This window comes from Ambystoma mexicanum, chromosome 14 (assembly GCF_040938575.1).
Source record: "Ambystoma mexicanum isolate Mex_15411 chromosome 14, UKY_AmexF1_1, whole genome shotgun sequence".
Lineage (NCBI taxonomy): Eukaryota > Metazoa > Chordata > Amphibia > Caudata > Ambystomatidae > Ambystoma > Ambystoma mexicanum.
This window is the reverse complement of record NC_090940.1, coordinates 28,048,604-29,083,460: the sequence shown is the minus strand read 5'-3', so window position 1 is coordinate 29,083,460 and position 1,034,857 is coordinate 28,048,604. Positions and strand designations below refer to the sequence as shown.

General features: G+C 47.6%; 2 protein-coding genes across 4 annotated transcripts; one reads left to right on the top strand and one right to left on the bottom strand.

The window, feature by feature from the left end:
• Positions 1-58,994: 58,994 nt before the first annotated feature.
• Positions 58,995-398,824, bottom strand: LOC138527375 (uncharacterized). Of its 2 annotated transcripts, XM_069638451.1 has the most exons (8): positions 398,675-398,824; positions 374,030-374,151; positions 292,970-293,108; positions 237,063-237,184; positions 146,183-146,293; positions 131,848-131,954; positions 61,016-61,106; positions 58,995-60,454 (listed from the first exon to the last, which is right to left on the bottom strand). In XM_069638451.1, exons 1-8 carry the CDS (start codon positions 398,820-398,822, stop codon positions 60,338-60,340), a joined length of 957 nt encoding a protein of 318 aa, XP_069494552.1. In that variant the 5' UTR covers positions 398,823-398,824; the 3' UTR covers positions 58,995-60,337. The 2 variants fall into 2 exon arrangements, with proteins under 2 accessions (XP_069494552.1, XP_069494553.1); XM_069638452.1 differs by lacking the exon at positions 146,183-146,293.
• A 9,522-nt stretch (positions 398,825-408,346) lies between these two features.
• Positions 408,347-1,015,820, top strand: SRP54 (signal recognition particle 54). 2 transcript variants are annotated; one of them, XM_069638449.1, is made up of 17 exons: positions 408,426-408,552; positions 468,274-468,379; positions 556,935-557,026; positions 576,644-576,728; positions 576,864-576,968; positions 685,201-685,267; positions 685,388-685,445; positions 686,976-687,126; positions 687,907-688,055; positions 753,544-753,644; positions 755,175-755,261; positions 759,300-759,373; positions 799,383-799,491; positions 840,844-841,014; positions 846,769-846,864; positions 981,619-981,716; positions 1,015,489-1,015,820. In XM_069638449.1, exons 2-17 carry the CDS (start codon positions 468,302-468,304, stop codon positions 1,015,687-1,015,689), a joined length of 1,722 nt encoding a protein of 573 aa, XP_069494550.1. In that variant the 5' UTR covers positions 408,426-408,552; positions 468,274-468,301; the 3' UTR covers positions 1,015,690-1,015,820. The 2 variants fall into 2 exon arrangements, with proteins under 2 accessions (XP_069494549.1, XP_069494550.1); XM_069638448.1 differs by lacking the exons at positions 981,619-981,716; positions 1,015,489-1,015,820 and adding an exon at positions 849,760-851,073 and having other exon boundaries at positions 408,347-408,552.
• Positions 1,015,821-1,034,857: the final 19,037 nt, after the last annotated feature.

The window sequence follows — 1,034,857 nt, the reverse complement described above, 5'->3', positions numbered from 1 at the left end:
AGATACTCAACACGAAAGAACTACTGACTGTGAGCAAAACAGCGCATCAAAGTGGGTTGTTAGTGAGAAATAGCTGCACTCTGACCAATATATTCATGGGGGCATGTGTTGGGGGTCGTTGCTAATGTAAGGAAGGAGTGGGTCGGTTGAGCCCCCGGCCCCCATACATCATATGCAAAAGTGACATCCTGCTCTTGCACTCGTGGGGGCGCCTCCTTTGCCCTTCTGCTGCCATGGGGAAGAAGGCCATGAAATAAGCAGAGGTGGGGCTATTGCTAGACACACTTGGACTCCATTTTGTGTACCCTCGACTCCAACTTTGGACTAGGCCGCATTCTGTCATTGCAAAGTTTCCCCTTCCCTCAGCAGCGCCGCGAACAGCGAGCACTGACAGACCCCACATTTTTCCTCCTGTGCCTGTACCTGTCACGCTGCGGGGAAACTGGCGGCTTTGGAAGAAGTGGAAGCTGCGACCGCCATAGCGGATTCCATTACGTTTTTTGTTTTGAGCTTGCGGTGCAGGTCTAGTCGTCGTTGCGACGTACCTGAACCGGTATTTAATCCTTTCCACTTCCGGGTTCAGGTGCGTTGCAACGTACAGTGTTTCGTCCTGTTCCTGCGCCGCTGCTACTTTTCGAAATTAATACCTTTCCCTTCCGCTTCATTAGTTTCTTTCCCTCTTCCAGTCCTTTCGCTCCTTACCTGCTCTGGTTATTCTTCTCGCCTTCTTTCTCTCTCTCCCTTGTTCTATTCCGTTCCAATCTATTTCCTTCCCCCCTTCCGCCTTGATCTCTTCCGTCTATTCTTTCCCGTCTTTTCTAGTTTTCCTCCTGTGTTCTTTCTCCTCGCTGTTCCTCCAGTTACCCCCCTCTGGCCTCTCTGTGAATTCCCGGATTCCGACCTCTGTCTGTTTTCAAGGATTGCCTCGTCCAGCCCTTTTCTGCTAAGTCTGCTGATGATTACTGTGTACCGACCCCTGTCTGTTTTCAAGGATTGCCTCGTCCAGCCCTTTTCTGCTAAGTCTGCTGATGATTACTGTGTACCGACCTCTGTCTGCAAATTGGATTGCCTCGCCTCATCCTCTACAGTCTACTATTTAAGAACTTTCATCGTGCTGGTTCGTTCCCTGTTCCTCCTTCTACTGCTTCCTCAGGAGAGTCCATTACATCACTACGCTTGAAGATCTTTATCCTCCGGGGGTTTTTTGTGCCTTTGGCTTTTTCCCCTTTGTACAGCGACTGAGGAGGGCTGCCACAGATCACCCAAAGGGTGTCACTGTGGCGTCCTACCTTGGTCGTCCCTCTCTTCAAAAAAAACAAGGAGGGAAGGCTCGAACTAAGGTCAATCCAACGCTAACTCAACGTCGGAGAATTCAAGGTGAGGAGGAAGGGGAGGAAGGGGAGTCTCAGGAGGAAGAGGAGATTACCGACCTTCCTGACAGTTTGCAACGCCCAAATCTAGACATGGCCACTCCACAGCAAGTACAGGAACTGGTAGCAGCCGTCCAAAACTTGAGCCTAGAAGTCCAGAATTTAAAGGGCACTAATGCAGTTCTACAACAGAGGATGTCTGAGCGAGAACTACCGACAACCGATTTGCCTCCATTACCGTTAGTCTCTGGGAAGTTTGATGGGACGCCCAAAAGGCTTAAAGAGTTCTTAGATGCTTGTCACCTACATTTTTCATTTCGTCCACATGCCTTTGCTTCTGGCCATACCAAGGTTGGGTTTATGATAACCCATATGTCTGGCAATGCCTTGGCTTGGGCCACCCCTCTGGTCAATAGAACAGATCCAGTGCTTCTGGATTATGAGGCTTTCAAGACCATGATGAAACAAACTTTCCTTCGAACAGAGAGCACTTTTTTAGCCTCCGAGGATCTATTGGACATCCGACAAGGGAATGCAGACTTAATGTCGTATATCACCTCCTTTAAACAGATCGCTGCGGAGGCTGGATGGCAAGAACAAGCTCAGTACGCCATCTTTCGGAGGGGTCTGCGAGAAGAGCTAAAAGATGAACTAGCACGTATCGAACGCCCCTTAAATTTTGCCGATCTTATCACTGCAACACTTCGGATCGATTTCAGGCTGTCTGAACGGCGAGCTGAACGACGTAAGATTAAGAGTGGTCTTCCGATGCCCCCAGCTACTTCTTCTTCAGCACCCCTTCCTCCTACTCGTCTCTCGCGTGAAGAGCCTATGCAGATCGGCACTACCCGTTCTCCTCTCTCTGCAGAAGAACGAAAGAGGAGGCGTGAAGGAAACCTATGCATGTACTGCGGATCTTCTAATCACCTGCTTCGAGAATGTCCTGATGTGCCTCCTAGACGCTCGGGAAACGAGTACCCTCGGTAAATTTGGGGACATATTACCGAGGGAAGGAGTCCAGTCCCTTTGTTACCCTCTCAGTCACCTCTTTGGAATGCTCTGACGATGATCGTCTTATGGTAATGACAGTCACTCTTCTGTATGGCCAGACCTCCATCCAGACTCAGGCTCTTCTGGATTGTGGAGCCGCAGGAAATTTCATCGATACCCACTGGGCAGAGAGTCAAGGACTGACTCGAATAGCTAAGACCGAGGATCAAACGGTGGAGGGTGTTGATGGCGAACCTTTGAGCTCAGGCCTTATTACCCATTCTACGGAAGTCCTCACCATGCGTATCATGCAACATACTGAACGCCTTTCTTTTGATATCATCAGAGCTGCTCATTTCCCCTTGATTCTAGGCATTGGATGGTTGCGTCGTCATAACCCTACCATTGATTGGTCTAGGAACCTGTTGAGTTTTCATTCAACCTTCTGTAAAGCAAGCTGTTTGCCGAAACCAAACTTTTCTACGATACAGACTTCCTGTGGGATGGAATCGAAGTCCATACATTGCTTACCATCCTATTTGAGCAGTTACGCTGAAGTGGTGGCAGAGAAGATTCCATTAGAGCTTCCTCCTCACAGACCTGAGGATTGTTGCATTGATTTGCACCCCGAGGCTTTAGTCCCTTTTGGTCGCATGTATCCCTTGACTTTGCAAGAAAGACATTATTTGAGAGATTACCTAGACAAGAACTTAGCCAATGAGTTAATCAGACCTTCTAAATCTCCTGCTGGTGCCTCCCTATTCTTCATTCCCAAGAAAGACACGCAAGAACTACGACCCTGTATCGATTACAGAGGATTAAACAAGGTAACCATCAAGGACAGATATCCTATGCCTCTCATCTCTGAAATTGTTCATGCCGTCCAGTCGGCCACAGTGTTTACTAAACTAGACTTACGCAATGCATACCATTTACTTAGGATCCAAACCGGAGACGAGTGGAAGACTGCCTTTAGGACACCTTTTGGCTTATATGAGTATCAAGTGATGCCCTTTGGCCTGGTAAATGCTCCATCTATCTTCCAACGTTTCATGGACAGACTTTTTTCAGATATTCTGGGACACTCTGTCATCATTTATCTTGATGATATATTGGTCTTTTCCCACTCTCAAGTAGAGCATAATACTCATGTCAGGGAGGTATTTCACAGACTCAAAGAAAATCATCTCTCTGTCAAACTAGAAAAGTGTGTGTTTTCGGCCACGTCCATATCGTATTTGGGATACATACTCTCCTCTGAGGGTATTGCCATGGACCCTCAGAAGGTCAATGCCATCCTAGATTGGCCGTCTCCTAAGTCCGTGAAAGATATCCAAAGATTCCTGGGGTTATCGAATTTTTACCGGAAGTTTATACCCAACTTCTCTCAACAAGTACTCCCGATGACCTCACTCCTTAAAAAGTCTTCCTCTCCCTTCAGGTGGTCTTCGCATGCCGAAGAGAATTTTCAACAACTCAAGCAAGCCTTCTGTTCAGCTCCCATATTAAGACAACCTGACCAGCTCCATCCTTTTATCGTGGAAACCGATGCATCCTCTGCTGCAATCGGAGCAGTGTTACTACAAGAGCATGAAGGGAAGGAACATCCAGTGTCCTATTATTCCAAGACACTTAACCCCAGCCAACGTAACTACTCTGTGATAGAGAGAGAATTGCTGGCTATGAAATTAGCTTGCACAGAGTGGCGACACCTCCTCCAAGGTGGAGAACACCCTTTTACACTTCGAACGGATCACAAGAATTTGCAGGTATTGCGTCAAATCGAATGTTACAACACACGACAGGCAAGGTGGGCACATTTTTTTGCCCAATTTGATTTCAACATTACTTATATTCCGGGTGAGCAAAACTTAGTGGCAGATGCCCTGTCTCGACGAGGTGATTACCTGTCAGAACAAGAAACTACTACTGAATTGATGTTTGCAAGATCTCGGATAATCGGAGCGGTGTCCACATTCCTGCAACAAGTTAAGGACGATTCTGGAGGGAGGTTTGAAGCAGAAAAGGATAACGTCAAAACCGATTATGTAATCAAGGAAGGTCTATATATGGTTAAGGACAAGTTGTATCTGCCAACTACGTCTTTAAGGAAGACAGCATTATCCTGGTGCCATGATACCAAGATTGCGGGCCACCGTGGAATTCGGAATACTCAAGAACTTTTATCGAGATATTTTTTCTGGCCTCGGATGAAAGAAGAGACTAGACACTACGTTCAGTCTTGTGTTACCTGTCTTCGTAACAAATATTCCACACAAAAGCCTTTGGGCTTGTTACAATCCGACGCCATACCCACAGGTCCGTGGACCACAATCTCGACCGACTTCATTGTAGAGTTGCCAGTGTCTCAGGGTTGTACCTGTATAATGGTAGTAATCGATTCTTTCACCAAAATGGCACATTTTTCGCCTCTACCGGGTGTACCATCAGCATCTCGCATGGCAGAAGTCTTCTTGAGCGACATATTTAAGCTACATGGAATGCCTACTAAGATCATCTCAGACCGTGGCAGCCAGTACACTTCTCATTTCTGGTCTGCTTTATGCAAGCGTTTAGGCATTGAAAGGGCCTTGACCTCGGGATTTCATCCACAATCAAATGGACAAACTGAACGTCTTAATGGTACATTAGAGCAGTATCTCCGGTGTTTTGTCAACCAACAGCAGGATGATTGGGTCCAATTGCTCCCTACGGCCGAATTTTCATATAACAACACCTGCCACTCTGCCTTGGGTTCTAGCCCTTTTTTCTGTATGTACGGGTATAATCCCCGTACCTTTCTTCCCTTGGTCAACATTGAGTCCTCGGTGCCCTCTGTGGAAGCTTCCCTATCTGATATTCGAGAAGCCCAAACCAAAGCTCGACAAGGACTCTTAGAGGCAAATGAAAGGAACCGATCCCAAGCAAATAGACACAGGAGACCAGTACCGTATTGGGAAGTTGGATCTAAGGTACTTCTGTCCACTAAATTTCTACCACGTTGGGTACACCCATCTAAACTGTCCCCTAGATTTATTGGACCTTACAAGATAACACAAATGATCAACCCTGTAGCATTTCGCTTACAGCTACCTGCACAACTAGGTCGAGTACATCCGGTGTTTCATGCCTCTCAATTGAAGACCTTCATAGAAGATAAGTGGTTCCGAAGAAGGAAGAACACTCAGATCCCCTCAGACCCCACTGGAGACGTTTATGAGGTATCCCAAATTTGCGACTCTAGATTTCATAAGGGTCGTCTAGAATACCTAGTACACTGGAAAGGTTACCCTAAGTCTGAAGATACCTGGGAACCCAAAGCCCATTTAAATACACCTCTCCTGTTGCGCAAGTTCCATTCCAGACATCCCAATAAACCCGGTGGGGAGACCCTTAGGAGGGGGCATACTGTCACGCCGCGGGGAAACTGGCGGCTTTGGAAGAAGTGGAAGCTGCGACCGCCATAGCGGATTCCATTACGTTTTTTGTTTTGAGCTTGCGGTGCAGGTCTAGTCGTCGTTGCGACGTACCTGAACCGGTATTTAATCCTTTCCACTTCCGGGTTCAGGTGCGTTGCAACGTACAGTGTTTCGTCCTGTTCCTGCGCCGCTGCTACTTTTCGAAATTAATACCTTTCCCTTCCGCTTCATTAGTTTCTTTCCCTCTTCCAGTCCTTTCGCTCCTTACCTGCTCCGGTTATTCTTCTCGCCTTCTTTCTCTCTCTCCCTTGTTCTATTCCGTTCCAATCTATTTCCTTCCCCCCTTCCGCCTTGATCTCTTCCGTCTATTCTTTCCCGTCTTTTCTAGTTTTCCTCCTGTGTTCTTTCTCCTCGCTGTTCCTCCAGTTACCCCCCTCTGGCCTCTCTGTGAATTCCCGGATTCCGACCTCTGTCTGTTTTCAAGGATTGCCTCGTCCAGCCCTTTTCTGCTAAGTCTGCTGATGATTACTGTGTACCGACCCCTGTCTGTTTTCAAGGATTGCCTCGTCCAGCCCTTTTCTGCTAAGTCTGCTGATGATTACTGTGTACCGACCTCTGTCTGCAAATTGGATTGCCTCGCCTCATCCTCTACAGTCTACTATTTAAGAACTTTCATCGTGCTGGTTCGTTCCCTGTTCCTCCTTCTACTGCTTCCTCAGGAGAGTCCATTACATCACTACGCTTGAAGATCTTTATCCTCCGGGGGTTTTTTGTGCCTTTGGCTTTTTCCCCTTTGTACAGCGACTGAGGAGGGCTGCCACAGATCACCCAAAGGGTGTCACTGTGGCGTCCTACCTTGGTCGTCCCTCTCTTCAAAAAAAACAAGGAGGGAAGGCTCGAACTAAGGTCAATCCAACGCTAACTCAACGTCGGAGAATTCAAGGTGAGGAGGAAGGGGAGGAAGGGGAGTCTCAGGAGGAAGAGGAGATTACCGACCTTCCTGACAGTACCTCACAAGTCCCTTTCTCATGGATGCGCCGAGACAAGATGTTGCAAACTAAGAATGTATCTTAATTCTGAGTGAAGGTCACCAGCTTTGAATTTTTGCCTGCGAGCTGAAGAAGCCCACGCATCGCACACAGTATAAGGTTCAATTGCTTTTCGACCTTGAGAGAAAGGGACCATTCCGAAAGGAATTGAATTAAGGGATGGGTGTAATAAAGTCAGATATGATAAGGTTCACCATTCCAAAACTGGACTAAGGAACATGTAATTTCAGTTTATGAAAAATCGTTGATCTGAACGGAGTCTGCGTTACGGTCTGCGTTACGCCAAGAGAATGGAAATGCCGAATATTATGTAAGTTTAACTTTCGACGATTTTATAGACCAACGAGCCAACATATCATTAGCCGACCGTTATTGCTGGGTTACATTGTACTCGTTTGTGTGTACTGGTCTTTCTGCCGGGCACATGGGCAGTCCAGCATCGAGATGCATGTAGACCACCACTCGGTTCCCCCAGGTTTAACGCTAATATTTAATTAAAATGCCGTCTATGTTTTCCTTGAATTGTACCGTCAGCTTCTGCATCCCATTTTGAGCTGAACATGCTCCATAGCACTAACCTCCGAAGCAAATTGTAGACTACTTTCCACGTTGTTTTCTCTGTGTTCCCATTGTTTCACGTCTGTGTTCATCGTTAGTTTTAACACAGGGCCTAATTAATGGGTAAAATGATAAATTGTAATAAAGATCGGCTACCGAGACACATTTCTGTTATGTTTTCAAAACAGCTACATCCTGCCTTTCTTCGATTGTCATCGATTCCAGATACCAACTGACGGATTTTCCAACTGGCAGCTGCAGATACACGTCAATAGCTGGATATCAATGTCTCTTTTTTGGGACGATCGCCACGGCCGAAATGCCCTTACGCGGTTCCAGCGATTAGGAGCAACCTAACATCGTTTATGGTGGCCTAGCGCCAAGCTGATGCACAAGCCTTACGATTCACGGTGCGTCCAAAGCACTTCTTTAACCCAAAAGGAACACTGCGTGACTCACGATAAACATTTGCGGATCGAGACCGAAGAAAAAATTACCCATTTGATTGAATATGGCAATCGCCGGATATTCTCAGAGCGTTTATTGTGAAATAAAAGTACTTTACAAATTGTACAGTCTTGCTATTTCCTTTTAAAGAATAGTTTTATATTCCGAATTGTGATGCGCTATGTTGTGAGATGATGTGTGTTGATTTTCGGGTTCTGCGTCACGTCACGTAGGTGATGACTGGGCGCGTTTGGCTATGCTGCCCAGTAACATCATGGAGATAGGCGGAGAATATCACTAGGTTTGGTGATGTCAGACTCAGGGGCGGGGGATATGATTTAGTGCCGCCAGGGCAGTCCAGCTTGGGCAACGCGGCAACGGATAAGATTATCGAAAGATGGCCGCGCCCTGCTGCCTAATTTCGCTTGTGTACAAAAGAGGAAAACTACAGTAAGGTTCATAGGAAATGTTTGCACGATCGATCAACGTATGCTTAAAACACATGCCCGAACCCTCGGGATAATATTTCTGAACGCACTATTCCTTTAATTAAACCCGTAGCATGGTTCAGGGCAAACAGGGGAGGACAGACATGACATGTTAAGGGAAGAGTAGGGAGAGCGAAGAGCAATAAAGTCAATAAAAGGAGCATTTTATGTTAAGTAATCATTAAAGGCAATCCATTTGTTATGAAACTCAGGTAAAGTTTTTGTTGATAAGGCATACATTTTTTCAATTCTGTGAAAAAAGCAAACAGAGTTCCACCATAAATTATAAGATAATTTTCAAGCATTTTTTCAATTAGACACAATGAGACTCATTACAAGATTTGCGGTAAGCCACAAATGGAGGTGGAATGGTAATACCGACATCGACTACCGGTCCACGCCATTACAAGTCGACAACCCGGCATTACCGCCACCACCTGATCTGTGCCCCTCCGTACCTTCGTGGCAGCAATACCGGGACGCTGCTAACAGGAGGACATAACAAGTCACGCCGGCATGCACCTACCAGCATCCCGAAGGCGGTAAATAGGACCACGATGCCGGTATTACAGGCATTGCGGATCACCCGCAAATAGTAATCTGCTGTGTTCCCAACTGCCACAGGTGCACACAATCACTACAGGTGGAGGCAATGGAGTCTGTCCCATTACAAAAGGAGCACACCCACACCCCTTCCCACACCAAAATGATCCCACTTGCTGTTGCAATCTTGGGGCTGGAGGACATGCCTGCATTGCGACACCAGCAACAACAACAGGCACCACAGAGGAGACGCAGGAGGAGAAGGAGGGTGAGACAGGCCCAGCAAGTTCCACCAGTGCAGCCAGTGGTACCACGTAGGCAGCCACCAAACCCTTGCATCAGAGCCAGTCCATACAACCTAACCCCTATGCAGATCCACACCCTGTACCGCCTGGACCGGGACACCATCACCACCATTGTGGACATTATACACAATGACATTGTCAGTCTGATTGAAATCCGCACTGCCATCCCCCCTCTACTGAAGGTAGTGCCTGTGCTCCACTTCATGGCCACAGGCACCTACCAGCACCCAGTGGGGCAGCTGCATGGCATATCACAACCTTTCTTTTCACGCATGCTGAACCAAGTGCTGGATGCCCTCCTGAAGCATGCAAGCAACTACATATCCCTCCCACAGACAGCCCAGGGGCTCTTTGACACTAAAGTTGGCTTCCATGCACTGGCAGGCATGCCTAATTGCATCGGTGCCCTCGACTGCACCCATGTTGAATTGGTGGTCCCTCATTCCATGGAGGTGGTCTACCGCAATCGTAAGCTATACCACTCCATCAATGTGAAGATGGTATGTGACTCCAGCAAGATGATCACACATTGTTGTGCCCGATTTCCCGGATCTACTAATGATGCAATGGTGCTGCAGAACTCCTCGCTACCCCGCTACATGAAGCAACATGCTGGATGACGTGCCTGGCTGCTCGGTAAGTCGCCTGACAGGCCCATGGCAGTGTAATGGGGGGATGCATACTTCACCTAGGTGAGACTGGGGGGGGGATGCATACTCCACCTGGGTGAGATTGGGGGGATGCATACTCCACCTGGGTGAGAGATAGGGGGGTGCATACTCCACCTGGCTGAGATTGGTGGGGGGATGCATACTCCACCTGGGTGAGATTGGGGAGTGCATACTTCACCTGGGTGAGATAGGTGCAGGTGCATACTCTACCTGGGCAACCTAGGGTGGTGACTGGACAATGCCCATACAGCAAAACACTGTGGCCCAAAACATCCCAACCTGAACATGACACATCAATGTCATACAAAAGATCAATTCTGCACACCAATGCCAATATGCCAGACTTCCAAGCAGGCCACATCCCTTAACGCGACGAGTGCACATCATCTGAGCGTACCCTCTGCAACACAATCCAGCAGCATGCAGTGAGTCTGCGTAACGGACATGACTGCAGCAAAGCACAGCACAGAACATGCACCCATGAGTGCCCACAAATAAATTCCACCAAGGGAATACACTGATTGTCACTGGCCTTCGACCACAGTAGTGCTGAATGCCACCATGGAAAAACCAACCGATGAATGACAAATCATGATGTAACTTGTGCCAATGCTGCTAGTAGGAATACATACAGAGCACTATACATCACCTATATGAGTGCAAATACAGTTGTAGGCATCCACAGTACATCTGCAACAGCATGCAAGTGAAAACCCTGCAACATCTGGATTACGCAATCCACACCTGCAGACCATAGTTCAGTACACATTGTGACAAATTAACATGTGTGCAGACATCCAGGGACATGTGCATGTCAACACCAAATAGCTGCAGGCATGAGAGTGATAAGTACAGGTGTCATGTCAGAAATTGACTCACACATACCTCATTGTGCTCCGATGCAGGTGATGCTGGCTATCCCTTGAAGCCGTGGCTCCTTACCCCTGTTAGGAAACCCGCAGAACAGGCACGAAGAGGACTACAATCGGGCTCATACCCGTGTTGTGATCGAGCAGACCTTTGGCCTGTTGAAGGCACGGTTCCGCTGCCTCAGCAGGTCTGGTGGAGCACCCCTTTACGGGCCTGAGAAGGTGGGAAAGATCACCATGGTCTGTGCCATGCTGCACAACATGTGCATCCAGAGGAACGTACCAGTGGCACCTGACATTGACCTGCATGCACCGGGTGAGGATGAAGATGATGATGGAGGAGAAGCAGCACCCCTGCCAGGTCGTGATGCACAAGATGGCCGTGCTGTGCGCCAATCAGTGATTGACGATTTCTTCTGAAACACTGGGATGCTGATGGTTCTGTGTTAGTACTACACTGGGCACTGAGATCGTGTGCATATGGACACAGGGTGTGTGGGGAGTTGGGCACTGTGCACTGTCATGAATTGAATAAACACACACAAAATGAACAATGTCCAATCATGATATGAATTTGCACACAACGGGTGTATTGAAAATTAAACATCGTTGTGGTTGAACCCTCCACCTCACACACACCCTCCCCCTTACCCCAAACACACCCAACACCCCATACCACCTCCCCCATTAACATCCCACACATGATGTGCTATAAATGTTTTTCGTCAAAATGGAGTCAGCACATGTAGTGTGGCCCTGCTAGTGGCGGCCTCTCTTTTGTTCTGTTGGATGCATGTCTGTGTGGCGTGCACTGCGCCTGGTCAACTACACAGGGCTGGTTTGAGCCGAGCTGGCAGGTGTGCTGGATGAAGTGGATGTGCCTGCTTGTGCATCTGTCGGTGCAGGACGCTGCTGCTGCAAGTGCTCGGCAATCCAGCCCAGGACCTGGGTCACTGCTGCCAGACTCTCCTGTATCACCATCGTGTTTTTGTTCATGGCCACAATGTGCGCAGCATTTATCTAACGGATTTCGCGGCGGGTCAATTCTCCCTCTGCGACGTACTGCCTGACCAGCTCAATCATCTGATCCTGGCGGGCCTCTATCCTTGTCATGTGGGACTCCATGTCACAGATGGCTGTGGAGGTGGCCGGGGCACTTGCAGGGCGGCCCAATGCAGGGCTGTCCTCTGATGGGGACCAACGATGTGGACTCCCCAGTACTCCGGACTGGTGTTGATGGGTGCTGACTGGGGTGCCCTGTGTGGTGTGCTGGGGGGTGTGCTGGGGGCTCGGCTTATGTGCGCCATCCCCATGGAGGTTGCCATCCATGTCTGATTGGTCTTCAACGTGGCCCTCTAACTCTGCATCACTATGGGGGGCTGAGGCAGCTACCTCCCCGATTGAGCTGGTGACAGCAGACTGTGGGGGTCATTCCGAGTTTGGAGGTAGCCATGGTGCTAATAGCACCATGGCTGCCTCCAAACCCGGGTCCGGGGTCTCTGAATGGGGACTTACCGGGTCATTCCAACCTTGGAGGAACCGGTAAGTCCCCATTCAGAAAACCATTCCCCATTCCCATTTGAGCCCATATAGGGCTCAATGGGAATGGGGAAGGAGCTAATAACAGGTCCCACTAAGGACGGCTGGTCAGTACTCCGGACTGGTGTTGATGGGTGCTGACTGGGGTACCCTGTGTGGTGTGCTGGGGGCTGGGCTTATGTGCGCCATCCCCATGGAGGTTGCCATCCATGTCTGATTGGCCTTCAACGTGGCCCTCTAACTCTGCATCGCTATGTGGGGCTGATGCAGCTACCTCCCCGATTGAGCTTGTGGCAGCAGACTGTGGGGGTCATTCCGAGTTTGGAGGTAGCCATGGTGCTAATAGCACCATGGCTGCCTCCAAACCCAGGTCCGGGTCCGGTGTCTCTGAATGGGGACTTACTGGGTCATTCCAACCTTGGAGGAACCGGTAAGTCCCCATTCTGAAAACCATTCCCCATTACCATTTCAGCCCCCATAGGGCTCAATGGGAATGGGGAAGGAGCTAATAACGGGTCCCACTAAGGACGGCTGGTCAGACCAGCCGTTCCTGGTGGGACCCGCTAAGGGACCTCGGAATGTGGCAGTAGGGGGTTTACAGCACCGGCATCCTTACCGGTGCCGTTAACCCCTTACCGCCAGGGTCGGAATGACCCCCTGTGTCCAATCCGCCTCTGCTTCCACCACAGTGGACAAGTCCAGTGTAGCTGTGTCATCAGGTGGTGTCACATATGGTGGTTGCCTCTTCAGTGGCCTGCCCTGTATTGGTATTGCTCTGTGTGGCAGTCTGGGCATTGATATTGACCTAGAGGTTGATGGTCTGGTGCCTTCTTGGCTGGGCCTGGATCCCTTGGCGGGTGTCGTGGCTTGTGCGGGAGCCTCCTGGCCGTCACTGCCAGCATCCGTGCCTGTGGGGGACCAAGAGAGGCAGGGCATCAGTGATGGTGGTACGTGCATGATGCATTTATTGGTGTTGTTCAGTTGTTGTCATAAAGCAGGGGGGCACTGAAAAAACAGTATACAGGGTGATGTCCTAACAGGCAGGTGTATTATCACAAAAAGGAGGGCAACACACAACTGTGTGTGAACGTTCCCTATACCAAAAGGTCTCGGAAACACAGTGGCCTAGGAGTTACAGGGTCAGTGTCGAAGACAGGAGGATAGATCGAATAGCTCAATGTCCCTGCCTAGTCCCAAAGGGGGAGGATTCCCTAGAAAAGGGACAGGAACAGAAGATAAAGAGAAATTATTTTTGAAGAAAAATAACAATCCGAAAACTGTTATACGCCTGACTGTCCCAGGTCACTGGTATTCTAATGGGTGGATATGGGCGGAAGAGTGTTAAAAGGGTTAACACCTAAGGCAAAAATGTCAGCAAAAATGTCAGCCTTCTACTTTGAGTACATAATAATTCAATATCCCATAGTACGGCTGAATGGTCCTAGGGTAACTCGGTTAAGAACTCATGGCTCAAACCACAGAAAGGAATGCCAGGGAGGAAATGTAACTGGCACTACCTATCTGGGTGAGCTTTTTGAGCGAAGACAAATAACAACCCACAACATCCATCTAAAAAATACTTGGTACTAGACAGAGCGTGGGAAAGTTAAAAAAACAAGGGTTGTTCAGGGTGCAGGTAGGTTTGTTTTTAGCCTCCACCGTGTCACAACCACTGTCTACCGGTTTCAGTGGTTTAAACGTCAGTATGACCACTTGCTTTGGTTATCTGTGGTTTGTGGGGACACTCGCCTCCATCTGCCGATGACGGCACTCCCAACTCCACATCTCCAAATCCCTCGATTAACTCCATGCTAAAGGTGCTGCTGCAAGTCTCCTCCCACCTTGTCAGTTTTGTGGGAGAGTGGTGGTCCCCACCGCCTGTTGCCAGGCCCGCCCTGCGGTTGGCCGACATGATCTTTCGGACACAGAGACGTAGGTCGTCCACCTATTCTTCACATCCTTCACAGTGCGGGTGGTGGTGCCAACCGCAGTGGCCTTCCTCGCCACCTTCTCCCAGATTTCTTTTTGGCGCAGTTGGGCTGGCGCCTTAGGTCTGTTGCAAACACTTCATCAGCGTGGCCAACCAACGTGTTGGCCAACATGTTTAGCTCACCATCAGAAAACCTCTTCTTGCGCAGGCGGGGGGTAGATTTCTTGGTAGCTTTCGACATTCTCAGGTGATTCGGGCTGCTCTCGACTCGGTACCAGTACTGTGGTTGGAGGATTGCGATGGATTGTGTTTTTTAAGATGGCCGCTGCCCATTTCCCGTTCCGGCGCGATGACGTTTACTTCCAGGTCCCATTTTACGAACCCAGTATTAACATGATGGTATTGCTGGGTCTGTTATTTAGGGGTTGCTCCTGGGGAGAGGTGGTATCAGGGGGTTTCATGATACCGTTATTGGAGGTTTGGGGGGTCTTTAACGGCATGGCGGTGCAGCCATTACCGGCATGGAGGTACGCGTGTGCACGCGCTCTCGTAATTAGCCGCTATTTGTAGCGTCGAGGGAACACAGATGCGCTAGTACCACCATGCCGGTAATGATTGTGTTTTTACCGCGAATCTCCTAATGAGGCCCAATGATATGGAAGCCAATACATACCAGAACATTAAATAAATCAGACGAAGTAATATGTGCCATATTTATTTTTATTTTTATTTGGTTTGTTACAAACCTTTAAAAAATGTAAATTCAGATTCAATTACAATTATTATGAAATATAACATTTAAAACCTTTTGAACGATCAGACTATGGGGGTCATTACGACCTTGGCGGTAAGGGGTCAACGGCGCTGGTAATGGTGCCGGAGCCGTCAACCCCTTATCGCCCCATTACGAGTCTGCTCGCGGGACCCGCAAAGGGCGCCTGGTAAAACCAGGTGCCCTTAGCGGGTCCCGCTAGCAGACCAGGGAGCTAACAACGGGCCTGTTATTAACGGGCCTGTTGTTAGCTCCCTCCCCATTCCCATTGAGCCCTATGGGGGCTCGAATGGGAATGGGGATGTACCGGGTCCGGGTTCCTTGAATGAGGAATTACTGGGCCCTCCAAGGTTGGAATGGCCCGGTAATTCCTCATTCATGGAACCCGGATCACCCGGTACCAGGTAAGGGGGTAACCATGCCGCAAATTGCAGCATGGTTACCTCCAAGGTCGTAATGGCCCCCCATGTCTTATACCAACGAGACTCCTCAGAGCAAGCAACGGAATCCGCATGGAACAAAAACCATACTTTAAGAAAAAACTTGGGGGCTCCTCCTTCTCCCACTTAGCTGCAAAAACCTGGGACATCATCCTGAAACAAATAAACACCAAAGACCACCTACAATTAAGAAAATTACTAAAAACCTGGCTCTTCAACACCGCAGATTCAAACTGAAAAACCACAACCGAACGAGAAACACAAAGAAAAGGATGACAACATTTAGGATGACATTGACAACACCCAGAACCGACCAGAGAGACTCTTACTACATACAACAAGAGAGACAATGCTAAGTCGAATAGGACACAAGCGACACCCATGAAGACAGAAATCAGCATCCCTACCCAACTCCAGCCAACAGCCTCACCCGCTCCATAATTGTTATCAGGTATCATACTTGTATAGAGTTGTTTGAGTTCTAGCACTTGCCACACTTGAAATAAGTTGTGGACATTGGCATGGGCATTGACCGTATGGAGTTGTGAATGAAGGCAGGTGCCGCCCCTGGACGTAAGTGCAAGCGTTGGCATGTGCCACATTTTGAAGGGACTGGGAGCGATAGCCTGCATAAACAACTAAATAAGATGATGAATGCCAACCACCAGCCACATATGGATGGAGTAGCCTTGGCTAGCCGATGCCGCACACCGACTAGATTGGGAATGCTCTCTGGGCCAGGTTTGAAGGGATGCATAAACTCCTGCTTGCCCCGCATACAGACAGGTATCAGGTAGGTGGCCGAGGCCGAACTTGGGTAAGGTCATAAATATGAGTAGATGCCATGTGTGAAAGGGACTGTGAGTATCGGATGGCCCCAGATCAGGATAGAGATGCAGAGATGCTCCCGCACCCCACCTGGAGAGAACACGGATTTTGCGCCTCACGTCCGGACAGCAATGCTAATAAATCAATCCACTAACAATTTCACTCCTCTGCATATACCTCTCAAACTCTAACCAAACACAACCACAAGCCTACACCACAGCAATCCGCACAAACTTCACTACACTGCAACAACAAAACAAACCACACATAGGGCCTCATTACACGGATGGCGGTAAGGATTTACCGGTACCGGTAAAATACTGGTACCGGTAAATCCTTACCGCCTTACTACGAGGTCCCTTTGCGGGTTGGGGGATTTAACGTCTGCTTTGTGCAGGCTTGAAAAACCAACCCGCAAAGGGACCCAGGGAGCTAATTACGGTTCCACAATTTGCGGTACCGTAATTAGAGCCTTCCCCATACCCATTATGCCCTATGGGGCAAAAATGGGAATGGGGAAGGGCAATGGTGGAAGGGGGAATTACCGCCCCGCCAACCTTGGAATGGGGCGGTAATTCCCCTTTCCGCCAAGGCGGTGCCGGTATTTTACCGCCATGAACCATGGCGCTAATAGCGCCATGGTTCTCCGCCATCCGTGTAATGAGGCCCACAGACTTGCACAACAGCACACAACGACTATCGTCCGTAAAACACCCCAAACCCAGCCAATGCACCCACCAGGCTGAGGCCGCCAACAGCACATCACAGATCTCTTGCACTTTTCCAGCTTATTCCCACTAACCCCCCCTTCCCCTTTTTCAGAGCCGCCAGAGCGCCAGGGGACCATTCCGCTGGTGATAGTGTGCGGTACACATATCCTTTAACATTAACCAATGCATTACACTCAAGACCTCTAAATACAAATCAATTTTTCATGAAATCTTCTTATCATATCCTCCAAGAAGAAAGTCAGAGCAATTATCAGTCTTCTGTTTGAGTCTTTAAAGCACAAACCCCACCAATCTTCAGCACTCAACATTTGCAATCCAGATATGATATTCCCAAGCTGTTTCGTTCTTTCATCAGTTAGGGTGGTGCAAAATAGCATCAAATGTTTTAAAGTCTCCTCCTCCAAATTGCATAAATGACACTTTTTATCTTGATTCGCATTCTTGTCCCAATAGGCTAGTATTTGTTTGGTCTTAAAAGCGTTTAAGCGGAATTTCATGAATACCCTGCAATGTTTGCAGGGAAATCTTTCCAGGTATCTCTAAGTCACATTTAGTTTCTTAGCTTCTGGTGGTACGATCTGCATCCGTTTTTGTGTGCATCTCAGATCATCAGTTACAGACCAATCCTGCAACCATATTTTTTCTTTTGCTTGGTTCGGATTTGTTTGAAGCATTTCCATCGTTATGTCATAATTTTCCATTACTTTCTCGCATCGCTCTAACCACCGTGACAGTATGTTACATTTAGCCCCTCCGCCTGAGTGGTGAAATATCCTAAAGTGAGGCAGGCCAAGATACATGGTCCTATTCCGATAGAGGGACAACATATTCCAGCAAACTCTGGCGTTGATAGAAAGCAAGTTTAGTTTGTATCTTATGCATACGGTTAGAATGCCCTTGGGGAACCACAGCACCTTGGTCAAGAAGATGTTTTCCAGTGTGTTCCAAAATGTATCAGGCCATCCCAAGGCACAACCTGCACCATGGCTTAGGGACGGCACTGCCTTTTGCTTGTAAAACCTTATAGCTGGTAGCAACAAGAATTTTCCAAATTTCTTCTGTAGGACCGCTGCCTGTATTGCTAATTGATGGCATTTAGCTTTAATATTTGCAACCCATGGTGTGTCGTTGTTAGGCCACCTACCTGGGGGGGGAGACGCTCCCGGTCCTGGAGGATCTATCCGAGGTTTCGGTTAGCAGGGAGAGGAGTCTCCCGGCACCCGATTCCTCGGATAGTATCCGTTGTACGCATGCGCCACGGCCCGCGGAGTCCAACGGCTTGCGCTTCAAGCCTCGTTGTCACTCCGGGGTTTACGGGCTGCGCATGCGCAAGGCGGCCTGCGTTCCACGCCTCGGCTTCATGCCGAGGGATGTAAATAGCGGCTGTGTCAGGTAACGAATCGCGTCTTAACGCGGTTTGTTCCTGACCAGCCGTAGCAGCGCCTACCTTCTGTTTTGCCTCCAGCCTGAGTTCCTGTTCTTGGTCCTTTTGCCTGCTCTCCTTCCTGGGTCCGGTCCACGTTGGCTCTCCCGAACCCTGCCCTCCTGGGGTTATCTGGGAGCCTTTTCTTGCTGCCTACCAGGAATCAGTCTCTCTTGCCTTTTGGACTCACCCTGCATTCTCACCCTGCATTCATTCTCTCCTTGGTTACTAAGACTTTCCTGTTACCATTGGCAAGCCAATCCCTATACCCTGGTCTCCTGCCTACTGGGATTCCGCTGGCTCTCTGTGGTACCTTGCCCCTTGAAGTTATCCCACCTATTGGTGGTCACCGCTCCAGAAGAATCGGTGCACTTACCTGGTACCTTAGCCAGTGATTAGTCCCTCAGCCTGGCCTCTCCAGTACAGACGTCATCCAAGAGTCCCGCCTCGACAGGTGCTGTCCGCCCTAGGGACACACACCTTAACAGATTAAGACGCCTACCAATCTGTACTGTTCCAGGGATGGATGACATTGAGGAATTAAGAACTGAGATCCGAGCCTTACGAGCCGAGATGACGGTACTCCACCAAGAGAACGTGGCCTTACGGCAGATGGTTGCTCAAGGATCCGGAGCAAATATAACGCCAGAGTCTGTGATGGCACAGACCAGCCCGGTGAAATTTGATGGAGATCCCAGACGAGTAGCAGAGTTCTGCAACCATTGCCGGATTCATTTCTTGTGTCGCCCAACCCATTTCAGTCTGGACAAAGCCAAGATTGGATATATATTGGGTAACCTGGTTGGGAATGCGTTGGCTTGGGCTACGCCCCTGGTTGTAGCCAAGAGCCCGATTCTGGAGGATTTTTTAGCCTTCGAGAAGGCCTTTTTGGACGTCTTCCAGTCGCCAAACCTAGCAGCAACAGCACAGAACCAGTTAATTGACTTAAAACAAGGCACCAGTGATATCATTGCCTACATCAGTCGTTTCCGTCAGTTAGCCACAGATTCCCAGTGGCCAGAAGTCACCCAGAAAACCCTCTTTCGTAGAGGATTAAGGGAAGAGTTCAAAGACGAATTATTACATATCCCAGAACCTGAGACCTTACAGGCACTACAAGAACAAGTCCTGCGTATTGATCATAGATTGACGGAGAGGCGAAATGAGCGACGCAGATCTGACAAACCACTTCCTAGAATCCTGCCAGACATTCCCAAAGTCCAAGGCTCACAAGAACCAGCATCCGAACCCATGCAATTGGGAGCTCTGAGAGGACCCCTGTCAGAAGCTGAAAAGAAAAGAAGAAGAGATCTCCGGTTGTGCCTGTACTGTGGGGCCTCAGGGCATTACCTTTCCACGTGCCCACAACGTCCTCTCCGTAGGTCGGAAAACTAAACGGCCTGTCGTATGTAAGGAAGGCGACGACAGGCCCCTCTTCTTTGCTATCAGTCCTTCCAGAGAACGACCGGGAGAAACAACCCATGCAGCCAGTAGTCCTCATGGCCTTGAGGATCAATGTTACCTGGGCGAGAAATGACCCTGTAGAAGTCCTCGGGCTGCTGGATTGTGGGGCTTCCGGGAATTATATTGATGCTGACTTCGCTGCCAAGACCGGGATTGCCTTGTTACAGAAACGTTGCGCCTCCATGGTGGAGGTCATTGATGGCACTCCTCTGTCTTCTGGACCGGTCCATCAGCATACTGGGACACTACAACTTCAAATCGAGGAGCACCGGGAAACGATTTCTCTTGACGTCATCAAAACTCCTTTGTATCCAATCATCCTGGGTTTGCCTTGGTTGTTACATCACAACCCCAGTATTAACTGGGAGACCAGGACACTGGAATTCTGTTCAGTCCGTTGCAAGCAGGAATGCTTTGACCACTATCATCCGGCTCTGAAGGCCTCGTCTTCTACTCAGACCGAAGTAGGTAACAGGACTGGTCTCTACTCGGTCACTACGATACCAACTGAATACAGGGAATTCCACAAGGTATTCTCTGAACCCAAAGAGATTCCATTGCCTCCGCATGGGAGCTTCGATTGTTCGATAGAGCTCCTTCCTAACACCACGATACCACATGGCAAGGTCTACTCCTTAACTGTGCAAGAAAAGGAAGCTCTCCAGGAATATCTACAAGAATGCCTTCAAAAGGGATACATTATACCCTCCACATCTCCTGCGGGATTTCCTTTGTTCTTTGTTAAGAAGAAGGAGGGCACTCTTCGGCCATGCATTGACTATCGTCAATTAAACGACATCACTAAGAAAGACCGGTACCCGCTCCCCTTGAATCGTACCATGATGGAGTCGTTACATGAAGCCCGGGTGTTCACGAAGCTGGACCTCAGAGGGGCCTATCATCTTGTGCGGATTCGAACCGGTGATGAGTGGAAAACCGCATTTAAGACCCCGATGGGTCATTACGAGTATCGCGTGATGCCATTTGGGTTGTGCAATGCCCCCTCCATATTTCAACGCTTCATGGATAACGTCTTTGCTGATTTGATCGGAGTATCAGTCTGGGTATATCTGGATGATATCCTTGTGTATTCCAAAGACCGCAAGGAACACTTAGTCCAAGTCCAAGAGGTTCTCAAGAGGCTACAGCTGAACCATCTGTACGTCAAGCCTGAAAAGTGTCTTTTTCATCAAGCTCAAGTGGAGTTCCTGGGCTATGTTATCAGTGCTACGGGAATACATATGGACCCTGCAAAAGTCCGTGCCATCCTAGAATGGAAACCTCCCAGAGACCGACGATCCTTGCAACGCTTCCTTGGGTTTATAAACTTTTATCGGAGATTCATCCCTTCATTTTCCAAATGGGCAGCCCCGCTCTCTAACTTGACCAGCAGTAAGAGATCCTTTTTGTGGGAACCGGAGGCCGCTGCTTCCTTTCTGCGGTTAAAAGAAGCCTTTAGCACCTCCCCCATTCTTCAACATCCACGGGAGGATAGACCCTACATTGTTGAAGCAGATGCATCGGATTATGCTGTGGGAGCAGTTTTATTGCAATTGGATCCAGACGAAGAGATGGAGCTTCCCTTAGCTTACTATTCCAGAAAACTCACCGCCAGTGAGCGTAATTATCCCATCATCGAGAAGGAGCTCCTTGCCATCAAGACTGCTTTCGAAGAGTGGCGCCACCATCTATTGGGAGGACGTTTCCCTGTAGAAGTGCGTACCGACCACCGCAACCTACAGTTCCTACGTTCATTACAATGTAGAACATCACGTCAGGCTCGATGGGCCTTCTTCTTTTCGCAATTTGATTTCCACATCACATACATACCCCACAACAAGAACGTCAGGGCTGACGCATTATCCCGCTCACTGGAGGATGACGTAGCACAAGAAAACAAGGGAGAGCTTGTGCTAGCCCCGAAACACTTTCTTCTGGCTCTTACACCCTATCTACAGAAAGTCGCTCAGGAGACTGCTGCGGACCCAAGACGTACATCTTTATTGATGAACCCGGAAGTGTGCGAAAAGGACGGCTTCCTGCTCTTCCGAAATAGATTGTACGTACCCTCTGAAGAACTCCGTAGGGCCATATTACAAGGACTACATGATTCAAAAGTTGCAGGACATCGTGGGGTACGCGCTACACAGGAGAAGATAGCTCGTCAATTCTGGTGGCCTGGCTGGGCTAAACAAATCAAGCAATATGTGGAGACCTGTCCAGTGTGTGCCCAGGTCAAGACACCTAGACAGAAACCTGTAGGCCTATTGCAACCCACTGAAATTCCTCCTCACCCCTGGCACACACTTGCCACAGACTTCATCGTGGACCTGCCAAGCTCCGAGGGTCAGACTTGCATCATGGTAGTGGTGGATTGCTTCACCAAGATGGCACATTTCGTTCCCTTTCCGAAAATACCCACAGCTACTCAGATGGCCCAGTCTTTCTTACAGAACATCTATCGTCTACATGGCTTGCCAGAGAAGATTATATCTGACCGGGGCTCTCAATTTGTTTCCGCCTTCTGGGGTCAACTCTGTCGCCATTTGAGTATACACAGGGCTCTCAGCTCTGGCCACCACCCACAGACCAACGGGCAGACGGAAAGAACCAATCAGACTCTGGAACAATACCTACGTTGTTTCACCAATGCTTCCCAATCCAATTGGGTGTCTAATCTAGCTTTGGCAGAGGTCGCTTATAACAACTCCATGCACTCAGCTACTGGGTTTAGCCCTTTCTATTGTTCTTCCGGCCTACACCCCAAACTCCTACCACTCTCACCCGTACAACCCAGTTCAGTTCCCTCAGCTGATCAGCTGATAGCCAATATACAAGGTTGTCATAGCCAGGTTTTGAGTGCCTTGCATGTGGCTAAGGCGAGTATGAAAAAGGCCGCTGACAAGCATCGCAAACTTGGTCCGGTTTTTCATGTAGGAGACCTAGTATGGCTATCATCCAGAAATCTCCCGGCCCGAAACCTTCCGTTGAAATTGGCCCCTAGGTTCCATGGTCCTTTTCGTATCACTAAGCAAGTGTCACCGGTAGCTTTTAGACTGGCTTTACCAGCTTCATGGCGTGTTCACCCGGTCTTTCATGTGTCCCTGTTAAAACCCTATCGTCCCGATTCCTTTGGTCGTTCCCACTCTCGGCCAGCAGCCGTCAATGTTCAGGGTACGCCAGAGTTTGAGGTCCAGGAGATATGTGACTCCCGTTTCTATAGGGGTAAATTGCAATTTCTGGTGGACTGGAAGGGCTATCCCCCCTGTGACCGCACCTGGGAACCGGTCATCAATGTTCATGCCCCTCGTCTTGTTCGGGAATTCTATCTCTCTCATCCTTGGAAACCCGGTTCTCCTGCCCTTTCTGTGGGGGGTTATGGTGTTAGGCCACCTACCTGGGGGGGGAGACGCTCCCGGTCCTGGAGGATCTATCCGAGGTTTCGGTTAGCAGGGAGAGGAGTCTCCCGGCACCCGATTCCTCGGATAGTATCCGTTGTGCGCATGCGCCACGGCCCGCGGAGTCCAACGGCTTGCGCTTCAAGCCTCGTTGTCACTCCGGGGTTTACGGGCTGCGCATGCGCAAGGCGGCCTGCGTTCCACGCCTCGGCTTCATGCCGAGGGATGTAAATAGCGGCTGTGTCAGGTAACGAATCGCGTCTTAACGCGGTTTGTTCCTGACCAGCCGTAGCAGCGCCTACCTTCTGTTTTGCCTCCAGCCTGAGTTCCTGTTCTTGGTCCTTTTGCCTGCTCTCCTTCCTGGGTCCGGTCCACGTTGGCTCTCCCGAACCCTGCCCTCCTGGGGTTATCTGGGAGCCTTTTCTTGCTGCCTACCAGGAATCAGTCTCTCTTGCCTTTTGGACTCACCCTGCATTCTCACCCTGCATTCATTCTCTCCTTGGTTACTAAGACTTTCCTGTTACCATTGGCAAGCCAATCCCTATACCCTGGTCTCCTGCCTACTGGGATTCCGCTGGCTCTCTGTGGTACCTTGCCCCTTGAAGTTATCCCACCTATTGGTGGTCACCGCTCCAGAAGAATCGGTGCACTTACCTGGTACCTTAGCCAGTGATTAGTCCCTCAGCCTGGCCTCTCCAGTACAGACGTCATCCAAGAGTCCCGCCTCGACAGGTGCTGTCCGCCCTAGGGACACACACCTTAACAGTCGTTTATACTGGAATTAATTGTATACCCATGTATCTGGTACTTTGGACGCTCTTCACCAACTCGTTACCTAGATACCATTTGAATTTTTTAGCCCTAGATTTATTTTTGCTTTGATCTTGAAGGATCATGATTTCCGACTTGCTAGGATTAATGCATAGCCCATAGTCAGTTACATACTACTCAATTGCATGTATCTTACGTTGAAGCCCTATTGGAGTAGAGTCCAACAGGACTAAATTGTTGGCATATACAATCCAGCTGATTTCTTTGTCTTCTATTTTTGGATGGAATCCAGGGATGTTCTCAATGGCATCTCCTACGTCAGATATAAATAGGTTAAATACAATGGCTGCCAACGGACAGCCTTGTTTTACCCCACAAAACGTTTTGATTGAATTTGACAATGTACCACGGCGATCTAACCAAATTTTTATGTTGGTATTCGTATGCAGTTCTTTAATTGCCAACAGAAGACTAGTTGGACAATTCAATTTTTCATCTTCTCCCATAAGATCTTGCGATTAATGCTATCAAAAGCATGCGAGAGGTCAATGAATGCAAGGTAAACACGCTTTCCAGCTCTTATCGCTTCCATCTTCATGATGCTTAATATTAAGAGGTTTAACCCGCAACCCTCACCTTTCACAAACCTAGTTTGTCTTGGGTCAAATCGCTGCATAGACTTAATCCAGAGAGTACGTTTCTGTTGGAGTAGCGTAGCATACACCTTCCCCAGGACATCCAAAAGTGCAATAGGCCTATAATCTTTAGGATTCACACGACTTCCTTTTTTATAAATCGGGATAACAATTGTACTTTTCCATGATTTTAGTGTTGCACGTTGCTTAATAATTCTGGCGAACATCAGCATACATATTTCGGCCCATTTTTCAGGATGTTTCTTAAGGGTGAAATTCGTCAGGCCATCGGGTCCCTGGGCTCTGGAAGAGCTAGAACTTTTGATGATATCTACAATGTCTCTTTCATCAAAGACAAGGTCCCATTCCTCCACAGATGGGAGTGTGCTTTCTTTGTTTGTGCCCTTCTTTGTGTACAGATCCGAGTAGTACCGTGCCCATTCTGTTTCATCAACCATGTTGACTTGTACTGCAGAGTCGGGACTGGCTTCCTCGTTTATAATCCTCCAGAATTCATGTGCGTCTTTATCTTCCAATCGTCTCAGCATACTCTCTGCATCTAGTTGTTCAAGTGATGCCCTATGCGCGAATATGTGACATATAGGGATTTGCTACAGCTCCAATCATGACATTACATAATGTGAGAGGTTCCTGAAACAAAAACATTTTTTGTAAGCATTTCCATATATGAGTCCAAAATGTAAAAACAAAATTACAGGTAAAGAATGAATGAATGAAATCTGCAGGAGAAGATTGGCAGGACCAGCATACACTTTGACTGGAGTTAGACATTTTGGCAACCCTTTGTGGCATACAATAGGCTCTATGTAATATTAAGTAGTGCGATTGAGTGAGATTTGCTTCAACAGAGGTAATAAAGCATTGTAGCCATATCTTAGTCCACATTTCTTGAGTGATTTGTAAGTTCCAATCAGATTCCCACATGTTACAGAGTTTAATTCAATTTTTCAACACATTAGTTACAGAAAGTCATAATTTTTTTATTTTTTTTATTTTTATGTTTTAGTTTGGTTTCAAACTTTTCCATCAAACTTTTCCATCATTTTGATTCGTGCAAAGAGAAAGAAAGAATAAATGGCCAATGAGCTGCAGATATAGACATCAGTGTCGAGAGGCAGCGGAGCTGCGGAGTTCCGCTGAGTTTTGAGATTTCTTTTTCATGAGATCAAGGATATTTTGAAGGTAGAGCGATACTGTATATATATATTTATTATTCTTTCCGCTAAGAATTGCCGCCCATCTTTTATCTGTAGTCATTTGTTGGGATCCCATGTCAAAATATCCCCGAAATTGATTTCGTTGGATGGCCAGAGAGGGGCATTCCATCACAAGATGAAATATGGTTTCTGGTATCGTCTTGCATTTACAGAAACGGCAGTGATTTTGGTCTTTTGGAATTCGTTTTGTTGCAGCTAAATAATCATTCGTTGGTAGGATATTTAGCCGAAGTCGTAGAAAGGTTGCTCTGACATTTGGGTCAGGAAATTTCGACAAATATTGCTGCGGTTCATGAAGTTTTCTATTGTCTACGTTGCAGTGCAGCGTCCGTTTGTAGTTGTTTTTCTGATCAATGGTTTGAATCCAATCATTCTGGCGAAGTTTGAATTTGGCATATTGCGGCCGTTTGATTAAAAGTTCTTCGGAGATCTCTTCTTTCTCCATTTCTTTGTTGATTGATTTTTTCCAGGTTTCTAAGATTGTGTTATTTAAAGCCTTAGGATCGGTTTTCAGGATTTGAATTGCAGGAGTAATATCATCCGCTATTATTTTCCGATAGATGTCCATTCTTTTCCATCGTACCATGGAAAGTCATAATTATATTAAAGACACAGAGCCGAAGGATTATGCTTCTCTTTCCATTTTACTACATCAGGAGCAAATATACAACCAATAAATCATGAATGACAAACTCATAAAAACAACAATAACCATTGTTTTTGAGTCTTTGGTAGTTCTGTTCTTATTGGTCCTCAAACTGACCACATGATAACTTTAACCAATCAGCATAGTCCTTGTTCTTAAAACACACTGTCCCTCTACTTCAGTTCCTCTTTCTTTGCTGCTCGGCAGCGACTTAATTGCCCTTTTCATTATTCTTATTATGAAAGTGTGTTGAGACTGTGGATAGAAAGGCAAACTTGCACGCATACGCGCGCACAATTTAGGAACCTTGGCGGAGCATATCCGCAGCTGATTGTGAGTGTGTGAAGTTGCGGTCACAACGGGGCTGGTGCTACGATGACCGCAACCTCAGAAGGGAACCACAGAGATCAAGGAGGATGAGGACAGTAGGAGAGTTGGAATCAAGGGATGCAAGCAGTTCTTCACGGGTGTTCAGAAGAGCAGTTTCCGGGGGGCGTGGCTTGGAGCCATGGCATTCAGAGCGGCTCTGTCAGAGCTTCATGCTGGCGCCACGCTGCCATCCATGATACCCGGTGAATATTGAGTTTAGATAATCATAAAAGGCATGAAATGAAGCGCAATGGAAGCGGCACGTTTTAAGATGCCCCCGGTCCGTCTGAGGTACCGAGAACAATATTTTCCTCCGATTTGAAACTGAAGGGCGCTCAACGCAGGAACAGACAAAATGGCGGACTTCGTCCTGGCCTAAAAACACCTCCCGGGAGATCAGTCCGAGCGGACCCACAGATGGGCACAACTCAGCAGTGCAGACCTGCAAGCTCCGACTCCCTCTGTAAGGGGACCATCATCCCGGCTGATCTGCGCGAGGGGGATTCAGTGGACAGTGCTTTCCGTCCTCCCGCGTATTGCCACCTCTTCCCGCCTTGACACCCTGACGGCGGCAGCTTCAGAAGCGCACCATACTACAGCTATCCTACAAGCAGCAGAGCTGGCCATCCTGCGGGCTTACCCAGAGCGCTAACTTCCCGCAACAGTGAAGCAAAGCCTCCTTGGCCGCATTCTTCCCTCCCCAGACGGGGACTCTGCCCCACAACAGACATTGCCTCCACAGGACCCTGTTCTGCCTCCCATCATGGGCATACGGGGGCCTCCCTCCGACCCGCCCCGGCGACCAGACTGCAGTGGCCAGACTGACGAGGGTTACTTGTGTGCGTCGGCTTGGTGGGGTGGTGCCCTGTAGCCCACGTGAACCTCGTAACCACCACTAATCAGCAGTCTAGGGTGCTGATCCACGGCAGGTGGTGACCTCAACAGCCGCTGAAAATCACCTGACCCCTCTGCCGCATCTACCACAGCGCCCGGGCGGTGGCTCTGCGGGGCTGCGGAGCGCCGGGCTCCCCACCGTTCTGGTGCTACCCTGGCCCAGAGACTGAGGGCCAGTGCATGAACCATATCTAAGCACGGGACTCCAACAATCGAGATCCCCCCAGCTAGTGTCACGAACCTCCTGCACCTGCCTACCCGACAACGGAGGAACGGAGGAACCAACGGAGGAATCCACCCCCAGAGTCTGAACAGACAAATGCACCAGTTGTGGCTGGGGGAATGTGACGGGCACCCAGCACCCAGTGACACATCAGGAGAGGGTCCCGAATGGGCTTCTGTTTTGCCGGACGACCGAGCCGAGGAGCTGCTCCCCATCTCCCTCAGACATCCGAAGGTGCTCTAGACCCCCCACAGCTACGTTCATCTCTCGGTGCGGGCTGGGCCCTCAGGAAGGTAAGGCAGCACCTGCCGCAACACCCGACTGCCCTACAATATACTGGCCTCCGCACCTTCGGCTTCCTGGGATCCCGAGACTGTCCTGAGTTTAAAATGACTATATGCAATAAGCAAGTGCCCAGGGCCTGGAATCCCACTCCAAACCTCCTCATGTGAGTCCTCGCGACGAACTCAAAGCTAGGGGCTCAGTAAAGCCAAGCTGAGCTGCGGCACACCATGGCTCCACCAGGCACTGCTAAAGCCCGCAGAGCTTGGAGGGACCTGCACAGACTCTAAGGCCCATGTCTCCGGTCCCTACCACCACACGAACCACTGGGCAACCCTAGACGCTTTCACCACGAGCTCCGGGAGGGGACCCAGCCGGAGCGTTCCACACTGCTAGGGCTGCACCCACCAACCACGCAAACTCAGGATCAACAACAAGAACCTGGGAAGGACACCGAGGGAGACAGAGCGGCTTCACCACAAAGGGCATCCCCGCCTCATCACCCTGCCTCTGACAAGCACTGATCCGCAATGGCCAACGGCTCCAGGATCCCACTAATCAGTGGTTAACCAGCATCCTGTGGAGTCCACCTGGCCCCTATCCTATTTCAACGAGCAGCTCTGCACTACACGGGCAGCAGTGAGAGGACCACTAGCACGATCCCTCTCCCACCTGGGTTCTGAACAGGCTCGACCTCGACAATATGGCCAAGGCCCTAAAAGCAACTAACCCAACTGATATAACAACATTATTAGCAACTCCAATGGGAGAAAAAGCCAAGAGAAGTGAGCGCAACGAGCCCGGGTCAGCAAGTAACCAGCCGGAGAATCCCTCAGTCATGGCGTTGTAATCTGTCACAAAATCAGACTTATAAGACCTATCAGCCCTTAGTAAGGAAATTCAGAAAGGAACCGAAGAGGTGAAGAGCAAGATCGCTACGCTTGACAAGCGCGTGGGACAAGTCGAAGCGCGAACGGAAGAAATCGAGACCACACTGTACAAACAAAACTTTAAGATCGGAGAGGGGGCAGATAGAATCAACGCCCTTGAAGCTAGGTGTATAGTGCTAGAAGCCAAGCAAGAGGACGCAGAAAATCGATCCAGGCACAACAACATTCGTCTGCGGGGAATCCCAATGTCGGTCTCAGATAAAGACCTCAGAGCCTATGTAACCGACATATTGCGATTTATTATAACTCTCCCAGACAACTCTCCATTAGAACTTGATCGAGTGCACAGGGCAAGATCCAGGCTATGTTCCGCCGCCATTGCAGACGTGCTTGCGAGAGTCCATTTCTACAAGCTTGAAGAGATAATGCGTGAAGCTAGAATCACTGAGCGGTTACACTTCCGAGATGCAACAATCTCCCTCTTCCAGGATCTAGCCGTATCCACACTTGCTAAAAGAAAGGCCCTCAGGCCCATGACTGACTGGCTCAGAGAACGCAAAGTCATCTATCGATGGAATTTCCCTACAGTCCTCGCCTTCACATGGGATGAGAAACCTCGGCAGATCCTCACTCCAAAAGAAGCCGAAACCTTTATGAATCCTGAGTCTGAAGACAACAACACTGACAAGCCAACCCTTAACTCAGTGGGGACGGAGAGGGAGCCCCTAGCCGCCTGGTCCAGGTTGGAGGGTTGCCGCAGAGTCCGTGGACCACGGCCTAAAGGGAAAAAGCAGAACAATTGCTGATGCCTACCTCAGAGTAAGCCGGCCCCGTACCGAGTGCCACAATGACAGAACCTGGCAACCTAGGGCCTCTTACCCGGGAGCTTTCAGTATCCTAGGTGATCCTACAATCGACCTCACGACAATGCCAAGTGGCCCATAAATAATGAGCTCTCCGGGAAACCCCAGGGGTTCAGCCACATACACCAAATTCGGCCATCAATGGAACCAGCGAAACACAAGCCTTAATCTCAACAAACTCACTGTTCCAGCAAGAGTTCCCATGACCTCTTATCGAACTGGCAGCATTGGCCCAGACGGTTGCCCCGTTGGTACAAGGCTGGTCCGAAATACCTGTTTTAGTTCTTGTCCTTTTTCTTTTCTAGTTGTTGTGGGGGGGTTGGGAGAGTGGGGCATTTCGCAGTAAAGGGCAACCCTCGAGGTAAGATAATCTCTAGCACAGAAACTCCTCCATTGGAGAAGGGGGAGTCCAAGGACCTGCAATCCTACAGGGGAGTGGCTAACTCAAGATTCAATCTAGACAAAAACGGCCCCGCCGAATAACGAACTTTCTGTGACCACCTGGAATGTGCAGGGCCTCAACGCCCCACGTAAGAGGAGATCTGTGCAGCATAGTGTAATAAATATGTTTTCCGAACAGTGACATAAATAACTGAATGGTTACCCTAAAGGACTCTCCGATAGTTTACTTCCTTTCCTTTCTTCCTCTTTGCCCAGGGAATGTGTCCAACAGGGGGCGAATGCAAAGGCCTCCCTAAGTCCCTTCCTCTGCCTCTTGGTCAAGATTAGAGGAGGGGAAAGGCTTCAGGGAAACCCTCTAGGGGAGAAAACCCTGTGTCGGCGGCTGCTGGAGTGATGTTGTCTAGACGGCAAGGATTCAGGAACCCGCAGTTTGAGAACCGTCTAATGGAAAAGGCAGAAGAGGATGGTGAGTAAAGGGTAGATAAGTATGGGATAGGGAATTCACGGTAGAGAGTAAGGAATTACCTGTAAAAGGGAGTGGTGAACCTATCAGGCAGGACGGAAAGACATCCAGTAAGAATCTAATGTGTAAAGTAAATGGTTAGCTCAGAACAGAATCTTGCATTCTTCTTAAGAAGTACCGTCATCGGAAGGATTTCCTCAGAATAATGGTGGATGAAGCGCCTATAAAAATGTGCGAATCCCAAGAACCTCTGCAGATCCTTTACGCACAATGGAACCGGCCATTCCATGATAGCCGAGACCTTCCTGGGATCCATGGCAATTCCCTCGGCTGATAGAATGTACCCAAATAAGCCACTCTATCTTTATGGAATTCACATTTGCTCAACTTGCAAAAAAGATGATTTTCCGACAGTCTCTGCAGGACTTCCTTTACGTGCTGAATGTGATCAGTCGCTGATGCTGAAAAGACCAATATGTCGTCCAAATAGACGATGACTGTGTGCAGAAGAATATCAGAAAATATATTGTCCCTAAAACGCTGGAAAACACCCCGGGCATTGGAAAGACCGAATGGCATCACTCTATATTCGTAATGGCCCAAGGGAGTACGAAAGGCTGTTTTCCACTCGTCACCTGTGTGGATACGGATAAGATGGTATGCTCCACAGAGGTCTAGTTTAGTAAAGATCTTAGCTCCCTTAACAGCCTCAAGAATATCAGGTATTAAGGGCATCGGGTATCGATCAGGGGTTGTGATCTTGTTCAACCCCCGATAATCGATACACGGTCGAAGTTCCTTCGAATCCTTCTTGGGGATGAGGAACAAAGAAGCTCCGGCTGGCGATGTGGATTCCTGAATAAGGCCATTGCGTAAGTTCTTTTGGAGGTAGTCTTTTAGGACTTCTCGTTCATGTGTAGACAGTATATACATGCGACCAAAGGGAATTGGAGCATCAGGAACGAGTTCCAAGGCGCAATCATCTCTACGATGTGGAGGTAACTCTGCGTATTCGGAGTCGGAAAACACTGTCTGGAATTCTCGGTAATCTGAGGGGATTTCTTGGATGTTATTTAACACTGATGAAGTATACTTGTTTTCTTGCACGGAGATTGTAGAACGGAAACCAAGAGCTCCATTCGAAAGGCAATGGGTCAGACAATGTTCTGACCCTAGAAATATTGTGCCGGTTTTCCAATTGATATATGGATTATGGGCTCGAAGCCAAGGTAACCCTAATATCAAGGGGTAATGTGCCGTGCGGATTACATCGAATACGATGGTCTCTTGATGGGAAGCGATCTTCATCTGGATAGGTCTTGTCTGTTCTTTGATGGGTCCAGATACCAGTGGACTCCCGTCTACTGATTCCATTGGGATTGCTATAGATTTGGTGGAGCATGGTAGTCTATGTTTATCCTTCCAGTGGGTATCAACAAAGTTTCCGGCTGCTCCACAATCAATCAAGGCGGGAACTAAAATGGAGTCCGAGGCATCCCATTCTAGCATGACCTGTAGGACAATCCTAGAGAGATCGGGTATATCAGTGACTTGAGATGATAGCGATGCCATTGAGGAACCTGTTACTGACTCCCTAGCCGCGGTTCCCCGTGCGGTTGGGAAGAAGCGTTTCCCTGTCTCTTGGTAGGGGTGATAGGGCAGTCTTGGACTGCATGGTCCTTGGATCCGCAATACATACAAAACCCTTTAACTTTACGCCAGATTCCTATCTGCATAGGTTAGTCAGTCTGAGCCTTCATTGAACTGGGAGTATGCGTAGTCAAGGGCCTCATGGGACGATTCTGACGCCGTTCTCTGAGTCTTTCCTGTAGACGATAATCCATCTGCATCACTATCGTAATCATTTCCGCTAGATTTGGAGGTCGAGAGACTCTGGACACCTCGTCCTTCAGCTCCTCATTCAATCCTCTACACAATAGCGTTATCAGCACATCATCAGCCCAAGAGGTCCCAGCTGCTAGCTGTTTAAAGGTGGTGATGTAGGACAGATCTTGTGATCCTTGTTTGAAGTCCAGCAATTGTTCCTGGGCTGAGACTGTGATCTCCTGTCTACTAAACATAGATCTAAGGCTGTTCAAGAAGGCGGGATAAGAATCTAGCAGAGCGTTGTTTGTGATAACTAATGGCGTCGCCCAGGCTAACGCTGGCCCAGTTAAGTGTGCTATCATGTGTCCTACCTTGTCTCGGTCATTGTGAAAAAATGCCGTCTTAAATGAAAATTGGACTGTGCAGGCCTCGATAAAGGCCTTAGGTTTGTGGGGATTCCCATCATATAAACCCCCCGGAATCAGGCCTGGAGGCAATTCGGAACAGCTAGGAACTCTTCCTACCTGTTGACTCAAGAAAGCATTTTCCTGTCTTAATGCCTACACTTCCGCAGACAAAGATTGTACTGCCGTAACTAACTGTTGTTGTTGGGCTGGGTCCATAGTTCCCTAGAAGATAGCTACCGTAACCTTGAGATGACCGTTCAGTATCTGGGTTATCCCAGTTTATCAAATTGGCTTTGCTAACTGAAATAAATATGTTTTCCGAACAGTGATATAAATAACTGAATGGTTACCTCAAGGACTCTCCGATAGTTTACTTCCTTTCCTTTCTTCCTCTTTGCCCAGGGAATGTGTCCAACAGGGGGGCGAATGCAAAGGCCTCCCTAAATCCCTTCCTCCGCCTCTTGGTCAAGATTAGAGGAGGGGAAAGGCTTCAGGGAAACCCTCTGGGGGAGAAAACCCTGTGTCGGTGGCTGCTGGAGTGATGTCGTCTATACGGCGAAGATTCAGGAACCCGCAGTTTGAGAGCCGTCTAATGGAAAAGGCAGAAGAGGATGGTGAGTAAAGGGTAGGTAAGTATGAGACAGGGAATTTACGGTAGAGAGAAAGGAATTACCCGTAAAAGGGAGTGGTAAACCTATCAGGCAGGAAGGGAAGTCATCCAGTAAGAATCTAATGTGTAAAGTAAATGGTTAGCTCAGAACTGAGTTCAGAATAAACAGAAGGAGAATAGTTTGGGAATATTACCTGATGGGATCAAAAACGGGGACGTATAATGAAGTACGGCAAGAACAAGCACCAAGAGGGTGGGTTGGCCCACCGGACTCAAGGCTCCTAAATATTGTTAACGGATAGAAAGAGTCAATTTGAATTCCCTATCGGAACCTAAGAATCTCTGATTAATCTATCCTACGTACCAAACACTAGGGGGTTAAACTCCCTGGCGGATTGATCTGCGGTTTCTGGATCGTAGCTGGTGAGTGTAAAAGCGAGGGCTCGAGTCCCCTGCTTCGGGAAGGAGCCGGGAGAGAGGGTCGAGTCTGAATGAAGGAAGGACAGGATTAGCAAGGAAAGAATATAGAACACAGAATGGTTTGGTAACAAACTTCCTAGAAACAAACTCACGTAGCGTTGTCAATGAAGAGTAGCAACGCGTCCGCGCGTTGTTGACAGGAACAGATGAACTGAATCTCGAGCAGGGGGGCGGTCCTTCCTCGGCGCTGGATCGTTCAACGTCTAGACCCACACCTTCTGTAGCGGCGGCCATCTTGGTAGTAAAAATGGCCAAAATCCGCCTATGGGACCAACGATGCCACAGTGACCACGGTCTCTGAAGAGGCGTGACACATAGGCTCTCCCAGCTTGCAGCAGACGTGGTCTTCCTGCAGGAGACTCACCTCCTGGCGTCAGTTGAAAAGCACATCTCCTTTCAACGCTATCCAAGACGCTACTTCGCCTCTGCAGGACAAAAGAAAAGAGGCGTGGCCATACTACTAAACCGAGATCTACCATTAACACAAATCACAATCAAAAGAGATGATGCCTACCCCCCGACATCAGGACCAAGGCCCTCAGCTCCGGGAGCAGGCATCCAGACATTTATTTAAACCTCAGCAGCCCCGGCTAGGGGCTGTCTAGGTTCAGTCCTGGCGCCTTAGGCGCCAGGCTCATCATAGAAATCAGTCCTGGTGCCATAGGCGCCAGGCTCATAGACTTTACTTACCTGATGCAGACCATGCTGCAAAAGAGTCCAAGCCTACATGAGGCCTGGATGGGACTATTTTGTTACAGGGACTATTTTTTACTCGGGCGTGGCTCTAGGGAACTTCTTACCTGGAACTACTTTGGAGGCTATTTAAACCACACCCAAACAGCAGCACATGCTTCGCGTTATTCTGCATCCAGCAGCGTGACGCTCACCGTGCCTGCAGCCAGCATACAGTCTTCTGCCACGCCTGCCTCGAATCCAGAGCTCCTAGAATAAAGAAGAATAAAAGGACAAGGTTAGAAAACAAACTTATTTCAAATTCCTCACCTAATTCCGGAAGCATTTCATCTCCGGACCTGGAAAGTACATCAGTTCTGCACGCGTCGCTTCGCCAGCTCCAGCACGGCGCCATACTCACCAGTTCTCACAGCATCTTTCGATCCGGCACTGTCTCCATCATTTCTTCGCCGTAATCCCGCACCTAGGGGACACAAGAAAAAAACAAGGTGAGCCAAGGGAATCAACAAATACAACCTCTTACCACCATAGACTTACCACCGGCGGTATTATTCCATAACTCTCCACATTTTCATATGCCACATCTGTAAAGAGGGAGAAAAACAACACGTTAACGCATGCAATAGTTACCGGACGGCGTTGGGTAACAGAGACTCTTACCTGAACGCCAGCAGCAGCTACGAGACCTTCTTCTCACGAACTCAGTTGCAACTTAAGGAAGGAAGGGAACAAGAGTGAACATCGGGCACATTGAACTGTTTGAACTTGATACTTACCAATCCCGCCAGGGACCTCAGAGTCAATACTTACTGGAACTCTCCCAACGCCTTCAAACCAGTGAAGTAACTGGTATCTACGCGCCCCTGCAAGACACGCAGGATGGAGAGCTCATCTTTTACGAACATAAGGTGAGGTTACTAAGGGGATATAGGTGGTGATTAGTGGGGGAGAGCGAGAACAGTTGGGAGGCCATCACTAAAACCCACAGGTGGGTAATCCCCGTCTCCACTTGCAGGAAAATACTTCTTCGGGTCCAGCAGACAAGACTAGGCGGGCCAGTCCAGACAGTCATCTCTGCACTACGCATCACGTTGAAGGAGACCGCAGCTGTCCGGGTCCGATCGACACCCCTGCTATATACTCCGGTCGAGATGCCCATCACTTTGGCAGCAATTTATTGCCTGAACACCACACAAGCCCTCTTCCTCCGCAACCTTCTCCCGATAATCACCACCTTCACTGAGGGCCATCTCATTACGGGAGGGGACTTCAATCTAACCCCAGATCCGAACCTAGACAAAACTCTCCCTCCAACAAAAGAGGACTTCGGCAAAGCGCTCGCTATGGCTGAATTCCTGAGGGAGACTGAAACCACAGATGTATGGAGACTATCGAACATAGGGGTGAAGGACTTTACACACTTCTCACATGCCCACCTCGGTCACTCAAGGACTGATCTACTGCTCCTCTCCAGTGTCCTCTTTCCCTGTGTCGAAAGCATCCAAATGGGTCATAGAGCCCTGTCAGACCATACTCCAGTCACAATGAATCTGAGCGTGCACGGCCTTCAGGAACCAGCTCAACGCTTTTGGAGGCTACAAGACCAAATCCTGGCTGACCTGGCCATCAGAACCGAAATGGCAGAAGTCCCCAAGAATTACTTCAGGGAGAACACCACCTGGGACACTCCGATAGTGACTACCTGGGACGCAATGAAACCAGTCATCAGAGGAGTAGCATTTGACTGCACAGCACGGCTCAGATGGCTCAACAAACTTCAACAGCTGGAACTGGAGGCGAGGGTTGCCGAGGCAGAGAGTAACCTCAAAAGAGGCCAAACGAAGAATGCGAGCCGGGAACTCAAGAAAGCAAAAAGAACTCTGGAAATGCACCTGGCGGACAGAGCAGCCAGAGCATTCACCTACACTAAACAATTTTACTACGTAAACAGTAACAAAGCAAACCGACTACTGGTTCACAAACTTAAGAAGCTGCAGTCGAGAAATTACATCCAATGTCTAACTGACAACCAGGGTACCTCGCGCTACACAAACGCAGAGAAATTGGAAATCATGACAGAGCACCACAGGAGCATCATGTCAGGGCCTCCAACCGCGAAAGCTGCACAGCTCCGATATCTAGCAGGTGTCCAACGGGGCCCTCTGAACCCTCAATTTACAGCCCTAGAAGATCCAATTTCCACTGAAGAGGTGAATGACATCATCCTAACTCTGAAAAACACAACCCCAGGCCCAGATGGACTGTCGGCCCAATTCTACCAGAAATGTTCCTACATCCTCGCGCCTTAGCTGGCATCCCTGTTCAACTCGTTCCTCTCCTCCGGAACCACCACTCCTTCCATGGAGGAATCGCTAACAGTCCTCATTCTAAAGCCCGGGAGGGACCGCAACCAATGCGCCTCGTACAGACCTGATAGTTGGCTGGGCAGGAAGGGTCTGCTGATTTTTTTTTTTTTAGGAGGGGGCGCACAGAGGATTGCTTGAGGATGGATGGAAAAGAACCAGTAGCAAATGAATGGTTAGAAAGATCAGCAAGAGCAGGGGCAAGAGAAGAAATGTTGTCCTTTATGGTTCTGGTTGAGCAAGGGACAACCTGTTTGGAAGAGACCTTCATGGAGTTGACAGCTCTGGTGACTTCTTCCGGAGAGACAGAGGTGAAGGAGGAAAAGGAGGAAAGAGGAGAGTGAGTGGTCAGAGGAGGCAAGGGGGGACGGATGGATTGGAAGAGTGCGTGACAAGGTTGTTCAGTATGTCCTGGGTTTTGGATGTGAAGTGAGTGGCGAGTGCGTTGCAAAGGGCATGGGAAGGAGTTAGGGCAGATGATACTCGTGCCTGAATGTGGGCCCTTTTTTGGCACACATAGAGAGTCTGTAATGCCTTTGGAGCAGGCGGCAGGCCAGTTTGTCAGAGGGTAGTCCAGTTTGCAGCTATGAGTCTTAGGGTTGTGAGGGTTGGAATTGGCTAGTCTTTCACATTTCCTTATGGTCAAACTGAGGCCGGGGAGGATGGCCTAAGTCTATAAGAGCCCTGGTGGCCAATTTGGAACTCTGCGCATGGAGAGGCTGGACAAGCTGTTTGAGTTTTTTTTTAAAACCTTTATTTATTACTAACAGGTGCAACACATATCCATGACAATACAACAACATAATATATACGTTTAGGAACCCTCTGTAGGAGGTCAGGTATACATGATCGGTATAACATAGCATTGATGTCAGGTTCTTATGGCGATTCCGTAGTGTCCGATTTCTGGGTATCTCTAAGATAGGCACGTAATGGAGCCCAGATATCTTTAGGTCTACATACAGCTGTAACACTATTGACATAGCTTTCCTCGCTTTCTTGTACGTATACAAGTCCCGTAGCCAGAGCTGTAGGATGGGAGCCGCTTTGGACTTCCAGGCCTTAAGTATGTTTCTTTTGGCTACTGCTCCGGCAATGGCAAAGAATCAGCGGGTTTTGAAAGAATCGGCGGGTCTTGATGGAGGCCTTACCTATGTCCCCCAGCAGATACTTCTGCGGAGTGGCTGAAATGTTCACCCCAAGCATGTCGCTAGTCAATCTGGCCACTTCTTCCCAATAGTTCCTAACGGGGGGACAGTCCCAGGACATGTGTATGGAATTTGCTAAGTGCGTGTGACATTTGGGGCATGGTGTTAGTTTGGTGGGGTCAAATTTGGAAATTTTATTTGGGGTAATATGTAGGTGGTTCAGCATTTTAAATTGAATCAATCTGAAGTTGGAGTTGATCGAAACGGATTTAGTGTATTGGCAGTACTTGGCCCATTGGAGGTCTGTTATAGAAATACCAAGATCGCGTTCCCACTTCTGTCTCATAGTGTTCTTGGGCTGAGTGTGTGACTGAACAGCTCTGTACAAACTGGAGATGTTACCTGTAAAGTCTTCCTGGGACATGACCTCTGACAAGAACTGGTGTGTGGGGGGGCCTCTGGGAATGTGGGCCATTTGCGTTTGCAAGCCGCTTTTAGTCGATGATATTGCAGTACCGTTGTGAGACCAGCTCCCACTTTATTCTGCACGTCTGTCAAGGACGCAAATTTGCCCTCTGGGTACAGATCGCCCAGTAGTATTTCTCTATTAGGGTCCCATCTGCATTGTAATGTCGTGTCAAAAGTAGGCTCTAGATCGGGGTAATGCCACAGGGAGTTAAATGGCCCATAGGGGTTGTCACATCCCACCCTGTTAAATAACCTAGTCCAGGCACGCACCGTTGAGTTAACGGGTCAATCTCTCCCTGATCACTTTTAGCTTTAGCATAAGGCATCGCTTGTATTTTCATGGGAGCGGCAGCAAATTTCTCTGCACGTACATGTGCGTGTTTCTCTGCCGTATCTGACCAGTACTTCGCGAAGTGTGCCTGTGCAGTGTCAAAACATAGTACAAAGTCTGGGGCCGCTATCCCCCCCCATATCGTACCTCTCAAACATCTTGGGCCACTGGCATCTCACTGTCTTTCCACCCCAGACAAAATTGGGGGCCATTTTCTGCAGCTTCTGGAAAAAATCTCTGCCAGACCACATGGTATTGCCACAGAACAGGTACAGTAGTTTTGGTACCACAACCATTTTGAGCAGCGCCACCCGTCCATACAGGGATATCGGGAGCATGTCCCAGACTTTAAATTTATGCTCTAGGAGCATAAATTTAGGTCATAGTTGTTATTATATATTGTGGTTTTGTCGATGGCCATTTTAATACCCAGGTATCGAGCCGAGGTGGGTGACCACTTAAAACCAGAAATATCTTGTGTCTGTATAGCGGCTGGTGTTAGTGGGATGAATTCCGACTTGGTCTGGTTAATTTTATATCCGGAGTACCTTGAGACGTTATTTATTTCCTGCATTATCAGAGGTAAGTGGGTTCCTGGATCTCTAACATATATCATCGTGTCATCGGCATACAATGATAGGAGTTGGGGAGGCCCCCTGATACGAATACCCCTGCATTTGTGTTCGTGTCTTATTTTGCCCGCCATTCCCTCAATTGTAAGTGCAAATATAAGAGGGGACAAGGGGCATCCTTGGCGGGTGCCCCTGCCTAGTTTGAAGGAGGGTGACAATGTTTTGTTCGTTCTGATTGCTGCCGTCGGGTTCTTATATAATAAACGGATATAACATATGAACACTGGACCAAACCCCATTTTTCCCAGAATGGAAAACTTATAGTTCCAAGACACAGAGTTAAATGCTTTTTCAGCGTTTAAAGTGATTGCAGCCGCTTTAGCATTTGGGACCAGCTACAAGGAGATGGCGAAAAATCGACAAAGATTCAATGCCGTGGAACGGTTGGGAATAAAGCCTGATTGATCTGTGTGGACTAATTTGGTCGTGTGTGGGAGTAGACGGTTGGCAATGACCTTAGCATATATTTTAGCGTCTGTGTTGATTAGTGATAGTGGGCGGTATGAGGTGGGATACTGGGGGGGTTTATGAGGCTTAAGTAGGACAGTTATTATCGCCTCCTTCATAGTGTCTGGTAATTCTCCTCTCTCGAGTGCCTCCTCCCACACCTCCAGTAACTCAGGAGCCATCTCTGTCTTGAAGACTTTGTAGAATTCAGATGGGATGCCATCCGATCCTGGAGTCTTGCCTGTTCGTAGGTCCGATATGGCCTGTTCTATTTCGTCCAATGTTAAGAGACACTCTAATAGTGTCTTGTCTGTTTCGTTTAGCTTGGGCAATGGGAATGAGTCCATGTATTCCTGAAGCTCCTCCGTAGTCACAGTGTCTGCATTGGCGTATAGACTGGCATAGAATTGTTGGAACACTTTGTTAATTGGAGCTGGTTCAGTCTGTACCACATCGGATGGGTCCACAATGCTTGATATCTGTCTCATCCCCAACTCTGATCTAACTAGATTCGCCATTGTCCTGCTCGCCTTATTTCCTTCCCCATATTTCCTAGCTTTAGTCAGTTGCATTATATAATACAGTTCTCGTACGCCAGATTCTTAAATTTTTCCAGCCGCTCCTGTATCTCTTGCAGCCCATCCTCCCCATCTGACATGGAGTATTGATTCTCTAGGTTTCGTAGGTCTTGTTCCACCTGATCCATCTCCCTTCTAATTTCTCTTAGCGCCCCGAATTACCTTGCCATCAGTAGGCCCCTCAACCACACCTTAAAAGTTTCCCATACCAATCGGCTAGTGGGTACAGAGTTTGTGTTCCGTTGGAAAAAGTCTTCTATCTCGATCCGGAGAGGTTCTATGTTGGATTCGTCCTTCAACAAGTCCGGGGGCATCCGCCAGTTCCGAGTTGTATGTTCCGTGTCTCTCGGTACCAGCTCCAGGAGGACCGGAGAATGGTCCGACATTGTGCGCGGAAAAATTATACATTGCCTCGCTGTTGTGACTATCTCTGGGGAGCAAAGCCAGTAGTCGATACGGGAACTGGATCCATGGACCCCAGAGTAGAATGTGTATTCTCTTTCCTGAGGATGTAGCTCTCTCCATGTGTCTACAAGTGGCAGCATTGCCATAGTCTGAAGCACCGTCATCGCTGCTCTGGACTGTTGTCTACGACCTGTCGTCGACCGGTCTACATTTAGGTTCAGTATCAGGCTGAAATCGCCTCCCCAGATCACTTCCGCCGAGCCCATTGGTGTGAGCAATTCCATTATCTGCAAGTAAAACACGGATGAGTCCATGTTTGGGCCATAAGTGTTAACAATAATTACCTTGTTGTGTAGTTGCCCCCAAACTATTACATATCGCCCTTTGCCGTCGATCGCATATTTCGACATCTGGAGGTTTATCCGTTTGTGCACCACCGTGAGGACTCCCCTTGCATGTGTAGAGTAATTTGTGGCGATTTTCACGGGGCCCCAGTTGCGTGCAATTGTATCTGTTATTTTCTTATTAGCATGTGTCTCCTGTAAAAGGAGAACGTCGACTTTGTGCCGGTTCGCATATGCAATTAGTTTCTTCGCCTTCAATGGCTGTGCCAGGCCTCTAACTTTCCATGTGAGGAGTTTAACCCCCTGCTTCCTCTGACTCGGTGATGCTGTCATCAGGAATCTGCTTTGATTCTCATGTCAATTCGTATGTTTCTGCGGACTGTGCGTAGCTCCGGTTAGTTTTTCCAATATTCCTCTCCAGCCCCCATTCCAGCGTAGTAGCCATGTCAGTGGGCCTCATTACGACTGCAGCGGTAGCCATGCCGCTATTGGCGGCATGGCTGCCGCCGAAATCGGGTCCGGGTTTCCAGAATGGGGAATTACCGGGCCATTCTGAGTTCGGAGGGCCCGGTAATTCCTCCCTCCAGGAACCCGGGCCAGGACCGTCCCCATTCCCATCTGAGCCCCCATAGGGCTCAATGGGAATGGGAGAGGGTGCAAACAACAGGCCGATTACTTTCCACCACTGCCAAAGTTATATTTGGTCTAAGCATTTGACATTTCATATTTAAGACTGTAGAAATTTGTGCATGATCACGCATCTCTTCTATCTGGCCAATTTCTAATGGGGCCACATGCATGAGAAGATTATGGGAAACATAAATAAAATCTATTGTTGAATTCTTCGTACCTTGTTCCCACGTTACATTAGATTTGATGTCATTTGTAACTATCAAATCTAAATCCCAATCAGTTAGAAGTTATCTAAACTTAACTCCTTTACTGCGTGATAAAGCTGAGGACTTATGTATGTGACTCTCAGCCATGTTTCTACAGTCGCAGTTAAAGTCCCCACCTACAATAATTTCACACGCCTGATAATTACAAGATATGTATACTAAACACATATCCAGTTCATCCAGCATTTCATCGATTGTTGTGTAAGCAGGATTCCAATATAAGGAGATTGTCATTAGTGAGGAGTATATAATTGATGGTATAGAGAGATGAATCCCCAATAGGCTTGCAGATTCCCAAATCAACTTCGATTGAGCCTTCAAAGATATGTTGACTGCAACCGCCAAGCCCCCAGATGGACGCCCTTGAGAGGATTTCTTTGCAGGCAGGTAAGGAGAAGGTTGAGTAGCTAGGGATCAGAAGTGGTTCAGTTTTCATGGATTCTTGTACTATTATTATCGTAGGTCGATCATTAAAAGTTAATGCTGAATACCATTTCATTAAATTCACATATCCACAAGAATTCCATGAAACGATTTTTATACCTATCTTATTAGATGGCTATGAGACAGGGAAAGATGTTTTAGGGCACAGAATAGCCAAGAGCATTGGTTCCAACCAAGGCAAGCCCTTTGTACTGGCTACTGATTTCAATAACTCCAACATTTCACCTTCCAGACCTAATTCAGATCGCATATGAACTTCTTCAAGAGGCTTTTCAGCACCCTTGCTTAGGGGTTCTAAAAATTCTCTAGCATCCACCACCGAATTAAAAGTAAACAGCGCCAATCCTTCACTTTTTATTTCCTCACGGCTAAACCAAATGATTTCATAATGGCCTCAGAGCTGAGATAACAGACAGCCCTAAAATGATTTACTCTTGCCAAGGAGACCCTTATGATATCATCAGGTTTTACCATTCTCAATTGAGGTATTCTTGAGAACAAGGAAAATATAAATGATCGATTGATGCGATTAACCGCCAAATCATTTGCATCACCCTCAAATCCAATAATGTACTGTCTTTCATGTTCAACTTGTGAGGACTTAGTTCAATTTATATTTGTTAATGTATTTTTAAGAGAAACTGCTTTCGAAGGAGCACTAACAACAGTATGAGGGGATTGTGTTGGCGGGATTCTGCTAAATCTGCTTACCTTTTGATTACCCTCAAATGAGAATTTACTCATAATATCAGATAATTCATCATTCATGTGCATATGACCGCTGTTAATCTTAATTTCGGGTAATGACCTGCTTAATGAAGGGCCATGAATTGATATACGATTAGGGATATACGGAATATCCATAAAGTCAGCATTATTGATTTTATTAATTGTGGGTTCCCAATTGTAACCTTAATAGGTACCCCAGCCACTTCTGTTTGTTTACCCCTACCATTTACCACAACAAGAGACTTGCCTTTATTCAGTACACTTACACCGGTCACCAATATTTCTGACCGTGTGATCTTCATTTTGTTACCCGTACTGTTTCCCACATTGTCAGGAATAAGGGCAAGCATGTGTACACTGGGCTCAGAGGGCTAAAACACTGAAAAGTCCAACAAAACTACAATTCCCAGCAGTACTTGGGAGGCTGGGTAGTTTACTGCCGTGCGTGCGTGGGGCCAGCTGATCATGATTGCTAACGGTTTATGAGCGGCCCACGCCGCGCGGCAGGTGTGGCTTATTTTGTTTGGAGGTCGAAGCTGCGTCGGTCGGAGCAGCATTCGGAGAAGTCAGGAGCCGCCCGCTATGAAATTGGTAGGAACACGGAGACGGCGGGCGTGAGCACTTTGCAGCGGGGAGAGGAGTGATCTTCACGGCTGCTACGGGCGACAGCATTCAACGTCCGGGAAGGCTCAGGAGCTTCCCGGACACAAGATAAGTGCGGAAAGGGTTTATTGGTCATTAATGAAATGCACATGTGATTACGAGCATGCTCATAGAAGTACTCGGCGTTGAGAGACTGTGCACATTTTTCTGTTCTGCTGCAAGGAAGCATTCGACAAATCTTTATGTTCTACACGTTTAATTATTGTCGTGCTTGTTGTACTTGTTAGTTGCTATAAGTGCTGCATATACCAGCCCAAGGGGCCATGTGTCATGTCTTCATCTTGGGAGTATTCCCATCGTATGTTTCATCTGCTAATCATGCTTTGTTGTTTCATGTCAATGACATGCAGTGAGTGAGATACATGTATTAAGATGTTCTCAAGGTATGAGTTATCAGGTAACAGGCAGTAATACCACATATGAAATCAAGTAATCAGAGTATTGCAGAGTATGATGTTATAAGTATTACTAAGTGTAGGCTTTTGCCCTGTACTTCCCTCAGTCCTATCCAAACTAGGTTTTCCGGTGTTCCTAAAACCCCTCACCCTGTCCACAACCTCTCCCTAACCCTCTTCCCCCCACTGGCTGCCACGTGGTGTCCTGTCTATATATAAATATCAGGTACCTGTGCCAACCACGGTGGGAGGGTCGACTTCATTCAGCTTCTGTGGTTCGGGGGAGAGTGTCGACCTCTCCTCCTATTGTGTATTGTGACACACATCCAAAGACTTGTCTTTGCTCAGGATGCCTTCATTGATTACAGATGTTCCTAAATCCACATCGTTCATGCATACCTCACTATAAGACTTCCTTGAGGGTATGTTAAAAGGGGGACTGCCACAAGAATCAAAATTTGTCTTGTCCCTTTTTGTCGTACAACATCTCCCTACAGTCGGGAAGTAACTGCTTAAAGTAGATTTTGCAATAGCTTTAGTTGTCGATTCGGTCACAATCATATCACTTTCTTTTTCATGCATTACATGGACCTGTGGGGTCGGCATAACTATGTTCTTCACTAATTTCATATTACTAGGTTTTAGTGCATCTTGACTTTCTTTAGTTCTAAGTCAATATGCTCCTCATCTGTTATTTCTATGATTGAGGTTGATTTAGAATCATTTACCTTCTTATGTAGTAAGGCTTCTTTCCTTTGCTTAGCATATCTCTTAACAGCACGCAAATGCATCCTTTTAGCCCGACGGGACATAAAGGTGGGTATTTCCTCAATAATCGAATTGTCATTCTCCACCTTTTTTTGATGTTCAATTTCTTCCACCAAAACGGATGGACTATCAGGCATAACTAATGAAGGAACCATTGTCATTAAGTGCGAAGCAATTGTGATATTCAGTGCCTCAATTGAGGTTTTGATCTCTTTCAAATCATTATCACAATTGCACTTCACAGACTCCAATGGTGCTCTGGTTGACTGTATAATCAAGTCCTCCTCATGGCAACCAGGTTGCACATATTGTGTGCTTTTATTCGTGTTCACAGCTCGAGCCTCTTTTGTTCCTTGCCCACTTATTTCATGATGCATGGACCTCAAGGTATCAACAGCCGTTATAAATCCCTCAATTCTGTCCATTTTAGAGCATAAGTAATGCAAGATCACCTTTATTTCCTTTGATTCCAAGTGAGTTCATTCATGGCCCTTATCAAGAAGATCCAATATTTTGGTAATAACCGGAAGAGGACTAGGGGATTGATGTTCAATTTCGCATGCATCAAGCGTACCCCCCATGAGATCATCATGCAACAGCCTACTTTGATCTTCAGTTTGATCAGGAGAGTACGATAGAGCATGCAAAAGTACTTCAGAAATTCCATTACCTGTTACCTCATTATGAGCCTTAGTAGTGCAGTCCCTACTACTTATTTTCAAGTTGGTCATCTTAGATGGTCTATATACAAGTTGGGTCATCATACAAATAGACTGATTGACCTGCTCATCTAATGCAGCCATCTTCCTCATAGTAATTTTAAACTGATCTTCATTGGGAATACATAGCGCTGATGGAATCATACATTCACTCAAATTCTCCTTTATACACTCTCTTTCCTCTTCTGTTGGAAGAGCATTCAAACCAGCAGGAGAGACAGCTGAAACCTGAGCTAAATGGGTAGCATATGTGGCAATATTTATACAACTCGAAGGTTCAGTTTTAGTTACAACTTCTGGAGTATCCGAAGTTGATAATTCATTGTATGAGGTACACCCTTTACACATAAGAGAATCAATGTTAGATGCTGTAATGGGTTTCATTATTGCCTCAGTGCAACGCCCACTCCGTAGGCCACTGGCCATGGTGATATAGCTACAGTGAAGCTAATAAGATGGTTACAAAATATTCAATATTCCGAGTCTAGCAATCAACTTCTGAATGCAATAACTGCCCGATTCGAAAACCAACTTGTTACACACTACCGGCGTAATGAAGACTTATCAGACAGCACTGTTAGGTTAAGCAACCAAAGGGGATCAAAGAGGGAATCTTCCGCAGTCTCCCATCCAGTCATCGCAACACCAGCGCCTAACAGCCACACAACAGCCAGTGGGCTTGACTCCAAAAGGCTTAACGCTGCAAGGGTGGCACGGGCCTCAATAAGTGCATGAAGAAATAACACGTGATCAGTCACGTGATGCACCAGAGTCCCGCCTCCTCCAGGAAGCAGGAAACGACCCAGCAAGAGCACACAGCTTGCAGTGCTGGGAGCAGGCACGTTAGTTCAGGTAAACAGTTTGCAGAAATTTCAAGTCCTTCACTTGGCAACAACAAACGCCTCTCGGGCGGCACGGGCCTCAATAAGTGCACGAAGAAATATCACGTGATCAGTCACGTGATGCACCAGAGTCCCGCCTCCTCCAGGAAGCAGTAAACGACCCAGCAAGAGCACACAGCTCGCAGTACTGGGAGCAGGCACGTTAGTTCAGGTAAACAGTTTGCAGCAATTTCGAGTCCTTCACTTGGCAACAATGATGGTTCTTCAAAGAACCTTCATGCCTTCTTTGATTCATGTTTGGTGCATTTCACCTTCAAGCCCTACTACTTTTACACCCCAAGAGCAAAGGTGGGGTTTATGATCTCACACCTCACTGGCAACGCCTTGACCTTGGCAAGGTCCCTAGTCAATTCGGGCGACGAGCTCCTGGATGATTATGATGGGTTCGTGGAAGCCCTTAAAACCATGTTTGATCGTCCAGAGCAGGTTTACAGTGCTCAAGAACGGCTACTTGAATTTCAACAAGGATCCCAGGATATGCTTACCTATGTGACCCGCTTTAAACAACTTGTGAAGGAGGCTGATTGGTCCCAAGAAGCCAGCCTCACCCTCTTTCGAAGAGGCCTGAATGAAGAAATAAAGGACGAGTTAGCCAGGGTAGCTCGCCCAAGCTTCTTCCAGGCCCTCATGGACCTTTCTCTACAAATCGACTTTCGAATCCAGGAAAGAAAGGCGGAGAAAAAGAAGTCTAAGTCAACATTCCAAAAGGCTGCTACAGACCATCCATACAGACCAGAGCCCGCAGCCTCTACAACCTCGGATCCAGAACCCATGCAACTGGGGGCCTTCCGTGGACCCATTACCCCACAAGAAAGGATGCACCAGATTCACACTGGTCTGTGCATGTACTGCGCATCCGATAAACACCTCGTGAGAGAGTGCCCTATCGCTCCTCCACGGCATTCGGGAAACGCCAGCTCCTGATCCTAGATGGGGCACAGTTTCGGGAGAAAGGTGTCTGCTCCACTTCAATTCCTTCCTTGAACTCTCCTGGACAACATAATCTTGTGATTCGACAGGCATTCCTATTGCCTTCCAAGAAAGAAACTTACCCCATCCTGGCATTAGTGGATTGCGGAGCCATGGGCATATTCATAGATCATGATTGGGTTACTACTCACAACATTCCACACGAAACACGAGAGACTATGCAACCTGTAGAAGCTATTGATGGGACACCCCTGTCTTCAGGACCCATAACCATTCAAACCAAAGAGATTCTTCTTTCTATAAATCACCACCAAGAGAGGATTAAATTTGATATCATAAGATCTGCCCACTATCCAATGGTTCTAGGCATGTCCTGGTTACAGAAGCATAACCCCTACATCAACTGGGCAGCAGGCTCTTTGTTTCTTGGTTCAGAACATTGTATGTCCCTAGACACCTTACCAAGTTCCTCTGAAGACTCTCAAAAAAATCAGCAAATTCCAGTCACCGTCTCTAACATCATCCGGATTCCCAGGCCCTACCAGGCTTACACAGATGTATTCTCAACAGCCATTGTTCAAGCTCTACTACCCCACAGACCTGCGGACTGTGCCATCGACACTGAACCTTCAGCCGTAATTCCTTTCGGAAGAATGTTTATTTTGTCAGAACCTGAAAATAGGCCCTCCGGGAATACCTGGATACCAACTTGGAAAATTGAACTATTTGACCATCCAAGTTCCCGGCGGGCGCTTCCCTTTTCTTCGTTCCCAAGAAGGATTCCAAGGAGCTCAGGCCATGTCTGGATTACCGTGGCCTTAACCAATGGACTCTCAAGGACTATTACCCATTGCCTCTCATCTCGGACATTCTGGAAGCAGTCAGAGGTGAGGTCATCTTCACAAAACTAGATCTCAGGGGTGCCTACCATCTTATTCGTATAAAAGAAGGTGACGAATGGAAAACAGCCATTAGAACACCCATCGGCCATTTTGAATACTTGGTCATGCCCTTTGGACTTGCTAATGCCCCAGCAATCTTCCAACGTTTTATGGATCGAGTGTTTTCTGATATGCTGTTCCTCTTCGTCATTGCATATCTAGACGACATACTGATCTACTCCAAGGACCATTTGAAACACGAAGAGCATGTAAGGGCAGTCTTACAACGTCTACGTGAACATAAGCTCCTGGCCAAACCCGAGAAGTGTCTTTTCCATGTATCTACTGTTCACTATCTTGGATTCGTTCTTAGCCCAAAGGGGATTGGAATGGACTCTTCCAAGGTTGACTCCATTCTGTCTTGGCCTGTTCCAACCAATGTAAAGCAAATTGAATCCTTCCTGGGGCTTGCTAATTTCTATAGGAAATTTATACCAGCATTTTCTGAGATTGTGCACCCTATTGTCACATTATTGACGAAAGACACCCCCTTTCAGTGGACCTCAGCCCAAGATTCGGCGTTTCAACGGTTGAAGTCGGAGTTCACACAAGCTCCCATCCTAGCTCAACCCGACATTGATCGACCTTTCCTTGTTGAAACTGATGCCTCCAACTACGCCATTGGGGCAGTCCTGAAACAGGAACTGGGTGACAAGTTAGAACACCCCATCGCCTATCTCTCCCGTACCTTGACTCCCAGTGAAACTCATTATTCCGTCCTTGAGAAGGAATTGGTAGCCATTCGTCAAGCCTTCACTGATTGGTGTCATCTCCTTCTGGGAGCCAAACACCCGGTGCAAGTCCGCACGGACCATCGGAATCTTCAAGTCCTACAATCCCTAGGATGTAGAAACAGTCACCAAGCCCGTTGGGCCTTCTTTTTTGCCCAATACCAATTTCAAATCCATCATTTCCCTGGAACACATAACATTATAGCCGATGCCTTATCCAGACGTCCTGATTATGAACCCCTTGAGGATCGGACCTTTCCTAAGATGTTTCCCAGCACAATATTTGTTGCTCAAGCAATTACTCTCCTGGAGGATATTCAAATCCAAACTCAGTCCTCCGACCCTTGGAAGGAGTTTAAGAGAAACAATCAATGGAATCTCAAAACAAAAGACGGATATCTATTCAAGGAGAATCGGTTGGTCATCCCTACTCCTGGACTGAGACAAAAGATCACAAGCTTATGTCACGATACTTTCCATTCAGGACACCATGGCATCACCAACACCCTCCATCTAATACAAAGACAGTTTTGGTGGCCAAGGATGAAGGATGATATCAAGATCCATGTCCAGACTTGTGCAGTCTGCAATCAGAACAAACATGACAATAAAAGACCAGCAGGTCTCCTGCTTCAACCAGCACTACCAACAAGACCCTGGGAAATCATTGCCACGGATTTTATCGTGTAACTACCTTCTTCCAGGGGCTACACAACTATAATGGTTGCCAGTGATTTGTTCACACATATGGCTCATTTTACGCCTCTACACAAACTACCATCCTCATCTGAACTTGCTGGTATTTTCCTAGAACACATATTCCGGCTTCATGGGCTACGATCCAAAATAATTTCTGACCGAGGACCCCAGTATATATCCCAGTTCTGGAAACAGCTATGTCGTATACTGGGAATCCAACGTGCATTATCTTCGGGTTATCATCCACAGACCAATGGAGCTACCGAACGAGTAAACCAAACCCTGGAACAATATCTTCGTTGCTAAGCCACCAAAGTCCAGAATGATTGGTCACTCTTAATACCTGTGGCCGAATTTGCATACAACAATTCGGATCATTCTGCTATCAAGACCAGTCCCTTCTTCTGTAGTCAAGCAGTCCTACCGTCCATTCTTCCACATCCTACCCCAGTTCCTGCGGTTGATTCCTGGATTGAAACACTAATCAATGTGCACAAAGAAGCAAAGGAACACCTAGAAAAGGCCCGAAGAGATGTTAAACATTATGCTGACTCCAAAAGAAGGCCTGGGCCTTCCTATTCAATAGGCGATAAGGTCTGGTTATCCTCGAAACTCCTTCCTCGTCACCTACGACCAAACAAATTGGCTCCCAGGTATTACGGGCCCTTTTCTATAAAAGAAATCGTCAATCCAGTGGCCTTTCGACTCCGACTACCAGAGTCATGGAAAAGGATTCATCCAGTCTTCCACACTTCTTTGTTAAAACCATATGTTCAGCCCTCTTGAACTGCTCCAAGATCTACCCCAGTGATTGTCCATGACCAACTCGAATACGAGGTCTCGAGAATTTGTGGCTCTAGGTACCGACGTGGTCAACTACAGTATTTGGTCGAGTGGAAAGGGTATCCTCCCAGTGAGCGCACCTGGGAACCCGTGTCAAACATGAATGCCCCCAGGCTGATTCGAAGATACCATCTCATCCATCCAGGCAAACCCGGAGGAGCTGGGCTTCAGAGGAGGCATACTGTCATGAACCGTCACCTGCGTCCATTCTGGACTTCATAGTCCCTGACCCATAGAGGACTGAATGCCGTGATCCTCCCAACATGGCCGCTTGATACGGAACGCAGCTCGCAAGCCTTTGCGCGCCACGCTCAACTTTCTACTAAACAGACACGCCCCCGTGGCTCTGCGCGTCTCAACGCTACCGCTCGCTGTAGTTGGATGTGTGTTGCCAGAGTTCCCTCGGGGCTTTCTTCCGAATCCTAATTCCCGGTTCCTTGAATCCTCCCTTCCCTTCCTTTCCTCGAACTTACCTTCGAGCTTCTTCCTGGATTTTCACCTGCACTCGGCTCATGGCGTTCCGTGCCTCCGAGCTTGGACATTGTTCTTTCCTGGTTCCCGTCCTGGACATCTGAACGTCCCCTTGAGTTGGATTGCTATCCTCACGCTGGAACCCGAAGACCAACACACGTGTTTATATAAATTCCGGACCGTGCGAAAGAAATCATCAAAGAAGGTCGCAAGCAAACAGGAAAAACAGGTGAGAATGGGAGAGACTTGTGACACCGCCTCCTTTAGCGGAGCCTGTAAACCCATTCCGCATCACTCGTAATGAGGCCCAGTGTCTTTGGAATTGGTCCTTATCTCGTTACCTGGTGTTTACCCAATAAAAGGTAGGCAACTGGCCTGTACTCTTCCCTACCCCCCCACCCTCACAATCCCCCCAACTCGACAGTGTAGATCCCCTCCAATTGTTCAACTTTTGAAAACGTGGGCGGCACTGTGTGATCGATCTCATGTTTTCTACCGATCAGACCGCACTGATAGCCGCCGCGCCCTTGTAACACGGATCTAGATATACTTATGTGACCCCATGTCATCTGTCTACAGTCATCCTCACGTGGTCGGCTTGGATATTGAGCTTTGGTCTCTCGGGGACTGCGGGATGTTGCGTTCGATGTAGCCCATGGCTTCCTCAGGTGACTCAAAGAAATACGCCTTCACAGCATGCTGTAATCGGAGTTTGGCAGGGAATAGCATTGCATAAGGAATCGATCTAGCTCTAAGGACTTTCTTGACCTGATCGAAGGTACGGCGAACTGATTGTACTGCATTTGAGACGTCGTGGTATATATGGATTCTGGCTGAGTCGTATGTCAAAGATCCTTTCTCCCTGGACAACTTAAGGATCAAATTCCTACCGCGATAATTTAGGAGGCAGGTAATAACCGTGCGCGGCGGCGCCCCCGGTTTTGGAGCCAGCATTAAGGCCCGGTGGGCCCTCTCAATCAGGAATTGTTGTGAGAATTGTGCCTCCGGAAGGGTGGTGCGAACCACTTCCTCCAGGTAGACGTCCATTGGTACATTGTGATTTCTCCGCCAGTCCGACCACTCTTACGTTGTTTCGACACGATCTCGACTCTAGATCACCGCACTTCATCTGCACCAATTTTAGTTTTTTTAAAATATCTTGTATGTCTTTGCCTTGAGTGTTTGCTACGTCCTCCACAGTACTGATCCTATTTTCTGCCTCCGCTACCCGTACATTGACCTGTTGGAGGTAAGTTTTGTTGGACGATATGGTGCTTCCAATGTCATCAAGTCTGGAATTCACAGCGGCAAAGCCAGTTTGCAGTGCTACCATATAGGGGTCCGGCATCATATTGGGTGAGTGTTGAGCTGCGACAGGGGGCGGGGAGGTGTCACCCCTGTCTTCCATATGAGCGTTCGTAAAGGCATCCATCGGTCCTTTTTTGTTTCCTTTATTACCTCTGGGCATATCCGAGTGTGGGCAGTAGTGTGACGAGAGCACAGAGGTGGAGTGCTAAGTTAGCAAAATGCTTGATCTATTGTTTCAAGGGGATAAGGGCCACAGTCTTCACAGGTGTTGTATTTGGGTTATAGTTAGTAGTATGCTCTGGCTGGTGCAGCTCCTGCCTCACTCTCCCTGCTTCCGCACATGTGTTTTGTCTTGCCCCACAGGATGTGTCTTTGATGTGGGGGGGTTTCCTCCTCCCCACTGTATGTGCACCCATCTCCGTGGATAGGGCAGTCACTGAGTATTAGGCCCTGGTTGGGGGAACCAGCTGCTCCGGGCAAGTGGGGCCGTTTCTATCAGGCAGCCCCTCGTGCCGTCGCCGCCTATTGCGTAGTCACTCTCGGGCTGCAGGGAGCTCTTCACCACAGGGCGCTGCACTTGCAGGCGTTCACCCGCGACGGCAGTAGTGTTCCCCACAGGGGGGCCGAAATCGGAGTGTGCAGGTAGCGGTATGTTGTCCCGCCCCCTCTACTGCCCAATCTACTTACAAGTGTCCAATGGAAAGCGTGGGGGGCAAGCTGTTTGAGTTGAGGGTATTCTGCTACACAAATGTGCTAGGGAAGCTGTAGGGGTGTTTAGGTTTCCCTTATGGTCTTCCTGTCCGAATGTCATTTTTCTGATCCCTTCTGGGTTTTCCAGTTGCAAAAGAAAGGCATTTTGGGGGATGTAGTCCATCTGAGGTTTGTTTTCCTGTGTCATGTTGGTGGCTGGGCTCTGAGACAAGTTTCCCCTTGCTCAAGTGACTTGAATGTTTTTTTTGCAAGGGTTACTTCCTTCCCGGTCCCTAACTCCGCTTCCTGGATCCAATCCGAGTTTTGTTTCTGTTCATGAGCGGCATTATGCAAAATGTATTTTCTGCTAACTAGCCTGGCTAGGTAACTGGCATGTCCAGTTGCCCGGCTGACGGTCACAGTATATGGCTGCTGCATCCTTTAGAGCTATATATAACATTGTTAAATTTTTAAAAACAACTTTTATTAGTTTGAGTCAAGATTTCTTTTTCAATTCTTTGTTTTTTAAATTAAGGTCTCAAGGACTGTGTTCAATTTCATATGTGTGCCCGTCTGTGTTGACACATGTATCGGCCATCAAGGCTCTTCTCAAAGCTGAGCTTAATTTTTACAGAACAATACGTCTCCTTCCCAATACATCACATTCTGTAACAATTAGATTCATTTTGCATATGTAACACTGTTGTGTAACCAGACAGAAAGTTAGGGTTGGTATTGGGTCCGTTTGGTAGGGAGTGAGAAAACACTGCTGTAGAACATTACACATTTCATTGCAAAGTCTCTTGTGCATTTTAGTCATTTATTTAGTTGGCAATTAACAAATGTGCCTCCCTCAGTGGTTATTTGTGGCTATGAACTTAGCTTAGCCTTGCATTCCTTAAAGAGCTAGTGATTTCTTTTCCTCATTTAGTGACTTGCATGCATTTATATGGTGAGCTACGTTAGTGGGTATCAATGTCTTGCTACTCACCCACAGAGTATACTCTAAGCCTAGTATTCTTCCTTTCTGAGGATTCCTCCAAGTTGTATATAAGGGTTACATCCCTAGGTCCTGCAAGAAAAATCCATACAGATCTACCCATTACTGGGTGGGACGTTTCCATTTGTCCTTGCTTCAAATATACGTCAGTTCAATATATTCAAAATGTAATCACTTTGTAGGTTTATATTTACACAACCTGTTTCCTTCCAATAGCAACAAAGTTTCATATAGACCTACCCATTGCTGGCTCAAGCGTTTCCATTTGCCTTTGCTTCATATGTAGGTTAGTTGGCTATATTCAGACTACAATAACTTTGAAAGTTTGTATTAAAGAAACCTAGTCCCTTCCAATAGCAGGTCAGATAGCACAGCGAGTAGAGCGCTCGCTTTGACATCTGTGCAGAGCCTGCCGATGCAGGTTCGAACACCAGCAGGGCCAAACTCAGCCTTTTATCCTTCCGAGGTCGATAAATGTGAACCCACTACACACTGTGGGTAATAAAAGCAGCGCTCAGATGCCTGAGGGTTTGTAGCATTATATAAATGCTAAATTATTATTATTATTATTAGTAACTCAATAGTAAGAGACCCCCTTGAAAATACAGTTACTTACTACTAGGCCCCTGCCCTCATCGTCGCTTACCTTCTTAAGTGTCCAGAAGGATTCCTACAGCGTACCGCGTGCTGATTATTCTCGCTGCAGATGCCATTTGAGATTTCTTTTATCCTAGAAAACATTGGATGATGCTGCATGTTAAACGTGTGCTCTCATCGCGTTGCAGCGGCCATATTTTGGGATCTCAGAGCACATTCGCATATTGGGCACCAATTTATAATGGTGGCAAACCAATTTACCCAATTCTATCAATTTAAATTGTAGTTCAACCTATGATTGTTATAACTGCTACATCAGCAACTTTGAAAAACTATATACGCATTTTAATGTTCCATAATTATATAATTGTACAAAAAGAACGTGCTCATCAGGTCACATGCTGTATGGATGTGTACAATGCGTGATATTTTTAACTATTGACTACAAACCATTTTGTCCCACTATGTCAAATTGAGCTTTAATTCAACCTTTGATTTTTGTTAACTGCTCCTTTGAAAAACTATGCAGCCATGTTGATGTTCCATGATTTACACTATATAATTGTACATAAAGGCGTGTTAATCAGGTCATGTACTGTATAGTTGTGTAACATGCGTGATATTTTTACCTACACATATTGCAATCCTAACTCAGTCGATGTTGTGTTCATCTTTAGTCTGTTGCACCCAAAACGGAAAAGCAAAATGTTAAGCTTGTCATCTACAAGTTCAAGAAATACAAGTGGTAATCTATTATATTTCACTTATGCATTTACAATTGTCTCATTTTAAGAGCTGTAAATCAAACACCTTTCACCAGAAGCACTGGATTCACTGACATGCCCAGATAGTGCATTGTCACACCCTGGGAGTATCTCACAACTCCTTCCTGACCACGGAAGCCAAATGGTAGTTGACCCTCTCACCTTGGTTGGCACAAGTTCGTCCCACCCCCCTAAACGCTTTAGAGTAAGGTGTGCGAATTTGAATGATGGACCAGGGGGTATGGGCGACAGTGGTATGATCCCACCCCAATATAATCGACCCACATAGCATAGCTCAAGGCGAGAGCAAGACTGCCATTTTGTGTAGTTTATAGTAACCATAGTTTGTAGACCAAGGCCTGCACTGCAAATGCAGCATTTCATGCACTACGCCCTAATTGTGAGACAAGGGAAATCTCCAGTCATGGCCGAGTTCCCGTGAGGACAACCCACACCCCCAACCGCCATAAAGTTCACAAATTGTTCCAACAATGTTGCAAAGATGTTTTTTTAATCCGCAAGGAACGTGCCCTACAAGGCCACAATCATAGACTGGCGCCTGGTGTGCATGTTATCTCACACTGGCCAACGTATGCCCCAGCCCATCCCCAGGCAACCACGAGTAATAACCCATATAACTGACTAAACCTCAAGATCCTTGAATTCCATGGCACAAGGTGCCCTCTGACCACCAACCCTAAACTAACAAGTCCTGAAATGTTCAAAAAGGATGGACAGCGCACATCTTTGAGCGACAATTGTGTGATTTGTATTGCGAGGTGCTGGGAGGGGTAAATTATAGTTCAAAATGATGGTGGAGACCTTGGAGCCGGATGGCGCAGAAGGGAGTGAGTGAAATGTGTGTGATGGTTAGAGTACCCCAGAACCTCCTTTGGGCCAGTCTTAAGGCCTGCCAGGTGCACAGTATAGTGATAAAGTAGCATTGTGTTAGGAGTGTAGTTAATTTGTTCTTTGACCTTCGTCAGTGAGATGAAAAACATCTTTGGGGCACCCACGTGATGGAAGATGGACGGACTGGGCTGGAACCAATGACCTGGCATCTCTTATGGAGCAGGCGGATCATTTATAGGCGCAAAACAACCAGCCGCGCAGGTTTCTACTGTATATGTTACGTCATCAATGATGATGTTTTTCTTTATACGATTCTGCCTGTACTACTTTTTGGCAGAACGTTCTTAGCAACAGAGTTCTTCGCTGTTGCTCGCATCTGCGTGTGACATTAAAACGTGTTATCCTTATAAGATCGACTTGGGCCTTTCTTCCCTAGCGAGTTGTATTCTCTCTGGTGTGAGCGTTCAGGGGCACGCCTTCACTGGTTCCCAAAAACAGGTAAACACGAAGCAGCCAATGGGGTGAAGAGTTGTGGATAGGGAAGTGGTGAGAAGGAAAACCAGGTAGAGGGTTAGGGTAACTTGTGTTGGATAGGTATTGGGTTTTTTAGCAAACAAACATACACAAACACCTTGTGGACCCAAGCTAAAACAACCACTCCCTTTTCCTTTACTTAACTGGGCCCTTCATAATTAAGGACATCACACACCTGTAATCATTCTCCTACCCCCTAGTTCACACTCCTTCTCATTTAAGAGTCGATTAAGCAACTACAGGAACCTTGGTATGACATGGAACAACTGGACGTGTGTGCCTTTTAAGGTGGTCTGAGGTCCTTGTACTCTCCCCTCCAAATAAGGCAACGTAATGTAGTTTGTGCATCAAGTAAGTTCAGTTGGCAAATAGCGTTGTGCAACAATTAAGTTCAACGGACAATATCGACTGACAAGCGTAAGCGTAGCAACCAACACGTGCTTCCATTCAGCGTTTTCCGTTAGCCTTTCGTCGACCCATGCTACACTCACACTCTCTTGTTCAAGCAGTATAAATCACTTAACTGAGGCCTGGGGGGTCCGGATGGCACCTTCCCAGGCAGAATAAGGCAGGCATTGCAAGTGTGCGCAACCGTAATCTCGCGACTACCTGCCTGCCTGCGGAACGCTGCAGCAGGCCGCCAGAAAGGAATTATGTGGTTGTGCCGCTTGCCCCTTTCCGCCACGCTCCGTTAGGGCCCCATCACAAGCAACTGCACCAATCTCCTGTGGTCCGTGCCTGCATCAATCAAAATCACCGGCAAGCCGCACGGGCTGGGAAGGAGCTTATAAGGGCTCAGTCTAGGGTACATGCACACATTCCCCACACACTGCTCCAGACACCACGCGGCTCCAGGCCCAAAGCAGCATGGGAAATATAGTTCAATGCAGTCCCGGGTACCAACACACCACACCACCAGGGTTTGCCTGTATGTGTGGCTAGGTCCGCAAAACTCCCCATGCCTCACACCAGCTCCCCATTTCCTCACATGTATACATATATAAAATAGTTTTGCATAACAATACAATGAAACGACTCTGACATGAGCAAAAACACAAGCATTTCTTTTAAAGCTGCTACCCATAGTGCTTTGCTCTGCAGCTTCCAGGGATGGCTCCAGGACGGTGCTGTAACATGTGCAGCTGGTTAAATGAAATTGCCTATTTAACACTATTTTTATCATTATCATTGCCTCGCCTTCTCCACCAGAAGACAGAGCTGCCACTGACACAATGCAGCGCCCCCTGCTGACACTCTACAGATGGATCAATGATTTTGAAAACATGTCATCTATACTCCTCGCTCACCTACTTGGGCACATCTGATGCACATTGGTGACCAATGCGAAAAGCTTACACTTCCAGGAAGGAGTTGCTTTCATCGCATCGAATCAATCTCAGTGCACCGTTGTTGAATTCATATGATGATCTCACCAAAGTGCCTAGAAAAAAGGTTAACTTTGCAGTGTGGCATTTCCAGGAGACATCTCGTTTATTTTGTTTTCATAAGGCGTCAACTGCAAACAGTTGTTTCGTAGCAACCTCCAAAGCAAAGGGAAGGGATACAGACATATGTTCTTTTACAGGCTTTGGGAACATTTAGATCTGTTGAATGCCAAGGCGAAGGGGCACATGGTGAAGTTCATTGAATTGAGGAGGCAAAGGGTTAATCAGAAAGAGGGATGGAAACAAGAGGTAAGTGCAATTGATAAGGTTACAGGGCTGACAAAGGTCCAGAGGCAGGAATTGCAAAGGGAGTCTGTAACAGAACCACACAGGTTAAGTGCAAGGACAAAAAAGTCTAATCAGGCAGAGGGAAGGGGTAAACGGAGAGAAAACAAGATAAGTGCCAGTAAGGCTAATCGATGGCCTATTGAAGGCCATGACTTCAGCTAACAAGGATGTCCAGGGAAGTCCATGTTGATTGGTGGACTCTAGGGACCAAGCTTCCTGCGCAGTCTAGATGCCAGACAGGACAGTCCATGATGGCAGCAAGTGTTACGTCAAAACCAAAGGACCTCCTGAGGTTTTTAGGGAATCGGAGATGGTACTTGACTGACTTCATGGCAGCTGGAAGCTCGTTCCAGCGGATGGGACCAGCCACATCAAGAGTTCTTCAACCTAGCTGTTTTATGTTGCATTGAGTCCACACCAAAGACCTGGGTCCAGCAGGCGACAAGGGCCTGGATGGGATGTATTGCTTCACCTTTTGCATGAGATAGACTGGGTCAGTACTCGAGAAGACTCTTGCATGCAGGCGCCGCCAGGAAGACATTGTAAGGAGAGCAACCCTGGCATTATGTGCTTAATCTAGGAAGGGAGGGTCTGCTGCTCCTCCTGTGCAAGGCTGTATAGCAATTAATCAATCTGATTTCTGCTCACATTTTGTAGTCTAGCAATTTGAAACACCTGAACTGTTGAAAGTGCTCTCTGATGTGTTGCTTACTGTCAATTCTCTGTAGATCGCCAGCGCAGCCGAGAGTAGAAGTCACCTGGACGCCCCATACAGAGCCGGCAGACATATTTAAACAAAACACCAAAGCATGCTGTGAATCCAAATTTAAAGTCCATGCTCTGTCCGATCGTTGGTTCTTTATAGCAGCCAGGGAGGCCACCCGCAGAGGACACCAGCCAGGAATGCCCTACTTCAGACCTGCCAAGGCCCATTGCTGTCCGACAGTTCATGCATGGGGCAATATTTTCTTAGCATGGATGTCAGTGTGTCCCGAAGTCCAGCAGCTCCAGCTGCAGCGGCAATCCATTCTCAGTTCCGGCAGTCCTTCAGCAGTATTGAGTTTCTTTTACTGACGGAGCGGCTACCGCACCCGATATAGATGAATGTTCTGAAGGGCTTCGCTATCGGTGTCGGCTCCAAGGTACACGTTGTAGTCCAGCTGAACCTCTTCCACCCAATGGTTGAGATCAATGCCGGTCTGAAACATAAATAAAACAGCATCTTTAGACATGAAGTAAGAAACCAAAACAGCGGCTTTCTGTAGCAAGTAAACAATAAAGGCAGATCCACTGAAGGATGGCAAGGGTCCCACGCAGCTTCAATGGAACCAAAGATCCTTTTTCTGCTCTCTTGGAAATGGTGGGGCTGAAACGGGTGCTTTGACGAATCTCGCTGAGGACGGCACACTCGGCACACCAGTGCAGCGGGGTCATAGATGTCGGCTGGCACGAATTAAGGCCCAGGAGGCATCAATACGACATCACAGCAGGCGTATAACCTGGTGGATCCCTAGCATATCGCAATGCCCCAGCTCTTGGTACGATAAAGCTGAAGACACTAGCAGAAAGGTGACACCTAATGCTATGAGCTAATGCAGCCACCTTGGACCGTTGCTCCGGGAACCTCTTAAACACACATCTGAATGAGGCAGTCACATGGCCAAGATCTGTCTCAAGCACAACTTTTAAAATCAACTCTGTGAGTACTTGCATTATACTGGGTTTAGCTGTACCACCTGGGCAGACCAAAGCATCCTCACCTGGAGCTTGCCAAGGGACTCTTCCAAGGCCGGCACTGTCACCAAGAGGGCACCCATCTTGCATACACAGCTGTTGATGAACGTCCAGGCACTAAAACCCAAATTAAACACATGAGTTTTATCATCTGACAATTCTTGCAAAAAGAGTGAGAGTGGAGAATATTGTGTGTCACTGCTTACACCTGTAAAGACCTGCATCATCACATGCTGAGGCAGTTCTCCAGAGGCAACTGTTCTGATCGATCAACTGGCAGGGGCAGCCCTCATCAATAAATACACTGATAAGACAGTTGGGTTGAGGGCTCCTCAGCAAACTAGTGGAGGTAGTCAAGACTCACCAATACACCAGCAAAGACACTTATGTGATATCCACACGTCATTATTGAGTCAAGTCTAATTAATACGGCAACAGAGATAGATAGGCTGATCTTGTTAAAACAGGGGCCTAGCCAGTCCAGAATTGCCAATAAACGGGAGGCGACAACCAAGCCACACCAATGGATAAGCTGAGACACCCATACCCTATGAATGATCTACAATGCTTTCATATACACAATATTTATGCTATACAGTTGAGTTGGGTTAAATTGATAGCCCTAGGATATTCAATATGTAGATAGATAATGTGCAGGGAAAGGGGTAATGATGGGCAACCACCCCCATTAACAAAAGGGCAGAACAATTAGAAAGCCACACAGAATGTGCCACAACCAAATTGTAGAGTTATGAATACAATAAACGAGACAGTTCTCATTAGTCGCAGCGGGGTGGACGTTTCTGCCATAACCTCAGATCAAGGCTGAGTCCACGTACTTGAGCTGAGCGTGGAACGAGATGCAAATACCAGCACTGTTCCCCACCTCCCTATAATTCAGACTCAGCTGCACTCTAGAGCCGCAGATCTCTTCTGTCACTGTTAGAGCAGGAAACATCTTGCAGAAAGCCATGTTCTCCCATAGGCTACTGCTGTAGAGAGTGCTGCGCCAGTATGGTTGTAACGTACTTTCCTGATTATCGCTACTTAGGAATCTTTTATAAATTTTGAGCTGTGTGTCCAAAGCCTCTGACCTCAGAGGGGGGGGGGAGCTGAAAAACGTAAGGTGATAAGGGACTGAACAAAAAAGTCCAACAACCAGTAGCTCGCCTCCCATCAATGGGAGCGCCACAGACTTGAAAGGAACAAGGCTGAGCCACCAGGGGGCGCTGAGAAGTGCTGAAGTGTCTCAGCCGGTCTCCTCCCCGGCGTGCCTTATATGTGGAATTGAGCCCCCCCAGCCCTGTGGGAGGTGAATCCTGACCCCCCCTGAGGTAGGCTGAACCATTGAAGAGGCGGCAGAGCGCGATCCCGGAGTCCGTGGGTGCCGGGAGATCGGTGATCGATCGCACCCCAGCTGGAGACGTGAGCTGAGAGACGGCCTTCCCCGCCGAGGAACTGCGCTGTGGCTGGCGGTGGGGGAGGGGCAGTGGCTTGCTCTGCGGGCTTGCTGCCCCTAGAGTTCTGGTAGTGGGGCGCCCGTGGTCCGGACTGTGGGACTCGGGCGGGGGCATTTGGTGACAGACTCTGCCTCTTAGGAGAACCAGCACGGCGAGCCCCAGTGTCGGGTGGCTGGCCGGCGGGAGAGCCCCGGCGCGGTCGGCGACCTCCCACAGGCTGATTGAAGGTGGGTCGACTCCGTAGAGAGGTCCACGCCGCCCTGCGGTCCCTGAGGGGGGCCGGTTGAAAGGGGCGTGGGTGTGCAGCCTGGGAGGCACCCCTTGCCCCTGTTCTGGACTGTGGCGTTCCTGCAGTGAGGAGGAGGGGAGAAGCGAAGGAGACTGTACCCTGGCCTTTTTTTGATGGTAGATGTGTCGCAGGGGGGCGGCCTGCCCCCCTCACCCTCGTTGGAAAAGAGAGCAGAGAGGAGTCCCCTGCAGGAGAGGTCTCTGTTGGCTGGGGAAGGTCATTCATTGATTTCTTGTTTGGCCCCATTATTAGCCTGAAATGCGGTTGCCCAGCGCCTGCTCAGTGGGTCAGTTGGCCGCCGCTCACTGAAGGTCTGGGAGTGGGTGAGTGGTGGAGGTGGACTGAGGTCGGGTTCCCAGCCCCAGGGTGCCCATCGGACTTGGCTAGCAGGGTGGCCGACCCCCCGAGCCCTACTTGCCCCTCAGACAGCGCTCCAACCTGAGATCTCGCAGGACGGGTAGTCTATCGGTGGGGCGCCACCCACTCTAGAAAGTGCTCATCAGTGGGCTTTAAGTTTTGGAGTTGCCTGGCCACTTGCTACTGTACACCTGGTGGGGGCAGTCAGCGTTCCACAATCCCCCGTTCCAGGGACAGAGGGAGGGGGCAAAGTGACGTTGAGTGGCCGGCCTGGGGTGTGGGTCCCAGTCTTGGAGCTTCAAGGGAGTGTTGGGAGGCGTGAGCGACGTGGAGTGGTCCGCCCGGCTGGCCTGAGGGTCCGAGTCCAGCTGGCCCCCCGGGTCTCCTGTTCCTCTGTTGCGAGGGTCCAACTAATCCTCCTTTGATGGACTGGGTGTAGGCCCTACAAAAGTTCCGGCGTATCCCAGAAAAGTCAGGGGAAAGGGGCATCATGGAGATCACTGGCCAACCGGAGACGATGGAGGACCAATAGATGATATGGCAGCCCTGTCAGAGGAGATCCGAGGCTTCAGGGCGGATATCAGTAGAAGGCTTGACTCCCTTGACAAGAAGGTGGACGCAGTCGAGGACCGAGTCCAGGTCCTAGAGGCCAATCGAACCTCAGCTGACCTCTTCAAAACGCAGTTTGACATTAGGCTGGCTGAGCTGGAGAGGCGGGAGAAGAAGGTCACCCTTAAACTGGATGACCTAGAAAACAGGGAGCGGCGCTCCAACATGAGATTTCTCGGCATCCCGGAACAGGAAGGGGAGACAGAGACAGACATTGCGAGAGGGGTCAAGGCAATTCTAAGTAAACTGTTTGATGGCAAAAACACCAGCGAACCTACAATTGATAGAGCCCATAGAGCAGGGGAGCGCAACAGTGGGCCTGGATCCGTTCTTGTGAAATTCCACTATTATGCTGAGAAAACCAAGATTCTGGAGTTGGTGCGTAAGAAAGGCCCCATTGACTGGAAGGGCGCTAAAATAATGATTTACCAAGACCTCTCAGCACTCACCCTTTCACACCGGAGAATCTGCGGGCCCTTGACGAGGTGGCTACAGTCCAAGGGAGTGCGATATAGGTGGGGTCATCCATTTTCATTCTCCTTTGAGGTGGACGGTTATAAGTATTCCCTTGTCTCGGAGTCCGATATTCAGCGAGTGACTAGTGAACTATTGGGGGACGACTCCTCGAAGCATGTGAAAGATGGTGGGAATGGGGAAGACGGAGGCCACCGTGAATCCTCAGAATTTTTAGGAAGGCATCGCATCCGAGGGCATAGGAAGTTCAGAAAGGTGGAACCGCCATCCCTAAGGCAGCCGACGCCTTAACTCGGATGAAGGTGGCTTTTGCGCTAATTGTTTGCATTGGAATGGAGGGGCTAAATGTCTGGTCTTGTAATGTTTGTGTCTGTCTCCTATGTCTAAACTTTCAGGGTTGCCTTTTGAGTAGAAGGGGGGGTGAAACAGTTTGATGTGATTGGGCATGTTTCCAAAGTGGGGGGCTCAGAATGCTGTGATCTTTTTTGGTGGAAGGCGACCAGGTGGAGGCGATCCTTGGTGGCCTGGTTGTGCGGCAGTTGGATGTCGCAGTCTTTCCATGTGCTCTGGGGCAGGGAGGGTGGGGGGAGAGGGTGTTTGTATTGTTGGGGATGAAATGGGTGGCGAGGTGGACGAAGAGGTTGCTCCTCACAGGTGTTGGGGTCGGTTGTTTATGGCTGCTGGGGCTTCCGGGGAATAGGGGTTTCACAGGGCTTTGCCTGGTTTACTCATGTGCACAGAGGCCGGGGGTTGGGACAGCCACATAAGGCTCCCTAGAGGAGCCGGAGTTTCTTTTTGGCTCTCCCGATGGGTGACTCCCCCTAGATGTTGTCGGTGGGGTCCCTGAATGTGCGGGGATTAAATTCTCCTACTAAGAGATCGTTGGTGACGAGGGAATTTTCTAAGCTTAAACTGCACTTCCTTTTTGTACAGGAATCCCACGGGGCAAGGGGAAGGAACCGTCTCTCAGATCCAGAGCTATCCAGCACGTGTTTCAGTCCCCCTATTCTGCGAAAAAGCGAGGGGTGGCCATTTTGATTTCCCCTAATGCTCACTTCGCCCCCAAGGCTCATAGATCTGACCCGGAAGGGCGTTATATCATGGTTAAGGGATCAGTGAGAGGCAGGTTGTTTACTTTGGTGGGGGTTTATGCCCCGAACGAAGCGCAAGATTTGTTTGGGAAGGGATGGGGGAGAAAATCAGAGGATTCGTGAAGGGCGCACTATTAGTAGGTGGTGACTTTAATATGGTTCTCTGTTTGGTTAAGTTTAGGAAATCCCTTACCCCCTGCCCTGACCTACGGGCCCAAATGAAGTTGGCAGACTCGTTCCGTCGGATTAATGGGGAATTGGACTTGGTGGATGCGGACCCCGTTGAGCACGATCATGAATCACTCTTCACTTTTTTCTCTAAGGTACATCGTGCGTTCTCAAGAATAGATTATGTTTTGGTAGACTCTTCGATCTGGGACTGCATTTTGGATTTTGGGGTAGAAACTATTCCGTGGTATGATCGGTATGATCACGATTTGGTCAGAGTCAATTTGGGGGTCCCCCCCCGTGCCCCGCCCAGGGCTCGGTGGATCTGCAACGACTCCTTACTACTAGATAGGGAGTTGAGAAAGTCCCTTCTAGGTTAAATCAAGGAATACGTCCTTCTTAACGACACCGGGGATGTGGAGGTTATGGGAGTTTGGGACGCATTCAAGGCCATGATCAGAGGCTTCCTGATGGAAATGGGTGCAAGGAAGAAGAGGGAGAGAGATCGTGAGGAGTTAAAGCTGAGAAAGCAAATAGCCGCCATTCAACCGAGAGGGAAGCTGAAATTGCAGATGCGCCCGGACAAGTGGGAGGAGCTTCAGAATCTCAAGGCTAAACTGTCCGCCCTCCTTGTGGGACAGACGGAGAGAAAGCTAGCCTTTTTGAAACAGCAGTACATGGAGAAGGGGGAAAAGGCAGACAGAATCCTAGCTTGGCGGTTGAGGGAGCTTCGTAATAGTAGAAGGCTGAACTCCATCTCAGGTCGGGTGGGGGAAAGAATTCTACAGGATGGCCAGATAGCTGCAGAGTTTAGGCAATATTACGAAGGTCTTTACACATCATAGTATTCAGGAGATGGGGCCGATGTGGACCGGTTCTTAGAATCCCTCCCCATCCCTCGTCTCGCTTCGGAGAACTCAGACTCTTTAGAGCTCCCAATTTCACCCCAGGAAATAATCAACACCATCTCTTCTTTGAGGAGAGGCACAGCGCCAGGGGACGATGGATTCTCTGTCCACTTCTATAAGACTTACCGCTCCACGCTAGCCCTTTTCTTAGCTAAGGTGTTCAACTCTGCCCTAGACACAGGCTCCCTTCCTCGTACCATGATGTTGGCACTTATCGTGCTACTTAAGAAAGAAGGGAAAGATCCCTCGCATTGTCAGTCCTATAGGTCCATCTCCCTTCTTAATATAGATGTTAAAATTCTAGCCAAACTCTTGGCAAATAGATTGTCGAAATGCCTTCCCTCCTTGGTTCACAGAGACCAAGTCGGTTTTATTCCTGGTCGCCAAGGGTCTGACAATGTGAGGAAAACTCTGGGTCTTATGCATGAGGTGTCGAGGCGGAAGGTGGAGGCCTACCTCCTCTCCTTGGACTCAGAAAAGGCCTTTGACAATGTCGAATGACCTTACATGGGAAGGGTGCTCCGAAAGATGGGCTTTGGGGACAAATTCTGTGGGTAGGTCTCGGCCCTGTATAATGATCCCTCAGCTAAGGTACTGGTTAACAGTTGTACTTTGGCGGGTTTTACACTTTCTCGAGGTACCAGTCAGGGGTGGCCCCTTTTTCCCCTTTTGTATGCGCTGGCGATGGAGCCCTTTGCCATTGCGGTCAGGGCTGATAAGGGAATTTCTGGGGTGCATTGTGGGGACTGCAAATTCAAACTATCTTTGTTTGCGGACGATATTTTGGCGTTCCTGACCAACCTTCATGAATCCCTCCTGCACTTGCTGGGCTTAATTCGTCGCTTTGGGTCTTTTTCTGGGCTAAAGGTCAATGTATCCAAATCGTGCATAATGCCGAAAGGGGGGGTTGGATCACGAAATCAGAGGCAGAGCAGAAGTGCTGGGTATGCAAGTGGAGCGGGAATTTTCCAGGTATTTAGGCACCAATATTCCCAGAGACTTAGGTAAAGTGTTTGAGTTAAACTTCCTCCCTCTTCAGTTAAAGATCCAAGGTGATTTGCTAAGATGGGCTCCCCTTACTCTCTCATGGTTTGGGCGAATGGTTACGGTTAAAATGAACATACTTCCGCAGATTCTCTACTCTTTTCGTCCCTTTCCTGTATAGTTCCGGACTCCTTTTTCGAAGTATTGCTATCTCGTCTCCTTCACTTCATTTGGAATGGCAAGAGGGCTAGAGTGAAATATTCCACCCTGACCCTTCCAAAGTCTTGTGGGGGTTTTGGCCTCCCTGATTTTAGACTGTATTATAAAGCAGCCCAGTTACGAGTGATGTTAGAACATCTGAGAGACGATCTAAGGACATATTGGACTTTTGTGGAAGAAGTTCAGGTCCACCCGAGAAAAGTCAGGGACCTCCTATGGGCTCCCCCAAGATCCCTCCCAGGGTAAATTAGATTGCATCCAATCCTGGCTGTCTTGTGGGCGTCCTGGAAGCCTGATAACGATAATAAGCTCCTCTCTTCCTGGCCACCCCCCCCTTTATTCTCTATGGGGACCCCCGATTAATCTCAGAGCTAGAGAGTTCCGATAGATGCAGTCATGGTCCGATCAGGGGTTGGAAAGGGCTGCCCAACTCTTTCACCAGGGTGTCTTTGTTGAATATGGCCAGTTGTCAGAGATGCTGAGGGATAGGCCGCTCTCTGTCTTTGAGTACCTGCGGCTTAAGGGAATCCTCACTCAGGCCGGTTGGCTGGCTGACCTGTCGCGTCCCCTGACTCCCTTTGAAAGGATTTTTGTGGAAGCCAAGACCAGAAAGGGGTCCTTTTCCAAGATTTATAACGTGCTGGTCACAGCTAATCTAGCACGCAGACAGTCGTTCAAGCGTACCTGGGAGGAACGGCTAAGCCTCACCCTTGATGATCAGGCATGGAAGTTAGTCTTCCAAGTCAATTTTTTCGGGGAGGTTGTATACAGCAGCCATGGAACATAACTAAGATTCTTCATTCCTAGCATCTTCCCCCTGTCACTCTATCCAAAATGTTTGCTAAGGTGTCTCCAATGTGTCCTAGGTTGTGTTCGAGCCGTGGTACCTGATTTCATATGTGGTGGGAGTGTCCGGTCATCCAGGTATGCTGGTCGGAACTGCTCACCTGGATCAAGGACATACTCGGAATGAGCCCCTCCCTTCACCCCTTTGAGGTCCTCTTGGGCACGCCCTTGACTGATAATGAGTCGTCTTCTTTTTCAGGGGTGACAGGGGCTATGTTGAGAGTGGGGAGATTAGCTCTGACCCAAAAATGGAAGGGTTCCTCAGCCCCCACCAAAGCAGAGTGGCTTAATAAGTTAATAGCCATTTTCCCGTATGAGAAATTGCCAGCCATCCCCAATGATACTATGTCATCTTTTCTGCAGGATTGGACTGTGGTTCTCTTAAGTGTGGACTTTAAAGCCTTGAAGCTGTGAACTGCCTGGGGGTCTAACGATCTTTGAAGTCTGGGGAGGGCTGCTGGTAGCCTGCCCTGTTGCCACGTCTTGAAATGCCATCTGGGACCTCACTACCAGTGAAGCCCAACTGTAAAGATGTAATGCGTGTCTAGTTCTTACTCTTTGTCTCTTCCACCTTTTCTTCTTGGAACCCTGGTATGCCTGTGGTTGGGGTAGGGGGTGGTGGGGGGAAAATGGGTGTGTTCTGCCTTCTGATGTGTTTAATTGCTGGTTATCGCCAGATGTTGGCTGGCGGAATTGGTATTTGTTGAAAAGCTTAATAAAAACAAAGTGGAAAGAAAGGAACAAGGCGCATTAGACATGCCTACTTTCAGCGGCTTTTACATCTACGTAACACCTGCAATGGATAAAACTGAATCCCCACCAACTCATGCATGACATGCTGAGGAAACAGAGTAGAAAGCTGGCCAAGACAACAAACCCATGCTTTGTAATCAACAGGCCATGTGTCCGTAAAGAGGGCAAGGTGTGACCGGTCCCTCCCTCCAATGGCCATTTAAAAAACAGTGGATCCCAAGTGGCTATTTACACTGAAAAATACAGAAATAACACCTTTGGAGAACAAAAAAAGATGTTCTCCCCAGGTGGAATTAAGAGGAAATGTTTAGGAAACACCCCTCCTAGTTTTCCCCACCACAGTTGACAAGAAAAGAACGTTTCAGTCTCTGTTCATGTGGAGAGTATTGCCTGACATTAGGGGCAAATGAAATCAGATTATCTGATTCCAGCAACCATATGGACGGGAGATTAGTCGTTCTTTAAGGATCTTTCAGGTTTGAACTGCAGGTGACAAAAAAGGGCATTGGGCTCATGCCTCTGCTAATTCTGCATCTGACACGAAAGATGCAACATTTTACCATCTTAATGTACTGCACTCACAATCCTACAGCCTGTGTTTTCATGAATAGTTTTCTGTGTGCAATTTGGTGTGGAATAGCCAGTGGATTTACTGTTGCAGAGGTTCTTTTCCATTTTTTTTTTGGAAACTTCTTTTTATTAATTTTTGAACAAGAAAGTCACAGAAACCATTTCCCCAAACTCCCCCCCCGCCTCCCCAAGGCAGCTTCAGTTTATCATTGTCAAAGAAAGATCCAGTTCAAATAGTCCACGACGCCTCGCATAGGCAGCCCCCCCATTCCACACACCCCTCCTATCCCGTCCTCTCCTTCCACCCCTCCCCTCCACTTTGCGCCACGTCCATGACCCTCTACAACCGCCTTCCCACCAACAGAGCTCACCCCAGGTCCAGTAATCGCAGACGCTGAGGCCGCCAGCCAATTCGAAAGTCATCTTGTAAAAAGCACAGGGTGTCCTCCCACTCTCCTGCGAAGGATTGCAGCTTATTATCTTTTGCGTACGTGGCCCATTCAAGAGACACTATGTCCCAGATTTTACGTAGCCAATCCTGGAGAAGAGGGACCTCTCCACTCCTCCATCTTTGAGCTATCACTGTCATAGCGGCCAGGACAAAGATCACTCTCGCTTTCTCCCGAGATTTGGGCTCCCCCCCATTACTCCTCCCCACTCTCAGTATAATCTCCTCAGGGGACCTACTACTTCCCGGCCCCCATACCTGCTCCTGGGCCCTCTGCACCTCTACCCAGAAGGGTGTAATACGTGGGCACTTCCACCAGATATGCTGTGCCGTACCCTCCAATCCACACCCTCTCCAACACTTCCCCAAAGCCGCAGGAAACATCTCTTTAAGCCTGGCCGGGGTGTAGTGCCAGCCAAGTAAGATTTTGTACCACATTTCCTGGAGTTGCGAGGCTCTCGCTAGATAGGGGATAACCCGCCACAGACGTTCCCATTCCTCCCGCTCAACTGTTCTGCCTATTATCTGGTCCCATCTCCGCATATACTGCCATGGGGCTCCATCTGGAGTTTCGTCTAATACCTTGTAGAGATTGGATATAAGGCCCCTAGACCCATCATTCGAGTGCAGAAACTTCTCAAACCTCGTCCTCCCCCTGGTGGCCGCCAGCTTATTTAGGGGGTGCATTACCCAGATGCGCAATTGCGCATACCGGAGCCTCTCCCCCTCCCCCACCCCGTATTCCTTTTTACAATCCTCAAACAAGAGTATCTTCCCCCCTCGGAATATGTCCCCCAGCCATCTACAGCCTCCTTCCTCCCATTGTCGGAAAGCCCTTCTTCCATTCCCGGGGTAAACTCTCTATTACGAAACAGGGGCATGTAGGGAGTGGGAAACGTCGTAATCCCATTGCATTTGACTAAATGGTCCCAATTCCGAACCATCAAACTAGTAATGGTACTCTCGTATATGTGACCCAGGCGGAGCCCCTTCGGCAGCCATAGAACCTCCGCAAGACTGCGATGCGCAACAGCCCTATCCATCGCCACCCACTGCTTATTTAGTGAGGGCTCCCCCTCACGTAGCCATTCCCTAACCACCCTTAGTTGGGTCGCCTCATAGTACCGTTGGAAATTCGGAAGCGCTAGGCCTCTCTCCCGCCTAGGAGCCTGCAATATGTGCTTGCTAATCCGCAGCTTCTTCCCCGCCCACAGGAAATTCCTGGTGAGCAGGTTCAACTTCTTAAAGAATCCCCGGGGGACCCCCTGAGGAATTGCCTGGAACAGATACAGAAGGCGGGGGAGCGTTACCATTTTAACCTTTGCCAGCCTATCCAGCCACATTATCGGTAGAGTCCTCCAACTGCGAAAGTCCCCTTCAATGCTTTTAAGAAGTGGGGGATAGTTTGCCCCATACCAGCCCTCCAACCTCAACGTGATTTTCACCCCAAGATACCTAGTGCCGTGTGGACTCCCTCAGGGCAATCTGCTCGTCGCCCTTTAGCGTCAGGTTCAATAATTCGGATTTGGCATAATTGATCTTAAGACCCGAAGTTGCACCGAATGATTCGAACAAGCTTCTACTTAGTTGTATAGATTTGTGTGGGGCCGTGAGAGCTAGCAGAAGGTCATCCGCGAATGCCGCCACCTTCTGTTCAGTCCCCCAAAAGGAATAGCCCTTATCCCCTCCACAGCTCTAATCGCCTGCAAAAGGGGCTCAGGATAAATCGCGTAAAGCATGGTGGTCAAAGGGCAGCCTTGCTTGGTCCCCCTGGTCAACCCAAAAAGCCTAGACATCGCTCCATTCACCGCTATTCTCAGCTTGGGTGTCTGATAATTGGCCTGCACCATGCGCAAGAGCATCCAGCGAAAGGAGGACCGCGGGAGTGTCCGTTCTATGAGATTTTTCCACCAGATGCGCAATCCTTCGTATATTGTCTGCAGTCTGCCGACCCATTACAAACCCCGCTTGGTCCGGGTGAACCATGCCAGGAAGGGAACCCTCCAGCCTCCTCGCGAAGACCTTCGTGAAGATGTTAGCGTCAATATTGATCAGCGCTATAGGCCTATAAGATGTCCGTTCCTCCGGGTTCTTAGGCGCCTTCAGATTCTTTTCCATTTTAAGAGGAGGTGGTTGTTTTATCTCTGCTGTGCTTGTGACGAGGTAGATCAATCCCAAGCATGCTTGACTCTTGGTTCCTTGGGTATCACTATTGCAACGAGGGATATCACTCCTGAGGAATGCCTGACTCTTGGTTCTTTGGGTCTGTGAGAAACCGGAAGGGGATCTGTCCTCCAGGTGGCGAGGACATGCCCATCGCTATTGGATCCAGTTCTTGGGGGTGGACCAGTGAGGGAGGATTACCTGGATGGGGTGTCCTTGGGGAGTGGGACACTGATGGTTGAGACGTGGTATCTCCCTTCTTTCAACTCCTTTTCCCCATCCTACCACGTAGAATCCAAAACACGCCCCCCCTCTTTTTCAGACATTAACACCTTTGCACAACACGAATGACAACGGGCTAGCGCCAGAGCCGTTTACCTGACATGTGCGAGTACAAGGGTGAGGCAAAGGCAGGCAATTGACCAGAATCACACACAGCTGACGGCCCTTTCACTTCCCCACAGGGATAAAAGATGGAGCACGAGAGCACAGGACGAGCCAGGCAGACTAAACGATGTAAAAGCCAACTCAGCACAGCAGTTCAAAAGGAGGCAAAAGATGATGCTTACAGAGGGGGTGACAAGGAGACAAGCAGCCTTGCCCTTTCCAACCAAGGCCTGTGAAACCTCTTCAGATGGAAACCTAAGGCTGAGAACAATAGCCAGCGTGTATTGCAACAGATGTCTACGGTACACAATACCCTCCTCTGCTGATAACCAAGCCGGGGAAAGACGTTGGTCTCCCTGGTACCAACCCTGACTCAAAGGAGAAGTAAGCCAAGCAGTTCATCACATCCGGTGAGTCGAGGAGAGAGTCGATAAGAAACTGAACTGTGATGAACAAAAATTAGAAAGCAGCTAAATTTGAACTTTGAAAGGTTAAAAGGAACCTTTGAGAAAGAGAGGGAAAACCCACAAACAGAGGTGTCCGACACCACGTGGGTACTCACGCAGGAAACTCCGGGCGATTACCAGATAAGAGATTACCGTAACCAGAAGGCTTTGGGAAGAGGCGAAGAGAGGTGACAGTGGGTATACAGGCATCTTATAAAATCCTCTGTACCATCGAAAGTCTTTGACCGACAGATGATTGGGAAAGAAAGGGAAATGAATACCGCTTGGTGAATTGAGCGCTTGAACAGAGTGTTGCAAAAGTTGTTGGGAGAGAACCCGGCAGAGGGAAGCCGACAATCGGGGGCAAAGCCTGAAGGACTGACATTAAGACTTGTGAAAGGAAGAAGCATTGGAAGACCAGGGGAATTGAATGGTCCCCCTTGTCAAGTGGTTCTGAGCACGGTCGCGGGAGATCAGGGGTGAAAAGTTCTCACCCAAAGTCCATCGAGAAAGGAACTTTTTGTCTGTTTGTTTGTAGTTGAATACATCAGGCCCTCGAAGGCAAGAGAAAGTTTTGGAAAAGAGACTTAACCATCGAAGAACCTGATAGCTGGGACGGAACTGTGGGCTCGAGCTTAGAAAGCCTGAGTGTGTGCTGTGCCCCAAGGTCCCACTGTGTCCCGTGCTGAAAACGTGGGGAAGGGAGACCCCTGGCAATCACAGCCTGGCTTATTATTTGTGAACACTTCTTGCTTTATTGAACCCTTATCCTACACTTTTTTTGTAATTAGTTGTAAGGAATTGGCAATAGGTTTTTCTTAGTATAGGCCCTTTGGCCCTTTTATTTTGACACAACGCCACTAGGACGATCTTATTTTTTTTGTTTGATGGTCAAAACTTGCTCCCATCTTAGTTTTACGTTAGACGTTTTTCTACCCTGCATTTACAATAAACACCCTTGAACTGTGATCACTTGTGTTTGTCTTTACTGTTGCCACCATGAGTTCCTTATAGTACTCTCACATCTACTCCCCAGGGATCTTCTGTTCAGGGGGCCAGGGAAGCGAGGGAGGATTACCTGAATAGTGGAGAGAGGGTGCCTGGGGCCGAGACATGGTATTCCCCCTTTGCTGATATTGACCTTCCCTCACCTCCCTTAGCCTTTATGGGCTATTGTCAATCTCATCCCATCCTCCCCTGTAGTTCTCCTTTAAGTACTGAAAAGAAGAAGCAACAACTGGGAGTAGTACAGAGTTCCTATTATAAACACCACTCTGCTATTGGACGAAGAAGAGTGGTTTCGAAGCATGTAGTAATAAAGATCAGGCATGTCACACTAATAGGCTTAAACAGTGTCAGGCAATTGAGTATACCTCGTTTCACCTGCACCCTGTAAGTAGTAGAGAACAGTATAAAAGGTGGAAATCAGAAGCACAAGAGTCATAGTCGTAGAAGGAACAGAGCACTGAGGAGTTGCTGTGCTAAACCACCGAAATGCAGACACACCGATGGAGATCCCGAGAGTCTTGCCGAGGTGACTGTGCAGGACTGGGAGCCCTAGTGAGGGAAGGCCTACAACAATCGCAGCCAGGGAGCAGAGGCAGAGCCAAGCACGAAGGCCAGCATATGCGTAATGAGGCACCTGGGAAACAGGCAAGTTAGTTTTTCAGCTTGGGGAGAAGCCACCGAACGCAGCTGCAGAGACCCTGTAAGTGTCGGGAGGCACTAGGAACACCGGAGCGGTCCATGGGACCATGGAAATGGTAACGGTCCACGGAAGAAATGCAGATTAACACTTGTTGAATACCAAACTAAATTAAAGGTGTTATTTGCAACACGCACAACTTAAAACTGCATTTACTGTGCCGAACTGTATAAAAGGTGCTAATCAAGCCTGCACAACTTAAAACTACATTTACTGACTATCAAACTGAAAACTGAATTGAATGAAAGGTGTTATCCTGACAAATACAACACACCATTACATTTACTGAATATTGGGCAACAGGAAAGTCGTAGTTGAAGTGAAACCAAGTGAATGCTGCAATTTTTAAGAATTGAATGAAAAGAAAGTTGTAGTGGATCAGACTATGAAATACTAAAGACTGCATAAATATTCTGGGACAATCAAGTGTATCAAGTAAGCCACTGCCAGAAGAAAACCTTAAGAATAAAGAGCCAGACATATAAGGACATTGAAGAGTTGTCTTCAATATTACTGAACAATGGCCTTTGGGGAAACTTATGGTTGCGTGACCTGCGATAGCTGGACCATGTGGTCTGACAACTGCGCCTAGAACAGGTAGTTTCCAAAACACTGGCATTGCCATTATCAAGAGTCAAATTACAAACAAGGCATGTGGTTGCTGTTTGAGTGACTTGTAGCGGGTGGACAGTGTGGTCTGACAACTGCGCCTAGACCAGAAGCCACAAAATATTTGAAAAGCGCTGTTAAGGTGTACGTCCCTAGGATGTTGCGTACTTAAGCTTCCAGGAGATGCACGTTGAGGTGATGCCAGTCTGTCGGTCGATTGGTAGTACGAAGAAAGATGACGCCAAAAGTCAGCCCCACTCCCACCCTAATGGCACAGGGCTGAAGGGGAGCCAACTTCTGACGCCACAATTTATGCGCTTCCCTGGATCTTAATGTGGCGCCAGAACAGTGCAAGCACTGACAGGGAAGGCCGTTCCAGCGTAGTACTGGGCTAGTTGATGTCAGGTCCGGATGAAGTAACAAGGTGTTGAAGATGCTGGTATCACACTTGAACAATAGCCCCAGCCGGGGGCGAACGGTAGACAGGATCAGGCAGTGGAAGGACAATTGAGTGGGAAACCACCAAGGCAAGGGGAAGGCCAGGCACCAAGGGCTAACTGGGAACAGGGAATCAAGACAGGGAGGAAGGGACAAGGACCTGGACAGAAGGGTAAGGGGGGAAAGGACCAGAGAGAGGCTGAACCCCAGGGCAAGAGCAGACAGGACAGGGATCCAACCCCCAAACCAGGCAGGGAGAGGGCGAGGAACAGAGACCCTACCTAACAGGGCAGGAGAGCAAAACAGGAACAACAGAGCAGGGCAGGAATTTACAGGAGCGATGCGGAGGGTCAGGAACCAAGCCGCGTTGAGACGCGACTAGTTCCTGACCCGACCGCACTATAAGGAAGTTCCCGTGAGAACGCGGCCAGGAATGCAATGCCTCCTCCTCGCGCGAGCCCCTGGCGCAAAAGCAAGGCTTGCAACGCAACCTTTGTACTGCCGCCCAACTGCGCATGCACGAGGCGGCGGTGTTCCAGGCAACCGTGGACCCCACCAACGATAACGGGGTAGAGCCTCCAGGGTCGGGCATGACCAGGGGAACCCCTCAGGAGCTGCTTACAGGTAGGTGGTGTCCTAACAAGCGCAATTAAGTGTATGCCCCTGGTGAAGCTAACCAAAGGACGAATTAAGCAGACTCTGTATTCTCTTGTAAACTTGTAAACAGAGGGAGCAAGTCAACTGTTCACTATAAATCTTGGAAAAGGGAACCCTGAGAACCAAAGAGCGGGAGAGTGGTTATCTTGGGGAAGGGAGTCCCAAGATCACAGTGTTGTATGAACTTAGTTACATTTGAACTTGGGGGAAGGGAAACCCAAGACCCTGTTTTTGATGCGAACTGTGATACCTGTGAATCTATGGAAGGTAACTTCAGGACGTGATCAAACCTCCTTGAAAAGAAGTTACATTGTAACTGTATTGAGCTTGAACACTTATATTTGGTTGAGAACATGTACACATTATATTTTGTTGTAGTTGTGAGGACAAGCATAGGTTTTGGCGCAGACAGACTTTTGATTTGGACTGTGGACACATACTTTCCTTAAATTTCTTTAGGCAGGGAAAATCCCACCATCGTATAGGGTTAGTTAGGCGTTACACCATCCTGATCATTAATACAGTTTTGTTTAGAAATATATATCTGTTGTCTGTGTCATCTCTCTTGATGCCATGCCTGTCTCACAGGGTACCACTAATGTGACAAGGAAGATCACTCTTGAAGAATACTTGACTCTTTGGTCTCCCTGGCCCACACCCAGCTTTCCCGCTATTCCCGTTACTTGTATCTTCACTGGGGAGCGCTACTGGTTCTTCCTGGGGTCTTAGTTCACTGTTGGTTCCGCACGCATTCAGCTGGTATTCATGCTTTCCTTCTCCTTGGTCGGTGCGGCTCCACAAAGCCGTTAAAGCAGCGGTCTTGACGTAGGTAGTGGGCCAGATGATCCACCTCAGAGAGGCCACGCCACCACGGAATTCTTCCTGCTTCTGTAGCGAGTCAGGGTTACTCCGATTTGCATGATTTTCCCCAATTTCTTCAGAGAACGAGGGCCTAATTACGTGTCCGGCGGAAGCTGTGCCAGTAAAAACGGCAGGCTGCCGCCAGACTGGTACTTTTTTCCGGCACCTGGCTCCACGGAAACACAAGGTATTACGACCCTGGTGTTCCTGGAAGTCAGGCGCTGAAAACATTTTAATCCCCATTCCCATGTGAGTCCCATAGGACTCAATGGGAATGGGGATGACTGAAGCACTGGCACCGTTGATAACGGTGCTGGTGCTTCCCGGAAATTCTGCTGGCGGGTGCCGTCCTGCCCACCAGGTCAGGCCTGGCGGGCGGGATGGCAGCCACCCGCAGACCAGGAGTGTGCCGGTCCGGTAACAAGGATGCCGGCAGGCTTACTGGCACCATTGTTACCAGACCGGCACACTCGTAATGAGGCCACGATTGTCTCTCGACTTTTCGGGCAGCGCAGGTTTGAATTTCCCTGGCCCTACAGGACGCTCGTCAGCTTCCCTGGCTGCTCTCTCTGCTCCTGAACACCTCGAGTCCTTCTTTGGTCTTTATATTGATGGGACCACCCCCACGTAGCGTCAATCTTTGTTGTCAATGCCTTTGAAGTTATCTTCATGCCTCCTGGTAGTCACCTCATCACAGTAATTTGGTAATCTTTTCTACTGTTGTTCTGTATGTTTATTTGGTTCTTCTTCGTATCAGTCCTATCTGGTTTTACAGATGAGACAGTAAAGACTTCACAATAACACACAGTAGTAGTTTCAGATTTGGAGGGGGAATGAGTCAATGGAAGAAACATGTTACTTACCTGTAACAGTTGTTCTCCAGCATGGGTCTGGCATGGATTCACATGCTCATGAATATTCCCCGTCGTCAGGCTGGGAATCCTCGGTAAAGAAAAAAATCAGTATCAGTTTTGTTTCTGATCTGTCTTTCTTAGTAGTACCCAATCACTGTGCTCTGGGTCATACTGTCCCCAGCCAATGACTGCCCTCTCGGTAAACCCCACCCTGGCAGCCATCCTCAGATTTGGTAGTACGTAAAGTGGCAGTATGACCAAGTGAAGAGCCGCAGAGGGGAAGGAGGGAGGGTTCGCATGTGAATCCATGCGAGACCCATGCTGGAGAACAACAGTTACAGGTAAGTAACTTGTTCCTTCTCCAGCATGGGGTCTGGCATGTATTCACATGCTCATGAATATAAGAATACATAGCAGTACACACATGCACAACCACAGGAGGTGGCAAGGCTCAATATTAAGCATTACATAAAACTCAACATTAAGCATCTCTTACCTCCTCACCAGGCTCACCTTAAGCGAACAGGTTGCGCAGCACTTCCTGCCCGACTCTGGACTTCTCCCTGGAATCCCGGTCGACGCGGTAGAATCTCGTGAAGGTGTGCGTCAACCTCCACGTAGCAGCCCTGCAGATGTCCAGCAGGGGCACACCAGACAAGAACGCCGTGGTAGCAGCGATCGCTCTGGTTGAATGGGCTCTCGGACGGCCGAGCAATGGTCGGTTTGCCAACCGATGACAGTGCATGATGCAGCCGGAGAGCCATCTGGAAATGGAAGCCTTCGAGAGAGCCTTCCCTTGGTTCACAGGTCCAAAGTTCACAAACAGCTGTGATGTCTTCCGAAAACTCTTCGTTCGGTCCCCGTAGAACTTCAGCGCTCTAGCTACATCCAGCAAGTGCAAGGTCCTCTCGGCCGGCGACAAAGGCGACGGGAAAAGACTGGTAATACCAAGGGCTCGTTGAGATGGAAGTCCGACGGCACCTTGGGCATGAAGGAGGGGTGCGTCCTCAGCACTACCCTCGTCTCGTGGAAAGTCAAGTATGGAGGCTTGCAGGATAGGGCCTGAATCTCTCCCACGCATCGTGCAGAGGTGATGGCCACAAGGAACGCTGTCTTCCACGACAGGAACTTCAACGGAGCCGAATGCAAGGGCTCGAATGGCGGGCCCATGAGCCTGGTCAGCACCACTTTCAGCTCCCACGCCGGGGCTGGAGCCTTCACCGGCGGGAACGATCGAAACAGTCCTTTCATAAATTCCTTCACCGGGCGATGAAACCACAGGGACGACCGTCCTGCAGTTCTGGTGTATCGGGAAATCGCTGCCAGATGTATCTTGATGGAAGCATGAGCTAGTCCAGCTTTGGCCAGGGACAGTAAGTATGGTAGCACCTGAGGGGCTGTAATCCGTAGAGGGTTAATCTTCTGTGCACGGCACCAGACAGAGAACCTCTTCCACTTGTGTCCGTAGCACTTGAGAGTTGAGGACGCCCTGGTCTTTGCAAGAACCTCTCTGCAGTCAGCCGGGATATCGTACCCTCCAAACTCTATTGATGCAGGAGCCAGGCCTGCAAGTGCAGCGACTCTGGGTCGTGATGAAGAATGCACCTCCTTCTCTGGAGAGAAGATCTGCGTCCGTCAGCAGTTTGACTGGTGGGGACGCTGACAAGTCTAGAAGGTCCGGGAACCATATTTGTCTCGGCCACCTCGATGCGACGAGGATAATCCTGCACCAGGACCTCTTGAGTTGGTTGATGAGCCTGAGCAGCAACAGTGTTGAGACTTGAATGTCGTGTAGGCAGAAGAGTCCTCTGTCCCCAAATGCCACACAGAGAGAACTCAAAGTCACTCCCTGTGCGACCGTTGAGGCCACAGGTGGAGATAGAACTCCGGAACCGCGAACCTCAGGGACCCCAATCCGCTGCAAGAAAATACTGATTAAGTACCAATAAAATGACAGTAAATGACAGTGCCAAAGTAACGTGAAAAAGGTCTTACCAGACAGGTCAGGAGAAAGGCAACGAACCTATGAGGTAAGGGTCCGGGACTCACGTGGGCAGGTAGACTGTAGTCCCAATAATGGTGTGAGAAACACCTGATGACAAGAACATGGTTTGGTAGCAGTGGAGCTTGAAAGCAAGAAGTTCCAATGACAACCAGATGCAAAAGGGAAATCCGTGTTGCAGTCCAAAGAGCAGTCCGAGTTCAAAGCACAAGCAAATCCAATGTAACAAAGCCAGTAAGGTTATCCAAGCGAAGTCCAAGTAAGCAAACCGAGGTCAAAAATCCAAAAAGAGTCAAGAAATCCAAAGGAACACGTAGCGCCAAACAGGTTGCAAAGAACAGCCGTGAAGCAGCGAGTACAGGAAGAGCCGTGTTTAAATACTTGCGCTACTGGCATTACTTCCCGTCACATGACGTACTGCCGCATCACGTGAGTGGATCCTCGGGTCACGTGAGCACACAGCGCTGGTCACGCGACGCGGAAGCATAGTAGCGTTCCGCCGATAACCTAGACGCCAAGGAAGCTGCCAATGCAAAAAAGGACGCAACCTGGAGAGTGTTCTGTTGCGGGTGAAGCGTGCATGTGCACGCGAGTCATCAGGAGGCCCACGTGAGTGCCGGAGTGTGAAAGGGGAATAAGATGAGACAGAGGGAGTGGGGCGAGCTATAGTACTTCCAGAGTTCTGGGCAATGACAGGAGTGGCAGTATTAACAGGTGTGTGTACAAGGGAGGGTGTGACAAACGGCAACGGAGGGAACGCATACAGGAACAGGCCTTCCCAGGGGAACGAGAAAGCATCGGCCATGCTCCTCGGCTGGGGAAACCTGCTGGCGAACCTATGGCACTTGGAGTTTGCCGCCGTCGCGAACAGGTCGATTTGGGGTTTGCCCCATCGCCGGATGAGTTGATCCACTTGATCCTGGCGTAGTTCCCACTCGTGGCACGAGCGCAGCTCCCTGCTGAGTGAGTTGGCGATGGTGCATCTTATCCCTGCTAGATGAAAAGGTATCAGAAACATCCCCTGGGCAACGGCCCAGTGCCACAGATCCTGGGCTTCCTTGGACAGGGCTGGGGATCTGGTTCCTTCCTGTTTCCGGATGTAGAACATTGTGGTGGTGTTGTCGGTGAAGATCCTCACCACCTTGCCCTTGAGGGACGGGAGGAATGACTTGAGGGCCCAGAACACTGCTCGGAGCTCAAGTATGTTGATGTGGAGCGGCCTCTCCTACGGGAGCCACAGGCCTCTCACGTGAAGATCTCCGGTGTGCGCTCCCCACCCCTCCAGGGAGGCATCCGTCATCACCGTCACCTGGTATGCTGGGGTCTGAAAGTCTGTGCCCACCACAAGATGCGCGCAGGTGCCCCACCATCGAATTGCTGGCGGAATACTTCGTTGAGCGAGATCCTGTCCTCGAAGCTGCCCGTCGCTTGAATCCAACGGCGTCGAGGAACTCCTGCAGAGGGCGCATCCGAAGCCTGCACAGGCGCACCAGATAGATGCAAGAGGACATCATCCCGAGAAGGGACTTGATGGACCTCATTCTGGCCACGTCTGTGGCCAGCAGACGCTGTACCTTGCCCAGGATGGCCTGCGTTCTTTTCCTCCGACGGCGAGGCCAGTCGCGCCACTGTATCGAGCTTGGCTCCCAGAAACAGCGCGACCTGCGACGGAACCAGGTGGGATTTGGAGAAGTTGATGGCGAATCTCAGGTCCGTGAGCAGCCGGACGGTCTTTGCTGTGTGTTCGACGGCGAGTTCCCTTGTCCCTGCTCGGAAGAGTCAGTCGTCCAGGTAGGGGTAGACGTGGATCCCCTGCAGGTGCAGCCGCGCCACCACTGGTGCCAGGCACTTGGTGAACACCCTGGGTGCCGAATGGGAGGGTCTTGAACTGGTAGTGCCGCCCTTGGACTACGAACCTATGAAACTTTCGGTGTCCTTTTAGGATGGGGATGTGAAAGTATGCATCTTCCAAATCCAACAACGATAGGAAGTCGCCTTCCTCCAGCTGGCCCAGCACGTGCTGGAGGGTGACCATCCAGAACTTCTGTGCCTTGATGTATTTGTTTAGCCGACGCAAGTCCAGGAAGGGACGCCAACCTCCTGTCTTCTTCCTGACGAGGAAGTATCTTGAGTATACTCCGGAGCCCCGGAGCCTCTTTGGGACGAGCTCGATGGCCCCTTTCTTAAGCATCGCCCTTAGCTCTAACAGCAGTTGAGGAACGTGGTTTTCCTTCCTGGCCACTGGAGGAATTCGGGGGCACTTCTTTAGAAATTCCAGAGTGTGCCCGTGGGCCAGGGCATCCAGCACCCAACGGTCAGTGGAGATGGACTACCACACGCTGTTGAGCTTCGCCAGCCGGCCTCCCACCGGGGTGCTTCGGTGGGGGCCCGACGCAACGGCCGGTTCAGTCTTGCTTGGAAGCAGCCTTGCCTCCCTGGCGACGACGGCGAGATCCACCTGACTTGCCTCGTCCCCTGTAGGCTTCTTGCGACGAGGAGCAGGATGCCGAACGCTTTGGAGGCACCTTGCTTGCCTCCGGAGTTCCGAAAGGGTGGCCGCCGTTGCTGCAGAACTCCCAAGGCCCGAGCAGTCTCCGTGTTGGTCTTGATGGCCTGCAGCGACTCATCCACTGTCTTTCCAAATAGATTGTTCCCGTCGAAGGGCATGTCCAAAACCTTGGCTTGCATGTCCTGGCGGAAATCCGACGCCTTGAGCCACCCCTGCCGTCGAAGGCAAACGCTGTTGCTCAACTGGCGGAAACCGGTGTCGGCAATGTCCGTTGCCACAGTTATGGCGTGGTCCGACGCCACCTCACCCTCCTGTAGTATCGCCAGGGCCTCTGCCCTCTTGTCGTCCAGGAGGAAGTCCAACATAAGTGCGATCTTGTACCACAATTCCCTGTCGTAGCGGGCCACAATCGCTAGTGCGTTGGCCGCCTTAATCGTTGTCGCCGCCGACGAGATGACTCGTCGTCCCACGGCATCCAGCTTCTTTTCCTCGCCGTCCGGTGGGGAAGTTGAAGATGAAGCCGATGCCCCTCCGCTTTCTTCTTGGCCGCTGCTGAGACGACCGAATCTGGTGTTGGCTGTGCCCTAAGGCACAACGGGGCGGCGTCGGGGACCCGGTACTTCTTCTCGTACCGGTCCCTCTTGGCAGGTGTCGTGGACGGGTTCTTGAGGAGTGCAAGTTCCTCGTCCCAGATGTCATCCAGCAATGGCACCGCGAGGACCGTCTTCCTCTTGGCCTTGCGCCGTTGGTAGAGGAAGCCTTCCTCTTCTTCTCTTCGGGGCAGAGCTGAAAAAGCTCGGATGCCCTGGCAATCATGGCGTGGAAGGAGCCAATCTCGTCAGGCGGGGACGCCCGAGGAATCTGAGAGGCCTGTCCCGTCATCACCGCCGCCGTCGTCATCCGTCCCGTCGTGGCCGTGTCTGTTCCCGTGTCGTCCCTCGGGACCGGGGAAGGTGACAAAGGCTGAGAAGGCCGTGAGGGCTGAAGGGGCACTGGATGAATTCTCCTCCTCTTGTTTCGAGGGCTTCCCGACGGACCCGGTTCAGCTGGGTCATCCGTCGGGGGTAGGGGCAGTTTCGTCCTTATCTCCGTGCATAAGGCTTGGATTGCCGTCAAAATGGCCGCCGAGTTGTCCTGCGGCTCGGATTGCAATGGGCGTGCTGAGAGCGATTGCTGTTCTTCCACGGGAACCTCGTCGTCGTTGCCACCCTTTCTCTCGTCATCCCCCTCGGGATTCCTCCCGTGGGACCGGGCCTTTGCCAAATTCTCGGTCAGTTCCTCCTCGGAGGTTGTGTCCGTGTCCGTAACGGCCACTGCCCCCCCTCTTTTTCCACCGGGGTCTTCACGGGGGTCTTCTCAATGGGCTTAAAAGAGGATTCCCTCCATGGAGGCAGGGAAACTCTGGGCCCTGAGGTCACCGCCACTGGGATAGCCTCCACAGGCTTCGCCAGGGCCGCAGCGACTCACTCGATAGAGGCCTTAGCCGGGTGAATCAAGGCCTTCACCACCTTGGGCGCACTTGAGGCCTTCACCTTAGGGGGAGGGTCAAGGCCTCGCTCCCCCTCGGCCTGTTCCTTCGAGATCAACCGGGGCTTCTCCAGAAGCTTAGCCGGGTTCTCAGATTTTCTCTTCCCTGAGCCAGAGCGTTGGCTCGTGGTTGATGGCGTCGGTGAAGGTGCGCCCTGCCTGGCAGCCGAGGAGCCCGACCATTCGGCGCTCCCAGTGCCCACGGACTTGCAGTGCTTTGCCTTCTGTTGGGCCCCCGTCGCCGGGGCGCCCTCCCAGGACTTAGAAGACCGCTCGGACGACTTCTTCTCACCTGCTGGGCTCTTGCCTTCCAGCCAGTTGGAGAGACGGGTCTGACGATCCCTCATAGTCCGACCCGACATGTTCATGCAAAACGTACAGTCCTTCTCCACGTGCGTTTTGTCCTCGTGGAGGCAGTAAAGGCATTTCGAATGCTCGTCATCCTTGAACACATTTTGTAGGTTGCATCCAGGGCAGATCCTGAACAGTTTGCCGGGAGTCGAGCTTCCATTCTCCTGGGCCATGTTCTTCTCGTCCACGAGGTAGGCCTCAGAAACTTCTGGAATCCTCCTTGAAGCGTAACTCGATGAAAACTTCACCCTTGAGGGGCGTGGATAAATCTGAAATGGGTCCCGTTCATCGGAAGTAGAAAAGGTGGAGTTGAGGCTCGATTAAACAGAAAAATTAGATAAATCTCTTTGAAAAAGCGCAAAACGCAGTAAAAGCTCGAGAGCTATAGCACGAGGACTCCCAACACTTGAACGTGCGGTAAAAATCTGAGGATGGCTGCCAGGGGCGGGACTTAGGGAGAGGGCAGTCATTGGCTGGGGACAGTATGACCCAGAGCACAGCGATTGGTTACTAAGAAAGACAGATCAGAAACGAAACAGATACTGATTTTCTTCTTTACCGAGGATTCCCAGCCTGACGACGGGGAATATTCATGAGCATGTGAATCCATGCCAGACCCCATGCTGGAGAACCATGGCTTCTGGGCACAAGGGGTTAGAGTGGTCTTTCACGCGACAGGAGTCCTTATCCTCATGAGGGGAGTCTCTCCCTATAAGGTCCTCCCGGTTTCTACCACCCCTAAGGGGGACTATTAGGTAGCACCCTCACCTCCCTAGCCTCATTAGGAAGGGCTTCCCTCTGGGGAGAAGTGACGAGAACCTGTGAATCATCACAGTAGAAACCGCCAAAAGTATCAAGGGTGAGATACATTCTTTTGAGATGCCAGAGAAGGGCTCAGGGTTGAGAACAAGACCGTTGATAGGCAAGCTGCCAAAGATAGAAAGGCAGAGATGTGGCAATGCTCCTGATCACCTTGAGTCCTTCTTCTGTCTTTATATTGCTGGGACCACCCCCACATAGCGTCAATCTTCGTTGTCAATGCCTTTGAAGTTATCTTCATGCCTCCTGGTAGTCACCTTGTCACAGTAATTTGGTAATCTTTTCTGAGATACATTCTTTTGAGATGCCAGAGAAGGGCTCAGGGTTGAGAACAAGACCGTTGACAGGCAAGCTGCCAAAGGGAGAAAGGCAGAGATGTGGCAATGCACTCGGGTGACAAGGATCTCTGATCTTGAAGTGTTCCAACTGAGCGGCGTATGACCTGACAAGGTCGCCAAGGAGTTAAAAACTAGGAACCTGCAGAGGCTAAAGGAGAGGCAAGACATGATTTGGCAGAGACCTTGGATAACTGAAGCCGTGACATGGCAGGGTGCCTGAAAAGGAGACCCTTGATCTTGGGGGTTTCTGCCATGTTTATGTGTGGCTATGAGCTGTCAGGAACTCCTCTCCATCTGCTTTAGGCAGCCTATCAGGACAATTCCAGAGCCATACCTATCTCAGAGGTGCTGAGAGGGAGTTAAGGGGGACCCCCATGCCTGGGTCCCAGGTATGTGTGGAGTCATGTCTGTGCATTGAGTACAAAAAAGAAGGTGGGTGAGGCGCGCACTCTCGGTCCTGGTCAATTGAACCTGTTGTAAAAAATATAAGTAGCTGGGTCAAATCCCAAAATGGACAAAAATTCACAGGGTTAGATCCATTCTGCTGCAAATCATGTACTTAGTAATAACAGGGTTAGATCCCTTGCTGCAAATCAGGTACTCAGTAATAACAGGGTTAGATCCCTCGGCTGCATTTCTGTGGTCTGTGGTCTGTAGTTGTTCTCCTCCTAGCGCTTTCCTATCTCTTTACCTGTCCTAGCCCCTATCAGCCTCTACCCTCATCAGGCTTCGTTCTATAATATTTCAGATAGTGCCCCAGAGGCAGTGGAAGCCGCGCTGCCTGCTATACAAACGCAAGACAGGGACTATTGTTACCAGAATTCATCCCACGCCTCATATCACTGGAATAGCTAGTGGACCCCAATGAGCAGTACCAGAATCCAACAACACGGACTACAAGCATCACAATGCACAGGGGTCCAACTGCCAAAAAATCTGGCAGGGACCAGAAATAGAGACAGGGTTGCCCTAATGAGAACATACTTTCCATACCCATGCAAGAGCTGAATGGGAGACCTAACACATGAAACAGGGACCTGAGACTTGCTACAAGGGAACAGTGGAGAAGCAGAGCTCTAGCCAGCTGGGAGCAGCACAGCAGTAGGGGTGACCTATGGACAGTGATGTACTTGATACAGGAGTGGAGCAGAGAACACACTTTCCCAGAGACCTCATTGCTGGCTGGAAGCAAATAGAGGCTTGTGTGACGAATCCCACAATGTTGTTACGGCTTCAGAACGAAGAGCCCCTTCCCATGAGGCCAGGAAGGTGAGGCCGCTACCCGATAGTCCGCGCCTGGGGGTGGGTCTCAGCGAGTGGCTCTCATGGGAGGGGAAACCCCCTTTGGGACCAGTGACAACCACATCGGGAGAATGTGATATTTCCACCAATCACATGACCCTGGACCCTCTTCCCACAGCTACCCCACTTTTCCTATACCTCATTCCTCTTCGCTCCCATCCTCATAACCTATGTACTTTTCTAAAGCAGTCCATGTGGAGAGTACTGAGACAAGGACGAAGCGTGAAGCAATACCGAATAACTATTGGAACCCGTTTTACCGGTCTAGTGGTTCGCAAACATTGATTGGAAGAAACATGATAAAAACCAAAGAAGGACTTGACAGATCATCAAGCCCTCCCCGGAGGAACCGTGAGAGCCAGGAGGATCTCGAGGTGGATGCAGGTACTGACCGGGATGCCAAGAAGAGGGGGAGAGAGTCCAAAGCAGGTCCAGGATGCTAGGACGGCACAGCCTGTAGGCAGACTAAGATTCTGGGCGCCCCAGAGACCCAGGAAGCGTGAGAGTCTGAGACCACGCTGTCCCAGAAGGAGGGAAGACTGCAGAGCCACCGCAGAACAATGGAATCTCCAGGAAGGTACCATAGCCCACGCAAACTAGCCCAGCTACCTCAAGGGAGCCAACAACCATGCAGACCACACCACAAGATATGCAGGTAGTCGAGAAGGTGTTGAACGCTCAAGGAGGTTGTGGCAAGAGTCGGAAGGCTGGGAAAGGAGGGTCTGGAAGCATAATGCAGTCGGAGAAAAGCAAATAAGTACACAGAGTTGAATTAAGGCTTGGCAGGAGAGTGAACCAAGCTGTCATGCAGCGCCCCTGGAAGCAGTGGCAAAGGTGGAGATTCCACCCGTGTGTGCGTAGTGCCTTCGGTTAGAGGACTCGGTCTAGTCCTCACCTAACATGGCCGCCTTCTGTATATCTACACACCGTTCCCTAGGAACTGCGCGTTGAATCCGTCACTTCCTCCTGGACTTCGCTCTCGTGTGATTTTGCAGTTTACTTCTTTCTTTCTATCCGGTCCGGTCATCTCTTGCTACTTCTTCTGCGCTCTCGACTGTCCGCTCCGCCTGTTCCTACACTCTCTCCATTGTGCTTTCTTTTTTCTGAGCCTTTCGGTTCTATCCCTTTTTCCGCTCCACCGCGGATACTCTACTGTTTTCTGCCTCTTCTGCTTGCACCTTTCTATTCCTCTCGTATTCACTTTCACCCAGACATTTTACTGTGGGGTTCGTACTTTCCTTATCTGATCTGTCTTCCTCTATCCCCTATTCCACGAACCTCTCTCTCCCTCTTACCTGGCTGTAAACTATCCCTTAGCTCCGACTGTTCTGTACTCTGTGTTCCGGCCTCTCCTTTCCGTCTGAACAGCTTTCTCTTTCTGTCCTGTTCCTTTGTATTTGTATTTTATTTATTTGTATAGCGTGCCGAGCCCGGGGGCATCTGGGTGCATTTCTTACGAAAGTTTACAGTTACATATATTTACACAATGTTGAAGGGCATAGTATTTGCATATATTACACAATATTGCAAAGTTATTTACATATTGCAAGAGCATTACAAATTACAAAGTCAGTTAAATACAGATAATATTTACAGTAGCATTACCCTAGTGCACCGCACAGGTTAGTTACGCATGTGTGTGGTGGTCCTGGCCTACCAGCCAGGTTTTGGCTTTCCTTCTGAAGGAATGGAAGGAGGGTTCAGTTCTGAGTGGGCTAGGCAGAGAATTCCAGAGCCTTGCAGCAAGCACCAGGAAACTTAAGTCTCCGCCTTCCAGAAGCTTGAATCTCGGTAACAAAAGGCAGTGTGCTTGGGCCACTCTATGGGGTCGATCAGAAGTGTTACGTGTGAATAGGTAAAACAGATATTTTGGTGCCTGCTTGGTGAGGCATTTGTCCATGAATGACAATGATATAAATGCTATTCTTTGGGACACAGAAAGCCAGTGTAGGTTGCGTCTGGTATCTGAGATGTGGTGGTTTCTGGGGGTGTTCAGAGCTGCACTAATGGTGTTATTTTGTGTTACTTGTATAAATTCCATTGGCTGGTCCCTAGATAAAGCGCATTGCAGTAGTCAGGTTTCAACAATACAAGGGTTCTAGCTAAGGTAGTGAAATTGGCGGTGGATAGGAATGGTCGACAGGCGGTTATGAGTTTGCAGGTGTAGGCACTGGAGGAGATAATGGCGTTAGTTTGTCTAGTTAGAGACAGCGTAGAATCTAGGTATATACCAAGAGTTATGGTGTCGCTGGATACCTTAATGGTGTTGCCATCGATGATGAATGAGTCAAAAACAGAGTCTAACTTATTGAGTCTGGGTTGAGACTCAAGGAGTAGTAGCTCTGTTTTATTGTCGTTCAGACAGAGCCATGTTGGGCCATCCAGGCCTGGATGACCAGATAGATATCATTCAAGGCTTTGGAGTCTGCTTTGTAGTCTCCAGTGATGTGGATAAGTATTTGGGTGTCATCTGCATATTTTATGTAGGTGACACCTAAATAGTCAGGAATATCGAAGAGGGGCTTTGTAAACACATTGTAAAGTGTAGGTGATACACAAGATCCTTGGGGGACTCCGCACAGAACTAGTGACGGTGCAGCTGAAGCCGACGGGGAAAAGACCCTCATTGATCTATTCTCCAGGAAGGAGCTAATCCAGGAGGTGGCTTTGTCCGAGAAGTGAGCTGCGGATTAAAAATGGTTGCAGAGTATTTGGTGGTTGACCAAATCAAATGCTGCCGATAAGTTGACTAGTTAGAGGAGGGCCAATTTGCCTTTATCTTTTAGAAATTCAATTTGCGTTTTCAGATCTATCAGGGCTGCTTCAGTTCCATACCTCGGTCTGAAGCCCGATTGTCTCAGGCCGAGGAGGTTATTCGATTCTAAGTAATCCTGGATCTGCAGGTAAGATGCTGTGTCCAGGATTTTGAGCAGGAATGGGACGGTAGTAATAGTCCTGTAGTTAGAAGGTGTACTCGGGTCTAATGATGGTTTTGGGCAAGTGTCTCCCTGACAGTTGGATGGTTTGAGTTTGATGACAATACTTTCCACCTCTTTGATGGAGAGTGGTGAGAAATTAAAAGGCTTGTGAGCGTACTGAACGGGGTCTGAGATGCTGACTGGTATGCTATGCTGCGAGTCCAGTGACAGATTACTTTTTTTGGTTTTGATTTTGTTTTGGAGCATAGTAATTTTATCTAGTAGAGCTTTTTGGATGTTAGCGCACCAGGTACTATCTTTAAGATAAGTATCGGTGGGCGCTGCTGGCGACTTCTTTCGTACTCTATTTCACTTGAGAGATCCTATTGTTGTAAGTATCTTTTTTGGCTTGGAAGATTGCCTCTTTATAGGTGAGGGATACTAATATAAGGCTGTTCTTGATAGCTGCCGTCGGACGACTTTTCCAATGGGTCTCTGCATATCTTTTTTCCTTACGTAACGTTCTGAGATGTGGAGTAAACCAAGAATTAAGATGAGACCGTGGTTTGGATTTCCATAGTTTGAGAGGGGCAATGGAATTAATGGCCTTAAGAATAGTTTGATTGTATATATCGACTAACACCGTAGGGTCTTGGTGGCATTGTTTAGGATAGGTAATATCAGAGGAAGCAACTTCTCACTGCTTATGTCCTTTTTATTTCTGGTGCGGGTAGGTGGGGCGATATCCTGTTTGGAGCAGTGCTTGTCAGATTTAATAGTGAAAGTGATCAGATGGTGATCTGACCAGGCACACAGATTATTGGACGTGATGTTGATGCTGCAATTGAGATCTGTGAGCCAATCAAGGGTCCTCCCTTTGATGTGGGTGGGTTCCTTGATGCGGTGGGTAAAATCAAGTTCTGTGATGGTGTTAGAGATGTCAAGGGCTTTATGATCTTTGGCATCTTGGAAACCTAGATCAAGGTCACCCAGTAGGATGATTTGTGAGTTTGGCTTGGTGTTGGCGGATAGCAGGGTGGTAATGTCTTCTGCAAATGTGGAGACTGGACCAGATGGTTTGTAGATGAGGTGCATGGTAGTAGTTTGGGTAGTTGAGATAGGGATTTTAACAGACAAAAGCTCATCTGAAGGTAAATACTGACTAGGTATTGGTCTGAGGCCTAATGAGCTTTTAGAAATGAATGCGACACCTCCGCCTTTAGATTGGTTAGAGTTTCTGTCACATCTGGTAATGGTATAGTCATTAGGGATGGCGAGTGAAAGGGTTGGTCCTGCTGCAGCATGTAGCCAGGTCTCAGTAATAGCTAAGAAGCCGAGGTCTTGAGTTGTGATAAGGTCTGCAATATCCATTGCATGTGCTGGGAGTGACCTTGCATTAATTAAGGCACCCTTAATGTTGGAAGCTTTGTTGGTGGTGGTTTTAGGAACGTTGGCTGATTTGACAGCCATGTTGAGTTTGTGGCGGAGGTGGTGGAATTGGGTACTGGCAGGGCTGCAGGTAGGAATCTAGAACCTAGTCTGTAGTTCCTAAGATTCAAAGTGCAGGGTAGATTAGGTGTGGGTTTAGTAGCAAAATGTTCTAGCCATAGAGCTGGTGAGTTCAAGTAGGGGTTGTGCAGGCGCATTGCGGATACGGGTGTGGTATTAGTGATGGGTTGTAGGCATGATGGCAAGAAGGTCGTGGGTGGAATGCTGCTTGCTGGGGGGAGCCAATTGCTTGTGGTAAGCGTAGTGTATGTCGTTTTGGACACGTTATTCGCTAGTAGGATGGGCGGGTGGGATGGTGTGACGCTGGTGTTGGGAGAGGTCATGATTGATGTTAGTATAAAGCTTATTATGGAAAACATGTGCATAATGAGGTAAAGTCTGAGTGATCTGACAATCAGGAGTCGAGCTTAGACTGATGGATGCGCAGGGAGTGGATGGGCAGTAGGCGTGTAAGGCAATGGGGCGCAGTTCAAATCCGGCTGGCACGCGTGAAGCGCAGTGGGGCGCAATTCAAATCAATAAGGCAAGCATAAAATACATCGGGCACTATTTAGATCAATGGGGCACAATAGAATGCATTGAGGCGCAGTTCAAATCAGTAAGGCACACATAGAATACAACGGGGCGCTATTCAGATCAGTGGGGCATGCCTAGAATGCATTGCAGCACAATTCAAATCAGTCATCAATCAAATCAGAAAGGCACATGTAGAATACAGTGGGGTGCTATTCAGATCAGTAGGGCACACCAGAATGCATTAGGGCACAATTCCGATCAGTAGGGTGCACATAGGGTGCATTGGGGCGAAGTTCAAATACGCCGATTAGAGAAGGTTGAGGTATGGCATCTTGGTGGTTAAGGAAGCAATTGCATAAACAAGGTGACGCTGCAGACGAGTATTGAGCAGTAACAGTGCAAGTGCACATGCAAGCAGCAGCAGGTCAAGTAGTTTAATGGAAAGGAGCATACGCAGTACAAGTAAATAGAGCACCAACGAGAGAAAAAAGAACGTAGGGGCTTGTTAGCACTGCAATAAAGTGTAATGAGGCAAGCAGGTTGGTATTGACATAGGGCACCATATGAGTGTATAAAGCGATGAAATAGGGATTACATTACCCAATGCTGCCTTTGGATAAGACAACGGTTGAGCTTAAAAGCAGATATAGGCAGATGAAGCAATATGCTACTCATGTATGGCACGTTTATGCTAAATATGCACTGAATATGCATAACTTTATCTAGTTACTCCTTTCTGATGAACTATACTTTTCCTGTGGCCTAATTTGTTAGGGGACCTACTACGTATACCTTTTGCTCAGATTGTTTGGAACTCCTCCAAGTACCTACCCTTTGGAACTTTGCAACCTGCATATATACCCGATACGTTGTGGGTGATTCTATCCAGTGGCAGACCTGAACAGCTTCCTTCTGCCAGCGAACCTGTGTGTGCCTTCTGTGTTCCGGACTTTAGTCAGAGACACTCTTGTGACTTTACCACAAACTATAGTTTGGAAAGTCAATTTCCAGACCTTAGGAGCGTATTCCGAGAGTTCATATGAGTTCCACAAGACTAGACTGCTTCATCTTCTGGAGGAACCTTGGAGCAAGTACAGTAACATCTGCCAGGGTTTTCTGGTGCCCACTGGCTTTTTCCCTGGATTAAGGGCTGGTTCCTTGGGGTTCCCCTTGACTTGGAGTTTACACCAGTCATGGTGGCCTCCGAGAGAGCTCGACCCTACTTGCACGATAAGAAGGAGAAAAAACCCAAGGAGAAGACGACCAAGGAATCCAGGCGGACAAGAAAGAAGAAACAGTCTAGAGGTCCAAAAACAGCTCATCTGACGCCCAAGGTGAGGAGGAAGCTCGGGAGGGTTCACCGGTGTATGACACAAGCCCACAGAAAGGAAAATTGAGGTTGGAATTGCGAGTCTGGGACTCGCACCCAAATAAAGAGAACCGGAACTTGATGAACAGTCCATACAGTGCTTGGCAGGTTAGTGAACCAAAACCTGCATCAACTACTGCAGCCTGGGGAGTGCATCCAAGCTATTCCACTTCGTCACAGTACTTGGTGAGTCAGGGACCCACTACAGCTTGGGAAGCATCCAGGTTATTATTCTTCGTCGCAGTACCCGGTGAGGGGGATTCAGGTCTGGCCACCAGGGTCAGGGACCCACTAAAGCTTGGGGAGTGCATCTATGCTGTTCTTCTTCAGTACAGTAAAAGGCAAGAGGAAGCCAGAGCTGCCAACCAGGGTCTGGGACCCCAAGGAGCTACTTTGTAAGCATGAGAAAGGATAGGGGAAGGGAGACATTCCCCCCAACAGCCAAGGAGTGGCTGAAACCACACTGGAAAATCCTACTAAGACAAGAACTGCCTTTTGGGCATGGGAAGGGGGTCACTCCTCTGGACCAAGAAGACTTCATTTCAATCTGGTTAGCTTAGTCTGTAGAGGATTGTTAGAACAGTTGTTCTGAAGTCCAACTAAGGGCTTAGTAAAACCATTCAACTGAGGCAATACAAGACTCCACTCTTAGTATAAGGCTGTACCACCTGAGTACATGGTAGCGCAGACAGAGCAGCCAGGCTTATTTTAGGCTGTAGACTCAGTACACATGAAATTGTAATACAAATGGTCCAAAACAAACACTGACACATTGTGTATGTAAAAATAAATGATTTATTTAAATACAAGTAGGCCCAGATAAATCTAGGGGTATAAGTAAGCACTAACACATTATATGAAATCACAATTATAAAAACACCACACTATACTTGAAGGTACACAGACCAAAGTATAAACCTTTATTTGGAACCCCTGACAGTAGTTATAGGGAAGTCAAAACCTTTTCATACACATTCAGTATAGGTCACACCTATTCTTGCGGAGTCAAAACCAATGGTTACTTTTCATAATTATATTCAGTAATGTAAGGGCAGTAGACCCTTCAAGTTGTACAGTGACTCTCAGTTCAAATCACATAATCAGTCAACTGGACAATATACTTCTGGTGAATAGTAGAACACTTATTCTAGGTACAGTAAAAACCTATAACTACTTTTGTGATAACACACAGTTATACTAGGCGATTAATCTGAGGATGTACTATTCAATTATAGGTGCTTTGGAGATCAGTGAAACACAGATAGAGATAAACAGTAACTCTTGTAACTTATTTTTGGGAAGGCACACAGCTAACTCAAGGTTAATAAAACCCATATACTTTTATATCTCACAAGCAGTCCAGGTTAGATCTTTCCGAGCTAGAAGGATAACAAGTATGACTTATCAGGGACAGTTTGAACCACATACTCTAGGTTTGATAGCACAAGTAAAGTAAAACCCAATGTTACACTTTACTGAATAACTCTAGGTAAGCAACAACCTAATACAGACCTATTCTGGACAGGCGAACAGCAAGTCAGGGGAAGCAAGACCCAGTTGGGGGAACTCATACAATTATCCCCAAAGGACTAATCTGGTGATACAAACAGTTGGAGGACACTCATACAATTACCCTGCAGGAATAATCTGGTGAAACCAACACTTTACTTTTGGGAAGAGGCACCACCTAATCACAGGTGAGAAAAATACCTTCACATCTACTTTCTATTAGACTGGCAAAACAGTTGCTAAGGAGGAAAAGATGTTAACCATACTTTTAAGAATAGTGCATCACACATCCAAGGTAAGAACTTTTATAACTGTTCACTCTTAGCGTTACAGTTACCAACCAACTCTTTACAAGTAAGTTATTTTTAAACACTTATTTTCTTTTCTAGGTAAATGTCCCAATCCCTTAAAAGTCTTTCTTTTATTCTTGGAGCGTGAGTGTTCTCAGTGGCAGAAGGTGGGTCACTAGGACTAGTGACCAACAGGCAGTGTCAGGGTAGGTTCTTTAGTAGCAAAAGTCAGAGTTCTTTAGGAAAACTGGGCAAACAGGTGAGTACTTTACTTCTAAATTAGAAGAGGGTCCAGGGACTTCACAGAAGACATGCTAGCAGGATTCTAGCAGTGGGACTGTGTCCACTGGATGAGAGGCCTCCCCATCACAGAAAACAAACCACATCTACACAGAAATCCTAACAGGCTTAAGGTAAGTACATAACCAAGCCAACACAGTACCTCAGCATTGAAGAAGATTTTGCAGCAGGAGGACTTCAGGGTCTGCAACCAAATACCCAGTCAGTGGATTCTTTGTCGTGGTGACTGAAAACTTGGAAGAAACTTTGCAGCACGGATCGATGAAGAAGGCTCTAGGCAAGGTTTCCCTCATGGCTAAATACGGTTCTGCGGATTTGGCACCTTTTCAAGGAGCACAGAAGAAGACAGAAAATCGCGATTGAATTCTCATTGTTACAAAGGTCCAGCACTCTGTTGAGGGGACTTTTCAGACTCCATTCGTGTCTCAGAATATCCACCAGGATGCCCAACAAGGTTCAGCAAGATTCTGAATTCGGAAGACTGTGCACCGCGCAGTGGGCCTCATCACGACTTTGGCGGTAATGCGGCGGATTATCCGCCGAATGTAAATAGCGCTTACGCCAAGGACCCCAGCGGATAATCCGCCAGATCACGAGTTATCGTGCACGCGCCCCGGTCCATGGCGGTATCGCGAATAGCGCGAACCTTTAAATCCGGCGCACCGTGCACTACCGCCATATCGCGCTCATAGCGCACGGGAAACGCGTCACCGCCGGAACGGGAAATAAAGCGGCGGCCATCTTGGAAATCACAATCTGTCAGCTATCACAGCCCCTGGAAGCCATCCACGCCATCCAACCCCAAAACATGTCTCAGGAGCGCACTAGGGGCAAGCCCGCCCTGGACAGGGTGCGAAAGCCCAAATTCAGTGACCAGGAGCTAACTGTACTGGTCGAGGAGGCCAAGATACACCACGAGGAGCTGCAGCAGCGCAAAACAAGTGGCCAGCGCAGAGCACAAATTTGGCGATCAATCAGCCAAAGGGTCAGTGCTGTGGGGCGCGTGCCCCGGGATGGGGAGGATTGCCGCAAGCGCCTGAACAACCTGCGCGTGCGAGTCCGTGGCATCCTGTCACAGCACCGGAGTGCAAGTAGGGCCACTGGAGGAGGCCCACCCCCACCCGAACTCACACCTTGGGAGGAGAAAATGACAGCCCTGATAGATGTTGTCACCATCGAGGGCATTGGTGGAGCGGAGGCAGGCACTGGCATCGACCCAACTGCAGGTGAGTCCCACCCCCGAATGCATGCAGCTGAAAGAACCACACATGCAGACCCTGAGTGAATGAATGCGAAGAAATGTGTGTGAGGTACTGCATACACCCATAAGTGAGGCCTACATCCATTGAACCGTAGTGCTGCCTAGATGACCCTGCACGTGCAGTGCATGAATGACAGGGGCAGGGGATAGACATCCGTCGCCATAGGACAGCTACGTAGAGTTTGAGTGTGCATGAATACACCCCCAAAACCCAGAGCGCAGTTCACCCCAACCACGCATGCAATCTTGTCACTCCAACATTCCCATGCAGTATACCTCTATACACACTCAAAAAAAGCACAACATGGCGACTGAACAGAATGCAAGTTGAATGCGTGATTGATACTGTCCTCAATCACACTTGTTGGCATGAACTGCATCACACAAATATATGTAGCATTGAACTCAAACCACACCCTTTGTACCCCACAGGCACACGTCGATCCCAACGGGACGAAGATGATGGGGAGGAGGCCACACCAACACTGCGCCCACTGCAGTGCGCCTCCACCAGCACCACCACCCCACAAAGAGGCCGTACGGAAGGGAGACGACCCGGGCCAACACCCACTTCACCCCAACGCAGCCCCACCAGACAGCAGCAGCAGCCACATGGCCGCAGGGAGGCCACCGCCAGCTCGCCCCAAGCCACCAGTCACAGCCCCGATACTGAGGGACAGAGGTCTGGATCTGAGCCCGACGTGGGAGCAACACCTCCACGTGGCCATCATGCCGGAGGACAGCACTCTCCCGGAAGCAGTGAGGCCGAAGGGATGGTCACACCCCAGGAAGCCCAAGCCCAGGCACACACCATGCACTAAGTCGACATGTGCCTGTGCGTCGTGTCTGCACACCACAGCCGGTCGTGGTCACGCCATCATATGGCAGCCCAGAAGACCGGCACTCTGAGCCAGGCAGCCCAGTCCAAGCTGGCGCCATGTCGCCATGCAGCCCCCCCCCCCGCGACAGCACACAAGTCGCAGGCCAACACAAGACACACCAGGGGAGCCCTTCGTCACTGGGGCAGCAGTGATGGGCCGACTCAACATTATTGAGGCAAAACAGGCCAGGGTGGAATCAATGGCCAAGGTGCAGAGCAGGCACATCAAGGCTGTCAGTGCATCTATACGACATGGGTGCAAATACATAGCGCGGGACAATGCGCGCACACGCAGAGTCGTTGAACAATGTACCGCTGCCCTGACAGGCTTCGGGCAACGAGTGAGGGAGTTGACGGAGGCAGTCTCAGCACTTGCTGAGCAAACAAGGGAGGGAAACAACCTCATGCGACAGCACATGATGGCCGCCCCTTCAGTCCCTTCGACATCAACCACACCCACGGAGGGATCCCTCGAGCCATCTCCTAGGCGCCGGTCCATGCGCCACCTAAGAGCACGCACACAAGAGGGGCCCGGAAAAGGAAAGCGCCCACGACCATCCTAGTGGTGCATGGCATCGTTGTTGGTGCCCTGAAAAGACACATGTGCCTATCTGCACAGTTGGGGGTAGTTCACTAGGAGGAGGGGGGATTGTGTGCTGGGTGTTTACTGGGAGGAGGGGGGATTGTGTGGTGGGTTTTCACTGGGGGAGGGAGGATTGTGTGCTGGGTGTTCACGGGGGGGTGGGGGATTGTGTGCTGGGTGTTTAGTGGGGTGAGGGGGGTTTGTTGGACGGAAAATAATCACGTTAGAAAAATCACAATGCATGGACAGTAGTGATTGTTACTAATGCAATTTAATGTTGAAGTGACATATTTCCAATTTACCCATTACCCATTTCTAAAAGAATCCATCTATCAATCCCTGTCTTGCCAACCTCCCCTCCCACAGCCCAATCCTTTGTGCATGTTCAACACCTTCTGGCACTTCATCGCCCTCACTACCATCCTCAGGTGGCTGCACATGAGCATCAGGGGGCAGTGGCACATTTCTGCGACAGGAGATGTTGCGCAGCATGGCACATGTCAGTATAATTTTGCCAACTTTTTCTGGTGCATACATCATTGCCCCTCCCGTACGGTCGAGGCACCGGAAGCGTGCCTTTAGCAGTCCAAATGCTCTCTCCACGCAGATCCATGTACAGGCATGGCCAAGGTTGTATGCCCGCTCCGCCGCCGTGTGTGGGTGACGCACAGGGGTCATGAGCCACATGTACTGGGGATATCCAGAATCACCTGCAGGGGAGAGAAAGCCGGTATGGGGACAAGGTAAGTCCAGTGGGTGTACAGTGCTCTGTCATCAGTGTTATTTTGCCATATTTGTCATTTGGCCTATGACATTGTGGAGTGTGCTGTCCTACGGGCACGATTGAATCAATGGGGTACTCTCCACTTGGGACGCCTATGTTTCTGTATGTAACAGTACTCATTCACTTGTTGTAGGATAAGGGGGCCCTTCCATCGACTTCTGCATGACAGAAGTGGCTGCCTCATGTGTCATTGCAAATCCATTTGGCTACAGTTGCATTTGCTGGTCGTCACTATTCTGTACTGTTCTCCATGCATTTCCATGGCCATTTTGGGGACAGTGTTTGTGGGATGTGCATTGTCATTACTCGGCCTACTTATGTGTGGAGCATTCGTGGATGTGCCAGGTGATGGTTTGGAATTTCATTACTGTCGGATGGCCAGGGTGGGATTTCTGTACTGTCTCAGTGTTGGGAGCCATGGTACTACTCACACAGGAGGCTTTATTGTGGTGGGGCTTCCATATGTCACTGTGCCGCAACATGTCTTACATCCTGCATGGGTGTGTTCTGCTGTGTTGGACATGTCCAAGGTTTATCGTGCAAGGTGCTTGAATGTGAATGCTGCAGTAATGCTACTGCCTAGTGGGAATAATGGATTCTGTGACAGGCACCATCAGTTGTGGATTGACATGCTTTATGGTATACATTTGTACTCACCCAGTAGCCATGTGTTTTGGCCACGGTGCCTTTCCATGTATGCCGGCAGAGTACTGTTGCGCAGGACCACAGAGTCGTGGGTGGATCCTGGGTAGCGGGCACAGCAGTGGCTGAAGGTGAGGTCAGGACCACATGTCATCTGCACGTTGAGGGAATGGTACTGTTTACGGTTTCTGTAGGCAACCTCATGTGCCTGGGGTGGTACGAGTGCCACATGTGTGCAGTCCAGGGCTGCTATTACATTCGGGACTTAGGCAATGGCATAGAATTGACCCTTCAGCTGGTGCACCTGTGCCTGTGTGGCTGGCAATGCAATGTGTTCGTTCACATGATTCAACAGTGCATCGAGCACCTGTCCCAGCATGGCACTGAATGTGGACTGGGCCATTCCATGCATCATGGCAAGGGTATGTTGGTAGCTGCCAGTCCCAAGAAATTGAAGCACATACACACGCTTCACTAGGGGAGGTACTGCCGTGCTGGTGGCTATGCGGCTGCCAATGTCACCCTGGATTGTGTCCAGCAAATGGGTGATGGTTGCCCTGTCCAGCCGATATTCTGTCACCAACTGACCATCAGTCAGGGCCAGGGTGTTGGCCTGACCCTGGGGATGCCTGGCCGCCTTGCTGGTGCTGCTCACCTCCTCCTTCTCCTCATCCCCACTGCCCCCTGCACTCCCAGGGCCCTGGCCTGGTTTGCTGGCCTCTGTAGCTCCAGGCGCAGCAGGTAGAAGTCGACATCAAGGCTCCCGGCTCCAAATGGCAGCATGGTGTTGGGGAGGGTGTGTTGTGCATGGGTGGCTCCTTTGTAGGCCTCTGATTTGCATTGGTTCCACCTGGGCCCTGATTGCTGTCTCCTCCCTGCTCCTGCTGGTGTAAAGGTGTTGGGGAGGGTGTGTTGTGCATGGGTGGCTCCTTTGTAGGCCTCTGATTTGCATTGGTTCCACCTGGGCCCTGATTGCTGTCTCCTCCCTGCTCCTGCTGGTGTAATGGTGTTGGGGAGGGTGTGTTGTGCATCGGTGGCTCCTTTGTAGGCCTCTGATTTGCATTGGTTTCACTTGGGCCTTTATTGCTGTGGCCTGTGTTCTGTTACCTTCAGCTTTTTGCTGAAGGTATTTTTGGCGGATTATCCGCTGCTTTTCTGGCACTAATAGCGCCTACGCCGGACTCGTGATTGCTGATGCTTTAGCGCAAATGGTTCCTGGCGCTGTTATGGCCGGCGCTTGTACAGCCGGCTGTACTTGCGCCGGCTGTACTTGCGCCGGCGGTATTTTGACTGGTGATCCGACGGACCCTTAAAATCGGCGCTAATAGCGTTACCGCCGATTTTAAGGGTTACCGCCAAAGTCGTGATGAGGCCCAGTGGCTCGAGTTCCCATGGTATTGGGGTATTGCAACAACACATGGTCGCAGCAACGCATGGATTGGCTCAAAATGCAGATCTGAGTCTAGTGGGCCTCACCAGGCTCTGGGTCGGGGTCGTCGTTTTCGGAGTCCCCAGGTCGATTGGAAGGAAGGGCTACAGCAGGCTCCGGTTACAAAGCTGGCTCTCTGGTCGCTGGAAATCGTTTCAGCTGCTTTTTCTACACATCCTATTCCGTTTCGGTTCCAGTGGTCAACTTCTCTTAAGCTTCCAGGTTCGCAGTATTTATCAGGTACTACAGCACAACCTCTGCATTCTCTCCCTGCATTTTACAAGAAGGGGCGGTCTGGTTGTCCAATCAGGGCAGCCAACCCTCCACTGGGATTTGTCCCCATTCAGGCAAGGCGTAAGACAAAGGGCTGTGGAGGTTTGGACTCCCCCTCGCTTCCTGCCCTCACAGACAGACTGGAGCCTCGGCAGGGATTCCAGGGAACTCCCGCCAAAGATAAAAATCACACAAAGGAATTTCCCGCCCTGGATGTCAGGGGAAGGAACAAGAAACGACAAGAAACACTAAAATGGGCCATTTTGGTAAAATGAGCACCCTTAGGTGCCTCTACTGCAGTTGTGAACACAGCCCGCGGTAAAGGTGCACTAAATGAATACAAGGTATCACTGCCACCAGCCATTAAAGGTAAGCTTGTCCCTGTAACAGAATTGTTACAGTTTAAATGTGAAAGGGGATACATTGTATCTCCCCAGCACTCCACATAAGGTGGGGTGTGCTGGCTTCACAGAATAAAATGTAAAAGGGATCCAAAGATCCTTTTTACCCTTGGGAACTGTAGTTCACTCAAGGTTAGCAAAATAAAGTTAAAAGGGGAGCCCCTAGGGCAACCCAGCAACAACAGGCACTTATTGCCAATAAGTTGTTAAAGAGGATAACTTTAAAAAGACACTATGGAGAGTCAATAAAATTACACCCATAAAAAGAGTAAAAGATTCTGTGAGTGTGGTAAAAGGTTCCCACTCACTGAGGTGTTAATGAAAAATATCCCACTAGTAAAGCAAAATGTTCTGGGGTTGACCCGGGTCAGGAAGATTTACCAGCTATGTGGAAATCTTACCTAACAGGGATAGAGGTAGGATTTTGACATTGGGGCTTTGGACATTCTGACACTAGTTATTTCAGTTGAGGCAGGGAAACCCCTCTTAGAGTTAGGGCGAGATAGGGTTTTCTTTTCCTTTTCATCTTTGAATAAATGTTTATAGCAAACACTATGACCCCTCAGTGATAAGGGTCTTATTTCTGCACCCTTACACTTGTTAGGAAATATTTATCTTTTAGGAAACTTTCCCTCATTCTGTGGAGCCCCGAACGTTTTGCTTTTGTTTTTGTATTTTGAATTTTCACAGGGAAGCGGAGCCTTCAGCTTCATTCCCCTGGCCTTGTGCTCATTTGTCATGGGGAAAATGATCAGTCCTTCAGTACGGTAAACAATGTCCTTTTAACTGTTTGGGTAACTTTTTAACAGTGGAATGTGAAAAACCAGAGGGCATCTTCACACCTACTCCCCTTGGATCCTCTTCTCAGGTGGAAAGGGAAAGGCCATCGCTTTTGGATCCTGATCCTGGAGTTGGAGATGCGAGGGAGGATCACCTGGGTGGAGGGTCCTTGAGGAGTGGGGAGAGGATGTCTTTGGGTGAGACATGGTATCCCCCTTTCCCTTGTAAGAATAAATCCTCCCCTTCCCCTACCGTCATAGGTTGTTGCCAGTCATTTCCTCTTCTTTCCCCTCAGTCACACCACTCTAGTACTGGGACGAGGAAGAGGCAACTAGGAGTTGTACACACTAACATTCAGTTACACCACTCTGGTACTGAGATGGAGAAGAGGCCTGGAAACTATTGTGAGGGTCAGGCATGTCCAAAGAACATAAGTGATTGTGGTCAGGCAATTGGACTCAAGGGCCTGCACCTGTAATTGCTAACAGGTCACAGGTGCATAAAAGGTGGATCTACCAGCAAGGAAGGGGGAAAGCAGCAGGAGGGAAGCTGGGCTGGGAGAGAGAGGCCTGAGAGGGGAGAATTCCTGCCCAGAAAGGGACTGCTGAGGAGGGTCCTGCCTGGAGGCCAGGACACGGTTACTGCTAAGGAGAGACTGTGATGCTGGTGCCCAAGCGGGCCGTTAAGAGGGTCAAAGCTGCTCTGCCTGGTGCCCACAGCTGGAGCTGTTGGGCACGGAAGATTCCCCAGTGCTGCAGGCCACCTGTAGCGTCCGCGAGTAAAGAGCAGAGCTACCGGCAACCCACAGCGAGATTAGCAGAAGGCGAGCGCAGCTCACAGAACTGCAGATAAGTGTGCATGGAGCCGAGAACGAAGAGAAAGGACGCCCGGAGAAGCCGCCACCGACCAGTGAGTGAATCAGAGGGAACACTTGCACCGAAGCACTCCTGGGGCTACCACTGGGCATATTGTGATGCCGGATTAACTGAAATATGTGTGCAATTGGTGATGAACCCAAAGTGAGGAGATTTTGAACATTACAAGCAAACACTAAACTAGAAGTAAAGGAATCTGAATATGCAGCAAGCAAGCATTATTGAATACCGAACTAAAGGAAAGCTTTGATAAGCCTTAGCTTGATAAGCTAAGGTGCGATTTCTTTACCTAAAGAAACTAAGGATAGTGTGAGTCAGAGAGTTCAACTTAAAAGTCTGTCAAAGCCAAGAGGCTGGCAAGGAGAACCCAAAGTGAATGCAAACCAGAGCACAGGTGCAGTGAGGAAGAAACCTGTGTGGGCAAGAAAACCTAGGCTTATGGGTTGCATGACCTGTGATGGGTGCACCTAGACCGAGGATACCCTCTCTGGAAAAGCCAAGGAAAGTAAAGATAAAGAATCTTCACTTGTGAATTAGATTGCTGAAGTGAATGCGAAAGAGAGCAATCTGTATAAACCTTTTGAAGAGCCTGAAGGGTTATAAAGTTGACCTGAAACTGGCTTTGAGAATTGAGGTAATGCTCGCTCGCTTGTCACCTCCCCCCCAGGTTCAGGATCCAAAAGCAATGACCTTTCCCTGGCCACCTGAGTATGGGATCCCCGAGGCTAGGTTGTGAAACACCCTCTGGTTTTTCACAGGGTGCAGAAGTAAGACTCTGACTCGGAAGGGTCATGGTGGTTACTAGAAACTTTTATTCCAAGGTAAAAAGGAAAAGAAAACCCTATCTCGCTCTAACTCTATGAGGGTTGACCTGCCTCAACTGAAATAACTGGTGTCAGAATGTCCAAAGCAAACGTCGCAATGTCCAATGTCAGAATCCTAACTCTGTCCTTCACATCTAAGTTTAAAGAAAAGTAAAAGTTCGGTCTTTCCAGCTCAAAGGGAGTGGGTACCCTTCCCCTTGACAAAAGACCATTCTGGAATCTTCAGACCTTGAAGAATTGGGGAGTATCTTTTAAAAAAAAAATGTTAATGTGGTACGTTACAAACCTTTAAAAAAAAGAGATATATATACAACAATTATTTCACACTTATTTCAGCTAAAACAACAACCACAAGTGATCTAAAAAAAAAAACAATCTGAGGCTCTACTTTTACATAGCATTGAGATTTCTTAGATGACAATTGATTTTTCATTAAATCTCTTAACAATAAATGCTAAGAAAGATGTTAATGCGCTCGTTAATTTTCTTTTTGAGTCTTCAAAACATAGAGCCCAAAAGTCGTCGGCACTCAATGTGGGGAATATCTCCATTCCTTGTTCCGGCTCCACGTAAAGTTCAACAACTGTTGGGGGAAATCGCGTCCCCTGGTTGGCCCTTCTCAGGCTTCTTTGCTGTCCCTGGGTCCCTGACCCTGATTGGTAGACCTAGTCCCTTTTCACCAGGCACAATTGCATACAGAAAAAATAGCTTGGATGCTTTTCCAAACTAGAGTAGGTCCTTGAGCCTGGTTGGCAGACCTAGTTTCCTCCCACCAGGTACTGCGAACAAGGAAAACAACCTGGATGCAATCCCCAAGCTGTGGTGGATCCCTGACCCTGGGTGGCAGACCTAGTTTCCTCCCACCAGATATTTCGACGAAGAAAAACAACCTGGATGCACTCCCCAAGCTGTGGTGGGTCTCTGGCCCTGGGTTAGCAGATCTGGTTTCGTCAAACCATGCACTGCGACGAAGAAGAGGAGTTTGGATGCTTCTCCAAACTCTGGTGAATCCTTGACCATCGTTGGCAGAGGGGCGGGAGGAGGTGAAGGGGAGGTGGGCTATGGTAGGGAAGGGGTCTAGGGTCAGGTGATTGGCAGGGATACCGTGTTCTCCCGATATGGTCGGCACTGGTCCCAAAGGGGGTCTCCCCTCCCAAGAGATCCACCCACTAAGTACCAACCCCGGGGAACTATTGCGTAGCGGCCTCACCACCCTGGCCTCATGGGAAGGGGCTCTGCCTTCAGAAGCAGTGATGACATACTGGGATTCGTCATACTACCTACGGATTCTATATTGAACTGAACTTGGGGGGGGGGGCGGAAACCCACCTTACAGGAGAAGGGAGTCCGTCTCCTGTGCTTTAGTTCTAATAGTGGCAGTATCAGGATAGGTTAGTTTTGCACAACGGACTGAATCAAATCCCATTGACGACTGACGAGCACCTTAGTTCGTTTGTTAGTTAGGTAGGAAACACCTCTAGTTTAGGAAAAGTTAGGAGTTTTCACCTTTCATTTAATAAACCACTATAGCAATATGGACAATCAGTGTCCATGTTGTTCTTCTGACCCGTAATGCACCCTAGTGTTTTACATTGGGAGTTTTTGGTTACTTTTATATGTGCCTAAAGACATGGTGGTGGCCGCAATAACATTTTTACCAATTTTGCAGTATTTTTAGTGTGCACATTTGCGTTTAGCGTATCCACAAGCTATACTGCTTGTTCTTTTGCCATATTGTTTCTTGTCCTTTCTCCTGCCTTGTCAGGTCAGGAAATCCCTTATATGGTCATGCATTTGTCCAGGAAAGCTGCTGCTAGTTTTGTGTGGACCCCGGAAGATGATGGGACTGTTTGGTCCCATTCCAGTTCCATGGTACCAGAAAGTCTAGGGTGCGTGCATGAGTGAACCCCACAGAAGCCTCTGATTGGACCAATGCTGTTTATTTAAAAACTTCTCATTATTGATTTTACAACATATGTGACATTCCCCCCCCCTCTACATTCCCTCCATCCCTCCTCGGCAGCATGGAGGTCACTTTTACTCGTTACCTTAGTTTCTCTTTTCCAATTAGTTCAAGTCCAGCAGTTTTAGTCTTTGGGGGCACCATTGTTCTCTAAAGTCTCCCCTCAGAAAAGTAAATGTGTCCCCCCAGATAGATGTAAATTTCTGAAGGTCGCCATTCATAGCGTATGAATGAGGCCCATTCCAGGGAGATCAGCTCCCATATTTTCCGGAGCCATTCTTGTTCGGTAGGGACCACCAGGCTTTTCCACTTCTGGGCTATGAGGGTCATTGCCGCCAGGGTTAGGAAGGTTCTTGTCTTTCCTTCCCCCATGCTTCCGTCTCGGTCTCTGTTGCCTTCCGCCCTAATAAGGCATGTTTGGGGTCTCCCCCCTGAAGGCTTGTGTCGGTGCCTGGAGGAGCTCCTCCCAGAAGGGCTTAATCTTTGGGCAGTCCCACTGAATGTGCGCCGCTGTGCCCTCTTCCCTGCATCCCCTCCAGCAGTCCTTCGGAACCTCAGGGCATATGCCATGTAGATGTACCGGAGTATAATGCAAACCATAGAGGTATTTATACCACGCCTCCTGAAGTTGTGCTGCCTTAGCCTTTTTTGGTATTTTCCTCCAGAGCCTTTCCCAAACCTCATTTGTAATCTCTGTCCCCATCATCTTCTCCCAGCGCCCCATGTAAGGCCATTTCTGTTGGGCGGTTGACTCCCCCAGTTGTCTATAAAGCCCCGAAATAAGACCTTTAGAGCCGTTGTTTGTTATTAAGTACTTCTCAAAGGCCGTTAGTTGACGGGTAGCTGCCTGCCTGACTATCCCGTTCATAACCCAGTGCCTAATCTGAAAGTACCTGTGCCTCGCCCGCTCGCCCACCCCGAAGTCCTGTTTACATTCTTGGAAATATGGCACTATCTCCTACAAACATGTCCCTAATTTTACAGCAGCCACCCCTCGAAAGCACCCTTTTCTAGTGCCAGTGAAAAATCACTATTGTTGAGAATCAGTGTGAATGGGGACGGGAAGATTGTGATCCCCCTCTTCTTCACTAGTTCATCCCACGTAGCCACTAGTGTCCTGGTGATAGCACTTTTATATATGTGTTTTGGCCTACTCTGTTTTGGGAGCCATAGGACCTCCACCAGGTCAGGTTGCGCCACTGCCCCATCCATTTGCCTCCACTGCTTCGCTTCCCTGTGGGAGAACCATTCCTGTATGACACGCAATTGCACCGCCTCATAGTATAGCTGAAAGTCAGGGAACCCCAGCACCCCCTTCCCTTCGATGACATCAGGAGAAGACAGCTTATCCTTGCTCTCTTCCCCTCCCAAATGAAGTCCTTAGTTGCCTTCCCTAGCTCCCTAAAAGATTCCTGGGGCATCTGCAGGGGAAATCGCTTGAAAGAGATAAAGTAGCTTTGTCAAAGTGACCATTTTCACTGTCGCCATCCTGCCTAGCCAGGAATCCCTGCGGCCCTTCCAGTGCGTATAGTCTTACTTAATTGCTTTGAGCGTGGGATGATAGTTGGCTGCATACCACTCTGATAGGTTGGGGGTGATTCTGACCCCCAGGTATTTGATCCCTGCCGGACTCCACAGATATGGGGTTGTCGATTTCAATTCCCCGGCCTCTTTCTTCCCTACCGTTAGGTTCATCAGTTCTGACTTACTTTGGTTGATTTTCAGTCCTGAGACTTCCCCGAACCTTGTCAGTAGCCTCTTACATGCTTCCAGCAAGACCTTGGGATTTGTGAGTGCTAGCAGACTGTCGTCCGCAAAAGCTGTGGCTTTATGCTGCCTCCCCCCGAATGGGAATCCCTGAATTTCCCTCTCCTCCCTTATTGCCTGTAGTAACGGCTCGAGATAGATCGCATATAGGAGAGGGGAGAATGGGCATCCCTGTTTGCTGCCCCTGCCTAGGTCAACAAGCCGTGACATAGTTCCATTTACCATCAATCGCACCTTTGGATGTCTATAGTTTGCTTGTACCATCTTGAGGAAGTCACCCCCTAGGCCCATCCTCTCCATTACTTTAAACAGAAATGTCCACTCCATCCGGTCGAACGCCTTCTCGGCATCTAAGGCTATTATTGCCGCTGGTGTGGACGTTTTCTGTGCCTTCTCTACCAAGTGCGCCACTCGCCTAAAGTTGTCTGCTGTTTGCCTGCCTAGAACAGATCCCGCCTGGTCTGGGTGAATCAAGGAGGGCAGTAATGTTTCTAATCTCTCCACTAGGACCTTTGTGTACATTTTGGCATCGATGTTAATGAGCCGAATAGGCCTGTATGAGGAGCATTCTAGGGGATCTTTTTGGGGCTTCGGAATAAGAGCAATTTTGGGCTCCTCCTTTGTGGCACTAATGGTTCCTGATGTTTTGAATGAGTTATATAAGTGTTCTAGATGACGGCTTAATATGTGGCCGTACGTTTTGTAGAAAGAGGCTGTGTAGCCATCGGGCCCTGGGGCCTTGTTCCGCAGGCGGTCCAGGATCGTCACCCTCACTTCTTCTATCATGATGTCCTGCCCTAGTCACTCCTGTTCTGCCCGTGGGGCGACCGGAAGTTGTACCCTCTCTAGGAATTCCATTTGCTTCCGGGGCTGAGGGTTCTGCGAAGTATACAGCGGAGCGTAGTATCTAGCCAGGCACTCCTTTATTTCCCCTGTGTTGGTATGTGACTGCCCCCCTCCGTTTCTCACCGCCACTATGGTGTGATGCCCTTGTGTTTCCCAAAGTAATCTGGGCAAGACGGTGTCCGCCTTATTTGCCTTTGCATAGTATTTCTATCTCAATAATAGCATGGCCACCTCTGCCTTTTTGGATCTCAAGAGCTCCAGTTGCCCTATTGACCCTCTATATTCCTTTAGTGTACTCCTATTTGGGGTGTCCACTACTTTCTTGCGTGCCTCCTCCACCTCCTCTATGAGTTGTAATTCCAGGGTTCTTCTCTGCTATCCCTTCGGGCTTTATGTGCAATGAATTCCCCTCTTATGGTGGCCCTGAATGCGTCCCATTTTATATTGGCGCTCGTGTCTGCGCTATCATTGACCTCAAAATATTCCCTCATCTTGTCCCCTATTTCCTCCCTGCCCACTGTGTCCCTAAGAATTTCCCCCCGGGAACTTCCATTTCCAGATGCATGATTCATATTTCGGGGCATTGAGGTTCATAGATAGCACCTTGTGGTCTGCAATACCCGGCGGTCCCAATTCTACTCCCCCTTTACTCCCTATTAGGCGTGCCGAAGCTCGGATGTAATCTATTTGGGATTGTGTCCCATGTACCCTTGATAGAAAGTTGTCTCCCTCTATCTCGGAGGCCCAGATTCTCAGATATGGTTCTCAGCTGTGGTGACACCACTGCCCCCCCCACCCTTCCCTTGCCATTCGGTCTGCTCTCCTATCTCAGGCCATGTTCAGATCCCCCATCAGGATAATATCCCCTTTGGCCGAGTCCTCCACCTTTCGGAGGAGGTCTACCAAGAATTGTTCCTGTCCTGTATTTGGGGCATAAGCTGATACAAATGTTTAGTCCTTTCCTCTGATGTCCCCTTTGATGATTATATATCTCCCTCCAACCTCCCTTATGATCTCTCACACCCTGAAGTCGAAATCATTCCGAAAGGCTAATGCGACCCCTCGTGTTTTAGTCGGGCCTGAAGCTAGGTACACTTGTGTGTAGCCTCTCAGCTTGAGTCGCCCCTGGTCGTGTTTTAGTAGATGTGTTTTCTGTAGGGCTAGAACCCCTGGGCTCCATTCCTTCGTGAATCGCCATAGTTGTTGTCTGAGAGGGGAATTAAGCCTGCTCACATTATGGGTCATGCATCTAAAACCGTTAGGTCACTCCCGGTGCCCACCTGCCTCCCTTTGGTGCTTCCCTTATCACACATGTAGTCTCTCTCCCCCATCAACCCTAGTTGCCCGGGCTTCCTCCCCTATTTTGTCATCTTAGACGTGAGCTTTCTCTCCACCTCTCCCGATCCCTGCTGCCGACTCCCCCCATCCCCTCCTCCAACTACGGTATGAACCCATCTTTCTCATTCCCCCCCTCCCCTTACCCTTAGGTGCTCTCAACGTAACTGGTTCCAACTTGGTTTACACTCCCTGCTCCCAGCTTAGTGCCTACCCAACTGCCCACCACCCCCTTCTTATTTTGTCCTACCGGTTCTCCGGGTGCCCCCTCTATCCCTCGTTGATCCTCGGCGTTCCCGCTTCTCCTCTTGGACCTGGGCCCCTAAGAATTCCCGCTGTCTGCGGCACTCCACCCCCCCTCCCCCCGCTAGGGACCATTCCCAGGGCCGGATTTATTTTTATTCTCCTTCTGTGGGGGTTCTTCTCTTGGGGGATCATCCCCCAATTCCACTTGAAGTATGTCTGCTGCTTCCTGGGGAGAGGTTACCCATTTCTGCAATCCCTCCAGTTCAAATATGAATCCAAATGGGAAAGTCCACCTGTATTTAATGTTCCTTTTAGTTAGAACCCTCAGGATGGGGCCCATAAGTCTCCACTTTGTCAGGGTACTATTCTCCAGGTCTTAGAACTGCACAATCTCTTGGCCTTTATAGAGTACTGGTTCTTGTTGCCTTGTCGTCCTAAGTACCGCTTCTTTTTGCCCGTATCTGGCAAAAGCCGCTAAGACGTCTCTCGCTCTGGCGTTGGGGCCCCTGTTAGGACACCCTATTCTGTGCACTCGGTCTAGCTTCCCCAGAAGGTCTCCGAATATTTTTTGTGTCTCTCCTTTTAAATCTTTGTCCAGGACTGTTTCTGGCAATCGTTCTATCCTTATGTTGATTCTTCTCAACCTGTTTTCGACGTCCTTCAGTTGCAGATCCATATTTAGCGTTGTTGTGTTTTTGCGCTCTATCACCTCACTATTATATCCTTGTGGTACTCCACTGGTCGAATCTCTCGGGCTAGATTTGAATTGGTTTCATCCATACGGATTCCGTTCTGTTTGTTAGGAAAGATTTGATCCATAGTAAGGCGGTGTCTGTTATTCCTAGTCCTTCTAATCTCGTTATGAGGGTGTTGTGGTTAACTGTGTCGAATGCTGCTGATAGGTCTAGGAGTATCACAGCAGTGCTGTTGTCTGAGTCGGCGTTTATTTTTAGGTCGTCTCATATTGAGAGTAGAGCTGATTCCGTTCCTCTCATTGGTCTGAAGCCAACTTGTGCTTGGTCTAGTAGGCAGTGCTCTTCTATGAAGTCTTGGGTCATTTTTCATATATATGTTTCGAGCTGTTTGGCTGTGTATGGGATTTTGGAGATCGGTCTGTAGTTGGAGAGGTCCTCTATGCTTCTGGCTGTATCTTTGAGTAGTTGCCTGATGTATGCAGTTTTGAAGGCTTGTGACACTTTCCCAGTTGCGATGGAAAGGTTGAGGACATTCCTGGGATATTCCAGGGGCGTTCCTTGTTTAAGAAACGATTTGTATATATCTGGTGGGCAGGGGTCTTCGGGAGACCCCGAGTTATTGCTTTCATTCACCAGTTTGACGAATGTCTCCACTGATATTTCTGGAAAGCCTCATAGTTTGTTTGGGTGCTCCTCCTGCGTGTAGGTGGGGATTGTGGTCAGATCAGGCAGTCTGTTTTGTATGGTTTGTTGGATGCTGGTGATTTAGTTTTTGAAGTGGTCAGCAGGGTCATTGCATAGTTTCGTGGACGTAGTTGGTGTGTTGTTACACCCCAGAGGGTTTTTGATTTAGTTTATGATTTAAAGAGTTCTTTTTTGGTGTTTGGTGCTTTGAAGATTCGGTTGTCGTAGTGTTTCCTCTTTGCTTTTTGTATTTCCTTTTTGTATGTGTAGTTGTGTTGTAGGAATTTCAGTTTTTTTCGCACCGTCACTTTGTTTTCTCCAATCAAGTTCTAGTCTTCGGTTTTTCCTTTTCGTGGTGCTAATTAGTGGGATGAACCATTTCACCATTGCACGTTTATGAGAAGGGTTGAAGGGTTTTTCTTTGGCGATGTTGTCTATAGTAGTTATAATCCAGGAATGCAGCAGGGCTACTTTTTTGTCCAGGTCATCTTCCATGAATGTTTGGTGTGGTTTGCTAAGCTCGAGGAGCTCAATTCATCAACATCACAAAACATAAACCACATGTACCACAATGCACCACTCTGTATTGACAATCCATGAAATGAACCCAGCAAAGCAATTCACAAGTCATGATGCTCAGAGAAAAGCATCTGCTGCACTCCAAAAAATACTCACTGCACTCAGTCTACGGGTCACCTCAAGGGACATCTTCAAATTGAATGGGTCAAGGATGAAAATGAAGCAAACCACAATTATTGACTACCACCAGTATTTGATTGAGAGGTGCAGGACTCATCCAATGTAGCTTCATTCCATCATGCTAACACCCACAGAGCCGTATTCTTGTAACATAGCCCCGCACCCGTGACACATACTACCAATGGATATCTGACCTAGTCATATGGGAGAAGGTGTCAATGTATATGCACATATAGACCTGTATGTGTTGAATGCATGCCGGGGATACCACTGTATTACAAAAAGCTAATTAGGAAAATGTGTGAGTTGCCACTGTACATGCACAGTCCATTTCCATTGCTAACACAATAATGCCAATTGAGTGCATTGTGGTCTGTTGTGGTTGAATTGTGAGAGTGCAGGTTCACATTGATTGTGCCATGTGACAGCAACTGCACCCATTCCCCCCTCCCCACCCATGGATCAGCCCTAAATTCACTTACCGGGTTCATAGACAACGACACATGCCATGTACAGTTATGATTTCCTGTGCCTAGTTGTATTTTCCAATGTACACTGTGCAGCCAGTGTTAACATGGAATTACCAAATTAATCACAGGTACCCTTTCTCTGAGTCCCATGCAGGTGATGCTGGGTATCCTGATGGGCTGGCTCATGACCCCCATCAGGCCACCACACAAGAGACATAAAGAGGCCTACAACCGTGCACATGTACACACACGCGTCACCATTGAGCAGGCATTTGGCCTGTTGATGTCATGGCCACAGGCCCCAGAATACAAAAACCACACCATCTAGTGATGGGGGCAATGGGTTAGTTGACTCACTTATGTCCCTTTGGGACCTATAAACACAAGGGCCCTGGCTGGACTCAGTCCTGGCGCCTTTGGCACCAGGCTCATATAGAGATGTGAGCAGGAACACTTTATTTCAGTGCAGGAGTGCTTTTATTTTACAAGAACTTTCCAGGTGCTGAAAGCCTTTATTCCAGAGAACATCCTCATGTGCTGACTCTTCGGGTGTGGCTCCCTAGGCCTGGTCTTCATGTGCTGACTCATCAGGTGTGGCAGGCAGGCTGAACCTGGTGGGCGTCGCTTCAGAATCTCAGCTATATAAGCTGCTCCATCCTTAAGGCCGGTGCTTCGCGTTACTGTGCACTTGCGTGCAACGTGACACTCACCACCGCTTGGGCCAGTTTACTTACCTTTGGAAACCAGGCATTCTCCTGCATACTCACCTCCATGAAACTGGTGCTTCATTTCCCGACATAAAGTGATCTTGATCCCACAGCACCGCACTCCGCATCCACAAACTCAGACCCTGTGAAAAAGAAGAAAGACAAGGTTAGAACATCCGTCCTACGGCCGCGCCGCATTTGAACCCTGCCCACCCCCTAGTTAACAACTTACCAGCTATTGTACTGCTGCAGCTTCGTTCCTCATTCCCTCCGGCTGTCACCTCTAGCTCTGCAGCTTCTGCCGGGCCGGCAACATCACCTGCAAGGAAACAAAGCAAAAGAGCAAACATCAAAAGTGGAACAGACAGCAATACAAGACAACAAACTTTACAATACAACAAAAACAGACGAGGAAAGGCAAACAGGAACACTTACCTGAAGTATAGTGGCTTAGTCGCAGCAGGACTGGACTACCACTTGCAAGGGACCAGTGAAGGAACTCGGTCCAGATCATACAAGCGCCCCTGCCAGAAGCAGCAGGACGGAGTGCTCGCCAAAACTAATCAACAGGTGAGCTTTCCAGGGACAGCGCAACCCACGGGTACCACGGTTTGGGAGAAGGGGTCTGGAAGGGGGATCAGGCGCACAAGCTGACATACTCACGCCCCCTATTCTCCATGCAGGAGCAGTCCCGAACAGCATCACCTATTACCACCAGTCACCACATAAGCGCAGAGGGCGAAGTCGGACCCGAGCAACCTCACCCCCGGGAGGGCTGCAACCCAATGCCTCTACAGAGACCAGGTGAGCGTAACAGTTGAAGGACTGGTTCCTCTGCCTGAGCAGGTCGGGAGGAGCCCTCATTTATGGCCCAGAGAAGGTTGGCAAAATCGTGCTGGTATGTCCCATGCTACACAAACATGTGCATCCAGCGCAACGTCCCCCTCTGCCCTGACATGGACATGATGCCACCAAAGGATGAGGATGACGATGAAGAAGATGGGGGAAATCCTCCGCGCCACAATGGCAATGATGGACGTGCAACACGACAAGAATTAATTGACCACTACTTTAGATGGACTGCTAAAGACACGGGACTGGGCATGGGTCGCACCGGCAATGGACACAGTACATGATTAAATAGACTCACACTGACTAAGCAATGTCCAGTCATGTTTGTTTGGAACACCAGGTGTATTGCAAAAAGATTAACTATGTACAGATGTGCTTTATATTGCCTAAGACTACCATCCTGTTTTATTTACCACACACATCCTCCCCCACTACCCCCTACACCTCTACTCCCTCTCCCACCCCCCAGACCCAACAATCCCACACCCATACCCACTACCCCCTCCCCAACCGCCCCCACACCCAACAACCCCACACCCACACTCACTAGCCCTCCCCATTATCCCCACAACCCCTTCCCAACTACTCCCTCCCCACATGCACTAGTAACATGCCCTATTTATGCCCCCCTTTTTGGAGTATGGGGGTGAGCCTCTGGCGGGCGATTGAGTCGCTGTGACCGACTGTGAGGATGTGCCTCGGCCGGAGCCGTGGCATACATCCAACATGCCTCGGCTGGAGCCGCGGCGTGCATTCAACACGCCTCGGATGGAGCCGTGGCGTGCATCAGACGCGCCTCAGCTGGAGCCGCGGCGAGGACTGTGCGCACCCGCGCCTCGGCTGGAGTCGCGGCGAGGACTGTGCGCACCCGATCCCGGGTACACCGGGATCCCTAGTGACGGGTCCAGCCCGTTAACGTGGTTGCGGTAGCGGAAGGGGGAGCCGCGAACAACAGTTGCGGCGACACCGCAACTGATTTACCTGCTGCACGAGCCGGCCCGGAAGGGGGTGTGCGGTGCCCTCCAGAGCCCGTAGAGATAGGAGAGGGGGAACCAACCCGTCGTCACCATGCTCCTCATGGCATGCCCGGAGCCACCCATAGCGGGAGGAAGGCTCCCAGGCCCTGCCCATACTATGCACGGCCATGGACACGTGACCGGTGCGGATGCCGTGTATTCCAGCAAGAACGGGAATGGCAGCACGCAGGGACAGCGCCCTTTCAAGGAGGCGGGCTAATATCTCAAGAGCCAATGGGAAGGGGGCTGGGTTGGACGCTCAATGATTGGTGGGGATCTGAACCCAGCTGTGCTGATAAAAGCGCGCCAAGCCATTCTAAGAGGTTGTTCTCTTTCCACAGGATACGGAGAAGAGAGAGGAGGGAGAATCGGAGTGGTGGCCTATCCGGATACCAAGAGATAGAACCAAGTTACACTCTGGGAAGCCAAGACTCCGGGGAAGTGAACCGGAAGGACTTTTTCATTTTATTTGCCATTAAGAAGTTACCTTACCTAAGAAAATAAATATTCTTTCAGCATTTACCTGACTCCCGAGCGTAATTCCTCACACCGACGCACAGGGCTACTCGGAATGGAACTGGTCAGTGTTGTGCTGGAGGATGGGCCAAGTGGGGTGTTGATGTGCCGTTGTTCGGCTATAGCCTTCACCAACATGTTAATTGACTCAGCCATAGCAGACATCACTCCATTTCCCTCCCGCACACGCCTCATCAGATGGTAGACACTCTCCGTGGCTCTGCCGAGCATCCGTGCCATGTTACGTGAGGTGTCCTGCATAGTCTGCCCTGTCAATTGTGCCTCAGTGAGGTACTGGGTGACCAAGCCGTGCATTGCCTGCTGCCGCTCTTCCATTCTAGTGAGGTGCCCCTCAATGTCTTGTATGTGCCGCAGTCCAGGTAGTGGCAAGGGAGGTGGGCTCTGAGGGCCTGGGGGAGTAAACACAGCTTCATCCTCATGGCCACCGTCACTCTGTGTGTCAAGCCCACTGGCCTCAACAGTGCTGTGTGCTCCAGGGCCTACTGTTTGTGTTGCAGGTTTGGGTGCCTGGCTGGGTGGCAGGGATTCAGGCTCTTCCTGCAGCGTGTGGTCTGGGGATTCTGCCTCTTCCTGCAACGTGTGGTCTGGGGATTCAGGCTCTTCCTGCAGAATCTGATCTGTGGATTCAGGCTCTTCCTGCAGAATCTGATCTGGGGATTCAAGCTCTTCCTGCTGACGGGCCTGCTTGGCCGCAGATGTTGTTGCCTGCCGGGGCTGCTTGGCCACAGGTGTTGGTGGCTGCTGGGGCTGATTGCCAGCAGGTGTTGGTGGCTGCTGGGGCTGATGGGCAGCAGATGTTTCCTGGTGGCAGGGGGCTGGGCGGAAGATGTTGCAGCACGCTCAGATCTTGCTGTGGAGGTGCTTTGCTCCTGGCTAGGGGCGGTGGATTTGCTGCGTCGGCAACGTGCTGCAGTGGATCTGGGTGTGGTGGCATGTTCACCTACTCTGTCAGATGATGTGCCTGTGGAGGACAGTGAGGCAGGGCATCAGTAATGGCTGTGAATCTGACACACATCAATGCTAGTACATTCAGTCATGTGCATTGTCATGGACATGGTGGAGGGCATGGCATGGTGCACACATGAATGTGTGGGGGATGCAGTGTAGGAGCATCTTAGTGGTGCGGCCATGGAGTGCACAGTGTCTGCTGGCTGGGGTACTGGTCTCTAGTGGGTTGGGTGTTGTGGCCATGCCACAGGGGCTGTGTGACATGCAGAGTTTGATTGTGAAACGGATGTGTTACACTTGTGGACGTTGCTGCGTTGATGTTGACTGTGCGGGAAGGGGCATGTGAGGTGTATCAGTGGGGTTTGTTTCTTGTCCTCCTGCCAGGTACACTGTACTGTGTGGAAAGAGGTTGTCAGTGAGTGGAGTGGCAGCAGGGTTCTTGTGCCACTTACTTGACATTTGGACTTGACCATTGGCATTGGGGATACAAGGTGTGTGATGCGACTTTGGGATGACTGTTACGGTCACTCACCGGCATCATCAGAAGTCCCTGCTCCCGTCTCTGCATCTCTAACTCCCTCTATGCTCTCCAAATGGAGGACAGTGTAGGTCTCCTCCCATGCCTGCAGTTTGATGGGGGATGGCGCACCACCTCCTGTGGCCAGCCCCTGGCTGCGCTCTGTGACGAGGAGGATGCGGACACGGAGGTCGTCCCACCTCTTCCTACAATCTCGGACCGTCCGGGGTGTTGTCCCCACCGCTAAGACTTTGCGGGCCACATCCTCCCAAATGGCCTTTTTTGTTAGTTATGCTGGGCACCACTGATCAGCACAGAATACCACATCAGCATGCTCCACAAGTTTGTCTGCCAGCATGTTAAGTTCCTGTTTGCTGAAGTGTGGTTTGCGGCGACAGTCGGCTGCTTGCTTAGCTGACATGTGCCTCAGTGTCGGTATGTATTTGGTTTTCGAGTGAAACTCCTGTACAATGAGAATTGCAATGGATTGTGTTTTAATGCTGGCCGCCAGAGCATTTCCCGTTCCGGCGCGATGACGTTGCTTCCGGTGCCGGTAATACCTGTACCAGTAATTACGACGTCATCTGTGCCGGAGACAGTGTCTGCGGCATCGAGGATGCAGGTATTGGTGGTTTAGGGGCCGCTACAGGCATGCCAGTGCTACTGTTTCCGGCATGCGCGTGCACACTGACTCAGAATCTACCGTAGATTCCGGCAGCAGTGCTACACGGAAATGGTAGTACCGGCATACCGGTAATTTTATTTTTTTACAGGCAAACTCGTAATGAGGCCCAGAGCCTTTTTCCACCAGACGACTCCCTTAGAGAGATTCAGTCCACTGCCAAGTGCTTCACAGGTTAGTGTTGTTTCCAGTTTCTGTGTATGTGCACTACTATTGGAACGTTACCAATAAAACGACTTTCTTTGAATTTACAGCCTGGCGTTTGTACTCATGTGAATAATGAACACCCCTGTATTGGTCAACGAGGGGCTTGTGCTTCATAGGAAAGGACATCCCTCATAGAGGAGACCCCTTCTTGGGGTTGTTCCAGAACGGAAGCAGACAGACAGCTGGGACTATCCATAAGAAGCACAAAGTGAGGTGTAGCCTGCCGAATCAATGGCGGCTTTGGTGCAGCTGGTTACGGATTTGCGTGCCGACATGTCTGCTGCCCAGGCCTCCATCCATCACCGGATAGATGCTTTACGAAGCATGGCCCACCCGCTACCTCAAGATGAGGAGTTCAGAGGAGGCGTGGCAGCAGCCCCAGCCCCTTCCGCTCCTATACAAAACCCAGTACCAGTGCTGATGTCAACCCAATTTCCGTTAGCTCCACTAGAGAGGTTCCATGGTGATCCAAAAACCTACCAAACCATTATCAACCAGTGCAAGTTGCATTTTCTTTGTCGCCCTGCGTCCTTCCCGGATACCACTACAAAAGCGGCATTTGTACTCTCATACTTAGGGGGGACTGCAGCAGCTTGGGCAAATCCATTATTGAAGGCGAACAGTCATTTTGTATATGACTTTGATGCCCTTATCACAGCAATGAATGGTGTTGTTGGCACTCGATATAAAACACAGGCCACTGATCTGGAATTTCTTGACTTAAAACAAGGTAGCACTCCTTTGCTTACTTATCTGGCTAAGTTCAATCAAGATAAAAAAGCAGCTGTTTTCAACAAGGGTTTGTCCGAGGAATTGAAAGACACCCTTGCCACGGTTCCCGTTGTCCCAGTAACATTCCCTGAATTATTAGATCTTGCCCTACAGATCGATGCCCGTAGGGCCGAAAGAAAAGGCGAAAAAAGGTATCCCCAACCTATTCATACTCTGTGTCATAGGCTGAACCAATGCAGATTGGGGCCGTTTGTGTTCCACTGTCCAGCTCAGAAAGAGAACACAGATGCAAAGCAAACTTGTGTATGTATTGTGGTTCTGCAAAGCATTTTGTGTGTAATTGCCTGAAAAGACTGATAACGAAACAGGGAAACTCCCAAACCTGACCGTAGATGGGAGTTCCTCTGTGGTGTGGTTGTCCTCTGGACTCCCAGTCTCAGTCATTGTTGCGTCCCATGTATTTGCCTTTTTCCCTTCTTTTTCACAGCGACATTCTGTTGCAGGCTCGAGCCGTGATTGACTCAGGGACTACCGGGAACTATCTGGATATTCAATATGCTAGACAAGTAGGGATTCCTATAATCCCAAAAGATCAACCCAAAGTTGTCAACGCAGATGGTACTGCCCTCATATCCGGATTAGTGACAGAACAAACTCAACCACTAAGGAGGTCCACGGACACCGGACGTCAGAAGTAAGTTTGCTTTGATTTATTCGCTGCTCTCCAATACTAAGTGATTTTAGGTTTACCCTGGTTGCAGACGCACAACCGACAGATTGATTGGGAAAGGCATATTGTCTCAGTCTCCTTTCCATCAGATTACTGTGGCACTCCAAGGCATAAATTAGTTTTCAGGAATTGATTAGCAGAGTTTGCTAATCAAGAACATTTTAAGTACCAAACAACCCTATTTGATTAGCAATGTCGTACTCCTATTTTTGTCACCAAAATGTATTTGTACCTAAGTCATAAAATGAGCAATAATATAGCAGTTGTGTACTAAACCTTGACAATGACCAACACAATGTTCTCACCTTGCCCTATCTCCGCAAGAAAAAATACTCTGTGCCAGACTACCCTGCCTTTAGGAGCCACGTATTAGTAATTCTATGAATCTCTGCCCTCAGTCCAATAAAAATACCCTCAAGATCAAATAGCTCCAAAGACTAAACAATGAGGCTACGTCCAACACCCAGAATCTTACAACAAAAAATCACTTAAAGACTAAAACAAGTCCACCTAAACCTACAAACTCCCAGGATCCTAAAAACTTCACTCATATTACTGGCGCACTAATTAATGCCAGATCTCTAGTGGCCCATGCCATGAAAATAGCAGACTTGATTTCTTTGGGCGACCTTGGCATTTTAGCCATCACAGAGTCATGGCTACATGCCGCAGCTGGTCCAGCACTCGCCATAGCAGTCCCTGAAAATTACCAAATTCTTAGAGCAGACAGAACTGACGCCAGCGGAGGCGGTTTAGCTCTCATCGCTAAATCAAACCTTGCAATGAAACTAGTCCCTTCACCCTCAATTAAATCATGTGAAATTCTTACTGCTAAAGTACCCATCTCCAACTCTCGCACCTTAACTATCTACCTAGTATATAGACCTCTGGGACCTATCGGCATCTTTGAGGAGGATATCTCTAGCACTCTTGTAAACAATACTAAAGACTCATCACAAATACTACTATTGGGAGACTTTCATCTTGGATTCAATGATCCTGCTGACAAACATGCTCAGGCATCAGCTAACATTCACTCAGAACAGGGACTCCCCCAAAGAGTCACTCAGCCGACCCACGTCAAAGGGGGACGTTAGACTGGCTAGCTAACATGAATTGCAAAACATCTATCACTTCTTGGACAGAACACCTCCTCGTTGCCTTCACCCTAGCAATAAATAGACAAATGTCCAAAGACAAAGTTATAGCACCACCTCTCCCTACCAGGGAGAAAAGAAATATTACGGCGGATAGCATACTACCTTATATCCTCCCCTCCTTAAACTCAATCCCGAGTGCCTCTGACCCCAACCTTCTAGTCGAGGCTTACAATAGTACTATGTATAAAGCTCTAGACATCCTCGCTCCTATCAAAATGCGTAAAAGTAAACAGAGAGCACATTTGAATGCCTGGATTACACCACAACTAAAAGCCCTTGGATTAGAACAAAGAAAACTGGAAACCACATGGCGACGCACCCCATCTGAAGAAAACAAGACTAACCTGACTAACTTCGCTGACAAGTATAAAAAAGAAATAATCCATACTAAAAAAAGATTTATACAGAATTACTAAAGCAAGTTCCAATACTAAGGAATTAATTGTGATTCTTCGAGAAATGGAAGCTCCCATTCCTCCCGTAGACAATGTTGCTAAGGACACATTCTGGTGCACAAACATACAGAATGCCCTAGGAAACAAAATAGTATCACTTCCAAATAAGATTGCTGATAAGAGAGCCACCTTGCCTAGCCATGATACGCAATCTACAAGTCCCAATGAATCGTCCAACACACCAGAACAATTCAGATTTTCTAAAGTCCCCATTCTTGAAGTTGAAAAAATTATCTCTACCTTGAAACTGTCAAGATGGAAGGGCGACAACTGCCCTGCCCAGATAATTAAAGATGGAGCCAGAGACCTAGCGCCATTTATATCTAAACTAATTAGCGCCTCCTTCTCGACAAATATTGTCCCAAGCAACCTAAAAGAGTCATGGGTCTTATCGTTGCTAAAAAAGCAAACTTTGGACCCTATCATTCCAACTAATTATAGGCCAAATAAAACAGTGCCTTTCCTGCTTAAAATACTTGACAAAGTAGCTTATCTTCAAATACAGAAGTACATCGAAACGAACCATGTTTTAGGTGTCCGCCAATCAGGCTTCAGGTCACAACATGGCACTGAACTGGCACAAATCGATTTAAAAACTCAAATTGATGAGTTTAATGTTTGTAAGTTTATACCGTGGACTTGGATTTTGTATTACTATGCAGTTCTATTTTGTGTATGGTTTATGGATAATTTGCTTCTGAATAAACTTAATATGAATGATGAGCTTAAGGACAAAGGAAAAACAGCCTTGCTACTCCTCCTTGACCTGTCAGCCGCCTTTGACTTGGTGGACCACAAAGTTATGTGCAAACGTCTTGCCTCGGCGGCTCACTTCTCTAATATATAGCATGGTTCCAATCCTTTTAAAATAACAGGACTATGAGAGTCTTCTCGCCGTCAGTGTCAGCTGACCCTATCCAGACAACTTGCGGCGTACCACAAGGCTCCTGTGTCTCGCCAACTATTTACAATATATTTACAAAGCCTTTGTTCGACTAATTGGACAGTCTGGGTGTCACCTACACTAATTATGCAGATGATACCCAGATCTTCATACCCCTTTCGGGCGATTACCTTAAGGACATAGCTCTTGTGATCAAAATGTACCTCCTCATTCAGGCATGGATGGCAGCCCATGGCCTTTGCCGACGACAAAACTGAGCTTCTGATTCTTGGAACTGCTAGTAACTCGAAAAAACTGAACACTAACTATTCCGCCTTCAACATTGACGGAAATACAATCAAGGTTGTAAAGGAAGTAAAAACCTTAGGTTTCTATCTTGACTCTACACTAACCTTGAGTCAACAAGTAAACACTATGGCATCGTCTCCAGCCTATATGTGTAAGTTAATTAGGGCCTGCATGCCATTCCTATCCAAATCAAGTTGCATCATCCTAGCTAACGCCCTTATACTCTCGAAATTGGATTACTGCAATGCCCTCTACCTGGGTGCAAGTAAGTACATTCTAGATAAAATTCAATCTTACAGAATAATGCTCTCAGAACTGCTCTAAATATTCCAAATAGAGAGCATATATCCGAACTAAGGAGAGAAAATCATTAGTTGAAGATCAATGACAGAATTTTGCTTAAAACAGCCTCCCTTACTTTTAAGTGTCTCAACAAAGCTGCACCTCTTTATCTAACAGACAGAATAGTCAGAATAGAAATCCTCCACCTGCCCTTCCAGAACTGCCAACTCCTTCTGCCTTAACATACTTAGATTTAAGCTAAAAAAAAATCTGGATGTAGTAGCTTTCCTGTCAAAGCTGCACACACGTGGAACGTAGGCCCACTCTCTCTTAGAGTGGATAAACCCTGCCTCAGCTTTAGATGCAATACCTTGAATTGGTTGAGAACTAATGACATCTGACATTGCTGTATTCCACTGTTGTATATAGTATTATGCTACAGAACTAATATCTGCCGATAACCACTTCTGATTACATACCTGTATTCACCACTCTTGTATGTATCTTTCCCCTTGCCACTTGTATGTATCATTCTCTATGCTACGTTATATTCTTGCTTGTATAATACTATGCACTCTGTAACTTAAGCCTAAAGTAAACTAGTACTCATTTGAGCCAGTTACCTTTGGGTTTGGTGCGCTTTACAAATAAAACAAACAAACAAACAAACAATATGTAACTGAAGTTACATATTAGGGAGGAGCCAGGCCTGGCACATTCTTTACTCCACTAGACCTGCAAGTCAAGTAATTTAGTTTACCAACTCGATCTCAGAGAAATGCACTTGAACCATGGCAACATGTAACAACAAATGTAAACTTGTTTTCTGTAAAATGCTGCAAGTCAATACAAGCCCACTTTGTTTGGTCCACTGCTGCTAACGAGAGGCCAGCCATGCACAGTTAAACTTTTATTTGAGATTTACTGTAAACCAAGTAAATGTTAAAAGTTTCAAACAGCCCCTACAAATGGTACTCCCTACACAAAATCTACTCGACTCTGCAAGTGGGCGAAAAGACTGAGCCCTGGTTCAGTGTCTATAAAATGTAAAAGGCTAGCTGCATGAATTGACACAAATAGATATGATATAAAGACTCTGAAAACAGTTTGGCTACCTCTAATATGTTATGTAATCATGATCATATAGCAAAACAAGCTCTAAAGGCTAACTACTGTGTATGATAGTGCATTAGGCATGTAGACGTACAAACTGGATGGAAATATTGATCACTTCTTTGCATAAACATCCAGTTAGCTTTCTGTATTCAATATTTAAGAGGAAAGAGTATATGACTAAGCAGAGTGGATGGCATAGCAGGCAGAGAACAGGGAAAATTAGGGGGGGAGGCTTGTAGTTTGCTCCCATCTCACTTTCAGAGTAGCTGGTATGAAGCAAAAGGATGATAAAATAGATTGTCAAGGATTATAGGGCGAGCTCATGGGTTGAGCACCAGTTGCTGTAACCAACAAATTACATAACTAGGTTTGCCATCAAAAGCTTTTGGTTGTATGATCATGTACATTTTCAAAAGCCTTCACCTGTCAATATGATGCACCTTAGTTGGAAAACACACAACGCCAATCAAAGAAATTCGCAGATGCTCATCATACTCCCATGCGGTGTACCAACCGATACAAGGGTTTGGCTTTACACGAAAAACCTAAGGATGCCAGGCAAGCTCAAGCTTTCGCCACGTTATGTGGTCACTGCAATATCATCTGTGTATTGAACCATGCTGTGGTTCGCTTGGATCTTTCCTCACATTGCCGTATACATCCGGTGTTCCATGTGTCCTTGTTGAAGCCATGTGTCCCTACTACCAGATTGCCGACATGCCGGGTTCCGATCTCAGTGGAGGCTGTTGAGGAGTATGAGGTTGAGGCGATACTGGATGTTAAAGAACGCAATGGCAAAAGGTTCTACTATATTGAATTATGGCCCTGAGGATAGGACCTGGGAACCTGCAGAAAACATGCATGCTCCAATACTCCTGGCCCGCTTTCAAACTTCAAGGAAGGTGTCTAGGTCTATTGGGGGGAGGATACTGCCATGCTTCACAGGGGCAGCAGCCTGCCGCTATGTAAACTCTGTGCACCTCCCAGTTCCATTCTTGCCATTGATGGTGATTGCCATTGCGCTTACTCCAACGCGAGGAGCATTTGCAACATACTCCTCCGGTGGTGCTCTCACGTCAGGCAGTGTCTCACAATTCCATGGAGACCCGACATACGGTGGTACACCGGCGTGTCACTGCTCGGCTCTGCAGTGTTTAAATCTCTACAGTACCACGGAGCTGGTGATTCTGAATAAAGTGAGTCCTTAGCGTTTTGGTCTGCATGCCTTCTCTTGTGCTCTCACTGACCCGGTGGTTTGGGTTTTTTTACTTCCCGATTGGATTACGGTTTTGTGCTTTTGCTATGTAACTACTGGCTCCTGAACCCTCTGCATGTCCTTCAGACTGCCTCTTGGATTCCTCTTTGCTTTGTTGACCAGATTTCTTCCTTGACTTCCTGTTTGCCTGACCCTCCTTTGTGGACCTGTGGTGAAATTGACCCTGCCTTTGGGAATTAGCAGTGCACTGGACTTTGGACGCTATGCGATTTATGGTGCATTTTTGCCATTGTTAGAGGGTCCTTGATTCACCCAAGGGTAGGTCCCCCGGGTGAAACCTTACTAACATCCCTTACTTACCTTACTAACATCCCTTCCCTTTCATGCCTAGGGTATCCCATTCTTCTTCACCACTCTTCTCCACACTATCCTTCAATTCGGATTCGTACATCTAAAATACCAGCTAGGCTCTTTACCACAGAGTAGATAGTGTATCCTTGTCCCTTCAATTTCTACAATTCTCCTTTATTCTGCACTTCACATAACAAGACAGAGGGCCACATTACAAGTCTGGCGGTAACCCTGTCAGTGCTACCGGCGGGTTGCCGCCGGACTTGCAATATTTACCGGCGCCTGGCTTGCCAATAACACCGGGGGATTACAACCCCGGCATTCCGGGAAGTCAGGCGCCGGTAAATTGTAAATCCCCATTCCCCTTTGGGTCTCAACGGACTCAATGGGAATGGGGACCACGGAATCACTGACACTGTTAATAACCGCGCTGGTGCTTCCGTGAACCTTTGCGGCGGGTGCAGTTCTGCCCGCCAGGTCTGACCCTGGCGGGTAGGACGGCACCCGCCCACAGTCTCGTACTGTTCCGGTCCAGACCGGCACAGTTGTAATGAGGCCCAGAACCTTTTTCCACCAGACGACTCGCTTAGAAAGTTTCAGTCCACTGCCAAGTGCTTCACAGGTTAGTGTCGTTTTCAGTTTCTGTGCATATACACCGTTATTGGGACCTTACCAGTAAAGCGACTTTCTTTGCATTTACAGCCTGGAGTTTTTACCTGGTGGAATGTTTGATCTTTCATGTGAATACCGAACCCTCCTGTATTGGTCAAGGGAAGGGCAATTGTGCTTCATAGGAAAGGTCGCCCTCAAGGAGGAGACCCATTCTTGGGATTGTTCCAGAATGGAAGCAGACAGGCTGCTGGGACTATCCGTAAGGTACTGACAGGTGACAAAAGCGCCAACGGACACTCGCTTCATAGGTCAAATGACAGAGAATGAGGCTAGAAGTGCGGGCAAGGGCTAAGCCGTGGGTCCCAAGAGTTCCAGGTGAGAGGGAAGGAGAGCATGACCAGACCAGGAGAGAGGAGTAATGAGATGGTTGGAGACGGGGGTGTCTGAAGAGATCAGAGCATCCATCCAAGGTGTGTCTGGCTGAGTGCGTCGAACCAGAGGGAAGAATGGAGAGGGAAAGAGAGTCAGAGAGTTTTTGGAAGTGCCCAGAGGCCATACCAAGGGAGTCGAGGTGAATATTGAAGTCCACTTGGCGGAAGAGGCAAGGAGAGAAGAGGTGAGGTCAGCCCATTCAGAGAGGATGTGGGCGACCTGGCCAGGGGGCCTGAAGATGATGGCCAGAGTCAGAGAGAGGCCAGGAGAGACACCAGGCCTACAGACAAGGCTTTTGAAAGAGGAGTAGGCCTGGGTGAGTATGGTAGTAGCAGGGACCCACTCAGGGAACATCAGAGCAACTTTGCCCCTAGGCCAATTAGGCCTGGGCTTAGAGAGGATCTTGTAGCCCTCAGGGAGGCGAGTGTCAAAATTCGTGACAGAGCTGGCAGTGAACCACGTCTCAGTGAGAGCGAGGACATCTAGATCAAGAACTTCAAGGAGGTAGCAAATGTCAAGAGTGTTTACGGCAGAGCGAGACTTGAGGGTTGCTAAGTAGAGCAGGTTGCCAGTTTTAAAGGTTTTACGAGGCGGGGTACAGGAGTGTGGTACACCGGTCTGAGGTGTCAGAGAGGCCATAGGGGTGGCAGGAGCGGGGAGGTAGTTGATTAGAGACAGAAGACGCCTATCAAGAAGGAGGCGGTTGGGCTGAGAGCCCTGGACCACGACAGTGCCATTTTGGAAGACATTAATGATGACCGTAGTGCATAGGAAGGATGCCATGAGTTAATGGGAGAGGAAGAGAAAGGGGAGAGCACAGAGACCCTATGGGGAGTCCATTGGTTTCGGCAAAGGAACAACAAAGAGGATGTCGGTGTTGGTGAGAGTCTGCCTAGAAGAAGCATTGAAATAGGTGTCAGCAAGGGTAGGCCTGGATTGGAGACCAGGAGATCCTTTTCGAACTTTTTCCTTCCAGTCTTCATCAGAGAGATGGGATAGGTGACAGAATAGCAGTTAGAGAAGATAGGGGAGATAGAGAGCACCATTTAGGGAGAGTGCAAAGAGGAGGCAGGAGAGGGGAAGGAAGAAGTGCAGAGCACAACACCAACTGTAACCATTAGCAATGACACAACTAGAGTCAAGTGTCAATGAAGGGAGAAAGCCTAGGTAACATCATAAAGCAGAAGCACGGCACCAAGAAACGAGTATCATCAGAGAGAGAAAAAGAGCACAGAAAGAGGCAGAGAGCTAAAAAGCCTAGTTTTTAAATGCTGCAGCAATACAAGAACACACAGATTCAACTAGAAAAAAGGGGGCAAACCCAGAGGCTAATTTCGGCAATTCACCAATGCTGGATAAGAATAAAAAACAACTGCCAAGTGCCGCAGACTGCAGAATAAGCTAATAGGGGTAAAGGGAGAGGAGAGGCAGTTCAATAGAGAGCAGCAATGGCTGCTCCCCTAGCCTACAACCTTCTTACCTTGTCAGTCTTTGCTGGTTGACGGCTGTGTTGCATGGTCCCATGGCGAAAACCAGCTAACACCCTGTGGAGCTGCAGCTGTCAGGGCTGACCTTTGCCTCGTGGCCCTTAGCCGCATGGGCTGCGACGGGCATGAGGCAACCTTGTAAGCTATAAATGAACAGGGCCTAGTAGCCAATGGGTGTCAGTGGAGGGACAAAGGGAGAGAGCAACGCACGACGAGGAAATAGTGGGAAATCTAAGCACAATGCTAACGAAAAACGATGGAATCCATAGCACAAAGAGACACAATCTTTAAGCCCACAAGGATTTTATCAAATTATCAAAATGCAAGCCTCACTTCAGCACCCAGGTGGAAGTGGCAGCAGTGGGGGGAACGAGCGCAGGCCTAAGTCCTCACTCACAACAGAATGCACAAAGCCAGTGGGGGTCAGGGGAGCAACAAAGCGAGGGAGCAACACACAACGAAGAAACAGTGGGAATTCAAAGCACAAAGCTAACAAAGGAAACCACAGCACAAAGAAACACAATATTTAAGCCAAGAAGGATATTATCATAATGCAAGCCTCACCTCAGCGCCCAGCTGGAAGTCCATGCATCTAGCCCTTCATTACGCCAGCCTCCGAGGCTTATGTTCTTCTCTCCTGCCTCACGCTTATCCCTGCTTCTGATGTCTCCACTCTGGCCTTCTGCCTTCAGCTCCTTCTGTTCACCTCTCCAGTAAGCTCTTAATTCCCACAGCCTTCTGGCACATGCCCAGCCTTTTAGAGGGGTTTGACCCCACCTACCACCCCGTCTGGTGAAAAAGTGACTCGGGTTTGTGAACTGAGATGGGAACTGGATGTCGAGCTCTGCCTATGGGGATGGCTTACAGCCCTGATGTGGGAGGACTTGGAATTAGCCTGTCCCTCCCCTTGGGCTGTCATCTCTCTGCTTGCCACACCCTGGCCCTGCCTTCGATACTCTCTCTGGGTAAGGGAATTTAGACGCGTCTCCTCAGGCAGCCAGTGGATGGCTCGGCTGGTGGGCCACACCCCTCTGGATGGCTTGCATTTTTTTTATATGAGCTAAGGGCTGGATACTGCCATCTTGAAGTGGTCCTCTTGAAACCCTTCCTCTGCACTCCCTTAGCCTATCTGTTCTTAAGTGTACGAGAGTCAAGGCCCTAAGCGATGGAAGGCTGGCTGGTGAGTTTCTTGAGTTCTATTAAGGTCCCTCTCTTTCCCGCTGTAGACTTATCCGTGCAAGGGGGACTGATTGTGCATGTGCTGCCAGTTATATAGACCATTGTTCTTCAATTCCCTTAAAGAGGCAGGTGGCATACATCACTATTCTTCATGGAACAAGTGGAAACTTCATAAATAAACCTTGCCCCCATTCCAACATGACATCCAATGGGTCTGCATTTTACATGCACCTTCCACAATCTAGTTTTATTAATCATAGCCGCCGTTATTCTACCCATTAATTCCTTTAAAGGTACTCAGAGGTTTTCATCCTGTGCGTTGCTACAATCTTCACTCTGTGCTACGCTGCCTGAAATTCCTACTAAGTAAATGCATTCTTCCTTTTCTTTCTTCCCGACTCACCTTTCCCACTTTCTCTGTGCCTTTCCCACTCTGCCTTCTACGTTCTCTTCGCCGTCATGGCATAGTCGCTCCGCGACCGTTCTGTCGTGGCAAACGTGAGTACATGTTTCTTCAACCCATATAAAGTTAACGTTGTATCACTTCAGACCTTGTTACAGACATATACTACTGCCTCTGCCGCCTAGTAAAACTTTCTACCCGCATCCGAATTGAGCGCTACGCGTTCCTCATTGTCTCCTGCTGAAAGCAATAATCTAGCTACCCGTTCATTGTACTTTCTGAATCGGAACGTTTACAGCAAAGTACTCGGCAGAGTTTTTTCCTCCTCTTTCAGAACACGAGCTGTTATTGCATTACCTATGCAACACATGCATCATATTCAACTCATGCAACTCGTGCATCAATATCAACCTACATAACACGTGCATCAAGCTTCTAATTTAAACACAGTGAAAAGTTACATCTGAAGAGTTACTTCACTGCTTTTCAAGGCTATCCAGTTTACCATAGATTTACTCATTTATTCTCGACTCTTCTATTCTTCTTCTCTCTACTTAGGTCTCCCCGCTTCCCATCTTGCCCCCCTCAAATTCCCTTACCACACCGCCATCCGTACCCTCTGTCTTCTCTCCCAACACGACTCAATTTCCAACTCCCTTTCTCACTTAGGTTGGCTTCCTTTCCACTCCCAACTTAAATTGCACTTCCTTTGTCTTGTCTTTAAATCTCTTCACGACCTTGCTCCTCCTTATCTCTCCTCTCTTCTCTCATTCTACACCCCCTCTCGCTCTCTTCGTTCTGCTGATCTCTTCTTACTCTCGGTCCCCCAAACCCCTTGTGCCTCCTCTCATTTCTGCTCTTTTCAGCTCCTTGCCCACTTACACTGGAACTCCCTACCTTTTTCTATCCGCTCCTCCCTCACCTATTCCTCCTTCCGCTCCTCATTGAAATCACTCCTTCATTCCCCTCCCTGACATCCTTCCCTCTCTCACCCTTCTCTCCCTCCCTCTACTACCCTTCTTTTTGTTCTCTTTATCTTTCCCCTTCTCTTCTAAATTCTCCTTCCTCCTACTATTCACTTTACTCACTACTTTCTCTCCCTCTTCTCTCCTTCCCCACCCCCTTCCTCTCCTTTCCCCTTTTCTCATGCAAATTGTTCTAAATGCTGATTTTCTGGTTTGATTCATGTTTACTGTTATTGCTTCTACTGTTCAATGTTTAATGTGTTCTTGTTGTTAACTGTAAAGCGCCTTGGATTAAGGTGCTATATAAAACAATAAATACATTGATTCTACTGCTGCATCTTTCTTCATCCGTTCACGGGACCCAGTCCCCTACCTTCACAGTTTGTCTTCCCCAGGAGGGTTTCCCTGGCCTTAACCCTGCCCCTGTCTCACCACATGAGGGCCAGGAGTGAGGTCAGGAAAGCTCCCCTTATTTCTGAAAGCATCTTCTTTCCAGCAGGTAAGGGTTCCATGAACTGACATCAGTTTAAATGTTGTTCCAATAGTAGATTACTCTTAAACGTCTTAACAGCAGAAGTGACTGTGGTGGCAATGTGACGAGAACCTGCCATCCGCATGTGACATGGTTGCAGCAGCCAGGACATCCTCTGTATGCCGCTCCTAGGCCCAGCATCCCATGGCTTGTGGCGGCATCTAGCCCCTTCGGCAACCCCACAATCCACCAAAGACGTTAGGCAGATGACTTTGTCACAGTTCCCACTCCATGAGACTTTATAAAAACATTTCAAGTTCTGCAGACTTTGCAGTTCTTGCCCCTTAAACGTAAACACAATCCTTCAATGGCTTGGTTGCATACTAACATATGCAGCTCATGCTGTGAATTAAAATAACCTCATTGAATAAGTTGTCCACCCACTCCTTGCATCACCTCACTTTTGGCAACTGAGATGTCATCATGAAAATGTAAGATCACCTTTCGGCCAATTATATGACTGGCTTGCGTTCTTCCATCACTATTTAAATTGACAATTGTTAAACTGACAAATGAACAAGGCGTTACGAAGAGTTCAAGACTTTCTTGGATTTACCTGATCTGTGCATCCTCATCCAGAAAGTACTCAAAGACATTGTTGAGAACAATGACGTCAGCGTCCTGAAGAAGGGATGCCTGTGTGCAGATGTCTGCATGAAGTACCTGAAAAAGGAGAGAGCAAGATGAAAGATCAAATAAGGGGAGTGGTTGATAGAGGCAAATACTAAATATAGAACCTTACTGGGCCTCATTGAGAGGTTGGCGGTAAGCCGCCGGTGCTAGGTTGCCGCCAAATCCTGTAACTGTTACCGCCGCCTGGCATCCCGGTGCTACTGGGATATCACAAATGGCGGCGGCAGGTAAGTCCCCATTCCCGTGGAGGTCCATAGGACTCCATGGGACGGGGCACACTGAAGCACCAGCACTGTTAACGGTGTTGGTGCTTCCATGAAAAACATGCCGGTAGGGGCCTGAAATCCCGGCAGGTCAGGACTGCCGGTAGTTTAGTGCCCTGTGAGAAACCTGAGGGCGGTTTCACATATAGACCCTAGGGACTCTTTGTTCAGGTGGCCAGGGCACGGCTATCGCCTTTGGAACCAGACCCTGGGGGTGGGCCAGTGCAGGAGGATCACCTGGACACAGGGTCCTTGGGGACTGTTGGAGGAATGCCCTCAGGTGAGATGCTGTATTCCCCCCTTTTGTCCAACACACCCCTACCGATATCCCCTCTGTCTATAGAGGATATTGTCATCAGAATCCTGTCGCACCCCAACTCTTTAACTTATAAAAGGGAAAGAGAAAACACCATGGGAAATCAAACCATCTTTTTTTAAAAAACATGTTTTTATTAGGGTTTTCTTTACCATACATATAATAATGACATTGAAATCTCCAACATCCAGTCTCCCTCCCAAACCTCCCGCCCCCTCCGGAAGGTGTCTCTGTGTCTATCAGGAGGCCTCGGCCGTCGTCCCTGTAGCCTCTAATTAAACATGTCTAGAATCCTTATTTTATGTGGGCACCATTGTTCCATGTAATCTCCTTGTAGGTAGTTAAGGGTTGTGCCCCAGTCTATCCGAAATTTCGGCCGTTCCCCTTGGATGTTGTAGGTGATTCGTTTCATTGCGATATGTGTCCACACTCTCTGTAGCCATTCGTAAACTGTCGGTGGGGAAATCTGTTTCCATTTTTGGGCTATCGCCAGCCATGCCGCTATCAGTAGTCCCATGAAATTCCGTCTCTGCGTCTTTGACATTACCTTCTCTTGGGGGTCCCAGAGCCCACACATCCACACTTCTTCCCCCGGTCCCGCCGACGGCCGCAGTCATCTCCTGCATTTGAGTTTTGACTTCACCCCAAAATTGCTGGATTGCCAGGCAGTTCCACCGAATGCGTCTCCAAGCCCCCACCCATCCACATTCTCTCCAGCATTTATTCAATGTTGTTCTGCACATAGTGTGGAACCTCTCTGGGGTATAGTGCCATTGGACTAAGATCTTTGTCCACATTTCCCTGGTCTGTATTGCTCTCGTGACTTTGGGAATCGCCTCCCATGTGTGTTCCCAGTGCTCTTTTGAATAGGTACCCCCTAGGGTTTTTTCCCCCATCTTTGCATGTATGACCATTTAACTTCTTCTGTCTGGACATTTAGGAATTTATAAGTGGCAGAGACAAACTTCTTAGTGCCTGTGTGTGTCGTGATGTATGTTTCGAATGGGGTCAATTCCCTTGTCGCTGCTTGTATGATCCGTGGGGATTGTAGCCAATGGTGTAGCTGTTCATATTTATATCCATCTTTGGGGGATAGTCCCAGCTGTGTTACGCATTCTTCAAATGTCCTTATTTCCTGGGCATAGTACACGTCTTCTATCTCATTGTAGCCAGCCTCTTCCCATTTCTGGTATGTACCCTTTTCCATGCCTGGGGGGAATTCCGGATTCCTACACATTGGCATAAATGAGGCCGGGTCTTTCGTTAGTGACTCTTCTTTCATGGTCTTGTCCCATATATCTAGTGCTGCTTTCATTACCGCGCTGATTTGTAGATTCGGGTGTCTGTGTTGTTTCCCGCACCAAAGGAGATGGCGAAGCTGGGTTGTTGCTACCGCCTTGTCGTGGGAGCCCCACATTTTCTGGGATCCTTCTGGGATCCACTCTTTCAGCACCCAGAGTTGAGATGCTTTGTAATATTTACGGAAATGTGGGAGTGCACAGCCACCGTTCTGTCTCTGTGCTGTGAGGAATGTTCTGGGTGTCTTTTTCTTCCAGATATAACCCATCATTATTTTGGTCAGGGCTTTGAAATAAGAGGAAGGGACTTTGAATGCCTGGAACAGGTACATGAGCCAGGGTAGGATGGTCATTTTGACCACTGTAATGCGGTTCCACCATGGGGTTCCATCTCTCTGCATCCCTTTTGATCTTATTTAGCAGCTGGGGGTAGTTTTCTCCATATAGTTTATCAATCCCTCAGGTTAATGTAACTCCCAGGTATTTGACCCCTTTGTCTGCCACCTTCAGCTGTAGTGCTGTGGCCTGATGCGGAATCGGGTCTCTATTAGCCGCCAATATAAGTATTTCTGATTTTTGTCTACTAATTTTCAGTCCCGGGATAGCTCCAAATGTCTCAATCTCATGTAGTAGGAGTGGTAGGGTCTTTTCTGGGTCCCCCAGTACCACTAGCATGTCGTCCGCATATGCTGCTATTTTGTGGGAATTACCTGCCATGTCTATGCCTATTACAGCTGGGGTTTCCCTTATTCGCACGAATAGGGGCTCCAGGAAGCTTGCATAAAGAAGTGGGGAAAAGGGGCACTCCTGTTTGGTTCCTCTCTCTATTCGGACCATGTCTGATATCTCTCCAGTCACCGCTATACTAATGCTTGGAGTGTTATAGTTGGCCCAGATCATGTCGATGAAGGCTTACCCCATGCCCATTTTTCTCAGTATACAGAAGAGAAGGGTCCACACGACACGGTCAAACGCTTTTTTCTGCATCGAGGGATAATAATATTGCTGGTGATTGTGTGATCCCTGTCTTTTCTACCAGGTGGATTATTCTCCTTATATTGCCATGGATCTGTCTGTTGGGGATAAATCCCAACTGGTCCTGGTGGATCAGTTTCGGGAGGACTTGTGACAGTCTATTCACTAGAATTTTCATCAACAATTTGGCATCTAGGTTGATTAGCGCTATCGGGTCATATGAACTGGGTAACGCTGGGTTCTTACTCTGTTTATGGAAGACTAGTAATTTAGCCCCGTTAACGGATTGGGTTATGTTGCCTTGTTCTTTAAAAGTGTTGAATAGCTCTGCAAGGACTGGGGACAATATGACATGCATTACTTACCGTAATAGTACTTCTGATGATTGTATCTGCTTAGATTCACATGCTGTGCATATGGTCCGACATCCAGTGGTAACCGCTGAGTATTGCATCTTGTCTTTCGGGGACCGAAAGGGGACGTCAGCATAGGCGTGTCTGTAACACTATCCCTATGGTGATATGTAGTGTACCCAAAATCCCTCACGCGCAGAGGTCGCTCCGACTGTTTTTTTTCTGCCATGAGGTAGCTCAAGGCTATTGTGAGTGAGTACATGAAGAGAGAAAGTAGTAAGACGTCTATGTTCCTTCCATCCCGAGCGGGGAGGTAGGGAGGGCGCATGTGAATCTAAGCAGATACAATCATCAGAAATGCCATTCCAGTGAGTAATGCATGTATTCTGATGCTTGTTAATCTGCTTAGAATCACATGCTGTGCATAGGCTAGCGAGCAGTTCCCGGAGTTGGAGGTCGGTTGTGAGAAGGAACAGTAGAGAAAAGATGTCTTTGTACTGCTTGTCCCACCTGAGAATCAGACCTAGAATGAGTGTCTAGGCAACAGTGTTTTGTAAAGGTGTGTACAGAACTCCAGGTTGCCGCTTTGCAAATGGACTCTAGGGGAACATTTGCAATGAATGCTATGGATGCCCCAGTGCCCCGAGTAGAGTGCGCTCTAGGCTTGAAGGGCAGTTCTCTCCTAGCAAGAGCGTAACATAGTGGGATGCATTTGACAATCCACCTTGAGATAGCTGATTTAGAGACAGGATCCCTTTCTCTACCAGCTGCCACTGAAACGAAAAATTGGTTTGTTTTCCTCAGTGGTTTAGTTCTTTCCAGGTAGAACATGACTGCCCTGTGCACATCTAGTGTGTGTAGGCTTCTTTCGGGCATGCTAGTGAGATTCTGGAAAAAGGTAGGTAGTTCGATCGATTGGTTCACATGGAACTTCAAGATGAATTTATGCGCAAATCTGGCATGATTGCACAGAACTACCTTATCCCTGTGGACCGTAACAAAAGGGTCTAGAACCGAAAGGGGCTGTAGTTCACTAACCCTTCTAATAGAAGGGATAGCCACTAAGAAAGCCATCTTGTAAGTAAGGTCTTTTAGACTTGCTTTATGCATTGGCTCAAAGGGAGATCCCATGAGTCTGGTTAAAACCACATTTAGATCCCATCGAGGAGCTGGGTGAACTGGTAACGTTCTTTCGACTGGATGTTTCTCCAACGCATTCCACATCTTTGACATGTAATGTCCACAGCTGTGCACTTCGGAAACTTTTTCGGCAGAGGGCGTCCTGCATCAATGGCGTCGGGTCCATGTCCCTCGAAGGCCTCCGTCTTGAAGTTTGTTCAAGCAACGCAAGTCCATGATGGGTTTCAATCCCCCGTCTTTCTTTGGGATCAAAAAATAAGGGGAATACCATCCCTTGTTCCCCTCTGCTACATGCACCAGTTCTATAGCGCCTTTCTCCAGCAGGGTCAAGATTTCCTGCGCAAGGAGCGGATCCGGAATCTTCAAAGAGAGTTTCCCCGGTGGATTGTCGTGAGGCCGCTGAAGGAAGGGAAGGCAGTAGCCGTGGGCCATGGTATCCAGAACCCACGCATCTGAAGTAATGGCCAGCCATTCTTTGAGATGCTGAGACAGTCTGCCCCCAACCGGCGAACCATAGGACATGGCCTCATGACTGTTTGGAAGCGGCTGCGGCAGTGCCTGAAGGCAAAGAGGCAGCTGCCTGAGCGGCTTTGGCACCACGATTTCCCAGACCACCACGGGTACTTTTTCGCTGGCCCCTTTGACTGGCGCCCCTTTCGTTCTACCAAAGGAGGAGTAGTAACGAAAGGAACCTCCCCTCCACTGCTGTCCCCTAGGACGAAAAGGCGGAGGTGGACGCACCACAGCGTTTAAAGATTTTGCCGCAGCCTTTGAGGTCTGCAACCTGTCAAGGCTCTCGTCAGCCTTGCTGCCAAATAAATGTGTGCCATCAAAGGGCATGTTCAGAAGAAGGCTTTGCACATCTGGAGCAAACCCCACCTTCTGCAACCACGCAAATCTGCGTATAACTGTGCTCGCAGCCATGGACCGGCTCACACTGTCAGCCGTATCCAAACCCGACTGAAAGGCCTCACACATGGCATCCTTGCCATCCTGCACGATAGCAAGGAAACCATCCCTTTCTTCCCCCTCGGGAATACGCTCAGCCGCAAAAGATCCACAATTCCACAGAGTGTGGGTAAACTTTGCCAAGGCACACATGGAGTTGGCCGATTTCAAGGCCATGCTCCCAGCAGAAAACACCTTCCGTGCCCAACCGTCAAATCGCTTGTGGTCCCTATCCGGAGAGATGGAAGGGTACACCGCCTGCCTCGAAGTGGCCGTAGCCGCCTGAACCACCAAACTCTCAGGAGTGGGGTGAGTAGATAAATAGCTGGGGTTGCTAATGGAAGGGCAGTATTTCTTGGTCAAGGACTAATTACCAGCCGGAAGATTATCCAGGACTGCCAAGCGCTGCCACCCTTTTCTGCAAGGATGGATGAAAAAGCAAAACTCGGTCAGAGGACGCGCCCTGATCTAAAATGTCCATCAGATCGTCCTGCACAAAGTCTTCAGGAGGACTGGACCAGCCCAGATACTCCGAGACCCGTGACATGAACCTTCTGTACGACGACTCCGCATGAGCCCCAGGCTCAGGTCTACCAAGGTCCACTTCCCGGGAAGTGTCCAACCCACTGGCATCATGAAGGGACTGTCTCAACTCCTCCAACTGTGTCACCAGAAAATTGTGGAGCCTCATCCAGTTCACCAGGGCCCTCAAACTCAGACCTCTCCTCCTCTTCGTAAATATCAGCCTTAGGGAGGTGAAACCCAGGTCTGGTGAAAGAAGAGGGCCTGGAGGCCACAACTGGCCACATCGACTTTGACATAGTCTTCCTCATCTTCGGAGGATCCATGATGTCCGGGAACTCCAAAGGCACACTCTGAGAAAAAATCCCCGAAAGAGTTGAAGGCTTCGACGTCGAAAGCGTCGACAACCTCGACGTCGCGAGCGCCGAAGGCTTTGGCGTCGACAGAGGTGCTGACGGCGCCGTGGGCTGGTATGACGGCAAAGCGTTGACGTCCGAGTCGGACGGACACAGCGCTGACCGAGTCAATGCCGGCATCGAGCCCTCCATAGGTAGCTACGGTTTCGCTGGGGACGAGGACCGAGACCTAGAGACACGTCTCTTGCGACCTTTCGTTTCCTTGTCCGTACGGGACCTCGACGGCTCCCAATGTATGTCGCGTCGTGAACCCGAGTCCGAAGGCGTGCGAGCCACGGAACAAGACCGATCCTGGCCGGCTTCGTCATAAGGCGCGACCGGACCCGTGTCCTGCGATTGAAAAATCGCCATCATGGATTTCTGAAATGCCGCCCATTCCTCTGGAGTCAAGGACTTCGTAGGGCATGTAACCTTCCTCGAGGCACCATCCTCCGAGGAGGACGGGGAAGGTGACCAGTGACGTGTTTCCTCGAGTGCCGGGATGAGGAAGACAAGTGGTGGGACCCACTCCGGGACCGAGATCCCCAGGAATCCTTCAGACGCGGAGAGTCGCCCCTCGAGTCGTCAGTGGAAACCCCCTTGGACTTGGACTTAGACTTCGAGCCCCTACCTACCTGGAGCTTCCCCTTCCGCTCCCACAAGACCTTGGCAGTCAGCGACTGGCATTTCGAGCAGTCATTGGTGTCGTGCGACTCGCCCAGGCACCACAAACAAATGCAGTGGGGGTTGGTGAGCGACATCTTCGACTTGCAGTCCCGGCAGGTCTTAAAGCCAGACCGCGGAGTCGGAGGGGTTGAAGAGAAAGACATCTTCTACGACGAAAACACACGAGGCGCGCCGAGTCTCACGAAGTTAACTGGAAAAAACGGTACTGAGGCTATGGGCGCCGTGCGTCCTATTTATAACATCCTTTGACGTCACCCTCGATGGAGGCCTTCAAGGGACATGGACCTGACGCCATTGACGCAGGACGCCCTCTGCCGAAAAAGTTTCGAAGTGCACAGCTGTGGACATTACAGCTTTAATCACTGGTATTTTCCACCACGACACCTTTTGTTGTGACGTGGTGTATGCTGAAAGAGCAGCCAGATTAACTTTTAGGGAATTGAAGACCAACCCTGTGTCTAACAAATGGGTTATGTACAGCACAATGTGTGTGGGTGAGCAATCGATGGGATTGGCGCCCTTGGTATTACACCAGATGACAAACTGTTTCCATTTGCTGGAATAGCAATAGCGGGTGTTAGGTTAGCCTCCCTGAGAATATCCAAGCATCTCTGAGGGAGCCGACGGTGTCCAAACTCTATGACCTCAGGAGCCAGGCCGCTAAATTCAGAGTTTGTGGGCATGGGTGTAGGGACTCCCCCCTGTCTTGAGACAACATGTTGTACGGACAGGATAGTTTTATTGGTGGGGAGAGGGACATTTTCATTAGATGAGCGAACCAGGGTTGGCGGGCCCACATGGTGGCTACCAATATCATGGTGATTGGTTCCTGGTGCATCTTGTGCACTATCTTGTTGAGTAGGGGAGTCGGGGGGGGAAAAGCGTAAACAAATTTCCCTGACCATGTTATCCAGAGACCGCTCCCCTTGGATCGGTTCTGGGGGTACCTGGAGGCGTAGTCTTGGCATTGGCCGTTCTCCTGAGTTGCGAACAGGTCTTTCTCTTAGAAGCCCCATTCTGCGAAGACGCGGGGAAGGCTGTTGATCTACCCGTTCAGAGGAATCCGCCGAAATTTTCGATGGCCCTGTTGGCGCCTTCACCTTTTTCGACGGAACTGTCGAAATTGGTGGTGGGGTTGTGTGTTTAGTGTGTTGCGGCTTTTGTACGCCCGTGTCGCTGGATGTTATCCCTAAAGCGTGACTTGTCAGGCCTTGTCAGGCCTTGAAAGGTCGGGGATGGGCGTGGCGGACCTAGAAGTGTCCGCCTCAAGGTCTATAACATCCGATACGGTTGTTTGGTCATCGGAGGTGTCCCTGTCACTTTTGGCAGGTGTGACGGTGGGGGAGGAGGGTTCAGCCCGTGACATACCGTACGTGGCCCACCGCTTTACACATCACTCCTTAACGGTCTTAGGCCAAAGGAGCTTGCAAGCCGCACACCGCTTCTCGTCGTGATCTAAGGGGAGAAAAGAATTACACGTTCTGTGCTCGTCTTTCACCCACGCACTTCACGCTAACAAACGGAGAGAGCGAGAGTGCCTTCAAGGTAGAAAGACCCCCTGGGAAAGGAGGAGACGATAACCACAGGCCGCCCCGCAACCGTAGACTCCGACCCAAGATTACAGAGCAACGCATGCCCAATCAGGGAGTGTGAGAGGCTCCGGTGGTGCCCACCAGCATAGAAAAGAGGCCCCCAGAGTTGCAGAACCCGCTCAGGAGACGGGACCAACGACATATTAAGGGGAGGCAGACCACACCAGCTGAAGGCCCAAGAAGAACTGGGGCCCGCAGAGGATCACCCCCACAAGCTAACAGAATCAACGAGGTTGGCACACATGTCAAAATCCAGGGAAAGACAACAACAACCCATCCGGCAGACTCCACAAATAAGGCAGGAACCAAATCTAGTACAACTCTGGGGAGTGGACCCCGCGACACAAGCAAAAGGGAAAGCACACCGAGACCAAAGCGCAATGACAGACCCAGCCACCGCCCCGGCAGAGATGGCCACAAAGGAAGATATGAAGGCATTGTTTGGAGAGCTCCAAACACAGTTCATGGCCTCGATGCACACCCAATTTGAATCTATGAAAAGCGAAATAAAAACAGCGGTACAAGAACTAAAAACAGAGGTGGTGAACCTGGAGGAAAGAATGGACACCCTGGAGAATATAGCGCAAAACATAGAGGAGGAGACACAACAAAGCGCAGGAACACCTGGTCCGCCTGACTCACAACCTCAAACTTCAATGTGAGGACTTGGAAAACCGCTCCCGGAGATCGAATATCAGGATAAAAAATATGGTGGAATCGGTAGAGGACGGCAGCAGACTTCAGAAATAAGAGGCCGGGACATAACAATAGAGAACTGCCAATCTGTTTTGTTCTTCTCTCCTCACCACGCTTAGCATCTCCTCTCCTCTAACCCTCACTCCTTCACCACCCCCCGCCCCCTTTTTCATGCACTCTCACATACAGTCCCTCACTCACAGCCTCACTCTCACTATCTGGTACTGTTCTCTCTCCCTACCAATATGTGACCTGTAACAATCTTCTGCACCTCCACAAGATCCTCTGCTTCACTTTCTGCCCTCCACTTCCCCCCCTTCTGACCGCACCTAAACATCTTGTATACCTATAACTTTCTGTCTCTTTCATTCCCTCCACCTCCCATTGGTCTGGCTGCTCACCTGATTCTATGGGCCAGTTCCTCTCACCCCAGGGTTGGGTAAAGGCTTTCTAACCCCATGTTAGCTCAACCCCCTTTTCATAGGCTCTCTTTGAATCTGTCACTTGTTTCCCATTAGAGTGTTCATCCAGCATGCAGCCTCTGTGAAGCCGAGGTAAGTTTAGCTTGATTAGCTGTGTTGGCATTGGAGCTTCTCTTGCACCCACTTGAAGATAGTGACTTCCCTCTGTGCTGTGCCGCCTCCCTAAGCACTCGCCTGGCTTTCTGGAACTTGCAGTCCCATAACAAACAACAGAGAAAGAAATCTGGCAGCATGGAGGTCTTTCGGTAGTGAGTGACAGATAGCAGTGCCATATTCATACAGCAGGGGGCACAGACTGGGGCCCTCCAAACTCCCACTTCCCAGCTCTAGGGCAGGACTGACTCTGGCTTCCACCCTGGTAGACCCTCTGACCCAGATCGGGAGGGGACTCTGTCCCTCCTTGACTGGGTCCAGTCTTGGACTCCATCACACAGAATAAATATGTCCTGCATATTCAGATAGCGCTTATCTTCACTAATTCAATATTGAGCATGGTATCTGCGGACACCATCCTTCTGCCATCAGAAGGGATTTGTTTATCTCTGGACCTAGCGAGCACGGCCCAGTCGCATGTATTCAAGGATGTCCTTGTTTGCACCAGACATGAAGAGGTTGGAGTACTGGCAACCAACAAAGAAAGAGGGCTGTAGCTGCAACCCGAGAGGCATATCAAGTGTCACGGATGGCACAAGAATTCCTCCAAGCCTCTGAGATGGTTCAGGGGGTTTCATTGGAATTGTAAAAGGCCCTATGGCCAACCCGCTCTGTCTCTCATCTAAAAATGCACCTCCTCCCTTACCCAGGTGTGCCTAACCCCAGGTTAGTAGATACTGAATGTTGACCCCTATGTCTAAACTCTGCCTTACACTGAATATGATGACCAAAAGGCAGAATTCTTTTCCTAACTAGACTCCCTCAGGACTCCCCAAGACCCTCCCTACTCTATTCAGAGTTCAGAGTTGAGTGTTATATAAGGGAGGGGGATTGCGCCTCACAAACACCCTACTTGATTCAGTCTTCTGTCTATCATGCTCAAGTTCTCCTTTTCGTCTCTTTGCCTCTCATTAATCTCCTCTTCCAAGTCCTTCCACCATTAATGTATTCCCTCTTCTGTCTTGCTTGTGTTCAAACCCTTTCCAGGCCCCACCTCCACCCTACGATGTTACTCCATCTTCTTCGACACTTCCACCCTCCTCCACACTAATATTTTGCTTGTCCACACTACTACTCCCTCCTCCCTATTACTACTCCCTCTTCCCCATTACTACTCCATCCTCCCCACTACCACTCCCTTTTCCCACCTTCTGCTCAGTCATCATCCTTTCACTCAGCCCCACACACTTCACATTCACTCCTTACACTAACTTGCCTGACCACACTTGCCACTGCAGTACCACTGAGCAATACACTATCTTCTCCAGAAATCGCCTCCACAGTCCAGCACTCCATCGTTGCCCATGCTGATCTCTTGGTGCACCACCTCCACCTCCTCTGATCTCACCGTAACAACCCACAACTTCATGCTTCGTGTCCTCCTTTTTATGTTTCCCTTCTTCCTGCTTTAGTTGGTTTTCCCCTTCCATGCTATTCCTATCTTTCCCACCTAGGTTTTGGGTATTAGGTCATGGTCTTTCTAAATCGAACTGTCAGCCCCTGCGACACACACGATTGTGCGCAAGGGCTGACAGGCACGCCAGGACCCGGAAGCGCCGTTTGGGGAGAACAGGCGTTTGTGTGTTGCATGTTTGTGTGTTTGTTGCGTGTTCGTGTTGCGTGTTTGTGTGCATTTTGGTGCGGGGGAGTCTTGGGTGGGGAGGGAGACTGCGGGAATGGCATTCGGGGGGAAGCCCCTCGATTTGGAAGAAATCCTGCCAGAGAGGGTTGGGAGGCGAAGGAATGTCATTTTTTCGATTGTTGTAGGCCGCCTAAAATCAGCTTTAAAAAAATAGGTCTTTTTGCAAGGCGACTTACAAAAATCGAAAAAAAAGAACCAGGTTTTGATATAATCAGCAGAGCTAAGCCCCACCCTTATTCTCCTGTAGGCCTGCAGCAGAGGAATGATGACGGCCCAAGGCACTCAGTGTTCCTGTTTGTATTAGGGAGATGGTTCCTGGACTCTGAGAAACCTGAAGGTGTCTCACCCTCTGGTTCCGGGAGATCTGTCATGGCCACTGCTATTGGATCCAGTTCCTGGGGATGTATCAGTGGGGGAGGATCACCTGGATGATGGGTCTTCGGGAAGTGGAAGGGGGGCACCAAGAGTTGAGACACGGTACCCCCTTTCCCATTAACACCTGTTCCCCATCCTACCCAGTAGGATATGTAGAAGCTCTACCCCCCTTTTCCAACACAAACACTTTCCTATACCGTGACAGACAACGGACTAACATCCGAGCCATTTACTTGACATCTCCCAACACCAGATTCAGGCAATTTATAATAACGGCCCTTTTCCTTCCCCACAGGGATAAGAGGCGGAGCACGAAAGCACACTTCGAGCAGGGGCAAACGCATGAGGAAGCAGTAATTCAGAGTCAGCAGAGGAGAAGAAAGACAGAGAGACCTGAGAAGACGAGGAGGGACGTGCGCTGCCCTTTTCAACCCAAACCCGCAAAGCCTACATGAAAAGAATCATAAGACTGGGATTTACAGCTGGCACGTGGTGTAACAGATGTCAACGGTGCATGGGGGCCTCCCGTATTGATAACCCAGGCGGGGAGGCACGCTTGCTACCATGGTACCGACCTTGGCTCCAGAGGCAAGACAAACCAACGTGTTCAGCACAGCCGGTGAGTCAGAGAGAGCTGATAGCAAACCGGACTGTGTTGAGCCCAAGGTTGCGAACAGCAAACATTTTATGAACTTGTGAACAAGGAACTTGTGTGTGTTTAAGAACGAAAGAAAGTCCACTGAAGGACCAGCTGCAGAATGGATAGGCACCACCTAGGCGCTCATTCGAATGACTCTGGCTGGTCCACTTTTGTTGAAACTACAAGTACCAGGAGGCCTTAGGAGAGGCCGGCGTGAGGAGTCAGAGGGGTCATACAAGGGTTGAGTCAAACCCCTTGTACAATCGAAAAGTCTCTGACATGTTGACAAGAGGGATGCCAAAAGAAAGCTAGGGGAAGGGAACCCCGCTTTCTGATGAGAATGGGCAAATCATATGTTAGAATGGCTATGTGAACCCAACTGAGGGATGCCAAGGGGAAGGCTAAGGAGAATGAATCCTGCATATTGATAAAGCAAAGTGAACTGTGTGTTTGGCAAACGTGAACTCGACTGAGGGATGCCTGCATATCAAGGTGAAAAGGCATACACCCATGAACAATGTGAACGAAAGGCCGTAGTGAACCCGACAGAGCGAGACCCAGGTTGCACGAAGTATTGGAGCCCGGCAGAGGGAGATCATAAGGCGAAGAGTAATCGCCCTGTGAAGGGTCATTGAAGGAACTTTCTGTTTTGTGGATTGTAACACAACAGGTCCTCTGAGGCAAGAGACTGTATGAAAGAGACTTGGCTACAGAAGGCCCTGATATTTTGGAACTGAACTGTAACCTCATGCTGGCGAGGCCCAGGAGTGTGCTGTGCTCAGGAGCCCCGCCTTGGCCAGTGCTAAAAGCGCGGGGAAGGGAGACCCCAGCCATACCATCCTTATTATTTTGAAAACACTTTTTTCTTTTCTGGTGAATATAATCCCACACTCTTTTGTAATTTAGCTGTAAGGATTGGCAATAGGTTTTTCTTAGTATAGGCCCTTTTCATTGGACAAGACGCCACTAGGACTGCCTTATTATTATTTGATGGTCGTAGCTTGCTCCCATTTTAGATTTAGGTTTAGATTTGGTGCTTTTCTCACCCATTTATACAGTTTAATAAACACACTTGAACTGTGATCACTTGTGTCTATCTTCACTGTTGCCATCATGAGTTCCTTACAGCTCCCCTTGGGTCAGAATAATCTGTGTGGACCCCGTTGCCCTTTATTGCTAAATCCTTGGTGGTCTAGGGCATGAAACTCTGGCTGCGGTGAGTCACTGATGGAGCTGGAGAGCAAGGTGCGGCTTTGCTCATAGCCACCGCTGAACAATGTTGTGAGGCTGTAAGAGGTGCAGCAAAGGTTTTGTTCCTGCAAATACAACTCCTAAATTACTCCTGATCTAGAAAATGTAAAACATGGCGCACAAAGCTCTCAGTTGAAGTTTAACTTCACAGTTGACGCCAACAAGTAGGATAATAATACAGGAATGCCCCTAGAGGCCATGTGAACCTACCTGACCTACTTACATGTGACCTGCATCAATACCTTACTTACCCTTTACAAGATATAAAGTAGGTTTCCATAATATCTATGTAAAGATTCATGCAAGTTTAAAATGATTATGGGAAATCTTATTTTCGGTTGGAAGTGACATCTTCCTACTATAAGCAGTAATCATACCTGAAGAATGTATTTCTGAAGGGCGACACTCATTGAACTTTGGCTCTTTTGAGTCCAGTGTCCAGGATAATGCACCCCAACCTAGAGAGCCCTACATCCTCATGTAGTCGTATTAAACAACTGATTAGTGAAGCAGCAAACGTTCAACATCACCTGGATTCTGTCGTTAAAGTGATACTTATTAATGATCTTCCCCTGGAGCTCGCAGAACTCTGCGTTCATCTCTACACCGATGAGCTGGGCAGCAGAGCTATACAGGAAACCCTACGGTAGAGAAAAAGACTGTCAGACATTCGTAAAGCACTTAGGGAACACAGGGGTTCAGTATACAGCGATATAAAAAGCCCCAAGGTAGCGAGAAAAACAGCCAGTCAGATACCCCAGAAGCAGCTAGGGAACACAGGGGATTCGGTGAAGAGAGCTATATGAAACCCTAAGGTAGCGAGAAAAGCAGCCAGTCAGATAACCCAGAAGCAGCTAGGGAACACGGGGGACTCAGTATACAGTGCTCTAAAAAACCCTAAGGTAGCGAGAAAAACAGCCAGTCAGATACCCCAGAAGCAGCTAGGGAACATGGGGGATTCAGTGAAGAGACCTATAGGAAACCCTAAACTAGCGAAAAAAGCAGCCAGTCAGATACCTTAGAAGCAGCTAGGGAACACAGGGGATTCAGTGAAGAGCGCTATAGGAAACCCTAAGCTAGCAAGAAAAGAATCCAGTCAGGTACCCCAGAAGCCGCTAGGGAACACAGGGGATTCAGTGAAGAGACCTATAGGAAACCCTAAACTAGCGAAAAAAGCAGCCAGTCAGATACCTTAGAAGCAGCTAGGGAACACAGGGGATTCAGTGAAGAGCGCTATAGGAAACCCTAAGCTAGCGAGAAAAGCAGCCAGCCAGGTACCCCAGAAGCAGCTAGGGAACACAGGGGGATTCAGGGAGAGCGCTATAGGATACCCTAAACTACCATGAAAAGCAGCCAGTCGGATACCCCAAAACCAGCTAGGGAACACTGGGGATTCAGGGAAGAGCGCTATAAGATACCCTAAGCAAAAGCAGCCAGTCAGATACCCCAAAAGCAGCTAGGGAACACAGGGGATTCAGTGAAGAGAGCTATAGGATACCCTAAGCTAGCGAGAAACGCAGCCAGTCAGATACCCCATAAGCAGCTAGGGAACACAGGGGAATCAGTGAAGAGAGCTATAGGATCCCCTAAGCTAGCGAAAAACGCAGCCATTCAGATATCTCAGAAGCAGCCAGGGAACACAGGGGGTTCCGTGAAGAGCGCTATAAGAAACTATAGGTAGCGAGACAAGCATCCAGTCACATACCCCAGAAGCAGCTAGGGAACACAGGGGACTCAGTATACAGCGCTATAGGATACCCTAAGCTAGCGAGAAACGCAGCCAGTCACTGTTACACATTGCGGTAGATGGACTCTGTGGTCCCGTGCCCGCTTGTGCGGTATCGTGCGGAAGTGCAGTTCCAAGATGGATGCCTGTCGGATTTCTCCAGCCGACAGCTACGGTCTAGTCTCTTCACGTCCCTCCGAGAGACTACGGACCGCTCACGTGATACTATATCCAGACTCCAAGCCAAGGTTTCATCGCGTCGCTTCTGTTACAGACGCTCCGTGAGTTCGTTGTTTGAATCCTGTATTTACGTGTCTATTAGTCCTTGATTACTCTTTAAACTGTCCAAATCTTGTCTTTATCTATCTCTCAGAGATTATCTCCATTCAACCTTTCCAATCTCTGCTACCTTCGTCTTCAGTCCAACCCGGCGAACCCTGCTCAACTTAGCCGTCTATAACACCTCCTTCTCGGCATTATCTTCTGCTTTGAACCCCATTTGGGTAAGCTTCTTATTCCCTGAGTCTTCTCTTCTAGCCCCGATTAGAATCACTTACCTGTCTGTTCTTGCAGACCTCCTGCCTCTCTTCCGTTGTTCTTCCGAAGCCCAGCTCCGAAGTTTCAGTCCCAATCCTTCCCTCCAAGGGTGAGAACTTTTCCCTTCCGCCTTCTCTTTTGGCTGTCTTCCCTTTTTACCTTTCACTGATACTATCTATTCCTCTCGTTTACTCAGAAAGGATATCCTGTGCAACTTCCGTTTGAAACCACCTCTCAAGGATTCTCCTGCTACTACTACTTCCCGATCGACGAGCTTCCAGACTCGACCAGGGTTTTCTTCCCATTAGAGGGTTTCCCTGGCGATCCTATTCCGGGTCGGAGGGGCCAAGATTGTTTCAGGGGAGCTTTCACTGCTGCATTTGACTCTTCCACATTGGATTTCCGTATTGTCAAGGTGAGCGGTTTTGTTGAGGTGTATTACCGCTTTAAACTGTTTGCAGTAATCTATAACAATAAGCGACGCCCAATATTGACATTCGGAATCCTTATGGAGCAGCAAATGCAACAATTAATGGCAGCTATGCAAGCCATGTCCTTAGAGATGCAATCTTTAAAACAAGGTAATGCTCAGCTGCGACAGCAAGTCACTAGGGCATTTTCAGACACTCCCCCTTCTTCCTTACATGCCCTAATGTACGACGGAGATCCATATAAGCTCAAAGAATTTCTAGATAGTTGTACGGTCCAATTTACTTTCAAATCTCGGTTTTTTCCTACAGACAAGGACAAAGTGGGGTTTGTGATTTCCCATCTTTCTGGCCCTGCATTGGCTTGGGCCACGCCTCTAGTCACTTCTAATGATGGGATCCTAGATTCTTACCCCGCCTTCTCCAATAGCCTTAAGTCTATGTTCGGCAGAAAGGAAATATCAGTTTCCACACAAGAAAGACTTCTTGATTTGAAACAGGGAAGTAAGGATTTGCTAGGATACATAACACAATTCAAACAATTGTCTTCAGAAGTAGGGTGGCCAGATGAAGGGCTTCTTACCCTTTTTCGTAGAGGCTTAACGGAAGACCTTAAAGATGAGGTTTCTAAGGTACCTCGTCCGGCTAATTTGGCTGACATGATTACTCTAACTATGCAGATAGATTATCGAATGCAAGAACGGTCTCATGAAAGAAAGAAGATCAAAGGATCTCGACCTTCAATTGATCATTCCTATGTTGGGAATAGGACTCTTCCCCATACTGAAGAGCCTATGCAGATAGGGACCGTTAGAGGACCGTTATCTGCAACCGAAAAGGAAAGAAGAAAGAATCTTGGACTATGCATGTACTGTGGGTCCTCTTCTCATGAACTGAAAGATTGTCATCTTGTTCCTCCTCGTCGCTTTACTACTCCGAAGTCGGGAAACTCCAGAGCTCTACCGAGAGGGGAAGAACGGTAGAGTTACAGAATTCTGTTTCCCCCTGTAAGTCGAGTCTGACAGTAGACAATGCCTCAACCAATCAGACCATGGTAGTAGTTTCCTTGTCCATGATACTTTCAGAACACATTCTACCTGGTATTCCCGCCTTGATTGACTGCGGAGCGGCTGGGAATTTTTTGGATTATGAATGGGCTAAGAAACACGGGATTACACTCGTATCCAAGAACATGGTTACTCCTATTCAGGGTGTGGACGGTAGTCCCTTAAGTTCAGGACCGGTAAAAGAACAGACCGATCCTATCACTTGCATGATCACCGGCCATAAAGAAACTCTGGTTTTTGATCTGATCAGAACTGCCCATTTTCCTATCATTTTGGGCCTTCCCTGGTTAAGACTCCATAACCCATATATCAACTGGTCAGCAGGTACTCTGTTCTTGGGATCAGAATATTATACTCACCATTGCCTTTCTCAGGAGTCAGCAGGCATACGTCTCCCCACTATTGAAGACCATCATCCTGCTGTTTCCTCTATTAACCACTTGGAAATGATCCCTAAATGTCATTGGGAATTCCGATCTATATTTGCAAATCCCGAATTTCCTACCTTACCGCCTCATAGAAGGGATGATTGTCATATAGATATACACCCCGAACAGCCCATTCCTTTCGGCCGTATGTATGTGCTTTCACAACGGGAGAAGACTGTTTTGAAAGATTATCTTCAAACCAATTTACGCAATGGGCTAATAACCGAATCTGTGTCTCCAGCCGGAGCTTCTCTCTTCTTTATCCCTAAGAAAGACTCGGATGAACTTCGCCCTTGCATTGATTATCGAGGATTAAACAAGATAACCATTGCTGACAAGTATCCTATGCCTCTCATCACAGACATCCTTGAAGCGGTTCGAGGGGCTACTGTTTACACTAAGCTGGATCTCTGAGGTGCTTACCATCTCATACGAATAGCTGCAGGAGATGAATGGAAAACTGCCTTTCGCACCCCTTTCGGGCACTATGAGTACCACGTCATGCCATTTGGCCTGGTCAACGCACCGGCAATATTTCAGCGGTTCATGGACCATCTCTTTGCCGACATTCTGTTTCATTTCGTCATCATCTATTTAGATGATATCTTGGTTTATTCCAAGAACCCAGAGGAACATATCCGACATGTCAACACAGTGTTGGAACGTCTTCAAAACAATCATCTGTACTGTAAGTCCACCAAATGTGAGTTCCACCAGGAGCAAGTCAATTACCTCGGATTTGTGCTATCTTCTCAGGGCATCTCTATGGATCCAAAGAAGGTGTCAGCTGTGTTGGATTGGCCAATTCCCTCTGGCATAAAAGACATTCAACGATTTCTTGGCTTTGCCAACTTCTACCGGAAATTCATTCCGGGTTTTTCGGAAATCATTTTACCCATCACCAGGCTTCTTAAGAAAGGGGTCCCGTTCGTCTGGAACCATACGGCTCAGAACGCCTTCCAAACGCTAAAGGAGATATTCACTTCTGCTTCAGTTCTTATAAACCCTGATCAAACTAAACAATTCATTGTGGAGACAGACGCTTCGCAATTTGCGTTGGGTGCCGTACTATTACAATTATCAGAACAGGGAGAAGAAAGACCTGTGGCTTATCTGTCCAAAACTTTCAATGCGGCAGAACAAAATTATTCAGTACTTGAGAAAGAGCTTCTGGCTATCAAACAATCTTTCAAAGAATGGAGACACCTACTCCTGGGATCTACCCATCCTATCAAGGTTCGCACTGATCATCAGAATCTACGAGCCCTTCAGAATGCCTACACAACCAACAGCAGGCAGGCCCGCTGGGCTTATTTTTTTCTTCCCTTTCGAATTGAGTTCACCTTTTTGCCGGGAAAACATAATCAGAAGGGTGATGCTCTGTCTCGTAAGGACTCTCCTACATCGACATTCTGTTCCGAGAAGATGTTTCCCAACGCTCGTTTTATTGCTGTCTTAACTAACTTTCTCCAAGAAGTACGAACAGCCACTGATCAAAATAAATCGTTCTGTGAAGACATTGCATCCACCCACCATCTCTCTAAAGATAAGGAATATTTCTTTCACGGCACTCAGCTGTTGATTCCCATTCCCTCTTTACAACTCGAAGTGTTACAAATGTGTCATGACTCTAAGGCTGCAGGTCATAGAGGGTTTCTATCAACATTGGAACTCGTACAACGACACTTCTGGTGGCCAAATATGCGATCTGATGTCCAGGATTATGTTGCGGCTTGTAGTATCTGTGCGCACGCAAAGACTCCTCGTACTCCTCCTTTGGGGTTATTAACGAGGATGCCAATTCCAGATCGGCCTTGGCAAATCATCTCTACAGATTTTGTTTCTGATCTACCTCCTTCGGAGAACAAGACAGCCATTATGGTGACAATTGACTATTTCACCAAATTGGCACATTTTACCCCTTTAGAGAAGCTACCGGGGGCAACTTTGATGGCTAAAATCTTTTTATCTGAAATCTTCTCCCGTCATGGCCTCCCAGACACCATCATCTCAGACCGAGGTCCTCAGTATACTTCACTTTTCTGGCAAAAGACGTGTCACGTCTTAGGGATAAAACAAGCCCTCTCGTCAGGATATCATCCCCAGACCAATGGGCAAACGGAGCGTTTGAATCAAACACTTGAAGGATATCTACGTTGCTTCGTTTCAGCGGCCCAGGATGATTGGGCAGGTTTACTCCCTTTTGCTGAATTTGCCTACAATAATTCCCGTCACTCTGCCCTCCGGACCAGCCCCTTTCATTGTTCTTATGGCTTCCATCCCTCCTTTGTTCCTATGGTGTCGTCTCCTTCTTCCTGTTGCCCAGGAGTGGATGAATTTATTGCGGACATTCAGGATGGTCAGAGACTGGCTAAGCGATCTCTTGTGGAGGCTCAAGACCGTGCTAAGCGGAACGCCGATCTTCATCGCTGCATTGCCCCGAAACTTACCATCGGTGACTCGGTTTGGTTGGCTTCCCGTTTTCTTCCTCGTCATCTTGTTCCGTCTAAACTATCGCTGAGATACTTTGGACCCTTTAAAGTGTTAGCCATGGTGGGCGAAGCTGCGGTCAAACTGGCTTTACCAGCCTCTTGGTCTCGGATACACCCTGTATTTCATCTGTCTCAAATTAAATTGGTGGTACCGGATCGTTTTCTTTGGACGGGAAGGGTTCCTCCTTCTCCTGTCCTTACTGATGAGGGTCCTGAATTTGAGGTGGCCGGTGTGTGTGACTCTCGCGTTCGGAGAGGTAGATTGCAGTTTCTGATTGACTGGAAGGGTTATTCTCCTGCTGAAAGGACCTGGGAACCTGCCTCTGGGGTTCATGCTCCCCGATTGGTGCAGCGTTTTTTCCGGCTCCATCCAGGTAAACCCGGGGCGCCCCCCAGGAGGAGGGGGTATACTGTTACACATTGCGGTAGATGGACTCTGTGGTCCCGTGCCCGCTTGTGCGGTATCGTGCGAAAGTGCAGTTCCAAGATGGATGCCTGTCGGATTTCTCCAGCCGACAGCTACGGTCTAGTCTCTTCACGTCCCTCCGAGAGACTACGGACCGCTCACGTGATACTATATCCAGACTCCAAGCCAAGGTTTCATCGCGTCGCTTCTGTTACAGACGCTCCGTGAGTTCGTTATTTGAATCCTGTATTTACGTGTCTATTAGTCCTTGATTACTCTTTAAACTGTCCAAATCTTGTCTTTATCTATCTCTCAGAGATTATCTCCATTCAACCTTTCCAATCTCTGCTACCTTCGTCTTCAGTCCAACCCGGCGAACCCTGCTCAACTTAGCCGTCTATAACACATCCTCCACGGCATTATCTTCTGCTTTGAACCCCATTTGGGTAAGCTTCTTATTCCCTGAGTCTTCTCTTCTAGCCCCGATTAGAATCACTTACCTGTCTGTTCTTGCAGACCTCCTGCCTCTCTTCCGTTGTTCTTCCGAAGCCCAGCTCCGAAGTTTCAGTCCCAATCCTTCCCTCCAAGGGTGAGAACTTTTCCCTTCCGCCTTCTCTTTTCGCTGTCTTCCCTTTTTACCTTTCACTGATACTATCTATTCCTCTCGTTTACTCAGAAAGGATATCCTGTGCAACTTCCGTTTGAAACCACCTCTCAAGGATTCTCCTGCTACTACTACTTCCCGATCGACGAGCTTCCAGACTCGACCAGGGTTTTCTTCCCATTAGAGGGTTTCCCTGGCGATCCTATCCTCTCCCCCGGTTTTCACTTCTTTCCGGGTCGGAGGGGCCAAGATTGTTTCAGGGGAGCTTTCACTGCTGCATTTGACTCTTCCACATTGGATTTCCGTATTGTCAAGGTGAGCGGTTTTGTTGAGGTGTATTACCGCTTTAAACTGTTTGCAGTAATCTATAACAGTCACATACCCCATAAGCAGCTAGGGAACACAGGGGATTCAGTGAAGAGAGCTATATGATCCCCTAAACTAGCGAAAAACGCAGCCAGTCAGATATCTCAGAAGCAGCCAGGGAACACAGGGGGTTCCGTGAAGAGCGCTATAAGAAACTATAGGTAGCGAGACAAGCATCCAGTCACATACCCCAGAAGCAGCTAGGGAACACAGGGGGCTCTGTATACAGCACTATAGGAAGCCATAAGGTAGCGATAAAAGCAGCCAGTCAGATACCCCAGAAGCAGCTAGGGAACACAGGGGATTCAGGGCAGAGCCCTATAGGATACCCTAAGCAAAAGCAGCCAGTCAGATACCCCAAAAGCAGCTAGGGAACACGGGGGATACAGGGAAGAGCGCTATAAGAAACTATAGGTAGCGAGAAAAGCATCCAGTCACATACACCAGAAGCAGCTAGGGAACACAGGGGGTTTAGTGAAGCGCGCTATAGGATACCCTAAACTACCAAGAAAAGCAGCCAGTCAGGTACCCCAGAAGCAGATCGAGAACACAGGGGATTCAGGGAAGAGCGTTATAGGAAACCATAAGGTAATGAGAAAAGCAGCCAGTCAGATACCCCAGAAGCAGCTAGGGAATACAGGGGGTTCAGTATACAGCGCAATAAAAAAAAATCATACGGTGCTATTGCAGTACCACTTCGATTCACAATTACTCGTTCTCTTCTTGAGAAAACCTTTTTCTCACTTACCCTTTAAGAGAGGTGTCAGTTTGTAGCACACATTCTTTAAAAAACTCTACTACCAGGATCGGGTTCTGGCACAGGGTTTGTTTTAAGCTGCTGTATAACATACACCGTCCTCGTCAGTCCAATGAATCTTCTGGTGTTCGGCGTTCTTTAATTTGTCTATCAACGTAGCTGTTCTGTCCAAGAAATTAGGGATAAACCTACGGTAATAACCGATTAATCCTAAGAATGCTCTGAGGTCTCTCTTGGTGTTAGGCATGGGGGTATCTAGGACAGCTTTCACTTTTTCTCATTGAGGCTGGACACTGCCATTCCCTACAAAGAAGCCAGGGTATTTCACGGCGGATTGAGCCAGCCTACATTTGGATGGATTGGCAGTTAAGCCGGCTTCTCTGAGGGCTTTCATAATAGTAAAGAGATAAAGATGGCCTTCCCAAGTCTAACTATTAATGACTATGTCATCAATATAAGCCCCACAGAAATCGGAGTAGGGCTGTAATATCCTGTCCATCAGCCGTTGGAAAGTGGCAGGGGCCCTGTGTAGGCCAAAAGGGAGGACTTTAAACTGGAATAGTCCCAGGGGCATCGACAAAGCAGTTATTTCCCTATCAGGTCCATGTACTGGGACCTGCCAGTAGCCCTTGGTTAAATCTAGGGTTGATAGGAAGGTAGCATTTCCAAGTTTATCAATCAATTCGTCGTTGCGGGCGTAGGATAATCATCAAAGTCGGATATGGCATTGATATGTCGGAAGTCTATGCAAAACCTCCTGGAATTATCAGGTTTTGTGACCAACACAATAGGGGAGGACCATGGGCTTGAAGAGAGTTCGATAATATTTGCCCTTAGCATTTTGTTCACTTTCTCAACAACTAACTGTCTACAGGCTTCTGGAAGTCTATATGGTTTCAAATGGACCACTTTTCCCTTTGTAGTTCTGATATAATAAGTGCCATGCACTCTCCCTGGTTTGTCGCAGAATACTTCGAGGAATGTCATGACTAAGGGCCTCATCACGAGTTGGGCGGTAACGCCGGCGGTATTACCCCTGGCGCTTTTAGCGCCGGATCACGGGTTTGGTGGAACGGTTAGTGCCCATTCCCCATTGGGCCCATTCAGGAATTCCTCATTCCCCATTGGGCCCAATGGGGAAAATTTGCGCTATTACCACCGGTGGATTTTCCGCTGGTGGTAATAGGCTGAAAATCGGCAATTTTGCCGCAAATTTCACCCCAGCTCGGAGCTGGGGTGAAATCCGACAAGGCCATGATCTGGCGGACCCTTAAATGCAGCGGTAATAGCGTTACTGCAGCATTTAAGGGTTACCGCCAAACTCGTGATGAGGCCCAAAATCTTTAAAGTCTTCTTGTTGTTGATTAGATAGCTCTTTGGGAATGAATTCAAAATTATATATTTCCTCCGGTACCAAACAAGACGGTATCAGGCAGTGGCTGGAGAAGGATTTTCTTTCCACTCTTTTAAGAGATTTATGTGGTAGAGTTGTGTCTTTTGTTTCCAGTCAGGTTGGGCTATTTTATAGGTGCAGGTCCCTATCTGCTCTAGTACTTCATCTGGTCCATGCCACTTTGAGACAAGTTTGTTTTCAGAGGTAGGTAAGAGGACTAATACCTTTTGTCCTATTGTAAAAGATCTTAAGTTTACATTATTGTCATAGGTGGACTTCCTTGGGCTTTTTCCATGTGAGTATAGACTAGATTTTGAAAAACTTTCATATGCTCTTGCAATCGGGTAGCTGCTTGTGAGAGGGCAATAGGTGCCTCTTCTCTTTCTTCCCAGGTCTCCTGCAGCAGGTCTAGGACATGTCTTGGCTCTCTACCATACAGTAGTTCCAAAGGAGAGAATCCGGTGGACGGCTGAGGGGTGGTCTTTCTTACTGCAAATAGGACCGATGGAATCATGCGATCCCAGTCTTTCCCGTCCTTGTCTACCAACTTTCTTAGGATCATCTTGAGTGTTTTGTTTAATCTTTCTACCAATTCGTCCATTTGGGGTGGTAAACTGAGGTTCTTAAGGAGGAAATATGGAGCAATTCTTTGACTTCACCCATGAGTTTGCTCATAAAATTGGATCCCTGATCCGTTAGAATTTCCTTGGGGAAACCAACCCAGGAAAAATATGGCAATTGATGTTTGAAAATGTGTTGGGTTGTGTTGTCCCGCATGGGGAACGCCTCCGGGTATCGGGGCGCGTAATCAATGATTACGAGGACATATTTATTACCCAGTCTAGAGGTTTTCAATGGTCCAATGATATCCATCCCAATTCGGGAGAAAGGGACTTCTGTTATTGGTAAAGGGTTCAGAGGGGCAGGCAAGGGAATATGCATAATGGTATTCTGACATTTCATACGTCTGAATGAAGTTCTTTATATGAGCATGGATACCTGGCCAGTAAAACTTCCCACTGATGTGCGCCTGGGTGTTAGATTGTCCTAAGTGTCCCCCTTGTCAGATGAGAATGTACAATCTCTAGCACGATCTACCGATGGGTTTTGGGGTCTACTGAGTTTTACTTAGGCTTTCGGTGGAGGTTTCCTTCTTATACAGTAATCCTTGCCTTAGGAAGAAAAAGGGACTTCCCTTCTCTAATCCTTCCCCTTCAGGAATCACCTGCAAGAAAGCCTCTGCGAGTGCTGGATCGTTTGGCTGGGCAAATGCTAGATCAGGAAGGATGGTAGGTTCTTCTTCCCTCTTTTCCTCAGTGGTAGATGGTTCACTCAGTGGTAGATGGCTCATCAGTTTCCCCAAACCCTAAGGTACATCCCTCAGTTCAATTTCTTCTGGTTCACTCTCTATAAAACAGGGAAATAGAGCCCTTTCAAGAATTCCCTATGCAATTGTGTCCCCACAATGTACTTCAAATGGAATTTTGCCATGGTTCTGTAGGAGAACCTTTATGTCTCCCCAGAAGTCGGGATCTATGACGCCTGCTAGGACATCCAGACCGAACTTTCAGGTCAGGTCAGATTTTATAGCCAATTTTATATCACACCCAATAGGGGGTATTAGGACTAAGTCTTTGGGAATCATCCTTTTCCCTGGAGGGATAGTAGCTTCTCTGCTGCTACAGATATCAAAGCCTATGGATTCTTTCATGGTGATAGAGGGATCTCAGGCTCTATGATTAAGCTTCTGGAATGTTAGGGTTCCCCAATTTGTCTCAATTGAGTCGTACCACACTCCTGACACCATGTGTAAGGAAGGCATGGTATCAAACAGTAAGAAAGACACAAGTGATCACAGTTCAAGGATGTATATTGAACTTCAATTGGGTTTGAAAAACGCCTATCTAGTCGCAAATCTAAACATGAGAGCAAGCTACGACCATCAAATAATAATAAATCAGTCCGGGGCAACATTTGAACCTATCGACAAAGTGACTACATGATCCAATGGTGCCCCCACAACATACGAATATTAGACAGTGTGGGGAAACAATGCTATGTAAAAGAAAAGTATTCAAGAAATGATATATATCAGTATCCCTTCCCCACGTTTTCAGAACGGGACACGGGACAAGGCAGCACACTCAAGCTTAGCACACTCTCTGGCTTCTCTAGCACGAGGATGCAGTTCAAAACCTCAACATCAGGGCCTTCTGTGGCAAAGTCTCTTTGCCATTCACAGTCTCTTATTTCAGAAGGCCTGATGCAACATGACAAATCTTCTTTCTTCTTAGGATTTCACATATACAACTTCTCAGGTGATTTAGTGTTCACCCCGGGTACCCCTCTGCCGGGCTCAGACCCACTTTAACTCAAAACCTTCAATTGGTCTCCCTCTGCCGGACTGGGACTAAATGTATCTATCTTCCCAAACTTTCTCTACTTCATCAAAATCAAAGACCTTCGATTGTGTGCAGGATTTTGCTCGACTGGTCGCAGGACCTCTTTGATTCACAATTACTTGTGCTCTTCTTGATATAACATTTTCCTCACTTTCACTTTTGCCACTTCTCAGCTGGGTACCTTACAGAGACCTTCAATTGAGCACCCATGCAGTGCCGGACCACTCTGTCAAAGGTTTTGTATCTTGCTATAAGAGTTCATTCACTCATCAGCAGTTCAACTTTACTTGCGTCGCTTATCACACGTGTTTAAACAATGTTCGTTCCAGCGCTAGCCATACAAAGTTGCTGCTTGCAACCTTGGCTTCAACACAGACCGTTCTTGTATTGCTCTCCCCAACTCACCAACTGTGTTGATTTCACTGACGCTGCTTTGTTCTTGGAGCCTAGGATGGAATCACCTCCGTTGGCGCTTCTGCCCGCCTTCATTATTGATGCGGGAGGGCCCCGGGTATCTGCGGCACACAATGCAGGATTCTTCAACCTGGTTTCCCGGTCTTACGCTTTCTATTCTCTCGTTTTCTGAGACATAACGGTTCCTTGCCAAAAAGGTCAAGGGAACTTCCCTCCTTACGATCACCTGCTGTTTTTCCATCTTTCTTCTCTCGTTCGGCTGCTGTCTCGATACTGCTGTTTCCTCGTGTGCTTTGATTCGCTCCGAGTGTGCTCTCGTGCTCCGCCTTTTATCCATGTGGGGAAGATTAATGGAAGTCAGGTGTGTTTGATGGTCAGTAAGTTCCTGACCTCACCTGACTATTGTATTGGGACACGTCAGGTATACTGCTCTGGTGTTAGTCTGTTTTCTCTCATAGCAGGCTGTCCGTGTGAAAGTGTTCATGTTGGAAAAGGGGTTTGCAGGGGTAGAGTTCCTAAATATCCAACCTGGTAGGATGGGGTAAAGGTGTTACAGAGAAGGGGATACTGCGTCTCACCATCCGGTGTCCCACTCCCGAAGACCCCTCACCCAGGGGATCCTCCCGCACTGGTCCACCCTCAGGAACTTGGAAGCGATGGCCGTGTCCTGGCCACCTGGATGGCATATCCCCGGGGACTAGTGGGTGAGACACCTTCTGGTTTCTCACAGTATGCAATCATTATATGCATTACATAGATGATCCCACAGGTGCCTACCCGCCACGGCCCGTCGGCTAAAATGGATCGAGGGTCAGGCTCAATCAGAGGGGCAACACATGGACTGTAGCACTGTTCCAAGGGAGGCACACACTGTCAAAACATGCTGGCGGGTCGCTCGTTGCTCCACAACATTCTGTCATGACCCTTGCCCGTGGCCCTCACTGGCAAGTCAGCCTTCCAGTTAGGGCCAGGTCAAAGGCCTTAAAACCTCATCCAAGACTCTCTTGGAGTCAGTCCTGGCGCCTTTGGCGCCAGGCTCATAACCATCATAAAGATCAACATTAGAATGGGACTATTTACTGTGGACTATTTACCTTGGGGGTGTTCAGCCAACATGGAGGTACACACATAGCACACACATAGCTCAGTTACAAGGAACTGAGCTACGCAGTCTAGTCTTTTGGGTGTGGCAGGCCTGGGACTACTTTGCCTGGACTACTTTACCTGAGACTATTTAAACCACACCCAAACAGCAGAACATGCTTTGCATTATTCTGCTGTGGGCAGCGTAACGCACCTCGTGTCCAGTTCTTTGATGCCAGTTTACCTGAAACCAAGGACCTGCAGAGAGAGAAAGAACACTACAAAACTTACCTGGAACAGTATCCTGTCTTCAATCCATCGCTGACTTCATTTCCACTCACCTGAAGGTACGAACTCCATAATCCGGCACCGCATGCATCCTGGAATACCATAACCTGGAAAGAGGAGAAAGAAAGACAGCATTAGTAAGCGTTTACTCACGTTTCCTCCCGAATGAAGAAAGCCACACAATTCTTACCTGGGTAGTCATGTCCTGGTCAGTATCATTGCTGGAACATTACGGCGCTCGGCAAGGAACATCGCAACCTGCAAGGAGAGAAAAGACACAGGTTAGCAATATAAAAGGCGAAACAGCACCACGCATCGCGCATTACTCACCGGACAGCATCGCGCACACCGTGCTTTCGCCTACCGGCCCATACTCATCCTCAAACTGCATGACAACACCAAAATACCTTTCCATACCTAAAAGGAAAGAAGCAAGACATTATTATTCGAACTAAGAGGAACATAAGAACTGCATATAAAGGCCCTCATTACGACCCTTGCGGAAATCGACTGACCGGAGCGCCACAGCGTAAATAGCGTTTCCGCCATTGCACGAAGGAGCAAAGTGCGGCCCATTCCGACCCATCGGGCACGAGCACCACGCCACGGCGGAAGTGCAAAGTCCGCGATGGCTGAAATGACCCCAAAACGGCCCACACCGCCGCCGTACGGCGCCCTAGGTGCAATACCGCCACCCCTCTCAGCGGTCACCGGAGTGTGCGCCTACCGGAAAGTACGGTGACCGGAAATATACGGAAACGGAAGTTAAAACATGGGCCCGGAACGGGAAACATCCCGGCGTACACCTATAAAACCACTAAAACCACACAACCACTAAAATCACCACCCTGAAACACACCTCAACCCGTCAACCACCCTAGCGAAACCAAGAAAAATGGGAAAAGTAGCGAAGAAAGCGTGCGACCGCAAGCGGCAGGTCCACTTCTCCCGTGAGGAACTCACCGTGCTAACAGAGACCCTCCAGGAGAATGCTGCCGTCGTCTTCAGCACGCAAATGACCAGGACGGCACTTGCAAACAAGAAGGCCATATGGGCTCTGGTGGCACAGCGGGTAAGTGCGGTGGGGACCGCACCCCGCACCCCACAGCAATGCCGCAAGCGATGGGACGACCTGCGGATACGCGTCCGCAGCATACTCTCTGCCAACCGCAACATTGCCACAGCCACCGGGGGAGGTCCTGAATCACCCATCAAGTTGACCCCCTGGGAAGAAATCTGTGCCTCCACCATCGGAATGGAGAGCATAGAGGGAGTCGGAGGGATGGAGAAAGGAGTGCAGACATCCGAAGATTCAGGTAGGTGGGCCAGATAAAACAATGCCAAATCCACACAGTCCATCCATGTGAAGTACCATGCGTCCACATAGTGCAACAGAAATACATGTCCAGGAGAACGTCCACACACATCGGCCTGATAGCGCACGTTAAAACCCACAATAAATACATAAATAATTAAAAACCCCTAAAACACGCACTACACGTGCAGCAGGCACACCCTAACTGCAGGCTGCCAAACAACTGCACCCTCACTCCACACACAAATCAAAGCACCTCCAAGGCCCCGACCCAAATCACCCTCAGGTACCACCCCAATGCATGTGATACAATGCCATTCCAATTCCCACAGACCCATCAATAACCCTCGCCCTCCTTTACTCCACCACAGGGTCCGATCCAAACGACGAGCCACAGGACACCCCTACCAGCACACCTGCAAAGAGGGCCAAGACCAACGGCCAGAGACCCTCCACCTCAGCTGCACGCATCAAGACACGGCAGCAGCACAAATCAGGTGCCAGCACAGAGGAGGGAACATCAACAGGCACCCCAGCAGCCAGCATGCCCACAACACCACCACCACAGGTCCCCCCAATGGATGCCACAGAAGGCACTGCCTCAGGTGGCAGCAGCACCATATGCGACACCCCATTGATGGCAGCATGCTCCGACACAGAAAACGGGGATGCCGAAGTCAGATCCATCCATGACCTGTCCCAATCCCCCTGTCTGTCCCATCCCGTACAACATGAGGATACCACGCAGGGGCACCCACAAGACGACGACTGGCCATCCCCCCCAAGCCCTGTGGCAAGGCAACATGAGGTCAACAGCCCCTCTGCGACACCCCCGCAAATGGCCATGGCCCAGCAGAGGCAACAGTCCCTCGACCAGTTGATCGAACAACAGCAGCAACTGGCCACACTCCTCAAGGACCATGCCGATGAATGTGGGGGCACCAAGGCAGACATAGAAACATCAACTGAGATACTTAGGGCAGAAATGGAGAGAGGCACAGAGACGCTAAGGGCACAAATTGAGAGAAGCACCGAGAGCCTGAGGGGGGAACTGCATGCGACGTCCAAAGACGTATGTGCCGAACTTGCCGCAGTGCGCCGTGTGCTCACTGAGCTCTCGCAAACCCTTAGGGACATGCATGGACGTGAGCAGGCAGACACATCATCCGTTGCAAGTTCCGTCCAGGGCAGCCCCCAACGTAGATCTGGAAGGAACCTGCGCTCCACAGGCAGGGGTGCCCCTGATACCCGCAGAGGGGGCTTGCAATAGCGACAGCCCACTGACAATGAGCATCTTTGGACACTGGTGTTCGGGGGGGAGGTAGGAGGGTGGAGGGGGTGTGTTGGGCTCACTTGGGTGGCGGGTCGATAGGGTGTTCAACATGAAATCACATATGCCATAAACAGTGCACGATCAACCAATGAGATGTGTGGACATTGATCTTTGTGTACTAGGCCATCATAGGCGTACAGTCCATATTGTGCATGTCCCAGACACACACAGTGCCACGAGTCCCGTGTCCATGTACCAGCCACCAGGCGTGAGTGCTAGAAGCACACATCAATGAGATGCTGACGAATGTCACGGGCCTCCGGTGCCTCGCAGACTCCATGAGGTGCTGCCACATCCCCACCCTCATCATGACCATCATCAGGTGCTTGCAGTTCTGCGTCAGGGGGCATGGGCACATTTCTACGTACGCACATGTTGTGGAGCATGACACATGCCATCACCATCTTTGCAACCTTCTCATGGCGGTACAGGAGTGCCCTGCCAGACCTGCTGAGGCAGCGGAAACGGCCCTTCAGTAGGCCGAATGCCTGCTCAATGACTACACGGGTACGTGAGTGGGCATGGTTGTAGTCCTCCTCATGCTGGTCCCGTGGGTTCCGGACTGGTGTGAGGAGCCATCTCTTCAGTGGATATCCAGCATCACCTGTATGTGGACGAGAAACGTAGGATGTGGAATGCCATTGATACGTACGCACACCCCCCCCCCTTCCTGCCAGTACATTGCCAAATCACATACCCCACATCATCATGCATGTAATGAGACTCACCGAGTAGCCAGGATCTGTTCCCTGCGTGTCGCTCCATGTAGCGTGGTATTGTAGAGTTCCTCAAGACCATGGAATCATGGGTTGATCCAGGGAATCGGGCACAACAATGCGTAAAGATCCTGTTGGAGTCACACACCATTTGTACATTCAGGGAATGAAATTGTTTTCGGTTGCGGTACTGGGCCTCCATGGCATGTGGGACGACCAATTCAACATGGGTGCAGTCGATGGCACCAATGCAACCCGGTATGCCGGCAAGTGCATGGAATCCCACTTTTGTGTTGGTTATTTCCTGCTCCGAGCGTGGTAGAGAGATGTAGTCGTCTGCGTGCTGCAGGAGGGCATCGAGCACTTGGAATAGTGTCCGTGAGAACAGTGGCTGAGAAATGCCATGCAACTGTCCGACTGTGTGCTGGTAGGTGCCTGTGGCCAGGAAGTGGAGTACAGACACCACCTTCAGTAGGGGTGGGATGGCGGTTGGGCTATCTATCATGCTGACTAGGTCAGCCTGTGTCATGTCCACAATGGCGGCTATGGTGTCCCGGTCCAGACGGTAGAGGGTGTGGATCTGCTCATCAGTGAGGTTGAACGGATGTGCTCGGAGGCGTGGGATTGCGGGCTGCCTGCGTGGTGGTAGTGGCTGTGCTGCTGGGCCTTGCTGGCCCTGCCTTGGCCTCCTCCTCCTCCTGCGTCTCCTCCGTGCGGCTGGTTGTAGTTGTTGTTCGTCTTCTTCTTGGAGTCGGAGCACTTGCAGTGCTATCAGGTCCCCCAGGGCCAACATCGCGAGTCCTGCCGGTAGCATTTCGCTGTGGTTGTGGGAGGAGACTGGGTGTGCAATTTATGTGTTTCCAGGCTGTATGGCCTCCACCTGTGGTGATTGATTCCACCTGTGCAAACTGCTCTCCCCTTTGGCCGAGCACGTCCCGCGCACAACGCTGCAGATCGGGTAATGGTATCTTGCTATTGCAATCATGTATTTGTACCCGATGGGCGTGTAAGATTGGTTGATATGTTCATTCTGCTGTGGTCCCATTGTTTCCCATACTATCTGTGCAGTCGCGAACGGACTTGTGAAGGGTCAGTGGAACGTAGTACTCGAGTAACGGTGGGCCCTCATGCATCACTGTACCGAGTTGCAACGACGGGCGTGGCTTCCCATTTGTGGGTGAAGGCAGTTGCCATTTTCACACACAGCCGCACTCGATGGAATAATTAGTGATCTCAAACGGCCACAGATGCCTTCTCGACGTGATGTTGCAAATGAGGAATTCGAAGGGCGGCGCTTTCGGTTTCCAGCTAGCGGCGAGGAGATGCCCACAGGTCTGACTGCAAATATAACGTTCTATTGTTCTATGTCCTTGAGACAGGGCCCATGGCGAGGGAGCAATGATTGATATGAATAGTTTGTGATGCGCAATGGCTACGTGGGCGATGAGGCCGGCCATTCCCAAATACATGTTACTTCACAACACTGGATTTACGGGCTGGGGCACTGTGGATTTAGCAGGCTGCATTACGCACAGACTCAATGGATGTTTCTAATGTCATGTGAGTAATTATTCAGGCGTTTTGATCCCGGGATGAGGGAATGATGAATGGATGCATGGGCAGGTGATTTGATACAGAGTTTGCCATGTACAGGGCTTCTTGGGATCTATCCGCCTCCCCTACGCTATGTGATGCAGGGCTGTCATAGTGGGACCATCGTCTATCTGGCCTTGTTGAGCCCTCCCTGTCTCGACGCGCCCTCAGACACTTGTGTCCATGCACGTTAACATTCCCATCTGATGGATTCTGTTTTGGCAGACGCATGCACAGGTACACTCGTTCGTGATGGTGTTTACACCTAGGTATAGATGGTTATGAGTCGCAAGTGGCTTTGGGGTGGTGATGATCCTTTGGAGTGGGCTAGCATGCATATGGCTGTGGATTACGTGTGATCATTGAAGTGAGTTGTTCGAATGCAGTTCTGATGGCCATTCTGTTCTTGTTCTTTTCTTTTGGTTGACAGGTATCTCCTCCCCTTTTGCCACTGCCATCTGTATGCCACTCCTGCAGATGGATTTTACTCCCGACACCTGCTGCTTCGTGTTAATCGGTGGAGCAGCATTACGATCTTATGGGACGATCGCCAGTGGCCCACATGCCCTTACGCAGTACTGGTGGCTCGGAGCAACATTTCGGCCTTTCAGCTGGACTAGTGCCTCCCCATTGGGTCGGCCATGCGGTTCTGTGCGCTTCCATGTTGCCTTTTCGTACGTGAATGTGGCTCTGTGTACCATGGGGGAACAGGGCGACACTCAGGTAGTGGCTGGTCATTTCTTGCGGATGCAGCCCACAATGGTGATTTGTGTTTTGTAGTTCATGGCCTGATGGCTGTATGGGCTTGGTGACTTTGATGTGCATTAAATTCAATTCTGATTTGGCCCGTGTAGCTTTTTTCTTTGCAAGTGATGTGGCATATGCCTATTTGTGGGGCGATGTATTGTGAGGAGATCTGCATTGGGTTCCAGCTTCGGGGTTTAGTTGCGTGGTACTGTGCTGGGCGCGTTTGCCTACGTAGCACAGTGAGGTCAGGGATGGGGGCTGCCAATATGACTGTTTGAATGTTGTCATGCTCAGGGGCGGGGGATTGGGTTTTGGGTGACAGATGCCGGTCAGCCAGGTGTACTGGTGGAATGATGTGTTTTTCGGAATATTGCTGGTCACAGGTGTCTGTGTTTGCGTGCGTTTCTTGGTGGGGGACTGTGGTCATGTCCATTGGGATGGCTTCTGTATTCGTGCCATCTGTGCCCTGCAGCTCCCATTGGCCCCTCTTGTGTTTCTTTTGTTCGTTGCCATGCAGGGGTGACTTGTGCATTTCAATGGTTGCATTGTGACTTCATTGCACCTACGGGGAGTTGTACTTTGTGGGCAGGGAGCGGTGTACAGGCACTCAGTGGGGCCGTTTACGGTTGATTCGCGATGCCGTACTTCTCGCCATGGCGGAATGGTACATTACGCCATGCCTGATGGCGTTAGGTACATGTCCGCTAGGGTCGGAATTGGCGTACCCTTGCGCCATGGTGGTGTTTGCGGTTTGGCATGGCGCGCGCGCGCGTGCTTGGTGCAGTTAGCGTTGGCGTTCACTACGGTGTCGCTAATGGCTTCGTACTTTCCGGTGACGGGTCATAGTCGCAACGAGCGCTATTCGATGGCGGAATTGCATTTCCGCCATCGTTTTCACCTTTCCGCCAGGGTCGTAATGAGGGCCAAAGACTGTAAAGCAGCAAAACTACGGAGTTGCAGCAGCCCTGGATTCCCACAGGGGGGCTTGCACCAGTGAAGTAACATGGTCGCTGATCGCCCCCCACATCTACGCGTCCCTGCCACGAGGAGCAGGACGGAGAATCCACCTTTTACAATATTAAGGTGAGGAGAAGGCCCAAGGGGGGGAAGGGGTTGAGGCCAAGGGAGGTAGGAAAACATAAAGACAATCTGGTATTGAATCCAGCTCTCCTTTATTGCAGGCCCATCTTTAACCAGAGGCCTTACCAAGGGACCAGGAGAGGGTTCGAGAGTGCAAATCATCCAACCAGGGCTGGGTAGCGTCCCCGTAGATACCAGGTTAGAGTAACACATTCAGGAGGATAGAGGAGGACTCACCAGGCATTGAAAAGTAAAAGCTTCAGGTGCACACAAACCCACGTTCGTTACAAAAACAAGGAGAGAGAGGTTACCAGGCATACACACAGAGACAGCATGCAGAGCCACTCACCACTGAGGGAACATCTGCCTGACTTGATGATGGCAGACTGAGGATTTAAATCCTTGGTCCGGCAGATAATTGGGCAGTGGAGGAGGACAAGGGGAAAGAAAACCTTGCACACCTGTTGGCCCATCAGGGTGAGGCAAGGCCAATTTAAAAGAATCCCATCCAATCAAGTAGCACCGCCCCTATAGGAAGATTATCTCGCCAATCTCCCTGCATTACTGGGCACTTAGAAGAGTGAGCAGGAATATAAAGGGAGTGGCGGGGGGCACACCTTCAGGACTTTAGTAAATTGAACCGGAGGAAGGGTGATGCAGTAGGAGAACGACTGAGGAAGAGAACAAGAATCCCCAGCTTTCTGAGAGCTATAGATCACTCCATGAAACCACCCAGACAGTGAGGAGAGCATTCTAGGAGTGTTAGCCCAGATCCAGATAAGGGCCAGAAACTACAAAGGAGGTAAGATGTACTGCTAGCCGTCTGGGGGCTATCTACCAAACCCCAGTTATCAGAATCTTCAAGAAACACAACATTAGATGCTACAACTACGCAGATGATACTCAAATCATCTACAAAATCAAAGACACCCAAGACGATCATTCAAACGTAACTGACTGTCTAAAAGAAGTCTTCAACTGGATGAATGCCAACAACCTGAAAATCAACCCAGGAAAAACAGAAATCATGATCATATCCAAAGACCAAGAGAACAAAACTGCCATCCCGTGGCCAACGGAAATGGAAACCGCACCATCACCGTCTAAGGTAGTAAAAAATCTGGGGGGCCTGATGGACAACACCCTAACCTTAGAACCGCAAATAAATGCAACAGTCAAGAAATGCTTCTTCCTCCTCCACATGGCAAGAAGAATCCTACCTTTCCTCTACTTCACGCACAACACACTCACTGTCGTCGCCCTCATCATGTCAAGAATCGACTATGCAAACAGCCTCTACCTCGGAATACCTCCTGAAGAAACTACAACGGATCCAAAATACAGCAGCCAGACTACTCCTCAAAGTGTCCAGAAGAGACCACATCACCCCTGCCCTTAAAACACTACACTGGCTCCCAGTAAAACATTGCATCACCTTCAAAACAGTGTGTATAACGCACAGGGCAATCTGTGGACAAGGAGCAGAATTTCTACAAAAGATGATAACAATCTACAAGCCAACGAGACTCCTCAGGTCAAGCAACGAAATCCGCCTGGAACAAAAACCGTACCTTAAGAAAAAACTTGGAGGCACCTCCTTCTACCACTTAGCCGCAAAAACCTGGAACAACATCCCAAAAGAAACAAGAAACACCAAAGATCACCTATAATTCAGAAAATTGCTAGAAACCTGGCTCTTCAATACCACAGACTAAAACCAAAACAACAAAGGAAAAAAGAATGACTAAACCGGAAAAGGACACTGACTAGCTCCCAGAACCGACTGGAAAGCACAACGGCACCTTGACGGGTGACGCCGGGCAGGGTGAACACAGACGACACCCATGGAGATGGAATCAACAACCCCAGTCAACCCTAACCGACATCTTTAACCGCCCCCTAGCTGCCACTAGGTACCACTGGGTTGTGGAACTGTCAAGATACTACCAACTACCACACTAACTGAGATGTGGACACTGTTAGGTGCACTGGCCATATAAGTGGGAGTGAGGAACACGTGGGATTGTTGGGGAGGCTGGTGGAGTGGCAGCGAGATGTGAAAGGGACCTTGAATTCAGAACGGGCCAGACCTAACCAGAGGCACAGGGTGCACACACACCACATCTGTGAGAGATTACACAAGCCCAGCGCCTCAATTCAGGATAAAGATGCCAACTAACCAATTCCACTAACAATTTCCTCCTCTGCATACACCTCTCAAACTCCAAACCAAACACAACCACAAACCTACAGCACAACAAACCGCACAAACTTCACTACACTGAAACAACAAAACAAAAAACACACACAAACTCGCACAACAGTAAACAACGACTACCGACCGCAAACACCCCAGGCCCAGCCAATGGACCCACCGGGTTGAGGTCGCCAACAGCAAATCACTGCACTCTTGCCTTTTTACATCCTCCTCCCACTAACTCACCCTCCCACCCTCTTTCCGAGCCGCCAGAGCGCCAGGGAACCACTCCGGTGGTGATAGTGCACGGTACAAATGTCCTTTAAGATTAACATTAACATACAGTCTTCATCCTGCAGAACCATGTAACTGCCAGAGAGAGAAAGACTGGGAGAGAGATAGAGAAAGGCTGGGAGAGAGAGAGAGAGAGAAAGGCTGGGAGAGCGAGAGAGAGAGAGAGAGAGAGAGAGCAAGAGAGAGAGAGAGCGAGAGCGAGAGCGAGAGAGACAGACAACTGCAGGCTCAAACTCAGGAGGGTTGTACTTGGCTGGTGGGTTAGAATACGTTCAGCCTGATAAGAAGCGAGGCAGATGGGGATGGTGGGGGAGAATCCTGCAGGCAACAGCTGTGGATATTCCTGTAAGGGAAAGGGGAATAATAAGTACTTGCTGGTAAGTATATATTGCAGCTAACTTCAAGAGCCTGCAATGGTGACCCATGATCAGAGGGCGACAATACCTAGATCAAGAAGAAACTAGGAAGCAGCCACTGGAGAGACCCGGATGCTCCATTACAAGAACTGTGCAAGACTAGGGAGTGTGAAATGTGCACCCTAATTAAGACCAGACAATTTGGCGCCTGACATTCAGGCCTGTTTAAGAAAATGTAAAGAACAAGTTGTGTGCTCATGCTACTGATGCAGCATAATAGTTCATTTTTATATGCTTGGCAAAACAACCATTTATATTCAAAGTAGAACATTGAGCGAAAAGCAAACAGGAGGATGTAGATTTTCTTTCCTGGTATCTCCAGTCAAGAAGCAGACAGAGTGAGGAAGAGGAGTGTGAGAAGGCTAGTATCGTCGTCAAGGGGGGATGGGAAACCCTCTCAACCAGGGATGGGGGGACCACGAGAGAGAAATCCAGAGCCTGAGGATGACAGTGGCAGTTGAGAGGGTCCCAGGTCCTATCCCCCACATTATGACAGCAAGCTGTTATGCAGTACCCATTTGTCTCACACCATGCCTCATGAACAAAATGATCACCAGACTCGTTCTGATTTATCTAGAGTCAGCGCACATGATCAGAGCCAAAGTAAGCACCACTAAAGAGAAAGCAGCCTTCCAGCACCACAAGCTGTCTGTATCATGTCAGCAGAGGTCAGGACACAAAAACTGAAAGCCTCCCTCTAGCATTCCCCGCAGTCAGCGTTTTGCCTAGAACCCAGCTAAAAAAGAACGAGCATTTTAGCAGCTAGGTGTCTGTGAGAGAAGGCGTACAACGCTCCCCAGCGCCCGCGACAACTAAACAAAGCCGATGCTCTGCTGCCTAGACCACCAGAGACAAAACACGAAAATCAAAACCCCAAAAAGACTGTACTCATCAGGGGGAAGCCCAGAACCAAAACCAAACCTCTAGCACAAACATGGACACCAAACACATCATGGACACCATAATTATTCTGCAGCGGGCCAGAGAAAAGAAAGGGGGCGGGGTTTAGCCCACTTTTTAAATGTGTTGATGATGTGTCAACCCCATGTGAGAAAGATAGGGCCAGATTGCAGAGGCCTAGTAACGCAACTGCAGGAGGAGGGGGAGCAAAAAAGAGGTATAGGAAGCACAAATGATTTGGTTAGTTTGAATGAGGTCAGAGGAGGTGGTGGACCAAAAGTCCAGCAGGAGGAAGGAAGGAGATGTGGACTGTGGAAGCAGTTTCTTGAGAAGGTGAGCTATTGGTTAGTAAGTGAAAATGGTATTGCATTGTGAGTGTGCGTGAAAGAGTGGCAGATGTGGTTAGGTGAGGTACTATAAGCAGTGAATGTGAAGGTTTTGGGACTGACTGAAAGGAGGGTTTTTCACTAGGAGGTAGTGGATTTGTAGTAGTTATAAGAGGAAGAAGAGGTGCAGAGGAGGGAGAAGCAGTGTGGAAGAGGGCGTAGTAGTGCGGAGGAGGGAGTAGTCAGGTAGAGGAGGAAGTAGAAGTGTGGAGGAGGGCATAATAGTGCGGAGGAGGGCATAATAGTGCAGAGGAGGGAGGAGTAACATCAAGGGGTCGAGGTGAGGCCTAGAAGGAATGAGAGACATTGGGGGGACAGAAGAGAAGAGGGAAGAGAGTACAGGTGAGTGGAGCTCGAGATGGAACGTAGTGACAGATAAGGAGAGGGAGAGGAGAAAGTGAGTGTGGTAGAAGAAAGGCTGAATCACGCAGGGTGTCTGCAAGGCGCAATCCCCTACCCTGTAGAACACTAACCACTGGAAATAGTAGGGACAGTTTTATTAAGTCCCAGAGGGAGTTCTCTTTAGAGAAGCCATCCTGCCTTATGTCCTCATATCATGTGCAAGACAAATCCTAAACCAGAATGGGTCAATATTCACTAGTTACTAACAGAAAAACAATACAGCAAGACTCTTCCCGATTCACAGGCGTCCTTGGAAGGACAACACAAGCGCATTGCTGCAGTGCAGCGCAAGGTCGGCAAAGAATTGCTTTCAGGGTCGGCGGGGGGGGGGGGGGGGCAGATATCAGAAAGATGGCGGAGGGTGGACAAAGACATGAAGGGTTAGCAGCCAGAGTGGGTGGGAGGAGAGGATGCAGGGTTTGGGGCCTACAAGGCGACACAACTAGTTCGTGTGTAGAGAAAGTGGTGGCATAGTAAGCGGGAATGAGGAAATGGTGGTCAGTGGCAGGGAGGTGGGTACTGTGGGGTCACTCCCATACAAAGACAGCACCCTGAGATAGTGCAGGTCCAAGTAGCGAATGCACAATGGATTAATTATAGAAAGATGGAATAATATAGCACAGAAAAACTGACGAATGAAATGTGTACTTTAAAATCGCCGTCAGTGAATCCACACAGTACCCCTCACGCTGTGGAGTCTGCATAGCAGATAAGCAAAATGCCTCTAAAGCAGGACTTCAATATTTCCATTCTCACTCTCTGCATATCCTGCTTTTCCCAATTGTCTTCACAGGGAAAGAACCCCGCTCTAGCCCTGGGAGCCTGTTCTTTGCGCTTTATACTTTGGGCTCTTTCGGGCTCTACATTTTAAGTCACATTTTGCCAAATGCTCATGGATTTGACGGTGTCTATAGTGGGACAAGTACCAGAAAGGTGGCACAGGAGAGCAGAGGGGGGCCTCTATCCCCTGCTCCACAGAGTGCATGAAGCATTGGGAGCCCCATTTACAGATGAGGGTAAAGATACAGGGACCACCCCTCAGCTTGTTTTTTTATTTTTATAATCAAAGTGGAAAACCTATTTGTTTTGTCACGTGACTTATTAAGAATCTTGTCAAACAAATGAAACTTTTTTTTCCACAGACTGATGTTCCTTCCGTAGTCCACACCTTGCTCATGTGTAGACTGGAGGCAGAAGCCCTCTGCCCCAGCACATCCCGATAAATCTGTTTTCAATGCGGAAGCACCTTTGAGAGTGGGAGTTCTAGAATGTGATCCTGTCACTCCTATCCTATTAGCTTCACACTGGCTCCACGTAGCACTCCAGGTTTCATATAAACCAGCCTCTAAAACTGTCATTGCTCTTACACAGGAACTGTATGTTCCTCTTGTGTGCAAGCTCCAGCTTGCCAGACCCTCTAGTAAACCCTGATGAAAGGCGGGGATCGAAAGAAAGTTCTGATGTGCGGTGTGAGGAATTTATGGTGACAACAAGTAAGACGGGCACAAGTGACAGTGGCGTCGCTGGGGGGAGACTGGGGGGGCGGGCCCCCCCCCTGTGAAACCCTGTGCCCCCTCTTGTGCCCTCCCTACCTAAGACAAGCAGTGACCATGTTCTCCCCCTACTTTTGTCTGTGCCCCCCTACTTTTGCCTTTGGCCCCCTCTGTGCCCCTCCTAAATTTGATTCCTGGCGACGCCACTGACAAGTGTTCACAGTTCAAGGGTGTTTATTGGACAATGAAAGTTGTATGCTGTTTGGAAAAACGCGTAATCTAAACCTAAATCTAAGATGGGGACAGATGTCGACCATCAAATGAATATAAGGCAGTCCTAGTGGTGTTGTGTCAAAATAAAAGGGCCTATACTAAGAAACCTATTGCCAAACCTAACAACTAATACAGAAAGGAGTGTGGGATAGTTTTCAAGAAAAGAAAGAAGTGTTCTCAAATAATATTTCAGGATGCAGTAGCCTGGGTCTCCCCTCCCCACGTTTTGGACAAGGGGTAAAATGGGAGCTTGAAGGCCAGTACAGTCTCGGGCTTCTCCAGCACGAGACAACAGTTCCAATGGCAGCCCTTAAGAGACACTCTCGGGCTTTCAGGTATCAGGGCCGTCGATGGCAAAGTCTCGTTTCACTTAGAAAGTCTTTTGCCTTCGAGGACCGGACGCATTCAAACAATAAAACAAAAGTTCCTTTAACAAATGAAAGTTCTTTTCCAATGCTTACTGGGTGATGGGTTCACCCCTGTGCCCCCCTCTTCTGGGGTGACCCTTTAAAATTGTAATTCACAATTCTGATAGGGTGATGGTTTCACCCCTGGGTCCCTCTCTTTTGTGCTGACCCTTCTCAATCGTATTCCAAAATATATCACAGTTCCTTTATCAATCAACTTTTGAGTGACAGCTTCACCCCCTGGATCTCCCTCGGTCGGCTTGGACCCCTCTTGCAGGATTTCTTTTCCCTTGAGTTCTCAATGTCCACTTTCACTGTGGGATTCTCTTCCCTGCTCCTTACAATGCTTGTAGACCAAATCCGTTCGATTGTACAGCGATTTTGCTTGACCCTCTGTATGACCACTGTGACCTATTTCACCGGCCCTCCTACGGCCTTCTGGTACCTATACTTTCTCTCATATGGGGCTCGATCAGGGTCTCTCGAGTTAGCACTGATGTGGTGCCGCTTTCCAGCTGCCGCTGGTCTCCACTTCACGCTTTCAACAGTTAATGCAAAGTTCATCTACTTTAGTTCACAACTTGCCACTTTGCGATTCTCACTCAACACAGCCTGGTTCTTCTGACTCAACACAGCCTGGTTCTTATCGGCTCTCCCCTCCACTCACCAGCTGTGATGAACCGCTTGGCTTTTGGCTTCTCAGGAGTCAATGCCGGTACCACGGGTGCGGGAGCTTCCCTTGCTTCTGCTTATCTGCATAGGCTTGCCCCGTGTACCATTGACATCTGCTGCAGGACACTTGTACTATTGTTTGCAGCCTTAGCTTTCCTCTACAAAGGTTTCACGGGCCTGGGCCGAAAAATGCAAGGTCACTTCTCTCCTCGCCACCCTCTTGATTCCTGATGCCTTTCTCCTTCGTTTAAACTGCCGCGTAGTAGCTGTCTGCTGTACTAGCATCGCTCGTACTGTGCTCTCTGGCTCCACCTTTTATCCCTGTGTGGAAGGGAAAGGGCCGTCAGGTGGGTGGGATTCTGATCAATTGCCTGACTTTCCTGACCCTTTTATTGGTACATGTCAGGTAAACGGCTCTGGTGTTAGTCCGTTGTCCTTTGGTTTGTGCAAAAGTTTTGGAAGGGGGGGGGCAGTGGTTTGGAATGTCCTCCATGAGAGGATGGGAAGGTGTAAAAGGAAGGGGAATGCTGCGTCTCACCCGTTGGTGTCCCACTCCCACAGGACCCCCCATTCAGGTGATCCTCTCTCACTGGTCCACCCCCAGGAACTGGATCCAATAGCGATGACCGTGTCCTGGCCACCTAGATGACAGATCACCGGGGACTAGCTAGGGAAACACCTTCAGGTTTCTCACAGCGGGAGCTAAAAGCAGCTCCTTGGCATCAAACATCACCCAGTGAGCAGAAGCTGCCTCTAAGGAACGAGAAGCTGGAACACAGCATGGTATAAATCTAACTTACACATGAGATGCAAAAAAACTATTTTTCATTACATGTGAGCCATTGTGCCTTAACCCTTTAAGTGCCATGATTTTGGTATGTGGCCATTCAATGGCTTGTAACCTTTTTGTTACATGAGATATCTTGGCCAAATTTGGCTCCTTTTTGTCCCACATGTAGGCGGTCGTAACGCCACCCAGGAATCCTAGGTTGCTGTAGGGGGGAGAGAGAAAATAACCAAAAAGGGGGAAAATGTTGGGTTTTTTCAAAAAATGCCAATAAAATGATGTACAAAGAAGCCTGTGTTTTTTCCTTTTAAGAGCTAGGAACAAATGGGTTGCTGTGCTGAATTCCCCAATGTCCTGGCTTTCAAGAACAGATTGAGTGGAAATGAAAAAAATTATTTTGATGTGGTTATCAACCGTTTTGTGAGAGTTAGGCGATTTTGGCTATTTTTGCCAATTGGACATGCATGGCCAGAATGGAAGAAAAGGGTAGGAAAGCCAAATTGGAGGTCAGAAAGGCATATATTTCTGAAAAGTAGACAAAATTGCAAGTTTAGGAGGAGGTGATTTGCGTAGGTCAGGCAACAACTAGGTAGGGGAAAATGCCATAGATTGGTGGAAAAGCAGGAAAATGACCAAAAAATAAGGTATGTGTTGGACATGGTTGGCTTGGTACAGCAATGACTTCTATGAATTTTGAGAAAAGCAATGCTCCGCTACATTCCCCCCGACTCTTGCAGTTAGGAAAACGCACATTATTTGTAGTGTTTTACAAAACAAGCAATACCACAAGCCAAACACTGAGCCATGGTACACAGAGGTTTTATGCCTACGTCCTGAACAGACGCACTTAGCATGTGTAAATCGGGAAAACCAATGTGGTGAGGAACGGCAAGCATACTTTTTTTGAAAGAGCACAGGCAGACATTTTCAAGGGTAGGTGACTTGTGCAGGTTTCAAAAGTGTATGGTGCCTATAGCAGCGACTAAATGTAGGGCACATTTGGGAAATGAAAGCGTTGTGTGACAAAGGGCACCAGCAAATGGGTCAAAACGTTATGAAAACCACACAAACAGAACAAATGTTATACCTTCCCGCGTTCCCACAGGTGTCCCGATGAAAACGGTACCTCACATGTGTGGGTGCACCTACCTGGGCATCAAGGGGAAAGCCTAAAACACAGGTAACCCCAAGTCTGTTTTGACACGTGAATTTCACACTTTCTGCAGACGGGCACACCATACAGATATGGGCCTCGGGTGACCAGGCCACCAAGGAAAACAGGGAACCCCATGCATTTCCGAAAAGAGGACACCCGTGGGAATCCGCAGAGGTAGGATTTGCGCAAATCGGCCCAGAATGTATTACCCAGACAACCCCGCAAAGTCTGAAATGTGGGGAAAAAACGCATTTTCCGCACATTTCACTCGGCTCACCCATCGAAACACGCCCCCAACAACACATGACCTACCATCCCGCGTTCCCACAGGTGTCCCGATGAAAACGGTAGCTCACATGTGTGGGTGCACCTACCGGGGGCGCAAAAGGAAAAGGGTAACCCACTGGTAACCCCAAGCCTTTCGGCACAGCCCATTTTGTTAATATGGGCAACCTACAGATTTGGGCCTACGGTGTCGAAGCCAGCAAGGAAAACAGGGAACCCCATGCATTTCCCATAAGAGGACACCCGTGGGAATCCACAGAGGTCTGACTTGCACAAATCGGCCCAGAATTTATTACCCAGAACCCCCAGCAAAGACCCACATGGGAGAAGGGTGCCCAAGGCCAGGGATATTACCGCCGACTTTGCTGGAGCACTTGAAGGGGCCCCTGAGGGACCCTCGAATGTGGAAACAAGGCACAGTCACCACACACAAACCGATACGCCAGACACGAGGTTGTATTCCCAAAAGCTAGGGTTTATTGCAAAGTAAATAGTCTCAGTTGGCCAACAGGTCTCACGCCCCGCGACGTGTGTCTAACAAACCTCGGGAGACGCAAGAGAGTGAGACACAAACATCAGTTACATATATACAAAACTAACATCTTACAATCAGTAGTGTCACAATAAAAACCGCCCCTTGCACATCTCCTTTGAACTGAGCACGATGATTGACAATCGTGACGAGTATGACACCTCAAACATTTGTTTTAGCAACAGTTTGCATTGTAAGGCTGCAGACATAAGTCTTTGTTGAAAAGAACAGAATGCTTCTGTTCTCGCTAGCAAGCTGTATGTGGGGGGGGAGCCACATTCCAGGCCTTCCTATCTCCTAGTTTCTATTTGGGTCCTGGGGGTCAACTCGCTCTCCAGGACTCTACAGGGCTCGAGAAGGGGGGCCGCAAAGAAGAACATAATTCAAGCAATTTAATGTTCGTTCTGAGTATTTTCACTGTGTTTTCGAGATACACTGGCACCTGTGGGCTGATTAGGATGCCTCACTGCCCTCTTTCAAGGATAGCACGCGGGAGGAGACCGGGTATTTCTATCAGGGTTGCTACGTTATGTTTCAGCATATTTCCCTTGGCCTTGCATTGCACACTGGTAAAGCAGAATATCATGACAGCGAAGCATTTAGAACAGAAAGCAATAAGCAAACGTTAGAGAAAACAAGAGGGCGATTTCTGTCACCTTACAATGGCCGCACTTCGGTCAAGCTTATGATTATGTATTACTAACACTAAGAGCAAGAGATGGTTGGTCTTCGGCCAACATAGTACATTTCCCCATGATCGAGGGGTGTCTGTTTTTCTGGATCTACAAACCCTCCTTTTGGCCGTATGCCAAACGTCTCATCCGTATATTGCATCCTCTTCCGGCCACGTATCGGTTTCAGATTCTGATTCTGAGTCAGACTCTGAATCTTGCATATTTTCAGTTTCCTCCTCATTGTCACCTATGTCAATGGACATGAATTCTTTCACTGTCTTTGTCTCTTCTCTACCAAGGATACTTGATCTACTAGTGCTCTTTTTCTCTATCATCTGTACACATCCTTCACTCATTTCGGTGCATATCACAGGTAGGCAGTGTATGCAACAACATGTCATGTATATCCCTAGTACTGCTATCAGAAGCGCAAATAGTTTCCATCCCCATGAATATAATAATTCCCAGAACCAGGAACTTATATCCCAACCCCCGTCTTGGGTATGGAGTTCAGAACTTAGTACATGTCATTTTCCTATTGCCTCGAAAATCGTGGGAGAGGAGTCGTTTACAAATACACAGCACGCTGATCCCACGATTTTGCAAACACCACCACGATCAACCAGGATTACATCAAGAGCCATTCTGTTTTGCAGTGTCATCAATCTAACCCCTTTCTCCTCCAACGTCATGTTGTATAATATATTTGTTGTTCCGTTTATTGTTTTTTCTAAGATTCTGGATAATCGTCGAATATTATAGGAGTTTATTGCTTGGGCCAAAAATGGTATAAATGATTTTGCTACATCTACTGCTATTAATCTGTCTTCATTACTTCTTCGTGGCCTAGGTCTAGATAGTTTGGCTATGTCTGTTTGTAAGAAAAACACTCCCGAGAACAGTAGTCCTAAATAGCATGTACCTCCCCAGTTTCTAGGTAACCAGGTATACGCTTTATCTCCACATATGAAATATACCGGGTCACCTACATACACTGGCTCTACTTCCCTATTAATAATCACTGTATTTATAATCTAGTGAATGTCCCTACAAAATAGGAGCCCTTCTTTTTTAAACATAAAGGAACAAAATGTGGGCTGTAGTTTACTGTGTAAGAGGGGGGCACTGCATCTTCATTTCCTTCTGATCTTATGCGAAATACAATCACAGATGACTTTTCTGGTGGAGACAGTCTATCTTGTGGCATTGGTTTGGGCGTAGCGTTTGGTGTTATCATCCGTGCTTTATGAAATATTGAGCAACCTATGGGTCTCATAATAATTTCTTCAAATTCATTCATGTTTGTGCTATCTAATCGACCCGTTTCACTTTTATTCCATTTTCCATAATACAATGTATTCAGAGATGCACTGAATGCAGAACTTAATGTGAGTGGCTGCACGTACCAACCTATTCCTTTGCCACCATGCTGTGGCAAATGAGCACACACCCAACAGTTGTTCTTTTTCAAAATTGAATGTGTCATGTTCATAATTTGCAGTAATGTATTATTTCCATAACCCTCTCTATGTCTCTCTTCCATTGGGGACAGAGTGTAAGTATTTACATAAACAGGGCTTTCGGTGGTGGAGATGTTCCTAATTGGTAAGAGAATTTCTAAAGGGTGCATCTCCTCTAAATACCACAGTACCAGTGCTGTTATTACTGGGGCTATTATGCTCATTATGCACATGGTTATCGTGAAGGTCAGCATGCAATTCTTTCGGTAACTTGTTTTATGCAATATTTCAGTTTCTATGTTTGATTCATTATCAGCATTGTCAGCAATGGTGCAGGAGGGGACAAAAGTTAGTTCTGGCATCTTCTCTCACGGTCCTTCTTCCTCAGCGATTCACGTCGTGGATATCTCTCCTCGTGGCACTCGTCCGAATGTCAATGAGTTCGATAAATGTCAACTGTCTATTCTGCCAATTCTCAGCAGCCTGGATTGCTTACACGTTGGGCAAGATCTCTTATGCGTTAGTATACTGCTTAAAGAACTTCAGAGCAGTTATCAATTGCCTTCTTTACCAATTGCTTGTCCGCTCTGGTTCAGGACACATGGATTTGATGTTAGCACCGAGGAGTCTCGCTTTTGGGCTGTCTGACTTGCAAAACCCTCACGTTGCTCTCCTGTAGGCCTCCGGTTCCTACTTAATTCGAGAATAGGAAACAGAGGCAACAAAAGATTGATGAAACGAAGATTTGATCACTCCTTTTTCCAACTTCGTAGATTGTACCGCCTTGCTCCTGGTACCGTGTGATCAACGAATAGTGCAGGTGCACTTCCGGACTCAAGCTTGGAGTCAGCCTGGGGCGCAATGACAGATGATGATGGGCGCCCAGGCGACGATGCAGGCTATGGCGCAACAGAGGATGGTGGGTATCACAGAGGTATTCGCATGTTGTCGACCAGCAGTGATGCAGAATCTGCTGGACAACGTTGGGGCATTATTTGCCCTTCCTCCTTTATGGCAATCTCATCAGGATTTGTTTCAGAATCAGGCAGTTTCTGTGGCAAAGAACTGGCAATTGTTTCTTTCATTTCTGGAACCGCTGTTTCTTTACGGTCGCCTCAATCAGTCAGTTTTTCAGATGGTGACGGCACCTTTTTTGCATGGGCGGCGTGGATCCACGCTTTACGCCCATCCACACGAGTGGCCATCTGCATTGTCAGGAGTATCAAATAGGGACCACGCCACCTGGGTGCCAACGATGTTTTTCGTTTAAAATTCTTAAGCAGCACCCAGTCACCTGGCTCCAGTGCGTGTCCCGGGCCAGTATATCTGATCGGTAGCGCCTCCTGCACCTGCTGATGAATCAAACGCAATTTTTGAATCAGGAGATTACAACAAATGCTGAGCAATGGGTATTCAACTTCGTTCAGTTTCTTCGGCTGAGGTGCACACCAAACATTCGCCGGTCTCCCCATGACTATCTCATATGGGGAGAGCCCAGTTCTCGCCTGCACAGATGTTCGCATGCATAATAGTGCTATTGGTAACGCATCTACCCAACTTAACTTGCTTCCTGCACATATCTTGCTAATCTTAGATTTCAGGATTCCGTTGTGGCGTTCAATAAGACTGGCCGACATCGGATGTCTCGAACAATGGAATCGCTTATCGATCTGGAGACCTGCACAAATCTGTAGTATTACTGCGTGTAGTGGCAGTTATCCCCACGCACAGATGATTTTCTCTAAACACACTCCCCTCTCCCTTTATGTTCCCACAGTTCCTAGTGATACTACGAGCCACGGGTGAAATTTTTCCCCACAACACTCGGCAATACAAGTCCTGAGGAAAGCTATAGGACACTACATCATCTACACGTGTTGTTGTCCGTAGCTGGAAACACATATGAGTGTCGACTGACTCGATATGTGCATGTTTCAGTAACATTGCACTTTTAGTTACTATGTATTAATTTTGTCTCACTGTTACATTATATGATGATACAATATAATGAACAAGCACTTGAAATATAGATGTATATGTGCATATGTCAAAAAAAGTATGTCATCCCCTATGTGTAAATAAACCATGTTGTACACTTGACAATAAATCTGTGTTCTATTATAAAAAATATACAGGTTTTATGTAATAGAATCTATTATATCCATAGTTCTGCCACACCTGTAATTATCTCAGAGGAAGAGGTAGCCTGAATCCACCCCTCTTTTTTGCTATATATCCTTCCTCTAGATCCAGGCCCCTCTATAAATACAAAAGAGGACCCCCCCTTTCCCCTTTTTACAATCCTTCCCGTATTACTGCACCTACAAAATGCTGACCATTATCTGACCATATGACACGGGGCAGGCCAAAACGAGAGAAATATTCCTTTAACATCACTTTCGCCGTGCTTATAGCAGTGCAGTCTTTCAATGGATATGCTTCCACCCATTTGCTGAATGCACATATAACCACTAGGACATACTTCAAGTTTTGGCATCTCTCCATTTCTATGAAATCAAAATGGATCACCTCAAATGGCATAGAGGGAGGGCCAAAACTGCCTGTTGGAGTCACCGTTCCCTTCCCCACATTGTGTTGTAGGCACGTGATACAATTCTGTACCAACCTCTCGGCATTCTTTTTTATGAGTGGATTTTCTCAAACTGTGGCTAGATGCTGAATTATTTTCTTTGCTCTGATATGAGTGGGGCTGTGAGCCATTGTGACCATTGCATTTACATAGGCATTTGGCAACATCCAACTCCCGCTCTTCTTGTCCACCCAACAACCCTCCAGATCTAATTCTGCAGAGCCCTCAGCCCACCCTTGGATTTCATCAACAGTGGCTTCCGCCTGCATCTCTTTGACAGTAGCAATTCCATTCTCTATCATGCAGGGCACCTCTTCAGACTGTACTGTAAACATCTTTGTACTCATATCATTGGCCGTTTGTTTTGCAATTCTGTCTGCAAACGCGTTTCCCTCTCCCACTTTACATGTTACATTTTTTGTGCGCCTCGCATTTCATTATTGCTAGGTGCTTTGGACACGTGAGTGCAGACAGCAATCATACAATCAAAGGGCCATGTTGGATTCTAGCCCCATGTGAGGTTAGGAAACCTATCTCAGCCGAGAGTCGGCCAAAGTTATGAACCACGCCAAAGGCGTACTGACTGTCAGTATATATATTCACGCTCAGATTCTCAGCTATCTCACAAGCTCTGGTTAATGCTATTATTTCTGCCGCTTGTGCAGAGTTGTAAGGGATTCTTTTGCTCTCCACAATACTTTCTAACGTGGTGATGGCATATGCAGCAGTTGAAGTGCCGTCAGGTAATTTAAAGCAGGAACCGTCACAAAACAGTTCTCCATCTGATCTGGTTCTTTTAGTGGGGTATCACTTAAATCAATTCTCCGTTTTGTTTTTTCCTCAGTAACCATTAAACAATCATGGGGTGGGGGGTGAATCATTTCCACCAAGGTTTTCCCTGGGCATTGGCTTTAATGCTGCTGGATTCAAAGCGCTACACCTCATAATTTGGATGTGGGGTGCAAACAACACAATTTCATATCTAGTCAATCTAGCAGAGGTGAGGTGTTGCGTCTGCGTTCTATTGAGTAGAACGTCTATGGCATGTGGCACCATCAAAATTAAGGTGTGCCCCAATACCATCCCTTCTGTTTGTTTCACTGACGCAGCAGCCGCTGCAACAGCTCGCAAACATTGTGGTAGTGCATGCGCTATAGGGTCCAGCGCAGAAAAAAAATAGCTGCATGGCCTATTTCTTCCACCTTGTTCCTGTGTTAGAACTGCCAACGCGCAGCCGTCATTCTCATGCACAAACAATTTAAAAATCTTTTCATAATTTGGTGTCCCCAAAACTGGAGCAGAACACAATGCAGTTTTTAGCAAGTCAAATGCTCTCTGACATTCTTCATTCCACTGCAAGGGCATCACAACATCTTTCTTTGTGAACTCCACCATCGGCTTCATAATTAAGGCAAAATTCACTATCCATTGCCGACAATAAGAAGCCATGCCTATTATAGCTCTGACTCCTTTTTGTGTTTTTGGAATAGGCATTCCAGAAATGCTCTCTATTCTCTCCGGCGTTAGACTTCTCCCTTCTTTCGAAAGTAAGTAACCCAAATAAGCCACTTCCTTTCGACAATACTAAAACTTTTTTAAGCTGGCTTTGTGGCCATGCGCTGCTAAGTGTGTCAATAGTAAAATGGTACTCGCTTTACAAATCTCCTCTGTGTCTACTGCGATCAACACATCGTCTATATATTGTAGCAATACACAACCTGTTGGTAGCTCTACCATATCTAGTTGTTCTTTTAATGCTTTGCTATAGATGCTAGGACTTTCTGTGTAGCCTTGAGGAATGCGCGTGAAAGTAAACGATCGCCCTCCTAGTGTGAAAGCAAACAGATATCTACTTTCTTTGTGTCCTGAAATACTGAAGAAAGCATTTTTCAAATCAATAACACTAAAATACTCTGCGGAACCTGGGATCATTGTCAAAATTGTGGCAACATCCGGGAACCAATGGGAATTGGGGATCTACTACCTTGTTTAGTGCGCGCAAATCAATTATGAAACGATATGGTACCTCATTACCTCCTTTCTTATACACCGGAAGAATGGGGCTGTTACATATGCTGCCTGTAATCTCTTCAATCACTCCCAATTTTACCAAATCACAAACAATACTTTTCAATCCTTTCTCTCCGTCTGCTGAAATTTTATACTGTGGAATACGTGGCAACGTTACTCCTTCTTTCAATGTAATCTTCACTGGCTCCATCTTCAAGCATCCCACATCATTATCATCTATTGCCCATATACAAGTTGGCACGTCACTCAATTCTCCTGGAAAAGGTTTGGACAAAAATTCTCACACCGGTACATTCTGTAGTGAAATAGTTAAAAACTCTCCATCTGGTGTACAGTGAATAACTGCACTCAATTTTTTTTCAATAAGTTTAATCCCAAAAGATTCTCCCCACAATTCTCTGTTAACAGGAATGGACAGTATTCAGTGAATGGGCCTAATGTTACGGCTACTGGTTGGGACACTGGATTAATCACTGGGGTACCTGCGAACCCTACTGAAATATTCTTATGCCCTGACAGTGGTATCTCTGGAACTAATTGATGGTCTATCAAGCACTTTTGTGCCCCTGTTTCTACGAGGAATCTATGCTCTTCATTCCCGACTTTCATTTCTAAGTAGGGTCCCTTTCTGATTCACGGGAATAGATACTTGTTCCGACCCCTGTCTTGGGCTGTCCTTTTGGAGTAACAACACATCATCTGAAGTGTAGTCACTGTTATTATTGTAGTATGCACCCATTTGAGTATCAAAAATGTTCCCGCCTCTTCCTCTATTCCCATTTTGCATACCCTGATGATTTTGATTCTGGGTAAAAGTAGCTTAATTCAGAGCCTGGCCTTGATTCTGTGCTCCATTCCCTTGACTATTCTGGTGCTGCTGCATATGGTTTCTGTTGTGGCCATTTGTTCCTGGGTGCCCTCTGTGCTGTCTTCTCTGACCGTACCCACCTCTATTTTGTAAATTTGGACATTGCGCTCGCCAGTGTCCTTCCTCTCTGCAATACGCACATTGATTTAATCCCAAGGGCCCTCCGTGCATATTCAAATTACTCCTGCTCTGTGCATTTCCCCTTCCCCTGTTGTGTCCTGATACTTGCTGGAGTAACACCCTTGTTTTCAAATGTGTTCTTTCCTTCGCTTCCTTCTCTTTCTCTGTATTCACTCGATTTACATAATATTGGGCCATGTGTAATACTTCTCCTAACGTTTTCGCTTGCCATGCACTTTTTGATGTTATTATTAAGTTTTGAATTGGGAGTATTAATCCTCTCACAGATTTGTGAACAAATAACCTTTTTCCTGCTTCCGTGCTTACATCCTGCCCACTGAAGTCTGTAAATACTTCCTCAAATCTATTAAAATAATCTGTAGCCAACTCGTACTTACCTTGAACACACGCAGTCAATTTGTCCGATTGAATTCTTTTCTCTGGGACAAATTATTTCCATTTTTGTACTATTCGTGCCGGTAACGCTGTCATATTCGGCCCGGTTTCGCACCTACTTCTCTATTTCTATCCTCCTGCATTAAATTTGCCCAAGTGGCGCCGTAGGCCGTCTCATCATCTACTTTCCTTATCAGTTTCCATATATCCGCTGGCAGGATTACTGGGAATATTAGATCTATATCACTCATAGTGAACACTGATGAATGCAATAAAGACTCTACTTCTTTATAGAAGCCCGCTGGTTTCTTTCATATATTAGAGATCGTTTGCTTTATGTTATTTACTTCCTGTCTAGAGAAAGGGACGTGCACATATTGGGCTGTGTAATGTGCTGGAGTTATCTGAGCTGGAGCGGTGCCTACCGCAGGAATCTCTACCTTTGGTACAAAGGTAGGGGGCACTTCCCTCATAGGAAATACCATGCTCACTGTTCCTCCCCCTTCTCTCATATGCAACAATATTCCAAGATCGAGGGATAAGGCTGTTTCTCCCGTCCCTCGTTCCAATGCCCTCTTATATATTGCCATTGTCTCGGGGGGGCTGGCTCTCTCCTCGCTTATATCCCTGTTTATCAGATATTCAACCATTGTCTGTAATGCTTTCCTTTTCAACGGTAGAGAATATTCATCAAATATTCCATGTATTTCCATCGCAGGAATACTAGGGTCTGCCATCCATTTTAACGCCTCTCGTATGCATACTTTTAGCCCAGCCCCAGGATGTGTTAGGAACCGTAGATGGAAGCTGTGGCATTACTGGAAGAATATCGCCACGTAGAACCTCAGTTCCCGCTCTAGTCCTCAACCATCATGGCTGCTGCCATTATAAGAGCAGGCCCCGCCCACCACCCTGCGCGTTGTATCTGTGTGTTTACTTGTCGATACTTGCGCTCCTCCGCTAACCTCGTTTAGCAGCCTTCTATTACCTTTTGCAGCTCCTGCCTTCACCCCAGTTCGCACTTGCTCCCTCTTTGTGTTCCACCTTCTGTAACCGCTTATCCTTTTCTCTCTCAGCACTCTGCCATCCCCGATTAATTCTTCCTTACTTTAACCCTCGACAGTCTCGCCATTCACTGTAGCAGCTCCTTACTCCGCCTCCCTCGCGGTTCTTCGCCTTCCTCCCTAATTCGCTCATGGTTTCTACTTTTCCTGGGTAGTGGGGGCTTTAGCCTTTATTCATTTTCTTCCTTTACTTTTTCTTTTCTTACTCACCGTACTCCATAGGACTTCCGTACTCTTTCTCCTCCCACTCTACCTACTTTCAGCATTGCGGATAGGGACATCACGTCCCCCAATTCTTCTCAGCTGTATATGGCAGCATAGGGGCTTCTCTGAGGCTCCCGGCTCACCTGAGGCTCCAGGCTTACCTGAGTCTTCCTGCTACCTGAGTCTTCCTGTTTACCTGAGTCTTCCTGTTTACCTGAGTCTTCCTGTTTACCCGAGTCTTCCTGCTACCTGAGTCTTCCTGTTTGCCCGAGTCTTCCTGTTTCACCCAAGTCTACTGTCTTACTGGAGTCACCATTCATACCTGCAGTTTGTATAAGCTTATCCTGCTTACCGGAAGATCCATCAGCCTCTTAGTTGTTTCTTCTTGTTATTGAACCAGTACCAGCATCAAGGACAGCTACAGGTTTTTTCCATGCTGCTCAGCTTTTTCCCTGTCAACTGGGGTTTGGCTCCTCGGGGCCCCCCCGAGACAGGTTTCACTTCCTGTCAAGGTGGCCTTCGAGGGAGCCAGACCTTATTTACATGATAGGAAATCCAAGGAGAAACTAACCAAAGACCTTTCTAAACCCTTACGAAAGCAGCCTTCATCCCCCAAGGACAGCGAAACGGAAGCCAAAGGTGAGGAGCAGGGGGAGGAACGGGCTCAGCCTGACAGTCTGTCCTGCTGGCGACAAGAATCGCTGCTGTCTATTGGGTACCGTTTCTTTCCTACCCCTTTCAATATCTTTCCTACTATACCCCGGTGTGGCAAGTACTTCAGAATATTCTTCATCAAGTTAATTCTTAAGTTCAAAAAGACGGTCCACATGCTCTTTTATTTCTTCATCTCTCTCTCTACAACGGGCTAATGCATTCGAATCCAACAATCGTTGTGACGGCAACTTCCCAATTAACTTTTTCCATTGTGTTGAGAAATATTCCCTCATGCATTCCAACAATATCTGTCTTTCATTGCTTCTCCTGAAATCATACATCGACTCTAGCGTGGCCGCCTCATCATTCTCGTCTATATACATTTCTGCCTGCTCTTGCAACTCTCGCTTTCTCTCCTTGCTGATCGCGCTGCGTGTCACTCTCACACATTCACTTTGTTCAGGTTCGCTAATTGGGGGAGCAGTCAGGACAGAGACACCCTCTTGGGCAGGATGTGCGGAGGGGGTAGTGTAAGCAAGAGATGTCTGTTGGGGCTGTGGTAATTGTGAAACACTTGGGGCGGGCTGACTAGTGGGCGGCGCAGTTACTGATGCAGCATGTGGCTGTGCTGGGGTTGGGAGGGGCTGAGCAGCAGCTACTGACGTAGTCTTTTTAGTTTCTATTCTCGGGCCTTGTATCGTTTCAGTTAATATTTTATTTATCAATTCATCTGATGAGTGTAACTCTCTGTGGATATATTTTCTCGATATTTAACTGGTCGCGTCTATTTGCTTTCCTCAAGCTATTACTCCACTCCTCCTCCTCCTTTTCTGATTTTGATTTATGCCTGCGTGCATGTTTCTCTCTACTTCTAAATCGGACCATCGCTTCCCTCCTCCAATCTCTAAGGATATCGAGCGCTGCAGGGTGTGTTTTTTTACTTATCAAAACCTTTTCCAGGTTATCTATTCGGTCCATCTCAAAACTCCCATTCCTCGGCCACTGAAGATCTTCCTGCTTTCTGGTTTGCTTATGCCAAATTTCACAAAACATTATCGCTCCCACTCCATATTTCACATACATATCATAAGCCAGCGTTCCCCCCCGGAGGTGCAACCTGGCCAGTTTCCAAAGATTGTCCGCCGCAGCGGAAAAACCCCGCTAGGGTGGACAATACCCAAGGCATGTTTTAACCTTACCCTTGGTTAATCAAACTTACTCTGGGTGTTTGATTTTGCAAAATCAACTCTCAACCAATATCAGGATTACTTACGAATCGGGGCACGACTCACCTGATTAGTCAATTAGTCTTTCCAAGACACAATTCGTCCGTATACTGACGCAACCAATGACATTGTGTCTGCATATCTCGGTTCTGCTTAGTTTCGGGACCCTCGCCTCCTTGTTCACTGGCCGGGCACGTCGATCATGGATCAGCTGTGTGCAGATCTTCAGAAAGGAGTCTCATCGCTTACGCAGGGGCGCCCCGAACAACTCTTGATCCCGACTCGATCGTTCCCGTCATCACCGTTCTTACCGCCTTCCTTATTTTGCAACGTACACAATGGAACAAGTGGGGGGGGGTCCCTGTTCGGGAGCCATCTTGAAGGGGCCCCTGAGGGACTCTCGAATGTGGAAACAAGGCACAGTCACCACACACGAACTGATACGCCAGACACAAGGTTGTATTCCCAAAAGCTAGGGTTTATTGCAAAATAAATAGTCTCAGTTGGCCAACTGGTCTCACGCCCCGCGACGTGTGTCTAACAGACCTCGGGAGACGCAAGAGAGCGAGACACAAAAATCAGTTACATATATACAAAACTAACATCTTACAATCAGTAGTGTCACATCAAAAACCGCCCCTTGCACATCTCCTTTGAACTGAGCACGATGATTGACAATCGTGACGAGTATGACACCTCAAACATTTGTTTTAGCAACAGTTTGCAATTTTGTAAGGCTGCAGACATAAGTCTTTGTTGAAAAGAAAAGAATGCTTCTGTTTTCGCTAGCAAGCTGCATGTGGGGGGAGAGCCACATTCCAGGCCTTCCTATCTCCTAGTTTCTATTTGGGTCCTGGGTGTCAACTCGCTCTCCAGAACTCTACAGGGCTCGAGAAGAAGAACATAATTCAAGTAATTTAATGTTCGTTCCGAGTATTTTCACTGTGTTTTCGAGACATACTGGCACCAGTAGGCGGATTAGGATGCCTCGCTGCCCTCTTTCAAGGATAGCGCGCGGGAGGAGACTGGGTAGTTCTATCAAGGTTGCTACGTTATGTTTCAACATATTTCCCTTGGCCTTGCATTGCACACTGGTAAAGCAGAATATCATGTCAGCGAAGCATTTAGAACAGAAAGCAATAAGCAAACGTTAGAGAAAACAAGATGGCGATTTCTGTCACCTTAAAATGGCTGCACTTCGGTCAAGCTTATGATTATGTATTACTAACACTAAGAGCATGAGACGGTTGGTCTTCGGCAAACATAGTACATTTCCCCATGATCGAGGGGTGTCTGTTTTTCTGGATCGACACACTGGCTGCCCTGCGTTACAGCTTCTCCCCACCAAGGAGTCTCGGCAGTGTGCCAATACCTCCCCGAAAGGAAAAGCTGTAATGCAGCCCAGCTGCAACTCCAGGACAGTTGGAGGTGATGTCCCTGGCCTTGGACATCCATGTACCATTTGGGTGTAGCGTCCCCTAAGCACAGCAGCAGCTCCAGGGAGCCCCAGCAGGATCCCCATTCCTCCCCGGAGGTGACATCTGTAACGTAGCACAGCCAGAGGTGGAGCCTGGGCTTGCAGACTGACAACCCACATGGGAGGGATCCTCTCCCAGGGAAACGCCAATTTTCTGGGGGCAATTTGTGGCCTGCCCCTGCAATTGTGTCCCAGCCCACCAACATATCTGCCCAGACAGCCCATTCCCACCCACACCACCAACAATCCAGCCCCCGTCTCACCCACCCCACTGACAGTGGGTCCTAACCATAGAATAATTAAAAAAAGTACTCCCATAACGCTGCAGCTGCTCGCGTAGAGAAAGCTGTAAACAAAACAAAAAACATGTTTTACCTACGGTCACACCCGCAAAATGTAGCCCTCCCTGGGGGCAGATAAGGGGGTGGGGCTGTCCTGCACTCCTCCCTGACCTCAGGCGTCCCTTCCTAGGAGCATACATCTGGTCCCAGGGAGGGCTGCATGACATGGAACCCACTCAATTGCGGGTGGGCGGTGTCAACGCCCCATCGCATTAGAAAATTCCCTGTCCCTTTGGGGTGCCCCACAGCCCCCCTAAAATGCGTTCCATCATTTTCCCTTTTTTCCTTTGGTAACTCAACTGCCCTTGGCGCAGAGGGGCACATTGGTGTGCCAATCTGGCCCCGGGGCGCCCAAACCTTACTGCCCCACCCACTGGGGGGGCTGTCCCACAATTGTTGGGGGCCCTCTCGCCCTTCACCCACAATGGGTGGCGGGGGCACCTCATGCAGGCCTCCCTGGGCCTCCTACAAATGGCTGCGTGAGGTACACCCCCTCCATTTGGGGTGGGGGGGGAGAGGGCCCCCATAAATCATGGGACAGGCCCCCCCGGTGGTGGGGCAGTAAGGTTTGGGCACCCAGGGGCCAGATTGGCACACCAATGTGCCCCTCTGCGCCAAGGCAAGTTTGGTAAACAAAGAAAATTATTCAAAATGGAAGCCTGCCCTTTAGCGGGGGCTGAGGGGCACCCTACACCGCTGGGGAATTTTCTAATGTGAAAGGGGGGTGCACCTCTCCACCCCCACCCCAATTGGAGGGGCGGTGCATCTCATGTAGCCCTCCCTGGGGGCAGATAGGGGGGACTGTCCTGCACTCCCCTGGGCTCAGGCATCCCTTCCTAGGAGCAGATATCCGGTCCCAGGGAGGGCTGCATGACATGGGGGTGGGAGGAAGGGGGGATCAACGCCCCATCCCATTAGAAAATTCCCCATCCCTTTGGGGTGCCCCACAGCCCCCCCTAAAATGCGTTCCACCATTTTTACTTTTTCCTTTGGTAACCCAAATCCCCTTGGTGCAGAGGGGAACATTGGTGTGCCAATCTGGCCCCGGGGTGCCCAAACCTTCTGCCCCACCCACTGGGGGGCCTGTCCCACAATGTTTGGGGGCCCTCTCCCTCCTCACCCCAAATGGGTGGCGGGGGCACCTCATGCAGGCCTCCCTGGGCCTCCTACAAACGGCTGTGTGAGGTACACCCCCCCTCCATTTGGGGTGAGGGGGATAGGGCCCCCAAAAATTGTGGGACAGGCCCTCCAGTGGGTGGGGCAGTAAGGTTTGGGCACCCCGGCACCAGATTGGCACACCAATGTGCCCCTCTGCGCCAAGGCAGGTATAGTAAACAAAGAAAATAATTCAAAATGGCAGGCTGCCCTTTAGCGGGTGGGAGGGGCCCCCTACTACACCACTGTGGAATTTTCTAATGTGAAGGGGGATGCACCTCTCCACCCCCACCCCAATCGGAGGGGCGGCCCATCTCATGTTGCCCTCCCCAGGGGCAGATAAGGGGGGGCTGTCCTGCACTCCTCCCTGGACTCAGGCGTCCGTTCCTAGGAGCAGATATCTGGTCCCAGGGAGGGCTGCATGACATGGCACCCACTCCATTGCGGGTGGGGGGGAGGGGGTCAACGCCCCAACCCATTAGAAAATTCCCCGACCCTTTGGGGTGCCCCACAGCCCCCCCTAAACAGCGTTCCACCATTTTCACTTTTTTCCTTTGGTAACCCATCTCCCCTTGGTGCAGAGGCACATTGATGTGCCAATCTGGCCCCAGGGTGCCCAAACCTTACTGCCCCACCATTTTTGGGGGCCCTCTCCCCCCTCGCCCCAAATGGGTGGCGGGAGCACCTCATGCAGGCCTCCCTGGGCCTCCTACAAACGGCTGCGTGAGGTACACCCCCCTCCATTTGGGGTGGGGGGAGAGGGCCCCCGAAATTGTGGGACAGGCCCCCCAGTGGGTGGGGCAGTAAGGTTTGGGCACCCTGGCACCAGATTGGCACACGAATGTGCCCCTCTGTGCCAAGGCAGGTATAGTAAACAAAGAAAATAATTCAAAATGGCAGGCTGTCCTTTAGCAGGCAGAGGGGCCCCCTACACCGCTGTGGAATTTTCTAATGTGTGGCGGGGTGCACCTCTCCACCCCCACCCCAATTGGAGGGGCAGCCCATCTCATGTAGCCCTCACCGGGGGAAGATAAAGAGGAGGGGCTGTCCTGCACTCCTCTCTGGGCTCAGGCATCCGTTCCTTGGAGCAGATATCTGGTCCCAGGGAGGGCTGCATGACATGGCACCCACTCCATTGTGGGCGGGGAGCCGGGGTCACCACCTCGTCCCATTAGAAAATTCCCCGTCCCTTTGGGGTGCCCCACAGCCCCCCTAAAATGCGTTCCACCATTTTCCATTTTTTCTTTGTTTACGAAACTTGCCTTGGCGCATAGGGGCACAATGCTGTGCCAATCTGGCACCAGGGTGCCCAACCCTTACTGCCCCTCCCACTGGGGGGCCTCTCCCACAATTTTTGATCGCCTCTCCCCCCTCATCCCAAATGGGTGTCGGGAGCTCCTCATGCAGGCCTCCCTGAGCCTCCTACAAACGGCTGCGCGAGGTACACCCCCTCTCCATTTGGGGTGGGAGGAGAGGGCCACCAATAATGTGTGGGACAGGCCCCAGGTGGGTGGGGCAGTAAGGTTTGGGCACCCTGGGGCCAGATTGGCACACCAATGTGCCCCTCTGCGCCAAGGCAAGTTTTGTAAACAAAGAAAAAAAAGGAAAATGGTACACTACACTTTAGGGCGGGCTGAGGGGCACCCTAAAACGCCAGGTAATTTTCTAATGTAATGGGGGGGTGACCCTCTACCCTCCCACACCAAATGCAGGGGGGGGTAACTCATTCAGCTCTCCCGGGGGGCAGATAAGAGGGGGCATCTCATGCAGCCCTCCCTGGGGTCAGATGCCCCCTCGTAGGAGCAGATATCTGCCCCCAGGGAGGGCTACAACGGGGTGCCCCCATTTCCCCTTGGGGTGAGGGGGAGAGGGCCATCCTCCTTTTCTGTAAAATATATCCCTGGTGGCTAGTGACCCCCCACTCCCACACAAAATTTCCTTTAGTAATTTAAAAAAAAAAAAAAATTTTGCCCCTTCCCTGGGGGCAGATGATCAGCCATCTGCCCCCAGGGGGGGCCCAACCTGCAGGCCCCTTCCTTTGGGGGGCCTGCACACTTATTCCTGGTGGCCCTCCCCCCCACCCCTTGGTGTGGGAGGGGGAGGGCCACCATCCTTTCAGGGGGGCAAAAAAATAAAAAGGGATCGCTCAAAACAAGGTGCCAAAAAGGACGAGCTATCTCGTCCTTGGCACTGCGTATGCAATGTCAAGGACGAGATACATCGCCCTTGGGACTTAGGGGGTTAAATACTGTGTAGATGTGTTCTATACCCAGTTTAAAAAATACAGTTCATCTCACATAGTTTGATCCATAATGGGCGAAGGGGCACAACCCACCAGTATCCTCGCCCATCATGGAGGAGCACCGCCAAGCCAGTGGAAATACCAAGCGCTCCCTCAGCTGCCTGCTGCAGCCGAGGGAGCGCCTCCTGGGCTGGCTTGAACTGTCAAAGGGAAATATGATTTCCCATTGACAGTTTAGGTCCCCAGCACGCCTGTCCAATGAAGCATGCAAGTCCAGGGGCGTTTTCCTTCCCCAGTCTTGCATGACCCATTAAGCATGCATGTTGGGGAACTGCATGTTTGAATGTGCTGGGGCATTATTGCGCCTTCTTGCACATTCAAATAATTGGGGCACTGTCAATGGAGCATTCTGGCACCTGCGCGCATGTGCAGTAACCAGGAAGCACTTGTTGCTTCCTGGTTCCTGTTTGTGCTGCGCAGGAGTCAGAGAGCTTTCATGGTGGCGGCAAAGAAGAGTCCCGACCGACACTGCATGCAGGTCAGAATTCTTTATGAATAATTATGTAATGTGTGTGGGAATGATGAGTGTATTATTTATGGGTGCGTGTGTGAATGGGTGAGTGGATGCTGTGTGTGCATGAGCAAGTGAATGTTGTGTGAATGTGTGTGCGTGTGTGTTTGTGCTAGGCGAGGGAGCTGAACAACTATGCCAATGACACTCAAATTATCCTCCCACTCACTGGCAACTATGTGTAAGACTCAAATACCCTCAATGCCGCATATTCCACTATCCAGGCCTGGATGGCGGCAAACCATCTTTGCCTAAACGGTGATAAGACAGAAATCCTGCTGACAGGGCCCCCTGCATTACTAAAACATCTCAATGACCAAAACTCAGCCTTCTATATTGACGACATCCTTGCCCCTGTCTCGTATTCAGTGATGACCTTAGGAGTTTACCTTCACGCCATCCTCTCGCTGTCCCACCAGGTGAATGCTATCGCCTCCTCTGCAGCCTACACAAACTACTAAATGCCTCCGAACCTTTTCTGTCCACATAGAGTTGCCTCACCGTCGCTCGAGTAGTCATTGGCTCCAAGCTTGACTATTGCAACGTCCTCTTCACTGGTACCTCCTCCAAAAACATTCAGAAGTTGCAAGTCATACAAAACAATGCGCTCTGAGCAGCCCTTAACATTCCCAAAAGGGAACAAAAATCTGCAGCAAGGAGAGTAGCACATCCGGAACGCATCATATTCAAAACCCTATCTATAACCAGTAAGTGCCTCTCAAACACTGCCCCCTCACCTCTCTCAGAAAGTCTCCAGAGCCCACTCATCCAGACCAACTAGAACACCATAAAGCTGCAGGCCCGAGCTTTCCTTATATCCCAGCCAAACAGTGGAACTCCCTGCCCCCGACTGAGAGCTGAACCGGCCTACTAGGTATTGCTTAGAGCCCTCAAAACCTGGTTGTTTGAATAGACTGTCCAGTATGTTTCTTTTTTTCCCTTTCTTGTTATATACCTGCACCTGAACTGCCTACATAATTGTCTCTGTTGAATGCAAGTATCTGGTCTTTGTAACAGCGCCTCGATGACTCCGGACTGTTTGCGCTTTATAAATGAAATAAATAGGGTTTCCCGTTACATTTTCATTTTTTTCTTCTTTTCTTTTTTTTTTTTTACTTCCGGGGGTGTTTTTCCATTGTTTTCCCATTCAGAATCTGTGTTTTTAAGTGTTTTCCCATTTGCCACCTTTAAAAAACACAGATAACTGTTTTTTTCCAGTGTAAATTGTGAAGAACTCATGGTGACAGACACAAGTGATCACAGTTCAAGGGTGTTTATTGAACAATGAAAGTGGTAAGCGGGTTGGAAAAACACCTAATCTAAACCTAAATCTAAGATCGGGACAGGTGTCGACCATCAAATGAAAAAAAGGCAGTCCTAGTGGTGGCAAGTCAAATAATAAGGGCCTATACTAAAAAACCTATTGCCAATTCCTTCCACTAAATACAAAGGGTGTGGGATTACGTTTCAAGACAGAAAGAAGTGTTCTCAAATGATAAGTGAGGAGGCGGTAGCCTGTGTATCCCTTCCCCACGTTTTGAGCACGGGGAAAGGTGGAGTTGGTGGAACACAGTACAGTCTCAGGCTTCCCTAGCACAACATGACAGTTCCAATGAAAGTTCTCAGGACCGTCGATGGCCAAATCTCGTTTCATTAGAAAGACTCTTGCCTTCGGGCCTGATGTGTTCAGATAATCAAAAACAAAAGTTCCTTTAACAAATGAACGTTTGTTACCAAAGTTTCATATGGGTGATGGTTTCCCCCCTGGCTCCCCCTCTTCTGGGCTGACCCTTCTTAAATGTAATCCACAGCACGGAAAGAGTGATGGCTTCAACAATGGGTCCCCCCTCAATGGATCCCTCTCTTCTGGGCTGACCCTTTTCGTATCGTTCTCCACATAGTGTTCAAGAAAGCTCCCCCCTCGGATCTCCCTCGGCCGGGCTCAGACCTCTCTTGACTGTTAATACTTGGGTGATAGTTTCATCTGTTTCTCAAGAGCATTTCTTTACATCTCTTATTCTTTTCTCATAAAGTTTTGGGTGATAGTTTAACTCCTTGGATCTCCATCGTTCGGGCTCGGACCTCTCTCGACTGCCAGGTTTGAGTTTAGCTTCACCCCGGGTCTCCCTCATCGGGCTTGGACCCTTCTCTGGCTTTTTATCTTCTCGGGTGAAGACTTCACCTCTGGATCTCCCTCGGTCGGGCTCGGACCCCTATTGACTTTAACAGGAGTCAATTCCCTTGGTTTCTCAATGTTGACTTTCGCTATGGGATTCACTTCTCTTTCTTTCACAGTGCTCGTAGATCAAAGTATTTCGATTGTACAGGGATTTTGCTTGACCCCCTGTATGACCACTGACAGATTTCGTGGGCCGTCCTACAGCCTTCTGGTACTTGTAGTTTTTTCTCATATGGGGCTCGGCCACTGTCTCTCCATTGAGCACCCACATGGTGCCACTTTCCCTCTGCAGCTGGACTCCCCTTGACACTTTTAACAGTTCAATTATAGTTCATCTTGACCCTCTGTTTCAAATGTTTCCACTTGGCGATTCCTACTCAACACAGCCCGTTGCTTATCGATTCTCTCCTCTGCTCACCGGCTGTGATGAACCGCATGGCTTTAGCTTCTTGTGGAGTCAAGGCCGGTACCACGGGTGCGGAAGTCTCCTCTGCTCTGCCTTATCAGCATAGGCTTGCCCCGTGTACCGTTGACATCTGCAGCAGGACACTTGTGCTATTGTTCGCAGTCTTTGATTCTCCTCAACGAAGGTTCCACGGGCCAGGGGCGAAAAGGGCAAGGTCACTTCTCTCCTCTTCACCCTCTCGCTTCCCGCTGTCTTTCTCCTTCTTTAGAACTGCTGCATATTAGCCGTCTCAATGTGCTGTCTGCCGTGTTCACCTTTCTCGCCTTGCTCGTACAGCACTCTCCTGCTCCACCTTTTTTGCCTGTGGAGAAAAGGAAGGGCCGTCAGGTGTGTGTGATTTGAGTCAATTGCCTGGCTCTGCCTTAGCCTTCTGTCGGGACATGTCAGGTACACAGTTCTATTACAAGACTGTAGACCAGTGTTTATGTCAGAAAAAGAAGGGGTTGGAATATTCGAAAAATCGGTTGGTAGAGTTTCCAAACATCCTACAGAGATGGAAGGGAAAGAAGTGATATATGGAATATTTGGGTTTGTGGTGTTCTAGGAAGGGTAGGTTTTGAAGGGTTTGTTAAATGGATTAAAATGACAGGGATGGAAAGCAGAAGAAAGGGGCTTGTGGGAACTGAAGTGTTCTGTCATGGTGGTTTGGTTAGCCGGAAAATGACAGAGGGACTGGTGTGGTAGGCTTTGTGGGACAAACGGGAATAGCTGTGGCCGTGAAATAAACAAGAGGGATTGTGGGAACTGTAGTATTTTACCTGAGGAGGTTGGGAGTTCAGAAGATAGCAGTCAGAGGGACGGGAAGAAGAATGACTGGGAGGTATGCTTTTTGGGTGTAACCGGGTCTGGGACCTTAGATGATTTATTTCGTACGGAGGGGTTGACGGATCTGGGCCTGAGAGATTTAACAGAAGGAAGGTTGGCAGATGTAATACAGCCCATAAAAGCCTCAATTATCTTGCCCTTCTCTCCTTCTCTGGCACAATACTGCGTCTCACCTGGGACATTCCCCCGAGCATGACCCCGGGTTCCCCTACCCAGGTGATCCTCCCCACTGGTCCACCGCCAAGAACTGGACCCAACAGGGATGGCTGTGTCCTGGCCACCTGAATAAGGGCTTCTCGAGGTCTTACGTGGAGAATACCCTCAGGTTTCTCACAAAATACACACACTTTTATTGTTTCATTGCGTGCATAAGTAGGGTAATGTCTCTCAGAGGAAGACGTTATGAACACTTTCCAGAGAATAAAGACGATGTGTTAATTCAGTAATATCTAACATTTCTACAAGTCAAAATTATTGTAGTAAATCATGTAGTACTTTCTCAGGGAATCTTTGCCCATCCTTGCCCTTTCTTCCCATGACGACTTTGATTTGTGAAAACAACCTTTCCACATTGTAGAGACTTCTAATTTTAGCAAATAAGGCATAGTGTGATAAAAGGATTTGCCCGGGTGCACTCAATTTGGTGGAGATAAGGATTATTTTGACTGTCTTGCCGGAGCACGGCAATATCATGGGATCCTATAGCAGAATGTTGCAAAGGCAACTCAGCAGGTAGGTGACTGCTGCTGAGATGTTAAATGTTTAATCATATGGCTTTTTCCCTATTCCGGCTGCAGAATATGCTGTAAAATGTGTTGTTTTGACTGGTGATGAGTACGGCTTTCTTGTTTCACTTTGTATGGGAACATGTGCCCCCACAGCGAAAATCAAAAGCTAGCACCCATGAATATACGCACAGTAAGTGAACATATCTTAAAGTGAAATATTCAAATTTAGTTCACTTGACCTTCCCCCTTAAAAGAAAGTGTACAAGACAAAAGAGCATTGGACTTTATAAAAAAAAGTAATGAACTCCAGAAATGTATCCTGAGAGAAGAAATGGCCCAATAAATAGGCTTGAAAAGTATAAAAGGTGTTCATCTTTTAAACCCAGCCAACGGTAGTGAAATATTCCCTGGAAAAAAAATCCTGATACGAGACAAGTGCTTGTTTTCTTGGGGGTAAATGTCGGCACTGGGAACATGACAACCTGGGTAAAATCCTGGTAGCCCAATACTGGTGCATGCTTGCCAACCTGAAAAAAAGTGATGTTGTCCGCCCACATGAATCCTTTACTTGTGCACTGAAAAGCAGCCACAATCAGGGAAAAATAGCTGCACCAGTCTCCAGGATTGCAACCTCTCTTGCCACATCCTGCGCAAATATTCATGACTCACTTAACCTCCTATCATTTCCCCTCCTTACCCCCATGTCAGGCTTTCAACAATGCTCTGCTTTATAAAGGTAACTTAAAAAGTACACATACCATAGTAAGGTACTCACACACATATTTAAATCCAAATAGAACTACGTTAGGGGAAAAGTGTACAATTGTGGCAGTATCCCCCCCATCTTGACTGTGAAACTACAACTACCAGAATGCAATTCAGCAAAAGGCAAAAAATGGCCTTTGGGTTTTGAAAGTCTTATAACAAAATGTAATGTGTGAAAGGGTTACCTGTTTGTGTTTTTTGCCAAATGCAGGGTTCATCTATGATGTGATGCAAATATTACATTTTACCAAAAATAAACACTTTTTTTGTTAAATATAAACATCTGAAAATAATGAAGTTATTTTAAAACTGTTCTGTGTGATATGTGCCTGGAGGACGGCATAGATTTTGGCTACCAATTTGTGCTTCTGCGTGCTTTCAGAATGCAATTCCCATTTGCATTTCTTCACACAGAAAGGTTACCAGCGTCTTGTCCAAAGCAAATGGTCCCTTAAATGAGCCATCATTTATAAATCACTCCAATATAAAAACTCTCCTTGAAGAAAGGACGTGCTAAGCAGCAATTAAGGAATGTGCAGCTTCTGATGGGCCGCTGGGTGGGGGTGCCCTAGAGAGCCACCAGAGGTTGGCCGTTGACTGTGACACACCGTGGCCTCGCGCGAGTCTCGTACATGGAAACCTCACACAGCTTTTCTTTTAAAGTGGACAGGAAGCTGACAATTTTCAGCTCTCCTCCAGATAGATACACATACACAGAGGGTCTGTGGCCACAGCGACATTGGAAAATCCATGCTAAACCATTTTTTTTGTAAATACAAATATTTGCCAGTGGTCAAGGGCTATTTTGAGGGATTTTAGCCAATTTTAAGACGTGAATCGGCAACCACAGAAATGGCTCGAATTTGTCTACAATTCCTCAAAATAGCTCTGACCACATATGAAAAATATGTAACACTGAATGTGCAGTGTTTTTTTTTTTTTTACTTGCTTTTAATCGGAAAGAAATTTAACGATTTTTGCAAGAACCCTTCTTCTTCTGCAGATGCGCCAAGGCGCTTTTCACGGTCGTTTCTATGATGACACTTCTGAGGTCGTAGTCGATTTCCGCCTTCTCTCTCGGGAATTACGCTGTTATTTAATTGTTCCTCGTATTTCGCTTACAATGGGCGATTTCACTGTCCCGGCCACCTCTGCTGTTTTCATATGGGCCTGTGTGTTGGCAATCTTTTCGAAAGCAAGGTCTATCAATTTTACTGCCGCTATGGTCCATCTCGTTGTTTCTCCTGAGATTAGTCTATTCCAGACCGCCTCTTCATCTAGCATCGTCGCCCCTTGCAGACATGATTGTAGATATCTGTCTCTATTTGTGCTGGTTTTTGGGCATTTTAGGACTAGATGTTGCAATGTTTCCACTTCTTCTTTATTTTTGCATAGGCGGCAACTGTTATCCATTTTTGATGATCTAATGGCTAGGATTTGGTGGGTCATCAGCAGGTTTAATCTTCCCTTCAAAAATGTGCTCCTCATCTTCTTGTTCGGAAACTTTTTGCAGTAATTCAGCAGCTCTTTCACCCTATTAAACGTCGGTGGAAGGTGGGTGAGTAGCTTATTTGCTCTCGCTGTGTCTACAGTGTGGATCCAATCCATGAGTTCAATTTTTATCTTTACTCGATCTGGATTTTTTTTTAGCTCTTTTTCTGTGCATGATATTTCGTTTAGTGTTTCTTGTATTGTTGTTGCCCAATTGTTGAGCGCTTTGCAGGTGCCCATTTTCAATTCTTCTGATATCACCGCACATATTGGTAATGAATCGGCCATTATGATTTTTCTATAAAGTCTCAGCTTGCTTTGCTTTACTGATGTAGCTAACGAGACCAGGCCCAATTCCCTTCTAATTGCGGGCATGGAGGTTGATTTGGGTAGGCCTAATACTGCCTTCCACACGTGACCTTCCAATTTTTGCCATATTGAGTTCGGTAAGTTGAGGGCGGCTTCCATACCATAGGTGATAGAAGGCACAACCTTTGCCTTGTAAAATTGTATTGCTGGAACAATGGAAAATTTCCCAAATTTTTTGTCAACCAGTCTAGTTTGTGCCGTGAGTCTTTTGACCTTGTCCCATAACTGATCTTGTATTGCGTTGTCGCCTGCTGATCTGTCTAAGGTTACCCCTAGGTATTTGAACTTGTCGACTACTTCCAATTTGGCGTTCTCCAAATGCCAATTTGGCTGCTTTGTATTTTTGTTTGTGATTTTTTCAAAGACCATCACTTTAGTTTTTGTTGTGTTGATTTCCAAATGATTTGTTGACATATAGTTTGCCAGATTGTTCAGTTTTTGTTGCAGCCCAATTGGTGTTTGGTCGATAATGATGGCGTCGTCTGCGTACCATAGTCTTGGTATCATTTCATTTCCAATTTTTGGTGGGAAAGCTCTTATTTTTTTTTCTTCGATCTGGTAGTCCCCCAAGAAAGCAATGAACAGGGCTGGAGCTAATGGGCAGCCCTGTTTTACACCTCGCTGGATTGCAATCTCTTCCGACAAGATGCCTTGTTTATTCAGTTTTACTCTGATTTTTGTGTTTTCATGAAGCGCTTTTATTGGGGCCATGATGGATGTTGGGCATTCCCACTTGCTCAGTTTTAGCCATAGTTTTTCTCGATCAATTTTATCAAAAGCTTTGGATAGATCTACGAATGCCAGGTAGATTTTTGGGGCACCTTCTTTTACTTTCGCTTTCAAGATCTGTATGATCAATATATTTATTGTCGTGCCTCCCTTCTTCTGAAATCCTGCCTGAAAAATGTCGAAGCAGGGTGCAGTCTTTGCCCACGTCCCAAAGTGGCTCAACAGCTGGGTTGCGTAGATTTTGCCCACAATGTCTAACAGTGCTATGGGCCTATAGCTTTCCGTGTCTTCTCTTTCGCCTTTTTTGTACACTGGCACAATTATGGCCTTTAGCCATGTTTCCGGCACCATTTTTGTCTGGGCACAGTGTGAGAAGATTTTACTTATTAGCACTGCCCAAGCGTTCGCCGATTGCTTTAGGTCGATATTTGACAACCCGTCCGGTCCGGGGGCCCTTGATGTTTTTAAGTTTTTGATGGTTTTTTCAATGTCTGTGGTGTTAGCCACGTTCACCCAAATGGCTGTCATGTCTGGTAATCCTTTAGTTGTTTGCGTTTTCGGTCGCTCAAATTGTGCCGTTAGATATGATTTCCAACTTGACTCAGGGACTTGATTTGTCAGTTCCGGTGGCTTCGAGGGATTTGTTGCTTTGATTATTCTCCAGAAATCACTTGTTTTCTTTGAGCCAAGGCTTTTCAACATTTTTTCCGCATCTTGTTGGTACAACCATAATCTATGTTGCTTTAGCCACTGATTATATTTCTTAGCCTCCCTCTGCCAGTTTTCCCAGTATTCCTGCTGGTCTCTTTTTATTGCAATTTTTCTTAACCTCCTCACCACTTTTCTTCTTTCAACCACAAGTTTGTCATATGTGTGCAATGCATTAGATGTTTTCTTCTGTTGACTCCTCGCTGGTTTTTTGTATGGTATTAGCAATGGTATGTAGTTCGGTCGAGTTTGTGGTGCTTTTTCTTGGGCTTCCTCTGGGAGTCTATATCTTGCTGTTATCGTTTTTACATCTTCTTCTGTTAGACGAATTCTAGATTGCTGGTTGTTTATTTCAAGGTTGTGTTTGTACATATGATTTTCTGTTTGTGATCCTGTCCATTTGCATGTCAGCAGATTGTGATCACTGTGTGTGGTTCTTTGAACTTTGTATTCTTCAATTCTGGGTAGGAATTCTGTCGACACAAAGATGTAATCTAAGGTAGCTTTTGCATTCACACTCTCCCAAGTTGGGATGTTCTTTTGTTTCGGAAATAGAGCTGCGATGTTATGAAAATTTCTTGGTTTGATCAGGGTCTCCCATGCGGCACCTCTCTCGCGGGTCGTGTCTTGACACTTTCCCAACTTTGTTTCTTTGTTCCCCTCCCTGCAATCGGCGTTTAGGTCACCACATATGATGATGTCCGCATTCATGTGTACTGTTTTGATTTCGTCTATCACCTCTACCATTTTTGCGCAGTACGTTTTGTTTGTCATCTTTTGGGGGTTCCAATACGTGTTTATTATGATGACTTGGTTGCCATTTCTCTTGCTATTTGATTTTCCTTCGTCGGTCCATGTCGTCAGTATTACTAGCATCTCATATGATTCATGTAATTTTATCGGTGTTGCCAGGCCTACTCCCATTTTCGTTGCTGTCAACAGACCTGAGGATGGTCGGCCTAACAAGCCCTTGCTTGCAGGTGCTATTTCCACTACGTAGCCGTCTAGGCCGGGTTTTTCTTGTAGCCAAGTTTCTTGTAGACATATGATGTCTAGTGCGCCTAGGTCCACGTCGCCTGGTCTGGTTAAATGCATGTATCCTCTTGTGTTCCATGACCCCAGGATGAAACATTTCTTGCTTTCTTTTTGGTCACCACTACTTTGTTGATCCCCCATAGGTGCCGGTGACCACGTTAATTGCTAGTTTTCTGTTTTGCCCATTAAGGCTGCTTTTAGCCATGCTAGCGGGCCCGTGTTTATTGACATCTCCTTTGTTTGTCTCGGAGGTGATTTCTTTGCTCTCTCGTTTCTACTGTGGCGGCCAGTTCTCTCTGGGCTAAAATGTCTATGAACGCGTCTTTGTTCCATTCTCCGGTGTAGGTTATGATGTACTGAGCCCGTGTCCTGGTGCTCCGTCCTTGACTGCGTGTTTTGTTGTTGTTTTTCGTCCTTATGGTATCTTCGGTTCTCTTTTCTGTCTTCCGTTCGTCCATACTCCAATTCCCAATCGATACCCCTTTCTTCTCTATGTTTTCCTAGTCTGTTAGATCGATACCGCTCTTCTGTCCGTGAAGTAAAATGGTATGGCCTTCTTTCTTTTTCATCGTACTTAGGGTCTTTCTTTTCTTTTTGTGTTTCTCTTTTTATTTCTGTCAACCCAAACCCATTTTGAACATTTCAGTAACTGCGTTTACTTCCGTTTCTTGCCGGATTGGTTCTTTCACATGGATGTATGCCTTTGCGATCTTTCCTCTATGATAAGGCTCTACTAACGTAATATCTTCTGTTTTTATCATTTTCAGCGCGTTCATTTTGCTCATTAATTTCAATAGGATCATGTATCCGCTTTTTGGGTCTAATTGCTCAAGTTTGAATATACGTTCTTGTTTTTCAGCTTTCGACATGCCAGTTTTTTTGTTATTCTCTGGACTTATTATCACCTGTTTTCGGTGTGTTGTTGACCGCTCACTTATTCTTTGCTCTTTTGAGGGCTTTCGTTCTTCTTCTCTGTTCTTTTTTTGTGTCTCCCTTTCTCTCCTCATTTGGGTCTCACTTGCCTCTCGACTTCTTTTTGGTGTTTGGGGTTTCATGTTTTGTCTAATTTCTATTTCTTTCTCTTCTTCTTTTTGCTTTTGTGTTTGCTGATCTGTGTTCACCTTCATCACCTTCATCACAGAGTTGTTGGAGGCGGTCTCCCAATGTTGGGACAAATTCATCAAATCTGTGTCGCTCATCAAATCTTCGACCGAGAAGGGGGAGCTGCTCGTTTTGTCTCTTTTCCTTTCTCTCTGACTTTTTTCTGAACTTTCCTCTCTGATTTTTTCTTTTCTTTTAGTTTTTCTGCTTCCTGCTGCTCCGCCTTCTCTGTCGTCGGATCTTTGTCAGCCTTGTCATTTTTTTTTAGTTTCAATATCACTGGAACTTTTTTCTGGGGATGATTATGGAGTCCCGATTTGATTGGGTATGTTTGTGGGGGTTTGGACCTTTCCTCCATCACTTCCTTTATCTCATGGTCTTCTTTGTGTCTATCTGTTTTACCGCATTTTTACTTTCCCGCTCTGATTTTTTTTTGGTTTTCTGGTCCTCCTCCTTTGTCCCCCTTTTTAAGCACTCAATTTGTTTCTTTAAATCCTCCAATTCTTTTTCCCACCCTTTCTTGTAGGCGTCATTTCTTTCTTCTACAGCTGTGATGTATCCTTCTATATGTGTGATTTTCGTGGACATAGAGGCCAGAATTGATGTGTTATCTTGTACTCCTTTTATTGTTTCATATAGTTTGCAATATGGCGCCAGTGCTATCGTTATTGCAGACATGATTGTTAGTAGATCCGGTTTTTTACTTGGGGACTCCTTTTGTATCGGCGTGTCTAATTCACTTATCCTTCTGTTTTTCGGCGATTTTGGTGTACTGGCTATTTTCCCTGGCGTTGCCATTTTTTCTGTGAATAGGCTATCGCTTAACCTGGTTCTGTATGATTTTTCCTCCAACCTTATACACTTAGGTTTTTCTTTCTGTGTTTCTCTTTGTTGGTTCTCTCTATGTAGTTCTCTTACTTTCTCCGGGGTACGAAGTAGCTGGTCTGAATTCGGGTGTGCTTTTGCCCCATCTGGGCAATCCACGTTTTGTCGTTGATCTTTTGGTTGGAGCACCCTCTCCCGGGCCAGGGCCTGTCTTTGGTTGTCGTCTTCAAGCGTTACGATATTTCCCCCTCCTTCAGAGGGCTCCTCCTGATGTTTTTTTAAGGTGCTTTGCTTCCGTCTTTCTTCTCTTTCTTCTATTTGTCGCCGGATTGCTTTTGCTGCATTCTTTTTTTCTTGCAGGAGCTGCGACAGACCTATAGCTGGCGGTCCTTCTAGCCCCAAGGTGACCCCGGGGGTCTGTTGGCTGTCCCCTCCGGAATTTACCTCGACCGCTTCCAGCAGTTCTGCGTCAGATAGATCGTTTTCCGGGTCTAATTTTCGTTTCTGCTGGTTAAAGAAAAATGCTTTCAATGTTCCTGACAAGGATACTGGCAATGTTCCTTTTTGCATTCCCTCATTTTTTTTTTGCGAATTCTTTTTTATATTTTCTAATGTCGTTTTCGTTTTTCCTAGCTGTTCACATCCTCTTTCTTTAGTGTTCTTTGTTGTTTTCATTTCGTTCGTCTTTTCTTGTTTTTTTCTTTGCGTTGTTGGTTTATTGGTAGTTATCCTTTTTTTCTGTTTTGCTTTTAAGGCTTTTTTCTCCTGTCCTGTTTCCGAATCTGAGTCTGACATCCCCGTTTCACTTTCACTCCAACTTTCTTCTGTGCTGCTTTCTTTCCCTTCGTTGCTGATGGATTTGTTAATTGGCACTTGCGTCCGATTGTCTTCCCTTTGTTTTGTCTCTTCTCCTATTACATTCTCACTTATGCCTAATTCCTCATCAGTGTCAACAGACCCTGGTTTCCTGTGTACACTTACTTGTACGCCTGTTTTGGGAACCTTCTCTATTGGCCAGTTTAGCCTTCTTCCTTCCTCATTTTCTTGTGGTAAACTGTCCACCTCCACACTTTCCCTTTCTTGAGTGGTGGTCAGCTTATTAGCCTGGCTCTTTGCCAATTCCGCTATCTGCGTCCCTTTAGTGTTTTCGTTTGGGCTGTCTGTTTGACCTCGAACTTTCTCACGGCGTTTCTCTAGACCACTTCTCTCCATGTTTCCCATCCGCGTGGGGCTCCTCCCAGCCCGCCCTGGGTCAGGCGAGGCAGGCAGGGCTGGCTGTCCTGCTCCGCGGTTTGTTGTCTTTTCCGATGATTTCTTCTCCCTTCGTTCCCTCCTGTCCTCTGCGTCGCAGCGCTCCTGCTGAGGGTCCGTCAGTGGCTGCCCTCCGGCTGCCATTTCCTGAAACCCACTCGCCTTAAGAGCGGTGTGCAGGGCACTGTGACCGGTGACCGGTAGGTCTTGCTTTCTTTCACCGCTTAGGTTTATTTGCGGGACTTGTGGTTCTGTTGTTACTTGTGCGTCTTTCTCCTCTGGTTCGCAGGCGCACAACGCTGTCATCGTGTCCACCTCTCTGAGCTCGTTGTTCATACTGTTGTAACGAGACCTCGGCGTATGTAGCTCTTTTTTTTCTTCGTGGGCGGTTTCTTCACTGGGAAGCGTCTTAGATTTCAGCCGCCTGGCTGGTGATTTCACGCTCCTTAGACGCCGTTTGCTGTTGTCAGTGTCTGAATCAGCTCCCACCTCGTCCGTTTTTTCATTTTTACTATTTTTTCGCCCTTGCTGTAACAGTGGTCTCTCATATTTCTGGGCTGCGTCCATATTGCGTCTGCCTCTGCCCTCGCGGGCTCCCGCGGACTCCAGCAGACTCAACTCTCCTCACCCAACTCCGCTCACCGCTCCGCTCTGGTGCAGGGTTTTTAAGCCCTCCCACACGCTGTAGTCGACAGGGGAGAGAGACTCCAGCAGACTCAACTCTCCTCACCCAACCCCGCTCACCGCTCCGCTCTGGTGCAGGGTTTTTAAGCCCTCCCACACGCTGTAGTCGACAGGGGAGAGAGACTCCAGCAGACTCAACTCTCCTCACCCAACTCCGCTCACCGCTCCGCTCTGGTGCAGGGTTTTTAAGCCCTCCCACACGCTGTAGTCGACAGGGGAGAGAGACTCCAGCAGACTCAACTCTCCTCACCCAACTCCGCTCACCGCTCCGCTCTGGTGCAGGGTTTTTAAGCCCTCCCACACGCTGTAGTCGACAGGGGAGAGAGACTCCAGCAGACTCAACTCTCCTCACCCCAGTGTTTTTGAATAAGGTAAGGGGACAGGTGGGGAAGCAATGGGAGAAAGCAAACAAGCATACATGCGGGAGCAGGGCCCTTCTCCTACTATCTGCCAAGGCCCCTCAACAGCCACCCCTTCATCCCCAAACTTCCTCCCATCCCCGCTCATGCTAAGGGACCACTGGGACAGGGGAAACAGTGTTTTTCAGTTTAAACCTATGAGGCACTTTTTCTTCCAGGGGGTGTTTTTCCGGTGTTTATGGATTTCACTGAAAACAAGAAAGCATAGAAATAAATAAAATAAATAAAGTAGCCAAACACCAAGAGCTGGGGAAATATCCCAAGGAACTGTGATAAAGAGAACCCCCTTGTTGTAAAGTGAACTATTTGAATCACGGGGAAGGGAAAACTCTTTTGCACTTAAGAGCTGGACGAAGCTCAGAACCTTTATTTGAAACACTTATTTGATGCTGACATCCATACACATTGTATTCATTTAGATGTGGGGCCAAGTATAGGTTTTGGACACAGGCCAAGAATTGTTTTGGACTTCCTGACACAGACTATCCTTAGTTTGATTTAGGCAAGGAAATGGCACCTTAGCTTAGGGCAAGTTAGGCATTTTCCCAACCCTCCATTTTACAAAATAAACGTTTGTATATTAAACTTCTATCTCGTTGTCTGCGTCTCATTCATGATGCCTTCACAGCGATGGTGGTGAGTCTGGACTAAGGGGTACCCTAGGACTTTCCTCAACCTCTACAAGGATTGCACCACCCTAGCTCAGGTGTCCCTACTCCCCACAAGGGTCCTCATGGCTTGGACTAAAACAAGGTAATCCCTACTATCTAAGCTGGACTGTTCCTAAAGGCTGTAGCCTCCTCTGTCTGTCTCCCTAGGTGTCTTTCTAAACCGGCCTTGCTCTATCAGATGTTCTGAGGGTAATGTTCTCTCACCTTCTCTCTCCCTACCAGTCTCACCCCTCACTTCTCTCTCTCCACCCCAATCCTTTCTCTCACCTTCCTCCTCTCCCTGAATCTTCTTTCTGTTTTTCTCCAGTTTGATCTTACTAGTCTTTTCTTATATCTCCTCCTGCATACCTTTCTCACTTCTCTCCCTCGCCATACTGATCTTCTCCCATCCTCTACTGTCTTCCTTCTCTGCTCTCCAACTGTCTCCAGGTCTTCTCCCCTCTCTCCCTCTATTCCCTCTCTCTCTCTCCTCCTCATACTACCACTCTCCTCCTTCCCTCTGCCCTTCTCTTCTCCTCTACTCCTGCTCTCTCTCACCACCCCTCCCTCTCAATCTCTCACACTAACCCCTGTGAGCGGTCAGCAATGAGAGGCGGACACAAGGTGCTCATGTTTCAAACAAAGATTTTTATTAAATGAAAAGTGTTTGGGTAAATGCCTTTCTAGCCGTATTCTAAAGAGGAATTTGCCTACCTATAAAGCAAAACGAATGATCTGTCTGTGTCAAGAAGTCTGTAAATAATAATCTGTCCTTGTGTCCAAAACACCCTATCCTGCCCTTCACACTGTAAACAAAACAATAAAGGCTGCAAGGAAATGTCTTTGACTTGATGATGGCAAAAGTTTTCAAAAATCAAGAATTCAATAATAACTCCAACAAAGGGTTCTCCAAGGGAAGAGATCCTTGGACTCAGGGGGTGTGTTCCCTTCCCCTAGATTCATGAAACAGGATTGCAAAAATAGTCCTTTAAATAACAGTTCCTTTAAACCTGATTTGGACTCACAAAGTTGAAATCACAAGTGGTGCAACCGTCTTTCTGTAGGACTCTCTTTACTTTTTAGATTGCCTGGTGTACTCCCCTGCCAGAAATCTTCTTTCAATGTACAAAGTTCTTGTTGAAATCACAAGTTTGGCAATGTTCGTTCTGTAGGGTTTTCTTTTACTTTTCAGAATGCCTGTGTACTTCCCTGCTAGGAATGTTCATTCCATCTAAATTACCTGGTATACTGCCTGCCAGGGTTTCCTTTATAGTTCCTTTCAGATCACCTAGTAAACCCCTCTGACAGGGGTCTTTACCTATCTTCAACTGCCTGGTGTACTCGCCTGCCATGAATTCTCTTAATTTATTTACAGTTTTTTGGATATACCAAAATGGCCTATACCGTGACGTATTTGGTCAATTGGCTTATGGTAACACTTGTTCAAACTTCTCTCTCACACTGGCATCTCATGCAACTGTATTGGTTTGGGATCTTTCTTTGTACTGTGTCTTGTCTGCACACAAACATTCTTTTCATTGGGTGTTGCAATAGTACTGTGTCTTGACTACATTCAAACATTCTTCTTATGCTTTTTCCATTATCAGCAATCTCATATTTATCAAATAAGGGCTGGCACGCTTGTCGGGATGCCCTGGGATCCCAAACTGCTTTTGATAGGCTCACCGGTCTCTTCCTGTGTTCCCAACTCTGCCCATACCTTTGTGGACCAACTGCTTCAGTCGCTTTCCACCTTGGATTCAGCTGAGATATCTCTCCAGCGTTCGGTGCGACTCCACGGTTACACGCTGGCTTCCTCTCTCGCACTAGACAGGCGGACGCTGCTTCCACGAACAGCCTGACACCCAAGAGTTTATGCACAGATTCTCGTGTTGCCACAGATTTTCCTACTCATCTGCGGCACCCTTCCTTCTGTCCCGGTAACCTTCTCGGAGTGTTGCGGCTTGCGAGCATCCGTCTGGATTTCACTGTCCTCCCCTGTGCTCTCCTGCTCTCCTTCATAGTGTGCTCTGCTGGTATGGAAAAACAACTAGTCTGGAGATGGTACTTTGATTTTCTGTCACTTTGCACAAACTCCTTACTCCTCTTCCTCGTATCAGTGCCTGAGTGATTATGGGAGTTGGTGTCCATGGATGATATTGTATTCCCAACTGTAACTTGGTTTTTCCATCGGGTTCTCATATAAAGACATATCAGAAAACGGTGTTGTGCATGTGCTGTAGGTGTTTTGAGTCAAAGGTGGGAGCCTGAGCAGAATGACAATCGGCCATAAAAAGCTCAGGTATTGGGGGTTCTTCCTCATGGGAAAGGGGGGTGAATACTGCGTCTTTTCTGATGGAGTAAAAATGTCTCCCTGGTTTTTGTCCTCTGCCATGTGATCCTCCCTCATACAACCATCCCCAAGGTCAGGATTGGGTAGCGGCTGCCATCCCCTGGCCACATGGAAGAGGGTCATCACCAGGGAATCCGTGATGACTCCAGCAGAGTCATCACACCCCTCTTTACATTGCCTAACTTCCTTCCCCCTTCCCTGTCTACTCTCTCTCTCTTTCTCTCCACCAGTCACTCCCTCTCACTTAATCCAATCTCACTTGTTACCATGCACAATACCTTACATGCACCCTTTCACAATACCGCCACAGTGTTCGCAACCCTCCAAGTCACTGTCTGCATTCCACCGCCTGGTCTCTTGGTCCACCAACATCACCTCTGACCTCACCTGAACACCTTTAGTCTCCTTCTGTCTGGCTGGGCTTTTATAGTCCAGGCCAACCCGTACTACCCCCTCCCCTAAGTACCTATTGGCCCCTGTGGTGACCTGCACTATGGGGTCAATGTAGCCCTGATCGTTTCACAGGGGTTGGCTCTTAAGGTCATAGGTTTTAAAACCCATGGTAAGCCCTGCTCCCTTTCTGGACTGCAGCTTTTCTGCACTAGACAAGTCTTTACCCTCACACGCTTCCCCTGTATCTAGTAAGTTGTTCTTTGTTGTTTCGCTGTTTTCCTCTTCGGGGATGACAAGTTGGGTCCCACAATAATCTATGGTGATTCATTGATGGCGAGTGCTACATGACTCCCCATTTGGTCTTCTGGCTCAAGTCTGCATTCTCGTTGTAATGTTCTGGAGGCTTTGGGGAGGGTAGTTTTGAAAAGGAAACAGAAAATGCCTGGCCAGTGCAGAGGCATTTTGGGTGGAACAGTGGCACCAACAGTTGTAAGAGGTCAAGCCCTCTGGATTATCAGAGTCTGAGGTCCCTGTCAACTTCCACACTCCACCTCTGGGGCATGATTGGCTCTAGTAATGCCCCGGTAGGCCGCCTACCCCAGGTTGAGAGGGGTCCATGCTCTGGTCTGACAGGGTCATGTGAGGGGCCAGAAATGCGAGACAGACAAGTAGAGTTTTCTCACAATTAGCCATTGTATTGAACAGTAAGGGTAAGACAAACGCCTAACTCTCCCTAGCCTAACAAACCCAAAAAGCTAAAGAAAACTGACCTAATGTCCAAACATCTCTGTCCCTAACACTCATACAAACAACAACATCATAAAAGGGTTATATGGCTGTTCAAACTTCACAACATAACATTTAAGTGCACATACAGAAATTATAAACATAAATCCTTGTAACCAGGGTTGAATCCCTTTCCCCTGGATCAGTTCAGAACATTTACAACTAAAAGTCAAAAGTAAGCAAGTTCTCTCAATAACTAAGTTCCATTCAAAGTATTGAACAAAGTTCTGTTCCTTCCACAGGTTCTTCACTTGGCAGCGCAATTGTTTTATTGCTCAATAGGTTTCCTCACTCTTCAAGACAATGTTCAAAGTGTCCAGAAACTGCTGGTTGATAAACTAAAAAGACTTTTTCATATTGTAGGGGAGGATTGGTCCAAAAGACACCCCCTCCCCTGCATCTTCTCCCCCGGTGAGGCCCATGGCTCGTCAGGGGTCCCCTCCCTACCGCCAGGGCACAGATGGTGGATGGGTCACTGGCCGAAGACATTGACCAAACCTGCTGAATTTAGCTAGGCCTTGGAAACCATTTTGTCTAATAAAGATGGTTTGAGCTCTGCGCACCGCAGCGAGGCCCCCCACCTTTGGAGAGTTTCAATTATCCCTGTGGCCACAGCTCTCTGGCAGATCCGCTGAGAGCCCGTTCCCACGAACAAAACGGACATGAGCTAGTGTAAGATACCAACACTGTAACATTTCACCTTCCGCAGTGTATCACTGCTCCTAGCATGACCCGGCCAGCAGGGCCTGGGTGGAAAAAGAACTATAAAATGGTCCTTTGACAAAAGCAAAGTTCCCAAATACTAATGAGAAAACTACCTGCGATGGAAGCGTTCTCTCCACAACCTCTCTGACTAAAAAACCTGTAAAATGTATAAATATGGCAGAATGTGTGCTCATATGGCATTAGGAATGAAGCACCCACATCTCTGCAGTTATGCGCAAATAGTAAAAGCGTCCCGGTTTTTTTTTTGTTATGTGTGTTATTGAAAAGATTGCACCTCACGGTCCCGCGCCATAACCAAACTAATGCTGCTAGAGTGCAAATAAAGATAAATGCAACCATATTGAGGGCTCGCGTAAAGGGTGCACGAAAATGCACCCTATGTGTGTGTGTCCAAGCCCACTATGTGCCACTGCCGTCAGTCTCAATGGCGAGTTGTTTCTATGTGCTCCACCAACCTTACTACTACCTCACTTACCGCGCATGTATAAGCATATAACAAAATGTTGTAGTTGTTAAAAACATAGTGTACAAGTGACGTGCTCGAATTGGCCATATGAATGGCACTAGCAATGTTAAAACGTGAGCTTTGGAAAGACTCAATGAGTATTGTATATTATTTGAATGTTTATACTTCTTCCACCTAAAGTCGGCAACACACGAGGAAAATACCTTTGTGAGCACATGCAAGGCCATTCCCCCTTCCTCCCAGTGAAGCCTGCCAGACGAAAAAGCAGAGGCCTGTGCAGCGCTGCTCCACCCCACCCCCCCAACTCGGCTGGAGCCACTTCAAAGATTTGTAGTCCCCACCGCAGCACCCAAGGCCACGGCCTGCCACCTGAATTATTTACAACCCAGCAGTAAACCCCGGCCTGAAAACACAGATCCAGAGGCGCCCTTTCTTAGGCTCCATGACCCACTGGCTCACCTTAGGTTAATGGCCCCTCGTAAAATTAGGACACCTAATATTATGGCAACATTACAGGAACACATCCATAATGGCTCCTAACAAGACATGATGACATGGACCGCCTGTCCCATGCCCCGAGACCCAACCCCACGACACCTGGTCAACAGGACGATGGTAACCATGTATTGATGAATCGCCAACAGACCCCACTCTAGGTGCATTCCTCCTGTGTTGCATTAACCTGTAGAATAACCTATTGGAAGATTTACCAGAAAAGATAATATTGCAAGTGGTTGAATGACTGCAGTGTGCGTGGCCCTAGGGCAGAAAGTCAGGAAAGACATTCATCTCCGACACTGGCCACAGTTGGCACAACAACACCGCCCGGATGAACCCAGCGGACCTGCCAGGCCCAGCCCAACCCACGAGGGTAACCAATGACGTCCTCCAGCCACGGCAAACCACATTGCAGCAGCACCTATAGCTAGTCGTCGCCACCCAATCCCCACGAACTTGTGCCCCCTATAGTGTGTAGGTTCTTATGACGTTTTTTGTAAATATATACGCCTGTCTTTGCTATTGTCAGACAGAGCGCTCTCGGAGTTTGCAGAGTTCTTTGCATGCCCGATTCTGATTGATAAACTCCCATTTACGCTCACCCGCACTTTGTCTTGGCCTTATTCCCGTCCTGGGAGAGTCCATTATTGTCTCTCATTGTGGGGAGGATCGTGCTGGCTGGGGACGCTTGCCTTCAGTGGTGACCCCGAAAGCGTGATTATTATTTTTCTCCTAACACATATATATATATCCCTGCCGTCCCCTTTGGCACGAAAAGGGATACGCACGGTGCGCCGGCTCCGGGAAGCTGCCCACCAACAGCGACCGGTACGCTCAGAAGTGCGCACTCAACAGAGAGAGGGTACGGGATCCCGGTTGAAAAATCCCCTTTGAGTACCGCTCGCCGGAGCCGGGGCTGACCGTTGAGCGCACGGCAACACTGCCTGGACAGACCCAGTTTCGGAGACTCTCGGTTCAAGACGGGCACGTGAGTATTAAGTGCGAGCGACCATAAAGGGAGTAGGGGAGGAAATATAGGACAGGGAACGAGGCTGGTTGAAAGGGGGGCACTTTTGGGTCTACTAAGGACCATCCTAAACTTTCTTTGCTTTTTCTTTTGCATATGGCCATTAGGATTAAGAAGTGAACAGAGATAAAGAGACGGGAACCTAGCTCCGCGAGGGGGTGGAAGGCGGCGCCGCATAGTGCTATCTTGACTAGTACTGGGAATATATGAAGAAGTGGAAAAAGAGATAAAGGTGTCTGGTAAAGGAAGACACGGAGAATACATTAGTGACCGCTATTCTTTCTATTCTTTTCTTTAGGTTTACAGGAAAATAAAGTGGGTCAGTCCAAACAAAGATATAATCTAAGTAGAAAGACAATTTTACATTAAAATTAGGAAACACGAGGCCACCAGGGGGCGCACAGGCAATGGCAGCCTGAACACGCCGCTCCCGCCGTAACTGGGACACGCAGAGGGATTGAGCCCCCCCCGCAACCCCCCCACGGGAGATCCACGGCACCCGTGAACCTCGGGTGCCCCCCGAGGCGAAAGAGCGGCATCTGGGGACCCCCGGGGGCCCGAGAACGAGCTCCGCGGCCCGAAGGGAGGAGCCCCGGAGAGCCCCAGGCAGCGTCTCAACCTTCGAGAGGGGAAGTGGCGGCCTGTATTCGGAGGCGCGCACGACCCCCTCTCCTCCCCGAACACGGAGCGCGCCGGCGCCCCGGCAGAAGACCCGCCGGCGACACCCCTGCAGCACCCTACCGAGGAGCCGTTGCGGAGGGGAAGTCCCCCGCTGAGGAGCTGGGAGAAACGCGGGCCGCGACCCGCTTAGGGAGAGGCGGCTTGCCCGCGCTCCCGAACTCGGTGCCGAGGTAGGTGGGGGGGAGTCCACCCCAGCCCCCACGCAACCCTTAAGGACCCCGGGGGACCAGCCGCGGGACGCATCGGTGGGCTCGGAGGGGCGAGTCGGCCCCGCCCCCCCCCTGTCGAGCCCCCACCCCAAAAAAACAAAAAAAAAAAAAAGAAGAAGTGAAAAAAAGTCGGGAAGACGCGGGGGGAAACGCCCCCAGCCCTGGAGGGGTCACAAATCTTTTGGAGGAGAGTATCCTCGAGCCCATCACTTTCTTAGGTGGAGGCCCTTGGGCTCTATCCCAGGGCGAGTGCCCGCCAGGGGGCTCTCGCTGGAGGAATCGCGCCTGAGAGCCCCCCAACAAACCGCTATTGGACAGCCATGGCCGCTCCCCCCCCACCCTAAGAACTGCTACCAAAGACAGAGGACACAAGGGGGGGAGGGGGTGTGAGGCCCCCACCGGAGGTCGGTGGGGCGAGTGCCCGCCCACGAGAGGCCCCCCACAGAGGGCCACACCGGAAGGAGAGAGAGCGCGTCCCCCGACCGGGCTCTGTCCCTTGCCCCCAGGGGCGCACCAGCGGAGGGGAGAAGCAGGAGGACCGAATGAGTTGGCGCCATACCCTCCAGGAGTACCGCTACCAAGACACCAGCAGGGAGAACAGCGACCCAGACCGACGGGCCGGCATGTCTCATTCCGAGACCCCACCCCTGCCCACCCTCACCATGGAAAAGGGCTTTGCCTCGGTCTTGCAGGAGATTAGGGACATGCGGGCAGACATCGCCCAAAAAATGGAAAACATGGACCGCAGAGTGGACAAAGTCGAGGATAGACTGTCACAACTAGAGTCCAACCAGTCCTCAGCAGCGACCCAGGAGCTGGACACGGCCCTGAGACTAACGGCCCTGGAAAAGAGAGATGAGGAGAGGGCAAGACAAATGGACGACTTTGAAAATAGAGAGCGGAGGAACAACCTCAGAATTTTCGGGGTGCCGGAGTCGGAGGGGGAGACGGAAAGAGACTTGACCAGGGTAGTGAGGGACATCATTACCCTCCTCTTCTCGGATGAGATGACAACCGAACCGACGTTTGATCGGATCCATAGAGCGGGGGGAAGAGCTGGGGGCCCCCGGTCAATTCTGGTCCGCTTCCACTACTACACTGAAAAAGCGAAGGTCCTAGAGGAGGCCAGGAAATCCCGGGAGATAACCTATAACAACGCTCAGGTGGCCATTTTCCAGGACCTCTCATCATACACGCTGGCCAAACGGAGGATGTGCCGCCCGCTGACCCAGATGCTGAAAACAAAGGGGGTGCGCTACAGATGGGGGTTCCCCTTCTCCCTCATGTTTGAATACGAAGGCCAACGAGTGAACCTGATTACAGAGGAAGATATAAGGGGAGCAATACAGGAATACGCAACGGACCCGACCCCGCGGAGGGAACCCTCCGGGTTCGCCGCGGATGAAGCCAGAGCGCGCCGGTCACGAGGAGAGAGGAGAAAAAAGACTGGCCCACGGAAATTTAAAAAATTGAACCCTCCGTCCCCATCAACGGACAGGAATGACACGGAACCCGGCCAGGGTGGAGCGGGACTGTCGGACCCGGGCGAGGAAGGGAGCTGAGGCATCTCACGGCAGGCGTCATCAGCCTCGGGGGAACCGTGTAAAGAATTCATCACGGGGACTCACCATCTGTTCCGGCCCGCAGACAGGCCGTGCTCCAGGACCATGGGGTCCGAACTTGTGTGGATCCTCCCGGAACAGCAAGTATGAGAGTTACATTGAGGGGGGGAGAGGGGGTAGGGGGGGCTCATGGAGGCTCTAATTTGGATATTCACCCAGCAGGAGGCGGTAGGCTGGTGGTCCGGCCAGTTACCAACAATGGTAGAACTATTTGGCTGGACGCCGAGGTGGGGGGAGGGGGGTAGGGGGTTTGTTGATGTTGTTACGTTCACAGGGGGGACCAGGGGTCAGTTGGGGAAAGGTTACAGGACCACCTGGGGGGGAGGGGGGGAAGGGAAATGGGAGATCAGAGGATAACACGAAATGAGCCGGACAAGGAAAGTGCCACGAGTCAGCTATCCAGTAGCTGGTTATTCTTAGACAATGGCTGAGGATCTGCCTACCCTGGGCGTGGGCTCCCTTAACGTGAGGGGACTGAACACCCCCACCAAAAGATCCCTGGTCTGCAGGGAATTCAGGAGGGCTAAACTAGACGTGCTTTTCCTTCAGGAGACGCACTGGGCGAAGGGGAAAGAACCAAAGCTACGGGGAGGGGGATTGGGGAAGTCCTCAGCGCCTCCCACAAGACCAAGAAAAGGGGGGTGGCCATAGTGCTAGCGAGGGACATTGGCTTTGAAGTAGAAGCCTCACTGAAAGACCCAGAGGGACGATTCCTGCTGACGAGGGGCTCCCTGCGGGGCTCCCCTTTAACACTTGCAGTTGTGTACAGCCCCAATGAAGGCCAGGCGCAATTTTGGGAGGGAGTGAAGGACAGATTGAAATTATTCGTACGCGGGCTAATGGTGGTGGGGGGGGACTTTAACATGGTCCTGGACCCGAAAGTTGATAGGAAACGCTTGGAATCCCAACCCACCAGGGCTGCAGACGAAATGATGGCCCGCTCCTTCCAAAGGGTGAACACGGAGCTGGGCCTAGTGGACACCATCCCGACCCCTAGGGCAGAACACCCCTCCTTCACGTACTATTCTGCAATCCACACATCATACTCCCGAATAGACTACATCCTGGTAGACGAGTCCCTGCGCCCATATGTCTCTGGCTATGAGGTTGACCCGGTCCCCTGGTCCGACCATGACCTGGTCCGTACCACCATTATAGGGGAATGGCGAGGTGGCAGAAAAGGGCGATGGAAGTGCAACGACTCCCTGCTGAAGGACGACGTCCTGGCGCAGGAAGTGCAGGACGCCATTATGGAATACTTCAAGCTGAACGACAATGGCGAGGTGGGTGCGCACGTGCTGTGGGACGCCTTCAAGGCGACCTTACGCGGGGTTCTTATAAGAATGGGGGCTCAGAAAAAAAGGGAAAGGGAGGCCCAAGAAAAATCCCTTAGGGAAAAGATCGCACAGCTCCAGCCGGGAGGCCCCCCGGAGGCACCCTTGGCTATGGAACAGATCACTGCCTTAGAAAATTACAAACTTCAATTGAAAGATCTCTTGTTGCATAAAACTGAGCGCAACCTCCAGCTAGTGAAACAAAAATACTATGAGAAGGGGGATAGAGCCGATAAAATCCTGGCCTGGAAACTCAGAGAGGTCCAGAGAAGCAGAATGGTGAGGGCGATCAGAAACGAACAGGGCTCACTAGACCATAGCACCCCAGTCATAGGAGCGGCCTTCCGACGCTACTATGAACAACTATATTCGTCAGAATATGCCGGGGAAGACACTCAGATTGAGGAGTTTCTGGACTCCATCCAGATCCCGTCCCTGACAGGCGAAATGGCAGAAGGTCTAGAGGGAGGGGTCACAGAGGAGGAGGTGGAGAATGCAATCGGTGGGATGAAGGCGGGAACGTCCCCGGGGGAAGATGGGTTCTCAGTACTCTTCTATAAGAGGTTCCGGTCCATTTTGGCCACACACCTGGCGAGGGTGTTCAATGCAGTACTGGAGGGGGGCACCCTGCCGGAAACGATGATGAGAGCCATCATAGTGGTACTGCCCAAGGAAGGAAAGGACCCCACTGACTGCTCCTCCTACCGCCCGATCTCCCTCTTAAATATAGATGTTAAGATCTTAGCCAAGGTGATGGGTAAACGGTTAGAGGGGATAATGCCCAAATTAGTACACGGGGATCAAGTGGGGTTCGTGAAGGGCAGGCAGGGCTCAGATAATATCAGGAAGACTATTGACCTAATCCACTATGCCCAGGAATCAGACCTAGAGGCTAGTTTGCTTTCCTTGGACTCCGAGAAGGCATTCGACAGGGTCGAGTGGAGGTACATGCAACTCCTCCTCCGTCGAATGGGCTTCGGGCCTCACGTCAGGACCTGGGTTTCCGCCCTCTATGGAGCCCCAACAGCGAGAGTGCAGGTGAACGGGGAACTCACCGACTCATTCCCCCTCACGAGGGGAACACGACAGGGGTGCCCACTCTCTCCGTTAATATACGTCCTGACGATGGAACCTCTGGCCATAGCGGTCCGGGCCCACCCCGACATCAAAGGGATCAAAAGGGGAGAAGTAGAGTTCAAGCTCTCCCTGTTTGCTGACGACATCCTAGCGTACTTGGTGGAGCCCAGCTCCTCGCTCCCCCCCCCCTATTGCGTCTGATGACAGCCTTCGGGCAGTTCTCGGGACTAAAAATAAATGCAGCAAAATCAAAGCTCCTACCCATGAGGGTCCAGGACCCGAGATTGGACCCCCGGGACAGGTGTGCGGGGATTGCGGTGGGGAAGGATTCCATCAGGTACTTGGGGGTAACCCTGACTAGAGATCTCTCGAGACTGGCCCCGGTGAACTATGGGCCTACCTTGGCGGGGGTTACGTCAGATCTGAGGAGATGGGATGGTATGATTCTGTCCTGGTATTGGCGCATGACAGCGATAAAGATGAACGTTCTGCCGAGATTACTATATTTATTCACCGCGCTCCCAACGGAGGTCCCCACCCAGTTGCTCCGCGATCTACAAAAAGCAATCCGCGAGTTTATATGGCAAGGGCGGGCCCCGAGGATAGGAAAGGCCACCCTAACACTACCCAGAGAGGAGGGCGGGTTCGGACTACCGGACTTTCTCCTTTACTACCGGGCCGCCCAGCTGCGGGTCTTGCTGGAGCACATGAAGGAGGGGATGGGCACCTACTGGTCATACCTTGAGGATATAGATGCCCACCCTCTGAAAGTGCGCGACCTCCTGTGGCTGCCGCGCAGACTCATCCCTAGCAAACTGAAAGCCCACCCAACCCTGGGAATACTTTGGACAATCTGGAAAGAGGGACCCACAACCTCATACCTCACGACATGGCCCTCTCCAATGTCTTCGCTTTGGGGCCACCCGCTCAAACTAGGTAGCAGGGGTTTCAGGAGTGCCCAGTCCTGGTCGGACGGGGGTCTGGAATGGGCGGGACAACTGTTCAAAGAGGGCGAGTTCCTCGAATACGAGGCCCTGCGAGACGCACTGGGGCGGGAGTCCCTCTCAATCTTTGAATATCTGCGCCTGAAAGGCATCCTTTGCGACCAATCATGGGGCCAGAACCTACGGAGACAGCTGACCCCCTTCGAAAAATTTCTGGACACGGCCACATCAAGGAAGGGGGCGGTCTCCAAAATGTACCGAATACTGAACACCGTTAACTTGGAGGGGAGAAGAGGGTTTCGAGGGTTTTGGGACGACCTGGCGGGAGAACCACTTACAGAGGAGGCGTGGTCCAAAGTCTTTAAGATAGCATTCCATGGGAACCTATTTACATCGGACATGGAGCACAACTTCAAGATCTTACAGGGCTGGCACAGGGACCCGTTGAAACTGTCCAAGATGTTTTCGGGAGTGTCCCCCAGGTGTCCAAGGGGCTGTGGCCAAGTGGGGTCGAGGGGGCATATGTGGTGGTCCTGCCCCAAGGTGCAGGAGTTCTGGGAGAAGGTACGGGGGTGGATGGCCGAGGTCACCGAGGAACTAATCCCACTCAACCCCCTAACAATGTTGCTGGGCCTCCCCCCGGAGGACACTGAACTGTATAGGTACCCAAGAATGTGGGAGACGATGTTACGAGCGGGTAGAGTGGCCCTTGCACAAAGGTGGAAGAGCCCAGAGACCCCATCCAAAGGAGATTGGCTTAAGAAACTCAAAAACATGTTCTTAATGGACAAATTGACGGCCATGGTAAATAATGAACTGGGCTCCTTTCAGGTTAACTGGTATGGGGTCTATGGGGCATGGGGTTGGGACCCCCACTGACAACATGAGAACACTCTGGCGAGTTGGCGGGGGGTAGGTTTGGAATGCATCAATCAAGGATGTAGGAGTAGCCCAGGACCCGGGAGACAGCGGATCTCATCCAGCCAATTTGGACGTGAGAGTATAGCATACCTCTGTGGCAACGTACAACGAGCTACGATGACGGCTCCAGCTGTCCGACTTTTGAAGTGACTATGATCTGGGGGGAGGGGAGGAGTTGGGGTGGGGGGGAGGGGGGGAGGGAACCTGGGGGTCTTATGACAATGTTAAAAGTGATGATTACAACGCTCCCAGCGTTGCCGTTTGTTTTTTCCTTCTAAAAACTACTAATAAAACCAAAGTTTCAAAAAAAAATTAGGAAACAAATATATATCAGAGTAAGACGGACAGGGACAGCTGGCAAGGGAGGAAAGGGAGGACAAACTGAGCTGTGAATAGAGTGCTGCCTATGGATGTGTAAGCATCGTATGTGTCAGAACATATTTGTTATAATGAGTGTGTAAAAGTGGTCAGAAATGCATAATTATGGTATGGTCATGGTAAGTGTGACCAGAAGAAATATCACAAAGAAGAGAGTAATGTGGTGAAGTGAGTGTTTACTTTTTTGATTTGTTGGGTAACATTGTCGAAATTACTGATGGTTTGCTCTTGTACGTGCCCCCAAAGAGGATAGGATAGAGGCTGTGCGCAGCCATTCTTATGGTGTGCAGGTGGAGAGAGAATACGCAGGTCCCCACGATTCAGTAAGACATAAATACGCGAACTCACATGGTGATACGTTTATATTGAGATATCGAGATATATAGAGATACATAAGTGTCAGGTGAGCACGAAGTATGGGGGCAGAAACACCCTTATCACATATTTGTAAGAACCTACCCGGGTACGCGGAAAGGATTAAGAAATATCATGATCAGTGGATCACAGAGTTGAAGGGGGAGGTATTACCTCAGATATGGCCCGAAGGGGGTTCATTTGACAAGAGTGTCCTAGATATGGTAGCCACATGCATTTGTTTGAAATACAAGGGGAAGCAGTTGCATAATAGGAGAGAGATATTAGACCTATGGAGACTGTTTGAAGAGATACCCCCGCCTAAGGCAAGGGAATTAGATCCTGATCTACCATCTACCACTGACAATCCACTAATGATACAAAAGGATGTTAAGGTAGTGCCAGAAGAGGAGCCACCGATAGAGGTAACTAGGTTGTACCCAATACTAAACAAGCCAGTGCCCGCAGAGGGATACAGTGACCCAACTTATGTGCCCCCACCGACAACTATCACCACCCAAGGGCCAACAGCACCCCCGCCATATGAGAGCCATAGGGAGCGAGAACAGGTGAGCACACCAAGGGTGGACATAGAAAAATTAACAGGAGATTTAGAATCAAGGCTCTCTATAGCCAAAGATGAGCTCTCGAGAATAAAAAGCATATGTGAGCGGACTGCACTCAATACAGCTAGATCAGAACCTGCATCCAGAGTGCAGAGCGAGAGTAGAACATTTGAAGAAGGGTGGAAAAAAGGAGAGATACTGTTTAGGATACAGGAAGAACCAACACGAATAATTGAACTAGAGGAAAGAGAGGGATGTACTGATAACGAAGAGAGGCCCACAGGGGGCAGAGAGGAGCTACTATGTGATATAGGGGATGATTTAGAAGAAAGTGAAAGGCTAAGTATGGCAATGGGAGGGGGAAGCGAAGGGTTGGATGGCGCATGCTCAATGAAAACAATGGATGATGTGTGGACAGGGCAGCTAAGGAACAGGTTGGGAAAAATGGCATCGTTAGGAAAATGAGGAATGAAGGTGAGTACAGATACAACGACGAAGGGAAAGTTGCAGCTCCCACTAATACACAGCGGAGGAGGGAGGCCGAATTACATACCCTGGGCTCAGATGGATAAGGCCAATTTACTAAAGTTATTGCCCCCGCTATCAGGAGGGGCGAGCAAGTGGATATATGCTTTTGAGAAACATACAGCCGGGGTACCTCTAGCAATAGGCGACGTGAGGAGTTTGTTAGTATCAGCAGTTGGGGATCAGGCTGACAGAGTATGGGTAAAAGCTGGCTTCCCGGGAGTAACGTTAGACTGCGATCGTCATGATGGCGCCTCTTTCAACACAGTACGTGCCAGGGTGTGGGACGCCTTACGGGAAACGTTTGCAGATACCCCAGATTTGCAGTCAGTAATGCAATGTACAATGAATGACGGGGAAGATGCTATGGATTACATTTTTCGGGTCCAAGAGATGTGGAGAGCAGAAACGGGCACGCCCTGGTATCAATCAACATCATTATTCTACTTCATAATAAAGAGGGGGCTCCCAAAAGAGGTGCAAAAAGCACTTGACGAAATAGCAGGTATTGAAGCAAAAGGTTGGCCCGAAATTCAGAGCATAATAGTTCACCACTGCAAACGAATAAAAGAAAGGGAAAAGGAGGTGGCGCAGAGAAGATTGGCAGACGAAGCGAAACTAGTACAAACAAAGCTGGTGAAGGTTGCCGCAGCAGTAGCCGCGCTCCCACACAGCAGGGAGGGAGATGAGGAGGAGGAGGGGCTGGTAGCAATACAAGGGAGGATGGCAACGAATTGGGCAGGAGCAGGGCAGCGGCAGTGGAACGAGCAGGAGCAGAGTGGAGGTCCGCAGTGGCAAGAATGGGCCCCTCGAGGGGGACGAGGTGGGTACAGGGGTCGAAGAGGGGGTGGACAAGGGTACGGGGGAATGGGAGGAAACTGATGGCAGGGTCCCAGAGGTGCGCAAGGAAGTTGTTGGAACTGCGGGAGGTGGGGGAACTTTTCCAGAGAGTGCAGGAGTAGACCAAACAATTGGGTTTCCAGAGGTAGAACACTATGGCCATCCTCACCCAGGAAGCCCATATGGTCTCCCAATGGGACAACAACAAAGGGACCCAGGGCAGGGGTACCCTGAGCAACGGCAGGGACACCAATACAGAACACAGAATCACCCACAGAACAATGACACTATGCACTACACCCCAGGCAACCCTTTCGTGACAACAGCAAATGGAGCCCCAGCACCAGCCCCCTATAGTGGTGTATCAGTAGTCTCAGGGAGTGTGTTCAACCAAGGAGGGGTAATGAGACACCCCGCATAGGACAGCCCACAGAGAACACTTGCGTGTCCTGTCCTATCTACCACCTACGATGCAGCAGAGGAACCATTGGTAGGGGCGCAGATAGGAGACAAGCAGTTCATATTCATGGTGGATTCGGGAGCGGAGAAATCATGCATTAGGGAGGGCCGGTTTCCGTTATCTAACCGGAAGTTAGAGACGCAGAGGTTCTCTGGGGCTGTAATTGAAGTTCCTTATACAGAAGCTTTGGATGTGACAGTGGGGGGTAAAACTGTAAAAACACCCTTACTGTATTACGAACAATCGCCAATAAACTTGCTAGGGAGGGACCTTCTTAGCAAGCTTAACATGACAATATCATTCACAGAAAGAGGAATAGTGTGTTCAACACCAGGAATATGCCCATTACGTGTAATGATGGCAGTACAGGCTCAAACAACTGCTCTGGAAATACGTGGCCTGCCAGTGGACGAAAGAATGTTCATTGAAGGTTTAAAAACAGTGGCCCGAGTAGTGCCTGAGCTAAAAAAGCTGGAATGGAGAATACCCGCGGAATTCGTCTTCCGCCCAATAGTGCGCCCAGACATAGCACCAGGATCAGTGGTATCATTAGACTTGCATGCTGTACAGGCATCAGCGAAAAGGATCGCTGTGATTGGGATGGACATAGATGGGTGTGAATGGCGCACAGTACTGTGCATCAATGCCAACATTGCACTGCGAGATTTGTCTGATGAGGATCTCTTTTCTGATTCAGAAAGTGATGGCAAAATAATAATGGAAATAGCAATGCCCTGTGACATTTTGATTCAAGCTAGACAAATTCCCGTCCAGTTGGTGGCAGTGGTGGAAACACCACCGTCATTTTTTGATGATGACATGCGACTGGTGCCAAACAATTTGTGGACAACAGGCCCCCATGATGTGGGGTTGTTGCATGGAGTGACACCAGTGGTAATAAAGCTCAAACAAGGGGCAATTCTACCCCGAGTGAAGCATTATCCATTGTCCCGCGAAGCTGAGGAAGGGATAAAAGAGACAATAACTGCATTGCTAGCACAGGGGATAATAGTGCCTTCAAACTCCCCATGTAACACATGTATCTACCCGATCAAAAAAGCAAAGGGAGGGGCTTGGAGGATGATCCAGGATTTACGCCCCCTAAATGACGTCATACAGAAAGAGTTCCCTTTGGTCCCGAACCCTGCGTCAATATTATGCAGTATCCCAAAAACGGCATCACATTTCACAGTGGTCGATTTGAAAAACGCATTCTTCTCCATCCCCTTGGCAGAAGAAAGCAGATACCTGACAGCATTTACATTAGGGGGAAAAAGATACGAACATTGTAGATTACCACAGGGATACTGTGAGAGCCCAAGCATATTCAACCGCATACTACACGAAGACTTGGGTAATTTATCAGTTGAAAGCACAATCATTCAGTACGTAGACGATTTGCTCGTTTGCGCACAGAATGAAGAAACATGCAGGAAAGACTCAGTAACACTCCTGTCGCTGCTGGCAAATAAGGGGTACAAAGTGGACAAGGAAAAGCTACAATACTGTCAGAAAGAGGTCCTGTACTTGGGACAGCTGATATCAAAAGACGGAAAAAGAATAATCCCTGATAGGGTAGAAGCAATAAGATCAGTAAGAGAACCCACAACAGTGAAGAAGATGCAGAAATTCTTGGGAATGTGTAACTATTGTAGAGCATGGATATTAGATTATGCAGCCTACACCAGACCAATACTGCAAGCACTCAAGGAGGCACAACAAGAAAACAGGATGATAGAATTGTCAGACAAGATGAGTGACTCATTCAAGTCACTAAAAGAGTTGATTTCGAGTGCTCCAGTACTCGCCAATCCTGATTATGAACGCAAATTTTACCTGTTTTCACATTGCAAGGGGACACTCATGACAGCTGTACTGACACAAAAGACTTCCCTAGGACACAAACCGTTGGCTTACTATAATGGCACATTGGATGCGGTGATGCAAGGACATTTCGCGTGTGAGCAATCACTCGCTCCCGCCGCGTTCGCAATTGAGAAAAGCGCCACAATAGTAATGGGATGCCCTGTCACATTGTTTGTGGAGCATTCATTATTTGCAATACTTGAGAGATCAAAAAGTACACTGACCACACAGCGAGCAACTGCCTATGAAATAATATTGTCCAGCGCCAATATCCATGTGGTACGATGCAGGACAGTGAATCCGGCAACATTCATTACAGAAGCATGCACACTGGAGGACATGCAGGAACACGATTGTGCGACTTACACAGGGGAAAGAGGGGAGGACACAGTGGTGTGCGAGAATGCCCTGAGCAAGGGGGAGGTGTACTTTGTAGACGGGTCAGCATCGATTGACATGGACACGGGAGAGAAACATGTGGGATTGGCAGGGGTGAGATTAGAAGAAGGTGAATATGAGACACTAGTGCAGTACCGCCTCCCATCACATTTCTCAGCACAAGCAGCAGAACTCATGGCCCTAATAGAAGCATTACATGCGGCTTAAGGTTGTGCAGTAACAATATACACAGATTCAGCATACATGACGACAACAGTACATGGAGGTCTAGCAAGATGGGGGCGGAGGGGGTTTCGGAGAGCAGATGGGACACCAGTGCAACATGCAGAGTTGCTGAAGGAATTAATTGAGGCCCTAAAAGGTCCAACAGTGGTAGCAATAGTGAGGTGCCAAGCACATACGTCCAACACAGACGTTGTGTCTTTGGGGAACGCGGCAGCGGACACTGCTGCCAAGGAAGCCTCATACTTTGAGAAACATGAAACAGGTGAGTACATGCTACAGCACAAGACAAACGAAGAGCTCCCAGAAGGATACAATGCGATGCCCCTATCACAAATACTAGAGCTGCAGGAAGGAGCAAGTGGTGATGAAAAAATGATGTGGGAAAAACGAGGGTGCAGCCAATCATCAACAGACTTGTTATGGCGGCAGAACAACTCAGGGAAGGTAGTAATGCCGGTCAAACTATTAGAAATAGCTTTCCAGCAATTACACTTTCCAGCACACAACACAAAACAACACATTGCAGCAGGGATACAAGAAGAGTGGTTTGTGCCCTGTCTCCAGGAGCACATATCAAGATTGACAATGGAGTGCACAACGTGCCAGATATACAACTCTGGGATGACATTACGTACACTAGGGGAACAATTCCAAAACCGATAGGGCCATTCGGAGAACTACACATTGACTATGCCGACATGGGGGAAAGGTGTAATGGGGCACGCTACATGATTGTGGTTGTATGCCCATTTTCGAGATGGGTGGAAGCAGGCCCATGTGCACGACCTGATGCTAAAAGCGCTGCAAAGTTCCTAGTAAGGGAAGTATTTCTGCGCTGGGGAATTTGTGACGTAATTCGCTCAGACAACGGCACTCACTTCGTGAACGAACTCTTCAAAGAAGTGACGACATTATTGGGAATAAAACATAAATTGTGCTCGATTTATCATCCTCAAAGTAATGGCGTGGTAGAAAAGATGAACGGACTGTTAAAAGGGAGATTGTCGAAATTGTGCTTCTCATTAAAGAAGAACTGGATTTACTGTTTGCCCCTTGCGCTGTTTGAGCTGAGAAATCAGCCAAGCAAGGATCACCATTTGTCCCCGCACGAAATCGTGACGGGGAGGCGAATGCACACAGCACACTCCCCACTGCACCAACACTCAGACGCACAGAGAAGCGCCGCAATATTGGGAGATGAGTTCACAGAATACTTGAAAAAGCTAACTAGGGCAGCACGCGCAATATCAAAGCAGCTCTCACCACCATTCACAAGGGAAGAAGGGAACACTACAGAGTGCCTTACGGAACATGAAACACCGGTACAGCTGATGCCGGGAGAGTTCATTTATGTCCGAAGCTTTGTGCTCCGGTGGAATGCGCCACAATTTCACAGACCATATGAAGTGGTATTTTGTACGCCTACGGCTGTAAAAGTAAGGGGACTCAAATATTGGGTACATATGACGGATGTGCGAAAGGCATATAATAGTGTGCAGGAAGAGGTGGATGAGGGGGCACAGACAACAGCAAACAATACTAATGAAAATAATGAGTGAATGTGAACATGTGTGTGGACGAAATGTACCTGACTGATAAAATTGTTAACGAGAACCATTATATTTGAGGTTAACTATAAAGATTAAAGGATTTAAAAAAAAAAAATTTAAAAAAAAGGGATTTATGTGTAAATAATAATGTTATGAAAATGTATAGTGTCTGCTCCCTTCTCTGTGCATCCCAACCCCACTCCCCTACCCAATTCCACTACCCTTCCATGATATCTTGGCACTGGTAGTGCCAACAAAATGTTTACATGCATGCACTTAATGCACATTTATATCTCAAACAGGAGCTACCATGGCAACTAACGGGCAGCCCGCAACGGATAGATTTATTAGATATAGAGACTTTTTAGCTGAGAGATGTAGATATTCGTATGAGTGTGGATTGTCTGTATGCATTACATTATTTTTTACAATTATGTTTGGCCTGGTTACGTATTGGTTCATAGCGTTCATCTCTATGGAGATGAACGAGGGGGGAGGGAGTAATGGGACTAATGTGACAAATGAAACAGCAGTTGTAAATACTAAAGAAGGTGATTTTTTGGTATGGGATGGAACTAAACTGGTATGGGGATATTACACAACACCATCCAATGTTGCTATCTCGAAAAATGAAGGTCTGCAGGGAAAAATGCAAAACAGCACAATTTCCCCGCCAAAAGTATCCAATTACAAAGCCCGCAGTCTAAATGATCGCAACCCCTCTGCTATATCCTGGCTATATAACACCCCCACCAGCCGACCCGCTCCCATAACCAAAAACACACTGCTAGATAGCATAAAGGAAGAAAATGAAGAAATGACAGCGAGATATGAAATATTGTATGATGATTGCGCAAAGGGGGGCGAGAAGGAGAAAGGGGGGCCCACATTGTCCATCGCCCATGAAACTGGGAAATCCCTTAGAAGAAGAAATAACAGACGGAAAAGGGAGGCGGAGAGGAGGAAGTATGACGAGTATTATGGGTTAGGACTAGACAAAATGGAAGACCCACGACACCCCCACCAGACAAATAAATGGTATGCGGACATGAGTGCAATGGCTAAGCAAACAACAAATGAGAGCTGTTATGTCTGCTCCCTCATTCCCCATGCTTCAGGTACACCCAAAGTATTGTTACCCAAAGAGTTGCCTATTGTCGATGCCCAGTGTCTCCTTCATCTCACGTTGTGCAGAATTAAGAACACCTTCCAGGCACATGAAGTAACTTTTAGAATGCTGCAGAACGAGAAAACCTGTTATCCAAAGACAGTAGGAGTGGTATGTTTGGAAGAGCCATTTTTTATAATACAAGGGACACTTTTTTCAGACAACAAGTGGAAGGACGAAGAAATAATGTGCAAGGCTGAAGCACTGAGGGGTGTGGCACCAGAGAAACTGCAATGGATAGAAGAAACATGCACACCAGTATGGAAGGAACACATCTCAAAACTGACTTGGGTAACGGCCATTGAAAAACCTTTCAAGCTGCAGAAGGAAAACTATGAACTGTGTTTTAAGGGAGACGGGAAAAACTCCATGGGGGCAAACAAGAACTGTAACAAGACCCTCACCATCCCAGATCTGAGAAAAGGGACAGCGGCCCTAATGGACACCTATTGGGTATGTGGAAACCAGGCATACCTACACCTCCCACAATCGTGGGGTGGCAGCTGCTCATTGGCCACCATACACTCCGCACTAATGGTAATCCCGGAAAGCCACATTGATGGGCGCAAGAAGACGCGAGGAAACACCCAACAGAGTGCGGCCCAGCCAACTGCAGAGCCACAAGTATATGTCCTGTCTTCCGGGAACAAGGAAGGGGTGCTGTCCCGAAACAAACGATCATCGAACTTTATATCAAAGGCATCATCAGAATTGCTGGCACAGATCCCGGATAGATATCGATTATTCAGCTCTGCAGAAACATTCTTCGCCTCACTCATCCCAAGTATCCAGGCGCGAGCAAATGCAAAGTGGCTCCAAATCACACGTTGGGAGCTGATCCAGCTGGCAAATGACACTGAAGAAGGGTTTAACGTAATAAAAGTGGAACTGAGAGCACTACGGCTGATGACCATGCAAAACAGGTATGTCCTGGACTTGTTGACAGCGATGGACGGAGGTGTTTGCCGAAAAATCGTAAGTGCCTGCTGCACTTTCGTACCTTCCGAAGACGCAGACAACGGCTCCCTGTCCCATGTGATCGAAGCAGTACATAACCTAGGAGAAAGAATGAGAATGGAAGGTGGAGCAGAAGAAAGCACGTGGTTCGACAATATCTTCTCCTGGGTTCCATCGTGGCTGGGAATGACTGAAACTCTTGATGCCGGCTGTAGTGTTCCTCCTTTTTATTTTTTGCCTGTGCCAGGTGGGTCTTCGATGTTGTGCTAACGCAGTGCCGAATGGTGCAATGATGATGGTGACAATGGGCAACGCCCGCGGTACAATACAAGCTATGCAGGAAGTACAGGTACAAACAGGAACGGATGACACGCCGAGATATCAGCTAGTGCCTAGGTACCACGACAGGGATATAGTAGATAAATTGTGGCATACTACCATTAAAGAGCCCCGTATACTGGAATGGTACGAGGAGGTGTGGGTGGACTTGGAAGGGGAGAGCGGATGTATATACCTGACTTGTACCCCAGATGAATATGCTAGGAGAGGTGAGAGCCTGAGAGGGGTGTGCAGAGCATGGATGCCCATAAAAGGCACACCTGCAAGGGATGACGCAATAATTGACGAGGAAGAGTGCAGGAGATTGGAGGATTTAAAGAATTTGTTACTTAAGTAACGAAAGGGGGGAAATGTAGGGGAGGATTGGTCCAAAAGACCCCCCTCCCCTGCATCTTCTCCCCCGGTGAGGCCCATGGCTCGTCAGGGGTCCCCTCCCTACCACCAGGGCCCAGGTGGTGGATGGGTCACTGGCCGAAGACATTGACCAAACCTGCTCAATTTAGCTAGGCCTTGGAAACCATTTTGTCTAATAAAGATGGTTTGAGCTCTGCGCACCGCAGCGCGGCCCCCACCTTTGGAGAGTTTCAATTATCCCTGTGGCCACAGCTCTCTGGCAGATCCGCTGAGAGCCCGTTCCCACGAACAAGACGGACATGAGCTAGTGTAAGATACCAACACTGTAACATTTCACCTTCCGCAGTGTATCACTGCTCCTAGCATGACCCGGCCAGCAGGGCCTGGGTGGAAAAAGAACTGTAAAATGGTCCTTTGACAAAAGCAAAGTTCCCAAATACTAATGAGAAAACTACCTGCGATGGAAGCGTTCTCTCCACAACCTCTCTGACTAAAAAAACCTGTAAAATGTATAAATATGGCAGAATATGTGCTCATATGGCATTAGGAATGAAGCACCCACATCTCTGCAGTTATGCGCAAATAGTAAAAGCGTCCCGTTTTTTTTTTTGTTATGTGTGTTATTGAAAAGATTGCACCTCACGGTCCCGCGCCATAACCAAACTAATGCTGCTAGAGTGCAAACAAAGATAAATGCACCCATATTGAGGGCTCGCGTAAAGGGTGCACGAAAATGCACCCTATGTGTGTGTGTGTCCAAGCCCACTATGTGCCACTGCCGTCAGTCTCAGTGGCGAGTTGTTTCTATGTGCTCCACCAACCTTACTACTACCTCACTTACCGCGCATGTATAAGCATATAACAAAATGTTGTAGTTGTTAAAAACATAGTGTACAAGTGACGTGCTCGAATTGGCCATATGAATGGCACTAGCAATGTTAAAACCTGAGCTTTGGAAAGACTCAATGAGTATTGTATATTATTTGAATGTTTATGCTTCTTCCACCTAAAGTCGGCAACACACGAGGAAAATACCTTTGTGAGCACATGCAAGGCCATTCCCCCTTCCTCCCAGTGAAGCCTGCCAGACGAAAAAGCAGAGGCCTGTGCCGCGCTGCTCCACCTCCCCCAACTCGGCTGGAGCCACTTCAAAGATTTTTAGTCCCCCCCGCAGCACCCAAGGCCACGGCCTGCCACCTGAATTATTTACAACCCAGCAGTAAACCCCGGCCTGAAAACACAGATCCAGAGGCGCCCTTTCTTAGGCTCCATGACCCACTGGCTCGCCTTAGGTTAATGGCCCCTCGTAAAATTAGGACACCTAATATTATGGCAACATTACAGGAACACATCCATAATGGCTCCTAACAAGACATGATGACATGGACCGCCTGTCCCATGCCCCGAGACCCAACCCCACGACCTACGATACCCGGTCAACAGGACGATGGTAACCATGTATTGATGAATCGCCAACAGACCCCACTCCAGGTGCATTCCTCCTGTGTTGCATTAACCTGTAGAATAACCTATTGGAAGATTTACCAGAAAAGATAATATTGCAAATGGTTGAATGACTGCAGTGTGCGTGGCCCTAGGGCAGAAAGTCAGGAAAGACATTAATCTCCGACACTGGCCACAGTTGGCACAACAACACCGCCCGGATGAACCCAGCGGACCTGCCAGGCCCAGCCCAACCCACGAGGGTAACCAATGACGTCCTTCAGCCACGGCAAACCACATTGCAGCAGCACCTATAGCTAGTCGTCGCCACCCAATCCCCACGAACTTGTGCCCCCTATAGTGTGTAGGTTCTTATGACGTTTTTTGTAAATATATACGCCTGTCTTTGCTATTGTCAGACAGAGCGCTCTCAGAGTTTGCAGAGTTCTTTGCATGCCCTATTCTGATTGATAAACTCCCATTTACGCTCACCCGCACTTTGTCTTGGCCTTATTCCCGTCCTGGGAGAGTCCATTATTGTCTCTCATTGTGGGGAGGATCTTGCTGGCTGGAGACGCTTGCCTTCAATATGCACAACACAATTTGGTCAGGATAGTTTCACAACAGTTCAACAAAGCACACCATCAGATGTACTCTTTCGTTCAGCCACCGCCTTCTACCTCACTGCAGTACTTCAACTTCTTCCTGGTCCACTCGCCTGCCAGGACTAACCACTAAGTTTCCCCTTCATGGTCTACTCGCCGGCCAGGAAAAAACTCCTACAACTATTATCAGTACTTTGTGGTGAGGCTTGCTCCAAAACTTCCGTCACTTCAATCCTCAATGGGGAAAGTTACATCAACAATTGTTTTATGCATTGGCAAATTATTTCACACTTGTTCACTTGCACCCGGCAATGCAGATTATATTTCTCTCCCCCTTGATAATCATTACAAGGAGGTATTCTGTTCTTTCAACTTGGTTTTCCTTTGCTTGCCCTTTTTTGGCTTAGGCAATACTTGGTACAATCTCTTCTGATAGTAATCTTCCATTATGTACCTCACCTTCACCTCGCTTGAATAGTGTTCCCTTTTGGCTTTGTTATTAGTGGTTACAATATTCAGTGTCACTTTGTTCAAACCAATTTTTCTATTGACTCCGGGCTTGCACAATGGTGGTTACAATGGGCCTCATTCTAAGTTTGCCGGTCCGGAAACTACAGGTTTGCCTGACAGAGCCGCTGTGGCCGACAGGTCTGACCCTACAAGGCACAACGGTCACAGCAGGCAAAGCCGTCACAGAAGCACTGGCACTGTTGTTAACGGTGCCAGTGCTTCAGTGTTCCCATTCCCATAGAGTCCTAAGGGACACTATGGGAATGGGAATTAACAAAATTGCCGGCGCCTGACTTCCCGGCCACTGTACTTGGAATAGCACGGTGGCACTGGGAAGTCAGACACCAGTAATTATTTACGAGTCCGGCGGCAACCCGCCGTTAGCACCGGCACGGTTACCGCCAGAACCATAATGAGGCCCAATGTTTGTTAAATGTTGTCCCCTCTTGGCTTGAACAATGTTGATTACAGTGCTTCTCTTCACTCTCCCTCTTAAAGTGAGAAGTGCACCCAAATCACTTTAATTTATTAACTCGGTATTCAAATTCATTCTTGTCATCAGTTTGGTATTCAAAATCATTAGGCGTTAACAAGGCCAACTCACTGGTCTGCTCACACGTCTCCTCCAGACCAGCTGACTGTTCTCCTGATTTCTGCGGGGAAACCCACCTACTTGACAGCTATGGTCAGGTTTCCTTCTATCGCGCCTTCCGCAGATGGAGCTGCTTTCGCTCCAAGTACGCTCCGGTGAACGCCACACACCGGAGCAGCACGCAAGATGGGGCGAGCGTTTCTCTCCCTCCGGGCAGCCAGTTTTTTTACCGCTTGCCGCTGCACACTGTCGGCCCTTTATAGGATTCTTCACTTTTGCCACCGCTTTACCACGGCTTCATGCTTTCACATCAGCTGTGGCCTCGTCTCCTGCACTGCATTCAAACAGCCGCTTCCTCTGCTTCTCACAACTCCTGCTTCTCCTTCTCTTCCTTCTGATGGCCTGTACCTGGAGGGGCTTTAAACATTTCAAAGCCCTGCTCAGGTGTGGGTCATCACAACCACTAGACTGCATATTATAGCTCTGCACCTCTGAGCCCCTCTTCCTCGTCCAAGTACTTATGGCATTATGGGACGTGCAGTCCCCGATGTTGTTAGTTTGTTCAGGCTCATTTATTTTACTCTGCTTTAATGTTTTATCAGCTGTATACTGAGGGGAAGGTTTTAAGGAAACTAATAGTTGTTTCTTAACTTCACAATTCAAATATAATATAGAAGTAATATTACTTGATTTCCACTTCCATGTATATCATAAGGGTTTTCACACTTTACGTTTAAAGGAAGTTTGGGAGGGGAAGTTGCACGATAAGAACAAGCCATTAAATAGTCAGGCACCAGGGAACCATTGACCCTCAGGAAATTATGAATGTAGTGGTTTCCCTGACAGAGTCTTCACATTCCCCTGATTGCTTCCTCCTCCCATGTGATCCACCTGGCTAATACCCCCTACCCCCATTCAGGGTCAGGTAGCGGCTGCTTTACCCTGGCCACAAGGGAGGAGACTCTAGGCTGGGAGTCTGTGAGGAGTCCGCAGGAATCATCACAGTCATGATGTTGACCCTCTCATATGGGTCAATCAGCGAATGCCCAGAGGGTGAGAGGTAGACTTGGGTTAGGGAGGTAGGAGACCGTAAGAGAGAGGGATATGCTTGGGGAACAAGACCTAGACCTGTAACGACACAAGTAACAATACAAAACATAACATTCCTATCTAGGTCTGAGAGAGAGTATGTGGGAATCTGTAACACTGAGGATCGGCAAAGGAACTAAGGATTTCACATGGGCAGTTCATTGGTTAGTGGCAAGTCGCAGCTCAGCTAGCTGAGCCTTTTCCCTCTGTCCCCGCCATTTTATATTTGCATTGTGAGCTACGCCACATCCGTTGTCTGCCAGCACTGTGCTCTCTCTTCTCTCCCACACTGGTAAACGGTTGCCTGCCTGATCTCCATGGTGCCACAAAACTGTAAGCAGGCAGGGCCTACGAGGGAACGCAAAAGGCATACTTGCTTCTCTCAGCAAACCGCCTTTTCTTCTCAGTTTTACCAGCTTCACAGAACGCAGAAGTCTTGGCAATATTATGTTTTGAATGTTCATGAGACCATTTTCTCGCGTCTGGCAAACAGTCATTAGGGTTAGTAGGGTAGGTGACACACATGAGTTTAAGGATGGACTGGGAAGCATGCGCGATACACTGTACACTTCCTCATGTAGAAGGTATAGGTATAGGCCTCAGGCCGCATAGTCTACTCAGACGCGTGCTCTTGCCTTGGACATGTGACTTTGTCACAATGGTAATTCACAGTGAATTAAATTCTTAATCATCATTTCACCAGCGTGAGGGAGGTCATCACAGAGCAGCTTCACCGTCCATCCTGCATCAATAATTCACAATGGCCTTCGGTTCTAAACTGTTTAAGTAGTCATCCCAACCATTTCACCCAATGGCATCCTCTTATCCCAACTCCCAGTTGCTCTTTTCCTTGCTACTCTATTCTTGTTCAGATTATATTTTTTCAATGTTTTCTTCGAAAGATATTTTTTGTTCTTATTTTTCCATTACTGTGTTTCTTATTTATTATTTTATTTTTGCAGCCCCCACAACCCTCGAGGGTAGGGTGTACATGAATACATTTCAGGGGAGGAAAAATAAGCTGGCAATTTCCAGAACAAAGCAGAATAACAAAATACGTGAGACGTGTGTCTATGTGGTTTTTTGAGGAGATGAGAAAACTAAAACATTCCATGCTATGAGCCTCTAGGACAGGGGTCTGCAACCTTTAGCTCTCCAGATGTTTTTGGACTGCAACTCCCATCAGCCCTAGTCAGACTAGTCAATGGTAAAATAAAGGGAGTTGTATTGCAAAACAGACCCCTGCTCTAGGCTGACATGGGTGCCTTCTTCCGGCAGTTTTTGGCGTGGCAAATTAGAATTAGTTAACTCAGTCTTGAACGAGTGTAAAATAATGTTATAAAAATGTTAGAGAAGACAACACTGAGGCTGAGTTGTCCGATAATGTTGAGTCCCTAGTTCTAGCTATTTCACATTAATTGACAAGCATGCAATCCCAAAAATAACGTAACATCTTCCTAAGCAGTTCAGGTTGTATTACCCCAAACAGAACAGCGCCAAGACGGGAGCCGATATCAACCAGTGTCTTGCCGCTCAGATCAGGAAGTGCGTGCTGGAAGAGAAACTTCAGCTCCACCAGTGAAAAGGAGTGCGAGATGAAACCTGGAGAGTGAAAAGAGAATACAGTGAAGCATCCGGAGAACTCCATCAGAAACCTGTACATGCATGAATGTCTGGGGACAGAAATCCGAAATAGCAACATTTTGCTTTTTCATGGCAAACCTGTTCCAGTAATTTCACATTATCTGGGATGTAATTCTATGATGTGCCCCCTGAGAGGTCCTAGGTCTCTCAGGAGAATGGTGTCTGCGGTGTCCAGTCAAAGTTTCGAAAAATTAGTTTCAACAGGTACAAATTTTGACACAAAAGTGCAGAAAACAAAAGTTTACTATTTAAAAAAAAGAAGTGTTTATTTTAATTTGGTATAGTTAAATAGGTGTTTTTTTTTTTTAAAAAGCAGGGTTTTGGGGGGGACCCCCATAAAAATATTAAAAAAAGAAAAGAAAATCAAAACTTTTTTGACACTTTTGTGTCGGAACTTTCACCAGTCGAAACTTTGACTGTCGAAACAGTCACGCACACCCCATTACAGTAACCTTGCACAGTTGACTGTGTGTGATCCAGTGGACGGCGACAAGCGATTACCTATTTGTAACTAGTGGGGAAGCACCTTGCTGTATCCTAGGGTTATTATATAAGCTACCCCAGTGTTGAAAACCAGAACCCAATGAGACTATGTGACAAGAACAGAACTGCAAATGAGAGAATGTTCTTCAACACCTTTATAAAACAAGGTCAATATAATTGGTTTTTGGACTGAACGCCTAGAATCGTTATGATATAGATTTCCCCATGAACACATCAGGGTGGCCTATCTGACTTTCTCATCCAAACTATGCATGGAACAGGGATAAACAAAATTAAAGTGAGTGCAATACAAGTCTGTGGCAACCTGAGTTCAGGGGAGTGGGCCAATAAAAACTTGGAACCCGCGTGGTGGCGTACGGACATAAGCACAGACATAAGCCTGTTAAATATTCCACATCGAGAACAGACGCCGACGTGGAACTGTAACGCAAACCGTAAAGAGAATTTTGTTCAGGCTGGCAAACGCAGAGTCACGGAAGCAAATCGGGCACTCAGGACCCCTGAAAGCACTGCCGCATCACGGGGAAGGGAAAGAACACCTTATGAGCTGCCGCTCGAATTACAGTTGGTAAAAATGAAAACGAAAACACCCGATCATAACGGAAATGAGAATAAAGGCTTACATAATTTACCCAACATTCCGGCGTCTGAAGGCACAAAACCCAGTCTTCACCTCGAGGCACACGTGTGGGTTACATCATGACGGCCGGCATCCAAAAATGAAGGAGGCATGGTTTGGGGGGATTTATCAAGCCTAAACTGGGTGGAAGGCACTGATTGGTCCAAGGGTGTCCAGTCACTATGTAAGACAAACAGAGAGAAGGGACTGACGGTGAATTCTCCTCTTACTTGCAGAATCGAATTGGAAGCGAAAAGACAGCAGCCCCATACCGTTGGGCTTACGAGGATTAACCCCAGGTTTCTGCCTTATCCTCCAAGGAAACCTAAAGACTACTTTAATCTTGGACTAAAATAAGGAGAATAGAGATCCCGATTGCTTAATCATTTTTATTTCCAGTTAAAGTCAATAAAGACTACCTTTTTGTTGACCCATACCACCTTGCCTGAGTGGTCCATCAAAAAGTCCTTCGGGGATATGCATTCAAACTTCTGAGAATCTCCCTTTCCCTGATTTGTCATCTGGCCTTAGTTTCTCATGAAATATGGGACGGGACTAACCCCAGACAGCAAGCAGGTTTTCTACTACGACTCAAGAAAAAGTTGAAAAACTGTTTTGAAGGCGTCAGGTTTGGTCAAAGAAACAAGGAAAAGCTGACTCTAAGGTACCCAGTCGCCTTATCCCAGGTCATTAATGTACCACTTACAGTGTCAGGAATAGAGCGGCCATCTTGCTTCTTGGACTATAGAGCACTGCACGCTCTGGTTTCTCTTGGGCTTCCTGTTGGCTCATGTCTTGGCCACCCTGAGCTGTGGATTGCCAACCCAGGCTCCTCTGTGTACCAAAGGCCTACAAGCAAGATCTTACTCCCACCCTCTTGCCCTGGGGAATTACCTTACCAGCACTTTCTTGGATATTAGCGTTGCTTTACCAGCAAGTATTTCTACCCACTTTCCTGGGTTGTTTTCAGGCTGAAGATATTTTCAGTCACTCTCCTCGGCTTAAGCCCACAACATGCTCCAACTCTCTCTTTCTGAGCTCAGACTCTGGCCAGGGCCTGGGATAGGAACGAACACAGAACGATAGCCGGAACCAGCCCTCCCTGCTCTATGACCTTTGACAGGGTCAGAGTCGATCCCTTCAGCAAACAGATGCTGTTCCTTCTTCCGTAAATGGTGTTGTCACAAACCAGCAATGTGGCAGCTTTTAAGAGGCTCAGAGTCCTCTTCCGGTTCTCCTGTTTCACCTTTTCCACTCTGACCTCTGTCCCAGGTGTGCCAAAACCTCCTCTTTCCCGCTCCTTTTTACAGGGATTTCTCAGACTACAATTGTCCAATACGTTGCAGGATTGGTTCTTCAATTCCCCGTTATATGGGACTTGCATGATTGGCCCTGCTCCGGTTTCCCCTTCTCTCTTAACAGTGTCATGGCTTCCCTCTATAGCTTTCGCAGGTGTGGGTTGTTCTCTCCCCCTTTATCCCTATTGGTCTGCTTATTAACTTTCCCAGCATGTACAGCAGCTTAAAGCCGCGGTCAGCCATCTTGAGATCAGAATGAAGCAACATTTCTTCTGCTACCTGGCTACACGCACCCGTGCTAGTGGAGCGCGAGGAACAGTAAGCCCCCATTTCTTTTTTAAAACAAATATATTTATTAGGTTTTCTCATAACAAACAAACTGATAACACCCGCCATTTCCCCATATGCCCCGTAATCTGGGCAGTAAACTTCTCCATGGCTAATATGTTCCAGACTTTGTGCAGCAATTGGCCTATTGATAGTGCATCTTTCTTACCCCACATTGAGGAAATCACTAGCTTTGCCGAGCCAGTATCATGCTCTTTACAAGGCATACCTGAATGTCCAGCCCGTCCCATTCACCTTCCTTGGATAGACCCAGCATAAATAAATCTGACCTAAGTGTACATCTCAGCCCATAATGTGTGCAAGTGCCCCCTCCTGTCTACACTCCCGCCAACACGAGCTCTCTGACTGCGGTTTGGATCTGTGCAACTTATCTGGGGTGTAGTACCACCTGTGTATTATTTTGTTCTGTATCTCTGTGTGGTGTGTGCAGATGGATCCTTGCCATACACTGCAGTATATGTATTCCAAACCTTTGTCCGAGATGACCCGAACCAGTACCCCCTCCCATTTTCAATTTAAAGGCCACTCCTCGTTTCCCTGAGAATCCACAATACACTTATATACCTTTCCTATCAATCACTTCTGCTTCACGCAATGCTCTTTCCAGAGCTGTTTGCAGCCTTGTCGCCCCCGTATTTATAGAGGGTCTTGTAGCCAGTGCTGCAGCTGATGATACCTCAATCTATCTCCTGCCTACAACCCAAAGTCCTGCTTGCATTGTTCAAATGACTTTATGTCACAATCCTTCACCATATCCCCTAGTTTCGTACAGGCCTCTTTTTGCCAGGCTTCAAAGCCTTTGGCCCTCATTACGAGTCTGCCAGTAACCCGCAGGCAGACTGGCCTTACCCTTTCCACCGCTTGATATCAGAGTAATACCAGGATATTACGGGCGGCAGAAAGCCGGTAAGTTTACGTTCCCATGGAGTCCCATGGGACTCCATGAGAATGGGAGCCCTGAAGCACCGGCACCGTTAGTAACGGTGCCAGGGCTTAAGTGACAAATCTGCCGGTAGGGACCAGAATTTCCGGCTCGTTAGGCCTGCCGGTCGTTCACAGCCCCTAGTGGCAGACTTGTAGTTTGACGGTCCGTTGTTACCGGCACTTTTTTCCGGAGCGGCAAATCTGCAATGAGGGCCTTCGAGGCGGAGTGAAGTCCCTGTTGCCGTGCAGTGGCATGAACAGAGATGGGAATGTTATCACTTTCCCCCTTTTAAACACAATATTACATGCCTCCAATATACCCATAGAAACTGTTAGATACAGCCCCTTGGCCCTCTGTTGCCTTTCAAGCCAGGGTTGCCTCCACAGCTGTTGTCCTGCTATGGATTGTTTGATGAGATGGATTGTCTGATGAACAGCCAGTGTTTGTCAGATTCCAGTTGTATCCACTCTGCTATGGTTCATATTTCGGAAGCCAAGTAGTAGCACAGGATGTCCGGGCAGGAGAGACCTTCCCTGTCCTGACCAGCCATCGTCCTTCTCCTACTTGTTCTAGCTCGAGTACCTCCCCAGATGAACTCAAGTATTGATTGCAGTATACCTTTTAGTTTCTCAACTGGCTTTGCTAGTGGAACATTTTGAAAAAAATATACCATCCTCGTGTGACAAAGGAATGGTATCAACAGTAGACACAGACACAAGCGATGCAAGTTTCCAAAATCTTTATTTTGGTATTGCAAAGGGTTGGGAGAATTTCTAACTGGCCCTAACGCTATAATGGGAGTAGTCTCGACCATTAAACACAGAAAAATAAGTCCAAGTCAATCTAGTAAAAATAAAAAGGCCTATACTAAAAAACGACCCATGCCCTCACTCTCAAATAACAAATGTGAAAAGGGGATATGAAAAGAAAAATAGTGTCTCAAAAGAAATGTCAGAACAGCTTCGGTACATAGGTGACAACTCCCTTCCCCACGGTCAAAGCACAAGGTTACAAAAGTTCTTCAAGGATGCTGGTTTACACAGTTCATATCGCTGGTACCATTCAACCGTCCACACCACGTCCTGAGGCTTCCCTCGTCTTACTTTCAAAGTCACAAAATTGTAACACAATCTTTCCCAAAGAACCCGTCAGGCTTCCCTCACCCAAGTCAGGGTCTCAATTGCCTTTCAACAAAACATGAGCGTATTCCTTTGCAGGGTTCCCTTCGCCAACTTTCCGGGTTATTACTTTTAATGTTCACGTCGAAGACCTTCCAAACTGCATAGATTTGGCTTGGAACTATGCATAACCTCTTCAACCAGTTTTCACAACAGTTCCTTGGCTCACAATTCTTCTTTTAGTCTTGGTACAACAATATTTCACACAAGACCCCTCAGGCTTCCCTCACCCGAGTCCGGGTCTCTCTTGTAACAAAAACTAGTAAAAGGCCTCTCAGGTTTTCCTTCCCCAAGCTTAGGCTTGCCTTGGCGTGGTTCACAAAATGGACTCAACTTTGTTGTAGGGTCTCTGCTGGCCTCCTGGGTCTGTCCCCTGCCTGCAGGCCACCCCTCAGTTTTATGTTGCTCAAGGTAGTATTCACCAACGGCACAAAAACAAAGTCTGTACCTGGGTTTTGTCAGAGACTTTCAAGAACGCTGGGTTTTCCTTCTTTCTCCCTAAGCGACCACTCTGACTAGTTGCTCCTCTGGTTTCGCTCTCCCCAGTCTTGCCTCTGCACACTTCCTGAATCTTTCTTTTATCTTCCTTTTGCATTAAATTTCCAATCTTGCCATTTTCACACTACAAGTCCCAGAATGTCAGTTTTGCTCCAACTTCACTATCTAGCTCCCTGCAGCAGCATTTTGGTGACCTTGGGAGCTTCAATCTGCTAAGTTATCCCCGTTTCAGCCACACACATGCCACTGGGCCTCCACCTCTCACTCTCAGTAGCGCAATGCTTGCAGTTTCCTTCAATGGAATCAGGCTGAGGTCAGGGTCTCACCACCTACCCCTCCTCCATCTAAGCTTCTGTGGCTCACCCAGGGGACAAGAACTGGTTTGGCCACTGCCAACACACTGCAGCTGTCCTTGTTCTGGCTCCTGGGAGACATGGCACCCTCGCCACACGGAAGCCCCCCCCCCTTTACACACAGGATCAGTGTCCTGGCACTCTGTCCTCCTCCAGACTTCTTTTTCTTCTTCTTCTTTCCCCAGCTCGCTCAACTCTCTGTGTAAAACCACACCTTTTATAGTGGAAAGGGGAGTCAAGTGGAGTCAGGTGTAAACAGTCAATGTTAAATGCCTGACTATTAGTGGGAGAGTTAATAGTAGTCTTCCCTGTTTCTTAATGTGTTTCTCAGAGGTAAGCCTCACTGCTCTCAGTTGCCTCTTCTTCTTCCCAGTGTTTGTTGGAAATAGGGAGGGGGTGTTTAGGGATTGGTAGTGTTCCCTAGGGATTGTGGGTAAATCGTGAAAATTATTGTCAGGAAAGGGGGGATAAACATGTTGCTGTATAAAACCGGGTACTGTGTTTAATTCCCCTTACTTTGTTCTGGGACGCCTCCTCTTTACCTCGGTACATGTTGCAAATGGGGGTGGGGGTAATGCGATAAGACTTATAGTAGCCCATGTCTCAATTTCGGGTTCCTCGTTCCCAATCCCGAAGACCCTCTACCCAGGTGATCCTCCCTCGATCCAACAGTGATGGCTGTCCCCTGGCCACCTGAACAGAGGATCCCCAGGGAGTAGGTAGGGAAAACTTGAATGTTTTTCACACTGGCCAACACATTAATCTTAACCACTGCTAGCCTCCATAGCCAAGTGAGATACAATTTCCTCTATCTGGCCAAGTCGCTGACAATTTCCTTCAAAAGAGTGGGATAGTTGGCTGCCTCCAGATTCGCACCCCTTTTAGTTATATTAATGACTAGATATTTTACCATCTCTTTCGCCCACATAAATGGTGCTATCTGTTGGATACCTTCAATTGTGGCCTCTGCTGTTGTGATGTTCAAGATGTCCAACTTGTGGAGGTTGACTTTGAAACCCGAGACCTCACAAAACGACGTATTTCTTCCATAAGCGCCTTTATTGACTCCAACGGGCTTGTGAGGAGGAGCACCATGTCGTTTGCAAAAAGGCTTATTTTGTACTCATCCCCTCCCACACGAATCCTCTGATTTGTTTAGAGACCCGGACCCGCTCGGCAAAGGCCTCCATTGCCAAGGGAACCCTGCCTTGTTCCCCTCCCCAATGAAACAGGGTTGGTCAGGTGCCCGTTCATGTTTATTCTAGCCTTTGGGGAGGCATAATTTGCCATAATCATATTGATGATTCTTGACCATTCCCATTTTGACCAGGGTTTTCCGCAGGTCGAAGGCTTTTTCAGCATTGAGTGTCATCAATAAGCACTGTTCCTTGCCCCTATTTGCCCCATCGATGAGTAGGATAACCTTTCTAATGGTATCCCCTGTTGATCTAATTGTTATAAAGCCTGTTTGATCCGGTCCACCCAGGTTTGCATAAATATTTCCAGCCTATTGGTTACGATTTTGGTATATATTTTAGCCTCTTGATTAAGCAAGGAGATGGGTCTCTACAATGCACATTGACGTGGGTATTTCCCCGGCTTTGGCATCAGCACAATTTGCGCTCCGTCTTCGAGGACGGCAACCCACTTCCCTCATCTCTCAATGAATTGAATAACGCCATCATAGGCTCTACGAGCAAGGGCGCCATGACCTTTTAAAACACCATGAGAGTCTGTCCGGACCCAGGCTTTTCCACTGGGCAAACCCCTTGATCTCTTTTAAGATTTCCTGTTTCTATAATCGGGCAATCAAACGATTCTCTATTTCTTTCAGGGATACTAGGCTATTTAATCAAAGACAAATAGTCCTCCTGACCCTGTTGCAATGCCCTGTCAGCCCTATACAAAGATTGGTAAAAACTCTGAAAGGCCTGTAGTTTATGCCCTTCCCCTCCCTTACCTGTGTCATCCACTATCCATTGAATGAAGGTTCTATGTTATCTTGTTCTCAGCTGATTTGCCAGGAGCCAATCAGCTTTATGCCCTTTTTCAAAGAACAGTTGTTTGGTACAGAGAATCAATCTTTCCACTTTGTCAACTCTAAGTGTGTTATCAGTTCCCCTCTTTTCCACATGAGCTTTTTATAGTCAAGCCTTGTTTGTTTCAGTCTGTACTAGTTTTCCAAATTTTCTATGTCAGCTAATAGACCTTCCTCATGCTACCTCCTGATTTTGGGGAGGGCTGCTGAAGTGGTAATTATACTGCCCCTTGCCACCACTTTTATGGTGTCACAGTGATTCTCCACCAATGTGTCTGCCGCCATGTTGTGCTTGAAGTATTCCTCAAGGGCACTTTGCAGGCTGTCCCTCGCTATGGTGTCTCTTAGCAAATGTTCATTCAGTTTTCAATTGGTCTGGATTTTTGGCCTCCCTTCCAAGTGTCTCACAAGTACCATCGCAGAACGATCCGATATGGTACTGACCCGAATATCTATCGTCTGAATGTGTTGCAAGGACGTTGCCAGCATAAAAATGTAGTCAATACGGCAGTATGACTTGTGTACAGCTGAGTAGTGAGTAACCCCTCTCCCCAGGGTGTAGGTGTCTCCATGAGTCCACCTCCTTAACTTTATTTGAGAATTCTCCGGTTTGCGAAACCTTAGATTGAGACCATCTATCCATGCCGCCCTCCATGAAAGAGTTAAAGTTCTCTGTGATGATGCGTTCTCCCTCCCTGAAACTGTCAAAGGTTGGAAGAAAATCCTGGAGAAACTGTTCCTGACCCGTATTAGGAGCGTACACTGATGCAATTGTGAGAATCCTACCCCATATTGACCCTTCACTATGACAAAGCTCCCATCCCTATCACTGGTTGTGCCATTCAGGGTGAAACTAAGCCTCCTGTGAAACAGTACTGCCACCCCCACCCTCTTGGATGAGACGCCAGATTGAATCTGTATGGGGAATTGCTTGTTTTTCAATCTGTATTGATCTTTATTCATTAGATGGGTCTCCTGAAGCAACACTACCTCAGCCCCTTTCCGCCTCTGCCCTATTATGAGCTGTACCCTCTTGTTCTGGGAATTGAGACCTCGCACACTGCTGGACCATAGTTTAAACTTATTTCCCAGCCATGTGTAAGTAGTGCCTATATCCTAATGTACAGCTTAACCTCACGCCCTGGTTGTGCCTTCCCCCCCTTGCTGGTGTGGTATGTGAGAAACCTGAGGGTATGCTCACACCTACTCCCCTTGAACACCCTTCTCAGGTGGCCAAGGAAAGGCCATAGCTTTTGGATCCTGAACCTGGGGGTGGAGATGCGAGAAAGAATAACCTGGGAGCAGGGTGCTTGGGGATTGGGGAGAGGATATCCACAGGCAAGACATGCTATCCCCACCTTTCTGGTGAGAACCAAACATACCCTCCGCCTGCCTTTATAGGCTTTTGTAAACCAGCTCCCCTCATTTTCCTTCATTCAGACCACTATAGTACTGCGACGAGGAAGAGGCGACTAAGGGTAGTGCACGATAATAAGTGATTTCACCACTATCATACTTAGATGAGGAAGACACCTGAGAAGTGTTGTGGGAGTCAGGCATGTCCCAATAATTATTGTCAGGCAATTGAAACAGAGTGTTCACACCTGCAACCTGTTAAATGGCTGCAGGTGTATAAAAGGAGTCTGAAGCAGCAGCAAAGGGAACCAGCTGGGCCGGGAAGCACAGCCATCCGAGGTGGAGCAGGCACAATATGGGTCGGTGAAAAGGACGCCGACAGTAGAGAAGCCAGGAAGAGGCGGAGGCCATTGCGAGGCCGCGATAGGATCTGTAGCTGTGGAGCACCCATTGCTTGGTGTTCCCCATTGGGAGTTGGGAACACAGAAAACGCCGCCGACTGTTGCAGGAAGAGCTGGAGAGAGAGAATGAGCACTGCTCGCTGGAGCTTCTCGGGAAAGATGTGAGACGGACATGGTAACTCAAGTAAGACAACAACACAAGGGTATAAGTTTCAACACCGTTATTGGTAGTTTCAGGGGGTTTCTGGCCCTATAACAAAGATGAGAGTAATTACTACCAACAAATAACAAGAAAATAGTCCTAGTCAGTCTGAGTCAAATTATAAATGGCCTATGTTAACCAAACCTTGCCCTCTCTTTTAGTATACAAAAAGTGTAAAGGGAGGTGTTAAAGGAAAAATCAGTGTTCAAATGATAATGTGGTTGAACCAGCTCTCCTCCCCACGTTAAACCTTGTGGGTTAAGGTCGGTCTCTGTAGGCAGGATGACACACTCTGGCTCGGCTTCCAACACACTCTAAGCAGTTCTAAACCGTGGACTGAGACTCGCCTGGCCTTCCACGTTTAAGTCTCTTTCTTGACTTTAAAAATGGTATTCCAATGTAAAGTTCACAAAGGTCCCCCTCTGCCGGGATCAGACCTCTCACTTCACAATTCAACACAAACTTGCAAGAGTCTCCATTCCCCAAGCTTTAAGCTCCCCCTCGGCCTGGGTGTTGTTGCTGGACCGCTAGGTCCACCCATAATAGGTCACACCACACGGGGCCTAGGGCTTCTGGCTGCCCTTCCTTGTTGGGTTATTTTTCTTATCAGGCTTTTATTTTCTCCTAGCCCCTCACTGATTCAAATATCACTGTTCACTCAAGGCTTTTTTTCTTCAACCTTACACAATCTGTTGCACTACAAGTCCCACACGGTCTTTTCTCTTTGGGCGGTTTATTGGACTGCAAGTTCCATGATGCTTTTCATCGGGTTAACAGTACTTCATACACTTTCACTTTCACAGTTACCTTTCACTGTGCTCGGCAATTATATATTTACTTTGTTTCTTCATTTGAATTCGACTGCATTGATTCTGTATTTCTTGGTGCCACATGCGGTTACAATTAAACAATACAAAGAGACTCTTGAAGAGTTTTGTAATCGCACCAATATCTCCCTTGGCACGTGACCACTTCAACTATTGCTCTTAATCTTTTGTTGTTCATATATACCTTGGATTCTCTGACAGTTCAACACTGGGCTCCCCTGAGCCCCGCTACTTGATATATTTATTTATTTATTTATATTTATATAGCGCGCAGACAGCCCAGGGGCATTGTGGCGCTGTTACTTGCAGGAACGTAGTTACAGGGGGTACAGGATTGGTAGCAGTCGTTGGCACATTATGATTGCTACAAACAGATTAGTCATTACAGCTCATGCATCTTTGGTTATTACCTTACAGACAGTTTATTGGCAAACATGGTGCGATAGATACAAGTTCCCATTAAACAATGCTTCTCTCCCTCGCGGTTACACTCCAGCCGGCTTTCCAGCTTTCCTGCTTACCGACCAGAGTCCAGAGATGTTCGTTATTCTCTGTGGGTCTCAGTGCGGCTTCCCAGCCGGGTAAGGGGCTCCTCCTGCCTCTAAGAGACTCCCAGGCGGCTGCCTCTTTACGGGAGAACAAACACACTGTGCAACTTGGGGGGGGGGGAGACCTCCTTTCCTTGCCATGCAGACTTAGCAGGCAGCTCCTGCTCCACACCACGGCAGCGTCTCCACCAGTCAGTCCTGGGATTCACTGGTTTCTTGGTCCTGATCTGTGCACCACGGCTCCCCTCTGTGCCTCGCCTTTTCCTCCCTGTCAGAGTGTCAGCCCTAATGGATCCCCTGCTGGTCTCAGCCACGCAGCCTCCCTGTACCTGTGCTGTGTCTTTCTCACCGCCCTCTCTGAGTTTGAGCCTCGTCCCTTTATACACCTGCATCAGGTCAACAGGCTACAGCTGTGGAATCAGAGGGAAGGTTGCCTGACCTTCAATTAACTTATCTTTGTGACATACCTGATCTTTCCTCTGAAGGGAGCTTAGTCTTAAAAGGCACAGTCCTTTGGATTGTAGGTTCCCTGTGTATGATGATGTGTTGCAGGGGAAACCCAGGGTAGTTAGATGGGAAAGGAGCATTATGGGAGATGTAGTGTCCCCTAGAAATTATGTTCGCATTGAGATTAAGGGACGTTTTTTTTCCCCCATCAGGTTTTCACCTTTTCTTTACGGGAAAGCGCTGGGGTAGGAGGGGACTTTGGTGGCAGTAGCCCATAAGAGCAGAGCGGATGACGGGTAGGGGTGTGTCGGAAAGTGGGGGATACCATGTCTCGCCCAAGAGCGTTCCTTCCCCAGTCGCCAAGGATCCTCTGCCGAGATGATCCTCCCTCGTCATCCGCCCCTCGGGGACGGGATCCAAGCGCGATGGCCCTCCTCTGGCCACCTGAACAAAGGATCCCCGGGGTCTACGAGTGAGAACACCCTCAAGTTTCTCACAGAGAGGAGCGAGCGGGAACCCAGGAGCAAAGCCAGAGCACCTGGAGGAGCGTCTGCACACCACTGAGTGACAGTGAAGGTTAACTCAGGTCGGGGGCGCTCCAGGGGCATGGTATGGGTTACAGCGAATGCTAATCAAGCAAAAACACACGAGAAAAGGGTCTGGAGACCGCAGAGTGAACTATTGAATACCAAACATATTGCCAAGCACGTAACAAGGTTTTGAATACTGATAAATGGGTCGGGAGACCAGAATATGAACTATTGAATACCAAACAAGTTGAAAAGGACGTAATACGTTTTGAATGTGGCACTAAAGAAAAAGGTATGAGAAAATCGCATGAATGAAGCAGAAAGTGATGAACATTTGTGAACAAAATTATTTTAAAGATACAGCATTCGCAAACCAAGTGAAAAGAGTGAGAAACAAAGAACTATTGGATAATGTGAAAGCAAGATGGTAATCAGGATAAATACCACGAAGGAAAGTGTGTGCAAGTCACATGGTGATAACGGCAAGAAGCCATTAAAGTCAATCAGAAGAATAGGTGGACTTTGAACACAGATGCAGAAAGGAGGCCTGTGTTATCAAGGAAGTCCTAAGAGAAAGTATAAACTGTTGTGAAGTGCCAAGGGTTATCGGTTGAGTGACCTGTGTTGGGTGGACCGTGTGGTCCGACAACTGCGCCTAGACCAAGGAACCCTTATTTAGAGAAAACCACAAGAAGTTAAGAGGTTGAGGCTGGTCAGCCTAAAGTTGGCCAATTGATACAAAAGAAAAGGCAAACTCCCTAAGTTGATTTGACAAGAATTTGAAGCCTTAGGAGCTGTGAACTTGGGGAAGGGAGCCCCAAGACCATTTTGTGGAAGTGTGCTGAACTTCGAGAAGGGAGCCCTGAGGTTGTTTTGTTGGAACTGTCTTGAACTTGGGGAAGGGACCCCGTAGAGCAAGCCTGGAGCTGGAAGAAGTTTAGAACTTTAGTCTGAACACTATTTCTGTCATGAAACTCCAATACTGCCCCCTCTGGGCGACTTGGCCTCTCCGGCGCCGTATCACGGCAACCTTCCGGACCCCTCAACATGGCGGATACTGTGTGGGAATTGTGTCTAATTCCAGGACTTTCCTTTGTTTCCTTGATAAACACCAGGCCCCCGCGGTTCGGCGCATCTCAACGCTCATTTTCCGTGCTCTGTGCATCTCGGAATCCACTAATTCTCTCTATTCCTGGACGGTCCCTTTCCGGTACCGTAATCCTTGCAGTTTCACTTCCCCTTCCTTGTCCGCCCCTCTTGGAGTACACATCGCTTGCCGTTCCATTTCCTCTTACCGCGGTTGCCTTCGGACCGCTCCTGTTTCTTCCCTGGCTTCCAGCTGCCTTCCTGGCATCATCAGTCCTTCTGATTCCTGTGCCTTCCCAGGGACTAGGAGTAACTTCCTGAATTAACTGTTCTCACCCAGGGCTTGAGCCCCGACTGACTTCTCAGCAGGGTGGCATCGGGGGAATCACGCCCTTACGTCCACGAGATCCAGAATCTTCCAGAAGAAGGGAGAAACCAGAAACCACGAAAAGAAGATCACCAAAGCCTCAGCAGGTGAGTCAAAGTTCTGAATACGACAGTTTCTTTGGTTGCTGACATCCCTACACATTGTTTAGCTTTCGTTGTGAGGGCAAGTATAGGTTTTGGACACAGGCAGACTTTTAGGTTGAATCTATTGGCTCGGACTATCCTTAGTTTATTTAGGTAAGAATTCCCACCTTAGTATAGGGCAGGTTAGGCCTTGCACCAGAGGTAGAAGTGTACCAAAGAAAGTAGTGGAGCTGTGACCCCTGCATGTGTCATGCATCAGCCCTGGAGATTTGCTTGTCGTTGGAGATACTACTAAGATGGCTGCCTGTTCCATTCTATCGGTCTAGTTTATTCCAACATGGCCAACGGAATCTATAACCAGCAGGCCATAGCAACGTTCGGCGCGTTGTATCGTTTTCGTTACGTACCCAGCCAGTCACTCTCAGCGTCTAGCTTTCCAGCATTGCCTTTTCGTTCAGGTCCTTTTCTTACCTACCTACTATCCCTTTACTAGTGGTGTTTTCAGGTTTTCAGGTAAGGCGATTAGGGTCTTAGCTTCTGTTCTTTCTTGCACGACGCGTACTACCAAGCGTTTTCCGTGTAAGTATTTTTCCCGTCTTTTTCATTCAGCCGGTGCTTCAGCGTTAGCTTTTCGCTGTGAGCGTTTTCTGCTGTTCATACTTTTCTGTCCGTTTCCTTACCTCTTTCCCTTCCGCCCAGCTTTCTTCTGTTGTTCCGTTAGTAACGCCCCTCCGGTGTTCCGACGGACCGAGACCTCCCCTCGATTGCAACTCAGCCCAGAAGACATCGAGTCCGCACAACACTGGAGGCAGTATCCTTGTCTCACCGCCTTTCTCAGGGAACGAGTTGAGCAAGGTGTGGGCGTTCCTCCTACGTGTCCGGAGCTCCGCGGCTGCAGGAATCGACATTTCCATATAACTGCAGGACATCTAGTATTCCACGGATACCTGAATACTGATGGAGTTTTTTTTGCCTGAAAGATTTTTTCCCAATTCTTTAGGACATGCTCCTCAGGTATTGCCTAGATCTGTTATTAGCCAGATCACGGAGGCCACCGATGGAGCGCGTCCTTATCTTCGACAAAAAAAAGAGAAGAAGCCAGCCGAAGGAGAACAGGTCAAGAAAAAGAAGGCTGTAATCAGGACGGAAGAAGTACAGGAGAAGACAGGTGAGGAGGAGTTGGGGAAGGCGGAGACAGACCGTGACAGTATACAACGTCAGAAGACACAATGGCGTCACCAGAACAGATTCAAGATGTGTAATGCCATTCAGAGCCTTAGAGTTGACATGCAGCCGCTGCACGCCGAGAACCTTCTTCTACGACAACTAGCAGCCTCTAGGGAAGCTGGTAGGGATGATTTACCACCAATGCCATTCACATTTGGTAAATACGATGGAAACCCTAGGTCTATCAAGGAATTCCTCGATGCTTGTGCAGTCTATTTTTCATTCCGACCTCGGGCCTTCGAGTCTGGAAGGGCCCGAGTTGGGTTCCTCATAGCCAACTTGACAGGAAGCGCCCTAGCGTGGGCCACCCCTTTGGTAACCAACCAAGACCCTCTGGTGAACAATTACACCCAGTTTATACAGGATTTCAAGAACAGGTTTGAGCGTTCCGAAGTACAGTACTCTAAGTATGATGCCTATCTTGATGACAGACAAGGAAACCAAGATCTACAGGGTTATGTTGCGCAATTCCAAGCACTGGCGGTATCCGCTGGATGGCCAGATACGGCACAACAAACCATTTTCCGGAGAGGGCTTAATGAGGAACTGAAGGACGAACTGGCTAGAGTGGTACGTCCCAACACCTTCCGAGAGCTGGTTACGCTAGTCCTACAGATCGACTACCGTCTACAGGAAAGACGGGCTGATAGGAGAAGAGGGAGAGGATCAGCGCCACGCTACAGCCCCCCTCAAGGAAGGAAGGAAAGACCCATGCCGGAGGAACCTATGCAGATAGGGGCAACCAGGGGACCGCTAACTAATACTGAAAGGAGAAGAAGGCAGGAGCTCAACCTTTGTATGTACTGTGGTTCGTCAAATCACATCCTTAAGGATTGTCCAGACATTCCCTCTAAGAAACAGAGAAATGCCAGACCCCAGGCATTTGCAAGGGAAGCCACGGGGACCACCGTGCAAACCCTTGCAACCTTACAAGACCCATTAATGAAGGAATAGAAGACAATCGTCTGATGGTATTCCAGATATCTATTTCCTACAGACTGAAACAGAACCTATCGGTCTTGGCTATGCTTGACTGCGGAGCAGCAGGAAACTTTATAGACGTAACATGGGCTCAGGAAAATCAGATCCCACTGAGGGAGGACAGACCGATACCGGTAGAGGGAGTAGATGGCCGTCCGCTCTCATGCGGACTCATTACCATGGAAATGGAACCTATAACGGTAAAGATGGATCATGTCGAGGCCCTCAAATTTGATGTTATCAGACCAGCTAATTTTCCGTTAATATTGGGTGTTTCATGGTTAAGAAGACACAACCCCAAGATTGACTGGACTAATAACAAGCTAAGCTTTGATTCCGAATACTGCCGGGAACACTGCATGAGTACTAGGGAATTCCAGAAGGAGATACATTCCAGTCTGTATACGACTCAGTGCAACCTCTCGATATCCTCCATACCTAGGCAGTATCAGGCTTTTGCTAGAGTGTTTGAAGACATTAATCCCAGACTCCTCCCACCTCACCGCCACGAGGACTGTAACATAGACCTCAAGGAAGAGACCTCCCTACCTTTCGGTCGAATGTATCCATTATCCTTATCTGAAAAGGAAGCATTGAAGGAGTACCTCACCGCAAACTTAAAGAATGGGCTCATTCGACCATCAAAGTCCTCAGGAGGGGCATCATTGTTTTTCATATCAAAGAAGGACTCCAAGGAATTACGCCCCTGTATCGATTACAGGGGCTTGAACAGCATTACCATCCAAGACAGGTATCCAATGCCGCTTATCAGAGACATTCTGGAAGCTGTCAGAGATTCAAAGGTATTCACCAAACTCGATCTCCGCGGTGCATATCATCTGTTAAGGATAAAGAACGGAGACGAATGGAAAACCGCATTCAGGACGCCGCTGGGGTTGTTCGAGTATTGTGTTATGCCATTCGGACTGGTAAACGCCCCAGTGGTATTTCACAGATTTGTGGATAAGATCTTTGCCGATATGTTATATATATCGGTAGTCGTATACCTCAATGACATACTGATTTTCTCTCCTTCCTTGGAGGAACACCGGATACATGTGTGCGAAGTACTTCGTAGGTTATTGGAAAATCAACTTTTCACCAAGCCCGAGAAGTGTCTCTTTGAGACCACAGAGGTACCTTACCTGGGATTTATATTGTCAGCGAAAGGAATCCGTATGGACCCCAAGAAGGTGTTAGCCATAGACAGATGGCCAGAACCCTCGTCAGTCAAGGAGATCCAACGTTTCCTAGGCCTGGTGAACTTTTACCGCCGGTTTATACCCAAATTCTCTGATCTGGTATTACCCATCACAGCACTTCTCAAAAAGGGTACAGTGTTCCGTTGGGGTTTGACGGCTCAAGCAGCATTCGAGGCCTTGAAGAAACGTTTCATCACTGCCCTGGGTTTGGCTCAGCCAGAGCAGAATAAACCATTTATCCTGGAGACCGATGCCTCGGGGGGTGCTTTAGGGGCCGTGTTGCTACAAGAAGGAAGCAATGGAGACAAACATCCTATTGCCTATTACTCTTGCACCCTAACTGGAAGTGAAAGAAACTACTCGGTTCTGGAGAGAGAATTATTAGCAATATGGGCAGCCTGTCAAGAATGGAGACATTTGCTACAGGGAGCCTCTCATCAATTTGTCATCCGTACTGATCATAGGAATCTTAAGGTTCTCCAACAAATGGAGTGCAGGAATTCCAGGCATGCCCGCTGGGCCTATTATTTTTCAAGTTTTGATTTCCAGATCACCTATATACCAGGATCCCAGAATAATGTGGCAGACGCATTATCCCGAAGCTGGTTGGAGGAAGATCTATCAGAGGTTAAGAAGGAGAAGATTCTACTTGAGAACCATTTTCATACGATTGCCAACCTGTTCCTCGAGACGAAGATTGTGCTCAGGAAGAGAAGCAGTCCTGCCAATTGCAGGAACGCGAAGGATTGTGGTTTCATCATTCAGCATTGTTCTTACCCACAACTGATCTTCGCAGACAGGCCATCAGCTTTTGTCATGATCTTCCCTTGGCTGGACAAAAGGGGGAGAAGGCAACATTTGAGCTGGTATCCAGGAGTTTCTGGTGGCCGTCGATGCGAAGAGACATCACCTCTTATGTGTCGACTTGTCCCATCTGTGCCATCAACAAGACCCCTCGTCACAGACCACTCGGGCTCCTACATCAAGCCAAGGCTCCTACACGCCCCTGGGAGGACCTCTCATTGGACTTCATAGTAGAACTCCCAGTTTCCCAGGAGAAAAGAGTGATTCTAGTGACAATTGATTCTTTCACCAAGTTAGCTCATTTCGTAGCTCTCGCAAGAGTTCCTTCAGCCTCAGAGACTGTCATGATCTCTGCTTCCAAAAGATCAGGACTTGCCCGACTCCCTTGGAAGCAGACCCATAACCCCGGTTCCGAATGCCAGCAAGTCCCAATTGGGACCTTTTGGACCCTGTTCTGGCGCCAGTGGCACCAGGCTCATAAAGATGCCCAGTCCCAGCGCTGGAAGCGCCGGGCTCATAATGCTTGGGTGGACTTACCTGCAGCAGACCATGCTGCTTACTTACCTGCCAGTTGAACCCCTGATCCTCTTCTGTTTGGGACTACTTTTCCTGTTGGGTGGGGCAGGAGCCACTCCCTAGGTTCAGAACACTGGAACTCTTCTGGAAAGCAGGAACTCTTTTCTTAGGCGTGGCTGTGGAAGGAGACACCTAAGCACTACAGGAGGCTATTTAAACCACACCCGATGGATGAATCTTGCTTTGCGTTATTCTGCATTCTCTGCAGCAGAACGCTCATCGTGTCTTCTGCTTCTGATCCTGGGCCTAAGGGAACAAAGGCTTACCATCCTGGAATCCAGTTTTCAGCAGCACCTGTAAAGACAAAGAAAGAACAGGTTAGCACTACGGTCTTCAGTGGCAGCGCATCTCTTACCTGGTCCATTGGCTGTCACCAACGCCTCGCGCTGCATTCTGGCATCTGAAAGACAAAGGCTTACCTACTCTTCGCATGCTCCGGAGGTCTTCGCACTGCATTCCGGCATCTGAAAGACAAAAGCTTACCAGCTCTTCGCACGCTCCGGAGGCCTTCGGCGCTGCATCCCGCATCTGAAAGACAAAAGAAGGTGCGTTTAAAGACATTGGGCAACTTTATTACTCACGTGCCATTACTCCTTCCCACGCCGAATCCAGTGGGTATTCCAGCACCCTTCAGCTTCTCTAAAGCTCCGAACTTGTACCTGCAAGATAAAAGGGACAGTTAGTGCGCATCGTGAAGCAGGCTACAAGCGCTTACTTACGTGCTTCCAGGCGCTTCTATTCCTCACGCGGGTTCGATCCTCAACTCTCATCAGCCCGCCATCCGCCATCGCCGGAACCCTGCAAAACAAGAGATATCATTACAAAAGACTTTTAAGACATTTGAAGTGCCCAGAACTTACCGTTCGTGCAGTTAACGACGGACAGCAGTCCTCTGAGGTCAAGAGGCCTGCACCCTCATCCAGTGAAGAAACTGGTTACGGCACCCTGCCCCGAGGCAGATGGAGAGCTCGGCGTTCACTTACCTAAGGTGAGGGCGTTAACCTTTGGGGTTCTACAGGAGAAGCGAAAGGGAAGAGGAGAGAGGCACCCAATAACCCCAGTTCATTAATCCCATATTTTCTATCTGCAGACATCTTACTCTTCGAGTCAGACATACAGTGCACAGAGGTCCAGCCCAAAGAGCCAACCGTGTGTTACACATCACCTTTGAAGATACGGCATTCACCCAGTCAAGACCGGCGCCTCTGCGGGAATCAGGTGAGTGTTACAGAGACCGCTACAGTCTTCCTTCGCGAGATAGTAAGGTTACACGGTTTACCATGGTCCATTATTTCGGACAGGGGAACGCAATTTACCTCTAAATATTGGGACTCGCTATGTAACCAGTTGGCTATACAGAAGGCGCTATCCTCGGGATATCACCCCCAGTCCAACGGACAGACCGAAAGACTGAACGCAAGTTTAGAAGAATACCTTCGCTGTTTTTGTAACAGGGAACAGGATAACTGGGCTACTGTCATGATCTCTGCTTCCAAAAGGTCAGGGTTTTCCCAACTCCCTTGGAAGCAGATCCATAACCCAGGTTCCGAGGGCCAACCAGTCCCAATTGGGACCTTTTGGACCCAGTCCTGGCGCCAGTGGCACCAGGCTCATAAATATGCCCAGTCCCAGCGCTGGAAGCACCGGGCTCATAATGCTTGGGTGGACTTACCTGCAGCAGACCATGCTGCTTACTTGCCTGCCAGCTGAGCCTCTGATCCTCTTCTGTTTGGAACTACTTTTCCTGTTGGGTGGGGCAGGAGCCACTCCCTAGATTCAGAACATTGGAACTCTTCTGGAAAGCAGGAACTCTTTTCTTACCAAGGCGTGGCTGTGGAAGGAGACACCTAAGCACTACAGGAGGCCTGGAAAGCAGGAACTCTTTTCTTACCAAGGCGTGGCTGTGGAAGGAGACACCTAAGCACTACAGGAGGCTATTTAAACCACACCCGGTGGATGAATCTTGCTTTGCGTTATTCTGCATCCTCTGCAGCAGAACGCTCATCGTGTCTTCTGCATCGGATCCTAGGCCTAAGGAAAAAGGCTTACCATCCAGAATCCAGTCTTCAGCAACACCTATAAAGACAAGAAAGAACAGGTTAGCATTCCGGCGTCTGAAAGACAAAGGCTTACCTACTCTTCGTGCGCTACGGAGGACTTCACACTGCATTCCGGCATCTGAAAGACAAAAGCTTACCAACTCTTTGCACGCTCCGGAGCCCTTCGGCGCTGCATCCTGCATCTGAAAGACAAAACAAGGTGCGTTTAAAGACATTGGGGAACTTTAATACTCACGTGCCATTACTCTAACCCAGTGGGTATTCCGGCACCCTGCAGCCGCTCCGAACTCGTACCTGCAAAATAAAAGACAGTTAGAGCGCATCGTGAAGCAGGTAACAAGCGCTTACTTACCTGCTTCCAGGCGCTTCTATTCATCACACGGACTCCATCTTCAACTCACTTCAGCCCGTCATCCGCCATCGCCGGAACCTGCAAAACAAGAGACATCATTACTAAAGACTTTAAAGACAATAGAATAACTCGAAACTTACCGTTCGTGCAATAAACGACGGACAGCAGTCCTCTGAAGTCAAGAGGCCTGCGCTACCGATCCAGTGAAGAAACTGGTTACAGCACCCTGCCCCGAGGCAGATGGAGAGCTTGGCATTCACTTACCTAAGGTGAGAGCGTTAACCTTTGGGGGTCTACAGGAGAGCAAAAAAGGAAAGAGATAGGGACACCCCAATAACCCCAGTTCATTAATCCCATATTTTCTATCTGCAGACATCTTACTCTTGAAGTCAGGCATACAGTGCACAGAGGTCCAGCCCAAAGAGCCAACCGGGTGCTACACATCACCTTTGAAGATACGGTAGTCGCCCAGTCAAGACCGGCGCCTCTGCGAGAATCAGGTGAGCGTTACAGCTACTCTGTTACCAATGGCAGAGTTCGCTTACAACAACACCTATCATACGGCTATCAAGATTAGTCATTTCAAGTGCACCTATGGTTATAACCCGCATCATCTAGGAGCCTTATCTTTCAGTAGCCAGACCACAACTCCCGCCTTGGAGAGGATGCTGATGGATCTCAAGCGTACACACAAGGAAGCCCTACAAACCTTAGAGGACAGCCGCAAGAAGTATAAAACCTATGCGGATACCAAACGTAATCCTGTTCCTCTTTGGAAGACCGGAGATTTGGTTTGGTTGTCTACATGATATCTACCTCGCTGGACTCATAAGGGGAAGTTCACAGCACGGTACATAGGTCCCTACCCAATCCTGTCCCAGATCAATCCTGTAGCCTTCAAACTAAGATTACCTCACTCTTTGCGGAGGGTACACCCTGTCTTTCACTCCTCATTACTCAAGACTCATCAAGAAGATCTGTACAAGAGACCTCTGAGAAGAACGGTGATCACCCCGCTCGAAGAACCTGAGGAATACGAAGTGGCCAGAATTGTAGATTCCCGCTACAGGAGAGGAACTCTTCAATATTTGGTCCATTGGAAGGGATTCCCTATTGCTGAAAGAACTTGGGAACCAAGATCGCATATGCACGCTCCCAGACTTGTAAAGCGATTCCATAGACTGTATCCAGGAAAACCTGGAGGAGGCAGGTATCGAAGGGGGAATACTGTCATGCATCAGCCCTGGAGATTTGCTTGTCGTTGGAGATACTACTAAGATGGCTGCATGTTCCATTCTATCGGTCTAGTTTATTCCAACATGGCCGACGGAATCTATAACCAGCAGGCCATGGCAACGTTCGGCGCGTTGTATCGTTTTCGTTACGTGCCCAGCCAGTCGCTCTCAGCGTCTAGCTTTCCAGCATTGCCTTTTCGTTCAGGTCCTTTTCCTACTATCCCTTCACTAGTGGTGTTTTCAGGTAAGGTGATGTCACGCCGCTGAGACCGTGGAAGCTATGGGCAAGATGGAGGCGTTATTAGGTCCTGATGGTCTGTCGGTGAGCGGTCCAGTCTTTTTGGTAATCGCGGCATTTAAGGAAGCCACGCCCTCCCTGCGAGTTGCGTTGCAACTCGCTATGCTGACTTTCGATTTCGAGCCTACGATAGCTCCTGACCTACCGAGCTCCTCTTTTGCTTTCTTGTTTGCTCTCCGCGGCCCTTCGCCTTTTCACCAGGCGAAGGCCGTTCTCTCTTGCCTTTCCATATTCCTTCGGTCTTACCATCCCTCTCTTTCACTCCTATTTCTTTCGTGTACTCTGGCATTCACTCAACCTCGCATTCACGCACTCTCATAGTCACTTGCTCTCTCTCATTCTTACTCTCTCGCATTCACTCTACCTCGCATTCGCGCACTCTCAAAGTCACTTGCTCTCTCTCATTCTTACTCTCTCGCATTCACTCTACCTCGCATTCGCGCACTCTCATAGTCACTTGTTCTCTCTCATTCATATTCTCTCGCGTTCTCTCTCTCTCACCCTCACGGACTCTGTGTTACTCTCCTTTGCTCTCGTGCCTTCTCTCTCCATATCAACTTACCTCCGTCAGCAGTCCTCGGAGCCTCTGTTTGATCCTGCGGAATCTGATAAGTCTTCCTTCGTGGCTCCTCATCCCATCGCCTCTCCCAAGGCGCCCTCATCCCTGCCAAGGAATCACAGTCCTGTTACTGTCTTATCAATTGGACATTAGTCTCAAGACTCTTACGACATCTGGATCCGCTGTTCCTCCAATCTATCCTCGCCAACAGCCTCACAGGGTTTTTTCTGCCTTACTGGCTTTTTCCCTGTTTTGGGAGGGGCGGACTCCCCAGGGTTCACCTGACGGTGTATTCTAATCACGGTCAAGGTGGCCTCCGGAGGAGACCGTCCCTATCTCTTCGAACGCAAGAGGGGTAAAGGACTCCTTAAGAAGGACACTGAGGAGGAGAAAACCCCGAAAGACCGGAGGAGAAGACTGAAAGCCACCAGTCACAGTGAAGACCAAGGTGAGGAGACTCCAGGGGAAGGAACTTTGGGAAGTAGTTTTGACAGTTTGCAACGCCCGACAAATACGATGGCCTCCTTGGAACAATACCAGGAGATGGTAACAGCGATTCAGGGTCTCCAGACGGAGGTTCAGAGCCTTCGAACAGAGAACATCAATTTACGGCAGCAGGTGGCAACTCGAGAGGATTTCCGAGGCAACCTGCCTCCCCTGACGTTTTCCTTCGGGAAGTATGATGGCAGTCCACAACTCCTGAAAGAATTTTTGGATGCCTGTATGATTTACTTTACCTTTCGACCTAAGGCCTATGAACTCGATAGGGCCAAGGTTGGGTTCTTGGTCTCCAACCTAGTAGGTAATGCTTTAGCGTGGGCTACTCCCTTGATAGCGCAAGCAAATCCTGCGATTAATGATTACGCACAGTTCCTTCTATTGATGCGGAACAGATTTGAACGACCAGAGGTCCAATATTCTTCATACGAAGCCCTTCTGGATCTCCGTCAGGGGAATCAAGGAGTACAGACATACGCCTCCGCATTTCTGAAGTTGGCGACGGAGGCAGGGTGGCCAGATTCAGCCCAGCAGACCCTCTTCCGACGAGGATTACATGATGAACTTAAAGACGAACTAGCCCGGATGGCACGTCCTGCTTCCTTCCCAGAGTTGGTCACGCTGTCCCTGCAATTGGAGTTTAGATTGCAAGAGCGAAGATTAGAAAGGAGGAAGTTCAGACCACATCAGACCTTCGGAGTACCCGCCTCAAACCCTTCTAATCGATCGCAGCCAGAGGAACCTATGCAAATAGGATCAACTAGGGGCCCATTGACTCCCGAGGAACGAAAAAGACGCAGAGAGCAGGGTCTCTGCATGTACTGCGGATCCTCTAAGCATCTGCTTCGGAGTTGTCCCGAAGTTCCCCCGAGACGGTCGGGAAACGCGTCTCCCCGGTCTTAAGCAGGGAAAGGCACCGGGTGGAATCGATTAATCCCTGCAGTTCCAGGCAACAGGATAAGTCGAAGGAGGACCATAGACTCATGGTATTTACAGTACATCTGACGTTCGGATCTCTAGCTTCATTAGAAACTTTGGCTATGCTGGATTGCGGTGCTGCTGGAAATTTTATAGACATCCAGTGGGTTCGAAAACAAGCTATTCCCCTAATCCAGAAAGTCTGTCCTTTACCGGTAGAGGGTGTAGACGGAGCTCCTCTCTCTTCTGGACCTATCATTCAAGAGACTTGTCCAGCCACTATGTCCTTGTTCCAACACCAGGAACAAATAACCTTTGATGTCATCAGAGCTGCCCATTTTCCCGTCATCCTGGGCATACCCTGGTTGCGTAAGCACAATCCCAGGATAGACTGGGCTACTAATACTGTGAGTTTTCAGTCTTCATATTGTTACACTTCGTGTCTTCCCCAGACATCTCCTTTCAGGGGAAAGGGAGCTGCTATTCCAACCTCCTCGGCAGTGGTTCAAACAATCCCTCCTTATTATCAGCAGTATGCCGAGATATTTGAGGACAAACTTCCCCGTACTTTACCTCCTCATCGTGCAGAGGATTGTGCCATCAATTTGAAACCCGAAGCATCTGTACCCTTGGGACGCATGTATCCGATGTCCCTACCAGAAAGAAGGGCATTGAAGGAGTATCTAGATGCTAATCTACAGAACGGCCTGATCCAAGAATCTCATTCCCCCGCTGGGGCTTCAATGTTCTTCATCCCAAAGAAGGGCTCTACAGAACTCAGGCCGTGCATTGATTATCGCGGATTGAACAGCTTGACTATAAGGGACAGATACCCTATGCCTCTCATAAAGGAGGTACTCGAAGCAGTAGAAGGAGCCTCCATATTCACCAAATTAGACCTTCGGGGAGCCTACCATCTGCTGAGAATAAAGAAAGGGGATGAATGGAAGACTGCCTTTCGAACTCCTCTGGGACACTTTGAATATAGAGTCATGCCCTTTGGTCTGGTGAATGCCCCGGCAGTCTTCCAGCGCTTTGTAGATAAGATTTTCTCTGACTTACTGTATGCCTCAGTGGTAGTCTATTTAGACGATATTTTGGTCTTTTCCTCCTCTCTCTCGGAACACCGAAGACATGTCTCCCTAGTCCTCCAAAGATTAAGGGAAAATCAGCTTCTGGTTAAGCCAGAAAAGTGCATTTTCGAGGCTGCCTCAGTGTCATACTTAGGTTTTATCGTCTCCAAGGAAGGGGTACAGATGGATCCTGAGAAGGTAAGGGCAGTCCTTAGGTGGTCTGTTCCGAAGAGTCCTAAGGACATACAGAGGTTTTTGGGTCTTTCCAACTTCTACAGAAGATTCATCCCAAACTTCTCTGACATAGTCTTACCCATCACTCGTCTTCTAAAGAAGGGCCAGAAGTTTGAATGGGATGAGGATGCTGACCAAGCCTTCCTGGTACTTAAGAAAGCCTTTACTACAGCCCCCATTCTAGTGCAACCTAACCAGTCTCTCCCCTTTGTGGTTGAAACAGATGCCTCTGGAGGGGCTATTGGAGCTGCCCTTCTACAAACCGGCAAAGATGGGGTGGAACATCCAGTGGCTTATTATTCTAGAACCCTTACACCTAGCGAAAGGAATTACTCGGTTTTGGAACGAGAGTTACTGGCTATCCGACAGGCCTGCATCGAATGGAGACATTTGTTACAGGGAGCTGCCCATCCCTTTCTGGTTCGTACTGACCACAGGAATCTGAAGATATTGCAGCAAATGGAGTGTCGTAATTCCAGACACGCTCGATGGGCCTATTTCTTTTCCCAATATGACTTCGAAATCACATATCTTCCCGGAAAGGAGAACGCCTTAGCAGACGCTCTCTCTCGGAGCCTGGAGTACCGAGAGGAAGAGAAACAGGGCCAGGATGGGATGTTTGCTGGCAAGAGAATCCTGGGAATGGTCAACTCTTTCCTACAAGAAGTAGAGCTTGCCACTAACCATATCGAGGTGTCTTCAGAGTATCAACCGCTTCTGGAGAAGAAGGGTGGATTGTACTTTCATCAAGGCGCTCTATTTCTACCGTCTAAGGAATTCCAAACGCAAGCCCTATATTGGTGTCACGACCTTCCGTCTGCAGGTCACAAGGGACAGAGGGCAACCCTAGGCCTGGCTTCTAGATATTTCTGGTGGCCGACAATGGTAAAGGACACTAAGACATACGTGATGAGTTGTCCAGTCTGTGCTGCCAACAAGAATACCACTCACAGACCTTTGGGCCTGCTCCAACAAGAGCCTCTACCATCCCAGCCTTGGATACATGTATCTACCGATTTTATTGTAGATCTTCCCCCCTCGGGGGGATACACAGCAATCATGGTGACTGTTGACTCCCTGAGCAAGATGGCACATTTCTCTCCCTTACATGGCTTGCCTTCCGCCCCTGTGACTGCCGAGGTGTTCCTGAGAGACGTAGTGAGACTACATGGCTTGCCTCGGACCATTGTGTCTGATAGGGGTACCCAATTTACCTCCCGTTTTTGGTCAGCATTATGCAACTCTCTGGGGATACAGAGGGCATTGTCATCTGGTTACCATCCCCAGAGTAACGGCCAGACCGAACGCCTCAATGCCACCGTTGAACAATATCTACGTTGTTTCTGCAGTCAGGAGCAGGATAAGTGGCAGTCCTATCTAGCACTGGCAGAGTTTACATATAACAACACCCAACATTCTGCTACAGGTATCAGTCCCTTCTTTTTTACCTACGGGTATCATCCGAGACACATACCTCTTTTCGAGAGTCCTTCTACTACTGTGCCCTCGGTGGATCGACATCTTCATGATCTCCGTATCATCCAAAAGGAAGCGGGACAGAAGTTGGAGGCAAGTCGGATACGTTACAAGAAGTATGCTGATAAGAAGCGATCCCCCAACCCTAACTGGGTTGTAGGAACCAAGGTGTGGTTATCAACCACATATATCCCACGTTGGGTTCACCCAGGAAAATTCTCGGCCCGCTTCATAGGTCCGTTCCCCATTGCATCCCAAGTAAATCCTGTGGCCTTTCGATTACAATTACCACCCAAGATGAAGAGGATTCATCCTGTTTTCCATACGTCTCTCCTAAAGGCTTACGTTCCCGATCCTACGAGTCATCGTAGACCCTCTTCTTTAAGGATCGAGGACCCGGACCCCGATGAGTATGAGGTGGAAAGGCTGGTGGATTCCCGTTACAGACATGGCACCGTACAATACCTGGTCCATTGGAAAGGATACTCCACAGCAGAACGATCTTGGGAGCCCAGACGTAACATCCATGCCCCACGCCTTCTCAGACTGTTCCATCGCCTTCACCCAGGGAAGCCTGGGGGAGAAGGGATAAGGAGAGGGCATACTGTCACGCCGCTGAGACCGTGGAAGCTATGGGCAAGATGGAGGCGTTATTAGGTCCTGATGGTCTGTCGGTGAGCGGTCCAGTCTTTTTGGTAGTCGCGGCATTTAAGGAAGCCACGCCCTCCCTGCGAGTTGCGTTGCAACTCGCTATGCTGACTTTCGATTTCGAGCCTACGATAGCTCCTGACCTACCGAGCTCCTCTTTTGCTTTCTTGTTTGCTCTCCGCGGCCCTTCGCCTTTTCACCAGGCGAAGGCCGTTCTCTCTTGCCTTTCCATATTCCTTCGGTCTTACCATCCCTCTCTTTCACTCCTATTTCTTTCGTGTACTCTGGCATTCACTCAACCTCGCATTCACGCACTCTCATAGTCACTTGCTCTCTCTCATTCTTACTCTCTCGCATTCACTCTACCTCGCATTCGCGCACTCTCAAAGTCACTTGCTCTCTCTCATTCTTACTCTCTCGCATTCACTCTACCTCGCATTCGCGCACTCTCATAGTCACTTGTTCTCTCTCATTCATATTCTCTCGCGTTCTCTCTCTCTCACCCTCACGGACTCTGTGTTACTCTCCTTTGCTCTCGTGCCTTCTCTCTCCATATCAACTTACCTCCGTCAGCAGTCCTCGGAGCCTCTGTTTGATCCTGCGGAATCTGATAAGTCTTCCTTCGTGGCTCCTCATCCCATCGCCTCTCCCAAGGCGCCCTCATCCCTGCCAAGGAATCACAGTCCTGTTACTGTCTTATCAATTGGACATTAGTCTCAAGACTCTTACGACATCTGGATCCGCTGTTCCTCCAATCTATCCTCGCCAACAGCCTCACAGGGTTTTTTCTGCCTTACTGGCTTTTTCCCTGTTTTGGGAGGGGCGGACTCCCCAGGGTTCACCTGACGGTGTATTCTAATCACGGTCAAGGTGGCCTCCGGAGGAGACCGTCCCTATCTCTTCGAACGCAAGAGGGGTAAAGGACTCCTTAAGAAGGACACTGAGGAGGAGAAAACCCCGAAAGACCGGAGGAGAAGACTGAAAGCCACCAGTCACAGTGAAGACCAAGGTGAGGAGACTCCAGGGGAAGGAACTTTGGGAAGTAGTTTTGACAGGTGATTAGGGTCTTAGCTTCTGTTCTTTCTTGCACGACGCGTACTACCAAGCGTTTTCCGTGTAAGTATTTTGCCCGTCTTTTTCATTCAGCTGGTGCTTCAGCGTTAGCTTTTCGCTGTGAGCGTTTTCTGCTGTTCATACTTTTCTGTCCGTTTCCTTACCTCTCTCCCTTCCGCCCAGCTTTCTTCTGTTGTTCCGTTCGTAGCGCCTCTCCGGTGTTCCGACGGACCAAGACCTCCCCTCGATTGCAACTCAGCCCAGAAGACATCGATACCGCACAACACTTGAGGCAGTTCCTTGTCTCACTGCCTTTCTCAGGGAACGAGTTGAGCAAGGTGTGGGCGTTCCTCCTACGTGTCCGGAGCTCCGCGGCTGCAGGAATCGACATCTCCATATAACTGCAGGACACCTAGTATTCCACGGATACCTGAATACTGATCGGGTTTTTTTTGCCTGAAGGCTTTTTTCCCCATTCTTTAGGACGTGCTCCTCGGGTATTCCCTAGATCTGTTATTAGCCAGATCACGGAGGCCACCGAGGGAACGCGTCCTTACCTTTGACAAAAAAAAGAGAAGCAGCCAGCCGAAGGAGAAAAGGTCAAGAAAAGGAAGGCTGTAATCAGGACAGAAGAAGTACAGGAGAAGACAGGTGAGGAGGAGTTGGGGAAGGCGGAGACAGACCGTAACAGCATGGGACAAAGTAGGCAGGAAGGGAGCAACATGCAAAATATTTTTGAAGGGTTTCAGCCATGATATTTGACAGCCAATTGGGTTGAAACAGATCTAATTTTAACTGAAACTGCTATTGGGTGTTAAAGAGGAGAAGTGAGAAAAAAGTAGTGGAACTGTTACCAGTAAATAAAAAGTAGTTGTTTGCGCTTACTTCGACCACTGGCTTACACCATCCTGACATTTGAGTAAGTAAAGCCTTTTTATTTGAACTTTGAATCTGTTGTCTGTGTCTTGCTTCATGATGCCTTCACAAGTAACAGAAACTCCCCTTAACAATTTCAACTTTAGCCCCTCCTACACCCCAGATTTAGAACCATTGGTGCTCTCCCTATCGTACCTTGCACAGAGAAATGACCCCTACCCTCATGTAGACACTGGAAATGGGTGCCCCCCAGTGTAAATGCCGGCAAGGGGTGGCCCCCAGTGTAGATGCCAGCAAGGGCTAACCCTCCCCCCAGTGTAGAGGCCGGCAAGGGGTGCCCCTCCAGTTTCTCTTAAGTAGCTAATAACTGATTCCTCCCCCATCTTTGCACTCCCTCCCACCCTGAGTGTGGGTTTGACCACTTGGATCCTCCCAAGGCAGGCAAAATCGAGAACCTTAACCTACCCAATATCAGTTTCATAACTGCGGAACAACACAAAACAATTTAGGAGAAACCCACCACCTCTTAACTATGAACCTTTCCTGGCTGGAGACCCTCAGGTTGTAGGCCTCAGCATTGCCTTCCTGTAACGCTCACCTGATTCCCACGGAGGCGCGGGTCTTGGCAGGAAGGTGTCTGTAACACGAAACGTGATGTGCAGGATTCGGTTGGCTTCTGGGGTCGACCCTCTCCGCACTGTGTGTCGAACTCGAAGGGTGAGGTTTCTGCAGGTGAAATAATATGGGGATTAAAGGTCTGGGTTGCTGAATGTCCCTATCTCTCCCTCCTCCCAGCTTGTCTGTTGAACCCCCCTCCCAGATCAACGTGCTCACCTTAGATAGGTGAATGCTGGGCTCTCCATCTGCGTCTAGTGCAGGGTGCCGTTGCCAGTTCCTTCACTGGTGAAACGCGGGCCTCTTGACTTCAGAGGATGGGTACCGTCGTTGACTGCACGACCGGTAAGTTTCTGGACACCTTGTCTTTATAGTCTTTTATGCGTGGCACTGAAGCGCCTGGAGTTGCGTAAGTATGGCAGCGCTCTTACTGTCTCTTTCTTTGTCTTTGCAGGAGACGATGCAGAATGAAGAAATCCGGAATTCGCCGCGTGCCGGTAAGTGTGACACTGCTGTTGTCTTTGCAGGTGAAGATGCGGCGTGAAGAATCCGGAATGCACTGCGTGCCAGTAAGTAGAATAATGCTGTTTATCTTTGCAGGTGCAGATGCAGCGTGAAGAATCTGGAGTGCACAGCGTGCCGGTAAGTATAATAATGCTGTTTATCTTTGCAGGTGCAGATGCAGCATGAAGAATCTGGAGTGCACAGCGTGCCGGTAAGTATAATAATGCTGTTTATCCTTGCCGGCGAAGGTGCAGCGTAAGACACGGCCGCTGCCGATGGATCAGGTAAGCAAGCACTGCGTGTGAAAGTTCGTTCTGCTAACCTGTTGTTTCTGGTCTTTTGCAGGTGCTGATGTTGCTCGGGTACAGGAATGGTAAGTATAATTCTTGCAGGTTCAGGATCCCAAGAAGAAATGCTGGAACAGACTCGGTGAGCGTTCTGCTGCAGATGCAGAATAACGCGAAGCACGTTTCAACAATCGGGTGTGGTTTAAATAGCCTTGGAGTGATGAGGTGTCTCCTTCCACGGCCCCGCCTAGGTAAGAAAAGAGTTCCTGCTTCCAGAAGAGTTCCAGTGCTGTATCCAGGGAGTGGAGCTGCCCCACCCAGGTAAGAAAGTAGTCCCAGTTCACCGAGGACTTCTAAGAGTCTGGCAAGTAAGCAGCATGGTCTGCCGCAGGTAAGTCCACCCAAGCACCTTCACACCAATGATGAGCCCGGCGCTTCCAGGGCCGGGACCGATGCTTCTGATGAGCCTGGTGCCACCGGCGCCAGGACAAGGTCCAAAAGGTCCCTGTGGGGACCGGCTGGTGCCTAGGATCAGGGTTAGGGGCCTGCTTCCAAGGACGTTGGGCTGATCCTGGCTCCTTGGAAGCAGTGATCATGACACTTCCATTCGGTCTTCACCCCCAGCTGCCTTTCATCCTTCCCCCCGAATCCAGTTCTGGTTCCTCTGACCCACCCAACCCCCTCAGAACCAAAATCAAGACTCAGGAGAGAGGCCCCATTCTCGTCAGTGAGAAGTGTGACCACCTTGCCCTCCCACTTGAATTGCCGTCTGAATGGGTATGTCCATTGATATCTCACGTCCTTCTTGGCCAGTGATTCTGTGAAAGGCTTCATTCACCACCTTTTCGCCAGTGTGAGCTGAGTGATGTCCTGGAACATCTGCACCTTGCCTCCTTTACTGTGAATTCAAGCAGCTTGGCCAGGACGTCTTGGGGTCTAAAGTCTGCACTTGTTTTATGCCCAACCTGTTGACTCTTTTGATTTTCACCGGCGTCGCTCCTGGAATGTTAAGCACTTGGTTAAAGAGATCTGTCATGCAACCCATAATATCGTTCTCCTCCACTCCTTCCTTGAGATACTTGATTCTTAGGTCAGATTATCTTTTTTCTAGATCATCACATCTATTCTGCATTATTTCATAGCTGTGCGATATTTTGATCTCTTGTCCATTATGAGAAGTTCTACTGTCCAGCGTGGTGATCGCCTCTTCGTTGTAGGACACTCTGTCCCCCAGATCACTGATCTCCTTCTTGTTTTCCGATATAGCTATAGTACGTTCAGCCTTGATTGTAGAGATTTTTGCTTTAAGCAGAGTAGAAATGTCTATCTTAAAGTCCATCAAGGTCATCATACCCTTGGTCAGTGGTTCAGCATCCATACTCCTTCCAGGACCCTACAGGCCTCTTCGTTATTATATGCTGGGTTTCTACTCTGGAGGAAAGTCTTGAGCGAGGCTGTCTTCATGTGTTTGTTAGCTTTGACCATATTGCCGCTTCATCAATACCCCTGTTCACTCTCCTCGGCACTTTCTTAGCCTGTGGTTGCTCGTTCTGCCTTCTACTTTCTGTGCTTGGTCACCCTTTTCAGGGAGACACTGTTCCGTACCTGGCTGTTCACCGCCACTGCTCTTCCTGCGGTAAATGTCATGTAGGCCTGGGAGAACTCCTTACATTAAGCCTACCGCGGCCTATGCAGCCTTGGCTGACTCCGCTTCCTCCTATTGTAGTGCTTTTCTCTAGCTCCCAAAGTTTCTCGTTGCAGAGTCCCTGCGCAGTTCAGAGCATCGCAGCATCTTCTGTTCTGTCCCTCTGGCCTCCACCAACACTCAATGATCTCGGGGGTTGGGGAGTACCTTGTTCCCACATTCTGCTCTCTGACCCCCTCTCTGACCCCCCCCCCCCCTAGCTTCACTATGATCTCGGGCCTCCCCTTGCAAGTGCCTAAGAGTGCAGGCACTGATCAGTGTGTTGCATTGTTGCTCCCTTGGCACTGCGGGCAGGGGACAGGGCTTTGAGGATCAGCTCCTCCTCAGTGCAGTGCGCCCCGGGCCACATCTCGACAGATGAGTGGCACAAGCATACATGCCAACATTCCAGCGCACCTGGGAGGGAGATTTCCACAGGGAAAATGTAGTGCTGTGTGGGACTGTATCACGTAATGGGAGGGTGCCGGAAGGCACGGGGAGCAGCGTGGGCGGAAAGGGAGGAGTTAGGAATAGGCATTCAGTATGTATCCGGAAGGCGAGCAATAAAGACAGTTAGTTGAACAACCCGTGTCCATGCCTTCATTGTGTGAAGTGTGGCGCTGCATGGATGGGCTGGAACCCTGATTATAGGCAGACTACATTGGCAACAAAGTCGTTTGTGCCCGCAAGTGTTTGCACAAGCCGGGGGGTGGGGGGATTTGTGCCACGCCCGATAGCGGTTGAGCGCTGAAGAGTTCTGGTCGGCGCTCCAGAACAGCTGTGAGGCGGCGCAAGGGCACTGACGCGCCCTTGAAGCAGGAGCCTGGCAACGCTGCACTTAATGAGGTCTGGGAAGCCTGGAGTGCCATGATTGTGCTGCATGAGCTAGTCTGTGTACGCTAGCCTCATGACAGTATCTTTAACTGGAACTGTAATAACGAAAGGACATGCCGGCCTGTATGACACCATGGGGCATTTGAAATCACGCTGGGGTGTGATGGGATAGAGAACAGTCACCCCCCACCTGGCAGCCTGAGGTTATGTGCAGGTGAGTCTGTCTGTGAAGCTGGAAGAAGGGAACAAGTGCATAAACCCTGCAATTGTACACCTATATGGTGGGGAGACCCCATTAAATCGATAGTGTGACTCCACCATCTGGTGAGATCACACAACAACAAAAGGTATCAATGTGGGGAGTGGAGGAAAGCACTGTGAGCGGCAAAGGCAATCAGATGTCCTTGTGACCAAAGGAGGTCCTGCTGAAATCACGCCATGTTCGAACAAGATCAAATAGCAGCGCCTGCAACACCACCAACTACGCCCCAGGGAGGCCTACCATCAGGGCTACAGGAACACGTGGTCATGCAGCTACCTCGCCATTTTGACATGATGAAACCAGCACCCTAGGGCCCAGGTGGAAAAGGTGGATGAGGGATTTTGATGTATAGAAACAAGCAATTGGGTCACTGGATGACGAAAAGAAGCACAGTCTCATGCATTTAGCACTAGGGCCAAATGTGAGGGATATCGTAGATGAACTTCCAGTTGACAACACAGACTCCTAAACAGGACTCAGGGATGCTCTCACTATTTCACTCCACACACTAATGTTGATTATGAATGCCACGTGTTTCACATGACCAAACATTATAAAGGGGAATCGATGGATGTATTTGTGATGCGTTTGCGTGTGAGGATGAAACACTGTGATTTCATTAACTATTCCAAGGAAGAGGCATTGAGGTCTCAAATCATTGCTGGCTATGAGTCCCCCGTATTCCGTAAATGCCTTTTACAGAAGCAACAGTCCCTCGATGATATCCTGAAGTTGGTCAGATACGACACTGCACTGGAACTTCAAGTAGAAGCCATGGGAAACGTCAAGGTATCAGTGTCGCCGTCAGAGACCATTCACAAGATGGCTGCATTCTCAGCACCACAACACAATAATGACCCTTTTTGTTACCGCTGTGGTTAGGAATTTCCACATGAGGGTGCATGTCCTACCCTGGGGCAACAGTGCACAGCGTGTGTGGGGATAACCACTTTAAAGCAGTATGCCGTATGTCCCGCAGCCAAGCCAGAGTAGAGAATATACAAGTGAGGCCACACAGGAAAAAAGATAAGTTGACAGTTCCAAAAACAGAGACACCAGCACCATATGAACCCCCACACAGACGCTACAAGGATAGAGGAGAAGAGAATCGCAGACATGATAAACATACATTAGAGTAGTGCCCTCGCCGATTCTCCACCTCTAGGTTCGAACGAAAGCGCAGAAGGTATGTGACATACCTGATACAACAATCCACTTCGGACAGCGGCTCCAGTTGTTCTTCAGCTGAAGAGGTTCGGAGAAAACAAAAGTCCCAACAAACCAGCCAGGAAGCACCCATGAGAAAAGGCTATCTGCATGCCGTGGGAAACCCCACGGCCAAAGAACACAGCCCCATATTACTACTTCAAATACAAGGGCTGTCAGCAGAATTCCTTGTAGACACGGGGGCAACCGTGAATGTCATTAGTAAAGAGATATATGGGAAAAATCCCAAAGGCCCCGAAACTCACACTAGCAGAAATAAACATATATCAGTACGGACCCAGGACGCCCTTACCGTGTAAAGGTTATCTCATTGCAGAATGCAAATACAAGGGTGAATGTAAGATGCAGCCCATACACGTGCTGGAAGCCGCAGCTGAAAGCGGGGGCATGCTCAGTTTCAGGGCTGCCTTAGACATGGGTCTAATCCACATATTGTATCGGCTCATGGCCCACAAGTACATTGATGCACCTGACAAAATAGAACATCTATTCCCCAAGTTGCTCAAGGGACTAGGCAAGTTAAAGAACAGACGGATAAGCCTACAGATCAACCCCCAAGTGCAACCCCACAGCACAACACTATAGGGGCATTCCAATAAATATTCAGAAGGCGGTAGAGGACGAACTGCATCACTTACTTGAACAAGACATCATTGAACTAGCAAATGGTCCCACCCCGTGGGTCTCGCCCATAGTCCCGGTTCCCAAGGAAAGATCAGACAACATCAGAATTTGCGTTGGTATGCACAGACCCAATGAAGCAATCCTGAGAAAGAGGCATCAAGCCCCACGAATTACAGACATGATACACTAATTAGATGGTGCGCAAATTTTTTCCACACTAGACCTCAACAAGGGGTATCATCAGTTAGAGTTAAGCGAAAAATAAAGATACATAACTATATTCATCACTCATTTGGGACTTTTCAGATATAAGCAAGTGTGAGTTTTGGGGTGTCATCGGGAGGCTGAAATATTTCCATCTAAATCTATGACGTCATCAAGCCCATACCATACCAAATTGCCTCAATTATAGTGATGAGATAAAAGGTATTCAGAAAAGACCAAGGGCAGCAGGACAACACACTGGCAAGAGTGTGCATGGTATTGGAAGCAGTGCGAGTTTCGAAAACATTTGCAATTTTTCAGACATATCTTTTCAGCACAGGGAATGATGCCGGCCCCAGAGAAGGTGACCGCGCTCACGAATACCAAGCCACCTGCAAATATATCTCACTTGTGCTCTTTTCTAGGTCTCGACAGTTACTGTGCGCGATACATACAAAACTTTGCGTCTGTGAGTGAACCTCTGCATGCTCACCAGGAGAGAAGTACCTTTTGTGTTATTGGAAGTGTACCAAGAACAACATGGCATACTTTAACAGCGCCCGTGAAACTGAACTCACAGTGGACACCAGTCCGGTGGGTTGGGAGCCATCTTGGCTGAAGTAGACCCGGGGGCACCCGACAAAAGACACATCGTGTCATATGCCAGCAGGAGTCTGTCTCCCACGGAACAGGCATATTCACAGACCGAAAAGGAGGGGATGGCAGTTGTGTGGGCCTGTGAAAATGTTCATTTGTTTTTATATGGGAAGCCGTTCACGGTGGTGACAGATCATCAAGCATTGTTATTCATATTTGGAAACCCACAGGCAAAAATGCCTCCTCGTATTGCTAGGTGGGGACTTCGACTTCAGGACTACCAATTCAGCATTATACACAGACCAGGCAAGGAAGGGAACCTGTCAGATTTCCTGTGCCGTCACCCGGTCCCATCAGCAGAGACGAATATGACCATTGCGGGTCAGCACATACACTACGTGGCCAAAGCGACCAATCCGGGAGGGGTCGACGTTATACAGATTGTGCAGGAATCAGAAAAGGACCCAGCCATTCAAATCATACTGTGCTCCCTGCGATCTGGAAGGTGGAAGCAAGCTAAACAGATGGGGGGAGCACCTGTCCGGAGACGCAAAGAGAGATTCACGGTTTATTGCTGGTGAGGGAAGAATTAACGTGGGCGGAGGAAGGCCTGCTGTTGAAAGGAACCAAAATTGTGGTACCTTAAAATCTAAGGAGGAAAATGCTAGAACTGGCTCACGAGGGCTGCAGGGGGATTGTATCCACAAAGAGACGATTACGCCAAAAGATTTGTTTTCCACACATGGATAGCCAAGTGAAGTGCTACTCAAGGACTGCCCGACATGCGCTGTCCTAAATCCTCACACCCGACCAGAACCACTATAGATGACTGAGCTGCCAGATCACGCATGTGATGTAGTGGCCATAGACTTCTTTGGGCCCATTGCAGGAGGTGAACACATACTCGTGGCCATGGATGAGTACTCCCGATATCCAGACATACAAATAGTGACATCTACAGTGGCTCATCACACCATCCCAGCCCTGGATAAAATGTTCACAGCATATGGAGTACCTCGGGTGGTCAAATCTGACAATGGTCCCCCATTCATGGGAGGTTTGGAACCATCCTGAACATTCTAGCCCAGAGAGAATGCTGGAGGTCTTCTCTGGGAGAGCGCAACGTGCAAGGAACAGGACAAAGACACTGAAGAAATGGAGAGAAGTTAACCTCATTTTTTAAAAAGGGGGAAGTTGTAGTGTTCTGTTGGATTGATTGTGTCACGTTATGGGAGGGTGCCGAAAGGCACAGGGAGGAGTTGTGTGAAGTGTGGCGCTGTGGGGATGGGCTGGAACTCCCAGTGTCATCAGTCGATGGCCCCATCCTCTACTATCCCCGGGTAGCGATCCTAGATTCGGGGAGGGTCTACACCCCGCGCCTTAGCCCACCATGAGGGTAGGGTTGTCGGAGCAGTCTGTTCAGGTGTCTGCTCCGTCGGCCATCTTGGCCACGCCCTCCAAACACCAATTTCGAAGGGATTGTGTCCTCCGACGTATTCCTTATCTTTGAAAATAGATCATCTCCCAGCTTGCTGGCCTCGTCAAAAAAAAAAATTCAGTAGAGGGCGCTGCGCGTCGATGTCTCTCGAGCCGATGTCCCTCGACGGCCTCCGTTTCGGCGCCGACGTCACCACACGTATAAATAGACCCGCGCAGCGTCCGTTGCTCAGTCCCATTTTTCCGCGCTTCGTGGGGCCTCGGAATATCGTTGCTCAGTTCTTCAGTCAAATATATCAATATATTCCTCGTGAATACCAACTCGTACTCCATGGTTTCCTCACCCGAACCGACGACTCCACGGTCCGGCTTCAAAAAATGTCAAGACTGTGGAAAGAAAATGTCGTTGACGGATCCTCACAGGATCTGTTTGTGGTGCATGGGAATCGAGCACCATTGTTCGGAGTGCGAGGACTGCATGTCCATGACGGCGAAAGCCTTGAAGGAGCGTTAAGGGGTAGCTCGAGAGAGGTAAGGCAGTTAAAACTTCTTGAAAGTTTCCTCGGCGGAGTCGAGACATTCGTCTCCTCGCCATCACAAAAGACATTCTCGTTCTAGGTCTCGAAGCAGTTCCCATCACTCTTCGAGATCTAAGCATTCAAAAAAGAGACGTCAAAGATCCCCTTCCTCATCTTCGTCCGTTTCCCCAAAAAGGGTCTCCTGCCCCACAAAACATAACTCTCAGGCTGAATGGGAGGAATTCAGGAAAATGATGCTAAGCGTCTTTGAGAAAGCGGCCTCAACCCCCTCGAAGACTGCTGAGGGTGATACCCTGGGTGAAAGACCCAAAAAATCAAAAAGCCGCGAGTCGCAGTACCCGACGAAAGAAGTCACTCGAGAGCGTCACGAACCCTCGAGTAAAGGCAAAGTTGCGTCATCGACGCCGTCGTCGAAGATCCCTTCGACACATAGATCGGCGTCGTCGACGCCGTTATCGAAGGGTTCTTCAACGCACAGGTCAGTCGAGTCGACGCCGAGAAAGGATAAACCCACGCCCACCTCACAGCCAGTGGCCATACCCAGAGCCTCGAGCACGAGAATGTCGTCGACAACCTCAAGTAGAATCCCGATACTCTCGAGTTCATTGAGGCCTCTACCACCTTTCTCGATGCCTTTTTCGATGGCTTCGATGGCTTCGAAGCCTTTAACGTCCGCGTCAACGACGTCGACGTTTTCTCAGCCAATAATGACGAATTTGGCTCCTTCTGCTCTGGAAATGGGATTTATACGTATTTATATATGGGATAAAAAGAAACCCAACTCTGAATTCTGCTAAGCCATTCAAAAAATAAGGGTGTACATGTTATAGTAACAGTAAGTAATGAAAAAATGATTTTGTTTCTTTTGCTCAATAATTATTTTACCTTAAATGGCTCACAACACTATTTCATAGGATGTCAATCCCACATGGTAGCGGCATCTCCTGTTTAGGATCACCTCCGCGATCTCTGGGGCTGTTTTTAAAGCGTCACTATTTGCGTGATGGGCCGTGACATCATTATGTCACTTTTTACATCGTGTCATGCCGTGCAGACGCATCTCAGCCATTTTAGATCCGCTAAAACAAGATGTCTATCCAACCCACTTCGCCTTGTCAGCCATGTTTAATGGTTGAGAATATCTGATTTCCATGAGACACAATGAATGAAAAAAGTCTATTCAGGCAATGAATAACATTTCCATGTTAACCTATTGCCTGTAATGATTTACAAAATTACAAAAGTTCTGACATACGCTTTCGCTAGTCACAATGTAACCATCTAAAGGTACACTTGGATTAGAATGAACAGATAAGTAAAATTAACATAATATTGGCATGGGTTATCAACCCCCGGCCTGTCATGCGTATGGAGGTGCAATCCAGTAAGTGTTAGGCATGGACCCCAAATTAGAGTTGATTTTTATTGATGCTTATCTTTATAGGTTGATACCATACTTCTGAATTGATACAAATTACAAGATTTCATGTTGGTAACTATTCAGAATATCATATGCATTATAATATTAATTTCATAATGGATCATCCTTTATGATGAGCAGAATCATATCACCAATCATAAAATAATCTCCATTTCCGTGTCCTTATTTAACCCATTTCTTGTGCACAGTAATCTGCAGATGAGTTTAGCCTCTTCCTATCTAAGAATTCGTTCACAGTCACCCAATCTGTTACTGGGATGTATATGCTGGACTCCAATGAATTTCCCTTGTTCCTTGTTATCCATCTGATGTACCAACTCCCAATGCTCTTGTAGTGGTTCTCTTTTCTCGGGCGTAATAGACATACTCAAATGTACTCTAATACGGAATTGTAATTCTCGAATTGTAGACCCAACATACAGTTTGTTGCAAATACAGATGACAATATATATGACAAATTTGCTTCTACAATTAATTAGATCATGTATTTGTATCCTCCGATTATCTCCTGTCACATATGTTTGTACATTATTTAATGCGTATTTACACATAGTGCAGTTCATGCACTTGAAAAAGCCCTTCACCAACTTCCTACTTAATGCACCCTTTTGTGTACAATCTACATTGCTACTCATGCATAAAGCTGGGACTCAGAATAGTTTTTGTGTTGGTGCCCTAGTATATACAAAATCTGGTTTGTCTCCAATATCATTTTTAAAAACATCATCTAATTACAAGATCGGACAATGTTTTTTGAAGATTTTATAAACTATTCAGTTATCCTTCAAAAACTGGGTTATCATTTTGGTCTTTTTTCTTTTTTGCCAATTCCTGCCTTAGGAGTTAGTAACAAATCTCTATATTGTCAGCCCTTTTCTTGCCATCATCAATAATATCCATGGCATAACCTCTTTGTACAATTCTCTCCTCGATAAGTAATGTCTCATTATTGTAATCACATGCTCTGCTACAGTTCCGTTTAGCACGTAAAAAAAATTCACCTTTTGGAATGTTGTCTATAACCCTTTTTGTGACAGCTGGAAGAATGTAAGATTGAATTAACTTCTGTATCGTTCCTTAACGTATGGGTGTGTAAGTTACCACCCTCGATAATAATATGTAAATCCCCAGAGGTTACATGTTTAGTGCTTTTTTCCAAGGTCAGTTCAATGCCAAACTCATCAATATTAAGATATTCATTAAATGCTCTCTAAGTTCGTCATAGGTACCTTTCCATATTAACAAAATATCTGGGACATGGCGCTGTGCTGACCTACAGTCCTACATTGATTTCCTGTTTCATCCTGATCACATGACAGATAGGCATTTGCGGTGTGGCGGTGAGTGGCAGTCTTGCACTTTACTCCCACCACCCAGTCTTTTCTCCAGTTCTATCGTTGGAGGTGTGTTTCCTGCTACACCCAACACTACAAAGCCTCACTTACTCCACGGAGCGGACGCGGAGTGGCGGTGAGTGGGAGTCTTGCAGTCATGCCAGGCAAGACAGGCTCGGCCGCCCTTTCGCCATCTACGCTACAGCTTTTGGATCCAGAAGATTCTACAGTCCGCTGTTTAAGAAGTAAAAGAAGTAATGCAATGTCGTTGTCTAAAAACACAATTACAACCCCTACACAAACTTTCAACCATCCTTCCTTTATTCCTACTGAAACAACAGATGACCGGCATATCCATCCGAGTCCAGGTCTCAATCTACCACCACACCTGGGAAAAGGACACTGCAAAGGTCACGGAGCCAACGTTCCTGTCCCCTACAAAAAAGACACTGAAAAGCTTTTCCATTTCTTCAACAACAATTACCACACCAAGGTGAAGCTGACTTACCCGTAATGTCACAGCCCCGGCTGCCCGCGGCATTGAGCTTCCTCCGACCTCCGTGCCTGTTGCAACTGCCGTTCCCCGGCAGGCCGGCCTGACACTTCCCGGAGCTCTGCCGCATCCCAAGGGGGGGGGGCGAGTTGAGTCCTCCGGCCGTGCCGACTGGCCTTCCATCGGGGCGCGTATCAGCTACTTCAGCTGCAGCCGGCACTCGGCGGCCTCCCGGAGGGGGGACCGCTTCGAGTCCCGTGCCACCTGGTGCTCTCCCGGTGCAGGACGGGTCGATCCCTGCTGCGGCCGCAGCTCAGCGGTCTCCCGGAAGTGAGGCGGCGTTGAGCGGGCAGGTGGCACCGCAGCAGGTGAGACCCGACCTAAGGACGGGTGAACTGGAGGAGGCCACCTCGGAGAGTGACACATTTGTTCTCCCTTCGGGGAAGAGAGAGGTCCTGGTGCCCGATCCCTTCGGGAGGCCCCAACGGAGAGAGAGAGCAAGGGCGCCAGAGGGGGCTGGGAGCCGTATTCGTGACTCCGGCTCCTCCAAGTGAAAGTGAAACAACAGCAGCGCCACCTGCCGCCGCAGTTACGGCAATAGCAACAACCCATGGCGAAAATCCTACCAATTTGCCACTTGACAATCCGAACCAAGATAAAAGTGTGACGACTCCATTAAGTCAACTATTGCCCCAGGAAACCAGGGCAATACTACCTGAGAATACAAAAAAAAAGAGAACTCGGCCCGTTGACTACCTTACCAAGAAAAACCCTGCTCAAGATCCAACAACTAAACAAGTGAAATCTTCGAGCTCTGCCAAATCCCTATTTAAACAGGCCAACCTCACTAAAACGCCCCGTGCGGGCCCTAAAGGCACAAGAAAGGGCTTCAAAAAACCCCAACGCCCTTTGAAATTATTATCAGACTTTTTCCACAAGCACTCTAAAGCCATTCAAGAGAAGTGCAAAGAACTGACAGACGCGGAAATCCTCGAGGCAGCAGACACAATTACACCACCCCGTAAGCACCGCAGGCTGATACAAGCCCAACGAAAATCTCCTCTTCCTCTTGCAAAAGAAGATAATAGGCTAGTTTACAACATAGACACGTCAAAATGGCACTTTTCAGGCCAAGTTACTCCAATAATTCCACAAATAATGTCGGAAGAGTCGGGGGCTCAGTACGTCTGAAACTAACATCGTAAAGGTGTCAATCTCTGCTCCTATCCGGGTTCCTCAACAAACCCCTACCATCATCGACCACGGAGCACAGAACCAACCACAGACTCACAGTCAAGAACAACTTGAGGTAGAGAGACCTACATCTCTCTCAAATAGTCCGACCTCACTGAAGCAAGTCGGCCCTGCCATAATCAGTTCTACTCAACCTCTGCCACAAGACTTGTCGCTTGACTGTGACTCAATACATCGACCAAGTGACAGTGTCAACTACAAAGAACAGGCACTTGAGCCCTTGTCACCGTCACCAGGAGAGTCTCATAGACCCAAACCACAAACCCTGGAAAAGGACCTTGGAAGCAAACATCCTGCAAAATCTAAAAACAGACTCCAGTTTGAGAAAACCTTAGACTCCTTTTACTCAAACTTAGACAACTATAATAATCAAAGAAGACCATCTGTAACTATGCCAATTACACGCCCACCATCTCCGACAAGAGGTAGACCAGCCCCGCACTGCTATACAACTTTGAACGACTCACAGCCAAAAAAGCTTGACACATGCACTCTGATGTCAGCACTATCGATAGCACTTAACCCATTTGTCAAGTTGTACGAAACAATCGGAGATACGATGAAAGACCATACATCGATTCAAACGTCAATGCTAAATAAATTCACCTTTCTGGAGGGCTACATTACGGCTCTAGAAGCAAAGATTCTTGTGGCTGAGAACAAATCAACCCAAGAACCAACTACGCTTCTACCTCAACAATTGGCTCCGCCCATGTGTCTTACTTCCCAAGACAAACCACTAACAAACTCAGAAGGTACACAAACTCTTCCATTTATTGATCTAACTGTTCCATCAACTCTTTCGACAGAAAAAATCAGGTCGCCCAAAGGAGTGAAAGAAGCTAACCTTAAACGAAAAGGAACCGCATTACTAGAACCAATTTTCCATCAACCAGAACCAGTTAGTTCTAAAACTTTAGCTGCTCAAAAAAGCTCCACAAACCCACCTAAACTGAAAGGGAAAGCAAAGGACACACGGGAGGCAAATAAGGTCGAGCGCGAGACATTTAATCAATCCCCTAGAGGGGTAGAAGCTTTCCTAAACAATGAGGACATGATGAACATTACTCAACACATCTCAGACCTAACAACAACTTCTAACCTGGAGCTGCAAGAAACCTCTGACTCCACCATAATTCTTGCACACTCACAAGGAACCTGTTACGCTCACCTGGTTCCCACGGGGGCGTCGACCGGAACTGGGTTGTTGTTATTTCCACCAGCGTGACGTGTAGCGCCGAGATGACTGACTGGACTGGCCCGCTCAGCCTAGTTTGTCTGGCTTGCAAGAATATTCTTCTGCAAAGGAGAAGAGGAATTAACCACCCGTGGAATTGAGTGTCAACCCACCTTCCCCACTCCCGTTGTCTTCCCACTGATCACTCTTGATGTCCCCTCCTTAGTCTCACCTGATGGTTTGGAAGGATGAGCTCTCCATCCTGCGTCGACCACAGGGGCGCGTTGATGACCAGTTACTTCACTGGCGTAGAGGAATTGGTGAGTTCCAGTATTGACTCTAAAGTCCTATTGTTCATAAGAGTTCAAATGTCTGCTCTTCACTCTGTCCGATTCCTTGCAGGTTGCCGATTAATCCACTAGAAGATTTCCAAATGGCACTCGGTAAGATTCAGGTAAGTCTATTGTGTTTTCCCCTTAGGGGCCGGGGTACGGCGATGAAGCAGAGTTCACTGTACCGACCCGAGATGAGGTGAGACCCCCGTGGTAAATCAGGTAAGTTTTGTGGGGGGTAACTGGTATGGCCTTAGCGAGTCCCCTTGCTCACCTTGCTGTCTTTGTCTCCTTAGGTGTCGGAGGGCAGCCGCAAGATGGAGAGAGCGTGATGGAATGCTGAAGTACCGCCAAGCAGGTGAGTTCAGCGCGGCGCCGTAGGAATGCGAAGCGATGCTTCAAAGACTTCTGTCTTTCAGTTCCGTGGCGAAATGGGCCAGGATTCAGGTAAGGATTCAAGTTAAAACTCCTGTTCTAACCTTTATCCTTTTGTCTTCTTGTTTCAGGAGTCCCAGGACTGAAGCGGGCGTGGCTGAAGACTGGAGCTGCTGAAAACACGGTGAGCGTTACGCTGCAGCAAGCAGAATAACGCAAAGCACGTGTGGCTGTCCGGGCGTGGTTTAAATAGCCTTGGAAGAAGATCCAGGTAAGTATTCTTCCTCAGCCCCACCCACGTAACAAAATACTCCCTTCAGTAAAATAGTCCCTCCTAAGCCTCATTTGGCTTGAGTCTTCATGCAGCATGGTCTACCTCAGGTGACTATGCAGCATGGTCTGCTTCAGGTAAGTTATCAATAATGAGCCTGGCGCCCATGGCGCCAGGACTGACTATCTTTATGAGCCTGGCGCCATAGGCGCCAGGACTGTACCCAAACAGCCCTTAACTGGGTTTTTTGGGCATGCTCCAAGTGGCATGATGCCTGCTTCCGGGGCTGCTGGGCCTGGTCTGGTCTTCCGGGGGCAGGCATCATGACAGAACCTCCAATAAAAAGATAGAGATCTCAGAATCCCCTTTCCTCACTCTCGAAGAACGAAGACAGCGAGTGACTACGACCAGCCACAACTTAAAAGACCACCCATCCGGAGAGTCCCCGGCAGCGCCTAGACCTAACCCTCAAAAACAAGAGAGAAAAACGCGACAATCATCCTCATTGGCAGCCATCAAGATGGGCCCACAGACCACATAGCAGCCCTCATACTTACCGGCCAAAAGCCCAGCAAAAGAAATCTCCACCAAGAGCCCTCACAAAGGAAGTCCCGAGGAGGACTTAGAAATCTAAAACTGCTAAATACCACACGAAGCCTCAAATACGATGGATACTAAAACTAGAGCAGATCCCTGGGAACCACGATGAAGTGACATTAAATAGAAGAGCAGTCATTGACTTATTCAGTTACATCCTGAAACTCCGCTCAGTGAAATCTGCCGACTTCCAGATTGTCGACCCAAGCCACCAAGGTTCTAGGGCGATCTCACACCTATATATAGCGTCACAAACAACAAACAACGTCCTAAAATCTGCCCTTGAGGAACTCCTAATAATGGGCTACGATCTCACCGAATCCTCGAGAGAAATTAAAACATGCAACCATCGAGAAAATAGAGATTCTCAGGAGCACACAAAGGTAACTGATCATCCTCGATCTTCACGGCAAAAACTTCGCTCTCCACCGAAAAAAATTAATCAATACTACCGCCCTGGACCGAAAACCGAGTACCAGCAAAGCGGCCCAGAAACAAGAAATTACTCGGTCTGCTAAAAGTTCTGATAACCTAAACCCAACGCTCAAGATAACAAAAGCTTCCGAGACGCACGCCAGCCTCAAACACCTAAAAGAAGACCTAAAGCTTCAAAGGATAGTCCAGAACGACTTCCGCCTTGCGGCAGCAACTCCGCCCCCAAGCTCGTCTCTGCACTCCCTTTGGTCATGGCTCCCGAAAGCCCTGAAGTCAAACCAACAAAAATAGCCATTCGAGAAAATGATCTACAGCAACGCATCTGACAGTCGGAACCCGAACGTGCAAGACCAAATAAAAATGTGTTCATGGAACACACGAGGTTTTCTTCACTTAACAGAACCGGGTTCCACAAACTTAACTGATTACGATATTATCTGTTTACAAGAGACATGGCTTCTTCACCCTCCAGTCCTTGATGGCTACGAGATTCATGCAGTGTTGGCCAAGAAGGGGCCTTTAGGCCGCCCAACAGCGGGTCTTCTGATTGCAATCCGCAGTGGACGAGGCCTAATCGATTCACAAAAACTAAAGGAAAACCATTTCATACTGATGGTAAAGCTAAACTGGGTAACAAGAGATGGAAAATCGAACAAAATACTGACGAAGACATTAATAGTCGTCACTATTTACTGGAACCCTGCCACCATTGAATGCGCCAAATTTATCAGCATAATTGAACAAGAGTTGGATTGGGCGCAAGTCACACATCAACCGGATCACATAGTTTTATGTGGAGACCTCAATATCACCTGCCACTCCTCTGCTAATGCAAAGGGGTCTAAATTGAAAAAACCACCAACTGACCAGAGGTCAGTCAAATGGCAAAATCTTATGAAGTCCAGATCTTTCGACAACTTGGATCAAGTTTTCTCTGACCCAAACAGACTACCAACCTGGGAAAGAGCGAAATCGAATTCCACAATTGATTATATCTTTGTATCACGCTCTTTTTTACTGCACACCAATTCTTTTAAAGTGATCAAAACAAGGGAAAGCTACCATAACCTTCTTGAAACTACTTGGTCCTCAAATCCACCGTCTAACCACACCGTGATCGCAGATATCGAAGTTACCACGCAAGGAACAAGACTCAGGATAACTGAAAAGGCAATAACCACTATAACAGCACTATACAAAGACTGCAGCAATCAATCTCCTAGGACGGACGTGGACTACACACCACTATTGACCACCTTTAGAGTCCCACAAAGAAAAAAGAAGACAACTACATCAGACCAAAAACATACTTATGACAAATTGATTGCCGAAAATGAGAGAGCTGAGAAAAACAAAAAGACAAGCTCGGAAACTCGATTTCCCACAGTCCTCAGTCATCATCAAAGCCGCTGTCAAAATCTACAAATCTTGGCTAAGGGGCCATCGCCACAAGCTTTATCAACAAGATGCGGAAGATATCCTTAAGGCTATTACTGGCAACCATGCCAGAGACTTTTGGTCCCTGCTCCATTCAACAACGCCAGGTGCCCGGCCATGTCAATTAAATGGAATTGGCCAATCGGCATGGGAAGCTCACTTCAGAACCCTCTTTAAGAGTACCACAACCGTAGCTCCTATGACGGATAACAACGACACTCCTTGGATCTGTTTGGACAACATTGAAGATATCACAGCTTTAATCAAAAAGTTAAAACCATCACGTGCTCCTGGCCCTGATGGCATCACGAACCTCGACTTGAAATCCCATCCCGAAGTCTGGTCACCTCTCCTGAGTCAAATCTTCAGACGCTGCTCCGCCACAAAATCCATCCCACCATCGTGGACATGTGCAAATGTAGTGCCTATCTACAAAAAGGGAAACAGGTTAGACCCAGTCAGCTACCGCCCCATCGCCCTCCTCGATCCAATAGGCAAGTTGTTTGGGTCTCTACTCCTAAAACACTTCACCACTTGGGCCAATGAAGCTCCGTGCCAAGACAAACTACAAACTGGCTTTAAAAAGAACTTGGGGACAAACGCCAACATCTTAATACTGAGCGCTCTCAAAAGCAAAATCTTGGAGGGACGTCCACGTCTATTCCTCGCCTTTGTCGACCTTACACAGGTGTTCAACAAAGTGGATCGCGATAGATTGTGGCAGAAACTCGACCTATGGAAGTGTCCACCTGACATACTCTACCCAATCAGAGCTCTCTACTCCAATACTTCCATGCGGGTACACCTCAACCAACAAGGAGCTCTAACAGACAAAATAACTACGGCCAGAGGTGTTAAACAGGGCTGCCCTCTGGCCCCGGCACTGTTTTGGTCTTACTTAGGCGACTTTCAAGAAACTGAAAAAGTGGTCCGAGCTTTCCCCCCTAAACTCGGAGGAGACCAGATTAGTCGTCTTCTCTATGCTGACGACCTAATCCTTTTGGATAACACCCCAATAGGCCTACAACGCCAACTCACAAACCTACAACAATACATGATGGCAAACAACTTGGAAATCAACAAATCAAAAACAAAGATGATGGTTATCGAGAAATTTTCTAAAAAGAAAGCCACATTACCTCTAAAACTAGGCTCGACTACCATCGAGAAAGTCTCCAGCTTCAAATATCTTGGAGTTATCCTAGACAGCTCGCTCAGAGAAAAAGCGATGCAAGAGGCCTTGTACGCAAAAACTACCAAACTGGCCACACAAGAAAAAGCAATTGACATCAAATTTGGCAGATTCTCAATCATCCCTGTACGAGACTTCTACAAAAAGAAAGTTATACCATCCTTGACATATGGCGTCGACGCAATGCCGAACCTCCCCCCAGAACTGTGGCCAAAACTAGAAGCTACCTTCTCGAGATCAGTCCTTGGTCTCCCAAAAACAACTCCGATAACACTAATCAGACGCAAACTTACCCTGTCATCTCTAAAATCAATTACTGACTGCAACAGTGTTTTGTTGTACCGGAAATACATACAGAAAGACACCCCATACGCTTATCGACTGATAAGCAAAGAAATTCGACTCGGTACCTGTCAAATGCTCTCTCGATGGGAAACCAAAATCTTGACCATCTTAGACTCAGTCGCCTGCAACATGGAAGAACTTATCACCAATCCAGTCAGAGTCACCAAAAAAATCAAAGAACTGGACTGGATCAATACCAACGAAACTGCTATCAAGTATACATTTACTAGCCATCTTCCTCCCTTTTCCAAGAAACTAGATTCTATTCAACCATACCTGATACTATTCCCAAACAGATTGGCGCGAAACTACTTCTTGAAAATCCGACTGAATCTTCTGGAAACCAACGAAATCCTGGCGATTAGACAGCTATCTTCGAAAAGCTGCTGCCGTTTCTGCAATCCTGCCGCAGCCAAGAAATCCATACGACACCTACTTCTGAAATGTCCTGCGACGACAGATATTCACCGCACTTATCTGAAAGACATTTTCTCAGACTTCACCCTTCAAGACGAAGAATCGTGTTGGAACAAATTGCTAGACGGTGATAAACAGACATGGCAGCTAGCTACAATAAACATCATGAAACACATTCTCAACGTGCTTCTCCCGACGCAGATCTATTGCAATGTTCCACCGGCATCCTTGAAACAATTCTTCTTCTTCATTTAGACCTTCCTTTGTCCCGCAGGCACGCAAGACAGTTTGATATGTTTTACGAACACTTTGATATTTTGTTAAAAAATCTATAAAGATTATATACAAATAAAAATGTTTTTAAAAAATTAACAAAATATCATCATTGTATCTCATCCATGTACATACTTTGTTGGTCAGGTCTGAAGATTTCATCACAAGTGTATTCAAATTCCCCCATAAACAAATTCACTAGGAAAGGTGCATAACATGCCCCCATTGCCACACCCTTAATCTGTTTATACAAAACTTGATCGAATAAAAAAAATATTATGATACAAGTAAAAGCAACAAACTCTTTCAACATTGTAACTGATTTCATGAGGGAAGCAGATTTGGTATTATAGAAGTACTCAATGGTTGACAGAGCTAATTGATGATCCATAGATGTGTACAACGCCTTGACATCCATTGTGGCCAGAATTAAATTTGCATTTCATTCAATACCTCTTAGGATCTCTGACACATGCATAGTGTCCCTTACATATGACTTCAATTTCAAAACTTCAGGTCTCAGCAAAATATCTATACATTTAGACATATTTTCAGTTATCCTACCATTTCCACTCACAATTGGTAAAACGTCAGGCAGCTCTGCGTACGTCTTGTGCACGTTTGGTAGAAAGTAAATGTTAGGGATACGTGGTGTCTCACATACTAAGAAATCCTTTTCCTGATCTGTAATCAATTGTGCTCTATACCACATATCAATGAGTTCTTTATAACCAGAGATGGTTTTGATCACAAATTCTCAATTCATTTTTTCATAGCAACCAGGTTGCTGTAGATGCTTTTCAGCCATTTTAATATAGTCACTTCTATTAAGAATGACTGTTTTGCCACCTTTATAGGCCTCCTTAATAATCAAGTCATCATAACTACATAGCTTCTTGACAGCGGCTTGTTCTTTATAGCTTAAAATTGCACCCAGATGGGATACCCCTATTGCTTTTCTTGTCTGAAAATATATGGATGTCAATGATTACTGGTTGAATGAATATCAAGCAACTGTATTGTGTTTGTGGTAAAAAAAGCGACTTGGGTTTCAGATTAGTTTCAATAAGTACAGTACCTTCAATCTGTAAGTCATCCAAGATCACTTCAGGTACTATTTCTGAATTGTCTGAAAGAGACATTGCAATTGCAGTGTTCTGAATATCTTTAATCGTGAGAGTACTTAATTGTGGATGGTAACCTTTCTTTTAGCTTTTCCATGTTGAATTGTGGGAAAACGTCTTGAGTTTCAGTTTCCTGATGTATTTATAAATATCAATCTGTATATTAGTATGATCATATTCCTTTGTCGGTGAAAGGACAAACCCTGATTCAAGACCCTAGGTTCAGTGTTACGCTTCGGCAGCGCTGCTCTCGCCAATCTCCCTCAGCATTTACACCGGCTCACACAGTCCGGGGAAAGACATCGGTGTGGCAGCGTTATCGGTTTCCATGGAGACTGTATGGACGCCGGCATCGGCCGTGTCAGCTGACACGTTCATTACGTACAACGCGTACACCGATGCTCCGCCCCTTGCCTTCTTAACCCGGTTCCTCTCGGGGCTCGGTGCTGCTAATTGTAGTCTACACGTACCCTTACGTGTTTAGCCCCCATGCTAATTTCCTTCTTCAACCTTCCAACGTGTTTTCCCCTGGTTTTCGACTTTGCCTTCCACTCGGACTGCTTACGGATTGCCCTGTTGTCTTTGGTTCTACACGCTGTTACGACTCGGAACGTTTCCTGGATTGTTGGCGGCTTCCTGTCAGAAGTCATTTTTCCTACGCTCTGTAGCCTTTTTGGTTCCTTCCGCAAGGGCTGCATCGGAGCGGTCACCCCTGGCAATTTTGGGTTAACTGCCTCCAGTAAGTTCCCTACATTTCAAACTGTGCCCATTGCTTCCTGTGATTGTTTGTTCTTGAATAAACACTGCCTACCCTCGCTGTGAAGAAAACTACACGTTACCTTGGACATTGTGCTGGATTTGTACTCTTATCTGACACGTGCAGTTCAGGATGCTTTCCAGTTACATGCACCAACCCGTATCTAGCGCGTCCCTCGTGCCGTTCGGGTGTATCCTCCCTCTGTTACACCATTTCGCCGATGGCAGATTAGGCGTCATTGGTCCCTGTGTAGAGCTAGGATTCGAGGAAACTCCGGTATAGCAAGGGAAACCTGTGCCAGCAGTCTAGTTGTTTCACGTTGCCGTCAGGAACACGTGATCAGTCATCTGATCCCTCCGGCGTGTCGCTTCGGCTGAATGTGATGCTCCGTAAGTTCGCAGAGATTCTGACCTCCCGAACTCCATCCTATCGACAACTATCTAACTCTCTTTTTCTCACTAACGTTCCTTTTGGTTGTAGAATTGTATCTCATCTCGGGCTGCTCAGTTCCTCTCCCTCGATCAGTCCAGGGGATTCTCATGTTCCTTCAAGCGTGGCCTTCCATTTGATATCCCGCTCTAGACAGCAAGTCCGCCTAGCGGAAGTAAGTCCCATTCCTACATTTGACTTATCTTTACCTTGTTTAGAATCATACTTATCATTCTTCCTTTGTCAGTTGTTCTCCTCCTCTCTGGACTACAACTCCTTCAACTGCCAGGAAAGACCCATTCGAAGGATCTAACTCCAGTCATATCTAAAGTTAGTTTTCGTACTCTCCACATCAATTTACCCTTCATTCTGCCCTTCTTACAACTCACCTGTAATTCTCTCGTCCTGTAGGTCTCTTTCCACTACACCACTTAGAGAAGGGCCATCCTATGAGAAAGCTAGTCCTGACGTCCGGAGTCTTTCCTTCAAGAAGACTGATTCAAGATCTCCAGGTTTTTTTCCCCCAGAGGGTTTCCCTGGGGTTCGCGTTTCCCCTCACCGATTCTTATATGTTCGGTGCTAGGGGGGAACAGGGATTCCGGGGTGATTCTTCTCCGCTGCAGCATCCAATCAGGTTAGTGTTTTTACTCCTAAAATATCCTTTTGGGATTTGGTTACACAATACCGAGAGGTACTAATCTCAACGGATTTATAACTGTAACACCCTCACTAACTTTCCTGTTTATTATTTTCTCCTGTCGTTGTGTCCTTTCCAGCAGGATTTCCCTTTTTGCTCCTTAACCATCTCCTTCCAGGTTAGTTGTGCATTCTCTAGGGTTCAAGGGGAGTCCTTAAGTCACTTAAGCTAGTTCCTTATTGTCTTTTGCATTGTCCTTCTAGGCTCTGTGCATACTCTGCTACTCCAACCAACTTGTTATTCAGGTATTCATGAATTGTTGATTGTCCTTCAATTGCTATTCTCATCTGTACAGCGTATAACCCTTTCTGTGGTTTCTTTTCAGCTGTTGGTCTAGCGGTGCGTGTTTACCCCGCTCTTTTATTTGATTGATACCTCTGTCTGTCTTATCAACACAGCAGAGGGATACATCATAGAAAAGACACCTCTTCTGAGGAAGCCTGATTCACTGAATTCAGGATAGCTGAGGTTAAGACTGGTTGCTCCGAGAATTCCACCACTTCTGTCTTCGAGGTCCGGTTCCAATCTTCCGATCCTTGGTGTGGTGAGTAACATTCAGTCTCATCGAGGATACGATCAGATAAGTTAAGAACCAAATTAACTTCCTCCCTTATTTCTGTGGCATCCTGTCCTTCCTGGCTTCTGACCTGGTAAGCACGCCCACCTTGTTTCCTGTTTGGCCTGTTAGATCTTCTGCCCCCCCCCCGTTTCCCCCTTCAATGGGTCCCGTTGGTATAGTATTTGTGTGTACTGGATTATGAAATCTTACATGTTTGATTGGAGTGCGATTGTCTTTGCGATAACGCCTTATTTGGTCTAAAAAACCTTTTCTGACACTAGAGTTATTCTGATTACCAACATTGTCTAAGTGCCCATCTCCATCACTTTCCCCATTCAAGCTAGTTGGTGATGAGCCTGGCATACTACTTGTGGATGAAGCCCTAGTTCATTCACAATAATTCGATTGGAAGGTGTATATCCTATCCTACTTATTGTCCCTGTCATCACGAGATACCTTCCTAGCTTTTCTTAGTTTCACTTCCTCCTGATGTTTCCTAACAATGTCATCAAGTTTCTTGAAATTCTTTTGTTTGGTAGTTTCCAAAGCCTCTATCTCCTTGATCTCCCTCTACTATTTTCATATCTCCCACAACTCTTTTATGTTCCCTATCTGCCTGTCCAATGAAAAGTTGAATCATCACTTTTGAGCTGTTATTAAGATTTGCTTCCCACTGAACAGCAAGATCAGAATCCTCTGGTTTGTTGAAGTTAGGAAATGTGAGGACTCTGAGCCCTCGCGGTATTTGATCTTTTTCTAGGTAATTTATCACGGTTGCCTTCTCATAATTCTTACTGACTTCTTTAATAGACAGTCTTTCTTGTTTGATATCCCATAAAGCTATGTGTTACTTTCTCCCTTTTAGCTTTAGATAATTATCTTTAAAAAGACTATGGATTTAGGGCAATTAAGCACCATTAGGATTGACAGAAATGAATATTGGAACACCATGAGCAATTAGAGTCTGCTATTCACTATTAGGATTGTTATAGAAAAACTGTACATGTGAATTAGGAATGTGGTTTCTGTAGAAAAATGTATTACTGTGTGTTTAATTATACAAATGAATGTAGATACTACCTAGACAAAGCCCAGGTGGGTGAAACATTGGTACGTGCCGTCTAATCAGTCATTGTAGGAAATGGACATGTAGCATATGAATAATAGGATATGGTTACCATTACTGGCTTCAGTCATGTTAATGGACTCATTATACATTCTGAACCACAGTGCATAAGTGTCTGGACTCTTCGTTTTCTAATTAAAAAGGATATGCCATTTATCTGCAGAGTGCGTTTGAGGAGGAATGTCTGTTTAACCTGGAAATTATAACCAAAATGTAGACCTTTGCTCCTACCTACATGGGAACCTATCTGGCCGAAGAGGTTTGGGGGGGAAGGAGGATTATGGGATATCCTCCTTGGACAGCCTGTGGGTGGATGTTCACAGTGCTTTTGGGCATCGCCGGCCTCCCGTAGACTCTCGATCCCCCTGGGATATCAGTCAGACAGCTAAAGGCTGTTCTAATTGAGTGAACGTGGAAAAGATATTGCCATAAATGGTCATAGCTTAGGATAAGCAGGGAACAATGTTGCAAGAAAACGCCTTTCATGATCAAAAGGGATGTAACAGGCACTCCCAGGGGGTACACAAGCAGCTTCAATTACCAATCTGCTGTCCATCAGCTATCCACCTCCTGGGAGTAGTCTAGGCATGGTCTGCTATGTAAGGAAAGGACTACATGTACCATAATACATCTGGAAAGCAATGTAAAATCATGGAAGATATTGGAGAAAGTTCAGAAAAAAGTCATGTAGATCTAGACCAAGGTTCAAACAGAGGTCTGGGGTGAAGGTTAATGAATACTTAAATGTTGAGAGTGGTTGATTCATAACCCCCCCCTTCTTAAATTGATGTTCTTTGAGCGCCTGCAAGCACTGGACGTTTAAGCGGCAAGCAGGAATCTCCTGCTTTCCCAAATGACATTAACCTCTCCAGCTCTTTAACCATAGTCTATGTCTTTTCATATTTTCACATTTTATGTTTAGGGGTACAATCCTGAATTCTGTGTCCCTGTTATGTGAGCAACCATAAAAACGACATATGTACGCAAATATAAGCATGATGTTCCCCAGAGAGAGAGTGCACATGTGGATGGTTTCTGCAGGATTGGTCTACTTTTCTTAAGTGTCAATTAGATGATCACTGTCTCAGAATACCGTGACACCTTGTTATTTTTCAATTATTCCAGGGGCTCCCCCAAAAGACTAGCCAGTATCGCTCATTCCTACCCAAGGGAGCCGTCTGCTGGGATCCACAGGACAGGCAGTAGTGCCGGCTCATTCTGCCTTCCTCGCACAGTTGATCAATCAAAGTGTCTTCATACAGGAAACTGTCCACATGGACAGTGGGCTCAAAGCTCTGCTGCATCTAAAATAAATTAAAAGAAATTCTGTTAAGTCATCTTGGGGCGTTGCCGAGCTCGTGCAGAGAAAAGCTTTGACGTGCTAGAGGGAGGCAGGTAATAGCTAAGGAGTCTTTACGCTATGCCACTCTGAGCATGAAGATAAATCTTTAAACTTGATTTTTAACGAACATAATAAGCATCACACCAGAAAATACCCATGTTATCAAAACTTTAAAGAATAAGATGAAATACTAGTATTTACAAATCTTATCTTGAGTCTCACACCTCTGCACATAACCTGCTGTTGAGAGTGTGAGAAATGTAAGGAAGGCATGGTATTGAAGAAAGACAGACAGAAGTGACCACAGTTTTACAGTGTTTATTGAACTTTTAAGGGTGTGATAAACACCTATCTAAATCTAAAATGGAAGCAAGCTACGACCATCAAATAATAATAACGCAGTCCTAGTGGAGTCTCGTCAAAAATAAAATCCAATGCCAATCCTTACCACCAATTTACACCAATTTACAAATCGTGTTGGATAATGTTCATGAAAAATAAAGAAGTGTTCACAAAGAATATGTCAGGATGTTCAGGCCGTGGGCCTCCCTTCCCCACGCTTCAGCACGGGACAAGGTGGTTCACTCGAATATAGCACACACTCTGGCTTCTTCTGCATGAGTATACAGTTCCATTACCAACATCAGGGCCTTCTGTGTTTCTTTACTCATCAGTCTCTTGATTCAGAGGGCCCGATATAGCAAAACAAAACACAAAGTTCTTTTCCTCTCACAAGTATTCAATTCAGATGATTCACTCCGTCTAGTTCACACTTGCCTTTTTGTAATCACAGTTTACAATTTTACACTCTCAATTGGATACCTAACATAGACATTCTAAGGAGCACCCACGTGGTGCTGGACCACTCTGTATGGTATCTATTCTACTTCAAAAGTTCACTCACTCCTTGGATATTCAATTATATTCTTGTCATTCATCACACACGCCTTATGCTTTGCTCGTTGCAGCTTTCTTCATACAGCATTGTCGCTTGCGACCCTGGGTCTAACACAGTCCGGTATGCTATCAGTCTACCCGACTCACTGGCTGTGCTGACTTTACTGGAGCGGCCTTGGTGCAGGAGCCAAGGACAGTACCACGGCAGCAATCTCTCCTCCCCGCTTCGTCTATCGATGCGGGAGAACCCGGTGTACCTTAGACACACAATGTACCTTTCTTCAGCATTAGTTTCTGGTCTTATGTTTCTTATCCTCAATGGCTCTTGAAAGTAATGGTTTTCTTTCGTTGACAAGGCTAAGGGCAATTCCCGTCTTGCAACCCTTTCTGGTTTTGCCATCTTTCTCCTCGTGTTAAACCGCCATCTCTGAACTGCTGCTTCCTCGTGTGGTATGCCTCGCTCAGGGTGTGCTTCAGTGCTCTGCCTTTCATCCGTGTGTGGAAGTGTGATGGAAGTCAGGTGTATGTAATATTCTGTAATTGCCTGACACCTCCTGACCCTTGTGTTGGGACATGTCAGGTATACAGCTCGGGTGTTAGTCCATTTTCTTTCATGTTGGGCTGTCTGTGAAAAAGTGTTTGTGTCAGGAAAGGGGGGTTAGGGGGTAGAGTTCCTAGTTATCCTACTTGGTAGGATGGGGAAAAGGTGTTATTAGGAAAGGAATTCCGCATCTCAACCTTCGGTATCCCATTTCCACTCCCCAAGGACCCCTCATCCAGGTGATCCTCCCGCACTGGTCTGTTAGGCAAGATTGTATGCAGTATTTGGAAGACTACACCAACCTGGTACTCCTGGGAATAGGGAACCCAACCTTTGGTATACATCTGTACTATACAGATTGGTAGAGTGGCTGAGCAGCCAGGTTTATCTCAAGAGGGGTCAATGTGAGCAGTAGGGTTTTTACACAGAGATTCACAGTGGCAAGCATTCAACTAAACTCTTACACTCACATTTTCTTGATTAAACTATTATTAATGTATATTTTTTTGAAAATCATTTTTTATTACGTTTCGCATGTGTTATAACATCACAGAGTATATGCAGAAATGGAATAACAGAAAACCAATCATAACACGTCCCTCCCCGACCCCCCCCGCATTCCTCCCCCTCCCTCCTCCAGTTCAAGTTCTCATTTGCTGCTTGCTTAACGGGTTCTTAAAGAGCATAGCGGTACTACCGTGATGTGTGACTTTAGCACACCAAAGTCATGAGCCAAGTTTCGGGAAGGTCACAGTCGAGTTAATGGGCGGCCGCTTATCACCACCGGGAGAGGGGCCCCTGGCCAGGTTGTATCACATTAGGCAGGGCGCCCGTATTTATCAAAGAAAGGCAGCCACGTCTCTTCAATGTTTGAGTTGGCCTCGTCAAGTAGATGTGTGAGAAATTCCATGTCGTAAATGGCCCGCACTTTGGTGACCCCTGCTTTTTCCCCAGGCATGCCGGGGTTTTTCCATTTCTGTGCTTGTCATGCTGCGAGGCGGGTGGCGCCTGTGGAGCCACTGGCGGCGCGGATACTATCCTGTCGCACATGCCGTCTACCCGTCACGCCCTCCTTCAGCACCGTTCTAGTGGTTGCACGCTGACGCGGCTCAGAGCTTAAAGCCTGCTGCTTCCGGGTTGCGTACACGTTGCAACGCTTCCGGTTTCGTTTCGAGAGTGCTGTCTGCTCTGTGCCTTTCTCTGCCATTTCTAGTGTCCTTTTTCCCATCGGGCCCCGATCCCTATCGGGTCCCAGTCCTCCTCTCTCTTGTTGTCTGCTTCCTCCTTTGTTTCCGTAGCCTTGCTGCTCCTCCTCAGCTCTCCCTCCGTCTTTCTAGCCTGCCCCCCTTCCCATCTTACGCTCACCCTGAGTTCCTTACCTCTTTTCTGGTTATCCTCCTTGTTCCCGACTCTTCCTCTGCTGCCTGCTGTCTTCTTGCTTGCTTCCCTGTGTACCGGACCCCGGCCTGTTTTCGGATTGAGTATTCTTACCATTTGGAAACCTTCTTCTGTTGCTTTCCCGTGTACCGGATCCTGGGTTGCATATTGGACTGCCGTCTTCTCCTTGTGTCATTACCTTGAACCTGGTTTCCCCCTGTGGAATACCTTACTCCGTATGGACTGCCTTCCTCCGGAGCACCTACAGAATTCCGCTGATCATCTCTTCTGCCCGGCCTCGTCTTCAAGAGTACCCATTACTCATATCCTGAGAGTCACTGAGGTCGCTCAGGGGTTTTTTGTGCCTTTGGGCTTTTTCCCCTTTCTGGCGTTCCCGGGTGGGGGCCCCCTGGTGCCCCTTTCGGGTGGCACGATGGCTTCCTTCCGTGGCCGTCCTGACCTACACAAAAAAAAGGAGCGACCAAGAAGAAAAGGAAAGAAGGGTACGGAAAGGAAGGACGAAGGTGAGGAGCTAGGGGAGGGTGGAGAATCAGAATCAACGTACTCTGACGAGGATATCACCGATCCCGGTGACAGTGCTAGACAGTACCTGGCCGCCACCAACATGATCTGTAGCATATGGTCCTGGGTGTCTTCCTGGCCTTCCCCAGAGTCTATTCCAAAGAGGAGAAGCCAGGGGCAGGAGGATCGTTCAACCCCATCAACCCCTTTAATCCAAGATAACACCTCCCCCCAGTACTTTTGAACCACTGGGCACCCCCACCACATGTGGATATAATCCCCCCTCACTGTCCTACATTTCCAGCAATGCGGGTCGTATCCTGGCCTCATTCTGGCAATCCTCTGTGGGGGATAGTGCCATCGATGTAAAACCTTGAGGGCTTGATGGCGATATTGGAGTGAGGTTGTGGATCTGTTGGCCCGCCTGCACATTGCCGTCCATCTTTCGTCGTCGATTTCCTCTCCCAGATCCCTTCCCCATTGCGTGCGTGCCGGTGGTGGGTCTCTTGGGGTGGAAAACAGGAGGAGCCTGTAGAGGCGGGATATTATCCCCTTAGAGCCGCTGGCAGAGAGGAGAAGTTTCTCGAAGTCTGTAAGGTCCCTTCTGAGGGTGTCCCCCCACGATGGTTCAATGAGGACTCCCTTGAGTTGAAGATAACGGAATGGGGACAGAGTACCTATTCCCAGGGCCTCCTCCAGATCTCTCAGGGGTAGGAACGTGCCCCCGGCCCAGAGGTGGCCGGTCCTGCTAAGGCCGGCTTCAAACCACTTTTGGTATGCCGCTGGCTCTGCTATTTTAGCTAAGAAGGGGGGGGCCCAGATGCAGCTCAATGGGGAGGGCCAGGTCGTGAGCCAGCGATAGTAACCTCCCTCCTTCCACAAGGACCACAGTACTTTCAGGACTGGGTGGTTCAGGACACTTCTAGGGATGTTTTTCCTAGGGACCCAGAGCCATTCCTCCACTGTGACGGGCGCGAGAACCCTATTATCCATGGCCACTCATTGTTTTTCCGTGCCTGGGGTAAAGTGGTCGGGTAGGATCCTTAGCTGGGAAGCCCTATGGTATGTTTCTAGGTCAGGGTATCCCACCCCACCCTCATCCTTCGGCCTGGTCAGTACCTCGTAAGAGATCCTGTGTTTTTTGCCCGACCAGAGGAAGTTGAGAAGGACTCGCTTCATTTCCGTGAAGAATGTTTTGGGGATCAGCACCGGGAGCATTTGGAAAAGGAATAGGAACTTGGGGAGGATAACTATTTTTATAAGATTAAGGCGTGCCATCCAGGAGAGACCCAACCCCGCCCACCTTTCCACGTCTTTTCTGATTGCTGACCAGAGGGCGGGGGAGTTGGCCGAGTAAAGGTCAGTGGGGTCGCGTGCAACCTGGACCCCCAGATACCGGAATCCCTCTTCCCATAAGGTAAAGGGGAGCCCCTTCACATAGGCTATCTCTGGGTCCGATAGGTTTCCCCCCATGAATGCCACCGACTTCTCAAGGTTAACCTTGTACCCTGACAATTCCCCGTAACGTGAGAGACCCTGTAGCATCACGGGGACCGTCTGGGACGGCTTTGTGATATAAAGCAATGCATTGTCTGCGAAAAGGCAGATTTTGCAGTGTTTGTCTCCTATCTGTACCCCCCCGATGGCCTCGTTGTTGCGGACCGAGATTGCCCATGGTTCCATTACGAGTGCGTAAATTAACAGGGACAGTGGGCACCCTTGTCGTGTACCTCGCTCGAGGGGGAACACTCTCGACTCTGTCCCATTTGTTACTACTCTGGCAGAGGGAGAGGAATAGAGTCCGGACATCCAGCCCAGCCACCTCAGGCCCATGCCCATAGTCGCGAGAACCTCCCCCATGAAAGCCCAACTGACCCTGTCGAAGGCTTTCTCCGAATCCAGGGCCAGTAGGAGTGCACCCTCGCCCCGAACCACCCTGGAGGAGAGCACGTGGAGAGTCTTCCGCATGTTATCAGAGCCCTGCCTGTTTAGGACAAATCCTGCCTGATCGGGATGTATCAGGCGAGGAAGGCAGCGCTCCAATCTGGAGGCCAGGATTCTTGCAAAAATTTTGGCGTCCAGGTTCAGGAGCGAGATAGGTCTATAGGACCCGCATTCCCTCTGGTCCTTGCTGGGTTTAGGTATCACAGTGATGAGGGCCTGTAGGAGCGTCGGTGGAATTGACTCCCGGTTCCTGATCTGGTTAAATAGTTTGGCTAATCGTTTTAGCAGGACAGATTGGGTCTGCTTGTAAAAGTCAGCCGTATAGCCGTCACCCTCGGTGCCTTTCCCGCTTTCAATCTCTTGATGGCGCCTTCCACCTCCTCCTCGGATATCTCCCCCTCCAGGGAATCTAGCTCCGCTTCGGACAGCTTAGGCAGAGGGTGCTCTGCCAAGTAGGTACGGATGTCATCTAGTGATTCACCTGCCTGCCTAGAGTAGAGTTTGCTATAGTAGTCAGCAAAACATTCCACAATTTCCTCCCGGCCTCTATGGGTCCCGCCCCCCCATCCCTGATATGAGCTACTCCTCTCTCAGCTCTACAACCTCGGGTTCTCTGTGCCAAGAGGGTACCGACCCTATCTCCCCGCTCGTAGTACCTTTGCTTAGTGTAACGCATTTTCTTGATGACTTCCCCTATAAGGACCGTGTGGAGTTCCTGTCTTTTACCTTGCATCTCCTCCAGAAGAGCCCCACGGTCCACCCCTGGGAGGCCCAGCCTGGCTCGTAACACGGCCAACTCCGCACAGATTTTTTTTTCAATTAGCCCCCTTTCCCGTTTGCGCCTTGAACCTTCTGCGATAAGGAGACCCCTAAAGATGGCCTTTGCAGCTTCCCATACCATGGACATATCGGTCTCCCCAGTGTCATTTATCTCAAAGTAGGCCAGCATTTCTTTCCTCATAAAGTCCCGAAATACTGGGTCTCTGAGGAGCGTATCGTTACATCGCCACCAGGAAGATCTTGGGGAGACGGGCAGAGACCAATGGGCTATGAGTAATTCGTGGTCAGACCATGTGATAGCTTCTACCTTAGGTTGTTCCACCACCCTGTACCCCTCTTCGGAGACAACAAGAGGTCGATTCTGGTGTAGGTGCAGTGCAGAGGCGAGAAAAAGGTGTATCCGCCCTGGCCTGGGTGTGTTTTACGCCAAACGTCCACCGAATAGTGTTCCCTCAGAAGGGTTTGCAGGGCCAGGTTATCTTTAGAAATCCCCTTGGGTGTCCCACCTCCTTCGCGGACCACCAATCTAGACGGGGATCCGATATCAGGTTAAAATCCACCCCCAGTGTCATGGTGCCCTCCGCCCATTCGTCCATGAGATTAAAGATCTGGGTAAGGAAGCATACTTGCCCCGAGTTGGGTGCGTATAAAGTGGCCAGGGTGATGCGCTCTCCCTCATAGGTTTCCTTAATACCTAGGAATCGACCCCCAAAGCCCCTCTTGGTTTCCACTCCCGTGAGGTGAAACGTCCTGCCAAGGAGAATGCCAACCCCTTCCTTTTTTGAGCTCCTATGGGAGGCCCAGTAGTTGCTACCAATCTCTTTCCCCTTTATTTTCGACTCTTTTCCTTGCCTGTAGTGTGTTTCTTGTAGGAAAGGCGTTGTTTGCGGAACAAATTACTCGTAAGGGACCTTTTGCTCTGGGAGTTGAGGCCCTTGACGTTCAGCGTGCCTATCTTTCCTTCAATCATTGTCATCTTTCATCTTGTGCTCCATAAACCCCTCCAAGTGTCCGCTACCTAGAACCCGTTGCAGGATTAGTGTCCATGACTCGAGCTGGATTTCCCCCTTCCCCTTAGCCCCGTCAAAAGCTCCCTCTCCCCTCCCACCTTCCCTCCCCTTTACCCATCTTGTGGGGCGTTGAAGCGAGCAACGAACCGCCAGGGTCGCTACCCCGGCCCCGGGAAAAATCATTTTTCAGTATGACACCTCGCGTCATGCCTTTCTCTGCTGCGTGTCAGCCCATTGGTGTTGGTGGTGGGGATCCGGAGGTGGTGCCCCCTCCCTTATTTACCCTCCAACCTTGGCATGTGATCGACAACTGTCATCCCTCTTGGAGCATGTCACAGTTCGGGGTCGCGTGCCGCCTGCAGTACTCCGAGGAGAATCGTAAAGTGTCACACTATGGAACCATAGAACAGCCTAAAAAATGGGCAACATTTCAACTCTGACCTGGGTCATTTGAACAATAAACCCCCCGTAAACCATGGAAAGAACATACTGCGCCCAACGAGGTCTTCGAGGTTGCAATAAGTGTGGAAAGACCTGAGTCGGGCCATAATACGGCGACCAAGCCTTAAGTGTCACACACGTGCTCATACGGGGTCCCCCCGTTCCGTAGAGGGGTGTCTGGTCTTCCAAAATTTGCGTGAACCTTTGACTTTCAGCTTCCCTTGAGAGAGGTCGGGGCCCCGAGGGACATGGCTGCGGTCTCTGCGGGTTCCACTCTGGTCTCCAGACGATCCCGCTTGGTCGCCCGTAAGGTCATCCGTGGCCCTCTTAATGTCTATTTCTGTGACCAGTTGGTATCTCTGGCCCTGCCACTCGAACGCCAGGTAGAATGGGTGACTCCAGCGATATCGTACTCCCTTTTCCTGTAGCCATCTGGTTATGGAACCGCATTTCTTTCTCATCTGGAGCGTGAGGTTCTTGTTCTTGCCCGCTCTAGCACCCTAGCCTTGTCTCTGTAGTAATGAAACCTTGCTAGGACCAAACGTGGGCCCCCGCCTCTGCCGCCAGCCCGGTGGACCCTATCGAGGAGAAGAGTTTCACCTGAGTCGGATCCCAGGACAATTCGGATGATGTCTTGAATTTTACTTTCCAGTCCCACCGGGGTCTCCCCTTTGGTCTCCTCGAGGCCGAAGATTCTCAAATTATTCCTCTTCTCCCAGTTTTCCATATCATCAACCTTGAGCCGGAGATCTTCCTCGCGGCGTTGCAGTTCCTTGAATTTGGTGTCCATTTGCATTTCAAGGAGATCCGTTGATACTTGGTTATTCTCGACCCCCTCCATTCGGTCCTCTAATGTGGAAACCTTGGCCATGAGATCAGCCAATTTGGCCCCCATGTCCGTCCTCATGCCTCTGATCTCCTCAAGGATCATTTGAATGTTACACTGCATGGCATTCATATCTGGGGGTTGTGTGGTAGTAGGGCCGGTTTCCATCGTGTGGTGTCCTGGGGTGAACTGGTATTTCGCAAGAGTTTCTCTCCAACTCATGGGGTGTTGTTCGCCTTGGGATGCCGGGTCCTCTCAGGATGTCTTCTAGGAGAAACCCGGGGCCCCGGGCCACCCGTCCCGTCGCTTTAGTAGCTCAAGTCTTTGTGGTCATCTTTCAGGTGGTGGTGTTCCCCTGTAATTTCGCGAGAGGCGCTGCCCTCCTCGGTGCGATTTTATGTCACTGAGATTCACTGGTTCACTATGGTGGTCCTCTCGGAAGGTCCGGGCGGGCCTTAGCCGGCGGCGGAGGTGCGAGACTGGGGGTTCCCACGTTTGGGGGAAGAGACCGGCCTGATTTGCTTCCTGTGTCCCCTAGATATGGTGGGCCCCCTGCGCTGGAGTGGTGACCACAGAAGAGTGCTGATGGGGGTGTTGATTCTCAAGGAGCCCCCTGGGAGGGGTGCGACGCTGTTCTTCACCCGAGGCAGCTCCCACGTGATGGTCTCGTGAGGTAGCGCCCGCGGGGAAGAGTGCAGCTGGTGAGCGAGGGCCCCGATGTGGCTCCGCAGCGGAATGCAGAGCTGGAACCAAGAGGCCCAGCGATCAGACCCCTCCAAGTGGGGCCCGTCCAAGCAGAAGGGCAGGCCGAGAGGTGGGGGGGGCCAGGCGCGCTCCCGCGATGGCCTGAGCCTACCCCCGGCGTTTGCGTGGGCTCCTCTGCCTGCCGTCACTGTCCCTAGGAGGTGAAGGTCGCCAGGGAAGGCCTCCGGTATCTTTATGGCGGTTATGTTGTAGTGTGGGTGGGCCAGTCACAGCGGGGCAGAGTACAGCAGGCGAGCAGGGACCCCAATATGGCTCTGCAGTGTGATGTGGGGCTGGATCCACGAGGCCAAGAGAACATGCCCCCTCAAATGAAGCACATCCAGGGAGATGGGCAGGCTGAGAGGTGGCGGGGGCCCAGGCGCGCTCCCGCGACGGCCTGAGCCTGTCCCCAGCGTTTGCGTGGGCTCCTCTGCCCGTCGTTACTATCCGCGGAAAGTTGTGTAGGGCGGGCCCCACTGTGGCGGTGACAGCGATGCTATGGGGGGGGGGGCGAGGGCCGCCGAGGCGGGCCTCCGTTCGCCTTGTGGCGGTGGTGTTGCCTGGGTAGGCGGGTCGCAGCGGTGAGGCCCGGGCGCGATTCCCGCGTCGGCCCGGGCCAAATTACGCTGACGGTACCTGGGGTGATCGGGGAGGCACGGCTCCCCGGGTGCTCCGGGTGGCAGGGCGCCGCAGTCGCTGCACCCGCCGTTCCAGTGCGGTAGGCTGCCGTGTGCCGCTTTTTGCCTGGGGTGGGGGGGGCAGGCTGCTGAAGAGCGGAGGAGATCCTGGGGGGGTCCACCCAGCCCCGCGATGTTGTGCCTGGCAGTATTCGGCCACGGGCGAACGCGGCAGAGGGGCCGGCTCCTCCTCCCTCGGCGCGGCTGGCCAGCACACGGATCTCGAGAGAGCGCTTGGGGGAGGGGGAGTGCCACAGTACGCAGTCAGCTAGTAGGAGAACGGGGGCACCTCTGGAGTCCGGGCAAACTCCCTCTTGTTCCTCAGCGATTTCTTTTCTCAGATTATGCTGGGAATCGGGGCTGGTAAAACGTTAAAGGCATGTCTTGCAACTTATTTCCCGGGGCCAAGTGGGGAGCTCGAAGTTCAGGCAGCCATCTTGCCTGCGCCCCCTGGTGGCTTCCCCATTAATGTATTTAACAGTCAGTTGAATAAGCCTTCTTCAGAAGGGAGCAATATATAACTAACACAAAAATACACTTCAAAATACACACTCTTAGTTTCTCTAAATCAGCAAGTACCCATTTGGGATGGCACACAGATGGTTCCAACGCCCTTAGGTGACTTAAATAACTAGGACACTGTGGACATTAATATATCACTGGTACATTTAGAGCAATACTGAGTTTGATGTCAAAGAAAAGGGTTTGGGAACAAAGCAAATGTTGCACAAATATTCTGAAGCAGGTAAGTACTTTTGAACCCCCAATGCAAAGTAAATGAACCCTTTCCTGGAGGAAAAGTAAAGCACAAAGTCAGAGGTAAGAAGAGTCTTTTAGGGAGCCAGGCCAGCCAATGTTCATTGAGCAAAAGTCTAGGTGAGCTGAAGCACTTCTTGCAGGTCAGTAAAAATCTTGCACAATGTTTTAGAAGTCTTTGTAGAAAAAATTCAATCACTTTAGGGCCACAAGCTGGGAGGCTTGTGAGGAGCAAAGCTGCAAGCAACTCTGCAAAGCAACCAAGAAAAGTCTCAAATGAGAACTAGCAAGGCTACACATCAAGAGGTAAATCCCCTTAGTTTTTACAGTACCTTTGGTTAGAATAAATTGGTTCCAGCTGGCTTCTGTTCCTGTGTAGGTCTGCAGATCCTGTTGTTCCTGGGCCTCAGTCGTGGGAACAAGAGGGAGGACGTCTGGGGACTCCTGCACTACGAATGGAAGGTCGGCAGCAGCAATGGGCAAACTTCAGATCAGCTGCACTTCGTGGTTCCAGCTCCTCGCAACTCTCGCAAATAGCACCACTGCAGTTCTCAGATACCCCCTCGAAACATGCCCTGACAACAACCCAGAGGCCATTCTGTCAGTTTACAACACTGCCTTGCGCCACACCTTGGATCTTCACGCCCCTCTCAAAACTAGCACTCGGGAAAAAAGACCACCACCACAGCTGGTTCAACAAAGACCTAGCAAATCTCAGCAAAACCAAGCGTTCTAAAGAACATATCTGGCAGAAAAACCCCTCCCTGAGCATCTGTGCCAACTCCTACAAACTTGCCATCATGAACACCAAAGCCAGCATCTACAATACCAGCAACTCAGAAGCCTAGTCTAACACAAAAGAGCTATTCAAAATCCTGAACGAACTGGAAACCCCAGTCCCAACCGTCTCTACCTTTCCCAAAGACAAAGCCTGGTGCATGTTGGTACAATCCAACCTAGCCAACAAAATACAGAACCTTAGAAATAAAACCATCCTCAAGAAAGCACAGATCCCTCAAGCCGAATCCTCCCACCCTACATCCTCCCCACCCACACCCTTCATCCCCCCTTACAGTTCACTCCTATCACCATGGCAGAAACCATTACCATCATCCAACACCTCAAAGCCTCCAACTGCACTGGTGACCTCTGCCCCTCACGCATCAAACTCTGTGCCGAGCCCTTGGCCCCCGCCATTACTAAATCAATGCCTCCTTCAGCACCTGCACCATACCCACTTCCATCAAAGAAGCCTGGGTCAAGCCATTACTGAAAAAAACCTTCCCTTGATCCCACTCTCTCCACCAACTACCGCCCCATCACAACAGTCCCATTCTTCTTGAAAGTCCTTGACCGCACTGCCTACCTACAAATCCAAACCTACCTCGAAACCCACTCCCTACTCCGGCTTTAGACCAAGACATAGCACGAAATCCGCCCTCTTCGATCTTAAAATACAACTTGACCTCATTTGCGACAAAGGAGGCCTCGCCATTCTCATGCTACTCGACCTTTCGGCAGCCTTCGATCTCGTAGACCACGATATCCTCTGCCACCGCCTCACCACCTCCTTCAACTTTTCACAAGAAGCAGCCAAATGGATCAAATCCTTCCTGAGCAACCAAACCTCTAGGGTCTTCACCGGCACGGAAGCAGCAGACCCCATCCCAGTTCCCTATGGTGTCCCACAGGGATCCTGCGTCTCACCCACTGTGACAGACCACTCAGACTAGGCAGGTAAGTTGAACAAAAGACAGTCTTTATTGACTTGAGAACAAAATAAAATAATAAATCAGAGTTTCCGTTGTCTTAGTTCAGCAGCTGTTCTTCTTCTTATAGGTCTTCTGAGAGGGTATGGCAGAAACCTCGGGTTAATCCTCATAAGCCCATTGATATGAGCTTGTGGCCTCCTCGCTTCCAAATCGATTCTGCAAGAAGAAAGAACTTCCCGTCAGTCCTTCTTCTCTCTTGGATTTATATAGGGGCTGGACACTGTTGAACCAATCAGGTCCCTCCTCAGCTCAGAGGCTTGAAAAACCCTGCCAAGCCCCACCCCCTACCTTCTGTGCTACCCGTCGCCATGATGCCTCTCTGCCATGTGCCGTGAGGTGAAGATCGGGTTTTATGTTTTCAGAGTTCCCCACCGTTGGTAAGGTGAAATTGCTTTTAACGTATCTCCTCTCGGCATCTTTCAGCCTTCTTTCGAGCGGCAGCTCATGTGGTCCTTTTGAACCTCTTTTCTTCATCCCCAGTCTGTGGCGTCTTGGCCCAATAACACTTCTGTATTTCGGGTTTTGCTGGGAAAGCAAGCTCTGATCCCGTTTGTCTTTGCCATCTCCCAGGATTTCAGCCCCGAACACGAAGCCGCACAGCCTCGTTCTTCTCTCCCCCGTTACTCGTTCTGGCTGAGTGTTCGCACCGCGGTGTCCGCGGCTCAGATGCAACATGCCGCCAGTGCAGGAGTTAGTCCTCCACCTTGGTATTGCAACCCGCCCTGATTTCGGGTCGCTATTACCCAAACCCAGGTAACACATATCGCGGTTGGCTCCTATGTCTGCCTCCGACCACGAGGACTGGCTTCCTACTGTGGCCCCCTCCTCCTCCTTCCGGGCCATTTCTTCAGGCTCGTGTTTTATTTCCCTGGCGTGTACCACAGTGCTTCCCGCGGACCCCTCCTCCGGGTTTATGTGTTCGATGTTTGTCTGGAGTCCCATGTTTCCTGGACTGTTCCTGGTCTTCTGGCTGTTACACCCACGTTCTACAACACATACACTAAGGACCTATTCGATCGCCTTGACAACCTCAATATCCTGTACATAAATATTGCCGATGACACCCAGATCCTCCTCAAACCATCTGGCACATATCCCTAGCTAATCGCCACCTAGCCTCCAACTATCGCCCCATCTCCCTCTTACCCGTTCTATCTAAACTTCTTGAACGCTTTGTCTATGCTCAACTCTCTTCCTTCATTTCTAACCTTTCTCTTCTCCTCCATACTCAATCTGGCTTCCGCCCTCACCACTCCACGGAAACTGTCCTCACCTCTGTTCTCAACTCTCTCCTTTCTGCCCGCTACTCTAAACACTCCTCCATACTAATCCTTCTCGACCTCTCTGCTGTCTTCGATATTGTTGATCACCCTCTACTCCTTAACTCTCTCTCATCCCATGGTTTCAAAGACTCTGTCCTCAACTGGTTCTCCTCTTATCTTTCCAACCGCACCTTCGCAGTTTCCTGAGTGGTAGCACCTCCCCTAGCTATCCGCTCAACCATGGCGTTCCCCAAGGATCCGTCCTTGGCCCCTTTCTCTTCTCACTTTACACTTTTTTCCTAGCTCCTATCATCTCCTCGTTTGATGCCTCACACCATTTCTACACTGATGCCACCCAACTCTTCCTCTCCTTCTCTTCTTTCACCTCTGACATCCATCTTAAGCTCTCTTCCTGCATTTCCATGATTAAATCTTGGATGTCCTCTCACTTTCTTACCCTAAATAAGTACAAAACAGAAGTCCTTTTCCTCCCTGCTATCACACTTCCTCCTCCACCCCTCCTCCTATTCTCTTTTCCCCTTCCAAACTCCCCATCTCTCCCCATGCCCATAATCTTGGCCTTCACATTGACTCTAATCTATCCCTGTCTCACCATATCTCTCATGGCCAGATCATGCTGCTTCCAGCTCTATATTATCCGTAAAATTCAACCCTTCCTAACCTTCCATGCTACTAAACTCCTAGTCACCTCCCTCGTCTTCTCTAGACTTTTCTACTGCTCCACTTTTCTTCGGACTCCCTTCCACTCACCTAACTCCACTTAAATCTATCTACCACTCTGCTATCCGTTCCTTCTTTCTTCTTTCGCCACATGATTCCATCTCCCCTTCTCTCTCCTCATTAGGTTGGCTCTCCTTTCACTCCCAGTTAAAATTCAATTTCCTCTGTCTCGTCTTCAAATCCCTCTATGGTCTTGCTCCACCCGACCTTTCCTCCCTCCTCTCTTTCTACACTCCTTCTCGCTCTCTCCGCTCTGCCGAACTTTTCCAACGCACTCCTCTTCCTCCACCCTGTGCCCCATCCCACTTCCGCTCCTAACTACTTGCTCCTTTCCATTGGAACCGCCTCCCTCTCCCTATCCGCTCTATCTCCTCCTACTCCTCCTTCCGCACTTCTCTTAAATCCTATCACCCTAATATCTTCTGCTGCCTAACTCATTTCGATCCTAAAGCACATCCTATCACCTTCTTGCTACTTCTCTCACTATGGTCATACACCAGTGATGTTATGACACATCACTCATGTAAATTGTTCCATATACTGTTTTCTGCTACTTGATTCACTTGTTGTTTTGTAATGCTTGTTGTATTCTCAGTGGTCCTCTTGTAAAGCACTTTGGCGTAAAGCGCTATATAAAAATGTAATAAATACAAAAGAAATACAAATACATATGACCACGACTGCGCAAACATCAATCACATCTACAACATCATACAGGCATGGATGGCAAACCACCACCTATGCCTAAATGATGATAAAACCGAGCTACTCATTGTCGGACCCCTCCATCCCCTCAAACATCTTGATCCTGCCTACTCTGCCTTCATCATCGACGGAAACAGCATCCCTGTCTCCCCTCATGTGAAAACACTAGGAGTCTACCTGGATGCTGAACTCCACCTGAACAAACACGTGAAAGCAATGACCTCTTCCGCTGTATACTCAACCAAATTCCTCAATCTCTCCAGAAAATTCCTCACCCCTAGCAACTGCCTCACTCTTGCAAGATGAACCGTCGGTAGGAAACTTGACTACTGCAATGCCATCCTAGCAGGGACCTCCAACAAGAATCTCAATAAATTACAACTCACACACAACAACGCCCTCAGAGCAGTTTGGGGCCTCAAACGCTCGGAGCACATCTCCCAAATCAGACGCGTAACCCACTGCCTTCCCATTAAAGCACACATTGACTTTAAAATACTCTCCACCACCCACTGCTGCCTCTACAACACAGCCCCCCATCTCACGCACCGCCTCTCCAAGAAACCCAATCCACAAACCTTACGCTCAACTCCCTCCATCCCACTTACTACACCTAGATTCAACAGAAAACGATCAGGGGGCTCCTGCTTCACTGTCATCGCGCCCACACTATGGAACACGCTCCCTCCCACCAGCAGGAACGCACCTTCCTACCTTGCATTTCGCAAACAAGTCAAAACCACACTTTTTAACAAATATGCATGATTACCTATGCAACTACTGTTGACTGTACTGTACTGTAACTACCTATGACTTACTGTATGTAATCTAGCGGCGTGATACCTCTGGGCCGTCGGCGCGTATAACAAAATAAATAAATTAAATGAATAAATACCACTATCGACTTTCCTTGCATCTCGGGTCCAGCATTCTGTTGAGGTGGCTCAGTCTCGGTCAGTCCTGCTTCCTGGGAGTCTGGAGGATCTTCCTGCAGCTCGGGTCTGACTTAAAGACACTCTCTCGATTCTGGTGTACCTCTCCCTGGTACTTCGGTTCCTGCCGCAGCAACGGAAGTACAGCCAGCTCCACGAGGTTTTCCAGATGAGCTCGTATTGGGGTTGATTAGTCCCACCAACCCAAGGGGAGAAGTCGTCCTTTGCAGGTCTTCTCTAGTCGAGGCGAATGCAGAACTTCAGCACTGCAGCAGGGCTTCGCTGGGCAAAGCAACGGTCCAGGAGTTGCAGAAGGAGTCTCTTCCAAGTTCTTCTTCGGATTCCTTCATCCAGTGGTCGACTCTGTCTTCCAAGCAAAAAGCCTCGACTTTTATGCAAGTTTCTCCCATTCATTTTCTGCCTAGCTGTCAATCACACAGCAGTGTGGCTGTCCTCCAAGGACAGCTCTCCAGCCAATCACCCTTGGGTGCATTCCTGTAACCAATGAGACTAAGCACAGGGCGTTTTGGTTACCTCCCTCGCTTCCTGCCCTGCTAGACATGCTTGAGCCAGAGGCGGGCTTCACTCGTGAATCCCGCCAAAGACAAAAAGAACGAACAAAGGGACCAAACCTGGTTTGACGCGCAAAGTAAATCTCAAGAAGGACCTTTCCAACAAGAAATTGCGAAACAAGAAGACCGCGTCATTTTGCAAAATGGGCACCCATAGGTGCTTTACTGCAGCTGCAATTGCAGCCCACGGTAAAAACACACAATGGTAGTAAAAAGTAAACCACTGCCAACAGCCATTCATTGTAGAAACGGTAACATAAAAATGTTACATGAGAAGCTAGACAAAAGGGATACTAAGTAACAGCTCCAGCAGCCTATGGTAACCGTGTGTGCTGGGCCTAGAAAGTTACAAAATGTAAGTAAAGTCAATTTCACTTCATTGCTCTTGGAAGCAGTAGTTTTACCAAGAGAAGGTATTTACACCTTTGAGAAGTCTAAAAGACTTCCTTTGCCACTGTACGGAAGGTGCTGTGTGTTACAATGTAAAGTTGATGCCTTTGGAGTTTTGTCAGACTCCAAAGTCAAAAGAAACAGAGTCCAAATCACAGAAAAATACATGAGAGTGGGAAAAAGGTCTCACTCTCTCCAGGTTAGAAATTAAAAGTCCTAAAGTCCAGCAAAAAGAGCTGGGAGTCTATAAGGTAGAAGGGAATTAGCACATTTCTGAGAATTCTCCCTAAAATGCTCCACCCCCAGGAACTGGATCCAAAAGCAATGGCCGTGTCCTGTCCACCTGGATGACAGACCCTGCGGACTAGCGGCTGAGACACCTTCAGGGTTCTCACAGAAACCAGAAGGTGTCTCAGCTCCGAATACGGATTACGATGCAGTGTGTTGATGGCCGGGAGATTGAATCGATCAGCCTTCCCGAAGCAGAGATACCAGCAGTGGTTTAGAGGGCCGGGCACTGCTTAGTGAGGAGGCGGCTGGAGCAGCCGCGGGGGTGCACCCTGGGTGTGTGCCGAGCACAGCGGCAGAGGAGCAGTAACACGGCTGCCGTGGTGTGACACTGAGGGAGGTACCTCCCAGGCTCAAGGCAGGGGTCAGGACCCTTGGTGCATGGCACACTTGCGGCTGCTCCGGCTGGAAATTGCCCTCCCACCCGGGTGGCCAGGGAATGTGGAGTGCTGCCTGTGAGACCACATCTGACCCGGAGCGGAATGTAGAGGAGCCCATGTGGGTCAGAGCTGTGATTATCACCAGTGCTGGGAAGCACTGAAAGTGGCCGTGTGTAGCTCTTGGCAGAAGCGCAGTGAGTAGTGAACGACTAGCACGGCGTGGGGGAGACTGTGTGTACAGTGGAGCGCTTTGGCCGTGGCACGGCTGGAGCTCTATGCCCTCCCTGGCCCTGGTATGCACGGCGGGTTAGTGCTGCGCAAGAAGAGGCCTGGCCATTCTGTGCAGTGACCTGGTAGTCCCAAGATAAACAAGTAGTGAAAGGAAAATGGCTTCAGGAAAGGGGAAGAAAAGGACTGTCAATGATGAAACAGATTTCTTTGCCCGATGTGGGGGGCAATTTTCCCTTGATAAGTCAGCTGCGTAAGATCCTGCCATGGCAGCTCTAAGCCGGATAGAGCAGTTGATGGGGCGGCTGGAGGGTAAACTGGGCAAATTGACAGAGAAAGTTGCTGAGCTTGAAACGAGGACCTCCACTCTGGAGCAGAAAATGGCTGAGCTGGATAAACAATGCGCACAAACACTTCCCATGGTGCAAAATCTTTGTCACAGAGTGGAGTCGGTCGTAAAGGGCAGTAAGATGGCCGACAATAGACTTGAAATCCTTGTGAATGAAATGCAGGCCTCACAGCTGTGTATTGTTGGACTCCCAATGGAGGCGAAGGGGGATGACCTGATAGGGTTTGTCTCAACGTGGCTCCCGGAGCTTCTCGACCTCGACGTGGAAGATCCCCCCACATATGTTGACAAGTGCTGCAGGCATAAAACACCTAGATCTATGGCGAAGCAGCAGTCAAAGGTGGGCCCCACACTGTTGGTACGACTCAGTAACTCGTGCCCGGGAATGAATCCTGAGGGTGGCAGCTGCTAAGAAAACTTTGGAATTTCAGAACTGTAAGATTCTTATGTTTCCGGATCTCTCGCCAGTCACGGATAGGGAAAGAAAGGCCCTGAATGCTCTAAAGAAAACCTTTCAAGATAGAGGGGTCAAAGCGGGCCTGCTTCACCCGGCCAAGCTCAGGGTGACCTGGAATAGGAAAGATTACCTCTTCTGGGATACTAAGGGGGCCGAAAGGTTGTTAAAGTCCATACCCGATAGGAGACTGCCTGATGGTGACAATGGATGAGGGACTATTGCGCAATTGAGTATTGTGTTTCTTAACTCCTTGAAATCAAATTGCTCAATCAAAGGTCTTTGTAAGGTATCTAGCTGAGAAGTGACAAAAGTAGATAAATTTGGTCCGAGCCCGACGGAGGGAGACTGATGGAAAGAGAACAAATAAATGTGAATCGAAGTGGTCCTGCACGGGGGGCAGCAGAATCCTGTGCACAGTCGAAAGTCTACGTTATTGATGAAGTAGAGAATGTTTGGAAAAGCACATGAATTTGATCTGAGCCCGGTCAAGGGAGACCAAATGAAGGTTTTGTGTTAAAGTCAGTCTGAGCCCGGCAGAGAGGGACCTGGAGTGAACAATAAATCATCCGAGAAGGTGTATAAGTGAAAATCCTGAGAAGAAAGGAACTTTAATGTTTGGCGTGTTGCATCAGGCTCTCTGAAATAAGAGACTTTGAATGGCAAAGAGATTTTGGCACAGAAGGCCATGATGTGTAAGTTTTCAACTGCATCCTTGTGCTGGAGAAGCCAAAGAGTGTGCTAAGCTTGAGTGTGCCGCCTTGTCCCATGCTGAAAACATGGGGAATGGAAGCCAACGGCTTGAATATCCAGTCATTCTTTCTTGAACACTTTTCTTTTGCATAACACTGTTTCCCACACAATTTGTATTCAGAAGTAAGGATTGGTAATAGGTTTATTAGTATAGGCCCTTTTATTTTGACCAGACTCTAGTAGGACTGTGTTATTATTATTTGATGGTTGCAGCTTGCTCCACATCTTTAGATTTAGGATTAGATTAGGCATTTTTCAAACCCAATTGAAGTTCAATAAACACCCTTGAACTGTGATCACCTCAGTCTGTCTTACTGTTTGATACCATGCCTTCCTTATATATGATGTCTGCGGTGGGATATGATTCAATTGACACATATTGAGAATCCAAGCTGATAATTGTTGTACCACCAGAAGGCGAAAATCGAATTGTTCATCTCCTAGATTATGATTGTGTAGCCACTCTTAAAGAGGTTGTGTTTTCCCAGCTTCAAGTCTCAACTGGTCAACAAGATTTATTTTTAAAAACTCTGCTGTTATTAGACCCTCTTGCACTTTCCCCCTATAACATCCAACAGTGGGATCAACAAATCTTAAAAATATGACCCACACATCTTCATTAGAGCTAGCACTCTGAATCCACCTCTTTCAAAACCTTTTGTTTCATACCAAATCCGCTTTGGTCCCTGGTCCATCAGGTCTAGCAATCAACCTATCCCGATCTTCCCCTCAGTCGGAATCAGACTCGGAGGAATCGGACGTCTTTGAAACCCTATCAGAGGGAGTCAAGAGTCTTGAGAGAACTAGAATGATACATTCAGCAACATGATATTCTTTCCTGCTTTCAAGTAGGCTTCCGTAAATATATGGGGACTGCTCTCAACGCCACGATCTTAGCACACATACTCGAACGGTCCAAACAAGCAAATACGGGACCCGTTTATATGGCGTCCCTGGATATGTCGGCTGCTTTTGATGTGTGATACGTGATTTGTTATGGGACAAAATGCTCAGGCTAGGGTTCCCCTTGCAGTTGATTTCTATGGTGTCCAAGATGCATGCCAATACTTGGTATAGGGTGAGGATCAGTCCATCAACACTCTTGTGGGTGTCAAGCAGGGATGCAACTGAAAGGTGTCCACCCTTTCTAATTTGTATTTTTCTGATCTAGATGAGATCTGGCAATGCAATGTTGGCTTCCCAATTAGGCTCGGCAAACTTTAATGGATGTCATTTGCCGATGTCCTTATATTCTTTGACAGGACGCCTTATGGTCTTCAAACCAAATTACAAAAGTTTGCATTATATACTCAGAAGCTGAACCTGCATTCCAAGGCCAGCAAATCCAGGATGATCATATTCACCAATAGAAAAATAAATGTGCTCATATCAATGGTCCATAGATGGAGATCGAATTGAACGCTCACTGGCACATAGATATTTGGGGTACAATCTGTATGATGTGTCTTCATTAAGTATGTGGAGACCAGCTCTAAATCAAAAAATACTCCCGCTCATATCACAGATGAAAGTCATCAACAGAAAATACTGTAGATTTTCTATGATGTCAGTACTAGACTTCTATAGTCTTAAAGTAGAAGCAATTATTCTGTATGGCTTGGATATGTGTTTGTTGAATGTTGAAACATTGCTGGATCAACTACAGGGGTGGAATTGGAAGCAGACCCTAAGATTAGAAAGCTCCCTTCCTAACACGAACTTGGTATCTCGTCACTTTCGTCTAAATACGGTTGGAGACTTTTGTCTAACTATACAAAAATGAAATGTCCCCCGCGTAATTCAATGTATGAGTATCTTGCTAACATGTTAAAAGATGATTATTCTGCACTAATGTCAAAATTTGATGGCAAAATAAAAACATTACTACAAAGAATTGACGTCAACATTGAAGATCTATGTATGCGGCCAGCTTATGTAAAATAAAATAATTGTATGAATACGATTGCTGTAATACCATTGAAGCTTTAAGCACAGACAGTAGCTATAAGGAATATACATACTTTATATCTAAAAGAACTCCTCGATCCTCATATTTACAGCTTTTTCCTTTTAACAAGGCTTGTGACTTGTTTTTGAGATTCAGATTCAATCAATTTCCGGCAAACGAGAGGATTAAACATTGGAAAGTTAACAATGAGGTTAATTTAGGGGATACCTGTTGCTGCTGTTTATGTGTCCAACAAGTGGAAACTAAAACATTTAGTCATCTATTGTCAGTATTTTGAAGAAAACAGAGTATTACTATTAGGCATGTTTGATATTGGAGTTACTAGTTTGTCTAGGGAATGGCTGTGGGTGAGATATATGTGGAGAAACAAATGAATTTTTGGATAGTGCGACCATTTAATGCCATTGCTATATTCTTAATTGCAATCTATCTCATGTGGCATTGCTTTTAGCGTATTATATCACTGTTACTTCTCTTTTATCATTGTATTTTGCTTTGTTTCATTGTTTCAATCTGCTTAAAATGAATATGCATTCCAACGTTTTTAACATTTATAATCAGCTCTTAAATAGAAGAAATTATGTTGTAAAAGTTTGTTTTACAAACTATAAACAATAAAAAGAAAAGAGGGAATCGACACCTGTCGACACCCGTTTTTTTATTTTGAAAATACAACAGAGGGAACTCTTACCTTACCTGCCAGAAGATATGACCGACCTGACAGCCATGATGGCCCAGCTGGCCGCCAATCAGATTCAGGCCGAAGCTTGCCTTCAAGAGAATTTAACTAAATTGGTTGAGTTAGAGGCAAGACCACCCACCAGCTACTTAACCTTGCCCAGTGGGCTACCTTTATATCCATAAAAGAGGGGCTAGTTAAAAGAGTAGGGCAAACCTGTAACTTCTATCAGCAAAAATGAAGGGCCATTAGACTCAACCCTGTGGAAACCCCCCCTTGAATTTGTCAAGGTGTTCCCCCCCTTCTCACCTGAGTTCGATCTTTATTGGATTTCTTGATCTATGCCTTCTTGCGGATGGATCGAGTCTTGAATAAGGCTGCACGAGTCTCTTCCGACTCCAGCGTGCGTTCAAAGTTCCGGGATGCAAAGATCCAGGAATCCGAGAAATTTACAGAGTGCGCTACTAACACACGAGTCCAGGAATCAAGAAAGGAAGGAAGGAAAGGGACTAAGAATGGGGTTGGCTGGAAAGAAGCAAAGTAAACCATACCGCAAGCTACAGAGCACAAGTCTGGTCGCTACTTCGCAATAGCATTGAGACGCGCGGAGCCGCGGGATGCGTGGTCTATTAATAGAACACGCTACGTCCAAGGTGTAGAGCGAGGAAGGTGTTTCACTGTGGACGGCCATGTTGGGAGTACAAGGGAGTGTAAGCCTCGTTGAGACAAGGACCAGGAAGTCCAAAAGGGGCGTGTTCTGTAGTTCATGACAGAATTAGGAGAACAAATAAAAAATACAGGCGCCCTCTGGATTAACAACAAAACAATGGAAGAATTGGTTGAAATAATTGCTCTAGAGCAATTCACCAATTAGTTGCCACCTTTTTTGCAAAAGGCAATACTACAACTGAATCGACTCACCCTAATCGTGGCTATTGAGACTGCCCAAAACGACTGAGATGCAATTAAACACTTCTACTCGGTACATCAAAGTGAGGAGCGGAAGGATCACAAGTTTATTCACCACTCCCAACCCCAGGTACAAGACAGAGGGGGAGGATCCTATAAATCCAAATAATGGATACTGAAAGGAAGAATGGAAGTTAAAAGAATTGACCTAAGTGGTAGAGAGGAAAGTAAAGGAGAAGAACCTAAAGGAATCAAACCCTCTCATCCTATCTGCTTTTCATGTAGAGCAACTGGCCACTTGGCTAGAAACAGCCCTAAAAATCTAAAGGAAGAACCCATGGAAATAGGCTCTCCAAAAGGGAAAGAGTGGGAAGAACACGAAGCAGATCTGGAAACCTTTCGTATATGTTTATGTCAATCTTCTGCCGACTTTACGTATGAAAAGGCCATGATAAATGGAAAACAAGTAAAAGCGTTCATCTACTTAGGTAGCAAACAGACCGTTATAAGGGCCAATTTAGTTACAACAATAGACCTTAAGAATGCAATCCCTAGTTAGAGTTACATGAGTACACGGGGATAACAAAATATACCCCAAAATACCTGTGTACATTAACATCAGGAGAAAGTCATATTTGGTATCATCAGCCATCATTCCTGGTCTCCCCGAAGAAGTCATTGTGGGAAGGGACTTCCCTGCGTTTTCCACTCTCTTGCAGGAACTTTCATCTCCCCAAAGGGGATTTATACCCCAAGACCATTGGCACTCCAACTGTTACTCCCAAACCTCTCCTCTGTGGGAATGGGTGGAGACTGAACCCCTTGAACCTACCATTTAACAAAAACCATCCATGAGATATGGAGAGCACTTGATTTCAGAGTTAACCTCTCAATGCCAGTTTATGGGATGCATTTGGGGGCTAATGGGAACACCTCACCTCTACCAGAATGGAGGAAAACAAACCTGTGGACTATGCGAGAGTCCTTGGATATATTTCCCTCTTGTTCTATCCAGGATCTTCAAATCGAAGAACCTGGGAAAGGACCAAGCATATCCACCTTGCATAGGGGGAGGGCATGTGAGAAACCAGAAGGCGTCTCACCCACTAGTCCCCAGGGATCTGTCATCCAGGTGACCAGGACACGGGCATCGCTTTTGGATCCAGTTCCTGGGGTGGACCAGTGCGGGAGGATCACCTGGGTGGGGGGGGGTTTGTGGGAGTGGGACACCGGAGGTTGAGACGTGGTATCCCCTTCCCTCTAACACCTTTACCCCATCCTACCAAGTAGGATATTTAGGAACTCTACCCCTCACCCTTTTTATAAGACAAACACTTTTTCAAGGACAGCCCGCTATGAGAACAGACTAACACCCAAGCAGCATACCAGACATGTCCCAATACAATGGTCAGGCGAGCTCAGGCAATTACTGACCATCACACAAACATCTGACTTCCATTACACTTCCCCACATGGATAAAAGGCAGAGCACGAGAGCACACTCTGAGCGAGGCAAAGCACATGAGAAAACAGCAGTTTCGAGACTACAGCTGAGCAAGAGAGGAAAGACGGCAGAACCGAAGGGGATCGCAAGGAGGGAAATTCCCTTGACCTTTTCAGCACAGAACCATTACTTTCCAGAGACCTCGAGAATAGAAAGCGTGAGACCAGGAAACCAGGCTTAAGAATCCTGCATTGTGTGTCAGAGATACCCGGGACCCTCCTGCGTCAATTAAGGTGGGGAGAATCACCAGCCGCGTGGTACCATCCTTAGCTCCAAGAAAAAAGCTGCTTCAGTGAAGTCAACGCAGCTGGTGAGTTGGGGAGACGATACAAGGCCGGTCTGTGTTGAAGCCAAGGTTGCAAGCAGCAACATTGCATGGCGAGCGCTGGAATGAACATTATTAAAATGCCTGTGATAAGAGACACAAGTGAAGTTGAACTGCTGATGAGTGATTGAACCTTAAAACAAGCTACAATACCTTTGACAGAGTGGTCCGGCACCGCGTTGGTGCTTAATCGAAGGTCTCTGTAAGGTATCTAGCTAAGAAGTGACAAAAGTAAATACATTTGGTCCAAGCCCGATGGAGGGAGACCGATTGAAAGACAACAAATAAATGAGAATCAAAGTGGTCCAGCGACGGGTCAAGCAAAATCACGCGCATAGTCGAAAGGCTTCGTTTTTTATGAAGTAGAGGGTTTGGAAAAGAACATGAATTTGGTCTGCGCCTGGCAGAGGGGGATCCAGGGTGAACAATAAATCAACCGAGAAGGTGTACAAGTGAAAATCCTGAGAAGAAAGTAACTTTATTGTTTTGGTGTATTGCATCACAGAAGGCCCTGATACAGAAGCTTTGAACTGCATCCTCATGCTAGAGAAGCAAGAGAGTGTACCAAGCTTGAGTGTGCCGCCTTGTCCTGTGCTTTAAACGTGAGAGAAGGGAAGCCAACGGCTTGAATATCCTGACATATCATTCCTTGAACACTTTTCTCTTGCATAACATTGTTTCCTACACTATTTGTATTTAGAAGTAGGAATTGGCAATAGGTTTATTAGTATAGGCCCTTTTATTTTGACAGTCTTTTCTAGAACTGAAATATTATTATTTGATGGTCGTAGCTTGCCCCCAACTTTAGATTTAGGATTAGATAGGCGTTTTTCAAACCAAAATGAAGTTCAATAAACACCCTTATTATATACGGTTGTCCTAAAACTAGAATGACCAAATGGTTTTGTATTAATGAGTATATGTTTTTTATGTTGTTTTACAGATGTAAAGAAGTGTAAGAATATTTTAGGTTTTATTATGTGTAAATGAATTGGATGTTAATGTATTAATGAGTATATGTTTTTTATGTTGTTTTACAGATGTAAAGAAGTGTAAGAATATTTTAGGTTTTATTATGTGTAAATGAATTGGATGTTAAGTAAAAAAATGTGTAATTTTGTAAAGGTTTATCATAACCAAACACAAAAAGAAACACCCTTGAACTGTGATCACTTGCCTGTCTTACTGTTTGATACCATGCCTTCCTTACAAGAATCAGATGCAACTCCCTCAAAAGTGTTTCACATTTGTTAGCATAATAATAATAGCGATTATCTATTAACAAATAATAAGCATCCAGTTTTAAAGAACAGGAGATCACAGGGGACAGCTCTGTAGCCCACTTGGTTACACAATGGAGGGGCAGAGCTATCTTTATAGGCTTTATACTGCACCATGTAGTAGTTTCAGAGTGTTGCCTCTGCTTGTCTGTAGATTGGTGCCTGTGCCCCCAACGGGGTGCTGGGGGGTTTCCACACTGTAGTCTACTGGAGGACACAAAATCGGCAAGAGAAAGAGGTTGGGAAAATGGAAAATAAATTGGTACAAAGAAGCAGAGGGTTGGGTGCAGCAGGCAGGGAGAGTGTTTTGTACTTTGCACGTCAGTCCTATTATTTGGACCATAGTTTTGCAGAAGGGAGGAGTTGGATATGTCCTTAAGTGTTGTGCTGATTGAGTTGTTGTATTTACAAGACATATTTGCATTGTTGCAAGTTAGCACAAAATGTAATGTTGGATGCACGAAGGGCTCAAGACCTTCCTTGGGCAAACCTGGAAAATGGGTGGCTTTTTTGCCAGAGCATTTGAAAACTGTGTGCCCCGGGTCAAACTCCAGAATGTTAATTCTGATAGAATTTGTAGGAAGTTGAATGTTGCTGGTGAGATAAGGTTAGAGATGGAGTGGTCAAACGAATACAGTACTATTGAAATACCTGGCACCTTGGTATCAAAATGGTTATTTTAAATAATTGGATCTGTGTCATGTCACACTAGACGTTATTATAGTTCACAGTATGGTTCCTTACTTGAGACTAGGCTATCACAGTATAAAAATACTTAACCATCTATAGAGAGAAAATGTACCCTGGTTTACCTATGTAGGCTTTGTTTATTAGACTGTGTGAGAGGTAGACGTAAATGTAAACGTAAGACAAACAAGGTAGGTAAGAAGAGATGGCCCAGATGTCTGTCCATCTGCATCCAGTGACAATTTAGCACCCTTTTTTGTGAAATGATGCAAGTAAGCCTTCCATAACATGCTGACCCCTCAAAGTCTTACTCAACTACTTCTACAAATGCCTTTGGGTGATGACTTCACCCCTGGGTCCCCCTCTTCTGGGCGTAGACCTTTCAGACCTGGTGGGTGATAACTTTTTAATTCCTGGCTCTCCCTCAGCCGGGCTCGGATCCCAAATGACAATCGGGTTTCACTCCCGTTGCCCTTTCGCATGCAGGATTCACTTCCCTTGCTTTCTCTCGATGCAGGTCTCACTTCCCTTACTTTCTCTCAATGCGGGATTCACTTGCCTTGCTTTTCTTAACTGTTTGTAGATCAAAGTCTTTCAATTGTACAGGGATTTTGTTTGACCGCCTGTATGACCACTTTGACCTATTTTGGCGGCTCTCCTACGGCCTTCTGGTACATGTAGTTTCCCTCGGGATTGAGTCAACCAGAGTCTCTCACGTTAGCACCTACTTGGTGCCGGTTCCCTCTGTAACTGGTCTTCCCTTACACATTCTCACAGTTCATTGAACTTCCTTCACATTGCCACTTTCATTCAACACAGCCCGGTTCTTATCGGTTCTCCCTTCGACTCACACTCACTGGATGTGATGAACCACTTGGCTTTTCTCTTCAGTGGAGTCAAGGCCGGTACTACGGTCGTGGGAGGCTCCCTCGCTCCTGTTTATTGGCGTAGGCTTGCTGTGTGTACTGTTGACATCTTCTGCATTACACTTGCGCTATTTTACGCAGTCTTATGCGCTCTTCATCAAAGGATCCGAAGGCCTGAGATGAAAAGGGCAAGGTTGCTTCTGTCTTTGCCTCCCTCTCGATTCACGCTGCCTTTCTCCTTCTCTTGAACTGCTGTGCCTGGTTAGCCGTTGTTAGGCAGAAACCTGCGCAGTTCCCTTAAGGACCACTGCAAAAGATTTAAGACTACAGGTGTTTGGCAGTAAACCCACTTTGTAGCAGTCTGCACCACACAGATTCACTTGGTAGCTGTGGCTGAGCAGTCAGACTTCCCTCAAGAAGAGTTAGGCAGTATATAGAGTATACACAATAGGTACAGAGACACAGTAGCACAAGCAAACACTGACCAGAGCTTTGGTGTAAAAGTATATAATTATTTAAAGACACACAAAAAAGAGGGAAGTAAATTCAGCACACAGTCACTGTCATATATATACAACCCCAATTACTTATTAGACAAGTCTTAGTGAGAAACACCACTTATTTTCAGACAGAGGTGAGCGCTTAACATAAGATGGCACTCTAATAAGTTATGAAAAAGGGAGGGAAAAAGGCAGAGTTATGGAAGCACACACGTTTCAATACTTTTACAAGAACCACAGTAAGGCAGGACAGGCAAAGTTCTACTGGAGAGCAAGGAAGTCAATTGCAAGGCCCGCTCTTGGAGAGAGCAAGCAGAAGGGGTCCAGGTTCACACAGTGGGGTTATGCCCAAAGAGTCTTGTAGATAGTTCGCACAAAAAGGATGAAATGAAAGTCAGGAAAAGTTAGCTAGGTTGTCCCAGGCCAGCCCAGGTTATAAAGTCGAGGCTTTACTGTCACCCCGAACGATCAGTCGCAAGGGAAGCCAGGCGGGACACAGTACCTTAAGTGTGAAGGCGGGGGCAGTTGTTCCTGGCAGCGGGTGCAAGTCGGTTTTTCGTCCAGAGGAAGAGGAGGTCTCGCTGTGGAGGAAAGATGAAGGTCGTTGCACTGCCAGGGAAGAAACCAGCCGTGGAGTTCTTTCGGTTAAAAGGTACTACCCTTCTCTTTGCAGTAGTGGTAAGCCGTGGTATTCCGGTTGCCGGGGTGCTTGGCACGGGCAAGGCGGCCACGAGATGCTCCAGGAAGGTGAAAAGAAGGCAAAACTGGTTATCCCCACCAGTCAAAGGAAGAAGACTCTCCGGACTGGAGATCTCCTCCGTCGTCGGGAAAAGTGGCGAGACGGTTCCGCAGGGCTCCACCGGTGGTGTCGTCGTTGCAGGTCGGCTCAGCTTCTCCCTCCTCAGATTCTTAGGTCCTGTGGCGACTTCTGAAGTTCCAGTCCCTAAAGCCCTGCTTTTATGCAGCAAACCCCCATTCATTCAGCCTAGCTGTCAATCAAACATGCTAAGTGGTGAGCCGGCGGTGCCTAAAGCCCCTCCCACACCCCCTGTGGTACCCAGACAGAGTGGCACCACTTTTGGAGGCTTCTGTGGAGAAGCCCGCCAAAAAGTGGAACAAAGGGCTCGACTTGGGTTGGAGTCACAGAAGAGAACACAAATGCCATTTTAGAATCGAGCTCTGGCAAAAAATACCAACCGGTGAATTAATATTAAATAAATAAACCGGCGGTATGTTCGAGGCTATAAGAATTAGAGTTGGTAGCCTCGAACAATGGGAAAATCCCATAGAGATATATTCGCGGTCGAATATAAAAAGTAGTATCCACTGCCACCAGCCAAAACTCGATCAGGGGGGACAGAGACGTGCCCCCTCGAACAACAGACCCCGGGGCAATCAAATTGTCCCGACCAGTACGTCCACAATATGATGGTTTGTACTGGTTTCTGTTCCTAATTTGGGACTAGTAAAGCCAATGGTGACTTTACATGCCCTGGGAGACAGTAGTCAGTCCCAGGGTATGGAGTCTATGTTGGGGGGTCGCTACGACACCCCTGGGTTACGGCACGGAGGGTGCTGTGTAACCCACATCAAAAACACATGAGACCCTATGGAGTAAAAGACCCCATAGCCCATTAAACACATGGAAAGATAAAGGAACACCTCAAATCATGTCTAAGAGTGGGAGTAAAAGAGTCTCACTCTTAGCAGGAGAAAAAAATAAACCCCAAAAATCCAGCAAAGCTGCTGGGGGACTCACTAGGTTTGGGAAATTAGCCTTTTCAGAGAATTCTCCCTAACAGCCGTCTCATTGTGCTGTCTGCCGTGCTCGTACTTGGCTCTCTTGCTCCAACTTTTATCCCTGTGGGGGGAAAGGAAGGGCTGTCAGGTGTGTGTGATTTAGGTCAATTGCCTAACTTGCGACGGGACATGTCAGGTAAACAGTTTTATTACAAGTCTGTCATTTACTACATCGGGGAAAAGTGTGGATATCGGAAAAGGGAAGAGGTTGAGTTTTTACATGTTCGGCGTGGTAGGATGGGGATAAGATGTTAGCAGAAATGATAGTCTTTGTATTGGAAGGGGAGAGATTAGAGTGTTGGAGCATCCTATGGGACGGGATAAGGAAGGTCTGTGAAATGGACGGGAATGACCGGGATGGAGAACAGAACATAGGGCATTGTGGGAACTGTAGTAGTTTATCTGAGCAGGTTAGGAGTGCAGACAATAATAATCAAAGTGATGGGAAGAAGAATGATTGAGAGTATTCGGATATGGTTTCTAAATGTTTTGTCAGGAATCGCCGGTGGAAACTATGGCATTGTTGGAAGGATTAGTTCCATTTTGGCACACTTCCTGGTCTAGTCCCCATCCAACATGGCCGACGCAGGTATATATTCTTGCCCCGCCCACTGCTCCTTGCGTTGTATTTGTCACCTGACTGCAGCGCTGCACACTCCTCTGAGTAACAGCCCTTGTGCTTTCTTTCGTGCTACCTTATTGAGTTCTTCTTAGAACTCCTCTTGTGCTGACCTCCTCTTGTTTGTTTATTCCTTTTCCTCTTACGGCTTGTCCGTACTATTCTCTATCTTGCTTACCTTTCTTTCGGCGTCTTTCGATGTTTCTCTCTTACCTGACTTGTCCCTTCAACTCGGGTTTCTCCTCACAATGCTTCCGCAATTCCGTCTTTAGAAGAGTAGAAGTCTTTCTCTGCTCTTCTTCTTACGGTGCTGCCGATTCAACTTCAGTCTTGTTTATCTATTCTTTCGGCTTCTGTGGCGGTCCTCTCTTTCCCGGTCTGCCCTTTCGTATCGGGACTCTGTTTGTGGTGACTTCCGCGATTCAGTCTTTGGAGGAGCCATGTTTCCATATATTACCGGTACCTTCTTTCCGTATTTCCTTATCCTGTTCTTTTCTTTCTAATCTTAGTTTCTGACTCTCAGTCTGTTACTACTTTGTTCTGTCCTCTTGTCTTTTATACTTGATACAATATTTCCTTCTTACCATTTATAGTACAGTTTGCCTTCCCGTTTTCCTGGATCAGCAGCCACAGACTTGACTTCAGTTGCCGGCTGTCCTGTGTTGCTGAAGAGTATCCATTCAATCACCTGCCGTCTTACTATTGCCACAGACTCCTATTATCGGCCAAGGAACTTGGACATCAGGTTTTTTTTAGCCAATTGGCTTTTTCCCTGATTGTTTGGGGTTTGGCTCCTCGGGGTTCCCCAAGGGCAGGTACCAATCCCTGCCAAGGTGGCCTCTGAGGGAGCCAGACCCTACTTACATGATCGAAAGGATCGAAGGTCTAAGGAGAAACAATCACCAGACAACCGGAAGGCCTGCAAAAAGACAACCTCGACCACCAAGGACAATTCATCTGAAGAGAAAGGTGAGGAGGAGGTTAGGGAAGGTGGGCAGAAGTCTGACAGCATACAATGCCTAATAACTCCAATGGCGTCCTTGGAGCAGTACCAGGAGCTTGTAGCAGCAATGCAGAACCTTACAGTGGAGGTACAAACTCTGAAGACCGAGAATGTGGTACTTCGTCAACAGTTGGTACTACACCGAGATGACCATGGAGATCTACCACCCATGTCTCTTTCTTATGGGAAGTACGATGGGCACCCAGGGGGGCTCAAAGACTTTTCTGGTGCCTGTCAAGTTTATTTTGCATTCAGACCTCATACATATGAAACGGCACGATACCGAGTCGGGTTCATCATCGCTAACTTGACAGGAAACGCATTATCCTGGGCTACCCCATTAGTTACCAACAATGATCCTTCCTTTAATGACTGACAGTTTTGTGGGATCATTTAAGGAACGGTTTATTCGACCCGAAGTTCTATATACCTCTTTGGAAGCAATATTAGATGTGCGTCAAGGAACTACAGATGTACAGAAGTATATCTCCCGTTTTTTGAGGTTGGCTACCAAGGCTGACTGGCCAGATTCAGCCAAACAAACCATTTACAGACGAGGACTACATGATGATATTAAGGACAAGCTGGCTCGTGTAACACGACCTGCATCATTTCAAGAGCTGATGAAATTGTCCTTACAGATCGAGTTCAGGCTGGTAGAACGCCGTCAGGAGAAGAGAAGGCCTCGCCCTAATCCTCCATCTGCTAGCCTACCTTTTCAGCCTCCCAGAGAGGTACACTGTAGATGAACCAATGCAAATTGGAGCAACACGTGGTCCCTTGACTCCAGAAGAGCGAAAGAGACGCAAAGATGCAGGTCTTTGCATGTATTGCGGTTCACCCAAACATCTCCTAAGGAAATGTCCTAAAGTCCCGCCTAGAAGGAAGGAAAACTCCAGCCCCCGGTCCTATGCAAGGGAAGTATCGGGGGAGCTGCCTACAATCCTTGCAACTACACAAGACCAATAGAAGAAAATGATGATAATCGACTTATGGTCTTTCGAGTTCTACTCTGGTTGTCTGATCCAGAACCCAAGGAAGTTCTGGCAATGTTAGATTGTGGAGCTGCAGGCAATTTTATAGATCTCAATTGGGCCAGAGAGAGTCTCGTGCCTTCTAAACCTAAGCAGAAACCCATACCAGTTGAAGGAGTGGACGGTACCCCACTGTCGTCTGGTCCCATAATTGAAGAGACGCTGCCTTTAAAGATGAAGTTGGGAGAACATCAGGAGTTTATGGTATTCGACTTGATAAGAGCAGCGCATTTCCCTCCGGTGATCAGCATTCCATGGTTAAGGAAGCAATACCCCCTTATCGACTGGGCATCCAATCGGGTGAGCTTCCACTCACTATTTTGTGAATCGAACTGCATGAACTCTCCTTGTACGGATTTGAAGGTGGGGAAGACCAGTGCCATCAGAACTATGACAATATCTTCAGTACCTCTCCATTATCAAGAATACTCCGAGGTTTTCAAGGATACCTTACCAAGACAGTTACCACCCCACAGAGCTGAAAATTGCGCTATAGATTTGATCCCGGAATCTACTGTACCATTTGGTCGCATGTACCCTCTGTCTTTACCAGAAAGGCAAGCATTAAAGGAATACCTAGACGCCAACCTACAAAATGGTCTCATTCAGGAATTCTCGGATTCAGTTTGTACAATAATGTCTGGTTCACCAACCCCCTCCTCACCTGAATCTGTATGGAAGGCGGTTGAATCGCCTGTGTCGGTTTCCAAGGAGTCATCTGATGAGATCCCCTTTCTTCCCTGTCTCCAGGTATCGCTGGGTTTCTTCTTGTATGTCCTTTCCTTCTGTTTGGAGTAATGGGTATGAGCTCCACTGCAGGCCACTTTGCCAGTAATGCTGTTTGCCTGGCAGTGGGGACCCCAGGGAGCCCACCCCAGGCCAGGGAAAAGCCTTGCTGAAAAACCCTGGCATGTAGTTTGGAGATGTTCCGGAAGAGGACTACCGATACCAGAATGCACTGCTGTGAAGGAGATGTTGCGGTGGCTCCAAGGAGGTTATCTAGGAATGGTTCCGGCAGGAAATAAGGACAGACTGGGCTGCGTAGCAGAAACTCCTTGCAGAATGAACAGAAGACTGTGGCAGTAGAACCCCAACACAGAGCGAGAGGGGCGTGGCTAGAGGAGAGGGAACGAGCACCCGAAGAGTACTGCGAGGATAAAGGTAAGTGGGAAGGAAAGGAGAAAGGAAGGAGCGGGTCAGTAAGCAGCGGGCACGAGGAGGGACAGCCGCCTGAAAGCGGGAGGAATTCAAACACACCGGAGCGTTGGTAAAACTTCCCGAAACACTGGAAGTTGCAACGCAAGCGCGTTAGCAACTTCCGGGTCTTTAAAGGATGTGAAGAATAGAACGCGCATGGCATTACCGAAGGGATTAGTCCTTTTTCCATCTTTTCCAACTTCCCCATAGCTTCCACGGCCGGCGAACCATGACAGGAATCTAAATCATTCTGTGGCGCATCATTGTTCTTTATACCCAAGAAGGACTCATCCGAGCTACGACCATGTATCGATTATCGAGGTCTCAATCAAATTAACATCCTAGATCGATACCCAATGCCGCTGATAAGAGACATTTTGGAAGCAGTTCAAGGAGCGGCCTATTTCACCAAGCTCGATCTCAGAGGGGCTTATCACCTTCTGAGGATAAAGAAGGGTGATGAATGTAAAACTGTTCTCTGGACCCCGTTGGGTCTGTTTGAGTATAGAGTAATGCCATTCGGACTGGTTAATGCCCCAGCCATTTTCCAGAGGTTTATGGACAAGGTCTTCTCAGACATGTTGTTCTCGTCAGTAGTTGTCTACCTGGATGACATTTTGATTTTTTCTCAAACCTTACAGGACCATCGCTATCAAGTCAAGAAGGTACTTCATCGTCTACACTCTCACCAACTACTAGTCAAACCAGAAAAATGTCAATTCGAGGTTACATCAGTTTCGTACTTGGGATTCATCCTTTCTAAGGAAGGCATAGAGATGGATCCCAGCAAGATCAAGGCCATACTGCAATGGAAGGAACCTCAGAACATAAAGGATGTGCAGAGATTTCTAGGATTGGCAAATTTCTATCGCCAATTTATTCCCAACTTCTCTAGAATGTTGTTACCGATAACAGCTCTCCTCAAGAAGGGGGTTAAGTTCATATTTGATGACGAACCCAGAGAAGCCTTTCAACATCTCAAGAAACTATTTACCTTAGCCCCGATTTTGGTGCAACCGGATCAAAACAGACCATTTATTTTGGAGACAGATGCTTCGATTGGAGCGGTAGGGGCCATTCTACTTCAAAGGGCTACTGATGGTCTTGAACACCCGGTGTCATATTATTTCAAGACTTTGACCAGCAGTGAGTGCAACTATTCTGTTCTTGAAAGAGAACTATTAGCTATAAAATTAGCTTGTCAAGAGTGGTGCCATCTGCTGCAAGGTGCAGCCCAGAGCTTTCAAATACGCACAGATCACCGCAACCTTCGAGTACTACAACAGACGGAATGTACCAATGCACGGCATGCCAGATGGGAATATTTTTTGGGCAATTTGACTTTCTGATTACGTACATCCCTGGTTCTAAAAACAAGATGGCTGATGCCTTGTCTCGCTGCCAAGGGAATGACTCAGGTCTCTATCAGGGTCATGACTTGGTATTCCCTGGTCTCAGGATAATAGCAGCTGTATCTACATTCCTTCAAGACCTTGTTCCCCACTATCATAAACAGATTAACACTCACGGTAGTGATGGACTCTTCTATAATGATACTGCACTCTATATTCCAGCAGAAAAGCTTCAGGAACAAGTCCTTTCCTGGTGCCATGATTTGCCCTTATCAGGACACCCAGGGATAAGGCAGACGCATGAGTTGATCAGTCGGAGATTTTGGTGGCCCACTCTCCAAAAAGACGTCTACAAATATGTACCTTCCTGCCCAATTTGTGCTTCCAGTAAGTACCAGACTGGCAAACCCATTGGGTTGTTGCAACAACCTCAGTTACCTTCTCGTCCTTGGGAACATATATCCACAGACTTCATTGTTGACGTACCCCAGTCTCATGGTATGACTACCATTATGGTAACTATTGACTCTTACAGTAAATTGGCCCTGTATCTGCTGCTGTCTTTCTTAAGAGACGTTGTTCGCCTCCATGGACTGCCCAGAACGATAGTTTCGGATAGGGGCACACAATTCACCTCAAAGTTTCGGTCTACCTTATGTCAGCTATTGTCACGACTTGCTCCCTTCGCTCCCGTTCCCACCACTTGGGGGCATGATTTGGGGTTTATTCCCTACTGGACTTTTCCTCCGAACCTTATGCTACAGTGCTGTGATGAATTGAGAGCGCTAAATCCCCATTTTCCAAGCTACTTCCCTTCCAGATCCATTCCAGGTTTTTGGCAGCCAGCATGCTTCTTTAACCAAATGACTATGCTTCCCAGAATGCCTGGCCCACTGCTTTACCTCCACCCTTGCAGGACAAGGTTGGGTGGAGGATAGGCAACACCTGTGGCTGCAGGTGCAGCAATCAGCACACCTGAGGCGTGTGCTCGTTAAGCAGCTTTAAAAGCCTCAGTCTTACTTCAGTCCAGCGCTGGTCATCGTTGCAGTGTTTCCTGTTGTGACTAGTCCCTTGTTCCTTGATCTTAGCCTTTGTACCTAGTTCCTAGTTCCTGTTTTCTTGTTCCTCCGCCCTGGATTTCGGATTCATGCACTAATTGATTTCTGCTCCCTTGATTCCCTTTTTGTCTTCCTCTGTTTGCAGGCAGCATTTCTCAGTGCTTTCCCCTTTTAGATGCAGCCCAGTTTGTCTGTGTTCTATATTTCTTTGACTCTGTCCTTTGCTGCTGTAAACCTGTATGCCTTAGCCTTCCTCTTAGATTAGCTTCCTGTCTTTTCCTTGGAGGGGTAGGGGGAAGTTTGCATTGGTTATTTCGTTTTTCCCTGCTCCTGATCCTTACTTTCCATTGGGATCCATTCCATGTTTTCCATTGCACTTCTGCATTTATTTCCCATTTGATTATTAGGTGTGGTGTGCGGTTGTAGCTAGCTCCTGTGTGAATGCTTATGTTTTCCTCACTAATTTGTAATCACTATTCCAACTTAGGTATTTAGTTTTCCTCCCATTGCTGTTATAGCCTTTCAGGGTCCCAGTTTCATCAACAGGATTCGTGGGCTAGCTGACATTCAAGAGGTTTATCTCGTCCTCGTGAGTACTGTTCTTTAGTTCCCTTATTTAATACCATCAAGAGTGTTAGTTCACAGATCCTGTCATTGCTTGCCCTCCACGTGGGTTTAGCGCGGTCAGTACCTGTAACAGCAATTGGGGGTAAGGCGCTTGCCGACTTTCCTTGCGGTCAGGTGCTTACCCCACATCCCTTTTCATATATTGGTTTTGTTGTCACACTCTATTTGCACTCCTGGGTTCTAGCATACATGAGTCGTTGTTCCTGGGTGCACGTAGTTTAATTCAAAGCTATTCACTGTGTGATTTAGTGCACATTTTCCTTGCCATATTCGCTGCCTTTGTACTCGCCTGACTAATCCTGACAGCTATTAGGTATTCAGAGGGCTCTCTCGTCGGGGTATCACCCACAAAGTAATGGCCAAACTGAGAGGCTGAATGCCAGCCTCGAACAGTATTTGAGATGCTTTTGCAGTGCAAAGCAGGAAGAATGGTTCTCCTACCTTCCCCAAGCAGAATTTGCTTATAACAACTCTGTCCACACGTCCATCCACTTAAGTCCATTCTATTACACATATGGTGTCATCCTCAGCAATAACCTTGGACCAGTCTGCCATCTACAAGTACCCCGGCTAGCCTGGCAAAGGATCTCCAAGAGGTACATGTCTTAGCTAAAAGAGCGCTTGGGTCCAGTCAACATAAGAGGTGGGCAGACAGGAATAGATTTGCCAATCCCGATTGGAAGCCTGGCCGGTCTGGCTATCCTCTAAATTCTTGCCCAAATGGATGCATACTGGCAAATTTTCCCCACACTATTTGGGTCCTTTCCCAATTATATCAAAGATTAATCCAGTAGCTTTTAAGCTAAAACTACCCAAGAATCTCCAAAGAAAACACTCAGTATTCCATACCTCTCTGCTAAAAGAATACAAGGAAGATCCTTATCACCGACAGTATCGCAGAGTGCAATCACTCATTTCTCAGGTGCCGGAAGAATACGAGGTGGACTATCTGGTAGATATCAGGTATCGCAAAGGCAGAGTTCAATACCCTTCAGAAGAGAGAACTTGGGAACCCAAGGGTAACATTCATGCCCCTAGAATGTTAAGACGATTCCATCAATTGCACCCAGGAAAACCTGGGGCCCCCTGAGGGGAAGGGGGTATACTGTCAGGAATCGCCGGTAGAAACTATGGCATTGTTGGAAGCATTATCTTAGCACACTTCCCGGTCTAGTCCTCATCCAACATGACCGACGCAGGTATATATTCTTGCCCAGCCCACTGCTCCTTGCGTTGTATCTGTTGCCTGCCGCTGCTCACTCCGCTGAGTAACAGCCCTTCTGCTTTCTTGCATGCTACCTTATTGAATTCCTCTTAGAACTCCTCTTGTGCTGACCTCCTCTTGTTTGTTTATTCCTTTTCCTCTTACGGCTTGTCCGTGCTATTCTCTATCTTGCTTACCTTTCTTTCGGCGTCTTTCGCTGCTTCTCTCTTACCTGACTTGTCCCTTCAACTCAGGTTTCTCCTCACGACGCTTCTGCGATTCTGTCTTTAGAAGAATAGAAGTCTTGCTCTGCTCTTCTTACGGCGCTGCGATTCAACTTCAGTCTTGTTTATCTATTCTTTCGGCTTCTGTGGCCGTCCTCTCTTTCCCAGTTTGCCCTTTCGTATCGGGACTCTGTTTGTGGTGACTTCCGCGATTTAGTCTTTGGAGGAGCCGTGTTTCCATATATTACCGGTACCTTCTTTCCGTATTTCCTTATCCTGTTCTTTTCTTTCTAATCTTGGTTTCTGACTCTCAGTCTGTAACTACTTTGTTCTGTCCTCTTGTCTTTTATACTTGATACAATATTTCCTTCTTACCATTTATAGCACAGTTTGCCTTCCTATTTTCCCAGATCGGCAGCCACAGACTTGACTTCAGTTGCCGGCTGTCCTGTGTTGCTGAAGAGTATCCATTCAATCACCTGCCGTCTTACTATTGCCACGGACTCCTATTATCGGCCAAGGAATTTGGACATCAGGGTTTTTTGTAGCCAATTGGCTTTTTCCCCAATTGTTTGGGGTTTGGCTACTCGGGGTTCCCCAAGGGCAGGTACCAATCCCTGCCAAGGTGGCCTCCGAGGGAGCCAGACCCTACTTACACGATCAGAAGGATTGAAGGTCTAAGGAGAAACAATCACCAGACAACCGGAAGGCCCGTAAGAAGACAACCTCGATCCACCAAGGACAATTCATCTGAAGAGACAGGTGAGGAGGAGGTTAGGGAAGGTGGGCAGAAGTCTGACATGTGACTGGGTTTGAGATCCTAGGGGATTGGTTCTGTACGGAGGGGTTATTGGGTTTATGTAGGAGAGATTTAATGGGAGAAAGGGGGTCAGATGTGGCACAGCCCATTGAGGTCTCAAAGATTTCACCCTCCTCTTCTCCTTCCTCGGTAACATACTGCGTCACCCTTTGGGCATCCTCCTGAGTATAACTCTGGGTTCCCCTACCCAGGTGATCTTTCCCTGAAAGGAACAGTCCTTTTGTGGCCACCTGAATAAGGGGTTCCCAGGATCTACTTGGGAGAACACCCTCAGGTTTCTCACACCCAGCATGAGTCAACAGTTCCACTTTCAGTTATCAGGGCCCTCGCTGGTTAAGTCTCTTTTCTACAAAATGTCTCTTGCTTCCATGGCCTGATGCATCCAAAATAATAAACAAAGAGTTCACTTTCACATGCTTGCTGGATTATGACTTCTCACCCCTGGGTCCCCATCTTCCGGGCTCAGACCCTTCTCAATATTGGCCTCCCTCCGGCAGGTTCACTACGGCTTCTCAAAACAATTTCTTTTCATGACATTCATGAACGTCAATGTCTTTTTAAACAGATCACTGTGGACATCCGTCTGCAGGGTTCACTCTTGTCAACACACTGTATATCGGGACTTTAGACTTTGCCCCCTGTTTATCGGCATCCCTCCTTGGGGTTCACTCTTGCCAAAATTTCTTTTTAAACAGTTCTTCGATGTGGGATTCACTTCCCTTAGCCTTACGATCATCTGCCGGTCAAAGACTTTCGACTGTACAGAGGATTTTACAAGACCCCTGTATGACCACTTTGACCCCTTTGCTGCGTTTCCCAATTCCTTCTGATAACAATAGTTTCAAAAATAGGTTAATTGCCCACAGTTTTTCGAGTGAGCACCCATGTGGTGCCTGACCCCTCTGCAGCGGACTTTCCCCTCTCAGATTAACAGTTCTTTGTACTTTTTTCAATGAGCTGCTTTCTACTTTTGTTCAACACAGTTCGTTTTCTTATCGACTCTCCCCTCGACTTACTGGCTGTGATGAACTGCTTGGCTTTCCTTATATCTGGAGTCAAGGACGGTACCACAGTAGCCAAGTGCCTTCTGTTCTCCTGCTTAACAGCGCAGGGGCGCTCTGTGTACCATTGACATCTGCTGCAACACACATTAGCTTTTGTTTGCGGTCTTACAATTTCTTTCACAGAGTGTAGAAAAGGGCAAGGTGGCTTCTTTCCTCGTCACCCTCTTTGTTCTCGCCGCCTCTCTCTTCCTCTTGAACTGCCGCCCTGGGATAGGTGTCTCATCGTGCTGACATCCTTGCTCGTAGTGTGCTTTCGTGCTCCACCTTTTATCTCTCTGGGGAAGGGAAAGGGCCATCGGGTGTGAGTGATTCTGGTCAACTGCCTGACTTTGCCCGACCTTCGTGTTGGGACATGTCAGGTAAAGGGCCTTAACATTACTCTGTTATCTCCTGTGGTGTGCGAAAGTGTCTGTGTTAGAAAAAGGAGGTTTGGGGGTAGAGAGGTTGAGTGTCCTATGTAGTAGGATAGGGAAGAGGGGTTTACATAAGGGGAATACCACATCTCACCCATCGGTGTTCCCGTTCCACTCCCCAAGGACCCACCATCCAGGTGATCTTCCGGCACTGGTCCACCCCCAGGAACTGGATTCAATAGCGATGGCGGTGTCCTGGCCACCTGGATGACAGATCCCCCGGGACTAGTTTGGGAGACACCTTCAGGTTTCTCACACTAGTCAGCTAGCACTAGTATAGTAAAGCTGGCATTACATCCAAAATAGAAAGGAATGTACAAAAAAATGTGCAAAACCTTCATCAATGAGCAAACAATTTAAAATCGATTACAAGATCGAAGTTAGGAAGGGTCACAGAGAAGGAGTCTGTTTGGGCATTCACCTTGCGGTGGTCAGTGGTCTGAGAGCCAGTGTCACCATTTGCTGATCATGGGCATCTGTAAGGGTGGTGGGATTGCAAGTTCTCCTATGACCAACAATGACTGTACCAGTGGTAAAGTTGTAAATTGTGAGGGGTCAGAAATGTGAGGCGGAAAACTTTGGGAAGAATTTTCAAAAGATGCCATATGGGTGCAGCAGGGTCCGGCCCTGTGCTATAAGTATAGGCAATTTCGGGAGATTGCAGATTTTGTGATTGTTGGCTCCAGCCCCATAACAGTTGGTGGGCTGAAATATTGGCCCGAGGTTAGTATAATAGTCTGGGATGTACTGGCGATACTGAAATCTGACCATTCCCACCCTTTCGCCCTGCATAGGGCGGGGCCTGGCCCTGTGCTACCAGTTGTAAGGAATGCATGGTATCGAAGCAAGACACACACAAGTAAGCACTGTTCAAGGGTGTTTATTGAACTTTTAACAAGAGTGTGATAAAAGCCTATCTAAATCTAAGATGGGAGCAAGCTACGACCATCAAAAAATATTATTGCAGTCCTAGTGGAGTCTAGTCAAAATAAAAAGGGCCTGTACTAAAAACTAAGAAACCTATTGCCAATCCTTACAGCTAATGTACAAATAGTGTGGGATAATGTTCATGAAAAATAAAGAAGTGTTCACAAAGAATAAGTTAGAATGTTCAGGCGGTGGGCCTCCTTTCCCCACGTTTTCAGCACGGGACAAGGCGATTCACTCAAGCATAGCACACACTCTGGCTTCTTCTGCACGAGTATACAGTTCCATTACCAACATCAGGGCCTTCTGTGTTTCTTTACTTATCAGTCTCTTGATTCAGAGGGCCTGATGTATCAAAACAAAACACAAAGTTCTTTTCCTCTCACAAGTATTCAATTCGGATGATTCACTCTTCACCCTGGATCCCCCCCTCTTCTGGGCCCAAATCCCCCTTTACAATTAGTTCTCGGGTGACTCAAGGTTCACCCCGGATGCCCCTGTTGGGCTCAGATCAATTACAGTTCAACTTTGCTAGCAAAGACTTTCGAATGTGCACAGGATTTGGCTTGACCCGATACAGGACCACTTCGGCTTCACAATTTACAATTACACTCCTCAGACAGCGGGGTTCCCTTCCCCTAGCTTTTTCTCGGCATCCCACCATCTGGTTCACACTTGCCTTTTTGTAATCACAGTTTACAATTTTACACTCTCAATTGGATACCTAACAGACACTCGAATGAGCACCCACGTGGTGCCGGACCACTCGGTATGGTATCTATTCTACTTCAAAAGTTCACTCACTCCTTTGATATTCAATTACATTCATATTGTCATCACACACGCCTTATACTTTGTTCCTTGCAGCTTTTTTAACACAACGTTGTCAATTACGACATTGGGTCTAACACAGTCCCGTCTGCTATCAGTCTCCCAACTCACCGGCTGTGGTGACTTTACTGGAGCGGCTTTGTTGCAGGAGCCAAGGACAGTATCACAGCGGCAATCTCTCCTCCCACCTCAGCTATCGATGCGGGAGAGCCCAGCGTACCTTCGACACACAATATACCTTTCTTCAGCGTTAGTTCGCGGTCTTATGTTTCTTATCCTTGAGGGCTCTTGAAAGTAACAGTTTCCTTTTGTTGAAAAGTCCAAGTGCAATTCCCTCCTTGCAACCCTTTCTGGTCTCACAATCTTTCTCCTTGTGTTAAACCGCCATCTCGGAACTGCTGCTTCCTAAGGTGTTTTGCCTCGCTCAGAGTGTGCTTCCATGCTCCGCCTTCTATACGCGTGGGTAAGTGTGATGGAAGTCAGGTTTGTGTAATTATCCGTAATTGCCTAACTCTGCCTGACCCTTGTGTTGGGACATGTCAGGTATACGGCTCGGGTGTTAGTCCGTTTTCTTTCATGTTGGGCTGTCAGTGAAAAAGTGTTTGGAAAAGGGAGTGGGGGTTGAGTTCCTAGGTATCCTACTTGGTAGGATGGGGAAAAGGTGTTATTAGGAAGGGGATACCGCATCTCAACCTTCAGTGTCCCACTTCCACTCCCTGTGGACCCCTCCTCCAGGTGATCCACCCGCACTGGTCCATCCCCCAAAAGCAATGGCCGTGTCGTGGCCACCTGGATGACAGATCCCCAGGGACTAGCGGGTGAGACACCTTCAGGTTTCTCACACAGTTCAGGCGATTTCGGGAGATTGATGATTTTGTGACTTTTTCGAAAATAGGAAGAAACAAGGTTGGCATACCAGTCTGGGGTTTACTGGCAACAGTGACATTTGACCATCCCCACCAATTCACGCTGCACAGGGGTGGAGAGGGGTCTGGCACCGTGCTATCAGTATAGGCGATTCCGGGAGTTTGCCGATTTTGCGATTTTTCATTAATATGAGGTTGGGACATAATATAACATACTACACAAGGCTATAGCAGACCTGCATGTGCATGTCAGCTACAGACCCGGGCAACGTGGTATAGCTGGTAAGGTAATATATGGCAATTCAAACAAGACAAATGTATCAGTTATGTTCACAATCTGATAAAATGTTTCTCCTCATAATCTGGGTGAATTCCCCTTCCCCAGATTCAAGCAGAGTTCTATTTACCAGTTCAAAAGGATAAGGAAATCCTGTCTTGTAACAAAGTTCCACTACAGTTCTTTTGGTTCCAACTTAACAATGAAATGTTCCAACTTGAATTCAACCAACAGTTCAAAATTGTTCAACAAGATGTTCCTCTTTCCACTTGTGACAAAAGAGCTCAGAACAACTTCTTCTCATCAACAAGAGGTTTCATATTTCATTAGGATCAACAAAATGTCTTTGTCCACAGTTCACCAAAACACTTGTTTTAACAATGTTCGGATGCCTCTGCCGCAGTTCACACAACATTTGCTTCAGCAACATTCATTTGTCAGGAAGATGCTTAAAGACTTTTAACCACACCACAATACTTCAGTGACTTCCACCTGGTCCACTCCCTTGCCAGGCCTACTACTACAAGGTTCTCTGCCCGGGTGTACTCTCCTACCAGGACAGAATAAACTACTTACTACAAGTACTTCTGTGGTAAAGGTTGTTTTCCAACAAGTCAGCAATGTCACTTACTTCACAACTTCCAGTTTACGTATTTCTTCTGGAAAAACAAGAACCACACTGGTGTTGTTTATCACACTTTTGTAATTGCTTCACTCCTCCAGAATAGACTTTATCAGAACAGCAGCCCTCCCGCCACTCTTGTTTGCCCCGCTTCCACATTAACAAAATGCTGACAATCGATCGCTCTCACTTTTATACTTCTTTGGCTTTGGCAATGTGGGTTTAAGCTGGTTTCTCTTTTGACCTCTTTAACATATGTACAATATGTTTCATAATGAACTGGAGTCTTATTTTCCCCTTTTGTCTTTGGCAACATGGTTCTTTTTAACTTGCCTTGATTCTCTTTTGGCTTTGGCAATAGGTGTTTGTATTGGGATATTCTAACATTGCCCTCTTTTGGTTGCTGGCCCTTATCCTGCCCCCACATGAATACAATCACATCTTTCTGGTCTGTGTATTATATTCTGATTCTGAACTTTCTCCGTTTAACATCAAGTTTCACCTGGATTATTGTTCAGCTTTACATCAATTTGGTATTCAAAATGAATTTTGTTTTGCTACTTTATACTCTTTATATTAGATCCATACGATCGGCTGTTCGCGGAGCCCTCTGCAGTCACAGTGCAACAGTGAACTTGCCGGGTCTGGCGTGCATGTCCGTTCACTCCGCTCAAATTCCCAGTACTGGAATTTGTGGGACTTGTAGTCCACAATGATAAATCAGTTTTTCTCACTGCTTTGATTTTAAAGTATGCCCTAGACGAGTAGGGTCTTTGAGGAAGTTATACAAATGGTTTTCCCCTTCTTTCCGACCTGCTTCCCCCCATGTGATCCTCCAGCAGAACACCACCCGAGGGTCAGGATCAGGAAGCGTCTGCCTTTCCCTGGCCACATGAGAGGGGTCCCAGGTTGGTGTTTCTATGCAAATCATCTCTGATTCATCACAAAGTACTCCTGTAACTATCTCTGAGGTGGTCTGGGGCTGTTTTAGAGGTCGTAAGGGTGTGAGTGGTTCTAGTACCGAACCCTTCCTTAGTGCAGGGACTGTGTTGGAGCTATCTGGGAAACCCCAGTACACCTCCTTCAGGTCCAGCATCATCTAGTTTGCGACGCCGCCCGGCCCCTTTCACCACCTCACTGTCCATACCCAAAGATTAGGCAGGGGACTTTGTCAAACAAGGGAGAATTAAAATGAAAAACATATGGGTGGAGCAGTGTTAGGTTTAGATGCAGAAAGTGAAAGTCCAACGAGGGGTTTGTGCTGTGGGGCACGAACTTAAAAGCAAGAGGAAAGTCTGGCAGCAACCCGCCGGTAGCACCGGTAGGGTTACTGCCAGACCCGTAACGAGGCCCTATTTCATCTTAAGTCCAAGGAAGGTAATTTTTAGACTTTTTTGCAGAAGTGTTTTTCACTTTGGCAAGGGAGGTGAAAGTAAACGGCGAGCTGGAAGAAGTTCAGAACTTTGTGTTAAACACTGTTTTCTTTTGGCTGATGACATCCCTACACATTGTACAGATTTAGTCGTGAGGGCAAGTATGGGGTTTGGACACAGACAGATTCTTAAGTTGAACTCTTTGACTCAGACTTTCCTTAATTTTATTTAGGTAGACAAATTCCACCTTAGTATAGGGCAAGTTAGGCCTTTTTCCATCCGGACTTTAAGTTAATAAAGTATTTGATTTGGAATTCTGAATCTGTTGTCTGTGTCTTGCTTTAAGATGCCTTCACATGTCCCAGACCCTGTTTGCACCCTCTCTGTGTTTGTTTAACTTTCACAACTTCTTGTTGGGTCCCAGACCCTCCTTGCTCTCTTCTAAGGCCTCACAACCCTTGAGGAGTATGGACTGGGCCTCTGTACCTCCCTATGTCCCAGCCGGTCCGACAGTCACCAACTGTACTTTTTACTTTATTCATTTATATCACACAACCAAGAGACCCGGGGGCATACAGGCGCTTGGAAAAGGCAACCTTATTACTAAAGATCACAAACACAAATCAATGCAGGGAGCTTACAAGCAAAACGACAAGTCCTAGATTCAAGCGTGGAGGCCTAAACTGTATCTCCGACCTATGTAAACAGGAAGGTTTTCAGTTTCTTTTTGAAAGTTCCTAGAGATTCACTGACGTTGAGTTCTGGTGGTATAGAGTTCCAGATTCTTGGAGCGGCCATGTCAAAAGCACTCTTGCTCACTTGGGATAACTTTGATCTGGGCACAAACATATTGTAATTATCCAATCTAAGATTCTTTACTTCAGTTTTCTTTATTAACCTTTCTACCAAATAACAGGGGTAAGAAGCCTCCAAGCATTTATAGGTTATTGTAAGGAGGCGGAATTAAATTCTGGCCTCTACAGGTAGCCAATGTAGGCTCTTCCTGATTTCTGAAGACATACTATTGCTTGTGACACTATTTTGTATAACATGTAGTCTTGCAAGATCTGTTTCCCAAGACCCGTCAGCAGACTACTAAAGTAATCTATTTTAGATCCCATAATTGCTCTTGCCTCCGTCTCACAGCTTTTTTGAGCGAGATATGGGTAAATGTGACCCAAAAGTCTAATGTAATAGGATGAGGTGGAGACAAGGTTATTCACCTGTGCCTTCATATTCAGACTTTGGTCCAGGATAACTCCAAAAGTTGTAATCTTATCTTTCGTAGCAATATTACAGTACGCAATGCGAAAAGTCCCATATTCAAGGCCAGGTTTTTAAAGTTTGGGGCTGGTGCCGATAACCATAAATTCAGTCTTATCGTTATGTAGCACCAGCCCACTATCCTGCTTCGAATCCTGAATGAGGCTGTAGATTTCATTAAAGACACCAGTGTCTTCCAGGTAGCTCCCGGTTAAGGGGATTCTACACTTAAGTGTCATCAGCATAGTCAGAGAAGAACATCGTCCTATCCTCTAATATCTGAAACCGTGGGGCTGTAAAGATGTTATACAGTGATGGTGACAAGCATGCACCCTGTGGAACTCCAGAAGGTAGAGGAACTGGACTGGCTTCCGCTATGCCACTATACTCCCTGAAAGATCTGTTTTCGAGGAATGAGCGTATCCAGCTACGAGTATGATCACTAAAGTTTGTCACCTCCTGCAATACTGAGGAAACTGCCTGCCAGCACTCTGCTACTCAGTGAGTTTCATAAGAGAGAGAGAGAGAAACTCAGTAGCGTGCGGGTGGCTGGACCAGGAGCAGTAGCAGCGGAAGGTACAAGCAGCACGATAATTGAGAAGCAAGGGAAAGTATGAGAAAAAAAGGTGCGCGAGTGGCATGATGTCAGAAAAAGCAGAAACAGTAAGTTGTGTAGGAAATAAAGAGAAGAGAGGGAGAGGATGCGAGCCACCCGAAAGAAAGAAGAAAGTGAGAAAGGTGCGAGCAGCACAATGCGAACAGAGAGAAAGTGTGCAAGAGGTATAAGAAGGCAAAGGAAGTATGAGAGAGGGACGACAAGACAAAGAAAGGTGTGCAAGAGGCACGGCAAGACAAAGGAAGTGTGCAAGAGGCACGGCAAGGCACATGGTGCCAAAAAGGTTTGCAAGAGGCACAATGAGGCAAAAGGTGCCAGAGCGAAAACAATCTAAAGAGAGGGGCCAAGAATCAGAGTGGTCGCGCTTGGGGAGGAGCAAAAGCCCTGCATTCTTGAAAGTCTCTGATACCGCCCCGGTGTTGACCAAAGAAGGTGTACAGTGCCAATTAATAGAAGGTGGGAAAAGGGGGAGCTACACTGGAGTGAAGTGAGAGCGAAAATCCTCCATAGTGAAGGAACTGCTGTTGCAACCTCACCAGGAAGAACTGTGGTTTGAGAGGTACATCCAAACAAGGTGAATTTTGGGTGTTTTGTGAACTTTTAAGTGAACTTTTTGAGACAAGAGGGGCCTAGGCTTGGGGAAGGGAACCCTGAGGGGCCTAAAAGTAACTGTGGCTCTTTGTTGTGGAACCAAAGGGATCAGAGTTTGGGGAGGGGACCCCCAAGGGACCCAGAGACATTGTGAACTATATTGTCCTGCTACAAGAGCCCACCTGGAAGATCCCAAGGGCACCCCTTTTTCCTTTCAACAATTTTTTTTAACTGGCAGAAATAAACGCGATTGTAAGGCTACCTGAAACCAGCTGTGGTTTATATTTCTTTTTCAACCACCATTTTTCTTTAAAAAGACCCAACATCACATTTGTTTTAAGAGTGAGTGCAAGCATAGGTTTAGACACAGACTTTGGTTTTGGACTTACGGACATCGATGGCCCTTAGAAGCATCAGTTGAGGGAATGACCCCATTAGAATAAGAGCCAATTAGGTATTACAACAACCCTACAAAGTTTTATAATAAAGGTTTTAAAGCTGTTACTTTTGAGTCGGTGTCTCTCTTGATACCATGCCTGTCTCACAGGTGGTAGGAGATCTTAGAGGGGAGTGCGTTAGTCAGGGCAAGAGAGGAGTAGGCCTTAAAAAGCAAAACATGCAGCCCTGCCCTCCTCCTATTGAACCCATGCCTGATTTCACTAGTTCACATTGAAACTGTCAATCTCTCTCTCACTCCCTCTAATGTTCTCTCTCTCCCCCATCTCTCACTCTGTCTCTTTCTCTCTGTTCCTCTCTCTAATGTTCTCTCTCTCCCCCTCTCTCTATTGTTGTTTCTCTCTCTACCTCCCCTCTCTGTTCTCTCTCTCTCCCTCCCTCTATGTAATATTCTCTCCCTCACCCCATCTAATGTTCGTGCTCTCGCTCTCTCGCTCTCCCTTTAATGTTCTCTCAACCTCCCTCTCTTTGTCTCTCTTTGTCTCTCTCCTTCTCTCTGTCTCTCTCTTTATCTCTCTAATGTTCTCTTTCCTTCTCTGTTCTCTCGCCCTCTGAAGAGAACACCACTCTGGCCGACGTCCACTACAAACTACCAGGAGGGCTAAATCGCTTCTACAACTTTGAGATTTGGAACTACAGAAATGAGATTTGGCATTAATAAGGCAGATCTTGCTATGAAATCCAACAAAAGCCAGCGGTACAGTCTGATAAGTGTCACTTTATTCTTTTCACTTACACTTAAGGGAAATCTTATACCCATCCCTTTTATCTTAGGATGCATCCTTCTCTCATATAGATTTATATATATTTATAAATATACTAGCTGGGGTACACAGGGTTGCCTGTGTCCTGATCGAGTGCTGTCTCATGTGCCCTGGAGAATGTTGCTCTTGTCCTCATGTCAGCAAGTCTTGCTTCAGTTTGCTATAATATATATATAAAATATAACAAAAAAACTTTGTTAAGGGGACGTTATGGTTAAGTTGTGCTACTAAAAACCTGTCAAATTCACACAAAAAAACTTTATAAACGTGACATGGTTTGAAGTAAAACCGAAAAACCCCTGAAATTCGCCAGTTATGGTAGGCTAAGCAACCATAACTGCCCGCACCACTGTGCACTGCTAACACGGACACCAAAGATGACATCACAAATGTCATTGATGACATCACTGATGACATCACATGTGCATTTACTTTTTAGACAAGGAGTTGTGAATATAATTTCGGCAAAAAAGTATCAGGAATTATCGGGACATGTGTAATAAACTACATACTTCATCACGCAATGTAGTGTTCTAAAGAAAATTCCATTGCAGTGTCCTTTCTAGTACAGGAACCTACTCATACAGAAATGTAGGTAGTGGCTGCAGCATACACCACAGAGGTGCTATATTTGTACTTTCCAAAGTTGTACTATAAAATGGTGAATGCTTATGGATCACACTTTTCTGGTCTGTGAAACATATACTAAGTTGCTAATAATGCATCACTTACTACATATTTCTAGTAATACACACAAAACATAAATAGACTACAATGCATACAAAGATGGGGCTTATATATGGAGAGTAAAGTAAGCATACAAGAGGCAGTATCATTAGCAACTGTGTATAACCTACATGACTGTATTCAAGCACAAAAATGTGTTCAGGCCTGCTTCTTCCCCTATATATGTACATCATTACATGCAATTACATTCTAAGGAAAGTATTGTAAGAACATGTGAGAATAGCAATATCTATAAATATAATACCTTTTGAAAGTTAACTTCCTGCCTGTCAGTAAATAAACCCACCTGGCCTAGATATGGCAGTGAACAAAAACGAAGGAGCTACACATGTGATGTCATCAGTGATGTAATCAATGTGATGTCATCTTTGATGTCCTAGGTGTTAGTGTTAGCAGTGCACAGTGGTGCGGGCAGTTATGGTTGATTAGCCTACCATAACTGGCGAATTTCAGGGGGTTTTCGGTTTTACTTCGAACCATGTCACGTTTATTACGTTTTTTTAGTGAATTTGACAGGTTTTTCGTAGCACAACTTAACCATAACGTCCCGTTAACAACGTTTTTTTTACTGAATATACACTTTCATGATGTGAATTTGGGAGATATGTACTATAATTCCCTTACTTTATATACATGTAACATAGAACATACAGAACCCCCTTGCTAATGATATTTGAAAGGCACGGACGGAGCAAGCGCCTGTCTGCGGACGGGCGCGGACGAGATCGACACTACCCAAACAGTCAGGGGGTATCTGAAATTGTACTATTGTGCCATATGAGAAATGCACAAGTTTAAAAAAGAACACAAACACATTATAAGTACTAATAAGTAACCAATTGAACCTACACGTCTCAAACATTACCCATGCATTTAATTACCATGTAGAATGAAATGGATTATACCATAACAAAAAAAGATATGCCTCCAACGTAATTACCTCACAGAAACTGTGCAGCCAGGAGCGACAGTAGACGCACACAGCACAACGAAGACAAATTACAAGAAAATAGTAAGTGAACTTCATTTTTCTTATATGTGTGTGTGTACTTTTTTGTATAAGGTGCAGAAAAAATGTATTTCTGTTGTTTTAACATGGAAATGTGCAGTACTTTGGAGTGGCTGGAGGAGAATTTTCCGCATGGGGAAATGTCGGGAGATAGCGATAATAATGGTACACCTTCTCTGCATAAGCAAATTAATACTCAGTATTTTAGGGGCATTTAACATATATATATTTATTTTTAACAGACCAGGTAAAAAAAGAAGAAAGTCCACCAAAGGACACAGAGCAAGACAGCCTGAAACGGATAGAAAAGAAAATGCACATACTAAATGAGAATTTTAACAGGATAAGGCAATTTGTGGAAGAATACGTGAGAGGAAAAATAAGATATCACTGCCCCACCTGTACCTGTCCCCCTTCTCCATTTCCTAGTGAACCATGCCCAAACCCTCAAGAAGAACATAAACGTTTTGACGAAACATCCATCCCATCATCCCCTCACAACCAGCCCGTGTTAAACCCTAATTCCCATATATTTGTTTCAGTATCTGCTTCCCCCAGTATTTCTCTTGATTGATGTATGTGTGTGTATTGACATTTTTTTATGTTAGTTGTAGTGGAATGATTTGGATCAAAATTGTTTTTTTAAATAAGAGTTAAAATGTCCGCGGACAGCGCGCCTGTTCGGGCTGGCCGTAATCAATATAATATGGATGTTCTAAGGGCAATACCCCTTCCCGTACCATTCGCAACCAAGATGGAACTAATCTTAGAACGCACCAGGTGTCCAAGTTGTCCGTAAATGAACAGAATGGGGGCATCCTAAGGACATTATGCCTCTCCGTACTGGTCACAACCAAGATAAAACATGGTCTTAGAACACAGCAGGTGTCCAGGATGTCTGTAAATGAACAAAATGGGAGTGTCCTAAGGACCACTGTACCCGTCTGTACCGTCCGCAGCCAAGACGGAACTGTCCGTAGAACAGGCGCGGTGGCCGGCATGTCCGTAGTCAAACAAAATGGAGGTGTCCTAAGGACACTGTACCTGGCCATACAGTCAGCAGAACATCTACGCACATGCGCATCACAACCATAAGTACTGCGAACATTGCGCCTGTCCGTAACTGTCCGTCTCACTTGTGTCGCCCTTTTAATTAGTTTCAGGATCCGAACACTGTCTGTAGAACACCCGCTCGCATGCGCACGTCTGTTACTCTGCATGTGGTGTCCAGCGGGCACCCATTTCCTTCGCAGATGTGTTCACGGCGTCATCATGTGACCGCACCCACGCTGAGCGTGTGGCCTAATTTGCGCAGTTTGTGTGGTTCCGCAACATTTCAAAAGAACTTATATAGACATGTGAAATTATTTTACAGTATAAAATCACCATTTCACATGTCCCATACAATGGCCCTACCTTTCAACGTATTGTTTAGAATTGTTGCAACGCTTTTGAGTGATCGATATGGTCACGAGGCGCACCCCTCCACCCCTATAAAAGGCCACACCCCCGAGCTCATCTTCATTGTACTTCTGGCTATAGTAGATTGAGTTCTGCTGCCTTTACTGCTGTAGCGAATATTAGCCGACCAATCCTAATGGCATCCATGGCTGCTGTTGCTTCATTAGCCTCAGCACCACCCCCAAACCCTCCACCGCCACCACCTCCCCAAGGGCCTGCAGAGGGAAATAGGCGTGAGGATGTAGAGAGCGAGGAAGAAGAGGAAGAAGAGAATGAGGTGGAGGAACTCCACACTACAAGCACTCTCTGGGAATCGTGGGTGTGGCGGTTATTTACCGTTTGTGGAAACGTACCAAAAGCATGTGTGAACCAGATCAGGTGTAACCAGTGCAAGTTGGTGCTGAGTTGCGGGAGACCTGGTGCGTACAGATTTGGTACGACAACCATGAAGCGACACCTAAAAGTGCGGACATTCGCAAGGTGGTACCATGTGAAGAACGTAGTAGGTTGAGTTCCTCCGCAGCATCCTCTGAGTCCGATCCTCTCACCACAAGAGACACTCCTGAGGGAGAGTGCATTCCTCCAGCTGCCTCACAGGCCATTTGCGATGCTGTTGACCCTTACCTTGCGAGGGTCATAATATTGTGTATGTACTGCGATGCAGTACTCTGCATGGGGGAGACTCTTCGAAGTGCTTTTGAGACTACGGTCATGGAGAACCAGAAAAACTGCTCCCTACCTAAGTAAAGTCCACCCTACATCTTTCTCTCTCCACCTGCTCTTTCTCATCACCGTGGTTGGTGTCCCTTCCTTACCCTCCTTCACCCTCCTTTCCTAGTGTGTGGAGTGTTAAAAAATAAAAAAAATGGAAAACAACAAAAATTACAAAAAAGGCTCTTTTCAGAGCCGCCTTTCTCAGTTTAACAATGGAACTATCAAGTGGCCGGTGTAGGCCCCCGCGCATTTTTCAAAAAGTCTGTGGACAGTCGTAGGACGCACAAAAATGGAGGGTGCAAGCGGAGCACAACCAATGCACTTTTCGCTGGGACTAAGTGGTGGCTCTGAAAAGAGCCTTTTGGTGGCGATTTGTGTGTTTCAAAAACTGTAGATTCGAAAAAACAGATTGCCAAATAGGTGACTATGAATCCATAAAAGGTTGCAATGCATTTTGAACATTTCGAAGAACAATCTGATTGCCAGCATATGTGAGATGGACTCTGCGAAAAATGAAAGTGCTGCTAAACAAAATGTTTTCATTGTGGAATGAGGACATGCCAACATCTCTTAGAAAGGCACAAACAGCCTTATTGACATTGCGCCTCGCCTTCTCCATTTGTGGACCAAATGCAGAAGAACGCAGCCACATTTGTCTTTGTGCAATACGGGAAAAAATTACTTCGCAATTTGGAAACATGTCCATGACCTTCGCAAGTCCTTCCTTCACTGCAAATTGCAAAGAAATTCCAGAGACATGCCCTAAACAGTTTCCTCCACAATGAATGATAATTATATCAGGATGACGCTCTGTCTGTAAAGTAGCATAGAGAGGTACCAAGTCCAGCCACTTCATTCCACGCACTCCATGCCAGTGCACTTCCACATGAGAAAATCCAAGATCTGCAGATATACCGCAACTTTCTGCATGCACCTTCAACCAATGTATCCATGAGTCTCTCAAAATCCAGATAATCTGTTTTCGCGCACACAGAGCCATAGCTGTCTGGTCTCCTGTCAGGAAAAAGACGTTCTGACTAAATCTCTCTGTTCGGAACACACCCACTGAACTTTACTGACCAATCCCTAGCTTCGCACATTCTCATTTGCATGCGTCTCCACCCCAGAAACCCCGTTGATAATACACGCTGTCTGCAGACTACCGCCATGTCCGCAGACACGTTGAAGATCTGAGCGCAACGACTGTACGTTTAAATAATATTCCCCTTTAAGGTGGGCTCTGAAAAGAGCTTTTTTTTTGTTTTTGGGCAGATGCCTGACGGACACCTGTTATTTAGTGTTTTTTTTATTTTTTTCTTCTTACTTTACTCCTACAATCATTACAGAACCTTCTCCAAAGCAAGCCTTACATTCCAAAAGAATGTGGCATTTCCCCAAAAACATAACGAAACACCATCTGCTTCAAAATAAGCCACATTACTGGAAACAATGTTCTCGTGGCTGAAGAAAAACATACCAGCGCATAACATGAAAGCACGCATGCTGCGATTGATGGTACACCTCCCAATGCTTTGATCAGGACAGAAAACAGAACTGTTGTCCCATTTTCTTCTAGGGAGTAAGCCAGAAAAAAATACTTTTGCAGTTGGAAATATATTAATAACTGCTTGCACCAACTGTTTCAAATCTTCCAACAAAGTAGGTGAAGTCACATAGGCCAAATGGCAAGCAACGTAGTGCAAAAGTACCACATGGGGACTGGTCATCCTACGAATATCTCTGCAAACTTGGAGAATTTCCGCAACATTACAATCAGTGGCAGCTCTCCTCATCACCTCCACTCTTCTAACATCCAAATTGTGTGCCACATGCCTACTTTCGGAATAGTGCTGTAAACCATGGACAAAAATATCACCGAGCACCAACACCCTGACTGTCTCCACCTCTACCATCTTCACTACACGCACCGTCTTTCGACACAAATGAACAATGTGAACATCTGATTGGCTGATGCCTACAGTCCCCTTTCCATGCTGGATTTGCTATAGAACCCGTATGTGCCACGCCCTAGCCGCGGACAAGCGCGGTCTACGTGCGGCACGTAACTCTTAGCCAGTCCTTCTACCCTTTCCACATCAATTGCAAATCCATTCCCTCATTGGACAGCTAAGCAGTCACACAACCATCCAGCAATCACATTCAAGATCTCTACATCTAACTCCGTCATCAGAGTTCCACACTTCAAATGTACTGTTGATCACTCTGAATGCAAGTCGCATATCATTGCAAAGCACCTACTTCAAAAAATTACTGTGCAAGTGTCGCGGATTTCTACTTGCAGCTCCATGCATACGCACATGCATGAGTACAAAGTACAGGTATGCATATTTATTTCAGTGAACATGTGCAACCCTTATGATTTCATTTAAACAAATTAATGCCACTAAATCTACATAGCCAATACATACCAACGCTGCGCCTTTAAGAGCAAGACTTAAATTGAGAAACCGCACTACTTCTTACTGTCTTCCGCATAACCTATACATACGCATTAACCCTCTCGATTTAGGTGCGAAACTCGATTTTCCATTAGAAAATGTCACAAATTTTTACTGACTACCGCCTAAATTAATGCTACTTCCAATGCGATCGTATGAGAAAAATAAACGTTCCCGATTGCTGTGGTGACATCTCCCTCTGAGGTTCTCCCAATTTTTCGCATTCGTACTTATAATATGAAAGTAGTCACATTTTTCTCCATCTACTACAATGACCTATCACTTACAAACCTAACTGCAGCACAGCTTAAAAAAAACAAGGGGATTTCATGAACTGAAAATTGTACTCATTTGCGAAGCAGGTTCAACTAACATACTGCAAATAACATATAAAGGCTGCACATAGTGAAATAAAATGCACACATGCACCGTGTTGCGATATCAAAGGAGAATACTCCAACGAAAGATGCAAAATGAACGTGTACATTAACATCACTGCTTTAAACACACAAAGTTACTAACTTTTTCCTTTTACAATTGCAGTGAAGACTACTCTCCTGAAAATCAACAGCATCTACACTGCAAACAACATATCCGAAGAAACCTGGTCATTCCGCAAAAGAAAGTAAGTACAGCACTACCTTTATATTCTTACTGTTCCTCAAAGAGACTGTGTGGGTTATTTATGTAATTTGCGCACCAAAAAAAACACCGATTTCTGAACCATTCTACCCACAAATCCCCATTTATTAAACAAAGAATAACAGGCAGAATGCCACATAAATCCCTGTATTTTTTAACACAAACAACATACAGAAGCCTTAGAATGTTAGTACTACAAAACAAATAGCTGTTTTAATTTTATACCATTACCATTAAAAAAAATCAGCTACCAGTACTGCTAACAATGCTCCTATGAATCCTGATATAGTAACAAGAACCCATAGTAAAAAAAGTATTTTAGCAAAAATGTTTCACCACTGAGTCCTTCAGAATCTAATAAGAAGAGGAGAAAAATCATCCTCAACCCTTAAAACCTACCGTAGAAAATTAATCTTACAAGCTCACGTAGACAGTGCAATCCTTCTCAAAAGGAAGTTATTTATTTTAGTGTTAAATAGGATGAAACCACGAACAGAACTAAGTGCTAAACTACAAAAGAAACTTCTCAATAAACGGAATGTCAACAAAAATAACGTCTTAAATATTTGTGGAGGTGAATGGAGTCACACAACGACCACAGAACCATATTTTAATGAAGAAGCATACAAACAAAATCAACATCCATAGCAGTGGACGAGGGTATGAAAAAAATCAATAATACCATCATGGAACAAGAAACACTGCTTGCAAAAGAATCCCCTGAAAACTCAGAATTACCTCTCCATTCAACTGAACCAGACCGTCCAGTATACAAATGGCTGTGCACGTCAATGCGTAACATTCCCAACAAATCTTTCAAATCTTTACGTCAGTTCCTCAATCAGTATGTGAAAGGTAAAGACAAAATCAAAATGAAAGTGCTGCAAAATATGGATATCTGTCCAGTGCGCAAATACACAGGACTACAAGGACATTCATTAGCCTGCATTTCAGGACCTATTTGCAAAAGCACCTTCCATGATATCAAAAGAATATCAATACATCATTCAAGTGTAAAAAATCTAGTGTACAAACTGTACTATGCTAAAAGTCCAGCTTTAGAATTGGCCAATTTAAATAACACTTTTCTACATGGTACACCCAAATACCTACAAGAAGAAATCGACCGTATCCAGAGAAAATATTTTGGAAGTGAAAGCCACTTACAAAATGCAATAGTTTTAGAACAGACTAGCAACAATTCTGCACACAGCAACCTTCTATTACACACATACAAAAAAGAAATACTAAAATTTAAAAGTACATCGGCTGAAGTACCAAACCATGTGTGTGTGTGTTGCCGTAGAAAGTTTTACAAAATGAACACAAAAACTATAGACGTAACATACAAAATAGAAGACAATGAAGATTCCAAATGGTTTGAACTCTCTACCTTTTAGCAGAAAACAAATATCAAATAAGTGAACCCCCAATATGTGTCAGAGAGCACCAAAGTATTAACTGAAAAGGATACGGTACTCAAAAGGATACAGGTGGTAGGGTCTTCCGAATCCCTGTTCACACGATTTGATAGTTGTGAAGTCAAGTTAAGACCTTCCAAATGATACAACTCTCTGACTGGTAAAACAGGCAGAGCGATGGATCACTGGAAAGGGCGTGGGTAAGGTATAGGAAGTCAGCCTAGAACAGAATAAAGTATCATAAATAACTGCCCTCAACCTGAGTATGATGGAACAGAAAATGACATGAATGCACACACTGACCTTAAGTCTAAGGCAGAAGAATCCAGCAGAGTCTCTTGAGGAAATCCAAGGTAGAACAAACGACAAGGAAGGGAAGATTAGTAAGGGAGACTTATCCCGAACGGAACGAGGCTCACACTAGATACCGGGTTGATGCACCACAGGATAGCATCCAAAGTACTGTTCACTGTCACCTTCCAATAATCCTTGAAAAGCTTTCTTCCCACGTAGAGTAAAGTATAGAAATGAATCAATCCCCCTGTTAATATCACAGGTGCAGGAGTTGGAAATAGCGCCCTTTTTATGGTATAAACAAAGTACACACGGTTCTGTACAACCGCAAAGAAAATAGCGTGTGCGTGTGGATTTACACGCGAGCAGGATTCACGCAGTCCAGGCCAGCCGTGCTTGAAGATAGCGTGCGCGTGTGGATTTACACGCGAGCAGGATTCACGCAGTCCACGCCAGCCGTGCTTGAAGATAGCGTGCCCGTGTGGATTTGCACGCGAACAGGATTCACGCAGCCCAGGCCAGCCGCGTATGAAGACAACGTGCGCGTGTGGATTTACACGCAACCAAACAGCTCCAGGAATCAGCGTGTGGCGGAAAACACGCTATAGAAGGCCCAAAAAGTAGCTGTAGTAACCTGCAAGGATGCAGATCGGAGGTCCAGCTACACAACGCCAAATGATTCAATCAGAAGCAGCGAGTTAAGTTTCCACGCTGCTTATATACGTAATGCCGTAGTTCACGTGACGAAGCAGAATACACGTGAAGTTAGCGACGTGAAAAGTGCAAACGTCGTTTTCCCGGCAACGTATCGAACAACCGCCAATTGGAATAGAACGGTCTAGCTGTTCTACGAGCGTAGGAGGTAGGACCACGTCCAGCATGCATGACAATATGTTGCAGTTACTGCACTACAAAACTGGACAATAACCAAACTCCTTCACATGCTATCACAAATAATTTGGAATTATTCCCACTACCAAAACCCCTGCAACAACTCAATTTGTCTGAGAGCATCATAATTCCAACAGTTCACCCATTTCAAGCAATACACCTTCAACCAAAAACAGCAAAATTACCTCCCTCTGAATTGGTGAAAGGCATTCGTGGCAAAGTAGTTTATTTGCCATTAGATCTGACAGAAAATGTGCACACTCTAAGCGCAACATACAATAGAGCATTCTTTAATTGTCTTAGTAAATGGTGTACCAACAAAAGACAAAATAATTTGGCAACAACTGGTGGACTTACATAAAGTTAGACAAGCCTTGCAATATCTGAAAGACAATAACGTATACTACAAAGAAATAAATATTGAAAAAAGCTTAAGGGAAACAACTGAAATAATTCAAGAGTCATCAGAAACTGGTCAATTTGAACTTCTGGATCCTGCTGCAGTATCCACTCTTTTGGACCATTACACAATTCATCCATTGCACTCGAAGGAGAGCATAGATGATGCACTAGAAATTTACCAAATGCGACAAACCAAAGGGTCACCAATGAGCATATGGGAAAAAAAAGTATAAAAGCACATGCTTTTCCACTGCTATTTCCCACTGGCAAAGGCGGAAGATACGATGATAGACCCACTCAGATTACGGCATCAGAATACCGCTCATTACAAATGTATTCTCAAGATCCCAGATTTAGACAAAATGTGGAATACATATTCCACCTACATAGGGCTACTAGCAACCGTATGTTACGGAGTTGCACACATATTGAAATCTGGAACCTACTTTCAAAATATGTCAGCTACACAATTAATACAAAAAGTGCAAGAAAAAGATGAGGTTTTACAATCAAGTATAACAAATTTGTTTGCAAATATGCATGGTACGAAAGAATACTGGTTCCGACGGCACGGAGATGTACGTTGTATGATCAGAAACCTTGGACCACCCACTTGGTTTGTTACATTAAGTAGTGCAGAGTATGCATGGGAAGATTTACACGAGTTCCTACGCATATCAAACAACAACAAAACCAACATAGATATACTAACACCTGGAGAACTTTTCTCTCTAGATCCTGTTAATGTGTCAAGATATTTCCATCATCGTTTCATTGCTATGCTAAACTTTATTTGTAATAAAACAGTTCCTCCCCTCGGAGAAGTGCAACACTTCTTTTGGAGAAAAGAATACCAATACAGAGGAGCACCACATATTCACATGCTTTTATGGATCAAAAGGTGCACTGAAATTTGGTCAGGACAGTGATGCCACTGTTTTGCCGTTTATCCAAAAATATGTCACTTGTGAAATCCCTTCACAACGGACACATAGTGACCTTCATGGACAGATTTTACAATTTCAAAGACACAAATGTGGCAAATTTTGTCGTCGCAAATACAAAAGCAAAGGGAAACACTACACCAAATGCCGCTTTCCCTAGACCAGTTACAGAAACAGGTGAAGTGAACAACTTCATGTCTTCAGTTCGACATAGTGTTAAAGGTAAATCACCTAAGAGCACGTATTACATAAAAAGAAAAGAAGAATCAAAATATATCAATGATTACAATGCAATCATTGCCCTCTTATGGATCTTATGGAATGCAAACATAGATATGCAGTACATTGCAGACAATTCCACTGCAGTTGCACAATATGTTACAGCCTACATAACAAAAGCAGAAAAAAACAGAGCTTCAAGACCTCTGGAATGACCTATCATCAGACAAAACACCATCTCAGAAATTGTACACCCTAGGCATAAAAATGGGCTCTCATAGAGAATGTGGCGCCTATGAAGCGGCAGATCATTTAACCGGTACTGCTTTGTATGGAAAATCAGAAAACATAGTATGGCTAAGTCTTGGTCCTGCTAAATCTAGAAAAAGAGTTCTGAACTCACATGAGGACATAGAAACAATTGCCAGAAATGATCCCAACAGCCAAGACATTTTAAAAAACTATTTACTGGACACATACTATCCGAACAGGAGTACCACTTTGGAAACCATGTGTCTATACCACATAGCTCAAAACTTTGCATACCAACATAATATAAAACCCGATGAAAGCAAAGGTATAGAGTGACAGATTGTGAAGGCAGCTTAGTGAAACTTACCAAATGAAGCTTAATTAATCATGTCAAATTGTCATTAAAAACTCCTCAACAGAAAGAACTATATTACATGTCCCTGATACAACTGTTTAAACCATGGAGAAAAGAAGAAGAGATACTAGATAACTATGACTGCTATGAAGATGCTTTCAAAGCAAATGAAAGCACTATCACTGATGTGAACTTTACCCAGTACAAAACAATGTTGCACAATGAACAGCAACACGAAGAAGAACTTCAGGCCCAACTAGATAAGGACAGTTCTGACAGTAGTCAACCTTCTGTAACAGGAAGTCAAGAACCACTAGGACAGCCACTAATAGTAAATGAGGCAGAATTAGCTATGACAGAAGTGGAAAACACCATGTGTCACTATGAAGAAAATGTAGAAGACTTAAGTGTACTACAAGCAAAACTTAAAGATCAGCGCACCATTTTTGAAGAAGTAACAAAAGAAATTGCACATGGTGTACAACACGAAAATAAAGAATGTACCTGCCAAAATTACAAACCTATACTGCTGTACGTCAGTGGTGAAGCTGGGTCAGGAAAAACATTCTTAATCAAAATCATCAGCAAGTTCCTTCAAGAATTGACAAACAACAAACTGTCAGCTGTTATAACTGCCACCACAGGTTTAGCTGCCTACAACATAGGCGGTGTCCCTTTACACTGATTACTACTCCTTCCAGTAGAACACCAAAACAAATTGGACTATTACAAACTTTCTGCAGAAGCTGCAATGGAACTACACAGAGTATTAAAAAATGCTACTATTAGATGAAGTGAGCATGGTCTCCAACCTAATGTTGGCTTTGATTCACCTCAAATTGCAAGAAGTACTTAAAACAAACTACGAAGAACTCTTTGCAGGGAAACACGTTATCATTTCGGAGATCTTCTACAATTGACACCAGTGAAAGGTGAACCTATTTTTAAAACCTTAGGATACAAACTCTGCCGTAAAACTGTTGGCAGCATAGGAAAGGTGAACCTTTGGCAACATTTCCAATACAGAGAATTAACAGAAAACATGCGTCAATCAACAGATCTCACTTACGCCAACATTTTAAAAAGTATTAGGGTTGGTGTACTATCTCAAGAAGCTCAAGCAATATTGAAAAACCAGCACATCCATGCACTTAATGGCGATAACGCATGTGCTACTGATGTTATGGAAAAATTAGCGCACAAAAATGTCAATTGTATAGCCTTAATGCCAACTCTTGCAAGCTGTTTCAAATTCAATGAAACAATGTTAAAAAAATAAATGCAACCAACAATGGAAATTTGCTCCACAGACAAACCAGACGTACATGGTATGACACTACCCATGTGTGAGCAAGCCACAACAAGACTAAATACCTTAGAAAATTCAATCTCCAACACAGCTGGTTTGGAAAAAATATTAAAATTATCCTTAAATTGTAGAGCAATGCTTAAACGTAACCTTGACGTGGAGCAAGGGCTAGTTAATGGGGCACTGGGTACAGTTGTTGGCTTTCAAACATACCCACGTGACAACATTCAGTTTGTCATTATTCGCTTTGACAAACTTTCAGAAGTGAAAAGGATAGGGCACTCAACTGCTCGATTCCTTCTCTTCCAAGACATGTATGTACGTAGAGAACAATTTTCTCTAACTCTTGCATATGCAGTCACCATTCATAAATCCCAAAGTCTTAGCCTATACAAAGCAGTGATAGATATAGGAAACAGTCTTTAAAGAAGGCATGAGCTACGTAGCACTATCACGCTTACGTACACTTGACAGTCTATTTCTAATTAACTTTGATGCAAGTTATTGTTATTTAGCATTTATATAGCTCCTTATATACCATTGGTATGGTCTGAAGGTGCTGGTAGGTTGAACGCCCTTGGTAACCGAAGTTCAGGTCAGTAGAGAGAGTAGAGAGAGTCAAAGGTGCGTGTGAGCACCAGGTATGTGTGCAGCTGGTGCGGTATTCGTGTAATAGCTGCATCTCAGCAGTAGGTGTGGTGGTTGAGAGATCAGGAGTATGTGTTCGGTCTGGCAGGATTTATCCAGACTGAGTGTGGCTGCGTTAGGCCTGAGAAGAACGCCTGGCTGGGGGGTGTGTAACCAGCAGTGTTTTACTTAAAGTGATGTGGAGTATGCGGCGGATGTTGGTATGAGAACAATTATACTGAATGGTGTCATAGTATCTCTGTGTTCTAGTTGAGTGGTGGTGTAGAGGGGAGAGTAAGCGTGGTGGTGTGATATGATGGGTTGTATGCTCTTTCAAAGCGTTCTCTGCATTCTAAATCATACTATATACTATATACGTCACGCAATTCAATGAGCTCCAGTCTGTTCCATGCACTCCTATCCACTCCATGCATCACAATCTGCTCCACACACTCCGGTTCACTCGAAGCACTCATGCGCTCCAGTCCGCTCCGCGCGCTCCAGCCTGCCCCACGCATGCACTATGCATTCATCTGTTTTGCGCACTCGCCCCCTCTACGCACTCAGCCCCTTCTCCGCGCTCATCCCCTTCTACGCGCCTCTTATTTTTTCATATGCACTCTTTCGCTCATATGCACTCGTCTGCTCTATGTATTTGTCGGCCCTACACACTAGTCTGTTCTATGCACCCCTCCATTCTATACGTTCTTCTGGTCAGCTCATCCATCCTGCTTTGCTCCTCAATCAGTTACCCGCACTCATCCGTTCTACGCATTCATCAGCTCTGCATGCATTCCGCACTCATCTGTTCTACATGATTATCCGTTCTGCGCACTCATCCGGTCTATGTAACTCCTCCGCTCTAGGCATTTGTCTGCTTTATCCCCTCGTATGCACCATACCTTCATCTGCTCTACGCATTCATCCACCCTACGCAGTCACATGCTCCCCGTACTCCCCCGCTCCCCGAACGCACCAGCTCTCCATGCGCATCCGCCCTCTGCACTCATCCGGTCCCCACGCATTCAACAGCAATATGCACCCATCAGCCTTATAAAGTCATTCGCTAATACGCAGTAATCCTGCTCTATCTATTAGTCTGCTATCTACACTCATCAGCTCTGTATACCCATCCGCTCTGTACACCCATCCGCTCTATGCACCCATCCGCTTTATGCACCCAACCGCTCAACCTGATCATCCATCCTATGCACTCATCCAATTTAGATATTCATTCGATTTGTACACTCATTTAAATTATATAGTCATCCGTTCTTCCACTCGTGCATTCTTTCACTCAGTTCATTCATCTGGTCCACACGCTTCATCTATTCTAACTATCTCACCCACGCCATCATTTCGTTCACTCCTTTTGCATTATGTCCATTTCAGGAGTTTAAGTCTCTTACTGTTTCCGTACAATTTATTCTTATTAACCACTGCATTGTTTTTATCTATTTTATTCGGATACTTCTGATTGTCCTTTTAGTTTATGTTAGGGGTTTACTAGCTGTCGATTTCTCGCATCAGGTAGTTTGTTGGGTTGGTGTCATTGAGATGCTGTTAGTCTGTTTGGGTTAGTCTGGTATGGGTTGGTTTTAGGGGAAGAGCCAGGTTTTCAGCAGTTTGCGGAAAGACATTAAATCCTCAGTTAGGCGGATGTGGGGTGGGAGAGAGTTCCATAGGGTGGGGGGCCAAGGCTGTGAATGATGATCCGCCTAATCTGACTGCGTTTGTCTTAGGTATGACTAGGAGCCCGGCTGAGCTTGATTTTAGGGTGCGCGGAGGGTGGTAGGGTTTTAGCTTGTCTTGAAGATATTGAGATCCGGTTTTATGCAGTGCTCGATGGGAGATGCATAAGGTTTTGAAAGTCACCCTTCGCGCTACAGGAAGCCAGTGCAGCGTCTTAAGGGCTGGGGAGCTGTGGTCTCTTGGGCCGAGGCAAGAAGCATTTTGGCTGCTGCATTTTGTGCCCTTTGGAGTTTATTCAGTTGGTAGGCGTGGATTCCGAGGTATAGGGGGTTTGCGTAGTCCAGTCTTGATATAACGATTGCTTGGACCGCGGAGAGTATGTTGGGAAAGGAGAGATATGGAAAGATGCGCCTAAGGGTTTCAAGGTGGTAGTGACAGGACTTTGAGATGTTGTTGACTTGGCGCGAGAGAGTTAGGTCAGAGTCGAGTGTGCATCCAAGATTTTTCACTGAGATAGAGGGGGTCGGTGAGTTGCCCATGGCAGGTGGCCAGGGTAGTGGGTGTGGAAGAAGATCAGATTTGCCACAAACCATGATTTCCGTTTTGGAGGGGTTTAACAAGAGGTGGCTTTGGGTCATCCAGAGGTCTATGTCAAGGAGGCAGGAGGCCAGGTCAGGTCGGGAATAGGGTTTTGAGTTCAGGAGTTTTAGAATTAGTTGAGTGTCGTCGGCATAGTTGTAACACAGGATGTTGTGGGAACGGATTATTGGTGGGGGGGTGATCAAGTAGAGATTGAACAGGAGGGCGGATAGGCATGCTCCTTGTGGGCCTCCTGTGTCGACCGGTCGGGCTTGGGAGGTATATATGGAGAGTATCGTCATTTTGTACCTGTCTTTGAGGAATTAAGCTATCCATTAAAGAGCGTTTCCATGAATTCCTAGGGAGTGGAGGCGGTCTAGGAGGATTGAGTGATTGATTGTGTCAAAGGCGGTGGATAGGTCAAGAAGGATTAGTGTGGCGCATCCCGCAGAGTCTGCTGTCATTTTAAGGTCATCCCAAATTGAGGTTAGGGTGGTTTCAGTTCCGTGACGAGCTCTGAAACCTGATTGTGCGGGGTCTAGGAGATTGTTGGCTTCGACAAAGGCATTTAGTTGGGAGTAGGCGGTTCAGTCAATGAGTTTGGCAAGGAACCTGGGGTTTGAGATGGGGCGGTAGTTTTTGGGCTTGAGAGGGTCGAGGAAAGGTTTTTTTAATCAGAGGTTTGACATGGACTGTTTTGAATGCGTCAGGAAAGATGCCAGAGGAAAGGGAGGCATTTATGATGGATCTTGCGTGTTCTCCTGCTTGGGTGGAAGCGAACATTTCTTTGAGGAGAGAGCCAGATGGTTTGCGGGCAGAGAGAAGTTTGAGAAATTGCTCTGGTGATATTGGACTAAAGGATTTGAACGTTGGTTGCGTATTGGTTGCAGCTGGTGGGCAGGTCGGTATGGGGGGGGGGCAGTATTGCCTGGTGGATGTAAGAGCGCCAGTTTGGTGGCTAGAGTATTTGTTCTTTCGAGAGCTGTGGTGTAAAAGTAGAGGGAGAGTGAGTCGCACAGTGATTGCAAGGGGGTTGGGATGGTCGTGGTGCAAGCCGGTTTGGTGCATTCAGAGATGATTTTATGGAGTTCTGATTTGCTCTGGTTTTTTCAGTTTAGGATTCGGGAGTTGTAGTGGGCTTTTTTTGCTTTCCGGATTTCGGCCTTGTACTGATAGAGGTGTCGGGCTAAGGTGGTCCTGCTCTCCTGGGTTTTGTCTTTCTGCCATTTGCGTTTTAGGTATTTATATAGTTGTTTAGTGGTCTTCAACTCTGGGGTGAACCATTTGGGGAAGAGGCCACGGCGGGTTGATGGTTTGTAAGCCGCATCAGAGATGCGTTGAGCCATGAGTCAAAGGCATCAGGGGTTAGTTGTTTACTGAGTTGGCAAGTAGGCGGTGGAGACTGGATGAGCGCGTCAGCTAGGTCAGGGACGATAATTCGTTTTTTCCAGCATTTGCGTAGATTCGGAGGTTCAGATTCGAGTACGGGGAGGGGGTCGGGTGAGCGAATGGCGAACGAGAGAATGAAGTGATCGGACCAGATGATAGGGGTGGGGGGGGGGGTTCAGGTTAATCCGGTTGTTGGAGCTAAAGATGGCATCAAGAATGTGTCCTTTATAGTGAGTCGGGCCATTTATGTGGGGTTGGAGGTTAATTGCGTCTAAACCGTCAACCAGAGAGTGTGTCATAGGGTTGGTGGGGATGTCGAGCCATATGTTGAAGTCTCCAAGAAGGGTGAGGTTGGATGGTTTAGTTGAAGGGTGGCAATGGAGTCGCAGAGGTTGTTTGCGAATTGCCTATCGTAGCCAGGGGGCCTGTAGATTATTCGGAAACTGTGTGAGAGCGAGGCGGAGAGGGATAGTTTAACGAGGAGAGATTTGCAGGAAGGAATGGAAGGTTGGTTGTCGATGATTGAGGTGTGGAAGAGAGACTTGAAGACGAATGCTACTCCACCTCCTCTGGAGGGACGGTTCAGTGGAATGAGGGAGTAGTCCGGGGGGAAGGCTTCATTAGCGATTCGGGCGAAATCATCAGAGAACCAAGTTTCGGTGATGAAGACCAGGTCTGGTTTGGGAGATGCGAGGAGGTCAAAGATGCAATGTCTGTTTTTTGCTATGGATCGGGCATTAAATAGGATGCAGTTCAGATCGGCAGGCGAGGTTGGTCTCTGAGCTGGAGCGGACGGGGGTGGTGGCGGAGAGAGTGGAGGCTGGAGAGGGAGAGGGGGAGGGTCGGTGATGATCGATGGGAATAGTGGGCAAGCAGAAGTATTGACAGGCTTCGGGCGGGATTGGGTGGCTGCATGTGTTAGGATGATCCGGTCTGGCCCGGGGAATTCAAAGGCGGGGTGTGGGCGGTTAGGAGTTTCAATTGAAGTTGATGAGAAATCGAGGGAGAGCTGTTTCAGGAAGGGTGAAGTCACGGGGGAAGGAGGTGAGTGGGGGAATGAGGTGGTGGGTCGAGACAGGGGAGGCGAAGAGTGCTCAGAGATTGTGGGGGACCAGGTAAGTTTCCTCTTTAGTTTCTTTGTTGCAATTGGAGTGTGAGAGAGGGTAGGGGGATTCAGAGGGGGTGAGGGATGTGGCTTTGGTTCTTGCTAGGGATAGGCGTGCAGTTTTTAGGGAGGGGAAAAGGTGCGGTCGGTTGGGGAAGGTGGCGGGGGTTTGAGGGCAAGGCGGCAGGTGGATGCTTGCAGGGTGGGGTGTGCTAGGTATGATAGTGAGGGGAGCAGGCATGGTTAACATTGGCTGGTCGGTGGTGGGGTTAAGGGAAGGAGTGGTCTTAGGGTGGTTGGCTCGCCATCGTGCCCCTCTGGCTTGGTGTTTGGAGAAAGGAATGGCAGGGAGTGCGAGGGTGGGTGGGGTGATATGGGAAGGGGGGCGGGAGGGATGGCAGATCGAGGCGTGGGGGCGGTCCACGGCAGTCGTTTCCGACAAACTGTGGGGTTGTGGGTGCACTCATGCTTGGTACTGGCTTTTAGGTGGATTTAGGAGGGCTTTCTGATTGTAGCTCTAAGTTCAGGCACACTTCCAAGTTCAAATTGCACAGAGATGATATTAGGCTATTAGGTACTATTAGGTACACTTCTAGGATCAAATGTACACAGAGATGATATTAGGTCTAACTTTAGATTCAACTTTGTATAGAGGGGATATTAGATTATTAGGCACAGTTCTAGATTCTAAAGGACACAGATATATAATTAGGCATACTAAAAAGGATTAATTAGGATATTTAGTCACGCTTCTTAGCCTCAATGGTGTCGTGCACACTTCTAAATTGAACTAAGCGCTGAGAGACTATTCTGGACACTAGTCAGTTCATTTAGGTATGCTAATAGGCGCACTTCTCTCAATTCAACTTTATACAGGGGGGTATTAGGCATGAATATAACAACTTTGCTCAGGTAGGCGCACTTCTCTCAATTCAAATTTGTACAGGGAGGGTATTAGGCATGTATCTAACTCAGCTTTGCCCAGAGAGGTTATTAGGAAGATTAGTCGATTCAACCCGGAAAGGTATTTCACTATGATGATATTTCACAGAGCGGCTACTGGGCACACTTCTAAACTGAGCTTTCACACAGAGGTTATTAGGCACATTTCTAAATACAACTTCTAAATTCAACTTTTCACAACGTGTCTATTGGGCACTCTTCTAAATTCAGCTTTCACACTTCTAAATTCAGCTTTTCACGGAGAGGCTATTGGGCACACTTTGAAATGCTACTTTCACAGAGAGGCTATTGGGAACACTTCTAAATTCACAGGGAGGCTATTGGGCTATTGGGCACACTTCTAAATGCAACTTTCACAGAGAGGCTATTGGGCACACTTCTAAATTCACAGGGAGGCTATTGGGCACACTTCTAAATGCAACTTTCACATAGAGGCTATTGGGAACAATTCTAAATGCAACTTTCACAGAGAGGCTATTGGGCACACTTCTAAATGCAACTTTCACAGAGTGACTATTGGGAACACTTCTAAATTCATAGAGAGGCTATTGGGCTATTGGGCACCCTTCTAAATGCAACTTTCACAGAGAGGCTATTGGGAATACTTCTAAATGCAACTCTCAAATGTATACAACAGAGTTTCTAAATGCATATATATTATAGATATAACGAGTTTACAGTGGTGATGCTTTGTTAGATGAGTGGTTGGGTGGTATGGCGTGAAGTGATTGCTTCTGGCCCTGCCGTTCCCACACTTACTTATTGTTGGCTTCTTGCTTCCCTGCTGATACCTGCAGATACGATCTGGCGCAGTCTCAATGGAGCCGTCCTTTGCCTTGAGGTCCATAGCCGCCAGAGCTGCACGGGCAGAGGGCTGCCCTGGGAGGGTTGGTAATAGCTAGGTGAAATGGTCGCTGGGCCAATCAGGGTGGGCGGGTTAGCAGGCACCAGGAAGCAACGAGGAGAGGGGCAGCGAGGGGGAGACAGGGGCTACACAGGGGGCTCGAGCCGCGCAAATTAACCAAAATGGGCCACAGAGAGGCTGGTTACTCACCGGATGGCTCCCACGAAATGAGGGCCTCGGTGGATGTGCCAGTGAGTGAGTCTACTGTACCAGGGGCGCTGGGCCAATCAGGGTGGGCGGGTTAGCAGGCACCAGGAAGCAACGAGGAGAGGGGCAGTGAGGGGGAGACAGGGGCTACACAGGGGTCTCAGGCCGCGCAAATTACACAAAATGGGCCACAGAGAGGCTGGCTACTCACCGAATGGCTCCCACGAAAGTAAACTGAACACTGATATCCCTTGCATTTTAGAATACAATAGACCGCGTCCACCGTACACCCCCCATCTGAAATCCTATCCTGTTCCAGAAAAAGGAAAACGTGGTAAAAGAAAACTAATTCAAACAGAAATGCAACAGAGTCTGACGGCAAATCCTTCAAAGAAAACAAAAGAAGCAGAAACTTCATCAATTACCACAAGCAAAGAAGAACCTATTAGGGAAAGTAAATCAGGTACTTCTTCAAAGAAGGAACAGAAACTCCGAAAAAATCACTCAGAGACAGAACTAGCTGGTCCATTCAAATTTCCAAATGAAACTGGTGCAAGTGTCACGATCCTGCTCGCCTGCCACCCAGCACCGCTACATGCGCCTCTTCCTTATTTCCTTGTTTTACCGCTGCAGTTTTGGACTAATCTAATTGCATGTTCCATTCCGGATTTTGGATTAAACCAGCAGATGCATTCTGGGACATGTAGGCTGTCCAAAAGGCAGAGGGCTGGAGGAGGCATATTAAATACATTTGTTTGCAGCAAGCTACTAAGAGCTGCAGAGGGCCTGATTGCATTCACCTGTTCCAAGCTACTGCAGGCTCGGCTGCAGAGAGCTGGAGAGCACTTGATTAGAATCCACTGCTGGTACTGCTGCAGGCTACTGAAGCCAGGGATGGACTTAATTGAACACAGCTGCTAGAGTCTGCAATCAGCTCCTCCCTGCTGGCCTGCTGGCTGGGAGGGCCTTGATAAGCTCACTTAGAACAGACTGCTTCCACTGGGAGTTTGTGCTGGTGCTCCCGTTACCAGTTTTTGACCTTTCCAGGATATCCTCTTTTGGCCTTTTGATTCCTGTTGCTGTTGATGCTTGCAGCTCTCTCTCCATTCTGCTGCAGCCTTTTGCCCTGTTCCTCTCGGCTCCCACCTGGTGGCTCTGCCACACTCTGCTGCCTTCCGCCCTGCTCCTCTGGGCTCCTACCCGACGGCTCTGCCGCACTCCGCTGCCTTCCGCCCTGCTCCTCTGGGCTCCCACCAGACGGTTCTGCCGCACTCCACCTCCTTCTGCCCTTCTCCTCTGGGCTCCCACCGGACGGCTCTGCCGCACTCCGCTGCCTTCTGCCCTTCTCCTCTGGGCTCCCACCAGACGGCTCTGCCGCACTCCACTGCCTTCTGCCCTTCTCCTCTGGGCTTCCCTCCTGACGGCTCTGCCGCCCTCCTCTGCCTTCTGCCCTGTTCCTCTGGGCTCCTTGCCTTGCTTCCTGCCTGTTCCAACTTCTGATATACTATCCTGTCCTGTACCAAGTTATTTCTTTCAACACTGCTTTCTACTTGTATACATCTTGGTCCACTGTGGTGTCTCCACTTGAATCTGTTTTACAGTGTGATCCCTGGTTGGTCTCCGTTCAGATCAGATAAGGGAAGACTTCTGTTGCCTTCACGTAATCCGTTCCAAGTCGTACCTGCCTCAGTATATGGTCTTTCAGTTTTACCCTTGCACTGAGTACAACAGTTTCCTCGGCGCGCCCAAGTCATGACGTTGCTGTATGACTGTTGTTAAGAGTAAACTGCTGGTACCTATCCCATGTGGTTTCCTTAATCCCTGGGGACCCCTTATCATATTCCAGTACACCCTTATTTCTGATCAATCTGTGTTGCCCAGTGTACTTGCTTGTTTTTGTCTTTTCTCTGTCTCTTTGTTTACAGCCTGCTCCTGCAGTTCCTGTGAATACCTGTTTCAACTAACAGCTTGGTATGTACCTTTAATCTGTTATTTGCTAGCACTGTCTCCGGAATCTCCCTTAAATCTACTTGCATACTGAAATCATTTTCAGTACTTACAAACATCCCGGACAAGGCGGGCATATGGAATACATCATTAACACCTGCCGCCTAAACAAATACAGTATTTCACCCATCTCTTACTCTCTGAACCTCCCCACGCACTCTGACACACCAAAAGTTTCCGAAACAGCATTTCGCCTCTGGTCGCCGCCGCGCTGTCGGCGGATCCAAGATGTCGGGTGCATCCAAACAATCTGACGCACATCACGCCTCACTCCACCCAATCGGCGGAGACATGGCGTGTCCGCGGCATTGACGCCAGCCCCTTAGCCATTCGTTATCTTGTCAGCGGAGCGAACAGGGAAGTGTGACCGCGGAGCGGACATAGATATCACTAATTTATTTAGACCTACTTTTTGGTCGTTTTAAAGAAAACTTCTGGACGGATTGTCGCCCAATTTACAAAAGCACGCTTTCGGGACCAAGCCCTGCCGCAAATTTGGTGAAAATCCGTCCAACGGTTTGGCCTGTAGGCGTGCGCAAATTTTTTCCCCCATTCAGTCTATGGGAAAAAAAGACGTTTTGGGACCCCCCCTATAACTTTTCCCCCCCCTGGACCAAACATCACCACACTTTGCAGAGTGACCCATATACTTTTCTTGCAAAGTTTGGTGAAGATTCGTCCAGGGGGAGGGGAGTTATAAGCCGCCCAAAAAGTGCTCTTCCTATGGAAACAGCAATTTAACCATAACTACATGGCCACTACCATGGCCGTGTAATATATATATAAAAAACGATGAGTCAATACCTTAATTAGGCTGATCAAATCTTTTATTTTGGATATTTGTGAGATTGCGTGGAATGTCCCCACTTCCTCAGGCAGAGATGAAATGAAGCATTTGAAAAACATCGCAGCATTACAGCTTATATAGCCCCTCCTGTGGATACCCCGTTATATCTGCCTGTCTGTACCTGATTTGTAGTTTTGCTCAGAGAGGCGTGTATTGGATGTTCAACTCCCCCACACATTGTAATCTTCAAGGTCTAAATGGTACACTGAATTAAGTGGGGCAACGGCCAGTGAAACTGAAGAGCAGGGAAAATAAATGAAAAACAGCCCACCCTGTTAGTGTGCTGTCAGGAAGGCAGGAGGAGTTGATTAGGTGCCAGTCATTGTATGTGTAGTCCAGATGAAGCTCTGTATGTCAGGCCAGTCCCTTTACAAGATCAGTGGTAGCATACTCACCAACATATCTGGCTTGTGTCTCTAGAAAGTCTGAAAGAGGGGATATACAGCCCATTTATGTGTTAGGCCTGTGACCCGAGGAGCTCAGTGTGGTAATTTTGTGTCAAATATCATATCGGAATTGTGTTATATCGCAATCAAGAGGAAAGGTGGGGGTCTCACTAGGCACAAGGGCACTGACACATCTCTGGGAAGCTTTCCAGCTGGGAAATTGTGAGGGCAGATGGGGCTGGGTTGGAGGGAGTCTGGCAACAATTAATTGACTTAGTGAGGCTGGTGGGGCTAGTGCAGTGCCAGTTGAATGTCTGTGAATGGCTTTGGAAAAAATGAAGTGCCAGGTCTGGATGTTATGATCCCTGTATCCCTATGAGTGGAAACAGTGAAAGTCTTGTTAGTTGGAATAGTGACTCATGAAACCGCAATGCCTCTTGAAGCCCCCTGCCAGTGTATTGAAAATGTGCATGCATTTGAATTCATAGGTCTTTCTGATTTTGTCAGTCATGAAATTATCCCGGAGTACAGCAATCTTGAGATCATCAAGGGTATGATTAGCTTCGGAAAAATGCTCAACAACTGCACTCTAGTTTGTGCATCGCTGCACACATTGTCGATGGAGGCTCATGCGTTTACGTAGAGGTTGACTAGTTTCCCCAACATAGCAGCCACGTCCAGGACATTTTTCATGCACATAATCAAGTAAACAATATTGCTGGATGCACATGTAAACCGTCCCATAATTTTATAGTCCTGCCCCGGGTGGAGTATCTTGATTGTGTCTGAAATGTTGATATGCAGGCAGGTTAGGCATATTTTGTTTCTGCAAGGTACAGTTCCATAATCTGTGCTATTTGTGTGTAGTTTGCTTCTGACCATCATTCCCTCCAGATTGGCTAGTTGTCTGAAAGTAAGGAGGGGAATCACTGGAAAAACTTCTCTCAGGCGTTCATCTTGTTGCAGGATAGGTTGGAGTTCCTTAGCAATCTTGCGGAGGGCTTGAAGCTCTGGATTGTATGCGACTACCAGTGGCAGCCGGGTTTGTGTCTCTTTCTCTCTGCATTCTAAGTGGTTGCTCCGGGGAGGCGCATTGCCCTGTGGATCTGGCTGTCCACAATTCTATGGTTGTATCCACAGTTCATGACGTCTGATCTCAAACTTTATATGTTTTGATCCCGATACCTTGTTTCTAAGCATATTCGATTGTATGTTAATGCTTGGCTGAATATTGTAGCATGTTTTGTGTGCCCTGGGTGGAAGCTGTCACTCTTCAAGTAGCTGGCACGGTCAGTTGGTTTGCGATACACTGTGGTCTGTAGCTGGCCATCTTTTATTGTTATGGTGGTGTCGAGGAAATGTTCTTTTTCAGGAGAGTAGGAAAGTTTGAGGTTGATTGTTGAGTGGAATTCATTAAATCGTCTGTGGAAGTTTAGGAGGTCCTGTTCCCCATCAGTCCAGATCAGGAGGATGTCATGGATGTAGCTCAGGTATTTCAAAGATCTGCAGACACAAGTGCCAAGGAAATCCATCTCTAATTGTGCCATGAATAAATGTGCAGGCTACGGCATCATTCAAGTGCCCATGGCTGTCCCCATCATTTGGAGATAAGTATCAATTACAAACGTGAAATAGTTGTGGGTCAGGATGAATTCTATGCACTTGCCTATAGTGTCAGCAAGTGGGTTTTGATCGCCAAGAGCATTCTTGCATGCCTCGGTGCCATCGATGTGGGGAATGTTTGTGTAGAGTGACTCCACATCCATGGTTGCTAGTAATGTGACTTCATTAGCCTCATTAAGATATCGACTCATTGTTTTCTTCTGGATCAACATTCTATTCAACCCTTGGCTAACACGGTACAAGCAAACTGAACTATATACTGTGACGAATCGGAGTAGGTCGTGCCTTCTCCACTATGGGGGGACCTTTTCCAGGGGGGCAGGGGAGAGCATCCGCAGTACAATAATCCCCCTGTGGGTGGTGTACCAGGGGATACCCTGGGAAGGGGAACCCCTTATGGGACTAGGGACGACCATCTTCAAGAGACACAGTATTACCCCGCTGAAAGTACTTCAACCCTTTCTCGGGGATTAAATTCCTTCTTCATCTGTCCTGATAGTGCTGATATGTTCTATTCTGAAACCAATCCAACTAATTCATGTATTCTGACTAAATGTGACTTTAATCTGAAACCATGTACTTAGATGAAGAAGATAACTGCAAGAATGAAGATCACTTAGGTGAACCGAAGTGAGCAGTGTAGTACTTTGACAAATCTGATTAGTTCAAAACAACTCCCGTTCCCAACGTGGGAGGTTAAACATAGCACAGCTGAGAGCCAAAGGAGAATCCCTCCTGGTAGCTGTGACCGGGGGAAGCCAGGCTGTCAACTGGAAAGCAGAGCATGGAGACGCGAGACCGACACAGTCAAGATGCCATTTGCAGAGGAAGGGGAGAGAAAAAACGTAGCCTGGGAGCTGGATATTCTGAAGCTCATTTACTGACTAGACGCTAGAGCGTCTTACCATGTCCACAGCAACGCCAAGACGAAAGCGGACTGCAAGAAGGAAGCAGAAGGCTGCGGATGAGAAACGGAAGCGAGAGCAAGACCGAGGGCTACCAGAGCCACAAGAAGGAATCCCACAGCCCAGAAAACACGCACCGGAAACAAAGGTATGTGTGGGCTGGTGGGAAGTAACAGGAGGTCCGGGGAAGCCAGGAAAAGCACAGAAAGGACCGAATAAGGATCAGAGAACATTTTGGTTTAATGCACTGAGAGAAATACAGAAATGCAAGGGTATAGATACCCAAGTCAGCAATTAATACATGACAAGTGAATGCACGACAAGCAAATGCAAGGCAAGAGGAACCTTAGCTTGGAAGGAGAGTGAAAAGGGCTATTTTGGACAACAATAGCGAGTCTGGGACCCCTCGCCCATATAAAGTAAAACATATAAGGGAGTCAGAGACTCCACACGAAAGCAAGTTTGAAAAAAAGGAATGGAGCGTTTGGCAGGAGTAAACCAAAAAAAACCGAAGTTATATTTTGCGAGTCTGGGACCCGAACCCAAAAGAGAGACCAAGGATAAAGGGGCCTGCAACCCTAAGTATAATCAGAAACAACAGGGGCTGGAAACCTGTACCATAAAGAAGGACATTACATGAGAGAACAGGGACTTGGCAAGAAAGAGCACCAAGATCCCTCAAGTATTGCAAGTTTGGGACTTGCACCCAAATCAAAGGCTGAAAACCGAAGGGTTTAGAACCCTAGGACTGAGAAGGTGTTCCACTTTTTTGGGGAGAATCCATTATGCTTCATATATGAAGGAACTTGAAAGACATTTAACTTTTTGAAGGCTAGGGGAAAGGGGAAACCCCCTAACATTGGAACATTATTTTATTCAACATTGTTTTGAATCCGTTTGGAAGCCCGACTGGCTGAGAACATTTATGTTGCCTTAACTGTTATCTTTAGAGCAAGATCACCCTTGCACCATTTTGTTAGTTTATAGACTGAGGGACAGAGATAGGTTTTGGGGACGTGACTGGGACAGACTTTTTGCTTTTGGACACCCTGACTGTTTTCAGTAGTTTCTTTGAAGCAGGGAAACCCCGCTTAGATTTAGGGTTAGAGAGGCCTTTTTGCCCAACTTTTCTTAATCAATAAAAGTCTATACCCACAAAAAGTCTTACTTCTGGTGCCTCAAAATACAGTGATGAATCTGGAGACTTCGTCCCTTCTTCCCTTGGGGAGCCACCCCCTTTAAGGCTAGGGCGGTGAGCGCCTCTGCAAAACTCTTTAGGGGTTTGGGCAAGCAGGACCCCACTGAGAGAGACTCCCTTCTAGGGGACAAGGACTCCCATTGCCATGGGGAACTCCCTAGGTCCCATGAACTATCTACCTATATGGGAGTAAGAAAAGACGACAATACAGCTATGCGTTTGGCTCAAGGTAATGCTGGACTTTGTGCCTGCTTGACAACCTGTCGTGAATAACATGCCCCTTATCTTTACAGGAACGAGAATAAAGGGCAAACAACCCTTGCATGAAGTGGGAGAATCCCAACGTTGAGACGCATCCGTGACGTAAGATCGTCAGCATGGGAGGAGCCGTGCAGAGTGCAGAGCCGGCTGCAGGCCAGAAGGAAGTAAACGCCAAAGCGAGGCATGGGACGTCCAACAAGCAAACGCGCAAAGCCAAGGAAGCAAAGGCAGCACAGAGCAGACAAGACCTGGAGGTGCGGCCATGTGCACGACGTGGTGGGCCCGGAGCATGCAAAGCATTACAGAACCCATACACGAAGGGAGGACTGGGTCCTCCACTCTCAAATGGAGAGCCGACCAGAGTGGAACGCAGAGACTCTTCTGATTCCACGGCGAGGAGCAACGAGCTGTGGACACTGCTGCCGCTTGTGAGACAGAGCCCCCCTGGAGTAAGCACTGCATCACAATAGGTCCTCGGTTTGCCCAGGTCAGAAGGAGCAGGGAAGAAGAGACACCAAGCGGGGAAGGGGGAAGGATAGCCCTAATCACATACAAGAGTCCCAGGGACCAGAGAAGCCTGGAAGAACAAGATGAGTCGTGGGGTTGCGAGAACCTGAGAAATGGAAGCAGCCTAAAACCCCACGAGGGTCACAGGGACCCAAGAACACTAAGAGAATCAGAGGTAGAGAAGGGTCCCATGGACCCTAGCAAGCTAAAGGATACATTGGGCCAGGGGAACACAAACAAGCCACAAAGGTTAAACAAACAAGAGTGATACGAATATTCCAAAGAAAACCAGAGCACCCAACAAGTGGTCGAAGTGTGGAGAGATCGACCAAGGTGGTGGAAAGGGATCCAGGAAATGTCCCTCCACATAAAGAAGATTGAAGAGTTTGTGCTTTCAGGAACTTGGGACTATTCCGAGCTTTGAGAATCTTTAAGGAACTTTCTTTTTGATAGACTGAAAAGAACTTTTTGTTCTGAGTGGAATAGTTGTTAACCCTAACAGTGGCCCAAGACCCAGGAGGGACTTTGGGAAAAGACTGAGAAAACCTGCAGGAAGACCCAAGAGTGCAGGGCACTCCTTATATTTTCTTTGCGTTTTGCCAAGTGTCACGACTGTGCCACTGGCGACCAATTGGCACCCATCGTGGATTATTTTGGACTCATTCGTCTCCATAATCCTACCTATTCATATGTTTCTCTTTACTTTTGGTTTGCAAGACTTTGGAACCTCCTTATTTAATTTCACAAACTACATGTACCACAATGAACCTTGTGGCAGTTCCCATTCCCTGGCTATTCCTATGCAGCAGTCTTAGAACTACAATCCACAGAAGCCTTAGAGGTCTGTGCTGCTTTCCCTTCACGAGTACCAGAGAGGGAGGAGGTCAATTACCTTCAGGTGTGGTGCTCCAGAAGCTGCTAATTAGCTTGCTTCAGCATAGGGAAGGTCAGTGTGTAAGCAGCTGCCTACAGGAGCATAGGTCTCTTGCATTGAGCTCGCCTCCAGCCCTTTGTTGCCTTGGATTTCTGCTGTGTCCTGTTGTTTCTAGAAAATGCTCCTGTTCCAGAGCCCTGTGCTCCCTGCCTTGCAGGCCTGCTACTCTGCTTTCACTCCACTGCATTTTATCCCGCACCTCTGTGCTTCCTGCATTGCAGCCCTGCTCCCCTGCTTGTATTCCTTTCTTCCCTGTCCACAGTCCCTTGCTCTCTAACACCAATTATCTTGTTCCTTGTTCTGTGCCCATTGCCTGTGTAACCTGGCTTTAGCTTCCTTGATTCTTCAGTCCTGCCCTTGTTTTCCCTCTTCAGAGCTACAGTTTCCTTGTTATCCGTCTTCATTGCAGCCCTTGTCATTCCAGTCCAGAGTTACTGTTCCTTATTACCAGTCTGCAGTTTCCAGTCTCCTTACCCCTGCACTTAGATTCTAGTTTTTTTGCTTTTCTTCTTTCTTCCGGCTCTCTGTCCTGAACCTTGCTCACTTTGACTTCCTTTCTTCCCTGGATATTTCTGTTACATTTCTTGTCTTCACTCTTGCCTTTTGTGTTTCCTTTGTTCAGAGTTTGGCTGCTGCGTTTCCAGCAGGCAATCTCTGCCCCTTTCCATTGTGGCGTTTCAGTATTGTACCTCGTGTCATTGTTAACGTTGTGCTAGTTCCTGTTTCAGGAGGCAGTCATTGTTCAGTTCCTGCTGGTCCCGTACAGACTTCAGTCTTGTGAGTACTGTTACCTTGGTCGTGCCTTAGGGTCCAGACACAGATACCCACTCCTGTTGCTGCTTTCCATGAGCATTCAGAGTGGGACACTTTAATAGTAACCTGCTCGGAAGGCTGGAATTTCCCTGGTTCTCTGGGAAACTCTTCCCCCATTCTGTGTACACCCCAAGAGGGAACCTTACGAGTTTGTTTTACTTGTACTCCCTGCGCCTTTCTGTTCACTGCCTGTTTTGCCTATACTTTCTTGTCTGCAGGATGCCTTGCACTCCTGCTTCATGTCTACTTTTTCCCCTTCAGCTTTGTGGGCACGTCTCCACCTGCCAGCCCCCTTGTCACAAGTGGTAGGGCCAGTTTAGTAGATAGGTTTGGCCCGAGGACTAATTTTATTTTTTAACTTTAGACAACAACCTTAGTTTAGTTTGATAGTAAGGGATATCTCTCTCTCTATCTCTCTCTCTCCCTCTCTCTCGCTCAGTGCCCTCCTCACCCAAGAGAGTTGAGGATCCCCTCACACTGCAGGCAGGGCCAGATTTCCGGATAACAAGGGGGCCCAGATCATGAGGCCTCTCTGCAGGTTCCTCCGTGAGGCCAGTTGTCCCAGGGACTTCAAGGTTCTCCACAGTTGGGCTCTTCTTAAACCGAAACCTCTGCTCAGTCTTCCTGGCTGGCTGCTACAGGTATGCTCATGCTTCCCTCCATCTGCCGCAGGGTCCTGGCCTTCCTACTGCCTGCTCCTAGAAACTGAAATCTCTTCTGCTTCTGTGTCTGCTGATTCGACTGCTGCGCTGACAACAGCCACTCTTTCCTCTCTCTTATAGGAAATCCCTGGGTTACGCTGTGGTCTGACGGGATCCTCCCTCGGTTACCTGCAACCCAACCTACCAGACGCTGTGGCATCCTCCAGCTGCCTCTCCCTTTTTCTCACCTCTGGTCTCTGCAATTGCAGACGCACTGGTGAAGTTTGTGAGTCTGTTGGCAGGAGCTTGCAATGCATAGCTGGCTCCTGCCAGAGTGCCATTTTCTGCAACCGCAGAAATTGAGAGAGCATTGCATTGGGCACTGATCATCTGAAGCGTATTTCTGGTTCTGGTTTAGTTCCCACTCTCCCCTCTCACACGAGCAGGATCTCTTCTGGGATACTCTGTTTGCACGCTTGTATGCTTCATAGCGTCCTACAATAGCAGAGTGCTGGGGTGGCTGAAACAGGGCCAGCGCGTGTGTCGCCGTTGGTATGCGTGGGTATGGACCTTATTCCATCTGTAACCTGCATATGGGTATGAATGAAGCGTCTGACTAATAATGAGATGACAGGTCTCTCTGGGTTAAACAAGAGAACACTCAAGTCAGATGATAGACTATGTGAGGCAGGGGGACTCTGCTACATCCCCCATATGCCACTGCAAGAAGCTCACAGCTCTGATTAGGAAAGCCTGAAACGACAGCAAACTTGGCTGGGAGAGACCACTCAAGATCTGGTGCCAAAGGCAGGGATCCGACTTTGTCACAGTATTAACCGCCAGCCTGCATGTCCTCAGAATACTCTACAGGAAATGGGGCATCCACGACCTTAGGCACGCGTCTTAATTAAGGCACACAGCACCATGGCAGGATTTCCTAATGCAGTTAAATAGCGGAAGAGCTAGTCCAACCCCATGGCACTGTTTCCACTCCTCAGACAGAGCTGATGACATAAACAAGTCTCTGCCGTTAAACAGGGCTGAGGTGGTGATGCAACCTCCAAAAAGTACTCCGTTCGGCTTCCCTCCACCCAGACCCACAAGTGCCACCTATAGTACCCAAAGATGCTTCTTCTGCAGAGATAGAACAAGGAGGCAGAGCTCAGGAATCCTACCTTCTGCATGGCTTGGTGCTCGGAGCTCAGCATGGCCTCTGCAGGTAGAGCCTCACGCAGCTCACCTGCGATGTTGCGCAGCACAGCATCCTCGTTGCACTGGAACAAGTCTTCAAAGGCATCTAGAAGGAGAAGAGACTGGTCAGCAGTGCATCAAGACATCCAAAACAAAAGTAAGCAGTGGATCACACCAAATAGCTTCCAACATTCATATGATATGATACGATATGGCATTTATAACGTGCCTATACACAAGTGTTCCAAGGCGTGATGAGGCCATGGGGGGGGGACAAAGGGAGGACAGACAGCGATCCTACTAGGCCAGGTGTCATTCAGATCGCGCAAGTGCATGGGAAGGGGGGAAAGGAAAAGTGCGCAGGGGGAAGGGAGCGGGGAAGTGCAGTACATGGGAAGTGGAATAAATATGACACAAACAGCCAGCTAGTGGCAAGTGCAAGGAAGTGCAGACGTAAGTGCTGGTAGGGGGACTGAAGGGATACAGAAAACGGTCCCCAAGTGCAGGGGTTGCCAGGGAGGCAGTGCAGGTTGGCAATTGACGGGGCCTGGGCCAGAGATCAGAAAGGGTGGCCAGGTAGCCAGTGCAATTTCAGTCAGGAATTCAGCAAGGGAGGGGAGGAGAGAAAGCAGAAGCAAAGAGGAAGGTTCTGAGGTGTTTCCGGAACCGGAGATGGTTCTCCTCGAGTTTCAGGGAGGCAGGAAGGCTGTTCCAGAGAGAGGCCCCTGCTGAAGAGAGTGATCTGCCACCAACTCGTTGCTTGGAGAAGCGACTGACCCTAAGGGAGCTGGAGGCAGATGAGCGAGGAGCTTGAGAAGGGAGATATTTAGGAAGAGAGAGTTGAAGGTATTTCGGTCCCAGACCCCAGAAGGCCTTGTGTACAATGCAGAGGGTTTTGAACTTAATCCTCGCAGCCACTGGGAGCCAGTGTAGAGATTTCAGTCCTGGAGAGATACGATCCCTGGGCTTAAGGCCAAGGACAAGTCTTGCAGTCCTGTTCTGGATAAGTTGCAGAGGGTGGAGAGTGGAGGCAGGCAGATTTAGATAGAGGCTGTTACAGTAGTCCAGCTTGGAGAGGACCAGGGCTCTGGAGACAGTGAGCTTCTGGGGGAAAGAGAGGAAAGGAAGAATACCTCCAAAGAGGTGCATATGGTAGTGTGACTTCTTAGAGACGTCAGAGATGTGAGGGGAGAAGGAGAGTGCAGAGTCGAAGATGACCCTGAGGTTTTTAGCCTTGCAGGTGGGAGTGGGAGGAGGGCCAAGAGAGGCCGGCCAGAGAGCTGCAGGGAAGGAGGGAGTGGGTGTGCCGATGAGTAGAATCTCAGTCTTACTGGCATTAAGGCAGAGGTTGTTGGCGGCACACCAATCCTGGATGGCAGACAAACAGTCAGAGATGAGGGAAGGAGAGGAGGAGGAGACCGAGGGTAGCATAAAAATGAGCTGGGTATCATCCGCATAGCACTGAAAGTTGGGACAGAGAGTGGCGATGCGGTGGGCAAGGAGTGCCAGGTATTGGTTGAACAGCCAGGGAGAGAGGTTTGATCCCTGGGGGACACCACAGGTAGAGCAAAAGATGTTGGAGAGGAAGGACCCAAGTTGGACCTGGGAGGGTCAGTCGGAGAGGAAAGAAGTCAGCCACGCCAGAGCCTGACCAGTGATACCCAGATTATTACGGAGACGTTGAGCAGGATTGCATGGTTAACAGTGTCAAAGGCAGAAGAGAGATCTGTCATGATTCCTGCCCCTCAAGTCCCCAGCCCTCCAAGATGTCAGGCTGGAGCCAGGCCACGATCACCTACATGGCCCTCAAGGGCCTCTCCATCCCTCCAAAGACCTACTTGGAGTCAGACTTGGCGCTTGTGGCACCAGACTCACTCACTCCCATAGGATAACATTGGGGATTGGACTTGTAGTGCTTTGATGGGGACAAAATGGATGCCCCCACATATTTTGATTCCCAGAACTGCATGTGCAGTCTAGTCTTTTGGGTGTGGTTCAGCCCAGAGACTATTTAAGCCACGCCCAGGCTGAGAAACACGCTTTGTGTTTTCTGCACCTGCAGCGTGACACTCGCTGTGTTCGGATCGGTCTCCAGTAGGCCTGCATCTTTCTTCTGCGCTCAGCTCCTGCAAGAACAAGAACACCGTTAGGAACAGCCTTACCTTGCAGCGCTTCTGCCCATCATTCATTGCTTCTTCTGTTCTGCGGGCATCTTCAGCAGTGTAATTCCCATCCCGGCACGCCGCTTCCTAAGGAAAAGGGAAAAGAACAGAAAAAAGGCATTAGTAAGCATTCAGCAAATCTTCGCTTATTTATAAAGACTGTACAAGCTTTAAAAGCTTACCTGAATCCCACCCGCTCTGGGGGAACTGTCTCTGGAGCTTCTCATCCATCTGCAAGAGGGAAAAAGACACTCCAGGTTAGCGGGTAAACATCTAGAGGCGCTGCATACCGCGCTTACTCACCGCATTTCTTCTTCATAACTGGCATCCACGCTGAAAACGTCGCAGCACCTAAAAGACACAGAAAAAGAACTCAGTTCAATACAAGGGTCGCATCGCGCTCTCACTCACCTTCAGCGCTACTCATCTCAGCAGCACACCGCCATCCCCAGACACCGGCCATCATCTAAGGAAGGAAAGGAACGAAGTTAGAGAACTGTTCAAAAGACTCATTATACTTACCTGTCGGACTCTTGCCAGTGAAGTAACTAGGCAGCAACGAGCCCGCATCAATCAAAGCGCCCCTGCGCTGAAAGCAGGTCGGAGAGCACACTTTCCAAGAAAACAAGGTGAGGTGTGGATCAAAGGGAAGGGTTGGACCCCGGGGAAGAAGGGGTTCAAGCACACAGAGACAATAGGGAGTTAAACTCTACCAATCCTGTGTTTCAGGCCCAGTCTCCAGTCGAGTAGACTCCAGGGAAGGGTTTGAGGTCGTAAGAGGTCAGAACAGGCTGAATGACGTCCCCGTGGATACCAGGTGAGCATTACAGAACAAAAAGCCTCACATCAAAATCCACCTGGGCGTCATGGAAACGTCAGAAACCGACCAGTTAGCCCACATGTTGGGGCAGCTATGTTCCGAAGTACAAGCAGCCAGGCAGGAGACCAACACACTGAGGAGAGAGCTGATAGTAGCCAAAGAACGCACTGATGATTTAAGCCGGCAACTTCTCCAGTCACAAGCAGGGCATGCACCATTGCCGGGAAGCGTGCCCTCGATGCCAGCACCATTAGCCAATCCCGTTCAGATAACCCTTCCTGGGGCAGTTCCCTTGGCCCCGCCCAAACGATTTACGGGGGATCCCAAGAGGTTTGCAACGTTCATGAACCAGTGCTGCCTGCACATCCTTTGTAGACCTGGGGCCTTTCTGAATGACCAATCACGGGTCACTTTTGTGCTATCCTACCTGAGTGGTAGCGCCGTGGACTGGTCTGTACCCTTTGTGGCCCAAGATGATCCTTTGCTGCATGACTTCAGGGGCTTTCAGCAGGAGATGGAAAAGCTGTTTGCCCGTCGTACTCATGGGCAGGCATTAGACAACGAACTTCTGTCCCTACGCCAAGGGAATCAAGACCTATTAACATACATAGCCACGTTCAATAGACTCGTAGTTGAAGCAGAATGGCCAGTGGAGAAGAGAACCATGTTATTTCATCAGGGGTTGCGGGGGGGCTCAAGGATGTTCTCGAACAAGTAGTGAACCCCCCGAAAGACTGCTCAGAATTCATTGACCTTGTTGTTCAACTGGATCATAGGTTGCAGGACCGAAGAGCAGATCGAACCAGACCGGACCCTCGCTGTATGTATGTGCGTTCAAAGGACAATATTGCCCGCACAACGGAAGGTTCAGGAGAACCAATGCAAATCGGGGGGGTCAGATCCCCCTTGACTAAAGCGGAAAGGGATAAAAGGAGACAGCAGCAGTTATGTCTGTACTGTGGAAAGTCAGGTCATTTCCTTAAAGAGTGCCCTGTGAAGCCACCGAGGAGGACGCTAGGGGCACCGGACAAGGAAGATACCATCAAGGAATCGGAAAACTCCCCAGCCCGGCAAGAGTAGGGGTCCACTTGTCGAGCGAAGAAAGTGAACTACAATCCTCGAATCGATTGGTGAGCAAAAGAATTGCCCTTTCCCGAGACTTGCGCCCACACATGTTATCGCCAAGAGAAACAACCAATAGACACCAGAACCTCCACGCTTGCGACTGTGGCAATCGGCACCTTACCAAGTGAATACCAGGACTTTCAAGATGTCTTTCAGAAAGAACAGGCTAATACCCTGCCACTGCATAAACCATACGATTGCCAAATCGACCTGATACCCGGCGCACAAATCCCTTGTGGCCGAATTTACGCACTCACAGAACCAGAAAACCAGCATCTGAAGGCCTATCTTGACCAATACCTGGCCAACAGGTTCATCTGTCCCTTGAAGTCTCCAGCAGCCAGTCCTCTATTTTTCGTACTGAAAAAGGAGGGGGACTTGAGAACGTGCATCGACTATCGCGCACCGAACCAGATTACCGTAAAAAAAACGCTACCCCCTGCCACTGATCCCTGAATTGCTTGATCAAGTCAAAGATGCCCAAATCTACACAAAACTAGACCCGAGGGGGGCATATCACCTTGTTCGCGTAAAACAGGGGGACGAATGGAAAAACGGCTTTTTGCACCAAATACAGCTTGTACGAATATCAAGTAATGCCCTTTGGCCTTTGCAACGTGCCTGCAGCATTTCAATACTTCATGAACAATGTCCTACAGGAATTGATTGAGGTCTGTGCTCTAGTGTACATCAACGATATTCTAGTATATTCCGCATCAAAGCAGGACAACCTTAAAAACGTCCGATCCTTAATGGAGAAACTCCGTCAACACCAGCTCTACGCCAAGCTCGAAAAGTGCTCATTCCACGTCTCCGAGGTGGAATTTCTGGGCTTTATTCTCAGCCTGAATGGAATCCAAATGGATGTACACAAGGTAGATGCTATCCTGAACTGGCCATCCCCAAATTAATTCAAGGGGGTTCAAAGTATGCTGGGTTTTGCAAACTTCTACTGCCGGTTCATCCCATGATTTTCGCACATTGTGCATCCCATCACGTCATTGCTAAGGAAAAGCAACAAAAAGTTCCAGTGGACAACAGAAGCCAAGGAAGCTTTCCAGGAACGCAAAGCAAGATTCACATCTGCCCCAATCTTACGTCACCCTCGCCCTGATCTCCCATACCTGGTGGAAACGGATGCCTCAAACATGGCTTTGGGAGCCGTCCTCTCACAAAAGGACCCCGAAACTGGCCAGTTACACCCTGTTGCCTTCTGGTTGTGTAAATTCACACCGCCGGAACTCAATTACGCTATCACAGACAAAGAACTCCTGGCCATTAAGTCAGCCTTTAAGGCATGGCGGCACTACCTCTTGGGCGCCAGACACACAATCACCGTAATAACTGACCACCGGAACCTCCAGTACCTAAAAACGGCAAAGGCCCAATCCTCACGACAACTACGTTGGGCTCTTTTTTTTGCTGAATATGACTACGTGATTACATTTCGACCAGGGGTGAAAAACGGGAAGGCTGATGCCCTTTCCCGTATGGGGGTGGAAGAGCAAGGGTATCAGACCCCTGACCCAATAGCAATCATCCCGAGTGACAAGCTCCTAGGAATCACAGCAACCCTAACTCAGGAAGAATTACATGAAGAAATCCAAAACCTGATGAGTCCGGAGCAATTACAAGCGTGGAGTGCACAAGGAGAACATTACATGATAAAAGATCAGTTGCCCTACTTCAGGAATCGTTTATTCTTACCTAACCAAGAACTACGAGAACAAGTCATGTCTGGTTATCATGATTCCTTGATCGGGGGCCACCCCGGAATCGCTAAAACCCTAGCCAAGGTAAAACAAAATTATTGGTGGCCCACGTGGCGTAAAGACATTATCCAATTCATCCTATCTTGTGGAGTGTGTGCTCAAAACAAGTCATCCAAGCAGAAACCAGCTGGGCTATTACAACCATTGGAAATCCCACCAGCACCCTGGCACACGTTGACCCTCGATTTTATTACTGACTTACCACCCAGTTAAGGGTTTAACAGTATTCTTGTGGTCGTGGACCTATTTTCAAAAATGGCACATTTCATTCCTCTTAAGGGGCTCCCAAATGCTTCCACTCTGGCAAAGGTATTTCTTGAAGGCATCGTACGACTCCATGGGTTTCCTTCAGTTTTAGTCTCAGTCCGACGTACTCAATTCGTATCTAACTTCTGGAGAAAATGCTGCTCTATGGCCCAGATCGACATCCGGCTATCCACCAGTCACCACCCCCAAACGGATGGTCAAACTGAGAGGACAAATCAGACGCTCGAGCAGTATCTACGTTGCATGTTACACCAAGCTGAAGGAAGCTGGTTCGACCTATTATGGATAGCTGAATATGCTTATAATAATTCCCTACACACTAGCACTGGGCAGACACCCTTTTATACCATGTATGGCAGGCACCCACATACTTCTTAGTTGGACGTTCCTACAACCCTAGAAATGCCAGCAGTCAAAACCTTGCACACGAACTTTTCTCAAACCTTTAAAAGGGCAGCTGAACACCTACTTCAAGCTAGGAATCGCCAAAAGAAGTTTGCTGATCAACACAGAGCAAAGGCCCCCCAACTACCAAGTGGGAGACAAAGTCTGGCTGGCATCTAAACACGTGTCCATTAAAGGAACCCGAACTTTCCGTCCAAGATATCTGGGTCCATTCACCGTCACCTCCGTGATAAATCCTGTGGCGGTCAGACTAGCTTTGCCGTCAAACATGCAGATTTATCCTGTGTTCCACGTCTCTCTCCTTAAACCTGTTCAACCTGGGACCCGGGTAACAACGCCACTGCAGCCAGTAGTAGTCGCCGGGGAGCCAGAATTCGAAGTCAAGGACATCCTGGATTCAAAGTACATCAGATCCAAATTATACTACCAGTAGACTGGAAGGGGTATGGTCCACAAGACAGGACATGGGAGCCTTGTGAGGTGCATGGATGTACTCACTTGTTTAGACGATTTCATCAAAACCATCCAAACAAACCAGGACCAGACAGACGAGCCACCTTGAGAGGGGCCTTGGGGGGGGGAGGGGGAAGTGCTGTCATGATTCCTGCCCCTCATGTCCCCAGCCCTCCAAGATGTCAGGCTGGAGCCGGGCCACAATCACCTACATGGCCCTCAAGGGCCTCTCCATCCCTCCAAAGACCTACTTGGAGTCAGACTTGGCGCTTGTGGCACCAGACTCACTCACTCCCATAGGATATCATTGGGGATTGGACTTGTAGTGCTTTGATGGGGACAAGATGGATGCCCCCACATATTTCCTGTCCCAGAACTGCATTTGCAGTCTAGTCTTTTGGGTGTGGTTCAGCCCAGAGACACCTGGGATACCCAGAGACTATTTAAGCCACGCCTAGGCTGAGAAACATGCTTTGCGTTTTCTGCACCTGCAGCATGACACTCACAGCGTTCAGATCGGTCTCCAGTAGGTCTGCATCTTTCTTATGCGCTCAGCTCCTGCACGAACAAGAACACAGTTAGGAACAGCCTTACCTTGCGGCGCTTCTGCCCATCATTCATCGCTTCTTCTGTTCTGCGGGCATCTTCGGCAGTGTCATTCATATCCCGGCATGCCGCTTCCTAAGGAAAAGGGCAAAGAACAGAAAAAAGGCATTAGTAAGCATTCAGAAAATCTTCGCTTATTTTTAAAGACTGTATGAGCTTTAAACGGTTACCTGAATCCCAGCCGTTCTGGGTAACTGTGTCTCCGGAATTTCTCATCCATCTGCAAGAGGGAAAAAACACTCCAGGTTAGCGTGGAAACATCTGGAGGCGCCGCAGACCGCGTTTACTCAGCGCATTTCTTCTTCATAACCGGCATCCACGCTGAAAACGTCGCAGCACCTCAAAGACACAGAAAAAGAACTCAGTTCAATACAAATACGAAAGGGTCGCATCGCGCATCGCGCTCTCACTCACCTTCAGCGCTACTCATCTCAGCAGCACCTTGCCATCCCCGGACGCCAGCCATCATCAAAGGACGGAAAGGAACGAAGTTAGAGAACTGTTCAAAAGACTCATTATACTTACCTGTCGAACTCTTGCCAGTGAAGTAACTAGGCAGCAACGAGCCTGCATCAATCAACGCGCCCCTGTGCTGAAAGCAGGATGGAGAGCACACTTTCCAAGAAAACAAGGTGAGGTGTGGATCAAAGGGAAGGGTTGGACCCTGGGGAAGAAGGGGTTCAAGCACACAGAGACAATAGGGAGTTAAACTCTACCAATCCTGTCTTTCAGGCCCAGTCTCCAGTCGAGTAGACTCCAGGGAAGGGTTTGAGGTCGTAAGAGGTCAGAACAGGCTGAGCGACGTCCCTGTGGATACCAGGTGAGCGTTACAAGATCAAGCAAGATAAGAACGCAAGGGGTGTTAGAGTTGAGGTTGGTGAGCATGTCTTCACGGATGTTCAGGAGAGCAGTTTCCATGCTTCTGGCAGCTCTGAAGCCAGACTGATGGTCATGAAGACAACCAACAGATTCAGTGTGGAGATTGAGCTGGGAGATGGCCAGTTTCTCCAGGAGCTTGCCAAGGAAGGGAGTGATGGAGATTGGGCGATAGTTAGCCGGGCAGGAGGGGTCGGCAGAGAGTTTCTTAAGAAGAGGGTGCACAAGGGAGTGCTTCAGGGGGGAAGGGAAGATTCCAGTGGCGAAGAAGTGATTGCAGAAATCTGCCAGATCCTTGATAGTTTTGGAGGAACAGGGGGTGAACCCTCGACGAAACTTTCATAGATCAGACTTGTCTAGAAATCTTGTCTGGAGAGAAAAGGGGAAAGGCAGAGAAGGAGGGAGGAGGGGTGGCTGCAGAAGGGCCAGAGGAGGAGCAGGGAATAGCGGGAGGGGGATGAGAAAGGGAGAGTGAGTACAGGATGTTCTGAGTTTTTTAAATTAAGTGAGAAGCCAGTGCCGTGCAGGGGGCCTGGGAAGGGACAGGAGAGGTAGAGACTACGGCAGGATTGGCCAGTTCCTTGCAGATTTTAAAAAGTTCAGCCGAGTTGTTAGATGCAGCAGAGACGCGGGCTTGGATAAGAGCTCTCTTCTTGGTGAGGATGAGGATGGAGAGCCGGTGTTGCCTTTGCAGCAGGCGGTATGCCAGTTTGTCAGAGGATGATCTTGAAGCACGCCATTTCCTCTCGGCAACCCTACACTTGCGTTTAAGGGTGACGAGGTCTGAGTCATACCAGGAGTTAAACTTGGCTTTGGGCTTCAGGCGGATTCTCACGACAGGGGCAAGGATATCAAGAGTATCAGATATAGAAGAGTGGAGTGTGGAGAGGGCTGTGTCAGGGTGAGAGTCAGCCGGGGGGGGAGGAAGGGGTGAGAAGGTGGCAGCGAAAGCCTCAACTGACACACGCTTCATGGGTCAGGTGACCGAGAAGGTGGGTGGCAGTGACGGAGGTGGCTTGGCCTGCGGGGTAGGGAGGGTGAGGTGGGAGGATAGGAGAAAGTGGTCACTCCAGGAGAGAGGAGTGGAAAGAGGGACAGAGAGGGGAAGGTCTGAAGAGATCAGAACATCGAGAGTGTGCCCTGCAGAATGAGTCGGGCCAGAGGGGAGAATGGTGAGTGAGAGAGAGTTGCAGAGGTCGCAAAAGAGTTCAGAGGGGGGACAGGAGGCATCCAGGTGGATGTTGAAGTCTCCAAGAAGGAGGAGTTGAGTGGTTGAGGCCAGGAGTGAGGAGGAGAGGTCCGCCCACTCAGAGAGGAAGGAAGAAACCTGACCAGGTGGCCGATAGATAATAGCCACAGTGAGGGAGTGGCTATGTGAGAGAGAGAGCCTGCAGACGAGGCATTCAAAAGAGGAGTAGGCCTGCGTAGGGATGACAGAGGTAGGAATCCACTCAGGGAAGATAAGGGCTACGCCAGCCCCAGAGCGATTGGGCCTGGGCGCAGAGAGGATCTTGTAGCCATCAGGTAGGAGCGTGTCAAAGCTGGTGACAGAGCTGGCCGTAAACCATGTCTTAGTGAGACCGAGGACATCGAGGTCAAGTTCTTCAAGAAGGCGGCAGATATCAGAGGAGTGTTTGACAGCGGAGCGGGAGTTAAGAGTGGCAATGTGGAAAAGGTTGCCCACCTTGAAGGACTTCCGGGAGGGGTACAGATCAGAGATACGCTCTGCGGAAGTGTAGAGAGTGCCCGAGAGGGGGCAGAGAGGGAGGGGGAAGACAAGGTAGCCAAGGAGAGGGAGGAGGGGACAGCGGGAGAAGAAAGGAAGTTGATGAGGCGCGGAAAGCGTCTATCAATGAGATGAAGGTTGGCCTGAGGGCCTTGGAGCAAGACTGTCCCATTAGAGTAGACATTAACGATGACCTTGGAGGATAAGAAGGAGGGCGTCCCAACGGGTACCACCATTAATGGGAGAAAGGAGAGAGAACAGACCATATGAGGGGTCCTGTCACGCCCCCAAACACACCCCATCTCCCACTTCCCCCCTCACGCCTGTCTCTCCCACCAGGCGCTTCTCGCCGTCGTATTCTCCATTCACATCAGCAGGGGAAGCACGGCAGGCGGGATACCATGTTGGGCGGACCCGCCTCTTTTCGCCCTTTTCCGCGTTGGCGGTTGCCATGGTGCCTCCTGCACAGCCAGCGACGCCAGTATACCAGGAAGTACCGGCAGCACCAATCGCTGGCCGCAATGCGCTCCACGTAACGCGTGCAAGCGATCACGTGATGCGTCACATGACACCGCTCGCCACTTCAAAAGAAGCCGGCAAACACAACACTTTGCTTCACAGCTACTTCTCCGGAGGACTGCCAGGCGTTACCTATTGCTTCCTGTTACACTCCTTACCTCGACCTTGGAACGTTTCACTTGGACCTGCTCTCGGATTACCCTTGGACTTTGGCGTGCTCTCTGATCTCCCGGACACCTGACACCTGTTTGTACTCTGGACTTGCCTTTGGATTACCCTTCTGTTTCTGCAAACCTCGGATTGCTTCAGGTTTTGCCACGGATCAAGTTCTTGTTCCACCAGGTGTTTTCAGGAGTGCCAGGTACATCATCTCAGCCTGCTGTGGGTTCCCCTGCTGTCTCTATAGGTCTCTTACCTATGCTCCACCCCTTTAGGTAAGCTGGTGTCACTGTATCTTGTTTGCTCCCTCTGCCAATTGCCTTTTGGGTGTTTCCTTGATTATAACCCTTTGCCTTACAGCACTCAGAGGTCCTCCCAGCGTTCCCGGTACTAGGCTGACGACGACACTCCACACCTGTGGCCTCAAGGATTGCTAGGGCAGTGTTTACATTCTGCTCGAGCGGTACTTGGGGACGGAGGCATTACAAAACTGCACGACCATCAAGTCGGACCCATCGAGTTAGAACAGACTGTGAAGCCTTATGGTCGTCCAGTTATGGATGTTTCAGCCGGGGACCCTGTGACTGCCTTAATGCAAGCAGTGACATCGCTTAGGGCAGATATGGCAGCTGCTACCACTGCCCTCCGCACTGACCTGGCCGCTGCCACCACTGCATTGAACCACCGCCTTGATGCCATGCAAAGCACACAACATCCCTTACCTGTTGACGCCGAGTTCGGCGATGCCGCCCCACCCCAAAACCCGATTCCTGTCACACCACCCACCCTGCCAGCCCCGTCTGTGGTGGTTCAGACCCCATTTCCTCTAGCAGCCCCTGAGAGGTATCAGGGGGATCCTAGGAAATATCGCACCTTCATAAACCAGTGCAAACTGCATTTCTTGTGCCGACCCCAGGCTTTCTCTGATTCTGTCTCTAAGGCGGCTTTTCTTCTCTCCCATTTGTTGGGTGTGGCAGCCACGTGGGCCAACCCATTGTTGGAGGGCGACCATCCTGCCCTGTACGATTTAGAGTTATTGATCCAAGAAATGGCCAAGGTTTTCGACACTAGATATAAAGCCCAATCCAGAGACATGGAACTCCTGGATCTTACTCAAGGCCGGTCCACCCTCATTGAGTATATCACCAAGTTCAACCAGCTCGCTACTGAGACCACCTGGCCAGAGAACAAAAAGGCAGTGATCTACTATCGGGGCTTGTGTGGTTCCATGAAGGATGCTTTATCTGTGGTGCCTTCTTTTCCCTCACTCTATACCGACTTAGTTGATTTGACCTTGCAAATCGACGCCAGACGGGCAGAACGTTTGGGGAAGCAGGGCTATCCCATACCTCACTTTCAACCACATCCTGCACCTCACCCGAACCCATGCAGATCGGCGGGGTACGCAGCCCCATTACTCATGCCGAACGAGAGCGCAGAAGGGCGGACAATGCTTGCTTCTACTGCGGTCTCAACCGTCGGCCAAAGAACAAAATTCCGGGTTTTCCGAAGACTCGCCCTTGAGATCAGGGGTTGGGGCGAGTCCTATACAAAATTCCTCTGATCCGGCTTTTGGTCCCGTCAGACCTGTGGTGGTACAAGCTTCCTTAAACCCTGCTGCAGGTATCTCCCATGCAGTACGAATAGTGATCGACTCTGGAGCTACAGGCTGCTTTATAGATATAGCGCTAGCCAGTTCACTGAACTTAACTCTGATCACAAAAAAACACCCCGAACTGGTTCATGCAGTAGACGGGACGTCCCTAGCCTCTGGACCAATCCTGCAACAGACAGCCCCGTTGGAATTAATCATACAGGAAGTCCATATAGAGACCATGTCATTTGATCTCATAGCCACACCTCAGTTCGGAGTCATCCTGGGCATTCCTTGGCTGAAGAGGCACAATCCTCTGATTAACTGGGGCACGGGTCAAGTCTCCTTCGAATCAGAAACGTGCCAATATTACTGCCTGCTCGAGACACCTCGGGCTTCCAGCCCCGCAGACATCCTAGGGGTATTCGCTTCTTTAGCCATAGAAGACAGGTCCGACACCCAGGACACTCACATGATAGGGGCAGTCACGAACAACATACCTCCTGAGTATCATTAGTTCCGGGCTGTGTTGGACAAAGGCTCTGCGGAAGGTCTTCCTCTGCATCGACCCTACGACTGCCCCATTGATTTAGTCCCGGACACTCCAATCCCAAAGGGCCGGATCTACTCCCTAACCCAGACGGAAGAGCGAGTCCTGCAAGAGTACATACAGCAGGCCCTGCGTCTGGGTCACATTCGCCCGTCAACATCCCAAGCTGCAAGTCCTATCTTCTTTGTGCCAAAGAAGGAAGGGAATCTCCGTCCTTGCATAAATTACAGGCGTTTGAACGCCATCACGGTAAAAAACCGCTATCCCATACCTCTTATTACCCCGTTGTTAGACAAACTCACTCATGCCAAGATTTACACCAAACTGGATTTTCGGGGGGCGTACAATCTCGTACGCATGCGTGATGGAGATGAATGGAAGACGGCCTTCTGCTCACGACAAGGGTTGTTCGAGTATACAGTTATGCCTTTTGGCCTCTGTAATGCTCCTGCTACGTTTCAGCGCTTCATGGATAACATATTCAGCGATATCCTGAACGCCTACGTGGTAGTGTACTTAGATGACATACTGGTTTTCTCTTCCTCCCTCGATGAACACATCACGCATGTTAAGGAAGTGTTGGTACGACTCCAAGCCAACGCACTATTTGCTAAACCCAAGAAGTGTCTTTTCCACACCAGTCAGGTTGAGTTCTTGGGGTTCCATTTCTCTCCCGGGGGTCTCTCTATGAATCAGTCCAAAGTCCGGGCAATCAACGAATGGCCAATTCCGACCACACTTAAGCAACTGCAGTCATTTTTGGGTTTCGCTAACTTTTACCGACGATTCATTGATGGGTGTCATAAATCACCAATGTATCAACTGAAAAGGATACAGTAACCAAAAAAGGATTCAATTTGGTAGGGCTCTTCCGGATCCTATTTTCACACGACTTGATTGTAGGCAGGTCAAATTAGACCTTCCAAATGATACAACTCTCTGACTGGATGAAATAGGCAGAGAGATGGATCACTGGAAAGGGCGTGGGAATTGTGTAGGAAGTATGCCTAGGATAGATAAAGTATCATAAGAAACTGTCCCAATCGAATTACTAAGATAACACAGTATTAGCATTAATTCAGACACTGACCTTATGGCAAAACTGAAGAAATCCACGAAGGTTTCTTGAAGAAAACCAGGAGTTGAACAAACGACAAAGGAAGGGAAGATTAGTAAGGGAGACTTATCCCGAACGACACGAGGCTCTCGCTAGATACCGGGTTGGTGCACCACAGGATAGCGTCCAAAGTACTGTGCACAATAACCTTCCAATAGTTCATGAAATACTTCCTTTCCCACGATGAACAAAAATTATAATTTCACCTGTTAACTGTTACAGGTACCAAAAGGTCAAAATAGTTCAGAAAACCACGTGCAGGATTGCACGTGATAGAAATACACGCAGTCAGGCCAGCCGCGCTTGAAAACAGCGTCCGCGTGTAGATATTTAGCACGCAAACAAGATACACGCAGCTCAGGACAGCCGCGTTTGCAGACAGCGTCCGCGTGGAGATTTGACACGCGAACAGGATTCACGCAGCTCAGGACAGCCGCGCTTGCAGACAACGTCCGCATGGAGATTTGGCACGCGGACAGGATTCACGCAGCTCAGGACAGCCGCGCTTGCAGACAGCTTCCGCGTGGAGATTTGGCACGCGGACAGGATTCACGCAGCTCAGGACAGCCGCGCTTGCAGACAGCGTCCGCGTGGAGATTTGGCACGCGGACAGGATTCACGCAGCTCAGGACTGCCGCGCTTGCAGACAGCGTCCGCGTGGAGATTTGGCACGCGAACAGGATTCACGCAGCTAAGGACAGCCGCGCTTGCAGACAGCGTCCGCGTGGAGATTTGGCACGTGAACAGGATTCACGCAGCTCAGGACAGCCGCGCTTGCAGACAGCGTCCACGTGGAGATGTGGCACGCGAACAGGATTCACGCAGCTAAGGACAGCCGCGCTTGCAGACAGCGTCCGCGTGGAGACTTGGCACGCGAACAGGATTCACGCAGCTCCGGAATTAGCGTGTGGAGGAAACACGCTCAAAATAGGCCAAAGAAGTTGCTGAAGGGAATGCGAGAACGCAGGTCCGAATTTCAGCTACCAAAACGCCAAAAATGACTTAATCAGAAGCAGCGATCGGAGTTTCCACGCTGCTTATGTACGCACTGCCGTGATACACGTGACGGACCTAAGTCATGTGAAATTTAACGACATGAAAAATGCAGACGTTGTTTTCCGGGCAATGCATCGAACAACCTCCATTTTGAGTAGAATGGTCTAGTGGTTCTATGGGCGTAACTCATTTTGTATGGAGAAGTCGTTCCTGGTCCAGAGATATGTCCAGCAGGCATGACACTGGGTTCTCCTCTATCGTAGCACCACTCACTGCGCTCACCAGCCCTTCCGTCCCCTATGTCTGGTCCGTGACACAACAAAACGCCTTTGACTCTCTGAAAACCATGTTCACCACTGCTCCGGTGTTACAACACCCTGACCCTGAACTCCCGCTTGTCCTCGAGGCAGACGCATCCTCCTATGCACTAGGCGCTGTACTGTCCCAACCATGTCCTGCCACTGGTCGTCTGCATCCGGTTGCATTTCACTCTTGAAAGTTTACGGCAAGCGAATTGCACTACACAGTTACGGAAAAAGAACTATTGGCCATTAAGGACGCTCTACAGATCTGGAGACACCACCTCTTGGGCGCAAAACACCAGACTGTGCTGTTCTCCGATCATAAGAATCTCCAGGACCTTGCCTCTCTGAAATGTACAAACAGCCGACAGGTACATTGGCATCTATTCTTTGCCGCGTTCGACTTCGTGGTCAAACATAGACCTGGTGTCGGGCATGGGAAAGCAGATGCTCTGTCTCGTTCCCCTGGGGGGGAGGTTCTCCCATCCTTCCCTGAAACCTTGTTGAGTGAGACTCATGTAGTTTGTGTCTGCACACCGTCGCCTTCTTTACAGTCCACCATACGACAGTGGGTCTCCCTCTATCCACAATCACTAACAGAATGGGATCCGGTTATGCAGGATGGGCTGCCCTTTGGACACTGGAAGCTCTTTCTTCCCACAAGCGAAACCAGGAACCTGGCATTAGACTGGTCTCATGATGCTGCCATTAATGGTCACCCCGGGCAGCATCGCACTCTAGACCTACTCAAACGCTGGTGTTGGTGGCCGACTATGAAATGCGACGTACAGAACTACGTCAATACCTACTCAGTCTGTGCCCAGGGCAAGTCACGCAGGGGCCGACCTCTGGGTCTTCTTCTCCCTCTCCCCGTTCCTCCATGACCCTGGCAAACGGTCTCAATGGACCCGATTACTGATCTGCCACGTACACAGGGTTTCGATACTATTTGTGTCGTTGTCGACTCCTATACCAAACTGGCCCGTTTCGTACCATGCAAGGGGGTACCCTCAGCCCCGGTCTTGGCCAAGCATTTCTTTAGGTCTGTGTTCTGTCTCTTTGGCCTGCCCCATGTGTTGGTGTCCGATCGAGGAACGCAGTTCACCTCCCGTTTCTGGTGGGCCCTCACCTCTCTGTTGGGTATCGATGCTCATTATTCCTCTGCTTACCATCCAGAGAGCGACAGGCAAACCGAGAGGGTCAATCAGACATTGGAGCAGTACCTACGCTGCCTAACGTTACAGTACCAGGACACTTGGCTCAACCTGTTGCATCTCGCCGAGTTCGCTTATAACAATACACTTCACTCTGCTACTGGGTTCTCGCCTTTCTTCGCCCTCTATGGCCAACACCCCCGTACTCTCCCCATTCCGGACTTCTCTTCTGATACCCCCGCCGCTTCGGCCTGTGCTCGGGATTTGGTCTCGGTCCATGCCCAAACGTTGGTCCACCTGCGCGAAGCCCAGACCTCCATGAAAACCGCTGCTGACAGGAGGAGGGCGGATGCGCCTGCTTACAAAGTGGGGGACCGGGTTTGGCTCTCTACCCGCCATTTGCACATCCCTGGCTGTTGCAAACTTCTCCCTCGCTTTGTGGGTCCATATGAGGTGGTCAAGGTCCTGAACCCGCCTCCCGCCTGGCGGATCCACCCGGTGTTTCACGTCTCCCTGCTAAAGCCATGCCCTGGCCCTACCCAGTTGGCTACCCCTCCTGCCCCGGTCTCTGTCTCGTCCCCCGATGTGTTTGAGGTGCGGGCTATTCTGGGTTCCCGTATGTACAGGGGCGGGTTGCAATATCTAGTGGACTGGCTGGGTTACGGCCCTGAGGACCGCTCCTGGGTTACCTCCCGGGATGTACACGCTCCCCGCTTGGTGGCCCGATTTCGCCGTGAACATCCATCCAGCCCACACGGTCGTGGGCCTTTGAGGGGGGGCTCTGTCACGCCCCCACACACACCCCATCTCCCACTTCCCCCCTCACACCTGTCTCTCCCACCAGGCGCTTCTCGCCGTCGTATTCTCCATTCACATCAGCAGGGGAAGCACGGCAGGCGGGATACCATGTTGGGCGGACCCGCCTCTTTTCGCCCTTTTCCGCGTTGGCGGTTGCCATGGTGCCTCCTGCACAGCCAGCAATGCCAGTATACCAGGAAGTACCGGCAGCACCAATAGCTGGCCGCGTGCGCTCTACGTAACGCGTGCGAGCGGTCACGTGATGCGTCACGTGACACCGCTCGCCGCTTCAAAAGAAGCCGGCAAACACAACACTTTGCTTCACAGCTACTTCTCCGGAGGGCTGCCAGGCGTTACCTATTGCTTCCTGTTACTCTCCTTACCTCGACCTTGGAACGTTTCACTTGGACCTGCTCTCGGATTACCCTTGGACTTTGGCGTGCTCTCTGATCTCCTGGACACCTGACACCTGTTTGTACTCTGGACTTGCCTTTGGATTACCCTTCTGTTTCTGCAAACCTCGGATTGCTTCAGGTTTTGCCACGGATCAAGTTCTTGTTCCACCAGGTGTTTTCAGGAGTGCCAAGTACATCATCTCAGCCTGCTGTGGGTTCCCCTGCTGTCTCTATAGGTCTCTTACCTATGCTCCACCCCTTTAGGTAAGCTGGTGTCACTGTATCTTGTTTGCTCCCTCTGCCAATTGCCTTTTGGGTGTTTCCTTGATTATAACCCTTTGCCTTACAGCACTCAGGGGTCCTTCCGGCGTTCCCGGTACCAGGCTGAGGACGACACTCCACACAGGTGGCCTCAAGGATTGCTAGGGCAGTGTTTACATTCTGCTCGAGCGGTACTTGGGGACGGAGGCATTACATAACTGCACGACCATCAAGTCGGACCCATCGAGTTAGAACAGGTCCATAGATCTGGTGAAGGAACGACAAAGAGGATGTCGGTGAGAGTTTCCTTGGAGGAGGCACTGATGTAGGTGTCGGCGATAGGAAGGCCTGGGTTGGAGACCAGGATGTCCTTTTTAAACTTTTTCCTACCAGACTTAGTGAGGAGAGCAGGATGGCCGATAGAGAAGCAGTTTGAAAAGATAGGGGAGACAGAGAGCACCATAGAGTAGGTGGGAGGGGAGGGGGGTTTAGGGGGTAGACAGACAAGACAACGAAAGGCAAGTGCACAGGAGAGTGGGACAAGACGATGGCACTTAGGAGGTGAGCGTAAGAAAGGCACAAGACATTCAAGACAGGAAAGAAGACATACCTAAATTTGAGAATCCTAGAGGGGGAGAAAAGGCCTAGGTTTTAACAATGCAGTTACAGTGGTGGTACCAATACAAATACTTTAGGGCCACCTAAATTTGATAAATCCTAGAGAGGGAGAAAAGGCCTAGGTTTCAACAATGCAGTTACAGTGGTGGTACCAATACAAATACTTTAGGGCCACCTAAATTTGAGAATCCTAGAGAGGGAGAAAGGGCCTAGGTTTCACAAAGCGGTAATAAAGTCAGGTGGTTTTGTGCATGAAGAACAGCAGAGGTTAACAGCTAGTGAGCGGAAGGAGGGGTGAGCAGGAGGTCGAAGGGAGGGGGCTGGGGCCTGGCGTCCCCTGCGGACACCTGCAGACACCACCAGGAGCCACCAGTCAGGGAGCCGCCCTTTGCCTAGGGGGCCCTTAGCTGAAGGGCTGCCGGGCAGAGGGCTGCCCAGGGACGGTCAGCTAAGAGCGTCAGGCAGCCAATCAGGGGGGGGGGAGGGTGTAACGCTCACCTGACTCCCACGGAGGCGCTGGTCTAGTCTGGGTTGCTTTGGCCTCTTTGAGCGTGATGCGCAGAACTCGGAACACTGACTGAACAGGACCCTCAAATCTTGCTTGTCTGGCCCGTAGGAATATCCTTCTGCAGATGAGAAAGGGGATTAACAGTCTGCAGAATAGTGTGCTTGCTCCCCCCTTCCCCCTTCGTTCTTCTCTACCTTCCTCCGAAATCCCCGGTTGAAGCTCACCTTATGGTTTGAAAGGATGAACTCTCCATCCTGCTTCTGGTGCAGGGGGGCGTGTTAGTCCAGTTACTTCACTGGTTTTCAAAATGGCGCTGGCAAAATCCACTTGACTTTTCCGAGCGGAACGCCGGAAGTATGAAGATTACAAAAGTTCAAGTGTTGAGCCTCCTTTTCTGTTGCCTTCCTAACCTGTGATCTGTCCTTTATTTCAGGTGCAGAATGAAGGCGATGCGTTGAGGGATTGAATTGCCGATGGTAAACTCAGGCGATCCCTCTTAATGTCTTTATATTCCTCCAGTAATGTATTTTGTCCTTTCCCCATAGGGGCCTGGGTGCGGTACCTGCCAACAAAGCGGCACCGACCCGAAATCAGGAATGGTCCACCTACAGAAGACTGGTAAGTGTTATGGCGGAAAATTAGGCTTTCCTCATATGTTCCTTCTGCTCACCTTTTGTCTCTTCTTCTCTCCCCTAGGCGCAGAGATGTGGCGACCGGTGCAGACAGTCACGGAGGAGCCAGAAGAACTCTCGAGGACAGGTGAGTGAAGCACGGCGCTGCAGCGAGCAACGCGATGCTTTTAAATGAAAGTCTTTTCTCGGGAACAGGAACGCTGGCGTGAAGGTTCCGGATGCAGGTAAGAAGTTTGATAAACTTCTTGGTTTTCACCTTTCTCTTCTCTTCGTTCCTTACAGGTGTTCCAGGATCGAGGCGGGCGTGGCTGGAGACCAGATGCAGAAGCAGACACGGTGAGCGTTCAGCTGCTTGGATGCAGAACAACGCGAAGCGTGAGCTACTGTCTGGGCGTGGCTTAAATAGCCCCCAAAGTAGTTCCAGGTAAGTATCCTTCCCTGGCCACGCCCGAGTGGCAAAATAGTCCCTTTCAGGTCTCAGGGACTATCGCCTGAATCTTGCAGCATGGTCTGCATCAGCTAAGTGCACAAAACACCTTCCTTTATGAGCCTAGCGCCAACGGCGCCAGGACAGAGTCCAAAGAGCCCCTATAAGGGCCGCTGGGCTTTTACCCGGGGGCATGATGCCTGCTCCCGGGGGTGCTGGGCCTGGCCTGGTGCTCCGGGGGTAGGCATCATGACAAAGGGGCTGGCATGGAGGCGGGTGGGAGGAGGGAGGGCTATGCGCTCTGAGCGCGAGTGGGGCTAATTTGACTGAATTAGGCACAGGGCAGGCGAGTCCTTCTCATGAGGCGAAGGCAGGAAAAGGACAACGGTCAGCTGCAATCTCCGCTCTGGCAGCAATGAGGCGAGCTGGGAGAGCAGCTACCCTAAGGCCCACACAGCAGCCCAAGTCAGCCAATCGGGTGGGGGGGCATTCTGACTGCCAATCCATTTGGAAGACCATCATCCCTCCACATAAGCCCTCCACCTAAGAGGCGTACCAGTCTGTTCTTCTCCATAAAAATTAAGCAAATATTCTGAACATAAAAGGAAGTCCCAGGAAGTAACAGACAGGCAGGTGCCTACCCGTTGTTGCTGCATGCACTGATGTGTTCAGAGCCAGGTTAGGAAACGGCCTGGAACAACCCCAGGCACCTCCAAGCTCTCCGCCACAGCAGGCTCTGCTTCAGCAGACTCAGCATGGACTGAATGAAGAAACAGCCAAAGCATCACATTCTGTTCAGAAGCTGTCCAAATTGGTACGTATGTCTTGCATAAGATTTACATACATGTTTTTGTTAGGGTGAGTATTAGCACCGATGAAAAGTGCAGTACTTCCATTACTCGCTCAAAAGGGATTAATGCTGAATCGCTATTAACAGACATGTTTCAAATTTAAAATTGCGGCCATTCGTATGTTCCCATAATGCTCTTTGCTTGTATGCAAATTGCCATGCTTGGGTTCCATGAAGAGATACTGTGTTGCTTGACCTAGCCTGGGGCCACACCCATTGGGTCCGCTCCCTCCACTCAAGGAAGAGAGGGTCCCCAGAGTATTTTTGTGTCCATTTCGAGCACTGATTTAAAAAAACTAAGAAAGCATGTGTTACCACAAACCTGCCTAACGTTCTTACAATTAAAAGATATGTTTTAGTGCCAAAGATATGCTTGTGGAAAAGGAGACCTGTTTTTTTGATTACCTAAAACTCCTTTCACTCCCAACTTTCAAAGGTCGGCAGTAACATATTCCTTACAATGTAATCTGGAGCTTGGTTTTCCAATACTGAGGTGAGGAGCTCGGCTGGTGAGTGAGCGTGTCTCAGAAACAGAAGCCATGTGAGTGGCTTCTGGGTCATTTCTTTGTTTGCGAGGCCTGAAATGATGCCGTGCAGACTGGATGGATTCCTGCTAATTTATTTCAGGCAGGGGAGTGCCCCACTAGCACCTCTGCATGCAGCTAGGACCGTCTCCAATGGACTCAACTGGAATCTCCCAAGTACCAATGGGCAGATGGAAGAACGACAGAGCGACGGAGTGGGCAGGAGCCCTCCTCCTCCCCCTGCATCTCCAGCGACCGCATCTCTCGAAGCAGCTAGCGCCGGATTGCAGCACTGAGAAACCTGCACATATGGTGAAAATGATGCTGAATCCAACCCATTCGATGCACACAAATTGTGCAGTGCCCATTCCCCATTATTGTTCGCCACGTTGCTGTCGGGCCTCTGCCCTTCCTAAGATGGCCGGCGCAACACAGCCTGAAACTGAGGCTGGTTACCTCCGTTTCTAGGCAACGACTGGCTTATTAGCCAATCAACGCCACCGTAAGGCCGAGTATAAGGCCCTGTTTTGCCTCCTGTTTGCCTCACTGTGCCGGCATGCCACAAGGCTTGTGCGTTTCTCCCATGCTCTACAACATCTTCACCAAACTCCTCGTCGACCGTCTTGACAACTTAAGTGTCACATACACCAACTATGCTGATGACACACAGGCTCCCATCACCCTCTCGGGGAGCTATGAAGATGATTGTAAAAGAATAAATGAGATTTACCTGGAAATCCAGGCATGGGTGCCACATCACTGACACAGCCTTTGCCTCTACGACAATAAAACTGAGCTCTTGATCGACGGATCCCAAACCCACCTGAACAAACTAGACCCCTGCTATGTCTCCATCAACATTGATGGTAACCCGATCAAAGTGGCCAAAGAGATCAAAACTCTGGGAGTCTACCTAGACTCCACACTGTCCCTCAAGAAGCAGGTGAATTGAACTGCGTCTTCTATGGCCTACACTAACAAACTAATTAATGCCTGCAAACAATTCCCCTCGCCCAGTAGCTGCATCATACTAGCCAGGGCCCTAGTGTTATCCAAGATCGACTACTGCAACACTCTCTACCTGGGCACCTCCGAAGTGAACCTCAACAAACTCCAGGTCCTTCAAAATAACACCTTAAGAGCAGTTCTAAGTATACCAAGATCCATGCACATCTCCAGTTTCAGATAGGACGCCCACTGGCTCCCGGTACGAGACAGAATCGCCCTTTGCACGCTTGTCATCATCCACAAGTGCCTATCAAACAACGCCCCCAAATACTTAGCTGTTAAATGCAACATACACCAGCCCTCCAGACCAACCAGGTCTATCTACTTGCACTGTCTAACCGTGCCAAGATTCCGACTGAAAAGAGCGGGGGGAGCTAGTTGCCAGTTCTAGCTGCCAAACAATGGAATGCCCTTCCCCTTAGCCTCAGGATGGAACCCGCATTCTGGACCATCAGAGCTAAAGTCAAAAGCTGGCTCTTCAGGAAGCTCCCCGTTTGCTCGGTCCCTGGGCCAGCCACTCCACACTATCCGATGTAACCCCCCCTGCCTGACACTGCTTCTTGTTGCTCCCCTCCTCGACCACATGCTGTAACCTCTGGTCACCCTTCACTTATCTCTGTTATTGTACTCTATGTATATCTCTGCGTCCTAAATCACCTGTATCTTCTGTACAATTACCTGTATTCACTGTGGATATCTGCGTTCATAATTTTGTAACCACTGTATAAGCTTTAAGCGCCCAGTTACCCGAGGGTTCGGTGCGCGGTGCAAATAAAGAAACTAAACTAAACGATGCATGGCCATCCTGGAATGTGAGATGCTACAGGGTGGCCATGTCGCTTTTACACATTGCTGTTGCTGTGTCTCTAGCAAGAAGGTACTAACCTTGAAAATGACCCCTCTGCTCTCCTCTCTCCACTCAACCCGGTGCGAGACACTGCTGGGGCTATTGGGAAGGCCATGGGGCAGTTTATCAGACAATGCCTGAAAGCCACAAAAATGCCTCTGTCAAGCCTTAACGTGAATTTAGTCATGTTTGATCCAACTAGGCACAGCACTGGGACAAGGTAGAACAGGACCTGGACCATTGGCCGCTGGCTCACAGAGACTCTGGCCAGAATATGTTTCAGCACCATGGAGAGGACCCCCCCTTTAAAACCAAAAATGCCACATTTCTTAGTGAAAAGAGTGCTAGAAAGTCCCCTTAGTCCCCCCAAGTGCATACGTCACAGAGCTTATGGTGCTTATTTTAGGGAGGAGGTAAGAAAGAGAGCGGGGTGGGGGAGGGGTATATGCAGAGACAGCACCCCGAGTGCTTGAGCTTACTTGCAACTATCCTCTTTTTAAACGAAGTTTCCCTCTGCCACACAAGATGCTGAACTCTCCATGTACTTTAACTTGCTCTATCCAGCTAATCTATTTTATCCTCAGACACCATCCCACCAGTAGGGAATCATGTCAGGTGTGCATGCAGCACTGCTGGATTCCTCCGGCTTCTAAGCGCTGGAATAATAGCTTCATCACAAAGCCTTTCAATGGCATCCATTCATCAACCTCGGGTAAAGATGGGCGCTTAACACTGGAGCTCGTTTGATTGTTTGTTTTATTATTTATAATGCGCGAGCATACCCTAAGGTAACTGGGCGTAGCGGTTACATGTATATGCAAAGCTTAGTTACAACAACAGAAATATATACATAAACACAGTAATAGTAAATGCGGGATTATATACATATATAGTCTATGAGGTTAGTATGTATACACTGCATGGAACATGTAACCAGCATGCTATAACATACGTGCCTACCTCCATGTCACTTGTCTGACCCGCCCCTACTCTCTCATACTGTGCCCTGCCCCCCTCACGCCTGCAGAGGTGTGACACCGTGTACCCCTGCCAGCAGGACCCCTCCTCCCCACAGCCTGTCCCTCGCTCAGAAGCTGCGGTCCCCAGGAGCCCCCACGCATGCATGCATGCACAGGACCGTTAACTGCCCCTCCTCACCCCCTCTCAGTGTGTGCAGCACCCCCGGCAGTGCCCGGGCTGACACGCCTCCCAGCAGGGAGCGCAGGGCACACAGCGCACTTTGCAGGTCCATGTGTAACTCGCGCAGAAGCCACGCGCAGGCGCACAAAGCACTGGGCAAGTGCATGTTTCGAACGTGCCGTCAGCCGCGCGCCTGCGCACAGCGAGGCCGGGCACCTCGCGCGCCGCAGATACAAAGGAAGGACAAAGACTAACAGGCACAAAAAGGACAAGAAGTAACTGCGCGTGCGCATACGGAGGCTGCGCCTCAGCGGCTCAATGAACCGGCGAAGTGCCATCTTACCTCATAGTGTACTGTGATCTGTGACCAACACATCAATGATAATCCAGGCTCTTTTAACTCGGGTGGCGCAAGTGGGCCACTGATTTATGCAGGGATGGCATGGAGTACGACGAGCGCACAAATACACACACATACATCATCCATGCTTGCCAACATTATGTGACCAAAAAGATGTAGGAATTTTAAGTTTAAAAAAAACATTCGCATAACAATAACATCACAGCACAAAACTTACATTGTTGGCACCATTGAAGCATTCTAAAATACACAACCCATGATCAAACAGCACAACATGGAAAGATATTCAAATATTAAAAATGTATAATTCTGAATGGTAAGTTAACACCAAATTCTGAATGACATGGAGACTGATGCCCCTTCAGTCTGATAGGCAGATGTATGCATAGCTCTCAACTCACCCGCTTTTGGCAGGTGTCGCCCGCCTTGCAAAGGGCTGACTCACCCGCCAAGCCTCCTGCACGCCCATTCATTCCAAAGGGCGTCTCACCCGCCAAAAACAAAATCGGGTGATTTCACCCGCCTTTGCGAGAGACAAATGGTTGAGAGCTATGTGTATGATGGTGGTACACTCTGCCACTTGCCTTCACTGGTGGTTCACCTAAGTGTTGTCCGGGTAAAAGTGCAGGACAGAGTCACGTAGCTGTCAGGCATAGCTCTCAACTCACACGCTTTTGGCGGGTGTCACACGCCTTGTAAAGGGCTGGCTCACCCGCCAAGCCTCCTGCACACGCATTCATTCCAATGGGTTTCTCACCTGCCAAAAACTAAATTGGGTGATTTCACCCACCTTTGTGACACAAATGGTTGAGAGCTATGGCTGTCAGGTCAGTAGATTGGTCTGAGCCCAATCAAAGTACTCACCTACTAGCCCACTGCACAGAAAAATTAATGTGTTGCATGCCTTGTCCTGCAGCCTGCCTTAGAGTCACATACATTACCTGCCACTGTGAAAAGCAGTAGGATCTGTCCCCCAAATCTGTAGGCGATAGGACTGCTTAAAAAGCAGTAGCCAACTGCCTAAATCTGTAGGGTTGGCAAGGATTACATGCCAACATTCGTTTCAAAAATAGTAATTAGCATAATGATGACATCACAGGAAATGATGTCACATGCACTTTGACCTTATGATATCACAGGAAAGGGCCTCAAGTGACATATGTCCTTGAAGCAATCACAGGAAAGTTCAACATAATTTGTTATCAGGAGATGGCCAGGGAGCTGAAACAGGAAATACCCATTGAAAAGCTGTAAATCTTTCTGTGTCACCAAGTGCCTGCTGTAGAGGAATCAGCATGAAAAGTCAAAGTCAATGAGGTGATAACCCTTCTATGCCCGAAGGGAAGTGACGGCCGCATGGGCTTCTGCAAATGCAGCTTGTAAGGCAATCCCTAGAACAAAAGTACTATAGAGACACATATATCGCTGTGCCCTTTAGTCCATAACCCCGATGGAGTACATATAGGGGATTATACTTTTCTTCAACATGCAGTGTGGCGTGGACGATCGGATGGAAAATATTTAACAAGGAAATGCCCTAAAACCTTTCCTTCTCCACTGTACAGCGAGCAAAGTCAACGTGCAACTTCCCAAACAGACCTAAAGCAGTTCCTGCCGAAGTGTCTCTCCTTCATGTTACTAAACACTTGCATTCCCAAAGTTGGTCTTTGACTCTGACCCACATGAGCCACACATCCCGGGCAGAAGAATTAACTGGCATGCTGAGCTGAGCATGCTGACCAACACTGGAGCCAGACAGGGCGAGCCGGTAAATATCCTGGCCCCGGGTCGTATTAATGGTACGATTCGGGTAAGCAGAGGCAGTCTGCAGGAAGTCATACTGCCCCATTATTACCTGAAGTGGCCGTAATTAATTAGAACAAGGGCACACAGCATGCACAGGCCGGCCCAGTGGCCAGAGGAACCAAAAGATGTCTAAGGTACTGTGCTCTCCAAATGGGCAGGAAAGTTGCTTTGATAGAGGACAATTCCTGTTACGTTAACCACAATATAGTATAGTGTTACCTGAGCTGGCAGCACTGCAATGCTCAAGCAGGCCCCGCATATGAGCACAGTTTTAAGTCTGTCTATCACTTGAATGGCCATGGGGGATCATATTTGGAAAAAGTACACCCTCTCAACTTGCCCACCGTGGTCCCAGGTGTTGGGTACGTCATGAACAGTCCATAAATATTAGGTGCTGAATATCCACTTGCTCTTCTTTGATGATGATTCTCAGAGTTTAAGTGGATGTGTGCCATTAATGTGTTTATTTATTTATTTCAATGATTTGCATCCAGAGATGAAAGTTCACACTTGTTACTGACCACTCACCCCTAGTTTGGATTAGCCAGCGCAAAGACTCCAACCCTCGGGTCATGTAATGGTTTCTAGACCTACAACCCTATTGTTTCACAGTGGAACACTGAAAAGGAAAAGACCAGGGAAATGTAGATTTTCTTCTCAACAAACAAATGTGGCTAAATTGTATGGAGGAAGGGTATGTGAGAAACCTGAATGTATCTCCCTAACTACTCCCTGCGGATCTGTCATCTAGGTGGCCAGGACACGAACATCGCTATTGGATCCAATTCCTGGGGGTGGACCAGTGAGGGAGGATCACCTGGATGGGGTGTCCTTGGGGGTCCTTGGGGAGTGGGACACCGATGGGTGAGATGCAGTATCCCCCTTCTTTCAACATCTTTTCCCCATCCTACAACGTAGGATATTTCAAAACACTGCCCCCCCTGTGAACAACGCAGCAGACTATCTGTTGCGTCACCCCAAAGACAGAGCACAGGGCCTGGATGCATCCAGCATTGAGAAGACCGAAGAGCATGTACAGCTTGTCGTGGAGTCCGCTACCCCAATCTCAATGCCCATCCAGGAGCTCAAAAGGGCGTCCGAGAATGACGAATGCTTCCGGATCCTTAGGAGAGCACTGCAGATGGGAGAGTGGAAATCAGTGCTGGAAGATCTGGGCAAGATGACCCAGGAAGCGCAAATAACCCTGGAGCAGTCTAGTCTTTTTTGTCTTCACGTCCGTACCAGAAGTATTTAGCCAGCCACTTCCGGGTTACGGACGCGTTGCAACTGTAGGTTTCCCTTTGTTTTTACGCTCTGAGTGTTTTTCTCTTTCGTATTCCGCCCGCTCTTCTGTCTTCAGCTGCCTTTGTACTTTTCCCGCTTTCCTCCTGTCTCATTTTCCCTTGTCCGCCATTCTGTCTCCTCCCTCTTCTGATTTTTCCTCCAGCCTTTCTTTTCTCTCTCTGCTGACCTACCCATTGTTTACCATCACGCTTCAGTTACCTACCATTCTCCCTCCTGATCCTCTATCTGGATAAAAACCTCTCCAACAAGTTGATTCAACCATCCAAATCCCCGGAAGGAGCATCCTTGTTCTTCATCCCCAAGAGGGGGACCTAGGAATTGCGACCCTGTATTGATTGGTTCTACGTGATTTCGCCGACCTATTTTTGGTCGCGGTACTTTTCATCGCCGGATTTTACATCGCCAGAAACCCTGTTGTTTTTGGGTTTTTTTTATATTCTGGGGGGGGTTCCCCCGCCCAGACCCCCCTTACTATTATAATAATACCCCAACCCCAACAAAACACCCCCCAAAATAAAAAAATAAAATAACGGGATTTCTGGCGATATAAAATCCGGCGATGAAAAGTACCACGACCAAAAATAGGTCGGCAAAATGCGTGTATACCATATTGATTATAGGGGCCTAAACAAAGTGACCATAAAGGATCGATACCCGATGCCACTTATATCCGATATCATTCAAGCCGTCCAAGTCTCCACAATATTCACTAAGTTGGATTTACGGAATGCTTACAACTTGCTCTGTGTCGCCAAAGGTGATGAATGGAAGACGGCGTTCCGTACTCCATTCGGCCTGTACGAATACCAAGTAATGCCCTTTGGGTTGGTCAATGCCCCTTCAATATTTCAACAATTTATGGATCGTCTCTTCTCAGACTTACTATGTCAAACAACATCATCTACCTGGATGATATCTTGGTTTTCTCGCAAACTCAAGAAGATCATGAGGAACATGTCAGGGAAGTCTTTCGGAAATGAGAAGCAAATCATCTCTCCGTCAAACTCAACAAATGTGTCTTTTCCGCAACATCCATTCCTTACTTTGGCTTTATCTTATCCGAAGTTGGCATCTCTATGGACCCCCGGAAGGTTTCCTCCATCTTAGAATGGCCTTCTCCCAAGTCGGTCAAGGAAGTTCAGAAGTTTCTCGGACTTGCGAATTTCTATCGAAAATTCATCCCGAACTTCTCTCAGCAGGTTTTGCCCATCACCACACTCCTGAAGAAATCCTCATCCCCCTTTTGTTGGTCTCAGGACGCAGAATCCAGCTTTTGTCATCTTAAACAGTCTTTTTGCTCTGCCCCTATTTTGCGACAACCTGATCAAAGTCTTCCGTTCATCTTGGAGACCGATGCATCCTCCGCGCTGTAGGGGAAGTTTTACTGCAGCATCATCAAAATAAGGAACATCCCATTGCATATTTCTCCAAGACACTCACCGTCAGTCAAAAGAATTATTCCGTCATTGAGCGAGAGCTTTTGGCTATGAAGCTAGCTTGTCTGGAATGGCGCCATCTACTCCAGGGGGGTTGAACATCCATTCACCATTTGTACGGATCACAAGAATCTACAGGTCCTGAGACAGTTTGAGTGTTATAACACCCGTCAGGCCAGATGGGCCCACTTCTTTGCGCAGTTCAACTTTAATATCTCCTATATACCTGGTCCTCAAAACCTCTTGGCTGACGCTCTCTCTCGACGCAGCGATTACGTATTAGACACAACCTACAAAGGAACTTATGTTTCCCCAATCGAAGAAGATCGGTGTACTCTCCACCTTCTTACAGCAAGTTAGAGAAGCTTCCGTAGGATCGTTTGAAGTCGAAAAACACCCGAAGAATATTCATTACGATGTCTCTGATGGCCTCTAGACCGTAGATGGGAAGTTGTACCTACCTACACAACTGTTGAGGAAGATTGCGTTCTTTTGTTGCCACGACTCTAAGATCGCTGGACACAGAGGACTTAAAAGTACACTGGATTTCCTCCAACAATATTTCTATTGGCCCACTATGAACAAGGATACCATCCAATACGGCAGTCGTGTACCATCTGTCTATGTAGCAAGAACCTCACACAAAGACCTTTGGGACTGTTAGAGCCTAGTTTGGTACCATCCTGCCCTTGGAATACCATCTCCACTGATTTCATTGTGGATCTACTGAAATCTCAAGGGTGTACTTGTATAATGGTGGTGGTAGACTCCTTGTCGAAACTGGCTCATTTTTCTCCTTTGCCAGGAATTCCCACCGCTGCCGAGATGGCAGAGGTATTCTTAAAGGATGTGTTCCGCCTCCACGGGATCCCTACCAAGATAGTTTCCGACAGAGGCTCCCAATATACCTCTCACTTCTGGAAAGCGTTCTGTGAGAAGTTGGGAATAGAGAGAGCCCTGTCATCCGGTTTCCACCCTCAATCTAATGGGCAAACTGAACGCCCCAACGGCACCCTTGAACACTATCTCTGCTGTTTCATCAACGCACAACATGACAACTGGGTGGCACTTCTACCTACTGCCAAAATTTCCTACAATAACACTATCCACTCAGCCCTAGGAATAAGTCCATTCTACTGTACTTATGGCTACCATCCATGCTCCATTCTACCCATTTCTGGGTTATCATTGGGAATTCCTGCAGTTGACTCTTCTTTGGCCCACATCCAGGAGGCGCAAGACAAGGCCAAAGCAAGCCTTCAGGAAACAGCCCACCGTAATAAGACCCAGGCCGACAAACACTGCAGACCCGTTCCAAGCTGGGACGTTGGATCTAAGGTCATGCTCTCCACAAAATACCTACCCAGATGGGTAAGACCCTCTAAGTTATCCCCTTGTTACCTCGGTCCCTATGAATTTCTACACAAAATAAACCCTGTGGCCTTCCGCCTAAAACTACCAGAGGGTTTACGACGGGTCCATCCTGTATTCCACTCATCCCAACTAAAACCGTTTCAGGTGGATGAATGGTCACGGACTCCCAAGAAGGTCACTATACCCTCTGGTTCCTCTGGTGATGAATACGAAGTCGCTCAAATATGCGATTCCAGATACCATCGAGGACGATTGGAATACCTTATACACTGGAGGGGTTATCCATGGTCGGAAAATTCCTGGGAACCCAAGTCACACATACACGCCCCATTGTTGGTACGCAGATTCCATCGGAGCCACCCTGGTAAACCAGGGGGGGTACGCCTTCGGAGGGGGCATTCTGTCATGCCCTGGAACAAATGGCGGCTCTGGGACCGCTGGAAAGGGGGTCGCCATTGATTGTGCCAGCACGTTTTCTCCTCCTACGTGCTTGCCGGTCTAGTCTTTTTTGTCTTTGCGTCCGTACCCGAAGTATTTAGACAGCCACTTCCAGGTTACGGACACGTTGCAACTGTAGGGTTCCCTTTGTTGTTACGCTCAGAGTGTTTTTCTCTTGCGTATTCCGCCCGATCTTCTGTCTTCAGCTGCCTTCATACTTTTCCCGCTTTCCTCCCGTCTCATTTTCCCTTGTCCACCGTTCTGTCTCCTCCCTCTTCTGATTTTTCCTCCCTCCATTCTTTTCTCTTTCCGCTGGCCTACCCATTGTTTACCATCACGCTTCAGTTACCTACTGTTCTCCCTCCTGATCCTCTTCAGTTGCTCCTGTGTGCTCCACCGTTGCCAGTACCTACCTTCCTGTATTCATCTACCTTTGGAGTCCTCGAATCTACTTGCCTTCCGGTGTGTAGATCCATCCTCTGTCAACAATCCACGTGGTTGGGTTTTTTTGTGCCTCTGGCTTTTTCCCCACTCCTGACAGTCACGGGGACTCGCCCAGAGCCCACTATCCTATTGGCACTGTGGAATCCTTCCGTGGCCGTCCTTATCTTCTTTAAAAAAAGGAGAAACCAAGCCAGAAAGGGAAGAAGAAGAGAGACCTCAAGTCGAAGGTTAAAGGTGAGGAGGAAGGGGAAGGAGGGGAGACAGAGATTTTTTCAGAAGAAGAGGACATTACCGATCCATGTGATAGCAGTTGCGGAGAGTCCGGGACGAGCTAACGTTCACTGACTCCGGGTTACTACTGCAAGGAGAAAAAATGGTGGTGCCCGCTCACAAGATACAGCAAGTGATCGAGCTAGCACACAATGGTCACCAGGGAATGGCCAAGACCAAGGTCAGGCTACGGTTTCCGGTCTTGGAGAAGAAAGTGGAGGAGTTGTGGGGGTCTGTGTCTGGTGTCGGACGGCCTCCCAGTGCAGAAGACCCCCTCATTGAGTTGATGCATCGAGGGACACAGCCATGGGAGACGGTACACGCACGCTTTGGTTCCACCGAAAGGGATGTCCACTTCCTGGTGGTGGTGGACCAGTGTTCGAGATACCCAGAGGTGGAGTTTGTTGACTCTGTGGCGTTCGACGATGTGGCAGTGACGGTCGACAAAATCTTTGCGGCCCCCATGCTCTTCCAGAGACTTTGTGCTCAGATAATGGACCGCCTTTCCAAGGTGAGAGCTTTGCCGAGTTTCTGAGGGAGTATGGCGTACACCACAGGAAAATCACCCCAGTGTGGCCCCGCACCCCTCAACAAAGTGTTTTGAATCACCCATGGGCAGGGCCAGTGCCTTCGCAGGTCTCTCTACCAGTTCCTCAGGGTATATCGAGCGACTCCCCACTGCTCAGTGGGGGTAGTAGCCCCAGCGGAAGCCATGTTCAGAAGATGCACTAGGGTGCCAGATGCTAGTGACCGGGAGCGAGCTGTAATTGACGATGCTCAGGTGGAAGAAGAGGAGGTGCTAGAATGAGAGTGAAAACATGAGAAGGGGGCTTTGGCAGCACCAGTTGGCCCCATGGGATGAAGTGGTTGTGAGGAATAGCCATCCGGAAGGAAAGGTGTCACTGACGTATGAGCCGAGCCCCATGGACGTGGTCCCGAGGAAGTGGTCAATGGTGACAGCCTCAGATGGGTTGGCAACTGTGACCATAAATGCCAGCTTTTTAAAGAAACTAGAAGGCACACGGCTGGGGTTGTCCCCGAGCCGAGACTGTGCCGGAGAACCGGACGAAGGTAGTGGGGCTGGCAGCCCTCAGGTTCCCCTGGATTGAGGGGACACAGGTAAGGAGAAGCCAAGCTGGGAAGGGGGCAGGTGGAATCCTCAGCGAACTGGGAGGGGGAGACCTGCCCGTTTGAGTGATTATGTACTGCACCCCTGACTCAAACACCCCAGAGGTGGTAGAGACTGTGTTACTAGCCTGCTGTTGTGGGGTGTTAATGTTTTTGCCACATGTTTTGAGTGGGTGGTGGTTGTTGTTAAATTGCTGTTTGTTGTAATGAAAAAGGAGGAGTGTGGTGTCCCTTTAAGTTAGCACATGCGGCAGAGTGATGTAAAAGTCCTGTGTGATTGCCAATAAATGGGGCCAGTCATGTGCGCTCGGTAGTGCATGCGTGGAGCCTGGACGAGATACAGCGTCTCCTGAATGCCGGGGGCATACATGCCAACCCTCCCGATTTAGGCAGGAGCATAGCTCTCAACTCACACGCTTTTGGCGGGTGTCACCCGCCTTGTAAAGGGCTGACTCACCTCCCAAGCATCCTGCACGCCCATTCATTCCAATGGGCGTCTCACCCGCCAAAAACAAAATCGGGTGATTTCACCCGCCTTTGCAACACAAATGGTTGAGAGCTATGCAGGAGACTCCCGATTTTCCAGTAAAAAACCTTGCCATTTTTTACTTTCTCCCACCTAAAATATTTAATTTCCCAATACAGTCCTATGGCAAAATTCCTCTCTCCCGATTTCTGTGGCAAGATCTCCCTCCCAGCTGCCCGAGAATGTTGGCATGTATGCGGGGGGCGGGGGGCTCACACCACATGCCACACACCACATGGGAGGTTCCTACTATGGGGCCCCCATACAACAAATGATAATACCTCAAGTAAATTCCGATTTTTTTTCCAGTTGCATGCTGGAACGAGTAAATTTCGCTTTTCCCATTGCCATATTGGGCCTACAAATCCCAGCATGCAGTGGGGAAAAAAACAGGACTGGCTCGAGGTGGCACACTATTCTCCCATATTACATCCTAAAGGATGACATTTCCTTCTTTTATCTGAAATGGCCGAATGAAATACACATAAACAAAAACCAGCACAGGGTATGTTTATTTTAGCCAATATGCAGCCGTCTCCAGCCACCAGCAGCAGTTTGCCTGTCATCAGTGCAGATTATTAGCAGACTAGCGATTTTAGCCTAGACACAAAGGAAGGACTATGGACAGGCGGAGCATGCGCACAGCAGGGCATCTGTCATTCTGCGAGCACTGGTTGTTTTCGACCCGGAAGCGGCTCCGGGGTTAGGGGTGAGAGGTCACCGGCTTATGGTGACGTTACTGCAGAATACACAGAGAAGTAAGAAGAGAACGGCGGAGAACGAAGGGGAGGAGCAGAGGGAGAGAGGGGTGAGTACCCATCACCGGGAAGCCCCCTGCCACCGTCTGCTGGGGAGCTCCTTTCCTGAACCCACGCCACCGGGGGTGGGAAGTTCCCCCCTGTGCCTCAGAACAGCTGTTCCATTTGCTCCTTGGGGGGAGTGTCACTTGTGTCCGCTTTCCATAATACACCGGGAGAGAGGCCTTCTCTGCCTCCCAGGGAACTGACTCCCGAGGGCTCCACATGTAAAGCAACCAAAGTGGCCCCACTCCCCCCCTCTGGGAAAGCTGCCGCCTACCTCACCTGGGGGAGCTGGTTACACCTACCTACCTTACACGGGAGAGCTGTCTACCTGTACCCACGTCACCTGTGGGGAGAGCTGTCTACCTGTACCCACGTCACCTGTGGGGAGAGCTGTCTACCTGTACCCACGTCACCTGTGGGGAGAGCTGTCTACCTGTACCCACGTCACCTGTGGGGAGAGCTGTCTACCTGTACCCACGTCACCTGTGGGGGGAGCTGTCTACCTGTACCCACGTCACCTGTGGGGGGAGCTGTCTACCTGTACCCACGTCACCTGTGGGGAGAGCTGGTTACAGGTACCTACTTCTCCTGTGGGGGGAGCTGTCTACCTGTACCTACCTCACCTGGGGAGCTGGTTACACCTACCTACCGTACATGGGGAGAGCTGTCTACCTGTACCTACTTCATCTGTGGGGGGAGCTCTCTACCTACTTCACTTGCGGGGAGATGTCTACCTGTACATACCTCACATGGGGGAGCTCGTTACACTTACCTACCTAACATGGTGGGGGGCTCTACCTGTACCTACCACACCTGGAGTGAGCTGGGTACACCTGCCTATCTTACATAGGGAGAGCTCTCTACCTGTAGCCACCTCACCTGGGGGCAGCTGGTTACACCTACCTACCTTACTTGGGGAGAGCTCTCTACCTACTTCGCTTGCGGGGAGCTGTCTACATGTACCTACCTCACCTGGGGGAGCTGGTTAAACCTACCTTACATGGTGAGTGCTCTCTACCTACTTCACTTGCGAGTAGCTGTCTACCTGTACCTACCTCACCTGGGGGCAGCTGGTTGCACCTACCTACAGTACATGGGGAGAGCTCTCTACCTCACATGGGGAGAGCTGTCTACCTGTACCTACTTCATCTGCGGGAGCTCGTTCTAACATGGTGGGGGGGGCTCTACCTGTACCTACCACACCTGGGGTGAGCTGGGTACACCTACCTAACTTACATGGGGAGAGCTCTCTACCTGTACCTACTTCACCTGTGGGGGGAGCTGCCTGCCTGTACCTACTTCTCCTGTAGGGGGAGCTTGTTAAACTTACCTACCTTACGTGGAGGGGGGTGTTCTACCTAACATGGGGGAGAGAGCTGGCCACATATACCTAGCTTACATGGGGCAGGGGCTGTCTACCTGTGTCTACTTGTACCGACTTCACCTGGGGAAATATGTTATCTTCCTGTGTCATTCCCTCCTTGGGTAGAGCAGACTGTACCTACCTCGCCAAGGGAGAGATGTCTACATGTCTCTTCCAGAAGTCTGTGGAATCCGCCAACCTGTACCTGCCTCACTTGGGTGGAAATGTCATTTTCCTTTGTCGTCCTGACTGGGATTTGTTTACCTGTACCTGCCCTTCCTCGCAGAGATGTTTACCTATACCTGCCTTGCCTCGAGGAGAGTTGTTTACCCCTACCTACCTCACCGTTGTCTAACGGTACCTGTCTCACCTCCGGAAGTGTTGTTTACCTGTACCTGCCTCGTCTCGGGGACAGTTGCTTGCGTGTACCTGCCTCGTGTCTAGCCTGAATTGCGGAGAGTTGGGAAGTGGAATTTCACCATCATGTACTTGGAGAGCATTGACGACCTGTACCCAACCTGCCCCGGGAGAGTTGTCTACCTGTACCTACCCCTTCCCCAGGAAGGCCTGTATATCTGATGTTTCCCATTCTTTGTGGTAACATACCTTATCTGCCATGCGTATGTACTGGATGTAAGTTTTAGGTGCTTATTTGGGGGTTAGATTTGAATGCATCAGTGCATCATTCTGATGCGACTGTAGTGAGCGAGAGTAAACAAGATCACATAGCAGGGAGAAATGTTGTGGCAGTAAAGTGAAAGTCATGGAGATTAATGCACTAACAGAAATATGTTATGATGCAGCAGCAAGGATGGGTAAAGACTAAATGGGAAGTAGCAGCAATGTTGAAGAATTGACAGCAAAATAAATGCTACTGATGGATCATTCTCCAAAATGCTTGCAAACCTAGCTGAATGCCCGCGCCCCGGTATGCTAGTTTCAAATATTGACAAGACGAAAACGATCGTCTTTGCTACTTCGGCTAAATCAATCCGAAAGTATACATGCAAGTTAAACCAGAAGGTCATTATTGAACCGGTCTCTGATTATAAATACTTGTGTCTGATGGTTGATATATTTGATGTATTATTGAACAATGAGCGACAATGTAATGGGATCAGTACAGGTATCATGGTCACAAATACAGCATTGTTTAGTCTATGCCTTTTATAATAGTAACTAAACTACCAACTGGGAGGTGGGATAACTACAAAAAAGAGGGAGGGGGAAAGAAACAACTTCTATACATGAACCATTTTGTAGGACATATGGTGAATTCAAGTTGTGCAGACGCTAAGTGCGTCCTATTTAAGGAACCATATGTTGGTCGAGAAGGGGGCATATTTCGTGGGTGAAGGCAGTGGGGGGGCTTCTGGGCTTCTGAGTTCACAGATAGCTGCACAGCGGTGTTGTTAGTCAGAGAGCTTACAGTGGTTTATCGTCTGATGGGTGAAATATACCATGGACAAGAGATTTCCTTGCAACAAAGGTGTCTGTGGAGTCGCCCTCGTGTCAGTGCAGCGCCATAGCCCATGCTCTTGTTTGAGCCTCGCATCAGGTTCGTAGCTGGTGTAACCATAGTTTAAATTGGGGGGCCTTTTGGGGATTTCCAGGACATGGCAATTCTTCTCTTCGCAAGTATGCATGCTATTTTAGGAAAACCAGTGCACGTTCCCACTGCTCATTACTCATGGTGGCTCCTATATCTGTTTCCCATTTCAGTTTCAGGCCGGGACTTCTAATACTAATGCTCTCAAGTAAATGACTATATATAATCTCGACACCGGTCTCCAGCCATCTTCCAGCATGTACAATAGGGCCAGAAATGTTGATTCTTTTGGTTCCTCAGGCCACACTTTCTATCTACGACTTGCCACCCTTTTTACTTTTCATGTATCTGAGAAATTGACCCTTAGGTAGGCCCGTCTGCTGTGTTATGTCTGTCCGCTCTTTAAACTTGCCTTCATTATATAAGTCTCCCCAAGTGTCTATGCCATAGTCTTCCCATCGTCGGGAGGCGCTCATATCTTCTCTGGTCCTACATGTATCAGCCACAATTGGCATGTTGAGGGAATAAGGGCAAGGTGACCCTAGTACCATAAGAGTCCTAGACTAAATACGACGTCCTATCTTGACATGCAGGGGGCGCATGTGAGCTTCTGGGAGCCACGGTACTTCTTTGAGTTTGGCTGGTGTAACTAAGTGTTGCAACAACATTGAAGAACAGTTAGCCATTTAGTTACAAAGCTCAGCTGGGTGGCCAAGTAGTACAATTCGAACCTTGGTAACTATACACCCCATCTTTATAAGGCTGGTATAACATTGCACGAGTTAGTCTATGATGGCCCAAATTCCCCCCCCCCCCCCCCACACCTCCTCCTCAAGTCTCTAATCAGTGGTTGCAACAAATGATAGAATAACTTTTCGATATAGTAATGAACATTTGTAAAATAGAGGAACCTGGGGAGGACAATCATTTTAACAATGGTTAACATTTTAACCGCGACCAAAAGGACATGGATTTCTTAAGATTCCAAACCACTTTGTGTGTTGTGTTCATGTGTGCCATCCGGTCGGTGTATGCGTGATCTGGACGCCCAAGTATTTAAAGGAAAATGTCTCCCAGGGAAGACCCAAGGTGGGCACAGCGTCCAGTACGCCCACAGGAAAGATACGATTTTGGTCTACTGAAGGAGATTCTGCAAACCTATCTAAGACATCCAGGAGCAAGGGGAGATTATGGTGCGGCTCGCACATGTAAAGTGCGTCATCCGCATAGTGATACCAAATGTCGAACCAACCATAATGCCCGCATCCAGATACTCCTGGCGCAGGAATGTTGCCAGCGGTTCCATGACCAATATGTATAGCATGGGTGAGAGGAGGCAACTTGACGGGTGCCCCAGCATATGTTCCACACCCCAGAGATTTGATGGCCTGACTTTACCCTTGCCGTTGGCGAGGTGTATAACACTGCCCATTGGATGAAGCTTTCCCCCTACCGAAGCTTGGCAGCGAAGCCAGCAACCGCTACCAGTAAACCGAATCAAATGCCTTGATGGCGTCCAAGGACACCACTATGTAGGGCTCCTCATGGGCATTTGTTTGAACTTTGATGTCCTGGAGCCTGCAGAGGTTCAGAGTGGTGTTGCGGCCTGGCACAAAGCCAGTTTGGCCCATATGTATTAGGGAGGAAATGTGCAAATGGTGGCGTGCTGCCAGTATCGTTTTAAGTATTTTGGTGTCATAGTTTAACATGATTAGGATGCGGTATGAATCGCATTTGTCCATAGGTTTCTCTGGTTTTGGAATGGGGAACACCAAGGTTTCCCGCATGCTGGTCGGTAATATGCCCTTACTGTATGCTTCTTCGAAGATTTTTAGAAGTATTGGGGCTATGTAGGGCAATATTTTTTATAAAACACTGGGGGGGGGGGGGGGGGGAGGGAGAGTCCGTCCAATCCAGGCGTTTTACCAGTCGCTAAGGAGGCAATAGCTTCCTTTATTTCATCCACAGTAATGGGTCGGTCTAATGTGTCTCACTGGTCAGGGGTACGTTTTGGAAGCCAAATTAACAAGAGAGCTTCCATTATGTCTTCCCGGGGGACTGGGTGGTCATAGTTGCTTGTAATATGTGGTAAAAGTGTCATTGATTGCTAATTGATACATCCATTGTGCCCTGCATTCGTCTAGAAGCAGTGTAGTCTGGGATGTAGTATGTTCCGTTTGCAGAGCCGTGCCAGCAGTCTCCCAGGTTTGTCTCCCTCCGCATTGGACCGGGCTGTCCATGTAGCAGTCAAACTTACCTGGACTCCCCCATGCCTCGTGGTACTTACAGCGAATTTCAAATAACTTCTCTTCTGTCGCTCAACAGTGTGGACCTTGGGCTTCTAGTGTTTTTCTTCTTCAGCAATTTCCAGTCTCTACCATAGGTTCCAGCGAATGCTGCCAGCCTTCAATATAGCCTCCCCTCTAATTCCCGCTTTCATTGTTTCCCAGATGATGCCGCAGCTATCAACGCTCCCAGTGTTGCAGTTGAAAAAGTCGGTCAGGGACTTTAACAATTTATTCCTAAAGGGCTCATCAGTCAGCGCACTTGTGGTTAGACGCCATGTCGGGGCAGAGGTGGCAAGATTCCACTCCACCATACGGGGAGAGTGGTCAGATGCTGTGCGGCCCAGGTATTCTGCATTATGGAATTCAAATAAGTGTCCAGACCCAGTGAGGAGATACCTTCTGGTGTGTATTTTGTGGGGGTGGTAGGAGTACCCTCTTGATCCTGGATGCAGCTCCTTCCGGACATCGACCAAGTCGAGGTCCTCTAAAGCAGTGTTTAAGGCAGTAGTTGCTGGGGGGCTCGGTCGCCGGGTGCAGAGGAGCGGTCTAGTGTTGCATTTTTCATAGGACGAAGCCCTCCCTCCTAGGTGCAATGAGAGTACAAAGTTTGCACACGTGAGGCGGGATTGTGTGGTTTGGGAAACATACGAATGTACAATACAAATTTCTCTGTGATTAATGTAGCTCTGTATAATCTGGTATCTTCCCTCTCCACTTCCAGCGGCTGGAAGGGCAGTGAATCACTAATCCAGATCAGCACTCCCCTAGTGAATTTTGAGTATGTGTCTCCATAGCCAGTTCCACCCCATTGATTTAGAGGCACCTCCTGATCTTCAGCCACTAAATGCGCTATGAGTAAATCATTAGAATCTTCTTGCGTTGAAGATACTTCATCCGGTTTCTGCGAAGGTAGGAATTCGGACCAAGCACATTCCAAGTCAATATTTTAACTGCAGGCCAGTGTTGTTCCATTATGAGTAGTGTCAATTGGGCCACGAGGGCGCTCTAATCAGATTTATAACTCCCAGCGACGTGGGAAATTGAAGTAGTTAGCTTGCAATGAAGAAAGCAGTGTCCCAGATAGTAGATGATCCCTGTTTTTGTCATCCATTTTACGTACTGCACTTTAATCTCTGTTGATGGTAATGTATGGAATAAACAAAAAAGTAACCCAAACAATCTAACTTTATAACACTGCCCAACAAGTCTGTGTCGTTCGGGCATTCTGGTATCTGCAAGGCTTAGAGTAGCCTTATTATACCAGCTGGTGGGACTAGCAACAGGCCAGTGTCCACTTGTGGGCAGGCAACTAAGATCAGCAGTGGGCAACTGATCCTCACCCCCACTGTTCACATAAGGACATTAATAGCAGTCAGTGGTTTTATAACTGTCAGCAATACCCGGAGGGGCCACTAGGTTGAACCAAGAAGCAAATATGTATTGTTTGGCCGACTGGGCTTCTGTGTTTACCGACGGTTTATTCATTACCCTGCTTGCAGGGGTGTAATGTTACCATGAGAGGTCACAGCTGTAGTACCGTTTTGAGAAGTGGGGTAGCGCCCCGCGGTTAGACACTCAGTCAGGGATTGGGATCGCCTTTGTCCGCAAGGTTATTTTGCTACATCCACATGTTGGCTGCCTCTAGGCTGTCCAGGAAATATGATCTGCCATTGTGTAGGATCTTCAACCTGGCGGGGTAGATAAGCATATGAGAGTTCCACTTGCCTGATCCTCGCTTTAATAGGCACAAACGTGTTTCTAACCCCCTGGACAGCAGGCGTGTCGTCCGGATAGATGGTGATTTTGGAGTTGTCAAAAAATATCTCACCCCCTTCCCTCAAATCTCAAGATCACCTCCCTATCTCGGAAGTTGAGTACTTTGGCTATCAGTGGCCTAGGGTGGGAGTCTGGAGGTGGTTTCTTCTGGAGAGAGCGATGAGCTCTTTCAATTGCAAATCCCTGTGACGGCTTACCCGGACTAACTTCTCGTAGCAAGAGTTTCTTGACATAAGAGGTCATGTCCGGTCCTAGTGCCCTACAGTACTCCCAGCACACTTATATTGTTCCTCAGCACGCAATTCCAGTGTAGCGTTTCGTCTCTCCAGGTCTTTGACTCTCACCTCCAGATCTTTAGTAGTGGCCGCGGTGGCTTGTAGTGTGGATTCAGCAACTGTGACTGGCTTGGATATCTGCCTGACATCTTGTCGGAGTAGCTGCTCATCCACTTTCACTTATCTATTATATTTTCTAGGGATGTTCGGAGAGAAGCAATTGCTGCTAGTATCTGGTTGTCTTGTGTGTGGGGTGGTGGCGTTGCCTGCCCAATATGTCTACTGAGGTATCACAGTAGGGTGGTTACGGTTAACAAACTGTTCCATAGTCTTGGCTTTTCCTTTGTGTTTTGAAGGAGACCTTAGTAGTGGGTTATTGCGGTGGCAACATGGCTCCTCATCTTGTAGTCAGGAGAAGTGGACTTAATGGCTGAGTAAGTACACGGTGCAGCGGCAGTTTCGCTCCCCCAACCCTCCAACGAAACCTAATTGTAGGGAGAGTGTCACTTAGATTGAGCGGTAATTGGGTCACCTGGTGCAGCAGTAAGGCAAAATAAAGGAGGAGGAGGGATGCGTGCAACAGGGTTGTGTTGCTGTGTCGAGCTGGTTAGTAGTGGTAGTGGAGAAGCAACGTTGTGGTTTTCAGTGTTGGTATGGTTGATTCCTGTTGGGTAACAATGAGCCTGGGGCAGTGCTTTCAAGTACCTCTGCGAGGTTGCTAGAGTCCATCCGCTATAGCACACTGTCGGGAACGAGTGTCTCGAGCAGGAGGTGCAGCTGGCCCTGCGCGGGATCCATAAACGGGACACCGAAGCACAGCTATCTTGGTGTCTGGGCAGCACTTTGCACAGATGTGGGCTGAACTGGTTCAGGCGCGCATCAGCACTCTGCAACCATCCCATGGCAAGCAGCGCTTTCAATTGGTGGAACTGCTCCGTGTCCACTTTGCGATTCGGCTCCCCGGGGGAGGGACAGGGCTCTCGCCTCCACTTGTTCCTCTGTCGCCATGTCCACTGCTTGGTGGGCCGGGCGCACAGTCCACTGGTCCCAGTGGCATTTCAGTGCTCCGTACGAGTTGTAGCCGTTCTATTCCGTTTGGCTTCCCAGCTCTGCAGCAGTCGCCATCTTGGGTTATGAGGGACACTTCATTTCGATGGTGATTTCTCTGCCTTATTTACTCCGATTTGTGTCAAACAAGAAGCAGTCAGGTGGGCGACAGCTTACCCCAACCCAAAAATGTGTGTGTGTGTGTGTGTATATATATATCAGTTCCAAGTTGTATTAGCAACCGCTTCCAGGATCGCAGTGGGAGCACCAGGCAGCTGCCTCCGCACTGCATATGCTCAGGCCACGCCCTTGTGGTTCTGATGGTTGATGATAAATTTAAATTGGCGTCCCATTGGGAATACGTCTGAACAAAGACATTATATCGGACACATGCCATAAGTAGTTTCATAGGGAGACAGGGTGGCTGCTCCATAAAAATTATACTACTGTTGTACAATGCGAAGATATTACCTTGCATCTTGTATGGGCTGGTGATTTTTCCAAGGCCTTGGATGTTTTGTCGTGCAAAATATTGACATCATTGTACAGACTTCCAAAATCACTATCAACTAGTTTTCTGAGTTTGGATTGATGAGTATAAACATGGAAGTCACTTATTAAAGGGTGATGATGCATGTGTCTCTTAATGACATGACACATACTACAATAATACATCAAACGGCACACATTAATAACCAAATGCAATCTAGGGTACACCATGTATGTTTTGGGATCAATCTCGTCCGCATATGAACGCTGGTTTCCATTGTTGGGCATATTTCCCACCCAGGTCTCATTGTTAAGTTATATGCGAGCTGTCAAAAAGACTTTAAATGTGCATCATAGGACAGTTCTTTGGGAAAATAGTCAGCTACCAGAGTTTCTCTGCTTCTCCCACGAATTTGTATTGCTAAATACTTAAAAATGTAATTTAATATAGCAACAACAGATTGTGGGTGCCTGGAATGGGATACTTCTGAATGAAAGATTTTGCAGATTATCTGGTGAAAACTGCTTGGAAGCAATGGGGCACTTATTGATAGGATGTATACATTTGAATAGGATACGGAATGTTTGTAAAGCTAAACACATATGTGGGGTCCTATTCAGGTTATTAAATTATGGGATACTTTTATGATGGGAAATTATATTAATCTTTATCCTATGGTAAAATGTAGTGATATTTAGAATTCTACATGATCTATCAGTTAGGGTATTGCAATGGATGATTTCCAATGGTATTACATGAAGTGTTGATGATTTTATGATTTATTCAGATAGGATATTGTATTGGATGATTTTTATGCATTGAGGTTTTGTATATAAAGTCGTTTTGACCCGCAGAACGATTATCACACCCAGGAAACGGAGGAAGGACTTGACCCTTACTCCAAGTGTATGCTTGCAACATAGTATAAAGGTTGACAAAGGGCTAGTGTCATGACCCACAGAACGCGCCCCTTTTGGACTTCATGGTCCTTATCACAACGGGGCTTGCACTCCTTGGTACTTCCAACATGGCCGTTTAACGTGAAACGCCTCCCTTGGTCTTCACGTCGGATGTAGCGTAATCTACAAATAGACCGCGCCCCTGCGCGTCTCAATGCTATTGCAAGTAGCGACTAGACGTGTGCTCCGTAGTTCGCTGAACTGTTATCCTGGTTCCTGGACCTTCTAATTCTATTCCCTTACCCTGCTTCCTTCTTCCTTGCTTCCTGGACCCATGTGCCATGCTTGCGCACCTTCTTCGTTTCCTGGATCCCCGGAGTATATGAATCCCGGAACTCTGAACGCACGCTGGAGCCAGAAGAGGCTCGCGCGGGCTTATACAAGACCAGGTCCATGCGTAAGAAGACACGGCCCAAGAAATCCTGCAAGGATTTCTCTCCAGTGAGAAAGGGGGGAATTCCGTGACAGACCGTTTTGTTGAACCCAGCCGAAGGAGGCATCATGCGCAAGGGATCTCCAGCATGGGAAATGCAAATCCTGTCCGGGAGCCGATGCAGAACAGTTCACGCAGGCGGGGGGACGTGAGACTTCCAGTAGGGCTTCGCAGGAGCGGAGACGCCAGATGACCACAGATGCCGCCTACAGCCCGGGGAAGCAGAGAGGCAGTCTGCAGCCCCAGGAAGCCCCGGCAAGGTATTGAGTCCTGAAGCAAGGTAACGGGCAGTGTGGGAAAGCTGGAGGGGGGCATAGGGGCAGTCGCCAGACGGGCCGAGCAGCTCTCACAGCCTAGTAGCAAGCAAGCAACTACAAGGCTCACCAGAGGAGCAGAAATGTGCCAATGTTGCACGCAAGAAATACAGAGGTTGGGGAAACGCCCAACAACAAACTAAGAATGGTCTGGTACCCTAATGGTTACAGAGGCAAACCATCTTCCTCTTGGCAGTACTTGGCAAGCCAGGAGACCAAGTGGGCTATACTGGGGAACCCTGGGTCAAGGACCATACTTGTACATGAACTGATTTATTATTATTAATTGGACAACCGTGAAATAAGTATCATCAGGGAAGGGAGTCCTTCCCACCGGATTGTTGCTGAGGTTAAATTATCTGTGAAATCAAGATACCAGGAGAATGGTGTCGATGTCCTGGCAGTGCTACATTCACAGGGAAAAGTCAAGAAGCCTGTGGAAGGGCCATTTCCCCCTGGTAGAAGAAAAGCTACAGTCAAGAAAAGGTCTGTCGTTGATAATTGAGAGAACGAAATACAGAACCTTGAGGCCAGAGGAAGGGAGTCATTTCCCGCTGGAGTGAAGAAACCATGAACTTTCTGATGCAGAGTGTTTTGGATTGGCGGCCCTTTGTTTAAATGTGCCATTCAGTCCAGGCGACGGCAGTCATTTTCCTGTACCAAGAACATTGACGTAGCCTTCTAGTTTAGTTAGAAGTGTAATGGACAGAATTAGAGATTTTGATACAGAGCGGTGGACTAGAGTTACAAGGACATTCTGACTGACCACATTAGTATTTTAGTTGAGGTAGGGAAAGTCAGGTTTTCTTGCAGTCTGAGAGTCCTGTGTCTCCAGATATTAGGAGTGGCCGAGTTTGCCCAGCGTTGTCATGTGCTTGGAAGTGCAAATGAGGGTTACAGTTTGAGTCTGCCTTCAGGCATCAATATTGGCTCCAGATTGGGGGAACAACGGAGATGGTCGAGCATTTACATGCGTTTTTGAAGCGGTAAAGTTGGTGACTAAATTAGACTCTTGCTCACAGGCATTTAGCATACATGGAGTACATTAAGGACACTCTCTGTATTTGAATAATTTCATTATACTGCTCACCAAACGGGGAGTTTGCAGTGAGAACAAATCAATTAGACATATTGGAGTTATGTGAATGAAAATGATTATTTGGAATGGAGCCCTGAAGAAGAGTTATGACTTGAAACACATGTTGGCTCAAAGAACTAATAATAAATTGCAGGAATTGAAAACTCGCACATCTTATTTGGTCTGTTTTATCAATGTTAAGTACAACCCGAGGTTGAGGGCTGCTTAGTTTATTTATTTGTATAGCGCAACCGAACCCTAGGGTAACTGGGCACATTTACTTGTAGAACAACATAGGTTACACCAATATATAATTCAAGGACAATAGTACATACCATACATAACATGTGGCACCAGGTTACGATGTGGTCCAAGTCGGAGCTATCAGAAGTAGTTACAGACGGGACTTGGTTACCCTATTGGAATTGGGCTTGGAACCTATTATCTGATTTGTTGTGCAAAGTTAGGTTTTCCCTTGGTTTTTTATTTTTCTGGGCTAAAAAGTCTATAACAATCGCAATGTCACCTGTGTCAGTATTATCCTCTGTACTCTTGCAAGCCATATACTGCAACTCAATTTGGTTCACAAAGCTAAAATCTTTTCTTCCACCCTCCAATGTAAACACTGCGGCGCAAGTATTACTATGGTCACACGTGGATGGAGGCAACCTGCTCCTCACATGTCACTGCCTGGGCCCACATGCCTCCACACAGCACTGCTATACTAATCACAGACATAAAGAAATTGTCACATCTCCTCAATTTCTCTCCAAAAGCTTCACTGTCTACTGATCTCAGCAGAACAGCCTGTATTCAAGGCTATTTCAACTTGTATTCTGATGCTAGGGTTTTCCATAGGCCAGCACTATTCCAGAAGCTGCAACAAATCGGACTGAAAAATAACACATGCTTTAAAAAAGTGACCAGGAAAAAAACCTTCTCTTGTTGCACAACAATACTGTGGAACCACATCACAGGATGCATTCTTGCAACTACTGTTAATGTTACGGAAAGGACGTAAGACCCTGCTGCGATGTGTCTCCTTTGGAGCAGCAAGGATTTTGAAGCGCCTAAACTGTGCATGCCGCTCAGAGGATGTTGCCATGTCTGGTTGTCTCTTAGAAAACCTGTACTAACCTTTTGGACAGCACTCCTGTGCTTCCTACCTGTGTTGGCACTACACAAATGGCATAACTACAAAGCTATGCTAAACGGGACTTGCTTTGCTAAACAGGTCTTGCTTTGGCAAAGGCTTTCAAATAGTTTTCCATTAAATGCAATGGCAAAGCCGATAAGGCTGGTTTTACAATTGAAATATGGCTGACCCGTTCTCAGATGGCATCTCTTTTCTTCAATGAAAACCAACACCATATTGTTGGGAAAATGTTTCAAGTGTCCTCTGTTAAGGGCTTGGAAAAACACGTTTAGCGTTCTACTGGTTTGCACAGTGCGAGTGGACCTCCACCAGGGACAGAATGGGGCACTTTTGTAGTGTCCCTAGCCTGGTAGCTATTTAGGGCACCACATAGAAATTGCAGCCTTCAGGCGGGACCTCGGTACAGTTCTCCAAATAAGTCTGGATTCCAAAGGTCAAGGGAACTAACAGTCAGCAAAAAGGAGCTAACCACGACTTTCTGACCTAACTCCTCCATTCACTGGTAGAGTAATAAAACTGTGACAAACAATGTATTCTTTACAAGCAAAAGCATGCTGTCTAAATACCAATCCGCAATACACAGATGTACGGAATGCACACTAGTACAATCCAAAACGTATATGAAAGCAAGACCACCAGAGATTCCATGGATTTACCTGAGCCAGCCAGCATTACATGAAAACACAAACGCAGCACAATTAATCACTTTTACTGTAATTGGGAGGGAGCAATAATAACGAGCATTGGTGATGCCAGTGTTATTGACTGATGCATAAGCTTTGAAAAAGGGATTTTATACAAATGTGCATTCTCGCATATTTCCATGATTTGCTAGCTATTGCCCTTACGTACCTGGTAACGTCCCATGGTGTGTCTAGTATGGGTATGATGTGTTCTGTCTCTCACATCATAGGTCGGGCATTGTGATCCTTCAACAAGCAAAAGTACCAGAACTCAACAATTGTATGGGTTTGTTATCACAATCCTAGGCCCTTACACCATTGACAAGTATTGCCATCAAACAAATGCACTATCCAATGCCCAGGTACTCTCGCCATTGCTGGTTATTGCCATCAAAACCCCAAGTTTCATCCAATGCTCAGCCACTTGTACCATTGCCAGAGTTAGCATGAAAACCCCAAGAACTTGGAGGACTAACCCTACGCCACAAAACAAAATGGCCTTTGCTAGACTGAACAGGGCATACCTGTAAGAAATCAAGGAATTCACAAAAAAAAAACTATGGAACCAGAATCTCCAAATTCAACCATCCTTTCATGGAACTCCATAGAATCATAGGGGAATTCAAGTCCCCTAGCTGTCTCGTCCCTCCTTCAAACATCATCGATAACTCCCTCTCATCTGGCATATACTCGGAGGCCGTCAAAACTTCTCATGTCAAAAAGCTACTCAAAAAACTCACCCTCGACCTCTCTCCCATCTCCAACACCCGTTCCATTGCTAAACTAATAGACTGTGCTGCATACAAGCAGCTTGGCCTCTTCGCTGAATCCAATGGATCCAATGGGCTCTTTGACCCAGCCCAATCGGGATTCCGACCCCTTTGTGGAATGGAATCCTCCCTGGTCTCATCTGGGACGGCTTAAAAAGAACTGCTGATTCAGAAGGATGTGCTGCACTCATCCTCCTCGATCTATTCGCTGCCCTTGATGTTACACAATACTCTGCAACAGGTTCCTCACACTAGGTATCAAAGATTCTGCCCTCAATTTGGGTCTCCTCTTTCATTTCCAATCGCTCGCACATCATTCTCCTTCCACCTTTCTCCTCGCCCTGTCACAAAACGGCCTGAGAAGGAGCCTTCCTGTCACCCATCCTCTTCATCTAGCTAAGCTCACTGCCACCTCTCATCTGCTCTCTCATAACCTTACCTGCTATGGTTACTCAGGCGACACCCAGATAATTTTCAAAATTCCCAATGAATCCAAAACTCGGCAGCTAGACTCCTCCTTGCTCTCTCACCCAGAGAACATATCACCCCTACCCTCAGTACTATACTGGCTCCCTATTGGCCGTCGGGCGACCTTCAAAGCCATGTGCATCACACACTGAGCTCTCCGTAATATGGGACAAAGGTACCTACAGAAATGGATCATCCACTACCAACCCTTTAGCAAACTCTGAGCTTGGCTTTGTACTCCACCTACCACTCCTCTAGAGTTGGTGTCTCGGCCTTCGCTATCCTAACTCTCACCATCTAGAACATTCTTCCTCTGCACATTCGCTGCAACAAGGATGGCTTTTCCTTCAAAACAATCCTCAAATAGTTATTTCTCACAATATACTAAACCTGTCCCTAACCTCCGAATTCAAGCATATGACAATTCACTACCAGGCGGCACCAGCCGTTACTGCGGCAGCCCCGACGGCACTGGCCGTTGTCACAGCGGCCCAGACCTCATACACTATTAAACAGCAACCATGACCTTGGTTCTGAACAGCATCACTAGTTGGACACTCCATCACATTTTATCACACCTTGAAATGTCACAAGATTGATTGATTAGCCACTGCACCTATCATGTATAAGGAAAACCAGCAAATTGCAATCAAAGTTGTTGCGATAGAACTACAGGAGCTCAAAACAAGGGCTGCTGGTTTGGAACCTATTCTGTGGAGGAAGGCTGAACATTGAAATAAGATACACTTGAATAGGTCTGGGTATGCACCCAAACACTCTCCTAATACCCTCTATGTTCACCTGTGATTGAAAAACACAACCTCACGTATTCAGTTTTGAAAAAATCTTAGTTCTTTTATAAGGTTGTAGGGATCAACATACATAAGAATACGAGAGATATAGCATCCATTGAAAACGATACACCAATATACAAGTTAGCTAGTACAATGGTTTGTGTAAAGAAAGAAGTTAGTAACCTTTACTGTCAGTGTTTGTGGTGACGGTGGTTTACACAGTACAGATAAACATTTGTGACAAAGAACAACATAATAGATAACGCAAATAATTTATTTTGAGGACAGAGATGATACACTGTAGTTTGAACAATGCATTGTTCAAACTACAGTATCATCTCTGTCCTCAAAAGAAATTATTTTGAGATCGTACTCATAGGGACCCCTACTCCTGCCGTCCCACTTTCACTATAGCCGACCACCCTTGGTCCTGCACTCTCACCCACTAGTGAGGCAAAAAATCTGGGTGGGAGTTCGTCTTCGACTCTACTCTCTCCTTCTCTTCTCACATCTCGGACATGTCCAAAAAGTCCCACTACCAGCTTCACATCCTCAGAGGTATTCTACCTTTTCTCACCTTCCCCCAGAGGCTCACTGTCTCCAGAGCCCTGGTTCTCTGTTGGATTACTGCAACAGTCTTTCTCAATCTTCCCACCTCTACTCTTCGACCTCTCCAACTTATCCAGAACAGAACTGCCAAACTTATCCTTGGCCTCAAGCCGAGGGACCGCATCTCTCCGGCGCTGAAATCCCTCCACTGGTTCCCTGTGTCTGCAAGGATCAACTTTAAGCTCCTCTGCATAGTCCACAAGGCTTTCTGGGGTAAGGGCCCATACTATCTACAAAGCGCTCTTCCTAAATACTCTCCTTCCAGAGCCCTGCACTCGGCCTCCAACTCTCTGCGGATGAGACGTTTTTCCAAATGGAGATTTTGGGTAGATCCTTATTGTCTGCAGGTGCCTCCCTGTGGAACAGCCTACCTTCCTCTCTCCGTCTTGAGCCGGACCTTCTCAAGACATTCCTCTTTCTCTCTCCCTCTCCCTTGCTAACCTCCTTTCTCTTCTCTCCGCCTCCCTCCATCGTTCTCATCCCCAACCTGCTCAGTCAGCTGACTGGTCGCCTGGTGCACCTCCAGAGCTTCACAGGTCCCAGGCTCCCCCGCCAGTCCTGCAATTGCCTTCGGGCCTCCGTACTCTGCCTTGCATTCTGCACTCTGAATATGTTCCATGAGAGTGGCACCCACTCTGCGCTTAATCCTGGACTTGGGCGCACTTGTCCCTCTACCCCTCCCTTGCACTTCTGTCTGCGGACTTGCACAACCTTCAATGTACTATGCTTAGCATGTTTTTCTGGCCTTTCCTCCTCTATCTCCCCCTCCCCAGCTGGCTGGCCTGCATGTATAGGTGCACAGATGACCAACCTTTTTTCTTGTATGCCCCCTAACCCCCACCACTCTTTGTCACACACTTAAACTAGTAGAAATGCTGTGGCCTAGTATGCTAGTTATTGCTGTTGGATCGTTCAGAATTCAGGCCTAAGAATGATGATGACATCCCCCTGTTCCATTCCCGCCTTGAAGCGCTTTGAATCACTTCACTTGTGTGTACGCGCTTTACAAATAAACAATTTAAAATTACGAACAGCAACACTTGGAATCATAGGTGCAAACAGTATCATATACATCGATACTCTGTGGCAAACACAAAACATGTACTGAGTATCCTTCACCGACACGGACGGTGATCGTCTGGGTTGCTGGACTGCTGGTGGCATGTTGGCAGTCCCACACCTTTCTCAAGAGACCCTTTATTAAACCTGGGGTAGTGGAAAATCAACCACCGAATGACACAATTGCCAGCTACTGGCACCATATAGAGCATGCCAACAATCTGCAGGAGCCCAGCTCCACAGACAGCAGGGACCGCTTTGAGCACATACATGACATGCAGGAGCCCAGCTGCACAGACATCAGGGAGCACTTTGAAAAATATATGACATGCAGGCGCACTGCATCAAAGTGCATGTTCCCTAGTCCACTTTAAGCACTCGTGGGCATGCAGGAAAGTTCCTATTTGCACAAGTATCCGTCAGGACAGTCAATACAACAGTTTAGGGGCTGGCAAAACTGCACCTAGAGGCGCCTGGGGCCACATCGGCCTAGTCAATGGATGGTGGGGCAGGTAGAGAGACGCTGGTGGCAGGGTGTCTGGGCCACATTCCTTATTCAGCTCCCCCAGGCAGGAGTACTGTTGGCATAGGAGGGGGCAAAGGCACTTGTAAGAGCAACCCTCACGTGCTGGTACCAATCTTCCTTTCCCCTTTTCCAACAACTCTGTGCGAACATTCTCCGACTTCAAGGCTTCATTATTCACCGACAATGGGCCCGGGAACGCTGCAGGGCTTTGCCTGCCTGTTGCATGTACAAGCACGGGCAGCTGCGCTACCTCCTTTCCCTTTGTTCTTTTTTTCTTTTATTCCCATTGTGCTTTTCTCACCCAAATCGTTGCCAATGTGCCCGGGATAGCCAGAAAACCATCTGCATTTTATAATTCTTGCTCTGACATGGAACCTCCGGGGGCCTGGGGTCTCACAGCAGGAGGAGCGCGGAAAGCCTCTTTATTCATTTTCTTAAAGCCCCAACATGGAGCTCTTTTAGATGTCAACGCTGGTTGGGCCCGGGATCTTTCTTTCTTGGCTCCGACACGGAGCACTGCATTATTTTCCTTTCCCACTCCGAACCGGAGCACACACAAAGTTCAGCGCCACTCGGGGAGCACCGGCAGCCGCGGGACGCCTTTCCTTTTGCATTTTCTTTTACTTTTGGGTGCTCCGCTGAATGGAGCACTGGGCTCTCACTGCAGGTTGGCCAGGAATCGCTATGGGGCTAGCCGGCAAAGTGTTGCAAACGACCCGCTGACATTGGTGCTTGCATGCGCTGGGGCACTCGCCTACTGCACTCCCTCTTGGTTGACACCAGCCAAATTAAAATGCGGTAGCGGCTTGAGGGAGCGGACCATGATGGGCACAGAAAAGTCGTGCTCTGCTCCTCCTTTCTTCCTGCAAAACCGCTCCCGCTTGGCAGGAGCAGCCGCACCATGACTTCAGCGGCTGAAGACTGCTGTGCCGCCTGCCACAAATTTCTCCCGGCGGTGGATACCGCTCCCACAGTGTGGGCAATTCGGCAACACCACCACTTTCAGCACAGGGGCCCGAAACTCCTTCATCACCATTGTGATGTCTTGACCCCCCGGGTCCAGGCACATAGTTGCTGGGGACACCCAGCCAACAATCCTATAACGGGTATCACCCGTGGTCACACAGGCGCACCATGGCCCGGGTGCACCCAGGCAACTCAACATACAGAGTTGCCACGCAGAGACTCTGTGGGGCACCATTACATGGAAGACAGAGCTGCCTCGGAGGGGCCCTTCCTCGGCACAGGAAAACTGGGATAGCGTTGCTTCGCAGGGGCACTGTCGTACTGAAGGGCTCTGCCTGAGAGCAGCATTGCAAGAAACCCATCAGGCAAGAGTCTGGTGGATCTGACTGATGAGCGGGAAACCGCTGTCTTTTATTTACTTCAGTCACATGGTCACAGACATGTGACATCAGCCCTTAGCTTGGACTTGTTTCTTTGAAGGGGCACAACACTACCTTCACCCAGAAGAGCTATACATGTATAGCCTGTGCTCTACCTGTGAAGCATAGCCTGTTGCTAAGCATTTGTCACAACTGCAAGTATCAACGGAGGATGATGCTACCTGACAGGGTGCACGTACAACAAATCTCCAGCAGAGTTGTCTAGGTACATATAAACGCACCACTCCGGTGGACACTGGCTGTAGGCACGACTATGCACACACATTGGAATACAGCAACGGTTCGGTCTTGCTGGTCACATAACTGTTCCACCATACTATGCTTCAACACCGCTCACCTGAGTATGCAGCGAAGACCTACAACAAATTCGGGCCAGCTGGACACATAGTGAGTCTCTAGCACTCATGCCATCGCCTGACCCCTCTCAGCACCCATCCACATGCCTGACCTTTTGATTTGCTTTCTACTGGAGTGTTACTCACCGACTAGGATCAATGTGAAGCCCATTGGGGGGGGGGGGGGGGGAGTGAGTTTGTATTCCCGACCTGATCAGCTTAATTGAAGAGCCTGGGTTATTCCTTAACCCATATCTCCTCACCAGAGGGAGCTCTTGATCTCGATACACCCCTCTGCTGTAGTCAAAGGAAGGTCAGACAGAGGAGCAAATCAAGTGAAAGACCGGTTAGCACACAGCGCTATGGATCTCAAGCTGCAAGACACAAGCAAATAAAATAACCCCTCAATGTGGATGCCATTTCTGAAGGTACTGTAGTGAAGGTAGTTGGAACTCTCCTTACCAGGTATTACAGGGTCAAGTCAGATCAGTGAATTGAAGAACAGGAAGAGGAGTCGGGTTCTGGGACAAAACGAAAGGTATAAACTAATAAACAGGAAGGTTAGTAGAATAAACTATCCCGGACGGAACGAGGGTCGCTCTAGATCCAGGTTGGTGCACTGAATCTTATTAGCAAGGCGTCCAGGAGTGCCTGATCTCCAAATAATCAGGAAGGTTCACTGGAGCCAGGGAGGATCCTATGAGTGTTTACAATTTCAGGAATGCGAAGCAACCCGTGGTTCGGGTTGTTTAAAGTCACAAATGCGGAGAACAACTAACAGAGGTACCTGATGGAGAGGTAAGGGGCCCATACACCTAGAATGGTGTGCAGCACAGGAGTGAAGTGCAGAGCCGCAAGACCTGCACAGGTCGCTTGGCAGAAGCGGTTCAGAGATGGGCGAGGCAACCAAGTATCCAACGTGAAGCAAGAAGCAGTCCGACAGCACGCGAGGATCAGCAACGTACGTGACCAGTCCGAGAACAAACAGTAGACAGAAGACAGTCCGGCTAGACAGGCAGTTCGGCAACATATGTGGGAATCGAGAATCAAAACGGCTGTCAGTAGATAATCCGGTAAGACAGGCAAGGTTCGTCAGGTCGGGTATCAAATCCAAGGAAACAATGTAGCGCTACTAAAGAGAACGGAGTCAATCGGAAGCACTGGGCTTCTGGCGAGAACACCACTTATACATATGTGGAGGCTGTTTCCTCAAACGCACAACAGCTGACCTGGTCATCTGAGCGCCCAACGTGGCGTGGCTTTTCGCAAGATGTAGAGTGGCGGACAATGGTTTCCAGGACAATCACCAATGCCACCAGAAAGGGGCAGCAACATTACGAGTGTGCAACAACAGAGGCACCTGGGGGGGGAAAGACCGAGGCGTTTGAGGGCGGGTGCATGGACCTGGAATCATAACACATAGCCTGGCTAGCCCTGCTAAGCCTTTCCGTGGCCAAATGCACAGACAATTCTAATCATACTCCATTATCTCAACACTCTGGACTTCGGTCCCCGAGGGTGTTCCCACTACTAGCGCATTGAGAATATAATAATGGTATAAGGCACTAAATAAATGACAAATGCCCAGGTATTCACACTATTGCCTTCAGAACCCACAAATCCCATCAAATGCCCAGGTACTTGCACCATTGCCAGGTACTGCCATCAAAACCCCAAGTTCTATCCAATGCCCTATGTAGCGGGTCAGAAGAAGGAGTTAAATACAATCTGAAGATGTTGACTTTCTTTTATTGAAATTCATAAAGAAAAGGCCTATCTCTCCCTATTGCTGGAGGGGTCTCCCTGCCTTACTAAAGTAACAGTGCTCGTCTGTTATCAGGAAGTATGTCCTCCGTCCTAACCTAACTCTACCTGACCCTGCCCCTAGTACAAACAACTAAAGTCAGACAAACCAAAGTCTTATATCTTGCTCGTTTCCCTTCATGACTTTTTGGCTGCGGCTTTCTTTTAGGGTTTTTATCTGGGCTCATTATATTGTCAATAAACAAAATATCTCTGTTTTAGAAATATGGTGCTTATGCTGATCTTCTCTGACACTCCTCTTGGAGTTACCTTCATGAGCTCTTTTTGCTCATCCCAACTGTTCATCGGTCTTTTACTCTTCTTTTTAGAGTTATGCTTATGACGATTCTCTTGAAGATCTCATTCTTTACTTTCAGGTTTCTCACATTCTTGACATCTAACCTTCTTTTTAGGTTTTGTAAGAATTTTATCTGTTAGGAATTCCCCACACCTCAATTTTCTCTACTTGTTTCTTTCTCTTGTTTTTTAATTCACTTGGCAGTTTTAAATCAAAATTCTTACTACACTTGCATTTTTGTCTTCCCCACTTTTCAACACCAAGCTCCTGTGGTTGTTTCCCCTCTTCCCAGGGTATTCGTTTCCACCTTTTTACTCTTGTTTCCCACTCAGCCTTGTTTGTCAAGCACTTTTATTTGTTCTTCGCGTATCGACTTAGTTGGGTTTAATGTTGGTGATGCCCTGAGGCCTTTCACACATTCCTCTTGTTACAATAGACTGCCCCGGTGACATCCTGCCTCTCCCGTTCACCCCTGTACCTTTGTTTGTCAAGGGTGAAGTCGTGGGGCTTGGCACTCGCTCGGGTAATCTGCTTCGTGTTCTCGCTTCACGGTCTCTGGTTTCTCCAACGTTATATTCCTCACATCTGATGGCGGCTGCGGACGATGGACGCTGGTGAATGGGAGCTGTCGGCACTCACTGCTACAATGATCTCGGCATAGTTAGACGGGTGTCTGACCCACCACGGTATGGTCGTCCTCACGCCAACCACGCCCGACAGGTTTTCTCTCCCCGTCCTCGCAACTGCTTCCCTGCAGTCTTCTTTGCCAGGCCTTCAGCGTCTTGAGCTGGCGTTCTTCGCTTTTCGACCTGTCCCAGGTTCTGCAGCTTCCTCCTGGTCTATCTCTTCAAGGCGTGATTACATCAAGAGGCTTTCCCTACGCACCGTACTCTCCCTCCTCTTGTGATCCACTCGTCCCAGTTATATACAGATTTCTTCTTAAAGAGATTGTTTATGGCAGTCAGTTCCTTGTGGGAATGGGTCCTTGTCCCCTAAGGGGGGGGAGTCGCTCCCAGTTAGGTCCCACTTGCCCTGACCCTTAGGGAGGCTCTTGCAGAGCAGGCTCACCTCTCTAGCCTCAAAAGGGGTGGCTCCTGCTGCCACCCCGCCCCACCACACAGAGAATGGACGAATACCTTTGATTCGTCACACCAGGTACTTGCACTATTGCCAGATATTGCCATCAGTTCCCCAGGTACTATCCAATGCCCAGGCATTGCCATCAAAACCCCAAGTTCTGCCCAGGTACTTGCACGATCTCCAGGCATGGCCATAAAAACCCCAGATACTATCAGCAGTGTCAAGTATTGCCATTGCACCCCCAAGTTCTACCAAATGCCCAGGTACTTGCACCATTGCCAGGTATTTCCATCAAAACCCCAAGATCTATCCACCCAATGCCCAGGTACTCAAACCATTGCCATCATAACTCTGGGCACTATCCAATGCCCAGGTAATCGCAGCATTGCTACGTATTTCCAGCAACTATCCAGTGCCCAGGTAGTAGCACCATTGCCAGGTGCTGCCCTCAGAACCAAGGTACTATCCCATGCCCAAGTACTCCCAATGCTCAGGTACTCTCTGCATTGCCAGGTTTTGCCATCTGAACCCCAGGTATGATCCAGTGCTAGGTACTCAAAACAATGTCCTTTTGCCATCAAAGCCCAGGGTACTCTTAAGGTTGCAAGGTATTGCTAGCACAGGCCTAGAACATAAGAGTTCACGTACAGGAGCTAACTCGGCTCCTGGTGGTCTGGCATCATCGAGTAGTCTGGGGCAACTGCTGGGGGAGTCAGGAGCGAGTGCACAGCGCACCGCAAATACAACTTCCATAAGAGATGGACATTAACATTTTGCCCAATGTATCATTTTGTTGTGTACTAATTGCTCTTTATTAAAATGTTCACAAAGTTAAATGCCAAATATGCATGTTTGAAATGTACCAGTTGGCCTGGGGACCTAGGGTAGCTCCTGGTTTCAAGCTAGCAGGCTGTCCTAGGTTGGAAACAGGAGCTAAATGGCTCCCAGAAGTGTCAAACCCTGCCATCAGCACGCCGGGTACTATCCAATGCCCAGGTACATGCTCCAGTGGCAGGTATTGCCATCTGAACCCCATGTAATATCCACCACCTAGTCACGCGCCCCATGCCCAGTTAGCACAGCAGTAGAAGATTTTAATAAACCCAGTTAGCAAAGCAATGGCAGATTGTACTATGCCGAGTTAACATGGAAGTGCACAGTTCCATTATGCTCCACACTAGGTTCCTCTTTACCTATTGCCAGTAGGCCGGACAGGATTATACCCGGTTAGCAAGCTAGGGCCACATTCCATTATTTAAGCTTATCACAGTTTAGGTCGGGCACCATTAAGGCCACTAATGCCTGCTGTATAATTCCTGATTCCCATATGACCAGTTAAAAATGTAAACGAAAGTTCAGTGGCCTTTCTTTACTTGAGGTCCTAGGGGCTGTATGTGGGCTGTGTGCTAGGCTGTTGGTGGTGGGCATGTGTGGGTAAGCTGTAACCGAGTCCCATTGCAATTAATGAGAAGAATCCTGGGGCGGCCACCCTCTACGTGATGCCAGCACTGGAGGAAGTACATTGTGGGAACCCCCAGGGCTATACTGCCAAATTTCGCCCATGCCCTTCCCAACCTTGATATCTAGGCCACTAATCGGCTCATACATTTGAAGTGAGAGAATCCTGGTGAGAGTAGATTTTGGATTGCCATTGCCTGAGCCAGGCTGAGATTGTGATTACGGCACCCAGCTTCAGAGCAAGAGGAAGGACACAGATAAGTCCCGTAGTTGATTTACTCTTGTTTTACATGGGAAAGGGGAACCTCCAAATGAATATTAATAGCAATCTAGGGGATGGGGAGACTTGGTACGCATGGCAGATTCTGGCGACTGTGATTCCAAGATGGCGAGCATACCTTAAACATTCGGCTTGTGGTGGTTTGGACATCTTATTAGGAAATCGACCACTAGCAGCTACACGTGGGGCTGGTGGAGCATGTAGCCAGCTAACAATTTCACAGCAAGGACCATAATCGATCCCAGGTGTCTCGGCTGCAGCCTGTGGAGCCCCAATTACCAGCTGAACACAGATCTAAAATGGGGGGAGGGCTGCGATTAAGCAAGGCTGCAGAAGTTTGGCGACAGTGTGGCTCTGTGTGGAGGACACGAGAGAGGAAGGCAGGAAATGGTCTTGGAGTCGTAAAGCTAAACCACTGTTGCCACAGCTGGGGTGCAGTCAGCATGGCAGGGCGGAGAGAGTTTACATCCTTTTGGAACTAGGCATGAAGAATGGTGGGGGGGGGCAAGCCTTAAGGAAAAATGGGAGCTAGAAGTGATGTTGCAGGCTCGCCAAGAGCCCTACGGTTGGGACCATCAAACCCTCCACGAAATTTAGCAGTGTGTGATAGTGAAGAAAACCCTAAACAAAATCGGGCAGAAGACCAACGCTGCCGGACTTGCTAGAAGCCATCACCCAGTTGCCAGTGGCCTAAGGGTGCCACAATCTACCAGCAAGCTCGGCAGTCACTGCCCAGCACGGCCACCATTTAGGAGTCTGCAGGAGTATTGGACACCCTGCACCTGTGAATGCTGCAAGGGATTCTACTGCAGTACAGAAGGAGTACATCCTGGCCACCAATTGCTACATAGGACGCCTCCCCGCTACTGATTCCACTCCCATGTTCACTCTATGTAACTATTGGCGTCAACTGCATTGGCCACCACGCACACCCTGGGTTACATAGCGCCACCTGCAAAAGGTGCCTACATGCGAACATCGGCGTCCCCTTCTCAGAGATGGGTATTACTTTTATGCATGCCGACACGCCTCTGCGCACCGAGACCCTTATCTGTTTCGACCGCACACAGCATGCATTTGCCCTTTTTTGTCTCTAATGGCACTGCACATGTAACTGTGCTTCCCTTCCGCTCACCGCAATTGCCTTGTTCTGCCATTGATGTTACTCTGCCATGTGATGACACTGACATTACTTTGCCCTGTGTTCACACTGATGTTACTCTGCCATGTGATGAAACTGCTGTTACTCTGCCCTTTGTTGTCTCTAATGGCACTGCACCTGTAACTCTGCTCGCCTTCTGCTCACTGCAATTACCTTGTCCTTGCATTGATGATGCTCTGCCCTGTGTGGACACAGATACTACTTTGCCTTGTGGTCCCACTGCTGTTACTCTGCCATGTGATCTCACCGATAGCGGCAGTACTACTATACCGCATTTGCCCTGTGCTGCCATCAATGTCACTCCTGTATCTGTACCACCCATCCAAACACTGCAACTGCGTTGCAATGTTTTGACATCACATGCTGCTAGCCTTGTCCCTCCCCTTCCTAAGCCCACTGCACCTGACCATCAGGACTCTGCCTCCCCCCGCACCACCACTGTGTTCCCCCTGGCGGATGTCCCACTAAAGTGTGCCTTGATTAACTCCCGCTCCCTACCTGCACATGCCCTAGATGTGCATGACCTTGTCAGCAGTGCTAACCTCAACCTACTTTTCCTCAGTGAGACCTGGCTAAATGAGACGTCTGGCCCTGCCCTCACCCTCGCCATTCCTAATGGCTACATCATTCATAGACAAGACCGCTCCTTGCGTAGAGGCGGTGGGGTAGCTGTCATCGCCAAGGAGAGACTCTCGATCAGGAGGATTGAAGGGGACCTTGGTCAGAGTTCTGACTACCTTGTGCTCAAACTGAAGCTCTCCCATAACTGCACCATGCTCTCCACATAGTCTGCCGCCCTCCGGGCCCCACCAATGATTTTCAGATCGCTTTAATCCACTCGCTCTCAGATAACCTAAGAAAACCGTCCATCCTACTCCTGGGCAATTTCAACCTAGGGCTCAACGACCCCCAATGATTCCCACGCCACTGCCCTTCATAAAGCGCTCTCCACCCTTGGGTTCTCCCAAGCCATCGCTAAGCCCACCCTCATTAAAGGCCGTACATTAGACTGCGTGTCCCACCATAACTGCTCCCTCCGTGTCATAGAGATCACTCCCATTCCATGATCTGACCACTGTTGCATTACATTTGATATCACCGCTAAAGGTCCCACCCCCCCCCCCCCCCCTCCCATAGCACCCCTCCCCTGCTGCGTTCTCGAGAAGCGCTCGGCAGGTCACAAAGGAGAATCTCACCCAACACCTCTTGGTGCCGGCACTATTGGATAATGATGCTGAGGGACTCGCGAATGCCTTCAAAAGGATCATCCCCCAGGCCATCGACACTGGGGCTCCACTTCCCCTTAAAAAGCCAAAAAAGTGAAGCATGCCAATGCCTGGTTCACCCAGGAGCTCCTACAGCTGTGCTCCAAAAAAAAGGGCTGCCCTCACTACGTGGAAAAACAACCCTAAGGAGACTACTAAAGCAGTCTTCAAGGCTCTGTCTGAAGGTTTTAAAACCGCCATCGTTAAGGCTAAAGCTTCATCCTTCAGCACCAGGATAGCTGATGCTAAATCGGGGACTAAATAAATCTTTACCATCTTCAGAGAGCTGGAGCCCCCTGCCTCCCTGCCTCCCACCCTCCTAAAGGATGAGGCTTGGTGCAATAAAATTCAATAAGCTGGACACCCTGCACTCCAACATCCTCTGCCAGCTGCACTGGAACCAGACATCTGTTCACTGGAGGTGAAAGACCCTCTATAGCTGCCACCCAAGCTCCCAGGAGTGGGAGTACAGAACAGAAGGACTCACTTTGTCCTGGTGCCCCTAGATTGGGTCTCCCAGAAAACGCAGAAGCGGATACAACCCTGTTTACCCACCCAGGGTTTCAAATTGCTCTGAGCTATTTTGCTCCTGCTTTTAGCCAATAAGAGACTGGCTGGCTTGACACCAACAGCTATCAGAAGCTACTTTTGACTTCAAGCTACCTGGTGCCATACAAACTATCTATGTGACATTTCATTTCTGTTTTGGGAGTGCATATCTCGAATAGATGTTTAAAGCATAAGGATTGAGTATAAAGGACAAAAAGTTAAGCTTGTATCTCCTGTGACAGTTAGATTTGTGGCACACTATGTAGTAGCTGCTGGTTCTCTAGGGTATCTTCTGCCTACTATGTGATGCCAAAATCCATAACCTAGTTTTAATTTCGACACCTACCACTTTGAGACATCGACCAGCCTTTTTGCCTTTGAGTGACCACAGGATCTGCAATGCTGTTTTGTTTACCACTCCAAACTTCCAACTGCTTGCAGAATCTCCAGCCATTGAAACGGACTGCTCGGTTCCACCCGGCCCCAATCTCAACATTGTAGGAGCAACTGACTCAAATGCCGACTTGACTGCAGAGCATCTATCTCGCTGTTGATCTAACCAATTGGAAGCCATTGTCTCACTCTCTCGAACGCAGACTTGATCCATCAGGTGCACATTCAAACTGACTTAACCGCCAATGGGAACGCATGTCTTTATGCAGGCTCTGCCATGGATAAGGAGTTTAGATGCCGAGCTTGATGCTGTGTGCCAAAGGCCTGGATAAAGGTACTGTAAAGAAGCCCTACAGTCCATGCGATATTTCCTAATGTCCAGGAATCCATTATCACTTACCAATGACTAGGGGCAAGTGCATATTTGGGGGCTTGGTTGCCCTCAGTCTCCCAAGCCCAGAGTTCTCATGGTTGTTTCCTTGGAACGTTTGTTATCGTTTTTCTTACACACACCTAATTGCCCTTAAACAATGTATGCTCCATGTGCTATAAGACCCTCCCTGGTGTGTTTCTATACCTCTGTGGGTTCTCCAGCATGGCACAAAGACAGTCTAGAAGTTAAGGGTTTAAATTGTTGAGACCACTGTCAGTCTGCGATTAGAGTACTGTCCTCATGTCTCCCTTTACTCTTGTCTCCGGAACCTGTACATCAGAGTTGCATCAGTCTGACCATTCCTGAAGCAACACTTATGCAGTCTGTCGCTTGTGAAAGTTGGTAGCCTCCAAAGCTCTGCTTTGCAAAGCCAGTGGGAGGTTGTTCCCCATGTGTGTAAAGTGCATCATTGACAAGACGGCCTACTCGGCAGGTTGCAAAAAATGGGTAGTCCATTCCTCTTGATGTCTGGAGCTAGCTTAGTCTGCCACTATGTTTGTATTTATTGGTTTATATAGCGCTTTACACCAAAGCGCTGCACAGATGAACAACTTAATACATGAAACATGTTGCAGTCCTTATCTATTTTTTCGATCGGCAAACCAGGGTTGGGCGAGACACTCCTACAGGTTTTCAAACAGACACTGCTCAGCTACTAAAATACAGTGTCTGGATGGATGATCAGTCTTGTGCCCTAGTTTAATCTGAAAGTCCCGAGTCCTCTTTCCAGCTCCATAATCGGTAAGTTACCAGACCTGCCTCTCCCCGGCAGCGTTTGTCAGCCCAGTGAGTAAGCGCTCCAGCATGCATGATTCTTGTCTGTGGCACAGGGATTTTACAGGTCATTTGCTTTTCTGAAACCTTGGTTTGAGTTTCCATCACACACCTACCGGGGTAAGACTGTAAGTTTCTGGTCCCTTGCCCTGGGTCCCACTGGATGGCTGTCTCCTATCGTGGCTAGACCTGATGACCTCTTTTCTTCTCCTAGGAAATGCCCCGTTCCCCCGTCCTTGCTTGCGTCTTTATTTTCAGGCTGCAGTAATTTATAGTCCCCCAGCCTGAGCCCACAACGGGACCTTCACCAGCTTCTGAATACATGCCAGGCCCAGTCAGGCAGCACAAAAGCTATGTTATCTGACACCCACGAGGGCCATTGCATGCTGAATCTAGTGTGCCAGTTAATCCATTGTTTGCATGTCGGATAAGTAAATATTCTGGTTAAACAATTGTGTATGCCACTTGATCAAACGCCTGTGTTAGTTAAATGTGTTGGACCCACTCAAAGAAAGTAAAATGTGCTTGCATTGTATCAAATATCAAGTTCATTTTCTTTTTCTATGCTCGGGCAAGCAGTAAGGCATGATTATTGGGGATAAAGATTTTCTTTTCAATTGTATACAGTACTTCAACGTAACTTGTACTGTAACAGGGTCATGTATTTACGCAAAGATTTTATAACCTTTTACAATAAAATGGTATGGTATTCCATAGCATGGTTTTGTAACTATTAGCTATTGTGAAAACCAAGTGGATTAACCTAGTATGTAATAAAGGATGTGACTTTAATATCAGGATACGTCTGATCAAGTTACTGTACTTTGGGCGAGGGGTGGCTACAGATCATCTTCATACTGCAGAAGAGTTGTAAATGTCTGCACTGTGTCCGAGTGATCGCTGTTTTGTGGTTCCTGTTGATAATCCTCTTTATCAGTGAATTCTGTTTTTTGTGGGTTCTCTGAATCAGTGCGATTGAGAACTTCTTGTGGCTCGTCTTGATTCTTTTTTTTTTTTTTCTTTAATATATCTTAATCGGTTTTTACAATGTAACAGTAACCAACAGGAATGCAAATAATCCTATACTTCAAGCTTGTTTTCCAATGTTCCTCCTCTTAACTGTCTCTGTATAGTTCTAACTTTTGTTCTTCATCACATTACACTTTCTTCGGCTGTATCTTTTGTGTCTTGAGTAGCGTTATCGCCCTCCTTTGGTTAAACAATGTCACCGTTGGGGCAAGCCATTGGAGAATGTCTGTTCCACATTTTTGTTCCCCAAGTGCCTTCTCCCACACTCCCATTTCTGCTGTTGTCCATTTCCTCAGGTCATCCCACCACCTGTCAGGATTGCTGTGAGTATTTTACTATCCTGGTTCAATGAAGATAGTGGCCTGTAGGAACTGCAGTCTGTCTCTATCTTGTTTGGTTTAAGGAGTGGGATTATCATAGCCTCAGGAGCGTCGGCACAGGAGCGGCGGCAACGTGTCTACATAAGCCTTATAAAACAGCCAAACGTGCCCCCCCCCCCCCTTCCGTACCTGGTGTCTTTCCTGAGTGCAATGTTCTTATAGTGGCTACCACTTCCTCTGGGGTTATGGGCTCTTCTAGCATATTCTTTTGTTGTTTGTCTAATCGTGGCAGGACAATGAGATCTAAGGCATCCTGCAGCTCATCCTCGCGCTCCATTTGTGGGTTGGTTTTTACATTCTTATTCTGAGAAAAACCTTATTAATGCCTACTTGCGTTTTTACCTCTTCCTGTTCTTTGTTTAGGATGGAGTATATTGGGGATCTGCGAGCATTCGCTCTGGTTTATCTCCTTGTCCAGGACTTCTTTCTAGATATTTTGTGTAGTTGAATTAAGCCAACACATCTGCCTCAATCAGATTTCCTCTTTAGTTTGTACCTCCCCCGCAGCCCCCTGCCTCTCCATTTCCAATAGTTTACTCTCTATCTTTTAGGTAATTAGTGATGTTTTTTTAAGCCATCCTGCTGTAGCTATCCTCTCACCTCTTATTACCACCTTGTAAGTTTCCCAAAACGTGCCTACATGATTAGGACTTCCCTCATTTGTTTGTTTTTATTTGCTTATATAGCGCGCTGAACCCAGAGGTATCTAGGCACTTAACTTGGTGGACAACAGTCGTTACAGTCCTGCCATTTAGAGTACATGAACACGCAGTGTTCTGACATATATACAGATATCGATACAGATTTTTAATTTACACGGTTGGCTGTTTAGTAAAAAAATGTTAGAAGAAAAAAACAGTCAAAAGCAGTCAGTATATGCAATATGCCTTAACCTTGTAAAAATCATTTTCTTGTGATTAAATTCAAGTAATAATAATAAAATGTGAAGAGTTTAATCATTAGGGGATCAGTGCAAAGAGCCAGGATTTAACTTTGCATCGGAAGGTCGGAAAAGGAGGCTCATCTCTTAGAGTAGAGGGCAGAGCGTTCCATGTCTTCGCTGCCAACACTGGGAAGCTGGAGTCACCTGAACCTTGCAGCTTAAACTTGGGGATGTTGAGGCAGTGAGTGGAGTTAGTTTTGGTTGGTTTAGTGGAGATTTTTTCTGGAGAATTTATCGTCCAGGTATTTGGGGGTTGTGTTGGATCATAAGTGTTCTAAAGGTAATTCTGTCTTGTATGGGGAGGCATTTGATGTTGCGTCTAGCTTGAGAGATGTGGTTGGTCTGTTATGTTTAGTGCCACTCTTGAGGGCTTTATTTTGCAGTACGTGGAGCATGTGAAGGTTTTGTTTACTGGTGCCTAAATAGAGGGTGTTGCAATAGGCCAGCTTGGAGAGTAGAAGAGCTCTAGCCAGCGTGATACAGCTGGTTATAGATAAAAAGGGTCTGCGTGAGTTTATTAATTTAGAAGTATAGGCCGTTGAAGACGCTGTTGCGTTTTACTTGTCTCGCGAGGGAGAGGGTGGAATCAAGGTAGACTGCAAGCATTTTAGCAACCTTGGACACTGCAATGTTGTTTTCATCAATATTAAATGAAGTGTATTGAGGGTCTAGCTTGTTGAGGCGTTGCCTTGAACCGATGAGTAGAAGCTCGGTTTTGTCATCATTAAGACAGACCGTGCTTGGCCATCCAATCTCGGATTTTGCTGTATATTTCGTTTAAGCGGGTGGAATCTTTCTCCTAAGATCCTGAGAGAGTGATGAATTTGCGTATCATCCGTGTAGTTTGTATAGGGGCCGTCCATGTCATCTAGGTGGTCGAACAACAACTTTGTAAAGATGTTATACAAAGTTGGGGAGACGCATGAGCCTTGAGGAACTTCACATGTAATTGGAGAGGTAGCTGCTGATGCTGTAGCTGAAAAGACCCTCATGGATCTATCGGAGAGGAACGATTATTTCCGTAAAATCAACCATGCTTTTCCTGATGGGTTCATTTAAACGCCTTATCCAGCAACGATTCACTTCTCAATCTCCCAGTAGGTATGGGCGGTCTTGGGGCAGACATCATCCATTTTATTAAGAGGGGCGTGGTCTGACAGAACCCTAGCCTGATATTCATCCTCGGTAAACTCCATCACATGTTCTTCCACTGTGAACAGATAATCAAGTCTTGTGTGGACTCTGTGGGGCTGGATAATGGGAGTATTCTCTGCTGTCCTTTTATGTAGTGTCCTCCATATATCTTTTAACTGAAAATGATTCAACAGTGTGCTTAGGACTTTGGCCGGTGGGGCCGGTCTTTTGTGCTTCGTGTCGGACCTATCTATTGTGGGATTTAGGGTGCAATTGAAATCTCTGCCCCATATCACAACTCCATTTCTGTAAGGGCCTAGCCTTGCTACGACTTTAAAAAAACGGTGGCATCGTGATTGGGTGCTTAGGTGTTCACTATGCATACTCCTCGGTTCTCTAACATGCCATGTATTATAGCCATCCTACCTTTGTCGTCAGTCCTAGTGTTGAATACTTAGAGTGGGGTAGCTGGGTTTTCCCAGATAAGGACTCCTCTTGTGTATGATGCCACCATCACCTTGCCCCATGCGCTAGCAAGCTTCTTTTGTTGCTGTGTATTCAAGTGCGTTTCCTGTAATAACGCAATCCCCAACTTTGTGCCTCCTTAAATACGTGAACACCCTTTGACGTTTGACATAGTTATTTAGACCACAGATATTCAAGGTCATAATTTTTACTCCTTCAGCCATCGTACATTAATTTTGTGGATTCTGGCGGGGCCTTTGGACTGCCCTGAGTTTTGTCAGGGATCGTGTGTAGCATATTTCCAACTATATACCAGGCTTTCACCCTCTATATGAATTCTTCCCGCCCCCTCAACTAATAAGACACACTCTAACTTAACCCGTCCAGACATGCTACGCACGCTAAGACTTTCCTGCTTCCGCTCTATTAGACCTAGTCGCTGGACTAGACTTTTGGTGCCCAACGTCGGGCACTATTCCGTACCCTTAAACTATCCAGTGTGGGGTAGTAGTGGGTCTGCATATTGCGTTCTCTCTACTGGGCTTCAGTGACTGCTGTGTCATGCTCCTGCTACCTTTCGATTAAAACAGGACCATAGTGGCGCCCATCCGAGTTAAAGTGTACATTTTGTCACCATTTCTGCTTGATATGTTCTTTACATTACTTGCTTCGTCCTGTAGATCCTCTTGGCGTCCTCCGTCTCATGTCTAAGTCTGTTGTCCATGCTCTACAGCCTCCGGGATCTGCACGCTATCCATCCAGTCCTGTGCCTCAGATGGTGTCACGAAGAAGAGCCTTACCATTATGAATGACCTTCAATTTTGCTGGGTATATTGGCATATATTTTAGACCTGCCTTTTTAAGTCTAACTTTTGTTGATATATTGGGCCCTCCTCTTTTGCACCTGAAAGGTGTAGTCTGGGAATATTGATATCTTCATTGAGACTCTTTGTATTGTCCCCCAGTTCTGGAAAAGGTGACAAAACTTTCCCTGTCCTTATAGTTTAGGACCTTGGCAATTATGGGTCTGGGCGGGGTGCATGGTAGTGGTCTTCTGGTGAGGGAACTCCCTCAATCGTGAACCCCTTTGTTAAGTCTCTGGCTCCTTTTTCCAGCAGTAGCACGTTTTCTATATATGTGGTGGGGTCTGACCCCTCCATTCCCTCAGGCAGTCCCACTATCCTGACGTTGTTCGGACATGCGCGTCCCTCCGCGTCTTCAGCTCTGTCTTCTAGCAGTTTGACTTTCTGTTCAGGATATCAATGTCTTTAGATGTTTGTACTCTTGCCGGGGTGTTTTCTCTGACTTGTTCTTCCAATTTGCCTGTGCGTTCCTCTAGGGCTCTAACATCTTGCCGTAATAGTACGACATTTATTCCTACTGCGTCAATTTTAACTTCCATTGTTGCCTGCAATGCTGCAATTGCCATCAGAATCTGTTGATTCCCTGAGTCCGTTGAGTCTTTGGGGTGCAATGTGTATTCCCCATCTTTGTCTCTGCTTCCAGTTTCAATTGGGTGTGCTTGTCCTTTTGCAAATGATTCCATCGTAGTCGGCTTATTCTTAGTTTTATTGCCTTTTGTTAACTTCGCTCTGTCTGCCGTATCCAGACCTAATCTGCCCTCTCCCAACTGATTCTCTTTTTCATCCTTTTGGCCTTCCACCGTGGGTCTCTTGCCTTGCTTAGGGGGCGGTTACACCCTAGTCTTTGTTGTGCTGATTACCACCTTAGCACTAGCCTTATTTTAGTTCTGTCAGTGTTGATCTTTTTTCTCTTAATGTGCTATATCTGAGGTCTCTAGGCGTGTTGCTCAATGTTATCCGCCTTACAATGGTACCAATAGATACGCCTTTCTCACAGCCAGCAACCTGTTATCATGGCCCAGTCTTGTGGTCCATCAACCTGTTTTTTACTTTCAACACGAATGCTGTGTTGATTGTGTGCTGTTCGCAGTATATACCAACTTCCTTTATAGTTCCTTTCTTGTGGTTGTGTCTTGCTCTATCAAGGCCTCTGTTTTGCACCAGGTGTGGGGCTCTGCCCCTGTATTGCTTAGCTATGCTGACTCCAGGTATGCTGTGTTCCTATATCGTGTGGTATGCCTTATTGCATTAATTGTGCAGTAGGAAGATAGGACATCTTAGGCCCAGTGTTGCACTTATTCTCTCATCGTTTGTTTACTCTCTGCCCAGCCCCCGGTCGGGTTTTCTACTTCTATGGATGTTATTGGCTCAGAAGCGGCTATGTTGCCCTCTGCGTGGCCCATTGCTCAGTTTGTCTTGGGCCCGAGGGCTCTCTTGAATTGCTTGCACCCTTTCGGGTTCCGTTAGAGGAGGGGGCTTTATCCCTTCAGTTAGTGTTCCTGCGGGGTCCACGCTACACCAGCGATATTCTCCCTTGCCTTATGTTCGGGCACAGGGAGCTGCACGTGGCAGGCACCCCCGGCTTTCAGTGAAGTGTGCAGCGGGTTCTCCCCGCCACCCCCTCTCATTCCCGCCTTGTGGGGGGTTCTGCTCTTTCGCCCGTTCCTGGAGTCGCGCACCTGATCCTCTGATACTTTGGGAATGCCTTCCTCCTTTTGCGACAGCTGTTGTGGATGCTTACCCAGTCTTTTGATTGCCGCGGCCGCAATACGCTCACCGGCTGCCTCGGAGCTCCAATCTGGTTGGTCTGGATCTCACTGCAAGTCTCCTTACTCCCCTGCCCCTGTGGTGGCGGATGCTGACTCTGCACCCAGCAGTTCTTTCATGCATTCTGCTGCCCCGGCTCTTCCTGGTTTCCGGGTCCTCTGGCACGTGTCTTCCTCGCTACGGCTCCTGGGCTACCAACTCCTAATGTCTCCCGCTGCTGCCCTTCTCCAGCCGTGTGGGAGATGTCGGGTACTTTTTTCTTCGTGGCTGTCCCAAGTGCATTCACTGTGTTGTTTGGCTGCGACTTGGCTCCAGTCAGCCTCCGCTCTTCCCTCCACCATTGTCTGCTCGATTTCCTCCATGCGACTTGTTCACAGCATATCTCGCCCGCTGTCTTCGCCGGGGTTCTCTGCTCACACACAGACCGCCCCCCCCCCCCCCCCGGCATTGTTCTTGTTGACGCTAGTTATTTTTTGTTAGAACATCGCTGTTTGAATCGCATCATCTAGTGGATCAGCAGGAGCTTCAAGTGGACACGTCTGCCTCATGTGGCTGCTGGCCATGCCCCCCTAATCTTGATAATTCTGTACACTTGTACAGTGAGCCCATACGGTGAGTCTGTAGTTCGTTTGCAGGACATTTAGTGTAATTTTTTGCATCTGCGATCCTCAGCTGCCATTTACCCCCCCATTTCTGCTTCCCTAACCCTGCTTGCCTCCCGCTTCCTGGTCCTTCCTCCGCCCGGGCTCCGATTGGCCTCCAAGCCATCCTACCTTGCCATACGACCCTCCCAGGGCAGCCCTCTGCCCGGGCAGCCCCATTGGCGCAGGACCCCGAGGCCAAGGACGGCTCCTACTGTGACGGCTCCAGGTCGTATCTGCAGGTATCAGCAGGAGAAGCAAGAAGCCAACAATAAGCAAGTGGGGGAACGGCAAGGCCAGAAGCAATCACTTCATGCCATACTACCCAACCACTCATCTAACAAAGCATTACCACTGTAAACTCGTTATATCTGTAATATATTTGCATTTGGAAACTCTGTTCTATACATTTGAGTGTTGCATTTAGAAGTGTTCCCAACAGCCTCTCTGTGAATTTAGAAGTGTTCCCAATAGTCACTCTGTGAAAGCTGATTTTAGAAGAGTGCCCAATATACGTGTTGTGAAAAAGTTGAATTTAGAAGTACATTTAGAAGTTGTATTTAGAAATGTGCCTAATAGCCTCTGTGTGAAATATCATAATATTTTAATACCTAGCCGGGTTGAATCGACTAATCTCCCTAACAACCTCTCTGGGCAAAGCTGAGTTAGATACATCCTTAATACCCTCCCTGTACAAAGTTGAGTTATATTCATGCCTAATACCCCCTGTATAAAGTTGAATTGAGAGAAGTGCGCCTATTAGCATACCTAATGGAACCAACTAGTGTCCAGAATAGTCTCTCTGCGCTTAGTTCAATTTTGAAGTGTGCGCGACATCATTGAGGCGATGAAGCGTGCCTAAATATCCTAATTAATCCTTTTAGTATACCCAATAGTATATCTGTGTCATGTAGAATCTAGAACTGTGCCTAATAAGCTAATATCTCCTCTATACAAAGTTGAATCTACAGTTAGACCTAATACCATCCCTGTGTACACTTGATCCGAGAAGTGTACCTAATAGTACCTAAATTCACCTAAAAGCTAGTACCAAGCATGAGTGCACCCACAATCCCACAGTTTGTCGGAAACGACCGCCGTGGACCGCCCCCACGCCTCGATCTGCCATCTCTCCCGTCCCCCCCCTTCCCATATCACCCCACCCCCCTCGCACTCCCTGCCATTCCTCTCTCCAAACACCAAGCCAGAGAGGCACGATGGCGAGCAAACTACCCTAAGACCACTCCGCCCCTGAACCCCATCACCGACCAGCCAACGTTAACCTTGCCTGCTCCCCTCACTATCGTTCCTGGCACACCCCACCCTGCAAGCTTCCACCCGCCGCCTTGACCTCAAACCCCCACCCGACCGCATCCTTTCCCTTCCCTAAAAACTGCACGCCTAGCCCTTGCAAGAACTGAAGCCACATCCCTCTCCCCCTCTCACCCCCCTACCCTCTCTCACACTCAATCGCAGCAAAGAAACTAAAGAGGAAACGTACCTGGTCCTCCACAATCTCTCGCCTCCCCTGTCTCGACCTACCACCTCATTCCCCCACTCACCTCCTTCCCCCGTGGCTTCACCCTTCCTGAAACCCCTCTTCCTTGATTTCTCATCGACTGCAACTGAAACTCCTAACCGCCCACTCCCCGCCTTCGAATTCCCCGAGCCAGACCGGATCATCCTAACACACGCAGCCACCCAATCCCACCCGAAGCCCGTCAATACTTCGACTCGCCCACTATTCCCATCGATCATAACCGACCCTCCCCCTCTCCAGCCTGTACTCTCTCAGCCACCACCCCCATCCGCTCCAGCTCAGAGACCAACCTCGCCTGCCGATGTGAACTGCATCCTATTTAATGCCCGATCCGTAGCAAAAAACAGACATTGCATCTTTGACCTCCTCGCCACTGACAAACCAGACCTGGGTTTCATCCCCGAAACTTGGTTCTCTGACGATTTCGCCCCAATCGCTAATGAAGCCTTCCCCCCTGACTACTCCCCTCATCCCACTGAACCGTCCCTCCAGAGGAGGGGGGGGGGAGTATCATTCGTCTTCAAATCTCTCTTCCACGCCTCAATCATCGACAACCAACCTTCCATTCCTTGCTGCGAATCTCTCCTTGTTAAGCTGTCACTCTCCGCCTCGCTCGCACACAGTTTTCTAATAATCTACAGGCCCCCTGGCTACGATGGGCAATTCGCAAACAACCTCTGCGACTCCATTGCCACCCTTCAACTAAACCATCCCAACCTCACCCTTCTTGGAGACTTCAACATATGGCTCGACATCCCCACCAACCCTATGCCACACTCTCTGGTTGACGGTTTAGACGCTATTAACCTCCAACCCCACATAAATGGCCCGCCTCACTATAAAGGACACACTCTTGATACCATCTTTAACCCCCCCCACCCCTATCATCTGGTCCGATCACTTAATTCTCTCGTTCACTATTCGCTCACCTGACCCCCCCCCCCACCCCTCTTACTCGAATCTGAACCTCTGAGTCTAATCAAATGCTCATCCAGTCTCCACCGCCTACTTGCCAACTCAGTAAACAACCCCTGATGCCTTTGACTCATGGCTCAACGCATCTCTGATGCGGCTCACACCCCCTTGCAAACAATCAACTCGCCGTGGCCTCTTCCCCAAATGGTTCATCCCTGAGTTGAAGACCACTAAACAACTATATAAATACCTAAAACGCAAATGGCAGAAAGACAAAACCCAGGAGAGCAGGGCCATCTTGGTCGACACCTCTATCGGTACAAGGCCAAAATCCGGAAAGCAAAAAAAGCCCACTACAACTCCCGAATCCTAAACTGCAAAAACCAGAGCAAAGAACTTCACAAAATCATCTCTGAATTCACCAAACCGCTTGCACCACAACCGCCCCAACCCCCTTGCAATCACTATGCGACTCACTCTCCCTCCTCTTTTACACACCAGCTCTCGAAAGAACAAATACTCTAACCACCAAACTGGTGCTCTTACACCCACCAGGCAATACTCCCACATCCCCATATCTCTCCTTTCCCAACAGACTCTCTGCGGTCCAAGCAATCGTTATATCAAGACTGGACTATGCAAACCCCCTATACCTCGGAATCCACGCCTACCAACTGAATAAACTCCAAAGGGCACAAAATGCAGTAGCCAAAATGCTACTTGCGCTTGGCCCAAGAGACCACAGCTCCCCAGCCCTTAAGACGCTGCACTGGCTTCCTGTAGCATGAAGGGTGACTTTCAAAACCTTATGCATCTCATCGAGCACTGCATAAAACCGGACCTCAATATCTTCAAGACAACCTAAAACCATATCACCCCCCACGCACCCTAAGATCAAGCTCAGCCGGCCTCCTAGTCATACCTAAGACAAACGCAGTCAGATTAGGCGGATCATCATTCACAGCCTTGGCCCCCCCACCCTATGGAACGCACTCCCACCCCACATCCGCCTAACTGAGGATTTAATGTCTTTCCGCAAACTGCTGAAAACCTGGCTCTTCCCCTAAAACCAACCCAAACCAGACTAACCCAAACAGACTAACAGCATCTCAATGACACAAACCCAACAAACTACCTGATGCGAGAAATTGACAGCTAGTAAACCCATAACATAAACTAAAAGGACAATCGGAAGTATCCGAATAAAATAGATCAAAACAATGAAGTGGTTAATAAGAATAAATCGTACGGAAACAGTAAAGAGACTTTTATAACTCCTGAAATAGACATAATGCATGAGGAGTGATCAAAATGAATGGCGTGGGCGAAATAGTTTGAATAGATGAAGCGTGTGGCCCAGATGAATGCACGAGTGGAAGAACAGATGACTATATAATTTAAATAAATGTACAAATTGAATGAATATCGAAATTGGATGAGTGTATAGAATGGATGATCATGTTGCGCGGTTGCGTGTGTAGAGAGGCTGGGGTGCATGGAGAGGCTGGGCTGCATGGAGAGGACGAATAGATGGAACACGATTACTGCTGTATTAGCGAATGACTATATAAGGCTGATGGGTGCATATTGCTGTTGAGTGCATATTGCTGTAGAGTGTGCAGGGGACCGGGTGTGTGCAGGGGACCGGGTGAATGCGAGGAGCATGTGACTGCGTAGAGCAGTTGAAGGTATGGTGCATACGTGGGGATAAAGCGGACAAATGCCTAGAGCAGAGGAGTTACATAGACCGGATGAGTGCGCAGTACGGATAATCATGTAGAACGGATGAGTGCGGAATGCATGCAGAGCTGATGAGTGATTAGAACGGGTGAGTATGGGGAACTGATTGATGAGCGAAGCAGGATGGATGAGCTGACCAGAAGAACATATAGAATGGAGAGCTGCATAGAACAGACTAGTGTGTAGGGCCGACAAGTACATAGAGCAGTCGAGTGCATATGAGTGAAAGAGCGCATATGAAAAAGAGGTGCGTAGAGGGGGCTGAGTGCGTAGAACAGATGAATGCATAGTGCATGCGTGGGGCAGACTAGAGCGCGAGGGGCGGACTGGAACGCATGAGTGCGTCGAGTGAACCGGAGTGTGTGGAGCAGATTGTGATGCATGGAACGGACTGGAGCACATTGAATCGCGTGACGTATATAGTAAATAGTATGGTTTAGAATGCAGAGAACTCATCATATCACACCACCACGCTTACTCTCCCCTCTACACCATCACTCAACTAGAACTCAGAGATACTATGACACTATTCGGTATAACTGTTCTCATACCGACATCCGCCGCATACTACACATCCCTCTAAGTAAAACACTGCTGGTTACACATCTCCCAGCCAGGCGTTCTCCTCAGGCCTAACGCAGCCACAACTCGGTCTGGATAAAGTCTGCCAGGCCGAACACATACTCCTGATCTCTCAACCACCACACCTACCGCTAAGAAGCAGCTATTACACGAATACCGCACCAGCTGCACACATACCCGGTGGTCACACGCACCTTGAATCTCTCTACTGACCTGAACTTCGGTTCCCAAGGGCGTTCAACCTACCAGCGCCTTCAGACCATACCAATGGTATATAAGGCGCTATATAAATGCAAAATAACAATAACATCAGTGGCGCTTCTGGTGGCTCATAAACCAGTCATGTGTGGTGCTTCTTGTGGGACCTCTGCAACAAGAGAATTGACCACATCAGTAAATGCTTTTGGTGCAGAAAGACTGGGTCTTTTGGCGCAGGCTACAGAAGCCGTTTGAAATAACTTGCGGATGTCCGCCTGCAAGATGCCTTTTATTTGAAGTCTGTTGTGAAGAATTTTAAAGCTGCATCCCTTCATGGGCAGTATAAGAAGATTGTTCAGCAAGTTTCAAGATGCTGTGCAGCAATGACCCAAGGCGCACTAGGCTCTTCAGTGTTGTCCTTTTTTTCTGAGTCTTGCTTGTGTACAGTAGACCGTGCAAGATAGAACCTGGTCTATAGTAGCAGCCGCAGTATGTGTTTGTGTAACATTGAGGTGAATGATAATCCACTCTTTTATATATCCGTGTTTCGGAGTTCAGCAAGTGGTTTTGCAGGAGTTGGCTTTTGGAGGGACATCCACAATCTAGTGTAGTGAATTTCTGTGTGGCCTCAAACTAAATTCATCAAAATCTTCAACGGCAGAGCCCTCTACATGCAGCACTGCTGAACAGTCTTCTCCAAGGCCACCTCAGTGATGTACTCTTCGCTGCAGACCTTGAGCATGCCACAATGAAAAGTACATCTTTAATGGGTTCAGTGTGACCTGAAATTCTTGAGTAGAGCCTTCATGGTTTACAAGCTTCCCCAAGAAACCCCTTCTGTAAAGGGGTTCCAGGTGTTCCTCAATCCCCTGAGCCATCTGCTGTACGTGTTTTGACACTTAAAAACTCCTTCTTTACAGTTCTGTCTCTGTCCTGCCCAGAGGAAATGGTGCCCAATGCTCCTTTTCCCCTTATCCAGCGGGGAAAGCTGAATCTGCTCTTAAGGAGGCATTTTCATGCCCCTGCAACTCCCAAGACTTGTTGTATCAGAAAACAAGCATGGCCGCCTCCTGACTAATGGTCACTAATCTTGAATCTTTGCTTTCAAGGCATCAAGTCTCGATTTGTGAGCCATCTTATCTAGAACTGAAACCTTTCCTCCAGTGACATCCCTGCTCACCTCTGCAGACTCCTGTCTAGTTGCGTTGTGAATGAAACTGTCTGGACTGTCTCTGGTGGTTCCGCTAATCCTTCTGGTTGTCTTCTTTGGACCTAAACTGTTTGCAGGTCCCTATGTGCAGACCTCCTACTTACTTCCACAGGTTAATAGTGTCCCGTCTCCTACCGATTGACTTAACATTGGAAATTTGGGGCTTGGGGGGGGGGGGTTTGGGTTAGGGGGGTGTTATTGGTTTGTACGATGTTTTTGTGCTTCTAAAAAGGTCTAGTTGGACATCTTTGACTTGTGTGATTGTTCTATGGTCCTGTGAGACCATGTTCTACATTTTATAATGATATTTTGAAACATTTTACTGTATATTTTGAAGATTACTAAATGTGCGCATGTGATTTTAACTCCTTAAAGAACATCATTTTAGATACTTTTTGTTTTTTTAATATTTATTTTTCGTTTTTCAACATAAACATACACCAGTCTGATCCCACCTGCCACTCACCCAGCAAAATCTTATGTGCATCAGTAATGCCTATGACATTGGCATAGCCCACAGTTCCACGACAGTATTAATTGTCTGTTGTAATCAAATATTGTACATAAGGATCCCAGACATCGGGTGGGCATGCAGCTGCAAAGTTCGAATAAAAGCAGTCTCCACATCATGGCAATATGCAACATCCTGCAACCACCCCTGCACACTGTGAAGGTGGCCCTTTCCCCAGACCATGGCCACCCTTCTGCGAGCTACCACAAGCAGCAGCCCTGCCAATCACCTCATCCCCCACCGCTTCAAGGTCTTGGTATATTCCAAAAGCGCCATCGCAGGTTCCAGCTCCAATCTTTCCCCAATGATCAAATAGACTTTCTCCAGTACCTCGGCCCAGAAGCCGGACACCTGCAGAAAACACCCCAGTAATCCACCAGGGTGAGTGCCTGAACTGGCAGTTGAACTTGTGCAGAAGACGAATTTTTCCTGCCAATATATCTCTCAGGAGTACAAAAGGACAAACTGAGAGATCAGTTGACCGAAAGCCTGGTTGGTCGCCCACCGGACAGCTGGCTGCAAAAGAAACGTACAAATCACCAATACAAGTAATTGAGAGCAGTTATGCCAGTGCTAACCTGTGTATAAGAGAGGGGTTCCTGTGAAAGTAAGAGTGGTACTGTATTCCGTTACCAACCAGAAGATGGTATTACCCTGAAAACAGTGACGGAAGCGGGAATATCCGAACAAAGATGTCATTTTGCTGTTGCACATAAAACATGAAGCAATCATCTGAGTAGATTCCTTACCAGTAAGGGTAGAGTATGTAGGCAGGAATATGCTCGATGTAGAGATAATTGAGTCATGTAAGGCTCCCCCTGAACCGACGGCACGAAGACGCCTACAAAGTCCAATAAGTGCTCAATGCGGAAGTCTATATTCTGAGCACTTTAGTATCAAGTTCCAAGATTGTTCGGGGTTCTGTGTCAGTGAAGAGCAAAAATGAATCCTAATAGTTGGAAGAACAAAAATCTGAGGACAGTCCGGGTCACAGTAGTTTCTGGCGTTGACAAGGGTAAGACGTTAGGCAAGTACAGGTCGAGGGATGTTCTGTATCAAGATCCAGCAATTCCAACAAGCCAAAAGGGCAAAAGCGAGTGGCAAATCTGGAAAGCAGGCATGGTCTTAATCAAAATCATATGGAGCACGTAACGCAAGATAGCCGCTGAACACAAGCAAATTCAGAAGCACTGTTCCAGTGAATGGGCGGTGCTTTTAAGGAATCGCATGATCCGTTGTTTCGCGGCCCTGCCTTAGCGGTGTACATGACAGATGAACGGGACACCGTCTCCATGGCAACCCCCAGCGCGCACGGAAAACATGCTATGCATTGGAGGACTGCCGCAACCACCCTTCGCATGCAGATGCTTCCCTTTGCCTGCTTTTACTGACAATGGGGAAGAAACAGGTTTGGGAGACTGGTATCAACGCATATGGGAACACTGAGTGCCTTATATGCAAAGACAGATGGTTTCCTGACACTTCAATTGCAATCAAATGTTGCTATTTCAAACTTGAACACATACCAGTCTTTCAGGTCGCCTGCCAACTCACCGGCTGTGTGCATCTCTTTTTTATATATTTTTTAGATGTGGGCATCGCGGCGCTGTTTCTTGTGATGAGCTTAGTTACAAGGGAATGGTTGCATGGTTACATTGTATTGGTGTAAAGCAGTGAGAGTTTTGCGATTCTCAATTCACAACCTGCTGCTCTCGTCCCTTGGTCCGTCCCTCTTTTCCAGTCGTCTTCTCTTAGTCTAGGAAGCCCTGCTTGTACTCGTGTTCCGCCTTGCTCAGAGTGTGTCTTTGGGTTCTGCCTTTTATTTGTATGAGGAGAGCTAATTGGTATCCGGTGTATGCACTAAGTGCTTGACTTTGCCGGACCCGATTAGCGGTACATGTCAGTACGATGTGTGAAAGTTAATGTTGCTACTGTCACCATCTTCCTCATCCGAGTGTTTGTGTAAAAAGGAGGGGCGGGGGGGAGTTGGGACCTCGGAGCATTCTAAAACATGCGATAGGTTGGTTAAACAAAATGGGGTGGAAATGATGCGTCTCATTGTCGGCGGCCTCACCCCCACTCTCCGAAGAGCCCTCATCCAGGTGGCCCTTCAGCACTTGTCCACCCCCAGGGTTTGGCTCCAAAGGCAATGGCGGTGCCTTGGCCACCCACTGAAGATAGACTCGCTCACCTGTTATAGCCACCACCACGGCCACCTGTTGTACCAGGAGGAGGGGCGAGTACAAAGTAGGAACATAATAACTTCCCTGCAATCTTTTTCCAAACCGCACATGTGATCGTGACAATGTTCAGGGCAATAGGGTGATATTTGGGGCACCCCAAGATTCGTTGCACGCAACAGGTCTTGGGCGGCGAGCGCTCTCTCCAGCTGTACATGCACCCGCCAAAAGTGAGTGGTGTACCAGTGCCTGAGGAAGTGTGCCTGCGCTGCCCAGTATTACCATTCCAGATGTGGTAGAGGTAACAACCCCCCTCTCCCCCCATTTGCCAATGGTTGTGTTGTGGCATAAGCCACCCTCACAGGTTTCCCCTCCCAAAGCAGATCAAGGAAGAAGCCACTAGACAAAAACAGGTGGACGTTAAGGAAAAGGTACCGGAATTTAGGGAGCACAATCATTTTCCCAATTGAAATGCGGCCCAACAGTGTGAGCTGTAGTGTCTGCCATCTCGCTACCACCTCCTGGAGATTCCCTATTACCCCCCATAACTGTCACGAAACAGGTCATCCCGACTGTGTGACGGCTCCACACCCAGGTACCGGAACCCGGAAGATTCCAACCTGAGGCTAAACTCGTCCTCGAACGTCACCTCCATAAGGGGAAACACCACAGATTTATTGTGATTGATCATCTGACCCAAGTATTCCTCCAATCTCAGCACCTCTCGCATCACTGGGCTCTGGTTGCTCACCGGGTCATCTATGAAGAGGGCCACATAGTCTGCATACAGAGAGATAATCTGCCTGTGCTGTCCCAGACTCTGCCACCTCTGAATGTGGCGCTCTCGCAGATTCTCCGCCAGTGGCTCCATCGCAAGAACCAAGAATTCTCCTCACCCTGCCCACGTCAGCTGGATGCACCGGGCTGCCTCATAGCAGTGATTTGCAGGATTAATTAGAGCCGATACGCTGGGCTCAACGAGAGACCACCATCTTGGTCAGGCTCTCTAGCACCACCCGAGCATCATTTTAGATCTGAGTTTTCTTTTCCATATTGTGTAACTATCAAAGTATTTTATTTACTTTTAAACCAGTTTGTTTTGTGTGAATTGCCTACACTACCCATGCCCTTCTACCACTTTGTGAGTGGAGTACTAAGAACCACCCTGTAAGCCAAGTATGTAGAATGAAAGATCTCCTGTAAAAGTGCTTAATCCAGTAGCCATTGACCCCAATAGAGCTAATGGGTTTCTTCAATCATTTTCTATGTAACTGTATTTTCATGAATTTTATGTGTAAAGGGTATATGACTTTAATGTGTTGTGATGAATCCCTGTATGTTGTCACTTCTCCCCTATTAGGGAGCCCCTTCCCATGAGGCCAGGGAGTTGAGGCTGCTACCCAATAGTCTCCCCGGGGTGATAGTACTCAGCGGGTGGATCTCATGGGGAGGGAATCCCCCTAAAGGATTAGTGACGACCTGGGGAGAACATGGTATCCCCATAGCTCACTTTACCTTAGGCCCCCTTCCTCACCAACACACACCAGGACCATTCCTATATTTCCTGTATGTTTTTCTTATACCTCCAGTATAGGGAGTACTGAGATGAGGAGGAGTAAGGACTACCCAAATAGTCTTCTTTTTCAATACCAAGACGAGGCAGTTGTTGACTCCTGGGAGACTGATCCATTTAGTACTGTGATATGGAAGAAGCGTGGAGTACTAAGGAGTACCCGCGGAACCATGTGAGCAGTCTAGACAATTTGAGAGTAAGAGCCAGGCCTTCCTGGAGGAACCGCAAGGGCTGGTTCTGTGTACGCGAGAGAAAAGACCAGGACGCCACTGAAGAAGCCGGAAGATCCAGAGTCGTCCCTGATGGGAATGGGGGGCAGCGGGCTGGCGGCAGATGACCGAATATCCCAGGCAGCAGAACCACTTCCTAGAAGAGCCTTAGTGCTGCCGGGCCGGCGCAGACCAAATAGAGCTCATTCGATCCCAATAGCAGACCTGCGGCAACCCGAGTGCCCGAGACAACGCAGATCGAGAGAAGAGGTACACGGGTGGTGGTGGTGGTGGGGGGGGGGGACGGGGACGAGAGGAGGTACTGGCGCTCTGTCCAAACGGTTAATAGATTGGGAAACTGAAGAATACTATTAATATAGGGTCTGGCACCCTGACAAGGTAGACTGTACATGCGAGCCTGGGACCCGTACCCAAAAAGTATCTTTGTTGTTCCCCATGGTCACAGTACCTGGTAGAAGAGTACACCAGGTGGACTTAACCTGCGAGTCTGGGACCCACACACATATAATCTCAATACATGCCATTAGATTACGTTTGTGTTTGTTTATTTTTTGTAATGCGCACCTAACCCAGGGGTAGCAGGGCGCAAGAGCAGCAAGAGGATTGTATAGCTTAGGTTACATAAGGCAAAATGGATGGATTCCAGCTATGGTTACAGACATGGACACATCCGCATCATTGAGAAAGGATACAATAAAACATATTTACAGAAAGTATAATATACAGAATTTACAAGTTGTAGCTAAGCATATAGGGTAGGTGATAAAAGCAAGTACGTTAGTTGTTGTGTTCCTTGATCCAGTGGATAAGATTGGATCTAAATTGTATGTAAGGAATGTCTTCCCTTCGGGGTGGCGGTTGAGAGTTCCAATGTTGTGCTGCTTTGACGGGAAAGCTACTCCCCACACCCCCCCCCCCCCCCCTCCTCGGTCGTAGTGCGTTTGAATCTTGGCACCAGTAGGAGGTTAGAGTTGACCTTTCTGGAGGGGCGGCAGGAAACTTGTCTGGTAAATCTCTGTCAGGTAAAGAGGGGCAGAATGGTGGAGACATTTGTGGATCAAAGCGACCGATTTAAGGAAGATCTTGTCTGTCGTGGAGAGCCAGTTGACAGATCTTCTAATATCTGAAATGTGGGCTTTCTTCGGGAGACTGAGGGCTGCTCTTAAGGCATTATTTTGCAAGATTTGAATTTTGTTTGTGATGTATTTGTTACTGCCTACGTATAGGGCATTACAATAGTCCAACTTGGACAGGATCAAAGCTCTGGCTAGGGTAATGCAATTATTGGAGGAGAGGAAAGGTTTGGCTGCTCTGAGTTTGCAAGTATAGATGTGGCTAAAGCCATAGCGTGTACTTGTTTTTTTAATGTTAGTGTGGAGTCTAGATGGAAGCCAAGGGATTTTACCTCCTTAGCCACAGCAATGATATCATTGTCAATTTCGAATGAGGAATAGTTCTGGCCAAGTTTGTTAAGGTTAGCTGTTGTGCCCAAGATGAGTTCTGTTTTATCATCATTCAGGCATCGACCATGGGAGGCCATCTGTGCCTGGATGATGAGGTACACTCTTGTTTTCAAAGGCCAAATCCTTGTCATAATCCCCCGTCAACAGGATGAGGATCTGGGTATCATCGGCATAGTTTGTGTAGGTGATACCCAGACCGTCAAGATCATCGAAGAGGGGCTCTGTAAAGATGTTGTACAAAGTGGCCAAGACGCAGGAGCCCTGTGCCACACCGCAGGTTATAGGTATTGGGTCCGCAGCTGCTAATGGGGAGAAGACTGGCATTGTTCCGATTGCCTCTTGGGAGAAATGGGCTGCCATCTCTAAATGCTTGCAGAGGATCTCATGGTCGACCAAATCAAATGCTGCTGAGAGATCAAGGAGGAGCAGCAGCAGTTCTGTCTTGCCCTCGTCTCTCAAATCGTCAATTTGTGCTTTAAGGTCTACAAGCGCGGTCTCGGTTCCATGTTGGGGTCTGAAACCTGACTGTCGGACTCCGAGGAGGTTGTTGTGTTCAACGTAGTGTTGAATTTGTAGGTATGCTATTTTATCAAGGATTTTAAGTAGGAATGGCACAGTGGTGTTAGGATGGTAGTTGGTGGGGATGGAGGGATCTAAATTTAGTTTTTTGAGGAGTGGGAGGACCCAGGATTGTTTCATGTTATTGGGTATGATACCTGAGGTGAAGGATGCATTTATAAGTTTGGTAATGAAAGGGGAGAGTTCACGAGCTGCATCTTTTATGAGTTGCGCTGGGCATAAGTCACCATGGCAGTTTGAAGGTTTAAGAGTAAGGATGACTTTTTCAACCTCTATGGTGGATACTTCGCGAAAGTTAAAGTGGGGGATGGCTTCATAGGGTGGAGTCAAGATTGGTAAAGGTGCTGTTGTATTAATGTTGCCAGATTTCGAGGTGGTAAGAAAAGTGTCTTTTTTTTGTTATTGATTTTAGTTTGTAAGGTTATAATTTTATTGGCCAGAGCATTTTGTCCTTGAGGCAGGAGTCTGGAGTTTGGATAGGGGATTCTAACTCTTTCAGAATAGCAAAAAGCTCTTTGGTATTGGACTTGGCTTGGGAGATGCGGAGGTTGCAGGAAGTTTGTTTAGCAAGGATAATTTCTTTTTTTATAGAGGGTAGCTTGTTTGCTCAAGTTGTTCTTATTGGTCTTAGATGGATCTAGTCTCCTTATTTTTTCACAACGACTTTTCTCTTGTCTAATTGCTTTTAGGTGTGGAGTGAACCAGGTATTCACGTGTTTGCGAGGTTTGCTCTTTATCATTTTTAATGGTGCTATGACATCAAGGGATGATAACATCACTTTGTTGTAAATATCTACCATAGTGAAAGGATCAGTGTGGTCTGCGATAGAGTTGAGAGTGGGTGATATCAAAGGGAAGAGGTTTTCTGGAGTAATATGTCTTGTTTCTGGTGGGGACTGCTGGTGATATACTGTTGATAAGCAATGGAGCTGATGCCTCTAGTGAGAACATAATCAGATGATGGTCAGACCAGGACTGGGGCATTATGGATTTGACCGTAATTGGGCAGTTGTGCTCGGCAATCCAGTCAAGGGTTCTGCCTTTGGTGTGGGTGGGAGCTGTGATCTTTTGGGTAAAACCTAATTCTTCTGAGGAGTTGTTGATTAAGTTTGCATTAGAATCTAGAGGGTCACTGAAGCCAAGGTTAAAATCTCCTAGTATGATGCTTTGAGAGGAGTTTTTAAGGTTGTTGGACTGGATGTTGGTTAGGTCCTCTTCGAAAGATCCTAGAGGGCTTGGAGGTCGGTATATAAGGTGGATGGATACTGACTGCGTGTTGGATATGCCTAACTTGGCCGTTAGAAATTCACAAGAGTCAGTGTTGTGGGGTGGAGAGAGTCTGTCTAAGGTTAGTTTTAGCTATTCTGGCGAGGCCTCCACCTTGTGAGGTGGTAGGATCTAGTCTTGGGAAGGTGTAGTAATCTGGGATGGCTAACATAATTGCTGGACCAGCTGCGGGGTGGAGCCAGGATTCAGTGATCGCTAGGAAGTCCATATTTTCTTTTTGTAATAGATCGGATATGTCTGTTGCATGGGCAACCATAGAGCAGGCATTTATAAGAACACCCTTAATCCCAGACTGTGCTGGTTGGGGCACAGAAGGCTGTACCTTGAGATTGCATTTCGGGGCAGAAATGGGCTCTCAGAAAAGTCTGCTGGGGTGCTGTGAATGACTAGTTTTGCAAGGGCTAGTAGTAGCAGCATTACTTGATGCTTATTTAGGTAGAGGGTTGTACAGTCTTGGGAGTCTCGCGCGTATTTTGAGGTTCCTCTGTAATAGGGTACAAGGTCTAGAGATCATGTCAATCTGCTTAGGGAGATTGTGTGCGGACGCTAGTGGAGGTGTGTAGTGTAACATAGTGAAGTCTTGCAGGGTGATTATGTGGAGGAGTGTCCTTAGTAGGACCATGTAGAATGGTGGGAGGTACATATCATGTGCGTAGGGCTGGTTGCAGGGTGGACCAGGGATAGATGTGCTGTGTGGGTAGCTATGAAGGCAAGGTTCATAAATGGGACCACAGGGCTATAATTCGGCAGCTGAGCATGTGACACAAATAATAAGTTGAACATTGTAAAGCTACTGTCTATTTACAAGCAAGGCAGCGTAGATCTAGCAGGACTAGCATAGTACATATGCAAAGGACCTATGGCTAAACAGTAGGTTGGATGCGCATATGGCGTAAATAAACTGGTATGAGGCTAGTATGCTAGGTAACACAATGGGGGGCATACAATCATAGGCATTATTACTTGAATAGTGCTGGGTTAAATACAGTATAGCGTGCTAGTAGCTGTAGAACTATTTGCAAACACAGTGCACAGTGCATTGGTTGTTCACCTAGCATTGATTGTGGTTCAGATGGCAATGCACTAACAGGCTGAATACAGCTATCAAATTACGATGTAGTGACAGGCTAAATGCAACTATCAACTGGCAGAGCACTAACTGGCTAAATGCAGCGATCAGGTGGCAATTCAGCTATCAAATGACAGTGTAAATGCAGCTAACTACTGGCAGCATTATGCATGTGCAACTGTAAGGCAATACAATAGGTATAACTGACAGAAGGTGATGCAGCAGGTGGCTGAGTATAGATAACATGTGGCATAACTTGGGAGCAATTAACAAATGGTACTACAGGTGGGGGACAAGTTGTAGTGCAGTTACAGGCAGACGGTGTAGGGGAGGATAGGTCAATGGGACCCCCCGCTCCCCCCTCCCACTACATCTCCTACCCTGGTGAACACTGATGACTCGTCGGCAGCCCACCGGCCCCTGGGCCCAGGCGGCAGGGTGGCTGCAGACCGACACGTGAGGCTGCACCACCACGTTATGTGGCAGAGCACAGACGTCATCTTGTACTAAGCCAACTCCATTTTGTTAAAAACGTTTAGATCTAACCCAGGGAGAGCTAGCGTACACACTGAAAGCTGCAGCTTGACCCCCACTCGACCGCGCTCACAGAGGCCCACACTTCCCCCCCCACTCCCCACCGCATGGCAGATCCGCTGAGGACTCGTTCTCATGAGCTACCAGACACAAACAAACAACAAAATAAAACACTGTAGCTGTTAACCTTCCGCAGTACATCATTGCCCCAGCCATGAACGGGAACATTAGGAAGTAACTGAAACCAGCCCAAAACCTGCATGCCCTGACCCTGTACCAAGCCCCCAGCGTTCGACTGTGTGGCGCCCCACACCCCTGCTTACCCCGAGAACTCTTGTAATGTGTATAAACCGTTTATGTAATATATGCTGTGTTGACTAACGTTCGCTGCTAATGTGAAGAAGAATGGGTAAAGAGTAATATGCAACAGATATTGTTTATAATGTGAAAATGTACAAAGACTGGCTAACTGATGACAATAACCTGCGTTGCCCTCTTTACACATACACCTGCCTAACACTACCTCATGTTCGTATGTCAACTATTGATGTGAAATGTTGTGCTAAAAGGTATGGTCCCCAGTTAGTATCCCTTCTAATGCAAATGTATAAAAATCATCCTAGAGAGTCCACATGTTGTTCGCCCCTCACCCAAGGGACAGGGCACTGCTTTGTGCAGGGTGCCGTGCACTGAGCTGCAAGGCCATCTCCTCCTCCCCCCGCCCAGGCCCTCCAGATATGGATGGTGTTCGAACAGCACAGCCTCGCCTCCCCTCCCGACCCTGATGGACCCATTTCAAGCATCCGCCTCCCCATGTCAGAGGCCGCAACAGCCTGACTCCATGACTTACGAGCTACCTGGTCATAAATCCCACCGTCTCTTAGGCACCAGTTACATGCTCCCCACGGGGCAGTGGTATCTCCGCCGAGCCCAAGTTAATGGCCCTCAAAAGGGGGGTGCCCATCCTTGTACTAACAGATCGTAATACCATCCCTCACTGTATCTAACGAGACAGGGTGATCGAGTAACCCCTCCCATGCTCCTGACTATGCACATGGGACTAGCCTGTTTGTACCTAAGGTATCTCTATAACTGATGTATTGGGACACTTCCTATTGCATATCAATGTTCCTGCCTGCCTATTGATCTAAGGTCAGTGCTACAAGAGTTATAAGCCAACGGAAGCATGAAGTGTAACGAATGGGTGTGAATGTGTGGCCACAAGGGCAAATGTCAGTTTAGTTACCAATCTTCACTACAAGGCATGTCTGGCCCGGCACTCCACCCTGATGAGCCCAGCTGACCTTCCAACCCCACATGGCGCTGCACCAACGTCCACCAATCCTGAAGGAGCAACTGTCCGCAATGTATACCCCCTAGACATCACCACCCAATCCCCACGATTATGTGGCCCCTATAGCTTGTGTCACCCATGACGTTGTTCTGTAAATAAGTAGGCCTGTTTTTGCTATTGTCAGACAGAGCGCGCTCAGAGTTTGCAGAGTCCTTTTGTATGCCCTATATTGATTTAGATAAAAACCCTTTTGAGCTCACCCGCCCTTGGTCTCATTCCCTCCTGAGGTGTGTCCTTCATTGCCTCTCAATAAGGAGTGTGCGTTTCTGGGGATGCTTACATTCAACAGTGTTAACATATGCAGGATTGTTTAGCTGGGTAGGCCTGGGCAGAATAAGTATGTGTAAGCAGAGTGCCTTTATGAGTTGGTTTGGGACTAGGATCAATTGCACAAGAGGGCTGAGGCAGTGTTACTGACCCCTGACAGCTGCGACACTTGGGATAGATTTAAGGTAGCCTATGCAGCGCTAAATGGTGCTTATGGGGGCTAAAGCAACATTCGGGTGGAGAGGTGGATAAGGCTAAATGATCACAACTAGCAGTACATCAGATCTAGGTAAAGCTGAGTTCAGTCATATGTAAAGGTGTATGCTACATATAGGGCTCAATGATGGTGTAATGGCAATAACGACAATCCCGTAATAACAAATATATAGGTAAGTCACGAGTAGGGGCTTATGGGCCGCCAGGTCATGAGATGACTTCACACTTTAGACAAGGTTGCAGCTGGCCATCCATAGGCTCAACAATAACAAGGGTGTGGGGCCAACACAGCTATTTAGAGTCTGGTCCGTAGGTGAAAGTTGTGCAAGCCGTGAGGCGCATGGGTTTGGGTCACAGTACCTTATGAAAGCGACATCAAGACTTGAGGGTGCAAGGTTTCTGGCAGGAGACAGGGTTAGGTAAGGGCAGGGTGGGACAGTGTTTAGCCTTAGCTCATGGCCTTCGAGAAATGGCCGGCTCGCGCCTCCCGGCAGACGATTGGCTGCCTTCTAGGCAGTATGAGCCAATAGCAGTGCTTGGTGGACCAGGGTAGGGGAGATGCATGGAATGGAGCCTATTCCGACTGGGCATCCATCTTGGATTAATTAAACACCAGATTAATTGTGCATTAAGGGAGCCTCCTTGTTTCCCATTGTCATAATACCTGGCAAGAGAGTATAACATGTGGACTATATATAAAAATGTTGAAGTGAGAGTCTGGGACCCACACCAGCTCAGTGCAGCCTTACATGATCTTCATAGTCACAGTACCTGACAGAGAGGAGGGTCAGTTTGACTGTGAGTCCAAGACCGAAAGCAAGTGGAAGGAAAGTATTACCCTCCACAGTCTCTCTGCCTTGAGAGAAGTCTAGTAAAGACCAGGGGAAGGGAGTCATTACCCCTGATGTTTGTGAACATTGCGAGCGAAGCCAACAGAAGGGAAACATTCCACTGGCAGCATGAGAGATCCAAGAGTAACCAGGGGATTGGAATCATCCCCCCTAGTGTTTGTGAACATTGTGAAGAAAAACCAAGGTAAGGAAGTCGCTCTCTTGGCACTGAGAAACCTAAGGAATGCAGAAGAAAAAAGCCCCCCCTCCTTACTCTGAAGTTACAAGACGTTATTTTCTATGTGCTTTGATGGAGAGCCATTCCAAGGAATAACTTTTAATTTATACCCTGGAAGAAGAATCCTTCCTCTTTCTTGCAAATTAGCTCAGTAGCATTAGGATTACCCCTTCGGTTCTTAGTTGATTAAGACCGTAAGTGTGTTTTTACATGACTGTGTGGGGGAGGAGGGGGGGGCTACCGGCTCTCTCTCAGTAGAGAGCCGGTAGCCCCCCTCCTCCCCGGATGAGATTGGATCCTTCCACGCCATAATCTCTAGGGCATTGGAGCTGTTTCAACTCAACCCCGAGGAAAAGGAGGGTTCCCTTTATCAGCGACGAGATGCCAAGAGGAAGACCATGCTCTCGGTCCCGCTGTTGGATGACATTTGGGACGAAGGGCTGTCCCTCCTGAAGAACCCATCCTCGACACTGGCGAAGAGAGACCGGTACGAGAAGAAATACCGGGTTCCAGACTCTGCACCGATGTGCCTCAGAGCGCAGCCGTCCCCGGACTCAGTGGTCTCTGTAGCGGCCAGGAAGAAATCTGCAGGTTCTGCGGCATCGACTTCCACTTCCCCACTGGATGGCGAGGGAAAGAAGCTAGTCGCCATGGGACGACCGGTCATCTCGTCGGCAGCGATGACCATTAAGGCGGCCAACGCTCTCGCTATCGTGGCCCACTACGATAGGGAGCTGTGGCTTAAAATCGCCCCTCTCCTGGACTTCCAGACAAGAGGGTGGAGGCCCTTGAAATCCTACAAGAAGGCAAGGTGGCTTCGGATCATGCCATCATGGTGGCCACGGACATCGCTGACACCGGGTTCCGCCAGATGAGCAACGGCGTTTGCCTTCGCCGGCGTGATTGCCTCAGGGCCAGCAGCTTCCATCAGGACGTCCATGCGAGGGTATTAGACATGCCCTTCGACGGGGACAACTTTTTCGGCAAGACGGTGGACGAGTCACTGCAGGCCATCAAGGCAGACAGAAGGCCCGTGCCTTGGGCGAACGACGGCCGTCCTTTCAGTCCTCTGGAGGCAAGTCACAGGATCCAAAGGATTCTGTGGCAGCTCTTCTTCGTACCGTCAAGCAGCCCGTTCTTTGGCTGCTTGACGGTATGCAGCAAAGCCAGAGGAAATGGTCGTCGCCGAGAGGCCCAAGGTGGTATGGCCTCGGCGAAGCAGGACAGAACCGGCCGTGACATCGGGCCCCCACCCGAGCACCCCTGGTGGGAGGCCGGCTGGCCAACTTCATCGGAATGTGGAAGTCAATCTCCACCGTTGGGTGCTGGATGCCCTGGCCCACGGACACACCCTGGAGTTCCAAAGGAAGTGTCCCCATTTTCCACATGTGGCCAGGAAAGAAAACCATGTTCCACAACTGCTTCTAGAGGTTCTAGAGGTACGAGCGATGCTGAAAAAGAGCGCGATAGAACTCGTCCCGAAGAGGCTCCGCAGTACTTCCTCGTCCGAAAGAAGACCAGCGGTTGGCGACCCATTCTAGATCTCCGCCCCCTCAACAAATAAACAAATACATAAAATCCCTGAAGTTCCAGATGGTCACCCTTCACGTGCTGGGACAGCTGGAGGAAGGAGATTTCCTGTCGTTGCTGGACTTGGAGGATGCTTATTTCCACATCCCCATACACAAGGGGCATCGCAAATTTCTGCGATTCGTGCTCCAAGGGCAGCACTATCAATTCAAGGCCCTTCCCTTCGGTTTGAAGTCGGCCCCAAGGGTCTTCACCAAGTGCCTGGCACCGGTGGCTGCACCTGCAGAGGATCCACATCTACCCCTATCTGGACGAATGGCTCATCCAAGCAAAGTCAAGGGAACTCTCTGTCGAACACACAGCGAGAACCGTCCGCCTGGTCATGGAACTGGGGTTCTCTAAACTATGCGAAGTCCTTCTTGGTGCCATCACAGGATGCTCGGTTCCTGGGAGCCAGACTCAACACGGAGGCGCGCCTGGCTTCACCGTCGGAGAACAGGATAAAAGCCATCCTGGGCAAGGTATAACGGCTGTTGACCATGGAAGTTGCCATGGTGAGGTCCAAGTCCCGGCTCGGCATGATGTCATCATGCATCTACCTCGTTCGGCTGTGGATGCGGCCGCTGCAGGAGTTCCTCGGCACCCGTTGGATGCAAGTGGCGGGAAGCTTCGAGGACAAGATCGCCCTCAACGAGACATTCTGTTGAGCGATTCGGTGGTGGGGCATCCGCGACCAGCACAGACTTTCAAACCCCAGCGCATCAGGATGGGGCGCACATAGCGGAAATCTCCACGCAAGATGCCTTTGGCTCCCAGAGAAGTCGTTGCACATCGATGTCCTGGAGCGCCGAGCCGTGTTTTGGGCACTCGAGTTTTTCCTTCCGTCTCTCAAGGGCAAGGTGGTGCGGGTCTTCACTGACAACACCACCACGATGTTCGACATTCGGAAGCGGGGGGGCACCAGATCCCCAGCCTTCTCCAAGGAAGCGCAGGACCTATGGCACTGGGCTGTCGCCCAGTGGATATTCCTGGTACCCTTTCATCTGGCTGGAGTGAAGAACACTCTCACTCAGCAGGGAGCTGCACTCTTGCCACGAGTGGGAGCTTCGGCAGGATCAGGTGCACCTACTGTTTCGACAATGGGGCAATCCCCAGAGTGCCGGAGGTTCGCCAGCAGGTTTCCCCAGCCGGGGAGCATGGGGGGGGGGGGGTGCGTTCTCCTTCCCCTTGGATGGTCGGCTACTCTATGCGTTTCCACCGTTGCGGTTGCTTCTGCGACTCATCAGTCAACTCAGACGGTCCCGGTGCAGGATGATCCTTGTCGCACCGGCGTGGCCAAGGCAGATATAGTACCCGGACCTGGACTTGTCAGCGCCCCCTCCAGTCAAGCTTCCAGCGCTCTCCTGTAAGCCTCTGTACTTGACATTCCACGGAACGAGGGTCGTGCTGAGGACGCACCCCTCCTTCATGCCCAATGTGCTTCGGATTTCCATCTCAACGAGCCCTTGGTGTTACCCGTTTTCTTCCCGTCGCCTTCGTCGCCGGCTGCGAGGACTTTGCACTCGCTGGATGTGGCTAGAGCGCTGAAGGTCTACGTGGACCACATGAAGCGTTTTCGGAAGACATCACAGCTGTTTGTGAACTTTGGCCCTGTGAACCAAGGGAAGGCCCTCTCCAAGGCTTCATTTCCAGGTGGCTCTCCGGCTGCATCACGCACTGTCATCGGTTGGCAAACCGACCGCTGCCTGGCCGTCCGAGAGCCCATTCGACCAGAGAGATCACTGCAACTACAGCGTTCCTGTCTGATGTGCCCCTGCTGGACATCTGCAGGGCTGATACATGGAGGTCGATGCACACCTTCATGAAATTCTACTGCGTCGATCGGGATTCCAGGGAGGAGTCCAGAGTCGGCCAAGCAGTGCTGTGCAACCCGTTGCTTGAAGGTGAGCCTGGTGAGGAGGTAAAAGATGCTTAATGTTGAGTTGTTGAAATGCTTAATGTTGGGCCTTGCCACCTCCCGTGGTTGCATGTGTGTACTGGTATGTATTCTTTATTCATGAGCATGTGAATCCATGCCAGACCCCAAGCTGGAGAAGGAACATGTTACTTACCTGTAACTGTTGTTCTTCAGCATGGGTGTGGAATGGATTCACATGCGAACCCTTCCGCCTACCTCTCTGCAGCTCTTCTCTTGGTCCTACTGCCACTTTACGTGCTACCAAATCTGAAGACGGCTGCCAGAGAAGGGGCTTGGGTAGAGGGCAGTTATTGGCTGGGGGCAGTATGACCCAGAGACCAGTGATTGGTTATTGGGAGAAAGACAGTTCAGAAATGAAACTGATTTTTTTTTTTTCTTTCTCCGAGGATTCCCAGCCTCATGACAGGGAATATTCATGAGCATGTGAATCCATGCCAGAGCCATGCAGGAGAACAACAGTTACAGGTAAGTAACTTGGTCTTTGGTGATCCTATCTTAAGGAGTTTTGCCATGGATTCTAGAAACATCATTCTTAACGATGTTGATAAGCCAAGGGAATATGAATCCAGGAAGGCGCTTAAAAATAAAATCTTAGCCTGGCTTAATCAAAGAGTGTGCTGTAACTGTGTTAGAACTCAAGACCCGAGAGTCCTTTGGAGGATACAGATTGATGACTGGTGCTCCCTTGATAACACAGATTGTATTGTTATTGGATGTGGGCCAAGTAGTTTTCCCTGTTCTTGAACAAAAACACAAACCTGCAGAACATGTCCTCCTTTACCAAGCTAAGAATGATTGTGAACTGATTTTTTTCATGGTTATGTATGCCTTGGTACCTTTTCTTTTCCAATGTTTTTCATATGCTTGATTATTGTATGTACTTTTTTGTTTTTGTATTTCTGCTTTCTCTGTTTTTGTCAGTGCACTGAGGCCTATGGGCGTGCTGCGCTACATAAGAAATAAACTAAACTGTGACCCATTTACTCTTGAAACGACCTCCTGACAGAATCATTGGTTTGTTTGAGGCAGGGAAACCCCTCTTAGAAATGAGGATAGGTAGGGTTTTCCTTTACTTTTCGTTTAAATAGAAGTGTATAACCATAAACAAGCCACCTGTGTCGGTCTCCTACTGCTACACCCTTACAGTGTCTAAATGTTTGAAGACCTATTTCAGAGATGCTGCAATAGTTTGAATTGATTACCAACTTTTTTGTCTGTTACACATGAAATAATCCTGTTTGCTGAGCAGTTTTAATCAGTCAGATAATTTTATCTTGCAGTGTATCTTGTGTAAGAATTGTATATTTATTTTAAAATTCAATTTGTCAAGCCATGCAGTGCTTGGAGATTCTTTTTTTATCCTTAGTAATCAAGCTGGCTGCTGTAGTTTTCTTGTTCCTCTGAATTAGTGTAACATAGCATTTATAATCCATTGATGGTTATTGTGTGTACAGAAGCTCTGAATACCATAGTAGTTGCCAGTGCTTGTATAGTTGGCATCATAGATCAAAGTAGTTTACCTGGGTGCTCTTTTGTTTTTAAACTGTGGCCAATTAGTGAATGTCTCACTTGTGAAGAATCCCACTAAATGTTTTTTCCATTTGCAGATAAACACAAGGACAGAAAGGTGCCAAGATGGTGTTGGCTGACCTCGGGAGGAAGATCACCTCCGCCCTACGTTCCTTGAGCAATGCCACCATTATCAATGAAGAGGTACGTAGAATTGGTGATGAGTGCTTTTATGTTCTGCAGTGTTTTATTAAATGCTTTGATAAGGGGCATTGCTTAGTATCTTACAACCACACTTTGTTTGAACCCCATTTTTTGGAAACTCTTGTATTGGAAAGAGCACATAATGCAGAGTACAACAAAGGCCTCAACTGCCCTCGAGTAGGCCTCCGATTTCCCTCTTGCAGTGTACTACTGAGCCCTAAAACTGCTGTTATGTGACGCTCTTCTGAGTCTTTCACTGGCCTTGTGCAGCGTACCACTATGACCTTAGACTGGCCTTGTGATGAGCAACACTAAGGGCTCAGTATGGGGAGGACTGTTAACCCACTTCAGTATGCCTTTTGGTTGGTTCATTCCCTTCTTCTTGGGCCTGGAACTGCAGTGTATTGTCTGCTTTTATACATGTTGAGTTGTGCCTGGCATAAGGGCTACATCTTGACATTGGGGCGTGGAAAATATAGTTCTGAGGATTCGAAGTCAACTTTTGGGATTTGGACAGTGGGGGGGAAAAAAACAGTAACTCAATGGTGACACACAAGTCGAATAACATTGCCTTTCATTTTCCAGTATATATTTTGAAACATTCAGGAAATAAAACCAAAGTTACCATAAACTAGACTCAACTACTGGGTTTCAGATCCATGGGAGTAAGATGCTAGTGTGGGGGGCGGGGGGGGCGAGGGGAGGGGGCAGAATGAAAGGTGCATGGACAATAGCGCTGAGCACAATGAAAAAGGTGCTTAAAATGTCAACTTGAAATCCTACCTCCCTCACCCGCATCATTATCCAAGCAGGACCTCTTGCTGCAAATGCTGCCTTCCATCTTGGATAACTAACTCATTGTTCCACAGCCTTCGCCCAACTTGCTTCCTCCAATAGTCAGGATTGTCATCATATTTTGCTTACCAAATCCTAAACTCCAACCTAAGGGAGCCAAAATGCCCACTTTGGACTGTGGCCGGTTTTGAGGCAGAGAATAGTGTTGTAACAAATACAAGACTCTGAAGAGAGTTGGATCTCTGTACTAAGTGCAAGCGACACCACTTTCTCCTAACCTCCTGCCAGGTTCACTATTGGACAGCAATATTGTTCTGGTCTACTCGCAGAGCATCTAGGGACCAATTCCAGTGACCCTTCTAGGAATTATCAAGATTACATTTATAAGTTCCCTACATAGTTTTATCAGTAAAATATAAAAAAGCATTTACACTTGTAACCTAGTGCCTTTTTTGTACTTGTAAATAGAAATGCAAAGAATGATTTTTCAAAATTTTTTCTATGTATTATTCTCTTCAAGAGATGAGCATTAAAAATAAAATAGTCCAACAAGCTGTCCACTATAGTGGCAATAATATAGCTGAATAAAGTCTTAGTATCTTTCTCTTCTCTGTTTACTTCCATAAAGCAATAGCATACTACAACACATCAAAAATGTGTATAGCCATCTAAAATCTGGCACAGTACAACTGAACACTATACTCGCTGTTGTGTTGTCAGGATTGATGAACCGGTAGAGGGTCGAGGTTCTACTAACCTCTGTACCCATTACATGGAAAGTACTAAAAACCCTCTAGCGAAAGTGATGTCTACTAAAGGAAGTTGCTTAAAAGCAATCTAAAGCTATGGATTAAAAATACTGGTAAACTATTTTAAATCTACCTGTTTTGATTCCTCTTTTCCATCCAAAATGTGCGTTTGATGGATTGTCTTCTCCCAGCTGTAGAAATCGGAGGGGAGCAAAGGTCTTGATGTGCTATGCCCAAATATAATTTCACAATGGAACTCTGTGTCTCAGGAACACAAATGACAGTTTGAAGGCCTACTTTACAAAAATACATCAAGATCTCTTGTGTGGATGTAGAGCCAGTGGAAGACAAAGGTTGTAAAAAAGGCTCGGCCTCCAAAATATAGAAGCAGGCAACAAAATTTGAATTTGCCAATTTTTCCAAGTGTCAATTTTTAGGCCTTTAAGCCGATTTTAATCTTCCATGTGGAGTGTATTAGAACAGCTGCTTGCGTTTTCTTACCCAAGTAGTCCAGGCTTGTGGTTCATATCTTACAACCTGCTCACCAGGATCCCTGGTATTCTGTGACTGCTCTGTGGTTCAGCTTGCCTCATACTCTGGAGCTAACTTTATCCAAACCCCACCCATTTCCTTGATAGGCAATCGCAACTAGTGGGTGTGGGTGTCTTCATCTCTAGTTTTAATCTTTGATCCTGCCAATAGCTTTGTTTCCCATAGACTTTGCATTAGTGCGTTTGTCACTCGTTAGTTTTTTTATGAAGTCAAGTCCAGTCTGGGACAAGATTTTAGAAAGTTCATCTTTACTGAACAGGTTTACATCCCTTAGGTTTAGCCTGAACTACCCAAAGGTTTGGTAGCAATAGCTGAGCAGCCAGGCTTCGTCTAGGAGGGAGAAGGGCTGTGAAGAGGCACACAGAACTCAGACCAACTTGTATAACTTTAGTTAATCCCTGCTTAGCCACTCCTGGGAAGTGCATCCCTATCCTAAGTGAGTCTCACAAAGTGAAGGGGGGACACTGGGGTTCCAGTGAACAAGGGCGGAGGGAGAAAAGGCAGTTAAAGGCATGGTCTAGTAAAAAATTTAAAAAAATAGGCAACATCAAAAAAATACTAGCATTCTCTTTTTTAAAACTTCCTATGTAAAATTTTGAGCTATTCAAGCTCAAAATTCGCAAAAGCAAGCACATTGTGAAATGGATGCCCTCCTGTGCTGGCTTTTGCGGCACTAATGAAGGAAAAGCCAGCCAGCTGTAGTAAACAAAAGCTACCGCTGGGTGGCTTTCCCTTCATTAGTGCTGTACGCAGAGGACGGGGACCGGAGACCAGAGCAGGAAAGCTGCAGCTGAATCTCGGTGAGTGCTATTTATTTAAAAAAAAAAAAAATAAGCACTAGCTGCGTTTTTTTTTTTTTTCCTAGGTTTTCCGGGTTGAAGCTTTAAAAACGTTGTATTTATGTTTGCGGTCGCTTTTGAAGCGACCGCAAACATAAATACAACGTTATTGTGTTGGAAAACGCTGCAGTTTTTCTTTCCAAGTTTCTCAGGCTCCTCCGGCTCGGAGGAGCCTGAGAAACTCAGAAAGAAAAACCGCAGCGTTTTCCAACACAACCGCATTGTGTTTTTGCCTGCTGTGGCTTTCACTTTGGGTCTCCGGTGCTCAACGGAGCACCGGAGACCCAAAGTGAAAGCCACAGCAGGCAGAAGCACAACGCGGTTGTGTTTACATGCCACGTAGTATTTCTACCTACAGCTGATTTCCCATTTGGGGCTCTCGGGCTCCCCGTGGGGAGCCCGAGAGCCCCAAATGGGAAAGCAGATTCAGGCAGAAACACAACGCGGTTGTGTTGGAAAACGCTGCGTTTTTTCTTTCTGAGTTTCTCAGGCTCCTCCGAGCCGGAGGAGCCTGAGAAACTTGGAAAGAAAAACCGCAGCGTTTTCCAACACAATAACGTTGTATTTATGTTTGCGGTCGCTTCAAAAGCGACCACAAACATAAATACGTTTTTAAAGCTGCGGTTTTATTTCTAAGTTTTCCGGGCCCCTCCAGCCCGGAAAACGTAGAAAAAAAAAAAACCACAGCTAGTGCTTATTTTTTTTTTAAAATAAATAGCACTTCCCGAGATTCAGCTGCAGCTTTCCTGCTCTGGTCTCCGGTCCCCGTCCTCTGCGTACAGCACTAATGAAGGGAAAGCCACCCAGCGGTAGCTTTTGTTTACTACAGCTGGCTGGCTTTTCCTTCATTAGTGCCGCAAAAGCCAGCACAGGAGGGCATCCATTTCACAAAATGGATGCGCCCATGTGCTTGCTTTTGCGAATTTTGAGCTTGAATAGCTCAAAATTTTACATAGGAAGTTTTAAAAAAGAGAAGGCTAGTATTTTTTTTTTTTTTTTGTTGCCCATCTATTTTTTAAATAACATTTTTTACTAGACCATGCCTTTAAGCAGTGGACAAGGCAGTCTATGAAGAGGTCTTCAAGTTTACAGGTGAGTGTCGGTTGGGTTTCTTTGGGTAAAGAGCACAGAGGGTTGTCCACCCAAATGTGACTCAATGTAGGCCTGGGAGGGGTTGCAAGTAACCGCTCAACTGCAACAGAAGATAACCACAAGACTTATCCTTGGCCCCAAACCCAGGGATTGCATCGCTCCAGCTTTGAAATCCCTCCACTGGCTCCCCGTGGCTTCTAGGATCAAGTTAAAGACCCTCTGCGTAGTCCACAAGGCTTTCTGGAGCCGAGGCCCGCACTAAAAAAAAGAGCATCTAAATCCAAGCGACCCGGCCAATTGCAGACCTATCACAAATGTGCCATACTTGTTGAAGCTCATAGATAAAGTTACAGGCATTCAGTATGTCTCTTTTGTAGAACAGAGGGAATCCTGGCCAAAGGCCAATCTGATTTTAGGAAAAAGCATGGAACTGAAACAGCACTGGTAGATGTTAAGTCGTATATAGCCAACATAATAAAGGTGGTATGGCCATGCTGTTACTGCTAGACCTATCTGCCACCTTTGACTTGGTGAACCATGACAGTAATGGCAGATAGGCTAGTTAAGGTAGGCAATTGTTCAGTACCAGCTGGTCTTTGCTGCCATTAAAAAGTGGATGACAGAGAACTCACTCGCACTGAACGACAGGAAGACCGAAATCCTGATTCTGGACACAGATGCAAAGCTGAAAAAGTTGGATGCCCAATACAATGTGTTCTCGATTGGAGGCGTTGCGAGACCGCCCTCCGACCACGTGTAAACTCTGGAGGTCATTTTTGACCCATATCTGAACTTCAAAAAACATGTGTCCCACCTAAGCTCCACCTGTGCCTATATAACCCATTTCCTCTGGCAGATAGGTCCATACTTGTCAGAGGGAAACGGAGCATTAATTGCAGCAGCCACTATCAACACTAGACTTAACTATTGTAACGTGCTGTTGGTCGAACTTCACAAAATAATGTAAATGGACTTCTGACCATCCAGAATGGTGCCGTCAGAGCAGTATGCGGCATGAAGCGTCAAGACCATATTACACATGCACGCAGGGAGCTGCATTGGCTCCCTGTCCGTGAGAGAATCCACTTCAAAGCATTACACCTGGTTTATAAATGCTTGGCTGGTGATGCCCCCAGTTGCCTTAGTTCATGAATCAGGAGCCTGCCTTTTCGACTCTATGCAATCCAATAAAGAGGCCTTACTGATACAGCCATGCTTCAGATTGGAAAGGTTTGGAGGCTCCAGCTTCTACTCGTGGGCTCCAAGGGTCTGGAATGCCTTACCACAGCCACTCTGACAGCTTCCATCAGTCACGCAATTTAAGAAAGCTCTGAAGACCTAGCCCTTTGATGGGGGAGGAGACTAGGAAGATTGAAGCAACCGTATCATCTTGTGCTGTCTTTGTGTTCTAGGTTTGTATTGTATTGTATTTTGTTTTTGTATAGCGCCGGTAGCCCGAGGGCATCAGGGCGCTTGTACATAAAACACCGGTACTACACGACGAACAGAACATATGAGACAGACGATGGGAACAAGTACTAACCAAGATCTCATGTAAAAAGGTGTGTCTTCAACATCTTCCTAAAAGCAAAGTGATTAACTTCGGACCTAAGGATTTCGGGGACGCTGTTCCACAGTTTAGGAGCTAGCACAAGAAAGGATCTGCCCAGCCCTGTTTTGAGCTTGAACCTGGGCACATACAGGAGGCATTTGCCGCCCGAGCGTAGGTTTCTGCTGGGGTTGTAGGGCACTATGTGTGTTTTCAAGTAAGCAGGCGCTGTGCCATAAAGGCACTTGTGTACCAGGCAGAGAGTTTTGAACTTGATACGTTCTTCTACTCTAAGCCAGTGCAGAGCACGCCTCTCTTCGGTAACATGGTCTTTTCTTTTCAAATTTTTTACTAATCTAACCGCGTTGTTCTGGATCACTTGACAACTGGATAGATCCCTAGTTGCGGCCCCCAGCAACAGGGCGTTACCATAGTCGAGCCGCGAAAGAATGATGGCTCTGGCTATCGTTGCCCTGTTTACTTCATTAAGTAGTGGTGTGATTGCTTTCATAAGCCTGAGATAGTAAGCTGAGTTTTTGTTGGAGAAAGTTAGTCTGGGCGTGAGAGTCAACAACTGAATCGACCATCATACCCAGAGTCTTCACCTTGGGAACCACCTGGATAATGGCGTTTTTTATTTGAAAAGAGCTGTACTCTGCCCCTAGATTTTCCAACTGACGACTGGAGCCAAACAACATCAATTCGGTTTTCGAGTCGTTCAGGCACATCCAATTTGCCTGCATCGTCGTCTATTAACTTGTAAACCTTGGAGAGCACTTCACTATCCGTGGCATGATCCCTACCCCCCCAACTCCAATATGAGTTGGGTGTCATCTGCATAGTTGGTAAATGACACTCCGGCTTTCACCAGAAGGCTGCACAAAGTGCGCATATAAATATTGAAAAGCATTGGGGATAAGCTGGCCCCTTGAGGCACTCCGAATATGATGTCACATGGGATGGAGAAACTGCTACCCCAATGTACTCTTGCTTGACGGTTGGAGAGCGCCTTGTATGTTCGGTGAGCGCCCCGAGGCCTGCAGGCATGTTGGCGCTATACAAAAACCCAATAGAATAGATCTACAACGCTCTCTTCCTAAATACTCTCCTTCTAGGGCCTTCTGCTCATCGTCCTCCTCCAACTTGTTGCAGTGAGCCGTTTTTCCAAGCAGAGATTTGGGGGTAGATCTTTATCTACTGCAGGTGCCTCCCTATGGAACAGCCTCCCTGCTTCTCGCCTCCTTAAGCCGGAGCTCATTAAGTTTTGGAAACTTCTCAAAACCTTCCTTTTCTCCCTCTTTCTCGCTCCCTCTCCCCTGCTAACCTCCTCTTTCTCTCCCGCATCAATCCCCTAACTCTGGTCAGCTTTTGCTGACTGGTCGCCTGGCTCACCTCCAGAGCCTCACAAGTCCCCAGGCTCCCCTGCCAGTCTTTGCACTTGCCTCCGTGCCTCTGCACTAAGCTCAGCACTACTGCACTTTCTGCATACGTTCCATGAGAGGGGCAACCTCTCTCCACTTAACCCAGGGCCCTGTTGGACTGGGCGCACTTGTTCCCCCACCCCCTCCCTTGCACTTCCGTCTGTACACTTACATGACCTGAATTTACTAGGCCTGACCTGAATTTACTAGGCCTAGTAAGTTCTGTCTTGTCCCCTCTTTGTCTCCCCTCCCTAATCTGGTTGCACCTGAAACACTTCTAATGCACTACTAAATGCAAGGTCCTTAGTTGCACATGAAACCGAAATTTCTGACATCATCCTAACAGATAACCTTGGCTTCCTGGCCATCTCAGAATCTTGGTTACACAATGCCGCAGGCCCTGCCCTTTCTCTGGCAGTCCCTGATGATTACACTATCCTGAGAGCGGACAGACGTATCTCTCGAGGAGGTGGAATAGCAATTATTATTAAAATTATCCTTTCCATGAGATTAGTTACTACACCCACTCTAAAATCCTGCGAATGCTTAACTGTCAAAATACCCATTGCCAACTCCCAAACGCTGAATATTCATCTGATCTATAGACCACCAGCTCCTATTGGAACCTTCCATGAGGACATCTCCTTGGCCTTGTCCAACAACTTAAAAAGCACTTCTCAAACCTTAGTGCTAGGTGATTTTAATTTAGGCTGCAACAATACCAAGGGCTCAATCTACTGCCATCGCCAATACTTTGAAAGAACTAGGCTTTACACAGAAAGTGAACCTACCCACTCATGACAAAGGACAAACTCTTGATTGGATGGCAGTGTACAACTGCAATGTTACTATCACGACCATTGCTTCTCAAATTTGAACTGACCATTCTCTCCTGTCAGTTACATTGGCAACTAAATCTGCCACAGCTCAGACCACCCCGCTTGCCCCACCAACTCTCACGAGGAACAAAAAAATGACCGCTGACAAACTACTTCCTCACATACTACCTAATCTTAACTCCCTACCTGATAACTTGGATCCCAACTCTCTAGTTGAATATTATAACAAAGCCATGAATACTGCCCTTGACGATATTGCATCTCTCAAACTAAGGAAGAGTAAACCTAAACACTTCAACACTTGGTTCACCTCTCACTTAAAGAATCTAAGATTACTCAAAAGAAAATGTGAAACTGCCTGGAGACTTTACCTTCAGCAGAAAATAAAATAAACCTTACCAATATCTCAACCCAATACAAGAAAGGCATCCTCCTAGCCAAACAGGAGACGTACAATAACAGAATCTCAGTCTAAATCTAGTACCAAAGAACTGTTCACTATTCTAAAAGAATTAGAAACACTGATCTCTCTGCAAGAGAACAAAAAGACAATGTGGTGCTCCAGCATTCAGCACGCACTAACTAACAAAGTTTCTAACTTACAAACCAAAATTGCCCATAAGAAAGCCTCACTAGCACCTCGAACTACTCCTAGCATAGCACCATTGCCACATTACAATCACGTTTCAGCTTCTCAAAAGTCTGTTATTGAGGTGGAGAAGGTCATACTTGGACTGAAACCATCCATCTGTAAGGGTGACCAAAGCCCTGCACAACTTATCAAGGACGCTGCTAGAGAACTCGCGCCCTTCATATCTAAACTTATTAATTCTTCATTCACATCTGGTACCGTCCCGAATAATCTGAAAGAATCTTGGGTACTACCACTCCTCAAAAGGCAAACCCTTGACCCAACCATACCCACAAATTACAGACCTATTACGACTGTGCCATTTCTCTTAAAAATTCGAGATAGTGGTTTACATTCAAGTCCAGAACTTCCTGGAATCCAACCTCTTACTAGGATCTCGCCAATCTGGTTTCCGACCCCAGCATGCTAAGGAAACGGCTCTAATTGATCTTAAGGCCCAAATAGATGAACTTGGAGACAAGGACCAATCAGCCCTACTCCTCCTCCTAGACCTCTCGGCCGCATTCGACTTGGTTGACCATAAAGTCCTATGTAGCCATCTACACTCTGGAGCACACTTCTCTAAGGAAGCCATAATATGGATCAAGTCATTCCTGAGCAATAGGACTGAGAGTTTTCTCTCCTTCTGCATCAGCAGACTCTATTCCTATAACCTGTGGTGTACCCCAGGGATCCTGTGTCACGACTCTCTATAATGTATTCACCAAACCCTTTTTGACAAAATGAACCATTTGGATATCGCCTACACAAACTATGCAGACGATACCCAAATCCTCCTACCTCTTACTGGAGGGTACTCCTCGGACCTGGCTTTGGTGAATAGAATTTTTGTAATTGTTCAGGCATGGATGGCCACCCATGTACTATGCCTCAACAATGATAAAACGGAGCTGACCATCCTAAGCTTATCATCCCATCCCATGCCATACCACAGCCGCCCCTACTACTTAGATGCCAGCCTTAGTTTTTCTGCTAACCATTTACCTGAATGTTAATACTCTTCCACTGTACATTCTTCTGTATATTGATTCGTTTACTGTGTTTTAGTCCACATTGGACACTTACTGTGCATATTACCCTACTACTTTGTATTTAGTCTCTCATGTATGCCCTGATGTATTTGATGTACTTATGTAACTAAGCTGAACGTATTCTTATGTATTGCGCCCTGATGCCCCAGGGTCTGGTACGCACTATAAATAAACAAACAAACCAACAAAAAAACACTTCATGCACTTGCACTAGTAAAAATGCTGTCAGGCCTAGTACATTAGTTACTTTTTTGTTAGATCATTCGGAAATCTCAAGGCCTAAGAATGACTACTGTATTCCCTTGCTCCCTTCCCGCCTTGAAGCACTTTGGAGCACTTCACCTGTGTATAAGCGCTGTACAAATTTACAATTACAACCCTCCGAATAACGGGAACAACAAAGCAGGACCCAGGTCAGTATTGGGGGCTGAACAGTACATTGGAAGTGAAGAAGCTGATGCAGCAGGACTGTCTCCAAGGAAAGGCGACAGCAGACCCCAGTTTAGGATTCTTGGTCTTTGCGACTGAAGACAAGAACTAGCTGTGGATCTGGTGGTTGCACTCGAGCATTTGGATGCCCAGCTGAATATGTTTGCAGTGCTGGCTCATGGGTGCCTCTTGCAATGCGCGGTTGTTGTGCGGTGGAGTTTGCACTCTTTCGTGGGGACTTTTAAGAGCGGGATCCAGTCACTGAAGGTCCAGAAGGGTGCCTACCAAGTTTTGGACGAAACCGTGCTTCAGAAGATGTTGCACTGCAAAATGACACGGGGCCTCAGGAATTCAGGAATTGCAGGCCGTGGCGGTCACAGGTCGTCCCTTGATGGCGCAAAATGGGAGGAACACCTCTTCGGAGCTTCCCTGTTGCCCAGACATTAAGGTCGGGACTGCAGCGGGCACTCGGCTTGCTCTGGAAATGGCTGCGGATGTCCATCTTCTTCGGCTCTCCGTTTCTGTTCCAGGATCCTCGCCTTTTATGTAGGAAAACTGGCGGAGCCCACCAATCACCAGACAAGCATTCATTCAAACTAAGGGGTTGGGGGGAGCTGTCCAATGGGGACAGCCAGCCTCCTAGCACAAACTGGTTCCAAGCAGGAACACTGCAGGACAAAGACTAGGGGAGTTTCAGTCACTTCCCCCACGTCTTGTCCTTTAAGGCACTTGAAGAGCCTTGGCAGGCTTTCCAAGGGCAGCCTGCCAAAGACAAAAGACCCATCAAGACCTCCCCTCCTCCTTCACCCCCACCCAGGCAGATAGAAGAAGGCTCAAGAAAGACCAAGTCATCAAGAACAGGGCATAAAAAGTACAGCCCCCCTTGTGTCCCTTACTGCAGCTGTGAAGGCAGCCTGTGACAAAAGCCCACAAAAAGTTGTGCAACAAGGTACACTGCCACCAGCCTGTCAGATGAACGTGGAACACTAACTAATAGTTAATGGAAAAGCAAGACAATGGTTCTCCTCAGCAGGCCACTTAAGGTGGGGTATGCTGATCTTGCAAACAAAATACAGGCGGGACAAAGTGTCCCCTGCCTTGGTAACGTGTTAATACAGTTCAAATAAAAAGGAAAGCTCAAGGAGATCCCCAGCAACACTGCACAGAAAGTGCTGTGTGCTGTAATAATAAAATGTAGATGCCAGAAATGATCGAGGAAAGCAGAACGCCATTTAAAAAGTATCAAAAAGAGGTAAAAAGGGTTCCCATGTTCAGAGTAAAAGAATGAGCAAGTGTGGAAAGAGTTTCCCACTCGGGAGAATCAGCCCAAATCCAATAGCCCAGCAAAAATGCTGGGGGACTCACAAAGTGGGGATAATGTCACTCAGAAAGGAAAATCTACCTAACTGTCATGATCTATAAGCTCCTCCAGAAATCTAGCCAGCCCACAGCAAAGATTAGACCTCCAATCATCAAAAGGTGAAACCACCTGGGAGCTTTGTCTCCCATAGACTTTCCAAAAATGACCCTGCATATATCAGTCATGATGATGTCGGTGGCTAATGTGAAGTGCTCTCAGTTAATTACTCCCTCAAGAATCGTAGACCGTCTGGTCTCAGTTTCATAGGATTAACATTTGTGAATAAGCCGCTTTTTTTTTTTTTTTCTTCATGGAGTTCAATTTACAAAATGGCTGCAAATAAAAGATTAACCTTTACCATGGGGAATTCTAGGTAACTTTTAACACACTTTTCATCGTTCATAGGCGTACTCCCAAGAAATATAAAACCATTTTAGATTGTATTTAATTTGAAGCCACACTATGCAGTCAATTATTTTCTATTTATAGTTCATATAAAACTATTTTGCTTTGGAAACACGGCAGCCCATGTATGGGAAGTTAATTTGTTAATGTATCCCTTACAAATAGGCATACATTTCTAAATAAAAAAATCCAAAGCTTTTCAAAAATACCTTGTGCCTCACATGTGACAACCTGGATCCAATTTTGTTTTCAATATTCTTTTTATAACTTTGAAATACATAGGACGACGTAGTGGAGTGCATATTCTTACGGGCGAACGGTGCGTAGTCACATTATTAGAACAGTAAGTGAATGACTAATCCTAAAGCATTGACACTACACCAAAAAGCTCAGCGAACCGTGTAAACTGAACTGAAGCTGCCAACAGTACATCACAGCTCCCTTGCTCCTCTCCAAACTTTGTCCCATTAACACGCCCCTAACCTACCCCCATGCTCATTCAGATCCGCCACAGCACCAGGGCACCACTCAGTGCGTGGTATAAATGTCCTGTAAGATTAACGCTGTGTGTGTGCTCTACAAAATATTTGTATAAATGCATTTTGAGACTAATGGAGCCCTCTTCATAGCGATGCACATCTGTGTTTTTATGAAACAAATATACTATTGATGTTCACTGCAGTGGCAAATATACTATAGAGGTGCAGGCTTTAACGTTTGCCTTGGTTTGTAAAGAGTTTAACATGGGTTCATGTACAATATGCAGCAATTGCGCTCTACACAGAAAGGCTCCTGCTGCCCTCGCTTGTACACACCTCTGCACCTTCCCTTTATACATCACTGTTTACTGGGCCTCTGAACCCATCCTTTATAACTCCTCTTAGAGTTAGTGTGTCTGGCCTCGCTGGAAAGGGCCACACTACTACAGCCTCTTGGAATGTCACCATGTGTGCTCACTCATGCAGAACCAGTACTCTTTCCTGTGCATGCACAGGAAAGAGTGCATGACTGTGTCCATACTCTTGTTCCCATCACCGCCTCACCAGTAGGTTGTACTGCCTACTGATCCTGATCCTTGGTCCATCTGCACTGCCACTGCTCCTAATGACTCTATTTTATTTATTCATTGCCAACTGCCTAAATTGGACTATCAGCTCTGTCCAAACAGATACAGAGGTAAGTAGAAGTAGGTCTTCAACCTTTGTGTCTATAAACACTTGTATACAGGTGCATTATGAAGGCCAGATTATATCATATATCATATTACTCGCTAAAATCCATTAGATGATCCAAGCACCTACTATCTTCTGAGATGGCCTTAACCAAGTTAGCGGGCATCACTTGAAAGTTGCACCTCATCACTCACTCGAAGTATGGGGATGTAACCATTATCTGCTTTTAAATCTTCAGTCTCTGATGGGACAGTGCCAGTGGATCTTACTGCTCAAATAATTAGTTGTTGGCCTTCACAAGCTTTATGGACAAATGTGAGCTCCTTAAACCGGCAGCCAGTTTTCTTTCTACAAATAGGGGAAATGCGGCATTCGTTCGGTGTATTGGTTATCGTTCCTGAATCTGTGCGCAGCAGGACTTGTGACCAATGTACTACTGTCTTGGGGACTTAAATATAGTGCATTGAAATAATCCGTTCTAGCCCCTATAATGGTCCCGTCGGTGCATACACAATTCTCCTGAGATTTTCTTACATTTTGTAGGGCGTTGAATAATATAGGTTGCCAAGATTTATTTATTCAAATTTGTTAAGCGCACCGCAGACCGAAGGCATCGTGGCGCTAGTTACATTGTTGCTTATACTTAGTTACATACAGTTCAGGTCCGTAAGTGTTACATTGGACGCAAATATCCTTACATGCATACCTACATTGGACAGGAAGTGGCTGGGAACGTATGGTTAGTTGAAGAGGGCAGTTTTAAGTATTTTGCGGAAGGAGGTGAGAGATGTTTCCACTCTGAGGTCAGCGGGGAGAGAGTTCCACAGTTTAGGTGCGAGGAAGGGGAAGCCTATGCCTCCTGCCTTTAGTCCTATTGATGCGAGGTATGGTGAGTTGGTTGGTGTATTGTTGTCTGGTCGGTCTAGTGGATTGAGATCTGTGTAGTGTGTCCGATAGGTATGAGGGTGCTGTGAGGTAGATACATTTATGAGTGGTAGTAAGGATTTTGAATGAGATGCAGTCCTTGACTGGGAGCCAGTGAACTGACTTCCTGGCTTGCGTGATATGGTCTCTTTTAGGTATGGTGAGGGCTGCTCTCAGGGCGTTGTTTGGAGCCTGGACAGGTTTTTTTTTTTTTTTTTGAGGTGCCGGCTAAGAGAACATTACAGTAATCTAGTTTGGCTCCTATGGTTGCTCTAGCTATGGAGAGGCAGTTGTCCTTGGTCAGGAATGATTTGATTGCATTGATGAGTTTGTTGCTCAGTGCGGAGGCCGATACTATGGTGCTAACTTGTTTGTCCATGGAAAGGGCCGCGTCTATGTGCACCCCAAGTGTTTTGATTGAGGATAATACTGGGATGATGCAGTTATCTATATTAAAGTTGAGATGGAGTGGGTCGAGGTTGGAGAGTGTGGATTTTTGCCCTAGAATGAGGATTTCGGTCTTGTCTCCGTTCAGACAGTCTGTTAGTAGCCATCCACGCTTGTATGGTGGAGTAGATTTGCTGTAGGGTGGTGGTGTCTTGATGATAATGCCCCGCAAGGGGAAGGAGAACCTGGGTGTCGTCCGCATAATTTGTGTATGTGATTCCCCAGATCGTCCAGTTTATCGAAGAGAGGCTTGGTAAAGAGGTTATAGAGCGTGGGGGCAGTACATGAGCCTTGTGGGACACGGCAGTGGATGATGGAAGGTGCAGCATGGGCTATGTTTGAGAATACTGCCCTCTAGGAAGGAGGTTACCCATGATACTGCGTCCTTAGTGAAGTGGGCTGCATGCTTGAGATGACTGTTGAGTGTGGTATGGTCTACCAAATCAAACGCTGCTGAGAGGTCGAGGAGGAGGAGGAGGAGGGCAGGCTTACTTACCCTTGTCGAGGATGTTAGTGATTTCGTTTTTTTAAGTCTAGAAGGGCGGTTTCTGTTCCTTGTCCCTTGCGGAACCCAGATTGTCTCTTTCCTAGGATTGAGTTAGATTCAAGGTAGAGTTGAATCTGTTTGTGGGCGGCCTTGTCTAGTAATTTCAGGAGGAATGGGACTGTTATGGGTCAGTAGTTATTGGGGTTGGCCGGGTCTAGCAATGTTTTTTTTTTTTTTTTTAGAAGGGGGCGCCTCTTTAAGGCTGTCTGGGACTATGCCCATTTTGAATGAAGCATTGATGAATGCTGGGAGAAGAGGTGAGAGTGGTTCAGCGCAGTCCTTAATGATATGTGGGGGACACACATCACCCTTGCATTGTGAAGGTTTGAGGTGTCTAAGGATGTCAATGACCTCGCTTTCGGGGATTTCGGTGAATGAGAATTTGGGCATGTTGCTAGTTCTAACATTGTTTCGTTTGTGGATGCGGGCTTTGCTTGGGTAGACTTTTATAGTGGTGGGATATTTTGTTTTGCAAGAGGTTTATTTTGGCCAACATGGCTGATTGTATGCCTGTGCACCATGCTTCGTCTTTAACGATTTCATCAGGGCAGGAGGGTGGTACAGTTAGTTCTTTAAAGATACTGAAGAGTTCTTTGGAGTGGGAGTTAGCAGAGGAGATGCGGATGTTGTAGGCTTCATATTTAGCGATGAAGATGGCGTCTTTATATTTTTTAGCTATGGATTTGAAATTATCTTTTGCGGTGTCACAAGGATTGCGTTGCCATTCTTTGAGCGCCTGGCGTTTGTTTTTGCGTAGTGTCTGGAGTTCCTCTGTGAACCAAGAGTTGGAATGGAAGGATTTCTTTTCTTTTTTGTTTTCTAGTGGGGCAATGGTACTGACAGCCCTAGTAATGGTGTCTTTGAATATTTCTGCAAGGATGTTCGGGTCTGAGAAGAATGGGGGTGATAGGCATGGCAGATTGAGATGTGTGATGAGGTTGTCAGCAGTGAGTTTTTTTGCACTTCTGGCTAAGGTTGCCGGAGCAGTGGTAGGTACTTTCGTGTGTGTTTGGACTGGGATGTCGAATTGGAGATAGTTGTGGTCTGTCCATGGGAGGTTAATATTAGAAGTAATGGTCGTGTTACAATTATGGTCTATGATCCAATCCAGGGTGCGTCCTTTTGCGTGTGTAGGTGAGGTGATTTTTTTGTGTGAATCCTAGGTCCTGAAGATCCTTTGCTAGGGAGATGGCAGTTTTGTCCTTGGGTTCATTGAATCCTAGGTTGAGGTCTCCTATGAAAAGTGATTTGGTGGATTTATTGATATTGCTACCTAAGAGGTGATTGACGTGGCCTATGAAATTGGCAGCGGGGCCAGGTGGTCGATTTATGATATGAATATTTATAGTACTGTTTGGCGAGAGTGCTAGTTTGACTGATAGGGTGTCCACATTTCCTTCCTCTGGGTGTGGTATGATTCTGATGGATAGTGTTTCCTTGTATATAAGGGCTACCCCCCTACCCCCCCTTCCAGGTTTGGCTATCCTATCTTGTCTAAGGATGGCGTACCCTGGCGGAAGGGCTAACATGATAGCTGGGCCTGAGGCTTCGTTAAGCCAGGTCTCAGTTATTGCGAGAATGTCTAAGTCTTGTGTGGTTATCAGATCGTTAACTTCTAAGGCGTGGGCATGAAGAGAGCGTACATTGATGAAGGCGCATTTGTAAGGCGAGGGGCACAAGTTTGTTATCTGTATGGGTGGCGTGTCTAACTTAGGTGATGCTGTATGTGATATGTAGGAATAGTTGCTGGGTGTGGCATGATGTATGTGTTTAATGTTGTAGCATTAACACAATGGGTCTTCGAGAGTCCATTGCGACTGCCAATGATATGTCCTGTATTTGAGTGGTGATGGTTGTATCCGAAATGGCAACTTGGGTCAAATGGGCTCTTCGACAATCCTTTCTGCCCTTGTTGGGAGGGGGCAGGGGAGGGGGCGGAGGTGGGAAGACCTTTCCCATGGGGCCAGGGCGGTGCATCCACATTTCAATAGTCCCCGTGGGGGTGGTGCACAGGGGGAGGGTTCATATACCTCTGTATTGTTACACCCTCTTTGCCAAAGCTAAACCCTCCTTCCAACTAGTGCCAATATCTTTTATTGTAAAGTTAGCCAACCTAATAAAATGAACGCAACTAAGGCACAAGATGATCAAACTTGCTTTCAATACATTGTAATGCTGTACTCGGAATAAGATGGCTAGGAGTATGAAGATTACTCCAGGGAACTGTTGTGAGTGGTGTAGTTTTCTGTCATATCCGATTGCACCAAAGCAACACGAAATAGAGGAGGGAAACCAGGTGGAGATCCACCCTCCTGAGAGGAACTGCTGGGTATGCTGAAGCGACTCCGTGCACTTAGGAGCGAGAAGAACCACGCGTAGTCCAGGATGTGAGGACTGTGGCTCGCTGCTTGAACAAGCCTTTGTGCGTCCTTGGATAAGGGCAGCTACCCGCACGGAGATGAGGCCTCCCGAGACAGATGCAGAAGTCAGCAAAGCCACGACTGATGAGTTGCGCCCCACCCCAGCCCCCCCCCCCCCAAAACACAAAACACTCCCGGAGCCTCGTACTGATGGCCTGCTGCTCGGGAGATGCAAACCAAGCACAAAGGTATGCGGGCAGAGAGAGGGGCTATAGGTCTGGGGAATGAGCACAAAGGGCAGAGCATAAGAGGGACTGCGACCCTGAGAGAAAAAGAAATGGTCTAAAAAGAAACATGCGTGGCAGGAGAGTACACCAAGCTGGTATAATAACATTACTGCGAGTCTGGGACCTGCACTCATATGAAATTCTAAGAATAAGCTGAAGCTCATTCAAGAAAGCACAGGGTCTGGGACCCAAGGAGATAACGGGAAGAGATCAGCAGAGACCACATTGTACTGCATACACCCTTTGTGTACTACCGTGATAATTGCCCACTGATGTAATGCCTGTAAAATGTTGGATGACGTTCTTGAGTACAATGCCAGATTATTGCCACATTTACATTTATGTACCCCCTACAAACTAGCTCCGCATTCATGGCTATATCACACTGCCAATACTGCTAGTTAACTACCATGCTAACACTACCATTTTCATTAAACAATTTGCATATATGGTAAAAATGCATACTGCACACGGGCAGACTATGGAAATGTCACTTGCTTCTACTATTACACACACATAATTGCTTACACTTAGCATTGCAGCTTATATTGTGAAATTCGAACCCAGGCACACCATAAAGTGCCTAATCTACTACTACCTTTACTACTGAAACTGCATTCAGCCACCTGCATACTGTGATTTTTACCTTATTCTGTGATAGCTGAATGTCACTGTACTTGCTTTTAGCCTGCTCCATGTTACTCACTGTGCCACAGCACTGCAACTGCCTAGCGCTACATATGCTACTACAGTGTTGTTGTGTGCCGAATTACAGCTGCAACCCAGCTGCAACCCAGCCTTAGTTATGCCACTGCCATTACACTAGCACTGCCCCCTATACCCCCGCTACTTCATTTTTTGCGGCTGCCACTGTATCAGATTGACTCTTGCCTGCCACACTGACCCACTGCATTAGCCTAACAATATCCTACCTCACGCTTTAATGTGTCTTATAACATCAGCCTAGCTGTATGCCAGTCGATGCACCCTGATGCACTAGTATTAACCAATGTGCAGCATCAGCCTACTATACTAGTTTGCCTCTCCCTTTGCTGTGCCTTACCACATCAGCCCAACCTTACGCTAGCTGACGCACCTTGAGGCACCAGTATAGGCCAAAATAACTTGCCCAACTGTGTCCCACAGTGACAATACTAGGCCACCAACTCGGATATACCTACACTAGTCTTACCCATTCTGCACCCTATCGTACCGTGTCCCGGAATTAGCTGACCAGCAGCCTCTGGGTCAACCAGGACTGCTTATTACCCTTGACAGCATGTACATTCACGGTCCAGGCAGACTCCCAACAGGTGCCTTACCCAAAATAGCTTGGTTAACTCTTCACATTGCCCTCTCTGTCCTACTAGCATCACAGATCAACAGCCTGGTCACCATAACCAGCACCACTAGGCTCTCTGGTACAACGACCCTACCTAATACTTATACTAGCCATACAATGACAGACTCACAAAAACACAAAACTGTATACAAAACTAGCCAGCAACAAGAATACTCTATCACACAGGTGCCATGTAGCACTGCTGACAAATTCAAGATTACGCGCTCGCCTATCCAAACTGTATGAACTACTGGCAAAAAAGTTCAACAACTTAACTACCTAAAAAAAGGGCCTACTGTAGAAAGCAGCTACAGAGCCGAATATAAGTATCACTAATCACAAAAGACCTATATCGAACCGTACTAAACGGACGACCAAAGACAGTTCTAGCACTACCCCCGCATCAGAAAGTCCACTACCGAACCTTAAAGGAGCACTCATAAATGCCAGGTCTCTAGTTGCGCATGCAACTGAAATATCGGACATTATACTAACGGACAACCTCGACTTCCTGGCCATCTCAGAATCTTGGTTACATGATGCTGCAGGCCCTGCCTTATCTTTGGCAGTTCCCAATAAGTTTACTATCCTGCGAGCAGACAGACCCGTTTCTCAAGGAGGAGGAATAGCAATTATAGCCGAGACTAACCTAGATATGAGAATTGTCACCACACCTACTATGAAGTCCTGCGAATGCCTCACGGCCAAAGTCGCCACCGCCAACTCCCAAACGCTGAATATCTTTCTTATCTATAGACCACCAGGTCCCATTGGAACCTTCTTGGAAGATATGTCCATGGCCCTATCCAACAATCTAAAAAACACCCCCCAAACCTTAGTGTTAGGTGATTTTAATTTAGGCTACAATGACACCAAGGACACCCATTCCACTGCCATTGCTACGACTTTGAAAGAGCTTGGCTTTTCTCAGAAAGTTAACTTACCCACGCACATCAAAGGTCGCACCCTCGACTGGATACCACAATATAACTGCAATGTCAACATCACGTCCATTGCGCCCCAGACCTGGACAGACCACCATCTCCTGGTATTCACATTGGCAACTAATCTTGCCACAGCCCAGACCCCCTCGCTTGCCCCACACACTCGTGAGGAACAAAAGACTTATGACAGCTGATAAACTGCTGCCCCACATAATACCCAAGCTTAATTCCATACTAGACAACAGGGACCCTAATGCCCTAGTTGAACATTATAACGAAATCATGAACTCAGCCCTTGATAATATCACACCTATCAAACTAAGGAAGAGCAAACCTAAAAAACACCTTAACTTTTGGTTCACCCCTCACCTAAAAAACCTTTGACTACTCAAAAGAAAGCTTGAAACTGCTTGGAGACTCTCTCCATCTGCAGAAAATAAACTAAATCTCACCAATGTCTCAACCCAATATAAGAAAGACATCATCTTGGCCAAACAGGAGACCTATGATAACAGAATATCTCGATCCAAATCTAGCACCAAAGAACTGTTCAGTATTCTAAAAGAACTGGAAACGCCCATTGTACCATAAGAGAACTGCATTAAAGATAGAAAGTGGTGCTTCAGTATCCAACACGCCTTAACCAACAAATTTGCCAACCTACAGACCACAATTGCCCATAAGAAAGCCTCTCTAACACCCCAAACCACCCAGAGCACTGCCCCACCACTACATTACAATCAAGAAACACGCTTCAGCTTCTCTAAAGTCTCTATCATTGAGGTGGAGAAGGTCATACTGGGACTTAAACCGTCCAACTGCAAGGGCGACCAATGCCTGGTGCAACTTATTAAGGATGCTGAGAGAGAACTTGCGCATTTCATAACTAAACTCATTAACTCCTCATTCACAAATGGTACTGTTCCGAACAATTTGAAATAATCTTGGGTACTGCCACTACTCAAAAAGCAAACCCTGGACCCCGCCATTCCCACAAACTTCAGGCCCATCATGACGGTGCCTTTTCTCTTAAAAATCTTAGCTAAATTGGCCTACTTTCAAATACAGAACTTCCTGGAATCTAACTCCCTACTAGGCTCTCGTCAATCCGGATTCCGCCCCCAACATGGTACGGAGACGGCTCTAATTGATCTTAAGACGCAAATAGATGAGTTTAGAGATAAAGGCCAATTAACCTTACTCCTCCTTCTAGATCTCTCGGCTGCATTTGACTTGGTTGATCATAAAGTCTTATGTAACCACTTGGACTCCGCAGCTCATTTCTCTAAAGAGGCCGTAACCTGGATCAAGTCTTTCCTGAGCAACAGGACCATGAGTCTTCTCACCATCGGCCTCAGCAGACCCCATCCCCATAACCTGCGGTGTACCAACACTCTATAATGTATTCACTAAGCCCCTCTTCGACGAAATGGACCATTTGGGTATCGCCTACATGAACTATGCAGACTATACCCAAATCCTCCTACCTCTTACCAGAGACTATGCCGTGGATCTGGCTCTGGTGGATAGAATTTATAGCATCGTTCAGGCATGGATGGCCACCCATGTACCATGCCTGAACGGTGACAAAACTGAGCTTATCTTAGGCACCTCGACCCACCTATCCAAACTCAGCCCAGACTATGCCAACCTCAGCATTGATGAAATAACATAAACGTAGCAAAGGAAATGAAGACCTTTGGCTTCTATCTAGATGCCACCCTGAACTTCACCAAACTCCCTAGCCTCTGCTACTGCATATACGTGCAAACTAATCGGAGTTATTAAACAATTCCTCTCAACTGACAGTTGCCTTACTCTTGCTAGAGCTCTCATACTCTCCAAATTAGATTACTGTAACGCGCTATACATTGGTGTGAACAAACAAGTTATCCATAAAATACAGGTCCTCCAGAACAATGCCCTGAGAGCAGCACTTAAGATCAACAAAAACGAACACATTTCTTCCACCAGAAGAAAATCCAAATGGCTATCCACCTTGGATAAAATCCAACTCAAAACCGCCTCCCTCGCATACAAGTGCCTTAATAATAGAGCACCGCCTTTCCTTACCGACAGAATCTGCAGAAAAACCTCCTTCAGACCGACCAGAACAGCCAACTCCAACTGCCTCTAAGTACCACGATTCAAACTCTCCACTATCGGAGGACATAGCTTCCCAGTTAAGGCTGCGCAACTGTGGAACTCCCGACCTCCTGGTATTAGAGAACCTCAGTCCTCGAAATTCAGACAAAATCTAACCAACTGGCTAAAAGAAAATGATAAATAGCCGTCTGATAATCATTCTCTTGGCGTCCTATACCCCCATCACGTGTTCCCTTCTGCATATTGATTCGCTCACCATTTGTTAGTCCTTGGGACGCCCTCTCTGAAGTACTCCGATCACTTTAATTAGACTTGCTCATGTACATTTACACTGTATATATGCCGATATATCTCATGTACCTATTGCTGCCCATGCATTTCATGTACATATGTAACGAAGCTGAACATCTCCTTGTATCCTGCCCCTGACACCCCAGGGTCTGGTGCACATTATAAATAAACAACTATCAGTTATCATTTCCAGGGGGTATTTTTGGCATGACAGCGCACCAGACATAAGCCCTCCATGAGCAAAGAAGAGTTCTTTACAAGAATCCTGGGAACTTTTGTAATGCATCATTGGGAAAGTTTGGAAAGTCCAGTGGAATGGAGACACATCCCCCTGGCTGAGTGGATGTTGTGTTGTAACCTTTGGAGGCCTAAAAGTAGCCAGGTTATGAAAAATACCTCCCTTGGCCTTAAGACATTTTACGCGTTGTTATTTTGCAAAGCCAAGACAACCATCCAAGGAGATGGCAAGCTCCTAACTTATGAAGTAGAACAAGAAGGAATCCAGGGGAAAGGAGCTAATCCCCTGGTCATCGGAACATCGCACTGTGGAAAAGGAACCTTTGTTTATTGACACCACGCAACCATGGGAACTTTCTGTTGGCAGAGAACTTCCATCATCATTTTAGTTGAGAATATAGCATCATTGAACATTAGATATAAGTTAAGACTTGGGGTCGGAATTGGTTTTCTTGGACACAACAGTGACTTTATTTGACATCCTGATCTTTTCCTTAGACTTCGAGGCAGAGAACCCCCTCTTAGCTTTAGGGACAGAGAAGTTGTTTTTTTTCTGGTTAATCAGTTTATGACCAAAACTATGCCACGTTTGTTTCCGCGCCTTACTTCTGCACCTTTACACAATTTACACTTGTTTAACATTGAGAAGAAGAAATTCTGGTTTAGACTCATGTGAGCGTAGCCAATTTTGTTGCATCCAGGTCCCGATCACCTCTAATGGAGCTTTAATGGAAGGATGATTCATATCTGGATTGCTACTAAGCCTGATAATCATCAGCATAGTTTGGTAAGGTAACTCCCTCTGCAGATCAACCATTTTATTTCTTTTATTTTTTACTTCTCTAGAGCGCTGTTAACCCAGAGGCATCAAGACGCTGGTTACAGGATTCGAACAGCAGGGGTGAAACTGTATACATTTTAGGTTCATAGTCAATGGTAGGTGGATCAGACTGGGGTCAAACCATGGGAGAAAAGCAGTGTCTTAAGATATTTTTGAAAGGCCTGGTAAGATTGTTCTAATCTTTGTGTCATGGGTAGTGAATTCCAATTCTTGGAGGAAATGAATCCGAAGCTGAGCCTCCCAAATCTCTTTAGTCTGAATCTTAGGGTGACAGGCCGGTAAGCCTGGGACGAGTGGGTAGTTCTGTAAGTTTGCCATTGAGTTTACAATAGACGAAGAGAAACACAATTTTCCTAGTAGTGTTACCAAAAACCGTGACCATTGAAGACATTACAATGAAGTCCTTGGAGGCCCTCAGGTGGGTGATGCCCGCCCCCATGGCTCTTTTCTTTTCCTCAATAATGATCGCATAGACCTTGTGAAGTCCATACCATGAGAATGTTCATAGGGCACGCATGATCTGTGTGTTTTCGGCTAGGTAGTGTTGAAAGTAGAAGCAGGAAAAAAAGGCTAACATGTGTATCCCCATTTTCCCCTTCCCTTCCCCTCAGAGAAGTATATTGAGCATTAAGTGTCCAAATAGTGATCTCCTAAATTACACCAAACATCTGTTTTCCTGCGATGAAGGCTCGCTATATGTAAAAGGCTGATTTTTTAAGTCCTTTCCTCCCCACCTCAGTGAGGATTATGATCCAAAGGTCTCCGGGGTCCCAAGAGAGCTGTTGTCTATTTCAGTGCTCTCCCATTCAGCCTGGGCCCACCCCTTTCATCTTCTCCTTATATGCTTTGTGGTATTCCAAGAACGGGAGCCATATGTCTGTGGGAGAAGGATTCTAGGATGGGGCTGTGATGCTTTCCATCTGATAGATCGAGTATACATTGCTTTTCCATTTAGTCACGAGGCACACTCTCGCTGCTAGCAACATGTTCCTAGGCATGTGAGCTAAGACTACGAGTCTCATCCTGGCTTGGTTCGATCCCAAACAAGACAAGTAGAGGCGAGAACGATCTGGAAATCCCATCTATCTCATGAATCAACCCCAAAACTTCTTTCCAAAAAGCTTGTGCCTTTACACATCCCCACCATTGGTGCTAGTAGTCGCTTGTCTTTCCGCACCCCCTTCAACGTAATGGCGATACCCCTGGGATTCTTTTTTTTTTTTTTTAGAGCCGGTGTGGGGTTAGGTGCCACCTCATTAACAGCCTCCCGTTATGTTGTTTGTATTGCATGGATATGGATGAGTTCCACACGGCCCTGTATATCACCGCCCATGTCTCTGGTTGGTCATGGCCCTCTAACTCCTCTTCCCATTTAGCCAGAGTAGTGGGTTGTGTAAGGTGACCTCTAGTAATCAGGGGGCTATACATTTGGGCTATTAGTCCTCTTGTGCCCCGGCACTTGTTCAGTGTGCGTGCAAATGCTGTAAGAGGTCTGTGCAGGGAATCAACCCAGCACGGGGTCATGCAGGACACTCCTCAGCTGTAAATTGGACAGCTGCGCTATTGCAGTCCCATGTTGTCCTTCCTCCAGCTCTGCTCTGGAAATATAGGTGCCCGCCCTCCACATCTTCCCCGCTCTTAACAGACCATTGTCGTATTGGGGTTGAAAACAATGGACTCCAGCCAGTTTGTCTCGAATGGGGGGGGGCACAGATACAGCTAAGGGGAGAAGGCCACGACGTGACTCCCTTCATGCTTTGGGTGGGATGCCACAGGGACCATAACGCAGACAATATTGGGTGCTCCCTAATTCTACGTGGTAAGGATTGAAAGGGGGTCCATATCCATTCTCACAGGGTGACGGGAGAGAATGGCTTCTTTTCCAGGGGTAACCCATTGTTTCTCCGGGTTTTCCCACAGGTGGTCTGCAAGGATGCAGAGTTGAGAAGCCCTAAAGTATTTGTAGAGATCGGGGTATCCAAACCCCCTCTATCTTTCGGCAGAATCAGAGTTGAGTAGGGACTCGAGGTTTCAAGTTCGCCCACAGATACGCCAGAAGAGACCGCTTAACTTCTGTGTGAAATGCCACTGGAAGAATCACGGGGAGAGACGGGAAGAGAAACAAGAAGTGAAGGAGAATGTTAATTTTAATTGAGGTATACCTTGTGGCCTAGGAGAGCGCTAGCACAGACCACCTCTCCAGGTCTGCTATGACTGCGTTGTAGAGGGCCCTATAGTTTGCATCGAATAGATTGGCTAGGTCTGTTGTGATTTCTACGCCCAGGTACCTCAGCCTGTTGTGCAATTGGAAGCCCCATTCCTCCACTAGGTTGGCAGGAAGGGTCGCATTCGGCTGTAGCGTGAGAGACACTGTTTTACTGAGATTTGCTTTGAAGCCGGACAGAGCCCCATACTGTTTAAGTTTGCATACAGAGTAGGAATCCATTTCAACGGCCGGGTGATGTAGGCCAAGGCGTCATCTGCGAAAAAAGCACCAGTGTGTACTCTTTTATTATAATTCTTTTTAAATTATTAAATTATTATTTCCCCCCCCACCCGCTCTTTATCCCATGACTGCAAGGATTGGTTCTTATTGCCTGTTCAAAGGGCTCCACTAAGAGAGCGTACAGAAGGGAGGGCAAGGGGCATCCCTGCCGTGTGCCCTGCGTCAGGCTAAAGAGGTTCTGAGGTCACTCCATTTACTAGAACTTTTGCAGATGCTTCGCGGTAGAGTGCTGCTGCGCCCAATATCCACTGACCCCTATTCCTGCCCACTTCATGACTGCACGCAGGAAGGGCCATTCGAGACTGTCGAACACCTTCTCTGCGTCGATCGACAGCGAGATAGGGCAGTCCTCACTCTCCTGGATAGTTGCCATCAAATCAAGAGTTTTGCGGACATTGTCTGCATCCTGTCTGCCTTTCATGTAACTGACCTGATCCGTATGTACCAACTGAGGCAGGACTTTGGGCTAGGCGGTTAGCTAAAATACTTGCATAAATCTTTACATCCACATTTATCAGTGAAATTGGACGGTATGATGCGCATTCTGTAGGGTCTTTACCCTCTTTGGGCAGGACTACTATTCTGGATTCGGTAAACAAAGGGGGTACTTGGCTGGTTTCCATAATTGAGTTAAAAAGTTTTGCTAAAAAGGGGATGAGGGAGTTTGAATTAGGTTTACACCAGCCTTTTACAAAGCTATCTTGCCCTGGAGCTGAGCCGGCTTTCATCTTAGAGATGGCTGATTGGATTTCAGTGGCAGCAATCGGAGCATTGAGCATGGCCTGATGTTCATAAAACAACTGTGCCTGGGGAAAGTTTGATGGGTACTGATCGGCTTCCAACTCCGCTCCCTCCCCCTCTGCAGTGTACAGTGAGGCATAGAATTTCGAGAAGCGTCCTAAAACTTCTAGGGCATACGTGAGGTTGAGTCCCTGTTCATTTTTAATCTTAGGGATCGATCTATCTGCCCTTTGCTTCCGTAGGCGATTGGGCAGCATCATGTGAGCCTTCTTGCCTTTTTCTTAACATTTTTGCTTTAGGTATTGCAGTTGCAACAGCGATTTGTTCTGCCAAATACTTGGCAATTCTTCTCGAAGTTCACTGATCTGTGGCAGGGTTTCATTTCTCCCGGCGGGGTGTGTCTGGAGGTTCCTCTCTGCGTGTTATCTCTGCTTTCAAGTATTTTTTCCCCTTTTCAACCTTAGCCTATTTTTATGTGTTCCTTCCGTGATTAGGACCCCACGAATCGTGGCTTTTGCTGCCTTGCACACCATGTTTAAGGATATTGCTCCTGTGTCGTTTTCGACAAAATTAATTTTTTTATCGCTTCAGTGAGGGTTTCCTTAAATAATGGATCTTTTATACAGCGTATCATTGCACGTCCATCTACTCTCTGTGCACGGGGCACCCATATCCAGTTCAAGGAGGCAGAGATCGTGGTCTGTCGAGGCCACTGTCAATGGAGGTTTTTAAGATGGCTTTCACTCTCTGCGCTGACCAACATGTAATCGATTCTTGAGTAGGTTAGGTGTGGGGGTGGGGGAGGTGGAGTAAAAAGTGAAGGCCCGTTCATTTGGGTGTGTTGTGCGCCAGGAGTCAATTTTGTGGTTGGCCCGTTATTGGTTGAGAAATTCTTTCCCCACGGAACAGTTAGTCTGAGCACCCTGTCTCATTTTGTCCCAGTCTAGGATCTGGCTTGCAATTATGTTGACAGGGCCGCCGCACACCAGTGTGCCCTGCCTCCAACCTTAAAAGTCAAAAAGAGACTCACTAAAATGAGTCTGGTTCTGGTTGGGAGTGTAAGCGGAGCAGAGTGGAACTGTGCGTGTGCTTATCTTCCCTTTCAGGGCGAGAAACTGTCCATCCCCACCCTGATGTATTTCTTCAATGTGAAACCCCAGTGACTTCTTGAATATCATTTCCACCCCCCCCCCCTCTTATTACCCCCGGATGCCCATAGTGTGCCCCCTACTTCCTTGCCATCAACTTTGAATTCTTTTCCCTGGGCAAATTTAGTTTCCTAGACAAATAATACATCAGACTTTGAAAGTCTGAATTCCCTTGCCAGCATAGAACGCTTTTGCAGGGAATTCAGGCCTTTAACGTTGAGGGACCTGAATTTTATGCCCTCAATGCCATGTTGGTATATTAAGTGTTGGGTGATCGCCCCACCGGGATGATTGGTCATGTGACCTGCATTAGACACTTTGGCAAGCTTCTGTGAGGTATTAGACATGTGTGGCTGAGTTTGTAAATAACTGACATTCGAGTGCGACCCCCCCCCCCGCCCCTTGCCCTCTGCATGCCCCTCTCCCCTTTTCCCCTGAAAAGCGCCATTCTTCAGTGCCCTTCGAATGCAGGGACGCCCTTGGAAAAAGAAGGGCCATACTACAGGGGCACCTCTCCAGGCTGTTCATGTAAGTCTCAATTATTCAGAAAAGAAAAAACTTCATGGCAAAAAGTTCCCATAACTTAACCAACTTCTAACCACATCATAACTTTCACAACAAATTTAACCATGTGTTCCTGTCCCCCATCATGGACTGTTTACGGGCGGATGGATGCCAGCTAATTTGAAAAGCAGCGGTTTGCAGCACAATGCGCACGTGGAATCACTCCTGGAAAGCATCTTCAGACTAGGATCTTCTCCTCCGTTAAGAACTCTCAGGGGGTATTAGTGTTTGTACTGCCTGGATCCTGATGCTCTGCCCCTCCTCGGCGATGAAGGTAAAGGTCTGTTCAGTGGGCCTGTAGGCTTTCTGGATGGGTCTTTGCCTGTGCCAAACGTGCCAGTTTGTAGGTTCTCCAAGGCACCCCTAGCTGCTTCTTCTGAGGTGATACGAATGCTCTCTTCTTCGTGCTTGAAATTGAGCGAGAAGGGGGACCCCCAGCAATACCGAATTTCGTGGTCTTGCAGCCAGGTGGTCATTTGGCGGCATCCTCTGTGTCTGTCAGTGTGGCGGCAGAGAGGTCTTGATCTTTGCGTTTGATCCTTCAAACTCTATGGGTTCCTTTTTCTCTTGCCATCTGAAGTATGTCCTGCCTCTGCCGATAATGATGACACTTAACAAGAACTCGCCTCAGGCTGTTTGGGGGGCCTCCCACTCTGTGTATCCTATCAAACTCCATGACTGGCTTCTGCAGGGTCAAAATGGGTTGCCACCAGGGCCTGTACCCTGCTGTTAAGGCTGGCTGGGGTTTCGCCTTGCTTCTTGCTAAGACACAGTATGTGAACATTCGTCCTGCGCTCCCGGTTTTCCAAATCCTCCAGTTTTAGTTGCATGTCTCTCCTCTTTCTGCTCGAAGTCTTTGAATCTCGCCTTGCAGTTCATCACCGCCAGCTCTCCCGTGAGCTGGTTACTTTCCACTGCCTCCAGCCTGTCCTAGATCTTCACCATCCTGGCCTGCAGGTCCGTGACGGTTTCCGTAAGAGTGGGATTTTATAGAGCAGAGTTCCCCAAGCAGGAGGCGAATGTCAGCTTTGGTGGCACTATCTCTGTCATTTCTGGGTATTTCTGTGGAACTCTGGACTTCATCCTGCTCCATTTCTCCTGGGGAACATCTAAAGGACCTCCGTTTTTTTGAGGGTGCTTGGGTCCAGTGCTTCGAGAGTGCTGAATTCTGTGGAGAGCAGTGCCGTGGGATTTCTGCAGTTCTTTCCAGGCGACAGGGTGTGAGGTTGGCTCCTCCCTTCCTTGTTGAGGGGTGATCTACTTCTTGAGCAGGCTGGACCCTGATTCCTGGGTCTTTCTCTCTAAGTGCCCTGGATTTGCCCTTCTTCCTTGGGCAGATATGACACTGTGTTCTTTGCTTAAAGCGTGAGCAGGGTTATTTACTGGCCCCTGCACCTCCCTTGCAGTAGGATGATTACAATGGATGCAGAGGTGCTTGCTGCTGTCTACTAGCTGGAGTAAAGTAGCGTATTGCCGCGTGTGATGTTGGCCACGGGGGATGGTGGGTGCTCCTGAGGGTCTGCCTTCCCCTTTTCTCTCTCTGTGTAGCTTGGCACAACGCTGTTGATGAGGCTGATGCTATGGGCGGCCTAGTCTAGTCCGATGGGCAATGTCTGTATTTTAATAGTAATTATTTTTGTTTTTTTTCTTTTTTTTTCTTCAAATGCCGGGGGCTCCCACCGGAGCGCAGCGCCTTACCGTGCAGGAGCGAGGTCAGTCAGGAATCGGTACTTAATCCGCTGTGATTGCAGTGGGCTGCCGTTGGCCAGAGGGATGGCCGCGGCAGAAGCAGAATGAGCGGTCTGCCTCTCTCCCCTGCGGTATGCGGCGGGCGCTGCTCACTTGTCTGGGAGGGCTCACCCTCTGCTGCTCCTCCCTGTTTTGCCCATCCGCAGTGATGCCTCCGTCGGGTGGACGTCTCTGCTTCGGTGAAGGTGCCGGGACGTCCTCCGCTGACCTTGCTGTGTCCACTGTAGTGGCAGGCGCGGCATCCTCTTTGGGACAGTATTCCCTATTCCTCGGGGCCCGCCATTTTGGAGCCGCTGTGCCAAGAGAGCTTGCGCGGAGCACTTTGCTCAGTAACTTGCAGAGTCCAGTGCGATTTTGCCCACCGCTGCCAGTTATTGAGGGACAGAAATGAGTCTCTAAAAGTCGTGTGGGAGCTGTATCAAGGGGGACTCTTCATCAGTGTTCCTCAGCCTTTAGAGGGAGACAACGGCTCAAGCAGCCATGATGCCTGCGCCCCCTGGTGGTCTCCCAAGATTGCGCTTTTTGAGAGAGGTAACTGGGGTGGAGTTCGAGGCATTTATGGGTGCTGCCTAAGGTTTTGAAGAGAATATGCTTGCGTACAGGTAGTCAATGAGCACTTCTTCTGGCAGGTCAGATGTGCCTACGCCTTGGGAAGTTTATCGTGGCCCTAACCGCATTGGTCTGAATGACCTGGAGTGTGTTGACATTTCGAGTGGGGATGCCTGCAAATGAAACCATACAATCCAGTCTGGAGCCAATGAGCGCACAGGTGATGGTGAGGCAACTGTCGGTAGGCAGGAAAGGTCTGCAGGCATTACGAGCCAACCAGAAGAAATTCGGTCTTAACATTGAGGCAGAGGAGATGGGAATGGGAGGCCATCCAGGCCTGGATAGACTGAATGCAGAGTGTTGGAGTTAGTCGTTTCTGGTGAGAGGCTGGAGGATCTGTGGCCTCAGTGTAGTTGGTGTAGGATATGTTCAGGTCATCTAAGAGGTCAAATAGGGGTTTGGTAAAAATATTGTAAAGGGTAAGGGAGATGCACAAGCCTTGGATGCCATAGGTGACCGGGTGAAGGGTGTGGGGAGTTGAGGGGGCAGAAGCATTGACTGAGAAAACTCTCATGGATCTGTCTGCCACAAGGGAGGAGATCCAAGAGATCTTCAGTAGAGAAATGAGCTGCCAAAGTGGAATTTGGTGGTCCACGAGGTCAAAGGCTGCCGACAAGTTAAGGAGGAGGGCAGAATTGCCAGCATCTTTTGATCTTGTCCAGCTGTTTTTTTAAATCCAGCAATGCAGCTTCAGTGCCGTTGCCTGGTCGTAAGCTTTATTGTTGCAGACCTAGCATGTTGTTTGGAGGTATGCCGCCCGATCACGATTTTTAGGAGGAAAGGGACCGTGGTGAATGGGCAATAGTTTGTGGGGATGGCCGAGTCTAGTGCAGGTTTTTTCAACAGAGGTGGAACCCATACTTCCTTTATTCTGAATGGCACTGAGCAGGTGGAGAACTGAGCAGGTGGAGAACGAGGCATTGATGAGTAGTAATGAAAGGTAAAAGGGCTTTGGCGCAGTCCTTGATAACCGAGACTGGCTGCACATCCCCTTGGCAACAGGAGGATTTGAGGCCTTTCATGATCTGGATGACCTTGGTTTCCGAGACTGTTGTGAAGTAAAATAGTGGTATGTTTTGTAAAGAGGCCAGAGGCCCGGTGAAGGAGAGGCCTGAAGTGACAGCAAAAGTTTCGACGGCGGTGGATTTCGGCGCCTAAGATCCGGTGGCTGAGCCATCCACATGGCCGGGTCCTCTGGCCAGCTTACACAGTAGGGAGAGTGGAGTCGGGGTGGCCATATCTTTAGTTATGTCTCTCCTCTTTCCCCTTCTTTGCCCTCTAGGTCTGGTCATCTTTTTTTTTTTTTTTATACCTCTTGCTATGGAAAGGACGCAATTTAGGTTCTGCCTTAAGTGTAGGGTCAGGTACCTGTGGAAAGATGAGCACAGAACGTGTAATTCTTGTCTAACCCTAGATCACAACGAGAAGCGATGTGCGATTTGTAAGCTCCTTCGGCCAAAGACCCTTAAGGAGCGCTGTGCCGCGGACGGTATGTAGCGGGCTGATCCCTCTTCCCCCACCGCCACACCCGCCGAAAGTGACGGGGGCACTGATGATGACCAGACATCCGTGCCGGATGTCATCGACCTTGAGGCGGACCCTTCTAGGTCCGCCGCGCCCGATCCCAACCCCGACCCCTCTAGGCCTGACGCAAATCTCACTTCAGGGACAACACCATGCAACAAGGGCGTACAGAAACCACGAAACACTAAGCATACAACCCCACCACAGATTTCGACGGTTCCGTCGGAAAAGGTCAAAGCGCCAACAGGACTACCAAAAATTTCGACGGAATCCTCTGATCCGCTAGATCAGCAGCCTTCACCGCATCCGCAGCAGCGTCTTGTGACTGGGCACTCCAAAAATAAGGGCCTTACCTCTAAATTGGGTTTACACGCTGAAGCGTGATCATCCGACGCTCTGGCGCCCCTTAAGGGCCCGGTGGGCCTGAAACCTACTCCTAGGCCTCCTAGCCTTTTCACAGGTGAAATATCTACCACTAGGTCCTCTGATGCTGCAGTAGACGGTAAATCTACCGCTGACCCGTTAACTCACGCCGATTCGGCAGAGGATAGTATTGCAAGGATTACTTCGACAGTTGGGCTGACGCCTAAGACACCGTCGAAACGCATGGAGTGTGCTGCGGACAAGTCTAAAGACACGTCATGGTGCCCCAATACTCGGGAAACCTACGAGGACGGTCAGGAGCCTCTGTCCAACAGCCTTGGGGACAAATTTCAACGCCAAAGAGCAGAGGATGATGTTTTCACCTTTGGGCCCTTCTGGTTCATCTAAGTGGACCAGGGAAAAGTTTGAAGAGTGCATGGACCGTCTCGAAAGGATTGACTCGTGTTCTGAGCATCCTTCCCCTAAGAGATCTCGTGAAGACCCTCTTTTGGGGTCAGCTTCACGTTTCCAGGAAAATCTTGACTCTCAGCCTTCGGCTTCTGTCCACCATGAAGATGTGGTTCAGATGGACACTTACCAAGACATCTACAGTGAGGAAGAAGACCCTTCCTTCTTGCAAGACTACCCTGATGACCAGGCGGATGCCACGGACAACTGGGAGGAAACCTAGCAAGTGGAGGCGGAGCCATGGACGCTCCCCACGCAAGATCAGGACACTGATGTCCTATGGCTGGATTCTACTCCAGCCAGGCCTCGCCGTAGTCTATCAAATGGCCTTCAATGCCATCTTAAGGAAGGCAGCAGAGCACTTTCAGATCACCAACCAGGAGGTGGTACCCGAACAAGACTTTGTGGAGGACATTCTCAAAGCCAAGCCATTCCCCTCCTAAATTCTGTTAAAAGAAGATTGGCCCCGACCCTGGTCACACCAGCTCAGACCCGGGCAGTGAATCCAGGAGTGGAAAAACTATTTTCGGCCAGCTCCTACGGACCCTCAATATATTAAAGGCCACACCACCCCGACTCCTTGGTAGTCACTACGACCCGGAAACGGGCAGGGGTACCCCTTGCTACGGGGAGGCACCTCCAGACAAGGAATCCAAAAGTTTGCACGGCCTAGGTAAGTGCGTTACCTCGGCAGCTGCATAACCACACGCATAGCGAATAACACTATGCTGCTTGCCAGTTATGCAGGCGCACAATGAAACCTTGTACAAGGTGGTCTCCAGGAGGTTCCTGAACCCGCTAGGTCCAGACTTCTCACCATCGTGGCCGAGGGGAGGCAGGTAAATCGGAATATAATCAAAAACACTCTGGACACTGCTGAGACGGCAGGCAGGTCTCTGGCCCAGGGCACACTACTCAGACGGCACGCTTGGCTTCGCAACTCTGGGTTCCAGCCTGAAACGCAGGCCACTCTTATTAACAAACCCATAGAGACCAATCTTTTCGGGAAAGCGGTCAACAATGCTCTGGAGATGGCCAAGAAAGAGCATGAGACTCTTAAGTCATTGCAACAGATAACTCAGAAGCCTTCCCCACCCAAACGGGAGGCGGTTCTCGTCGGTCCTTTCAAGGGCAATCCCGTGCAGGTCAAAACAACTACAAAACGGGAAACTGGAACTCTGGACAAACATCCGGAAGCCCCGCAAACTACCCACCTAGGGGCCAACGATGCAGCAAAGGCAGAGGCCCCAACCCCAGAGGAGCCGCAGCCTCTGGTCAGAAATGACCAACGGATCCAGGTCCCCTCCCATGTCACCCTGGTCGGTCCCCTCCCATGTCACCCCGGTCGGGGGGCATTCAACGTCTTTCCTTGCGGCATGGGAGTGGATAACTTCAGATCAGTGGGTCATAAAGACGGTCGCCCACCGGTACTGTGTGGAATTCGCCCGACCGCCACGTTCACAACGCCTCTTGCCGGGCCATCTGCAGATCCTGAATCAAGAGGTGGAAGTGCTTCTGGGAAAGGACGCCATAGAAGCTGTCCCTATTCTTCAGGTAAACAAGGGTATTTATTCACTGTACGTACTTGTACCCAAAAAGGACCTCACCATGTGCCCTGTTGTAGACCTGCGCCCAGCGAATAAATTTATAAAACCTCAAAAGTTTCATATGGTAATGCTACAGGAAGTGATCCCACTGTTGAAACAGGGGGAATCACATGTCAACATTGGACATGAAAGATGCATACTTTCATATTTCAATGTTGCCAGCGCACAGGAAAGGTTCATGATAGAGGACAGGCATTACCAATTCAAGGTACTCCCCTTCGGCATCGCCTCGGCGCCAAGGGTGTTTACAAAGGTCCTGGTAGTAGTGGCAGCGCAGACTATCTGTCCCGGTTTACCCTTACTTCGGCGATTGGCTCGTAACAGGGGACTCTACGACACATGCTTTTTGAACACCCAGAAGACTTAGAGAATCCCAGACTGAACAGAAGCTCTATCAATGAGAAGAAGTCCAGTCTAGTCCCAAGTCAAGTAAAACAATTTCTGGGGACTCTAATCCGGACGAAGGATGGCCCTGTCTTCCCCTAAACGAGAGGGTTCAGAACATGCTTTTTCATATCCCTCAATATGTAGCCAGTCGGGAGGTGGTGGTACGCAAGGCCATGCGGCTGCTAAGTATGATGGCGTCATGCATATACTTGGACCCCACGCACGCGTCCCATGCAAGAGTGGTTCAACAGCCAGTGGTGTCAGGCCAGCGGACAATGGGAAGATCTGGTAGTTGTCTCACCATGGTGAGTGGTGGTCGAGGGAAAACCTCTTGAAAGGGAAGTCCTTCAACACCCCTGCAGTGGAAGCCACTCTCACGACAGACGCATCTCTCATGGGGTGGGCGGGGGGTGGGGGGCTCACCTGCTTCAACATAGAGCGCATGGAGTGTGGTCCCCACAAGTAGCATCCAACCATATAAACCTGTTGGAACTGCTAGCGGTGTGTTCAATGTACTGATAGCCTTTCAGACACAGCTACAGGGGAACACAGTCCTGGTCCTGACAGACAGCACCACAGCCATGTATTACCTAAACAAACAGGGGGGGCACACTCTCCAGGGCTATCCAAGCTGTCCCAAAACATTTGGATATGGCCTCTCAAACACAAGATGTTTCTGTTGTCCCAACATGTTCCAGGGGAACTCAATCTTCTGGCAGACGTGCTCAACAGAGATTTCCCACTGCCCGAAGAATACGAATGGCGTCTGCACGAAGACATCGTCTCCAACGCCTTCTTAGTGTCTATCACTTCTATTAGAAGGGTTGGCGAACTACAGGCCCTTTCTGACCTAGACCCTTTTGTTACAGTCCACAGGGATAAGTTAGTTCTGCGCACTCATCTCAGATTTGTGCCTAAATTCATCTCAAAGTTCCATGTGAATCGATCGAACTACTCACTTTCTTCCAGAATCCCACGAGCATGACTGAAAGAAGCCTACACACACTAGATGTGCGCAGGGCAGTCATGTTTTACCTGGAAAGAAAGAAACCACTAAGGAAAACGAACCAATTTTTCGTTTCAGTGGCAGCTGTCAGAGATGGGGATCCTGTCTCTAAATCGGCTATCTCAAGGTGGATTGTCAAATGCATCACACTGTGTTATGCTCTTGCGAAGAGAGAACTGCCCTTCAAGCCTAGAGCACACTACTCGGGGCACTGGGGCTTCCATGGCATTCATTGCAAATGTTCCCTCCTGAGTCCATTTGCAAAGCGGCAACCTGGAGTTCTGTACACACCTTTACAAAACACTATTGCCTAGACACTCATTCTAGATCAGACTCTCAGGTGGGACAAGCAGTATTAAGATCTTTTCTCTACTGTTCCTTCTCGCAACCCACCTCCAATTCTGGGTACTGCTCGCTAGTCTATGCACAGCATGTGATTCTAAGCAGATTAACAAGCATCAGAAGACGTGCATTACTCAACATAATAGCATTTCTGATGATTGTATCTGCTTAGATTCACATGCGCCCTCCCTACCTCCCTGCTCGGGGTGGAAGGAACATAGACCTCTTACTACTTTCGCTCTTCATGTAATCGCTCACAATAGCCTTGGGCTCCATCATGGCAGAATAAATACAATCTGAGGGACCTCGGCGTGTGAGGGATTTTGGGTACACTACACGTCACAATAGGGCTAGTTTTACAGACACGCCTATGCCGATGTCCCCTTTCTATCCCCAAAAGACCAGATGCAATACTCTGCGGTTACCACTGGATGTCGGACCATATGCACAGCATGTGAATCTAAGCAGATACAATCATCAGAAATGCTTTACGGTGAGTAATGCATGTCATGTTTTGTAAAGAGGCCAGAGGCCCGGTGATGGAGGGGGTCTGAAGTGTCGCTACTTAGGGTATTTTCTTTTAATCGGATCTTCTTCTGGAGCGTCATTTTTATCTAGGTGTGAGAAACCTGACTGTATTCTCCCACCTACTCCCTCTGGATCTTCCATTCAGGTGGTCAGGGAAGGGCCATTGCTTTTGGATCCCGACCCTGGGGGTGGACAAGCGAGGGAGGTTCACCTGAGTAGAGGGTTATGAGTGATTGGCCGCAGGATACCCGAGGGTGCGACATCGTACTCACTCCCAGTCCCAATGACACCCCAACCTACTCAAACTCAGCCTTCATGTGGTATTCTCAATCTTACCCCATCTCCCCCTCCGTTTCCAACAAATACTGAGACGAGGAGGTGGCAATTAAGAGCAGTAAAGTTTACCCATAGGAATAACATGGGGTAAATAAGGGAAACCTTCCAGAGAAAGAACTCAAGTTGTCCCACTAATAAGCAGGGTCAGGCATTTAACAATGACCACTCACCTGACTCCACTTGACTGTTGTTGCCATTATGAAAGGTGTGGTCTTGCACAGGTGAACGAGCAAGCTGGGAGGCATATTGGACCAGAGAAGCCAAGAATCTGGGAGCTGCAGAAAGAAGGATCCGGAGGAGAACGGCATGCCGTGCTGTGACGCTGGCCCCGTGTTTGTGAGACGCTGCAGCGTGGCTAGGGAGCTGTGTCTTCAGAGAGCCGGAGCGAGGCAGCCGGTATCCTGCTGGCGGTGTCCGTGCAATGGTTTATAGTCATAATATCGAAAAAATAATTTTGAATTACAAAAATGTCGAATGCAAAAATGTCGAAAACACATACATATAATAGAAAAAGTCATTAATTCGAAAATAAAATGTCGGAAAAAAAATCGAAAAACCAATGTTAAAATAACTATGTAAAATGTCACACATACTAAAGTTTTTTATTGGGCGGGGTCCCCCCCAAGCCCCCCATCCCAAACCACTACCCCAACCCCCCCCTCCCCCCCTCCTCCCCATCCCCCCCAACATCCCCCATGGATATACCTTTAATTTTTAAAAAAAAATATTTAATTAAACATTAATTAAATAATTAATTATTAAAAAAACCCATCCCAAACCCCTACCCCAACCCCCCCTCCTCCACATCCCCCCCCACCCACCATGGATATACCTTTAACCATTTAAAAAAATTATGTTTTATAAACTATAATTAATTATTTATTTAAACATTAATTCGAAAAAAAATCGAAAAAAATTCGACATTTTTGTAATTCGACATTTTTATTTTCTATTAAATATTTTCGACATTTTGACTTTCGAAATTATTGTATTCGACATTATGACTGGACACCCCGTGCAATTGCTTGTTCCCTCGGGCCGTGTGCGGGGCGCAAGGGAGTCCTAAGTTTGTCTGAGTGGGCAGGTAGTAAGACCCTGACCTCAACCCAAAGCATCCAGGAGAAACCGCTCGCCAGCGCTACGCTACCCAGTGAGTTTTGCATGAGAGAGAGGGGGAGAGAGAGAGAGGGAGAGAGAAACATGGGAGTGTGCAGCTGGCTGGAGCGGTAAAGGGAGAAAAGCAAGATTTGTAAAGCGGAACGGAAAGCGAGAAGGACAGTTTTTAAAGCAGAAAGTAAGCAATAAGGAATTAAGTAGAGTGCGCGCTAGTGGCACAGAAGGAAGGAAAAGGCACATTAGCGGTGCAGAAGTAAAAGCAAAAGCCAAGGGTGGAAGCGACCCGAAAAGAACGAACCTAGTGTAAGTGGTGCACAGAAAAGTGAAATAAGTGTGCAAGAGGCATGATGGGAAAAGGACAGGTGCAAGTGTGCACGGCAAGAGGAGGGGAGCATGCAATAGGCACAACGGAGGGAAACACAGACAGGGCAAGTGTGCATGGCAAAGTGCAAGGAACCCAGTTGAAAGTGGTGCAGGAAGCACCAGAAGATCAAAAGTACCAAGCAAGGCAAGTGTAAGAAATCGAGAGGGGCAAAGGATCAGAGTGGTTGTGCTTGGGAAGAGCGAAGAGCCTGGTGTTTTCGAAAGCTTCTGATTCTAACTCATGAAAAGATTGTATGTGAGAGAAACGGTATATGAGGAAAATAGGTATCCAGTGATAATAGCGATTTGTACTTTTTTTTCGATGAGAAAAGTTCTATTTTGCTTTCAAAGAGCCTGTGTGCTCTTTACTTCATCTGCCAACAGTGGGGATCCATTGTCGGTGATGTTCCTCGCCCCTCAAGGGCTAGGATTCATCAAAGATTCTTGAAAGCCGTCTTGGGCCTACTTCGCTCCCTCCGACCGTGACCGAGCAGAAGAGGGAGGGAAGGTCCATCTTCAGGCCCTGCATCAAACGCGGGCTAGGGAATGTGTTTGTGGAGGACAAGCACCTACCATGCCTCTACTGCCTACACCTGTACCATAAGGAGGTAGAGTGCGAGATATGCTTTTGTTTCTACAAGAAAACAAAAAAGGACAGGCATAGTAGGCTAGCGGCATGGCTTAACACCAAGGCCTCTACCCGTGCTCCGAGCAGTGTCATGCCTCGTCCTGGACCGGCTGGTCCGAGGAATGGTCTTCTAAGTCCTTTGATGGCGCCTCATCCATGGGGGCCAAGATCCACAAGTCCAAGTCCACCGAATTTGCAGTAGAAGCGGAAATAGGCCATGATCAGCATCACCTTCCGCCTCCATTGCCAGCCGATCGAGCTCCTCTTCAAAGAGGAAGTCATCTATTTAGCTGGGCCGCCGTGCCCAAAGTGCATTGTCTGTTCTCCAAACTGCACTGATAGGCCACTCCCACACTATACAGGTGTCTCAAACTTAGCAGGGCCGCCGTGCCCAAATCTGCATTGTCGCTAAGGGAGACGGAGACTAAAGAGAGCCACTGTTAGAACCCAACTACATAACTATACAACCCTTAACTCCACCCTTACACCCCGACCAAGACAACAACTAAACTAAAACAACTCAGAATCGTACAATGCCGCGCAAACGACCCACCCAGAGGGAAAGAAGAGAAGAAAGAACAAACACCCCGAAACTTCAACTAAGAACCGCAACAACAGAACACACCCCCACAGACAGGTTCAAAGATCGGACCAACACTGAAAGAAGAGACAAATCCCTTTACCTAACTCCATACCTCACTGAGACCTACTCACCAGATCGAAACAACGCGACGCCAAAACCAACTACACTGAACAACCTACCAACATCACGAAGAATGACAAACTCCACCAGATACAACATGCGCACAACTGAAGCGATAACACCATACATCACCAAAGCAAGAAGAACCCCCAACCCACAACCATGTCCCCTGGAAGACGAACCAGATGAAAACAAAAACCCTAGGCTAAACCTAGAAGTACTACTTGAGAACGCTGACAACCCGAAACCTGCTCCTGAACAAGATCAGAAAACGACCCTAACAAAAAAAGGCAAACCAAGCTACACCCCTAAACTCCACTGCAATCTAATAAATGCAAGATCCATGTCAAAACACTCTACAGAGATCTTCGACCTACTCGACGACAACGGCATCGACATCCTCTTCATCACAGAAACTTGGCTGGACGACAACTACAAAATCACACTCCAAAGCTGCCTCCCAGCAAACTTTAAATGCCTTCAAATAAACAGGAAAAACAGAAAAGGAGGAGGCATCGCAATAGCATTTAAAGAGCAGCTAACAATAAGAACAGACGAACCACTCAACATCCCCAACTGCGAGTCCATGGTCATACACCTAACAACTAGCCCAAAAACCAACATAACATTCATCCTGGTGTACAGACTCCCAACTTATGATGCATCCTTCGTCGACAACTTCATAGAAGCCATAACCAACATAGCCATCAACCACGAACACCTAATCATACTGGGGGATTTCAACATCTGGTTCGAAGACAGTCATGCCAACTCCCAAAACTCACTGATTGAACAACTCGCCACCATGAAACTACGACAACCAGTAAAAGGGGCAACTCACTCGGCAGGACACACCTTGGACGCAATATTCGCAGAGGAAAAACTCATCACCATGGCACCGCCGATACAAATACTGTGGAGTGACCATCTCATCATCCCATTCGTAATCACTCTGCCTACTCAAGTCTACATCCAACCTCCCAAACTCACAGCCACCACAAAAAGAAACTGGAAAGACGTCAAAAAAGGCAACCTATTCGAACAACTGGAGTTAACCAAGCCCTCAACAACAGAACTAGACCTATCTGACCTAGACGGGAAAGCGGAGATACTACACAAATGGATTGCAGATACAATCGACAAGATGGCCCCAGAAAAACCATTCACACCATCAAAAAAAAGAGCAATGGCAAAATGGTTTACCCCACTACTAAGCACCATGAAAAAGGAAAACAAAAAGATGGAAACTGAATGGAGGAAAGATTACAATCCAGACAAAAAAAACAATGTTCCAGAAGCACATTCCTGCATACAAGAAGGAAATTCAAAAGGCAAAGAGAAAGCATTATGATGACAGAATCACAAATGCCACCAACACACAAAAAGAAATGTTCTGTATCATTAAAGAAATGAGAAACCCACCAGGCTGTGACAACACCCCAACCCCCTCGGAGAAACTATGCAACAACCTTGCAGACCACTTCAAAAAGATCAATGACATCCGACAAACCATCCAACAGAGACCAACCAGCAGCGACTTACAACCAAACGAACCCAAATCAGAACCGCAGCACAAACTCAATAACTACCCTCAAATATCAGCAGAGGCATTCGCAATGCTAATAAAACACAGCAAGAAAGCGGGCTCACCGATGGATCCCTGCCCCCCGGACATCTACAAATCAATCCTCGGACAAGGAACACCAGCAGAATACTTCAGAAACCTTCTAAATCTATCACTGGCAACAGGGACAGTACCAAGGATCTTCAAATCGGCTTACATCAAACCACTTCTGAAAAACACAAGCGGGGACGTAGATGACCTCTCCAACTACAGACCAATCTCCAACATCCCCTACCCAGCCAAACTCCTCGAAACCTACGTATACAAACTAACCCAAGAATACGTTGAAGAACACCACCTGCTAGACCAAGCTCAAGTCGGCTTCAGACCCACAAGAGGTACAGAAACAGCACTACTATCCATCTGGGATGACCTAAAAACAAACGCAGACTCCAACACAACATCTGCCCTTATCCTGCTCGACCTCTCAGCAGCCTTCGACACAGTTAGCCATGACACCCTAACCAAAAGACTAGAAGACATAGGCATAACAGACACAGCGCTACGCTGGACTAAATCATTCCTAGCAGACAGAACTGAAACCGTCTGGATCAAACCCTTCAAATCCACCCCACGAGTCAACGACTGTGGAGTACCACAAGGATCCTCACTATCTCCATTGTACTTCAACATCTACCAAACCCCTGTAATCAGAATCTTCAAGAAACGCAACATCAAATGCTACAACTATGCAGACGACACTCAAATCATCTACAAGATCGAAGACACCCAAGCCGATCATTCAAACCTAACCGACTGTCTAAAAGAAGTCTTCAACTGGATGAATGCCAACAACCTGAAAATCAACCCAGGAAAAACAGAAATCATGATCATATCCAAAGACCAAGAGAAGGAAACCGCCATCCCGTGGCCAACGGAAATGGGATCTATACCATCACCATCTAAGGTAGTAAAAAATCTGGGAGTCCTGATGGACAACACCCTAACCTTAGAACCGCAAATAAACGCAACAGTCAAGAAATGCTTCTTCCTCCTCCACACGGCAAGAAAAATACTACCTTTCCTCTCCTTCACACACAAAACACTCACCATCGTCGGCCTCATCATATCAAGTATCGACTATGCAAACGGCCTCTACCTCGGTATACCGGAATATCTACTGAAGAAGCTACAACAGATCCAAAACACTGCAGCCAGACTACTCCTCAAACTATCCAGAAGAGACCACATCACCCCGGCCCTAAAAACACTACACTGGCTCCCAGTAAAACGGCGTATCATCTTCAAAACAATGTGCATAACGCACAGGGCAATCAGCGGACAAGGAGCCGAATTCCTACAAAAAAAAATAACAATCTACAAGCCAACGAGACCACTCGGGTCAACCAACGAAATCCGACTGGAACAAAAACCTTACATCAAGAAGAAACTCGGAGGCACCGCTTTCTACCACTTAGCCGCGAAAACCTGGAACAACATCCCAAAATTGATAAGGAACACCAAAGACCACCTTAAATTCAGAAAATTACTAAAAACCTACCTCTTCAACACCGGAGACTAAAACCGAAACAACAATAAGACAAACGAATCATCAAAAAAGGACAGTGACAAACCGCTAGAACCGACAGAAGTACCCTGGGCACCAGCGGGGCTGACGCTGGACACGGGTCCACCCGCGAGACCCAGAGAAACGGATACAACTACTCCAGCCAACCCTTACCATCCCCCACCGCCCTCACAGCCACAACTAGGTCCCACGAGGCTGTGGAACAGACAAGATACCACCAATCACCACACAACCGGGTGTATGGACAATAGCAGCGGCGCTAGTCATGTGGAGGGGGGGAGGAGCATGCAAGGTTATTAAGGGAGCGGGCGGAGGGGACAGCTAGATCCTCAAACGGCCTCGAATGGAAAATCGGGCACATACCTCCTGAGGCTTAGGGTGTACAAGCATCCCGTCGGGTAAGATTACACGAGCCCAACCGGTTCAGTCCAGGATAGAGATGACTAACGAATACCATTAACAATTTCCTTCTCTGCATACACCTCTCAAACTCCAAACCAAACACAACCACAAACCTCTAGCGCAGCAAACCGCACGAACTTCACTACACTGCAACAACAAAACAAAAAAACACATAGACTCGCACATCAGCACACGACGACTACCGGCCGCATACACCCCAGGCCCAGCCGACAGAACCACCGGGCTGAGGCTGCCAACAGCACATCACTGCAATCTTGCACTTTTCCAGCCTCCACCCACTAACCCACCATCCCCCCCTCTTTCAGAGCCACCAGGGGACCACTCCGGTGGTGATAGTGCGCGGTACAAATGACCTTTAACATTAACATTAACATCTACCCTGGCTAAGCTACGGGAGAAATCCAAGAAGCCGCAGACAGAGAAGGCTGTGCAGATTCAGATTCAACCGGCACAGGCAAAGACCTAGTCTGTGTCTGTCGATGGCGGCGGCTACTACTACTACTACTACTACTACAGCAGCAGCAGCTAAGGGTGCTGGTGCTACAAGGATGGCTCCCACAGCGCAGTGTGTCCCTGCCCCCACGGCATGACACCACCACAGAGACTTTGGCAAAGTCTGTAGGTTCGCCAGAAGGGGTGGGGATGCCGGCACAGGTTCCGGTTCAGAACCATCAAGGAGGAAAAAAGGGGGACGGAGATGCTGAAGAGGCCCCGAAACAGCCCTCCCAGGTCGACTCACAAGCCATGAGGTCTCGTCCATGGACGACGAAGATCAGGAGTCCATGCATATGGTCCACAAGGCAATGACGAGGACAACGGGGACGATGGTGCAGGGTCTAGTTTCTGTTTTGCCTTCTCAGCCGAGGGACATTTCCTTGGATATTCTGTCGACTCTCCACACCTATGTGTCGGAGATCCAGATGAGAATGCCTCTAGCACTGGTACCTGTAGTCCCCAGGTCCCTGGTCAGACTGCGTCGAAGAAGAGGAAGCATCATCTGATGCCTCCATATGAACCTCCTCCACTGCGTCTGGACCCACTGCCCCCAGCAGACCCAGACAAGGGATACAGCGACGAATGACGACTAAGACATCGTCGCAGCGGACGGTGAGTCACATTTGGATGCCCCGCATAGGGTTTCCCCACCGGACGAGGTGGGTTTGTTCCACTCAATGATCGCCAGGGCCTCTGAACTATTCCAGCTGGTGCCTGAGAAAACCAAAAAGGAGGGCTTCTTGTATCAAAGGCGAGAGTCAAAGAGGAAGACTATCATGGCGCTGCCTTTTCTGGACGATATTTGGGAAGAGGGTGTAGCCCTTATGGAGAACCCTTGCACAGTTCCAGCCAAGTGGGATAGGCTGTAAAAGACATATAGGTTGCCGGATTCAGCACCCTAATCCCCGAGGTTGATACCATCTCCGGACTCTGTCGGCGGCCGCGAGGAAACGGTCGGCTAACCTGTCCTCATCGTAGTCTGTACCTCCGGACAGTGAGGGGGGGAAAAGGATGTACGCCATGGGAAAGAAGGTGATTTACACTGCAGCTGCCAATGCACTGGTGATCCTAGCCAGGTACGACCAGGAGCTGTGGTACAAACTGGGACCAATCCTGGAGTTCCTCCCTGACGATAAGAAGATGGAGGCCTCTTCCAGGGAGAAGTGTCATCGGACCACGCTATCACATGGCAGTGCACATCGCCCACACAGGGTTCCCGCAAATGGCGAACAGTGCCTGTCTTTGTTGGCAGGGATGGATGAATGCATGCCACTAACTTTCATCGGGAGGTCCAAGCAAAGGTGCTGGACATGCCCTTCGGTGGGGAAAACCTGTATGGGAAGGCCGTCGACGAGTCCCTCCAGGCCATCAAAGCGGATACGGCCTGCTCCCTCTGCACTCCAACAGCACTGCTTGTCTTTTCGCTCCTCCAGGGGAATATTGAGCAGGTCATCGAATGGGTTCTCCTCGTCGTACAGACAGCCGTCCCAATCCTCAACGCAAGAAGTCTACAGATGCCTCTCCCAGGCCTATGGTATCGGAGGACAGCGTCTCCATCGCCCAAGAAAGCCTGAACCAGCCAAGACCTCTGACCCCCCACTCATGCACACTTCTGGGATGCCGGCTTACAAGATCAGTCAGCGAGTGGAGAAAGATCACCACCGACAGATGGTTGCTGGATGCTCTTGCCCAGGGGCACACCTTGGAATTCCAACGCATGTGCCCTTGCATTCCGCTGGTTTCCTGGCAAGAGCATCACATCCTGCAGCGTCTGGCAATGGTACGAGCCATGCTATGAAAAGGAGCGATGGAGCTAGTTCCCTAACGGCTGCGGGGCTCTAAGAAGACTGGCTGGAGGCCCATCCTGGACCGGCAACGTCTGAAGAAATACAAAGTCCCAGAAATTCAGGATGGTCACGTTGCAGCATGTGCTCGTCCAAATGGAAAAAGGAAACTTGTTGACGTCGTCGGACCTGGACGCATATTTCCACGTCCCCATTCACAAGAAACATCGGAAATTTCTACGTTTCGTGGTGCAGTGGCAGCCCATCTATATCTACAGGGCATGCATGTATACCCGTACATAGACGACTGGCTGATTCGGGCCTACTTGCGGGAGCTGGCCAACAAGCACACGAAGGCGACTGTCCGACTATTGACGGATCTGGGATTCTCGGCCAACTATACGTAGTCCTGCTTAACGCCATCGCAAGAACGTGCTGTTCCTAGGTGCCAGACTCCAGTGTCTTGCCTGGTGTCTCCCTCGGATGAAAAGCTAGCAAACATTCAAGGGACACTGCAATGGCCATCGTTGGCGAAGACGGCCACAGTGCGGGCCATCAAGTCGTTACTGGGCATGATGTCGTCCTCCATCTACCTTGTCTGCCTCTGCAGATTGCAGATGCGACCCCTACAAGAATTCCTGGATGCCAGTTGGATTCAGGTGTCCGAAAGTTTCACAGACAAGATCCCTCTCAACAAGGAGTTCCGACGAGCGATAGAATGGTGGGGGTTCCACTCCCACATTGCCCAAGGCACAGGATTTCAAACCCCCCCCCCCCCTCCTCCTCCCTCCCCCATACCAGGACACACCACGGATACCTCCCTGGAAGGTAGGGGAGTGCACACCGGACGTCTGCACGCCGGAGGAGAAGGCTCTCCATATCAACATCCTGGAGCTAATGGGGGGCGTGTCCTGGGCCCTCAAGTCGTTCCTACTGTCTCTGAAAGGCAAGGTGGTGAAAATGTTCAGACAACGCCACCACTGTTCTTCATGAGGAAGCAAGGAGGCCCAGGACTTGTGGCACTGGGCCAGCAGACAGGGGATGTCCCTCGTCCCTCTGCACCAGGTGGGAGTCAAGAACACCATTGCAGACTCCTTCAGCAGGGAACTCCACTCCTGCCACGAGTGGGAGCTTTGTTGGTATCGGGTGGACCGCCTGTTCGCCGAATGGGGCAGATCCCAGATCGATCTGTTTGCAATGGTGGCAAACTCGAAATGCCAGTATTTCGCCAGCAGGTTCCACCAGCCGAGTAGCTTGAGGGGGTGCGTTCTTTCCGTGGGAAGGACTGTTCCTGTATGCGTTCCGCCATGTTGCCTCCTGCTACCAGTCATCTACACTCAGTGCCAATGCAAGATGATGCTCATCGCCCCGGGGTGGCCAAGGCACATTTGGTACCTGGACCTTCTCAGCCGGTCGGCAGCGCCTCCAGTCAAGTTGCCGGTGGCTTCTGGATTTTCTCACCAGAGAGGGAGGCGCAATCCTTCTTCACAACCCAGGATCGCTGAACCCGAAGGCTTGGCTCCTGCTGCCTTAGAGTTTGGAGGTTATGATTTGTCAGCAGACTGCAGGGAGGTCCTCGCCAATGCCAGGGCATTGTCGACCTTAAAGTGCTACGCCCATAAGTGGAAGCTTTTTTCTACGTGGTGACGGTCGCAGATTACCCCTAATAAGGTAATGGCTCCACAGATCCTTCCATACTTGCTCTCCTTGGCAAAGGCTGATCTGGCGCACGCCTCCATCAAGATGCATCTGGTGGCTATCTCCTGCTACACCAGATCCCCAGGGAGATCCTTGCTCTGGTCCCACAGACTTGCCAAGGAGTTTCTCAAAGGACCTTTCCGATCTTGAGGTTCCTGACCCGGCATGGGAACTCAACGTGTTTACTACTGGGCTCATGGGGGCTCCCTTTTGAGCCAATGCATCAGGCCCCACTTAAGTTTCTTTTGTGGAACACGGCTTTTCTTGTGGCCTTCACCTCTGCCAGACGTGTAGGTGAGATCCAGGCCCTATCCTGCAAGCAGCCGTACCTGACTTTCCATGAATCAAGTGTGGTACTGCATATGCACCCTTCTTTCATGCTAAAGGTTCAGTTGGAATTCAACATCAATGAGCCTTTGGCGTTACCAGTTTTCTTCCCAAAACCTTTGTCTCCAGCGGAAAGTGCCTTGCACTCGCTAGACTTTGCTCGTGCCCTGAAGTTCTACATGACCCGCACAAAGAGTTTTCGGATGACTACACAACTGTTCATGAACTTTGTTCCTGTGAACCATGGTAAGGCCTTGTCCAAGGCTTCCATTTCAAGGTTGCTCTCTGGCTGCATCACGCACTGGTCATTGGCGAACCGACCGCTGCCTGGCCGTCCGAGAGCCTACTCCACCAGAGCGATTGCTGCGACGGCAGCGTTCATGTCTGGTGTGCCCCTCCTGGACATCTGCTGGGCTGCTACATGGAGGTCCACGCACACCTTAACAAAGTTATACTGTATCGACAGGGATTCCAGGGAGGAGTCCAGAGTCGGCCTATTAGTGCTACGCAATATGTTCGCTTGAGGTGAGCCTGTTCCAGAGGTAATTGAATTGCTTCTGTTGAGCCTTGCCACCTCCCGTATTTGTATTTTGTATTTTCTTTATTTGTATAGCGCGCCTGGCCCAAGGGCATCTGGGTGCTCATCTTATAGTTACAGTAGGACATATTATAAATTAGTGCGGCAAGTGGGATAATTAAATTAAAATAATGGCATATCAGAAGAAGCAGCAAATATGTACAGAACAAAGTATACAATGTGAAAATGAGAGTAAATACTAGTAGTAGTACAAAGGAATACAGGTTGTATGTTGGAGGGTGTGAGCTGAACGGTGGCAGGAAAGAAGGATCAGACCGCAGAGGAAATGTCAGTGGCGTATAGCTAGTTTGGTTTTACTTTTGAAGGATTGGAAGGTGGGTTCTGATCTAAGATGGTTGGGCAGAGTGTTCCACAGTTTAGTGGCTAGGACCAGGAAGCTGGTCACACCAGCTTTCTGCAGTTCGAACCTAGGGAGGGCGAGGCAGTGTGTAATGTTGTACTGCTATGTATTTGTTATTCATGAGCATGTGAATCCATGCTAGACCTTATACTGGAGAAGGTTTAAGTTACTTATATGTAACTATTCTCCAGCGTGGATCGGGCATGTATTCAAATGCAAACACTCCCTCTGGTGGATTCATATGCGAACCCTCCCTCTGGCCCCTCTGCTGCTCTTCTTGGTCATACTGCCACTTTTACGTGCTTACCAAATTTGTAGATGGTTTCCAGAGGAGGGGCTTGGAGTGAGGACTGTCATTGGATGGGGCGGTATGACCCAGAGGACAGTGATTGGTTTAGAGGAGAAATGCAGTTGGTAAGTGAACTTTTTATTTTTTTTAATTTTTTTTTACTGTGATTCCCAGACTGACGACGGGGGAATATTCATGTTCATGAGCATGTGAATTGCTGCCAGACCCATGCTGGAGAACAAAAGTTATAGGTAAGTAACTTAAACCTTATTTGCCTCTTGGGTTTAGTTCCCTTTTTTGTCCACCGGGGGGTCGCTTAATGTTTTACTTTCTCAGAAGTTAAACATCGCCATTTTCTTTTTTGTCTATGCTTGACCGGACTCCAGTGAAATGGGCCCTGCATCACTCCCAGATTTTGGGATAGAACTTTTTTTTTTTTTTTTTTTTTTGTATGGATTTCTGGTTTTTTATGGCAGGATTTTTTTTCCCTTTGGATTATTTCTGGCTGGTTTTTGGTGGCTTCCTCGATCGGACTTCTGCAAAGAGGAACCTGTTTCACTCCCGCTTAATCAGATTTTTTTTCTTTCTTGACTTCTGGATTTTTATGGCTGGAATCATGCTTTTGGATTTTCTTCTTTCTCTGATGTTTTATATTGGATAATGGACTGCTTTTTCTGTAATCCCAAATGGTTTGGATATATAGGTTTTTTACTGTTTGGATTTCTCACTTAGATATATATATTCTTCAATTTTGGATGGGATTAGGTGGATACCAGGAATGGAAGTTGATTTTTGGATCACTTTCTTGATGATTTGGCCTATTTCTCTGGATTCTTCATATAAGTTTTGCATTTTTTCCTATTTCCTTAAATAGGTCTTTACTGTATTTTTAATCTACTCTTTCGAATATTTTTCACTCAATATTTTTATCTCATTTAACCTTTCATTATAAGCAATTAGCCACACTGTTTTTTACCTCTGTTTTATATTCACGATTGACTTTTTCTTCTGTTTGGTAAAATCACATGGAACCGGAAAAAGTACAACCTGACAAGCTGAACTTGTATTTATAACTAAAGGGGCCTAAGCTTGGGAAAGGGAACCCTGACGGGCCTACCAAAGTTGAATACTTACTTTGGAAACAGAGCAGCATAAGCTTGGGGAATTGCACCCTGAGAAGCCTAAAAGGAATTGTGATCTATTTTGTTTTGTTTGAAAGCTGAAAGGGGCCTGAGCTTGGAGAGGGGAAACCTGAGAGGCCCAACTAAGTTGGAGATCAGTTGTTTTTGTGGTGTTTGGAATTTGAACTAGTTGAAGTTGGAGCCCCATGCATTGAAGGTATTTGAAACCACTACAAGGGCTCTGTGTAGAAGGTCTTGCAAGCAGCCCTTTGATTGAACTCATATTTCTGACATTGACCTAACTACACCTGGTGAGAAGACCACCTGAAACCATCTTTGGTTTCCCATTTATTGTTGAACTACAATTTTTCTTTTTAAAGACCTTCCTATCACACACTTCTTTTTTATTTTGGACTATTAGACAGCGATGGCCATTGGAAACATCGGTTGAGGGAAACATCCCTTTAGAGTTGGGGCCAGTCAGGAATTACACCAGCCCATGAAACTTAGTAACTAAAGGTTTTAAACCGAACACCTTTGAGTCTGTGTCTCTTAATACCATGCCTGTCTCACAAAAGACATTTTGGATGTTGGAGCACCAGGTGCTGTTGTTGGTGCAATTGGTTGGTGGAGGAGCAGGAGATTCAAGCTTGCGCAGAATCACAAAGAGTTCACAGGAGCTTGATTTGGCATTGGAGATACTTGTATTAAAGGGGGTGCTTTTTGCTTGAAGTATAGCCTGTCTAAAGTCCATCGCTGAGGAAGCAAAGCAGGTTTTATTGGACTCTGATGGGTTGTTCCTCCATTTAGTTTCATCCTCATTTTTTTTTTTTTTTTTTGGCAGAGCGATTTGAGGTCGGTAGAAAACCAGGTATTGAAGTGCGAGGCAGGTTTAGCTTTATGTTGGGTGAGGGGATCTAAGGTGTTGACTGCCCTTGTCAGGGTCCGGTTGTAAATGACTACCAAACAGGGTCGCAGGCAAGAGACTGTAAGGGAAACGGCTTGTCTAACAATTGCAGGATTTGGTTACGTTTTGAGAACTCCAGGTTAGTGTAGGAGGTAAGGGCAGAGCCGTGGTTGGAATGGGGGTTTGATGTGGGTATGGTGAATGATGATGCGATCAGTCCTGGGGCAGGGCAGATTGGCGGTGACTAAAATGTTGCAGTTCAGGTCAGCTAGCCAGTCCAGGATGTGGCCTTTGGAATGCCTGGGGCTGAGGATACGTTGTCTAAATCCTTGTGCCTTAAGGGTACTGGCTACGGATAAGGCGTTCATGTCCGATTCATGCTTAAAACCCAGGATGAGGTTGCCCAGGAATAGGGTCTTGGATTTAGGTTTGGAGTTAAAGGAGAGGAGGTGGAGGATATCCCCTTCAAAGGGCCTGGTGTACGGTAGACCAAATGTATAGTAGTTGTGGCGTGTGCAGGTATCATGAAGTAGACGGACAACCGGTTCAAGTTTGGTTCACAAAGGTTTTATTACCTTAAAAGGCAGGATGGCGTAGGGCCTAACTTGCCCTATCCTAAGGTGGGATTTTCCTACCTAAAGAAAACCAAGGGTAGTCTGTCAGGAAGTCCATATCAAATGACTGTGTCCCAAACCTATACTTGCCCTCACAACTAACTGTATACAATGTGTAGGGAACTCATTGTGGCAACAGAAACGACAGACACAAGTTATCACAGTTCAATGGGTGTTTATTAAACTGAAAATGCAGGATGGAAAAACGCCCAATCTAAATCTAAGATGGGAGCAAGCGTCAACCATCAAACGAAAAATAAAGCAGTCCTTGTGGGATTGTCAAAATAAAAGGGCCTATGCTAAGAAAATGTATTGCCAATTCCTTACAAATAATTATACAAAGAGTATGGGATAATGGTTCATTAAAGAAAGAAGTGTTCACAAATAATAAATCGGGATGTGATTGCCACGGGTCTCCCTTCCCCACGTTTTCAGCACTCGACAAGGTGGGACTTTGGAGCACAGCACACGTTCGAGCTTCCTCAGCAGGAGCCAACAGTTCTGTATCAGCTACCAGGTTCTTCGATGGGCAAGTGTCCTTTTACAAAAGTCTCTTGCCTTCGAGGCCTAATGTTCTCGACAAACATACACAACGTTCTATTCCCCGAATACTTTGGGAGATGGCTTTACACTTGGTTCCCCCTCTTCCAGACGCAGACCCCTCAGTCATTCCTTGACAATTCTTTTAAACCGTTCTGTTCATACGGTAGTTAAAGTGATGGCTTGCCACTCCTAGGTCTCCCTCGGCCGGCCTTGGACCCCACATGACAAGGGGATACTTCACTCCACTTGCCTTACAGTATTTCCTGCTTTCACAAATCTTAATTTCTTTTCAAACAATGCATAGTGCGTCTCCCTCGACTTGGTTCACCTTGTCAACACACTGTTCATAGGGACTTCAGGCCTCGCCCCTTTTCGTTGGCATCCCTCTACTGGGGTCCGCATCCATCCACCGGGTTCACTTTTGCCAATCTTCAATGTCTTTTATACAGTTCATCAGGCTTTCCCCTTGGTTGTCGACTTCCCTCTGCCAGATTCAGTCTTGTCCACTTTACGAAACAGTTCATTACTGTTTCCAACATGCAAGATTCACTTCCTTCTTCACAATCATCTGTCGGTCACAGACCTTTGATGGTACAGAGGATTTTACAAGACTCCTGTATGACCATTTTGACCTCTTTTCGCCTCTTCCCAAGGCCTTCTGGTTGTGGTAGTCTCTGCGTTCGGATAATCGTCCAGAGTTGTCCGCATAAGGACCCACTTGGTGCCGGACTTTCCTCCCACTTTCTCAATAGTTATTTACTCAATGTTCAATTAGCCGTTTGCTACATTCGTTCAACACAGTTTGGTTTCTTTATCGGTTTTCCCCTTGAGACTCTGGCTGTGATGAATTGCTTTGCTTTCTTGTCTGTAGAGTCCAGGCTGGTACCATTGAGCCACGTGTCTCTCCACAGCTTGGCGGTCAGCGGAGGAGGCACCTGGGCATCGTTGACATCTGCTGCAACATACGCTGGCTATTGTTCGCGGTCTTACCATTCCTTCTCTTGAGGCTTCACAGGTCTGTCGATAAGGGCAAGGTCACTTCTCCCCTTGGTATCCCCTCGGCTCGTGCCGTCTTTCTCCTCTTTTTGAACTGCCGTGCTGAGTTAGCGCTCACGTCGTACATTTTGCCTTGCTCATATTGTGCTGTCGTGCTCCACCTTTTTATCTCTGTAGTGAAGGGAAAGGGCCTTTGGGTGTGTGTGATTCTTGTCATTTGCCTGACTTTGCATGACCCTTGTATTGGGACATGTCAGGTAAACGGCTCTGGTGTTTTTTCCGTTGTCTTTTGTGTGGTGCGAAAGTGTTCGTGTCAGAAAAGAGTGGGGGGCAGTGTTTTGGAATTTCCTATGTGAAAGGATGGGGAAAAGGTGTTTAAAGAAGGGGGATACGGCATCCCACCCATCAGTCTCCCACTCCCCAATGAACCCCCCTCTAGGTGATCCTCTTGCACTGGTCCACCCCCAGGGGCTGGGTCCAAAAGCGATGGCCATGTCCTGGATGACGGATCCCCGGGCACTAGACCTGGAGACACCTTCAGGTTTCTCACAGATGTTGGCATCAAAATGAGAAGTGTCAAAATAAAGTGCAAGCCAAGAGCTGGAAGAAGCTCTGAAATCGGCTTCCCCTTCCTCAAAACAGTTCACAAGGCATCGGGGTTCCCTTCCCCAAGAGTTCAAATCTTCCAGCTTTTCAACAAAAGAAAACACAGTTCCTTGAGACACTTCCCGGCTCTTTGAATGTTGGCACTTTCACTAATTCACCTAGACAATTCTGTCTGTTGACTTCAGAATCCTGTGAGGTTGTTGAAGAACACAAGCTTCTTTATGGAGACTGTCGCTTTTCCATACAGGGGCCCTCGATCTAGGCGCAGGTGTCGGACCACATGGTCCACCCATCACAGGTCACGGAACCAATACACCTTCTTGACTGCTTTCCATCAACAATGTGCCACTGCTTCTAATTGACAGTGATGCTTGCTTTATTCACCAGTGTCACACTCCTGACACTGTACAGTGGCTTTGTTGGCCACCGTGCACTTGTTACTCTTATATTCTTCTGGCTTTTGCCAATGCAGGTTGCCTCCTGACCTGGAGTTCCTTAAACTCTGTTGGCTGTTGCCAATGCTTGTTTTCTCATACAGTAGAGTTTTTGGGTTCTATTGGCTTTAGCCAATACTTGGTTTCTCGGGTAATACAGTTCGTGGTATCGGCCAAATGTACCACTTTTAACTTTATTCAATATTCACAAGTGCTCAAAACTTGCTTTCACTGTGTTTGGTATTCAAAAGTACTTGTAATTCAACTATTCATACGGGCTCAACCGCCCCCTCGCCATGCCTGGGCCCCTTCTGCAGGCGGACTCACCAGTTTCTGTGTACGGCGGTTCTGTGACTCTCTGCTTCCTGCCACAGGTCAGCTTCTCCCTGCGGCGTCTCTGTGGTGTGCTGGCGTTTGGCGGCCTTGCTTTTCCCACCAGCAGGCTGTCAGCAGGACTGAAACTTCCTCACAGGTCCTCCAGCACTCGTCTGCCTCACTCCAGCAGCCCAAACTGGACCTTCGTCTTGCTCTGTGTCGTCCTTCCGCTGCCCCAACTCTGCATTCCTTGGTACTCCTGAAAACCTCTTGGCTACACTCACGCCACAGATTGTGGCTCCAGCTCTCCCAGCTGGCTTCATGCACTGTGACTTGGTCTCCATTTCCGAAAGGCTTCTGCCTTTTAAGGTTCCCGCCAACGTGATTGGACCAAAAAGGACTAGACCACTCCCTGCTAAAGCGGTAGTCCTGCCTTATTCTTGCTGTTGTCCTCGTCTTAGTACCCAGTTGAGGTGTATCTGTGTTTACATAATTAGAATGAGGATGTGTTACTCTAGTTGGTCTCTTCCTCGTCTCAGTGGATTACTGTTGATTCTTGGGGAATGTTTTAGGGGAACGATAGGGAAAGGGCTGACAATAGCCTATGAAGGCTTGTGGGGTGGAGGGTTCATTATGAAAAGGAAATGAGTGGGGGGGGGAACCAACTATCACCTAAGGATGGTCCCTCCACCCTGGTGATCCTCCCTCACATATCAACCCCGAGGGTCAGGATCCAAAACCAGTGGCCTTTCCCAGGCTACCTGAGAGGAGGACACAAGGAGGAAAAGAAGTGAGGACGCCCTTGGTTGCCTCACATGAGGTGTGTGAGAGACTTTGATCAGTAGTTCTCCCGATGTGAAAGTTGAGTTGCAGATTCCTCGTTTAGGGAGAGAATCTCTTGCTATAAGGGCAACCATTTGTTTCATGTAGACATTAAACAAGAAGGGCGAGAGACTAGCCCTGCGGGACACCACATTCTATAGTAGTCTCAAATGACTTGTTCCCTATGCTTAAGTTTGAGGATCTGCCTCAAAGAAATAAACCAACCCTGCTTTCAGCTGCATCTGACAACTGCACAACCCCCACACCCCCAGTCTTCTGAACAGGATACAATGGTCAAAGATTCTCTTCACCCTGATATGATATGGCATGTATAACGCGCCTGTACACAAGTGTTTCTAGGTCCGACAAGGAGGAGGAAACATAAAGCAAGGACAAAAAACAACAATCTTACTAGGCCATGTGTCATTCAGATACGAATACGCAGTAGAACCAATTGCACAGGTCTGTCCCAGACTCCATGTGATCGAAGTGTTTTCTTTACATTAATCCCCAGCACTTTGACCTCCTCTTTGTGCCCTGTGATAAGCCCTAATAATGAGGCACTCGACACAAGGTTTACAATCGCAGAACGGATTAAAGTTCACCCTTACTTTCTTAAGAAAAGGTTGTGTGAGAAACTCAAAGGTGTCTCACTTACTAGTCCCCGGGGATCTGTCATCAAGGTGGCCAGGAATCGGCCATTGCTATTGAATCCAGTTCCTGGGGGTAGACTAGTGCGGGAGGATCACCTGGATGGGGGGGGGGGGAGGGGGTCCGCTGTGGAGTGGAGGTGGGACATTGATAGGTGGAACGCGGTAGTCCCCTTCTTATAACACCTTTTTCCCCCATCCTACCCCGTAGGATATTCCAACACTAACCTCCCTTTTCCATAGGATATTCAAACAATGCACCCCCTTTTCTGACACTAATATTTTCAAGCACCACGAAAGACGGACACTCACCAGAGCTGTTTACCTGACATGTCACAGAATTGCACACACCTGACGGCCCTTTCCCTTCCACACAGGGACAAAAGGTGGAGCACGAGAGCACAAGACGAGCAAGGCAGACTGCACGACGAGATAGCTAAATCAGCACGGCAGTTCAAGAGGAGAGAAGCGACCTTACCCTTTCCAATCATGGCCCGTGAAACCTTCGGAGAAGGAATCGTAAGACCGCGAACAATAGCCAGCGTACGTTGCAGCAGATGTCAACGGTACACTGGGTCCTCCCCGCTGACAACCAAGCCTGGGAGAGACGTTTGACCCTATGGCACCGGCCTGGACTCCAGAGACAAGACAAGCCAAGCCAACCCAACCGGTTCATCACAGCCGGTGAGTCGAGGGGAGTGCAGATAAGAAACCAAACTGTGTTCAACGAATGTAGTAAATGGCTGATTGAACTGCGAAAGAGTACAAAACTGTTGGATACCACAGAGGGGAAAACCAGCTGCAGAGGAGGCCGGCACCACGTGGGTGCTCACTCGAGAAACTCTGGGCGATTACCCGATTGTTGAAACTACCTCTACCAGAAGGCCTTAGGAAACGCGAGAAAGGGGTCAAAGTGGTCATACAGGGGTCTAGTAAAATCCTTTCTACAGTTGAAAATCTTTGACCGGCAGATGATTGTGAAGCTATGTGAAGTGAATCCTGTATCGTAAGAACTATATATTGACAAAGTTGGCAAGAGTGAACCCGATGGAGGGATTTCCACAGTGAACTGTTTTGAAAGACATCAAGATTTGTGAAACACAGATGAGATAGTGTTGAAAAGGCCATAGTGAACCCGACGGAGGGAAGGCAAGCATTCGAGAAGGGTCTGAGCCTGGAGGAGGGGGATCCGGTGGTGAGAAGCCATCACCCCACTGACAAGTGAATACAACAGAGAAATCCTATGAATACAGACAAGGGGGAACCCGACTGAGGCAGGCTGATATTAGAGAGGGGTCTGAGCCCAGAAGAGAGGGACCCACGGGTGACTAATCATCACCCTAAGTGCAATCCATAAGGAACTTCTTTATTTTTTCTATTTTTTTTTTTTTTGTGAACCCATCAGACCCTCGGAAGCAAGAAACTTAATTACCGAAGGTCCTGATATTGCAAAGAACTTTGTGGTGGATCTGACCCCGGAAGAGGGGGATCCGGGGGTGAAAAGGCATCACCCATCGTACAAGCAGAAAGGAACTTTTGTTTATTATTTTCGGAGTACATAAGTTCTTCGGAGGCGAGATACTTTTTGTAGAAAAGACACTTAACCACCGAAGGCTCTGATAACTGAGAGCAGAACTGTTGGCTCGTGCTGGGAAAGCTCAAGCGTGTGCTGTGGTCAGGAGTTCCGCCTTGTCTTGTGCTCAAAATGTGTGCAAGGCAGACCCTGACCTATTATTTGTGAACACTTCTTTCTTTCTTCTGAACTTTATCCCACACTCTGTATTCAGCTTAAGGATTGGCAATAGGTTTTTCTTAGTATAGGCCCATTTATTTGACAAGACGCCACTAGGACTGCCTTATTACTGTTTGATGGTTGAAGCTTGCTCCCATCTTAGTTATAGGTTTAGATTAGGCGTTTTTCGCACTTGCATATGCCATTTTAATAAACAGCCTTTAACTGTGATCACTTGTTGGTCTTTACTGTTGCCACCATGAGTTCCTTACTGTTGGACCAAACTCCTACAGGAACCAGTGTTTTTCTTTTCTAGAACCAATAAGGACTGGTGAATTTTGTCATGGATGGATTAATGAAAATTGGGGTCTCTTTGGGTTCACCACCTTAATTGGTGTTCAAAATCCTGAGACCAAAACCTAGTCTTAAGTCCTTGCCCCTTTAGGACACCATAGTTTACAAAATTGCAAAGGATATTACTAACAGAACAGTCCCAAACTAAACCTTAACAAGTATTTTAGCCTCCTGAATTCCCTAAGCTTATGAAAGGTCTAAGGTATTGCCAGCAAAAGGGTTCTCAAATCTGTAAGGGATCAAGAGTATGACTCGGACACAGTGGCATGCTTGTCCGCTGTATAGTTTTATTTCTCAAAACAATAAGGGGGTTGGGGGAAATCCAATCTATCCCTAACCTAAGGGGGGTTTCCTTGCCTCTACAAAACTAAGGAACTTCTGCATCTGGATGTTCAACAAAAGAGCATCCCCGTCCTGTGTCCAAAAATCCTAATCTGACCCTTGCACTGTAAACTTAATATAATGTGCACAAGGGGATTTCTACAGACTATGCATTGGCAGCCGCCTTTCAGAGTTCCAGAAATATAAAGTTTAAGGTGAATTAAGCTTTGCATTTGATAAAAGTTGAGTTTCTCAGCTAAATTCAATAAAAAAAAAAAAAAAAAAAAGTTTAAGGTGCATAAAAGAAAATTAGTTAAACCAGGAAAAGGGATCCTCCCTCCCCTTATGTTTCTTCTTATCCTTCTGCAGTTTCACTATTCAACAAAAGTGGGGCTTCTTCCCCGTGTTTCCCTTCCCTTTTTGAGGCTTTGCTTTAACAGTGTCAACGAGAATGATTTCTCCTTTCAGCTTCTTTCTTTTAGGCCTTTCGGCTTTTGAGGAAAAAATCCTCTTTTCCCTTTTATTCCTTCAATGCTATACTCCACATTTTCAAGGGGGGGAATTACCCTTCCCTTGAACTTCCACACAATTCCTCTTAATTGTTCCAATTCTTTGCACTCTGTATCTTCCACTTGCTTTCTGGGGTTATCGCTCTACCCTTCTCCACTGATTACTCCTCTTTATGGCCCTGTTGTATTCTCCTACCAGGGTATTTATTCCTTTCAAATGGATTCTGTCCTCCAACATATTCCTCATTTTTGATATGTAATGTCCAGCTTTGGCTGCTTTGGAAATCTTTTCGGCAGCGGGTGCCCTGCGTCGATGGCATCGAGTCGATGTCCCTCGAAGGCCTGAGTCGAGGGTGACGTCATCCGATGTTATAAGTAGTACCACGGCCCCCGTTGGCCTCATTTCTGTTTTTCCGCAAACTTGTTTGCTTTGTGAAACTCGGCACGCCTCGTACTTCTGAAGTATTACTGTTATATCTTTTTGACAATGTCTTTGTCTTCTACTCGGATGACTCCTCGTTCCGGGTTTAAGAAATGTAAGGCGTGCAGCTCCAAGATGTCGATTTACGGATCTGCATCGGGTCGGTCAGTGGTGCCTGGGCGAGGGCCACACGACGGATACCTGCTCAAAATGTCAGTCCATGACAGGGAAGGCCTTGCGGGAGCGACATGGGAAGTTAAAGGTAGGCAGGGTGGCCAAGCCCTGTAAATCATGACCGGCTGGGCTTTCGACCGAATAGTCGAGGGGGGACTCTCCTAGTCAGAAGAAAGCCAAGCGCTCATGGTCCCGTAGTGGTTCCTGCCACTTTTCCTCACCGTCGGAGCGGAGGCACCGCCGGTCGCCTTCCTCGTCATCTCTGTCAGGAAGTATCCCTGAGAGGGTGACGTGCCCGTCCAAAACGTCGACACCGGCAGAGTGGGAAGCTTTCCGTTTGGAGATGCTTAAGATTTTTGAGAAACCATGCAAGTCTCCGTCCGCGCCTTCTGTGGAAGCCGGCAAGGAGCAGTCTTGGCCTGATACTCGCGCGCCCTCTAGCCCGGGTTCACGGCGTGGTCCACATCGAGAGCCCTCGAGACAAGGTGTCGAAGGATCACTTGAGACAGAGAGAGAGATCTCGAGGTTTCTGTCGTTGTCGAGAACTTCGAAGCCCTCAACGCCGTTGTTGGTGCCCATTGGATCTTTGATGCCAGTCAAACCTTCGGTTGCGCTGTCGACGCTGAAGCTGTCAACGCCGGTGGGGCCTTGTTTACCAACTCAGTCCCCAGGTCCTGTTGACCCACCAAGGAAGGATCTGGCTAAATCTTAGTCGATAGCTTCAATGCTTTCTAAGCCTCTGGGCTCCATGCCAGAAAAACACCTTTGCCCCCCCCCTTCCTAAAAAGGATTTTTTTAGGAACGTCACTTCAACTTTTGAAGAGGAGGAACATTCGGATGCGGAGGATGCCCCCTTTTGGCTCCAGTATGGGACTCCCAAAGTGCCGGAGTGCCTAATTTCCGAGGAGAGCAGGATGCAGGATCTGTGTGACACTTTGCATAATGCAAGCGGTATTGATACCTCTCCGGAGTTTGAGTTCGGCAAGCCGGAACCTGACTCTTCATATAGGCACCTTATGTCTAATGTGGTGGAATACTTAGGCTGGTCCAGACCTCCAGCGCATTATGATCAGGATGATCTTATGGATATTTTGGACACCTTTCCATGTTGCTCTTCAGAAAAGGGTGGCCAGGAATTAGGAGACCCAGGAGACTAATCCGGCGAGTCTCTTACATGAAAATACTGCCCCTACAGTAGCGACCCCGGCCATCTGTCCCAACACCCCACTCCCAAGAGTCTGATGGTCCAAGCAGCTATGCCTACCTCGAAGCAGGCTGCATACTGTACCATCCCTCCTGATGGGGACCATAAGCGCGTAGATGGATGGGTGCTCAAGGCAGAACATTCCAGAAGGAGATGAGAGGGACGGTTTTCTGGCTATTAGACGGCAAGGAAGCCATGTGCGAGTCCCTCCAGTCTGGATTGGATTCTGCGGATAGTATCAGCAGATCCATGGCTACGAGCACCGTAATACGCAGGTTTGCGTGGTTCGGGAAGTCGGGTTTTGCACCTGATGTGCAGGCTCGTCTTCTCAACATGATATTATACGGGTCTCATCTTTTTGGCAGCAAGGCTTACGAAAGCCTTGAGAAGTTGCATACCTCGAAGGCGGCCGCCAGATCTTTAGGTGCCGCTGTTAGGCAACCACAGCCTTTTCGTTCTGGCGGAGGGGTAGATCTTTTCGCTACTACTCATTTGGAAGGGCGAGAGGAATGGCCAGGCAAAGGGGCCAGCGAATGTTCCCTCATGGTGGACGAGGTAGCGGTTCCAAGCCCGCTCCACAGCAGCCTCTTTACCATTGATCGCTGCAACACCCGCTTCAAAACCGCTCTGAAGGCTTCAGTCACAATTCTCCAGTGGGGGGCAGACTGTCTCAGCATCTCGAAGAATGGCGAGCCATTACTTCAGATGCGTGGGCTCTGGAAACAATAGCCCACGGCTACTGCCTTCCCTTTCTAAGGCAGCCTCAGACCAATCCACAGGGCAACACTCTTTGAGGATTCCGGATCCGCTCCTTCTGCAGGAGATTTTAACCCCGCTATAGAACCAGTGCCTGTGGCGGAGAGGAACAAGGGTTGGTATTCCCCCATATGTTTTTTATTTCCAAAAAGGACAGGTGACTGAGACCCATCTTGGACTTGAGATACTTGAGCAAGTTGCTCAGAAAAGACAATTTTAAGATGGTCACTCTTTCTCAGATCCTTCAGGCCCTCCAAATTCAGGATTGGTTGGTGTCATTGGACCTTCAGGATGCTTAATTTCATGTGCTGATCCATTTTAAGCACAGGAAAAACCTGAGGTTCACCGTTGGTGGCTTGCACTATCAGTGTTGAGTCCTGCCATTCGGGTTGACCGCCGCGCGAGGGTATTCACCAAACTGGTGGTGCGCCGGTGCCGCATCTCAGAGGGGGAATTCACGTCGCCCCCCTACCTGGACGATTGGCTGATCAGGGCGCGTTCTCCCGAACAAGTCTTGGATCATCTCAACGTTACCTGCCACTCCCTTCACAGACTGGGCTTCTCTCTCAATTTCAAGAAGTCCCAGATGACCCCTTCCCAACAGCTCCTGTACATTGGAGCTGTTTTAGATACTTCCTTGGAAAAGTGCTTGCTTCCCAAGAGGGTTCAAGACATTCTCCAGATGGTAACGAAATTCCGGAATTCCCAGAATCTTCCGGCCTTCGAGTTCTTGAGGTTGCTCGGCCTCATGGCAGCGTGCATTTTCCTGGTGCCAGAGGCCCACTTGCGAATGCGATCCCTTCAATGGGCTCTCCGATTTTCAATGTTCCCAGTTCTCCGGACAAATGTCGGACCGCCTTCAGATTCCGTCAAGAGTCTCCCAGGATCTTCTGTGGTGGGCCTGCGAGGGCAATGTTCTGAAGGGCGAATACTTTTGGCAACTATGGCTGGAGATCACTGTAGTGATGGATACCTCACTCACAGGGTGGGGGGCTCATGCCAACAAGTTGACAGTCAGCGGTCGTTGGTCTCAATTGGAGTCCAAGCTACACATCAATCTTTTGGAGCTGAGAGCGATCAGGCTAGCGCTGAAGGGTTTTCTGCCATCTGTACGGGGAAAGAATGTCCTGATGACGGCGGACAATAGAGTGGCCATGAACTACCTCAACAAGAGAGGAGGCGTGGGGTCACTTCCACTGTGCAGCGAGGCAATGCAGCTCTGGTATTGGGCTATTCAAGAAGGAATCTCCCTCTCTGCGGTTCACCTCGCCGGGGAGGAAAACACAGCGGCGGACGCTCTGATCAGGCAGAGCAGTCTCCCACAAGTGGGGAATTGGCTCAGGAAGTCCTTCAAGAGATCTTTGCCCTTTGGGGAACCCCTCAAGTGGACCAGTTTTCGACTAGTATCAACCTGAAGTGCAAACTGTACTGCTCAAGGGAATTTCCTCAGAGGAGCTCTAGGAGACCCGTTCGTGGAGAATTGGGAAATCCCACTGCTGTACACATTTCCTGCAGTCCCCGTCATTCCTCAAGTAGTCGGGAGGTTCGGGGACTGCATGATCCTCATTCCCCCTGATTGGGCCAGGAGAACGTTGTACCTGGACCTTCTGGACATGTCCATCTGTCCTCTGATACGTCTTCCACGAAGGGAGGAAGAGTCGGGTTTTCTATCCAGAGGTCAACACTCTCAACCTTCACGCTTGGTTTCTGAAAGGTTGAGGTACAAGGATTGGGACCTCCCGGATGATGTGATGGGGGACTTGCTTTCTGGCCAGACGGCCAGCAACAAAGTCTCTGTACCGTTGGAATACGTTTTGTGACTGGTGCAGAGACAAGAATGTTGATCCTTTTTCAGTGTACGACACCAGATGTTCTATGCTGTCTGCTCTCATTAACACACAAAGGTCTTCAGGTTGGTACCATTAAGGGTTACCTGGCAACGCTTTTGATTTTTAAGCCCTCTTCAGAGGAATGTTCCTATTTTAAGATCCCTCTGGTCACTGAGTTTCTAAAAGGGCTCACAAATGTGTTCCCGCCTTCATTTCAGGTTCCGGTGTGGGTCCTCAACCTGGTTTTAATTTCTGATGGGTGCCCCTTTTCAGCCCTTGCACTCATGGCCATTGAGGTTGTTGACCTTTAAGACTATACTGTTAGTTGCTCTTACATCTGCAAGAAGAGTGAGCGAGTTGCAAGCACTTTATTCCTTGCCACTCTTTACTATATTCCACAAGGACAGGGTTGTTTTGAGCGTGAAACCCTCCTTCTTGCCTAGGGTGGTTTCGGACTTTCACCTATGGCAGAAAGTCCGGTTGGACCCTAGGAGAGCGCTGAGCTTTTATTTTTCCAGGATGTCCAAATTGAGAGTGGACAACCAGCTCTTTGTAGGGTACACCGGACACAGACTCGGCCAGGCTGTTTCCAAACAGACCTTGTCTAGGTGGATCATCCTCACTATTTCTGAATACTACAGGCTGGCAGGCAAGGACTGTCCTGGGGGTTTGCGTGCCCATTTCACCAGGGGCATGACCACCTTGACTGCCCTGCAGAGAGGGGACCCTATTAAGAACATCTGTGATGCGGCAACATGGTCATCTATACACACGTTTACTAGGCATTACTCTCTACTTCCCACGCGCAGGATATTTTTGGTAAGGCAGTCCTTTTATTCTGCCCTCTGAAAGTTCTGCATGTCTAAATTCTTCTCCCTCCTCCTATCATAGATACTGCTTTGGGAGTGTGTCAAAGATGAGGAATACGTTGGAGGGGACAATCCATTCGAAGAACAAGTTACTTATCCCTGGTAACGGTCTTTTGACCTGATGTTCCTCCAACGCATTCCTCATCGCCCTCCCAACCTACCCCTCTGTAGAATTTCCCATGCTATTGCAGCTTTTGTTCCCACAAGGCTGAGTACTGTCCTGCCCATATTTATGGGCGCTTCTGATAAACTAGGAGGGAAAAAGAGAACTGAGGCCAACGGGCGCCGTGTGTGTGCTACTTATAATATCGGATGATGTCACCCTCGACGGAGGCCTTCGAGGGACATCGACTCAACGCCATTGACGCAGGGCGCCCTCTGCCGAAAACATCTCCGAAGCTGGACATTACATGTCAAAGATGAGTAATAGGTTGGAGGAACATCCAGTAGAAAGAACGTTAGCAGGGGTAAGTAACTTCTCACCGATTGCAAAAAGAGCTATATTTATTCCCTTTTATGCAGTTGTTTGGCTCTTTTCCCAACTTTAGGTTCACTTCCTTTCCCTGGTTTACTCTCCTGCCAGAATGTTACTGTTTTTCAAAGCTCACTTCTCCTCGGGGTTTGAGCCCCAGACACTCTTTGCCGGGTTCACTAACCTCCCAGGACTTTTCCATTCTCCAACTACTTTCTTTGATATCCACAAAACAATGTTTTGTAAACATTGGATACCAACCTTTTCTCATTACAGTTCATTTCTGCTTTCACTCCTTCATTGAGATATGGGGTTTTCGACCATTTTCCAGCCCTGTTCGCACTCGCACCAACTAATTCCTGATACACTGGGGCACCTACCCTTTTCTCATATTACTTACATCTGCATCAACTTCTTCAATGGTGTTACTTAACACGTGTGAGAAACCTGAAGGTGTCTCACCTCTAGTACCCGGAGATCTGTCATCCAGGTGGCCAGGACACGGCCATCGCTTTTGAATCCAGTTCCTGGGGGTGGACCAGTGGGGAGGGGTGGGGAGGGGAAATCGCCTGGATCAGGGGTCTTCAGGGAGTGGAAGTGGGACACCGATGGGTGAGACGCGGTACCCCCTCCCTTATAACACCTTTTCCCCATCCTACCCCGTGGGATATTTAGAAGCTCTTCCCCCCCCCCCACTTCTTTCGGACGCAAACACTATTTTACACTGTGAAGACAACGGACTAACACTAGAGCTGTTTACCTGACATGTCCCAACTCAAGGGGCAGGCAGAGTCGGGCAATTGACAATAGCTACACACACCTGATGGCGCTTCCCTTCCCCACTGGGATAAAAGGCGGAGCACGAGAGCACACTTTGAGCATTGCAAAACACACAAGGAAGCAGCTATTCCATGATGGCAGTTGAAAAGGGGAGAAAGGCGGCGAGACCTTATAGGACGACAAGGAGGGGGAAGTTCCCTTGCCCTTTTCAACCCAGACCCGCAAAGCCTCAGTGAAAGGAATAATAAGACCGGGAACCACAGCTGGCATCAAGTGTAACGGATGTCAAGGGCCCTCCCGTACTGATAACCAAGGCGGGGAGACTCGCTTGCTACCGTGGTACCGATAGTAAACCGGACTATGTTGAGTGAAGGTTGCAAACGGCAACATGATATGAATTGAAAGAACTTATGAACCAAGAACTTGGGTCTTACTGAACTTTTAAAGCCCAGGGAAAGACCAGCTGCAGAGTGGTCCGGTGCCACGTGGGAGATCATTCGCAAGACTCTGGTTGGTCCCCTTTTGTTGAAACTACAAATACCAGGATGCCCTAAGAGAGCCCAATATAAGAGGTCAAAGTGGTCATACAAGAGTTGAGTAAAACCCCTTGTACAATTGAAAGTCGTTGACATCTAGCCAAGAGGGAAGGCTAAGGGAAGTGAATCCTGCATTTGTGATAAAGCAAAGTGAACTGTGGATCTGTCTGTTGTGAACCCGACTGAGGGAGGCTAAAATTAAAGAAGGATCAGAGCCCGGTTGATGGGGATCCAGGGGTGAAGTCATCCCCCAACGAAAGATTTTATTTTAGTATAGGCCCTTTTTATTTAACAAGACGCCCCTAGGACTGCCTTATTATTTTTTGATGGTCGTAGCTTGCTCCCATCTTAGATTTAGGTTGGGGTTTTTCTCACCCATTTACACAGTTTTATAAACACCCTTGAACTGTGATCACTTGTCTGTCTTTACTGTTGCCACCATGAGTTCCTTTCACACAGCATTCACCTACACAGGCTCCGGTAACCTGTTCGCTTTCTGTGGTCTTACCGGGCGACTTTAGTGTTCATTGTGTCTTCGCTTCTCAGACTTCTCTGGTTCGCTGACTGTGTGCTTCCTGTGAGCCGGTAAGCTTTTGCTTTACCCTCCTATTCTGCACACAGCTCTCGCTGCTACGGGCCCTCAAGTGGTAAGCTTCCTTCGGTTCACCTTTCCTGCGCGCGTCGTTCGTGTCCACCTTAGCGCTGCTTCTGGCGGTCTGCTTGTCCTCTGCGTTCTGGCCGTCATCGGAACAAGTCACTGACAGAGCCAGCCTCTGCCCCTCTCTTCGTTCTGGTGGTCTCTCAGCTGTGTCAGCTTTAAACTTCCAAAGACTAGACCACAGCATTTGCTTACTGTTTCTGGTCATCTTCATTAATCCATCCCTGTTCCTCGTCTCAGTACTGAAAAGGCGGGGAAGGCACATACGGTGTTTGACTGCCGTAATGTGGGGATTTCTTCCTCTGTACCACAATGAGCCATTGTAGAGGCATATATGTCATTGGGAATTGTGACTGCAAGACTATTTTGATCTAGTATTTGTCTGTCCCTCTGCAGTTTGGGTTCCTCTACGTGGTCTTCCCACAGATAGCCACTCCCAGGGTTAGTCAGGTAGCTTCTGCCTTTCCTTTGCCACATAGGGGAAGCTTCTTCCAGAGAATCAGTGACTATATTGCTAGATTTGTCACAAATCCTATTCTCAAATTCCCATCCAGAAGTTTAATCAAAACCAACATTCCTGTGATCTCTATTTCTGGAGTTACTCAATCTGAACTTTACCTCCGGCTCACTGCTTTCACGGAGTGTTTTAGGACCTGTACTAGAGGTTTCACAGCTTGCTCTTCGGAAGAGACTACGGGATTGGTTATCCTCACTTTGAAGCATCTTCTCGATCTCTGATTTTCAGCCTTCTTGAAAGGTTGGCAAATTCTCACATTGGCTTTCTCAGGATTCACAATGCCCGCCACTCCCTATCTTGGGCTACTCGAGATTCACTAAAGGTCCCTCCTGGGCCTTTGGTTCTTTCAGGATGCTCAAGTCAATGAATATTTCTTCCCATCATATTTGAGACTTTTCAGGCAGTCAATATTATGTCCACCTTCTTTCCTCTGGGTTGCTGGTGGAAAGCATTAGAGTGGTGCACTAATCCCCCCCCCCCCACTTCGCCCCGTCCCCACCAAGATTTCAGAAGACATTTCTGTACACCTCTGGCAAACCACCATCTTGGGGACTTCCAATGACTTTGTCTCCGGTCCCTTCCTCTAGGGTTGCATTGCTTTCATCCAGGCACTGGTCTTCCTGAGGGTTCTCCATATTTCAGCCTTTTACCAGGCAGTCGTCTTTTTTTGCCATCATCACTTTTGTCTTTTCCCTCTGCATCAGGGGAGCGGTGTCCAGCACATTTGCTCTCACCAGAATAATCTTCAATGAGTTATCTTTTTTTAATTAAACATTATTTAATCATTGGGTCAGGAGTCTGGCTGGTGAGCACAGGGCAAAAGCTCTATCTCGCAGTATACAGTGTAGATTAGGGGAGATTCTTGAGGCAATGCTAGTATATAAAAGAAACCGGGTACATAACAAGCTGATCTGAGTTGAAAAAGATAGATTTGCAGGATGAGCTGGCTATAAGTAAAGCGAGAAAGCAAGGACAAGCAAATATACTGGGCAACATGGATTGATCATCTTAACTTTATTTCGGGTTGGAGCCATAAAAGTTTTCATACACAACATCCTGCAATATACAAATACAAATATCAGACCTGGGGTTTTCCCATAAATACAAAAAACAACCTAAAGCAGCATTAGGTTAGAAACATGCTGGGTTTCACTTGGTTGTAACTTAAATATCCAAGATCACACCCAAAGCCTATGTTGGGGCCAAAAGTAACTGTACAGTTTCAATGAAGCACAAACCTAAATGGTCTGGACAAGGGATCCTCGCTTGGGGAACTCTTCCCCCAGCGGGGCAGGGTTTGCTCCTGTGAGCTTAAACTAAGGGGTGCTATCACAGGGCGAGTGACTGAGTACTATTAGGGATTTTAGTAGAGGACCACAAGACTTCTTAAAATTGAATACGCCCTTGGCTAGATAGTAGTCACTATGGTCAATTCTGATAGTCCTATACATTGGCTGTCTGGCCGCGGATCCTTGTGCAACGTATAATATGCTCCTGATTAATAAATGGGCAGCCCCTCACAATCCAGATCCAGTGAAAACATTTGGTTAAGAGGTCATCTCTGGCTCGTGATGGTTTTGCGCAAACTTGGGGACCTTGTGGAGATAAAGTGATCCCCCGGCCCAAGGTGGCATTAGCCTACTGCGATTGTCTATTGTTCTTTGTAGAACATGACCCAGCCCCAAGAGCTAACTGGGAAGGCCGGAGACCCAGGTGGGATACTGACAACAAAGGGAAGAATCCCACTCGTCCCAGTAAGGAATAGTATATATATATCAAGAGTGAGAATCATTACTTGAATGCTCCTACTCGGCCCAGTGACAAACCAGTGTGTAGGAACAGTAGGAATCCTTACTGGGTTACTCATATTCGTCCTAGTGAAGAACATGTGTGGAGAGTGAAGATCGTTCCCAGGATATACATACTAGTCCCAGGGAGGAACTAGTTTGAGAAAAGAAGAATCACTACTGGGTTGCAAAAATTCATACCAGTATTGAACCGGTGTGGGAAAGAAGGGAGAATTATTATTGGACTATTCACATTCATCCCAGTAGTAGTTTATTTGTAAAGCGCCTTTATCCCATCGGTATGGCCTCCAAGTGCTTGTGGGTTGGGGGGGACAGCTTGGTGTTTGAGAAAAGTGATGATCGTTACTGGGCAGTCAACTCTTCACCCAGTAAGGAGTCCATGTAAAGAAAGAAGGAACCAATGTGAGAAAAGTGAGAATGATTACAGTGTTAATACTCATACCAGTGAAGCATTAGCGTTGAAAACACCTAAGGAGGATGAGATGGATCATTGGAACTATACTTGCTTTACTAAAACAGGAAAATATTGGACACTGAGTCAAGAGTGTCTTAAATGTGCTTAATAAAAGAGAAAGGAGAGAAAAAAGGTTTGAGCGAGAACCTTAATTAGCCCATTGATGAACTACATGATCTATAGCAGTGAACCTCGTGTAGCTCCGAAGCAATATGTTGCTCGCAGCTCCCTAAATTGTTGCTCTGGGCCATGGTGTGGAGGCCTAGAAGGAGGTGCTGAGGGGATGACACCTCAGTAGCAATATAGCCAGGACAGAGTCCCGGACAGTGCAAGAATGTTGGCCAATGAGCCTGCTGTGCTTCCAGCTGGCTTATTTGTATACATGCAAAATTTGTTGGTTGCCACCAGGCAAATTAATTTTCGTTAAATGTCTTTATTTATTATAGCAGTGTCATTGTTAAGTAAAACATGTCTGGGGATGCTTGTGGTCTCGTGCAGAAGGGATGTGACCAAGCAGTTTGTGCTGGACTGCCCCTTTTGGGGTTGGACCAAGGCTGATTTGCATATGGTCTTTTCCCTTTCGTAATGGCTCGACGGGTGAAGAGTGATGGTCGGGAGGGTTACCCAAAGCAATGGCAGAGGTTCAGATTATTTCGAAACCTTACAGCCATCGCCTCTATTGTCAAAACCCTGTCATCTTCAGATACGTTGCCCAGCTGACAAAGGTATTAAGTAAAATAATGGAAGCATGTTTTTGTCCTGGAGAAAATGGTCATATTCTGTTCCTTTATACTGCTAGTACGAGCATAATGTACAAAAAAAGTGGCATGCATACCCAACTTTCCTATATTAAATAATTTGCATGCATTATATTTATCAGAAAAATAAATGTTAGTGCCACCTATATTTATTATTCTCCAGCATGGGGTCTGGCATGGATTCACATGCTCATGAATATTCCTTGTTGGGCTGGGAATCCTCGGTAAAGAAAAAAACCTGTTTCAGTTTTGTTTCTGAACTGTCTTTCTACTAATAACCAATCACTGGTCTCTGGGTCATACTGCCCCCAGCCAATGACTGCCCTCTACCTAAGCCCCTCCTCTGGCAGCCATCTTCAGATTTTTACCGCACGTTCAAGTGTTGGGTGTCCTTGTGCTTATTTTTTCGGTCAATTCGAGCCTCAAGCTCCACCGATTCTTCTTCTGATTAACGGGGACCCGTTTCAGAATTTTCTACGCCCCTCAAGGGTGATTTTTCGTCGAGTTTCACTTCTTGGAGGATTCCGGAAGATCTTCCGGAAGATCTTTGAGGCCTACTCCGGGTGGACGTGGCCCAGGACAAAGGAGACACAACGCCTGTTGGATCCAAGCTGTTTAGGATCTGCCCAGGATGTGGACTGCAGAATGTCTTCAAGGAAGATGAGTACTCCCGGTGCCTCTACTGCCTTCACGCCGACAAGTCGCATGTGGAGGACTGCGCGTTCTGTAAGAACATGTCTGTCCGGACAATGAAGGACCTTCGTACTCGGCTCACTAACTGGCTGGATGGGAAGAGCCCAGCAGCAGGTGAGAAGAAGTCTGAGCGGTCTTCTAAGACCTTTGAGGGCGCTCCGGCGACCGGGGCCCAACAGAAGGCAAAGAACTGCGAATCTGCGGGCACCGGGAGAGCCCTCGGTTCGGGCTCCTCGGTGGCCAGGCAGGGTGCAATGTCACCGACACCGTCAACCACGAGCCAACGCTCCGGCTCGGTGAAAAGGAAGCCGGAGAACCCGGGTAAGCTTCGGGAGAAGCCCCGGCAGGTCCCAACGGAGAAAGCCAAGGGGGATCTAGGCGGTGATGCCCCACCCCACCCCACAGTGAAGGCCTCAGACGCACCCAAGGTTGTGAAGGCCCAGATAGGCCTCGATTGAGGGAGTCGACGCGGGCCTGGCGAAGCCTGGAGGAGGACGAGCTGATGGAGAGCGGCAACTCGACGAAGAACCGGACGCCTCGCCGCTTCCTGCACTCACGTCCCAACCAATGCAACCTCCGACGGACAGGCAGGATGACATTTTGCTGGCACTGCAAACTCTGCGCACCAAGATAAGGACGAGGCTACCCTTGCCTCCGGTGGACGATCCAGCAGGCCTGGTCTGTCGGAGTCCTCCAAACAAGTGGAGACGAGTCCATCCTCCCCCTCCCTTCCATCCTTCACCTCATCCCCTCCACCAAGGGATGAGACGGAGATGGCCACAACAGGGACAGACGACAGTGGTGGCGATGGGACGGATCTCCCATCACCCCCTACCCAGGCGAAATTGGCTCCTTTCACGCCATGATCGCCAGGACATCTGAGCTTTTCCAGCTAGGCCCCGAATCGCAGAAGAAGGAAGGGATCCTCTACCAACGACGGGAGGCCAAGAGGAAGACCGTCCTCTCAGTCCCGTTACTGGATGACATCTGGGACGAAGGACTGTCCCTTCTTAAGAACCCGTTCACGGCTCCTGCGAAGAGGGACCAGTACGAGAAGTAGTACCGGGTCCCAGACTCCACGCCTATGTGCCTCACGGCACAGCCATCCCCGGATTCGGTGGTCTCTGCGGCGGCCAAGAAGAAATTGGCAGGGGCGACGGCATCAACTTCCACTTCACCACTGGACGGCGAGGGGAAGAAGCTGGACGCTATGGAATGACGGGGTCATCTCGTCGGCAGCGACGGCCATCAAGGCGGCCAACGCCCTCATGTTCGTGGCACGCTACGACAGGGAGCTGTGGTTCAAGATCGCTCCCCTCCTGGACTTGCTTCCAGACAACAAGAGGGCTGAAGCCCTTGAAATCCTGCAGGAAGGCGAGGTGGCTTCGGACCACGCCATCACGGTGGCCATGGACATCGCCGACACCGGCTTTCGCCAGATGGGCAACAGCGTTTGCCTTCGCCGGCGCGGTTGGCTCAGGGCCACCGATTTCCATCAGGACGTGCAGACCAGGGTTCTGGACATGCCCTTCGACGGGAACAACATGTTCAGCAAGGCAGTGGATGAGTGACTGCAGGCCATCAAGGCGGATACCGAGACAGCCCGGGCCTTGGATTCTCTCCATCAGCGACAGCCGTCCTTTCGGACCTCCGAAGGCAAGTCTCAAGGTGCCTCAAAAGGATTCGGCGGCAGTTCCTTGTCGTACCACCAGGTGGCCCGCTCCTCGTCGCAGGAAGCCTACAGTGTTATGACTTGAGGTCCACGTAGATTATAGTGCCTCCGTCCCCAAGCACCAATCGGAGAAGTTATACCACTCGCTGATCGGTCATTGGGGCCGCAGGGGAAGGCAGGAACAGGATGCACCGGGTCCCGGATGGCTGAAAGGAAAGGCAGGGGTTAGAATGCAGATCAGGTAGTAACACAATGAACAAAGGTAATAGGATTATAAGTGGCACCTACCCCAAGGATGACCGGTGCCAACGTAGGACCTAACTGTTCCTACACAAGAGAGAGGGCATCAGGATGCAGGTAGGCAGTGAAGGTTGCTGTGATTGGAGAAACACGGGAATGCAAGATGATGTTGCCAAAACAAAACCAGAAGTCAGAAACCAAGGCAAACAAATCCAAAGGGCAATCCAGGTAGGAGTCCGGCAGAGAAGTCCAAGAGTCTAAATCAGCTCCAGAACGTTATATCCAAGGGGTAGTCCAAAAGCAAAGCAGAGTCCGAGATCCTTGAAATCCAGCAGGAGTTCCAAGATTCACCACTAGCCGCCAAGAAAACAGCTGAGAAGCGCTGGGTGGACTGACGCTGTTTTTATGCGTCCTTCCGGGTCACGTGACTGCCCACCTAGTCATGTGACTGCATCTTATTTCTTCCGGGTCATGTGACCACTAGTTGGTACACGTGACCCATTGCTGTGGAGCGGCGGCTTCCCGGGATGCCCGCGAAGCTGGAGGGCAACTCCCGCGCTCCTGCAGACTCCAAGGTAGCCTCCAGGACCGGCGGGGGCAGAAGCCCCAGGAATGCCACAAGTTGCAGGGCCTCACTGCGGACTGAGCGGAGGAGAGCTGTTGAACGCCCGGACTGCAGGAGAGGTAAGGATGCGGGGGCTTGTGAAGGCATGACATACAGAGGCCGCAGCAAGATCGGAGGACACCGTCGTCGCCAAGGAGGCCAAGGTGGCAAGGCCTCGGCAAAACAAGACTGAACCGGCCATGACGTCGGGCCCCAACCCGAGCACCCCGTTGGGAGGCCGGCTGGCGAATTTCATCAGTGTGTGGGAGTCCATCTCCAACGACCGTTGGGCGCTAGATGCCCTGGCCCACGGGCAGACTCTGGCGTTCCAAAGAAAGTGTCCCCGTTTCCCACCTGTGGCCAGGAAAGAAAACCATGTGCCACAGCTGCTTCTGGAGGTACGAGCAATGCTAAAAAAAGGGCGCGATCGAACTGGTCCCAAAGACGCTCCGGGGCTCCAGAGTATACTCTCGGTACTTCCTCCTCCGAAAGAAGACTGGCAGCCCATCCTAGACCTTCGCCGCCTCAACAAATACATCAAGTCCCAGAGTTCCGGATAGTCCCTCTTCAGCACGTGCTGGGACAACCGGAGGAAGGAGACTTCCTGTCGTCACTGGACTTGGAGGATGCCTACTTCCACATCCCCATACGCAAAGGACATCGAAAGTTCCTACGATTCGTGGTCCAAGGGCGGCACTACCAGTTCAAGGCCCTGTCTGTTAGGGAGATTTCTCTGTTTAGGCTGAATTTCCTAACCTAGTGAGTCCCCCAGCAGCTTTGCTGGATTTCTGGAGTTAGTTTTTTTCTCCTGCCAAGAGTGAGACTCTCTTTCTCCCACTCTTGGACATGATTTGTGGTGTTCCTTTGATTGTTAATGTGTTTCATGGGCTATGGGGTCTTTTACTCCATAGGGTCTCGTTTTTTTCTATGTGTGTTACACCGCACCCTCCGTGCAGTAACACCGGGGTGTCATAGTGACCCCCCACCATAGACTCCATACCCTGGGACTGACTACTGTCTCCCACGGCATGTAAAGTCGCCATTGGCTTTACTAGTCCCAAATTACTAACCGAACCAGTACTCCTCGTCGAGTTTTGGCTGGTGGCAGTGGATACTACTTTTTATATTCAACCGCGAATATATCTCTATGGGATTTTCCCATTGTTCGAGGCTAATACTTTATAACATAGCCTCTAACATACCGCCGGTTTATTTATTTAATATTAATTTAATATTAATTCACCGGTTGGTATTTTCTGCCAGAACTCGGTTTTAAAATGGCGTTTGTGTTCGCCTCTAATTCCAAAACCAAAGGTCAAGCCCTTTGTTCCACTTTTTGGCGGGCTTCTCCACAGAAGCCTCCAAAAGTGGTGCCACTCTGTCTGGGTACCACAGGGGGTGTGGGGGGGGGGGGTTTAGGCACTCAGGACTGAGTTGCCTTGGTAACTCAAGTCGCACTCTGGTGCGATTGGCCCAACCACTTAGCATGTTTGACAGCTAGGCTGAGTGAATGGGGTTGTGCTGCATAAAAGCTGGAACTTTAGAAGTCGCCACAGGACCTGAAAATCCGACGAGGGAGAAGCTGAACCGGCCTGCTACGACGACCCCACCGGTGGAGCCCTGCTGAACCGACTCACCACTTCCCAACGACAGAGGAGATCTCCCGTCTGGAGAGTCTTCTTCCCCTGACTGGTGGGCACAACCAGTTTACCTTCCTTTCTCGCATCCCAGGACGTCTTGTGGTCGAATTGCCCGTGCCAAGCACCCCGGCAACCGGATAGCCACTTACCACTGGAATTGAGAACTCCGCGGCTGGTTTCTTCCCTGGCAGTGCAACGGACTCCTGCTTTCCTCCCCAACGAGATCCTCTCTTCCTCCGGACGAAGCACCGACTTGCACCCGCTGCCAGGAACAACTGCCCCCGCTGGAGTGTTCTCACCATTTTAAGGTACCGTGTCCGCCAGACCTCCCTTTCTAAAGATTGCTACTAGGTAACAATAATCCCTTAACCTTCTGGACTGGGCTGGCCGCCTTGACCATCTAACTCGTCCCTTTCATTTTGGTCCAACTCTTTCTGAACTTATTGCGAGACTTTTGGGCGCTTTGAACCGTGTGACCTTGGACACATTTTGACCTGAGTCTCTTAAAGTGGGTCCGGCCTTGTTAACTTTGACTTTACGGTTTTCACCTGCCTTCTTCTCATACTGTGTTCTTCCGAAAGTGTTGGGATCTGTTTCTATCTTTGCTCTGCCTTTCTCTCCCTTTTTAACCAATTGATTAGAGTGCCATCTTCGTTAAGCTCTCACCGCTGTCTGAAAATAAGTCTTGCTTTACTTAAGACTTGTCTAATTGTTGAAGGGAGTGTATATCTTTTAGTGACCGTGTTTTTGAACTGCTTGATATTAGTGCCAGTGTGTTTTAACTAGATGTGTTTTTAAATAAATGATATCTCTTTTACACCAAGCTCTGGTCAGTGTTTGCTTGTTCTACTGTGTTCTTTTGACCCATTGTGAATACTCTGTATACTGCCTAACTCTTCTTGAGGGAAGTCTGACTGCTCAGCCACAGCTACCAGGTAAATCTGGGTGGTACAGACTGCTACCAATTGGGTTTACTGCCAACCACCTGTAGTCTTAAATCTTTTGCAGTGTTCCCAGAGGGAACTGCACAGGTTTCTGCCTAACACTGTCCTTTGGGTTGAAGTCAGTGCCAAGGGTCTTCACCAAGTGCCTGGCACTGGTGGTGGCGCGGCTGCGCCTGCAGGGGATCCACATATACCCCTACCTGGACGATTGGCTCATCCGAGCAAAGTCAAGAGAATTCGCCGTCGATCACACAGCGAAGACCGTCTGCCTGCTCACGGAACTGGTATTCTCGATCAACTTCGCGAAGTCCCACTTGGTACCGTCGCAGGACACCCTGTTTCTGGGAGCCAGACTCGACACAGTAGCATGGTTGACTTCACCGTCGGAGGAGAGGACGAAGGCCATCCTGGGCAAGGTACAAGGGCTGTTGACCATGGAAGTGGCCAGGGGGAGGTCCATCAAGTCTCTGCTAGGCATGATGTCATCGTGCATTTACCTCGTGCGTCTGTGCAGGTTGCGGATGTGGCCCTACAGGAGATCCTCGACGCCCGTTGGATGCAAGCGGCGGGCAGCTTCGAAGACTAGATCTCCCTCAATGAGACTTTCCGTCAAGTGATCTGGTGGTGGGGCACCTGCGCGCATCTTGCGGCGGGCATGGGCTTCCAGACCCCAGCACATCAGGAAAGGGTGACGACGGACGCCTCCCTGGAGGGATGGGGAGTGCACACCAGAGATATCCACGCAAGAGGCCTTTGGCTGCCGGAGGAGATGTCCCTGCACATCAACGTACTGGAGCTCTGGGCCGTGTTCTGGGCCTTCGGGTCTTTTCTTCCATCCCTCAAGGGCAAAGTGGTAAGGGTCTTCACCGACGACACCACCACGATGTTCTACATCCGGAAGCAGGGGGGCACCAGATCCCTGGCCCTATCCAAGTAGGCGCAGGATCTGCGGCACTGGGCCGTTGCCCAAGGGATGTTCCTGGTACCCTTCCATCTGGCAGGAATAAAGAACACCATCGCCGACTCACTCAGCAGGGAGCTGCGCTCTTGCCACGAGTGGGAGCTTCTGCAGGAATCAAGTGGATCTCCTATTCCGACGATGGGGCAAACCCCAGATCTATCTATTCACGACGGCGACAAACACCAAGTGCCAGAGGTTCGCCAGCAGGTTTCCCCATGCCGGGGAGCATGGGCAATGCATTCTCATTTCCCTGGGACGGGCTGTTCCTGTATGCGTTCCCGCCGTTGTTGTTGCTGCTGCGACTCATCAGTCAACTCGGACGGTCCCAGTGCAGGATGATCCTCGTCCCACTGGCGTGGCCGAGGCAGATTTGGTTCCCGGACCTTCTGGACATGGCAACCCCCCCCCCCCCCCCCCCCAGCCCCTCTGTCAAACTGCCGACAGACGCAGATCTTCTCGCCAGGGAAGGAGGTGCCATCCTACATCACAATCCAGGATCGTTGAACTTGCAGGCCTGGCTCCTGCAGCACTAGAGTTCGGAGGGTATGATATCCCGCCGGACTGCAAGGATGTGCTTGCAAAGGCCAGGGCGTCCTCGACTCTCGTGCTATGGACACAAATGGAAGAGGTTCTCTGTCTGGTGCCGTGCACAGATCAACCCTCTTCGGATTACGGCCCCTCAAGTGCTGCTGTACTTGCTGTCTCTGGCCAAGGCGGGGCTGGCTCATGCCTCCATCAAAATCCATCTGGCGGCGATCTCCCGCCACACCAGAACTCCGGGGCGGTGGTCGCTGTGGTCTCATCGCCTGGTGAAGGAGTTCATGAAGGGACTGTGCCGCTCATTCCCGCCGGTGAAGGCTCATTCCCGCTGGTGAAGGCTCTGACCCCGGCATGGGAGCTCAACATGGTGCTGACCAGGCTCATGGGTCCGCCATTCGAACCTCTGCATTCGGCGCCGTTGAAGTTCCTATCATAGAAGTCAGAGTTTCTTGAGGCCATCACCCTCCGCACGACGAGTGGGTGAGATCCAAGCCCTCTCCTGTAAACCTCCTTATCTGACATTCCACGAGACGAGGGTAGTGCTGAGGACGCACCCCTCCTTCATGCCCAAGGTGCCGTCGGACTTCCATCTCAAAGAGCCCTTGGTGTTACCAGTTTTCTTCCCGTCGCTGGCTGAGAGGACTTTGCAATCGCTGGATGTGGCTAGATCGCTGAAGTTCTATGTGGACCGCACAAAGGTTTCGGAAGACATCACAGCTGTTTGTGAACTTTGGCCTTGTGAATCAAGGGAAAGCACTCTCGAAGGCTTCCATTTCCAGATGGCTCTCAGGCTGCATCATGCACGGTCACTGGTTCGCAAACCAACAGTTGCCCGGCAGTCCGAGAGCCCATTCAAACAGAGCGATTGCTGCTACTACAGCGTTCCTGTCTGGTGTGCCCCTGCTGGACATCTGCAGGGCCGCTACGTGGAGGTCGACGCACACCTTCACGAGATTCTACTGCGTCGACCGGGATTCCAGGGAGGAGTCCGGAGTCGGCCAGGCAGTGCTGCGCAACCTGTTCGCTTGAAGGTGAGCCTGGTGACGAGGTAAGAGATGCTTAATGTTGAGCCTTGCCGCCTCCCGTGGTTGTGCATGTGTGTACTGCTATGTATTCTTGTATTCATGAGCATATGAATCCATGCCAGACCCCATGCTGGAGAAGGAACACGTTACTTACCTGTAACTGTTGTTCTCCAGCATGGGTCTGGCATGGATTCACATGCAAACCCTCCCTCCAACCCCTCTGCGGCTCTTCTCTTGGTCCTACTGCCACTTTACGTGCTACCAAATCTGAAGATGGCTGCCAGAGGGGGGGGGGGGTGGGGGCTTAGGTAGAGGGCAGTCATTGGCTTGGGGCAGTATGACCCAGAGACCACCAGTGATTGGTTATTAGTAGAAAGACAGTTCAGAAACAAAACTGATTTTTTTTTTTCTTTTCTTTACCGAGGATTCCCAGCCTGACGACAGGGAATATTCATGAGCATGTGAATCCATGCCAGTCCCATGCTGGAGAACAGTTACAGGTAAGTAACGTGTTCCTTACATTGGCCCTCATTACGACCCTGGCGGAAAGCGACTGACCGGACCGCCACAGCGTAAATAGCGTTTCCGCCATTGCACGAAGGAGCAAAGTGCGGCCCATTCCGACCCATCGGGCACGAGCACCACGGCATGGCGGAAGTGCAAAGTCCGCGATGGCGGAAATGACCCCAAAACGGCCCACACCGCCGCCGTACGGCGCCCCAGGTGCAATACCGCCACCCCTCTTAGCGGTCACCGCAGTGTGCGCCTACCGGAAAGTACGGTGGCCGGAAATATACGGAAACGGAAGTTAAAACATGGGCCCGGAACGGGAAACATCCCGGCGTACACCTATAAATACACTAAAACCACACAACCACTAAAATCACTACCCTGAAACACACCCCAACCCGTCAACCACCCTAGCGAAACCAAGAAAAATGGGAAAAGTAGCGAAGAAAGCGTGCGACCGCAAGCGGCAGGTCCACTTCTCCCGTGAGGAACTCACCGTGCTAACAGAGACCCTCCAGGAGAATGCTGCCGTCGTCTTCTCCACGCAAATGACCAGGACGGCACTTGCAAACAAGAAGGCCATATGGGCTCTGGTGGCACAGCGGGTAAGTGCGGTGGGGACCGCACCCCGCACCCCACAGCAATGCCGCAAGCGATGGGACGACCTGCGGATACGCGTCCGCAGCATACTCTCTGCCAACCGCAACATTGCCACAGCCACCGGGGGAGGTCCTGAATCACCCATCAAGTTGACCCCCTGGGAAGAAATCTGTGCCTCCACCATCGGAATGGAGAGCATAGAGGGAGTCGGAGGGATGGAGAAAGGAGTGCAGACATCCGAAGATTCAGGTAGGTGGGCCAGATAAAACAATGCCAAATCCACACAGTCCATCCATGTGAAGTACCATGCGTCCACATAGTGCAACAGAAACACATGTCCAGGAGAACGTCCACACACATCGGCCTGATAGCGCACGTTAAAACCCACAATGAATACATAAATAAATAAAAACCCCTAAAACACGCACTACACGTGCAGCAGGCACACCCTAACTGCAGGCTGCCAAACAACTGCACCCTCACTCCACACACAAATCAAAGCACCTCCAAGGCCCCGACCCAAATCACCCTCAGGTACCACCCCAATGCATGTGATACAATGCCATTCCAATTCCCACAGACCCATCAATAACCCTCGCCCTCCTTTACTCCACCACAGGGTCCGATCCAAACGACGAGCCACAGGACACCCCTACCAGCACACCTGCAAAGAGGGCCAAGACCAACGGCCAGAGACCCTCCACCTCAGCTGCACGCATCAAGACACGGCAGCAGCACAAATCAGGTGCCAGCACAGAGGAGGGAACATCAACAGGCACCCCAGCAGCCAGCATGCCCACAACACCACCACCACAGGTCCCCCCAATGGATGCCACAGAAGGCACTGCCTCAGGTGGCAGCAGCACCATATGCGACACCCCATTGATGGCAGCATGCTCCGACACAGAAGACGGGGATGTCGAAGTCAGATCCATCCATGACCTGTCCCAATCCCCCTGTCTGTCCCATCCCGTACAACATGAGGATACCACGCAGGGGCACCCACAAGACGACGACTGGCCATCCCCCCCAAGCCCTGTGGCAAGGCAACATGAGGTCAACAGCCCCTCTGCGACACCCCCGCAAATGGCCATGGCCCAGCAGAGGCAACAGTCCCTCGACCAGTTGATCGAACAACAGCAGCAACTGGCCACACTCCTCAAGGACCATGCCGATGAATGTGGGGGCACCAAGGCAGACATAGAAACATCAACTGAGACACTTAGGGCAGAAATGGAGAGAGGCACAGAGACGCTAAGGTCACAAATTGAGAGAAGCACCGAGAGCCTGAGGGGGGAACTGCATGCGACGTCCAAAGACGTATGTGCCGAACTTGCCGCAGTGCGCCGTGTGCTCACTGAGCTCTCGCAAACCCTTAGGGACATGCATGGACGTGAGCAGGCAGACACATCATCCGTTGCAAGTTCCGTCCAGGGCAGCCCCCAACGTAGATCTGGAAGGAACCTGCGCTCCACAGGCAGGGGTGCCCCTGATACCCGCAGAGGGGGCTTGCAATAGCGACAGCCCACTGACAATGAGCATCTTTGTACACTGGTGTTCGGGGGGGAGGTAGGAGGGTGGAGGGGGTGTGTTGGGCTCACTTGGGTGGCGGGTCGATAGGGTGTTCAACATAATATCACATATGCCATAAACAGTGCACGATCAACCAATGAGATGTGTGGACATTGATCTTTGTGTACTAGGCCATCATAGGCGTACAGTCCATATTGTGCATGTTCCAGACACACACAGTGCCACGTGTCCCGTGTCCATGTATCAGCCACCAGGCATGAGTGCTAGAAGCATACATCAATGAGATGCTGACGAATGTCACGGGCCTCCGGTGCCTCGCAGACTCCATGAGGTGCTGCCACATCCCCACCCTCATCATGACCATCATCAGGTGCTTGCAGTTCTGCGTCAGGGGGCATGGGCACATTTCTACGTACGCACATGTTGTGGAGCATGACACATGCCATCACCATCTTTGCAACCTTCTCATGGCGGTACAGGAGTGCCCCGCCAGACCTGCTGAGGCAGCGGAAACGGCCCTTCAGTAGGCCGAATGCCTGCTCAATGACTACACGGGTACGTGAGTGGGCATGGTTGTAGTCCTCCTCATGCTGGTCCCGTGGGTTCCGGACTGGTGTGAGGAGCCATCTCTTCAGTGGATATCCAGCATCACCTGTATGTGGACGAGAAACGTAGGATGTGGAATGCCATTGATACGTACGCACACCCCCCCCCCTTCCTGCCAGTACATTGCCAAATCACATACCCCACATCATCATGCATGTAATGAGACTCACCGAGTAGCCAGGATCTGTTCCCTGCGTGTCGCTCCATGTAGCGTGGTATTGTAGAGTTCCTCAAGACCATGGAATCATGGGTTGATCCAGGGAATCGGGCACAACAATGCGTAAAGATCCTGTTGGAGTCACACACCATTTGTACATTCAGGGAATGAAATTGTTTTCGGTTGCGGTACTGGGCCTCCATGGCATGTGGGACGACCAATTCCACATGGGTGCAGTCGATGGCACCAATGCAACCCGGTATGCCGGCAAGTGCATGGAATCCCACTTTTGTGTTGGTTATTTCCTGCTCCGAGCGTGGTAGAGAGATGTAGTCGTCTGCGTGCTGCAGGAGGGCATCGAGCACTTGGAATAGTGTCCGTGAGAACAGTGGCTGAGAAATGCCATGCAACTGTCCGACTGTGTGCTGGTAGGTGCCTGTGGCCAGGAAGTGGAGTACAGACACCACCTTCAGTAGGGGTGGGATGGCGGTTGGGCTATCTATCATGCTGACTAGGTCAGCCTGTGTCATGTCCACAATGGCGGCTATGGTGTCCCGGTCCAGACGGTAGAGGGTGTGGATCTGCTCATCAGTGAGGTTGAACGGATGTGCTCGGAGGCGTGGGATTGCGGGCTGCCTGCGTGGTGGTAGTGGCTGTGCTGCTGGGCCTTGCTGGCCCTGCCTTGGCCTCCTCCTCCTCCTGCGTCTCCTCCGTGCGGCTGGTTGTAGTTGTTGTTCGTCTTCTTCTTGGAGTCGGAGCACTTGCAGTGCTATCAGGTCCCCCAGGGCCAACATCGCGAGTCCTGCCGGTAGCATTTCGCTGTGGTTGTGGGAGGAGACTGGGTGTGCAATTTATGTGTTTCCAGGCTGTATGGCCTCCACCTGTGGTGATTGATTCCACCTGTGCAAACTGCTCTCCCCTTTGGCCGAGCACGTCCCGCGCACAACGCTGCAAATCGGGTAATGGTATCTTGCTATTGCAATCATGTATTTGTACCCGATGGGCGTGTAAGATTGGTTGATATGTTCATTCTGCTGTGGTCCCATTGTTTCCCATACTATCTGTGCAGTCGCGAACGGACTTGTGAAGGGTCAGTGGAACGTAGTACTCGAGTAACGGTGGGCCCTCATGCATCACTGTACCGAGTTGCAACGACGGGCGTGGCTTCCCATTTGTGGATGAAGGCAGTTGCCATTTTCACACACAGCCGCACTCGATGGAATAATTAGTGATCTCAAACGGCCACATATGCCTTCTCGACGTGATGTTGCAAATGAGGAATTCGAAGGGCGGCGCTTTCGGTTTCCAGCTAGCGGCGAGGAGATGCCCACAGGTCTGACTGCAAATATAACGTTCTATTGTTCTATGTCCTTGAGACAAGGCCCATGGCGAGGGAGCAATGATTGATATGAATAGTTTGGGATGCGCAATGGCTACGTGGGCGATGAGGCCGGCCATTCCCAAATACATGTTACTTCACATCACTGGATTTACGGGCTGGGGCACTGTGGATTTAGCAGGCTGCATTACGCACAGACTCAATGGATGTTTCTAATGTCATGTGAGTAATTATTCAGGCGTTTTGATCCCGGGATGAGGGAATGATGAATGGATGCATGGGCAGGTGATTTGATACAGAGTTTGCCATGTACAGGGCTTCTTGGGATCTATCCGCCTCCCCTACGCTATGTGATGCAGGGCTGCCATAGTGGGACCATCGTCTATCTGGCCTTGTTGAGCCCTCCCTGTCTCGACGCGCCCTCAGACACTTGTGTCCATGCACGTTAACATTCCCATCTGATGGATTCTGTTTTGGCAGACGCATGCACAGGTAGACTCGTTCGTGATGGTGTTTACACCTAGGTATAGATGGTTATGAGTCGCAAGTGGCTTTGGGGTGGTGATGATCCTTTTGAGTGGGCTAGCATGCATATGGCTGTGGATTTCGTGTGATCATTGAAGTGAGTTGTTCGAATGTAGTTCTGATGGCCATTCTGTTCTTTTTCTTTTCTTTTGGTTGACAGGTATCTCCTCCCCTTTTGCCACTGCCATCTGTATGCCACTCCTGCAGATGGATTTTACTCCCGACACCTGCTGCTTCGTGTTAATCGGTGGAGCAGCATTACGATCTTATGGGACGATCGCCAGTGGCCCACATGCCCTTACGCAGTACTGGTGGCTCGGAGCAACATTTCGGCCTTTCAGCTGGACTAGTGCCTCCCCATTGGGTCGGCCATGCGGTTCTGTGCGCTTCCATGTTGCCTTTTCGTACGTGAATGTGGCTCTGTGTACCATGGGGGAACAGGGCGACACTCAGGTAGTGGCTGGTCATTTCTTGCGGATGCAGCCCACAATGGTGATTTGTGTTTTGTAGTTCATGGCCTGATGGCTGTATGGGCTTGGTGACTTTGATGTGCATTAAATTCAATTCTGATTTGGCCCGTGTAGCTTTTTTCTTTGCAAGTGATGTGGCATGTGCCTATTTGTGGGGCGATGTATTGTGAGGAGATCTGCATTGGGTTCCAGCTTCGGGGTTTAGTTGCGTGGTACTGTACTGGGCGCGTTTGCCTACTGAGCCCGTGAGGTCAGGGATGGGGGCTGCCTATATGACAGTTTGAATGTTGTCATGCTCAGGGGCGGGGGATTGGGTTTTGTGTAACAGATGCCGGTCAGCCAGGTGGACTGGTGGAATGATGTGATTTTCGGAATGTTGCTGGGCACAGGTGCCTGTGTTTGCGTGCGTTTCTTGGTGGGGGACTGTGGTCATGTCCATTGGGATGGCTTCTGTATTCGTGCCATCTGTGACCTGCAGCTCCCATTGGCCCCTCTTGTGTTGCTTTTGTTCGTTGGCATGCATGGGTGCTTTGTACATTTCAATGGTTGCATTGTGACTTCATTGCACCTACAGGGAGTTGTACTTTGTGGGCAGGGAGCGGTGTACAGGCACTCAGTGGGGCCGTTTACGGTTGATTCGCGATGCCGTACTTCTCGCCATGGCGGAATGGTACATTCCGCCATGCCTGATGGCGTTAGGTACATGTCCGCTAGGGTCGGAACTGGCGTACCGTTGCACCATGGTGGTGTTTGCGGTTTGGCATGGCGCGCGCGCGTGCTTGGTGCAGTTAGCGTTGGCGTTCACTACGGTGTCGCTAATGGCTTCGTACTTTGCGGTGACGGGTCATAGTCGCACCGAGCGCTATTCGATGGCGGTATTGCATTTCCGCCATCGTTTTTCGATTTCCGCCAGGGTCGTAATGAGGGCCATAGTGTTGTAGTGGAAAGGTGGTAATCGTTTGATACTCTGCCCATCTGGCACGTGGATAATAGACAGATAAGGTAAATTCTTGTCACATTTTTCATTAGTTAATTTTCCCTATATTCGAGTCCAATTGCAAGCCAATTAATGAATCCAACTACCTACTCAACACCACACACCACAATGACATTGTCATCAAATGCTCAGTTTTAACCGATCTTTGCCACTAAGTTGTATTAAAAACCATTTTGTGTAGAGAGAAGAGGCCTACAATCCATCAGAAAAGTATTATTTGTATTCCCAACCACACTCCTCAATGTAACGGGCCTCGGGAGCTTTGAAATGCACTATTCGCCATTACATGCCAAAATCACTCTTTGGAGGTTAACCTCGAAAGCCCCAGTGAAGTGATCTTTATAGCCTACAAAGAAACAATCAGCATTACTCAATCAATATTAATTTAATCAGATTTCTCCCTTAAGTAAGCAACATTTAAAAACATGCATCATATTTCATAAAATCCACATAGAACAAGCTCAGAATAAAAAAGCAGCTTTAACATATTCAAACAAGTTACAAGCTATATAGAAAATCTTAATCATTACAATTAATTATATAAAACCGCTCGAACGGATGTCCATGCTTATGCAAAACAGAGAAATGACAAATTAACAGAAAATGAACCAAATCTTCATTAACTGCTATTTTGCAAGCACAGTTTGATTCCTCCTACACACCTTAATTTAATGAGGGGTAGGTAAATGTACACGTACCATTAGTATCAGCGTTCTGGGGATCTTATTTCACAGATTTCACCTTGCCATGTTGTGTGTACCTACATCTGTATACAAAGCTAAAGAGGTTAGCCTATGTATATTTTGGACATCTGCCTCTCTGCCCATCAGACAAGCTCTTGATTTAAGACCTATTTTGAGTTGACTTAATGTGACAAATTTAATTATAACCCACCCCCTATCCAAATGGACAGTGCCTTACGGCCCACCTTACCACATGTATTTTTCTTTACCATGGGAGGCTGCAATAGCACCTACACTGAAATTCACTTTATCTTTGTAATTAGCAGAAAATCCCAGCTTTGCAAGTACAAAATCTTAACTGGTCCAACAGCTACAAACTGAACATCTCCAAGTCCGCTCATAGAGACCTGCTATTTGGCACAATTTATTTTGCAACCCTTCCAGGACATAACATTTTGAATCACGCTAGATTTCACTGCCATAAAAATCATGGGACAGCCCTTTTCCTTATGTACCTCCAGGCATGTGTCCAATCCGAATGCCCTAAACTTAAAATAAAAATGTAAAAAGCCATTTAATCTTTAATGATGCCCTTTCGGCTGTCTTCTTAAAATGAGTGACCCAAGGACCTCTCTTTGAGAAGAGCAGGCTCAAATAAAAATTAGACTGCCCCCTCATCTCTACAATCATTTTAAAAACTAGCTACAAGGTTTCACCATTTTCACAAACACCATCATTTTTGTTTTTATCATATTTAATTTCAAGCTATAGTTCCCAAAAATGTTATTTGTGTTTAGGAGGCCCTGTTGGAGACCTGCTGGGGTTAATTCCAAAATAGCTGTCTTCGGCATAAAGAAGCATGCTATAAAATGTACCCTTCAGAGAGGGTGGATTAACTTTCTGAAGAGACTTACTAGAATCAACATCTGAAAGGAATTCATTGGGGCCAATTGACATTCACCTTTTATTGGTTGGGAAAAACAATGTATAATTCCCTGATATTGTATATCGGACAGACGCTGCGATGTCTGCATATCGCAGTTGGATAAAAAGTAATGAAGCTTTAGGGACTCCAATAAAATGTAAATTACGCCACACTGTTTCTATCAATGAAATCCTACAAATTTGAAAAAAAAGCCCAGAATAATCTCCATCCCTTAACCTTACTGTATCTCTGCATGATGGTGCACAGAGTGAAGCAGTGGTCCACTGCACTAAGCTCTCCCCTGAAACCTGTTTGGGAGGGCTTCAAGATATTGTTACTTTGAGTCCACTTCTCCAGTCTGAACGAACAAACATTTGGAGAATATATTACCGACAATGCCCAGTAAGGAAATTGTCCTATAACCGTGGGGGGCTGGTGGTGCAAAGACTACTTGTCCAAGAAGATGGCATAATGCCTGTCTCGACAACTGCATTAAACAATTTGGTGTCCTTTGAAAAAGCTCCCACTGTTTCTCAAGAATATTTTCTTTCTATTGTCTTTTGGCAATTTCTGTATGCCATTTAGAAACTATAAATCTGACCAATCATGTCCACACCTCTCATTAAATCATGATTCGATTTTCTTTTAGAGATTCTACATTCTGCATCGAACCATGGGGCATAGATATCCATAAACTGAACCTCCTAAACTTGGGGATGCTGTTTGCCAATAGCGCTGTCCCAGATAGTTGCAAACAAATACTCAAACAACACACACTTTCCTTTGTGGCCTCTGAACTGTTTAACAGTTTTAAGAGAATAGCTTATTTTCTTGTGATTTAGTAATTATTTCCAATGCCTCCTTGTCGAGCGTAGGCATAGCCAACCAGCCCCTCTGGCCATCAGACATCTTCTCCATGGTGCATACCCTGGCCATTGGAAAATTAACTCAAGAGGATAGTGTTCACTCTTTGTTCAATCAGAAAGGTAAAATGTCATAACATTCCTGAAGAAAAAACAATACAGTAGCCAGTGACCGTGGAACAACATTGCTGATCTCCTATGCTCATCAGTGCACTATTTGCCACGAAATATCCCAGAAAATCCCCTGGCAGAATCCCAAAGTACACCTGAAAATCAGTACTCCATTTGTGACCAATTTTACTGTACAAACATTTGCACTACATTTCTTTAAAATATTTTGCTTGAACTTGAAACCCTTGGTAATGTTTATTTTGTCCTACCATATTTTTGAACAGCTTTACTGGTCGTATATGTCTAAAAATGTACTACTGACCACTCAATTTCCTCAACATTTCCTGTAAACAACCACCTAATGTCAAATGAAGTTTGAAGGCCTTGCAAATCTACTTTACTAGAATTGCACTAGTCTAAACTATTAAGTACTGCAAATTAAAATGTTCTGTAAGCAGTTTTAAGTTTATTACATTTCTAATTTGTGTTGCAATCATTTGTCCGCCAACTAAGTGCTAATATGTTCCATTGAAAAATGTATGTTGCTCACCATTTTATTTTATGTATAGGCACGTTATAAATGCCATGTCATTTGATTTGCAAATTTTGCTCATTGCGCAGAAAAGGTTTAACCCCTGCTCTAAGGCATGTATTATGCGCACAGTTCTGATTTAAATACGGAATAATGTCATTGTATTAATTCTGATGTGTTTGTGTTTTAGAACTTTCCTAAATGTGTATTTGTCTTGCAGGTGCTGGGGGCCATGCTAAAGGAGGTCTGCACGGCCCTCCTGGAAGCGGATGTGAATATTAAGCTGGTAAAGCAGCTCAGGGAAAATGTTAAGTAAGTCTGAAAGCCATGACCTGCATGGGGCATGCAATGGGGGTGGGTGGTTGGTGCGGAGAGGGAGGTGGTGGATGCTGTGCGCCTGTGCATGCGTGTAAAGGATGGAAATGGTTCTGTGTGTAGGCTTAATTTGCGATTGAGAATGGCAGAAGCAAGGCTTGGACACAATGTTTATATATTTTGAGATATAGACATTTATTAATAATAAGGTAGGAACAATGTCTCCCTAAAGCTAAGAGGAATTTCCCTAACTCAAAGAAAACTATTGGATTTGTCAGCAAGTCTGAAACTAAAAAGTCTGTTGTGGCTCCAAAACCTACTTCTATCCCTAACACTAATAACATAAGGTAACTGCAAGGATGGTCTCTTCGCAAAGTAAGAAGTGTCAACATTGTTTTCAGCCAACAGAAAAGTTCCCGTTTTGCTGGTAGTAAAAAGTGATGCAAAATAATACTCCACAAATGCTAGGGTTGTGCTTGTTTTCCCCTAGAGTTCCTCTTATCTTAATTTTCAATATAGTTTGAGAGGGATTGTTAACTTCAGTTCTTGGATCTTATTGGCTTGGCACATTCGCTACAGAGTGTAGAACTCCTTCTCTTGCATCACATGGTCTTTAACTTCTTAAATCTCTTGTGTGAGCATGGGTCTATGACCCCCAACTTCTTTGCCCAAACTGATTTACTCTTATCAAATAATGGTTGTTGAATTGCCTCATTTCTCTCAGGGTTTCATACCCTTTTTACATACTTGGGTGCGAGCACCAGATTCACAATGTTGCGTGGTGTCCACTTGTTTCACTCTCTTGTCAAGTGTACCACTCTTTCTCTTATTTGACTGTGTCCCAGATCCTCTCTTTCATCATGGTCTCAGTCCCTCTGGACTTTGGTTGGGAGTCCCAGACTCAAACTGTTGCGTGGTTCACTGTTCTACCAAGTATGCAATTGTCTTAGTCACTTAAGGATCCCAGACCCCCTATTTAGCTAGGGTGCCAGGCCCTCTTGCTTTTGGGTGTTGTCCCCAGACTCACACGGTTGTGCTGTATCTGCTTGGTTCACTGTCTTGCCAATTATATAACTGTCTCTGATGTACTTCAGGGCCACAGACACCCTCTTGGTTAGGGTCCCAGACCCTCTGGCTTTTAGGTGTGGGACCCGGGCTTGCACAGTTCGGATGTATCTGGTTAGTTTCTCATTGCTCTCGCTCAGATTTTCAAAGGGTAGGGTCCCAGACCCTTTTGTTCTCGAGTTCACTCTGTTGTTTCCCCAGACTTCTCACAGCTCCCGTGCAACCAGTGTACCTGTCAGCCTTTACCTTGGTGGTACCGGCAGTTCCCGGGCAGCTGCGGTCTTCCTGGAGGCCCCGGTAGTGTCTGGGCATCCAGTGGGGTCTACAGCATCTCTGCAGACTGAGACCTCCCTTCGGCTGCGCAGTCCATCCCTTCCGTTGTTCGCTTTGCGTCTGGATTTTGCTCCCGCTTCTCCTCTTCGTGGGGCTGGTCTTGCTCTCTCGCATGTGAGCTTGAACTCTCATTGATCTCCTGTGTTGGCTTGTTGTATTCCATGTAGCCAATAACTGGCTGCTGGGTACTAGACTGCTTGCTTGATTCCTCACTAGTCATCCTGCTCCTCCTAATCACCATCTTAGTCACAGTAGCAGTCTTAAAGTTATAGACACTACACTTTTTATCATCTGGATTTTCATTGCTGTTATGTAACTTGGGTTGTTGTTGGATAAGATTTTAACTTTAGAGCTAATTCTACCTCACTTGTGAGAACCCCCGAACTTTTTGCTGAACTGGTAGATTATTTTTCCCTATACCTCAGTGGGTGGGAACCTTTTCCACACTCGCCGATCTTTTTACTCTTTTTGTGGGTGTCATTTTTAAGACTCTCCATAGTGCCCTTTTAATGTTATCCTGTTGGACAACTTTTGGTATATAACTTTTTATTGTTGCAGGGTTGCCCTTGGGGCTCCCCTTTTACTTTCTCTGCCTAACCTTGTGAGAACTAGTTTCCAAGGGTAGAATGGATATTTATATCAGTCTACATTTTGTTAAGTGAAACCAGCACATCCCACCTTATGTGGAGTGCTGGGGAGATGCATTGTATCCCTTTTCTCACTAGCACTGTAACCATTCTGTTATAGGGACAAGCTTACCTTAAATGGCTGGTGGCCGTGAACCTTTTTACAAATTCGGTGCACCTTTACCGCAGGCTGTTTGCACAGCTGCGGTAAAGGCGCCACCCATGGGTGCCCTCTTTACCAAAATGGCCCTTGTCTTTTTTCCCCATTTTCATACTTATTGTCCCTTCTTGTCCCTGCCCCTGCCCTCCAGGGTGGGACATTCCTTTGTGTAATTTTTATCTTTGTTGGAAGACCTCGGTCAAGCCCAGAGTGTCTGGAAGGCTGGAAGCGAAGGAGGAGTCCACAACTCTGCAGCCCTTTGTCTTCCAGCCTGCCTGCGAAAATCCAGTTCAAACTAGCAGGCTGGCTGTCCTGAACGGACTGCCAAGCCCCCCCCCTTAACCCCCCATTTGAATGTTGCACGCCTGCTTGATTTGCTGGGTTCTTGCATAAGTCAGTCTGGATCTGAATCCGAAGAGGAAGATGAAAACACAGCTGAGCCGATTCCAGCTACCGGTTAGCCTGCTGTTAACCTTCCTTCCAAGCAACCTGGGGGCTCTGAAAACGGCGATCCCGACCCAGAGCGTGGTGAGATCCACTAGACTCAAGAAGACCTGCATTTCGAGCCATCCCATGTCGTGCTGCGACCTTGGGGGCTGCAATACCCTGGGACCGCAAGAAATTGTGCGGTGGCATGGTCTTCCAAATTGAGCTGAAACTTTGGTCGCATCCTGCTGGACCTCCAGAGACCTGATTCCTGTCCTTGAAGTACCCTCACCAGAGTGCTGGACCAGATTAGCGATGCAAATCCAATCAGCGATGTTCAGTCTTCTTCTGGCTCCTGAAAAGGGCACCAAAACCATAGAGCCGCATCCACCCGTGAAGAAACTCTTGCCTCAAACCTTCCCCGTGGATCCTTCCTGCAAAATCCTTCCCAAAGTCCTGTCTTCCATCTTCATGACAAAGGAATCCATCGACCAGGTTTTTGGCTGCAGATCCTGAAGTCTTCCTGCTGCAACTCTTCTTCGTGCTGAGGTATTGTTGACTGGAGTATTTACTTCCCTTAGGCCTGTGTGATTCCTGTATATGTTTGAGGTATTTCTGTGATTGGGAGTCATCCCATCCAGTTCACCCAGGCCCACTGCTGGAATCCTCCTAGGGTGTCTTATACGAATTCCCTGGACTCTTTCAACCTCTCTAAAGTGTAACACTTTACTGCTCGAACAGTCTTCCTTTTGCTACTTCTGTGCCTTCCTGAAGTGTCTCTTAAATAGTAGAAACCTAGTGACCCCACTTCTGCCACTGAGAACACTCATGCTCCAGGAGTAAGGGAAAGACGTTCTAATGATTGGGTGTTTGGGAGAATTCTCAGAAATGTGCTAATTCCCTTCAACCTTGGAGACCCCCAGCTCTTTTACTGGACTTTAGGATTTTTAATTTTTATCCTGGAGAGAGTGAGACCTGAGATCTGACAAACTCCATAGGCATCATCCTTTTACATTGTGACACACAGCACCTTCAGTGCAGTGGCACAGGGAAGTCCTTTAGATTTCCCAAAGTTTTAAATATCTTCTCTTGGATGAACTACTGTATCCAAGAGCAGTAAAGTGAAATTGACTTTACTTACCTTGTGTAACTTTGTAATACCCAGCACACGCTATCTTCCATAGAGTGCTGGAGGGCTTACTTAGTATCCCCTTTGTCTACTTTCTCATGTAACATTTTTATGTTACCCTTTCTACAATTATTGGCTGGTGGCAGTTGTTTACTGTTTCCTACCATTGTGTTTTTACCGCAGACTGAATCCTCAGCTACAGTAAAGCACCCATGGGTGCTCATTTTGTCAAAATGGGCCTGGTCTTCTTTTTTTGCCATTTTTTGATGTAAAGGTCCTTGAGACGTACCCTGCATGCCAAACCAGGTTTGGTCCCTTAGTTCGTTTTCTGTTTGGAAGGGTTCACTGCTGAAGCCCGCCTCTGGCTCCAGCGTGTCTGGCAGGCAGGAAGCAAGGGAGGTGCCAGAAACTCCTTGTGCTTAGTCTTCGTTACAGGAATGCACCCAAAGGTGATTGGCTGACTGGCTGGCTGTACTTGCAGGACAGCCACCCTGCTGTGCGAGTGACAGCTAGGCTGCCAATGAATGGGAACAACTTGCATAAAAAGGTGGTCTTTTGCAAGGAAGGCAGAGTCGACCACTGAACGAAGGAATCCGAGGAACAACTTGGAAGAGAAGCTTGCTGCAACTCCTGGACCGTTGGTTTGTCCGGTGAAGCCCTGCTGCAGTGCTGAAGCTCCAAATTCGCCTCGACTAGCCCTGCAAAGATTGACTTCTCCCCTTGGGTTGGTGGGACCAATGGACCCGAAGACAAACCAGACTGGAAATCCTTGATCTGCTGGCTGTACTTTCATTGCTGCTGAAGGAAACTGAGTGCTAGGGGACAGGAACACCAGAATAGAGTGCATCGTTTTTAAGCTGGAACCGAGCTACAGGAAGATCCTCCGGACTAACGGCAGGAGAGCAAATTGAGGCTCTTTGAATCTTTTTCCCTGGTGTTCGTCTGACCAAGCCTAAGCCACCTCAACAGTGCTGGACCCCAGAAGCAAGGAAAGTCCACAAGGTGTCCAAGAACCGCAGTGGTGCTATTTGCGAGTAGCTGAAACTGCAAAGTGTCACTGATCTGAACTTTGCCCATTGCAGCCACCGACCTTCGAATCGTACTGCATGAGTCCCCAGACGTCCTCCATCTTGTCCCCACGACTGAGGACCAGGAACAACAAGATCTGCCATGCTACAACAGGAACAGAAGCCAGCTGGAACCATTTCTTCAGACCTAAGGTACCGTGAACTAAGGGGTACTTGCCTCTTGTTGTGTAGTTTGCTTGCTCTCAGTTGAGACTTGTATTTGCTACCTTTTGCAGAGTTGCTTGCAGCTTTGTTCTTCACAAGCTTCCCAGCTTGTGGCCCAACAGTGTTTTCATTTCGAACAAACTCTCTATAACAATGTGCATGACTTTTTAGTTGCCTGCAAGAAGTGCCTTAGCTCTCCTAGATTTTGCGCAAGTGACATTGGAGGTCCTGGCTCCCTGAAAACTCTTCTTACCCTCTGACTTTGTGCTCAACTATCCCTCCAAAACGTAATATATACCTTACTTGTATAGCTGGGAAAGGGTTCATCTACATTGCATTGGGGGGTTCAAAAGTGCTTACCTGTTTGAGAAACCTGTTGACCATTGTTTCCTTCCCTAACCTTTTCCCTTTTGCCACAACTTCAGTACTACCATTTATGTGTGAAAAGTGATGTCCAGTGTCCTTGTTGTTTGTCGCCCCAGGGTGTATGAAAATCTGTGTGCCATCCCAAAAGGATAACTACTTACTTCATTGAACTGAAGGAGTGTATTTTGAAGTGTATTTTTATTGTTGGCAATTGCGCCCTTCTAAAGAAGGCTTATTTTAAAATTGACTGTTAAATTAATAAATTATTATTTAATGAAGAAACCTTGACTATAATTGTTTGAATACTTGTCACTGCGAAACCCTATGTTGAAACACTATAGCTCAAATTGAACCCTCTTGAGATGTCTGGCTGCTCAGTCACACTACCAACTTGTGCAGTACAGGCCTATACCAAAGGTTGGGTTCCCTATTGCCAAGAGGACAAGGCTGGTGTAGTCTCCCACAGGGCTACTACATAGAACCTTGCCTAATGCTGGACCTGTTGCCTAAAAAAGAGAATACATGTTGAAAAGTTTACTTGTAAATTAGTTGGTAACTGTAACTCAGTGAGCAGCTACAAAAGTTCTTACTTACCTTGAATGTGTGTTGTGCCATTCTGAAAAGTATATGTAAGGTTATTTTACTCTCCTTTGAAATGGTTGTGCCTCTTCTCAAAAGTAATGGCGCTGTCTTCACTAAACTATTTCTTCCAGAATATTAGCGTGCAAGTTCACCAACTGGGTCTTGCTTCTCCTGACCTGCTGTATAGCCTACACCAAGTCTCTTTGGTCTTACCTACCTGGAACAACATTGAGCCATTCTTAAAATGTAACATTGGTTTTTGCTTTCACTGGTCTGTTTTGTACAGATTCTAAAACAGTCTTCGGTTTATACCCATCTTTAAGTTGCTGATGGCTCCTTTAAAAAGTATATGGGTTTTACTTGGTCTGCCTTGGGCCATCCTAGAATAAGTTAGAAAGTAAAAGCTTACCTTAGTCTGTGTCCCACTCACCTGAAAAGCAATTGTAATGGTATATTACACTGAAGGGTTTTACTCACCTAGCATAACTGTTCTCATCAATGTGGTTATAGGTTTCTACTGTTGCTTGAATGAGTGAATGAAAATTATACATGCAGGTTGGTTTACGAAGTGATTCCTTAACGGTCACTGCACAGATGCTAGGGTCTACTACCCCTGGATTACTGAAAGTATTCAGAAAGTAACATATAGTTGTATTCTCCATGAATAGTTGTGGCCTATACTAAATGTGTTTGATACGGTCTGACTTCCCTAGAAATACGGTAAGGATTCTGAACAAGATTTATGCTTTGGTCTGTGTACCTTCAAGCACTGTATTGTGTTTTTATAATGTGTTTATGATTCCATGACTTAATACCTACCCCAAGAGACTTAACTTGGCCTAATTGCATTTATAATAAACCTTTCCTTTTTTATAATACTGCTGGTTGTAAGTGTTTTTGTTGAGACATTGGTGTAATACAAGTTCTTTGTAACTTCCTACAGCCCTCTCTCCCTCCTAAAATAAGCCTGGCTGCTCTGTCTACGCTACCATATACTCTGGTGGTACAGCCTTATACTAAGAGTGGAGTCTTGTGCTGTCTCGGTTGAATGGTGAACTTTAGAAAAACTGTCCTAACAGTTGGCAACAATATATATTGGCCATCTTTTTTGTCACAGTATTGGCTTTCAGGCCACATGTGCAATACTGTATTATCTGACTTTTCAATGTTAATGTCCACATTAGCATGACTAGCCTGCTTACAACATGATAAAGGAGTTTGGCTGAATTGGCAACAGTATATTTTGAAGGGATTGTGTCCTCCGACGTATTCCTGATCTTGATAGATCATCTCCAGCTTGCTGACCTCGGAAAACATTTTTCAGTAGAGGGCACTGCGCGTCGACGTCCCTCAAGCCGATGTCCCTCGACAGCCTCCGTATCAGCGCTGACGTCATCATGCGTATAAATAGACTCGCACAGCGTCCATTGCTCAGTTCCGTTTTTCCGCGCTTCGTGGGCCTCGGAATCGCATTGCTCAGTTCGTTAGTCAGATATATTCTTCATTATTCCTCGAATACCAACTCTTACTCGATGGCTTCCTCATCCGAACCGACGACTCCACAGTCCGGCTTCAAAAAATGTCGAGACTGTGGAAAGAAAATGTCGTTGGCAGATCCTCACAGGATCTGTTTGTGGTGCCTGGGATCGGAGCACCAATGTTCAGAGGGCGAGGACTGCATGTCCATGACGGCGAAAGCCTTGAAGGAGCGTAAGGGGAAGCTTGAGAGAGGTAAGACAGTTAAAACTCATTCGAAAGTTTCCTCGGCAGAGTCGAGACATTCGTCTCCTCGCTGACACAGGAAACATTCTCGTTCTAGGTCTCGAAGCAGTTCCCACCACTCTTCGAGATTCGAGTAAGAGACTTCGAAGATCCCCTTCCTCGTCTTCGTCTGTTTCTCCAGAAAGAGTCACCTGCCCCACAAAACATTGCTCTCGGGCTGAGTGGGAGGAATTCCGTAAAAGGATGCTTAGCGTTTTCGAGAAAGCGGCCTCGACACCCCTCGAAGACAGATACCCTGGGTGAAAGACCCGAAAAATCGAAACGCCGCGAGTCATTGCACCCGGCGAAAGAAACTACTCGAGAGCGTCACAAACCCTCGAGCAAAGGCACTGTGCCATCGACGCCATCGTCAAAAGTCCCTTCGACGTATAAATCTGCGTCATCAACGCCATTATCGAAGGGCTCATCGACGCATAGGTCGATCGAATCAATGCCGAAAAAGAACAAACCCACGGCCGTCACTACCTCACAGCCAGTGGTCATACCCAGGGCCTCGAACACGACTTCGAGAATGTCGTCGACAACCTCGAGTAGGATTCCGATCCTCTCAAGCTCTTTGAGGACTCTTCCGATCTTCTCAACACTTTTTTCGGTGTTTTTGAAGCCTTTAACGTCCACGTCGACGACGTTTTCTCAACTATTATGACAAATTCGGCCCCTTCTGCTCTGGAAATAGATTTAAGCCATTTCCAAGGTCTGATCATTTCAGACCTTTGTCTTCAATTTATGAAGAAGGTGAGGATTTGGATCAAGAAAGACCGTTTGGGTTGCAGAGAACTGCAACACCTGAAACAGAGGAATTTACCTCTGAGGAAAATAGGTTAAAGGATCTTCGAGAATCCTTACATGAGGCAAGTGGGTTAGATACTTTCCCAGAAATAGAATTTGCCAAACCAGACCCAGGGGAACATGCCGAGACCCCTTACAGAATTTTAATGGCAAGGATTATAGAATTCATGGGTTGGTCTACACCTTCACCTGCATTCCAACAGGATGACCTTACAGACATTTTAGTTAAAGGATCCTGTGGTTCCATTCCATGCTGCATTACAAAGAAAAATATTGGTTAACTGGGAAACTCCTGAGGTTATCCCGGCGGTTAACAAGAAGTTATCAGCCAAATATAGGGTATCTGCTACTGACCCTGAATTGTTGTCTAAACATCCAACTCCAGAGAGTCTGGTTGTTCAAGCAGCAACTGCATCAGGCAGTAGATCGGCATACCCTACTGTTCCACAGGACAGGGATGACAAAAGATACGACTCTATGTAGCGTGGCGTTGAAATCTATTAACGCTACTTGTACGCTCGAAAGGTTCAGCCATACACTTTGGGAGTGTGCTTCATCAGCGGCTGACTGCCTCCCAGAGGGAGAAGAAAGGGAAGCGTTTCTAAACATCAAGGATGGTAAAGACGCAATGTGCGAATCCCTTCAAACTGGCATTGATTCTGCTGACAGGATCAGTAGGGCCATGGCGGCAAGTACTACAACCCGCAGATATGCGTGGTTGCGAGTCTGGGTTTGCTTCAGATGTACAAGCCAGACTTTTAAATATGCCCTTTGACGGCTCTTCTTTGTTTGGTAAGAAGGCGGATGACAGCCTAGAAAAGTTAGACATCCAAAGCGGCAGCAAAATCCCTGGGAGCTGCAATCCATCAAACGCCATATCGCCCCTCAGGAACTTCTTGGAGTGGTAAGTCCTTTCGCTTCTATTCCGCATTCGGAAACGGCAGAGGACAGTCGGTTCAAAGAGGTCAAAAAAGATTCACCCGAGGTGGATGGGGTAAAAATACAAAAGCCGCAGCAGCAGGTGCCTCTTTACCCTCGGCATCTGCATCAGCCGCCTCTAAATCACTCTGAGGACTCTCCTCACAAGACACCAGTAGGGGGGCAGGCTAACTCAACATCTGACCGAATGGCAGGCTATTACGTCAGATGCTTGGGCACTGGAGACAGTTTCCCAAGGTTACTTCCTGCCTTTTCTACGCATTCCTCAGTCATCCACCGGGGAACAGCTCTCAAAGTTCCAGATCCGCTCCTCTTGCAGGAAATTGTAGACCTGCTGGAGAAAGGTGCCATAGAACCGGTACCTGTAGCAGAGAGGAACAGGAACAAGGGCTGGTACCCCTCTCCCCATTTCCCCCCTCCACCTCCTCCCCCCCCCCCGCCCAACTCCCACCTCTACTTTCTAATACCGAAGAAGGACCTATCTTGGACTTACGAGAATTGAACAAGATCCTCAGGAAGGACAAGCTCAAGATGGTAACTCTCTCTCAGATCCTTCAGGCCCTCCAGCTCCAGGACTGGCTGGTATCTCTGGACCGTCAGGATGCTTATATCCATGTGCCAATCCGTCTCAAACACCGGAAATACCTGAGGTTCACAATTGGCGGCTCTCTTTATCAATTTCGAGTTCTGCCATTTGGGCTGACCTCCGCCCCGAGGGTCTTCACCAAGCTAATGTCGGTAGTGGTTTTAAGTCTAAGGAGGGAAGGGATTCATGTCTACTCCTACCTGGACGATTGGCTGATCAGAGCTGTATCTCCCTAACAAGCTCAGATCCAGCTATATTATGTCTGCCACTTCCTTCACAAACTGGGCTTCTCCCTCAATTTAAAGAAGTCACAGATGATACCATCACAGAGACTCAAGTTCATTGGAGTGGTCCTGGACACTTCCCTGGGAAAAGCCTCGCCACCAGAGGTGAGGGCTCAAGATATTCTGCAGATGGTCACCAAGTTTCAAAATGCCCAACGTCTCCTAGCCTTCGACTTTTTGAGGTTGCTAGGCCTCATGGCATCCTGCATCTTCCTTGTGCCAGAGGCTCGCCTGAGAATGAGATCTCTTCAGTGGGCACTAATAACTCAGTGGTCGCAATTCTCAGGGAGAATGACAGATCTCCTTCAGGTTCCGGACAAGGTGGCTCGAGACCTTCAGTGGTGGGCCTGTCAGGAGAACATTTTGAAAGGAGAACTGTTTTGGCAACATGGCCGGAGATAACAGTAGTCACAGATGCCTCACTCACGGGGTGGGGAGGGCCCATGCCAACGACTTGACCATCGCGGTCGTTGGTCTCCATCGGAGTCCAGACTACATATCAACCTGTTAGACCTGAGAGCAATCGGACTAGCACTGAAGGCTTTTCTGCCATCTGTACAGGGGAAAAATGTCCTAATAATGACGGACAACACAGTGGCCATGCACTACCTCAACAAAAGAGGAGGCGTAGGATCAATTCCTCTGTGCAGAGAGGCGATGCAGCTCTGGTTTTGGGAAATCCAAGAAGGAATCGCTCTATCGGCAGTTCACTTAGCCGGAGAGAAGAACTTGATGGCAGACGCTCTGAGCAGGCAGAGTACAGTCTCCCACGAGTGGGAACTAGCTCAGGAAGTCCTTCAACAGATCTTCACCCTTTGGGGAACCCCTCAAGAGGATCTGTTCACCACCAGCATCAACAGGAAGTGCGATCAGTTTTGTCCAAGGGAATTTCCCCCGAGAGGAGCTCTAGGGGACGCGTTCGTAGTGGACTGGGAGTTTCCACTTCTGTACGCGTTTCCTCCAGTCCTTGTCATTCCTTAAATGATCAGGAGGTTGAGAAGGTTCCGGAAAGCCATGATCCTAATTGCCCCGGACTGGGCCAGGAGAACGTGGTACCCATACCTTCTGGACATGTCCATCTGCCCTCCAATTTGTCTTCCACTCAAGGAGAATCTTCTCTCGCAGAAGGGAGGTCAGGTTCTCCATCCAGACATCAGAACCCTCAACCTTCATGCTTGGTATGTGAAAGGTTGAGATACAAGGATTGGGACCTCCCAGATGACGTCATGGAGGTGTTGCTTTCGGCAAGAAGGCCAGCAACAAAGACTTTATACCGCTGCCGTTGGAACAAATTTTGCAGCTGGTGTAGAGAGAAGAATATCGATTCCCCCCCCACCTTTTCATGTGGTACACCAACGGTGTTATCTTTCCTACTCTATTTGGCAAACTCGGGCCTTCAGGTTGGCACTATCGAGGGCTATCTCGCAGCGCTATCGATCTTCAAGCGCACTGCAGAGGAACCATCGTATTTCAAGTTACCCTTAGTAATACAATGTATGAAGGGATTAACCAATGTCTATCCTCCAAGACCATTACAAGTTCCCTTATAGGACTTGAATTTAGTCTTAAATTTCCTGATGGGTACTCCTTTTGAACCGCTCCACTCTTGTTCGCTAAGGTTTCTCACCCTTCAAACTGTCTTATTAGTGGCATTGACATCTGCTAGGAGGGTGAGCGAATTACAAGCTCTATCTTGTAAACCCCCTTATTCAATTTTTAATAAAGACAAAGTTGTCCTAGAAGTGAAGCCTAATTTCCTCCGAAAGGTGGTTTCTGAATTCCACATCACTCAGAAGATTACCTTACCTTCATTCTATCCCCCTCCCCATCCGGGGAAAGAGGAAGAAAGACTACATAGGCTGGACCCAAAGCGGGCTTTGAGCTTTTACATCAGCAGACTTGCTATGATTAGGCAAGCAGACCAACTGTTCGTAGGTTACTCAGGGCACAAATTGGGATTACCGATAACAAAACAGACCATTTCCAGATGGATTATTTTGGCCATTCTGGAAGGTTACAAATTGGCAGGGAAAGAGCCTCCTCAAAATCTTAGGGCTCATTCAACCAGGGGTATCGCAGCCTCTTCGGCCCTCCAAAGAGGGGTACCGATTCGAGACTTATGTGCGGCTGCCACATGGTCGTCTGTACATACCTTCACAAGATTTTACAACCTGGATTCCTCCTCTAGCCAAGAGACTAGATTTGGCAAAGCTATGTTGCACTTATTTCATTCTTGAAGACAAACATGACAATTTTACTCCCACCTCCAGTTACACACCACTGCTATGGGAGTCTATCAAGATCAGGAATACGTCAGAGGACCCCATCCCTTCGAAGAACAAGTTACTTCTTACCTGGTAACGTTCTTTCGATGGGATATTCCTCCGACGTATTCCTTATCGCCCCCTCCCATCCATCCCCTCAGTAAAACTTCCCTTGTGGTTACAGTTTACTCTCCTTCAGGGTGAATAACCAATTCATGGTAAAGCAACTGTTAACGTCAAAACGGAACTTAGCAACGGACGCTGCGCGAGTCTATTTATACGCATGATGACGTCGGCGCCGATACGGAGGCTGTCAAGGGACATCGGCTCGAGGGACGTCGACGCGCAGCGCCCTCTACTGAAAAAAAATTCCAAAGCCAGCAAGCTGGAGATGATCTATCAAGATAAGGAATACGTCGGAGGAACATCCCATCGTAAGAAAGTTACCAGGTAAGAAGTAACTTGTTCATTAGCTCAATCTAAGAAGGGAGTGGGATGATTTTCCGAAGGGGCTGCATATGGCAAACGATGTTGGCTAACTTGGTAGAAACATATACTTTCTATTTTTGAGAAAGAAGCAGGAACATTTATCGGAGGGGTTGAAAATGAAAAGGGGGTTTGGCTTATTTGACAAGGTATATTGGCTCTTTCCAAGGAGGGATCAGGAGTATTTATCAAAGATGGTAAAGCGGATTGACACTGAGTTCCCTGGTAATGATTTCCCTTCGTCCCACAGTGAACTCCTCTCAATGCTATTCTGTTGGCATACCACCCCCAGGGGGGTTACTGTACTGCAGAGGTACCGTTGCAGCCTCAAGTTGGTCCCCCCCCCCTTGAAAAGTGTTGAGTAAGATTTTCATTTCAGTGATGAATTGTCCTGACCTGTGTCAACCTCAGGACATTTTGCTGGGCTTTTAGTAGTCTTTTACTCTTCTGATGGGTGACTTTGTCATGTTTCCATATAGTGTGTGATTGGAGTTAGTTTCCTATAACTTTGGACTGACTGTAAAGTACTATGGCAGCACACAGCATTTTTAATGCAGTGGCTTCCTTTGAATTCTTATTTTCTTGGGTGAACTAATGTTGCCAAGAGGTGAAGTGGGATTCACATCCCCTTTACATTGATTTTAGTGAGCTAGCACACCCCACCTTATGTGGAGTGCTGGGGTGATGCAATGTATCCCCTTACTTACCTGGTAACATTTCTGTTGCAATTAAGTTTACTCCAATGGCTGGTGGCAGTGGTTTTACTTTTAGGACTTTTAGTCATTATAATTCGCAGGCTGTCAAATCAGCCTTGTTGATGCACAGGTGGGTCACCTTCCTGCTAGAATGGTTGGGCTCCTTAATTGTTCGTAATTTCTCATTTGCTTGTTGTTTACTAGGTTGTCTGCCATTCTAGGTGGTAAAGACCTTGGTTGAAGTTTTGTCTTCGGCGGGAATCCTTTGTATTCCCCAGCGAGGCTCCAGAGTGTCTGTAAAGGCAAGAAGCGAGGGAGGAGTCCAAAACTCTGCAGCCCTTTGTCTTTCACCATGCCTGAAGGGAACCAGTTCCCACTAGGGCGGGGGATGGCGGTCCTGATTGGACAGCCAGACCGCCCCTTTCTGTAAACTGCAGGGAGAGTTTGCAGAAGTTGTGCTGTAGTTCCTGATAACGGCTCTGATTATGGTAGCTGCTGAAAGTCGACCACTGGAGCTGAATCCGAAGAGGAAGATCCAGAGGTTGGTGGTAACCACCAGTCTCAAGATCATCTGCAAAATGAGCCACCCCTCGACGTGCTGTGACCTTCCTGGGCTGCAAACCACCAATACCAGGGGACCTCGAGCCTCAGCGTAGTGCATGGTCTTCCAAAGTCTGAATCCTGCTGACATTTTGGTGGACTCCTGCTGGATCTCCAGAGAAACGATTTGAATCCCTGAAGTCCCCTCACAAAAATGCAGGACCGAGAGAGTGAAGAGAATTCGACTGGCGATATTCGTTCATCTGGCTCCTGTAAAAAGGCACCAAATCCAGAGCTGCGAGAAACCGGGATGAATCCTTTTTGGAAGGTTCCTCTGACTGCTGCAAGTTCCCATCCAGTGTCCAGTTCTTTCGTCTCCAGACCAAGAACGCAGGGACCGGATCCTGTGCTGCTGCATCCTGAAGACATTCACCCAGAAGCTGTTTTTTCCTCGGGTACTGTGTTGGCTTGAATAATACTTACCTTAAGTCTTGTGTGAATCCTGTGAGGATGAGTGGGTGATTAGTGTTGTGAGTTTGCCCATACCACTTGCCCAGGCCTAACGCTGGAACGCATATAGGGAGCCTTCTGTGAAGTCCCTGAACACTTGTTTAATCAACTCTAAAGATACTTGTTGAAAGAGATCCCCTCTGGAACTCTGACTTTCCCTGATCTGAACCCTATCTTGACCTGACTACAGCTGGCTCCTAGACCACTAGGGCCCCTCTTCTGCCTCTGAGAAAACTAGTGCTTTAGACTAGGGAACAACTTTAAAAGATGAGGCTTCTGTCTTAAAAACTATAATGTGTAAAAGTACTTACCTGTAAAAGTTAGTGTTGTAACTGTATCCCTGCAAGAGAGTAAGTTATCAAGTGTTATAGAAGTTATTACTTACGTTTAAGTTGCTGGTTGTTGCGCCTTTAAAAAGTATATGGGATGTTTTACTTACTTTTAATCGTGTTCCACTCTTCTTAAATGTAATAGGGTTGGTCCTGTTTTGTTCTTAACTGAATGAGTGTAAAGGCTTACCAATAGGTTTCACCTACTGTGTGTTCTTCTTAAAGTGTACTGTTGGCTGTTGCTTTCCCTGATCTGCCTAGAGCATTTCTAAAACACTCTAGTAGTTAATACATATGAATTGCTGAAAGCCCTTCTTAAAAGTTTACTAAGAGTTCTTACTTGCCTTAGAATTGGTATACAGTGTTAATATCGAATCTTTTATATAGAATGAACATATATCGAATAGTTTATATTGACCAATTTTATAGTGAATGCATTTAGGGTGGGGTAAAGGGGTAAATATTTTTGGGAAACGGTCGGGATGGGTTTTTAGGGGTGGCAGACTGGGTTTGGGGTGGGGTACCCCCCCCCCCATTCTCCCTAAAAGTGCATTCACTATACAATTTTTCAATCTAAAATATTCAATGTGCATTCTCTATAAATTCGGTATTAAGACATGTAACCTTTTTAGAATTGTATAACACACTTCTGAAAAGTATCATTAGTTAAAATGTCTAATCTTATGCTTAAATAGTGTAATAGTTTAAACACCAATAGGTCCTAACTGTAATTTACTGTGCACAGTGCGGGCGTGAGCCGCTACTATTGAAGCAGTTGAACTGTCAGTGTGCTTGTTGCTGCCGCAAGCCACTACTAGTTAAGTTACTCCCTCTGAACTGTGTACTAAAAAGTAACATTTGTGTGTAACAGTATCCATACTTGAAAAAGGAAAGTTACATATGTGGCAAGATAAGCTTCTAGCAAGTGTTAGTCTAATTAAGGGATTCTGTAACTGAATAACACTGTATATTCTGACCAATAGGGTCTGCTGCCCTTGGAGTACTTATGGTATTCTAAAAGTCTAATTACTGTGGTTTTAATGTGAATGCCATTATAAATATTATCATTTTGACTGCCCTTGAACTGCTAATTGCTATTCTTAATAAGGATATACTTATGTTTGTAAGTGATAAGTATTGCGTTACTTTTTATAATTGTGTTTATATAATATTATAGTACTTACTTCCTCAAGATTTATCTTGGCCTACTTGTATTTAAATAGACCGTTTATTTTAACAATACATAGTGTTTCTTTGGACCATATGCATGCAACAATTTCTTTGTACGGATTCTACAGTCCTCTCTCCCTCCTAAAATAAGCCTGGCTGCTCTGTCTACGCTACCAAATGTTCCTGGTGGTACAGCCTTATACTAAAACAGTGGAGTTTTGTACTGCCTCGGAGATGGTTTTATGAAGCCCTTAGTTGGACCTTTGAAAAATTGTCCTAACAGAGAAAAGAGACGACATCTTCGGATTAATCACAGAATACAGTGTTCATGCATATGAGTGGTCCATTTGGGTGTGTTTGTGGCACACACTTATTTCATTGCCTGCCTTCCTTCCCAGCCATGAAGTGCACACTGCTACCTGGTGCAGTGCCTCTGTTTATCTAATGAGGGCTCCTCAGAGACCGCAATGGGCCATAGGGGTGATGGTAGACAATGTCACCGGTTTTGCTTGTGCAGTTCACCTCACAAATATGTGGGTGTTTGCGGGAGGGGTGCCCCGTCAGACACCAGTATGAAATTTATTACCAATAGCTGTATATTGTTTCTGGGAGAGAATTAATGGTGTATTGATGTGGTCCCCAATATGGTCTTGGCTCCTGTCCGTCATGAAGATTGCATTTGCCAGGATCATCCGTGTCGAGTTTGTGAATTGCATATGTATTGAACCCTGAATCCACACTTGAGACCACCTGGCAAGCTCACTGTAAAAGACTGGTTGGCCATCAGAATGTTTGAGTGGCTGCAACCCTGTCATTGGCACTTCGGCGCTGGCCCGCACCCCATCCCACAGTTGCCCGTGAAATGTGGCGGTGCTGCTTCAGTTATTGATAGTAGAACATGGGAATGAGTCCTGAAGCACAGAGGAAGATGTCAGCTGGCAGCTTGAAGACTGGGGAAACCCAACCCTGCCTGGGCCTGCAACCTACTTTGTTTTGGTACTGTCTGTACCTGACTTCCTGTACAAGAGTGGCGCCAGATTTGTGACTACATTATCTCACTGGACAAGATAAGTTTCAAACACTTGAGAGCCCTCTCGTTCCCTGCGTGTACACTCACAGGAAGAGGCCACAACACGGCACAGTGAACGCACCAGTTATGTCTGTGACTGCTAGAAACTAATGTGGGAAATTCAAGGAGTGCTGAACCGCAGTCGCTGCACCTGGCCTACACCTTACATTGTGACTTGACAGACGGCCTGGACGCCTTCCTGTCTGCAGAGCTCTGCTTCTTAATTGCTTAGCGCTGAGCACCGGCTGAACCACCACGTCCGACTTCCACCAGACTTCAGCACAAACTGCTTGCTGTCCAAAAGGAGTAATAAGACCATGGGGTACTGTCCACTTGGCTCGCTTTCGAAAAGGCACCCTGTGTGATCCCTAAAACAATTTCCTATTCTGTGCATTGGGGTTTGTCTGATAATGGAAAAATGCACTACACCCAGATCAGAAAATTGCTTAGGCAGTCAGATGGCAGTGTCTGTCCTTGTCGCCGCTAGGCCAGACCCACATTTGAGTAGGGACTGATCCTGCCGCACCCTGTGACATCCTACAACGAGAGTGCAAAATGTGCACTTGCCTCTAGCCATTGGATAGTGATATTTAATTCTTAGCCAGTGGGCAATGGTGTGCTGAGTTTAGGTGTAGAATTGAGATGGTAAGTGTCTTTATGGCTGGCTAGTAGCTTACCACTTGCATGTTTGCCCCTGCTACGATAACCTCTTTATTTGAAGGTCTAATCAGACTTGCTCTTTACAACACAACAGGTTAAGAAGGGGAGTTGTCGCCTCTATAATAGAGACATTCTGAACATATATTAGATATGTTTATTTAACTTACATCTCTGTTCCAGAATAACAGCATTATTTTCTATAACAAGTTCGTTCCTCTGAGGATTAGCCTGATTAGATCTACTACTACTATGCCTGGTTAGCCAAGAACCTAAGAAGCCTCCTTTGTGCCTTGATTTGAGACAACAAGGCTGGCTTCTAAGAATGGCGATCAAAAAAAAAATACTTGCCCAGTCTGCCTCGTTTCTTCATAAAGGTTTATTGAACATATCTAGCACACTAGTCTCTCTCCGAGCAGGGATTGGAAGGTAAATGGAATACTGGTCACATGAACTAGGAATAGTTGAGTGGGACATGAGATCAGTCGTCTAAAAAACCTTGTTTGCCAGTGTTTCATTTAAGTAAAAAGTAATGGATGAATAGTTTCACACCAAGCAGAAAATCCCTCTCTTCTGGGGATCACAGGGCAAAGGCCCAGAAGCACAACTGCAGGACTCTAGTGGTAGTGGATCAAGAGCCAGGAAGTCAGTCTATAATGTATGGATGAAACTGGCAGTAAATGCCTCTGCATTGTAGCCACACATTACTGATCCATGCCAGCCCATTGAATTGTGAATAGGCAATCAATGCCATTCTTCAAAGGAAACGCCCACTGGGGAAAAATGCGCCCAACGTTCATTATGCATGGTCTCTCTTCTGAAGGAAGTTTACAATACACACAGCCATGACACATTTGAATTATATTCCCTCTTGCAACACTATCGACTCAATGTGATGCCAGGGTCCATGAAGCCTACACAGTTGATCACGCTTGTACATGGAGTTTGGGTTCATGTTCATGAAGCTGGCTGAAGCACATGTGAGGGCATGTATCCCGCTCCACGTGGTTGCAGATAACTCCACCAAGAGCTAAACGTGACCCCCACCTTTATCCTGCCAATTAGTGGGGTCCAGGTCAGAAGGCAAAGCACAATGTGGCCAGGCATGCCCCATCCTCTAAGCCAGGCTCCTTTGGTTTATGTAACAGCTTCTTCAGTGTCTCTTATCCTTGGGTCTGCAATCAACCTAGCACTAACACGAGACTCGCACCATCACTGGATCTTAGTCGCAACCTCCGTCACTTGCTGCAGTTCTAGCACAGGGACCCACACCCTCTTCTGGTTTATTTCACCCCTTTCCTGCAATACCACAACTATTTCAGAGCTTCAACAAGCACTCGCGTGTACCCCTGACCATGCACCTTTATACCGACCTACCCATTCCTGCCATTGCTGAACTGGGACATCGCAATAGCTCTGCCAGTGTTCCTCAATCCAAACTTGCAGAATCCCTTGTCTTTCCTGTACTGGACATACACACAGCTCTAGTCCTATTCCAGTGGCTGGGTCACTTGAATTTGTTTTCTTTCATGTTCCGTCTGGTAAGCCCTTTGTCCCTTTGGAGGACCAGTCATCTGAGTCGTCTTTCTTTTTAGGTCTGCAATTGATCTGGAAGAGATGGCCTCGGGCCTCAACAAGCGTAAAATGATTCAGCATGCTGTCTTCAAAGAGCTTGTCAAGGTAAGTCACTCATTCCATACCCCATACTAGTCTCTCACTGCAAGGCCTTTCACCCAGACTAAATGTCCAATCACTCATTGTTTGCATCCTCCACTTGCACTTCAGTGTTTGACATATTTGTCTCTCTTTCTGCAGCTTGTTGACCCTGGGGTGAAAGCATGGACTCCTACCAAAGGAAAACAGAACATCATCATGTTTGTGGGGCTGCAGGGGAGTGGTAAGACCACAACGTGTTCTAAGGTATGTTGAGCACAGGAGGTGCAAGTGAAGCAGGTGATCGATTGAGTAGGACTGTTAAAACAGTTTTTCTGAAGTCCAGTCTTGGGGAAAATAAGTACTATCACATTATATATAACCACAATTATAGAAACGTGACACAATGCTTTAACGGACACAGACCAAAGCATAGACACCATCAGTTACTTTTAGATTACTTTACAGTAAGTCAATGGTAGTAGACCCTGTCAGTCATGCAGTGACACTCCGTTAAGGAATCACTTAGTAAACCAACCCTTTTACCAGGATACTTTTCTGAATAGTGGAACACAGATTCAAGGAACAATATAAACCTACTTGTTTGTCTTCCTTTACTTATCCAGTCCTTCCCTGTTCTATTGCATGAGTTCACTATGAGGCAGCAGAAGAGGGACCCTAGTAGTCTAGGTGCCAGCTGCAGGCAGGGTGAGATGGGGTTCAGTTGCAGAAAGTCTTCCTGTGGAAAAATTAAACAAGTAAGTAGTTCACTTATTAAAGTTAGTTAGGATCCAGGGTCTTCGGAGGATTTCAGCAGTGGTCCTTAGCGAACTGGATGAGAGGACTCCCAATCACAGAAAACACCCCACAGCTCTACAGAAACCACATAGTCTTAAGGTAAGTAAATGCCCCAGCCAACACAGTACCTTAGCAGAGAAGAAGAGGTTGCAGCAAGAAGACTTCAGGATCTGCAGCCAAAACCTGGTCGCTGAAATCCTTGTCATGAATATTGAAGACAGGACACTGGAAGGCCTTCTGCAGCAGGGATCCACGAGGAAGCCTCCAGGCAAGAGTTTCTTCGTGGCTGGATGCGACTGTGATTTTGGGGCCCTTTTCAGGAGCCAGAAGAAAACTGAGCATTGCTGATTGGATTTGCGTTGCTAATCTTGTCCATCACTCTGGTGAGTGAACTTCAAGAACTGGAATCGCGTCTCAGGAGGTCCAGCAGGATGCCTCCAACGTTTCTGCTTGATTCGGAAGACCATGCACCGCACGATGCAGGTCTTCTTTAGCCTAGTGGATCTTACCGGCTCTGTGTCGGCGCCATAGTTTTGAGTCCCCAGTTCACTTGAAAGGAAGGGTAACAGCAGGCACAGGTTACACAGCAGGCTCTCCGGTCGCTCAAAATCATCTCAGCTGTGGTTTCTTCATCTCCCTCTTCGGATTCAGGTCCAGTGGTCGACTACCTCTCCAGCTTCCAGGATCGACCTTTTATGCAGGAACCCAGCCAATCGGAGGTGCAACATTTAAGCTTTGAGGGTTGGCAGTCCTTTCAGGACAGCCATCCTCCTAGTTTAAACTGGATTCTCACAGGCAGGCTGGAAGACAAATGGGGGGGTGAGGGGGACAAAGGTTTGGACTCCTCCCTCGCTTCCTGCCTTCAGACACACTCTGGGGCCTGAATTGGCTTGACCGAGGTCTCCCGCAAAAGATAAAATTGACGCAAAGGATTTTCCCAGGGGAAGATCCAAGAAAGGGCAACAAATGCTAAAATGGCAAAAAAAGAAGACTGGGGCCATTTTGGTAAAATGGGCACCCTTGGGTGCATTTTACGCAGCTGTGAAAACAGCCCACGGTAAAGGTGCACCAAATTGGTAAAAAGGTTAACTGCCATCAGCCTTATGGTAAGCTTGTCCTTGTAACAGAATTGTTACAGTGCTAGTGAGAAAGGGGATACATTGTATCCCCCAGCACTCCACACAAGGTGGGGGTGTGTTTGTCTTCACCTAACAAAATGTAGAAGGGATAGAAATATATCCTTTCAAATGGATTGTGTCCTCCAACGTATTCCACATCTTTGACATGTAATGTCCACAGCTGTGCACTTGGGAAACTTTTTCAGCAGAGGGCGTCCTGCGTCGATGACGTTGGGTCGATGTCCTTCGAAGGTCTCTGTCGAGGGCAATGTCACCGGATGTTATAAATAGGACGCACGGCGCCCGCAGCCTCAGTTCTGTTTTTTCCGCGAACGTGTTGCTATGTCAAACTCAGCAAGCCTTGTGTGTCAACATCGTTGAGATGTCTTTTTCTTCGACCCCCTCTGACTCTGCGATCTGGCTTCAAGACCTGCCGGGACTGCAAGTCGAAAATGTCGATCACCGACCTGCATCGCATTGGTTTGTGGTGCCTGGGCGAGTCGCACAACACCTGCTCGAAATGTCTGTCGCTCACTGCCAAGGCCTTGCAGGAGCGTAAGGGGAGCTCCAGGTAGGTAGGGGCTCTAAGCCCAGTAAATCCTGAAAATCCAAGTCCAAAGGGGTGTCAACCGACGATTCGAGGAGCAACTCTCCTCCACGTCGGGTGGAGGCCCAGGGTTCTCAGTCCCGAAGTGGTTCCCGCCATTCTTCTTGTCGCGGAATTCACAGAAGCGCCGTCACCGGTCGCCTTCCCCATCGTCCTCGGAGGAGGGAGCTGCGAGGAAAGTGACATGCTCGACAAAGTTCTCGACTCCAGAGGAATGGACTGCCTTTAAGGAGCAAATGTTAGCGATATTTCAATCGTAGGGCACGGGTCCGGTCGTGCCTTCTAACGAAGCTGGCCAGGATCGGTCTTGTATCGTGGCCCGCACGCCTTCGGGCTCCCGTCCGCGAAACGACTTGCATAGGGAACCTTCGAGGTACCGCCCGGACAAGGCTTCGGAGATTCGAAAGAGACGTGCTTCTAGGTCTCGGTCCTCGTCCCCAGCGAGACCGCAGCAACCTACTAAGGGCTTGATGTTGACTTGGTCGGCGCTGTGTCCGTCCAACTCTGACGTCAACGCTTTGCCATCTTATCAGTCCACGGCGTCAGTGCCAACGTCAATGCCGAAGCCTTCGGCGCTCACGTTGTCGACGCTCTCAGCGTCTAAGTCTTCGGCGCCTTTGGGGATTTTTTCTCAATTTGCCTTTGGAGTACCCAGATGTGGTGGATCCTCCTAGGAAGGCTCCAATCCCTCTAGCAGACCTACATGAAGAGGAAGAAAGGTCTGAATTTGAAGACCCTGGTGAACTTGATGAAGCTCCGATGTTTTCTGGAGACAGTCAGTTGGAGAAGTTGAGGCAGACCCTCCATGATGCCAGTGGGTTGGACACTTCTCCGGAAGTGGAATTTGGTAGGCCTGAGCCTGGGGCTCATGCAAAGTCTTCGTACTGGAGGCTCATGGCTAGAGTATCTGAGTATCTGGGCTGGTCCATTCCTCCTAAAGACTTTGTGCAGGATGATCTAACGGACATCTTAGATCAAGGTCCGTCCTCTGACCCAGTTTTACCATTTCATCTCACCTTGCAGAAAAGGGTGGTAGTTGCTTGGCAGTCCCCGGAATTTCTTCCGGCTGTTAATAAATCTTTGACAAAGAAATACTGCCCTTCCATTAGTGACCCCAGCTATTTATCTGCTCACCCCACTCGCGAGAGTTTGGTGGTTCAGGTGGCTATGGCCACCTCGGGTAATGCGGCGTACCCTACCATCTCTCAGGATAGGGACGATAAGCGCTTTGACGGTTGGGCCCGTAAGGTATTTTCTGCTGGGAGCATAGCCTGGAAATCGGTCAACTCCACTTGTGCCTCGGCAAGGTTTTCACACAGTCTGTGGAACTGTTTCTTTAGCGGCTGAGCATACTCCCGAGGGGGATGAAAGGGATGGGTTCCTTGCTTTCGTGCAAGACTGCAAGACTGCAAGGATGCCATGGGCGATCCCTTCAGTCAGGTTTGGATACATCCAACAGTGTTAGCCAATCCATGGCTGCAAGCACTGTTATACACAGATTTGCGTGGTTGCGGAAGTCTGGTTTTGCTCCGGATGTGCAGGCCGTCTTCTCAACATGCCCTTTGATGGCGCACATTTGTTTGGCAGCAAGGCTGACGAGAGCCTTGAGAGATTGCAGACCTCGAAAGCTGCTGCTAAATCTTTAAGCGCAGCTGTGTCAACCATCGTCTTTTCGTCCTAGAGGACAGCAATGGAGGGGAGGTTCTTTTCGTTACTACTCCTCCTTTGGTAGAACGAGAGGGGCCGCCAGTCAAAGGGGACAGCGAAAAAGTACCCGTGGTGTTCGTGGAAATCGTGGTGCTAAAGCCTCTTTGCCTTCAGGCACTGCCGCAGCCAAACGGTCATGAGGCCATGTCACATGGTTCGCTGGTTGGGGGCAGACGGTCTCAGCATCTCGAAGAATGGCGAGCCATTACTTCAGATGCGTGGGTTCTGGCTACCATAGCCCACGGCTACTGCCTTCCCATCCTTCAGCGACCTCACGACAATCCACCAGGGAAACCCTTTGAAACTTCTGGATCCGCTCTTTGCGCAGGAAATCCTAAAGCTGCTGGAGAAAGGTTGCTATAGAACCGGTGCCTGTAGCGGAGAGGAACAAGGGATGGTTTACCCCTTAATTTTGGATTTCGAAGGACTGGGGATTGAGACCCATACTGGACTTGTGTTGGTTGAACAAACTTCTCAGGAAGGACAAGTTCAAGTCCTCCAGGCCCTTCAACTTCAGGATTGGTTGGTGTCTCTGGACCTACAAGATGCTTACTTTCATGTGCCAATTCATGTAAAGCACAGAAAGTACCTGAGGTTTGCGGCTGGCGACTTTCAGTTTCGGGTCCTGCCATTCGGATTGACCTCTACCCCGAGGGTCTTCACCAAGCTAATGGTGGTGGTGGCAGCGTACCTCAGGGGAGTGGGGGATTCACATCTACCCCTACCTGGACGACTGGCTGATCCGGACACGCTCTCCCAAGCAAGCTTTGGATCACCTCGGTCTCACCTGTCTCACTCTCCACAGGCTGGGCTTTTCCCTGAAGTTTTCAAGAAGTCGCATCTGGCACCTTCCCAACAGCTCCAGTACATCAGGGCTGTGTTAGACACAGCCCTGGGGAAGTGCTTGCCTCCCAAGGTGAGGGCTCATCACATTGCGCAGATGGTGCACAGGTTTCAACATGCCCAGAGTCTCCGGGCTTTTGAATTCTTAAGGTTGCTCGGCTTCATGGCATCCTGCATTTTTCTGGTGCCAGAGGCCAGGCTGCAGATGAGGTCCCTGCAATGGGTCCTCAAGATGCAGTGGTCCCAGTTCTCCGGCAAGATGTTGGATCCCGTTCAGATTCCACTCTTGGTCTCCCAGGATCTTCTGTGGTGGGCCAACGTAGGGAACCTGATGAGGGGGGAACCGTTTTGGCAACCGTGGCCAGAGGTGACTGTAGTGACGGACACTTCCCTAACAGGATGGGGCGCTCATGCCAACGACTTGACCGCCAGCGGTCGTTGGTCTACGTCAGAGTCCAGACTCCACATCAATCTGTTAGAGCTGAGGGCCATCAGGCTGGCCCTGACGACTTTTCTGCCCTCTGTACGGGGGGGGAAGAGTGTCCTAATCATGACAGACAACACAGTGGCCATGCATTACCTCAACAAAAAAGGGGGTGGGGAGTAGGGTCACTCCCGTTGTGCAGAGAGGGATGGCAGCTCTGGTTCTGGGCCATACAGCAGGAGATTTCGATATCGGCAGTTCATCTGACCGGAGACGAAAATGCGGTGGAGGACGCTCGGAGCAGGCCTAGCACGATCTCTCACGAGTAGGAGTTGGCTCAGAGTCCTTCAGGAGATCTTCGCCCTTTGGGGAGCCCCGCAAGTGGATCTCTTCGCCACCAGTGTCAACTGGAAGTGCGAGAGATTCTGCTCAAGGGAATTTCCTCCGAGGAGCCTTAGGAGACACATTTGTGGTGGATTGGTCTTTCCCACTGCTTTACGCGTTTCCTCCAGTCTCCGTCATTCCTCGTGTGTTGCGGAGGTTAGAGGTTCGGTTCCCACATGATCCTCATTGTTCCGGACTGGGCCAGGAGAGCGTGGTACCCGGACTTTCTAGAAATGTCCATCTGTCCTCCACACCGTCTTCCCTGCTGAGAGGATCTGTGCTCTCTCTCTCTCTTGGTGCAGGAGGGGAAAGGGAGAGGGAGGGGGGGTGTTCAGGTTCTCCATCCAGGGGTCAAGACTCTCAACCTTCACGCTTGGTATCTGAAAGGTTGTGGTATAAGGATTGGGACCTCCCGCTTGACGTGATGGAGGTGTTGATTTTGGCCAGGCAGCCTGCAACTAAATCTCTGTACCGTTGGCGTAAGTTCTGCTACTGGTGCAGGGGTCAAAATGTGGATCCTTTTCAGTGCTCCATTCCTATGGTTTTGTCTTTCTTACTTTCTTTGGCCCACAGGGGCCTTCAAGTGGGTACCATTAAGGGTTACCTGGCGGCGCTGTCTATCTTTAAGCGCTCGTCTGAAGAATGTTCTTACTTTAAGATTCCTTTGACTTCTCAGTTTCTTAAAGGACTGACTAATGTATTCCTGCCGTCCCCTTTCCAGGTGCCGGTTTGGGACTTGAATTTGGTTTTTACATTTCTCATGGGTGCTCCGTTTGAACCTTTGCACTCCTGTCCTTTGAGATTACTGGCCTTCAAGTATGTGTTCTTGGTTGCGGTTACTTCCGCTCGCAGAGTGAGTGAATTGCAGGCACTTTCATCTAAGCCACCCTTGACTGTGTTTCACAAGGACAGGGTTGTACTCCGGGTACATCCTCCTTTCTGCCGAAGGTAGTATCTGAATATCATTTGAGTCAAAAGGTGGTTCTTCCATCTTTCTACCCTCCTCCTCCTCCTGGTAAGGAAGAGGAGCGACTCCATCGGTTGGATCCTAGGAGAGCTCTGAGCTTTTACATTTCTAGGATGTCCAGGGTCAGAGTGGACAAACACCTCTTTGTGGGATATGCTTGACACAGATTGGGCCAGGCTGTTACCAAACAGACCTTGTCCAGGTGTATTATTCTCACCATTACAGAGTGTTACTGATTGGCGGGTAAGGACCCTCCTGAAGGGTTGCAAGCTCATTCTACTAGGGGTGTGGCTACATCCACAGCCCTCCAGCGGGGGGTTCCTATTAGGAATATCTGTGATTCCGCCACATGGGCTTCAATCCACACCTTTGTTAAACGTTGCTCTCTGGATGCAATCCATGGTCTGGATATGGCCTTTGGGAAGGCGGTTCTTTATTCCGCATTCTGATTGGGTACTCTAAATTCTTTTCCCTCCTCCATCTACTGGTACTGCTTTGGGAGTCCGTCATAGATGAGGAATACGTTGGAGGAGACAATCCATTCGAAGAACAAGTTACTTACCAACTGGTAACATTCTTTCGACTGGATGTTTGTCCAACGTATTACACATTGCCCTCCCAGCCTGCCCCTCTAGAGAATTTCCTATGCGATTGCAGCTTACGTTTCCGCAAAGCTATGAGCAGTCAAGCAGGCATGGAACTGGTGCTACACATTCTGAGGGAAACGACTTAAACTGAGGATGCGGGCGCTGTGCGTCCTATTTATAACATTCAGTGATGTCCCTCGAAGGCCTCCGTCGAGCGCGACATCGACCCGACGCAGGACGCCTTCTGCTGAAAAAGTTTCCGAAGTCGAGTGGACGCCGCTGAAAGGTCAGACGAATACTCCAAAGCCAGGGAGGCCTGAGCAGAAGCTGGAGAAAGGCAGACAGTGGCATGACCTCACGGAGGTGGGCCATTTCGTTCCTGCAACATTTCAGATACCGAAAGGCCAGACACCCTGCGGAGCCGCAGCAGCGTGTAAAGTCTCATGGCGAACGGCCGATGGGAACGAGCCAACCCAACACCCGAGGAAGGACCAGCAACGTGGTGCCAGCAAACACAAGGTAACTGGCGCTACGGTAGACCCGATAGGGGCTTGGGAGAAGGTGACGATTGTATCGGTAGGAATCTCCCTCGTCACAGTAACAGTGCCAAAGTTACCAAAAATGAGGAGACTATCAAGAATAATAGTCCTCGGAAGAATCGAAAGAAAGACCACAGCGAAAAGAACCTCTGGAGTAATCTCCCTCGTCCCGATAATCAGAAGTTATTCAGAATCAAGGAAGTTAAGAGTGGTCTCTCTAGCGATGGTGCTATTAAGGATAGTGGAAGAAACCAAGAACACTTCAGGAGTGACCTCCTTTGTTTTATTACTCGGAGAAGAGCAGGGAAACCTGGGAGTATATATTGTGTTAAAATGGAAGAAATATTGGACAGCTGATCAGACCAGGAAATGTGCCTGGGAGGAGCTACAATGACTTTTAAAGTCTGTTACTAGCGACTGTCTAAAAACAGCCTCTACAGTGAATACAGTTTAACTGGGAGAAGGGAGTCCTTTTCCCAGGTTTTCAACATTGTTGAACCGGAAGCCATGTCAAAAGATTGTCAGAAGTCAGCCCAAAGGTTGACCAGGAGAAGGGAGACATTTTCCTGGCCGCATCATTGTCACACACCTTTGCACAAGATTGTTAGAAAGCAGCCCTGAGGTTGATCCTCTTGAACCAGGAGAAGGGAGTCATTCTGTTCGTCAGAAACCTTATTGATTAGTGGTTGGGTCCAAATAGGATATAGGACGGACTCTTTACTTTGACATCCACCCAGACGACTGTTGGGTAAGATTTTCATAGCAATGATAAATCTTCCTGACCTGTGTCAACCCCAGAACTTTTTGCTTTTCTGGTGGATTATTTTTCCCCATACCTCAGTGAGTGGGAACCTTTTTTCACACTCGCAGATCCTTTTGCTCTTTTTATGAATGTCATTTCAAATACTCTAGTGTCCTTTTTAATTGTATATTCTTTGACAACTTTTGGTACATACCTTTTTATTGTGGCTGGGTTGCCCTGTGGGGCTCCCCTTTTTACTTTCTATTATGTAAGGAACTCAAAGACAGACACAAGTGATCACCGTTAAAGGGTGTTTATTGAACAATAAATGCAGGGTGGAAAAACACCTAAGCTAAACCTAAATCTGAGATGGGAGCAAGCTTCGACCATCAAATAGTAAGGCAGTCTGAGTGGCGTCTTGTCAAAATAAAAGGGCCTATACTAAAAAATGTATCACCAATCCTTACGCTAAATACAAAAAGAAAAGTGGGATAATGTTCTGAAGAAAGAAGGAAGTGTTCACAAATAAAGTCCAGATGCGGTAGTCGGGGTCTCCCTTCCCCATGTTCAGCACGGGACAAGGTAGGGTTTTAGAACACAGAACATGCTCTAGCTTTTCCAGCACAAGCCAACAGTTGCACTCTCAGCAATCAGGATCCTCGGTTTTTTTTTTTTTTAATTTATTTTTATTCAAATTTCAAAACCAAACAAAACACACATTTCAACTGTTTCAATATACAAAAAAAAACATCATTGTGCCATTCAGTTTCCATTAGAACTCCCCAAATCACCCCCCCCCTTAAACTAGAGCCAAATCTCCCATGTCTTCTACTGGAGCGTTATCGGGTAGTACAGCACTTAAATGGTCATTGCCCGAATCTTCTGTTTCGTTGTTACCCTGGCAGGAATTAACCATAGAGGTCACCAGTTGCCGCCAGGCCAGCAGGGGCCCCACTTCTTCCTCGCCCCCCCTGGTAACCGCTTCAAACCAGACTGCAGATTCAGCTTCCACCCATTTCAGGAGGTCTGCCCACCATAGCTCCACCCTGGGTCGATGGGCCGCCTTCCAGCCCATTGCAATCCTGCGCTTGGCCAGAACATAAGCCAGGTCCTTCATCTTGCTTATGTGTTTGGAGTGTCTGGGTCTGGTAAAAAGCCCTAGCATGCATGACCAAGCCGATTCCACATCCAGCACCACTCCCCCGCCAGCCAGCTTCGTTTTGACCTCATACCAAAACCTGAGCACTTCCGGGCAAGCCCAGAACATATGTAGCAGCCCTGCATCCACCTCCCCACACCTGGGGCATTGCTGCGTGGCTAGTCCCCCAAACCTTGCAATCTTCCCGGTGGTCAGGTAGGCCCTGTGAGTAACGTACAGCTGGAGTTGTTGGAATCTAGCATTTCGGGACACCTTTTTATGGTATCTCTGTGCCCACTCCCATTGCCCATCTGTCATAGGTCCTCCCACCTCCTCTTCCCAATCCTGTCTTAGTTGGAGCAACTCCTTCCCCGCCCTCACCCGTAGGAGTTCATATATCCTCGAGATTTCGTGCCCGCCCTCTGACACATCATACATAGTTTCCAGGGAGGCCTCAGGGTCCTCCGCTAGCACTGTCTTGGGCCATCTTTCTCTAGTCTTTTTAACGAGCCTAGCGTGAGTTATATATTGGCCTTCATGCACCCCTGTCTCTTCCTGCAACCTCTGGAAGTCCAGTGCCTCGCCATCCTGCCATATGTCTCCGAGGGTGGCCAGGCCTACCTGCTCCCAGTATCTCCGGACTGCTTCGAATAGCTGAGAGTCGTTCCCGCACAGAGCCACCAATGGGGCCTGCCGGGAGTACGGCTCCTGATCTCCCATCATCCTCCTAGTCCTATGCCAGAGCTCCCAGCCCAGCCTCAACAGCCGTCCCTTGCCCACCATTTTATCTCTACGCAACCACACCACTTCTTGCAGGAAGTATGGGGCTGAATCTCCATGCAGGAGCCGCACCTCCGACGAGTCTTCTGCTGAAAGCCCCCTAGCCACATACAGCAGCTGCCCCGCCAGGTAGTAGAACTCAAAATTTGGCAGGCCTATGCCCCCCTTGTCATACGGGTTCTGGAGCTTCCACAGAGCCACCCTGTTCCTGGAGTTACCCCATAGAAAGCCCCTGCACATGCCATGTAATTTTACGAATAGGCTTCTTGGTATCAAAAACGGGACGTTCACAAAAAAGTGCAAAAGTCTAGGCAAGACCACCATCTTAAGCAAAGCCGCTCTCCCTATCATGGTCAGAGGCAATCTGGCCCAGAACACCATGCTATTCTTAATCCCTTCTAACGCTCTTTCCGTATTATGTTTGTGTTCTGCTTCTATTTTGTGGTAGATATTTAATCCCAGATACCTGAATGTCTCTGTCTGCCATGGCATCGGTAGGATAGGTAACCTCTGCAACGGGACACTCCTGTATCTGCCCAGAGGAAAGAGGCTGGACTTTGAGATTCACCGATATACCAGAAAGGGCAGCATATCGTTCCATTACCTCTAACACGTACTGCAGATTTTCTTCCGGATAACGCAAGTAGAGAAGCATGTCATCTGCATATAGTGATATCAGGTGCCTACCGCTACCCGTGCTTATGCCCACCTCCCCATATTGATGACGCAGGCATATTGCCAACGGCTCTAATGCTAGTATATATAGCATGGGCGACCAGGGGCACCCCTGTCTGGTCCCTCTACTAAGTTGCCAGGTGTCTGAGATTGTGGACCCCGTTTTGACTCTCGCCAGCGGGGCGCTATAGAGCAGCTGGACCCACCTGAGGTACCCAGGTCCTATTCCATATCCCTTCAGAGCCGCCTTCAGCCAGGGCCATCTTACCGAATCAAAAGCTTTAACCGCGTCTAGTGACACTATGGCTAGATCGCCCGAATCCCCTTCAGTTTGGTCAATAACATGGTGTAGCCTCCTGTGGTTATCTGTAATGTTTCTGCCCGGGACGTAACCTGTTTGTTCTGGGTGTATCAGCTTCCCTATCACCCTCTTCAACCTGTTGGCCAGCACCGCAGTGAGTATTTTGCATGGTTGAGCATGGACAATGGTCTATAGGACCCGCACTCCTCGGCCGGCTTACCTGGTTTCAAGAGTGGGATGATCACGGCCTTGCGGAGGGACAACGGGAGTTCCCCCTGTTCGTAGGCCTCGTTGAAAGTGGCAAGCAGTGGTTGGATTAGCTCCTGCATATATGTTTTGTAGAACTCACTAGGCAGTCCGTCTGAACCAGGTGCCTTGCATGTGGGCAGGCTCTGGATCACCACCTCCAGCTCATCTGAGGTGACAGGTGCGTCTAATTCTGCGCGTTCTAGGTCATCTAGGGTGGGCAATTCGATGTCCTCCAGTGTGTCAAGTATAACTTGGCACATATCTTCCCCTGTGTCCTTGTACAGGTGTCTATAAAACTTATGGAACTGCTTGTTTATCTCCTCTTGGGTGTTGCACATGCAACCTCCCTCATCCTTGACCTCACTGATCACCGAGCGGGTGGTCTCACTCTTATACAGCCAGGCTAGCAATCTGCCCGGCTTGTCGCCCCCTGCATGTATCCTCTCTGTATATTTCCTGTAATTAAGTCTGCACAGCCTGTCCCAGAGTTCACTGCAGGTAGCCGGTAATTCTTTTAGCCTAGTTCTGTTGTCGTGGGCGGCGTTTTCATATCGCGCGAGCGCCAGCTCCCTTTCCGCTGCTTGGAGTTCCCTTTCTACACCCCCCCCCCCCCCCTGGAGCCCTTTAGCCTTAGAAATGGCCACCCCGCGCACCACCACTTTGAACGCTTCCCACAGGGTGCCCACAGAACGTACACTACCCGTGTTTATATCAAAATATTCTTTGATGGCGTCCCGTAGGCCCTCCCGGAACCCCTCGTCCTGCAACGCCTCGGTCCTGAGCCTCCATGTTGGGATCTGCGGTCTTGGGGGTTGGTGTCTCCACTCCACTACCAGGGGCGAGTGGTCAGACAATACTCGGGCCCTATATTCCGCTCCCACTATGTCTCCCGCTATCTTGGCCGTTACAAATATATAATCTAGCCTGGTGTGCAAATTATGTGGCGCTGCGTAGTGTGAATATTGCCTATCCTCTGGGTACCTCCTCCATACATCCTCTAGGCTTAGGTCTTTCAATAATGTTCCCAGCGCTCTGGCCGCCGGCGCCGTTTTTCCCGCCCTGTCCTTTGATCTGTCCATCCTGGGATTCAGAGTGCAATTAAAGTCCCCCCCCACACTACCGTACCCCCTGCCAGGGGCCCTAGTTTACTGTAAAGAGTCCTAAAGTAATCTGCCGTATCATTGTTAGGGGCATACACGTTTACAATGTGCACTTCCCTGTTTTCCAAGAGGCCCGTGACCACCACCATCCTACCCTCCGGGTCTGCCGTGGAGCCAAGCACCTGGAACGGCACATGCGGCGCCACCCACGTGATGACCCCTCTAGCATACACCGAATATGCAGCCCCTACCACAGTGCCCTTCCATTTCTTCTTAACCACCTCCTGCTTCTCCCTAGTAAGGTGTGTCTCCTGTAGCAGGGCTATATCTATGCGCATTCTCTTTAAATACAGCATTACTTTATTTCGTTTCAGGTAGCTGTTGAGGCCCCGTACATTCCAGGTCACAACTCTGAGATTACCCGACGCCATCTGTTCGGGCCGTTCCCATCCCAACCTTTCTCCCGATGCTCCCCCTACTAATCAATTTTCCGGCTCTTTCCCGACAAGTTACAAACAAAGTCCCCCTTCCCCATCCCCCATATCCACCCCACAGCACACAACTCCCTCCCTCCCCCCCTCCTTACCAACCCCCAACAGTTGCCCAGCTCCATCCCTGGATCTCAGGCCTACCCACTTCTGGACCTGTCCCATATCCGAGAACAAGGACCCCGTAGGGCGTCACCGATCTAACGGTGACCTAACTAAATGAACTATTATTGGGGTCTGAGGGCGCTTCCTAGGAGCTCTGTCATCTATGTTAGGAGAGGTGCGTCCAACGGGACCCGCCGGCAGATACCATAGCCCCCCTCCTACAAGCTCAATATCATTCTATATTCCAGTCCGTGTCATAACTATGGCACTTAGGGTGCTCTTGTGACGTGCTACTTATCTTCGGCCGCATCCGTCTGGGCATCCTGTTCTTGAGGTCGGCCCTGCAAATCCAGCCAATCCATCGCCTCAGTAGGAGTCTCGAAGAAAAGGGATTTGTTCTTGTAAAACACCTTCAACCTGGCGGGATAGAGCAACATGTAGCGGTGGCCTGCTTCTCTAAGCCTCCTCTTTACCGCTCCGAAGTTCATTCGATTCCGCTGCACTAGGAGCGTGTAGTCCGGGTACACCGTTATTTTCGCTGACCCCCTTTCTATAGTACCTCCTTTCCGGAAAAATTCAAGAATCTTTTCGCGGTCACGATAATTCAAGATCTTCGCAATCAGCGGCCGCGGGGGGGCTCCCGGGGCCGGTCTCCTGGTCAGGGCCCTGTGTGCCCTTTCTACCGCGAACCCCTAAGTCAGCTCCCCGCCAGTAATCTCCTGCAAGAGCATGGTTTCGACGTATTCTGTGGGGTTCGGTCCTTCAACCCCTTCTGGTACGCCCACTATACGGATGTTACGTCTGGCGCGCCCTTCCGCTTGCTCCGCTCTATCCTCCAGGTTGCCAACTCGCTGCACTAGAGCATGCAGCTCCTTAGCATGTGCAACACATGCCTCCGTGTTCGGGGTCATCCCCTCTTCTAGTGCCCCAGTGCGCTCTGCGATCGTTCGCACGTCCTGTCTCAGTAGGTTCACCTCTTCCTGGACCGCTCCGATCTTGAGGTCCAAGCCCTCCTGCAGCTCTTTCATGGCTAGGCCCTGCTTTGTTTCCCAGGCCACCTTCAAGTCAGCAATTGCTGCCAGCACCTCCTGGATTGTGCCCGGCGGGTCCCCCGCCGCCGCAGGGGTCTCTTTACCCTTGCCCCCCTCCGTGCTCGGGGGCAACTTGGTGTAGGCCTCCATCGTGGGTTGCTTGTTCCGGGGTCTCACCACTTTGGTGGACATCCTGTCGCGTCAGTTGGACACGGTCTCACGGTGCTGCTCCTCACTCCACTGTTGGCGTGGTCGCTGACCACCCTCCGCTGTTTTAAGCCTGCGCTCGCCTGCAGCATACGCCCCGAGTGGGCTGTGTCCTCCCACGTGCTCGCGCACCCCTGGCGTTAGGTTACTGGGTTCTGCCGTGTATGGTCTGCAAACAGCTCTCCACGGTGCCTTGTTGCTTCAAGTTCACAGTCCCAAAGTCATGCGTCTTGCGGGGTGGTCTCCACTGCGGGGCTTCTGTTCTAATATTCTGGGGGGGGCCCTCCTGGGTGCAAGGGGCTTGCAAAATGGTCCAAATCAGCCCGTTCAAGAAGCTCGTGCCACCCCCTCCACGTGCGGGCACAGTGCCAAGTCCAGTGCACACTTGACTTGGGCCCTTACTTGGGCCCTTTCTCAGCCCAGCCTCCCTTATTCCTAATGTTTTCGGGGGGGGGCCCTGCGCATCCCCCGGTGCTCGTATGCGCCCTCCTGTTAGGTGACCTAGTTCAAAGGCCCACGGGGGCACACGGAAGACCCGCAGCCCTCCGTTGGCAGTTCCCACAGTGTTCCGTTTCTCCTCGAACGGACACTGTGTTAGGCGACTCGCGGCAACAGTGCGCAGGATCCACAGCGTCTTTGTTGCCAACGAGGACCGCGTCGGCTTTCTCCTTCACGCTGCAACAATGAATCTCCACTGCCCGCAGCCCGCGAGTCCGTCTCGCCCGCGGCCCCCACAGTGCTCACTCCTAGCACTCCTGCTCCGCTCCACGATCTGTCCTCGAGCGACGAACGTAAAGTTCGTTACGGGGGTCTCACAGGTCACCAACCCAAGACCGCAGCGGCTCCCTCGCGGCTCCCGTCTTCTTCTTTGTGCTGGCCGCCATTTTGTCTGTCTTCGGTCCGGGACCCACTGCAGCTCGGCGAGGGTAACTCGAATTCCGAGCATTCCCCATGCGCCACACCTTCAGCGAACGTCACCGCAATGTTTCACAGCGTCTCTGTTACCAGCGAGGACCGCGTTGGCTTCCTCCTTCACGCGGCAACAATGTATCACAACTGCCCGCATCCCTCGAGTCAGTTTCGTCCACGGCCCCCACAGTGCACACTCCTAGCACTCCTGCTCCGCTCCTCGATTTGTCCTCGAGCGGCGAACGTAAAGTTCGTTACGGGGTTTTCACAGGTCACAAGCCCAAGACCGCAGCAGCTCCCTCGCGGCTCCCATCTTCTTCTTTGTGCTGCCGCCATTTTGTCTGTGACTTCGGTCCGAGACCCACTGCAACTCGGCGGGGGTAACTCTAACTCCGAGCATTCGCCACGCGCCAAACCTTCAGCGAATGTTGCCGCAATGTTCGTACACGTGTGTGTAATTTTGTAGCCCCGGCTGGTCCCTGCACGCGCTCCGTCTCCTCAGGATCAATATCGGATCTACAGAGCTCCGCGAAGGCACAGCCTCCTACGTGGCCATCCAAGCCACGCCCCCGGATCCTCGGTGGTTACATCTCTTTTCTGTCAAAAAGTCTCCTGCCGCCGTGTGCCTATTGTATTCAAAAGAAGGTATTTTTCGGCTTGCAGGTTGGGTGATGCCTTTCACCCTTGAATCCCGCTCTTCCAGTTGCAGATTGCTAGAAAGTTCCTTTGTGAACAGTTCACTCTCGGCCGGGTTCACTCTTGTTAGCACACTGTATATGGGGACTTAAGACTTCGCCCCCTCTTTATCGGCATCCCGCTTTCGGGTTCACTCTTGCCAATCTTGTCAATCGTGCATTCAACTCTTACAATGCGGGATTGACTTCACTTAGCTTCACAATCATCTGTCGGTCACAGACTTTCGACTGACACAACACAGGATTTTACAAGACCCCTGTATGACCACTTTGACCATTTTCTTTGCCTTTCCCAAGGCCTTCTGGTACTGGAAGTTTCAACAATCTGGTAATCGCTTTGCTGAGGGAGCACCCACGTGGTGCCTGACTCCTCTGTTGCTGGTTTTCCCCCATTTAGCATCAATAGCTCTTTATGCTTTCACAGTTGAATTAGCTGTTTGCTTCTTTTCGTTCAACACAATTCGGTTTCTTATTGACTCTCACCTCGACTCACCGGCTGTGATGAACCACTTGGCTTTCTTTCTCTTTGGAATCAAGGTTGGTACCACAGAGACAAGAGTCTCGCCCTGGCTTGGTTAGCAGCGGAGCAGGGTCTTGTGTACCGTTGACATCTGCTACGACACACGCTGGCTATTGTTCGCGGTCTTACGATTCGTTCTGCGGAGGTTTCACAGGCATTGGTCGGTAAGGGCAAGGTCGCTTCCCTCCTTGTCAATATCTTGGTTCGCGCCGTCTTTCTTCTCCTCTTGAACTGCCGTGCTGAGTTAGCTCTCTCGTCGTGCGGTCTGCCTTGCTCCTCTTGTGCTCCACCTTTTTATCCTTGTGGGAAGGGAAAGGGCCGTCGGGGGTGTGTGATATTCTGGTCGATTGCCTGACTTTGCCTGACCCTTGTGGCGGGACATGCCAGGTAACCGGCTCTGGTGTTTGTCCGTCTTTCGTGGTGCGCGAAAATGTTTGTCTCAGAAAAGGGTGGGGTGGGGGGTAGTGTTTGAATATCCTTGTCAAGTACTAAAGTAGTTGGATCCTGCAGGAGTGAAGCTGGCCCACCTAGCCCCCAAAGCCTGCCTGCTCAACAATCCTGATACTATAAAACTATTGGCCAGGCAAATGAAAGGGGAAATGGATAACAAAACAAAGACAAGAACTCCCACTGCAGGTACTTCAGACTGTCTTCGCTGGAAGGGTTTTTTGGATCAGTGGTGTTCCTAAAAGAAAACACAGCCTTAAGTAAAATATATTTAAACTCATGTTTTGACTATTCTATATTACTCTAATATGTCTCTAACTACCTGTTGCCTAAACTTGAATTGCCCTTAGGCTGCTTCAGTAAGAAATGTTGCTGCTTTTGATGCGGTATATGAAGTTTCTTCTCTTTCTTTTCTCTCTACATACAGTTTATCACTCTCTAAAACAAATAAATAGTGATACCCATTTATGTAGTTGTTACTCAGCCTTTGAATATTTCCTTTAGTGTATTTTCTAAATAAGTATATTTATTAAATATAAATACCTTGGATAACTTCCTGAAGAAATTCTAATATTCCGCTGGCCAGTACTGGATTTTCGAATATATTACAAAGTGTATTTTCTTTAAAAATTCTCCTTCGAAAAAGGCTTTAGTTCAAAACTCTTGTTCATAAAAATAACTGACTAGCCTTGAATCCGAAGCGAATTGTCCAAACGAAAGTCTTTATTTCTTTGAGTCCGTTACGAAGCGCGACACAGAGAAAAAAATGATTCATCTGAAAATGGCCGCGACGCACGCGCGACATCGTAGGGTCCTTTTCTCTAACCGCGCGCATAGGATTCCAATATACGCTCCGGCTCCATACGAATGCTCGAAACAAAATTACTAAACGTTAGAAAGGTTAAATAAGGTTAATAGAAATTAGACACGCAGCGAAAACGATCCGCACGCCTAGTTAGTATTAGTTGGTTTTAAAAATCTAAAATTAAAATTGAAAATGAAATTCTTTTTCTTGAATCTTCAACGACTCTTGTTTGACCAAATATAAATAAAAATTAATTGACTTAAAAATTACCATGAATTAACTTGTAAAGTCTTAAGTAAAAATTTCTTTTGAGCAACATCTAATAGCTTTCTACATTAAACAATTGAATTGCACTTAGCTTAGTCCTTGTTCTTAAATTGGGTTCCTCTGTTCAAACAACTGGTTCAACTGGAATATTCTTATAGTAGATTTCAGCAACTTCTTTCTTGAGTGAGATTACTAAGGTTGAAATTGAACTAAAACAAAAGATTCTACACCTAATGAAAGTACACTATAGTTTTATTTTAACTGGAGCTAAAAAATGTACGACCTACTCTGATGAATACTTTAATGAAAGGCAGTTTAGATTTGTAAGGAACATTCTAAGTGACATCACAATACTGCCTGCTGCAAACTAAACCAATCACTATTGGGATAGTGTTCCTCCATCTTGGCTTGGGGACATTTCATCTTTCTAATGAAAGTTAGTTAAGGAACAAGAAAAAATGAACTAACTAAAACAGAAAATGTTCTAGTTTCTAAACAGAATTTATGTAATATTTTAACCACCTGAAATAGTGTTTGCAATATCCTATTCTCCTAGGAACCTTGCTAATGTGAGGTACAGAATGCGAAAACCTGACAATCCTACAGGGTAGGATGGGGAAAAGCTGTTATAAGAAGGAGGATACCGCGTCCCACCCGTCGGTGTCCCACCTCCACTCCCCCGAGGAACCCCCATCCAGGTGATCCTCCTGCACTAGTCTAAACCCAGGAACTGGATCCAATAGCGGTGGCCGGTTCCTGGCCACCTGGATGACAGATCCCCGGAGACTAGTAAGTGAGACGCCTTTGGGTATCTCGCACAACCTTTACTTAAGAAAGTAAGGGTGAACTTTAATCCGTTCAGTGACTGTAAACCTTGTGTCGCGGTGTCTCATTATTAGGGCTTACCACAGGGCACAAAGAGGCAGTCACAGCTCTGGGGACGAACATAAAGAAAACACTCAAATCACATGGAGACTCGGACAGACCTGTACAATTCAACTGCGTATTCGGATCTGAATGACACCAGGCCTTGCTCGTATTGTGTTCTTGTGCTCCACCTTTTATCCCTGTGGGGAAGGGAAAGGGCTGTCCGGTGTGCGATTCTGGTCAATTGCCTGACTTTGACGGATTAACCCTTTTGTTAAGGAGAATTCTCAGAAATGTGCTAATTCCTCTATACCGTAGAGACCCCCAGCACCGTTGCTGTATTTTGAGGACTATAATTTTTTTACCTGGAGAGTTTTAAAAAAATTGTTTTTTTTTTTTGTGCCCACTCTCGTATGTATTTTTACTATGACCTGAGCACTGTTTCTTTTGGTTGTGGAGTTTGACAAACTCCATAGGCATCATCTTTTACATTGTACCACATGGCACCTTCCGTGCAGTGGCACAGGGAAGTCCTTTAGATTTCCCAAAGGTATAAATGCCTTCTCTTGGATAAACTACTGTTTCCAAGAGCAGTGAAGTGAAATTGACTTTACTTAAATTTGTAACTTTCTAGACCCAGCACACACTATCTTTACGTTGGGTGCTGGAGGGGTTACTTTGTATCCACTTTGTCTAGCTTCTCATGTAACCTTTTTATGTTACCCTTTCCTCAATGAAAGGCTGGTGGCAGTGGTTTACCTTTGACTACCGTGGTGTGCTTTTACCGCACGCTGCGTTCGCAGCTGCAGTAAAGCACCCAACGGTGCCATTTTTGTCAAAAAGGCCCAGGTCTTCTGTTGTCACCATTTCTTTGTGGAAAGGTCCTTCTTGAGATTTACTCTGCAGGCCAAACCAGGTTTGGTCCCTTTGTTCGTTTTGTCTTTGGCGGGATTCACAAGTGAAACCCACCTCTGGCTCCAGTATGTCTGGCGGGGGCAGGAAGTGAGGGAGGTGCCCGAAACTCCCTGTGCTTAATCCCTTGGTTGCAGGAATTGCAGCCAAAGGTGATTGGCCAGCTGGCTGTCCGGCAAGGACAGCCACCCTGCTGTTTGACTGGCAGCTAGGCTGGAATGAATTGGAGAAATCTGCATAAAAGGCGAGGCTTTTTGGCAGAGTCGGCCACTGGAGGAAGGAATCCAAAGAAGTACTTGAAAGAGATGCCTGCTGCAACTCCTGAACCGTTGGTTTGCCCGGTGAAGCCCTGCTGCTGTGCTGAAGCTCAGAATTTGCATCGACTAGAGAAGTCCTGCAAGGGCAACTTCTCCCCTGGGAGGGAGGTGATAAGGGGGGGGGAGGGGGAAGAGAAAAGGGGAGCAGCACACAGACCAAGAGGGAAGTGCTAGGGAGTGTGCAGCTATAATTGCCTAGGTGGAGTGGTCAGCTGCCAATAAATAAGTGCAGGCCAGTGGGTGCCAAGGCAAAGTGCTGGGAGGTGTGGAGGCTGTAGGCGATTGGGTGTGGCAGGCCAGGACCCGGGAGGACACTTAAGGGCCCTGGTCATCAATCTCAGTACAACTAAGGGCTTAGTAAAATCATTCAACTGAGGCAGTACAAGACTCCACTCTTGGTATAAGACTGTACCACCCAAGTACATGGCAGCGTAGGCAGAGCAGCCAGGCTTATCTTAAGAGGGAGAGAGAGGGCAGTAGAATCAGTACAAATGGTCCAAAGACACACTGAAACACTATGCATTGTAACAATAAATTGATTATTTAAATACAAGTAGGCCCAGATAAATCTTGGGGGGAAATGAGTACGATCACAGATCATTTAAACACATTATAGACCGACCAAAGCATATGACCTAATTTGGAACGCCTAACAGCAGTTCTAGGGAAGTCCAACCCCATAGTTACTTTTTAGATTACTTTCAGTAATATAAGGGTAGTAAACCCTATCAGTTGAACCGTGACGCTCAGCAAGAGATCACAAGGTGTCCGTTCAAAGATTCGAATCCAAAAAGATCGAATGCCATAGGATCGAGTCAATTTGACCTAAAACGAAAGGGTACATTTTTTTTTTAATATTTTTTTTTTTGCGTTTCCGTTTCTGAAAAAAAAGTGGTTTTTACCACAAAAAAAAGGATTTAGGGAAGGGGGGGGGGGTGGGAACAGCGCACAAAAAAAATGTACAAAAAAAAATCGACTTTGTTTTAGGTCCTTTTGATTCGACCCTTTTGCCATTTGATCCTTTGCGTTCGAATCTTTGGCCTATAACCAGATCACAGTTCTATCAACTGGACAATATACTTTTCTGATCTAGTGAAACACAGATGCTGGGAACAGTATAAACCTATAGCTCTGATTGCGGATAAGTTATTCTAGGGGAGTTGGACTTCGGGTTATAATATTCAGTTTGCTGCATTTCAGTTCACAGACTAAGGGAAGCAGTAACTAACTTATTTTAGGATAAGCGTTATACTCAAGGTAAATAAATCCTATACACTTTTTACTGGAGCTATAAGCAACTTGAAGGCAGGTGCAAACCCAAAGACTCTTTGTGTCTGTCTAAAACAGACCAGGGAAAGCAAATCTCAGTGTTACACGTTATGAATGACTCGAGGTTTTTTTTGGTAGGTGAAACCTAATGTAGAGCTGCTGTATCTGGCTCTTCTGTGACACTTGCTCCACCGTCTGCAGCTATTGCAGAATATGGCTGTAAGAGTGTTGCTCATATGATGATGCTGCTTCTTCGTCAGCTCCGCTGGCTTCCAGTTGAACAGCGCGTTGGGTTCAAGTCTTTGTGTTTGTTTCACAGAGCCTTCTATAAGGGCAGAATTCCTTTAAGCAAAGTTCTGCCCTTACAAGCCTTGTAGGTCACTTCGCTCCCAATCTTTTTAAAACGGTTCAACCTCCGAGGATTAGACTCTCTGGTTGGAGGCCGTGCTTTTTCAGTGGCTGCGGCAAGGGCATTGAATTATCTTCCTCTTTGTATGCCATTGAGGCAATTCTCCCTTTCGGCAGGCCTTGAAGACCTTTCTTAGCATTTGTTCTATTCGGGTGTTGGTTTACCTTCTGCGGTTATAGCGCCATGATGACTTTTGTCGAACGATGCGCTTATACAAGTATAAATAAGATAAGATTCTGACAGGCTAACAGCAAGTCAGGGGAGGCAAGACCCAATTGGGAAAACTACACACTAATTTTCTGAAAGAAATAGTTAAGTGAGACCAACCGCATTACTTTTGGCGTAGAGGCACAACAAAATCACAGGTGAGTAAACCAACCTTATATATACTCTTCAGAATGGCAGAACATTTCTAAGGTAAGTAGTAACTTTTGTAACTGTTTACTCTCAGAGTGACAGTTACCAGCCAACTCTTTTACAAGTAACTTTTAAATCTGCAGTCTCTTTTCTAGGCAAAAGGCCCAAACCTTTAAAAGTATTTCCCTTATTCTTGGAGCATGAGTGTACTCCGTGGCAGAAGGCGGGTATCTAGGGTCTAGTGTCCAACGGGCAGTGTCAGGATAGGTTCTTATGTAGCGAAAGTCAAAGTTCCTGAGGAAGACTGTTCAAAATAGGTGAGTATTTGACTTTAGGGCTAGTTGAGGGTCCAGGGCTTTCACAGAAGAAACCCTAGGAGGATTCAATCGGGGGCCTGGGTGCATTGGACGAGAGGACTCCCAATCACAGAAAACACCCCAAAACTGCACAGGAATCACAATAGACTTTAGGTAAGTAAATACCCAAGCCAGCACAGTACCTCAACACAGAAGAGGATTTTGCAGCAGGACTTCAGGATGTGCAGCCAAAAGCCCAGTCAGTGGATTCCTTGTCGTGGTGACTGAAAACAGGCCATTGGAAGGGACTTTGCAGGAGGGATTAAGTGGGAAGGCTCTAGGCAAGGTTTTCCTCACAGCTGGTTGCTTCTCTGGATTTGGCACCTTTTCAGGAGCACAGAAGAAGACTGAATATAGCCGGTCGGATTCTTGTTAAAAAGGTCAAGCACTCTGGTCAGGGGACTTTTCAGACTTTATTGGTGTCTCTGGTGATCCAGCAGGATGCCCACGAAGTTTCAACGAGATTCGGAAGACTGCGCACCACACAATGGCTCGAGGTCCCAGGGTATTGGGGTATTGCAGCCTGCAAGGTCGCAGCATGACGTGGGATAGCTCAAAATGCATGTCTTGAGTCTAGTGGGTCTCGCCAGGCTCTGGGTCGGGGGTCATCCGTTTACGGATCCCCAGGTCGATTGGAAGGACGGGCTACAGCAGGCTCCGGTTACACAGCAGTCTTCCCCGGTCGCTGGAAATAGTCTCAGCCATGTTTCCTTAATCATCCTCTTTGGTTTTGGTTCCATTGGTTGACTACTTCTTCAGCTTCCAGGATCAGACTCTTATGCAGGAACCCAGCCAATCAAACAGCCTTGCAACATTCAAACTAGGGGGTGGAGGGGTTGGCAATCCTTTCAAGACAGCCAGCCTTTCAGTTTGAGCTGGAATCTCACACGCCAGCTGGAAGACAAAGGGCTACAGGTTTGTGGACTCCTTCCTCGGTTCCTGCCTTCACAGACCATCTGGAGCCTGGGCAGGGAGTCCACAGGACTCTCGCCCAAAATAAAAATCGCACAAAGGAATTTCCCACCCTGGTCGGGGGAAGGAACAAGAAAGGACAAGGAACACTAAAATGGCGAAAAGAACAAGAATTGGGATATTTTGGTAAAATGAGTACCCATGGGTGCCATTACCGGGGCTGTGCACACAGCCCACACTAAAGGTGCACCAAACCTTTTAAAGTTATCACTTTGACCAGCCATTAATGGTAAGTTTGTCATTGTAACATTAATGTTACATTTAAAATGAGAAAAGGGGATACTCTGTATCCTCCTGCACTCCACATAACGGGGGTGCTGGTCTTGCCTAATAAAATGGATCCAAAGATCCTTTGTACCCTTGAGAACTGTAGTTGTCACAAGGTTACCCAGAGAAAGTTAAAAGGGGAGTCCTTGGGGCAACCCAGAGGGAAATTTGAAAAAGTTGTGTGATCTGCATAACACCGGAGGTTTCGGGAGAAGGTGGAAATGAGGTGTGCAAGCGGAGCAAGGCACTTGTTAGAGCAAGGGAGAAAGGTTGGAGCCCTGGAGGACACCGCAGGTGGTGATAGAGGTGGGGGGGGAACAAAGAGCCCAGAATAACCTGGGACAGTCAGTCACTGAGGAAGGGGTCAGCCTGTCCACTGCCCGCTCCGAGATACCTACCATATCATGCAGTCATTTTATGAGGATGGAGTGGTTGACGGTATCAAATGCAGAGGAGAGATCTAGTAGAATGAGAACAGCTGGAGAGTTGGAATCAAGAGATGCAACCAGTTCCTCACGGGTGTTGAGGAGCAGTTTCCGTGCCTCTGGATGCTCGAAATCCAGATTGATGGTCGTGGAGTCGTTTTGAGGATGGAGTCTATGCTTTGGTCCGAGTACCTTCAAGCATTGTGTTTTTTATAAATGTGTTAGACTCCTTGACTAGTACTTACCCCAAGACTTAACTTGGTCTACTTGTATTAATAATCTTTTATTTGTATACTACTTGTGGTGGTCAGTGTTTCTATTGAATCCTTTGTGTACTACAGGTTCAGTGTACTTTCCTACAACCCTTTCTCCCTCCTAAAATCAGGCTGCTCTGTCTACACTGCTATATACTCAAGGTGGTACAGCCTTATATTAAAAGTGGAGTCTTGTACTGTCTCATTTGAAGGATTTTACTAAGCCCTTAGTTGTACTTCAGAAATACTGTCCTAACAACGACTAGTACCCAAGTTATAATTCATTTTAGGTAGGGAAAACCCTCTAGTGATGGGTAGAGTTAAGCTCTTTATCATTTTGCTCAATACATTGAGTCAAAATGTCATCCTTTTTGTTTAGACTCCTTCTCCTGACTTAACACAACATCCAATAGATGCCCTTTCATTAACGTACACAGACATATTGACATTTATATTATGCCTGTGTCCCCAATATACACTAGCATTGTCACAAAGTCACTTTCATGAAGCTGCATACACAATCTGCCATTAGGATTGCGGCTGCTTGTTCATGAAAGTGATTCACAAACTAACCCAGTCTGGGGAACTGTAAATTACTTTGATAATCATGCAGACACAACCTATGTCAGTATGTTGACTGTAAATCACGTGCCTGAACAAGAGGGCAAAATCTGTGCCGGCATTGTGAATTCAAATCTCACATGCTCATCAATGCAAGTAACCATCTGCTACTATGCAGTTCAACTATTGCATAGGTAGCATTTTCCTTCTGAAACATGTTTTAATTAGTTAAGCTTGAAAAATGTCAGTACTGTTTGCATTGTAATTAAAAGTGATATAAAGAATCAGTTGTCTGTGATCAATTGATTTTTCTTGCATAGCAAATGCTCTTATCAGGTGATGTAATGCTCCCTCCCACATATATACTTGAAGCAAAGTTCAGAAACTGCTAGTGGCTTGGTCTATTGTAGTCTTGTCTAGTCCAAGTGCTAACTCTGGCATTTCTGTCAAAAGATCCAGCACTGCAATCACAGCCCCTTCTTCGTTGACATGGATACAAGTAACTGCCGGGTCCTTCCAACCATATGTTGTGCTGAGAATTCTTTCTTGGAGCTTAAGCCGGTCTGGGTTCTGTCCTTGAAAACGTCCAAAAGATAATTTTTCAATGCCCACTGCACTCCGAGAATACAGAGTGCGCTTTTCCTCTCCACCAGCTTGCAGACAAACCTCCCCACTTCTGCATGGTCACCAATGTCCATTATAATGTTCAGTTCACTAACCACCAATGAAATACTGTCGAAATCCAGCTGGAAAAGCAGAGCATATCTGCTGCCTGCAATCCAGCACTTGAATCGATATGTCTTTCATCCCTTTCGAGTGTGTCCTTGGTGCATTTTGTGAATCTGATGGCAATGAGTTCCTTTAAGTGGTCCAGTTCGGTTACCAAATGTGAAAGCTTGGCTTTCCGATCGGTAGTATTTTGAGACCTTGTTAGAGAGGCAGTCAGCTTCCCCATAACCAACTGAACCTGTTCATCATTGTGATGCGTGGATTCATCTCGGTTTTGGCACTACTATTTTACAAGTCCTTTTTACCTTTTTATTTTTCTTTACTTTTTTTTTTCCTTGCTGCCGAAACATCCCAGTGGCAATTTCTTTAAAAAAAAAATTCACTCACATTACACATTGCACAAGTTGTGCTGTAGTCCAAGCACATAGGTACACTAATCCTGGTCTGCATATGATAGATCTGATGTTTTTTTAAAACAATTTACTTAATTACTTTATAAGGTGTAGACAAAGTGCTTTGGCCCCTTCTACACCACAGGTAGTCTTTGGCGGAAAAGATTTACCATCTCTGAAATGAAGCCCATAAAAGACCCTTGATTATGACGAGTGGGCCTAGGGATGAAGAAACGAACATAGAGGATCGCCAGCGAGTCACAGAGCAATATCTTTGGGCCGAGAAAGCAGTTATGCAGAAAGTTCTTAGCAGTTTCCACATGCGGTTGCTTTGTACGTTGTTTGCCAATGATCTGGGGTTCCATTGATGATACATTGGTGCATAAGGATACAAAGACCCTTTGGAAGGACAGTACATGTATTCCCTGGTTGAGGGTTGGAGCCAGAATAGCTACAGGGTGGTTAGGCTGAGGCTGGCAGTAATTGGCATTGCAAGATTCCCACATTGTCCTCTTGCACATGATCTGGGGACAGCTGGGTGAGACACTGCCCCCCTAATCCCCAGGATGAAGGAATATAGAAGAAACAATTTTGTAGTCACAGGAGAGAGAAGCCAGATGGGTAAGGACTGGTGAAAGAGTTCAGCAGAGCATTTGACGGATTGGAGGCTACAGTCCCTTGGAGCTTCCCAATTGTGGGAGATGGAACCATAGGAGCTTGCCTGATATCCTGGGAAGAAGTGTCCGGTTTGTTCAGCATTGAGAGTATTCAACGTCATGGCAGTGAAGGGGCACCCATATCTGGATCCAGCGATGCAGGCACACTCAAGCTTCCGGGTGATGAGACCATTGTGCTGGCCTGTGATCCACCAGAGCTTCACCGTTGGATTCTTTGTAGTTAAAGGATGCTAGGGCAGAGTTTTGGTCCTCCCTTGAGCAGCAGGCCTTCGATGGTGCAGGTTCAGAGGTCAAGCTATAGACTGAGTGGTAAAGGCTTTTATCTCCCATGGGAGGTATCGAGTGAACACAGAACACTGTTGCACCCCAAGAAGCGTTCAAACTGAAGGATCGTAAGCCAGTGGCAATCAATCTCACAAAGCACACCATTCATTCTTGAAGGAGCTCTTACACAAATCCTCACTATTCTGGGCAGGCATGCTCATATGCCAGTAAGAACTGGTTTCAGGCAAACTACCCCCCCCCCTTCCCCGTGCTAGTTTACAGGCATCCGGTGGCCCTTCTCTCTCGCCTTTTTCTTTCTCGCTCTCGTTCCCTCTCTCGTCATGCAACTCCTCAGGTCTTCAAGACATTTGGGAAAGATTTTATTTTTGCTGCTTTCCTTCCAGTCTTCTATGGGACACCGTTTCTTTTTGCTATGGTTTGCTTGGTGACCTGACTTTTTTGAGGTTTGTGAAGCCCTCTGCTTTACTTTCCTTGCGTGTTGCTCTTATTGGGGAAACTGATCAGTCCATAGGAATATTAATGACGGGAGACCATCTCCCTTAGTGAATTTTTTGTATCTCTAAAGCTGCACACATCACCCTAAATGGATCTATGTGATCACTGCGCCACCTGCAACTGTGACGTCGAAAAAGGCGACGGCAGTTGCGGCGCAGTGATCATATGGATCACTGTGCCCCCTACAAATTCCCCCCATCCCCAACACAAACACACTTACCTTTAGGGCAGCACACTCTGCAATCCCCTGCTTTCTGTAATGGTAAGTGGGGGACACCCCCGAGCCCCATTACTGCGCCCAGGAAGAACGGGGGACACCCCTGCAACCCCTGCTCTGCTTGGGTGCAGTAAATATCACCCTCATTTTGTGTGCCTCCAAAGTCGCAGTGACTGCGAGGGCGCACAAATGAGGGCAAATTTTTTGTACGATACCCCCTAAATTGTATTGTGGTTAGGATACTTTGTATCATTTCACGCTTTCTTTTGTATGTCTGTGGTTACAAATGCAGTATGTCCAGGATGGCTGGTGGCAGCTGTTAAGATGGATTTCGAGAATCTGTCCTGGTGGACAGATTTTAGGCCACCCTAGTTCTAGTGAACAGGGGTGTACTCTGAGAGTTTAGCCAAGCTCAATTAAGCTAAGTGGGGAGAGTGGTCAAGGTTATTCTCAGGAGTGAGAGTGGGCTCAGGGGTCCACAATGAGTCAGCACAGTAAAGGACACAAGGATTCCATTATCTTAACAAATATATATATATGTGTATGTGTATCCCCTTTAGGTTTTTAGAAGTTCATTCAAGAACTTATATGCAGTAGAAAAGAAAAGAAATTCACAAGAATTAAACCTCACTTCAATCCAATCCCTATGATGTATGGTGCCTTCTGCCAAAAAGTCACAAAGGTTGTTTTTAGGACCAGTGACTCCTTTAGGAAGAGTTCCTGTGTTGGTGACAGGTTTCAGAAGATATTAAACAAAGTTACAGGTAGGGAGAATTATGTTCTAATGATCAAAAAGCGATGGCATGGAAGTTTATTCTAAGGTTTATTTTTAGGAGAACACGGGGAGGTGAATGTGTTGCCATTACTTACCCCCGGACTCCCATTTTCCCAGATTACTAGGTGGGTCAACTGGGGGTCGCTGGAGGTATGTTTTCCCACCATTGGCTACAGTGAGAGGTGCCTGGGAGCTGCAGGAGCGAATATTCTACCTGTCGATTCCAGTAGCACAGTGCAGCCCTTTGCGAAGAAGACTTGCAGAAGCCACTGTTGCAGACCTCTTCAGGGCACTTCACTAGACTGAGGAAGGCGTGATCCATCAACAGCCAGCGAACATGGGCAACAGCCGGTGTCCCTCTAGTTCTGGTTGCACAAGACCTTCCGGAGCAGGATCCTTTGAAGCTGGGAAGCTGTAAATCGTCAGGAAGGTGACTTCTAACACGAGCTGGCAATCACTGAATTCCTGTGACTAATGCGGAAACACCGATCATTCTTAGGTGGTGGCCCAGTGGACATTGGTCAGTCCACTGAGTAGACTGCTGGAACCATGGGAATGCGTCTAGACTGGTTGGTCCCAAACACAGGAAGGGATTCTGAGTCTCTCCGGGGGTTGTTTATGGATCTTCAGTTGGCTACTAGTTTATGGATACTTGGCTCCAATGCTGAGCTGAAGAACTGGCTGCAGGAGTACTCATTTCATCATAAATCCTGGCTGGAAACCAGTTCAAGCCTTCCAATGGATAAGAATCTGCACCATTCAATCGGCCAGCAGTGGTCCAATCGGGGACCACTGTGGGTTTCACTCATGCCACACACCTAGACTCTCGGGTACCATGGATGTGGAGTGGGGACCAGACAAGCACATACAAAGGCTTCACTAGATTGCGAAAGCAGAAGCTTTCTGGGGAAGTGCTTGACTGTACATGGTATTTCTTGACCTGAGAATCGGGAAGAAGGTCAAATAACAATATGGCCAGTGAACAAGCAAATAACCTTATGGCATGGCCATTTTAGGGCACTAGCCACATTTATTTATTGGGTATTTATAATGCGCCTATGTGCAATGTGTTTCAAGGTGCAACAAGACAAGGGGTGGTGGGACAGGGATGACGAAAACAAAAGCGGTCCTACTAGGCCTTGTAACATTCAGTTCGTGCAAGTGCAGTAACAAGAAGGGCAGGGGAGAGAGAGGGAGGGAAGTGCCGGTCAGAGCAGAAGGGCCTGTGGGCTAAGCGAGTGCCAAGGGAGGGCAGGTGGCCAGAGCCAGGGGATTCATATTGTGCATGGGAAAGAAGGTCCACGTGCTAAGGGTGAGGAACGCGGCTGGTAGGGCTCAAGGGGTGTAAGCCCAGCCAAGCTAGTGCAGGGGGAGGTAGCCAGGAAGGGCAAGTGCAGGTTGGGAGACCCACGGGAGGGGGTCGGGCGGGGGGACCAAGTTCAGTAGGTAGACTGATCAAAGAGGGCATGGTGCCCTGTAAGAATCTGAAGAGACCAAGCAGCCAGTCAAGAGGCAGAGGGGGACATTAGCAGGGGAGGAGGAGAGGGAAGGAGGAAGCAACAGAAGGGTCTTGAGAAGCTTCCTGAACCTCTCTGCTTGTAAAAGCATCTGACCCGCAGAGAGTTGGAGCTAGAATACCAAAGGGCTCTAGCAGGGAGGTAATTAAGGAAAGAGAGTTGGATGTAGCGCGGTCCCAGGCCCCAGAAAGCCTTTTGGATGATGCAGAGGGTCTTGAACTTGATCCTCGCAGCAACTCTGAGACAGTGGAGAGATGCAGTCCTTGTGCTTGAATCCAAGGATAAGTCTTGCAGTACTATTCCAGATTATTTGAGGGGGGCGAAGGGATGAGTTGGGTGGATTGAGGAAGAGGCTGTTGCAGTTGTCTAGCCTGGGGAGGACTGGCGCTCTGGAGACATTGAGGTTCTGGGGGAAGGTGAGGAAAGAGAATGCCTCAGAGGAAGTGCCACTGAAAGTGGTCCTTCTTTATTTTATTATGTATTTTTTTTTTTTACATTTGTAAAGCGCCTAAGCCCAAGGGCATCCAGACACTGTCCGAGACCAGTTATACTCCATTATGACACTTGAAAGGAAGTACATAACAAACATAAATAGAGTTCATACATTTTTTCACCATTCGCACACAAAGTTCATGCCATGGTGAAGCTGGGGAAATTAATGTTGAGTGTTTAGGAAAATAGCCAAGTTTCAGGGCTTTTCAGAAGGCCCAGTAAGATTCCTCTGCTCTTAGGGCAGGAGGGAGGGCATTCCATTGATTAGCTGCCACCGTTGGCAAGCTGGCTCCTCCTCCGGCTCGTTTAAATTTGGGAGGTGCAAGGCGGTGGGCGTGGGCTAACCTTGCTTGTCTAATGGTGTTGGCTCTTTTTTTTCTTTGTGCCAGGTATGCAGGAGCTACGTTAGCCAGGCATTTTTGAGTGATAGCATTTTGAAGATAATCCTTTCACGAATGGGGAGCCAGTGGACCTCCCTTCTTGCTGCTGTTATGTGATCTCTTTTAGGTATATTGAGTGCAGAGCGTAGGGCATTGTTTTGTATTACCTGCATTTTGCTGATGTTCTGTTTGGAGGTGCCTGCAAAGAGGGTGTTGCAGTATGATACGAGTCATTTTATAACGCGCCCCTACACAAGTGTTTAGAGTTTTGCACCTATGTCAGCTCAAGCAATTGTGAGGCAACTGGTTGGTGTAAGGAATTGTCTGGCAGCATCAATCGATTTGGTCGTGTAAGCGGCTGAGGATGCGATTAGTTTACTTGACACGTGAGAGTGGCATTTAGATGAACGCTGAGAGTTTGCACTGAAGCAGAGACAGAAATCGGGAAATCGTCAATAGTGAAGGCTGTGTATTGGGCGTTGAGCTTATTCAGCATTACTGATGAACCCTCCAACAAGATTGTCTTGTCATTGAGGCCTAGATGTTTGGATTCCATTTAGGCCTGGTTTACTGAGTAGGCTTTATTTATAGTGAGGGAGTTATCGTCATAGGTGCCTGACATGCGGAGGAGGATCTGGGTGTCATCTGCATAGTTTGTGTATGATATGCTGTGGCGTCCAAGAGGTCGAAGAGAGTTTTGCTGAATGTTGAAAAGGGTGGTTGAAACACATGATCCTTGAGGGACACCACAGGCCATGGGGCGGGAGGGGCACTGGATGTTTCAGAGAAAACTCTCATTGATCTTCCTTCCAGGAAAGAGCCAACCCACGTAGTAGCTTCCTGGGAGAGGTTGGCAGCTGCCGTGAGGTTGTCACACAGTATATTGTGGTCCACCAAGTCAAAGGTAGCCGAAAGATCAAGGAGGAGGAGAAGGGCAGGCTTTCCCTCGTCAGAGGTTGTCGAGCTGATTTTTCAAATCAAGCAACGCAGATTCCACGTCATGTCCTGGATGGAAGCTTAATTGACCCGTTCCTAGGATGTGGTTGGTTTCCAGGAAGTGTTCAATTTGGTTGACAGTCATATCCAGCATCCTTAGTATTTCAGAATGCTGGCTAGGACGGTCTATAACCAAATACTGGGGTAATGGGGCGGTAGTTGTTAGGTGCTTGTTAGGGAGAAATCTCAGAAATGTGCTAATTCCCTTCTACCTTACAGACCCCCAGCTCTTTTGTTTTTTTGTTTTACATATATTTAAATATAGGTTTTATTCAACTGACTGTTAAATAAATGTTTAATTGTTTAATCAAGAAACCTTGAGTGTTAATGGAAAAGGTATTTATATAGCGCACCAACAGAGTTGGTCTCCAGGTGCTCAGGCGGATATGTAACAAGAGTGTGGGAGGGGTTAAGTTAGTCGGGTGAAGAGGGAGTAGAAAAGTGAGAATAGAAAAGTGAGAAGAGTGGTCTGCTGTTGGCGACTTCACTTTGGTTTTCACTGTGCGCGGAGCTTTGGTATAAGTGTTGGATCGGAGCGAGACCTCTTGTGCTGTTGATGCAGTTTATGTGTTAGTTGTTGCGGTGTGGTGAAGTCTGTGCGGTTTGCTGGGCGAGAGATTGTTGTGTGGGTTTTCGGGTGAATTAAGTAAGCAGAGGTTTGAGGTTCGGTTAGTGGGTTTCAATGTCCTGGTACTCAACGATCTTGTTTTATTTAGGTGGCCTACCTGTGGGTACACTTGGTGGCTGGTTGGGGTTCTTGGCCATCTAACCCCACGGTGCGATACAGTGCGTTCCTGGTTGTGTTGTATGGATTTTGGGTTGGTGGGCCTGGTTATGTCTAGTTTATTTATTTGTATAGTGCTCCAGACCCGGGGGTAGAAGGGCGCTTAAAGAAGGTTACATTTTGAAGTATACAATTGCAAAATAAAACAATTTAAGAAAATCAGGATACAGCAGTTACATATTGTGATATATACAGTTGTGAAGTAAACAATTTGCAGAGCAAATTTTGCAGACATGGTTAGGTAAAGGGATCTGTGCCTTCCTAACTGGGTATTACTCTTTGTTCAGGAGCCAACTGATAACATTTTTCCTAAAAACCTGGAAGGACTCAATGGTTTTTATGTCAAGGTGTAGGGTGTTCCAGAGTTGGGTGGCAAGTACTGTGAAACTGGTTCCTCACGCTCTTTTTAATGAGAATCTGGGTACTGTTAAGCATAGGGTGTTGGATGATCTGGTGGTTGTGGCAGGTTTTAAGGTAAATTTGTTGGAGAGATAGGGGGTGGGGCTAGGTGGTTTAGAGCCTTATATGTAAGGCAGATGGTTTTCAGGTCTATTTTTTGTCGAATGGAGAGCCATTTGCATGATTTCCTAGTATTGGAAATGTGCTCATGTCTGGGAATGTTGAGTGCTACGCGAAGGGCGTTGTTTTGTAGGACCTGTGGCTTGTTAATTATGGTTTGGTTAGCACCTAGGTACAGACTATTGCAGTAGTCTAGTTTAGACTGTATGAGGGCTCTGGCAAGCGTGAGGCAGCTGTTGGTGGAAAGGAAGGGTCTACTGGACCGAATAAGCTTGCCAGTGTAGGCGGCGGCAGAGGCGATCATGTTGGTTTGTTTGTGAATGTTAGAGTTGGCATCAAGATAAAAGCCGAGGGTTTTCACATTTTTGGCGATAGGGATGGTGTGACCATCGATCGTGATATTATTATAGTTGGGGATAAGTTTGGACAGGTTGCTGGGAGAGCCGACAAGGAGGAGCTCCGTCTTCTCATCATTCAGGCAGAGGCCATGAGAGGCCATCCATGCCTGAATGATGGAGAATATTTTGTTAATCCGGGTGACGTCTGTGTGGTAGTTGCCTGTGATAGTGAGAAGTATATGGGTGTCATCTCCGTAATTCGTGTAGGTGACACCCAGGCGGTTCAGTTGATCAAAGAGTGGCTTTGTAAATATGTTGTACAAAGTGGGGGAGACACAGGAGCCTTGTGGGACCTCGCATGAGATAGGTATAGGGTCTGCTGCAGCTGTTGTAGAGAAGACTCGCATGGTTCTGTTCGCCAGAAATGATTGTATCCAAGCGATGGCGGGGGAGGAGAAGTGAGCTCCGGTGGCCAGGTGATTGCAGAGGATATTGTGGTCGACCAGGTCAAAGGCCGCTGAGAGGTCTAAGAGGAGGAGTAGTGCAGTCTTGCCTTTTGTCTTTGATTTCATCAATCTGGCTTTTAAGATCAACAAGGGCAGTTTCTGTACCATGTTGAGGTCTAAAGCCAGACTGACGTAATCCTAGCAGTTGATTGGATTCCAGGTATTCTTGAATTTGGAGGTAGGCGATTCTATCCAGTATTTTTTAAGAGGAATGGGACTGTGGTGATGGGTCGGTAGTTGGTGGGTATGGTTGGGTCTAATGATTGTTTTTTCAAGAGTGGGAGAACCCGGGATTGTTTTAGGTTGCTGGGGACCGAATTGTTAGTGAATGATAGGTTGATAAGTTTGGTGATGAAGGGGGATAGATCTCTGGCTGCATCTTTTATGAAGGGGGATAGATCTCTGGCTGCATCTTTTATGATCTGGGCGGGGCAGCTGTCCCCTTTGCAGTTAGAGGGTTTTAAGGAGGTGATGATTTTTTGAACTTCAACCGTGGTTACTTTCTTGAAAGTGAAGCTAGATATGGCTTCAGAGCGTTGGTAAGTTAGGGTTAGTAGGCTTGTTGTTGGATAGTTGTTGGCATTTGCCTTGATTTTGGTTTGGAGTCCTATGATTTTATTGCTGAGGGCGTTTTGGATGCCAGTCCGCCAAGGTTTGTCTTTCAGACATGTGTCTGTGGGTGGATTGGGGTTTTCGAGTTCTTTTAGAATTTTGAACAATTCTTTAGTGGAGGATCCTGCCTGATCGATTCTGACGTTGTAAACTTCTTTTTTGCTGTGAATAATTTAGTTTTTATAAAGAGTGATTATATTTTGTGAGGTTTAGTTTATTTTCTGCAGGGGGATTGGCTTTCCAAATGAGTGGAGCCTTAGCTTTCTTTTTTCTGAGTGCCTTAAGTTCGGGGGTGTACCATGTGTTAAGGTGCGCTCTTGGTTTATCTTTGCGCAATTTTAGGGGGGGGCAATGGTGTCATTGCTTTGGCCATGGAATTGTTGAAGGTGTCGATTTAGTAGGTTTAAATCAGCGTTAGCTGGGAGTTCGTTAAGGGTGGGCAGGACCAGGGGTAGAAGGGCCTCAGCAGTGATGTTGTGTTTGCTTCTGGTGGGGCATGCTGGTGGTATAGGGCTTTTTTCAGGTGTGGCGTTGGTGATATCAATCTCAAGAGATATGAGGTAGTGATCTGTCCACGTTAGAGGTTGGGGGTCCTTCCAGATGGTGTCACAGTTGTGGGTTGCCACCCAATCGATAGTTCGATCTTTCTGGTGGGTGGGGAGGGCAATGAGTTGTGCAAAGCCATGTTCTGTTAAGGCATTGGCTAGTGATGCAGCAGGTGCATCGCTGTAACCAAGGTTAAGGTCCCCTAGGATAATGATTTGTGCTGACGGCTTGGAGTTTTCAGCAATGAGAGAAGTGATGTCTTCTTCAAAGGCCCATGGGGGGCCTGGAGGTCTATATATGAGGTGAAAGGTGATTGTGCTTGTGGGGGAGGTTTGTAACTTGGCCGTAAGCAGCTCACAGGAAGAGAGTGCACGAGGGGGGGTTGATCTGAAGCCTAAGGAGGATTTTCAGATAATTGCTACACCTCCTCCCCTGGCGTTAGGTCTGTCGGCTCTGAGTATGGAGTATTTGCAGGGATGGCTAGTGATAGATGGGTCCAGATGCTTCGTGAAGCCAGGTTTCTGTTAGGGCTAGGAATTCGAGATCATTGGTTAGAATGTCAGCAATTTCTGTGTGATGGGCAGCAAGGGATCTGACATTGAGTAGGGCTCCTTTTAGTGGGGGTGGGGGTAGGCTTGTTTGATGCCTTCTGCTTCTTGTTGGTTTTAGAGTTGGATTTGGTAGTGGGCTTGTTGTGAGAAGGGAGCCTATTGCCTAGTCTGTAATTGCGGGCTGTGAGTTTGGGAGTGGAGGAGGGGGTCAGTCCAGGAGGCTTGGGTGGGGTGAGGGGTTTGGTGTTCAGTTCGGTGTGGATGGGCTTCGTAGATGGCGAGGAGGAGCTTGGATCGCAAGGTCCGGGGGTGTTGAGGGTTGATTCAGCGGTGGCTGGGAAGTTGTTGGTTGTAGGGGGTGTAGAAGGCAGGTAGTGGGGGGTGGGAAGGGAGGCAGGGATGGTAGGGCGTAGGGCAGGCGATAGGGTAGTGTCTCAGGCATCCATGTTTGGCTAGACCATCTTTGTGGGCTATGTAGCTATTGCTGCTGCATGGTACGTTGTCCAACGTAATGCTGAAGGGGAACATGGTAAAAACAAGCCAGGTGACCATGGTCTGGCAGCGGGGCCTGAGTAGTGCAGTTAGTTGGATGAGTGCCGCTGGCTGTGGCTGGTAGTTGCTGGTTAGAGTGGGGCCTCTAGTCTCTAGTTTCAGAGTGATATATATGGGCTGGAGAGCCGTGGGGCAGCACCTAGGTTCAAGATGGCGCAGTTGGACTAAGGTGCAGGGGCAGTACTAGATTCAAGGTCGCAAAGGCTAAAGTGCAGTATCGAAGTTCCGCATGCAGAATGTGCAGTACCTAGATTCTAAATTATGTGGGGCTACATGTGAGGCTAAGGTGCAGATAGGATGCAGTATCTAGATTCCAAATTGCACATGGGCTAAAATGCAGCTAAAAAAGCAGTGCCTAGATTCAGACTTAAATGTGTGGCTAAGAGGCTGATAAAATGCAATACCTAGATTCCAAATTACACATAGGGCTAAATGCAGCAAAAATTCAATGTCTAGATTCAAAATGACACGTTTAGGCTGGAGTGCGACATGGGCAGTACCTGGATTCCAAGTTACACGTGAGGCTAGGATGCAGCTAAGATGCAGTACATGGATTCCAAATTTACACACAGGGCTAAAATGCAGCTAAATGCAGTGCCTAGATTTGGATTTACATATGAGACTAAAACGTAGAAAAAAATGCATTAGCTAGATTCCAATTTTACATAGATGGGTAAGAGGCTGCTGAAATGCTGTGTGTAGATTCCATATTACACGTGAGGCTCGGATGCAGTAACTAGGTGACGAGATTAGGCCAAGGTGCAGGGGCAGTGCCTAGAATCCGAATGGCGCCTCAGGCTACGAGGCAATGTCTGGCGTAGCTGTTAGATGCACATTTAAACAAGATTGCAGTGGAGCGCATGCAAGTTACGAGTTTGTGCAGAGTGTAGGCATAGGTTGCATGGTACAGGTTCATTATTAGAGTGAGTGCAGGACTCGGTGATGTCGGTATGTTCAGAGTGATCGGTGAGTTTAAAGAAGCATCGGTGGTGGCTGTGGGGTACAAAGGCGAGTGGCGCTTGTGAATTGCAGGTGAGTTACCTTTGGGACAATCGTGTAGGAGGGGCCAGGGGGTCTGGCATATGGCAGACCGGCAAGAACAGGCACAGAATAGTCTTACCCTTCTGCTGTTGGTGCAATGGGTTGGACCCCTGTATTCCCTCGCTGTATATTTTGGCAGTGGTCTGCTGGGCTTGGGGCTGATTGGCAGGGGTGCTGTTGATGATCGTCTTTTGGTCTACCGTCTTGGTGTGGCTGTGTATTTGGTCCTTCGTATCGTCCTGTTATGGCTAACTCTCAGATTGTAGTTTGATACGCCTTAGATTGTCTTCGTTGGGTCTGTATGTAGTTGATCGATTGTTGGTCCGTGATCAGTGTTTACACTAAACATTGTTATCCAGTCTGTGTGTTCACGTGCGGCCGTTCAGCTAGTTATTCAGTGAAGAGCCATGATTTGAGCAGTTTCCTGAATAGTAGGTGGTTTCTTGTGTTGTGTATGTTCTTCGGTAAGTTGTTCAAAATCTTTGGTGCGAGGTGAGAGAAGGAGGATCCTCCGAGTTTTCTCTTGTTGAAGGGTTTTTGCTACAGGCGAACGTCGTTGCTTGATCTGAGCGTTGGCTGATGTAGGTGTAGTTTGCCTCTTAGGAATTTTGCGTCTTGGTTCTGGATTGCTCTGTGCCTGATGCACATTGATTTGAATTTGATTTGCTGTTTTATTGGTAGCCAGTGTAGTGTTTTTAGTGCAAGAGTGATGTGTTCTCTTCTGGATATTTTGAGTAGCAATATGGCTGCCCCATTTTGTATGCGTTGTAGTTTGTTTAGGAGTCGTTCCGGCATACCCAGTTATAGGCTGTTGGCGTAATCAACTCTGGACATGACAAGAGCGATGATAGTTAGTGTTTTGTTGGCAAATGATAGGAACGATGGGATCCTTTTTGCTGCGCGCAGTAGAAAGAAGGATTTCTTGAGTATAGCGTTTACTTGTGGCTGTAGGATGAGTTTGTTGTCCATCAGAACTCCCAAGTTTTTTACAGTCTACGATGGAGCTGGGGTTGCACCAAGTTCCCTTGGCCAGGGGGATGTAGTGGTTGTCTCCTCCGTTTTTTGTGATGCTCATTATTCTTTTTTTGCCTGGGTTTGAGTTTTGAGGTAGTTAGTTTATCCAGTTGAATACATCACAAAGGCAATTCTCAAGTGTTTTCTTCTTGAGGGTCTTGTATTTTGAATACTATTTGTGTATCGTCAGCGCAGTCGTACCAGGTGAGACTGTGCACTTTGCTGATTTTGATCAGCAGTGGAAGGTATATGTTGAATATTAGTAGGGAGAAGAATGATCCTTGTGGTACGCCGCATGTGGATTCTCTTGTGTTGGGATTTGAACGGTTTCATCCAAATTGCTTTCTTCAACGATCCCGTGCAGTGCAGGAGTCCCCCAACATCCTCCCTCTTGTCCCCAGGACTGAGGCTCAGGAACAGCGAGATCTGCAGGACCTGCCAGGAACCACGACTTCAGCAGCATTTATTTCTTCATACAAAAGTACTGTGCCAACCCGATTGAGAGGAGGCCACTCTCGCAGTGAAAGTTGGTGAAACTTTCCCAACTTGCAGGCCTAATCAGCTTGTGCCCCGACATATATGATTCTTTTTCGCCTAAACTACTTTTAAGAACTTTCGTAAAGACTGTACTGTTTGATACCAGAACTGCTCCTTCCTATCCAGAACACCAGCCCATTGACTTTGGACTGGCCTATTGACTTGAACTCTTCTGGGGAACTGAAACTGGTTGCACTGTCTAAAAAGTATATATGATCTATTTTACTTACCTTGTGCCTTTTGCTCCTTTCTAAGTAACTGAACTGCCATTTGACTCCTATTTCAGGGGAGCTCAAACTGTCTCAAAACCTTAGAATTTTGTATTGAAGTGTATTAGTTCATAATAGTAAGTTGCCTTCTTCTATTGAAATGTTTTCTAAATGATTGTGTAATAAATCACCAAGTGTGTTTACCAAGAAACCTTGAGTATAAGTGTTTACTTGAACTGCTGTGATTGAAAGTCCTCTGTGTAACTACTTGTACATTCACTCTTGAGATGCGCCTGGCTGCTCAGCTCGCTACCAAAAACTGCGCGGTACAGACTTATACCAAAGGTTGGTTTGGCTAACACCTGTAGTCCTTATTGTGTGTAGTGGTCCCAGAAGGTACTGCCTGCAATTCTGCCTAAAAATGAGATATAACGATTTCTCTCTTGCGGTGTTTGTTCTGATAGTAGCAATGTTTGGCGGGGTATTTCCTGTATTCAATGTCGCTTCTGGGAAAATAAAGGGGTAATCCTGCACATATATCCCTGATCCTTCAGGTGTAGTATTCTAATATCCACAGATTGGATCAGTCGAAGGGGATGACACTCTTTTAGTACATATTCAAATTTTTTTTTTTTTTTTTAACTTTTGTTTATTCATTCAGCTTGGCAACACAGAAACAGGTGAATTACAATAGAGCCTTGGAAGCAAAACAGGGTAATCGGCATATTACATGCAATACATATCAATGGGATACATAAATGAAAAGGTAACGACATAAGCACCTGGGGGTCCATAGAGGAACGAAATAACAGGTAAATGAAATACAGCTCAGGGGCCCCCTGAGGTTGAGTTAGGAGAGGGAGCTGGAGATACAGAATCTGAGTCGGTGTCGGTGGAGGACATGAATGAGCGAAACTTCTGCCAAATGTCTCTAGGCCTGGAGCAGGCGGGTTGTTGGGCCGCCCAGGATTCTTCAGTGTCGGAGGCCCATGTAACTGCTTTGAGCCACTGCGCGTGGGTGGGGGGGGTAGGCCGTAACCAGCAGAGTAGGATTGTGCGCACCGCTATTAGCATGCAAAGGCCGGCCAGTTTCCTGGAGTCGCGGTGGAGTTCAGGGAAATCATGAAATAGGCATTTCATTGGAGATGGAAGGAAGGGAAATTCGAGGATGGTCGATGTAGTGGAGCACACTGAGGACCAGAATTGGGCGAGACGAGGACATGCCCAGATCATGTGGATGTAATCGGCCTCCTCGTAGCCGCATCTAGGGCACCTGGGGGAGGAGTCGCTAGAGATGTGGTGTAGCCTGGTCGGGGTGTAGTGGTACCTGTGGGTCACCTTAAATTGGATCAGTTTGAACCGGGAGTTGAAGGACACCGCGTGGATCCGTGCACACATGTGGGACCAGCGTTCATCGGTTATCTCGAGGCCGAGATCTGTCTCCCAGGAGCGCCGTAGTTTGGGGAATGTGGGGGATGATCTGGTTTGGAGTAAGGTGTACAATCTGGAGATTTTGCCCCTCATTGGGTCAGGTGAGGAAAGCTCGGTGATTGCAGGTTCGTCTGGTGGCAATGTTGGGAAGCCTGTGTACTTGTGCTTGAGGGCTCTACGTAGGGATGAGTACTGAAGCCAGACGGAGGGTTTCTGTCTAAGGGGGGCCGGGAGGTCGGGCCATTCTATAAAATTACCTTGTTCGAATATATCGCGTAGCAGCTCATAACCCGCCTCGGCCCATGTGCGGACCACGGAGGGAGGAACTCGTGGGACCCCGGGGAGGAAATTCCAAATTGGGAAGTTACCGTGAAAGGGATGGGTGATGCCCAACATTTGCCAGGCTTTGGACAAGGCCAAGGATGTGCATGTCGCTGGGTCCAGTGAGTCTGGCATCGCAGGGGTTGGTATGAACACCAGAGATCGGATGTCACGATCGCTGACTGACAGCCTTTCCAGTCTAACATGGGGTGGGGGGTCTGATATGTTGAACCAGTGTGCAGTATGCTGGAGTTGAGCCGCCAGCCAGTACTTGAGGAAGTCTGGTGCCCCAAAGCCACCCGCCTCCATTGGGGTAGAGAGGGTCTTAAGCTTAAGGCGGACCGCACCGGAATGCCAGAGGAAGGAGTTAAGAGAGCGTGTCAATGTCCGGAAGAATTCAGCTCCTGGCCACAGCGGAATATTAGTAAACCTGTACAGGAGTTGGGGGAGTACCACCATCTTCAGTACCCCTATCCTGCCTGCCAGTGAGATCGGGAGTTTGTTCCAGGTCTGTATTTTAATCATAAGGTTCGTGAGGTATGACTGAAAATTATCTTCCAAGACTCGTTCAGTATGCCGTGACACCACTACGCCCAGGTAAGTGAATCTAGATTGGGCCCATGCGAATCCAAAGGTATCGGGAGGGGGGAGCGTGCTGGGTGTGAGAGGAAAAAGGGTTGATTTAGAGCAGTTCACTGTGAGACCGGAGATCCGCCCGAAGAGAGCAATGTCTGTAAGTATTGGGGTGAGGTTAGTTTCGGGGGAGCGGATATAGAGAAGAGCATCGTCGGCATATAGAGAGACTATATCTGAGGAGCCGGCCGTACGTAGACCTCTATGTGCATGGTTCTGGCGAAGCATGTCCGCAAACGGCTCCATTGCCACAGCGAAGATTAAGGGCGAGAAGGGGCATCCTTGTCTGGTGCCCCTAGCTATTTGGAATAGGGGGGAGCAGCGATCCTCAGTGCGAACTCTGGCGACAGGGTTGGAGTAAAGTAGCTTGACCCAGGATACAAAGGTGGGACCAAATTTGCATTTATCGAGCACCCGCCAAAGGTAGCTCCACGAGACAGAATCAAAAGCTTTTTGCATGTCTAGTGTCGCGGCCACCGCGTGTACGCCAGGGTTCACTCTGCTCATAATATTGAAAAGACGTCTCAGATTTAAGGAAGTGGAGCGGCCCGGGATGAACCCCGCTTGGTCAGGGTGGATGATGTGTGGCATGTAGGGGACCAGTCGTAGGGCGAGTAATTTTGCGAAAATTTTAACATCACAATTGATCAGTGAGAGCGGGCGGTAAGAGCCGCATTGAGTCGGGGGTTTGTTAGGTTTTAGTAGGACTGTTATGGTGGCTTCGCGAAGTGAAGGGGGAAACTGGCCTGCCTCAAGCGATTCCTCCCATAGAGCCACCAGGTGGGGGAGCAGGATGGATTTGAACTGTTTATAAAACTCGACGGGGATACCGTCCGAGCCTGGGGCCTTACCCGAGGATAGAGAGTCAATAGCGTCTGAGAACTCCTCAGGGGTGAATGGACTCTCGAGGGATCCGATGGTGTCGGGGGAGAGAACCGAGAGCGGGAGACCATTAAGATAAGCATCAATCTCTGCATCAGTGGCACTGTCAGAGTGTGCATATAGAGATTGGTAGAAGGAAAGGAATTCCGCATTGATATCTCCGGGGGAGGTGGCCATGGAACCATCGGGTCTCTGAATTCCGGGGATGGGCGGGGAGCCGAACTCATGGCGGAGGAGTCTGGCTAGGAGACGGCCAGGGCGTTCGCCCTCACCGTACTTCCTCGCCCGCCCGGGATTATCTAGAAACTTAAGCTCGCGGTCCGCGAGAGCGCGGAAGGTGTCCAATTCAGTACCGATTAAGGCGAGGGTTACAGGGGTTGGATCTAGGGAATACCGCGCTTCAAGCGAGGATAGCGTGGCCTCGCTCTCGGCGATCTCCCTGCGAATAGTTTTGAGGATGCCATTTTCCTTGGAGAGGGCTATGCCTCTGATGTAGACCTTAAAGGATTCCCAGAGGGTAGCCTGCGAGGACACGGAGTCGGTATTGATCTCGAAAAACTCCTCGATCGCCGATTCCATCTCAGAGCTAAACATCGAATCGAGTAAGGAATGCGGCTTCATTCTCCAGTGTCTGGATCGATCCCGGTCTGGGCCCCAGCATAGTGTAACGGTTACAGGGGAGTGATCGGATAGGGTCCTGGGGAGGATTGTCATGCCCGATACACTCCTTATCAGCCCATCAGACAACAGCCATCTGTCGATCCGAGAGAAGGAATCGTGGACCGTAGAGTAGAAGGAATAAGAGCGGGAATCAGGGTAGAGAAGCCTCCATGCGTCAAATAAGGATAAACGGGGAAGAGAGGAGAGTGTAGTGTAGGCCGCTCTGGAGAGTTGACGGGGTCTGGAGCCAGATCTGTCCAAGTCCACGTCAAATATTGTGTTGAAATCGCCTCCCCAGAGAATCGGTACCAGAGGGAAGCCATCTAAGAGAGTTATGAGATCAGAGTAAAATCCGGGATCATCAATGTTGGGACCGTATATATTCAACAGAACTACTTCCCTATTCTGTAGGATACCGTGGAGTAAAACGTACCTGCCCAGGGGGTCGATGATCGTGGCTATGGGGTTGTACCTGAGGCTTCTGTGAATAAGGGTCATAACCCCGCGGCTCTGAGTGGAATAGGTGGTGAAGTATCTTTGTGGGCCCCATGTTTTAGCAAATTTTTCGCAGTATTCTTTGCAGGCATGTGTCTCCTGAAGAAAGAGGATTTTAGTCCCATGTCTCTCGGCTTGAAGTTGTAGTAATCTCATTTTCTTATGATTACCCAATCCCCGCACGTTCCAACTCATGAATGTCAGGGTTTCCCCACTCGACCCATTAGGGACAGCCATAGAGAAATACGGGCGGGTGGAAATGTGCTCCCCATGGGCGATGCTTACTGTGGATCAATCGAAAACGCTGATGAGGCCATGATGCTTCGGGCTCTGCCCTTTCTGAGAATACCAAGCTGCTTTTAACATTTAACCCCGATCCCCCCTCCCCCACCCACATCCCCCCCCCAAACGAAGGGATGAACAACCCACACCCAAGCAACCAAAACAAACACGATGGCATCAACGCCTGGGGGGCCTGTGTACCGGCCTGGCGGCGATGCTCCGAACTTTAAGGCAATTTAAGGATAAACATAGTGCCCAATAGTATTACCCGTACCCACCCAGGGGGGTCCCATGGGTGACGGTAGGAGAAATGGGCAGCAGGTGGTGGAACAAGAGAACTGGATTGAGAAAAAAAAGTGTATAACCGATCCACTGGACCAAGGAGCGTATTAGCTTAACAGCGAGAGAGAATCCTAAGGAGAGATGAACCAGGGGGAGAAAAAGAATTTAGCGGGCCACCAAGGCCCATCAGGGAAGGGGGTGGACCGAGTAGGAGACTGCCCGGCGACCCGGACATGTAGTGAAGGGCCAGTGAATCTGGGGGTAACAATCACAGTGAGAGACCACAACAGTGAAGCCAACATTTTGTCAAAAGTGTGAATGAGGCGCTATTCAATAGACTGATCAGGTAATAGCGGGGTTACAGAAATTTAGACAAGCAGGATTAGACGGTGACAGTTCAACAGTTGGGGCGATCTGTTGCGAGCAAGTGTCAGTGGCCGCTGAGGGGACATTTCAACCAAGAAAGTGTTCATCAATGAACCTGGATACCTCCTCGGGGAGCGTGAAAAAGTATACCCGGTTTGCGTGTTCGATACGCAGTTTGGCGGGGTATAACATTGCATATTTAACATGGAGGTCACGCAGCCTCTTCTTCACTGCCAGGAAGGTTTGTCGCTCACGTTGAACTGCCACAGAAAAGTCTGGATATAGATGGATCCTGGTTGCACCCAGGAGAAGGTCCCCCCTGGCCCTCGCCGCCCTGAGGAGTGCATCGCGGTCGCGAAAGTTCAGGACCCTGGCTATGATCGGGCGCGGGGGTGCTCCAGGTTTGGGTTTTGCCATAAGTGAGCGGTGGGCCCTCTCGATCGCAAACTGCGGGGAGAGTTTAGGGGAGTCGAGTAGTTGGAGTAGCATGCCCTCCACATAGTCTTCCATGGGCTCGTGTATATTATCCTCTGGCACCCCGATTATGCGGAGGTTGTTGCGCCTCGAACGGGATTCGAGGTCTTCGTTCTTCTTCTCAACCTCCGTAACGCGGGCCGATAACGTGGAGACCTCCGCACGAAGGGAACCCAGACCGTCCTCGGCGGCGCTCACACGTGTCTCGACCTCCGTAACTCGACCATCAGTCCTCTCCATGTGTGCCTTGATGGATGAGATCGTGCCGTTCATGTCATCGAGTTTACTATGAAGTGTGGTGAACCCCTCTCGGATAAACTCCATCATTTTCTGGGAGTCGGAAGGTTCCAGTGACAGTGAGGGGGAAGGTTCCAGTGATGACGCCTCAGCTCCAGAGGTCCCCGAAGGTTTCGTGAAGATATTGATGGAGGATTGTTTCTTGCCGGTTCGTGTTGACATGTTGCCGAAGAAAGGGGGGAACCCTGAATGCAAAAGAGATGGGGTATAGCCACCAGGGGAGACACCAGGATCGTTAGGGAGACGTGTGGGCGGGATGTCCAGGCAGAGCACCAGGAGGGAGAGGACGTGGTGTCTCCGATGGGGGGTCTCGTCGGAGCACGAGGGGGTCGATGAACTTCAGGCGGACCTGAGCACCTCGCCGGAGAGACTGTAGGGTTGGTCAGGGGCCGAGTGGCGATGACCCGTAGTAGAGGCAGCCGTAGCCGGAGTCGCAGATGCTGATGTGGTGTTGAAGACCCCGACCGTACAGTGCAGCGAGGTGAGTGGTATACAGTGCTGGTCACTGAGGGCGAGTGGATGGGCCCCGGAGCATCCCCGGAGGTTAGGTCCCCCAGACGGGGGTCTCGGTGAGAACCGTTGATGATATCACTGTGCGGGTTATCACCTCCTAAGGGCCCGAGGAGGGGGCCGCTGGTCGGGGGGGAGACCACTGGAGAGGGGCGCCCCCGAAAGAATCCATAAAGCGGGTAGTGAAAGGAGGTCCAGAAGCAGTGACACCTGGGATGTTGGTGGTTGGTGGTCTCAGCGCACTCCGGCGCGGGAAGGAGAGCAGCCGAAGGGGCAGGCTCCCCAGAGTGCCTCAGAGCCGAATGGCCATGTCGACAGGGGCTGCCGCCGCAGGCCACATGTTCGGAAAGGTTGGAATGAGGTAGAACCGGGGTGCGTACGCCTCGCCTCACCCCGCGCCCGGAGATACCCGCGGTCCCCGGGATATAAGAGTCGTGGGGCCGGGGATCGGGGGTCCGGAGGGAGGGGGGACTCACCGTCTGAAGCCGGGATCCCAGAGACCAGCGGTGTGTAGCCCGCCGCCCAGGATAGGGAAGCGGACCGGAGCGCTCCGATGTCCGTAGTGGGGGAGCTCTGGTGAAGGGTCCGCCCGATGTGCAGTCTGAGCGAAAGGTATGGTTCTGGTGCTAGAAGTGGTCCGCAGGGCCCCCGGGTCCACCCCTGATGTATAGAAGTTGGGAGGTGGCCAACCCGGTCCCACAGGGAGGCCACCACCACCAGGCACCCCAGGGAGGCCAAGGAGTTCCCGGCCAAGTAGAGTCCTCCACCAAACAGTTCGAGGGCGGGCTTGGTGTGTTGCCGCCGAATGGGGGTGCAGGGTACACTGAATGTTGTTCAACACAGACCTCTTAAAGAATAGTACAAGAGGGCATGGGCCCCGGTGGCAGTCTCAAGCAGAGGAGGGTGAGTGATGCCTGGGCACTGGCAGTGATGGTATAGGGGGCTCCGGGACTCACCGCAATCGTCCAGGATAAGGCAGCCGCTCATGCAACACCCCCGGAAGAGGGGCACCCACGGCAGAGCTCCGCGGGTCTCGGGAGTCAGCAGGATGGGCGGCAAAGCAGGGCGCTCCGCAGCGTACAGGAACTCCGTGTCCAGGGAGGTCCACGACCGACGCAGGCACCGGGCGTCAGTGCGTTACCCTCAAGGTGCAGTGTGAGGCGGACGATCAGGTCAGGGAGGACCCCGGGTCCGGGCAGGCACTCGGGCTCTGCGGGTCGCGACCCCAGTTCAGTGGAGGTGGCAGGATCGGGGCGTCCAGCTATGGCGAGGCCCCCGTGGGGTCAAGGCGTCCAGGAAGCACCTCGAGGGCCCACCGCAAGATGTCTCCCCAGCGAGGGTGGAGGAGCAGGGCGCGGAGCCGCGTCAAAGACCTCCAGGTCCGCACAGGCGGCAGGCCACCCCGTACGGCCTCCGCAGGCCGCCGGTGGATGAAGTAGGAGGGCTGCAGCGCGCGACTCCTGCGCCCCTCCCCCACTGCAGGCCCCCGATCCCCGGCCTCGGAGCAGGAGCGCACTGGAGCCAAAGGCGGACCGAGCAGCGTCGGCTCCCGGGCTGGAATCAGTGCCGCGTATCTTCGTGAAGGCGTGGACCCGGGACACGGGGCTCAGGCTGCGTGCACACGGGACCAGCAGTAATACGTTGAGGTCGCTGATAGAAGGAGAAACAGTGCACCAGAGGAGAATCTTAGTCAGAATATCGCCTCTTAGGACGGAGCTCCGCGTCAGGCGGCCATTTGTAAAGAGCGCAACAGCGCCCCCTACATATTCAAATTTTATTCAATAAATTCATCACATGAAAAAAATCATCTAAATATCATAAAACTTGATGTGAAAACAATTTCATACCGACATTCATAGCCACATACAGGACTCATTCAAACATTCACACACAAAAAAACACCCATGGTATTACATTCATCATTGGGTATAGAAAATCTAATATTTCTCTTCATTTAATATGTTAAACAATGACCCAGTCCCTAATATTAGGTGTCGTGGTATATCTGAAACCGAATTTTGGGTCCGATATTTTTCACAAAAAAGCGTCGACACGTGTTTCGGTCAGAGACCTTCTTCAGGACGTAGGGCAAAGAGAGAATGCTTCGCCCTGTTCTTTACAAGTATGGGCCCGTAACCAATCCCCAGGTTCCAATTCGAGGAAAGGTGAGCGGGATAAAGGGAATTAATCTTCCACTGGAATCAGTGCAAATACTGAACAAGCACCCATGGATCAACTTGGGAGACCACCAAAGTAACGTAACAGAACGGTCATTCACAACCCGGCGTCGGAGTTGCACGCTCGGTAAACCCTTCACGATGCTCTTTAGTACACCGATAAGGTACTTCTAAAATGGCTGTGATCACTCGTTCGGCTCCAGCAGCTCCACCACAAAGTGAGCTGACTTTGAACTGGAACCGCCTCTGTAGGAGCCGCCCTTTGTCTTGTGATCCTTAGCCACAGGGGTTGCCGGGCAGAGGGCTGCCCAGGAAAGGTCAGTTAAGACTCAGCAGGTAGCCAATCGGGGACGGTGGGCGGGCTGAGAGGTGGGAGGATCTGGAGATGCGGAAGACGAGAGCGAGCTAGGGGAGGGAGGTGGGAAGAGTGCAAGCGGGCCTAGGGGGTCAGCAAATAGGCTATTCAGCCCAAGAAGCCTAGGAGGCCTCTGGTCAACGACACTCACTGGGATCAAGATGTGTTCAAATGCGGCGAGTGCGTGCAGTGCGGGTTGTGGTGAGTAGTGCCTTTTTTACTGTGACCCGCCTGGGCCTTCCATTTAACCTTGCTGCCCCCGTTTGAGCCTCCAGCCCCATGATTCCCCCGAACTCCTTGGTATCTCCTTCACCTGCCCCACCCTCCTCCCACCCTGCTCTCCTCCTGTGATTGGCTAGATGACTACATTTAACTGACCTTCCCAGGGCAGCCCTCTGCCCGGCAGCCCCTGTGCCTAAGGATCCCAAGGCAAAGGGTGGCTCCAACAATGGCGGCTCCATACAGTGTCTGCAGGGGAAGCCAGTGGCCAGCCGTCAACTGACCGCAACTAAAAAAGTAAGTTTGGCATGGGTGGGGAGTAAAGCAATCACTCTACTCCAGAAAGTCCTGCCACTCTACATTCTTACCAAAAACATAGACTGCCAGGCGAACATCACTTGCATCACTCATACCTAGATAAGAATTGTGACCATCAGCCTGCGTCTATTCGAGACAGGATTGTAAATGTTGCCTTGCGTTGCATCTAGACATATTTGTGAATGTTAGCATGTGCCACACTTGGATAAGATTGTGAACAATAGACTGCGTCACAACTAGATAGGATTGTGAATGTCAGCCATTGCCACATCTAGACTGCACTGGGAATATTACTGATGCCAGATTTAGATAGAATTGTGAATGCTAGCCTGCTTCACATATAGACAGGATTTCTTTAAGGTGGACCAGTGCCACATTTGGATATAGTTGTGAATATTGGCGTGCGTCATATCTAGAAAGGATTGTAAATATTAGCCAGTGCCGGATCTAGATAGAAATGCAGAGATATTCACGTGCCACACCTAGAAAGAACGTGGAAATTAAGCACAGCACTTCTAGACAAATATGCCAATAACCAACCTACTAACAATTTCACCCCTCTGCATACACCTCTCAAACTCTAACCAACCACAACCCTAAAGCACAACAAACTGCACAAACGTCACTACACCACAAAAACAAAACAAACCACACACAGCCTCGCACAACAGGACAAGACAACTACTGACCTGAAAGCACCCCAAGCTCAGCGAACAGTGTTAACCGAACTGAAGTTGCCAACAGCACATCACTGCTCTTGCACTTTCCTGCTCGTTCCCACTAACTCATCCTTCCCTTTTCAGATCCGCCGGGGGACCACTCCGGTGGTGATGGTGCGCAGTACAAATATCCTTCAACATTAACATATGAACCAATCGGGACGGTCGTCGGCTGGGAGGCGGGAGTATCTGGAGATGTGAAAGGGGAGAGCGAGCTGGGGGAGGGAGGATGGAAGAATGCAAGCAGGCTTGGGGGCAACCAAATAGGCTATTAAATCAGCCCAAGAAGCCTAGGAGGCCTCTGGTAAACGACACTCACCGGGATCATGATATGTTCAAATCTACGTGTGTTTATTTGAATACTTGTCACTGTGAAACTCTGTTACAATACTACAGCTCACATTGACCCCTCTTGAGATGAGCCTGGCTGCTCAGACACTCTACCAACTTGTGTAGTACAGACTTATCTTATACCAAAGGTTGGGTTAACTATTGCCAAGAGGACAAGGCTGGTGGAGTCTCCCACAGGGTATTGCATACAATCTTGCCTAACAGTGCTCATGGGCCTAGTATAGGTTTATTTTGGTAGGGGACCAGGACTATTTGAGGCTGGATGGGACCAGGTTCGAGGTAAAGGAGGCGTTAATGAACCTAGTAATGAAAGGGACTAGGGCTTCTGAGCACTCTTTGATTATCGTGGCTAGGAGGATGCCCCTTTTACATCTTAAGGGCTTTAGACTTTTGATTAGGTTGGAGGTTTCTACCTTGGCGATTTCTGGGAGTGATGTTTCTAGGTGGGGTGGGGGGGTCAAGGGATGGGGAATAGTGGTAGTTTTGATAGACGCTTGTTTCAGGGCTATTTTCTCCTGTAGGGAGTTAATTTTAGTCCGCATACCTTTTTGTGTGTTTGAGCACCACCAGTCTTCTTTGGGGATGGTGGTTGGAGGGGATGATGGTGTTTCCAGCTCTCCAAGTAGTCTGAGAATGTCTTGAGTTAAATTAGCATTTGTGATTCTGGAGTTATATGACGCAGCTTTAGCTGCAATGATGGCCTGCTTGTATTCTCTGGCTATTCTATTGAATAAAGCTTTTGTAGCGTTGGCAGGTGCCTTTTTCCAGGTGGCTTCTGATGAGCGTTTTTTGGTGCGTAATGCCTGGAGGTCAAGGGTGAACCAGGAGTTGATTTATCTAGCGGGTTTGGCCCTATGAGGCGCTAGTGGGGCTACAGTATTCACTACCCTTGTCGAGTCTTCTAGTAGATGTCTACCAGGACATTCAGGTCTGTTGAGTGGATGTATTCTGGGAGGAGTGGTGTGAGAGAAGGAGAGGTGGAGTCTTTAGTTATCTTCTGGGAGCTTCGGGCTAAAGTGGGAGGCATGGTGGGTCGGGCAGGACAGTGCTGTTTGGTTGGCGGGAAGGTAAAGGTCACAATGTGGTGATCTGACCAGGGGAATGGGGAGTTGGAGGTATTGGTGATCTGGCTATTAAGGTCAGCGATCCAATCCAGGGTTTGGCCTTTGATGTGGGTGGGGGGGACATAACGCAGTGTCTGAAGTCTGGCTGAGTTTGTTTGCCATGGATGTAGCATTGGAGTCCAAAGGGTCATTGAGACCCAAGTTCAGACCCGAGTAGGATAACTCTGCTAGTAGGCTTAATGTTATCCCTCACAGTGTGGAGGAGGTCCTCTTCGAAGGATGCAGAGGGACCAGGTGGATGGTATATAACATGGATGGCGAGGGACTCGGAAGGGCTGGTTGAGAGCTTGACCAAGAGCAGCGCTCTATTGCCCTCCATGTAGTTGTTGGCAGGTCTTATTTGGAGGGTCTCGTTAAAGATGAGCGACCCCTCCACCTCTAGAGTGAGACATGTCTCTTCTCAGGCTAGCAAAGCCGTTGTGTATAGCTATAGTGAGGGCTTGACCAGAGGCTTGTTTAAGCCAGATTCCTGTAATAGAAAGCAGGTACAAGTCTTGGGAGGTGATGAGGACATTTATGTCTAGGGCGTGAGCAGGGATGGATCTGGCGTTAATGAGGGCTCTTTTTAAAAGAGGTGAGGGCAAGGCAGCCGGCAAAGTAATTTTGTGAGCAAGGGAGGAGGGAACATGTTGCTCCATAGTGTTAGTACTAGTGTTGTAGCTACGGCTGGTAGCATAGGTGTCCTGTCTCCTATTTATCCAAAGTGGGTGCCTGGCTCCTCCTAGTGGCCTTGATGAGCTGAATGCTGCTGGGGGTGGGTGTCATTAGTCGGATGGATATTGGACTGGCTGCTACTAGGGTCACTGGAGGATTGTTCCGGGTGCTGTCTGGATTTAAGGAGCCTGTGGCCCAATGTAGGCTTGACTGGTTAGGTGGACTTTCTGTGAAGGGCACGTCCTTGCACCTAGCTTGTAGCTTGGCAAGGTACGTGATGTGAAGAGAGAAGGAGAGCGAGGAGTCGAAGATGACACCCAAGGTTTTTTGCCTCACAGGAGGGTGAGAATAGGGGGCCTATGGAGGGCACCAGAGTGCAGGAGATGGAGGGAGCTGGGGTCCCAATGAGAAGGACCTCCATCTTACTGGCATTAAGGCAGAGGTTGTTAGCAGTGCACCATGCCTGAATAGCAGACAGTCAGGATTGCGAGAGGAAGAGATGGAGGAGAGCTGTGTTGTCCACATAACACTGGATGTTAGGAGAAAAGGCGGAGATCAAATGGGTTAGAGGGGCAAGATAGATGTTGAAAAGGCAAGAGGATGGAGCCCTGAGGGACCCCACAGGTAGAGAGTGATATGGAGGAGAGAAAAGGGCCCAGTTGAACCTGGGAAAGTCGCTCAGAGGAAGGTCAACCAGTCCAGAGCCAGGTCCGTGATGCCAAGGGTATCACAGAGCTGATTTGTAAAGGTGGCATGATTGACCAGAGTAAAGCTCTTCGCCTAAACCTTTGATTGCTTGCGCTTTCTTGGCCTGCAACACACACTGGTTTTTTCTACCCTGCTTTCTTCTGCAACTATGAATTCTGTTCTATGACAAGCACCACAATGCCACACTATCGTCTCATGTGTGTACTGTATCATGTCTTGCTGCATCTCTGTAACTAAGAAATCTGTCTGTAACTAAGAAATCTGTAACAAGCGTCACGATGCCTACGGGCTGCTGCGTGCTCTAAAAATTCGAATAAATGAATAAAGGTCAAGAAGGATGAGACCAGAAGGAGAGTTGGAATCGAGAACTTCGAGAGCAAGTGTTCACGGGTGTTCAGGAGTGCAGTTTCTGTGCCTCTAGCAGCTCTGAACTGGATTGGTGGTCGTGGAGACAACCAACAGATTCAATGTGGTGGATAAACTGGGAGATGGCCTGCTTCTCCAAGAGTTTCTCAGGAAGGAGGTAATGGAGACGGGGCAGTAGTTAGCCGGACAAGAAGGGTCGGCTTTTTGAGGAGTGGGTGCACAAGGATCCAGTGGCAAAGGAGTGATTGCAGACGACTTTCATAGAGCGGACCTGTCTAGAAACCCCATCCGGTGATATGGGACTGAAAGAAGAGTAGGAGTAAAGGGGTGGCGGGGGGGGCAAGGAAGGCCTGAGAGTGGGTCAGGGGGGAAAAAGTGGTGTAGAGGAGAATGAGGTCAGGATGTCCTGAGTTTAATAATGACGTGAGAGGCCAGTGCAGAGGACCAGGGAAGGCAGAGGATAAATGTAGACTGCAGTAGGATTGGCAAGTTCCTTGCAGATTTTGAAAAGTTCTGCTGTTTTAGTGGCCCCAGAGATGCAGACTTGGATATAGGCCCCCTTCTTCGAGCAATTGGAAATTCTGTATTGCCTTTCAAGCAGGCGGCAGGCCAGTTTGTCAGAGGATGTACTCTAAGCCTGCCACTTCCACTCAGCAGCCCTGCACTTGCGTTTCAGAGATGCCAGGTTGGAGTCCTACCAGAAGTTGCGCTTGGTGGCAGGCTTCATGCAGATTCTCATGGCAAGGGCAAGGCTGTCCAGAGTGTTGGAGATGGAAAGTTGAAGGTTAGTAAGGGCTGTGTCATAGTCGGAGTCCATGGCAGGAGTTGGAGGGGGGAATGAAGGTGGCAGCAAAAGCAACCAACACTCGCTTCATAGGTCGAATGACTGAGAAGGAGACTGGCAGTGCGGGCGGGGACTTAGCAAGGGGACACAAGGAGGTCTAGGTGAGAGGACAGGAGAGCATGATCAGATCAGGAGAGAGGGGTTGTGAGAGGGATGGGGTTTTCTGCAGAGATGAGAGCTTCCAAGGTGTGTCCGGCTGAATGCATTGGACCGAAGGGAAGAATGGAAAGGGAAAGAGTCACAGATGTTGCGTAAGAGTCCAGAAGCCACATCAGGATTCAAGGTCAATATGAAGTCTCAGAGGAGGAGGAGAAACTTGGAGGTGGAGGCCAGGGGAGAAGAGATGAGGTCTGACCACTCTGAGAGGAAGAGGGAGACCGGGCCAAGGGGGGGCCTGTAGATGGTGGCCAGAGTCAGCGAGAGGATGGGAGGGACACCAAGCCTGCAGACGTGGCATTCGAAGGAGTATGACTGAGTTGGTATGATAAATAGTAATGTTTTTTATAACACGCTTCATACCCAAGAGGTTTATAAGCGCGGACCCAGGATTCAAACCTGTGTTGCTCTTCGTCGTCTTGCTTCCAAGACGAGTGCGTTGCCACTGAGCTATACCACCCATGCGTAGTAGCAGAGACCCACTAAGGGAAGATCAGGGCCACCCTACTCCTTGACTGGTTTTGCCTGGGCTTAAAGAGGATCTTGTAGCCCTCTGGGAGGAGAGTGTCAAAACTCAAGATGGAGCTGGCCATGAACCATGTCTCGGTGATAGCGAGGAAGAGGTCTTCAAGAAGTTGGCAGATGTCAGAGGAATGTTTGATAGCAGAGCGAGAGTAGAGGGTAGCGAAGTGGAGCTGGTTGCCACCTTTTGAAGGTCTTCTGAGGAGGGGCACAGGAATGTGGTAAACCCATCTGTGGCAGGAGAAGGGAGGAAGTTGATGAGAGACTGAAGACTGAAGACTGAAGACGACGACGAGGAGGAGGAGGAGGAGGAGGAGGAGGAGGATCGTTGACATAGGTGTCAGTAATGGTCAGGCTTGGATTGGAAACCAAGACATCCTTCTTTAACTTTTTCCTTCCAGACTTCGAAAGAGAAATATAGGTTATGTGATCGAATAGCAGTTAGAGAATATAGTGGAGATTGGAAACCCCATGGAGGGAGAGGGTGAAACTGCAGTGCACGACACCAAACTACAACACACATCAATCCAGTGTCCAGGATAAAGGAAAAAAGCTAAGGTTACAGCATACAGCGCTTTGAAACACTTGCCTGTGTATAGGCACAATATAAATGAACTGTACCATACAGCAGAAAGCAAGACGCCTAGAAACAAGCTTTCTGGATAGAGGGGGAAAAAGATCATGGAAAGTGGGATAGAGGGGGAAAAAGCCTAATTTTCAAACACAACAGAAAATGGAAAAACACAGATTTGATAGAGGGAAAAGGCACCAATGGCTAACTAAGACAATTCACCTTATGCAAGATATGGATAACGTACAACTGCGAGGTGCAGCAGACTGAAAACGTAGCTAATAGGAGTAATAAGCGAGGAGGGACAGTTAAATAGGGAGCAGTAATGGCTGTTCCCCATATCTTTCTTAGTCGCTGCTGATTGCCGGCTGCGCTTCATGCTCCCATGGCAAATGCAGACTGTCTGGAGCTGCTACCACATGAGCTGCTCTTTGCTGAAGGGGCAGCACGGGCAGGGGGGGCTGGCCTAATGCGGGGAGTACTGAGGAGCGTAGGGCCAATTGGGGCGTGGGGCGGGTATGCAGGCGGTCGTGGGGACACTGATCAGGAACCCAGCTGCAGGACGACTACATTGCAGTGGGAAGAAACCTGAAGGTGTCTCACTAGCTAGTCCCTGACATCGGTCATCCAGGTGGCCAGGACACGGCCATCGCTATTGGATACAGTTCCTGGGGATGGACCAGTGAGGGAGGATTGAATTGATATTTTATTTCAATAAAGAGGCTATGGCCTTCTCGAAAGAGGCCATAGCCTGGATCCAATCATTCTTGGACAATCGAACTATGAGGGTCTTCTCTACTCTAGCCTCAGCAGACCCCATCAAAATAACCTGCGGGGTACCCCAGGGCTCCTGCGTCTCCCCCACCCTCTACAACATTTTTACCAAGCCCCTATTTGACAAGTTGGACAGACTGGGTGTTTTTACACAAACTATGCAGATGACACCCAGATCCTCATACCCCTTTCGGGCAACTTCGACTCAGATACGGCCCTGGTAAACAATTTATCTCATCATTCAGGCATGGATGGCCACACACGGCTTATGCCTGAATGATGAGAAAACCGAAATCCTGCTCCTCGGATCTAACACCAATATAAAAAAACTCAGCCCCAACTATAAGGCCTTCAACATTGATGGCAATACCATCACAGTGGCCAAACAGTGAAAACGTTAGGCTGTCACCTAGACACAACCATGTCACTAAAAAAACAAGCCAACTCACTAGCATCCTCTACCGCCTACACATGCAAGCTGATCAGGACAAGCAGAGCCTTCCTCACCCAAGCTAGCTGCATCATCATCGCCAATGCCCTAATACTATCCAGACTCGACTATTGTAATGCCATGTACCTAGGCGCCAACAAATGCATAATCAACAAACTACAGACACAGACACTACAAAACAACGCACTCAGAACAGCCCTTAACCTACCATCCAAGGAACACATATCCAACAAAAGGAGAGAAAACAAATGGCTCAAAATCTCTGACCGCATCTCTCTCAAAACAGCATCACTCACTTTCAAATGTTCAAATAATGCAGCCCCCCCCCCTATCTAGCAGCCAGAATAGCAAAAAAACCTCCACCCGCCCCATCAGATGGATTAACTCCCACTGCCTGCAGGTACCCAAATTCAAACAAAAGAAAACCGGTGGCAGTAGTTTCCCTGTCTTGGCAGCCCAACACTGGAATGCCCTCCCACTCAACATTCGGACAGACCAATCCTATTACTGCTTCAGGAGAAACACCCTCACCTGGTTACGGTCCAATGATTCCCTTGACTAAGCCCGCCCACATGACTACGCCCCCAATCCAACCTGACCGCCGCATGCACAGCATCAAATATGTAAATATGTAAGCTATCTATTTTCTATATATATATATATATATATATATATATATGTACAGTCCACACAATGTAATGTTATGCCTCTTATTCATGTATGCCTTATCCTGTAACCAAGTTTTTATGTAATCTTACCTTCCTGTTCTCTGTTGCGCCCTGTTACCCCTGGGTTTTGTGCGCCATACTAAATAAATAAACAAACAAACATTTCTATCGCGCTCGTACACAAGTGTTTCAGAGCGCGACAAGGCAAGGGAGGGAAATAGGGGAGAACACAACAAATATCTTACTAGGCACAGTGACATTGAGAATGTGCAAGTGCATGGGAGAGGGGGAGGGGAAAAGTGCACGGAAGTGGGGAGAAGTGTTAAGTGCAGAGCAAAGGAGAAACAGATTAATAATAAATAGGCAACAAACAGTGGTAGTGCAGCCAGCAAGTGGCAAGTGCTGGGTTTAAGGCAGCAGACCGGGTAGGTCTGATAAGTGCAGGAAGAAAAAGGGGGGCGGCTGTAAGGGTACAGATACAGACCCGAGTGCAAGGAGTGGCCCGGAGACAGTGCAGGAGGATGGCAGGGTTAGCAGGTACCTGGGCCCGGAGGACAGAGGGTGGCCAGGTGCACGGTGCCAAGAGAATAGATCAGCAGGAGAGAGGGGGAGCGAAGGCAGAAGCAAAGAGGAAGGTTTTGAGGTGCTTCCGGAACTTTAGATGGTTCTCCTCGTTTTAGAGTGGCAGGGGGGCTGTTCCAGAGGGAGGCCCCAGCTGAAGACTGAGATCTATCCCCAACTCATTTCTTTGAAAAACGACTGACCCTGAGAGAGTTGAAGGTAGAGGAGCGAAGAGCTCAAGAGGGGAGGTATTTGCGGAGGTATAGCTGAAGGTATTTTGGACCCAGGCCCCAGAAATCCTTGTGGACAATACAGAGAGTTTTGAATTTAATCCTTGCATCCACTGGGAGACAATGAAGAGATTTCAGAGCTGCAGAGATACGATCCCAGGGCTTGAGGCCAAGGACAAGTGTCCCAGTCCTGTTCTGGATTAGTTGCAGAGGGCGGAGAGTAGAGGCAGGTAGATTTAGAAAGAGGCTGTTACAATAGTCCAACCTAGAGAGAACCAGAGCTTTGGGGACTGTGAGCTTCTGGGGGAAGGAGAGGAAAGGCAGAGTACCTCTGAGGAGGTGCAGTAGGAAGTTTGACTTTTGAGATCTCAGAGATGTGGGCGGAGAAGGGAAGTGTGGAGTCAAAGATGACCCTGAGGATCTTAGCCTCACAGGTGGGGGTGGGAGGAGGGCCAAGGGAGGCTGGACAGAGAGTGAGGGGAAAGGATGGTGACGGTGTGCCCATGAGGAAGATCTCCATCTTGCTGGCATTCAGACAAGGATCATTGGCGGCAAACCAATCTTGAATGCCATTTAGGCAATCAGATAGGAGAGGGGGGTAGCCTGAAAATGAGTTGTGTTGTCAGCGTAGCACTGGAAATTTGACCAGAAAATGGCATTGCAGTGGGCGAGAGTTGCCAGGTATTGGTTGAAAATCCAGGGCGAGAGGTTAGACACCTGTGGAACACCACAGGTAGAGAGGAGGATAGATGGGAAGGACCCAAGTTGGACCTGGGAGGGTCGATCAGAGAGAAAAGAGGTCAGCCAGGCCAGAGCCTGATCAGTGATACCCAGGTTATCACGGAGACGGTTGAGCAGGCTGGTATGGTTGACCGTGTCGAAGGCAGAAGAGAGCTTGAGTAGGATGAGGACAGAGGGAATGTTAGTCAAGGTTGGAGAGCAGATCCACTTCCACTACTCGAGGATCACCTGGGAGGGGGCGTCCTCGAGGAGTGGAAGTGTGACACCGACGGGTGAGAGATGCCATCACCCTTCTTTTAACACCTTTTTCCCCATCCTACCACGTAGGACATTCAAAACCACTGCCCCCCTCCCTTTCCGACACAAACACTTTTGCACGACACACCAAAGAACGGACTGTCTCGGGAGGATAGCTCAGCGGCAACATGCTTGCTTTGGAAGCAAGATGACACGGAGCAACACAGGTTCGATCCCTGAGTCCGCGCTTAGAAACCTCTGGGTATTATGCGTGTTAGAAATAACCTATCGTATCATATATAACACCAGAGCCGTTTACCTGACATGTCCCAATACAAGAGTCAGGCAAAGTCAGACAATTGATCAGAATCACACACACCTGACGACCCTTTCCCTTCCACACAGGGATAAAAGGGGGAGCAAGAGAGCACAGTACGAGCAAGGCAGACCACGCGACGAGACAGCTTTCCAGACCCGGCAGTACAAGAGAAGGAGAAAGGCAGCAAACATCTCGAGGCTGACAAGGAGAGACAACCTTGCCCTCTCAGACAAAACCCTGCAAACCCTCTGCTGAAGGAATCGTGCGGACAATAGCCCAAGTGTGCTGCAGCAGATGTGAACGGTACACAGAGCATGTTGACGCTGATAAGCAGGAGCGAGAGAATCTCCTGGTACCGTGGTACTGGCCTTGACTCCAGTTGCGAGGAAAGCCAAGCGGTTCATCACAGCTGGTGAGTCGAGAGGAGAGCCGATAAGAGCCAGGCTGTGGTAAATGAAAGCCACAAAGTGACTAGTTGAACTAAATTCAAAGAACTGTGAAAGTGTTGAGGGGAGACCAGCTGGAGAGGGAACCGGCACCATGTGGGTGCTAACTCGCATCTCTGATCGATTCCCGTCTGAGTAAAACTACAAACACCAGAAGGCTGTAGGAGAGCCGTCAAGATGGGTCAAAGTGGTCATACAGGAGGTCAAACAAAATCCCTGTACAGTGGAAAGCCTCTGGCCTAAGAACTGTGAGAAAGCAATGGAAGTGAATCCTGTAAACATTTGTGAATGTGAAGTTGGAAAGAATGATCCTAGAAGAGTTATGCTGACGAGAAGGGGGCAAGTCTAAAGTCCCAAGAAACAGTGTGTTGACGAGAGTCAACACGGCTGAGGGATGTCCACTGGAACTGTTTAAAAAGACTTTAAGATTTGTGAAGGATGGAAAGCCATAGTGAACCCGGTGGAGGGAGGCTGAGAGTATGTTGGGACAATTTTTCTGAAGTCCAACAAAGGGCTTACTAAAACCATTCAACTGAGGCAGTACAAGACTCCGCTCTTAGTAGAAGGCTGGACTACCTGAGTTCATGGTAGCATAGACAGAGCAGCCAGGCTTATCTTAGGTGGGAGAGAGGGCTGTAGAATCAGTACAAATGAAATTGTAATACAGATGGTTCAAAGAAACACTATGTATTGTAAACATAAATGGTTTATTTAAATACAAGTAGGGCCAGTTAAATCTTGGTGGAAATAAGAACTATCGCAGCATATGTAATCACAATTATAAAAACACAGAACTATGCTTGAAGGTACACAGACCAAAGCATAAACCTTATTTGGAACTCCTAACAGTATTTCTGGGGAACTCAAACCTTTTCATACACATTCAGTATAGGTCACACCTATTCTTGGGGAGTAAAAACCAATGGTTACTTTCACAATTACATTCAGTAATTAAAGGGTAGTAGACCCTACCAGTTGTACAGTGACTCTCAGTACAAATCAGTCAACTAGTAGTGGAACTCTTATTCCAGGCACAGTAAATACCTAGAACTACTTTTGTGATAAGTTATACTATGTGAGTAAAACCTAAGTGTTGGGGAGAATTCTCAGAAATGTGCTAATTCCCTTCTACCTTGGAGACCCCCAGCTCTCTTACTGGACTTTAGTACTTTTAATTTCTAACCTGGAGAAAGTGAGACCTTTTTCCAACTCTCATGTATTTATCTGTGATTTGGCCTATTTCTTTTGACTATGGAGTCTGACAAACTCCATAGGCATCATCTTTACGTTGTGACACACAGCACTTTCAGTGCAGTGGCACAGGGAAGTCTCTTAGATTTCCCAAAGGTTTAAATACCTTATCTTGGTAAAACTGTTTCCAAAAGCAGATGAAAGGTTTGACGTGCAAACCAAAGCATTTCAAATACATTTTTTTTTTTTAAAAAGCAGTGAAGTGAAATTGACTTTACTTACATTTTGCAACTTTCTAGACACAGCACACACTATCTTGCCATAGGGTGCTGGAGGGGTTACTTAGTATCCCCTTTGTCAAGTTTCTCATGTAACATTTTTGTTACACTTTCTTCAATTAATGGCTGGTGGCAGTGGGTTACTTTTTACCACCTTTGTGTGTTTTACTACGGGCTGCGTTCGCAGCTGCAGTAAGGCACCCAGTGGTGCCCATTGTGGCAAAATGGCCCTGATCTTCTTTTTTCGCCATTTCTTGTTGGAAAGGTCCTTCTTGAGATTTACTCTGCACGCCAAACCAGGTTTGGTCCCTTTGTTCGTTTTACCTTTGGCAGGATTCACAAGTGAAGCCCGCCTCTGGCTCCAGCATGTCTGGCAGGGGCAGGAAGTGAGGGAGGTGCCAGAAACTGCCTGTGCTTCATCCCCTTGGTTATAGGAATGCACCCAAAGGTGATTGGCCGGCTGGCTGTCCTTTGAGGACAGCCACCCTGCTGTGTGATTGACAGCTAGGCTGGAATGAAGGAGAAACCTGCATAAAATGCAAGGCTTTTTGGCTTGGAAGGCAGTCGATCACTGGACGAAATAATCCGAAAAAGAACTTGGAAGAGACGCCTGCTGCAACTCCTGGACCGTTGGTTTTCCTGGTGAAGCCCTGCTGTTGTGCTGAAGCTCTGAATTTGCCTTCACTAGAGAAGCCCTGCAAGGACGATTTTTCCCCTTGGGTTGGTGGGACCAATCAACCCCAAAGTGACCTCGTCTGGACATCCTCCCGGAGCAAGCTGTACTTTGCTGCTGCTGGAACCGAAGTGCCAGTGAGAGGAACACCAGATCGAGTGCATCGCTTTCAAGTTGGACCAGAGCGCCAGGAAGGTCCTCCGGACTTCTCTGAAGCACGACTGACCAAGCCTGAGCCACCTCAAAAAAGTTCTGGACCCCAGATGCGAGGAAAGTCTGAAGTGGTATACGAGAACTGCGGTGTTGCTATTTGCTAAAGACGCGAGGAGCTGAAACCACGAAGTGCCGCTTGACCTTTGCTGCTGCCGACCTTACAGTTGTGTTGCAGGAGACCCCAGAAGTCCTCCCTCTTGTCCCCACGACTGAGGCCCAGGAGCAGCAGGATCTGCAGAGCCACACAGGAACATAAACCAGTTGGAACCATTTATTCTAACCAAAGGTACTGTACAGTCTAAGAACATACCTCTTGTGTAGCCTTACTTGCTCTCAGTTGAGACTTGTCTTGGTTGCCATTGCAGAGTTGCTTGCAGCTTTGCCCCTCACAAGCCTCCTAGCTTGTGGCCCTTCAAGTGACTCTTATTTCTACAAACCTTTCTAAAAACATTGTGCAAGACTTTTACCTGCAAAGAAGATCTTCAGCGCCCCTAGACTTTGTTCAACTAACATTGACTGTCCTGACTCCCCGAGAGACTCTTCTACCTATGACTTGGTGCTTTTGCCTTTCCCCCAGAAAAGGGTTAATTTACATTGCATTGGAAGGTTTAAAAAGTACTTACCAGTTTATGAATTATTTGTTAACCTTTGCTTTATTTCTCTATCTAATCTTTTGTACCCCAAACTCAGCATTGCTCTAAATGTACCAGTGATAAAGCAATGTCCACAGTGTCCTAGCTATTTAAGTCGCCTGAGTGTGAATTGTCTTTGTGCCATCCCCAATGGGTATCGTCTGATTTAGAGGAACAGAGTGTGTTTTGGAGTGTATTATAATTGTTACAAGTGTTGCTCCTTTCTGAAGAAGATTTATTGAACGGACTGTTAAATTAATAATTGTTTAATCAAAAAACCTTGAGTGGAAGTATTTATTTGAATAACGGTCCCTGAAACTCTGTGTTACAACCCTACTGCTCACATTGACCCCTCTTGAGATAACCTGCCTGCTCAGCCACACTACCAACCTTTGTAATACAGACGTATACCAAAGGTTGGCTCCCTATGGCCAGGAGGTCAAGGTTGCTGTAGTCTTCCAAAGGATATTGCACACAATATTGCCTAACATTAAGCATGTCATATTCAATTGCAGGTGTTTTTGAGTACAGTGAACCACAGATGGAGATGAGCAGTAACTCTTGTAACTTATTTTTGGATGGCACACGGCTAACTCAAGATAAGTAAAGGCCATATTCTTTTTCAAGGAGCTATCAGCAACTTGGGGCAGGTATAAACCTAAGACACTTTTGTGCCCGTCTAAAACAGACCAGGGAAAGCAACACCCAATGTTACACCTAATTGAATGACTCATTTATCTAGGTAGGTAAAACCTAATGCAGACATATTCTGTACAGGCTAACAGCAAGTCGGGGGAAGCGAGACCCAGTTGGGGGGGACACTCATACAATTATCCTAACAGGAATAATAAAGTGAAACCAACAGCATTACTTTTGGGAAGAGGCAAAACCAAATCACAGGTGAGTAATATACACTTACATCTACTTTCTTTTAGAATGGCAAAACAATTTCTAAGGAAAGAAAGATGTTACATATGATTTTCAGAATAGTTCAACACACATTCAAGGTAAATGAGAACCTTTGTAACTGTTCACTCTGAGTTGGTTACCATCCAACTCTTTTACAAGTAACTAACTTTTAAACACTTATTCTCTTTTCTAGGCAAAAGGCTCAATCCCTTAAGCCTTTCCCTTATTCTTGGAGCATGAGTGTTCTCAGTTGCAGAAGGGGGGGGGTGGGGGTCCCTGGGGTCTAGTGTCAACAGGCAGTGTCAGGATAGGTTCTTAAGTAGCAAAAGTCAGAGTTCCTTAGGAAGACTGTTCAAGCAGGTGAGTATTTTACTTTAGAGTTAATTGAGGGTCCAAGGGCTTCACCGAAGACACCCTAGGAGGATTCCTGCAGTGGGCCTGGGTGAACTGGACGAGAGGCCTCCCAATCACAGAAAACACCCTACAGCTACACAGGAATCACAAGAGACTTAAGGTAAGTAAATACCCAAGCCAGCACAGTACCGATACAATATTTTATTTGCATCGTGCCCATACACAAGTGTTTCAGAACGCGAAAGAAGATGATTTTGCAGCAGGACGACTTCAGTATCTGCAGCCAAAAACAAGGTTGGTGGATTCCTTGTCGTGGTGACTGAAAACAGGACCTTGAAAGGGACTTTGCAACAGGGATCAATGAGGAAGGCTCTAGGCAAGGTTTTCCTCGCAGCTGTAGGCTGTTCTGTGGATTTGGTGCCTTTTACAGGAGCACAGAAGAAAACAGAATATCGCTGGTCGGATTCTCGTTGTTACAAAGATACAGCACTATGGTGGGGGGACTTTTCGGTCTTGCTTTGTGTCTCTAGAGATCCAGCAGGATGCCTGTGAGGTTTTAGCGGGATTCGGAAGACTGTGCACCGCACAATGGCCGAGGGTATTCGGGTATTGCAGCCACGCAAGGTTGCAGCACAGCCAGGGATGACTCAAAATACAGGTCTTTTTGAGCCTAGTGGGTCTCACCAGGCCCTGCGTCCGGGTCGTCTTATTCAGAGTACCCAGGTCGATTGGAAGGAAGGGCTTCAGCAGGCTCAGGTTACACAGCAGGCTCTCTGGTCACTGGAAATCGTCTCGGCCTCTTTTCCTTCCTCTTCGGTTTTGATTCCAGTGGTCGACTTGTCTTTAGCTTCCAGGTTCGGAGTATTTAAAGGAATGGTTCGGTCAACATTTTTTATTGCCCCTACGGGTCGGCCATGAGTTCTTAAGCCTAAATCGCTTGATTTTAGAAACATTTCCTATGGACCTTACCTGAGTTTTCGTCCATTAAACGCACGCGAAAACAGGCATCAGGGAGCTGCCATTTTGTGATGATCCTGTCGTTTTCCCCCATCGCCCTGGCTGACCTGCTTTTGCGGCACTAAATCATATCCCCTGAGCCTGACATTATCAAAACATTCATATTCCCTGCCTCTCTCCGTGACGTTTCTGTGCTGCGTAGGCAAACGCTCCCAGTCTTCTTCTACGTGACTTCACACAGAACCAGGAAACCAACACAGATCAACTCACAACACAGCGCGCCACAATTCAGAATATGAAACTGTACTTTAAAATCAAACAGCAACACGGTACATTTGGTAAAGTACATTTATTTGACATTAAATGTTTATAGAATATTCAGCAATTGCCATATGAACTTCGAATGCCATTTTTCTTTTATCTCTATCCGCAAATCCGTAAAAGTTTATCGTGAGTCACGCGCTGTTCCTTTATGGTACACAGGGTGTTGGTTTTCGTTAAAAGAAGCACTTTGGTCGCACGTAAGCACTAGGCCAGCGTAAAGGTTGATATGTTGCTTCTAGCCGCTAGTACCGCGTATGGGCCCTTGGCTATCGTCCCATAAAATCATCAGTGGTGCAGTTGTTTACAAGAAGCTGCAGCTGGCGGTTGAAAAAACCATCTGCCGGGGTCTGAAACTGGTGGCAGTAGCAGTAGGGAAGGATATACCTGTTTTGAAAACTTAAAATTTATAATTGGTCTCGCCAGCTGATTTTTATTTATTACAGCCGAGCTGAAACTATTTGCTTTCAAGGTTAGTGCAATGGAGTATGTTCAGCTCTAAAATCAATGCGAAAAGTAACTAAATAAATCGAGGTTAGCACACAATGAGAAACGACTGTTTGTCTACATGCGTGTGGAATGTGGACTTGCATGCCCATGTGCCCGCTATAAGGATGATCCCACAAACGTTTTCCTAGCTCTTTATTCATTAATTTATTCATGCATCCATTCATTAATTCTTCATTCCGGTATAAAGCGTCTAAAGAGTTACTTACATTATATTTGCAATTTCCATTGTGTTTCTGCGTAATGCAGTCCGTAAATCCCACTGTGCTCTTGACAACGACTTTTCGTATACTGAACTAACATGAAACTCGGTCTAGTTTCTGAATTTTCTGCCTTATCGTCTTACGTTATTGCACCCCCCCCCCCCCTTAAAATGAAGTTCTTTCGGTATCCCTGTCTCTCTCAAGGTCAAAAAACAATATAACCTTATACTGCCAGTGCGAGTTGTGGGCCTCTTCAGGGCGCGAGCTGAAAATCAAAGCCGCTGACCTTCACTAGAAATGAGCATACATTCTTTCTTTGCAACATCCCGTAGTAAAGCCATCTGTGAGACCTTGAAGTTTCGAATCCATCTATGTACTGCGCCTCAATGTGCAAATGCGAACTGGCTTCTCTCCCATCTGCAACGGCTTGCTTGAGGCGTTCCAAGGCCCCCAATATTGTTCTCGTTGTCTGCGAGCTTTGAACCCCCAAATAACCATAACTCTTGAGACTTTTAATTTTTTGGGTAAGGTCAGGGAAAGTATAAAGTACCCGAGGAGTTGAGTTGAAAGTGAGATTTGTTTGTTTTATTATTTGCAATACGCAAGCCTCCCCTCGGTTAACAGTGCGCAGCATTTACATGAGATTGTGAAAATTAGTTACATCAACAAAAATATATACATACACATATAGACAAGGTCAGCAATATGAGGTGAATAGAGAGAATTCAAAGATGACACCCAGGTTGTTCGCCACCCATGATGGTGAAGGTAGGGGTTAGGGTTAGCGTACTTTGTATGTACACTGTACAATAACATTTATTTACAAAAAGACAATCGTATTACAATTATTTAAACCGGGATTTGTACTTCACAACCAGCTCTCCTTTGGGTGGACATGGCATAGTGGCAATGTTGGGTGGAAATGGATCAGTGCTCTGCACAGAAACGTTCAAAATTCCATATCTGTGCTTCTCTAATACAGCAACAATAAGGCTTTTGACAAAGTCGAACTCCATTTCCTCATAGACTGGTTTGATCACCCATTGCTTACTTTTTTTTTAAAAGGCCTTAGTGTAGCGTGGCATCCTTACATTACCCGTAGTCCTAGATTGTTCACGGCTGAGATTCTCGTTATGGGCCAAGACGGCAAGTAGAGTCCTATGTCTCATGCCCTGTATGCTGAAATGCAAGCGCTTTGGCCTGTACTTTAGGCACATATTGTGGAACACCTCCAAACCTCCTGTGTGTTGGGGAGAATTTTCTCTTTAGGCTGAATTTCCTAACCTAGTGAGTCCCCCGGCAGCTTTGCTGGATTTCTGGAGTTTGTTTTTTCTCCTGCCAAGAGTGAGACTCTTTCTCCCACTCTTGGACATGATTTGTGGTGTTACTTTGAATGTTAATGTGTTTTATGGGCTATGGGGTCCTTTACTCCATAGGGCCTCATGTGTTTTTACTATGTGTTACACAGCACCCTCTGTGCAGTGACACAGGGGTGTCATAGTCATAGACTCCATACCCTGGGACTGACTACTGTCGTCCAGGGCATGTAAAGTCACGATTGGCTTTACTAGTCCGAAATTATTAACAGAAACCGGTACAAACCATCATATGTGGACGTACTTGTCGGGGCAATTCGATTGCCCCGGGGTCTGTTAGTCGAGGGGGCACGTCTCCGTCCCCCCTGATCGAGTTTTGGCTGGTGGCAGTGGATACTACTTTTTATATTCAACCGCAAATATATCCCTATGGGATTTTCCCATTGTTCGAGGCTACCAACTTTAATTACTTAATTCTCATAGCCTCGAACATACCGCGGTTTATTTAATTAATATTAATTCGCCGGTTGGTATTTTTTGCCAGGACTCGATTCTGAAATGGCGTTTGTGTTCTCTTCTGTGACTCCAACCCAAGTCGAGCCTTTTGTTCCCCTTTTTGGCGGGCTTCGCCACAGAAGCCTCCAAAAGTGGTGCCACTCTGTCTGGGTACCACAGGGGGTGTGGGAGGGGGTTTAGGCACCCTGGACTGAGTTACCTTGGTAACTCAAGTCGCACTCTTGTGTGATTGGCCCAAGTGGTGAGCTGAGTGAATGGGGGTGTGCTGCATAAAAGCAGGGCTTTGGGGACTGGAACTTCAGAAGTCGCCACAGGACCTGAGGATCCGACGAGGGAGAAGCTGAGCCGACCTACCACGACGACGCCACCGGTGGAGCCCTGCGGAACCGACTCGCCACTTCCCGACGACAGAGAAGATCTCCCGGCTGGAGAGGCTTCTTCCCCTGACTGGTGGGCACAACCAGTTTACCTTCTTTTCCTCGTATCCCAGGAGGTCTTGTGGTCGAATTGCCCGTGCCAAGCACCCCGGCAACCGGATAGCCACCTACCACTGGACCGCGAATAAAAGGACCGCTCCTTTTACCTGAGAACTCCGTGGCTGGTTTCTTCCCTGGCAGTGCAACGGACTCCTGTTTTCCTCCCCGACGAGATCCTCTCTTCCCCCGGACGAAGCACCGACTTGCATCTGCTGCCAGGAACAACTGCCCCCGCTGGAGTATTCTCACCACTTTAAGGTACCGTGTCCGCCAGGCCTCCCTTTCTAAAGATTGCTACAAGGTAATAATAATCCCTTAACCTTCTGGACTGGGCTGGCCGCCTTGTCCATCTAACTGGTCCCTTTCTTTGGTCCAACTCTTTTTTTTTTTTTTTTTTTTTAACCCTTTCAAGACTTTTGTGCACTGCAACCGTGTGACCTTGAACACATTTCATTCTGATCCTCTTAAAAGTGGATCCGCCTCCTGAACTCTAACTTCACGGTTTTACTTTGCCTTCCTCTCTTGTTGTGTTCCTGTGAAAGTGTTGGGATCTGTTTCAAATTATACTCTGCTTTTCTCTCCCTTTATAAAACGAATTATTAGAGTGCCATCTGCGTTAAGCGCTCACCGCTGTCTGAAAATAAGTGGGGCTTTACTTAAGACTTGTCTAATATTCTTTTAAGGGAGTGTATATCTTTTAGTGACCGTGTTTCTTAACTGCTTAACCTTAGTGCCTGTGTGTTTTACTAGATGTGGTTTTAAATAAATAATTATATCTATTACACCAAGCTCTGGTCAGTGTTTACTTGTTCTACTGTGATCTTTTGACCTATTGTGAATACTCTGTATACTGCCTAACTCTTCTTGAGGCAAGTCTGACTGCTCAGCCACAGCTACCAAGTGAATCTGTGATGTACAGACTGCTACCAAGTGGGTTTACTGCCAAACAGCTGTAGTCTTAAATCTTTTGCAGTGGTCCCAGAGGGAACTGCACAGGTTTCTCCCTAACACTGTGTGACAGAATTCTGTCAGTCCCCTCAAATCTCTTGCTAGAGTTTTATCGAAAACAATCTTCTCAATGGCTTTGTGTGTCGGTGAAGATGGATTCAACCACTTCTTCTTCTGTGCCTCCACTGGGGACAAAGGGCCATGTTCACATTGGTGGAAATGTAGGTTTTCTGACCAGCGGTGCACGTTGGTACAGTGGTGCATCAGTGACCGCCATTTTTCAAGTAGTATTTCCACTGACCCTTCACAAGTTTTGGAGCTCCACCAAAGATGGTTGCTGATAGACTGGGACCACTCTGAAATACTTTCCAAACCTTTTTTTCCCTGCTGCCGAGATTTTCTTATTTATTGATTTAGCAAGATGCCATACGTCAAATTGATGTTTAATATGTGGGAACTTCTCTCTCATTGTCTTGTCAATTGAAACATGTCTGTCTGTGGCTATGAGGTCGATGTGCATTCCCCTCGATTGTAGATATTCCACTGATTTTATAAATCCTAGTTTCTCCATGGCCACTGAGGATGTACATTGTGTTACCTGCACGACCACCAAACTCACAATTTTCTTACTATCCATGTCCTGAAAGTGGTAGGTGCAGTACTTGGCAGAAAATCCAGGGCTGTCGCACTGTCCATCGCCGGCTAGCCTGAATCGTTTGTACTTGCTAGACACAATTGTTCAATTTTCCAAGCATCACTAATGGCCGGAAACAGATAATCATGTTGGTATTTGTAGTACTGCGTTTTTGAAATGAAATGGAGTCCCACAAACTGAAAGAAAGACTCTAACTTTCTAAAACTGGAGCCACTAAAAAGTGATGCAGCTGCACACAGAAGATTGCCTGCTGGCAGTTTCCCCAGCATCGGTTGTGCAGACCATGAACGTATGATTTAATCTACAGGCGGCATGTATTGTGACGTTACTATCTTGTTTTTGACGAGTCACATGAATCAATGGCTTCCCACATACTTTCCCTCTGACGGAATGCCCACATTTCAGCATACTTCTATCCATCAAACAACTGTCGAATACTATGTATTTGCCCTCTTTCATTAGACTGTCATCCTGCGTCAAAGTTGTTTCGGCCTGTGACGTTGAGGACATGTCACCACATTTGAAAGAAATATCGCTGCTATCAAGTTCTGAGGCGTCGGTGAATGCTGCTGCTGGTTCATTCTGTCATTTCAACATCTGCTACCTCAACATTGATGGGAGAACACAACAATGTCGACAGCTTTTTTGGTGGCAATTTTTTGGCGGGTGTAGATTGTGTGAATTGATCTGCGACTACTTCAGAGCTATCTTCAATACAGCCAGTATCATGTTGTGGTGGTGCGGTCAAACTGTAGCAATGGTCCAATACAACTTTGCTGGATTCTCCGGACACATTAATTTCATGTTCTGGCCATTGGACATGAGCATCCCGAGTCTCAACAGGCCATGTCTGAATTAATAGTTCCTCCATAGTGTAAATGGTCTGTCAAGGAACATCTCTCATTCGCTTCACTGTCTGTGTATGTATAGTTCGTAGACCCACGGGTAACTAGAGGACAGATTGGAAAAGGGATGTTCAGTTTAAACACAAGATAAAGTATAGTACAATTGACTGGAAAAAAAACATAAAATAGTCCCCAGCACAAAAATGTTTCTAAAGTTATGAACAGTTTGTAACTAACCTTATTTTTGTTTCTTTTCTTTGCAACTTTTTTTGACTCGACCTTCAACATCTGCACGCTGTTGCTCCGATTCGTATCCGCATGTCTCCCCTTCCTCTTGCGCTGCAACGACTTATTTTCTGTATCCGCATAGACGGCAAGGAATGAGGCTCCATCGCTTCCCTGAAACATAGTATTTTCATTACTGTGTATCAAAATATTGTTAGCATAAAACACACGTGAGGACGAACACAGGTACATCTCAATAGCCAAACACAATTTAAACATTGTGTGGAACAATCAAACGACAAGTATTCGAGGTCTGATGACCTAGTTCGATGGAGCCGTCAGTATCCATACCTCTGGCTCTGCATGGACTGCCACAAATGATTGTATTGAAGAGGAGGCATCAGCAACTCCCTGAAACACAGTACTTGCGTTAGTATGGTTTTCAATATTGTAAACATAACACACACTTGGGGTCGACGGCACAGGTACATATAAAGAGCTAACCACAAATGTTGCATTGTCTAAAAGAATCAAGGAATATTTAAATATCATCAGATTTAATCGACTTATTTCCCCGATTTCTTTACATCTGGATCATCTAAATGGGATCTTGTGATTGTAGTGGAAGCTCCATCGTCTCCCCGAAACACAGTACTTGCGTTAATAGGGAAGAAAGTATAGCAAATGGAATCACTTTATATGATCATGCTCGATGGAGCTGTCAGTATCCATACTTCATGCTGCTGAAAAAATCTATGGATGTTGTAAATGTGGTGCGCACTTCCGAAAGCTGTGCGCCAATTCGTATCCGCATGGTCCTGCTTCCGCTGGAATTACTTGAAAGTCGGGCTCCGTATCAAGTGTGTGGTTTGACGCTTCAACAACTGCCTGAAGCATAGTATTTGCATTAGTAAGGATTACAATATTGAAAATGCAACACACACTTGGGGTCGACCGCACAGGACCGCAATGGCTAACCACGAATGAAACATGGTGTAGAACAATCAAACGACAAGTGTTCCAGTCCTGATGATCACGGTCGATGGAGCGGTCAGTATCCATACCTCGTGCTGCTGAAGAACATCTAGGGCTGTTGTCAATGCGGTGGACGCTTCAGCATCTCCCTGAAAGACAGTACTTGCATTAGTATGGATAACACTAATTAGAACTGAAAACAATCACATGGGGACGACAACTAAGGTGTGTATCAATTGGAAAGCACTAACCAAACAATTGGTAAAATAATCACACGATACATAAAAACTATTACTTGACATGCTTAAAACAAGTCTGTAGCGGAATAGCCAAGTATGATTACCTGATAAGCGCTAGAAGTGGTTAACTGCGGGCACGTCACGGATGTAGAATGTTCTTGCTTCAGTTTCAGTGGATAGTCAAGCAGTTGTAAAGGTAAATTATTGTTTGATGATGAAATGCAAATATTAAAAAATTGCCATGTAAACCGACAGAATACTTGTGAGTAATGCTATTGAAAATGCGCAATATAGTACAGTTCCCTGTGCCCATAAATAGATTTCCTTTGGGGGTTATAAAATCGAAAAATAATTTATTAATAAATGTCATTATTCAAAAACTATACACATCAATATCAAAAGTATTACAAGGGACACAACACCTAAAATATCAATTAATCCATTCGGCTACCTACACACTACCGCAAGGCCTGAAGCTAAATCCGGACACTTGACTCACCAGTGGCGGAATGTTGACGAATGGAGTTGGAATAGCGTTTGCGAGCAATTTTCGTGTCGTTCGCTGTTTATTCTTCTTTGTTACCTAAGATGTGGCGTACATGTTCGAGGAAAAGTGCCGGCTGCAGATGCGCTATCGATCACCCCTCTTGTCCTCTAAGACTTGTTGGACTCTACTTTCCAGCTCATCCAGTGGATATCCGCAATGTCTGACCCATTCTCTTATTCGATCAACAGTTTTCGGGAATACATGCATTGTAGTGCCTTCAGATTTAGCATGGGTCTTCAAAGGGAAACCGCTAATCGAACAGGCAGGCATTGTTGAAAATTCTGAAAAGTAAATATCAAGATTATTATAAAACCTTGATGAATAAAAAGTCAAAGTAAATGAACCATACCATGCTCAATGCAAGGTTTGTTTAGTCGACGGAACTATACCAGTTCATCATGTGCGGCTTAGTATTTGCATAAATTACAGAATTTTTTTTAAAATTATGTGACTAAACTCTGAACATGTGACTCGTCCCTTGGATGTTCTGTCTTGCACGAAAAGGAAACGTGCTTACATTATAGACTGGACCCCCGAAGGATGCAATTCGATGACAATTGACACAGATGAAAATAAATAGATCTATTGATAGCATAACAATTGAAACTCAAGTCAATAGCAATGAGACCAATGACCATAGCTCTGTTGGGTACTGTAATCGCAAATAGATAGAAATGTAAAAATGACCGAAATATGACTAGGATACATGGCCTTACCTTGACCAACAAACAGTTGGATTCAGCAGGCCGAGCAGTATGTTGCAGGAGAACCGGTAGATGGCCACAGGTAGCACACTGACGAGTTTGCTCGAAGCGGTCACAGATGGCACCACGACGAGCAGATTAGCATAGATCTCAGTGCTTCTCAGGTAGAAGGTTCTGGAATTGAATTGCAAAGCACTAAGATGTTCTCATGAGACCTATCAAGTGGTTTATAAAGTATTAGAAACAGGGGTGTGTTTGTGAATGAATGACGTGTGTATGTCGTGGTATTATGTGGATTGTAGGGGGGCGGCCTGCCTCAGGGGAGGCCTGCCTGGAGACACGGGGTCTGAGGAGGCCATGTGAGCGATGGCCCCTGGGCGTGGGATACCTTTTGAAGTGTACATGCTGTTTGGCACCTTGGCTGTTTGTGCCCGTGACAGCCCCCCATGCCAGCGCTCATCCCCGGGTGCGAACCGCCTTTGATGGAGGGGGTGGGATGGATGGGCCGATGGTCATGCAGGCAAGTGTGTGGGAGCGAGGGGCCATCAGGCCCCTCTCATCCTTTACTTCTCAGTAGAAACTCGGACTAAGTGCCTCCAGTAGTGGGTTCGCCCCTTGCCCTTATGTGATGACTTTGGTTGACATTCGCGTAGATGGCACCACTGAGCAGGACACGGGGCATCCATTTTTGTACCCCTTTCCACTCCATCTTGGTGACCAGGCCTCACTGCGCAGAGCACATGGCCCCCACCCTCGTTCCCACTCTGACTGGAAAACTCCAGAGGTATTTGCAACAGCTAATAAATGTAACACATCACTCTTCCTCTGAGATCACTGTCCTGCATGTGAACCAGCCTGAACTAAGCACATAGCTCGTTCATCTCCACAAACCTGTCCTTGCCCACGCACCCTCGCCAGTGGAAACTTACTGCCATTCTGACCCTGTGTCCCTGCAAGGTATTCTCTTCATGTGCCAGACCACTGACCACGCCATGATGCCCACCTAGCAGATCCCCCAACTAACATTAGACCCCTACTGCAGTATATCGTTGCCTATCAATAAAAAATGCCACATACTGGAGATTCTTGTGAGCACAGACCCACACTTCAGTGTATTAAAGTGGCCAAGACCCTTGACCTAGGGCCTGTATAATCCAATGTTAATTGATAGTATAGATATATGTGTGACTTTTATAGAGGCATAACCAACTGAAAGACTTTGAACAATTGTTATTTAGTGCATGCATTATTGAGTATATATTATGTTAGCTTAGATAGTGACCACCCTGCTTCACAGCGACCTGACCTTCACCCATTCGGAGCATTGATGTCTGACGTCCATTCTTGAATGGAGACCCACTTCATTCATTTAAAAAATCAAAACAACCGTTGGTAAAATATATGTGGTGTTTTATTTTGTATCTTATTTTGATGACACAAAAATACAAGACTTTAAACATTGTACAGGTCAGGTTGCAGCACAGCGAGAGAAAATCCCCTGTACTGACCGCTGTCACTCGGGAACGTTTCTCTTATGGCACGAACGGCACAGGCGGGTATTACTCTTCGAACACGGTCTCCAAGCCTCCCGTGAAGCCACCATGTAAAGGAATGATAGGCCACCAGCCTGTACCACCTGTGAAAAGGAATGAAACAAACTGTTTTTAAATGACCAAGATAGGTTTAATAAACGTTTGTTGTCAATGACAATTCTTGTAACTAATGGGATTCTGCTCGGACAAATGCTATCTAGACACTGCACACTATTGAACGACTTTCATGCGTTGCAATGATATGTGTATGTAATTTTGGATATAGTAGAAGACCATGAAATAGGAGTGGAATGACAAGCAGAGTATACTTACTCGTTACTCGGATTACGAGGACGAACAGTTGCGTGAAGTTCGTGCATAAGCACCATCATTATCCTCAACACGGACCGTGTGAGGCAGGCTTCCCTGAAGTCTGGCAGCTCGGTGATGCATTGCGGTCGTGGCTCGCCTTCCGAAATGTAGGGCACGCATCCTGAGTTTTCACAGCAGCAGCAGTTCCCGTCCTCGGTTGGCATTAGCTCGTACTGATTGCATGTGCACCATGTGGAAACACCGTCCATGCGACTAGGTCCAGGCTCTTCAGATGTTGAATCGTCCTCCCAACTGCCGTCCAAAGACCCATCATTTTCACGCGTTTCCCTTTCCAGTAGTTCCTCCTCGGTATACTCTGGCTCGTACATGTAGGGCATTATTTTAGCCATTGTGTGTTAAACAAACTAAAATAATTTATAGCGGTGGTACTGGTATCTGTTCACACGGGCTACAAGCAATGATGGTAGCTGACCAGAGCATAGAAACGAGTGACAGAATACTCAAAGTAACACAGAGAGAGGAATGGAATCGAAAATCTGCTGCTGTGTGTTGTGAAACGGTCTGTTTATACTTATTGAGGAAAGAGGCGTCCTGCCATTTCCATGGCAACACGTCATTAGCTGAAGCGCAGCGAATGTTGACACGAGACGTGCTTTGGCGTTGTGAAATGGGCGGTACGCGTCTGCTGATGACAGGCTCAGGGGCGGGGGATATGATTTAGTGCCGCAAAAGCAGGTCAGCCAGGGCGATGGGGGAAATGATAGGATTATCACAAAATGGCAGCTCCCTGATGCATGTTTTCGCGTGCGTTGAATGGACAAACTCGGGTAAGCTCCATAGGAAATTTTTCTAAAATCGAGCAACTTAGGCTTAAAAACACATGGCCGACCCGTAGGGGCAATAAAAAATGTTGACCGAACCATTCCTTTAACAGGAATTACAGCACATCTTCTGCATTCTCTCCCTGCATTTTACAAGGGGCGGTCTGGTTGTCCAATCAGTACAGCCAGCCCCCCACTGGGATTTGTCCCCATTCAGGCAAGGAGGAAGGCAAAGGGCTGTGGAGTTTTGGACTCCTCCCTCGCTTTCTGCCTTCAGACAGACTGGAGCCTGAGCAGCGAAGATAAAAATCACAAAGGAATTTCCCACCCTGGATGTCGGGCGGGGGGGGGGCGGGAGGGGAGGAAGAAGGCAAGACGAAACACTAAAATGGGGACGAAACAAGATGGGGGGGCCATTTTGCTAAAATGATCACCATTGGGTGCCTTTACTGCAGCTGTGAACACAGACCGCGGTAAAGGTGCACCAAATTAGTAAAAGGTATAACTGCCACCAGCCATTAAAGGTAAGCTTGTCCCTGTAACAGAATTGTTAGTTTTAGTGTGAAAGGGGATGCATTGTATCTTCGCAGCACTCCACAAAAGGTAGGGTGTGCTGGTTTCACCAAATAAAATGTAGAAGGGATCCAACGATCCTTTCTACCTTTGGGAACTGTAGTTCTCTCAAGGTTAGCCAGAGAAAGTTAAAAGGGGAGCCCCTAGATCAACCCAGCAACAATAGGCACGTATTGCCAATAAGTTGTCAGAGAATAACTTTAAAAAGACACCATGGAGAGTCTAAAAAATGAGACCCATAAAAAGAGAGAAAGATTCTGTGAGTGTGGGAAAAGCTTCCTACTCAGAGGTGTAAGGAAAAGGGATCCACCAGTAAAGCAAACAGTTCTGGGGTTGCCACAGGTCAGGAACATTTACCATTACTATGAAAATCTTACCTAACAGTCGGAAGGTGATATCGACGAGGAGCACAGCCAATACTGTACTCCAGAAAACCCAGACACTTTTACACTACTACAGTTGTGTACTGTGCTGTGCTCCATAGTTAGCCATTGTGCTGCACTTCATAATTGGAGATTGTACTGAATTGTGTTGCAACTAGATGTATGTTAGAGGGCAGACATGTTGGATTTAGTTTTATTTTGCGGCAAAGCAATTGTGTTGCACCCAGATGTACTTTGGGGGCAGGAAAGGTGTTGCACTTAATGTGTAGTTGGGGCAGGAAAGGTGTTACTATAGACATATTGGGAGGATTAGCCATTCGTCACATTTGGATGGTGGAAGAACTGAGTAGCGAATGTACTAACCACTCCCTCCTGCTCCCCTCCAACATACCTCCCAAGTACTATACAGGCTATATTGGCTATCCAAACTACTCACAAACACACTGTAAGGAACGCATGGTGGCCACAGTAAAGACTGACACAAATTATCACAGTTCAAGGGTGTTTATTAAACGGCAAAGGTAGGTTGGAAAACCACCTAATCTAAACCTAAATCTAAGATGGGAGCAAGCTTCGACCATCAAATAATAAGGCAAATAAAAGAAGGGCCGATACTAAGAAGAACCTATTGCCAATCCTTGCGCTAAATACAAAATTAAGTGTGGGATAATGTTCTTAAGAAAGAAAGAAGGAAGTGTTCACAAATAAGTTGGGATGCAGTACTTGAGGTCTCCCTTCCCCACGTTTTCAGCACAGGACAAGGTGGAACTTTGGAGCACAGCATACGCGCAAGCTTTCCCAGCACGAGTGAAAAGTTCTGCTCTCAGCAATCTGGGCCTTCAGTGGTTGTCTCTTTTCTACAAAAAGGCTCTTGCCCTGATGTATAATACACAAAAAGTTCTTCTCTACTTGCACGTTGGGTGATGTCTTTCACCCCTGGGTCGCCCTCTTCCGGACTATGACCCTTCTTAATTGTTAGCCTACCTCCACCGGTTTCACTATGGCTTTCAACACAATCTTCTTTGTATCATTCACAAATCTTAATGTCTTTTTAAACAGTTCACTGTGGACATCCCTAGGTCGGGTTCACTCTAGTCGCACACTGTATTTCGGGACTTTAGAATTCACCACCTTTTATCGGCATCCATCTTTCGGGTTCACCTTTGCCAGTCTTGTCTTTTCCATTCAACTCTTACGATGCAGGATTCACTCTGCTTGGCTTCGCAATCATCTATCGGTCAAAGGCTTTCGACTGTACAGAGGATTTTACAAGGCCCCTGTAAGACTGCTATGACCCCTCTTTTCACCTTTCCCAAGGCCTTCTGGTTATGGTAGTTTCAATACTTGGGTAATCGTCCAAAATTTCCTGAGTGAACACCCATGTGGTGCCAGACTCCTCTGTTGCCGATTTTACCCCCTTTATATACCAATAACTTTTCAGTTTCGATTAGATTAGACGTTTGCTACTTTTTGTTACACAGTTCGACTCTCCCCTCAACTCACCAGCTGTGATGAACCGCTTGACTTTCTTTTTCCCCGGAGTCCAGGTTGGTATCACGGAGACAAGCGTCTCTCCCCGGCTTGGTTATCAGCAGAGGGTCTTGTGTACCGTAGACATCTGCTGCAACACACTCTGGCTATTGTTTGCAGTGTTAATTTTCCTTCAGCTGAGGTCTTGCGTCCCTTGGTCGGAAAGGGCAAGTTCACTTCTCTCCTTGTCACCATCTCGGTATGCGCCGTCTTTCTCCTCCTCTTGAACTGCTGTGCTGAGTTTTCTCCCTGGACATGCAGTCTGCCTCGCTTGTATTGTGCTCTGCTTTTCCTTTTATCCCTGTGGGGAAGGGAACGGGCTGTCAGGTGTATGTGGTTTGAGTCAATTGCCTGACTTTGCTTGACGCTGGTGTTGTGACATGTTTGGGAAATAAATTGAGTGAAAAGGGGTGGGGGGGGGGGGGGGGGAAGTGTTTGTGTATCCTACATGGAAGGTTGGGGAAGATTTGCCATTAGGGGGATACCGCATCTCACCCGTCTGTGTCCCGCTTCCACTCCCCGAGGACCCCATCCAGGTGATCCTCCCTCACTGGTCCTCCCCCAGGAACTGGATCCAATGGCGATGGCTGTGTCCTGACCACCTGGATGACAGACCCCCGGGGACTAGAGAGGGAGACACCTTCAGGTTTCTCACAACACCCAACATAAGTAACACTTGCATACAACAATCACAGGCACTGAACCCCACCCTTGACATCAAGCCCGTGCACTCAATCAACCCCATCTGCAACCCAACACACACAGATGCCAGCTTCTCCTGGTTCTTGTTGGGGAGAATTTTCATTTCTGTGCTAATTTCCTTCAACCTTGGAGACCCCCAGCTCTTTTGCTGGACTTGGGGGTTGTGACATTTACCACCTGAGTGAGGGGGACCTTTTTCTCACTCCCTTGTGTGTTTTTCTGGACTAGGATTTTTGTATTTGACTGTTTTATGGAGTCTGACAAACTCCATGTGCATCTGCTTTTTGTTTAGTGACTCAAAGCACCTTGGGTGCAGTGCCACTGAGAAGTTCCTTGGACTTCTCTGAATTTTTAGATACATTTTCTTGGGTGAACTACCGTCGCCGAGAATAGTAAGCTGATCCCTGTCTTAGTGGGACCAGCACACACCACCCAATGTGGAGTGCTGGAGGGTTTCTTGGTAATTCCTTATCCCTCTTCTCATGTAAAATTTGGTGTGACACTAAGTTACTTTAAATGGCTGGTGGCAGTGGATTTATGTTTACTACCAGTGTGCATTTTTACCGCAGGTTGTACCCTCAGCTGCAGTACAGCACCCATGGGTGACAATTTTTCCATAATGGCCCCCTTCTTCTTTTTTTTTGCTGTTTTCTGTTTGTTGGTTTCTTCTTGGCTTTTACTCTGTGTCCTTTGTGGGTTTTGCCCTTGGCCGGCTTCAGCCCCGAAGCCCGCCCAGGCTCCAGTGTGTCTGGAAAGGCAGGAGATGAGGGAAGGTACCGAAACATCCCTGTCCGTTGTCCCTAGGTGTGCCTGAGTGAAACCAGTCCTGTATGGCCGACTGGTTGTCCTAAAATGACAGCCAACCCTGCTGTGTGATTGACAGCATAGGCTTTGAATGAATGGGAAATCGCATAAAAAGCAAGGTTTTTGGGACTGGAGTCAGTCGACCACTGGAGAGGAATATCCGAAGAAGATGTGACGAGTCGCCAGCAGCACCCTCTTGGACCGCAAAGTGCCCGGTGAAGCCCTGAAGCTGTGCTGAACCCGTTTTCATCTCGACTGGGAAGACCTGTACGGGACAACTTCATCCCTTGGGCTGGTGGGGCCAACCAGCCTCAAGACAATATTCCATTTGGTGCAACCCCCAACTTGCTGTGCCTCACCAGAGCTGCAGAAGCCCAATGCCAGGGGTACTGTGACCATTGAAGAGTGCATCGTCTTGCGAAGTAAGAATCTGGCCAAATCTTCGTGGGCATCCCAAGGATCCTTGAGAGACAGGAAATCTTGATCCAGAGTCCCCTCACCAGAGTCCCCTCACCAAAGTCCAGGACCGAGGGAGCAAGCTTCTTCCAACTGGAGATAGTCGTTCTTCTTTGACACCGGGGAAAAGGTGCCAAAACAGCCAAGTGCCGCTGAAACAAAGGAGATCCTTAGCTGAGGAGTCCCTCTCCCGAGTACTGCTACACGAGCCGGCCAGACGTCCTTCATTTTGTCACCAAGACCGAGGCCCAGGATCAAGGGTCTGCAAAGCTGTAGCAAGGAGGAATCCAGCTGTAACATTTCTCTTCGAATCACAGGTACTGTGGGAATTGGGGTGTTCACCTTTTAGCCATATGTTGTGCTTCCTATCTTGCGAAATGCTATTGTTCCACGTTAGAGTTGATACCAACTCCTGCACTGGCCTGAACAGCTTGTGCTTTCTACAAAGTAGCTCACTTGAGTTACTGTGATTTCTGCTGAAGTTACTAACTTTGTCAAGACTTTACCCAAGAAGAAGTGCGTCAGAACTATTGATTTTGTCCATTAACCTTGGCTGTCCTGGCTCCCTAAAGGCACCCTTCTAACCCTACTGGCTTTGGCAGTACTTGTTACCTCATAGGTTATAATTGTGGACACCTTTATTGCTGGGATAAGTTATCTGCATCCTTTTGGTAGATTGTAATTGGTTTACACTGTGGAAAGTATGTTCTAAATCTGATTCTAACCTTTCCTTCCTTTACAAACTCAATAACTGAATTGGTTTCTGAGAATAAGTGCAATACTGGCCTTAACTGAAGTCGCATCCGTGCGCTGGAAAATGTGTTGGCTTAAAGTATTTACCAACGTTTATTGTAGACTGCTTATTTAAACCTTGTGTGTATATAAATATTTATAATAACTTTGTGTGCAAGTGTAACTTGGCTACTTGTACTTACTGATTTCAATTGTACAGCTCTACAGCTCACATTATCCCTCTTAAGAGAAGCCTGACTGCTAGGTCACAGTAACTACTTGTGTAGTAGAGGCTTATATTAAAAGGTGGGTTACCTAATACCAAGCAGATAAGTATTGTGTAGTCCTCACTAGTTGGACTGCACTAATTCTTTACGAACAGTTCTGGACCTATCCTATCACACTATCCTCCCTAGCACACCCCATTCACTTTCTTGCAGAGCCACGTGAGCACCTGGAGACCGCCACTGTGGTGGTAACGGTGCGTGCTAGAAGTCAACGTAACAAAAAATATGGTTTACCATAGGACCGTTTCCTTAAAAAGGCTTGCAGCAGTAAGGGGTCCCCTGAAAGTGACAGCAGACCCACCGCCCCAATGGAATTCTGCCCCAACAATAGGCATCCCAGAACCGTACATCAGTGGTAGCTCTGAAAAACCCTAATGCACATCTTCATTCGTAGGCTACTGGAGATTGGGGCTCTATTGTGCCATCCCCTTTCCTGAGGGTGCTGCCGTACTCTGGTGTTGAGGTGTGATCCGAAGTTCTTCCCTAAGGTTGTTTCACACCTCTCAGGATCTGGTTCTCCCTGCCTTTTTTCAGGATCCGCAAACGCCATAGGAGGTGGCTTGGCATACCATTGATGTGCGGCAGGCGGTGTTGGAGTATTTGGCTAGGACTACCCTTTTCCGCCAATCTGATTGTCTGATTACTTTTGGCCCTGCTGGTGCTGGTCACAGGGTCTCAGTGGTTTACATTAGCCGGTGGATACGGTCTTCCTTTGGGGTTGGGCTTTTGTCGGTGGGGATGTGAATTTAGTTATTAAAGGTGTGTTTTTTCTGCACTGTTTTTGGCTCTCTCATTGGGACCTTTTCCCCGTTGCTGCTGTAGTATACCCCATGAGCTAACTACTGGGAGGGGGAAGAGTGGATGTGGAGGTAATGCTCTGATTACTTACTGATAATCTTCATTACTCTTAGTCCTACTCTTCCTGGTCACAGTACTGACAAACCCCCTCTCTTTTCCTGCGGGGTAGGTCCCATGCTCCGGCTTGGTTATGTAAACTAGGTGACATGGTTGGAGGGGATGAGTTAAAGAGGATCAAAGAAGGTCTTGTGTTGGAGGCAGTAGCTGCCTGAGATAAGTACTGTGACGAGGAAGAGTAGAACTAGGAGTAATGAAGATTGTCGGTAAATAATCAGAACATTCTTTAAAAAGGCAATTCGCTGTAACAATTCAAATAAACTTTAAAATTACTTTTCAGGGTCAAATAAAGCTACTGGATTGAATTGATATTTTATTTGTAAATACCACTGGGTTGTGGAACTGTCGAGACTTAGGTGTGGACACTGGAAGGTGCACTGGCCATGTAAGTGGGAGTGAGGAACATGCAGGGTTGTTTGGGAGGCTGGTAGAGGTGGCAGCGAAATGTGAATGGGCCTCGAATTCAGAACGGGCCCAGACCGAACCAGAGGCACAGGGTGCACACGCACCCCATCTGTGAGATTACGCAAGCCCAACTCTTCAATTCCAGATAGAGATGCCAACTAACCAATTCCACTAACAAATTTCCTCCTCTGCATACACCTCTCAAACTCCAAACCTACAGCACAACAAACCGCACAAACTTCACTAAACTGCAACAAAAAACACAGACTCGCACAACAGTACACGACTACCGGCTGCAAACACCCCAGGCCCAGCCAACAGACCCACCAGGCTGAGGCCGCCAGCAGCACATCACTGCACTTTTCCATCCTCCCCCCCCCCCCCCCCACTAACCCACCCTCCCTCTTTCAGAGCCGCCAGAGCGCCAGGGGACCACTCCGGTGGTGATAGTGCGCGGTACAAATGTCCTTTAACATTAACATAACAGTGAGATAATTGAAAGTGGAACCCCTTTGGATTTAACAGGAGTGGGAGGTGGTGGGTACATACTTGCATTTTGTTAAACTCTTAAAGACACAGGATGCTGTAAGGGTTCAGTCATGTGAGGCTCACAACTGTGTTTAATTTTCTCAAAGTTTGACATTTTATTTTAAACAACAGCAAATAAACCCAAACTAAACCTCCTCTACCAGGGGAATCCCTATCTAGTCTAGAATGTAAGGGAAAACAGTCTAGCATACACAAAACTAACCCTCACACGAGGCAACAAAACATTCAAAGAAAAGCAATAAAAGATTCCCAAATAACCAGCTTCTTGGATGACTTCTACTTGTCCTAGGTAGATCCTGTTCTCCCCCCCCAGGAATGTCCAAAGTCAATTTCTCCCAAGGAAAAATAAAGTCTTAAATCAGTTCTTGAAAAGTTCAAAAGAAACAAAAGTTCACCCAACCAAAATACCACTGGCAACAGTTCCTTTTATTCCTTGGTTGAAAAGCTTCTCTTTACAAGTTCCACAAAGAAAACTGCACCAATGGTAATCCTGGATAAAGTTCAAAACAAAAGGTACCACTTATGCATTGACAACAACTTCTGCAGCGTCTTGAATGCAGTTTGTCAGGATGCTTCTTTCCAAGCGGGTTGCTCTCTCCTTTGCAACTCCCTTCTGCCAATGATGCTGTGAAAGCAGGCTCCTTTACCTCAGAGTCTGCTATTACTTCAAAATAAGTGTTTTGCCAAAATGATAGACCACCACTACTGTTCTGCTTCTGCTGCAGCTTGGTATTGTCTGAATATGTTCGGCAACTCATACAAGACTCTTCGTCCTCTACAGGTTGGCAAGGCACTTTTTCCAATATTATAAGAAAGGGCACCCTCTTTGCCTCTCCTTTGTGTCTTGTAGCTGTCACAAAAATCTGTCGCAGGTTCTAGACTGCTTTTCCCTTTCAACTGCCAGTCTCAGCTTCACAGATGGTTTTATTAGTTATTTTAACAAGCACCCATCTCCCTTCCGCAGCTTCATGTAGACCTTCTTGACTCTATTGGTTACCTCAAAGCTGCCATACCACTCTCCCAGCCTTGAATAACTTTGTCACTCTTGTATCGGAGGAGTCTGGGTTTATTTTAGTTTCAACAACTTAGACAACGATGTTCACTTCTTGAGCTAGTTTCTCCTTTGGAAGGTTCTGTCTATTGACTTGGGTAATGCATGTTCTACTTTTGAATTCAACAACTTCGAAATAGATTAAGTGTTTGTTCAGAATGTTACAAGAATCAAGTTTCACTTCAAAATCAAATTTAGGCATACACGATTTCTCTTTGATGGTTAATTCCAACTTGTGTTCCCTTTAATTCAAGCAGCGTTCTACTTAAACAATGACCGGGAAACACAATATCTTGTACGCAACCTCTTTGATGTGAAATATTCTTGTAACACTTTGGGAAAGTTTGCTGCTACTTCTTAAACCATCATTGAGAATGTTCTCCCTTTATAATAGGAGACACGTGGTTATAGGTGAAAGGATCGAAAAAAGGATCGAATGCCCTTTTTTTCGAAACCAAAAGGGTTGTTTTTTCTTTTTTTTTTTATGGGGGGGGGGGGGTGCCCTCCAACCCACCAAATTTTTTTTTTTATGCATACCGAACTAAAAATATATATAAATGAATAAAAAAGCATTCAACCCTTTTTTTTTTTCAGTCCTTTGGATGTCGAAAAAAAGGCATTTGATCCTTTTGATTTAGATCCTTTGGCTGGACACCGAGACACGTGACCTCTGGTTAATGATTTTTATGTAGCCATGGTAACAGAAAGACTTTCTTCACAAGTGAGCACTTTAGCTGAGGTCGAATAAGCATGTGATACAATTCCCTATGTTCATAGAGGCTTCCATTGGCTACGAACAACTTCACTCGCTTTATCTTGTATGCAAGTGTGATTTCAGCTGGTTAGTTACTGGCAAGGAGTTGTGCTGGTTTGGAGTACAGAGCTTCATTTCCCGGCCTCAAAGTTACAGCGGTTGCGGGCTGCTTTTACTTCCCGACGACTTCTTCTGCTACTACTACTACTACTACAGACACTTTTAGGACCCACACTCCTCTGCAGCACGGGTGTCTCGGATCCCTCCTTGACCATGGAGTCTTCCTTTCTCCAGCTTCCCTCGGCTTGCTTCTGCATATGGGCCTAAATAGGTGCACCTGGAAAGAATGCTAACTTCTCCCAGTTTCTTCCAATGTAGCCACAGCCAAACAGGGCTTGTGAGCACAGGACCAACTCAGAGCCTGCCGGTGAGATCTTATCTTCCTTTGCTCTGGCGTTCCTTCTGAGGTCCCACTTCCTAGTGAACTGCCAGCCTTGTGCACTGCTGCTACTGCTGCCGATCTTCCAGCTTCTTTCTACTGCTCCTTCTTGCTGTATGCCCTTCAGGTGGGTTAATTGGCTTCAGGTGCAGGCCCTCAGTATTAATTGCGTGATCTTGCCAAAGGCTATTAGGCTTGCCTGCCTGTTCTACTCCTCAGAAATATCATACACACACAATTGAGCACAGCCTACCCTGCCCTTCCACACAAAGTGGCTGCTCTACACCTCTACATGCCTCTTCAGCCCTCTTCAGTCCCTGAAGGATTCTGTGACATGTAGTCCCTTTTAGGGAAATTCGTTTTTTCTACTTTGATGGTTTTAACAATAAGTGTGCCTCCCTTGCTGTTTTTAGAAGAGGGATTGTAGGACTTAACCTTTTTAGAGATAGATGTGTGCAATAGCACCTTGGAGCAGATCTCATGCACAGGATGGAATTACTCTAGTAAATGACCTTGGACGCAAATAACCAGACAGATGCAAAGAATATTGCAAAGTACTCCTTTGTCAGCTCATATAAAGTAGGGAAATCTGGTGACCGTACAAAATTCAGCTCACACTCTCGGTTACTTTTATCTTACACAAAGACTTTATACTTAGATGCACGTCAGCTATGACGTCATCCTAAATGGCATACAATGAAACCTATTGAGGGGAGGTATTGCTCAGGGGAATATATATACCTATAGTATGTGTAAGTGTTAATAACATGAGTGATTGCCCCTTATCTAATAGGCCCGTCTCAAAATACAAATAAGACTGATTATAAAAATAATTGCAGTTTGGCTTCTGCAACATTTGTATAGCATGTTGCTACATAGCTACTTATGATTGGTAGACATGCTCTCCCAACCGTGGACATTCTGCTTGCTAGCAGCATGTGAACAGAACGAAACCCAGGTGCAGAGAACGTCGGACCACTGCCCACATTGGTCAGTTAGCCTACCATCTCTTGCCACGATGAGCCAAGGATTCTCCTTTGTAGTTGACCTTGCTGACTGTTTTCTTCTCTGGGATTTTTAAGGGAGTCAGGATACACACACAGTTAACCATTCCATCCTCATACAAAGGCTCCACGATACACTTGGTATCTCGGAACGTGAACTGGATTGGCTGTCCTCTTTCCTCACTAACCGCTCTTCTCGAGTCATCCTGGGCCCCTTCTCCTCCTACTTCCATCACCACCTGTGGTGTCCTCAGGGCTCTATACTCTTCCCTGGCTCTTCAATATCTACCTTGCACCCCTCTTCTGCTCTTTCTCCACCAACATCCAGTGTTACGCAGACACACAGCTCTTCAGACTCCCTGCTGACTCTCTTGCACCCTCCATCATCCCTGATTGCCTATCTGCCATGCATTCCTGGTGCGCCTCCAATGATCTCTGCCTCAACACCTGCAAAACTGAGATCTGCCCCATTGGGACCCCTGCTCCCTCCTTCTTCCCCCTCTATATGGCCTTCCTCCTTGGGCTCTCCCCCTGCGCCTTCAACTGAAGCCAGAAAACTTGGAGTCATCTGGGACTCCGCTCTCTATCTCTCTCTCCTTCCTCCCTCACACTGAAAACATTGCCAAGAAGTCCAACTATCAGCTCTTCCGTCTCAAAGGAATTTGACCTTTTCTCACTTTCCCTCAGAGGCTCAATGTGACTGAAGCCCTGGTTCTCTCTGGGCTGTACTACTGTAACAGCCTCCTCCTGAATCTGCCTTCTTCCACTCTGCAACCCCTCCAGATTATCCAGAATAGGGCAGCAAGATTTATCCTTGGCCTTAAGGCCAGAGACTGCAGCTCTCTTGCACTAAAAAGTCTTCACTGGCTCCCGGTTGCTGCACAGATTAAATTCAAATCCCTCTGCATCATCCACAAGGCTGTCTGGGCCCAGGGACTGCACTATCTTCACCTTTATCTCACTAAATACTCTCCCTCTAGACCACTTCGCTCCTCTGGCACCAACTCTGTGTGTGTAAAGCATTTTGCTAAACAGAAGGCAGGGGGTTGCTCCCTTTCCTCTGTGGGCTCCCTCCTTTGGAATAGCCTACCCCCACCCACTGCATCTTGAGCAGGATCTTCTCAAATCCCGGAAGCTCCTTAAGACTTTCCTCTTTTCCTCCTTCCATCCTTCTCTCCTCTGCTAATCCCACAGTTGCTGAATCAGTGTCCGGGCCCTTACGCATCCTCAGAACCTTGACCTCCCACACCAATTCTTCCCAGCTCCTGTCTATCCACAGCACTTTGAACTGCACACCCTCCGCTCTGGAGGCTCGCACTTACACCTCCGTGGCCCAGGCCGTGTAGCACTCAACATTCGTAGCACTTCGTCTATTGCTTCACCCACGAGCTCGGACTCCCCAGCACTTACCCCATCTTCCCTCTCCTTTCTGCAATTGCATGTTCTGAATACTCACAGGGCATAGTAGGTTTGTCCCTCTTCTTCCTCTGCTCTTAAATATTGTGTTGTAATGTACCGCCCACCCTCGCTCCATCCCGGCCCTGTGGGCGCTTTGAAACAGTATTTTCTTATTGTATAAGTGCCTAACAAGCAAACAATAAATAAATACACCACTATATTAGTCTGAGCTTTAATGATTAGACCTTGTTTTCAAGTTTTGCATCACGTGTCGGTAGATGACAAATTTGTCCCTTTTTGACCTGTTATTTACTGCCATGGTGATTTAATTATGCTGGGTGATATTATGCCTCTTGGCCTCTGGAGACTTGGGTGCTCTGTCTTACTTGTGCTTTCTGTGCTCTTGATTATCTATTACTTGGCATCTGCCGATGTTTTTGCTTCTGCTTAATCTAATCGAAATGTGCCCTTCGTTCATAGCTTATCCTGGTTAACTCCCTTTGTACTTTCCAATTATGGCTTGCTGTGTCATCCTTAGTCTTATGTGAGACAGGCATGGTATCGAGAAACAGACTCAAAAGTATTTGTTTTAAAACCTTTATTTACAAAGCTTCCTAGGTTGGTGGAATCCCTGAATGGTCCTAGCTCTAAATGGATGGTTCCCTTAACTGATGTTTCTAATGGCTGTCGTAGTCTAATAGTCCCAAAAAAGTCTGTCTCTAAACCTATGCTTGCGTTAGGAATGATTGTATGCAGTACCCTGTGGGAGACGGCACCAGCCTTGACCTCTCGGCAATAGTTAATCCAACTTTGGTATAATCATGTACTACACAAGTTGGTAGAGTGACTGAGCAGCCAGGCTTACCTCAAGAGGGGTCAATGTGAGCAGTAGGGTTGTAACACAGATTCACAGTGACTAGTATCCAAATACACACTTGCACTCAGGGTTTCTTTTGAATCTAATATTTTTATTTTCCATATCCACAAATAAGAACATTAAACAGCAGTAATCAATTAAATAAACAGTTAATCATTTAAAGTCTAAACATACTTAACCGGTCTCTAACTATTTCTGAATAATGAAAACAAGGAGAAGAATAAGTGTTAAAGAAGGACGAGAAGAAGGGAAAGAAGAAAAGGAAGAGAAAGACAATATTGAAGCAAAGAACTAAAAACTAGCATTTGAAATTATTTTTAACAATCATGAAAATATCGCACAACAATTGCATAAAATATTAAGTAAGCATACACCAATACCATTTTTCAAAGCCAGAGACATACTTGTTCAAATTAAATTCCTGCTTTATCCATAAACAACAAGAATGATATGATATATGATATGATATGGTATTTGTAACGCGCCTATACACAAGTGTTTCAAGGCGCGACGAGGCAGGGACGGAGGGAAACAAGGGGAAGACAGACAAACGATCCTACTAGGCCAGGTGTCATTCAGATCGCGCAAGTGCAGAGGTAAGGGGAAAAGGAGAAAGTGCAAGGGGAGGAGGTGGGGGGGAAAGTGCAATACAAGGTAAGTAGCGTAATAAAATAATAAATAATAAATAAAAGGGCCAGCTGGTGGCAAGTGCGAGGTAAGTGCAGAGCAAGTGCTGGGAAGGGGGCTGTAGGGATACAGTGACAGTCCCACAGTGCAGGGGGAGCCAGGGAGGCAGTGCAAGTGGAGAGTGGCTGGGCCCTGGACTGAGGTCGCTAAGAGTGGCCAAGATGCAGGTTTAGTGCAGAGTTCAGTGGGGAGTTAAGCAGGTTTAGCAGGGGAGAGGGAGAGAGAAGGCAGAAGCGAAGAGGAAGGTTTTAAGGTGCTTCCGGAACCGGAGATGGTTCTCCTCAAGTTTCAGGGAGGCAGGAAGGCTGTTCCAGAGGGAGGCCCCTGCTGCAGAGAGAGATCTACCCCCAGCTCGTTGCTTCGAGAAGCGGCTGACCATGAGGGAGTTGGAGACGGATGAGCGAAGGGCTCGTGAAGGAAGATATTTAGGAAGAGAGAGTTGAAGGTATTTAGGCCCCAGGCCCCAGAAGGCCTTGTGGACAATGTAGAGGGTTTTGAACTTAATCCTCGCAGCCACTGGGAGCCAGTGAAGAGATTTCAGTCCTGGAGAGATACGGTCCCTGGGCTTGAGGCCAAGGACAAGTCTCGCAGTTCTGTTCTGGATAAGTTGCAGAGGGCGGAGAGTGGAGGCAGGCAGATTAAGATAGAGGCTGTTACAGTAGTCCAGCCTTGAGAGAACCAGGGCTCGGGAGACAGTGAGCTTCTGGGGGAAGGAGAGGAAGGGAAGAATACCTCTGAGGAGGTGCAGCTGGTAGTGTGACTTCTTAGAGACGTCAGATATATGAGGAGAGAAGGAGAGTGTGGAGTCGAAGATGACCCCGAGGTTTTTAGCCTTGCAGGTAGGGGCAGGAAGGGGGCCAAGGGAGGCCGGCCAGAGAGCTGCAGGGAAGGAGGGAGTGGGTGTGCCGATGAGTAGAATCTCAGTCTTACTGGCATTAAGGCAGAGGTCATTGGCGGCACACCATTCCTGGATAGCAGACAGACAGTCGGAGATGAGGGAAGGAGGGGAGGAGGGGAGGAGGCCGAGGGTAGCCTGAAAATGAGCTGGGTATCGTCCGCATAGCACTGGAAGTGGGGGCAGAGAGCGGCGATGCGGTGGGCAAGGAGTGCCAGATACTGGTTGAAAAGCCAGGGAGAGAGGTTGGATCCCTGGGGGACACCACAGGTGGAGAAAAAGATGTCAGAGAGGAAGGAGCCCATTTGGACCTGGGAGGGTCGACCGGAGAGGAAAGAGGTCAGCCATGCCAGAGCCTGACCAGTGATACCCAGGTTATCACGGAGACGGTTGAGCAGGATGGCATGGTTGACAGTGTCAAAGGCAGAGGAGAGATCGAGCAGAATGAGAACACAGGGAGTGTTGGAATCGAGGTTCAGGAGCAGGTCCTCACGGATGTTCAGGAGAGCAGTTTCCGTGCTTCTGGCCGCTCTGAAGCCAGATTGATGGTCATGAAGATTACCAACATATTCAGCATGGAGGTTAAGCTGGGAGATGGCCAGTTTCTCCAGGAGCTTGCCCAGGAAGGGAGTGATGGAGATTGGGCGATAGTTGGCCGGGCAGGAGGGGTCGGAAGAGGGTTTCTTGAGGAGGGGGTGCACAAGGGAGTGCTTGAGGGGGGATGGGAAGACTCCAGAGGCGAATGAGTGGTTGCAAAAGTCAGTCAGGGCAGGAGCCAGGGAGTCGATGTGGTCCTTGATGGTTTTGGAGGCGCAGGGGTGAACCTGTTTAGAAGAGGCTTTCATAGATCGGACTTGTCTGGAAACCTCATCAGCAGAAAAAGGTGGAAAAGCAGAGAAGGAGGGCGGAGGGGCGGCTGCAAGAGAGCAAGAGGAAGAGCCGAGAAGAGAGGGAGGGAGGAGAGAGGAGGAGAGCGAGGACAGGATGTCCTGAGTTTTTGAGATGAAGTGCGAGGCCAGTGCAGTGCAGAGGGCCTGGGAGGGGACAGGAGAGGTAGAGACTGCAACAGGGTTGGCCAGCTCCTTGCAGATTTTAAAGAGTTCGGCCGAGTTGTTAGATGCCTCAGAGATGCGGGCTTGGATAAGGGCTCTCTTCTTGGTGAGAACGGAGAGCCGGTATTGCCTTTGGAGCAGGCGGCAGGCCAGTTTGTCAGAGGATGAACATGAAGCACGCCATTTCCTCTCTGCCACCCTGCACTTGCGTTTTAGGGTGACGAGATCCGAGTCATACCAAGAGTTACATTTGGCTTTGGGCTTCAGGCGGATTCTCATGACGGGGGCAAGGATATCGAGAGTATCAGATATAGAGGAATAGAGCATGGAGAGGGCTGTGTCAGGGTGGGAGTCAGCCGAGGGGGGAGAAGGGGGCGAGAAGGTAGCAGCGAAAGCCTCAACTGACACGCGCTTCATAGGTCGGATGACCGAGAAGGTGGGTGGCAGTGAAGAGGGTGGCTTTGCCTGTGGGTTAGGGAGGGAGAGGTGGGAGGAAAGGAGAAAGTGATCGCTCCAGGAGAGAGGAGTGGAGAGAGGGAGGGAGAGGGGAAGGTCAGAAGAGATCAGAGCATCAAGAGTGTGCCCTGCAGAGTGAGTAGGCCCAGACGGGAGAATAGAGAGTGAGAGAGAGTTGCAGAGTTCGCGAAAGAGACCAGTGGGGGGACAGGAGGCATCGAGGTGGATGTTGAAGTCACCGAGAAAGAGGAGTTGGGTGGTTGAGGACAGGAGTGAGGAGGAGAGGTCAGCCCACTCAGAGAGGAAGGAGAAAGCTGCTACATATGTCCCAGAACTTGTCATCCTCATCTGCGTTTTTGTAAATGGCTTTCTTATATGTTGAAATAGTTCTTCCACCCAGTCATCAATTTTGAAAGAATTACTTGACTTCCAGGACCTCCATATCAACTTTTTAGCGATCGTGCATGCGCGTAGTAACAATCTTTTGTTGCCAAAGGTGATTTCATTTAACTGAGATATGTCTCCTAGAACCAACAAAGAAGCAGTTGTAGGGATCATAATGTTCAAGACCAAGCCTAGTCTCTCTCATACTCTTCCAGAACTCCATTGACTTTGGACAAAACCAACGCAAGTGACTTAGGGAGCCGCTTGATCCTTTACTTTTCCAGCAGAGATCACTGTCCAAAGGCTGTCTCCTAAATAACTTATCCGGTGTCCAGTATGCTCTAAAGAGTAATTTCGTCTGGGACGCTCTAAGGCCCCAGTCCAGACTCCTCAGACAAGTGTTTTCACAGCATCTCCGCCAACATCTTAGGTCGACATTTTCACCCATATCCGTAACCTCAGATCTCCTTCTCGACAAGCTTTCAGGATACTGTACGTTGTAGATGCAGGGTATGACGCACTCGAGCACGTCTTTAAAGCTGTCCAGGCAGCACTCTGAAGGTTCATCTGTGGCGCATCAACACAGGCAGAAACAATAACCTTCAGCTTCCTGTATTCCGCAAATGAGCAGTCTGCCATTTCATACATCTGACCTAGCTGTGTGTACGGGATCCAACTGCCTCCCTCAACCAAATCTTTAATGTATTTTATACCAGCTAGAAACCATTCCGTCCAAAAGAGGGTCCTTCCTTGGTATCTCAAAGCTGGGTTATGCCAGATGGAGGCATCTTGGTGCAAGTAGGGATCTGCATTCATACGTTTTGAGATTTCACACCAGCAATCTTGAAAGAATGTAGTAAGTGGGTTGGTCTCTTGATTTACCTTTCTTAGTTGTCAATAAGGCTTTGGGATCCATTTGGGAGACCGCACCACACTCCCATGATAAGTATTCAGGTTGTTCATTGTTTGAGTTGATGATTTTGCTCAATTGGCGAGTGGAGAATAGTAAATGGTAGTGCATGAAGTTAGGTAAATTCATTCCCCCAAGCTTTAACGGGAGCTGAAGTTTCTATATTGCGAGCCTTGGTTGTTTTCCATTCCAGATCAAATTTTGCATGATTCTATTGATCTCTTTAAAAATGTTCCTTGGTACTTTGATTGGAAGCATGGACAAGATGTCATTTATCCATGGTGCCAAGTTCATTTTTATACAGTTTATTTTCCTCCATGTAGACAATTTCAAAAGTCCCCACCTTTCCAAATCTGATTTGAGTTTTGGAAGGATTAGTGCAAAATGTATTGTCGGTAACTTCACCACATCTGCTCCGATCCAGATGCCCAGATACTTCATCCTTTCTCCACACCACCTAAACTGAAATTGTGCACATGCGTGTCGTTGACAGAGATTATTGATCCGGAGGATTTCAGATTTACTCCAATTGATCCTATAACCTGAGACCGTGGAGAAATATTGAATGTCTTGCATCAAGTGAGGAATACAAGCAGTAGGGTTCTGAAGGGCAACTAAGAGATCAGCGTACAGCCAGATCAGGTTATTTCGACCAGTTCCAATAATGGGTTGAAGGTTCACATCCGCTCGTAAGCTTATTGCCAGTGGCTCCATAGACAAAATGAATAGAAGAGGTGAGCGGGCAGCCCTGTCTCGTACCTCGAAGAGTAAACACATCAGAAATGAGGCAGTTCTTTAGCACACTTGCAGATGGGTTTTCATACAATAGTTTAACCCAGCGCTGAACTTCTTGTCCAAATTTAATTTTTTCTAGGCACGTGAACAAAAAGTCCCATTCCACACAATCAAATGCTTTTTCAGCATCTAGCGAGATCACTGCATTGGCGACAGGCTGTTTGTCCTTTCTCAATGGCCAACAATAGCTGTCTCAAGTTGTCCGCCACTGCCCTTCCAGAGACAAACCCTACTTGATTTTCATGTACCAAAGTTGAGATGACTGTTTCTAATCGAGTGGCTAGGACTTTAGACAAGATTTTACAATTTCTGTATCAGGCTGATCAGTCTATAATTTTCGCATCTGGTAGCAGATCTGTCCTTTTTTCTCAGGACCGTAATTAATGCAGGTCTCATCGTATCTGGCAGTGAGCCAGACTCAAAAGCATCATTATAAACTTTGCATGAAAGCTGCAATGCAGATTCAGGAAGAGCTTTATAGAATTAATTTGGTAGTCAATCTATGCCAGGCGACTTGCCTACAGTCCACTTTGAAATCGCCTGTTATAATCCTCTATTTCCACTCTTCCTTCAAGGCTTGACGCTTGATCTGCTGACAGACGAGGTGATTAAAGAAAGTTTTCAATCTCCACTTTCTCGCACGCCAGCTCAGACTCATAGAGCTTTTCATAGAAGCCACTGAATACATTTTTGATTTCCTTTTGCTGCGTTTCCAATGTGTTATTGAAACCCCTGAATGCAGTAATGAAGCCATTGCTTTCAGCTACCTTTTAGCCTATGCGCCAACAGCCTTCCTGCTTTCTCACCGTTCTCGAAATAGTTAATTTTCTATCTGAACCGGGCATAGTCGACCTGCCTGGAAATGAGTTTAATTCATATTTAGCTTTTCTTGGCTCAGACTTTGTTATTTCATCTTTACTTGTCGCAAACAGATTATCTAGGCGCTTTGCTTCAGAAGAGTTTTTGAATTTCTTTGGCTCTGTTTTCTCTCTTTACCAGTTTTGAAATTAACACTCCGCGGACAAAGCATTTCAGTGCTTCCTAAACTGTTGAGATTTTGATTTCATTAGTCTTATTGATCTGAATGAAACTTTCAACTTCCTGCATCACTTCATTTCTGATTTGATCATTTTTTAGGACATTAGAGTTCATTCTCCATCTTGAAGACTTTACCAGAGTGTGTTGTAATGATAGACGTAATGACAGGTGCATGATCTGACGGGGCAATGAGCCTGATGTCTGCATCATAGCAACTTCAAGTCGCTTGTCCAGAGGTCAAGAAAAAATCAATACGAGATGTATCAAGACACTGAGTGAAAACTATAATCTCTTTTCGACGGGTGTTCCAGTCTCCAAATGTCTGCCACGTTGAATTCCCTTATTAAGCTCTCCAGAGATTATTTGCTTTTTTTTTGGAGTTCTAGTGCAGGCCCCATTTGATCGGTCCAAGGCGGCTGGGTCCATCACCTGATTGAAACCACCAGCTATCACAATTGAGTCAATGTTGAAACTTTGAAGTAATTGCGCCATCTCGTGAAGGATCATCCAGAGTAGGTGCATATACATTACACAAGAGAACGTCCACATCTTGAATTTTTGCTAACATAGAAATAATCCTACCTTCTTTATCTCTTTTACTTGCAATGATTGATATAGGCAGATTTTTTTTAATAAGTATTGAAACACCTCTCTTGCTGGATGAGTGAGTTGAGAAGTAAGCTTCCCCAACCCATCCCCTTTTTAGTTTTTCAGCTTCAAGATTTTCCAAATGCCTCTCTTGGAAGAATGCAATGTTGCATGAATTTGATGGCAGCTGAGACAATATTTTGGTCCTTCTCACCACATTGAGTCCGTCGACATTCCATGAGATGATATTTAGATGGTCCACAATTTTAGTGTTACAGAACTTATTCTGGTTCATCGTAATATGAGTAATCACAATTAACAGGATTGGTAGAAAGGACAGAAAGATGAAAAGAAAAAAGATAAAGCATATGCCCCCAACCAGGCGTTGGACCACTAGGTTATACAAATATTGGTCACAAGTTGATGGCTCGCTGTACAGATGTAACAGCAAGGCATCAAGTAACTATAGAATCACAATAGATACTTAACATTTAGTAAACACCAACCCCAAGCCTCCTGTCCCCACCCTAAAATACACTTACAATGGCTTTCCCAAGTATGTAGACACTGCATTGTATTATCCACATACAATAAGGCCAACCTTTGACACCTATAAGCAAGAAGACCTGATTGGGCATGATGTAATCCTAATATTTCAAGACCAATATTCCATGCATTGGACACTTTCCACTCCTAAAACATTATCCTTGGCACTTAGGCGCAGGTACCTGAGGTAAAAACCCAACCATTAAATTTGCCCAAGCCATTACAATCACACAAGACGATAGTCACTTAATCTTGGTAGCTCATATCTGCTATCCAGAGCATGCATATGTAAACAGGGAGGTTCTTTCACACGTGTAATCAAGTGAAACTGCTGTATCTTAAAGTACCGGCTACAAGTGCATACGCTCGTCAAATTCTGATACCCCAGAGTCCGTATGCCCAATTTGTTAATACATAGCCCATTGACATATGAGCTTCAAGTCAATAGCCACCTATCCCTTGGTGAAAAGGAGTTCCAGCCATACTATACTTTGCCTATCATTGCAATTGTATTAGCACAAACTATTAGCGAATACACATTACAATAAGCAGCAGCATTCTTTAAGAACGCAAGTCTTGTAACCCATGCCTCAATGCACCCCCTACCATCCACTCCAAGCCCCTAAAAGAGCAAAGCGCCAGTCCTCTTCCTCCACCCCCCGCATCCAGACCGGCACACGACCCGACCAACATGCCGACGGAGGGGACACCCACCACGCACCGAACAGAAAGCGACCACCCCCGAGAGGAGGGCAGAGTCCACCGGGATCACCAAACCAAATCCCCTCACATCTGCACAACGAACCTCAAGAGCAACATTCACCCTGAACACGCGGCAGGCAACCCGCCAACCAGGAACCCACCACCCGAGCGACAGCCCCAAACCTGGGCAGGCACCCCCAGGGAGAAAACAGAACGCAAGAATCAGCCATCCGAAACAAAACTAATCCCCCCACCCCCCACAGATACCCACCCAGGTCCATGGCCACCACCCAAACAACACACCCCCTGCCAGGGCCACCCACCATGCGCCCAGATCAAACAAACACTGCACCCAAGGCCACAGCGCACAGACACGCAAGGACGCAGACCGACGAACAGACTCCACCCCCCCCCTCAGAGATGACCACACGACTCACAAAAGACCCCCCCCCCCCCCCACAAGCGCCATCGAAGCCGCGCTCCAGCCCAGAGCGCCATCCGCCACAGGAGCGGGGAAGAGTGCCACCCCGCTCTCCCCCGGAAACCCAGAACGGACAACGGAAAAGATCACCCCACGCCCCCACCTGAAAAGAGGGCCAAGCCGACCCCCCCCACCCCCACACAGGGGCGGTACCAAACACAACCAGCAAAGCAGAGCACAGGGACACCACCAGCCACCGCCGTGCCCCCCGCCTGCCCCCGTGAAGCACAGAATATACTGGTCCATACTCTTTCACTGTCTTTTACCTGCGCATACAAATTATTATAGAACCCCCCCCTGCTAGCGCCATTACACTTACCAGTGACCATATCAAGATACCCAACAATATTTACAACTCCGTTACAATCGTACACATAAATCATGCCGCCAACATAAGGAACGCATGCCTCAGTAATGTGTCTCCATACCTTCTTTATTCAGGAAGCCATGTAAACGCTCCTTACAAAAGTCAGCTTGTAGCATGTAACAAAACCTCGTTTGGCAGCCGACTCGATCATATCGCAATTGCCCCATTCAGAGCTACACCTATATATCAGGCAATCATACTCATTACCCCCCGCATCCAATCCATGGTACGCAGCATCGGGTCAATCACTTTCTATGTAATTATGTTTCAAAACAAGATGCGTCGGGTCCCTTCCTCTAGTACGGGCATGCATTTCATGAAACAACGTATGGAAAGAACGAAGAAAAAAAGCATCTCATCTCGCGCGCAGATGTCGTTCAACCGCTACCATTCAAATGTCAACATTAGCAAGCAAACAAAGTAAATATACTAATGAAATAATAACCATATAGTTAGAATCAATCAACAAAACATAGCAAGGCATTAACTAGAAAAAACATTTCCTTTTATGTCTGTGCAATCTGGCAAGGATCATTTTTGAGCCAGCCACAGGCTTGCTCAGGGTAGTTTGTAATCTTTATCCCATCAGGCAGGAAAAGTTTTAAAACAGCAGGCTTCAGCAAGGAAGTCTTAAGTCCACGTTCTTTAGCCATGCACTTTGCCTCCCAAAATGCCTTCCTTTTAATGACCACCTCCTTTTGGAAATCGGGGTATATATATATATATATGGATAAAGTTTCCTTCCCAAAGCAGAGATTCCTGTTGTCTTGCAATACGCATAATTTCTTCTTTCAAGGTGGTCTTTACAAACTTCACAATTATTTGCCTTGGTTTTCCAGTTTCTTGTTTCCCAGCTCTGACAGCCACATCCAAGTCCTTCAATTGCACATTACAACCCGGGAAGCTTTTTTGAAAGACATTAATAACCAAAGTGAACAGGTTAGGTTCAGGCTTTTCATGGATGCCAATCTGGTGTAAGTTGTTGCTCCTAGCTTGAATTTCCAAATTCATATTTGTTAGCTGGAGCCTTGACATCCCTTCTTGTAATTCCTGGTAGGCTATGTAGCTGCCAGAGGCTTCCCTCTCCTAACCAGATGATCTGCCCTCAACATCCATCATGCAAGTCTCCAGTCCGCTGACTTTACCTGATGATTCACTTAACGTTGTTTTCACCTCGCTCATAGCACTGGCTATTTGCTTCAGGAGTTTAAAAATGTCAGCAGTGCCTGGAATGTCTTCAGGATCCTCAGGAACCTGTTTAGGTTTCTTAGAAAGAGGGTTGTCCACTCGCTCAATGTTCTTCTTACTGGACATTTTCAGCCAGGTTTCAGATGGTTGCTAGGGTGGAGATAAGGAGCTGCTGCCTTAAGCTGCTACACCTTCAGAGGCCATTCTAGACTCCAACACTCGGGGTCTCTTGATTAAACTATTTAATAATAAGCCGCCTTCAGAAGGGAGCAATATATATGTAACACAAAAATATACTTCAAAGTACATACTCTCAGTTTCTTTAAATCAGTAAATACCCATTTGGGATGGCACACAGATTCTTCCTACACCCTGAGGTTATATCAGGTAATAATATCTATATATATATATTTGCTGTATATAATGTCGCCGGGAACAAAACAATGGTTAACAAATATTCTTAAGCAGTTATGCAAGGTTGTATGCAGTTCCCTTTGGGTGCACTACAATAACCCTGACCGCCTGGCTATAGGGACCCAACCTTTGGTAGAAGTCTGAACTACGCAGGTTGGTAGTATGGCTGAGCGGCCAGGCTAATCTTAAGAGGGGTCAATGTGAGCAGTAATGTTGTGACACAGTTTCACAGTAGCAGTTATTCAAATAAACACTTGTAATCGAGGTTTCTTGATAAAAACAATTTATGTATTTCACAGTCAGTTATAAGCCTTCTTCAGAAGGGAGCAGTATATGTAACAATTAAAATACACTTCAGAACACTCTTAGTTTCTCTAAATCAGATGATGCCACTTGGGGATGGCACACAGACACTTCCTACACCCTCAGTTGACTTAAATAGCTAGGACACTGTGGACATTGATTTACCACTGATACATTTAGAGCAATACTGAGTTTGGTGCAAAAGTTGGATAGGGGAATAAACCAAAGGCTAACAAAGGCTTAGGCATGGACCTGTAGAACCTGAAAAGACGGAGTAATAACAAAGTACGGCATTTGAATCTGATGGGACCCCAAGCTGAAAAAAAACACTATTGCCATATTTGTTGAAGATCACTTTCATATGGATGGCATTGTTTCTGCTCACATCTCAGCAATAAAACTGCATTAATTTTAACCATACTGATTAAACACAAGACTACAAACCTTTATTAAAGTAATTGGACCATAAATTATTGTATGCATCTCACAGGAATATGTTACATTCACAGTCGAAACACCTACATGTGTACAAAGAAATGCTACTTAATACAGGAATTTGATGTTTCCTTAGGAAAATGTTTTACACTAAAAAAAAAAAAGGTAAAGAGTCTCTCGGGGAGCCAGGACAGCCAATGTTATTTGCACAATGTCTAGGGGAGCTGAAGATCTTCTTTGCAGGTAGGTAAAAAGTCTTGCCCAATGTTTTTAGAAATGTTTGTAGAAAATAGAACACTTGAAGGGCCACAAGCTGGAGGCTTGTGAGGGGCAAAGCTTCAGCAACTCTGTGAGGTAACCAAGACCGGTCTCAACTGAGAACCAGCAAGGCTACACAACAAGAGAGAAGTTCTCTTAGACTTTACTGCTCCTCTGGTTGGAAGAAATGGTTCCCGCTGGCTTCTGTTCCTGTACAGCTCTGCAGATCCTGTTGTTCCTGAGCCTGTCATGGGGACAAGAGGGAGGATGTCCGGGGACTCCTGCTCTGCAATGGGAAGGTCAAAGGCAGCAATGGGCAAACTTCGATTCAGTGGTCCTTCTGTATTTCAGCTCCTCGCGTCTGACAGCAAATAGCAACACTGCGGTTCTTGGATACAACTCTGGACTTTCCTCGCATCTAGGGTCCAGCACTCTGTTGAGGTGGCTCAGGCTTGGTCATTCCTGCTTCAGGGAAGTCCGGAGGATCTTCCTGGCGCTCGGGTCTGACTTAAAAGCTACGCACACCTTCTGGTGTTCCTCTCCCTGGCACTTTCGTTCTGGCAGCAGCAGTGCAAGTACAGCCAGCTCCTAGAGGATGTCCAGACAGGCTTACTTTGGAGTTGATTGGTTCCACCAACCCAAGGGAAGAAGTCGTCCTTGCAGGGCTTCTCAAGTCAAGGTGAATTTGGAGCTTCAGCACAGCGCAGGGCTTCACGGGGCAAACCAACGGTCTAGGAGTTGCAGCAGGCGTCTTTTCCAAGTTCTTCTTCAGATTCCTTCATCCAGTGGTCGACTCTGCCTAACTAGCCAAAAAGCCTCACCTTTTATGCAGGTTTCTCCCATTCATTCCAGCTTAGCTGTCAATCACACAACAGGGTGGCTGACCACCGAGGATAGCCCTCCAGCCAATCGCCTTTGGGTGCATTCCTGTAACCAAGGAGACTAAGCAGAGAGAGTTTCGGCCACCTCCCTCGCTTCCTGTCCTGCCAGATACACTGGAGCAAGAGGCGGGCTTCACCAGTGAATCCTGCCAAAGACAAAATGGACAAAGGAACCGAATCTGGTTTGGTGCGCAGAGAATCTCAAGAAGAACCTTTCCAAAAAGAAATGGCGAGAAAAAAAGAAATACCCGGGCCGTTTTGGTAAAATGGGCACCCATGGGTGCTTTACTGCAGCTGCAACTGCAGTCCGCGGTAGAAACATACAATGGTAGGAAAAAGTAAACCACTGCCACCAGCCATTAATTGTAGAAAGGGCAACATAAGAATGTTACATGAGAAACTAGACGAAGGGGATACTAAGTAACCCCTCCAGCACCCTATTGTAAGATGGTGTGTGCTGGCTCTAGAAAGTTAGAAAATGTAAGTAAAGTCAATTTCACTTCACTGCTCTTGGAAACAGTAGTTTGACCAAGAGGCGGTATTTAAACCTTTGGGAAATCCAAGAGGCTTCCCTGTGCCACTGCACTGAAGGTGCTGTGTGTGTCACAATTTAAAGATGCTGCCTATGGCGTTTGTCAGACTCCAAAGTAAAAAGAAACACAGTCCAAATCACAGATAAATACATGAGGGAGTGGGGGAAAACGGTCTCACTCTCTCCAGGTTAGAGAATAAAAGTCCTAAGGTTGGCACATTTCTGAGAATTCTCCCGAACAGCTTGCCCTCACGCCTTATAAAAATGTGATGGGAGTCTTCTGCAAAAAGAAAAATAGTGGTTCAATAAAAAGTTGGTTTCAAGTGGTCTTCTCACCGGGTGCAACTTGGTCAATGTCACAAAGATGGGTTCACTCAACAGGGCTGTTCGCAAGACCTTCTCCACAGGGCCCTTATAGTGATTTCAAATACCTTTAGTGTCTTTGAGTTCCTTCGGGTTCCCCTCCCCAAGCTTTAACTGGTTCACTTTACTTTCCCCAATAGGCCCCTCAGGGTTCCCTCTTCCAGCTCTCAATATACCAATACCCTGCCCTCCTTCCTCGTTTCCATTCCCTGTTCCCGTCTCCCGCCCACCCCTCTACCCTATGATTGGGCCTGCTGCCCTTGATTGCATACAGTGAGGTCCGGAGACCACGCGTCCTGTGTCAGAGGCCCTATAGCTTCCGGCTCGCAGGTGAGATAGCAGCTGGTTCTCCGACCCTTTTAGTGTATCTTCTGCTGCGTTTTCCAGCCCATTAGCCCTGCATTGCGCTCTAGTGTGTGTGCTCTATCCCCTGCTGTCTTTCCTCATTTCCATTCATCAACAATCTACCTCTGGTCTAGCCCCGCGTGGGCGACCATTTTGTCATACCCAGATAAAATCTACCTAAGGGGGGTTTGGATCACTATGCCCCCCCTGCACTTCTAACTCAGGGCCTTTGTGCACTGTTACTCCTAGATTACTCCTATGAACACACTAACGTAAGACACAAAGAAAACACATGAATCGATTCAACAATAGAAACACTTTTATTCATAGATAACAATGCATAATGCAAACACTACTATAATGCAAATCTCGAATTTGCACCTTTTATGCTTTTGGTGCAAATCTACCATGCAATAACTAGAAGCCTTACAGGCTTCTAATGCAAGCAATCTAATAGCAACTTCAATCCACACCATTCCTCTCCAATCCACACCATACTTAACAAACTCTAAGGCAAACCCTGTCTGATTACCCCATCTATCATGTCAGCTAAAGCTTCTCTGTGTTGCTCTATCTCTCCTTTCCCTCTAACTCTGCAGCCAGTCAGTCAGGGCCAGGCCTCTCTCTGCCACAAAGAATGCTTTCCCTTCTGCATATCAGCCAAAGCCATTGGATTCTGCTGCTCGCAAAACCGCCTTGAAGTACATCCAATCACTCCCAGACGCCTCTCCAAGTCATCTCTCCTCTCTGAGTGTCAGTGTGCCATCTCCAACTCCAACTAGCATCTCGAACTACAAATTCCCTCTCTATCTCAGAGAGCAGCAACCCAAATCTCAGAGCCTCATCTCTCATTATACTGTTCAATGACGTATACATATCCATGGTTACATGTCTCTCTAAGCTAAAATGCCTCTGTCAGCATTTGTAAATGTGAGCAGTGCCTAAAAGTCTCTGATGCATGTCTTGTACTTTTCAATCACTACATGTTCTGGTCATCATGACATTTGTCATCATATCTATACCATATCTTCTTCTGTCTGTGGTACCATCCTACCATCTCCTCATATTTCTCCATTCACATCCCCCTCTTTGCATGTCTCTGCCTGCAAAAGCCCTCCCTCTCTGGTGCTGCCCCCACCTTTTCTCTGTCTGTGAAGCACCAGCCCAGGGCCTGATAAGGCCTCAATGCCTTCCCCACTCGGACAAGGGTTGTGTTCTCTGTCTGCCAACCAAACTGTTTACGCATACTTTGTGCACTGTAACTCATAACATCTTTCCGCACTCCGCTGTGCTTGTCTCATTCAGAATGGATTGTGAGCCAGCTACATCTGTCTAGCGTTTACTCTTTCTCTCGCAAACCCAAGCGCTATCTAAAATGCAGACTCCATGCATATTCTAAGTGCACACTCATGCGTGTCTCTATAATGCATACATAATACATAACAAAATATCTCTACATGCGTCTACAAATATAACGTGTCTATACATGGCACTTCAAATATAACAGGCCTCAATCTATAGCAGATTGCAAATGCATACAAAGTGGCAGAATAATGTGGATAGTCTAATGATGTCACTACTTCATGTCACTAATCAGAATGATTGATGGATAACTGCATCCCTAAATGGGTAATGATTTTCTAACAATGGGTAATGATTCTCTAACAAGGGGCAATGATTCTGTAATGATGGGTAATGATTCCATAATAACAAACCAGGCTTCTCCATACAATCGGGTTTCATACCCCCTACCCCGATTGTTCCTTTGCGCCCATCTTATACAATTGACCAGTGCAGCCCACTACCCATTGTGTAGCCCTTTGGTTAAGGGACCCAAGGCAAAGGGCAGCTCCTGAAGGAGCAGCTCCAGATTGTGTCTGCCTGCGAAGCTAGAAGCCTGGTTCTGTCAACCGGCACCGACTGACTAGGTAAGTGTGGCGCGAACAGGGGGGCATAGCCATCACTGCACTCCACTAAACTGCCCCACCTCTCTAATTTCTACACCAAAAAGTCTGCATGTACCCACATTCGTATGGCAAACTCATCTCTCATATACACCTACTGTGTCAACCTCTTTTCCAGGTAGTGTTACTTATCGATTATCGCAACTAGGTGAACCGTTAGCTAGCAACTTCTCACATCTTAACTGCCCAACGACTCTTATTTCTAAGATTGTAGTCTGATGCACGTAGCCCATTGTGGTATGGCGTCCATACCTGGCACTTAAACCATTACGCTAGCCATCCTGTACTACTCCTTAATTGTACTGCCTATCTCATTGCCTATTATCCCACTCCCCCAGGCACTTACCATACAAGGTAGCCATCTTGAAATTGTCCTCATTACGTGGGGTGACCACGCTTTGCATCATGCCAATTGTGTTGGTCAGCCACAGTGTGCACCTGGGTAAGTGGGAATGGGATAGAATTGTGAATGATCAGCATACGTCGTATTTAGATAGAATTATGAAGTTAATCATGGGTCACGTCTAGATAATGATGCCACTAACCAACCCTACTAAAAATCTTACCCCTCTGCATACACCTCTCTAAACAAATACAACCATTCCTCCAAGCACAACACACTGCACATACTTCTCCACACCGCAACAACAAAACAGAAAAACAAACCACACATCGTCTAGCACAACATCAGATGACGGCAACCAACCGAAAAGCACAGCTAAGCTCAGCGAATGGTGTTAACCGAACTGAAGCTGCCAACAACACATCAAAGCTCTTGCACTTTCCCACTCGATCCTACTAACCCATCCCATCCACTTCCCTTTCACAGCCGCTGGAGTGCCAGTGGACCACTTTGTTGGTGATAGTGCGTGTTATAAATATCCTTCAACACTAACAGTCAGTTTCCTCAATAGGCCTCTCGGGGTCTCTTCCCCAAGCCCAGGCCTCTTCCACCTTTCAACTCACAAAAAAATATATCCCAGTTCCTTTTTTTTTTTTGCTTCACAGGGCCCCCTTTCTCAAACTTGGGCCCCTCTAGTTCCAAACACTAATTCAGCTGGTCAGGGTGTGCCTTTTCCTTATATAGTCTTTCTTACACACCACCCTCTCATGGGGTAGAATTAAAAGCTTTTTAAAACGCCAGGCTCTTTGCTTTTCCTCAGTGCAACTATTCGGATCCTTTGCCCCTTTCTTTGTTTCTTACTCTTACTTTCCTTTGCACCCATTTATCTTCAGGTGCTTCCTGCACCACTTTCCTGTATTCCTTTCCCTTTGTCATGCACACTTGCACTCTCCTTTATTCCTTCTCTTGTTTGTGACTCTTGCACGCTTCTTTCCCTCTTTTGTGCAACCCTGCACTTCTTTATTTCGGGGTCACTCGCACTCTTTTACACTTTTCCTCTCGGGCCTCTTGCACCTTTTCCACGGGCAACTGGCCCCTTACACTCAGATCATTTAATTGTCCAACTTTATTCCATTTATTATTTCACACATGTGCGTTTCCTCAGTTTCGAGTTTACTGTTACTTGTACCTTTTCCTTTGTAGAAGTCTTCCCATTTAACTTAAATCGAACACTCGCGCACATGTGATCCTCTTTCCTATGCGTTTCTTATGTTACTTTGTATCCCGCTCGTCACAACCCAGCTCTGCAATGCTTTTAGACTCACTGGGCTGACTTCTGCGTTTCGGCTTCACAATGGCTTTGTTCTGAGGTCAGGGTCTCACAGCCTGCCCCTCGGAAACTCTTGGGCTGTCTCACCGGCCCAGAGAAACAAGCATCCAAATTCACACGTTCTGCAGGAGGTCGGCATGCCTCTCGGCTCCCATACACGGACCCTTCTTGGCTCCCTGGAGACACAGCTCCCTGGCCACGCTTCTGTTTTTGCAAACTGCAGTCTCTCCGCGTCTGTCTGGCCTTTGGTCCTGGGGAGTTCTGGTGTCTCGGCTCTCCTCCCAACTCGCTTTTCTGCTTGCTCTCCTATTCGCTCATCCATTTGTGTAAGACCGCACCTTTTTATAGTAGAAAGACCAGTCAAGTGGAACCAGGTGTGAATAGTTACTATTGAATGCCTGACCCTGCCTGTCTCCATTAGTGGGACAACTTGAGTTCTTTCTAGAGTAAGTTACCCTTATTTTCCCCATGTTATGCCTATCAGTGATCTTTACTGATCTTAGTTGCCTCTTCCTCGTCTCAGTATTTGTTCGAAATGGGGAGTGGGAGATCGGTTGACATTGGAAATACACCATGAAGGCTAAGTGAGAGTAGGTTGAGGTGGTTTTGGGACTGGGGAATACAATGTCTCGCCCTTGGGTATATTTCTCCCAATTCCTTGTGACCCTCCACTCGGGTGATCCTCCCTCTTGTCCACCCCAAGGGTCGGGATTCAAAAGCGATGGCCCTTCCCATGCCACCTGAATGGATGTTCCTGAGGGATTGGGTGGGAGAATATTGTCAGGTTTCCAACACTAAGTAAAACAGATATTCTTTGTTCTTCGCAGGAAGCTGTTTTCTGCAGTGTTTCTGATTTGCAGCCTTGGTTTCTCTCTGAGGTAGTTTTGACAAAATCTGACGTCCATCTTTACATCACAGGCGCTTTACTCATGTTAGTTTCTACTGCAGTAAGCTTCTATGTAACTCATCTACCTTGTGTTTTTTGCATACATACATTTGTTGAGCTTTCTCATTTGTCTTCTCTGCATAGATGATTTCATCATCTCTGTATACTTTATTACTTTGTTACTTGGATTACACCTTAATTCTAAGTATTCTTATATTGTTTCTGTGCGTCATTGTCTTCCCTTTATGATGTCTTTTTACTTTCATCTGTTCGCACTTACAGCTCTTCTATGTCTAATGGTGTGTGCTGACATCCTTCCGCCACTTCAATGCGAGGGTACATTTGATACGTCTGAGTGCATAGCGTCTCTCATATCTTCGGTGTGGTATTGGGACGATACCTGGTGCCATGCACAGTCTTCCTTTTTTGCTTCTAGTATGCCGGAGGCGAGGGGACGGGCACTACAAATCACGTCATCTGCGCCTCTACAGTTGGGATAGGAAAGGCCACATTGCCGTCTTTCCTTTTGGTTTATCTTTTGCATTCGGGAGGATATATGATTTTAGGGGTACCAAAGACCTGTTCTTTAGGTATGGTATTTTGTTGAATTATACTTTGGGAGTTTACTGTTCCATCTTTAGTAGGAGGTTGAGATATATCAAAAAGACACTAAGCAAATTCCTCCATTCACCCCATGGTGAGAGTATTCCCCTCCAAGGAGAAATCCTGTGTCAGCCTGCACACTCTCCCCACCGCCTTAGGCCTTGTCTCCACCCAGATGATCCTCCCACAGTGCACCACCCCCAGGATTGGGATCAGGAAGTGTCTGTGCTCTCCTGGCCACCTGGGAGGAGACTTTAGGCAGGATTTTAGTGGGGGGATCTGTAGGATTCTCCACAATGCCCAAATGGCACTTGAGTAATATTGCTATCTGCAGTTTCACCACCCCGTAAAGGAACATGCCCATGTGGTCTCTTGTGTGGAGTCCTGCTTGCTGGCTGTGGCATGGTGTTTTTTTTTTTCTCTCTTCCACTCCACCGCCCTGATTTCTTACCATGTCCCCAACCCCCTGTCGTGTGAAAACTTGTTTCTTCCTTCTTAATGTAAGGAACACTGAATCTGCCTTGACACAGACCAAGTGCTTTCCGCTCCCTTCTTGTATCGCGCTTACTCCAAAATGTCAACCACCCTGTCCCTTTTATCTCTGCTTAAAATGACAGCTCCAACGCAACATGTAAAATGAATAAAGCAAGGAGAAGACAGTGGTTTCCTGAGTCTAGTTTTCAGTAGGCCGTACTAAAACCTGAGACCATGCAGGGTCTTGATGTCATTAGTGGGCAGGAAATGGGCAGACTGGATGAGTTGTGTGGTATTCTTTGCTTGCTAATCCTACACTGGCAACTGTTTCCTCTCTCCACAGCTGGCGTACTACTACCAGAGGAAAGGATGGAAAACATGCCTCATCTGTGCCGATACTTTCAGAGCAGGTGATTCTCTTCCTGAGCAGCCTTTTACCAAATTGTCCCCATGTTTGGTGTGATGTCTATCCCCTTTTCTGTGTGTGTATGGAGCATCAGTTCAGCCATAACTGCGTTTCACTTTTTTAGGTGCCTTTGATCAGCTAAAGCAGAATGCCACGAAAGCACGAATTCCCTTCTATGGGAGGTATGTACCTCTGCACTCTGTGATGGTGGCATGTTGGCAGTAGTTAGTAAAAATGAGCATTTGTCTTATGAAGGATGTAGCTTTATTTACTGCCAAATGTAGGGATTGTTTCTGGCAAGCAAAATGATATTTCGGTATAACTACAGGTCTTGTCAACATGTTTTCACATTTAAAAGTAGTCCCAGTTCTTTGTGCTAATGAAGTGATTCTTGGTGCTGAAATTACTGGTTAATCGATGTCTTGTGAAATCAATGCCTGGTTTGGGATTTGATTCGTAAGGCATCTGGTGAAACCGTGGCTAGTTTGAAAGTGGATTAAGAAGGGCCTGATTTGGGAGTGAATTAAAAAGGCACTTCTGAAATCAGCAGCTAGGTTGAGCTCTATGTGGGACACTGGAGCATATGCTAAACACTTTACGTTTCTTTTAGGGAAATTGGGTGTTGGGGACTAGACTGGGGGCCTGCAGCCCTTTCTTTATATTGGCTGGCCGGGGGGGGGGGGGGGGGTTGGAGAGTGCCTCATGATCAGATTTCATTGCTCCAGGATGTGCATTGTTCAGGTGGATTTTCACAATCCACCCAGCCCCAGTGGCAGAAGGGTAGGATAGGGTAGTTGATTGGTAAAGCCTAGACTCAGGATGGGTGCGAATGGTTTAGGGCTACAATGAGCCACTCAGAGCAATTCGGTAATTCCAGTTAGAGAAGTACACTCTAAACATATGAAAACTTCAGGGTAGTATTGTCCCTAAGCTATTATCAAGATACATGTATACTCCCATAATGGGGGGCAGGGGGAGTTCTGAGTAGAACCTCTACACTTTACTCCAGTTAATCAACCGTTGGCATAATCATACTGAATAATTTCAGTAATTGTGGTAAAGCAAGCGCAGAGTTAGAAAGAGTTGCTACAAAACCAGTAAAACCATAAGCCCGTTAGGACATCAGTTTGGGTTTATAAAACATAACTTCAACATTGGAATGTTGGCAGTTCCTTTGCAGACAATGCAATAGGTGAGGGATATAATAGCTGGTAAAAGCCTTTCATCCAGAAAGTCTAGTGTTTCTCCTTGCGCTTTACTTGTTTTACACAGATCCTTCTACCCTCCTGCGGTAGAATGTTCTAAAGGCAATAAATCCTGCCTATTAGGGGCATAATTACATGATAATGTCCGTAGGTCCTTCTTCGTGGGCCAAGGGCTGTTAAACACTTGGTAATCTCGTTATGCTGCATTATTGCTTACTTAAGAGCTGTCCTTCAATGTGTTGGGCATTAAGGGTTTTCTGTATTTGACTTTGTGGCACCTCCTTCACTTGCGTTTGGTACGAGTGGCCCATTTGGTGGCCCCTGTTGGTGGTCTCCTATGGCCTATCTGGTATTGCCTTGCCCAGAAAGTTCCCTGGTTATCGCAGCATGTGAACAGTAACTGGTGACCTCACAGTTCCCTCGCTGTCTCAGGTATTGTCTTGGACTCTGTGATCAGGCATGTGGTCACAATTCGCATATGATTAAGAGCTATCTTTTCTCTCACAGTTACACCGAGATGGATCCTGTCATTATTGCAGCCGAAGGTGTAGAGAAGTTTAAGAACGAGAACTTTGAAATCCTCATTGTGGACACAAGCGGCCGACACAAGCAGGAGGATTCGCTCTTCGAAGAAATGCTGCAAGTGTCCAATGCAATAGTAAGAACAGAAGACCTGAGATAGCAGAGCTGTTCCTCTGGGTACACAATCATCTCAGGCACTGGGGAGCAGGGTTTTCCCTGGTAGTATGTAGATCTTTCAGACAAGTTTCTGGGGCTATCCCTCCTAGATGGACTATCTGTGCACAAGCGTCAGGTTCTGTGTTCGTCTTGTGGGAGCTGTGGTAAAGCTGTAGTCCAAATAGTACTTGGGTTTAGGGTAAAAAGTAAGGCCTTTACCTCCGATCTTAGCCTCTGACTAGGATAATCAACGTACATAGTCTTTGCAACATATCCTCTAGAAAGGACCATGCTAATCTAAGCATGGAGGGTTTGACAAGGAAACCATGCTACGTGCCAGAGTGTTTATCAGAAGTTTTGGAATATGTATGAATGCACTGCAGTATATAAAGGGCAGAAATCTGTCAAGTACTTAACTCTTTAATTAAGCGTTTGTGATGGCTAATGTTCCAGATTGATATGTTCTCCTGTAGAGGTAACTGGTGTCGTGTTGGCCACCACTCTCCTCAACTCATGGGGACATAGCCTCTTCGCTATACTGCTTGTGCTGTCCCCTCACACGCCAGGTTACCACTTTTCTAACAAATGTACAACCACCATCTTTCTCTTGCCACTCCTCCTCCCAATGATTTGCTTACAATTCCAAAGCCACCTGTCATTAAGGTGTTATGCCTGCCTCTCCTTCAAGCACCCATCCCTCTGCATTCTGCTCTGGGCGATGTGGTAACCTCTTAACTCTTTTATTTAATCCTTCTTTCAGCAACCGGACAACATTGTGTACGTGATGGACGCCTCCATTGGACAGGCTTGTGAGAGCCAGGCGAAGGCCTTCAAAGACAAAGTGGATGTAGCCTCGGTCATCGTCACAAAGTTGGACGGGCACGCGAAAGGTGGAGGAGCCCTTAGCGCGTAAGTGTGAACCATGATACGCGGAGAGTAGCAAGTGAAGAATTGGGCACATTTTTGTCGGCGCAGCTTGGCTCAACTTTCATGGAAGAAGAGCTGGAGGCCACAGTCCTTTGGGAACATGCTTCTTGGCCTGTGTCTCGCACATGGTTCTTTCTGCGTGTGTGTTTGTGTGGGAACTGGTGAACGCTCAGAATAAAGTGAAAGAAAAGATTCTCTGTTAGCGCCTATCAACCGTTTTGAACGATATTATTCACAAAAACGTGTATTGTTGTACAACCTGCATTGTTGCCAGTTGGGCCTATATTCCACCCGCTTATCATCCTAGTTGAAATGTGATGTATTATTGCCCTCTTTTGTCTTGGACTAAGGTTACCAGATGGCCCTTTGCTCTCAGTGAAACCATGGCCCTTGTACTGAGCTTTCATTTCTCTGCCAATTGCATTCTGGGAGTTGTAGTCTCGGGCCAGCTAACTTGAATGAGATAGCCTAAACTTAAGTAAAAGCAAAGGCAGCCTTGACATGGGGTCATTTGGTAACCTTAACACTACTGTTTACTTTTCAGCATTGCTTTCTTGAGGCCAAGCCCAATGGTAGAAGTATAAAGATGGCACCTACTGGAATGCCTATTGTTGGAGGCTGGGGTGATGTCCTATATGTGACTTATTGCAAACACACCCAATGTTGACGTCCGTTTAAATTTTGAGAAAAACAAACTATCTGGACCCAAGCCTAGTTTGCACTAATTATGTACAATAGGTGAATCTTAAACCAATATAGAGTTGCGGAAGAGTACGTACCCTCCAGCATATCTGCTTTTTGTTTGCATTCTGTTTTTTTGGCCCCCTTTTGCCACCCTCAGTTGCTTGCTTCTCATTTCGTTAGCGGGCACTGGTCTGTCCCTACCTGTACAGGGTATCTCTTCCCTTTTGTCCACCTTATTTTTAGTTTAGCACAAGCCACCTTAAAAAAAATGTCTATGTAACATACCAGGTGGGCACTGAACATGCTGGCGACAGTAACTATTTTTGAATCAATTTTCTCTGTATTACTGTGCTTTTTTTTTTCTTTTCTCTTTTCCAATATATCTCTTGGTACAAGATCTGTTCTTGTGCCATCTTGTGTCCTTCTCAGAGAGGAAATGGCATGCACTTTGTGGCATTCCAGCTCTTGAATGTCGGTCAGTGCCTTGTGTGGGTGAACCATCTTAGTCCCAGCCCACACTTCGGCCAGGAGTTGTCATGTTGCTGGGCAGAATGTGAGGTGCTCCTCAAACAAGCCAACCAGCAGAAAACTGTCCCAAAATGAATACAACAGTGGAGAAGCCCCAGGATGGCCCAAACCAACACAATTGGCACGGTATTGGTGTCCAAATACACTACTGGGCAATGACTGCTTCCTACACAAAGGCAGTACAATGTCCCAGAGATGGTCACAGCATGGCCGGCCCAGCACATACAAGAGTAACAGGGGAAGGAAAAAGACTGCAGAGGACGACGTTGAGCATCCAACAATCAAAACGGTGCAAATGTACAGAAACATAAGCCCAGCAGGTATAGCCAAACCTTGTCTCAAAATTGTAGCAGCAGTTTTTCAACACCAAAATCCTGCAGTAGGTTAAGTACACCTGCAGAGTTCATTTGAACTCAAGCAGAACTGACGGCAAGATTAGGGTATCCCCTAGAAAAACCTACACACTTGTGTACCGCCTACCCCAGTCCACCAGTAGCCCACTGCTAGGCAAGATTTTGGTTTTACTGCTTTCCCCTCCATAGACATCTGTGAACCCCCAACATTTTTCTTTTCTTTTTAACCTGCCTTGACCTTTGGCGGCAAGTGGAGTATTTGTATTACTTTTGCTTGCTATGCTCATCTGTTTTGGGGGCACTCGGTGCAGGAGAACTCTGATGTGAAAGTATCTGATTTTGCCCTGCACTCCTCACCTTACAGTGTTGAGTGGGAGAGTCTTTGTGTCCCTTTTTTAACCTTGTTGTTCATAACCGTTTGGTTAGTTGCGTTGTTGGGTAAGATTTTCATAAATGTGAATAATCTTCATGACCTGTGGCAACCCCAGAACGTTTTACTTGGACTTGGTAATTATGTTCCCTTTTCGCTAGTTGAGTGGGAATCTTTTTCCCCCCCTCTCACCTAGTCTTTTTTTTTTTTACTTTTTTTTTATGGGTGACATTTTTATGTCTCTCCATAGTGTGTGATTGGAGTTAGTTTCCTATAACTTTTGGGCTTAGGCTGCGTTGCCTCTTTGGGCTCCCCTGTTTCTCTTATTTGATCTTGGGTGAAAGACTGTTGCCAAGAAGTAAAGTGGGATTCTCATCCCCTTTACATTGATTGTAGTGAGCCAGCACACCCCACCTTATGTGGAGTACAGGGGGAATACAAAGTATCCGCTGCCTTACTTACCTGGTCAACTTTTTGTTACAATTAAGTTTACTTGAATGGCTGGTGGCAGTGAAACTACTTTTATGACTTTGTCATTATTACTTGGGGACGTCATTTAGGGATCACCACTGTGACCCCAGAGGTCTCCCTTGCTACCCCTAAAAAAACAAAATGTAAAAAAAAGTTTATTTTTTTTTTTTTTTTAATGCAAGCTCCTGGGCTGTGGCCAGCGCAATGTGGCTCTTTGCCTCTGGAGTGGCTGGCTTTCGTGTTCAGGGCTCTTAAAATAAAATGAACAAGGGTTGCACAAGTCTAACACTTTCAGCAGTGACCATAAATAAGAAATAATAGGAATACCAAATAATGTCTTTCTGGAATTCTATACAATGATTGCTAGACTCATTAAAGGTTTATTTCAGGCACACTACAGGGGATGAGTCACTGATTTAGTCTGTTCTTAAACACCTCAACTCAGCCTTTCATCCTTCTGAGGTCGATAAATGAGTAGCAACACAGGGTGGGTGATATTGTATGTATTTTTTCTATATAAAGCGCTTAAGTGCTACATAATAACATGTCATTTGACCGTGGACGTCTGCTTGCATTCACAGTAATTTGGTAATATGTCCTATACACACTGATCCTAACGATGCATATGGCGATCCATTCTTGTATGAAATGTATATCACATTATAGTGATGTGATATAACCATATTTTTGTACTTCGGAACAATGCTATGTGATGCCACTTCCTGTTTTGTCGAAGGGTGAAAGGTTGCATTCCATCGCTTCCCGCAATATTACTTGGGGGTGAGGTCAAATGACATCACTTCCTGTGATGCCATCAGAGGTCAAGGGTTGTGTGATGTCACTTCCGCTACCTCAGTCATTTTGGGGAAATGTCCCTGTTATTACTCGCAGGTTGTCAAATCAGCCTCAGTAATGCACAGGAGGGCCAACATTCTGCTAGAATGGTGGGTTCCTGTTTTCCACATTTTCTCGTTTGCTTGTTTCGTAGGTCGTCTTCTGCCATTCTGGGCGAGATAGGCCTCAGTTGAAGTTTTGTCTTTGGCGGGAATCCTTTGTATTCCCTGCAGAGGCTCCACAGTGTCTGAGAGGGCAGGAAGCGAGGGACGAATCCAAAACTCTGCAGCCCTTTGTCTTTCACTGTTAGGGAGAATTCTCATTTCTATTTTAATTCCCTTGAACCTTCGAGAACCCCAGCTCTTTTGCTGGACTATAGGACTTTTTAATTTTAATCCTGAAGTGAGAGACCTTTTTCTCACTCAATGTATTTTTTAAAATCTGATTTGGACTCTTTCTTTGGTTTTGGAGTCCGACATACTCCATAGGCACCACCTTTTGTATTGTGACACACTGCACCTTCAGTGCAGTGTCACATGGAAGTCCTTTGGAGTTCTCATAAGGTTTAAATACCTTCTCTTGGGTGAACTACTGTTCCCAAGAGTAGTAAAGTGAAATTGACTTTACTTACCGGTTTTTCCTATGTAGGTCCAGTACACTCCATCTTATGTGGAAGTACTGGGAGGGGTTGCTTGGTAGCCCTGTTAGGCAAGATTGTATGCAGTACCCTGTGGGAGACTGCACTAGCCTTGTCCTCTTGGCAATAGTTAACCCAACCTTTGGTATATGCATGTACTACACAAGTTGGTAGAGGCGTATCTCAAGAGGGGTCAATGTGAGCTGTAGGGTTGTAATAGAGTTTCACAGTGACCAGTATCCAAATAACACTTAAATTCAAGGTTTCTTGATTAAACAATTTATTAATTTAAGTCAGTTGAATAAGCCTTCCTTTAGAAGGGAGCAAAATATGCAACATAATATACTTCAAAAATACAGACTCTGTTTCCATAAATCAGTAGATGCCCATTTTGGATGGCACACAGATACTTCCTACACCCTGAGGTGACTTAAATAACTAGGACACTGTGGACATTAATATATCACTGGTACATTTAGAGCAATAATGAGTTTGGTGTCAAAAGGAAAAGGGTTGGGGAATAAAACTATGGTTAACAAATATTCTTAAGCAGGTAAGTACTTTTGAACCCCCAATGCAAAGTAAATTAACCCTTTCCCAGCTACACAAGTTATAGAATGTGACTTTTGTTGAAGGATAGTTAAAGCACAAAGTCTGAGGTTAGAAGAGTCTTTCAGGGAGCCAGGACAGCCAATGTCAATTGAGCAAAGTCTAGGGGAGCTGAAGCACTTCTTGAAGGTAGTAAAGTCTTGTACAATGTTTTAGAAGTCTTTGTAGAAAACGAAATCACTTTTGGGCCACAACCTAGTCTCAACTGAGAGCTGGCAAGGCTATACGACAAGCGGTAAGTACCCTTTAGTTTACAGTACCTTAGGTCTGAAGAAATTGGTTCCAGCTGGCTTCTGTTCCAGTTGTAGTATGGCAGATCCTGTTGTTCCTGGGCCTCAGTTGTGGGGACAAGAGGGAGGACGTCTGGGGACTCCTGCACAACGGTTTGAATGTCAACAGCAATGTGCAAACTTCAGATCAGCTGCACTTCGCGGTTTCAGCTTCTCGTGAATAGCAGCACTGCGTTCTCGGATACCTTTTATGGACTTTCCTCACATCTGGGGTCCAGCACTCTTTTGAGGTGGTGCAGACTCTGTTAGGCAAAGTTTGAATGCAGTACCCTCTGGGAACACTACAAACTATGACTACAGGTATAGGCAACCTAACCTTTGGTATAAGCTTGTACTACACAGTTTTGGTAGCGTGTTGAGCAGCCAGGCTTATCTCAAGAGGGAAAATGTGAGCTGTAGTGGAGTTACGTAAAGACACTCAGTTACCGGTATTCAAATAAACTCTTACACTCAAGGTTTCTTGCATGAAAAATTATTAATTTATCAGTCAGTTATAAAGCCTTATTCAGAAGGGAGAAATAGAATAGTAACACACAAATATACTTCAATACTGTACACTTTGAGTTTCTGAATCAGACAAGGCCCTTTTGGGATGGCCCACAGACACAACCTAAACCGACAGGGGACTTCAGTAACAAGGGTGATGGGGATATTAATACCTTACTGTTGGCATTCAGCATACTCGTTAAAAGTTGGTAAAAGAAGCCACCAGGAGGGCGCATAGGCAATGGCTGCCTAATTCCCGAGCTCCCGCAGGCGCCAAGTCACAACGGGGATTGAGCTCCCCCCGAAGCCCCCCCCAGGGAGAATAAAGAAGCCCGAACGGGCAGTGAACCCTCCGGGGCTCCCCCCCGTAAGAAACAGCAGAGTCCAGGGACCCCGGAAAAGAGGAGATCCAGCACCTCGGCGGAGAGAGCATCATGGGCGTCCCGAACGGCCGCGAGGCTGGGGGAGACGCGGAGGCCCACCGATCCTGGAGACTGTCACAGAGGCGGTCAGCCCCCCCTCGGAGAGAATCGCCTTGCCGCCAGGCGAGCGGACCGTGGAGCGGAGCCACCAGGCCACACGGGGTGGGCTTACGTCCTCAGAGCGAGGTGGCGGCCTTCCCGTACCTCGCCCGGGCAGACGCAGCGGCACCAGTGGCCTGCGCCCGGGGAAGAACAGAACTCAATCGTCAGCACCAGTCGCCGGACAAGAAGGGGAGGCGGCGCGGGGGCCGCAAATCCTCCCTTGGCCTCTGCTCCCGCCAAACCGGAGAAGGAGTGCGGGGCGGGCGGATGGGCTGCGCACGTACAACGATCGGGACGAGACCGCAGCCCCCCCCCAGCAGAGAGCACGAAAAACAGAGGGTCCCTGGGGACTCCCATGCCGGGTGCGAGGCCCCCGCCAGAGGGAGGCGGGGCGTGTGCCCGCCCGGTAGCAGCCCCCCCAAAGAACGAAAGACCACAGAGGTGGGTGGAGAGTGGTCACCCCCATGGAACACACGAAGGACACCACAGGACCCGGGGACTCCCCTGCCGGGTGCGAGGACCCCGCCAGAGGGAGGCGGGGTGTGTGTCCGCCCGGCAACGGCCCCCAGGAACAACGAAAGATCACAGAAGCGGGGGGAGAGCGCCCCCCCCACGGAAAGCACAAAAGACACCGCAGAACCCGGGGACTCCCACGCCGGGTGTGGGGCCCCACCAGAGGGAGACGTGGCGCGTGCCCACCCGACAGCAGCCCCCCAAGAACAGCGAAAAACGACTGATGCGAAGGGAGAGTGGTTCCTGCCTGTCCTCCCTCCCCCGAGGGGGTCCCCATCTGTGTGGCACCTGCTGGCCTGCCGGGTGATCCCGGGGCCCCCACAGCACCGAGGTACACCCACCGGAGAGGCCCGGGGGGGCACCAGATGAATCGGCAGAGGAATCTACAACAGTTCCGCTTCCAGGAGACTGGTCCCCGTGACACCGGCCCGTCCCACGACAGAGAAATAGTCCACTCGGAAGCCCCGGAGCCTTCGATGCGGGCCATGCAAAGGGGCTTCGCCTCAATCGTACAAGAGATCAGGGACATGCGCTCCGATATTGCGCAAAAGTTCGAAAAAATGGCCCAAAGGGTGGGCAAAGTTGAAGACCGACTTCAAGTGGAGACCAACCAGTCCACCTCAGCAATTCAAGAGGTAGAGACGAATATGAGGCTATCTGCCCTACAGAAGGAAGAGGAGAGGGCGAGACAAATGGATGATTTCGAAAATAGAGAACGGAGGAACAACCTTGGATTTTTCAGGCTTCCCGAGGCTGAGGGGGAAACGTAACGGGAGGTCATCCGAGTGGTGCGAGACATTATTGCCCTCCTCTTTGAAGAGGAAATGACCACAGAACTCACCTTTGACCGTGTCCACAGAGCAGGAGGACTGGCAGGAGGGCCCTGCTCTATTCTGGTCCGGTTCCACTACTACTCGGAAAAGACAAGGGTGCTGGAGGCCACCAGGAAAGCTCAGGAGATCGCATATAACAATTCCAAGGTCTCAATTTTTCAGGACCTCTCCGCATATATGTTGGCCAAGCGCATGATGTGCCGCCCCCTCACCCAGCTGCTGAAGGAAAAAGGTGTGCGCTACAGATGGGGCTACCCCTTCTCTCTAGCCTTTGAATACCTGGGCCAGCGATCGATGTTGATCACAGAGGAGGACATCAAGGAGGCTATCCGGGACTATGTGTCGGAACCAACCCCTCGAAGGGGTCCCATTGGCCCGGCTCTAGGCGGCGCAGATGGCCCGGGCCTATCGGGCGGAAGAAGAAAGAACAGGCGCAAGGAAATTTAGGAAGATGAACACACCCTCTCCAAAGGAAGGAGAGAGGAATGACTCCGAGGGATAATCTCCTGGGGGGGCAAGAAGCGTCTGGAGTGCCCGGCCCATTCCTAGATCGGTATCAGGGGGGAAAAATTGGAGGCCACACCGGAATGAGATTCCCCAGAAAGCGATGTAAAGCGGAACTTACCGAGGGTGTCTTAGTTGGGGGGGGGAGGGGCGGGGGCTCATAGTAAGAAGCTATGCAAGGATCGCCTGGCCAGGGAGGGCAGGCTGGTGGTCCGGCTGGAATACCAGAAATGGCGGAACTTAACGGCTGGATGCCGGGGAGGGGGGTGAGGGGGCTACGAACTAGTTGGGATTTGTTTGTTGGGAAAGCGGTTTGGGGGGCAGTTGGGGAAAAGTTTTACAAGTGTCCGAACAAGGAGGCAAAGGGAGACAGAAAAGAGTACCGATGCAAAGTTGTTGACCAAGAGAGGGGGAAACGTGGACTATGGCTGACGGCCGGCCGGCCCTGGGAGTGGGAACCCTGAATGTGCGGGGACTGAATTCCCCCACGAAAAGATCTTTGCTTTGCAGGGAATTTACGAGGGCGAAATTGGACCTGCTTTTCGTCCAAGAGACACATTGGGCACGAGGGAAGGAGCCCAAAATGCGAGGGGGTGGAATTGAAGAGGTCTTCCACGCATCCCATAAGGGAAAGAAGAGGGGGGTGGCCATACTGGTCGCAAGGAACGCAGGCTTTGAGAGAGAGGCCATTTTGAAGGACCCCGAGGGCTGATACTTGCTGGTACGGGGCTCCTTACAGGGCTCCCCCTAACCCTGGCGGTAGTGTATGGCCCAAATGAAGGACAAACCCTATTCTGGGAGGAAGTAAGAGACAAGCTAAAACTGTTTGTGCAGGGCCCGCTGGTGGTGGGGGGGGGGGGGGGTTATTTCAATATGGTCCTTGACACAACCGTAGATAGAAAGCAGGTGGGGTCCCAATCCCTCCGATCCGCAGATTAAGCCATGGTGCGAAACTTCCGTAAGGGTGAATGAGTGCCTGGCGGATACAATTCGGATCCCCCGAACAGATGTCCCTTCCTTCACTTCTCAACCATCCACAACTCTTTTTTTTCTAGGATAGATTACATCTTTGTGGATGAAACCCTCCGCCCATATGTGGCGGGCTACAGGATGGACCCTGTCCCCTGGTCAGACCATGATATGGTCCGTTTCACCTTGGCGGTTGACTGGTGTAGAGCGCGCAGGGGACGCTGGACATGCAACAATACCATATTGAAGGATCAGGTCCATGCCCAGGCCGTCTCGGACGCCATAGAGTTTTATGAGCTTAATGACATTGGGGAGGTGGGCACACACACACTCTCGGACGCCTTCAAGGCAACCCTACGAGGTGTCCTCATAAAAAATGGGAGCCCGAAAGAAGAGGGAGAGGGGCCCAGGAGAAAGCACTGCGAGAAAAAATAGCTCGCCTCCAGCCAGGGGGCTCCTCAGAGCAAGCCCTGGAGGGCGATCGGGTGGCCGCGCTGGAGGATTATAGACTTCAGCTAAAAGACCTATTCCTGCATAAAACGGAGAGGAGCCTCCTGATGGTAAAACTAAAATACTATGACAAAGGGGACAAAGCGGACAGGATCTTAGCGTGGAAGCTGAGAGGGGTCCAGGCTAGTAGAAGGGTGAAAGAGGTAAGGGATGCCCAGGGGAACCTTGGTTGCGACTCTCCCCATATCGGAGAGGCCTTCCGCCATTACTACAAGGCATTATACACATCGGAATACGACGGGGATGGGACCCAGATAGAGTCCTTTCTGGATTCCGTACAGATCCCGTCTCTGTCTAGGGAGATGGCGGAGGGGTTGGAGGGCCCGGTGACCGAGGATGAAGTGGAAAAGGAAGACGGGGGAAGACTGGTTTACCGTTTACTTCAACAAGAGATTTCGCTCCGCCCTGGCCCCATACCTAGTGAGAGTCTTCAATGCTGTACTGGACGGGGGCGCCCTCCCTGAATCCATGATGGGGCCATAATAGCAGCCTTGCCTAAAGAAGGGTAGGATCCCACAGAGTGTTCCTCTTACCGCCCTATATCTCTGTTGAATATCGATGTTAAGATTCTAGCCAAGGTGGTGGGGAAGCGGATGGAGGGGATAATGCAGAGTCTAGTCCACGGGGACCAGGTGGGCTTCATTAGGGGTAGGCAAGGCTCCGATAACATTCGCAAAACAATAGACCTCTTCCATTTATGCCCAGAATTCAGAGCTTTCGCATGTGTCCTCTCCCTAGACTCGGAGAAAACCTTCGACAGGGTCGAATGGAGGTATATGGAACTCCTTCTCCAACGAATGGGCTTCGGGACCCACATTATGAGTTGGTTATCGGCCCTCTACAGAGCCCCCACAGCAAGGGTACAGGTGAACGGGAAGCTGTCCGATTCATTCCCTCTCTCCCGAGGGACGAGACAGGGTTGCCCACTCTCCCCCCTGATATACGTCCTCACGATGGAAGCATTGGCCATAGCTATCAGATCCCATCCGGGCATCAGGGGTATTAGAAGGGGGGAGGTGGAATTCAAACTCTCCCTGTTTGCAGATGACATCTTGGCATATCTGGTAGACCCAGGCTCCTCACTCCCCCCCCCCCCCCCCCCTCCCTTCTTAGCCCTGGTGACTGAGTTTGGACGCTTCTCAGGTTTGAAAATTAATACCGCAAAATCTGTCCTGTTCCCGATGAGAACAAAAGACCCAGTCCAGGACCCCCTGGACAGGTTAAACAGGATTGTAGTAGGGAAAGATGCTATACGATACCTGGGCCTACTTCTCACCAGGGACCCCTCTAATCTGAGCACCACTAATTATGGCCCCATAATGTCTGAGATCTCCTCTGATCTGAGGAGGTGGGACAAAATGATCCTCTCTTGGTATGGCCGGATGACCGCAGTGAAGATGAACATACTACCACGGCTCCTGTATCTTTTCACAGCACTCCCAACCAGTGTCCAGGCACAGACCCTTGGAGATCTACAAATTGCAGTCTGAGACTGTGTGGCAGAGGAAAACCCCCAGGACTGGGAGGGCTACCCTGACCCTACCAAGGGAGGAGGGGGGGATTTGGGTTCCCGGACTTTCATTTGTACTTCTGTGCTGCCCAACTGCGCGTCCTCCTGGAGCACATGAAAGAAGGTCTGGGAACATATTGGTCGTACTTGGAAGACATGGACGCTCACCCTTTAAAGGTTCACGATCTCTTATGGGCCCCACGCAAGACGATCCCAAAACACCTGAAATCACACCCGACCCTGGGAGTTCTCTGGGACATTTCGAGAGAAGGCCCCCAGACGGCGCATCTTACCACATGGCCGTCCCCGATGACCTCTCTCTGGGGCCATCCCTTTAAGTTGGCGGGGGGGGGAGGGGTTCCGGCACTCCCAGACCTGGTCGGACTTGAGAATGGAATGTGCCGGGCAGATGTTCAGGGAGGGCGAATTCCTATCCTATGAGGACCTGAGAGACTCCCTGGGACGAGGATCCCTGTCCATATTAGAGTACCTTCGCCTTAAGGGCATCCTCTGTGATCAGCCATGGGGTCCTAACCTGAGGAGACAGTTGACCCCTTTCGAGAAGCTCCTCGACTCAGCGACATCGAGAAAGGGTGCGGTATCTAGTATGTACAAAATCTTAAATACTTACAACCTTGAGAGTAGGCGGAGCTTCCGCACGTTTTGGAATGACCTGGCAGGTGAAGAGATCTCTGAGGACGCTTGGGCTAGAATATTCAAAATTGCATTTCACGGGAACTTATTCACCTCAGATATGGAACATAACTTTAAGATACTGCAGCGGTGGCACAGAGACCCAGTAAAACTGTCGCAGATGTTCACGGGGGTCACGCCAAGGTGCCCGAGAGGATGTGGTCAGGCAGGCTCCTGGGGCCACATATGGTGGCATTGTCCAAAGGTCCAGGCCTACTGGGGGTCAGTGAGGGGCTGGATAGCGGAGGTAACAGAGGAACTCCTACCACTAAACCCCCTAACGATGTTGCTAGGTCTCCCCCCGGAGGAAACTGAACTACACCGATACCCAAGGATGTGGGGAAACGTGTTGAGGGCGGGCATAGTGGCTCTCGCTCAGAGATGGAAGAGCCTGGAAACCCCCTCCAAAGAAGATTGGCTGAAAAAAGTGAAACATATGTTTCTGATGGACAAATTAACTGCTATGGTGAACCAATGACTCTAGTTCCTTTCTCACGTACTGGGTGAGTTTGCAACAATCCTGTGGTTGTGATGTTCATTGACTCCGAAGTACAGATCTTGGCCCGGAAGGGGCAGGACTAGCTCCACGACACTTGGCAATTGACTGGGAGACCCACGCCCCGGGGGAAGGCGGCGCTTAGTCAAGAGGTGACGTGGTCACGAATCGCATCATCTCCGAGGCACAGGTCTCGGAGGGTACATTAGGAGTCTCCCTAGACGAACACTGTGAACTGGACACGGGGAGGGAGGGGGGGAGCGTTGGGAGGGGGAGGGAGGAGTTTGTTGTATTACAAAATGCCAATAAAAACCAAAGTTTAAAAAAAAGAAGTTGGTAGAAGGCAAAGGTTATTAGAACACATGAGACCACAAATATTCTTAAGCAGTGCAGTTCACTAGAAGTCATTCAATTCAATAGGCTAAGCCTAAGTCGATGGGCAAAAGTATTGGATAGGATGAATCCGTTCTGGTAAGTAATGGAAAAGTCTTTGCACAAGTTCTTAGGAGTCTTTGATGAAATGAAGAATCAAATTTAAGGCCACAAGCTGATTAGATTTGTGAGTTGTGGAAGTTACAAGCACTTCTACAGTAAGAGGTAAGTTCTTAGACTTGTTTTACAGTACCTTGGTAAAGAAGAAAAGATGCAGCTAATGACTTCTGTTCCTGTGCAGCTATGCAGATCTCATTGTTCCTGGGCCTCAGTCGTGGGGACAAGAGGGAGGGCATCGGGGGACTCCTGCACTGCCCCAGTACTGTCAAAACCGGCAATTTTGACTTTCAGTGGCTGTTTGGCGTTTCAGCTCCTTGCGGTATAGCAAATGGCATTAAGCGCAGTTCCTGGTTGTCAAGGTGGCCTGCCCTTGCTTATGGGGTCCCGCACCACTCTGCTGAGGGGGCTGAGGCTTGGTCAGGCCTGCTTCGTGGGAGTCCGGAGGATCTTCCAAAAGCTTTAGGTCAGCTTAAAAGGAACGCACACAATCTGGTGTCCCTCTCCCTGGCTATACAGTTCCTGCAGCAACTCTGAGGAAATTCAACTAGCTCCGAGATGGGTGTCCAGGTGGCTTACTTTGGAGTTGATTGGTCCCACAAACTCAAAGGGAGAAGTCGTCCTTGCAGGGGCTTCTCTGTCGATGCGAACTTGGCAAGTAGTCACTGCAACAGGGCTTCACCGGGCAAACCAACGGTCCAGGAGTTGCAGCAGGCGTCCTCTTCAAGCTCTTCTTTGGTTCCTTCGTCCAGTGGCCGACTCTGCCTTCCAAGCCAAAAGACTTGCCTTTTATTCAGTACTCTGTCATTCATTCCAGCCTAGCTGTCACTCACCCAGCAGGGTGGCTGTCCTGCAAGCCTCCCTGCAGACTCTTCTAACCCTTTGGCTTTGGTTCTAACTGTCCCTCATAAGTGCTGCATAAGTTTAACTTGTATTGCTTGGGAGATTGCAAAGTGCTCATATGCTCTGAGAATCTGTTCACCTTTTCCTTCCTTAACCTTTTCCTTTTCCACAACCTCGGCATTGCATTAAGTGTAAAAAGTGATATATTAATGCCAAACATTGTCCTAGCTATTGAAGTCACCTTAGGGTGTAAGAAGTGTGCATGAGGCATCCCAAAAGGGTATCTACTCATCTTATATCTGAGGAAATGTTATGAAGTGTATTTTTATTGTTGCATATTGCCCTTTCTAAAGAAGGTTTATTTAAAACTGACCATTAAATAAATACATTATTATTTTACTATAAAACCTTGAGTTGTTAGTGTTATTTGGATACTTGTAATTGTGAATCTCAGTGATGCATCTCTACAGCTCACATTTACCCCTCTTGAGATAAGTCTGGCTGCTCAGTCACTCTACCAACTTGTGTAGTGCAGACCTATACCAATAGGTGGGTTACCCCTTACCAAGAGGACAAGGCTGGTCACTGCATCCAATCCTGCTTAACATTCACCTTGCCTGAAAGGAACGTATTCCCAAAAGAGGAGCAGGGGAGGGCAGCCAGCCCATCCCTTTCTGTAAACTGGAGGAAGTTTGCAGTAGTTGTGCTGTAGTTCCTGATAAATAATCTGACTCTAGAAGCTGACAAGTTGACCACTGGAGCTAAATCCGAAGAGGAAGATGAAGGAAAGACGTCTAGCTCTTTCCAGCAACCGAAGAGCCTGCTGTGTAACAGGAGCCTGGTGCCACCCTTAGTTCCAATCGACCTGGGGGTACCGAATGTGACAGCTCCTGCCCAGAGGCTGGTGGGATCCACTAGTCTCTTAAGAAGACCTGCAAAACGAGCCATCCCTTGACGTGCAGCGACCTTTCATGAGCTGCAAGATGCCAAAACCAGGGGACCTCAAGCCTGTGTGCAGTGCATGGTCTTCCCAAGTCCCAGTCCATCCAAAGTATTTGACTCCTGCTGCACCTCCAGTGACACAAATTGAATTCCTGAAGTTCCCTCACTAGAGTAAAGGACCGAGAGAGAGTTAAGAGAATCCGACCAGCGGTATTCTTCGTTCATTGGGTTCCTGTAAAAAGACAACAAATCCACAGCCACGAGAATCGATGAAGAAACCTTTGCTGTAAGTCTCCTCTTGCGACTGCTGCAAGTTCCCATCCAGTGTCCAGTTCTTTTGTCTCCCAACCAGTAATCCAGGGACAGTGTCCTTTGCCGTTGCATCCTGAAGGCATCCACTCTGAAGCTCTTCTTTTCTCCTGAGGTACTGTTGGCTTGGGTAATACTTACCTTAAGACTTTTGTGAATTCTGTGAGGCTGAGTGGGTGATTTGTGTGGTTGGGAGCTTGCATATACCACTTGCTCAGGCCTAATGCTGGAACGCATATTGGAAGTCTTCTATGAAGTCTGTGAACACTTCTAACTAAAGAAGATATTCTCTGGAACCTACCCTGACCTGCCTACAGCTGGCTCCTAGACCACTGGGGATCCCTCTTCTGCCTCTGAGAAAGCTCATGCTACAGACTAGGGAAAGGCTTTATAAGAGAAGGATCCTGTCTTGAAAGCATAATAAGTGTAAACCTGCTTAATTGTAAATGAGTTAGTGTAACTGTATCTCTAGAAGAGAATACGTTACAAAGTGTTACAAAAGTTATTACTTTTGCTGCTGGTTGCTCCATTAAAAAGTTATCTTACTTTGAATGACGTTTCCCCTCCCTTCTACTTCTAAAAAAAAATAAGAGTTAGTACTCTTTTATTATTCTTAACTGAATGATTGTAAAAGCTCACCAATAGCTTTACCTGCTTTCAATAACAGTAATTCTGAAAGTGTGCTATTGGGTGTTTCTTTCCCTGATCTGTTTTCTACAGATCTGAAACAGTCTGGGTGTTCATGCTTGTTGCCCCCTCTGAAAAGTATAGTAGGTTCTATTTACCTTAGAATTGTATGGCACACTTCTGAACTAGAGTGACTTTAACTAAAGGTTACTGTGCTAATTGTTGGTGCAAGCCACTACTAGTTAAACAGTGGAACTGTCACTGTAATTTCCCTGTAGCAATTGCTGGCGCGAGCCACAACTATTTAGGTTTTACCCTGAAATGGTGTAATAGGCTAATTACTTAACTTGAAATATGTGGTCTTTATTAAACTGTAATTGGGTTTTGCTTTCCCTAAATTGCTTAGTGCTTTCTAAAATGGTTATTGAGCGTTCATACTTAGCATTGAGTAGGCCCTTCAGAAAGTAGTATACAAGTTGCATTACTAGCTCTGAACAGTGTTCTACAAAGTAATATATGTTGAAAGATAGACTTGTAACAAGTATTGGTCTAATCAGGTGATTCTCTAACTGAATAACTGTCGATTTTGACACATAGGGCGTGCTGCCCTTGAATTACCTATAACACACTTTAGCCACTGTTGGAATAGTCTCTTCTCCCAGAGGGATGTAGGTAGTCTGGTTCCCAGCAGAAAAAGTGTTACACAATTTAAAACCTATGGTGGAACCAGCACTGCCAAATCCAATAGGGTTGAGAAGTGGAGCCTTTAGGGGACTAGGATAACCAAAGTCAAGTGGATAGTTCTAGTTTTGATTCAGTTCTTCAGAGAAAAGGTTAATCACACAGTCGTGAAGAATTCTTGAAGAATTCCAGCCAGGAGCTCAGGAAGAGCATACCTGATGGTGCACAAGCTGTTGGGCCTGCGCAAGTGTGTTGAGTTCAAGTCTAGATAGGTGAGAAAAGTACTTCCCGGGCCAGGAAGCACCGGAAATGGCACAAGGAAGTTACAACCCTAGCCCCACAGTACCTTAAAGATGAATATTTTCCAGTTGGCTTCCTTCCTGATGCAGTGATGGAGACCCTGATTCCGCTCCTTGGATGTGGTGACGAAAGGGGGACCTTTGGTAGGCATCTGTAGCAGCACTCTGGAGAGGAACTCTGCAGCAATGGATTCCATACACTTCAGCGGGGTCTTTGTGTTTTTTTTTTTCTCTGCACCAAGGAGAAACGAATATCCCCGGTTGGATTTTCCTCAGTCACTCGGTCCTGAACTCTGATGGGACTTTTGATGCAGAATTCCTGCTTTTGTAGGACCCCATGGATGCCGGTGAAGTTTCAGCCGGATTTGTTCTTCCGAAGACTTATGCACTCGATGATAGTCCAGGTACAATGGGTAATGGGTATTGGGATATTACAGCCCAGGAAGGTCGCTGCAAGTTGGGGGTTGAGTCAAAATGAAGCAGGTCTCGAGGCTAGTTGGTCCAACCGGCCTAAGGGAGGAAGTCTTCCTTTGTGGATCTTCCTGTCGATGTGAAAACCGGGTCAGCACAGCCGCAAGTCTTCACTGGTGCCTTCACGGTCCTGGAAAGTGCTGCTGGCCTCGCTGCTCATCCTCTTTGCCAGATGTCTTATTCCAGTGGTCGACTGCCTGTAGTCCCAAAATCCTCGCCTTTTATGCAGAATTTCATTCAGTCATGCAGCTGTCTATCACCGGGGGGTGGCTACCCTCCAGGACAGACAACCGCCCAGTTAGACCTGGTTTCAGCCAGGCATTCCTACAGACCAAGAACAGCGAAGGTTCAGGCTCCTCCCTCACTTCCTGCCTTCCCCTACTGGAGCTTGGACAGGCTTCAGGGCAGAAGCTCGCCAAAGGCAAAACGCACAAAGGACTCAAACCAAATTTAAACAGAGTAGAAGGCCAGAAAGAACTAAAAAAGAAGAAATGGTGAAAAAAGGAGGGGGGGGGGGGCTTTTTGGAAAAATGGTCACCCATGGGTGCTGTACTGCAGCTGAGAAATCGGCCTGCTAGTACGCTGCACAAAAGGTAGTAAAAAGTAACCATGGCCACCAGCCATTTCAGTCAGGGTAACAAAAAGTTACATGAGGAGTGGGATAAGGCGTTACAATATAACCCCCAGCACCTCACATAAGGTGGTGTGTGTTGGACCCACAAAAGAAAAGGTAAGTAAAACCAAAGTCATCCTACCATTTCTCACAAGAAACTGTATTTAAACCTTAAGAGAAGTCCAAAGGACTTCTCAGTGGCACTGCACAGTGGGTGCTGTGTGTCACCAAGCAAAAAGCAAAAGCCTGTGGAGTTTACCAGACTCCATAAAACAGAATCAGAAAAATCCTAGTCAGAGAAAATACATGAGCGAGTGTTAAAACGTCCCACTGAAGCAGGAGTTAAAAAGTCTAGAGTCCAGCAATAGAGCTGGGGGTCTTTAAGGTTAAAAGGAATTAGCACAGAACTGTACATTCTCCCTAACATCTGATCAGGACATGAAATATGCACTGGTGTCCCGTCCTTACACCCCCCTCGGCTGCACACCTAGAGGGCCCATACTGGTAGCCCTTCTCATGTCAAATATCTAAGGGGATTGCCAAAAAGGGCTCAATGTTCGATTAGATGGATTGTTGGAGGTAGAAAATGTGGTGCACATAATTGGATTTTTGGAGTGGGAAATGACACACTATAGATTTTAGGGGTTGTGAAGGCATCATGAAGCAAGACGCAGGCAACTGATTCAATGTTCTAAATAAAACCCTTGTATTTACTTAAATGTCAGGATGGTGTAAGGCCCAACTTGCCCTATGCTAAGTGGGATTTCCCTACCTAAATAAACTAAGGGTATTCCGAGTCAGTAAGTTCAACTTAAGTCTGTCTCCAAAACCTGTTGCCCTCAAAACTAAAGCTAAACAATGTGTAGGGATGTCAGCAACAAAAGAAATAGTGTTCCAAATAAAGGTCGGAGCTTCTTCCAGCTCTTGGCTTACTTTCCAGCTCCTCTTCCCCAAATTCAAAACAGTTCAAAAAGGCCTCTGAGGTTCCCTTCCCCAAGACGACAAAACAGTTCACAAAGTCTCGGGTTTCCCTTCTCCATGGTGACGACTTTCAGCTTTTAAATGTACAATCAGTTCAAATACCTTAGTTTTCAAAACCAGTCCCAGGTCAACTTTATAATCCTTCAGGCTCTGTTGGGGACATTTATAATTTTTATGCTTCATCCCCTCCTTTTAGTGAGACCCCCAGCACTTTCTGCTGGACATCTGGACCTTTTTCTTAAATCCTGAATGAGTGGAGCCTTTTCCCACCCATTCATTCTTGTGGGCTCTGTCTTTTAGAACTCTATTCTTTGTATTCTACCTGTACCCTGGAGTCTGTTTTGCTCCATAACACTTAAAGGCATCTGTATTTATGGGCAGTGTTGCCGAAGACCCTTGGGGTCCTCCTTTGAGATTCTTTTCTTTATCCTAGAGTAACTATAGTTCTTCAGGATAGGGAGATACTTAATATATTTTCTAAAACTTTATAGTCTGAGAGATTGCCACACACCACCTTATGTGGAGTGCCAAAGGGATACCTAGTATTCCCACTCTCGCTGCTCCTGTGACTTTTTAGTCACATAGACAATCTCCTAGTTATGGCTGGTGGCTGTGGACATGTTCTACCAACTATTGTATAGTGTTAATACTGCAGGCTATGCCCATAGCCTGGGTAACGCACAATAGGGGCACCCAAGTACCAACTTGGGGACTCTTCTTTTTTCACCATTGTGTGTGTGTGTGTGTGTGTGTGTGTGTGTGTGTGTGTGTGACACACACACCCTTCGGTGTCCCCCACGTAGCCTCCAGAGTGTCTGGTGTTAGGCAAGAATTGTTGTAGTAGTCCTGGTGGAGACCACACAACCCTTGTACTCTTGGAATTAGGTAACCCATCTATTGGTATAGGCCTGTACTACACAAGTTGGTAGTGTGACTCAGCCAGGCCTATCTGAAGAGTGGTAAATGTGAGCTGTAGCAATGAAATCCACAAATACAAGCAGCCAAGTAACACTTACACTCAAGGTTTTTGTTATAAATAATGATTTATTTAACAGTAGTTTTTAAATAAGCATGCTTTAAAAAGGTCAGTATATACATCAATCAAATACACTTTTAAATACTTTTCCAGAATCAACACAAAGCTAGTAGATACTCTTTAGAGATGCTTCTTACGCACTTCCTACACCCTGAGGTGACTTCACTAACTAGGACAGTAGTGGCATTTATATATCACTAGTACACTTTGTAGATTCTGAGGTTTGTAGAAAGGAAAGGTTAAGGGAAGGAAAAAGGCTAAACGGATTCTCAGAGCATGTGAGCATACTTAAATCTTCCAATGAAGTCTAGACAAGACCTTTCCCATCAATAACAGTTAAAAACCAAGATATCACATATGAGGGACAGTAAGTACCGAAGTCAAATGGAATAGAAGAGTCTGCAGGAAGCCAGGACAGCCAAAGTCAATTGGAGCAAAGTCTATGGCGCTAAGGGAATTCTTGGATAGTAAACGTCTTAAACAAAGTTAGTTTTTTGAAGATAAATCACTGTAGGGTCACAAGCGTACACCTGTGAAGGGTAGAGCTGAAATCAACTCTAGCAAACCAGCTACTGCAATTCTCAACTGAGAAGACCAAGCTACAGACACTGCGGTAAGTACCCCTAGTCAGAACAGTAACTTTGGTTAGAAGAAGAGTGGTCCAGCTGGCTTCTGTCTGGTTGCAGTGATGCAGATCCTAGGTTCCTGGGCCTCAGTCGTGGGGACAAGGGGGGAGATGTCTGGGGACTCCTGCTGCAGCAATTCGGAGGTCGGCGGCAGCTAAGGGCTCTCTTCGGATCAGCAGCACTAGGCGGTTTCAGCGCTCTGTAAACAGCACCATTGCGGATCTTGGATACCAGTTGGGCTTTCGTCACTCCTTGAGTCCTGCACTCTGGTGAGGGGACTCGAGCGCTGGTCGTCCCACTTCTCGAGGGTCCTGGGGAGATGCATGGAGCTTCTGGCGGGATCACAGACGTTGCACTCTACTACGGATTTCTCGACCCCTGCCTCCCTGTTCCTGCAGCAGCAAAGAAGTACAGCCAGCCGGGGAAGGTGGTCCAGTGGAGGTCGTCTCTGGGGGTTAGTTAGACCCACTAACCCAAGGGAAGAAGTTGTCCCTTCCGGAGCTTCTCTTGTCGATTAGAAAAAGGAGTTTCAGCGCAGCAGGAGGGCTTCACCGGGCCAAGAGGATGCAGCAAGCTTCATTCACGGTTTCTTGGTCGGGTTGTTCATCGCAGTGGTTGACTGTCTTCAGCCCCAAAACCCTTGTGTTTTAAGCGGGTTTCTCTCATTCATGCACAGCCCAGCTGTCACATAAAAAGCAGAGTGGCTGTCTTCCAAGGACAGCCAGCCAGCCAGCCAATCGGGACTGGGTGCATTCAGGCATTCCTAAGGACAAAAGACATGGGAGTTTGGGAACCTCCCTCAATTCCTGCCATTTAAGACACGCTGTAGCCAAAGGCAGGTTTCAGTACGGAAGCCTGCCAAAGGCAAAATGAACAAAGGGCTCAAACCTGGTTTGGCGCGCAGAGTAAAATCCAAGATAGACCTCACAAATAGAAAATGGCGAAAAAAGGCTAGGCCATTTTGACAAAATGGTCACCCATGGGTGCTATACTGCAGCTGAGGATTCAGCCTGCGGTAGAAAATCACAATGGTAGGAAAATTAAACCATTGCTACCAGCCATCTAAAGTAGTGAGGATAACATAAAAAAGTTACATGAGTAGGTAGGCAAAGGGGGCTACTAAGTAACCCCCAACACTCCACATAAGACTGTATGTGCTGGATTTAAACCTTATGAGAAATCTAAAGGATTTCTCTGCGACACTGCACGGAAGGTGCTGTGTCACCATACAAAGTGGATGCCTATGGAGTTTGTCAAACTGCAAAAAAAAAGGAAACCCATAATCCAAATCGGGTCAAAACACATGAGCGAGTGAGAAAAAGGTCTCACGCACTCCTCGGTTGAAAATGAAAAGTCCTAAAGTCCAGCAAAAGAGCTGGGGATCTCGAAGGTTGAAGGGAATTGGCACAGAATTGAGAATTCTCTTTAACATCTGGGCAGCCATTAAGTGGGGGAGGAATTTTCCACCCCCCCTGTCCTTTGTCTGCCAGAGTGCCTGAATAAGACCAGCTCCCACTGGGTGTCCTGGCTGTCCTGATTGGACAGCAGAGTGCCCCTTTCTGTAAATTGCTGAGAGAGATTGCAGTGAAGTGCGTGCTGGAACTATCTAAAAGGTGAGTCTCCTGGAGTGAAAAGCAAGTCGACCACTGGAAGCTGAAGTAACCGAAGAAGACAACCAGAGACACCTGCACACCCTTTGCAACACTGTGAAGCGACCTCTGCTGTCCTGACCCTGTATTCTGTGCGACAGAGGAGCTCCGAGGACTACTCCTTCCCTTTGGCTGGTGGGAACAACCAGTCCCAAGGCAAACTTTGATTTGAGCCATCTCCTGAGGGCCTGTGAGTTACCAGAGCTGCGGAACCCCAATACCAGGAGACCTGCTGCCCATTTCTAGTGCATTATCGTGGAAAGGCTGAATCGGTCCAAATCTATGCTGAGCCCTCAAGGACACTCCAGAAATCGGATCCAACTTGCCAAGACTCCCTGATCAGAGTACCGGACTGCAGGAAGTGAAGAACCGGGCGTATTGCGTCCTTTGTTGGTGCTGCAGAAAAGTTGCCAAATCCGCAGAGTGAATCAAGAAGTTGCTGAAAGTCGTGACCTAGGTCCTCCTAGAGACTGCTGCTGCTGCTGAAAGAACCCGTCCAGTGTCCTGCCTTCGGTCATCAGACTAACAAATCTGCAGGTCGGGTCCAGAGCTGCAACATTGCGGAGCATCCAGCACGAACATTTTCTTCTAACTAAAGGTACTGTGGGTAAAAAGGTATTGCTTACCTGATTCCAGAAAGTTGCTCCAGAGCATTGGAGTGCATGTATAGATGTCAAGGGCAACCCTCTCTTACCTCTGACTCAAGCTGCAGCTTGTGTCCCTTTTAGCAAGTCCTTTAACAGGGCCTCCAATGTTTAAGTCTTCTTGTAACTTCTTTCCTAGAAACTAGAAAGTATCCACAGGAACTTTTGATTTCTTCTGCCTTGCAAGACTTTAAACCGATACAAACTACCTTTAAGCTAGGGTTGCGTTTTTGACTTTAAAAGACCTGCTGTGCAGGGAAACTACCTCTGGAACCTGAAGCTCTGCTAGGGTAACACTAACCAACTCTTTTCCCCTACCCAAAAGTCACTATCTTCTATGTGTATGCAGACTAAATACAATGACTATTATTTTGTGTGTATGCAGTATTACCGATGGAACTGTCAAACTCCTGTAACAATTGCATACGTTCAGCAACTACCAACTAAGGGGTGACTATTTGAAAGTATTGACAAGTATATCGGTGTGATGGTCTGTGCTGATAAGTATTTAATATGGAATCGTGTGTAAATATATTTCTGAGGCTTGTGGAATCTGCTTAGATCACTTGCTATGCATAGGCCGACATGTAGTGGAAACGGCAGCGTATTTATTTTATTTATTTTTATTTAGTTACATTTATGATGCGCACAACAGCCTTTGGGCATCGTGGCGCTGTTACAGAAGGCTTACTTGGTTACATAAGTGCTTATAGGACATAAATGGTGATGCAAGAGTCAAATAGAGTGGCACATTCGTGGAGCCTCACCCATATTGCAGGGCGGCTACTACACAGATGCAAGAGTCAATTCAGAGGGCATAAGCTGTATTACAGCGGGGTACTCGCCCTGGTGCGTCCTGGTACTGGACAGGGAGTAGATGGGGCCTTTGGTGTGGGCCTTAGGTTATACTGGCCAGCTCGCTCCCGCCTCCCGGGTGCTCTCATTGACTAATGACAGCCAAGGCAACCAATGAGAGGTGGGAGCTAGCTAAGCCAGGCAGGCAGCACAGAGCAACCATCTTGGAAGTGCAGAGGTGCAGAGACGCACCAGTTAAGGTAAACAAAGTTAAAAAAAGACCCAGCAGTGGGTAAAGTCGTGGCAGGATGGGAATCCTGCAATCCTTAATGAGTGTAAGATAAACTTGGATTTCTGTGGTCCGATGCGGCATGTCCGCAAAGTAGGCACTGAATGCGCCACAATCACACAAGCTTACCCCAGGAATTGGGATGGGTAGGCAGGCAGAAGGGCTGCAGGAGCGGGCACCCAGCTCCGTTGTTAGCAAGAAGAGTTGTTTTCAAAACCCTAAAAGGGAGACGTCGACGGTACCAGTAATACTATCCCTAGTGTGACGTCTACTGTACCCATGGACCTTCACGTGTCACTCCCTCAGATTGTTTTGTTTCTGACATGAAGTTGCATGAAGTGTAGCGGGAGTACAGGTGTAGTAAAGCAGATATGTATCGGATGAAGCCCAGGAAAAACCATCTATGCATCTTTTACGCCAAGGGGAGAAAGGGTGGGCGCATGTGAAACTAAGCAGATACAAGCATCAGAAATATGATTACGGTGAGTAATGTATCCCTTCTGGGGCTTGTGGAATCTGCTTAGATCACTTAGCGACCAGTGTTTGGAGAAGGTGGTGGGTTGTGAGAAGGTACAGTGGAAAATAGATGTTTTAGAACGGCTTGTTACACCCGAGAATCTGAGAGTGTCGATGCAGTAGTGCTGCGTGAAAGTGTGTACTGAGCTCCATGTAGCTGCTTTGCAAATGGCATCCAGTGGGATGTTTGCGATAAAAGGCAGAGTAGCTCCTGTACCCCTAGTGGATGGAGCTCTTGGTGTGAAAGGCTGTGTTTTGCTTGATAAGGAGTAGCAGAGCTGTATGCATCTGACTATACATGTGGAGATGGCATTTGTTGAAATGCGGTCTCCTTCTCTGCTTGGTGCTACGAAGACAAACAGTTGGTCTGTTTTTCTGAGCAGTCTGGTTTTGTTTACATAGTAAAGGACCGCCATCTAGTGGATGGGGTTTCTTCTCAGCTGAGCTTGTTAAGTTCCACTCTTAGTATAAGGCTGTACCTCCTGAGGATATGGTAGTGTAGACAGAGCAGCCAGGCTTTTCTTAGGAGGGAGAGAGGGCTGTAGAATTAGCACAAAGAAATTGTAATACACATATGGTCCAAAGAAACACTACGTATTGTAAAAAATAAATGGTTTATTTAAATACAAGTAGGCCCAGATAAATCTTGGGGGGAATAAGTACTATAACAGATCATATAAACACATTATAAAAAGCACAACACTATGCTTTCAAATACAGAGATCAAAGCATAGACCTTATTTAGAAAACTAACAGTAGTCTTGGTAAGTCAAACCTTTTCATAGACATTCAGTATAGGTCACACCTATTCTTGGAGTAAAAACCATTAGTTATTTTTGGATTACTTTCAGTAATGGAGGGTAGTAGACCCTAGCAGTTGTACCATGGCGATCAGCAAGAAATCACATAGTAAGTCAACTGGACCATATTCTTTTCAGAATAGTGGAACACTTATTCCAAGAACAGTATAAACCTATAACTCTGATCCAGGATAAGTTATTCTAGGGGAGTTGGACCTTATGGTGTAATAAACAAACTTACTTTTTAACTCAGTGAAACATAGTCGAAGATCAGTAAAAACTTCTTAAACTATTTCTGGATGGCTGAAGGCAGACCAAGGTTAGCTGGACCTACGAACACTTTTCAAGAATGGCACACAGCTATTCTAGGCAGGTAAAACCTAATGTTATAATATGCTATTAGTTTGCTTTTCAGATCAGTTCAAAACAGATTAAGGTAAGCAATAACTCTTTTTTTAACTTGTTTTGGGATGGCACACAGCTAACACAAAGTAACACCTATACACTTCTCAAAAGAAGCAATCAGCAACTTTTAGAGGCACATATAACCGAAGTAGACTTATTCTGGACAGGCTAACAGCAAGTCCGGGAAAGCAAGACCCAATTGGGTACACTCGGACAATAATCCTAACGGGAATAATAAAGTGAAACCAACTGCACTACTTTTGGGAAGAGGGGGACCCTATTCACAGCTGAGTAAGTTAACCTATCTACTTTCTGTTAGAATGGCGAGACAGTTTCTAAGGAAATTAAGACTGAGAATACTTAAGGCACATAGCTTTTTCTAGGGTAATGTAAGGGAGGCATGGTATCACAAGTAGGACACGGACACAATAGGTACAATTTGTACAAATCTTTATTACATTTTTTTGGGGTTTGGAAAAAAAACTCCTACTTTGCCCCAGGATAGGATGGGAGTAGTCTTGACCATCAAATAATAATCCTAGTTGAGTCCGTCAATTCAAAATGGCCTATACTAACAAAACCGAATGCCTCCCCTATCTCTTGTACAAAACGTGTGTAAAGGAGAATGTTTTTAAAGAAAAGTCAGTGTTCAAATATAAAGAATAAATGGTGCTGAGTCAGCGCTCCTCCCCACGTTAGACAGCCCGGAGAAAGGCGGTCCCCGTAGGCAGGCTGACGCACTCGGTCTCAAGTTCTTAACACAAAGGCAGTTCAAAACGTGTATCGAGGCCTGTCTGGCCTTCTACGTTAGTCTTTCTTTTCAGCTTTCAAAATACAGTTCAACAAAAAGTTCTCGCCGGTCCCCCTGTCTGGCTCGGACCTTTCAAAGCAAAAATTCCAAACTCTTGCAGGGGTTCCCTTACCAAAGCTTAAATCCTATCCTTTTTGGGGTTCCCTTCCCCTAACTTATTACACTTGCGGTCTCCCTCAGTCGTTTTCTGATGTCAGAGTTTCGAATGGGCGTGGCTTTTACTTGCAGACCTCCGCAGGACCACTTCGACCTTCCCTTCAGCTCACTCTTGTGCGATTTGCCCCAGTGCTTCTTGGAAGTTGAGTGTCGGAAGCACCAAAGTTCAACTTTCACATTTTTACTCTCCCCTTTCCTCAAGGTTAATTTTGGACCACTTTGCTTTTACAGTTCATTTACTTTATCACTGCAAATATTTAACTTTTCACAGACTTTAGAGTGGGCTACTTTCTTTTGCCAGACCACTCTGCTGGTTTCACAGCTATCATTACTTCAAAATTAATTCACAGGTAGGCCTTTCTTCATGTCTCATCCACACGTGCGCATCCTTCAATTGTGCGATATAATGTTGCAACTTCAATCTTTCCTTAACACACACCGGTCTTTCATGTCGCTTGCCAACTCACTGCTGTGTGATTCTTTCTTGCCTTTACAGTTTTTCAGTTCACAAGTCAAGTCAAGTCAAGGTTGGTACCACAAGCTTGGCCTCGCCTCCCCAACTGCCGTGCATCCTTGAAACACAATACAGCCTTCTTGTTTGGGATGTGGCCTTCTCTGCGTGTCTTTCGCAGCCTTTTGGAGGCAACAACCTCCTACAGGGAACTCCTGGGGTTCTCCACCCTCTGCTCTCGTCCCTTGGTCTGTCGCTCTGCTCCACTAGGTTCGCCTTCTCTACGAAAGTTCTGCGCTTGCTAGTGTTCCACCTTGCTCAGTGTCTCTATGTTCCGCCTTTTATCCGTGTTCGGAGAGCTAATTGGTATCAGATGTGTGCACTTACAGTCAAATGCCTGACTTTGCCTGTCCCAATTAGCAGGACATGTCCTATGTGATCTGTAAGGGTTAGCCTCTTTAGTCTGTCGCCCTCTTCCTCGGCCCAGTGTTTGTCTGAAAGGGGGGGTGGAGTTGGAACATCGTAGAATCCTATTAAATAGGATGGGTTAGGTGTACGGGAAAGGGGGATACCGTGTCTCACCATTGGTTGTTGCACCCCCAACCCCTGAAGACCCCTCACCCAGGTGGTCCTCCCGCACTGGTCCACCCCAAGATCTGGATCCAAAGGTGATGGCTGTGCCCTGGCCACCTGAGAGGGAGATCCCCGGGGACTAGCAGGTGAGACACCCTCTGGTTTCTCACAGTAATTAAATCCTATATATACTTTTCAAAATGGCAGAACATCTCTAAGGTAAGTATTCACTTTTTGTAACTCTTCACTCAGTTTAAAGTTACCAACTAACTCATTCACAAGTAAACCTTTCAACACTTGTTTGACTTTTCAAGGCAGACCCCTTAAATTATCCAGCCCTTGCCACTTCTAGTCCAATAGTTCTCTGAGGCAGAAGAGGGACCCTAATACTCTAGGAGCCAGATGTAGGCAGGGTGAGATGGGGCTCAGGTGCTGGCCAAGTTCAGAGTTCCAGAAGACTGTTCAAACAAGTATTTTACTTTTAGAGTTAGTTAAGGGTCCGGAGACTTCAGAGAAGACACCCTAGAAGTATTCCAGCAGTGGGCCTGGGTGAACTGGACGAGAGACATCCGAATCACAGTTAACACCCCAAAACTACACAGGAATCACAAGAGACTTAAGGTAAGTAAATACCTCGGCACAGATGATTATTTTGCAGCCGGAGGACTTCAGGATCTGCAGCCAAAAATCCAGTCGTTGAATTACTTCATCAAGAAGACCGGACACTGGAAGGACTTTTGCAGTGAGAATCTCAGGGAAGGCTCTAGGCAAGGTTTTCCTTGCAGCTGGATTCGGCTCTGTGGATTTGGCGCCTGTTAGGGAGAAATCTCAGAAATGTGCTAATTCCCTTCTACCTTAGAGACCCCCAGCGCTTTTGCTGTACTTTAGGACTTTTAATTTCTAACCTGGAGAGCATGAGACCTTCTTCCCCACTCATGTATTTTTTCGTTGCTTTGAACATGGTTTCTTTTGACTTTGGGGTCTGACCAACTCCATAGGCATCATCTTTTTACATTGTGTCGCACAGCACCTTCAGTGCAGTAACACAGGGAAGTCTTCCAGATTTCCCAAAGGTTTAAATACCTTCTCTTGGTTAAACTGTTTCCAAGAGCAGTGAAGTGAAATTGACTTTACTTACATTTTGTAACTTTCTAGACCCAGCACACACTATCTTACAATAGGTTGCTGGAGGGGTTACTAAGTATCCCCTTTGTCTAGTTTCTCATGTAACATTTGTGTTACCCTTTCTACAATTAATGGCTGGTGGCAGTGATTTACTTTGTCCTACCATTGGGAGTTTTTACCACGTGCTGTGTTTGCAGCTGCAGTAAAGCACCCATGGGTGCCCATTTTGTCAAAATGGCCCCAGTCGTCTTTTTTCGCAATTTCTTGTTGGAAAGGTCCTTCTTGAGATTTACTCTGCGCGCCAAACCAGGTTTGTTCTTTTTGTTCATTTTGTCTTCGGCGGGTTTCACAAGTGAAGCCCGCCACTGACTCCAGTATGTCTGGCGGGCGCAGGAAGTGAGGGAGGTGCCCAAAACTCCCTGTGCTTAATCCCCTTGGTTACAGGAATGCACCCAAAGGTGTTTGGCTAGCTGGCTGTCTTGGAGGACAGCCACCCTGCTGTGTGAGTGCTAGCTAGGCTGCGGATGAATGGGAGAAACCTGCGTAAAAAGGCGTGTCTGTTGGCTTGGAAGGCAGAGTCGACCACTGGCCGAAGGAATCCAAATAACTTCAAAGACACTTGCTGCAACTCCTGGACCGTTGGTTTGCCCGGTGAAGCCGTGCTGCATTGCTGAAGCTCCGAATTCGCCTAGACTAGAGAAGCCATGCAACAGACCACGTCTCCCCTTGGGTTGGTGAGACCAATCAACCCCAAAGCGAACTTGTCTGGACATCCTCTTGGAGCTGGCTGTACTTCCATTGCTGCTGCAGGAACCGATTGCCAGGGAGAGGAACACCAGATTGAGTGCATCGTTTTTAAGTCGGACCTGAACTCCAGGAAGATCCTCCGTACTACCATGAAGCAGGACTGACCAAGCCTGAGCCAAATCAACAGAGTGCTGGACCCCAGATGCGAGGAAAGTCCATAAAGGTATCGGAGAACCGCAGTGGTGCTGTTTGTGAGAGCTGCGAGAAGTCGAAACCGCGAAGTGCCGCTGATATGAAGTTTGCCTATTGCTTCCGCCAACCTTCAATTCCTAGTGCAGTAGTCCCCAGACGTCCTCCCTCTTGTTCCCACAACTGAGGCTCAGGAACAAAGGGTCTGCAGACCTACAACTGGAACAGAAGCCAGCTGGAACCAATTTCTTCAAACCCAAGGTACTGTAAAACTAAGGGGTTGCTTATCTCTTGTTGTGTAGCCTTGCTAGCTCTCAGTTGAGACTGGTCTTGGTTGCTTTCACAGAGTTACTTACAGCTTTGCCCCTCACAAGCCTCCCAGCTTGTGGCCCTACAGTGAATTAATTTTTCTACTAAGATTTCTAAAACATTCTGCAAGACTTTTTTCCTACCTACCTACAAGAAGTGCTTCAGCTCACCAAAACTTTTGCTCAATTGACTTTGGCTGTCCTGGCTCCCCGAAAGACTCTTCTACCTCTGACTGTGCTTTAACTATCCCTCAACAAAAGTCGCACATTAGATAACTTGTGTATCTACTGATTAATTGAAACTGAGTGTGTAGTTTTGAAGTATATTATTGTTAAATATTTTGCTCCCTTCTAAAGAAGGCTTATTCAACTGACTGTTAATTTAATAAATAATTGTTTAATCAAACCTTGAGAGTAAATGTTTATTCGGATACTTGTCCCTGTGAATCTGTGTAATAACCCTACAGCTCACATTGACCCCTCTTGAGATAAGCCTGGCTGCTCAGTCGCTCTACCAACTTGTGTAGTACATGCTTATACCAAAGGTTGGGTCACATATTGCCAAGAGGAAAAGGCTGGTGCAGTCTCCCACAGTGTACTGCATACAAACTTGCTTAACAGCGCCTTTTTCAGGAGCACAGAAGACGACAGAATATCGCTGGTCGGATTCTCGTCGTTTCCAAGGTCTACCACTTTGGTGAGGGGACTTTTCGGACTCGATTCACATCCCTGGAGGTCCAGCAGGATGACCATAAAGTTTCAGCAAGATTCGGAAGACCGTGCACCGCACAATGGCTCTAGGTCCCAGGGTATTGGAGCATTCCTCACCACAAGGTCACAGCATGGCGTGGGATGGCTCAAAATGCAGGTCTTCTTGAGTTTAGTGGGTCGCACCACGCTCTGGGTCGTTGTTTTCCGAGTCCCCAGGTTGATTGGAAGGAAAGGCAACACCAGGCTCAGGTTACACGGCAGGCTCTCCGGTTCCTGGAAATCGTCTCAGCTGCGTTTCATTCATCCTCTTAGGTTTTGGTTCCAGTGGTCGACGACATCTTCAGCTTCCAGGATTGGACTTTTATGCAGGAACCCAGCCAATCAAATAGCCTTGCAACATTCAAACTTGGTGGGGTTGGCAATCCTTTCAGGACAGCCAGCCTCCCAGTTTGAACTGGAATCTCGCACTCGGGATGGAAGACCAAGGACCGTAGAGTTTTGGACTCCTCCCTCACTTCCTGCCTTCACAGACACTCTGGAGACTGGGCGGAGAGTTCACAGGACTCCGCCAAAGATAAAAATCGCAAAGCAATTTCCCACTCTGGAGGTCAGGGGAAGGAACAAGAAAGGTCAAGGAACATTAAAATGGCAAAAGAAGACCGGGGCCATTTTGATAATATGAGCACCCATGGGTGCCTTTACCGGGGCTGTACAAACAGCCTGCAGTAAAGGTGCACCGAATTAATAAAAAGGTTCACTGCCACCAGCCATTAAAGTTAAGTTTTCCTTGTAACATAAATGTTACATTTAAAATGAGAAAGGGGATACTCAGTATCTCCCCAGCACTCCACATAAGGTGGGTGGTGCTGATCTCTCGTAATAAAATGTAAAGGGGATCCAAATATCCTTTCTACTCTTGGGAACTGTAGTTCTCACAAGGTTAGCCAGAGAAAGTTAAAAGGGGAGCCCTTAGGGCAACCCAGCAACAATAGGCACATATTGCCAAAAAATTGTCAAAGAGGATAACTTTTAAAAGACACTATGGAGAGTCTTACAATTGACACTCCTAAAAAGAGTAAACGACTCTGTGTGTGGAAAAAGGTTCCCACTCACTGAGGTATAAGGAAAAATAATCCACCAGTAAAAGCAAAAGGTTCTGGGGTTGACACAGGTCAGGAGGATTTCATTGCTATGAAAATCTTACCTCGCACAGTGCAGTCTTCGGAATCGAGCTGAACCCTTGGTGGTATCTTGCTGGACCTCCAGAGACGCGAATTGAGTCCCAAAAGTCCCCTCATCAGAGTGCTGGGCCTTGCAAGCGGCGAGAATCCGACCAGCAATATTCAGTTTTCTGGTGGCTCCTGAAAAGGCTGTCAAAACCACAGAGCTGCATCCAGCCACGAAGAACCTCTTACCTGGAGCCTTCCCCATTGATAATTGCTGAAAAATCTAAAGTCCGGTCTTCCATCTTCATGACAAAGTAATCCGTTGACCGTGTTTTTGGCTGCAGATCCAGAAGTCTTCTTGCTGCAACTCTTCTTCTGGGCTAAGGTACTGTGTTGGCTGGGATATTTACTTATCTTAAGCCTGTGTGATTTCTGTAAAGCTTTTAGGGTGCTTTCTTTGATTGGCAGTCCTCTTATCCAGTTCACCCAGGCCCACTGCTGGAATCCTCCTACAGTGTCTTCTCAGAAGTCCCTGGCCCCTAACTAACTCTAAAGTGAACTACTTACATGTTTGAACAGTCCTCCACAAGAACTCTGACTTTTTCTGCAACTGAACCCCATCTCACCCTGCCTACAGCTGGGACATAGGGTCCCTCTTCTCTCATGCAATAGAATTTTGAAGGACTGTATAGGAAAAGGATTCTGCCTTGAAAAATATGACAAGTGTTTTAAAGTGTACTTCATTGTGAAGGAGTTAGTTGGTAACTGTGACTCTGAGCGTGAACAGTTTCAAACGTTCTTACTTGCCTTGAATGTGTGTTGTGCCATTCTGAAATGTGTATATATATGGTTATTTTCCTCGCCTTTGAATTGGCTGTGCTTCGTCCTAAGAATAATGCTGTTGGCTTAACTATTTCTTCCAGAATATTAGTGTGCAAGTTCACCAACTGGGTCTTGCTTCTCCTGACCTGCTGTACAGCCTGTGTAAACTAAGTCTCCCTGGGGTTTTACCTGCCTTTGAATAACTTTGAGTCATTCATGAAGTGGAACATTTGGTTTTGCTTTCCCTGGTCTAAATGTATAAAAACAAACATTGAATTAAAGACCGTATATGGAAGGAAAGAAAGAGAAAAAGGGAAAAAAGAAAATACATGTATAATAAAACTTAAAATATTGGGAGATGAAAAGCAGTTGAAAACTGATACATAGTCAAATTCATCAGACAATAAAAATATAACTTAAATAATGCCTAAGGCAAAATCAAACTCGTCTAACAAAATCAGTGTATCTTAAATGGAACCAGATAAGTGAAAATAAAAATCGCAAATACAACAAATAAATCACACATGGTAAAACTAAATACAAATATTTGTTTCTAACCAACAAAAACAAGATCAGAAAATAAGAATATTCAAGTAGCCTGAGTTGCCAATAGTAGATCACATGACTTAGGTTCAATAATGGCAAGGAAATCAATTTCAATGTAAGTTGTAAGCTGTACCTCCCCCCATACATAGTTTCCACAATGATTCCATAGCAATGTGTGATTGCGAATTCGAAAATTCGAGCCCGGGAGACCTAAAAAAAGTACAATAAATCACCAGGTGTTTTAGGGTTTCACTTTCGACGTCTGACTCGCAAAAGCGACAGGTACCCGAGCCCATAAAAGCTGATGGCTCCTTTTTAAAAAGTATATGGGGTTTGCTTACCTTGGGCCATCCTAAAATAAGTTGACTTGCTTACCTTAGTCCGTGTTCCACTGAGCTAAAAAGCTACTTTTATTGTATATTACAACAAAAGGTCTTACTCACCTAGTGTAACTGTGTTATCCTGAATGTGGTTGTAGGAGTAGTAGTAAAGCTTTATTTCAGTCATACAACCATAAAATCAGCACATAAAACAGTACATTATTTGTTATAAAAATATAGTAAAATCATAGTAACACCATTAATGTTATATTCACACATTCATAACTATTAAGATATTTTCTGAAATACCATAAGGAGAGCATTTCGTGCAGCCTTAGTAGCTGATCCCTGCAGCCATAAAGGATATCACATACTTAATGTTAGGCAAAGTTTGAATGCAGTACCCTCTGGGACCACTACAAGCAACTATGGCTACAGGTGTAAGCAAATCAACCTTTGGTATAAATCTGTACTACACAGTTTTGGTAACGGAGCTGAGCAGCCAGGCTTATCTCAAGAGGGGAATGTGGGCAGTAATGATAAACATAGGTCTACAATCACGGGTGTTCAAATAAACTCTTACACTCAAGGTTTCTTTGATAAATACTTAATTTATGTATCCGTCAGTTATAAAACATTCATAAGGAGGCAATTATATAACACACAAATATACTTCAATACCATTCAGAATACTTTTCAAGAAGAGTAAAGGGCAAAGATTATTAGAACATGAAAGGTTACATTTATTCTTAGACAGTGTAGATATTTTGAGTTCACCAGAAGTCAATTCAATAGACTAGGCCAAAGTCAATGGGCTAAAGTCTTGGATAGGATAAAGCGGTTCTGGTAGTTCAACGGAAAAGTCGTCTCTGCACAAGTTCTCAGAAGTAGTTTGTAAAAAGAAGAATCCTATGTTGGGTCACAAGCTGATTAGGCCTACGAGTTGCAAAGGTTTCAAGCACTTTCACCGCGAGAGGTAAGTACTCTGTCTGATTTCACAGTAACTTAAAATGAAGAAAAAGATGCGGCTGATGACTTCTGTTCCTGGCAGTTCCTGCAGATCTCGCTGTTCCTGTGCCTCAGTTGTGGCGACAAGAGGGAGGACGTCGGGGGACTACTGTACTGGGACTGGTCAAAAAGCTTGCAACTGGCAACTTCATGCCGGTGGCTGTAAGTAACGCCCACAAGCTGGTGTCCATCTCCCTGGTTATACGGTTTCCTGCAGCACTCTGAGGAAAATGCAACCAGTTCCGAGATAGGCATCCAGGTGGCTTACTGTTGAGTTGTTTGGTCCCACCAACTCAAAGGGAGAAGTCGTTCTTAGCAGGGCTTTTCTGTCGAGGTGAACTTGGCGATTTGGACCTGCAGCAGGGCTTCACCGGGCAAACCAACGGTCCAGGAATTGCAGCAGCCGCTCTCTTCGAGCTAGTCTTCGGTTCTTTCGTTCCAGTGGTCGGCTCTGCCTGCCAAGCCAAGAGACTTGCCTTTTATTCAGTTCTCTCCCATTCATTCCAGCCTAGCTGTCACTCGCCCAGCAGGGTGGCTGTACTTGCCGGACAGTCAGCCAGCCAATCACCACGGAGTGCATTTGGGTCTCCTAGGAGACTAAGCACAGGGGGTTTCAGGCACATCCCTCACTTACTGCCCACCCCAGAGACTGTCTTCACTCCTGAGGCCCGCCAAAGGCGAATGAACAAAGAGACCAAACTAGGTTTGCCGCGCAGAGAAACTCTAGACGGACCTTTCCACAAAGAAATGGCAAAAAAAGACTGGGACCTGTTTTTACAGAGGGGGCTCAGACACCACCTTAAAAAACATGTCTCCCGGGATTTAACATTACCGAAAGTTACGAATAGTTTGCGCTTGTGAAAAATCATAAGTTTGTTGTAAAACCACTGCCACCAGCCATTCTGAGAGCAAAGGGTATCATTTGACTGCTACATGAGTATCTAGACACAGGGGATACTAAGTAACCCCTCCAGCACTCTATTGTAAGATAGGGTGTGCTGGGTCTAGGAATTTAAAAGACTAAGTGAAATCAATTTCACTTGACTTAATCTGGGAAACAGTAGTTTATCCCTGAGAAGGTATTTAAACCTTGGGGAAAGCCTGTGCCACTGCACTGAGAGTGCTGTGTGACACAAATGAAAAGATTATGCCTATGGAGTTGTTTAGACTCCATAACCAAAGAAAACACAAGAGTAAAACACACATCAAAATATGAGTGTGGGGAAAAAAAGGCTCACATTCTTTCCAGGTTAAAAAAATCAAGTCCTCAAAATCCAGCAAAGTTGCTGGGGGTCTCTAAGGTGAAGGGAATTAGCACATTTTTAAGAATTCTCCCTAACACTTAACAATCTCATGACTGGCGTCATCCTGTGCTGTATTTTTGATCGCTCTTTTCCTTTGTATCCACGCTCTATGTATATAGCGCGCTGTGGCAAATATAGTACATATGCTTTGGGGATTACTTAAATACAACAACGCCTCTCTAGTATGGCGGGTCCTGGACAAAATTCAAATATTTCAGGTATCTACGTCTAAATATCAAAGTACTTTGATTTTACAAAACGTGCATTACGTTCTCTATAGTGGTCTTACATCGAACACACAACAGTCTTGAGGTTTCCAATAATAAGTGACGTGTGCGACTGGCACGGTCCCTATTCTGAAGCAAAGTATACAAATCTTTCATAAGCTGGACTAATCATATCAATATATGCTATGGCATCTTCAGACAATCTGCAATTAACATGTTTGGGTCCTAAGGACAGTTTCAATGCATCACATAATAGCTAATTTCTTAGCTGGCTATTGATAGCTAGATTGATCGTCTTTTTGCTTACTGTTTTACAAGAAGATGGTACATCCCACAAGTTACTCAAATTAAGAGCAGATGAGCAATTTCTTACATGAGTAGACAATTTCGAGCTACTACCTCCAGGCTCAAAGTGGGACAATTCATCACAATAAGGTGTTGAGTATTCCTTACTCCACAGTCTCATCCAATATCTAACCAGTTCATATTTCGCCTTGGTCACCACTGGAATACCTAACTCGAGATATATTCGAGAGGACAGAGTATTTTAAGGTGGTGATAGCTTTTTTTGAAATTTTCGCTCACAAGATTTGTAGCTTAACTAGGTCTGTATGGTCCCATATTTCTGAGCCATAGAAATCTGCTCGGGCTGGCTGTTTCTGGAATAAATGAATGGCCGGGGAGACTTGCACCGCTACCATGTCACATGAAAAATAGCTGATAGCCCTGTTATATTTTTCCATACTAATGTTGGGTTTCTCCATTTGTGGCACCCAGCTTCCATGTTCCTTGAGTCCGATTCCAAGATAATATACTAAATGCACCTTTTCAAGGGGAACATCATCAACTTTGAAGCTTGTAGGGCCATACTTGGACAAACAGGGCCTCAATACCATAATCTTAGATTTCTCAGCATTAAGCTCTAATTTTAGAGCTTTACATTTTAGCCTAAATGTTGAGGGCCTTTTTTTAGTCCTGACTGGGTTGTGGATTGGATTGGTGCATCATCAGCGTAAAAAAGGGCTGGGTACTTCACTAAGCCCATTTTAGGGAAGTCCTGTCACTCCTTTAACCCTTTAAGTGCCATGGGTATTTCTCCCCAGTGCCAGGGCCTTTTTTGGTGATTTCGGTATGTGGCCATTCAATGGCTTGTAACTTTTTTGTTACATGAGATATCTCGGCCAAATTTGGCTCCTTATTTTCCCACATCTAGGTGGTCGTCCTAGGAATCCTAGGTTGCTGTAGGGGGGAGAGAGAAAATAACCAAAAAGGGGGAAAATGTTGGGTTTTATCAAAAAATGCCAATAAAATGATGTACAAAGAAGTCTGTGATTTTTTTTTCTTTTTTTTTTTTTTTTTCCTTGTAAGAGCTAGAAACAAATGGTTTGCTGTGCTGAATTCCCCAATTTCCTGGCTTTCAAGAACAGGTTGAGTGGAAACGAAAACAAATTATTTTGATGTGGTTATCAACCGTTTTGTGAGAGGTAGGCAATTTTGGCCATTTTTTTGCCAATTTGACATGCATGGACGGAATGGAAGAAAAGTGTAGGAAAGCTGAATTGGAGAACAGAAAGGTATACATTTCAGAAAAGTAGACAAAATTCCAAATTTAGGACGGGGTGATTTGCGCAGGTCGGGCGACAACTAGGTAGGGGAAAATGCTATAGATTGGGGAAAAATCAGGAAAATTACAGAAAAAGGGTATGCGGTGGACATGGTTGGCTTGGTACGGCAATGGCTTCTATGAATTTTGAGAAAAACAATGCTCATCTACATTCCCCTGACTCTTGCAGTTAGGAAAGCACACATTTTTTGTAGTGTTTCACAAAACAAGCAATGCCACAAGCCAAACACTGAGCCATGGTACACAGGAGTTTTATGCTTACGGCCTGAACAGACCTACTTAGCAAATGTGGTGAGGAACGGCAAGCATACATTTTTTGAAAGAGCACAGGCAGACCTTTTCAAGGGTAGGTGACTTGTGCAGGTTGCAAAAGTGTATGGTGCCTAAAGCAGCGACTAAATGTAGGTCACATTTGGGAAATGAAAGGGTTGTGTGACAAAGGGCACCAGCAAATGGGTCAAAACGTTATGAAAACCACACAAACGCAACACATGGCCTACTGTCCCGCGTTCCCACAGGTGTCCCAATGAAAACGGTACCTCACATGTGGGTGCACCTACCTGGGCGCCAAGGGGAAAGCCTAAAACACAAGTAACCCCAAGTCTTTTTTCAGACCAGAATTTCAGACTCTCTGCCGACCGGCACACCATACAGATATGGGCCTCGGTGTCCAAGCCACCAAGGAAAACGGGGAACCCCGTGCATTTCCGAAAAAAGACACCTGTGGGAATCCGCAGAGGTATGATTTGCGTAAATCGGCCCAGAATTTATTACCCAGATACCCCTGCGAAGTCCAAAATGTGGGGGGAAAAAAACGCATTTTATGCACATTTCGCTCGGCTCACCCATCGAAACACGCCCCCAACAACACATGGCCTACCATCCCTCGTTCCCACAGGTGTCCAGATGAAAACCGTACCTCACATGTGCGGGTGAACCTACTGGGGGCGCAAAAGGAAAAGGGTAACACACTGTTAACCCCAAGCCTTTCGCCACTGCCCATTTTGTTCATGTGGGCAACCTACAGATTTGGGCCTAGGGTGTCGAAGCCAGCAAGGGAAACTGGGGAACCCCTTGCATTTCCCAAAAGAGGACACCCGTGGGAATCCACACATGGCCAAATTGGAGGGGCGGCCCGTCTCATGTAGCACTCTCCAGGGGCAGATAATGGGGGGGTAGGGGGGGGGCTGTCCTGCACTCCTCCCTGGGCTCAGGCGTCCATTCCTAGGAGCAGATATCTGGTCCCAGGGAGGGCTGCATGACATGGCACCCACTCCATTGCGTGTGGGGGAGACGGGGTCACCACCCTGTCCCATTAGAAAATTCCCCGTCCCTTTGGGGTGCCCCACAGCCCCCCCTAAAATACGTTCCTCCATTTCTTTCTTTGTTTACAAAACTTGCCTTGGCGCAGAGGGGCACATTGGTGTGCCAATCTGGCCCCGGGGTGCCCAAACCATAGTGCCCCACCCTCTGGGGGGCCTTTCCCACCATTTTTTTGGGGGCCCCCTCTCCCCAAATGGGTGGTGGGTTCACCTCATACAGGCTTCACTGGGCCTCCTACAAACGGCTGCATGAGGTACACCCCCATTTGGGGAGGGGAGGGAGAGGGCCCCCAAAAATGGTGGGACAGGCCCCCCAGTGGGTGGGGCAGTAAGGTTTGGGCAACCCGGGGCCAGATTGGCACACCAATGTGCCCCTCTGCACCAAGGCAGGTATAGTAAACAAAGAACACAATTCAAAATGCAGGCTGCCCTTTAGCGGGGGCGGAGGGGACTCCTACACCGCTGTGGAATTTTCTAACGTGAAGGGGGGTGCACCTCTCCACCCCCACCCAATTGGAGGGGCGGCCCATCTCATGTAGCCCTCCCCAGGGGCAGATAAGTGGGGGGAGGGGGGCTGTCCTGCACTCCTCCCTGGGCTCAGGCGTCCGTTCCTAGGAGCAGATATCTGGTCCCAGGGAGGGCTGCATGACATGGCACCCACTCCATTGCGGGTGGGGGGGGTCTACGCCCCATCCCATTAGAATATTCCCCAACCCTTTGGGGTGCCCCACAGCCCCCCCCCCTCCCCCTAAGAAGCGTTCCACCATTTTCACTTTTTTCCTTTGGTAACCCAACTCCCCTTGGCACAGAGGGGCACATTGGTGTGCCAATCTGGTGCCAGGGTGCCCAAACCTTACTGCCCCACCCACTGGGGGGCCTGTCCCACCATTTTTGTGGGCCCTCTCCCCAAATGGGGCACCTCATGCATGCCTCCCTGGGCCTCCTACAAACTGCTGCGTGAGGTACACCCCCCGCCCCTCCATTTGGGGTGGGGGGGAGAGGGCCCCCAGAAATAGTGGGACAGGCCCCCCAGTGGGTGGGGCAGTAAGGTTTGGGTCCCCCGGCGCCAGATTGATACACCAATGTGACCTTCTGCGCCAAGGCAAGTTTTGTAAACAAAGACAAAAATGGAAAATGGTACACTACACTTTAGGGCGGGCTGAGGAGCACCCTAAACCGCCAGGTAATTTTCTAATGTAATGGGGGGTGACCCTCTACCTCCCCTCACCCCCACACACCAAATGCAGGGGAGGCATCTCATGCAGCCCTCCCTGGGGTCAGATGCCCCTTCCTAGGAGATATCTGCCCCCAGGGAGGGCTACAAGGGGTGCCCCCATTTCCCCTTGGGGTGAGGGGAAGAGGGCCACCCCCCATTTCTGTAAAATCTATCCCTGGTGGCCCCCCCAATCCCACACAAAATTCCCTTTTGAAATGTTCATTTTTAGTATTTTTTTTTTTTTGGTTTTGCCCCCTTCGCTGGGGCAGATGATCAGCCATCTGCCCCCAGGGGGGGCCTAACCTGCAGGCCCCATCCTTTGGGGGGGCCTGCACACTAATTCCTGGTAGCCCTCCCCCAAACCCCCCAATTGGATGGGGGGCCACCTCATGTACTCCTGCCTGGGGCCATAAATCTGCCCCCAGGGAGGGCTACAAGGGGTGGCCCCCCTTTCCACTTGGTGTGGGAGGGGGAGGGCCACCACCATTTCTTGGGGGCAAAAAAATCTGCCATCTGCCCCCAGGGTGCCCCATGCTTTACTTGAAGCAGTTCTCCCCCCCCCCCCACGTCACAAACGTTTCCATGGTGGTCCAGTGGTTGCTGGTCACGGATCGAGCGCTCTGCGCTGATCCGTGACCAGCAACGCGTCATAAGTGGTGTCCTTGGAAAGGGGAGAACCTCCCCTTTCCAGAGACACCACTTTTTCCTATATCACTGGTGGCCTAATGGGCCCCAGGGCCCCAGCCCCTCCCCTCACCTTTTTTTTTTGTTTTCATTTTTTCATTTTCACCCCTGGGGGCAGTGATCGTCTGCCCACAGGGTCTCTGGCGCTGTGGCCCCATGCTTTGGGGCCACAGGGGGAAGGGGGCCTCTTACCTAGTAAGCAGCCTCCCTCCCCCCGCGTCACAAACAGATCTGTATTGATCCGGTGACATTGCTGCCCACGGATCGCGCGCCCTGTGCCCGATCTGCGGGCAGCAATGCCACACAATGGGTATCGTTGTAAAGGGGAGAATCTCCCCTTTCCAACGAACCCGCCTCCATCTCCGGCTTGAAATACAGCCGGAGATCGAGGCGGAGAAAGGTGAACACTCGCCTTCAGTTTTCACCGCAGCAGCCTGAAATGGCTGCTGCGGTGAAAATTACTTTCACGCCGACGTGCTTTACGCACTCCGACGTGAAACTGAAGGTAATCCAGCCCCCTGTCAGTGAGGGAGGACCTCCCCCTCACATAGCCCGGGGGTTGGATTACAGTTTTGAGCGATCCGCTCAAAACAAGGTGCCAAAAAGGACAAGCTATCTCGTCCTTGGCACTGCGTATGCACTTCCAAGGACGAGATACCTCGTCCTTGGCACTCAAAGGGTTAACAAAGCGTCAATAATTCCTTGGATGTAAATATTAAAGAGCAGGACTGCCAGGACAAAGCCCTGTCTCACTCCCCTACTTAGATTAAATACTTTTGTTTGCTCACTTCCCAAACCAAACAAGACTTTTGCTTGATTTTGGGAGTATAATTAAGAAATAATTGAAATTAACTCCTGTGGTGCTTTGCGAGTTTCAAGTATACGCCAAAGTATCCCCCTCGAGACTGCATCAAAAGCTGTCTTAATACCTAAAAAGCAATGTACGGTTTCATCTTAAATGGGCAAACATATTTTTGAATGAACTAAATAAAAAGCATTAATCAATAGTGCCCCGATTTTGACAAAATCCTGCCCGGTGGATGCTTATGTGATTATCAGACCAGATCTGTAGGTGACATAAAACCGCTTTAGAAAAGATTTTCCCTGCCCCGTCTAAGAATGTGATGGGGCGATAATTACTGGGTATGTCCCTTCGACCCTTTTTGTAAAAGAGAATAATCTCTGCCTGGCACCATGAGGGGAATTAGGCCAGTTGAAAGAATAATATTAAAAATTCTGCAAAGAACTGGGACCCACACAGTTTATTCATCTTTGTAAAGGCCAACCGGAAACAAATCTGGGCCTGCTACCTTACCATTCTTCATAGATCTATCTCAAAGCTGCCCCTTCACCGTGCTCAAAGCTGTCCTGTGGTCTTACACTTCACCAATACCACATTACTCACATTCAGTTCATTTTCTGGATGAGATTAGAAAAATGAGTCTCCCACTCCTCTGCCATAATACCACATTACAAAACATGGTCTCCATTCCGCTCTTTGTCGACCACCATGTTCCAAAAGAGGATTTTCTCCCCCTCTTCAAGGGCATTCTGCATAGTAGAATATGTTTCGTTAACAAATTCCCTATTTTTTAGTGGTTCCTTGTAGCTTGCTGACAAGGATCACAATTCATCTTTGGCTCCCCCTTCTCTTTAACCATGGTTATAAAGTTTTCTTTGGTCACGCGGCATTCTCTATCATAACAATCTGGTTTTGTAAGAACCCCTCTTTTGATTATGGCTGACGATGCGGTGACGATAGGGGACAAGAGTTTATTTTATCAAAATCGGTCAACCCTAAACCCCCCCAAAATTTTCCTTGGCCTAACTTCTATTTATAATGAGCCTTTATTTTTTTTAATAATACTTCTGGTTGTCTGTGTTTCTGTTGAACTACAAGTTTTGTAATTTCCTACAGCCCCCTCTCCCTCCTAAGATAAGCCTGGATGCTCTGTCTACGCTACCATATACTGTGGTGTTACAGCCTTATGTTTAGACTGGAGTTTTGTACTGTCTCGGTTGTATGGTTTTGCTACTCCCTTAGTTGGAATTCAGAAAAACTGTTCTAACACCCACCCATCACAGGTCACACAACCGATAACCCTTCGGTCTAGGTGCAGTTGTCGGACTACATGGTCCACCCCATGACAGGTCAAGTAACAGATGACCTTTGGCACTCTGTTTATTCTTCTATAGCCTTTGGGTTTTATTTCTAACACTGGTCTCCCTTCTCTGTACCTGTGCCATGGGTTTGCATCCTTTCTGATAATCCTTGGCAGTCTTTTGTCTTTGTTAAAAAGTGTTTGCCATATTGTAATACGTTTTTCTTATTAACACAGGTTTCCTCTCTGCACCTGTGCCATGGGTGTCTGTTAGGGGAGTTTTCCCAAAGTCCCACTTGGAGGTAAGACTTTAGTAAGCTTAGGTTGTAGATCCCCAACTATTAGTATCAGTCTGTACTAGCTCAGGACCTCGGTACAGTGGCCGAGCAGTCAGGTTTATCGCAAGGAGGATGTGAGCTGTAGGTAAGTACACTGAACCTAGTTAGTAATGCATATCAAAGAAACACTTGGACATAAATTCATATTAAAATATAGATTTATTATATTTACACAAGTCCTTGTTGAATACTTGGCACAATAAACCAACACACATGGGTATACATTACAATACTTTCAAAAGGCCACTTCTTAGTTGGTAGTTGCTGAACGTGCACAATTGTTACTGGAGTTTGACAGGTCTACCGTACTATCGGTAATAACACGGGCACACACAAAGTAATACGGCAATTGCATTTGGTCAGCATGCACATATAAGATAGTGATTATTGGGAAGGAAAACGGTTGGTTAGTCTTATCCTAGCTGAGCTTTTTTAATTAAAAATGTAATGAAGTGCGAACTATGGCCCGAAGGGATCTGGGCGCTAGGCGGGGAAGGACAGTGATGCGTTTTAAGTGCTTTCCTGAAAGGAAGGTATTCAGTCTGCACTCTCAGGTGTAGCAGGAGGACATTCCACAGGCTGGGGGCAAGTACTGAAAAAGAGTAGGCCACCTAGCCGCTTACAAAAAACATAGGAATCTTCAGAAGAGCCTGTGATTCCGAGCGAAGACTTCTTGCAGGAACATACCTGGCCAGTTTCTTCAGATACTGAGGACCAGCGTTGTAAAGAGCTCAGTGCACAACACACAAAATCGTAAACTCAATCCACGCTTCAACAGGCAACCAATGTAGTCGGTGAAGAATAGCGGCGGAGGGAGTCGGTCCGGGAACTTCTGCATTCTGTAGAACCTACAGTCGCTGAATCTGGTACTTTGGCTGTCCCAGATAAATGCCATTGCAGTAATCTGCAGACCCCATTAGCGACGATGTAACCAGTATAGTACGATTTTTCAGGGGGAAGTGGAGTAAGAATTTTTTCACAAAGTTGTCAGTTTCCCATAGACTGACCCACAGATGGCGGAAATCTTGGCTTCACAGGAGCCATTGGGGAGAAGTTGAACACCCAGGCTCTTAACTGAGGCAGAGTGGGCAGGGCAAGGGCCAAGAGATTCAGGCCAATATTGCGAATTCCAGAGCTTCAGGTTTTAGAGGCGGTTTCCCTGCACAGCAAGTCTTTTAAAGTCCAAAACGCAGCCCTAGCTAAAAGGCAGTTCAGAGGCTTAAAATCTTGAAAAGCAGTAGAAGTCAAACATTCTTGTGGATACTTTCTAGTCGCTAGGAAAGGAGATGCGAGAAGACTTAGCCAATGTTGGAGATCCTGTTAAAGGACTCGCCAAGGGGACAAAATTAGCAGCTTGGGTCTGAGTTAAGAGGGGGTTGCACTGAACACCTCTATGTGCAATTTTACGCTATGAAGTGACTTCTGGAATAAGGCAAGCAATACCTTTTTCCACACAGTAACTTAGGTTTGAAGAAAGCATTTGTGGTAGATGCTCTGTGATGTTGCAGCTCTGGGTCAGACCTCCAGATTCCCTGGTCTGATGACGAAAGGCAGGACAAGGGACTGGATCTCTCAGCAGCAGTCTCGAGGGAGGACCTCTGGCACAGCTTTCATCAACTTCTTTGGCCACTCTGCAGTTTTGGCGCCTTTTCTACAGCACCAACAAAGAATGCGATTGGCCAGGTCATTCTTCTTTGGTTCCTGCGGTCTCACACTCTGAGGGGGTCTGGCCGAGTTGGATTGAGTCTCTGGAGTGTCCTTGAAGGCTCAAAGACCTGGATGGATTTTGGCCTTTTTCCACAACTATGCACTCAAAATGGACAGCAGGTCTCCTGGTATTGGGGTTCTGCAAGCTCTAGAAACTCACAGGACCTCAGGAGAGGGCTCAAATCAAAGTTAGTTTTGGGACTGGTTGTCTCCACCAGCCAAAGGGAAGGAGTCCTCTTCGGAGCTCCTCCGATGCACAGAAAACTGGGTCAGGACAGCCGTGGCCGCTTCATGGTGTTGCAAAGGGTATGCAGGCGTCACTCAGTCGTCTTCTTCGGTTACTTCAGCTTCCAGTGGTCGACTTGCTTTTTACTCCAGGAGCCTCACCTTTTATACAGTTCCAGTACTCACTCTGCAATCTTCCACAGCAGTTTAAAGAAAGGGGCGTTTGGCTGTCCAATCAGGACAGCCAGAACCCCAGTGAGAGCTGATCCCATTCAGAGACACTGGAGCGTAGGCGGGAACACCCAAGAGTTCCTGCCAAAGGCAAAACACCCACACACAAGCCGCCCCCTCCCAGAATGGTAGAAGGGCTAACAAAGAACCATGCTAGTAATGGCGAGAAAAAAGGAGGCCCCAAGTTGGTACTTGGGTGCCCCTATTGTGCACTTCTGAGGTGATGGGCATAGCCTGCAGTAGACAAATCACACAATAGTTGGTAGGACACGTCCTCCACCACCAGCTATAACTAGGAGATTGTCTGTGATTATAAAGTCAAAGGAGCAGAGAGGAGGGGTTACTAGGTCTCCCTTTGGCGCTCCACATAAGGTGGTTTGTGCAAATCTCAGACTATAAAGTTTTGGGAGAGATACTAGGTATGTCTACCCTTCAGAACTGCAGTTTCTCTGGGATAAAGAAAATAATCTCAAAGGAGGACCCCAAGGGTCCCCACCAACACTGATGATTAGGGAGAATTCTCAGACATGTGCTAATTCCCTTCTAGCTTACAGACCCCCAGCTCTCTTACTGGACTTTAGGACTTTTAATTTTAGTCCTGGAGAGAGTGACCTTTTTCCCACTCTCGTATTTTTCTTTGATTTGAACACTGTTTCTTTTGGTTTTGGAGTCTGAAACTCCATAGGCATCATCATCATCTTTACGTTGTGACACACTGCACCTTCAGTGCAGTGGCACAGGGAAGTCGCTTAGATTTCCCAAAGGTTTAAATACCTTCTGTTTACTGTTTGCAAGAGCAGTGAAATGAAATTGACTTTACTTGCATGTTGTAACTTTCTAGACCCAGCACACACTATCTTACAATAGGGTGCTGGAGGGGTTACTTAGTATCCCCTTTGTCTAGTTTCTCATGTAACGTTTTTAGGTTACCCTTTCTACAATTAATGGCTGGTGGCAGTAGTTTACTTTTTCCTACAATTGTGTTTCTACCGCGGGCAGCAATTGCAGCTGCAGTAAAGCACCCATGGGTGCCCATTTTGTCAAAATGGCCCCGGTCTTCTTTTTTTCGCCATTTCTTGTTATAAAGATCCTTCTAGAGATTGACTATGCGCGCCAAATCGGGTTTGGTCCCTGTTATGTAGTGGCTGTCTGTGTCATGCTGTCATGCTGTGAGTCTGTGATGTTACATGGAATGTTACTGTGTGGATGATGGAATGTTTATCTGTGGGTTCCATACTGAGGCAGGCAGTTAGAGCTCCCCTGCCTGGGTGATGGGGCCAGTGCTGATTCAGTCCATACTCTCGTATTTATCCTTTTGTAACTGTGTCTTAAGTTCCTGTAATAAAACCTATAAGTAACTCAAGTAAGCCTGCAAGTCACTTTGCAATATTGGGGAAGAGTTGGTCTCTAAAGAAGAGTCTGCACACATGATGAAGGAACCTGCTGCGGGGGGGTGCAGGAGAGAGGAGGACAAAGTGGTGGTCAGCACTGCCTCCAAAGATACAAGTAAGACAATACCCATCACCCAGGTTTAAGGAGGGGAGGAGTAAGAAAATCCCATTGCCATTAGCCGCCCTCAAGCTGGAGGGGGAGTTACACGTACGGGTTGAAGGAAGAAGCAAGGCCATAGAGGGAAGTTTGGAAAATGAATCTGGCGCTTAGCGTTAAGAAGAAGTCCTCAGTCGGGGTTTAATAAGACTGCAGATGTGGGGAGGAAGATTTAAGGTTTAGGTCCCAGTGCTGTCTCCCTGAAGGAGTTTACAAGGGAAGCTGTCTTGATAAGAACAGAAGTTTATGTACTAAAGCATGCAAAAGAGTACGCCCAGATCGAGATCAAGACTACAGAAAATAAGTATAGGGAGAAAGTGAGTTTATACAGAGTATCGGTGCCATAATCGGGTCTCACTGTTCAGATGACCATTGGTGAGCAGGAGCTCAGCATTGCTTCGTTGTAAGGAAGTGACTGGTGACGTCACCCAAGCTACAGTGAGTACTGGCGAAGAAAATGGATCGAGGTCTCCAACGTTCCGTGTGGGTCTTACACCAGTTTCCCAAGACTTTGAATATAGAGAGCGGATGCTACGCTGCAATGTTGCAGCGAGACAGGAAGTGATACAGGCTTGGAATAAAGTACCTGTTCAAATAAGTGCATGGCGTAATGTTGTCAAGTGACGGTATCCGGAAACAATTGGAAAAGTGAAGGAGACGTACTGGATTGTGTGGCAGTATCCGGATGTCATCAAAAGTCATCTAGTAGCAACAGGCAGTATCTGGAAGGCATGGCATGGCATCGAGTAGCAACGTGGAGTGTCCAGAAGGCATCGGATTAAATATGCTGTGCGGGAGAGAGGAAGCCGGTCCGCCTCACCCAGGGGCGTTCTGCAGTGGCCAATAAGTAAGCTAGCATTGGAGATACTAGATCCAGATGTACCGGGAAGGGGTTCACCCACCAAACTTTGCTGCAAGGAAAAACATCGGCGGGTGATGACGTTGAAAGAAAAGATATATCGGTGAACTGGTCCAGTTCGTCGCAGAAGTAGATGTGTATCCTTTGAACTAACTCAATCCATGTCATGGTGAAATATTTTTTTTTTTCTCTCCATTTGATGATATGGTGCAAGTGGTTATTAGATTGAGGTAACAAAGGAAAGGTTTGCAGCTTAAGGGTGTTCACCCATGAACTTTTGGAAAGGTAGTGTTATATCAAAATGCAGACTGAAGTATGTGCATTACAGGTGAAGTGTTTGAAGTTTGCCCGGGTTGCTATGAAAAGGTGTGTGTCTATGGATGGATGAAATAGTATAACCTTTTGAGGATTTTCAGGAGTTTGGTTGCTATTGCAACATGGACTTTTAGGAGCAAAGTTTGTCATAGGGTCAAAAGATGACCATGGACTTTTAGGGTGAATTTATAAAATGTTTTAGTATACTGCAGTTATGACATTGCTATTTTTGCTGTGTAAATGCAAATATGTTAATGTGCCTGACTATATTGAGGTTGGATGTGAATCTGTTGCACAAGGATTGGTATGAGATATGGTATGAGTCAGGTTGTCACTGCAGAGGTAGCGCCTCTGGTGTGGGGTGACACTTAGGTAGTAGTAAGAAATAGCGACTCTGGTGTGTGTGTATCACAATTGTAATTAAAAGAGGTAGCGCCTCTGGTGTGACTGTCGCTAGGTAGTGGTGAGAGGTAGCGCCTCTGGTTTGGGTTGCACTTGTGGCATTTGAGTGAGGTAGCGCCTCTCATAAGTGTAATTAGTGTATGTGAGGGAGGTAGCGCCTCCGGTTTGTGCGGCACAAATGGTACTTGAGAGAGGTAGCGCTTTTGATTGTGCATGTCACCAGGGTATTTGAGGGAGGTAGCGCCTCCGGTTATTGCGAAAAATTGTATTGGAGAGAGGTAGCGTCTCTGGTGTGCATGGACGCAAGTGTACTTGAGGGAGGTAGCGCCTCCGGTTTGTGGAACATTGTGATGTGCGAGAGGAAGCGCCTCTGCCAGTATGAAGTAGGGCTGGTATCAGAGTGGATTAGTGCCATGTTGGATTGTTTCCACAATTATTTAAAGGATGTAGCGCCTTTGTATGTGATATTTTATTTTCCTATATGTTGTTGTGCCAAAGACTGTGCTTTCTCCAGGCAGTGGGTTTGGCATGCTAGACTCTTGTAATGCTGCCATTGGGTCGACAGTGGTCAAATGCCAGGTACTCAGATGGACTTGGGATGTCTTGCCAGTGTCTCATGGTTATCTGTGGTATTTGAATGTATTGGCTAAGTTGGTTGCACCTGATTGGCTGAGTCTATTTGCCGTTTGAGTTTGTGAGTAATGCTGTATTGTTTTTGCCTTTTGTGTGTGTCTGGTAAGGGAAGGTGTTATGCAGGGGCTGTCTGTGTCATGCTGTCATGCTGCGAGTCTGTGATGTTACATGGAATGTTACTGTGTGGATGATGGAATGTTTATCTGTGGGTTCCATACTGAGGCAGGCAGTTAGAGCTCCCCTGCCTGGGTGATGGGGCCAGTGCTGATTCAGTCCATACTCATGTATTTATCCTTTTGTAACTGTCTTAAGTGGTGTGCAGTCATAAAATCGAAAAAAAATATGTCGAAAGTCAAAAAAATCAAACATAATGTTGGAAAAAAGTCGAATTATTAATTTTTTTATTTATATTTATTTTTTGGCTCTCGCATGTAAAAAAAGGTAAAAACAGAAAAATATTAAAGGGGGGTTTAGGAGGGAACCCCCCATTTCGCATAAAAAACGTAATAAAGAAATGTGGCCTTTTTTTTCGACATTTTGTTTTCGATTTTATGACTATAAACCGTCTTAAGTTCCTGTAATAAACCTTATAAGTAACTCAAGTAAGCCTGCAAGTCACTTCGCAACAGTCCCTTTGTTCGTTTTGTCTTTGGCTTGTTTCACTAGTGAAGCCTTCCTCTGGCTCCAGCGTGTCTGGCAGGGCAGGAAGCGAGGGCGGTGCCCAAAACTCCCTGTACTTGGTCTCCTTTGTTACAGGAATGCACCCAAAGGTGATTTGTCGGCTGTCTGTCTTTGAGGGACAGCCACCCTGCTGTGTGAGTGACAGCTAGGCTGCGAATGAATGGGAGAGACTTGCATAAAAGGCAAGGTCTTTTGCACGGAAGGCAGAGTAACACTGTACGAAGGAATCCAAAGAAGAACTTTGAAGCAAAGCTTGCTGCAAGTCCTAAAGCATTGGTTTGCCCGGTGAAGCCCTGATGCAGTGCCAAAGCTCCGAATTCGCCTAGAATAGAGAAGCCCTGCAAAGGACGACTTCTTCCCTTGGGTTTGTGGGACCAATCGGTCCAAAGACAAACTCTACTGGAAATCCTTTCTCTGGTGGCTGTACTTCCATTGCTGCTGCAGGTACCGAGTGCAGGGGACAGGAACACCAGAATCGAGTACATTGTTTTTAAGCCGGGACTGAGCTCCAGGAAGATCCTCCGGACTCCCTCGAAGCAGGGCTGAGCCACCTCAACAGAGTGCTGGACCCCAGAAGCAAGGAAAGTCCACAAGGTGTCCAAGAACCTCAGTGGTGCTATTTGTGAGAAGCTGAAACCATGAAGTGCTGCTGATCTGAATTTTGCCCATTGCTGCCGCGGACCTTGGAATCGTAGTGCAGGAGTCCCCAGACATCCTCCCTCTTGTCCCCACAACTGAGGCCCAGGAACAACAGGACATGCCATACTACAACAGGAACAGAAGCCAGTCAGAACAAATTTCTTCAGACCTAAGGTACTGTGAACTACGGGTTACTTGCCTCTCGTTGTGTATATTGCTTGCTCTCAGTTGAGACTTGCATTTGCTGCCTCTTGCAGAGTTGCTTGCATATTTACCCATCACAAGCCTCCCAGCTTGTTGCCCAACAGTGATTTCTTTTTCAACAAGCTCTCTAACGTTGTGGAAGACTTTTTACTTCCCTGCAAGAAGTGCCTCGGCTCCCTCAGACTTTGCTTAAGTGACATTGGAGGTCCTGGCTCCCTGAAGACTCTTATAACCTCTGACTTTATGCTCAACTATTCCTCCAAAAAATCATACATACCATACTTGTATAGCTGGGAAAGGGTTAATCTACATTGCATTATGGGGTTCATAAGTGCCTACCTGTTTGAGAAACCTGTTAACCATTGTTTCCTTCCCTAACCTTTTCCTTTTTGCCATAACTTCAGTATCATCAATTCAGTGTGAAGTGATCTATAAACGTCCAGTGTCCTAGCAATTGAAGTTACCTCCAGGTGTAGTAAATCTTTTTGCCATCCCAAAAGGGTATCAACTTACTTTATTTTAACTGAAGGAGTGTATTTTAAAGTGTATTTTTATTGTTGGCAATTGCTCCCTTCTAAAGAAAGCTTATTTTAAAACTGACTATTAAATTACTAAATAATCATTTAATCAAGAAACCTTGAGTATAAGTGTTATTTGGATACTTGTCACCGTGAAACCCTATGTTGCAACCCTACAGCTCACATTGACCCCAACCCCCCACTCCCCCCCTCCTCTGAGAGAAGCCTGGCTGCTCAGTCACACTACCAATTTGTATAGTACAGGCCTATACCAAAGATTGAGTTCCCTATTGCCAAGAGGACAAGGCTGGTGTAGTCTCCCACAGGGTTACTACACACAATCTTGCCCAACATTGTGTTAGGGAGAATTCTCAGAAATGTGCTAATTCCCTCCACCTTAGTGACCCCCAGCAACTTTGCTGGATTTTGAGGACTTGATTTTTTTTAACCTGGAGAGAGCAAGACCCTTTTTCCCACTATCTCATGTATTTTAATGTGAATTTCTAACTCTGTTTCTTTTGGTTACAGTCTGACAAAATCCATAGGCATCTTTTACATTGTGTCACACAGCACCTTGTTAGGCAAAGTTTGTATGCAGTACCCTCTACACTACTACAACACTACAAACAACTCTGACTACAGGTATAGGAAACCCAACCTTTGGTAGAAGCTTGTACTACAGTTTTGGTAGCGTGTTGAGCAGCCAGGCTTATCTCAAGAGGGGTCAATGTGAGCTGTAGTGGAGTTACACAGAGATTTACAGTTACAAGTATTCAAATAAACTCTTACATTAACAATTGTTTATTCAAGAAACCTTGAGTGTATCAGTCAGAATAAGCCTTCTTTAAAAGGGAGCAATATAACAGTAGCACTCAAATACACTTAATGAAATACACACTCTTAATATCTCTAAATCAGTAGATGCCCTTTTGGGATGGCCCACAGACACTACCTACACCTTCAGGTGACTTCAATTGCTAGGGTGCTGGGGACATTAATATATCACTGTTACATTTAGGATCCTATAGTGATAAGTCAAAGGAAAAAGATTATCTAGAACATACAAGAGACCACACATATTCTTAAGCAGCCAAATACTTTTGGATCCCTCCAGAAAGAGCCATTCAGTACAAAAGGCTAGGCCAAAGTCCATGGGCAAAATTCTTACATAGGATGAAGCACTTCTGGTAGGTAAATGGAAAAGTCTTTGAAGAAAAGAAGAATCAAATGTAGGGCCACAAGCTGATTAGACTTGCGAGTAGTAGAAGATGCAAGCAACTCTCCAGCAAGAGGTAAGTTCTCTCAGACTTTGTGCTGTACCTTTTTTAAAATGAAGAAAAGATGTAGCGGGTGACTCCTTTTCCTGTGCAGATCTCACTGTTCCTGGGCCTCAGTCGTGGGGACAAGAGGGAGGACGTCGGGGGGGACTCCTGCAATGCACTTGGACGGTCCAAACTCACAACTCGCAACTGGCAAACTTCACTTTCAGTGGCTGTTCAGTGTTTCAGCTCTTCGTGTCTACCGCAAATAGCAACACCGCGGTTCTTAGCTGTCCAGATGGATTTCCTTGCTTCTGGGGTCCCGCACTCTGTTGGGGGGGGGGGGGGCTCTGGCTCGGTCAATCCTGCTTCCTGGGCGTCCGGAGGATCTTCCTGGAGCTCTTGGCCAGCTTAAAAGCAACGCACACAATCTGGTGTTCCTCTCCCTGGTTATACAGTTTTCTCTGTCGATGCAAACTTGGCGTTTCGGGACTGCACAGGGCTTCACTGGGCAAACCAACGGTCCGGGGGTTGCAGCAGCCGTCCTCTTCAAGTTCTTCTTTGGTTCCTTCGTCCAGTGGTCGTCTCTGCCTTTCAAGCCAAATGACTTGCCTTTTATTCAGTTCTCCCATTCATTCCAGCCTAGCTCTGTCACCCAGCAGGGTGGCTGTCCTTGGACAGTCAGCCGGCCAATCACTACAGAGTGCATTTGGTTCTCCTAGGAGACTAAGGACCTGGAGTTGCGGGCACCTCCCTCACTGGGAGTGAACTGAATAAAAGGCAAGGCTTTTGGCTTGGAAGACAGAGACGAACACTGGACGAAGGAACCGAAGAAGAACTTGAAGAGGACGCCTGCTGCAACTCCTGGACCGTTGGTTTGCCTGGTAAAGCCCTGCTGTTGTGCTGAAACTCAAAATGTGTATCAACGGAGAAGCCCCTGCAAGGACAACTTCTCCCCTTAAGTTGGTGGGACCAATCGACTCCAAAGTAAGCCACCTGGACATTCTCTCGGAGCTGTTTGCGTTTCCACAGAGTTGCTGCTGGTAACTGAAACGCCAGGGAGAGGAACACCAGATTGTGTGCGTTGGTTTTAATTTGGCCAAGAACTCAAGTAAGATCCTCCGGACTCCCAGGAAGCAGGACCGACTGAGCCTGAGCCCCCTCAACAGAGTGTGGGACCCCAGAAGCAACAAAGGTCAATTTCGACAGCCAGAAATCGCTGTGTTGCTATTTGCGTTAGTCGCGAGGAGCTGAAACACAGAAGTGCCACTAGTTGGAAAGATTGCCGGTTGCGAGCGGTGACCGTACCATTGTAGAGCAGTAGTCCCCAGTAGTCCTCCCTCTTGTCCCCATGACTGAGGCCCAGGAATAGTGAAATCTGTAGGGCTGCACAGGAACAGAAGTCATCTGCTGCACATTTTCTTCAATACAAAGGTACTGTAAAGTCTGAGAGAACATACCTGTCATTGTAGAGTTGCTTGCATCTTCTGCCACTCGCAAGTCTAGTCAGCTTGTGGTCCTACATTTGATTATTCTTTTCTTCAAAGACTTCTAAAATATTGTGCAAAGACTTTTCTACTTATCCACCAGAAGTGCTTCAGCTCCTATAGACTTTTGCCCATTGACTTTAGCTTAACCTGTTATACTGAATGACTCTGATGCGGGGATCCAAAAGTGCTTGCTTAAGAATATTTGTGCTCTCTTGTTTGTTCTAATAATCTTTTCCTTTTACCAAATTCTAACTGTATTCTAAATGCAAACAGTAAGATACGAATGTCCCCAGCACCCTAGCTATTGTAGTCACCTGAGGGTGTAGTTTGTGACTGTGGGCCATCCCAAAAGGGTCTTTACTGATTTAGAAACTAAGAGTGTCCGGTTTTTAAGTGTATTTGTGTGTTGCTTTTATATTGCTCCCTTCTGAAGAAGGCTTATTCTAACTGATAAATTAATAATTGTTTATTCAAGAAACCTTGTGTGCAAGTGTTTATTTGAATACTTGTCAATGTGAAACTCTGCAACTCCCCTACAGCTCACATTGAGCCCTCTTGAGATCAGCCTGGCTGCTCAGCCACACTACCAACCTTTGCTTTCAGCACTTTGGTGTATGGTGCTTTATAAATCAATAAATACAAATAAATACAAACCTGTGTAGTACAGACTTATACCAAAGGTTGGGTTCCTATTGCCAGGAGCTAAAGGTCATTGTAGTGCACCCTAAGGGTACTGCATACAATCTTGCCTAACACAATGCCAATAAGGAGCTGCGTGCTGCAATAGTAAAATACAGATGTCTTTAAGTTTTATGGAGGAAAATAAGACTCCATAGCACAGGTAAAATACAAATGGAGTTCCAAAAGACAGAGCCCATAAGAATGAACGAGTGGAAAAAGGCTCCACTCATTCAGGATTTCAGAAAAAAGTCCAGAAGTCCAGCAAAAAGCACAGGGGGGGGGTCTCACTAGGAGAGGGGATGAAGCATACAAATGATTAATCTCCCTAACCGTGTCCATTCACTTTACTCTCCTTGCCAGTCTCCTGTCTTTGCCACATTGGGTTCTTCCCCACAGTGCACTCTGTGGTGCTCACTCTCTTCCACTACCTTGCCCTGCTTTGACAGTATTCATAAGTGTTCATCACGTTTACTTCATAAATATTAATCTCTGTTTCACACTTGGTTTCACTTTGTAGGCTCATCAGAACTTTCCTTTAATTCGGTATTTAGTAATAATTCCTTCACATTCAAGTTCATTTACTTATAATTTGCAGCTTGCTCGTTATGTCCAAAACCCCCCACTTTGGGTTCACCATCAATTGTCATACGTTTGTTTATTCGGCATTACCATATGCCCATCTCTAGCCCATCTCTAGCCCCACGAGGGTCCCGTTATTTCACTCATTTGATTTCAATTGCCTGACCACAATTACATCTATTTTCTGGACATGGTTGACCCTTGCAATACTCTTCCTCTGCAGTTCTCTTCATGGTCTGAGTATCAGAGTGGTGTAAATGAATGTTGGTGTGTACAACTCCTAGTCACCTCTTACTCATCCCAGTACTATAGTGGTGTAACTGAGCGAAAGTATGCACAACTCCCGATTGCTGCTTCCCTATTTTGGACTTATATTTCTCTGAAAAATTACTATGGGATTGATGTGTTTGCCCCCACACCCCCCCCTTTATTTTTTTCCCCTTCCGCCGAGTGTCCTTTCATGCTCCACCTTTTATCCATGTGGGGGAAGTGTGATGGAAGTCATGTGTGTGTAATTATCAGTAATTATCAGTAATTGCCTGACCCTTGTGTTGGGACATATCAGGCATACGTCTCTGATGTCAGTTTGTTGTCGCTCACAGTGAATTGTCCGAGAAAACGTGTTCATGTCGGGAAAGAGTGGGGGCGGGGGGTTGAATTCCTAGGTATCCTACCTGGTAGGATAGGGAAAAGGTGTCAATGGAAGGGGGATACCACATCTCACCTTCCAGTGTCACAATCCCAGAGGACCTCTCATCCAGGTGATCCTCCCGCACTGGTCCATCCCCAAGAACTGGATCCAAAAGAGATGGCTGTGTCCTGGCCACCTGGAGGACAGATCCCCGGGCCTGGAGGGTGCGACACCTTGAGGTTTCTTACAGACTGGAGTGAGTTGCAAGTGTTTTGGGTGTCCCCATACCTCTGGCCCAGGTTTTGGAAGGTGGGTCCTTTATGGTGTCCTTTACAGAGTCCCAGTACTTGGTGTTATCTTACTAAAACTTTTGATTCTAGTGACTACAGTAACTTTACCTGCTCTGCTGCTACATAAGACTTTGGTTCCACTCCTACACTGACTTTATCGTATAGTTGGGGATTGTACATTAAAAGCATTAGCCTTGAAAAGGGTCACTACGAAGTAAAGAAGTGTTTACAGTGTTTAAGTATACATAACCAACTATTTTCCTTTCTACAGAATTTATTTGATGTTTTGCTAAACTAATACAATTACCGTATATGTTGTACATCAATGCGAGTGTGCGGTAGTACCAATAATACGGTAGAACTGTCATTAGTTTAATTCTCTGTAACAAATACAACCGCAAGCCACTACTATTGAAGTATTCACCTTTGAAACGTATTGCTATTCATTCCTGTGTGTTGGTTAAGTGAAACAAGTATTTATCTACCTTATTTGTGTAAATAAGAATACATGTATATTTTTAATGTAACATTTACTGTGTAAGAGTTTCTTTGCACTATTGTACTTACTAGGTTTAGTTTTCTTGGCTACAGCTCACATTCTCCTCATCAGATCAGCCTGCCTGCTCTGCTATTATACCAAATCCTTTGGGTAGTGCAGACTTGTACTAGAGTTGGGGACCTGTATACCAAGGGATAGTTGTTGGGGAGATTTATCATTTGTATGCTCCATCTCCTCTCCTAGTGAGATGCCCAGCACTTTTTGCTGGACTTCTGGACCTTTTTCTTTTAATCCTGAATGAGTGGAGCCTTTTTCCACCCATTCATTCGTTCTTATGGGCTCTGTCTTTTGGAACTCGATTCTTTATATTTTACCTGTCCTATGGAGTCTATTTCCCCCCCATTACCCTTAAAGGCTTCTGTATTTTACTATTGCAGCACACAGCTCCTTCTAGGCAGGGTTGCTGGGGACCCTCCAGGTCCTCCTTTGAGATTATTTGCTTTATCCTAGAGTAACTACAGTTCTAAAAGGTAGAGAGATACTTAGTATCTCTCCAAAAACGCTATAGATTGACATACACCACCTTCTGTGGAGTGCCAAGGGGATACCTAGTATCCCCCTTCTCTCTGCTTCTGTGACTTTTTAGTCACTTGGACAATCTCCTAGTTTTGGCTGGTGGCAGTGGACCGTATCTAGCCTCTGTAGTGCACAATAGGGACACCCAATTACCAACTTGGGGCTTCCCTTTTTTTTTCACCATTACTAGCATCGTCGTTCTTTGTCAGCCCTTCTACCATTCTGGGAGGGGAGGTGTGTGATTGTGAGTGATTTGCTTTTGGCGGGAACCCCTGAGTGTCCCCGCTTAGCCTCCAGAGTGTCTGGGCAGGCAGGAAGTGGGGGAGGAGTTTTCCACCCCCCGCCCCCCTGTCCTTTGTCAGGCCGAGTGCCTGAATAGAACCAGCTCCCACTGGCGGTGTGGCTGTCCTGATTGGACAGCAGAGCGCCCCTTTCTGTAAACTGCTGAGAGATTGCACCATAGTGTGTGCTGGAACTGTATAAAAGGTGAGGCTCCTGGAGTAAAAAGCAAGTCGACCACTGAAAGCTGAAGTAACCGAAGATGACAACCAGAGACTCCTGCAGACCCTTTACAACACCATGTAGCAGCCACTGCTGTCCTGCCCCAATTTTCTGTGCGACTGAGAAACTCTGAAGAGGACTCCTTCCGTGTGACTGGTGGGAACAACCATTCCCAAGTCAAACTTTGTTTTGAGCCATCTCCCAAGGTCCTGTGAGTTTTCAGAGCTGCAGAAACCCCAATAGCAGGCGATCTACTGCCCATTTCGAGTGCATCGTTGTGAAAAGGCCGAATTCATCCACGTTTTTGCTGAGCCCTCGGATACTCCAGGGACCCAATCTTAACTCATCTAGACTCCCTCATAATGCGGGACTGCAGTTTGACCGGGTGGATTACGTCCTTTGTTGGTGCTGCAGAAAAATCGGCAAAACCGCAGAGTGACCAGAAATGTTGATGAAAGCCATGCCAGAGGTCCTTCCTTGAGACTGCTGCTGAGAGATCTCCCGGCCATTGTCCTGCCTTCAGTCATCGGACCAAGGAATCCAGAGGTCTCATCCAGTGCTGAAGCATCGCAGAGCATCGACCACAAACGTTTTCTTCCAACCTAAAGTACTGTGGGGGAAAAAGGTATTGCTTAACTTATTCCAGTAAGTCGCTGCAGAGCGTTGAGTTCACGTAGAAGTTTCCAAAGCACCCCCATCTTACCTACGACTCAAGCCGCTGCTTTTGTCCCTCTAGCAAGTCCTTTAACAAGGTCTCCAGCGTTGGTTAACCCTTCATGTATCTTTCCTAGAGACTAGAAAGTAGCCACAGAAACTTGACTTCTACTGCTTTTCAGGCGTTAAAGCCTCTCCGAACTGCCTTTTAGCTAGGGTTGTGTCTTTGACTTAAAGGACTTGCTGTGCTGCGAAACTGTCTCTGGAACCTGAAGATCTGCTAGGATTACACTAACCCGCTGTTTTTCTTCCCAAAAGTCACCATCTTATATGTGTATGCTGACTAAATGCAATTATTGTATTACTTTGTGGGTGTGTGCTATTACCGATATGGAAGACCTGTCAAACTCCTGTAACAATTGTACACGTTCAGCTTCCACCAACTAAGAAGTGGCCATTTGAAAGTATTAGGAAGTATACCCATGTGTGTTGGTTTATTGTGATAACTTTTTAACAGTGACTAGTGTGAAAATCTAATCTATATTTTAATATAAATGTATGTGCAAATGCTTCTTTGTTGTGCTCGCCTAGCTCAGATTCAGAGTACTTACCTACAGCTCACATCTTCCTCTTAAGATAAGCCTGACTTCTCTGCCACTCTACCAAGGCTCTGAGCTGGTACAGTCTGATACTTTGCTTACTAAAGACTTACCTCCAAGTGGGACCTCAGGAAAACACCCATAACCGCTGGGCAGATGTGGTTGCTAAGGCTGCCCAGGAATGGACAGTCCCTTCAAGTTTCCTTGGTGCAGATCCTTACCCTTGGTTAGCGACTCCACCTGTGTTAGGCAGATTCTTCATTTTTATGCCAAATGCCCTCTACTTGTGAGACCCCCAGCAGAAAGCCGCCCCCCCCCCCGCACCCCCCAGCACTTTCTCCTGGACTCTAGAACCTTTTTCTTTGTTCTTCTGAATGGGGGGGAGCCTCGTTTCCCCTCATTCATTCTTTTGCGCTGACTATGCAACCCTTGTTCGGTATGTTTTTATTTTTTGGGATGTCTTGCTTTCCTCCATATTTTTGAAAGGCTTCTGTCTTTGACATTTGCAGCACACAGCACCTTCTGTGCAGTGTTGAGAACCCTTTGGGCTTTCCTTTTTATATTGTTTTATTTTTATTTCAGGACATTACTTTGTTCCCCCTAATGTTATTTGGTTCTTATTTAATGCCTAATATCTATACGTCACCTGCTTGTTTGTGAGGGGTTTTGTCTCGTCATCTTCTTTGTATCCACTCGTGTTCATTCCGCTTTTGGAAGCGGGAAGATAGAGGGAACGCTGTTAGAAATTCCTTTTGTTTAATCTATATGATTGTGTTGTAATAGAATGTTATACATCGGTATGCTGTTTTTACATTACGTGGCTTCTCTAAAGTTGCTGTCTTCTAATGGACCCGGGTTCTGGAGTTGTTATAGTTCAGCCGTGGGATCTATGTCCCACTGTTATATTTTGCACTGTCTGTGTCTGCATCTGAAAAAAGGGGGGTACAAGAGAAGTGCTTAAAGAATCGTTTCTACCCTTGCCATATGTACTGTCTGCTTGCTAAAATCTCACCTGCCTACCTTTTTTCTTTTCGTTAATGTGTCGGCGAAGTATTAGTATGCAGCACTACAGCGCCACAGAGATACAACTCTAACTTTAAAAGTCCCCTGCACTTGTGCAATCTCAATGTCGCCTGGCCTAGTACGATTGTTGTCGGTCTTCCCTTTGTTCCCCCTCCTTTGCCTCTTCGCACCCAAGTACAGGCATGTTATAAATGCCATATCATATCATCCCTAAATTTCTCAGTTTTGTGAGATGGGAAAACCTTCGTTTAGGGCTTCTGGGGTCCAATGGAGCATTCCAAGGGGTAGGGGACAAGTTATTCTAGCTAATAAGTGTCCCCCAATTTCGGAATGCTTGTGGGAGCAAGCATTGGCAAAGCCAAACTATTAGAAAAGCTTCTGAATGTTTGCAAAAATGTTTAAAGGCGAGATAGTGGTTCAGGTAATTACTGTATCAACTCACCCTCCATACTCCTATTCTTCCCAGGACTTGGCAGGTCTCCTGAAGAGTGTCCAAGGTCACTTTCCCACCTTCAGCTACGGTTCTTGATGCCCAGGGGTTGCAGGTTCGAGCACTTCTACGGTTGGTGACAAATGTTTGTGTAAGGTCTTCAGGTTGGGAAATACATAAGAACTTGAGGCAGGGCCCCTCAGCACAGGATGCTGAAAAGCCGTTTTGGACGATGGGTACTGATGCACACCGTCGCTGGGGCACACACTTGCTGCGGTCTGACTGTCACAGGGGAGTGGGTACCCCTCTCAACCTGGAGTTGGTGGCCTCCCAGGGCATTCCCAGAGTCTGACCTATTTCAGAGTTTGAGAAGGACCCCAGTCCTCGATTCCCATTAGTGGTCTGGGTGGCGTGAGAGCACTGGTACCACTTTCCCTCTTCAGTACCCGGCAGCCTCTTATCTGGTCAGATTTCTTTTTTTAGGAATAAGAGTGCCTGAAGCTCTCAACCCACACTGCAGTCACATGACTGCTGGAACCCTTGAGTGCTCATTGGAAAATGTATCTAACCAGGCATCTTGAACTCCGCAAGCAGCAACGCCCGGGAAAGAAGTCCTCTTTTTTTAACCTGTGATGGGAGACCGACCTATGGAGAAAAAACTACTTCCCGCTACAAAGGAGGAGCAAATGCCAGAGAGTGAAAAGGGTGCAGAACTTATTTTGCACATACAGATTTCCCAACCCCCAAGAGTAGGTCAAGGTTGGCCCATAGAAACAGGTGACCAGGGAAGACTATGGGAGTTGGCGGGGAGGGGACAGGCAGCAGAGCAGGACAGGCTGTAATATAAAGACTCCTTTTCTAAAGAGTTGTGTGAGCGGTGTTCGAAGGTGGCGAGCGGAAGGTGGAGAGGCGTACTAATGAGGTTGTGGCACTGTTGGAGAGTGCATGTGAGGTATTGTGTCGGAGAAAGATTGGTACCGATTTTTGATAGTTTGGGCACTTACAACTTCCTCAGAGATGCATGGACATACTCAGGGAGGCAAGAAAACCAAACACCAGATATTGCTACTGCAATAAATGGAAGCCCTTTATCTGGTGCAATGCCAGTGGCGTCAATCCCATTGACTGCTCTCCTACTCGATTGTATTGTACCTAACTCATTTACTAGACTCAGGCCTGGTTTTTAATTCCCTGAAGGTTCACTTAGCTGCTCTTTCAGCCTACACTACGTCACAACAGAATGTGTCGTGGTGGAAAATACCAGTTGTTAAGGCTTTCATGGAAGGGATTAAGAGGATTCATCTCCCCATTTCTAACCCTGCTCCCGGATGGTATCTGAATGTGGTATTTACTAGGCTCATGGGATCCTCCTTTGAGCCTATGCACAAGGCAAGCCTCAAGGATCTTGCCTATAAGACATCCTTCCTAGTGGCTATCAATTCTATAAGGAGAGTTGGTGAACTACAGGCCCTTTCAGTTCTAAACCCTTTCGTTACAGTTCAGAGATAAGGTGGTTCTGTGCACTCATCCCCGTTTTGCGCCTACATTTATTTGAAAGTTTCATGTGAACCATTCGATAGAACCACCTACCTTCTTCCAGAACCCCACTAACATGGCAGAGAGAAGCCTACACACATTGGATGTGCGCAGAGCAGTCATGTTTTACCTGGAAAAGACTAAACCACTGAGAAAGACTAACCAGTTTTTCGGTTCAGTGACAGCTGGTGGAGAAGGGGATCCTGTCTCTAAATCGGCCATCTCAAGGTGGATTGTCAAATGCATCACACTGTTACACTCTTGCTTAGGGGGAACTGCCCTTCAATCCTAGAGCACATTCTACTCGAGGCATTGGGGCTTCCATAGCTTTCATTGCAAATGTTCCCCTAGAGCAGTGGCATTCAAACTGTGGGTCGCGACTCCCTAGGGGTCCGCGGGTGCATCCCAGGGGGGCCCTGAGAGCTCAGCATGAAAAAAGATTTTTTTTTTTTTTTAGATTGGAAGAAATGGGCAGGGGTGGCCCACATGGGCGGGCTGAAGCATGAAACTGTCTCAGGCAACAATGAAAAAGTGGCCCACAGTTGTAAATGGATATTCATTCCTTTAGTCACAGACTGGGCCTCATTACTACTATGGCGGACCAGTAACAACGGTGCTGGTAAGCTACCGGCACCGTTGCTACCGTTCCGCCATAGTAAGAGTTGTGCTCGTGGGTGCTTGACAGCCCCCGCCAGGTCTGACCTCAGCTCGTCGGATGCACCAGCACCGTTATTAACGGTGCCGGTGCATCCGAGCTCCCCCTTCCCATTTGAGCCATATGGGGCTCAAATGGGAATGGGGATCTACCGGCACCTTCGAAAGGGCAATTATCATGTCCGCCTAACTCGGCATGACCTAGTAATTGCCCATTCGCGGGTGCCAGACCCGGATGCAACTCCAGTGGCAGCCGTGCCGGTTTTACCGGCACAGCTACCGCCAGAGTAGTTATGAAGCCCACTGTTTCAATAGTACCCAAAGGGGTGCTTTGTGTTAAAATGTAAGTAAATTGTGATATATTCAGCAACAATGGTCAACATTACTAACTGCATAGTGGCCCCTCACCCATTATGGAGGAGCTAAGGAGCCAGCCCAGTGAAACAGTGAGCACTCCCTCAGCTGCTTTATCCAGCTAATGGAGTGCTCCTGGGCTGGCTGAACTGTCAAAGGGAAACACTGTTTCCCTTTGACAGTTCAGTTTAGTTCCCCAGCCGCACATGCTCACTGAGCCATGCAAGTGCTGGGGCATTTTGCTTCGCCAGCATTGCATAGCTCATTGGAAATGCTGGCTGGGGCACTGCATGTCTGTATGTCCGAGGGGGAGCTCCTGCGCCTCCTCGCACATATGGACAGAGCAGCTGGAGCAGCACCCACACACAGGCCAATGCAGAAGGTACGTTTATGTTCATTGTTTTTATTTAAACATGTGTATGGATGCGTTATGAGTGAGTGTATGGTGATGGATGCTCATGTGAATGATAGAGTGATTGCTGTATGAATGTGCAGCGCCTTGCATATACACATAATCATGTTCATTGTGTTAGGACCAGTGGGGCCCAGGGGACAGGGATGGTATCTTTTTACCGGACATCTATCATTCAAAACCCTCTGCCTTGTCCACAAGGCTTTCTGGGGCCTCGGTCCAAAATACCTTCAGCTATTCCTCCGCAAATACCTCCCCTCTCGAGCTCTTCACTCCTCTACCTCCAACTCCCTCAGGGTCAGTCGTTTATCAAAGAAACGAGCTGGGGGTAGATCTTCGGCTGGGGCCTCCCTCTGGAACAGCGCCCTGCCACTCTAAAACTTGAGGAGAACCATCTTTCTTCCTGCACTTATCAGACCTACCCTGTCTGCTGCCTTAAACGTAGCACTTGCAAATTGCTGGCTGCACTACCACTGTTTGTTGCCTTTATTATTTATTTATTGTTATTTATCTGTTTCTCCTCTGCTTCGCACTTTCCACTTCTCCCCCCTTCCATGCACTTTTCCCCTCACACTTGCGCGTTCTCAATGTCACTGGGCCTAGTAAGATCGCTGTTTTATTCTCCTCTGTTCCCCTCCCTTGCCTGCCCCCCTTGAGCGCGATAGAAATAAAATATCAATGCCTGCCCCCTGGACTCCCGGCAACAATTGCAAACTGTTTGGCAATTTACCCATTTTTTGTTAAAAGTATGCTCTACAATGCAACATTTTAACCTATTATTTAAAAAAAAATTCACAGGGGGAAACCCCCCCGAACCTCCCCTTAATGCCCCTCCACTTAAAAAAGATTCACCAGCCGCCACTGGCCCTCAGACTGTGTTGGGAACGGGATGGGGGAACCGAGGGACTATGGTGGGAGCACAATGGGCGGGAACCATGGGATAGTGATGGGAGCAGAGTGGGGAGAGCCCTGGGTGTGTGATGGGGTGGGGAGAGACCAGCGACTGGGTAGGAGTGGGATGAGGGAGCCCAGCGACTTTGATGAGAGCAGGTGACGGCGCGCAATATATACTGTCCATTTGGCATTTCTGGGGGGTCCCGACCTGCCCAAATTTTGCTCGGGGGGGCCCTGGCCAAAAAAGTTTGAAGACCACTGCCCTAGAGTCCATTTGCAAAGTGGCAACCTGGAGTTCTGTACACACCTTTACAAAACACTATTGCCTAGACACTCATTCTAGGTCTGATTCTCAAGTGGGACAAGCAGTACTAAGACATCTTTTCACTACTGTTCCTTCTCACAACCCACCTCCAACTCTGTGTATTGCTCGCTAGTCTGTGCACAGCATGTGATTCTAAGCAGATTAACAAGCATCAGAAGACATGCATTACTTACCGTAATAGCATTTCTGATGATTGTATTTGCTTAGATTCACATGCGCCCACCCTTCCTCCCCGCTCGGTTGGAAGGAACATAGACTTCTTAATACTTTCTCTTTTATGTACTCCCTCACGATAGTCATTAGGCTCCCTCATGGCAGAGAAAGTACAATCGGAGGGACCTCGACGCGTGAGGGATTTTGGCTACACTACACGTCACATTAGGGATAGTGTTACAGGCACGCCCATGTCGACGTCCCCTTTCGATCCTCGAAAGACAAGATGCAATACTCTGCGGTTACCACTGGATGTCGGACTATATGCACAGCATGTGAATCTAAGCAGATGCAATCATTAGAAATGCTATTACGGTGAGTAATGCATGTCATGTGCTGGCTCTAGAAAGTTACAAGTGTAAGTAAAGTCAATTTCACTTCATTGCTATTGGAAACAGTAGTTTATCCAAGAGAAGGTATTTAAACCTTGGGAAAATCTGAAAGACTTCCCTGTGCCACTGCACTGAAGGTGTCGTGTGACGCCATGTAAAAGATGATGCCTATGGAGTTTGTCAGACTCCACAACCTAAAGAGAAACAGAGTTCAAAATCACATAAAAATACATGAAAGAGTAGGAAAAAGGGTCTCACTCTCTCCAGGTTAAAAATTTAAGTCCTCAAAATCCAGCAAAGTTGCTGGGGGTCTCTAACGTAGAGAGGAATTGGCACATTTCTGAGAATTCTCAATAACAGTAGGGCTTAAGAAAAACTGTCCGAACTAGAATCTCCTGAATGCAAAGGACTGATACCATCTGTGCACAGAGACACTGTAAATTTAAAGGTGATCCTCAATGGCAGAGGTTTTTCTTTTTCTCTCGAGAGGTTTGTCTCCAATCCTGTCTTGGGGTCCGAGGTGAAAGTAAGATCAAAACGATTGACTGTTACGATCCATAGTGACTACTTTGGGGTTTGTGACTTGGGGGTGGCTGGATTCAGAGGTGGGAGGTTTAAGAGCCTCTACTCTAGGATGCAGCACAGGGCTCTCCCAGGAGAAGAAGGGTGGGTGGGGGATGGTCTGGGGGGGCTTGAGGGGTGTGAACTAGGGAAGCTCCTGGGTTACTTTGCTGAGGCCTAGCGCATCCCCCTACCCCTCTTGAGGTTTTGCGTGACCATAGCATTTATAGGGTTTGAATAGTCTAGTATAGAGCATACAATTGGAGGCTCTTGTTGATGATTAACTTGGTACCTTCCAGAGTACGGATCCACAACCATTTTGTGACTTTTGGGTGTTCTATTCAGAGAACATGTGAGCTGTTTTTCTTTTCATAATAAAAAGCTTTGCATTAAAAGAAATTATTTTTTTAAATCATGTGTTCTTCTCGTCTTACAGAGTTGCTGCTACCAAGAGTCCAATCATTTTCATTGGTACTGGGGAGCACATCGACGACTTTGAGCCCTTCAAAACGCAGCCATTCATCAGCAAGCTTCTGGGTATGTGCTTGCTTTGTAGTGCTCCAGCAGTTTCCACTAGCAGATAGGACAAACCTGCCAGGCTGAGCTGTGGAGGAAGGAACTGTGGAGGGTTCAGCTGCCTCTGCTCTGGTAGTGCGGCATTGCCTGTAACAGATCTTGCAGCGAGAGCTCTAGCTGGTGCTGAGCTCTGCTGAATGGATCACATTTTGCTGTCAAGTCTCTGATCGTTATTTCGATGACTGCTTTGAAAGGGCTCTGGTTGTTCCATTGTGTCTCTGGTTGGAAGCACTCTGATAATGACGACAATGGAATGGCTCAGATTGGTTGGCATTGATCTGGTGATGAGTGTTTCTCTAAATTGAGCCGCAAGGCCCCGACTTAGCTTTAGGTTGGTCATCGGGGCATCGCTTTCCTCGGATTCTGCTGAGGTTTGGTTGCAGCATGCATCAGCCTGCATCAGCATGCATGCATTTGAACTGATTTTGAGATACCGGTTGTGATGTGGGGGTATTGACTAGCTATGATCAGAGGGGGGGCACTCCTATGTGGTCCTTCAGACTTCATTGGTCTATAAAGGCGTGCGTTTGCTCCCATCCAGTTTGTTGCGGTGTGGATTGGATTACAACAGAAGATTTACTGTCCTTGTCGGCAGGACAGTAATTCCAACCAACAGAGAAGGCAACTGTCTCTAAAGGGTAGTAGCAACGGGAGAGCAGAGCAGCTAGAATTAACCTCGTGAGGGAAGGAAGGAAGGAAGGAAGGCTAGTAGTTAAGAAAACTCCCAACACTGTATACCGAACAATGTACACTATATTAAAGTCACATACATGGACTCTTTAAGGTGACAATCAGTACTTTAGGTACACAATACAAGATAGATCCATTGTATGTACGAAGTGCAGCAGTGGTCAGTCCGATCCAATCCTCCCCTACAACTAATGTTTAAATCCAGTAGCTGCTGATGAGCACTGCACATCTACTCTAAGAGGGGAAGGGGCAAGTAACCTTTTTAGGGCCTTTCAAACGTTTTGCTTTTTCCCACCTTTTCTTTAATTTGTTTTTTTTTTTTGGTGGCCAAAGGAATGTCTCCTGAAGGTCCCCTGCCATTAAGACATACTCCGTGCACCACCGGTGCCCTTCGAGCACTTCACTTTTACCCTAGGCTAATTATATCGCCCTAAATTAGTTTTAGGGAGTAGGCTCGTGGCAGATGTAATTTAGTTTTGGTTGCACCAGAAGTGCAAGTCTTGTTAGCACATTGGTAGCCAAATGTGCTAGCCGGTATCAGTGTGTGTTTCTTTTGTTGAAGTTCTGCTCCGAGTCATTTTGCTTATTAAGGCTTACTTTGTTCAGGACATGCAGGAGGTGCCTAAATGGCGTTCTGGCCATGCTATCTTTGTGAGCCCACATGGCAGCCTCACTTTTGGTTTTCTAATGGTTGCCTTTACTTCAGACCATTTAGGGTTTGTTTCAGTATAGCAGTTGTTCATGCTCTACAGCCCCTTGCAGCATAAAATGATACAATGAAATCTCACTGTTCTCTTTCAGGTATGGGTGATATTGAAGGGCTGATTGACAAGGTTAATGAATTAAAACTGGATGATAACGAAGCACTCATCGAGAAACTCAAGCACGGTGAGTCACAGAAAGTACCTCCTTGCAAAGTACCTTCTATTGGTGGGCGCTCCAGACTGGAGTCTTGGCTTCAGGGGCTCTAGTGCCGGTTCGCTAGAGGGGAGGCCTTGTGATGGACTTGAATGTTATTGCCGCAGTACAATTTCATAGTCAAATAATCTCCACAAAGGGCACAAGTCCATTATCTCGCTTTAACAAAGTTTTATTTTGGAGAAAACATAAAACGGGCCACAACAGTTTCAGACCAAAATGTCCTTTGGCTCGGAATTGCAAGTCTTTCCAAGGTGGTTGTCTTAAGTGTGTGCAGTCAAAAAAAGCCTCCAAACAAAGTCTCTGCTGTGTCTCCCTGGCGTCTCTCATAGTCCGGGTCTGTCCTTTGGCAGTGTTGTTCTTTCACTGGTCAACGTTCGATGAGTGGGTTTTTGGCCAGGGAAAGTCATCATGTACTCCAGCAGGTTCCAAATGGCGCAAAACTCTTCCCATTGGAAAAGCAAGCCCAGAGCGGCTACGGGCAGGACACAGGCTTCCTAACAAGCTGACTGATTCAGGGTCATTGTGCTACCTGGCCCAACCCAATAATTTTCCTCCTCCTAGCACAGCCAGACCGTCATCTGTAGGGGATCTCCAGGTGCCCGTTTTGGAACCTGACCCTGTAGTGGCTTCTTAAGAACCGACATGCTGGTACCTCCTTCCTCGTAGTCCTTCAGAAGGGGGGGTGTTCTTTTCTTCACCCTGTCCCATCCACTCCTCTCGTCTCCCAGCCTCTAATCCTCCTTTCACCAGACTCCTGTCCTCTGTTCTTCCAGCCATCTCCAAATGCGCAGTCTTTCATACAGCTCCCACACCAATGCCCTGACTGCACTCCGTAATATAGGGTCTCTTCCCCCTCCCAAATGAGCCAGCTCCCCGTGAGGATCCACATATTTTTTCATTCTCTTTGCAGGACTGATTATATTTGAATACATGTTTGTAAAGGTGGATTTCCAAACTCTACCTTGGGGCTAGATTTTGGGAAGCCAACCTATTATAGTGAACAGGAAAGACATTGAAGTCTAGCCAAACCCAATCAAGGTAGGTAGCAGAGCGGTGAAGCTTGGACTTAGGAGGGGTGTGAGTGGTCTAGGGCTACAGTGAGACACAAACTGAACACTCCAATAATTCCAGTTTGACAGAAGATGCACAAAAATATACAATTATTTATTAGGCTTTCAGAATACACTTATCAGTGAAACCGCAAGTCCAATATTGTCACGCTTACTATGAAACTGATTATACATTCACCCTTAGGAGAAGAAAGAAAGCATGTACTTAAGTAACCAGTGAAACATGGCTAAGTTCTCAGATGCATGAAGTTCAGATGAAAACACTTGGACTAATCACAAAATGATTCCCTAGCACTTAGTAAGTCCAGATCTAAGATAGTTTGGGGCCTTGTACTGTAAAGTTACTAGTTTCAAAGATACGCTTTTCAGGTAGGTTTATTATGTGATTGAATGATGTCATGTGTAGGACTCAGAGTTCAAAAAGTTCAGGAAAATGTAGGTAATTAACTCTTTCAGTCCCTCTATCCTCGGATAGGCCTAGGATAGGATCCTAGAACAGATCACCACTGATCTAAATCAGGGTGACGGGAAAGGAATTTACGCCCATATAACCCGATGGAGGACAGGGGGAAAAGAAACCGATTTGTTAACCTACCCCTCTGGCTCTGATTTATCCAGAGACCACTGCTGAGGTTCTGCAATCTGTTGGGGACAGTCGTCTGTGTTTGGTCCAGTCGAGGGAAGACTAGGGGTCATGGGTTCAGATGTCATTTTCGGACGTGGGATTTAGTTTCGATCTGTCGTGGTGCTTGAATCTTAGTTCCAGGCACCTTTCAGCTGAACACCCTTGCAAAGAAAAGATTAACTTCTGCAGAGCAGGCGACCTCATGACACCTACCAGACAATCTTCAATGGATAAACAAATGAGCAGGCCCTACACAGCTTCCGTTAATGCAAGAAGGCTGAAGATGCGAGAGCAGTCATCTTGTGGCACAAGCTGAAGATCCTCTAAGTTCCAAGGGTGCACTCAGAATGGCGACTGCTGCAACAAGGTAGCCCAGGACAAAGCCTTTTTACCGGTCGGTTGGTCCAGGGACACTAGTGGATCCTCAAGCAGGGGTCTAGACTGGTTGTTCCCACCGGTCCGAGGGTTGAAGCAACGACTAGGGCCTTCTGAGATCGGTCAGAGAAGCAGGGCTTCACTGGGACATCAATGGAGTTGCTGCATGTCAGCTTGTAGTCAGTGGGCTACACTTCGTAGGGGTCTTGGCTCCAACAATCTGTGCAATGGCTGCAGGAGTCAACCTTTTATCCAGGATTTGGGCTGGAAGCTCGCCAATGATAAGGATCTGCTCCATTCAAACTGGCAGTGGCTATCCAATCGTGCATAGCCTACATTCTGCTCAGCAATTCAGGTACCAGGATGTGAACTGGGACCAGACGGTTCCAGCCCCCACCTCAGGCCGCACACACAGACTACCCTTTACTCTGTTAAAGCAGTAGCTTTCCCCAGGAAAGGATATTCCACATAAGGCAATTCGTCCCTGAGAGGGCAGGAAGAAAGCCAAAAAACAATATGGCTAAAGGACAGGCACAATTCTTGTGGCACGACCATCTTGGCGCACTAGCCACGCTTGGTCATTCGCGATAAGTGCAAATGTGCACAGGTAAAAAGATTAAAATGGGGTAGGAAAATATATTCGATGCCACCAGTCCATCCTAGACACTTTGCATTTGTAACCTAAAAGTTACAAAAGAAACCAATATAGGATACAGATTATCCTAACACTTCAATGTAGGGGATGTGTGCAGTTGTAAAAATACAAGAAATCCATAAAGCAAGACGGTCTCTCGGCTATGGACTGATCAGTCTTCCCATAAAAATGAGCACAAAGCAGAAGGCTTTACAGCTTCACATCCCTTCAAATAGTCAGTTCAGTAGTGCAAACAAAGCAAAAAGAAATGGTGTCCCATAGAAGTCTGTAGGAGGAAAGCAGAAAAAAGTAAAGCTTTCCCATCTGTGTTTCAACTTGGGTGCTATTGATGGCACAGCGCAGGTCTCCTGAGTTCATTGGAGCAGACTTATTTCATGCAGTTCCACTATATTTTCATTCCATGTGCTGCTTCTGCCTGGGAACACCAGAGCTCTGTGCCGTTGTTCTGGCAGCGCAGCTTTTGGACCCTGCAGCAAAGCACTGCCCCATCATTATGATGCTGAGCAAATATGTTTCTCAGTCAATGTGGGCCTGTGTTACTGTTGTTCACATTGTTTGTTTTTCATTCTAGTTATTAAATTATTTAAAGGGGCCAATGATTTGTTATGATCCATGTGATGAACACCTGCCGCCCTCCAACCCCCTCTCAAGGGGACGGCTAGCTGATCCTCCCCATACCACCCAGGTCCCTACATAAGAGTGGGCGGCTGTTCCCCCATGGGTCATGCCCCTGACCCCCACCCCACACACCCTAAGGGTCAGGCAGGGGACTTGGTCACACCTCCCATACAAGAGCAGATTGTTCCAGTGGCTACAGGTGTAACATTGTGCCCCTGTGGTTACCCTAGTGCTTGCAGTAAGTGAAATGTCAATCAAAGCAGGAGCCACTCCTAATGTGTCCCTACATAAGGCATTTGTGTGATGGGAGAGAATATGGGTTGTTATTTCACCGCTCTGGACACTTGCTTAACACTGGATTATTGCAGCTCTGGGCTTTTCTAAACAGACCGCTGTAGTCTGGAGAAGCCCAATGAAGTCTTAGCTAAGGAGTGCCTAACGGTGCAGCTTTTTAACCTTTCCCTTATTCTCCAGTGATCATGTTCCTTGGTTACCTATTGACTGTGATGTGTTCTTCCACAAGACGCAACAAGCACAGCCTCAGTTCTGAGTGTTTGTCAATCTCATGTTGCCACAGTGTGCTACAACTGTCCCCAGTGCCATTTGAAATTGTTTCATAGTGTGTGTTTGTTCCCGTTTGTGATCCTGTGTTTGTATTGCAGGTCAGTTCACACTAAGAGACATGTACGAGCAATTCCAAAACATAATGAAGATGGGCCCCTTCAGTCAGATACTGGTGAGTCCTCTGACGCATGCCCTCAGAAATCCACTGACAATTATAGTAGATTCAAGCTGTTCTTTAAAGTTTTCAACAGGTCTGAGAAGACTGGGATGGTTGGAAGTAAGGGGGTCCCTACGGCTCTCTCGAACCATGTGTGAGCAGTTAACACCCTAGCCCAGGATACATTACCCCCAGAATCTACCTAATGCACTCTAAAGGAAGGTACCCCCTTCTATCAATGTCTTTCTAATCTTGACAAGGACATTTAAAGGCTTACAATGAAATACTTCTGATCTGTGCGACTGCCTGATGCCACCAGGCTTTCTCGGTATCCAGTGATAAAGTTGCCTGGGAAAAGGTCACCAGGGGGCGACATTTCCCCAAATTTGCACGCCCAAGAAAACCAGGCACTTTCAACAAATGGTCTGGGATTTCAGAATATAATAGTAAATAATACCCTTTCCTCTAATATTTGTGGGTGGAGGCTTTTAGGGGTACAGGAAAATAAATTGCCTAGCTGGAAACTTTTTCCCAGGCAACGACATCACATAGAACTTTTCTTCCAGTCTCTCAGCTTCTCATTCTCTCCCACTCCAGCTCTCCTTCTGTGATCTTCCTATTCTCCCTCTATGCATTTCCTTTTCCTCACACTTCCCCTTCTTTCCCTCCCGCTTCCTCCTCTCCCCTGCTGCCCTCACACTACCTGCACCTCTCTCTCAATCTACCCCTCTCCTCTCACCCCTCGCACTCCTCTGCTTCCTGGTCTTGCATACTTTCTCTGACTCCCCACTACCTTCCTCCTTCTCTCCACCCTCCCCATGACTGTTCATATTGCCACCTCACTTTTTCCCCCACTCTCCTGTCACCCACTCTCCATCACTGACTTTCACACCCTCTCTAACTTCTGCTGCACTTACACCACCTTTATTTCTCCAGCATGGGGTCTGGCATGGATTCACATGCTCATCAGGCTGGGAATCCTCGGTAAAGGAAAACAGTTTCACTTCCACTAACAAACTGTATTTCTCCTGTAAACCAATCACTGAGCTCTGGGGTCATACTGCCTCCAGCCAATGACTGTCCTCTACTTAAGCCCCTCATCTGGCAGCCATCTGCAGATTTTTACTGCACGTTCAAGGGTTGGGAGGCCTCGTGTTTTGCTCTGAGCTGATCTACGTTGTTCACGCTTTTTCAGTAAAAATGTCAACGCCACTGATGGGCAAGAATTGTCTAAGTTTCGACGAAGATTCCAGGACAAGACGACCGACCTACCCCAGGTGGCTGAGGTGAAGTAGTTGACGAACAAGTTGGTGGCGCCTGCCCTCTCGAAGGCCAAGGGGGCTGATCCAGTCAAGGTAGCCCCGGTAGTGCGCAGAGTACTCCTGCCCCCGAGACGGGAGGCATCGGCCAAGCCGGTTGAGAGGACACCGGAGAAGAGGATGCCATCCCTGAGCCCGAACCCGAGACTTAGGGATACAAAAAAAAGGGGGGGGGTAGAGTAAGCCTCAACCATTCTCCAGTGCATGGACATTTCTTCCTTGGATGAGGAGGACCAGGCGTCCGTTCACACGATCCAGGAGGACCTGGGAGACGCAGACTACGACTGAGGCGACGGCAGACCCGCCGATGGCACAGGGCCCAGTCAGCCTACCGCCTGACCCCACTGAGGGATGCCGTTGGACATCCTTTCGACCCTGCACACCCTGGTGTCAGAGATTCAGAAACAGATGCAGGCAGCACTGCTGGCCCCGGTCCAACCCCCGATGAAAAAGAGGAAGCGGCAACCTACGCCGCTGCCTCAACCTCCACATGTGCCCTCACCCCCAGCCCCTTAGGGACACGGGGATGGACTTGACTGTTAGGCAGAAACCTGTGCAGTTCCCTTAGGGACCACTGCAAAAGGCTTAAGACTACAGGTGTTGGCAGTAAACCCAATTGGTAGTAGTCTTCACCACTCAGAATTACCTGGTAGCTGTGGCTGAGCAGTCAGTCTTCTCTCAAGAAGAGTTAGGCATTATATAGAGTATACACATTAGGTACCAAAATACAGTAGCACAAGCAAACGCTGACCAGAGCTTTGGTATAAAAGTATATAATTTATTTAAAAACACACTTGTAAAAAATACACTAACAAGGCAAGCAAGTTCAAAACACAGTCACTATCAATATATATACATCCCTGATTACTTATTGAACAAGTCTTAGTTAAAACACCACTTATTTGCAGACAGAGGTGAGCGCTTAACCTAAGATGGCACTCCAATAAGTTAGTTAAAAAGGGAGGGAAAAGGCAGAATTAAAAAGCACACAATACCAACACTTTTAAAAGAACCACGGCAAGGCAAGAAAGGCAGAGTCTACTGTAGATCAAGAAAGTTCATAGGCCAGGCCCACTCTTGGAGAGAGCAAGGCGGAATGTGTCCAAGATCACACAGTTGGATTGTACTTTAAAAGTCTTTGCAGATAGTTCAAAAAGAGTTGAATCAGTTCAGAAAAAGTTAGTTAACAGGTCCCAGGTCACCCCAGGATAGAGAGTCAAAGATTTACAGGACACCTTGAACAGTCTGTTGCAAGGGAGACAAGGCGGGACACAGTACCTGAAATGATGAGAAAGCTCCAGCGGGGGCAGTTGTTCCTGGCAGCGGGTGCAAGTCGGTGTTTCGTCCAGGGGAAGAGAGGATCTCGATGTGGAGGAAAGCTGGAGGTCGTTGCACTGCCAGGGAAGAAACCAGCCGCAGAGTTTCCGGGTTAAAAGGTACTAGCCTTTTATTCGCAGTAGTGGTGAAGCGTGGCTATCCGGCCGCCGGGGTGCTTGGCACGGGCGATTCGACCACGAGACAATCCAGGAAGGCGAAAAAGGCGAACTGGTTGATCCCACCAGTTCAAAGGAAGAAGACTATCCGGGATGAAGATCTTCTCTGTCGTCGGGAAGTGGTGAGGCGGTTCAGCAGGGCTCCACCGGTGGTGTCGTTGCAGGTCGGCTCAGCTTCTCCCTCTTTGGATTCTTTGGTCCTGTGGCGACTTCTGAAGTTCCAGTCCCCAAAGCCCTGCTTTTATGCAGGAAACCCCCATTCATCAGTCCTAGCTGTCACTCAAACATGCTAAGTGGTGAGCCGGGCGGCTCACCACTGGGCCAATCACACAAGAGTGCGACTTGAGTTGCCGAGGCAACTCAGTCCAGGGTGCCTAAACCTCCCCTCTCACACATCCTTTAGACCCAGACAGAGTGGCACCACTTTTGGAGGCTTCTCCGCCAAAAGTGGAACAAAGGGCTCGACTTGGGTTGGAGTTAGAGGTGAACACAAACGCCATTTTAAAACTGAGTCCTGGCAAAAAGACCCAACCGGGGAATAAATATTAAATAAAAAACCCGGCGATATCTTTAACATTGCACCAAAAAAGTGGTGCGTTTAAAATGAATGGGAAAATCCCATAGGAAATATGGTTCTGTTCACAATTTAAGACTAGTAAAGTCAATGATGACTTTACATGCCCTGGGAGACGGTAGTCAGTCCCAGGGTATGGAGTCTGTTTGGGGGGCACTATGACACCCCTGTGTTACTGCACTGAGGGTGCTGTGTAACACACTTAGCAAAAACACATGAAACCCTATGGAGTAAAAGACCCCATAGCCCATAAAACACATTACAAAGTCAAAGGATATCGCAAATCATGTCTAAGAGTGGGAGAAAAAAAGTCTCACTCTTAGCAGGAGAAAAAATAAACCCCCAAAAATCCAGCAAAGCTGCTGGGGGACTCGCTAGGTTTGGGAAATTAGCCTATACAGAGAATTCTCCCTAACAATGACCACGGCGGGCGGTTTGCCGCAGCCAAGGGCCTCGCCCCCGGGTTTGTTCTATGCCATGGTCACCAGAGTGCCGGAACTCTTCCAACTGACACCAGAGGAGACCAGGAAGGAAGGTTTCCTATATAAAAGACGCAAGGCCAAGAGGAAGACCATCTTGGCGGTGCCTCTCCTTGACGACGTTTGGGAGGAAGGCCTGGCATTGATGAGAAACCCAGCCGCAGCCCCACCCAAGAGGAATCGGCTGGAGAAAAAGTACCGGGTGCCTGAGTCTGCACCAAAGTGCGTACGTTCACAGCCTTTCCCGGACTCAGTGGTCTCGGCAGCAGCAAGAAAGAACCCCTAGTCTTCATCCTCCGTCCCTCCGGATAGCGAGGGGGGGGGCAGGGGGGAGTAGGATGCCTTGGGAAGAAAAGTAATCTACTCCGCAGCGTCAACAATCAAGGCGGCTAACACCCTTGCTTTCCTGGCCAGATACGACAGGGAGCTGTGGTATAAGATAGCCCCACTGCTGGAGGTCCTGCCCGACGACAAGCGGGTCAAGGCGCTTTCCATCCTCCAGGAGGGGAAGGTGGCATCGGACCATGCCATCACGATGGCCCTAGACAGCGCAGACACAGGATTCCAACAGATGGGGAACGTTATCTGCCTCCGTCGTGGCTGGCTGAAAGCCACCAACTATCGTCAGGAAGTCCAGACGATGGTTCTGGACATGCCCTTTGAAAGGTACAACCTCTTTGGGAAGGCCGCCGATGAGTCGTTGCAGGCCATTAAGACTGACACTGAGACGGCCTGTGCTTTAGGCACTCTTCAACACCGCCTGTCCTTTCGTGGCTCCGGCGGGAAGTCTGGCAGATCGTCAAAGGGTTTCGGCAGAGGGTCCTCTTTGTACCGCCAACCCTCCCGGTCCACGACCCAGGAGGCCTACAGAGGGTGTTCCAAGGCTTTCAGTGGAGGTGGCAGTTGTCGCTTCCAAGGCAGCACACGGCCCCAGAAGCAGGATTAAACCGGCTGGGACGTCTGGGCCCCCGCCCACGCACCCTGCCGGGGAGACCAGCCGTCTGGCTTCGTCAGAGAGTGGAAGATCTCCACCAACCGATGGATTCTGAAGTGTCTCCGGATACCACCGGTGGCCCAGCAGGAGTGTTATCCCTCAGCTCCTGCAGCAGGTGCGGGATAAAAGAAAAGGGGCGATGGAGCTGGTTCAAAAGTGTCTCCGGGGATCCAGAGTCTACTCCAGATACTTCTTGGTAAAGAAGACCGGGTGCTGGAGGCCCATTCAAGACCCGCAGCGTCTCAACAAATACCTCAAGTCCCAAAAATTCAGGATGGTCACGCTGCAGCACTTGCTCGGCCAACTGGAGGAAGGAGACTTCTTGCCGTTGCTGCATCTAGAGGATGCATACTTTCCCATTCACAAGTAGCATCGGAAGTTCCTGCGCTTCGTATTACAGGGAAGGCACTACCAATTCAAGGCCCTCCTCTTTGGACTGAAGTCTGCACCCAGGGTGTTTACGATGTGCCTGGCACCAGTGGTGGCACATCTGCGTCTACAGGGGATGCATGTGTACCCGTACGTCTACGACTGGCTCATCTGGGCTAAGTCAAGGGAAGTAGCCGTCGAACACACGTAGAGGACTGTCCAGCTGCTGACAGATCTGGGGTTCTCTGTCAACTATCAAGTCCTGCTTGATACTATTGCAGAATGTGCTATTCGTCACGGTCGCCCGACTGGCGGCCCCCTCGGAAAACAGGGTAGTGGCCATGCCCGGCAAAGTCCAACGGCTGTTGGCACTGAAGACCGCCACGGTGCGGACCATCAAGTCGCTGCTCGGCATCATGTCTTTGTTCATCTACCTGATTCAGCTCTGCAGGTTGCGGATGCAACCCCTTCAAGAATTCCTGGACTCTTTGGATCCATGTGTCCAGAAGCTTCGCAGACAAGATTGCTCTCGACAAGGAGTACCGTTGCGTGATATGGTGGTGGGGAGTGCGCGCTAACATAACCGGGGGAAGAGGTTGCCAGAGCCCCCTTTACCAGGAGACGGTCACCATGGATGCTTCCCTTTAGGGCTGGGGAGCCCACACCGGACGTCTCCACGTCAGTGGCCTGTGGCTACTGGAGGAGAGGGATCTCCACATCAATGTCCTGGATCTGCAGCCAGTGTTCTGGGCCTTAAAGTCGTTTTTTCCATCCCCCAAGGGCAAAGTGGTGAGGGTCTTCCCGGACAATACCACCACAGTGTTCTATAGCAGGAAGCAGGGGGGCACCAGATCCCCAGCACTCTCCAGAGAGACGTAGGACTTGTGGCACTGGGGTGTCGCCCAAGAGATGTTCCTCATCCCTTTTCACCTGGCGGGAGTCAAGAACACCATCGCGGACTCCCTCAGCAGGGAGCTGTGCTCCTGCCACGAGTGGGAACTTTGACAGGAACAAGTGGACCGCCTCTTCCTCAAATGGAGCAGACCCCAGATCGATCTGTTTGCGATGGTGACTAATTCTAAATGCCAGAAATTCGTCTGCAGGTTCCACCAGCCGAGGAGCATGGGGGAGGCGTTATCCTTCCTGTGGGAAGGCCTGTTCCTGTATGCGTTGCCTCTTCTGCTGCGAGTCATCAATAAACTCAAAACAGTGCAGATGCAGGGTGATCCTCGTTGCCCCGGCGTGTCCGAGGCAGATTTTGTACATGGATATTCTCTGCCTGTCAACGTCATCACTGGTCAAGCTGGCAGTGGTCATGGATTTGCTTGCCAGATAAGGAAGTGCAATCCTACATCATGACCCAGGGTCGCTGAACCTGAAGGCTTGGCTCCTGCTGCCTTAAAGTTCAGAGGGTACGAGTTGCCGGGAGACTGCAGGATGGTCGTTGCCAGGTCCAGAGCGTTGTCTACTCTTAAGTGCTACGGGCACAAGTGGAAGCGTTTTGCGACGTGGTGCCGGATGCAGAAGATCAATCCTTTGAGTGTCACGGGCCCGCAGATTCTGCCATATTTGTTGTCCTTGGACAAGGCGGGGCTGGTGCACGCCTCTATCAAGGTGCATCTGGCGGCTTTCTCCTGCTACACCAGGTCTCCAGGAAGGTTCTTCTTTGGTCCCACCGTCTCGTCAAGGAGTTCTTCAAAGGACTGTTTCGATCGTTGCCGCTGGTGAAGGCTTCTGCCCCAGCGTTGGATCTCAACTTGGTACTGACGAGGCTCATGGGGAGGAGGTGTGGGGGGCCTTCAAGCCTATGCTTCGATCTCCTCTCGGGTTCCTCTCTTGTAAGACAGCTTTCCTCATGGCCATCGCCTCTGCCAGGAGGGTAGGTTAGATCCAGGCTCTATGATGCAAACAGCCTTATCTGACTTTTCACGACACAAGGGTGGTGCTGCGGACGCTCCCTCCTTCATGCCAAAGGTTCTGTCACAATTCCACCTCAACAAGCCTTTGGTGTCGGCTGTGTTCTTTCCAAAAATGTTGTGGCAGGCTGAAAGGACTTTGCACTCGCTGGATGTGGCTCGTGCTCTGAAGTTCTCTGTGGCACGCACAAAGAGTTCCCGGTGGACGTCTCAACTATTCGTGAACTTTGGTCTTGTGAACCATGGGAAGGCCTTGTCCAAGGCTTCCATCTCAAGGTAGCTTTCCGGCTGTATCGCACACTGTCATCGGTTGGCAAACCGACCGCTTCCCGGCCGTTCAGAGAGCCCATTCCACCAGAGCGATCACTGCTACAACGGCATTCCTGTCTGGTGTGCCCCTGCTGGACATCTGCAGGGCTGCTACTTGGAGGTCTGCACACTCCTTCATGAGATTCTACTGCGTCAACAGGAATTCCAGGGTTGGCCAAGCAGTGCTGTGCAACCTGTTCGCTTGAAGGTGTGCCACCTCCTGTGGTTGTGCATGTGTGTACTCCAATGTATTCTTTATGCATGAGCATGTGAATCCATGCCAGACCCAATGCTGAAGAAGGAAAAAGTTACTTACCTGGAACTATTGTTCTCCAGCATGGGTCTGGCATGGATTCACATGCAAACCCTCCCTCCTGCCCCTCTGTGGCTGCTCTTGGTCATACTGCCACTTTACGTGCTTTCCAAATCTGAAGATGGTTGCCAGAGGATGGGGCTTAGGTAGAGGGCAGTCATTGGCTGGGGGCAGTATGACCCAGAGACCAGTGATTGGTTTAGAGGAGAAATACAGTTTGTAAGTGAAACTGTTTTTTTCATTTACCGAAGATTCCCGACCTGACAACTGGGAATATTCATGAGCATGTGAATCCATGCCAGACCCATGATGGAGAACAAAAGTTACAGGTAGGTAAGCAACTTGTTCCTTCACTAACCTTTTACAGCCCTTCCCCTAGTTTATGCACATCTGTTACCGGTCTCTCCTACCCACAATAACATACCAGCACTCTTCTCAGAACACTGCCACAGTCTCATCAGCACTTCAATCCACCCCCTGCCTGGTATCTTGATCACCACTGCTCCACCTGATCAGACCCGAGCACCTTCCAATCTCCTCTCTACTGGCTGGGAGTTTTCCTAATGTTGTACTGGCAGTAAGACTTTAGTAAGCTATCCCAGTGGTTTGTAGATTTCCCCCCTCCCGCCCCCCCCAAACTCTTAGTATCAGTCTGTACTAACTCAGGACCTTGGTAGTGTGGCAGAGCAGTCGGGCTCATTTTAAGAGGAAGATGTGAGCTGTAGATAAGTACTCTGAATCTTAGCTAGACGAGCACAACAAAGAAGCACTTAAACATATATTTATATAAAAGATATATATTTATTATATTTACACCAGAATCACTTTAAATACTTCCGACCTTTACAGTAGAACACTTAAGAATACTATATAATACACTTCAAAGGGCACTTTAACTTTTGTGTTGGTTCGCGGTTACATTTGTAGCAACATTAGAAAGGGGAAAGACGAGGTTATCGTACTATCGGTAATTGCACACTCATGCGGTTTTCAACAGGTCATACGGTAATGCATTTACTCTGCAAAACACATATAGCAAAGTCACTTAAAGGGGGGAAAATAAGTGGTTAGGGCAACATGAGCTTAGTTCAAGGTTTTAGAGACGGTTTCTTTGCCTCGCAATATTTTGTCCAAAAACACAACCCTAGCTAAAGGCAGTTCGGAGAGGGCTTGAAGCCTTGACAAACGGCGAATAATGAAGAGTTCCTGCTGATTTCTTCCAGTGTCTAAAGTTATTGAAGCAGCAAATTAACAACTTACAAAGGAGACCAAAAAAGGGAATTGAGAAGGGGATACAAGCAGCAGCTTGGGTCTGAGGTAAGAGGGGTCCCTGGACACCTTTACGTGCACTCCAACGCTCTGAAGCGACTTCTTCTTGGATTCGGGTAAGCACTACCTTTTTCCCCCCCCCACAGTACCTTTTGGTTTGAAGAACGTGTTTGTATTGGTTCTCTGCGATGTGGCAACTCTGGACCTGACCCCTGGATTCCTTGGTCAGTTGACGAAAGGCAGGACAATGGACGGTGCCTCTCGGCGGCAGCCACGAGGGGGGACCTGTAGCACGACTTTCAGCAACTTCTTGTTTCACTCTGCAGTTTTGGTGCCTTTTCAGCAGCACCAGCAAAGGACACGGATCGCCCGGTCAATCTTCTTTGCTTCCTGCAGTCCCACGCTCTGAGGGCGTCTGGGCAAGTTGGATCGGATCTCTGGAGTGTCCTTACTGTTTAAGCAAAGATTTGGACGGATTCGTCCTTTCCACAATGATGCTCTTGAAATGGGAGCAGATCTCCTGGTATTAAGGTTCTGCAGCTCTGGAAGCTCCTAGGACCTCGGGAGATGGCTTGTTTCAAAGTTTGCCTTGGGACTGGTTGTTCCCACCAGCCAAAGGGAGGGAAGAGTCCTCTTCGGAGCTCCTCCGTTGCATAGAAAACTGGGTCAGGACAGCAGTGGTCTCTTCAGTCTTGCAAGCGGTCTGCTTGCCTCTCTGGTCGTCTTCTTCAGTTACTTCTGTTTCCTGTGGTCGACTTGCTTTACATCCCAGAAGCCTCACCTTTTTATATAGTTCCAGCACACACTCATCTGCAGTCTCTCTCAGCATTTTACAGAAAGGAGCATTTGACTTTCCAATCAGGACAGCCAGACCCCCTGTGGGAGCTGGAGCTATTCAGGCACTCTGGCAGACAAAGGACAGGGGGTGGAAGACTCCTCCCCCACTTCCTGCCCGCCCAGACACTCTGGAGCCTAGGCGGTATGCCTACTGGTTCCCATCAAAGGCTGCACACACACCCCAAGTTGGTGCTTGGGTGCCCCTATTGTGCACTACCGGGGCTATGGATATAGATTGCTGTATAAAAAAAATACACAATAGTTGGTCGAGCACGTCCACTGCCTCCAGCCATAACTAGGTGATTGTCTATATGACTAAAAGTCATAGGAGCAGAGAGAAGGGGGGGTACGAAGTACCCCTTTGGCACTCCATTGAAGGTGGTGTGTGCTGAGTTTTGGGAGGGACGCGAAGTATAAGAACTGTAGTTACTCAAGGATATAGAAAAATAATCTTAAACGAGGATCCTAAGGGTCCTGAGCAACACTGGCTATAAGAAGCCCGCGCGGAGTAAAGGACGCGCGCTGTTGTCTGTTGTTCGGCTGGGAGGATCTATCTGGTGCCCTGCTGGTGCTTTTGCTTGCTGTGAATTGCCGTCCACCCGCTCCGTTCGCGTAAGCATATCAGCTGGAGCTGATAGCAGTTTGATGCGAGCGGGCCGAGTGATTGCTTGGACACGTGACATTGGAGACACACCCCCAGGAAGTGACATTCAAATACAGCACAGCGTGACCCTTGTGGCGTGAAGCCCGCGAGGAGTAAAGGGCGTGCGCTGTTGTCTTCTGTTTGCGGCTGGTCGCGGCGGTAAGTACTGAGCGATACAACTAGAAACCCTTCCGGTGACCAAACCACAGGTGTGGTGTCGATCACAACAATGGAAACACAAAAACCAAGAACTAGGCTCCAAGGGAAGCTAGAGGAATCCATTGCACAAATATCCAAAAACCCGCCCCTTACATGACAACTGAGGAAAGTAATCCAAACGAGGATAACAAACTAGAAAATATACCCTCACAAGGTAACAAACACCAAAGAAAAATCCAAGCCCAATACTGTCAGAGGAAATTGTTCCCCAATCTCCGAAAGAGAAGTTGCCGAGTATAGAGAACGTAACGGAAAATCACCCAACAGATTTAATTCGACCCAAAACACACAAGATGCAAAAATTGAATGCTTTGAAACATGTGGAAACGAACACTTTGAGGGGATTGGGTCCTCGGACGTATTCCATATCTATGACAGGTAATGTCCACAGCTGTGCTGCTTCGGAAAATCTTTGGCGTCTGCGTCCTGCGTCGACGACGTCGATGCGCCGTCCCCGAGGACGACCTCCGACGGCCGACGTCACCCGATGTGATAAGTAGGACGCACGATGCCCATAGCCTCAGTTCCGTTTTTTCCGCAAACGTGTTCGCTTTGTGAATCTTGGTATGCCTCGACTCTTTGGAGTTTGCTGTTTTCAATTCTCGGTTCATTGATTTTGTGAAGACCTGTTCGTGGCGATGTCTACTTCGTCTTCAACCTCCGCGTCCGGGCTTCAAGAAATGTGGGGACTGTGGGTCCAAGATGTCGGTCACGGACTCGCACGACGCCTGCCTCTGGTGCCTCGGGGAAGCCCACGATACGGACGACTGTGTTGACTGCCAGTCACTCACGGCAAAGGCCTTACGGGAGCGCAAGAAGAAGCTGTCGGTAGGCCGGGTGTTTAAGCCCCGGAAGTCGAGGTCTGCAGGGCTTTCGACGGATGACTCGAGGGGTGACTCTCCGCGTCATCGTCGGAAGTCCAGTGGGTCTCCTTCCAGGAGTCGGTCTCGCCACTCCTCCGCCTCTTCGAGGCATTCCCGGAAGCGCCGACATCGGCCGCCTTCCCCGTCCTCTTCCGAGGACTCCGCCCGTCGGCGGGTCGCGTATCCCTCCATGCAAGCGACACTGGAGGAATGGGCTTCCTTCGGGAAGCAGATGCTTCCGTCCGCGCCTCCGAGTGGGGTCGGTCGGCACCGGTCGAGAGACACCGCTCGTACGCCTTCGGGCTCGGGTGGTTGGCACGGCTCGCAGGAGAGGTCCTGCTCGGACAAGGGTAGCCGTTCTCGCCATGCCCGTTCCAGGTCCCGGTCCTCGACGCGCTCGAGACGGCGCCAAGGTCGTCGACGATTTCTCTCGAGGCTCCGCCTCCGAGGGGGTCGTCGGCGCCTAAGTCGTCGAGACACGCTCGAGCTCCGGCTTCGAGGCCTGTGTCGACGCCACCGATGCTGGCGGCGCTGCAGCTGACTTCGACGCCTTTTCTGTCGACGCCGACTCATTCGACGCCCTCAACGCATTCCGAGGCGGTGGTGTCGGAGGGGCCCCGTGACACAGGATTAGCCCCTAGGAAGGCTCTGGCTAAGGTCAGGCACTGCTTTGGTCCCCAGGGGTCTTCCTCTCCCCGCCTGGAGTACATTTCAGAGGGTGATGAAGGCTCTGACGGCTTGGTTCCGGTTCTGGTTCCAGATGAGCTTATCTCGGGCCATAGCCAGTTTGATGACCTGAGGCAGTCGCTGCATGATGCCAATGGACTGGACACCTCTCCGGAGGTGGAGTTTTGTAGGCCGGAGCTTGGCACTAATGCCAATTCTTCATACCGGCACCTTATGTCTCGGGTCACCGAGTACTTGGGTTGGTCTGCTCCCCCAGGGGAGTTCGTTCAGGATGATCTCACGGACATCCTTGATCTTGGTCCCCCCACTGACCCGGTTTTGCAGTTTCATATGGCTCTGCAGAGAAGGATGGCGGCGGCTTGGACTGCTCCGGAGAGTCTCCCAGCAGTGGGCAAGTCTTTGTCGCGAAAATACCGTCCAGCCAGTAGCGACCCTTGCTACTTGTCTAGGCACCCCACTCCGGAGAGTTTGGTGGTGCAGGCGGCTACGGCCCCGGCAAAGCAGGCGTCGTATCCTACCATCCCTCCGGATAGGGACGACAAACGTTTTGACGGCTGGGCAAAGAAAGTGTTTTCTTCAGGGGGTATGGCGCTTCAGGCAGCCAACTCCAGATGTGCCTTGTCTCGTTTCACACACACACTGTGGAACTGTGTTGCATTAGCGGCTGAACATATTCCCGAAGGGGACGAACGGGATAGTTTCCTTGCTATGGTTCAGGATGGCAAGGATGCCATGTATGAGGCCGTTCAGTCGGGTTTGGACTTGGCAGATTGTGTCAGCCGGTCCATGGCGGCAAGTACCGTAATGCGCAGGTTTGCGTGGTTGCGGAAGTCTGGGTTCGCTCCTGATGTGCAGTCCCGGCTCCTCGACATGCCCTTTGACGGTGAACACCTTTTTGGCAGCAAGGTTGACGAGAGCCTTGAGGTTGCAGACCTCCAAAGCTGCAGAGAAGTCGTTGGGCGCTGCAGTTCGCCAACCTCCGCCTTTTTCGTCCTAGGGGACAGCAATGGAGGGGAGGTTCCTTTCGCTATTACTCGTCCTTCAGTAAAGCGAGGGGAGCTAGCAGTGAAAGAGGCCATCGTAAGAGTGCCAGAGGTGGAAACAAAGGTACTCGAGGTGCCAAGGCCGCTCGGGCAGTTGCCTCTTTGCCCTCAGGCAACTCCGCAGCCGCTACCACTCAGTCATGAGGCCAGGTCCCATGGTTCGCCTGTTGGGGGGAAGGCTGGCGCAGCATTTTGTACAGTGGCAAGCCATTACTTCGGATGTGTGGGTTCTGGAGATAATAACCCACGGCTACTGTCTTCCTTTTCGGCAGAGGCCTCACGACAATCCACCAGGGAACCTCTCTTTGAAGAGTCCGGATCCACTCCTTGCGCAGGAAATTCAAGCCCTGCTGGAGAAATGCGCCATAGAACTGGTGCCTGTAGCGGAGAGGAACAAGGGATGGTATTCCCCTTATTTTTTGATTTCGAAGAAAGACGGGGGATTGAGACCCATCATGGACTTGCGCGGTTTGAACAAACTCCTCAGGAAGGACAACTTCAAGATGGTGACTCTTTCTCAAGTCCTCCAGGCCCTTCAACTTCAGGACTGGTTGGTGTCTCTCGACCTCAAGGATGCTTACTTCCATGTGCCGATTCATCCCAGGCACAAGAAGTACCTGAGGTTCGCGGTTGGCGACTCGCACTTTCAGTTTCGGGTCCTGCCGTTCGGATTGACCTCCGCCCCGAGGGTTTTCACCAAGCTCATGGTGGTCGTGGCAGCGCATCTCTGGAAAGGGGGATTCACATCTACCCCTACCTGGACGATTGGTTGATCAGGGGGAGCTCTCCCGAGCAAGTCCTGGATCATCTGTCCGTCACCTGCCACTCCCTTCACAGGCTGGGCTTCTCCCTCAATTTAAAAAAAGTCCCATTTGACACCAACGCAGCGGCTCCAGTACATCGGAGCAGTGCTCGACACGTCCCTGGGGCAGTGTTTTCCTCCCCACGTGAGGGCTCTTCACATTCAGCAGATGGTGAACAAGTTTCAATTTGCCCAGGTTCTCCCAGCGTCCCGAGTTCTTGAAACTGCTCAGCCTCATGGCATCCTGCATTCTTCTGGTGTCAGAGGCTTGTCTGCGGTTGAGATCTTTGCAGTGGGCACTCAAGCTCCAGTGGTCTCAGTCCTCCGGCAGGCTGTCGTACCCTGTTCAGGTGCCGCCCTCGGTAGCCCAGGACCTTCTGTGGTGGGCCGTCAAAGGCAATCTGATGAAGGGGGGCCCCATTTTGGCTGCCCTGGCCAGAGGTGACGATCGTGACGGACGCATCCCTCACGGGATGGGGAGCTCATGCCAACGAGTTGACAGTCAGCGGTTGTTGGTCTCCGTCGGAGTCCAGACTCCATATCAATCTGTTGGAACTGAGGGCCGTTCAGGCTAGCCCAGAAGGCTTTTCTGCCGACTGCGTGGAAAGAGTGTCCTGATTCTAACCGACAACACGGTGGCCATGCACTACCTCAACAAAAAGGCGGGGGGGGGGGGCAGGGTCACTTCCGCTGTGCAGGAAGGCGATGCAGCTAGAGTTCTGGGCCATCCAGCAGGAAGTTTCGATCTCCGATGTTCATCTGGCCGGAGACGGCAGACGCTCTGAGCAGGCAGAGCACGATCTATCACAAGTGGGAGCTGACCCAGGAGATTCTCCTGGAGATCTTCGCCCTTTGGGGGACCCCTCATGTGGATCTCTTCACCTCCAGTGTCAGCAGGAAGTGCGAAAGGTTTTGCTCGCGGGAATTTCCTCCAAAAGGAGCCTTAGGAGACGTGTTCGTGGTGGAGTGGTCATTCCCACTGCTGTACGTGTTTCCTCCAGTCCCGGTCATCCCGCAAGTACTGCGGAGGTTACGGAGGTTCGGTTCCCGGATGATCCTCATTGCTCCGGCGTGGGCCCGGAGGACGTGGTATCTGGACCTTCTCGACTTGTCCATCTGCCCTCCACGTCGTCTTCCCTACCGAGAGGATCTGCTCTCATGGGAGGGGGGGGGTCAGGTTCTCCATCCAGAGGTCAGATCCCTCAACCTTCACGCTTGGCTTCTGAAAGGTTGAGGTGTAAGGATTGGGACCTCCCTGAAGACGTGATGGAGGTGTTGCTCTCGGCCAGGCAGCCGGCAACAAATTCTCTGTACCGTTGCCGTTGGAGAAAGTTCTGCGACTGGTTCAGAGTTAAGAATGTGGATCGTTTTGAATGTGACATTCCCATGGTTCTGTCTTTTTTGCTTTCTTTGGCCCACAGGGGCTTGCAAGTGGGGACCATTAAAGGTAACCTGGCGGCGCTGTCCATCTTTAAGCGCTCGTCTGAAGAGTGTTCCTACTTTAAAATCCCTTTAATTTCAGTTTTTGAAAGGGCTCACTAATGTGTTCCCTCCGTCACCTTTTCTGGTGCCCGGTTGGGATTTGAACCTTGTTTTTAAGTTTCTTATGGGTGCTCCGTTTGAGCCTTTACATTCTTGCCCTTTGAGGCTGTTAACTCTGAAAACTGTGTTTTTGGTTGCGGTTACTTCTGCTCGCAGAGTGAGTGAGTTACAGGCACTTTCAGTTAAGCCACCCTTCACTGTGTTTCATAAGGACAGGGTTGTCCTTAGAGTTTGTCCTTTTCTTCCGAAGGTGGTTTCGGAATTTCGTTTGAGCCAGAAGTTTGTTCTTCTGGCGTTCTATCCTCCTCCACATCCTGGTAAGGAAGAGGAGAGGCTCCATAGGCTTGATCCTAGGAGAGCGTTGAGCTTTTATATTTCGCGCATGTCCCGGGTCAGAGTGGACGATCATCTTTTCATTGGTTACGCTGGAAAGCGTTTTTGACAAGCTGTGACGAAACAGACTTTGTCTCGTTGGATTATTTAAGCTCGAGTGTTACCGCTTGGCGGGCAAGGATCCTCCGGCTGGCTTGCGGGCCCATTCTACCAGGCGAGTGGCTGCGTCTACTGCCCTGCAGAGGGGAGTTCTTATTCGTCACATCTGTGATGCAGCCACCTGGGCTTCAGTACATACATTTGTACGTCACTACTCCCTCGATTCCATCAGAGGGCAGGATCTGGCCTTTGGCAAGGCAGTCCTCTATTACGCAATTTGATTGGGCATGCTAAATTTGTGTTCTAAATTCTTTCCCACCTCCTTGCTTGGTACTGCTTTGGGAGTGTCTCATAGATATGGAATACATCGGAGGACCCAATCCCCTCGAAGAACAAGTTACTTTCTTACCTGGTAAAGTTCTTTCGATGGGATGGTCCGACGACTTATTCCATATCGCTGCCTTCCCCGCTGCAGAATTTATTTTGCGATTGCAGCTTGCGTTCCGCAAGGCCTTGTGTGTCTGACTGGCAGAAAACTGGTGGCACACGTTCTGGGAAAAAACTATAACTGAGGCGTCGTACGTCCTACTTATCACATCGGGTGCCGTCGGAGGAGGTCCTCGGGGATGGCGCATCGACGTCATCGACGCAGGACGCAGACGCTGAAGATTTTCCGAAGCAGCACAGCTGTGGACATTACCTGTCATAGATATGGAATACGTCGTTGGACCATCCCATCGAAAGAACGTTACCAGGTAAGAAAGTAACTTGTTCTTCTATGCCTCAAACAACTATTCATTGAACTCACACCTCGACGTCCCAATGAATAGTAGCCAAAGAGATACACGCGTGGCGCTAAGGAACCCATCCGACAGGATAGCACACCCAATTCAACCAAAAGATAAAGAGGACGACATAAGGTGAACAAGAATACTGTGGTACCCCATCGTGTCAAGACCGAGCTAAAGCGGCAAAATTACACTGGCAATCTAAATGCACACCAGCTCAGAGACAAAACATTGATCACAGCAAACCTGTAGCACGCAGAGTTGCTCGACTTTCTCTTGCTATCGCCGAGATTGAGGCCATAAAGGAGTCTCAGGAAAAAAGAAATGAACCTTTTGATGGGGTAAGCATGCCTAACAATATAAAAAACATCAAAACCTCAACGCCAATTGTATGAGCAAGATCTATCTCACTTGATGATAAAAAAGACATCTCTTTTGAATAAAGTGGTAGACAACCACAAGACAGAAGAACCTTAAGCCCCCCCTGTGAAGGTAGCACCGGAACACCAAGCCCAGGCATCGGAATCTCAACAAAGAATCCCAACGACCATGTTAGATCTACAAAATACGTTGGTAGCAGTCCTGTCGACTGCAATGATTCCGTTCCTAAAGATACATGAATATATGGCTGATTCTACTAAAGACCAGGCAACGCTGCTGGCAATGATAATGACTAAACAAACATATGTGGAAACATTTATGAATACTATTCAGGATCGGCTAAATCAAGAAGCCGAAACATCTAGAGTATGGCAATCACGATTAGCAGAACTCGCAAGAGTTGACCGGGTAGACAAACCGAACCTCTTGGAAACTCAACGATTACCAAAAAACTGATGGAAGAAAAAACAAAAAAACAGACGTACATGTTGGAACATAAACAATATGCAACAAATCATACGCAAACTGAAGCGAGAAACAAATTAGAAGACAAAGCAGATCAAAGTTCACAATATGAAATGCAAATCATCCCGATGTCTCCAACAAATTTGACAATATCCTCACATCCCGTCAATACTGAATCACCTGTGTGTACCCCGTTCGATATATTCGATCTCTCAAAGCGTGGAATGGTAGGACAAGACCTGTCATGATCTCTGCTTCCAAAAGGTCAGGGTTTTCCCAACTCCCTTGGAAGCAGATCCATAACCCAGGTTCCGAGTGCCAACCAGTCCCAATTGGGACCTTTTGGACCCAGTCCTGGCGCCAGTGGCACCAGGCTCATAAATATGCCCAGTCCCAGCGCTGGAAGCGCCGGGCTCATAATGCTTGGGTGGACTTACCTGCAGCAGACCATGCTGCTTACTTGCCTGCCAGTTGAGCCTCTGATCCTCTTCTGTTTGGAACTACTTTTCCTGTTGGGTGGGGGAGGAGCCACTCCCTAGATTCAGAACACTGGAACTCTTCTGGAAACCAGGAACTCTTTTCTTACCTAGGCGTGGCTGTGGAAGGAGACACCTAAGCACTACAGGAGGCTATTTAAACCACACCCGATGGATGAATCTTGCTTTGCGTTATTCTGCATCCTCTGCAGCAGAACGCTCATCGTGTCTTCTGCATCTGATCCTGGGCCTAAGGAAAAAGGCTTACCATCCTGAATCCAGTCTTCAGCAACACCTATAAAGACGAGAAAGAACAGGTTAGCATTACGGTCTTCAGTGACAGCTCTTCACTTACCTGGTCCATCGGCTGTCACCAACGCCTCGCGCTGCATTCCGGCATCTGAAAGACAAAGGCTTACCTACTCTTCGTGCGCTCCGGAGGTCTTCACACTGCATTCCGGCATCTGAAAGACAAAAGCTTACCAACTCTTTGCACGCTCCGGAGGCCTTCGGCGCTGCATCCCGCATCTGAAAGACAAAACAAGGTGCGTTTAAAGACATTGGGGAACTTTAATACTCACGTGCCATTACTCCTTTCCACATCTAACCCAGTGGGTATTCCGGCACCCTGCAGCCGCTCCAAACTTGTACCTGCAAAATAAAAAGACAGTTAGAGCGCATCGTGAAGCAGGCAACAAGCGCTTACTTACGTGCTTCCAGGCGCTTCTATTCATCACACGGGCTCCATCTTCAACTCACTTCAGCCCGTCATCCGCCATCGCCGGAACCCTGCAAAACAAGAAACATCATTACTAAAGACTTTAAAGACATTAGAATTACTCGAAACTTACCGTTCGTGCAGTAAACGACGGACAGCAGTCCTCTGAAGTCAAGAGGCCTGCTCCCCTTATCCAGTGAAGAAACTGGTTACAGCACCCTGCCCCGAGGCAGATGGCGAGCACGGCGTTCACTTACCTAAGGTGAGAGCGTTAACCTTTGGGGTTCTACAGGAGAAGAGAAAGGGAAGAAGAGAGAGACATTCAATAACCCAGTTCCTTAATCCCATATTTTCCATCTGCAGACATCTTACCCTTCGAGTCAGACATACAGTGCACAGAGGTCCAGCCCAAAGAGCCAGCCGTGTGTTACACATCACCTTTGAAGATACGGTATACGCCCAGTCAAGACCGGCGCCTCTACGGGAATCAGGTGAGCGTTACAAGACCTGATAACTAGACATAAAGGCAAAAAAACGACAAAAATCAAAATGGATCTCGCACATTTCTGAGAAAAATAAAGTTAACACAGAAAACATTAAGAGGAGGCTAATAACAACAATCAGCCTACTCTCAAACAAAAAGGTATACAACAAAAAAGCAAACAAAAAAGACGATAATGCAAAAAGATGTTATCAAGGTAGATGTGAATGCAATGAGCGAACCATTGTATGCGCTACTGGAGATAATCAACAAAAATATACCTGGCCAACTGGAAAATCCTATTCCAATAATAGGTATATCAACAGCTGACGATATGAGTGATTATAATTCCATATCAATTAACTCACAAGATGCGACTTTGATCCTCATTGATGAATATCAAGATACGGCAAACAATCAAACTGTAACCGACTCTCACGACAAAGAGACATCGGTCCTCGAGTTGGAATATTCTACTATATCCAATGATGAAGCGTGGTTAGCAAGCGAGTCGCAATCTGAAGATAGCACCCATAATAGCCTGTTACCTCAACCTAGTCCAATTTTAATTAGACCTAAATTCCAAAATCCACAGGTTACAACAGCCGCCTACAGAATAGCTTTATATCCAACGACAGCTAATACATATGAACCGGTAATAATGAATGGAGCCAACATTTTACGGCTATTTAAAGCAATCCCACAAGTGGAGAAAATAAAATTGGATGATCTAGACCTAGTACTCTTTCCAAATAAGCAAGATATGGAAGAGGGCCAAATTGATTTTTTCAGTCAAGACATAATGCAAAAGGTTCTAGCCACGAAAAATCAGTTTGAGAAACTAGGATTCGGCATAGAGGAAATATTTGTCACACAGGCAGTCGCAGAAAAAAAGCAAAAAACCTGGCTCCATTTAGGAACCACAAAGCAATTAACAATGAGGATCAGAGCAAAGTGACAAAGGCTTCTCAAAATTATAATAACTTAAGATCTAAGAGGCAGTCTGAAGACTATTCACTCCATCATCCCATCTGGCGTGATTACCGGGAGACCCCACATATGAAACCAAATTTGATGTTTAAACAAACTGGAAGGAAAACTTATTTATAACAATCAAAAAAGAATGAAGCGCAAAAGTCTAGAATAGCACTGGGATCGTGGAATACAAGAGGAAATAAACATCTCCTAGAAAAACACTCAAAAGCCCTGGTTAATTTGGATATCATATGTTTGCAAGAAACGTGGCTAACGGATGAAGTGATTTGCGATGGGTTTAGTACCCTAATGAATCCGGCGATTGTAGCACAACAGGGTAGACGAGCAGCAGGAATGCTGATATTAACAAAAATAGTCCCCACATGGACAATCATAGCAAGTAAAAATATACATCCGTAGGCACAATATGTAACTATCAAGATTGCAACAGACAACAAGGACGAGCCACCTGCTGCCGGGGATAATTATGTGATATCCATATTTAATATATATTGGAACCCAAATGCAATGTCGGAGACGAAATTTATTGATTCAATATACGAGGAAATTGACAATGTGACCATCACCAACAACGAAATGGATTTCATTATAGTAGGAGACCTTAACTTTCATTTATTTGATAAAGGTAGACGGCTAGATCCTACTTCACTGTCGAGCAGAGCAGAAAAACGGATGAGGGAAGTGAAACGGAGGAACATCTATTTAAGTGCCCAACCAACAGACTCCTAAAGTAAACCTTTACCAACTTGGGCAAGTGAAACTTCCAATTCAATTATTGACTACATATTTACTTCAGCAAGAATCAGAAGATTAACCACTTCAACAGGAAATTCATCTCAGCAGGATAGCGATCACCATTTAATCCAGATCGAATGGGCCAGTGAGCCAGGAATTGATCAACGACTAATACTACCTGACTTGGAGCTAACAAATGGGATGAATAGACTCAGGATAAAACACAACCATATGGTGGAAATAGTCGCAACCTTTGAAGATGCACCAATTCAAGATAACATAAAAGTGGACTATGGCTGGATACTAGAAAAATACCAACAGAAGGTTGAAAAGAAAAATCAACAACAAATGCATGCACATTACTTCAATATTGAAATCCAAACAAAAAAGAAACAACACTACAATGTTCTATGAAAATTGCGCAAACTTGCACCTAATTTTGAAATGGAAATAAAAAAAGAAAAGAATAAGTATTCGAATGAAATAAAAGCGATCAAAGCATTGATAAAACAGAACGATGCAGAAGCAATCTTGACAGCACTTAAACAAAAAAAATACGCGAAATCTATTGTCAATGTTGAACATATCATCGACTAATCAAAACATGATCCAAGAAGTCGACGCAAGCAGATGGGTGAAGCACTACTCAACATTATACAATAATACGGCACAATCAACTACGAAGCTTATACCAAGAGATGATGGTCCTTGGGACCTTAAATGGGAGAATGAAGACATCATTAGTACCATCAATTTACTTAAATCCTCGAGAGCTCCAGGACCTGATGGTTTAGCAAATAGCGATCTAAAAACAGATCCAGTCCAGTGGGCCAAGTTTATGAGCCATCTATTAAGATTAATTGAAAAAATGAAAAAGATACCTCAAACTTGGACGACGGTGGTCTTGATTCCAATTTTCAAAGCTGGAGATGGAAAAGATCCGGCCAATTACAGACCGATAGCCTTACTGGACCCATTGGGAAAACTATTCGCTTGTTTCCTTCAAACAAAGCTGACTCAATGGGCGCAGGATAACAACAAAAAAGCAAAAAGACAAACAGGATTTGTAAAACGAATAGGCACCAATGTCAACCTCCTACTGCTGAACATGTTGAAATATGAAGCAATGGCTAAATCACAACAACTATATGCCATCTTCATAGACCTGAGAATTGCCTTTGATTTAGTCAATAGACAACTGTTATGGGCTAAGTTAAGAGATTGGGGTTGCCCTCCAAATATCCTGAATCCGATGAAAGAACTATATTCAAATACATTGATATGTGTTCGGTTGACGAAAGAGGGAAGAGTGACCGAATTTATTCCATCGGAAAACGGACTGAAGCAAGGCTGTCCATTGGCCGCATGTCTCTATAATCTATTTACTTATGATTTTGGAGAAAAAATACAAAACAACATTGCGAATCCACCAAAAATTAACAATGAAACAATCCAAACGCTAATCTATGCAGATGATATTATTATTTTGGACAAAACATTAAAAGGATTGCAACAAACGGTGAATAAAGCACAAGAGTACATGGTGGACAATAAGTTGCAAATCAATACTGACAAGACAAGAATAATGAAACTGATTAATCTAAAAACAAAGAAACAACCTAATTTGAAGATTCAAATAGGAAACCAAATGATCTTGACAACCAAAACAATCAAATATTTAGGGGCATTAATCAATCCATCAGCAAATGAAGCAGAATGGCAACATCACATTGAAGCAAAAGCGAGCTCTTTGGCAAAACAAGGACAGTTCTTCCATGGAAAATATGGGACCTTTTCTCTAAAAGCCACAATTCTGCTGTATAAACAGAAAGTAATCCCAATTCTGACATATGCAAGTGAGACAATTGTTAATCAAAACATAATGAGATGGCCGTACTATGAAGCACTATTCTCGAGGAAAACCCTCGCCTTACCGAAAACATTTCCAATGAACAGACTAAGATTTGAACTAGCCTTACAATCTGTACAATCAATAGTACTGTGGAAACAAATTGACTTGTTAAGGAAAATCATGTCTGAAGAAGAAATACCAGCCTTGGAGATTCTAAGAGAAAAAAAGGAACCTCTTCAAATAGCAGCACTATTGAAATGGTCTAATGAAATCAAAGCGAAAATGAGAGCGGAAGACATCAGAGGAATTATTACTTAATAGACCACAATATGCAAAACGGAAATTACAAACGAACGATTGGTTAAGAACAATAGAAGCACAGAAAAAGTACAAACAACACTTGCATGCAGAAACAGAGGTGAGGGCACTTAACCAATTACCGAAATATTTGGCACAATTCCCCAGCTGCAGTATTCGTGACTTGTTTCTGCGTTTTCGTTTAAATATATTGCCGACTTGCGAATACCAAGCATTGATAGATAAAACACATAACAAATCGGATACCTGTCGCTTCTGCAAACAAATGAGACCAGAAACTTTATTCCATTTGATTATGGTATGCCCGGCATTGAAAGAGAAAAGAGACTTATACAAAGATTTCTTTAAAATTTCTGAAAAACAATTGACAACAGAGGAAAGATGGGCGGAACCCCTCGAAGGAAGTAACCAACGCCTTATATTCACCGTGATCAAATTTTGGATTGACATTACTAGAGGAAACATAGATGAGTAAATTGAAGGATATTGTCTATGTAGGGTCAAATGAAAAGTTTGTTAATTCAAACAAAACATTTTAAATAAAAAAAAAAATAAGTAGCTGTGTGCTGCAGCAGTAAAACACAGATGCCTTTAAGAGCTATGGAGCAGACAGACTAGATGGTACAGGTGGAATACAAAGAATAGATTTCCAAAAGACAGATTCCACAAGAATGAATGAGTGGGAAAAGGCTGCACTCATTCAGGATTGAAAGAAAAATGTCCAGCAAACAGTGCTGAAGGTCTCACTAGGAGAGAGGATGAAGCACAATAATAATTCTCCCTAACATCACCCCACCCCTCAATGCTCTGCCCATCTTCCTTTGGTCCCCCTGGTCAAATGCTCCCTTTGGTTCATATCTGGCTAAGCGATCACTAGAGGCTTCAAAAAGGCATTTGGCCCCACCCCCTTTTTATTCCCCTTTTGCAGGGTAGCAGCCATGTGTGCAGGCTGCTTGTTTTCCTTGTGGCTTTCTCCATGCACTGGTACGTTACACTTCTAATTTGGTTTGGCGAAGAGTTCCGTATCTCTCCTGCTCCCCTGCAGCACCTTCTCATTCTCAGTTCATTTTCTCTTAGCCCACCTTTCGCATGGACTCTGAGATTGGCAGGCCTGTGCTGGGTATAATCTGTTTTGCAGGCAACATTCCTGTCCGTTCCTGATATTGATGCCATCCCCTCCAGCAGTAAGGAATATATTAACTGATTCCTTATTGATAGTTACTCACGGTTAGATATCAGTACCTGTCCAACCAGCTTGGGCAACAGGGCCAGTGTTTCTCAGCTTGTTTGGCCAAACAGGCCCAACCAAGGTGTGTGACTTGGCGCTTACTTGGCTGCGGCGCAAATCAAGACAACTATGGCCATAAGAGGCTGACTGGCACTGTGTAATGCTCAGTGGGGCTAGCAGACCTATACAATGCACACTCGGATTGGGTTTGGGGGGGGGGGAGGCAAGGACTGCGCCTCCTTCGCCCCACTTCTGGGGTAGCATTAGCTCTGGCATGCACCCTGATAGGCCGCCGTTATACAAGGCCAGCTTGCACTGCACAAGTTCGATCTTGTGGCGGGTTGACTCAACCCGTCATCCTTGCAAAGCCGATAATGGGGTACCATTAAATTGGGTAACTCCTCTTATTACAGTCCTTAGAAGCAGGTGGGATCTGAGGTACACTGTGTTGAAATACAATCAGTGTCTCAAAAGCGTCTTTATGCAGCTGAACAGTTATTGTATCCTAAGTCCCTGTTCCGAAGCAACCCCTTCCAGAGGGATATGGGGCAGCATAAAGCAACAGTCCTGTTCGATGTCTAATGTTCCTTCTGTATGGACCAACATATCTGTCTCTAAGTGATTGTTGTGTAATACTCCGCAAAAACTATTCTCTTTAATAGAAACTTGGTGAGACATTGCTACCTGCTGGTAGTTGCCTGGATACACTGATAGTCTTTAGATTTCAATGTTAAAAGCTCCCCCATACACCTTTTTTCCTCTCCTTACCCCAGTATTTGTCCACCCCCTTCCTACCTGTTACCTGCTTTGTATCCCTTGCTACTCCCCTTTCTTGTCCCCTTACCCTCACCTTAAACTAGTCTTCGGCCAAACCCAAACTTGCACCACCCCATACCTAATGATCTCACTCCCTGCTCCAGCTCACCCCAAATTAACCCGCCTCCTTGTCCAACCGCCCCTCCCATCATAAACTAGTCCATCAGACTAACAGGTTGACCCCTTTAATCGGCAGCCAGTTTGACGAGCACATTGACCCAACTATCAACTGGGAGTCAATAATGAGGCCCAGTAACACCATAGTCCTTGTTTGCTGTTTGGTGAAACATATGTTTGTCCATTTGTGCCTGAAAACCTCAGAAGGCATTCTAGAGTCCTGCAGCGTTACACAATTAAGAGAATCCTGACTTCTTGGAGCTACGTAAAGCAGAACTTCTCTTGTCTTTTTTTTTTTGGTTGCATTTTTTTTTTAATTCAAACCGTTGTTTTTAGTTTAACAAACTTTTACAACCTTTTTTGTTTACATTTACACTTAACATTTGCAGCATATACAAACTTTTTCTTTTCATCCAATGTTAGTTTGAAATCCCCAAAAACAATGCATATTCCTTTTTTCAAATCTGAATACAAAACATAAGTGCAATGATATATACCATGATAGTGTATGCAGTCAACTGCAATATCAGTGGGAAGCTAAAACTCACAGAAATTAAAGGAGAAAAGTATCTATTTACATGGTATTATTTTAAAGCTTGTGACCATTTTTTTTTTGTAATGGGGATAAAGCAGTAGTGCGCATGTGCAAAGCTATCAAACAGAATGCAACTTATTTTCTAATTCCTGATGATTTTAAGGAAACTGGTTAGCAACAGTATTGTCTTAATACAAGTGCCCCACATAGAGGAGAGCCAAAACCGTTCCCTTTTGTATTGGCGTTGTACCCATCCTTTCAATTCCAATAAGTTGAATACAAATTTCTTCAAACTATGGACAATAGATGACTAAGTGCTTTATAGTTTCAGGCTCATTGGGTTAATGCAAAATCTACAGCCATAACTAGATTGAGATTCCTCTTGCAGGAACCAGTTCTTTGTTCTAACGAGTGTGTGCATTTGTTTCAACTTAAACTCAAGTAAATATATCTAGCTTTATGGCAAGGGAATTGAACTAAGTAAAGTTTATGAGGGAGTCTTCCCGTGCTGAACCTTGCCGCTTCTTTGTAGATTTTAAAGGCTTCTATGGCATTAAGGATTTTGCACCAATCATATTTGAACAAACAGAGTTTCACATACACCAAATGATATTCCAAATTGGCGGGAGTGAGAGCAATTTCATTGAGCATTAAGATAATTTTATCTTGGTAGTTAGCCAAGGATGGAGGATTGAGTCAAGGAGCAGAAGGCCTAAATCCTCATATAAAGAGTTTCGAGGAGGGAATAACATTTTTGCAAAATTTGCTAATAGTCGCCAGTTGTATCGAGCAGACAATGATGTGAGACCCAGCTCCTGTCTAAGTACTGGATTCGGCAAGGATTTAGCAAGACGTAGTGTCCCCTTCCAAAGCTTGCTTTGCAACTGATCAAGAAATTGACTGTCGGCGAGACACATGTCTAGGGCATACAAAATAATGGCTTCAACTTTTAAAGTATAAAATTAAATTAAGGGAATTAAGGAGAATTTGCAAAATTTGGTATAAACCATACGCATTTGGGTACCAAGAGATACTGCTTTTAAGTTCAATTCCTCCTTCCACCTCCTAATTGAATTTGTGTCTGAAATTGTGTACCCAAGATAGCGAAAAGTGGCAGCCTTTGGAATAGGGATTTTATCAATAGTCCATTTCCACTTACGGAATTCCTCCTGAGGTTCTTAAAGATAAAAATGTGTGATTTTTCCACATTGCAATGGAGATCATGCTCACTGCAATAGGTAGCAAACATTTCCAATTTAGATTGTAGGCCAAAAGGGGTGCGATCGAAGATGATAATGCCATCCGCGAAGGCGAGCCACTGGATTTTTAAGTGGCCCAGCCTCGCGGGATAAGTAATTTGCTTAGACCAAATTTCATTAATACCACAAAGGTAGAGGTTGAATAAAGTGGCTGCTATTTTGCAGCCTTGCTTTACACCAACCGCAATTGGAATGGCATCAGTTGTAGCACCCTTATTATGATTGACTCTGACAAAATATGCTGTGTTATGATGCAACTTTGCAATGAGAGAAATTAAATGGGGAGGAATTCCCATGAGAACCATTTTTCCCCACAGAAGTTCACAAATAACACAATCAAAGGCTGCTTTAAGATCTATAGCTGCCATGTACAGTGGGCCCGAATCTGGGACCTTTGTTTTAGCAAGAATATGCACCATTATGGTTGCATTGAGAGCAGTCCCCATCTGCGCCCGAAAACCAATTTGAAACTTTGGATATTATGCTGTTTTAGAAAGAGATGCAGATCGCGAAGAAGCGAGAGTGCAAAAACTTTAGCAGCTGCGTCAATAAGAGCAATAGGGCGATAGTTGGCAGGGTCAGAGGTAGGGCCCTTTTTGTACAGAGGGACAATGATTGAGAATACCCAAGAAGAGGGAATAGTTAAACTTAATAGAATGTTATCAATTTAACTCTTTAAGATTCCCACCCAAAGCATTGGATTATGCTTTAGTACGCAAGGAGGAATGCCATCTGGGCCGGCAGCTTTAGAATACTTTAAACCGTAAATTATACATTCAATATCAGTACTAGACCAAGATGGAATTGGGTCGATAGGATTGCAAACCTCTTTTAACTCAGCGTTCTTAAAAGTAAGAGGTAACCAAAATTTAGATGTAAAAAATGCCTTCCTGGTGAATGCAGATATTGTCGACACCTGGGCAGTGGGAAGACGATTATTATCCGCCCTGAGCATGGCCCACGTAGAGCGTCTGTCATTACGGCAATGGGTAGCAAGCATTTTTTGATCAGATTGTGAAGGTTATGCTTATGATTTAAGCATTTATTGCGATAGGCATTGTTGATGACCTTTTTTCACTTTACTGCCCGCACCCCCATTGTACAACGAATCTAGCGTAATTGTTTTAAGGAGATTTGCTAACACATCTTTAATAACACAACAATACAGCTTGGCCTTAAGCTCACTGGTAGAGGGAAAATTGGAAGTTTCCTCAAAGTAATGTATCCGAGCAGCAATCATGCCATTAATCCTATCGCAAAGTTTGGAGTTCCAACGAATAGATATACCAGGACGATCCCCTTCCAGAATCATTTGGAGGGGATCGATTCTCAAACTTTCGACACTTATATCAATTACCAATTTGATCATGCGGTGATCACCCAAACCCGGGTCGAGAATTGAAATCGTGCTACACTTGTCCTGCAAATTGTCAGATATGGCGTAATGATCGATGTATGAAGCAATCGTGGCCCTCCTCCATGTATAACAAGAGACCCCAGCATCAAAGGATAGAAATGATATCTCCCACGAGGCCAAATACTTTCGCCATAGTCGCCCTCTAAATGACGCTGGGGTAGAAAGGTCTGCCGGGTACGAACCAGATGGAGCCTCAGAGCAGAGGGCATTAAAATCTCCACCCAATATAATTCGACATGCTGGATACTGAGACATGACTACTTCAAACAAACTGTCAAGTTCATGAAACGCACTTTCAATTTTTAAGAGAGCTGGGTTGTGATAGAGATTATAAGGTATGGGATAGCAGGAGCATCATTTAGGGTTACCAATAAAGCCATTGCTGCAGAAAATGTGTAGACATCGCAAATATTTATGTTCAGATTTGAGTTAATAACTATGGCCAAACCGCCATATGGCTGCCCCTTAAGCCCACGTTTGGCCAAAATTTGATGTACAATAAATCCCGGCAGCATTAGCTTTTTTACACACATTGTTTCCTGGCATAAAATTGCATCACACACAAAATGTGAAGGTACATTCTTTAGCCATGTGCACAAGTTCATATACCCACAAGAATTCCACGATAAAAGCGTCAAAGAGGAGTTCTTGTTACTTGGGGGGGGGGGGGGGGGGGGGGGGTCTTGTCCATGGCGGGGTTCAAGGTGATAGCTAGGGACTGCAACCAAGACCAATCCTTACTAATGTTAGAGAGGCTGACAAGCTGAGCGATTACAGCAGTTTTGACTCCACCCTGTACATCAGGCATATTGTCCTTTTGAGAAGGCACAATGGTGACAGGGAGCAGCATTTCGTTAAAGCAAATCGCATCATCAATTGAATCGAAACGGTGGGGAGTTAAACCAATGCGTTGCAATTCACGTTGATATTGCATTACCAAATCAGTGATAATAGTCGAGTGAACCTTGCATACCATGCATTAATTGTGAATTGCTGGCAAGGTGACCTGTTCTATGTCTGAGGTGTTAAGAGTTCTTAAAGCAGGAATTTTGCTAAATGATTGAAGAAGCGCAGATCGATTTAGGCGCTTTTCGCCATTGATTTCTGCATCTGACACCCAGCCTATAATGATCGAGGAATTGCCTACATCTTTGTCTGATGGCAACACCTTTTCAATGGACAAGCTATGTGGGCGCAATGTTTGCACTCCCGACATATTGTGTGTTGAGTGCACGTCCAACAATTGCTCTAATGGCGGGGAAGAAGGAACCAATGGCCACTGGAAAGGAGAGCAGTTTCATTTCCATTGTTTGTTTGGGAGGCCAAAATGGTTGACGTAGAAGTCGTGTTAGGGACGACATCTATAGAAGACCTTGTGTCCTCCTTAACTATCAAAGCAACTTTATTTTCACTCTGCTTATAGAATGCAGGTAAATGTGTTTGCAGCGTCAAGGACCCTTTGCCCTGGGCAAGCGGTTGTGCGTTGGAGAGAGGCACAATATCCGGCTTACCCAAGTCAATAATGGGCTTGAGTATTTTCTTATTGTTAAGCAAAGATTCAAAGCCTCCCATGATGGCCTGCTGGTCCTCGAGGCTTAGATGTTGAAGCGCATTCTTACTGTCTGTCGATAGTTCGATATTGATGTCCAGCTCATCACTAATACCACATTGAGCAGGTGCATCCACATCAGATGCAACCACGACAGAAAGCTGTTTTTGAGTTTTTTGATTTATTGCTTTTATTTATTGTTACAGCTGAGCTAGACCCTGACGATTCTTTCTGTCCATCAGCTTTTTTTTTTAAGAGCCCGAAAGAAGAATCTCTTCTCCTTATGTGAAACAAAGCAGTGGCCCGCATCGGAAGGGTGCGCATCACTCTTGGTCTCTACCATGCCAGGGGCGTGAGGGAGATTCTGAGCATTTGTTTTTATCAAATTTGTTAAAGCTGTAGGATTGTCAGGATGCAACGTTTTGCACATCTCTTTTGCCTCTACCCACGGGGGAGGCACTGCTTCCTGTTCTTCAGGGTGGGCTTGGAGGAAGAACAATAACTGCTCTATTTTTTCGGAATGAATCACAGCCATTTGGCATAATTGAGCGTGAGTAAGAATTTGACATAGAGTGGCGTTGCTTAGTAGCCACTGTTTCAGCAAATGAGACGTGAGAGACGCTTTACAATCCCTAATTTCATAGCGAGTGTAGTCGTGCCCTCTGTCCAATAAATTGAGTATACGTGTCAAGACAGAGGCATGTCCTCAGAGGGCTCGAGTACATCAAAGCCTAGCAGATGAGCCGCAGCATTAAAAGCTGGTGAAAAAGGGAGGTTTAGCACTGGGATCGAAGGTGAAGGTGGAATATTTGATGTTGGGACATGACGAGGACTAGATGATGAAAAATTCGGGAGCTTTTTCTCAGAACATTTTACTAGATGAGGATTAATAGGGTCGCTATCGGGGATATCCTCCTCCTTACAATGTAAATGTACGTCGGCCCTCCGAACACTAGGTAAAGTTACAGGTGTGGAGGGACCAATAAATAGACTTACTCGTTTCTCAAGTGCTGCCAGTACCACAGGTGCCAAAATGGAATTGCCAGAAGGTGAAACATTCATTACATCAGTGGAGCATTCCTCTGTGGCACCATCTTCCACATTAAGCGGCGCATCCATACGCATGCTGAGAACTCTTGCGTGCGGAAGGAAACGAACCGCCCAACGCGATTGGGCCCTTATCAGAGAAGGGTGGTTATGTAGTAAGATTTGCTGCGGCTTGCGCACAAGCATATGCAAACGCGACATCATGACAAATCAGATCGTTGGCTACTAAAGAAGGATTCTTGTTGGAAGAGCCAGAGGCTACAGCTAATGCAGACATAGTAGAGCTATTTGAGGGAGAGGCTTGAGACAGGCTTGATTTTTTTGGCGTTTTGACAGCCCTGGTTTTGGAGGGCTGGGGGGGGACCAAGTGCGCACCCGCTACTTAAGTTCGAAACCATTTGTTTAAGCAGCGGCTGCATGAGCAGTATAGCTGTCTCATAGAACACAATACATATTGGGGCTAATGAACCTAACTTTTGAGTGGAAAATAAACATTAAACCATTAAACCCACACTCTCACCCTAACAGCCCAACAGCCACTTTGTACGCCCACTTCGAATGCGCGCGCACCTCACTATTAATAGGAAGTGGCGTCTATGGAGGCGGGCTGGGGGCAGGGTGGAAGGTGGAGCAAGGAATCTGCAAGAAGCAGAAAGAATATGGTCAGAAAAGTGAGGAAGGACAAACCAAGTTAAACCAGTGGAGCCGCGGTAACACAACAGTACAAGTAACTTTTAGTCCAATTACTTCTCCAGCATGGGGTCTGGCATGGATTCACATGCTCATGAATATTCCCCGTCGTCAGGCTGGGAATCCTCGGTAAAGAAAAAACCAGTATCAGTTTCGTTTCTGATCTGTCTTTCGTAGCAATAACCAATCACTGGTCTCTGCGTCATACTGACCACAGCCAATGACTGCCCTCTACCTAAGCACCGCCTCTGGCAGCCATCTTCAGATTTTTACCGCACGTTCATGTGTTGGGATCCTCGTGCTATTGCTCTCGAGCGTTAGTGCTATTTTTTCGCGCTTTTTTCACAAAAACTTCGATTCTTCGGTCAAAGAGCCTCAAGCTCCACCGATACTACATCCGATCTACGGGGACCCGTGTCGGATTCATCTGTGCCCCTCAAGGGTGAAGATTTCGTCGAGCTACGCTTCGGAGGACTCCAGAAGCTTCTCAGGCCCGGTCTCGGAGATGGCCCAGGAGAAGGGAAGCTCGACGCCCGGAAAGCTGTTCAGGGTCTGCCCTGGATGCCAGCTGCAGAACGTCTTTAAGGAGGACGAACACTCTTTCTGCCTTTACTGCCTTCATGAGGACAAAACGCACGTGGAGAAGGACTGTGCGTTTTGCGGCGACATGTCGGAACGGACCATGAAGGACCGTCATCAACGTCTCGCCAACTGGCTGCAGGGTAAGAGCCCGTCTGGCGAGAAGAAGAAGAAATCCGAGCGGTCTTCTAAGACCTTTGAGGGCGCCCCGGCGACGGGGGCCCAACATAAGGCCAAGCACCGCGAGTCCGCTGGCACCGGGAGCGCCGAACGGTCGGGCTCTACGGGCGCCAGGCAGGGCGCACCCTCCCCGGCACCATCAACCACGAGCCAACGCTCTGGGTCGGGTAAGAGGAAGGCCGAGCACCCGGCGAAGCTCCTGGAGAGGCCCCGGTCGAGCTCGAAGGCAGAGGAGGAGCGTGGCAGTGCCCCCTCCCTCAAGGACAAGGCGGTGAGCGCACCTAGGGTGGTGAAGGCCTTGATCCATCCGACCAAGCCCTCTATCGAAACGGTCGCGGCGGCCCTGGCCCAGCCTGTGGAGGCTACTCCAGTGGTGGCGACCTCAGGGCCCAGAATCTCCCTGCCTCCTCGGAGGGAGTCTTCTTTTATGCCCATCGATAGGACCCCCGTGAAAACCTCCGTGGAGAAGAAGGGGGGGCAGGGCGTCGTCGTAGATTCGGCCTCAACCTCAGAAGAAGAGCTGGTCGAGGTCTTAAGCCACGGCCTAGGCGTGGAACAAGACCAGCCCGTCGGAATGGGTGCCGACGCAGGCGACGACGACGACATCGTCGAGGATGCCGACGGGGCCCCTGCTCGCCCGTCGGATTCCCCTCTGCCAGCGCCGCGAGACAACTCGGCGGCCATTTTGTTGGCCATACAGTCCTTATGCACTGAGATAAGGACGAGGCTACCGTTACCGACGGAGGAACCTCTCCCGTCGGGGGATCCAGAACCGGGACCTTCTGGTGTTCCCCCTGCCAAGAAAAGAAGGATCCATCCTCCACCTCCTTTTCAACCGTCGCGCCCCGTCCAGCCCTCCTCCCCGTCCACCCGAGGGGATGATACGGGGACTGACACGGCAGCGACGGGTACGGACGACGAGGCATACGACGAGGATTTTCCGTCGTCGCCCCCCACCAGGGCTTCTCCGCCCGACGAGATCGGATCCTTCCATTCCATGATCTCCAGGGCTTCCGAGCTTTTTCAACTCTGCCCCGAGGAGAAGAAAAAGGAAGGCTTCCTTTATCAGCGGCGCGAGGCCAAGAGGAAGACGGTCCTCGCAGTGCCTCTGTTGGACGACATTTGGGATGAGGGTCTTTCCCTCCTCAAGAACCCTTCCACGACGCCAGCTAGAAGAGACCGGTACGAGAAGAAGTACCGGGTCCCGGACACGGCCCCCCTATGCCTCCGGGCGCAGCCTACCCCGGACTCCGTCGTCTCCGCGGCGGCCAGGAAGAAAGCGGGGGGGGGGTGCGGCCTCCACATCGACTTCCCCGCCGGACGGCGAGGGAAAGAAATTGGATGCTATGGGACGTAGAGTCATCTCGTCGGCAGCGACGACGATTAAAGCGGCCAACGCCTTGGCTATCGTGGCCCGCTACGACAGGGAGCTCTGGTACAAGATGGCTCCCCTGCTGGGTTTTCTGCCGGACGACAAGAGGGCTGAGGCCCTTGAGATCCTCCAGGAAGGCGAAGTGGCTTCGGACCACGCCATCACCGTGGCGACGGACATCGCCGACGCGGGGTTCCGCCAGCTAGGCAACGGCGTTTGCCTTCGACGTCGTGGATGGCTCAAAGCTACGGATTTTCGGCAGGACGTCCAGACCAGAGTCCTGGACATGCCCTTCGACGGGAACAACCTGTTTGGGAAGACGGTGGACGATTCCCTCCAGGCCATCAAGGCGGATACTGAGACGGCCCGGGCCCTGGGAGTCCTGCAGCAACGACGGACGCCCTTTCGGAGCGGCGGAGGCAAGGGCGCCTCCAAAGGTTCCGGTGGCGGTTTCGCTTCCTACCGTCAAGCGGCCCGCTCGTCGTCGCAAGAGGCCTACAGAGGACGAGGCAAGTCTAGCGGACCCCGCCGTCGTCGCCAAGGAGGTCAAGGCGGCAAGGCCGCGTCCAAGCAGGATTGAACCGGCCGTGGGGTCGGGCCCCCACCGAAGCACCCCGGTGGGAGGCCGGCTGGCGGGCTTCGTCAGCGTGTGGGAGTCCATCTCCACCGACCGTTGGGTGCTGGATGCCCTGGCCCGGGGCCACGCGCTCGAGTTTCAAAGAAGGTGCCCGCGCGTCCCCCCCGTGGCCAGGAGAGAACTTCACGTCCCTCAACTTCTCCTGGAGGTAAAGGCGATGCTCAGAAAGGGCGCCATCGAACTCGTCCCAAAGAGGCTTCGGGGCTCCGGAGTCTACTCGCGGTACTTCCTCGTGAAGAAGAAGACGGGAGGATGGCGCCCCATCCTAGACCTGCGACGGCTGAACAAGTTCATCAAGGCGCAGAAGTTCAGGATGGTCACCTTACAGCACGTCCTGGGTCAACTGGAGGAAGGAGACTTCCTGTCGTCGTTGGATTTGGAGGATGCCTACTTCCACATTCCAATCCTAAAGGGGCACCGAAAATTCCTCAGGTTCGTGGTCCAAGGGCGGCATTACCAGTTCAAAGCCCTTCCCTTCGGACTGCGGTCGGCACCCAGGGTATTCACCAAGTGCCTCGCACCGGTGGCGGCGCAGCTGCGCCGCGAGGGGATTCACGTCTACCCCTACCTGGACGACTGGCTCATCCGCGCCAAGACGAAGGAGCTCGCCGTGGTCCACACGGCAAGGACCGTCCAACTCCTCACGGACCTGGGATTCTCCGTGAACTACACCAAATCCCACCTGGTGCCCGCGCAAGTCGCACTGTTTCTGGGAGCGAGGCTCGACACAGTGTCCCTTCTGGCCTCCCCGTCGGAGGAGAGGACCAGGACCATCTTGGGCAAGGTGCAACGGATGCTGGTGGCCGACGCGGCCAAAGTGAGATCCATCAAGTCCCTCCTCGGGATGATGTCTTCCTGCATCTACCTCATTCCCATGTGCAGGCTCCGGATGCGCCCGTTGCAAGAATTCCTGGATGCGCGCTGGATCCAGACGACGGGCAGCTTCGAGGAAAGGATCAAGCTCGACGAGAGTTTCCGGCGAGCGATACGGTGGTGGGGCACCCGCGCGCATCTGACGGCGGGCATGGACTTCCAGACCCCAGCCCACCAGGAGACTGTGACCACGGATGCCTCCCTGGAAGGGTGGGGAGCGCACACCGAAAATCTGCACGCGAGGGGACTCTGGCTCCCGACGGAGAAGTCCCTGCATATCAACGTCCTGGAGCTCCGTGCAGTGTTTTGGGCCCTCAGGTCCTTCCTTCCGTCCCTGAAGGGCAAGGTGGTGAGGATCTTCACCGACAACACCACCACCATGTTTTACATCAGGAAACAGGGCGGAACCAGGTCCCCAGCGCTGTCCAAGGAGGCGCAGGACCTGTGGCATTGGGCCGTCGCCCAAGGGATTTTTCTGGTGCCGTTTCATCTGGCAGGGATAAAAAACACCATCGCCGACTCACTCAGCAGGGAGCTGCGCTCGTGCCACGAGTGGGAACTACGGCAGGATCTAGTGGATCGCCTCTTCCGACGGTGGGGCACACCCCAGATCGACCTGTTCGCGACGGCGACGAACACCAAGTGCCGGAGGTTCGCCAGCAGGTTTCCCCAGACGAGGAGCATGGGCGATGCTTTCTCGTTCCCCTGGGAGGGCCTGTTCCTCTACGCGTTCCCTCCCTTGCCTCTGCTAATCCGGCTCGTCAACCAGCTCAAGAGGTCACGGTGCAGGATGATCCTCGTCGCACCTGCGTGGCCGAGGCAGATATGGTTCCCGGACCTTCTGGACTTGTCAGCGTCCCCGCCGATCAAGCTGCCGGCGGACGCAGACCTACTCTCCAGGGAAGGAGGCGCCATCCTCCACCACGACCCGAAGTCGCTGAACTTGCAGGCCTGGCTCCTGCAGCGCTAGAGTTTGGAGGATACGACATACCGGCCGATTGCAGAGAGGTTCTTGCAAAGGCCAGGGCGTCCTCGACTCTTAAATGCTACGGACACAAATGGAAGAGGTTCTCTGTCTGGTGCCACGCACAGAAGATTAACCCTCTACGGATTACGGCTCCCCAAGTACTGCCGTACCTGCTGACGCTGGCCAAAGCTGGACTGGCACACGCGTCCATCAAGATTCATCTTGCTGCGATCTCCCGATACACCAGAACCACGGGTCGGACGTCCTTGTGGTCTCATCGTCTGGTGAAAGAGTTCATGAAGGGACTATTCAGATCGTTCCCGCCGGTGAAGGCTCCGGCCCCGGCGTGGGAGCTCAACGTGGTGCTGACCAAGCTCATGGGACCTCCGTTCGAGCCTCTGCACTCGGCCCCGTTGAAGTTTCTATCGTGGAAGACAGCTTTTCTCGTGGCCATCACCTCCGCACGACGAGTGGGTGAGATCCAGGCCCTTTCCTGCAAGGCCCCGTACTTGACTTTCCACGACACGAGGGTAGTGCTCAGGACGCACCCCTCCTTCATGCCCAAGGTACCGTCGGACTTCCATCTCAACGAACCCTTGGTGTTACCTGTGTTCTTCCCGTCGCCTTCGTCGCCGGCTGAGAGGACTTTGCACTCGCTGGATGTAGCTAGAGCGCTGAAGTTCTACGTGGATCGCACGAAGGGTTTTCGGAAGACGTCACAACTCTTTGTGAACTTTGGACCTGTCAATCAGGGGAAGGCTCTCTCGAAGGCTTCCATCTCCAGATGGCTCTCCGGCTGTATCATGTACTGTCACCGGTTGGCAAACCGACCGCTGCCTGGCCGTCCGAGAGCCCATTCCACCAGAGCGATCGCAGCTACCACGGCGTTCCTATCTGGTGTGCCCCTGCTGGACATATGCAGGGCTGCTACGTGGAGGTCGACGCACACCTTCACGAAATTCTACTGCGTCGACCGGGATTCCAGGGAGGAGTCCAGGGTCGGCCAAGCAGTGCTGCGCAACCTGTTCGCCTGAGGTGAGCCTGGTGAGGAGGTAAGATGCTTAATGTTGAGTTGATGTGATGCTTAATGTTGAGCCTTTGCCACCTCCCGTGGTTGTGCATGTGTGTACTGCTATGTATTCTTTATTCATGAGCATGTGAATCCATGCCAGACCCCATGCTGGAGAAGGAACAAGTTACTTACCTGTAACTGTTGTTCTCCAGCATGGGTCTGGCATGGATTCACATGCGAACCCTCCCGCCTACCCCTCTGCGGCTCTTCACTTGGTCATACTGCCACTTCACGTGCTTCCAAATCTGAAGATGGCTGCCAGAGGCGGTGCTTAGGTAGAGGGCAGTCATTGGCTGTGGTCAGTATGACGCAGAGACCAGTGATTGGTTATTGCTACGAAAGACAGATCAGAAACGAAACTGATACTGGTTTTTTCTTTACCGAGGATTCCCAGCCTGACGACGGGGAATATTCATGAGCATGTGAATCCATGCCAGACCCATGCTGGAGAACAACAGTTACAGGTAAGTAACTTGTTCCTTCTATGAGGCTCCAGGGAAGTCCAAAAGTGCCGCGTTACGGTAGCAACTGTGATTCCTCTCTCAGATGGCAAGGCACACTGACACTCAAAGGCAGTCCAGGACACAGGATCCAAGAGACGAAGCAGCCCAACAGCCACTTTGTATGCCCACTTCGAATGCACGCCTTGCCTTTTCGCTCATTCTTATAGCGAAACTGTTCAGTCCATAAGACGATCAGTACTGAGAGACGGTGTCCCTCTTGGTGAGTTTCTTGTGTTGTTAATTGCTCATATCACCCCAATGAGAAGTGCATTTCAGATGTTTTGGATCCTTATACATTTTTTTGTAGTAGCTTTTTTGTTACAATTACGATATGCCTAGGATGGGCTGGTGGCAGCAGCTCTTTTCTACCACGTTTTTAAACGTTTTGCTTGTGCACTTTGGCCTTTTCTGCAAATGTCTACTTAAGGTGACGAGCACCGTAAAATGGCCTTGCCACAAGGTTTTCGCCTGTCTGTTGACCATATTGTTCTTTGGCCTTCTTTCTTCCCTCTCGGAGCCAGATTTGCCTTGCATGGAATACACTTTTGCAAGGAAAGCTGCTGCTTTCGCAGGCTATGGGGCGGCATGTGTGTGTGGCCAGATGTGCTAGCTGGGACTGTCTGGTCCCAGTCTACATCCTGGTGCCTGAAGCTGGGCAGAATGTGTGGCCGGTGGATCGCCAGGATTGGCTGGCCAGTGCGATTTTGAATGGTGCAGAGGTGGACCTGGGCGAGCTTCTGCACAGACCTTTGATAAAAAGGACTCCTGCAGAGCTCATCTCCACAGATCATTGTTGGAGCCAAGACTCCTACAGAGAAAAGCAACCCACTTATGTCCCCAGGACAACCTCTGCAGCTGACCAGAAACCAACTTCAGTGAAGCTTTGCTCCTCTGCCTGATCTCAAGACCCTTGTCAGTGCTTTGACTCCTGCACCGGTGGGAACAACCAGTCTGAACCTCTGCTTGAGGATCTGCACCTTCTAAGCCTTCAGAAGTATTCCTGGACTAAATGGTGGACTGACCAGCCCTCGCCTGGGCTACCTCGCTGCAGCCTTCGCCATTCAGAGTGCAACCTTGTTCCTTGGAGGATCTTCAGCTTGTACTACACGATTCCTGCTCCTGCATGTTCAACCTTCTTGAATCAATGAAAGCCATGCATGACCGGCCACTTTGTTCAGCCATCAATGATCACTTGTCGCCACCTTACCATTGATTGATTTTGCAATCCACCATATTTGCCTCCTAGAGGTGTTCTGAGGTCGCCTGCTCCGCAGAAGTCTTCATCTTTTCTTCATTTGGGTGTTGGACTGGAAGGTGCCTGAAACCGAGATTCAAGCACCATGAACGACCGACTAAAACTAACCTATTTCTGAAAGGGACCTCTGCACCCATGACTCCTGGGCCTTCCTCGGCCATGCAATCACAGAAGACTGTGTCCCAATGGTTTTCTGGAATCTGCGTAGTGGTCTCTGTAGAAAGCCGAGTCAGGGTGGTAAGTTTACCTAACTTTTCCTGTCCTCCATCTGGCTACGTGGTGTCCTGCCCCATAATCACACTTTTCTGACTGATCAGTGGAGGTCTGATCAAGGGTCCCTTCCAAAGCCTAGGAACAGTGAAGATGGGAATCCATTTTAGATTTTGGGTCTGCGTTTATTCATAGGTCTGATCCCTTGTAGTGACTGTGCCCCATGGTGATATTAAAATTGCTTGCTGTGCCTTACTGTGTTCTGATGTAGTGTTGCCAAACCTCCTTTTTAAATAGATGATGCATGTCAATCTGAGCCCACTGTTACTTGTGCAGTTGTTACAGCTTGGATCAAGTATTTTGCACTGACCTGTATCTGTTTACAAAATGTGTGCTGATTTTTAGGGCATGATTCCTGGTTTTGGACAAGACTTCATGAGCAAAGGAAATGAACAGGAGTCCATGGCCCGGCTCAAGAAACTGATGACCATCATGGACAGCATGAACGACCAAGGTAAAATGTGTGTGTTGAGGAAGGGACACTCTAGCGTTCCGGTTTTGCATGAGTGTGTCAGTTATGCAGGGCACACGTCACGCTTTTGCCCTGCAATGCGGACATACTCTACCCATGCCTTCACTATCCAGCTTCTAGATAAGCTGCTGGCTTCACTTCTTCTACAGTGCTGTCACAGGACACACTTCAGTTAACACTGCAGTGATGCTGACACAGGATATACTTCCCTCCACATTCTAGCAGTAATGACACAGGATGCACTTTCCCAGCTGTGTTGGCACAAGAGACACTTCCTTCACACTCCAGCTGTTCTGGTACTGGAGGCACTTCCCCATCACATGCCAGTGATTCCGGTTCAGGACAGGGCGCACTTCGCTTCATGGTCCTGCAAAAGTGGCTCTGGATACGTGTCTTTTCACTTTCCAGCGATACTGCCACAAGCCACCCTCCAGTTTTCTTTGCTTCAATCTTTGCTCTGGCAACACCACCCTCTGCTGTATTGCGATACTGACCATGCAACCGCTCCGTACGTTTCTGCTCACTGAAGGGTCTTGCCCTTCATTTTGTCTGCCCTTGTTCTTGTATGGAAGCTTCTTGGTAGTGTCTTTGATGCCACCTGGGAGCCTGTAGTGTCAAACATGCACTTGCACAACAGTCTCTTCATAACGCTGCAGCATGCTCGTATGAGTTGCATCTTTCTGCTTCTGATCTGTTTTGGGGTGCTCCTCTTTCCCAGTCTGGCCAGGAGGTCAAAGGGCATAGCATGCCCTTTACAGAGACCTAATTCTACTTAAATAGGGAAGAACTATCCCAACAGGGACTAGTTTAACATTAAATAGATGCTGTTATTAGAAGTATACGCATGCTTACCATGCCACAAGCAAGGAGATGAGCATTCTCACCATGTACCGCAATTAGTGTGTCGCATAATTGACAACTGTTTATTTCTCAATTTCGATGGTCATGAAATTAGATTTTTTTTTTTTTTTTTACAATGCAACATGAGTTTAAAAGCTTTTACATATAGAATGCACACAGTGCGCATCTAAAAACATTTAATTATTTTCACATATAATCGGTATTCATCAAAGATAAAAACATGTTTCATCAAGTGTATATGCAAACTCGTGGTGTCTGGTAGGCCTTGATCTTCCAGGCTATAATACACATCAACAGAACATGATCAAGACCTCCATGTCACACAATACCCACCCAATTCTGTTCAATCACTGAATTCTGCAAAAAAAAAATAGATTTTATTAATGTATCAAACGTTAAATATTTTTACATAAATTCGTGTACATATGCGAACCAACAAACAATTAATGTACTACTCAACATACGTCAACATATGGCCAACAATAGACACAACCCTATATATTCAACAAAAATCCAAGACAGACTGTAAAAAACATATATATATTGTAAAGTGCAACAAACCCTGACACATCAGGGGACCTCTAGAATCTTAGTAGTGCTTTTTGTGACTTGCCCCTTATTTGCAGTATCTTGATTTCTTTTTGGTAGTCATGTGTTTCTGGCTTTCCAAGAGCATCAATTGGTGCTCCAACAGACATTTGTACATTCAATCCCGAAAGGGGTGGTGTAATCCTGATGCCCACTTTATGCCCGTGTACAAAAATCACCATTGGCCAGATTGTTCTGCATTTATACTACTTCCATATAATCACTCTTCGGACGTTTTTCTATTCAGTGCAGGCTCGCATCTAAGGCCCCATGGTGCCGTGTTCCCATCCACGTAAGTGAAGGGAACCGACGTCACAGAGGGGTATGGGAGACTACGGCAAGGTGTGCCGCCCACAGGTAAGTAATGGGGTGGGGGCTGGCACAAGGGGATAGTCTGAAATGTCTGGGGAGAGTAAAACCCAAATATATTTTCGGTAAAATAGCTTTAGTTTTTTTTCCCTTTGAACATTTCAGCTTCGATTTTAATCTCGATAATCCAAATGTTCAGTTTGTAAGGGGAAGTTTGCTTAGAAATGTTGTTGTCCCAATCAATCGGGCATGTATGTACTGTAATGTATCTTAAAAAGATTTCATATGCAACTTAGTTTTTCCAGCATGGGGTCTGGCATGGATTCACATGCTCATGAATATTCCCCATCATCAGGCTGGGAATCCTCGGTAAAGAAAAAATCAGTTTCACTTCTGAACTGTCTTTCTCCTAACAACCAATCACTGGTCTCTGGGTCATACTGCCCCAGCCAATGAATGCCCTCTACCCAAGGCCCTCCTCTAGCAGCCATCTTCTGATTTTTACCGCACGTTCAAGTGTTGGAAGTCCTCGTGCTATAGCTCTTTGGCTTTTACTGTGTTTTGTGATTGTTCTAAGAGTTTTGCAAATTTTTTTTGGTCAATCGAGCCTCAAGCTCCATCGATCCACCTTCCGATTAACGGGGGCCTGTTTTCGGATTCTTCAGCGCCCCTCGAGGGCGATTTTTTTTTTTTTTGACTAGTTTCTTCTTGGAGGAGTCCAGAAGCTTCAAGGCCTATGCTGCGTGGATATGGCGGATGAGAAGGACTCGGCACCTCTCTTAAAGGTTTGCCCTGACTGCAACCAACGGAATGTCTTTTCGGACGACGGACCTTCCCTGTGCCTTTACTGTCTGCACTCGGACCTGACGCATGCGGAGGATGACTGTGCAGCTTGTCGGGAGATGGTGCCACGCACGCGAACCTATCGGCGCAAGCATCTCAACAAGTGGCTGCAGGCCAAGGCCCCTGCTCTGGGTGAGTTCCCGGTAGCATGCCTCCCCTGCCCAGAAGAAGAAAGTTGAGTGGTCTTCTAAGGCCTTTGAGGGCACCCCTCCTGCGGGGGCCCAACAGAAGGCTAAGCACCGCAAGTCTACTGCCTCTGGGAGCTCCAGCGCCTTCGACCACGAGCCAACGCTCAGGATCTTCAAAGAAGAGGAATACGGACCATCCGGGCAAGCTCTTGGAGAAGACCCAGACTGGCCCTGCAGAGAAGGCCAAGGGGGAGCGGAGCCCGACTCTCCCCCTAAGGTGAAGGCCGTGGACTCGGCCAAGACCGCAAAGGCCCAGGTGCATCAGACGAAGGACCAACCTTCCATCGAAGGAGTGGCGGCGTCCTGTGCGAAGGCCACCTTGGCGGATCCACAGGGCATGGCCCCAAAGGCGAGAGTATCCCTGCCTGCCAGGAGAGAATCCTGTTTCCAGCCCATCGAAAAGACGTCGGAGACAATGATGCCCATCATTTCACCGAAACAGTCTCCCTTGGTCGCAGAGAAGGGAGGGGGCATGGTAGTCCTCCAGGGCACGAACATCTCCTCAGAGGAGCAGCTCACCAACGTCCCGATCCTCCAGGAGGGACGATGCGTCGAGAGCAGGCCCTGAACAGCAGGGCGTTGACGACTCAGAGGACCAACCTAAGCCGCGAACTCCCTTGTCTCCGTTGCCACCACCACCTCAGCAACCACCTGGGGATTTCTCGGACATTCTCACGGCTCTGCATACCCTGTGCTCGGAAATCCTGACAAGGATGCCTCTTGTGCCGGCGGCCCCACCCACGGCGCCGGGAACATCGTAGGAACCACCATCCAAGAGGAAAGTTCACCCCCCCCCTTTCCACCCTTCGCCTCCCTCTCTTCCCCCCCCCACCCCCTCTCCCGTCCCTTGCCAGATCTTCACCGCCCGACGGGATATGTTTGTTCCACGCCATGATCGCCAGGGCCTCAGAGCTATTACAGCTTGTCCCTGAGGAGAAGAAGGGTTTCCTATACCAGCGCCGAGAGGCGAAGAGGAAGACCGTGCTTTCACTCCCACTATTGGATGACATTTTGGACAAGGGGTTGTCCCTCATGAAGAACCTTTCATCGGCTCCGGCGAAGAGGGACCATTATGAGAAGAAATACAGGGTGCCGGACTCTGCGGTCAAGTGCTTACGGTCCCAGCCGTCTCCGGACTCTGTGGTTTCGGCGGCGGCCAAGAAGTCGTCTTCGGGCTCCTCAAACCCTCCCCCCCGGACGGTGAGGGGAAGTAGTTGAATGCCATGGGGCGAAGAGTTAGCATGTCGGCAGCAACGATCATCAAGGCCACTAATGCCCTCGCTATTGTGGGACGTTATGGCAGGGAACTTTGGTTCAAGATGGCCCCTTACTGGACTTCATTCCCGACGACAAAAGGGCTGAGGCATTGGAGATCCTACAGGAAGGCGAGGTAGCTTCAGACCACGCCATTACAATCGCCACATACATTGCCGACACGGGATTCTGCCAAATGGGCAACAGCGTTTGCCTTAGTCGGCGGGGCTGGCTGAGGGCCACTAATTTCTGCCAGGATGTTCAGTCAAAGGTGTTGGACATGCCCTTCGACGGGGACAATTTGTTTGGAAAGACTGTGGACGAGTCTCTTCAGGCCATCAAGGTGGACACTGAGACGGCTCGTGCCTTGGGCACGCTTCAGCAACGATGGCTGTCCTTTCGAACTTCTGGAGGAAAATCCCAAGATTCTTCTAAAGGATTCGGAGGAGGTGCTTCGTCCCACCGTCAACCCTCGCGCTCGTTGGCCCAGAAGACCTAGAGGGGCCGTGCCAAGTCTGGAGGTGGATGTCGTCGCCAAGGCCCCCAAGGCGGCGTTTCGATGTCAAAACTGGTCTGAACCAGCTGTGAAGTCGGGCTCCCACCCGTGAGGCCGGCTGGCGAACTTCATCAGTGTGTGGAAGATCATCTCCACTGACCGTTGGTTGTTGGATGTGCTCCCCCACGGACACAGCCTAGAGTTCCAACAGAAGTGTCCCCGTATACCACCAGTGGCCCGTCAGGAAAACCACGTCCCTCAGCTTCTGCTGGAGGTGCAGGCCATGCTAAAAATAGGGTGCGATGGACCTCGTCCCAAAGAGGCTCCGGAGTGTACTCTCGTTACTTCCTCGTCAAAAAGTAGACCGGCGGTTGGAAGCCCATCCTGTACCTGCGCCGTCTGAACAAGTACATCAAGTCTCAAAAGTTTCGGATGGTGACTCTTCAGCTCGTGTTAGGACAGCTGGAAGAGGGGGATTTTCTATCGTCGCTGGACTTGGAAGATGCCTATTTTCACATTCCCATACACAAGGGCCACCGCAAGTACCTACGATTCGTGGTTCAAGGACAACATTACCAGTTCAAGGCCCTTCCCTTCAGACTGAATTCAGCACCAAGAGTGTTCAAGTGCCTGGCACCGGTGGCGACGCAGCTGTGCCTATGAGGGATCCACGTTTACCCTTAACTGGACGACTGGCTCATCCGGGCAAGCTCAAAGGACATCGGTGTCGAACACACAGCGAGGACCGTCCAACTCCTGACAGATCTGGGGTTCTCGGTGAACTATGCAAAGTCCTGCTTGATTCCATCGCAGGATGCACGGTTTCTAGGATCCCGACTCAACACAGTGTCGTGCCTGGCGTCTCCGTCGGAGGGGAGGATAGCGGCCATCTTGGGCAAGGTACAACTTCTGTTGGCCCTGAAGGTCGCAAAGTGCGAGGTTCATCAAGTCCCTACTCGGAAAGATGACGTCATGCGTATACCTAATTCGGCTGTGCAGGCTACGGGTGCGTCCGCTGCAGGAGTTCCTCGACGCCCGTTGGATACAAGTGTCGGGAAGCTTCGAGGACAAGCTCACACTCGAGAGTTTCCGTCAAGCGATACAGTGGTGGGGAGTGCACGCACATCTGTCCACAGGCGCGGATTTCCCAACCCCACCTCAGGCGACGGTCACAATGGATGCCTCCCTGGAGGGATGGGGAGGGCACACCGGAAGTCTTCTTGCAAGAGGCCTGTGGCTACCGGAGGAGAAGTCATTGCACATCAATGTGTTGGAGCTGCGGGCAGTGTTTTGGGCCCTCAAGTCCTTCCTTCCGTCCCTCAAGGGCAAGGTGGTACGGGTCTTCACGGACAACACCCACAATGTTCTACATCAGGAAGTAGGGGGGCACAAGGTCCCCGACGCTCTCCAGAGGCGCGCAGGACCTTTTGGCCCTCGGCCATAGCCCAGGGGATGTTCCTCATGCCATTTCATCTGGCAGGAGTGAAGAACACTGTTGCCGACTCTCTCAACAGGGAGCTACGAGCTTGCCACGAGTGGGAACTTTGGCAGGACCAAGTGGATCACCTGTTCCGCAGATGGGGCAATCCCCAGATCAATCTGTTTGCGACAAACACCAAGTGCCGGAGGTTCGCTAGCAGGTTTCCCCAGCCGGGAAGCATGGGGGGGACGCATTCTTTCCCCTGGGACGGCCGGTTTCAGTATGCGTTCCCGCCATTGCTTCTTCGACTAGTCAATCAACTCAGATGGTCCCGGTGCAGGATGATCCTCGTTGCACCGGCGTGGCCGAGACAGATATAGTGCCTGGACCTTCTTGACATGTCAGCGTCCCCTCCAGTCAAGCTTCCGGCGGTCGCAGACCCTCTCGCCAGGGAAGGAGGCAGCTATTCTGCACCACCACCAAGGATCACTGAACCTGAAGGCCTGGCCCCTGCAGCACTAGAGTTTGGGGGCTACGATCTCCCAGTGGATTGTAATGAGGTGCTCGCCAAGGCCAGAGCTTCGTCTGCTCACAAATGCTACGGGCACAAGTGGGAGAGGTTTGCCGTTTGGTGCTGTACTCAGAAGATCGACCCTCTACGAGTCACTGCTCCGCAGGTGCTTCCGTATTTGTTGTCGTTGGCCAAGGCAGGACTGGCCTGTGCTTCCATCAAAGTTTATCTGGCGGTTATCTCCCGCTACACCAGATCATCCTTATGGTTGCATCGATTGGTCAAGGAGTTAGTCACAGGATTTTTTCACTCGTTCCCGCTGGTGAAGGCTCCGGCCCTGGCATGGGAGCTCAATGTGGTGCTTACTAGGCTCCTGGGTCCTCCGTTCGAGCCTATGCATTCGGCACCACTGACATTTTTGTCGTGGAAAACAGCTTTTCTTGTGGCCATCCCCTCCGCATGACAAGTGGGAGAGATCCAGGCCCTCTCTTGTAAACCACCTTATTTGGCATTCCACGAGACAAAGGTGGTGCTACGGACGCACCCCTCCTTCATGCCCAAGATGCCGTTGGACTTTCATCTAAACAAGCCCTTGGTGTTACCCATATTCTTCCCGACGCCTTTGTGGCCGGCTGAGAGGACTTTGCACTCGCTGGATGTGGCTAGAGCGCAGAAGTTCTATGTAGACCGCACAGAGTTTCCGGAAGATGTTGCAACGTTTTGTGAACTTTGGCCCTGTGAACCATGGGAAGGCCCTCTCCAAGGCTTCCATTTCCAGGTGGCTCTCCTGCTGCATCACCCATTGTCACTGGTTGGCAAACCGACCGTTGCCTGGCCGTCCGAGAGCCCATTCAACCAGAGTGATCGCTACAACTACAGTGTTCCTGTCTGGTGTACCCCTGCTGGACATCTGCAGGGCTGCTACGTGGAGGTCGACTCACACCTTCACAAAGTTTTACTGCGTCGACACGGATTCCATGGAGGAGTGCAGAGTCGGCCAAGCAGTGCTGCGCAACCTGTTTGCTTGAAGGTGAGCCTGGTGGGGCGGTAAGAGATGCTTAATGTTGAGATGCTCAATGTTGGGCCTTGCCACCTCCCATGGTTGTGCAGGTGTACTGCTATTTATTCTTTATTCATGAGCATGTGAATCCATGCCAGACCCATGCTGGAGAACCACAGTTACAGGTAACATGTTCCTTTCCTCACATTTACACATGTGAAAACGGGTTGGGCACCGCCATCTGTGCAAATATTTTCTGTTCATACATCGCCCCAAGTTCAAGTGCTCTTGCGCCAAGAATATAGATTGCTCACCCCTCAAACTGACATCACTAAACGCGTATGCCCCTTTTCACAACACCAATTCACGTCTCCTGTAAATGTCCTTAGTACGCAATATATTGACGTTTCTTCATGGAAATGCCAAGCTGCCTCTTTCCTCAAAGTGTCAACAAACTCTTTCTGATCACACAACATTGGAGTTTCTTCCTTTGTGTCGGTGTATTTTGTTTGGAGTCTGACTTGTTTCTGCTCTGTTGAGCTATCTTCCTAGTTAGACGCCCTGCGAACAGGTACTTTCAACTAAGTAGTTGCTTTTTATTTAATCGTTTCTTATATTATGTAAAAATGTGTTTGCCAAACCATGTTTAAATTGTACTTTTACAAGGCTTATTTTTTACATGTGTGAATGAGAAACTTCATAGTTTGTGTCTATTGTTCATGTGTTTGCACTGTGTTTTTGTAACATGGCAGTTTTGTCTCTCTTCCTTCTTTAACAGTAGTTCTTGTATACCAACATTCATATTTTTCTGACTTTTGATTTTGTATTTATTCAATAGTCAGGAACTATGGCAACAATACAGCCATACCAGTACGAGCCCGAATATTCAGAGGATGAATTAATTGAAAGAGAAAGAAGCGGAAACAATGAGGAATTGGATGACTCATGATGATCAATCACTGCAGCCTGTACCCAGTCTCATGGAAGAAGTTTCCACCTGGTGTACCTGCGATCGTTGCGAGGTTATGCCAGCTGACGTGGAGAGCTGTTGCTGCCGAAAAAGCTTGGGATGCGCGGCCTACATAGCCGAAGAAGAGACACCATCGCTATGCGTTACCGAGCTGCATGACTTCAGGATAGCCTGCCTCACAATATCTCTGTTGCGAATGATGATAGTCCTTATGTACAAACTTCGAGCAACAGTTTGCCCTTGTAATCAAAGTAATGAGTAAGTTTACTGTAGATCTGATGTATGTTTCACAACTTAGACGGCTAACATTTGATGATGTTCTCCTACATCATTGTAACTTCCTTCGATCACCGACAAAGGTTTTTTTTCCTGTCATTTTAATACTTTTCTCATGCTAATGTAAAACCAGAGTATTCATCACTAGATGTAACGTCCAAACAATAACGTCTTTCACTTTGAACTTTAAAACAATATTTCCTTGGGTCCCAAACTGCTCTTACTTCTGGGGCGTTCATTTTTCAATACTTCAAATGGCGTTTCATACTAAATAAGTACAGATATCTGGTTAATTATAGTAAAATATTTGTTTCTCTTTTACAGGTGGTACAGGCTTGTGGCCTATCGTGCGTGTACATGGTAGATTCATGGGAGGCTTGGATTCCGCGTTCGACTAGTAATACCTGCCTGTGTCGTTCGAGCCACTTGTGTGAAATTCCCTAGTGACAGCGGTACTGCAGCCACATCAATAGAATTTGTAGTTTGTTTGTGCCATCTGCATTACCAAAGTAAATAAAGAGTTAATATGAATAGTTGTTTGAATTTTTCAGTAAGTCAACAACCCGTCCAACCATCTACAAGGTTCTTAAAAGATTTGTTTTCTGTTTTGCGCTCAACTCATGCCCATCCATCCCTTTCCAGTATCAGTGGCAGTTCGCACCTATGACCGTGTACTCCTGAGGGGGCTGGGTGCATGGGGACGCTCAAGGTGCCAAACACCCTGTATACCTCAAAGGTGTCAACCGCACTTTCGACCATTGTCCACATTGCCTCCCCAAACCCGTTGTCTCCAGGCTCCCCTTTGAAGACCACGTCCCTGCAATCCGCATATGTTTGTATGCCTTGAACATTGTTCCTGGCCTATTGAGCTCGCCTCATGCCCATCCATCCCCCTCCAGTATCAATGACAGTTTGCACCCATGACCGTGCGCTCCTGAGGGGGCTGGGTGCAGGGGTATGAGGATGTCAAACATTGGCATCGAAGCTTGGTGGGTGTGTCAACAAATACGTCACACACATTCACATACACACACCTTTTTTTTTTTTTTTCCTATGCCTTTATAAACACCTTGATAGTTCCCTAGGGAACATCTCTGCATTCCACAAGGTATAACACCATCGATCTACTTGTTACCAGGCTTGCTCAATCGGCTCATCTGTGTGTCCAAGTATTTGTCAACTATTTCGTTCTGTAGTTTCATCGATCTCTGCTCGGAAAGTTAGTATTTTATACCCTATATACACCGTATTCTCTTTTTAATTAATCTCAGAGTTCATCATTATCTAACATTTTATGTATTTTTATCTCTGGAATTAGCAAATTTCATTGTAGAGCATTGTATCAGAACGTAATGTTTTGTAGTCCATGTTTTCAATGCATGTTTTCTTTTGGTGGCTCAAAGTTTATTGAATGGAATAGTAATACGTTACAATTTGCTGTATAACAATGAGGTCTAACTAATTTGATTGCTGTGATAATTGTAGAAGGTTACAGCATGTTTTGTTAATTTAAAACAGTTTACAAACAAATGTGATTGTTGCTTTGCTCAGTGATACGTTATTAATTTTAATAATTATTTATATTTCTTTAACTAATCTTATGGATATTTTAAGAATGCCTTCATGTATAATTTTTGATTGCCCTACTGTGAGCAATGTCAGAATTCCTGGCTCAGTCCTGCATGTATTCCCAAAGGATTTATATTTAATAAGATGGCTTTCAAATTGTGGATTTCCATTGTCCGAGATTGAAAGCAGAGCCAAGGATGTCTTGAAAGACGTGAGGGGCAATCGATTACGCGTCTGCAGCATGCACTTCAGACGATATGTACGACGCATCCCACGCCCTAAAAAGCGTCGCCCGAGATGCCTTTGCAAATTACTTCCCAATGCAGTTCCAACTAAATTTCAGCACACGCTGGTTCCAGTGAGTAGTGGACGAAGAATTTGTTATGCATGTTGGTATATGAAAAGAGTGCTCTCTATACATATGCCTTCTAAAGAATCTTGCAATCTAATGTATTAGTGTGGGGAAAAGGTAACCTGATGATCGTTTTGACTTTTTGGGGAATATTTTCATCAATGTTATTACACAAGTTGCACCAGCAACTCAAAGCACTGTACTTTTATTAGACTACTTTGTCTATCCCCACGTTCGCTTAATTTTTTAACATGTTTGTTAACATGTCTTTCTTTACATAGAGCTCATTGATGGAAGTACAGACTTTCACCAATTGGGGAACCAGACAAGTCGATTATCCCAATGGTGATGCCCAGCCATGTTTTTGAGCGTTGGATGTGGTCAAGTGTATAATACAAATGTACCTTTTCAATTGGACTCTTTTCTGATTATATACATAAAATAAAGGAGCCATATTCATCATTGATCACTATTCAGGAGTCAACAGCAACATCATTCACCTAACAAGTACTTATTTTAAACTAATCCTTTATATGCGAGTGAACAATACATGCGTGTGGCCTACTTTGAATTGAAACATTGAAGATTATTTGTAATAGTTATTGACAGTGTTGTGTAGGAGTGTCTCGCAATATGGACCACCTTCTGCATTTGAAGTTTTGTTTTTTATTTTGCTTTTACATCCGTATTAAAAAAATTGCTATGTTTTAGGGGGATGCTGGAACTTCGACAATCCCTTCCTCATTTGAAACTGGTCCTAGTATGAGGTATGCATAGTTAGAATTTGTTACATTGGTAGTTGGGGGTCTACTTAATTTGGTTTGACATTAACATACGTGTTTTATTGTATGAGCCAGGAGAACGTGGTGAACACAAAGAAATCCAAGTTATGGACAACTGCGTCCCCTGCACACTTTCGAAGAGGCCGAAGGCCTAAATAGATTTAATCATACAATTATGAGAGTAATGAGAAATGGGTTTAGCGTCTCTGAAAATTCAAATATGTTAAATTTCATAAGAAAATTCATAAAGATTTTTGCATAAAGAAAATTCAATAGGCCGTTTTCTTTAGAGAAATATGGTCTCCTTTTTAATGATTTTTTCTGTTCGCCCAACGCGTTTCGAGATTCATTTTCTCTTCATCAGGGGCTTAAATTTCAAAATAATTTTCACAAGCATCTATAAAGAACATATATGGATAATAGATTAAACAGATTGCCTATTTTTCAAAAGAGAAACACCTTAACATATCGTTTCAACACATCAAATTGAAGTTATAAACAAAAGTTAACAATAATCTAAGATGGTTAGCACATCACTTGTGTTATTGGCAACCTGATTATACTTATAGTCTCAATCATCAAAAAATCCAACATTAAAAGGAGATGAAGCTTATGTTAGGTGTTTATTATACGGAAAAACTCGCCCGTTTTCCATGTTGTAACAAGGAGAAAGTTGTTTTTAAGGCTAAAATGCTGATGTTGTCCCATTCCCACTATATATGTAAAAAACCTAGTCATGCCAGATAAATGTAAAGTAAAGAGAACGAAGAATGGACTCACCCATCTTCAAAAAGTCTTTATGAGAAAAACTTTAGAACTGGGTCAGAAAGTGCACCCCACGTAGCCCAGTGCTATAGCCAGAACCTGGTTTTCTTGGGGGAAGGATGATAACGGTCTCCTAAGGTAAAGTGTGAAAAATAAATATAGAGAAAGGTGGGGTTTGGGGGAGTATAAGATGGTGTAGGAGAGCTTACCCATATATCTAAACTTACTTGATCCGGGATCTGATGCAGAGACGCGGTCAGGAAGTGCAGCTTTCCGACCGCCTCGTCTGCTACTCTGTTTATATATGGTAAATGGGTCCTGTGACGTCACTCGCGCACGCAACGTAGGTGTTTCTCATAAGTGGTAAACAAGTTAAGTCCCCTATGACGTCATTCGCGCATGCGCGGATGACGTCTGTAAATGATGCTGTGGTACCGGGGCGCACCGGAATTGCGTGAGTGCTGGGAATGCCATTTGAGTAAATAAAATGCACCTGTCACTAAAAATAGCGCGAACAGCTACATGTCTTAGATAAATCTTACATGTATAGTAGTGTAGATAGTGGATCTCTAATGGGATACTCGTAGTGGCCTGTTTCTAGGCATGTTCAAAAAAAGGGGGGGGGGGGGAGTCCACAAGTATAAAGTAGTTGAAGAAAAAGATAGTGTTGTTCTGCCTAACCCAAAATGAAAAGAATGGTATTTGTGTACCTGTAGGCTACTGGGTGTACTCCCAATTCGGAGAAATAATTGGAGGAAGAAAGGATTTTTCCGTGTAGGGATAAATCTTGGTGATTGGAGGTATACCACTCTAAGCAGCGCTATTGTGTGGCGCTAATGTTAACCCTATATAGACTGTGTTTCAAAGAAAGGTAGAAAAGATGTAATGATAGCAGACCCTAGTATTGGACCCATGTTATGGTATCATAAAACAATTTTGTGAATATATAATCGAAAAAGTCTTTTTCCATAATTGTCTATCCCAAGACAGATGGGTGTACAATCTTAAAGGGACTAGAACCCTTGATGGATTTCTTACTTAATTTACAACATATATATCAGATACAAGACATTTTAGTAAAATCTGGGAATACCTTAGGTTTCATGGAATATGGATATTTGCCTATAAAAATGGTCTTAGATAATGCTATTCATTTAATCCTAGGGGAGTCATGGCATCTAGTTTGTTGATCCAAAAGAGTTCCCTCTGCGCCAAAAATTTAGGCAAGTTTCCCCCTCTGCTGAATGGACGTATGACTTCCAGAATTGCTAGTCTCATCTGGGAAACATTGTGTCTCATGTCTCTAAAATGTCTGAAGATAGGTGAACTTAAATTTTTTGTCCTGATGCATGATTTATGTTCCGTCCATCTGTCTTTGGCCCTTCTATTGGTTTTCCCAACATAATACTTCCCGCATGGGCAGCGTATCGCATAAATGACAGTTTTTGTGTCACATGTCGCAAAGTTCCTTAGAAAGATCTTTTTACCTGTTTGTGGATGACGTATATGGTCGCCTTTAATCAGATTGTGACAGTGCTGGCAATGTAAACAGGCAAAAGTGCCAACTTTGGGTTTGCTTAATGTCCTCTGTGATGTTGGTTTTATTCTTTCTGCTCTTATCAGTTGGTCTCTAAAGTTCCTTCCTCGTTTGTAGGCCATCATTGGTGGATCAGGGAATAGATTTGATGTCTCATCAGATTTGATTAGTTCCCAATTTTTGTGAATGATTCTTTTTATCTGGAAACTCTGACTTGAGTATTTGAGCGTGTGTATTAAATTTATTTTCTTCTTCAGTCTTCTGTTTATCTTGTAAGAGAGCATTTCTGTCATGAGCTTCAGTCCGTTCAATAGCTTTGTTGATGGTATCTGGAGGAAAACCTCTTTGCAGGAATCTTTTTCTCATGTTGTTGTATTCATCCTGTAGCGTGTTTGTCTCTGATGTGATCCTTTTAACTCGTAATAGCTGACTGTAGGATAAATTGTCTTTCAAGTGTTTCGGGTGATGACTCGCATGATGTAAGCAACTGTTCACATCCGTAGGTTTTCGAAAGATTTTAGTTTTACTGTTTGTGCCTGGATATTCAACTGTGACATCAAGGAAGTTCAGAGGGTTTGCCAATTTCCAACGTAAACCCTATTCTTGGGTTGCAGGTGTTCAGATGGTTCCAAAATTCAAGCAATTCTGTTTCTGTGCCATTCCAAATATGTCATCTATATACCTTAGCCAGATTTGTATTTTGTTTTTCCAGATGGGGTTGTCCAGTACATGTGTTTTCTCATAGTGATACATGAAAATGTTGGCATAGGATGGGGCCACTGAGGACCCCATCGATGTGCCAGAAATTTGAAGATAATACCGTCCATTATACCTAAAGTAGTTATTGTAAAGGATAATGTAGAGCAATTCCAAAGCGAAGACTTTTTGAATATTGACTTCTCTGTGTGACAACAGGAACCATTCCATAGCTTCAATTCCTTCTGAGTGTGGGATGGAAGTGTACAAGCTATTAACATCCATTGTGAAAAGCAATAGGTTTTCTTCTGGCAATTGTAGTGAATGTAAGGTTCTTAAGAAATGTGTGGTATCCTTGAGATATGTACTTATTGATTGAACCAATGGTTGAAGAGCAGTATCTAGGTAAATGGCAAGAGGTTGAAAGATGCTGTCCGTTCATGCAACTATTGGGCGAAATGGTGGGTCTCTGGCATTCTTATGTATTTTTGGAAGACCATAAAATACTGGGGTGACTGGATTTTTTGGATTAGGTAGTCTGCTGTTTTCTCTGAAATCCAGTTCATGGTTTCAGCTTTATCAACCGTTGTTTGAATAATAGCCATTGTTCCTAATCCTGGGTCATTGTCCAGTAGTTTATAGGTACGACTATCTTCCAGAAGTTTTCATGCATCCCTTGTCGTAGAGTGTGGTGTCCATGAGAACCAGGGCACCCCCTTTGTCCGCTTGTTTGAGCGTGAGGGTATTGTCTTCCGCCAGTTTTATGAGCTTGAGTTGATGTTTCCTGATGTTACATTTTTTGAGGGTACATACTTTATACGTTTAAGATCCTTCATCGTTTTTTGTTTAAACAAGTTTATTAAAGGATGGTTCACCTGAGGGTGAAATGTGCTCTTACTTTTCATCTCCAAGTACCTAGGTGTGTCTGTGGGTTGTAGGTTATCTTCGATGTTATGAAAAAATACTTTTAGCGCCATCTTCCTCATTAGTTTAAACAAATTGACTTCTTCAAAAAAAGTGGTGGTGTTGGTTGGTATAAAGGAGATTCCCATGTTTAATGTATCAATTTGTGCCATGGTGAGTTGCTTGGATGAAATATTAATCACCAAGTGTTTGTCTATTTCTTTTTCTGGCGTAAATTTCTTCTGTCCTCGTCTTGTTTTGCATTTCCTAAAAAAGGACGTGGTTGTGTATCTGTTGTGGGTCCCGGTCTAGAGTCTTCAAGATTTTCTGGGGTTAGGTTGTTAATAGAGGTTGATGCTACTGAGGGTTGACTTCTATCCTCAACTTCCCCACTTAGTACTTCGCTGCTGTCGGTATTGCTATCCGGTGTGTTTTGTGGTCTCTGTGGTCTCCTTGGTGTCGGCCTATTATTTGCATAAAACTCCTGCCATGAGTAAACAATGTCTCTAGCGTAATCCAATGTGTCACGGCAGAATTTTCTGATTTTGCGTTGCTCTATGTCCTGTTTGTACGAATCCAATTTATTGTTTGTGTCTTCCAAAATTTGTTTCAGTTCAGTTTCTGTCTTGAGTTTTGACAATTGTACTGTGACTTCCTCTATTTCCTGCTGTAACGTTAGTACCGATTTTGATAGTTCTTCTATGGTAAGCAGAATCAGGTCCAATGAACACTTATTGAGGATGTGCTCCCATCTGTTAACTAATTCTTTATTCTCTTTGCAGAGGGTTGGCTTGAGATAAATTCTCAAGCCACGTGGAATGCGTTTAGCACTATAGTATTGTGCAAGCGTAGTTGCATGGAGTTTCTGTGAGATCTCTCTCCTAATTAGGCGTTCTAATTTCTGTATTAGTCGTTCTGGATTATTATCTAATGAAGTGACTTTGCTTGTGTCTTTGATCAGACCTAAAATTCTTGTTGCCTCCTCCTCTGTGAAGGCTAAGGTTGTAGCTGACTTATCTGTTAATGTACTAATACTCGTAAATGACATGTTCTGTTTGTTGGGTGCTAGTGTTATATATAGATACCAAACCACCTCGGTGGGAAACTATAACTGACAAAACACCGAATTACACTTGCACACCAATTTTCAATACCATTTCAATGGTAAATTGAGGATATACATTCTTAAGGTAGGTAGTAATATTCAAGGTGCAGGGGAGAAGGACTCAGCCTTGGTACCTAGGCTGGAATACAATAGAGAACACAAAGAAATCCAAGTTATGGACAACTGTGTCCCCTGTACACTTTCGAAGAGGCCGAGAACGTGGTACCCGGACCTTCTCGACATGTCCATCTGCCCTCCACGCTGTCTTGCCTACCGAGATGATCTGCTCTCGCGGGATGGGGGTCATGTTCTCCATCCAGAGGTCAAGTCTCTCAACCTTCATGCTTGGCTTCTGAAAAGTTGAGGTATAAGGATTGGGACCTCCCTGAAGACATGATGGAGGTGTTGCTTTAGGCCAGAAGGCCGCAACAAAGTCCCTGTACTGTTGCCGTTGGAGAAAGTTCTGTGACTGGTGCAGGGTTAAGAATTTGGATCCTTTTTTCATGTGCCATTCCTGTGGTTTTGTCTTTTTTGCTTTCGTTGGCCCACAAGGGCCTGCAAGTGGGTACCATTAAAGGTTACCTAGCGGTGCTGTCAATATTTAAGCGCTCGTCTGAGGAGTGTTCTTATTTTAAGATTCCTTTTGATTTCTCAGTTTCTGAAAGGGCTCACTAATGTGTTCCCACGTCACCTTTCCAGGTGCCCGGTTGGGATTTGAACCTGGTTCTAAAATTCCTAATGGGAGCTCTGTTTGAGCCTTTACATTCTTGTCCTTTGAGACTGTTGACCTTTAAAACTGTATTTTTAGTTGCGGTTACTTCCGCCCGCAGAGTGAGTGAGTTGCAGGCACTATCCGCTAAGCCATCTTTCACAGTGTTCCATAAGGACAGGGTTGTCCTTAGGGTTCGTCCCTCTTTTCTTCCGAAAGTGGTGTTGGAATTTCATTTAAGCCAGAAGGCTCCATAGGTTGGATACTAGGAGAGCTTTAAGTTTCTACATCTCACGCATGTCCCGGGTCAGAGTGGACGATCAGCTCTTTGTAGGATACGCTGGAAGGCGTTTGGGACAGGCTGTTACTAAGCAGACTTTGTCTAGATGGATTATCTTGACAATTTCTGAATGTTACCGCCTGGCGGGTAAGGACCCTCCGGTAGGCTTACGGGCCCATTCTACCAGGGGTGTGGCTGCCTCTACTGCTCTGCAGAGGGGGTGTTCCCATTCGCAACATTTGTGAAGCAGCCACATGGGCCTCTGTCCATACTTTTGTAAAGGACAGTGTATCGACGTCATCGATGCAGGACGCAGGTGTCAAATTGTCCGAAGCAGCACAGCTGTGGGGGATTACCTGTCATAGATGTGGAATACGTCGTCGGAACATCCCATCGAAAGAACGTTACCAGGTAAGAAAGTAACTTGTTCATCTCAGGGTCTCCATCGGGAAGGAAGCCAACTAGAAAATCTTCATCTTTAAGATACTGTGGGGCTTGGGGTGTAACTACCTTGTGCCATTTCCAGTGCTTCCTGGCTCTGAAGTGCTGTTTTCACCCATCTAGACTTGACCTCGACTCACTTGCAGCTTGTACACCATCAGGGAGGCTCCTCTTGAGCTCCTGTAGTTCTTCAAGAACTACTGACTGTGTGATTAACTTTCCCTAAAGAACTGCATCAAAACTAGAACTATCCATTTGACTTTGGTTATCCTGGTTCCCTAAAGGCTCCACTTCTCAACACTATTGGCTTTGGCAGTGCTAGTTTCCCCAAAGGTTTTAAATTGTGAAACACTTTTTTCTACTGGGAGCCAGACTACCTACATCCCTCTAGGAGAAAAGACTATTGTAACAGTTGCTAAAGTGTGTTCTATCTAACTCTGAAACTTTCCCTCCCAAACTCAATGTGTAAAGGTAATAATTTATATTTTATTTCAATCGCGCTCATACACAAGTGTTTCAGAGCGTGACGAGGCAAGGAAGGGAAACCTAGGGGAACAAAACAACGATCTTGGAAGGCCCATTGACATTGAGAACGCGCAAGTGCATGGGAGAGGGAGCAGAGAAAAGTGCATCAAAGGGGGTAGAAGTGGAAAGTGCGGAGCAAAGGAGAAACAGATAATAATAAAGGCAACAAACGGTGGTAGTGCAGCCAGCATGTGGCAAGTGCTGGGTTTAAGGAAGCAGACAGGGTAGGTCTGATAAGTGCAGGAGGAAAAGGGTGGGGGTGTATGTGTACAGATACAAACCACACTGCAGGCAGAACCAAAGAGGAAGGTCTTGAGGTGCTTCTGGTACCCGAGATGTTTCTCCTCAGGTTTCTGAGTGGCAGGGAGGCTGTTCCAGAGGGAGGCCCCAGCCGGAGACAAAACTGCCCCCAGCTCGGTTCTTTGATAAACGACTGACCCTGAGGGAGTTAAAGGTAGAGGAGCAAAGAGCTTGCGAAGGGATAGCTGAAGGTATTTTGTAGGCAGGCCCCTGAAAGCCTTGTGGACAATGCAGAGGGTTTTGAATGTAATCCTTGCATCCACTGGGAGCCAATGGAGAGATTTCAGAGCTGGAGAGAGACGATCCCAGGGCTTGAGGCCAAGGACAAGTCTTGCAGTCCTGTTCTGGATTATTTGCAGAGGACGGAGAGTAGAAGCAGGTAGATTAAGAAAGAGGCTGTTACAAGAGTCCAACCTAGAGAGAACCAGAGCTTGAGAGAGTGAGTTTCTGGGGGAAGGAGAGGAAAGGTAGAGTACCTCTGAGGAGGTGCAGTAAGAAGTTTGACTTTTTAGAGACATCGGAGATGTGGGCAGAGAAGGAAAATGTGGAGTCAAAGATGACCCTGAGGTTCTTAGCCTCGCAGGTGGAGTTAGGAGGAGGGCCAAGAGAGGCCAGCCAGAGAGTGAGGGGAAAGGATAGTGAAGGTGTGCCGATGAGGAGGATCTCTGTCTTGCTGGCATTCCAACAAAGATCGTTGGCGGCACAGCAATCTTGAATGGCAGTTAGGCAATCGGAGATGAGAGAAGGAGAGGAGGTGGCAGAGGGCAACCTTAAAATGAGATGAGTTGTTGTCAGCATAGCACTGGAAATTAGGGCAGAAAACGCAATGCAGTGGGCGAGAGTTTCCAGGTGTTAGTTGAAAAGCCAAGGCGAGAGATTAGACCCCTGGGGAACACCACAGGTAGAGAGGGAGATAGATGATAGTAAGGACCCAAGTTTGACCTGGGAGGGTCGATCAGAGAGAGAAGAGGTCAGCCAGGCCAGAGCCTGATTGGTGATACCCAGGTTATCACAGAGACAGTTGAGCAGGATGGTATGGTTGACTGTGTCGAAGGCAGAAGAGCGATCGAGTAGGCTGAGGACAGAGAGAATGTTAGAGTCAAGGTTGGAGAGCGGATGTTCAGGAGAGCAGTTTCCGTGCTTCTGGCAGCTCGGAAGCCAGACTAATGGTCATGGAGAGGACCAACAGAATCAGAATGAAGGTTACGCTGAGAGATGGCCAGCTTTTCCAGGAGTTTGCCCAGAAAGGGAGTAATGGGAATTGGGCCATAGTTAGTCAGGCAAGAAGGATCAGCTGTGGGTTTCTTGAGAAGAGGATGTACAAGGGAGTGCTTCAGAGGGGAAGGATCAGAAGAAAAAGGAGAGGTTGCAGAAATGTGCAAGGGCCAGAGCAAGGATATCAATGTGGTCGTTGATGGTTTTAGAGGAACGGGGAATAACCTGTTTTGATGAGGCTTTCCTAGATCAGACTTGTCTAGCGACCTCATCGGGAGAAAAGAGGAAAGGACGAGAAAGAGGGTGACTGAAGGAGGGTCAGCATGCACAGACGGTGAGTGGGGAGGAGGGGGAGAAGAGGGTGGACAGGATGTCCTGGGTATTTGAAATGAAGTGAGTCAAGGGCATTGCAAAGAGCCTGTGAGGCAATGGGAGGGGTAGAAACTGCAGCAGGGTTTGCCAGCTCCTTGCCGATTTTAAAGAGTTCGGCCGAGGAGTTAGATGCCGCAGAGACAGCGGCTTGAATGTGGACTCTTCTTGGTGTGGACAGTCGGTATTGCCTTTGGAGCAGGCAACAGGCCAGTTTGTCAGAGGATTAACAAGAAGCCCTCAATGTCCTCTCAGACGCCCTACACCTATATTTAAGAGTAGCTAGGTGTAACGCTCACCTGTTCTTTCCCACAGGGGCGTCTCCAGACACACTCTTGAGGACTCTTCCGTATTCCTCTCTCATCCGGAACCTCTGGATAAGCGGATTCGGCTCTAGAAGACAGGAGGGGCAGCTTAGATAATTTCCTACTAGGTCGCCCACCTCCCGCGTTCCCGTGCAGGTACCCTAAGGACGGTTCTCACCTTTTTGATATTAACGATGCGCTCTCTGTCCTGCCACTCGGGGCAGGGGTGTCGATTTGGGCCCGTACTGCCGAGTTACTTCACTGGCGAGGGCCGGAGTTCAGACCGGCTGCAACTCCTTCTCCAGGTAAGTCTTAATGTAAAGTCTTTATTGATGAGAATAAGTCTTTGGCATGAGTTAACTCTTGTCTTAGTCGCAGATGGTGGAGGTCGCGAAGAAAGCTGAAGACTGTTCGAGCATGTAAGCAGAGTCGCCTTGCGGCGCTGGAAGCGTCCTAGCAAATGACTAAACTGCCAACTTATCTTGCAGACCTCGGCGACTAGAGATGATGGACTTGCCTTGGTTGCTCCGAGGTCGGAGGATGCTGCAGAACTGGTGAGTATGCCGATGGACTTGCCTTGGTGCTCCGAGGTCGGGGAATGCTGCAGAACTGGCGAGTATGGCGATGAACTTGCCTTGGTGCTCCGAGGTCGGAGGATGCTGCAGAACTGGTGAGTATGGCGATGAGCTTGCCTTGGTGCTCAGAGGTCGGAGGATGCTGCAGAGCTGGTGAGTATGGCGTTGGCCAGGCCTGGGTATGCTCTGAAGACGATGGATAAGCTGAGCAGGTAAGGATGCTGAGCAGGATGAGCGTCACGCTGCAAGGCAGAATAACGCGAAGCGCGTGCTCTTGATCGGGGCGTGGTTTATAGCTAGGTAGTGTCCCAGGTGCCCTTGGGGCCCCACCCTGAAAGCTAGACCGCAGCATACAGTTCTCTAGTATTCCACATGGGGGCGGCCATGCTTACCCATCGGCCATAGGAAGCCCGTCCCAGTGAGCGTCTCCTATGCCAGCAGCGCCAGGACTGGCTCCAGGGCATCCGAGGAGGTCCCAATAGGGTTCGCCAGGGCCCATGCCCCTTTGAGGGGGACAAGGTCATGACACTAGGTCACAGTCCTGCCAGGAATTGCACTTGGCTTTTGGACTTCAAACGGATCCTTAAGACAAGACAAGCGCAACAAGAGAGTCTTCTAGATAGAACCCTCCTAAAAAGACACTCTTGGCTTAGGGACTCTGGCTTTAAGCCAGAAACACAGGCGGCCCTTATCAGCATGCTCATTGATGAGGGTCTCCTCTTTGGTAAAGCAGTTGCGACCGGCTTTAAACCACAAAAAAGGAGCATGAGACATCACAATCCTTGGTCAAAGAACCAACAAACGCTTCATACAATAGGGAGTATTCAACACTCGCTGAAACCTCCGGGCGCAAGGATTCAGCAGATCAGGCCAAGCTAACGCAAGCAAGTCTAGTGCCTCCTTCAGTCCCCAGGGTTAGTTGTCCTACAAGTACCAGCAGCATGGGTTTCGCCGTGGGAAAAGGAGGAGGCAGAGCTGTGGCCTCCTAGGGGCACAGCAGCCCCTGCCTCCAATTGATGGGCCTATTCAACGTTCCTCCCAGGCTCCCCAGTCGGGGTTCGCATTACACTCTTCGCCCAACAATGGGAGGGAATTACGTTGGACTGCTGGGTTCTAGACACAGTGGCCAAAGGATACTCAGAGTTCCTAGAAACACCTTGAATGGAAAGAATGTCCTCCGAACACCAACATCCTGCAGCATGAAATCGAAATTCTACTCCAAAAAGGAGCAATCAAACTGGTACGATTGCTCGAACAAAATCAAGGTATTGATTCAATGCGCTTCCAAATAAATATCTAACAATGCACCCGGTGCTGGACCTGAGCCCTGCAAACACATGTCAAACCGCAAAATTCAGAATGACAACGTTGCAGGAAGTCATCCCATTGCTGAAACTAGGGGATTACATGGCAACATTGGACATGAAAGATGCATACTTTCATAGTGCAATGTTGCCAGCGCACAAAAAATACCTCTGAATCAAATTGGGAGTGCTACCATTCAGCATTGCATCAGCCTCCAGGGTATTCACAAAGGTCGTAGCAGTGGTGGCCCCCACTTGCAAAAGTAGTCCATTCCAGTGTACCCTTACATAGACTGGCTAATTACCGGGGATTTTCCCCAGAGGTGGCTTCAAAACACGCAACAGATTATCAATCTGCTGTTCCAATTGGGCTTCTCCATAAACTAAAAGAAGGCGAGTCTAGTGCCCAGCCAAGTAAAGCAATTTCTGGGAGCACTAATCCAAACAGACTAGTCTTCCCCTCCAAAGAAAGGGTCCAAAACATGTTTCAAACACCTTGGGCAATGGGCCTGCTGGGAATGATGGCATCCTGCATCTACCTAGTGCCTCATGCCAAGCTGTGCATGGGTCAATGCAAGAGTGACTAGCAAAACAATTGTCGCAGGTAAGCGGTTGTGGAAATATGTAGTGGTGGTTTCGCAACCTCTGGTTCAATCGCTACAGTGGTGGAACAAACCATCTGCTAAATGGAAAGCCTTTCCACACACCAGCGTTCAAGGCCACTCTGGCAACAGATGCATCAATGACAGGGTGGGGCGCTCACTTCCTTCACTACACTGTTCACGGCCTGTGGACACAGACACTAACCAGAAAGCACATCAACCTTCTGGAACTATCGGTTCTCAAAGCACTTCAAGTTTTCAAAACTCAGCTAGCGCACACAAAACAGGCCTATCCTCGCACAGTGCCACGGCCATGTTTATATAAACAAAAGAGGGGGGAACACTCTCCAGGGCTGTCCAAACTATCCCACAAAATCTGGCTGTGGGCACTACATCACAACATGTTCCAGGGGAACTCAATTCTCTGGCAGATGTGCTAAGCAGGAGTACAATGCTACCCTCCTAGCACAAGTGGCAACTAAACACATGTTAGACAATGTCTTCTCAAGCGTGGGTACCCAGAAATAGACTTCTTTGCAACCCTGGAAAACGCACAATGCCGTGATTACGCGTCCAGGTTTCCCCACTGGTCAGGGAAATTTGCATACGCTTTTCCCCAACACCTCTTAACAAAATAGTCCACAAGCTACACCGGGAACAAGTAACGCTAATCCTGATAGCTCCAATGTGTGCTTGACAGACATTGTCATGAACCATCGCTCTTGCTGGTCCCTATGGCAACGCTGGAGATGCTTGCCTTGTGCTTCATTTTGTCCTGGATGGTGGTACTCCAGCATGGCGACTATTACCTGTGTTAACGGTCTAGTGGTTGCCTCAGACTGTATGTCCGCGAACACGTGTACCCGGAAGTCAGAGCTGATGCTGCTGAATAAAGGATTCTATGAAATGGAGACAGACGCATCGATACGATTTTAGCAAGACGCTTGCCGGGAGTACCACCCCTAGTTGCCATGTGTTTTTGTGTTTGATGAATGACTGTCCTGTTTACTCTCCTCCTTCAAACTTGTCTGTCCTTTCATGTAGATCCTTCAGACCGCATAACCCTCCATCTCTTATCCCATGTTCGTTGTGACTACTTCTTGGGAAATAACCTGAACTGACATCTACAATCGCTTACTTGAATCAAACCATTCCGAAGCCGCGGCATCCCTGCACCTCGACTGCCGTGCTGATCCAGATCAGGGTTTTCTACCCCAGAGGGTTTCCCTGTAACCATTGAAACTCGCTGGGCAATTGTCATGTAGTTTAAAGGGTTGCAGGGGGATTTCTCTTATACTTCAAACTGGTCCATATTCTGCAATCGGGCCAGTGCATGGGGTATATTTAATTCCGGTTATAGTGCATGCTATCGCAGATGGCGACGCACAACAGATGAAAGTATAATATGGACCAATTGCAACAGCTGGTAGCAGTTGTTCAGAATCTCACCATAGAGGTGCACGCCTTTAAAAAATGTGAACACAGCCCTTAGACATAAAGTCAATACCTTCACAGGGCCCACTTCGAAGGGATTGCGTCCTCCGACGTATTCCTTATCTTGATAGATTACTTCCAGCTTGCTGGCCTCGGAAAACATTTTCAGTAGAGGGCGCTGCGCGTCGACGTCCCTCGAGTTGGTGTCCCTCGACAGCCTCCGTATCGGCGCCGACGTCATCGTGCGTATAGACAGACTCGCGCAGCGTCTGTTGCTCAGTTCTGTTTTTCCGCCCTTCGTGGGCCTCGGAATCGTGTTGCTCAGTTCTTTCTTCAAGTATTACTTATTATTCCTCGAAGATATCTTCTCCATTCGATGGCTTCCACTTCCAAACCATCGACCCCACGGTCCGGCTTCAAAAAGTGTCGAGATTGTGGGAAGAAATTGTCGTTGACGGATCCTCACAGGATCTGTTTGTTGTCCCTGGGGTGCCAGCATCACTGTTCGGAATGCGAGGACTGTATGTCAATGACGACAAAAGCCTTGAAGGAGCGTAAGGGGGAAGCTAGAAAGAGGTAAGACTCTTAAAACTTCAACTTCTTCGAAAGTTTCCTCGGCAGAGTCGAGACATTAGTCTCCTCGCTGTCACAGGAAACATTCCCGTTCAAGGTCTCGAATCGGTTCCCATCAGTCTTCGAGATCTAAACACTCGAAAAAGAGGCGGCGTAGATCTTCGTCGTCTTCCACTTCCCCAGAAAGGGTCACCTGCCCCACGAAACACAGCTCTCCAGCTAAGTGGGAGGAATTCTGTTAAAAAATGCTTAGCGTCTCCGAGAAAGCGGCCTCGACCCCCTCGTAGATGCCAAAGGTGATACCCTGGGTGAAAGACCCGAAAAATCAAAATGCTGCGAGTCGTTGCACCAGGTGAAAGAAACTGCCCGAGAGCGTCAGGAACCCTCGCGCAAAGGCACTAAGACTGTGCCGTCGTCGAAGGTTCCTTCAACTCATAAATCTACATCATCGACGCCTTTATCGAAGGGCCCGTCGACACACAAATCGGTCGAATCGACACCGTCTTTGACGCCGCTGTCGACACCGATAAAGGACAGACCTACTGCTGTTACTACATCTCAGTCAGACGTCCCGAGGGCTTCGACCATGACCTCGAGGATGTCGTCGATAACCTTGACGACTCCGAGTAGGATTCCGATCCTCTCGAGTTCTTCGAGGCGTCTTCATACTTTTTCAAACCCTTTTTCGGTTTCATCGAAGCCTTTGACTTCCGCGTCGACAACTTTGGGTTACAGAGGACCACTACACCTATACCAGAGGAAGTTATCTCTGAAGAGAACCGATTGAAGGACCTTCATGACTCTTTGCATGAGGCAAGTGGTTTAGATACTTCTCCAGAAGTTGAATTCGCTAAACCAGACCCAGGGGAACATGCTGAGACCCCTTATAGGGTCTTAATGGCCAGAATAATAGAATTCATGGGGTGGTCTACACCTTCACCTTCTTTTCAACAGGATGATCTTACGGACATTTTACTTAAAGGCCCACAGGAATATCCTGTGGATCCCTTTCATACTGCATTGCAGAGAAAAATATCTGTCAACTGGGACCCTCCTGAGGTTATACTGGCAGTTAACAAAAAACTATCTGCCAAATATAGGGCATCTGCTTCTGACCCTGAATATTTGAGCAAACATCCAACTCCAGAGAGTTTAGTTGTACAAGCAGCAACTTCATCGAACAGTAGATCTGCATACCCTACTATTCCACAAGACAGGGATGATAAAAGGTTTGACGCTATGACAAAAAAGGTCTTTTCGGCATGTAGCATGACGCTTAAATCCGTTAATGCTACTTGCATGCTCGCAAGATTCAGCCATACACTTTGGGAGTGTGCTTCATCTGCGGCTGACTGTCTCCCGGAAGGAGAGGAAAGGGAAGCATTTCTGAACATCATTTAAGATGGTAAAGAAGCAATGTGTGAGTCCCTTCAAACTGTCATTGATTCTGCTGACAGTATCAGCAGGGCCATGGTACAATCCGCAGACTTGCGTGGTTGCGAAAGTCTGGTTTTGCTCCAAATGTACAGGCTAGACTTTTGAATATGCCCTTTGACGGCACTTCTTTGTTTGGTAAAAAGTCTGATGACAGCCTAGAGACGTTAGACATCCAAGGCAGCAGCAAAATCTCTTGGAGCTGCAATCTGTCAAACTCTGTATCGCCACTCAGGAACCTCTTGGAGGGGTAGGTCCTTTCGCTTTTATTCCGCATTCGGAAAAGGCAGAGGACAGCCGGCTCAAAGCGGCCAAAAACGATTCACCCGCGGTGGGCAGGTTAAAAGTACAAAAGCCGCAGTAGGTGCCTCCTTGCCCTCGGCATCCGTGTCAGCCGCCTCTAAACCAACTCTGAGGTCTCTCCTCACAAGACACCAGTAGGGGGCAGGTTAACTCAACATCTGACGGAATGGCAGGCTATTACGTCAGATGCTTGGGCATTGGAGACAGTTGCCCAAGGTTACTCCCTGCCCTTTCTACGCACCCGTCCGAGTCCTCCACCAGGGAACAACTCTTTGAAGTTTCCAGATCCGCTCCTTTCGCAGGAGATTCTAGACCTGCTAGAGAAAAGTGCCATAGAACCGGTACCTGTAGCGGAGAGGAACAAGGGTTGGTATTCCCCCTACTTTCTAGTACCGAAGAAGGACAGAGGACTGAGACCCATCTTGGACTTACGAGAATTGAACAAATTCCTCAGGAAGGACAAGTTCAAGATGGTAACTCTCTCTCAGATTCTTCAGGCCCTCCAGCTTCAGGACTGGCTGGTATCTCTAGACCTTCAGGATGCTTATTTCCATGTGCCAATCCATCTCAAACACAGGAAATACCTGAGGTTCGCAATTGGCAACTCTCACTATCAATTTTGAGTTCTGCCATTTGGGCTGACCTCCACCCTGAGGGTCTTCACCAAGCTAATGTTGGTAGTGGCTGCAAGTCAAAGGAGGGAAGGGATCCACGTCTACCCCTACCTAGACGATTGATCAGAGCAGTATCTTCTGAACAACCTCAGATCCAACTAGATTGTCTGCCACTTCCTTCACAAACTGGACTTCTCCCTCAATTTAAAGAAGTCACAGATGATACCATCAGACTCCAGTTCATCGGCGCGTCCCTGGACACTTCCCTGGGGAAAGCCTCGCCACCAGAGGTGAGGGCTCTAGATATTCTGCAGATGGTCACCAAGTTTCAAAATGCCCAACGTCTCCCAGCCTTCGACTTTTTGAGGTTGCTAGGCCTCATGGCATCCTGCATCTTCCTTGTGCCAGAGGCTCACCTGAGAATGAGATCCCTCCAATGGGCACTAAGAACCCAGTGGTTGCAATTCTCAGGAAGAATGACAGATCTCCTTCAGGTCCCGGACAAAGTGGCTTGAGACCTTCAGTGGTGGGCCTGTCGGGAGAATATTTTGAACGGAGAACTGTTTTGGCAACCATGGCCGGAGATAACAGTAGTCACGGATGCCTCACTCACGGGGTGGGGAGCCCATGCCAACGACTAGACAATCAGCGGTCGTTGGTCTCCATCGGAGTCTAGCCTACATATCAACCTGTTGGAGCTGAGAGCTATCAGACTAGCGCTGAAGGCTTTTCTGCCATCTGTACAAGGGAAAAATGTCCTAATAATGACAGTCAACACAGTGGCCATGCACTACCTCAACAAAAGAGGCGGCGTAGGATCACTGCCACTGTGCAGAGAGGCGATGCAGCACTGGTTTTGGGCAATTGAAGAAGGAATCTCTCTATCAGCAGTTCACTTAGCCGGAGAGAATAACTTAACAGCGGACGCTCTGAGCAGGCAGAGCAGTCTCCCACGAGTGGGAGATAGCTCAGGAAGTCCTTCAAGAGATCTTCACCCTTTGGGGAACCCCTCAAGTGGATCTGTTCGCCACCAGTATCAACAGAAAGTGCGATCAGATTTGTTCAAGGGAATTTCCCCCGAGAGGAGCTCTAGGGGACGCGTTTGTAGTGGACTGGGAGTTCCCACTTCTGTACGCATTTCCTCCGGTCCCTGTCATTCCTCAGATGATCAGGAGGTTGAGAAGATTCCGGAAGACTATGCTCCTAATTGCCCCAGACTGGGCCAGGAGAACGTGGTACCCGGACCTTCTGGACATGTCCATCTGCCCTCCGATTCGTCTTCCGCACAGGGAGGATCTTCTCTCGCAAAAGGGAGGTCAGGTTCTCCATCCAGACATCAGAACCCTCAACCTTCACGCTTGGTTTCTGAAAGGTTGAGATACAAGGATTGGGACCTCCCAGATGACGTTATGGAGGTGTTGCTTTCGGCTAGAAGGCCAGCAACAAAGCCTTTATACCGCTGCCGTTGGAACAAGTTTTGCAGCTGGTGTAGAGAAAAGAATATCGAACCCTTTTCATGTGGTACACCAATGGTGTTATCTTTTTTTTGCTCTATTTGGCAAATTCAGGTCTTCAAGTTGGTACTATCAAGGGCTACCTCGCAGCGCTGTCGATCTTAAAGCGCACTGCGTAGGAGCCATCATATTTCAAATTACCCCTAGTAATCCAATTTCTGAAGGGGTTAACTAACGTCTATCCCCCAAAGCCATTCCAAGTTCCCTTGTGGGACTTAAATCTAGTCTTAAATTTCCTGATGGGTACTCCTTTTAAACCACTCCATTCTTGTTCATTAAGATTTCTCACCCTTGAAACAGTCTTACTAGTGGCTTTGACATCTGCCAGAAGAGTGAGTGAATTACAAGCTCTATCTTGCAAACCTCCTCATACAATTTTTCACAAAGACAAAGTTGTCCTACAAGTGAAGCCTAATTTCCTCCCAAAGGTAGTCTCTGAATTCCACAACACTCAGAAGATAACCTTACCTTCATTCTATCCTCCTCCCCATCCAGGGAAAGAGGAAGAGAGGTTACATAGGCTGGATCCAAGGCGAGCCTTGAGCTTTTATCAGTAGACTCGCCAGGATAAGGCAAGCAGACCAACTATTTATAGGTTATGCAGGACACAAATTAGGATTGCCAATCACAAAACAGACCATTTCAAGATGGATTATTTTAGCCATTCTAGAATGCTACAAATTGGCAGGGAAAGAGCCCCCTGAACACCTTAGGGCTCATTCAACCAGGGGTATTGCAGCCTCTTCGGCCCTCCAAAGAGGTACCGATTCGAGACATGTGTGGCTGCCGCATGCTCGTCCGCACATACCTTTACAAAATTCTGCAATCTGGATTCCTCCTCTAGCCAGAAGACAAGATTTGGCAAAGCTGTTACACTCTGTTCATTCTTAAAGGGAAATATTCCAATTTTACTCCCACCTCCTTACGCTCCTTCAAGGTCAATAACCAATTCATGCACAGCTACTTTTAAGCTTCAAAACTGAACTGAGCAACGGACGCTGCGCGAGTCTATTTATACGCATGATGACGCCGGCGCCGATACGGAGGCTGTCGAGGGACACCAACTCGAGGACGTCGACGCACAGCGCCCTCTACTGAAAACATTTCCAAGGCCAGCAAGCTGGAAGTAATCTATCAAGATAAGGAATACGTCGGAAGGAACATCCCATCGAAAGAACGTTACAAGGTAAGGAGTTACTTGTTCGTCTATCCCACCAGGCCCTTTATCATGCAGTAAATATGATGGGAATCTACGTCCGCTGAAAGAATTTTTGGGTTCTTGTCTGATACAGTTTTTGTTTAAAACAGCAGATTTTCCTACAGATAGGGGAAAAAGTAGAGTATATGATCTCTAACCTTTCTGGCAGTGCTTTAGCGTGGGCTACCCCCTTGGTCACTACCAACAATCCCATCTTGGGCTCTTATCCCGGTTTCGTAAATAGTTTAAGAGCCATGTTTGGTCGACAGGAGATTGTAGTCTCCACTCAAGAGCAGCTTTCGGATTTTAAGCAGGGGTCTAAGGACATCCTCGCGTATCTAACTGGGTTTAAGCAAATGGCTGCTGGTACTGCCTGGTGAGACGATGGCTTAATCACTGTCTTTAGGCGAGGACTAGTTGAAGAATTTAAGGACGAGTTGTCCAGAGTAGCCAGACAAATTAATCTTGCTGAAATTATTTCCTTGACCATCCAGCTAGATTATCGCTTGCAGGAAAAAATCTCCGAAAGGAAGAAAGGACGTTTTGGTCGACCTTCTGGGGGATTTGTTAAACCCTTCATCTAAACCTGTTGAAGCAGACTAGCACAGGCAATTGGGTATAACTTGCGGTGTTCTTACTACTGAAGAGCACAATAGGAGACCGGCACAAGGTCTATGTATTTATTGTGCTTCTAAAGACCATTTAGTTTGAGAATGCCCGGTGGCACCAGCTGGGACATTGGGAAACGCCATCTCCCGATTGTAGGGGGAACCACAATCTGGGAAGAACAGAGTTCCCATAAGACTATGAAACCTAGTCATGCACAGTCAATGCTAGTTGTCAAGATCACCTTACATTTTATCCAACTTGGAATTGATCAATGTAACAGCTCTCATAGACTGTGGAGCTGCAGGATTATTCATTAATGATTATTGGGCTAATAGCAAAGGTATACCCCGGGTACAGAAAGAGGTGGTTGTTCCTGTAGAAGGTGTGGACGGAACTCCCATAACAGAACATATCACTTTTGTCCATGTCCATAGCCTCTCATAAGGAAATACTCTAATTTGACTTCATCAATGCAGCTCATTATCCTGTCATATTGGGCCTCCTTGGCTTCGTGTACACAATCCCTACATAAATTGGACATCAGGGACCCTATTTTTAGGTTCTGAACATTGTTTAACTCATTGCCTCTGGAACAACTCAGTGGGGATCCGGTTTTCGACTACTATAGTTTCATAGATGCATCATCCAGTTATTAACTGTTTACAGGCTATTCCCTCAAAGTATCATTCTTTTCATGAGGTGTTTTCAGATCATCAGTATAATTCCATTTCGGACAGATGTATATCCTTTCGGAATCAGAAACACTAGTCCTTGATGACTATTTACAGGCCAATTTAAAGAATGATTTAATCGGAGTCTAAATCCCCTCTGGGAGCTTCCTTATTCTTTATCCCTAAAAAGAACACCTCAGAACTCCGTCCTTGTATTGATTATAGGGCACTTAACAAAATCACTGCTGCTGACAGATATCCAATGCTTTTTATCCCAGATATTCTTGAAACAGTTGGGAGTGCCACAATCTTTACAGAACTTGATTTAAGATGGGCGTATCATCTTATTAGAATTCAACGTGGTGATGAATGGAAGACTGCATTTCGCTCCCCTTTTGGTCATTTTGAGTAGAGGGTCATGCCCTTCGGCCTCTCGAATGCCCCTGCTGTATTCCAGCGTTTCATGGACAATTTATTCAGATTTGCTCATGCTTTCCATCATCGTTTATTTGGATGACATATTGGTATTCTCCTGTTGTGCTGCAAAGCACACGCCTCGTGTACAAGAAGTACTACAAAGACTGCAGGTTAATCACTTATATGTAAAGGCTGAGAAATGCGAGTTTCAACAGTTTACGGTACATTATTTGGGATATGTGTTCTCTTCCAACGGTGTGAGCATGGATCCAGACAAGGTACAGGCTGTACTGGATTGGCCAATTCCTGGTTCAGTACAGGAGTTGCAGTGATTACTGTGGTTCTCCAATTTTCTATATGAAGTTTATCCCTGGTTTTCCACACTTATTGTCGCCTCTTACTGCTCTACTAAATAAAAATGGTTCAGTACACCTGGAGCAATGCAGCTTAGTCGTCTTTTGCTCTGCTGAAAAGGGCTTTTGCCACTGTTCCCGTATTAAAACTCCCAGACCAGACCAAGAGGCTTCATAGTCAAAACTGACAACTCCTCTGAGACCTTAGGGGACGTCTTTAAACAGTGTGGAATACCAGGTTGCGTACATGTCTAAGACTCTTTCCTCCTTCAGAACAAAATTATACAGTCCTGGAAAAGGAATGACTGCGAATCAAGTGGGCCTTTCAAGACTGGCATCTTCTTTTTTGAGTCCCACTTCCCTATTGATTTCTGCACGGATCATCAGAATTTGAAATGTTTACAGTATGTGGAAAGCCAAAACAGCAGACAGGCCCATTGTGCTTATTTTATCTCTCTGTATAACATCACCTTTATGGTAATACCGGTAAGAATAATTGTATGGCGGATGCCCTGCCACCGAAAGTCCAGGAAAAAACCTCTTGCCCATCCTGAACTTTTATTTCATAAAGCTACATTTTTGTGTGCTGTATCATCCTTCCTGCAAGATCTGAGGACCCAACCCAAGCATGTGGACAGTATGATTCCTGTTGTACTATAACCCAATCCTTTTTGCTAACTCGGGAGGGGGGGTGGTGGTCTCTTTTTCTATGGGTCTGATATATGTTCCAATGCCAATGGTCGCCCTACAAAACACTGTCACGATTTTCCCATGGCGGGTCATTGGGGAATTTGTGCGGCTAAGGCCTTGATACTGAGACATTTCTGGTGGCCTAACCTGGGACCGGACGTACAACAGTGTGTTGCTTCCTGCACGGTGTGTATGCAGTCAAAGACTGAGGAGGCCTCCGTTGGGACAGTTAGTTCAGCCTGCCCTACCTGCCTGCCCTTGGGGTTCCATTTCCACTGATTTCATTGTTGATCTGCCTCCCCCGTTGGGCCATACAGTGATTATGGGGACTATTGACTTTTACTAAATTGGCACACTTTGATGCTCTCCCGAAGGTTCCTTCAGCGCCTCAAATGGCGCGTCTGTTTTGACAATCTATTTTTGCTCGTCACGGCTTACCTGACTCTCTATTGTCGGATTGGGGTCCGCAGTACATCTCCAGGTACTGGTCTTTTGTATGTAAGGTGCTGGGTGTTCAAAGGTATCTCACTTTGGGGCTCCTACCTTTGACAGAATTTGCATACAATAATCCTCCACAGTCTTCTTTAGTGAGTTCCTTCCATTGTACCTATGATATGATATGGTATTTGTAACGCGCCTATACACAAGTGTTTCAAGGCGCGACGAGGCAGGGAGGGGGGGAAACAAGGGGAAGACAGACAAACGATCCTACTAGGCCAGGTGTCATTCAGATCGCGCAAGTGCAGGATGGGCTCTTGTTTCCCTGCGGTGGTTCGCTCTGGCACCTCATTCACGGCAGTTGACGCTATGATCTCGGACATTCAAGAGGGGCACATGACTGCTTTGTCTGACCTTGCTTCATCGTGTCTTCGCATCAAGAAGTGGGCTGACAAAAGAAGAACCAAGGAACCCACGTTTTGTCCTGGTGATAAGGTCTGGTTGGCTTCCTGGTTTCTACTGCGTCCCTTGGCTCCTTCCAAACTATCTCTGAAGTATTTTGGTCCCTTTTCTTTATTGGCTGGCAAGGGCCCTTAACCTATAAGATACTTTTGCCTCTATTCTGGTCTCAGAAACATCCTGTCTTCCATGAGTCCCAATTGAAGCCTCATGTGGAGGACAGTTTCACGAGAGGTGTCCTTTTTATGCCTTCTCCTGTTGATGTGTCTTCTGAGCTTGAATTTGAGGTTTCTGGTATTTGCGTCTCCAGTTATGAGGGGTTGTCTTCATTATCTGGTTGATTGATAAGGTTATGGTCCCTCGGATTGCTCTTGGACACCGCTGGTTCAAGTGATATGATATGGCATTTATAACGCGTCTGTAGACCAGTGTATTCTCCATGTCTGGTGCGCCCTTTCCACCACTTGCATCCTGTTCTTCGGGGAGGGGGCATACCATCATGAACCAGCGTGCCGGAGGCGCTTGCCTTGTGCTTCACTTCATCCCGGATGGCGGTACGCCAGCATGGCAACCGTTACCGGAGTTAACGGTCTAGTGGTTGCCTCAGACAGTATGAGAGTTAACGTGTACCCGGAAGTATGAGCTGATGCTGCTGAATAAAGGATTCAGAGAAATGGAGACAGACGCGTCGCTATGATTTTAGCAAGACACTTGCTGTGAGTACCGCTCCTAGTTTCCCTGTGTTTTGGTGTTTGATTACCGGCTGTGCCCTGTTTACTCTCCCTCAAACTTGTGCGTCTGTCCTTTCATATAGATCCTTGTCACCGCCCAGCCCTACATCTAGTATCCTGCGTTTGTTGTGGCTGCTTCTTGAGAAATAACCTGCGCTGACATCTAGAATCACTTAATTGATTCAATCGATTCAGAAGCTGTGGTATCACTGAGTCTCTGCTGCCACGCTGATCAGATCAGGGTTTTCTACACCGGAGGGTTTCCATGCGACCATTCAAACTCTGTGGGCAATTGTCCTGTCACTGTTTGAAGAGTTGCAGAGGGATTTCTCCTATACTTCAAACTGGTACATATTCTGCAATCTGGTCAGTGCCTGTGGTATATTTAGTTCCCTGATATAGTGCATGCTATCCCAGACCCGATTCTCCTACCTTCAAATGATGTCCCTGTGTCTTCTGATGAAACTACCTTGTCCAGACAACCTGTTAACTCTGGATCAGGGAACAATGCTTCACTCATGCCCTCAGAAGTTGAATTTAGCAGCTTGACTCCTGAGGTCATAGAATTTGGTCACCTAGACCAAAGGTGCATGGAAATTTTCAAGGAAGCATGCAAGCCTAACGCAGGCACTGCTATTTAAAGAAATGGAAACATTGTGTGTTGTGGTGCAGATCAGTCTCTTAATCCAACTGGCTGTTCACCGTCCAATATAGTCAACTTCCTGCTCTATCTACTTTACTCCGGATTAGTCTTTAACTCAAAAACACCTAGCAGCTCTCTGCCTACACCATGTCTCAAAGTAAAATTGGGTGGTGAAAGGTGCCTGTAGTTAAGGCTTTCATGGAAGGCGTTAAAAAACTGTACCCTCCGATTTCTAATACTACGCCCGGCTGGGACCCCAATATCGTACTCGCAAGGCTCATGGGTGGGGGGGCCCCTTTCAGCCTATGCACAAAGCCAGCCTTACACATCTGACATACAAAAACTGCCTTCCGTTGCCTCAATCGGAAGGGGGAGTGAACTACAAGCCATATCAGTACAAGACCCCTTTGTAGTTGTACACAAGGACAATGATTCTGCTATGCACCGATCCTCACCAAAGTTCATATGTAAATTCCACGTAAATCAAACAATAGAACTACCTGCGTTTTTCAAAAACCCCACAAACGCAGCAGAAAAAAGCCTTCATACACTGGATGTACGGAGAGCGGTCATGGTCTACTCTCAATAGACTAAACCTATCAGGAAAAACAGACCATTTTCTTGTGTCTGTAGCTGCTGTGAGATAAGGGGACCCTATCTCTAAAGCAGCAATTTCTAAATGAATAGTCAGCTGCATCCAACTTTATTCTCTAGCTAGGAGAACGTTGCCATTTAAGCTTAGCACACACTCCACTCGAGGCACGGGAGCAACTCTAGCCTTTATAGCAAATGTACCCCTAGATGCCATTTGCAAGGCTGCCACTTGGAGTTCAGTACACACTTTCACCCAACATGAATGTCTGGACATACACTCTAGGGGTGATACACAGGTGGGACAAGCAGTGCTGAAATCTCTTTGCAGCACTACTTTCTAACAACCCACTACCTTCTACAAGTACTGCTCTCTAATCTATGCAAAGCATGTGATTCTAAGCAGATCCACAAGCCTCAGAAGGGATGCATAACTCACCGTAATCGTATTTCTGATGGTTGTATCTGCTTAGATTCACATGCACCCGCCCTTCATCCCCTCTTGGAGTAGGTGCCTGAGAAAAAAGTTTTGATCTTTCCCACCTCATAGTCTCTACCTACAATCCACGCTTACAACTTACACTCCCTCTTTTCACAAACAAATAATCTGAGGGACCTCTACACGTGAGGGATCCTGGGTACAGGGTACGTGACAGTAGGGATAGTGTTACAGTCACGCCTTGGCGACATCCCTTTTTGAACTTCGAAAAACGTCATGTGCAATACTCTGCAGCTTCCACTAGATGCCAAAGCATGTGAATCGAAGCAGATGCAAGCATCAGAAATACGATTACGGTGAGTAATGTATCCCATATACAGCCCCTGTAGCCACTGCTATACAACCACAATACCCCCACTCCAAAATACTGAAAGGAAGGGTAATGGTTAGTGTTAGGACTGATTTTTCTATACTCTGGCCTGGTGGACCTAGAATTGTGACTGGGACAACTTTGGGAGCTGTAGCCCTACCAGTTCAAGGTAGGTGGACGAGTGATGTAGGCAGGTCTCAAGAGGAGGTGAGCTTGTAAGGGGTCCACAATGAGCACACACAGTGAAACGTCAGGGTACGCACTTAGACAATCAGTTATAAAACTACTTATTTATTTATGGCCATGCAACACTGAGACAAATGACTACCAACAGGTAATATGATCACGCAACACTAATAATAGATACATATATACAATCACTGGAGTAGGGCAAGATGCATATAAAGACCTCTGTGACGGAAGGTGAGTATTAGTATAAGCACTACAGGTCCACAGGGATACAACACTAGCTTCAGAAGCCCATCCCTAAAATGTATGGTGCCTTGTGCCCAAAGGTTCACCAAAGTACCATAGAGGTAGGGTCTCTGGGGACCAATGAACAGTTCCAAGTGTTGGGGGACAAGCAGTGACAAAGCCAAACCAATACAAAAGTTATCAAAACTTTTAAAAGGGAGATAGGGGTCCAGGTAAGTATCACTACAACTCACCCCCTGTATCCAGATTCTTCGTAGGACTCGTCAGGTCTGCTGAAGAGGGTCCGGGGTCGATTTTTCCCACCATCAGCGTCATCCCCTGATCACCAGGGGCCGCAGGTTCGAGCACTTCTCCGGTTGGCGACTAATGCTTGTGAAAGGTCTTCCAGTTGAAAAATGCAAAAGAACTCTATGAAGGGCCCTGCTCAGGACAGTACTGTGCAAATCCTAAGGGCATAGATATTCCTTGGAATTTTCTTTCCAAGTTAAAACAACTTGGGTGCGGGTCCCAGACTCGCAAAACACCTGGTATACTCTCCTGCCTGGTTCTCTTGTACAATTCCTTATGGGTGCAAATCTCAGATATGCAGCTCACCTGATATACTATCCTGTCAGGACTGTATGTAGCAATCTTTCTCAATCATTTCCAGGGGGCACAGGTCTTCCCCAAGTTACTTTATGGCAAAGAACTCTGACAATGAAGATGGTGATTCCAATGAAGATTACTCTTCCCCACTCTAGGCAACCACTTCACTCTTTGTGGGTCTCTTTCACTCCTTTTCGGCATCCCATTGTTCCCTCTGGGTTTACCGATTACATATGCACTCTTTCAATCCACTATGTATTTGGGTACTCGCCTCGTTATCTCCCGGACTCGAACGGCTTTCCCCAGTCAGCGGCACAGAGCGTTCTCGCTCCTTGCAGTGGATGGAAGCCCGTCCTGGCTTCCAGTTCCCGCTTCCTTCTTAATCTGGTGATTCTACAGTCAACAGACATTGCTTCACTACGTGGCTGGTCTGGATGTTGCCTCTGCAACTCTCTTCTCAATGGCAGTGCTCTGCAGCAATGACTCTCGGTCCCTTCTGCTTCTCCATTTGCCTTATCGTCCAGCAGTGCTTGGGTCGGCTCCCTCTCTCGCCGCCTCAACTCGTCTGCCTTTGGGGTTCGCTCCCGGATTGGTACACCGTTTGCTCTGCACTGCAACCTGCATCTCATTGGTCTCCAAACCTATAATTGGAAATGAAAGCTCTCCTTTTTCTTGCAGCTGCTGATTTAAACTCCTGCTTCCAGGCTGGAAAATGTCTTGGACCAATCACATTCTTCACAACACTAGACTGGGCATTATGGTTCACACTTTATCATGGCAGTCCTCGTCTCAGTACATGTTGTTTTACTAGGTGTAAAATGGTAATAAGTTTTGTCAACTTTTGCAGGACGCTGAAGGGGATTATCGCAATATGCCATCAAGGCATCAGGCATTGAGAGCATATCCCTAAAAGTAAAGGTGGGGATAGCATGTCTCGTCAGATGCCTGACCATCCATCTGAGGGCTGCCTCCCCTCATGTAATCCTCCCTCGCATAGCCACCCCCAGGGTCACGATCAGGTAGTGGCTGCCGTCCCCTGGCCACACGAGGAGAGGCTACCTCTGGAAAAGTAGTGATGACATTGAATTCATCACAATTGTAAAGCGCTCTGTTGCATACCAAAGCTAGGTTTGTGGTCCATAAATACCCTAATAACATTCCAGAAGACCGCAGTAAATGGACCAGCATTGTTTTCATCACAGAGATCCCAGCCCATCCAATGTGGAGGACCAGTAGGAGAATGAGGACAGCCCAGGAAGGACGTCCAGCAGCAGCATGGCCAAACTTGGTCCCTAAGGTGTTACCTTGAGACCAAAGAGAGGGACCTGGATAAGTGGGGGATAATATCCAGTTAAAGCAATCTAAATGAACATGTGGAATCCCCTCCCTGAAGGGCTTCTGCAAGGTAGATATGTCGTACTCCCCTAATGATATATTTTATTTATATTGCGCTCATACATGAGTGTTTCAGAGTGCGAGGTGGTACACCAGCACCTCAGCAAGACAATTCCTCTACCAGGCAAGTGAAACCTGCATGGATCAGTTAGGGTCTCCCAAATCTAGCCCTTCAATCACACATGGGGTCCTAAACAATGATGAGCCCACACTACAATAGCGGGTGCAAGACTGCGTTTCCAGTGAGGCCATGTTTGCACAATGGCCATTTTAGGCCCGCCTCATGATCTAACTAAACAAGGGAATGGTTCAAAAAACAAATGGCCGAGGACAGGATTTAAAAAATAAATTGGCACTCCAGGGGCTACCAAACAAGTACATTGAACTACTAAATTGGCTTGTGCCCCTTTTGAAGCCGAAACTAAGTTGCAGTTGCTACTGGCTTACTCCCTAAAATCAATGTAGGATGATGAAATTATCGTAGGGCCAAAATGGGGCGGGGGGGCTTAAAAAGCACCACTGTCCCAGCAGTTATATGGGCTACTAGAGGATCATACATTAAAAGGGGGTTCCAGTGGCAAGCAGACTGCAGAAGTTCCTCTGACTACATGAATAAGCCAGATATCCTACAAACCAAAGGGGGGGGTGTCAAAAAGCTTAGGGGTCGTATAAAATGGGACCGTAAAACTCCCGAAAATGAAATTCTATTACAATACCAAGGTCCTCCTCAAAGTTTATGTCCAAATTCCATGTTAATCAGTCAGTTTAGTTTCAAGCTTTTTTCAAAAACAGTGTCCAGGTCAGAAAGATAATTACATACATGTGTGTGATGTATGTAGAGCAGTTCTGTTCTGCATGGACCACACCAAGCAATGTGGAAAAACAAACCATTTTTCTTTTGCCTCTGGTCAAGAAGGCGATCCTGTAAGTCCAGCATTGTCAAATGGATCATAGGTTCAGTACTAAGGTGCCACACTTGTGGGAAATAATTTTCCAACACCACCAAGGATAGCCTCCAAATTAGGTACAGGACCAACACTAGCGTTCCTAGGGAATGTCCCTTTGGACACAATTGCAAATCTGCAACCTGGTGTTAAGTACACACGTTTACAAAACACTATGCAGACAATGGCAGATTGACAGGTGGGTCACGCAGTTCAGCTTGATTTTTCTGGCGTGTCCTTTACACTCGGATCATAGCATGTGAATCTAAATAGATTCACAAGCCCCAGAAGACACATTACTTACAACAGTAATAGTCATTCTGGAGCTTGTATCTTTTACAAATCACATGCACCCACCCAGCCTTCCTGTGCTGAAGAATAGATGGCTCTGCCATAAACGCAGCATGATGCGCCTTAGGGTTGCACCCTGCTCTGACTTAAACATACATGGAAAACAAACTATCTGAGGGCTTGAGGCTTTGTGGATGCCTGCACACATTGGATAGGGATACTATGACAGGAATGTTCTTCTTGATACCTACATTTTATTTTTGAAGTAAGCAACTTGTAATGCTCTGAATCAACCACTAGATGGAAGAATATATAAAGCATGCAATTCTAAACAGATACATGTTCCAGAAAGACTGACTTCTTTGTTCTGTTATAGTTTAATGCCTCTGGTGTTAAAATAAGTGTATATTTACCTGTGTGTAGACAGTCTAATGCCTGTCTTTATGCACTTGCGCGTTCTCAATGTCACTGGGCCTTCTTAAGATTGTTGTTTTTGTTCTCCCTAGTTCCCCTCCCTTGCCTTGTCGCGCTCTGAAACAGTTGTGTATGAGCACAATATAAATAATCAATAATGCCTGGGAAACAGGTTTACATGTTAACTGTAATACTCGCCCAGGTCCCTTTAATCCTTCTGGCCTGGTCACTCTACCACGTGAGAGTATGGTTGGATTTTTCTGGAGGTCTGCTAAGGTTGGCTTCCCAGAATTCTATACCGGTAGTTCTGAAAAAATGTCCTAACAGGAAGCAATGTACGCTGAACATTGGTATGAGTTACAGGTATAAATTAGACTGTCGCAAGTGACCAGAATCCTTGCAGAATAGCATCTAGTACCATCATGCCATTTAGGGTAGCAGTGAATAATTATGTTAAGTTATTGGGAACATTGCTCAAAGGTGTGGGGCTTCTGTAGGGGCTGTTGTCTAGAGATACACTTCTGGGCTGTCGGGGGGGGGGGGGGGGGAATATATGGGTGTGAAGAAGGTACTCCTTGAAGAGCAGGCTTGTGCTTTATTTTCTGAAATGCAACAAAGCAACGTGTTCCAAATTGGTTTGTATAGTACTCGCTGCTTTCCAGAATGGAGGCAAATTACTGTTGAGATTGTTGCACCTTTAGAACCTTTGTAACCTTCTCATTCCTATATTCTTCCCCAGAACTTGATAACACAGATGGTGCCAAACTATTCAGCAAGCAGCCTGGCAGAATTCAGAGAGTGGCCCGTGGCTCTGGTGTCTCCACCAGGGATGTGCAGGAGCTTCTGACACAGTACACCAAGTTTGCACAGATGGTGAAAAAGATGGGTGGCATCAAAGGTCTCTTCAAAGGTGAGCACAGCAATCCTCATACCTTTTTAATATGCTGCAGAACACATATACATTCCCCCTAGCCCTTTCCCGGGATCCGCCCTTTACCCCAAGCAGTAGGTGCATTGCTCCCAGGTCTTTTGCTGAATTCTCATTTACCCCTGAAGCGTGTTAGCCCGCATCCCTTCCCCTTGCTCAATATCCCCAGTCAATGAATTGCTCAAACTCTCAATTTACCCCCTCCTCAGTGTGCATATTCCCAGCCCTTCTCATTAACGTCCTTTCTTCGTCTGCAGTGTGTGCACAGCCCCAACCCTTCTCCTAAACACTCTCTTCCCCAGCTGATTGTTCACCACCCCCGGTGTGTGCACAGACGTAGCCCTTCTCTTTAACCCCCTCTTCCCCTACGGCGAATGAACAACCCCAAATCTTGTCCTTGCCACCCTCTTCTACAGTGTGCGCATATCCCATGCTCTTCGTCATTAACCCCTCTCTTCCCCTTTGGTGTGAGTATAGGCCTAGCCCTTCTCCCTTTCCCCACCGTTTCACCTACTATGTGCATAACCCGAGCCCTCTTTCCCCTACGCTGTGTGCAAACCCAAGCCCTTCTCTGTATCCCCCTTTTCACCTCGGGGGTGTGCATTCCCCAAGCTGCTCACTTGACACTCTTCCTCAGTGTGAGGCTTTCTAAAGCACTTCTTCTTTTACTCCCTATTCCCTAGCTCTTTTCTTCAACTGTCCTCCTGTGTGTGCATTCCTCTTGCTCTCTTCTATGGATGGCACCTGAGCTAACCCCGTTTATAACCAACTTTGTTAATAAATCATTGCTGTCTGGGATTATTCCAGAAAGCTTAAAGCTTTCTATTGTCTCACCCCTGTTGAGAAAACCTTCATTGGATGCAGAGGTGCTACAAAACTATCCGCGTATCGCGGGACTCCCTTGGCCAGCAAAGATTCTCGAGAAGGTGGTCACTCATCAACTTCAGGAGTTCGTTGTACAGGAATCACTATAAGACAAATACCAGTCAGGATTCCGACCAAAATATGAAACCGAGACTGCCCTCCTAGTTGTACAAGATGAATTACTGAAGGCCGCGGACCAAGGAGAGCTCACACTCCTGGTAATGTTAGATCTGTCCGCGGCCTTTGATACAGTAAATCACGATATTCTCTTGGAACGACTACAGGAGATAGCAAGAGTCTCTGATGCAGCATTAAACTGGTTTAGGTCTTTCGTGACCAATCGCCGGCAGCGTGTGAGACTGGGAGAATTTTTGTCGGATCTTATCCATCTGAGCTGTGGAGTTCCCCAGGGATCGTCCCTGTCTCCACTGCTATTTAATTTGTATATCCGACCTCTTCTGGAAATCCTGAGACGCTATGGACTGGACTTCCATTCCTATGCTGACACGCAAACATTTGTACAAATTACACATTTTCAAGAAGCATTCAACAAATTGGAGCAATGTCTGGTAGAAGTGAGCAATTGGATGTCAAACAACTATCTTACAGCTTAATGCTGCCAAGATGGAACTTGTACTGTTCGGTCCTAAGCATTGTCTGACGACTGCCAAGAAATTGCCGGTTCCGAAATTGCTGGGGAAAAAACTTGATATATGTATCAAAGATACAAAATTTGGGATGCATGTGGCAGGAGGATCTTGGCAGTGAAGCACAGGTGGGAGCCAAGACCAAAGCCGTCCATTTTGTTCTGAGACTACTACGCCAGGCACTTCCTTACATCCCTAAAGAGAATCATGCTTCGGTAGTTGGGGCACTTACCAGTGCCCATCTTGACTACTGTAATAGTCAACTGCTAGGCATTCCTTCTAAACAGCTTCAGCGGCTCCAGGGAGCTCAGAATGCGGCTGTTAAAATGATTTTTAAACTACATAAATCAATTCATGTGTCTCCATATCGCCGGGAGCTACATTGGCTCTCAATTGCTGACCGCATCAAATTCAAGACCGCCTGTATTGTCTTTAAATGTGTAAACGACATTGCCCCTTTGTATTTAAGGGAGCTAATTCAACTATCAGCCTGCGAGACAATTGCGCTCTAGTAATAGCCACCTCCTGATCATTCCTCATTCTACTTATGTATCTCGAGGTCACAGAGGATTTGCTGTCTTCGGCCCCAGGCTGTGGAATTTGCTGCCGCTACAGTTTAGGACCATGAGTTCTCTTACAATTCCGCCGAGCACTGAAAAGTTTCCTCTTTAGGTAGATGACCCCCGTTGCTTGGGGATCCTAAATGTCATCGTACTATCTACCCAGTCCTTATCACCTGCGCCAATATATGATTAAGTTTGTTATGTGCGCTCTACAAATGCAAAAAATCAAATCACAATCATCCCTCTGGTGGGCATGTTCCCGCAGTGCTGCCCCTCATTACTCTTTTATTCCATGATTCTCCCCCTGACCGCAACACATCCCACCAGGGCGTGGATCACAATGCTTTCTTTGAATTCACTCTATCCCACAGTGTGCGTTCACTTGGTTGTTATCGAGAGCCCACCTCCACGAAGTATGTGCATTCTCCCATTACTTTTCCTGATAATGTCCTCCCTCTGCTGTGTGTTTATTCCCCCATTCCTTTTCCCGATTTCTCTTATTTCCACAGTGTATGCTTTAATTTCCTGATTTCCCGCACCCACCTTTTTCTCCACAATGTGTCTGTGTCCTTACCGCCCTTCCTTGCCCTGAACACCCCCAACCCTCTGCTCCAACCCACTTACCTAGCCCAGGCCTCCTATTCCCCCCCCCCCTTTCCCTTGTCCGGACCTACCCCTCATTCCCTTTTCTGGACTCCCACTACCACCCCTTCCCTTGTCCGAACAGTGCCACTTCCCTTGTCTACATTCAAACCTGCCGCCCCTTTCTCTTTGACTGGGCTCCCCCCACCATCCCCTTGTCCAGACCAACTTTCCCTTATACAGATGCTCGTCTATTCCTCATTCCCTTGTCAGAACCACCCCCCTCTTTTCCTTATCCCATCTCCCCAACCTTGTTTGCCCATAGTGTATCTAAATGCTCCAGCCCTTTTTCTGATCAGTCTCCCCTCTAAGGTATCACTGCCCCTTTAGTGGTCTGTCGTCTCACATTCATTTTTTTAAATCGCACACTGCTTCTGGCCTAATCATCTGTTTGTAATGCTTAAAATGTGGGTACTCCCGCATTCTTTTGATATCGGGGGGGGGGGACACTATCAAATGGGAGACTTGTATATCAAAAAGAAAAGGATATGTCAACTTCCCCTTCTTATAGTCCGAGTCTCAACAGATCAGATCCATAATCTGAATAGTTCACGGATTGTTTAGACCACCACTCTGTTATTGAAATTAGACATCGTCATTTATTTTAGTACATAATCTACAACATTAAAAAAGGCCTTCAAACAAGTTCTATACATTTTAGCCTAATGACAAATATTTCCAAGCCTGTGCAAGAGCACTTACACTCTTAGAGTTGTCAGTGCACCATACTATTGGCACCAAGTGCCACAGAGAGAAAACAATCAAGCCACATATAAAAAAGGATTATTGGAAAAACGGAAAATAGTCTGAACTACTGTTGATCTATATTGCGGATTCACCCATTCAGGGAGGACCTCGCCTCAAGGGCGATTGGTTATACCTGCATAATTAAATTCAACAATTGTCTACAGAGACAGCTGTTTCTTCTTTAATGTTTTAATACAGCCTCTCTGTATCGCTGTACCACATTATTTTGGGGTATGTCTAATGTTAACAATCCAAAAAGAACACCCTTATAATGCTTGAAGGTTAAAGGAGAGAGAAAACACAAGATGGTGGCAGTTACCTCAGATCTAGTCGACATATGTTTCGGCCATACCAACTCCTACAGGTCACCCTCACAGTGCTGTTGGTCTGGTTGATTAGGGCCGTCTTCAGGACAGAAAAATGTATTCACATGTAGTATATACTTCTCAAATTCACAATTTTTTGCAAGATACTCTTTATTTTACTCCTAGAAAAACATGGTGCCGTCTGGCTGTTCACTGGATATTCAATTCAAATGATGTGGTCATTCATCATACCTTCGGCTTTTAATCCAGAATACCTTTTGTTCTTGTTCTATTGCCGTTCCAAGAGGTACTGCGTCTTTAGGCGGACTCAATTTCCCTCGAAATTGAGTCTTCCTAAAGACGCAGTACCTCTTAAAACTGTTGCTGCTACCGACACACGATAGGAGTGGTCCAACTACTTTGAGACGGTGGGCGCAACTGCGAGCCCCTACGAACAGCCTTAGAAAATAACCACGGCTTACGACACTGTGTGGTACGGCAATAGAACAAGAACAAAAGCTATTCCGGATTAAAAGCCGAAGGTATGATGAATGACCACATCATTTGAATTGAATATCCAGAATGCAGCCAGGCAGCGCCATGTTATAAACGTCCCGAAGAAATCTGAAAAAAATTGTGACTTTGGGAAGTATATACTACATGTGAATCAATCTTTCTGTCCTGAAGACGGCCCTAATCAACCAGACCAACAGCACTGTGATGGTGATCTGTAGGAGTTGGTATGGCCGAAACATAGTTCGACTATATCTGAGGAAACTGCCACCATCTTGTGTTTTCTCTCTCCTTGAACCTACTTCAAGCATTATAAGGGTGTTCTTTTTGGATTGGTAACATTAGACACACTCCAAAATAATGTGGTACAGTGATACAGAGAGGCTGTATGAAAACATTAAAGAAGAAACAGCTGTCTCTGTAGACAATAATTGTTGAATTTAATTATGCAGGTATAACCATCGCCCTTGAGGCGAGGTCCTCCCTGAATGGGTGAATCCGCAATATAGATTAACAGTAGTTCAGACTGTTTTCCCTTTTCCCGATAATCCTTTTTTATGTGGTTTGATTGTTTTCTCTCTGTGGCACTTGGTGCCAATAGTATGGTGCACTGACACCTCTAAGAGTGTAAGTGCTCTTGCACAGGCTTAGAAATATGTCATTAGGCTAAAATGTATAGGGCTTGTTTGAAGGCCTTTTTTAATGTTGTATAATATATACTAAAATAAATGACTGTCTAATTTCAATAACAAAGTGGTGGTCTAAACAATCCGTGAACTATTCAGATTATGGATCTGATCTGTTGAGACTCAGGGGACTATAAGAAGGGGAAGTTGACCTATCCTTTTCTTTCTGATACTTATCGTCTTTTTGTACATTCCTATACATTGGCACCGGCTTCTTGTTCCTTAGCATGATTCACCTTATGCATTTGCAGCTGTTTTGATCTGATCCGTTTTATGTTTTTGTGTGCACAGTGTAACATGCCTAATGAGCTTCTTCTGTAGTGCATTGCGTTCCACCTGCAAGTGTGTATGCTCCTCCTTTCCTTAGGAGTGCCGCCTTCTGTAGATCCTCAAGTATAGCCCAGCCTAGAGCGCACTCTTACCTCCCACCAATTTTAGTCTTTGTGGGTGGGACTGCCCTGTTGTGCTAGTCCTGAAAGCTCTTTTGGGTGACTGTGTGACTACAAGGTTCTTCTTTGTACCTACTATCAGTCACCTGTTCTGTGAGGGATCTCTGAAGAAACCATTGCTACATTAAATGAACCCTGCTGGATACTTACCATTGGAACTGGTTGTGTGCAAGTATCTTTCTTCAGCGCGACCCTCGCCTTCAGCCAGAGTGCTTGAGCCACATTTCCAGCTCTACTTTGCTACTTGGCACATGAATTATTCCACATGGAGCCGGATTGTCTCCACTCGAATGCTCATATATTGTCCCTTCTCGTTCTAGGTGGCGACATGTCCAAGAATGTGAACCCCTCGCAGATGGCCAAGCTTAACCAGCAGATGGCAAAAATGATGGACCCCCGTGTTCTGCATCACATGGGTGAGTGCTGAGATCCAAGGTGTGAGGGCAATCCCTGTGTTGGACAGCAGCAGGCCATCTTCTAGGCAAATGGAGTGGTTTGCCAACAGTGGCTCTAATAGGTCTTTCTGAAACAATGGACCATCTGGTAGCTTTGTCGTTTTTACCCTCGTACACTTCCTGTTTTCCTTACAGAGCAATATGCTGCTGACACCTTTTAGAAATTGGACAATTTGAAGCTCGTGAGCCCAAGCTCCAGAATAGCCTTCCCTCTTTGAGATACCAGTCCTGGCTTTTTAGGTTTGGAATCTGGTAATTGTGAATCTACAAGTATGACCCTGCAGATTGATTGCAGTTAAAAACTCTGGGCTGGTAGACTTTCTTACAGTGGACATGGGACAGTTTGAGGTCTGTAATATGTATGAGGCAGAGAGTTGCTGGCGGGCCGCTTTTTAACCTTTTAGATAATGTGGAACCTTGAAGAATAGGGCAGGTTTCCTCATTTGGCCTCCTGTACTGGAAATGGTACCTATGGCTGTGAAGTGGCCTAATAAATAACGCAAAGGTTGTGATGGGCCTAATCCAAGAACCTCCACGGTGGCCTCTTTAGGCAGCAGGGACCTTGTCACAGAAAACGGTTGCATTTCCTACCAGCTGGCACACCCAGTAACCGAGGCCATGTTTTAATAGGCACAAAGTCTGGACTCTATTACATTGATTACTCCTCTTGCTTGGATATCGCCTGGGTCTACAGAAGGAACTCAGGTGATCAAACGCACACAGGTGAGGGAGGTGCATGGCTTTCTGCAGTGCAGAGTAAAAGTGGATCAGAGATTTGGAGATCTCTTTAAGTTATTCAGGAGGGAGGGATATCTTAGGCGGGTATGTGTTGGAAAATGTTGGAAAGTAGCATTTTGCTGGGAGGGAGATGTTTTTAAGGGAATATCTGCCACTATATCAAGGGGTGTTCCAGTGTCATGGTCTTATCTGACCACCATTATACTCTTGCCCCACCCCGGCACCTGTAGATAACTCCCAAAGTCTGTCTGTCTCTTCAAGACACTATCCTCTCTCAGCAGATCAGTCGATGGAAATGGCAAGCCAAGTTGGGCAAATGCAAGTGACCCTGCATTTAATCGAGGGCTTGATTTTGAGTTCTAGTGATGGGATGAAAGCAGTTATTTCCCCATGGTGCTGAAATATACGTCCAGCGGCTGCAGTGATTGAGCAACGGGAGGTGATTGGATACTGTTCTGTTGATCAGAGCCTGAGCCACTGATCTATTTTTGTAGAATTGCCCCCAAAACTTGACTTGTAGCCATCCTCTCCCGCTGCTCTTAGATAGTGCTGGCACCCTTCTGCCAGTGTTTAATGGTGGTGGGAGGATAGCACGGACTCTGCAAGTTTGCAGGACTAGCTCTTTCTAAATGGAGGCTCAGGGGTGTAGGGATGCTTGGAAAGACGAGGAGCTGAGTGCAAAATAACCCCATGTCCAAAGCCACAGAACCAAAGCTTTACCACCTCTTCCGCATCCCGTTTCACAGTGGGACATTTTGCCAATGTTGAACCTTCCCTGCCTTGGCAAAATGATGAAAGCTCCCCCACTCTCACACAGTGAGGGGCAGGATGTTTGTGTTTTTCTGTGGTGCAGTGTGTGAGCAAATAGTTGAATCAGTCTGCTGGGGTCCAACGCAGAATTGTCAGCCCATTGAGATGGAAAGTGAGACTAATTGTGCAAGGGTCCTCAGGGGAGTAGATAATGCTAAGTGTTTGGGAGTGTAGGCACAGTAGCAGGTTCCATCTTGGAATGGTCGTTGTGGTCAGAGTTGTGAGGGATCTGTTGGGAGTTGTCGGGTGGGCTGTTGGGACTGGTTCAGTTGGGGACTGTGTAGGAGTTTGCAACAGTTGTGTGTGTCTTTTCTAGGCCAAGAGAAGTTATTTTGGGGCGTTTACTAATTGGTTGCATATAAAGTGCTTTTGCCAGCGCAAAAGAACGTTTGTGGGCATTGGAGCAGGATGGTGCAGGACACAGAAGATGGCAACATGTTCTGTCCCTCGGTGAGGACTTGAGGCCTGATGCACCAAAGAGGCGAGGTGCAGCTCATTGCAGTGACTGTACTAAATTTTACAGCAGCAATCCCCTTCCATTTGCTAGGGCCAGTAAGGCAAAGCTGTGGCAAGGCATACACAGCTGCATGAGCAATACACCATGAGCTAGGTTTTAGGTATGTCCTACCATGTACAAAATTCCTTGCAGGCACGTTGGCCTGAATGGGACAATAGACCTCCACATGTGCGTTCAGTGTCCCACTCTCTCAAAAAGGGAGAACAATCACAACACCACAAAGAGGTGTTATTGAGGAGGGGGGTCGTTGTGGTGGAAGGGAGGGGTGGCAGTAGCAGACCCTGAAGAAGTCTGCCTTCCTAGAACCTGTTGCAGCTTGGAGGTGGTTGGTGGTAGCAAAGTAGAAGCAATGCACGATGGCTAGCGCCCATTTTGTAAAAGGTTACTTGCTGCGCTCGACAAACCAATATTTGATGCTTTCTCAATGCCTGTTCGGTTGCTTGACACTGGTACACTTTGTTGCAAGTTGCAAATAAAATGGCCCATTCTCTTTTGAATTGCACGGTGTCACAATGCATGTCTGTTATACACGGTGATGAGCTCTGCTGCTGCTACAGTTCCTACTGCTGTGACTGCACTGGCTTGCAAAGCAACTCAGTATTTCTGGCTTTAAATGGCCCTTACAACCCACCAAAGTGCACTGGGTGAACTTTGTCATCCGTATGAATACGAGTGGTCTCTCCCACACAGGTGTGGACCATAGTCACAGTAGCCCTTGGAAAGGTTGGTTTTTGGGAGGTGAAGCCTCCATGTCCTGGCTGACTTTTAACCATCTTGCCTTATCTCTGCAGGAGGCATGGCAGGACTCCAGTCGATGATGAGGCAGTTCCAGCAAGGTGCCGCCGGCAACATGAAAGGCATGATGGGATTTAACAACATGTGAGCCATCAGGCCCACTCGACAGACTGTTAGAAATATCTCCAGGGTTTCATGAAAGGCCTTCTTGCACCTGCCTCGTTGACACCAGGGCACAAAAGTGAGGTGCAGCCAGTGCCAAGCCACCAGCTACCCGGTTTCTCCACAATGGTTAAAAACTCTGCTGCTCTCCCGGGTTCACATCTAGTTTGGCTCGCAACGAGAGCCTTCCCCTTCCCCCCATCTGGGGACGTTCTCTTTAAGTTTGTAAGACAGCAAATAAAACTTCAAAAAATGACTGTGTAAAAAGGAATAGTTTAAAAGACATTCGGTTTTAATTGCTTGTATCCATTGACAAAAATGGTTGTAAATGAAAAGGATATTTGTTCTACAGTGATGCGTGGGCTCTTTGCGATAGGAATGATGTAAAATAAATGTCTAATGATTGGAAGCGGTGAACTCCATGCAGCTCATCGGGGTTCAGGGTCTCACCTCATGATTGTTGCGAGGTGCTCAGTAAAAGAGGCTACGCTGTCCTCATCCAGTGAAGTATTCTATTGGTCTGGGTCATGAAACGCTGCTCAGAATGTGGGCATTGAAAATGGTTCTTCAAGGAGGACTGACCTACGATCCACAACCATGGTGACCTTGAGGTAAATGATGATGATGATGATGATGACGATGATGCAGCATTTTCTGAATATGTATTTCTCTGATTTACAAGTAAAGGGGCACACTTTGCCATTGAGGCGGGGGAACAACCCATCTACCCCTAGTCCTGACCCATGCTTGCCAGTGTCTTTCCTCCTACTCAGCCCCCATCGCCACCACATCCTCTTCTTTTTCTCGCCCACCAGACTGTTGACCTCTGGCAGGTCACTAGAGCTGCTATTGGCTTGTGGGGAGTCTATAGGATTGTCCGCTTCTGCTTGGCTCCCAAAGTTACGATCATGCCTAGTTTTCCCAGCTGAGGCAGCTGCCAGTCGATGTAGGATAGTAGGTGAGGTATAATCTTTGGTTCTCCCAGATTTCTGTCCACTTTGTGGAAATAAAGGTGCAGTGTCTGCTTGGGGCTCCAATGCACCACTAGTTTAGTGACATTCTGATCCATTCTTCTTGGGTCATCTTCATGGAGATCACCAACAAAAAACGGATTGGAGTAAAACTTGGTTTCATTTAAAAATGTCCCTACTGTATAACCACAAATGGCGAAATTTGTTTTATTAATAAAGTTGTATTTTGGTACCAAATGATGGCTACACCCTGCACGTGTTATTATACTGCATAACATGAATTGCTCTTACCTTGGGTCTAGTGTGAGGATGAGTACTGCAAACATATATGTAAGCTACGCTCATTTAATGCACTCTTACTCCACCAGAGAACTAAGAAAGTCAGGCCTAGTGAATGCACGGGTGATCCCCGAATGCTTGCTTTTCCGGGCATAGCTTCACAGGAATCCAGCACTCACGCCCATCTTCTATACAAAATGATCCTCTACTTATAGACATAGTCTGTACTATCTTAAAGGGACCCCACGCAGAGTGTAGTTAAGAAAATGGGGCCTCTTGTGTTTTCCTGGCCAAGCTTTCTGGAGGTTTCCTCTTCCACTACTGTGGGTCCTGTAGCGCCTTTGCTGAGAACAGAGTACAGTTTCAGTGTGGAACCTGCACAGCTGCGCAAACACTCCTTCAGCCTGCACCCCTATCCCCCACCCTGTCTTCTGCATGCCTACCCTGATTACAGGCTTATCGTATGCAGTGTCCCCATAAATATAAATCAAGAATACTGTGGTAGCTGTAGAAAAAAATAAAAGCCTTTATGCAGGCCCCACCACTCCAGTGCATTTAGTAGATTCCATCTGACCATTCCTTTTGTCCACTAATACGAACTGAAAGCTTTTCTTCCCAGGACATGTTTCCTTGCTGGTTCTCGGTTTGGCAATTTATGCCTCAACAGTACAGCTTCAAATGATACTCTAGTCGCCTCAGCAGGTCTCTGTGGTGGACCCACACTATGTGTATCCTGCCTGGTTGTTGTTAACTTTGATTGTTTGTGTTTCTGGCCCTCAATAATCTGTGCTCTTGGATACACAGCCTCCGCCTCCATTGGCTGGAAAGCAATGAAAACCTGAATGACACTTTCCTCCAATTCATGATCTTTGGTGACTTGTTCCTCCAGACTTCCTGTCTGCACAGGTTATTTTGATTGCAGTGCTGGGCGGCGGTTGCTCCAGAGCTTGTGGAAAAGTGATATTTGCAGTTTTATTCCTGCTACCTGGCTGGCATTCAGAACAATGCAGGTTCTGCACTCTGGACTTTGAGTCAGTGCAGCCGTGGCTACCATTGAATCTCTGAGAAACGGAAGGACCAGGCAGGTTCCCATACGACAGCTACTGGAGGCTCTTCATCGAGTCTGAATCAGCAGTATCAAGTTCTTCTAGAGAATGACAGGCTGTACAAGCTCAATGGCACAAGAAAGCCCTTTGGGGCCACCTCCATGTCTGAAGAGATGTCCCAGTCTGGGCCGCCTAACCTGACCAAATTTCATGCGTCTTGCTTTTAGGCAAAGCTCTGCTTTCTCTTTTGGACCAGGGTCTGTTCTCCATGCAAAGTCTGGGCTGCCCCTTCTACACTGATTAACTGCCCCGCCTATTAAGTAGCAGGAATCTACCCACTGCTGGTATGACTTGCATCACAACTGCCAGGAATACAGTTGTGCTCACAGTGCTTGGACCCCGAGCCCAGCCATACAAGTAAGCAGACACTTATACTCCCTCAAAACAGACAAGTACCCCCAACAGAAAAGGGAGGAAAAATACTCCCAACGAAAAGGGCAGCATATATAGATGCCTGCCCCCTCCTTCCATGACACAGATCCATGGATACCCTATTATGGTTTATTACATCCCAAGGGGTATTGCGTATCCCTTCCCCATAACCATCCATCAAGATAATATTGAGTCTTGCATGCTGCAGTCCTTTGATGGTATGACTCTTGCCTCGCCAGCAGACCGCGTATCCAGACGAGAACCTGAAGATCACAACACAATGCCCAGAAACCTGTAGTGTCCCACCAGGCTCCATCCTCTCCCCTGACGAGTTCAAACCCTACAAAGAGCCTCTTGGATCCCTCATGGTCCAATACATCATCAAAATCCACCAGTATGCTGATGACATGCAGATATACCTGAAGGTCAACTACTCCGAAGACATTCACCAACTGAAACACTGCCTTGACACCATTCAAGCCTAGATGCCCAGTGCCTACCTGAAACTCAACTCTTGTCAAAACAGAGTTCATTCTTTTCACAGGCCCCACCATACGTTACAAACTGAAGGACAGCTGTCCCCAATGGCTTTGTCGACCTAGTGCAAAGTCCCTTTGCTTCACCTTTCATTGTGAACTCTCAAAGTACACATCGCCAAGAAGACAAAAACAAGGTATCTGCTCTCACTCCGGCACCAAATTCGAATCTTCATCCTCACCTTGGACGTGAGATCCATTGTCTAGACCCTGGTGATCCCCAACCTGGATGCTGGCAACATCCTCCTGGCATGCGTCTCAGCCCCAACTCTAGCCCCTCTGAGGGCTGTCCCGCATACCTCATGGCAGGAATGAAGAAGCTCGACCACATGTCCTCTCAGCTCACAAGGAATTATACTGGTTACCCTTCCAAGCTCGTATCGCCTTCAAGACCGCTTTTATTGCCTACAAAGCTCCAATGTCCAAGACGCCATCCTACTTACCTGAAAAGATCACCATCTTATGAGGTCATCGCAATACCAGTAGCCAAGAAATTGCCAGACTACAATGCAACAAGAGCAAGAAGAAAAATATCATAAAACAAGCATTCTCCTGCTATGCTCTCACTCTTCGGAAACAACCTTCCTGCCAACATCAGACTGGTCTCTCATGCCTGGGATTCAAGAAAGATCCAAAGACCCTGCTCTTCAAGGAACATTTCACTGACAAATGAAAGCCATAGACTGAGTTTCCAGTAACCCACTGTACAAACTGTATACCCCCATCCGTGAGAGGGGTGGTGACTCTGTAGCTAGAATGAGACAGACCTACCTAATGAAGCGAGCTTGATGGTCAATGTGCGAGTCAAACCCTTTCATGGCGGCAGAGCGGGATGGACATAGTGTGAGGAAAACGAAATGCCAGAACTTGCCCAGCAAGGAACAACCTTGAAACCCTTGGTTGAATGGAGAAACCGCAGGTAAGGCTGCTTTCCCACACCCATTGTACACTGATTGCCTAAACCCTCAGACAGTTTTCGAAGATGGTGGTTCCCGTTTACTATCAAGGAGGAGGAGTGATAACATAAAACGTCACTTGTGGACACGGAGCGTCGCGGAGTGTGAGCAGTGTTGCCTTGTGTTCCCTTGGGTTGCAGAGGATGGCGAGTGCCACCACGAATGAGCCAGGCTTTTTCCAGTTGGTATGGGCCCCGGCCGACCCACCATTCATCCGCAGACGAGATTACAACTCTGCCGTTGCAATACCGGAATGCCACAATTGACGTCGGGGGGGATCGACGATTGGAGCGATCCGAAGGTGAACAAGTGTGCATGAACTGAATGGAATGAGCCACGCGTGTGCATTCAATAAAAGAAAGTTGTCACTCTCAACACTCTGAAAAGCCCATGCCTAAACGAGCACTGCAGTATGCTTCTTTCGACTCCCTGACACCACATCCATCCAATGTTATTACAACAAAGGACCGATGTGAGGTCTCAGAACATACATATAAAATGGTCTCAAAGTCCATAACCTCCAGTGCGGCAACTAGTGGGGGGGAGTCTTGGTAGATAATGAAGTGGCTAACAGGAGGATTCCAATGCTACGGGTGTTAGCATGGCGAGCAGTCGGGGCTGAGCATGCCATTAAAGACTCTGAGCAAGGGTGTGTAAGTCATCACACTAGTGAAAATGAGCTGGAAACGCCGAAGAACGCTGGCACCTAAAATGGATACTGCCGCCAGAGACATCGGAACTGAAATAAATTGTAGTGACCTAAGCACAATGCCGGTGAGCCAGTCTACAGCTCTGACGTGCGCACATGAAAGTGAAACAAAGATTATCACAACACCAAAAGAACACAGGGCTCTACTGAATACTGTGACTACGGTGTCTAAATCAACTGCAGATGGTGAAGCAGCCGATAACTCTATTGAACTGGTCGAACCAACTTTAATGCTATTACCAACTACAAGATATAAGAAATAAACAGATATAATGTTGCAAATCCAAATCCATCACCTCAACTATTCAAATCTAAACACAAAGGGTATGAAGGTGGTTTGTGATGTAGATTTGGTGCAATTTTCAAAGCTGATACAGCCAATGGATAAACAACAACCATAGGTCTTGATGGATGAGGTTTTTGATTCGGCATTCTCTCGATTATGCCCATTGACGTCACAGGAAGACGAGGCTAAGGAGAGTAGCTGTAATCAAGATGAACAGAGCCCAAGTCAACGCTGCAATTCATTAATTTAACACGGCTAAATGACAAAATGAACAGTACGATGCGAAACACTTAAACTAGAGATTTAACTGGAGATGTAAACATGCCCCTGCAATCGGCGAATGTTGAGAAACATGTTGCAGTATAATTGAAAGCACAAATCCAGACAAACGTCCACAAAAACAAAGAAGAGTTGAATGCAGCTCTTCCCTGCAAATCCACTGCTCTCAACAGAGAATTAAAAATGTGACAAAATATGCCACACGTGGAGGTAGACACAAAAAAACAGACGTCAAAGTAATTTTTGACGCTGTAATGATGATTTTGTTGCTTTCAGCAAGGACTCTTCTGATTACTCTTTCATAGAGCGGGATTATCCAAAAATTAGAAGGTTGCTCCCGGTGCATAGTCCTGCAAACCGAAATAATGACAGCGAAATGACAGAAAAAGGGATTAAAGAACTCATCCCCAACATAATGTCCACGTTGACAATTGCAGTCTCACCATTTCTAATAATGTATGAGTAAATTAATGATAATCTCAAGGACCAAAGTACTCTCGCATTGATGAATTCCAAATTGGTCAACATTGAATTAGAGCTAAATTGTATGAAAACACAAGTTACTGATGAAAATCAAAAATCTGTGTTAACAGTAAGCCTATTAAGAGACCAACTAAAAAATAATACAGAGGACAAATGGCTTCACGCTGAAGTGGCTAGGAAAGCCTTGATAATAAAACATGATAAACCAGATAGAGGATTAAGTAGCTCAAGAACCCTACAAGATCCCAGGAGACTAAGGGCTTCGTCACGAGTCTGGCAGTAACCCTTAAATGCGGCGGTAGCGCTATTACCGCCGCATTTAAGGGTCCGCCAGATCATGACCTTGGCGGATTTTCCCCCAGCTCTCAGTTGGGGGGAAATTGGCGGCAAATTTGCCAATTTCTGGCGTGTTTACCGCCAGCGGGAAATCCGCCTGCGGTAATAGCGCAAATTTTCCCCATTGGGTCCAATGGAGAATGAGGAATTCCCGAATGGGCCCAATGGGAATGGGCAATAACCGTTCCGCCAAACCCGTGATCCGGCGCTAATAGCGCTGGGAGGTTTGGCGGTAGGGCTATTAGCGCCAGCGCTAATAGCGCCGGCTTTACCGCCCAACTCGTGATGAGGCCCTAAGTCACCACATTGAGCACGCACATGGAGAGTCAATGTGAAATATTAAACAACTGTGATGAAAATGGACTCCTGAAATTAAGATCAGAAGACGAAATCCATAAATATGGCAACATCTGGTGAAAAGGGCCTGACATTGCCAAATCAAACAAGAACTCATAATTTGGTGGGGGATGAACCCTGTATCAGACCCTCAACCTCTGCAAATGCTGAAGGGCTTCTTGGTAATCCGATAAATATTGAAAGGAAAAGCGTGGACACCTACACCACATGTCAAGAAAACTATGCTATTTTTTTAGAAGAAAAAGCATCGCCCCAAAAAACAAGAGAAAACCTTGCCACAAGGAAAGAAACCCAAAAATCTATCAAAAGCCAAGTGTCAAAACGCAAATAACTCGCACACATTTTTACAAAATATTAAGTCCCTAAACATGACGATTCAAACAGCGCCCTCGCAAGAAACAACCTTGCCCAATGTGTCAACTGCGCCAATAAATGCAGCTCATTCGCAAGATAAAAATAAAATGATGCAGCTGAAGATCATAGACGTGCAGAAATCAAACGACGACAATCTAATGATGGAGATGCTAAACCTGTCCTCATACGAAACCGAGGAAGAAGGGGAAGAGGATAACGCTGGTCACGATGGGAGTGAGACCATTTGCCTTGATTCTGAAGAGAAATATGCCCATGAAGTTAACTGCATTAGAATGGAACCCCTTGAAGACCCTGAAAAGAGAGTATGTAAAATTATCTCAAACTCTGCAACCAAGACGGGCCCTGTTAATGATTAGAAGAGTAGTAGCAGAGAGCCTTCCAGATTTTTAACTATTGCTGAAAGGAGAGCGCAAATAGAAGCACAAAATGTAATGAAAGATCTGTAGGCCGGTTCACAAACTATAAAAGATCAGAAAATGATCTAGAGGTACATTCTCCCGTCAAAATGCAAATCATGAAGCGTCTATCAAAATGATGTAGATAAATCGGAGCCCAAAAACAACACTCGTGTAACATGGAGTGATGATAAACAAATCTCAACTCCTAACCTATGCAAATAAGAAAGTTTTGTTAAAACTATTGTCTGGTGCTAGAACGCATTTTACCTGCTAAGGATGGCCTTATTTTGAATAGGAAAAATGTCCTGCGATTAATGCACCATGTAGCAATTCTGAAAACGATTGTTTCAGATCATAGTAAAACTGTGGAATTCATTGACGAAGCAATGTATGATCGCGTTCTGCTACATATTCAATCGAAAACAATTAGCAACATGCTACTCAATGCGGTGTCTGATATCAACCCATTGGGATTTGACATATTAGATGTCAAAATAGATAATAATGGGTTGGAAGTTCAGCACCCTCTAAGCCACAATGACAATAAAGAGCATCAGACAACATTTCTTGAGGGGAAAGGGTTTATGGAAGGTTTCGCTACAGGTCCAGATGAGAATGAGAACAAATGTCGATTGAAGACTACAGGTGCCAAACGCACTTGAGCTTGTGGGCAGGATCCTCCTATGCACGAGCAGATGAGAATAACTATTGCTGAGTGCAATAAAGGTGGAGAAAGTATTGCAAAACTACATCAAACCAAGTCAGTTGACGAAGATAATTGGCATTGGATTGCAGGTGTGCTAGGTGGTCGAAATCACAGTTAATGCCAACCAGATCCAATGAAATTGATTATTCAGATGTCCAAATCCCCTGGTGTTTTAAGTGCCCATCTGTTTAATAATACATCAGCGGAACTAAAATCATTGGACATATGTCTCCAAGAAACCTGGCTGTGACTTTCTGTTCTTTTAATTGCAGGCTGTAAATCCTGCAATTAAAAGAACAAAGGGCCATCCAATTGCTGAATTGATCACTTTTTTTTTAAACATGGATGTCGTGTAATCAGTACAAATAACCAATCTCCCTACATACAACTAACAACAATTGAGGTATCCAATCAATTGAGAGATCTTAGGGGGGAAAACAAATACACATTTAAATGTTTACTGGCAGCACCAGGGGCAGTCTCATTTGTCGACTAGATATTTGAGATAATTGACAGCATCTTGTCCACAGAAGTATGTCCAAACATTATACTCTGTGGAGATAACTATTTAATGTGTCAAGTTGGAGTCCGTTGAAAGGCAGAAAGCTGCAAAGAGCAACTACAAAAGGAAATTAATATCTCAATGGGTGGAAGAAATGGAGGCCAGAGATCTGTCTCTACTGAATGGAAATACTGTGGGTGATATTCACCCACGGGCAACGTGGAGAAGAAACAACCACAAATCTGTACTAGATAACTTATTTGTTTCAGAAGTCGCAAAAAAAATCAATACCCTGAGTGTGAGCAGTATGAATCAGAGTGATCACAATCTTGTAAACAATTACATTGCTCGGCTCAACAAACAATTCTAGACCTGCATGGAATACATCATTAATTGTAGAACCCAATAGAAATAGGTTGAAGATCGATGCATTTAAGGTGAATAACATCACAAGAGTTCTCCAACAAGCTCTAAACAAGAAGAGCGGTGATAAAGTTGAGTATTGCACTTTGTTAGAACAATATACAGAGCAGTCTGGAGGCTCACGTAACAAGGTATTCAAAAGGCGGCATGTCTGACATTGAAATTCTAATAAAGAAGTGAGAACTTTAAAAATTATTTGATCAATTATGTATTCTAATAATAAAACCTGTGTAATGGAGAAACAAAAAAGCCAAACGGAAGTATAAGAATTGGTTAACCTCCCACAAATGCATAATGGAACAACAGGATGCAGAATCCATGATGAGCATACTTTCCCAAAAAAATTCGAGTTTTGGAAAACACTTAATGATTTATATGCGCCGCAAGAAGTGATTCAAAACAATATGGTTTCAGAGGCACAGTGGACAGCTCACTACAATGAGCTGTTCACAAAGCAAGGGGCCATAGAGGAGCTGTGCTTCCCACAGTTAAATCAATGGGATATATAAATGAACAGAGATGACATTCTAAAACATATCATGCAACTTAGCTTTTCTGGAGCCCCTCGACCGGACGGGTTAGCTAATAAGATGCTAAGAGAAAATCCTAATGAGTGGGGTAACTTCTGCACATTATTTGAAACCATATTGAATGAATGTGCAATTCCGACATCGTGGAAGAGGGCAATTATAGTGCCTATATTTAAAAAAGTTGTAAGATCAGAACAAAAAAAACTACCGCCCAATTGCCCTCCTCTGTCGTAGGTAAGATCGTTGCCACTCGATCACAACATCACCTGACAGACTGGATCAAAATAACTTCTACATACGATCAGAGGCAAACCGGATTTGTCAAAGGCGTGGGCTGTGGATTAAATCTCCTGTTGATCAATTTACTGAAAATGGAGGCCATCAGTCAAGGAACAAAAACCTACCTTGCATTTATTGATCTAGCACACACTTTCAACAGTATAGACCGAGAATTGTTATGGACAAGGTTAAAACAATGGAATTGTCCAATAAGCCTGATCATGGTGATTAATGCCCTTTACTCTAAAACTGAGATAAGAATTCGCCTGGATTGGAAGGGATCTATGTCTGCACCCATAAAGACCTATAGAGACGTCAAACGGGATGCCCATTAGCATCAATTTTGTTTAACCTGTTCGTTTCTGATATTGGAGCAACTTTGGAAAGTGTGTCTGCCTTTTCCCCCAAAAATTAACGGAATCCACCTTGTTTGGATTCTGTATGCAGATATATTTATTTATTAGCATTTATAGAGCGTGCATCAGTCCTTCAGCATTGTGGCGCTGTTACAGAAATACTTGCTGGTTACATAGGAAAAGACACATCACTTATTGTTAACAGGGTATGCATAAGTACAGCATTTGGTTGCATGATCCTGCTGTTTCGCCGAGTATGCATAGACCTAGCTTAGTTACAAGAGTCGCAGGCTGGGTGGAAGGGGGCAGGAGGATTGTGATGGGGGTAGGAAGGGATGATTTAGTCCTCTTGGACGTAACCCCAATCTCGCGTCAATGAGAAGTATGTAGATGCAAACGGCCTGCAGATAAACCCGGCCAAATCTGAAATCCTTATTTTGCAAAATCTTAAAGAAAGAAAAGGAGGTCGCAAAAAACATCAGTGGAAAACTCTGAAAAGTGTAAACCAGAATGAATATTTGGGCATGGTAATCAATGATGCTCCATGGGTGCAGAGGATCAAGGCGAAATGCAGGTCGAATGATAAACCAAAAATTAGGCAAATTCTCAATAAAACCGGTTGTCGAGTTTTATAAAGCAAAGGTTGTGCCAGCTTTGATTCATGGAGCAAAGTGTGCCATGGGATGCTCCTGTTCTGTGTGGTCTTTGCTTGAACATGTGTTCTGGAGAAAAATCTTATGGCTACCCAAAGGAACTCCAACTGCATGTATTAGATATGAGTTAGGTCTCATATCAATCAATGCGAGAGTGACTTGGAACATGCTCGCGCCCTACCAAAAAACGCTTGCAGCAGATCGACTGCCGCAATTCAACATACTTTACAACTCAAGACTGAAACAATCCTGTGCAAATAGATGGAACGCTGTGAAACTATTTTAGAGCAGCTAAATACGAACAACACCTTAAAAAAAAATCCTGTGGTACCAAGACTGGGTGGACACCGTAGAACAGTGCCTACAACATAGTTTAATGCTAAATGCTGCTGTAGAAACAAAAGCGTGCAATAAGCTACCGAGCTATCTAGAAAAACTCCCAAGCTAACCTTGCAGAACAATGTATATGACATTTCAGATCAATCTTTTTTAAACCAAAGACAGAAAATCAATGAGGATGAATAAGGTGCAAGCTGATGTGATGTGTAGATTTTGTCACAATGCTAAAGAAACTCTGAAGCACTTGACTTTATTCTGCACAGCCTGAAGAACATTATGAACCAAGTATTTTGGCACACACATATCAAATAGATCTTCAATGTGCAGTGAGGATTGGTGGTTGTGGCTCGCGGAGGGAGACAACAAAAAATTAACCTTTGCTTTGACGTTTTACCTGGATCAAGTGAATAAACTGCTCTTGAAATAGAATGTTGAGACAGAAAGATGCATGTGACAGAATGAATTGATGAAAAGAAGGTGATGTGATGCAAAGAAATTAAGAATATCTGTTCTTGCTTTTTTTTAAAAACAAGTTTGTAATAAACTAATTTAAATTAAAACATTTTTTTAAAGATGGTGATAAAACTGTGAGCCACATTAGAAGGCACAGCCTGAACAGGTGAGAGAAGATGGCAGGTCAAGTGTTCAGTTTCTCATTTTTGTTGGGCAGGCGAAATCCCAGTCAATTCCCTGTCTGTCCTTGATTGTTTTCTCCTGGCTCCGGTCCTGGTTTTATTGGTTTCTCCCAGGTGCCTTCTGGGAGGTGGTGTCTGAAAAATAAAACACTGCCCATAAAAGTACTATGGGGCGGAGGGTGGCACCATTTTCCACAGCCAGGGCATGTGAGGGTGTCTCAGACTGGGAGTCCCCATCTATGGCCCCCCTCACAGCTCCCCCTTACAGGGCTATGATACTGACCTGGTCACACTAATTTCTGTCTGGGATCAAATCCTGGATTCAGCATTTAATCAAAGTGTGATTCCGCACAATCATTAAATGGCACTGTCCCTCAGCTGACAACATTGGCATTTCCTAGAATTTTTTCAATTTGCGCACAGCTGTGGCTCCCACCATTCCAGTCTAACTGCACGCCTGGAGGTTATGCCTGCTTCCTAATCACTCCTGCACAGAGATACGAGTTCGTAGAAATGATGGATGAATCCCATTCTCTAATTTGCATGGTGAACGAAGAAACGTTTGTAACAGTGTAAATTCCTCACGCTTCCTGGTACACCATTGTGTGGCCAAGAACATCTCTGTGGCCACGTGTGTTGGGGGAGAATTGAATTGTGTGCCTTTGTTTGCCGTCCTCGCGGCAAGTTCAACGTGGCCGCCGGCTTATCTGGGCTGTAGAGGCCGCCTCCCAAGGCCTCTCAATTTGCCTCCTGAAGCTCATTGGCCATCTGGCTTTCTGAATTGGCCAACCGGGGACCGGCAGGCTTTAGCTGGCCCCTTTCTTCCAAGGCCCACTTCCTAAGGCCCCTGACTGCTCCCTGTCTGCTGCTGGTTCGATGCATGAGGTCTTCCTGAACCCCTCACGAGCACATGTGGATGGCACTTCCACACTCTTCAGTGAAGCTGGAACTATCTTGACATTCTCACTTGCCGATCATGGGTTAGTCACCTGTACCTTGACTTGCTCCTACTCCTCTGACTTTGCCACCTTCATTTCATCCGACCTGGATTCCCGCTCTTAACTGCCTGTTTCTGTACTGTGTTTTCACCTTCTGCAAAAGATTGGAATCTAGCTGTGTTTTCACCTTCTGCTAAAAGAAATTGAATCTAGCTGTGTTTTCCCTTTCTGCTAAACATTTGAATCTAGCTTGCCCTGTGTCTGTACTGTGCTCTGACTGTGCCCAGTGACTACATGCTGCTACCCTGTCCTACTGTTCATGTCTTCCCCCCCTTCTGCTCCCTACCCCTCTCTCACTCCCCCGTCTCTCTCTTCTTTCCAACCCCTCCACATCCCCTATGTCTCTCACTGTTTCTCCTATATTCTCTAACTGCTTTTCCATTGACAATCCCGCCCTCCTCACCAAGTCTGGTAGGTGGAAGTTCAAAAAGGATATCCTGTTCTCCAACCCAAGCCTCCCTATCGCTGACACCTATACCACTGCTTGCTCCAGACAAACCCTCACCGAAATCCTCTTTGTTGTTCCTTCCCCGGACCTTTGGACTACTCATATGGTCTCTGTGCGCTCTCCCTTCTCTTCTTCACCCATTAATGGTGGTGCCCGGTAGGAGGCCCTCCTGACACCTTCCACTCTTCTAAGGTAATCATTAATGTCTACCGTAATGGCACTGTCCTGGTCCAAGGCCCTCAGGCCAACTTTCTCCTCTTTGACAGACTCTTCCCATGCCTCATCAACTTCCTCTCTGGCTTCCCTGCCTCCCACCTTTGCCTCCTCCTCAGCTACCTTGCCCTCTCCTCCTTCCTCTGCTGTCCCACCCTTGGGCTCCTTTTACACCTCTGTAGGGTGTACCTCTAATTTGTACCCCCCCCAGAAGTTTTTCAAGGGTGGCAACCTTCTCCATATTTCCACTCTCACTCGACTGTCAAACACTCCTCAGACATCTGGCGCCTCCTCGATGTTCATGGTCTGACCGAGACATGGTTCACGGCCAGCTCTGTCACACGCTTTGACACTCTTCTCCCTAATTGCTACAAGATCCTCTCAGCACCCAGATCCAACCGCTCGGGGGGTGGCGTAGCCTTGATCTTCCCAGAGTGGATTTCTGCCTCTGTCATTCCTGTGCAGGCTTACCCCTCCTTCGAATGCCTTGTATGTAGGCTTTCTCTTCCCTCCAGGCCACTCTCTCACCATTGCTACTTTGTATTGGCCACCTGGTTAGGCTACCTCTTTCCTCTCCGAGTGGGCTGACCTCTCCTCCTCCCTCCTAGCCTCAACCACTCAACTCCTCCTCCTTGGTGACCTCAACATCCACCTGGATGCCTCCTGTCCTTCCTCTGTACGCTTTTGCAACCTCTGTGACTCTCTCGCTTTCTGGTCTTCCCTACGGCCTGACTGACTCTGCAGGGCACACTCTGGATGTTCTCATATCCTCTGACCTCCCCCTCTCTAACCCTCTGACCACTCCACTCTCCTGCAGCGATCAGTTTCTCCTTTCCTCCCATCTCTCCCTCTCTACCTTGCAGGCCAAGCCAGCTCTAGCACTGCCACCTACCTTCTCGGTCATCCGGCCCATGAAGCGTGTGCCAGTTGAGGCTTTCACTGCCACTTTCTCTCCCCTTGCTCCACCTCTGGCTGACTCCCATCCTGGCACAGCCCTCTCCAAGCTCCACTCTATCTCTGATACTCGCGATGTTCTTGCCCCTGTCATGAGGAACCGCTTGAAGCCCAAAGACAAGTGCAACTCTTGGTACGACTCTGACCTCGTCACCCTTAAACGCAAGTGGAGCGTGGCCTAGAGGAAATGGCGGGCATCTTGTGCATCCTCTGACAAACTGGACTGCTGCTTGCTCCAAAGGCAATCCCGGCTCTGCACTAAGAAGAGAGCCCTCATCTCTGCGGCATCTAACAACGTGGCCGAACTCTTCAAAATCTGCAAGGAGCTGGCCAACCCTGCTGCAGTCTCTACTTCTGCTGTCCCCTCCCAGGCCCTCTGCATGGCCCTGGCTTCTCATTTCATCTCTAAAACCCCGGACATTCTGTCCATCCTCTCCCCGCTACCTCTGGCCCGCGTGCAACCGCCTCTCCTCCCTCCTTCTCTTCCTTTCCTCTGGTCTCCCCTGAAAAGATTTCTAGACAAGTCCGATCTATGAAAGTCTTGTCAAAACAGGTTCTTCCCTGCTCATCCAAAACATCAAGGACCATATTGACACCCTTCCTCCTGCCCTGGCCCACTTCTGCAACCACTCCTTCGCCACTGGAGCCTTGTCCTCCCCTCTGAAGCACTCTTGTGCACCCTCTTAAACCCACAGCCAAACCCCCCTCCCCAGCTAACTATCCCCTGATCTTGATCACCCCTTTCCTGGGCAAACTACTGGAAAAGCTGGCCATCTCCCAGCGTAACCTCCACACTGATTCTGTTGGTTGTCTCCATGACCATCAGTCTGGCTTCAGAGCAGCCATAAACACGGAAACTGCTCTCCTGGACATACATGAAGACCTGCTCTCCAACCTTGATTCTAATATCCCATCTGAAATAACAGTATGCAGCTTTGCCAATAACAGTAAGCAGCCTTGGCATCAACGCTCTTTGATTCCTTATAAGGTAATATTGTGCACAGCTAGAGAGAAGCTCTGGGTGATGATCACAGATGTGTCTTAAAAGGTGACACTGGGTGTGAGGACAAGGAGGGGTGTGAGCAATGCCAGGGTGGGTGCAGCAGGAGGCTTTAGGCTGAGACAATGTGGAGAGAGTAATGCCTCACGTTTGTGGCAAGCCCTAATGTATATCCACAAAGAAGGGACGGACAACTTCCATCCCTGGATGAGCTCACTCTCAATTCCCTTATCGGGTTTCAATCAACTTTAGAAATTGTTAGTTCTTCTTTAGGTATTTGTATTTCAAATCATCAATCCACAGTTCTTTGTGTGGTTGTATCAAGTATTCTTATTTATTCCTGACCAGTCAGTGTCACAATATTATTGCCAATGCATTTTGGACCTCCGTCCATCATCAGGGCTGTTAACACTACTATTTATAAATCATTGACAATCCCATCATTGTAATTCATTCCCAATTGTTCACCATAAAGTGAAATCCGTAAAGAAAATTACACATACCAGATTATAGTCGTGATCCAAAGTGAAATTCAACCAAAGCAGAAATACAAGAGACAGAGAAATTCATTGTAGACCATTGTTATTAGGCGTTGCTTGTTATTACATTAGTTTGAAGTATACACTTAAAGATCTCTGCCTGTTTATCTTCTTTCCCCCAGAGTGTATGTTCACCTCTGTTGTATTTACTTCTGTGCAGTACGTGTTCTGTAAATTTAAATGACCATGTTTAACTCTCCCATATAGTTCAATTGCATCCCTTCTACAACCCATCTTGTTGCTCTCCTCGATCTCATCCTTACCTTGTGCTTGCTCAACTCTCTCGACGCGCTGGCTGCTCAAAAGGAGCTGCCGCCGTCGAAATTTGCGTTTATAAACGCTACTCACTTACGCGCGTGCGCACAATGTCATTTTCCATGCTGCTAATCACTATTGCGCATGCGCGCGATGTTATGTCCCGTACTACCGGTCTGCATATTGCAGAAACCGCTAATAACTGGCATGTTTGTGCACCTAATCGCATATGTATTGCTTGCTAACTATTCCTCGGGAATTGAAGATGTTGAAACTGTTGTTTCATGAATATCTGTTTCATGTGCATACATTTGTTGATCGCGCGTGCGTTGACCACTATACTGTCGGGATCCCGCGCGTGCGCATGGGTCCCGAGTATAGTGTCACTCCTATGATACACAAAAGGGAAAATCTCTATAAACGTCTTCTATTTCTTTGTTAATGTTGTCATAACCTTTCATTAACATCTGCATGTGCAATTACCAGGGTAGTATATATTCAAAGATCGATTTAACCACCTGTTCCAATTGTAAAGGGACTTTGATTAGTGTTGTTCACATACCATGCTTATAGTCTCGAATTCACTGATCCTGATTTTAGTTGTACACTACAATGTACTCCCCGTTCCCCCTGTAGATTCAACTGTACACATCTTTCTCCCCCATTGGCATAAACAATCTCATCCATGGTTCAATCAAGAGCATCCACTACCTGGCAGTGTGACACTGCCTTACATCCCACAGGGGGTAAATTCCCTGCGGGACATAACGTGGATCCTCAATTAGTACTTTATGGGCACACTATATTACCCAACCCCTGTAGGTTCTCCTTCCAGATGTTCATTTTGTCTACAAATTCACAGAAAGCACATGAGGTTCAACTCCTCATTTATGCCTCCTGGTCTCAGAGAGTCAAGTCGATCTATCCAGAACGACTCTCGTTGGTTCAATCTTCTTCCCAAATCTTCATGTGCATTTTGATGTCTAATGACTTCAAGAACTTGTATCCTCATCTGAGTAATGTTATGCTTCATTGAGTTCCAGTGTCTAGCCACCGCTGAGTTCACATTATTGTTCCGAATGCACGATCTGTGCTCATTCCATCGTAGCTTTCCTGGTCTCTTTGATTGACCTACATAATAGATGCCGCACAGGCATTTGATACCATAAATTATGTTGGGTGTGTCACATGTTGCATATCCTCTTAATTTTATCCTTTTGCCCGTAGGGGGGTGATCTACGGTATCTCCTTTTGTGATAAAGTTACAGTTAGTACAGTGTAAACAAGGATATGTTCCTTTTCTTGTTGTCTCTAGTGATTTCTTTCCAGGTCTTGTTTTCACCAATCTATCTCTTAGGTTCGCACTCCTTTTGTACACGAAGGTGGGCAGTTCTCTAAACAAGTGTTCAACTCTCATGTCGTTTGTCAATGTGCTTCAATTTTTCTTGATTACACTCTTGATCCTGTTGCTCTGTACTGAGTAACATGAAACGTAAACCATATTTGGTTCTTTCTTTGCTTTCTTAGTATCACTGATTGGGGGTTCTCTCAAACGCTTTTTGGCTGCCTCTATCTCTGCAGGTGTATACCCTCTTGCCTCAAATCATTTCCCCATGTTCTCAATTTCTATTTCACATGTCCTTGGGTCATTAACAATCTGCTTTACTCTCATTATCTGACTGAAGGGTAAAGCCCTAATGTATATATCAAGCCTTAATTTATATGTCCAGGCCATAATGTGTATGTCAAGGCCCTTAATGTATAAGCGTGATTACTGTGATGTATAGCAGGGCAATCCTGCCACATCAAACCCCCATTTGGTCATCCCTGAAACAGGGTAAGGCCACAGGGCGCCTTGAATTACATCACGCTCAGTTCCAATCGGACATTGTCAGGGAATGATCGATGAGGTGCATCCCACTTCTGGGACCAGGGACGGTAATAGCCGTTGGGAACATATGGGTGTGGGTCGTGACTGGGAGGCATTGGTGGATATCCATGTGGGGAATCAAAGAAGGGATGTGGTCCCAGATGAGTGCAGTGTGGGCGCATCCGGTCCGTCCACAATAATGATTCTATCTCTGCATCAGACAATTCCTCTAGAATGTCTATCCTTTTCGTATTTACTTTGTCCACTTGCTTGGGGGGTGTATCAGCCTCTAGAGGTAGGAGCTGAGTGAGATGTCTGTTTGGAGTGCAGTGGTATGAAAGCAGGCAGCGAATAATGAGAATAAGCACAGCAAAGGCCACAATTATTTATACCCCATGTAAAATCAATGATCCCAGGGAACCAAAAGTGTTTTCAAACCAAGTGAAAAGGGGTGTATCCTAACCTTCATTAATCTCATGCAAGGTGGTGCCAACCCCCTGCAGGTGCTTTATCACTTCATCTACCTGGGAGGAGTTGGCAGGTACCCAGGTGCAGCATTCTTGCCCGATAATTTTGCATGTCCCTCCTTGAGCAGCTAGCAGGTCATCTAGGGCCGTTCTATTTTGGAGAACCCTTGTTCTGAGTGCTACCTGTTCGGTTTTCATAATAGCGAACCAGGAAACCTAAGAGGCCCTTGAACCATTCCCAAGCTTTCCTTTTTATACGTTGCGGTGTCTGCTGATGGTTGGGAAACTGAGGTGTATGTCTCATTGCAGGATGTACCAGACCAATTAGCTGGCAGCCACTGGTAGGCGGTAGAGCCACAAAGGAAATATGTTCCTCTGTATGTATAGTGTGTGCCATGGGCGTTGTCGGACATCAACGTGTTAGTGTGAATGGGAGGAAGCGTAATATTGTAGTGGTGGTGGAGGGAAATACTTGCGCCACAGGAGAATAAGTAGTCATGGAGTTTATCCCATTGGTTTAGTTCAAGTGAAAGAGAGAAGTGCAGCAGGAACACACGCTGTTGGAATTTTGGGAGGGATGGTATTGCTGAAGGATGAGTAGACGCGTACCCGGGGCAGTGAGTACTGTAATGTGGAACAATGGGAGTCAATCAAATTCAGGAACTAACACCATTCGGCCAGGTCAAAGGGGAGAGGAATAAAAGGAATTCCCCCACTGGCGTGAGTTGGGGTCTGTGCACATATGTAACATTCAGATGCATTCATTGAATCGGCATAGGCCCATGAGAAATTGAGGAATGTGTTGGTGTCTGCGTGTAGGATTGCTGAAGTGAGAGGCAGCAGTTCCACTATCAAAACAAGGGATGGCATCATGTTATGTATTGGGAGCCGTAATGGCAGTTCCCGTGGTAGCTTAGTTAAGGAATTCCCCAGCTTGGTTGGCATATATAACAGCACTGTATCTAGAAATACAGGCATGGAAAGAATTTAGCAGTGAGAGAAAGAGCACGGCCCAAGATTTTAAGATAAATGGCACTGCACCGGTGGCAATCAGATCAAGCACACTTATTAAAATAAGAACTCTGCCCCACCAGTCAGGGCAGTATCTGGTCCATGGGATGTTTGCCCGTGTCGCTCTCAACTGTGCATAGTGAGTAGTTATCTTTGGTAGGACGTTATAGGTAAGATAGGCATATAATCAGACAGTCATTATTCAAGCACTTCTAAATATCTGGCAATTGTATTTCTAGCTTGATGTCATAGGTGGCTGTGCATGGAAACTGTGGAGCAGATGGAAAAGCCACCATTGATTGTTCCACCACTCCTTTCCGAGCATGGTCTAGTCTTTTGACTCCCGCTTCCTGATCTTCCCCCTGGCCCTGCCCCTCAGAGCGTTGCAACTTTAGCCTTCATTGCTGAATACGCTTGTGTTTGCTCGTTCCTTGTCCTCAGCGGTTCACATATCTTTCTTCCTTCGTTTCTCCCCTGTTCCCTCTTCAGCCCTCCACGGCTGCTGCCGGTGGTTTTCCTCTTTCACGTTGCTCGTTCCTCTGTTTTCCTTTGTGCTACGGTGCCTGCCGCTGCTTTGCTTCCTTCATTTCTGTATACCTTCCGTCTGCCCTTTCACTTACCTGATCTTCCTATGCGAGGCGCCCCGGCTCGGTGGGGACCTCCTACCTTCCAGTGCTGCTGGGCACTCTCCCTTTCTTCCTTCATTTTCTGTCTCTTACTTTCCCTTGTTGCTTGCCTGTCTTCCGCCAGCCTTCCGGTCTGTCAGCTCTTTGCAGCGTTCCTTACTTACATGGACTCTTGGCCCTGGCACTTTTTCTCTCTCCTTCCTCTACCTCTCTCACTTTTCTTCTGTTTCTTTTTTCTGCGAGCCTCTTGCTTATTTCTCACCTCTAGCTGCCGGAAGCTCACGTTCCTTCTCTAGTCTACTTTTCTTTCTTTGCCAGTCCTTTCTTCTCTTCCTTATGTAGACTCCTAGGAAACCTTTCTTCCCCTAGTGCTTGTGCTTCATCACTTTCTTGATTCTTCGTGGCTCCACATCACACTGCTCCAGTTACTAGTTTGGAATTCTACAGTGACAACACTACATCTTGTTCTTGTTACTTTGTTTGGACTCTACAGCTACCCATCTGACCAGACACCGGTTTCAACTCGCGTCCAGGTTTTTTTTTATGCCATTGGCTTTTTCCCCATTCCAGGGCTTGACTGGGGGAAACTATTCTTGTTTTGATTGTGCCGTGATCAAACGACTGTGGCGAATCCTTGGAACAAACCCACCTCTTCAAAAAAGATGAAGGGAACCTTTGAGGAATCCACAGAACTCTCTGTATCAGAAGCCACGACTAGTGGAAGCGACACTGAACCACAGGTGAGATATGACACAACTGATACTTGAGCAGTAAAGCCCTATGCAGATTGGGGCCTTGTGCCCAAAGTTCAAAGCAATTTCAGTGATCCCTCAACCTTGGAAGCTGCAGATAGCAGGTAACAAAGTTCAGGAAGCAAGCAGGGTAGATGCTTGGTCAGGCGTGGAGCAGGAAGGTGAAGGGTCGGCATGCTGAAAATGTTTCCAGGCTGGCAGCTCTGCAGTGACGTAGGTGGCCATACCAGGCGGTGGAGGAGAATAGGCTGGTTAAGAAATAAGGCAGAGGATGCAAAGAGCAGGTATACAGACCAGCTAGGAGACAAAGAACCTGGCAAGTCACATGTCAGGTGGAGCTGGTCTTTGATGCAGGAGACACCGAAGGAGCAAAGGCAATTGCGGAGGTGCTACGTTAGGCTCACTCAGCTGCCCTCCTCCCCACCCCCCCGGCCTCTTGTACTGGTGGGCACTGGTGCCTGTACTCTAGGTTTATTATGGTTGCACGAAGAAGAAAAGAAATGTTGAGAGCGTTGGGCCACCTGCAGAAAAGAGGTGTTGCAGGAAGTCAGTGCGCTTTACCTGCCGGTGCTGGGGGCAGAACTCTGTAGGTTTTTCCTCTGGACCGGTATCGGAGTGTTGTCTAGAAGTGCAGGATGGGGTGCTCCAAAGGGTGTGGCCTCTGTGGCCCTGGTGGGCAGCTGCAGTGGGTTGTATTTGTCCTGGACCCGGCAGCTGGGCTGGTGTTTCCGGAGTTGCTGGTGGCAAGGTGACATCGTCCATGTCTTTTGGCTGTGGCTCTTAGTCGGCTGGTGGCGCTGTCTTTACACACCGGCTAGCATAGACCCAGGTGACGTGTCTGCAGCAACGAACAGCGGTGTGGGTTGTCAGTTGAATCTGGTAGGGGCCCTTCCATCTAGGGTGTAGCGAAGATTTCGGATCTATGTGATTATTGCGACGGCCGAAAATGCCGACTTTTCTTTTTTTTAGTTTTTTTTTTTACCCTTTACACCACATATATATGTGAGGGGAGACCCCCCTGCAGTCCCCCACCCATATTAATATTATACTGTAACCCCCCCCCATATATATATATATATATGGTGTAAGGGGGGTAAAAAAAAGAAATCTGCCTTTTTGGCCGTCGCAATTCCCAGGTTGACATTTTTGTACGATTTCCACTGATGGACCTTCAAGGCCACCCAATCCCCAGGCAGGAGGCTCTGGCACGATGCTTCAGGTGGTCGTGTCGTGTAAGAGCTTCTTGGATCTGCTGGAAGTGAGAACCGACAAGCATTTGTTTTTTGCAATTGAACACCACAAGATCATCATTCAGTTCCAAGTTACACAGTTCTGGGGATAGTGGGGGAGCCACAGGCATCCTCATGGGTTTGCCCATTAGAATATCATGTGGCGACAGTCCATGTGTCCTATTTACAGTATTTCTTATGGCCATCAGAACCAGAGAGCGGGTGTCAGGCCAGTTGTGGCCTGTCTCGTGGCAAACTTTGGCAAGGTCGTTTTTCAGGTCACAATTCTGAGGTTTCACCAATCCTGGTGATTATGGATGATGAGATATGTTCAAATGTTGAAGGATACCTTAAGCCCTGCACATGTTCTTTACAATCTGGCCAGTGAAGTGTGTGCCTCTGTCAGTGTTTATGGAATTTGGTAGACCAAAGCGAGGCATAAACTCTTTTAATAGTCTTTTTGCTACAGTGATTGAATCTGCATATTTACAAGGGTAGGCCTCAGTTCATCCAGAAAATGTGTCAATAATGATCAAGACATACTCAAAGGAGGCACACTTCTGCATTGATATGAAACCAATTTGTAAGTTCACCAAGGGCCCATGGGGTGGGTCATATGCACTGGGAGTTGTTTTGACAGGTTTCCCTGGATTGAATGTCATGCATAAGGTGCAGTGAGCACAGTACTACTGTGCAATTGAGGGGTACTTGGGAGCGAACCAGTATCTTTGGACGGTAGCAGTCATCTTCACTTTGCTGGAGTGTGACACAGAGTGAGCAACACATGCTAAAAGAGTAGCAGTGAGAGTGGGGCCACTAACCGGCCCGTGCTGTGACGCCATAGGCGATCAGAGCAACATGTACATCCTTTACCTTCCCAGCTCTGTTTCTAGTCCTGAGGGGCCAGCAGCTATCTCAGCTTCAGTGTGTTCAGCACGAAAATAGGAAAGGGCCCAATGCCCAGCACTGAACGGCCGTGCACAGCAGAAAAAGAAAGTAACTGTGGTGCAGGCTGTAAGCCTGGCTTCTGACACTCAAAGGCTGCTCCAGGAGCTTTTCTAAGAGCTAGGGTGTAGTGTATAGTGGATAGTTTGCTTACAAAATGTTGTGCCTGATAATCCCACTACAGTCAGCAAGACTGTTGTACTAGACTATCTGTCCTTCGGGTGGTGAACGTTGCATCCTAAAAATCTCTCCAAAGTGGCACTGGTTGGACTCGCAGGAAATGCCTGTGTCCTCCGATTACTTTTGGGAAGAGTACCCAGTGCGCAGTCCCTGTATTGGAGCCAGGAGACACAAGCAATGACAATGATCATTAAAATGACAATGATGACAAGAAAAATGATGGCTGCAGCTAGAGACAGCACACCACACTTAAGCCAACAGAACAGACACCGTCCTTCGATACAAAATGCATGTACCCATGGGGAGCAGGATATTCAGACAGCCATACATAGAGCTACCATGTCAGGGATGTACTGCAAATGAAGATATAACCTGGGAGTGTTAGAACATGACATGAAGAAAATGCAAAACTGTAAGGCTGGCATGGAGAAAATGCAAAAATGTAAACACAATGTTGTGGAGACAAAGAAAAATCACAAAGACAATTATAAAGACAAGCAGTTTGATTTACCCATCAGCAGTAATACACAAGATCACAATCTGTACTCCGCTTGCTGCAGGCCATCAAGGAGACCATCGCAACCAATATTTGGCAACTTTGATATGACAGGCATGCCGCTTGCTACAAGCAATTACTTTTCACGACCAGTGTGGTGTGTCTTGGCAACCTCTGGTGGCCTGCAGGAATCTGGTGGCATGCAGGAAGGAAGAGTCACAACAGCACCATTCTGATGTAGAATTGGTCCAGCTTGCTCCTCAAGTGGGCACCCTCAGGACCCCGCAGCAATAAGTAATACTCCGGAGACTGATGGATAAATCAAAGGTTTCTTATTGGAAAGTACAATACAGCAATTGCAATAGAGAGGGAAGGACAAGCGCGTGGGTCAGTTGTCAAACGCAGCGCTCTGCCCTCAATGGGACAGAGCCTATGTTATATAGTATGATCTAAGCATCAGCATTAGTATATTGTTACAGTTTCCTAATGTTTCCATGACGTTTGTAGACATTTTGTAATAGCATAAGGCAGCTTCTTGTTCTAAAGCCTTGCGGGTCCATGCAGGGTGCATTATGTTGAAATAACAGTAAGCAGCCTTGGCATCAACGCTCTTCTATTCCTTATAAGGTGATATTGTGCACAGCTAGAGAGAAGCTCTGGGGGATGATCACAGATGTGTCTTACAAGGTGACACTGGGTGTGAGGCTAAGGAGGGGTGTGAGCAATGTAAGGCCGGGTGCAGCAGGAGGCTTTAGGCTGAGACCATGTGGAGAGAGTAATGCCTCGTGTATCTGGCAAGCCCTAATGTATATATCAAGCCCTAATTTATATGTCCAGGCTATTAATGTGTATGTCAAGGCCATTAATGTGTAAGAGTGATTACTGTGATGTATAGCAGCAGGGCAATCCTGCCACATCAATGCTAAATGTGGATTCTCTGTCATCGAGCTACCATTGAAGCCTAACCTCTACAAAAATCCAAATGTGAGCAGAGGACCAGATCTGCTGTGCATCAGACTAACTCCTAAAGGCATGACACATCGAAAAGGCATTGCAGTAAGGAGAGTGGGGTGATAAAATTGCTCAAACTTGCAGAACATTTTGAGCATGTCTTTAACCCCCATTGAAGTTTTACATACACCTGTAATATTTAGGTTGCCTGTTCCCAGCCATCCCAATGGAGAATACTCCTTTTAAATTGTGCCCAAAGTACAATACAATACTAAGTTCTCTTGGAAGGACACGCATTGTGTGTGCAACAGTTGTCTTCCTAGAGACCACAGCGACTCTCGGTGTAAGGGGTCAGAAATGAAAGCCGGATACAAAGTTCTCATGTTTTTGGTTAAAGACATTTATTAAATTAAAAAAATGGGTTTGGAAATGCATCTCTGACCCTATTCTAAAGAGTGTCAGGATATCAGAAACTGAAAAATCTTCCTTGTGTCCAAAACGTCCTATCCTGACCCTTACACTATAAACAAACAACAACAAAGGGGTGTAACTTGCTGTTGGCAAAAGTGTTCAAAACCAATGGTATAAGAATGACTCCAATGAAAATCTCTCCAAGATAAAGACCTTTGAATCCAGAGGGTGATCCCCTTACCCTGGATTCTAAATAGGATGGCAAAAATGTATCTTTTTTATTTTTATTGTTTTAGTTGACATACTTTACAAATTCATATATACCTTTTTTAAAAACACTTATTTTCTTAACTATCTTAAGAGAAAATGAAAAGAGACTTAAATACATAAAAGGAAAAACAATTGAATGCAAGCATCAAGGAATGTTATACAATTAGACTAACTCATTAAGGATTTTAGTCAGCATTGGTTATGAGCTAGGTACAAGGTGTGAAATGTCTTTCTAAAGTGCTCAATAGTTGTTGTCAGGCCCTTTCATGTTTTTGGCAGATTATATCTTTTGTGCCATTTTTTTTTTTTTTTTGTTATTTTTTTTTTTAGTCTGGTGAAAAATCAGATTGTTGCTAGATTTAATGTTTTCTGCATTCCAAATAATAATCCATAGTTGTTGTAGAGTTACAAATTCGGAAATCCGAGAAGAATGTAAATAAATATTCTTGCCTCATTAAGGATAGCTTTTTACAGTCTACAATTAGATGTTCCAATGTTTCCGGTTTGTTCGTCAGTTTGCAAAAACAATGTATGTTCCGTGATTTGTCTTTAGATCTTGAGGCTATCGCTGCATTTGTAGGCCACAAATTGAAACATAGTCTCATGATTTGTGTGTGATATCCTTGATCTGGAAATTTCCGCAAGTAGGTGGGTATTTGACTGGCTTTTTTTAAGATGAAATGCCCATCTATAAAGGTCTTGTATTTGGCACATTTTTCTTGATTTGTGTTCCAGTCTGCCAGCAAACACTTATGTTTTGCCCGGTTTGGGTTTGTGTTAACCAGGTTTATATCAATACCAGCTTTGGTCATGTTTGCTAGACAGAATTGTTCCCATAAAGATAGGGGTGACGGTTGTTTTAAACCCAGTATGTTAGCCAGAGTTGGTATCCTTGTGTTCCGGAATTGGTCTTTGTTAGAGCATTTACAAAAAAGCATTATCACATTCCAGATTACAATTCCTTTCATAGAGAGAAGCCCCAATTCATGACACACTATTTGAATTGGGAAGTTCAATGGAATTGTTAGAGATTTCCAAAACATTCCTTCTATATAGTTCCAATCTGGCTGGTTATCTGGTGATTTGGTGTGTGCCCCGTAGGTTAGTGTTGAATCCCTTTTTCTTTGTAATATTGGATTAATGGAAGATACGAGTAGGCTCCATATTTTCTATGATATAGTTTTGCTTGAGAAGTTAATGTTGAATCTTAGATTTCTTAGCTAATTTGTATGCAAGATCTCCCTTGTTATTATTGACATTCATGCCCAGGTATTTATACTTGTTGATTACGTCGATCTTTTGATTCCCAATTGTCCAGTCGAATGGTGGAGCCTTATTTTGTTGATAGTTTGGGAATATTCTCAGGACGTTTGATTTACTTATGTTAATGGATAATATGTTTTCTTGTGCACATTTTCTTAGGGCTTCTAGCTGTCTATGAAGTCCTATTGGAGTCATAGCCAGTAATATTAGTTCATCTGCGTACAATAGATGTGATATTCAATGAGTGTAACGCTCACCTGGTTCCCACGGGGGCGCTGGTCTAGTCTGGATTGCTGTGGCCTCTTCTAGTGTGATGCACAGGACCCGGAACACCGATTGGACAGGACCTCCAAATCGTGCTTGCCGGGCCCGTAGGAATATCCTTCTGCAGATGAGAAAGGGGATTAACAGTCTGCAGAATAGTGTGCTAGCTCCCCCCTTTCCTCCTTCGTTCCTCTCTAACTTCCTCCAAACCCCGGTTTAAGCTCAGCTTATGGTTTGGAAGGATGAACTCTCCATCCTGCTTCTGGTGCAGGGGCGTGCGTTCGTCCAGTTACTTCACTGGTTTTCAGAATGGCGCTGGCAAAATCCACTTGACTTTCCTTAGCGATGCGCCGTAAGTATGAAAGTTCAAAGTTCAAGTGAGGCCCCCTTTATGTTGTCTTTCTACCCTGTGATCTGTCCTTTATTTCAGGTGCAGAATGAAGGCGATGCGTCAAGGGGTTAAACTGCCGAGGTGAGTAGTGATGAGGGCGATCCCTCTAAATGTCCTTATCATTCCCCAGAAATGTCTCTTGTCCTTTCCCCATAGGGGCCGGGGTACGGTACCTGCCAACGGGGCATAATACTTACCGGCTTTTCTTCCACATTTCGGCGCCGAACCGAAATGTGGAAGAAAAGCCGGTAAGTATTATGGCTGTTAATCAGGCTTTCCTTCTGTGTTCCTTCTGCTCACCTTTTGTTTCTTCCTCTCTCCCCTAGGTGCAGAGATGTGGCGTCCGATGCTGACAGCCGCGATGGAGCCGGGAGATGTCTCGAGGACAGGTGAGTGAAGCGTGGCGCTGCAGCGAGCAACGCGATGCTTTTAAATGGAAGTCTTTCTTCAGGGATGCTGGCGAGAAGATTCCGGATGCAGGTAAGAAGTTTGAAATAGTCCTTGGTTTTCACCTTTCTCTTCTCTTCCTTCCTTGCAGGTCTTCCAGGTTCGAGGCGGGCGTGGCTGGAGTCCAGGAGCAGGAGCAGACACGGTGAGCATTAAGCTGCAGGAAGCAGAACAACGCGAAGCATGAGCTGCTGTCTGGGCGTGGCTTAAATAGCCTCCAAAGAAGTCCCAGGTATGTATGCTTCCCCAACTAGGTATGTATCCTTCCCTGGCCACGCCCGAGTGAAAAAATAGTCCCTATGAAAAAATAGTCTCTTTCAGGTCTCAGGGAGGCCTGAAGCGTGCAGCATGGTCTGCATCAGGTAAGTGCACAAAACACCTCCCTTTATGAGCCTGGCGCCAAAGGCGCCAGGACTGAGTCCAAAGAGCCCCTATAAGGGGCCGCTGGGCTTTTACCCGAGGGTATGATGCCTGCTTCCAGGGGTGCTGGGCCTGGCCTGGTACTTCGGGGGTAGGCATCATAACAATGAGTCCCAAGTTTGTGTGGAAATGCTCTAACAGCGTGTATATGTTGATTTATTTCTTTTATATAGAAGTTAAAAAGAGTAGCTACAAGAACACATCCTTGTTTCAATCCCTTTGTTGTCAAAATATTGTTTGTTAGAGGTCCGCCTTGTGTTAACTTAACCTGTATGGTGGTATTCGTGTAGAATTGTCATAAGGTTTGAAGAATATGCATTGGGCAACCTGCTTCTGTACTTTTTTTCCACAGGGCGTCTCTGGGTATTGAAACAAATGCTTGTTGAAAGTCTATGAATGTGATGAATAGCGGTTGTTTGGAGGACCATACTTGTTCTTTTAGCGCTGTAATCATTAATAGGTTAGCTGATGTTCCGAGCCCTGGTACAAAACCAGACTGATGGGGTCGAGCTGTTTTGTCGTGGTTACCCAGCTATTCAGGCCTTTTAATAGTATTCTAGCAAATATTTTTCCTGGTGTGTCAAGAAGTGCATTAGATCTATAGTTGTTATGGAGGTTCCGATTGCCTTTTTTGAAAATAGGAATTAGTATTGAATGCTTTCATGTGTTTGGTAGTTTGTCTGTTCTCCGGACTTGGTTAAATATTTCATACATAACTGATGCCCATTCTTCAAGGTTTTTTTTCAAGATTGCGTTTGATAGCCCGTCTGATCCAGGAGCTTGCAAGGTACTTAGTCTTTTGATCTGAATCAGAATGTCAGAGTAACCTAAAAGAAAGTCTGTGATCGGATTACAATCTGAAGGTGTCTCATGTTGTTCTGAGTGAGGATCGTTAAATAAGGTGGTAAAATGCTTTTCCCAGGTGTGTTCCGGTATTATGTTTAGAAGTAAGGAAGATGTTCCGGTATTTGCTGCTTCATTTAGTAGTTTCCAGATTCTTGTGCTTTTTGTGTTGCAAGACATTATACCATTTGTTCGTTTGATTTTTGGCGGCTAATGGCGTTTTGATTTTTTACAAAATGTCTATCTGTTGTGGATATTTGTTGTTAGTGCTTGTTGGGTGTAAAGACTGGAGGGGGGTATCTGTACACCGGCTCTGTATATGGCAGAGTTGAAGCACAGAGCACCCGAGCCAAGATTCTCTAAGTGGTAAAAACGTGGCAAGCAATCAAAGCTTAGCTCTCAGGAGGTGATGCGGGCTGGTTCTTAAGTACAGTGTAGTCCCCAAGCACCCACAAAGGAAAGTCCACACACTATGTTAGTGAAAACACAATCTTTATATAAATAAGGTTCACATTATATGCACAATCACAATAACACACTTTGTACTCTGCCAATACTATAATGGCAAATATATACAGATCTACGTGGTACCACTCTTAACCAAAGATTCCTTTGAAATGCGCCCACTGCGAACAGCCTCAAATAGCATACGATTCAGATAGTAAGATGAATCATCGATAGACCACAGAAGGAAATCCACTTAAATCAAGCAATGGCAGAACAGTTTATCCCGCTACCATGAGACGGTTCTGTGCGAGGATCCCCCCACCTAGGCAACCTGTAAATAAAGTGTATTTGACAAGCCTAATCCAATTATGCTCAATATAGTCTCACTTCCTTATAAAGGTTCTATGACCCCAAAGTACCTGGTTTCATAGAGGTCTCCGGTGAATCGTCGACAGGCCCTTCTTGAATGCACTCCCTTTAAGGCAGGAGCACAGGTCGTCGAGAGTTGGTGAAGAAAAAGGGTGAACACTGTCGTGGTAGCAGCAGCTTCAGTTCTTGCGCTGCTCATTGATGATCAGACGAAAACGTCCTGCAAGCTGAGGCATGCGGTGCACCTCGACGACGAGTGTTCGTTGTCGCAAAGAGTCAATGAAGAACTTTGGCCCAGCAAGAGTGTCGGGTCATCAGCGTCTCTGTGGTTTTCAGCTGGCGGGAAACCCACCAGCGGATTCTCCTTGGTTGTCGGCGGCTTTGACTTTCTCCGGCAGGATGAAAGCGGTCGACAGTGATGAGCAAGGGATCAAATGTCTTGGGCAAAGGAGCACTGCGGCTCCAGTCGGCGACGGCGGTTGTTGACGGTGATGGACTTCAATGTCCAGGTGCTTCGCTTTGTGATTCCACTGCGGTCTCCATCTCCGGTCGGGAGCCTTTCGAGGGTCTGAAGTCCAGGTGACTTTGGGAATGATCAGCTGGTGCATGATGGTCCCTCGTAGCTCGGGGAGAGGTCTTCTAGCCAGGTTTTCTCTTGGATCAGTTCCTTGACAGTCGCACAGCTTTCAGATTAGCAATGGACCGCAGCAGAAATTCTTCTTTCAGTGGGCTTCAAGGTTAAGCAACAAGTACCAACTTCAGCTTCTGACCAATTTCCATCAGTGAGATGTCCCCAGATATACTGTTTGGTCTCTCATTCACTCTGCTGGGTCACACCCAGGCATCCAATCATTCAAAGGGCATTCTAGCAGTCAGGCAGCCAATCAGGCTCACAGTGCATTCAGGCCATTCTTCTCCATCCAGACACTCGCAACACGGAATATGGATTCGGACAAGCACTCTGCCATTCAGCACTCCACCCTGCATTCATACCAGTTTCGGGCAGGGTTGTCTCAGTCATTGTGTCAAACACCAGATACTAGACACCCATAACATGAAATGCGTATTCGTCACACACTCCATTCACCCAGGTCCCATCCCATGGGTGTACCCACAACATAGTCATTGGGAAGGCTCCAGCCAGTCTGTGGACTTACCCACACTACCATATATGGAACTTCCACCCAACAGTTAGGGGGAAGGGACATAGTCAGGGCTTCCCGGGACTTTGGGAATACAAGGTAACAGGCAATAGAAAGCAAGAGGCCACAGGGGCCATCTTGTTTCCTATGAGGAATCAACTGATTCCAATGGCAGTGCCTGGGTATCCCAAAATGGAGGATTACTCAGAACACCGGCAACTTCAGCATGGAGCTGCCACCAGCCCATACCCTGCTCTGTGGGCCACACACCGGTGGCCAAAAAGATACACTAGGGGTACAGGGTTGTACCACCACCCATGGGTGCCATAAGGGTATCCCAAGGGTATGTGCACCAAACCAAAAAGAGGATGAGCTGCACCACCAGGAGTCCCACATGAACTCCTGCGTGGAATCAAGACAGAACACACATGATAAAGCATTAAAGGACAAGGATATGGAGGCCCTGTCCCTTCAATGCATTTCCAGCATCACAGTGGGCGTCTACTGTCAAAAGCTTTATTGTTCACAATTCCGATTACATTTTGCTTCTAGCCTTTTGAATAGTTGGATCAAAATTATGTTTGTCGGAAGCTTGGGCGTATAGATTGGTAGTTTATTTCAGTGAAGAACATAAGAGCTTAAGTATATGTATAATCCTCTGGTATTCCATATGGCGATGTTTATTGATCCTCAAGTATTTTCTCTCTGGCATTATTATTTTGAAGTGTGAGGGGTTTGTTTTATTGCTTCATTGAGACAAGACCAAGATATCTTCTTGGGCGGACGGAGTGTTAGGTTTATTAAAATATACTGATCTTTCGGTACTTTACAGTTTCTAATTAACGGCTCAAGGTTTTCATTTGGAGTATAACTTGCTCTTTGGCAGTGTGACGTAGCATCTTCCTTACCGTTCGTCTTTGGGCGGTCCTGCTCAGTGGAGTAACTTTGCAGAAAATGTTGGGGGGAACATAACAACTGAAGGAAAGGGGTGGGGTGGATGAAGGGTGGGTGTGGCTCTGAGGGATCGTTTCACAGAAATTGTTCTTAAAAATGTCAATGAATGGTAGATTTGACCGGATTCAGTCACAACTATTAGCACAAAGCCGAAGATACCAAACATGAAGAGTGTGGGTTGTGTGGGTGTCCCCCGCTCCCCATTTTTTCGGCTTCAGGGGTTGCGGGGGTGTCCCCCCGCTTCCTTAATATTGGAGGCGGGGGACCCCAACAAAAAAAAGAAAAAGGGACCCTGCGGAGTCAGAGCCGACCCGCATTAGAGGGGTCGAACTGAAACCACAGAGTACAGGAGAGGCAGCGGACGGAGAAAGGGCAAGTAGGGGGGGTTTGTGGGTGTAATGGTAGTTTGGGGGGGACATGGGTTTGTTTTTTTGTACTGAGGTAAAAACGTATTCGCAGCAATAATGACTACGGTCAAACAACCCAAGTCCCTAAGTGATAACACTAAACTAGTACACCACAAGAGTCCATTGCCGACGCTCTGCTATAACTTTCATAAGACTGGTGGCGTACCTTTTAAAATTCAATTGGAACCCCCACACATCTTCAGCGACATAACATAACATTCACAATCTTCATTCCACCCAGAACATACAAACAATGCATTATTTATCATTTATACAGACACAAGTCAAAACACATGCTTGCACACACACTCACTCACACACAAATGCACCCAGCACCTCCATTGGCATACACTGTGTGCACACAACATTTATATGTACATACACAAGAACACATGGAAACAGTGGCGCAACGTCCATTGAGCAGACCAGGCTTTATCACCCCCTTATCATTGAAATTTTGGGCTACGTTGATTTGACCTAGCTGAACTATAAAGCCGTGGTATAACCCCCGGCTCAACGCACACGTCGCGCTCGATATCCTTGACAACTACTCCCGATACTCCGGAATAACATTCAGCAAATTGAAGTCTTGTGCGTTTCCGCTGGCGAGACTTAGGGGCCTGGCTGAGTCAGACCTCCCAGACGTCGGGATACGATGGCAACTAGAGCACTTTAAATACCTGGGAATTGACGTGTGCCATACCCCAGCTCTCACACATGACCATAACACGGAAAAAGCTGTTAGGACCCTTCGCAAATCCATGAACTTTTGGTCGAAGCTACCACTGGCGGTAATGGGCAGAGCCGCAATAGTCAAAATGATAATTCTCCCCCGCCTCTTGTACCACTTCACGAACGTATGCTTTTACATCAGGCCGCCTTTCTTCAAAAAATTGGACTCTCTCATCAAGGACTTCATATGGGGGTCCTCCAGACACAAGATCTCCCTCCCCACACTCACGCTCCCGCACAAAGAAGGTGGGATACAACTACCGGATCTACAAAGGTACTATCTGGCCGCACAGCTCAGTCACACAACGAAATGGCTTTCTGATGAACTTTCGTCGGAAACGAAGCTCCTCCGTAACCCGACTTCCAAGCTGTTCCCCAGGGAGATGCTTTGGAACCCGTTGAAACAAGCTTCAGGAGTCCCCATGATTGTCACCTTGGGCCGGCAGGTGTGGGCCAGAACCGGCTTTCTCCGACACCTGGAGCACCCCTACAATCCCAGTGCCCCCATCCTGGCTGACGTGTGCAAGACCCACGCAGACTTAGCGACAGCGAGACAATGGGAGAGAGCTGGAATCTACACATGGGGGGATCTGTTCGAAGACGGCATGTTCAGAGAACTCGAATCCCTACAAGCCAATGAAGGCATTTCAAACGCCCAGTTCTTGTGGTACCATCGCCTCAAGCGAACGGCAAAGGCACAATGGCCCGTTTGGCCGGAGGAACCCCCACCGGACCCCCTTCTTCAGGAGATGTACGACCTAGCAGATGGCTGGAGACCGGTCTCCCGCTTATATGCCAAGCTGAACGACAGACCCAACCCAAAAAGCACGCCCCTGAGACAAAAATGGGAATCCGACCTGGGGGTCCCGCTCACCGACGGCGAATGGGAGCGAATACTTCTATACCCCAAAGAGGTGTCGAGGAATACCAGATTTAAACAAGTCCAGTTAAATGTCCTATACCGGACATACATGACTCCGCTAAGAGTTGCCACCTTCAACAATCGTGCACTTCCGCACTGCCCCTGGTGCGGTAACGACAAGGCGGACTTGATCCATATGTTTTGGACCTGCACCAAGACTGCGCACTTCTGGTCCACGGTGGAACGTACATGCACTGAGGCGGGGCTCACAAGATACGAGTGGAACCCAAAGGAATGCTTGCTCGGAGCCCATCCCAGACCCAGCAAACACAAGCATCAGGTCAAACTAATGGACCTTGCTTGCATCCTTGCGAAGAGGTCCGTAGCGATGGCATGGAAATCCCCAAGGGGCCCTAGACACGGACGTTGGCTCAAAGACCTGGAAAAGTGGACGGAGGCGGAGACTAGGGCCTGGCAGGATGGCATCCGCTCGAACGATGACGACTCCAATGAAGCTCTGGACTCATGGAAGGCCCTGGTGCGTGACATTCAATTCGCCTCCGACCACAAACCCCCCTGAATTTTCGCTCCTAACAGAATACCGCCTGTGACTGGTTTCTAAGAATGGCCAACACCATACCCAGCCCCCCACGACCACGGACTTGCTGCACACCGAACCCCCCCCCCTTAGCCCCCCACCACGGACGATACATTGCTCTATGAAGGCTGTGGAAGTTAAGTAGTTAATTAGTTAATTTGTTTTCAGTTGGTTGTTAAGTCACTGTTTGTTGTTTGTTTCGCACTTTTACAAATGCCAATAAAATGTTTTAAAAAAAAAAAATAAATAAAGCCGTGGTAGAAAGGAACAGATTCATTGAAATGTCAGCAATTGCAATTCCCTTGATTTTTCCATTCATTCAGAGGCACAAGCCATCGGTTAATGCACTGCAGTGAGTGACCAAGTATACTTGGTATAGATTTTTAAATGCATATATCTCCAAACTTGTGTTCTGCACAGCATTTTATATGTGTACGTGCTGATAGATTTTTCTACAAGATCCTGACTGATTAAAATTATGGTATGTGTTCCTGTGTTCAAATTACTCCAAGCAGGAGAGCAGGGGGGGGGGCGCAAGCTGCCCCCCCATGGCTCTTTAATGAGCCAGACTGGGACTTTTGTCAGTGGGACACCTCTCCCGTTCGGCACCTCAAAGAGGGTGCCCAACGGGAAAGGTGTCCCGCTGGCAGGACAAGGTGTACCGAGCAATTGCTGATCACCACGCTCATTGTCCTGGCAGTAGGACACCTTGACCATTCCAAATGATTGAGGTGTCCGGCTGCCAGGACAATGCCCGAAGGAACTCCGGGCAGCAGAGAGTGCTCACGTTGCTCTGTGTCAACAGAGCATTACAATGTGAGCTATTAGGCACTGATGGGAGGCATGGGGGGGTACTATTAGCAGGGACATTTGTCCCTTCAGAAATGTGAATGGGAGGGAGTGATCAGAAGTGAGAAGGGTGCATAAGGCTGCATACTTTATGAAATAATGACAATGGGCCTCATTACAAGTTTGCCGGTCCGGCAGTAATGGTGCCGGTAAGCTACTTGCACCGTTACTACCGGACTGGCAAACTCAAGATTCTGCTCGGTTTGCCTTCCTGCCCGCCAGGTCTGTCATGGCGGGCGGACTGGCTCTCGCGAGCAGACACTGACCGTAGCACCAGCACCATTCTGACTGGTGCCGGTGCTACCGGCCTCCCCATTCCCATTGAGCCCTATTGGACTCAAAATGGGAATGGGGAGTAAGAATTTCCAGCGCCTGCCAATGGCGAAATACAGTGTGTGCCAGGGCTGTAATGGCCCTGTATTTCCCGATTGACAGGCGCCGGAAAAATGTGCAAGTTCGGCAGCAGCCTGCCGGTTTTAACGGCAAGGGTACCGCCAAACTTGTGATGAGGCTTACATTAATCTGCATGATGCTATTATGACTTTGCATGCAGGATGGGGAGAATACAACTAAAGCCATACTCTCATTGCTGAACATATTTCTATGACAATGTATATGGTGTATGGTTAGTTTACTATGAAAGGCTAGTTTATTATGTAATGTAGTTTTCTTCCAAGGTATTGCTATAATTATTTAAGCACATGAAATGTAAAGCAAAACCTTAATAAATAGGTACATCAACTAAACCTGGGAAGATGTGCACAGTAGAACCATTGTCAAAATCCCAGTTTCACCATTTAACCAAAGTGTTTGATCCTGGGCAAATCATTTAATCACATTTTGTCTTATCTGCAGCTCTCTAACTGATTCTGATTCACTTCAAAGCTTATGTTAATATATCATGATATTATAATTTAAAAAAGCCTAATGACTATAGAGTTTCTCCATATATAACAATAGTGCAATTTAGATATTTTGCACCACAAAGTTATTTGCCACTCGGCTTTCTTATGGCAACTTATTCTAAAGTCACTTCCATGGCGCCTCCAAGTATCAAAGACTGATGATGCTCCTTGCAATGTCCTTTTCTGTGAAGTCACTTGTGTTATTAAGAGATTTGCATGTATTGTGCCCCATACGGCTTGGACAGTGCTCTAATAGATGAGTTTCCTGCATCTGGAATGATCCTGCAGTTTTATCTTTTTTGTTATGTGTTAAAAATGCCATCTACCACTAATGTTACCAAAAATGTAGATTGGGGCAGGGGTGGGCTGTTTGGGGGTGCGAATGAGACCGTGTGGAATTGCAAGCACTGCATTGCTTCGCTCACAACCCCCACTCTTACACTGTTGGACACTCCCCTGCTTAGTTTGGTAAGTGAAGCAGTTTTTGGTGGCCTGTAAACTGAACCATGACACCCATTGACTAATTTGCACCCAACCGTCCTGAAAAAGAGTCTGCATAACTCGAAATACTTTTTGCCAGTTTGGTGAAGATTATTTTTGGCGACAGTGGAAAAAATGACATGGGCCTCTCAAAAGTTTGCTTTTAACACAAAATCCCATACGGTTCATAATGCGCACCTAGTGCAAAAACTGCTTAACAAAAGTTCACCATGTTTCGAAGGCATATAGCACTCATCTTAATTTCATAGAATTTGCACAGTACGACAGTTTTGGGTCACAGGTTTTCTCAGTTTGACTTTTTTCCACTCTACTTGGGGTGGGCGCACCTTCCGCCAACTTCATTTTGAAATTAGGATGATTTAGTAGCACCTGAAAAGTGGCACGACTAATTTTAGAGGCGCTGCAGAGCTGTGGCTTGCCACAGAGAATGCACCATGTGTTATTGTGTCTTCATACCTGGGACCTTAATGTGTTCTGTGAGCTCTACTCACATTGTCCAAATGTGACCCAGGCCCTCACTAGGGTCAGCCCGCACCTAACAAACATACACAAACACAAAAACATTATTATTTTTTAAAACTTACCTCTGCTCTGCTTTCAAATGCAGTAAGGGACACGTCTCAAGTTACACCGACCTAACCGCTTCGCACAAGCTGAATTAGCTTCCTAGTTCCTGTCTGTGTGTCGCACAAATGCAAAGCCGTAAAGCGACGCAAGTGCTGCTGCTAGCGTGACGGCACAGGCGCTGAGCCCCGCACCACCCAGTTCAGCACCCTGGCTGCTGATTTTGAGTCAGGCCAGCCAGCATGAGGAACTGAGTGACCCGGGGCATCCCGGCCCCGAATATGTTGCAGCGCGGCTGCCAGGAAGCTCAGCATTATGTAATGAGACAGCGCAAGCCTTGCTGGGCACCCCAGCTGGGCTCACGCTGTCCAATTACATAATTGATGATTACAGCCCCCCTGCCCTCCCTCCAAAAGATGGGGGGGGACATAAGGGCATGCCACAAAAGTTGGGGGGGACAAAACCCCCTTCCCCCCTATAATTACGCCCATGGTCCTGCTTTCTTCTTGAGTTTGCAGAATTGCTGTTTTTTGTTAATAGCGGCCCCAAATGAGCAAAGGCTTGTTGTTTCAGCCCATATTGCCTCTTTGACTAGTTGTGATTGAAACGTTAAATGAGTTGTGTCCATATTTCTAGATGTACATATTGGATGTCATTTGAGTCAATTTGCTTTAAGTTGGGTATATTTGCGAGAACAGTTAGCAGCGTCCTTCTGTTGGGATATGGATCATGTCTTTTTCTGTTTTACATTTCTACAATTAATGTGTCGTCTTGATGTATAGGATTATGGCATTGGTCTATTGTGTGATTGATGTTCGAAAGCCCAAGTGTGAGTGTTGAGTCCTTTTGTGTAGTGGATTCTTTTCTTTCATATCTTTTGTCTATTTTTGTGACTCCAAAGATGTGCTTTGAGCTTGACTTCTATGTTTTTACAACCTTTCACTCGTGAATCGAGTTGGTTGGTCAATTAAGATGGATTTATCTGCTTTTGGTTCAATATGTACTTGTTTTGAGAGTACGGCTCTTTTATGTTCCATCGTTTTGACGTTATCATTGATTTTTACAGTCAATTGTGAATGTATAGAGAAAGGTATGATTTCATCCAATGGTTCACTAATATCGTATTCAGGTAGGTCTGTAGGAAAAGAAGTACTTGAGTAGGTTGCTAAATTTACGAGTTCTTCCTCATCCATGTCCTGAAAAGAATTTCTTTCATTGGCTCTACTGTGTTCTTCTTGAGTTGTTATGATATCCATTTGTTAGTTATGTCTGTTTGCTTCTGGTTTGAGTACTTTCTGTTTCAAGGCAGATCGTTTATCAAGTTGTTTTGGTGGCGGCGTGTTGTTAGGGCTTGTATACATTTTTTGGCTTTACTCTTTTTTCCTTTTCTTCTGCCTGCTTGATTTGTATTGCTTTTTTTGAATTGACTAAGTTGGGGATTCCTTTGTGTTTTTTTGCCTTTTGTTTAGTTGTTTTAAATACTTCGAAGACTTGATTCTCGGATAGAGGAGAGTCTATACTGATTACTGGAGACTCAGCGTCTATTGATATAATGATCGGATCTGCATCATTATTTGTGCCTGTTCTCAGCATATCATGGGTTATTTGGTCTATTTTAGTTTCCTCCATTATTTCCTGTGGAGTGTGAGCAATGGCATCTCTGCTCTCTAGTGTATTCATCATCAAACTTTTGTTATATGTAATTATGACACTTGAGTTAATTATTTGATTGGTGATCCAATCTATTTTATCATTCAGTAGGCCAAGTGTAGTTTCATTAGTGGCATTTTCATCATTCATAGTTTTGTAAACTTTGGTTAGTATGTTAACCCATTACTGATGGTCTTTATGGTTGTATCCAATGATATTGAGTGATGCTGATTAAAACCAAATGATGGCGTTGGTGTTGGTTTGGCCAAAGACATCTCAGTGGTATTTGAAGAAACCGAGGAGGTATTAAGGGAATCCGGGTAAAGTGTTTGTGAGTTTGATAGGCGAGTTGCGCCTTGATCAATTAAATCTAGCTGAGTTTCAGGTACTATTCAGGGAATTTATTTGGTCTCAGTAGATCATCATTCACATGCATATTGTCTTGTTTTAAAACATTCTCATCAGAATTGCAAGTTAGCATATGTTTTTGCTGTTTTTCTACGATCGAGTTCTTGTTCGCAGTTTTTGGACTACTTGTGAATATAGAACAGGATAGTTGATACTTGACCTATTGTTTATTTGCGCTTTGCAAATGAGGTGTGTTTCAATCGGTGGAACCGTGGTGGCATTTTGGTGCTGGGGAGGTGCTTAATTTCTAACTACACCGAGCTGAGAAGGTTTAGCAAGCAATTCCCCATCAGTAATGGAAATTGAAGTTTGATTGAGACCATTTGAGACTCATGGTTATGTTGGTGGAATCTTCAAAGGTTCTGAAACGCTCAAGGAGGCGGTTGCGCCTGATATTTTCGGTTTACAGAAGTTTCTGCTATCGATAGTTATTCATTTTGCATGTTTTGCCAGGTTTTTTGGCTTTGCGTGATTTTTGTGTAGAAAAAGGGGTGCCGCCGCCATAACGTTTTGATTCGGCGCGAGGGTAGTGTTTCCTATTAGACCGGCTGCTCTGATTGGCATTGCATATTTTAGGGTGTAGAGCAGCATCTTACATTTTTTGCTGGATTTCAATGAGAAGACGGTTTGATATGATTGAAGAGGAGAATAAAAAATAAAAAAGGGAAGATGTTTCGAGGGATGCATGTGGGAGGGACGGCGAGTTAGTCGGCTGAACAGCTGTACAGCACTTGCTCATGCACTCCCACGTTGCGCGCAGGTTCCAAATGTATGGTGTCAAAGGTGAGTGGGCGTGGCTTAAATTGCTGCTATGGAGAAGAGATGGTTATTTGCTTAGTATTGAAGATATAAGCAACAGAGTAGAAGTCAATGGATAATAGAAGTGTTTCCTACCAGTTTATATCCAGAAGAAGATAAGTACAGCTATTAAAGCTGGTTAGGAATGTTTGTTGAAACAGTCGGCAGTCGAGCAGTCGGCACAAAGAAAAACAGTGTCCCTGCACAAACAACACTGACTCATGCACTCCCACGTCATGCGTGTGCGCGTTCCAAATGTATGGTGTCAAAGTAAGTGGGTGGGGCTTAAGTTGCCACAGTTTATATCCAGCAGAAGATAAGCACAACTATTAAAGCTGGTTATGAATGTTTGTTGAAATGTAGCTTGGGCAGTCGGCACAAAGAAAAACGGTGTCCCAGCACAAACAGCACTCGCTCGTGCACTCCCCCATGTCTCTTTAGCTAACGATTACTTTGTGTCTTCACTGCACTCACAAAGTTCTTGTTTAAGCAATAGGTTCTGTAACAGTCTTTCTGTAGAATTTCTTTTAACTTTGAAGATCAGCTGGTATACTCCCCTGCTAGCAATCTTTACACAATTTCAGCTGCCTGGTGTACTCGCCTGCCAGGACTTCTTATGTGTCTCACAGTTCGTTGGCTGTACCACAATAGCATATACCATGAGGTGCATGGTAGATTGGTCTATGGTACCATTTGGTCAAACCTTGCCCCACCCTGTCATCTCATGCATCTGTACTTGATTGGGTATTGCCTTTGTACTTTGCCTTGACTGCATTCAAACAAACTTCAGGTATTTCTGCATCAGCAATTTTGTACCATTCAGACATTTGTTGGTGCGCTTGTTGAAACGCCCCGGGGTCCCTAGCTGCTTTGGGCGGACTCACTGGCTCCTTCCAGCATCACCAATTCTGCTTGTGTCCCTGCAGTGTGGTTCCTTCACCCGCTTTCCACTGTGGAGTGTGAGGATGTTCTTCCAGCATCCTGCGTGGCTCTGCAGTCACAAGCCGGCTTTCCTTTTCAGCCTGGACTGGAGAACGCTGTCTCTTTGAGTGTCCCTGCCTCCAAGGGCTCCTGTGTGTCTCCCAGCATCTCCACTGCCTTTCTTGCTGGCACGCAGTGTTTATCCTCCTGTCCCGGTGGCCTTCTCTGTTCCACCACACCAGTCCGTGTGCCTCGCGTTCGGAAGCCTGAGCATGGGGTTCAACGCCTTCTCCTGCACTGCTCTTGCTTCAGCCCGCACAGGAATCTCTCTCCCTGGCTTCCCTTTCTGTGAGAAAACCTGCAGTCAACTTGGGCTGTAGCACCTTGCAAAGGCCCAGGGGTACGCCTTCTTTCTGGAGTGGCCAGACTGGTCCTCTTGGCTTCTCCAGCACTACTCGGCTCCCCTTTGGCAGTTGGGGTGCAAGGGTACCCCACTCCTGTGGCCAAAACAGCAGTCCAAAATTCCTTACCTTCTGTCACACTAATTCTGTAGCCAAGTCCTCCAGGAAGGGCCTCTCACACACTTCCTGAGTCTTTCTTTTTATATCACCTTTGGCCAATAGGATTAGAAGGACTAGACTGCTGACATGGGGAAGTGAGCATAATTACTACTCTCCTTCGTTCCAGTTTTGTGGGGATTGTGGGAACAGTAGTCTTTCAGAGACTATGGGCCTCATTACGGGTCGGGCGGTCCGGAATTAACAGTGGCGGCGGGTTTGCCCATAGTCTCTGAAAGACTACTGTTCTCGAGTCTGACCTGGCGGGTTTAACACCGCCCGCCTGCAGGCGGACGTGGAAACACCAACACCATCACGAGATGGTGCCAGTGTTTCCACTTCCCCATTCCCATTGAGTCCTATTGGACTCAATGGGAATGGGGATTTACCGAATTCCGCCTCCGGAATTCCCGGGACACCAGGGTCGTAATGCCCTGTTAATTCCGGGAGTCACGGAGGCGGAATGGTAATACGAGACTGGCGGTAACCGGCTGGTTCCCGCTGGACTCGTAATGAGGCTCTATTATATGAACATTTGAAATGGATTTCAAAGGCAAACTTTGTTTGGAAGAAGATTATGTGGAGCTGGAAAAAGTGTCTCATGATTTTACAGGGCCGGGTAGTTGAGAGTTGGCCTTTGGGATGTGACCAATGCTTGCCACTGTTCTCTATGGGTGAAAGAGGGAAGATATCACAATGGGCCATTAGATTGTTACAAATTGTGGATCCATTCATTCATTTATTGTTTGCTTGTTAGGCGCTTTTACAGGAAATAAATTCTGTTCCAAAGCGCCCACAGGGCAGCAGGGAGGAAACATGGGATAGCAGTACAATTAAATAAAGAATACAGAGGGGGAAGGGACGGCCAAGCCTACTATGCCTTGTGAGTATTCAGAATGTGAAAGGGGGATACTGCGTCTCACCCGATGGACTCTGGGTATCACTCAGAGGTTGTCTCCCCTTATGTGATCCTCCCTCATACAGACGCCGCCCGACTCAGGATCACGTAGCGGCTGCCATCCCCTGGCCACATGGGAAGAGGTCACAGCGAAGAGTCCATCGGTTTCATCACAAAGGCCTTTAAACTGAAAACATTAAGAGCGCCGTACAGAAAGGGGGGCAGCCTACACTATGCAATGCAGGCAGAAAAGAAATAGGGCGAGTTGACCGCTATTGCGGTAGACCTCGAGGCGGAGGAAATGGGCACTGGCTTCGGAAGCAAAGCCGTAGAGCAAGATATAGAGGAAACATCGATCGTATCCTTGTAGCCGGCCACCAGCTCTCTAGGGCCAACATTGTGTCGCGCCGTGGAGACAACCCCATGCATCCATAAATCTATGTTAGATCCTTAGCCCAGAAGACCGGACAAACACACACATTCGTCCAAAGTCTCTACTTGTTGAAAACAAAAACGGCAGAAAGCTTAACGACATCTAAATCAAGGCCGTCGACTAGACAGACCAGGGACACACACAAACGCAGGGAGTCAGAGATTTAGATGGTCATGTCAAAACGAAGACCAAAAACAACGGAAGTTGAAATATTGGAGTCAAGCATAAAAAAAGATGACTCGGAAGGACATTGTGTCAAGGAAAACACATAAAACAGACACAGCCCAGACTGTAGTTGGAAAGAACATGTTCATATATGGAAGGGAAGGGTACTTTATCTTCTGCCATGCAGAGGAACGGTACCACAGGATTATCTGACACAGGAGACACACCGCACCCCCACTATGGTCGGAGCATACATTCTCCAATCTCTTAGGTAAAATGGAATCCTTAATTAACTTTTGCAACAAGCTATCCACTGAGAAAGGGGAGCCTCTTTTTGAGGTTGCAACAAAAAGGTACAGATAGTACCTCAACCAATGGAAGAGGTACAGGACGAGGAAGACATGGGGGAGGAAGATTTATACTCCAATCAGGAGATTATTGGTGAGAGGTAGAGAACTGCATGGAAGATTGGCCTGCAGGGTGCAGTGTTGGGAATGGAGGAGAAAGGTACAGGGAGAGTGGGTGAGCAGCAGGGAGTAGTTGGGAAGGGCTGATGTCTGGAGGACATACCTACAAATGGGGCAATAGATGATGAGGCCAGAAGCCTCAAATTCAAACTTGCAGCTGTGAATAAAGCCTGCATTCATGCAAAGCTGATTGGCTTTCACAAATTCCCTGGAATTCCATTTTGGTGATTTCACGTCACTGCCTGGGCCCTACCAATACATTTGTGAAGTTGGCACCCATGCTCCCACACCATTATTACCATACCCATAAAGCTCCTAGCAGCCCTTGAGAATGTCCAGTTGTATAAGCCAGGTAATTGCTCCCTGAGGAGCTACATCTCAAAGCCCACCCTCTTTTTAGAGTGCCCATAGTACCTCCCAGCTTTCCTGTGGGCCTAAGCAGTAACTAGAAGAGTGTGTACTGGCTTGCTTTAAAAAGAAATGTATTGGACATTTGTATGGCGCCGATACACAAGTGTTTCCAGTCACCACGAGACACCAAGAAGGCGGCGGGGGTAGGGGGGCATATGAATCACAAAGCGAAACAAAAACGGTTATATTGGCCTTGTGACAATCCTACCGTGCAAGTACAGGGGGTAAATGCTTGTGGGGAGGGGGTAATGGGGAAGTGCAGGCATGGGGGCCCCCAAGGGAGGGGTGGGCAAGTGCCAGGGGGACATGGGTGAAGGGAGGATGATTGCAGTGGACAGGGAGGGCCAGGTTGGGCTAGTCCGGGAAAGGGAGCCTGAGGGCAAGTGCTGGCAAGGGGCCGAGGGCAAGTGCTGGCAAGGGATGTTGGGGGGGGGGGGGGTGGGGGTAGTGCGGTCCCTGTATGACTCTGAAGGGACCAGTCCCAACAGCAGAGGAAGACTTTAGCATGGGAGGGGGAGAGGGAAGGAAGAGGAGAAAAGGAGAGTCTTGAGAATTTTCTGGAACTTAAAAAGATCTGGCTCAGGTTGCCAAGATGGCCACCGTCACCGCACTACCATGAGGAGCGCGTTCCTCCCTGGTGACCGGAAAAAGGAGCAAGAAGCAGTAACCCAAATGCCCTAACCAGAGGGAAAAGTGTGTAAACGTGCGCTGAGTCAAGTGGAGAAGAGGGATCGCTGACCGGAGCCGTCTGAAGAGCGGGGTAAACACAGCGGATGCAAGCCACCTGAAATCAGCCCAGAGCGGCGCGGTTACACGTGTGAATTTTGGATCCCGCCCTGGGGAGGTACCGGGGCACTGAGGAACGAGGCGAGCTGCCGGGGACTTGGTGAGGGGGAAGGCACATCCGGAGGGACGAGCACCCGACAAAATAGTAGGCTCAGCTGACCTGGGTTGCTGATGAAAGGACGGAGAGAAGAAGGGAGAGCAGAGCCTGCGCACCTACCTCCCGGCATGCCGTCCGGCTGAGCTGCGCAGGGCTGGAGCTGAATGCCATCCGCAGCCCCTGAATCGGAATTTTCGAAGATTGAGGTGAACAGCCACCGGAGGGCCTAGGGGCTGGCTGTGAAATGCCAGACTGGGGCCCGCATACATAACGGTGGATTGCTGCAGCGAAGCAGAGGGCCCCAACGGGGCGATCGCACCACCGGTGGGGTAAGGTGAGGTGGCGGCAGCTGATTAGACCTGGCCAGGAATATTCCAGCACCCGCAGAGTGCTAGGTGTCAAGAAGAGTCCCACCCATCGCCGGGCGGGACCATGGGCCCCCCCCCATGGCGAATCCCACAGGACGGCAACCCGGCATAGGTGGCTGCACAGGCGAGACTGCCGTCAATGCAGGAATAGGTGCCCTGGGCCCAGTCGAACTCGGGGAATACCCCCCCCAATACCAAGAGCTGACCCCACATCAGGCTGCACATCAGGAACGAAGGAAGACATCACAGGAGCCCTACACCCTGAGCCTTAATTGAGGGACGCGCAGTCCCACGGGCGGTAAAATGATAGAAGCAAGAGGATACCAGCCGAGACTACCTGTAGAGCAAGGTTTTCACAGTGAGCACAAGCTACCGGAATGCAGCCCTGACCAGCTGACAGGAACAACATTGGCATACGCCTAAGCACAGGCCCCCGGTGCGTGAAATATCTAATCCCTTCGAGGACCCAGGTGGAACGTTTCGACCCGGCTGTGGGAGTTGGCACGCCTGGCAGGTACGGTCATTCGACCTACTGGAGGGATCTCTTGGAGTGGGTAACCCCCCAAAATGTGTTGAAAGGGGGGGGAGACCTGAGCCTTCCCACTTGTTGGGTAGGTCGGAGTGTATAGAGCCGGAAAACCATGCTACCAGCGGCCAGGAATCACAAAGGAATATCGCGCAATAGGTCCAAGGAGCCTAGAGAAAGCAGGTAGGCTCTAAGGGCCCGAAAAAGAAAGCGGGGACGCTGCCAGACATGTGGAGGAGAGAGGGGGACAGCCCCAGAGAGGACAGGGCGATAGAGATGGAAATTCAGACGCCCGAGATTTTCCCCTTTATTACATCAGGTCAGTAAATCACAAGTGAGATTCTCCAGCAATGTTTTAAAACCTTTAGCGGCCAGATGACCACCACCCAGCAGAACCAGCTCAGCCTAATTCATGCCAAAAAATAGCCCAATCAGTGCAGTGGCGTTGCTAGGGGGGGGTGTAGGGGCTATAGCCCTGGGTCTTTTGGTTGTAGCCCCGGATAGTAGATCAGGGGCTACAACCAAAAGGCTATAGCTAGCCCAGAATCCTGCCAGTCCCGACATTAGCTTAGCCCCTGATCTTTTCCAGACCTAGCAACGCCCCTGAGTGCAGGAAGTCAAGAACGAAGTGGCGGAGCTGGGGGACAGAGTGGCCATGACCGATACATGATACAGGAATTGTCGGAAGACACCAAGAAAATTGATACACGTATGGAGCAATTGGCGGTGGCAACACACAATCTTGAGCTTCAAGCCAAAGATTTGGAGAACCACTTGAACATTAGGGTGAAAGGGCTGCCGGAGAGTGTCCTGGACGCCGAGCTAAGGGAGACAATCCAGTTAGTCTTCAAGGAACTAGTGGACCTCAATGAAACAGGAGGTGTCCTAATCGACAGAATTCATTGTGTGGGACCCCCACGGGAAGAACCAGGGGCCAGGCCCAGGGAGGTGGTGATGGCCCTGCAATGCTATGATCAAAAAGAAAGAATCCTACAAGCGGCAAGGAAAGCACCGCCAATAAAGGTGAATGGTAGCGTCATCAAACTATTTCAGAACCTTGCCAAAGCCATGCTCGCAAAGAGGAGGCGTATGGGGCAGGTAACAAAAGCCCTGAGAGACTCTCAGATAAGGTACAGGTGGTCTTATCCCTTTGGCTTGGTCTTTAGGTGGGAAGGGCAGCAACACAGCATCTCCACACTGGAGGAGGGTCTCAGGATCTTCAAGATCGAAGGGAAGGAGAACACTGGTACAGGGCAGGGCAGCAGAATGAAGGGCAAAAATCAGAGGATGAGACCTGGGGAGTGGAGGAAAGTTGCGGATTCCAAATCAAGACGGAATACCTTGCAGGGCCCAGAGGGGTCCTGACTCAAATCCCCAACCTAAAAGAAGCAAGCCAGGCCCACCCAGTTTATGAACTACGCTCCCAGGGAGGGATGCTACATGGTTCATTATTATTGGGAAGGTTCGCCGGGGAGGTGGAGGGGATGGAATTGTTTCCTGGAATCGGGGGATGGTGGCGTGGGCGCCCTTCCTGCTTAGTTAATCTCCGGAGATGGGAGGAGATCCGGCTGCCTGAGATGGGGGGACGTCAAGGGGAGGAATCGCTGAATCCATCCGGAGGGGGCAAAGGGAGGAGGGGGAGGGGAGAGGGGCTAAAACAGGGGGGATCACAGCAACAGGCCAATTCCACGGGAGTCCTGGGTAACGTCAGAGGGGTCCGCGTTCTGTCACTCAACATAAGGGGGCTAAATATGCCTGCCAAAAGGCGGAAACTTGAGAATCTCCTCCACCATGATAAACCCGAAGTTGTGACACTTCAAGAAACCCACATTCGCTTACAAGACAGGCAGAGATTCAAACTTAGGGGCTACCCGCATATCATCCAGGCCAACGATAAGAGCAAAGGGAGAGGGGTCCTGATTGCGTTTAGGCATAGTGCGAGTGTCCAGATCAAGGCTGTCAAGGAAGACAACGAGGGGAGGTTCCTGTTTGTGTATCTCCTGAGGGGAGGCAGGCCCATCATGGTAGCTACGATGTACGCACCCAACGCGGGCCAGGATGGGTTTCTAAAAGGGGTAATAGAGAAACTAGTGCATTTTGTAAAGGGTCCCCTAATAGTGACTGGGGATTTCAACCTGGCGTGGCATACGCTCACGGACAGAATTGGGGGGTGGGGAGGTCGCTGTCGCAGGGCACTCCGTCCGGCAGGCTGGAGACCTGTATGGAGAAACTTGCTATAGTGGACATATCGCACGAAGTTAAGGGGGACTCCAAAGGGTACACTTTCTATTCCCATGTGCATAGAAGGTTCTCTAGGATAGATTACATTTGGGCATCAGGTTCCCTCCTAGGGCAGGTCTGGAATGTCGAAGTAGGGCCGATTTCACTATCCAATCACGCTCCCTTACAAATGGAGTTAGACTGGGCTAGAGAGGAGTCGGGGCTATGGCGATGGCAGTTCCCCCGCTACCTCCTAAAGGATGCAGTAATTCGTAACGAATTAAGCGACACGATACGCAACTTCTTCGCGGACAATAGGCAAGCAGAGGTTCAGGAAGCGGGGCGTGGGACGCCTTTAAGGCAACCACGCGGGGCATTTTGATAGCAAAGCAAGCGCTGCAAGCCAAGCAGGAAAGGGCCCTTCAAACCAACCTGGAGAAGCACCTGGGGAAAGTGATGGAGAGGATGGAGACAGATAAAGAGGCCCAGATAAGGAAAGAATACAGGCACATCAAGGGACAGCTGAGCTTCCTACTCACGAAACAAGTAGAAAAGTCCCTGCTGTACCTGAATATTATGTTCAGGCCAACAAGACCGGCCGACTGCTTGCACGGCAGGTAAGGAAAAGGGAAGTGGCGGGCGTGATCCGGTGGGTACAAACGCAGGGCGGGCAAGAGGTCACACAATCAGAAGAAATCTTACAGGCTTTTACGCAATTCTACACCACACTGTACACCTCTGAACACCTAGATGGTGAACACCAGAGGGCGTTTTTGAAATCCTGTCCTTTGAAACGTCTAGACCAGAACCAGCGAGAGGCCCTGGAAAGGGGGATTACAGAGAACGAGGGGAGAGCGGCAATTAAATCACTGGCCCTCGGCAAGGCCCCTGGGCCAGATGGGGACCCTGCCATTTTTTACAAAACCTTCCAGGGGGTTCTTATACCACGGCTGAAGTCCCTATTCAACACCTTCCTCAACACTGGCTCCATATCTCAAACAATGGAAGAAGCCAAAGTAGTTCTCTTCCCTAAACCCAATAAAAATCACGCCCTGTGCAGCTCCTACCGCCCCATAGCATTAATAAATTTGGACGGCAAACTATTCACTAAAATTCTAACAATGAGACTAGAGGACATAGTCCCGGATCTAGTGCACCCGGACCAGGCGGGGTTTGTCAGGGGGAGGCAAACGTTTGATAACACCAGGCGTATTTCCCCATCTTATTGAGAAAACAAACCGAATGGGCTTGAGGGCAGGGGTACTAGCTCTCAACGCTGAAAAGGCGTTTGACTGGGTCGAATGATCTTTCTTGTTCTCAACAATGGAAGAGATAAGATTCGGCACGGTCTTTCTCCACTTAGTCAGGTCCCCTAAATTAGGCTAGCCATCAATGGGTCCCTATCCCAGTTGATAGAGATAAGTAGGGGAACTAAGCTGGGTTGTCCCATGTCCCCGGTCCTCTATGCCTTATTCTTGGAGCCTTTCTTAGTTAAAATAAGATTGGAGAAAGGTATAAGGGGCATCAACTTTGGAGTGGAAGACCATAAGGTAATGGTGTTTGCCGCCGACCTATTGGTGGTTCTCACAGAGTGGGAGACTTCCCTTATAGAGTTTACGGCCCTCCTGGAGGAATACAGCAGGGTTAAAAATCAACACCCAGAAATCGGAAATAATACAACTGCAGGGGGACACGTCCGAAGTCCCGCTAGAGAGTGGCAATTTGCTAGGGCGAAAGGGCCACTTCGGTATCTGGGGGTCTCTCTTATACCATCTTTAGAGGGCCTATACCAAGCCAACTACCCCGCCTTCTGGGAACAATCGTGGGCAGTCCGCATCAGTGTTATTAAAATGGTGCTCCTCCCTAGGGCACTCTACTATTTCCAGGCTCTCCCTGTTGCGATACCCATCAGCTTCTTTAACAGTCTCGATAGGTTGCTGCGTACTTACATTTGGCAAGGGAAAACACAGAGGGGTGTCATGGTGGGTTATGACTTCCCCGGTGGAGGCGGGAGGAATGGGAGTACCCAATTTCAAAATGTACTACCAGGCTGCACAGCTGAGGGTAATCAGAGAGTGGTTTGCAGGGAACCATTTGGCGTAAGATGGATAGGGCGGTAGTTGGCGCCCCCTGGATGGTTCTATGGTGCCCAAAAGTAGATAGACCGCCCAATATCTACAGGAGCGGCATAACAGCCTTGGTGGGGGATACGTGGGACACTATGGTTGAGGAGGGGAGGATCTCTTCATTCCCTTCACCGTTCACTCCGCTTATCCAGAATCCCCAGGTTACCCCCACGCTCGAAAAAGGGGTCTTCACTAGGTGGGAGGAGGCGGGAGCTACGCGTGCAAGGGACATGATGGAGGGGCAGGAGGTGAAATCCTTTTAAGAGTACAAGGAAACTATGGGGCTGAGGGAAGAAGACAGGTTCCAGTACATTCAGCTGCGGCACTGGCTATCGTCCCATGATATGAAGAAAGCGGCAGCCAGAGACTTTACCCCTCTAGAAAAGTATCTCCTTACAAACTCTGGGGACAGGCAAGTGGTCAGCAATTTATACAGGATATTTACGAAACTGTCGACCCAGCCCCAGTGGCCCTATATGAATAAATGGGCAGACACAATGCTGCTTCCTTTGTCCAAAGAGCATTGGTGGGAAGTGTGGCAGTGAATCCCAAAGCTTATGAGAAGCATGCAAATCAGAGAAATGTGGACAAGAATCATGGTGCAATGGCGCTTAACTCCTGAAAGGCTTCACAACATCTTCCCTACAGTATCTCAAACGTGTTGGAGGGGGTGCAGCGAAGTAGGCACTTGGATCCACATCTTGTGGCAGTGCCCCGTCCTGAAGCCCCTCTGGGATGTAATAATCAAAGAAATGAAGGGTATCTTTGGCCCCCAGGTGATGAGGGACATTGGAGAAGCTATGTTAGGCATAGGTGATGTGCTAGATCCCTCGCTACCAAAGCCACAAAGGAAGGCCTATATGATACTCTGCGTGGCAGTGCTCTCATTAATAGCACAAAAATGGAGGCAACCCTCAATGCCCACAGAGCAGGACTGGAGAGCCAAAATCTGGCACTTTACCGCTCTAGAGTGGGCAACCTACTCGGTCCAAGGGGATGATATAAAATTTAGAGTGGAATGAGACTTGGTCTTAAATTACTTACATAAAGACTATCGGGAACAATGGTGCCCCCAGAAACTGAAACTATTGGACATCCTATGAGTTATGGCTTGAGGCGCTTTGGACTCTTTCCTCAGGAAACTCTTGGTACTGCGATCCTTGGGTGGCAAGGGGGGGACCCAGGAGGGGGGAGGAGGGGGTAAGGTGACTGTTACTGTCATAAACTTGAAATGCCAATAAAAAAAATAAAAAAAAGGTCTGGCTCAAGTCTGAGAGGGAGGAGCCAGCTGTGGAAAGGGTTCTACCTTCTACTCTCTGCTTGGGGAAACGTTTGACCTGTAGAGAGTTGGAGCCAAAAGTACCGAAGTACTCGGGCTGGGAGGTGTTTGGGGAGGGAAAGCTTGATGTAAAGAGCTTCCAGGCCCCAGATAGCCTTGGGGATGATGCAACAGGTCTTGAATTTGATCCTCGTGGTGACCAGGAACCAGTTGAGAGATTTTAGAGCTGGAAAGATGCGGTCCCTGGACTTGAGGCCAGGGATAAGTCTTTGTTAGGCAGAAACCTGTGCAGTTCCCTCTGGGACCACTGCAAAAGATTTAGGACTACAGGTGTTTTGCAGTAAACCCACTTGGTAGCAGTCTGTACCACACAGATTCACTTAGTAGCTGTGGACTGAGCAGTCAGAATTCCCTCAAGAAGAGTTAGGCAGTATACAGAGTATTCACAATAGGTCAAGAGCACACAATAGAACAAGTAAACACTGACCAGGGCTTGGTGTACAAGAGATATAATTATTTATTTAAAACCACATCTAGAAAAACACACAGACACTAATAGTAAGCAATTCAAAAACATGGTTACTAAAAGATATACACTCCCTTAAATGAATATTAGACAAGTCTTAAGTAAAGCCCCACTTATGTTCAGACAGCGGTGAGCGCTTAAAGTAGATGGTACTCTAATAGTTTGTTTTAAAAAGGGAGAGAAAAGCAGAGAACAAATTGAAACAGATCCCAACACTTTTACAAGAACAGAACAAGCGAGGAAGGCAAAGTAAAAGCGTGAATTCAGAGTCAGTAGGCCGGATCCGCTTTAAGAGGATCGAAACGAAATGTGTCCAAGGTCACACGGTTGCAGTGCACGAAAGTCTTGTAATGGTTCAAAAAGGAGTTGGACCAAAGAAAGGGACCAGTTAGAGGGTCAAGGCGACCAGCCCAGTCCAAAAGGTTAAGGAGTTATTATTACCTTGTTGCAATCTTTAGAAAGGGAGGCCTGGCGGACACGGTACCTTAAAGTGGTGAGAACTCTCCAGCGGGGGCAGTTGTTCCTGGCAGCGGATGCAAGTTGGTGCTTCGTCCGGGGGAAGAGAGGGTCTCGTCGTGGAGGAAGACAGGAGTCCGTTGCACTGCCAGGGAAGAAACCAGCCACAGAGTTTCTCAGGTACAAGGAGCGGTCCGTTGATTCGCGGTTCAGTGGTGAGTGGCTATCCGGCCGCCGGGGTGCTTGGCATGGGCAGTTCGACCACAAACCGGTCTGGGGTGCGAAGAAAGAAAGGTAAACTGGTTGTGCCCACCAGTCAGGGGAAGAAGCCTCTCCAGCCGGGAGATCTTCTCTGTCGTCGGGAAGTGGTGAGTCGGTTCTGCAGGGCTCCACCGGTGGTGTCGTCGTGGTAGGTCGGCTCAGCTTCTCCCTCGTCGGATTCTCAGGTCCTGTGGTGACTTCTGAAGTTCCAGTCCCCAAAGCCCTGCTTTTTTGCAGCATACCCCCATTCATTCAGCCTAGCTGTCAAACATGCTAAGTGGTGAGCCGGCCGGCTCACCACTTGGGCCAATCACACAAGAGTGCGACTTGAGTTACCAAGGTAACTCAGTCCAGGGTGCCTAAACCCCCTCCCACACCCCCTGTGGTACCCAGACAAAGTAGCACCACTTTTGGAGGCTTCTGTGGAGAAGCCCGCCAAAAAGTGGAACAAAGGGCTCGACTTGGGTTGGAGTCACAGAAGAGAACACAAACGCCATTTTAGAATCGAGTCTTAAAAAATACCAACTGGAGAATTAATATTAATTAAATAAACCGGCGGTATGTTCAAGGCTATGAAAATTAAATAATTAAAGTTGGTAGCCTCGAACAATGGGAAAATCCCATAGGGAAATATTTGCGGTCGAATATAAAAAGTAGTTTCCACTGCCACTAGCCAAAACTCGATCAGGAGGGACGGAGACGTGCCCCCTCGACTAACAGACCCCGGGGCAATCGAATTGCCCCGACCAGTACGTCCACAATATGATGGTTTGTACTGGTTTCTGTTAGTAATTTGGGACTAGTAAAGCCAATGGTGACTTTACATGCCCTGGGAGACAGTAGTCAGTCCCAGGGTATGGAGTCTATGGTGGGGTGTCACTATGACACCCCTGTGTCACTGCACGGAGGGTGCTGTGTAACACACATAGTAAAAACACATGAGACCCTATGGAGTAAAGGACCCCATAGCCCATAAAACACATTAACAGTCAAAGGAACACCATAAATCATGTCCAAGAGTGGGGGAAAAAGAGTCTCACTCTTGGCAGGAGAAAAAAAACAAACTCCAGAAATCCAGCAAAGCTGCTGGGGGACTCACTAGGTTAGGAAATTCAGCCTAAAAGAGAATTCTCCCTGACAGTCTTGCTGTTCTGACTTGAGTGTCGTGTAGACCGATGAGACCTCCGTCCCCAAGTGACGCACAGGGGAACAAATAGAAACCTGCTGTGCGACCCTTGAGGCCACAGGTGAGAGATGTCTTCCCAGATCCACGGAGCCTCTGGAACACCGATAATGCTGTCAAGAAGGAATGAGGTTAAGCACCAGGCAATCACAATACTGGCAGGTAAACAAAAGAATCTAAAGTGTCTTACCTATCTGGTGTATTGGAGACCCAGGTAACCTAGTAGGGAGGTTCGAGGCTCAAAAAGATACAGCGGTCCCTGGAGTGGTAGAACCGCAGGTGAGCGTGGATACGGGTAGGCCACCTGTAAGATAGGGCTTGACTCGGGCGTAGAAGTACAGCAGGATACACAGGGAAGATCCAAAGACAAGTCGATGTGCAGTCCAAAAATCCGGCAAAAGGTAAACAGTTCCAAGCAGAGGTACAAAAAGGGGTGTCCAAGAGAGTCCGAGGTAGAGTTCCGTGATCGAGGTAGCAAGGAGCAAGTGGTAACGCCAAACAGGGTCCGAAGCCAGCTGAGAAGCAATGATCGTTCTGCCTCCCAGGTCTTTATACTGTGTATCCCTGGGTCATGTGGCGTCTCTGGGTCATGTGACGTCCACCAAGGTCACGTGAGGAACGTCGCACTGTATCACGTGATCGACGTGATGACGTGACGCCGCCCCTTCTGCGATATATCCTCCAAGGCAGTTGCCAATGTAGAAAAGGTTGTAATCGAGCCCGTACACCACAGAAGGTACGGTGTTTTCGGTTCTGTGGGTTCACCGAATCCCTTGAGCCTCGAAGCTGGGGTGGAGATGTTGGGGGAATGTGAGCAGTGTTCTTATGTGGGGAGGCCTGATGTGCTGGGGGTCGCCTAACATAGCCCCTCCCCAACGGCCCACGACCCCGTGGGCAGGACGGATGGTCTAAATGGAAACGGGCTACCAGGCGAGTGGCGTTCAGGTCAGAGGCGGAAACCCATGAACGTTCCTCCGGGCCATAACCCTTCCAATCCACCAGATACTGGATCCTACCCCTAAACCATCTGGAGCCCAAAATGGCCGACACCTCGAAAACGTCAGGAGAGGTCAAGGACACTGGGGCAACAGGGGCACGAAGACGGACAGAGTCGGGACAAGGTTTGAGGAGGGAGACATGAAACACAGGGTGGATGCGCCAAGAGCTGGGAAGCACTAGACGGAAGGCCACCGGATTCACAACCTTTGATATCACATAAGGACCGACAAAGCGAGGTAGCAACTTCCGACAACCCTCTAGGCGAAGATGACGTGAAGACAACCAGACCTTGGAACCCACCACCAGAGGGGGAGCAGCCCGACGTTTGCCATCCACACGGGCCTTCATAGCAGCTTTTGCTTCAGTGAGATGAACCACTGTACTAGCGTGTAAGGCAGATAGATCCCTAAGACATGTCGTGGCCGCAGGGTTCGCAGAACCAGAAGCATCAGGGACCGGCAAGACCTTGGGATGCTGGCCATAGAGGGCGTAAAAAGGAGAATAACCAGTGGCCGAATGAGCCGCATTATTATATGCGAACTCCGCAAGCCGTAAAGCGGCCAACCAAGAGGTTTGGTGTTGCAATATAAGGCAACGAAGGTATTGTTCCATAGATTGATTCGTCCTTTCGGTCTGTCCATCGGTCTCAGGATGATAGGCCGAAGAATACCTGGTATCAATGCCCAATAGCCTAGTCAGGGATCTCCAAAACCGAGAGGTGAACTGTGACCCTCTATCAGATATAATGACCGAAGGAAGGCCGAATAGCATGAACACATGTTCAAAAAACAAATCCGCTAACACAGGAGCCGAAGGGATACCTTTGCAAGGAACAAAACGGGCCATTTTAGTGAACGTGTCCACCACCACCCAGATGGAGTCAAAGCCCTTCGACTTTGGGAGATCAGTAACGAAATCCATCGTCAAGGTATGCCAGGGCCTAGGAGGTACCGGAAGCGGAAGCAACAACCCAATCGGTCGACCCCTTTGATGTTTAGCCTGAGCACAAACTGCGCATGATCTAACATAACATTCAACATCGCGCTTCATAGAAGGCCACCAACACCAACGTTTGAGAAGATCCAAAGTGCGGTCTTGTCCGGGGTGAGCATTAAAGGGAGCGTCATGGGACCACTCAAGGGCCAGATTGCGTGTGTCAGGTGTGGGAAGGAACAGGCGCTCATGTACGAAGGGTAGTCCATCAGAATACACTGGGTCCCATTCTCGCAACTGATCGGAATGGTTGCTAGTCCAGGTTCGAACCGAGTCTATCAGTGATAATGAGGGAGTACAGAGACAAATCACATGACTCTTTCCGAGAACAGTGTTGGGGAACGTAGGCAATTGGACCCCCCCGGAGAACGTGACAAGGCATCCGCCTTCCCATGCGCCGTACCAGGACGGTGCATAATACGGAAGTCAAAAGAGGAAAAGAAAAGATGCCACCGGACTTGTCTGCTATTAATGCATTTCAGAGAGGCCAAATCTTGTAGATTCCGATGATCGGAGTATACTGTGACGGGATGTTTAGCCCCTAGAAGATGATGGCGCCAAACACGGAAAGCGTCCATGACAGCCAAGAGTTCTTTCTCCGTGACGGTATAATGAGACTCAGTACTGGAAAACTTACGGGAGTGGCATGCCACTGGATGTAATTTGCCTGTATTAGGACATGTTTGTGACAGTACAGCCCCGAGGGCAAAGGAAGAGGCATCTGCCTCGACTATGAACGGAAGATCAGGATTGGGATGTTGGAGTACCGGTGCGGTAATAAAGGCGGTTTTCAATGTCTCAAAAGCCTCCTGTTGTTCTCTCTGCCACTGATATGGTACCCGGGGACTAGTCAGGGCCGTGAGTGGGGCTACAATCGTAGAAAAGGAAGAAATGAAACGCCTATAAAAGTTGGCGAATCCTAAAAAGGCCTGCAAGGACTTGAGTGATTGAGGTACCGGCCAATCTAAGACTGCTTTGACCTTAGAATCGTTCATGGATAATGCCCCAGGGGTGATATGGAAACCCAAAAACTCAACAGAGGTCTTATGGAACTGGCATTTCTCAGGTTTGGCAAATAAGGAATGTTTTCTTAAACGGGTTAATACTTCTCGGACGTGTTTTACATGGTCATCAAGATCACGAGAGAAGACTAGGATGTCATCCAAATACACAACCATGTACACATCCAGAATATCCCTGAAAATGTCATTCATGAATCGTTGGAACGTGGCCGGGGCGTTACATAAGCCAAAGGGCATGACAAGATACTCGTACAAGCCGTAACGAGTACAGAAAGCCGTTTTCCACTCGTCTCCCTCGCGAACGCGTACTAAATTGTATGCGCCGCGTAGATCGAGTTTGGTAAAAATGGAAGCATGTGTTAAATGATCTAAGAGTGGAGTAATTAACGGGATGGGATATCTATCCTTCTTGGTAATCGCGTTAAGACGCCTATAATCCACACAAGGACGTAAATCCCCCTCCTTCTTGGGTACAAAGAAGATAGGACTTGCCGCCGGCGAAGTGGAGGGGCGGATGTGTCCTAGACGCAGGGCATTCTGTACATATTCTTTTAGCACCTGTTCCTCCGAAGGAGACAAAGAGTAGATCCTGCCCGAAGGAACAGTGGAATCAGGAAGCAATTCGATTGGGCAGTCATAATTTCTATGTGGAGGAAGTACCTCAGACGAGCCTCGATCGAAAACTGATTCAAAAGCCCGATATTCTGGCGGAATCCCAGACACCAACCCCCCAACAGTATGGGACTGTATGACTTCTGGATCGTCAACGGTCAGTGTGAGTTGTGCTAAGGCTCCCAAGACCCGAGAGGGTGTGTCAGGGGCTTGACGGACCGGGAGACAATAATCCTGACAAATATCGGACTCAAAGAGTACAGTGCCTGTTTGCCAATTGATCAACGGATTATGTTCACGTAACCAGGGAATCCCTAGTATGATACCGAATTGAGGTGCGGTGATCAAATCAAAACTTAAGGTTTCTGTGTGTATGTCTTGTATGTTCAACAAGAGGGGTGCAGTTTGATGTCTAACAGGACCAGAAACCAATGCGGAGCCGTCTACGGCTTGGACATGTTCTGGTCGTGTTTTTACCACTAAGGGTAGATTGAGGGAATGGGCCAAATCAATATCTATGTAATTACCAGTGGCACCGGAATCAATAATGATGTTGACTGCATGAAGAAGGCCCGTAGAGGGACATAGAGTAGCCTTTACGGAGATGGGCTGAACACGAGCAAAGGCAAGAGGGGTACCCGGAGAAGATGATGGGACACTCGACCTGTTCTCCGGTTCTAAGGTCGAGCCATCCGAAAAACCTGATTCTTCTTGGGACGTCGAGGACACTCTTTCACGAAATGTCCAATGGTGCCACAATAAAAGCATGCATTATCTACCCTTCTACGTTCCCTCTCAGATGTTGTAATAGGACTGCGTAACCCTCCCACTTGCATAGGTTCTTCGGTACTGGAAGCGGGAGTACTAACAAGAGTAGGAGAGGAAGAGGCCCCCAATTCAGCTCTACGCTCCGATCGTCGTGCGTCTACCTGCAGGACAAGATCAACCAATTCCTGATACTGAGTAGGCATAGAAGGGATCACTGCTAAGGCGTCTTTCATGGTGTTACTCAACCCCCTATAAAAGACCACCGCCCGCTTGTTTTCTGGCCATGATGTTTCCGCAACTAGCTGGTTAAACCGGGTGATGTAATCTATCAGAGTCCTTTTGCCCTGAGTTAATTCCAGCAATTCCAAATCCCTAGACTGTGCCTTGTGTCGGGTATCGAATACTCGGGACATTTCCAGGACCAACAAATCAAAGTCATAAAGAACTGGGCTGTTGTTCTCTAACAGGGGATTAGCCCAAGCAGCAGCTGTTCCAGCTAAGTGGGAAAGGGCGAAGGCGGCCTTAGCAGTGGACGTGGGAAAAGCCAAAAGCCTGCATAAGAAATGTAACTTGCACTGGTTAACAAAGGTTCTGAATTTCTTGGGATCGCCTTGGTAGCGTTCAGGAGCAGCCAGAGGGGAAGGAGTCGGGAGGATTATTGGAGTCGGGACTGTAGCCACAGGAGGGGGTGTAGTGGAGGAGCTGCCATCTCCGAACTCAGGGTCTGCAGGAAGGGAATGCTGGACGCTCTGTATGGTATCCAACCTTTGATGGATCACCGTGTTCGCGGCGGCCATATCTGCCCTTAATATTGTAATTGCCTGAACTAAAGCAGTTATGGGTTCGTCCGTGGATCCCTGCATCGTCTAACACGACTATACGGCTTCTCAGTCTGTTCTGACTTGAGTGTCGTGTAGACCAATGAGACCTCCGTCCCCAAGTGACGCACAGGGGAACAAATAGAAACCCGCTGTGCGACCCTTGAGGCCACAGGTGAGAGATGTCTTCCCAGATCCACGGAGCCTCTGGAACACCGATGCTGCTGTCAAGAAGGAATGAGGTTAAGCACCAGGCAATCACAATACTGGCAGGTAAACAAAAGAATCTAAAGTGTCTTACCTATCTGGTGTATTGGAGACCCAGGTAACCTAGTAGGGAGGTTCGAGGCTCAAAAAGATACAGCAGTCCCTGGAGTGGTAGAACCGCAGGTGAGCGTGGATACGGGTAGGCCACCTGTAAGATAGGGCTTGACTCGGGCGTAGAAGTACAGCAGGATACACAGGGAAGATCCAAAGACAAGTCGATGTGCAGTCCAAAAATCCGGCAAAAGGTAAACAGTTCCAAGCAGAGGTACAAAAAGGGGTGTCCAAGAGAGTCCGAGGTAGAGTTCCGTGATCGAGGTAGCAAGGAGCAAGTGGTAACGCCAAACAGGGTCCGAAGCCAGCTGAGAAGCAATGATCGTTCTGCCTCCCAGGTCTTTATACTGTGTATCCCTGGGTCATGTGGCGTCTCTGGGTCATGTGACGTCCACCAAGGTCACGTGAGGAACGTCGCACTGTATCACGTGATCGACGTGATGACGTGACGCCGCCCCTTCTGCGATATATCCTCCAAGGCAGTTGCCAATGTAGAAAAGGTTGTAATCGAGCCCGTACACCACAGAAGGTACGGTGTTTTCGGTTCTGTGGGTTCACCGAATCCCTTGAGCCTCGAAGCTGGGGTGGAGATGTTGGGGGAATGTGAGCAGTGTTCTGATGTGGGGAGGCCTGATGTGCTGGGGGTCGCCTAACACTTGCATTCCTATTCTAGATTAGTTGAAGGGGCAAAGGGAGGAAGGGGACAGATTGAGGAAGAGGTTGTTGTAGTAGTCTAGAGAGAACCGTGGTCCTGGAAATGATGAGCGTCTGGAGGAAGGTGAGGAAAGGTGGAATGACCGTAAGGAGGTGCAGCGGAAGGTTGAACTTCTTGGCAAAGTCTGTGATGTGTGGAGAGAAGACGAGAGGAGTCAAAGATGATCCCAAGGTTTTTTGCCCCACAAGTGGGTGACCGGAGGGGACCTAAGAAGTCTGGCCAAAGAGTGGGAGAGGAAACAAGGAGCAGGCATCCCACTGAGAAGGATCTGTCTTACTGGCAGTAAGGCAAAGATCATTGGGCCAGCACCATGCCTGAATAGCAGTCAGACAGTCAGGAATGAGAGAGGAGGGAAGAGGATGGCAGCTTGAAAGAGAACAGTGTGTCGTCTGCATAACACTGGAAATGAGGGGAGAAGGAAGAGATCAAGTGTGCCAGAGGGGCCAGGTAGATGTTGAAAAGTCATGGTGATAGGATAGAGCCCTGAAGGACGCCACAGGTGGAGAGTTAGGAGGATGAGTAGAGAAAATAACTCATTTGTACTTGGGATGGTCTGTTCGAATGGAGGGAGGTAAGCCATGCCAGTGCACTGTCCACAATGCCTAGGGTACCATGAAGATGGTTTGAGGATAGAGTGGTTGACAGTGTCAAGGGCAGAAGAAAGATCAAGGAGGATCAGAACAGAGGAAATGTTTGATTCCCGATTAGAAAGTAGGTCTTCACAGGTGTTCAAAAGGGCAGTTTCCATGCCTCTGGCTGCTCTGGAAACAGACTGGTGGTCATGGGGGCAGCCGGCCAATTAGGTGAGGAGGGTCAGTTGGGGGATGGCCAGCTTTTCCATGAGTTTGCCCAAGAAAGGGGTGATGGAGATACGTCGATAGTTAGCTGGGCAAGAAGGGTCAGCAGGTGGCTTTATTAGGAGAGGGTGCACAAGAGAGTGGAAGGAGCCAGTGGCAAATGATTGGTTGCAGAGGTCAGCCAAGGCTGGGGCAAGAGAGGTGATGTTATCCTTGATGGTGCTGGAGGAGCAGGGGAGCACCTGTTCCGATGAGACTTTCATAGGGCAGACAACTTTAGAGATCTCATCTGGTGCAATGGGAGGGAAAGAGGAGAGTATGGTGGGGAGATGGTGGGCAAGGGAGGCGAGAGAAAGAGAAGGGGGTTGGGGTGAAGCATATGACAGAGAGGACAGGATGTCATGAGTTTTGGAGGAGAAGTGGGCGGCCAGTGCTGAGCAGAGCGCCTGGGATGGAGTAGGAGAGGAGGAGACTGCAGTAGGATTGGCAAGTTCCTTGCAGATTTTAAAGAGTTCATCTGTATTATTGGGGGCTCTAACAATGTGGGCTTGGACATGAGCACTCTTCTTGGAACAGGTGGTGAGACGATATTGCCTTTGTAGTAGGCAGCAGGCCAGCTTGCCAGAGGATGAGCTAGATGCCTGCCACTTGTGTTCCAAAGCTGCCAGGTCAGAGTCATACCAAGAGTTGCATTTGGAGGCAGGCTTCATGTGGATCTTCATGACTGGGGCAAGGATGTCAAGGGTGTTGAAGAAGGAGATCTGCAAGAACAGAGTCCGAGGGAGAGTCCAGTGAAGGGAGGTCGGGGGGGGGTGAAGGAGCAGGCAAAGGCAGTGACTGATATATACTTCATCGGTCGAATGACGGAGAAGGAGACTGGCAGTGCGGGCGAAGGCATCATCCGGGGACAGGGGAGGCCAAGGTGGAAGGAGAGGAGAGAATGGTTAGACCAGGAGAGAGGGGTGGTAAGAGGGTTGGAGAGAGGGATGTCTGTTGAGATGTGAGCATCCAATGTGTGTCTAGCAGTGTGTTGGGCTAGAGGGAAGGATAGTGAGGGAGAGTGTGTCACAGAGTTCGTGAAAGAGAAAGAGAACTGTAGCAACATCTGGAGTGTTGAGATGGATGTTTAAGTCCCCAAGGAAGATAGGTTTGGGGGAGGAGGCAAGTAGAGAGGACAGGTCAGCTCATTCAGAGAGGAAGAGGGAGGTAGGCCCGAGGGGTCCTGTAGATGGTAGCGAGAGTAAGAGAGAAGGTAGGCGAGACAGCCTGAGACTAGACTTTCAAAGGATGTTTAGGTTTGAGTGGAGATGATGGAGGCAGAAACCCACTCAGGGAAGATCGGAGCCACTCCAACACCAGGCTGGCAGGGCCTGAGATTGGACAGGATCTTGTTGCCCTCAGGGAGAATAGTGTCAAAATCAGTGATGGGGCTGGCCTTGAACCACGTCTAGGTGAGAGCAAGTACGTCAAGGTCTTCATGGAGGGGACAGATGTCAGAGGAGTGTTCGATAGGAGAGTGAGAATTGAGTAGCTAAGCAAAGCTGGTTTTTTTTGTAAATGGAATAGTTAAACAAAACAACTGTAGAGCAAAGCCCTCATTTTGGTGGTTCAAACACAGGAACTCCAGGTTATTCTTATTGACCCCCACCCCCTAGCCCCCAACCCCTCCACTTGTCCGGGGAGCATCACCTATAACGCACACATTTTTGGGATATAAACACCCCAAACAAGTCATACGAGTAGTGATCAAGCACCAGTCTTCCAAACCCTTAATTTTGCTCACTTATCTCCTACTGCTTCTCCCAGGCACTGGGCCAGGCCTTCATAAGCTCATGTGGCCTCCCCTCCACCCCTTCCATAACATCAGGAAAATTGCAGCCACTTCCCCTCAAGGTTTGCACTACTGCCATGCATTGCTGCTGTGATCTTTTCCATGAGTTAAATGTCCCTCACTGTATCCGACCATTCTTTCATTCTCAAGAGGTCCCTTCTCTTCCAATATCTAGTGCGACAGGCTCTTGATGGCAAGAGGAGAAAGTGAACCAATGAGCGAAGAGGGTGCCATTGTTCCTCACTTTTAACCAATCCAAACAGTATTAGCATGGGCTCACCCTCCCAGTCTTCCTCCGGCATCCCTTATCCATCCCAGAACCTCAGCCCAATATACCTGGACCCTCGGGCAACTCCACCACATGTGCCAAAAATCTGCCCTAGCTCCACAACCATGCCAACATTGGAGGTTTTGAATATCTTCATTTTTATTTATTTATTTATTCATATTTTTAAAGCACGCATCAGCCCAAGGGCATCGTGGCACTGTTACATATAAACATGTCTGGTTACAGAGGAAATCTTAGTGGTTACATTGATAATTGCATTTACGGCTCATATTGAAGTTACATAGTATAGAACAAAGTACATAGAATCAAAGAGAGTAGAATATGCATTTGGAGTTCATCTTAAGGTTGCAAAGTACACGTAGATAGCAAATATATTGCAGCTAATGGGGGTTGTTCAGTGTGAAGGGCTGGTGTGTAAGGGTGTTGTGATGGTTATACAAATAGTGTAGTTTTGAGGGATTTGCGAAAGGCAAGGGATCGTATTGCCAACGATGGAATAACTTAACACCATGAAGCTTATACTGGCATGAAATTGATGTTTTAAAAGCACGCCTACACCAGTGGTCGAAGTGAGGGGGAGCGGTCGGGAGCGGTGCTCCTGTACTTTTTTAAATGACCTTTTACAGCTCCTATACTTTTATTTTAAAAAGAAACCATTCCAGAATGGTTTCGTTTTAAAATAAAAGTGTAGGGAGAAGTTGAAAATTGCACTGCACTGAACATTCCCTTAAACAACAGGTGCAAGTGTTTGGGGGGGTGTATTGTGTGTGGGAGGGGACGTGGCGATGGGGTTTGTTGGGAGTGGGTGCAGGCCAGCAGGGAACATAGTTCCACTACTTTTTTTTTCGTACACTTCGACCACTGGCCTACACATTCACTGCCAGAGATGTTCATCCAGCTCCATAGCAAAATCCGGTTCCCATCTACTCGATCTCATCACTGCATTCCTAGCGGTCTTCAGCAAGGCTCCATGGAGCCGAGAGAGAAGGACCCTCATCTCTGAGTACCCGTCGAGAACGTTCTGTACAGGAGTGAGGTCACTTTGAATCTAGTATTTTCATTTCTTGGGCAGTGAAAATTCCTTTCAGCCGGAGGTACAAGAGCACTGGTAACCTTCCAATGGCCAGCCCTGTTTCCAACTCCTGCAGCCCTATGAATTTCCCCTGTACCCACAGCTGTCCCACTCTGGAGAGTGCAGCCTCAAACCATGCCTGGTACCTTCCTAGCTCGGGTATCTCGTCTTGTACTAGTGGGCCCCAGATGTGACTCATCGGGGAGAGGGCCACAAGGTGATTCCCTGCACCCTAGAGCCCCCCTGCAAAACTTCCCAATAAACCCCTAAGAACGGGTGTTCTCTAATTCTCTTCGTAAATTGTCTTCTAGGGACCCATAGCCATTCCCCTACTGTCGCTGGGTGCAAGTGGGGAGTTTCCAGGTAAACCCATTGTTTCTCCGGGTCTTCCCTCAGGTGGAGGACCATCGCTCTAAAATGGGCCGCCATACGATACAATTTCAAATCCGGGAGCCCCACCCCGATCTTTCGGGAGCATCAATGTTTCATAACCTATCATGGGTTTCTGGTTCTGCCACAGGAACCCCAACATTCAGGCTTTGGCCTCCCTCAGAAGTGACATCCGGAGCCCCTACTGGCAGCATCTGAAACAAGTAGAGGACCCTAGGGAGAAGGTACATCTTTAATGCATTGAGTCTCCCCATCCATGAAATCTGTCCCTTCCCCCATAGTACCATCTGGTTGAACAGTGTATGAAATAGCAGGGGATAGTTGGCCTCTCACAGATCTTCCCCTTGCATGACAATGGTGATTCCCAGGTAGTGTATGCTATCAACTTGGATTTCCAACCACAAAGGCCGGAGGACCTCTGCGTCACTTCGGTCATCTCTAGCAAATGGGAAAATCGCACAATTTTCTTTATTTACCTTAAAACCTGAAAAGGACCTGTATTTCTCTATTATTTCAAGGGCCGCCGGGGTTGAACTCAGTGGGTTCACCAAGTGTAACAGGACGTCATCCGCATATGAACCCACTTTGAATTCCCGATCTCCGACTTTAATCCCCTCTACGGGTGGGGCCCTTCTGAGTCGCTCCGCCAGAACCTCCATCGTCAGTGCAAAAAGGGGTGGTGAAAGCGGGCAGCCCTGCCTCGTACCCCTCTTCAAGTTAATTGGCCTCGATAAAGTCCCATTAACCGGTACCGGCATAGTATAGAAAGCCTGTATCCCTCTCCGAAATTGATCCCCCAGCACAAATTTCTCCAAACCCCATAGAGAAAGCTCCAACTAACCTGGTCAAACACCTTCTCAGCATCACTGGCAATCAATACTGGGTTACCCTCTGTTGGCCCCGCTGCCTCCATCAAATGCAATGTTTGGGGCATTGCATCCGCCCCGTCTTCCATGGATGAACCCCCACCTGATCCAGGTGAACCAGTTTGGGCATGAACCTCTCCATTCTGGGGGCCAAAATCCTGGTGAAAATCTTTGCATCAACGTTCAGAGGGAGATTGGGCGATACGATTTGCACTTCTTAAGATTCCTCCCCTCCTTATGAATCACTGTTATCACTGCTCTGCCAAACGAGAGAGGGGCCCTCCCTGTGTCCAGAATATTATTAAACAGCTTCGCGAGGGGTTGGGCCAGGGGCCAGACGCCAGGCTACCCACAAATGCCTTATAAAAGCCTGCTGTATACGTGTCATCACCCGGGGCCAGGAGACACCTCGCTCAGATATCCACCCAACTGCGCCTTCCCTGCCTCCCACTCACCTCCATACAATTACTCATAAAACATAGAAAATTCCTGAGATACTCCCTGTGGTGAAGTGTGTCACCCCCTCCAGATCCACAATCTCGTGTACCCACCTGTCTGCCCTCTGCCCTCTCAGCCTCGCCACCAGTAGGGTGTTGGCCTTGTCTCCCTTCTCGTAATACCTTTGTTTAAGAAACTGTAAACCCAATACCACCTTACCTACCTTCAGTTCCCTCAATCCCCCCGTTTTTCCTGTGCCCTTCTCAAATTGTCCACATCCTTCTCATCTCCCTCCGTTCCTCCTGCCTCCAGCAACCATATTTCCCGGCACAACTTTTCGATCTGGAGGGTCCGGACCATCTCCTTAGCTGTGCCCTCCCTTATAATGAGACCTCTCCGAGTGGCTTTAGCCACCTCCCTGACCGTTACCATTTCGACCTCCCCTGTGTCATTGAAAACAAAGTATTCCTCTATAGCTTTCCTAATTTCATCATTAAAAACCATGTCCTTCACGGGCATGTCATTGCAGCGCCATAATTAGTCTCTGGCCCCTAAGCCTGTCGACACTAAGCTCACCTTTACCATGCCATGGTCTGACCAGTTTACGGGAATAATCTCACTTGTGTCTGTCCTCTGTACATATTGGTTTTGTCCAAACCAGTAATCAATCTGTGTCTGAGGTCCATGTACTGGGGAGTAGAAGGTGTAACCCCTTGCGGACGGGTGCAGTTCCCTCCATATATCCACTAATCCGTGATCCGTCATATATCCCAGGAGGCTCTTGTTCCCTGGTATATCCACCCCTCCCTCACGGCCCCCACCATAACTATGGTCCATAGATTTATCTGCCCACATATTAAAGTCCCCCCCACTAACAGAAGGAGACCCATTGCTCGGGGGAGTATCTCTCTCATAGCCTCCACCAAAATGGAGACTGTCCCACGTTGGGAACATATATTGTGGCAAAGGTCACCTTCACTCCCTCAATGTTCCTCGAGACCACGAGGGCTCTCCCGTCCGCCTTCCTCCAGATCCATGGGTCCCTCAGCCAAATCCTGCAACTAAAGAGGATGCCCAATACTCCTTTCTTTACCAGCCCTGACAACCAAAACGCCTGCCCAACCTGAGCCCCAGGGATGCGCCTTTCATCCCCCTGGGTCACCATCAGAACATCCAGGCCCCTATTACGAAATTCCCTTCCCAACAGAGAACGCTTTGTGGGTGAGTTCAGCCCCTTGACGTTCAGGGTCCCCATCTTTAGAGCCCCGGCCCGGGTCCTGGCATCAATGTGCATTATTCCGAGCCTTGTTCGGCACATTTGACCACTGAGAATCTCGTGAATCCCTATACGTAAGCTTCCACCGGACCCTCCCCCCCTCCTATCCACCCTGAATATTGCGTGGCCTCTTGGGTGTCCCGCTGCCACCACTAATAGTGAGATCGGCTGTGGGTGGAACCCCCCATCCCCAGTCTCCCCTCCCTTCACAGACTCTCCCCCTCTTTCCCCCCTAATTCCCCCTCACACAAGAACTCCCATCCACCTTTTGAGACACCCACCTTGTTGTGGGCTATCAGGGGTAGTCGTATCTTTGACCCCCGTCCCTCATATACTCTCCCTTTCCCCCCGGCCTTTCTCAGACCCAGCAGGCCCCCTCGGGCCTGCCTGCACTGCAGCCTATGATTATCATCCGGTAGTCCAGCCCTATTTCCCCGCTGGGGGGTGCTGAGCTTCTTAAATTTCCTGCCCCAGGGCATTCTTCTCTTCGCACTGCGGAAACCCTCCTGCGTCTGCTCCGTTGTCATTCAGCCAACTCTCGGGTGGGGCTGTCCCTCGAGGCTTCCTTTTTCAAAACACAGAGAACCTGCTGCGCCTCCTGTACGCTCATGATTCTATAGTCGACCTCCACTGTCTCGAACGTCAGGGCAAAAGGAAAGGACCAGCGGTATCTAATGCCCTTCTCCGTGAGCCATTGAGTCAGCGGGCGGCAGTCTCTGCGCCGGGTTAGGCCGAGGCCAGACAGTTCCTGGAACACTTTAACTGTGTTCCCCTCAAATTGGATGGTGCCCAGAAGTTTGGCCTTCTCTGGGACTTCCATCTTTTCTCTGTATCGTAGGAAGCAGACCACCAAAGATCTCGGGCCCCTACCTCCTCCGTCGCCACCTATGTGGGCTCTCTCCAATTGGATGTCTTTCCCTCCATCCTCCGATAAAAATTGAGTTAATCAGGCCCTGGACCTTTCTCCCTATGTTTGCGGCCGTCTCTCCCCTATGCTCAGTAATTCCCAGAATTCGTAGGTTATTTCTACTTTCTCCGTTTTCGAGGTTGTCCAGTTTTAGGAGTGTGTCCTCTTCCCTAGACTCCAGATCTGTTAACTGCACCTCATATTTCATGTCCAGGAGATCTACCTGTAGATGGTTATTTTTCATTCCTTTAATTTTATCTTCAAGCTTGTCCACCCGTCCCTTGAAATCACAGATCAACGCCTGAATGTCTGTCCGGATCGCCTAAATTTCTTAGAAAATCTCATTCAAGTGCTCTCTGCTGAGGGCCGGGGCACTGCCTCCCTTCACCATGACGTCCTTCCCACTCATGGAACCTTCCGGGTCTCTTCCTGCCTCCCTCGTGAAACGTTGTAGAGAACTTATCCCCTGCCCTGAATTCCTCCAATGTGTGTCCTGACCCTCTCCAGGGTGGCTGTGTGCGCCGGATCACGTCTGGTCTAACCCGTGTATGTCCTTGTTCTCCACTGCTTGCTTGTGCCCCCCCCTTTCAAGTCTGTGGTTTGCCCCTGTGGTTGGGACCGGGTGCTCACTGGCTGTGGATATCTTCCTTTGTGCTGTCACCGCTCAATTTCACCAGCGTGGGTCCCTCGTGGTTTCCTGAACCGCGCTGCCCAAGTCTCAGTGATGAAACTGCATTGTCCTGGGCGTTGTGGGGTTTCCATGTCTTAAAATCGTGGCAAAAATGGCTGTGAATACAAAATATCGCTGTGAAATGCTGTGGTTTTTTGTGCCACAATCATGTAAAGGATGTGGGGGACACCCCTGCCACCCTGCCTTTCATGGGCGGGAGAACGCGGATGCCTCCTCCTGCCACCCTCTCACTTGGCAGTGCTCCTTTCCGAGTCTCTCCTTGAGGTGGCTCCTCTCCACACCGCCAGGGTGGCAGGTACCATTTCCCAGGGCCCAGGTTCGCTCCTCGCCTCCAACGACCTCTACTGCCTTGCTGGTCCTCTGTCGTCACACTGGCAATGGCTCGATGGAGAGAGAGGGGGTGAGCCCACATGGTCTGTCGACTCCTGCACTCGGATGACGGCCCACGCTTCACCCGGTCCCAGGGGAGCTTTCTCCGGTGTCTTCTCCTGTGCACTCCGCCGGGCCTGGGCTCCCTCCTCTTGCCCGTCCTGCAAGGTCCGCTTCTGCATTCTGCGTTCCGGATTCCGCACCAGGCTGCGGTTCCGCTCCGGGGGCCACCTCCAGACTCCTGCGGGCCCGAGGGCACCGTATTATCTCACAATTGGTGCCGGGTGGAAAGCCACAGTCTCAGCTTTGACAGTGTGTGGGAGAGCTTCTTCCCTACGTGGCCATCTTGGTCCGTGCCCCCTGGTTGTTTCTGCTGTCCTTTTTTTTTTTTAATGTTGGTTGATCACACTCAGGCAGTACCTGAAGGACTTAAACACTGACCACACCTGAGCTAAAGGTAACCTCTGATCACTTTACTTTACTGTATAGTATTTATATAGCGCGGCCATGGACCTTGAGGCTTGAGGGCGCTACGAGACAAAACATCACAATTAACAAATAAAAGCACCCAAAAACATTTATAAACCAAGCATCATGATAAAAGTAGAGAGATAGACAATATTAGTTAAAAAGGTAGGTCTTCAGTTTTTTTCTTAAAAGTCTCCAATGATCCGATATCTCTCAGCTCTGAAGGAAGAGAGTTCCAAACTCTGGGCCCGATGGCAAAAAAAGCTGAGTTGGAAACCTTGACAGTTTTGTATTTCGGAACGAATAACAGATTCTGATTATTTTATCTCAAGGCTCTGCTGTTTATTCTAGCAGCAGGGAGTAGATGCCGTAGGTACACAGGCAGATCTCCCTGTCTGCATTGTTATACTATGGTCAAGGTTCTGAATAAGGACCTAGACTCTACAGGTAGCCAGTGAAGAGATCGTCTGGTTGCCGTGACGCGGTCTCTGCGCTTGAGTCTCAAAACGATACGTGTGGCTCCATTTTGGCAGACTTGGAGTTTATTTCGGTCAGCTTCACTAGAAAAGTTCACACAAATAGGTGCAGCCGGTTAATGCACAGAGGCCTTGTAATGAACATCTGCCCTCCTGGAGTGAATATTTCCTTGGACTTGGCTAGCTTGCCATGCCTCATTTTAGAACCTTAAATTGAAGGTAATGCTCACAATGAAATGGAAAATGGCACCCCTAGCACACCTGGACTCCAGCCTGTAGCCATGCAGGTATGGCACTCTGTGTCCTTTTCAGGGTGATGGTCTAGACTCCCTATTCCTTTTGTGGCACTGTGGTCACCTCTCCCGCAGTCCACTTTAGACCCAGCAGCTGGCTGGGCAAACCCAGCTTTTTTTTGGTTTAAGGACTCTCCGGTTACGGTAACAGAAAATGACGTCTCCATACTTTGGTTTGCTGGAGCACAAGTCAAGCCCATTATCAGGTGCCCAGTGTGCCCCACCATGCGGCCTTCAGGGCTGGCGCTCTGTCAGGACTGGCACTGAGAGCCAGTCCTGATAAAGGAAAAACCTGAGAGGGGCACACTACTGAGTGCAGCACACCATTTGCAGGATTGTTTTTAATGTTATTTTTAATATCAGTGTTCCTGCTCTGATGTCATGTCGGAAGCAAAGGACACCCTCCTGAGCTGCAATATGGCTGAAGATTTGGGATTGGTATGCTTTGCCTTCAATATTTATGAAATAGACATTGACGGACTGAGGTTGAAATGTCAAGACTTATTTCAGGGTGTGGGATACATACAAGGGCAGGAAGTGTGGTTGCACATTGATCCTACAATCCAACTGGTCACTTTACAGCATCCAATTTCATTTCAGACAAAAGGTGAAGGAAGAGTTGATGCGGCCAGAAAAAGGCTATAATCATTGAAAGAGTGGCTTGCCCAAGCCCTGGGTTTCCCCTATCATAATTGCCCCAAAGCCTACCAGTGGAGACCTACCTCTGCATGGAGATGCGGATACCCATTGGGCGATTCAGAGATAACGACCCCAACACTAGATGATATTGTGGCTGATCTTCAGGAGGCAAAGGCTTTCTTCACTATTGACTTGCGATGGGAATATCACCACATCCCCTTCACAGGATTTGCCCACCCATCCCCGTTAACAAGAGTCTTGTCTCATGTGGCCCTGAGTTTTAGGGTGTCATTGGTATCTGAAGTGCTTCAGCATATGGTATGGGGTGGGGGGGTACTATCAGGCTTGGAACGCATTATCGATGTGAGCGATGAAGAACTGATTTACTCGAAGACTGAGAAAGAGCATTTATGAAGGCTAGAAGTGGTGTTCCACAAGCTATGCCAAGAAGGTCTCTCTCTTGATGAGAAGAAATGACTTTTTGTACAGAAGAAAGTACACTTTTGATTTCGTATTTCAGGATGCCAGTATTTCGGCTGACCCGCAGAAGGTGTTGGCCATCAAGAATTTTGCACCCCACATCCCTGGCACAGGTCTAAAGCTTTGCGGTGATGATCAATTTCTGCGGGAGGTTTGTTCCGAAACTGCCCACAATCATGGAACCAGTGTGGGATTTGATACGCATGGAAACTGAATGGGAATGGAACTCTGCCACATACAAAGCTTACGAAGACACCAATGTGGCGCTGGCAGATAACACGATGGTGTCCTTTGACCCTCTAAAGCAATCTGAAATTCTTGTGGATACCAGCCTGTTTGGCATAGGGGTAGTTATGGCACAAGTGGACACTAACGGGTGCTCTGTCCCATTGCCTTCGCTAGCAAAGCACGGACTACAACGGGGTGGACGTCCTCTGTCTGGACAGGAGACGGTGGCAGTTCTCTGGGGGTGCTGTCATTCCCATCTCTATATGTTTGGAAGGCCAATCCCGGTGGTCACAGATCACAAGCTCCACTTGCCTATGGAGCAAGGGGTCAGCACTTCGCCTGACTGCGGATCTGGAAAGATGAATGTTGCAGTTGCAACAGTATGGTGTCACTCTTTGGTTCAAATCTGGCACAAATAACCCACTCACTACTTGTTGGTCCATCACAATGAGAAGATGGCTTTCTTTACATACTTGGAGAATGAAGCTGAAGCACTGGTAAGCATGTTCACGAAATCAGCTATACAGAGTTGCATGACATCGACATCATTGCATGCAGAGAGGAGTCGATCAGCTCCGGGATGGACAATCGAAGTCAGTATTTGCAGACGTCGGCTGTTACACACAAGACATGCAAGTGTTTATGTAAGGCCTGCAGAAGGTTTTTCTGAATGTTAAGTGTGTACAGGTCGGGTCCCGCTGCGAGGTACACCGATTGAGATGCCCCCTGAACTGATGCAGTAAGTCATCAGTTAGATCACTCTGGTCACAAAGGGACAAATAAAAGCAAGGCTAGATTTTATGAAATGGGCAAGAAAGTAGATGATGTTTTAGCTCATTGTTGACGGTTTAGAGTGGCGGGGGACAGCCAGAGAATCGCTGGCAAGGGGGGAGAAACCATGGCAGGTGTTAAGTATGTAGTTTGGCCCCATTCAGCAAAACCAGCCCTTTCTGGTTATCTTAGATGAGTGGTCGAGATACCCAGTAGTGCCATTTGTAGCATCTGTGGCAGGCAAAACGGTGCTGTGTTTGCAGTTCACTGGCTCCCACAATCTGTGCGCTCTGACAACGGACCACCCTTCTAAAGTGCTGCCTTTAAGGAATTCATGGACTTCAACAGTGTATCCCGATGTGCTGCCCTCGGGCAAGTGGAAACATAGAGGCGCTTATGTGGTCATTGAACAATATTTTTAGGACTGCGGCAGACGAATGGACCGGTCATGGAAAAATGACCACTATTCCGGTGGATTGGCTAACAATGTATTAGTAGCTGGCGAACAACAGGACAAAAACCAAAAACGGAATGAGAGTTTGGTGCAAGTGAGGACTTCCCCTGCCCCCACTGTTCTTTTTATACCCAAGGGAACAAATGCATTTCATTGGAAGGGGTGGTCCAGACAAAATCGTACTGAAACAATGTTGCAGGCAGAGCACATAGCCTCACTATGTAAGTCTTTGATACCAGCTGTGTTCTTACATGTTAGACAATGTTATCAGCGAGGATGACCCAATGTGATACATTTATTGAAGTTGAATATACTGCTCAAAGATTCACACATGCTCTGAGGCTGGCGAGAAGGCTTACAGTATGATCACTTCTAATAATAATAATAATAATAAGACTTCTGTCTGCTAAAGCCGCTTTTCCTAAGAAAGCGGGAGCCAATAACACGCTTACATAAGCCAAAAGGGAAACTCGGCGGAAGCAAGAGATGTGAAGGTGAGAATGTCTACACCAGAGCCCTGGTTCTCTCTAAGCTGGACTATTGTAACAGCCTCTATCTAAATCTACCTTCCTCTACTCTCCGCCCTGTGCAACTTATCCAGAACAGGACTGCAAGATTTTCCTTGGCCTCAAGCCCAGGGATCGTATCTCTCCAGGACTGAAATCTCTGCACTGGCTCCCAGTGGCTGCGAGGATTAAGTTCAAAACCCTCTGCATTGTCCACAAGACCTTCTGGGGCCTGGGGCCGAAATACCTTCAACTCTCTCTTCCTAAATATCTTCCTTCTCGACCTCTCCGCTCTTCCGGCTCCAACTCCCTCAGGGTCAGTCGCTTCTCCAAGCAACTAGTTGGTGGTAGATCTCTCTCTTCGGCAGGGGCCTCCCTCTGGAACAGCCTTCCTGCCTCCCTGAAACTTGAGGAGAACCATCTCCGGTTCCGTAAGCACCTCAAAACCTTCCTCTTTGCTTCTGCCTTCACTCCCCCTCTCCCCTGTTGATTTTCCTGACAGATACTGCACTGGATACCTGGCCTCCCTTCTGATCTTAGGCCAGGCCCGCCAGTTGCCCACCTGCACTGCCTCCCTGACAACCCCTGCACCTGGGGACTGTTTTCTGTATCCTTACAGTCCCCCTACCAGCACTTATGTTTTGCACTTACTGTACACTTGCCACCTGCTGGCCGTTTTTATTTATCTTTTTTATTGTACTATCCCTTGTATTGCACTTCCCCCCCTCTCCCTTCCCCCCGCACTTTTCCCTTTCCCCTTCCCATGCACTTGCACGATCTGAATGACACCTGGCCTAGTAGGATCATTGTCTGTCTTCCCTTTGTTCGCCCTCCCTTGCCTCGTCGCACCTTGAAACACTTGTGCATAGGGCGTTATAAATGCCATATCATATCATATCATACACATTGGGTGGAAGAGCCTTCATTGCAAAGACATGTGCAGAAAAGTCTAAAGACTCACCTCTGGCAAGAAACAGTGTTTAAACTGCAGTTTGCAGTACCTTCTAAATATCATAATGCAATAGTATACTAGTGGAGCACCTAACCTTTTTAAATTCCAAACTTCCCACACACAGACCCCTATGGAAAAAGCTCTGACCATGTTTTTAATGTGCACGATGATGCCCCATATTGCTATCGGTGTGGCCCTGGCAGAAGCATTACTCCAAAGAAACACCTGGGTGTTAATACCAGAGAATGGTTCGAGCAAAATGCTGGACATAGATAGAGTGCCGGTGAGCTGGAAATAGACGCAAAACTATGACAGGGAATGCTTGAACAGAAAATAGATACCATCCCTGATACATATAGGCGATGAAGCGCTGTTGCAAAATAGAATTTACAGCCAGAAAACTGATCTTCCATGCGAGGCAGCCTCATGGACTATCACTGAGTGGAAAGCTCAATCGTCACTGCCAATTGTCACTGGGTAAGATAGTTTTTTTTCTGTTTTTTTTTTATTTTTCTCCCTTGTTCCCCTCCCTTTCTGCCTGGTTGTGCTCTGAAACATTTGTGTATGAGCGCGATATAAATAAAATATAATTTAATTTAATTTAATTTCAAGCATCAGCAGGAGACAGTGACACGCAATTGCAGTTGGTTCAAGGGGTTTCTGTCACAAGATATGGAAGCATCTTTGCCAAGTAATGATGCAGAGAGGTTGCTGTCGATGGACGATTCTCTGCGGAGCGAGAGAGAGAATGATGAGGTGGTTGCAACCCCATAGATTGGGTCCCTGAGCCAGCTAGATGAACTTCTGATAGAAGGAAGGTATCCCAGCAGAGATGCGAGGAGAATGCCTGCTAGAATTAGAGACGTGTCATCGACACCCAAGAGTTTGGTTAGTAAAGTCCACATAGGAATTTGTGGTGGCCCGGCTCCGGTCACCGGGGTGGGCCACACTGGGTGTCGGGATCACCCCCCGACACTGCACAAATGCTGCAGGCACGCAGCAGACCGCAGCCAATAGACACCCTGCTTCGTCCGGATCATGGGACAGGATACCATGGGGCAGGGGGTCACCCCAGATGTGGCAGCCTCGGCTCTGGGCGCACTCAGGCCGGGGTTGCCAGACCAGGCCGCGGCCATGCGGTAGCCAGCGGACAAATAAGACACAGACGCGAGTTGCCACTTCCTGGGGCTCTGCTGCACTGATCTTCACATGCCAGCAGAGCCCCTTTTACTGTTTTATTGGAGTAGCTTCATTACGTTTTCCTTCCAAGGGGCAACAGGTCCTCACTTAAATGGGCCATACACCACAGAATTGAGGCATGTTAATCGTGTTGAATCTGCTGTAACGTTAGTAAACGCTGCATGTTTTGTATATGGTGAAGGAGGGATGCTGTAAGCAGCACACGTGACATTTGAGGAAATAATAAAAGGATTTTGCATCCAGAGGGTGAGGCCATTGTCGCGAGCCGTAGCAAACTGGGAGTGAGGGTGTTGAGGGTGTCTGCAGGGGAAGCAGTGGTCAGCCGTCAACCATCATCTACAAGGACCAGTAAGGTAGGAGTGGCCTGGGTCAGGAGTAGAGCAACTACTCTACCCCAGATTCCGAGCCACTTACCAAACTCAAAGTAAAGAAGATGATTGCATGGCATGATGTTCTATATTGCATTGATAGGCCTCTCTCCCACTATACAGGTCTCTCAAATTTAGCAGGGGTTCTGTCTCCAAATTGCATTGTATGATGTTTAGATCACACTCATAGGCCTCTCTCCCACTATACAGGTCTCTCAAATTTAGCAGGGATTCTGTCTCCAAATTGCATGGCATGATGTTTAGATCGCACTCATAGGCCTCTCAAATTTAGCAGGGGTTCTGTCTCGAAACCGTGTTGTATGATGTTTAGACTGCATGGTTGGGCCTCTCTCCCACTATACAGGTATCTCAAATAATCTAACTGTGTTTAGTTCAGTACTCTATCAATCCCAGAAACACATCACTACCTAACTCAATGAAGTCCCATTCCAGCAGACCGTTAACACCCTAACGCCCATGACGGTGCACCCTTAGGAAACACACCCTACCCACCGACAGAAAAGCAACACTGAGCCAGAGAACACCCCAGCGTATCCAGAGAAAGAAAAACAGAGGTCACTGCGACTGCACAACACAGCATAGAGGACCAACTACCTTACTACGCCTGCACTTAAACTGGAAAATGGCCCGACCCAGAAAAGGACGCAGAGAAAGAGAACAAGATTGTGCAACAAGAGACGCAAACACACATCACCGACAGAACCCACAAGAAGCAGCCCCATCGGAAGGAAACACGCCTAACACAGCCATAACCGGAACAAAATCTACAAGAGAAAAATCCTTATACCTCACACCTTACCTCGCAACAACCACGGGACACCGACACCCCAACACAGAAACCTCGAAACATGCAAAGAATTTTCTGAAACACGCGGAAAAAAGATGGGAGCACTCAACAAGAGAGTGGGAGGGCTCCGACCCCATTGCCCCTTACTTCACAAGAACAGAGGGGCAACATCGATTTCCACTACAACCCGCACAATACGGCGAAGCACTGACAACCAGCAATGCTACCTCCCACCCAACAATCGGACTCAATGAAGAAACCACCACTGATCTTCATCCGAGCAGCATCACAGCAGAAACACCAAGACTAATTAGCCCTGTTATCAACTTATTGGACCGCTTCAATGAAGAAGCAGCCGTCGCCGTTCTTCATCCTACCGACATCAAAGCGGAAACACCACAAACAGAAAATTACAAACTTGAACAACAAATAACCTCAAAACAAAATCTTTCCCAGAGAATCCACTGCAACCTAATAAACGCCAGGTCAATGTCCAAACACTCAACTGAAATATACGACCTCTTGTCAGAAGGAGGCATAGACATCCTATTTGTAACCGAAACATGGCTAGACGACAACTACAAGATCACCCTCAACAACTGCCTGCCTGAAGACTTCAAATGCATCCAAACAAACAGAAAATCCAAAAGAGGGGGGGGGACTAGCGATCATCCACAAGGAACAACTGGCCATCAAAATGGAAGATCCACTAAACATTGATACATTTGAATCCTTAATACTACGACTTTCAGTAAATCCCACAACTAACCTGAAATTCATACTGATATACAGACCACCAACCTACGATGTGACTTTCATAGACGCTTTCATGGAAGCAATCACTACCCTAGCCATCAAGTACAATCATCTGATCATCCTCGGAGATTTCAATATCTGGTTCGACGAAGAAACCATAATCACACAAAAATCCTTAACCGCCCAACTAGCAGCCATGAACCTACAACAACTAGTCAAAGGAGCAACCCACTCAGCAGGGCACACACTTGACGCAATCTTTGCCAACAAGGATCTCATCACCACGGCACCCCCAATTCAAATACTCTGGAGCGACCACCTCATCATTCCATTCATAATCACAACGGACACTCCTCCAAAAAAGCAACAAAAAAAACGACCCATCATGATGAAAAGAAATTGGAGAACCATAAAAAACTCCAACCTAACCGAGCTCCTAGAACTCAGCAAACCACAAGCATCAACCATGGAAGAAGCAGACCTAGACAAAAAAGTTGCCCTTCTTCATACCTGGATCGCAACAACCCTAGACGACATCGCCAAAGAAAAGCCCTTCACCCCATCACGTAAGAAAACTACAGCAAAATGGTTCACCTCACTACTCAACGCCATGAAAAGAAAAAAACGAAAACTAGAATTTGAATGGGGGACCAACAACACCACCGCAAACAAATTGAAATTCCTACAACAGATCCGCTCATATAAAAAGGAAATACAAAAAGCAAAGAGGAAACATTACGACAACTGAATCTTCAGAGCACCAAACGCTCAAAAAGAACTATTCAAAATCATAAACGAAATAAAAAACCCACCGGGCTGCAACAACACGCCAATTCCATCAATTAAACTTTGCGAGGACCTCAGCGACCACTTCAAAAACAAAATAACCTCCATCCAGCACACCATACAAAACAGACCAAGCAATCACAGCTCAAACCCCACTGACACCGACGAGGAACACGCAAACAAGCTACGAAACTTCCCAGAAATATCCGTTGAGGCTTTCGTCAAACTGGTAAACCAAAGCAACAAATCAGGCTCCCCTGAAGACCCTTGCCCCCCGGACATATACAAAACAATTCTCAAACAAGGAACCCTCATGGAACACCACAGGAACTTCCTCAACCTCTCAAACTCAACAGGTAAAGTACCACAGGCCTTCAAATCAGCTTGCATCAAGCCGCTACTCAAAGACACAACAGGAAACGTAGAGGACTTATCCAACTACAGACCCATCTCCAACATACCCTACATAGCCAAACTGCTAGAAACGTACGTCTACCAAATAACCCAACAATTCATAGAAGAGCATTGTCTACTGGACCAGGCACAAGTTGGTTTCAGACCTATAAGAGGAACAGAATCAGCTCTCCTCTCAATATGGGACGACCTAAAAAACAAACGCAGACTCGGACAACAGTACCGCCCTGATTCTCCTTGATCTGTCTGCAGCCTTCGACACTATCAACCACGCCATCCTCATAAAGAGATTAGAAGGACTAGGGATAACAGACACTGCCCTACTATGGATCAGACCCTTGATAACAAACAGAACAGAAACAGTATGGATGAAACCTTTCAAATCCAAACCCAGAGACTCCACGTGCGGAGTACCACAAGGATCATCCTTCTCCCCGCTTCTATTCAACATCTACATGTACCTATTAATCAAACTCATCAAAAAACATGGCATCACATGCTACAACTACGCCGACGATACTCAAATAATCTTCAACATACAAGACACCTGAGAAGAAAACACTTCACTAGAGAATTGCCTTTGTGACATATTCAACTGGATGAACCTTAACCATCTCAAAATCAAGCCAGGCAAAACAGAGATAATGATTGTTTCAAAAAAGGGAGGAGACATCAACTACATCCCCTGGCCAAGAGAGCTCAGGACCACACCAGAACCATCATCAACTGTAAAAAACCTAGGGGTCTTGATGGATAACAACCTCACTCTAGAGTCACAAGTAAACTCGGTAATCAAGACATGTTTCTTCCTCCTGCGAGCAGCAAAAAGGATCCTACCGTTCCTGTCGTTCTCCAACAAAACACTTACCATCATCGCTCTGATCATGTCCAGAGTAGACTATGCCAATAGCCTATACCTGGGCATGCCCGAACGACTTCTAAAAAAACTGCAACGCATACAAAATGCAGCAGTCAGACTCCTCCTCAAGCTACCCAGAAGAGAACACATCACACCCGCGCTAAAAATACTACACTGGCTACCACTAAAACAGCAAATAAAGTTCAAGTCCATGTGCATCACGCACAGAGCAATACACAAACAAGGCGCGGGATTCCTAAGCGACAAACTACGCCTACATCAACCGACAAGAACACTAAGATCAAGAACAGACATATGCCTGGAACGAAAACCCTACAGCAGAAAAAAACTCGGAGGATCCTCTTTCTCTCACCAGGCACCCAAAACCTGGAATGACCTACCTAAGAATATGCGGAACACAACAAACCACCTAGCATTCAGGAAACTCCTCAAATCATGGCTCTTCAAAGCGCAACCACTAGAATGCCCAGACATTAAAACAATGATGAAAATAACTCCAACCTCGGCCACTCTCAAATTGAACAAACACTCAAACCAAAGAACCAACCACTCGACAGAGCATAATATATCATGGAAAATAGCCACGAAAGGAAGGCTCCAGAGACTGATCACACTTAGACCCAGACGAAAGCCCTCAAGTGACTCACCCACTCGTACGTACCGGACGGACCATATCCAGACCGGCAGACGCATCTAGATAGAATTGTGAATATTAGCATGTCCACACTTAGATGGAATTGCGAATGTTGGCCTGCGTCGCATCTGGATAGGACCTTGAATGTTAGCATGCCCACACCTAGGTGAAACCTGAATGTCAACATACCCACACTTAGATAGATTTGTGAATGTTGACCTGCGTCGCATCTAGATGGGACTTTTAATGTTAGCATGCCCGCACCTATGCAAAACCTGAAGACTAGCATAGGCCATGCTTAGAATTGTGGACGTTGGCCTGCGTCGCATCTAGATGGGATTGATTGAGGGACGGCATGCCCGCACCTGGGTGAGACCTGAATGTTGGCATGTGCCACACTTGGATTTGGGAACACCGGCCTGCGTGGTGTCCGGATAGAGTTGTTAGTGTTGGCATGCCCACACCTAGACAGATTTCTAGACACTGGCCTGCGCCGCATCTGGATAATACTGTGAGTGTTGGCATGCCCACGCCTGGATGGAATTCTAGACTTTGGCCTGCGCCGCATCTAGATGGGATTGTGAAGGCCAATAAGGTCCTCACTTAGACAAAACTGTGAATGTTAGCATTCTAAAGGTCAGGTAACCCTCTAACCAACATAAGCTCAAACTCTGCATACTTATCTCACTCAAAAAACTCACACAACCAGCTCTCGCACAACAAGCCGCACGTACTTCACAACACTGCAACAACACATAAGCCGGAGCAACAGCACACGCGGACTGACAGCGATCCAATACCCGCACCAAAGCCAGACATGCCAACATTCTGGAGCCCCTGAGAGTGAGATTTTACCACAGAAATGGGGAGAATGTGATTTTCCCATAGGATTACAATGGGGTTATAATTATTTTAGGCGGGAGACAGTAAATTATAGCACTATTTTTAATCGAAAAATTGTGACTCTCCCGCCTTAATCGGGTGGGTTGGCATGTATGCAAAGCTCAGCCCCGGTGTACACCGAGTTGAAGCTGCCAACAGAAAACCACTCCTCTCACTATCCTACTCCCTCTTCACCTTACTAACCCATCCCACCTTATTGTTTACAGATCCGCCAGAGCGCCTGGGGACCAATTCCGTTGGTGACGGTGCGCAGTACAAATACCTTTAACATTTGAGTACAGCACAGCCTCAATCCCTCCCCTCAGAGTCACTTCTGAGATGTCAACATTTATACAAATTATAGGGTGTGCTTGGTTTTTTGCTGCACAGCTCTTTGGCAAATCCAGGATAGGCCAGGAAGAAAGATCTAAAAGTTGAAAACAGGAGTGAACGATGCTGCACAGAAACCTGTGCACCGCAAACTGCTTATTACATCTAAAGTGCCCTTCTAAACCATTTTGTAAAGTTGGCCACCCTGTGATGTGAACTGGGATTATTGTCCTGCTTTAAACCATCTGTTAGTTTTCAAAAGCCCAATGCCAAGAGCACGTGATGGGACCGCTTTGAAAGAAGAAACTTGGAATATAAGAGGCTATCATGCACCTGGTTCCGTTTTGTTGATTTACTGTCTATATGACAGTGTCTTTGTCAATAAAGCACGATCTAAAAAAAAAACCTTGTCCTTTCGTTGCTGTCAGCGGACGTTTTGGGCGGCCATCTTGGATTGGGCGGGAGGCCGTGCCCGGCAGGGGTGGAGCACCCTGCAGGTAGGGCAAGGAAGCAGCAGAGCGACTACTCCGGTGAGGTCGTTTCCGGTCAGCGCCGGTTGCTCGGCAGCAGAGGCTCGGGATGGAGAACGGATTGCAGGCCGTGACCCGGAACTACACTGGCCAGGTCAGGAGGGGCCCGAAAGGGGGTCTGTGGCCCTGGAAGGGAGGGGGGGCGTGGCATAGATTCAGCTGGAGGTGTGTTTGGGATGAGGGGGCACAGGGGTAACATACCAGGACCCTGGAGTGTAGGGGACTTGATTGATGGGAGGATACAGCATAGCAAAAGGCAAGGAGAGGCGGCAGGGGGAGGAGGAATTTAACACACAACAAAAAATAAAACTGCAGGCCCATTACAGCTGCAGGAAACTCCCCCAGTGAGAGCTCTGTCCAGGTGCTCTGGGGCCAAATACACGCAAACCGCCTCAGTTCCAACAGTCAGGACATTGCAAGGAGCGTGATTTTAGAAGAAGTTGCCATAAGTAAGCCAAGTCGTAAATAACTTTGTGGTGCAACATACCTAAATGGCACTATTATTATATATGGAGCAACTCTATAGTCATTAGGCTTTTTTTAAAAAAAAAAAAACACCATGATATATTAACATAAACTATAAGTGAATCACTTATAGAGCTGCAGATAAAACACATTGTGATTTAAATGATTTGCCCACGGTCACACACTTTTAAGTTAAATGGTGAAACCGGGATGTGGAAAATTTCAGCAACTGAACACATCTTCCCAGGTCTAGTTTATATAGATATTGATTAAGGTTTTGCTTTACATTTCATGTGCTTAAATAATACTTTACAGCAATGCCGTGGAAGCAAACTACATTACATAATGAACTAGCCTTTCATAGTAGACTAACTATACACTATATAAATTGTCATAGAAATATGTTGATCAACACAAGTATGGCTTTAGTTTTATTCTCCCCATGCTGCATGCAAAGTCACAATATTATCCAGATTAATGTGAGCCTACCAAATCCCCCTTGGGTTTTAAAGCCATAGTCCTTATTCATAAATCATCCACTACTATGCACCCTTTTCATTTCTGATTACTCCCTCCCATTCCCATTGGTTCAAAAGTCCCTGCTCATAATCCCCCACCCCCCATCAGTGCCTAATGGCTCACATTGAAATGCTCTGTTGACACAGAGCAACGTGAGAGCCCCTCTGATGCCCAGAGCTCCTTGGGACATTGTCTTGGCAGCGGGACACCTCTCCCATTTGGAAAGGGTAAGGTATTTTGCTGACAGAACAATTCGCATGCTGAGCAGGAATTACTCTGCACACATTCTCGATACACATTGTCCTGCCAGTGGGGCACCTTTCCTTCATTGAGGTGCCAAACAGGAGAGGTGTCACACTGACAAATGTCCCGGTTTGGCGCTCTGGGGGGGTAGCTGGCAGCCCCTGCCCCTCGGCTCGGTACGCCGTTCATGGAATGGGCAGGAAGATATAGATGTGGGTGGTAGAGGTGCAAAGCTGATGTGTGACAGGGGGCATTATGTTTACATTCCAAACCTCTACGTTAATGAATGAGGCTCATATTTTTTAATACATGTTTTTATACAGTAACTTTTATTTTTGTTTCTCAGACCTGATATATTGCTTGTTCCAATGCAAGTCCTTGGACAAATACAGTCCTTCCTCCTTCACTATGAACAATTCCCCCTTGAGAATTCCCAAACGTTGCTCTGCTGGGGCAGTGCTAAGCACCACCTTTAACGTGCTGGTGGAGGGTGGGAATAGGGGATCACCTTAAGTGGGTTACAAGAGCACAGCCACAGCCATCTTCTTGATGCTTTCATGAAGTGATCTCATTTACCATTGACCTATGTTTCCACTATGGTCATAAATGCCAGGGGGACCTTTATATAACCATGTTCAGGCTTCCATTCCAGTACACATCCATTAACCCTTAAAGTCAGTGGTCTGCAAACTTTTAGACCCCGAGCCCCCCCTAAGAAATATTTCTCCGGCCCAGGCCCCTCCTCTACACATGGACTCCAAAATTGTACTTGGTTGCGAACGGTTATCGCGCGCTGGAGTAGAATGGTGCCCCTAACGGAGGAGTGAATGCCAAACACCACGTTGTTTCAAAATCATTGCTTGCAATGAATCAAATCAGAGGACAAATGTTTGTGAACAAAGCATTCCGATTATTTTGCTATAATACAGAGGACTCGACTAAAAATAGTGTTGGATACTTATTTCACACAAACGAAAACACCCAATATTGCTGTCCTGTAGTAACATTTGCTATGCAAGTGCTGTAACAATTTGTTTCTCAAGTACAATAATGTACTGTCAATGCTGTCACTTGCAAGTTGGGCAGTGGCATACTGGAGAACTAGTGTGAAGGGTGGGCCTGCCTTTCCCAGCCAGCCTGTCAATATTGGGTTCAATTTTTGCAATAGCCAACCGCAGGCTTTCTTCCACCTCCAGCTTTGACTGATATGTTGTCTTTAGGGCTGCAAGTGCAGAGAACCCAATTTCGCACAGGTATGAGGTGCTGGAAGGTAACAGTACATTGACTGCACATTTCGATAAAGTTGGAAACTCTGCAGACACATGTTGCCAAAATGCACCCAAAGACCATTTTCTGAATTGGCTCTCTAGTAGGCGGTCACTTTGGAGCTCCATTATTTCCTCCTGGAGTTGTATTGGGAGATGGGCTCCTACGTCAGCTAGGACAGGCTGAGCCACCCAGTCGTTCATGTTGCAATTGTCAGGAAAGTACTTTTCGAGACTGAGAGCATTTAAATGGTTTCCAATTACTTCAGAAACACATGAAAGATCATACTCCGTCTCCTCAAGAGCATCTTCTAATAATGGGAACGCATCGGCTAGGCCAATATCAACCCTCCTCCTCCAAAGCCCCAGCTTTTTCTTAAATGCCGATATTTTTGCATTCATGGCAAATGATGTGGTTTATGTGCCTTGCAGGGAGAGGTTTAGAAAATTTAGCTTTTCAAAGATGTCGCCAAGGTAAGCCAACAGTATAAGCCAGCGTGGATCACACACAGGCTCTGCTTTTGTCTGGTCTAACTCCAGGAGAAAGTTTCTCACTTCGTTTCTGAGTTCATAGATGCGATTTAAAACCTTTCCCCTGGATAGCCATCTGACGTCTGTGTGAAACAGCAAAGCATCATGGTCGGCTCCCATTTCTGCACATAAGGTAGCAAACAGACGGGCTCTTGTGTGGTGTATCTTAATAAAATGTACGATCTTTACAACAGAAGTCAAAACCTGTGTCAGTTCATGGCCCATATTACGCACAGCCAAAGCTTCTCGGTGTATCATGCAGCGTGTCCACATAATATGTGGAGCTACTGCCAACACTTTTGCTTTTAACCCAGCTCTAGCACCACACATTGAAGGAGCACCATCCGTGCAAATACCAACCCACGCCCCCCACTTTAGGCAGTTGGAACTTAGGAAGTTGTTTAAAATTTCAAAGAGTTCAGGTGCAGTTGCTCTGCCCTTAATTGGCTTACAAAACAAGTAGTCCTCCAACATCTCCTTTCCATGGCAGTACCTCACATAGGCAATCAAGTGAGCTTCTTTTGATATGTCAGTGGCCTCATCCAACTGTAGGGCGAACTGGCTGTCTTTCAAGCGCAGTATCAATTCTATACTGATATCAGAGGACGGGTCAGCAATACGGCGGCAAATTGTTGTCTGACATAGGGATACTTTTGCATTTCTCTGCTGCACTTTCATCAATCATTACCAGGTTGACAGCCAGAATGGTTAGGAGAATCACTTTCTCAGCATCTGTAAAAGGCTTCTTGTTTTTGCCAAGAAAGTACGCAATGTGGTAAGATGCTTTCAAAGCATTTGCAGGGACAGATGCCACACTTTTAACAGTCTCCTTTTGCTTTTTCATGCCTTGCAGCTGCCGTACAAAGAAATCCCTGGTCTTTTTTTTGCTAAATCGGCATGTTTGGTTTCCAAATGCCGCCTTAATTTTGTTGGCTTCAGGCTGTCATTTGCTAATGTACTGCGACTTCACTTCCCCAGCGACTGTGATGCATGTGAACCCAAAGTCCAAATAAGAGTGATCATATTTCCGTGTTTTTGCATTTCTTTTGTCTGTCCCCACCTCTCCTTCCGCTTTACGTTTCAGATCCCTACCATCTTTGGGCACTAGAAAACGATCCATCGAGAAAAGGACCCTGAACCTGTCGAACATTGCAAACGGTTTAAAAAAAGTAAAAATACACCCCAAAAAAAGCATAAACATGGCAAACACCACATGCAAAGAGTTAAACTGAGTTATGTGAAAAGGTTGGGGTTGGTGGGAAACACCCCATGCAAAAAAGGGTCAGAAATATGGGGTGGGGGAAAAAAGGAATGGAGATTTAAAAAAGCAAAAATTCAACAAAAAATGGTTTTAAAGTTTAAGTGCAATGGGTATTTCCCCCAGTGCCAAGGCCTTTTTTGGTGATTTCGGTATGTGGCTATTCAATGCCTTTTAACTTTTTTGTTACATGAGATATCACGGCCAAATTTGGCCCCTTTTTTTCCCCCACATGTAGGCGGTTGTAACGCCACCCAGGAATCCTAGGTTGCTGTAGGGGGGGGGGGGGGTGAGAGAAAACCAAAAAGGGCGAAAATGTTGTGTTTTTTCAAAAAATGCGAATAAAATGATGTACAAAGAAGCCTGTGTTTTTTTTCCTTGTAAGAGCTAGGAACAAATGGTTTGCTGTGCTGAATTCCCCAATTTCCTGGCTTTCAAGAACAGGTTGAGTGGAAACAAAAAAACATTATTTTGATGTGGCTATCAACCGTTTTGTGAGAGGTTTGCGATTTTGGCCATTTTTGCCAATTGGACATGCATGGACGGAATGGAAGAAAAGGGTAGGAAAGCCAAATTGGAGAACAGAAAGGCATACATTTCAGAAAAGTAGACAAAATTCGATGTTTAGGACAGGGTGATTTGCACAGGTCGGGCAACAACTAGGTAGGGGAAAATGCCATAGATTGGGGAAAAAGCAGTAAAATGACTGAAAAAAGGTATGCGGTGGACATGGTTGGCTTGGTACGGCAATGGCTTCTATGAATTTTGAGAAAAACAATGCTCATCTACATTCCCCCGACTCTTGCAGTTAGGAAAGCACACATTTTTTGTAGTGTTTCACAAAACAAGCAATACCACAAGCCAAACACTGAGCCATGGTACAAAGGAGTTTTATGCTTACGGCCTGAACAGACGTACTTGGCATGTGTAAATCAGGAAAACCAATGTAGTGAGGAACGGCAAGCATACATTTTTTTGAAAGCGCACCAGCAGACCTTTTCAAGGGTAGGTGACTTGTGCAGGTTGCAAAAGTGTATGGTGCCTAAAGCAGCGACTAAATGTAGGGCACATTTGGGAAATGAAAGGGTTGTGTGACAAAGGAGACCAGCAAATGGTTCAAAACGTTATGAAAACCACACAAACACAACAAATGTCATACCTTCTCGCGTTCCCACAAGTGTCCCGATGAAAACGGTACCTCACATGCATGGGTGCACCTACCTGGGCGCCAAGGGGAAAGCCTAAAAGACCCCTACCCCCAAGTCTGTTCTGACAGCTGAATTTCACACTTTTTCAAGACGGGCACACCATACAGATATGGGCCTAGGGTGTCCAAGCCACCAAGGAAAATGGGAACCCCATGCATTTCCGAAAAGAGGACACCCGTGGGAATCCACAGAGGTCTGACTTGTGCAAATCGGCCCAGAATTTATTACCCACAATCCCTGACAAAGTGTGATATTTGGTGGGAAAGAAACGCAATTTTCACTTTTTCGGGGATTCTGGGTAATAAATTCTGGCCTGCTTCGGCAAGCCAGACCTCTGTGTATTCCCACGGGTGTCCTCTTTTCAGAAATGCAGGGGGTTCCCTGTTTTCCTTGGTGGCTTGGACACCCTAGGCCCAAATCTGTAGGTTGTCTCCCCAAACCCTTTGGGGGTTACAAGTGGTGTAGCCTTTTTCCTTTTGTCCCCCGGTAGGTGTACCCACACATGTGAGGTACCGTTTTCGTCGGGACACGTGTCGGAACGTGGGACGGTAGGCCATGTGTTGTTGGCAGCTTGTTTCGCTGAGTGAAATGTGCGGAAATTGGGTTTTTTTCGCCACATTTCAGAGTTTGGCAGGGTTTCTGGATAATAAATTCAGGGCCGACTTGCACAAGTCAGACCTCTGAGGACTCCCACAGATGTCCTCTTTTAGGAAATGCATGGGGTTCCCCGTTTTCCTTGGTGGCTTGGGCACCCTAGGCCCAAATCTAGACCCTAGACACCGGGGATGTGTTAACAGTGCGGGGGGAGGGAGGCTGCATACTAGGTAAGTGGCCCCCTCCCCCCCCCGTGCCCCCAAAGCATGGGGCCACATGTATGGAGACCCGTAGGGGCAGATGGGTGACGTATCCGTCACTTTGGCCTCGAGCATCACTTCACCCGACGTTTATTGCTGATACAAAACAAATAGCCGAAACCCGCTGTCAAGCACCCATGCTCTTAAGAGATTACATCTCCCTCTCCCCGAGGACACTATCCTGCAATTAAGAAACAGTATATCCTGCTATATTCTTTATTTTGTACATATTGTAAATGGCAAACATTGCAGCCTGTGTATATGTAACCTATTGTTCGTATTGTATATATCCCGTAGTCATGCAAAACTGTTCATCCTGTAATATGTAAATTCTGTAACCTATGTATATGTAACTTTGTAAGCCTTGCATCTCCTTGTTGTTGCGCCCTTTTACTTACGAGTCTGGTGCGCTTAATAAATGAACAAACAAACATCTGCTTTCTGAAATATTACCAGGCCATAAAAACATGTCCGGGTTCTTTAGCTGAGCTGACCATCGGTTAAGGTTTTGGTTACTTATTTACCCATCCTCTGGCCTCTGAAACTCTGCAAAACCAGTTTCTCAAACTCAAACCCTGACTGCCATGTTTGAATCCAATCATTAACAAAAAGCCCACTACATGTAGATTTATAAATGCCCTGTGTGTGTATATCAGTATGCATGCATGTTTGATAGCTATCCTGTTTTCTTCACAGTGGGTTTTCTATGACCAGTCCCCTTTCTTGCATGGACATTATGAAAACTCCTTGTTGCCCAGTTTCTAGGCACTTCATCGCACTATATCTGGATCGTGTTTTATATTTCATTTGGTGGTTTTGGCATTTTTCATTCTAGGCCCGTGCAAAGCTAATGTGTATCAACTTAACAAAAAGTAACAAATCACATTCACATTTAATTACACTGGCACATGTACAAAATTGCAACATCACGCTAACTATCTCCAGTCACAAATATAGCGTGCGCAACATGAACCCTTCTTCATCATGGGGACCTTCCTTGACCAGACTAACACATGCCATTAAACCGTCATTCATGTGCCCAGGTTCAACTTTACAGATGCATCCACAGATAGCTTTGCATATAAACTCTCATGCATACCTTCATGTGCATGGATACATCATCATTGGACCATGTACATACTCCTATACTGTAAATGGCTTCATATGCCCAAGTTCACCTTCACATGCATGTGTGCCCCATTGCCCAGTTTAGCACACGTTCAGTTGACAGTTTCTACACGGCTCCAGGATATTGCCAATACAAATCCTAACAGACGGCACCACTGCAATGTTCTATATCAACAAGTGGGGGGGGCACACACTCTCCAAATTTGTCAAAGCTGGCACAGAAAGTTTGGAGATGGGCACTCAAACGGGGGATGTTCCTATCCTCCCAACATGTTCCAGGGGTACTGAACAATCTAGCAGACTCTCTGAGCAGAGATCCCCTGCCAGAGGAACACGAGTGGCAACTAGACACAGGCGTCGTAGACCACATCTTCTCTCAATGGTGTTACCCCACAATAGACTTGTTCGCTACTGGAAAAAACAAGCAATGCCCAGACTTTGTGTCCAGGTTCCCCCAACCAGACTCTAAGGGGAACACCCTATGAATGAGCTGGTCAGGGAAATTTGCTTACGCCTTTCCCCCAACTTGTTTAATGAGCAGGATAGTGAACAGGATTCACAGAGAACAGATGACGTTCATCCTAGTGGCTCCTATGTGGGCAACACAGCCATGGTATCCACATCTGCGCAAACTGACGATGTGCGATCCCATCAAACTCCCTTACCTAACCAACCTGTTAACTCAACACGGAGGGATAACAGTGTATCAACCACACTCGGTTACTTGGTAGCATGGCTCCTGAGATCATAGAGTTCGGACATCTTAATCTACCACATCAGTGTATGGATATCCTCAAGGAGGCACGTAAACCAAACCTGACACTGTTTTTTTGACAAGTGGAGGAGATTTGTAATCTGGTGCCAGTCTAAGCAAATAAACCCCATAGAATGTACTCTTTCACACATTCTCAACTATATGCTCCACTTGTTAGATTCTGCGTTAGTATTCAACTCCATAAAGGTTCACCTGGTGGCTTTATCAGCATACACCACCTCTTAAAGTAAGGTATTGTGGTGGAAAATTCCACTCATTAAAGCATTCATGGAGGGAGTAAAGAGACTCCACCCTCCAATTTCAAACCCACCGCCAGGCTGGGATCTCAGTGTAGTACTCGCAAAGCTCATGGGGCCCCCATTCGAGCCTATGCATAAGTCAAGTCTTAAACACCTGACATACAAGACTGCTTTTTTAGTGGCTATCACTTCCATAAGAAGAGTTAGTAAATTGCAAGCATTGTCAGTGCAGGACCATTTCTTGGTCATACACAAAGACGAATTGGTTTTACGTACACATCCCAGGTTCTCTCCTAAGTTCATTTCCAAATTCCATGTGAACCAATCTATTGAGCTGACGGCCTTCTTCCAGAATCCAACTAGCTCAGCTGAGTTAAAACTCCACACACTAGATGTAAGGAGGGTGATCCTTTACTATGTAAACAAGACCAGACTGCTTAGGAAAACAGACCAACTGTTTGTCTCCATAGCACCAGACAGAGAAGGAGACCGCATTCCCAAAAATGCCAGCTCCAGATGGATAGTCAGATGCATACATCTATGCTCTTCAATATCAAACAAGACACTGCCTTTCACACCAAGAGCACACTCCACAAGGAGCACAGGAGCTACTCTGGCATTTATCGCAAATGTCCCCCTAGACATAATTTGCAAAGCAGCTACATGGAGCTCAGTACACACTTTCACTCAGCACTACTGCATTGACACTCAATCCAAAGCAGATACACAGGTGGGACAAGCGGTTCTTAAACATCTATTTTCCGCTGAACGTTCTCACAACTCCCCACCTTCTCCTAACACTGCTCGCTAATCTATGCATAGCATGCGATCTAAGCAGATTCCACAAGCCTCAGAAGGGATACATTACTCACCGTAATCGTATTTCTGATGCTTGTATCTGCTTAGATTCACATGCACCCACCCTTTCTCCCCTGAGAGAAGGTGCATAGATGTTATATGAGCTTCTCTGATATGTACCTGCTTGGATACACCTGTACTCGCACTACACTTCATGCACCTCATGTAAAAAAAAAAACAATCTGAGGGACCTCGATGCGTGAAGGGCCATGGGTACAGTGGATGTCACACTAGAGATAGTATTACTGGCACGCCCTGTCGACGTCCCTTTTCAAGTTTCGAAAACAACAACTGTAATACTCTGCAGCTTCCACTCGATGTTGGCCTATGCATAGCATGTGAATCTAAGCAGCTAGAAGCATCAGGAATACGATTACGGTGAGTAATGTATCTCATATATAGGTTAGTGGTAGGGTCTGTGTAGACTAGTTTTGGATGGGGGACAGACTTTTACTGTGGACATTAGAACGGACAACGAGCACCATAGTTTAGTTTTTTTGTTTATGTTGGCTTTATTGGCATTTCAACAACAAAACAGTAGGCATTGTGCAGCAAGATGAAAGTTTAAAGAAGACATACATCATGCTCTGCATGTCCGTGCGGGTTGCATAATAACTCAGTTCATGGTCAGTGTCTTTACGCAGGTTATTGCTGTTGTCTCTGATGTGCGCTCCTGGTGCTCACCTCAAGGCCGCCACCGCCTATGTGAGCCCAGCTGCCCTCAACCAAACCGGGTTGTAGACCCCAACTTCTTAACAAATATAACCAAACACTTGCATGCTTTCCCGTCCCGCACCCTGCACACCGCCCCATACCCAGCCCAACCCTAGCCCTGCCTTGTCTTCCAGCCAATTCACCTCCCACTTCTATTGCACGGGTCTCGGGAGACTTGTCGTCTGAGGGTGCGAACTGCGCTTGGACTAGTACGTTCCACACTGCCACTTCATCACTGACCTCCCTCGGTCGCCTGTACACTGCCCTGTGCCACACCACTGTCTCAGCTTCTGCCCATTTCCTCAAGTCTCCCCACCATGCCTCTATCCGGGAGCCCTCTCCTGACTTCCATGCTAGCGCAATCCTGCGCTTGCCCAAAACGCATATGAGATCTTTCATCTTCGCATGGTGTGCTTCAGCACGCCAGCGCCAGAACATCCCCAGTAGGCATTCCTCTGGCGGCCACTCGTGCATTGCGACCCCTCCTTTTGAAACTCTTCCCGCAATATCCTGCCAGAAAGTCCTGATCACTGGGCATGACCAGAACAGGTAGGGAAACCCTTTTCATTTACAGTTAACTCCTCTTGACATGACATATACCCTGGCCTGGCCCCTTCTTATGACCTGCCACACAGTCCTTGTTGTAGTGAGTTCCAGGAATGCATGCTGGAAGTTGTGGGAGCCAAACTGATCCATGAGAAAAGAGGTCTCCTTGCAAAGAGATTGAGCGTGGTAGATGGGGCGGAGGGAGAGGGTAAGTTTTGGGAGCATAGCTTGCTCATCTAGGGCATCTCTGCTCACCCGCTCCCAGGAACCTCCAGATGGCATATGGAGTCATGTACGCTCTGTGTGTAACATGTAGTTGTATCTGCTTGAATCTAGCGTTCCTGGATACCTTCCGTGTGTATATCTGTGCTTGGGCCCATTCCCCATCTGTGAAGGGTCTCCCCACGTCCTCCTCCCACTAGTTCTGGTGTGCTGAGTGAGTCCAGTATAATTTCGTAGAGCCTAGACATCACGTGGGCCCCCTTCTGTTACGTCATGAAAGGAGTCCAGTGTGGCATCCCCTTCCATGCCCTCCTTCATTCCCAGCCATCTGGCCTCTATCATTTTAATCACCCTATGGCATGTCAGCCACTGACCCCTGGGAATATCGTATCTTTCAGCCAGCTCTGGGATACCCATCAATCTGCCGTCCTGGCACAAGTACACCAAGGGTGGTTACCATGTTCGGCTCCCAGTGAAGCCTGAAGCTACGCACCTCCCCTTGTTTAATCCCGCAGGTTGCTGTCAAGGGTATATTGGTGGAGTACAGGTCCTGCCTCCCCATCATCTTCCACAGTCTGCACCATAGTCTCTGCCCCACCTCCCTCAGATAGTATGGTCTGGCTTCGCTCTGTAGTAGCCCTATGTCCAGCGAGGCCTCATCCGCCAGCCATATCGTCATGAACGGCAAATGGCCTGTTAGATAGTACGCCTCAAAATGCGGCATCCTGATTCCCTCGTCTTTGTAATCCCTGCTGAGTGTGTCCAACGAGATCCTGCACCTCTTGCTGAGCTCCCTAGTTTAGTTGTGTTAGGTAGGGAAACCCTTTTCATTTAGTTAACTCCTCTTGACATGACATATACCCTGGTCTGGCCCCTTCTTCTGACCTACCACACAGTCCTTGTTGTAGTGAGTTCTAGGAATGCATGCTGGAAGTTGTGGGAGCCAAACTGATCCATGAGAAAAGAGGTCTCCTTGCAAAGAGATTGAGCGTGGTAGATGGGGCGGAGGGATGAGTGGGTCAGCGTTGTAGATGGGGTGGTTGGAGAAGGTAAGTTTTGGGAGGGGATGCGAGGGGTGTAGATAAGGTTAGCATATGGGTGATGCCCAGAGTGCCTTTTCTGAATGGTGTAAAGAATGGAGGTCGGATAGGAAGCAGGCTGAGGCCAGGCCTGCATGTGTGTGGAATCCTCATCGAAAGTGTAGTGGGAGAGCGGTAGGAGCAGGATGATGAGGGGGCACTGGTGTATGGTAGGGGCAGGGAGAGATATGGAATCGGTAGCGCCCCTAGTCTATACACCACCAAATGCAGTAATTGGAAAAACATGCAAACCGATTCAATAGCAGGGGGTCACTAGCAGTCAAGCGCCGATGGCTCACAAGCGTGAAAGTTTGCATCCCAGGTGGAGTATGTTGCAGGAGGCTGTCTTGGATGAGGGCAAGTCAGGAAACCAAGTTTTATTTATTTATATACTCCTAGCCGAATGGCTTTGTATATACAACACTGTACAAACAAAATAACAAGGTGACAAGGAATAGAGCATAAATACAGACCAGGCACAGCAGAAGACAGTAAAGCACAACAAAATAATCATAAAACCGGTTAAAAAGTCAATAAAACATACTAAAAAATCATAAATACCAATCGGCTAAAAATAACATAGGAGTTTCAAAATGTCAACACATTTCCAGTACAATTTTATCATATAAAATATCAGGTTATGGTCGTTGCTTTCAAAAAAAATAGACCAAAGCTGAGGCATGCCGGTCAGATAGCACAGCGAGTAGAGTGCTTGCTTTGACATCCATGCAGAGCCTGCTGACGCAGGTTTGAATCACAGCAGGGTAAATAAATACATGCTCCCTGATTAATAAGGGCGCACAAAGAATGATTGAATCTGCTTTGTTAATTACAGATAAATGCCAGTTCATGTTTCAGTTCTTGCTGGTTTGGAATAGGGTGATCACTTCTAAACACCACTACAGTTCCTTCTAAATATAACATTCTACATTTTAAGAATGGTTTAATTTTGAACGGCGGTTACCATCCCCCTTGTTATACAGTTTTGTATGTAGCCTTAGGTTCTGCCAGTACGGCTTCCCCCTCTTGTAAAACCACCCTTTCGATGCAGCACATGCTGCAATAGGGCCCAGTTCAATAAACTTTGTCTGAGCATTTATTTGCTCCCTCTAAAGACTTGTTACTTGACCTACTGGGATATATTCTTCCCTTCTGACCAAGGTAGTCACCACACCCCACCCAACTCCACCCCCCTTTTTCCCTTCCCCCTCCTTTTTCCCTCCCCCCCCTACCCCATTCCAAACCCCACCCCAACCCCCCCCCTTCCCTCCCCGGCCCCCCCTACGGACTCTATCCAATCACACAATGGACCGCACCATGAGCTTTACAGAGGATCAAATAAACGCTATCATAGAGGGCCCATCATTGTTTAACATGCCAGGGGCATTACAAACTACTACTGCCACAGCTTCAGGAGATGAACTCTTGAAATTAAAAAAGAAATGCTTTCGGACTGAGGTTCATGGTCATTTTCTAAGGGAGTATTTAAAAGCCAACTTAGTACCAATGGGCCTAACTGTACGCAATGAACCAGCTCTATTTCTGGAAGATCAGGAATACATGTTGGGTTTCAGTCAAATCGCGACTAAATGCAGTAGAGATCTGATGGTTTTAACCATCACGACGGCGCAACGCATCCACCTTCGGATCCAACTAGACCTAGAAAAAGAAGAGAGGAAATTTATGAACAACACCGCACTGGATAATGCTAAAGAAAAATTGAAAGAAATTAACAAAATTTTGGATCAATTTATGTCTGATACATTAGAGAAAAAACATAAAAAATTAGCTAAAGATACGAATGAGTTCAAACTGGAAAAGGTGTATCCATATCTGGCTCCCGAATTTAAAGAAAACAAGGAGAAAGAGAGAGCGCAAAACAATGCAGGTTCGGCAAGACAAAGAAGAAGATGGGTTAAGTTCTCTGATACCTCCAGCTCTGGATCAGGTTCAGGAGATTCCAATCAGCCAAACAGACCGTACCCCCAACAGAGACCCCCCATATTTTCAACACCAGCCGCCTTTTTTAGGCAGAGGGGGTCCCGGCAACATGTTCTGGGGCCCCCCACCCACGCAAATGTATCCCCAGTGGCAGCCACCGCCAGGACGCCGCCGCAACCGACGACGCTAGCGAATAGTGACACCTTGCCAATCTTTAACCTCTCGGACTACAATCTCTCAAACAAAGAAACCGCTGTCCTTGGTAGAGGGCTTTCATATGTACCGACCAATCCTACCAACTGGTTCACTTTGGAAAATGAGCTCCAAAGTTTTTTCCGAAAAATCCGTCTGAAAACCTTCTTTCAAGATTCTGAGCCTCCCAACGTGGAAGATAGCACAGGCTTGAAACCTAAATCTACGTTCTGTCCAAGTGACAATGAGACTAAACCAGCTCTCATTACTTTTGAGAAATGTGTCATACAAGAGATTAAGAAACTCCAGAAGAAACAAAAGCCACTCCGTCATAACCTCTCGAATGGAGAACAGCAAGCCCTCAGGCAACTATCATCTAACAACAACATTGTCATCAAGAAAGCTGACAAAGGCGGCGGTATAGTAATACAAAGTCTAAGCCAATACAAAGGGATGGTCGCTTTACTCCTTGAGGATGAAAACAACTATAGAAAACTTAGTCAAGATCCAACTCAGGCGATCCAACGAGAAATTTCCATCAGTACCAGATACGCCAGAGAACAAAATTGGATCACACAGGATGAAGAAACATTTCTTAACACCTCTGAAGGAAGAATTCCAGCTTTTTATGCACTTCCTAAAATCCACAAAGATGCCTCCAATCCACCTGGCAGGCCCATTGTTTCAGGTTGTGGTTCCATTCTGGAACCCCTCTGTAAATTCATTGACTTCTTCCTTAAGCCCTTGTGCCAACTCACACCGACATACCTTAAAGATACTATGTCTACTATTAACATCTTTGAAGACCTTCCGTTTGACAATTGTCATGACACTCTTGTCACTCTGGATATCAAAGCCCTCTATACGAGCATTCCTCAAACAGCAGCTCTGGAATGCATAAGACACCACCTCACTCATCACATGGAGCAAAGCAGAGTCCCTGTTAACTTTATTCTGGAACTTTTGGAAATTGCTTTAACAAAAAATTTCTTTACTTTTGAAGAAACATTCTACTTACAGGTCAGTGGCACTGCCATGGGAGCAGCATTTGCTCCTAGTCTTGCCATCATTTTTATGTCAGAATATGAAGCTTCCTTTGTACTCAATCAACAGAACCCATTTCTTGAGAAAATCTTTCATTGGCACAGATACATTGATGACATTTTGTTTGTCTGGAGAGGTACCATACCAGACCTCACCACATTTTTCACATGGCTGAACACTCAAGTAACAGAAATTCAATTCACTCTCAACTACAGCCGGACTACTATCAACTTCTTGGACTTAACAATCTCTCCAGTTGACAATAGGCTTCAATGCACACTATACCGGAAAGAAACTGACCGTAATACACTGCTTCATTTCAATAGCAATCATCCACAAAGTCTGAGAACCAATCTACCTTTTGGACAATTTCTCAGGGTACGCAGAAACTGCTCAGTTACGCAAGAATACCGACAACATGCATCTCACCTTGAAAGCAAACTTGTGGAACGAGGTTATCCCAAAAAACTGGTTAAAAACACCCGCAAAAGAGTACTTTGCATCCCTCGAGAAACATTGCTTCAACCGAAGGATCAAGATACACCAGAAGACCGTATCACCTGTGTGACTACCTTCGGCCCAGACACAAATAAGATCAAAAAAATCATCAAACAATTCTGGCCTTTGGTACACCAAAACCTTCCAGATGAACCTATACTCAGGATGGCACTGAAAAGGTCTAAAAATCTCAGTGAGTGGCTCACACATGCTCGTCTGCCTAAGAAATCTATCATAACAGGATTATGGGACCTCAGAACACCGACAGGCCACCACCCTTGTGGCAATTGCACAGCCTGCAAATACACAAGTAAAATAAAATCCTTCAAAATTGAAGGCAAGGACTGGACGCTTAGGCAATTTACCAACTGTAAAACTCCCAACGTGGTATATGCCATTGAATGCCCATGCGGTTTACGGTATGTAGGCCAGACGGCAAGACCAGTACACAAACGCATCGGGGAACATCACTCTAAAATAAGATGCCGCTCAACTTCAGCACCACTGGTCTCCCACTATGTGGAATTTAAACACACCCAGGATCAGTTGAAATGGTGGGTTCTTGATAAAATCCAACACACGTCAAACATCAGAAATGCTCTGAATTATAAAGAAGCGTGGTGGATGTTCAAATTGCATACAATCGAACATGGGATGAATGAAGCCCCAGCATCAGAAAATTACTACTAGAACCGTATTCCTTCCCTCCCCCCCCCCTTTCCCTCCCTTCCTTTTCCCCTTTCCCCCTTTTCACCCCCTTCCCTTCCACCTCCCCTCCGTTGCCCCCTCCTCCCCCCTTCCCTCCCAACCCCCCCACCCCCTCCCCCCAGAATTGTGTCTCTATCTACATTTGAGATAGGTCCCAATCGATCTTGCCTACAGAGCCTCTTATATACTGGTATAAGTTGCTTTCTAGAGCGCGGCATAGCCCAGGACCCTTGCTTTCGCTTTATTCATCTTTTTTGCCTGTGGCTCATAGTACTTTATTGAGCCTCCATCATGCACATTCGAGACACTTAAATACTAGGCTCGGGTCCACATATAGCCTGGCTAACCTGTACAGTACTTCTGATACCGGTGCTGGATGTCGGGATTTTCTGCCCGAGCCGCCTGCCCGTGGCCGGACTCGTCCTGTGGCGAGGTACGTGCAATTTTGTTGCTGTTCGATGTACGCAGGCGCTAGGAGACTAGTGGTTTCTCAATAGGGACTTTATTTACTCTGTCCCGCAGCCACTAACCCCCACGCATGCGCAGCGCCAGCCTTGCTCCACTGGTTGGCGCACCCACTGCTCTTCAGCACAGGCGCACATCCATCTATATATTCCAGCTTAGCGTTCTTGCCGGCTGGACGTACCTTCGCGGCAGTAAGCAGCACTTAAGGCAGCTACATCCACGGCTCACATGTAAGTAAGGACGCTGCTTTCCTTTAGAGGCCCCACTCTGGCTAGCCCCCTTTAATATACCAGCGGTTAACTTGTGGTTCGCTGGCAGTTTGCTTAATATAGCATTTCGCCTTCCTTTTAGATGCACCTCATTATGAAGGTGTTTCGGGCTTCTTGATCGCCCTTCCAGACACACGGACCCCTTCACGTTCAATTCCCATGCCTATCCGCCTCCAACTAAGCTGGTTTTAACATAGGTATGTGAAATTCTTGACATTATTAGATATCGATGCCTAGTGCACCTGCATTTCAGTGGTTCTGCAACAGCACTGTGCATACTCTGCTCTTCTGTTGTGTCGATCTCCACGGCATGCCAATGATATAGCCCTGTTTTTTGGACATTACAGGATACAAACAACTACTATCCTCAACACCTTAATAAGGGACATCATATACCGCGAGACTGGATCTCTTCCCATATGATCCAGTCCAAGCTTAGTCCTTCACTCCATCCTTTCCCCAGCCCGGACATATCCAAGGTCAGTTGTTTTAATCCCTTCTTTCTAAGACCAGAATGCACCTTTACATGTGCATTTCATGGTTGCTTGTTTTAACTGTTGCTTATATTGTATTTGCTACGGTCATACCCTCCCGTGCTTGTACTTCATCTTAATTCCATCCCCTTTCTTTACACATTATTGCAGGCCTCCACCATCCTCTTGGCCCAGAAGAAGGCCGTTATTTCTAAGGCCGAAACGTCACTGTAACAGGCTTCTGCCTTCCTCCAGTTAAACATCAGGGATTTTTTTCTGTTCCCGACGTAGACCAAGGATTGGCCACCATTACATTGATGTGCAAAGACCTCAACATAGAACATCAGAACTTGGCTGGTTCAAATTAAATTGTATAAAGCCAGACTGAGCATTTTCTAAATAATGCCCCATTTTATGCTAAGTGTGGTTGGTTTGCTCTCTTGTTTATTTGTTGTTCTTTTCTTCCCCCTGACCCTAATGTCATGTATATAACAGTGCCCACAAAAACACAACGCACTCCACTTGTTGAGAGCATTTTTATGATTGGGTGAATTAGCACACACTCTGATTGCATTAGATAATATTGTAGCTCTGTTAGTAAATTACAGAGACAATATTAGTATATGGACTTTTGTTGAAAAAAAGTTTTGCTTGCTGTACCAGGAACAAATTCTCCTCTGCAGACAGGTTCATGTACAAGAGCTATCTTTTTAACTAAAATGCAAATGTTGATTATAGTTCTTAGCATAGAACCTTTGTTTTCTTCCAAATGGACAATCCTAGTGTTGAACATTGTTTATCATCTTGTTGCTTTATACACCATGGCAAAATGTAACACAAAAAGTCTGCTTTGCCCAAAGATGTGAATATGTGTTTCTTTTTCTTTTTTATCATATGTAAATAAATACATGCTCCCTGATTAATAAGGGCGCACAAAGAATGATTGAATCTGCTTTGTTAATTACAGATAAATGCAAGTTCATGTTTCAGTTCTTGCTGGTTTGGAATAGGGTGATCACTTCTAAACACCACTACAGTTCCTTCTAAATATAACATTCTACATTTTAAGAATGGTTTAATTTTGAACGGCGGTTACCATCCCCCTTGTTATACAGTTTTGAATCCCAGCAGGGACAACCTCAGCCTTTTATCCTTCCGAGGACGATAAATGAGCACCACACTCTGTGGAAAATAAGCAGCGCTCAGATACCTGAGGGTTTGTAGCGCTATATAAATGCACAAACAAACAAACAAACATGTCTGTACAATCATAATTATTATAAGAGTTGATATAGCTTTGTCTGATTAGTGATAAGCTCTCACATTCAGTTAAAAGACACACCAGAGTTTCTAAGGCAGGTGTACTGCATACGCGACAGTGGCGCTCAGACCTAACAATGCCATCAAATGCGCCCTAGGTTGCCAGCGCTTCGCTGATATTAAATGTGAGTAGAAAGTATTGACGGATTATGGCACTTTTTGGACAAACTGGCAGTTCTATACTCTCGTTGTGGGCCGCTGTGACTTTTGGTATAGAGGTTCATCAGGTTTTGTTTGTGGCTGAACCTAGTCAGCCCAGTTTTCAGCTGCGATTTAACCAAATACGGATCAACCGGTTTTACCCATTGTCAACTGCGCTTTATCTGGATACCCTCCTCTGGGGAAAATGAGGCTAGGCAACTGTATGTTGGGCGGCGGCCTGGTCCCAGTTGCAAGTCTTGAATGAGCGCCTCTGGGTGCGAGTAGCCGCACAGAGGGGATGGTATTGGCACAGAATGTGGGGCTTCGTACAAAAAAGGCACCTCTAGTCATGTCTGTTCTGAGTTAAATCACTCTCTGGCTTGCCTGATTCCAACATGGTTGCAGACCTGGACTTGTTCGGGTTGGGGTCCTGGATATTGGCAGCTACACAGTGGGGGTGGTAGTGTGTGGGCACAGAACAGAAGCTGAGAAGTACAGTTCAGGGTTAACCAATGCAATCCACTTTCAAGAGGATTTGTACTCACTTTATGGATTCCTGTATAAAGAGAAAACTAGCAACAATTTACTTTCCTGAAAAGTTGATGGACCTATAGCGTCTTTGGGGTGACCTTTGAGTTGGAGTCCCTACTCGGACCCACTGTTTTAAACTAGCTTTCCATTCCTAACACTTGGCACTCAGACTAAATGTACGCTTCTTTGGCTCAAATAGGGCTACATCTGGGAGAGGGATAAGGGCTAGCTCTTCTGAGCGGTGCTAGGAAGAGAAGAGCACAGAATTAAAGAGGGGTTATCTCCGTCACGCTGGATGTGAAGTATCAATGTACATTTATACGCCGTGACCAGGAAATAGAAGCAGTGCAGCCTTTTCTTAATATCTGATCGGCCAGTTTTCTTAAACAAGGTGACTTTGCTCCATGTTGGAGTTTACGCTTCAAAACAATAATTTTCTTATTAATGACGAGTAAATTCAGAAATGCAGCCCAGCTATGAGTGCCAAATTTGCTACTACATTCGCCAACCTCTGTATGTGCATCTTCAAGAGGAACTATGCATGCAAATATTCTGCATCTCGGTTCGTTGAGAATATTGTGCCCTGGAAGGGACTGACGATGATGTCTTCATCGCCCATCTAAACAAAATAAACTTATTTGCTACTAGCCGGATCCTCCGGCTCTGCAACTTTACTAGATTTGCAGCTTCTATTCGTAATGATATGCCTCCCTGAAACCGCTTCATGAAATCGACAACGATGAACTCCAGACTCAGGGTGGCTAGTGTACTCCCCAGCACTCTGATCAGAAACTTCACCTATGGCGAGGATCTTGCCAACACAGCTGCAGTCTGGATATGGGCCACAAACACAACACAAATCAGGTGGATTACACTGAAGACGATTCCCTGAAAGCACTTTAGGAGCAACCAAACAAACGCCATTTCTTCCACCCAAACCAAGAAGTACCACCAATGACCTGGAAAAGATATTATTCCTTACTCTACCAAAGTCTCTGCATTTCTCATGGGAAACAGCTTTTTTATCAATGGACAGAGATGTATATGAATATGTGCACGACACGCCAGAGAAGCGTGTACACTTAGGGTTCCTCCACCACCTGAAGGTTTTTTCAACTGTTGTAAATGCAGGTCCTGCAAGCATGGAGTGAACAAAACCTAACTGTTCCAGTACCATAATCCGTGCACCTTCGTCATGCAACAGTTCATCAGCTGCCTCTCAGCCTTGCAGTCTGTATCCTACAATGCTCCCGCTTGAAGATCTGTGTAGGGAGCACAAAGAAACAACTCGATCGGGATTCCAGAACTCCTTGCAACCACGAGCACTAAAATTATTCAATCCCTTTTGGCCAACCATTTTACAGAACATTGTAAGAGTGACATCACAAACATTCAGTTCTATGGAATTGAGTGAACTCTGTCTCCTCACCTGGAGGCATCAGAGAAAGGTAACTACGACATGCGGAAGCTAGATGGATTATCACTACACCGTGGGGAACAAGGACTTTACAGAAAAATTAAGGTGTTTCATCCCAGTTCCTTTCTTGTTTCCCTTTCCTATGTTGTCTGACCTCGTTTAGCCTTCGTTGTCAGGTGACGGGGTGGGGGGGCTTGCTCACTGGGTAGCCCACTGATGTTAGACTTCGAGTTGGATATCCACGTCGGGGATCGAAATTCAGATTTGATAAGCAGGAGCTAAAATCAGCTCCTGGGTTTCCAGCATTAACCAGTGGCCAGGAGCTACCATCCACATAAGATGTACACGTATACTTTTGTCGATTATTTACTATACCTTATGCTTGCACCGTCAGATAGATGTGGCCTATTGTTTATTTATACATGGTCCTAAACATACAGAATTAAATTCACATAGGTGTTCGCATGATTTCTCCTAGGCAGCTGAAAGTAGCTCCTGGTAGCTGTTATAGTCAAGCTAACCCGGTTCTTCTAGGCTACAAGCAGTGGCTAAATAGCTCCAAGCTCCCCTCAATTTCGATCCCTGCAATGGTAGTGATGGTTGATGCTCTGCCTCGCCTCTTTACTGGCCAGTATATTTCCTCTCTAGCCCCCCAAATGCCTCCCTCCTTTTTTGGATCCGCATTTTTGCAGTTCTTTAACATACCCTTTACTTTTGATTTTTGCGATGGCTCTTTTCTGTGTGTTTTTGTCCTCTGCTTTCCTTTAGTATTTCATATTATACATGATTTTCCTATTTATGTTTTGCCTAGGAGTTTGTCCATGCAGTTTCCCCAGCCCACTTTTCTATAATCACTTTCCATTGCTTTTTTGATCCTGTGTAATGCATTCTGGGCCCACTGTTTCCTTTCTCAATCCCTTAACACTCGTTGACACCTTGACGAAGCTGCCGTGCAGAAATGGTGTTTTGGACTGCGACTCCCCTATTCGTCCACCATTGACTAAGCTGGCTGGGGCTGATGAGACTTTTAGTCCAAAACGTCTGGTGAGCCAAAGGTTGCAGACCCCTGTTATAAAGCAATGTCCACACTGAGGTTTATGGTAAAAATACTTCCCATCTCTTAGATAAGAATGTGGTTCAGTTGTCATAAATGAATCCAGGCTTGGAAAGTCTCATGTCTTTTACGGGAAACATTCTTTGGTTTTTACCCCGTCTGGTATGGTCGGCAGCGAGCTTCAGTGAAAATGGTCTTTAGATAATGAGCTCATTATAGGGTACTGTGTAGTAAGCTATAACCTTAGAGTTGTGTCTGTTGAGCTAATGCTGACTACAGGGCCTTGGGTTGTTTACATCCTGCAGTTGCTATTTTTGTGATTTGTCTTTGTTTCTTTCCATTGCTGCCTTATAAACAGTTATAAAAAAGTTAATAAATGCACAAGGAGTCTTCGTTGGGACCACGTGGGCACCCGTTCTAAGGCAAGCCGAGTTGTGGTGACCTAGCCGGTTATGTATCTTCTGCAGTTACTCCATGATTAAGTTCTGGTGAAAGTAAGGATCCGAGGTCCACCAGAGGATCTGGTGCAGCTGATCAGAGGAAGATCTTTACTGAAGCAGAACTGCTGTTAAGCTGCTTTTTTAAAATTTATTTTTTATTAGTGCATTGGGTAGAACATTGTCAACCTTTCACACTTCATAATACAAGAACACATTAAAAAACGTAATGCAGTGATGTATTAAAAAGGCGATTATTCACTTTTCCAATACACTTAAAGTTATACAATCATTGATTGATTTACTTCCTCTGGCCCCATTTTCTGTTAAGAAATGAAACCTTCAATTCATCACTTCATTACATAAGCTGCTTAAGATGCTGTGTTTGTGAAGAGAAACTGCTGTAGCTGGGGTGTGGTTTATTGTTGTAATGTTTATTGAGCGCGGACCAATCTTTGGGAAGCAACAGAGAGCTTTACAATAAAAGGGGGAAGATCAAGGTCATATGTAGTATAGCTGTGGGTTTATTGGAGGTGCAGCTGCGGTGGCGCAAGATGCTGTCTGTGTCCAAGAAAGGCACCTCAAGTTGGAGATGTACTACTCTGAGTACAGATGTTTACTTTGTAGCAGTAGTTTCTCTGGTCTTTAGCAGCCGTAGATCTTGAACGCTTCTGATTGCTGTGTGATCTGTCAGGTGGTTTTGCCTTTCCGTGTCCGATCCTTGCACCGATGGCAGCACGGCTTTGTGATGAGAGGAGCTCCTGGAGCTTGCAACTTGGCTGATTCTGACGTGGGTCTCTGGCCATGAGAAATGTATCATTCTTATTAGGGTACTTATTGAGTGCGGACCTACCTCTGGGAAGCAACAGAGCGCTTTTTTAGTACCAATGCAGAGATTCACAGTCCAGAAGACTCTTAGCGGGTTACAGGGCTACCTTTGATCCATCTTTGCAATTGCTACTTCTTTGCTTGGGAACTTGTCCCCAGATATTGGAAGGAAACTGAGCGGAAACCTCAACTTTTGTAATGAGTTGCTGCTTGAGAGGGAACCCAGGCCATAGCCGCAGGGCTAGAGCCACTCAACCATTCTGGTGAACACACAATCCCTAGGAGCCATGGCATTCAACCTTCAAGGTTTTTTCCTGGGTCCGGTATAGCTGAGCAGTGATGCACATGACACAAACTTCTGATGGCTCAAACACTGGTTTTATTAATAGTTTTAAGGTGAGTAGTGGTTGAATAAGCACTGTGACGAATACAGGGAATTTGTCCCCTCTTCTCAAGGGGGTGACGCCTGCTTTGGGACTATGGAGGTGAGCCTGCTTAGCTTATCACCCCCAAGGGGACATGGCAAGCAGGATTCCACTGGGTATGACCTCCCCTTAAAGGACAGGCAATCTCTAGATGGGGATTTTTTATTCTCCCTTGACCCAAGAAACAAACATCTTTATTGGTTACACAGGAGTTAAACTTTGTGATAACTGGCACTGTGTACACGAATGACTAGTGTATTTTCGGACCCCTTTTAGGCACAATCCACACCTAAAGAAAGAGACCAGACAATTGACACACCCGCTTCTTGCGAGGAAAATAAAGCTTCAATCCACTTTGAGGGAGTAGGGGAGAGCACCAGAGTCCGGGAAACCACCTGGGAAGGAGTGGCAGGACACTGGAAGCACACACCAAGCATGCCGAACCAAGGCACAAGCCCACGGAAGGTGAGGTAGTCCTGCCGGCAGACGGACAAGAAAGGCACAGTCACGGAGAACCTTGAGGAGGGCGCCCCGGCAGGAACGAACAGTCGTGATGAGAAGGAGATGCTGGGGCCCCGCACAATGGCAGCGGGAAGGGAGCCACTGCTAGGAACCACTTGGAATCTGAGTAGGAAGCCAGGGATGAGAAGCTGTGTCTCCCTCTGGAGCACCTCCTTGAGGGAGCCCTGCTCAGATATTGAGGGTACGCGGTCACTCCAGGTAACCAGGTGGAGGGCAGAAAAGCCACAGGAGACCCCCAAGATAGGGTGAGAGACAGATCGAAGGAGAGGGTGGAAGTCAGACCCCAAGGCGGAGTGAAAGAAACCAGACCCCAAGGTGGGGAGAAGGAAACCAGACCCCAAGGCGGGCTGAAAGAAACCAGACCCTAAGGCAGTGGTCTTCAAACTTTTTTGGCCAGGGCCCCCCTGAGCAAAATTTGGGCAGGTCGGGACCCCCCAGAAATGCCAAATGGACAGTATATATTGCGCGCCGTCACCTGCTCCCATCAAAGTCGCTGGGCTCCCTCATCCCACTCCTACCCAGTCGCTGGTCTCTCCCCACCCCATCACACACCCAGGGCTCTCCCCACTCTGCTCCCATCACTATCCCATGGTTCCCGCCCATTGTGCTCCCACCATAGTCCCTCGGTTCCCCCATCCCGTTCCCAACACAGTCTGAGGGCCAGTGCGGCTGGTGAATCTTTTTTAAGTGGAGGGGCATTAAGGGGAGGTTCGGGGGGGTTTCCCCCTGTGAATTTTTTTTTAAATAATAGGTTAAAATGTTGCATTGTAGAGCATACTTTTAACAAAAAATGGGTAAATAGCCAAACAGTTTGCAATTGTTGCTGGGAGTCCAGGGGGCAGGCATTGATATTTTATTTCTATCGCGCTCGTACACAAGTGTTTCAGAGCGTGACAAGGCAAGGGAGGGGAACAGAGGAGAATAAAACGGCGATCTTACTAGGCCCAGTGACATTGAGAATGCGCAAGTGTGAGGGGAAAAGTGCATGGAAGGGGGGAGAAGTGGAAAGTGCGAAGCAGAGGAGAAACAGATAAATAACAATAAATAAATAATAAAGGCAACAAACAGTGGTAGTGCAGCCAGCAATTTGCAAGTGCTACGTTTAAGGCAGCAGACAGGGTAGGTCTGATAAGTGCAGGAAGAAAGATGGTTCTCCTCAAGTTTTAGAGTGGCAGGGCGCTGTTCCAGAGGGAGGCCCCAGCCGAAGACGGAGATCTACCCCCAGCTCGTTTCTTTGATAAACGACTGACCCTGAGGGAGTTGGAGGTAGAGGAGTGAAGAGCTCGAGAGGGGAGGTATTTGCGGAGGAATAGCTGAAGGTATTTTGGACCGAGGCCCCAGAAAGCCTTGTGGACAAGGCAGAGGGTTTTGAATGATAGATGTCCGGTAAAAAGATACCATCCCTGTCCCCTGGGCCCCACTGGTCCTAACACAATGAACATGATTATGTGTATATGCAAGGCGCTGCACATTCATACAGCAATCACTCTATCATTCACATGAGCATCCATCACCATACACTCACTCATAACGCATCCATACACATGTTTAAATAAAAACAATGAACATAAACGTACCTTCTGCATTGGCCTGTGTGTGGGTGCTGCTCCAGCTGCTCTGTCCGTATGTGCGAGGAGGCGCAGGAGCTCCCCCTCGGACATACAGACATGCAGTGCCCCAGCCAGCATTTCCAATGAGCTATGCAATGCTGGCGAAGCAAAACGCCCCAGCACTTGCATGGCTCAGTGAGCATGTGCGGCTGGGGAACTAAACTGAACTGTCAAAGGGAAACAGTGTTTCCCTTTGACAGTTCAGCCAGCCCAGGAGCACTCCATTAGCTGGATAAAGCAGCTGAGGGAGTGCTCACTGTTTCACTGGGCTGGCTCCTTAGCTCCTCCATAATGGGTGAGGGGCCACTATGCAGTTAGTAATGTTGACCATTGTTGCTGAATATATCACAATTTACTTACATTTTAACACAAAGCACCCCTTTGGGTACTATTGAAACAGTGGGCTTCATAACTACTCTGGCGGTAGCTGTGCCGGTAAAACCGGCACGGCTGCCACTGGAGTTGCATCCGGGTCTGGCACCCGCGAATGGGCAATTACTAGGTCATGCCGAGTTAGGCGGACATGATAATTGCCCTTTCGAAGGTGCCGGTAGATCCCCATTCCCATTTGAGCCCCATATGGCTCAAATGGGAAGGGGGAGCTCGGATGCACCGGCACCGTTAATAACGGTGCTGGTGCATCTGACGAGCTGAGGTCAGACCTGGCGGGGGCTGTCAAGCACCCACGAGCACAACTCTTACTATGGCGGAACGGTAGCAACGGTGCCGGTAGCTTACCAGCACCGTTGTTACTGGTCCGCCATAGTAGTAATGAGGCCCAGTCTGTGACTAAAGGAATGAATATCCATTTACAACTGTGGGCCACTTTTTCATTGTTCCCTGAGACAGTTTCATGCTTCAGCCCGCCCATGTGGGCCACCCCTGCCCATTTCTTCCAATCTAAAAAAAAAAAAAAAAAATCTTTTTTCATGCTGAGCTCTCAGGGCCCCCCTGGGATGCACCCGCGGACCCCTAGGGGGTCGCGACCCACAGTTTGAATACCACTGCCCTAAGGTGAGGTCAGAGACCAACCCCAGGGCGTGAGAGCCATGGAGGGGTAAAAACCAGGAGATGACTAACCAGAGAGAATTCAGCAAGATTCCTGGGTGTCGAGACTGAGGGCCTCATTACACGGATGGCGGTGGACCAAGGTGCTATTACACCTTGGTCCATGTCGGTAAAATACCGGCACCGCCTTGGTGGAAAGGGGAATTACAGCCCTATTCCAAAGTTGGTGGGGCGGTAATTCCCCCTTCCCCCATTGCCCTTCCCCATTCCCATTTTTGCCCCATAGGGCTCTGTGGGAATGGGGAAGGCGCTAATTACGGTACCGCAAATTGCGGTACCGTAATTAGCTCCCTGGTCCCTTTGCGGGTTGGTTTTTAACGCCTGCAAAAAGCAGGCGTTAAATTCCCCAACCCGCAAAGGGACCTCGTAGTAAGGCGGTAAGGGTTTACCGGTAAAATACCGGTACCGGTAAACCCTACCGTGTAATGAGGCCCTGAGACTCCATCCCAAAGCCAGGAGGACCTATAAGAAACCTGGCTTCTAATATCGTTCTTGATGGGTTATTCCTCCTTTTAATCTTGAATTATCAACTATTAGTGATTATTTCTGGGGCATTCCTTAATCTCCCTCATTGTGCTATTTTTGGTGTAGCTTTTGTGTTTGTGAGTACCTGATAATCTTCAGTATTGTTAATAAGAATGAGAAATGTGTTGTGTTTGTGGCATGCAGCTCCATCTTGGAATCCTTTTCCATGTGTTGAGTGGTTTCACCAGGTTCTGTGGTTCCTCTCCTATGCCGATGCTTGGAATGCATCAGGAGAGCTGCAGCATGGAGTATGTGACTGACAAACTCATACGGTTGTCGGAATGCATGTTTCTACACTGCCATGTCTGCTGCTCCAGTCCCTGGGCTGAGGTTGAACATTGCATGGCTTTTTGGGAGATGTAGTTTTGCAGACAATCGTCCCACAGTGCTGTGACACCCAGTGGTGTTATACCACACGTCTGGAGGTAGGGTGAGTGGGTGTAGTGTGCCGGCTGATCCCTCCTCATCCACCCTCTGGTTCGACCAGCGGGTAGCAGTCAGACCAGCCCAGTGACTGGTGGCTCGCTTCCCTTTACATATAATGATGGGAAATGCAGCCCACTCACCACACTGGGCTTCTAATATCATTCAGAAACTGGTGTTATCTGGTTCTGGCACCTGTGGTCCCTGCTTAAGTGCAGGAAGGCAGGACCTCCAAGGGGAACATGCCCAGGAAGTACAAGGAAGGCCAGGTGCCAGTGCAGGAGGGCCCGGAGGCAAGTGCTAGGGACTGGGCGGGGAAGGGGGGGAGCAGGTGTCCTATATGACCCAGAGAAGCACCAGGTAGCCAGTCAACATAACAGCAGGAGGAAGGGAGGGATAGCAGAGGGAAGGCAGATAGAAAAGGAAGGTGGGGAAAGGTTTGCAGGGGAGAGGCAGAGAGAAGTAAGAGGAGAAAAGGAAGGTCTTGAGGAGCTTCCAGAACTCAAGGAGGTCCAGCTCAAGGCGGAGAGTGGCAGGGAGGCCATTCCAGAGGGAAGGCATCTGTAGAGGAAATAGATCTTCCATCCAGTCTCTGCTTGGAGAAGTGACTCACCCGTCGAGAATTGGAGGTAGACCAGCGGAGGTCTCTGGAAGGAAGGTACTTGGAAATAGAGCATGGGAGATGGTACTGGCTCCGGCCCCAGAAAGCCTTGTGGACAATGCAGACGATCTTGAACTTGATCCTTGCAGCCACCGAAAGCCAGTGTAGGGATTTCAGAGCCAGAGTGATGCAGTCCCTGGGCTTGAGGCCAAGGATAAGTCTTGCGGTCCTGTTTTGGATGAGTTGTAGAGGGCAGAGGGTAGAGTTAGGTAGATTGAGAAAGAGGCTGTTGCAATAGATACGCCTTGAAAGAACCAGGGTTATGGAGAAAGTGAGCTTCTGGGGGAAGGTGAGAAAAAGTAGAATACCTCTGAGGAGGTGCAGTTGGAAATGGGACATTTTAGAGACGTCCATGATATGTGGAGAGAAGGAGAGAGTGGAGTCGAAGATGACCCCGAGGGTGAGGGCACAGGGTCAAGGGAGTCTGGCCAGAGTGAAAGATGAAAAACAGGAGCAGGGGTCCCACTGAGAAGGATCTCTGTATTACTGCTATTAAGGCAGAGATCATTAGAGGCGCACCATGCCTGAATAGCGGAAAGACAGTCCGGGATGAGCGAGGAGGAGGCCGAGGGTAGCCTGAAAGAGAGATGCGTGTCATCTGCATAACACTGAAAGTTAGAGGAAAAGGAAGAGATCAGTCGGGCCAAGAGGGCCAGATAGACCTTGAAGAACCAGGGCGAGAGGATAGATCCCTGGGGGACACCACATGTAGAGGGTGTGATGGAGGAGAGCAAGGAACCAAGTTCAACCTGGGAAGGTCGGTCCAAGAGGAAAGAGGATAGCCACGCCAGAGCCTGATCAGTGATTCCCAGGGTATCTTGGAGACGGCTGATCAGGATGTTGTGGTTAATTGTGTCAAAGGCAGAAGAGCGGTCAAGGGGGATGAGGACAGAGGTAGAGTTAGGGTCAAGGTGAGAGAAAGTCTTCACAGGTGTTCAGGAGAGCAGTTTCCGTGCTTCTGGCTGCTCTGAAGCCAGACTGATGGTCATGAAGACAACCAACAGATTCATTGTGGCGGGTTAGTTGGGAGATAGCCAATTTCTCCAGGAGTTTGTCCTGGAAAGGAGTAATAGAAATTGGGCAATAGTTTGCCGGGATGGGGCTTGGTTGGCAGAAGGCTTTTTGAGCAAGGGGTGCACAAGGGAGTGCTTGAGAAGAGAGGGAAAAACTCCAGTGACGAAGGTGGTTTATCATTTAAACTTTCTATCCGGATTCTGGTTGCTAAGTGTTCTTTGAATGTCACAATTGCCTGGTCTCTGGTCACAGTGATTAGAGTCTCTTGGTTCTCTTTGGTCAGGACAAAGGTGTAAAGAGACACAATTTCTTGTAATTGTCACAGGCGCTTTGGGTCGCTTAGGTGCACAAATGGTATTTGCATGTAGGATGGGGCCTCGAATGAGGACTGCTCCGGCGTAAAAATAAAAATAAAAAAAGGACCCATCGTCAATAAACAGCCTCATGCTAGAGTGTCAGAATGGAGCATTTGTTGTCATAACTTGCAAAGGCACTACAGCATTCCCTGCTCTCCGGGATGATAGCTCAGGGGCAACGTGTTTTGTCTTGTAAACAAGACCGCGCAGAACACCATAGTTTTGAATCCCGGTCCTGCGCTTAGAGACTGGTCTCCAGAATTAAGCGCGTTATAAAAGATTAATTTACCCTGCCCACAACCCACTTAAAGTCAAGCAGTACTGCCACCTAGGGGTCTGCAACCTTTGCATCTGCAGATGTTTTGGATTACAACTCCTAGTCGCACTAGCCAGTGTAGTCCTTAATAAGTGATCTGGAGAGCCCCACGTTGCAGATCCCTGAACTGATACCACACGCACCCGCAACCTCTCACCAGCCTAGTATGACATGACATTCTTTTCTTGATGGGTGAGGGATGCACTCTGGTTCCCAGCTCTATTCCTCTCATAGCCCTGTGAAGACCTCTTGCAAACGTTTTCTTGCCTCCGACAATCAGGCAGGCGGTACTTTGTAAGTGGTCAACAGCTTTAATGTTGTGAGTTCTGATTGCTGTACTCCTCTCAGGACTCTGGGAGAGTTGGTTTCTGGCTGCTTGAGATGACTGCAGAGACCAGAATTCCCAGCACCAATAGAAATTGTGGCTGCTATGTACACCTTGACTTCCTCTCGGATAATTGCATCCGGCATCCAAACGGAGGAGAATATCAATGGACTGTGAGGCCCATAGAGCGGCGAAACAGAGTGCAACCCCCACCCACCAAGAACAAATAATATATTAGAGCTCTGGACTCCAGAGGGGCTTCTCTGAGGTTTTGTATATCATACTGATGGCTGTATCCCCACCTCATACTGAGGCTGCACCATTAAGGAATGGGGAAGGGTTGGTTCCTGGCTGCCAACAGTGGCCAGAAGTCCCTGCACGACTGCAAATGGTATTGACCATGTACACTGGACTGCCTCACTGATGGTGGCACGAGGCAGGTAAACGTTTGCAGGAGAAGGTTACAGGTCTGTGAGGCAGATGGACACGAGACCCTGAGTGCAGCTCAGTGTGGCATTCTTTGTCAGCATCTGATTTAGACGTAGTAATGAATGCAAATATCACAAAAGTCAGCCCAACGAAAGCTCCTTTAAAATCGTATGACATTTTTGGTACTACAGTTTTTAGACTGTAGTCCTGTCTTAATCCAGAACTTGGAATATTCTTTTAAAATAAATGTGTGGTTCGCTTGACTAATTCTTTAGTATTCCACCAATTCCTTAGTATTCCTCCATGTCACATGATTTATGGTGGGCATGAAATGGAAAATTGTGAGCTGTATCCAAGTTGTTACACAGGGTATTGGACAGCTCTCAATCTCTGAAAATTCGGTGTCCTCGTAACACAGAGCGGTAGAACAGTGATTAATAAACCTATGTTGCTGGCTTATAGGTACACGTGCCGAGATAAAAGAAATGTACCACATTTTGTATGGGGAGATTACCGTTGGCAAAATGCTCATTATCCCGAAACCTTCCCTATCTGTTTCAAAACATCCCGCTATGGCCGGGTAGGGCTTTTCGGACAGCTGCGCTCGCTATTAGTACGGCTGGGATGGCGACCGAAGACTCCAGGATAAAGTGGGAAATGAAGAGCCGCCCTTTCTCTCAAGGGGGAGCCTGGCGCACCCGATATGGAGCTTTACTTCCTAGCTGCGCAGGCCCAATTTGCCTCTTATTGGGTGCCAGCGGCCCTGTTTTCCACCATGTTAGGATAGACCGAACATCTTTTCGGCAGTAAGCCATCCTTCCATCCTCTCCATCTAGCTCCTGTAGATTTGACCCAATGTCTTGCGCTTGCAAGCTTGGAAAGAATTACTTGAAGGTGTGGAATTCCAGTTTCTGTATGCACCTGGATTGAGCTTGTGGGATATTATGGAACTGGATCCTAATTGTGATAAAGCACTAATGGAAACATGGTTCCATATTGGGATAACATACATGTTTATTTTTATTTACTTAATTATAACCAATATAAAAATAATTGATTTTTACAAGATGAAGATGAAGTGTCACGTTAGTAAAGTATGGCAACATGGGTTGTTAGGCCTCCTGAGATCAGCCTAAAATCGGTTTGATTTCAGACTGTGGCCTTTTTTAAAGCCGCGTCGAGCATCTTGACTGTGACTAGGGCCCATTTCGTCTTTTCGCCTGCAATCAGTCTGCACCACCATGTAAGTTCTTCTCTCAGAGGTGAATCGTGGAATAGTGGTAGTAAGAAGGCTTTGCGCAAGTAGTCAGTTTTAGGACATTTCAAGAGCAGATGTCTTGTTGTTTCTACCATTTCTGAGTTTAAACAGAGTCTGCTGGTTTTAACTATGGTTCGGGTTCGAATAGCCCGAATTTCTTGGGTTGGCATCAGGTTTAATCTTGTTTCCATAAAGAGTTTCTGCAGAGTCTTGTTTGGGAATTTGATACAATAGTTCAACGGAAGGTTCAGTTTATTTGTAGTAGGTGGTAATTGACCGAGAAGTTTGTTTGCAGTTGCCAAATTGCACGTGTTGATCCAGTCTTCTTGCGCCACTTTGGTTTTGATTTTTCTAGGGTTTTGTATTAGATCCTCTTGGGTGCAGGCCAGATCTTTCAGTTTTGTCATGAGTTTCTGCTCCCAAGAGATCAGAGCTTTGCAGCGGCCAAGGCGGAGTTCTTCCTGGATCATTTTATTGACGGGAAGTGTATCTGGGTTTATGATTTTCCTCAGTGTTCTCATTTGACTTTGTTCTATTGAGGCCATCAGCGAAAGTAAGCCGAGTTCACGTCTTATAGCTGAGATGGACGAAGATTTGGGCAGGCCCAGGACCGCTTTCCAAAGGTAACCCTCCAGTTTCGGCCATATTGAATCTTGGATGTTGAGAGCCACGTCCATTCTGTAAATTAGTGAAGGGACCACCTTTTGTTTGTAAAACTGGATCGCCGGTATAAGGGAGAATTTTCCATATTTGCGGTCGATTAGTCTTGTTTGTGTGGTCAGCGTTTTTATTTTGGTCCAAAGAGCCAGGTACGTTGATTTCTCAGATCTTAGTTCATCGATCATTATGCCCAAGTATTTTATGTTTGTAACTGTCTCGATCTTTGCGTTGTTTAAGAACCAGGTACCGCACGGTCTGGATTTCGAGCGCTTGTTTTCCAGGATCAAGATTTTGGATTTCTCTGTGTTTATTTCCAAATCATTTGAAGATATATATTTAGCCAGGTTTGTCAGCTGACGCTGAAGACCTATTTGTGTTTGGTCCATCAAAATCACATCGTCTGCATAAAGCAGTCTGGATACTGGAGTGTTTCCTACTTTAGGCGGAAATGCTCTAACCGATCGTTGAGTGTTCTGGAAGTCACCCAAGAAGGCGATAAACAGGGCTGGGGCTAGAGGGCAGCCTTGTTTGACTCATCGTTCTGATTTGAAATCTTCAGATGGCATGCCTTGTCGGTTTAAACGGACTTGAATGGTTGTGTCTGTATGTAAAGCGATTATTGGATCCCAGATTTCTGTTGGACAGTTCCAGTTGGTCAGTTTGGACCATAGTCTTTGCCGAAAGTTTGGGATAAGTCAATAAACGCTAGAAAAACATTCGGTGCATCGTTTTGTTTTTATATTTTCCTTGATGATATTCAGGATCATGATGTTGATGCTAGTACTGGCAGACTTTAGGAATCCCGTTTGAAAATGGTCTGTTGGAGAGGTTCTTGCCCACTTTTGGAATCTTGAAAGGAGTAGAGTTGGGAATATTTTTCCCATGATGTACATACATGTTTATGTGCCCAGAGGGTTTTTTTTGTATCCAGGGAACAGTCCATGAAGAAGGTTGGTTTAATATTCGAATATTTCTACATGCACATGGCCTCCACACTTCCCTCAAGAAGCTCCTAAATCCCTTCTCCTGCAGTATATGGTCCCTTCTGCTGCTTGCTGCAGAATTGTGTCTATACTTAAGTTAGTACAAGATCTCTCACTTCCACTTTCCATTGCTAGTAAAACAAGGTGGGAAGAAGACCTTAAGGAGCAATTAGAAAACATGGCCTTCTATGTGCAATGTATACCCTTGGGGTCGCCCTCAACATTAACTTCATACAATCCAAAGTCCTTCATCAAGCGAACTCCCATGCTCCGTAGGAAACGTGACCCCTTCTTCTAGTGGTGAATGCCCCAAGTGCCATTTCCTTAACGCTGATTTTATTCACCTAATATAGGCATGTCCTGGTGATTTGCTTCTCCCTATGGTATCGAAAATGATCAATAATGATATTGCATTGAATCCCCTGTGTTATCTATTTGGAAGCATGAAGGGGCTCCCTAGGGTCAATGGCAGATTACTATCTGTGTAGGAAAATTGCTAAACTTTGTTTGCTGTTGAACTGGAACACCTATGTACCTCCTACAATCCAGAATTGGTTGAGAGACTTGCACCCTCGAGTCAACTGCCTACAGGCATTTGGGCACCGTTCCAACAACTGCTTAGCGACCGTGCTGTTGCGGCCCCCGAGCAGAGCACTGTGGACTGAGTCAAGTTGTTGCAAGCACGGTCTTGTCCTCTGAGCCACCGTAATGCCCTTTGTCCCTGTGCTTTTCCTATAGCCTAGTTTCCTCCTGGAATGATCTGTGTACCTCCATACTGTATTATTTCTACTGTCCACACGGCATACTGCGATATCTCATAAAGGTTTTTAATAAGTGCCACATTTTAGGATCACTCATTTTATCAAGCGCTGGTGCTTCTCTTGATGGCAGGAGTGCAGAACCCTGGTGGAACAGCTTGCAGCAAATCCAACTGTACCTGCTGGTAGCTTTTATAAGTTAGCATGCAAGAAATCGTTTTTTTGGACTCACTCTATCAACATTGTCGTGGATCCAAAAAAGCTATTGGGCACAGGCAAATCCAACCTCTACCAGCACTCTACTGTGTTAACCCCACTGCCCCCTCTGCTAATCCCGGGGTTTAATAATTTCTGGTGAACACGGTGTGTGGAAAACCGCTACTTATGCTTAAGCTTTTGGGTCACCGTCCTGCTGAGTGTTCCCCCTGTGTTCACTGTTTCTTTAATATTATTGATGCAACGCTTCTGTTTCAACCCTTCTCTGTCTCACGCTTTAGATGGAGCCGAGGGAAGGCAGAGACTTCGACAGCGTGGAGCTGGGGGTCGTGGGTAAGAAGAAAATCCCGCGCCGGGTGATTCACTTTGCCAGCGGAGAGACTATGGAGGAGTATAGCACTGATGAGGAGGAGGAAGAGCAGAAGAAGGACCTGCTGCCCACTGTTGACCCGGTATGTCCAGCCTGGGCCCTTACCTGAGCGTTTTCTAATGGGGCATTCACAGTGGGCCATCCCACCCTTGAATCTGTTGTGGATCTTATTGCTGCTGCTGTTGTGATTCCAGTGCAACCTGCACAGCAGTCATGGGTAACCCAACCAACCCTGCACAGCGCCACAGAGCGGAATGAGCCAGGCTCTTTTTGCAGCAAGCAGAAATTGATTCCAAGAGAGACCAAATGCTCCCCACTTGCCTGCCTATGCTCTCTAGATGAGAAGCTCATTTGTGGTGCTGAGAATTGGGCAAACACTGGTATCTGCATTTCTGAGCACAGGTGGAGTTTTATTGAACATATATATATTTTTTAAATACATTTTGTTTTCATCACTGAGTGGTATAAATCATGAGTTTACAAAATCTTCAAAGTGAGTTAATTTACCATGTGGCCACGGGAGACACATGACAGCAGAGATGTTTTTTCGCACCTTTTATCGTGAGTCTCAAAGGGGTGGGTTGGAGGTAGACTTGCAGGAGGGAGTACAACTCAGGAAGTGACATTTCTAAGCAAAACAGTGCCAGTACGTAGTCGAAAAGGATCATCAGTCAAAAATCCTTCCAAGTCTAAACAAAACTAAACTTAAGAGGCCCAGGACAGTGCTCACTTGCACGCACTCATTGGTGAAAAGGTGTACGCCCCACGGTTCAGTTGTCAAGCCACATTTGGTATCCAGTTATTTACAAACAGTTGATATTCAGGAAGTAGGTCTCCCACGAAAGCATGTTTGAATGTCGTGTCCCTTCCTCCTCCCTTTGTAATCCGGGGATGGGAAAGGTGCAAGGATATATGAACAGCACCAATTCCGGGAGCTGGACGGTATATTTCCACTCTTTGACATCTAACAGGGAAAAGCCCAGTGTATATTCCTCCTAGCGTTATGAAGTCCAGGAGAGAGATCTGAATTGCCGGGAGGCTAAGGGGCGGGAGGAGGAATGAGGTAGTTCCATGTTTTTTTGGGTTAAAGTGAGTGAATATGGTTTTCCACTTCTCAGTCTGGCTGTGACTACTGTCGCTAGACCCTACTCCATTGCCCCATGGTGTTTCTATATGCAGTGCTCCTGAATCCCTGCACTCCCATCTGCATGCCACATGGGCAGGAAAGGCAGGGACTTTCTCCTGGTACCCATAGGTGAGGATGGGTAGTATCCTGTCTCTAGGTTGGGCAACAGGATTCTGGTTGTAGAGTTCTTCTGGGGCCCTAGTGGTTGTATATGCTTAAATAAACAAATGTGATGGGTGGAAGATTTTGAATTAATGTTAACCACTGACATAGCTCTGGCTAACCTTCCACATCCCGCTCTTTAGCCTATCTGTGCCGTTACAGAAGGGAACAGGCCATATGCAAATTAGTATTGGGACTTCCACCAATGGCAGAAGACCAGCCAAATGATTACGCCACAACCCCTCTGCTTGGAAGCGGCTCCGTTAGTGGGAGTACTCGCTAATAAAAGGTGCATTCCCTCCAGATCTTGTCCGTGTTGTCTTCCTGGTTTCGGCACGTCAACCTATTGACGACGACGAGCAGGCAAGCCTGCATTTTGTGCTTTATTGGAATCTAATTACTGGATGTGTACAGTTGGGTATTTTTCTGCTCCGCTGAGAGCCCAGTAAGATCATTTGATTTATGAACCGCCCTGCCCCGTATATGATTGGTAAGTTTTGTGTAAATTGGATTTTGGGCTGAGAAGGAGAGAGAACTAACTGCATCTTTTGTGGTTCTGAAGGCCACCATTCAGTCGCCTCTGCCTTTTCAATCCACTGCCGCAGAGCCCGGAATCGCCTGGGTGCAGTGGAAAAATATTTGATACCTATTTGATTGCCATGGGAGGCAAGACATTTGGCCCGGAGTGGAAGCGGGCCATGCCACTGAATAGTCTTGGTGTGGAGGGCAGGAGGATTTTTGAGACCCTCCCCTTAGTACAGATAGGAGATGGTGAAGGTGATGTGCATGATGTCTACCAGGCAATGGAACATGCTCTGGCTTAGAGGTGTGGCCCCTGCATAAACGTGGTGATAGAGCGCCATCTGTTTTTCTCGTGCACACAAGAATCCAATGAAAAAGTGAGCTCATAAGTGCCAGCTCTGCAGGGTCTGACCAAGGACTGTGAATTTGACAACTTGATAGGCAGTCTTATTAGAGACCAGATTGTGCGTTGCACCACCAACAAGAGCCTGCAAGACAGACTTTGATGATAATGGAGCTTACTTTGGATCCTTCCATAAGCGTGGCGAAGTTAGCAGAACAGTCCGCTGCAGTGACACTGTCCAGCGCACAGCGTGAACTCTAAAGTTATGAAGGTCCCCAAAGAAGGGGAGAGTTCTGTGACGAATCTAGCACGATCGTCACTGATTCTTTGGAGGGAGCTTCCCTTATGTGGCTAGGGAAAGGCAGAAGCTACCCGACTCTGACCCTGGGGGTGGCTGTCTGCGGGAGGACCGTGTAGGCAAAGACAAACTCCAGAGGGACAGAAGAATACTGGATCAAAATAGTCTTGCAATCACAATTCCCAATGTCACATGTATGCCTCTGCAACATGCATACATGGCTTATTGTGGCATGTGAAGGGTCAGAAATGAAAGCCGGATAGAAAGTTGTCATGATTGGGTTATACCCCTTTATTCAACATGAATGGTTTGGGAAAATGTCTATCTTGCCGTATTCTAAAGAGGAGTTTCCCTACCTAAAAACCAAAACTAAGGACATGTCTTTGTCAGGATGTCAAAAATCAAAAACCGTCCTTGTGCCCAAACAATCTATCCTGACCCTCCCACTAAAACAAAATAAGAAAGTAACAAGTTAAATGTCTATAACCTGGTATTTGCAAAAAGTGTTCCTAAATTAAAGTGGAATAGCTCCAATATAAATGTTCTCCTAGATAGAAAAGACCTTAATTCCAGAGTGTGATGCCTTCCCTTGCATTCTTCACTAATATCACACAGTGTCTCTGGGTCTAACAATTCCTTTGTGTCTTTTTGGCCCGCAACAAGCCCGTTAGGCAAACGCTGTTCAGCCTTGTAAGTTCCTCTTTAACAAAATGATCCTTCTTGTAAGACAAGTTCCTTCCTTGTTTAACAAGCACTGTTTCTGCTTGACCCTCCTTGTAGATTTGCAATTTACCTGGTATACTCCCCTGCCAGGACTCTTGATGCACTTTCTACTGCCTAGTGAACTCTCCTGCCCGGACTTCTCTCGCATTCGCAATTGCCTGGTGTACTCCTCTGCCAAGACTTCTCTTGTGTTCACAACTGTCTGGTGTATGCTTGCCAGGACTTCTCTTGTTTTATAGTTCCTCTTATCTTCAAGTAGCATATACTTTTCTTGTTGGCTTGGTATATCTACTTGACAAACAATTATTTTACTTTCCCTAATTTCACATTGGTCTATTTCTCATTGGCCTGGTCGCCGAAACGCCCTGTGATCCCCACTCTACTCTGGCAGACTCACTGGTCACTGGTTCTCTGTAGCGTTTTCAGCTTGCTCGCGCTTATGCAGCGTACCTTCACTGCCTGCGTCCCGCTCTGGGAGGCTCTGACGTCTCTTCAGGCTTCTTGACAGCTTAACTCCTGCACGCTGGCTTCTCCGATAAGGACAACGCTGCTTCTCTTGGCTGCTGGACGCCCAGGGACCCTCTTGTGGTTTCTGGCGTCTCCACAACATGCATCACTCACAGCATGTTTCTGTCCTTCTATGCAAGCGAGCTCCCTCGCTATGCCACACAAGATCGCGCCTCCAGCTTCTGCACTCCAACTCGTGTCCCGGCATCTGCACAACGGCCCGTGCCTCCAGCCCCCTTCAATGAAGCTGTCACCTCTTCTCCTGAGCTGCTTTTTACTGTGCAGTTCACATTTTTAAAGGTCCCATGCACAGGTTGCTTCATTCAGGACAAGCAGACCGCCAGGAGCAGCAAACAGCAGGCAGGAGAGGCAAACCAAAGGAATCCTTCTGCTTGAGTTCCCGAAGCAGCGAGAGCCGTGTGCATCAGAGGAGGGCAAAGTAAAGCTTACTGGATCACAGAAGCACACTGAGTCAGCGAACCGGAGAAGACTGAGAAGGGAAAACGCGACTAACACCGAAGCTGCCCGGTAAGCCCAGAGAAAGCCAACAGGATACTGACGCGCGTGTAGTTGAATGCCGTGTCATGTTAAGTAACGCTATTGAAGAAGCTGGTGCAGAGGCAAGCAACATTGGAAAAGGGTCGATTACCCAATGTTTCAAAACAGGAATTGGTGTGAGTACGAACAATACTGGAAAAGGGTCGAGGACCCCATGTCTGAAGGAAAAAGTGAAAGCAGAAACAAACTGTAATGAGAAAGGATTGGTGGCTCAGTATTTCGAGAAGATTGTTTTGTGAATAACAAAGAAAGTAGCTGGAGAATGGAAATGTGCTGGCACTTTAGTGAACCAGGCAAATGGTGAGGCTGGGGCTTTCACCCCTAGGAGAAGTGAACTTTGGGAAACAGTGTGATATCCTGGCTGGAGAGTAAACCAGGAAAGGTGAGGTTTGAGAAACAGTGTGATATCCTGGCAGGAGAGTAAACCAGGAGAAGTGAACTTTCGGAAACGATGGGATATCCTGGCAGGAGAGTAAACCAGGAGAAGGGAACTTTGTGAGACAGCGTGACATCCTGGCAGGAGAGTAAACCAGGAGTGGCAAGGGAAGTGAACCTGCGGAAAGTGTCAAACCAATACATGAAAGGGAATATGTATACTTCTTTTTGGAATCTGTGAGAAAGGAGTAAATACCGTGGCTGGAGAGTACACCAGGGACATTGAGAGGAGTGACCGGTGGGGAAGGGTAGAGTGACACCCCAGAAAGCAAGTGGAAAATACAGAGTGTGATTAACTGTAATAATTAAAAGGAGCTGTGGATTTAAAGGGAAAAACAAACGCCTTGAAATTGTGAAGTAAAGAGGACCCTATGTGTAAAGGAAACTCATGGAAAGATTCATATAATTTAAGATTGTGAATACTTAAAAGTGAAGCATTGCAGGTTGAAGAAATACAAGGGAAAAGAATAGGGAAGCTCAAGGGAGAAGTCCTTCTCATTGAACTTGTAAAGCGAAGCGTTAAAAAGGGGAGAGAAACACAGATAAGGATCCCCACCTTTGTTAAATAGTGAAATGTTGTGGAACTTTATCCAGAGGCACTGGATAGATACAGAAGGGTAAGAAGAAACATAGGGGAAGGGAGGATCCCTTTTCCTGGTGGAACTTCTTTCTTTTCTGCACCTTAAACATTTGGTACTCTGGAAGAAGGCTATGAATGCACAGTCTAAAGAAATCCCCTTGTGCATATTAAATTTAGAGTGTAAGGGTCAGAATAGGGTTTTTGGACACAGGACGTAGGACGCTCTTTTGTTTAGCATCCTGATGTAGACTGTTAGGAAAGATTTCCCTTAGGTGGCAATTTTCCCTTCATTTATGGACCCCCCCCCCCGTTGCCCCTAGACTTTTTGCTTTTCTTTGGCTTACTTAACCTGACTTTTTCCAGTGGAGCACAGCCTTCAGCTGCACTCCTCTGGCTTCTGATTATTTGTTATGGGGAAACTGACACGTCCTTCAGACTGTCAGTACTGGGCAACTATGTTTCCCTTAGTCTTTGACTATGTTGCCATTTCTTGGTAACTTTTTATCTATGTGCCAAGTACCTTACACTACCGCACATAGGGTCCTTTTGTGTTATGGCCCTAGGCACCCTCTAATGATTTTTTGATGATTGTATATGTGTGTCTACTGGTGGTAGCAGTTTTCTTTTATAGTAATTTTACTTCTTTTAATGAACCATATCGTGTTTACTGCATTTGGCTCAAGACTGTGGCAAGTGCCAAAAATGGCCAGGCCACGACGCCTTTTGTTCTGTCCTTTGGCCATTTTGTCCCATTGCCTTCCGCAGATCGAGCAGTACCGGGCTTTCATTATTTGGGCATGCAGCCTCCTGCGAATACCACAACATTCGCGGGTTCCTGCATGTCACGTGTACTAGTGCCCAGGAAGAGGATTGGGGCTGTCTGGGCCCAATCCACACTACTGGTGCCAGTATGTTTGGTATGGCTGAATGACTGGAACCACCGTGGGCCATGATTGACCCACGTCTGGGGTGCATGCAAGAGACATTGGCTATCCCAGATTTTAGCTCAAAACCAATCTTGGATAAGAGACGGGGATCTGCATCCATTCGAGGTCGATCACCTGAAGTACTCTCCGAACTACAGAAGGAGCCAAGTATTTTGAAGTGCTAAAGCAGACCTGTGGAACCGCTGGAGACGTGCTGGAAGGTTTGGCACCCTGAGCCCGCTGCTGTCCCGTTTGATCCCTGTTTTTTGCATCGAACACAGAAGGCCTGCAAGGGCGCTTTGACCCTTTGGAGTAGTGAGAACAACTACTCTTGGCACCTCCTGATTACCCCCCCAAAGAGCCTCATCAGAATTGTTCCTGGGCCATCCAGCGAACTGACCAGCTCGAACCCGGGGTATCGGATAGGAGCGCTGCAGTCCTGAGTTGACACTCGAGACTTGAGGAATTGGTAGCTTGTGGTCCTGGGCCCTCTCCCGCCAAATTCTGTAGTCCTAGCTCCTATGGGTCACGATTTAAGAGAGTGTACCACGCAACAAGCATTTGCGGTCCCTGTGTCGCCCTGCTGTGGTGACGGTCATTGTAGGAGCCTTGCCTGCCTTGCCCTGAGACATGCTGCACTGGAACTGTCCTCATTTCTTCATCGAGAGTTGAGAAAAGGCTACTGTCCCACCATGGACGATCGTCCCGTCCCGCAGCTGCTGAGACCCGGCACAACATGCAACTGCAGGGGTTGAACCTACAAGCGACCTGGCCTAGACTGGCAAAGTTTGGCCCGGACTGTTTCAGGGGTTGGTGAGTACTTGCATCACTTACCGGTGGCCCCATGGCACAGCCATTGTTCTTTACGCACAAGAATCTCTAAAAAGATACTCACCTTAACTGGGCTAGCCTGCACTCCCTAGCTATTCCCGAAACTCGAAAGTCACTCTGCCTGCAAGGGTAAACCGTCCTCGAATAGTGGGACACTGTTCTTTGTCAACTCAAGCCCCTTCCTGAACTGCTACAGCTCCCTGTAGAGGACTGCTTTCTCTCATTACGCATGACCACGCGTTTTTAACAGACTACTGTACTTTTGAGCACAAGGCTCCCCACTTTGTAGGGCTGGACTGCTTAGTGCTGGACTGCTTAAGTTAGGGATCGATTCTGGAGAACTGCCTAATGCTATATTTGTGTTCACCTACCCTTCCTTTGCAGGTTGTGGCTGGTATTTTCCCCTTTTGCCGCATAAGTAGTGAAAGGCGTGTGTGGTAAGTGTTATATATTACTGTGGTTTATTTGTGTTTAATTATTAAGGCCTATGATATATGTATTTTTGATATACACTTGTCCAAGTGTATTCTGTGGAGTTTTACTGTGTGCGCTCATTATGAGCTTACGATCACTCTCGCCCCTCATGAGACTTAATCTTGACCGCCTGCCAGGCTACTGTGATTGGTCTGGCTTGTCCAGAATTTCCCCTGTTCCACTAAACTAGGGTGGCCTCCTAAACCTCTGCACACCAGGTCAGAGTTTACAAATCCATCTTAACATAGACGTTCCTTAGTTTTGTGAGGTAAGGAAACCCCTCTTAAATAAGAGTTTCCCCAACGCTATTGTTGTTTTGAAAATAAAAGTTATTAGTCATCCTAAAACCAATTTACTGTGTCTGAGTCTTACTCTTGATCCCTTACAGTTCCCAGAGGGGTGCCAGGGCACAGTGGAGGTGTCCAAGACAACCGCCTTCTGGCAGGCCCCAGTGGGGCAGGAGTGTTTGGTTTGCGTGTGGGGACAGCGATCCTATTTCCACCAGTGATCGTCATTCTATCAAGAATGTTGTGTGTGGCAAGTGCAAGAAACATGGTCACTTGACAAAGTTGTGCAATAACCAGTTGGAGGCGATGTGTTGATAACTTGCAGCTCCTCCAAGAGGATGTAGGTGATCTCTTGATTGCCACAGTAGAGGAGCACGATGTGGAGGCCCTGTGATGTATTGTGAGAATTAATGTCCAGACGTGGCAGAATCTGGATCGAATTACACTGTAGTTTTCCAAGAGGTCGGATCTGAGTGAACCTGACATAAACCCAAGGGGGTATGGTGGCATGCCGATAAAGATTTTGGGATTGAAAACTGGTGCAGATTGAATTTGCACTCTGGGCATACTGTACGTTGCAGACAGGGGTGTTTCCTTATTGAGCTGGAAGCATCCAGAATTCTTGGGGATCATACTTGACCCAAATGCCAGTGAACCAGTGATGCTGGTCAGAGGACGTCTGTGTGATGAGTTCAGAGAAGATTTTATCAACAAGATAGGTTGCCTGAAAGGTTTCCAACACAGAATCATTTTGAAGTACGGTGCAAAAGCAGTAGCTCATAGAGTGAAGCCTTTACCCTTGATGCTGAAGGTTAAGGTCAAGGAGGAACTGGATAGATTGTGTGAAGCTGAAGTGATTGCACCAATTGAGGCTACAGAATGGGTTTCATCGGTGGTGACTAATAATTTAGTATTTATATAGCGCTACGAACCCTCAGATATCTGAGCGCTGCTTACTATTACCCACGGTGTGTGGTGCTCAAGAAACCAGATGGAGCGATCCGTGTATAGACGTGCGCTCTCTGAATAACAACATATGGGTCGATTGGCATCCTCTTGCATTCGGCGAAGTATTTTACGACCATAGATTGTCTAGTGCTTACCACCAGATCAAACTGCATCCAGAGTCTAGAGCCCTTACCTCATTTGTGACACCTTTTGGAGCATATAAATTTAGGCGGATGTTGGCATTGACTGCCGTTTTTCCAAGAGTGTGGAATTCCTCTTTAGTAGAATGCAAAATGCACAGTGTGTCAAAGATGACATCTTGCTATTTACTGCAGATTCAAGTCATCATGATGTGTGTGTGTGTGTGTGTGTGTGTGTTTATTTAGTAAAAATGGCGCATAACACATGCTTACAAGGAACATCAAAAGGATAATTACGAAATGCAAAAGGACATCATTGTAAGAAAAGAATGAATGTTAAGGCATGTTTGTGAAAATTAACGAATGCTCTAAAGTTTTTGGACCTTGCATGAAAGAACAAAATCAATGGGAAAACAGTGCAAATTATAACAAAATCATACAATGTAGGGACCCGGTGCTTTAAAACATAGCTACGGGGGACCACAATATAAAGATTGTAGAGAGGAAAAAAATGCAATTTACCCTGTCGCTTCCTCAAAATAGTGAACAATTCACAAAAATGTGCACCATATAATCGGTGCCTACTAAAACAATACAAAATTCAATCGGTTGATCTAAAACACATGATTTCTTTTACACAGAGACAATATTGCACACAAGAAATATTCATATAGCAGCAAAACGATTATATAGTTTTAATAAAGTGCAATGAGTATAATTCTAATATAATGGCCTTTAGACAAAGGCTATATTGTTAACACAACATGTTTTTTTCCTTTCAAAGAATCATTATACAGTGTAGGAAATTCTTCAGGGGATTTCTGTTTATATTCTCTGGTCTCGTGGCATCAGACTCATTTGGATTGAGTGTAGTTCAAAGGTATCGCACAATCCTTATAATGCATTGGAATCCTGTATCATGAATAACATATAAACTGCGCTGATTAGATGCTGTTATTATTGTGAAGAATTTCACTTTATTAACTTCTGCTGGCCTTAATTAAATACAGTGCCATAAAGTACTCAATATCTTACCTACTATATAGCTAATAATTAGCTAATAATTAGGTCTTCGGGAGAAGCTTAATTTCTCGCATATCACTCTTCCTATGGAAACATAAGTATTGAACCCCATCGGCCATCATTGGTGTTTCACTGGTTTATTAATAGTGCTTAATTGCTAACATCAAGCACACTTACTTTTGTTAGACTTCTTTGTTTTTATGTCTTTAAATTTTGGTTGATACACTATTCATAATCTTTGTTGATCATCTGTTAATTATAGATGTCGTGGACACCTGAAATTACATAACATTGCCATTGAGAAAGATAGCTTTTTAGTAGTAAACAAATGCTTACTGTTAGGGAATTGATAATGTGTTTGCTACATCCTCTCTCCTAGTGAGACCCCCAGCACTTTTTGCTGGACTTCTGGACCTGTTTCTTTAATCCTGAATGAGTGGAGCCTTTCTTCACTCATTCTTTGTTATGGAACTCTATTCTTTTTATTTTACCTAGTCCTATGTAGTCTACTTTACTCCATATCCCTTAAAGGCATCTGTATTTTACTATTGCAGCACACAGCTCCTTATGAGTAATGTTCTTGGGGACCCTCAGGGTCCTCCTTTGAGATTATTTTCATTATCCTAAATTAACTGCAGTTCTTAAGGATAGACATACCTAGTATCTCTCCTAAAACTTCGTAGTCTGAGAGATTGGCACACACCCATCTTATGTGGAGTGCCAAAGGGATACCTAGTAACCCCTCAAAACCTCATATTAATTGATTCATGTTATAATGCCTATTAGATAGCTGTGGTTGTTCAAGTGCCTGCTGCAAGGGTATGTTTGTACCACATAGATCCCAATTTCCTGTGGCAGTAACATAGCTGAAGGGGTTACAGCCCTCTGCAGTGCCTAATGTGGTGCATCAAGCTGGCTCCTCTTGTGTTTCAATGCCTGCACGCATTGAAGGTTCCACACGTTGCGGCAGAGCCAGCAGGATACCAGGAGACGATGTGCTGATTCTGTCCCTGAGTATGCCATGTTTTAGCCACAAACCTTTACATGTTTGTCTTTTAAACGTGGTGTTTTAGCAGCTACTGTTTTCGTCAGTTTCTTTTAAATTATTATTTCTTTAAAAAAATGTGTTGTTTGTTTAGGGTAAGGGAATGGGGGAGATACCCCCATTTTAAGAAAGAAACAATTTATAAACGGCAGTGGCAAAAACACCAAGCTTAAAAGGCAAACGTGTAAATAGTTGGCGGCATAAACACGTGGATCCCTGTTCTAGAAAGGAGGACATGTTCCTGTTTTGGATACCCCTGCAAGGCCATGTCCTGATGCAGCATTTAAAATACTGCTAGGGTCTGGCCCCCTTAGAGCCCCAACCCAGTTAAAGCCTTGAGTAATGTCCCTTTTCATCCAATGTTTTTTTTCCTCTCCTAATGATGCTTCTTTCTATTTTTACAGGGAAGGCTGACTTGGGGACCCTACCTGTGGTTTTACATGATCCGTATGGCTACATCCACCCTTTCAGGTATGGGTATGAGTGTGGGTGTGGGTGTGTGGGTGTGAGAAAGGAGGGACTAGGTCTGCAGTAATTACGAAGATGCTGTGCGATAAAGGGGTTCTCAATACACCCTGGAAGGGTGTGTGCTGCACAAACGCAGGGACTGCAGTGGCACTTTCCTTTTAAGGGGAACATTTCTATTGGCTATCTTTCAACCTGAATTGGCAGGCACCTTTTAACAGTGTTGTGTTTTAACTAGCAATACACCTCTGGCATTCTAGTGCGTGGCACCCCCAATTAGTCACTGCACTCCTTCGGCGAGGGATGTGGTGCAAATCCCTGCTTTATTGCCGCATTCCGTGTCGATTGGAGGTGCTAGAATTCCAGATCCATAATGCCGGTAATTTTATTAAAATCCTGGAATAGTCTAATGTAAGGGAATGCAGAGCCAGCGCCATGCTAACAGCCAATCGCGAGAGTAGTGTAATCTGTGACGTTGCTGCAAAGGGAGTTTGTTGGCTCAGGTGCTTATGTACAGCTGAATAACACTGGAAAGGTAATGGTGGCTCCCCTGAGCCAAAAAGAATCTGGAGGCAAAACTGCTCTTTGTACCGAAGCTGAAGGCTCAGGTTATTAGACTCTCGCCATGGCACCCACCTACTGTTCCTGGATACCCCCTCAGTCCAGCTACATCTCCTCCCTCTGCACCCTGACACTCCCTTCATTCCAGCACCCCATCACTGTGTACATGGCAAATCCATCCTCTGCACCCTGCCAAACGAGGGCCACGACATCCTAGTTGCAGCACATCTGTCAAGCCACAGCTGTTGGCACTGGACCTGTGGTTACACAGGCCAGCCTGATAAGTGCTTGGGGCACTCAGCAGATACGGAGAGTGTTGTGGTCACATGGCACAGACAGTTGGAGAGATCACCCAGAATGCTGTGGTCACACGGCTAGTAACTGTGCTGTGGTCACACAGCAGGACAGTGGCCTGGGGGCTGCCAGGTTACACATGCTGATCTGGGGACACCCAGATTAGCACAGCTACAGTACCGTGGTCACACAGCGTCATCCTGCAGGCCAGGGCAGCAGGGCAGCAGGGCAGTGTTCACACAGCATCAGCCTGCAGGCTCAGTAATTAGATACAACAACAGAAGCGCCATTCCTGGAGTCCGGCGCACTTGCCGACTGAGGCTCCTGTTAGTCACAGTCTGTCATGACACATATTCTTAAAGGGGCAACCCCACACTCCTCCTTTTTCCTAACCAAGAAAACAAAGACAATATCACTGGACATCAAATAAACCAGTCATGTACAGCAATACTTGATCCACTTGGGAACCATGGGATACAACATAACCACATACATTGGGACTCATTCAGTTACAAACATTTAACCATATACCGACAACTCTTTACATCTATTGCGGGTGGCAGTCTGAGTTGGACTGCTGGTGGCATGTTGGTAGGTCTACCACATTCTAGGGAAGCTTTATTCAGCAGACGTGAAGGGAAAACTTCAACCAACAGACACCATGGTCAGTCACTGGAACCATGTTGAGCATGCCAACTATCTGTGAGATCACAGCTTCATGTACACTTCATTACTGGGACCACCTTAGGCACATCAATGACATGCAAGCTCACAGCATCCAAAGCACACGTGTACTGAGTCCTCTTTGAGCATTTGCGGGGCTGCAGGAATCCAGTTCGACCTCAAACTTGTATCCGTCTGAGATAGTTGAGAGCACAGTTCATGAACCGGCAAAGCCGCACCCGGGGCTACTTAGTCCCTTGATGGTGGGGCAGGCAGCAAGACACTGGTGGCAGGGAGTCTGGGCCACACCACTTATTTAGCTCCCCCGGGCAGGGGTTGTTGACATGACACTGGTGGTATTTTCCCCTCCCGCAGGCAGCAGCATCTCAAGTTAATGTAGCGGCATGGGTGGCCCCTCGCATTGTTTCCAAATGCAGATGTGCACTTTGAGCCTATATTTTTCTTAACGCTCCATGGAGCAAACCATCACCTTCTGTCTCCCTCCCACGAGGCGCCCGTGCACTCCTCCCCCAGGATCTGCAACCCCAGTGAAGGAACTGGGCATAGAGCTCAGTTCACAGAGCATGCAGAGATCACTTCCCCCCGTTCTATGCATTTATCTTGCTTTTCCGTTTTTGCTCCGAACCGGAGCACGCAGCGGGCGCCTCCTTTCTTTTATTTTCTCTTGCTCCGTACACAGAGCAGATTAAAGGCAACTCGCCTTGTTACACTCTGCATCTCTGATCACCTTGTTAAACTATGCAGCTCCGCTGTGATCATGGAGCAAATAAATCACCTCCCAGTGGCCCGGAAACACCAGGGGAGTGCCGGCACGGCAGAGTGCAGAGCCGGAGTATGATATGATGGGTTATTTATAATGCGCATAATACCCAGAGGTTTCTAAGCACGGACCCGGGGATCGAACCTGCGTTGCTCTATGTGGTCTTGCTTCCAAGGCGAGGAGTTGACCATGAGCTATCCTCCCGAGAACTTAGTACACCATCAAACGCAGACAACCGCTTTATTTTATGGAGCACTTTACTTTTCACCACTGGTTGGTCCGGTATCGCTCTGGGACTGCCAGCACAGCGAAATGCAGGCTTGCACCTGGGCCGCGCACCCACCTTTCTTCCTAACAGCTGTGAGGAGCAAACACAATTCAGCCTGCTTTTTCATTTTTCAGAATGGGAACACTTCTTATCCTTGTTGTCAATGTTGGGACTCGACCTGTGGTCACACAGACCAGTCCGATCAGTGCTGGGGGCACCCAGCAGATACAGAGAGTGCCGTGATCACACGGCATGGACACTTGCAGGGATAACCCCGATTGCTGTGATCACATGGCTGGACACCAGTTCCCGGGCTAGCGCAACCCCACAACAGCTTGCCTTTCAAGCTATGCCCCCAGCTGTCAGTGCATACCACAATTACTTCCCACTCAGTCTTCAAACTGGGACCTCTTGTATACCTCTGAATGAACGAAGGTGCAGCCTCACGGCTTCAGGCCCTTTCTATTTCAGGCCACAGACTTGGGCACACTTTTCCAATGTACCTCAATCCTGACCTGCAGCACCCTTCTTTCTTCTGTCTACTGGCCCCCTCAAATATTAGAATCCATGCGCAAAGTCACTGTAATTCTGAAACGTTCCTTTGTCTGATGATATTTCTGCTGGGTTGTAAAGATTTCTGCTTTTTTCCAGTGTGCGATTTCGTTGGGGAAAAGATTGCATCTGTCCTTGGTATCAGCACGCCAAAATACCAGTACGCCATTGACGAATATTACAGAATGCGGAAGGAGGTGTGTGATTTTTGGAGGCGTCCTGCCCTATGTAAACCGTGCTTGTTCCTTGGGTGTCCTAGTCTGTGTATACATCTTTGTAACTGCTCCATGAGGCCCTTTTCTCTGTGTACTGATGTGTGTCTTACCCATCCTGTCCTGCAGGTACCGCTCTGGCCCAATTTTAGGGACCCAACGATGTGGGAAAAGGTGGCAAAGGGCTGGGGGGCGGTCCTATTGTGTATGTATTACTCAGCCCATGTTGTCTATATACTGTTCTGTTCCGTGATTACTCAGCAGGGAGTTAGGTGGGGTGTGGCCCTGTATTTACCACTCGGCCTACCCCAAGCTGGTCCCGCTTACTATATACTGTATTGTATTTCTTGGGGAACCGGTTGTCATTTTGAACAAAAATGACTTACAAAGTAGCTAACAGAGAGCAGAGGCAGTGCCGGGATAATTTCAATTAATTACAATCCCAACTTGTTGGTGGTACCAAGAGCTAAATTGGCTCTAACCAATAAGAGTGCATTCTACATTGCAGCTCCCAATCTATGGAACTCTTTTCCGCCAGAGCTCAGAATGGAAAAGCCCCAGGATAAGTTTAAGAAGAAACTGAAGACTTAGGTTTTTAAGTAACCTGAGTATTCTTTTTCCGGTATGGGGGGTTAGCTTTATGTGTTGCCCATCGTGTGTGCCTCCGGACTGGTCTGGATTGCACGGTACAAATTAATTAAAGTAAAGTAAGGTGCCTTTACAGAAGTGCACTGTTTGAGTGACGTATACCGTTTGGTAAAGTGGTACAAGTGAGAATATAGAGCAGTGACAGGAACTGGAGGCCATCACGATATTTTTTGTAAATGGACAGCCTGGAGCCAGTGTTTACACCTCGTCCTAAAGGCAGAATGCAGGAACGGTGGCCTGGGCGGTTAGTTTGCGTAGGAGGGTGGGAGTGTGCAGGGCCTCCGATCATTGCTAGCAGGTGGAGTCTGAGTCAGTTGTTAAGGTTGCCACTGATGAGATGGCTTTGATGGCCATATGGAGAGTATTCCAGTGGATTGGGGCAAGCCTGGAAAAGGGGTGAAATCGGGATTAGGCACAAGGGGGGACATGGGAATAGCGAGGCAATTGCAGTCAGATGCAGTCCACGAGGCAGTGGCTGGCAAGCACACTGATGGGTCTACAGAAGAGGGGCAGGAATATAAAAGGGAGAGCCATCTAGCATGGTGTGACAGCAGGCTGAAGAGGAGAACATCTGGAAGGATTTAAAAGGATGTGTTGCAAAGTGGAGGACTTTGTTGAGGGAGAGCATAAGAGTGGAGTGTTATGTCATGAGGAAACAAAGGGCAGATGATATGGCATGGCAAACGGGCACAAGATGACACTGTGAGTGAATATATATCAAAGCACATGTACTCGGGGAACCAAAGATACATGCATGCTAACACCTAGTATGTGCAAGTAGCAGGGAATTACGGATACAATATGAAAAGGGTTGTGGGGTAAGCAGTTAGCCGTCCTACATGGTTACAGGACAAGTCAGAAAGCTCCACATCAACAGTCACTGTTAAAGCGGATCTATGTTATTACAACGAAAAAGGAAAATTGACGGCCAAAACCATGAGTTTATTTTTTTCTTTTAGGTCTTTTCAATGCAAGTATATGCAGGGGGAAGACTCTGCACCCCCTCCCCCTCCCAGCCCCACATTAATTATGACACAGATGCTACCTTTTCTCCACACAACCTTGTCTTGCTACAGTGGAGATGAAATGGTGGGCAAGGCATTCTGGGAAACATCTTCTTAAAAAATAAATAAGAGGATACTGGCAGCCAAAAACTCGAAGTGGATCCGAAGGCAAGTGAAGCTGAAAATCAGTTTTTAGAGCTCTCCAGTCACCACAGTAATGTCATATGGTTTGGAAGGAAAGACCAATAGGGAATGGACCCCAAAGCATGCCCCTAACTGGCGCAACAAGAGCGAAAGGATAACGTGAAAGATTAGTCCAAGAAGTAGGCTTGTGCAGTAGTCCAGTTCGCTGAGCACAAGAGTAAAGATATGTGTTTTAGTTGCATGGTGCGTCAGGCGTTGGTGTATTTTTCTAATGTTTAGGAGGTTAAGTCTGGCTGCAGTGGTCATGATGAGCTGGTAGTTTCCGTCGCTGTAAAAGAGAATCCCAAAGGTGCGAGCTCTGGGCGAGGAAGCCAACGGTGAAGAGATCTGAGAGGATCGAGTGGGGTTAGCATTAGAGGCTGCAAGGAGTAAGATGACTTACACCTTTCAGGAGTTGGCTGTGAGGCAGCATAGAGCCATCCAGTGGTGGATGGGGCATAGGCATTTGGCTTTGAGTACCGTAATCGCAGGGATGAAGGAGGGAAAGAAGAAGATAAACTGAGGTGATGGTTAAAGCCAAAGGAGGAAATGAGTTTGCTGAGGGGAGGTGGCGTACAGGGTAAATAGAATTGGGCCCAGAACTCTTTGTGAGGAAGTCCACTGGGAGGGGTGTCGAGGAGGTAGGGCTGGCAGCCAGTCAGATGGAGAAGGCACAGTCAGAGATATAGGATACCAAGTCAAGTTCAGTGTAACCACAGAGGGGAAGTGTGTGAATGAGGGAGGGAGGATCCACAGTGTCAAAGGCAAGAGAATACTCTAGAAGGATGAGGATGGTGAAGAGGTGAGTGTGGTGGGCATTGGTAAGGGAACTGGCAATATGGATGAGCGCAGATTCATTGAAGTGTTTGGGCTTGAATCCAGACTGGATGTGGTTAGCATGGGGGTGTACATAGAGAGGCTGATTGTGTGGTTCATTACAACCCTGAGTATTATATAGTGGCAGCGAAGGAGAGTTACAGGTGTGTACAATGAGGGGTTATTGAGTTGATAACTTGAGGTTGAAGAGGTGAGCAGAGGTCTCTTCTGCTTGCATCGAACTCCCAGAATTCTAATTTTGTGAGATGTTCCCACCATTGCACTCCTCCATCCTGAACTGTACCACTATGAACCTTCCTCTCGCTTAGCTTTGCCACTGTGGAACCCTGTCACTTTAAACTTTGCTACTGTGAGATGTTGACACTTTTGCTTGCACTGCTCACTTAGAACTTTAACGCTGTGAGTTTTAGCCACTGCGCATTCTGCCACTTTTGATTTGTACAACTGTGAGACTTGCTTTCTCTGAACTCCATCACCACTGTCACTTTAACCCTTCCCACTCATTACTTTGACTTTTCCACATCAAGGCCTTACCACCTTGAATTCTTGCACTGAGAACTCTCGCCAGCCCCAACTCTCTTTCTGTAAGCTCTGTCACTAGGAGATCCTGCCACTCTGAACTGTCACAATGAGGCTCCCTTCCTCTGATCTCTACCACTGCAACACCTTATTGCTTTGAACTTGACCACAGTATGCTCTACAGTACTGAATTCTGTCCTCTGAATGTTCCAACTTTGCAACGCTCCTTTGCCACTCTCTCATGCTGCCATGAGATCTTCCTCTCCTACACCTCACCACTTCGAACTTTGCCATTGTGAGTTCCTGCAAAATCTGCGTGCTGCCCCTGCCCCACAGCACCACGATGTTCGCAATGCTGTGTCAGAACCCTAACTCTGTCCCTGCCACTCATGTTAAACCAAATAAAAAAGGATATCTTCCTAGTCCAGAGGCATGACTCCCTTCCCCTGGACAAAAAAGGCAGTTCTTGGTTTTGAATGTTCCCAAAGTACAATCTCCAGTGCGGGGGGAATGTCTCCCTTCCTCAGGCTTCTGGTATAGTCCATCAACTGCTGGAGGTATGCCTCCCTTGATATGAAATGGCATTTATAACGCGCTTATACAAAGTGTTTGAAGCGTTCCTCAGGTTTATAACACGGTTCCACAATTGGTGGGGGAAAGTCCCCAACCAGCCTTTCTAAGGCTTCTTCTCTGTCTCTGATGGTCCCACACCCTGATTGGCAGACCTGGTTCCCTTCTACCAGGCACTGCGAATCAAACTCACACTTGGTTTAGTCGCCTGGCAAGTTCTGTGTTCAAATGTATTACTTTCACAGTTCTCTTCAGTCTATTAAACCCACATGCAGACTTGGTTTACTCTCCTGCCAAGTATTGACTTCATATGTATTATTCTCGCAGTTCTCTCTTCACGGTTTCTTAATCTCACATGCAGACTTGGTTTACTCCCCTGCCAAGTACGGCGTTCAAAGGAATTACTCTCAAAGTTTTCTTTACTTTCTTCTCTCTTACTTGACAGCCATGGGTCGCTTTCCCTCCAAGTACTGTTTCGAAGAAGATTAGGTATCCTGCTTACGTGATGTTTCCTTTTCCTGTAAGCGTCCCAGACTCTATTCTCTGTGTTATAGTGTCTTGATAATGTTTCTCTCAATGTCCTATAGGGGTTATTCTCCTTTCCCCACTTTAATGCACTGTTAACTTTAGGGTTCCTTGTACCCACTGGGGACCCCCAACCGTAGGCTCAGCTACCCAAATACCTTTAGGATCTTGGCTGTAAATCCTGGTTGGTCGCAGGCTTCACTGTGTCTCACTATGTCTCGCTAGCGCTCTGGGGCTCTTCTCGGCTTGCCACAGCGGCTCTGTAGCTTCGGATCCTGTTCAATGTGTCTCTTCCAGCCGGACTGCGTCGTCCTGCTGTGCTGCCGGCGCTCTCCCGAGCCAGCCTTTTGGTTCTCTTGGCATGCCCCCTGGACACTGTGCCTCTCGCCTTCCGGTGTTCTGGTCTCCCCCTGCTGTTCTTCGCAGCGAATGTCTGCCACTCTCTCGATCCCCCCAGGGAGGATCTGACACTCAGGTGACTCTTTTGTGAGTTTTTATGTCGGCATCCAGTAAGGTCTGTAGTTGGAGCCTAGACCGTTCATGCAGGTTCATCTGAGTGATTGTGTGAAGCGCTTGAAGCAGGCACGTTATAAATGCCATATAATATCGGATCTGCACCTCTTCCTCGTCAGTTTCTTGGTTTGCGTCCTCATGATAGCTATGCTATTCTTCCTCGTCTGTCCTTTCTACTTCTTGTGTTTTATAGAAGTACATGGGACAGGAGGGTAGGGGTGGAGAGAGTGGGGATGAAACAGAGGTGTAGGTTTTAGTTGGATACTGCGTTCTCCCACAATAGTCGTCATTGGTCCCATAGGGGCTTCCCTCCCATGAGATCCACCCATGGAGTACGACTCCCAGGGGCACTATTGGCTTCATGGGAAGAGGCTCCCTCTACAGAAGCAGTGACAACATCCTGGGATTCGTCACAACATAAAGAACTAATTAATCAAATAACTTGTGGACAACCAGACCGAAACAACCAAAAGAGCAACTTAATCTGCAAACACAATGTCAAGACAAGAAACCTACACCCAACGAGCAGGGCCACACCACTAAAACTGCCTCGTACCAGGAAGGACCAATGTTCAGGAAGGGCCAAATTAGAACAAACCAGACGGAAGAAAACCAACTATCTCAAACCAGCTTGCCCGAGATTCAACTAGCGCCCAGAAACAGCAGACGATACCAGAAGAGAGCAGCTTTGCAAAAACAAGACCAAAATCACGATAACCTTCACGCTACCTATCAACCTACTACCCAAGTAACTATAAACACCATAAACCGACAAGAATGGATGCTGGAAACGCAATGAAAAGACACGAAATCCACAGAAGCGTACCAGAACAAATTACACTCAACACCTTGTTCATCAAAAAAAACTGGCAAGGCTCGGAGAATTATCAACACGATCATACAGACAAACCTGAAGAAAACATCAATACAAAACGCAATCTTCTAGACCTACTCAATGAAGAAACGGGAGCAACAGATCCAATGCAGAATCTAAAACGAAATTGAACCAAGAAGAAATGAAACAACAAACCCCACCTTCAATGGATAAACAAAAGCCAGAAAACAAAATAATCCACTGCAACCTGGTCAACGCTAGACCAATGTCAAAACATAACACAGAAATATAAAAACTCCTAAGTGAGGGAGACAAAGACATCCTATTCCACACCAAAATATGGCTAACACAAAATGTCATGGTAATCGCACACAAATCCCTCCCTAACAACTTCAAACTGAAACAAGCCACCAGAGAAGGAAAAAGAGGAGGAGGCCTCACGTTGCATACAATGACCACCTAAAGATGGCAACAGCAACCCCACTATTCCAAATACACAAAGGTAAGTAGCCCCTAACCCCTCATTACAAGGGCAAATATATTAAGGCCAAAGAAAAACAACAAGGGAATGAAGGTTCCAAGACAATGAAAGAATACAAATTATTCTAACATTTTTCATATTTAAAAGCCGCCTGAGCTGGCTCATGGATTAGCAGCAAATCATTGTAGACTCAATAACACATATAAAAGTCATCACAAAATATTCAACAAAGTGCAACGTGCAGAAAGGGCCATTAATGTCGCTATTCCATGTTGTAGTCATAGAACCTAATGAGCAAATAATGCGATCACCACCTACTCGATGGAGCGGATTCTCAACCAATACATGGGTGGAAAAACATACAAGCAAATGAGACCTATTGAAATGAGCCACAGTCTGCTAGGGGAGACAGTTATATAATATTTTGTTCTATAATGTTTGAGCTCTTTTTGAAGGGTGGTCTATTTTCCCCTTCTTCCTAGTTTCAATATTTTTCCAAAATATATATGGTAATGTTTTCTTCATGACTGGCTGGCCATGTCCGAAAATAAACACATTGACACTGCTAAGTAACAATGTGCCATCTCAATACAATGAACACGCTTAACTCCTAATTGGCTTTATCCAAAAAACAAAAGGGAGTGCATTTACTTATTGCTTTCATAAGTGCGCATTTCACGTTGGCTGAAAGAGTCGCTCAACAAAACCTAACCAAAAACATGCATTAATTTGTCTTTGTTACTGTGGTATACCTACACACAAAAACAATGGCGACACTTAAAAGCATCACCAATCGCCTCATGTATGAGTGTTCATCAAAAGATCACTGAGGTTCTGACATCACTAAATGGACACCTGAAAGGGAAGAACCACTAATGAGTGTTAGCCCTGGTCTTCTACTCTAAATTCAGCAAGCAAACCTAAAACACAGCCATTAAGAAATAATACTGTAAATTAAGCATGGAGCATACTTCTTGGCTTATTATTTTAAAACCCAATGTGATGAAGGTTTTTCAATTAAGTCCAAAGCCTTCCACAACACAGAGGAACGCCCCCGGGTTCACTGCGTGTCCTTGCGCTGTCATTCTCCTCTGCATTTAAGTCAGTGATTCTGGTACACGAGACACCCAGCTTTGTTACCTGTGCTTCATGCGACCGCCGGCACGTGTCAAGACATCTCTAGAGGACAAATCCACTTAAATGCGGCACAGCGCTAGAACGTCTCGCTTCAATGCTCAGCCTCTCAGAATGCTACTAATGTGGCTGCGATCACACCACAGGACTGCATTCCATGTACATAAAAGATTTGTGGTGCAATGAAACTCCTCAATACATTAAGTAAAGCACATATCTCAACCAACAGGAACTCTTTTCATAAATGAACAATTTCATATAATGCCCATAAAAAACATTGATACATTTGTAATATGAACCTCAACAAAGGTTTAACAATGTATACATAGCAGATAAATAGTTCCGATGTAGTCTCCCATGAGTGTGAACTTTTAAACCTAAGTACAATGAATATAGACTAGATGCAGCGTTTCTGGGTTCATGCAAATGTAAACAATTGGCTAAAGTCAAGTATTACACCAATAGAGAAATATGCAGAGCATTCCAACAAACCCAGATATACAATGATTATAGACGAGATGCAATATTTCTGAGTTCATACAATTTTCAGAAGAAGGTAAAGGGTTACACAAAGAGAACCCAAAAGAGCATTACTGTAACCCCAGGGCCTGCCACACCTCCTGTTGGTTATTTTTTTTTAAATATGTTTTTATTTGCATTTTCAACATCAAGACAATAGCAATATTGGTTACTTCAACAAAAATCCCTTGTATTATTTTCATGTAACATATATATAGGAAACATAAAGAGGGGGGAAGTGCAAAGCAATGATGAACTTTAGTCTTGTGTTTCTGATTCCCCACCCTCCCCCTCCCTGACCTCCCCCCCACCCCCCCCCTCCACTCGACACGGTCGCTTTGTACACCACTCTAAATAAAAGTTCAACACCACTTTAGGCATTACAGCATTGCATGGGCTCTGCAAGTTGCTACTAAAAGAAAGGAAGAAGCCCCTACAGGGCTTGGGGTAGGCAATCGTCCGGTGGCATAGGGCGATGCCCTGATTCCTTTGGTTGGCTGAGATGGTAAGCAAGTGTTCTTAGTCTGTGGGCTCCCAATATGTCGTGTAGTATTCTAGAAAGGGCAACCAAATCATTTCGATATTTCTGCGAGATTCATTTATCGCTGCCGTTAGGCTTTCCATTTCGTATATTGCGTGGGCCTTTATTAACCATTCTCTCTTTGATGGTAGGACCATCGATTTCCATTTTATGGTCAGGCACACTCGGGCTGCTAATAGAAGATTGCGTGGTAGGTACATTAAAGATTCGTATGTTTCATCATCTTCCGACTCAACTCCAAACAAAACTAGTGTGGGCGTTGGGTTTCTGAGGACCCCATCTATGTCTCGAATCCAGCCCAGCACTTCCCGCCAGTACACCTGGACTCTGTCACAACCCCACCATTGGTGCCAGTAGTCACATTGCTCTCCGCAACCCCTCCAGCAGTAGGGAGATGTCCCGGGGAACATTTTGGATAGGCGAAGGGGTGTGTAGTGCCATCTCATCAGTAATCGCACATTGTGCATTTTGTATTGCATGGAGACCGATGATGACCATACCGCTCTATATATTCCTTTCCATACCTCCCCTTGGGTTTCTATGGATAGGTCGGTTTCCCATTTCACTTCTGAAGGTGGGCGTGGACTGTGACCCCTCGTGACTAGTGCTCTGTACAACTTTGATATGAGACCTCTCGATGCTTGGGGGGAGCTTAAGATTTGCTTGAATGGTGTCAAAGGGCGCTTTAACAAATTGCCCCACCTTGGGTCGTGCATGGCACTTCGCAACTGGAGGAAGGACAAAGGGGAAACACTTGTGCCCTGCAAGTCAGCCTGTAATTCCTCCCGTGTTGTAAACGCCTCATTTTTCCAAAGCTGTCCCGCCCGACTCAGACCCGCTTCGTACCATGACTGTGACTGCTGGACTGCTCTCAGTGAGTTTTGAATAGGTGGGGACCAGATGCAACTCAAAGGAGAGGGCCATGTTGTGATTCCCTGCATGGCCCGGGATGGACGCCAGAGAGACCATAATACCTTCAGAATGGGGTGCTGTTTAATCCTTTGTGTCATGGCTGATCTTGGGACCCACAACCACTCTCCCAGGGTGACCGGATCAAAGATGTCGTTCTCTATTGCCACCCACTGTTTCTCTGGGTTTTCCCACAGATGATCCGGGAGTATGCAGAGTTGTGACGCTCTATAATATTCTCCCAGGTCTGGAAAGCTCATGCCCCCCATCTCTTTAGGTTGGATCAGTGTGGAATATGGGATCCTTGCTCGTTTGTCTGCCCATAGAAATCTTAATAGTATGCGCTTTACCTCTACTAAGAAGGAGTCGGGAACAATGACTGGGAGGGACTGAAATAAAAATAGGAATCGTGGGAGAATGTTCATTTTGATGGCAGTAAAACGCGCCGCCCATGACATGGAGAGTTTGCGCCATCTGGAGATGTCATTTTGGATGGCTACCCACAGTGGTGTGTAGTTGGCTTCGAAAAGGTCAGACAGGGAGACCGTTATATTAATCCCTAGGTAGCGGACTAAGTCGGTTTGCACCTTGAAATCCCAATCTGTCTTTAAACGTAGTGCTAGGTCAGTATTGTCTTTCAAGGGGACAGCTATGGTTTTTTGTAGGTTGACCCGAAAGCCTAATAGGGGACCGTATCGCGACAACTCTTGGAAAAAAGCGGGGATAGAAGTAGAGGGTTCGGTCAGGTATAAGAGGATATCGTCGGCAAACATCGCCAGTTTGTACTCGCTGCCGCCTCGCGGGATTCCTCTGATGCTCGGGTTGGACCTGATGGCTTGGGCGAAGGGTTCAATGACTAGGGCATAAATGAGAGGGGAGAGCGGACAGCCTTGTCTTGTACCTCGAGTAAGGTTGAAGGTTCGCGATGAGATACCATTGATCGATACTTTGGCCCGGGCAGATCGGTATAGTGCTTTCGCTCCTTGTGTCCATGCAGCTCCCAACCCCACCCACTCTAGAACAGCTCTCAAGAAGGACCACTCTACACGGTCGAAAGCCTTTTCGGCGTCTACTGATAACAAGAGGGGGTCCTCGCCGGCCCCTCGGAGAGTTGCCATGAGGTCTAGGGTTTTTCTAACGTTATCTGCCCCTTGCCGGCCTCTTACGTACCCTACCTGGTCAGTGTGGATTTGTTGCGGCAGAATCTGGGCGAGGCGGGCGGCCAATATGCTGGAGTAAATTTTTGCATCTACATTTATGAGAGAAATTGGCCGGTATGATGAACACTCTATGGGGTCTTTACCTTCTTTGGGGATTACTATGATAATAGATTCAGTGAAGGAGTCGGGAGCTCGACCCGATTCTAAGATGGAAGTAAATAGTTTGGCGAGGAATGGCGCAAGTGTGCCGGCGTTTCTCTTATAAAAGGCTGGCGTGAAACCATCCTGTCCCGGGGCTGAGCCAACCTTGAGGGCTGAGATCGCTCCCTGCACCTCTGTTGCCGAGATTGGGGCATTTAGCATTTCTAGATGTTCTTCCGTGATGGGTGGGCGTGACATATTGGTTAGGTATTCTTTGATGTCGGGGGAGGTGCCATCAGTCTCAGCAGCGTATAGATCTGCATAAAAATTGGAGAAGCGAGACACTATGTCTTGGGGATTTGTGAGTGGGATGCCTTGTTCATCGTTTACTTTGTGGACTGCTCTATCTGCCCTCTGTTTGCGGAGTCTGTTCGCTAGCATGGTGTGCGCTTTGTCCCCCTTTTCAAAGAACTTCTGTTTGAGGTATTTAATCTGAGTGAGGGCTTTGCCTTTCCATATATCTTTTAGTTCCTCTCTCATTTTACTAATTCTCATTTCTGTATCAATATCGCTAGTGGGGAGCTCCCTAAGGGAGCGTTCCAGTCGCGTGATCTCTTCCTTAAGTTTTTTCTCCTTGAGTAGCCGGAGTCTTTTTTTGGCCGCCCCCTCTGATATAAGAATGCCCCTTAATGTGGCTTTACCTGCTTCCCACACTGTGTTCAGTGACATACCGTCAGTGTCGTTGATGTCAAAGTATTCTGTGATGGCTTCCGAAAGGAAGTCCTTGAAAATTGGGTCTCTGCATAACAGGTCATTACATCGCCACCGGCGGTCCAGGGCTGGGAGTGGGCCCAGGTCTAATTCTAGGCCGCACAGGTCGTGGTCTGACCAGGCTACTATTTGGATGGATGTACTTAAGATGTCACCCTCGTTTTCCGCCCCCAGTAGTAGGTAATCAATCCTGGAGAAGGAGTGGTGTGGTGGAGAATAAAAAGTAAAGGCTTTTTCCCCTGGGTGAGTTACACGCCAGGTATCTATTAAATGATGTTCCCTGAGCTGACTTGCGAATCTGTCGCCCTGTAGCGTGCTTGGGGGTAGGGAATTTGGTCGAGCTGAGTACCAGTCGCATTCACGATCTATAGCTACGTTAAAGTCACCCCCGCAAATTAGTGAACCCTCCCTCCATTCCTCAATGAAATCGAACAGGGGGTCAGTGAAGCTCGCCTGCCCCTGGTTGGGGGCGTAGACTGCGCACAGTGTGATGGTACGTGTTCTCAGCGTCCCCTTGAGTGCGACATATCTCCCGTGCGTGTCTCTGTGTATATGAAGAACCTGCATTCCCAGGGACCTACGCAGCAAAATGCCCACACCCCCCTTCTTCTCCGGTCCAGATGCCCAGAATGCTTCCCCTATGTCTCTCCCAAAGATCTTTCTTTCTCCACCTTTAATATATTTTGTTTCTTGTATGAAGAGAACATCTAGTTTGGATTGCGCGAACTGTCTCGCTAGCATTGATCTCTTTTGCGGGGAATTTAAGCCTTTGACATTGAGGGAGCCGAAGACTATGCCCTGTGAGTTAGCCATATTCTAGGGTTTGGATAGCATTTTTCGTATTGTGGCTTGCTTGACCCCTTTGTACCATATTAGAGTTAGTGAATAACTGCCTTGTGTTGCGATACTTTTGAGTTGGTTCTTTGTGCTTCACGAGCTTGCTTTGTCGAGTGGTTAATTGGATCCCCCCCCCGTCCCTTCCGCCCCTTCCCTAGTGTGGAGTGCTATACGGGACATCCTCACCCCACGGAAAGGGAAGAGAGTAGAGAAAAAAGAAAGGAGACGCCCTTGTTCAAAGAGAGCCACTTTAGGAGAACCCCTCTTCAAGCCCTGGGTGTAACTTTGATCTTTGTGCAGGGACAGAATGCATAGGAGACCGTAATGGTGGACATAGTCCTAGAGTGTCTCCCAGCCCCTAACCCCGTCTAGGCAAACAAACTTTAAAGAGAAAAAAAAAAAAAAAACTTCCATGGAGCTTCATGGCGACCATTTCGGCCCGGGTTAGAGCCCCTAAACAGTGTACAGACACAAGGTGCAGTGTAGGCAGTTCAAGGAGTGTTCAAACGTTTGAATTTCCATTTCTGTTGCGCACGGCCTCTTCTCGAGGGCTTTTCAGTTGGATCTCGGCGCGGGCCCTTTGGTTCCCTTCGGCCCTCCGCGTCTGAGTCTCTTGCTGGACCTTGTAGGTGGCGACGAGCTCGTTCCGCCTCTTCCACCGAGGTAAGCCTGTATTCTTCGCTGTCGAACTCAAATGTGAGGGAGAATGGGTGGCCCCATCGGTACTTAACGCCTTTCTCTCGGAGCCAGATCGTGAGGGGACGACACCCTCTTCTTTTTGCGAGGGTCATCGCTGAGAGGTCTTGGTATATTTTGACTGTTGAGCCACGGAAATTGATTGTGTCCTTCGTTCTTGCTTTTTGCAGGATGTCCTGCCTTTGCATATAGTAATGACATTTGATTAGGACCGATCAAGGGCCTCTCGCTGAGCCCCCTGCCCTGTGCACCCTGTCGAACTCGAGGGTCGGGGGGGGCGGATTCATCATAGAGAGACAAGATTAGGGATTTCACCGTGCTCTCCAGGCTTGACTGTGTCTCTCCTCGCTCTTCTTCCAGACCGATTATGCGGATGTTGGAGCGTCGCTCCCGATTTTCAAGGTCGTCCACTTTTGATTCCATGTCTCTTTCCTTCTGCTCGAGGTCTAGTAGTCTAGCCTCGTATTGCATGGTGGCAATGTCTCCTGATTGTTGGTTATTTTCAACCGCTTCCAGGCGGTCCTCAACTTTGGCCACTTTCGTTTGTAGATCTGATACTATTTCAGTTAGGTTATTTCTCATTGATCTAATCTCCCCAAGCAGCAGACGGATGTCCGACTTTGTTGCGCTGTCGCCGTCATTGCCTGGAATATCTGAAGTGCTTTGGGCTTCTTCCGCTTCCATGGTTGCGTTATTACGTCTAAACTTTCTCAGGGTTGCCAAGGTTCGTGGATCCAGCTTTGATACCTATGGAGGCTCCAGGCTATTGTTGCAGTGAGCAAGGACTGCTGTGCCGAGGTGTTCTTATACCCACGATCGTGTTTCTGTGGTTGGTCGGATCTTCGGGTGGAGACACTCTCAGTTCCGTGGTGGGCTGCCCTGGACTTCGTGGCACGTTGCCTGCGTTTTTGCCCTAAGTGACCCCGGTGCGGACTCAGTATCGCCCCCACCCCCCAAAAGCACTGATCGGGTGGGTCAGGTGCCTCGCTGTATGGCTGTCTCTGCGCCCCGCAAGGTGCGTGGTGGGCCCTTGATGGCCCTTAGGTTGGCTGCGAGGCTCCGCTAGTGGTGACGAGCTACCACAGGGTATGGTATTCGTAGGGGTCCGTGATGTGGGAGCGGCGGATCGGAGCTGTTGGGGTAGACTTTGTGGTCACTCTGTGTTTGGGATAGCGGAAATGGCCGCTCTGCGTTCTTGATGCTTGGTGAGGAGGGGGGAGCCTCGGTTGGGCAGAGGAAACACGGGCCTCCTTCCGCAGGCGGCTTGGTGTCTGTGGCCTACTGCCGTGTACGGCCCCCTAGTAAAAAGCGTATAGTGGCTGTGTGCCTGGGCCCACGAGAGTTGCTGAACGGAGGTGCGGCTTGGCCCGAGCGTGCAAGTGTTGAGGTGAGGCGTGGGTGGAGGGATATGACCCTCGCTTGCGGTTCGCGCCGTAGAGTGGGACTGCAGAGTCTTAGGAGTTGGCTCCGAAGGGGGGGGGGGGCTGGCTCCCGAGCGGAAAGGCCCGCTTGGGGCACTGCTTAACCGCACCGGGCCGCTCTCTCCGGTTGCTGCCTGCCTGGCCGGTCGCTTAACCTCCTCCGGTAAGCCGGGCGCTACGGACCGCTGTGGCTGTTCTCGTAGCTGCCGCACCTCATTATAGGGCTGGAGTTCTCCCGTTCGCTGGGCGCAGGGTGCTACTGGTTTCAGTCCTTGTCGGGTTTCGTCATACGCGCGCGGCGCGTATCTCAGATGACGGCGGCCATTTTTTTATTTTCTTTCTCCCCTCTCCTCGCTTTTCTGAGTATGGGCCTTCTGTGCTGCCCGGGGGCTTCCGATCGGAGGCTGATTTCTGCTTTTCCTCGCAGCCTCGTCACCTGGGTTATGGCTGGGTGGGTGCCAGGACGCCTTATCTTCTTCGTCTGCTAGTTTTTCCGTGCTTTAGTTTCCCCTGCACTGCTCGAAAAGGCGATTTTATCGGGCTTGAAGAGGGAGACGGTGGCTCAAGCGACCATCGCGTCTGCGCCCCCTGGTGGTCTCTCCTGTTGGCTATTAACCAGATTCCTCGCTGTGTAAAGTTCACATCCAGTATTGCTCTCTCTATGCTAACAGCTGTTTAGTGCTCCTTTTGTCCACTCTGAAAACCCTATCAACCACCCACCATACTAGGTCGTCCTCACTGTGTTCCATCAATAACAAATGTTCCACTAGGGGGGCGGAGCGAGTTTTGGTTCTGATTTTTTTGACCAGTGTTCAGTAATCCTGGTTCTGATTTGTCTAGCGGTCTTGCCTACAAGGGTCGTGTGGTCTCCCCACAGGGTTACTACATCACTTCTTGCCGAACACTGGTGGCATGCGGTGGGATAAACGTGGAGTGGTTACATTGACTATTTGTTAAACCAGCCACAAGGCTAAGCTCCATCAAAAAAGTGAAGCAATTGTAACATGCCAAATATGGATAACTTCAATGAGGCAGTCCTGATTGTTCTGACAGTAGATCAACTGAAAGATATGTGCAAAGTCAGGGGTCTGAATCTGAAAGAAAAGAAATGTGAATTAATTACAAGGTTGTTAAATCACCAAAGATTGGGTAGTAGGCCTGTAACACCCACTAACCCGAGTAATGTGGAACATGATGAGGATAACAGTTTAGAGTGCAGCTCCAATCTGTAAGAGCAGTCTCTGGAAGGGAGACCCAATCTACCACAGCCTGCCCTTATGCCTCAGCCTACTTCCATTGGGACCCCACAGGCCTCCCAGCAAAAGGAAGCAGGAGCAAACAAGATTGGGCAGAGAGGCAACCTTGAGAGATTCTCAGTGGGAGGTGGAGGACATTTACAATACCCCCAGTCCACAGGAAGTCCACTCTTCTATTTCTAAGACAAAAAAGAGACAAAGGGAAAACCCAATGTCTCAGGGGAAAAAGAAAGTCTGAAACCTAAACCTGTTCACAGGTCAAGGGCATCCCCGAGAGGACAGTCCCAGGTCACCCCAGTTACTCTTTCCCCAGCCGAGGCTGAGTGGGAGGACCAACCAAACTCAGAAGAGACAGCTACTAGTGACACAGAGCTGGAAGAAAACCTTCCCCGCGTTGGAGATCTGGACCCTAAGGACCATCCTGAGCTGCAGACTACTTGCAGAAGGTAGAAGGTGGACCCTCTAGGGTAGACTTCAGCAGAGGTCAAAGAGAGTGCGCCTCTCTAGAAGGTCTGCACCAGCAGACAACTTCCTAGCTGGAAGGGCAAGAGCCAGGGAAGCATAGGCTTTACTGGGAGGATGGCCTCCTCTACAGTGAACCTACTGAGTCTACCCCAGGGGTCTGCAGGAGGCTGATAGTGCCCTGGGAGATGAGTAGCCCATGAGATTCCTCTGGTTGGCCACTTCAGTTTAAAGAGGACCAAGGAGAGGTTATCTCTGTATTTCTACAGGTCCAAGATGGGGGCTGATGTAGAAAAGTTCTGTAAGAGCTGCCACACTTGTCAGGCTTCTGGCAATAGTGGGTCCAGGAATGTGGCACCTTTAGTGCCCCTTCTTGTGGTGGGAGTCCCTTTTGAGAAGGTGGAGATTGACATTGTTGGTCCCCTAGACCCCCCAACATCAGGCAACCAATTTATATTGGTTGTGGTTGTCTGGTCCTGGCGTCTGCAGGAGATGCTGAGCCCCACAGATCTCTCAAGAACGTTTGATCAACAACTGTCTTTAACCCAGTTGAAGAACTAACACTCCCAAGGGAAAAGGGGAAGTGGAGAAAATAACAAACGACAGATGCCTACTTCTGGTGGGCTGCAATCTGTAGAAGGAGACATTAATGTTTATTAACTAATTAAGACATGCATTTAATTAACTCAATCTCTAAATATCAAATCATTCAATATCTAAACCATACCTGTCCAATCTCCGTAATAAACTTGGAGATTAATTAACTTCTTTTTCACAAAGACCCATTGAGATTTATATCTTGCACAGTCAATGTTCAATTTCAGAAAGTCAATGTGAATTTAAGAATACATTTGGTTCCTTAACAATATTGCTCAAAATAATGAGTTCAATACTATGAAATCTTCTTAAGAATAGCAGGAATTCACTTTAGAGTGTTCATTCATTCAAATGCATTTCATCCTTTCTCAAGCACATTGTATTCCTGTTCAGATGTTTCTTCAACTTTAGTAAACAAATGCACAATTAAGAATTCAGATGCTATTTTAAACTTTTGACATGAACAATAAGAATGAATTCAGATCCTGCTTAACCTTTGAAGCACATGCGCAATGCTAATGGAATCCGATGCTTTGCTTTTGACATGAGCGCTGTAAATGAGTTCAGATGCTGCCTTATTCTTTAGAACACATGCGCAATGCTATTAAAATCAGCTGCTTCTGCTTTTGGCATGCGCACAATAAATGTGTTCAGGTGCTGCCTTATTCTTTAGAACACATGCGCAATGCTAATGAAAACGACTGCTTCTGCTTTTGACATGCGCACAGTAAATAAGTTCAGGTGCTGCCTTATTCTTTAGAACACATGCGCAATGCTAATGAAAACGACTGCTTCTGCTTTTGACATACGCACAGTAAATACGTTCAGGTGCTGCCTTAGCCTTCAGAACACATGCGCAATGCTCATGAAATTAATTTGTATTTACATTCCACATGCGCACAGTGAAAGAATTCAGATGTCACCTTATCTCATAGCGCGCATGCGCAGAGATCGAAAAAATGATGAATTTACAATCCTTACGAACTCGAGTTAAATAACATCTAAAGCTTAGACTCAGGTTTTCTTTAAGCAATCTTCACTCACGCGTCCGTTTGAAACTTACATACTTGAGATCAGATACGAGACACAGCAATGAAACACGGACACTTCTCCTTCGCGCATGCGTAAAAAAAAAATGAATGCTCTGAAGCACTGATCAAAGAAAACTGCGCAGTTAAAATTCCAAACGCTTCTTCCTTCAGTACAACATCAGAACTTCAAAACCGTGTCAATTACACTGAGTCATAAAAAGCCCAGCTGATTCTTGAAGTAAAATGAAACAAATCTAAATACCTAAACTAAATAAATGCCTAACATGAATAGAATAATAAAAATAAAGCAGCCTTTCTCCAGCTTGAGAAAAAACAACGCTCCCACCAACTTATCAGCTGAGCTTGTCCCACGCTGACCAGCTTCTCAGGAAACAATATTTATCTCTGTAAACTTCATCAGAATCTCATCAAAAGGCCTTGAAGCAGGAACTTAATCAAAACAGGACCTTCCTTCTTGAAGGTGTACAATGAAAGGCAGTTTAGAATTGTATGGAAGGTCAGAGGTTCATGAAACTTCCAATCAGGGACTGGCACTACTGCCATCATGTGGGTTTGGGGAGTTAGCACTCTGATGAACAGAAGTTAAGATCAACAACCCAAAATCAGATTAAAACAATACATTATTTAAATCTATAATCTAATTTCATTCACAAAGTGCACCTACCTAACCTGGGACCTGACGGTGGTAGACCATGCTACCAGGTATCCTGAAGCAATACCTATGAGAACTGTTACTGCTCAAGCAGTAGTTAAGGCCCTCCTTTGTATCTTTACCAGGGCAGGTTTTCCTAAGGAGGTCATCTCTGACAAGGGATCTTGTGTCCTGCTACATACAGACCATGTGGAAAAACTGTGGAGTGACCTGCATGTTTTCAACAACCTACCATCCCCAGACCAATGGTTTGGTGGAGAGGTTTAACAGAACTATGAAGAGCATGATGGGCACTTTAGAGGAACCCCTTAGAAGAAAGTGGAACCTTCTACCGCAATGCCTTCTCTTTGCTTATAGGAAGTCCCTCAAGCAGGGGTTGGGTACAGCCCTTTCAAACTTCTCTATGGTCATCTAGTCGTAGGTCCTTTGGCCCTGACCAAGGAAGGTTTGGAGAGTGCCCCTACCCTACAGCCAGTGATAGTCACTGACTATGTGCTAGGCCTCAGGCGAGGATGGCACTCATGATTACAGAAGCTTCAGATTACCGGAAAGCAGGTCATGCCCTGGTCAAACATTGGTATGACCAGAAGGCCAACATGGTGGAGTTTACTCCAGACCAGCTTGTTTTGGTTATGGTACCTATAAGGCAGAGGGCCTTACAGGGCAAATGGATTGGACCCTTCAAGGTTGTGGGTAAACTTGGAGAGGTCAATTATTTAGTGGACTTGGGCAATCCCAAGGAGGCCCCAGGGTCTATCACACTAAACGTCTGAAGGCTTATGTTTCCAGACCAGAACTAGGAGCTTTGCTTCTAGCCTCTGATCAAGAGGAGGAGGAGAGTGAGCCTCTCCCTGATCTCCTCAGGGACAACCATCAGATGAGACAATTGAATGAGTGAACATTTCTTCAGATTTGACTCTGGAACAACAGGAGCAGTGCAAGGCTCTGTTAAATCAGTTTGCCTCCCTGTTCTCACTGACACCAGGCTTGACCCCTTGGGGCCAGCATGATATTCTCACTGGTGACAGTCTCCCTGTCAAAAGCAGGGGTTACAGAATGTCAGATCATGTAAGATCCCACATAAAGGAAGAGGTCAAGAAGATGCTTGATCTTGGGGTTATTGAGCCATCTACAAGTCTGTGGGCTAGCCCAGTTGTACTAGTGCCAAAAGCAGGGACCAAAGAGTTGAGATTCCGTGTGCACTATAGAGCTCTTAATGCAGTCATTTACCCAGGACAGATGAGCTGGTGGACAAACTTGGTTCAGCCAAGTTCCTCAGTACATTTTACCTGACCTCAGGCTTTTGGCTAATAGCTCTGACAGACAATGCCAAGGAGAAATCTGCATTTCTACCCCAGAAGGCTTATACCAGTTTAGGGCTATGCCTTCTGGACTAAATAATGCACCTGCTACATTCCAAAGGATGGTGAGCCAGGTTCTGAATGGTTTAAAGGACTTCTGCATGGCATACTTGGATGACATAGCAGTGTTCAGCCCCACTTGGGAAGACCATCTCCATCACCTTGGATATGTATTGCAGGCTCTTGACCAGGCCCATCTGACCAGAAAGGCAAGTAAATGTCAAATTGGTCAGAGCAAAGTGGTCTACCTTGGACATGAGGTAAAGGGTGGTGAGACTAGGCCCTTGCTTAGTCAAGTACAATCCGTACAGGACTGGGACACATCCACTACTCAAACCCAAGTGAGGGCCTTCCGAGGTCTCACTGGGTACTACATGAACATCATAGAGAACTATAGGACCATAGCTTCTCCCCTTAATGTGATCTCCTCCCCAAATTCCCCAAGAAGATCAGGTGGAATGAGGAGTGCACAAAGGCTTTTGAGGACTGAAGAAAACTCTGTCAAGCTCCAGTCTTCAGAGCTCCTGACTACAACCATTCCTTCTTTGTACAGACAGATGCTTCTAACGCAGGGATAGGTGCAGGTTTGAGTCAACTGGATGAGTAAGGCAGGGAACACCCTATCTGCTTCATCCGTAGGAAACTGAAGGACAGTGAGACAAGGCGGGCAACTATTGAACGTGAGTGTTTGCCATTGTGTGGTTTCTGAAGAAGTTTAGACCATACATGTATGGTTCTACCTTTGTGATTCAGACAGACCACCAACCCTTGAGACGGTTAATGCAGAGGAAGCGTTGAGAATTCTAATTTCAGTGCTAATTCCCTTCAACCTTCGAGACTCCCAGCTCTTTTGCAGGACTTTAGGACTTTTTTTTATTTTAACCCTGCAGTGAGTGAGCCCTTTTTCTCACTCTCTCGTGTTTTGATCTGATTTGGATTGTTATGTGTCCTTTGTTTTTTGATTCTGAAAAACTACACAGAGCACCCTCACCCCAGTGTCGCAGAGAAATCCTGTAGATTTCTCATAAGGTTTAAATCCCTTTTCTTGGGCGAACTACAGTTCCCAAGAATAGTGAAGTGAAATTGACTTTACTTATCTTTTCTCTTTTTAGGTCCAGCACACACCATTTTATGTGGAGTGCTGGGGAGTTACTTGGTAGCCCCTCGTCCTACTTACTCATGTAAATATTTTTATGTTACCCTGACGTCTTTAAATGGCTGGTGGCAGTGGTTTAATGTTCCTACCATTGTGCGTTTTTACCGCAGGCGGAATCATCAGCTGCAGTATAGCACCCATGGGTGACCATTCTGTCAAAATGGTCTGGTCTTCTTATTTCGCCATTTTCTGTTTGTGAGATCTTTCTTGGGTTTTACTCTGTGCGCCAAAACAGGTTTGACCCCTTTGTTTGTTTTGTCTTTGGCGGGCTTCAGTACTGAAACCCGCCTCTTGTTCCAGTGTGTCTGCAAGGGCAGAAGTGAGGGAGGTGCCCGAGACTCCTCTGTCCTTTGTCTCTGTGGTTACCTGAATGCACCCAGTCCGGATTAGTAAAAATGGTGGCTCCCTGAATTTGATTAAGCATTTCTGAGATGAGAGCAAGAGGATACCGGTTTTTAACTGTAACCCTATTAACTGCTCGATAATCTATGCACGTTCTGAGGGTTCCATCTGATTTTGGTACAAAAAATAAAGGTGACGCTGCAGGAGACTGAGAATGACGAATAAAACCTTTTGGCCAAATTCTCAGTTAAATATTCTTTTAGATAGTCATTTTCTTTCTCTGTGAGAGCATATACTCTGCTACTAGGCAAAATTGCTTCTGGCTCTAACTCAATTTTACAATCGAAGGTTCTATGAGGTGTAATTCTCCTGCTACTTTCTCATCAAAAACATCCCAAAAATCTTGATAACATTGTGGAAGTTGTCCAACTGCTCCAACATCATGACCTCCAACTCCAAACTCAGCCAAGAAACAAGACGCTGAATTTATCCGTTTAACTTCTCCCTCAATAGGCCTTCCCGAGAAACAATTCTCTTTACAGAAATCGGATTACATATCAATTGTCCTAGCACTCCAATCAATCAAAGGATTATGCAGGGTAAGCCAAGGCATCCCCAAAATCATCTTTAACAAAGGGGCATCAATCAACTCAAAAGATATCCTCTCACTGTGACCCCCTGTTAACTCCAAAATCAAAAAACTAGTTCTGTGAGTAATTGGACCTGAAGAAAGAGAAGTCCAATCAACTGCTCTAACGTGTTCCACAACCTCCTTCTGAATAATAGGGATTCCCAAAGATTTAGCAAGACCCCAATCCATGAAGTTCCCAGTGGCTCCTGAATCTACCATAACTGGACCCTTTCCCTTAAACTCTGTCTCCAAAAACAAGGATACATCCATTGTGATATGAGGAACAGCAGTGTGCACGGTGTTGGCGATCTGCTGCACCTTGCCAGTTGAAGTAGAATTTCTTTTTGGTGTGAAAGGACAATTTCCTAAAAAATGTCCACTTCTTCCACAATATAAACACAGATGATTTTCTCTTCTCCTAGCCCTTTCTTCTTTAGTTAAAGGACCCCGGGCCCTTGAAGGTGAATCATTGCTTTTCATCTTCATATCCACTTTAGGTTTATCCACTTTAACTAGAGACTTGGAATCACTCTGACTATGACGCCGTTCCGCTCTTCTTTCACTCAAGCGGAAATCTAATAGAATAACTAAATCTATTAAAGCATCACAAGTAGAGGGCCGATCTACAATTCCTGATAAAGCATCCTTTAACTCATCTCTAAGACCTCGATAAAACAACAAGGCGTGTTTATCCTCGGGCCACCTGCTTTCTAAAACCAGAGACTTAAATTGAGTAATGTAAGCAACTAATTCTTTATTACCTTGTTTCAATTCTAAAAGCTCCCCATCCACCTCCAAAGATATCTGCCTTCTGTCAAACATTTTTCTGAAAGTTTCCAGGAACCTAGAATAATTTCTCAAAACTTCACTCCTTTGAGTCACCAACAACCCCACCCAAGCAGAAGCCTCCCCCGAGAGATAAGACAACATGAAAGTTACCTTGGAAGCATCTGTAGGAAGAATCTCAGGCCTACTCATGAAATGTAACTCGCATTGAGTTAAGAACACCCTAAACCTCTTAGTCTCCTTGATAACGTTCAGGGGGCGCCAAGGGAACCCTGAATTACTAAACTTCTAACTCCTTCACTAGCATGTGAGGGCCGTAATAAATGTGATAACCGGTCACCTTCCTCCCTTACTAACACAGGTGGAGAACCTGAACCCCCAGCCAGACTTCTCATCCTCTCTCCTTGCTCCCATCTGCTGAATTTGTGCCACTTTTCCATTTAAATCATCCACCCTTTGACTAAGTGAAGCATTCTCACTACGAGAAATCTTTAACTCTTCCCGTAACTCTCGGATCAAATATCCTAAAGCCTCCATTGAGGTCTCGTCGGGGTTCATGACAGCTCAGGCGGACTAAGGTTAAAGGCCTTTCATTCTGTCAGGCTGAGAGTTATGCTGTGTCAGCGGAAGCTGCTGAACCCCCGACAATCCCCCTGAAGTGTAATCCTCAGAACCCGATAATTCTTGGCTCTGTTAACTACACCCCAAAGGGAAAGGGGGAAGTGGATAACATAAGAAACACCAGGCTGGCGACGTTCTAACTAGCTGATGCGGAACGTGCAGTGAATACATAAGAACATACAGAATCCTCAAATTACTTTACTGCCTTTTAAATTATGAAAACTTTATATCCTTAACTAAAATGTAAAGAATCATACCTGGTTCTTCTCTTTTAAGATCTTAGAGAAGATTGGAGTAATAGCTGATAAAATCTTTCTACCTTTCTTGTGGCTTTGAAAGTCTTGAAAATAACAGCAACTCCTTTGATTATTGAACTCTTAAGAACCTTGACTCTTGCCTTATAAACTGTTAAATGTTCCAGTTAAGAAGACTTAGATGAATCCTGTTCTTTCTTCTTAATAAATAGAGTTCATAGTTTCTTGAAGAACTTGCAAACTTTTCCAAGTCCATTGAAACCTTTTCGCGCACACGCGCAAAAATGTACCCGCGCAAAACATGCGTTGAAGAAAACACGCACCAGAGAAAAAACACGCGCTGAGGAACATACGCGCTAAGAAAACACGCACTGAAAAAAGTCACGTAGCAGTCTTTTCTTACTCTCGCGTACATGCGCTTTCAACACCCGCGCTATGAACACACGCGCTATAGAAATCACGTAGCAGTCTTTTCTCGCGCACGCGTACTCGCGCTATGACTACACGCGCTTTGAACACACGCGCTTTGAACACACGCGCTTTGAACACACGCGCTTTGAACACACGCGCTTTGAACACACGCGCTTTGAACACACGCGCTATAGAAATCACGTAGCAGTCTTTTCTCGCACACGCATACTCGCGCTATGACTACACTCACAATGAACACACGCGCTGGAACACGCGTGCTAAAGAAATCACATAGCAGTCTTTTCTCGCGTACGTGCGCTATGAATACACGCGCAATGAACACGCGCGCTCTGAACACTCGTGCTGGAACACACGCGCTAAGAAATCACGTAGCAGTCTTTTCTCGCACTCGTGCTACGATCACACATAACAGTCTAACATTGCTCATGCGCGCTTAAAAAAAAACGTTGAACTATAAACAGAGTTACATCAGTTCTTCTTTTGAATTTTCATTTACAATCTCCTAAAGTTTCTAATGAATCTAAGCAAGATTTACATATCCAAATAAAGTCACTTAGCTTAAGAATTTTTTCTTCCCCAAAAGAACTTCCAGAAACTCACCTGCGAACCTGAATTCTTCTCCTGAACAACCCCGCATAAGTAGCCGCTCGAATGCCAGGATTTGAAAGTTCAAATCCACTAGGCCCAAGACTTCAGCAGGAGCAGCTACAGACCCGTCCTCTCAGCTGGGGTTACGACGATGAAAGGCAGAGAGTGACAGTTTAGAACGTTCATTGTTGTCCTGCAGTTCTCTGTTGTCCTGCAGTTCTCTCTAGCCAATCAAGGCTTCTATTGTAAAACTCCATCTTGCCTTGGGCCAGAGCCAGGAATCTGTATAGAAAGGTCAAGGCCAAACCCACACAGAAATAAAAGGAAATAATTAAAGGGAACCTAACAGTAATTAAAGGAAACCTGATGACAGTAATTAAGGAAACCTGACAGAGTGCAGAGGGGGCCGGGCGAAAAGCGTGCGAGAACCTGCGGCGGCGGGCTCCCCCTCGGGCCCTCAGCTGGTAACTTTGGGGACTGCTAGGCGGCCCGGGGAGGGGACTCTTTTATTTTTATTTATTTATTTATTTATTTTCCCCCGGTGTGTTCCGGCTTTGGGGGGGGGGTGCCCCGAGCGCTAAGTCCGGAGGTACCGCTGCTTGGATCCTTTCACCGGGTGGGGGCTGGATGGGGGCTGTTCCCGGTGCTGCAGGGGAGTGGGCACCTGAGATTGTCACCCTTGGGCTGGAACCTGCATTGGGGTCCGTCTGCGGGGGTGTTGGAGCCCCGGTTTTTCCTCCGCAGTGCGGCTCTGTTTAAAAATCTAAAAACGTAGGGGAGCCCGGCCCTGTGCGGTCTCTAAGTCAACGAGAATCCTCCAGTGTGTGGGAGCGCATCGGGGCGGAGTCAGGCCCTCAGGCATTCCCTGGCTGCGACTGGTGCATTGGACTACCTTCCTGGACACATTAGGGGCCGCTCCTAGGCCCCTCACGGATGTCTTCCAGACCCAAGCGGAAATCGGGTAAGCCCGGGTCCTCTTCCAAGACGCTCCAGGGTTCGCTGTCACTACTTTGGCCCACGATGGGGAGCAAGGACTCTAATAAATTAAGTGGAGGCCAACCCAAGGAGAATAGGAGAGCGGCGATGGAGGAGGACGGAGTGCGGATGACTAGACAGGACCTCAGGGGGGAATTGCAGGCCCTGAGGGAGTCCCTAGCGCAAACCTTCCAGGATCAGTTTCAGCTCATGCGATCTGACCTTAATACAGCGCTGGGTGAAATTCGGCATGAAGTAGCACAACTTGGGGGGAAAGAACTGATTTGTTAGAAAGGGGCCTCCAGGACACAGTGAAGGGCACTACGGCCAATAGCGAGGCCATAGACCGCCTGGATATTGCGACTAGGAACATGGAGGCGATGCTAGAGGACTTGGAAAACGGGTCTCGGAGGAGTAACATTCGGATAAAGGAGCTCCCTGAGTCGGTAACGGACAAGCTTTTGAAGGAGGAATGCCAGCACATCTTTGCGGATCTTTTGGGGGAGGGGGACTCGAGCTCAATAATATTGGACAGGGCCCACATAGTTGGTCGAGCTCAGATGGGTCCCAACGCCAGACCCCGGGAAGTAGTGGTTGCTTTTGCCAGTTACGGACAGAAGGAAGCAGTGTTGCGGGCGGCCAGGCAAAGCAAGCCCATTCTTTATAAAGGGCGGGGGAGATTTTGTTGTTCCAAGATCTGGCCGTGAGTACCCTTGTGAAAAGAAGGGCTATGGGTCCTGTTCTAAAGGAGCTGTCTAAGAAGGGGATAAAATACAGGTGGTCCTTTCCATTTGGCCTGGTTTTCGAATGGGAAGGGGTTCAGAAAAGGGCGACCTCGGTCCAGGAAGCTGCCAGTATTGTTGGCTTGGAAGCGGAGATGGAGGCAGGGGGACGCGCGGGGGCCTCGGGACCCCGTGGGGAACTGAGGGAGGGGAGCAGACCTTGGGAGTGGGCCTCTGTGGGAGAGCGGGGCAGGAGAAGGAATGCGCTGCGGGGCTCCCCGGGGGAAGTGGGACAAAATTCGGGGGGGAGAGGGGGTGACCCTAGTTGAGCCACCGACATTCTATTTTCTTCAAGGGGTGGTGGTCTATAGGGCTGCGTATGGAGCCAGGGGGACGGAGCTAAACATGTTGGATCAAGCTGCAATGGGACAAGCTGGGGGGACGAGGGGGTGGGAGGGAACTGTTGGGGGGAGTTTCAGTCTAAGCCCGAAGTTGGGGATTCCGGGTGGGGGTAGGGGCCCATATGTATATCTTTTATGTTATTTTGCATTTATATAGCGCCTTATATACCATTGGTATGGTCTGAAGGCGCTGGTAGATTGAACGCCCTTGGGAACCGAAGTTCGGGTCAGCAGAGAGAGTAGAGAGTGTCTAAAAAGTGCGTGTGTGCACCAGGTATGTGTGCAGCTGGTGCGGAATTCAAGTGGTAGCTGCTTCTTAGCGGTAGGTGTGGTGGTTGAGAGATCAGGAGTATGTGTTCGCTCTGGCCGGCTTTATCCAGATCGCGTGTGGCTGCGTTAGGCCTGAGGAGAACGCCTGACTGGGGGGTGCGAAACCAGCAATGTTTACTTAGTGTGATGGGGAGTGAGCGGGAGATGTTGATATGAGAACAGTTATACCGAATGGTGTCATAGTATCTCTGTGTTCTAGTTGAGTGGTGGTGTAAGGGAGAGAGTAAGCGTGGGGTGTGGTATGATGTATTCCCTGCATTCCAAAGCATATTATGTAGGTCACGCAATTCGGTGCGGACAGGTCCGTTCTATGCATTTTTGTTCATTTCAGGCGTTCAAGATTGTCCTACACACTCATGTCTGCACATATTCACGCACTCTGGTTCACCTTGCGTGTTCTAGTCTATTCTTCATTCTCCAGTGTGCCTCACGCATACTCTCATGTGTTCCATACGTATGCACTCCAGTCCTTCTTGCGCATGCACTCCAGTCTACCCCGCGCACGTACTTCTGTCTGCCTTCGCACTCATCGGCTCTGTATACTCATCAGCTCTGTATACCCATCCGTTCAGTAAGCTCATTTGATCTACACACTCATCTGGTCTACACACTGATCCGGTCTACACACTTATCCGCTAAACATACTATTCATCAGCTCTACGGACTCATCCATTCAGCATACTGCTCCGTTCAGCATACTCGTCCTCTCTACAAATCCATCCGCTCCATGCGTTCATCCGCTCCACATCTTCATCTGCTCCGTACACTCATCCGCTCTACACACTCGTCAGCACCACAATACATTCATCCGCTCCATATACACTAATTCGCTCCACATACACTCATCCGTTCCACACACTCCACATACACTTGTCCGCTTCACACATTCGTCCGCTCCGCACACTCGTCCAGTCTACACACTGACCTGCTCAACATACTATTCATCAGTTCTACGGACTCATCCATTCAGCATACTGCTCCGTTCAGCATACTCATCCGCTCTACAAATCCATCCGCTCCATGCGTTCATCCGCTCCACACCTTCATCTGCTCCGTACACTCATCCGCTCCACACACTCATCAGCACCACAATACATTCATCCGCTCCATATACACTAATTCGCTCCACATACACTCATCCGTTCCACACACTCCACATGCACTTGTCCGCTCCGCACACTCGTCCAGTCTACACACTCGTCCAGTCCACAACCCTCATCTGGTCCACCCACTCATCGGCACAACATGCTACTCGTCCGCTTGACAATGCTACTCGTCTGCTCTGCGTGTCCATCCGTGTCCATCCATCCGTTCCACACACTCATCCGCTATATGTATTTATCCGCTCCACACACTCATCTGTTCCTTACACTCATCTGCACCACTGGGTAGGTCGGGGGTTCTGGCGGAACAGCGGGGGGTCGCGAAGGTCGCTGAGAGGATGGCTCGCTGGGGCTGGGTATCTCCTTATTTCGGTTTCAAATGGCTGACTCTTAATGTGAGAGGATTAAATTCTCCTCTCAAAAGGGGCAAAACTAGAACACTTCACCCGAATGCATGCTCCGGATGTCCTGGCGCTACAGGAGACTCACTTGTTGTGCGTAGAACAACGCCATCTGCGCCTGAGGGGCTACTCGCAAGTCCTATTTGCGTCGGGTTCTTCAAAGACGGGGGGGGGGTGGCGGTGGCATTCAGGAGTGGCATGGACTTTAGAATCCAGGATACTCCGAGGGATAAAAACGGGAGGTTCGTCATGGTGAGGGGGGAATGCATGAATGCATGGGCGCCACCTACACGATCGCCTCGGTGTATGGTCCAAACGCGGGGCAAGATAACTTTGACGGAGACACTGACTACGTTGGGAGAGTTTGCAAGAGGGCAGGTCATTTTAAGGGGGATCTCAAACTGGGCTGGGACAAGAGGTTAGATCAGATGCAGCATGCGAGTGGGGGGGTTGAGGGGGTGATAGCTTCCCCGAGGCTGAAAGAGCGATTCAAGGAGGCAGGTTTGAGGGATGTGTGGCGGGTATTAAGAGGGGTTTACTTATCTCTCGGATGTACATCGAACTCAATCCCGAATTGATTATATTTGGGTGTCGGCTAGTTTACTGGGAGGGGTGGAGGGGGTAGAGACCGGCCCCATGGGAATCGCCGACCATAAGGCGGTGCAAATGAATATGCGGTTGGGCAGGCGTAGGCCGGGGGTTTGGAGTTGGCACTTTCCTGGGGACCTCCTGAGAGATCAGGTGATTAGGGAAGAGATAGGTAACAACATCAAAGCCTTCTTCGTCAGAAACAATGAGACGGACACGAGTCTCAGCACGAGATGGGACGCATTCAAAGCCACGTTGAGGGGGGACCTCATCGCCCTTAAGGCAGAGAGGAATAGACAACTATGGCTGTTGGAGGCCCAGTTGGAGGACGAGGTGGAGGCTGCGAGGGTCAGGCTCAAAGGGGACCCCTCAAGGAAAGCGTACAGGCTAGCTGAGGGGCAATTGAGACTCCTTAGGACTAAGAAAGCGGAGGGTGCGTTATTGAGGGTCAGACAGAAGCTATACGTTAAGGCCAACAAGGCGGACTCGTTGCTGGCGTGCCTACTGAGGGGCATCAGGGAACGAAACGCGATAGCTGCCCTAAGGGGGGGAGAGGATCACCGGTTCGGAGGAAATCAGGGACCGGCTAACCGGGTTCTATGAAGCCCTGTACACATCCCAGGGCCCCATCACTCAGTTGCAGGAGAAGTTCTTGGATGGCCTGCCTTTGCCACGTCTGTCTGGGGAAGTGGGGGAAGACCTGGGAATGCCAATCACAGAGGATGAGTTGCGGGCTGTCATTGCTATCCTCCCTGCCAACAAATATCCGGGTCCTGATGGCTTCCTGGTCTCCTTTTACAAGTCTTATTCTGCCCTATTGGTCCCACACCTAACTCAACTTTTTAACTCTTTCGACCCCGTGGGCGGTATCACCCCTTCCATGGAGGAGGCTAAAATCACTCTTGTATATAAGGTGGGCAAGGATCCAGAGGAATGTACCTCTTATAGGCCTATCGCTCTTATAAACTCTGACGCAAAGATTTACACCAGAATTTTGGCTAAGCATCTAGAGGCACATCTACCTGAGCTGATCCAACAGGATCAGTCTGGATTCGTGCGGGGACGACAAACAGCCGATAATATTAGGAGAGTCGCCCATTTGGTCGAAAAGGTACAGAAGACCCCCACTCCGGCGATTCTTTTAGCCTTGGATGCCGAGAAGGCGTTCGACCGGGTGGAGTGGTCCTTTCTGTTCCTGGTGATGGAGCGAAAGGGTCTGGGCCGTAAGATTATCGATATGATCTGTGCGAATTATAGAGCCCCCTCCGCGCGACTGCTTATTAATGACGCAATGTCCCGGCCCTTTAGGCTCGGATGCGGCACGAAACAGGGGTGCCCCCTATCCCCGCTTTTGTTCGCCTTATATCTTGAGCCCCTGCTCGTGGCAATTCAGGAAGCGAAGGATATCCAGGGAATCCCCTTTGGAGGGACGCAGCATAAGGTGGCGGCTTTTGCCGACGACATGCTCCTTACCCTGATGAACCCATCGGTGTCGTTGGAGGCATGCACAACTTTGCTGTCCACCTTTGGGGAGGTCTCTGGCCTGAGGGTGAACGTGCATAAGTCCGAAATAATGAACTTGTCACTGCAGGGTGACGAGTTAAGGGCCCTGAGGGCTTCTTCTCAGTTCAAGTGGAGCCCTGGTGCGATTCGGTATCTGGGGGTCTGGGTTACTCCTCGGCTGTCGGGATGGTACGGAGCAAACTATATCCCTGCTCTCGCCTTCATTAAAAGGGACCTTACGAAGTGGGGTACTCTAAAGATATTGTGGTTGGGAAGGGGGGCGGCATTAAAGATGGTGACTCTCCCGCGCTTACTCTACCTCTTTCAGGTGGTCCCGTTGCCCGTTCCCGCATCCTTTTTCAAGGAACTGGACAGGGCAGCGAAGGAATTCATTTGGGAGGGCAGGATGCCGAGCTTGCCAAAAAGACTCATGACAGCCTCCAAGGGGGCGGGGGGCTTAGCATTACCGGACTTTAGGCGCTACTACGAAGCGGCACAGCTCCGGGTGATCCGAGTGTGGTTCTCTGAGGAATACAACAAACATTGGGTCAAGATGTATATAGCGGTAGCGCATCATCACTTGGGAGAGGCACTCTGGCTCCCCGCAGGTTGAGGCCGGCTCACTTGTACTTCAGTGTCATAACCAAGGGACTGGTTGATATCTCGGACAGGGCGGTGGAGAAGTTGGGGATCAGTACTTTCCCGTCACCTTTCACCCCCATTTTTAACAATGGTGACTTTGCGCCTGGGTTGGAGAAGGGGGCCTTTCGGAAATGGGAAGGTGGGGGGTGTAGGGTCATCAGAGACCTATTTCGGGGGCAGGAAGTGAAATCGTTTGAGGACTGCAAGCGGGAGTTCGGGTTGGGCGTAGGGGAGCGGCTTCGATATTACCAGATCAGGCACTGGGTGTTGTCCGGGGAGAACAGGAGGGCGGCAACGCAGGGTTTGACTCAATTTGAACGGTTCCTGTTGACAAACGAGGGATCCGGGGGGCTGATATCCAATATATATAAGCTTCTAGGAAGCGCTGGCCCCACTACAAAGTGGCTGTACATGTCTAGATGGGAGGGGCTCCTGGGCAGGGAGATGGAACGGGGGGAATGAGAGAGGCTCTGGAATTTGATCCCGAAGGTGGCTAAGGCGCGCCAGTTACAGGAGGCCTGGTACAAGTACCTAATGGGTTGGAATTATACTCCGGCGCGCCTCCGGGCAATTTTCCCAACAGCTTCTGGGGCATGTTGGAGGGGCTGCGGGGAGGAGGGTACAGAAGCCCATATCTGGTGGGATTGTCCCAGCATTAGCCCCTTTTGGAAGAGTATCTCTTGCTCACTGGATCAGGCATTCGGAATAGGCATGGGTCAAGACCCCCGGGAGGTTCTGGCGGGAAGGTGGAGGGAGTCGGGGAGGGGGGAAAGGGTGTGGGCTGCGCAAGGCGAAGGTAGTTTTCATCCTGACGGCTATGTCTCTCCTTACCCAAAGGTGGAAAAGCTCATTGATCCCAACAGAGCAGGACAGGTTGAGGAAACTGTGGGAGATTGTATCATTGGAATGGGCTACGTTCACGGCTGCTGACAATTTGAGGGGATTTGCCGCGGAATGGGGAGAAACTTTGAACTTCTTGAAGGGTGAGTTCCGGGAGCAATAGCGCCCTCACAGACTGAGACTCCTGGACCTGTTTGTTTAATCGCTTTAAGGCAAGGGAAGGGAAGGGGCGGGAGGAGGGGGGGGGGGGGTTGGGGAGTTATGGGCTCCTTGGCAGGGGATGGAGGGAGGGGGGGGTATCCTATTGTTTTTTCTGTATTATTAAAAACAATAAAGAGAAGTTTTAAAAAAAAAATGCATTATTATCCACATGGCTACTGTATAGTTAGTTACATTGGGCTACTAATGTTGCAAGAAATGACAGCACCCCTGATGGAGCCAAAACTAAATTACAGCTGCCCCGAGCCTACTCCTAAATCCAGTGTAGGATGATAGAATCACCCTGGGACCAAAATGGGGGGCTTACATAACCCTTTTCCTGGGAGTTGCATGGACTAGCATGGGACAGCTCATCAAAAAAGGATTTTAATAGCAGACCAAGCAAACGCTTTGGGGTCCCATAAAATGAGACAGCAGAACTTCAAAAATTGAATTCTGTCCTAACACTGGCTTCTTGACGCATGGTTCAGGGAGGGAGAGAGGGAGGGAGGGAAGGAGGGAAGGAGGGGGGAGGAGGAGGACCGCCTCACTCATGTTTGCACAGCTGCGTCCTGTTCTGTATATTCTGCTCTGCCTTCTCAGTGGAGTCCTCTTTTAAGGTCAGGTGTGTCGGCCATGCACGTTTTCAAGTCTTATGTGGTTGTCTGGCCTTGCTGTCTTTATCCAGTCCTTCAGGAGAGCCTTCCTACTCTACTCCAAAGTCCCCAGCCTACTAAAGCCCTTTCTATAGAGCTGGATACTTGTTTAATGTGGCCATCTTTCAGCAGAAAGTGCACCAGCAGCACAGGGGGAAGCCGATTCGAAGGAGACATCCATGATGGGGGATTTCCAGAGGGGACTAGCACACACCTACGAAGGCTACGCGCCGTAGCGCTACCACCATCACCTAAGGGTCCTCTGAGCTGTCAGGTGGCCAGGATCAGGGTGTCGCACTCTAAAGACTTTTCTTCAGTCTTTTACATGAGCATGTTGTAAGTGCTGTCACCAGCACGTGTTTGTTTATTCCCAAATGTATACCATGTGATTGCATTGCCTTTGCCTCTGTCCACATTACCAGATCCTGCAGACCTCTTTTTTTTTATCCGTAACATGGCCAACATCCACTTCCTCTGCCATTTGTCTTCCTATAGCTCCCCTCTACGGTGCTATGTTCTGCCCCAGCTACACCTGATCTTTATTGTTCACATATATACATGCACACTCCTTAATGTTGCTTTGTGTGATTAATACTGAACAAAAGTGTTGGTTTGGGAATTTATTTGTTCCCCCCTGATTGTCTCTAATATGCTTTCCTCCTTCGTCCTTGTAGTCTCCTCTTCCTTTGTCTTCTTTTTCTGCCCACTGCTGTTTCCCGTCTCTTACTGAAGGACATAATGTTCTGCCGTTGCCATAAGCTGTTGAGTGCCATGTTGGTTCTTTCTCCTTCTTCCCTTTATTTTCATGCATGTTTTTTTACACGCAGTCTCCTATTCCATGTTCTTCCAAGGTCTCCGATCTTTGAAAAGGTGACACTTGTAGGTTTTGCATGGTATTACTGGCGTTGGACCTCTAATTGTAACTCTGAATTTAAGCTAAATGAAGCTGTTTTAATGCAACTAGGAGGAAGAGGAGGAGGAGGAAGACAAGATGTCTGAAGAGGCAGAAAGGCGATTCCAAGAGCAGCGACAGTCCCACCAAGACCCGGCACGGACAGCGCAGCCCGAAGGCACTGGTTCCTTTGTGAATGCCAACTTTGAAATGGAGGGAGAGGATCCTTCTTCCCTGGGAAGCTCTCTGGATCCACAGCATGGTCCCAAATAGCAGCCAGACAGGGGTAGTATTTGTTGGGGGGACCTGAAGCCCCTCACAAACCCCCTAATTATGTATTGAATCTTATTTATGAACACATGAAGGTGAAGTCTGAATAATTTAAAGGATTTTAGAGTGCACATGTTTTCCATTTGTGGAGATGGAAAGGGGGAGGGGCCTGTGAAGAGAAAGGGGTTGCTGTAAAGAATTGGCTGTTCCGACCGGTGTCCTTTGTAGAAATGTGAACTGGTGTCAGTGGAGAGTGAGTCCAGGAACAGTGAGAATGTCCATCATCCTCAGCCTCTACCACTGATTTGTTTGCTTCTGCGTCCACAGTGTGCATGGGCTATGGTAGCCTGAATGTGTTGCATCATTCATGGCTCTAATTCATTTTATCTTTGAATTTTGCTTGCACATCTTAGTGCATTTCGTTGCTTGGAAGACCTGCGTTTTCAGCAGAGACCTTCTGCGGTAGCAGGCCTGTGTATTTGGCTGCAGACTGCTCTAGGCCTACAGATGTCATCTCTGCTGCACTATATGCTGCTTCTGGGATTCAAGCTGATTGTGGCGCCCCCCACCCTCACCCCAAGACCTTATAATTATTAAGGCATAATGTGACCACTCTGCATCCCTGCTTTGGTGCCGAGTGCTCCCTACAGGACCTTGACCAATGGCATATAGAGTCCAACCAGTGTGTCCTTGGTTCTCCCATTTATTTCTCTTGACTGGTCAATGTTACACTACTGTCTCCTGCTTCATCCCTTCAAAGAGCAGAGCATCTGCAGCAGGTGGAAACCCAGCCTTTCAGTATCGAGAGAATAGTTTGTTTGGGATGATGGACTCTTTCTGCATAACACTGCGCCGCAGAGGCCTTCTATGCTCTGTCTGATCCCTGCTAGTAGAGGCCCGTTATCTGTGGTAGCTCCAGGCTTCGCTGAGTTCTGCCTGTTGCGCCCTAGGGTCTTCCTCATCTTTGTCTGTAGAGGTTCCGTGCACCCCTAAACTCTTCTAGGGGCACAGCCCTTTCAGAACTGGTCTGTAAAAGCCGATGCACGGAGGCCCAGGGCTTCCTGAGCTTGGCCTGTAAAACACGCCTGCATCCTGCCCTCCATACTTACGGGATGTGTAGTGCCCTCGGGTATGGGCGAGCTTGTCCTGCACCATGCGAATGGTGTTAGTCTTCTGGTATGGTTCATCTGGGAACCCCCGGTTTAACCACCAGGCTTAGAAAATCCCCAGCTAGACTTGCCTCTCAGCAAAGAGAATGCGTCGCACAGCCAAAGTTGCCAACAAAAAGGGATTTCACTCCTCTTTTCTCTTAGTACAAAGCTCTCGATAGGATCTAGAGGAGAGACAATGAAAGGCATCCTCCCGCCTTCTCAAGCAAATTTGCAAGAATTTGAAAGAAAGCGTGTCACCAGTTGTGCTCTGTCACAAGGCACGCTAACGCTAAGTTATGCAGGTGTGAGGCAGGGGAACATGAACCGCATAAGGCCTAAACCCAGAGCTATGGGGCAGTAGAACCTGAGGGCACCAGTAAAAAACAAAGTCAGAGGAGCACAGTTGCTGTGCCAAACTCCTGCCTGTCGGCATGAAATAAAGAAACAGGCTGCTGGTTAGGGCAGCGAGCATGCAGAAATCGGGCTCAGCGGCGTTGGCATGGCAGAGTGTGCACTTCTGCCCTACACCTCCTTTAACTTGGAATGAATACTGCTGTGCATCATGCACCGGTCCCATCCCTTTCCTGTAAACGACATCTCAATAGTAAAGAGGAAAGTGGACTATGGACAATGAGTGTAGCCCCTACACTGAGTGACATTCCCTATGCTCATTCTAGAGGCTAGTGGCCACCTCGGTCACTGTTCTTGGATGCAGAGGACATTTAAGCTGTTTGTGGTCTAGGCCATCGCTGGGATCAGTCCATAGAGGTCTACAGACCCCTTCATTTTCCATAGAGGCCATGGACTCCCTTTGCTGCTTTCTTAGAAACTTACAGGCACCCTGTCCTTTGTCTGGAGCTATTCAGTGCTGCCTTGGGTTCCATCTGTGGGGGCTCGGAGCTTCCCTGGGGTCTCACAGCACACTACTTTCTGATCCTACTGAAGTATTTGTGGAGACCCAGAGTTTCCCGATGCTCTGTTTTAGAGGCCTGGCCTCCCTGATCTCTGTATTGGCGGAGCCCTTCCCGGGTTCAGTCCATAGAGCCATATTTGTACTCTGCTCCGAGATGTTTAGAAATGGGGGCTTTCTGGTTTCTGTTTCTTGATGACAAGTGCCTCCCACACCTAGAGCAGCTTTCATGGGTTTCATCCATAGAGCCTCAAGCCCTCAGTTGACTCTGCCGTAGATTCCTAGGGCCACCTTATATAGTCTGTATTGGCCCACAACGTCTCTTGACTTTGGTTAGGTGCAGAACCTCCCCAGGCTCTGACCATAGAGGCCCTGATCCTCCCTACATTCCTAACAAAGCAAAAGACCAAGTGGGATACAAGGTCACACAGCCGCTCTCCAGGACACCCAATCTGGGTATATTGGTTATGCAAACTTTCAAAAGTTTAATATATTCCAAAATCCAATGTTCACATATTTAGAAAAAATGATAATAGCCATGAAAATCCATTGATTCTTCAAAAAATATTTTTATCAACAAGTAGTTTTGTGAAAGAATAATAATCCGTCTCGTGATGTGAGGCGTTGCTAATATCTTCTTAGCGAAGAAGGAAAAGCCACTAGCATCTTATATCAGACTAGAACATTTGCCAATGCATTTCGGATTTACATATCCTTCATCAGGGCAAGTCTGTGATTGTACATGTGTCATTCCATAATATTCCAAAAGATAATGTGTCAACAATATGCATTCATATAAGTAAAGTAAATGACATACCGATCATTGTTGTTGTGGAAAAGGTCAAAATTGATAGATGCAAATAATATGAAACAGAAAAAGAAAACGGCAGTAAGAAGGCTGTTACATGTAAAATTGGCGGTAACAAGAAGTGCGGATAGCATTTACCTGAGCAAATGGTAGAATGCTTGCATAGGTGGTGGCTTGGTGTACGAAAACCATGAGAACGGCAGAAAACTGCCCAGGAAAATCTCAGCGCTGTAGCGCAGCCTTCAGTATAGGCTGAAATGTAATGAAAGTACTATAAGCTGTAGAAGCAAACAGGTAGGATCCGTGTAGACAAATCTTTAGAAAAGCTTACCGGGAGACCAGCGAGGAGTGGATCTATTCCTCTCGCTAGCTGGCTTGAAACTGCGGTGCACGCATCGGCGCGTTGCCAAGACAACGCTCCTTTAATATTCCACGTGACCGCGGCCCCGAGGGACACGCGGCCTGGAATAACAAACTCTGTACAGGTCTCCGGATCGGAGTACCGAGTAAAAAACTGTCAGCCTACCAAGAAGTAAATACGGAATAATGGTGACTAAAAATTCTGAAAATGAAATTGATAGAAAACATGGAAACAGAAGAAATACTACAGTTTAAAGTATGTCAGCAGTAAAGAAGAGTAAAGAAAAACGATGGCAAAAGGTTATGAAAGTGTGGTGACAAATAATGGAGGGCCCAATACAAGACCAGGCTGTTTAAGATGTTGAACACAGTTAACACATGAATATTGTAACATATGGTTATGGAATTACAATCGGTTATGGAATTATAATCAACATACAATGTGCAGTGTCGTACAGTGACGGCACCAAAGAAATTAACACTCCTGGCACCTGTGTTATTCATAGAGTTATTATATGCCTCCCCACTGCTATGGTGGCGTCAACAACGTCACCTTGGGTCCCAGACACATGTCCAGGAGACGTAGCGAGGTGGCCTCAGATAGATCACTTACACGGAATTTCACAGTATATAGTAGCTAGAAACATGTCCTTAGAATCAAAGAAAATGCAAGATTATAGAAAACAGTGATAATTAATCTCCTCGTTCATTCCATTGGGAACCAAACACCCAAGTTTATCAATCCAAAATGTCTCTCTTCGATTCAACCGCTGGTTCAGGTCTTCGTGAGGACTGTTTTTAGTAAGTACCTCCAAAATCACAAATCTGATTTGGGTCAAATTATGGCCGTTCTCCATCCAGTGACGGGCTACGGCTGAGTTGGTGTTAGCATTCCGGATACATGAACGATGCTCGTTCCACCTCGTTTTGGCCATTCTTGTGGATTGTCCCACATAGAATTTTCCACACGGGCATTTAATGCCGTAGATTATATTGGTGCTATCACAGGTGCCATAGTTCTTGAGCGGAATCTTTTTCCCTGTTCTAGGATGGTTAATAGAGTCTCCTTTAATTACTGAATTGCAGTTGGTACAATGGAGACAAGGGTATGTCCCCGTACGTTGGGTTGCGGATTCCTTCAAGGGTGGTCTTGTGTGTACCAGTTCATCTCTCAGGTTCCTGCTGCGTTGATAAGCAAATACCAGTAATTCAGTGAATAAACCTTGTACTCGGACATCATTCTTCAGATTTCCAAGAATTCAGAGAAAAGAGTGGCTTTGTGCCACCTATTACTGTTCCTTCCATCGATATCTTCCAGAAATTAGTCACCCGCGACTTGGAGAAAATCAGCTATAAGAATCCTCCCTATAAGAATCTGAAACCTCACGAAATGAGACTCATTAGAGACCTGTATGGCGATAAGAAAATAACCATCCGTCCAGCGGACAAAGGTGGAGCGTTGGTTATCCAAAACACAGTTGACTACGACGCAGAATGCAACAGGCAACTTCAAGATGTGCCACCTTCAGCCCAACGTACGGGGACATATCCTTGTCTCCATGTACCAACTGCAATTCAGTAATTAAAGGAGACTCTATTAACCATCCTAGAACAGGGAAAAAGATTCCGCTCAAGAACTATGGCACCTGTGATAGCACCAATATAATCTACGGCATTAAATGCCCGTGTGGAAAATTCTATGTGGGACAATCCACAAGAATGGCCAAAACGAGGTGGAACGAGCATCGTTCATGTATCCGGAATGCTAACACCAACTCAGCCGTAGCCCGTCACTGGATGGAGAACGGCCATAATTTGACCCAAATCAGATTTGTGATTTTGGAGGTACTTACTAAAAACAGTCCTCACGAAGACCTGAACCAGCGGTTGAATCGAAGAGAGACATTTTGTATTGATAAACTTGGGTGTTTGGTTCCCAATGGAATGAACGAGGAGATTAATTATCACTGTTTTCTATAATCTTGCATTTTCTTTGATTCTAAGGACATGTTTCTAGCTACTATATACTGTGAAATTCCGTGTAAGTGATCTATCTGAGGCCACCCCGCTACGTCTCCTGGACATGTGTCTGGGACCCAAGGTGACGTTGTTGACGCCACCATAGCAGTGGGGAGGCATATAATAACTCTATGAATAACACAGGTGCCAGGAGTGTTAATTTCTTTGGTGCCGTCACTGTACGACACTGCACATTGTATGTTGATTATAATTCCATAACTGATTGTAATTCCATAACCATGTGTTACAATAATCATGTGTTAACTGTGTTCAACATCTTAAACAGCCCGGTCTTGTATTGGGCCCGCCATTATTTGTCACCACACATAACCTTTTGCCATCGTTTTTCTTTACTCTTCTTTACTCCTGACATAATTTAAACTGTAGTATTTCTTCTGTTTCCATGTTTTCTATCAATTTCATTTTCTGAATTTTTAGTCACCATTATTCCGTATTTACTTCTTGGTAGGCTGACAATTAGTTTTTTACTCGGTACTCCGATCTGGAGACCTGTACATAGTTTGTTATTCCAGGCCGCGTGTCCCTCGGGGCCGTGGTCACGTGGAATATTAAAGGAGCGTTGTCTTGGCAACGCGCCGATGCGTGCACCGCAGTTTCAAGCCAGCTAGCGAGAGGAATAGATCCACTCCTCGCTGGTCTCCCGGTAAGCTTTTCTAAAGATTTGTCTACACGGATCCTACCTGTTTGCTTCTACAGCTTATAGTACTTTCATTACATTTCAGCCTATACTGAAGGCTGCGCTACAGCGCTGAGATTTTCCTGGGCAGTTTTCTGCCGTTCTCATGGTTTTCGTACACCAAGCCACCACCTATGCAAGCATTCTACCATTTGCTCAGGTAAATGCTATCCGCACTTCTTGTTACCGCCAATTTTACATGTAACAGCCTTCTTACTGCCGTTTTCTTTTTCTGTTTCATATTATTTGCATCTATCAATTTTGACCTTTTCCACAACAACAATGATCGGTATGTCATTTACTTTACTTATATGAATGCATATTGTTGACACATTATCTTTTGGAATATTATGGAATGACACATGTACAATCACAGACTTGCCCTGATGAAGGATATGTAAATCCGAAATGCATTGGCAAATGTTCTAGTCTGATATAAAATGCTAGTGGCTTTTCCTTCCTCGCTAAGAAGATATTAGCAACGCCTCACATCACGAGACGGATTATTATTCTTTCACAAAACTACTTGTTGATAAAAATATTTTTTGAAGAATCAATGGATTTTCGTGGCTATTATCATTTTTTCTAAATATGTGAACATTGGATTTTGGAATATATTAAACTTTTGAAAGTTTGCATAACCAATATACCCAGATTGGGTGTCCTGGAGAGCGGCTGTGTGACCTTGTATCCCACTTGGTCTTTTGCTTTGTTAGTTGATTTCGAATTTGGGTGTCTCCTTATTCATCTCAGCCGGCTCCCTTTTACAATTGATGGACAAGCAATTTCATAAGAAATTCATTTTCTAACAGAAATCATTTTTTGAGTAAGGATCATATCCTTTAGTGGTGCCCACTTCTTTTTGCTATTTCCTCCCTACGTTCCTTCCATGTTGTTCTTGGGCCTTTGGACACTGGTCATGGAGCCTGCGAGTCTCCCTGGGCCTAGTCTTCATAGGCCCAATGCCTTCTTGGCCACAACGTTCTCTGAGCACTTGGAGCCGTTTGCACTCTGTCTTTCCACAATAGGACACCCAGAAGCTGATGCATTTCTTGGCTTTGCAGCACGTTTACATGCAGGTATGCAGCAGTGTGGCCTGCAATACATACCTCTGTCAAGTTTTGCTTTTAGGACCCCAGTGCTGCTCAGGAGGTTGGAGGAGCTGGTGTAAACTTTTCCTTGCCTTTAACATCAATCTTTTATGCATATTCTACAACAGATAACTTGCTGAGGGGAATCCTGCTTCTTGGTAACACTTGGGCTTTACAGCTCGACGTCTGTTCCTGGTGAACCTGAGCTCCAGTGAGTCTCCCTTGCTGGGGTTGGGGTGACCTCGATCTAGGGACAGACTAGTCAAGCTGAGGATGTTCTGGAGCGGAGGCACTGCTGGGGGTATTGTCGACATCAGGGCTCCACACTCGCATGCACAGTCACAATCACACCTTCTATTGACAATATTGTTGGCCTGTTCTAGATCCAGTCGCTAGAAGGCAGGGCCATGAAACATGTGTTATGCTACAGCAAGCTTCAAGCTACAAAGAGTTAATTGTTTAAGTAATCGTATATGCCAGCAGCTGCACACTTTAAACAAATCTGCCTGCTAGATACAGTGTTGTGCTTTGCAACATGATTCCTAAATGTTTATTGGGGGTGGTTATCGGTCTATAAAGCACTAGGTACTAGGTTTGTCAGCTATTCAAAGCCTGTTGGAATCGCTGAGAGCAGCAGCAATAGGAACTATTGGATGTTCCTTTTACCATCCAGGTGGTGGAGGCACACACTGCTCAACTCTGACTGGCCAGATGCTGGAAGCTTCTAATAGGAACTCCTCTGTACCCCCCTCCATTGTGGGAAATGGGGTAATCCACTATATAGCTATAGACGTTCCCTCAGGGAGAAGCTGTTCTAATAGTGCGTCATTATTTAAAACCCAACCAATCCTTGTGGTTTTAACTAAGTAAATATTTATTTATACTTTAATGTTGAAATAGATTTATTACGTTCAAATATATATTCTATTTAGAAATATTCAGACTAATTATGCAAAATCCCACAAGTATAAACCCAATTCTATGCAAAGGTTCCCCTGTTGACTCTCATGTGCCCTCCTTGTTCAGTTTGCCCTGGTAGTGTACGGGCGCATGCATTTACTTGATACACCCATTCTACCACAACCCATGCCCCGACCCGACAAAATAAACTAGGGTAACTGCTTTCAAATTGCCCTAGGCATTCAGTTAATTAATGGACAGATTTTCATGTCCTTTCCCATCTGATATTGTAATAAATAGCTCCCCCAAGCGCAGCAGTAACAGCCCTTTTTGACCCCACATCTCTTGTCCGATCGCTCCTTTTTTTTCGCCACCCGGCTTCACCATTGTGTGATGATCACTACAGCATGAATGGCAATTGTGCATGTTTACATACCTTACAACTGCACTTAAAACAATGCATACATATTGCATTCATTCAGAAGAAAGCACAGACCATAGACTAATGGATGTGGCTCTGGCCCAACTCCTGGGAGCCTCTGAGGGCCCATCCCAGTCCTATACGTGCTCGATATTGAAAACTTTTTCCGGCCGTGTGAGTGCTCAGTCTTAAGACTGCGTAGGAGCGCTGCTCTCTGCCCTATGCATGTTGACCATGTGTCCTTGTCTGCAGATGGTTTTGTCACAGGGGTCTTTTGGACCTTTCTGTGGCTGAGAGGGAGTGTGTGGAAGGTAACTGGCGTTGTCAGGAAGCCCACTACAGTGATTGCGGGCCGATGGCATTCCGGCTTCTTTCTGGCTCCTAGTATTGCTTTCATGTGCTGGATCACTTGGAACCAAGGAAGGACTTTGGGGTATTAGCAGCATGCAAGTGAGTGGCTTGGCCATGGGGCCGATGGCAGGTCCACTGCTACTAGATGCTCTTGTGAGTTGGCAAGTAAGGAAACTGTGCATGGGAGCGAGTGTGTGTGTATGCAGTGTGGTGACTGCATATCTACCCTGTGGGTTGTGTGTTATGTTTGAGCCTTGAGAGGGCCCTAAGCTTTTGACGGAGATGCTGTCTGGTGATCGGCTGCCCTTGGGCAAGTAGCAGATCTTAGAATGGTGCATACTGGGGCAGTGTTTGGGTATATGGGTTTGCGTATCAGCAGGCCCTTGGCCATCCATGTTTTGGAGGCATGCGCTCTGGTTTGAAAGACTATAAGGTCATCTGGACTTTGCTTTTGTGTCCGTAGACTTGTACCATCTGCATAGGCTTTGTGAAAGACTTATTGTCACCTATGGCTTTAAGAAGCGGGCTGAATTAATTGTTGTGACATAGAGGGATCCTGGAAGGAAACTCCTGACAAACTGGACAAGAAGGATACCAATTTCAGATGTGGAGATCGGCTGTAGAGGAAGGACTCAGGGACAGGGTGAAGCTTGGGCTTTACAGTGGGGAATGGTGCACTGATGTTTAAAAGTGCTTTTCGGCAGTTTCAAGGGCGTAATCCCATATTTTGAGCTGAGCCTTTTTTACTTTCACTGCTTTGGGTATAAACCAGGCTTTGGGCAGGCAAGTAAGCTCCAATTGTCCATGTAAGCCTTGAGTTAACAACTGTCCTTCTGCAATGTTAGGAATGCAGTAGAGGAGGCCTGCAGTTCCGGGCACCAGTCTCAAGGAGTTGCTGTTTTCTTTTCCATGGGTCTTCTCAGCCAAGTGTTTCCAGTTGATTGAATGTTGTTGCAGATCTTTTTGATGGGTCCAGGCGAGTTGGCTTCATAGACTAGTAGTTGCCTTTGAATAGCTGGAGAGGGGCCTTCTGGGTTCATAGACCAGTAGTTGCCTTTGAATAGGAGGAGGGGGAAGGAAGCCTGTGTCACGTCAAGCTCCGGCCATTGAGGAGGAAGGGGGTGGGGGGTGTATGAAGGTGGTCTTGATTCACTGATGGTGAAGTTATGAACCTGCAGAAAATATTTATTTTCATAGCCTCCACATCGGTGGAGATGGCACTGCAGGCGTTCTTCATGCATTTGGCTGTATTCACCCAGACAATGGTGCTGTGGATGGAGCCTGGCTCACATGAAGAACCCTCCCATTGCCAGCACTTTTCACGTGTTTACGATAGTGTAGAAATAATGCATGGCCTTTAAGTTGGAACATTTCTGAGTTATTGTAATGCTCCTACGGGCATGCTCATCGTAGGTTGTTTGGCCGACACCAGTGGCCTTTCACTTGGCATCTGTGTCTGTAGTTTGTAAAGAGTATATAGTTGTGGGTCTGAAACCAGCTGTGCCACAAACCACTAGAGTTCCCTAGAGAGCCTCTATGTTACACTCTGGGAGCTGTTCAGGCAGCTGGATGTGTCTGTTTCCTCTGCTGCCTTTTTGTCCTTTCCCAGAATGTCAAGCTGGACTCCAGTAAGGTGAGTCTTAAATTAGGTACATGGTGGTAGCATAGGTCGTGGTGAAAGATGCTTATGACAAAACCCCTGCTGCACAGTTAAAACATCACAAGCTTGGAGTCTCACTTCTGACTCGGGTTCAATATCATCTGCCAGTATCAGCGTGTGAGGCTTGTGGTGTATTTAAAGAGTGCATGGGCTCAATATCTGTGATATGGGATTTTGGTATAAAAGTTGAAATGTTACTTTGTGCTGAGATGGTAAGGATTCAGAAAGGACACAAATTGACCTCACTTTTTTCTTTTGCGTTTTATCATTCTGAAAAAAAAGCACTAGTGTGGCTCTGTCCAGTGAAGAGATTGGCCTGAAGCACCTGCAAACGGAAGACATTGGTTTTCGACCTGCGTAATGTTTGAAGACTAGTTCAGAGAGTGGGTGCTAGGCTAAATGCCAGCCTGCTGTGTATAGGAACCCAGGACCTATTTCTAGATCATCCCCACACCTATAGTCCAAGGGAGGAGACTATATTCTGTGATGCAAGCGTTTGTTGTTTAGAGCCCAGTGAGTTTTGCAGAAAATATGAGGTTGCCTTCTGAGTCGCTGTGGTGTAGAACCTCTTACTAGTTTTGTTGGGATGCGGGTGGTTTTTGAAGACCATTAGTCATTCGGGAGGCAATAACCCCAGCCTCCCAAGCTGTAGAAAGCATAGGAAAAGATCATTTAAAGATTGGCTGATTCAAGACTTTGGGCAATGTTCTGAAATGTATCAACAGTGAAAGCAAGGAAGCCTTCGACCCACTCCCGAATGCTATTCTGCAGGTCACACAGCAATAGGTCATCTTAGTGGCCTATGGTTCCCCTACCTGTCTCTTGCGGCCCTAGACGTGCCTTGATGCACAAGCAGCCTTCTCCTTAAATACTCTTGCCATCCTCTAGCTCAACTCGAGGAATTAGTTCACATGCCAGCATTCTAAACACTGATGCCATCACCCAATAAGAGCCCAGTTTCCTGGATCACTTGTGTTTGCACATGTCAAACTACACATAGGTCCTTTGGCAAAGCCGCAGCCCCAAACACACTGTGCCTTAGACTGAACCGTGGACCATTGCTTTGCTCAGAAAGCAAGATGTGAAAAGTGCATTGATTACTTTTTTTTTCTTGGTATATGCTTTTAACAAGACAGTTGAATAATATGTTTTATATTTAATAAACTTTAAAACGATTCTTTGCTGTACGTGTCATTGTTTTCTGCCTGAAATGGTTTATCTCTTCTGCGGGGCATAGCTTCCTTCTTACTTTATCTCTGCCCCTGGTTCGGAACGGAAACGCAAAGGTCACAGGGGACCCAGGAAAGATCAAATCTTGCTGGAAGCACACTCCACTCTCAAGCCAACCACAGCCAAATGTTGCATAAAACTGTAGGATTGGCACGTTTGAAAGTCCCCTGCCGGGAGGTTGTCCACATGGCACTGGATTATTCCATGATCCTACATGCCAGATCTCCTCTGCGAGCTGGGTACTTAAAAAAGAAACTCCTTTGTGTTTAAAAACCCAGAAAGAAGTGATTAGCGGATCTCCGGAAACATTGCAAAACGCTGGACACGAGACCCGTGAATTTCATTAACTTTTCCGGGCCCGCAGACCTGCCTGCGAGAATTGCGGACCCATAAATACGTAGAGCACACAAGAGCAGTATAGAAATTGGTGTATGGTAAGTTACCCCATACAAACCCATAATCTCTACTTACCTGCTGAGCAGCGTGATGCAAGGATGCTTCTTACAACTACATCTATACCTGGTCCTTCATACACAGACTGAGAATCCATGATGGCCACCAGGACGCATACTTATTTTCTGGCTCCCCTCTAGCATAATGTGATCATAACGACCTCATCCAATCACAGGGCAGCACTACCCTCAGGACACAAGCAAAGACCCCTACACAAAGGCCATACAGGGGGGGGGGGGTGGCTTCTTTATAATATATACACAACCTGTCTCCCAGTCAGTAGTATGGGGAGGTGTCAGGATCCTGTCTTGCCTGATCCGCAGAAGCAGCTGAACTTCACAGACCCACAAGGGTGTCCCATCTACAGCTAATAGGAAATAACAGCTGAACTCGACAAACCCACAGGGGGAGAGGGCGCAGGGGAAGTGGATAAAATAATAAACAGATTTCCGCTTCTTATTTTCTACTGCTTGGAGATCTGCAGAAACAAGAAAAGACACATGGAAGTTCAGTTACTGTTAAACTCACCCACCACCATCTAACCCCTATGAATTCTTAAATATGGGTATTCCTCTTCCTGATAGCTAGAGGATCCTATACTGGGAAAGTCTGCAATAACTTTATTCCAGAAGGTGAGTGTGGGTCGATAAGTATTTTCTTAGATCAGCTGTTCTCAGATAATTCCTTGAGTATATATTAATATCCAGTTGTCTCGGCCTTTAACACTCTTCTCTAAAGAAATTGACTTCTCCCTTCAAAAACAAAACAAGAAAACAAAGACTTCTAAACTAAACGTATAGGAATTATTCTAATAGAAACATTAGTAACGGTTCCTTTCCAATTCATCAAAAGACTTTCATTCAGAATCTCGCTCCAAACTTTGACATGTTATTACCATATCTGTACATTAGAAAACACACGAGGGTAGCATCTACACGGTGGAAGCCTGGCACACACTGCTCTCCTTACTTGAATTCTTAGAACGTTGCAGAAAATTGAGACACTACTCACTTAGCTTTAAGAGCGCTGTAGCAAGGACCGATAAAATGACTCATTCAGGGCTTTACTTAGAACGAAGAGGATGTAACCCTCAAAAAGCAGTGTCTTCTTGTGCAACATTAGTAGACGCTTCGCCCAAAAGAACAGTGTCTCCTATATGCGCAGTTGTATGCGAGCGCATATTAGCTAGAATAAAATAGTGTCTCACATATAGCGTTCATTTGCTGCACAAACACGCTACATGTCCTTGAGGGCTGGAAACAGAGCTACACGCAAATTAACTTCAATGAAAACCGAAGATTTGAAAGTAGCACCCTGAATCCTTCTCTCAATAACAACGAAAAAAAGTAAACTTGATTTCTGTGATGTCTGAAGTGCTGCACTCTACCGTATTCCTTCCAATGTCCCATGTAGCTTCTCAGCTGCTGCAGCACGGTCACCCTTCTTTAGTGAGTGGAACACCCAGTTGAAGAGTTCTTACAGGGAAGATGATCATTTGACCCTCACTTTGGAAGAGGTTAAGGGAGCCGTTCTGTCCCAAAAACCGGGGATTTGGTCCCTGTAGACCTGTTCTATAACAAGGTTGGGGTATGCACCATACGTTCTCAAGCTATTCAACGCGGTACTGATTGAAAAGCAGGTACCAACCTCTTGACCTAAGCTGTCATTTTACTGATATTCAAGAAGGGAGATGGAGCGTCACCTTCAACTATAGACCTGTCTCCCTTCTTGATGCAGGGGGGTAAACTGTTTGCAAGGGCAGTTCTGGTTCATTTGGAGGCATGCATGTTGAAAGTAGGGGCAATTAACCATCTGCAGGCTGGGTTTCAACAATATATTAGCACCATTGATCAGTGTTTGAGACAATACCTGATAACAGAGGTACATAACCCCTAAGGAACATGAACATGTTTGTAACTTTCGTTGACCGTAGGACAGCGTTTGATAGTGTACCGAGAACTCAATTGTGAAGGGTATTAAGTGACTTGGGCCTCCCATCCACAATTCTGAAAGCCATCTACTGCCTCCAACATTGTTTCTCTGTAACCTCAGAACACCCCTCGACAATGTCATTTAATGTCTATTTTTGCTTCTGTAACCAATGTGAGAACATGCACTAAGTGAATATCCTGTAACGGAGCCACAATGCCTCCGGGCCGCTGGGTACTTTATAAATCCAAATAAATAAATAATAAATCCAAGCACTCTGTACGGGTAATGGTGCTGTGATCAGGCACTCCCTGGAAGGCCTTACTACCTTTAGGGTGAACATTGAAATAGGCGTCAGATAGAAATGTGTTCTTGCACCCCGCCTGTTTTGTCTTTTTATAAATGGTGTAATTGGCAAATTGCTCTCCAGGCCAATTGATGTGCCCACTTTGGCAGCTGAGAAAATCCAGATTCTTCTATTTGTGGATGATGCCGTCTTGCTTTCTCTTACAGCGGGATGACACACACAGCAGAACATTTGTGAAAATATCTGTGACCAAAGTGGTTTAGCTATCGACGCCCAAAAGACAAAAGCGCTAGTATTTAGGAGGCCCAGGTAAAAGAAATCCTTTAGACGTAGCCTGAAACTGAGAGATGGGCCCATAGAACAAGTTGGGTGTTAGGATTACCTTAGGCAAATAACAAGGGAGGGTCCTGGGAGACTCTCTGCCAGACATGAGTCCTGGTTACGAGAGCCTTACCCAGAGTCTTTAGCTCACTATCTTTCACAGAGGAGAAATATCCCAAACATATCAGTCTTTGTCCTGCCCTGGGGCAGTCCAGCACCCAAATGCTAGGCAATTCTCCTCTGAACAAGAGTACCAACAGCAACCCCAGACACGTGTTTGTCTGGTTGAACCTCATCAGTAGGGTGTAGCTGTGCCTCTCTAAGAATAGTGAGCAAGGAGTCCACGTCTGGATTCCCTTAGTAATTTAGGGTGGGCCAGAGTTAAAAATTATTGCTCCTGGGGGGACCAAGTTGAGTGTGTCACCCTAATGTTGGGTAGACATAGTGACGCAATATCGAGATTTGCAACAGAGCATGGGGATGGACCGGTAAGCGTCACTATGGAAACCTATAAGGTCCAAGCTCGGCAAGCCGCTCTTTATGGGGCAGAACTATGGGGCTGAATAAAACCTGAAAACTCCAGGTTGCAGAACAAACATTTCTTAAGATATTTCTCAGTTGGTTTGTTGTAATTGGGCGTGTCTTGTTACAATGTGAACAGGATGTTGGTTTCAACGTGCTTCCACATTGTGTCATTTTGTGAGTGGCTATTCTGTCTCAGGATGTGGTGATGTTTCCAAATCTTGGGGTACCTTCTGTATCAGAGGTGACTCACTAGTCCAGACAGGTTTTTACCCTTTTGAGGTACCCCTTTCCTCTCCAGGCGTCTCAGAGGAAAAGGAAAGAAGACAAACCCTGTAACGGTATTGTGGAGAGGGGCGACTGAAAAACTCTTGCTGTAAACTTCTTGGATTTCACGATCGGTAAGTGTTTGGCGGCTCTGCAGGGGTTCTTCTCTTTTGGGTCATGTAAGAAAGGCATGGCATCAAAGTAAGACAGACACAAGTGATCAATGTTCAAGGGTGTTTAATTAACTGTAAAATGGGTGAGATAAATGTCTGATCTAAATCTAAGATGGGAGCAAGCTACGACCATCAAAGAATAATAAGAATACTGTCCATGTGGACTCTAGTCAAACAAAATGGCCTATACTAAGAAACCTATTGCCAATTCTTACCGCTATGTTACAAAAGAGTGTGGGATAATGTTCACACGAAAAGAAAGAAGTGTTCAAAAAATGATAAGTCAGGATGTTATGACCTGGGTCTCTCCCTTCCCCACGTTTTTAGCACGGGACAAGGAAGAATTCTCGAGCACACTCCTGGTCTTCTCGGGCACAAGTTTACAGTTCTTTTCTCAATATCAGTGCCTTCTCTACCCACGTCTCTTGTCATGCAAAGTCTTTTGCTATGGAGGGCCTGATATGCCAAACAACAAACCAAAGTTCCTTCTGTTAATTTTTATGTCAGGTGATTACCCTTTCACCCTTGGATCCCACTCAATCGGGCTCTGATCCTTTTTGCCGTTGTCTGCCTCCCTTAATCGGGCTCAGACCAACCACTCACTGTGGAAATCCCTCAATCGGGTTCATACTTGTCATCACACTGTTGTTCACTTGGCTTCTTCACAAATTACTATTGCTTTTCAATCACAATATCCTTGTTTGTAATATTCAAAACTCTTAATATCTTTTTACAATGTCTTTTTAAACAACCCTCTCAGTTTAGAACGGAGACTTCTGAAGGGCGATCTCGTCTTGCTCAGTCACACTGTTATCTTGCAGCAAGCACAGGTTTCACACAATCACAGTTCACACAGCGTTCCCCTCAGCCGGGCGCAAACGCCCGTTTCACAATATCAAACCTTCTGCAATGTGTTAAGTACTTACTTTTGATTGTACAGTGGATTTGGCTTGACCCTTGTATGATCAACTTATACCAGCATCCTCTATGGCTTCTTGGTACTTGCAGTTTCTTTACTCGCAATGGTCAACACAGTCTGTTTGTTCAGGAGAGGGGTACCAGCTAGGGAGCTTCGACTGAGTGCCCACGTGGTGCTGGACCACTCTCTCTGGTACCAGGTTTGTTGCCAAAAGACCTCTTGTCTAATTAGCTTGTTAGTGTTGCCAATGCAACCTTGAGCCTAACGCGGTCCGGTCGACTATCGGGTTCTTCCGACTCACCGGCTGTGCTGAACTCATTGGCGGTTCCTTTGCCGCTGGAGTCCAGGACGGTACCACGATGGCAACCACATCTCCTGGCCCTGGGTATCAGTGCGGGAGGGTTCTATGTAACGCTGACATCTGTCACACCATTTGCCAGCTGCGATTCCTGGTCTTGTTTCTTTCATCAGAGGCTTTGCAGGTCGGAATTGAAAGGGGCAAGGGCAACTCCCTCCTTGATGTCCTTTCAGGTCTTACTGCCTTTATTCTCCGTTTGAACTGCCATCCTGGAATGGCTGCTTCCTCGTGCGTTCAGCCTTGCTCAGAGTGTGCTCTTGTGCTCTGCCTTTTATCCCTATGGGGAAGGGAAAGGGTAGTTAGGTGTGTGTAGTTGTCGGCAATTACGCAACCTGAAAACGCAGGAAAACTCTAACATCTGGACCAAAGTATTATTATACCAGTAGACCAGAAAAAATGTCCAGAGCAAATTGTTTACAAAGTTATATCAACATTTATTTTTAAATGATACAAAAATTGGAGAAAATGAAAAAATCACAAATTATTAAACACTACACAATTTTCTTAGAAAACACAGCAAAGCAGCAGCATTATTTTGCCTAAAAAAGGCTAGTAAAAATCACACACACTTTCCATTCATAGTGCAATATTCAGACACACCTCAACAATCAGTGACATTTATACAAATTTTTAAAAAACAGAAAAATATAATTCTAAACATATGAGGAGCACAATTCATGATTTCTCCCCAAAAGCGCATTCATTATTTTATAGTTTATACAAGGAACAATAGAAATTATTAACCACAAATCTATTGAAAAAGGTGGATCACAACAAAAGTACAGATCGCTTCCCTTTAAGTATTTCTCCACTGGTTTCGACGTGGGATGTTAATTTATACAACGTCTTCATCAGGAGGAAGATGTACACGAACTAGAAAAAACAAAAGCATAACTTTCTAATATTACAGTTAAAGCCCTAATCAGCAGAAAGCTGCATATAAGCTGTGATAAATTAAACTGAAGAATCAAAAGAATAATTAAAAAAGTCAAAATATACCAAACCGAATTGAATATGATGACATCAAAACACCAGAGTTGAAACCCAGAGCTAGGGGCGAGTGAGACCCGGAATAAGAACCATGCTGAGTGCTAGTGGCTAAGCCAGTCAGTGGTGGGTCCGAGCAAAACACTTAAAGGTAGATTGAGGTAAATTGGCACAGGTCCCAAAATCTATGTAAACCAAAAGGTAAAATTAGCGAGCAAATCCTCATATGCCCACCATGAAGGGAATATACCAATGGAACAGCAGCACAAGCTCACCTTGAAAACTATCAACTTGCTGTAGGGGAAACAAGAGACTGCTACTAATTGATGGAAGCTGGATAGGCGCCGCCTGCTTGAATAATCGGGTGAATAAACTGAAGATTTAAAGGAAATACAGGAGTGTCAGATGACCATAAAACCTGCGAGCGGATATAAAGAGGTGAAATGCAATTTGCAGTTTGACCCCACAACAAAAGCGACCCAACAAAGTATTGCCACCGTTAGTCCGTGGTATGAGCTAAACAGCCACTGCCCAGGATTGACAAAAAGGCTGAAGGCGCATGCATTGCCACGATTCACATTAACACTATCTACTACAAGGCATCTAGTAGCGCTAAAATAGGATGACTTTACTGGCAAATAGTAGAATAGAAGGAAGAGTGCAAAATTGAAAGCAAGCTCCTCCTGAAATAAACAAAGTCCTCAAGAATTACGTTGCTGACCTCACAAACCGCAATACTCAGGCTCCGGCACAGTGACGTCCTAATGGATTTATAAATAGCCCAAGAAGCCTGTGACGGCCCTTCACGTGACTACAGGGTGGTTCAAGAGATGAAAGGGAACCGGGTTTGGCGTTCACGTGACCCCTAGACATTTAAGGAATGAGAAAATTAAAGTGACGGGATTAGTTGAGCCAGAAAAGACCTGCACTAACAAAAACGTGTATTGCTCACGTGACCGTAAAAGCTTTTCAAGGATGAAAAGAGGATAATAACACTCACAGAACTGCGAGGCATTTTAAAGAATGAGACAAAGAAAGTGGCTAGAGCAGTTAGGCTTATTTATTATCAGAACAGCTGCGCATATTTGGAAACGCATGTAGTAAGGATAACAGATGACTGCCATGAATGTCAAAAGAGGGCCTATTATACACCTGTGCTGTTAGCATACGGGAAAATATGCACATAAAAGACCTTGTGCATATATTAAGTAGGACCCGCATGGGCATTACATCAGTGTAAATGCAAATACACCGTGGCTAGATGGCTGCAGGCTGTGTTTTAAGGCTATTTTCATTTTTAAAGAAATAACCCACATTGAAATCCCATGATTCCAAAG

Bases quoted from the DNA above. Each gene is read 5' to 3' on its own strand.
- LOC138527375 (XM_069638451.1), bottom strand. From the start codon at position 398,822: ATGCACTTGCCCAGTGCTTTGTGCGCCTGCGCGTGGCTTCTGCGCGAG. The intron at 61,107-131,847 runs GTAAATCCAAGA...TTTGGGTTTTAG, and splicing joins GATGAGGATGCACAGATCAG to TGCCTGGACGTTCATCAACA. The intron at 60,455-61,015 runs GTGAGGATGCTT...TTTATGTTTCAG, and splicing joins AGTCCCTTGGCAAGCTCCAG to ACCGGCATTGATCTCAACCA.
- SRP54 (XM_069638449.1), top strand. From the start codon at position 468,302: ATGGTGTTGGCTGACCTCGGGAGGAAGATCACCTCCGCCCTACGTTCC. The intron at 557,027-576,643 runs GTAAGTCTGAAA...CTTTCTTTTTAG, and splicing joins CAGCTCAGGGAAAATGTTAA to GTCTGCAATTGATCTGGAAG. The intron at 576,729-576,863 runs GTAAGTCACTCA...CTCTTTCTGCAG, and splicing joins TCTTCAAAGAGCTTGTCAAG to CTTGTTGACCCTGGGGTGAA.